This window comes from Schistocerca gregaria, chromosome 6, assembly GCF_023897955.1.
Source record: "Schistocerca gregaria isolate iqSchGreg1 chromosome 6, iqSchGreg1.2, whole genome shotgun sequence".
NCBI classification, from domain to species: domain Eukaryota; kingdom Metazoa; phylum Arthropoda; class Insecta; order Orthoptera; family Acrididae; genus Schistocerca; species Schistocerca gregaria.
Window position 1 is genome coordinate 251,260,726 of NC_064925.1, and position 1,153,433 is coordinate 252,414,158.

Genomic DNA, 1,153,433 nt, shown 5'->3' on the forward strand with positions numbered 1-1,153,433 from the left:
CCAACATTCGGCATTCCCTAAGTGCTGGGCTACTTATAATGCTTGCCAGAAGAAAGGCAACATTGCCTCCATGTATTGCTCACCAGAGGTTGCTCAGGATATGGACATGGACATAAAATGTGTGACTCCAATGCTTACAACTTCTCCCAAGTTGTTTATCGAATTAAGTGCTTTTTACCAACTGATCTGGCTACAGGTCAACTCAGGTGCGGCAGTGATACTATTGGATTCTCAAACCTATGTGAGTTTAACCTCGCTGCCATTGGCAACAGTTGCATGGAAACTGGTCAGTTGTAACAAACCAAACATTATGCTGTTGGGACAAGTTCCAGCATCTGCCACTTACAAATTAATTATTCATTCCATTACATTTTTGGTGGTTGTCGATGCTGGTGTTGAGAACTTGTCTGGGATGGACACATGTCTGACATTTGGATTTTGTGTCACTGATGCAGTTCACCTTGTGAATGATCAGGTATCGAATTCCCAGTTGGGAATAATGTGTGAGGAGTTTTCAGACCTGTTTTCAGAAGGTGTAGTGTAACCTAAGAATTTTTCTGCTCGTATTTATTTGAATTCCATGGCTCAACCTTGTTTTTTGTTGCATGTGTCCTACTCCTGTCGCTCTGAAAGATCAAGTGAAAGCGGAATTGGACAGACTTCAATCTATAGTGGTGGTTCAACTTGTTATGGCTAGTGAACGGCTGTTGGGGAAACTTTGCCCCTGTGGCGATTTCAGTACCACTGTCAACATGCTGTCAATAGTAGATATGTATCCTCTCCCATGCCAGGAGGAACTGTTGATGAAAATATCAGATGGCCATTACTCTTCTGAAATTGATTTGTCTACAGTGTATCTACACGCTCCTGTGGACAAAGACTCCTGGTGAGTTCTGGTTTTGACTACTCCTTTTGGCCTCTATCAACATTAGCACTTTCCTTCTTAGAGAAATTGTCTTAATTATCTGGGTGGTATTGTTGTCACTGGCTCCTCCATGGCCGCTCACTTGAAAAATTTGTGCACTTTGTTTTCGTCTTACAGTCTGCAGGCTTGCCATGCAACCTCATGAAATCACAGTTTTTTCGATCTTCTATTGTTTATTTGGTGTTCAAAGTCTTGAAGAATGGGGTTTGCCCTCTTCAAGACAACATCTCCACTGTTATATCTATACCTCACCTCTTGCCTTCCTTCATGCCTTCCTTGTAAAGATAGCCTACTACCATAAGTTCCTGCCAGGGGCAACCGCATTGGCCCTCCTGTTGCATGCCTTGTTATGCAAGAATGTACCTTTTTGTTGGAGCCTGGATTGCGAATGTGCTTTTCAAATGTTAAAATTCAAACTATCCTCAGCCCCTTTTTAGCCACATTATCTCTGAACCAGGACATAGTTTTGGCAACTGATGCCTCACAGAACGGCCTCAGCACAGTCCTAGCGCACTGATATTCACCAGCTCAGAATGACCTGTTTCTTGCACCTTTAAATCTCTCATTCTAACCCAGTAGCATTACTCTCAGGTGGAAAAAGTATCTCTTACCATGGTCTATGCTCTCAAGAAATTTCATGTTTTTTTGTATAGCTCCAAATTTCACTTAATTACTGGCCATAAACTATTGGTTTCCTTGTTTAACTCTCACATTCTTGTGCCTGAAAAGGCAGCACGCTGACTACAATGTTGGCCAATGTTCTTGTCTTGCTACAATTAATGAAATCCATTTTCAACCTACATCTAATCTTTTCCTGCATTCCTGTGGGTCCTGATTCTGACCTTGATCATGAAGAATTGATTTGCTTCCATTTTGATACTGAAACACAGGCTGCAGTTGATAGTTTCCCAATTATGAGGTCACCCCTTAGCAGCTGCCATTACTACCGACCTGGTTCTGTGCCCAGTGCTACAGTTTGTTCAATTGGGCTGGCCAGACAAACCACTAGGTTGGGCTTCAGACTGTCTGTACAACAACTTTTCATTTCGGCATCACATCTCTGTTTTTGATGGTGTTTTTCTGTTGACTGTGGAAGACCCATTTCTGAGAGTAATCATTCCCAAGACTTTATGGCGCATATCTCTTCACCTTCACCATCAGGGCCATTGGGGAGTTTTGCACTCTAAACTCTTAGGTAGGAGACATGTTTTTTGACCAGGGGTTCAGGGGTTGATGGCAAAATTGTCTGTTTTGTCATGGCTTTTGAGCAGTGTGCCCAACAACAAACAGCTCCCAGAGCATCTTTGGCCCCCTGGCCCACTTCACGCCAGCCATGGGAACACATTCATATAGACTTTGCGAGTCCCTTCTTGAAATCATATTGGATTTTGCTCGTGCATGCATGTTCCCAACCGGGAACATTCTCCAGTGTGAGTGGATGTTGACTGAGGTCACAATCTCCACTGTATGGGAATATATGTAATGGATGAGACACAGTCAGGTAGACAAATGGTAAGGCAACTGCTCACAATAAGTGGGTAATCTGGGTTCAAGTCCTGGTTTGGCACAAATTTTCATTGTTGTCATTCCATTATGTAGCCAATGGTCGCCCATACACACAATTGCAAATAAATGTCATGTATTTCATGACAGCTGTAGTCACCACAGTGCTTGTTCATTCAGACATGGATGCATGTCTGAAGGAGCACTGTATCATAATTTGAAATAACGTGGGCACTTCAATTTATCGGCTGGCAGTGGGCAAGCGACTTTCAAGTAAAATGTCTCCCTGTACAAGAAGACACATAATGGATGTAAGGGTACAGGTTGTAGATACTTGGGTGACGACATATGGTAGTTTGAGTCTGGCTGTGAGTCATGCTCAGATAGCCAAATAGTAAGGAGACCACTCGCAATAAGCAGGAAATTTGGATTCGAGTGCCAGCCCAGCACACGTTTTCATTATAGTCATTCCATTATGCAGTTGATGTTTGTCCATATTCACAACTGAGAATGCATTCGATGTATTTTCATGATGGCTGTAGTCACCATACTTCCTGTTCCTTTGGACAAGCATTCGTAATAACACATGCACTGCAGTATCATATTTCAATCGTTCTGTTACAGTCACAGTATTCATCATATTACAGCTCTGCCAATCCACTCTCAGTGAAATGGTGAGACCGAATATGTTCAAGTCCCAAATGGAGAAATTTGTTGGAGATTCTTGACCAGACGACACCCTTCTCCATTTTATGACCACCTATCACTACATGCCTATGGGGAAGTGGAGTCCAGTGCAGCTGCTTCGTGGCCCGCAGCCATTCATGCTCCTCCACGTTTTGTGGCTAATGCACACCTGCAACAGTCGGGTTTGTCTGGCCGCTTCCGCCCAGGATCATCATTGTGGGCAAAAGGGTTTGGTCACTGGCCCATTTGGATACTGGCCACGGTTGTTCACCATAGGGTCTGCCATCTTTGTGAGTTTGTATGGCTGTTAGGTTGGTGGCACGCTGCTTCGATCAGTTGCACCTTTGCTAAGTGCCAAAAGCTACTGATTTGTGGGTGCGGTCTCTGTACTGCAGCCCATCCCAGTGCCCTCTATCTTGAGCCCTTCATCTCCTACTGTGGAAGTACTTCCATCCCATTGGCTGCCTCCTCCAACCCCCTGTGGTTCCAGGTTTTCAGTGCTAGTTGCCAGTCTGTCTCTGGCCTTGGGTCCATTGCCACAGCCTGCTGTTTTGGTTGGGCCACATATACTCCCCTCACCATCATTGCCTCATCCTCATCTGTCTCCTCCACCCTCGGAACTGCTTGCTGATGACTCAGATATGGCGATGGCACACTCCTGTGTGGGGCCACTGCCCTTGGCCATACCCACATCCCTGTGTATTCCAGTTCTATTGCTCCACTGCCCATCCAGCACATTGTCCCACCCTCTTCTCCCCCCCCCCCCCCCCACCCCCTACTGCACCCTGTTCCCTAGTTGGCACCAGCTGCTGCCACTCCAGATCTGATGGATGCGTCTCTTGTTGGGCCGCCTGCATCTCCTCTGTTGCCTGTGCATCCACTTCGCACAAGAGAGAGGTATGCCATATCCTGCTACTAGTGCATGTGAGTGTGAGTGTGAGAGTTGTTGTTTTGTGTGTGTGTGTGTGTGTGTGTGTGTGTGTGTGTGTGTGTGTGTGTTTGTGTGTGTTTGAATCAGCTGCTAACTGTACCAGTGTGTACTGCTCAATGGAGGGTGCCTGTGGGAAGCCAAAAAGGGAAATAAGAGTAATCTGCTGAATTACAGGCCCATATCACTAACATTGATTTGCAGTAGGGTTTTGAAACATGTACTGTGTTCTTACATTACGAATTACTTCAAAGAAAACAATTTATGGACACATAATCAGCGCGGATTCAGAAAATATCATTCTTGCGAAAACCCTACTAGCTCTTTATATTCATGAAGTAATGAGTGCTATCAACAGGGGATGTCAAATTTATTCCATATTTTTAGATTTCAAGAAGTCTTTCGACACCATTCCTCACTAGCATCTTCTAACCAAACTGCAAGCCCATGGAATATCGCCTTAGTTGTGCAACTGGATTCATGATTTCATGTCAGAAAGGACACAGGTCTTAGTAGTAGATGGAAAAACTTTGAGTAAAGCAGAAGTAATATCTAGTGTTCCCCAAGGAAGTATTATAGGCCCTCTATAGTTCCTGATCTATATTAATGACATAGGAGGCAATCTGAGTTGCACTCACAGACTGTTTGCAGATTATGCAGTCATTTACCATATTGTCAAAAAAAATTGCAAAATGATTTAGATAAGATATCTGTATGGTGCAAAAAGTGGCAATTCATAATGAATAAAGGAAAGTGTGAAGTTATTCATATGAGTACTAAAAGAAATTCATTAAATTTCGATTAAATGATAAGTCACACAAATCTGAAGGCTGTGAATTCAACTAAATACCTAGGGATTACAATTACAAATAGCCTAAATTGTAATGACCACGTAGATCATGTTGTGGGTAGAGCAAACCAAAGACTGTGGTTAATTGGCAGACCACTTAGAAGGTGCATAAGGTCTGTTAAAGAGACTGCTTACACCATGCTTGTTCACCCTATCCTGGTATATTCACGGGTGGTATGGGATACACATCAGAAGGGACTAATGGATGACACTGAAAAAGTTCAAAGAAGGGCACCTCATTTTGTATTGTCACAAAACATGGGAGATAGTGTCACAGACATGACACATGAATTGGAGTGGTAATCATTGAAACAAAGGCATTTTTCATTGTGACTGGAGCTTCTCATGAAATTTCAATCACCAGTATTCTCCTCCAATTTCAAATACATTCTGTTGGCACCCACCTACATAGGGAGAATTGATCATCACTATAAAATGAAAGAAATCAGGGCTCGCACAGAAAAATTTAAGTGCCCCTTTTTCCCACGTGCCATTCGAGAGTGAAACGGCAGAGAGACATCTTGAAGGTGGTTCATTGAACCCTCTGCCAGGCACTTTATTGTGAATAGTGAAGTAATCACAAAGATGTAGATGTAGAAGTGTGCGCTGCACCTTCTCTGCCATGCCATCTACCAGCGACTCATCAGCTGCATGGAGCAACACTGACTGTCTCTCCCTATATTATTGTATTTCATATTGTGCACATGAGTTGCTCTTTCTTGTGCAGACCTGAGAGTATATTTCAGTTATTGTTCAGAGGTTACAAATAAAGCTATATCTGTGTGACTTGGATTGGTTTAGTGTATTACTTGATTACTACAGGAACACACAGTCAAACACAGGGAGATATGCAGATTAAAATCTGTTAAACCAGAACAGTGGCGGAAGTTTGTCATTTTCATGGCAGGAAAAAAAGAAGAAGAAAGCATTTGACACATGTCTATGCAGTCATAGATTATGCCCAAGGGGTAACATTTAATAAAAATCTTGCAAATACCTGGTTTGGACAAAAAGGTAGTTGAGCTGGATGCTACACTGTATGCCTGTCAGCTCAATTTGTAAGTACATCAGCCAAAATGGAGAATGGTCTGCCAAATAAATCAAAATCTATCTTCAGTTGTGCAATGTCTTGGAATCTTTCTGAAAATTCATGGTGAAATGTTTCAATAAGTGAAACGTAGTCAGTCATGTCTAGTCCATAAATTACTGTCTTGAGTTGTGAGAAATGTTCACTTTCATGAACTTGAAGCTGCTTTTTCCATAGGACTGCTTTTTGTTTGATAGCATCAGTCTTGTCTGTCATATCTTTTACTAACAAAATAATCTTGATATGAACTTCATAGAGAGTAAATCAAAATTCTGATAACTAGAAATTTTGTTCTTTTTACCCATTGCTTTGAAAAACTTGTTAATTATGCCCACCACAGTTGATGTTGATTTTAGCCCAAACAAATGCAGCTTAAATCACTGTAACATATACACTGTATAATATGGCTCACAAGATTATATCAGTGTTATAGCCCTGGAAACCAAAACTTCTATAGTTCAATGGGCACATTTGACCCCAGTTGTTTTTTGCACCTAAAGCGAAACAAAACAAATTTATAGTTCAGCAGTACCCCATCATACTGGACAAACCTGGACAGCATTGATATTTTTGGACCATTACCAAGAAGAAAAAGAAAATAGTCAGAGATCAAAGGGAAGTTTTCAGAGATCATGGTCATGCTGGAAATTCTTGCAAAAAATCATATGTTTGTACCCACCAAGAAAGGCTAATGGTAAAATTATGATTCAGAGGCTACAATAGGATTATTTTGTGAAGGCTTTTCCTCAGGATTGTGTTTTGACAGCTAATTCTTGTCAACTGAGAACTAAATTATGGACAAAATTTCTAGAGGATGATGGCATTCAGGCACATACTCATCTCTAATTACACACAAGCCTTTAATCTAGCCACACACTTCATGGAAAAATTGGGTTGTTTATTTCATACTTACAGCAGCAAAAGACTCACTGGTTTGAGAGAAAAACTGAAATGCCCGGAAACAGCCTCAGATAGTTTGGTCCATGATGGTGGTGTAATACCACCATGCCCCATACCTCACAGAAAGAAACCAGAAAATGTTATCGAACAATGGGTTGAGGTTCCACCAGAAGGAAACACCATAAAGCCTTTGAGTTTAGAAATAAAAAAAGGTGCAGAATAGAAGACAGCATGTGACCAGCTTGTTAAACAAATTATACACAAGAGAAATCCAGGATGGAATGTAACAATATTATGAGAAGGAAAGTTGCTACTGACTCTCACAATTAAAGCTTTCGGCTATTAAGGCCTTCGTCAACAATACACACAAACACACACACACACACACACACACACACACTCACACACTCACTCTCATGCAAACACCACTATGTGTGTGCATGTGTATGTGTGTCTATTGTTGACGAAGGCCTTGATGGCCAAAAGCTTTAATTGTGAGAGTCTTTTTGTTGTGCCTATCTGCAACTCAGCATCTCTGCTATATGGTGAGTAGCAACTTTCCTTCTCATAATAAAATTATATATAAGATTACAGATTATGTGTATGAATAGTGGAAGCTCCAGGTAGGAAAAGGTAGAATGCTACTTACCTTAAAGAAGACCCATTAAGTTGCAGACAGGCACAGTTAAAAGAGACTTACATAAATTTTTCAGCCACAGACTTCGTGAGCAAAAAGAGAAACACACACCATACATACACACAAGCAAGCACATCTCATGCAGACAACTCTGGCAACTCGGGCCAGAATGCAACTATCACATGGGATGCAAGCAGCAATCTGGAGAGGGTGAGCAAGGGGAAGCAATAGTAGTGTACAGGTGGGGGGAGAGATAACACTGTCTGGCAGAGTGTGCAGGGGGCTAGAATGCCAACAGGTGGAGCATCAGGAGGTTTTGGGGCAGGAAGGTGGGGAAAAAAAGAGCGAGAAAGGAGATGAGCAAGAAATATGGGTGGGTGCATTGGCAGAGGCTGGAAAACATAGAGTGTGGGAGACAAGAATGAGTAGGAGATTATAGGGTGGAGGGGGTGCAAATTGTTGAGTGGAGGGTGTGGTGACAGTCTGTTACCATTGGTTGTGGCCAGGGTAATTACAGGAGTGGAGAATGTGTTGTAAGGGTAACTCTCATCTGTGCATGAGCCGTGCGCGGCTCGTGTTTGTGCCGTTTATTGCTTCACATCTTGTCTTTGCGGTACATCCGTCCCATTTCTTATTCAATTTACTGGCATCACTAAGCTGCTGGGTTGTCTGCCCATGAGTGGCAGCAGCAGCACTTATCGATAAGAGCACTGTTGTACTATCTTTGGAGCAACCGCTAGTATTTCCGGGTCGTCATGTGTTGGGTGTTCAGTGGAGGTGGAGCAGCAGTGAGGTCCAGACAGCCATAACTTCCTCGACCGTTACCAGCACTGATGACTTCAGTGGGGATGACTTTGGTTGGTCATTTGGTTGGTCGTCTCATCGGACAACATGTATTTGGTTGCCGACCGATTCCGGGTTCTCTGAGTGTGTCGACTTGTGATTCCTCTTAGTTGTTCCACAGAGACTGGTTTTCTTATTGTTCGAGTTGTTTGTGGAAGTGTTTTGTGGAACTGTGTGTAGCTTGTGTGGTTTGACCGAGCAGTTATTTTAATGATGTCTGCATGCTGGATTGAGTCAGTCCATTGAGACAGAGCAGCGAGCGAGTCTCCATGGTGTGAGCCCAGGCCAGGACCGCTGGCAGCATGCACACGCTGTCGGATCATGAGGTGCTAGCTGCAAGAGCAACAAAGTTCATTGCCCACCAAACCTGGACACTGAAGTTGAGTGATCAGTTAACCTGTTATGAAACCTCAGCTATTGTGACATCTCTTTGTTCATTTGCGCTTTGTTGGTCCCTGGGCCATTCGGGCTAGCAGCAATTTATGATGTATTGGAATCATCGAAATCTTGCAGCTGTCTTCCTGTATTGTGATTAATTATTAAATTGACAGTTACTTACTAGTGAATTGCACCAGTGGTATTTTCTGCCCTGTGGCCGTTAACGCCCCAATTATCTGACCTGGTCGTTAGCATAGTTTTCTGACAGTGTGCCTTTCCTTGTCATGTTGATGCTATCCGGCATGGTGTGTAGTTCAACAGCCTTTAAGTTGTATGGTTAATATTTGCTTAGAGTGGTTATTGTTCCCTTGGCTGTTTTTAAACACCAATTTATGAAGATGTAGTGCTGTTCATGTCCTCAGCTGATATTTTCCATCATTGTGCTGTTGGTCGGATGGAAGAGTATTGCTTAAATTGTTGGTCTGTCCTTGGGCCATCCCCAGTTTGGGTTGCCATCCAATTATTTAAATTCAACTCTTGGCTGCCTGTCTCACCCCACCTTACATTTGAGCTACCTTCTCACGCCAACCCTTGGAACACATCTGAGCACCACTTGCTCTGTTTGTTTTAGACTGTGATTTTCATTTTAGTATTGTGCGAGGTCTTTGGCAGTGTATTAATTCAGTTGTTTTAAATGTTACATAAAGGCCTTCAGCCATGTTAAATTAAAATTCTGAAGATTGATATTATTTTTTAAAAAAAATTTCCTTATAATTTATTCGATGTGGAATTGTTTATAATCCAGGCCCTAAGCTGTTAGTTATTCGATGTGTTATGTGTGGCCTTCAGCCAATGATGTACGTGAACCCCTATTAATAAGGCCTACAGCCATGTGTATTCTTTAAAGGAAAATTTTTTATAAGAAGGAAGGGGTTTATTTTAAATTGTTTGCCTGACTTGTTGTTCAGGCCTTCAGCCGTTGTTTCAATTTTTTTTTTTTTTTAAAGATTACCTTCTGTTTTTGATTGCTTTTGATTTCTAAGCCATGCCTTCACAGTCATTCTTGTTTTTGGTGTGGTTTTGGGCCTTCAGCCCAGAAAGCATCTCAAGTTCTTTAACTAGGCCTTCAGCCATATTTTTTAATTGTGACCATTTAAAGTAATGTGTAAATGAGTGGGTCTTAAAAAAATAAAGTTGTATGTTTGGCTGTGCAACTCACAGTAACTGTTTTTGGCCCCATCCACTATCATAACCTTATCCTGTGCAGTCTCTGAGTAACCACCTACCAACCAGGTTCCAGCGCAGTTCAGAAAAGCTGGTAATGGAGGGGAGGATCCACATGGCTCAAGTAGTGAAGCAGCCATTGAAATAAAGTGTGTTATGTTCAACTGCACGTTGTGCCACAGAGTTATCTACTTTGCTATTGGCCACAGTTTGCTAGTGGCCATTCATCCCCATGGACAGCATGTTGGTAGTCACACCAATGTAAAAAGCTGTACAATGATTCCAACAGAGGTGGTGAATGGCATGGCTGCTTTGGCATATGACCAAGCCCCTGAAGGGGTAGGATAAACTTGTGACAGAACTGGAATAGAAATTGATTTGGGAGATTTTGTACTGGGGCTTCCACCGGAATATGATCCTTGTGGCAAGGGGCTGTGGTTGGCAGTGGCATAGGGATGAAGTAGGATGTTGTGGAGGTTGGGTAGGCAATGGAACACAACTTTAGGAGGGTTGGAAGGATCTCAGGTAGGATGTCCCTCATTTCAGTGTGTGATGATAGGTGAAGGATTTGGATCAGTTTTCCAGTCTGGGGTGGTATTGGGTCACAAAAGAGGCGCTCTTTTTTGGCTGGTTCTTAGGGGTGGTGGGAGGATTGGGGGTGCGAGGGAAAATGACATGGGAGAGCTGTGTGTGGGCTAGGTCTGGGGGATAGTGCCCACCCCTGAATGCTTTGGTGAGACACACTGCATACTGAGCGAGGAGTTTTTGTCACTTCAGATGTGCCATCCTAAGTTGATTTAATTTCTCTCTCTCTCTCTCTCTCTCTCTCTCTCTCTCTCTCTATTTTTTTTTTTTTAAAAAAAGAGGTCTTGTCTCCAACATTTAATGTTTGCCAACCTCTGCCAATGCACACGCCAATGTATCCCTACTCTTCTCCTTTTCACTGTTTTTTTCTTTTTTTGCCACATCCCTGCCCCACAAAACCTGCTTCATAACCTCCAACCACTGCACCTGTCAGCATCCTATCCCTGCATACCGGTGCCAGACAGCATTTGTCTTTGCCGCTACACATACACTACCTGCCCTTCCCTTCTCCTACCTCCATAAATTTCTGCTTGTGTCCCACATGATAGTTGGATTCTGGTCCAAGCTGCCAGAATTGGTGCTCATGTGTGCTTGCTTGAGTGTATGAATGGTGTGTGTTTCTTTTATGCTAATGAAGGCTGTGGCCAAAAGCTTTATGTAAATGTCTTTTAATTATGCCTATCTGCAACTTGACATGTCTTCTTTATGTTAAGTAGCAGTCTATCTTTTCCTACTTTATGTGGTCATACTTCAAGTAATCTAAGTTAAACTATGAAATAAAGAAATTTGAGCAGTTTTATGTTAGACCATACAGAATCAGCAATATGAGTATTGTAAGCCCTAATTGGCAGAAGTTGAAGATGTCATCTCTACGAAGCCTTATTGCTTGCATCACATTGAAAAAATTAAATAGTATCTCTAATGAATAGTTAGAGCAATGGAAGAAGAAATTGATTTTGTTCTCATCTTTCAATTTTGAACTACTATTTAATTTGTTATGTGTTGGTGTTAAATAAGACCCAAGAAAGTTAGCTTCAGTGATAGTGTAATTAGGCATAATTATTGCTTTCTGAGGACAGAAAAATGTGGTACCATACAAAGACATGAACTTTGTGCAAAAATGTGAGATATTTACAATAGGCCAAGGCAAGTTGGGGGCGCCTTAATGTGCCATGCTGGTTTTGTTTTTTAATGATTGTTTTTTGAAAGAGTTTTTAAGAGAGTGTTGTTGTTTCATACTACGTAAAATTTTGATCTCATACTTTTGCTATACAGAATCACATTCTTTTCCAATAAATTACATTACAGTTCAAGTAACTTTAACTTCTTTTCTGTTTTTTTTTACTCCTTTCACTATTTTCAGTTGTGCGTTAAAAATTTGTTTCCTTTTGCCAGGGATGTGATCATCCCATACTTACAATATCATTTATTATTTAATTATTGCTGTACACTTGCCATGTTGTGCAGGTAGAATATTTCAGAACAACATGGGACCAGCAAAATCAGTAATCTTTGCTGGTACTATGAGCTATTTTTATACTAACACTACTAACTGAGCAGGGTGTGTGCTAGCACAAGCAAAGAGCTTGCTATATAGTTTACATATTGTTAAGATCACTCTCATACTTGTGGAATGCATTTTGATATTAGACTAACTAAAGTTTGATTTTATATCAATGAAAACAATCCTTTATTGCCAAAATTATTTAATTGGGTAGATAAAAAATCTACTCGCCAAGTGGCACCAAAAATCACACATAGAAGATGGTTGTAATTGGCAAGCTTTCAGAGCCAGTGGCTCCTACTTTGGGCAGAGGGGTTGAAGGGGAAGGAAGACGAATGAAGGAAAAGGACTGGAGAAGTCTAGGAAAAGGGGTCTTTCCTTCTCATACAGTACAGTAAGTCTCCCCTGCCCTGCAGTTCTGGGTGATTTTCTCAAAATCTACCCCTTTTCCTAGATCTCTCCAGTCCTTTTACTTCATCCCTCTTCCTTCCCCTTCAGTCCCTCTGCCTGAAGGAGCCACTGGCTCCAAAAGTTTGCCAATTACAACCTCTTTTATGTGTGTGCTCTACCACCACTTGCTGAGTAGATTTTTTGTCTATCCAATTAAATAAAGTTTGATTTTATCTCATATATTAGTCAGAGAATTTGAGTATGGTAGAGGTATTCTTCCTTATGTTGTTTTTACCAAAAAATGAATGTAATTAATTCAATAAATTGACATAGGTAATAGGTAAAGTACTGTGCTCTAGCCCTAGATGGGCCAGCCTGGCCCAACTGACCGCCCTGGCATCCTCTGTCAGTGACGTCATCGAATGCAGTATGGAGGAGCATGTGGTCAGCCCACTGCTTTCCTGGCCGTGATCAGGTTTCTTGACCTTGGAATCTCTGCTAGTTGGTTGAATAGCTCCTCAGTTGGCTTCATGAGGTGATTGCATACTGTACCAGTACTCCAACCAAGAAAGAGTTAGCTACACTGGTCACTCAGCTACAGAGGTGGACAATAAATCAACTTGTCTAAGCTAAAATAATTTTTGCTGTTTGAGTAGAAAGTTATCATCAGATCATTCTATTTCAGTTCATGTTGATTAACATGGAGACAGAAATTTAATAATAAAAAAGTTACTCACCGCAGTTATTAATATACAAGAACATAGTAAGATAGGCAAGCAGCAGTTTTACAGGGGTCCTTTCTCTTCATATGATCATAGTGCTTTACTTAAAGTATTTTCAGCAGGTCTCTTTATAATCCTAGCTGTTTTCAAATATTTTTGTTTCTTTTTGTATCCATTTTTATCTTTCATAGGTAAGAACAGGAGAATATCATTATCATTTCCTCAAAATGATTTGTAGCTGCTCCACTAATGGTGTCGCTGCCTCCAGTCCATACATAAATGTAAATGCAAGATATTAAAATATTTGAACTGACATTATGCCTCCACTTGTTATTAAAATATTTGAACTGACATTATGCCTCCACTTGTTATTCACAGTTTCCACACTGCACTATCTTCAACATCTTAGTTGCATAGAACAGTGTACCAATAAACTTTGTGCTTCAAAACTTCAGATGACCGGTACCTGTGGGTTCTTCATACTTAATGGGAATATATTAAGAGCTGGTTTAAAGCTCAAGTGGCAGAAGAGGCTGTTCAGGCAGCAAGCTGAGAGTTGCTCAAGTGCAAAATTTGTACAAACGATGTACCCATATTAGTAATGAAAACTGACATGGCCAAAAGTATACGATAATTGAACTGAAAACATTCAACAAAGATCTTCAAAGAGTTAATATAAACCTGCTGTGGATGTAATTGAATGCGTTGGCAGTTTCTTGAAGAAGATGACATTAATAGTGTGGCAATGGATGCAAAAGCACTTATTAACAAATTTGTATATCATTTACACTTTGAAAAGAAAAGGAAATTGGTGCCAGGATAGTAAAGAATAATTTACCTGTTAGTATAATGATAACATTTGGGTGAAGGTGAAGCAGGACACTCCGTTAAGGGATTTTTATTTTATTTTATTGTCAGTACAGCTATTTACGTACTAACAGATAGTTTATATTAAAAACAAAGATTCCAAGACTTACCAAGCGGGAAAGCGCCGGTAGATAGGCACAATGAATAAAACACACAAACACATACACAGAATTTGAGCTTTCGCAACCGGTGGCTGCTTCGTCAGGAAAGAGGGAAGGAAAAGGAAAGATGAAAGGATGTGGGTTTTAAGGGAGAGGGTAAGGAGTCATTCCAATCCCGGGTGTGTGTGCGTGCGCGCGAGTATATACCTATCCTTTTTCCCCCTAAGGTAAGTCTTTCCGCTCCCGGGATTGGAATGACTCCTTACCCTCTCCCTTAAAACCCACATCCTTTCATCTTTCCTTTTCCTTCCCTCTTTCCTGATGAAGCAGCCACCGGTTGCGAAAGCTCAAATTCTGTGTGTGTGTTTGTGTGTTTTATTCATTGTGCCTATCTACCGGTGCTTTCCCACTTGGTAAGTCTTGGAATCTTTGTTTTTAATATATTTTTCCCATGTGGAAGTTTCTTTCTATTTTATTTACATCTAACAGATAGTTTTAAACTCAAAGACAGTCATGATAAGAACTTCAGCATTCTATACAGCATTCATGATGTGCAGGTGTGGGAAAACAAAAGCCATGTGCATTTAGACTCTGGTAAATGATGATGATGATGACGATGAGTGTAGCATCTGCAAGAAGGAACTAAACAATGAAGGTTTTATCTTAATACCCATTCTTCCTGCTGGAAATTCTTCACAATTCTCATCATCTTATTTTCAAAATGCAATTTGTTGACAGTTTTATTGATACTTTAATAAGCTCATAAAACCTCCTGACTGTACCTATAACTGTCACTAGTGATGAAATCAAGTTTCCTTAATCTCATGTTGATGAAGACAAGCTATTTTCTCAAGAATGATTGTTTGGTCCATTAGCTAGTCATTGAATAGATTCAGATTATTTTATGAAAGATTTTTCTCAGGTAAAGGCAAGACTAATTTTATTATAATGTTTTTGTCCGGAGGAAACACTGACAGTGCATATACTGAAAAATTGTAGGTTTTATTAATAGAATATTTCTGTTTTGTATCACACAAAAATGTGTGTTTCCCTATTGAGCTATGCACTGAAAAATTTTAGCTATGTTCATCAATTTTCTACTACTATATGCAAATTTTAGTAAAATTTAACTATTTTCTGGTGAGTTTCCTTCACATGTAACATAAAACTTACACAGTTAAACAACGCCTTGTGTTTAACATAATAAAATAAAAGTAGATTATATTTTTTGTATTTCTGTCCCACTTCTTGCAATGGAAACTGAAATATTTGTAAATTAAATTATCAAAAAGTTCCATCAATAAACTAAAAGAAAAAACATAAATTTTATATTTTCATATTTCCATTTAGTTAAATGGAGAGCAAATTTTATTGGAGCTCGAACAATATGTCTCTGCTTTCACTAATTTTTTTTAATGAGCTCAGGAATTACCTTAAGATGGATAAGAATGGTTGCTTCTTTTAATATTTATCAGTAGAATAAGATTCAGATACTGATTTTTGTTACACAAGAATGTCTGTGTAGTGCTTATGTTAAAAGAAGAAACCATTTGTTTTGATTATCACTAGATTAAGATTTAAAGGTCTTACCAAGAGTCCAATTTAAGACAAATAATCTCTGAGGGAAGGGGGGATGGGGGGGTGGGTCTGAGGGTTCCCAAATGATATTCTCATTTGTACGGAAAAATGTTCTTGAATTGGCCCTGCATATATTTGACTGGCCAGTGAAATTGGAAGCCCACACAGCATGATGAAAGGCTTCCTTCAGGGAGATCATTTTACTATAATACTGGATGACTGATTGATAAAAGAATTCAACTGCAATATTACCTCACAAGTTCTAAGTAGTGGTGTTTACTTAATAATGTTTGCAGCATTTTGCTCCACACCTGAAGTTGGAAGACCATCAGTATCGGTGACCTGGACTGTGTGATTTCTGAGAGTAATGTATGACTCAGGGCTGACAAGGTATGCTCATATTGGATGTCTTTTGAAACTAGAAAATTCAATAAATCCTCTTTGTGTACTGACAATTAATTGATGGGACACATGTGTTGCCACAAAGCTTTCCTGCAGTAATCACTAATGCAATCTCAGTTCTATTGTAGCACAATCTTTTGCCATTCTGCCATCAAATGAGCATTTATCAAATAACAAAACCATGGTTCGTAAGAATCTGTATCAGAGGGGTACCTTCAACGTCAGCCAGAGCTCTGGTATTGGTAACAGTGGAAATGCCTCTCCATATTTGGTAGACAAATTTATTTTGTAAATAATCCAAACTTAGGAGCTGAAATTATTCAGCAATTAGCAGACTAACAGGACATCCTTTTGTCCATAATTTGTCTACTGAAATAAAAGGAGACTGTAAATAGTAATCATTACTTAAAAGGAGCACCAACCTAGAATCCAGTCCACCAGATGTACCTACGGTTTGAAATTTCTCTTTCTCTGCTAGTGATTTTCTACAACATCCATCTGTTCTCGTCAATGTATTAACAACATATTCACAACAACCAAACTGAGTTACCAGATGTGAAGTCTCTCTTCACTCATGGATAAAAAATACTAAGATTAAAGGGGCTACCCCTAGTAAAGATTGAACTAGCTGAACAAAAACAAATATAATAAATAAATCTAATAATTATTCTGTCCTTCCTTCTTGTCCAGTGCCCTGTGTTCAGTGAATGCCTCTGGCTGGAGCAGCCAGAGATAGTGGTTGTGTGTGTGAGGTGTGCCTGCTTGTGTGAATGTGCATGTGTTTTAATTTCTTTTCTGAACAAGGCTTTGGCCAAAAGATTAGTGTGTGATAGTCTTTTCACTGTAGTTGTCTGCAACTCAGTGTGTCATCTTCGTGGTGAGTAGCAATCTGTCCTTTTCATAATTGTAGATATTCCAATCTAGACTTCATTGCTTGACCGTATTGGATGGGTCATGTTGTAAAAGAAAAATATATAAAACTTTGGTGGTTGACATGATGGTGCATGTACGTGTGAAAAATAGTTATTTATATCCTGAGAAACGGGGACAATTTACAGTCTCAGTAAGTCAAGAATCAATAAATCAATAGACAGACATACAACATGGACCATGGTAATGTGTTTACCATTGTTGTTGTTGTTGTCTTCAGTCCTGAGACTGGTTTGATGCAGCTCTCCATGCTACTCTATCCTGTGCAAACTGCTTCATCTCCCAGTACCTACTGCAACCTGCATCCTTCTGAATCTGCTTAGTGTATTCATCTCTTGGTCTCCCTCTACGATTTTTACCCTCCACACTGCCCTCCAATGCTAAATTTGTGATCCCTTGATGCCTCAAAACATGTCCTAACAACCGATCCCTTCTTCTAGTCAAGTTGTACCACAAACTTCTCTTCTCCCCAATCCTATTCAATACCTCCTCATTAGTTACGTGATCTACCCGTCTAATCTTCAGCATTCTTCTGTAGCACCACATTTCGAAAGCTTCTATTCTCTTCTCATCCAAACTAGTTATTGTCCATGTTTCACTTCCATACATGGCTACACTCCAAACAAATACTTTCAGAAACGACTTCCTGATACATAAATCTATATTCGATGTTAACAAATTTCTCTTCTTCAGAAACGCTTTCCTTGCCATTGCCAGTCTACATTTTATATCCTCTCTACTTCGACCATCATCAGTTATTTTACTTCCTAAATAGCAAAACTCCTTTACTACTTTAAGTGTCTCATTTCCTAATCTATTTCCCTCAGCATCACCCAATTTAATTGGACTACATTCCATTATCCTCATTTTGCTTTTGTTGATGTTCATCTTATATCCTCTTTTCAAGACACTGTCCATTCCGTTCAGCTGCTCTTCCAAGTCCTTTGCCGTCTCTGACAGAAAGATGTGAAATAACCCATTGAAATAGTATTGTTCCTGTATTAACATGAAAGTCTTCTAGGTATGGTATAATGTCATATTGTAAAAAACTATTATTAATGAAACTAATGTTTCTGTTGTTAGACCCAAAAGGAGGTCACTGTAACCCTGGCCAAAATGTTGTTTCATCAGTAATAGTTTTTTATCACCAAGCAATGGAAATTCCAGGCAGGAAAATGAACAATGTAGAAAAAGATAGATCACTGCCTACTGTAGAGAAGACACATTCTGGCCCGAGATGCTGGAGTTGGTGATCATGTGTGCGTGAGGTGTGGTTGATTTTGTGTGTGTGTGTGTGTGTGTGTGTGTGTGTGTGTGAATTATGTTCCTACATTTTCTGAGAAAAACCATTAAAACAATGGGCAAGAGACTCAAAAACCACTCCCAGTTCATATAATTTTGTTTGTCTCCTTACCTGAGTAGTCAGCGTGTCTGCCATGCAGTGGGCAAGGGTTCGATTCCTGGCAGGGTCGGGGATTTTCTCTGGTTGGGAACTAGGTGTTGTGTTGTCCTCATCATCATTTCATTGGTGTTGACATGCATGTCACTCAATATGGCATCAACTGAAGAGACTTGCAACTTGGTGCCTGAACTTCTCCAGTTTGGGACTCCCAGCCATCACTACCATATAATTTTGAGGATCCATAGTAAACCATTTAAATTGGTAAATATGTTGCTTAAAATCCTGTAAGCATTTGTACTTCCGACAATGAATACCACTACACAACAGAAGAATATCAGCTTGGTTATCCGTCCATAATTCCTCCTCTTCTTCTAAACAAATGTGATCAAGGATGTAAATTTACCAAACAGTACCAGGCAAGAAGCCCATGGACTCCTGGATGCTGCAGAAGCTATTCATACAGTGGAGCAGTATCACTGTTGACATTGTTAAGTGAGTACTGCTCAAGTTAAATGTGATGGAACCAGACACATGCCAACATGTTAGTGTTTCATGCTTTAAACTGCATGAAAGATGTATCACTTTAAATACAGGGTGGAGCAGAGGAAACACATGTTTTTCACTAGTGAATGACTGGGAGGTGGTTTGATAAAAATAATAAAAACAAGCATTAAGTGATAGATTTTTAATGCAATTTTGAAATATATATACTTTAATTAGGTTCAAAAAATAATGTCTTGGAGATGATGTCCGTCTTGCTGGATACAAATTTGGATCCTCTCCTGAAAGTTAGGCATTGCTCTCTCCAACACTTCATTCAGCATGGCTTCTATTTTCTGACGAATGGAATTCTTCAGGTGAGGTTTGTTCATATAGACTTTTGATTTTAAATATCCTCACAAAAAGAAGTCTCATATCAACAAATCGGGTGAGCAAGGTGCTAGTAAACATCACCATATCTTGAAGTAACATGTCCTGGGAACATTTGTCGAACCACTTCCATGGATGCTCTCACCTTGTGAGCTGTGGCACTGTCCTGCTGAACCATATTTCTCTCATGTTCACTTCATGCCTTTCAAGTTCTGGACAAAGAAAGTTGTTTAACATTTTAACATAATGCGCTGATGTCGCAGTAACTGCAGTTCATTCCTCTTAAAAAAAAAAAAATAGGGTCCAACAATCCCCATCTTTGAAATGCAGCACCACACTCTTACTTTTCAACAGTGGAGAAGTCTTTGGTGTAATTCATGTGGGTTCTCTGGCGCTCAATACCGACAATTTCGAACATTGACGTAACCGTGTACATGAAAATGTGCTTCATCACTCATGAAGACTGTAGCATCTGCATCTTCTGTAAAAATGTTGTCCATTACGCAAAAAAACTCTCCATGCTGCACAAAACCCCCTTCACTAAGCTGCTGGATTATCATTATTTTGTATGGGTGAAACTTAAGATCATCATGTAAGATGTGGTGTGGCGAACAATGTGACATACCCAGTGCTACAGCCTGTCATCTAGCCGATCGTTTCTGACTAGCAAGGACTGCCGTTCTCACTCGGTCTACATTTTCCGGAGGGTGAACTGAATGGGGAAGACCGGATGGTTTGTTTTCATCACAGATCCAGTATTTCTAAATGCTGTAACCCATCGGAGCAAAGTATTATGATCTCGATGTCCAATTCTAAAATTTTGATGGAATCATTGTTTCTCAAGTACTGCTCAACAACAAACACATGATGCTCTATGCTCCATCACTCCATAGCGACTGAAAGTGCAGTCTGCCAATATTCAATCAAGGTCAATACCCCCTCTCATTGCCGCATACTAGCGGTTCAAAAAACATGCGTTTCCTCTGCTCCAGCCTGTAAATTCTAGGTAACTCAAACTGAGTGCTTTGCAAAGCAGTTTTGCTATTTGTATTCAGTTATACATTCAATAAAAATATTGGGCACAAATTAACAACTAATTAGTGTAAAGTAAATGATACATTTAAATGAAGTTAACTGCTACTGTAGGACCATTGTAACAACATTAGTGGGGTACTTTTCAATTTTATATGTAACTAATCATTAGTAAAAGTGTAATAATTTGTTAGGTAAATGCACTGGGTTCCAAACATTCTGCAATTGGTACATCACTCTCCAGCATGTTGATCATCTTGTCAACCTGAGTAAATTGAAGTACACAGTGCTGCTGCTTAGTTCTAAAAAATTGTAGCACTTGATAAGGTCAAAATGTTTGCTTGTTATTGGTGAAAGCCATTCAGAGAGTACAGCCTACATACAATTAGAATGATATTGAAGGGATGCAGTTCCCAGCCTTGGGCATGCTAAGTGCATGGAGTCATAGAAAACTTTTCAGGTAGACAAACTGATGTCCTGCAGACCAAGCACTGGAAGGCAATAAACATGGACAATATTGTAGTCACCACCTGTATTAAAGGCTGAATCAGTATGTTTTCATTTACTACGCTCAATTCATTTGTGTTTAACAACCAGATGTATTTCAAAACTTGAAGTGCTGATAATGATCCACCACCAAGATCATAACATGGTGAGAAATAGTACACAAGATCTTAGTGCAATGGGTGGTGGTGCTTTGCCATAAGTGGAATAATATGATAGTGTGCCGAAAAGTAATGCCTCTGAATTTTTTATTCTGTTCTCAGTATTGGTTGAGGTATTACATGTCATGCACATTACTTGGTTGATTTTCCCACTTTCCTGGCACATGTTGCAACCCTCTGCTGCTAGAGGTCTTCGAATTGTAGCACATAACATGGTGATGTGTAACAGAACTATGTAGCACCATGAGAAACAACTCAGAAAACTGAAAGCATGAATCTGAAGAGTTCATCCACACATGTAACACCCTCTCCTTCAGCTTTATAATAGCAGACCACACACAAGTGCTGCAAAATCTGCAGCAATCTAACACCTTGGGTTCACTGTTATTAATTGTCTGCCACACAGTCCCAACTTGCGTGGAGGTGCGGTTGTGGCTCCATCAACAAAGTCAAACGTTCTACAGTGATGATATCAATAAACTGGTCTCTCATTGGGAGAAATATGTTCGTCAGCACAATTATTATGTTGAGACATGAAGAATAACAATGTAGAATATTAATAAAGTATATTTTATTTAAAAAGCTTCAAGTATTTCCTCACAAAAAAATTCGGAGGCGTTACTTCTCAGCAAGCCCTGATATTAAAATTATTGAAGCCCGATCAGCTACCCAGAAAAGCCAGTTAGCCATTACACATTTGTTATTAATGCTTCATGCTACAGGTGTAGTATGTCTTGAACTTCCAGTTTTACCTGGCCCTATATCTTTACATAATCAGTGCAGACAAAGATGCAATTGATTGGACCAATTTGACTGGTTTTAAGAATTCATACATTATACACAGATAAGTCAAAATATTATGACTATCTGCTAAATAATGAGTCGGTATATCTTTAGATCACAATACAGTAGGTATTCTACATGGCATGGATTCAACAAGTCCTTGGTAGGTTTCTGGATGTATGTAGCAATGAATGCATACAAAACAGGTCATACAGTTCCGTAAATTATAAGTTTATGATTGTGAGTGCGGAACTGGTGTATGATAATGACTCAGATGTGTCAGAGTGTTCAGATCAGGTGAATCTGGTGGTCAAAACATCAATATGAGTTCCCTATCATGCTCTGCAAACCACTGTAAAACGATTCTGGCCTTATGACATTGACGTTTATCCTGCTGGAAGATGCCATCACCATTGAGGAAGACATCAAACACAGAGGCCTGCAAGTGGTCCACAGCTGTCATGGTGCCTTCACTTATCACAACAGGAAGTGAATCCCCTGATGATGGAAATTGATAAAGATAAAGATACTTATGCTGTGTTGTCCGAACAAGACACACCCAGGGCAAAATGCATCACAGGAGAAAAGACGCGAGCTGGTGCCAGCGCCATAGAGACTCACCACTTGTGCGAGTTTCACCATCCCATGGGTGGCACTGAGGATAAAGATGTCGACTTCACTTCAGCCAATTGCCAGCTGAATACAATCCGTCAGTGAACGGACGACAACATACAGAAGCCTACTTGGAAGACAGAAGACCAGCTCTCGCCCACTTGGTTATAGATCATCATTCAGGGCTTACTTAGACAGGGAACATCATTTAGTGAACTCTTAGAACTGAACAGACAGTTGTTGTAAATTGCATTTGCTATGTACTGTGAAGTTTACCTACGATTATTTACACTTAGCCATTGAGGGCATTTTTTGTGTTATATTACATGCAATCTTCAATATTCAACAATTACTGAGGTAAGTAAACGTTTTTGACTCATTTGTGTGACTTTGTTACTGATTTGCTGGGTTGTTGTAGAACCTTCATTATCCTATCCTGTTACCTGACTCTGGGGCGTAGCTGTGTAATAGTGGCAGGATGAAAGTGTCTTAGTGGTGTACTGCACCAGAAGCCATTTCATGAACTCACAAACTTGGCCTACCATAACAACAGTGGCCACTCAGCCTCCACAGCAGTAGTGATGAGGCCTTTACAGAACTGACGATGATGGTTTACAAAAAATTATATCTTTGATTTGATGTCTTATTGGTATCTGTGGTCTGATTTATTGTAAACGTCTTGTTTATATACAAGTTAACAAAAATAATCAATTTTTAGAATGAAATTTTCACTCTGCAGTGGAGTGTGCACTGATATGAAACTTCCTGGTGGATTAAAATTGTGTGTCAGACTGAGACTCGAATTCAGGACGTTTGCCTTTCATGGGAAAGTGCTCTACCATCTGAGCTACCCAAGCATGACTCACAACCCATCTTCACAGTTTTGATTCCGCCAGTACCTCACCTCCTACCTTCCAAACTTCACAGAAGCTCTCCTGCAAACCTTTTAGAACCAGCACTCCACGAAGAAATGATATTGTGGGGACATGGCTTAGCCACAACCTGGGAGATGTTTCCAGAATGAAATTTTCACTTTGCAGTGGAGTGTGCACTGATATGAAACTTCCTGGTAGATTAAAACTGTGTGCTGGACCAAGACTTGAACTTAGGACCTTTGCCTTTCACTGGCGAGGGCTCTACCATCTGAGCTATCCAAGCACAACTAACGACCTGTCCTCATAGCTTTAATTCTGCCACTACCTTGTCTGCTCCCTTCCAAACTTCACAGAAGCTCTCCTGCAAACCTTGCAGAAGTAGCAATCCTGGAAGAAAGCATCTGTGAATTCTGGATGGTAGGAGATGAGGTACTAGTGGAATTAAAGCTGCGAGGACAGGTTGTGAGTCATGCTTGAGTGGCTCAGATGGTAGAGCAGTTGCCCACAAAACGCAAAGGTCCCAAGTTCGAGTCTCAGTCGGGAATACAGTTTTAATCAGTCAGGAAGTTTCATATCAGGAAACACCCCACTGCAGAGTGAAAATTTCATTCTGGAAACCTCCCCCAGGCTGTGGCTAAGCCATGTTTCTGCAATATCCTTTCTTTCAGGAGTGCTGGTTCTGCAAGGTTTGCAGGAGAGCTTCTGTGAAGTTTGGAAGGTAGGAGACGAGGTACTGACAGACTTAAAGCTGTGAGGATGGGTTGTGAGTTGTGCTTGGGTAGCTCAGATGGTAGAGCACTTGCCTGCAAAAGGCAACGCTCTCAAGTTCGAATCTTTATCAGTTTTTGAAAAGTGGCAGTAGGAGAACGCACAGTTGGCTAGCTTTCAGAGGCAGTGGCTCCTTCTTCTGGCAGATGGGTTGAAGTGGAAGGAAGAGGGCTGAAGGAAAAGGACTGGTGAGGTTTAGGAAAAGGGGTAGAATTCAATAAAGACTCCCAGAACCATGGGTCAGGAAAGACTTATCGGATAGGATGAGAAGGAATGACTGACTGTTGGGGACTGGGCCGGATGAGATTTGAAAACCTGAGAGCTTAGAGGTGGAAGATAGGATACATACAAGAAAGAGATTACTGCTAAAGCACTGTGCATAAATTAATAAGAGTGAAAAGCTAAATTAATTGTGTGTTATAGAGGTGGGAGGGGGACAGCAAAAATAGACAGGTCAGAAAATGAAAGGGATTGAAGAAAGGAATAGTTGCTGTGAAGAAATGCTGAGACTGAAGAAATTAGCATAAAGTAAGGCCATGTGGGTGGCAAGATTCAACAGCATGTTATAGCACCAGTTCCCATCTGCAGAGTTCTGAGAAACTGGTGTCTGGGGGGAATAATCCAGGTGGTACATATGGTGAAACGGGCACCAATTTCATGACTGTCATCTTTTAGAGCATGCCCTGCAACAGGATATAGTGTGTTGACAGTATACCCTCTCTGCTATGCCTGTTCACCCTAACTGATAACCTGATGGCTGTCATGTTGTTGTAAGAGGCTGAACAGCACTTACATAACAGCTGGTATATGACACGTCATTTTATAGGTGGCTCTCCCTTTGATAGTATATGTTTTGCCCGTTACAGGTCTGGTATAGGTGGTGGTAGGAGGATGCACAGGGCAAGTCTTGCAGTGTGGAGGATCACAGAGGTAGGAGCCATAGGGTAGGGAAACAGGTGCAGAAAAGCACAGGCTCTGACAAGGATATTGTGGAGACTGGAAGGGCGACAAAAAGCTATTCTAGGTGTGGTGGACAAAATCTCAGACAGAATAGACCTCATTTCATGGCATGACTTTAGGAAGTTATAGCTTTGTCAGGTAGGAGGATGCACAGGGCAAGTCTTGCAGTGTGGAGGATCACAGAGGTAGGAGCCATAGGGTAGGGAAACAGGTGCAGAAAAGCACAGGCTCTGACAAGGATATTGTGGAGACTGGAAGGGCGACAAAAAGCTATTCTAGGTGTGGTGGACAAAATCTCAGACAGAATAGACCTCATTTCATGGCATGACTTTAGGAAGTTATAGCTTTGTCAAAATAGTTGATTAATGCATTCAAGACCAGGATAGTATTGAGTGAGCAGATGTGTACTCACAAGTTGTTTCTTGGAGGGATCAGCAATATCAGGACTGGATGTGATGGCTCAGGAAACCTGCTTTTGAACTAAGCTGGTGTGGTAGTTATATCTAGTGAAGGCTGAGGTGAGAATGGTGGTATATTGCTATAAAGAGTCTGCATCTGAACAAATGTGTTTGCCTCGAATGACGAGGTTCTGCGGGAGGGTACATTTCATGTGGAAAGGATGACTACTGTCAATATGTAAGTACTGTTGTTTGTTAGCAGGTTTAATGTGAATGGAAGTGTGTAGCTCACTGGAGATGGCCATCACCACTGGAAGCCTTGCCCTTAGCACCCTTCTACCATCACTTATACCATCCTTCTAGCCAGCAAAACACATAGTATCAAAGGGAAAGCCACCTGTGAAGCGACACACATCATATACTAGCTGTTCAGCATGACTCCCATCAAGCTATCAGTTAAGATAGGAATAGCCAGAAGGAGTATACTGGCAACACACAATATCCTGTTGCAGAGCAAGCTCTACAACATGACAGTCTGACAATCGTGACCTCAGTGCCTGTTTCGCCACACATGCCATTTGGGTTTTTCCCCCAGACACTAGTTTCTCTGAACTCTGCAGGTGGGAACTAGTGCAACAACATGCCCTTGATTCTGACCACCTATCTGGCCTTAAATTGCACTGTAGCCAATTGGAGGAACTTTGTACCACATTTTACCATTTGTTGAAAACACTGGACACAAAGTAAGTTATGTATTATAACAGGCATTTTAACATTTTACATCTGTAGTTACTGAGTGCTTCAAAAAGTGAAAATATATTAAGTATACCTTGTTAAAATTAAATTTCAATTTCAAAGCTGGTACAAAAATTTGCTAACATTTAGGATAAATTTAGACCAGTCTTAAAAAACAAAAAAAATTTCTTTTATTTAATGCTCTACATAAATTTCGCTCATGTCAGGAGGAAATGAGGTATTAATAAGAAAATATTGTGTAGACCCCCCTCCCCCAAGTACGCAGAAGTGCGCCAACACGTTGTGGCAGGGACTCAGGTAATGTCTGAAGTTATGCTGGAGGGAACTGACACCATGAATCCTGCAGGGCTGCCCATAAATCCATAATAGTATGAGGAGCTGATGATCTCTTCTGAACAGCACATTGCAAGGCGTCCCAGATATACTCAATAATATTCATGTCTGGGAAATTTGGTGGCCAGCAGAAGTGTTTAAGCTCAGAAGAGTATTCCTGGAGCCACTCTGTAGCAATTCTGGACATGTGGGGTTGCCGCATTGTCCTGCTGGAATTGCTCAAGTCCATCAGAATGCTTAATGGACATGAATTGATGCAAGTGATCAGACAGGACGCTTACATATGTGTCACCTGTCAGAGTCGTATCTAGACATATCAGGGGTCCCATATCATTCCAACTGCACACGTCCCTTACCATCACAGAGCCCCCACCAGCTTGAACAGTTCCCTGGTGACATGCAGGGTCCATGGATTCTTGTGGCTGTCTCCATACCCATACACGTCCAACCATTTGATACAATTTGAAACGAGGCTCAACTGACCAAGCAACATGTTTCAGTCATCAACAGTTGAATGTCGGTGTTGATGGGCCCAGGTGAGGTGTAAAGCTTTGTGTTGTACAGTCATTAAGGGTACATGAGTGGGCTTTTGGCTCTGAAGGCCCATATTGATAATGCTAACACTTGTTGATGGCCCAGCATTGAAATCTGCAGCAATTTGCAGAAGGGTTGCTCTTCTGTCATGTTGAATGATTCTCTTCAGTCATCATTTTTTTCCTGGCCACAACAATGTCAGAGATTGGACATTTTACCAGATTCCTGATATTTGTGATACACTTGTGAAATGATCATATGGGAAAATCCCCACTTCATCGCAACTTGGAGGTGCTTTGTCTCAGCACTCATGCACTGGCTATAACACCACATTCAAACTCACTTAAATCTTGACAACGTGCCATTGTAGCAGCAATAACTGATCTAACAATTGCACTAGACACTTGTTGTCTTATATAGGCACTGTCGACAGCAGCACCATATTCTGTCTGTTTACATATCTCTGTATTTGAATACGCTTCTCTATACCACTTTCTTTGGTGTTTCAGTGTATATCGACCTGGCATTTTTCAACTTAAATCACTGTCACCAAAAGCTCTCTACACAGCTGACGCAATTAAAGGATAATTACAAGCCTAAGAGCTTGTATGGAATTGGAAAGATAACTGAAACCCTAACTAGATATCACAGAGGTAACAAAACTGTTACTTTTAATATTTAATAATGTAAGTAGGTGGATTAGCAGGCCTTTGAAACAAAAGAGATAAATGGTACAAAGATACCTTTGCTGGTAGAAAATTACCATGATTGACTGTAGTTTCTTCGATCTCGGCATTTCTTCACAGCAACTTCACTCCCTCTTAGTTTCCTTCAGCTTTCATTTTTTGACCTACTGTTCACTGCCCACCTCCCACCTCTGTCACTTATAATGCACTTAGCTTTCCACTCTTATTAACTTTTGCACAACGTTTTAGAAGTCAGCTCTGTCTTGTATATTTCATTTTTGAGCTCTCAGGTTTTCAAATCTCATCCGGGGCAGCCCCAACAATCGGTCTTTCCTTCTCATCCTGTCCAGCAAGTGTCCCTTGACCAGCGATTCTGGGTGACTTTTCGAAACTCAATCCCTTTTTCTAAACCTCACCAATCCTTTTCCTTCACCCCTCTTCCTTACCGTTCTGCCAGAAGAAAGAGCAATTGGCTCCGAAAGCTAGCAACCTATAATACCTTTTATGTGTGTGTTCTTCTGTTGCCACTTGTTGAGTTGATTGTTTATTTATCCAATTACGTGTAATACTAGTTGTATGAGTATGACTGGAAATAAAGAGTTGTGTTGTACTGGGAACACTACTCACTGCTGACATCACGACATAAAAGTTGACGCCAAAACACAGGGAATTTCCACGATTGCTGCTGTGACATCATGACCTTTGAATGCACTTCACACAGCAATTCTAGGAGAGCTCACAGCATTGATTTGCAATGTAAAGCAACAAGCTCTTTTGATGACGTTTTATTGTGTAGCGAGTGTAACTGCATATTCTTGCCACATTTTTTGTAGTTCTTAGTAAATGCAGTATGAATTCATTACTGTGCACTGTACTGCCATTGTATTTGTTCTGTTAATGATTTAACAGATCTTTATGCTACACATATCACTTGTTTCTGTCTAGTGCTGCCATCTGTTAGTTGCCTTGGTCCATGTTGACAATTACAAACTGGCTCACAATGTCTGACACAGAAAACGTTGATAGTAGAAATCAGTTACAAAGCCTGAAAAGCATACGGACAAGAAAAAGGGACTATATTACACATATTGTGAGTGAGGTACGCCGCTTTAATGACACAACCCCCACTGAAGATTATGAAAATTCTAAACATAAACTACAGTAATTATTGTGTACACTAACTTACATTGACAACAAAATCCAAAATCTTCTCAGTTACATGCCCAAATGTTATAAATGTACAGGATGTCCTAGAGGAGTATTATGGAATGATCATTCCAATCAAAAATGTGTAGTAAGAACTTGAGCACTTGTTCATCTTTGCTACTATGAAACACATTTCTTCTATTGACCAAATGTTCATAGCCCTTAAGGTATTCATTTTAGATCCCTTATTTACTAGACCTTTTGCCTTTAATGATAATTCCTGTCATATCCCTTGAATATTGAGCATTCCTCATGGACACCCTGTGTAGACCCAGCCAAGCCCATTCTTTTACGTGGAATAGAAGATAAACAACTTGGCATGACCATCACATCAGTTGTTCCACCAGCTGATATGAGACAGCCCAATACAAAACTTGAGATGTTTTCTGTAGATACTGAGACCTGGGCTCATCTTTGGGAGCAGTTCCTGCTATCGGTAAATCCATATTTTTGCATGATTGCTTAGAAGGGCAGCCAAGTGGTTAGTTGATGAAGCTACTAAAGCCCATAAGCTTTCCAATTCCAGACTCACTTAATTTGACATTATCAATTGCAATTTCCACACTTGAGCTACGTGCATACTTGTTGAAGAGGTAAACGCTTATGGCCCTGTATTAGCACCAAAAATTCTCGGAAATTTTCCTTGCAATACTTCTGACGCTGACTTACTCATTTCAAACATGGGCTCTAAACTGCTTACCTTAAGAACTATCAGCACTTATTGATCTTTGCTACTGTGAGACACATCTATTTGACTGCACAAATGCTTAGAAGAGCACATACTTCTGTTGATGGAATTTATCACCAGGTGAATGTCTTCCTAACTTAATAGTGCCCCGATCAGCCTGCACCTGTGGTGCAGTACATGCTTTGAGCATTCACTTGGGTAATAGCATATGCGGTCAAGATCCTTGATCTTGTGTAACCAGAAGTGTGATTCATCTGACCAGGTGACAGATTTCCATTGACACACAGTCCTATTTCAATGATCCATTGCCCCTGCAATCTTAATTGCTGATGCCATTGAATCAATATGGAAAAATGTAGGGGCAACCTGCCATGCAGCTCCATGTGCAATGGACAGTGTGCTCCAAAACACTTGTATCTGCACCAGCATAGTAATCTGTCATTACATTCGGTGTCAACTTACAGATGTCCAACACCTTTTGGCCTAATCATGGTTTCATTGTCCTTCAACTATTTTCTATAGATGCTCATAAAGTATCACGTAAACAGCTGATCAGCTTCAACATATCTGACATGCTTGTTCTGAGGTGCCAAGTCATAACAATCTGCCCTTTTGTTGAAATGGTTTATGTCAGTGGATTTTCCCAATTGTGGCCATATAGTCATTTGAATGATGCACCATTCATCTCTGCTCTACTTTTACATTTTGCTTACCATGTACACCTTCCTTACCACGTCACATGTCTGCAATACCATCAGGTTGGTTTCAATCTCATGATGGGCACGTTATTATGTTTTGGCTCATCAGTGTATTTCAGCTGAAAACAGATGATCATTGGTTTTTTGAACAAGGGACAAGGAAATGGCAAATGGATGTTGGAAGTTAACAAATAGCACTATTATGAATAACCCTGCCTGAAATCTGCAGAACCTTGTGCATCTATGCCAAGGAAAGTGTTGAGTAAGACTGTGTGAAAGCCAGCTGATATCTCATTTACAGATAACCAGGGGGGTGGGGTGGAGAGATAATGACTGAGTCTACCACAAACCATTAGTGAACACTTTTGTTTATGAGGCTGCAACATAAACAGATCCATGTCTGCAACTCACATAATATTGGCACATTGAGGTATATTTTAATTTTATCAAATGATTCACATTTCTGCTGAATAGGATAGACACAGCTATTTGGAAGAAAGGAAGAAGAAGAAAAAAAAGTGAAGTTCTATCAAATGGATGAAAGAGCCAGATCAAGACAACCCAACTTTTGTGAGACCACCTTGATCAACATGTGTGAATTCCTGCATCACACACTTCAAAAGTTGAAAAGCTGTCAAAAGACTGCAAGCATCATAGACAAAGGTATATTTGAAGGGCTACCAATACATATTGCATATACAGGTGCAAAAACTGTTTATAAATTTATTCAATTGAGAGATTTTGCAACGTCTTTATTTAATGAAGAATATATCATAGAAACTGTAAATTTACTACATTTTCATATATTATTTCTTCAGTGTACTATTATGCTTCTTATTTTGAATTTCTTATCTCAGTTATATTTAAAAAGTTAGTAAAACTATCTCCTTCAAACATACTGTTCATTATGATCTCCCCAATCCTATTAATAAAAATACAGCTATCTTCCATGGTTGATTTTCCTTCCTTCCTTTTTTTTTCAACAATATTTCACACTGATTTTCTTTTCCTTTGTAATCTCAATTTTGGAAATGATGTTCATACTCCTGGATTGTTTTATATTTTTTGGTAATACTTTATAAATTTCATTTTTATTTCTAAAAACACTCTACAACATCTTGTAATCTTAAGCACATTTTATTTTATAGGAAAATGTTTTAAATTGTCAATCAAGTATAAAAGTACTGGTATTAGCATCATTCCACACTCCACTGTAGTTTTGTGCTTTGTTGTTAATCAGATGAACTCTTTGTTCTGTTGTTTCTGGTAGAAACACACACTAGCAGGTATCATTATCAATTTAGACTTCTTTGCAAGCCATCAGTAGGTGACTCAAATGTTATGTAGTAATTTGTCAAAGACCCAAACAGGTACCCACCAATTGTGAGTGCCTCTTCTGACTTGTTCAGTTGTACTTCAATGATTTGTTATGCAGCACATTCAAAGTATCTAATGATAACTTGGAAAGAAGTTGAAACTGGTAATGGTACCGGGTGGCTATAATTAAACTAAGTCTGCCGAATGCTGCAGCGCACACTGTACACATTGCAGGATGCTGAAACATCGTAGGTATATTCCTTAATCGAAGCACTCACTGAGTATGTTGAAAAAAATACTAGTTCCACTTTCTGCCAGCAGTTAGAATATGGGTGGATGCAAGAAAAGTGGGGGAATGATCAAACAGATGATGATAGTTACTCTGGGCATTTATCAGGATATGATCACTACAGTCTGATTAAAATTGCTTGATAGTTGACGTCTGTTACTTGCTGTTACTGTGTTGCCACATCAGATGCTGCCAACCAAAAGTTATAGGCGACACACAAACACGGCAGGTCACTTTACAGATGCTGTTAATGTGGAACACAGAGCAATGTGTGATCACTATAAGGTATGTCAGAAATGTGAGATGCTCTGTTGACAGCTGATTTTAAGTGTGCAATGACTGAACTGTTGCAGATGGCGCAGTTTGTAGCCCTGAATTTAAATTCATATCCTAACCTAACCGTAACTTCCTGATGTGCAATGTATCCAAGAAAACAGCAATCAACAATCTGCAGCAGAACTAAAATCTCAGTCACTTTGTACATGGCGATTACAGCTATTATCTAAGAGCAAACTCAAGACAGAAATAATTCAGTTTCAGCTCTAAAAGCAAACTGTAATTTCTCGTTATCATTGGTTAACTGAAACTGTCTTCACATCAGCTACATAAGGTGCCACATAACCTACCAATGAGCAGTCCTAAATGGCACTTGGTTGCAGATTATAGGCAACACAGGCAGATTCCAAATGAAAAAAAAGCATCAGAAAAATAAGAGCAAATAAAAATCATAACTATGATGAAAATAGAAACAAAAAAGAATTATATTTAATGATTTACTGAACTAAAATAATAACCAAAATATTTTGATTAAATTTAGAAGTAAGAAAAGATCACTACATGTGATGAGTTTTGAATCTATGAGCTTCTCCAACTCAGGTTTGTATGCTAATCATTTTGTGGCCCAGCCGCAAGGAAGAATTGTGGCCTTCTAAAATTCAGCTTCATATAATGTGAGAATCTTATCTAATGTAAGCCAACTTCTGTGATTATGATAACTGTATGTGTGAGGCTGAATCACTTTTCCTGTAGAAGTATCCAGAAGTGTCTGATTATCGCTGCATATGGAATGTGTGCATTTCATTAGGGTGCATGCATATTGTTTTTGGTGTGGTTATTATGTGTGATGGAATACAAAATACAAGTGCCAGTCCCTATAATTTGGGAACCAAACATTTAAGAAAGAATGCCAGACAAGGAGCTGGAAGGGCACTGACCAACTGGCGTGGCACTTTGGCAACGGCAAAGAGTTCAGACATGATGCTGAGCCCTGTGGCATGAAGTGCCAACTATGAAGTAATTTTAATTGGACTATAGTTAAAACATGTGTTCAATATGGTCTGCCATCTTGGCAACATGCTGCAGCCCAATATGGCATGGTGGACAGTTGCTTGTAGCATATATGGAATAATAAGGGCAATACGTCATTGTATACCATCCTTCAATCAGGAAGAGTCCAGATACATACCTAATTCTTCAGATATGCCCACAATCAAAAGTCACATGGATTTAGGTCATGCTACTGTTCTGATATAACAACTTTACACCCAGTGCACAGTCTTTCTTCTCAATAGCCATTGACTTCGAACGGAAAACTTCAACCTTCCCAACCATTTACATCAACAGTCACTTCACAAAAGAAATCAACATGCATCACCACATGACAAACAGCATACTGACGTCAAAACAAGAAACATGCTTTACTTTCTAACTGCTTACAGAGTCATATTTTCACCCGGTGGCAGAAAATGGAACTATTTTTTTTTTTTCAGCGTATTCCAAGAGCAGACTGATTAATGAACTGTAGAGTGCTTTAGTTTCCTTAGATGTATACAGCCCACACTGCATCATTTGGAACACTGTCAGTTTAACTACAACCACCTGGTACTATTTGTGTGAACTGAAGCTAAAAAATAAATTAAACATTTTTGTTTAGAGATGATTGGTGTTTCCATAAGGCAGTGTGACTTGTCATTGTAATACTAATAGGGTTCTGACCTGAAATGTATTTGGGAACTTTACTACATTCTTTGAAAATCATGTATCCTGATGCTCATGTTTTAGGAAGCAAAATTTTACAATAATATATAACTTTTGCGGAGATGTTTACTAAGAAACCACTGTTTTGGTATGTTAGAACATGTACTAACCATCATTTATGTTTGATTATGTACACCAGATGCAGGACATGAAGTTGAAGAACAACACTGACGATTGATATCTTCCTTAATTGTATTCTAATGATGGTTGAATCATAAATCTAATGGCAAAACAGTCACATCTAACCCTACAGATTTGTGTTCACCAATGCATAATCTCACCAGGTCTGTGAAGTGAATGTAAGTAAAAAAAAAATTCTGTATAAAAACCAAGAAATTAAAACTATACTCAAAAAATGAAAACTACATAGGCAAGTGTCACTAGTTCTTTAATTGTACATTTACATCAACAATATCAACCCTTTCCAGAGTTCAACATAGGCATAAATTAACCAAGAGATGTACATAGTGGGATGGGCAACTGAAATGACAAAGTTGTGGCAATAATTCAGCAGCTCAGTTTTAACACATCAACATAAAATAGGCAATGAGATAAAAGCATCATGTTTTCACATTTTCTGGATGCTTAATAGGAAACATTGTTTTTACTAATTTCATACCTGTTTTACGTTTTTTTTAAACCAAATATTTTTCATTCTATAAAAATGAAATACTGTCCAACAAGGATCAATCATAAAAAGAAGATTTCTGGAAAACAGCTGCAGATGAAAGTTTTATGTTAATTTATAAAAAAGTCCATCCCTCTTTAAAAGTTAAGCTGTGAAAAGTCTTACAGTATACACTTCAGTTATTTGAAATAAACTGTGACTTTGATTGAAATCCTTGTATTAAAAACAAAAAGGAGGGAAAAAAAGAACTCTGCAATTTCCTTGTGTTGACATTTGTTATTAAAAGTGCTTTATATGAAGGAAATATCTGCTAATATGTACTAAAAATCTTCCATATGTTTTCCAGTGTCTCTTAGATGGTATAAGTTGTAATTTTCATCACAAGAAGAGAAATCTTATAATTATTATTATGATATTATTATTATTTGAACACATAGCACACTGACTCTGACTTTTGTTGAAGGAAGCTGAACCAAGAGTGGATGAATCCTTTTATATCTTCTGAAAAATTGACATAAAAAGCAGCAAATGAGAAACAATTGGTTGTTAAGTCTCATTGGGAGTAAATATTTTAACAAAACTCTATTCTTAATTCTCAGTTTCTTTGATGCTGCACTTGCATTTTATTTTCATCCTGTAAAACATTTTAAAAATCTATGCATGAAGTTTCATCAGCCATGTACATTTTTATTTTAGAGTTATGGAAATATTATGGTATGTACTTATAAAGTGTAACATAGAAATAATTATAATTCAGATATAAATTTTGTATTAGTTTCCTGAGATTACAATCATGTATGCCACATTGTATGGTACATAACTACCATTGTACAACATCAGAACTAAGTGATACATGGCTGAAAGCACCAGATGATACACCAGTGAAATGTAAATTTTAGTTACTTTAACATTATTGACATATCACTTGTGCAAATATCTCTAAATTGCATCACCACAACAAAGACATTTGACGGAAAACAAATCAACCACAACTCAAAATAATGTGTAACAGCAGATTCTTTGTCAGATTTATCAGTGTAATTAATAACAATGCTCACTCTGTGATTTGGGCTAACAGGCTCTCACTAATACATCTTTTGGGAAAAAAACTAACATCAGCAGTATAATGCAAGCTTTTCAATTAATTGTTTTGATTTGTACTTTAAAAACTTAAAAATAATCTTTAAGACATGTACGTCCATAAAAAAGAAATGCCAACATAAAAATCAGCAATTCTATAAAATATCACTATTTACACCACAGCAGTAATAATAACATTTATCGCAACAGCCTGTGTGTAAAGTTTGTCGTTTCAACATTCCCTTATTATAAAGAAATGGATAAACGATAAAGCGTTAGAATTATATTTATGAAATAACTGTGACAACTTATTGCAAGTTGTGTTATTTCCACTCTCTATCATTCTTCCATATACTCTCTTTCTTTCACATGCAAACAAGGACCCATACATATACATATACATACACATACATGCTCACATTTTCATACAAACAAATGAACAAGATAAAAATAAAGTAAAAAATGTAATAAAAATGTCTATAATTTCATCATGTCACCGTAAAACTGTTTATTTCATTTTTCTTTTCTATAGATCTGAGCTCTGTATTTCTGTTGTGATTTAGAGCAAAAACAGAACAATGTAATAATTACATTTTATATATATTTAAATTCATTCAAATGAATTATGAATAAATGGATATATTATCTGTAATAACATTTTCTTTGTTTCGGTTCCTTAGGTTCCAATACTTTCTCATGCTCACTCAAGTTCATATATTAACATTTTAGAACATATATGTAAGTGTTAAGTAGTTATACTTATTTGGTTTGTGGAAAAGCCTATGCAGTAAATGCATAATTTTGGCCATTCTGACCCATACAAACACACAGTACACTTGCACACAATCACTCATTTCAAACAAATTTTGTGTTCTGTTTCAAATAATGAACAGTTAGATATCTACATTTCTTTCACTTGTTATTGTTTAAACATTTTAAATTCATTTCACTCTAGTAATCTGCAGTACTATTATTATACATAACTCAGTATCTCCTTATTCACACACTGATGTTTCCACTACCACTCCCAAAACAATTTGTCTATAAACACACTTCAACACGCCATTCCACAAATATCACAATATCTTTAGTCATGAAATGTAATGCTGATACAATGGAGACAAACTCTACTCAGATTTTATTTTACTTTCCAGTTCCCGTCCAGTGTACTCTAACAATCTATTGTAATAGTGCTGCAACTAATAATAGGCCTAGTGACATACTTCTTTTATTCAATAAAGTTAGATTCAGGTGCATCAGAAAAGAGGCAGGAAAAGTTGACAGACTTCTTGTATGTTCAATGTTTGAGGAAAACCATTGACACTGTTTCACATCTCATTCTGCTAACAATGCTCTGTCAAATAATGCTGTCACACTCAAACCAACATTTTCACTGAGAATGCTACATGTTGGATAACCTCAGTGAGATCCACTGTTTACTGGACACAGATTCAGCCACACCTAGTCTTTTAATATACATGCAGCATCAAGACTGAATTTTTGTACTGCAACAAATAATTATAAAAAAGAAGTGTTATTTATGACATTACATTGAAAATAATAAACACACATGACAGTTGTAGCTTTACATTTTAGAAGTTTCTTTCTTTTTGTTCAATACAACTGATATCCATTTGAAGCACAAGAAACAAAAAAAATTACATATTTTTTAAGGAACACTAAGAAATCCAGCATAACACATAGATGAATCACAGAAGTGTACACTCGCTCACTACTGGCCTCCACAATTGTTTTATAACAGTAAAAAGCCAGCCTCAGTTATCAGCAAGCAACAGCAGCAGTAACAATAACAACAACAACAACAACAACAACAACAACAACAAGGAATGCAAAACATCATAGCCAATAGAGGCAAATATTTCTCACACATGCAATTAAAATTAAACTTTGGGGTTCATGTATAAAATGATAATTATGGCACAATGAACTTCATAATACATGACATATGCATTTTTCATACAGTATCTACTTTAAAGAAAAATAACATATGTTATGAAACCCAACATTCAAATATAGATACCTTTGTCACAGTATTGTCTCACCAGAAGATTTTAGTAACATTTAATATTTAGGAGACAACAAAATGTTAAGTTATCACATTTTTGACGAATTTACATAAAACCATATTATGCAGCATCTACTTGGAATCGGCAGTTGCGCTACATTACTTTCCATTCACCAAGAGAAAAACAATGTTGCAATTATTGGCAGATGTGTCATAGCTAACAGGCACTCTCTAACTCCTCACTCCGGCGTCTCTTAGCCTGGCGTTTACGAAACTCGTGGAACTCCTCTTTCATGGCTTGGACACGAGCTTCAATGTTGTCATACTTGGTTAGTCTCTTGGTAGGACGCAACAGCTGCTGTTGCTGGTGAGTATGAGCAGTGGCATGTAATGGGTACAGGGAAGTGGCAGCATATAGCTCTGAGTCACTGGTGCCACGGAAATCACGTGTTGTTGTCATACCGAGTGGATGTGGCATCACTGTGTCAAATTCATAATGCGTGTCCACACTGACATCAAGTGGCTGCAAGCGACCAGGTTCCGAGTGTGGTGGCGACGTGTCAGGCAGTCTCAGTGGCAGAGGCAATGGCAGTGCTGACAGCCAAGGGCTACCAACCAATGGTGGTGGTGGCAGTGGTGGTGGAGGAGGAGGTGGTGGTGGCGGAGGTGGCGGTGGTGGCGGAGGTCGATATGGGGGGAGGCGCCACTCTGCACTTGTGCTACCTGACTGTGAGGACTGATTTTGCTGTGACGTGTTTTTGCTGCCAAAACCACTCGAACTCGAAGGTGAGGTCTCAGCAAATAGATCAGCAGCAGCCACTGCTGCAGGGGAGGCAAGCTCAGGTGCAGAGCGTGCATGACGAGCATGCCGAGGAGGTAAACGTGCCCGTGGTGTCATAGTCATTGTCATTGCCATAGCTGGAGATAGCGCTGCCGGTACTGGTGCTGGGCGTCGTAATACGCCTGCCGGTAGTGAAGGCAACCCACTGGCCAGTGTTGCAGGTGGTGCACGAACACGCGGTGGCGAACTCGTAGCCAGTGGATGAACAGGAAGGAAAGCAGTCGGAGGTGGGCGATCCCGCACTATTCCTGGAAATGCACTCCCTTCCTCATGTATAGCCCGCAGTGATGGTAACTCCTGGGAGTACCTCTCGTGGACGGAGCGCATCAACTGTAAATATGAAGGCGGTGTAGGAAACGAGCGCTCAGCAGAACTGGCACGTCGCACCGAGCTCAGGTCACTGAAGTTGTAACTGGGCGACCAGGCAGTTGCTGACAACAGATTGGAGGCAGGTGAGCTGGCACGAATGACACGTGACGATGCTGATGGTGGTGGTGCTGGTGCTGGTGGAGGTGGAGGTGGGGAGTAAATAGGAGGTGGTGCACGCAGTTGCAGTCGATGGAGTTGGTGCTGCCGTTCAGCAGCAGCAACTGTAGCGGCAGCAGTGGCAAGAGCCAAGGCACTCTCACCAGATCCGTCAGATCGCAAGCTGAGCTGGCTAGGGCACGCAACTAGTGGTCGCCGCCACGATGCTCTGCGACGACCGCCGCGACGTGGTAGGAAGCCTCCGTCATCACTGGAACTGGATGCGACACTGCCACCCACAGAAGCTGAGAGCGAAGAATCACCAGCGAGAACAAAGCGGCCATCTGCGGCACGAGAGATGCGGCCCAAGCGGTCTGGGGGAGGTGGCCAGTAGTGTGCAGCCACAGCGGAGGCTGCTGATGCTGAGTCCAGGTCTGATACGGAGTCACAGAGTAGCAGGCTGGCCAGGCCGAGGCGTGCACCTTTCAGCACCCCACCTATCACACTTGGTACTCTGCTCTGTCTAAATCTGAGAACATGAACATAAAATATTAATGTTGGACCGACAGGAAGAAATCTGAGAAAGAATTATTGTAAAATATATTTCAGATATTCTGTTTTAATATGAGATAACTAATATATTTAAAACTTCTAACATGTGTATTGCAACTAGACTGACTTCTTGTAATGTGTCTCTTTAGGCCACAGTATTTCACATTTATCTCTCAACTATTTATGAGAATAAGCTGAATATTTAACATCCAAAATGTATGTCAGTGATTGTTATTTCATAAATAAAATTTCATATTTAGTGTTGCTTAATGTTATCACCATCATGGAATAAAAGTTCTACTTTGTTAAATTAAATTTTACAACAAAATTTTAAAACATAAGTAAATTATGTATTCAGTGCAACTTCTGCACGAAGTATTGCATCTACTTCTAAGAGGACAAAGCTTTGTTCTGCTTATACATATCTGATTTTGCATGCAAACATTAATGTCCATTACAGATGACTGATTTGTGGAAATTTAATAAGTCTTATGTAAACACAACCGTTGGGAAAGTTATTGCCAATGAAGCTAAAGACAGTATGAATTCAGTTAAATCACTGAAAGATAATGATAGAATGACATACAGCTATAACAATATTTGTTATGGTATAGGAAGTTTGCTTTCTATTTTGATGAAAATAAACTGCAAAATGTCTTCATGCAGTCCTGGTGAGCAATAACAGTAGTCTACAAGGATTTTCAAGGGTATTTAACATAATTTTTAATTCTGGGATGTTTCTTGAATCTAGTACAGGGAACAAAAATACTACTGCAATTATCTGCTCCGATTAAAAAATGTGTTGTGGAATTAAGAGAAAAAGGTAACAGGCAAAATCATTTTCTGATAGCTGCATGATGGAGATACTTTTGAAAGTGATACATATTAAAAGGGTAGATGGACTGAGTGAAGAAAGATTGACATGGTATGGCATAAAATACTATGAATTTTAACGACTTACAAAAAGAGTCATAAAAAATCCAATTCTGTGTGTTACACATGTTGCTCAAGCATGTCAACAGTTACATCCCATCAAAAATTTGCCTGCCTTTATGCAGTATATACAGTGTACAAATGGTGATATTATTGTTTTTGCATGATATAAATTTCCAACAGTCTCATAAGGCTGAGTGAACTCCTTCCTGCTCCAACTAATTCTTGTAACACCTAAGTTAGGCTATGATTACTACAGAAATCTGATATGGTGTTATTAAATAAATATCATAGATTGAATTACTAAGGTTGAGAATAACTCCAAGGATTACAGATTTATAAATAATTTAAATGTGACACATGTCTCAAATATACACTGTGTTATAATTAGTATTGTTTTAAATTAACTATGGATATGGCTGCTTGTTTTGAACTTGTAGCTGACTGTAGGTGTAAGTGTAAACTGATAAGAAAGAAACCACTGGCAAGATCCAGAGCCAGATCCACAATGTCTTTGGAAAAAATAGAAGAGCTCAGAAAATACATGGAAAATTACATCAAAATACTCCTAGAAATGTGACACATAGCGTAAAATTTTTTGGAGTTCCACATATTGTACCTTCGGTGAATTGAAAATATTACCATTAAAATACAGTACCTCCTTGAAGCCAAGTTTCAAAATACAAAGCAACATTGAAATGAAAGAAAACTGTAGAAATAGTCAGCACCAAGGACCAACTATATGAGAAGATACACATGAAAATGGTTTGGAATGAAGGAAAACACAGTATGGGAAAGTCTTTCAATTGCTGCAGTCCACACACATAAACCCGAACTCCCAAATTAGAGGTCTGAGTGAGCTACACTTAAAACAGCAGTGTAGAAATAGAAACTGGGACCAAAACCAGCTCTCCTTCCATTTGTAGTAAATATAATACACAAAATTCATAATTCATTGTTTATTGTATATGTCTAAGATGAGGAGTATACTACATGCACTGTTGAGCTATGAATCCACCTGTGTGAAAAGTTGTACATTTAACTCATTTTGTTACCTCATTCACTTAGAAAAATGGAAAATTCATTCTGGAAAATTGTAAAATTTTATTGAAGGACCGATTTAATTACACATATTTCTAATGTGCAAAATGGTTGCAGAGATTACAGAGAAGTATTGTTGACTTCTCTTTGATATTCCCATGCACATCAGCATTACAAATCTAAGAGTTGTTCAAAGTGAAAGAAGAATTTGGATTTATGCAAAGTATATGAAAAAGATTACTAGTACAATGTAGAAAATTTATATGAGGATATTACAGATGTAGGGGAAGCAGATGGCAGTGTGGGATACATCTTCATGTGGAAGATGGTATATGTAAGCATCCTAAAGCCTTGTATTTTATTATATACATGATTCAATGGGAAAATCTAGATTGTCTGCTGCTGATTTCTGTATGTACAGGCTATATCACTACACACACACACACACACACACACACACACACACACACACACACGATACATCGGGGAGGGAGGGAGGGAGGGAGGGAGGGAGGGAGAGGGGGGGGGAGAGAGAGAGAGAGAGAGAGAGAGAGAGAGAGAGAGAGAGAGAGAGAGAGAGAGAGAGAGAGAGTGTCTGGTTGTGGGAAGGGCCTTTCTTTAAAGGGGGCATTTCTGTCATTTTATGTTAACTGTATCTACAGTATTGTGATTTTCAGCAACCACCAAGGTAGTATAACATAAAAATGAAGGGACCTTTTATTAAACATCTCTCATACACATGTTCAAAAGACAAAACACGTATAAATGGTTTCCAACCAATAAAATATCTTATTGAAATGCATGATTGAGAATGTGTCTGATTGGGAATGTGTCAGGATATAAAAGAAACAGAAGTTTGATGAAATGGGACAAGGTACAGAAATTTTAAATTATGTTATATATGAGCACAAAAGGGAATATTTTACAAGTAACTTTTCAATTATCTAAATTTGAGTTTAGTTGCATAAATCCTTCATAAATAATATGGACCTTATATGATCTAACAACAAATGAAGGAGACTACAAGTTTCATTTTGTTGTATATAATCTAAATTTAATAGTGACACAGCCCTGAAACTATAAAACATATACATTAAACAGAGGAAAAACAATGCAGGGATCTGCTGAAACAATCTGAATATCCTGTAAATCTCACACAGATACAAAATAAATTATAATCTCACTGGACAAAGTAATAGTGGCCCAAAGAGCTTACTTATATCTGTGGACTGCTGTAGATGATGTTGAACTGTTATCTGGCAGACATATAACTGATGTAAGTCACTGAAGTGAAGTGGTGTATATGTTCCAGTCAGCTGTATGAATCATTGAAGTAAGATGGCTTGATGTGGAGACATGACAGAGTGGAGTAAGGAGCTACTGTGTGGGGAAATGCCCATGATCACAATGTCAATGAAGTTACCCAATTTGTTGGTTATTGATAGGTGCTTTCTAATTTGTCTACAAGGAATGGCGTACCAGTCATAGCCACATAACATGGTGTGAAAACAGTGGTTGTGAAAAGATTCTAGGCAATCGGTTTCAAACCCTATAGGATTTGGTGCAGTCAGTGAATGCAAGTCCATCTCAGCCACTTCCTGAGCCAACATTGCAAAGGGAACTGCATGAAGGGACATTTGCAATCAGGTACCTCATATAATGCCCCTGATCACATGGCCACATAAAGCTGCATATCTTCACACAGCCAAACAACACAGAAACTGGGCAGTAGCTGACTGGAGGCGTGCAGTGTAGTCAAAGAGCTGCAAGTCTGCTTCTTTTTAAATGAAGCAAGGCACATCAGGTGCACTGATGACTGAATGGAGCATTTAAGCAGCAATGTGTAGAGGTGTAGTTAAAGTTGGCTATGATTCTGTGAGTTTTGGGAATGTTTTTAGTACCATGACTTGAGCCTTGTGACCAAATGTTGATGCTTCTCCTACATCTCGATGATGCTGGTAAAATACTTTGTTTATACAACCAGTTAAAGTTTCTGACCATCATAAGCTTCTTATATACGAAATAAAATAGTACATAAGCAACATTACAGGCTTAAACTGTCATGAAACTGTTAACTGATGCAGAAGTTTGCAACAACACATACACATAATAAAATGTCATGTATTATTTTATTTGGTTTATAGGAACCTGATGATGATCAGACAAATAAAGCTGGTTGTATGAATAAAGAATTTTGTCAGCAACTTAAGGCAGTGATACACTATGTAATCAACAGTACCCGGACACACCCAAAACATATGTTTTTCACATTAGGTGCATTGTGTTGCCACCTGCTGCCAGGTACTCCATATTAGGAACCACAGTAGTCATTAGACATCTGAGAGAGCAGAATGGGACGCTCCGCAGAATTCACGGACTTTGAATGTGGTCGGGTGATTGGGTGTCACTTGTGTCATACGTCTGACACGACATTTCCACCCTCCTGAACATCCCTAGGTCCAATGTTTCTGATGTGATAGTGAAGTCAAAATGTGAAGGGACACATACAGCACAAAAGCATTCTTGCTGACCTCATCTGTTGACTTACAGAGATCAGCAACAGTTGAAAAGGAATTCCAAACTGCATCAGGATCCACTGCAAGTACTATGACAGGTGGGAAAACTTGGATTTCCTGGTCGAGCAGCTGCTCATGAGCCAAACAACAAGGCGGTATATGCCAAATGACACCTCGCTGGGTGTAAGGAGGATAAACATTGGACAACTGAACAGTGGAAAAATGTTGTGTGGAGTGACGAATCATGGCATACAATGTGGCAACCTGATGGCAGGTTGTGGGTATGGTGAATGCCCGATGAACGTCATCTGCCAACGTGTGTCGTGTGAAAGGAAAATTCGGAGGCGGTGATGTTTTGGTGTTGTTTTTCATGTAGGGGGCTTGCATCCCTTGTTTTTCATGGTTCTATCACAGCACAGGCCTACACTGATGTTTTAAGCACCTTCTTGCTTCCCACTGTTGAAGAGCAATTTGGGGATGGCGATTGCATCTTTCAACATGATCGAGCACCTGTTCATAATGCACTGCCTGTGGCGGAGTGGTTACATGACAGTAACACCCTTGTAATGGGCTGGCCTACACAGTGTTCTGACTTGAATCCTATGGAACACATTTAGGATGTTTTGGAATGCCGACTTCGTTCCAGGCCTCACCATCCAACATTGATACCTCTCATCAGTGCTGCACTCCATGAAGAATGGGCTGCCATTCCCCAAGAAACCTTCAGCAATCTGATTGATCATATGCCTGCAAGAGTGGGAACTGTTATCAAGACTAATGGTGGGCCAACACCATACTGAATTCCAGCATTACTGATGGAGGGAATCAAGAACTTTAAGTTATTTTCAGCCAGATGTCCGGATACTTTTGATCACATAGTGTGTCCGGATACTTTTGATCACATAGTGTATGATATTTTTCAAATATATAAGAATGGTGGGACACCCATTCCTGAAAATATTTTCATGATGAGTATTCTGTGGACACTCCCATCATCCAAGAAGACAACAGCTGTGTTCCCAGGACTGCAACCATGTGTTCCTGGCCTGATGAATAGTCAGGCACCCTATTGCACATAAACTGGTCCACTGCTTGCTCTTAGGTCCATTGATAATGTCTGGGATTATTTGGGACAGTGGGTGAAAAGTAGCAATCAACACCCCCACAGTTTGAGAGCTCCAATGGATCTTATCACCTGCGTGTGGCTTCAGGTCTCTTACTAACTGAACTGATGCCATTCTAGAGGCTGGAGGCAGTGTTACATGATACTAAAGTGATGTTTCCTGTGCATGACTAAATTTTTGTCCATTGTGCTTGTCTCTCATAAAACTCTGGTGTCCAAAATTAAATGAACAAACTGCTGTTTTCCCATCCTGTGTCTAATTCTTGATATAATCGTAGAAGCTGTTGACAGATGTCATTTCAATCATTTCCTGCACAGAAGATGGCATTCCGATCAACGGACAACCACACCAGCAATGGTGTCAGGGCATATGTCAAGCAGGGTAGTGTTTGCAGGATAGTCGCACGTCCACAATCACTGAATACACAGTCACAGACAGTGCAGTATGGTACAGACAAGATGCCTACAGACTCTCTACTGAGGAGGACCATAGGAAGAATGGAAGCAGGAGAGTCGCAAACTGATGTGGCCTGATGGCTCAACGTGAATCATTCTGTAGTTTCTTGGATGAGGTGACAGTTTATGGAGATCGAAATTGTATCCTGGAGACCAGGACAGGACTGACCATGTGTGACACCAGAAAGAGTGGGCCATTATTCGGCTGTAAGAGCATGACAATACCGCCTTAGTACTACACTGCAACTGGAATCTGACCTCACAGCATCTCCTGGACGTGTTGTATCAAGGCAAATGTTTTACAAAAGGCTTCAGCAGAATGGTCTTTATTGTTGAAGGCCTGCTTGCCTCTGGCGTGTTTTCACAAAAGGGAAAGTCCAGAGAGGAGCCGTCAACATGCCAGGTGGAAGGTCAATAGTGGGCCATTGTTCTTTTCAAACACGAGTCCTGATTTGGTCTGGAGAGTGATTATCACTGGATTCACATCTGGAGGGCACGTGGAACATAATTTCAGGACCCAAAAAGTGTGGAAATAGACCAATATTGAGCAGGATCCCTAATGGAGAGGACAGGGATTGTGTTGACCACTCGAACAGTTCCTCATGAATTTGTACAGGTGAATCAGCAAAATTTAACTGCCGTCAGGTATCGTGAGGACATATTGGCCTCTCACATGCAGTTGTTGCGTGGTGCTGTGGGCCAGACTCTGTACTGATGGACGATTATGCTTGACCTCACAGAACACAGGTGATTGATGTTTTTTTGGATACAGAATATATTTGATGCACTAAGGAGATGAGTTGTATCACATTGGAATCCCTCAACCACTCTCAAAGACTTGTGAGCAGCTCTGCATGAAGAATGGGCATTGTTGTCTCAACATGAGATTGATGACATCATTCATAGCATGGCCTGTCTTTGTCAGGCTTTACTGGTGCCAGAGGTGGTCATGCCCCATACTGAGCACATTAACCAGTTGTCAGAATATGTTTGCAAATCCATTAAATTGGTAAACAATGAAGAACATTTTTGTCTACCATTGTGCATGTTGCAGCTGATTACATTTTGTATCCTTTACATTGTTTCTACTTTACTATCACCTGTTTATGTTAGTTTGTGGCAAAATAAATGCAGCCTTGGAAAATTTGCATTTGTTGCTTTAATTTTGGCCACCAGTGTAGTTCAATTTAAAATAATTATGTGATCTGTAGACAACATCTAAAAAACTAATTTGGGAAGGATGCAAGTTTCAATGAATGTAGGAGCAGAATGGTAGCATACGACACAAATTCAACATAGGATGGAAACTAAGTAGGAGAAGGAAGAAATAAAATCCTATTTGACCATACTACAGCACACAATATAAAAATTCCTTTTCAGAGACAATTCAGAATTTAAAGCAAAAGAATAAAAGAAACAGATGATTTTGCTAATTTTTATTTGCTGCAGAGGTAATGTACACCACACAGTATATGAAATAAGTAAGAATTATTTAAATACAACAATGCTATAAGTGTATGAGTGTTTTCCGTTGGACCAGGGGAATATTTTGTAGAAAAGTGTAGTCCAAAAAAATTGTATGCAACAAATTTCATTAAATTTTTCTGCACATATAATAAACATTACACTGGGATCTAAATCTGAAAAGAAGATCAGATAAATTGCTTTGGAAACAAGATACTGTAGTGCTTGTTTCACACATGAACATTATAAGTACAATTATAATCAACATGTCATTATTCATTAGTACATAACATGCAAGCAAGTAAGTTTTATTAGTGCCCAGGCGTAGCTAGTGCTTCCGGGCTTTTTATTTGATTTGCTGCTTGTAACATTTATTACATTTATTTCTATTATGGGCAATTTCAGGATATTTAATTATATGAACAAATTGGCAAACATTTTAAATGTTGTCAGCTGAGTGTGCAGCTTTGAGAAATGCTTATTTCTGTATTAACTAAACTAAAAACTTTTTTTGCCTTGTTTCACAAAACTCTTATTATAATTGTATGGCCTAGCTTTTGGGTTATACAATTATTTTCTAGTGCACAACTAATTCCAAAGATGCCAAGCAAGCAAAAGCAGTATCTACTTATGAATGAAGTCACCAATGTGGTTTTCATATGTGCATGAATAACTGAATTGTGGTTCCTCATTCAATTACAAATGTAAGGAGTACACATACTATGACTAGGAACTTAATACAATACAAACAATAGCTACATATTATGAAATAAAGCCCAACATTGTTGACAACATTCTCAGTAAGACAAGAAGCAAGGAAGATCCCTACTGTATTCAGTGAAAAACACAAATTAAAAAGGAAATGTTGTAGTTTACTATTCTAAATAAAATTTCTCATAGGGTAATTAAAACTTTAAAGGCAAAGAGTTTCACTCTGTTTTCTATGTCCCACAAACATTTGGTACCAGTCATCACCAAAAACAGGATTTCTAAGACCTTGTGCAAACAGCATCTGTCATGTTACATAGCAAAAATTGAGAGGTCCATTTGTAGTGGCTCAGACAACACCGTAGAAGCTGGAGACACAGATTATGTTCTTGCAAACTATTTCTGCAGGTCAGAGTTTAAAGGTGAATGAGTAGTAATATTTGTTAAAACAGCTGAGAATTATGACAGTAGTATGAATGCTACATAGAAAATTGTACCTAAATGTAATGAAAAAGATTTCAAAATTACACATATCGTGAATGATTTAAGAGTATTTTGTGTGTACTGATCACTAAGTGGCAAAATAAATACTTTCCTCAAAAATAAGTCAAATTTACCACAAAAAAGAAAGCTGTGGTTATTTTAATATTGATATAGGAAGAGAGACATAAAGACAGGAAAAATTTGAGGAGCTGCTAATACAATACATCATGAAAGCAACTGCACATAAATCAACAACAATAACTATATCAACCAAGTCAGTTATTAATAATATTATCAATAATATAGATAGCAAAGCATATACAACAAAGGTTCTACAGACAGAACTTTCTGATCATTTTGGACAGGTATGTGAAGTATGTGGTAGTCTGAACTCACAACAGAAGAAAAAAATTAAGAAAGATTTGTTAAACTTTACAACAAACAAAACACTAACTTATTTAAAGTAATGTTAAGAATAGAGAGTTGGGTAAATACCCTTCAAGGCAACAGAGGTGGGTGAATACCCTTCGAGCCAAAGGAACAAGTGAAAAATACAATGCTTTTCAAGGACACTTAATGCACTATTTCTATATAGCATTACCAAAAAGAAAAAAAAAACCTCCAAAAAAGCAGCAGATCACAAAGGAAATAATAAATTTGAGGGCAACCTTAAGAGTAATAAAACAAAAGGATAGTATTGAAACTAACAAACAGCACCAGAAGTAGTACAGAGAGTTGATAAGTCAAGAAAAACCCAAATCAGTAAATGAGATTATTTCAAAATTAACAAATAAAATGAAAACAGCCTGGGATATGATTATTACTGAGAGAGGCAACAAAAACACACTAAGAGAACAGATGAAATATAAATTATGGAAGTGAATAACAAAATCATTGCAGATAAAACAGAAATTGTGGGCATCCCAAGCAGTAACTGCACAGATGCAGCAGTAAACCAAAAGCATGGAAGTGGCAGCCAAGGAAATCAGCAGACCACAGTCACAGATAACCCAAGCCACTTGATATTCTTGAAATAAGGATGTGAAGAGGAGCTACAAAGGTTATAAAACAAACTATCTAATTAAGCCAGTGGTAGCAGAATAATTACACCATTATTAGATATTGTCAACTGTTCATTCCAGGAAGGAGTATTTCCAGATAAACTTTTGAAGTAATATCTGTGTACAAAAAAGGGCAAAGGATGATGATCCTAAATATTACCAACCAGTATCTTTGGTATCAGGCTTTCAAAAAAAAATTAGAAATGTTCATGCTCAATGACTAACTGCTTTCCTGGAAAGGCTTACAGCAAAACTCCAGCACAGCATGGTTACCTGAAAGGGAATTTAATGCAAACAACAACTGAATCTTTAATAGAATTCATTGTACATGCCTTGGACAAAAGGATGGTAGCCTGAAGTCATTCTTGACAAAATTAATTGCAAAGTTGTGGTACAGAAGCTATAAAATACTTGAATACCATCATATCTCAGTATCAGAAATTAGAGGCATTGAGTGTGTTGTATCTCAAGGATCTGCCAAGGCACCTATCTTGTTAAATTTATTTGTAAATAATGTACAAGCATATGAACATGAAAATAAGATACTGTTGGAAGATGACATGACTGTGCTAAATGATGCCAACAATTTTGAGGCACTTGAGAAGAACACTTTCATATCAGTTATAATATATCACTGTGGCTAATGGGGAAAGGAGAGGCAACTTTATGAATATCAAGTGCTCATAAGGAAAACCAGTCCTAAGCAAAACTGGAAAATCTGAAAGGTGGAAGGAGTACAGAGAGGGCCTATGCAAGGGAGATGTACTTGAGGACAATATTATAGAAATATAGAAATGGAATGGAACATAGATGAAGATGAGATGGGTGATAAGATACTGAGAAAAGAATTTGGCAGAGCTCTGAAGGACCTAAGTGAGAAAAAGACCCCGAGAGTGGAAGACTTTCTGTCAGAACTAATGATAGCCTTGGGAGAGCCAGCCATGACAAACCTATTCTACCTGGTGTGCAAAATATATGAGACAAGCGAAATACCCTCAAGACTTCAAGAATAATGTAATAATTCCAATTCCCAAGAAAGTAGGTTCTGACAGGTGTGAAGTATAAGTTTAATAAGTCATGATTGCTAAATACTAACATGAATAGTTTACAGATGAACGGAAAAAAACTGATAGAAGCTGACCTCAGGGAAGATCAGTTTGGATTCCAGAGACATGTAGGAGCTTACAAGGAAAAACTGACTACAACTTCTTTTGGAAGATAGGTTAAGGAAAGGCAAATGTAAATTTATAGTATTTGTAGAGTACATTAAAGCTTTTGGAAATTATGATTGGAATATTCTCTTTGTAATTCTGAAGGCAGAAGGAGTAAAATACAGGGAGCGAAAGTCTATTTACAGCCCGTATAGAAGTTGGATGGCAGTTACAAGAGTCAAAGGACTGAGACTGGATAGTAGCCTAGTGCCAATGTTACTCAGTCTGTACATAGGCGAGCAGTGAAGAAAATCAAAGAAAAATTTGGAGCATGAATTAAAGTCCATGGAGAAGAAATAAAAACTTTGGGGTTAATCAATGACATTCTAATTCCCTCAGAGACAGTAAAAGATTTGGAAGAGCAGTTAAATGGAATGGACAGTGTCTTAAAAGGAGGACAGAAGCAGGACATCAACAAAAGGAAAACAAGGATAATGGAATGCAGTCAAATTAAATCAGGCGATGCTGAGGGAATTAGATTACAAATTGAGACACTCAGATTAGTTTTCTTATTTGGGCAGCAAAATAACTGTTGATGGCTGAAGTAGAGAGGATATAAAATGTAGACTGGCAATAGACAGAAAAGTGTTTCTGGAGAAGAGAAGATTATTAACATCAAATATAGGTTTAAGTACGAGGAAGTCTTTTCTGAAAGTATTTGTATGAAGTGCAGCCATGTATGGTAGTGAAACATGGACGATAAAACAGTTTGGACAGGAAGAGAATACAAGCTTTCAAACTGTGGTGCTAGAGAAAATGCTGAAGGTTAGATGGGTAGGCCATGTAACTAATCAGGAAGAACTGAATAGAAATGGGCAGAAAAGAATTTTGTGGCACAACCTGACTAGAAGAAGGGGTCAGTTGATAAGACACATTCTGAGACATCAAAGGATCATCAAATTAGTACTGAAGGGAAGTGAGGGGTATAAAAATCACAGAGGGAGACCAAGAGATGAATACAGTAAGAAGATGAAGAAGGACATACATTGCAGTAGCTATTCTGAGATGAAGAGGCTTACCCCAGATAGAGTATCATGGAGAGCTGCATCAAACCAGTCTTCAGACTGAAGATCATAACAACAAGGCCCATGAAAAATGAGCTAGAGTGGAACTTTGAACTTACGTTCACCAATTTTACTTTTACCATGAATCTACATCATAAATTTGTAGCCCCTGTGAAAAACCCATAACATCAATGCTAAAAATTCTCTGATTTTGCATTTCTTCCTAATAAGGTCTACCTTGAATCTACATTCTTAGTCAATGTCCAACTTGACTTCATACTGTTTTATTCCTATTGACACTTGCCATGACTGAATGAGATGTAAGATGGTTTGTACCAACAGTGTTGGTGGAGTTAAGGGAATATTTTAGGCCATTGCAGAGAGGGGAGATGAGTGTGAAGAAATGCTGATGTAATCCACGATTGGCATTGCAACATTTAGTTTCGTGATGCAATTATGATACAACTACTGATAGGTTGTGGCAGAAATGGAAAAGCAGGGCAGTTGACTCAAAGTGTTCTGGACCAAGCCAACACGTGATGAAAGCACTCAGTCACTATCTTCTTTCCTTGTGCCACTTGTAACTCACTCTTGTCTTTTTGCATGTGTTTCCAGTGTGCTGTATTCTGCAACAATACAGGTCATCAACTTTTAAATTTAAATACTGAGCCTCGAGGAATATGCTTGGTCAGAATCAAGGAAATATTGGACATTTCTCGGTAGTGAACTCTTTTTGGATGGTGATTTTTATGTCACTCAACAGCGTTCTGCAAAATTTCCAAAGCGCACCCTCTGCACTTCGAACTTGTCACTCAATGTAGTGTAAACAAACAGGTATGGTGAAAGCATATATATATACACACTCAAGTTTTCCTTCACATGTGGTACTTATTTGTACCAATGAATGTGAAATGAAGTTAAGCCGCCTATGATTTCAACATTTCTCTGCCCCACCAATCTGTTATATTTATAACAACCTGTCTGCCATCACAACACATAAAATACCTTTGAGGACTGAAACAAAGACAAACAAGCCATTGCACAACTGTTCACTGAAAATGACCTGTTAATTGTGGTTTCACACATAGCCGGTGGAGTGGCCTACATTCATTGCAGTTGGTAGAGGCATGATACATACCAGATTCTGTTGACAGGCTCCGAGGTGAACTACTGTTAAGTAAAATTAATGCACCATAGTGAAGGGCGTATGAAGTATAAACCTAAGTGGAAACCGTGGTCTCTCCATTTGCTGTAAATTGATCACATCAGCCATACTTTGGAACAAGGTGCCAAGTAAGCCTGCTGTTTATCACTCTAGATGCTAGATGCCACTGCATTAGTATGCCACCACCATGCTATACAGCTATTGGCTGCAGGTGAAATACAAACATCCAAGCTGTTATGAAAATTCAGAATGTTGTAATCTGGTGGTTTTCACTGGATTTCAGTTTATTTCACCATGTAGGCTATAAACTTTTGCTGTTCAGTTTAACTCACCATGTTCATAAATTTTTGCATTTTTCTGGGCGAGGACAAAGAAAAGATCCCTAAAAAATGCATGTTTTGACATATAATTTGTGGTTGCAGCATGTCAGAAAATAGCTCAATCACTTTGTACCCAGATACAAATTTCAATGAGTTTTTACTTGCTGTTACATAACTGTGGTTTTATAAGAACTGATGAAATTAATTGCCACAAATTATTGTATGAACATTATATTGGACACTTAATTGCCTTCGCTTATACAGATTTTATACAATGTATAAGAGAGGATTACAATTTTTAATCAAATATGCCAATTACATATGTGTTTGCTTGTATTTTGGGGGTTTTGATGTTTTCCTTGATTCTGTAGTTTCCTCAGTTTTTCATTGGACCACAGGACAACAGGAAAAGACAAAATACGGGTTTCATTGTAATTATTAATCTAAAAAACTATGTACATTGTTTTCAATGATAAGCAAAAAGAGGTATATATGGATGTTTTTTTGGATGAAAGAGGAAGAAATAATTCCAGTTAAGTTTTCAGGTGTAATAATAGACAGTGAGCCAAACTGGAAAGAACAGATAAATACTGTTTTGAGTATACTAACCCCAATGATACTGATAATGAAACAACTGGCTCAATATGCATATCAAGACCTCCTGTGAACTGTTGATGACAGAAATTTTGAGCCGTATGTGTAATATGTAATAATAGTATGGTGGAACTTTGCTCTCACAGGAATGGAAAGAATATTCACATTGCAGAAAAAAATATATTTCTATCATATTATAAAAGAAGCAAAAATAATCCTATTGACATCCTTTCAAAGGTTTTGATATTTTGACACTTGCATAATGGCATATATTCAAAACCTTTGTGATGGAATTACAAGATCCCACAAAACTAGATACCAATGAGGATGTTTATTCTAATAACACATGGAACAGAAAATAATTGTGGTGCCTTTCACATAGATCACAGATTTTTGAGCATGGGCCTTAATACTGTGGTCTCAAATTAATACCAGCATTTCCAAGAGACTTGTAAAACATCAAAACTGAGAAGACTTCTCCTGCAACCCTAAAAAATTCTGATAGAAAAAGAATTTACAGTGTGTGCCTGAGTATGTGAATCAACAGTGAGCTAAAGTTCAACCAATTAGTGATAAGTTCTATGAACCACATTAAGAAAAATGCCATTAGAAAGTAAACTAGAATTAGAACCACCCATGTACAACCAAAGGTAATACTATTTCACAAAACTGTATTTTTTAAATCTCTGATACCCTAAATAATAAATTATGTATTGAAATCGTTGTTGCTATGTATCATTATGTATATACTGTGAATATATTAAATTATTTACTGTGTAAATTATAGAATGCATGTATTATTTAGATTATAAGCAAAATGATGTGTCCTACGTTACAAGCACATGCACATTCAAAAGATAATTTATGAGACCAATAAAAATCACAATCACAATTAAAGCTGCCAAATTCATTCACTGTCGAACATTACTTAAACCAAAACCACAAAGATGTAATTGTGGTGCAAGTCCTACAGATAGGGGGAAAGTGTGCAAAGTTCACTCAATTAGAGGAAGAAAATAAACAGGTAAAAAAAAAAAAAAAATGTGTGTGTGTGTATCCCCACATTTAATACTGAATCAGCAAATTCAGTTCATTGTTCACCCCTTTTAGACAATGTTACAGCCTCTACACAGGAGAAGAATCTTGGTGCCTTTGATCGTAAATGGATAATAACATAAATAGCCACTTCTGAACACACAGTTCTACTCCAGTGTATATTTATTCATAGTTACTGTAAATGAATGTAATATAACACAAATTTAAACAACTGTAACTGCATCGAAATTGTCAATGGAGATAGTGTAAGTCAAGAACTTATAAATTAAGAAGTTGACATGTGCTTATCACTGCTTGCTTGCCATATTTAGAATCAGTTGTGTACTAGAAAACAGGCTTATAAGCTGAAACCTATGTTCTGTTTAGTTAATGCAATATAACAACAAAGGAAATATAGATCAGTACAGTCATTGGTATATTTTCACTGATCACGACAGTGACAGAATCTTGCACTCGTCCATACAGAAATATAAAATTATGTATTATACTCAGTGTTGCAAAACTTCTACATACACTGTTATTTTGTACAACACGACTGAAAAGGAATCTTAAAAATGCTTCTGCATGCCCTTTTATTGTAATACAGGGTACTGTAATGAACATTAAACACTTTTGTGAAAATCATAAGCTTATGATGCTAAAATGTTAGGTGCACAGAATAAGTGTGTTTACTAGGAGGGAGAAGGTTGTTACTGGATGAACTAATATATAATATGGAAATAAAATATGCAATGATATGTCTGAAAATAAAGTTTCATTTACTGTCAGTTTAATATTATATGATATTATCTAACAAGTCTTATGGAGCATGCTGTCAAATATTTAATGATATTGTTACTACAATGAAGAGGCATAAAAATATTTCAGCTAACAAAATGAAAGAAAACTGTTCAAAGAATGACAGAGTGACCTGAGAGTGTGTACATATAGTAAAATAAATTTATGAAATTAATAAATTAAATCATCGTTGCAGGCAAAGTGAAAAAGACAGAAAATAAACAATAAACCAAGCAACTAAGTAACAATTTAAATACACAGCATACAAAAGTTTGTGAATTTATTTGTTAATTCTGTTGTTAACCATGCATGAAACTTTAATTAGTGCAAAACAAAAGTTTCAAGATATACGTGATAGTGTAGTGAGAGCGTGCTGCAAATGTTTTCAACAGTTGTTTCCAAACTCTTCACCTTTTTTCCTCCTTAATGACCAGCGTACAGGGAAGGATAAAAAGAGAAAGAAACAGGTATTGTATGACAAAAATATAATTCTTCTTTGCTAAATAAGTTCAAATAGAAAAAAAAAACAGCTACACAAAAACATGTATAGCTTCTAATGTTACTTATTAATACTGAGCAAAATTAAATGTCAGAAACATTTACTCAGACAAAAACGAACAAAGGCTCTAGCATTACATATAAGCTTTTCATAATAAGGAAGGTCTTGGTGGTTGGTTGTTATTTTGTAAAATAAGCAACAGACTTTTACCCTTCCCAATTAATTCTACTAGTCAAATGATTCCATTTTGATCTGATTTCCATAATCATTTCAGATTCTTGTAAAGATATGGTAACTCAATATAAAACTTTATTTACGCCTAGTTACACAACAATAACAACCAACTAAAGAAAAATTCATTAGTAGCTCTCCCAGAAGCGTCCAGCTTTAAAAGCAGAAATGAGTGAGGGATGACACTAATTAGCATTGACTGAGCTAATTAACTAGCCAATTTATCAAACTGTCTGAATAACACTGAACAAAGCACTTAATGTTTAAAAATCAGAACTATTATGTTATATCAAATATTTGAAATAGCAACAATACAAAACAGGATTTTTCTTTTTATACAGAATCAGCTTATCAATCATGAAACCAGACTGTTTCTATTCCGACAGCTTCAAAGACAAAATTGTGATTCAATATTTTTTACCAGGCAGATTCTTTTGTTTATTTAAATGAAAGTACTGTGAGCTAACAACCAATTCATATTGGGTATAAAACAAACACTCCATTCATGCTTCCATGAATCTCTTTCATTTACCACTTTCAAAATCGAAAATCCAGTTATTGCTTTATAAAGGGGTCTTCAGGGCTAGTGCCTTACATGAGTGTTTTGTGGATGTGAATACCATAAACTTATACAGGAGTTCAAACATATGACTACATTGTGAATGTACCTACCATGGAAGTACGTGCCTAATGTTATTATTCCTGTCTATGCAATTTTGTTACATGGACAAAATTATGAACATAACACTTGAGTTTTGATAAGGTAATATAATTAAACATCTTGGCATGTTTCTTTTTTATAATTTGTGACACACACAAGGGTGGGAGAAGGGGTGGGGGGCATGACGTTGAGATAACCGATTTACTTCAAACTTTGTACACCTTTAGTAGGCCATTAAAACAACATAATGTGCAAGTAGTAACATGCACTAATCTTGCAGTTCCGAGGATACCACAAGCGAAGTTTTACGTATCTATTATGTAACTAATGTATCTGTGAGTAGGTGCCGGCCAGTTGAGTTTATGGTGGTCAAGTGGTTAGCACTCAAGCTTAATAAGACAAATGTATATGAGGCGATGGTTTGACTCTCGCAAAATCCTTAATTTTTGTAGTACAAGTGTAAATTCTGTGATATTAAAAGAACTTGCATTTATACTACTTGTGCTTTCTGCATTAACATCATCTCACCACTACACAGTTTAACTGGTAAATGGGGCCTGCCTCTGTGTCTGCAGCTCAAAGTCTCAAGGTGAAAAGTAGACTGCATGTATAAGGGCTTTTGCAAATCACAAACAGGCATACATTTTCAGGAAAACAGGCATAAATTTTCAAAAAATCTCTATGCATTTCTGCATTTACTTGTTGACAATTATAAATATGTTTGTCTGATAATTAAATTTAATTAAAAATAGCAAGTAGTCAAATAACATGAAATTCACTAAAACTTTATGCAAACACATGTGGTTTTTTAATTATATTACCTCTCAAATGTCATATAAATTAAATAATATGACAAGTGATTAACAAAAATAGATTAAAGATAAAGTCTGAGCAGGAGCTGAACCATCGCCTCATACATGTTTGTCTTGCAAAACTCCAGCATTAATCACATGACCACCAGGAACTCTAACAATCAGTACTTATACACAGATACATAATTACAAAATAGAAACATAAAACTTCTCTTGTGATTTTCTCAGAATTGCCAGAGTAGTGCACCTTACTACTTGCTCATTATGTTGTTTTAATGGCCTACTAAAAGGTGTACAAAGACTGAAGTAAATTTGTGATCCCAATGTTGTGGCCTCGCCTTGTCAATTACATTTCTCCACATTAGCAAATGCTATGAAATGCGGAACATAAACATCATTGACTTCTCCAATGCTTTGTGAATATTTACAACTTGGGACCTCATCAAAATACTGAAAATATTTGATAGTTTTAGGAACACAGTAGATTCAAAGAGGACTAAGATCATTTAAAATTGGTATATACAAGACATTATAAAATGAAACATAGATGAATTGACAAGTTTTTGTTGTATATGTAACTTCTTGAGTGATAGAAAGGAATTGAATAGGAAAACATGTACAATAAGATTACTGCAGATGTAACTCTGGTTTGTGATTTAATTAGAGATGAGGCAATGGTGGGAACTGGAAAAAATGTACAACTTTCAAATATCAAATATTTCCATTAGAGTTTGCTTATGGAGAGCAAATCATGAAAGTCATGGTGAAAGACTGTGGTAACAATGTCAGTGTATGTGTTATGGTGGCACACTATTTGCATTCATTGTTTGCATTTCTCCTGAACATTCTTTTTCCCTAATTCAATAGAATGAAGAAAGAACATTAAATTTTAAGGAGATGAGGATGATGCATGTTAAGACATTAAAGTTGGGTAAGGTCCTTCATACTCATTTTATCAGTTGCCTTATTACCCTACAAAACTTCACTTATTCTCATCATGTACTGCATCCATTAAGTAGCCTGCATTTTGTTGCACTGTTTTTACTATTCATAGCATTCAAGGTGCACAATCTAGACTTGTTAGTGGTTCTCCTCCCTATTCTATTTATTCTGGTGGGTGTACTAATGATAATGATAAACAGTCATAATTATAACTTAATATAATGACTGTATGTGTTTTTTCTGACAACTGTTGTGACAAATGGTATTCCGGAAACTTTGTATTGTTTTGAGTGATTACTTATCACCTTCTGGAGATGTCGAAGATAGTTAGTGGGTACTCAGTAGAAGGTGCTATGGCAAAACTGCATGTTCAGGCAATGTAATATAGCATCATAATCTAGATAGACTGTTAAAAGATGACATACACCATCTGCTGACTGATATGTTGAACCTGAAGGGACAAAATAATTAATTTCTTCTTTCTTCTGTTGCATTGTCTTGTGTTGTTTATGTGAATTTAGCACAGACGGAGACAGATTGCATTCATTGCTGATGTTACCTCTAGTGTTCCAGCAAGTAAAATTATTGTTTTTGCAATGAGGGTAGGCTCTTTCATAATTCTCTCTCACAATGTAGAACTAGAAGTGCTAATGAAGACCTTCAGGTTTTTAGTCTATCCTTAATGTTAGGAACTATATACTGATCAGCTAGGACATTATGATCACCTACCTAAAAGCCACTACATCACCTTTGGCATGGAAAACAGTGTTAACACATTGTGGCATAGAAGCAAACAGGTCTTGGTTGGTCCCTGGAGGGAGTTGGCCCCACATCTGCGCACACAAGACACATAATTCCCATAACTTCCAGGAAGATGGTACAGGAGAGCTCTGATCCCATGTTCAATCACATCCAAGATGTGTTCAATTGGGTTCTGATTTGGTGGAGGGGGGGGGGGGGGGGGGGCAGCACATCAATTGGAACTCACCACTGTGTTGCTGGAACCACTCCATCACATTCCTGTCTTTGTGATATGGCACATTAATTTGTTGAAAAATGCCACTGCTGTTGGGAAATACGAGGGTCATGAAGTGGGGTATGTGATCTGCAACCAGTGTACAATTCTTCTTGGCTGTCCTGTCATGGTGCCTTACAAGAGCTCCACTGGACCCACAGATGACCCCATGAATGTCTCCCAGAGCATAATGGAGATGCTGCCAGCTTGTATCCTTCCTGGAGTACAGGTGTCAAGGAGCTAGACAATGATGATTCGCGCCCTTCCATTAACATTACGAAGAAGGTATCAGGATTCATCAGATCATGCAATGCTCTGCCATTGTGCCAGCATCCAATGCAAGGGGTCACGGGCCCATTTCAGTCAAGGTTGCTGATGTCATGATGTTAATGCACAGGTTGTCCGCTGTGGAGGGCCATTATTAGGAGTGTCCGGTGTACTTTGTGTTCAGGAACACTTGTACCCTGACCAGCATTACAAACTAGTATTAGTTCCACCACAGTTAACTGCTTGTCCTGTTTTACCAATCTGCCCAGTCTACAATGTCACATCTGTAGTGAGACATGACAACTCAACCCCAAGATGTCTGGACATAGTTTCACCTTGATATTGCCCCATGTTGAAACCCTCACCACAGCACTCCTCAAACACCCAACACGTAGTGATGTTTCCAAAATGCTCAAGCTGAGCCTCTGGGCCATCACAATCTTCCCTCGGTCAAACTCAGACAAATCATGCACCTTCCTCACTCTACACATGGATAGCACAATCACTGATACTACATGCACCTTGCATGTGTCCAACTAGCAGCCATTCCTCACCAGGTGACACTGCAATCGCCTAGACGGGTTTGGATGGAGAGTAGGTTGGTTGTCATAATGCTCTGGCTGATCAATGTTGATTATGAGCAGGCGCTTGATAAATACAGTTCTCAAAGCTTCAACAACAAAAAGACAATAGACTACAATTAATTAAATTTTACATTTTTTTTATTTTGAATACCAAAAGCAGAGGAATTCAAATTTTGCAGAGATATTGTAATAAGATGACTGCACTTGAGAACAGTGTATGTAAGGAAATTTCTGGCAACAATTAGCACTCACAAAAAAAGTTTATATCCCTAAAGTTAAAATGCCATCTCAGAGATAATTTTCTTAGGATATCTGTATAAGTTGCAACTCATCAGCTTAGTACAGGTGGCAAAAACAAATTGTATTTGTAATACTGCACTATTTATACATGGGACTCTTTTATATATATGAGGAGTTTACTTACTGTGTTCAAAAAGAAATTCTTTGCTTGAAATAACAAAATAAAATAATTTTTATATTCATAATGTAAAGCAAATAACTGAATTTCACAGAATCTCAATGGTGATAGTTCTCTCCACATAGCAGATAATGGACTTTAATGCAAACTTCATGAAAATGCTGCATTGTGTATTAAATGATACATATTGCATTGATGTTAATAATCATTTTTTCAGTGTTATTCAAACAGCAGGCTATGGTACACATTCCTTAGAACGGAAATGAGCATTTCCTACAAGCAAGACCCCTTGAAGATGTAAATGTACAGTACTCTAACCTGAACACAAGTTTAAAGTTTCTAAAGTTTCTTTTGTACATTGTCATCTACAGCAATTAACTCTATCTTCCACCACTTTTTTTTTTATTATTTAAACGAGAGCAAACATCATTTTCAAAACTTTTTCTGTTTGATGGTGATTACTGGAATTATCACAATGAAAAGAATCATCCTCTAAAAGGATGCATATTTATGAGCATCTTTTTCTAGCCTTTATAATTATAGTAAATATGAAATCACAATTACAGGGTGATACACATTATTTTTTCGCTGCAATTTTTCTTCAGTTAATACTTTGTGTATTTGAAGGTATGGTGTTTACTTTTTACATTAAACTACTTTTCTATTTGAAACTGAAATTGCTTTGAGTGAGACCTGTTGAAAGACATTTAAATGGTTCATCGTCAATTAAAGATTAGGCTTGAGCACATTAGGTTCCATTACCGGACTTCCATTCAGCGTTTCATACTGATCATCTTCCTCAAATCTGTAGAATGTTTCTCATTTCAAGTACAACACTTGCTGCAGATTATTTCTTGATACAATTTCTGATACTTTTCAGTCATCATTGTATATCAAGGCAACAAAATTATATTTTTAAAATACATGTTAGTGTACAGGGCATTTTTCTTTCCCTTTAAAATACACTATGTATGCCATTCTCTCAAGAATTATGTCCAATCTCTCAAAAGAAATGAAATTCTTAACCAAAATAATCATGTGGGCTACTACATAGGACCCTTTGCCTGCACTCAGTAAAGCAAATTTAATTAATAAATAAATTGTTGGTTCTACAGCTGACTGGTTAAAATGTTGCCTCTTAAAAACACAGAAAATAATAGTACCTAATAAACTTCAACTATGTTCAAGTACTTTGATGTACTTGGATTTTATAAGTGAAACTGAAATTTTACTAGTTAATTGCAAAATATGTGATGCAGAAAATATCTTCAGCTTACTGGAATATTGAGTACCATTTATAGCTAATACTGTCTTGCAACTTATTCACAAAGTTTTATGCTCCCTCCAAATCTAATTTCATGTAAAGTTTCAAATGATCAATCTCTGGTCTTAAAGTCTGAGATCCTTTCCTAATTCTTCTGTCTGACCAGCCAAGTCCTATTTCCACTTGCATCAGACTTGCCCTGCTTATTTAATTCATAGTTTGCAGTACAGTTAAACTATTTCTCAGCCAAGCTCTATTTCCACAACTGCAGCTTGCCCTGATTGTTTATTTTCACATTTCGCAGTGCAGATACTATACTTTTTCTCAGAATTTTCTGATAAATTTATGTTTACTCATACTTGATCTGTTAAACGGATACAACAGTTTATTTTTTAGTGTTGAACGTGGATTTGCAAAATTAATTTTCTTCTTTGTTCTTCCAATAGCAATAGCTTCACTTTAAATTTGGCTGCAGGGCATTGTGATGTAGCTATATGTATAGATGTCATACTTCTCAGGCAAGGAATGTGATTTTTAAGGGGTGAATATGCATTTTGCATTCTGTATCCTAATCAAATTTATTTGAAAGTTTTCTGTAGCACATATCTGTTCCATGGCTCTAGCTGCCTTCCTTGCCTAGATAGATAATTAGTTTCAATTTCTTTGCAATTTTTCTTTCTAATGCCATATTCATATTCATTAATTTTGTGTTTGTTGTATAACATAGAAACATACGACAAAATAACAAAACCTACAGTTCATCTCTCATTTGCACAATTTACATCAGTTTTCATAATGACTGTGCATGTGGCGTACAAATGGGAAGTACCATATGACTACATGACATGTATCTCTAACTAGATTCAAACAAGAAAACTTTTCGATATTTTTAGCATGCTCTCTATGCTGGCTGTAGGTGCTCATTTCCAGTAATGATCAATGTTTAACTATGATAAATCAATTACTTGACACTCTCTATCTGCCATCTTTGGAAATGTTTTGGATAGCTGATACATAGGATGACATAAATTGTGGGACAATAAACTCACAACATCACTGCCATAGTTATGCAGACATTCACATTGCTCTGCTTTAAAACTTGTGTCCTGGGCCCTGTACTAACCCTTGCAGAAAACATAAGAAAACTGCGCATGCTCTACAATTCTTTCTGCCATCTTAAACAGTTGCAGTGCCAAAAGAAAGTTAAAATAGGACATGTAAGGTATCTTACTGTTCTCTCTATATGAATCTTGTCCAGTTTCAGAGTCTTTGGTTTAATTAAGCGGGCTCGTGCTTGTTGTCCCGATATGTTTCTGAATCAACATTCCTACATAAGGGAGAAATAAAGAACAATCAGTCTCTATCCAACTACAAGCTAAGACTTTGGATAAGAAACCAATTGCACGTCTATCACAACAACAGCTATAATCAATAACTAATTTGATCTGTGGCTGAAATAGTAATTATGGTAATGGTCTGTCAGTTCGTGGTTTATCATTAGAGAGCTAATGCCTCCACAAAAGCCTTAATAAAGAAAACTATTGGTTATTAATGAACATCAAACATCATTTTGTTGAACCTATTTAATATGTGTAAATAAAATAGATTAGAGCAAGGAGAACTATGAACTGTATAGTTTTCTAATATATGTATAACAGAAAGAGATATGAAGATGCCCAAAAAAAGCTAAGCCACAGTCTTCAAGATGATTTTATAATTCCTAAGTTACATAAAACTTTCAATTATAAAAGATCTGAGCATACATACAATCTCAAATCTACCATTCATACATACTCCATTGCCCCATATTTAGATATTAGTAAGTTCTGATGGTAACTCTTACCAACGCAATATGATATTTATCCTTGTACCAAGATTATTAAAGAAAACTTATGAAACTTCTTCTGTGAATTATCAGATTTTAGAAGTGTAATAGAAAACACGGCAACCTGGTCCCTTGCTGTAAAATTCCCTCACTATATATTGTCTCAGTGAGATTATATCTTCACCAAAAATTTATTGGAACAACAATATAAGAAAGTAAACAAAACCAAGGATTATTATTCAGTCCAACTAGCATATTGGCAATAGCTAAACCTCACATAAGTGAACTATGGAGTATTTATTATATGATTTTTTTCGCTATTTCGCAAGAGGCACAACACTACTAATAAGACTCAACATCCCTGAAAGTAGAATACTGAAATTTTCCTTTACGAGCTCGAATTATTACCAAATACAGGGTAGTGTGTGAAAGGTTTGTAATGACAAACAAGAATTTATTCTGTAAGATCATGATCAAAGGACTGTTCTATTTCCCAAGAATAAAATGTTTTGTTTCATTTGTTATTACCCCAACCTTCTCTCACATACATGTAATGTCTCTGAGGATCCTGAATGTCCTGTGACTTTCACTTCCACTGATTGTAAATTCCTTCTTTGCCTTTACTTTTAAAACCATTACATTTTCCTGATGAATAAGCTCTCAGTAAAAATAAAATATCTGTTTCTACAATACTTTACTGAATCTGGCACTAAACTACAATAAAAGTGTATTCTCCACCTGTGCCAAACAAAAGTTATAAGAGCAAACTCGCCCAACTCCTGACCTCCTACAAAGACAGATTAAATAGACAGACAGTGAACAGAGGTGTGTGTGTGTGTGTGTGTGTGTGTGTGTGTGTGTGTGTGGAAAGGGGGGGGGGGGGGAGGAGGGCTGGAGAAAAAAATGAAACAAGTTACATTTAGATATAAATCTACAGTAATTAGTGAAATAATTAAAATTATTACAATTGTAAAATCAGATTATTTAAGAATAATTACTTGCCAACACTACAATGCAAATTTCAGTTGGCATCAGTGATAAGCTGACACTTCTGATTGTTCAGTCAGATTCACACAATCCATTCTGTATTATGATCTGTCTCAACACATTTGCTACTGAGGTGAATATTGAAAATATGATAATGTGACAGGTTCTGCAAGTCCTTTTACTGCGTAGGGAAACTATTGTTTGGTGTAACTATAGTAGCAAACCAGGTCCCAAAAAGCACCACAACATGTGAATATGGGAAAAAATGTAATCTAATGTTATTTGAAAGGTTATATATTTTTTGTGTTATTCAGGCAAGTTCCAAGTCATTTTTTATTATTTGTTTCTTTTTCTTCTGAATTAATTTCACATGCCTCAGTGAACCTCCTGATTCCAAGTCATTCTCACCTATAACAATGCATGATTAAAGACAAATAAAGACAGTTGCTTCACACCAGATAGTGTCTCTGATGAAGACTTATCCTGACTTCCCATTATTGGAAAAAATATTGACAACTCAAGATTGTAGAGAAAAGCATCAAATACATTGGGAAAACAAAGTATCATTCTCTAGTTTCCCTTGCCATAGCAAAATTAGCTCATCTTGGCTACATGAGTGAGCCATACGACTCTAGTTCTCTTTTAGGTAAAATTCTGTACAACTCATCATTCTGTTAGGACTTTTTGGCATTTCATGACAATGCAGTTTTAGAGAGTAAAGCATTCATTAATTATCAATGGTGGCCATTTTCAGCACTTTTTCCAATAATCAGTTGCCTGTTCATTAGCATGGCTCGGTTTATTTTTTTGTAGACTTTTGAAACCTTTTCTGAGCTAGTTTTATTTTGATCACACAATATAAAATCATCATTCTTAAGTAACTGGAATTTACCTTCAATGGTCTACAACCATTAAAGTTAAAATCTATGAGGAAAAGAAATACTCATTAATCCATATACTGTCACATAATAGCAATTAATGTTCAAAATTAAATGTGTTCATTTGCAAGAAAATAAATATCACTTACAAGGATATACAAAATCTCTCCAAATACTATCTGATGTAACTGAACACAGTACAAGATCAGCTAAGTTCATAATTTACTTTTAAGAAATATTGTACTTCATAAAAACAGAGCTGCATTAACACTCACAGTTTTCAGTTTTTGTTCTATTTTCTAAGTATATCATTCAATAACAAGCCTACCAATCTTTTCTGTAATGGTTTATACATAGCATAAATAACAAAATTAATTTGAATTTGAGAAGTGGTTGTAAAAACACATATTCTAAAAATTTACAATTTTCTTAAGGCAAGACACTCACTTTTTCAAAGGCACTTGACCGGCCCCTGGTGGCTGGCCACCATTTCTTGCATCGGTAACTCGGCAAGCGACCATGTTGTATGCTACAAACACAAACAATTTTTAATTTTGAAATAAGACAGATACAAAAATTCAAACACAAGAGTACTTTTAAAAGATTTTTAAAAGTAATAGAGGTGCAATAAAAATTGAAAATCATCTGAAAATTGGGTTTTTTGCACTGTAAAGCACAGTAAAAACTGCTTTAAGCACCAGATGAACACAACTGTCTTATCTTCACTTTCCTTTCTTATTTCTTGTAATACAATATGCAGTTAAGTACAACAATTTTTACTGATTCAACAAGACACAACACAAATTTTACAAGCTCATTTACAGCATTTCACATTTGGTATTACTGTGTGGTAAATACACAGTAAAAGTTTTAGGTGCAATATGTTTTAAAGATTTGTTTTACATTAAAGTCTGTATCTGCTTCAGCCAAACTGTTAGAAACAGTCACACTCAATAAACAAAGCATGTGCAGTTTGTGGGTCTATAGAACATTTCTGTGAGAAGCTGATAAATATGTAAAATGTGATGGGAAGCCAAAAGTGATACTTAACAAATTGTGTCACACATACAGAATAGGTAACTGTGGCATAATACTGAGACAGTCAACAGCAAGAACAGCACACCATATACAGCACTGAAAAACAGAGTGCTCAATGAATACAGTATACTCACTTTCCCAGTCTGACTAATCCAGTATCGCAGGCCTGTTTGAATCAAAATTGAAGACCACAGGTGTGTATTCATATGGACACTAACAAGCAGTTTACACAGTTACAAATTGAATAAATAAAGTCTTTCTTTTATGTATGGACATGGGTGAGGTAAGTTCTTGATGAAAAATTAAAAATAACCTAATATTTATAAACATGATAGCTGGAAATTCTTAATGAAACTAAGAATGGTAAGAGGCAAGACAAGCTGTTGTCATATAGAGGAAGTATTAATAATAAGATCAACACTTTTAAAAAGTGATGATTATTGTAACTGTCACACACGAATTTTATACGTAAGCTTCTACATGTGCCATATGCACATACATATGGATGGACACACACACACACACACACACACACACACACACACACACACACACACACACACATATAATATAATGAATAATACAGAATAATACATGACAGAATGAGAGAGATGAGTGTTTCTGAAATGGGATCATAACTGGGAAGAAAGAATGATTTCACCATGTGTATATGGAATGTATGTGACTGCGAAGTACATAATGGATTTCATGATGTTTCGTCATCACTATTAATGCAACATATCTTTGCAGAATTTGTAAGAGGACAATATGTACCTGTGAGGATGTTCTAGAATGAACAACAGAATACTTTGTTATCAAATGTAACAGATACATTGTGAGCCAAAATATTGTCAAACATAAGAATGCTGCCTGATGGCACTTCAGCCATATAAATGAGTAATCATATGGGCTGCAAATGTGGCAACCCAGTAACATAAGTGACTATATAAACAGCTGATAGCTATGGCCTGGCCTAAGGGATCGATCATCTTGGAAACATCAAAGCTGGTCAGCCACTGTGTGCTACTGTCATCCATGGAAAGTGGCTGAAGGATGGTGAAACAATGAGTAAGTGATATAGTGGTAGTTATGCACACCTCATCATGGGTTGTGGAAGTGGATGTGTGCCCACTTGACAAAATTGGATAGGAAGTGATCTATGGCAGATTTGGCAACAGAGTAAAATGCTGGTGCAGGTACAATTGTTTTGTAGCAGACTATCATTCAATGCACATTGTTGAACATGGGGCTCAACTGCAACCAACCCCTATGTGTTCCCATACTGTACCATCAAGACTGTCAATTTTGATTTCAGGCACAGGATTATCAATATTGGATAGCGGATCAATTGAAACGTGTTGCCTGGTTGGATGAATCATGTTACAATAGATTGATGATCATTTCTGGATACACTGTCATCCACATAAATGGCTGCTGGAAACAAGTTCTGTGACACAGATGTAGTTCAGTAGGGGCAGTATTACACTCATTTGGGACATTTACCTGCACTTCCATGGGATCCATAGTAACCAGGCGCAGCTCATAATTAAAGTTTCTGAGGTGAAGCCACTCCAAAATATATATTAAAATAAATTTCTCAATAAAATATTACAGAATTTAAATTATCACAACGCATTTTGCATATTTACGACACAGATTTAAATAATGCTGGCCAACATTTTCAAAACTACTGATATGTGATATCACAAAATGTTTTTCGAACAGATAGTAGTTAGTCTTAACGCTGCACCTAGAAATGGCACTTAGCTCAGCATCGCAGAGGTTTGGGGGTGTGGCTTCCTCAGAGTACAGCTCTTATGGGTGTTTAGAAGGCTCTGGTGTTTGAGCCCGGCACAATGTTCCTGTTCCATTGCTTACATCAAAAGAGAATGAACAAAATTGCTGAAATTTAGCTTGAATCCTGTCTCTCTATATCTCTATTATGCCGTGATTTGTCATTAAACGATGTTTAGTATTATTGTTTTGATAGTTTTTTAGAGAGTTTTTTTGCTTCTATTTTATCTATTATTATGCAAATCTCTTAACAGAGTGCACTAGAGTATGGTGATGTAAGTATCACCACCTAGCAAGTTCCACGAATTATTATGGAAAAAAGGCATACGAAATAAACTTCTGCTCATAATACTATGAGTCACTTTAGTTTCCCCGTTATGCATGAGTTCAGTAAGTTTAACTTTCTTGCCAATGACAGCAGCATACCACGAGATCGAAAACAATACAAAATGATGATTAGGAGGAAACTGAAGGAATTTTGTTAGCCCAGACCCAATGTAAACTTGAATCAAGAACCAAAATAGCGTAAATCCAGGTAAAGAGGTACACACAATTTTAATAGAGCAATGTGCAATGCAGCTGAGTGGTTGGGTGTTCTAAACCACTTAAAATGGATATTTTTGTAATACACAAGAATAAATAAGGCAAATACAGTGTGCTAATTTCCATGGCAGTTGCTACAGTTGTTCATGTCATCCAGTCACAGCACAAGATCTGTGACATTGTGAAAACATCACCGTTCCATCACACGAACTCAAAATGCTGCTATTTGAGCACAGAAAACTTTAAAGATTCTTAGAAAATGTGTCTTTTAGTATGATTTGTTGGGGTAAACTGTCAGGAAATGTAATGTTTGAGGGCTAAATTAGCTTACCATATATTTTATACTAGAGTTAGTTTTTGATGTTATTTGGGAGTTGATTATGAAATGGAAAGAAGATACTGTATGTAAATGCTTTGCTAGAATGTGATATTGCCCCCACCCCCTCCTGAAATGTTGGTTGTAGTGATAGATAGATTTGTAGTATAGCCTGAGGTCTGGGTTATCTCTGATCACTAAATTTCACAGCCTTAAACAGCATGGAAACCACGAGCCATATCTGATGGTAATAATCAAAGTCACGAAGTCAGCTGTGGACTATGTGACTAGAGTTGTGGACCACCTACATCCCTTCATGCTTGGTGTATGCCCCAACAGCAATGGTATCTCCCAGCAGAATAACTGTTTGTATCACATGGTCAGAATCATCCCACAGTAGTTTGACGAGCAAGACAGTGAACTCATATTGGTGTCTTGGCTACTAAATTTGCCTGATCTGAACCAAAGGAGAAAATATGGAATGTTATCATGTCCCAGCTTTGCGTCCGCAAAGCACTAGCCATTAATTTAGAGGAATTGTGTGACCTGTCTGTAGACATCTGGTAGCAAATACCCCCAAAAATGTACCAAGAACTTGAATTGATGCCATAAAGAACTGCTGCTGTTTTGGATTGCAATGGTAGACGACCATGCTAATATGCAGGTTTATTTTGGATGGATGATGCCAAAAATTGATGTCTTGTCCAGTGTTGTAGGTAGTATTGTGAGGAATGGATATGAACTAACACAACTAGAGACCTAAGGCAACAACAACTCTAGGGGATAAATTAACCATATTGTTAAACACCAGAACTGGTTATAGAGACACATTAATACAGAGCTAAGCACCGGAGAGATGAAAACTAGCTATTAATGCCTTATCAGCATAACTGGTGAGAAAACAAGCAGTGACATCAAACCGCAATGGAGCTGGAAGACAGGGAATCGACCATGGAATCAAGACTGGACATTAGAGCTACAGACAATTTTTAGGGATTCCCTGGGAGGGTGGAGTCTTAGGCTTGTTAGTGTGTCTCTCCTGTATTTTCCAGGAGACCAATCTTCTTATGCACTCATAAGGAACCGAGGGGCAAATATGGCACCAATCTCCAGGAATATGTGACAGATTTCTATCTTCACAAGTTGCAACAGTGGCTATTAGAAACTGCAGTTCCAAAAATACATGTGACAGTATCCACATTCTTCATCAGGGTTATGATTATCTATCACTATGCACTGATAAGAGATACATCCTATTCAAGATCCTTCCTAACCTTCCACAGTGTTCTGATGTCCACCAAACCTCCACAATACCCTAGCCCATCACTATGATACTCCCAATCATAAGCCCCTCCCACAGGGATCATATCTCTGTGGAAGACAAACGTGCAACACTTGCCCAATCCACCCACTCAGCACCTCCCAGTACAGTCCTGTCATAGGCTTCTCCCCCCCCATCAGAGGCCAGGCTATCCATGAAAGCAGCCATGTCGTATATCAGCTCTGCTGCAAACATTCAAAGCTTTTTATATCGATATAACTAACAACCAAATATCCAGTAGAATGAATTGCCACTGCCAAACTGTGGACAAGAGCAATTTGGACCATCCTGTGGCACAGCATGCACCTGATCACTGCTATTCTTCGTCCTTCTCCACTTCACTCTAAACTGCCGCTTTCATTCAACACAACAGTTGCATTCTGACCGCAGTGGCTGAAGAAAGTGATCGGTTGTGCATGAGATGTGCCTGCTTGTATGAATGCGCATGTGTTTTTTTTCCAAAGAAGACTTTGGCTAAAAGCTTAATGTATAACAGTCTTTTTGTTAGGCCTGTGTGCAAATCAATGCGTCATCTTTAGGGTGAGTAGAAATCTAGTATCTTCATAACGTTATTTTAGATAAAAAATGTCAAATTATTTGAACAGGAGTAAAAATAAAGAGAAGGGGAAGTTTCTGAAAAGTGAAGAGGAAACTATGCACTATGAAAAGGGGCAATGATAATTAGAGTCATGTATAAAGAAGAGAGCACTTGTGTGGTTTAAAGAATATTTTTCAAGATGGAAAAACAAGTTTTTCAGTGGCATCCAAGGGTCTATTCCCTTTACCCCCCTTTTCCACAGATATCATAAAAGTTCACTGTACTGTAATGAATATAATCTAATGGACAGGTAATAAACAAAAATATGTAAACAAAGGGGCAATAAGACATCTTCAACTTTTGTAGTACTGTCTTCCTCAGTTGCGTGTAATATTACGGTGTATTGATAATTTTTACTTATGGACCGCCTGACAGCAACTGAATAAAACACAATGTTAGTGCCATACGCGTTTCACCTTTATTTTCTGCAAGGCATCATCAGTGGCAGGTTGCGTGGACAATTTCTTACACATTACACTCTTGTTGCATTTTTGGTGTTCTTCTTCTTATGAATGCCAACTTGCAGTTTTTCCCCCACATTCCACAGCACTATGAGTTCATAGTGCTGTGGAATGTGGGGAAAAACCGCAAATTGGCATTTATAAGAAGAAGAACACCAAAAATTGCACAGTCTCTCAGGGAATTTCAAATTCCAGTTGCACAAAAGATAGAGTCAACCCATAGGACTGTGTGGTTGCAAAACTTGGAGTGTCCAGAAAAAAAGAGATCTATGGCCCTATACAGTACGACATCACTTGGAAATGGAGGGTCCAACATAATTGTGAGCTGGACGATATCTACAACAGACCAAATATTGCAGGCTTGAGAAAAACTAAAATGGCTTGTCTGTGCAGGTCATATTGCCTGGATGGATAAATGTTGATGTCCTGTGAAATTCATGAATTTTACTCCCCATGGAAGAAATCCACAAGAAAGACCAAAGAAAATGTAGAGAGACAGAATCCATGTTGACTTTCTGCAGATTATCTTAGAAGGTGAATGGCAGCAGAAAGCAGGAAATACAATCTTGTGGAGGTGGGAACTTGCAGATGTGCGTGGTCCTCTTGGACCTGATTGTGTAACGTAAGTAAGGGTATAAGCAAGAGAAAGGAAGAGAGAGGTGGAGGCAAGATGGGGATAGGGAGGGAGAGGGAGCAGGGGAGACTGACCAAAAAACGCGAGTTTGACAGCTCAGTTACAACAATCACTTTTCAAATACCTAAGACCAAGTACGAGAGTTTGAGTGCTCAGTTACAGTATTTGCCATTGTTTTGAGTACCTGAGTGGTACTCAACATCACCATTCGGAACAAATAGTTGTCTTCCTCTTGCCATTTATATTATTTTTTAATATCAACCAAACAAAAATAGTAATAAAAATGTACAACATAGGTGACAGCATTTACAATTATAGAAACAAGGGGCCATTATTCCAGGAAAGATTAACAATGTGCTAAAAAGGAGCTTGTGTTATTCTTAGCTTTCCAGTCAAGAACTTTTATCTCAAGCATTAAAGGAGCCATATATCTGCATGTATGGCTTCTGTAAACCATAGAAGTTTAAGGATTTTGGTCCTAGCACACTTCCAGCCATTTTGACACAAAACTGTGCAATGAGTTAGCAGTCCACACAAAGGTTTTGGATTTTGAGGTAACTGCATTTTCAAGAGAGATAGTCATTTTCAACATCAGGCATCCACTTTACAATTAGAAGTCATCATCAAAGGTTAACAATCAACATTTTTTTAGCATATTATCTTTAATATGCTGCATCATTAAAGTGAACAAGAACTTATGCTTTCTAGGGTTAAAAAACAAGAACTTTTGAAAAGACTACGGTTAGGTTTTATTTTTGAACCAACAATCTTCTGACTGTTTTGCAGGCACCCCTAGCCCACAATTATTTGTTGGATGTATTCGCCCATAGTTTTTACTCTTGAGAGCTCCATCTAGAATGATGAAAGATATTCCCTGATGTCTTAACACATGTCCTATCATCCTATTTCTTCTTCTTGTCAGTGTTTCCCACAGGTTCTTTTCTTTGCCAATTCTTTGGAGAACCTTCTCATTTCTTAACTTATCAGTCCATCTAATTTTCAGTATCCTTCTACAGCACCACATCTAAAACTCTTCGATTATCTTCTTTTCAATTTTTCCACAGAGTCTGTGATTCACTATAATTCTCAGAAATTACTTCCTCAAATTAAGGCCAATGTGTGAGGTTAGCAGACTGCTTTTGGTCAGGAATGCCTTCCTTGCTGAACTAGTCTGATTTGTGAGTCCTCCTTGTTTCATTTGCCATATGTGAGATTGCTTCTAAGGTAACAGGATTCCTTCACTTAATCTACTCTGTGCTTCCAAACCTGGAAGGTAAGTCTCTCACTGATCTAATTTCTGCAACTCTTCATTACTTTTGTCTTTCTGGTTTACCCTCAGTCCAAATGTTGTATTCATGAGACTGTTCCATTCAGTATGTATATAATTCTTCCTTTTTTTTTCATTTCCGCCACAACTTCTTTCATGTACAGATTGAGCAGTAGGGACAGAAGACTACCTCTCATTCTACACATTTTTTAATCACAACACTTTGTTCTAGATCTTATATTCCTAGTATTCCATCTCTATAACTTACTCCTGTTTGCCTAAGAATTTTGAATATCTTGCTCCATTTTACATTGCCGAATGCTTTTTTAGGTTAAGTCCTATGAACATGTCTAGAGTTTTCTGGAGTTGTGCTTCCATTAACAAGCACAATGTCAGAATTTCCTCTCTGGCACCTTTACCTTTCCAAAAGCCAAACTGATCGTCATCTACAGGAGTCTCAGTTTTCTTTTCCATTCTTCTTTATATTACTCTCTTTAGAAACTTGGATACATGAGATTTTGAACTGACTGTGTGATAATTCTCACATTAGACTATTCTTGATACCTTTGGTACAATGTGGATTATATTTTTCCTGAAGTTTGATGGTAATATGATCAGTCTCACAGATTACACACATCATCTGGAACAGTCATTTGATTACCATTTCTCCCAATGATTTTGGAAATTCTGAAAGGATATTATTTATCCCTTCTGCCTTATTTGATTGCAAGTCTTCCAAAACTATGCTGAACTCTGTCTCTAATACTATACCTTCCATACCAACTTCCATTTCTTCTTCTATCATGTTAGCAGCCAGTTCCTCCCCTTTGCAGAGGTCTTCAACACTGTGTTTCCACATATCTGCTCTATCTGTGTTTAACAGCAGAAATTTTTCCTGCAGCCATTTCACCTTGGCTTCCCAGCACTTCCTATTTATTTCATTCCCACATGACTTATATTCATATACTAGGAGATTCATATCCTTGGATTGAGTGAGACCAATTGGAAGGGAAAAACTCTAAATTTCTGTGAGGTGAGTACAAATACTGGCAAGTCACAACAAAGAGGCAAAAAATGGAGTGGGGTTTGTGTTTCACAAAGACATTGACCCAGTTACTGAAGTGAGCTTTGTAAGTGAAAGGATAAGTAGAGCAAGAGTGAACTTGGGAAAGAATAGTTTTACTATACTTCAAGTGTACGCACCTCAATAAGGGTGCAGTGAGGAAGAAAAAACAAAATTCCTTGAAAAACTGGAAGACCAAGTAAGAGAAGATAACAGTATGATAACTGGGGATCTGAATGCTCAGATCAGCATGGATAGAAATGGATATGAGGAGGTGATGGGCCCTTTTGGATACGGAAGACAAAATGTTGAGGGTGAAGAAATTCTAACTCTGTGCACAAGGAATTGTCTTTTAGTGAAGAATACAAGATAGCCATAAGATTACTAGATATGGTTGGGATGGCAAATCTAAGACAGTTATGGACTATATATTAACAGACAAATTAATTGTAGGAAAAGTAAGGGACACTAAAGTCATACCAAGTGAGCACTTGGATAGTGACTACAAGTTACTAGTAGCTGATCTACATTATAAGATGAAAAGTTTGAATGCTGTACAAAGAATGCAAAAAATTAAGGAGCGAAAGTTGAAAGAAGAAGAAAATAAGAAAAGTTTCCAAAATCTAGCAGCACAAAAACTGCCAAAAACTGAAAGGGGTATGGTGGAAGAAGAGTGGAACCTAATAAAAACATCAATAGTTAACAGTGCTGTGCAGATACGTGGCAAAACAAAGGGTAAAGAGAAGGCAAAGAAACCAGTTGGTGGAACGATAGATTAAAAGATGCAATTAAAAAATGTAATATGGCAAAGAAAAAGGAGGAGTTGAAAAAAAGAAATCAGAACGAGGGGCTGGTACCAAAAGATGAACACAAGGTGACAACACTAGAGAAGGAATACCAACAGAAGAAATGTCAAGCAAAGAGAATTGTGAAAGAAGAGAAGGAGAAGAGTTGGAAATATTAACCCAGAAACTAGAGCAGGATAGCAAAGGGAACCAAAAACTGCTATATGGGTTATTAAAAAGTAAAAGACCTGATAGAGAAGATTGAAACAGAGGATGGGGATATTATCAGGGACAAGGACAGTATCAGTGAAGAGATGAATTATTTGGAAATCTTTTACTGAAGAGGAAGATGCACAAGAAAGTGACACCAAAGTCATTGAATCAGAAGAAGAGCAGGATCCAATCTCTTGGTTAGAAACTGAGAATTCCCTGAAACAGATGAAAAGTGAGAAGGCAGCTGGAGTAGATGAGCTGACAGTGGATACAATGGTTACACTGGGTGCTGGGGGTGATATAAAAAGAAAACAAAGTGCCAGATGAATGGAAATAATGAATTATAATACCACTGTTCAAGAAAGGTAGTAGGAAGAAATTCACTAACTACCGAGAAATCACACTGTTATCCTTAAGATAATGGAAAAGGTCATAGAAAAAAGATTGCGGAAAATTGTAGAACACCAATTAGAGGAACAACAGCACAGGTTCAGAAGTAATAGGGGAACAACAGATCTCATTTTCTCCCTCCGTCAGTTAATGGAGAAATATTGAGAAAAAGACAAGGACTTGATAGTAGTATTTGTGGATTTGGAAATAGCATATGACAGTGTACCAAGGGATAAAATATGGGAATGCTTGAGAAAACATAATGTTCCTGATTCATCAACTAAAAAAGTCCAGATGCTATACAATGGTTGTGAGAGAAACCAAGGAAGAAGAAAATGAAGATCTCAATGTTCTTGTTTTCGCTTATGACATCACCATTTGGGGAGAGATGGAAATGGAGGGTCAGAGGAACACAAAATTTCAAAAAATCAAGTTAACTGTGAGTAGGAACAAGACAGTGGCAATGAAGATGAGCAGGACACCCATACCTTGTCACATCATACTGGAGGGCAGGAGAAGCTTGAATATGTGAAAAGCTTTAGTGGCAATGAAGATGAATAGGACATCCACACCTTGTCACATTATACTGGAGGGCAGGAGAAGCTTGAATACGTGAAAAGCTTCAGTGGCAATGAAGATAAGCAGCACATCCACACCCAGTCACATCATACTGGAGGGCAAGAGAAGCTTGAATATGCGAAAAGCTTCAGTGGCAATGAAGATGAGCAGGACATCCACACCTTGTCACATCATACTGGAGGGCAGGAGAAAGTTGAATGTGTGAAAAGCTTCAGTTATCTGGGTAGCATCATATCATGCGATGGAAGTTCCAAACTAGAAGTCTTCAACAGAATAACAAAAGGATCCAGCTTCTTCCACCAAGAAAAAAATCTAATCAGGGACAAGGAAGTCCCCCAAAGAGCCAAACAGACCATAAAACTTATCTCCTGCGAATCATGACGTGTAGTCCAGAGGCCTGTGTCATAATTAAATACAAGCATGTGAAATGAAGTACCTTAGGACAGCTATACAAAAAACTAGGAGAGACAGAGCCTGACCTACAGGTGACATTGACTACAGAGGAGAGAATGAGTGCTTTGAGATTGAAGTGGTTCAGTCATGTGAAGCGAATGCACCCGACTCAAACTCCACAAGGTAATAATATGATAATCATGGGATATTGGTATGCGGTAATAGGGAAAGATTAGAAGAAAGAGTCATGGGAGAATATTGGCTTGTTGGTACAAATGAGAGAGGAGAGAGAGAGAGAGAGAGAGAGAGAGAGAGAGAGAGAGAGAGAGAGAGAGAGAGAGAGAGAGAGAGTATTTGAAGATGGATATACCAGGAAGAAGAACAATTGGGTGGGCTAGAAAGACATGGATGAAAGGAGTAACATGAGATTTAGTGGAGAGGGAAAAGCTATACCAGGACAGAAACCAATGGAGGCAAATCGTTCACTAAGTTCCTACCTGGCTCACTGGAAGGAAATCCTGACGATGTTGATGATGATGACTTGTACAGCTGCATTCCTAGATTTTTCTGAATATTTCTGTACTTGCTTCTCTCATTGTTCAGTCAAGTATTTCTTCTGTTACCCAAGGTTTGTTCACAGTTATTTTCCTTGTACTTATGTTTGTTTGCTACTCCTGTGATTGCTCCTTCTAAAGATGTCCATTCCTCTTTAACTTAACTACTTACTGTGGTATTCATTATCATAGTAGATAAATGTAAAGAACTTCCAACACACCTCATCATTCCTCAGTAATTCAATATCCCACTTATTTCCACATTGTTTCTCGTAGACAATTCTATTAAACTTCAGACTATTCTTCATAACTACTTAATTTTGATTAAAGTCTACATCTGTACCTAGTTATGCCTTACAATCCAATATCTCACTACAGAATCTTTGTCTGAGTATGATGTAATTCAGCTGGAATCCTACTGTTCTCCACGGCTTTATGAAATACACCACTTCCTCTCGTGATTTTTGAACAGTGCAGTCCACTATTGCTACTTGAAATTTGTTGCACAATTCCATTAGTCTCTCTCCTCTCTCATTTGTGCCAACAAGCCACTATTCTCCCATAACTCTTTCTTCTAATCTTTCCCTACTACTGCATACCAATATCCCATGATTATCTATCATATAATTATCTTGCTTTAGGCACTGACACATCCCTTCAACATCCTCATACACTTTCTCTATCTCTTCATATTCTCCGACTTACCAAGCGGGAAAGCGCCGGCAGACAGGCACATTAACAAAACACACAAACACACACACGGAATTACTAGCTTTCGCAACCGATGGTTACTTCTTCAGGAAGGAGAGGGAAAGACGAAAGGATGTGGGTTTTAAGGGAGAGGGTAAGGAGTCATTCCAATCCCGGGAGCGGAAAGACTTCCCTTAGGGGAAAAAAAGGACAGGTGTACACTCGCACACACATACACACACATATCCATCCACACATACACAGACACAAGCAGACATATTTAAAGGCAATCTTTGCCTTTAAATATGTCTGCTTGTGTCTGTGTATGTGTGGATGGATATGTGTGTGTATGTGTGTGCGAGTGTACACCTGTCCTTTTTTTCCCCTAAGGGAAGTCTTTCCGCTCCCGGGATTGGAATGACTCCTTACCCTCTCCCTTAAAACCCATATCCTTTCGTCTTTCCCTCTCCTTCCTGAAGAAGCAACCATCGGTAGCGAAAGCTAGTAATTCTGTGTGTGTGTTTGTGTGTTTTGTTAATGTGCCTGTCTGCCGGCACTTTCCCGCTTGGTAAGTCTTGGAATCTTTGTTTTTAATCTTTGTTTTTAATATATTTTTCCCATGTGGAAGTTTCTTTCTATTTTATTTTCTTCATATTCTCCTTGTCACACTGGCACGTATACCTGAACTATTGTTGTTGGTATCTGTTTGCTATAAATTTTGATGAGAACAGCCATATCACTGAACTTTTCACAGTAACAGCCTTTCTGTCCTACCTCCCTCTTCATAATGAACCTTACTCCCATTATAATATTTTCTGCTGCTGTTAATATTATCCCACGTTATTCTGATCAGAAATCCTTGCCTCTTATTCTCTTCCCATTCTGCTTCATTGACCCCCACTATATCTAGACTGAGTCATTACATTTCACTTTTCAGACTTTCTAGCTTCCTTATTACATTCAAACTTCTTAGATTCCATGCTCTGACTTTTAGAATGTTACTCTTTCATTGGTTATTAAACCTTTTTCTCATGGTTGCCTCCCCCTTGTCACTCTCCTCCCAGAAACCCACACGAGAGGCTAATTTGGAATCTTTTGCCAACGGAAAGATAATGATAACACATTATGTGTCTTTAATGCAGTGGTTTCAATTGCCTTCTGCGCCCCCATGCTGTTATGCTGTTGATTATTCTGCCTTTTAAAGGCAACTTCCCATGGCAAGGGAAAGAGGTTGCCCTGAATCTCTGTCCTCTCCCTCACCCTCTTTGATAGACTGTTTGCTGAACAACACTTACTCCTTCTACCAGAAGCCTTCAGCTGACACTGCTGTTGGTTTTTATTTCAAATTTAAGCAGTGGTGGGGATCAAACCCAGGCCATAGAATGTTTTGATTACTAGTCAAAGACACTATCCCTAAACCATTGGATTATATTATCAAGCTGAAAAAAGCATTCTGTAGTATACTGAGATGCATTTCAAACTAATTCACTCAAATGTACTGTCAATAGTAGGCCCTGTATCTATTACATTATGGTTATGACAATGTAAGAACAGTCAGTAGCAATCAGAGTAGGGGGACAATGCATATATTATTAAGCTACAGGTAACAGCAGTATCAGGTTGATGATGGAATGATTCATGAGTTCTTTGAAACCAAAATATTTCTTTTATTTTGCACTTTTTATGATGCATATCACTATCACCATCCTCACATCTGTGGTACAGAATAAAATTAAGACAAGGTGGAGAACAGTTTTCTGTAAAATGATGCAATAAGCTGAGTTACATACCTGAACTGATACACAGTATCTAGTCAGCTGTAAACATTCTCCATCAATATTAGTACTCAAATTGGCTCATGCCATACAGTATGTTACAAGGTAAACAATTTTTGCCCAAAGGTGTCATTAAAGGCATCATCAATGCCAGAACAAAAATGTTAGTGACAAGTGAAAGCTTATTTCAAATACTGTGTAAGTCACTGTTACATATTCCACAGCATTTAAATAATGCCGTACATTTTACAGAACGCGTATAGATGTAGACATACAAATTGATACACGTTGTGTAGAGTGAGTTTGGACATGATGTTAAGGGGGAATGTTTAAAACTGTCTAGATCTATTGTACCACTTAACGTATGTACTCAACTTATTGCATCATTGTGCAACATTATTCTACAGAAAGCTGTTCGCCATCGTATCTTACATTATATTTTGTACCACAGGTCTGATGATGGTGGTACCAAAATGTACTATAACGAGTGAAAAATAAAAGAACTATTTTGGTGACAAAGATGAATAATATATTGGTGGCAAAAATGGCCACAGATCCCCTAGAGGACTTCTTGTCTAATTACATAAGTTTTCTTTTTAAGACAGGGGAACTAAAAATATACACAAAATCACAAACTATGAAAAATTTGCAGTATTAATTATTTACAATTTCCTTAATATTTCTGAATTCTGCAAGCTATGGTGGTACCAGGCTTCCATAAATATAAATATCAGGAAATATTAGGAATTATTATGATTGTGTATGGCTGCATTTTAAAATTCCAGGACATCTGAGATATTCCTGTACTGCTCTCTTGATAAAGACATCCAGTACCTATATAGTATTCTTATATTGCATATCCAAGATAAATCCTAAACTCAGTCTTTATTCCAGAGTGTTCTTGTCTAAAATCTGTAGAGTCACTGTTTTAATCTTTATGGCCATGGGAAATGAAAGATGTGATCGCATAGTGTGATGTGAGGGTGATGTAAAATAAGTTTACAAGATAATGACAAAATTATATTCCAAAAAAATGTAGCTCAAGAAATTATCGAGAACAATAACTGTAAAATATTCATCTTACTTTGCGGAGTATAAAGAAATAAATCTACAGATTTATCAGAAGAATGTTATACAGTAGCATGAGACTACAGTTACTCAAATAAAACAAAGCATAGAAACACTGTTTCTACATCTACTTCTTTATTATCTAAATTTTACTGAATCAATGTTTGATGATCTATTTCATTATATTTAGCTGAGAAATCTGTTGAATAATAATGTTTTGAAAGAAAGATAAATAAGATCTTATTTCTTTGTTGCTCACCCTTCTCTTGTTTCCGACGCTTCCTCTTGTTGCATATTTTAACAGCACACACTGACAATATGATTGCAACAATGAAGAACAGTATCCCTCCAACAACACCTGCTGTGATTGCCTTGTGTTTTACACGAGCAGGCACAGGGTACTTGACTTCATCACTACTCTCATAGCTACGGAATGAATTGGCCAGGACTCTGAAGTGATATGTTCGTCCACCAACCAAGTTCTTAACTGAAAGTAGGAATAAACCATACGTTGTTAGAAGTAACATACATGCAAAATGGGCCACACTAGAAGAAACGTAAATGTAAAGAAAAATGTAGATTTGAGGAAGCACAAATACTGACAATTAGAAAGGTCAATTTTTCTCACAGTTGTCATAGTGATTTGTCTTGGAAAATTTTAAAAGTGCTATGTAAATGCAAATGGCAAGTTCTAGTGTCTCTCACCAACACTGGAGTAGGACTGTTGTAGTTTGGTCGTCAGTAAAACAACTAATTTTGAGGCCCTCTATCAAATCTGTCATCTAAAATTTCAAAATGAATATAATTTAAAAGATGAATCTTTCTGTTTAAATATTTGATAACAGAAGATACCACAGAGAAAATGAAAATCAAAAATTATTTTTAAAAATATGGTTAATCTAAATGAATGAAATGGAATATCTCAGTTACTAAAAGAGAAATTTGAAGCATCCAGCAATGGGAGCACCTCTCAGAGAGACAGAATTGAAAATTCTTTTTTGTCAGTCATGCTGTGTTGGGGAAAGCAGCTACATGTGATTAAAATGATGATGAACCATAGACTTACATAAATGTAATTTAAATGGTAAGCAAACAAGAGTTAAGTGGTGCAATTAGGAAAGCAAAATTTCTTTCCAAATGTTTCCCAACTAACAATTATAATGTTTAGTTACAGCTTTTTTAAAGGAACTTTAGTTATAGTTAATGTAGGTATAAGGAGAGTATCTTTAAAGAGACTAACATACAGAAGCAATTGGCATGTAGCCCTCTATCAGCTAATTTATAACTTGACCCACTCCTCATCCATGAAGGTTTTCTCCTTCTCGCTGGATCCATTGATTATTGTGTATGAAAGAATAAATGAATCACCAAACAATTCTCATTTAGAGATTATGCAGAATTTACACACCAGAGACCTAATATTTGGATAAATTATAGGACTGACTAATGTAGTATTCTTTTCTTTGTTTCTGGATATCTGGGGATTATCAGCATCCAGCCTAATGTCTGTCAGTAACCTGTTACAGAGGTTCAACTAGAATATAAAACTCCATTCTGGAAAAAAATCCTTCTAGTATGTGACTATCAACTGTACAGTCTCTAGCAAATTCACCCTAATTACTAACTACCAGTGTCATGATGGAGTTTGTATATAAACAACACATAAGGGTAAGAACCAATAGGTCCCCCAAGAGGCTTTTACAAGCTGTTAAGTTAACAACTTTGTTCAAGAATCTTAATGCACATATCTGCAGAATAAATTAATTTTTGCTCTTATTGTCATGCCCTAAATTATCATACCATAGGACAGAATTGAGTGAAAGTGTTTTTTTTTTTTTTTTTTTAATTATCCACATGCTGGTGTCATGTCAGATTATTATTTGTTAAGATGCAAAGAAATTTCATATACTAAGCCTCATCCACCTTACGGCCATTGATCTAGTCTTCTGGTTATGGTAAATGCTTTTGAATTGTTTGGAACTGTATAATATGAGTCTGCGTAAGATCAAGAGTTACAGCATATGAAACAGCTGTAAGCCTGTTCCATTATTCTCTTGGCTGTATCTGATAAGAAAGTGTTTCAGTCCTTTATCAATACACTAATATCATCAGCAAATACCACAGTTTTTGAAGAGCCATTCAATGTCTTCACTACAGCAATGGGTGAAACACTGACCTACAGGGACTGAATAATTAGTGTCTCATCATTCAGTGTTTAACCTTATTCCTGACATATCATTTGTTAATGTAACATTTTGTTTCCTGTAGTTAAGCTACAACTACATCTATGCAAGAGAAAAGCATTTAATGCCATAACATTTTAATTTCTCTAGCAATGTCTCTAGGGTAGGGGAGTCCAGTGAACACAGGTGGGTAAGAAGTTTCTGTTTATACGCTGGATTTAGCTTAGATTTGGTTCTCAAATTATTCTCCAAAGCAAATTGTACTACTGCATACAAACTTATTCTAAGTTTTTGTGTATATATTTGTGCATTTGTATTGTATAAGCTGAATTTTGGGAGTTGTAAAAATTAGTAGTGCAGCAGTGGTACTTACAGTGTGTAAAGTGATTGTTTAGGTTGATGTTATACTCTTTGTAGTGTAGATAAACACTGCTTAAAAATGGACATATGCTGCACCTGTTGTGTGCGGGTGCAGGAGAAATTGGCCACGGTCCATAACCAGCTGGAAGCTGTACAGGGTACGGTCAAAAGGCTTCAGGCTGCTACGGAATTTTCAGACCTTGAATCCAGATATTCAGATAACTTTTAGAAAGAATGGATTATGAAATATGTTTTTAACTTGGTTTTGACCTGTTTGGGATTCCCAATATCTTGCAGTATGTTATTTGACAGTTAACTGAATAATTTTGCAACAGAGTACATAACTGTACTTACTTATGCAAATTATTCCAGATGATAATTCCATAACACAATGAGTGAAATTATGCAAAACAGGCCAATATTCTTGTCTTATGGCCAACAAAATGAGAGCTGCTACTAAGGGCAAAACAGGCTGAAATGAGCTTCGTCATTTTAATTTATCGAAATGTTGACTTCATTTTAACTAATTATCTAAGTGGACGTCAAAGAATATTACGCAAGGAATTTTGTTTAGTGCATGACCATTAATGTTTACTTCTGATGCTCGCAGGTCAGTTTTGCATATTTGAAATTGCATAATATGAGCCTTTGTGAAATTCAAACAAAGTATTAGTTGTCAACCACTTTTGGGCCCTGTTCAGCTATCATCTTGGCTTTGTCTACAAGTTGTTTTTGGACCATTAATGGTATCATCAACAAACACACTCTTTTTGAACAATTCTTTGAAAGATCATTTATATGTAGAATGAAGGCTTTCACGACCGGGTGACATGGCTGTTGATATACTTTCCGGGATGTGAGGTCGTGGTCCAAGAACTTTTTCTGCTCTTTACGTTTTGTCCAGGACTGCGCTGGACTTCCTCAGAGGCGCTGCTCCGCTGAGTCTTGCCGACTGACTGGTCGGGTGTCTGAGAGCAACTTATATATTGTGAGAAAGGGGGGCGTGGTTCAAGTGACACATGATGAGCAGTGATAATCCATAGCAAAGATAAGGTTGACTATCGATTACCACCTTGTCAAGATAAAAATTGTTAGCAATTTTGTAGAGCCACTGTCCATATATCGCTGAGTTTCATAGCCTCCTCTTTCCTATTAAAATTATCGTGATGTTTATAAATTTCAATAGCTTCTCTGCGCAGGCGTAGATAGTAATTTAGCGTTGTAGATAAAACTTCGGTATCCGAGAACTTCAGTTGGTGGTTTCCTGGTTGAAGAGCATGTTCCGCTACAGCTGATTTTTCTATTTTTCCAAGTCGACAAAGACTTTTATGCTCTTTCAGTCGCGTATTTGCGCTTCTTTTGGTAGTACAAATATAAACTTTCCCACAGGTACATGGAATTTTATACACACCACTCTCAGACACCCGACCAGTCAGTCGGCAAGACTCAGCGGAGCAGCGCCTCTGAGGAAGTCCAGCGCAGTCCTGGACGAAACGTAAGGAGCAGAAAAAGTTCTTGGACCATGACCTCACATCCCGGAAAGTATATCAATAGCCATCATTTATATGGTTTAAGAACAAAAGTGCACCTAGTATCAATCCTTGTCAGACTCCACATGTTATGTTCTCCCCTTTCAAACCTGTGACACAGTCTGTCAACGGGTCCTTCTGCCTTCTGTTATGACAGTAGACTTCATCCCTGAGAGGGATGGCATTAATGACATAAAACTTTAGTCTGCCAAACAGGATCTCATGATCAACACAATCAAAGACTTTGGCTAGGTCATAAAGTATATCAACAGGATACTTTTTCTTGTTTTGCTCTTCTGATGGTGTATGTCATGTCTGCTCAAGTTCTTTAATAATGGATGCAGCATTTGCTACCACTGTATGGATGTAGTCACTGAATTTGATGCCGAGTCATTTGAAAATGTCACCATTTCTGCCAGAGCTACTTTATGTGGGGTAAATTTCATTTGGATCACCATTTTTGTTTGTGTCTTTTTTAATAATGTACCATATCATTTTTATCTTACTCTTAGAATGTTTTACTTTTTTGAGCACAGTGTCTGCATTTTGACAAGAGACAAAATATAAAAGTATAGCATTCAGAAAAAAATAATTATAGAGAATGATTATGATTGCTACTCACCAAGGTAAGAAGTTTCCTCTGGACGAATCTGACCTTTGTTTAAGGTTTTCCAAGCTGCATCTGTGCGGTACTTAATAGTATAGTACTGCACAAGATGGGCCCTTTCTAAAGGTGCTTGCCATGTTATAAGAAAACCATTGCCTACTTCCGTCACTGTCACATTGCGTGGTGGTCCAGGTTTTGGCCCTGCTTATTACACATAGAGAAATTCATGTTTTGATAGCCTATCAAATTAGTGAAATGCTAACAATATTTTTCAGCACACTGAAAACTTACATTCTATACAAGTGATTTAATCAGTCATTAACAGAAAGCTGTACTACAAGTGATAACTTTCTTAGATGAGAAAAAAGCAGCTGACTACAGTACTTCATGTAAAACAATAGGCTGTGTGAGCTATTTTCAAACTGACCACTTATTAATTGAGAAAACATAAATACAGTGCTCAAAAGAATTAGGAATACACAATTTTTGGCATCTGCCACCCTGTACCGAGCAATAATTGAGGACTAGGTATGTTACCAAATTATACATCTATCTTTCGAAAATTAAGTTCACAACAAAACATCATTACATGTAAAAAAGAACTGAAATGTCTGAGAGGTGTCAAAAACCAGGTGAAAACAATAACACATCCTGTCATTCTGGGTGCTTTCCATTGGACTTCAAGAGCTTTAATAACATTTATGCCCTCCTTGAGCATTTGTTACTGCCTGATACCTACATGGCACGCTCTGTATATGTCTAAAGAGGTCATCCGTGGAATCTGTCCCCATTCTTCAATGAGAGTTCTTGGAGAGTCTGAGAAGGAACAGGATGACTGTGAACACATTTGTCAAGCATGTCCCACAAATGCACAATAGCATTTAGGTTGGGACTCACTGCTGCCCATACTGTTCCTTCAATGTCCAGGCTTTGAGAAACATCCCTGCTGATGCCTGTCTTTCCCTGCTGATGCCTGTCTTTTGGGCCCTGGCATTAAAGGTAATTCAGGGCCACCACCACATGGTCCAACAGGATCTGTTTGATGTACTGCCTGGTGGTAAGGTGGCCACAGACAATGACAAAATCAGTACGGCTGTCAATATTGAAGCCTCCCCGCATAACAGAACATTGAAAATTGATGGACAGATCTGTGAATAACACTTTTCACCAGTAACAAAGTTGCTAGTTGACATCGGAATTGCAGAACTAAAGGTGAGCTGTGAGATGCTGTCGTGTCAAACGTGGTACTCGAACAGGACATCTGGGCTGTAAAGTCCTTTCTTGTAACCTGTTCATTGCAGTCTGACCTCATACGGCAGCTCCAGTGGCCTTTTTGAGATCATCTTGCAGTGGTTTGGTGGTAGACATATGATGCCATAACACCAAGCTGTACAGATATCGGTCTTTGCGTGGAATCAACAACCTTGCCCGACTCACCTTGTATACTGACTTGTCACACTTAGTGTGTCCACAACCTATGGATGACACATGGAGAGGCATTGGCATCTGCAACAACATGACTGAAAGTCCAGCCTTTTAGGATCAAACAGACTGGCTTGCAATTTGCACAGCATTAAGGTGTTGCATTATAAGTGCTTGGTTGAATACAACATCCACAAATGACAAATGCCATCTCACTAGAAAATTAGTGAGATGCCAGTACTCACTTCCCTCTGAGGACTTGTCGGACAGTTTGATGCATAACACAGTCAATAACAGATTGTCTATGTTGAAAGTAAAAATTTCAAGCCATGCACCACAAGTATTCCCTGTATAAAAATGGATGTAATGTACTGGGTGTTGATGCACATGTTCCCCTAAATTCTTTTGAACAGCGTTAGTTAACTCCTTGACCTGATATACTGCATGTCTCAGCATTTTGCCAATATTCACCACTGTCTACAGTTATTTACAACTAACAAGAGAATGCTCACATACTGCAGCAACCTATGCATAAACACTATGATTTATGGGACACAGAATAAATGGAAAATATGTTATACAAACCCACAGATGATGAGGTCATTAGTGACAAAGCACAAAGCAAACAACAATGGGAAATTGAACTGGCCATAGTTTCATTAACTGAACCATGCCACTCCTTGCTTGGTTTAAGAAATATAAATGTAGATTGGAATTTGAAACAGTCTCCTACATATTATAAGGGAAAAAAGACTTTATAAAACTGAAAATAATATTAATTAAGTAAAATAATTGAACTGATTGACAGTTCTACCAGTTCCTGATGAAATCTTTATATACAGCGAATGAAAACGAGTGACAGTGGTGTACTATTCTACAATATTTATTATTTTCTTTTACACAAAAAAAAAAAACTGGTTTTCAGTTGTTACCCCATCATCAGATGCACAGATGTGTAGCGGCAAAATTTTTGTAGAATCAAAGATTTTAAACTAGCGCATTTATAGAATTTATAGAATTCAATCAAGCATTTCCAAAGGTGACAGTCATTAATGTTTGATTTAGGACTAAGACAAGAGGAATTATTTCAGCGAAAAATGTGATGAAAACCTACTGAATTTAGATAAAATATGTTACACATTAAATAATGAATTATACAACAAATTGCAACTACTGTTCTGAGAAGAAAATAAGTAGAACAGTAAACTTTGGTGATATGTTCTAAGTGAGAGGCTGAACAAAATAATCTTGTCCAATCAGGTCTAATAGTACAAACAGCTAAGATATACAAGTGAGATTAAGTGGAGAGTCAAGCACTTTCACATAGTAGAAATTATTTTTCAGCAAAATCCATGTCATGATATGCCTGGAATACAGTACAGTGCAAACAGCCCATATTACATCACACTACAGCGTGACTGTTATTTCACAAGCGCATTATTTGTCATTACCTGTTAGAGAGGAGGAAATAATGTCACAAAATGGCCTACAATTTTTTTAAAATTTCAATTTGTACTTAGGATTTTAGTTGGCGTTAGCAGATTTATTCTCATTTCATTCCAAATTATTTCTTAGGTTCCAAGCAGGATGGAATTCTCAAGACGTAACGAAAATAATTTTCGCACAAGAAATCTGAACTACAAATTGCAATGGTAGATAAAAGTAATGTAATAGTTATAAAAGTTTTGTGTGTAACAGTACTCTCTCTTTTAAACATTTTACATCAATAAGATAGTGGCAGTATTATAAATAGCTCACACTCACACATATAGGGAACCTCAAAAAATAAAAGGCTGTTTAAAAATGAACATTCAAAGAATCAAGTACTGAATAAGGACATTAAGTCATTTTTAGAATTTCCATCACTTGTTGCTAGAATGCTTTCTGTTTTGGCTTGCCATTAATTTAAGGAAATTTGCAATTGACACTAGAGATAATATCCAACTGAAGAGAACTCCTGCATAAAGAAACATCGTCACTTGTTGCAAGAATGCTTTCTGTTTTGGTTTGCTATTAATGTCATCTGACATACATAAAAGTTCCCTTCATAAAATATATTATTGGAATAATCAAGTTAAAATACGTATTTAATGTTATTTTTATGCTCATGTGGTAGATAAAAGCATGAGTACTCAGAAACTAAGTAAAACATGCGATTCTTTCTTCCCACTCTGATACTGAATACATTTGCATTTTCTTAAAATTTATCCAGTGCACCTCTAATAGGTCTACTTAAAATATAGCCTCTATTTTATACTGAACATGTCACCTGACAGAGTTATGAAATGCATAAAATTTTAATTCTTTAAGGATAGGTATGCTAAGAAAAATCTCTCATTTAGTGAAAAGTGTAATAAGATCATAAAACTGAGACAATGTAGTTTTTTTATTTACACCATTTCTACAGTTACCTTTACATGTTGTAATTACTGAAGCATGTTATGTTCAAACATTATTTCATTACTATGATGTGCAACATTTTCATGTAGACAAACTTTTTCCTAATACTTAAAGAAAAATGAGTTTCTTGATTTGATCTGAATATAGCATCAGTTTTTACCCAAAGAAGTACCATTTCATGCACATGCAGAGGTCACTTTATGTTTATCTATGTTGAATGTGCAAATATGTTTCGCAAACCGCCCCCAGGAGGAACATGCAAACTCTAAAACATTTTTAATATATATAAGCAAATGAGAATTAAGCTAACATCTCCAGACCTTGTTCCACAGGAGATTTGGTAAAAGAAATTTAATGGAGGAAAGGATGTGCTAATGAAAGATGACAGTGTTCATACAACTGATACGAGTCATTGAACACATATACACCGAGGAATTAAACTTGAAATAAATGTTATATAAAATGAATTAAAAATAACCTAACCAGATGACATAACCAAGAGCATTATGCTGTTTTTACAACCAGTAGTTTGACAACAAAGTAGAAATGGTTTTCTTTTTTGTAAAATTATCCCTAGGGATGTAAAAGCCTATGCTTGTTCAATAAATTCCCACTTTGCATTCAAATACAACAACAATTCAAGTTAAGATATAATGCTCCTAACCCAGGCATGAGCTTTTGTGTTTTACGAGAGTCTTCACAGCACAAATATAAAACTTAAGAATATAAATATTACTGATATTTGTAATCAAAGAGGGACATGATAATGAAGACTAATGACTAGGAAAGACTATGTTGCCACTGACACATTGCAAACTTACAATCATTTCCATGGTCAGACAAACAAAAGTTCTGATTGACCTTTAGGGGGAGTATTTCACATATGTTTTATGAGGCATGGCTGCAACCAGTAATGTTGAAATTATATTCATACCAACTATGTAACATAATGTAAAGATGAGATGTGCACATAGTAGTTTTATCACAGTATCAAAAATTCATAAAAAGCGCTTTGAGTAAAGGGACAGTGAGTAGTAGTAGTTTTTTTTTAACGAACAGGAAGAAATAATGATCCAACTGGAAATAATTTTTATTTAAATGTGAATTTTGATGGTTTCTTGAGTGATTATAAGCAAAGAGTCTGAGCAAGCTTATTACTGATGTGGAATAAGACTGAGGAAGAACAACCTGTCATTATAACTGGATAAAAATGAATCTGTCATAACAAAGGAGTGGAATTCCAAATAAAAGGATACATAGTGTAGGTGTGATACTTCTTCCTAAGCAGTTTATTTCAGATCAACAATTATTTCATTCCTAAAGATCTATAAATAGACAAGAGTGCTTGCTGACTTGAGAACCAAAATGGACCCATTTCCTCACCTAATCCTAGCAACTATTGTTATGTATCCAGCTTCAAAACCCCTGAATTTTAAAATTTTGGCTGTAGTAATCTATTGGAACTTAGACAATTTTTCTTATGACTTATGTGTCAGTTTCTAACCTATATCATTTGTACTTTCCTATATATCTTTCTCTCCAGATGAAGCTGTTGCAGTTTCAATAAGATTGAAGTTCAATGAATTCATCCACTAATTCTTATTTCACAGGCCCTCTTCCAATGTATTGGCATGTGATAATTAGACACTCATCTTATATCTCACCCCATGTTATGTTGGTGTAGGATTGGGATGTCATGTCACATAAATTAGAGAAATTCTACATCATCATCATCATCATCATCATCATCATAAGGCAAGAAGATCTGCACTTTATGCAGCAACTGAATGGAGACCTATGTAATTCTCCTTACACTATATATATTAGCTTAGCACTGGGATCTGAGAAGCACCTTTCATAACTGATAGTCCATAAAAGGGAAAAAATCTAATCTACACCTCTAAGCAGTAGTGAGCATTGTCTAACATGGCCAAATAAGTATGAGTCAGATGATTTTTGGGACAAACAGTTCACTTTAACTTATAATGACGGAGGACATTCTCTTGTCATAAGTGGGAGAAATCATTCAAGAAACAAATGTATAGCATGAAATACACAATAAAAAGAAGGCCATGGGAGACTACAGTATCAAGGATTCATCAGGACATCCATAGTCCAGCTGAACTACGGTTCTCCGCAGCGAACATGTACTGCTGTGACAATCGAACCAATTTGTAATTACGACAGTCAGAACTCCTGCAACCTCTATGACAGTTGATTGTGCACAGGTAAAAGAGGTAAGAAGATAACTTATAAATATCTCAATCTACATCTACATGAATACCCTGCAATTCACACTTAAGCGTTTGGCAGAGATTTCTTAAAACCACCTACAATCTATTTCTCTACCATCCCACTCTCAACAAGCACGGGGGAAAAATGAACACTTAAATATTTCTGTATGAGCTCTGATTTCTCTTATTTTATAATGTAGACCATTTCTCCCTAAGCAGGTTGGTAACAATAAAAGATTTTCACATTCAGAGGAGAATGATGGGGACCGAAAGTTCATGAGAAGTTCTCACCACAACACAAAAGTCTTTGTTTTAATGATTGCCATCCCAACTCTCTTATCATACCTGTGATACTCCATTCTCTATTTTGCAATAATATAAAATGAGCTATCTTCTTTGAACTTTTTCGATTTCCTCAATCAATCATATCTGGTATGGACCAACAAAGTACAGTAATAGCAGAGAACGAACAGGTGTAGTGAAGGCAGTTTCTTTAGCAGACCTGTTGCATCTTCTAAGCATTCTGCCAATAAAGCATAACCTTTGGTTTGCCTTCCCCACATCATCATCATCATCATCATCTATGTGATAGTTCCAATGTTAAGTTGTTCATAATTGTAATTCCTACGTATCTAACTGAACTGACAGCATTTAAATTTGTGTGATTTATCATGTAACCAAAATTTAATGGATTTCTTTCTGTACTCATGTGGATGACCTCACACTTTTCCTTATTAAGAGACAAATGGTACTTTTTACACCAAACGGATATTGTGTCTAAGTCATTTTACAACTGATTTTGATCTTCTGATGCCTTTAGTAGACGTAAATGACAGTACCATCTGAAGACAGTCTAAGAGGGCTGATCAGATTATCTCTTAAATTGTTTATATAGTTTAGGGAGAGCAGGGTGCCCGTAACACTTCCTTGGGGAATGCTGGATATCAATTCTGTTTTACTCGATGAATTTCCATCAACTAGCACGAACTGTGACCTTTCTGACAGGAAATCACAAATGCAGTCACACACCTGAAGCAATATTCCATAGGCACACAACTAGATTAGAAGTGTTTTGAGAGAAATGGTGCCAAAAGCTTGGAAATCCAAAAAATATGGAATCAATTTGGTGCTTGGAATGTAAGACAAGGAAGTAGGAAAGAAAACTGTGAAATGTGAACAATGAAACAGAAGACAATAAGTAGAACATACTTGAACTTAGTGAAGACTGAAGAGAAGGAGAAGTTACAGTGGAGATTTTGAGACTGTGTAACAAGTATCTGAAAGCGAAGAGTGACATACTGTACAATAATTTATAGAAGAAATTATAAAACGCTTTTCATCAATGTAATACTAATGTAAAATGAAGGTGAGATCCTGTCAACATAATACAAATATATATGTCAACCTCAGATGCAGATGAGGAAGCAGTGGATGAGATTTTCAAGACAGCAGAGGTTATGGAAGAAATTGGAAAATGAAATGTGATTAATGTTACAATGAGTGAATTCAGCAGCATTATTGGCTTAAGAAGAGAATGAGAAATAATGCGAAGGGTGGAGTACATGGCCTTGTGTTGCTGTGTTAAGGTCTACTACATTCACTGTACATTAGGTAATAAAGGATCGAGCTAGCTGCACCATGGAGACCCCTACCAGCCACAACAAGCAGCAGCAACTTACAGCTGGCAATATGATTAACTCTTAGTCTCATTGTGTTGGCGAAAAAGTACCTCTGCTTTCTATCCTTGTTCACGTAGAAGTTACAGTCTTGTGAAATCAGATGAATACTGGGTGTTTCAAAATAAATATTAGCGTTTCAAAGCTTTGTAGCAATGGTGGCATAGGCACTGCAACATACGGAGGTTTCAATCAGTCCTGGAAGTGTGCACAGGTAACTGAGATGATCAGAGTGACCACTCACAATGAGTGACAAATCAGAGTTCAAGTCCTGGTTCATTACAAATTCTCATGTGTCACCAACAGGTATGATTTCCTAACACAGTTGTGAAAAATATCCACAACAGCGGAAAAATTTCATGAAATTACTACAGTTGTAGGTTGGTTGCCACTAATGTCTGTTCCTTCAGACATACATGAATGTCAGAAGGAACAGATATTGTAATACCTTGTAGCATTTATTTCATCTTACAATTATAAACAGAACATCAAATGAAAGAATAACTCAGTTTCTTTTACATGTGTTCAGTATGAGCACCATTCATCACATGGCACATGTTGAGTCAATAGGCGAGTTCTTCCCGAACCTGGATCACTGCATCTGGAGTAACTGTTGCAACAATGCTATTACTAAATCAGGTGAATAAGCTGGTAGCACAGACACATACACATGACCTTTTGTGAACCCCAAATCTAAAAATCACATGGCGTCAGATGGGATGAATATCAAGGTCATGCAAAACAAGTTCTTTCACCCGGCTCCTTGCAAACAATCTAGCGGTCAGTAGAATGTCGTTTAACCAGTTGCATACTGGGTTAGACCACTGAGGCACCACATCATCTTGCTGTCAAATGATTTCTGTAGATCACCTTCTTCCAATCTACAGAAGAGCCACAGTTCTAGCACAACAAGATAAAAAGCACCACTTAAGATCACTTCACCAAAAAAGAGGGAGTCTCACTGAAGCTGCACCACCTTGTGGGGATTTGTGACCCCCAGATGCATCATTATGAATGTTCATATTTCCACTTAGGTGAAATGATGATTCATCACAGAAGGAGACCAATCCAAAAATCTTCATTGTCATGCAACAATGTTTGCTTGCAAAGTTGAGACTTAAACTGTATGCTTAGAGCTCTAACAACTTTAGACAATAAGGATGTAGTTGAAAGCGTATCCTTAAAAGTCTTCACAGAGATATCACTAAAATTGCTAGTTCACAAATAGCCTCCAGACTAATTTCTTGGGGCTATGTGTGAAAGATTCTCTTCTCATTCAACATGTCTTCAGTTACTCTTGGTTGTCCTGTACTCTTCTCTTTGCAAAGAGAATCAGAGTAGTCAAACATTATCACAACGGAACTTAATACAGAACACATTACATTGTAACAACAGATTCAGTCACTGCAAAATGTAAAACACAAAGAGCCTTCTATTCACTTGTTGTCATCTTGCCTACTGGCACTTTCTAATGGATGACACAGAAAACAGTACATGTGCACAGGTATATAAACAAAGCTCTCCGAGTTGTTCTTTCATTTGGTGTATTACTTATAATTGTAAGTTGAATGTGATGAATGCTACAAAGCCTTGAAACTTCGATATTAATTTTGAAACACCTGGTATTTTTGAAATGGCCTGAACCATCATGACAATGAAGCGTAGTGTTAATCATTGAATTAGTATTAATAATTGACTTAAGTCTTCTGAAAGCTCAAACTCAGCAATTTTACAGTCTATGGGCAGTCTACCTTTGGCATATGAACAATTATGTATAACCTTTGTTGTCCGTGTTCACCAATGAACAGAACAGATTTGATGTGAACAATGAATGCACAACAGTGATGAATGGTGTGCTACAATTTTTCTTTTCATTCGTTGTTCAAAAATTTTGTGACAAGTAGGTGTAAAGGATGATATATATCAGTATTTGTAACATGTGATGAAATAAACATATATTTTTGTTAAAAGGAGTAATTAGTTCCACTATTTTTTAGCAGCATAGAAAGTTAAGACAAACAAGTACATAATGTTATGTTTGTGATCTTCTCAGGACAGGTAATCTTTATACAGTTATATTGGAAATACAAAACACATAACTAAACATATTAAAACGAAATTAAATCAAATTAAAATTGAAAATTAAGCAAGTACCTTTGGGGCGCAGGACCGGTGGGAAATAAGAAGCTCCTGTGGAATCAGTTGGAAAGACAATAACACTATAATCAAAAATGTCTGGAATGAAATAAAACAGTGAAATAAAGGCAATGATGAGCAACAAAAAGTAATAACAAGAATATAAATAAGGCTATATGATATTTATATAAAATATAGTACACAACTTTAAACAAAGCAAAAACAGCAAATAAAATGAGCTTTAAGTGCATTGGTAGTTTTTTCAGCATGCACTTTTGTCTACAAAATGTTGTCAGTTATCAGTTTCCTCATCCTTACACCTGACAACCTATGGGTCAGCCTGAAATTCTCTTATGAGAGCATTACAAATATAATCGTGATAATGGTACACACTTATTACAAAGGAAGGTTGAGTGACATGATTCTCATGAAAGTTTCATCATCATATAATCAGTTTCCTTTTGCACATCAATTCTACAAATATTTAATAGAAATAGAATTCAAAGAGAAACTAAATACAGGTACTTCTTTGTAACTGTTCATGTACTTTTTGTGTTGCTTATCAGGCAATAATATGGAATTTCACAATACATAAAACAAACACACACACACACACACACACACACACAACATTGGCATTTTACTCAGTGGAATTGATGGTGTTTCTGCATTTAAGTGACTGTGACAAGAATGATATTCATTTTTCGTGATGTTTGTGGATATAACAGACTATCACTGTTGCAACTTATCATGACTCCTATACATATCAGATATTGTATGATAGTTACTGGAAGTTGACAAATGAAGCTCACTTTTTATATGTGTGGTTTAACATATAAAACACATATCAGCATCAATGCTTCTAGTATCTTTCCAAAGAGATAAATACTTTGTGAACTTACAATATAAACTAATAAATATTCTTTCTCCTGGAGAAACTTGAACTTGGTTTGTAATAAAAAACATAATCTTATATTCAGTTTATTTTCCTCATGGTGCATTTTCTTCCCCACTTACCCTATTCCCATCATCAATCTGGATGGTTTGATGTAGCCTGCCACTACTTCGTCTCCTATACCAACCTCTTCATACAGAGTAACATTTACACTCAATGTCATCAATCATTTGTTAAATATATTCTAATCTTTGGCTTTCTTGACAATTTTTACTCTCAACCGCTCACTGTAGTATCATTGAAGTTATTCCCAGATGTCTTCTACACGTCTTATCATCCTGTCCCTTCTTCTTGCCAGTGTTTTCCACTCTTTTTTTTTCCAATCCAGTTCTTCAGAGAACATCCTCGTTTCTTATTTTATAAGCCAAACTCATTTTCAACATCCTTCAATAATACCACACTTTGTACACTTTAATTGTCTCCTTTTCTGGTTTCCTTACAATCCTTGATTCACTTCTGCACAATGTTTTGCTCCAGATGTACATTTTCAGAAATTTATTCCTCAAAATAAGGTCAATGATGATACCAGCAGCCATCTTTTGGCCAAAGATGCCCTCCTTTCATGTGCTAGTCTGCTATTTCATGACGTCCTTGCTTTGTCCATCATGTCACATACTTCATCTACTTCGTGGTCCATTATTTTGATAGTATGTTTCTCACTAATATTGCATAAGCTATCCCGCAATACTTTCACCTTTGTTCAGTTTACTGTCAATTCATATTTTGTGCTCAGTAGACTGTTCATTAAATGCAATTTGTCTTAATTCTTCTTTGTTTTCACTTATGGTAGCAACACTATCTGTGTGTCTTACTACTAATATTAATTTCACCCCAAATTGTAATCCTACTTTGGGCCTTTCTTTTAGTTGTCACTGTTTCTCCAATGTATAGACTGTACAATAGATTTGAATGATTACATCCCTATCCTACACTCTTTTTAATAACTGCACTTTTTTCTAGATCTTCCATTCTCATTGTTCCCTCTTGTTCCTTGTACATGCTATATATTATCCATTTTTCACTACAGCTTATTTCTATTTTTTTTACAGTATTTTGAAGACCTTGCAACATTTTAAATTGTCAAAAGCTTTTTCTAGGTCAACAAATCCTATGATAATTTCTAGAGTTTTCTAAAATCTTGCTACCATTATGAGGCACAATGTCAGAACTGCCTCTCTGGTACCTTTACCTTTCCTAAAGCCAAACTGATCATTATATGAAAGATTGCCAATTTCCTTTTTCCGTTCTTCTTTACATTATATTTGTCAGTAACTTGGCTACATGAGACATTAGGCTGATTGTGTGATAATTCTCACATTTATCTGTCTTGATAACCTGAGATTTGTGTAGATGAAATTTTTCCAAAAGTCTGATGGTACGTCTCCATTCTCTCAGATTCTACATACCAACTTGAATAGTTATTTTCATCCATTTCCCCCCAATGATTTTAGAAATTTGGAAGGAATTTTATCTGTTCTTGCTGCCTTATTTGCTCCTGAGTCTTACACAGCTCTGTCAAACTCTGACTGGATTTTTCGTCTTCCAAATTGACTTCTATTTCTTCCTCTAGCATGCCATCAGACTGCTCTTCCCCTTTGTAAAGGTCTCCTATGTATTCTTTCCCTCTATCTGATCTCTGGTCTCTGTTTAGCAGTGGGATTCCTCTTGCCCTCTTAATGTCAACACTTTTGCTTTTTGTTTTAGTGAAGGATGTTTTGCCTTTTCTGTATGCTAAATATGTTCTTCTGAGGATCATTTGTTTTACAACTTCACATTTTTCTTGTACTGAGTTTGCCTTAAATTTCTTGCCCTTTCTAAATATTTCATTTCTCAGCAAGTTATATTACCATACTTTTGACTTTTTCCTGAGAAATTTTGCATGCCCTTCTTTCATCAATCAGTCAAAGTATTTCTTCTGTTACCCATGGTTTCTTCATTGTTACCTTTCTTACACCAATATTTGCACAAATTCTGTGACTGCACCTTTAGAGATGTCCATTCCTCTTCAACTGAACAGTCTGCTGTGTTATTCATTATCATAGTATCTACAGCCTCATATAACTTCAAACACATCTTGTCATTCCTCAGTATTTCAGTATCCTATTTCTTTCCACATTGATTCTTCAAGATGATTGTCTCAAATTTCAATCCACAGTTCCTCATTATGAAAATGTAATTTGGGACTATATCTGCTCCTGCACTTTCCTTACAATCCAATATCTGCTTTTGGAAGCTCTGTCTCACAGTGCAGTACTCCAATTGATATCTTCCCATGTCTCCAGGTCTTTTTCAACCATAACTCCTCCTCCAGTGATTTATGAATAGTGTATTTGCTAATGCTAGCTGGCAAACTAAACAAGTCTCTCTCCTCTCTCATTCCTTCTACCAAGCCCATATTCTCCCATAATGCTATATTCTACTCCTTTGTCTACCACAGCATTCCACCCCCCCCCCCACCCCCACCCCCCCCATGATTATTAGATTATCAGCTCCCCCTGAATAGTGGGTTATCTGTTCTATGTCCTCATATACTATCTAGCACAATAAATGGTTCCTGAAATCTAACTCCTCTTGTTCTCTTCCACTTAAATGACAAATTAGATAGTTTCTGGCCAATTGTGTGCAATGTAGTGAAATGCCAATAAAAAATTCTTATATGGTGAAGAGTGTGATTTAATTCATGTAATTTTTTTAAAAAGGTACATATTTAGCAGCTCCTACAGATAAGCATAAAGGGAAATAATGTAAGTATCATAATGAACGTTATGGTTTTCACTCATCCACTGCAACTACGACATGCATACAAAACATACAATGAATGCTGCACATGCTCACAGAAATATGCATCTACAAAGAGGTAACTATCTTACAATACTCATATAGATCCTTACCAGAAGGTGGAGAAAATGGAAAGTCTGTTCCTGATATTTGATTTACACGTATAGTTGGTATGCCCTGATCTGCATCATTTGAAGGAAATGAGAAGACAGTCAGAGTACAGAAAAAAATCAATCTATGGAGATAAACTACAATATTTAGTTTCACTACAAACATAATTATCATTAATATTTTTACAAGTAGTATTGATGATACTGGAGTTTCAAAAGACAACATACTTGAAATCTGTGTTGATTATTGTACTGATACATACTAAAATGGATAGACTGTGGCATATTTAGTAAAATGAAAGATTAATCAGTGTTAGCTTTTTCAATCTCATAGCTGAAATAGTTCAAGAAACAGTTAGTAGTATAAATAAGGAAATAGCTGAATAAATGGGAGTGTTTATTATGTCACTCAAAAGCTGCCTGTCAAATGCAGACAGTTTAAAAGAAAATCACCTTATTTTTAGCTGACATTTTTGTCATTTAACAGCAGTATTGCTGAATTACACTTATGCAAAGTAACATGCAAATATTCTTAGTATTCATTTCATAAGTAATTGTAGTAGTGACACATTTTAGTCATAAATCTCAACTGAAATGATACTACATTTTTTATACAAATGTGTAAGTGGCATTAAGAGGAACTAGAGAATGATTGCAGCTGCCTCACTCAGTTTTTCTTTATTACATATTTTTTCCAATTGTGAGCAGCACATGAACAACGAAGGTAGAGATAAGAAAGCTTAAGCCGGCATGTGTTTAAGAAATAAAATTTAATGTCAGTGAGCCATTACAAATTTGTGCTACTTTGTTAAGTTGTTAGTAGTCGTAACATTTAGCATTCCATGTGTCTGTAGGGCCCCACGCATGAGTAAATAGATCACTTTGAAACTGCCTGCAACCAACTGCTCGCTTCAATCCCACCACACAAGGATATTTACCAAGCAGTTTCAGTCAGTATTTTGAACAACAATGTTGTCAAGAGGTTCTGCAATGCACAATCAACTGCTATGTTTAACAGCAGTGGTAGCTGATCTGTATATTTCGACTTAGGAAAAAAAAAGTGTTATCAATAGCATTTCTGTTGGTTTCCATTTGTGTTGTAAAACCATGAAGGAGAAACTATATGAAATGACAAGGTATTAAGTACAGCCATAGAGTAGATGTGCAGTTAACATTTAAATTAAAATGTACATTTAATATTGCCTCTTAATAACACACCTAGTTGTTTCATAAATAATAAAAAATCAGCAGCTGGAGGCTGGTATATTGTGATTGTTACTATGAACTTCCCGTGATTTTGTATTTCTACAGCACAAGATTAAAAATGCTGCTGACACCAAAAATAAGAGAATGAATGTTTTAAGTTTGTATTTCTTTTTAATGTAAGTGACAACTCCCCCTTAAACTTCACCTTTTAGACTAGTTCACCCTCCTTGAATAATTTCAAATTTTTATGTAAGGTTCATGTGCCACATAGGCACAGTGGAAACCACTTAACCTCACTTAATATCGAAACAAATGTGTCACAGCCAAGCAATAATATTTCATTGCATTTAACTCATCAGTCTGCTTGAGAATTAAAAGCCATCAGCAACTGAGTGCTGCAATCTCTGATTTGCCCACACAATTGTGATTAGTAGACAGATTTTTCTGATCCACTGCTAATGTGTGAGGACCTTAATAAAACTAGGAAATTCTGTAGCCTTGCAATATCACAAGTTTTGATACAGTATTCACTGCGATATATGACATGAGAAATGAATGATTCTCCTGTTGCAGAGAATATTTTCATCACTGCAAGTAAAGATCTGGATATAACTCACCTTTTCCTTGTGTGAGAAATTGTTGAGGGCATGTATCCATCTCAGATTAAAGAGAAATGTAGGTCACTGGGACATAATTTCAAATTATCCTAAATGGCACCAGTTTCTCAAAGAAAATGTTTATTTGTTCCACATATTAGTGTGCTGTGTAACCTAGGCCAGTTAAATCTACAATACGACAAAGAATTACACTTTTGGTTATATCTCTCCAATTATATACTGTGAGTCATAGTGCTGGAACTGATTAATTTGACATTTGACAACTCCTGGCAAGTGGCTAATCCCATTTATGCAATATTATATAGCTGCACTAAAGTAGTGGAAAATACTGCACAATATATCAATTTATATTGTCTGGTGTACTAACAGGATTGTCAGAATATGGTCAACATCTTATAAAATTTGGCATTAATAACCATTCTGAATTTCAGCAGTACTGCAATGTTTATTACATGCTCATAAACATTCATGGAGAGTGTCAATTGGAATAAAAACATTTTGATTGTTAGGCAGCCTCAGTATAAAATGATGTCCAGACAGACTGAAGAAGGCCACTGAAAAGGTGGTCAGAATGTCAGTTGTGTACTTGCTTACAGCTTTACAATGATGCAGTCTAACACTTAAAATATTTTTATTCAAAATTTACTGTTTTTTGTTCCCTTAGTTTGTAGTTTATTCTTATCTGAAAAGTGGGCGTACCTCTTAAAATGGTTAGAAAATACTTCCAAACTATTACACAAAACACTCAAAGAAAGATTAATTACACTAAAATGTTGTTAAAAGTATCCATTGTCATTAAAGTGTGACAAATGTAACTGCAAAATTATCACAGCAGAAAATGTTCCCACATGTTTCAAGTTAAAAATAATGTAAGTAAGTGTTAATGCATGCTTGCATTTCACAGTACATGCAGATATAGCAATCTTAGTGTTCCCTCAGGTAAGAATTTTTAAAAACAGAATGACAAATTTAATAATTTCTTTTTATTAGTATATAATTTTTAATAAGTATAATTTAATTTTGGAACTGTACTATGGATACTAACCAAGTGTCCTGACAGTGATAACTTTGCTAAACATTCCATCTCCAAGTTCATTTTTGCCCACTACCTGGAATTCATACGTTGTGCCCGGAGTTAAGCTATTGATCGTGACCTGAGTGCTCCCAGAGGGTGTCACAGGTATTGTGTTCCAATCTGAGAAGCCAGATTCTCGATACCTGTAATAAGGGATGCAGTTAACAGAGCATTTTCTTGGAATACATTTAAATATCAAGCAAATACACACATAATAGATATTACATAATTTTAAAGCTTAAAATATAAATGTGTCTGCAGAATGTTGAACCACAAAGAATGACTGTACAGTTTGCAAGTGATAGTGAATCCAATAATCACAATTATTTTATAGTTTCTTTCTCTCTCTCCTTGCTTGTGAATATATTGCTTTAGTTGAATACAGCACGTTCGTCTGAATAAGTAATCCTTTGATTACATACAGTTTGAAAACACAAATGAATTTTTAGGAATCCATTGTCATTAGAATGGGTCACCACACTTAATGAAAATTATAGGTCTGTCTTCACTTGCTTTCAATAATTGCAAAGTAAGTCAGGGGAAGCATGTAATTGCTGTCATTTATCAAATGGAAGTTAATCTTAATTACTGCTGCATCAAATCATAGAAATATCCACCGCTTTAGAACTTGCTGAGCCTCACAGAATACGAAGTTTTTACTTTTGAGATGTCCTTGTTTACAGATTTATTAATCTACATCTGTGCCCTGCACGCCATATTACAGTGTGTTGTGGAGGGTACTTTAGCATTATCATCGATTCCCCTGTTGCCTATTCCATTTGTAAATAATGCATGGGAAGAGTACCTGTTGGTAATCCTTCATATGAGACCTAATTTTTCTAGTTTTTTTGTATGATAATTTCACAAAACACGTGTGGTGTGAAGCAGTTTGCTGCGTGGCTCTTCTTGGAATACACGGTCTCAGAATTTCAAGAGTAATCTCTCCACGATGGACGACATCTTTTTGTAGCATCTACCACTGGAATTTGTTGACCATTGCTTAAATGTCGTCGTGCTTATTAAATTAATCCGTGGTGAAATCTGTCACTCTTCATTGGATATTCTCTACTTCTCCTATTAACCCAACCTGATATGGATTGTAGACTAATGAGAAATACTCAAGAATTGGTCAAATGATTTTTTGTAAGCAACTTCTTTAATTTCGGTATGATTCATCCCGTAAATCTACTTTCTCTATAACTAACTTTATGGGGTCATTCCACTTTAGATTAGTTTGGGTGGTTACTCCTAGGTATTTTACAGCTGTTGCTGTTTCCAATGATTTTTCACCACTAGTGTACCTGAACAGTAATAGAGTTCTTCACCAATTTATACACAGAATGTTACATGGATTTATATTCAGAGTCAACTGCCGGACCTGCACCAATTGTTGATCTGCTAGTGGTCTTCCTGCATTCTGCTATAGTCTTACAGCACTGCAACATTTCTGTAGCCAACAGCATCATCTGCAAACAGCTTCATGGAGCTTCTGACGTTATCCACTAGATTAGTGGTTCCCAACCCAGGGGGTTATTATTGCCTGAGGGGTAAAATGTCATTTATGATGGTTAAAAATAAAAGGCCCCAATTTTTTTTCCCCACAAAACTTTTTTTAAATTTTTATGTTTATTTTTTATTTTTTAAAAAGATCCTTACTACTATCATATTTTGTAAGACTGTACTAATTCAGGCGTTTCTAGGCAAGATTGCTTATTATCACAAACTCATTCCATCCCCGGCAGCAGTAGCTCATCCTCTGCATCAGCCGTTACGCAAAAACGTCCCTTTCTGTTGGTCCGACGAGTGTGAGCAGGCTTTTGTCCGCCTGAAGGCTCATTTGCAGTCGGCGCCTTGTCTTGTCACATTCCGTCTGGGTCAGCACTTGGTTCTGGTGACTGACGCGTCACAGTATGACCTAGGGGCTGTTCTTGCCCATCGGTATGAGGATGGGTCGGAATGACCCATCGCCTATGTTTCCAAGACCCTCAACGATGCGCAACGGCATTACTCTCAAATCGAAAAGGAGGCGCTCGCTATAATTTATGCTCTAAAAAAGTTCAGCATTTTTTTGTATGGTTCTAAGTTTCTCCTCATCACCGACCACATCACCTGGTCTCTCTGTTCAGCCCGTTGGCGTCGCTTCCGGATAAGGCAGCTCACCGCCTGCAACGTTGGGCCTTATACTTGTCTCTTTTTCACCATGAGATTCACTATCGCCCCACGGCCCAGCACGCCAACACTGACGCATTGTCGATGGACCCCGACCCGGTTTTCGAACATGATGAACGACTCTGTTTCCACATTGATGAGGAAGAATGTTGTGCGGTCGAGGGTTTTCCACTTACAGGTTTGCAAGTCACGTCGGCTACTGCGTGGGACCCGGTCCTGCGTCAGGTGATTGGTTTTGTTCAACGGGGTTGGCCGGACAGGACCAAGGACCGGGCATCGGAACCACATCGCAACTACCATGCCTTGCACCTTCGTCTGTCTGTTCGTGATGGTGTCATTCTTCTGGCCACGGATGGCACATCTCCACGGGTCGTGGTGCCAGCCTCTCTACGCAAAGATGTTCTCAAACTGTTGCATGAAGGCCATTGGGGTATTTCTCGGACTAAGTCCCTGGTCTGCAGGCACGTTTATTGGCCCAGTATTGATTCGGACATCGCCCACATGGTTGCTGCATGTGGTCAGTGTGCTCAACAACTGGCTGCACCTCGTACAATGCCCTCTCTGTGGCCTGCTCCGGCGCAGCCATGGTAACGGGTGCACGCTGACTTTGCCAGCCCCTTCCTCGGTACTTATTGGCTACTGTTGATTGACGCCTTCTCGAAGTTTCCGTTTGTTGTTAGATGTCCGTCACCCACCACTGCGGCGACAACACTGGCTTTTTCCAAAATTTTTGCGCTAGAAGGTCTTCCATCCACAATAGTCACGGAAAATGGACCTCAGTTCTCTTCGCAGGCCTTCAGTGATTTTTGTACTGGACAAGGGATTCATCATGTTACAGCACCGCCCTTCCATCTGCAATCGAATGGGGAGGTCAAGCGCCTTGTCCGCACTTTCAAAAGCCAGATGAAAAAATGCCTTAGTGATTTTTCCACAGATGACGCTCTGCTGCAATTTCTGAGTTCTTATCGCTTCACGCCTCTGAGTGATCGCAGCCCTGCTGAACTCTTGCATGGCCGCCAACCGCGCACTCTACTGCACCTGCTTCACCCTGTCAGGCCTTGTGCTGTGTCCCCTAGTGCGGGAAAATACTCGGTGGTCGCCGATGTGTGGGCACGAGGGTATGGATCTCGCCCTAAATGGAGGTCAAGGCTCTTCGCGGCCGCTGGCTTTGTGAAATACGTACGGACGATGGCATGGTTGTTCGTTATTATGACCAGATGCGCCCACGCCGGTGTCATCGCCCCTTCCTTCGCCTCCACCAGCCCGAGAAGCCAGTCCTGTCACTGCTGCTGATTTACCGCACGTGTTGATGAAGCCGACGTCGCTACCGCTTCCGAGTACGCCGGAACCGGCCCCAGTCGCGACGCCGCCTTCTCCGGGACCCATCTCGCGGGAGCACACCCCCAGGTCCACGACACCTATGGATGCTGCTCCAGAGTTTTCACCCATCACCTCATCCAGGAGACACGTTCCATGCACGATCTTCCGTCCTGGACATTTTCAACCATACTCTCGTGTCTCCCCGCGGGATTTTCTCGGGGCCTCACAAGAGGCCATGGATGTCTCCGCACTGTCCATGTCTCCAAGGAAGTGAGTTTTTTTTTCAAGGTGGGAAAAGTGTTGTGACAGTGTCACGACATTTAACAGTGCCGCCACGACAGTATGCGCAAACGGCGATAGAGGCGCTCCGCAACTCGACTGAGCACGGGACCGCCACCTATCTACGAACGGCACCGGCCGCATGTCACGGCTCGGCAGCCGAATACGAGATACTGAGTTGTTATCATACAACCAGCTATTGTTCCTAAGTGAGAGTGTTCGAATATTCACGCAATTATTGGTGATTAAAGGTTATAACGAAAAGTACCTTTATTTATAATTTTATTTTCGTAATTATAAAACAACAGTATTCAAAAAACAGCAGTTACAAAGGGGTCACTCATTTTTCCCACTGCTCCAGATATATTTCATGAAATTTCCACAAAATCGGGAAAATTCAGGCAATTGCAGTACAATATCAACAAAAGTAGAAGAAATTAAGAAGTTTCAAGAAATTTGGCAGGAAGATGTTAAAAATTACTTTGTTATTGTTAAATAAATGTTGAAAGATGTGTTTTTATCCCTTTCACATTTTAGTGTTGCAACACAATCCTGTATCTACCTGACCATGGTTAGCTGAAAGAAATATTAAAATAATGTATAACAGAATTTAAATTATTGAGATGTGTTTAGAATATTTTCCACATGGATTTAAATAATGGTAGTCTACTTTATGGAACTGTTAATATAAATTGATGTCATTCAAATAACTAGTAGCTAGCCATAAGGCTGTATCTTGAAATGCTGGTGGGTTTCATCTAGCAGTGTTTTGCAGGGTATGGATTCTATGGATTACAGCTCTTACAGACTTTTAGAAGGCTGGGTGAGAGGAGTCCTGACCCCACACCCCTCCGTGCTGCATCCGAATGACACCATCAGCAGAGGATTATATGTTGGCTGTTCAGTACCAAATGGCCTGAAGGGCAGAATAAATGGAGCTTTATTTTCAATTGTTTACAAGGAAGAAGAATCATCGCAAGTGACTAAACCTTCACCCCTGAATCCATCTGTATCTCTAATATGTTTTGATGCATCTTAATCCTTATCATCATCACCTACATTGTTATATTAGGTTTGATGAATCTGTTCCGGCTTCAGCGTCTTAGCTCCATCACTTCCTAGGCTGGCCTACATCCCTTACACCTTTGGGTACATATTGCAAAACTTTTATAGGATGCCTGTCTTGTTGCATTCTGTCTACATGTTGCTTCCATTTCTGCATATATGTTTCAATTTTCTCTGTTATTTCAAATTTTTTAAGCTAATTTGTAATATCTTCATGTCTTATTCTATTTTCTAGTTGCCTACAGGAAAATTAAAGAGACCTTTGGAGAAAAGAGAACCACTTGTATGAATATCAAGAGCTCAGATGGAAACCCAGTTCTAAGCAAAGAAGGGATAGCAGAAAGGTGGAAGGAGTATATAGAGGATCTATACAAGGGCAATGTACTTGAGGACAATATTATGGAAATGGAAGAGGATGTAGATGAAGATGAAATGGGAGATACAATACTGCATGAAGAGTATGACAGAGCACTGAAAGATCTGAGTCGAAACAAGGCCCCCGGAGTAGACAACATTCCATTGGAACTACTTACGGCCTTGGGAGAGCCAGTCCTGACAAAACTGTACCATCTGGTGAGCAAGATGTATGAAACAGGCGAAATACCCTCAGACTTCAAGAAGAATATAATAATTCCAATCCCAAAGAAAGCAGGTGTTGACAGATGTGAAAATTACCGAACAATCAGTTTAATAAGCCACAGCTGCAAAATACTAACACAAATTCTTTACAGACGAATGGAAAAACTAGTAGAAGCTGACCTCGGGGAAGATCAGTTTGGATTTCGTAGAAATACTGGAACATGTGAGGCAATACTGACCTTACGACTTATCTTAGAAGAAAGAATAAGGAAAGGCAAACCTACGTTTCTAGAATTTGTAGACTCACAGAAAGCTTTTGATAATGTTGACCGGAATACTCTCTTTCAAATTCTAAAGGTGGCAGGGGTAAAATACAGGGAGTGAAAGGCTATTTACAATTTGTACAGAAACGAGATGGCAGTTATAAGAGCCGAGGGACATGAAAGGGAAGCAGTGGTTGGGAAAGGAGTAAGACAGGGTTGCAGCCTCTCCCCGATGTTATTCAATCTGTATATTGAGCATGCAGTAAAGGAAACAAAAGAAAAATTCGGAGTAGGTATTAAAATCCATGGAGAAGAAATAAAAACTTTGAGGTTCACCGATGACATTGTAATTCTGTCAGAGAGAGCAAAGGACTTGTAAGAGCAGTTGAATGGAATGGACAGTGTCTTGAAAGGAGGATATAAGATGAACATCAACAAAAGCAAAACGAGAATAATGGAATGTAGTCGAATGAAGTTGGGTGATGCTGAGGGAATTAGACTAGGAAATGAGTCACTTAAAGTAGTAAAGGGAGTTTTGCTATTTGGGGAGCAAAATAACTGATAATGGTCGAAGTAGAGAGGATATAAAATGTAGACTGGCAATGGCAAGGAAAGCGTTTCTGAAGAAGAGAAATTTTTTAACATCGAGTATAGATTTAAGTGTCAGGAAGTCATTTCTGAAAGTATTTGTATGGCGTGTAGCCATGTATGGAAGTGAAACATGGACGATAAATAGTTTGGACAAGAAGAGAATAGAAGCTTTCGAAATGTGGTGCTACAGAAGAATGCTGAAGATTAGATGGGTTGATCACATAACTAATGAGGAAGTATTGAATAGGATTGGGGAGAAGAGAAGTTTATGGCACAACTTGACCAGAAGAAGGGATCAGTTGGTAGGACATGTCCTGAGGCATCAAGGGATCACCAATTTAGTATTGGAGGGCAGCGTGGAGGGTAAAAATCGTAGAGGGAGACCAAGAGATGAATACACTAAGCAGATTCAGAAGGATCTAGGTTGCAGTAGGTACTGGGAGATGAAGAAGCTTGCACAGGATAGAGTAGCATGGAGAGCTGCATCAAACCAGTCTCAGGACTGAAGACAACAACAACAACATCAACAGTTTATATTTTTAAGTGATCTGACAAATTTAATGTCAGACATCACTTTTAGATTTATGTCTTCCTTGTTTGCTATCCAACTCTCAGATCCACAGCGTAGACATGGATAGCTACAGTTTTATAGAATTTCAGATGCGTTTCTTTAGTTATACCATGAAGTTTTGTGGGTTTATTCTTTATATTTTTATCATAGTCAAAAGAAATGTCACAGCCCAAGTAGTTGATATTACGTATTTGCTTGATGATTTTGTTTTCTATCACTATTTTTGATTGGGCCTCTTTTTTCCCTCAGAATGCCATTACTTTTGTCTTTTGCAAAAATATTTTGAAATTATAATTTTGGCCAATTTGATGTAATTTAAAAATATTTATTTGTAATTTCACTTTTGAAATAGTTGTTACAGTCTGGTTGTCAACACACAGCACTGTTTTTATACAATGGTGCTTATCTAGCTTCATTCCTTTGTTGTTTTTTAATTTTCCCATTCCATTAATCAACATCATAGTGTTGAAAATATGTTTTTGTTTCTTGTGTTTGCAGTTCTATTCTCTGTAGTAAAGGCATGCTACATTTGTAAATGTCTTGTTAGCAAGAGCGTACTAAAATATGCTAACATAAATAACACCACCTAGTATGGGTTGCACAAACAGTTAGATGAAATAAGGGCATGAAAACACACTGCTGATTTATTGCTAGCAAGTTCCTCACTTTGTAATGGTATTTGCTTGATAAAGTATGTAATTTTAGACAAATTTTAGTGCCCCCACTTAATGTGCATTTTGATGGTTTTCACAATTTGTACATTATATACAGTTTTCACAATTTGTAAATCATGTAGAACTGGCAAAAATGTACATTTTGAAAGACATAATTGAAAAGGAGAAAAAATCTCCAGAGCTGTATTGTTCTTGAAAACTTGAATATATTGGTAACAACAGATTTGCAGCATTTCCCAATATCAAAACCACAGCCTACATCTGGAATAGATAATTAATTAAAATGATTACATGAGTATGGCCACTATGCCTCATTAGGATTTTCAATTGAGTTTCATATAACATGTAGAAAAAACTGATCTTGGTTTATTGCATATTATTATTTTAGAAGCATGTTTAAGGTGAAGACGTCAGAGTCCAAGTCTTTTATTTGCAAGGAACATCAGCAGTTAATGCCAATTTGCTGTACAATTCTTGAACACACTAGAGTTCAAATATCATAATTTTTCTTTAGGGTTAGACAATTTTTCCGTTGAAATTAGCAAGACTTCCACACAGTATGAAATATATTTCAGTCTCTTCAGTCCTGATATTCAGATGTTTACAGACATGTCAGTGAGTTAAATAAGGTCTCTCTTGACTTCCAGGAAGCTTTTCATACATTTATTCACTGTGTTTTCAAAGGGTTTGATATCTGATTAGATAAATTACTCTCAATACAGAATTAACTGACACAAAAGGTAATATGTGGGACCTCCAAAATTATGTAATGCACATTGCCCCACACTGAAATCACTATGCAACTAGAGTTATGCTTTATTAGAAGAGAGTACATTTTCTGGATGTCCTGCAAGCACAGCTCTGCTGTGATACTGATAAAAAGTGCATGACAGTCTCCTTTTTCTTGTGCCTATGTCCCACCTCGGAATGGGGCCGGCATGATTTATTAAAGGATTTGGCTTGACTAATTTAAGAGGTGGTTGGATGCACTTCCTGTCACCACCCTGTTATCCCACCGGGATGGAATATGTGAACTCCAGATGTCAGAGTGTAGTGTTCTTTATGTGAAACAGAGCAAAAGTTTTCTAAATGTTTGTGAATCATATAGCTGATGTGAGGCTTTGGCACCAGGCTGGTATTCACCTAGTGGAATGGTGGGAAGGTGTCTACAAACCACATCCAGGCTGGCCGGCACACCAATCCCCATCATTAGTTCACCAGTTAGATTTGCTTCAAGGCCAGCACGCCTCCCCATCCTGGAAGAGGCAGTTTAACATGCACGGCTATCCAGGAAGGTCAACAGGTGCATCAGTGTGTGGGAGTGAAATGGCACAGAACTGGAAACATACTCTAAAGTTGAATTATGTGGGACAGTATGATTTTTTTGGGCAAAATGTCTAAATTGCACACAGATTCACTGTGATATTCCAGCTGTAAATGGATCACACACAATTTCTCAGCCAGGCACAGTGAAATGGTGCCAACAGCTGCAACAAAGTCATACAGACATGGGTAATTTTGATCGGGGAGGACGGCCGTCAGCATCGACCAGTGACGACAATGTCCTCGCAAGCGAGGAACTAATAAGCAGCAATCACAGTTTTCTAATGACGAAGATATTTACACAGTGGTTCTTGAAAGGTTATCTGACTGAGGATTGGATTTCAATAATTGAAGAACTGAATGACTGATAGAACGTACTGACTATGTTTACAGAGACTTGGTGACTATGTTAAAAAGTAATGTCATGTATATGCATCACTTTAATGTGTAGTGCAGTATTCAATAAAAGTTACTTCATCAGCCATACAAATGTGTACCTTATGTGCTGCAGTCCTCTCATATACTATGTTGGCTTGATGGTTTCCATCAGAAACAAACATGTCAAGTGTGATAAAGTACATAATTGTGCAGAGAAGAGAAAATAACTATAAAAGCACGGAAGACCTACAGGAAACCACCACCTCATCAACAGAGAGGTAACACACCAGCAAAGATTACCAAAATCAGTCATAGTGATCAGATATCCAGAAGTAACTAATAACAGTGACGAGTCATAGAATAGGCAATTAATCTTGTAGTGCAGAAGGCAAGTGTCAGACTTCAAATCTATACTGTAAATTTATGAAGCATGTTTTTGAAGTATTCTATATATGGGAGGGGGGAGGGGGGGGGGGGGAGTGAGAGAGAGAGAGAGAGAGAGAGAGAGAGAGAGAGAGAGAGAGAGAGAGAGAGAGAGAGAGAGAGAGAGAGACCCAGATCTAAGACACAGCTGAAAAATGAGACTAGAAATTAAAGTGGAAAAAGAGTTGTATGTCATACTTCAAAACAGAAACAAAGTTTCCAGAATGAGATTTTCACTCTGCAGCAGAGTGTGCACTGATATAAAACTTCCTGGCAGATTAAAACTGTGTGCCCAACCGAGTCTCGAACTCGGGACCTTTGCCTTTCGCGGGCAAGTGCTCTACCATCTGAGCTACTGAAGCACGACTCACGCCCGGTCCTCACAGCTTAACTTCTGCCAGTATCTCGTCTCCTACCTTCCAAACTTTACAAAAGCTCTCCTGCAAACCTTGCAGAACTAGCACTCCTGAAAGAAAGAATACTGCGGGGACATGGCTTAGCCACAGCCTGGGGGAAGTGAGTTACAGTGTCCTGATGTTCTCTAGTGAGGTACACAAATGGTGTTTGTAATTTTTGGATATTGTATTCAACCATGCACATGCAATGTGATATCTTAATGCAGCATAAATTACAAGGGCAGTCTGTTTGGTATACAAAGGATGCATTTTCCCTTGTGATGCTGAAGATGCAAGTGTCTCTCCATTTGTCATCCATTGGTCGTGGACACGCTACAAGGAGACACGTCAATACACAAGGTGAGTTGGACAAGGTCGCTAACACATCACAGCCCCATGTGAAGACCGATACCTGGTCACCTCTGCATTGCGGCTTTGATGGCTACTGACAGAGCATGCAAGATGATCACAGGAGAGTCACTGAAGCCAACATGTCTGATCAAACTGCAAGAAACAGATTACAAGGAAGAACCTTATGATCTAGATGTCCTGTTGTGGCATCCCGCTTGACGCAACAATATCTCATAGCTTGCCTTCTGATTTGCCTTTCCCATGTCAACTGGCAAATTTGTTACTTGCAAAATGTGTTTTTCACAGACGAGTCCAGATTTCCTGTGATGCAAGGCGATGGCTATGTTCTGTTTAGAGATGCCATAATAATCGATAATTGTCAAATGTTGTCTAGGAAATCTGTAGATTCAGCCAAGGTTCTGTGATGGTGTGGGAAGGCATCATGGTCAACAATCGTATGGATCTTCTTGTTGTCCATGGTCACCTTAGCAGCAGGCATTGCTTTGTATAGATACTGTTGAACCATATGGTAGTTGCTGCATATGGTGGTGACCCTGAATTCCTTCTCAAGCACAATTAACACCAGGATCCATGTAGCAGGTGTCACTAGGGATGTCTTGCGAAACATGGACATTGAAATAGTGGAATGGCCAGCAGTGATTTCTGACCGAAATCCCATAGAGCATGTGTGAGATGTGTTTGACAGACATGTTCGTGGACGACCTGTTTCCACCAGACCACAGACTCTCCGAGAACTCTCAAGGGCTGCCATTCAAGAACTGGACTGGATAACATTGGGCGACTTCCACAGACTTATGTGGAGCAATGCAGATAGGTTTCAGGTGGTTATAAATTCTCAAGAAGGGTATACAGCTGAGTGACACTCTCACACTCGAATGAAAAGTACCCACAATGATGGAGTGAATGATTGTTTCCACTTTGTTTTTGACACCTGCTGGACATTTCAGTTTTTGTTATGTAAATGAACAAGAAGGTAATGATGTTTTGCTGTGTATTTAATTTGTGAAATATAAAGGTGTAATTTCATAATACACCAGTCCTCAGTTATTGCTAAATGGAGTATGGCAGATGCCCAAAGTCATGTCCCCCTATTTTCTGGGCAGTGTATTACACTATATGTATTACAATTTTCGTACAGCGATAAAGCTAAATAATACCCAAGGAGGTGGAATTAGATAAAAGCTAGTCATGATGTTGTGAAGTGGTTATTTCAAAATAAAACAACTTATGCAGGATAATGACTTCCCTCAAGAGGTTATTTTTTGTACTTTTGGTCAGAATAATAAGAAAACAACAAAATTTACATGTGAGTACATTAATTTTATACAAATGAAATGACATAATTTTAGAGACTTTACTGGTTTAATACAGATATAATTTTATATATACAGATTGAAGTGGGGAGTGAACATTTGAACCAAGGCCGAGAATCAAACCCAGGTCTTCTGCTTACTAGGCAGGTACATTAGCCACTAAGCCGCACTGGCACAGCAGTTCACACAACTGGATGAATTATTCTGGCAGGCCTCTCTCCTCAGCCCATATTCTTACTGCCACCCCAGTCTATGTTAAATTCCCATTCTGTTTATGTGTAAGGGGGAATTTAAAGTAAACTGGGTAGCAGCGAGAATTTGGATCGAGGTGCGCGGGTCATGCCACAGTAATCACTGAACCTGGGTTTCAAGCTGGGTCCCCCATTTATGTTGAATGCCAAGGTGCTGTTCCAGGACATGGAGACAGCCTCAGTAATTCTGTTCATTTGTAAGTGGGATTTTAAAGTAGTCTGTGGCAGCAGTTGTGTGAACCACTGTGCCAAAGTGGCTTAGAGGCTAATGCACCTGCCTAATAAGCAGGAGACCCAGGTTTGATTCCTGGCCTTGGTACAAATTTTTACTCCCCGTTTCAGTCTGTATACATAAAATTAAATTTATAATTACAGAAGGGTACTAAAGAATACCAGTTCAGTTCAGAACACCATTTCTTATTAAACTATTCTGGGCTATTGTGCAATGGACTACACTTTTCTCGGAGAAACACAAAACACTGTCTCACCTGGAGGGCACCTTTAAGGGACCTTTTAGCTTCTATGCAGAGCTAATCACACACTGGCTCATTACTGACTGAAGCAAAATTTCATTTCCATCTACCCCCACGCTACAGGCATGAACTACAACAGCCAAAAGGTTGTCTTCTAATGCAGAAAACAAACACACACACACACTCTCTCTCTCTCTCTCTCTCTTGATCACTGTCTCTGGCCACAGCGTCCAGTCTCAGTGGCAAGAGGGAGTGGTGTGTGTGTGTGTGTGTGTGTGTGTGTGTGTGTGTGTGTGTGTGTGTGTGTGCGTGTACATATGTGTGCACATGCGTGTGTCTTGTGCTTGCATGAATGTGTGTGTCTTTTCCACATTAGAAGAAGACCTCTTGGTTGAAAGCTCATATGTTTAGCAGTCTTTTTGCTGTGCATGTCCACGACTCAAAGTCTCCTCTATATAGTGAGTAGCAGTCTATCATTTTTCATAATACTGTCAAATTGAATCTGATGATCTCATGGCTACAAAGCTTTTTCTGTAACAGTTTGATCAATCTATTTCTCTCTTTCTACAGCTGTCCATAGGGCTATGATGTAAACTGATGAAGACTAAACATTATTTTCCTCTATGACCACTACACAGATAAGAATCACATTTTTCATTATTAAAGTTTAAATTTTACACCTGCTCTCACCACACAAATTACATATATAACTGGTCATTTGTTCTGGGTTAAAAGTAGATTTAGAATTAGTTATTTGGAAAAATGTTTCTGCATTTTAAATGTACTCTAAAATGAAAATGTTTGCATTTTCTGCTAAATACTGTGACTTACTAGTTGTAGGGAGAGCATTCAGGATAGCGAAATGAGTCAAGTTATGTATTAAGAAGAAGAAGCAACAGGTTTCTTCTGTACAATACACTAACAATAAACCATGACTAGTGGTAACAGATAATTATGTGAATTACTTCTGGACTAATCACAGAATGGGAAGTTCAGGTTGGAATGTCAACAGTTGTGGAAAGGATAGATTGCTGATCACTGTAAAGATGACAAGCTGAGTTGCAGACAGGCACAATGAAAAGACAGTTACACATTAAACTTACATCCAAAGCCTTCATCTTAAAAGAGAAACATACAGGCATTCAGGAATCTGGCTTGAGCAGTGTCATCTTTACAGTGAATAGCAATCTATCCTATCCACAATTGTTACTTCTGCACTACTTTATATTTGTTTATGTATTTTAGGAGAAAATAAGCTATTTTGAAGAGGAAGTCTACCATTGTCTTCTTTTACTGCTCAGCTGCTGTTTATCTAGAACTTCAAACAGAGAATTTATGTAACTTCACACAGAACATTATTAGCTTTCTACTTACTGAAGAAGTCAAGACTTCCTTTACATGAATGTTATAGAGTGAAACAGACTTTACATTCCTGAGTCAAAGTTTTTGATAAGCTACAGAAGGGGTGATCAATAAGATACTCTATTGCTTTCTTTTTTAATATCTGAGTATTTTCATGATTTTGCAAACTGGAGACAAACTGCAGGAAATGATTCCTGAGAGAATAAGGAGCAAAGAAAGGACATGTGGACATATGGTCAACAATGCATTACAGTGGAGGTACACCCACTTGAAGGTGAAGATAAAAGATCTTTGACAATGTTGGTTTCAATGATTGAGAGCACACATGAGAAGACATCATGCAAGTGGCAATGTTCTATCCATGCTAGTGTTTTAGATTCACACTGAAGACAGCAGTGATGTTGTCTACAACAACTTGCATTATCTGAATCACTTACGTATGCAGGCCTACAGACTTGCTTCCACAGAAACCCTGTGGCATCGACACCAAGCATACACTCTTAAATGTGGGGCTAAAACACTACTACACACAGAACATTCCCTTTAGTCAGCCATAGTGCCAGTAGTGTCAGTGTCGTCCTAACCGCCGTCTGCTTTACAGCTGCTGTGCAGCAAGCTACCTTAATTTAAGTATTAACTGTATTTTTCTTACTTGTCACTTCTTCTTCCGTGTGTTTTTGCTTTTAGGAAGCTTTAATTGTCGACTGCTATTAATAGTGTTCCATAGATTTCGTGTTTGTTTTGAATACAGTCAGTGAGAGTCCCTTTAGTCAACCATAGTGCCAGTAGTGCTAGTGTTAGTTTCCAATACAGTCCAGAGATAGGTAGTGCTATTTTCATTGTTTTCTACAAGAAGTGGCTAGCAATCACAGTTCAGTCAATAATCAACCACCTTTAGTGAATTAGCAGTCTAGTTAAAAGTTGATTAAGTCTCTTCAGTAAATTGATTCCTTAGGATGGATAGGATGTGTGACTGCTGTGTACGGACGCAGGAGGAGCTGGCCACTCTTTGCGAACAGCTGAGCGTGTTGATGGCCGCTGTTAGCTGTCTTCAGGCTGCTGCCTCAGAGTGTAGCGGCAGTCGGGAGTCTGGTGCGTTGCAAGGTACACCCCAGGTGTTATATGCTTCACCCACTGTCCCTGCTGTCGAGACATCTTCGCGGGTACCGGGTGCGGTTGCGCCACTCTCTCCCCAAGGGGAGTGGCGGGTTCAGCAGCGTTCACGGTGCCCGAGGCGGAGGGTAAATGCGGAGGCTGTCCGTGTGGCATCGCCCGCTCTGCCTGTGAGTGGACATATGGCTGCTCCTTCAGCAAGGTCCGAGCACGCACACAGGGGGAGGGGTTTATTAGTTACTGGGAGCTCCAATGTTAGGCGGGTGATGGAGCCCCTTAGCAAAATAGCGGAAAGGTCGGGGAAGAAGGCCAGTGTTCACTCTGTCTGCTTGCCAGGTGGTCTCATCCGAGATGTGGAGGAGGCCCTACAGGTGGCAATAGAGAGCACTGGGTGCACCCGACTGCAAATTGTTGCTCATGTCGGCACCAATGACTCCTGCCGTCTGGGTTCAGAGGTCATCCTCAGTTCGTACAGGTGGTTGGCGGAATTGGTGAAGGCAGAAGGCCTTGCTCGCCGGGTGGAATCAGAGCTAACTATTTGTAGTATCGTTCCCAGAACCGATTGCAGTCCTCTGGTTTGGAGCTGAGTGGAAGGCTTAAACCAGATGCTCAGACGATTCTGCAGAGATCTGGGCTGCAAATTTCTCGACCTCTGCTATCGGGTGGAGAAATGTAGGGTCCCCCTGAATAGGTCAGGCGTGCACTACATGCTGGAAGTGGCTACAAGGGTAGTGGAGTACGTGTGGAGTGCACATGGGGGCTTTTTAGGTTAGAGAATTCCCTCCCTAGGCCCGACAAGACGCGTCCTGAGACGCGGCAAGGTAGGAGTAGGCAAAATGCAACAGGGAATAACAATATTAATGTGCTAATAGTAAACTGCAGGAACGTCTATAGAAAGAGAAATGCTCTCATTAATAAACGGTCACAACGCCCATATAGTACTAGAGACAGAAAGTTGGCTGAAACCAGACGTAAACAGTAATGAAATCCGAAACTCAGATTGGAATGTATACCACAGAGACAGGCTGGACTGTGAAGGGAGAGGTGTGTTTATAGCAATAAGAAGTGCATTAGTATCGAATGAAATTGACGGAGATCCGAAATGTGAAATGATTTGGGTGAAGGTCACAGTTAAAGCAGGCTCAGACATGGTAATTGGATGTCTCTATAGGCCCCCCGGGCTCAGCAGCTGTTGTGGCTGAGCACCTGAAGGATAATTTGGAAAATATTTCGAGTAGATTTCCCCACCATGTTATAGTTCTGGGTGGAGATTTTAATTTGCTGGATATAGATTGGGAGACTCAAACGTTCACAACGGGTGGCAGGCACAAAGAATCTAGTGAAATTTTTTAAAGTGCTTTATCTGAAAACTATCTTTAGCAGTTAAACAGAGAACCGACTCGTGGTGATAACATATTAGACCTTCTGGTGACAAACAGACCTGAACTATTTGAAACAGTTAATGCAGAACAGGGAATCAGCGATCATAAAGCGGTTACTGCATCGATGATTTCGACTGTAAATAGAAATATTAAGAAAGATAGGAAGATATTTCTGTTTAGCAAAAGTGACAAAAAGCAGATTACAGAGTACCTGACAGCTCAACACAAAAGTTTTGTCTCAAGTACAGATAGTATTGAGGATCAGTGGACAAAGTTCAAAACCATCGTACAATATGTGTTAGATGAGTATGTGACAAGCACGATTGTAAGAGATGGAAAAGAGCCACCGTGGTACAACAACCGAGTTAGAAAACTGCTGCAGAAGCAAAGGGAGCTTCACAACAAACATAAACATAGTCAAAGCCTTGCAGACAAACAAAAATTACGAAAAGCGAAATGTAGTGTGAGGAGGGCTATGCGAGAGGTGTTCAATGAATTCGAAAGTAAAGTTCTATGTACTGACTTGGCAGAAAATCCTAAGCAATTTTGGTCTTATGTCAAAGCGGTAGGTGGATCAAAACAAAATGTCCAGACACTCTGTGACCAAAATGGAACTGAAACAGAGGATGACAGACTAAAGGCCGAAATACTAAATGTCTTTTTCCAAAGCTGTTTCACAGAGGAAGACTGCACTGTAGTTCCTTCTCCAGATTGTCGCACAGATGACAAAATGGTAGATATCGAAATAGACGACAGAGGGATAGAGAAACAATTAAAATCGCTCAAAATAGGAAAAGCTGCTGGACCTGATGGGATACCAGTTCGATTTTACACAGAGTATGTGAAGGAACTTGCCCCCTTCTTGCAGCGGTGTACCATAGGTCTCTAGAAGAGTGTAGCGTTCCAAAGGATTCGAAAAGGGCACAGGTCATCCCTCTTTTCAAGAAGGGACGTTGAACAAATGTGCAGAACTATAGACTTATATCTCTAACATCGATCAGTAGCAGAATTTTGGAAGACGTATTATGTTCGAGTATAATGATTTTTCTGGAGACTAGAAATTTACTCTGTAGGAATCAGCATGGGTTTCGAAAAAGACGGTCGTGTGAAACCCATCTCGCGCTATTCGTCCACGAGACTCAGAGGGCCATAGACACGGGTTCACAGGTAGATGCCGTGTTTCTTGACTTCCGCAAGGCGTTCGATACAGTTCCCCACATTCATTTAATGAACAAAGTAAGAGCATATGGACTATCAGACCAATTGAGGAGTTCCTAGATAACAGAACACAGCATGCCATTCTCAATGGAGAGAAGTCTTCCGAAGTAAGAGTGATTTCAGGTGTGCCACAGGGGAGTGTCATAGGACCGTTGCTATTCACAATATACATAAACGACCTGGTGGATGACATTGGAAGTTCACTGAGGCATTTTGCAGATGATGCTGTGGTGTATCGAGAGGTTGTAACAATGGAAAATTGTACTGAAATGCAGGAGGATCTGCAGCGAATTGACGCATCATGCAGGGAATGGCAATTAAATCTGAATGTAGACAAGTGTAATGTGCTGCGAATACATAGAAAGATAGATCCCTTATCATTTAGCTACAAAATAGCAGGTCAGCAACTGGAAGCAGTTAATTCCATAAATTATCTGGGAGTAGGCATTAGGAGTGATTTAAAATGGAATGATCATATAAAGTTGATCGTCGGTAAAGCAGATGCCAGACTGAGATTAATTGGAAGAATCCTAAGGAAATGCAATCCGAAAACAAAGGAAGTAGGTTACAGTACGCTTGTTCGCCCACTGCTTGAATACTGCTCAGCAGTGTGGGATCCGTACCAGATAGGGTTGATAGAAGAGATAGAGAAGATCCAACGGAGAGCAACGCGCTTCTTCACAGGATCATTTAGTAATCGCGAAAGCGTTACAGAGATGATAGATAAACTCCAGTGGAAGACTCTGCAGGAGAGACACTCAGTAGCTCGGTACGGGCTTTTGGTCAAGTTTCGAGAACATACGTTCACCGAAGAGTCAAGTAGTATATTGCTCCATCCTGTGTATATCTCGCGAAGAGACCATGAGGATAAAATCAGAGAGATTAGAGCCAACACATTAGCATACCGACAATCCTTCTTTCCACGAACAATACGAGACTGGAATAGAAGGGACAACCGATAGAGGTACTCAGGGTACCCTCTGCCACACACCGTCAGGTGGCTTGCGGAGTATGGATGTGGATGTGGATGTAGATGTAGATGTAGATGTGCTTTCAATCACTGAAATCTATATTGCCAAAGATCTTTTACCTCAACCTTAAAGTGGGTGCTCTTCTCTTGGGATGCACTTCTGGCCATAATGGGTGTAATGGTGGAATGAGGGCTGTGTAGTGATGGAATTCCAACATTGCATCCAGTCTTTATACTTCTCTCCTTTTCCGCCCCTCCCTCCCCCCTCCCCATTTTTCGCCTGCACTCTGTCTAACCTGCGGCACTTCACTGTCCGCCACCCCTACCCTACTATCCCTCCCTCTCCCTGCCCCAGCCTCCTCCTTATTCCCATCCAGTCACCACTCCAATCATACACTGATGCTGCTGCTCGCAGTGTGGCCTCAGTTGCCAGAGACTGCATTCATGTGTGTGTGAGTTGCGTTTGTGTGAGTTTGTGTATGTGAGTGTGTCTGTCATCTATTTCTGACAAAGGCCTTACTGGTCAAAAGCTTTATTTGTGACTGTCGTTTTGTTGTGCCTACCTGCGATCAGCATCCACAAGGATTCAAACAACAAACAAATATATTAGATAAACTTTTTGAGAGGGGTTGATAGCTGTGCCTAGCAAGAGATAGGGGAAATATGAAATGTACAGAGCTATTATAAAGATGTACTAAGAATGGATAAAGCAGTTTCATAACACAAAACTGATAGCAAGAGTGGAAAAAAGGATTGAAATAAATCTGAAGGGCACACATTTGTGGAAAAAATTATATATATGGGTAAACGATTCAACAGAAAAGCAGAAGTATCCAAAAGAATAAACAAGTTCATAAATGGAGAAAACAACGAGCTCAATGAGACAGGAGCAAAAACTTGTTATGTAGCAGACAACAATATGACTTACCAGATAGTATACTCCTGCTTGTACCCAGATCCTCCACTGTATCCTGGAAGCCACTGCAATGTGACAGCAAACTCACTTGCATTGCCTGAGACGTTATATGGAGCATGTGGCTGCGTGCCTTCAACAACAAGCTGGGTGACTGTCACAATTGTCGCTACTTCATTTGAAGCTACACACTGGTAGAATCCAAAATCTGCACGCCGCAGGCCCTCAATTGTAATGTTGCCCCCCTGCACTCGTACACGGTTCCGCTGCAGAGGTGATCCATCTCGCTGGAAAAGAAAACATTCTTTAGAAGGCATAATTGTTTGGGAATCACTTCCGACTTTTGACAAAGGCAAAATGAACATAGGCTATACACTAAAATATAGTCAATGGCCCTACATATCTACAAGACACTGGGTTTCCAACTGACTGTTTCTTCACACAGTGCCTACATCGTCAATAGGCAGCAGTACATAACAGCTGACATAGGTTTATAATGTATTAGTATCATTTTGAATTTGAATTTATTCCCTTTGGTTGAGTGGGCCACATTCCATTCCCTTCATAAAGGAAAATTTTCATCTGGTAATATGGTACATAGAAGGACTCACCCAAGGAGGTGACCAAAAAATTTATAAACTATGTACAGGTTCCAGTGGATAATTTCTTACAAGAAACATACAAAAATAAATATACATGAATAAAATAACACTTCTCCACAAAAATGATAAGGCAGATTACAGGATAGCCTCTTAAAAAGTTAAGTGATAAACTGTTACAAGATCAGTTATGATAAATAGAAGGGAAGTTGAATCTTGTCTGTTGGAATGCACATGCTGATTTCACGTTTCATTGTACATAGTACCTCTTTAATAATCAAGAGTCACATAAAAGTTGCCCCCTTTCCTCTTTGTAGTGTCCATATTCTTCATGGTTTTTTCGCTAACAAAAGAAGCTTATTGTTCTAAAAAAAGTAAATGTTTATTGATGGTTCTTGTAGCTTTGACTCTGATTCACACTACACAATGTTACAATTAACAGCAGTATTACCACAGTTTGAATAACAATGTTTGGAAATTATATAAAATGAAGCAACAATTTTAATGATTAATTTGGTGATGTTTATGAAATGAAAAGAAATGAGAGTTTAACATTATCTGTCAATAATTAACATTGTTTGTCATACTACATACTTCTTTTCTATGTAATCTGATCTCAATGTTACAATTTTTATCATTAAATTCTGTTCTACTTTCAGCACAAGAATGCCATAGGGAGAACAACTGCACTTCTTCACCAGCACATGCTTTCAGAACTTTTTTCGTCATAAAAACATTCTTGAAGCATTCCTTTGGATTATCACACACTACCCCTTATTTTATAAAGACACAAAGCTAATATATGTTTCTCTTTGTATTTTCTTTGTTGGAAAGGCACTAATAGAATGCTGTTAGTGGATTATCTGTGAACATAACCTTCACTTTAAAATTTCTTTTTCACTGTTTTACCTGCCTGCAGTTGTAAATAAGATCAGTCCCTCCAAGTCACCTTCCACTTTCAGGCCCATTGCACCATTAAGCAAGTTAACACATTTAAGTTGATGTAGAAAAATTTAGGATGACTTTAGACAGAACATACATTCAATATAAAGAATGACAAGTTCCTTTAATGTGTATATATGCCAGATAATGTATTTGCATGAAAGGAAAAATTTCAATAGGTTTGATCATAGAATTGTTGAACTGAATTGAGCTGAATTTTATTTGATCCTGTAGGATTACAATTTGTACAGTAAATGTATATGTAATACAGCACATGTCAAAAACAGAAAACATTCATCATTTATTTCCTAAGGAGAAAAATTACACCCTCTAATATCATTCATTATATAGAACAATATGTACAAATTTAACATAGTAGGTACCCTTTAAAAACTTAAAATTTCTTTTCAACCTCATAGAGCGTGAGTTTTTTTCTTTTTCTTTTCTTTTTTTGAAAACTTTGGTGTCATGTTATAGCATCTACCATATGTGTTGTGGCCAAAAATCAAGGTTCGTGCCAACCAGTCATGTTACACTTACCTGGTGTGATAGTGTTGCACATGTGTTGTATCAAGTGATTGCATATATCAATTAGCTTCAATGTCAGCCACCAGTGGTGTAGTGTTTTCTATACATGCATATGATTTCTATGTGTTATTACTCGTTGGTATGTAAATTTTATGTTTTGTGTGTTCCTTTCTTTTAGTTTAGTTCTCTACAGTCCGTCACTCCAGGTTACAGTAGTAACCGGTTCTGTTCATTTGAATTATCCTTATGATCAGGAATGTTTTTGCAACTATCTGAGCATTCCTGATAACCTGTTGCTGCCTGTAACGACCTATTAACTACCTGGTAGGCAAACAGTTATTTACACAATAAAGATATGTCAATCCAGCTGAACTTCTGTCTTAGACTGGACATATATTCGAAGCTCAGTCAGCTCAGGTTACACTGTATGCGACAAGTTGGTGATCCCGATGTGATCTGAGCTAAAGAATCAGAGCTATTGAAAGCTAAGACTCTGCTGGATTTATTAATTGATAAGATGTCTGGGGAAAAAATGGTGTCCTGGGTAGCAGTCTGTTCACTGTCCTTCTAGCTTAACAATCCTGTGTTGCGGTTTGAACAGGTGGAAGTAAGCTTTTGCTACACGGGAATCACAGTTGATTTGGCAAAATTCACTATGATCGTGAGCCAGCTTGACCACTGTTTCGCCGCTGAGGTTCAAGATGTCATTACTGCACCACTGCAAAAAAAACTTGTATGAGAAACTCATGTCAGAATTAATCCAGTGAGTTGCAGTATCACAACAGGGACACATATGGCAGGTACCGAGCCAGAAACACATAAGTGATCACAAGCTGCCGTAGTATTTGCATTGTTCATGGAACAAGGTGGATACAGTTACTGTGCTGGACCAGTTGCTACGGATCCTGTGGAGCAGTTCACTACTGTAGCAGGTCAAAGCAATTGTAGTGTGACAGACAGACATTTCATTGGACGACAAGGCAGAACTTCCAGATTGCATCCAGGAGGCCACTGCACTTTCTCAGGTTAGTGCAGTGACAGTGTCGGGTGGTAGTACAGCAGTGGCCACCCAAGTCGTGTGCAGATTTTGACCATTTGGTGTTGTTATGTACAAAGTTTGGCAAGCTTATGTCCCAAGGCAGTACCAGTCTTGTACACGGTGTTACCGCACAAGATCACAGAGCTGTTTGTGATCCAACACTATGTTGTCTAACATGGAACACCCCACATACTGGTACCACCACAAGTGCAGAGAGCAGGCCCAGAAGTGCACAGCCTCTTGCACGTTCTAAATGCCAGTGACAGCTGGTCGTAGGAGCAACCGGCTGTGCCAAGAAGTCACAACAGCTGTTATCAGTGAGAGACGATCCAGTCAGAAGTAACTAATAGACAGTGGTTTGGACTTGAACGTCTTACTGCGCACTTCAGTGCACTGTTACACATTGCTGACAGCATTCTCTTTCTCTACTGCTAATAACTCATCCATCTCCACATATGAAATTCAGTGGATTTAACAGAATTTGGGGCTATGCTGCGCATTCCCCTAGGATTTTGCCATCATGGACATCATGGAAGCCTTATGATCTCTTGGCATATTACCACTTCATACCTGATGTGTCCAATGCTCAGCTGGCCTAGGGTGTTACTGGTCAGAAGGCTGCAGGGTTCCAATGAGATGCAGTTGTGCACAGAGCTAAGCTGATACAGGTGTGTGACAAAGAGTACAACCCGCTGTTAAATCAGTGTGTTGGCTTGACCTCCTGGCACACCTACACAAGTGCCACACAATATGATGCATCACATAAAGACCAATGACAATCTACCAGATTCTTGCAGGCCTAGACACTTGGCACCTGATTGCCTGCCTATCACCATGGCAGATGTCAACACAATGCTTAAGGAAGGAATAATTTGACCACCAAGACCCCCCCCCCCCCCCCCCCCCCCCCGTCATTTCCTCTATACCTTGTTCTACAGAAAGGAGAGGCATGGTGCCAGTGTTGTGATTATCACGCACTCAATTCCTGACCAATGCCCGATCATTGCCATGTGCCACTGTTGCAGGACTACAATTACATGTTACACTGAGTGACAATATTTGGTATTTTGGACTGTGCCAAGGTTTATATGCAGATTCCTGTAGCAGAGGAAGACATTTTGAAGGCAGTGATTATTATTCCGTTTGGACTTTTTGAGAGCAAATTCATGACTTTTGGGTTATGGGATGTGGCTCAAACCTGGCAGAGGTTTATCGACTCTGTCCAGCAAGGTATACCATTCTGCTTTTCCTATCTCAGTGACTTACTTGTGTATTTGGCCACCAAGGACCAACACTACCAGCACATTAAAGAGGTATTCAAATGTCTGGACAGTATGCTGTGGTGTCAAACATGGCCAACGATGTTTTTTGACAATCCGAAGTTACATTCCTGACCAACATATACCAGCTGCAGGCTCCCCACCATTAACAGAGAAGGTTGAAGCCATTCTGCAAGTTTCAAGACTAACTAAACTGCAAGTGCCAAGAGTGACTACAATTATAGAATGGTGTCACTTTATAGGAATGGAAAATTTTTACTGCTGCCATCTACTGTATGCTGCACAACTGCAAGAATCAGTCAATGCGGCACTTACCAACCCAAAGTTGAAAGGCAGTGCACCAGTCAGTGGCAATGAGCTTGACCTTTGAGGCTGCAAGACAGTGAATGGTGGATGTGGCACTGCTGGCACATCCCAAGTTTGACACACCTTTAGCACTGGTAGTGGATACAGTCAAATAGCTACCGGTGTGGCTTTGCAGCAATTGTCAGATGGATCATGGCACCTGCTTGCGTACTTCTCACAAAAGTTGTCACCATTGCAACAGAAGTGAGGGTATATGACCGTGAGCTCTTGGTTGTGTAGGAGGTGGTAAAATACTGCTGGCCACGAGGCAAGAGGGTTTATGCTCTACAAGGATCACGAACCATTGATCTACACTTTCAAGTGGAATAGTGACAACTGCTCTCCTAAGTAGTACACTCGTGTTGAGTTCGTAAGCCAATTTAGTATGGACATTAAACACATTTCTGGCCCTGACAATGTGGTGGGTGACTGTCTTTTGCACATCAACAGTGTTGTGAAAACTACAGATGTTTCGGAACTAGTCAGGTCCCAACAGCAAGACCAAGACCTCAAGACTTTCATTAGTGATGCCACTTCTGAGCTGAAGTTAAAACTCACTGGCATTCCCAATGATGAGACATAGGGAAGTTCGCACTCACTCCTATTGACCATGTTTCGCCACTCTTCACAATCTGTGTTACTATGGAGCCTAGCCAACTAATTTCGCAATGGTTTGTATGACTTAGGATGGAGAAAGGACTACTGGGAGTGCACACAAACACGTCCCCAGTGTCAGAGGTGATTCACCATGCGTACTTGCCAATCGCCAATTTCTCGGACACTGTCATGTGTTTTGCATATGTGCACCTATATTATTATGTAGGTTTTAGGCAAGCTTCTTAGTAACTTTATTTCTTAGTACTGAGGTCCTTTTTCAAGCATTGTCATTCAGTGGTGTACACATCACATCTTCTTATTGTATGTTTTGTGGGTGTGAACACTATCATTTGTAATACACTCTGAACTATCTTTTGTTTTGCATATTACTCTTTTATACACATACAAAAATGTACAAGTTAAGATTCCTACATCTTTAAAGCAGTTTCTACATGCTTCAGAAGTCCTTCTTCTTAAATTGATCATAACTGCCTTTTCTTATATTGTGAACACACTTTTCGTTTCTTGAATGTTTGAGTTTCGCCACACTGTCACTCCATGGTGCAAGTATGGTTCAAAGAATCCATGGTGCGCTGTGCACAGAAGCTGTTTGTCTGTGTACTGTGATACTTGCTTCTTTATTAATATGAGTGAGCTGAGTTCCTTACAGAGAGAATTAATGTGCTGTTTCCATTTCACCTCATTATCCACAGCAATACCCAAGGTTTTATTGGATTCTACTTCTTCCAGTTTTGTATCATTCTCCTCTAAGCCCATATGCACAGACTTACCTCTGTTTCTGAACACAGTGTATATAGTCTTTTTCAGACTTATAACCAGTTCATTTTCCATGGGCTATTGAGCTGTGATGTTTACAGAAATATATGCTCTTCTCTCAAGCTGTTCCACATTGTGGACTGAGTTCCCTATTATCAGGTTATCTGCATTTTCTCTTCAACTCCTGTATCATTTACAAACAGATTAAACATCAATGCCCCCATTATTGAACCTTTAAATTTTAATGGCTTTGATTTCTGAGTGGCATGAGTTCCCTACAGATACATACTGTTTGCTGTTGCATAGTTATGATTGCATCCACTTCTGCTTGAACGCCATGCAGCATAACCTCTGTTATCTGGTCTTTCATTAGCTGACTCCTTTGATTATCCGACCATGTATGGTTTTGGTTTTATTAAGAAAGAAATAAGGAGATCCCATTTCCAGGCTCTATCATAAGAGAAAAAGCTTTTGAGATGCATCACAAACTACTGGGGGAGGGGGGGGGGGGTTGAGGTAAGAGGGGGGGGGGCTATTAGGCAAGTTGCTATTTCAAGTGAAAAACATTCTGCTGGTCATACACATAAGGAGTTCACTGAAAAAATAGGCTCAGCAAATAACTGGTAGCTGAGTAATTACAAAACATTGATGAGAGTGGGCTAAGCTACAAAATACTCCTGCATAAAACTCTTTCTTCAAAGAATGCAACTGTCACAGCCACGAAACTACCAAAGGATAGGCTGACCACTACAACATATAGTAACACAAGTGGTGACCATAAATTGTCGTTGTTTGTAATTGGCAAATATTCAACAAAATTCAGCACTTCCTGTTTATCACAAAGTTAAAAATAGTGCTTAGATGAGTGGTAATTTGTTACAAGAATGGTTTTTTGGTACATTTGTTCTGGCTGTTAAAAAATACTTGGAATTTAAACACCTACCACCCCATGCAAATGTATTTCTAGGTAATGCCCCAAGCCATGCCTCTAAGTCTGAAATTCAACAAGCTGACATAAAAGCTAAGTCCTCTACCCCTCGCCCCACATGACTTCAGTAATACAACTGCTGGACCAGGGAGTTGCTGAGTGGTTAAAATGACATTACAGGAAGAAATGTGTCAGCACTTTGTTAGAGAGAACAGAAAATGGTAGTGATCTTTTTAAAAAATGAAAAGCCTCAGTATAAAAAATGTAAATTACATAGTTGCTCAAGCTTGCAAAGAACTTAAAAAAACAATTCTACAAACATCATGGAAGATTGTTAGTCCTAGCCTAAGAACTACCAGAAACTAATGAGACACAGCAGATTTAGTCAATGATTTCCAAAATCTCCAGAATGATATCCAACCTACTGATGTAGAGGAATAGTTAGCAGAAGGTGATGGTGCTGTTGTTACCAATGAAGAGTATGAAGATGGTAATATCATAAATCTTATTTTGCAAGAGGCATCACAGGACGAAGAAAAGGAAAAGATAAAGTCAGCACCTCTGCAGAAAGGATGCATTGAAGATTGCCCTCAAATACTTGGCACAACAGCCAACTGCTACAGCTATAGACATACTGTGGGCACACAAATGATGAGATGGAGCCACAGAGTCAAGATTTAAGAAACTGGAACATAAAAACATTTTACACTTTTTTAAGCAGACTACTAGTGTCTAAAATTTTCTGTTTTTCTTTCTCTTTACCTGAAATGTAATGTTTTGTTCCTAATTTTGATTTATTACATTGTTTTGAGCTCTGTAAATGACTTGCTCCATTTTCCTCTGATTATACGACCTTTGCAGCGTCTTTGTCCCCACCATTGGCTCCAAAAGTGACAATTAATTGTGGTTGTATTGCAGTTTTCCAATTTTTCTATCAGTACTCCATAGGCACTGGTGTTGAATGCTTTTAAGAGGTACAAAAACATTTGAGAGACAATTTTTTTTCATCTACACACCGTATAATGTATCATGCCAGACTGACAATTACTGATTCTGTAGTTTTACTGGCCGGCCAATGTGGCCGAGCAGTTCTAGGCGCGGACCGCTACGGTCGCAGGTTCGAATCCTGCCTCAGGCATGAATGTGTGTGATGTCCTTAGGTTAGTAAGGTTTAAGTCATCCTAAGTTCTAGGGGACTGATGACCTCAGATGTTAAGTCTCATAGTGCTCAGAGCGATTTGAACTATTTGTAGGTTTACCCTTTCTGAAACTATCTGTGATGGAACAAAATGTTATGTTTGTCCAGATAAACAACAGTAGCTGTTGGGCTCTTCCTTGTCATCTTTCTTGTACACTGGCATGACCCTGCTTATCTTCAGTTTTTCTGGAAAAATTCCATCTCTGAAATTCCATCTGCATTACCTTATTTTTAGTGTTCATTGTGATGGTGTAACTGCAGCTGTTTTTGCCTCTCTTATAATTTTTGTATACTTTTTTTGTTATATTTCATAGTTTTTAGCTTCACCGATCTGTCTCAGTCCCTGCAACTTCACACGCTGTTCAAAAAATACTTCACTAGTAACCCATTGTGTCTGATCTTTTGTCTCTTTACTTTGGGGAATGCTGCACTAAAATGGTATTTAACTTTTGTAAAAAAGGAATCCTTACATTCTGTACCTGCAGAGTTTAATTCCAGATTTTCCTACTTAATATTGTTCTAAAGTTGTTAATACTTGGTTTACTGATGATCCTGATTTCTTTGGTTGTTCAATTTGATACTAATACTATGAAATCAGTTCTCAACAGCAGAAGAACTGTCCATTATGAGCAGATATTTCTGTTTGAACTACATGTGAACATCATCACACTACTAACATTAGTAATGAAGTGCCTGACTTTGGAAGTAACTTTTGTTGGGACAGGTATTGTTGTCCCCAGGTTATATCCCCATGTCGTACTTTATTAACAATTCTTCAAAATCTTGTCTTGTTTTTTTATACTTTTCCCATGACAAAATTAGTCTTTACAATATCAATGCTCCTCTTTATATTCAACTGCAAAGTATGATAGAAATTTCTTTTTCCTTTCACAAAGATGTTAATCTTGCCACCTGGTGATCTGTACACACTAAACACTTTTAAGTCATCTGTCAATATGCCAGTAATTTTGAAGTCTTCTTCTTTAATTACGGGTAATGTCACACCTTTACTCTTTGGAGTATTTAGGAGTTTGCCTATTTTAATTTATACAGAAATTGTATCACCTTGATGTTTAGATCTACACAAGTAATTAGAGAAGATATAGTCCTTTATTGTTAGATTATCTACTTGACATTCAGTTACACCATGTTCACTGGTGCATAATATGTCTAATTGTATTTCACTTTTTCTGCTTCTAGATCATTACTACCAGTGTATTGGTTAATCTGGTGTAGTACTTTTATGTAAGTTTCCTTTTCATGATTTGCATATTTTGGACTGTATTCTGAGAGTATATTCTGTATTGTCTCCTTTTTAGGTGGTGCTTTTGATTTTCACCCCCATCAGACCACATTAGTTCCCATCATTTCTAATGATTTTGTAGGTACCTGTGAACATTCTGCTGATTGAGTGTGTTATACACCACAGTCTATTTAAATGCATGAAACACTCTAATAGGCATTTACTGCCTAGAAATATATCTGGGTACACAGTTTGCCTTGGACATAAATTTGTTACTCTCTAATCTCCTTTTTATGATTTCAGTCAGTACGGGCCTGGGTCCTACGTTAGCAATTCTTCCCAAATGAATTGTGCTTCTTGTCTCATAAGTAATTTCTTCTTTGCTGCTGCTTCTTAAAGAATTCATTCCAATGCGTACAAACACATCAGTGTAATTACATTTGGATTCAGAATCCATTTCTGCAGTTGGTGGATTTGCAATTCTCACATTTCTAAAATATTTGTCAAGTTGTTGCATTCGAATTCCAGGTCACACATCAATTTTGCAGTTGGGCAGTGATATTTCTCAGTAGCGAGTTGCCAGTTGTAAGAAATTCATTTCCTTTCCATTGTACTGCTATGGTCTTTTCTTTTATTTTACCTTCCGTCACAAACATCTATATTTATCTACAGATTTTTGCCTCACTGAATTTATTGTGGTAGTATCAGAAACACAGGATAAGTTACAGTTTTTAAAATCTGTGTGAGCATATTTATTTTTGCAGTCTTGTTGTATTTCCATTCTACAGATTTCACACACATAGGACTGTTTTCCTTGGATTACTCTATAATGTCTGTTCTTTATGGTCAATATTTTGGGTTGTAATGTCTCAGTGTCACTTTGTGGTAACTTGACAATTTCTTTTTTTGAATCCGCTGCACTTACAAGATCAGCTGCTTCCACACTAGACAGCTGCACCATGTCCATAGACAATGATCAGTAGTCAATTTTATGTTTACTTTCACATATTTTCTGTGGAACCAGTAGTTGCATCTGACACACAAAATAACTTTCAAAAACCTTTCATTGCACATTTTTCACTTTCACTAAAAAAGAACTGTTTACTTTTTGTATTGTTTACTTGAACAAGAGCAAAGAGTTCCTTCACTTTCTTATTGGTGCCATTTTTGCAGCTCATTACACTTGGTCACATGTATCAGACACGTAGTGGTAATGCTATGAAGGAGGTGTGGCTTGTAGTATCCACATGGGGAAAGGCAGAGGCATTTGCCACCAGAACTATCCTAGGCCTCGGGCTATGGTGCAGGTAGTCACCACAACAACAATTTTAGATGGGGAGAGCAGGGGTGCGTAATGTCACACACTAACTAAAAATTTACAAACTGTACCTCCTTTTGCTTTCATAAGTAACATTTACAATTTTTTCACAATAAATTGTACTAAAAGACGTTTTGGAGAGATTTTTAATGCAGTGTATGTTGGCTTCAGTTCATGCTTAATGTTTTCCACATTTTCATTTCTATACTTGATATGTTTAATGTTTTGCAAGTGTTCAATATATTCTTGAGACAGCCTCAGTGTTTCTGTGATGTAGCAGATCTTGTGCTGTGATTTGTTTTGTAAGCAAACTGAACAGCCCCCACATTAAGTGTTTGTGAAGCTAGTGTACCACATTTGTTGGCTTTTGTATTTATACAATTTTCAAATCATTTGATTTGATGCATAGAAGACATGTCAAGATTTACAACAAGAAACATTTTAGGAGAAATACAGAAGTTTATATTATTTTTTACACATTTCTGAAACACTGCTACACAAATACATACCATAGTTTTAAATTTACAGAAATAAGATGTCTAATTACCTTGTTCAAAATGTGAAACTGTCCTTAATGAATTCTTCAACAGAATAATAACACTTTGGAAGATTAGCATTTTTAATAATAACACTTCTCCACCAGAAGAGTAAAGAATAATATTTCCAATGAATCAAGCTCCATGTTAAATATATTTACATGGTTTACTTCTTTGATATAGTGATGATTGCAAGTTACCTTTATTTCACTCTGCTTTAATGATTTAGTTTCAGATTGCATCATTTTGGTTTTGGTTACATTGAATTTTAGATCATTTTCATGGAACCAAGATTCAAGTTGTACTAAAGTATTTTTGAAACTTCCTGAAATTCTTTCATGCACCTCATCATCAATTAGAACTTGATGTATCATCAGCAAATAAAACTGAATTAACATAAATAGCTAGTGATAGGTTGCTTTTGTAGAAAAGAAACAGATGGGGATCCAATATCGAACCTTTGGCGACTCCTTGAGCAATATTTTCCAGTTTGATGAGTAATTTCTTGAATTTGAAGTCACACTTATGCTTTATTTCCTATCTGTTAAGTAAGAGTTGAAGCAACGTAAGCAGTGACACTGATTTCATATATCTGTAACTTATGGAGAAATAAGGAGTGTTTCACTGAACTGAAAGCTTCTGTCAGATCACAGAATATTGCTGTAATATAAGCATTAAAGATCTCTGCAAAGTGTCACCATTATTTGTATGGTGTATTGTGCCAAATGATGTGATGTCAGTGTGAAAACATGTTATCACTAATTTTTAAGCTCTTCATTTAGTAGGTGAAATAGACAGTTCCAACAAAGGAATTCCCTCTCCTACTAATGTACGTTTTGCTTATTTTAATTTTTTTGTTCATAGGAAAATGAAATTGTTTGTTCTCCTGCACTGCAAAATTTTGACAATTTAATAGTTGTTTATCAAGCTAACTTTTGGCTAACAAATTGCACACCAAATTCATAATGTGATGTTTTCAGACTTGCAGTATGTTGCAGTTATATACAAGAAAATAAAACTCACAAGAAACTCAGGTGCAACACCCTCACAAAAAGAAACTTGCTAAGAACAGTAATGTAACACTTTTCCCCACATATTTTCACTATTCATGTGTGACCCCCTCGCCAGGTGGTGACATTATTTTAACATATTCTAATGCACTCTAGTGAGACATTTACAAACTTATTCCTAAACTGGATAAATTACCAGTGCCAGAGGCAAAAAACTATCTAAAATATTAATATTAAATGATGATTAATGACCCTTCAGAGTGTAATGCAGATACACAGACACAGGAATTCAATAGCAAAATTTCTGCCATTCAGTTCAGTTCCTTGTTATGTATGCAGCAGAATGTGAAAATCATGAAGAATTTGGTAGGCCACCCTTAGGCTCTGATAGTCATGACAGTGGGAGGTCCATAAGGGTTGTATTATGTAGATGGCATGCCCTCAAGACCCTATGACATAGAGAGAACAGGCGCTTCAATGTTTGCCTTAAGACTAGCTACTACCTGTTCAAAAAGGTCACTTGATACCAACAGTTCTAAAAACATTCACTGCCATTATTCAAGTGGGAACTATTCTACATGCTTGTAATTATTGAAATGTTGTAATACTTTACTGAGATATAAATTTTAATGTATGTTTTGGAGCAGCTCCACCTCAAAGCCTTTAACTATGAGCTGCACCTGTACGAAGTAATGTGAAGTGGGATAGTCACACAAAATTAATTGTAGGAAAGTTAAATAGATATTAAATTGTTTTACAGATTCTGAGTAATATTAAAACAACTGCAAATAATAACAACATAATGCAAGCTATTTTGAGGACTGCTAGTCTGTCTAATCTCTGGTAAGTCAGATTAAATGAGTAGGCAGGTGATTCTGGTTAGTTCAAGAGTATAATGGACAAACTCCAGAATATTATAAAAATCTTTGGAAGGAGGACAATATTATTTTTAAGAAATGCTATTGGAAATATTTAAAGGTGCAGTATTTTGAGACAGACAATGTGGAACATAGGAGCATGCAAAGAGGGGGTTTATACGTGGACAAGGAAAAATAATTCCTGGATTTTTTCTGGATTTCCTGGTTAAAAATACACTTTCTCCTGGGTGACAGTATATTTTCCCTTATCAATCTGCTGAATGGTTATGGTTTTATACACGGGCGTACAATTTCCTGGCATTTTACAAAACGTAATTCAGGGAAAAGACACACTTGGAAATATCTCTGATGAGCAGCAACATGTACGCTGCGTATTTTCGTATAACAAAAGCATACATTGGAATTCCACCAAACACCGCATGTTACTTTTTGAATCATTGAAATCAAGATTTTGATGCACTTTTGTAAGCCATTTGTAGCTCATGTCACATGATCTCGCCAGCTGATGACAGCGGATATTCAGAGCATAGGACATGTGATGTAGTCAGCCAACACCAACATCACTGTTAAGTAGCACAAACACACAAACAGGGAAAGTTAATAGTTTAAATTAACATACGTAGAGTTGCTACAAGAAAAGCAAAGCTTTCACATATAATATTGGTCTCAAGCTGCAAGTGAAGCCAAGCTTTCCACTATACTGTTTATCTTTTTTGCATGTATTACACTGTAAGATATATCACACAAATGTGCCAGTAAAATTTTTAAAATGACATAAATGTCTGATCTTCATGGTTTGAAATTCTTCTAAATGGATCATCATCAAAGAGTTTATTTTTAAATGAGAGTCAAATGCTCTGTGATTTAATAAATTCATGGTGCATTCTTGCACATAGTTCAACTTACGTAAAAGGACATTTACTTTGAAAGTAATGCTTTTCAAACCACTATTCGCAATATTTTCCTGCGACCTGTTAGAAATAGGTTTGTTTCAGCAGCTGCCAGAGAGTGCAGATAACAGGCAACACCGCTCTTGGATAACTATCATGATGTAGGAAGCTCGTGTGTACATACGTGTAAAACATTGAAAGATCATACAATATGTCATAAAAGAAACAGGACATCAGAGGATACTGCAAGAGCATCAGAATTTCGTGAACCATTTTAAAATATGCACACTTAAAGTGCATACTTAAAGGGCACATTTATATATCCAGATTCCCAATGAAGTAGATCTTGACCTGATATTAAGCTTTTCAGTGTGGTTTTCGGGATGTAAATTTTCTTGGAGCACTAGTACTGTATTATATCATGTTTGGTTCTTTATTATGGTATAATGCCATACGTACTACAAAATGAAAATGTGCACTTGAAATGCAGTGAACAGTTGAAACTAGCCAGTACTGTGGAATTAAACATTTTGTTTCAAATACATTGACTGCCTCTGCGGAAAAAGTTAACAAAAGTCAAATTTCTTTAGCAAACAGACAAAAATAACTTCACTATTCCACAAGGCGATTAGTGCTTGACTGTCAGAAAAGTGAAAATAAATAAAATCTGAAACCAATGACATATTTCTGCCTTCTGTAATTATGTGGATGTGTTTTAATTCACTTGATAGCTCCCGGCCACAGATATCTGTTTTGTTTTCATTTGACGTGAGAGTAAACGAATAAGAAACAGCAACATCACTAAATGTAAACACAGGTCACATGGAGACTACCCACTATAACTCAGACTGCTCTGCGCATCAGCCCCGGACCTACGACATATACGAACCGGGTCAGTACTAAAAAAAATTGAATTTTCTAAATACGTGCATCTTGTAGCACACATCTTTCTGAAAAGTCTGAAACATAAAACATATGTATTCGAGGAAATGTAAGACATATTATTTGGTCTTAAGTATGCCTAAGTGCTGAGCCGTGCCTCTTCATAAAGCATTTTTCTACCGCTCGTCCAAACTATATTCAGTAGAGTGGAAATTGAAATGTCCTGTGGTGTCTCTCCTGCTCCCAGTTGGCCGGTTTGACAGCCTGGCCCCTCTTTAAAAAAATCTCACCATTAATAGCGGATGGGATTATTTGTAATCTAGAGAAAAGGACTCTTAAGGAAATCTGAACTCTTTATTGCCTATTAGTTAATAACTTGCTGTTTTGTGTGATATAAAATTAAATATAGGATATATAAAATCAATACTGACAAGAAATAAGCAAGAAATTACACATTTCTTCAAACCTTAGCTCCTAGCAGTTTTTTCTCTCTAATCTTGCTATAGCTTTACATGGTGTGCTTTCCTTTCTGCAAAAGAATCTATTACCTCATCAAAGTTCGTCAAACGTTTTGCTACATGAAAAATGGAAATGTCATTATCTAATACTGAAAAAGCTGTTAATACAAATAATACCCAAGACTTGTGTCGTTTCTCGATCTGATTACGTCTATTTGTCACTGTCTGCTAGATAAAACAAAATAGGCCTTTCTAAAATGGCAGCAATTTTGAAACACACCAAATAAACAAGCCTGTTTTGGCACAAATGGCCATTTTTATGAAATGACAAACTATAAGTACCAATATCAAATGCCTATTAGGCCTACTACAAGCAAAAAGCTTCATGTTAGGAAATAGTTTCACATTTCATTCATACACACCAGCTTCTCAAGCACGAGATCAAATAGTAATATTATGAAATTTTTGAATAAATTTGGAATAGTCTTATTCTTACATAATTTGTGTGATGTCCCCGTTTCTTCTCCTTCCTCGTTCTAACAAACAACCTCATCACCACCAATTCTGTAGCTACTGCTGCCACTGTCAAAATTTGTTCGCCGATTAACTTCACTAACCGTGCCAGAATCACAGGTTTAGTTATCCCGCAATTATTTTCTGGTTAGGCGTTATTACGTGTTCGAACAACACATTTTCAGTGTTAATTCCAGAAAAGAACTTAAGTGGCTGCTAGCCGCAGACTGAACTACTGGTCCTTACTAGTGTAGCGATCTGGCCAAAAATTTTCTGTCAAAATTTCATTTTCTTTGATACGCCGAGAAGATAATACGTAATCTTTCTCACCTGTTATTCCAGTCAGTTGCTTATTTCCATTCTGGTAGTCTGAATCTATGGATTTTATTAGTAATTATAACAATTCTGATCATTCGCAAAGCCAATCAACCACATAATCAGACAGAGATTGGCATTCATCCGTTCAGCTTTACTCCCTCAGCTCTTATAGCTCTGCCCCCTTTTGTCTGCGAAAAGTTTATTTCTAGATGCGACGAGGATTCTCCTGGCAGAGACATTATGTACACTATGCATGCATTCAAAAGTTAACTAATGACTCATTCAGAAATCAACTTAAAATGTGTTCAAAAATGTTCAAAAACCAACAGGGAAGCCTTTCAAAATCATATGAATAATCGATAAACAAACGTGCACTGGATGCTAGGTGCTTTGGGAAACAAGTTTTTTCCCTCAAGAATATGAATTTGGTGCCCCCTTTTCCCAGTAGCATCTAGCTGCTTGCTGTGACTGCTTGCACAGCCAAAAGTCACATTCCTTTTGCCAGAAGAGGGAGAATCTACTACTCAAACATGACCCAACTGCGCATTCCCATGAGTCCGCGCGTAACTGCTAAAACAAATCGAATGTAAACAGTTGTGACTTCACACTCATTGGAGGCCATTTGTTGTTATGAAGCACTGCATAGTCTTCCTAAAGCCTTTGACACACTTTCAATTGTCAGACACGAGCATGAGCACTGTGTGTCGTCGTTGAATACGGCATATTTCCTTTGCAATTTAAGTTATTTTAATTTTTTTCTCTCGTTTATGTTTTATTGTTTTAAGTATTATTCTGCAGTAGCGGTATACAGTAATATCCTTTGTTAGAGTATCAGTTCTTACCAGTCAAAATTACAAAAATTTAACTGAAAACTAAAACAATGAAAAATTCCCGGAATTCTAAAAACATCCCGGGTTTTTCCCGGATCTCCCAGTTGTCCCAGGTTGTACACACCCTGAAAGAGAGGCAAAGAATTGCATGAAGTACCCTGCATCATACATTATGATTTAGCTAGTGAAGTGTGTGTGGATGTAGAGTCAAATACTTATAGTTCCTCACGTTCATTTTTTGTTCTTGCAGATGGAATGGAACAAGTATAGTTCATTTAATGAAGAGGCAGATGGTGAAATACTTGAAATTGTCAACAGATGTTTCATGGGAAAACATTATCACCATTTTAACAGGCTGCTTACTACTTTTTATAGAACTCCACAACCAGAAAAAATAATTTTCTTAAAAAATGAACATTGTATGTATGACATTTTATGTATGATATCACACCAGGATGCTGCTATTGTATGAAGCTTTATTCAAGAGTTGTACAGTTAGGATATAAACTTATTTCGGCTGCATGCCATTTTCAAGTGAAATCAATATCTCATCATTGATATTGTACCTGTCAAATATTTCTGCATATTGTATTTGTAGCGCAGACGGAGTTTTTTTCCTTTTCTTTTGTGTGTGTGTGTTTATATATATTCCCAACAGTAGACATTTTTGCAAAAAATTGTTGTTGAAAGTTCGTTTTCCACAAATCCGATATCTACTCTAGAGAAGAAAATATACATAAACAAAAACAACTCAATCTGCATTAAAAATGCAATATGCAGAAATATTGGACAGCTGCAATGTCAACAATGAGGTATGGAAATCGCTTGGAAGCAGCAATGCAACTGAAATAAGCATATCGCCTAACTGTACAACTCTTGAATAAAACTTCATAAAATAGTGGCATCCCGGTATAATAATAAATATAAAATGTCTTAACAAGACATCTACTATGTTGTAGGTATTAAATGTAAGAACAGTGTTAAGTTCTTGGAATTACAGGTATATGACAACCTCATTTGGAAAATCCACTGCCAGAATTAATCAAGTGCCTTGGTTCAGTATATTTACGTGTTCATGATTCCTACTACGGGCAGGGGATTTAACAATGAATAAACTACTTTGTTCTGCATGTCTACATTCACTAATTGTTATAGAATTAATCTCTGGAGAAATTAAAATCACAGGAACAATATTTTCAAAATACAGAAGTGTTTAAAGAATGTCTTACCCGCTGCCACTGGATCGTAGGTTTCTGCGTGCCTTCAGCTTCTTGTGCATCACAATGCATTTCAACAGTCTCTCCAACTTTGCGCTGATATATGCTCTCAGGTTCAATAGTAAATACAGGAGGCTTACGCACCAAGACTTCCATAGGACCAGAAGATCCCTGAGTGCCTTGTGCATTGTAAGGAGTGCACGTGTATCGTCCCTGGTGGCTTTGATTTACCTGCACAACCACACACAAAATCTACAGTTTTTAAAAGAAAATTATTTGTTTATCAGATAAAAGTAATCACAGAAATTAAAAATGCCAGTTCACAAATATTTATCTGATAGTAATAAACTATAAACCTTGAGTTTTGAGAAAAATGAGTGATTTGTTGGGGGCTGGTGGTAACATTATGGCCGCTGGCTGTAAAAGCTGAAGATTTATCTTCTTTAAGTCTTTTAGTATTCTCATTGGTGTCATAGCATTTTGACAATAGTTAAATTCATTTGCTTCTATCTTAAGAAAATTTATGGCAACTATTTTTGTGAGCTTCACTTGAAGCTTGCTACCTTACACACTACAACTTTTGAATGGTATAAAAAAAACTGATGTTAAATAAAGACAGGAATGTAAATGTGAATTTTTGTTGTTGACACATCAACATTTTTTTTTAGATTTAATTTTTAACTGAATATGTCAGAAAATTACTGACGGTACAAATAAATATAGTCTTGTAAAGTACCACAGAAAAGTAATACTAATTGTCTGCGAAGGAGAAATGAGCACAGTTACACAGATGACCTATCAAAATTTCGTTACACAAAATTTGTGACAGGATTTCAGTCCCAGAAAAATATTTGGTTGATGAAAAAGTTACTATGAGGCAGGTTGAGAAGCAACCACTGTAAAGAATGTAGGAAATCATTACTGGTAGTGGTTAACTGTCTCTACACTGAGTAATTTATGGTACTTCTCTTCATCAAGATACTCTTTAAACTTATTTCTTCAATCCCGAAGATTGTTATGCAAGAAAACATCTAAAGAATATGGGCTTCAAAGTTGCCACTATCGTAGAAGTTTAAAAAGGAAAAGACTGCCCCACACATGAGTAATGGGTGCTAAATATTTATTTTATTTTAAAAAAAGTTTATTATTTTAGGAGTCCTTCAAAATGTTTCATGCAATATACAGAGCAAATGCAAATAATTGGATGATTTCAACAGACCATATTTTCACTTCATCATCAACTGTATAAGAATTCACTATTATCAGAAAGAGGTAGATCCCAAGCATTTTCCACCAACTTTAATTGCATATAGCACGGACAACATATGTTGTTGGTTCAATAATTCTGGTAAATTTAAATGAAAGAATGGAATATTTTTGTTGTGCCTTGGTTATTCCAAGGATGGTATAAAGAATTTCAAAAATGTACAGCATACTATCCATTGTTGACAGCCGTCTGAATTGGTAAGTGTGTCACCTGCAACCGAAAATAGAGAAAACCGATTTTCGTGCTGTCATTATACCCTCATTCTGCCAATGTAATTGTCAAAGAGGGCGGAGGAGTGGACAGAGGTTCATGTCAATCTCTTGCCCTTGGGGTGGGAAACTGCCCCTAAAGGTGAAAGAATCAGCAATGACCAATGGCATGAGGACACAGAAGCCAATGGGAACCACCACACTAAAGACACACAATGTGTATCCACAGGACATGTGACCTGTAACTGAAAAAGTGACATGATGATCACGCCACCGGAGCCCGGGACAGAATGGGTGACAAGCTGTTGAACTCCGGATCCTGTTCCACCTCAGGAGGGGCAAGACCCAGTGGCAGGGACGATGGGGAAGGGACGACCACAGGTGAACCAGCCTCCTGAGAAACCGGGCCTGTGAGGGGGGCCGGCTCTCGCTGGGGCATCGCTAACGATGGCGATGGCAATGCCGGTGCTGGAGCTACTGGAGGCTGCCAAGGCCGAGAACCATTGCAGTGTGGCAGAGCCACAGTGGGGAGAGGTGGTAACGTCCCCTGAGAAACCAACATGGGTGTTGGCAATGGGGAAGCCGGTGTCCAAGAGGTCGGAGGGTGGATGCCCACACGTGGACGTAGCTGATTTTGGTGACGACGTACCACCCAGTCCCCCGCCTGCAAGGTATAGAGCCGGCGGCCATTTCGGCGCAGGACCAATGCCGGTATCCAATGTGGATTGCGACCAAACCCACGTGCCCAGACCGACATACCCAGTGGAAAGCCAGGTACTCAGTTTTGCGAAGACTGGCGAGGACCAGGCCAGAGGAGGTGCAGCAGAGTCCTAGTTTGGCACCCATGGAGGAGCTCTGCGGGGCTGCGTTCTCCCATTGGTGTGGTCCGGTAGGCCGTCAGGAAAAACGTCAATGCCTCCTCCACAGGAAATTCGTGCACATAGTTTTTCATTTGCGACTTAAATGTGCACACCATGCACTCGGCTTCCCCATTCAATTGTGGATGGAAGGGGGGAGAGCAAACGTGCCGAATACCGAAACGCCTACAAAAATCCTGGAAGGTCTGCGAAGTAAACTGTGGTCCATTGTCCGAGATCAGGGTGATTGGCAGACCTTCCACAGAAAAGATTTTTGCTAGTGCCTGGATTTCAACTTCTGAAGTGGTTGAGCAGCAGCGAACCACACATGGGAATCGGGAATAAGCATCAATGACAATGAGCCAAAACCATTGAGAAATGGGCCCGCAAAATCGATGTGAACACGTACCCATGCTTGGGTTGCCGGCGGCCATGAAGAGAACGCTGCCCTGGGAGATGCCTGTTGGCTTGCACACTGGGAACAGGCGGCCACCAAGTGCTCAATTTCTCTGTCAATACCAGGCCAGTACACATGTCTGCGAGCCAAGGTTTTAGTATGGGAAACACCCCAGTGCCCTGCATGTAATAACGTGAGGACCTCCCTCCGTAAACTTGCAGGAACAACCACGCGAGGAGCTGTATCCTTGGTAGCCAGAAGGAGAACTCCTTCCAAGACCGAGAGGCGGTCTCGTAGAATAAAATAATTACAAAGAGGGTCCGAGGCCCGACCTGGAGGGCGGGATGACCACCCCTGCTGAATGAGGCGAACTACTTTCCAGAGAACCGGATCAGCTGCCGTTTCCCTGGTGACTTGAGAACTAGTGATTGGGAAGCCGTCAACCGTTTGGCTGGACGCCACATCCAATTGAAAGCACATAATCTCCTCTCAATTGAACATAGGATCCGGGCCCACCGGATGACGGGAAAGAGGGTCGGCATTGGCATGCTGTCCGGTAGGGTGAAAATGAATGTACTTAGAGAGGAACAAGGCCCAGTGCTGTAGTCTGTGGGCTGCCCTATCCGGAATCTGAGAGGCAGGGCCAAATAACAATATTAACGGCTGATGGCCAGTGATTAACTGAAACTTCGTGCCATACAAGAAAGGGTGAAACTTGGTAACAGTGTAGACAATGGCCAAAGCCTCTTTTTCCACCTGGGAGTAATGGGCCTGCGCGGGACGAAGGGTTTTAGACGCAAACACTAGTGGCTGCTCAGAACCATCTGCATTGCGATGGGCCAGGACCACCCCCACCCCATACTGTGAAGCATCTGTAGCCAGGACCAATGGCTTATGGGGGTCAAAAGTAGCCAAACAGGGCGCCGACGTGAGGAGGCCCTTCAACGAGGTGAACGCTCGCTCGGATGCAGGAGACCAATCAAAAGGAACACCCTTGCACAGAAGGCAGTACAGGGGGCGGGATATGGTGGAAGCCCTGGGAATGAACCGGAGGTAATAGGCTATCTTGCCTAAAAAAGCTTGCAACTCTTTCAGCGAAGCGGGCCAAGGAAGGTCGATGATACCTTGGACCAAACTTCCTAGTGGCTGGTCGTTGTGCCGAGAGATGGTGTAGCCCACATACTCAGTGGACGGTTGGAAGAAGTTTGACTTACGCAGGTTGCAACGCAAGCCCGCAGACCTGAATTTGAGAAAGAGGGTGCGAAGGTTGTGCAAGTGTTCCTTCGTGCTGCAGCCTGTGACAATTATGTCATCCAGGTAATTAATACGACGAGGGATTGTCGACATGACATGCTCAAGATAACACTGGAATATCGTCGGGGCACTGGATATTCCGAAGGCCAACTGCTGGTATTGGTAAAGGCCAAACGGGGTGTTGACGACCGCCACCTGTTTGGAGTCCTCATCAAGTGGTATCTGATGATAAGCCTCCGAAAGATCAATTTTCGAAAAATATTGGCCTCCCACCACGGCGGAGAACAATTCATCAGCACGAGGCAAACGATAGGTGGCCACCACCAATTGGGAATTAATGGTAGCCTTGAAATCGCCACAAAGACGTAATTTTCCCGAAGGCTTCCTTACAATAACGAGAGGCGAAGCCCACTCACGCGCGAGTATATACCTATCCTTTTTTCCCCCTAAGGTAAGTCTTTCCGCTCCCGGGATTTCCCATGTGGAAGTTTCTTTCTATTATATATATATGACTTACCAAACAAAAGGGTTCCATGACCGTGGTACTTGATCGTCGGGAGTATGTGGCTGAGGGACTGCGTCGGCTTTCAGACAACACTACATACAAAGTTTGCCAAGGTAATCCCATTCCTGATGTCCAGGCGGAACTTCAAGGAATCCTCAGAACCTTAGGCCCCCTACAAAATCTTTCACCTGACTCCATCAACCTCCTGACCCCACAACCTCGCACTCCTACCTTCTACCTACTGCCTAAAATTCACAAACCCAAACATCCCAGCCGCCCCATTGTAGCTGGTTACCCAGCTCCCACTGAACGTATCTCTGCCTACGTAGATCAACACGTTCAACCCATTACATGTAGTCTCCCATCCTTCATCAAAGACACCAACCACTTTCCAGAACGCCTGGAATCCTTACCCAATCTGTTACCCCCAGAAACCATCCTTGTAACCATTGATGCCACTTCCTTATACACAAATATTCCGCATGTCCAGGGCTTCGCTGTGATGGAGCACTTCCTTTCATGCCGATCACCTGCCACCCTACCTAAAACCTCTTTCCTCATTACCTTAGCCAGCTTCATCCTGACCCACAACTTATTCACTTTTGAAGGCCAGACATACCAACAATTAAAGGCAACAGCCATGGGTACCAGGAAGGCCCCCTCGTATGCCAACCTATTTATGGGTCACTTAGAGGAAGCCTTCTTGGTTACCCAGGCCTGCCAACCCAACGTTTGGTACAGATTTATTGATGACATCTTCATGATCTGGACTCACAGTGAAGAAGAATTCCAGAATTTCCTCTCCAATCTCAACTCCTTTGGTTCCATCAGATTCACCTGGTCCTACTCCAAATCCCATGCCACTTTCCTTGACGTTGACCTCCATCTGTCCAATGGCCAGCTTCACACATCCGTCCACATCAAACCCACCAACAAGCAACAGTACCTCCATTATGACAGCTGCCACCCATTCCATATGAAACGGTCCCTTCCCTACAGCCTAGGCCTTCGTGGCAAACAAATATGCTCCAGTCCTGAATTCCTGGACCATTACACCAACAACCTGAAAACAGCTTTCGCATCCCGCAACTACCCTCCTGACCTGGTACAGAAGCAGATAACCAGAGCCACTTCCTCATCCCCTCAAACCCAGAACCTCTCACAGAAGAACCCCAAAAGTGCTCCACTTGTGACAGGATACTTCCCGGGGCTGGATCGGACTCTGAATGTGGCTCTCCAGCAGGGATACGACTTTCTAAAATCCTGCCCTGAAATGAGATCCATCCTTCATGAAATCCTCCCCACTCCACTAAGAGTGTCTTTCCGCCGTCCACCTAACCTTCGTAACCTCTTGGTTCATCCCTATGAAATCCCCAAACCACCTTCCCTACCCTCTGGCTCTTACCCTTGCAACCGCCCCCGGTGTAAAACCTGTCCTATGCACCCTCCCACCACCACCTACTCCAGTCCTGTAACCCGGAAGGTGTACACGATCAAAGGCAGAGCCACGTGTGAAAGCTCCCACGTGATTTACCAACTAACCTGCCTACACTGTGACGCTTTCTATGTGGGAATGACCAGCAACAAACTGTCCATTCGCATGAATGGACACAGGCAGACAGTGTTTGTTGGTAATGAGGATCACCCTGTGGCTAAACATGCCTTGGTACACGGCCAGCACATCTTGGCACAGTGTTACACCGTCCGAGTTATCTGGATACTTCCCACCAACACCAACCTATCCGAACTCCGGAGATGGGAACTTGCCCTTCAATATATCCTCTCTTCTCGTTATCCACCAGGCCTCAATCTCCGCTAATTTCAAGTTGCCGCCACTCATACCTCACCTGTCTTTCAACAACATCTTTGCCTCCACACTTCCGCCTCGACGTACATCTCTGCCCTTACTCTTTGCCTTTAAATATGTCTGCTTGTGTCTGTGTATGTATGTGTGTGTGTGTGTGTGTGTGTGTGTGTGTGTGTGTGTGTGTGTGTGTGTGCGCACGCGAGTATATACCTATTCTTTTTCCCCCCTAAGGTAAGTCTTTCCGCTCCCGGGATTGGAATGACTCCTTACCCTCTCCCTTAAAACCGACATCCTTTCGTCTTTCCCTCTCCTTTCCTCTTTCCTGAAGAAGCAACCGTCGGTTGCGAAAGCTAGAAATTCTGTGTGTCTGTTTGTGTGTTTTATTCATTGTGCCTATCTACCGGCTTACCCGCTTGGTAAGTCTTGGAATCTTTGTTTTAGGGAAACATTCCACGTGGGAAAAATATATCTAAAAACAAAGTTGATGTGACTTACCAAACAAAAGCGCTGGCAGGTCGATGGATACACAAACAAATACTAACATACACACAAAATTCAAGCTTTCACAACCAACAGTTTGCTTCTTCAGGAAAGAGGGAAGGAGAGGGAAAGACGAAAGGATGTGGGTTTTAAGGGAGAGGGTAAGGAGTCATTCCAATCCCGGGAGCGGAAAGACTTACCTTAGGGGGAAAAAAGGACAGGTATACACTCGCGCGCGCACACACACACACACACACACACACACACACACACACACACACACACACACACACATATCCATCCGCACATACACAGACACAAGCAGACATTTATGTGTGTGTGTGTGTGTGTGTGTGTGTGTGTGTGTGTGTGAGAAGAGAGAGAGAGAGAGAGAGAGAGAGAGAGAGAGAGAGAGAGAGAGAGAGAGAGATCTATTTTTGATGAAGGCCTTACTGGCTGAAAGCTTTATTTATGTGTGAGTCTTTTTGTTATGTCTATCTGTGACTCAGCATCTCTGCTATATTGTGAGTGGCAACTTGACTTTTCATAATAATGTTAAAATTTAGCATTGCCAGTACAAGATATTCCTGCTACCCTTATACAGAAGACCTTTTAGTTATTGTTATTTATGAATGAGGAAAATCTTGTCGCTGCTGTGCAAATTTACCATTAAACTATACAAAAATTTTGCTTGGGGAAAGGTACAACAAATGCTCGTACATTAGTGAATGAAGCAATTGGGCTGAAATAATGTCATGCTGTATTCTGGCAGCTAGAGGGGGGGAGGGGGGGGGGAGAGGGGGAGAAGGAGAGTAGTTGGTAGCTGGGGCTGTTGATATTTACAAAGCAACTGGGTATGATTAACAGTTTTTCATCTGTTACTGAAGAGATTCAATTGGTTAACCAAGAGAAAGGCATATTGTACTTCTCCGAAAAATTGCTGGCCTTACATATTAAAATGCATGGGCAACAGCCACGGGGAAGGAGGGCGAGGGGAAGGAGTAATTTCCATTAGTAGATACAAATAAGCCAAGTGCAATGGTGTGAAAAAGTGAAGGATATTTATGGACTAAATGATAACTGTAATTTGAGACACAAAATATTCAGTTATTATGCATGGATGCCTCAAAAAAATAAGTTATTGCTCTTTGGATGAACAAACAATTTCTTTCAAGAAGTTAAAATAAAATGCATTTTGATTATTCCCAGCAGTACCAAACTCAACATGGAAATGGAAACAAATCTATGTCAACTTAATCGGATATGAAAAAGAGGATATAAAGAGGTTGTCTCATCACACAATAAGGCCCATCAAGACATATTCTCAAACAACAAAATTAACATTAGCTGCCAAATGGTATATGCAATCAAATGCCAATGTCAAGACTTCAAACATCCTTCTTTGAGTAGTGGTTAGACTATGAATTTATTTTAATCTTGAACAAGTGTACTGTTATAAAATTGTAGAATAATTAGTAAACAATCTGCATTCAATGACAATCTTGAAATCTCATACTCAATAAATGCAAACACTCTGCAATGCACATAGTGTATGTCATTTGAATATAAGATAAATATTTATTTTTGTCAAAATGTAGCTAGTAGATATTATTTTACACGAAAAGCATACTTACACGTGTGAACAGTAAGGAACCATTATTCATGATTACAATATCTTTGGTCTGGTATGGTTCCAAGAGGCGTTTATCTTTGGTCCACGTCACGTACTGCAGTGGTGGGTTTGCCTTAATGTAGCACTGAACTACACCGGCCAGTCGAAAGGGCAGGTACTGAACTGTGGGTGTAAAGGTCACCTTTGCTGGATCTGTTTAAAAAAATTAATGAAAAGATAATGACAGCAGTCAAATAAGAGACATCTTACTACATGATATGTCCATTTCATGCAAAGGAATGTTTACAAATTTTTTTTTCTGCCGCTGTGTTTTCATTAACTTACAGTCATGAGGTGAAGTCAAACATTAAAGTACTTTATACTATTTTAGTTTCCAGTCAAATTACACAGCTCAAAGAATAATTTTGTTTATATAGCCCCCTATCAGTTCTTAGTAGATTAAAACACTTGGAAAGAGGAATGTGCCATATGTAAGTCTAGGACAGAATCCTTTAAGCATCCCATCACGTGTGATGGATCGCAGCAATCCATCGACAGGTCCCTTGACCTGCCCTTAAAACACATGTGTGTAACTGCAGAGTGCAGTGACTGACTGCTGATTGTTTGTAATTCCAGAGCAATCCAAAGAGCACAACAAAAGAGTGGTAAACTGATGGTGATAAAAGCGGCAATTGGGCTCTCAGTTCAACCCCACAACCCACGTACACTGATCAGCCTGACTATCTACCCAGTAACTGGTACGTCCACTTTTGACACAGATGATAGCAGCAACACATTGTAACATGGAAGACACTTTTTGGAGCTCCAACGTTAGGTGGGTCATGGAACCCCTCAGGAACATAGCGGCTAGGACAGGGAAGAAGTCCAACATTCACTTGGTGTGCTTGCTGGGGGGCCTTGTCTAGGATGTGGAAGAGGCCCTTCCAGCGGCTATTGACCATGCAGGGTGCAGCCAGCTGCAGACTGTTGGACATGTCGGCACCAATGATGCCAGTCATTGGGATTTCAAGGAAATCCTTGGGTCCTTTTGACGGCTGGCTAAATTGTTGAAGGTGGCCTCCATCTCTCGAGGAGTGTAGGCCAAGCTGACAATTTGCAGCATCGTATCCAGGATGGACTGGAGTCCTCTGGTTTGGAATCAAGTGCAGAATCTAAACCAGAAGCTACATTGACTCTGTGACGAAAATGGCTGTACATTCCTCAACCTATGCTATGGGGTGGAAGGTTGTAGGACGCCCCCCAATAGATCAGGGGTGCACTACACACAGGAAGAAGCTACGTGGATACCACAGTACATGTGGCATGCACATGGAGGTTTTTTAGATTAGGTTCGTCCCCACGAGAAACAACCGTTGGTCTGAAAAATTACCAGTTTGTAACACTGATGTGGATGTACCAACTGTAAAAATAGTTAGTTCACCTAAACACGTCATTCCAAAGGATTTAAATATGCTAAACCTCATGTTAGTAAATTGTCGAAGTGTCTGTAGCAAGATCACCGAGTCACTCTTCGAAATAAACAGTAGTAATGCCAATATTGTATTAGGTACTGAAAGCTGGTTGAAACCAGACATAAACTTGAATAGGACAATGTTTAGGAAGGATAGGACTGATGCTATGAGAGGTGGTGTGTTCATTGCTGTTAAAAGCTGTTTAAATGCAGATGAGATCGATACTGGATCAGACTGTGAAATAGTATGGATAAAGCTGTCAATCAGACAAGGAGTGACCGTTTATTAGGATGTTTTTATAGACTACCATCATCTGCAACAAATGTCACAGAACATCTCAGAGGAAGTCTTGAGTACATAGGAAGTAAATATCCAAATTATCCATTACTTATAGGTGGAGACTTTAATCTGGCATCCATTGACTGGGAAAATTACACGTTTATCACAGGTGGCAGAAGCAAAGACTTGTGTGAAGTTATTCTAGGAGTTTACACATTGACCGGATCTTGGCGTGCATCATGGAAGCAGGTCAGAACTGGGTGGTGCCGGTGCTTGCAGATGAGGCTGGTTCCAAGGTGCATCAGTTGGCAATACATCTTGTAAGTTGCACACAGGTGTGATTCATTTGATGGAAACTGTGGAGGGCCTGCTGTTTACTATTACATCCAGTGTTCATCTCCTCTTTATAAGACATGGTCCGAGCATGTGGGAGGAGGCTGCAGTGAGAGATTAACACCATCCACGCACAGCAATATATGCATGCATGTTTCCAAGTCATAATCCGCATAGCTGGGTGCTGTACAGCGGCTTTTACTTCAACTAACGAATGAAGTATGGCTGGTCTTGGTCAGAAGACTGCAGGGAATCCACGTCAAGAAATTCTCCAGGAAAGCGTAGTGCTTCACTGTAGATTAGATCTGCTGATGAGGAATCTATGTCTGGCATGTAAGTGTTTTGAAGAGCAAGTATGACCATCAGTAGATCTGTCACCCAATTACTTTCATGACACATCAATGTTGCTTTAAAGGAAAAGTGCCAACATTCAATCATGCCAGTGCTCACTGGGTGATAACATGTAGTTTTGTGGTGAACAGTGTCATTGAATTTGGTAAATTGGGTAAGCAGATCAGGTTCACATTGGTGGCCATGGTATGTTGTGACATGCAGTGGGCAACAAAAGCAAGATACTGGTATGCAGTTTGACACAAAGGCAGAGGCTAGAGTTTCTGTTGAAATATTGTCAACTGCTTCTGGCCAGTGAGTAAAGCACTCAATAATTTTTGGAGAATAGTGCTGAACATTCAATAGGGGTGGTGGGCCGGCAAATTCATTATGTATGTGCACAAATCATGAAGTTATGTCAGGGAAGTCTTCCACTGGCACACACACACGGTGGGATACTTTGCTGTGTTGACATTGGATACACACATGTGTCCTTTTGTGACATTTTTTTGCATTCCAGACTAAACAAATCATTTTGAGACAAGGCAAAATGGTCTGACACCAGAGTGATACAAGTTATACAAGGCCTTCCACTTGAGATATCACAGTCTAACTTAACGTCTGCTCCAGGAACATTGACTAGCTGCAACTCTAAGGTTGATGCTGCATCACTGAGAAGATTCTGGAGCTCCTCACCAGTGTGTTGTGCCTTGGTGAGTTACGCAAAATCAGTGGTGCTTGACAGACTGTTGATAAGAGAAAGACAGTTGGCTACCACAATGCCAGTACCCAAAATATGTTTGATATCAATACTGAGCTAGGAGATAAATTCCAAATGGTTGTATTAATGTGGTGAGCAACTGTTATTTTGATGAAAGTGTAGGAGAGTGGCTTATGATCCCTGAAGATGATGAACTCTCTGGCTTCTAACTCTGTGTGGAAGTACTTGATTGCCTCACAGATAGTGAGAAGTTCTTGATCACACACACTTCACTTTTACAGTGATGGTGACAGATTACATGAGTGGAAAGCAAGTGTCTAACATAAATCATCACATAGTTACAATGCTGCACCAATAGCAGTCTCACTTGCATCTATCACTAAATACAAGGGGTACATCCAGTTTATGTTGTGCCACGACTGCAGCATTCACTATGCTCTGTTTTGTCACTAGAAAGGCACTGTTCACTGTACTGGAGAACTTCCTTTGGTTTTTGGATCAGCAAATGCCGCAGTCAGCGGTTCCTATAATTCAGCTGAACATGGCAAATGACAACAGTAAAAATTCAACATGCGCAAGAAGTGGTGTAATCCCTTAACAGTGGATGGTTGTGCAATCTTCAAAATGGCTTCTACTTTTTCTGGCAATGGTAGTTAGCCTGAAGAGGAACTCCGTTGGCCAAAAAATTAATTTGCAACTGCCCAAATGCACACTTAGCAGTGTTTACAATCAATCCTTGATGTTCTAAGCATTTATAAACTTTGATTAGGTGTTGCTGATGTAGCTCCATATTGGTGAAAATGGCAAGGATGTCATCCAGATAGGTGAAACACAATGGTACAACCTGTAGTACTGAGTCAATAAACCATGACTCTGTAGCAATATGGTGGCCAAATGTTATAAAAAGACTCTCAAATAAACTAAATGGAATAATGTTGGCTCTTTCAGGGACTTCCTCTGCAACACCGGCATTTGTGTGGAAGCCTTAGCCCAGTCTAGCACACTAACAGGTTGCACAATATACAGCATAGTTGTGGTCACAACATGGATGCCGGACTGTGGTGTGCATACTGTAAGACCTTCGGTACACACACCATCAGATTATTTGACTTGTCGCTCTAACGAAGCAGGTGAGGGTCAGCAATATGTCTTGTGGTCTTATCGTCGCATGTTTATCTTCTGCCGTTAGATCAGACGATAGAAATGCCACTTGCACCCGTAGAGTAGCAGATTGACGGTGACCAACTTTAAACAGAACTTGATTAATTTTCACATACATTTATTAAAACAATAAAAAGCATAGATATTATGCAACTTGATTCTGGATGCTGTTTACAATTGACAATCTGAAGTTCCTTTGGTCTTGGTACGTTAATCCTAGTCTCACATATCTCTGATACTTGATAAAGTGTCTATACATTTATCTTCATGGCTATGTACAGGAATATGATAATCTTATTAGGTGCAGACTGAAACTTGACTATAGACTGGTGCAGACAAATGTAGACTGATGCAGACTAGTACAGACTGATGCAGACAAATGAAGACTGACTAATCGGAGGTCTGTACACTCGTTATAATACCTCGCGCGTTCAGGTATCACTGCACGAGTGTGATCTGCGAGGAGAAAAGGTTCTACGTTAGCAGCAATCTCATTGGCTGCGTTACATATTAATACGCGGATCGGCGAAAGCAGAATTTGGTCCGTCTCCAAGACAGCGCCATCTCGTAGTGCGGAGACGGACGAGCGCTGTGCCTGCACTGTTGTGCTTAGCAGCGGGGCGCGCTCTAGCGGGAAAGTTGTGTACACGCTGACTACGCGAAACTATGTACACAACATGGACAATGGTCTGGCTCTGTCTGATCCTTAAATGCCCATAGCCACTGCACAGGTGCCATGCACCATGCTTACTTAGGCACAAGTTGGAGAAGAGATGATAATGGGCTACTTGACAAGCAAATAATGCCTTCCTTGAGAAAAGAATCAAATTCTATAGTCTAGGTCTACATGAGGTACGTGGGCCATTGGTAGTCTTAATATGACCAGAACAAGTAAGGAATTCCATACTGATAGATGAAGATTAATACTAAATGAAAAATCCCCACTGAATGCAGGAATAAGGTTGTAAATCTTATGTCTGAAACTGTTTTAACTGTCAATGCATTTAAACATAAAAGTATCTTTAAAAAAACTAGCAGCCAGCAATAATTTTAGACAGTAGATGAGTATTACTTTTGATTTAATGTCTGACTGAATATTAAGTAAAATTTATTTTTTTTGTAAAACAAAAATAGTGAGCTGCATTTTTTCATTTGTGTGTGTGTGTGTGTGTGTGCGCCCGCGTAGCAACTTTCCTTCGCATAGCATTATTACATTCCATCCTGGATTTTCTATTGTTTAAAAATAGTAAAATGATGTCCATGTATACATTAAATGAACAGAAAAGAAAAGAAAAGAAAAGAAAAGAAAAGAAAAGAAAAGAAAATTTATGTATTCATTAAAATAATTTAACAATGACTCAATGTCAAAAGGTGTATTGACAGGAACGTTTCTGTGCTGCATTTCACAGTTTTCACACTTCATGCTTTTTTTGCATATATAACATTTACTGATAGTCATAAAAACATTATTATTATTATCATTAAATACAAAAAATGTTTCACATAACTTATGAAAATGCATTAAAGTTTCAAATTTGCATACTCACATTCTACATTTAGAAATGCTGAGGCAGTCTGTGGTTCTCCGATACCATTGGTCACCTCACACATGAACTGCCCAGAGTCATCTGCAGCAACGGGATTTATAACTAAAGATCCATCCCGCTTCACAGTGACACGCGTCTCGAGGGAAGACACTTCTTTAATGGGAACTCCTTCTCTATACCACCGTACTGTCACATTGCCCGGCAATGCCTTTGCTTCACATGAGAATTGGACTTTCTCACCTTCCATCTTAGTTTGGTTTGAAGGAGGGACCATAATCACAGCCCCACCTAAAAAAACAAAGAATATCAGTATATGAATAGCACAAATGGTATTAACATATTTCAACCTAAATAAATGAAAACAATTCATAATAGGATATTACAAGAATCTCGGAAATGAAAATGAGAAACACTAAAACAAAGGAAGTGTGGCCATGGTGGTCAAATAGGTAGAGCACTAGACTCCAGTTCTGAAGGTCCTAGGTTCAATTGTAGATACGGGCAGTCATTATTCCTTGTTCCAGTCCCTTGAGGGCAGCCTAACGTCTACTCAGCCTGTTTCCAAATGAGTAATGGGGATCTTTCCAGCAGCAAAAGGCAGCTCTAACAATGGGCCCACAACCATTCTCCTACCTTTGGATACAACCATCAAGCTGGAGTAACAAGAAATGTGAGCCATTCCAACAGCTGAATTTTTTCCATTGATTACAGCCAATCTTGATGGTCGGAGTTGAAAGTTGCTTTCCAAAAGATCAGTAAAAAAAAACTAGTAAGCTGTGGATAACTAAGGAAATAAACTCTCATGCAAGAGGAAGAGGGAAATTTATGTAAAGGCCAGAGTAAGTAAAGATCCAACATTACTCACACATTACAAAAAAATACTATGGTATTTTAAGAAAATTCATTAAAATGTCAAGTAGTGTGTATATCCTAACAGAAATAAATAATACAGACAGTAAGATTAAAATCATATGGGACTTTGTCAAATGGGAGACAGGACAGCTGTCAGTGTACAAGATTCCACAACAATTAAACTAAATGACAATGTTGTGACTGATAATTCACAAGTTGCAAGTTCATTTAACAATCACTTTCTAAACATAGTGGCAAATACAGGATTAAACGATTCAGTTCAAGAAACAAGAGAATATATTAAAAATGCCATTCCACAAAACTTTAAGCAACTAGAAGTAGCACCAACTGAAATTAATACAGTTATAAAAACTCTAAAAGCAAAAGCTCTTATAAGGTTGATGGTATTTCAAAGAGTCCTGAAAAGTTGTCCCTACTTCAATAAGTAATGTCCTTAGGAATTCTTCGAGACAAGTTAACATATGCAACTATTAGGCCAATTTATAAAAAATGTGACAAGACAGACTTAAACAATTATCATCTAACTTTTTCACTAACATCTTTTTGAAAAATATTTGGATACGCAAGAATAATTGCACTCTTAGTTGGAAAAAATTTAAGTAGCATAACAGAGTTTGGATTCCAGAAAGGTTCCTTGACTGAGAATGCTACTTACATGTTCGGTCATCAACCAGTACATGCATTAAATAATGATATATTGGCTGCTGGTATTTTTTTGTAATTTCTCCATGGCCTTCAACTGTGTAAATCATGATATTCTTTTATGAAAACTCAAGTTTTATGAAATTGGTGGCTTTACACACAGCTGGTCTGAATCATACTTCACAAACAAAATGCAAAAGGTTGTGCTGAATAACTCAAACAACGTCAGAAAGGTAGGAAATTTTAGTGACTTGGGGTAAAATCACAAAGGGAATCCCATTGGATACAATTTTGGGTCCCCCCTATTTCTTACACATGTGAATTACCTTCAACTTAACATTCAACAAGCAAGACTAATCTACTGTTACAATAAATCCTGTTAGAGAGAAAGCAAAATAGGAGTTAGTAAACAATGTTTTCCAAAGAGTTATTAAGTGGTTCTCTGAAAATGGACCCTCCCTAAATTTTGAAAAAACACACTATATTCAAATCTGTACAACCAAGCGTCATAACAACAACTGACGTAGCACATGAGCAGGAATCATTAAGTAAGTTAGAATGCTCAAAATTTTTGGGTGTACATATTGATCAAAGCTTCAACTGAAAGAAGCATATTACTGAGCTTCTCACACAACTGAGTTCAGCTACTTTTGCTCTTCATATGATTGCTAATCTTGGAAATAAACTTATCAACCACCTGCCATATTTTGCACATATCCACTCACCAATGTCATACAGAATAATTTTCTGGGTAACTTACCACTTAAAAAGTATTAACTGCACAAAAGCAAGCAGTAAGAATATGTGGTATCCATCCATGAACTTAATGTAGGTAGCTCTTCAAGGAGCTAGGTATTTTAACTGGACCACCACATTTTTTATTATTTTTTTTCTAATGAAATTTGTTATAAACAATCCATCATGATTTGAGAAGAACAGTGATGTACATACCTACAACACTAGAGGGAAAAAGACCTTTGACAGCCATTGTTAAAGCCATCAGTGGCTCAGAAAGAAGCTCGATAAGCAGCAATAAAAATTTTTTATCATTTGCCCAACAACATAAAATGTCTGATACATAGCAAAGCAAGGTTTAAATCTCATTTAAAGGAGGAGGAGGATATTGGTGTTTAACATCCCGTCGACAATGCGGTCATTAGAGACAGAGCACAAGCTCGGATTAGGGAAGGATGGGAAAGGAAGTCAGCCATGCCCTTTCAAAGGAACCATCCTGGCATTTGCCTGGAGCGATTTAGGGAAATCATGGAAAACCTAAATCAGGATGGCCGGACGCGGGATTGAACCGTCGTCCTCCCGAATGCAAGTCCAGTGTGCTAGCCACTGCACCACCTCGCTCGGTTCCGATTTAAAATCATTTCTTCTGGACAACTCATTCTATTCCACTAACTAATTTCTACTTAAAAACAGATAGCTAGTATTTATTTGAACAAAAACAGCACCTTGTTTTTAAATTTAGTTTTTTAAGTGAACTTGCATGAGTAAGAATAAAATGATAGTGTGTCCATTAATGTTAGCACTAATCATGTATACATATCCTGTAAACTGACTAGTTACACATTCCACTAACCTGTCTGCTAATGGTGCCTGAGCCCCATGTTCAACAGTGTGCACTGAATGCTGTACACTGAAACACTTGTGTCTGCATCAACATTGTACTCTGTCATCAGATCTGCCACAGCCGGCCACCTATCCTGCTTTATTGGCAAGCCTCTGACCACATTCTGCAATGTGGCATGGATGTCCAGCACTTACTCACCTACTCCTGGTTGCACTGTTCTTCAATCATTTACCATGGATGCTCACAACAGTAGCATGCAGAAAGCTGACTTACTTTGCCATTTGAGAGATGCTTATTCTCAAGTGCTGGACCATAACAATCTGCCCTTTTTCGAAGTTATGTGTATGAGTAGATCTAACCATTTTCAGTCCTTATCATCACTAGAATGATTCCACTCTTTCAATTATCAACTTGCAAACTTTCCTTAATGTGTCGTGTGCCCATGTCACCAACCAACAGTCTTACACTGGGCAGTGGTTCCAATGTTTTGGCTCATCAGTACATGTTATCCTGCACTGCCAACTGTAGGACAGGGAACCCATTTAAAAATACACTTTCTCCCAGGTGAAAGTACACTTCTTCCCGCGCCAAAGTACATTTTTTCATGTTAAATGACAAAATATCTTCTCTTGGAGCTGTTTCCAGGCACTTTAGGAAACGAAACCCAGCAAGAAACAACACGATTTGTGATGCACAGCAACACGTACACTGAGTATTTTGCTTTCATGAAAGTATAAATACAAATGCCAGCAAGTACAGCACAGTAGCTCCCGAAGCATTGAAACTGAGATGGTGCTGCACGATGTGCTTTTGTCAGCCAATCATACCTAACATCACATGACCTCATCAGTCAATGACAGTGGACATTCAGAGCATAGTACACAATGATGTAGCAAGCCAATAGCAACATCACTGTTAAGTAGCACGAACACACAAAAGGAAAAGTTAATGGTTAAAATTAATACACAGAAAGTATAACTACAAGAAAAGCTAGGTTTTCATGTAAAATATTGGTCCTTTGTAGCCAAGTGGCTGGTCGTCAAATTGTCAAGTTTTGAATGAGAGTCAAATACTCCATGATTTAAGAAATTCATCATATGTTCTCAAATGTAACATAATTCATCTTGCGTAAAAGGAAACTTACTTTGAAAGTAACACTTCTCAAACCACAATTCGGAATATTTTCCTGTGACATGTTAGAAATGAAAACAGTTGTAATGAAGTACTTCATCCTAAAGCCTTTGACATATTTTTCTGTTGGCAGACGCTTATGTATGCACTGAATTTTGTTGCTGCAAATGAAGCATTTTCATTGCAACTTGGTGTTATTCTCTCATTTATGTTTTATTGCTGCAGTATTATTCTGCAGTAGTGGGCTAAAGTAAAATTCTTCATTAGAGCTTCAATTCTTACAAATCAAAATGATAAAAATTTAACTGAAAACTAAAACAATGAGGAATTCCTGGAATTCTAAAAAATTCCCAGGTTTTTCCTGGATTTTTCATGGACGGAAAAGATGAAGAGCCCTTTATGAGAAGTCTGGTTCCAGCAGGATGGTGCTACATCACACACACAAATGCTTAAATGGCAGTTTTCTTGCAAAAGAGACTTGAATCATGCATTCAACATTATGGACATCACCCTGATGACATTATTCTTCAAAAATAAGTCTGGCCTACACTAAATGGCAAGTAATGAGCTTTGGTTTAATGACAATAAACATAATTTTTTTTAAGAAATTGGCTGAGTATCCTTTATTTACAAACTGTGCATCTCCTGTGTGTCACCCTGTGTCACAGCAAAAACTACAGAATTCCAGTGAACAGGATTCATGCCCAGGACTAAGTGAGTTATGTTAACACAGTCTACAATGACAGACCACCGAAATAGAAATGCATTCTGTCACTGACAAATATTCCATGCTTGACTGTCTGTCTCCGGTCTTCCAAATTCCTTTTCCTTTTGAGTGATCTTTATAAGCATGTCATCTTAAACAGTATAAGTAGTTTAGGCCTGTATGAACCCACGTAGTGGCTATTAAGTTAACATACCAATATTGTAGTGAACTGGCATGTTTGGATTTGAGAATTTAATTTCAGATAGCACAATAGGCTGACTAAACATTTTTAATGATTCATACGTTCACACTACATCACAATACAATCATTCTAAAATATGTTCTTACTGTTATAGCTATGTAAAACATAACAATTATTCTTCAGCACAAGAAAAGCATTCACTGCTCAGGTCTCTCTCTAAATTACCTTGTTAACATGTCTCTTCCACTTATTAAGGGCTTAACATGGAGTTTTTGAATAGATAACAAGAATCTGATTAAAATATCTTGGCAAGGTAATACAGAAAAATAAGGCAAAAATAGGTTTACCATACATCTGTGATTAGTTAGGACACTCCCATTTTGTAACAGCTGTCTGGGGGAATTACCTGGTTTGCGAAAAGTCCACGGTTTCAGAATATTATGATTGGCAAGAATTTTTTTAAACTTCTAGATAAATATGTTCGAAACTGTTTTTAAAAATTCTCTTAAGGTCATGCTCCTGCCAGCCAACCTCTTAACAAGTGCTGACTTCAATGGGGAGACCTATCTAGTTCTGTCACAACTTTTTACTTACTGTTAGTCATTTGGTAGCACAACAGGGACAATGTGCTTACGCTGTTTTTGTGTGAGCAATTTGTCTGCACATTTTTGGTCATTTTATTTCGATTCACTTTATGCTTAATCATTTAGCAGTGGAAAAAAAGAGTAAGTTCAATATTAACCTACAACAAGAATATAATTTCCTGAAATTATGTAACAACAGTAACAATGAATGTACTTTGTACTGGATGATTTTCTATTGCACATAAAGGACAGGGTGATATTAAAGACCATATGAAAACAGCAAACATAGAAGTGCCTTAATGCTACTGCTTCACCAAACATAAGAGATTTCTTAAAGTTAGAAGTGGGAATTGTGATATGAAGTGTGCTGCTAAATGGGCTACATTTGCATGCCATGCTGTTAGACACAAATCCTGTTTCAAAACAGTAGATTGCGCATCTAAACTGGTTGAAACATTATATGATCCAAAACTTATAGCTTCTATATTGAGGCAACTATTGTTAACATTATTTTGCCATGATAATGTGTTGTTCGAAAACCATTAAAAACAGAAAAGCTGTTCCAGTGTAAAGTCAAGTGTCAGCACACCAGGTGGGAATGTAAGAGCAGAGAGGACTGTGAGACAACGTCAGCCAATTGCTTGCTGACTTAGCCCTCTCCAGGATGACAACATGATGGCAGCACCCTGTATAAGGAGAGGACATAAGCACCGCACCGCCTGGCTGCAGCCCAGTTCTACTAGTTCTACAGAAGCATCAAGACCAGCGACCTGGATGGAATCCTCAGCTCTATTATTGCACTTGTATTAGGAACTATATATACTGAAGAGATTTCTTATTTACACACACCCATGCCCAAGGGAGGACTAGAACCTCCAATGGGGGAGCCGTGTGGACCGTGACAAGGCACCTCAGCCCGCACGGCTACACCATGCGGCAAGAGGAATGCCTCGAGTTGTTGCAACAGTCTGAAGCCCACATAACTGCTCACAATGTACCAGATACAGTGAAACTCCATTACTTTCTGTCCACGGTAGGAAGTGCAGTGTTTAGACACCTTCAGAAATTGTTTCCTAACGCCACTTTGAGTGAACTTTCCAATGAGGAAGTTATAGATTTGCTAACTAACTCTTAAGACCAACAAGTGAATGTGGTAGCAGCTAAGTACCAATTCTTTAATTGCAAGAAACCATCAGAACAAACTGATTTGCAGAATGTGATGAGGAAATGCAAATTCAATTGTGCTTATGGTGCTTTATATGCAGATGTTATGCTGTGTCATATGATTGTGTACAATGTAATGGACTTAGAGAACAGATTTTGAAACAGTCTTATCCGTCAATCACTCACATACTGCAAATACTAGATCAGTACAGGTCAGGTGCCACGATGGCCGATAAATCTGAGCAGCCAAAAATTTGTTGAGTCGAGTCACCCCTTGCTTGCGACCGGCCCATAAGGCAGGGGCAGCCTGCACGCACCATGCTGTGTAAACAGCTCTCCACTCATGCCGTGTAAACAGCTCTCCATGCTGCGCAAACAGCTCTCTAAACAGCCTGCTACAGTGAATAGAATTTAAGTCATGCCCTCAGTGCTACTCACGGCACAAACGCCAAGACTGCCTGTCCAGACAAGCTCAGTGTTATGTTTGTGGCAAGAAAGGGCATGTACAACAAGTATATTTGCAACGGAACAAAAATAAGAATTCTGCCCACTCACGAAAACTTAGTCACAAGACCTATGTAATCAGTCCAGTGTATTCAAATCCTGCTGCAGGCATTAGCAAAACCAGCAAGCAAACAGTTTCTTCCATACTCCACCAATCCAATAAGTTTTTTGTTCATTTGCATATTAGTAGAAAACTTGTGAAATTTCAGTTGGACACAGGTGCCTCTGTTACATTGCTGGATCATAACACACATGAACTGTTAGGCTCCACACGTCTGTCTAAAACTAGCATGCACCTGATGGATTATAACAGACAAGACATTCCTGTTCTCAGAAAATTTACTTTGCCTGCCATGTATTGCTCATATACACAAACTGTGACTTTCACTATGCTACAATCATACAAATGTGAGAATATATTTGGCCTTGATTCTTTTGATTTGTTTGGCTTTAAAAGTCAGGACAATGCGTTGTCAGTGACTGTCTTCAATGGAAAAGACAGTGTAGCTAGCTTGCTGAAGGAATTTCCAGAACTCTTTTCTGAAGGATCCGGCAAGGCTAAAAATTTTGTTGCAGACAATGCTCAGCCAAAAATTTGTTGGGGCAGAACTGTTCCCATTGCATTACGGGACAAAGTCACTGTTGAACTTAAAGATGCATTGCTCGGTGATCGAAGCTTTGTTCACTATGATCCTGACAAACCAGCTATGTTGTAAGTTGATGCTTCCTCTTATGGAATTGGTGCAGCACTTTCGCACAGACTTGGTGATAAAGACAGGCCTATTGCTTTCGCATCAAAAGTGTTGTCCAAAGCTTAGTATAACTATTCACAAATAGAGAATGATGCACTGGCTACTGTGTATGGTGTCACCAAATTCCACCACTATTTGTATGGCAGAAAACTGTACATCGTAACAGATCACCATTTCATTCAACAAATCCAGTTCCCGTACGAACTGCCCAAAAATTGCAAAGATGAGCTTTGTTGTTGTTTAATATCAGTATGAGATTGTGTATCATTTGACAGCTCAACATGGTAATGCAGATGCATTTTCACATCTTCGGATTGGCCCTGATACAGACTTTGACACTTCTGCTGTATTTTGCTGTCACATCAATGCTCAGATTCTGAATTACTTCAATTCTTTTCTCTAAACTATAGGAAAATTGCACAGGCCACAGAAGCCGATTCAGATCTGGATATTTTGCTAAAATACATTCGCACATCTTGGCCTCACTCAGTGGGTAGCATAAAGAGCTCGGTAGTGCACCAATACTTTACACGTTGGCATAGCCTCACTGTACAGAAAGGTGAGATTCTTGTTCAAAATGACAGTGGACAGTCACATGTGTTGATCCCTACAGCTTTGAAAAAAGAAGTGTGGCACTTACTTCACCAAGGACACTGGAGGATTGTTCGTATTGTATGAAACAGTTAGTGTGTTGACACTGTACTTGGCAGGTTATGGACGTCCAAACAGAACAGATGACGTCACAGTGTCACGAATGTGTGGAAAATCAGTCCGCTCTGTCACAAAACTTCTTTGCTTGACCTAAGTCGTAATCACCAAGGCAATGTGTGCACATAGAATTTTTGAGACCGTTTTGGATTGATTGATTGATTGTGGTAGACTCCTATATCAAGTGTCCTTTCACTGTGCCAATTAACTCAACAACCTCACGAAGAAAAATTCAGGTATTGTCCTCGAAGGTTTACCTGAAGTCACAGTGTCACACAACGGCCCTCAGATCACATCAAATGAATCTGAAACATTCTGTGAACGCAATGGCGTACAGCATCTAACTGGTGCACCGTTCCATCCACAGTAGAACGGTGAAGTGGAATATTTTGTCAGAACCTTCAAGCAGTAGATGGTCAAACTTCGAACAGCACATACATGGATCAAGCTTTGCAACTGTTTCTCACGTCCTATCGTTCGCATCCACGAGACTGACCATCGCCAGTGGAAGTTCTTCACGGCTGCTGTCATTGGACACCGCTCCACCTGATCAGGATCCGACGCCAGAGGAAGGCTGCAAGTATCACTTCACGCTGCATGATATTGTGTTTTCCAGTGTTTTTAGAAGCAGCAGACAGTAGACACAATGCAAGATTCTTCATGGACTTGGCGCATGCATGTATCTCATTTCAGGCCCAGACAGATTGCAGCTCTAGCATCACAATCAAATTCGCCACTGTCATGTACATCGTAATCCTTCTGTGTCTCTTCCCCCAGATTCATGAATCCCAAGGACAGCGTGGCCACAGCAGCTGCCAGAGGGTGTCACCATGACACCGTGGGATGACCCCATGGAGACAGAGCGTTTGCCTCCTCCGCCTCCTCTTGTCCTACTAATGGAACTGGACCCGCCCACACTGCAGCAGCCGACACCTTTTGCATCTGGTTATGAGCCTCAGGAAGTGGACACATTCCCTTCTGGTCATTTTCCAGGATCCGTTTCTGCCAGAGCGAAGGATGGATGGCAGGGTACGACCAAAAGCCTGACATCCCCTGCAGCCAGAGATTCCTGCCCAGTACAGTGTCCATGATCCTGCCTCCCCTCCCATTGTCAAGCTCCTTATACGACAGTGGTCCATCACTTAAGGGTGGGGGGGGGGGGTGGGGGGGGGGGAGAGGAGAGATGTTCCAGAGCTGCCAGGTGGGAATGTTAGAGCAGAAAGGGCTGTTAGGTGACGTATTGGTATTAAGGAATCCCATGAATGCCAAGATAGCTTATTTAGACTAAACAATTAATAGACCAACAAATAAAACTCAGAAGGGTTTTAAAGAACATAAGAAGGTACACTAAACTGCAAAATTTGTGTTTTAAAGGCAGTTTAAACAACACCAATTTTAGGTTAGTTACAGTGGGTGATTATCACCTGTTACTAGTTACACACTAAATAATTATACTGAGTGAAAAATGCTACAATATCAGCAACACAATATGGACATATCTATTCATTCAGATTATGAATAATGACTTTCAACAATGTATTCAGATAAATCAGATTTCTTCCTTGCAATATTTTCTACACTCTGCTACAAGAGCCAGTCTACCCTGTGTTACTACAGGACAGGAGGGAGGACGACTGCAGTTTAATGTCCATTCAGTGTCAAAGTCCTTACAGACTGGGCACAAGTTTGGATAGAAGAAGGAGTGAGAAGTAAACTAGACAAACCTTCTTCAATTAAACCACACAGATATTTCAATTAATCAATTATGGAAACAAAAGAAAACTTTAATCATGATGTTCAGATCACGATTTGAATCCCACTGCTTCCTTGAGCAAGTCAAGTGTGGTGCTAGTAAAAACTCAGACAGATCCTAAATGTGCTGTCTACATTTTGACACAAGTGTGTAAATTACCATCATGCTTAGGCTGAAAGCATATTCAAAACAATTTAAAAGCATGTTATTAATATAAAGCCTAATCACTAGTAAGCAGCAACCATTCAAATGAACCAAATTTGATAGATTTTCAGAATCTGAAGTTTCTTCATCTAGCAATATACGCAAAACAGACTGGTGGAAATAGGCCTATTCCAAGCATAAATATGAGAGTCAGAATCATTAGTTATAGGACACACTGATGAGCAGAAAGGTAGAAGGAAACAATGAAAAATCACTTTCTCCTCCACGCGATCCCTTTTGTTCTTTTTCTCTGTTTCTGTTGATAAAGACTCTGGCCCGAAAAGCTAGTATATCTGTCACCTATTTCTAATGTAATTTTCTGCTGCCACTTGGTAAAGATCTAATCTGAATGTAGTTTTATTTTGATAAGCTTTTCTTCTTTACTATTCAAGTATTATATATTTGGTACCACTATCACAGTGTCTCACAGAAATCTTACATAACTACAATAGATATTGCGCCACTGTTACAGTGAAAGATAAAATTTCATATTTACCAGCAATGATCACTCTTGCTGTGTGACTGATTTGTCCTTCTCCATTTCTTGCAATACATGTGTAATCCCCAATATCCTCATGCCGGATATTGGAAATTCGTAACTCAGTCCCATCATTAAAGATGCCAATAGTGGCTGAGGGCTCCACCGGATTGGCATCTTTGTACCAAAGTATTTCCGGTGTGGGCGTGCCCTCGGCCTGGCAATTTAGAATTATTGCATCGCCCAAATTTACATAAATAATATCTTCTGGTGTAACACTGAACCTTGGAGGTGCTGCAAAGGAACAATAAATGTGAGTTTGCTGGTATTTTCAATTTAACATTTACAGTCAATCATTTTTAGCAAGGCATGTATAAACAAAAACAAGGGCAAAGAATGCACACATACAAATAAAAATTTCATGTACACACTAACAACAGGAGATTTTGATATGGAGAAGATACGGTAGGTACTCAGCATTAAATTAAAAATCTCTTGAAGCTTCATAAAAATATAACTGAGAGGGCAGGGCACCAAATGCCTTTAAGCTAACAGGCAGAATGGTAAACTTGTATACAAAAAGTAGTTTAGGCCTTCATATATCTAATTTACTTAAAAGTAAATTTAGAAACACAGTATATAAATGTACATAATCATGAGCCTATGTAGTTACTGTCAGTCTATTACTCATCAGTGCATGTTATGGGTCAATGATCTGTCCACTCAAGTATTATTAATACTCCAGCCAGGATTTTCTACTAGGCTGGTGCAATAAATGTCTTAGAAGTAAACAATGTGTGCTCAGAAGTACAAAACAGAGTGGACAAGAAGAAACCAAGAGCCTATTTACTGTGGTGTAAGGATCTTTTCTTCCACACTTTCACTCTTTTCAATGTTATAATTTATTAAAATTATGTTTGAAATATGACAAACATAAAAGTGAAATAACATTTGAAACAAGCTAAATGAAAAAAATGTACAAAGTGTTTGAAGCTTTGTCCAGTACAATGATACTGGAAACTGGATGGGGAACAAACCATAAAATAAAGAAACTTTAAAGTGAGCAAGAGGTGGAAGTACAGTATTTATACATTCAGAGAGTCTCAAAACTTTTTACCAAGATTAATATCTCAGCTAGATAGCAGAAAAATAAACATATATGGAATAGAGACATAGTGTTTCCAACACTACCAGATGATTCTCTGGAAAATTTACAAAGTTGTTACGAATAACTGTGTAACATGGCACAAGGAGGTGTAAAATTTACAAATTTCCTTTTATGTACTGACTGGCTTCAATATATGTAACAGAGCATTGGTGAAGTGATGAATACACATGCTCAAAAATTTCTATGTGTACTAAACTGTATCATAAGCAAATGCAATTCTTGCAATGAGAATCTACCGACTCAAATTATGGTTTCATGCAAATTCACCTTCATATGACTCCAGAATAAGAAATTTTGGCAATGGTTTATCATTTCACTGGTTGCTCAGCTCTGTGGCTGTGGATTATACTATTTTAAGAAATACAGCAACCAGCCATTTCTTATGTGTATTTTTACTAATGGCAATGTGTGTTTTGGGCTTTCACCCATCTTCAATTGGCATTATATATATATATATATATATATATATATATATATATATATATATATATATATATATATATATATATATAAAACAGAAAGAAACTTCCACATGGGAAAAATATATTAAAAATAAAGATTCCAAGACTTACCAAGCGGGAAAGCGCCGGCAGACAGGCACATGAACAAAACACACAAACACACACACAGAATTACAAGCTTTCGCAACTGGCAGTTGCTTCGTCAGGAAGCTTCCTGACGAAGCAACTGCCAGTTGCGAAAGCTTGTAATTCTGTGTATGTGTTTGTGTGTTTTGTTCATGTGCCTGTCTGCCGGCGCTTTCCCGCTTGGTAAGTCTTGGAATCTTTATTTTTAATATATATATATATATCTTCAGTAAGATCATTATCAGAACATGAGCAGCAATTGAAATGATACCTCTGGCTCTCAGTTCAGCATGTTGAGCTGATCCAAACTCTCACCTAGCACCCCCTATCCACAGCCCCATTGTCCTACATGCTAATTTTTAGATTCCTGCAGGAGGTCGAACATTGATGTGCATCTGCACTGAAGGTTGTGGATTCATTGTCCATTGCGGCAAATCAATTACATGAAAGCTTCGTGTCTGTCAGACACTATGCATTCATGTGATTGTGAATGGAAGAGACTCATAGCAATTTCATAAACCTAATGTTTCTGAAAGTAAAGCTGTCCACAGCCTTAAGATTAGTTTGAAACCACAATGCTGTACTAGGTATGGTCCTATTGGAGCTGATAAGCATTTTTCATCTTCTGTTCTATCAACCAACTTACACGACCAAACCTACAGTTTAATGTGGATACTGAACTGCATGGACCGAACATTCTTCTCGTAGTCCCATTACTGGTACAGTAATTGAACTCCTTGATAAATTTAAGCAATTTTGGTTTCTTATTGTCGTTTTCTAATGTCAACATTATACTCTGTACTCCCCATGGTTGCTGCATTTAGGAAATAATGTGGTGGTACCATGTTGCTTTCCACATCACAGTTTTGCTGACATTCAAGTCATCCGCTCCATGTTAGTAAATAATCAGCCACAATCCAGATTGACAGTTCATGTCTTTTGCATTATGCGGATTCTGATGGTATTGCTTCCATCATCAACCATCAGGAAGAAAGACTCTTCCATTAATAAAATTTCAACATGAAAATCAGAAAAAAAGAAGTGCAATAGCTGTGACTACTAGTTAAGAAGCACTCTAGAACACAGAGAGGGGAAAAAATTCTCAAGCTGTTCATCTGGACAGAGCTCCTGTAAGGCTATGAAAGAAGAATGCTGCTGAAGACATACAGAAATTGGTTTTGGAGTAGATTAACGAGGGCCAGTTGGACAAAAAACCACATCCAATGGGGATAATTTTGAAAGAGTTCAATGAGCAAAAAAACCGTCTAGCAACTATCCAAAAACAGAAAATAAAATTTTTAGACATTTTTTTAGATTCAATAAGTATTTAACAGACATACTGGAAGAAAAAACTTTGGGGAAAAAAGGGGTAGAATGGAAAGAAAATAGTAAAAGACCTATTTCAGGTAATTATTTGCTAGAATTATCAAGACATGAAGAGAAAAGCTCAAAGCAATGAACAGTGGTTATAGTAACAAGGTACAGCCATCAGAAAATGACAATATTTCCTAATAACCAGTTATAGTAATTTTAGTGTAGGTGTATGAATGAGTTGTTCCTGATGGCTATTACAGGTAAAATATTGTTATTGGGATGAAACTTAAAAACACTAAAAGATGAAGTTCCAAGTTTTGGAACTGAAATGTCATAGTGGGATATAATTCCGCATTGTATTAGCAATATTTGTCTGGGACAGATGTCTTGACCAGAGCCTCGCAAAATACACAATACTTATTTCAGCATGATTCCCACTTCCCATAATAACTCTATGTTTTCATCAACAATTTTCCTATTCACTGTGAGCTCCAGATATGTTTCGCAAACTTATCAAATTTTATATGACTTTTCAGGGATTTATACATTATCTAACATAGGTTTTCTGAATTTACAATGGATTTTCAGTTTTTATGACGAAAACTGCATTAAACATACCATGGATAAACTTTAGACGACACTAGGCATTCACCCTTGTTAGCTTAATCAACTCAAAACCAAATTACCATCTACCAACAAAAACCAGATCTCTCACTATGCTATAGATCAGTATGTTAATACAATCAAGATTTCAGGAGATTTGGGGGGGGGGGGGGGGTGTCCAATATCACACTCTAGCCCTTACGACGCACAAAATGTCTACCTTTGACATGTTTAAAATACTCATAATTATACACTGAACCAAATCTGTATTACTAAGGATAAAATAAATTGTATTAAAAAATGAATACATTGAGAAATTTGCATCATTTGGAAATCATACATCACTAGCCTCCTACCTGTGAACCTGGTACTGTGACAAAATTTATATCAAGCATTCATCTACAAACAAATATTACAGTCCAACCAACAGCCTCTGGAAGCAATCAAGCATACATCATTTCTTGCTAAACACAAAGAATAGTTGTCAGTGGTGGCCTGACTAAAAAGGGTGGGTGCAGGCAAACAATAAACAGTCTATGTGCATAACGACAATTTCTCAGTGAAGAACTCAAGGGCATAGAATTCAACAAAACAAAGGACCAAATATTGTTTAACAAAGGACCAAATATTGTTTTAACAGTAGTGTTAAAATTTGTAAATGAAAATCATGTAAGATGATTCTCAATGTCTGGAGAAGGCAGACTGTTTTCCAGCATTTACTGTACCCCCTAGTTTCACCTTGGTTTAACATTTCATGAATATACACAAAACTATACTTAAAGCACAGATAATTCCATAACTAATAAATAGGTATCCATTAACAGACATCTTATTTCTAGAACCAACTCTTCTTGTGAAGCATTCATGCTCTAGAGATGTTTCTAAATCTAACATCACATGGGTTCAAATGTTATTAATGAGTTAAACAGTAAAAGTCATTAGTGACTGAAATTATACCGAACTAATTTAAAATACTGCAGGAAATGTACTGGCCAACTGCAAATAATTGACTGATGTTACCTTTGAAGCAAGAAAATTCATTTAATTACGTTAATATTTACCAATAAAATCATTTTCTCCAAGCGAAATATAAGAACACATTTGTTATTCATTATGACGAAATTAATACCTTATTGAAATACCTTAGTGTCGAAAACTATCTCACTTTGCACACGGAAATTAACCGCATTCTTTTTCACGTTACAACATGCAAGATGAATTTGCACCTGAAATTTGAACAATTTGAGAGCAATTCGTGTTACTGGAATGATGTGTACTGGCAGTCCTTTCCAGTTACTTGACTCATATCAGGACAAAACCATATTGTAGAAATGTTACATTAGTGGAGTTGCAAAACAGAGAACAAAGCGAAGTTTTAATTTACACCACAGTTTTTCTGACACTGCGTGCTAATACAGAAACTGAATTCAGGTTCTAGTCTATTATGAGCTGTACACTAGTCCTACAAGCCAACACATCCAAGTTCATCGCACAGCTTCAACCACCTACCCCTTCTATCTTACAGACTCTTGAAATTAACTCGTGGATAAACAGGCCAACCATGCTACTGTTGTCACTCAGAATTAATTGCCTCGTAATTTCATTTCAGCACAAACTCTGCTAACAGTGACCGTTAAACTGATATTAGCTCACGTACTGCATCCATCACCCTTTCACATAAGCCTTTACAAAATACAGCTGGCATGTTCTTCACTGATAGGTGACTACACATTTTAATACATTATTTTCTGTAAAATTTCTGGGAAGGCTCCAATTAGTTTTGTTTCAACTGAAGATATATGCTTATCTCCATTTTTTGCGGGTACGGTAGGTGTTACAATATATGCCTCTCTGAAAGCATACGCCTGCCTTGATTCACTGACTGACAAGAAAAAGAACAACGCACAAGTGTATCCTACTCTACCGGAAAAACTCTGTTGCAAGAGAAAGTATTCGTACTGTTGCTAGGTAGAACAATGATGTTTATAGACGTTTCATTAATTGTTCATTTGATACTTAGTTCTAGTACATACGGTGTTCTGTTGAGTAAATCTAGTAAAAAAAATCTGTCAAAAATTTAGGAAGACTGAATTTGAAAGCAACAATGTTTCTATCATTGCCATTGCCTGACACAACCTGATTTCCATTGGTTGTTATAGGTTTCCCATTTGATGATATTCTGGAAAATACCAATGTACCCAAGAAAAATATGAGACTGCCAATATCAGTTAAGCAGTAGCTGTTCGGCACAAATACACTTAGGCCTAAGCAATAATGGGGCAATTTATTGTTAATATACCGGTACGGAAATGATCAACTGACATTTGGGTGAACATCATTTTCGTAATACTATGTATTATTTTTTTGCCCTTCTTGACAAACTTTTGCAAGTTTTTCCAAAACTGTTGACAGTTAGTCTACGGACTCTTCTGCATTACAAGTTACCCTGATTTCCTGGCACAAGGTACATTAAATACGCTAACGTCCACCTGTTCAGTTTTATCTTTGTCACGTGGGCTACAGTATTCAATGAGTAAGTTTTCCCATACAAGTTTTATCGTAACGTTACATTACATATAATTCCATTATATTATTTTATTAGCTACGCCTAGCACAAACTGAGCTCTTTACGTGGTTTATAATAGTTCTTACCGAGTTGTCCACATAAGCGAGTCACGAATTTGGACTTTTCATACACTTCTCGAACATCTCTCTTCGGTTATGCAGATGTATATTTTACGTCAGCGGAGTGCGGCTTAATCATAATAGGCCAAGAGGAGAGATATAGCAGTACTCAAGTGCACTGAGCTGTGAGTTTTGTACGAAGCAACAATACAAATTTAGAAACGCCCCACTAGGCTTGGCCACTGTTTCGATACAGTGTATCGATACGTGGAACTGTTTCAGTGTTTCGGAACGGCTGTGGTACACTGTTTCGAAATAGTGGTGTTTCATTCCGCCCCTGTCTCGGATAGCCCGACAAGATTCGATCTCGAGCCAGGCACAGAAACTGTATCGTTGTTTCAAAATAATGCTGTTTCAGTCCACCTGTGCTTGGAACGAACTAATTGTATCGAAACACTGATGTTTCATTCCGCTCTGTGTCGGACGAGATTCGGGCTCGGCACAGGTACTGAAACACAGCATACCACTTCATGAAACACTTTCAAGAGTGTCGAAATCTTTTTGACAAGCAATAGCATGAAGCTTAAGATATCCAAAAATAAAGCTTCGTTTCTAGCTGACTGTCCTATTCCGAAATGGCGTAACATCTGCTTTATAAACGCTAACGAAACAATAAAACAACGCATTATTCACAAACAATAAATATGTGAAAATCATTAAGTTAAATTACGCTTTTTTATAACATGCGCTTCTCTGTTCATGCACAGTAATTATTAAGAAACGCAAGTAAGCCTACAACATTTTGAATAAAAAAAGGCGTACAGTGACAGTAAGTAGACATATACATAAATTTGATGTAGGTATAATTGCAAGCAATCTGTTGGCCATGTAACTTTTGGTGAACGGGAGGGGCTGGAAAGCACGGTGAGTAACGGTTCGAAACACCTTGAAAGACAAAATTTTTTTCTGGTATCTTTTGTTATTTATTCGAATTATTTGGTGTTTTTTGTGAATCCATAGTCACTGTGCTTATTATCCACAATGATTCCCTTTGTGTGCATGGAAATTAGCAGGATGGGTATATTACCCATACTAAGCATATCACATCTGCGCAGACAGATCGTTGCGTGTGGACAGAAGATTTGCAGTAACCTGATGTGTGTGCAAAACCTGGAAGTTTGAGTTGGAGGTTTGAGCGAAACCTCTCAAATCTGTGGGTTCAAACCACATCTGCGCAGACAAGTTGGAGCGTGTGGACAGGAGATCGCCGCAAACCTGGCACGAAACAGCTGTTTGCTCAGTCCAGTGTTTGTATTTGTGCGCACCGGGCATTAAAATGGCTGCTACTCGTCAGTGTTCTCGAGAGTTTGTAGGTGAATTCATTGAAATATACAGAAACCACCCATGTTTGTGGAAGATCAAAAGTAAAGAATATAATGACCGAGACAAAAAGACATCAGCATACAATGCTCTAATTGAAAAATTGCGGGCAGTTGACGCCTCGGCAAACAGAGAAACGGTAATAAAAAATAAAATGTTCGTTGCGAACTGGCGAAATTATTTGCGAACGGATGTTGAAACTTATAATTATCTCTTAAAGCTTGTAACCCCTCATATTATGAGAAAAATACTTGTATGAGAAGGGCAATATCTCATCATGAACGGCTGGCGGTAACATTAAGATTCCTAGCAACAGGAAAGAGCTACAAGGATTTGGAATTTTCATCTGCAATATCGAAACAAGCATTGAGTGAAATAATACCCAACACGTGTGAAGCTATTTACGCTTTCCTAAAGGATGAGTTCATGAAGGCACGTCAAGTAAATTAAGTCTGTCAGCGAGCTGTTTACCGTAAAGAGTTATCCAAAGTTCAGAAATCTAGAAGATCTGGTGTAGGAGTAGATCTAGTATACCAGCCAACGTTATGGTATTTTGATCTGCTTGGCTTTCTTAGTGATCAAGAAACGCCAAGACCAAGCAGGAATACAATTGAAGATGAAATTGGAGTATCAATGTGCGAGGAAATGGAACACGAGGTAGTGTAAAACAAAACAGCTTCGCCCTGTAACTCTCGCAGAAAATTTACGTGAGATAACTGCTTTCGCTTTAGCAGCCACCGTCTACATCATTTTGACCGCTTCCTTTGTTTCCTGCTGTTGGTCTGAATGTTTTTTGCAACATAAGTTGCGAACACTGACCACAACAGAACTTCCTCCATTTCTATATTTCAAAATAACTGTATTAAATTTTGACGTTTACGGGGAGCGATCTTTTGCATGTACAGACATCTGCGCCGATGTCTGCGCAGACAGATCGTTGCGCGTGGACCGGGCTTAACGGAATGTGGGAATCCCAGTAGCATATCCGTTGTTTCTGCAGTTTGCTACCACCTCCAGATCCGTTCGTGGTGGTTCTTCTGTCTTCAGATATGGCTGTCCTCAGCCAATTGAAAAGTATGAAAGTCACACGACACGAAAGGAGCGCATTTGCTGCAGGAAATACGTAACTGCCAAGACGCCTAACCTAAGTAATAGTTTCATACTTTCTGCGATATGATTAGCGCTCTCGCACCTCATTCGTGTTTATATGGACGTACTTACACAGTAGACATTCAAGATGATAAAATGTGTATGTTTATTAGATTACAAAACACAAACTGTTTCACTGTTTCGAAACATCGTATCGAAACATTACATTGTACTGTTTCATTTGTTTCGAAACAGTTACGTGTTTCAGTTGGCCCATCTCCACGCCCCACGGAAGTAAACAATGCTTAAATGTTCTTGACGGCGGTAATGATAATTACTGTTACCAATGCAACATCAGTTCTCGAAAGCAAGACTGTGAATTAGTTTACTCGTTATTCTAACAAACCCTTGCTTTTTTATCTCTCGCAAGGATCCGCGAAATGCTTCTTCATACATTGGAAAAAAACACCATACAGTACAAAACAAGATTCTCCAGCTGCCACAATGCAGCATACACTATTCGTTATTAACTGTTATTGTTAAATCTGTAGCGGCGGTAATGGTTGTCGGCCGCTAGAAAACACTAGCAGTCCGAAGTATTCCGAATAGGTATTACCGACTTCTGACTACTCAGAGAGGGGTGGCTGGGTAGGCCACCGCTACGAGCACAAGCAGGGAGGGAGCACAAGAAGGTAGTCGATTTTTACAATTAACACGGAGAGGTGTCTGTATGTTCTCCTGCTCCACGTGTTCTTATGTTCTGCCTGCGAAAAGAGTCCTCTCTCTAGGCCCCCATTGTAAACGCACGCTGTTGTAATACGGCCGTTTTTATAGTCTGATGTCGTAAAGTAGCATTATAAAGAAATGACTCTTGCAGAACAGACATCTATCCCTAACATGGTTTATGTGTAGGTTGCGATATCTACCTGGGACCTCGTCGGGACACTGGGCTGTGGGTGTAGATATGAAGTAAAAAAGTTTATGTAACATAAGTACTTTTTATTTTACAAACAACTACATGGAACTTGTTGCACAGAAGTAGTTCGTACATCGTGTTTGTCGGAAAATTTAAACTTTTCTAGGAAGTATTTTTTTCCATTTTACCTATTTATAAAACTCCACGCAAGTCAGCTTGTAGTTAAACTGGGACTGTAAGACAGATTCCACAGTCTCTGGCAGCAGTCGGTTCCATTCATCAGTCCACTGCACCGACATCAGCAAAAATTTTTTCCACAGTGACGCTATTTGCGGGAATAGAAAACAAATATTCGCATAATTTTAGCTTTTGACATTAGCGTTCAGGATTTTCGGTTTCCTTAAAAAAGTAAATCCACTTTTATTCCACCGAATGTTCAGATTTCCATTCTTCCTAGTCACGCTTAGTTCCTAAAAAGCTCTTCTGATACATATATTCCTGAAAACACTTGTCTCCTGAAATCTTCACGCCATGTTTAGTCAGGTATACAATAGTATTTTCAATCATCATACAATCTGGGGTGTCAGATAGCGCCTTCCAATTAAATAGGTGATATTTATTAAAAGAAATAGTCAATTTCTCTAACTCATCAGATGTTGTGATGTAAAAAGCCATCGCATCTTCCTCAAATTTCGAAACTGAAGTAAGTATTTCTTGGTCAGTGTTCTCAGTCCTTGTTCAAATTCATCTGGTTTGCATGTCAATAAAATTGAAAGTCTTCCTTTCATTCAGACATATTTGATTGTCGATTAATATATTTCTTATTTGAATTATTGGAACTTCAGTGTTCTCCATTATACAGGGTGAGTCACTAACTATTGCCACCAAGAATAACTCCGAAAGTATGATAGGAGCTGAAAAGTTTGTAGGACAAATGTTCCTTGGGACAACGTGGACCATAATATGATGTTGATTTTTTGTTGCTAGAAGGGGTTGCTTCAGAGATATGAAGGTCAACTTTGTTTTTTAAATGGGATGCTATAGTTTGGTACTTATTTACTGATAGCACCTATCGAGACTAAACCAATGATGTGTAACAGTAAGGTCTTTGAAGGTCACAAAGGTGGCATGAACGTCCGTTTACAGAATGGTGTTCGAAGTGGTGACCATTGGTATCAATGCAATGCTGCAGTCTTCTCATCATGGATTGGTTGGTATTCCTTATCACATCGGCACTTATGAAGCACATGCTCTAACAATTCTCCCTCGCATATCTTCAGGTGTGGTTGGAACGTCTTTATAAACAATGTCTTTTACGAATCCCCACGAGAAAAAAATCCAGAGGTGTCGAGTCTGACGAACGAACCGGACACGACACATCTCCTCCGCGTCCAATCCAACGATTTGGGAACTGTCTCTGCAGCTCACTTCTAGCCATCATCGAAAAATTTGGCGGACACCCATCGTGTTGATACCACATTCTGTTACTTGTTCCTCAAGGTATTTCGTCCAATAACAGACCTAATGTTTCTTGCAGGAATGTGGTGTACTTCGTATCATTAAGATTTCCTTCGATAAAATAGAGACCTATAATTCTGTCCTCCAGAATCCCACACCATACATTCACCGACCACAGTTTTTGGTATGCAACATGGATTTTCAGTTGACCAATAATGCATGTTATGCAAACTAATATTTCCATGGTTTGTGAAAGTAGCCTCGTCAGTGAATACAATCAAATTAATAAATGTGTCATCCCTCCGAATCTGAAGTTGAGCCCATCGGCAGAATTCATTGCGACACATACAATCCTTACCAGTTAATTCTTGGTGGAGACATATGGTAAGGATAATTATGGCGATACAGAACACGAACAACACTACTCTGGCTCATGCCAGATTCCCTTGAGATCTGACGCAAGACAAGGGTTCGAACCACAGTGGCAAGAGTACCTACTTCCGTCTCCTCTCTAGTGACTTTCCTTTGCCGGATATGTTTCCGACGCGTTAAAGATGCAGTTGTTCTCAATTTATCATACAGATATTTAAACGTACGACGTGTAGGGTGAGTACGTTGAGGATATTTTTCAGAGTATAAGTCCCTAGCTCTCACAGAATTTCGTTGGCATTCTCCATATATAAGAAGCAATCGACTTGTTCTTCGAAGGAATACATCATTCACATTCGCTTGATTCGACGATACTAATCTTACCGTTCCTATTAGTGTTGTATTGCGAAACCGTCGAATGGTGTTTACATGTCAATGTCACGTTAGATGGATACTCCGTTTTCGGCGAATATTTACTATTTGCACGATATACGAGAGAAAATTGTCAGAGTATGTGCTTCGATAAGTGTCGAAGTGATAATGAATACCAATCAATCCATGATAAGAGGACTACAGCACTGCATTGATACCAATGACCATCACTTCGAACAACTGTAAATGGACGTTCATGCTACCTTTTTTACCTTCGCTGACCTTCAAAGACCTTACTGTTACACATCACTGGATTCGTCTCGATAGGCCCTATCAGAAAATAAGTACCAAATTATAGCATCCCACTTTTTTTTAAGTTGACCTTCATATCTCTGAAGCGACCCCAACTAGCAACAAAAAACCAACGTCATATTGTAGTCCCCGTTGTCCCAAGCAACATTTGTCTCAAAAACTTTTCAGCTACTACAATATTTTCGGAGTTATTCAAGGTGGCAACAGTTAATGACTCATCCTGTATATATTTCATGCAGAGCCGAATTTCACTGCAAAAACCTGCAGTAAATTTCACTATTCGGACTGCTGACAAAATCTTCGACTTCAAACATTGGTTTTAATGAAATTGAAAACTTACGAATTCTCTCAACTGCGGTCATTAACAACAGCCATATTTTTTTGAGTGAAACAGATGAGTCTGATGATTGACATCAAGGTATAATAAGAACTCTTTCATCTTCTCTGTCCTCACCGCGTATGCTGAAAAATAACTAAATATTTTTGTGACGATTATTTCGATGTCCATAGTTAAGACTCCAGCGGCGCTTGATGTAGTGGCGTGGGAGAATATGGGCAGGGCATGCAATTCCTTCTACATTTTTCCCTAATTCTTCTTTAATTTGGTGAAACACATTCCGCTGGTAGCGTCGATGAAGCCCTCTGAAGTTGGTATTGGTACTGTATCCACAAAAAGCGAGTAATTTATCTAATTGAAATTGCGATTGTCTTAAAGTGTATAGACAAAACTTTGCAGTTGTCTCCGAAGTTCCCTTACTCAGTAAATCAAACATCAACAGCTTCTGTGTGGATTTCGTCACTTTCAGTAAAGTAGTGAACAGCCAAAGGAAACATCTTGTCGTTCGATGTCTGGGTGCCTGTGCCGTAAAATGAAACTTCTTGCAATTGTTCCGTGCATTCTGACACGCTGTGTGATGCGAGAATATTTTTAACAATCGGTGTAGCTTCGGTCCTGGCTATGGATTTATTTGCCGCGACTTTGGAGTCAGGATACATTGCGGTATTCGGTTTTACGCAACACTCAAGCAAACTGAAGGTTTCATTATGCTTGGCTACCTCATAAGCTATTGTTAGTTCTGCTGCAGCGACGAGCTGTACTTCTTGGTTATCTTCTTTAATCACGAAAGTAGAAATCGGCTTTGCTGTCGATGCTACCACGAATGTTTTTGTAGAAATGTGATGCATCACATCTGCATTATGTCTGTGAGTTACTGAAATGAAACAGCTACAAGTCTCACACAACGTTTCCTGATATGTACATTCTTTCTTGACCAAAGACGACTCTTTTCTTTGATCATCCGAAAAGTGGCGCTTTCTCTTTCCATCCTTAGGCATTTTCGTAAGCTATGATAAGTTTATTAGACGGTAAGCAGTCGACAATAATACTTTGGTCATCGAAGTATACGCTCTATGCACTTCTCGCCCTACGCACTCGCATTAAACACTTCAAACATTACTAACTTGTAGAACCGAGCGAGGTGGCGCAGTGGTTAGCACACTGGACTCGCATTCGGGAGGACGACGGTTCAATCCCGTCTCCGGCCATCCTGATTTAGGTTTTCCGTGATTTTCCTAAATCGTTTCAGGCAAATGCCGGGATGGTTCCTTTGAAAGGGCACGGCCGATTTCCTTCCCAATCCTTCCCCAACCCGAGCTTGCGCTCCGTCTCTAATGACCTCGTTGTCGACGGGACGTTAAACACTAACCACCACCACCATTACTAACTTGTACTTGTCGTCTGTATTACGTCTATTTGCCCGCATCTCGTGGTCGTGCGGTAGCGTTCTCGCTTCCCACGCCCGGGTTCCCAGGTTCGATTCCCGGCGGGGTCAGGGATTTTCTCTGCCTCGTGATGGCTGGGTGTTGTGTGATGTCCTTAGGTTAGTTAGGTTTAAGTAGTTATAAGTTCTAGGGGACTGATGACCATAGATGTTAAGTCCCATAGTGCTCAGAGCCATTTGAACCATTACGTCTATAAAGTATCGTCTTATCAGATCGCTATTCAAATGGGAACTGCCCGATGATTCCGCTTGGCTCTGCTTATATAGTTCCAGGCCCGTACTACAGTTGTTGTGGTCTTCAGTCCTGAGACTGGTTCGATGCAGCTCTCCATGCTACTCTATTCAAGCTTCATCATCTCCCAGTACCTACAGCAACCTTGCAACCTACATCCTTCTGAATCTGTTTAGTGTATTCATCGCTTGGTCTCCCTCTACGATTTTTACCCTCCACGCTGCCCTCCAATACTAAATTGGTGATCCCTTGGGGCCTCAGAATATCTCCTACCAACCGATCCCTCCTTCTAGTTAAGATGTGCCATAAACTGCCCTTCTACCCAATTCTATTCAATACCTCCTCATTAGTTATGTGATCTACCCATCTAATCTTCAGCATTCTTCTGTAGCACCACATTTCAAAAGCTTCTATTCTCTTATTGTCCAAACTAGTTATCGTCCATGTTTCACTTCCATACATGGCTACACTCCATACAAATACTTTCAGAAACGACTTCCTGATACTTAAATCTATACTTGATGTTAACAAATTTCTCTTCTTCAGAAACGGTTTCCTTGCCTTTACATTTTATATCCTCTCTACTTTGACCATCATCAGTTATTGTGCTCCCCAAGTAGCAAAACTCGTTTACTACTTTAAGTGTCTCATTTCCTAATCCAATTCCCTCAGCATCACCCGACTTAATTCGACTACATTCCATTATCCTCGTTTTGCTTTTGTTGATGTTCATCTCATATCCTCCATTCAAGACACTGTCCATTCCGTTCAATTGCTCTTCCAAGTCCTTTGCTGTCTCTGACAGAATTACAGTGTCACCGGCGAACCTTAAAGTTTTATTTCTTCTCCATGGATTTTAATACCTACTCCGAAATTTTCTTTTGTTTTCTTTACTGCTTGCTTAATATACAGACCGAATAACATCGGGGAAAGGCTATAACTCTGTCTCACTCCCTTCCCGACCACTGCTTCCCTTTCATGCCCCTCGACTCTTATAACTGCCATCTGGTTTCTGTACAAATTGTAAATAGTCTTTCGCCCCCTGTATTTTACCCCCCCCCCCCTCCCCCCTGTATTTTACCCCTGCCACCTTCAGAATTTGAAAGAGAGTATTCCAGTTAACACTGACAAAAGCTTTCTCTAAGTCTACAAATGCTAGAAACGTAGGTTTGCCTTTTCTTAATCTAGCTTCTAAGATAAGCCGTAGGGTCCGTATTGCATCACGTGTTCCAACATTTCTACGGAATCCAAACTGATCTTCCCCGAGGTTGGCTTCTGTCATTTTTTTCCATTCGTCTGTAAAGAATTCGTGTTAGTGTTTTGCAGCCGTGGCTTATTAAACTGATAGTTCGGTCAAAACCTGCTTTCTTTGGGATTGGAATTATTATATTCTTCTTGAAGTTTGAGGGTATTTCGCGTCTCATACATTTTGCTCACCAGATGATTTTCTCGAACGATGGCACTAGATCTAGAAGGTGCCTGCATCGTCGGTACAAGATACGCAACATGCAACGCCATCTTTCAGAAGACCTTGACAACTTGTTGAATAAATACAACTAACTGAGTTTTCCTTTTATCTGTGAGCTAAAAGATGGCGTTACTTCACTACCTGAGCCAAGCTCGTAACAGTATTTTGCGAAATCGGGCAAAAATTGGATCTTGTCGGGATGTAAAGACAAGAAGGTCATAACGGTGACACTTCCGATGTAACGGTATGGATGAAAACCCTAATTCTGTGGCAACAGTACACTTGGTTCACGCAGTTGTCACCTAGACAGCTCGTTCTTGTTCAATATTGGAGTTGTAAGCTTCCGAATTTTGTCGATTTCTGACGACCGAGAGGCCTGGAATGAGATGTGACGATGGAGCAAGCTGGGAGAACCTACGGTAAGGGGATATGTAATTTATTTGCCCCTCCAGCCGGTACTGTTGCTGCCCTCAAGTGGTACGTTCCGCAGTGTAAATAAAAAAGAATTCAAGACTTAGCCTACAGTGGCTGACTTGATACTACACTGCACAAAACAATTAAAGAATCAGGTGAGATATCATACACAACAGACATATGGTAAAGTATTTTATACAGATATCTTCAAACTGTAATTTGTTTGTGATACAGTAAGATACACTTCTGGAAATGGAAAAAAGAACACATTGACACCGGTGTGTCAGACCCATCATACTTGCTCCGGACACTGCGAGAGGGCTGTACAAGCAATGATCACACGCATGGCACAGCGGACACACCAGGAACCGCGGTGTTGGCCGTCGAGTGGCGCTAGCTGCGCAGCATTTGTGCACCGCCGCCGTCAGTGTCAGCCAGTTTGCCGTGGCATACGGAGCTCCATCGCAGTCTTTAACACTGGTATCATGCCGCGACAGCGTGGACGTGGACCGTATGTGCAGTTGACGGACTTTGAGCGAGGGCGTATAGTGGGCATGCGGGAGGCCGGGTGGACGTACCGCCGAATTGCTCAACACGTGGGGCGTGAGGTCTCCACAGTACATCGATGTTGTCGCCAGTGGTCGGCGGAAGGTGCACGTGCCCGTCGACCTGGGACCGGAGCGCAGCGACGCACGGATGCACGCCAAGACCGTAGGATCCTACGCAGTGCCGTAGGGGACCGCACCGCCACTTCCCAGCAAATTAGGGACACTGTTGCTCCTGGGGTATCGGCGAGGACCATTCGCAACCGTCTCCATGAAGCTGGGCTACGGTCCCGCACACCGTTAGGCCGTCTTCCGCTCACGCCCCAACATCGTGCAGCCCGCCTCCAGTGGTGTTGCGACAGGCGTGAATGGAGGGACGAATGGAGAAGTGTCGTCTACAGCGATGAGAGTCGCTTCTGCCTTGGTGCCAAAGATGGTCGTATGCGTGTTTGGCGCCGTGCAGGTGAGCGCCACAATCAGGACTGCATACGACCGAGGCACACAGGGCCAACACCCGGCATCATGGTGTGGGGAGCGATCTCCTACACTGGCCGTACACCTCTGGTGATCGTCGAGGGGACACTGAATAGTGCACGGTACATCCAAACCGTCATCGAACCCATCGTTCTACCATTCCTAGACCGGCAAGGGAACTTGCTGTTCCAACAGGACAATGCACGTCCGCATGTATCCCGTGCCACCCAACGTGCTCTAGAAGGTGTAAGTCAACTACCCTAGCCAGCAAGATCTCCAGATCTGTCCCCCATTGAGCATGTTTGGGACTGGATGAAGCGTCGTCTCACGCGGTGTGCACGTCCAGCACGAACGCTGGTCCAACTGAAGCGCCAGGTGGAAATGGCACGGCAAGCCGTTCCACAGGACTACATCCAGCATCTCTACGATCGTCTCCATAGGAGAATAGCAGCCTGCATTGCTGCGAAAGGTGGATATACACTGTACTAGTGCCGACATTGTGCATGCTCTGTTGCCTGTGTCTATGTGCCTGTGGTTCTGTCAGTGTGATCATGTGATGTATCTGATCCCAGGAATGTGTCAATAAAGTTTCCCCTTCCTGGGACAATGAATTCACGGTGTTCTTATTTCAATTTCCAGGAGTGTATTTTGTTGTCTTTACTTGAGGTTTACATGGCGTTTACGTAGAGCGAGGCACCATGGGGCTACTATAATAGTGAAACAGTCATTCTCGATGCCCTCTAATATCGTGTGTGATCACCTCGGACGGCCAGTACAGTTGCACACGTGCGTTACATGGACATTACGGGGTTATCAATCAGCTCTTGAGGAATATTTGGCTATTCTTCCATGAGTGCAATATCCACCTCTGCAACCGTTGTGGGAGGTGCTGGTCTGGTTGCAATGCGTCTGCCAAGTGCATCCCAGACATGCTGAATCGGGTTTAAGTCCGGTGAACAAGCTGGTCGCTCCATTCGTTCAATTTCCTCAGCTTCGCGCGCGTTGTCCACCAGTGCAACTCAGTGGGGACAAGCGTTATCGTTCACCAGGAACCCATCTTATACGACACCAGCGCAGGCACAACAAAAGATCGAAGGATCTCGCCTCTATGCCTCTGAGCAGTCAAAGCCCCTTTCTGAATGGCATAGAGGTCTGTACGTGCGCCAATACTGTCTCCTGCCCACACCATTCGTCCACCACCATGGTACGGTGATGTTTCCTGCACATAAGCAGGATTGTTCCGAGTTCCAAGTTCTCTCCATATGAGGGAACGGCGATTGTCCGGCTGAACAAAAAATCTTGACTCATCTGTGAAAAGCACCCGGCGCCATGCGTTACAACTCCAGTCCTTATGTTTCTCCGCCCAGTTTCTGCAGGCTAAATGGTGTCGTGATTTTAATGGGGGCACACACTGTAGGCCTCCGTGCGTGGACGCCACATTCAAGAAGGCCATTTCGAGCTGTCTGTGTTGACACTGCTCGTCCTGTTGCTGCCTGGAGGGTGCGTTGCAGCTGAGTTGCATTTAGCCTCCTGTCTCGACAGGCTGTTAAAAAGCAGATAACGGTCATCTCTTGCTGATGTTACCCGTGGACGACGTTGGCCTTGCATTCTTTTAACGGTTCCTGTTGTCTGAAATCGCGTCCAGGTCCTGGAAATTACAGTTTAGGACACTCCAATAGCTGCAACCACCTCCCTCTGTGTGTGTCTCGCTTCGATCCGCCCTACGGCTCTCCATGCCATAGTTTCGGCTAAGTCGTGTTGTTGCTGCATTGCACTACCTACTCAGTACACTATCTGAACCCAACTGTTTGTGTAATTCGTTTGGCAGAGTAAACACAAGTCAACACCAACCCTCTCTGCAACAACTTTCCGTTATTACCACTATCTCAGTGACCGTAATGTTGTTGTCTCCACTCCTTAGAACCAGCAGGAAGACGTCGAACCGTTTTAGTTCATGCTGCTGATGACAATACTTCAGAACCTAGATATCTCAACTGATCCCCTAACTATTTTGACCAGTGTACTTCGCAAGTTGTTAGTCACTGTGCCTGTTCATAGAAGCTGAAAGAAGTGAAAGCAGACTGTCAGATGTAGCCATTCCGACGACAGATTAGTACTCAGCAGCTAAACTTGAATTCAGTCACATAATCAATGAGTGTGCTTCGCCCAAAGCAAAGAAATGCAAAGAAATGGTTCAAATGGCTCTGAGCACTATGGGACTTAACCTCTGAGGTCGTCAGCCCCTAGAACTTAGAACTACTTAAACCTAACTAACCTAAGGACATCACACACACCCATGCTCGAGGCAGGATTCGAACCTGCGACCGTAGCGGTCACCCGGTTCCAGACTGTTGTGCTTAGAACCGCTCGTCCACACCGGACGGCTAAAGAAATGCAATGCGAAGGTATAATAAAAACACAATCCTTGAGAGGAAGAATTTCGCGGCTAATAATTGTAGTCATTTTCCTTTTATTTCCCATAAACAGTTCAAGCAATGTTATTAATTTATGAGTTGGTCTCTTTTAAAACCACCCTTACTAAAGCAACAGTCATAAACAATAAGATATAGATTTTGTTTTACTTTAAATTCCTGTAGAAAGTTTATGCAATTTAAAATTTATTTACTGCACTCATCATCATCTGTATCAGGCCTTTTTGTGTGTCATGTCTCTTTCAAAGTTCGTCAAGCCATCTCTTCATTGGCCTTTCTAAAAACCATTTACTTCTTGGTTTATAAGCAGTTCATATGTCCTTTCCATCTTAACTGATATTCTTCTATTGTGTCAATTATGTTTTGCATACTCAGTTCAGCTCATACACCCACATTTATAATTTTATCAATCACAGTAACGAGAGATTCAAAAAGACAGAACACATTTAACACAATTGCGCTGTTGTTTGTTTGTAGCACCATGTCGACTACATGGAGTTTGCGCGAACTACACTACTGGCCATTAAAATTGCTACACCACGAAGATGACGTGCTACAGACGCGAAATTTAACCGACAGGAAGAAGATGCTGTGATATGCAAATGATCAGCTTTTCAGAGCATTCACACGAGGTTGGCGCCGGTGGCGACACCTACAACGTGTTGACATGAGCAAAGTTTCAAAGTTTCCAACCGATTTCTCATACACAAACAGCAGTTGACTGGCGTTGCCTGGTGAAACGTTGTTGTGATGCCTCGTGTAGGGAGGAGAAATGCGTACCATCACGTTTCCGACTTTGATAAAAGTCGGATTGTAGCCTATCGCGATTGCGGTTCATCGTATCGCGACATTGCTACTCGCGTTGGTCGAGATCCAATGACCGTTAGCAGAATATGGAATCGGTAGGTTCAGGAGGGTAATAAGAAACTCCGTGCTGGATCCCAACGGCCTCGTATCACTAGCAGTCGAGATGACAGGCATCTTATCCGCATGGCTGTAACGGATCATGCAGCCACGTCTCGATCCCTGAGTCAACAGCTGGGGACGTTTGCAAGACAACAACCATCTGCACGAACAGTTCGACGACGTTTGCAGCAGCATGAACTATCAGCTCGGAGACCATGGCATCGGTTACCCTTGACGCTGCATCACAGATAGGAGCGCCTGCGATGGTGTACTCAACGACGGACCTGGGTGCACAAATGGCAAAACGCCATTTTTTCGGATGAATCCAGGCTCTGTTTACAGCATCATGATGGTCGTATCCGTGCTTGGCGACATCATGGTGAACGCATATTGGAAGCGTGTATTTGTCATCGCCATACTGGCGTATCAACCGGCGCGATGGTATGGGGTGCCATTGGTTACACGTCTCGGTCACCTCTTGTTCGCATTGACGTCACCTTGAACAGTGGACGTTACATTTCAGATGTCTTACGACCCGTGGCTCTACCCTTAATTCGATCACTGCGAAACCGTACATTTCAGCAGGATAATGAACGACGGCATGTTGCAGGTCCTGAACGGGCCTTTTTGGATACAGAAAATGTTCGACTGCTGTCCTGGCTAGCACATTCTCCAGATCTCTCACCAACTGGCCGGGCAACTGGCTCGTCACAGTACGCCAGTCACTACTCTTGATGAGCTGTGGTATCGTGTTGAAGCTGCATGGGCAGCTGTGCCTGTGCACGCCATCCAAGTTCTGAATCAATGCCCGGGTGTATCAAAGCCGTTATTACGGCCAGAGGTGGTTGTTCTCGATACTGATTTCTCAGGATCGATGCATCCTAATTGCGTGAAAATGTAATCACATGTCAGTTCTAGTATAATATATTTGTCCAATGAATACCCGTTTATCTTCTGCATTTCTTCTTGGTATAACAATTTTGATGGCCAGTAGTGTACATCCACTGTCAAGTGCAACGTGCATTCCACTGACGATTCAGCAAGAAACCGTCTCAGTAGATTTATGATTAGCATACAGAATTCTTGGAAGTTGGTTGCACATGCCTTTTCTGATCACAGTATTTATGGACCTTTCTTTTTTGCGGAGGAATCTGTTACAGGAATATCACACTTGGACATCCAGAAAAATTGGTTGTTTCCTCATCTTCACGGAGATTCCAGTGATTCAGCTTTTCTGCATGACGGCGCGCCACCTCAATTTCACCTTGAGGTGCGGCATTATCTTAACATCACCCTACAGCGTTGGATTGGAAGAGGTGGACAACAAGATATTGTTCACTGCTTTTGGCCTCCCATGTCACCAGACCTCACACCTTGAATTTTTTTTCTGTGGGGGTACAGAGTCTTTGTCCTATCTATGCCATCTGCTCTTCAAGAACTGAGAAACAGAATCGTTGAACCAGTCGATTCAATAAACAGGGACCTGTTGATTCGTATGTGGAATGAAATGAACTGCCGTTTCGATGTTTCTTGAGCAACGCGTGGCGCTCATGTTGAACGTATTTCTGGCGCTACTCTCCATCTCGACTTTGGTCGGGCCTTCTCGTATTTGCTCGTTCGGCACAACTTTCTTCAGTGCGGCAGAATCACGGTGTCAGTGTTGTTTATTCTTCGCTATTTACACGTGATATAAAGGAAATTCACAGGTCCTGTGGCTGTTTGCACAAGAAGAGGCAGACTATCGATCTACCGTCAGAAGCCTTTAATAATTAATGGGTATCACAGAAGAGCAGGGTGAAAATTCTCAGTGTGCATTATGTAGTTTTTCTATGAACGCCATTACAACAACATGCCAAAAAAATCAAATATTTAATTGGTGTTGAAGGAACAAAAAATTACAATGATCGACAGACGATTTGTATGGGATTCATTGTTTTGTAAATCAGGAAGTACTTTGTGCTAAATTTGCAAGCATGAAGCGTGTGATGAAATTAGTGGTACGAATTGTCAACACTCTGAAGTCGCACACATTATTGTACCGTCAACTGGAACAGTGTTTTGATGGAACTGAACAGGGTATGGAAACGGATAAGAATGGTGAATACTTCGAAGTCGCACACATTATTATACCTCACCTGCAATAGTTTTTGTCGGAATTGAACAAAGAGCGTGGAAAACGAAGCAGAGGGAAAAAAGTAAGTAGGCTTTATTATTTTAAAAGTAGTTCCATATCTATTAATGCATTTATCCCACTTTGAAACAAGCCAGTCAGTGCACAGTAGAGTTAGCTAGACATAAATGGAATAAATAAATATTTACTGTTACACTGGTTACCTAGAGTAGGTATTTTCAGATTAACAGCTATATTCCACGTGATATATTTAGTGAAGGGTTTATTTCCACTCACTGTAATGTTTTCGTTCTTCTATTGAATCAACAGTCTTTTTTTTTCGTGGCCATGTAAACACTGGATTTCAGTATCTTACATTCTTCTTCTTCTTCTTCTTCTTCTTCTTATTATTATTATTATTACGAATTCTCTTGGTGTGGTGGTAACAATACTACTATAATATTTCACATCTTTCCTGGTAAGTAGATCCATATGGTAGCTCTGAATCAGGGCTGTTCCGAGATGATCCTACGCTGCTGACATTACTGGCAAAGCTATAGCCCCCATCCTTCGCCCCTTTCCTGCAACACTACGTTTCAGCAATTTTACCTAAGCAGATTTGATAATTTTTATAATTTTGTACACAATTTAAATAAACATTAAACTTTATTTAAAATGTAACTTCAGTGAACTATATTGATGAAAACTATTGCACACAAATTAAATGTATCATTGTAGTAAATTTAGGACAGCAGCTCATGTGAGTTAAGATCTAAATTGATAAATGTATCTAGAGTAGGTTAACACATTTTAATATTTATGGTGCTGTATTATATTTGGACCGGTTCCCGTCAGATCACCGAAGTTAAGTTCTGTTGGGTTGGGCTAGCATTTGGATGGGTGACCATGTTGGTCTGCCGAACGCTGTTGGCAAGCGGGGTGCCCTCAGCTCTTGTAAGGGCAATTAGGAGCTACTTGATTGAGAAGTAGCGGTTCCGCCCACGAAAGCTGACAACTGCCGGGAGAGCAGTGTGTTGACCACGTGCCCTCCACATTAACATTCAGTGACGCCTGTCGGCGGATGATGACATGGCGGTCGGTCGGTACCATTGGGCCTCCCGAGGCCTGTTCGGACGTAGGAGTATTACATATGAACAAATAACGAAATTCAAAATAAGTTAGACCTATTCAACAACGAAGGTTATTCGGAAAGCTTGAGAGACTCTCACATGGACTCTGAAAAGCTCATGTGCACCAACTCCCCGCATGTATTTGGTATTATCGCGGTACACTGTGTAGTGCACTGTGTACTGTGTCATTTCAAAATGTTAAAACAATTGATCAAGCCACCAACTGTGAAATACAGTCAGTAATTCGATTTTTGCCAGGAGTGAATGTTTCAGCAGCGGAAACTCATCGAAAGGTAAGTGAGATGTATAGCTTCAATAGGATGAGTGATAGCAAAGTGCATAAGTGAGTGAGAGCTTTCAAGGACGGATGGGGAAGTGTCCATGATGAACAGCGATAGGGCGACAATCAGTGATCTCGTGGACTAGAAAACTGGTGAAAAACTTTAGGAAATATTTGTACCTCAATTCTGAAAAATACAACTTGTGGGAAATTGCGAATGAAGATATGAGTCCAATTAAACTGTGCCTCAGAACATTCCTGCAGCATAGATGAAGACTATGCTGCAGCATTTCTTCATCTTCAAGCTTCCTCTTGGCATTCCTTTTAGCACTTCTTGCTTCTTTGGTAACTTGAACAGAGAATCTTTCAGCTTCATGCGCCTGTTACCTGTCACACTGAAGCTACTGATCTTCCACATTAGGGCCACATTTTATCCCTAAATTTCTCAGGACTTCCAGCGTTCCTATCGCTCCATCACTGAAATATATCACTGCATCTAGTATGCCGACTTTTAATGTATTTACTCGTACAAAAACATTCTTGGGTAATCTTTCCTATATGCAATGGCTGAAACTTTCAGTTGTATTCTAAGTGCCCCCATGAAGACATTTACTAAGCAAAACTGGATCACTCAGGTCTCTAAAAATTGGTTTTATTTAATTCACAACAGGGTTAGAAGAGAATGCTTATGATGGTATATTTGACCACTTTCTTTCCCTTTTGGTAATCACACCAAGAATCTGCTCCTTTAGGGGATAGTTCGTGAACAGGATGGTCATCTGTGGACAATTTATGGAACTTGGTGGCCCATACAGCTTTTCTCATTGCTGTAAAATCATTCAGAGGTGCAGTTCGTCTAATGGCCAGTCCATAATAACTCTGAAGGCGGTCTATTTCAGTTTCTGTCGATCTGCCTCGGCCAGACAGAGGTTTTCCATCAGATAGCAACTTTCCTTTCATTTCTCTTCATAGCTTCCTCAATCTACCACCCATCCTCTTTTGCACATGTCCACAACACTCCAATTTTGTTACCAAGGTATCACCATAAAAATTGGAAGTCATTAATTTTATTGAAAGCTTTAGAGTCGCCATCGCCTAGGTACTTCGTATATTTAACATTATAAACGGGTACCGAACTCTGAAATATTTTTAGAGCTCCATACCTCCACTGTAACCATCATAATTCTTAGCAAACTGATGTTCAATATGTCCTTCATGGCAGGTGTGGCAGTATTTATATAAGCACTTAACATCAACAACTTTTCCATTCTCCAGAGAAGTAGCACTTACAACACCACTTAAGGAACGATGTCCTCGACATTGCCATGTCCCTTCAAGTGCAGCAGAAATGTCCCTGATTCCACTAATATTTACAATTTCTCCTATTGCACGTTTCATAGATGCTTTAGACACAACCGTCAACGCACCTAAAAGTATTTTTATGTACTCGCTGAACCTACTAGGAGGAGGAGGTAGTCCATCAAACCACAAAACGTTTGAGCAGCCTTTTTTCCTATTCCTATAGAACGCATTGCATACACTAACTTCAAATTCAAATCATATGAATTGTGCACAATGTTCAAAGTCATTTTCGAGGTAGATTTATTGCAGGATCTACACAGAACAACTAATTTTGATGCTAAACCCTTCCTGCTACTTTGATGTTCAGTTATTTCCACACAGCCTACACCATCACATTGTTTACATTTCGCCACTTCCTTTATCAAAGAAGATACGATGCTCACATCATCAACAACAAATACCCTACAAACAGCGTAATTGTTAACACAAAAATTTGAATCACCAGGAAGCGTGCCATGTGGGAGTTTCTTCCCTGAAGTACTGATACATAGGTTACTTTCAAAAGTATGGTTTGCTTTGTTTGTGCACTGGCTCTCACGGAATTTCCTTTTATTGAATTTCTTGATGCGTGACATAGTTCGTATTTATTGCACACTAAAGAATACGTATTTCCACAAATGTATGGGGCAACATACATTCAGTAACACGTGAACAAATTGCTTCAGAGAAACGAAAGTAAATACTAGCAAAGATAATCATTTACAGACACTAGAAACCTGCACTGTAACCAACATAATGTATCACTTTTTTCTTTTCGAAATAATACTGGTTTTTGTAACAAAATTAAGGGGGCATGGCGGCATACATGACTGTAACTTTAAAATTTGGTATATATAGGTCATTCTTCATTTGAAACCCTATAATGTATATATCAGTGTAATCAGGAAAAACTCATCATCATCATCAAAATGTGGGAAATTAAGGAGATGGGACCTGGATAAACAGAAAGAACCAGAAATTGTACAGAGTTTCAGGGAGAGCCTAAGGGAACAATTGACAGGAATAGGGGAAAGATATACAGTAGAAGAAGAATGGGTAGCTCTGAGGGATGAAGTAGTGAAGGCAACAGAGGATAAAGTAGGTAAAAAGACGAGGGCTGCTAGAAATCCTTGGGTAACAGAAGAAATATTGAATTTAATTGATGAAAGGAGAAAATATAAAAATGCAGTAAATGAAGCAGGCGAAAAGGAGTACAAACGTCTCAAAAATGAGATCGACAGGAAGTGCAAAATGGCTAAGCAGGGATGGCTAGAGGACAAATGTAAGGATGTAGAGGCTTATCTCAATAGGGGTAAGATAGATACTGCCTACAGGAAAATTAAAGAGACCTTTGGAGAAAAGAGAGCCACTTTCATGAATATCAAGAGCTCAGATGGCAACCCAGTTCTAAGCAAAGAAGGGAAGGCAGAAAGGTGGAAGGAGTATATAGAAGGTTTATACAAGGGCGATGTACTTGAGGACAATATTATGGAAATGGAAGAGGATGTAGATGAAGACGAAATGGGAGAAACAATACTGCGTTAAGAGTTTGACAGAACACTGAAAGACATGAGTCGAAACAAGGCCCCCGGAGTAGACAACATTCCATTAGAACTACTGACGGCCTTGGGAGAGCCAGTCATGACAAAACTCTACGAGCTGGTGAGCAAGATGTATGAGACAGGCGAAATACCCTCAGACTGAAAGAAGAATATAATAATTCCAATCCCAAAGAAAGCAGGTGCTGACAGATGTGAAAATTACCGAACTATCAGTTTAATAAGTCACAGCTGCAAAATACTAACGCGAATTCTTTACAGACGAATGGAAAAACTGGTAGATGCGGACCTCGGGGAGGATCAGTTTGGATTCCGTAGAAATGTTGGAACACGTGAGGCAATACTGACCTTACGACTTATCTTAGAAGAAAGATTAAGAAAAGGCAAACCTACGTTTCTAGCATTTGTAGACTTAGAGAAAGCTTTTGACAATGTTGACTGGAATACTCTCTTTCAAATTCTGAAGGTGGCAGGGGTAAAATACAGGGAGCGATAGGCTATTTACAATTTGTACAGAAACCAGATGGTAGTTATTAGAGTCGAGGGGCAAGAAAGGGAAGCAGTGGTTGGGAAAGGAGTGAGACAGTGTTGTAGCCTCTCCCCGATGTTATTCAATCTGTATATTGAGCAAGCAGTAAAGGAAACAAAAGAAAAATTTGGAGTAGGTATTAAAATTCATGGAGAAGAAGTAAAAACTTTGAGGTTCGCCGATGACATTGTAATTCTGTCAGAGACGGCAAAGGACTTGGAAGAGCAGTTGAACGGAATGGACAGTGTCTTGAAAGGAGGATATACGATGAACATCAACAAAAGCAAAACGAGGATAATGGAATGTAGTCAAATTAAATCGGGTGATGCTGAGGGAATTAGATTAGGAAATGAGACAGTTAAAGTAGTAAAGGAGTTTTGCTATTTAGGAAGTAAAATAACTGATGATGGTCGAAGTAGAGAGGATATAAAATGTAGACTGGCAATGGCAAGGAAAGCGTTTCTGAAGAAGAGAAATTTGTTAACATCGGATATAGATTTATGTATCAGGAAGTCGTTTCTGAAAGTATTTGTTTGGAGTGTAGCCATGTATGGAAGTGAAACATGGACGATAACTAGTTTGGACAAGAAGAGAATAGGAGCTTTCGAAATGTGGTGCTACAGAAGAATACTGAAGATAAGGTGTATAGATCACGTAACTAATAAGGAGGTATTGAATAGGATTGGGGAGAAGAGAAGTTTGTGGCACAACTTGACTGGAAGAAGGGATCGGTTGGTAGGACATGTTTTGAGGCATCAAGGGATCACAAATTTAGCATTGGAGGGCAGCGTGGAGGGTAAAAATCGTAGAGGGAGACCGAGAGATGAGTACACTAAGCAGATTCAGAAGGATGTATGTTGCAGTAGGTACTGGGAGATGAAGAAGCTTGCACAGGATAGAGTAGCATGGAGAGCTGCATCAAACCAGTCTCAGGACTGAAGACAACAACAACAACAACAACAACAACAACAGGTCATTTTTCATTTGAAACCCTATAATGTATATATCAGTGTAATCAGGAAAAACTCATCATCATCATCATTTAAGACTGATTATGCCTTTCAGCGTTCAGTCTGGAGCATAGCCCCCTTATAAAATTCCTCCATGTTCTCCTATTCAGTGCTAACATTGGTGCCTCTTCTGATGTTAAACCTATTACTTCAAAATCATTCTTAACCGATTCCAGCTACCTTCTCCTTGGTCTGCCCCGACTCCTCCTACCCTCTACTGCTAAACCCATGAGTCACTTGGGTAACCTTGCTTCTCCAATGCGTGTAACATGACCCCACCATCTAAGCCTGTTCGCCCTGACTGCTACATCTATAGAGTTCATTCCCAGCTTTTCTTTGATTTCCTCATTGTGGACACCCTCCTGCCATTGTTCCCATCTACTAGTACCTGCAATCATCCTAGCTACTTTCATATCCGTAACCTTAACCTTGTTGATAAGGTAACCTGAATCCACCCAGCTTTCGCTCCCATACAACAAAGTTGGTCGAAAGATTGAACGGTGCACAGATAACTTAGTCTTGGTACTGACTTCCTTCTTGCAGAAGAGAGTAGATCGTAGCTGAGCGCTCACTGCATTGGCTTTGCTACACCTTGCTTCCAGTTATTTCACTATGTTGCCATCCTGTGAGAATATCCATCCTAAGTACTTGAAACCGTCCACCTGTTCTAACTTTGTTCCTCCTATTTGGCACTCAATCCGTTTATATTTCTTTCCCACTGACATTACTTTCGTTTTGGAGATGCTAATCTTCATACCATAGTCATTACATTTCTGATCTAGCTCTGAAATATTACTTTGCAAACTTTCAATCGAATCTGCTATCACAACTAAGTCATCCGTATATGTAAGACTGCTTATTTTGTGTTCACCTATCTTAACCTCACCCAGCCAGTCTATTGTTTTCAACATATGATCCATATATAATATGAACAACAGTGGAGACAGGTTGCAGCCTTGTCTTACCCTGAAACTACTCTGAACCATGAACTCAATTTACCGTCAACTCTAACTGCTGCCTGACTATCCATGTAAAGACCTTTAATTGCTTGCAAAAGTTTGCCTCCTATTCCATAATCTCGTAGAACAGACAATAACTTCCTCCTAGGAACCCGGTCATATGCCTTTTCTAGATCTATAAAGCATAGATACAATTCAATGTTCCACTCATAACACTTCTCCATCATTTGCCGTAAGCTAAAGATCTGGTCCTGACAACCGCTAAGAGGCCTAAACCCACACTGATTTTCATCCAGTTGGTCCTCAACTAATACTCGCACTTTCCTTTCAACAATACCTGAGAAGATTTTACCCACAACGCTGATTAAAGAGATACCTCTGTAGTTGTTACAATCTTTTCTGTTTCCATGTTTAAAGATTGGTGTGATTACTGCTTTTGTCCAGTCTGATGGAACCTGTCCCGACTCCCAGGCCATTTCAATTATCCTGTGTAGCCATTTAAGACCTGCCATTCCACTGTATTTGATGCGTTCTGACTTAATTTCATCCACTCCAGCTGCTTTATTGCACTGCAATCTATTGACCATTTTCTCCACTTCCTCAAATGTGATCCTATTTCCATCATCATTCCTATCCCATTCTACCTCGAAATCTGAAACATTACTGATCGTATTTTCACCTACATTGAGCTTCAAAATACTCCCTCCATGTGCCCAAGGCATCCACAGGATTCACCAGCAGTTTTCCTGACCTGTCCAAAATACTTGTCATTTCCTTCTTACCTCCCTTTCGAAGACTGCTAATTACACTCCAGAATGGTTTTCCAGCAGCTTGACCCATAGTCTCCAACCTGTATCCAAAGTCTTCCCAAGATTTCTTCTTGGATGCTGCAATTATCTGTTTGGCTTTGTTTCTTTCTTCAACATAACTTTCTCTGTCTACCTGAACTCTAGTATGTAGCCATTTTTGATACGCCTTCTTTTTCCTTTTACAGGCTTCCTTGACTGTGTCATTTCACCAAGTTGTTTGCTTCATCCTACTTTTACACACTACTGTTCCAAGACATTCTTTAGCCACTTCTAGTACTGTGTCCCTGTACCTTGTCCACTCCTTTTCCAATGACTGTAATTGACTACATTCAACTAACTGGTACCTTTCTGAGATCGCTGTCATGTACTTGTGCCTAATTTCCTTATCTTGCAGTTTCTCCACCCTTATCCTCCTACATATGGACCTGACCTCCTGCACTTTTGGTCTCACAATCCCAATTTCACTGTAGATTAAGTAATGATCAGTGTCATCAAAGAATCCCCTGAATACACGTGTGTCTCTGACAGCCTTCCTGAATTCCTGATCTGTTATTATATAGTCAATGACAGATCTGGTTCCCCTGCCTACCCAAGTATACCGGTGAACGTTCTTATGTTTAAAAAAAGGAGTTTGTGATTACTAAGCCCATACTGGCACAGAAATCCAGGAGTTGTTTCCTGTTCTTGTTGGCCTCCATATCCTCTCCAAATTTACCCATAACCTTTTCATACCCTTCTGTTCGATTTCCAATCCTGGCATTAAAATCCCCCATGAGCAGAACACTGTCCTTGTCCTTTACTCTAACAACTACATCACTGAGTGCCTCATAAAAACTATCCATCTTATCTTGATCTGTCCCTTCACAATGCGAATATACTGACACAATCCTAATTTTCTTGCTAGACACTGTCAAATCTATCCACATCAGTCGTTCGCTTACATACCTTACTGCAACTACGCTGGGTTCCATTTCTTTCCTGATGTAAAGCCCTACACCCCATTGTGCTATTCTTGCTTTGACTCCTGACAGGTAGACCTTGTATTCTCCCACTTCCTCTTCTTTCTCACCCCTTACCCGAATGTCACTAACAGCTAAACCGTCCAGCCCCACCTTACTTGCAGCCTCTGCCAGCTCTACCTTCTTCCCTGAGTAGCCCCCATTGATATTAATAGCTCCCCATCTCATTACCATTTGTTTGCCAAGTCGTATCTTAGGAGTCCCTGGTTTGTCAGTTAGAGGTGGGACTCCGTCACCTCCAAAGGTCCGAAGCATTTTGCTCTGATTGTTGCCAGCATCATATTTAAAGTACCAGGGAAGAAGGTTGCTAGCCTTACTTGCTCCGAGTCCCATGGGTTTTACCCCTAACGGTTGAGGGACTAACCGGTGGATTTGGTAGTCTTTGCCGTATGAGCGCAAAGGTGACCACGACTCAGAATATGTCCGAGATGCCCAGCCTTCTTCCAAAGTAACTGGTATCCCGACTGTCAAGACCACTTACTTGGCCACTCATACGTTGCCCGTGGTTCATGAACTAGGACATGACTACAGGAACCCACACCATGAACCAGGAAAGACTATAGAATTTAATAAAGCCATAAAAAATTACGATTTTCCAGCATTTATAAGTACCCCGTAAACTCACTGTTGTTAAAGAACACAGGAATTTTGGGAATTTATTATGGCGCTGACAGAATTACAGGAATAGTTTTATAAGGGCATTAGGACACTGCCAGTCTTACACCTGTTCTTTAACTGTTTTCGAGCCAGTTTTCAGTTTCAGTTGAGAGCGCCTCTGTGGGCATGCAGATGGAACTTATCAATCTGGAAAGTAATTCCCATTTAAATGACAAGTTCTTTTACGTTTAAACGAATCAGAGCCGGGCGGTGTTGTCGTGCGGTTCTAGGCGGTTCAGTCTGGAACCGCTTGACCTCTACGGTCGCATGTTCGAATCCTGCCTCGGGCATGGATGTGTGTGATGTCCTTGGGTTAGTTAGGTTTAAGTAGTTCTAAGTTCTAGGGGACTGATGACCACAGGTGTTAAGTCCCATAGTGCTCAGAGCCAATTGAACCATTTTTTGGAACGAATCAGGAGTTCTACATTGTCTTCCTTTGGAAGTGCGTCTACATCTCCATAATAAGGTTCCATCAACATACGTGAGTGAAACGATAGTTTCGATTGTGGCAGTAAATAAATCGCGATTACGTGGCAACATAAGAGACGAAACCCTGCGATACTCTCAGCTGGAACCAGATGTAAATTATGTCTTCGGTGCGCCAAAAATAGATAACCATAATGAAAATACGTTTTGTTTGTGATCTGTGTTGCTGAGAAATATGATGCTAGGCGCATGCGAAAGATTTAGTGTTGCTTGTGTGACTATATTGCCGTGAACAGCGTTTAATTTTCCTATCTCTTTCTCCTCTTCCCAGTCAGATAGTTGGAGCATTAATGGTGGAACAGTGCCTTTGGGCGACAGAGAATTGCATACGCTCAAGAGTTCCACATCTGTACCAAATCCTTGTCAGTCCCTCTTGTAGAGTTTCAGTGGGGTATCGCTGTGGAGTTACTTTCCCAAAGCTTCGTGTATTGTTCCACAGAAATACGAGTTGTTGAATATGTCACTCTTATTTTGTGCTTCAGTACTTGCCCATGCGTAATACTGCATTCTAAGTATTTCAATATATTAACTTGCTGTATGGTCTGTCTATGAATCTCGATCTTAACTCACATGGACTGGTGTCCTAAATGTATTACAATGTTACATTTAATTTGTTGTGAGCAATATTTTTCCAATAGAATTCATTTAAGTCATGTTTTAAACATAGCTTTACGTTTATTTAACCTATTCATAAATTTATAAAATTTACTAAAACTGCATAGGTAAAATTGCAGAAAGGTAGTTTTAGTAGTAAAGGGTGGGAGGTGGGCGCAGCTTTGATAGTTATGCCAGTGGCGCAGGACTTCGGTACAGCCCTGCTTCAGATCTATCATACTATATTTGCAATATAGTAATAGCACTGTTACCATCACACCAAAAAACTTGAAACAGTAACAATAATAAAGTACGATGCTGAAATACATGATTTATATGCCTATGAAAAAAACTTGTTGTTCTAGTGGATTCTACTGAGTCGAAGAATGAAAACGACATGACCAGTGGAAATTAAACCTGTACTAAACAGAACGCGTGGAGTGCTGGCTTTATTTTAAAACTAACCAGTGTAGAGATAACCAGTATTACAGTAAATACTTATTTATTCCAATTATTCCTAGCTATCTCAACTGTGTATTTTAAATTAAGAAACTGTAGATATCAGATTTTTTTTCTCTGATTCAGGTGAGATAATCTTTTTAATAACTATACACGCCAGGTTTGCTGCTACTGGCACTGTACCATCATCTTCATCATCATCATCTTGTACAGTTTCCAGTCCCAGGCTGGGTCTGTTTTGAGCACAAGCGCCATCTTGCTCTGTTTTCCCATCATAATTTCTGTTCATTCTAGTCCAGTCTTTGCCTCCTTTCTAAACACACTCCTCCATATCTTTCAATTATATATCCCTTGGTCTTGGTTTTGGTCGTTCCCTTCACATCTCCATTTCACGTATCTTCTTGTGAATCGTCTTTTTCTCCATTCTTTTTAAGTACCCATACCATGTTAGCCTTGACGTTTCCATCCTGCTCTGCAAGGGTTCTTCTTTTACCATTTCATTCCTTATCCTCTCTCTCCATGGTATTCCTATCCTACGTCTGAGCAACTTCATTTCACACGCCTGTAATCTGCTTACATCTCTTTCCTCAATTACATTCAGATGCATAAGTCAGTACTGGGATATAGCAGCTTCTATATATTAAAAAATGGTTCAAATGGCTCTGAGCACTATGGGACTTAACATCTGAGGTCATCAGTCCCCTAGAACGTAGAACTACTTAAACCTAACTAACCTAAGGACATCACACACATACATGCCCGAGGCAGGATTCGAACCTGCGACCGTAGCGGTTGCGCGGTTCCAGACTGAAGTTGAAAAAAAGATTTAATTATTTGCATCACTGTTCAAGCGCTTTGCTCATCACATGTCTAAATGTTAGCCATTCTTGATAAACTGTACGAATTTCTAAGCTTTCGCATATGGGTAGGCCCCGGCACGAATCCGCCCGTCGGATTAGTGTCGGTTTAGTGTCGAGGTCAGGTGTGCCGACCAGTGTGTGGACTGTTTTTAAGGCGGTTTTACATCTGCCACGGCGAATGCGGGTTGCTTCCCCTTATTCCACCTGAGTTACACCATGTCGGCGACTGCTGCGCGAACACTTTCTCCACGTACGCGTACAACATAATTACTGTACCACGCAAACACTGGGGTTACACTCGTCTAGTGTGAGACTTTACAGGTTGGTTCCACTGGGGGGCCGAACCGCACAATAACCCTGGGTTCCGTGTGAGGCGGCTGTAGGATGAGTGGACTGCTGTAGCCTGTAGTGGGGTTGTGAACCACTGAGGGCTACGGCGGGGACGAAGCCTCTCCGTCGTTTCTAGGTTACCAGTTCCATACAATACAATACAATACAATACAAATATTGTGCAGAGTTGACTTAAAACAATTTCATGATAAAAAATAAATTAGTAGACATGCGACAGCGTACGTTACCAAGTACGTCCCAAAACGCCACGCATAAAAACAGGATTCTTCCAGGTCTTATATATATATATCGGGTTCTATTGCCTATAGAAAGGTAGGGTCAAGTGTTTCGGACAGCCCTCGGTCTGGGGATCATGTATATAACCAACAGAAGGCTCGTCGGTATTCCACAGTACAGGGTCCAAGTATCAATATTACACATTCCCCCCTGCTTAGGCAAATCGAACAAATCGGTTGGTTCTTTTATGTGGTGTGCCTTAAGGGGCTTATGGAGGCACCAATACTTCATGGGCGGTTTTTTTCAAAACACGAGAAAAAGTTTTTGCCATTTTTCGTACCAAAACAGAGCCGCGGAGTCCAATACAGCTATGGACAGCAAATGACTGAAATATTTACGATATGTTCCTAATATCCCGATCTCGAACAGAGTTTGAATTTTTCTTGGCATCTTCATCCGTTTCTGAGGTACAGGGATTCAAAGTTACCCTTATTGTACACGTAAAGTACGCAGGCAAAATCCGATGTGTGGCGAAAACTTAGTTTATAAAGTGACGTAGCACAGAGAAATATGCTATAAAGTGTCTCCGTTGACACGAAAAGGGTTCTGGGAAACGGATGTTGTTGTATCCGGTCCCAATTATAAAACTGGTTTTGGTTTATTTCAATTTCACGTATATAAACTACCGGAATTTAGCTGACCCATAAAGTTCTTTTCATGTTAAGTGACATACTCTGCTAAGGCAGGGAAAAGAAAGAACTAGCGAAAAAATCTTTATACCGGACCACAAAAAAGCGAATACACTCCGATCTGCCCGCTCCCACTCACCCATTCAGCCCAAATCATTGTCATTATCTCTTTGCGTCTCTCTTACTATCAATGTCTCTTGTCTCTGTCTCTTCCCACTTTCTCTCTCTCTCTGTCAATCTGCCACTACATCCTTTTCTTTCTCCCACACTGCCACTGTCTCCTTCGCTCATTCTACACCATAACCACTATCTATTATCTTCCAGTATTTATTACTTTTCCATCTCTTTCCCACCGCTATTGGCTCATTCTCGCTTAGCATAAAAAAGCACAAATATGTTCGCATGTCAAAATTTTTGGGAAAAATTTTAAAGGCGCCGAGAAAGGTACAATAAGGCAGCAGGTGCCCCACTTTTCAGCCAGTCTTTTAAACAGGAACATAATAGCTTTTTTGTGCTCCGACAGTAGCATTTTTCCACTGGTTCTCTTCTTTTCCCTGCCACGGCAGCGCATGTCACTCGCGTAAAAAGGCCTGTATCGCTTGGTATAATTTTGACAGTTTACTTATATGAAAATGAAGTAGCGCAAAACTAATTTTACACCTCAGACAGGATTTATCGTACATAAATTATTTATGTGCTTCAATACTACACCATGAGGTGCTCAGTACCCTTCTTATGAAAACAGAGACCGTTTAAAGCATATTTATCCGTGCTACGTCACCTTATAAACAACGTTTTCGCTTCAAACCGGATTTAAAATGCATATTTTACGTATGAAAGTGTGGTAACTTTGAATCTCTGTATGTTGGAAACTGATAAAGGTATCAAGAACATTTTCAAGGTTGTTTGGGATCGGGATCTTATTGTTACGAATATATAGTAAAAATTACATCCATTTCCTCTGTGTAGCCGTCTTGGCACCTGCGTTTCAGTTTTGGTACCCGAAAAGCATGTTTTTGGAATAATTCTCGATAACGCGTGGATTTGAGAAAACGGAAGGATGCCAGTTCTAGATAAAGGCCTAGAGAAAATAGCTATTCACATTTGAGAAATTTCCTGCTGTTATTTATTATTTAGAGTTCGCCTCATACCAGATTTGACGTGCGTATTTTACGTGTAGAAGTAAGGCTGTTCAAATGTTCGTGAATTCCTAAAGAACCAAGTTGCTAAGGTCATCGGTCCCTAGACTTACAAACTTCTTAAACTAACTTATGCTACGAACACCACACAACCCAAGCCCGAGGGAGGACTCGAACCTCCGGCGGGAGGTGTCGTGCAATCCGTGACATGACGCCTCTAACCGCGGGGCCACTCCGCACAGCTGTTAAGGCTGTCCCATGCGCACCGATGTGGGATTCAGATGGATGATTTAAAGATTTTCCTACAGACGTGACCAGCGACGTACCAGAAAAGACGAATAATGCATTGTAGTTGGTGGAGAAATTAGTTTCATGGAATTGAGGAGAGTTATATTGGCCTATTTTGTTTCATGTATCACCAGCGTTTGTAGCTGTGAAAGTAATGAATCCAGTTTACGCGAAAGTCGGAAATATTTATTTTCTACTAATTGTGCGGCTCCGTCGCGATCAGCTGAATGAGTGACGACACAGCTTTGGCCGTCTGATCTATTACACTAAAGGACAAACTTTTCTGAGCGCGACAACTTTTAACTATGCGAGATTGCGTGGGTTTTGGATCTACGATGTTGATCGATATTTTTAATGATGATTAACAGTACCGACAGCAAAACGATACAAGTAGCAATTCCGAACATATTGGCGGAAGGAGAAATATCCGACGAAACCGTAACAACTTACAGCGTGGAACGCCCAGTTGACACGCTCAACGACAGGGTTAACTACTGATATGAGCTAATTTTGAGTCGTTTGGGCTACTTTGAAACGTCGAGGAAAGCGAAACGAGTTAATAACATGTCCAAAAATGGCAGTGGCAACCGACATCGAGAAAGTGAAAATATAACTTCTGCACCGATTGTTTGCAGTAATGTAATGTTTTGCAGGTACTTTCAGCAGTAAACGTGGATACTGTCTGCAAACTGTGTTGTGAATAGAGTCGATAGTAAAGAAGTAATACAATAAAAAAACTTTCAGTGTGTGTGTGTGTGTGTGTGTGTGTGTGTGTGTGTGTGTGTGTGTGTGCTGTAAACGAGACAAAGTTTCGTAAAGATTTGAAATTATGCTTAAAGATTGTTGGAAGTTGATAAAGGTTGTCATTCTGAAACCAAGGATGAAAGAAGTCCGTGAATATGCGCGCATACAGTTGCGCTGCCTCAGGACGATTTCAGTTTCTAACTGTAATATTTGTCTTTTTGTGTTAATCTCGTAACATACATTATGGCGCTTAATGAGTAAGTTTACAACAGCATATTAAATTCGGTCAATAATTACGCGAAACATCGAAAATTAAATTCTTTTTGTTCTTAGGAAACCTGCAATTGATACCGGACTCTGGGATAATCGCTTACTAATATGGATCTGCAATATACACATTGGGACAAAAAATGAAATGACTACTGAAATTTGTTATTATTTATTGAACAAAGACAAACTTGTGATGAAAATTAACGACAACAAAGAACGTTAAGAGGAGGCTGAAGTCTAGATCGGGTCCCGCGTCAGTCACGGCGGGGTTTCTCTACAGCTCACAGGTTGGCAACGCTCCAGGATAGAAGTAATGCTGACGAAAGAACTAGAGGATGCAATCCATGTGAATAGCAATAACGGAATGAGTTTACTGGAGAATATTCCGATCCGGAAACAGACTATGAAAGCAGATCGCAGTTCTCACCACATTCACAGAATCAAATATAAATTTTCTATATCATTTCGTAACGGTTGCTCTTAAATCATTTGGCAGCAAGGATGAATACCCAGTTAATAAACGAATACTCGTGATCATTTCGTGCTCCACAGTTGAATACTGTCAATGTTAACGAAAACCGCCACAGGTGTATTGCAAGAACAGGTGTTTCTATTACGTCACAGCCGGCTTCGTTCAAAATGAATATCTTAAAGTGACCTGACCAAACGTTCTCCAACGATCTTGGTAACGTAACTAATTCTCACAAAGTGGCGGTAATGTGCCGGAGTTAGGACTCAAAAATTTCTAATGGTCATACTCAACACTAGAACACCCATTTACAGACGCGCCGAAGAGATAGCGCAAGGACAGCTATCAGTTGATCTACATGCAAGGAACATGATACGCTGCGTTATACCGAGCTCAGAGAAAAGGTGATTTCCTGGCAAGTAAACATACAGTAACACAGTTATTTGCTAAGTCTGCATGCATATCGGCATCAAGGCTCAGAAACCTTCGTGAGATTTGATGGTCCTTTCTATTGTCACTTGCGATTCACCGAACCAGTTCAGTGTGTTAACTGCAAGTTGGTTAATGGTTTTGCGGGGTGAAAGGTAGTCAGAGGTGCACGAGCCCCTTCTGCCTCCCGCACGGTAGACACCTGTGGTTCATGCTTCCGCGAAAGTAGAAGTAGCACATCGAGGTAAAGATCACCTATACGTTGATCACAATCAATACGGAAGTTATCTTGCGCATTTACTTATTTAATAAATATCCTAACTGCAACTGTTATGTAATGTTAACAACAGTAGTACAACATAGTAGTCAGCAATTTGTTACCTCCCACAATACCGTCAGTTACGCAATGTTGGCTGCAGCCGAAAACAAATGACTATCGGCCGAAGTCTTTCGACATTTCGACGGTTCAATCCCGCGTCTGCCCATCCTGATTTAGGTTTTCCGTGATTTCCCTAAATCGCTCCAGGCAAATGCCGGGATGGTTCCATCGAATGGGCTCGGCCGACTTCCTTCCCTGCCCTTCCGTAATCCGATGAGACCGATGACCTCACTGTCTGGTCTCTCCCCCCCAGAACAGCTCAACCCCCTCTTCCGACATCTACCGAAATCTCCCATTTCAGGACTAGAGAGCTCATCGAGAAACTTAAGGTTCACATATTCCCATATTGCTGTTCCATAACACTCCTCTGGGAGTTAAAAAAGTTATGGTTAAAGAAGTTTTGTAAGATTTTGCCGTATCACTGCTTGCGATTTGTCTGTCTCCTCATACTGGTTTGACAGAATCTGATGCATTAAAAAATGTTGGTAGTTGTGAGTATGTAATACATGAAATGTTCGGTACCCAAACGCAGGTATTTTTATAGACTGTTGGAATAAAAAGACTGTTGTTCGGCATCTGAACCCTCAGTCTCCCCAGCCACACAGACGGAAGTAGAAGTGAGTGCGTCTAATGGCGCTGCCCAGTAACAAGTGCGTCCAGAGATGCTCCTTGTGAAGTACCACAGCTAAGCAGACTACACAAAAAAGTATCATCTCTAGGACACAGTATGCAAATACTGTGTGCCAATTTCTCTAGCCTCGGTAAAACCTCGTTTCGGCAAGGAAAGAAGTCCACAAGTTTCTTCAAGTGTGCTATATCTAGCAGACGCCACTCAACGATGATCAAATCCTGTAGCGCTAAACAACTTTCGGGAATAACAACTGGTACTATCATTCGCTGTTCAAACAGTCCCTGAATTTTCTGTACAATTAAGATTCGATGAGTCTGCAGCTCGTGGTCTCGCGGTCGCGTTCTCGCTTCCCGAGCACGGGGTCCCGGGTTCGATTCCCGGCGGGGTCAGGGATTTTCACCTGCCTCCTGGGTGTTTGTGTTGTCCACATCATTCCATCATCATTAATGAAAGTGGCGAGACTGGACTGAGCAAAGCTTGGGAATTTATATGTGTGCTCATACAGTGCAGGCTTTCACGGCCGGAATAGTCTTCAGTTAAAACTTCCGGGCTGAGAGGCCGTGGTCGATGTATAAAATTTCCACCTGACGTTTCGTCTCCAGCTGCGGGAGACATCTTCCGAGATCGTCCGGCTACTGCCACTGAGGCTCCAGGTACTCTCGCATTTATAGAGCGCATAGAGGGCACCACCATTCGTCACGTGATGCCGACAGTATGCCTATCTTTCGAGGCGTCATTATTCTCGATTAAGAGTAATCGATTGTCATTCTTCTTGCGCAACGTCGACATCCATATTTTGTCCAATTTTGAAACTTCCTCTTTTCTATTAAAATTGTTGTGGTGTTTGTGGATCTCTATTGCTTCCCTATACATGCGTGGATGATAATGGGATGTTCGTGCTAGAACGCTAGTCTCATTAAATTTAATTTCGTGGTTCCCATCTCGAAAAACATGCTCAGCTACGGCCGATTTTTCGATGTGTCCTAAGCGACAGTTTCTCTTATGTTCGGCTAAGCGGGTGTTTACACTTCTTTTTGTTGTTCCAATGTATACTTGTCCACAACTGCATGGAATTTTGTATACCCCAGGTGTTGCTAGGGGGTGTCGAGCGTCTTTTGCAGTTCTTAAATATTCCTTAATCTTCTTGGTGGGTCTGAAGATAGTTTCGATCCCATGTTTAGCCAAAACTTTGCCGATGCGGTCCGTGACTTTATTAATGAACGGTAAGAAAACTTTTCCAGTAGGTGACCGTTGTTGCTCTGGAATTCTGGCTTCTTTTCTTCTTTGATGGAGGGCTCGATCAATTTCCTTGCTGGTATATCCGTTTTTCATGAAGGCCGAACGTAAGTGATATAATTCGTCTTGCAAGTAAGCCGGCTCGCAGATTTTGTTGGCTCTGTCCACCAAGGTTTTCATGACACCTCTCTTTTGCCTAGGATGATGGTTTGATTCCTTGTGGAGGTATCGATCCGTGTGAGTGTTCTTTCTATATACCTTGTGGCCCAGCGTCCCATCCACTCGTTTAATTACCGACACATCCAGGAAATTAAGTTGACCGTTGCTCTCTTTCTCCATCGTAAACTGTATCTTCGGGTTAATACTGTTCAGGTGCACCAAGAAGACATCCAGCTCTTCTTCACCATGAGTCCACACTACAAATGTGTCATCAACATAGCGGTACCATTTAGCTGGCTTTTTACTGGCAGTCTGCAGCGCTCGCTGCAGGACTATGGAGCTCAGTGCAGAAATGGCAACTAACAGGCAGAAGAGGAAATTCGATGGCCTACAGAAAGGTAGGAGTGAAATATCAGTCGCTGGCAACTCTCGAACTGTGATTAACATGTCTGGGAGAGAATTAACAAAAGAGGAACATTCAGTTCTATCGAAAGGAGGCAACTTTGCAGTCACGCCACTAAAGGTTCCGACGGAGGACATTATAGCAAATGTGGAGGCGGGAATCCGTTTGTTATCATCGCATTCCGCGGATGAAATCAGGAAGATGTCTCCCGCAGCTGGAGACGAAACGTGAGGTGGAAATTTTATACATCGACCACGGCCTCTCAGCCCGGAAGTTTTAACTGAAGGTTATATGTGTGCTGATAACTGCGCAGTTGAGTGCCCCACAAACCAAACATCATCATCATCATCATAAGATTGGATGATTTAGCATGTCAGTCAAGATGCTTTAGGGTGCCTAAGTGTTTGTTTAACCAGGAACATATGCGTTTAGCCTTGTGAACAAGGCAGTTGTCATCTTGGAAGACAGGATTGTCCACAGAATACTCATGAGGAAGGTGTAGAAGAAACGAGAATATTTGGTCATAGAAAACTCTGAAATAAAAATCCTCATCCGCGTTCATGACACTAACCTAAATTCATGATACGAAAAACTCTTTCACACAACATCACAGGGGTCAAGTGAACCTTACGATACTGGGTTTTGTTATTCTGATGGCGGCTTTTAGTGTCGCTGTCTTCATTTGAGCTATGTAGGTCCAGTGAGATTTGTGTGAGAGAGAGAGAGATAGAGAGAGAGTTATATAGGTCAAATGAAATATTCGATTCTGGTTGAGTATTTTCTATGTCCAGTTTATTCTCAAGGGTTTCGTGTTATTTTTCGGTTTTGTTTATTTTGGAGTGCTGACGATGTTCTTATTTTTGTATATTTAGCTTGTCCCCGCTCCAAACGCCCTACTGCCTACGGTCGTCCTATTAAATTCATTTTATTGCTGGGTTGAAATATTTTAGTAGTTTATTACTTGGTTCGCGGGTTTATTTAGCGACGTTATGGTCGCCATACTGTATATGCTGGAAGTAGGGGGTCCGCCATCTTCATGTCATCAGAGGCCAAAGCAGAATCGTGGAATCGAAGTCCTGGTTGTACAGTTCTGTGGTTCTGCAGCCTGAATTGCACTCTGCACACCTCATTGTTCGATCAGTACTAGTTTCTGTGTTGTTTAGACCATTGACGAAATGTAGCTTTCTATGCCACAATGCTCTTTTGTCAGGGACCTGACTCTAGGTCCCACTGCATAGGGAAATCATAGGTGGAAACATCAGTTACAATGTGAGTTTGTACCACACCTGTAATCATGGTCACATAGCCTAAAGGTTAAGGTGAGTGCTTGAGATAAGTGGGAAGTCTGGGTTCAAGTTTCAATTCAGCACAAATTTTCTATTATCACTACAGGCTTATGTTTTAAGTAATGTTTGCACTTGCATTTCATGGAATAGTGCAGTACCTACTGACTGCAAAATAGGAGTAACAAGGGCTTACACAGAGCCACACACTGATAGCCAGTTTGGGTAAAATGACACTGGTATACTATTTACTTTCTGCCACACACTGCATGGTGTCTTGTGGAGTACAGCTACAGATGTTGCTTTTGTTTGGGACCCAAGGAAAATCTAGAGTCAGAGAAAACACTGTATTATTTGTATCAAGATGGTGTAACTGTATGGACAACACAACAACTTACACCTGATAGAGGCTGGCTATGTGAAAATGGTCCAACTGCATAAATAGCTTATAAAAGACCCATTTCCCAAAAAGCAATTTTAATCATTGTTGTGAGACTCATTCCACGTCAGTATAATGTCCTCAGTTCCCTTGTTACAGAAGTACATTCGTATCTGCTTTTAGGCCATCGAAAGAGTTAAACGGAAACAGTCAAGTGCTAAGTTGTAAAGTAGATTTCAAAATATATCTTTATGAAATCTTTTAAATGATCGCTTATCAATTTTCAAACTTAATTGGTAAATACTATGAAGAAGACAACATAAGTCAGAAACGTGTAATCATTTTCTGACTTCATTGTCCACTATAAATATACCTCAATATAAGATTTTTCCAGAAATTGCTTTTCAAATTTTAGACTTTGTGACTGACACTCTCTGTTTAATTTGAGAGAAAATACAATTTTAACCAGAGATATTTGCTCTTTGTAACATGCACTAAAGTCATTCATATGTACTAATACATTGCTAACCCCTTACTCTACTCGCTCCTCATTTGAGATTTTTTGTTGTGAAATATCTTCATCATCACATGTTATGTTCATCACTAATTTTGTCGTATGCCTAGGACACATAATTACTCAGCACTAGATTTCAAAGTACTGGAAAGGAATATCCCATCTAAAATACTAGCAAAGTAACTCAATGTTGCCTCATTTCGAAGGTTTTCATGACATAATTTATATAAGAAATGTTTCGAGGTATCTAGTGGAGTTAGCTGTTCCATTATTCTGGCCAATAATTCAACAACTGGATTGCGCAAAAAATGGTAAGATCACAGTTTCTAGAAGACAATGCAACACATCAGAATTTAATTAATCTATTACAATGTTTACAGTCATGCAAATAATTTCTATATAACATAATATAATATAATTTTAATGAACTCAGTATCTATTTAAGAACCAAGAAGTCTCACCGTGTACATCCAAATGGAACCATGTGCCATTCCTGGGCTGATTAGGTGGTCTGTTCAGAAAGACCACTTTACACTCATACCAGCCCTGGTCTGACTCACGGATGTTGGTCAGGTTGAGGGAAGCAAGCCCGTAGGGCGAGTCCGGTGAGACGCGTGACACGCGACCCTCATAACCTTCACCACTGTGGGTCGGGTAGCTGTCGTACCAGATGTAGATGGGGATCTCCTGACCCTGTCAGCCGCAAATATGCAGCGGCACAACATACGTATCAAGGCCAACAATGCAGCACTCGACAAATCACCATTCTGTGAAACTCTTTTACATATGAGTTGAGTTCAGCATCATTCATGTTGCCAACAATTAACAGATACTAAAATGCTCAAAAATAATTTTTAAGTAAAATATGTAAAATAATTAGAATACAGTGTTCTAAATATAATGCAAATAAAGTTGCAATTAATATCGGAAGATATTGGGAAAAAGGACATCATCTGCATGAGAGTAGAGTGTAGACTGTTGTGCACAGGAGGTGTGTACTGTACAAGGGATAACAGAGCCAGAAATTACTGGAAGATATGAGAAGGAGAAAATATATCTGTAATATTCAGTTTTCTACACATGTCTCAGAACCATTTGGAGGATCTCTCAGAATGTTAATAGTGTATTTGCATGTATCTGTGTTACATGGTTTTAAGCACTTTTGATATACATTAATTATTTGGTCATAGGAACTCATGCAGGCCCTATTTATTACAATGTAAAGGCAAAAATTATTATTGGCATTTGAATAATATCTATGTAAATGTCACTGGATGCTGAGCTCAACATCATTTGTTACATTTATGGTTACTACTTTAATCTACAATATGGTATACTGATATCTCAATTAACATGCATTTTACAATATTCCATAAATCTCATCATTCCATTTACTTAGATACATAGGAATAGTATTCATAAATAAGGAGTTAAAAGGAAAATACCTCAAGGAAAGGATGAAATGGATGTACTTGTTATTTAATTTCAGGAGCTGTGTACATGCTCCATGAAGTTGTTTGTGTTCAAATCTACTATATTTGAATACCAATGACTCTCACTGTTGATTAATTGTGCAGTCTGGTCAATTGTGTTACAATACTGCCACTGCACTTTGTCAAAGGCTATGCTATCCATGTAAAATCATGCATTTAAACTGTGTTAAAAATTATTCAGTTAAATACCAAAACATCTTTCACAGATTTGTGGTAGCTGAACTTGTACCACCTTCTACTGCTTTATTTTACTGCACTTGAATGTGTTTGTACTGTAGTACATATATATTTGTTTTACATGACTCATTAAAAAAAGTCAAGCAAAACACCATATAACTACCATTAATTGTACGCATTTTTTATAGATTTATGAATGATCAGACAAGCAGTGACACGTTCTGGAGTCTTCTGCATTTATTTATTTATGTGTAGATGTAAATAAACATTCTCTCATTATTTGAAGATATGCAGGAAGCAGCTGTACTGAAAGAATGTTTCATCTTGTGTAAACTGAAATTATGAGATGCTTTGGTACGAGCACACATCTCTTGGAACTCTCACATGCTGTCCACTTTTAAAACATTTAAAACATATAAATACAGAATTTTCTAGAGGTGCTCACTTTAAAGCATAGACATTAAGGGCCGTCACACATAGGGGCACATGCCGTCAGGAACATTCAGTATCTATTAATATTAAAATTTGTTAAATTATCAGTTCAGATTGGCTTACAATTAATATTATCAAAAAGCTATTTCTAACAACTACAGCAATATGGTTAGAAAAAAAGTGGAAATATGAATAGGATATTACTAGCTGCGTATCCAGAACACACTCAATTACTTCATTTGATAGTGAAAAAAAATATTTGGAGATAAATGAGCCAAGAAATGATGATGCACAAAAAAATCATAAAAATGATATGTAAAAATTATAATAATACTGATAATTGTTGGCATTAAATAGAAGACAATGCAAGCTTTTCTTCCAGACAACAGTGTATCGATAAGTGTGTGTATTTGATATCTTTGTTATTGTAATTATGAAAAAAAAATTCAAATCAGTATTGAGCACTGCCCAAAACAATATGTAAAATTTTTTGTTGGGAGCTTGGGGCCATGTTAGTAGGCTGTTTAGGTTTTTATGTTGGTAACACCATGTAGTGCTCTGTATGTAAATCGCTGACTGTGCTGTGTGCAGTCTGTGGCTGGTTGGACTCATTGTTAGAATATTCGCTAGTGTAATGTTGGGCAATTGGATGTGAACACCACGTAGCGTTGTGCATTTGGAGGTGAGCCATCAGTAGTGGTGGATGTGGGGGGAGAGATGACAGAGTGTTGAGTGGACGATCTGGATGTGTGCCCATCAGAATAAGGCGGATGTCACAATTTTTTTTTATATATCAGCTTGTGTCTGTATGTGTGGATGTGTGTGTGTGTGTGTGTGTGTGTGTGTGTGTGTGTGTGTGCGCGCGCGTGCGAGCGAGAGTGTATACCTATCCTTTTTTCCCCCTACAGTAAGTCTTTCCGCTCCCGGGATTGGAATGACTCCTTACCCTCTCCCTTAAAACCCACATCCTTTCATCTTTCCCTCTCCTTCCCTCTTTCCTGATGAAGCAACCGCCGGTTGCGAAAGCTCAAAAGTTTGTGTGTGTGTTTGTGTGTTTTTTTTATTGTGCCTATCTAGCGGCGCTTTCCCACTTGGCACACTTGGCAAGTCATGGAATCTTTGTTTTCAATATATATAATAACTTTTGAACATATTAAGGTAAATACATTGTTTGATCTCTATCAAAATCTTGTATTGGCACTTGCTGTATTGCAGTAATTCGAGTGACGAAAATTTGTGTGAGGTAAGTGATTCATGAAATCTATAGGTTATTGTTAGTCAGGGCCATTACTTTGTAGGGGTTATTGAAAGTCAGATTGTGTTGCACTAAAAGTATTGAGTGTCAGTTTAGTGATGATCAAAATAAGTAAAGAGAGAACTGTCTGAGTATGTTAAGTTTTATTCAGCTGTTTCTGTATCAAATAATGTAAGAGTTTTTCCAGCACTGTTATTCATAATTTTTCTAACGGGATATTTGAACTTTTTCTCATTGAACGTGTTGGTCCTGCAGATGCATTGGTTATTTGTAATTAATATTATAATAAACATTCTGTATTACTGATTTTTCATGAATAAAAGAAAATTACATTATGAAAGTTAACTATGTGTTAAGAACTGGCAGGTGAGAGATGTATGATGTACTCTGCAAAGTTTATGTACTAGAGGGCATGTTCTTCATTTTGAGCATTTGCAGCATACAAATATAAAAATGCGAGCCACGATTTCAAAATATTAACCAGTTACTAATGGTAATGAGTTAACTTATTTGCAACCATGATGATTTGATTTTGAAAGTACATTGAGATTGATACAGATGGATCTAAACTTCTATCCAATAATTATTTGTTAGTTTCATGGTTTGAATGTGGGCAAGTATTACAAGACAAGGAAAATGTGAACTTTGTTTATCCACACCTTAAAAACAAGGATCCATCTGTCGGAATTTTTTTATCAAGAGAAATGTATGGATATTATTTTAAAATGTAACAAATGGTGAAGGTAGTTCCTGTTACACCACTGGAACAATGAATGGAAAATGAAATATATGAAGTACCCATCCACAATGTGTTTAATTTTTTGCTTTTGGAAGGTTACATAGGAGCTTATGTGCCAAAGGTGTTTTCTCACAAACTGATCCATGGAAGGACAGGGAACAAAAGATAGTTGTGCAAGGAATAAGTCATTTAATCCCCAATAACAAGGCTAACTGATTAAAAAAATTTAATCAGTTATAAAAAGTAATAAAACAGTTTTAGGGCAACATTCAGATAACAACTGCATAGCGTTGTGTTCTGGATAGCAGCAAAGAGATAACTAATTTTATGGAAGTAATTACATGGCTTATCTAAATTTAAAACTAACAGAAATATAACATGCAAGCAAATAGAGCTTAGAGTGCAGCTACACTTTCAGCTAAATTGCTCCAAATACATTAGTAAACATCTTACTGTAAAATTAATCAAAGCACCTCTAAACAGCCACAGAGATAGAGAGAGACAGAGGGACTTGTTAATGAGCTGTTAAGTGCAAGTGATGTAGATAACTGCATTGCATGGTTAATTCTTAAGGTAGCTTCCTCTAGAATAAGTCACTGATTCATTCAGTGTTTTCCATTTCCTTTTGACTGTATGTGCATAGTTACACAATGTGGTATTTTTGACTGAATAAAACAACCTGAGATACAAATTGAACACTGAACTTTTTACAATGCGTTATTACTAGCCTTGTATGAGGCTGCATTGCAGCCTGTTAATAAACATAGCAAATGAAACTTTGAGATAATCACCAAAATAACCCCAAAAAATTGGTGTCAGCACACTATATCAAGTACACAAAAATTTATTTTGTCATATTTAATTTATTTGGTTTTCTGTGTCGGCTGTCACTTGCGATGCAACTGGTGTTTCAAAGGATCTTTATAAACTGTAATTAAATAGTATTTACAGTCCCAAAACCATGTTTTACATGTTCTACAAAGATACATGTATCGCAGCAAAACAGAGATTATTTTTTTAACTAGTACACATTTCAGATGACACTTGTAATGCAGTTATCTTCATCACACCTTTTGCATTAAGGTTAAGTGAATGAGTGAAGTGTATTTACAGGCAGTGCGTAATATGGATTGAATGAAGGAACATCATATTTACAACAATTATTTTTTATGATGGGCAATATAGAGTTTGAGGTCATTGGCACTGATCTTCAATACGACAGGAGAAAAACGTAAAAATTCTTTGAAAATGCTGATATGTTATTGCACAGTTTTTGCATTTATTTACTGAGTGCAATATGCACATTACTGTGAGGGAGGGAAGAAATAAACAACACTATAAACTCTATCATATTTAAACACTGTCAGTATAAACTTGCGCTATGTCACTGTAGCTGTGATGTAATGAACATTATTTTCAACAGCAACTATGACAGATAAAAAAAACAACAAATATTGTCTGATACTATTTACTGATCTGTAAAAATCTTCTAAACTTCTGTTATTATGGGATAAGTACTTTGAAATATCTTATGTTATGACACATTGATGTTAATTTAAGTGGCTAGATCAGCAGACTTTGTTAGTTTTTAAGAGTTATTGATATTCCATCAAGAATGATATCCTTGCAGATTAGTGTCATTTGATAACTACTCTGTTTTATATCAGTGATGTCAATGCCTGTTCCAACTGCATGATCTTTAATGGGAAGCGGTAAATTTTCTAATGTTGTCTTTAGTATTATGTAGACAGTGACTCCATAAACAGGTGAGTAGATTACAACTTTTGCAATAGCAACAGCTCACCCCTCACCCCCCCCCCCCTTACATTCCCACCCACTGAAATGCAGCTTAACATAGTTCAGTTACGATGATAATAATTATATAATTGCCATTATGTAAATGTAGAGTTCCAATTTTGAACATATCAGCATTTTCTTTTTGTTCTTTCTCAAATTTGCTTCTAACTTTTCTGTTTTAAAATGAACAATATATTATCTGCTTTGTTAGGGTAGTTGAGTAGGTGATAACTTCTATCACTAACTGATTGAAGAATCATAGGAAATGGGGCTGGAGAAAGTAATATTATAATTTTTTCTTCTTAGGATGGGTAGTAGGTCGCAGGAAATCTCCAAGACTACAACCATTACCCAAATATTGCTAAATGAATCCCCCCTAGTATAATAATTGTTTTAAAATAAATAGAACACATTGGCTGACAGTGACACAGTAAGCTCAGTACATGAACATAATGGAACACTCTTTTAGGATCTACCAGTATGTGATTTTAATGTCATTATTTGGTCATGTTACTGCCCTTTTCATAGCATAAAATGTTCTTAACATAGAACTAATTTCTATTAGTATGTTAAATGTATTATATAGCCTAATAAAGCTCTGTTCTCTCTCTGTTGACTTGTCTTGTTGGTCGTTTGTCCCTTGTGGCGAAAAGAGGCCAAATTATATAGATACGTTTTTAAATCCAAATACAGGTTAAGAACCAAATCAAAAAAGGCACAGTCCACTGCAGGACAAAGAGCTTGACTTGGAACTACATGTAACCAAGGTACCTGGGCAGATGTACACAATAACTTCTATAATGAAAAACATATATATTAATAATATTTTTTACAGGAAAATGAAGACATTGTTTAATATCGCAGGTACATAGGCAGAAAAATAATATATTAATAGATGTAAATAACTTATAAAAGAAAATGTTTTTAAAACAGCAAATTATCTATGACATATTCTCTGCCATAATGTCTGATACCAGCATTTATCTGAAGACTGGTTCCAAGAGTCCACCCATTTTTATACCACTAATTTACTTTCTGCAGTTTGGTATCAAAAAAAGTGTCAATTTCACTGGGAGCCTTAGTGGAACTTGAGTCAGTCTTCGTTATATATAGTGCAATGAATGAATTTCTGTTTCCAGCTAGTGTTTGTACTCAAGGAATGACTGTTCACTACATGACTGGTGTTGTTTGATTAGAGTTGTGTTCACTCCATTTTTGCTTCTTTCACCAAAGACAGCTGGCTGTGTGAAATTTTAATGTACACAGTTTTGATCTTAGTATAACTTGCTTGGGGTCTATATGAAGTACTGAGCCTCTAAACTTATATCTAATCTGTTGTTCTCTGCTGCTATCCTACCATGTAGGATTTTAAAACATAAGGGGAGCATTCTCATATTGCTGATATGGGCCATTACATTATATGGGTTTGGTCTCTCTTCCATTTCAGCCTGGTAAAAATTCTGCATTACGTAGTGTGCAAGAGTTGACAAAACTATAAATTTTCTACGCATTTGTCTTTGAAGTAGATTTACAGCTCCTTAGAATTACAGTGTACAAGTGCTCCTCATCATTATATTCAAATTACGTGTTTGTTTTATGCGCAAAATGTTTGATCAATATGATAGTATTGTTACAATCTAACGTTGACACCTATTACGTTGTATTATTGTTTCAAGTTGTCCATCATGTGTTATACAAAGAGGAAATTTCTGTAAGTTTATCCGCCTTTGTATTGCAAAAGAGACGCCATTTTCATAACAGCTATATCCTTGGGGAATAAATCCTGATTTTTTCACACTACAGTATTTTTAGACTGATTGTACTGGATATCCTGACATATCAGTGTTACTTGAATTTCTACAAGACACTCTACCCAGGTAGAGGTGAATAATATCCCATGTCACGTCAACTTGTTGGGATTGAAACATGATTAACTGAACAGTTATATGGAATTTTTTCCTGAGGATCTTGTGTACTCAGTGGAAGCTACAATACTAGAACTGAAGATGTAGTACCTTGTACCATACAGAATCATCACAATGTAAGTTTGTGAGTGAATGCATAATAGTACTTTTATGTAATTGTTCTGTATAGTTGACAAGAATAGGTATGATGTTTGCTCTCATACAGTATCATAGGACAGTTCCTCGTCAAATATTATGTGTTATGTGTGAGCGAGGGGTTAGAAAGAGACAAGGAAGAGTTTCATATCATTGCAATAATTGAAACTAATAGATGGAACACTTCCTCTTTTTAGTATTTAATTTAATGTTATAATCCACAGGTTTCTTTCTACACAAATTATACAAAGGTGGCTGAAAATTAAACCAGTCAGCAAAACTGACTAATAGAATTTGACAGGTACCTGTCTATAAGTAGATTCTCTTAACACTACAGGTCACATCCTACTCATTTTTATATGTTCATGGGGACAACTGTGTTGCTACTGATAACAAGTGAGAGTTCTTGAGAAATGGTAGTATGTTTTTTTGCCAGTAAGAAAGGATTTAGTTATCAGTACTGTTCCAACACAAATATGCAAGAATGAAAGGAAATTGTCCTCCGTACTTAAGGAACAGCACACCCTGAAAATATCACACATGTTGCTAAATTACTCATTTAGTCTGAAGTGACTTACACATTGTTACACTGAAGCAGCGTGATTTCACACTGAGCAGGCAACTGTTATTTTTCAGTTGCACCCATATAAACTTTAATAGTTGCAGACCAACATTTGAAATAATAAATAAAGCTTGGAAGGGAAAAGAAGACAAATAGTCAAAGCAGTGTTAAGTGCTCTGTAATGGTGGGACATAACTCATTATGAAGTCTGGTTTCTTTTGTGTGTCTGTATTTTGTTGTCAATTTGGATGTAAGTGTGAAAGAATTTTTGTTCATTTTTCATGCTGTGCCTGTTTATTTACTTATGACGAATGCTTTTACCTTGTTGTTTTAACATCTCATTGATAGTTCCACAAATCCTGTTACTGTTGCAGTCATGTGAATCACTTTATGAGGAGAAGAAAATGTACTGAACTGTCACTGAGTTCCCATTACTTTTTTGTATGTGGTCATTTTCATTTGTTTTGTAGAAGTCAAGTTTATGTGCTCTTGCAATTCCTTCATATTTTTAATCATTTTGCAATTGTTATTGTTGTGGTCTTTAGTCCTGAGGCTGATTAATGGCAGCTCTCCATGCTACTCTATCCTGTGCAAGCTGCTTCATCTCCCAGTATATACTGCAGCCTACATCCTTCTGAATCTACTTAGTGTATTCATTTCTTGGTCTCCCTCTACTATTTTTACCCTCCACACTGCCCTCCAATACTAAATTGGGGATCCCTTGATACCTCAGAACATGTCCTACCAACCATTCCCTTCTTCTAGTCAAGTTGTGCCACAAACTCCTCTTCTTCCCAATTCTCTTCAATACCTCCTCATTAATTATGTGATCTACCCATCTAATCTTCAGCATTCTTTGGTAGCACCACATTTGCAATTACTATTGTTAAAATTACTATCTGATCTAATGTTATGACCTCCAGGACACAAAAGACTATCAGAACTTTGAGTGACACTTGAGTCACCTGTTTATAAAAAGGACATAAATTGTTCTTTTATGGGTTTTTCTGGGCATTAGTCTTGTTAGCAATCTTAATCAGATATTATATAACTTTGAATACTACTGCCATAAGCTCAGATCTGTAAAATTTGTGAGTTAACATTACATTGCTGTTCCCACTCTTAAAACAAGAAACATATCTTTCTCCCAGTGTTCCTTTTGTTTTATGTTTGTTGCAAGTGGTTTTTAACAATAAACACAATGTTGTCATTATATCATTCATATCATTTTTAATTTTTTTGGTGCTAATATTTCATCATCTATACAACATTCTGTTCTGGAACTAATCATTCACATTCTGTGATGTGAAGAATACCATCTAACTGCTACACAAGCGAATGTTTGGTACTCTGATTTAAATAGTGATGAGTGTGTTTGTTGATATTTTGATTTTTTGTAGAAGCACAAAGATGGAGATAAACATATTTACATTATGTAATGAAATCTAAAACAATTTTTGAGATACACATAGTCATTAGTTAGGAATTTAAAAATAATTCCTTTTTTGTCTATGACATCACTTTGTGACGTGATCTTCATCTTGTTTGGTAATGAATAAAACATTTTGCTGTGATTTTTTTTAAAAATCTCTGTAGTATGTTTGAAGTGTGTACTATTTTTGTTATTTCTTAAAAATTCATTTCAGTTTACTTTACTAATTTTACACAGCAGTGCAGTATTGCAACAAAGGTACATTTCAGGCCATCTATATATTTCCATTCCAATCTTCTTAACAGCTCTTCATATGAGCATAAAATTTAAGATTACACAGTAAAACAGTTCTAAAATTTCAATGTACTATGGGAAAATTAATGAAGCAATGTGTCTGTTTCTTGGTTTCAACAAAGACTTGTGTTGTGATAATAATACCAAATGTTGTTCAAAGATAATCACAGCTGGTTCAATGTTCATCTGACTAAAACCACCACAAAATTAAATTTGGTGTAAGTTGTCTAAGAACTGCCCAGATGTTGCAAAACTTTTAATCTGCAACAGCAGACATAAAACAAAACAAAAAGAGACAAAACAAAAACTAGTTCTCAGAATAAGACATTCTATCAAAAGCTAAAATTTTTGTTTATGTTCTATTTATATTTATCTCTGTTGTTACATCAAAAGTAGAGTTCTCTTGTAGCTTTAACTGTGTGATTCTTTCTACAATGGTAGTGTATTTGGTATAAATCTGAGCTGAATGTCTCATTCTGCTTCCAGTAAAAGTTACTACTAAGGAATTGATTAGAACACAAAGCACACCATATATGCTGTGTATTTGTGTTTAAGGAACAGCCTCTGAAAACTAAGATGAAAGGTGCTACTTGTCTCACAAGTCAAGCTCTCTGTCTCAGCATGTCAATTTTAGTACCACACATTGCCGCATTTGTGTGTGGAAGATATGAAGTAAGTCATTCATCATTCCTAATGTGCAACATTGCAGAGGAGTTGGCAGTTCATCAGCAGAAACATTTTCACCAGATGAGTGCAGTGTGACTCCTGAAATACAAATTTTTAATAGGATGTTGTTATATTGTGAACATCTTGTTGTACTTTTCTGTTGGCATTCTTCATAATTTTGTTTTATTTATTGCAGTAGCTTTCTTAATAAGTGGCTCTTGAAAGCAAAGCAGAAGCTGCCACTAGACACTTAAAAGAGGCAAGTGTTCATAAAATACGATACATTTAAGGGGTCTAAGACTGATAGTTGGCAATAATGATGGAAACCCCAGGCATAAGTGGGACTTATTAATTATATGTGCATTGTGGGAAGATATCACATCTATGATCACTTACCTGATGGGTCATTCTGTTGTGAAATTAATAAGAATGACAGGGTCTTCACTCACATGTTTCTTACTGGGTTAGAAATAAGAGATAACAGTTGTACATGAATGATATAGATTAACTGCAATAATAATAATTTATGCGAAAAAAATAAAATAAAATAAACCACAAGGCATACATGAACCAGATTGTATCATATCACGAAAAATGAAGAGCTAGCATAGCTGAGGAAGAAATGGTTTAATATCTTGACAACAATGTCTTGGCAACAATGAGATTGACAGGTTTGGAGCACATGCCTTCACTGAACATCGATGAAATGGGAGATATGCGATTTATCGAAATTACAGACAATATAATTGATGTGGACCATCAGTGTATAGAGTCATAGTGACAAGGAGATCATAATTCAAATACAAGGAAACCAAATTTGTTTTGTAATTCATCAACCATAAGGAATCAACATTATTCATAAGATATAATATTACTTGGTACTGCAGAAGTAGAGATGGTGTTGATCATGGTGAGTGCAAGCCTGATTTCAAGTGTTTAGGTAAGTAGTTGAAAAAAATATCGAGGCTAAGTTATTGTTAGATGGCACACTACAATTTGATGAGGGAATGAGTACTGTAACAGTCAGGAAAACATAAAGAATTAAGATGTAGATTAAAAGACAACATTTCAGAGGAAGGGAACTAATTGTTGCACAGACATTATTTACATTGTTGATAAATTTTGTAAATATTTTAAATGTTTAAGTTGGCAGAACTGCAAACATTTAATATTTCGCTTCAAAATGTGTTGACGGATAGTGTGATAAAAATCTGTCCATAGAAAGAGAACAAGCCGATGAGGGGAGGAACAATTGGAAAGAAAGGAAGAATGTGACGTATTTATCACATGCCACAGGTGAAGAAAGTTATCAATTCCACCTGAACAACAACAGAACAAATTTGGTCCCAAAATAGAGGGAGTTGAAAGTACCAAGTGGCATTTGTGGAAGCAACTGACAATGATAGCAAGAGACAGGTACAGTTCAATAAGAGAGAACACATTACATCTGTGAACTGTGTATTAGCTTGTACTGATAAAGACTTTCCCTCTATTGAATTTTGACTCTGTATGTAGCAGCAAGTACTATTGTGCCCCACTAGAGTGTCCGGATTTTAGAGGGCTGTTTGCATTTCTTCATTCTCAATGTGCCATGGGGTTTTTCATGCTGCAGCTGACCAGAGGAGACAGCAGAAGCCAAGCTACAATGGTATGCTACGCTGCTAACACTAGCCCCATCCACTCTAGCTCATTGGGGGAGACAATTTCACTGTACAACATTTGAAGAGACATGCTGCCATCTGAGAGATTGGGTTAGTTACAGACTGAGGTCAGCTGCACCTGAGAAAGTAGCTGGTGGCGAATTCATCCAATGCACTGCCAATGGACAAGTTAGTTGCCTGTGTACTACAGGCAGTGCCTTACATGCATGATTGATTACAAGACGAATCTTAACTAACCATTATGTAGTATGACCTTCATTTGATTTCAGAATTTTCACAGTGCAGTCTTCCTCTTTCTGTGGTCTCATGACATTTGCTCCTCGGCCAGTGTGTTAAAAGGCATTGTAAATGACTGCCATAGCATTTAAGAAGTGTTTTATAAACACTGATAGGTCGAAAAATTGTGACCACCTGCTCAGTAGCTTGTTTGTTCATCTTTGGAACGGAATACATAACTGATTCTGCTTATCAGGGATTTGAAAGTTTGTTGGTGCGTTTGTAGAGGTACGTGGCATTAGATGTCAACCCACAGGACACGTAATTCGTGTAAACAAGGACCGCTGATTTGTGTAAGCAGTGATGGCACCCAATAACGACGCCAGTGGGGGAACCCGCACATCAGGCGAATTTGGTCACCGTGACATCAATGTGGGTTCACTTTAATGCTCCTCAGACAACTGTAGCATGGTTGTCACTCTGAGACTGAGACAATTATAGTGCTGAAAGATCAGATCGCCATCGGGGAAGACATCAAGCATAAAGGGATGCAGGTGGTTCACAGCTGTTAGCGTGTCTTCGATTACTACCGTAGGTCCCATGCAAGTCAGGAGAATGTTTCCTGTATCATAAAGTCTGGTTCTCACTATGGTTGTCGCGTATAAAAACCGTGCGGAACGGCCTTGGTTGCCATGGAAACGCTGTCAGCGGCGCGGCATAGCCGGCCCGGCGCTGCAGATCCACGCCGCCAATCACAGAACGTCCTGAGCGTGACGTCATATACAGAACCCATGGCTATTCGAACTTTCGCCGAGGCCTTGGCGCGTCCGCGGCGGCAGCTATGAAATACTTATCATCCGATTTGAAGGAAACTATTCGGTGAAAAAATTGGATTCTTCTGCATCGTACAGCCTGATTTCTTCGCTCGGTAAAGGACTGAATTTCTTTTAGTTATTTGTGGTGGTTACTTGTTGTACCATTTTTACATAAACGATAACATGGAATTTTATTGAGTATGCAGAGGTAAAAACGCATTGCGTGGACTTCGCGTATAGCTCATTTTAGTCTGTACATTATTGCATATGAAATTTAGTCAACATACCGAAATTATTTTTTAGGCTGAGAGCTGGACGATAGCTATCACCGTCCATGAGATATTGAATGACATGTCGGCAACGGACCGTGGTGGCGGAGCAGGTCGCTCTCGCTGCGACCGATACTTCGCCTGCTCGTCGTAAACCATGTGGTTGTATCAGTCCCAAATTTCGAAAACGATTCAAGAAATGGAAACTTTTTTTTTTCTTCAAATGATAGCTCGTAAAGAGCCACGTATTTCGTCGCATGACGAAAGTATGCAAACACTATTGATCTATCGAGACATGAAAGTAACTACAGTGTTCCAGAATGGATAGATAAATTTTTTAAATGGCATTTAGTAGCATGTGAAATGAGAATTGTAGTGACATGGAACACGTTAATATTTACAATATCCTATATAGACCGACAGAAGTTAAACCAAAGCTAATTTGTTGGTCTGTCATAAGATGTAATTTGCTGAATATTTATAGCTATTGATTATTTCGTTTTGCAAGACAAACGTTGTTTTCTTGCTGAAATGTACTTCATTTATTCAAGACGCGTTTCGCCTTTTACTTTAAGGCATCTTCGGTAGCATCTAGAATTATTCAATTTTGTTTTGATATTTGATATTTGTAGATTATAAAACAGTTCAAATATTTTTTGCGTGAGTAAGTAATTACTTAAGGACTTGGAAGAGCAGTTGAACGGAATGGATAGTGTCTTGAAAGGAGGATATAAGATGAACATCAACAAACGCAAAACGAGGATAATGGAATGTAGTCGAAGTAAGTCAGGTGATGCTGAGGGAATTTGATTAGGAAATGAGACTTAAAGTAGGAAAGGAGTTTTGCTATTTGGGGAGCAAAATAACTGATGATGGTCGAAGTAGAGAGGATATAAAATGTAGACTGGCAATGGGAAGTAAAGCGTTTCTGAAAGTATTTGTATGGAGTGTAGCCATGTTTAGAAGTGAAACATGAACGGTAAATCGTTTAGACAAGAAGAGAATAGAAGCTTTAGAAATGTGGTGCTACAAAAGAATGCTGAAGATTAGATGGGTAGATCACATAACTAATGAGAAGGTGTTGAATAGGATTGGAGAGAAGAGAAGCTTGTGGCACAATTTGACTAGAAGAAGGGATCGGTTGGTAGGACATGTTCTGAGGCATCAAGGGATCACCAGTTTAGTATTGGAGGCCAGCGTGGAGGGTAAAAATCGTAGAGGGAGACCAAGAGATGAATACACCAAGCAGATTCAGAAGGATGTAGGTTGCAGTAGGTACTGGGAGAAGAAGAAGCTTGCACAGGATAGAGTAGCATGGAGTGCTGCATCAAACCAGTCTCAGGACTGAAGACCACCACCACAACAACAACAACAACAGGTAATTACTTACAATAAATCGAGTTATTCGCGAGCATCTGCTTTTCCTCTCACCTGGTCATATGCTGGAGGTTGAACTAAAACTTAGCTTATGAAACATCAGTACATTTTCATGTTTACTCTTTTTTCTTCACAATTTTCGTGTTCTTTACGCTAATGGGCGTGGAGTACCACTATTTGTCTGTAAGTAGCTGCAGACATTTTACCGAAAACTGTGATTTAAAGTCGTAAATATAGTGTGTTCACTTCGTGTCTCTTCCTATTTGCTTTGTTTATGTACAATTTGGCAACCTAACGAATTATATGCTGAAAAAAGACGTCTGCTTATTTCTGTTCTTCTTGTATTTGTATGTGTGTGTGGCTAGTCAGTGCGAGTTATAGAAAATTAAAAGTGAGTGCAATAGTTGTCAAAGAGAGGTTGAAAGTTTTGGTGTTCAGCTGATTAAATTTAGGATTAAATGTTTTGTGGTGGGGTTCATGTAAGTGTAAATTCACTGCTTACATTAATTGTTAAATAGTAGAACAACATGTCAACAGAATAGTTAAACCAATAGTTAAACCAAAACTCGAATCAGCCGAACACGAAAACTTCAACTACGCTCTGACACATATTACATTCACATTCAACTTTCTACAATTCGCCCTGACTATCTACACACACACACACATAAACAGGTACAAACGGAACAGAATAAACAGAATTTAATTTCCAGCATATACTTCATTAGGTCGGCAACATGTACGTAAACAAACCCATTTAGAAGAGACATAAATTGAACACACGGTAGTTACGACTTTAAATCAGTTTTTGGTAAAATATCCGCAGCTAGTGACAGAAGAATAGTTGTGCTCCACGCCAATTAGCACAAAGTACATGAAAAATGTGAAGAAAAAAAATTACAACGTGAAAACGTGCTTATGTCTCGTAAGTGAAGTCATAGTGCGACCTGCAGCTTGCGACCAGATGAGAAGAAACGCAGATGCCAGCCACAAACTGGATTAACTGTAAGTAATCATTTATTCATGTAAAAAATAAGGGGTGAGCTGTTTCATAATCTACAAATATCCCAAAGATTCTATTGAAAATGCCTTAAAGTAAGAGGCAAAAGGCGTGTAGAACAAATAAAATACATCAAAGCAAGATTATGGCGTTTGTTGTTTACAAAATGAATATGTCTGTGCTCGCTGCAGGTGGTGGACACGTAAACAAAATTCTTATTAATTATTTCGTTTTGTCTTAAGACATTTTGTGTATTTGCAACGTTTAGGATACTTTATAATTACGTGTAATAACACCAGATTGCCAATTACTACTACCCAGCATCGCCGAAACAGTCCTTACAGGCAGGAAATACAGCCTTTGATAAGTCGATTTCTTTTACCGAAAAATTTTACATCCCTCATCGAATCTTTGTGTCAAACACCTTGGCATTAAGTACCAAATATATTATTATGTGAATCGTCTTCAGTACCCGTAAAGTATCACTGATCCCAGTCTTGCAAACAGTTATGAAGGACCAATCATAATAATTGGTTTCACAGTTATCGCTTTAGGTGTTATAATCCAATTGCCGATTGTGAATTCGGTTGCCAAATTGCCGTATTAATTTTTTGATTAACCTGCTTTCCCTGACACAAATGGTAATAAAAAACAGTTTCATACGATGTTAGTGCATCCTTTAATATGCCTGAGAATGGTCACGCGACGTTCGAAGTCAGCAGGAATGTCTCCACTGCACAAAAAATGTGTGGCAGCATATGTGGAACTGTATTACGATACATTTGCCACCGACGACTTCTACACAGTCGAAAAGTCATGGATAATACGTAACCAGTCGTTGGTTGTTGTTTCAAGAAGGAATACATGGCCTATGTAATATGCTACAAATGGCAGAGTGGCCAAAACAGTTTTATTAAAATTTTGCAAAATTAATTTTTAAATTTACCTTTCAAGCTTAAACTCTACGGCCTTCTGCCTTTAAAGATAATGGTAATACATTAAAAAATTTTGAAGTTTAATTGTTGCCCTCAGCCATTGGTATTGCACCTTGCATATGTTGCTTTTTTCAATTATTTTACTGTTACCTTAATTGGATTTTTATCTTGTTAATTTTTAATATTTCTTGTTGTTAAACATGCTGTCCCTCTGCCTTTAAAGGACTATGGTAATATATTCTGAAGTTTTGAAATTTAATTGTGGCCCTCAGCCAGTTGTATTGCTCTTTGAATATGTTGTTTTTTGAATTATTTTATTGCTATCTTAATTGGATTTTTTTCTTGTTAAGACTTCTTGTTGGAGGCCTTCAGCCGTGAAAGAGTTGCATTCCGTAAAGTTCCGGCTATGTGCCGCTCTGGCTGTAAAACCCTATCCACAATCCTACTACCTGTTCTGCCCAGCGGGTTTAGCGGGCGTATCAAAAAGTGTTGTCATCAATGCCTTTGCCGCTTTATATTTGCTGTCGAATATTTCAAATACTAATTCGAATCATCTTGAACTCCGTCAATGAGATGCTCAAAATCGAATGAAAAGAGGAGTGAAAAATTGTTTTACTGTGTGAGATTCCCGTTAGCGAGTGTGTGACCGCGCCAGCGCTGGCTGTCAAGTGAATTAACACGTCGCTGCCAATGAGAGCGTACTCGCCGGAATGGCCTACCTTTCTGGTTTATGTATCTTGTAGCAACATGAGAACTATATCACAACAAAAATCATTTTGTGTGTAGGAATTTGCGTGAAGTCATCTATTGTCCAAGTGCAACGTGCATTCAGCGAGAAGCCACCTCTGCACAAGAAAATTTATGGCTGGCATACAAAATTCTTGGAAGTTGGTTGCATATGCAAAGAGAAGAGCAGTGGTCGGCCACGCATCTCTGATAAAAATGTCGAACGTATACGAGATGCGTTCATACGGCGCTTCAGGAACTCCAGAAGACGGGCAACCTAGGGCTTCAACTTCCTCAAACAAGGGTTTGGCGTGTTCTGAAACGACGCCCGCATACGATGAGTTCAAGTTGCAGTCACTGCAGCAAATGGGCCCTGGCGACCATGACACTGGGTACGAATTTTGTATTTCATTTCTCCCGGATATGGCAAAGGCCTCTTTTTCCTACAATTCATCTTGTCGGACGAATGGACATGTCATCTATCGGGTAAAGTAAACCGCCATAATGTAAGAACCTAGGGATGGCAAAATCCTTGTATCGTCGTCGAACATGAAAGAGACTGACCGAAAAGGAATATGTTTTGTGCCGTTTCTGTTCACAAAATTTATAGACCGTTTTTGTGGAGGGAACTGCGACAGGAATTTCATAGCTAGACATACTGCAAAATTAGTTGATTTCTTAACTTCACGAAGATTCCAAAGATTTCATTTTTATGCATGACGGCGCCCTACCTCACTTTCATCTTGAGGTGCGGAGGTATCTTAACACCATCATCCCACAACATTGGATTGGAAGAGGTGGATAAGAAAATCTTGTTGATTTTGGCATTCCTGGCCACCAGACTTCACATCTTGTGAGGGTACATAAAAGAAATTAGTCTTCAAGAGCTGAGAAATCAAATTACTGAAGCTGTCGATCCAATAAAGAGGAACCTGTTGATTCATGTGTGGAAAGAGTTGTTTCTCGACTCATGGTGCTTCTGTTGATTGTATGGTATAATGTCTGCGCGAACATAAAACTTTGAACCTCTCTCTATCCAGTGACATGCGCGAAGTGTTTCGCCGTTTGTTTGAAATAAACAACTGAAATTTGTTCTTTCTCTTTGAGTCACCCTGTTCTTTGTGGTTATCCCACTCCACTCTGGAAAGTCTTCCTCGAACTGTCCTCAGGATGCAAGCGAATCATGTACACAAATTCGAAAACATATAAACTCTAACAGTGCACTGTCCTGACAGTGCAAGAGTACCGGTGATGATTTAAGCAGATAACCCCCCCCCCCCCCCCTTAGTTCTCAGAGAAAGGAAAATATAGGGTAAATCAGGCGCTTTTATTTCAAGAAAATGGTTTAAAAGTCGGTATTACTCAGGTTTTTAACAGGATCGGAAATGCAACTTTTTTATGATTAATTACAAGTCGCCATTGGTCTTCCGAAATATTAAAAATACTCCATACTCCAGACCGAGACCCCTTTCACCCTCCCCCCCCCCCCCCCCCCCCCTCCTACAAACTGTCGTAGGGACATTGCTGCTCAGTTTGTTTAAAAAGCGATTAAAGTGAGTTTTTTATTCATTTTTTCCCACAAAATTCATGCCCGTCAATCGTTGCAGACAATATGAGAGCAAGTCTACGTTTTAATTATCACGTCGAAAAACGGAAGTTACGTAATTAACTATTTGTTTTTGTGCGGGTTCATGTCTGTAGTTCTGACACACATCGAAATCAGCTCGCCGTAAGCTGCTGGAGGGGCCAAATTAAAATAACACATCCTGCTGATAAAATGCAGTATCGTGCAGTAATTCGTTTTCCTCGTTTGGTGGGTAACAAAGTCTGAACAACCCATGAGAAAGTGATGGAAGTGTATGGTACCAATGCGCTGTCATACGACGCAATGCTTAGGTGGCGCAGATCCTTCCAGTGTGGTCAGACAGGACTGAATGACGAGGAACGAAATGGCAAACCATCTCTCTGTGAAGAACCGGGAATCACAAGCAAAATGGAAGAAATTATATTTTAGTAGAACGTCTTTTAAAACTGCAGCGAGTCAATTCAACATGGAGAACGTGATTTGCGTTGCTGCGAAGCAACATCACTGATAATCGCTTTGGAGAAGTTTCTTTTTATGTAGTGACGTCACGTTCTTTGTTTGACGACAAACTGTTGTTAGTGTCTGGGAGATCGCACTCGAGCGATAAAAGAAGAAATTACATTTGGGAAATGTCTTAGATCTTACTTTTCCAGATTGTAAGGGGAAAATTTAATGTTTACAAATGCCTGAGATGGTATTTTGGAGCAATGCGAAACTGCTTTGTTGAAATAGTAAGGACTTATTGAGTTTGTGAAAGTCTTTTTAATCTAGCTATTATTACTTTTAACTGCACCGACTGATGTAACAAAAGCAAGTACGAAAGTAAAATGTCTACTCTTCCTCTTGTCAGGACAAAGATACCGCGAAGATAGTGGTAATTTAATGGACTGTGATGCAGTAAAAGCGCCCAGGATCTGTACTTCTCAGACGTAACTTTTATAATGCTACAAGATGTCGCAGCATGACGGAATGAGTATTGCGTGATGTCATAATTCCTGTCTATCTGAGAGAAAAAAAATCAGACTCTGATGCAGTTTAGACATGACAACGTAACAAAAAGCCCGTTTTACGAGAGCGACTTTCCGTCAGAATTGACTACTCGTTGTGGGTGAATGTCACGTGATTACATGTAAATCAACAGCGAACCACGTCGTCACTAAAGCAGTGATGTCAAATGATCAATTGCTTGAGCCGAGTATGGGGTTCTAAAATTTTTGTACTGCAAACTGTTCACGCACAGAAGCAGAGTCGTCATCTGCTAACATCGATAGTTACCCTATTCCTGTCAGGATCACTCCTAATATACATGTGTAACAAGAAGATATGGCCAAACATTCCGGAAACATTCCTCACACATAGGTGAATGAAATGGTTAACGGATGTAAGTCCGGGACGCTTTTTGTTCGTGTCAGAACTCATTTTATTCTTTGATTTTAACGCGGTCAGATTGTAAATTTTCATTATCAGCACGTTTGGGTTGTCGAGAATCCCCTCGAAATGGTACAGTCACGTCATCAACAAAGATTTTCTGTCGACGTTGGGGCACGTGACTGTTAGGCTCTAGGGTAGCCATCCATCCCGATATCCCACCAAGACCCAATTTTGTCCTGATTTTACAAAATACTGTTACGAGCTTTGCTCAAGTACTGGAGCAAAGCGATTATTAGCGCAACATGTAAATGCAGTCTAATTTAGCTTTATTTATGTCAACAAGTTTTAGTTGATAAGATCATCTCACAGATGGCGTTGCATGTTGCCTTATAGATCTAGCGCCATCATTCGAGATGATACCAGACTTATCAAGCAGTACGGGGCGGAATTATTTAAGCAGCGCTAAGCGGAGCAATTGGGCAGTTCCAATTTGGATAGCGAGCTGATAAGACGATTAGCGTAATACGAACAACGACTGCAAGTTAGTAATGTTTCAAGTTAATCATCTTGATGTTGAAGCTCTTTTGTCTGTGTTTGATTTAACAATAACATATGTTTTGAGTGGGGTCCACATTTGTCAAAACACAATTTTGTTTTTTGTTCCAGAAATGTTTCACTGCAGTTGCAGCATCATCTGTGGTTTTTTTTATTATTATGGCTTCTTACTGCTGTGTTGCGTTTATACAGTGACTGTTTTTCTTTACAGTTTGTCACCTGCAAGGTTTCTTATTTCGTCATCTTCTTCATTGTCAAGTTCTATGTATTGAGTTGTCACAGCCAGCTGGTAAACAGTGACAGTAACAGTCACAGTGACAACTCAATACATAGAACTTCACAATGAAGAAGACGACAAGAAACCTTGCAGGTGACAAACTGTAAAGGAAAACAGTCACTGTATAAACGTAACACAGCAGTAAGAAGCCATAATAATAATAAAAACCATTGATGATGCTGCAACTGCAGTGAAACATTTCTGGGACAAAAAACAAAATTGTATATGCTAAAGGTGGACCTCACTCAAAACATATGTTAAAGTTTCAGGTGTTTAGTGCGGGTATATAGGGTGTGAAGTGTATAGTGATTTGTACTTCGATGACTGAAGTGAAGACTGTTTAACGTCTAACAAACGTATCATACTTGCGAAAATGCCTAAGAATGGCCACTTTTCGGATGATTACACAAAAGAGTGGTTTTATCAAAAAAGGACGTACGGATCAGGAAGCGTTGTGTGAGGTTTGTAGCTGTTTCACCGCAGTAACTCTGGAAGCTAAGGATAATGTCAGGCATCACTTTTCTACGTAGAATCATACAAATAGACGGGCGGCAGCATCGACATTAAAGCCTACTCCTACATTCACGATAAAAGAAGATACCCAGGAATAATTTCTAGTTGCTGCATAACTAGCAACAGCATATAAAGTTGTCAAGCATCATCACTCCAACCCGGCCCAGAGTCAATCCTCTGGGCCCAGGTTCGATTCCCGTCTGGGTCGGGGAATTTTCTCCGCCCAGGGACTGGGTGTTGTGCTCTCCTCATCATCATCCTATCATCCTCATCGACTGCAGGTCACCGAAGTGGCGTCAGATTGAAAGACCGGCACCCGGCGAACGGTCTGCCCAGCAGGGGAATAATAAATAAGTCCTTCATTTCTCTGACAGCACCGTAACACTGATTGCCGCAATGTATCCCGACCCTAAGGTCGCGGCACAGCAGCCTACAGCCAGCACCAAAGATACAGCTATCGTTAAAAATGTTCTCACACCACACTTCGTGTCCGAATGCATAAAAACAATTGCAAGAAGTTTCGTTTTACGGCGTAGGCAGCGACATATTGAACCAAAGGCTTGAAAGATATTTCGTTTAGTTGTGCAATACTTTACTGAAACTAACGGAATCCAACAGAAGCTGTTGAAGTTTGATTCGCTGAGTAAGGAAACGTCAAAGGCAGCTGCATAGATTTGTCAAGGCACTTTAAGACAACCGCAAATTCCATTAGATAAATTACCGTACTTGCTTTTTGTGGATTCAATACCAACTTCGGAGGGCTTCATCAGCGCTGCCAGTGGAGTGAGTTTCACCAAATTAAAGAATAATTAGGAAGAAATGTGGAAGGAACTGGATGCCCTACCTACATTCTGCGCACTGCTGTATCAAGCTCTGATGGACTCTTAGCTCTCGACACTGAAATAATCGTCATGAAAATATTTAATTATTTTTCAGCATACACGATAAGAACAGAGAAGCTGAAAAAGTTCTGTCAATCATGAGACTCATCTGTCTCATTCAAAAACAAGATTTGACTGTCGTTAATGCGCGCAGGTGATAGAATTCTTAAGCTTTGGATTCTATGCCGAAGACAGGCGACCTAAAGTAATTTCAGGTTTTTTTCAATAGTCCGATCATTAAAATTTACTTCTGTTTCTGCAGTCAAATTTGGCTGGAAAGAAATTAAAAAGCATGAAGAAGAATAAAGTCACGATAAGTGAAATAAGACATACCGTATGTGATCAAAAGTATCCGGACATCCTCACAAACATACGTTTTTCACATTAGGTGCATTGTGCTGCCGGGTACTCCTTATTAGCCACCTCGGTAATAATTAGACATCGTGAGAGAGCAGAATGGGGCGCTCAGCAGAACTCACGGACTTCGAACGTACTCTGGTGATTGGGTGTCACTTGTGTCATACGTCTGTACCCGAGATTTCCACACTCCTAAACACTCTTAGGTCCACTGTTTCCGATGTGATAGTGAAGTGGAAACGCGAAGGGACATGTACAGCACAAAAGCGTACAGGCCGACCTCGTCTGTTGACTGACAGAGACCGCCGACAGTTGAAGAGGGACGTAATGTGTAATAGGCAGACATCTATCCAGACCATCACACAGGAATTCCAAACTGCGTCAGGATCCACTGCAAGTACTACGACAGTTGCGCGGGAGGTGAGGAAAGTTGGATTTCATGGTCGAGCGGCTGCTCATAAACCGCACATCACACCGGTAAATGCTGAACGACGCCTTACTTGGTGTAAGGAGGGTAAACATTGGACGATTGAACAGTGTAAAAATGTACTGTGGAGTGATGAATCACGGTACAGTGCGGCGATCCGATGGCAAGGTGTGGGTATGGCGAATGCCAGGCGAACGTCACCTGCCAGCGTGTGTAGTGCCAACAGTAAAATTAGGAGTCTGTGATGTTATGGTGTGGTCTTGTTTTTCATGGAGGGGGCTTGCGCCCCTTGTAGTTTTGCGTGGCACTATCACAGCACAGGCCTACATTGGTGATTTAACTTCTTGCTTCCCACTGTTGAAGAGCAATTCAGGGATGGCGATTGCATCTTTCAGCACGATCGAGCACCTGTTCATAATGCACAGCCTGTGGCGTAGTGGTTACAGGACAATGACATCCATGTAATGGACTGGCCTGCACAGAGTTCTGACCTGAATCCTATAGAACACATTAGGGATGTTTTGGAACGCCGCCTTCGTGCCAGGCCTTACCAACCGACATCGATACCTCTCCTCAGTGCCGCACGCCGTGGAGAATGGGCAGCCATTGCCCAAGGAACCTTGCAACACGTGATTGAACGTATGCCTGCGTGAGTGGAAGCTATCATCTATGCAAAGGGTGAGCCAATACCATATTGAATTCCAGCATTACCGCTGGAGGACTCCACGAACTTGTAAGTCATTTTCAGCTAGGTGTCCGGATACTTTTGATAACATAGTGTATATTAATCGACGCTCAAAGCTGTCTAAATAAAAGGAACAATGCCAGTTTTATTGGCATGCAAAAAGATGAATCTGAACAAATGAAAGAATAACCTTAACCAAGAAATAATTAATTTAGTTTCAAAATTTCTATAAGAGACAGTAGCTTTCTATAGCATAGCATTTGATTACTTAGACAAATAGGCTGTTTCTTTTAATAAATATCAAGTAGTTAACTAGATGACACTATCTGAAACCCCAGATTGGGTGATGATTGCAAACACTATTCTATAACTGGCTAAAAATGGTGCGGAGATTTCAGGCAACAATTGTTTTCAAGAAAATATGTATCTGAAGAGCTTATTAGAAACTAAGCGTGACTCGAAAGAATGGAAGTCTAAACAGACTGTGGAAGAAAGGTGGATTTACTTCCTTACGGAAACCGAGAATTCTGAACGCAAATGGCAACTGCTGAAGTTATGCGAATGTGTGTATTGTATTCCCGCACACAACGCCTCTATGGAAAAAGTTTTTGGCTGATGTCGGCCCAGTGGAGTAATGAAAGAAGTCGACTGCTGCCAGAGACTGCGGAATCACTCTTATAGTGCCAGTTTAAGTGCAAGCTGACTTGCATGGAGTTTTAAAAATATGTAAAAGGGAAATACGACTTGGGAAATAAGACTTGCTGAAAAAGGTTAAACATGGCCTGCCAGCTACTAAAGCGCAACAAGTTTCATATAAGTGTGTTATAAATACAAAGTAATTATATTAAATAAATTTTATTTAATTTCTACACCCCCATTTCAGAGTATCCCGACGAGGTTCCAGCGAAATATGGCAACCCTATTAGGGCCTGAAGGTTTTCCACCCAGGCGCAAAGGAGGAAGTTACCATGGTTTCTGAGAGAATACTCTACCTAGTCTGCTGGAATGTGTGTCTTTACGAGTGTGACAAAATATGTGCTTCATGCACGATGGAGTTCCTCCCCACCTCACTGTTAATGTTAGTTGTTGTTGTTGTTGTGGTCTTCAGTCCTGAGACTGGTTTGATGCAGCTCTCCATGCTACTCTATCCTGTGCAAGCCTCTTCATCTCCCAGTACCCACTGCAACCTACATCCTTCTGAATCTGCGTAGTGTAGTCATCTCTTGGTCTCCCTCTACGATTTTTATCCTCCGTGTCCGATGTATAAACAAAGGTGGACCAATTCTTTGTCCACCACGCTCTGCTGACCTAAACCCACTAGATCTTTCTTTGTGGAGGCATTTGAATGCTCTTGTGTACGGAACCCCGGTACAAGATGTACAGAGTCTTCGTAATTCTACAGGGATTCAATACGACGCCAGCTTGATTGTTTTATCCTTGCTAGCGGAGGGCATATTGAACATTTCATTTAGGAAAGCGTTTCATACTGTGCTCATGTGTTTTTTGTTGTGTATTTCTCATGATTAATGTGATAATGAAGGGAAGTAGAGCTTGTCTTGGTTTGCAGAAGTTTTAAGAGGACCTGGTATGTTTCCTATTAGTGCGGAGACACGAAATATCTGAAAGCAGAAAGGTTTTGCAATACCTGGACAAAGAAAAGCCCACACTATGCACAAATAACAACGTAAATAGAAAAGTCATATCTGTTTAATGATAAAACTATCTTTCAATGTAGTTTTATACTTGGAAAGAAAACAAAATAGAAAGGATGAAGTAAAACAACGCAATTTATAGCCTTCTGAAGATTGTTTGGCATGTTTGTAAGTACAAATTTTTCTGAGGGGATACACGTAGGTGTTCTGAAATGTTTGAAGAAACATTTCGTATTCGTTCAGGTATCAGGAGTGTGAAGAATTTACCATATGACCTTTGTCAAGGAGATCTTCTGCGAATTTCGCTTTGACCACTAGTAAACTCTATTATCATTAGTTGTAACTGCGTTCTTGTTACTATATTTCGAATTTTTCGGGAAAAATATGGTCCCTCATAACCTCACTTTACCTTTCTGGTGCCAAGCTGCATAGCAGACAGCTCTCACAAAGAGGCAGTTTTGGAGCTGACGTGTAAATGAAAACGACCACTCGTGACAGGGGGACTCACAGCACAAGAATAAACTCGCGGGGACGCTGCAGTAGACTAACTTGTCACTAATAGCTGATGGAGACAAAAAATTTGCTCGTGCAAAATGGGCTTCATAAAAATTAGTGGTGGTGTGAACGCATCGCCACATAGGATGAAGTCTGGTTAGTAAGACACGGCAAAGTAGGGTCTTACAGCTGTGCAGTTTGTAGAACTTGAAACTAAATCTTTGGCAACCACTGTCGTCTAAGAGAGAAAGCATGAAAAATAGACAGAACGTCATTTTTGATCATTTAGAGAGGCTGTACGACGATCATGCAGGGAATGCGGTATTTATAATGGTGGAAATCGCATTTCTGCGTTGGGGAGCAGTGAAAGAAGTAAGATGGAAATGATGAGAGACGCCAAAGTATTTAAAGGCAGTCAGAACCATCTCGTAATCTTAATTTTGGAGAAAAAGTGCGTCCCGCTGCTCACATTCGCGTGCTCTTCAAGGCTGCTGCTCCTGAAAGAGACACATTGCATGCTGCAAAGTTTGGTGTATTTCAGAGTCAAAAGACACTCGGTGATTTATCATGTTTCGCTGCCAACATGCCAACTCTGTCCCACTGCAACGCATGCATCCTTTTACAAGAAAAAACTGGTGTTTTCTTTTTTTAAAATTTTCGAACGAGAGAAATAGAACAGAGTTTTTGGCCTACCGTTTCGCCTACCTTCTTCTCCCACTGCAACACGTAGGGCACGGGATGATCGCCCGGGAACTCAACGTGGCAGTTGAACACCACAGATTCTCCCAAGATGGCGGTGATGTGCACTGCATCTTGGAAGCAAAGGCCTGTGGACAAAAGTACAGTGCTTCACAACTATCCATGTAGTTCCGTGTACCTGCTTATTATTTAAAGTACAGGCGTTGTTGATCTATTCTCCGAAGACCACAGTACACTCTTCTGAATCTGAATATAATCAATGCGACATTAGCATGCTTTGGTGATGCAACATATTTCTCCACTTTTGTATTACACTACTGGCCATTAAAATTGCTACACCAAGAAGAAATGCAGATGATAAACGGGTATTTATTGGACAAATATATTATACTAGATCTGACATGTGATTACATTTTCACGCAATTTGGGTGCATAGGTCCTGAGAAATCAGTACCCAGAACAATCACCTCTGGCAGTAATAACGGCCTTGATATGCCTGGGGATTGAGTGAAACAGAGCTTGGATGGCGTGTACAGGTACAGCTGCCGTTGCAGCTTCGACACGATACCACAGTTCATCAAGAGTAGTGACTGGCGTATTCTGACGAGCCAGTTGCTCGGTGACCACTGACCAGACGTTTTCAGTTGGTGAGAGATCTGGAGAATGTGCTAGCCAGGGCAGCAGCCGAACATTTTCTGTACCCAGGAAGGCCCGTACAGGACCTGCTGAAATGTAGGTTTTCACAGGGATCGATTGAAGGGTAGAGCCATGGGTCGTAACACAGCTGAAATGTAACGTCCACTGTTCAAAGTGCCGTCAATGCGAACAAGAGGTGACCGAGGCGTGTAACCAGTGGCACCCCAACCCATAACGCCGGGTATTACGCCAGTATGGCGATGACGAATACACGCTTCCAATGTGCGTTGACCGCGATGTCGCCAAACACGGATGCGACCATCATGATGCTGTAAACAGAACCTGGATTCATCCGAAAAAATGACGTTTTGCCATTCGTGCACCCAGGTTCGTCGTTGAGTACATTATCACAGGCGCTCCTGTCTGTGATGCAGCGTCAAGGGTTACCGCAGCCATGGTCTCTGAGCTGATAGTCCATGCTGCTGCAAACGTCGTCGAACTGTTCGTGCAGATGGTCGTTGTCTTGCAAACGTCCCCATCTGTTGGCTCAGGGATCGAGACGTGGCTGCACGATCCTTTACAGCCATGCGGATAAGATGCCTGTCATCTCGACTGCTAGTGATACGAGGCCGTTGGGATCCAGCACGGAGTTCCGTATTACCCTGCTGAACCCGCAGATTCCATATTCTGCTAACAGCCATTGGATCTCGACCAACGCGAGCAGCAATGTCGCGATACGATAAACCGCAATCGCGATAGGCTACAATCCGATCTTTATCAAAGTCGGAAACGTGATAGTACTCATTTCTCCTCCTTACACGAGGCATCACAACAACGTTTCACCAGGCAACGCCGGTCAACTGCTGTTTGTATATGAGAAATCGATTGGAAACTTTCCTCATGTCAGCACGTTGTAGGTGTCGCCACCGGCGCCTACCTTGTGTGAATGCTCTGAAAAGCTAATCATTTGCATATCACAGCATCTTCTTCCTGTCGGTTAAATTTAACGTCTGTAGCTCATGATCTTCGTGGTACAGCAATTTTAATGGCCAGTAGTTTGATAATAACATGTAAGTATTGTACATAATAATATAGTTATGAATTACATGAATTACTAGCACAGCATTTACAGTCTTTCTTAACGGTTGTGGCCAGATGCTAGGTATTTAATTCCAAGTTCAGCGTCTGTCAGTGTTTCCTGTTTTTTTTTTATCGTCCTTTTGGTTGAAGATAGTCTTGAATTTATTTTAACGTAGCCTATAAGCTGTTATCCTTTACTTTCTGAATGTATACTCATTATTCTTTCTGATGGATCTCTTGTAGAGGATAGAAACAATACTTTTCCTGTTTTTTTTTTTTTTTTTTTTTCCTCTAGAGCTACATCACGTTCTTTAAACGGCCCTGGTAGAGTGCACACATTTAAGATGCTTGCTTACATATTTAAACTATGTGCCTGACGCCCGCCCTGCGGATTAGTGTAGAGGTCCGGTGTGCCGGCCAGCCTGTTAATGGTTTTTAAGGCGGTTTTCCATCTACCACGGGGAATGCGCGCTGGTTCCAATTCTTCCGCCTCAGCTACACTATGCCGGCGATTGCTGTGCAAACACCGTTTCTACTAACGCGTACACCATAATTACTTTACCACGCAAATTCTCGTCTGGGTTCGGTGTGGGTGGACTGCTGTGGCCTGTTGTGGGGTTGTGAACCACTGAAGGCTACAGCGGGTCGAATCCTCTCCATCGTTTCTAGGTCCTCGGTTTAATACAATACAACACAATGTGCCAGATCGAATCCAACCTCAGATTTCTTTTCGCGGGAGAAGCTCTAACAGTAGCTGGTTCAGTCATCCCTGTCAAACGGTAATGATACCGGTCCAAATATCAATCCAGCGCACGCTATTAATTTGCCAGAAAGGCTCAGCAGCGCATTATCTTGTAGAACGGTAAGAGATTCATCTTACTGAACGGCCATCTCGGTTGGTGGCGCACAATTCGAGTTGCAGGTTGCCTATATAATGGCTTCAGGGAAAATAATAAATTGTTTTTCAAAATTCTGTATAGTTATTAGACGAATTTAAAAATGTCAAATGCTGTCGTAAGCTACTCATTTAAAGCAATAATCTTACGTTAGAGGTTTGACACAATAATAAAAAAAACATTAAAGTTAGGAACACGGTATACGTCTTGAAGCAGTGCAATTGAGGCGCGCAAATTACCAAGATTATATTCATGTGCTATTTGAAAATCAGAGCTCTTAGCGACATCCAACAACCTTTAAACATTCAATAAAAATCTTCTCGGCTTAGAAGCCGCATAATTTCGAATAAAACACTTGAGCTTTCGACAGCTGTTGCCGCCATCGGCATCAGGAGCTGATTTCACTGAATGCCGGAGCTGGCGAAAGCGCGAGTGTTTTATTCGAAAGTGAGATGATTTTACTGGAACATGCCACCGCGAAAAACTCCGAGGACACAAACCTTTACACATAATTTCAAACTTTTACGCAAGTTTTTGTCGCTGCCAATTCTCCCCCCTGCCCCCCCCCCCCCCCCAACCATTAAAGGAGAAAAGTTTATGGCTTAATATACTTTACGCTGTTCATGCAATAAAACTTTCTTACTACCAACCTTATCCTCATTTTTTCACACAGTATCCATATATTCTGCTGAATGTACAGGTAAAATTAAGTAATTATAGGACACATACGTCGGGAGATATGACGTTATAAACGTTGAATTGCGTGCAAAGCTATATATTTCTTAACGCGTTGACTATCAGCGGGACGTATGGGTTCCACGATAGGTTATTAGACAACCAATTGGAATTTGCTGCATGTTATTTCTATGGATAACTCCCACTGGAAAAGGAATGCCTCCTTATGATTAGCAGAATTATTATATTTACAGAATGCACCTATAGGTTGTGCTGCCCTTAAGTTTCATTGTTAACCCTCGTCTCCGTATCGTCACATGGAACTGATTCGCACCTGCAATAGGCTACGCAATAAACCAGATTCGCAAAGCGAGATGCCTTCCTGGACACTCCCGTTAACTACTTGTTCTTGCGAATTGACACTTGCCTCATTACAAAAGAAGCCCATATTGGTCACCTGTAGGGTGGATTACACACTTCGAGAGGTGCGCTGTTCACTGATGTATGTCTGTCTTCAGTACGTCTTGAAGATTTGGCGAGGCGACTTCTGAAACTTTGGAGGTACTTATGAATAATACTGTACGTCCACTCTCCCTCCGACCCCAACACCCTTGGCAAACGAAACGACGCAAGTATTCGTTCCGTATAGATATTCCGAGTAAGATAGTAATTAAAATAACCATACATTAATGTTTTTGAGATGAAGTTGGTAGGAAATGCTTAATACAGAGCGCAGCCGGCCGCGGTGTCCGAGCTGTTCTAGGCGCTTCAGTCCGGAACCGCGCGACTGCTACAGTCGCAGGTTCGAATCTTGCCTCGGACATGGATGTGTGTGATGTCCTTAGGTTAGTTAGGTTTAAGTGGTTCTAAGTTCTAGGAGACTGATGACCTCAGATGTTAAGTCCCGTAGTGCTCAGAACCATTTGAACCTTTTGAACAGAGCGCAGATTACCCAGTCTACACTCATTCAGTGTTTGATACTGGCTGCACCTGGCGACTTTCAACAGACTGTAAACGTACCGCTACTTTCAAACTTTTTCCAAACTTTTTCTCGATTAGCTGCTTAATGTCAAGTATTTAACACATTAGCCCATTCGTAAAGTAATCACACCTTTGAAGCTGTTTTACACGTGTGAGTTCGATTTTTTAAAGAATCGGGTATGGCGGTTTTACTTGTTATTTTTATGTTGGCCACATACATCTACATTAACTTGAACGATTCTCCAGCCGCTAAGTGGAGCAATAACAAACACAGCGGTGTCCCACTGAAGAGGCCGCGATAAGGATCTGTGGCACGCGGCACATACGTCACGCTGCACGGATACAGTAATGCCCCTTTCTGTAATTAAGGCCGTAATTGCGTGATCCTAACATATTCTAGTGTCCTTTTATCAGCAAACCCCTTTGCCTTCCAGCAACAGTCAACTGGGAAATTAAGTCTGGCACAGAGAAAGAACGAGGCAAAAATTTAAAGAAAAGCTGCTCAATCGGTAAAACGTTTGTCTAGTCAGCAAGTAAGCTGACTGACGGTACTTTGAGCGGCCAAAAAGTCATAGGAAGGCATTGGAAGTGATTGCAAAATATGAACTTTCACGGCATACTTATAAAAATATTCTGGGCTATTATATCGTGGTCGGATGGATTTGCTGTTGAAACGCAACGTTTCGTCTCTTTCTGTGGAGACATCTTTACGGAGGGTTGTAGCTTTTTAGGCAGTCCGATGCACTCTGGCTCACACTGAATCGAGGCGGAGGTGAAACTAATATAAAGTCTTCCAGTAACAGGAACTAGGTTCACTGCTGGGATACTTGTAGAGAATATGTGTGTGTGTGTGTGTGTGTGTGTGTGTGTGTGTGCGCGCGCGCGCGCGCGTTTTGCGTATTGAACTGGGGACCTAGAAACGACGAAGAGGCTCCGTCCTGCTGTAACCCTAAGTGGGTCACAACCCCACAACAGGCCACAGCAGCCCACCAACCCCACCCCGACCCACACCGAACCCAGGGTTATTGTGTGGTTCAGCCCCTAGTTAACCCCCCCCCCCCTTCTCCACCCCTCTTCTCCACCGCCCTCGGGAACGTCTGATAACAGACGAGTGTAACCCCAAATGTGTGCGTGGTCGAGTAATTATGGTGTACACATACGTGGAAACAGTGTTTGCCGACATTGTGTTACTGAGGCGGAATAAGGGAAACCAGCCCGCGTTCGCCGAGTCAGATGGAAAACCGCCTTAAAAACCATACACAGGCTGGCCGGCACGCCTTCCCACTCTGGAAGCAGCGTGTTAGACGGCGCGTCTAGCAAGGCGGGGGACTCTTGGAGTACTGCAAATTTATCGATACATCATCTCGTTTTCCTATTGGATGATATAAAGTCTTCCATATTTGATTCAGTTTCACAGTACACAGAACATCGTTTCATCACACTGTGTTCTGATTACAACTTATTGTGTGTTTTGTACACTTTGAATTACATTGTATATATGTTGCCCGTATTATCTTTGTTTTTGCCTGCATACGTAATATTGGGTGGAGTATACGTATATGATACCATTTTTGGTTTTGTTGCGCAGAAAACGGAAGCTGGTTCCGTTGCATAGTATTCTGTGGTTTCATGTGTACGTTCCTGTTTACAAATTCGTGTGAGAACTGCTCGATTTAAGTGCACTATAAGTATATTGCTCATATTCTATTTTGTTTTTGTTTGAATCCATTTTTTATATTTTCTCACACTTAATGGAGAACTCCATGTCAGCCGTTTTTGCCAGAATTGGTATTCAACTTTATCGTATCTTGCCAAGGAAAGCGTATGTGATTGTGTTTTGAATGGTGTTCTTCTTGTCACTGAGTACGCTTTGTAGTATCAGTGGCAATATTCAGAGTTATTGTACCAGGTTTCTGCTACAATGTATTGCTCGCAGTATCTGTTAATAACATTTAAAGACATTTGCATTACAACTGTTCCATTTCTGGAATTTGCAGGGGAGACTGCGCTGATCACTGACACTACAAAGCATACTCATTGGCAAGAAGCAACACCATTCATAGGGGAGTTACGTACGCATTCTGTCACAGGATGTAATAAAGTTGAATACGGATTCTGACAAAAATATCAACATCGAGTTTCCCATTAAGTGTGAGTAAAATACGAAAATTGGATGCGCAAAGAAAAACAATAGAATATAAGAAATATACTTACAATGCACTTAAATCGAGCAGTTCGCACAAGGATTCGTAAGCAAGTACACATACATGAGTGCTCAGAATACCATGCGACGAGACCAGCTACTGTTTTATGTGAAACAAATCCAAATATCGAATCATTTGCTCTACAACATAATACGGATGTGAGCAGTATACAAACAGAATACAGAACATATTTACAGTTCAACTCTAAGAGTGCAATACACTCAAGAACTTGTAATGACGAACACAATGTGATGAAACCAAGTTCGGTGTAATGTGATGTCAGATGATTTTTAGGTTTCAACATGTGCCGAAGCGCAAAGAAGAGAGCCGCGTTCGCCACGGAAAACTCAATTGGCAGACGTTGCAAGAGAGGTGTTATACATTACGGAGAGTTTTACTGCTCAAACTTCAAGGGAACACATCCGTGAAGAGAAGGAGACACATTATTTCCTCCCGCATGCATCTCACGTTATGACGACGACGAGAAAATTGGAGAAACACAGAGGCTTACCGACAATCATTCTTCCAATTCAACGTTCGCGTGATCAACAGGCTGGGGGGGGAGTAGTTAGTGGTACCAGAAGTACCCGCCGCCACGCACCGTCAGGTGGCTTGCGGAGTACTGAGGTAGATGTGTCCGCAGGCGATATAACATCAGTTTGTCGAACACTTGGTTATCCTGTGCGTCTGTTTACGCGTGTGGAAGCATTATCTCTACGATATACACTCCTGGAAATGGAAAAAAGAACACATTGACACCGGTGTTTCAGACCCACCATACTTGCTCCGGACACTGCGAGAGGGCTGTACAAGCAATGATCACACGCACGGCACAGCGGACACACCAGGAACTGCGGTGTTGACCGTCGAATGGCGCTAGCTGCGCAGCATTTGTGCACCGCCGCCGTCAGTGTCAGCCAGTTTGCCGTGGCATACGGAGCTCCATCGCAGTCTTTAACACTGGTAGCATGCCGCGACAGCGTGGACGTGAACCGTATGTGCATTGACGGACTTTGAGCGAGGGCGTATAGTGGGCATGCGGGAGGCCGGGTGGACGTACCGCCGAATTGCTCAACACGTGGGGCGTGAGGTCTCCACAGTACATCGATGTTGTCGCCAGTGGTCGGCGGAAGGTGCACGTGCCCGTCGACCTGGGACCAGACCGCAGCGACGCACGGATGCACGCCAAGACCGTAGGATCCTACGCAGTGCCGTAGGGGACCGCACCGCAACTTCCAAGCAAATTAGGGACACTGTTGCTCCTGGGGTATCGGCGAGGACCATTCGCAACCCTCTCCATGAAGCTGGGCTACGGTCCCGCACACCGTTAGGCCGTCTTCCGCTCACGCCCCAACATCGTACACCTCTGGTGATCGTCGAGGGGACACTGAATAGTGCACGGTACATCCAAACCGTCATCGAACCCATCGTTCTACCATTCCTAGACCGCAAGGGAACTTGCTGTTCCAACAGGACAATGCACGTCCGCATGTATCCCGTGCCACCCAACGTGCTCTACAAGGTGTAAGTCAACTACCCTGGCCAGCAAGATCTCCGGATCTGTCCCCCATTGAGCATGTTTGGGACTGGATGAAGCGTCGTCTCACGCGGTCTGCACGTCCAGCACGAACACTGGTCCAACTGAGGCGCCAGGTGGAAATGGCATGGCAAGCCGTTCCACAGGACTACATCCAGCATCTCTACGATCGTCTCCATAGGAGAATAGCAGCCTGCACTGCTGCGAAAGGTGGATATACACTGTACTAGTGCCGACATTGTGCATGCTCTGTTGCCTGTGTCTATGTGCCTGTGGTTCTGTCAGTGTGATCATGTGATGTATCTGACCCCAGGAATGTGTCAATAAAGTTTCCCCTTTCTGGGACAATGAATTCACGGTGTTCTTATTTCAATTTCCAGGAGTGTAGATATATCGATTCTAAAATATGTGGCGGCATGCTAAAAGCCTGGGAGATTATGTGCCCAGCGATTCTAGGTGCGAGACTGCTACGGTCGCAGCTTCGAATCCTGCCTCGGGCTTGGATGTGTGTGATGTCCTTAGGTTAGTTAGGTTTAAGTAGTTCTAAGTTCTAGGGGGCTGATGACCTCAGATGTTAAGCCCCACAGTGCTCAGAGCTATTTGAACAGATATCCTGTGGATAAACTTCTACGAATGATTTCACGATAATTTCGACAAGCAAAAGATTAATTCACTGACACGTGCAATATATTAAGGACATGGCACAGGTGCCATTTCTGATCATACAGTGTGGTTCAGGTGTCCCTGCCGATGCCGTTTTATGCAGCCCACACTATGTCTGTATCAGGGACAGTATCCAGACAGGGGGAGCTATGTAATCGTTATAAGTTCCTCTCAGAGCTTTGGGTGACGGTTAGCAAACGGAATCATACTGTAAAAAATGCAAATGGGTATTGTCAATGAGATACATGGTATTTTTGGACCAAGATATATTTCACTTCTGCCTTGCTTATCCAAGTGGCTCCAATCTTTCTTGGCTTAATTAGTGGTGAAGTCACACATGTTTTCGATGTCTCTGTGAGTTTATTCCGTTTCTAGTGATTAATCTTTCGTAAGTGATTCAGAAAAGTTGGCTCATAAAGTGTGATTCACCATTGGAAACAACAAAATTAACTGGAGATATCAAAATGGGTAGGCGAAAGTCACAACGTTCCAGTATGTAACCCAATAAAAATATTGAGATATGACTCGCTGCATTAACGTATTGAAGAAATTTCCTAACCAGAATTTGTACAACAGGTCTAAGACGTCTTTGTATTCTTTACCAGTTATCGTGCGACATTTTGACAGTTTGTTATACATCTCTAGAGGAAAGTAGCCAAGAATATCGTTCTGGCATGTAGGGTTGCGTAAATCGACATCGGTAGGGGCAGCCGAGTCACTCAGTATATTTATCGTCTTCGATAAGTATGGCAGAAGTGAGATACATCTTGGTCCAAAAATATCATATAAACTAATGGGCAATCCTCACTTTTATTTTTTACAGTATGATTCCGTTTGCTAACAGTCGCCCAAAGCTCTGAGAGGGAACTTGTGTCTATTAAGTGGCTGCCGCCTGTCTGGATAACGTTCCCGGTACAGGCGTAGTGCGTGTTGCATGAAACGGCATCAGTAGAGGCAGCCGACTCAGTCCTTATACGAGGGTTGGAACTTTAATAGTGGCAAATATTTATTTACAGCTCGAAAAAACAGATACGTGTTTCAAGGTTTTACTGACCTTCAAAGTAGCCACCACGTGTCATCACTTCTATCTCTAAGCTGGTCGTGGTTGTGTTCCAAAAATGAACAGCATAGAGACAGAAGTGATGACTCTTTCTGCAGGGCCTGATCATCATTTTGCAGGACAATGTTCAAGCACGTACAGTGCAAGCTGTTACTGATTTGTTCGACTGATGGGACTGGTAAGTTCTGTATCACCAACTGCAATCCCCTGCCTTAAGCCCTCGTGAGTTCAACTCGATTTCTAAACTGAAGGAAACACTTCTACATCTACATCTACATCCATACTCCGCAAGCCACCTGACGCTGTGTGGCGGAGGGTACCTTGAGTACCTCTATCGGTTCTCCCTTCTATTCCAGTCTCGTATTGTTCGTGGAAAGGAGGATTGTCGGTATGCTTCTGTGTGGGCTCTGATCTCTCTGATTTTATCCTCATGGCCTCTTCGCGAGATATACGTAGGAGGGAGCAATATACTGATTGAGTCTTCGGTGAAGGTATGTTCTCGAAACTTCAACAAAAGCCCGTACCGAGCTACTAATCGTCTCTCCTGCAGTCTTCCACTGGAGTTTATCTATCATCTCCGTAACGCTTTCGCGATTACTAAATGATCCTGTAACGAAGCGCGCTGCTCTCCGTTGGATCTTCTCTATCTCTTCTTTCAACCCTATCTGGTACGCATCCCACACTGCTGAGCAGTATTCAAGCAGTGGGCGAACAAGCTTACTGTAAACTACTTCCTTTGTTTTCGGACTGCATTTCCTTAGGACTCTTCCAATGAATCTCAGTCTAGCATCTGCTTTACCGACGATTAACTTTATATGATCATTCCATTTTAAATCACTCCTAATGCGCACTCCCAGATAATTTCACGGCATTCGCTTCAGAACTGCTACAAATTCGTCTGGCAATAGACCGCGCCTCTCCAACTGTCAACACAACTGGCACTGCTAAGAGTATCCTACGAGTTCCACATCGCTGGCAACGGGTTATACACAATGCTGGTGACTACTTTGAAGGTCATTAAAACTTTGTAACATGTATATCTTTTGAACGAGCTGTAAATAAATAGTTTCCACTATTAAAGTTCGAACACTCGTACAACAGCCGAACTTACAGGCTTAGCTAGCTTCTGCATTTATCTAAAAGCACGCATTTCACGTCGTGTTTACACATTTTTATCCAACACCTGTATGAATAATTTTGAAATTTTGGAATCATAACGGTCGGGATTCGCTACGTTGTACCTTGGTGAAACCATTCAATTTTTCCAGGCTTGATATTCAAAACACATGAGCTTTTGCACTACATTAGACTGTCCACTATGTGGAGCTCTGTTCACCTCCTAACCGTGTATCCGCAAGTGTGTAATACGCGTGTGTTACAGGGTGTTTCACAATGCTTCAATATTTCAAATTTGATTGACATACAATCTAATCGCGAAACTTAGTTGAACATTTTACACAAGGTACAAAATTTATTCAAATTTACTTATGAGATATTACATTGGACAAATGCCGACCATTCGAGGCTACACAATACTCGTGGCGTTTCACCCAGTTTTTGAACACATGGAAATTTCGTCGTGAATTCGATCCTGTAACTGTTGCAAGCTTCTCGGAGGGTTGGAGTACACTCTCGCCTTCAGATAACCCCATGGGTAAAAGTCTGGCACCGTTAAATCAGGCGAGCGAGGCGACCATTCGACTCAAGCGCGTTTGGAAACTATGCAGTTGCCGAAAGCTTCACAGAAAACTTGAAAGGTCTTGTTGGATATGTGGCGTGTCGCACCGACTTGCTGGAACGTTTTTGTCACGAAGTCCGGAACCGCGCTACTGCTACGGTCGTAGGTTCGAATCCTGCCTCGGGCATGGATGTGTGTGATGTCCTTAGGGTAGTTAGATTTAAGTAGTTCTAAGTTCTAGGGGACTGATGACCTCAGATGTTAAGCCATTTCGTCACGAACGACGAGGGCTTGTCTGTAAGCTGCTATTCACACGTTCGATGTTATCGGGGGTGTAGACGGTTTTCTGAGAGCCTGTTGACTTCCGATTCGATGCACTGGCGACTCCACGGAAGTTTCTTACTCAATTCAATATTCAGTATTCTGAACATGTCTGCGCTTCAGCAGATCAGTAAATGAATCCAAAGCAGATAACCATTTACAACAAAAGGTGGTTTTCTTCAAATTTTGACCATGGTTTCGACGGTTGTAGACCCGTTTCTTTATTATTTGGCGTTTTTCCAATTCGAAATTTTAGTTACATGTATTTCTGAAGAAGACGGGTTTACGTCCGTCGAAACCGTCATCAAAGATTGAGTTAAACCGCCCTTTTGTTGCAAGGTCTTGGCTGCTTTGGATTGATGACAGTTCAGTATTGTTTCACGGATGGAAAAATTGAAATGAGTGTTTGGTGTCATTGGCCGGGAGGCCTCTTGCGGGACAGGTGCGGCCTCCTTGGTGCAGATCTTATTACAATTGACGCCACACTAGGCGACCTGCGCGCCGGATTGACATGAAATGTTGATGAAGACGACACAACACCCAGTCCCTGAGCGGAGAAAAATCTCCGATCCAGCCGGGAATCGAACCCGAGCCCATAGGACGGCAATCCGTCGCGCTGACACTCAGCTATAGGGGCGGACGTTCGAGGAATAAGGAATTGGATATCGCGGCTGACTCTTGAAATGCTTACGAAAAGCACGTTGCACGAGCACGACAGATTCGCCGTAACGAAAACAGCACTCCACCGTGAACACACGATGTTGCATCGACGAGTGCGACATGATTGCTGACCGGGATATGGGATGGACATTGGCACTCCGCATTACTAATAGTCGCCGCCGCTGTATCTTGTTTTTAGCCGCGCGTTATTCAATTCTGAAATTGTCAAAACATGTGTAACACCTTGTATAAGGGACGCTCTTTCATTCCGTTGCGTTTTGTCTCTGCGGTACTGTTGCAGCTATTAAAGTTGAAATCCCCTCGTACACAGGTGGATGCCTAATATTTCGTGAGGTGAGCTCAGCTGTCAGCGTGTACACCAGGGCTGCCATCAGGAGACTGAATGCGCGCATCCCGCTCAGACTTGACGCTGGGTCCTACTTGTTTGGTTTGCCCTATCCCGGCGGAGTGCGGGTGCGGTGCGGTGCTACGCGGTCGATGCTTGGTTCGCGTCTCCGTCCCGTTTGCGTACCTCTCCCCACTCTCTCCTCCCTCCCTGCACCCTCTCCTCCATCCCCTCCCCTCCCCCGCCACCCCTCACGACTGTCGGCTGACCCGGTGACCTTTCCGCGGTCGGCGCTCCATTATGCACGAGGCACGCTGCGCCGCGCCGAGCGGAGACTGCCGGCTGGTATCGAGCGCCGGCTGCTGGCACACTTACCCACACTAAACACCTGTGCCACGCACCGCTGCTCCCGCTACTGTTGCCTCCCTCCTTGAGTCTGGCCAAGTACGGCTCAGTTTTCGGGAGACACCGAGCCTTGTGGTGGTAGTGTGATGGAAGGATAGCTCTAACAGAGAAGGGCGGCACGAAAGGTCACATGTTTTACAGCGAGGACTTTTACCACCAGTTATGTTAATTGCTGTTGAATCTTCCGCGTTGTATGGTCTGCTTCTTCTTCTTTCAACATGATCTAGGCCAGGGATGGGCCAGGGGTCACCAAGAATTGGGCTCACGAGCCGTGCCTTGGCTCTCGTGCCATACCGCTCAGTGAGACTGCACATTCCTCTCAAACCAGTGGCACGCTGACGGGGAAGGGGGGCAAAAAATGGGTCAAATGGCTCTGAACACTATGGGACAACTTCTGAGGTCATCAGTCCCCTAGAACTTAGAACTACTTAAACCTAACTAAGACATCACACACATCCATGCCCGAGGCAGGATTCGAACCTGCGTCATTGAAAACTGTAGCTTCTAGAACCGCTCGGCCAGGGGGGAGGGGGGGTAAACGACGAACGCGCAATCGCAATGAAGTTGTACTGCGTACGACTTGCTTTCATACCAGGGGGGTTACCCAAAACTAACGGAAATTGGGCTGCAATGGAGAGGGGCAGTGGGGGGAACCAACTGTTCGACCAGGTGTACGTTACCGTCACGCCACCGGAGTCAGTGTGCGAAGTTGTGTCGCTGTGAGTGCGTCGGTTCTTCCGTGAGAATTAAAAAACAATGGATTAAGTGACCTAGACTAATCTAGTTTAACACTGTTTATTTTTAAGTAACATTTTTCTATGTATGTTTGTATCTATGTATTAACGCTTGAAAATGAACAGAACATGTTCGAAACGCATTGCATTATGTTAGATTAAGCATAAAATAAAACAAAAAGTGACTGGTAGCAGAAACTTGAAATAAATAAGTCTCCTGTGAGAGTTTCTTTTAGTAAAACGTGATATCAGATTGTCGAGAACAACGCGCGACTGTGAAATTTTGTTTCCTGTTGGGGAAATCGGCCGCGGAAACCATTGTAATGCTTAAGGCTGCTTATGGGGATGCTGCCCAAAGTAAAGCTAGTGGTTATCACCTTTTAAAAATGGAGAAATGCCAATTGAAGACCAACCCCATTCAGAACACCCCTCAACGTCACGAAGTGACGGAAACGTCAGCAAAATCAATACCATCGGTCGTGAAGAGTGAGATATTGGGAATATCATGGAATTCGGTTCAGATGATTTTATCAAGAGATCTACACATGAGAGCAGTTCGAGAGTAGCCGAGCGGTCTGGGGCGCTTCAGTCATGCACCGTGCGGCTGGTCTCGGCGGAGGTTCGAGTCCTCCCTCGGGCATGGGTGTGTGTGTTTGTCCTTATGATAATTTAGGTTAAGTAGGGTGTAAGCTTAGGGACTGATGACTTTAACAGTTAAGTCTCGTAAGTTTTCACACACATTTGATTTGATTTTACACTTGAGATAGGTTGCAGCCAAATTTGTCCCTCGCCTTCTCACAGACGAGCAAAAGACTTCGGGCATGTCCTGAGTTTCAAAATCAGCTCAAAGAGCACCCTCAATTTTTTTTGAAGGTGATGAATCGTGGTGAGATGGATACGACCCCGAAACAAAGCAGCGACAAGTGGCTATCCTCGTCCCCCCCCCCCCCCCCCCAAAAAAAAAGCCCGCCAAATGAGGTCAAACATCAAGACAATGCTCATTTGTTTCTGCGATTGCAGAGGTGTTGTACACACGGACTTCGTCCATCCAGGTCAATCTGTCAACTAGGAGTTCTATCTGGAGGTTTTGAAAAGATTGAGGGAGAGTATCCGGAAGAAAAGAGCAGATCTCTGGCGCGCAGGCGACTGATTTTCCCTTCGTGACAACGCGCCTGCGCACACCACCCTCTCCGTAAAGCAGTTTTTGACCAAAAATGGCATGACATAGATTGTTCAGCCTCACTACTCACCTGATCTAGCCCCCTGTGATTTCTTTTTGTTCCCCAGAATCAAAAGGGACATGGAAGGAAAGCATTTTGCCATTGTCGAAGAATTAAAACAAAAGTCGCTGGAAGACATAACGAATATTCCAATAAGTGAATTTAAAAATTGTTTTGAAGAATGGAATGTCCGTCCGACGAAGGGAGTTGAGGTCAATGGAGATTACTTTGAAGCTGATCAAAATTTGGTGTAAAAATGTTAAGAAATAAAGACGTTATGATGAATTTTCCGGTTTTTTTTGTCCCCCCCGATATTGATCAGCAAGACAGGTCACGAACGAAACAAATTTTCAGTACTACTTAATTATTTTTTGTTCCCCGAAGACATAATGTAATTTTTATCTGGTACAAACAATCGGCATACAGAAACACACAATTTCACAGATTTCCGTTCTCGAGTGCCCACTTAATAGCGACCTACTTAGTTTCATAACACAAAAAAAAGCCTTTCAGAGACAGGTTCTGTTTGTAATATTTTATCTCGGTTCAAAACTCATTATGGAGATATGGAAACTCTCTCTAAGGAATACAATGTAAACGCCCTGGACAATTTTAATGTAAAAGGATTTGCCTTTAAAATAGGAAATACATTAGAGATTAATCAATTACATCTGTACATGCACAGGGGCACTTTCAACTGAAATGGCAAACGGCCACGAAAACATTTCGAAAACAAACATAGGATTGGCAGTGTCCTCAAAAACCTTTAGAAAATGATTCATTCAAGGTCACAATGAATCCTTCAAACCTCACATTTTTTTTACATCTCTAGGCTTAAGGAACTGGAGTGTGTTTTTTTGTCAGAATTTGACCCTTACAAAATGCGATTTTCTTTTTAAATGCATCCGTATCAAGCCATAAGTTGTTTCTCATGCTATGGTGTCTTACTACGTGCACAGTGCAGTCAAGTCCACTTAAAATACGAGGTCTACAATCCTTTTTGGTCGTACTAATTTTCGTTCACCCGCTCTCTTTCCTTCATAACTTCAACGATGGTGGGTCGAAAAATCATTCTAGGCACGCCTCTTGACTTAACCAACGTACTTCACAGTAACAAATAAAGTCTCCATACTCTTCGTTCAATCGATAGTTGTTGTAACAGACAGTGGAATAACGCGTACGTATTCAGAAACTCAGCTCAATTCCTTAACGTACGCCATGCCTTCAAATTTAGCAGGGTGCTTATTGATGTACACAATGAATCCCGTCCGTCGATCGTTGTAATTTCTTGCTCTTTCATTGTCTACGTGGTGTTTTATGGTGTTTCAAAGCAAATTTGTAGTATACGTAGGTTACACCACTGCACAATACAGGCTGAAAATTCTCATCCCTCTCTTCTGTCATTCACGTTTATTTTTAAAGTTTTATGAGGATAGATGGCTAGACTGACTCTTTTTTTGTGCAATCAGCAACTAGACCTGTGAATGTCCATCTCACCACGAACAAACAGTGAAGTGTAAACAGCCCCGACACACGATTCTGTCGAAACACGCCGTTCTGTATTGATAAATGAAATTTCGCGCTGTACCGAGTGCTTCAGGTAAAGTAAGAACAAAGCTAAGACAGGCCGAGTCTTGGCCCGTTCGCGACCGCACGCCATGCGCGCTTGCTGTTTGACACGCTGTTATCAGCTCTGATCTAGGCCATAGTCCTGCTCAGTCTCCTGAGTATTCAGCCACCTTTTTCTTGATCTTCCTACAGAACTTGTACCTGAAGGTCTCAAATTTAAGGCTTGTTTTGGTAGTGTTGAATCGGCTATTCTTTGTAAAAGAATTGCCATTTAGACATGATCTTCTCACTATGGCTCTGCTCTTCTGTCTTCATTTCTTAGTCTGTCTAACCTTGTACAGCCTTTAACTCTTAGAAATTTCATTTATCCCTCTTGGATTCTACTTTCTTGCTTTTTAATAGTTGTCAAGTTTTACTTCCAAACAGCAATGTGGGTGTAGCCATTGCTTTATCAAACTTGATTTTTGTCTCTTTTTCTCACTGTACGATTTTATTTCTCAAGCTTCCATTGATTGTTCCGCATACCATTTGACTTTTTTTCGGTTTGTTGTCAATTTTGAGATCATTCTGGTAGCTTGTGACATTTCCCAGGTAACTGAAGCGGCTAACTTGTTCATGGGTTTTGTTTCCTGTTCTGCTCTTAGTCTTCAGTGGTTTTATCCTTCTGAAAGCCATCACTTTTGTTTGTGGATTGGATAGATGCTTTTATTATATGCTTTGGAAATTTCGTTCAATCTACAGATGAATCTCGGCAACGTTGTATAGTTGCAGTATCGTCTGAAACAAGCGTCCTATTAAAAATAAAATAAATTAAAAATTATTTCAGGTGATGATCTAAACCCTGGATCAATTTGTTGCTTCAAGGGATCTGTCTGACATCTACCTTTCCCGGAATTCAACTGATTTGGTCGCTCCATACGCATGCTCCAAGATAATAAATGTATGTCACTGTTTACAGTGATTGTGTTGCAATAGTGTGATTCTATACTAAGGTGTTTCCGCGTATTTATGCGCAACATTTTAAATTTATTTTTGAAGGTCAACTGCCAGTCCCTGCAATAAGCATCAATCCTCTGCAGGTCCTCCAACATTTCGCCGCAATTTTCTAGCGCTGCGACTTCTCTTTCTACAGCACCATAGTCCGCCCACATGTTCATGTGGCTTACGGCGCTCTCCACTACGTCATGTTTATATATTGTGACAAATAATGGTCCTACAACAATCAGCTGGCGTGTGCCTGCAGTTACGAGAGGCGTTCAAAAAGCAATGCAACACATTTTGTTCTCGGCCAACTCCGGTTAAGAAATGCGAAATTTTTTGTGGGATATTGTGAGGTGTTCCCGCTTCAGCTCCTGTAGCAATATAAAGCACACCAGTGGCAAGACGCAGTCAATGCCTTCACTGCGCGATAACAACGGTGAAACCACTGATGACAGTGCCAGTAAAGCAGAGTTATCAAACACGATTTTCCGAAACTCCTTCACCAAAGAAGAGGAAGTAAATATTCCTGAATTCTAATCAAGAACAACTGTCAAGATGAGAAACATGGGAATAGATATACTCGGTGTCGCAAAGCAGCTTAAATCAATTAATAAAAGAAAGGCTATCGGTCCACATTGTATACCAGTCAGGTTCCTCTCAGAGTATGCTAATACAATAGCTCCATATTTAGCAATTTTACACAATCGCTCGCTCACAGAAAAATCCGTACCTAAAAACTGCGAAATTGCTCAAGTCACACCAATACCCAAAAAGGGAAGTAGGAGTAATCCGTTGAATTACAGGCCCATATCACTAACGTCGATTTGCAGTAGGGTTTTGGAACATATACTGTATTCGAACATTATGAATTACCTCGAAGAAAACGATTTATTGACACGTAGTCAGCAGGGATTGAGAAAATATCGTTCTTGCGAAACACGACTAGCCCTTTATACTCATGAAGTAATGAGTGCTATGGACAGGGGATGTGAAATTGAGTCCATAGTTTTAGATTTCCAGAAGGCTTTCGACACCGTTCCTCACAAGCGTCTTCTAACCAAATTGCGTGCCTATGGAAAATCGCCTCAGTTGTGCCACTGGATTCCTGATTTCCTGTTAGAAAGCTCACAGTTCGTAATAATAGACGGAAAGTCATCAAGTAAAACAGAAATAATATCCGACGTTCCCCAAGGAAGTGTTATAGGCCCTCTATTGTTCCTGATCTATATTAACGACATGGGAGACAATATATAAGCGTCTTAGACTGTTTGCAGATGATGCTGGCATTTACCGTCTTGTAAATTAATCAGATGACCAAAACGAATTGCAAAATGATTTGGATAAGGTATCTGCAAGGTGCGAAAAGTGACAATTGACCCTGAATGTGAAGTTATTCACATGAGTACTAAAAGAAATCCGCTAAATTTCAATTACATGATAAGTCACAGAAATCTGAAGGCTTTAAATTCGACTAAATACTTAGGGATAAATTTACAAATACCCTAAATTGAAACAATCACATAGATAATGTTGTGGGTAGAGCCAACCAAAGATTGCGATACACTGGCAGAACACTTAGAAGGTGCAAAAGGTCTACTGAAGAGACTGCTTACACCACGCTTGACCGCTCCATTCTGGACTATTGCTGGGCGGTGTGGGATCCGCATCAGATGGGATTGGCAGATGACATCGAAAAAGTACAAAGAAGGGTAGCTCGTTTTGTATTATTGCGAAGTAGGGAAGATAGTGCCACAGGTGTGATACGTGAATTGGAGTGGCTGTCATTAAAACAAAAGCGTTTTTCGTTGCGACGGGATCTTCTCATGAAATTTCATTGACCAGTTTTCTCCTCCGATTGCAAAAACATTCTATTGGCACCACCTACATAGGGAGAAATGATTATCGCGACTAAACAAGAGAAATCAGGGCTCGTACAGAAAATTTAAGTGCTCGTTTTTCCCGCGCGCCGTCCGAGAGTGGAACGGTAGAGAGACAGCTTGAAGGTGGTACATTGAACCCTGTGCCATGCACTTTATTGTGAATAGCAGAGTAATCACGTAGATGTAGAAGCGCCGGTAGGTGGCGGTGCTACACGTAGCCTTTAAAATGACGTCTGTAACAGGTCAGTTCCGCAGAGAGCTGTCATTGAATTTGTTTTGGCGGAAAACCAGAGCATCGCGATTCCAGAATATGTACGGAGACCTGGAAGTGAACAAAAGCACGGAGAATCGTTGGACGAGGCATCTGTCAGCATCGCAACAAGGCCCCACAAACCTGCCCGACTTCCTACATATCGGCCGACCGCACACAGCTGTGACTTCCAGTGTTGGAACGTGCAGACACTACTCTCATTCGAGATGATCATTGCCACCAAAATGCAAACTGACTTTTCTTTCTCTATGACAAAGCAGGGCCCCACACAAGCCTGCGCACCCCAGATGAACTCACTAAACTTCATTGCACTGTTCTTCCTCATCTTCTCTACCGCACGGATCTCACACCTTCCGACTCCCATCTGCTTGGCCCAACGTAGAATGTACTCTGCGGAAAGCAATTCGTGGATGATTGGGAGGTTATTGATGCAGTAAGACGTCGGCTCAGACGTCGGTCAGTAGAGTGGTACCACGCGGGCATACAGGCCCTTCCAGTAAGGCGGCGTAAGGCCTTCGCATTGAAAGGAGATTATGTTGAAAAGTACGGTTTTGTAGCCAAAATGTAGGGAATAAAACTGTGTATTGGAATCCTGAGTAAAACCAATCCACTAAAAAAATGTGTTCTATTACTTATTGAACGCCCTCGTACTTTTACGTCTGAAGACTTCTCTCCGTTAAGGACAACGTGCTCTGTTTTGTTTGCTAGGAACTCTTCCGTTCAATCACTAAGCTGGTCTAATATTCCGAACGCTTGTATTTCGTTCTTAATGCAACAGTGCGGATTTCTATTCATGAAGAAAGTCTACCGAACGTGAAGGAGCAAGGAAGGGAGAGAGTACAGCATCATCTGACACTGAAGCGTGTGAGAAAAACGAAAGAAGGAAGTAAGGAAGGAAGAAAGATTAGCGTTTAATTTCACATAGACGACGAGGTCATATGAGACGCCTCATTGGGGAATGAAGTTCCCCGTTCTCGTTTAGAGGAATAATTTCGGCATTTACCATAAGCGATTTCTACATCTACGTGACTACTCTGCAATTAACATTTTAGTACTTGGCAGAGGGTTCACAAAAACACTAGTAAACTGCCTAGTAAGCAGGAGAACCGGGTTTGAATCACGGCCTGGCACAAATTTTCTACCCTCCCCACTGATTTCAATCAACGTCCGCTCCTAGCCGGTGTCTGTGATTTTTTTGTGTCTTAATTCATAACGGCTGCTGCCTCCTTCGGGTATATCGTTGTGCATCACGGAGAGATTTTCTATTTAAATTTTGAGAGAGCTTTTTTCCGGGAAGAGCCGGACAACACACCACTTCCTACCACATACATAAGGCGTAATGACTACGACGGGAGAACTTGCGTTAATAAGAGGCCTACCGACAATCATTCTTCCCGCGCATCATTAGCGAGAAAACAGGGTAGGGTGGGCAATCAATCAGCGTAATCCGTTCACAGTGTATATCAGAAATGTGCAAATAATGTACTTATTTCACGGGTATATTCCCATAAATACAGGGTTTTCACAATTCCTATTGCATACTTCCAGGTTTTTAGATGGGACTTAGTAGACAAAGTTTTGATAAGTAACTCAATTCCTGAAATGTACCGTTTGGAGATAAAATATGCTTTATGTTCCGATCACTTTCAAATCTCTCACTTCACTGTACAATACGTAATGGTAGAGCTGCATAACCCACACATCGAGAACGTTCTCCAGGTCGCCTCTGTCCACCACATAACATTTTCGACCGACTACTACAGTCCTTCTCAACCTTTCTTACACCATTACCGTTGAATGCAATCAGATATTAGCTAGTGTTGCACCCCTCCCCCCCCCCCCCCCCACCATCATTAACATTAGAGCCAAATAAACTTTAAAATGAAAAATAATTTTCTTTGAGGACTTCTATTTTTAAAATATCGAAAGAAAAATGATGTTTTGTATTTATAGGTGTTTTCTGAAACCACAATGTAATGAGCCAATGAGACAATTGGTACTAATTGTTTCTAAGAACCATTTTTATAGAACGATGAAGAAATTCTCTGTGCATCACAAGTGCTACCTAGCACTCCTCAGAAAAGACTCACTATTCACGTTGAGGGTAGGCACTTGTTACCAAGATTCTTCCTCTCTACCACTCGTCTGTGTAGGATACTTATTTCACCCTTATCTTGTACCCTCATTTAAAATCAACCAAGTTAAAGTGTGCACACTATACTTATTGTTTGCAAATCAATTGATTGCCAGACTACTTGGTTCTGAACGGACAGGAATTGGAGGACATCATGTTGCTAGTGCTTTGTGGCTGACTACTGCCACTAATAATAATACTAATAATAATGATGCTGGTAGACCTTACAGCCGTGTAGTAACCATTACATAGTTCGTGTTGTGCTGACAATTATTTCACTATCTGTTGCGAAGTCAACAGTGAATAAATTCCTGGTCCGTTTCGGGAACTACCTACAAGTCACAGAAGGTGTTTTCTTGTGATATATAAGCATATGTGACGCACACTGACGTAACAAAAGTCACGGGATAGCGATATTTACATATACAAATGGCGGTAGTATCATGTACACAACGTATAAAAGGGCATTGCATTGGTGGAGCTGTCAACTGTACTCAAGTGACTGATGTAAAAAAAAAGCTTTGTACGCGATTATGGCCGCACAATGGGAATTAACAAACTCTGAACGAGGAATGGTATTTGGAGTTAGTCGCATGCGATATTCCATTCCGAAAATCGTTAGGGAATTCAAAATTCCGAGATCCACAATGTCAAGAGTGTGCCGAGAATACCAAATTTCTCATCGTGGACAACGGAGTGGCCGACAGCTTTTACTTACCGATCGAGAGCAGCGGCGTTTGTGTGGAATTATCATTGCTAATAGACAAGCAATACTGCGCGAAATAACGTCGAAAATCAATGTGGGACGTACGACTAACGTATCCGTTAGGACAGTGAGGCGAATGTGGAGTTAATGGGCTGTGGCAGCAGACGACCGACGCTAGTGGCTTTGCTAACAGCACGACATCGCCTGCAGCGCCTCTCCTGGGCTCGTGACCATATCTGTTGGACACTAGACGACTGGAAAACCGTGACCTCATCGGATGAGTCCCGATTTCAGTTGGTACGAGCTAATGGTAGGGTTCGAATGTGTCGCAGACCACGCGAAGCCATGGACCCAAGTTGTCAACCAGGAACTGTGTGAACTAGTCGTGGCTCCGTAATGGTGGGGACGGTGTTTACATGGCATGGACTGGATCCTGGGGTACAACTCAACCGATTATTGACAGGAAATGATTATGTTCGGCTATTTGGAGACCATTTGCCGCCATTCGTGATGTACTTCATGTTATGGTTGACAAAGCGCCATGTCACCGAGGCCACAATTGTTCGCTACTGATATGAGGAACATTCTGGACAATTCGAGCAAATGACCCGCCAGGGTAGCCGACGGCGCTAACGCGCTGCTTCCTGGATTCGGGTAAGCTCGCCGGCCCCGGATCGATTCCGCCCGACGGATTAACGACGAGGGCCGGTGTGACAGCCAGCCTCGATGTGGTTTTTAGGCGGTTTTCCACATCCCAATAGGTGAATACCGGGCTGGTCCCCACGTTTCGCCTAAGTTACACAAATCGCAGACATCTGAACACGTTCGCACTATTCCATGACTTACACTAGATGCAGACAGCAGGGGTACACTAATTCCGTGCCGGGGGGTACGGGGTGGCGGCAGGAAGGTCATCTGGCCACCCCTTTCCAGCCGGCCGGTGTGGCCGTGCGGTTCTAAGCGCTTCAGTCTGGAACCGCGTGACCGCTACGGTCGCAGGTTCGAATCCTAGCTCGGTCATGGATGTGTGTGATGTCCTTAGGTTAGTTAGGTTTAAGCAGTTCTAAGTTCTAGGGAACTAATGACCACAGATGTTAAGTCCCATAGCGCTCAGAGCCATTTTTTGAACCCCTTTCCACTAACCTTGCCAAGTCCGTTCCTAACAATGCCGACCCTGCGTCAGCGCGGGACGTGGCACCAGTGAAAGAAAGAAAGAAAGAATATACGGTGCAAGTAGAGAACATGCGTGTTGTGGAGGGGCCATGTAAGGAAGAAGACGTTCATACATTCGTTTCATAAGCTGCAACCTTCATCGCACTATGCTTCGCGTTAACGCTAGTATTTGAAAAAAACGTAATTATTAATTAATTATGTAAACTGTATTATAGTCTTATAAATTAGTGATAATAGTAATGGTCTTTTTAAAATAATTTAGTTTTGTGAGCGAAACACAATCGAAACTTTTTTTCACCGCTCAGGACATAATTACCCACAGGTTGGGAATCACTGGACTTCGAGAAACCAGTAGGCTACTTATGCAACTAGGGACTTTGACTGTGGTGCGCCACGGATATGCACCGCGGTTTTTGGGCCGTGTGTGTGAAAGTATGCGTCATAAATACACCTTGTGAAACGAACAGCAGGGTCGCCACTTTGGAGCAGCTGCTCTAGAACAGTTAGTGTGCTTGGCGTGAAGCGGGAGACTTGAAAGTGATCCCGATCTTCAACCTTATTTTACATCCAAAAAGTACATTTCCGGACATTGGCTCCTATTATCAAACCTTTATCTATTAAGTCTCCTTTACGACACGAGGAAGCCTGTCATAGAAATAATGAAACATCATGCACATGCTACAACCACAAATATTCTGAAGTCAATTTAACTGTAAATAGTGTATTTGCGCACTATCGCGTACAAATACATGTTGCAAGACGACTGTGAGGGAGGTAACCCTTATGGCATACTGAAGCCATTTAGCATGTCTGTACGCAGTTTAGTGGTAACGTAATTCTGAAGCTGGCATATAGGGCCTACTTGTTGTAGTTTATGAATGCAAATCTTGCACCAATAAAATCAACTTTTCAGACTTCCATCGAAAATATCTGGAAAATCCTGGGACTGAGAAAAATGGTTCAAATGGCTCTCAGCACTATGGGACTTAAAATCTGAGGTCATCAGTCCCCTATAACCTATAACTACTTAAACCTAATTAACCTAAGGACATCACACACATCCACGCCCTGGGATTGCGAAGAAAGATGTGGGACGCAGAACGATGTTCCATACAATTATTTATTTATTCACGTAAATACCGTCATGAAGGAGAACCTTCGGTCCAGTGTCTATCGAATAGCCTGCCAGTGGACACATAATGGTGTCATGCAGCCCTTGCGAACGTGTGAGTATCGCTGAGAGAAATAACAAACATTTTCCAGATACGGCCAATAGAGAAAAATAATGTTGCAAGTAGACCAAGAAATTTATTCAACAACACCTCTGTCGTTAGACGGCCCAACAAGTTCGGCGATAGTGTTATAAAATAACCGATAGGTACTCCAAATAAAAAATAAAGACCTGAATGAAAATGGCGAATTAGAATTGAGTATAGCGTGGGACCTAATCATCGCGACGTCGATTTTGACGTACCGGTCGCGGAGTAACAACGCCTTTCACGAGAACAGGTCAGACTCCACTGACGTCAGGACTGGTATCGTGGCTATATAAGGACATAATCTAAATTCTAACCAACAGCTATTTTGCTTGGCAATGACCCGAAAATCCTCGGCTGCATGATTACGGAGCTCGAATCAATTAAGGTGGCTGAAATAACAAGAAGAAGGGAAAGTGGATATTTCTGGTTCGCTTAATTATCGTGATATGTTATTTAAATGTGAGTCCGATTTTGATCCCTACGTGCTATTGCACCCATTTTACTGCGATTAGAATAAAGTGATAAAACTCTCGAAAAAGAGATTTTTTTATCATTGAACAAAATCCTTCCACCATCTGAACGTAGACCGACGTTCATTTTAGCTAGCAGTGATACGTACTCCGTGTTTAAATATCTACTTAATAACTTTCGAGGGAGCGCTATCAGTAAACTCGGGTCGACATTCGGATTGGACTTTTATTAAGAGATGTTGTAAAGAACTGTGTGTATTTGCGATACAACCATATTTCTTCTTTGGCGCCACTTGACCTTTCGTATGAAAGGAATTTATTTTGCCCCGTGGCACTATCCCTTTCACCTCACCCTTCCGGCATGTGCAAGGGCGAGGTTACGCACACAGCGGTGAAATGCCATCCTCAGAAAGGTCACCATCTGGGTGAGGGGCGGGCACAGCAGACTTTATAAGCCCAACTCTGCGTATTATGTTATTAGTTTGTGTGTTGCGAAATATCTCGCACATAGTGATAAGCGTAGGGAAATGTGTGCAGTCAGTATTAAAGAGTAGTCTACGTCTCTCAATGCTGTCGCTATTGGAAGCTGAAGGTTAGTTGGCTGATCACCCGTTATAGTTGTATCAGAGTGTTGTTCTCGTTTCTGGGCAGTTATATCTTGCGCAAGCGATAACGCCAATTTAGTTGCGTGATTTCTCAGTTTCGGTGGCCGTTCTTGTCAGCAGTGAACAGAAGTAATAATCACAAGCAAAGCGGGGCAGTACCAGCTAGCAGCAGTATTTTTCATGATATCACAACTGCAACACTGAAATCCGCGGAACTCGAATAAAAAGGCAAAGCGGACAGATTGGTAATATGCGAATGGGATACTGCCTTCCTGCCAGAAAGTAAAGAAGACTTATAACTGATTCGTGGAATTGTCTGCAAGCTTGTCGCAGATTGAGAACAAACAGTGCAATTAAGATAGTATAGAAGATAGTAGAAATGAGAATAGCGATTTACCAAACATAAAATTTGTAAATTCTATGGGAGGAGAAGTGTAAGAATTTGCTAGTTACCTAAGTAAGGTACTTCATCAACTATCTAGCGCAAGTGCAGAGAGTGTGCTTCAATAAGAAAGCTCTACTGGTGCAAAATATGGACACAGACTTGAGGAAGATGTTCCTTAAAAAGATCGTCTAGAGCACAGCATTGTATACAGGTGAAATGTGGTCCATCGGAAAACAATGGAGGAAGGTCGTTGTTATTTCGGTTCTGAGCGCGCAGCAATGTGGCAATTAGTGTCTGCGAGGACTGAAAAAGTGCAGAATTAACGTATATAGAAAGAGAAGGCGGAAAAAGAAGTGTACAGAGGACCATTACCAGAATTTGAACAGGTTACAGCGGCGTGTAGGAAGGCATTCAGCAATATTTAACTGCACACTGGAAGGAGCAACATAAAAGGGAAGTTTAGAATTTGTAAAATAGAGGTATAAGGGTTGGAACAAGAAGAAATGAAAGACATTATTAATTTTTTAGAAAAATTCATGACTGAAAAAAATTTCGTCACAACAAGGTACTTAAATAGGCACATGTAACTGAGGAGAAATAGATGTCCGATGCATATTTGTTGACTGTCAATATTCAAGAACTGAGTATAAGTCAGTGACCATGTATACAAATCGACGAAACAACTAGGGTTCGTTATTGTCGTTTGTGTTTACAAATAAATAAAAAAAGGGGGAGAAGAGCGTCAAGCATACGAATGGCTATGAGCACTATGCGACTTAACTTCGGAGGTCATCAGTCGTCTAGAACTTAGAGCTAATTAAACCTAACTAACCTAAGGTCACCACACACATCCATGCCCGAGGCAGGATTCGAACCTGCGACCGTAGCGGTCGCTCGGCTCCAGGCTGTAGCGCCCAGAATAGCACGGCCACTCCGGCCGGCCTCAAGCATACGAGGTGAGGCGCTACGGTATACAATGGCCTCAATTACAGGATAGCGGGCAGTTCAACGCCAGGAACAGCACAAAAATCCCTATATTCAATGCACTGTATTTTTACTTAATGATTCTTGTTAGATCTGCAAAAGAGCTATACCATTGTATTTGACCCATGGATACCAGAAATTTTGAAAGCAAAAAAATAGCACAATATCCAAAGAGACTGATGCCTGTATCTCGATTATTAATGAAGCTACGAGGAAACGTTGCTGTTTATATCATGAGACCCAGGTCGCTGTTCGCCTAGTTGAAAAATTAGTGTCTTTAACGGCCGGAAATAATCTGATGTTAAAAGGTTGTAAATAAAGCTTTCTAATAACTACTTTAGGTTTTGCAGGTGTTTCTCCAAAGCTTTACGCTTTTACCTATTTACTGAACGTCGTATAACTCACAAAGCAGTTGCGTTAACAGTAATGGTTATTATTTTACGTCGTTGATTCAGTGTCAATGTTTGATTTACCATATTCCAAATGTTAATGTTTGTTGAACAGCAGATTACGTTTTTTTTTTTTTTTTTTTTTATCAAAACGAGTATTTGCACAGCCTTGATCTGTAGCACACAATGGCGAAACATTGAAATTATTTTAACATGCTGATGATCTCATGTGACTGAAACTGTATGCAGATAATGTTCTCACATAGTGGTCTTGTCCGTCAAAAATTGTCAAATATTTGTTACCCATTACTATTATATCAATGTACGATGAGCATGAAAAGGTGTACAGATGTTTCTCATACATCTGATAGTCATATAATCCTCTACTCTGATGACATGGACCCTGTATCTGAACCTTATAGCCTACATCTATATTTACATCAATATCTAACCTTCACAAGTTACCTTACAGTGTGTCACGGAGGATATTTCGGGCAGAACTCTCACCCTGTCACCCCTCTTCCCCTTTCTATCACCAGTCCCGGATGGTGCATGGGACAGCCGGTAAGCGTATCACACACACACACAATTTTCGATTATAGATTTAAGTAAGAAAAAAAAATGCCTTGCACATAAAGATTTCTGTTGGCTAAAAACTCACATCTATCCATGACATTCACTACTACATACACTATTGCATCGATTTCACTGATCATGTGTCCAATTTTGTGCTAAAATTTAAGTAAATTTGAGAAATATTCTTGTGAGTATAGTGCAGGTTTAAAAAAGGTAACGGTTGGAGATGGTCAGTTTTTGTAACCACAAAGGAAAACGAATCAACCTGAAAATTGTCATGTTCTTAACTGATGTCTCTAGAGCCCTCTTTCAGGTGTTATGACTTTGCCATAAATCTACATCAGTAACTTCTAGCTAAGACAACAGAAATCATTTCACGATAAAAAGTTCCATACACGGTGTACTTTTCTTCCTCCTTGTGGAAGTACGGTCTTACGATTCTGCTGTACCACAATACATAACACACTATCAAATTTGTGTATGTTTATTATTTTTTGCGAAGGCGCATATAGGTGACTGTTTCTTGTTTGTTTAATTTATGTAAGTAGGATTCAACATCCTGTCCGTGACTAGGCCATTAGAAACGGAGCACAAATGGGGATTACGGAAGTGTGGGGAAGGAATTGGCCGTGCCCTTTCAAAAGAACGATCCCCGCAATCACCGTAAGTGATTTACGGAAATCAAGGTAAACCTAAATATGGACTGCCGGACGGGCAATTGAATGCTGTATTTCCGTATCACTAAGCCACCTTGCTCGACAATTAAGTCCGTGTAAACAGAAATAAGCTTGACGAAGTCTGAGAAAGTGAAAGCAAAGAGCCTTGAAATAAAACAGCTAGACCTGCGCTGTACTCGTAGGTGGGTATCAAATGGCTCTTAGCACTATGGGACTTAACATCTGAGGTCATCAGTCCCCTAGAACTTAGAACTACTTAAACCTATCTGACCTTAAGACATCACACACATCCATGCCCGAGGCAGGATTCGAACCTGCGACCATAGCGGTCGCGCGGTTCCAGACTGAAGCACCTAGAACCGCTCGGTCACAGCGGCCGCCGTAGGTAGGTATCTATTTTCCTAAACGGCTAACTCGGTGTACGGTGCGAGCTCCCAGTTGCAGCTTGCCTGTTTAGTGCCTTACAGGGGAAAAATCTGATTTTCAGCCCTCTGTATAATTACTGACCGAATTAAAACATCAGAATTCTGTCACAATTTACTCATCAAGAGGGACAATTTTATGTTAAAGGTTTAACACAATAAGAGGAGGATTAAAGTTAGAAACTGTGTACACTTCTTGAAGCTGTGTAACACGCGGCGCACTAATCACGCAGACTATATTAATCCAGTATTTGATAATTTCAGCACTCTACGATTTCCAACAAACTTTACACAATATTTCCTATCTTTACGAAACTTTTACTTGCTGGCTCCCGGCCCCCACCCTTCCCAAACGATGAAAGGAAAGATGTTTATCGCTTACTACGTTTTTGCTGTTTCTACAGTAAAACTTCAGCAACAGGAATAAGGTTTTAAAAGCCTCTTCATCTCACGGTACCTACTGCAGCCTACATCCTTCTGAATCTGTTTAGTGTATTCATCTCTTGGTCTCCCTCTACGATTTTTACCCTCCACGCTGCCCTCCAGTACTAAATTGGTGATCCCTTGATGCCTCAGAGCATGTCCTACCAACCGATCCCTTCTTCTAGTCAAGTTGTGCCACAAACTCCTTCCCAGTTCTCTTCATTACCTCCTCATTATTTATGTGATCTACCCATCTAATCTTCAGCATTCTTCTGTAGCACCACATTTCGAAAGCTTCTATTCTCTTCTTGTCTAAACTATTTATCGTCCATGTTGCACTTCCATACATGGCTACACTCCATACAAATACTTTCAGAAACGACTTCCTAACGCTTAAATCAATACTGGAAGTTAACAAATTTATCTTCTTTAGAAACGTTTTCCTTGCCATTGCCAGTCTACATTTTATATCCTCTCTACTTCGATCATCATCAGTTATTTTGCTCCCCAAATAGCAAAACTCTTCATCTAATTCCCGCAACATCACCCGACTTAATTCGACTATATTCCGTTATCCTCGTTTTGCTTTTGTTGATGTTTATCTTATACCCTCCTTTCAAGACACTGTCCATTCCGTTCAACTGCTCTTCCAAAATGTTATTCAAAGAAAACCGAGGATGTTCTAGTGTACCCGGAAGAAGTTGTTAAGATGTCATCCTACACAGAAGTGGGAGACGTTACCTTGACCAACTGTTGTAATGGTGCACTTTGTGCATGTAGTCCAGATAAATAAAATTACTACAAAAATGAGTCTACAAGAGTTTTTATCATCAGCAGCAGAAAGACGATAAAATCGAAGCTACCTCATTTTCGAACAATTCTCATGCTTCGGTCTCACGTCCACAATTTTTAAATGCATGACGTGTTTCGATCTCTCTTGATTATCTTCAGATCAAAACCAAAGTGACACTAAATATGTACTGTCTATTACTTTACAATTAATAGAAAGGGATTGTACATTTAGCGCTGTAGCCGCGTCAGCAACCCATATTGTCTGTGTCAGAACCTCACATCAAAGTACTGTTTTTTGCAGCTGCTGTCAATGTTTTAAATTGGTACCCGGTGAAAGTAGGGGAGAGGAGAATGGAAAACGTGGGAAGAGGGGGAAAAGTGGAAAATGGAGCGAGGGTGATTTAGAGATGGGAAAGAAAACAGGGACAGGAGCCTCAGTTTGGCTTCTAATTTTTGATACACTCATTTATGGTCTATGCTTTCTTGTGTCTAGTTGATACATTTGCCATTATGTTATTTGTGGAAGTTTGTGTCTTGATCACGCAGACACCTTGTACACGCTGGATCCGAACATCACAGTAACATGTTGTAGGTCGATTAAGAATATTTCTGTTTTGATGTAGGAGGAGCGGGTTCTCCGGTGGCTCACTACAGAGGATGTGCTTTTAACTTGATTTCTTATTACCATTTATTTTTGTATCTGTATTGTACTGAAAATACGTACCCAGCATCGCCTATGTCAACGGTTCGCGTCGTACGTCTTGTTTGCAAACAAACTTACTCCATTCTCTTACGGTATATGCTCACGCTACTCTTCACATACAAGCTAATATTCCGTTTCGTTCAGTATGTCACATATCTGTTTTTGCGACAGTATTAGCTATCGTTAATAGCGATACGCAGCAGTACGAACAGTGTTACTGCTGAGAAGTTGCCTCTTATGCACCTCGCGAATGGTTTCAATAAATGCAGTGGAACTGCTCTCACTGCGACGGCAATCATATCATAATACAGTACTTTTGGATACGAGTGCTCCATAACTCTTAATTTTGTGTTGTAACTTAGTAATTTTATTTTAATCCTTAAAAGTGAAATGAAGTATTTTCAAAGTACTGCAGTAACGAACCGAATAAATCATATTTACGTTATTACTCTGTAACAAGCTACCGAAAAACTCCTGTTTTGATATCAAAATATTCAGACAGTATTGCCAAACAGCAGCAGAAGTTTTCCCAGTTAAGTTCGGATTCATCTCGTACATGTCTGAATTGTTTTTATATGCTGTTCGCCTCAAATACAGAATGTCCTAGGAAAAAGATAAATGCTACGAAATTTTACATATCTATTTACATTGATATTTGTTTCATACGCTTAGTTCAAGATATTGTTATTAAATTTCAAGATGTTCAAGTGTTCAGATGTGTGTAAATTCCTAAGGGACCAAACTGCTGAGGTTATCGGTCCCTAGACTTACACATTACTTAAACTAACCTATGCTAAGAACAACACACACACCCTGCCCGAGGGAGGACTCGAACCTCCGGCGGGAGAGACAGCGCAGTCCGTGACATGACGCCTCAACTGCAAGAGATTAGCTACTTCTTCAGAAGAGGACGACAAGAGCAAGAGAAGAGAAAAGAGCTAGTCAGATAATCGTAATAAATAAAATTATTTGAAAAAAAAATATTGAGAGTTAAGAGAGCAATTTCTGGAATAGCACGTAAGTGATGTATATATGACGGTGGATCTGGAAGAAAAGGAAGGGAAAGATTATGATTTTCGCTAATACAGAAGGATGCCGCTAATCAAACAACAAGTAAATGAGAATACGACAGAAAGAATGTGATAATGTGTACGGTAAGGGTGCACAACAAAATAAAAGATACATTTCGTAAGTCATAAAGAGGACGACAGTGCCCGAAAAGGAGAGTGGTGCTATTTCAGGATCACTGTCCCAGTTCGGCACTTAACACGCCGAGCGACGAAGCAAGATCGATAGTGTTATATCGATTCGGTGCTTTTTAGGCACTGTACATTGAAGCCAAGGCAGCAGTGCGGAACATTTTGAAACCTTTGTCGTAGTCGTCTCCGGCATTGCACTTTTAACAGCAAAAGGCAAGTTATGGGTAAGCCCTGTATTAGCGTTGCTGGTTGGTAACATATTAACAGCCAGCAAAATTACTGGTCTATCCTCTCTGGGAGAAAAACTGACAACAAACGTACAAGTGGTTTTAATTTATTGGAAGTACCGTAAATAGCTGCAGGCATGGACTAAAAGGGTCGACTGCAAATGTATATACACAAATGTTAAATCACCGGGGAGACTTAACTGTCTCATACGATATAACTACGAAACGTCCAAAAATGAAGTAGGTACTGTCAATAAGCTGCTTACGAGTCCAATGGTTTCTGATTTTTCATTTGTTTTTGTCCTGTTAATTCGTAACATGTACTTAAACATTTCCTACTTTAAGTATGTTATGTCATCAGACAGACTGTATACTATGTACGTGGTGTTCGGCAATGTTTAACTGTGAATTTGTGTTTTTATGGATCTGGACAACCGAGGACATATTTAATATTTGCTGAACACGTTTATCTATGCTTTGGAGACATAATTCTGAGTATGGAATTCAATAATTTCGTTAATATATCGGATGACCATTACAATGAACTCCCTTTACGAGCTGCCTTTCCACGCACGCAAGGAATTGACTTTCAAGACAACGTCTCGTGGGTAGAAGAGTCAAGGACTGGAAAATTGAAGGTACTGTTGGTAGCGAAAAGTAGTACTATCCATTGCTGGCGTTTCCTTAGAGTTCGATCCGAATTTGTTTAAAGGTTCACAATAGTCTCTTCATCCTCAGAGATTCTAAGTTGCACTGAAATGTTCACGTCTCCTAGGATGCTCAACGATCTGCAAACTTTGTGGTGAGATGTGGTGTGTGTTGTAGTGTGGTGTACGGTGAGTATTGTGGTATTCAAATGGCTCTGAGCACTATGGGACTTAACATCTATGGTCATCAGTCCCCTAGAACTTAGAACTACTTAAACCTACTGACCTAAGGACAGCACACAACACCCATCCATCACGAGGCAGAGAAAATCCCTGACCCCACCGGGAATCGAACCCGGGAACCCGGGCGCGGGAAGCGAGAACGCTACCGCACGACCAAGAAATGCGGGCTATTGTGATATGATGTGTGGTGTGATGGGCAGTATGTGTGGTATGGTTTGATGTGCTGTGGTGTGGTGTCTGGTATGGAGTGATGTGTCATGTGGTGTGCTACAGTTGGCGCGGCTCCCCCCGTTGGAGGTTCGAGTCCTCCTCGGGCGTGTGTGTGTGTAATTGTGTAATCCTTAGCATCAGTTAATTTAAGTTAGATTAATTAGTGTTTAAACCTAGGGACCGAGGACCTCAGCAGTCTGGTCCCATTGTCCTTACCACAAATTTCCAATTTCATGTGGTGTGGGTCGGCGTGTATGTGTGTGTGTGGTTTCTGCTACAGGTGTGTGGTTTGTGGTGTGGTGTATGCAGTGTATGTTGAGTGGTGTGTATGTGTATGTTTGTGTGTGTGAGTGATTTATGGTGTGCAGCTTCTGGTGTGGTGTGTGGCATGGTAAATGTTGTGAATATCAGCCAGCTGCAGCACATAGCCAGGCTACATCTCCGTAAGTTCAAGTTTAGTTCAGTTTATCGCTCGATTACGAAAACGGTTTTTTTTTCACACATTGGCAGAATATTAATGAAGTAATTACTTGGATTTTATTTTAACAATGATTCTTTGGTGGACAAGTCTGCCGCCTTTTTCGTGCCAATTAAATTTTGCAGAGTTGCTATCTAATTGTGAATGGTATAACTGGAAATATTCTCTTGTTTACGGGATTTATTTAGGGGTCTGTTAGCACATTGACAAACAGTTCTGTTAATATGAGATCGATGTTTCTCACGACGACGCCCTTGTATAAAACATTCCCAGTTTACTTGTGGCGTTGTATCTTGATACAATTCGAGCATTCGATGAAATCTTTAATCGCCCTCGTCAGGAACAATTGCCTGTAGTACTGCTGTTGTAGACGGCTTGTTATTGGTCAGTGCACATCATTGTCGCCAATCTGCCATTTCATGTCAGCACTGGTGGTGCCAGAGGTCTTGTAGGAAGTTAAACAATTCGGTGCATTTCTGTATGTCTTCTCAGTGCTGAGAGATCACGTACACGCGCAGTCCACATTTCTACTCAGTGGATTCTGGTATTAAAGGAGCAATATAAAATAGAATTTACAAGAACAATTTTTACCAGGACAGTAGGCATCAGAGCGTGGAAGCAAGCTCTAGATGCTGAGGAGGCACAGAGAAATGCACCGAATTGTTAACGTTCCTACGAGAGCGCTGGCACCACCAGTACAAATAAGAACAAAGCCTCTGACAGCACGACATAACAATGACATAAATCGGTCAGTCATAAGTCGTCTATGGGCTTCAAATGGTCACCACATCGGTAGCCACAACAGTCAGTTGCTCCCGGCAAAGACGATGGAGAATTTTATCGATAGCTGCAAATTGTAATCACATTTGACGCGACAAGTAAACTGTGAAAGTTTTATACAAGTTCTATTAATAACGGTGCATAATTAGCCCTGAAAGAAAGAATAAAGTCCGAAACTCCACACTACGACCAGGGCAGTTTCCTTTACTACACAAACATTCCAAGGTGAGCCAACGATAGTACCAGAAATGCTGTCTCGGTAATAAGCATAATGAGGCATCTCGAACACAAGGACCTCCTCTATGCCAGCCATCACGGATTTCGATCGCGTGAAACCCAACTCTCACTCTTTTCGCATGACTCACTGAAAGTTAAGGGTCGAAGTGTTCAGATAGATGCAGTAGTGCAGTTTTTCTCGATTTCCAAAAAAACATTACATTCAGTACCACACCTACGCTTTTTATCAAAAGTACGATTGTATATAGTGAATTCTGTAAAATTAATGACTGGACTGATGATTTCTTGGTATGGTGGACGCAACAAGTTCTCTTGGATGGAGAGTCATCGACAGATGCAGAAATATGTATGTTAATGACCTTGCGAACAATATTAACGGTAATCTCAGACTTTTCGCGGATGGTGCAGTTATCTCTAATTAAGAACAGTATGAATAAAATTGCACAAATATTCAGTCACATCGTAATAAGATTTCAAAGAGATGCAGGGATTAGCAACTTGATTTAAATGTTTAGAAACGTAAAATTCTGCACTTCACAGAACGAAAAAATGTAGTAACCAATAACTATGACATGAGTGAGTTACAACTGTGGCTCCTTCAAATACCTGGGTGTAACACTTTGTAGGCACATGAAATGAGACGATCACACAGGCTCACTCGTGGGTAAAGTAGGTTGTAGACTTGGGTTTATTAGTGGAATACTAGGGAAATGCAATCAGTCTATAAAGAAGACTGTTTACAGATCAATCGTCGACCCATCCTAGAATACTGCACATATATGTGGGGCCCATACGAAGTAGGATTAACAGGGGATGTTGAACGTATACAGGGAATGGCAGCACGAATGGTCACAAGTTGTCTGGCCTGCGGGGTCCGTCAAAGAGGTGTTGAAAAAAAACTAAACTGGCAGACTTTTGAAGAAGACGAAAACTATTGCAAGGAAGCCTACTTACGAAGTTTGAAGACCCGGCTTTGAATGGTAACTGTAGGACTGTACTACAAACCCCTACATATCGCTCCCATAGAGGTGCTGAGGACCACATCAGAATAATTACAGTACCCATAGAGGCGTTTACGCAATCATTCCTCCCGCCCTCCATACATGGATGGAACGAGAAACATCTCTGATAACTCGTACAATGGGACGCACCCTCTGCCATGCACTTCATAGTGATTTGCAGAATACGAATGTACTTACAAAAACCAGAGATCTTGTCGTGAGAGTTACGCAAACCGTGAATTGGCTAACGTTCATTGAGACATAAAATTTACCAGCTAGAAGAAGGGGCGATATCTACAAAACAGTTACTGGCATAATTGATGAGATGACGTCTGAAGGCACTGTGACCACTTTTAGCATAATGAAAGAACACTCTGTCTAAGTTACTGGGTGTCTCCGGTATTGCGAATAAGCATAAAAAGTGACTGCTAGTGTCTGTGTCTACTGGCAGGAAAGCCTCTCTCTCTCTCTCTCTCTCTCTCTCTCTCTCTCTCTCTCAACATACCAATATTTTCCAGGATTTAATTCACAATCTAATGCCGTTCTTATGATATAGATCTTCTGCACTTGGTACACTTGCTATTTTCGGAATGTATTCAGCAAACAGACAGCTGTAACGGTAGAACAAGGTTTGCGTGATCAGGTCAGGGTATCGGAATTTCAGCGTCTAGTAAATCCCTTTGTGAATGGGTAATTATTCTACGGCATCTTGTCCGCTGGCAACACGCAGTTCTGACATAAATAATCCGCTGTAATTCGGGCGTGCGGCTCTGTTTCCCACAAATTTAGAAGTATTTCTCTCAGGGAATTTTGCTGTTACTTTGGGCCCTAAATGGAACCCTTTCCTGAAGATGGAAAAGCTCGGTGGTTTCAAGAAAACGGCCTGTTAAATTTCAGTCTATATGCTTGGCTAAAGAGCAAAGGCAATGCACTGCGACTGTTTAATTATTACAATTGTAAGACATTTACTAATGTTGTAACCAGAATCAGTGCTAATAGTTATTGTTGTAATGGGTCAGAATGCCGACCATCGTAGGACACATTAATGTACAATTGCAAGGCATAACTAAAACCCCACCTCACCTGCGGTGAAGAAATACCTTGACTTCCACCTTGTATTACCGTTTACATTAATTGAACAGGTGTTTATTTCAGCTTGGCTCTTCCTCATTATTCTGCAAAGACGTTTAAACCTGTTGGCATTCTATCTTGAAGTTTTTATCATGTTTATCAAACGATTCCACCAGGTTCAAGGCACCTATCACCTAAGAACGTTCGAACAGCTGTAACCGGCAGTAGAAACGGAAGTATGTCTTAACGACAGATGAGGTGGCGTTTCACATATAAATTGAAGTTTAACAGCTGAGTGCAGAACACGCATAAAATTGTACCACTTTCTATGTTACGCGTAAACATTATCACCTTTTTTTCCATAGCATTGATCATTGGTACCACGTAGGTTATTTTGTTGCAATAGTCCACCCTCAGCTTCAGAGGTATAAACTGTACTCCTAAACTAACCGCTCGTCTAGCTTGTTTCTTCCACTTCCATATCTATTGATGCTAATGATTATCAGCTATGCTAAAACTGATAAGAGCTCTAGGCTCAGTACGTATCTGCAAAGCTACAGGCCGCGCCTGAAGCATCTGAAATTTTACACTGCAAAATTTTGTTGCTAGCCTCTATTGCCCGAAACCAAGCTACTTACTTCTCAGTAATATCCAACAATAATGCTGACTGAAGGCAACAAAAACATCGTTTAACTACTCGATTTCAACTGCACTGAAGATGAAGCACATGCTTCCGAGAATATGAGAAAGTGGTTCTGGGATAGGATAGCAGCCAGCAAGGAATATTTTAGGGAATTGGTTTAAGAAATTTATTTCAAAGGCCCAGTGAAATCTTTACAATTTTTCTCCCAGAGTAATTCACGCCGTGTCTACGTGACACAAGTCGCTTGTCTTTCAAAACCGGCGGTTCTTTCTGCTGACAGGATACGCCCTGAGTCCTCTGCTGAAACTGCTAGCGAATACATGCCATTGATTTGAGCCAATAGCGTGCGAGGGATACCGATCACGTGCGTGGACACCGGAGCGTCCTGCGATGCAGAACACACTTGCTTCTCTCTCTTGTAATCCAGACAGCGAGCAGAACAGACTCTTCTCGGAAGGCAGAGCCTCTGGTTCTGCTTTTTACGCCCGGCCATCAACTTAAGTTAACATGAACCGCTTCCCCTTCCGTTGCCCATTTCAATTAATTGTTCGATCTCCTAGACTGGCCTAAACCTGGTAACTTCCGACCCTCGGCGCGCCCATTGTACACCGTACATTGAAATATATTCTCGCTATGTTACCTAATTTCCTGTTCCTCCATTTAACTGCAGCCCTGGATGGCCACTCTCTAATCCTGCACCCTGCACCCTGTCGCCACGAGGCATATGTAACAACCGCCTCCCCCCCATTCCCAAACCCTATATTCATTTACAATTGGTGTCAGAAGTGCCGTATACTCTACATTTGGTGACCAGAAGTGGGATCATATACATGTACATTTAGCTGTCAATGCAACAAATGGATAAATCTCAAGGCACGTCGAAGATATCCTTACCTTCTCTGGTGGTAGCTACTCTTGTACAATACTCTATAAACTCAGTCAGAATAGGCGTTGGAAGGCCAAACAGTACCGACCGACCACCGTGTCGTCCTAAGCTGTTAGGCGTCACTGGATGCGGATGTGGAGGAGCGTGTCAGCACACCACTCTGCCGGCGCTAAGTAGAGCCGGACGGTTACCCACCCAAGTGCTATCCAAGCCCGACAGCGCTTAGCTTCGATGATCTGACGGAGGGAACCGGTCGTACCAGTGCAGCAAGGCCTATGGCACAATACTCCATAAACACTGAATTATTACACGCGGTACACTTTCAGGAACAACGTAAGGCATTCGCAGTACTGTAGTGTCGCGGAATAGTAAAGAGTTGGAAACGTGCAATATTGTCAGAATGTCGTTGCCTATGCCGAGAGCCAGAGGCAGTAAGTTAGCCAAGTGGTAAGAGGATTGCACATATATCGGAATGTCTCGTCACGCAGGGGCAATGGCCTGGTTGCACACAACAGGCGAGAGAGAATTGCTTAGCACGCGGATTTGTGTTAGACGGAGACTTTTCGTAGAGTGCAAGACAGAGGCATAGCGTCAGCTGTACTGCAATTCACATCTCTGCCTAACTCTGCCGTAACAACACGTAACTCTGTCGCAAGAACACCTAAGGGGCGTGTACGACAGACGAATCAGCAGTATAAGTGGAATAAATGCGTTCATTACAAACTAGCATGACATCGGGACGTCGCTCGTGCTTCCTTTAAATACGCCAGCTTTGATAGCAACAAGGCACTCGCAGTTAGACTTGCAGTTAGAAGTGTACTGGGTCGCTGTGTAGCGCTCACCTCGGTGATCGACATGTTAATCTTCATTAAGGAGGTGTTGCAGTAAGGGCGGCCATCCAGCAGCAGACGTGAGGGGACAGTACCAGCTCTGGTCCTCTCTGCTGCCGCTGTCAATCATCAACTCAGGATTAGCAGACATCGCGGCAGACTCGCTCACCGCCAATGCTGACCACATCAGTGAGCCGTCATCGAGATCGTGCGGGGCCTAGGCCCTGTGCATCCGCCGTCACAACCGGGTGAGCCGACGATGCTGAGGGATTGCAGCCCGTTCCGACCGTCCACCGCGGACGAGCCACCAGGAAGAGCAGGGAAGAAGACGGGGTGGGATAGAGTACACTCCGCACTACGAGAACGCCTCTCGTGCCGACAGCGCCGGGACTCCAACCCGGAGCCTCCTGTTGTCCGCCGCCGACCCGACCGGCCAGCCGGACGCCGCCAGCCACGCGCGACCGAAGTAAGGGCATCCCTCCGCTACGTCACGGCACGCGGCGCTGCGCTAGCAAGACTGGTGCGGCCCGGAGTTGGTGTCATCGCTAAGCGTCAGCGAGGACTCGGGGAAGGTCGTTGATATCACCAAGCTCAGACAGCCTGTGTACGCGGCCACATTGTACTTGGCAGGAATAAAGGTGTTATGAATTAACAATATTTCTTTGGCGTTTCTGACGCTTCTACAGCCATTTCCTAGCATCCTGACAACTGGAGAGGTCACCGCTCGGCCTCCAGTCTACCGTAGGCGATCAGGACCACCGGGGCGCCTACAGTAAGTTACTGACACTGACCTAGAGAGCAGGTTCATCTTGCTTTGCCTTTTTAATTATGAATCAGCAGTACATTGGTAGTGACTGGTTCAATGTGATGAGTACTTGTGCAGTTTGGTGTTAGAGTGTGTGATCGTTTAAAGTCAACGTAAGTAGAGCCTTAAGCCCGTTGGCGGCCGGTAGCCTACCTTCTCGAGTATTACCCGCAGGACAGACAAGCCTGTATGTCCATCCTTGCGACTGACGGTCTGTGGGACTTCGGCCGTTCGCTTACATAATAAAATGTAACACCTACAGCCGCCGTTCTGTTGTTATTTTATTGTATTGCAATGTAGTAAATGTTATTAAGTTAATAAATGAAGTTAATTATAATGTTATATAATTATATGCTATATAATTACATATTTAATATACAAAATAATTATAATATAAAATAATTAAATTATGATGATGCTATCATTACTGTTTGTGCATACAGGCCTGACAATTTCGTACTGAGTCAGCGAAACTGGGTGTAGTACAATAAATAACATCTAAAAGGCGGCGGTAGGTTTTTCATTTTTAGACAAGCTTGATGACCCCATCCGATGAACAGATTGTCATCGGAAGAGTCTCACGGTCTCATTGCAAAAATCTTCAGTAAGGTATAGAATGTGAACCGTGAAAAAGACACACCAATCGACCGTAAGGAAATATGCCGCTTTCATTCTGCTTTGCGGAGGAATCCTTTTGAAGAAAAGTTCTTCCACTATCAGAACTGAAATTTTCGTGGTATTTCTTCTGTCAGATTTCCTGCATGAAAAATACTCACTACATCATTTTTTTTTTAAATTATGGATTTCGTTTTATTAGACAGTGTATATTTTCAAATTACTCGCCATATATCCATGATACGCGAAAATATAATATACAATCAAAATTCTACAGACGACAGAGGATTTAAACTGAGTATTTTGTGGTAGCTAACCAACATTCGGTTTGAGATCTTCAAGGATCGATACACCTGAGGAATACGTTTATAAAATACATGTGTTTCATAGAAAACAACTGCCTTCCACGTGGATATTGGTGTCACCACTTGGAAAACAATATTCTTCCATGATGTATCCAACGGGGAATTTAGCTCTATTTAATGTTCATGATTGCTCCTCGAGGATGGAGAACTCCTCGCCAAAGAAACGTGCAGGTGTGCAATATAACTGCGGTACAGCATAATTTCCTAATATCCAGAGAGCTAAATATTTCTTCACACAGTAAAACCCGACGTGGTGATAGATCATGTGGAAGGAGAGTTATCAATACGCACCTGTCAACCAGCGCATGAAAGCATAGTCTGTACTGGTTGAACAGAAATTAGATACCTATCAAAATAATTAAGGCAATGGCAAACCACGTCCGCTAGGACCTTGCGTAGTCGGCGGTGCTGGTCTCCCGCATCGTCCCCTACGCTCCTCGGAGTATGGGACCTCATCACTTTCATCATCATGAAAATAACGTACAAGCGGTAGAAAAAAATGGAAACACGAAGAACACAATACTTTATCAAGCCTAATGCGGCGTAGGAAACACGTTGACATTCAAAACAGACTCCAGTTGTCTCGCAAAGGATAAATACGTATTCTGTATCGTTTTCAAGGGAATTTTATACTATCCTTCCTGAGAAATAGTGATACGTTAAGGAACGATTATGGAAGTGGAAGCCATCGTTCATCATTCTTTGCAAAATAGCCTACAAATCGTCAATAATACTGAGATCTGCTGACAGCGGTGGCAGATGCAACAATTCACACTGGAGCTCACAAAACCGCGAGCTGTGTGAACAGGGCCACTGTTATCTTGGCATACAGCGTTACCACTGGGTAACAAACATTGTACCATGGGATGAATTTGATCAGCCAAAATCGTCACATAATCCTTGACAGTAATGCGACTCGCAGAGTAACCTCAGCGCCCATGGACTACCACGATTTCGCTGCCATTTTCATCACCGGATCCCCCACTATGTCTCACTCTTCGGATGTACGTAAACTCGGCCAGAAGTTGGTAATTGAGTGAAATGGTGAGTGCGACATTCACTTCTGCAATGACTTTTACCACCGTTGTCCTATTTTTCGTTACAATCCTCTTCGATAGTCGTCTGTCACGATCACCCAACACAGATTTTCGTCCGCGTTGTGGCTCAGAGGATGATGTTTCCCCGCTTTCCTTATATGCGGTATAAATTTTCGATACGGTGCCTTTTGAAACACCAAACACTTCGCCTACCTTGGCTACTAAAGTACCTGTCAATCAAAGCACCAACAATTTGGCCACGTTCGTATCCGTCAATCTCCGACTAATGCACTCACAGCTACATAGAACACTGTTCTAACCACCACTGACGCTTGGAACGTACTGGGAACATCGCACAAGTGCCGTCGTGGTCAAATACAACAGCGCAACCTACAGGCATCTGAATTTATGCTCAGGTATATATTTCTCGCAGTGTTTCCATATTTTTGTCCTCCTGTATGAAAACAACGGAGTCAAAGGATATTGTACCCACAGTTACATTCCATCAACGGATTATCCATGCTTGCTCTGAGAGAACCGGTCGCCACTTTCATGGTTGCTATGTGTATTAATTGTTGCTATAAAGTGTAAGATGTTTATGTCGATATAAAGCCAAATGATTATGTCGTACCATTAGTTTTCTGTCTCGAATCGCAAAGTTAAAAATCGTCTACAACCTGTACAATCGTGATCCTAAAATTATGGGACAGTCACGAACTATAGAGGCTCATAGGAATAAACCAGTTTGGTTTTTCTGAAGTACAGAAGGCCGAATGATCTGTATCCTAACAGATTTAACGACGATTCTTCTTCCTGTGTGATTTTTGATACCGTAAAATCGGAGCCATTAAGAAATGTCGAGTCCAACTTAGTGACAGCAAAATGCTCTTTTTGCGTCAGTGGAACGGTTTAAAGCTATTAGGAAGAGTGCTTTTCCACATTCGTCTCCCCGTAGCTATATAGGGTGGAGAAAAATTGTGTCAAGAAATTTTAACCTTGGATGGCTGAAGCCAGTAGGAACCAGAATTACTAATGTTGTGTAAGTCGACACATACCATTTTTAAACTACGGAGACTTGGTCCCGTGCGCTCCGATTGGCCGTGGGATTTCCCTGTTGTCATTCGTCGATTGATGGACAGTGCTATGGTTGTCGGTTGAGGCATATAAACGTTCCTCGCCTCGTACTTCTCCAACGTGATACGCACACGTGTCTAATAGGTCTTGCTGTTTGTCTCCTCCTCACGTCAGAGGCATTCACACGTAAGCTTCGCTTCGGATCACACACGTCACCTGCGATTTAGCCACCTTGGATATATCGCGATCTCCGGCAGGCAAAGCAGTCACGGTCATGCGTTGGTTCAAATGGCTCTGGGCACTATGGGACTTAACTTCTGAGGTCATCAGTTCACTAGAACTTAGAACTACTTAAACCTAACTAACCTAAGGACATCACACACATCCATGCCCGCGGCAGGATTCGAACCTGCGACCGTGGTGGTCGCGCGGTTCCAGACTGTAGCACCTAGAACCGCTCGGCCACTGCGGCCGGCGTCATGCGTCGTCCAGAGCATCCGGCCACAGGTCAATCCCGCGGCCAATTGGAGCGCGTAGAGCCAAGTTTCCGCAGTTTAAAAGTTGTGCGTTACCTACACAACATTAGTAATTTTGGTTCCTACTGGCGTCAGCTATCCCGAGTAAAATTTCCGTGACCCAATTTTTCTCCACCCTGTATAGTACAACAGTTTCATTGATACGGCTTAACGACCCGAATGGTCATTTCCAAGGCTATGTTGGTCAGTCAGCTATGAACTGAGCCTGGTCCAGATCATTCACCAATAAATGTAATTATTTCTGTGTTAACAGTGAAACTGTCTCCTGAAGTTTATCGTTGAATTTGGCCACTAGCTTTCGTGAGAGAAAATCATCTCAACATGTATTAGATTAGTTCCAGTCCACTGTTGGACGCGTCGTCGGTCAAAGTATTCATCTGTAGTGTGCACATGGTGGATGAGTTCATCATTTGACCTCGTAGCACACTGTTAAACTCAAGACCGAGTGTAGAAACTGCACAAAAGGCACTTTTCAGACTTGAGCTGAATGACTACGAAACATAGATTCCCACTCCGAGCTGAGATATTATTTGGATGGTTACATACTCATCTGTGACTATCGTTGCGTGTACCGAGATTTATCGATAGTCTCAGATGGTTTTTCACGGGGACTGGAAAAAGAGTAGAAGTTGATGAGAATTATGGTTAATTCATAGACGTATACAAAATTCGTCTTTCTGTTTTTTTGCCACTACTTATTTCAGTGTGCCGCACACTCTTCCCTACTTTGTAGAGAGACATCTAAAGGCATTTGTGTGTACACATGGACAAAGAGCCGTATCATAACACTTGGAGAACTTGGTCTTTATTAGGAAATGGGGGGGGGGGGGCAGAAAAGGGAAATTTCTCTTATTCCCTTACGTCAGGCTGCCGTCGAGTGTCATGTTAGTCTACTGGAGGTCCGCGACGTAGCCTGTACGACGTGAAACTTCGCGCTTCCGTTGAGAAGATACTGAGATGGTATTTGCATAGTTCTTGGTGACTGCCTGGCTCACGTGGTAGATGGGTGTCCTGAGCCATGGCGAAGTGCGCAGTGCTGAGTGTGACCTCAGCGACAGGAATGGCTGTTAGTCGACACTGGACACGCAAAGTGCCCATGAAGGTGGCGTGCAACAAACTTTAGATTGGCAGGAGGCGTACCACATGCTTGAATATGCAACTGATTAGCATTTCAGTACAACCACACAAAAGAGGTAGAAGTAACGCCACCTTCAGTCTGTATGCGAGGAAAGAACACGAAGCGGGTTACTCCGTCAGAAATCACAACTGAATATCGTTTTGCGATACGATTGTGTTATGCCGCATGTAAGAAGAAGAAGCGTTTGCCAGCATTTCTTGGACTTTGACAAATGCATGGTGGTGGCCTATCCAGACTTTGGATTATCGTTGCGCAATGTTGTCGGATCCTACGATTTCCGTGTGATGGTGGAATCGATGGGTTCAGGAGGGCAATACGGACGGTATGCAGGTCACAGAGGTTTTTTTCCCTTGGCGCTTGCCTTGGCTCTTTCCCCCCCCCCCCCCCCCCCCCTATCCTTAAAACCTCTACTCTTCATCAGTTTTCGTCCACTTCTACCACCTCGCTGGGCCTGTGTTAGTGGGTAATGCTACCCAGATGCACGGACCATATCGCGGCCCCCCCATCCCCAGACTGTGAGGACAGCGATCAATGCTCGGTTTCCACTGCGCGCCGACAACATTTAACGTGGGAGTGGCATCACGTCATTTACAGACGAGTCCCTTTTCTTTATACAGCAACACGTTGGACGTAACGGTATGTGGGAAAGCCGAAGAGAATGAACGTTGCTAGACTGCAGCTGTCAGTGTCATTCGGACCGAATACCTGGCTTATTAGTATACGATGCCACTGGCTGTACTACATGATGTTCGGTGATTTGCACAGCAGTTGTTATATATTTGACGTGTTAAAGCCAGTGACACGGCCTTATCCTAGACTTTATCTTTCAACAAGATAACGCAAAACCTCATGTTGCTTATGGTGGTCTGATCTACCTCGATACAAATCCACTGGAGACATATGGCCATGGATGCCGAGATAATGCCATACCCTAATTCGCCAGCCATTACGACTGGCGAACTCTGGCATCTCAGCGTGGAATCACCGATCTGCCATGTCAAATAATCCAGTAAAAAGTCAACACATTAGGGGCGCAACTTGAAATTAAAATTAATTTCCTTAGTTATCAACATATTCACGTACCGGAAATTAACATTTAAACCAGGTCAGAAAAGTGTTTCTAATGGTTTATTGGCCCATGTGCTAAAACATACTACTTGACTATTTACTATTATCGAACTATGTTTGACCGTTGAAGTGGAGAGTGTTGGCTGTTTAAGTTTAGCGAGGAGCAGTGTTTGGTTGTGTGGTTTCACGGTAGTCGTTTTCTAACTTTTTCTGTGAATAACTTTGAAAATTTTCATTTCTGTCAAATCGCTGCTTAGAAAAAGACAGATGTCCCAGAAGTTTTTTTGGGACACAGATAATTTCACCACGATTTGTGAATTTTAAGTGTTTTTATCACGGCACGGTCCAAAATTATATTATTCCAGTTGAGATTTTAGACTGAACTTTGTTTAACATTATTTAAATTTCGTCTGTTTCATATGAATTTTGAACCTTTACTGAATTTGCTTAGAAAACAGCTGAATCTGTGAGGCCAGCTTCCTTCCACCATTTTAGAGACTCCGTTGTTTTCAGGTAGAGTACGAATAGAGCCTTGTGGAACCTTAAACACCGAAGTTAGAGTTCTCGTATTTTATTTATTGTGACTGATCCGGGTATCGCAACTGACCTATCATCATGCAAAAGCACATACAAGCAGATCCGGCCACGAAGTTACCCGTGTGTGTGTTTTGGGAATTCTTGAGTTGGCAGCCCCGTTAGCATCACATACGCCAGCGAAGCAAAACCATCAGCGCTGGGCTGTGTAAAGGCTTACGAGGATACCGTATCACCTGGAGTGCCAAGTTCTTTCCGAGACAGAGTTTAGTTCGCCAATTTCGAGCCGACAATGCGAGATTTTACGAGCTGAGCGCGTGCGTTTCCAAAAATGTAGACTTGGAGTCTAGAGTCGAGTATGCAAGCGTGGTACGAGGACAACTGTAGAGAATCTTGACTGAAATGAAATTATATTGAATATTGTGATAATTAGAAGTGCGGAAAATGTCGACGGAAAGCAGGATGTCCAAGCGCAATATAACAAAAATATGCGTATTTATTAGAATTCATAGGAAGAGGAGTTGTGAAGACAGCTGCATTAGATTGAAATGACTGAACAGTCAACGTTAATAAGCGCACACAGGCGAGAAAGAAAGGTAATTCTTCTAAATGGGGCTGATTTAAGATTCAGTAATTTGCAAAGTTACACTAATCGAAGAAAAAGCGGTGAATACCATGCTGTTGTGCGCCCATAATACTTTGTCACCATCAACCAGAGTAAAAATAGTTTTGTAGAGAAAATAACGAGTGTGGGTCTCGACTGAAGTATTGTTAGGTTGAATTCGTTATCTAATTAACAGTGATTTTACTAGCAAATTAATTAATAAATTTAACCAATGTCTATTAAATTACAATGAAGGCCACCTCTGTAGAGGCATGGTGGCTGTCACCTTAGCTCAATGTGTTCGATCAGGGAGTCGCCCCCTCTGTAATAAAAAACCGGAGCGAAGTTTTCATCGACGGAATTTGAGAAGTGTCCTGCGACATCCACACCGATGACGACGAAGAAACGGAAATAAAGAAGATGGAGAAACGGTTAGCGCCTTTGGCTGTGTGGAATGACTCAGGTTTGCCTCCCGGTACCTCCCTTGATTTTTCCTGAGATAGGGAGATCTGGCCTTTCGAGGCTAAATGAGGAGCTGAACGATTTAAAAAGCAGCAGCGCCATCACGATTCACCTACAGGCAACAACAACTCGAGGGATTGGCGGCATGCTGATCAGATGTCCCACGATCATAGATCGCTTCTCGTGCTGCCTTATCGCCACCAGTCGGAGCAGGCCTAAGGCCTAACACTCCTGAGTGTTGTTGGTGCTGCCAAATTACTATGAACAGTGCTTCAAAAGATATTAAAGTACGTAACTGGAAAATGGGACTGCGAAAAGCACACAGCCCCAGTTCTGAATCTTCACTTGTTCACCTGTTTGTAACAAGTTCGTCCTCAGTTCAGTGGTTTCCAATAGTTTCAATTAAATTTCCGACTGCTGATATATGCCTGTTACATATAGCGAGAGCTGGAGCAGTATTGTAGGGTGGAGAGAGGAATGGGTTGTAAACTCTTATCTGAGTCCCTACCATGCCAAGTGTCCGGATTCCGCAGGATGCCCCGACTTTATGGATGTCATCATCCATTCCGTACAGGGCTTATGTGGGGACCCAAATGTGTTTTCTATTGGGCACTGCTAAAAATTCAGAAATGCGCATTTACTTCAAAAAGTGGTGGGGCATAGAAAAGTTCCGAGTTGAGTTTGTGGACGCGTTGATGGTGGTAACCCAGATACAGTACAGTGCGTTTGGAGGTATCTGTCAGCCGTTGAACTAAAGCGTTGCCTCACTCCATACTGCAACTGTACATTTCGGAAACATAGAGCGGCTTAGCTTCCGTTGCTGTATTATTAGTTGCCAAAACTTCTCTTGCGTTGCAATTAATACGAGGGGCGTTCAGTAAGTAACGCAACATATTTTTCTCGACCAATTTCGATTGAAAAAATGCGGAATTTGTTGTGCCCTTATAGTTTCATGAAGTTCCGATAGATTGCGGCACTATACGTAATCTTCAAAATAGCGTCTGTAACGAACGCGTGTTCCAAGCAGACAGCTGTTACTGAGTTTCTCTTGGCGGAAAGCCAGAGTATCACATATATCCCTAGGCGCTTGCAGATTGTCTACGGGGACTTGGCAGTGAACAAAATCACAGCGAATCATTGAGAGTGGCGTCTATCATCATCGCAACAAGGTGGCGCAAACCTGTCCGATGTACCGCGTTCCCGCCGGCCTGTGCGCCTGCAATTTTGGAACGTGCGGATACTCTCACACGAGATGATCGACGGATCACAATCACAGATAAAATAAAACACTGCTGAACTGGACGTCTCTGTTGGTGGTGCACACACCCAGATGAGGTGCTCAAAGGCGGGTGCCCGCTGAGTTCCTCGCCGACTAACTGAAGACCATAAAGAGCAACACAGGACCGTCTGTGCGTAATTGCTTGCGCTTTACGAGTCTGACCGAGACAAGTATTTGTCGATCATCATCACAGGCGATGAAACATAGGTTTATCACTTCGAATCGGAAGCAAAGCAGCAACCCATGGAGTGACACCACATCACCTCTCCGCCGAAGAAAAAATTCAAAGTCGCACCCTCAGCTGGTAAAGTCATGGCGACGGGCTTCTGGTATTCCGAAGCGATTATTGTGTTCGATGTTCTCCCTCATGGTGCACGATGAACTCTGAAGTGTATTGTGCTACTCTCAGGAAACTGAAGAAACGACTTCAGCGTGTTTGTCGCCACAAAAAATGCAAACGATCTTGTCCTCCATGACAACGGAAGTCTGTACTGCCAAGAAGAGCTCTCAGAACTTCATTGGACTGTTCTTCCTCTTCCCTCTTTCCTCTTGCACCTTTCCATCTGTTTTGCCCATTGAAGGAGGCATTCCGCGGGAAGCAGCACGTGGATGATGGGGATGTTATTGATGCAGTAAGACGTTGGTTCCGACATCGACTAGTCGAGTCGAGTGGTGCCATGCGGGCATACAGGCCCTCTCCGTAAGGTGGAGTGAGGTTGTCGCTTTGCACATTTTAGCCAAGAGAGTGGGGAGTAATATGGTGTAGTGGAATCTGAATAAAACCAACGTGCTTTCAGAAAAAAAATGTGTTGCATTACTTATTGAATCCTCCTCGTACTTTCATTTCGTGGCGGTGAGCGCCCCTCGCATTCACCCTCTTGTTTGTTTCGTGCTTTCGTTTTAGAAACAAAACGTTCGAGCCACGTGCGTTTACAGTAAGTGCACAACGCGCGTCAGTGAAAATACGACTGGTGTTTACCAGGTCTTTGGTTTTTTACTGGACTGTTCGAAATTTCATCCTCGTGTTCGGTGTTTAGTACTGAAGTATGTGTGGTCCGGTATTTTTAGAATTCAATTCGCATTACTAATTTCTTTCTTGTTTGGCGAAATCAAGTCATAAAAATTTGGTGAACTGTTGCCAGCTGACGCGTGCTGCGTTCATGACCTTGAATGATCGCCATCCGTCTCTTTCTTTCTCTGCATTCAGCTGTCGCCACCCGATCCCGCCATTCTCCAGCGCGCACCAGTCAGTCAGTGGAATCTCAGAGTGGAACACTTGCCTTTTGATTTTAGTGTGTATAGAATCTCGTATGGCTATATAACCTATAAAAAACGACGATCATCACAGGTGGGGGGTATTGTAGAAGACATTGATAATGATAGCTTATACGAAGAGATCCGTAAGCTAAGCAAAATTTTGGAACAATTACAAAGTCAAACTTCTTCACCCATAAACTCGGTTTCGCGGACGGAGAAGAAACACCCAACATGAAAAAGTCAAAATGACAAAGGCAGTTCAATGCAGCAATGCCTATGAGGAAAAGAGTCTTCAGTCACTTGACAACCTATTGCCTGACGCTAGAAGCAAATTGAGTTTCGATACGATAAAAGCAGGCATAGGTATTCGTTGCAGTCTGAAGTTTTCAACATGGAACGATTTTTATCAAAGAAGTTGAAGGCAATAAAAAGTTATTGAAAGCCATAACTAGGAATAATGAATATAATTTTTAATGTTTACCAAGTGTTTTGCGGTCTTCACCGTCAACCCTTAGCTCATAAAATGCTACCGCCAGGCAATGTTCGACAACCCTACTGGTAAGTGATTTACAGAATAGGTGTGTCTTTCGAAACGCTGCATATACAAAGAACTTGAATGAAGCGAAATTCTAGTTACATATTTTATGTAACTACACAAACAAGCCTAGTTGGAAATTTGAGGTAAGTTCCTATGGGACCAAATTGTTGAGGCCATCGGTCCCTAGGCTTACACACTACTTAATCTAACTTAAACTAACTTACGCTAAGGGCGACGCAAACATTCATGCCCGACGGAGGACTCGAACGTTCGTCAGGGGAGGCGCGGGAACTATCGCAAGGTGCCTCAGACAGCACGGCTACCCCGCGCATAACAAACGTAAGCATCGACTCATGTTACATTTTAAACAGTCGTTAGTACTCTTAAAAAAGAAAAGCGTACAATTTTTACTGTACGTGTGCGTTTTTTTATTTAGCTCCTTTTCGTGTAAGAGAAGCTTATGGGTCGCAGATGTCAGGGAGATTAGTGAAAAATTCAGTTTTATTTCTTGAAAAATATTTTTCATTACCCACCTGAAGGTATTTTTATGAAAAAACAGCATTTGTAGTAGAATTGTACCAGTGTACCAATTTTGTTCACACCATCTATAGACAGGTGTAATTTAAAGTCCCTGGCCGCGTTTTTCTGTCTGATCTTCAGGCTAATCTAAAGTACTATTGTAGGGATTTTGATATGGTCTCCACTGATACATAGACTCATTCACGGCTGAGATTTTGTATATAATTTATTACCGCTATGCTAGAAAGATCGTTCGGCTGTAGATACTTAGCGCATTCCGAGCGAAGCTGGGGCGGGTCGCTAGTTTAATAGACACATATTACAAAAATGTACGTATGTATGTATGTATGTATGTGTGCCTGTAAGTTCCGCATCTCCTCCTAAACCACAGGACTGATTTCAGCCAAACTTGTTACACATATCCCTCACCGTCTGGAACTAATCGCTGTGAGGGTAAGAACCATCCATACATAAAATGGCTGGGGTTTGGGGGAAAAAGCAGTGTAACCCACGACCCGCGAACTCCCATAGTACTTAAGAACGAGAGCAGTTAGTGACTTGCAACTAACTTTATTCATAATTTCAAACCTTTACGAAACTTACCTTGACTGACAACTCCCTGAAAATATTGAAAGGAAAGAACTTTATCGCTAACTACTTTTTCGCTGTTCATGCACTAAGACTGGCGCATGGAGCATGACGTTATAATTTATTACTTTTTTACTACTAACAGTATTCGCGGCACAATTTTCCGACAGTGTCCACATATACCACTGAAGAAAAATTATATCATTGCATGACAAATAGTTCAGCAGAGGTACCGTCATAAACAATGAGATGCGTGAAAACTGCCGCATCACGCATGACGTTTAAATTTATTACTCCTTTAATACAAACTCTGTTGATAAAAAATTTTGGCGACTGTAGCCACATATAGCACTGAATGTACTAGGAAAATTAAATTATTGTACAACACATAGTTCAGGAAATATGACGTCATAAACATTGAGCTGCGTGAAACCGATTGCAGGGCGAAGTTCGTTAGAAATACCAATGCAATATGTGTACAAATATGGGTGAAATATGTTGAACATATGTGTAATACACGAGTGGGGAGAGGAGAAGATGGCCAGAGACAAGGAGGAGGAAGAGGTACTTGTAGAGAGGAGGGAGGAGGAGATGGAGAGAGAGAATGGGGTGGTGGAGAAGCACAAAGAAATGGGGGAGGAGGAGATGGAATAAAGGGGGAGGAGATGGACAGGGAGGGAAGGAGTAGATGGATAGAAGGGGGAGGAGCAGATGGAGAGAGGGAGAGGGTGGAAGGTGGAGTAGGAGGCATAGATGGAGTGAGAGGAATAGGTGGAGACTGACAGAGATAGGGGGTGGAAGAGGCGGACATATGGGGTGGTGGACGGAGAAGGGGGGTAAGAATAAGATGGAAACAGAGAGGGAGCTGGACTAATAGAAGATTGGAACAAATAAATATACACCGGCAAAGCTAGTTACTATGCTAGTGTGTTATAAGAAAATGCTTCCCTAATGACTGAAAACTTACATCCGTCTTTTGTGTTCCGACGTTTAGGTCTTTGTCCTGCCGACGCTTTAAACCTGAAATTCTGAAGTTCTTATTTGCTGTTTATTGGATCTGACAGCACTAGATCCGTCTTAGTTTCCTGCGGTGAAAAATGCAATGTCAGCTGGAAGTACACATATGCCAATGGCCCAGGAGAACTAAATCTGTAGTGATAGCACGGATTTTCAAGGAGTGGTATCAGCCCGCAACTTCTCAGGTGTACCTGTTTGACTAAGAATTGTTGTAGAGTGACTCACCTAAGGGCGCGAGTAGGAGTAGGCTGAAGTGCGATGCGGCGAGCGACAGCAGCAAGGTCACAGCCTGGCGACACCACGTGACCACTCGGTCCACGCGCATGCCCATCCCTCTGTTTCCATAGTCACTGTTAGAGCGCCGGCGAGACCATCACCTGCAACACAGTACACCAGGCTGGCGTCAGCAAACGCGCGCGTCAGCGACGAAGTGGTTGCTGCTGTTGCGTTTATACTACGTATGTTATCACTATCATTTAAGGGTCGTAGCTTTTTTTTTTTTTTTTTTTACAGAAACAGCATCAAAGAGTGTAAAATTTTCCAGATTCATTATAAAAAGAATACAGATTTTAAAAAGCACCAAAACGACTACAAAAATGATAAGACTGTGAAAAATGAAATAATTTTGGAATAAGACATATATGATTCATCCATACTATACAGGAGGAGCTGTTGATATTCCAAAATATGACAGAATCGTTCATTTGAAGCAAAGAAAGTGAACATATGGCATCATTGGCCGGGAGGCCCCATCCGGGGAAGTTTGCCGCCAAATGCAAGTCTTATTTCAGTCGACGGCACATTGGGCAACTTGCGCGCCAGTGATAAGGATGAAATGATGATGAGGACAACACAACACCCAGTCCTCGAGCGGAGAAAATATACAACCCGGCCGGGAATCGAACCTGTGCCCCCTTCGCATGGGAGGTGAGCACGTTACCATCAAGCTAAGCAGGCAGACTGAAACAAAGAAAATTAATACGGACATATGCCTGCCCCGAATGGTTTCTGACCTAGAACACCTACATTTGCTTTTGTGCTTGTGGCGCGGGCATGTGTCTTACCCTCTCAACCTCTTCGACGTTTTATTCTAACCCAACCTCTTTGCTGTCAACCTATTTGCTCGAATGTCTTTTTGCCATTTAAGTAACTCTCTGAATGCGCAGTTGTCCATGGTGCGTTGTGAGTGAAGCAGAACGAAGCACTTACAATGTATCAGAGCTGCCTCGGTTAATAGTGTTTGTACACACGCTGGCTGAAATGCCACACATCTACACATGAAAAATATGCAGATATAGTGTAATTTTACGGCTCCTGCGATGCTGTTGAAGAATACTGTTGGCGCTTTCCGACACTTCGAATTCCCTTTGTAGATTGGTTACCGCAGATTTCAGCACATTGCGTGAAACAGGTATTCTTCCACGTTCCCCTTTTTCTTCTGAATGTGTAGTTCAACAACAAATTGCTGAAATGGTGCAGCGTAGCCCTATTGCCAGCAAACGGATGATTTTCTGTACGTGTAAGTGCCACAGGAACATGTGTATGGCGATCGTTACACGAGGAAAGCGTCTGTCCATTTCACATACATCGTGTCCTCAATCTTTACATCGGCGACAATGCCACACTTTGTCACTGGCAAACGATAGTCCTCATATGCTTCCTTTAGTATTACTAACTGATGACGCCACATTTAGACAGAATGGAATCAACAATACACCTAATAATCATCGACGGTCGAAAGGAAATTACATGCTACAGTGGATACCACTTACAGATTTGTTTTACGATCAATATTTGGTTTTTAATATTTGGTTTGGAATTATCGGTAACTTGTTGATAAATTGAGTTATTTTAGAAGAGCGAGTGACGGGACAAAATTACTTGTATTTTTTGGGAATATTACGAGGGTTGAATGAAAAGTAATGCCTCCAACATCGTTAATTTGCTTTGAATGGGACTATTTTAATAAATTAAACGCAGGAATAATCCTAAGAATGTCATCTTTAATTACAAATAGTCACTTTTCCACATGATCACCAGCCAACTGGATACATCTCTGCCGACGATGAACAAGTTTTCTGAAGCCGTCACGGAAGAAGTCGACACTCTGTTTCCGCAACCACAGTCTCACAGTTCTCTCAACATCTTCATCAGAAGCATAATGATGTCCCCGCAGATCGTCTTTCGTTATTGGGAACAGATGGAAGTCAGACGGTGCTAAATGTGGACTGTATGGAGGATGCCGTACGGTGGTGAGATTCAGTCTCTGAAGTTCTGCTGTGGTGGCACGTGAAGTGTGTGGTTTGGCATCGTCATGCTGCAGGAAGAAATTTCCCTTTTCCTTTAGGACCCTTGTTTGCCGTCGTTTCAGAATTTGCAGCGTTGTGATGTAACGCTCTGAATTTATTGTTGTTCCACGATCAAGGAAGTCACCATGGATAACACCATCTGCGTCCCAGAACACTGTGACCATGATTTTTCCAACTGACGGTTGCGTCTTGAACTTTTAGTTTTTCTGGGGCGAGTTTTTGTGTCGATATTTCATAGACAGACGTTTCGTCTCCGGGTCGTAATGGTGTACCCACGTTTGGTCTCCTGTCACAACTGAATGGAGAAAGGCGTCACCTTCATTCTCGTAACGCGAGAGGAGTTCCTGGCAAATTTCAAGTCTTTGCGCTTTCATTTCAGGAGTCAGCATCAGGGGTACCGATAGTGCACAGATCTCCCGATAGCCAAGCAAAACAATAATGTGACCCATACGTTCTTGTGAAAAGCCGATTGTGCTTGTAGTTTCTCTCTGAATGACACAACGACCGTCCTGAATCAATCTGTCTACATCTTGCTTGTGAAACTCGGTGGTTGCTGTCTCAGGACGTCCAACTCTGTATCTGTCATCCAGGTCAGATGTTCCCACCTCAACATCTTTAAACTTACTCGCCTAACGACGCACAGTACTCACATCAAAACAATCACCATAAACTGCTTTCATTCTCTGATGAATCTCCTTTGGGGAGACACCTTCTGCTGTCAAGAATTTAATTGCACGTTGCTTAAATCGCATTGACAGATCGTCTGCGCAGGATTCCATACTTTCCCCTGTAACAACACAACTATTTAATGCTAAGGCTGCCCGCCAACTGGGGCTGTAGAGAAGAGGCTACAGAACAAGCCAGTACCTGCCGCATACCAATGCTACCAACTGTTGAAGAGTTACGAAGGTGGAGGCATGACTTTTCAGTCAACCCACGTAGTTTGCTGAACGCCTTGAGGACGCTCCTTTGGCTACGCGGACTGTAATGTATTTCCAGCACGACGGAGCGCCTCCACGTTTTACCATACGTTTGAGAGAACATCTCGGCCGCACTTGCCCTAATCTGTGAATTGTTCACTGTAGCACAATTGACGTGCCAGCAAGATCGCCAGACCTTCCGCCATTAGATTTTTGTTTATGGGTTTGGATGAAGTCTGACGTGTAAAAACGAAAGGAGAATACGCGAGATGAAGTGCTTAATCGCTTAATGGACACTATCGCCCTCATTAGGAAGCGAGCAGAGGCACTAAGATAAGCAGCACATTATGTTCTCCCAAAAGTGCGCAAATGCACTGAAGTTGACGGTGGGGTGCGTCGAACGTTTATTGTTAACTGTACGATAATGTTTAGACGTGAAAAGTAAGTAGTTTTCTTTGATACTTTGTAAAAGCCGGCCGGAGTGGCCGATCGGTTCTAGGCGCTACAAAACAATGGTTCAAATGGCTTTGAGCACTATGGGACTTAACATCTGAGGTCATCAGTCACCTAGAACTTAGAACTACTTAAACCTAACTAACCTAAGGACATCACACACATCCATGCCCGAGACAGGATTCGAACCTGTGACCGTAGCAGTCGCGCGGTTCCGGACTGAAGTGCCTAGAACCGCTCGGCCACCGCGGCCGGCTAGGCGCTACAGTCTGGAACCGCGCGACCGCTACGGTCGCAGGTTCTAATCCTTCCCCTGGCATGGATGTGTGTGATGTCCTTAGGTCAGTTAGGTTTAAGTAGTTCTAAGTTACAGGGGACTGATGACCACAGCAGTTAAGTCCCATAGTGCTCTGAGTCATTTAAACCATTTTTTAACTTTGTAAAACACATGCCCTACTGTTTACTATCTATTGTTTATGTTTACAGGTGTAAACCTGGAAGTGCACTGAATAACAGAGAAAGCGAATCAACGTACATTAAATGTGTTCTTTCTCGAAAACCATTAGGAATAGAGCACATGTTTGGCCACATGTCCATATGACATTTTTTGTTTCAAATGATTGTTCCTGCCGTATCCCTGAGCACTGTCCGTTCCTTCTGGGACCCCGTGTATTTGTACTATCTTTCCATTCTAAAATCTATAATTGACGATAACTCTTCCAGTTTCCAGCAGATATCAGAGAAGGTGTAGCACTTTATTCAATTTCCCTTAAACAATGTTCAGGTTATGTTTTCGAACAAAAGATCCGAGTGGACTTGCGTGTACAGTCCGCTATTGAGAGGAACGCTTGTGAAAGGAATGTGTTAGACAGTTTTCTGTGGATTGTGACGTAGTCTGGAGCAGATTAGAAGATGCCGTTCTGAAAACAGTTACGTCAGTGGAATTGCGTCAACAATGTGTGACAACTTGTTTATTTGTAACTGACGTAAATATATTAAATCACGACATCTTTTCAGCGTACTGATACTTCCAGAATAGCCACAGCCAAATTCTTCGTCTGTGTGGTCGAGGTAGCAATAGCTGCTGAATATTAATTTTGATACTGTGTATGCAACTGTTGAAATACGACTCTTTTCATCGAGATACACATTTCGTCTTATTAAGCAAAACAGAAATAAAAATAAAAATAAAAATGAAGGAGCGTTTGCTCGTCTGTTTCTTGCTTGCAATGAGAATTTTACGTCTGCATGCACGTTTACAAGAATTTTCCCCTTTATCACTGATGCTGTGCATATAAATTGTCCAACTTCGAGGAGGACACGCACACCAACGGTCCCTTACAAACTTAATTATGTATGTGGATAGTTCATCCATCCCGAAAATCGAGGAAATAGACGAGCTTTGGCTGTTATTGGCAAGATGCCGGTTCTGGGAATACCAAGACGATATCAACAACTCTACAGCAGTACATGAGACCAGCTGGACACACAAAAAGAAGCGAGTAGGAGGCTTCAGTTCATGTACGTACAAAGAGAAGATTTAAAATAAATATTTTTTATTTTTTGACTAAAGTTCAGTCTTGATCACACCATTTATGTTTCAATGACGTAGGTAACCGGTTTCGGTTATTTTTACATAACCATCCTCAGACCTGTGGATTAATTTTAGGAAATACTAGAAACCAATCTTTAAATAAAATGAAAGTGTCTAATGACGTCAATATTTTTTAACAAGATAGAATAAAATTAATTTTACCCATGGCTCCCTTAGGATGGTAGGCGGAGCTCTCCTCAGCTGCTACGAAGTCAACTGATGGTTATGAGTGCTGAGCACGAGCTTAAATATGCAGAAGCTCCGCCTACTTCCTGTCACACTACTTCACAACTGCCAATCACCGTTCATAATATGACGCCATCGTCAAAGTTTAAAAATAGGAAATACACTAATAACATAAAACTGATTTATTTAAAATGTCTGATTAACAGATAGTTTGTATGTGTACAGCTTATTTATATTTTAGATAAAAACGGTAAACCACGATGTGTAATAGTTGTGCCCTTTATGGGCAACCTTAATACTATTACAGTGTCAGTTACATCAAAGATGTGAAAGTCCTTGGAGTTGTGGTATACATCGATTATACCGAGTCGCCTACATCACAATTACATCTTTGTTGGATGTTGCAGAATAGTCTTACTTTAACTGTAGTTTTCATAGCAATATTCTTTATAGCCGTAGCGTAGCAGCCTAGAGTACGTTCCGCATTATGTATGTATGAATAACTGATGAGACCGCTGATTAAATTTTTAGAACTCATCGATCTAATAGTTTTTATAATAATCAATGTCAATTTAATAAAATTTTTATATGTTGTACAGCATATTTTACATACATAGCTTTTGCCATGGGAATAACTAATCTTATATTTTAAAACAAAAGAGTAGGTGCTTTTATTATAAAATTTCGTCAAAAAGGTCGTAAAAATATTTTTCGCGAAAATCTAATTGTTCATTGAGCAGCATTGATGATTTGGATTTCAAATGAGCATATATCTCGATTTCTTCTAAGATATTCATAAGTAAGCTTTTATTTGCATAATGAAGAACTTGTAAATTCTGCTCTACTGTCCCCTCAGCATGATTATTTGCTTACTAAAACATGACTATAAGTTACATTTTATGTTTGCATACACTAATATTTGTCTATTATGCCTTTGACGAATGTTGAATAAAATGTAATTTCTGATAGAAAAAAGATGTTTTTTGTCCTATAATTACAATTTAACAAGTTTCGAATTTTTCTATTTACCTAGTACTGTGAAACATTGCTTCTTGTCAAATTTCATGACTCTGGGTCAACGGCAAGGACGCTATAGGTTTTAGTGCGAGAGTTTGCGGGTATCAAAATATTTGACACAAATGGTACTCTCTCTTGATTGCATTGACTTATGAACTTAAATTTTTTTACACCGCTAGGAGACCACACACCTTAGTACGTGACTTAAATTTCAACTTGATACGTGTAGCCATTCCTAAGGAAAGCGGTTATTAACAACGTGACCGACAAGAAGATAACAAAATGATTCTTTAAGTGTTCCGTTTTTACCGATTGGGATATGGAACCCTAAAAATGGGCAAGAAAATAAAAAAAATGTTCAAATGTGTGTGAATTCCTAGGAGATCAAATTGCTGAGGTCATCGGCCCCTAGACTTACACACTACTTAAACTAACTAATGCTAAGAACAACACACACACCTATGCCCGAGGGAGGAGTCAAACCTCCGGCGGGAGGGGCCGCGCAATCCGTGACGTGGCTCCTGAAACCGCGCGGCCACTCAGCGCGGCTCGAGAGAATCAGTGACGAAAGTAAAATACATGTAAAATCTATAAGGGGGCAACACATGCCCTTCTAAGCTAGAAACAGAAGATATAAGGCGTTCACTGACATGTTTTAAGTGAATAACGTGCGATGTGTTTGGTGAAACAAAACTCCTTGTTTCGAATAGGAGACGATTTTACTATGAATAAAATATTCATGTCAACAAGTGTTCACTATGCAGCACTGTTTTGTGCAAGTACTAATTGAATACGAACAATGGAATACGTCAATGGACGGCTGACAATGTACGAGGGCTATTCGGAAAGTAAGAAACGATAGGTCGCGAAATGGAAACCACAGTGAAAATCAAAACTGTTTGATTTACAACAGTTAGCTACAACTTCCCGCTACTTATGTCCATTGTCACCGATCCGACTTAGACGTTTGTCGTATCGCTGTACCAACTTTCCAATAGCATCGTTATAGAAGGCAGCCGCCTGTGCTTTCCGCCAATTCTTTACGCTGGGCTTCAGCTCGTTGTCTGTGCCAAAATGTTGTCTTCATAGCCAGCGGTTCATGTGAACAGAGATGAAACTCAGGAGGAGGCAATTACGGGCTGTATTGTGGGTAATCAAACATTTCCAATCGAAAACGATACAGGAGCATCTTCACTGCCCCTGCAGAATGCGGCTGAGAGTTGTCTTGAAGAAAACGCACGACAGTTATGTAATGTTGGCTGCATAGCTTCAGGCGAAATTTCTCACCAGGCCCTCGTACTTGGCGGGAGACACTACTGTTCTTGGTATCTTTAAGTGTTCCCTGTGTGCTCAGAACTAAAAAGAACGACATAACGCGATCGACGGACATACTTGAGACACTGCCTAACACACTGGTGCAAAACTTCATCGGATTTTCACTGTGGCTTTCGATGTCGCAAGCGATCGTTCCTTACTTTCCGAATAACCCTCGTATAAGGGGCAGTCAAATGAAAACCAAACACCATCTTCCTGTTTCGTAGAACGCGGTCAGCCGCTGAAGGGTTCACAACCTTACCCTCTCTTGCACTAATGTGAAAATCGCTCAGAGAAAGATCCGGGCTCTACGGAGGATGTTGCAGTGATTCCCATTCAAATCGCCGTAGCTTAGCTTTCGTCCGCTTGAAGTGGCGGGTGATATCGTGCTACAGGACGCTTCCTCTGCTAGTCGAATTCCTCGACCGTGAAGTCACACTCAATGCGCAACGCTAAGAAGACACTTTGCAGAAAGTGTTACGCGCCATAAAGTCAACACGCTCAGCAATGCTGTTGGACAGGATGATTCCTGTTGCATGATAACGCCCGCTCCCACACTGGCTATAGGACGATGGTTACACTTCAGCTATTAGGCTGGGAAACACTGTAACATAATCCATATCGCGTGATTTTCACGTCTTTGGTGGCCTGAAGAAAGACATGCTTGGGTGTCGGTTTTAGTCGGAAGAGGAGTGGCCGACCGCGTTTCATGAATCAGTAATTGATCACCTCGTCTTCCAGTGGGGTAAATGTAATGACACGTATGGTGATTACTTTTGAATGGAACCATTCCACGCTTCCATTATGGTGCATGTTCGGTGTTCACTTGTCTGTCCCTCATGGTTTACTACTAGGACACTGAAAGGCAACAATTCTGAACAGAGGAAGTCGGGAGAAGGGAGGGGCTATGTCCCCTCCCTCCACCAACCCTCTTGGAACTGTCCTGATCTTCCAACTGTACTGGGAGCAGGAAAGTTCCATCTTGCTTACTTGAGAAACAGCTAACGTTACCTATATTTCCATTTAGAGCTTTTATCTTGTGTAAATTTTGGATATGATCTGTCAGCATGTACCTCTTCTCAACTACTTCATAGACTTTTTTATTTTTAATTTTTTTTCTACAGTAGTTATACGCATGAATAGAAGCTCTTGTGCTGAGAGGAACTTAGCCCGAGTTCAAAATAAAAACAGCGCTCCGGCCTTTGTTATCGCGTGGCAGCCTAAATCACCCCGAGCTCTACACGCTCGCTTGTGCCTACAATAGTTCCTTTGTTTCCGCTGCGTTCCGAGGAGAAAACAGTGGCTCGCTCGAGGCTACGTCACAGCCGCGCATGCGTGTGCGCTGGAAGCGTGCTGTCGCTCGCCAAATGCACGCCGCGCCGTCTTACTGGAGCTCCACTCCCACTAGGGTAGTCTTTACCTCCAGTGTTCGTAGCAGGGCATCGTGGGTATGGGGAAAATATTTGCGTAACTTACAATTAAGGAACATGCTTTATGTTAAAGGGTCATGAAGTTTTTTGAAGAACGAAAATCTCGTCTATAAAAATCAACATGGATTCTACAAACAAAATTCTTACGAAATTCAGCTCACTCTGTTCCTCCACGAGATCCATAGGGTTGTAGAAAATGGCGCTGGGGTTAGTGCCGTGTTCCTTAACTTGAGGAAGGAATTTGACACCGTCCCGCACTGCCGTTTAGTGAAAAAAAAAAAAAAAATGAGTTTACCGAGTATCGGACCAGATTTGTGACTGGATTCAAGGCTTCGTTTAAGACAGAAGTCAACACATCGTTCTTCACGGATCAAGGTCGATAGACGTAAAGGTAAGTCCCGGAGTACCCCAAGGAAGTATAACAAGGCTGTTATTGTATACAATGTATATAAACGATGTAATAGAAAGCATCGGAAGCTCCTTAAAACAGTTCGCAGACGATACGGTTCCTTATAACAGATTAGCACGCGAGAAGACAGTAACAATATGCAGAACGACCTGCAGAGGTATGATGAACGATGCAGACTCTAGCAGTTGACCCTGAACGTAAATAAATGTATAAATGTGACATATTGCATACGCATAAGTAAAGAAATCCACTACTGATCAACTACACTACTGATCAGAAAATTCTGGAAACAGTAACTACCATAAAATATCTAGTACCTGAAGTGGTTCAAAAAATGGTTCAAATGGCTCTGAGCACTATGGGACTTAACATCTGTGGTCATCAGTCCCCTAGAACTTAGAACTACTTAAACCTAACTAACCTAAGGACATCACACACATCCATGCCCGAGGCAGGATTCGAACCTGCGACCGTAGCAGTCCCGCGGTTATGGACTGAGCACCTGAACCGCTAGACCACCGCGGCCGGCTAGGACCAGAAGTGGATGGCTACAGAAAGCAAATAGTAGTAAAAGCAGTTACCAAACTGATGGGATCCTTACCATGTAGGACTGATTGAAGAGACAGAATATCCAACGAAGAGCGGCGCGTTTCGTCACTGGATTGTTTAAATACACGAGGGCATTACTGAGGTACTCAACAAACTTCAGTGACAGACACTACGAGAGAGGCGTTATGCATCTAGTAGATGTTTGTTGAAATTTCGATCGAGCACTATCCGGAAAAAGTCGAAGAACCTGTCACTTCCTCCCACATACATCTCGCGAAATGAACACGACAAGAAAATTAAAGAAATTAGACTAAAAGTCATTCTTCGTAAGCAGAACAGGAAAGGGGCAATCAATTAGAGGTACTATGAGTACCCTCCGCAGCATCGCGAAGTATGATGTAAATGTAGAAGAACTGCGTTGGTGGTCAGTCTGCAAATGCTGATTAAGATCGCGAGCAAAAGAGACGCTGCATCTCAAAATGTTCAAAGCATTAAATATCCTGGAAGCAGAATAGAAAATGGCAATGTGCAGCACAAAAATTAAAACGGACTTAGGAATGGCGAAAGAGGTATTTTGTAAGGAAAGATGAGTTTTCTGCAGCAATATGGATAACATTTTTGGAAAAGACTTGTAAGATATTTTGTATGAAAGAATGAGATGTTTTCCGGCATCGTATGTGGGTATGAAACGAGGGTGAGAATTTCCTAGTAGCGAGGATCCGGCCTCCGACGATCTATAAGTAATTCCGTAGAGCACCAGGGATGTGTGCTGAAAGGTCTGCTGCTCATGATATCTATTGATGATATTGCAGAGAATATTAATAGTAACGTCAGATGATGGAGTTATCTTTAATGAAGCATTGCCGATGAAAGCTGCACAATATTCAGTCAAATATTCGTAAGATTTCAAAGCGGTGCAAATATTGAACATTTGCTTTAAAAATTCAGAAATTTAAAACTATGCACTTCACAAAATGAGGAAACGTAGTATACTAAGAGTACAGCGGTCAGTCACAATTGGAATCCACCGACTCATGAAAAGTACCTGGGTGTAACAATATGTACGGTTATGAAATATTAGACTTTGATTCACTGGTTGGATACTAGGAAAATGTAATCAGTGTACAAGGGAGATTGTTTGCAGAACACTTGCGCGATAAATCCTGGTGGAATTGTACTCTAGTATGAAGGCTCCATACCGAAAAGGACCAATTTATAGGGTTTATATACTGCGGCGATAAAAATCATTGGATATATTCTAATATCGGGTGGAGCCACCTTCTGCTCGGCGTAGAGTAACAACTCTACGTGACACGGAATCTCCTAGTTGTTGGAAGTCCCCTGTAGAAATAGTGATCCGTTTTACCTCTACGCCGACCATAGTTTAGAAAGTGTTGGCGGTGCAGGATATGATGCACGAACTGATCTCTCGATTATGTCCCATGTCGGCCGATTTGGATTATGAGAACAAAACAAATGGCAGTGATCGGTTCAGTTGGACCAGAGGACCCAGCCCATTCCATGTAAACACAGCTGACACCTTAAATGACACCACCACCAGCTTGCACAGCAATAATAATGTCGTGTGACTAGGGCCTCCCGTCGGGTAGACCGTTCGCCGGGCGGCGACTTGCGCGTCGATGGGGATGAGATGATGTTGATTAGGACAACACAATACACAATCCCTGAGTGGAGAAAAATCTCCAACCCAGCCGGGAATCGAACCCGGGCCTTTAGGATTAACATTCTGCAGCGCTGACCACTCAGCTACATCGGGCGGACAGCTTGCACAGTTCCTTATTGACAACTAGCGTCCATGGCTCGCAAGGTCTGAGCCGCAGTTGAATCCTGCCGTCGGTTCTTACCAATCGAAATCGGGACTCATCTGACGAGGCTGCGGTTTTATAGTTTTCTAGGGTGCAACCGACATGGTTACGAGCCCAGGAGACGCGCTGCAGACAATGTTGTACTGTTAGCGAAGGCATTCGCGTAGATCGTTTCCTGCCATAATTCAAATGGCTCTGAGCACTATGGGACTTAACATCTGAGGTTATGAGTCCCCTTGACTTAGAACTACTTAAACCTAACTGACCTAAGGACATTACACAAATCCATGACCGAGGCAGGATTCGAACCTGCGACCGTAGCAGCGGCGCGGTTCCGGACTGAAGCGCGTAGAACCGCTCGGCCACAACGGCCGGACCTGCCATAGCCCACTGACAAAAAATTTCGCTGCGCTATCCTAAAGGATACGTTCATCTACGTCCAATATTGATTACTGCAGTTATTTCACCCAGAGTTGCTTGTGTATAACACTGACAACTCTACGCAAACGCAGTCGCTCTCGGTCGTTAAGCGAAGGGCGTCGTCAGTGCGTTGTCCGTGGGGAGACGTGATGTCTGGAATTTTGTAGTCTCGACACACTCTTGATACTGTGACTTTCGAAATATTGAGTACCCTAACGAATTCCTAATTGCAATGTCCCACGTGTTCGATGGAATGTTCCGTGTTCGAAGTCTGTTAAGTCTTGTCGTGCGGTTATAATACGTCGGAAAACTTTTCACATGAATCATCTGAATACAAATGACGGCTCCGCCATTGCTCTGCCCTTTTATACCTTGTGTACTCAATGCCACTACCAGCTGTATGTGCGAGTATCACTATCCCATGACTTTGTCACCTCAGCCTAATTACGTCATTTAGTTCAAAAATGGTTCAAATGGCTCTGAGCACTATGGGACTTAACATCTGTGGTCATCAGTCCCCTAGAACTTAGAACTAGTTAAATCTAACTAACCTAAGGACATCACACACAGTCATGCCCGAGGCAGGATTCGAACCTGCGACCGTAGCAGTCGCGCGGTTCCGGACTGAGCGCCTTAACCGCGAGACCACCGCGGCCGGCTGTCATTTAGTTCCTTTTAATCTAATCCAAGAGACGTTCTCAGATACGCAGCTGGTGAAAATCTTTTTTTGAGCAGTTTTCTGAATGCGTTCGCAAATTTCTGTTTAATACGAGAAGCACGGGATTCATTTGTCAGCGTCTTTGAATCCGATTCATAGTGAGTTGCCAGACGCGTTGCGTCTATAGAGATAAAATAGCCCACACATTCAAAGAAGAAAAGCGCCGAGTCCCGGGGTGGGGAACTCGCGCGTTGGTGCCCTGGGACCGAAAGCGGCGCGATTTATTGTGCGGCGGGACCATTCTTCACGGCGGCGCCGACAACGGGCCCTTATAATGGGCTTCACCTCCAGGGGCCGCAGCTGCTTTCTGCAGGGGCAGGCTGCGCCGGTGACTCGATTTCGCCACCGCCACACCAGATCCAGCCTTTCACCTCCCACTCCCTCGTAGCGCAGAATCCTACCAACTGATTCATTGAACAGTGGAAAACGCACTGTGGACTATTAATCTAAGGCCGTCCTCATACCGGACTTGACAACGAACGTGGACGAAGAGCTGGTGACGCCACAGCGTGGAATTTCACGTTACAGTACATTGCGACCGAGCGAGGTGGCGCAGTGGTTAGCACACTGGACTGCCATCCTAATTTAGGTTTTCCGTGATTTCCCAGGCAAATACTGGGATGGTTCCTTTGAAAGGGCACAGCCGACTTCCTTCCCGGTTCTTCCCTATTTCGACGGGACCGATAACCTCGCTGTTTGGTCCCATCGCCCCCTCCGCCCAAATCGACCAACCAGCCCACCAATCAACTACACTATGAAGCGTGAAATGAAAAATCTGGAGAGTCAGATTTTTGGCTGGTGGAGAGGAACGTCGCCATCGAGATCCTATATAGGTCTTACGTCATAATCAGAACTTACCAGCCGCCATATTGTATGAAGTTAAACTTCGTATTTGGTTGGTTTTTTTGGTGTAGGATCTCTCGAAAATGACAGGAAAGTACATATTAATATTATGGCATGTTGACAATTTTTACTTTTGGACCGTCAATTACAACTGAATGAAAACCACAATTTTCGTGGCATACGCGTTTCGCCTTTATTTTTTGGAAAATATCGTAATATTACAGGCTACTGAGGACGAGAGGACTACAAAAGTTGAAGACATTTCACATCGGTAGTTAAAGGTTTCCCAAATTTTACGATTTTAGTGTTATAACTTGTGTCGACATAATGGTGTTCTATCAAAAGCGAGTCGTTTGGATGCAATCCGTTTTATGTAAATATCAACTAATGGCAGCCGTCCGCTGTGTCGAGCGGCTGTAGGCGCTTCAGACCGGAACCACGCGGCTGCTACGGTCGCAGGCTCGAATCCTGCCTCGGGCATGGATGTGTGTGACGTCCATAGGTACGTTAGGTTTAAGTAGTTCAAAGTCTAGGGGACTGATGACCTCAGATGTTAAGTTCCATAGTGCTTAGAGCCATTTGAACTAATGACACTTCTAGATACAGCCTACAATCAGCGAAAGTGAAGAAGGATAATAGGATGCGTTGAACAGAATGAACAGATTAATGAGTACAGATTACGGATTGAGAGTAAATCGAAGAAAGATGAAAGCAATGCGAAGTACCACAAATGAGAACAGCGAGAAACTTGACATCACAATTGGGGATCACAAAGTAGGCGTAGTTAAGCAATTCTGCTACCTAGGCAACAAAATAACCCTTGTTGGACGGAGCAAGGACGACATAAAAAGCAGAATAGCACCGCCAAAAATCGCATTCCTGGCCGAGAGAAGTATGCTAGTATCAAACACAGGCCTTAATTTGAAGGAGAAATTTCTGAGAATCTACATTTGGAGAACAGCACTGTATGGTAGTGAAACACAGACTGTGGGAAAAGCGGAACAGAAGAGAATCGAAGGGTCTGAGATGTGGTGCTACAGAAGAACCTAGAAAATTAGTTGAAGTGATAAAAGGAATGAGGAGGTTCGCCGTAGAAAACACGAGGGAAGGTATACATGGAAACCACCGACAAGACGAAGGGACAAGATGATAGTACATCTGCTAAGACGTCAGGGAACAACTTCCATGGTACTTGAGGGAGCTGTATTTGGTAAAAATTGTAGAGGAAGACAGAGATTAGAATACATCCAGCAAATAACTGAGCTCGTAGGATGCAAGTACAGCTCTGAGACGAATTCTCGGCCGGCCGCGTCAAACCACTCAAAGAATATTGACTAAAAAATGTGCAGCTTTTACGCAGTGCATAATATGTATGGAGGCGTGGCTGCCATGTCGAACCCGTAGCGTAGTTGACGGTGACGCGACGTGTAAGGAGAAATGTAGCTGGTTCGCGTTCATCTCCTCCAAAATTCTATTTTTCACCTTTCGTTTCCTCATTAATGTAATAGAAGTACTACCTGCAATAGTCGATGTTCTTTGTTATAGATAGTATATTCGCTGCAGGTATTGCTGCATAGACCAGCTACTGGAATGTTTCTCGAGTGACCAGGAATTCTAACGTAACTTCCAGTATACGTCAGTAAGCAAATATAAGTTACACACAGGAACTTTTTGCTATTATGAAACTATATATACTTATCCACCGGTTTTATGGATTACCTCGTGTTTATATCTCGCTAGTAAATGTATTTTGCAACGATGGTGAGCAGCTTTCAAAAAATCTCCTCTTCCATTCAGATGAAATCATGAACCGAATTCCGGTCTTTAAAACTGTGTGTCGAAGTACTTTACTTCAGAGTGGCAGCAGTCAGTACATGGGGAATATGAAGATTATCCATGCGAGAACTGACATTAGTTGCTATACTTTAGGTATATTCAACTTAAAAACAGAGTTGTAATGTCATTTACAACATTATGTAGTGTTCCTTTACCACCGATTTGCTGTTCGAGCCATCAACGTGTCCAAAACTTTCTTCACGGTTTTCTCCTCTCTTCTTCGATAATCGCTACCAGAGTTACGGCAGCTATTTTAGGAGCGCCCATTTACGTAAAGAAACTGAGTGATCTGCACTCCAGATGCAGCCGGAAAGTGTCGCTGGGGAGCGCTGCAGTCGCATATTACGATGAGGAGCACATTACGTTCCGTGAGATGTAGCAGGTCGTTTCAGAGCACGCAACAACGATAAGGATGCGTTCGGCGTGTTTCGCGAAGAGAGGCCAGCTTAAGGAGGAATGCACACGAACGATAGGCAATGATCACTCTGACTTGTGAGACGATACGAAATACAATATGACATGTTGCAATAAAGCGACGCATGTAGGTATGATATCTGTGCTCCGACTGGGATGATACGATACGCGATGAGACTCACCATACGAAAAGCATCAATAGCACACGAATTACGTTTCTGTTTCAGTTTCAGTGTTACCTCATGTGTTACAAGAGCACTTAAAAAGAGGATGTTATTGTGGTTTATGAATATTTAAAGCCCAAAGAACTGAAAAAGGAAAGGAAGTGCTATATCAATACAATCCAGCTTTAGTTTCTTGTGAACTCTCCAAAAATGTGCATAGATTCTACGAATGAGTCCCAACTCTTTCCAGTTTTTGGGTCAACTAGTGTCAGTTGCTACGAGAAACCAGGCATAAACTTTCGACTTGCTATTTCTGTTGAAAAGCTACTTATTTAAATAAGATAGTTCGTGCAAGTGTGTGAGTGACGTGAAAATGCCACTACAAAAATGTTATTTTTAGTAAGAGCATCTAGTCTGGTATTTTATTCAATGTGGCATGTACAATGAGGTGACAATTCGTGTTATTGCGATATGTACACATGCAGATGGCGGTAGTATCGCGTACACAAGGTATAAAAGGGGCAGTGCATTGGCGTAGCTGTCATTTGTACTCAGGTCATTCATGAGAAAAGGTGAAATCGTTAGGGAATTCAGAATTCTGAGAGCCACAGTGTCAAGAGTGTGCCGAGAATACCAAATTTCAGTCATTATCTCTGACCAGGGACAACACAGTGGCCGGCAGCCTTTACTTAACGGCTGAGAGCGTGAGAAATAACTGCAGAAATAAATGTCGGACGTACTACGAACGCCGCGTTGGATTAGCCGAGCGGTCTAGGACGCTGCAGTCCTGGACTATGTGGCTGGTCCAGGAGGAGGTTCGAGTCCTCTCTAGGGCATGGGTGTGTGTGTTTGTCCTTAGGATAATTTACACACATTTGAACATTTTTTTGAACTACGAACGTATTCGTTAGGACAGTGTGGCAAAATTTGGCGTTAATGGGCTACGACAGCAGACGACTGACGCAAGTAGATTTGTTAACAGCACATCGCCTGCAGCGAGTCTCCGGGACCCCGTCGATGTCAGTTGGACCCTAGAAGACTGTGAACTGTGGCCTCGTCAGATAAATCCTGATTTCAGTTGGTATGATCTGATTGTAGCGTTGGAGTGTGGCGTAGACTCCTTGAAGCCAAGGTGGCAGTGGTTCCATAATGGTGTGGGCTGTGTTTACATAGTCCAACTAAACTGATCATTGATAGGAAATGGTTATGCTCGCCTACTTAGAGACCATTTAGAGCATTCATGGGCTTCATATGTCCAAACAACGACGGAATTTTTATGGATGACAACGCGTCATGTCACCGGACCACGATTGTTCGGAAATGGTTTGGAGGACATTCTGTACATTTCGAGAGACTGGCTTGCTACGCAGATCGTCCGACATGAGTCCCATCGAACATTTGTGGGATGTAATCCAGATGTCAGATCATCTACAAAATCCTGCACCAGCAACACCTTCACAGTTACTGACGAATGTAGAGGCAGCATGGTTCAATATTTCTGCAGGGGACTTGTTGAGTCCAAGCCACGTCTAGTTGCTGCACTACGCGGGACAAAAGGAGTTCCGACACGATATTAAGAGGTATCCCATGACTTTTGTCACCTGAGTATATAATAAAATTCTATGTACACTATGTGAACAAAAGTTATCCGTATACCTGGCTGAAAATGACTAACAAGTTCGTGGCGCCCTCCATCGGTAATGCTGGAATTCAATATGGTGTTAGCACACACTTACCCTTGATGACAACTTTCAATGTCGAAGGCATACGTTCAATCAGGTGCTGGAAGATTTCTTGGAGATTGGCAGCCCATTCTTCACGGAGTGCTGCACGGAGGAGAGGTATCGATGTAGGTCGGTGAGTCCTGGCACGAAGTCGGCGTATCAAAAATATCCCAAATGTGTTCTATACGATTCAGGTCAGGATTCTGTGCAGGCCAGTCCATTACAGGGATGTTATTGTTGTGTAACCACTCCGCCACAGGCCGTGTATTATGAATAGGTGCTCGATCGTGTTGTAAGATGCAATCGCTATTCGCGAATTGTTCTTCAACAGAGGGAAGCAAGAAGGTGCTTAAAACATCAATGAAGGCCCGTGCTGTGACAGTGCCACTCGAATCAACAAGGGATCAAGCCACCTCCATGAAAAACACGACCACACCATAACACCACCGCCTCCGAATTTTACTGTTGGCACTACACACGCTGGCACATGACGTTCACCGGGCATTCGCCATACCCACACCCTGCCACCGAATCGCCGCATTCTGTACCGTGATCGTGACTCCACACAACGTTTTTCCAGTGTTAGTTCGTCCAATGTTTACGCTCCTTACACCAAGCGGGGCGTCGTTTGGCATTTACCGGCGTGATGAGCAGTAGCTCGACCATGAAATCCAAGTTTTATCACCTCCCACATAACTGTCATAGTTATTGCAGTGGATCGTGATGCAGTTAGGAATTCCTGTGTGATGGTCTGGATAGACGTCTGCCTATTATACATTACAGCCCTCTTCAACTGTCGGTGGTCTCTGTTAATCAACAGACGAGGTCGGCCTCTGTGCGTTTGTGCTGTACATGTCCCTTCACATTTCAACTTCACTATCACATCGGAAACAGTGGACCTAGGGATGTTTAGGATTGTGGAAATCTCGCGTACAGACGTATGACACAAGTGACACCCAATCACCAGAGTACGTTCGAAATCCGTGATTTCTGCTGAGCGCCCCATTCTGCTCTCTCACGATGTATAATTATTACCGAGGTGGCTAATAAGGAGTACCCGGCAGCACAATGCACCTAATGTGAAAAACGTATGTTTGTGAGGATGTCCGGATACTTTTGATCACATACGGTATGTCTTATTTCACTTATCGTGACTTTATTCTTCTTCATGCTTTTTAATTTCTTTCCAGCCAAGTTTGACTGCAGAAACATGAAGTAAATTTTAATTATCGGACTATTGAAAAAAACCTGAAATTACTTTAGGTCGCCTGTCTTCGGCATAGAATCCAAAGCTTAAGAATTCTCTCACCTGCGCGCATTAACGACAGTCAAATCTTGTTTTTGAATGAGACAGATGAGTCTCATGATTGACAGATCTTTTTCAGCTTCTCTGTCCTTATCGTAAATGCTGAAAAATAATTAAATATTTTCATGACGATTATTTCAGTGTCGAGAGCTAAGAGTCCAACAGAGCTTGATACAGCAGTGCGCAGAATGTAGGTAGGGCATCCAGTTCCTTCCACATTTCTTCCTAATTATTCTTTAATTTAGTGAAATTCACTCCACTGGCAGCGCTGATGAAGCCCTCCGAAGTTGGTATTGAATCCACAAAAAGCAAGCACGGTAATTTATCTAATGGAATTTGCGGTTGTCTTAAAGTGCCTTGACAAATCTATGCAGCTGCCTTTGACGTTTCCTTACTCAGCGAATCAAACTTCAACAGCTTCTGTTGGATTCCGTTAGTTTCAGTGAAGTATTGGACAACTAAACGAAATATCTTTCAGGCCTTTGGTTCAATATGTCGCTGCCTACGCCGTAAAACGAAACTTCTTGCAATTGTTTTTATGCATTCGGACACGAAGTGTGGTGCGAGAACATTTTTAACGATAGCTGTATCTTTGGTGATGGCTGTAGGCTGCTGTGCCGCGACCTTGGGGTCGGGATACATTGCGGCATTCAGTGTTACGGTGCTGTCAGAGAAATGAAGTACTTATTTATTATTCTCCTGCTGGGCAGACCGTTCGCCGGGTGCCGGTCTTTCAATCTGACGCCACTTCGGTGACCTGCAGTCGATGAGGATGATAGGATGATGATGAGGAGAGCACAACACCCAGTCCCTGGGCGGAGAAAATTCCCCGACCCAGACGGGAATCGAACCTGGGCCCAGAGGATTGACTGTGGGCCGGGTTGGACTGATGATGCTTGACAACTTTATATGCTGTTGCTATTTATGCAGCAACTAGAAATTATTCCTGGGTATCTTCTTTTATCGTGAATGTAGGAGCAGGCTTTGATGTCGATGCTACCGCCCGTCTATTTGTATGATTCTACGTAGAAAAGTGATGCCTGACATTATCCTTAGCTTCCAGAGTTACTGCGGTGAAACAGCTACAAACCTCACACAACGCTTCCTGATCCGTACGTCCTTTCTTGAAAAAACCACTCTGAGGTCGCTAATATGTGGTACCTGGCTGTAGGTGGCAGCACAATGCATCTGATATGGAAAACGTATGTGTGTGGGGGTGTCCGAATACTTTGATCACATAGCGTACCATCGAAAGATTCATTGATGACATTGATATCGTTGTCAGTGGAAGTGAGAAAAATCTGTTGAGTGCAGTGAACAGTCCAATGAATACTGAATATAGAATGAGAGCAAACCGAACGCGATCGGCAAGAAAGTGGAAGACAAAGAAAAGTAGCAGATGAGTATGGAAGAGACCTGGAGACACCGGAAGATTTCAGATTGATCATATAATGGCAAGACCAAGATTTTGGAACCAGGTTTGAAACTGTAAGACATTTCCAGGGGCAGATGTGGACTCTGAACACAATTTATTGGTTATAAACTGCAGATTAAAACTAAAGAAACTGAAAAAAGGCAGGAATATAAAGAGATGGGACCTGGATAAACTGAAAGAAACAGAGGTCGTGGAGATTTTCAGAGAGAGAGTATTAGCGAACGATTGATGAGAACCAGGGAAAGGAATACAGTAGCAGAAGAATGGGTGTCTTTGAGACATGAAATAGTGAAAGCAGCAGAGCATCAAGAAGATAAAAAGATGAAGCCTAGTAAAAAATCCGTGGGTAATACAAGACATACTGAATTTAATCGATGAACGGAGAAAATATAGAAAATCCAATAAATGAAGCAGACGAAAGGGAATACAAACGTCTAAGAAATGTGATCAACGGGGAGTGCAAAATGGCCCAGCAGGATAGGCTAGAGGACAAACGTAAGGATGTAGAAGCATATCTCACTAGATGTAAGATAGATGGTGCCTACAGGAAAATTAAGGACGCATAGACAGAACAGTAGGGGCGAAAAGCTTCATCCCTGTCTCTAATCGTAGCACATCTTTCTTGACTGTTCTTTATTTTTTCCTGTTGGTTCTTTTACATGTTGCACACGTTTTTCCCTATAGCTTACACTAATTTTTCTGAGAACATCTTTCACCATCTTGCACTATCGAACCCTCCTTCTAGGTCGACCAGTTCTACGAACGTGTCTTGTTTTTTGTCAATTCTTGCTTCCGTTATGAAGCACAGCACTAGACCTGTCTTTCCGGTGGCTTTACCTTTCCTAATGACAAAGTGATCATCATCTCACATTCTCAATTTTGTTTTTCAATATGCTGTATTTATTCTTGTCAGAAAATTGGATGCACGAGAGTGTTAAGCCGATTGGGCTGTACTTGACGCTCTTATCTGCACTTACAGGGAAATAATGTGGGTCAATGCGAGCAAGAAATGAGAACGGTGGGCAGGACTTTCTAGTGTCCATGTATACATTAGTATTGTTATTATAATACTCCTTTTTAAAAGAGTATTAAATAAAAGTTATATTTAGAGATAAGCCTTTTTCTCTCTCTCGCAGGAAGACCGAAATCAGCAGTTTTGTCGTAACTACACCTCCAAGTACGGTATTATTCTGCAGGTCCGTTCGATTTAATTCTGTTGACATGAGAGGGTAACTGTACATCTCCGTCGCAGAAGCACCGGTATTCTGTTTATTAATTCGACGCTACCTCATGAACATTAAAAAAAAAGTTAGTTCGAAATAGGATTCTGGTAGTACACAATAAAAAGTAAGAATTACGTTGTATGCCTTTTTGTTTCATTTATAATGACTTTGTATGTGTAGCTCATTCAATCACTGCTCAAGTCCTAAGTCGTGAAGTCCAATAGCTTCGGCTTACAATCAATCAGAATAGCCCATGGAACAACCCGAAACGGTACCGCCCATTACCTCATCGCGACCGAGAGGAGAAGTAATAAAAGATTATTAATTTCTGAAATAAGCTCTGGGAAAAGAGCTCGTACCAGTGATACAATGTCTTTGTCGACATGACCAGGGCTCATATACATTCGTTAACCACAGCGAAAAATGCTCCTATCGGAGCTCAAAAAAAGGCGAATATGTTATGGGCAGAGCTAAAGCTGTCAAGGAGTGGAATTAGCTTTTCGATTATGTGGCGGCTTCAAAGACATTTAAATCAAAAGGTCTTGACATATCCGCTCTTCTAATCCATCCACAGAAATTTTACTCCCCACCTCTCAGAAAAGCTTTTGTACCTATTACATGTATGCTCTTCAGCCATAAGATGTTATATATTTCTTACTGTGGCAGGTGAATCTTCTCGATTTTGGAAAAAGGATCAGTCACTTTAGCCTGTGAATTGCAAGATCCAGGTGTGCTAACAACCTGCAGTTGAGAGAGCTCTCTGTGCTGGGAAAGTGGTGTTACCTTGTAAAAAAAGGGCGAATATGGCAAGATGGTTTCATTTAAATATCTTGGAAGCTTCCAGGTAGTCCCCCCCCCCCCCCTCCACCACCTTTTGCATCCTGTTTCTTCCCAGGATACATTCGCCTTTTTTATTTTATAATAGGAGCATTTTTCTTCCTGGTTGCCAACTAAAACTCTACCAAATTTTGATATTAGACCGCCACAGCTTGGCAACTGATGTAGATATATGTTGGCTCGGGTGACGACTGATCTGGTATAGGTGTACTTAAGGTCTTTCGAACCATGTTGCTTATACTGCGCAACGGATAAAGCTTTCGCAAAACAACAAATGGTTCAAATGGCTCTGAGCACTATGGGACTTAACCTCTGAGGTCATCAGTCGCCTAGAACTTAGAACTACGTAAACCTAACTAACCTAAGGACATCACACACATCCATGCCCGAGGCATGATTCGAACCTGCGACCGTATCAGTCTCCCGGTTCCAGACTGTAGCTACAAAACAATAGGAGACCATCAGTTGCATGTGTTTGTCTGCCTTCTTACAAAATTTGAAACGATTCGAAATAATATGAAATAGAGGAGAGGCGCACGGAAGAAAACCACACAAAAAAAGGTATATTTGCACGTAAAATACGAATGATGTTTGATTTTTGAAAGAGAATTTTCAGTTTTATCGTAAGAATGCATTTTTTATTTATTTGCTTCACTTTTAAATGTTTACGCGCATTCAGTTCTAGCAAGAACGAATTTCACGTGCTGCATTTAGCTCGACTTTTAAATCGTGTGTGTATTTTTTTTTTTTTTTTGCGACAACGATCAAAGATTTTTGGGTAAAAAAAATTTGTTTTGCCTTCATCCGTTTATCTACCTCCGTACAAAGTATAAAGTATGGAAGTGGCGCGCTTCACAGACCTCCCAACGGTTAAAAATTATCTTAGACAAGGTCCGATACTCTGGTGGTCCAAATCTGAACCATCTGTCTCGCTCAAATTCGGAGTTATTTAAGGGCTACTGTTTTTGCACGTAAAAGCCGAACGGTACACGTGCAAATGGTGCCATTAGCTGAGCATTAATTTCAGCTCAATTAAAATCTTTTGTAGGAGGAATTAATCGACTTTCACAATTTGCCTGGGCGCCAGCGCCGGTTCGTCGTTCAAGCCTTGCTTAATATACTGTAACGTAGATACAGTAAGACAGATGTTAGAATGGCTATATAAATGACAGTGGGTCGGGCTAAACTAAAAACTTTTTACTCCATGTTCCTAGCTCAAATAGGAACCGGGCACTAAGACACTCTCCCCCTCCCCCCTCCCGCCCCCTCCCCCCCCCCCAAAGCGCGATTCGCGAGCAGTTTTTTCAGACATACACTACTGGCCATTAAAATTGCTACACCACGAAGATGACGTGCTACAGACGCGAAATTTAACCGACAGGAAGAAGGTGCTGTGATATGCAAATGATTAGCTTTTCAGAGCATTGGCACAAGGTTGGCGCCAGTGGCGACACCTACAACGTGCTAACATGAGGAAAGTTTCCAAACGATTTCTCATACACAAACAGTAGTCTACCGGTTTTGCCTGGTGTATCGTTGTTGTGAGCCTCGTGTAAGGAGGAGAAATGCGTACCATCACGTTTCCGACTTTGATAAAGGTCAGATTGCAGCCTATCGCCCTTGCGGTTTATCGTATTGCGACATTGCTGCTCGCGTTGGTCGAGATCCAATAACTGTTAGCAGAAGGGAAGGTAATACGGAACGCCGTGCTGGATCCCAACGGCCTCGTATCACTAGCAGTCGAGATGACAGGCATCTTATCCGCATGGCTGTAACGGATCGTGCAGCAACGTCTCGATCCCTGAGTCAACAGATGGGGACGTTTGCAAGACTACAACCATCTGCACGAACAGTTCGACGACGTTTGCAGCAGCATGGCTCATCAGCTCGGAGACGCTGCCTCACAGACAGGAGCGCCTGCGATGGTGTACTCAACGACGAACCTAAGTGCACGAATGGCAAAACTTCATTTTTTCGGATGAATCCACGTTATGTTTACAGCATCACGATGGTCGCATCTGTGTTTGGCGTCATCGCGGTGAACGGTCATTGGAAGCTTTTATTTGTCTTCGCCATACTGGCGTATCACCCGGCGTGATGGTATGGGATGCTATTGGTTACGCGTCTCGGTCACTTCTTGTTCGCATTGACGTCTCTTTGAACAGTGGACGTTACATTTCAGATGTGTTCCGACCCGTGGCTCTGTCCTTCATTCGATCGCTGCGAAACCCTACATTTCAGCAGGATAATGCGCGACCGCATGTTGCAGGTCCCGTACGGGCCTTTCTGGATACAGAAAATGTTTGACTGCTGGCCTGGTCAGCGCATTCTCCAGATCTCTCACCAATTGAAAACGTCTGTTTAATGGTGGCCGAGCAACTGGCTCGTCACAAAACGCCAGTCACTACTCTTGATGAACTGTGGTATCGTGCTGAAGCTGCATGGGCAGTTGTACCTGCACACGCCATCCAAGCTCTGTTTGACTCAATGCCCAGGAGTAGCAAGGCCGTTATTACGGTTTGACGTGGTTGTTCTGGGTACTGATTTCTCAGGATCTATGCACCCAAACTGCGTAATCACATGTCATTTCTAGTATAATATATTTGTTCAATGAATACCCGATTATCATCTGCATTTCTTCTTGCTGTAGCAATTTTAATGGCCAGTAGTATATTTGTTGCGAAAGAGAATTGCTGAATGTGTACCAGCAAAATTAAAATAGATTCTAAAACTGCCCCGCAACTCATTCTAACGTCAACTGAGATATAACCAACATCTGCAGAGAGTTGAACCTGTCAACTGTGAGTGGAAGCGGAGTGCAGTAAAAGTCGCAGCGACGCGAGCGCGCCGCGCGTCTCTGTCTTACTCTGTCTTATCAGCCGGTGTTTTCTGTTCCCGGCGCGCCCCGCTGCCCTTAGCTAAGCGCCGACGTCCGGGCAGCCTTCTGTCAAGGGAAAGAGCATCGCGGCCAGGGCACAGGGCAGGGCCGCGCCAGGGGAGGCGTTAAAACTGCCAGGCAAGCAGATTAAGCGCCCGCCCTTTGTGCGGTGCTTATCAGCTCCAGCGTCGCGGACGCCCCCGCCACCAACTCAGCCTGCAACTCCACTGTCACAGCCGCACCTTCACATCTTCTGTTTCTCAGTCGCTTCTCCGACGCGAGAGGAAGAGGACTGGCCGGTTGTTCCTCAGAAGCTACCACGCAACGTTCCAGGGAACGATATGCACACCTTGTTGGGATGACTGCAATTTGATGTTGTTAAGAGCTCCACACACGATCAACAGATAGTTGGAGATATCGCTTGCAATTGGTCCTCGCTTCGACCCCCGCCACACAAGGGTGATTTACCAATCAAAGTCAACCAGTCTTGCGAACGCCACTGTTGAAAAGTTCTGCTCTGGAAAATGAAATGGTGTTCCTTTTAGACCTAGTACGTACAATTGTCTGGGTGTGGATTAGTTGCGTTGTAGCGTCATGATATTGCACTATGTCATTAAGTTCTGAATGAAACGATTGTGTAGGAATCGCTGCTTTGTATACAACTCGAAACATATCGATGTCTTGTTAGATACGTGAGATATTGTGCCTTACGATTTGCGAAATTTCAAGCTGGCAGGTCTGGAGCATCTGCGTCGAGGAGTGTTCTAATTGCTGCATTTTGATATTGGAAGAAAATGTTTGAAACTTCGAAATGTCTACAGAACCAATTAAAAACTAATCAGTCAAAAGATGTAAAATAATTTCATAGCTACGATGACTGTAACTTCCGTACGTGCAGTTGGGCATGTTGGGACTTTGTCGATGGAGTATACTCACTTAATCCAGTGTCTGAGGTAGGATCTGCAGCCGGCCGCTGTGGTCAAGCGGTTCTAGGCGCTTCAGTCCGGAACTACGCGGCTGCTATAATCACAGGTTCAAATCCTGCCCCGGGCATGGATGTGTGTGATGTTTTTTGGTTAGTTAGTATTACGTAGTTCTAAGTCTAGGGGACTGATGGCGTCAGATGTTAAGTCCCATAGTGCTTAGAGCCTTTGAACCATTTAGGATCTGGAGCAGATTATGGAAAGGACAAGTCGTATTACCATTAGCTGTCAGCTTTAGTGTCACAGTGCGTTGTTTTTTTTTTAATTTTAGGGCTTATTGATGAGGATATTCTAGCGCTTTTAGCTGAATCCAAAGAGGAATACTTCAGTGCGTTTCCGACAGGTGGTTGGAGGAGCGCAGATTTTTCATCTATTTATGTAGAACATGCAAGTGGATCTTATAAAGAGCCACCAAAGAAAACACATAAATCAGCAAATACAGAATATGATGATAAAGCGCTACGTAGGTATCAGCTGTCGTATATTGCTGATGATCTGCACTCCATTTATTGCTGCAGGCAATGCAATTTCAAGGAGAGGACAAAAATATAGATGTCTGAAGCGTAATATTTACCTTGTCTATCAAAAAATTGTAACAACTTTCGTGAATGTCACTATAAGAAGTGATTTAAGTATCTAAAACAGCCACGACCCACGTAATTGTGTGGGTCATGAATTTCTGTGAAAATGAAAACGTAATCACTTCTTACCCATAACATATCATTCAATGAAGATTTTTTCCATTCCAGTTATAACGCTGGCTTTGAAAGGGGCAAGTTTAGCAGTGATGACAGTTGATCCCCGTACCTCCATGTGTACTTGAAAAAACTAATGGAGTTGAAATTAATCGTATTTGTTTGGAACACTTTTACAGAATACATTAATTTATTTCGTAAACAGGGAAAAATTCAACAGCAACTTCCAAACTGAACAAGATGATTCAGAATGGAATTTTCACTTGTTAGCTCTCAAATCCTTTATCATTCAATATTTTTGTAATTTTACACAATGTTTTTGCAATCTCGACCTGTCTTTAGCAATTTTGCAAATAGCACCACTGCTGATTTCCATAACCTGTAAATTTGATTAGGCTGCGCTAGATTATATATATATATATATATATATATATATATATATATATATATATATATATATATATATATATATATATATATTTGGACATCACTCTTCTGACTGGTTTGATGCGGCCCGCCACGAATTCCTCTCCTGTGCCAACCTCTTCATCTCAGAGTAGCACTTGCAACTTACGTCCTCAATTATTTGCTGGATGTATCCCAATCTTTGTCTTTTTCTAAAGTTTTTGTCCTCTACAGCTCAATCTAGTACCATGGAAGTCATTCAATCATGTTTTTTGTAGACAGCCAAATAACATTGTAAATTTAATAAAAGTTCATCCGATTACACGTATTTTTCCCATTATATCAATTGTAGTATAAATAGCAAAGGAAATGACTGTGTTGAAAATAAAAAAAGAAATTGACGAACGGGACTCGATCCATCGATCCAGCGATTACGGAGCTTGAACGCTAACCAATTTTTTTTTATCTAATTTTGTTCCATGTTGTTCGTTGAATTTGTTCTGGGCGGACGTCCGATGACACCCATTTAGGTTCTTCGTTGATCCATTCACTCAGGTTATTTTTTTTTTTTTGTTACAGAGGGTTGCAGGTATATATTTGACAGCCGAAATTATCTTGCGATTTTTTCAATAACGCATCAGAAGTACGCGCTACTGTTTACACATTTTGATGTCCTCATGGAGTACTACGAGTGTACTAAGTTTGCAGAAAATCCGCGTTCCAAACGTCGTGGCCTCCCCTTGTTATAAATTCAGTTGGACATCGTGTGACTACAACACACGCCAGCCTTGACACGCGCTGAGACGCATACATGAGCACTCGCGCAAGGTCATATAAGAAAGAATGAGACGCCAAGTAACCAAATTCATGTTTCTATTACTGTGGAGTATTGATACTCTCGTTACAGTTAACACTGGTGTAAATCATATTTCACGACCGGAAATGTCGTGCATGTGAAAAGGAATGTCTACAAATTTTTGTTGGAAAACTTTTAAAGCTTTTTCAATAAAACCGATTATATTAACATTCTACATCTTTCTTATTCATATCTACATATTTATTTCTGACCATAGTCAACCTGGCGAAGAACACTTATCTCCCCACGGGAGACCAGTTTCTTGATACCGTTACTGTAGAATGAATTTGTTAACGGCGGCCACAACCTCGCCTCTATTTGCACCGCTTACCACTATCACTGTGACGTCCGCAAAGGTATCCTTTAAGTTTTGAAAACAGACGCAAATCAGATGGGGCCGAGTTGGGGCTGTATGAAGTATGATCGATGACAGTGAACCCCAGGCTTTGGGCTGATGCAGATGTTGCAGTGTGTCGTCGTGAAAAAGCAGCAGGTGCTCCATGTGTGGGCGAACTCTTCAGTTAAAAACGCGCACCGACTTAGTTACACACCGTCGTGTTACACAGTGCAATTCAGAGCCCTCTAGCGGCAGATCAGCGAAGCAGGAAAGTCGACAGAGTAGTGTGCACGATATGTGATACGTGAATCGATTCTGAGAACGAAATTAGAATTATATTAATACCTTCAGCTGCTGACGGGCGTTAATATATATCAACAGGGACAGATGAAAATGTGTGCCCCGACCGAGACTCGAAGCCGGGATCTCCTGCATACATGGCAGACGCTGTATCCATCGGAACCACAGGATAGTGCGACTGCAGGGACTATCCGCCTCCCACATTCTCACCTTCTACGTCCACACTCTACATTCGTAGCGTCTCACCTCAACACGCTCATTACTCGTGGAAGACATTCTTACCAAGTCCCGTAACAGTTCGGGGAATATGTGAGCATCCGCACACAAGAAGAAGGTCATGGCCGGTATTGCCAAAATTATATACACTACTGTCCATTAAAATTGTTACACCAAGAAGAAATGAGATGATAAACGGGTATTCATTGGACAAATACACTCCTGGAAATGGAAAAAAGAACACATTGACACCGGTGTGACAGATCCACCATACTTACTCCGGACACTGCGAGAGGGCTGTACAAGCAATGATCACACGCACGGCACAGCGGCCACACCAGGAACCGCGGTGTTGGCCACCGAATGGCGCTAGCTGCGCAGCATTTGTGCACCGCCGCCGTCAGTGTCAGCCAGTTTGCCGTGGCATACGGAGCTCCATCGCAGTGTTTAACACTGGTAGCATGCCGCGACAGCGTGGACGTGAACCGTATGTGCAGTTGACGGACTTTGAGCGAGGGCGTATAATGGGCATGCGGGAGGCCAGGTGGACGTACCGCCGAATTGCTCAACACGTGGGGCGTGAGGTCTCCACAGTACATCGATGTTGTCGCCAGTGGTCGGCGGAAGGTGCACGTGCCCGTCGACCTGGGACCGGACCGCAGCGACGCACAGATGCACGCCAAGACCGTAGGATCCTACGCAGTGCCGTAGGGGACCGCACCGCCACTTCCCAGCAAATTAGGGACACTGTTGCTCCTGGGGTATCGGCGAGGACCATTCGCAACCGTCTCCATGAAGCTGGGCTACGGTTCCGCACACCGTTAGGCCGTCTTCCGCTCACGCCCCAACATCGTGCAGCCCGCCTCCAGTGGTGTCGCGACAGGCGTGAATGGAGGGACGAATTGAGACGTGTCGTCTTCAGCGATGAGAGTCGCTACTGCCTTGGTGCCAATGATGGTCGAATGCGTGTTTGGCGCCGTGCAGGTGAGCGCCACAATCAGGACTGCATACGGCCGAGGCACACAGGGCCAACACCCGGCATCATGGTGTGGGGAGCGATCTCCTACACTGGCCGTACACGTCTGGTGATCGTCGAGGGGACACTGAATAGTGCACGGCACATCCAAACCATAATCGAACCCATCGTTCTACCATTCCTACACCGGCAAGGGAACTTGCTGTTCCAACAGGACAATGCACGTCCGCATGTATCCCATGCCACCCAACGTGCTCTAGAAGGTGTAAGTCAACTACCCTGGCCAGCAAGATCTCTGGATCTGTCCCCCATTGAGCATGTTTGGGACTGGATGAAGCGTCGTGTCACGCGGTCTGCACGTCCAGCACGAACGCTGGTCCAACTGAGGCGCCAGATGGAAATGGCATGGCAAGCCGTTCCACAGGACTACATCCAGCATCTCTACGATAGTCTCCATGGGAGAATAGCAGCCTGCATTGCTGCGAAAGGTGGATATACACTGTACTAGTGCCGACATTGTGCATGCTCTGTTGCCTGTGTCTATGTGCCTGTGGTTCTGTCAGTGTGATCATGTGATGTATCTGACCCCAGGAATGTGACAATAAAGTTTCCCCTTCCTGGGACAATGAATTCACGGTGTTCTTATTTCAATTTCCAGGAGTGTATATTATACCAGAACTGACAAGTGATTACATTTCCAAGCAGTTTGGGTGCATAGATCCTGAGAAATCAGTACCCAGAACAACCACCTCTAGCCGTAATAACGGCCTTGATACGCCTGGGCATTGAGTCAAACAGAGCTTGGATAGCGTGTACAGGTACAGCAGTCCATGAGCTTCAGCACGATACCACAGTTCATCAGGAGTAGTGACTGGCGTATTGTGATGAGCCACTTGCTCGGCCACCATTGACCAGACGTTTTCAGTTGGTGAGAGGTCTGGAGAACGTGCTGGCCAGGGCAGCAGGCAAACATTTCCTGTATCCAGAAAGGCCCGTACAGAACCTGCAACATGCGGTCGTGCATTACCCTGTTGAAATGTAGGGTTTCGCAGGGATGGAATGAAGTGTAGATCCACGGGTCTTAACACATCTGAAATGTAACGTCCACTGTTCAAGGTGCCGTTAATGCGAACAAGAGGTGACCGAGACGCGTAACCAATGGCACCCCATACCATCACGCCGGGTGATACGCCAGTATGACGATGACGAATACACGCTTCCAATGTCCGTTCACCACGATGTCGCCAAACAGGGATGCGACCATCATGATGCTGTAAACAGAACCTGGACTCCTCCGAAAAAATGACGTTTTGTCATTCGTGCACCCAGGTTCGTCGTTGAGTACACCATCGCAGGCGCTCCCGTCTGTGATGCAGCGTCAAGGGTAACCGCAGCCACGGTATCCTAGCTGATAGTCCATGCTGCTGCAGACGTCGTCGAACTGTTCGTACAGATGGTTGTTGTCTTGCAATCGTTCCCATCTGTTGACTCGGGGATCGAGACGTGGCTGCATGATCCGTTACAGCCATGCGGATAAGATGCCTGTCATCTCGACTGCTAGTGATACGAGGGCGTTTGGATCCAGCACGGCGTTCCGTAATTACCCTTCTGAACCAATCGATTACACATTCTGCTAACAGTCATTGGATGTCGACCAACGCGAGCAATAATGTCGCGATACGATAAACCGCAATCGCGGTAGACTAAAATCCGACCTTTAGCAAAGTCGGAAACGTGATGGTACGCATTTCTCCTCCTTACTCTAGGCTTTACAACAACATTTCACCAGGCAACGCCGGTCAACTGCAGTTTGTGTATGAGAAATGGGTTGGAAACTTTCTTCATGTCAGCACGTTGTAGGTGTCGACACCGGCGCCAACCTTGTGTGAATGCTCCGAAAAGCTAATCATTTGCATATCACAGCATCTTCTTCCTATCGGTTAAATTTCGCGTCTGTAGCACGTCATCTTAGTGGTGTAGCAATTTTAATACCCAGTAGTGTACTTATATGGATATGATTGTGAGAACAGAATGAAAAATTCCGTGCAGTTATCCCATGGTTAGATGAATTCCCTGTTGAAATACAACGTTTCCTCCCCATCTTTTTTTTGGAGGTTCGACGAAAGCTCTGGCTCGTTACTAACGACTCAAGGAATTCGTCGGACCTTCCAAAAAAAGTGACAAGAGCCTCTGAAGATGTCCTCCGCGGATGGCGACGAAACGTTCGGTTATGCTCACAGCATAATACCCCAGAATACTCCAGAATACTTTAATAAACCTAAATTAATTTTTTAATATTTATTTTATTTCGATGTCCCTGTAACTTTACATGCACATTTCCTGCTACAAGAAAAATTATCGAGTAATAATACTATTATAGCCAGATTTCTTACATACTACAGACTATTATTTCGGAATGTTATCCATGAAACGATAATCATGAGAGAAATCAGTAATTTCTCCAAAGTGGCGAAAGATGTTGGAATCACCAGAGGTTGAACGACATTTTCTTCTTAAAATAGGTGCTACGATACAGAAAAACAACTGCTCCACTTCGGATGGCGCCTAGGTAGGATGGGAGACCTTCCAGAGCCGGCCGCGGTGGTCTCGCGGTTCTAGGCGCGCAGTCCGGAACCGCGCGACTGCTACGGTCACAGGTTCGAATCCTGCCTCGGGCATGGATGTGTGTGATGTCCTTAGGTTAGTTAGGTTTAAGTAGTTCTAAGTTCTAGGGGACTGATGACCACAGCTGTTAAGTCTCATAGTGTGATGTTTAAAACTTTCCCGGCGTACTGATTGTTCCATAATAACACGGGAGAACTGCCGTAAGTCAGTAACGTCCTGCCACGATATTTCGGCACAAAGTCTTTTGGCCATCTTCAGGTGAGCACCGCTGTAGTAGTACTGGCGAGTACGTGCTGAACTCTGCTATTTAAAGCCCTATGAAAGTGGCATTGCGCATGCGCGACACAGTGTACGCATACACAACGACTCCGTGCGCTGCGCCTAGCGCCCTCCGCGGTGAAAGCTTGGCGTTTCGATATCAGATCGATCTTCATCTTTATGCAGATAACTGCGTCGGGTACGGAGTTTCTCTATTAGCGGATTCCAAGCGGCGTTTAACTTATCTTCTCTGTCGTGGGACTGGGTTGATGGTGTGACATGGGCAAAAGCAAACTGGAGTCATGACATGGCCGTGACGAGGCAAACTGCCAAGATTGATAGACTTTCTACACAGATGCAGCAGGAAGTTCCTCGACGATCTGTTGTTAATTTGACAGGGAAAAATTTAGATGACGCGACTGTGTCTGTGTTAGCAAAAGGTCTGAATTTTGCTCCCACACCGATTTCACCACCACTAGTAGACTTTGTGAGTGCCATTGAAGAAGCTGTACGCCGTCTTGATACAGATAAAGCGGAGGAAGTCCGTCGAGAGTCCTGCCGTGTGTTGACCAGAGGTGCACCAATGAAGAGTAATATCTCTCCTATGGAAAGGATAGCCCTACGTAATTTACGAGCAGATGTGGATACAGTAGTTTTAAAATCTGACAAAGGAAATGCTACGGTTCTTATGCCAAGGGATGACTACGTTAATAAGATCAACGCTTTATTATGTGACTCAATGTATCGCAAAATTGATAAGGACCCCACGAGCCGTGTTATGCCAAAAACTGCAGAGCTTTTATCAAGTAGTTCGCTATCGAAGGAGGTCATCAAGAGACTAAAACCAAATAGTTCCGTTCCACCAAGGCTATATGGACTGCCTAAGATTCATAAGGAAAATGTGCCGTTACGTCCAATTGTGAGTAACATTGGAGCAGCCACTTATGATCTAGCAAAATTCTTGGCATCTTTGCTTAAACCAGTGATAGGCAAATGTCCACATCACGTAAAGAACTCTAGTGATTTTATTAGTTGACTTCAGTCATTACAGCTGCAAAGTAATGATCTGTTGGTTAGCCTTGATGTGGTTTCTCTTTTTACTAAGGTGCCTCTTGTAGACTCATTACACCTTATCGGCAATATGTTCGATGCAGATATTACAACATTGTTTGAGCATACTCTCTCCTCTACATATTTTATGTTTAACAATGAATTTTATGAACAATCTGACGGTGTCGCCATGGGGAGCCCATTTTCTCCCCTGGTGGCCAATCTTTTCATGGAAGATTTTGAGGAGAGAGCACTCGATTCTGCCACTTTCAAACCGACAGTGTTTTGGCGTTACGTTGATGACACTTTTATAGTGTGGCCTCACGGTCTGGACCGTCTCCAAGAATTTTTACATCACATGAACTCCATACATGAAAATATAAAGTTTACTATGGAGATTGAAAAAGATGGTTGTTTGCCATTTTTAGATGTCTTGGTGCGGCGTAAGAATGATGGTACACTTGGTCATTCCGTGTACAGAAAACCTACGCACACAGATCTGTATCTACAAGCCAGTAGTTGCCACCATCCAGCACAAACAGTGGGCGTTCTTAAAACTTTAATTCATCGTGCCCATACCATCTCTGATGCCGACAGTCTTCACACTGAATTGGAACACCTGAAAAAAGTATTCCTGATGAATGGCTTTTCATCTAAGCAAGTGAATAGAGCAATGCAGACGAAGGAACAAGGAAGAAGAAGTGGTCTTCAGGTCGACGGCTTATCTACCATTTATTGGTAATATTTCTTCGCAGATAGGCAGAATATTGAAGAAGTATCAAGTAAGAGTCATCTTTCGCCCTCCTCTCAAAATATCATCACTGATGGGATCCGTTAAGGATGACCTGGGTCTGCGTAAATCAGGTGTTTATAAGATTCCTTGTGATTGCGGCAAATCGTACATAGGGCAAACAATACGAACTGTGCAGGAACGCATTGTGGAACACCAGCGGCATACTCGCCTTCTTCAACCCACCAAGTCTGCAATCGCCGAACATTGTATCTCCACAGGCCACTCCATGAATTACAATGATACAAAAATTGTGGCTCATACATTAAACTTTTGGAGTTCGATTATTAATGAATCAGTGGAAATAAGATTGTCTGACAGAGACACTCTTATTAATCGAGATAGTGGTTTTCAGTTAAACGCCGCTTGGAATCCGCTAATAGAGAAACTCCGTACCCGACGCAGTTATCTGCATAAAGATGAAGATCGATCTGATATCGAAACGCCAAGCTTTCACCGCGGAGGGCGCTAGGCGCAGCGCACGGAGTCGTTGTGTATGCGTACACTGTGTCGCGCATGCGCAATGCCACTTTCATAGGGCTTTAAATAGCAGAGTTCAGCACGTACTCGCCAGTACTACTACAGCGGTGCTCACCTGAAGATGGCCAAAAGACTGTGCCGAAATATCGTGGCAGGACGTTACTGACTTACGGCAGTTCTCCTGTGTTATTATGGAACAAGTCTCATAGTGCTCAGAGCCATTTTTTTAGACCTCCAAGAACCGAAGGCATTATCTTCTTTGTGTGTTCCAGAACGTTGAACTTGGCCTCTGCCCCTCTCAACGGTACCGGAAAACGTATACTTTGGAGTCGTAAGCTTTCTGAGTACCAGTCACTCCGAGCTCGTAATACTCTGAGACGCGGCCTTCCAGCCCCATTCTCTTTGTTCGGTCATCAGCCGTCGCAGTTTAGATGGCACTTTCGCAAGAGACTGGGAACACTTGTTGGATGTGACTCTTCTGCGGAGAGTAAGTTCTGCGGAGCCTGGTGCTCTGGCTGAAGTATGGGGCTTTTAACGTTAGCGGTTTTTGCACCTAGATTACGTGCACACTAAGAATTTGTTTGTTTAGTTGTGTAGCACAGCGTGCTGTAAGCTTGGGCACGTACTACTAGGAATTAACTTTAATTATTCTGCCCACCCCGATAGCTGAGTGGTCATCGTGACGGATTGCTGTCCTACGGGCCCGGGTTCGATTCCTGGCTGGGTCGAGGATTTTCTCCGCTCAGTGACTGGGTGTTGTGTTGTCTTCATCATAATTTCATCCCCATCCGGCGCGCAGGTCGCCCAATGTGGCGTCGAATGTAATAATAAGGCATGCACCAAGGCGGCCGGACCTCCCCCCTCCCGGCCAATGACGCCAAACCCTCATTTACATTTCAATCTTTAATTATGCTGAAACGTTGAAAAACTGCGGCTAATAGTTTATGACTAACTGATTACACCTTGATCAGCATCAGGCTGTTTTGCCCATCTCCAGACGAAGCCTAGGTTAGGTTGGAATATGAAAGTATGGTTGTGTATTGGCGATACCAATCCATGTCAAAGCAGAAATACCTAGTTGTGGCGACAGACCGATCCGTGTCTTAGTCTGAGGTCTCGGTTAGGTTGGACTGTGACGGTTTCATTGCGAGTTAGCGAAGTCAATGTGAAGGCAGAAAAACTACTTCAAGTGTTTTGGGATCCGCAGAAATATCAACACACAACATTTCCGCACAACTACCATGAACTCGTTCGGAAGACGCCAACGGTTATCTCGTTTGGCTTCATCCACTTGCCGCATAGTCTGTCGTTAAAGTTTTTGCTGTTCGTTACCTTGGGCACAGGCACGCAGTGAAGCCTGCATTATAGCGCCACCATTTTAATGCGGCACTAGCAGCTGTTTCGAGCAGGAGTATTGTAGCAACCAGCATAATACTGCAAACTACGTTCGACACCGCCACGTGGCAAGAAGACGTCGAAACCAACCACTTGCCGCTTCGACCAATCGCTCATGAGTGCAAAGACCTCACTGATCTCTGATTTATATCGAAAGCTTAGGAGGCGAAGAACAACTTAGCCGAGATCGCTATAAAGAAACTGTATTGTAGATAACGAGTTACGGTAAAACTAAGTCACCATCTTCAGATAAGTAATAAAATTACAAGAGGTGCTCCAAACTGTTATACAAATAATGTAACATTAATACAAAGAAGAACCAAATGAGAACGTATCTTCATAAACGTTATTATAAACATCTTTTGCTAGATACACATAACCATTCTATTGAATTTATAGGTGCATAAAACAGGAAATGAGCGATGCGTCGGCACGTCAGAATTAAAATTACGTGAAACTCGCAACTGGCGAAAACATCGTTCCCCTAACATAATACGCCATTCCTACCTGGGTGGCACATGACTAAATGTCAATAGTCAATGCGTGAGACGAACTGACCACAAGTACAAAAGGTGTCGCTGCAGCACATAGATACTATAAGTAAAAGGCAAATAAGTAATTTAAAACAGCCATGATTCCAAATACACAGATGTAAAAATTTTTGTAATGTTTATATAATATTTTTGGTGATTTTTTTCATGACAGAACATACACTATGTGCTCAAAAGTATCCGGACTCCTGGCTAAAAATAACTTACAAGTTCGTGGCGCCCTCTTTCGGTAATGCTGGAATTCAATATGGTGTTAGCCCACCCTTAGTGTTGATGATACCTTCCACTCTCGCAGGCATACATTCAATCAGGTGCTGTAAGGTTTCTTGGGGAATGAATACGATTATTCACGGAGTGCTGCACTGAGGAGAGGTATCGATGTCGGTCGGTGAGACCTGGCACGAAGTCGGTGTTCTATAAGATTCAGGTGAGGAGTCTGTGCAGGCCAGTCCATTACAGGGATGTTATTGTCGTGTAACCACTCCACAACAGGGCGTGCATTATGAACAGATGCTCGATCATGTTGAAAGATGCAATCGCCGTGACCGAATTGCTCTTAAACTGCGGGATGCAAGAAGGTGCTTAAACCATCAATGTAGGCCTGTGCTGTGATAGTGCAACGCAAAACAACAAGGGGTGCAAGCCCCCTCCATGAAAAACACGACCATACCATAACACCACCGCCTCCGAATTTTACTGTTGGCATTTCACAAGCTGGCAGATGACGTTCATGGGGTATTCGCCTACCCACAACCTGCCATCGGATCGCCACATTGTGTACCGTGATTCATCACCCCAGCCAACGTTTTTTCTCTGTTCAATCGTCCAATGTTTACGCTCTTTACACCAAGCCTGGCGTCGTTTTGCATTAACCGGCGTGATGTGTGGTTTATGGGCAGCAGCTCGACCATGAAATCCTAGATTTATCACCTCCCGCCTAACTGTCATAGTACTTGCAGTGGATCGTGATGCCGTTTGGAATTCCTGTGTGATGATCTGCATCGATATCTGCCTATTATACTTTACGTCCCTCTACAACTGTTGACGGTCTCTGTCAGTCAACAGACGAGGTCGGCCTGTACGCTTTTGTGCTGTACGTGTCCCTTCACGTTTAGACTTCACTATCACATCGGAAACAGTGGACCTAGGGATGTTTAGGAGTGTGTAAATCTCGCGTACAGACGTATGACGCAAGTGACACCCAATCACCTGACCACGTTCGAAGTCCGTGAGTTCCGCGGAGCGCCCCATTCTGCTGTCTCAGGATGTCTAATAACTACTGAGGTCGCTACTATAAAGTACCTGGCAGTAGGTGGCAGCACAATGCACCTAATATGAAAAACGTATGTTCTTAGGGGTGTCCGGATAATTTTGATCACATATTGTATATCGAAAGCTTTCCGCCAACTGTACCTGCAGTTGAGAGGTTAAATTTGTCTTCTATACTAACGTCACACCATCTGTCATTTTTTAAACAGTACTTATAATACTTATTAACTTACTAACGATATCTTTTTCCATTTTATGTGTCAGTAAAACACATACTATGGTTGCCTGAAACCAAATCTTGACTGCAACCTTACTTCTGTGAAGGAAGTTCTTGGCAATACGAAAGTTTTTGATTTCATATGTGGAGATTTTAATGATAACCTCTTCATGTGTGTTGTATCCCCTGCCCATCCACCATCAGTTTGCAATCTCCTGCAAGTAGGGACGTGTTAGGTTGCCTTACGTGGTCAAGACAGACGCAGTAACTCTCTGCCAAGTCCAGTTGAAATATATTCGTTGTTTCGGAGGTACATTTCGTCGGACACTAACGTGTTATGTCGCTCTAGGGATATCTGAGATCCTATGATTGAGGAAGCGTGAGAACTAATAGGGCTTGGAAATCTAATGAACGCAGGCAGTTGGTATTATTGCAATCCACTTGGTTCGAAGCAGAACTTCGCCAAGAATATTCCCTAGTTAGAGCTTCAGTAGTACACATGACGAACTGCCGGTTCTGGAATTCGGCGTGCGGTAAGTATCATCCATTTCTCTTTTTATTACTGTTATTGGAGAGGAATGCAGTTGTTACCTTGTAACACCGTCTGCTGGTGTCTTTTGGCCTATTTTATATATATGGACTTCTTGTGTGTCATCTGGTAAGCGAAGAGAGGTAGTGTCTTGATAATAAGGTATTGGTCGCCTGTGGTGTCCTCGTTCGTCATTCGGTCAACCAAGTTGCCGGGTTAGTGGATTTTCCGATTCCCTTGCCTTGAACTCTAGTTCAGATTTCTCTTTTCGAGAACCTGGAGCACACCTACCACTTCGTGTAGGTAACGGACTGGAAACTTCCACGGAAAGGCGTAGACTCAGCACGGAGTCTCACAAGGTTTGGCCAAAAATATGGAAACAGCGCGAGAAATTTGTGCTTGCGTATGAACTGAGATTCTAGCAAAGCTGCTGTACTTGATTACGAACGGCACCTGTACAATATTATCAACGCGGTGCAAGTGTCAGCCGTGGTCAGAACAGTGTTCTGTGTAGTCGTGAGTAAAGCATGTCAGAGCTATGTGGATTCGAACGTGGGAAAGTTATTGGAGCTCGTATGGTGGGTCCTTCCGAAACCGCTGTAGCTGAAGTGTTTGCTGTTTCAAGAAGAACCGTATGGAAGATTAATACTGTGGTGTCATCGTAAGACAGCACTGGTACGCTGGCCGTAAAAAGCTCGCCAGCTCGAACGTCAGTATCTGCCGACCTCGAGGGGTGTCGCCAGCGTGGCGGTATGCGCAAATCATGTGACGCACGCCTCTGTATGGGAAGACTACACGACACCAGCGACCTCTCTGGCGCTGGCACAACGTACCCCGACAATAGCGCTCGGGTGCCAGTCCGTCAGCGCAGATCTCGTTCTCGATTCGACAGCTCAGCTCCCTGAAACTGTGGCTGCCGACGTGATAGTTAGGTGTGTTAGAACCAGCGCAGTTAGAAATATAGTTTACTCTTGAGCTGACAAAAGGCTTTATTCAGAGATTGAAAATGCTGGCTGTGTTTTACATGACTGCTTCTCAAAAGATAGGTAAATGTGATTAATCAATTGTGGTACTGCCCATTGATATTCTGTAATGTGACCAACTACTCTAGTCTGTCTAAAAATGGTTCAAATGGTTCTGAGCACTATGGGACTTAACATCTGAGGTCATCAGTCCCCAAGAACGTAGAACTACTTAAACCTAATTAACCTAAGGACATCACACACATCCATGCCCGAGGCAGGATTCGAACGTGCGACCGTAGCAGTCGCGCGGTTCCGGACTGAGCGCCTAGAACCGCGAGACCACCGCGGCCGGCACTCTAGTCTGTCTCCTGCTTGCTAGTCTAAGAGTTAATGCTGTGACCACTCGAGATACAACATTTATCACATACAGAGAAAGCGGAAAAACATCATTTTAGAAGTCACAAAGTAGACGAAAGTGTGTGTTGAGTGATCGTGACGTACTGTCACTGTAGAGGATTGAGATGCAAAACAGGACGAGGGCTGCAAAAGTTTCTACAGCATTGAATGTTGCGCTCGCGAAAAGGAGCTCCATAAGCAGGGAATAACAAGGCGAGCTGGAATCCAAAAGCATTGGCTAGTGATGCAGATGTTCATAACAGGAAAACGTCGAAGCCATTAAATCCGAGCTATGCAGCAAAGGAAGAACGCCATTTGGTCGGATAAGTCTCTTTTCGTATTGTTTCCGGCTCATGGCCAAGTTTGCGTCCCAAGAGTCCAACATGACCGGGGAGGAGGGGGGGGGGGTGTTCGGTGATGACTTAGGCAGCCGTATCATGCGACTTCATGGACCCTTGTGGCTATTCTGCAAGTTCACATTACTGCCAAGGATTATGTGACCATTTTGCTTGATCAGGTCCATCCCATGGTACAATGTGGTAAAGCTGTGTTGCATAAAGGCAGCTCCCATCGCCCAGGTCTGGTGTTGTGAGCACGAGGATGAACAGTCGCATCCTTCCTGACGACTACAGTCAGCACATCTCAGTATTGGCTCAAATGGCTCTGAGCACTATGGGGCTTAACTTCTGCGGTCGTCATTCCCCTAGAACTTAGAACTACGTAAACCTAACGAACCTAAGGACATCACACACATCCATGCCAGAGGCAGGATTCCAACCTGCGACCGAAGCGGTCGCGCGGTTCCAGACTGTAGCGCCTAGAACCGCTCTGCTACACCGGGAGGCCTCTCAGTATTATTGAATCTTTGTGGTCTACTATGGAGGAACCCATCATCTTTACCTGAACCTGCCACTGTTTTATGCAGGAATGGTGTAAGTGCCTTGAAACCCATACATAATGACTGGAAACTGCTTTGAATGCCAGTGATTTCCTACACCGCATTGGGCATGTTAATGTGCTGTGTTCTAAGTGTTTTTGTGTACTCCGTATTTTGCAGGGCTTGTGGCCTCTGCTAATGTGCTACTTCGCTGCGGTCCCCCACGCTGAACTTCAATGGCTCACCACTGGGCGAATACAAAGTCGAAAAATGGTCAGGCCACTTTGGATCTATGGGTGAGTAGTGAGGGCTCACAGTCGTTGTTCTCTTCGCCAACGGGCCTGTTGAAAGCACAAGGCCGATTCTGAAACATTACGAGGAAAAAGGTCAAGAATGTACAGTCAACGTTACAGTCATATGCTTTGGAATGAGCTGATGATTGCAATTTCTATTGTCAAGCGACGTTTTTTTCCTTTTGCTTGACAACACGCATTCACATATTGCCGCTTACATCGTTCAAAATCTTGAGGATGTGCATTTCGTGGTGTATCCTGAATATAGTCCTGTACTCGCCCCGTCGGCTTTCAAAAAATGGTTCAAATGGCTCTGAGCACTATGGAACTTAACATCATAGGTCATCAGTCCCCTAGAACTTAGAACCACTTAAACCTAACTAACTAAAGCACAGCACACATACATGCCCGAGGCAGGATTCGAACCTGCGACCGTAGCTGTCACGCGGTTCCAAACTGAAGCGCCTAGAACCGCACGACCACCGCGGCCGGCCGTCGGTTTTCCATTTGTTTGATCCACATAAAGATGGGTTGAAAGGTCATGGGTTTGTCTGTAATAGAATGATGAAAGAAGCAGTGCATACTGCTCAAGCGAAATCTTTTTCCTGTGAGTATTTGACTGCTTGTGCAAAGCTTGACCAAGTGCTTTGAAAACCAGCGGAATGACGTTGAAAAATATGCCATTTGAAATTTTGTATCATTGTTGTAATACGTAACAAAAATGTTGTGTAGATTTTTCTAGCATGCTCTCAAGTTCTTTCGTTCGAGCTTCTGTATCAGAAGAGGTGCAAATTGTCTGTCTTGCATTAGCCGGCTACGGCGGTACGGTGCTCCAAGTGCGCGGCAGGCGGTGGCGAAAAGTTTGGTCGATTACGGCGCTCGGCTGCAACGGCGCTAATGAAGGCGCCGGGGAACCGCCGGGCCGTGCGACCGCGCTGATCCGTTTACAGCGACCGACACTGATTGCGCGCTCACTGCCGTCCCGTCCACCCGGGCACACAATTATTGCGCCCGGCTTGCCGCCGCTGCTCGATTGGATAGACTGCGGAGCGTAACGAATCTGTTGATCTGGCGGCTGTTTACTGCTTACACAGGGCATTTGTCTGACGGATTCATCAGGTGGGCTCCGATTGTTGCTGACGGCACCTACCGAATGAAACTGGGCACCCACGCCGCCTCCGCCAGCGGAATCGATACAGGCGCGTTCACCGCTGCCCGCGCGGAGAGCGTGGCGTGCGGGTTGCAGAGAGAGCGCTTCGCAGGCGCTCACACAAGGCCAGGTTGTGGCCTGGTAATTGGATCAACCGCACGGAAACAGGCGACTCGTAGCTGTGCATATTGACTGACTTATTCATTATTTCTTTTCAAGTGAAACCAGCCTGTAATTTTTCTGTCAGTTGAATCAATCGCAACCGATTTCACTGTTTTACAAGTTTCTTGTGGTGGTCATTTCCGCAGAAGCTGTGTATAAGTTGTCGTAATTCAAAAGTGAAACGCGTTCTGCATGCTGCACGTTAAGATTTTTTTATTTATATTATGCACACAGCTGCGTTTCGGCTTAGTTACAAGACATCTCGACTGGTTGTCTTGAAAGATCACATGATTTTTTCGTTTGTTCATATAGGTTATATTTGCACATAAAGGTTATAGATTTAAAACAGTTTATTGAAGTTTTTATTATAAAATGGGAAAATTACATACAGATCAGCGTCTAAGTCATTAGTTAGAATAAATAAGGAAAGAAACCATCTACCTTAGAAGAAAATTAGCATACATACAGAACAAAGGCTGAGAAGAAGCTATTAGTCATACTAAACGACCAAGTGAATATGACTAACCACTCACTGTTTACACTGACTGATCATATAATAGAAAATAAAACCAAAACATGACAATAAAGAAAAATGTGAAAATAAATAAATAATAAAATAAAAAAATAAGAAAGGCCCACGCACACACGCACACACACACACACACACACACACACACACACACACACACACACACACACACACACACACACAGAACTTATATCGGTACGCAAATAGAAAAAAGAAAAAAAATTGAAAGCAAAACCTGAGAAAGTTGGCAAAACGTACAGAAACGAATGACACAGTGCTACCATTCCAAAACAATGACCACAAGGAAAAGCGCAAGCTTTCAACCCCAGGTTGCCACATGTGAGCTGTTTGGCTTAAAAGTAATGAATTAGACTGATCTGTAAGTACTTTTTTCCATTTTATTATAAAAACTTCATTGAAGTGTTTTATATCTATTACCTGTATGTGAAAACAATAACTTTCATGTACAAACGAAAAAAAAATCGTTTAATATTTCAGGACACTCTCTGAACATACCCAACAACTCAGGAGAAACGCGTCTGGGTACCTAAGTCAAATAAAAAACTTAATGTGCAGCATGCAAGAGAAGTGTCACTTTTAAACTACTACAATTTCAGTGTTTTAGTTTATTGAACTGTCACTCATTGTTCTGAGTGAAAAACCAGTCTGTAGTACTTTCATTAGTCGAACGCAAGCAGTGTTATGCGACTGGGGTAAACACACCTGCGGAAGGTCGCTCTAACCCCGGGAGTGCGTAATGACAACTCACGCGGTACATCAACGTTGAAATAAGCACTATACTTACTTATTTAACTATGAAATGAATGTACCAATTTTTCTTTTCGTAATTTAAAACTGATTAGCATTCAGGCTGTTTATAAATTAGTTATACAATAGACCTGTACTTGTGAAAAGGCTAAAGAACTTACAGAAATGTTTACTGCATCACTGAATGCAGTATCCCTTCAGGTCTTATTCCTGCTTAGCACTGTTAGCAGCCGACGTTTCCGCTAGGCGACGTGCGCGAGTGAGTTATTCCAACAATCATAATATAGTCGGTTAAAGATGCAGAGGGTGCGCAGTGTTGTTTATGGTTTCATGAAGCCAAAGCCGCTACTAAAGTTCAGAGACAAAATATCACAAGCCACCACCTCAGACTGTTATGAAATGGTACAGTTTGTTTCACGGAAACTGGCTGCGTATCACATAGTAGTACCCCGTGTGAGGGTCGGCCAGCTGTCTTTGACGCAGCAATTGAACAAGTTCGGCAGTCTTACATTCGCAGGTCGGGTAAAGCAGCGGGACGTGCGAACCTACAATTGAATATGCCTAGTATTACTGTGTGGAAAGTATTACGGAAAGGCGCCACCACATTATCACGGGGACGTCACGTGTCTCAGTGGGAATGCACCGACTTGGACTGGTCTTGGTGGAACAATATCGTGGCTGCCGCGAACACCAGATGTAACTCCAATGAACTTCGGCGTGTGGTGTTGCATTAAAGACAGAGTGTTTGCTAATGCGCTTCCGGGGAGCGTCGAGGAGCTGTTGCCACCATCCGTCAAGACTTGCTGCATAGGATTTGGCAGGAAATTGATTATAGGTGGGACATTTGTCGTGTTACAAAAGGTAACCACAATGAACATTTGTAAATAAAACTTGAGGATATACATCATCCAGTACTGCATCAAACATTTCAGTAAGTTTGTAGGATGGATGAAGAAGAACAGTCCAGTGAAGCTTTGTGAGCTCCTGTTGCGTGCGCTGACTTGTGTTGCAGTGGAAGAGGAGAAGTTCGTTGGCATTTTTGTGGCAATGAACACGCTGAAGTCGTTTCTTCAATTTTTTGAGGGTAGCTGAGTTGATCGTCGCACCATAAGGAAGAACATCAAACAGAATAACCCCTTCAAAGTCCCAGAAGACCGACGCCATGCCTTTACCGGCTGAAGGTGCGCCTTTCAACTTTTCCTTCAGAGGGGAGGTGTTGTAGCGCCATTCCATGGACTGGCGTTTTGTTTCCAGTTCGAACTGGTAAACCCATGTTTCATCGCCTGCGGCGATTTTCACATATAGTTGTCACCCTCGTAATGCGCAAGCAATTCCGCACAGACGGCCCTTTGTTGCTCTTCATGGTCTTGTGTTGGGTGGCGAGGAACCCAGAAGGCATATACCTTTGAGTACCCCGACTAGTGAGCCCTACGAACACAGGTGTCCAGTTGAGCAGCGAGGTGTTTGATTGTGATCCGCCAGTCATCACGAATGAGAGTGTCCGCACGTTCTAACATTGCAAGAGTCACAGCTGTGTGCGGCTGGCCCGCGGGAGATCGGAAGGGTTCGCGCGGCGTTGTTGTGATGATGAGAGACGCCCCTCCCAACCACTCGTCGTGCTTTTGTCCACTGGCAACATGCCATATAATTCTACAAGCACCTACGAACATCCGCGATACTCTAGTTTTTTGCCAAATGACACTCCGTGCCAGCTCCCTGCTTGGAACGTACCTCCATTACAGACGACACTATGAGGGCTATCTGTAGCGTAGTCACCTAGAGCAACTTCATGAAACTATAGAGGCTGAAACGGAAATATTCAATGATGTTTCACAACAGATTCCGCATTTTATCAACCGGAATTGGTAGAGAAAAAATTGTTGAATTGCTTATTGAACGCCCCTCGTAGATAGAGCAGTACATCCAAATGGCATTAGGAGTGCCTCAAATTGTTAGTCGAGATCGGATGCAAACCACAGAATTGAAAGATGGGCGCGCCACTATCGGCGGGATCCTCCGTCCGCAGACGCGTCAAAGGAAGCCGCAACAATTGTCGCCGTTCTGGAAGTCTATAGTGCTCCAGGCGTCGTAGCACTGTACGTATGAATACTTGCTGCAAACAGTTCTACTTCCTACTTCAAGGCATGTGACGTGGCACAGCTGCAAAGCTGAATGAACAATATGTCTGTCCTCTCGGGCGCTAGTTGCGTGGAGCCACCAAATATTGCTTGACATTGAGTATAGCCTTCCCGAAGCAATAAACTGCGTATACCCGTGACAGTCGTGGCACGATGACCGATGTGACCATTGGTATGTTAAACCGCAGTCTCGATAGGCCATGACTGTGTTGCTGTCGAATTCCGACACGTGGTGTTATATGTGGACGTTTCTCCTTGTTGCACGAGGCATAAAACAATCTTCTCACTAACAACCGACACTGGGATGATATTTCTGAGTGAGAAACCCACTGTCCAATCTTTCGTTGTAAACAGAAAGTTGACGGCGTTAGCGTTACGTACTTTGTGTGGTTGCGTTGAAATACTATTCGTTCGTAGTATATGTGTTGTTTCAGGACTAATTAAAGGATGTGACAGAAACGATCATTTGAAGCAAACTACCTCATATGGACATGTTCCCTATTCCAAATAGTTTCCGAGAAAGAACACATCTAATATACATTGTCATTCATTTTCTGTATTAGTCAATACATGTACACATGTTGTTCGTGAACACTGCTACGTGCGTCTTGCAAAGTATAAATTGAAAAATACGTCTGTTTAGAACATTAAACTCTAATAAATGCCGTACATGTCACATTACAGCTGTTGAACACCTGTCAATAAATGTTATAATGCTCTATCGTTAATTTCAAAGCATTTTTACCCTCTTGGGAGGACATGTTATGATGATTTTCAGAGAGCCTGTACATGTTCCCTAACATGGGGAGCAGGGTTCGTGATGCGGCCAAGCACACCATCTCGTGTATTCACCTTTCGTTTGGACACCTCAGACTACATCCAACCCAATAAACAAAAATCTAATGTCGCAAGGTCTGGCTATTTTGGTGGTCAGTTAATTGTAAGGGGAAGAAATCACAAAAAACGCGTCCCGAAGGATTCGATTTTGAGCCTACTTATATTCCTTATAAATGTATTCTATCTCTGAAACCATTCGGAATAGGGCATATGTCCACATGAAGTGTCTTGCTTCAGATGAGCGTTCTTGCCGTATCCCTGAATCTCACAGAATTCCGCTCTATCAAAACTGTTGTTCAATAGGTAGTGTACAGTCCATAAACCACATAATAAATGGTACAATTACTGGTACCATTGGTAGCATTAGTAGGGAAAGAAAGTTACGTGGATTTGTGAGAGAGAAACCAGGAGCGTAACTGGGAGCCGAAGACTTCTCTTCGATTTTTGTTTGTGTGTTTGTTTCCCACAAACTTAAAAACATACATGTTAGTCCATTGTGTACTTTCTATTCTTACAAAATATTAATAGGGTTTTATAAGTAATACCAGTTAGTTGATTTCGTAACATCTGCGCTTTTATGTAGCGAAAGAAATTTCTTTTGATTCAAGTACAGTTTACGTACACAAACATAAAAAATCTGAATAATAATTGTTGTTATTTTGTTCTCAGTAGAACGTTCTTCATCATAATCAAACGCAAGAGTTTCCTCTTATCACTGACAAGTGCGAAAGTTGTTTGGGAACAACAGAAACATGCTTTATGTAAGCTCGACGAAGCATTGAAGCGATGTTTGAAGTGTGTGTATTTTGCCTTTTTAAAATGTTATCTGTTTTTGAGGAAATTGCGTGTTCTATCACTGTATGAGAATTCTGTACCTTTTTTTAAATTTTTACTACAATATCCCTTTAAACGCTCTTTATCATGATCAAACGCAAGAGTTTCTTATTATTATTGATGAGTGTTAAAGATGTTTACGAACAACATAACATGTTTTATGAAAGCTTGACGAAATATTAAAGCGATGTGTGAAGTGTGTCTATTTTGTGTGTTTTTTTTTTAGTTTTACCTTTTTTGAGGTAAGTGCGTTATCTAGCGCTGTATGATAAATGTGTATTGATTTATATTTTTACTACAGTATCCCTTTGACATTAAAAGTCAACAATTTTCGAACAAAACCTGAATTAAATATCAACAGTTGCAGTTTTGCTGTAAAAATTCTTTATTCTTAAGTAACTGAGTGGAGGAAAACTATGTAGAACAAAAATGTTCCGTAGGTTACGTGGCTCTTTGTATATCTTCACTCACTTTCTAGACGCTTTTCCGCTTCCGGTTTCTAGGGGACTCTAGTAAGACACTGACTGTATATGTAAGTAAAGCGATCGAAACGAGGTAACGCCTGATAGATATGTAACACACTTAAGGTAGAGGTAAAACGGTTAGTCTACGTTTACTTATGGTAGTCTACGGAAGTTTTACGACTCTAAGTATTTCCTTTATCAGTCTGGAATATGATGTAGTCCACCATCAGGGTATTGAAATTTTAATGACCATGGGTGTGATTTAGTTTATGAGTAGATGGAGAGGGGGGAAGTAGCAAAGGGTAGGTGTAAGCTTCTCTGCGAGAGAAATTGCGACTGGAGCAGAGAAGTGCGCCCTCTGAAGCCGCCCCCAGGCCTCCTGTGTGGGCGGCTGAGTGCCGTGGATGGCTTCTTGGAGCAGTGGCAGGCCGCAGCCGCCGTTTCCCGGCTACTCGCTCTGTTTTTATGACGGGAAGCAATTCCGCGTAACGGCGCGCCGCTGCGGGGGCACGGGGTGGCGACGGAATGGAACAGAACGGGGTCACAAGTATTATTTTTAGGGGCCACTGTCCTCTCCGCAGGGGGCGGGATGGATAGGGTGGAATACAGCCAATTCAGGGTGCGCGAGCCGGCCTCGTATCCATTTACATACTCATAAACTGCGTCTACGTGTGACATTCCGCCTTGCCCGCCTTTTTCCCCGGCTCCAACTCCAACATACATTCACGGTTCAAAGCTTCTTTCTCACCCACGCAGCTGACAACGGGTGTCGTAAACAAAGCTTGACGCTTCGCATGTAGACATTCGTCGACGGCCGCCGCGAATATCGCAGAAAATTCCGTTTTCTCGCTGCGGTCTGGCAAAATCTACGTAACGTGGAGTTTTATTCGGCAACAATGTGATCTACAAGAATAAGGAGGAATAAATAAGAAAATCGCGCTTTCAAAACAAGCCCTCCACACAGCACTGAAACTGTTGTAACAACTAAAGTCTGTAGAAATTACGGCAAAATCAAACACCGCACCTCTTCCTGCCACGTTTTTCGTGTTCGGTGAAATAACAATATACAAGGCTTGGAACTTTAATAGTGGAAACTATTTATTTACCGCTCTTACAAAATAGATACGTGTTTCAAACTTTTATTGACCTTCAAAGTAGTCACCAAAATTGCGTATAGCCCGTTCCCAGTCATGTGGAAGTCGTAGTATACTCTTAGTAGTGCCAATTATGTTGACAGTTCGGGCGGCACGGTCTATTGCCCGACGAATTTGTAGCAGTTCTGAAACGAAAGCCGTGAAGTGTTTCCTTCAATTTAGAAATCGAGTTGAACTCATGAGGGCTTAGGTCAGGGGAGTGCCGTAGGTAGTATAGCACTTAGCAGCCCCTTCAGTCAAACAAATCAGTAACCGCTTGCACTGTACGTGCTTCAGCATTGTCCTGCAAAATGATGGTCAGGCCCTACAGAAAGTATCATCACTTCTGTCTCTAAGCTGGTCGTAGATTGTGTTCCAAAAATGAACAGCATAAAGACAGAGCTGCTACAAATTCTTCGGGGAATAGACAGCGCAGTTCCAACTGTCAACACAACTGGCAGTGCTAAGATATCCTACGACTTCCACATCACTGGCAACGAGTTATATACAATGCTGGTGACTACTTTGAAGGGCAGTAAAACTTTGAAATACGTATCTATTTTGTACGAGCTGTAAATACATGGTTGCCACTATTAAATTTCCAACCCTCGTAGCACAGTTTTTCCCACCAGCTGTTAAATAAACTGACGTATTATCTAGGAGAATTTACACAGCAACGTTCTGTTATCGAATGTTAAAGCCATGTTACACATGATTGTCAACAAAAATAATAATCACCATAAAATTATATGACATCCACCACACCAAAACTTTCACATGTGAAACATGTAGTCACGTTGTCTAGTTAACTCACAGGTTCACAGGTGGAAACGGATCTGAGATCTAGTGTTACATACGAGGGAAAATTGCGATCATAGCTCGCACAACCACAAGTCACATTGACGTAATGGAAATTATAAGGATACAAAAGTTCCGATACGCACGACTCAAAAACAACGCAATATTTTTGACCATCGGACAAACGGTTTACACAGTTCATAATCGACCAGCCGTTATCAACGGTTATTACTTATACCAACAGAACATCAAATAATAAGAACTATGCATAGTTACTTGGTAATTAGCTAAACATAGTGACCATAACTAAAAAGAAGAAGACGACGATGACAAGGAAGAAGAAGAAGAAGAAGCAGAAGAAGAAGAAGAAGAGAAAGAAGCTGTAACAATGAGCAACGGTTTGTTGAGAATGAAGTGTTAAGAAGTGTTCGAGATTGAAGATCTGTTGCGTTGTGGGTTTGATTTAATGATGTTTAGTATAGAGCACTTTTGTCTAATGGACCCCCCCCCCCCCCTCACCACCCATTTCCCACCATGAGAGAGCGTCAGATATCACCTCACTTTTCCTGCAAATGTAACCGACCCCAGTATTTACTTAGTTCCTGTGCTCATTAGAAGCTGTAAGCCCAGTAGTGTGTCTGTAAGGCACGAGTGTGAAAGCAAAACATGAAAATTTATTTCTACCACACTAGTAATCTGTGTTGCTATTACCAATACCCATCCCGAGCTCTGTAAGTTTAAAATATGCTATGAGACCACTTAGGTAGAGGAACTTAGCGCCATCAGCGCTAGAAATATGTTTTGTTCTGATGATAATAAGTTTTGTAATGAAATAATAAATTATATATTTGAACCATGTACACCAACTGGATGTTATTTCAGTTGCCTAATCGCACCTAATAGTTCACCATTAAGTAGATAACGTCCCCAGTTATCTTATCTGATTAATAAATTATTATGGTTCAAATGGCTCAGAGCACTGTGGGACTTAACTTCCGAGGTCATTGATCCCCTACAACTTAGAACTACTTCAACCTAACTAATCTGAGGACATCACACACATCCATGCACGAGGCAGGATTCGAACCTGCGACCGTAGCGGCCACGCGGTTCCGGACTGAAGCGCCTATAACCGCTCGCCCACAACGGCCGGCATTATATTACAATATCCTGTGGATAGTATTCATGTCGTATCGACCGGGAGTCGTTCGTGAGATGTTATTTTCTTTGTTTGCTCGTCCTCTTCTCCTTTTCCGCGTTATTTGTTGAGCTCGGAATTTCAGTGCATGAAACAAATATTCAATTTATTCGGGAACTGTTCGGGCCGACTCTCGTTGTTTATTACCGAGTACTGAATAATAGAAAACAGCTTCGTCGTAAACAATTTCAGAAATATCAAACACTCTGTTCAATCTATGGCTTACTACACTGGTCAGAATATTCATAATGACTATCCACATAAACTCCACGGACGGTCTAACGAAACAGAAAGCCACCTCTCAACGTTCCTTCATGTCAGGAGGTAGTGGGAGGTACATTATACAGTATTTATCGAAGCAGATTTACCACTTTCGTTAGAATCCTACTCCTCTCACTGTGGCTTGTCAGCTTTTGCTATTAATTGTCATAAAGTCTGTATAAAACATACGTATACTAAATCTAATCAGGAACCGTGTGACTGCTACGGTCGCAGGTTCGAATCCTGCCTCGGGCATGGATGTGTGTGATGTCCTTAGGTTAGTTAGGTTTAAGTAGTTCTAAGTTCTAGGGGACTGATGACCACAGCAGTTGAGTCCCATAGTGCTCAGAGCCATTTGAATTTTGAACTAAATCTAAGATTTATTCTCTAATCACAATCTCTTCTTTCCCTGCCGAAGTATTAACATAATCACGGTTGTTCTTATTACATGAGTTTGTTCGTCCACATCGCAAAACTTACGCAGTGGTTAGTACTTTCAACGAAATTAAATCGATATCTTCGGACCATCTATACAGAAAAAAATTTATTTTACAGGACCAGTCCATTTCGTCGACTGTTCACATTAATTGGACAAAACTTATAATACGACGTTCCATAGTACAGTCTCTCGTCGTACTGCCTCAACAAGGACACAACATGAAAACATTTGAAACACGCCCAGTGCATTTTATTTGTAACTACGATGCACTGTTCACACAGCTATTCTCGTACTGTATGACGAGAGTCGGTACTACGGAATGTCATCTCTGCAAGTTGTGTCCAATTAATATGAGCGGTCGATTGAATGGATTGGCCTTGTAAATTTTTTTATGTACAAATGATCTGAAGACTGCGATTTAATTACGCTGAAACTAGTATTGACTGTGTATTTTTATGTGACCAGAGCGAATAAATTTCTATAATAAAGATTTAGATTCTGAGATCACCTCCAGTACAGCTGACAATGTCAGGTAATTATAATTAACAACAATCCATTCCACATACAGCCTGAAAGTCCCGAAATTTGACTGATGTCACGTGTGGATGAAGCCGATAAAAAATCATTAACTTTCTCCGGGATGGTAATTTGGAATATTGTGGTAAGGTCTTACGGGACCGAACTGCTGGGGTCATCAGTCGCTAAGGTTACGCACTACTTAATGTAACTTACGCTAAGGACAACACACACACCCATGCCGGAGGGATGACTCAACCATCCGACGGGGGAGCCGCGCGGATCGTGACAAAGCGCTTCAGACCTCGCGGCTCCGTGGTGGTAGTAAGCACATATTAAGTTCTGTGTTAGTGTAAGTATATTCTCGTAGAATCAAGCAATAATTCTATATCGTCATTATAATTGGACCGTTATCCTACGTGGAACTCCTAAAATAGTGAGCGGAAAAACGAACCGACTAGCACGTAAATGCAGAACTCATCAAACATGACGCGGATCGCACGTTAATACTATTGAATCGTCAACACATTTTTGCCCAGCCGCGGCCGTTTGTTCTGACAGTTCTACTTTTCGAGTGCTCTCCGCTTGAAAGGCAATGTTAATGGACGCGGAGCGCATACGAACAAATGCGCAGTTGACACTGGCCGAGGGCGGACAAAGAGCGCTCTAATTTAGGCGCTACAAGCGCTCTGTTTACCGGAACAGTCTGCTCAATTAGAGGCTTCAATTCCGGCGCCGTGTTTCCGCCGCCGTTGTCGAGTAATAACCAGGGGGCCGGCGAATCATTATCCGCCGCCGATGCAGACGAGGAAGCCGCGGGCGAACAGAGGAGGGAAGACGGGGAGAGAGGTGCGAGAGCGGCAAATACGTCGCGGACAAAGTAATGGCCGTCCATTACCAACTTCTGGCCTAACAGCTGTTCTTACTCGCTGCAGACATTAATCTCGGAAACTTTGTTAGTGGAATCATCGGAGGGAGTTACGGGATTATTACTGTTCAAGATAATTGTACCTAAATGCGCACTGCTATTTGCAGGAGTGTTATGCAGCAATGAACAGTAGAGAAGAAAGGAGTTGTCGTTCTTTCGTGTAGTATTAGCTCGGTGACTTCGCGGTTATGTGCCAGGTTACAAATCCAAAAGCCTTGGGTTAGATTTCTGATCAGTACTAGAATATTTATCTACCTCTTACCACACTTTTCGCCTGTGGCAAAATTAAAGTAAATAATGTCACACTGTAATGGGGTTAGTAGTTCACATTCAACTGTAGGTCGGGACACAAAGACATTAAAGACATCAGCTACCAGCGGGTGTTGATTGATAGCAATGGCGCTAGCAGAAAATTGGTACCGATCTGGGATTCGAACGCGGGTCTCTTGCGGACTAGGCAAATGCGCTACCGATTTTATTTTTTTTTGTAGTCTCATTTTGTTCCTTTTCGTTCGTTGCATCTGCTCGGTGCGGACGTCGCAAGACACCCGTTTCAGTTCGTCGTTGATCCATTAACTCAGTTTTTTGTTACAGAGGGCAGCTAACCCTCTGACTGAACACGCTGAGTTACCGGGCCGGCTATCCCATTAGGCCATCCACACACAGTAGTCAGCAGAACGCCATGGACTGCTCTAGTACGCCTCCCACCACTGGCCATTAAAATTGCTACACCACGATGATGACATGCTATAGACGCGAAATTTAGCCGACAGGAAGGGGATGCTGCGATATGCAAATGATAAGCTCTTCAGAGCATTCACACAAGGTTAGCGCCGGTGGCGACACCTACAACGTGCTGACATGAGGAAAGTTTCCAACCGATTTCTCATACACAAACAGGAGTTGACCGGCGTTGTGTGGTGAAAAGTTGTTGTGATGCCTCGTGTAAGAAGCAGAAATGCGTACCATCACGTTTCCGAGTTTGATAAAGGTCGGATTGTAGCGATTACGGCTTATCGTATCGCGACACTGCTGCTCACGTTGGTCGAGATCCAATGACTGTTAGCAGAATATGGAATCGGTGGGTTCAGGAGGGTAATACGGAACGCCGTTCTGGATCCCAACGGCCTCGTGTCGCTAGCAGTCGAGATGACAGGCATCTTATCCGCATGGCTGTAACGGATCGTGCAGCCACGTCACGATCCCTGAGTGAACAGATCGGGACGTTTTCAAGACGACAACCATCTGTACGAACAGTTCGACGACGTTTGCAGCAGCATGGACTATCAGCTCGGAGACTACGGCTGCGGTTACCCTTGACGCAGCATCACAGACTGGAGCGCCTGCGACGGTGTGCTCGACGACGAACCTGGGTGCACGAATGGCAAAACGTCATTTTTTCGGATGAATCCAGGTTCTGTTTAAAGCATCATGATGGTTGCATCCGTGTTTGGCGACATCGCGGTGAACGCACATTGGAAGCGTGTATTCGTCATCGCCATACTAGCGTATCACCCGGCGTGATGGTATGGCGTGCCATTGGTTACACGTCTCGGTCACCTCTTGTTCGCATTGACGGCACTTTGAACAGTGGACGTTACATTTCAGATGTGTTACGAACCCTTCATTCGATCCCTGCGAAACCCTACATTTCAGCAGGATAATGCACGACCGCATGATGCAGCTCCTGAAGGGGCCTTCTTGGATACAGAAAATGTTCGACTGCTGGCCTGGCCAGCACATTCTCCAGATCTCTCACCAACTGAAAACGTCTGGTCAATGGTGGCCAGGTAACTGGCTCATCACAATACACCAGTCACTACTCTTGATGAACTGTGGTATCGTGTTGAAGCTGCACATGGACAGCTGTACCTGTACAAGCTCTGTTTGACTCAATGCCCAGGAGTATCAAGTTCTTTATTACGGCCAGAGATGGTTGTTATGGGTACTGATTTCTCAGGATCTATGCACCCAAATTGCGTGAAAATGTAATCACATGCCAGTTCTAGTATAATATATTTCTCAAATGAATACTCGTTTATCATCTGCATTTCTTCTTGGTGTAGCAATCTTAATGGCCAGTAGTGTAGTTTGAGTAGTGTTAAGACTAGTAACCGATGATCTCAGCAGGTTGATTCCTTAGGAATTTACACACATTTGAACATTTGAATAATTTCCGCATTTTTTCAAGCGAAACTGGCCGACGAATATGTGTTGCAGTACTTATCGAACGCCCCTCGGACTGGTACTGGTACTAACAGGGACTGCTGCACAGCGGACTGTTTCTGCCGCTAACTGAGCGTGTGGAGGAGAGGGGAATGAAAAATTAACGAATAAAAATAAACGTTACGTAAATTACAGACGGCGTGTCTTAGCGATGAAATGAAGCGGGATACGATTACAGCATGGTGCCCTACGGCTGACCGGCCTGCCCCCGACCGCCGCCCACTGCGGCGCGCCTCTATTTCAGTTTTCAATCAGGCGCCGTTAATCAGTAGTCAGTAATTGGAGCCCCCGCTGCGCGCCGTCGCGAAGCCTCGCAGTGGGCCCCACGGCCGGTGGCGGGCCGCGCCACCGCCAATAGAAATTGGCATGCAAATTAAACCGAGTCCCCTGGCGGGCGGTGCCCCGTCGGTCCCGCCAGCCTACGGCTTATTAGTTCTCTCCATGAAAACATGACCACTATTGCACTTCCGTCAACACAGGGACTCTTGCAGATCTTGCTGCCCTGTAGTCTAGGGTACTAAGGAAAAGAAAACAAAAATGGCTCTGAGCACTATGCGACTTAACATCTGAGGTCATCACTCCCCTAGAACTTAGAACTGCTTAAACCTAACTAACCTACAAACACCACACACATCCATGCCCGAGTCAGGATTCGAACCTGCGACCGTAACAGTCGCGCGGTTCCGGACTGAAGCGCCTAGAACCGCTCGGCCACCGCGGCCGGCTTAAAAAAAGAAATCAAAGTGGCCAGTTATTAGTAGGACTTGCATTCTGAGGGTTCCATACCAACTTTATCATCGAAATAGACAGTTCATCCATTCCAGGAATCGAGAATCTCGACGAATTTTACCTGTTATCGACACTGATAGTGGCAAGATATCCCCGGTCGCTGGCCATACCCCTCTCCTATCCGCATTGTGAGCGTACAAGCTGTGGGGTGAGGTTAAAGCGGCAGTTTCTAGCCGCAGAGCAGGTGGCTGGCGGTTGCTACGGGGCCGTGGCGACCGGCTAGCGTTACGAGGCCTAGAAAAAGCCCGAGCGGACGGTAGGCAAGGGCGCGTATGGCCGTGTTCGGCGCTTGGAGAAATTCATATTCCAGAGAAAAATTGATAAAAACAAAACTAAGAGTGACACGGAGGTGCGAGTTGGCATTCATGGACAGAAAAATATGTAAAGCTAAATTACCAAGATGCGCCACAAAAATATATAATAGTTTAAAAGTCATTCTTGTCTTACAAACTGTAAATTTATGGAAGTTCAAAAGCTAATATCTCGGCAATGTTTTGGCCGATTAATATAAACAAAGTGTCTGCGGATGCGGCTAGTAGAAGTGCATCGAGCAATCATAGCTGAGTCAGCAGAATATGTAACATTTTTTAATGAGGAGTCGGAATATGGGATTCGACTGAGAGAAACTGTGTTCTTGGCAATAAATAAATTTAAAGAGACGAAAATAGCGGCAGTATTCTACATTTTAAAGAGGTAGATGAGTAATTATGTACGTATTGTTATTTTTTTTATTTGTTTGGTATCAAAAATCCGGGAAAAGCAATATCAAGCCACAAGAACATTATCTATAGAAAGACTGTGAGAGATACAGAAAATTGAACCTTAAATTGTTAATACCCGGAAGTAGTTATAAGTCTAGGGGACTGATGACCTAAGATGTCCCATAGTGCTCAGAGCCATTTAGGCAGTCGTTTAGGGGGTGCACAGGACGGCCATCTTTGAGGAGGGTGGAGTATGAGCGAAGTTAAGAGCAGGACGTGCCGCCAATCTATCGGTATTAGTGGGTTGGTGGCCGCGTTTCGGGACAAGCATGTATTTTGCGATCAAGTGGAGCCCAATATAGTGGTTTAGAACAACAGACAACAGTGTATTTTGTAAATTGTGAGCAGACCGTCGAGTGTCATGATCGCGGCATATGAATTTTATAGTGAAGTGATGTTGCATCAGTAATTAACGGCCGCCCTTACGTAAAAGCCCCTCAGAGTGCATTTTAAGTGTTTAATGAATATATTGAAGAAAAATAAACGATTTCTTCAAATTAAAAATTTTAAATTTCACCACAGTACCTGTCTGCATTGTTTTGTTGTATTTTATTTCAGCTTAAAAACTGATCTTACGACAGGTGTGAGCTGGCACCCTATGACGAAAAAAGTAGACATACGAGGAAGTCATAATGCAGTTTTTGTTTACTTTACTTGTCCATAAGGTGGCTCTGTTGTATAGTATTTACATTGTCCCACGACAGAACGTGATACGAAACAACAATAGACCGAATCTCAGTGCAATTCAGAGACGTACAGTTCAGTTAGAGGCATCAGCGACGGTACAGTTTCGCAGAACTCACTGACGTGCACCTTGTCTATAGGGAAGTATGCTGCAACGCTCTCTCTGCTGAAAGGCTGTACAGGGCACGGTTTCCTAACTGGCATCATCTGTCACGACGAGTGTTTATTTCTCTCGATCTACGAACGCAGGAGACTGGTTTACTGGAGAGAAGAAACGAGCGACCTTCAACATGAGGACCACTCGCACACCACATTTTGAAGAGGAGGTGCTGGAACGTGTTGCAGAGGACCACACTACAAGTACTCTTCGTATTGCACCTGAAATGGGCTCTGCATATCCTAGCGTGTGGCGAGTACTCCACGAAGAACAATTACACACATATCACCTACAACGAGTCCATGCAATGCTTGTGACTGACTTTGCACCAAGGGTCGCATTGTATCAGTGGTTGCTCCAACAGTGGACTGATCGACCAGATTTCTTTCAAATCCTTCAATTTACTATGTTACTTAAAAACCGTCTTGATTGCAATTTTTTTTATTCATATGACCGGTTTCGGTTCATTCAGAACCATCTTCAGATCTGTAAAAATAATGATACTAATTTACTATTTCACGGAAGCAAATCTGTTTCATCCTATCTAATCATCATCAAATGTACCAGAGCGTACCTGATATTTCAGTTACAGGAGTAACCCGTCCAAATCCAGCAATTTTCACATGCTACGTCACATAAAATTGGTTGGCAGAGTGCACGTCATTTATATTAATTATAACACTATTACCGACAGGTGGCGTTTGGTATATTTGTTACATTCCATTTGCACATACTGTATTCAGTAGATATCTTTTTAATTAAAAATACTTAATTAAAATATGTAGGTGTCAAGGTTAAAATCTGTACTTGTCAGCTTTAATAAAAAAATCGTAACGCCTATTTTAGCATTTATGACGACCTACTAAGATGACAACTGTTGCGTGTGGAGATCCAGGCCGAGGGACGAGAGATGGTGCGCGGTGGAGAAGTCGGAAGACGCGTGCAGTGCCTGGCGTCGTTGACGGGGCCCTCCTGTTCGGCCCTCTTGCCCGCGGCGATGGTCATCAGACGACTGAGCGGACCGCGGCACAACACCGAAATGGCGGGAAATACGGGAGCAGACCGTAGAGGGAAACAAGTTCACACCATCACCATAGATATATAAATCGCCCTATGTTTTTTAGATCATATAAAACAGATAATTTTAGTGTTTTTTTATATTAAAGCTGACAAGTACAGATTTTAACCTTGACATCTACATATTTTAATTAAGTATTTTTAATTAAAAAAAGATCTACTGAATACAGTATGTGCAAATGGAATGTAGCAAATGTACCAGACGCCACCTGTCGGTAATAGTGTTATAATTAATATAAATGACGTGCACTCTGCCAACCAATTTTATGTGACGTAGCATGTGAAAATTGATGGATTTGGACGGGTTACTCCTGTAACTGAAATATCACGTACGCTCTGGTACATTTGATGTTGATTAGATAGGATGAAAAAGATTTGCTTCCGTGAAATAGTAAATTAGTATCATTATTTTTACAGATCTGAAGATGGTTCTGAATGAACCGAAACCGATCACATGAATAAAAAAATTGCAATCAAGACGGTTTTTAAGTAACATTATAAAATCACTGATTGCTTTTATCCCATAAGACATTATGTCTGTTTTTGCAAAGTTGAATATACTGACGAGACCTCATCTGCTTAAGGTGGTATTTCGAACAGCAGGAGTAGCCATGTATGGGATGAGGAAAACCCTCTCGCTGTAGTAGATTCACACCATCAGGTACGTTTTGCTGTGAATTTCTGGGCTGGCATTGTAGGCAACAATTTCATTAGGCTATTATCTTCTACCTGGCCGACTGAATTGTCACCTGCACTTAAGGTTCGTGCAAAGAGTTTTACCTGAGTTTTGGAGGTGTCCTTGGCTATTAGTGAAACGATGTGGAGACAATACGACGGTGCACTGCCTCACTTCAGTGTGGATATGCGCAACCAGCTCAATGCTGTATTTCCTGGTCGCTGGATTGCAAGGGGAGGTTCTATTCCAAGGCTTTCGAGGACACCTGATCTGAATCCCATATGGAGAAATCTAAAGTCACTTGTGTATGAGGCTCCAGTGGATACGAAGATGGAAGTAGTTGCCAGAATTTTAGCTGCCTGTAATGTGATTCGCAACACACCAGGGATATTTTTCGGGATGCGTCAGAATCTTGTTCGCCGATGTCACGCTTGAATTGAGGTTGATAGCCGTCAGTTTCAGTTATTTTGTAAGATACAGTACAAATGGTACTTACAATTAACTGTAAATAATGTAAATAAAAAAGTACACAGTAATGTGATTTTATTCTTATTATCTCATTACGCCGGGGCCTCTGAATCCAGGTTCCCTACCTCAAATTGTTCAGTGGGGCATCATCTGTTAAATTTTTGGACGATCCTATGTAAACACTCTGTATTCAGACATCTCTTTGAAAATAGCCGCATCAGAGTTAAAGCCGTAATCTACATCTAAATCTACATCTATACTCCGCAAGCCACCTGACGGTGTGTGGCGGAGGGTACTTTGCGTATCTCTATCGGTTCTCCCTTCTATTCCTGTCTCGTATTGTTCGTGGAAAGAAAGATTGTCAGTATGTCTCTGTGTGGGCCCTAATCTCTCTGTTTTTATCCTCATGGTCTCGTCGCGAGACATACGTAGGAGGGAGCAATATACTGCTTGACTCCTCGGTGAAGATATGTTCTCGAAATTTCAAAAAAAAAAAAAAAACCCGTACCGAGCTACTGAGCGTCTCTCTTGCAGAGTCTTCCACTGGAGTTTATCATCTTCGTAACGCTTTCGCGATTACTGTATGATCTCCATTGGATCTTCTATAGCTCTTCTATCAACCCTATCTGGTACGGATCCCACACCGGTGGACAGTATTCAAGCAGTGGGCGAACAGGTATACTGTAACCTACTTCCTTTTCTTCACTTAACTTCCTTTGTTTTTGGTTTGCATTTCCTTAGGATTCTTCCAATGAATATCAGTCTGGCATCTGCTTTACCGACGTTTAATTTTATATGGTCATCCCATTTTAAATCACTCCTAATGCCTACTCCCAGATAATTTATGGAATTAACTGCTTCCAGTTGCTGACCTGCTATATTGCAGCGAAATGATAAGGGATCTTTCTGTCTATGTATTCGCAGCACAACACTTGTCTACGTTGTTGTTGTTGCGGTTGTCAGTCCTGTGACCGGTTTGATGCAGCTCTCCATCCTACCCTATCCTGTGCAAGCTGCTTCATCTCCCAGTACTTACTGCAACCTACATCCTTCTGAATCTGCTTAGTGTAGTCATCTGTTGGTCTCCCTCTACGATTTTTACCCTCCACGCTGCCTCCAATGCTAAATTTCTGATCCCTTGATGCCTCAGAATATGTCCTACTAACCAGTCCCTTCTTTTCGTCAAGTTGTGCCACAAACTCCTCTTCTCCCCAATTCTATTCAATACTTCATCATTCGTTATGTGATCTACCCATCTAATCTTCAGCATTCTTCTGTAGCACCACATTTCGAAAGCTTCAATTCTCTACTTCGACCATCATCAGTTATTTTGCTCCCCAAATAGCAAAACTCCTTTACTACTTTAAGTTTCGTTTCCTAATCTAATTCCCTCAGCATCACCCGACTTAATTCGACTACATTCCATTATCCTGGTTTTGCTTTTGTTGATGTTCATCTTATATCCTTGCAGTTAACTGTAACTAATGTTCGACCCTGGTAGCTGAGTGATCCGCTCGGCGGAATGTCATACTCAACGGCTCGGGTTCGATTCCCAGCTGGGTCGGAGATTTTCTCCGCTCAGGGACTGGGTTTTGTGTTGTCCTTATCATCATCATTTCATCCCCATTGACACGCAAGTCGCAGCAGTGGCGACAACTCGAAAGACTTGCACCAGGCGAATGGTCTACCCGACGGGAAGCACCAGCTACACAGCATTTCCATTTATTGTAACTAATGTAAATAAAAAAGTACACAGTAATGTGATTTTACTCCTATTATCTCATTAAGTCGGCTCCTCTGAACCCAGGTTTCTTACCTCAAATTGTTCAGTGGGGCATCCTCTATGCCGGTTAAATTTTTGCACGGTATTATGTAAACACCCTATATTCAGACACTTCTTTGAAAACACAGTTTGGTGTCCAGAAGTAGGAGTCCAGACAGTTTTGATCAGACAGCGTAGGTGGATGCGTCGTAGGAAACGGCGATACGTTCTTACGAGCACGTGTGGGTGAACAGTGTGTCAGATGGGGGGAGGACAAGACACGACGATGTATGCTGAAGCGGGATTGGGCGGGGCGAGGAGTCGCACATCGACGCAGCGGCGTGGGCAGCGCGGCAGGGCGAGGCTGGGAGAGCGGAGGCCGGCGGCCGCTGTCCGGGCAGAGCCCAGGCGCCACCGCTGCGCGCCGCGCCGCGCCTGCCTGTATCGACTACACTGCGGAGCAGCGTGGCGGCGCGGCGCCATCGCCAACACCAGGAGCAGCGGCAGCGGCACCAGGCAGCGCCAAATCTGCGTGCACAGTGGCCGCTCTCACCAGGACACACACACACACACACACACACACACACACACACACACACACACACTGCGTGGCTGTACAACCCTACCACACGTTGGCCCGAAAAAATTACCTTTACATTACCGCAAACTCAAAACTTATCACGTCAGTTTGTTACACTACTGGCCATTAAAATTGCTACACCACGAAGATGACGTGCTACAGACGCGAAATTTAACCGACAGGAAGAACATGCTATGATATGCAAATGAATAGCATTCACACAAGGTTGGCGCCGGTGGCGACACCTACAACGTGCTGACGTGAGGAAAGTTTCCAACTGATTTCTCGTACATAAACAGCAGTTGACCGGCGTTGCCTGGTGAAACATTGTTGTGATGACTCGTGTAAGGAGGAGAAATGCGTACCATCACGTTTCCGACTTTGATAAAGGTCGGATTGTAGCCTATGGCGATTGTGGATTATCGTATCGCGACATTGCGGCTCGCGTTGGTCATGACTATTAGCAGAATATGGAATCGGTGGGTTCAGGAAGGTAATACGGAACTCCATGCTGGATCCTAACGGCCTCGTATCACTAGCAGTCGAGATGATAGGCATCTTATCCGCATGGCTGTAACGGATCGCACAACCACGTCTCGATCTCTCAATCAACAGATGAGGAAGTTTGCAAGACAACCACCATCTGTACGAACAGTTCGACGACGTTTGCAGCAGCATGGACTATCACTTAGGAGACCATAGCTGCGATGGTGTACTAAACGACGAACCTCGGTGAACGACTGACAAAACGCCTTTTTTCGGATGAATCCAGGTTATGTTTACAGCATCACGATGGTCGCATCTGTGTTTGGCGTCATCGCGGTGAACGGACATTGGAAGCGTTTATTTGTCTTCGCCATACTGGCGTATCACCCGGCGTGATGGTATGGGGTGCCGTTGGTTACACGTCTCGGTCACTTCTTGTTCGCATTGACGTCTCTTTGAACAGTGGACGTTACATTTCATATGTGTTCCAACCCGTGGCTCTGTCCTTCATTCGATCCCTGCGAAACCCTACATTTCAGCAGGATAATGCACGACCGCATGTAGCAGGTCCCGTACGGGCCTTTCTGGATACAGAAAATGTTTGACTGCTGGCCTGGTCAGCGCATTCTCCAGATCTCTCACCAATTGAAAACGTCTGTTTAATGGTGGCCGAGCAACTGGCTTGTCACAAATCGCCAGTCACTACTCTTGATGAACTGTGGTATCGTGCTGAAGCTGCATGGGCAGTTGTACCTGCACACGCCATCCAAGCCCTGTTTGACTCAATGCCCAGGCGTAGCAAGGCCGTTATTACGGTCTGAGGTGGTTGTTCTGGGTACTGATTTCTCAGGATCTATGCACCCAAATTGCGTGAAAATGTAATCACATGTCAGTTGTAGTATAATATATTTGTCGAATGAATATCCGTTTATCATCTGCATTTCTTCTTGGTGTAGCAATTTTAATGGACAGTAGTCTATTAGGTTGGTAACAGTTTTGTTTTGCATGTTGGTATTCCGATTGCTATGGGTTTATTTATCGCTTGTCATTTTTTTTGGTAGTTCACTGTTGCTGTGTGAGTTTGCTCATCGTCATTTTGTCATATGGAGATAGTGAGTGCAGCAGTGGACGCTAGAAAATGGAGTGCGAAGTGAAGAAATCGGAACATTCCCGACATATTTCCCTGTCTGAATTCAATAAAGAGCTGACTGTAGCTGAGGCAGCCACAAACATTTGCGCCGTGTATGCGGATAATGCCACTGGACAGAGCACGTAAAGAAGACGGTTTTCTCGTTTTAAAGAGGATAGTTTTGACATTAGTGAATCTCCACGTTCAGGAAGACGCTCAGGGTTTGATGAAGATCTTGTAAAATAATTGATCCACAATGGTCCACGCCACTATACTCGAGAACTGCCATATCTGACGAACTGTGGTCGTTCCAACATAGTGCGACATTTGCATGCAATGGGGAAGATTCAAAAACAGCTCTAGGCCAAAATTTCAAAAATCAGTCGGTGGCCGTATGTGGATCTCTGCTTGATTGTCATCCTGTGTCGTTACTGGTGACGAGAAAATGTGTCTTGATGCTAACATAAAAAACAAAGGAATCGTTGAGCCCAAACAAAACAGCTTATCCCAATTCGATGGCGTGCATGCATCCACAAAAGATAAAGGTATGCATCTGATGGAACAGCGACGGTGTGGTGTACTACGAATTGCTTCCCTGAGGTGTAACCATCACTGCTGACTCTTATTGTCAACATCTGAGACGTCTTGCAGGGGCAATCCCAGAACAAGGACTAGGACCACAACAACGCCCGCCCGCACTCTGCTGAACTTACAAAAATCACTACACTGGAGTTGATTTGGGAAGTGATTTCGCACCCACCTAGTTCGCCTGATCTTACGTCCTCAGGTTTTTAGATTTACCGCTCTCTATAGAACAACCTTCAAGAAACTTCTTTTATTGATAAAAATACACTCCCAACATGGCTCGATGAGTTCTTCGCGTCAAAAGCACGTGATTTCTACCCCCGCGGAATCGTAAAGTTACTCCAGCGTTGGCAGACTGTTGTAAATAGTAAAGAGGAATATATTGTTGACGACTGAAGTCTCTGTTAACTTGAGGAAAAACTCTACGAAGTTTTGCACAAACCCAATACATATTTCATTCTTTTTGCAAAATTTTCCGAACAATTATCTTTTCATATTACCGTTTCGACTTGACTGGCGTCCATCTTTACACATAAAATAAAAATTAAAACCTGTATATAGCCGGGTGAGCAAAACGTAAGAACAAAATAACTTTCCATGCTATATCACTGCCAAGTAGCATACCCTGATGGAAGTTGGACCATACTTAGAAAAAAATGCTAAAATGTAGTACAAAACGTAACTGATAGAAATAACAAGGAAGACCAACAGATATGATATTTTTTATTCGAACACTGTAATTACGCTAAATTAACTGTAAATTATGATGGTCCCTTGGGCATTGCAACAGGCGAGACATCATTCTTAGTATGGTGTGTAATAACTACAGAAGGCTACGTACACTCTGCAACGTGTTCCCATGTTGGTAAGGAGTTTTATGGTAGGACTTTCCATACCACCACCAGCGCTGCTGACAACAGCTGGGCCGGCCGCGTGACCGAGCGGTTCTAGGCGCTTCAGTTTGGAACCGCCCGACCGCTACGGTCGCAGGTTCGAATCCTGCCTCAGACATGGATGTGTGTGATGTCCTTAGGTTAGTTCGGATTAAGTAGTTCTAACTCTAGGGGACTGATTGCCTCAGATATTAAGTCCCATAGTATTCAGAGCCATTTGACAACAGCTGGATGCTGGTCGGTGAATGTGGACGTGCTGCAGTACGACTCTACAATGTATCCCACTCATGCCCGATGTGATTTAAGTCGGGGGAATACGCAGGCCACTCCATTCGCCTAATATCCTCTCGTTCCAAAACGCGCGCGTGGGTAAGGAGCACAGAGACAATGTAACGCTGACCGGCCACTGTATGGTGACAAAGATTTTGAGTTCAGTGCGCCCGTACCTCTCCACACCTGGACCACCAAAACTATCACGTTCGACGGTGTTTTGTGTTCGTTAAGTCATTAATACGATTTGCAGGACTTGTTGTCTAGCGATACGAGAAAGCAGGTTTCCTAGGCACCCCATATTTGACAAATAGGCAGGACACAACACTTGATACCATTGCAAACGTCGTCGTCCATATGTGTGTTCCAGCGGAACACAACGTATTTGGTCACTGGCCAAGGAGGGTACCTTCATGCAGTTGCCGTCCCACTGTGAAGCGTGAGACAGCATTCGTTGCAGTCCTGTAAAATGCACCTGCTGTGCAATGTAGCAGTCGTCTGCTGCTGTAGTCCACCGTTGATCAATACTTCTCTATTTTGATTGGCTATCTCAAATAAACTACAGTGACGAGCACTCATTGGCCACGAATTTCCCTGCTACCTGCCTGCTTCTCTTTCTCCTCCCAGATAAATTTCCCGTTATAACTGTGGCCTGGTAACCACAGCTATGACTGTCAACGGGAAATTAACGCTTGGTAGCTGCCGACATAGTCCATTCTGGGTTTGCAAAATATACTCTGAGTTCCCAGAACCGCTATGTTCCCATAACAATTCCCGGGGTCGCAGGGCGTTGTGACAAACACTTCCGAGAACGGTTTAACTTGGCTGCGCCTGGCGTTTTGCAGCTCCCGTGAGACCTCCGTTCTATGTTTGCAAAATAGTCTCTGAGTTCTCACAGTGGCTCCAGGGGTCGCAAGGCGTCTTTACAAATATATCTAAGAACGGGTGGAATTCTCTGTGTTCAGTGTTCCGAGGGCCCTCGACCTACCCGGAAGCCGTTATCCGGCTAGCTGTTCTCGTCGCGGCCAAAGCAGCAGTTTTCCACCTTCTCTCTTTGGCTAAAGCATGAGCCGTATAGAGCTTAACTACAGCACCAGACTACAGTCTCACTAAATTAGCCAACACAAGAACTGAAGATTGACGTTTTAAACAGTCGCATCCGGTAAACTGTAAATATAATTGTGACTACGAGAGAAAATCAAAGAACAACACTACAAATAATTTAACAAACACAGTCGTATTCGGACGACATCTAAAAATAATGTGCTACGAAAAATTTAATGACAGACATTTTTGTACTATTAGTTCGCAGGGAATCGGGTCCGAATGCGCTTATTTTGGTTCACCCCATATACCTCGGAAACCACTGTACAGTCGATAAGGTACATCTTACCAATATTATGGATTTTCTTTCATTTTCTATTTGCGTACTTAGCAAGATAAATACAAAGGGCGTTCAAAACGTTTTGCACAGTGGTCTCTATTTTTTTTTATTTTTTGCAGGAGGAGAATGAAATTTTTTGTGAATGTATTTGGAACATTTAGCTATAAGCTGGTATATTTTTATTTACAGGTGATCTAAAATGGACCGTGAAGTAGGCGTCAGGTTGCTACAACGGTCGGTGATGGTGTTCCTCTTCAAGACCGGCGATGACACTGCCACATCAATTCACAGGAGGACACAGTGGATCGCAGCAGTATCCAGCGGTGGTTGCATAGGTTTAAGGAAGTTGATTTCTCTCTACTAGACAATCCACGATGCGGTAGACCATCGACGGCTGTGAGTGATGTTAATGAGGAGACCATTGATCAAATCATCCAAAATGACAGATGAGTGACGACACGACAGCTTGCTGAAGTGACTCGTTTGTCATTGGGTAGTGTGGTATCATTTGTACAGTCACTAGGGTACAGAAAAATCTGTGCTGGTTGGGTGCAATGGTGTAAAAGTCAATCCCCAGAATTTTACCAAAGTGTATTTACATCATGGAAAGAACTTTTGGTCAGATGCGTCACAGCTAATGGCGGTTGCATTGAGTAGGCTCAATGTACAGCGAAATGATTCAAGTATGTTCACAAAAAATAAAAAAAATAGACACGGCTGCTCAAAACATTTTGAACGCCCTTTATATACCTGTGCACGCACCAAAATCTCTGTTATATTATCTCCACCATCCTACACGAGATATGCAATGGTAGCACATTCTTCTTGTTCGAATACAGAGTCTCCAAAATTTACGCAACATGTTTTCGTTGAGAACTGCATCTTCTGCGAAGGCTTCTCATTTAAGATCTCCGAGAATTTCTGTTACACCAACAGTATAGAGGCCACCGTTATTGGTCACCAGCTCAGATGGGTTGGACGTGTCCAGCGGATGAAAAACAATAGAACTCCTCGGTAAATTTTGCATAGTGAAGCGAGCACAGATAGCGTTCCCCATGGTGCTCCTCTGAAGCGCGTTAAGGACCAATTCAAGAAGAAACTAAATAGTCTAAACACTGAACCAAGTAACTGGTGTGCCCGAGCATAAGACTGTAATCGCTGGCCGTACATTTTGAGAAAGAAAAGCGGAGGCAGGAAAACGAAAAATGTCAGAGGTTCAAACTTCGCCCTCAACCCTCAGTTATGTGTAATCTATGTAGCTGCTAAGCCATCAAAGGCATCTCCACATCTGAACTGCGAAGCAATAATTGAAATGTAGGAGTAAAATGGAAACTCGGATACGAAGATCAGCCGATGATGTCACCTGATCGTGCTCATACGTCATTCCTAAAACTGTTACGGATGTATTACTTCAAAACCTATTTATTTCCTAGATACTAAGTCATACTTCTGTTAACTTTTATGGAAATTGCTGCAGACAGTTTGGATGTTTGTTTATGTATTATTACTATCCCACCCTGAAAAGTATGTCTGTTAGTAATTTTTCCCTTATTAGTGAGCAATATGAGTTATAACTTCGTTTGAAATTGCTCCAGACGTGTCAGAACTCTATTTAAAAGTCACCTCCTTCGGTCACCCACTGGATACTGACGTCAGGACTCACAGGTAGAAAGAAGGTGCCTGAGCTGAAGGCAGTCACGTATAGACACACGTTCTGTTAACGTAAGTCTTGTTCCAAGGGTCATTATGCAGGATATATCGTAATGGTGTAGAGCGAGTCAGTTTAAAAAATAATAACTCAGTTGGTATTTAATACAGCTGCATTTATACACGAATTGAAGTAACAGAAAGCAATATTTACCTCAGTATTTCAAGTAAGTAGGTAAAACTTTTGCACTGTAGGAGTTACGAGTTTTCAAGTAAGCTTTCTTTTACGGTATCAAAAGAGTTGCTCCGAAAGAATTTTCCTGCTTATTTTCAAATTTGATGTTGCTATTTCTCAGATATTTAATGTCACAGGATAAGTGATCAATGATTTTGGTAGCAGCATTATTCACAGCTTTCTAAGCTGAAGTCAATTTTATTTAAGAGAAACGAAGGTCATTTTTCTTAGAGTACTGTATTTAAGAGTGTCATTATTCCTTCTGATCTGTAAGGATAATTGACAACAAATTCCATGGGAGTACATATATCAGTTAAAATACCTGACTCTTTAAACAACTGTATACAACATGATTGAGTTAGAAAACTGCAGGCGTCATCGTACTAATGTATAAATACAACAGCCAACCAAGATGATGAAAAGTTGCCTCGTAGAAATATTTTGCAGTTTCCGCAAGCAGTTACTGCGTTGGGCACACCACATGGTAGCATGAGATTTTTACATTATGAATTAATTTCTTTGTAATAATGGGTGAATTACTGCACAGATTGAGGCTGTGGTGTCTTAAAAGACTTGTCTTGTATTCTAGAGGATGGAGGCTCTAATCACCATTCTACCACCCTCCTTTATGTTTTCGTGGTTTCTCTGCATTACTTCAGCCAAATGCTGGAATGTTTCGAAGGCCACTGTTTCCTACCTGTACCATCTTTGCAAAGTAGTCGCTGGTGTAACTACCTCTGTATATGAATTATGTTTCTCGTTTCTGAGCTTTACATCGTAGCATATCCAATACCCTTGTAATCAAGGGATGAATAAAAGTACAACTACAACTGCTAATGGTATTACTACTGCAGTTACTTGACGAAGAAGAATTCTCATATCTGTGATCTCGGTTCTAGCGCAACGTGTAGTCCGGGCTCGCACTGCTCTAGAGAGGGGCAGATGCAACGGCTTTTGTGATGCTGCCCAGCCTAGCACGCTGCCCCTGACAGCCATGAATATGCAAGCCCGCAGCACACAGCGCGCTCTGATTCCGTGTATGCCGCTGCATTATTGCTGACAACATCGCCATACTGTTCTGGCTCATCGCTAATCAATTAGTAGCGTTGTCATCTTTGTTCCATTGATTCCGTTAGTTCCACTCCATATCGGCAGTACTACTTTGGTCTTCCACAAGATCGGATGCGAGGTAAGAACGTACATGCTCACCTACATCAGTGAATAAACGTGATTCAATGAGACAAGTCTTTTCTTCCGTAGAATCGTCAAGAAAAGAAATACACGGAAGACACTGACAGGATAATAGGACGCGTTTCAAGGCAATAGTTAGTAACTTCCATGGAATTAGATGGAGCTGTAGAGAGAAAAACCTGTAGGAGAACGCTGAAGTTGGAGTGTATTCAACAAATAATTGAGGTTGGGCGTAAGCTCTACTCTAAGATGAAGAGCTTGCCACAGGAAATGTATTGGTGGCAATCCGCATAAAGCCAGTCAGAAGTCTAAGCACAGGAAAAATTTGACATGTCCGAGAAGAACTCGCGGTTTGACGATTCCATGCAAACTTACTTAGGCATATAGATATTTTTAGCAATTTCGTGTGGCTCAGTGCCCTGTTGCATGTCTTTCTATTGGATAAACCTTCCGCGGCTTGCGTGTTCCTAACGTACCCAGTGTGGAAAGAGGACCTTCTTTTAACTTGTAATTTGAATCACGTGTTGTCTCTGGTGGCCCCTCACTTCGTTGAGGAATGAAAGATGAGTTAAAAAGAAGACTGAAAAATCCGTGGTCCGACAGAGATTCGATGCTGCAACCTCTTGGCTTCCAGGCTAGAGTTCTTCTAGCTTTACCACTAGACCAGCAGGAACTAGTACTAGACACTTCATCTATAGGTTTTGATGAGTGAGTTTCCGAGTGTAAAAATATGAAACATATGTAGCACTTCGACTGATTTAACTTAAAAGCTTAAATTGCTTACACGGCCAATGGACTATAGACCTTAGTATTTGACATAAATTTCAACTTGATATGGCTACCCACTCCTGAGAAAAAGGGGTCTTAACTGACTGTCGGACAGACAGACCGACAAACGTACAACAAAAGGTAAAAAAAATATTATTATGATGATGGTCGCAGTAGAGGGGATATAAAATGTAGACTGGGAATGGCAAGGAAGGCGTTTCTGAAGAAGAGAAATTTGTTAACATCGAGTAAAGATTTAAGTGAAAGGAAGTCATTTCTGGAAGCATTTGTGTGGAGTGTAGCCATGTATGGAAGTGAAACGTGGACGATAAATAGTTTGGACAAGAAGAGAATAGAAGCTTTCGAAATGTGGTGCTACAGAAGAATGCTGAAGATTAGATGGGTAGATCACATAACTAATGAGGAAGTATTGAATAGGATTGGGGAGAAGAGACGTTTGCGGCACAACTTGACCAGAAGAAGGGATAGATTGGTAGGACATGTTCTGAGGCATCAAGGGATCACCATTTTAGTATTGGAGGGCATCGTGGAGGGTAAAGATCGTAGAGGGAGACCAAGAGATGAATACACTAAGCAGATTCAGAAGGATGTAGGTTGCAGTAGGTACTGGGAGATGAAGAAGCTTGCACAAGATAGAGTAGCATGGAGAGCTGCATCAAACCAGTCTCAGGACTGAAGACCACAACAACAACAATAATAGCTAATTAACAATTTTCGGATTTTTTCCCTTTACTTTTACCATGAAACCCTACTTTTTGTCAAATCTCACGATTCAGGTAATCGGGAACTACCCTATAAGTTTGACGAGTGAATTTGCAAGTGTCGAAATATGTGACATAAATTACCATATCATTTGACTGAACTCACTTCGAAGCTTAAAATTTTGACCTGAGAAAAATTGGTCGCAATAGTTGGGCAAACAGACAAACAGATGAAGAACAAAGTGATCATATAAGGGTTCCTTTTCTACCGATTGAGATACGAAACCCTAACAAGGTGCTGGTGATGATACAAAAAAGTTGGCTGCCTTAAAACAAGTGGCCATTTGCTAGCAAATATCATAAAAGTAGCTACTAACAAATTTATTTTAGAACCCAAAAACATAAATTTACAGCTTTTCTTTCTGAGTTGTGAGGACATTTACGTGAACAAGTTTGGTATCACAGCGCAACTTTATTGACACACTTGTAGAGTTGAAAACCAAAGGGATGGAGATTTTAATACAATTATAGGGCCAAGTATTAGGATACCCTTTTGAATTAAACTTGGAATTTGTTTACCGAATACATTATTTGAAAATAAGCGCTAAAATTTTGGTTATGATTTTCTGTGTGTTCTAAAGGAAAGAAAGGAAGAGAGAGAGAGAGAGAGAGAGAGAGAGAGAGAGAGAGAGAGACGAAAATTAGATCCTGCTGTTCTATAGGCAAGAAAGTAGTTTTGGATGATTTTAACGCTTTCACGCCCTCTGGCCACTATTGTGTAAGTTAACTTTTACTGCGTTTTAGCTGCAATAGAAGTATTTTTTTCCAAATGGAAATTTGTGAATGTTGAACCTTTTCATCATGTGCATGTACTGCCAACTTTGGTTCAAATGGCTCTGGGCACTATGGGACTTAACATCTGTGGTCATCAGTCCCCTATAACTTAGAATACTTAAACGTAACTAAAATAAGGACATCACACACATCCATAACCAAGGCAGGATTCGAACCTCCGACCGTAGCAGTCGCGCGGTGCCAGACTGAAGTGCCTAGAACCGCTCGGCCTCCGCGGCCGGTGCCAACTTTCTGACATCACTATGAAACTATTATAGCAAGTCAGCCCAGCATTGGGCAGTGTGGTTGATTCTCTATATTCCACTGTACAATTAAATATTGTTACTGTCATTTTGCATGGTAATTATTGAATGACCATTTTAGAATATACAACAGAGAATATTTCGTAATTAGTTATTTTAATCCATAAAATGAAGCCAAGTGTACAAGTATGTTCTGAAAACGGGTACATATTTTTGCATAAATCTTGCTCATTAAAAAATTACCTAACAGCTTAATACATAAAGAAATATCTTCTTTCCTCCAGAAAAGAATCAGGTCTTAAAGCGTTAATTTTGATGCTGATGAACGATAAGTAGGTTTCTTTGTATGACAGAATGCTCCATGAGAGCATTCATACATTTGATGGGAGGTAGTCAGTCCTTTGGCGCCTTCTGTAGGGTTGTCTCGGAACTAACTGGTCATTGTGACCTAGTGTCTTTAGAAACTTTCGTTTAGGGTGGCAGCAGAAAACAGTGGCAATCACGACAGCACACTATTTTCTTGCTATGACGGAGTCTTTAAATATGCTCCAGGAGGATACTTAGCCTAACTTTTGTTTGCTCTCTGGAGCACACAACATTTAATGTCTACGTCGGGGAGTCAATGGCCGCCAGATATGGATACCGTACTCAGTGCCGTGTTCGCGAAAGTCATGTACTCAGATACCAGAGGAGTAGTAAAAACCTGTAGTACAGGGGTGAGGGTTGCCGTTTGCCAGTCGTTAATTACCTCCGCAATCCTTGTGATCGGAAGAGGAACGACCGGGCCCCAGCGTACGTTTATACTTGAAGATACTGCTGTCAATAGGCTGGGTACGGTGCTATCGTGTTTCACTGTCCCTGCTCATCACTCGCAGTTCTATTCACGTTCCTCATGACAACACAGCGCATTCATACAGGGAGTTTCAAAAATGACCGGTATATTTGAAACTGCAAAAAAAACTAAACGAGCAGCGATAGAAATACACCGTTTGTTGCAATATGCTTGAGACAACAGTACATTTTCAGGCGGACAAACTTTCGAAATCACAGTAGTTACAATTTTCAACAACAGAAGGCGCTGCAAGTGATGTGAAAGATATAGAAGACAACGCAGTCTGTGGGTGCGCCATTCTGTACGTCGTCTTTCTGCTGTAAGCGTGTGCTGTTCACAACGCGCAAGTGTGCTGTGGACAACATGGTTTATTCCTTAGAACAGAGGATTTTTCTGGTGTTGGAATTCCACAGCCTAGAACACAGTGTCGTTGCAACAAGACGAAGTTTTCAACGGAGGTATAATGTAACCAAAGGTCCGAAAAGCGATACAATAAAGGATCTGTTTGAAAAATTTCAACGGACTGGGAACGTGACGGATGAACGTGCTGGAAAGGTAGGGCGACCGCGTACGGCAACCACAGAGGGCAACGCGCAGCTAGTGCAGCAGGTGATCCAACAGCGGTCTCGGGTTTCCGTTCGCTGTGTTGCAGCTGCGGTCCAAATGACGCCAACGTCCACGTATCGTCTCATGCACCAGAGTTTACACCTCTATCCATACAAAATTCAAACGCGGCAACCCCTCAGCGCCGCTACCATTGCTGCACGAGAGACATTCGCTAACGATATAGTGCACAGGATTGATGACGGCGATATGCATGTGGGCAGCATTTGGTTTACTGACGAAGCTTATTTTTACCTGGACGGCTTCGTCAATAAACAGAACTGGCGCATATGGGGAACCGAAAAGCCCCATGTTGCAGTCCCATCGTCCCTGTATCCTCAAAAAGTACTGGTCTGGGCCGCCATTTCTTCCAAAGGAATCATTGGCCCATTTTTCAGATGCGAAACGATTACTGCATCACGCTATCTGGACATTCTTCGTGAATTTGTGGCAGTACAAACTGCCTTAGACGACACTGCGAACACCTCGTGGTTTATGCAAGATGGTGCCGGCCACATCGCACGGCCGACGTCTTTAATTTCCTGAATGAATATTTCGATGATCGTGTGATTGCTTTGGGCTATCCGAAACATACAGGAGGCGGCGTGGATTGGCCTCCCTATTCGCCAGACATGAACCCCTGTGACTTCTTTCTGTGGGGACACTTGAAAGACCAGGTGTACCGCCAGAATCCAGAAACAATTGAACAGCTGAAGCAGTACATCTCATCTGCATGTGAATCCATTCCGCCAGACACGTTGTCAAAGGTTTCGGGTAATTTCATTCAGAGACTACGCCATATTATTGCTACGCATGGTGGATATGTGGAAAATATCGTACTATAGAGTTTCCCTGACCGCAGCGCCATCTGTTGTTGACAATTGTAACTACTGTAATTTCGAAAGTTTGTCTGCCTGAAAATGTACTGTTGTCCCATGCATATTGCAACAAACGGTGTATTTCAATCGCTGCTCGTTTAGTTTGTATTGCCGTTTCAAATATACTGGTCATTTTTGAAACACCCTGTACATAACGTATTAACTCTGCAACGTCTTCTACATTGGTGTCTGTATTAACTGGTGAAGCTCAACGAGCCTTTCAGTGCATTCTTTTTATGAGATTTATAAATTATTAACATTGATCCCCATTTTGTGTGTATACCCCATCCAATCGCTCCCTTGTCCTTGAAAGCGACATACCTTCTATTTCACTGGTACTGTACATGTAGGCACCGAAATGAATGGTTCACCATTATTCACAATTCGTTTTATTCAATTAAGAAATCATCAGTTGTAGAACTTTATGGTACATTTGTTGCTTACAACGAGGATGTGATGTGTGCACGTATGATTCACTAGGATTTTCCCCCTTGATTGTGATGCTGTACATAAAAACAAAGCAAATTAAGAGACCAAAATGGAGAATAACAAAATGCAGCATTACCGATAATGATGTCTTGTAGTAAAGCAATATTTTTCGGATCGCAAATATTACGGGTGAGAATGTCTACCCGCACAGTACCTCACCTCCCGCTGGCATTCGTCTCAGCTGCCTACTGCATTATTGGTCACTGAAAAGTTTTTATTGTCAACAGAGTCTCTGAAATTCATGGTTATCTTTGACCTACAGTCTGTCATGTACAAAGACAAGGTGCAAATGCCATAACTTCTTCTGCCTTTGCTTCATTACCCCTTCTTCTTTTCGTTTAATTATTGTTTATTGCTGACTTTTTCTTCGTTTGGAGTGTGTTTACTTTCCTTTTTTCTAATATATTTCAAGGTAGTTTCTTGTATCCTTCATTCGCTTAAAAACTTCATCATCCCTTATTCTGTTTGGCATTTTAATTTTCTCTATTCTCCTTCACAAATATTTCACCTCGTCATGTCCACAGCTCGTGGTCTTGCGGTAGCGTTCTCGTTTCCCGCGCACGGGGTCCCTGGCTCGATTTCTTTCGGGGTCAGGGATTTTATCTGCCTCGTGATGACTGGGTGTTGTGTGTTCTTCATCATCATTTCATCCCCATGGATGCACAAGTCACCGAAGTGGCGTCAAATCGAAAGACTTGCACCAGGCTAACGGTCTACCCGACGGGAGGCCCTAGTCACACGACATTTTTTTTTCACCTCGTCCTTCCTTACTGTCCAGATTTCTGAGCCATATTAAGTACTCTCGAAATAAAACATTTTGCAAATCTCTCTCTTCGATCAATTCCAGTTGCTCTATGGGAATTTCTTCTACCTATAACTGCCTACAGACTCCTTATACGCCAGAGTCAGTATTTTTAGGAAAATCGGTAACAAGTGGCACTCCGTTGGATCGATATATTATTGAATTTCTAGTGTGTCGCTCGCGTTATCTGGAGTGACGCAGCCGGACAGCCCTCTGCGTGGTCATCAGCGGAATAACGCAACACAACACAACGGCGGTCCCTAGCGTGGCCCATCACAGCCTGTGATTACACGCTGCCCTTCTACCGTTTACACACGGACTGCGTGTCTTCGTTAATTAACCTGCAGGGTAAAAGAGGGACGGAGGCAGTGAGAGCGTGGCGGCGTTGCCATTTTAGCAGAGGGCAGCGTACCAACCAATAACGCCCAAACCTTGCCACCTAGATGGTGTTGCAAGAGCAAAGGCGACAGCAGATGCGCGCGTGCGTCCAGCATATTCCCCTTCGCCCTCTTCTCCTGGTGCCAAGTCGCTCCGTCCGAAGTTCGAGACGCGTGTTGGCAACATTTCCGATGTTGCTGTGCCTGTCTCCCAAGTGAGTTCTTCGTGGTGTGTCTCCTTTTTATTCTTAATCAAACTCAGTCCGCGTGCCTTACTAAGGATACTGACGCAATCACGACCGATCAGTGGTTCTTTTACTCGAATTTCGAGAGATTGCCAGAAGTTAGACGTCTGTGTCACAACCTTAATAATTCCGATAGGCAACTGTCGACTTTTTAGGCTGCTGCAGTCTGGTGTGCCATTGGTGGTCTCGGCAACGATCTTCGACAGTACGCACCGTTTCATCCATACCACATTGGCAGGGTATCTGGTAGACTTCGAACATCCGCAGTCCGTGGTCATCCTTGACACTACCCTGCCGTTCCTGTGTTTTAGCTGGTGGCGGAAGACAGTTTCCACTCGATATTTTCGAAGAATTCGTTCCATCTTTCACGATAATCGACCACAAAATTGAGTAAGTATAATATCCGCAACCACCTGAGGTTGCTCTTCTGTCTCCTCGTTTTGTAGAGTCGGTATAAAACATAGGGCTCTCCAAATTTGCCACTCTCTGTAGCCGTTTTTCCTGAACACCGTCCTCAGATGTTCAGGTTCTTGGTTGGGGCTCTCATTGTCGGAGAGAATGTGAGCCCTGTATGCCAATTTAAGATACTCTACCATCTTTATAATTTTGATCCTAAATGTGAGTTTCAGTACACACTGCAATGATTCCTCCACTCGTAATCCCAAAAGAAAATAGTAGAAGCGTTTTTTCGGAGACTAAAGCCTCGGAAATTACTAGGAATTCTAAAACTTGCAAGCAACATTTAACACAGGATATTTTTCCAGTGCTTATGTGATGTCCTGCCTGCATGGAGGGTCTTGCGGCTTGACCGCCAAAAGTCTAACAAGGTAACTGTACACATTCACAGACTGATCGTACCTGATATCTGCTATCTACAAATCCCACACGTTTCGTGGGTCGACAGGTAATACAGGAAAAACACAAGAATTTGAGTCAGAGAAGACAGAAATAGGAAGACTGTCCGCCTGAGAGAAAAAAACAAACACTTCCTTAACATTGGCATAAACGACTGAAAAAGAAAACATTGCTCCCGTTTACACAATCGTATAGCCATAGTCACCAGACTTATCTCCGTAATATGTACCTTTGTGTGGCTTTCTCCTGTGGTTTGTGCTTTACACAAGATGAGTAAAAGTACTGTACTTTATGTGGTACAGCGATATACTTTTGTAGATGCACGTAGCGGCACCTGAGAATACTGCCTGCGAAATTTATTGCAAATAAGGCTAGTAGCACAGAAAAGACACATTTAAAAGTCTTGTATGATGCAGCAGTTTTTCTCGCATCTCATTATTTATGACGTCATGTCTCCTGAAGTATTATAGGTAGGTGGTTCGTACCTCCACAGAGATTGTTGCCCGACAGCAAGGGACATGTGTATCAAGTTTGGTGGAAATCCGTCCAGTGGTTCAGTCGTTTTCGAGGTGACTTGGAAAACACTAAAACACACACACACACACACACACAAACACACTATATGAGAGAGAGTGAAACAACAACAAAAATGTAAGATGCCGACGAAGTGAATATCGGATGAAAGGTTCGCTCCCAGAGTGACCCCGCTACCACTGGCGAAGGAAATTCGCTGAGAAGGACAGCCGCAAAAGCAGTGAAGGTCGCCCCCGACACAGACCTTGCTCCATTAGTCGCCGAGCGGAAGCAATTTAAGGGCGCACGAGAAGCAGTTGAACAAACCGGTGACCTCGCCCTGCCCGACTCAGAGGGCGGGGCTCCGGGACAAAGTGCTGCGGATGCATCCAAGGGCGGCCACGTCACGCGACCACCGGGGCTCAGCGCACGGTTGTCAATCAACACTTGAGAGAATTTCTATCCAGTGTACGTAATGAATGACGGGTTTCCCTGAAAGTGGGTTTATTCATAAACGAGACCAAATGGCCTAATCTAGTTTCCATTATTGTCCTATAATTCAAGGTTCTTTTTATGAGTCTATAAGGTAGCGATGACAATTCAGAGTGATCGATGAGAGGATACGGAACAAAAAGTGTCTAATTAACATACGTCCGAAAATGTATGGTTTCGGCGCTAGAGACCATTTATTCGATCATACATTGTTACAGAAACTGCAGTCTAATACGCGCTGTACCGTGCATCCACAGTTAGAGTATGCGTGGAGTCCTCCAAGAGGGTGGTACTGTTCCTCGTACTTCATACCCTAGCACCCACTCCTGCCATAGTAATGGGTAATATTGTATCCGATTCACTTCCCTTGCTAACTCTCCTTGTAGTGAATGTTATACAGCGTTGTACACAATGGTTCCGTATTCGAATCGAGAGCTTGCGGAAAGGCAAATGGCAAAGGGTTGCGGGCAGCACCTTTGAATCAGGAGACCTAATCCCGCCAACAACAACCACAGCATTGAATGTTTGCATCAATGTTTCGCCGTTTGTCTGAGACATGGTCTATTCAGGAAGCAGAAAATCATGAAGGACGTACCCGAAATGTTCGGACACCAGACTTGGAGGAAAATGTGACTGACACTGTGGAAGGCGACCGCCATGTCAGTACCAGGCAGTGACAGCGTTTGCAGGGCTTACTAGCAACAGACTTTTCACATCGGCAGCAGTTTTGTCACTGGTTTTTTCAAGAGGCAACCACGATTCCGGGATTTGTGTCATCCATCCTATTCACAGATGAGGCTAGCTTTGTGCGAAGTGGTATCTTGGACTTTCTTAACAGTCACTTGTGGGATAGCATGCAGAACCCCTATTGTATGGTGACAGGCCTCGTCAGTATCGGTGCAGCCGGAATATGTGGGCCGAGATAACTGGCGACCGTGTTTTGGGACCAGTCTTCCTTCTACATCACCCAATTTGCCTTAACTATCGGAGTTTCTTGTGGGTGACTTTGTCTCCCCAGCTGGAAGATGTGCCACTGAAGATTCGAAGGGTTATGTGGCTGCTACAAAACGGTGCTCCAGTCCCCTTCGCCATTAACGTTAGGACGCGTCTCAGTCGTGTTTTCCCTGGTCGATGGATCGGACTAAGTGGTCCAACTGCATGGTTTGCTCGTTTACCAGATCTAGTTGTTTTTGTTGTTGTTGTTGTTGTGGTCTTCAGTCCAGAGACTGGTTGGATGCAGCTCTCCATGCTACTCTATCTAATGCAAGCTTCTTCATCTCCCAGTACCTACTGCAACCTACATCTTTCTGAATTTGCTTAGTGTAGTCATCTCTTGGTCTCCTTCTACGATTTTTACCCTCCACGCTGCCCTCCAATACTAAATTGGTGATCCCTTGATGCCTCACAACATGTCCTCAGGGTACTTCTCGTTGACCTGGAATCATGAAATTTTGCAAGAAGCAAGGTTTCACAGTACAAAAAAAGAAAAAAATACGAAAACGGTTAAGTTGTAATTATATCACACAAAAATATTTCTTTCGTCCTTTTTTCCGAATTCGAACTTCATTCTCGAAAGACACGGAATTTCAGGGATTTATTATTCGCCAGCATCAACGTTGATGATAGGCAGATATCGTCGAGATTCTGAATTTCCGCGATTCATGAACTATCTACACGCATAATTAAGTTTGTAAGGAACCCTCAGAGTCATACTCGCACCTGAACAATTTATTGAAATAATGTGAATAAATATTGCGTGATGTGATAATCTGCTGAGACTCAAAGAAATAAGAACAGACTACAGAAAGAAATCAGAACGGTAAATGAGAACACGAATCTGGAATTGAAATCGCGGCGACGGTAGCGAGTTCCTCGGGGCAGCCAGGAGCGAGATAAATAAAAAAAGCTGCCCGGGAGTTGTGAATATTCATCGGCGGCGATCTCGGGGAGGGAAGGGATGGGAAGGGAAGGGATGGGAAGGGAAGGGAAAGGGCGGCGACCCACTGGTGGTATCCACGCCGGCTGACGCCGCTGCGGCTGCGTCCGCCCTGCCCCAAACTTTGGCCGTTTATAAATATTCAGTTACACCGGGAAGCGGAAGATACTCACTGCCTGGAGACTGCAAATTACGTGTAATTAAATTACCCTGCTACAACAACGCCTTAATACAAGAGGCGAACTCTGCGCCCTGCACGTCTTTTCTTCGTTACTCTATCGACTTGTCGTAATAGTAATAGACAATGTAAGATCAGCATGTATGCAAGAAACGTACTTCGTTAATGCCGTGGACAAGAAACAAACGCACAGAACAGTATCTGTTTTCAAGATGAGCGTCTCAGCTGAACTTAATAAAAGGAAATCAACTGGCATTATGCTGTAATTCAATAATGAATAGACACAGTCTTCAAACTCTATAGCCGATATTCTTCCGCAGGAGGAGAGAGGATGGGGAGGGTGGTGAGGGACAAAGTAGCTGCATCATCTACTCCTGGAATCTGGGGTACAGACTTTATGTTTATTAGAAAATCCTCGTGCATTCTTGCTATGATTGTCTATGATCCGACGAAATCGGAGATGTAGCAGTCCAGAGCGGGATGAAAAATACCGCAGTTTTTTTAAAGTTTATTTCAGTTGTTTCCCAATGAAGTGTATTAATTTCGTGATTATTTTTGATATCATAAACAGGATGTTCGATATCGTTTAAACTTCTTCTGGATCGGATTTTTAATTTTGAGCGAAAATTTAACTTCATTGATACATGAATAAAAGTAAAGTATCTTGTGACTACTCGTTGACAGCTCTTGATGTACTCATAATACGAGGGGCGTTTGAAAAGAACGTGCAAAAATATAAACTACTTACATGTTTGGGGTAAACTTGTTTTTATTTTTCGACATAATCTGCTTTTAGACTTATGCACTTCGTCCAGCGCTGTTCTAATTTGTTGATCCCTTCCGAATAATAGGAACTGTCCAAGTTTGCAAAAATAGATATTAGTTGCTACAGCCACTTCCGCGTTTGAATAAAAATCTCTGCCCCGCCAGCAATTTCATCAGATTGGGGAACAAATAGTAGTCCGAGGGAGCCAAGTCTCGAGAATAAGGGGGGGGGGGGGGCGGGAATGTGAAACGAATCGGAATCCTATTTTCATTAATTTTGCGACCACAGCTGCTGCGGTGTGTGCTGGTTCATTGTCATGATGGAAAAGGACTTTTTTGTGGTGCAATCGCCGGAGTTTTTCTTGCAGCTCGGTTTTAAACGGTCCAATAACGATGAATAATATGCACCTCTAATAGTTTTACCCTTTTCCAGAGAGTCGTTGAGGATTGTCCCCCGCGAATCCCAAAAGACGGTCGCCATAACCTTTCCGGCCGAAGGAATGGTCATCGTCTTTTTTGGTGCAGATTCTTCCTTGGTAAGCCATTGTTTGGATTGTTCTTTGGTCTCAGAAGTATAGTAATGTATCCATGTTTCATCCAGTGATGAAACGACGCTTTAAGTCCTGCGGATTCTTCCGGAACAGCTGCAAACCATCATGCCCTTCGTGGAGGACAACTGCCTTGGCTAGCAAGATTGCTAGCTGTTTAGCCAACTGAATACGTATGGGACATGATGAAGTGACTAACTAGTTCTCAAGTGCCTGCAAGAACCGTTGCCGAATTGCAACAAAAGGTGCAAGATGCTTGGAACAATCTATTACAGACTGGCATTCGGCATCTTTACGACCGTTTGCATGCGATAGTACACACTTGCACCGGCGGCAGAGGAGGGTACACGGTGTATTAAGCGATTGTTTGACGGCGCTACTTTAGTGTGACGCCTCAGTTTCATTTGGTCTGACTTTGTTATCATATACTCCTACAGTGGTGAACTACCTTGTAACTCGACGGCGGATTGTAAAGGGACGAGACTTCACTCAATCACATCGCGGACGCTTAGGTGGCGACTGAGCTCGGATCATATTCGTGTTGACTGCTGAAATCAGATTGACAGGAGATCGTGGAGGGCCAGTTTCACACTATGCTCAACAGACTGTGCTGTGTCTGGATTTCCACTGGCCGCTAAGATGACCGCGTAACCGGGAAAACCCTTCCGTTGGGGAAGACAATGGCTACTTGTTTCTCATGGCCTCTTTTCGCGTTGAGCGCACAATTAAATCTTATCCCAAAATTAATAAATATTGAACCATACGTGTCGCTGAAGACCCAGTAAGCTCATTTGAAGCGCAAGAGGTGGACGATTGCGCGCTTGAAGACGCGTCTTCGATTTCCGCGTTGGTTTATAAGTTATTGTAAGTTAAATGTTATAAATAATTCCTGAACTGTAAAAGTGGATGTCTCTGCAATGCATTAAGCGATTGCAACAAACGAGGTGTATAGAGATACATCTAGTAGAAGTATATCGGACTGTAATCGTACATTTACTGAAATTATTCACATATTTAAATGAGAGGCCTCCGGATCGAATCCGCCCAGAGGATTAACGACGAGGGCTGGTGAGCCGGCCAGCCTGGATGTGGTTTTTAGGCGGTTTTCCACATCCGGCTAGGTGAATCCTGGGCTGGTCCCCACGTTCCGCCTCAGTTACACGGCTCGCAGACATTTGACAACGTTCGTACTATTTCATGGCTTACACTAGATGCAGTAAGCTGGGTACACTAATTCTGTCCCTGGGGGGTAGGGGGCGGTAGCGACAGTAAGGGCATATGGCCACCCTCTGACACTAACATCACCAAATCCATAGTAACAAGGCCGACGCCGCGTTGAAGTAAAACAAAGGCCCAAAGCAAATGGTGAAAAATGATTTAAATGAGAGGCCGGAAAGTTGTTTTCGTACAATTAAAAACAGCTTTCTTACTAAATAAATAAGCAATAAAAGTAGCAGCAGTGATGTTAACTTTAGATAATAGGAAATTATTTATTGTATAATTTGAATTGTTAGTTACTATTTACATATATAAAACCGAAAACGGAGGAAAACCATAAAAATTATTGTTTATAAATAAACTGTGGTAGATAAAAGTGATAACGGCACAATATTTCTCGTAAAATTTGTGTGTGATTTGATGTATCATATGTATATAAGAGGCTAAAATTAAGAATTTAGGCAATTTTCTCGCTGAGTAGTCTAACTGACTTCAGTGATGCTTGACTGAGGTTTCCTCGGTGAACAGTGGCAATTTGGAGGGGAGTCTAGTCCGACGCTGTTGGAGGATTTTAGACTGCGTTATGAGAAAGTTTTAGATTAGGAGGAGCGGCAAAATAGATGCTAGTTGGTGTGTGTGAATTATTCAGACTTCCTGCTTTCGGACATAGGTATTTTTCGGCATCTGATGAGCTTATCACTTTTCGGGTTGCGTGTGATACAAGCCGCACGTATAAGGTTTCAGTGTGTAACCGTTGTGGAATTTCTAGTTTGATATACTGTGAAACTTTAACTGGTTTCTAAAGATAACTCACGCAATTAATCGTGGTTTCTTCCAAGATCTTAAGAAACTCGTTTAGGCTCTGAAATTAATTTATTGTGAAGTGTGACTTTCGATTTCTTTATGTGTTATTATTGGAAATAAACTCAAATTTGTGAAATTTTGAAAAATACGTGAGTGCGTGCCTGATTTCTTGTGTAGCAAATCCCGCCTGCGTTTGTATTAAATACTTCTGTGGAACATTGGGTATATTGCAGCGAATGTGAGTTGGCACCCCATAGACGAAACGTATGCAAACTTGCGTAAATCTTTTCTTGCATTAGCACATGGGGGCTTCGATCTGATACTATTTAGAACTTTAATTTTCGAAGAGTTGATGAGAGAGACTTGACTTTATTTCGTCATCCACACTACACGCACATTCCCAAACAACCAATGCAGTCGTAACCTTCACGTGACCTTGTCCTTGAGGGTGTTGCATTTTTTCGGGCAATTTAGATGTGTTTGACTTTTTCAGACACTTCTGATCATAATATGTATATTCCGAAATCGACCATATAGTATATGTTGTATAAATAATCTATCTATATCCGAATCCCGCTCCAGCTACTGCCGGGTCTGGGTGCTGATGAGACCACTCCATTTGGCTCGGTCCTCCCACCACTTTTCTTCCTCCACTTGCTGCCAGGTCACAACTCTCCTTTCTACAGATATTCTCACTCCCATTTTCCACAGTGTTCTTGGACGCCCTCTAGGTCTTTTCCCATCAATCTTTGGTTCTTCCATAATTTTGGGGAGTGTCTGCCCATGGATCCTCTTAACATGCCAATACCATCTTAATCTCTTTCTTTCAATTTCTTCTCTCTTACTTTCTTGTTTGAGGTCCTTTCTAACCTCTGCATTCCTTACTCTGTCCATTATTGTTCTTCCCTTAACTCTCTGAGAAATATCATTTCCCGTGCTTGCAGTCTGCTCCAGTCCCTTTCTGTCATTGTCCATGTTTGTCCACCATAGGTGACAATAATTCTTATACATAAGGAGTTTTGCTCTTTCTGAAACTTCATTATTCCAAATCAGGTGTTTTATTGGTTGGTAGAAATTGCCTCCCTTCTGTAACTTCCTATTAATTTCGTTAGTTATTCTTCCATCCCTAGATATTTCACTCCCTAAATAAGTAAAACTTTCTACCACTTAGAGGGGTTCTCCATTCAAGGTTATATTTTCGTTGTTCCTTTCTCTCTTCCAAATACCATTACTTCACTCCTATCTTTATATATTTTTAATCCATACCTTTTCGTTACTTCGTTCCACGCATCAAGCTGTAACTGTGCATCTACCTCTTTATCACCCCATATTACCATATCATCTTTTTGTCTTTTTCTTTTACTATATCTTTAACTGCCCTATTTATTCAGTCCATCACAACATTAAAAAGTGCAGGAGATAGAATACTTCCTTGCTTAAGTTACAAATAATCATTATCAATAAAGTGCAGCCTGACGGAGTTTGTAATCTTTCATGTAATTACATTATTTCTCTTCTAGTGGCAGGGATCAGATTAGTGACGGCATGAGCTATCTTAAAAAAAAATAAATGAAAGCAGCTACTGTTTCGCGACGTGTAACGAAGTTGGCAGTAGGCACTTAATCGCAGCTCTCCTCCGCTCCCGAATGCTGTTTGCGCTCTGTATCTGCGCACGGCGGCATTACAAAATACGGACCGCATCACTTAAGTTATGTTTCTGTTTTGCATATAAAATGGACGCTGCCTGCAGCACACTAATGCGGCGCGAAATGCGCCCGTCACGGGTTATAACGCCGAACGGCCGCGTCATAAAGAGCGACTTTTTGAAAACTAAATTACTGCCGACCATTATGCATTTATGAGGCTTAACGGTCTGTGACGTGTTTTGCCGACGGCAGATTAAATGTTAAAACGCAAGCTGCCCCTGATTTGTAGCTTATCGCCGTTAATATGGAGTGCAGAAATAGTCGCATATTTCCAGAAGCGAGGCGGGCGCGCGGTGGCGTCAGGCGCAACAAATTTCGGTCTGTTTCTCTCTTCGCTTTGGCCGGAAAAAGATGCCGAACTGTACACGGGGCGGACAAAAATATGGAAACACCAAAAAAAACACAGCACATTATGAAACCCAATACGGTGTAGGGAAACTGTTGGCGTTCAAAACAGCTTCCAGTCGTCTCGGAATAGATAAATTCAGGTCCTGTACGGTTTGCAAGGGAATCACGCCATCTTCCCTTTGAAAATAGTGGAAAGTTTTGGCAACAATGGTGGAGGCGCATAGGAACCATGCGCACTTCTGTCCAAATGCTCCATAATATGGAGACCTGATGACTGTGGCTGCCAGGGGAGTTGCGACAGTTTAGTCTCGTGTTCACAAAACCAGTTCTGGACGATGACAATTGTGTGAACAGGGGCCCTGTCGTCTTGGAACGCAACATCAGCATTGCGGAACAAACATTACACTGTGGGCTGGACCTGATCTGAAATCCTTTAATGTTTTTTATTTCAGTCTTTGATCACAATATGAATTCTTTAGACGATGGGCGGTTTCAGTCCGTAATGACCATCCTCAGATCTTTTTTACACCATGTCCTAAAGTGATTAGGTCATAATGGTGTATAAAAGATCTGAGGATGGTCATTACGGACTGAAACAGTTCATCGTCTAAATAATTCATATTGTGATCAAAGACTGAAATAAAAAACATTTGACAGTATTGCATCACTGTTTGTATACGCGACCATGTCGCAGTTGATGATCTGAAATGATGGGCACATAATCCTTGGTAGTGATACAGCCTTGCATAATGACTATGGGGCCCACGGACTATCGCTGTACGGCTACACAGATCATCACCTACTCCCGCCATGTTTCCCTCTTGGAACGTATACGCGGCCAGAAGTTGGAATAGCACAAAGCAAGACTAATCCGACTAAATGACACTGGTGCTGGTAGGGTTCGCGACCCTCAGTGCTTTTCGAGTTGTATTATTTTTCGTCACAATCCTCTTCAATGCCCTTCTGTCGCGATCACTCAACACACACTATTCTGTGACTTAGAGGCTGCCGGCCGCGGTGGTCTAGCGGTTCTAGGCGCTCAGTCAGGAACCGCGCGACTGCTGCGGTCGCAGATTCGAATCCTGCCTCGGGCATGGATGAGTGTGATGTTATTTAGGTTTAAGTAGTTCTAAGTTCTAGGGGACTTATGACCACAGATGTTGAGTCCCATAGTGCTCAGAGCCATTGAACTTAGATTCTGAGGTTTTTTTGTTTCCCCTCTATGCAGTATATACCTTCAACACGGTTCCTCTTGAAACACCAAACTCCTCGGCTATCCTGATTACGCAACCAAACACCATACGAGCACCAACACTTTGCCACGTTCGGATACACTTACCTCTGGCATAGCTACACAAAACAATGTTGTGACCGCGACTGACACTTTCAACGCATTGAGGATATTGGACAGGTGCTGCTTGTGGTCTAATAGAACAGCCCACCCTCTGCACTTGCGTGCAAGCGTGCTTGACGGGTGAGCAACCGTCTGAACATTGGAAGCAATTTTGGGAAGCGAGCAGCACCGCATCACTCTAAGCTAAACAGTATTTAGGAAATTCTCCATTCTATGTTGTTCATAGTAGTTGTACGGGTGTTAAAGGTACCAAAAATCCGTCTTTACAACTACTAAAAATGTGTCTCGATTTTAGTACGTGCGTTTCGTTTTATTAACTTAAAACATTACTAGTCTGTAGAATGAATCATATTTACAGTTTTGGTGTGCATTTAGATCTAAAAACAGTTTGTTCCGTAAGCTTATGGTGTGATCTCTACCTACGGCTATTGTTTTTAAATTTCCGATTACATGTGGAAGCGTGGTCTGTATCCACATTACCCAGGTATTCACACGTTTGGCACGGCTGTTTATAGTCTATTTCAGTGATTCTTGCAGCGCTATATATTTATTGACGTACAACACGACACCAGAAGGCGTCATTTGGGTGCGGTAAGGAATGTAATGAGGTGATCGGATCACTCTGTCAGCCGTTGTCAGCTTTCTGGGCGTTGGAACCGTTACTACTCGTTCAAGTAGCTCCTCAATTGGCCTAACTACGGTGAATGCATCCTGTTCCAATCATTCTTCCAGGGAAAAATCCCAAGAAATAGGCCTACTGGAAGTAAACCCCGAGTCCTCCGCGCTGCCAGCTCAGCAACACAGGCGGACGAACTAAATACTACTACATAGGTTAATTGCTAGCGTGTTTGCTTCACGGAATGTCCACGTGTTTTGGTTGGGTAGCGTTTCAGCTTTTTGTCGGACTTTATCCTCACGCGCAAATGAACCCAGAGGTTTGACGGGAAAAAATCGCAACACCAAAAAATAATTAACGTACAGTAATGAAATTTCGGGAATACATTGCCTTTGTAAAATATTTAAGTGAATAACATCGCAAGAAAACAGGATAATGTGTCATTGCAACTGTGGAATGCTGGTACATTATAACCCGGCGTAATCGGCAGAATGTTGAATGCAGGCATGCGAATGTGCATGCATTATGTTGTACAGGCGCCGGACATCAGTTTGTTGGATAGAGTCCCATGAAAAAATGAAATGTCGTGTGGCTAGGGCCTCCCGTCGGGTAGAGCGTTCGCCTGGTGCAAGTCTTTCAATTTGACGCCACTTCGGCGACCCGCGTGTCGATGGGGATGAAGTGATGATGATAACACAACACCCAGTCCCTGAGCGGAGAAAATCTCCGACCCACCCAGGCATCGAACCCGGGGCCTTAGGATTGACATGCCGTCACGCTGACTACTCAGTTACCAGGGCCGGACGATAGAGTCCAATGCGTGCTGCATTAGGTCGGTCAATACTGTGGCGGTTATTGTTGGTTGAGGATGACACTGGAGTTAAAGTCCGATGATGTCGATTGGAGACCGATCTGATGATCGAGCATGCCAAGGCTACATGTGGACAGTGTGTAGAGTATGTTGGGTTACATCAGCGGTATGAGGTCGAGCGTTATCCTTTTCCAAATCCTGGAATGCTGTTCATGAATGGCGGCACAACAGATCGAATCACCAAACTGACGTGCAAATTCGCAGTCATGATGTGTGGAAACACCACAAGAGTGATCCTGCTGTAATAAGAAAGCGCATCCTGTGCGATAAATCCAGATGTAGGTACAGTTGTCTAGCACGTAGACAGGTTGTTTGCAGGCCCTGAGCTGACCTTCTCCTACCCAAAACACGGTCATCTTTGCCACCGAGGCAGAACCAGTTTTAATCAGAAAGCACAGCTCCAGTGAGGTCTCGCTTGACACCACTGAAGTTGCAAATGCTCTGGGGACGGTGGAATGTACACTACAAGGCGTCTGGCTGGGAGCTGTCTTTGAAGTAGCCGATCTGTAAGAGTTCGTTGGGTTGGGTTGTTTTGGGGAAGAGACCAAACAGCGCGGTCATCGGTCTCATCTGATTAGGGAAGGATGGGGAAGGAAGTCGGCCGTGCCCTTTCAAAGGAACCATCCCATCATTTGTCTGGAGCGGTTTAGGGAAGTCATGGAAATATTTAAGCCCTCCGATGGTGGACGAGCGGTTCTAGGCGCTTCAATCTGGAACCGCGCGACCGCTACAGTCGCTGGTTCGAATCCTGCCTCGGGAATGGATGTGTGTGATGTCCTTAGGTTAGTTAGGTTTAAGTAGTTCTAAGTTCTAGAGGACTGATGATCTCAGATGTTAAGTCCCATAGTGCTCAGAGCCATTTGAACCATTTTGTTGTGTTTATGAGGAAGATACCGTTGGAGTTTATAGGTGGAGGATCCTGAAAAGAATAAAGTGAGACCACGTTTTGTGCTTATGTATTTCAATAATGGTTCAAATGGCTCTGAGCCCTATGGGACTTAACATCTGAGATCATCAGTCCTCTAGAACTTAGAACTACTTAAACCTAACTAACCTAAGGACGTTTGCAGCAGCATGGCCCATCAGCTCGGAGACCATGGTTGCGGTTACCGTTGACGCTGCATCACAGACAAGGGCGCCAGCGATGGTGTACTCAACGACGAACCTGGATGCACGAATGGCAAAACGTCATTTTTTAGGATGAATCCAGGTTCTGTTTACAACATCATGATGGTCGCATCCGTGTTTCGCGACATCGCCGTGAACACACAATGGAAGCGTGTATTCGTCATCACCCGGTGTGATGGTATGGGGTGCTATTGGTTACACGTCCAGGTCACCTCTTGTTCCCATTGAATGCACTTTGAACAGTGGACTTTACATTTCAGATGTGTTACCACCCGTGGCTCTACCCTACATTCGATTCCTGCGAAACCCTACATTTCAGCAGGATAATGCACGACCGCATGATGCAGGTCTTGTGTGGGCCTTTCTGGATACAGAAAATTTTCGACTGCTGCCCTGCTCCAGATCTCTCACCAATTGAAAACGTCTGGTCAATGGTTGCCGGGCAACTGGCTCGTCACAATACGCCAGTCACTACTCTTGATGAACTGTGGTATCGTGTTGAAGCTGCATGGGCAGCTGTACCTGTGCACGCCATTCAAGCTCTGTTTGACTCAATGCCCAGGCATATCAAGGCCGTTATTACGGCCAGAGGTGGTTGTTCTGGGTACCCATTTCTCAGGACCTATGCACCCAAAGTGCGTGAAAAAGTAATCACGTGTCAGTTGTAGTATAATATATTTGTCGAATGAATAACCGTTTATCATCTGCATGTCTTCTTGGTGTAGTAATTTTAATGGCCAGTAGTGTAGTAGTTTAGTGATGTCTGTATATGAATTGCTCTTCTTATGGTTCAAAAATTTAATGTATATCACCCGATAAAATAAAAAAGTACCTCGAAATCAAAAACTAACAGAAAAGAACGCGACATTACACAGTCGAAAACAAATGTATGTCTCATGAACCAAACACGTCAGCAGTTAAGATTAGTAGAGAGACCCAAATATGACGCAGATACTAAGTGGCCCTGCGTGTTCGTGGGGATGTTGGCAGGCCACAGTGCGCGGTTGCTGGAGGCAAGCTGTATGTGCGCTCCGCCCTGTTCTTCGCTGGGTGTACCGCTGCCCGAACAAATCCCACACCAGCCGCCGCGGAAACCCCCGGCGGGCAGCTATCGGAATTGATGGATGCGATCTGCGTGTTTGCGACAAGGGAAGGGGGTGGGACGAGGTGGGGGTGGGAGTGGTGGTGGTGGTGGGGGGGGGGGCGGACGGAGGAAATTTCATCAGGAAGCGGCGCTGGCCGTTCATTACTCACCCGGCGGGGCAGGCAGGCGGCCAACCCCCGGCGCGGCGAGGCGCGTGAGAAATGCTTACACGACCCGCCACCGGCTGTGGCCGATCGGCCCGCTGCGTTTCGAGCGTTTCGCACCGGCCGACGGGCGAGCGATACGCTGTTTATCCCGCTCTCATTTCACGCTGCCGTGCCCGGGTTTCTGCAGATACGCACAAAACGTGAAAGGCGAGATTAAAATTTCGAACTGCACGTGTGATCGAATATATATCAGTGGTCACGATTGCCTTCGCGGGCTAAACTGAGATCAGCTTAACTATCATTTACGCCCTCTACTTCGCTAAGATATATTACTAATCATTAAGAGTAACATTCTTCTGGACTGAAGTTTTTTTTTTCTGCAGAATATACGGCTATCTGTCAGAGTTTCAGGAATATGTTAATTAAAACAAATATTATTTTTGATGAAGGAGATAATCCCTATTGTGTGATAGTTGATTAAGAAATCAGGTTCCCCGATAGAATAGAAGGCGTCTTAAACCTTTTGGGTCAAATTCAAACATGTGATAGCACGTCCACCATCTACATCTTCATCTACATACATACTCCGCAATCCACCATACGGTGCATGGCGAAGGGTACCTCGTACCACAACTAGCATCTTCTGTCCCTGTTCCACTGCCAAACAGAACGAGGGAAAAATGACTGCCTATATGCCTCTGTACGAGCCTTAATCTCATTTATCTTTGGGATCTTTCCGCAAAATATCAGTTGGCTGCAGTAAAATTGTACTTCAGTCAGCCTCAAATGCTGGTTCTCAAAATTTCCTCAGTAGCGCTTCACGAAAAGAACGCCTCCTTTCCTCCAGAGACTCCCACCCGAGTTCCTGAAGCATTTCCGTAACACTCGCGTGATGATCAAACCTACCAGTAACAAATCTAGCAGCCCGCCTCTGAATTGCTGCTACGTCCTCCCTCAATCCGACCTGATAAGGATCCCAAACGCTCGAGCAGTACTCAAGAATAGGTCGTATTAGTGTTTTATAAGCGGTCTGCTTTACAGATGACCCACATCTTCCCAAGATTCTACGAATGAAACGAAGACGACTATCTGCCTTCCCCACAACTGCCAGTACATGCTTGTCCCACTTCATACCGCTCTGCAATGTTACGCCCAAGTATTTAATCGACGTGACTGTATCCTCCTACAGTCACTCAACGACGACACCTTCCCGTACACCACAGCATCATCAGCAAACAGCCGCCCATTGCTATCCACCCTATCCAAAGGATCATTTATGTAGATAGAAAACAACAGCGGACCTACCACATCTCCCTGGGGCACTCCATATGATACCCTCACCTCCGATGAACACTCACCGTCGAGGTGGCTTCTATTACTTAAATAGTCTTCGAGCCACTCACATATTTGGGAACCAACCCCATATGATCGTACCTTAGTTGGGAGTCTGCAGTGGGGCACCGAGTGAAACGCTTTCCGGAAGTCAAGGAATATGGCATCCGTCCGATACCTTTCATCCATGGTTCACAAGATATGATGTGAAAAAAGGGTCAGTTGCGTTTCGCAGAAGCGATGGTTTCTAACAAATAGTTGGAAATGCATTTTTATTGTGTTATCGACATACACAGCATACAGTGTATAATAAAAACGTAGCTCATCGTAATTGTTGAAAGCGACGAGCGCCAGCCTCAGTGCATGCAAAAAAAAAAAAAAAAGGTTCAAATGGCTCTGAGCACTATGGGACTCAACTGCTGTGGTCATCAGTCCCCTAGAACTTAGAACTACTTAAACCTGACCAATCTAAGGACATCACACACAACCATGCCCGAGGCAGGATTCGAACCTGCGACCGTAGCAGTCGCACGGTTTCTGACTGCGCGCCTAGAACCGCGAGACCACCGCGGCCGGCAGTGCATGCAAGGCGACGGCATATGAAGTTGACTGATTTCTGATGCCTGTTGCACCAGGAGACAGGCAGGTTGGATCCTAGCAAGTAAGTCATCTGTTTCCACCGGAGTTTCATGTATCAACGTGTTTGCGTAACTCCAGAGGAAAATGTCCGAAAGTGTGAATTCCGACTACAGCGATGGCCATGGGACGGAAACTCTGCTTCCAATCCAACGATGAGGATATGTGCTATTAACGTGCTCCCGGTCATTAACAACGAAGTGGGCTGGTGCACCGTCGTGTGAGACCACATCCTTTCGCGGATAACTAGAACTGTGGCAGCACATCTCGCAAGAACACGTGTACAAGTCAGACGGGGACACAGAAAATAAGGTCGTACTAGATGATCTTAAACAATGCTCGCCCATACGTTGACAGAAAATCGTTGGTGGAGGCCATCGATGTGGGTGGCGTGTGTGGCATGGGATCTGTCCTCACTGCAGACATATCTCTGCTGTGGCTTTTGAAAACACCATCACGGTAAATGAGGCCTCATCCGCGAGCGATACAAACTGTCCGAAGTTCGGCAGTATGGCACTGTGGTGGATAATTCATTGACAGAAATGACCGTGGGACTCAAAATGCGTTGGTCGCAATGCTTGCACATGGTCTTTGTGACATGTCCAAAAGAACAGATACCTCATATATATACAGAGTGAAACACCTAACACTTGCGCCGGCCGGAGTAGCCGCGCTGTTCTAGGCGCTACAGTCTGGAAACGAGCGACCGCTACAGTCACAGGTTCGAACCCTGCCTCGGGCATGGATGTGTGTGATGTCCTTAGGTTTACTTAGTTCTAAGTTCTAGGCGACTTATGACCTCAGAAGGTAAGTGGCATAGTGCTCAGAGCCATTTGAACCATTTTTTGTCACATGTAATGAGGAGACCGGTCGGCCTAGTTGTTCTGGGCGCTTCAGTCTGGAACCGTGCGACTGCTTCGGTCGCAGGTTCGAATCCTGCCTCGGGAATAGATGAGTGTGATGTCCTTAGGTTAGTTAGGCTTAAGTAGTTCTACGTTATAGGGGACTGATGACCTCAGGTGTTAAGTCCCATAGTGCTCAGAGTCATTTGAGCCAAGGTTGAAATGGCTCTGAGCACTATAGGACTCAACGTCTGAGGTCATTAGGCCCCTAGAACTTAGAACTAGTTAAACCTAACTAACCTAAGGACATCACAAACATCCATGCCAGAGGCAGGATTCGAACCTGCGACCGTAGATTTGAGCCAAGTAATGAGGATAAAGGGCAAGGGGCACGACATTATTAGTGTGTGGATAAGTTGAGAATTTGGGTGTGACGGGAGGCGTGGTATGGAAGTCCACGCAGTTGCGTTGACCACTGTGTCCGGATGGTGCAAATGATTCAAATGGCTCTGAGCACTATGGGACTCAACTGCTGACATCCTTAGCCCTCTAGAACTTAGAACTAGTTAAACCTAACTAACCTAAGGAAATCACACACATGCATGCCCGAGGCAGGATTCGAACCTGCAACCGTAGCGGTCACGCGGTTCCAGACTGAATGCCTAGAACCGTACGGCCACTTCGGTCGGCCCGGATGGTGCAGTGGTCAGCTCCTCTGCCTAGTAAGAAGGAGACCACGGATTCGAATTCAGGTCCGGCAGACAATGTCCGTAATTCCTTTGTGTCTCGACATATTTGTTAATCTGCATGTTCAGCATTTATAAGCAGTCTTGTCCGGTGAGCTTATCTTCTGAATTACATTCGTTTAACGAAATGGATGGAAGTAGATGCAATAACGTGCAGGAAGGACGGGACGAAGAGCACGAAATCACCCAAAAGGCTGAAAATTTTAAAAGTAAATAAAGAAACATCTCCTAAGCTGAGGCTTATCTTCATTTCGCCGTCCCTGGAAAGGCGTACGCTTTGGAGAACGTGTTTTTAAAGGAGTGGGCTGATGACGGCGAGGTGTGGGGCCGCAGCAGCCGCGTGTCCCACGGGAGGCGTCCCGCGCTTGTTTGTACACAATGCCGATGCAGGCGCCTCGCTAATGGATTACTCCGGCTGGCGGCGCCTGCAAACAAAGCAGCAGCGCCAACGGCACGGCAGCAGAGTCCGCTGGTTTGGCGCGCGCCGTCCACCAGCGGAGTGCTGGAAGCTGCGCTGCGCTGCGCGGGAGTTTCAAAACAGCGGCAGGCGCCGAGCCTGCGACACACACAGCAACGAGCGCGTGTTTACACAGCGCGCCCGACGAGAGGTGTTTCGTGCTGCGTCAACGTTCGCAGTATTTGGTTACTCAAAATAATTAGGCAGCCAATTTCCTAGAGCTTATTGTCCATGACTTTGTAGCTTAGTAGGAATTCTGTTGCAATGGCATTCGATCCTTTCTGTGTTACAACGACCCAGAGTTGTTTACCCTAATTTCAAGATTAAATGTTAATTATGTTTATAGTTTTACCGTTTGTTTTTTGTTACCGGTCTACTGTAGAACCCTTGAAGTTTCTGTGCAGCCGTGTCTCATTCAACACTTTCGCCACAAGGAGCGCTGTGTAAGCTACATCGTAAAAATGGCTCCCCCCCCCCCCCCCCCCCCCCAGGAGAAAGCTCAGTGCGTCGTGTGGCTAACAGAAACCAAATCAACGATTACTGTGCAGCGAACGTTTGTGTCCCATTATGGGAAGAAAGCACATAATGTCAATCAGAACGTGGATGGGAACCCTTTTATCAACGGGATTGGTTTAGAAACGGACACGCGGCGGCAAAACGTCTCTTTCGGAAAATACCGGGCAGCCAGTTCAAGCCGCATTGACGGATCGCCATAGAAATCGAATGGACAAACGTCGTGGGAGCTTCAAGTGCTCAGGAGTTCTGTGCATAGAGTGGTTCACAAACGTCTTAAATTGTACGCGTACATTGTCCAAACTGTTCAGGCATTACAACCAGATGATCGTCCAAAACCTGAACAATTTACAATGGGCATCTGAACCGTCTGTGAGGACAATGTTTTCTTGAAGCCTGTGTGTTTCTTTGCTGAACCTACATTTCATGTTTCCGGCTCAGTTAACCGCTATATGTCCCGACCCGAGGATCAGAAAATCGTCATGTAGTACGATAATACATTAGGGACGGCACAAAAGTTAATGTGTGGTGTAGGTTAATTTGTGATCGAGTGATTGGTCCATTCTTCTTCCTAGAAAGCAATGTAAATGGATCTATTTGCCTACCACGCTGGTGAGTTATGCCGTTCCTCAGCTACAGGACATGCAAGACACTACCATCTTTCAGTAAGATGGCACTCCCGTCGTTGGGCTCTGGAAGTCCGCGATTTTCTTAATGAAACCTTTCCCAACAGTTGCACTGGCAGAGACGCCCCAGTTCTACGACTCCTGGTATATATACCGAGCGAGGTGGCGCAGTGGTTAGACACTGGACTCGCATTCGGGAGGACGGCGGTTCAATCCCGCGTCCGGCCATCCTGATTTAGGTTTTCCGTGATTTCCCTAAATCGCTCCAGGCAAATGCCGGGATGGCCCCTTTCAAAGGGCACGGCCGACTTCCTTCTCCGTCATTCCCTAATCTGCTGAGCCCGATGACCTCGCTGTCTGGTCTCCTTCCCCTAACAAACCAACCAACCAACTCCTGGTATAAACTGACATTATCCCCTTTGCTTTCTTCCTTTGGTGGTGGAGGGGGGTGAGGGGGAGGGTGTGTCTGAAAGATATTGTGTACTGCGGCATTGCGCAACGCATCAGAGATGCAATTGGCACAATCGCACCAGACATGTTGATAAATGTGTGGCAAAAGTTTGAATACCGGCTTAACATTTTGCGTATCACAAGGAATGCACAATACACTGGAGTGATTTAAATGTTGAAGTCTGTTGCTCGTATTAAAATTTCTCTAAGGTTTAAAACTTAACGAGTAGTGGCACGGATGGCGTAATGCGTGTTTCAGTTACCGAATTCAGTAAATCTTTACATTCATCTACTGTCATTTGTACTCAGGTGATACATGCCAAAACGTTTCCGATATGGTTATGGCCGCACAACAGGAATTAACGGACTTTGAAGGTGGAATGGTAGTAGTAGCTAGGCGCATGGGACATTTATGGAATCCTTTATTTACCCTGTGCGAAAGGGAAGTTGCGGGGCAATCATAATTCGTTAATTCGTTCTCAGTTTCCTACGCGCAAAAGTGTGTGTGTGTGTGTGTGTGTGTGTGTGTGTGTGTGTGTGTGTGTGTGTGCGTGTGGTTTTCGTTACCATAATCCGCCATCATCCTGCTGAGGTCTCTAGTGGAATCTTGCTCGTGTGGTTTAAATGAACGCAGATGTTCCATGCTCTACCATGCTCCGGCCCGGTAGTTCAGTGGTCAGTGTGTCTGCCTACCGTGTGCAGAACCCGCGATCAGTTCGCGGTACTGCCAGGAATTTCTCCTTGGTGGGAGGACCAGATTCGGGTGCAGTCAGCCGCATGATGCTAAGTGAGATGCTTCGTGATTGAGAAGTTGTGACACCAACAACGCAACGGTGGTAGTAGTGGTGTGCTGACCCCAAGTCTCTCCATACCGCATTCAGTGACCCCACTGACTATGGGCGACATGGGGTCGGTCCCAACTGGTCTGCTAGGACCAGATCGCACAGATTAGGTTGCTATGCTCCATGCATCACACTTAGGTGACAAAAATCAAGGAATAGCATATGCACATATACTGATGACGGCAGTATCGCGTACACAATGTATAAATGGGCAGTGCATTGGCCGAGTTGTCATTTCTACTCAGATGATTCATATTAAGAGGCTTCCGACGCGATTATGGCCACACGACTGGAATGAACAGACTTTGAAAGTGGAATTGTAGTTGGAGCTACACGCATGGGACATTCCATTTTGGAAATCGTTAGGAAAGTCAATATTCCGAGATCCACAGTGTCAAGAGTGTGTCGAAAATACCAAATTTCAGGCCCTCCCTCTCACTACAGACAACGCAGCGACCGACCTCCACTTAACGACCGAGAGCAGCGGCGTTTGCATGGAGTTGTCAGTGCCAACAGACAGCAACACTACTTGAAATAATCGCAGAAATCAATGTGAGACTCACGATTAACGTATCTGTTAGGACAGTAGGGCGAAATATGGCGTTAATGCGCTATGGCAGCAGACGACCGACGCGTGCGCCTCTGCAGTTCCTCTCCAGGGCTCGTGACCATATCAGTTGGACCCTAGACGAATGGAAAACCGTAGTCTGGCCAGATGAGTCAGGATTTAGTTGGTAAGAGCTGATGGTAGTGTTCGAGTGTGGCGAAGCTCCCACGAGACCATTGACCGAGTTGTCAACAAGGTGTTGTGCAAGCTGGTGCTGGCTCCCTAATGGTATGGGTTCAAAGGATCCGATAATTGACAAGAAATGATAATGTTAGGCTGCTTGGAGACCATTTGCAGTCATTCATGGATGTCATGTTCCCAGACAACGATGGAATGTTTATTGATGACAATGCGACTTGTCGCCGGGCCACAGCTGTTCCCGATTGGTTTGAAGAACTTTCTGGACAATTCGAGGAATGGTTTGGTCATCCAGATCGCCCCACATGAATCCCAGTTAACATTTATGGGACATGATCGAGTGGCCAGCTAGTGCACGAAATCCTGCAGCGGCAACATTTTCGCAGTTATGGCTGTAAACGCTGCCGGGGCTAAATATTTCTACAGGGTACTTCCAATGACTTGTTGAGTCCATGCCACGTCGAGTTACTGCACTCCGGGCTGAGAGATGTCCGACACAGTGTTAGGAGGTATCCCATGACTTTTGTCACCTCAGTGTATAGTGAAGTTTTGTTAAACACCGATTTATAACGATTTCCAGGTGATTTTCTTGATTATATTAGCTACTTAAAATAATGCATTTAAGTCCATCAGTAAAATGTAAATGTTGTGTGACTAGGGCCTCCCGTCGGGTAGACCGTTCGTCGGTTGCAAGTCTTTCGATTTGATTCCACTTCGGCGACTTGCGCGGCGATGGGGATGATATGATAATGATTAGGACAACTCAACACCCAGTCCTTTGGCGGAGAAAATCTCCGACCCAGGCGGGAATCGAACCTGGGCTCTTAAGATTGACATTCTGTCGCGCTGACCACTTTTTTCCCCTTTCATTTTGTTCCATATAATTTGTTGCGTTTGGTCTTGACTGACGTCACAAGGCATCCGTTCAAGCTGATCGTTGATTCCTTTACTCAGTTTTTTTATTACAGAGGGCGAACTGCTCTCTGAACACGCTGAGCTACAGTGCCGGCATCACTCAGGTAACTGGGGCGGACAGTCCATCAGTGATAGTTAATGAAGATAAGTGGACTCGCTACACCAATTACATGAAATTTAGTTTTTGGAATTTTGTGGTAAGTTCTACGGGACCAAACTGCTGAAGTCATCGGTACCTAAGCTTACACACTACTTAATGTACCTTAAACTAACTTACGCTACGGACAACACAGACACACCTATGTCCGAGGGAGGACTCGCACCTCCGTCGGGGTGAGCCGTGTGTATTATCATTGCATTTATTTCCATAAAATTCATTTACTTAGGATCACAGGTAAAATGCTAGTACTCAACCTACGCGTAGTACCATAATATCTAACTTTGAAGTGTGTGAAGGAAGAGAGGGAGTGATTTACTGTTCAGGTAAACGCATCACCAGCTGTCCGCTATAAGCTTTATTACTAGCTGCACTCTCCACAGCAGAGAAGGTTGAGAGATTAATTTCTCGGATGGCAACAGGTTAAGTGTTCAAAGCTTTGTTCAGCAACACCGTTGATACCAAATGATTGAAGTTGAAAACGTCGATTCCGTTTACACGATTATATGTCGAAGATAGTAACAATCGGTTTTTTGAACATTTAGCGTGTTGTCCTCGTGGCAATGAAGACCTGAAGATGTTCTCATCTGTAGAGCGAAACTAAGAATGAAGCTAATAACACATGACATGTCGCAGTTTTATCTGTACCATAATTCCTAACGGACGACATCCTTAAAAGCGCTACCTGCCTTTGTTCTATCAGCTTTGAGTAACATTTCAACGGGAACTGAAGTATCTCACAACTGGCTTAGCACCGAACGTCCACAGCAAACGCTTATCTCTCCTTTCTCGTCTGGCGTTGCGCAGAATCAAACATGGTCGTGGTCTTACATTAGTGTGACCAACTAGGATTCGTCGTCCTGCTCGTAGAATTGCTTCTTAATAACTTCCACTGCCATGTTTCCACACTAGAAATAAATATGCGATAAAACATTCCTTCTAATGACATTTCAAAATACGAGGGGCATTCAATAAGTAATGCAACAATTTTTCTCTGGAAGCAAATTGGTTTTATTCAGGATTCCAATACACCATATTATTCCCCAATCTTCTGGCTACAAAAACCTACTTTTCATCGTGCAATGCGACGACATCACGCCAGCTTATTGGGAGAGCCTGCCGGCTGGGATGACCGAGCTGTTCTAGGCGCTACAGTCTGGAACCGCACTGCTGCTACGGTCGCAGGTTCGAATTATGCCTCGGGCATGGATGTGTGTGATGTCCTTAGGTTAGTTAGGTTTAAGTAGTTCTACTAGAGGACTGATGACCCTAGAAGTTAAGTCCCATAGTACTCAGAGCCTTTTGAACCAATTTTCTTTGGGAGAGCCTGTGTCCCTGCATGCTACTATTCTACCGGCCGACATCTATGCCAATGTCTTACAGAATCAATAACCTACCCATCATCCACGTACATGAGAGTGTCCGCACGTTCGAGCATTGCAGGAGTCACAGCTGCGTGTGGCAGAAAGGCACGCGGTAGATCGGATAGGCATGCGCGATCTTGTGGCGATGGTGACAGACGCCTCGCCTACAGATTCGCCGTGCTTTTGTTCACTGCCAGGTCAAGGTAGACATTCTGCAAGCCTGTATAAGTACTTGCGATTAGGCCAAACAGATGCAAGTACTTAGGTACGAGATCCAGGCTGTAGGGAGTGTAGGGCGGATGAAGATTCCAGCCGGCACGCACCCTTGAGTACCCCATCTGGTGGACGAGTGTGTCAGCACTAATAAAACAGAACCCTCCAGTTGTGCAGAGCCGTATTTCACTGCGGTCCATCGATGAAGTCGAATGAGAGTGTCCGCACGTTCGAGCAGTGCAGGAGTCACAGCTGTGTGTGGGCGGACGGCACGCGGGAGATCGGATAGGCATGCGCGATCTTGTGGCGATGGTGACAGACGCCTCGCCTACCGATTCGCCGTGCTTTTGTTCACTGTCAGATCAGGGTAGACATTCTACAAGCGTGTATAAGTACTTGCGATTCTCTGGTTTTCCGCCAAAAGAAACTCAATACAGCTCTCTGGTTGGAACGCACGCCATTTTGAAGGCCACGTATAGCGCCGCCACCTGAACTTCATGAAACCGTAGTGATTTAAGCAGGAATCTTCCACGATGTCCCACAACAAATTCTGCATTTTTTTCAACCGAAACTTTCCCAGATTTTTTTTTTTTTTTTGCATTACTTATGGAACGCCACTCATACGACTGAGAAAGAGAGAGAGAGAGAGAGAGAGAGAGAGAGAGAGAGAGAGAGAGAGACAGACAGACAGACAGAGAGAATATCAGCAGCGGAGACGCATAAGGGAAACGAAACAGTCTGAGGAATGTGGTCTGCAGCTGTGAACGATTCCTGCCGAATGTCTTTAGCGGGAGGGGTCTGCGCTTGCTGCCTTACTTCAGAAGACGCTGAAACTGTATGTATACCTAAGATGCCGCTGTGTTTATCAAACTCTAGCACCAGCGCCCTGCCGAATGGGCCTCGCACATCTGTTGGTGGGACGTTGGGACGTCAGCAGCTGACTGTGGTGGTTACGATAGGACATTCGTGGAACTATACCAGCATAGGGAGTTAAAGCTTTTCATTTTTCAGGGATTACCTAAATGCTACCATGAAATACTGAGGTAAAATGCACTTTGCAGTCGGCACTCGCTATCCGCACGGGCTGTGTGACGGACATAATAAGGATTAAGATCAATTTGCCAATGCTGCGGTGGGATACGAAGTGTCCACCTTTAGTTCTGAAGAAGCGCTAAATTCTAAAGGACAAAATCAGACACAACAGTGCAGAACCTGATTAGCAAGAATGAATAATCGCACTTCACAAGCTATTCAGTCAATAGTTTTATAATCCACAAACAATGGGTCTCAACTGCTGTGGTTGATGTTTGTTTGTAGGTAGGCTTATTAACATGTAAATAGCTCCTCCAGTAACAAATCAGTCGCTTAAAATTCGAAAGATTTTTTCCCCCTACACGTTTGTACCATATTAATGATAACATATCTCCCCACTTTCACGATTCATTTATCCATTCCTTCGATCTCGGGTCTGTTTTAAATTAACTTGGTTACTAACTAGCGGATGATGAGTTTTCAGATCTTACCTACAAGACAGATTTAAACCATCCACAAGAGTTTTTTTTTATTACAAAAGCAATAGCCGCCCGATTACCGATGCTTATTTCCTAATCTTTGATCTCTAATTCAAAATGGCTCTGAGAACTATGGGACTTAACATCTGAGGTCATCAGTCCCTTAGAACTTAGAACTACTTAAACCTATCTAACCTAAGGACATCACACACATCCATGACCGAGGCAGGATTCGAACTTGAGACCGTAGCAGCAGCGCGGTTCCGGGCTGAAGCGCCTAGAACCGCTCGGTCACACCGGCCGGCAATCTGTAATTCATTGCTTTAACGCAAGAGAGAAAAAATTCACACAAGAACTACATGATTGAACATGAGAGCTTTAGAGAAATGCCCAACAATATCGAGTGGGTGCCGAGACAAGAACATGTTGCACAAAAGAAAGAATTCTTAAATTAGCATTTTAATGTTGTTGATTTATCAGTCCTCTGCTGCTATTACTGTTATATGTATATGCTAGATTATTACCGTCTGTTTGCAAGTGAACAAAGGCATATTTGTTTTACTTGATTTTTTTCTACATGGGATCTCCCTGTAAAAAAAAAAAAGAAAAAAGGAAAACAACTGTTAGTGTTTCGTGAGAGTCTACTGACTGCCAGATATATAGTTGCAAGTCTGTGGCCTACACCTAATGCTCTACATCTGCTGATGTCTGCAGCCAATGTATAGGTGACAAAAATATGTGGAAGTTACTCGCAGAAATAAGCTTCTTTCACATTTTCTAAGTTTTCAATACATCAGTTTTAACAGTACACGCTGACGGCAGTTACAGCATGACACGAAACAAAACAAAGCGATTTACGTTTCTAACGGCTTTCTCGTAAAGATTCTGTAGATACGGTATCGGAAAATTGTGTTGGGCTGGAACGCAGATGGGGTTGAGAACAGTTGGCAAATATTTTGAAATAGCGCTACTCGCAATTCACAAGTGATGCAGAATAATTCTCTTGTATGGTTTTTTTTTACAACTTGGGTTACGTTTGTTTCGTTCAAAAGAATTAACTGGAATACTATGATAATTTTTTTTTATTTTGGACCGTTTATAGCCAATGGAAATTCATCTAGAGTTGATGAAGGTTATATGAATCTGTTACTCTCTTTTCAATAGTTATGAAATAATTGAACGTGTTCAAACGTGAATAACAAAAGAAAGAGTTCGGTATATTTTACACGAAAAATTAAACCATGAGAAACGCTTGCGCAATGTGAGTACAGCATCCGCTGAATACAGACCAAAATTAAATGTAAAAACAAAGCTTTCAGCAATGTTTGGAACGATTTAGAAATAGTTTTGCTCGCCGATTTACTTCTGTTGATGAGAAGTGAGCCTATCAGTTCTAACCAGGAAAGGAACAGTTATAAAAGCAATGAGGGTACGACGGCAGTTCCGTGCAATATAAGATAATTGATTATCTCGCGACGTGTGAAGCAATAAGTACCTAATACTGCTCAAGTCCCGTGGAACAAACGGATAATTAATCAAATATTTGAAAAAACTGACAAAATGTTTTTTTGAAATGATTAGTGTTGAAATGAGAAATAAAACATCTGACGCATGTTGGAATCATGTTCAGAATCCTGTAGAGTAGCTGACATGGCCGTACGTTAGTGACGTAAGGAGACCGCAGAAGTTCCACCAGACAGACACCTTCTATTACTCTTTAAAATTAGAAGATTATAAGTTAAATATTGAACATTAAATTCTCAATCGGTACCTCCTTTGCTGTAAATGTTTTCGATCATCGTTCAAGCACGCGCAAAATGTTTCTTGAATCTATTTTATTTCTTACTTTTGGACAAATCATTTCAAAAAGTATTTGACAGTGTTTTTGTTCTCCAGTTTTTTTTCAATTCTGACGTTTTGTTCAGAAAGCATGAAACATAAAGTATTTAAATATCGAACGGTATTCTGTTATTATCAAGAGTATAGAGATCAGGGAGAGGCAGAGGAGCTTCAATGTAGGCTGTAATTTGTTATTTTTCGACACTTTATTCTCATAGCTAGCAGTTGTTCGTGAAATATTTCAATTTCCCCCTAAATCGCTAATATAGTGTCCATGATCACACTGACTACTTTCAGGTAATGAAATATTTTATCTGCAAAACTAGACCTATGTGATCTGCGAGCCAGGTAAAGCCAACAATTACCACTGGATACTGCTGCAGTGGTAATTTCACGTTAGGCAGGACGTCCCGAGGGTTACGAGCAAGACAGGTCGCGGGGCGCACGTCACGAAGATAGTCTTGTGCTCGCTCGTTCGCTCAAATCATCAGACAAACTGCGTTTCTACACCTGTTAACTCGTAACTAGGCGGGTACGTACAAAATAAAGCTGAATCTTCTACTGGAATCCGCTATTATGGAATCTTACTGTTATTGGTCCTATAATGATGGGAAGTCCATGGGCCTAGTTATAATTTGTTACGGGTATACTGGCGTACAATAAAATAAAATAATGCTAAAATGATTATTAGTTGCATAAGGCACCAATTCCAGCATGTAATGAGTACTTTTAAGGAGAAGAGACTAAATGCTATAAACAAGCCGCTATAACATTTATATAGAGTATTGATCTTAAATTAAATTTTGCTGTAGTACTGTTAAACAGTAAGACTTAATAATAGCAGATTCCAGTGGACGATGCAGTTCTCGTAAGTACTTACACGCCCAGCTGCGAGTTAACAGTTTTGGAAACGTATTTTGTCAGCTGAGCTGAGCGAGCGAGCGAGTTCAGGACTACCTTCGTCACGTACGCGCCGCGGCCTGTCTTTCTCCTGTGCCTCGGGACGTCCCATGTGATGTATGTCCTGTGTATCGTGTGGTTGGTTTTAACGTCCACATTCATGTCAACGTCAGCTGCCTTGTCCCTTTTGAGGATCGCTTTAGCTTACCTGACGATTATGATGATAGGGAAGATACCCAGCCTCAGTGTGAAACTAACACAAAATTTGGTACATCATGCAAATAGTGGATCCTGTACGACGGAACATTCATTAGAAAAGAGAGTGAGGAGTTGTTTGATCAGGTAGAGTTTTAAATACCCCCGTTTATTTTCCTTATTGGGTTTTATGTAATTTACCGAAGCGGCCAAACAGTTAATTATTATGATTATATGACCGTGTGCTTAATGGATGAAAGGCTATCGGTTTTTCCGCTGAGGTTTCGGGGGTACTTCAACCGAGTTCTGAGACTGAATAGTGGAATGATTGAAAGTTTGTCTATTATTAAGGACCATAATGGTTGCGATGTACAAACTGATACGTATTTTCTACTAACACACAAATTCTGAGGCAGTTGCTACCTTCGTTTACACGTCTAATTACAGTTATATCTTTTTATTGGTTGCTGATCTTCAGTACTTCGTCACAGGCAATGCTGATGGTTAACATTCACAACAATCCCCACTGAAAGCCATGGTTGTCGCTGGCCGACGCAGTTGACGCGAAACACGTAATTCGGCACTTGGCACTTTCTGTTTCATATCACTCGCGAATCGGTATTAGTGAGGGTCAACCCCACGACGATCAGGGAGACGTGCTCACTCGTCATACTCCCCTGAATTTTACCGCTTACAACTCACTCGACCACCATTCTTGCCCGTCTCTCCAGTACCACTGCTCGCTCGACACACTCCAGTACTATTGCTCACTCAACACTCGTCTCACTGCCTTCTGCAGCGCTCGACAATCGACTCCTGTCTACTATCGACCTGGGCGTCGGATACTAGCATCTATATTCGTGGGATCGTGGATCCCTTACAAGTTGAATGGCGAACCTCTAATTAAGGGGTTTTTCCCCAAATAAGACTATATGGAAGTCGTATGTGGGAAGTTTGGAAACTTTCCACAATCGCACTTTAGGGGTGGATATAATGTATATATTAAAGTGTTCTCGGGATGTAATCTACTCGCTGGAAAATCTTAGAATTACTGTATATTCGTGGACGTAGCAAAGAACTTCTTTGGGAAATTAGCGCGGATTCGACCTAAAAAACATACAGGCTGGCAAGATTTCTGGCTGGCCTGTGTACCGAGTCGGTGAGGATCGGCCAGCTGCCCTCTCCCATTCACCAGAGCCGCCCTTTGGCTACGTCAAGGAGCGCTGCAGTCGCTGTCAACAGAAACAAAACACGGCGCTCTGGCGGCCGGGGGCTGTCAGGCACGGGAACAATGGCGCCCATTATGTGTTTCCGGTAGCGCTGCGACGTCCTCATTGCCGGAAACGGAAACACAAAAAGTTCCTGTTTCATGTTGGGGTATTAGAGGTAAACAAAACGGTCGTGTTCAAATACAGCAAGAGTCTTCACAAACGTTGAAAGGCCAAAGAAATCTACTACGCAGCATTTGTCATTTAAAAAAAAAATATTTATATATTTTATTCAATATTTGTTCATAAGACCTAACACTCGTCCTACTTGGTTGTTGATAGCTTCGTGTTGCAATTATCGTCTTTTGATTTAAAATGAGTTACATTAAATTTTTAGCAACTAGTTTTCAGAAGAAACATATTTCAATGAACCAGCTGGAATACTCAGCAGGCATTAACAAGAGTTAATACACCGATTGTATGAAACTCATATGAAAATAGTGTCGAATATCATTTTTCAAGGCATTATAGTTTTAAGTTAAACTAATGTCAAATGAAAATAATAAATCTGTTTTTAGAAGTGAATTCAGTGACCGCTGCAAGAACTGATATAGTGCTCTACTAATAAGGGGCATGTTCGCATACGTGGCAATCAGAGGCCTGTTAATTCTGTTAGTGCTACGTATGCGAACATGCCCATGTTCACAGGGTACTTTTTAACTGTAAATAGATTTCTATTGACAAACCTATGTTAATGTGCTGTATTTTATCTGCCGTAATGGAACAAGTCTTATGCCCAATTTTTTTGGACACTGGAAGATGACTGTTACAGCTGTCGAAAAGGTTTGCCAACAATAGACTAATTTATGCGATCTTAGGCATGGACCGCGCGACCGCTGCGGTCGCAGGTTCGACTGCTGCCTCGGGCATGGATGTGTGTGATGTCCTTAGGTTGGTTAGGTTTAAGTAGTTCTAAGTTCTAGGGGACTGATGACCTCAGATCTTAAGCCCCATAGTCCTCAGAGCCATTTGAACCATTTTTTTTAGGTATTGAATATTTTTTTCCAAGGAAAACGTAGACCGCTCCTTCTAAATTCTCAATATGAGAAAATTCAGTCTTTTTGTTTATTATCATCATTACTTCTTCGATGTATGAACTGAACAGTAGACGCGTGAAACTATATCCCTCTGTTGCACCTTCTTTAAACCGGTCACTTAAATTTTGGTCTTCAGTTCTTATTGTTCTCTCTGGGTTTTAAAGATATCAACCCGTGCACGACACTGCACGATACCAAGTTCCAAAAAGCAGCGCTCGAAAATGTGATTTTGCAGGGGGCCCTATCACGGACTCTAAGGATCACAGAGATAAGAGATCAGATGTTTTGGGAGGACCTTGGCCTAGCGACTATTTGTGCATCTATCGGAGGAAATGGCATACTGTATCTATCCTACAGTAAACGGTGAAAACTTAAAACTTAATACACTCGTCCTTCAGCCCCAGCAAATTGAGCAAGTCGGTTGATTCTTTTGCATTATGTGTGGTCTAGAGCGGATCCTAGACGGCTTATAAAACCAACACTTGTTAATGGACGGTTCCTGAGAAAACGACGAAACACCATTATTTTTGAGTACATAAAGTACCAATTGTGGGGATGGTACCTTCTATAATTTCTATTCACGACAAGTCGCGAAATTTGTACAATGATATCTTAAGATGACATTCTCGGGGAACCTCTGTTTCTATCCGTTACGGAGATCCGTAGGTTCAAAGTCACTGTACGGCGCGTAAAATATGCTTGCAATATCCGATCTGAGGTGTAAATGTTGTCTTAACTGACGTATTGACATATGGCAAGAGTTCTAGGGTCGCTGCAAGGGTTCTTGGGTCACCAAACTATACTTTTAGTCCGTTTTTTCACCAATAATACTTTATGAAGCGCTGTCTCTGGGGACTTCAAGCCTAAACAAATATGTCGAAATTGACACTGCACTGACAAAAAGAGGACTAAAAAGGATATTTAACAAGCCTGAAAGAAAAGTGATTCCGTAAAACTCTGTACTGCTGGACAGACTGTAAATTCAGTAAAATATTTCTAATAATAGTTTTACTATTTTCGGATACAAATCACTAGCCGGGCGTTTTTGGCGAATTGCGATGGATGAAAAATGTAAGCCAAACGATTTTGTGTTAACCCTATATTACGCGTACTTGAAAATTTTTGGGAAATTGTGGTAAGATCCTATGGGAGCAAACTACTGAAGTCATCGGTCCCTAAGCTTACACATTACTTAATCTGACTTTAACTTACGCTAAGGACAACACACACAGCCAGACTCGCGGGAGGACTCGAACCTCGGACGGAAGGATCCTCAGAACACGCAGCTACCCCACGCGGCGCATGCGTACTTGTTTTTTGTTCATGTGTCAAAGTATGCCGAGCGGGGTAGCCGTGTGGTCTGGGGCCCGTTGTACGGTTCGCGCGGCTGCCCCCGTCGGAGGTTCGAGTCCTCCCTTGGGCATGGGTGTGTGTGTGTTGTCCTTAGCGTGTTAGTCTAAGTTAGATTGGTAGTGTGTAAGCCCAGGGACCGATGACCTCAACAGTTTGGTCCCATAGAACTTACTACAAATTTCCAGAATGTTTGTCAAAGTATGCAGATGTGTCGAAGTATATAAATAAAATGTCAAAACTTCACTGACCTATAGAATTAGATTTATAAAAGTAGCGCAACTTGCTGTAACAGGGAAAAGAAGGGAACCAGCGGAAAAATGCCCCTGTCAGAGAACAAATAAGGCAAATACGTTCCTTTTTATAAGACTTGCAGAAAAGTGCGGATACATATGCCTGAATCCTTATTCCACCTTCTTCACCAAACATTTTGGCATGCAAACGTAGTCACGATTTTCTTGTGCTGAAAGAAATTAGCAGAGAGACACTGACGGTGGAAGAGAGAGGAGACAGTGCCAATGGGAGAGAAAGAGGAGACAGTGATGGTGACAGAGAGAAAGTGGTAGTGAAAGAGAAAGAGGTGAAGGCATTAGCAGTTGTACTCGAAGAGAGACGAGAAATTGATAGTCAGTGAGAGACAGTGGCAGTGAAAGAGAAAGAGAGATGGATGGAGATAGAAGCAGTGGAAGCAAAGGAGAGAGAAGACATGGAAATCAAAAATATAGGTGGATGGAGACCATGCATAGGATTGCGGGGTCTGGACCCTCCAAGACCGGCGAAATATAACTCGTAGGTACAGCGTAGGGCGCATTTTGGGCCGAAATAGGGTATATGGCAAATTTGTGAGCTGCCGAGGTATGGTAGAGACAACGGCAGTGGGAAATAAAGACAAAAGGAGAGAGTGTAAGTGAGAGAGGAGACAATGGTGGTGGGATATACTTTAAATCAATGGGAGAAAAAAGAGACAGGGAGATATACAGACAGTGCCAGGGACAGGGAGATGCTGAGTGTGAAGGCTTCACTACAAAAAGAGACTGGGTAAAAGTATTTACAATATTCTGTGTCAAAAGAGTGTGAATATGTTCTCAAGCCAAAATTTTTGATGGGGAAGCCAGAACGAAGATGAAGCAGCTGGTTATCCACTTTTGTGTCAGAGACTTTTAAAGAGAAGCATATTCGACTCTTTTGTGCTGACACAAGAGAATCTTTCCGCTGTGTTTGTATATTACACGTCTTTCCCTACAGCTAAAAAATGGTTCAAGTGGCTCTGAGCACTATGGGACTTAACTTCTGAGGTCATCAGTCCCCTAGAACTTAAAACTACTAAAACCTAACTAACCTAAGGACATCACACACATCCATGCCCGCGGAAGGATTCGAACCTCCGACCGTAGCGGTCGCGCGGTTCCAGACTGTAGCGCCTAGAACCGCTCGGCCACCCAGGCAGCCCTACAGCTAACAACTATTATATACTTTCCCAAATAAATGCATTCGCAAATGATTAAGGTTTAAGAAAGGAAAAGCTACATGATAACAGTGAAAGAAATTAAGACTAGAAGAACACTTGAGAAAAAATGCAAAGGCAAGTCAACATCCCGCACATTAAAATTGTACTTGCACCAGGTAGCGTAGGAGGTTAAAACTTTGTTGCCAGATCCTGACAACTTGTTCCCTGATGATGAAGTTCTAAGGTTATCAGCCAAGTGAAGATGTCGTTCTGCGGCAACGTTTTAACAAGTTTCCTACATGTCATCTTCCGGAATATAAACCTGTTTTCTAGTCACGACATCAGCTAGGAAATGCATCAGCACGATGCAAGTGCGGAAGAACTACGTTGCGTTGAGGCTACATAACACATACGCTGGCTTATATCGGTTGCAGGACGTGTGTTCATAGACTTCCAGGCTGCACTGATTGGAAGAGTTATTTACCCTGGATAAGCAAAGCACGCCCAAGTCACCGTCTCTGTATAAGCTCTAGTAAGCTCTAGGTTATTTCTACCGACAAATCGAAGCAAACAGCAGTGAACTTGATACAGGAACTTGTGCTGCAGACTCGTATCTCGCCAAGTTGGTATTTGCTCTCGCCACGGAGACGGCGGGTTGGTGCATGTAGCAATGCTAATGGAAGGGATGTTGAACATTAAAAGTAAGGAAGAGTTAGATGTGGTACATTGGTACCTTCTATTTCTGTCCATTTCCCATGGTTAATGTACTGTGAAGAGTTGTAGAAAATAACCACTAGCATGGAAATACAGTGTTTTCGAAATACATTGTCTTCTCCTGAATATGTATCCTGAAAGGTGGGACATAATTACACTCTGTATATTTTTGAGTCGTGAACCAAATTAGAGTTAATATTGTTATCTGTATTGATAGGAGAATTTGTTGAATGCGTGGAATATGATAATTCAAGACAATAACGTCTCTCTCTAAATCAGGACAATTAACTGCTGAGTCCTATATTTTAGCGAAATTTCGCTTTAGATTCCAGATTTCCAGGCCCTAGATGGCAAGATGCTGTGAATACTATCTCGTCGAGAAAATAGGCATAGAGCCAAAATATTTCGTAAAAGGTACCTAGTGTGCAGTGTATCATGGTATCGCAGAGAGATTGGTGTCACAGTTGAACAGAGGAGTTGCAGTTTCATTTATAATATCCAAATATGCACTATGGTGATCAATTGAGGGTATAAACAACAAAAAGTTATGTCGATAACTCTGATCACATACGTCTACAACGGCTATATCCGTGAAATATCTGAGTCTGCTGATGGGTTTTAACGTTTCAGCCATGCTTTTACAAACGTTTTACTATTGACGTATTATACTTAGTAAAGATGGTGTTGTGGCCGATATTGTAAATAGTTACTGATAACTTACTACGCATGTTTTGAAGATTGTTGTTAATCAATCCAACCGGAAACAATAAATTTGTAATTTTCTTTTCTATTGCGATTAAGGCTATTAAATTTTTTTAAAAATAATACAGATCGCTTTATCTCCGTCTCCAGATAATGTCAGGTCTCACGGCCACATAAAATTATTTATGGGAATAACTGATGGCAGACTATGATTCACTGGAAGCATCCTCAAAAAGTGTAGTCCATCCATGAAAGACATGTTCTTCTAAACCTTCTCTCGATTGATACCTCATTTCTGCCAGTTCTCTCATTAAATCTATATTTTTCCGTTTTGTCTCTCAATTCACATTCAGTACTCATTAGACTGTTCATTCCATTCAACGGATCCTGCAATTCTTCTCACTTTCACTGAGATATCAGTGTCATCAACAAACCTAATAATTGGTATCCGTTTGTCCCGAATATATATACCACTCTTGAACCCTTCTTTTATTTATGTCATTGATTCTTCGATGCATAGATTGAATAGTAGGGGCGAAAGACTGCATCGTTGCCTTAATTCGAGAGCTTCGCTCTCGGTCTTCCTGTATTACTGTTCTCTCTCGGTTCTTGTACGTACTGTATTCACCAATCTTTCTCTCAAGGTTACTTATATTTCTCTCAGAATTTCTAACATCTCACAACATTTCATATTTTCGAACGCTTATTCTACATCGACAAATCCTATGAGCGTATCTTGACTTTTGTTCAGTCTTGCTTCCATTACCAAAAGCGAAGTCGGAAATGCCTTCCTGGAGCCTTTACATTTCCTAAAGCCAAACTGATCGTTTCTTTTACAATCTCCAGCATATTATTCTTGTTAGCAGCTAGGATGTATGGGATATTAAGCTGATTGCGCGATGGTTTTCGCACCTAACTGCTCTTACTATCTTCCGAATTGTGTTGATGATATTTTTTCGGGAAATCTGATGATACATCGCCAGTCCCATACACACCAACCTGAGCAGTCGTTGGTTGCCATTCCTCCAAACACTATCAGAAATTCCGATGGAATGTTATACATCTCTTTTGCTTTATCTGATCTCACGTCTTCCATAGCTCTTTTACATTCTGACTCCAATACTGGATCCCCTATGTCTTCTATATTGGCTCCAGTTTCATCTTCTACCAAGTCTTCAGACCATTCATCCCCCTCTAAGAGTCCTTCAGTGTGGTCTTCCCACATATCCGCTCTTTCCGCTGCGTTTGACAGTGAAATTATTTTTGCACTCTTAGAAAACGAAGAAACATTGGGCTTAATGTCCAGCGAGCACCGAAGTCATTAGAGACGCAACACAAATACGGATTGTGTCAAGGATGGGGTAGGAAATCGGCTGTGCCCTTTCAGAGGCCTTTATCGATTTAGGGAAATCACGGGAAACCTAAACCGATAGCCGGAAGCCGGACTCCCAAATGCGAGTCCTGTGTACTAAGAACCGTGCCACCTCACTCAGTCATTGCACTCTTAATGTTACCACACTTGCTTTTAATTTCTCTGGAGGTTGTTTAGAATTTCCTTCTGAGTCAATCCTTCCGATCATCATTTCTTTTTTGATTTCTTCTCATCTTACCTGCTGCCATTTCCTCTTGGCTGACTTGAATTTCCTATTACTTCATTCTTAAGTGATTTACATTGATGTACTCCAGTATTTCCCATTTTCTTTGTACTTCCTACCTTCGTCGATAAAATGAAATATTTCTTCTGTTTCCCACGGTTTCTTCGAAATTGCTTTCCTTGAACCTATTTTTGTAAAACATCTGTGACTTACCTTTTTAGAAATGACCATTCCTCTTCAACTGAAGTGCTTACACCGGTATTTCTCATCCACACCCCTCGCGAATTTCAAACGTGTCTCATTCGTCGGTACTTCAATATCCCACCTGCTTCCTCATTGATTCTTCCGTACGATCCTCTTATTCTTCAGTTTACTCTTCATCATTAGTTGCTGTGATCTGAGTCTGTATCTGGACGTGGCTGCGCCTTACACTGCCAACATTTGATTTCGGAATCTCTATCTGAGCATGGTGCAATCCATCTGCAACCTTCTTGTGTCCCCGGGTCTTTGCCAAGTACACCCCCTTCCCTTGTGATTCTTGAACACAGTATTCGTTGTTGCTATCTGAAATTTACAGCAGACCTCAATCATTCTCCTCTTTCAGTGCCGGCCACGGTGGCCGTGCGGTTCTAGGCGCTTCAGTCCGGAACTGCGTGACTGCTACGGTCGCAGGTTAGAATCCTGCCTCGGGCATGGGTGTGTGTGATGTCCTTAGGTTAGTTAGGTTTAAGTAGTTCTAAGTTCTAGGGGACTGATGACCTCAGATGTTAAGTCCCATAGTGCTCAGAGCCATTTGAACCATTTTGAACCTCTTTCAGTCGTACTGCCTAGCCCGTATTCTCCTGTAATCTTTTTTTTTTTTTGTTCCTTACCCTTCAACCGCGTTCTAGTCCTATTTTTAACGCAAACAAGACCCTACACTTCCTAGCTGGTGTTGTCCACTAGCTGATCTCTTTCGGGGGTAACGGTGTCAGAAAGCCCGGACACAGGAATGGCACGCACTGAAATATAGATACTCCGGTCGTTAGTGGTGTCTTGCGATACCATACCGGAAGTACTTCGTCGCTATCAAGTAGGTCCTCAGTAGTTCTCAACAGAATGAGGGGATCCAAGCTAGAAGAAAATACTTGACACACTGTGGATTGATAAAGGGTGTCGTAAAGTGCTTACACATCCTGTCTGCTCGGCGGGGATGGCTCACGCAACCTTGTTCAAGAATTCCACAATTTATATGCGTCCGTCGCATAAATATAGCTCATTTTCGGCGAGTGGGCTATTTTGAACGACAATGCACTCCCCGTTTCTGACACAATCGAAACATTTGATTGCAGCTAGAACCTATTGCCTTCATTAGTCTTTACAAATAACGAATTTCAGTGACTGATGACGTCCATTTCGCGTCGCTTCGCTCCAGTTCGTCCGAACACGAGGAATATTTCATTTATGAGGGCCAGCAGACAAAACCGAATTCGTTCGGTGGTGCTGTGAAGTGGAGACATTTGCATAAATTATTATTTGTCTGCCGCGCGGCACTGGTGTTCAAATACGTGACTCGGCAGCACAACCCGTATAAACTCGACACAGGAATTACAGTTCTTCCCATAAAGAGAAAAAAAATATCTACGCACAGACAATGCTGGTTGAACCAGTTGCCGTAAACCCAACGCGAATTGTGGATAAATGATAAACGCGGGGAACAGAAATCGTGCGTAACGGAATTATCAGCACATAAAAATTTTAAACGCCTGTGCATCGGATTATTCGATCCCAGTTATCTCCTGATTTAAACAGACCCGTTTCAGCACTGATTGAATTTGAGGCCCAGTGAAGCGTTTAGATCCTTGTTTAAGCGAAAAAAAAAGGCTCGCCACTGTCATGTGACAGATGAGATATGCTTTAGTACATTCTAACAATCTTCTTCCAAAGTACAGTGTTAAATACGTCCAACTCTATCTCCACTCCCCTCCATATACACACACACACCCACAAAATTATTCCTGTATTCAGGACTGTCCATGTTTGGAACTCAGTTGAGCACTGTATAGTTTTTTTTTTTTTTTTTTTTTTTTTTTTTTTTTTTTTTTTTTTTTTTATAGATACGAGTAGCTTAGTAGTTTCGCTACCATACGATAATTACAACCAACACAGGAACGTCTGTGAATAGCAGCACTTCAGTTATAACCAGCCATTACTTTTGCCGCGACGACGAGCAGGTTGCAGACTGTGTGGTTATCTGCTGTGGCTTTTCAGTGCAAGTAACGGGGAATCTTGCACGGAGGGCGAGTCTTTCAGATCAACTGCTGATATGTAAACAGCGTGAGAACAAACGAACACCTAGACATACACACTACAATTTTTAGTTGTACAGGGCGAAGCTGTCCAGTTGAATTACATGCGTTGTATGTGGACGCTGTGGGTACTGAAAACTTAATTTCTTGTTCCCCCATACTCTGTGCTCCGCGTTAGGAAGGGTGACTAGGGTGTTTACTGCAGCCATTTCATGGCGGGGTAACCCTCCTCCCCAGCTGATTCCCGGCCGACGTAGCGACAGCATGAGTCAGAAACTCTTCCACACTGGGACGTTACAAATACGTGAAGCTTTCTGCCAATACATGATGCCCAGTACGCACTATACGTCACCAGACACTGTGTGTCTCTGTTTGTGTGCTGCTGATTTTACTGATCAGTTTGTGAAGTAGCAAAACTTTGTGTACTTTAGTAGCAGAAAACCGTTTAGTTTGTAGATTGTTGTCTTTTAACTGACAAAATCTACGGGGAGTGGCCAAAATTGATGCTAACTCGGGAATGTCTGGAACAGTGTGGCGATAAGGTCCGAAGGATGGTGAAGACTAGACAATTAGAGGGCGCACGAAGGACAGGACAGGAAATGTAGTGGCAGAAGGTACGCCGTGCCATGCATCGTATGGGGGCAGGCGGAGTATGCATGCAGAGGTAGAAATAGAATCGTGTTATTTTAAGCAAATAAAAATCAAACACTTTTCTGCATGAGTGACTTATATTACTACATCCTTATCTTCTTATGAAGTTTGTTGTGAAGAATCAAACACAATTTGAAAAATAATGATAGAATTCCTAAATACAAGACTAGGGACAAAAATAGCCCACACTATCCAACATAGCCAAACTCTTCCAATGGAAGGCACAACGTATGCAGCCGTAAAATATTTCATCTCTTTGTTTTTTTTTTCAAACAAAATGTATAAAAATATTTGCTTGTCAGCTGTATCTGCTCTATATAGGAATTTCTGAAGAGGTAGTACTGACTGTTATCTGGTTAGGTTACCTTTATTAAAATTTATTGTATATTAATTCTCTGACTGCCAGTTTTATTAAAAACATTAATATATGGTTATTTTAATTAGTGTCTTAGTCAGAAGTAATAATATTAAAAGAATAGTTCCCGTCGTTTAGTATTCCAAGTGGGTTAAGGGCCGGAAGGACGTGAGGGGGGAAGTGTGATAGGACCGTTGCTATTTTCTGTTACGTATCGATCTGACAGACGGGGTGGGCAGCAGCCTGTGGTTGTCCGCTGATGATGCTGGGGTATACAGGAAGGTGTCGAAAATAAGTGGCTTTTAATTAGGAAAAACTGAAAATAGGGAAAACAAACCCGTAATGTTCGGATACAGCATCAGTAGCGTCCTGGTTTACACAATCAGTCGTTTAAATATATGGGCGTAACGTTGCGAAGCGATATGAAATGGAAAGATCATGTGAGGATTGTTGTAGGGAAGGCAAATGATCGACTTCTGTTTATTAGAAGAATTTTAAGAAAGTGTGTTTCATCTGTAAAGGAGACTGCATGTAGAACGCTAGTGCGACCTATTCTTGAATACTGCTCGAATGTTTGGTATCCGTACCAGGTCTGATTGAAAGAAGACATCGAAGCAATCCCGAGGCGAGCTGCTAGATTTGCTATTGGCAGGTTCGATCAGCATGCAAGTGTTACGGATGTGCTTCGGCAGCTCAGGTGGGAATACCTGGAGGGAAGAAGACATCCATTTCGAAGAACACTACTGAGAAAGTTTAGAGAATCGGCCTTGGAAGCTGACTGCACAACGATCTTATTGCTGCCAACATACATTTCGCGTAGGGACCACGAAGATAAGATACGATAAATTAGGGCTCATGCGGAGGAGTATAAACAGTTGTTTTACCTCGCTCTATCTGCGAGTCGAACATGAAAGGAAACGTCTAGCTGTGGTGCAGAGCACCCTCCCCCACGCACCTTATGGTGGCTTTCGGAATATGTATGTAGATGTACGACATATTGTATTATTCACAAGTACCTGCAGCATTTCAGTCGATGACTGCGCAAAAACTACAAGACATAGTGAAAACAGACACACGATAGCGTGCAAAGCCTCTCTCTAAGTTTGTAACTCACACTAAAGGTGCTCAATGTGGGATTCGTTTGTGAAGTGGTAAACGTCAATTCTGGGTGCAAGTCGCTAACACTATGTGTCCGCGAAGGCAGTCCGCTTTGTGAATCGGGTAGTTGGGTTGCCCATCTGCAGGTGTGAACAAATCCGATGTGACAATACGGAGATGAGGGTCAACGACGGATCTTGAGGACAGTTCAACCTACACGCGCAATGTGTAATAGTCTGCTAACCATTATTAGCCTTCCCTTTACGAGTAGGATATTGAAACATAACAATAATATGCCGCAAATTTCATTAGGTTCTCTGACTGCCTGTCGTGGGAGACACGTCTGATGATAGTCAAAGGGTTAAGATTAAAGTTACAAACAATTGTTAAGATGCCTAACATGCAGTTAAGGTTTCAAAGAACAAATATACCTAATTTTTTAAACTTAATATTTGTTGCAAATATGATCCTCGCTGTGCGTAAGAACTAAATAGGGTATTTCATTCAGATGGATAAATCTACCGCTGCGCGTAGTGGCCGAGCGGTTTGAGGCGCCATTACACGGATTGCGCGATCCCTCCCGCCGGCGGTTCGAGTCCTCTCTCGGCCATGAGTGTGTGTGTTGTTCTTTGCATAAGTCAATTTAAGTAGCGTGTAAGTCTAGGGACCGATGGCCTCCGGAGTTTGGTCACTCAGGAATTCACACACGTTTGAACATTTTTGGTAAATCTGCCAAAAACTGCTGAAGGAAACAGCTGAATGTTCGTGCGTAGCAACAAGAACACTATCAGCTGTGGGTATTAGTTTTATCTACTTGCAGCCGGTTTCGGTGAGACAGTCCACCTTCTCCAGGCCTCTCTAGGCCACAGAGTCATCACGATTTCATTCGAAATCGTCACGATGTCTCTAGTTAAAGGATCAGAAACCATCGACGTCCGTGGAACTTGTTGTGTGTGGTGAGTCTGGTTCGCATACATCAACCCATTCAACGTCCGAGTGTTCTGTTTTAGGGTCAGCATCGTAAAAATGATTTAGAACAGAGGCGGGAGTCGAAAGCTGAGCTCGCGTTCCTTACGAAACTAATCATTAATATGTACTCGAAGCTACTATATTACTAACTTTATTCGACATATTAAGACACAGGGGCATGCATTCTTGATTTGCTTAACGGTGTGACAACAACCGAAGGTATGTAAAAAAAATATCAAGAATACCGTCAGCTGTAGGTTTACTGCGAATTCATTTTAAGGGCTACCGTTTTCGGTGAAATAACACGTAATCATCATGCGATCTATGCTATATAGTGGCTGAATTTTCTAATGAGAAACATGTGTGTGTCTTATATGAAAATAACCAATCTTTCCAACAGCTTATGCTTAATATCTAGGTTTCCTAATGAAAGTTATTTTGAAGTGTTTGATACAGAGATAACGTTTAGAACAATTAGTACATGGTATGTGTGAACTGTTTTGTTTACCTCACGAGACATATAGACTATGATTCTTTTTTTTCTTTTTCCTTCAAGATGTAAATAATGTAGTCAGTGTGCTTATTTAAATTAATTCTCAGTGGGCCTATTTAAATTAATTCTTCAAATGTATTTCAAAGTAGTCAGTAAGTGAATACAGTCATTGGAGCTCCAGAGACTCATTCAATAGTGGCATACAACAGTATAGCTAGAGTGGTGATACTGACAGGTCTCGAAAGTAACTTCTATCGTATCCCAAAATGGAAAGTAGACTTAAGAAATCGCCGATGTAATATCAGTATGATGCGAATGAATTTCGTATACTAGAAGAACATATGAATGCTACAATTCCCCTCTCATTACTTCTAAAAGTGGAGCGCGAAGAATATTATTTAAATTTCATTTTTGCACATAGGCGATATATATGTTAGCGAACTATCTATTTTGTCTTTAAACCTATTGCCTACTAGCCGATGGGAGAACGGAAAAGTCGAAAGGTTCAACTCCTGGTGTCTGCCGTGCGAAGCGGTTCATTTGTACTTCCTGCCATCGGTGTCGGGATTTGTGAACACTTTTGCTGGTTGGCGTGCCGCGTGAGAAACCGCTTGCTATGTGCCTATGACGACGCTAGCGCCTCTCTGGCCGTACTCATACTGTCCTGTAATAATGTATTCTAATTATTGTGTATAATACTGTCCACTGCCTAGAGTTTAGTTTACAACGTTAAAAAACATATTTGTTGCACAGCTTACACGAAGATTTCTCATTTTAACAGTGTCTCACAAAAAAATTCCTTTAATCTGTAATATTGTGTAGTATAATTATTTATTGTGCTTCACATTGCCCATTGTGCAAAGTATAGTTTCAATATTAAGAAACAAGTGTTCTGCACAACACTCTATGCAAGTGATAGTATCTTCAACTATGATGTTTGGTTTCCTAAGAACCAGTGTCCTTCCCAGAGGCTAGTCAGTTGTTTCCTGAAGATGTCCTAATAAGTCGAAAACTAGTTCGAAATAAACAAAAATCAGTACAACAAAAACAGGGCACTTCTTATTTAACCACAGAGACTATAAAATTTTTCATTGGACTGCCTAAGGGCCGTGCGGTTCTAGGCGCTACAGTCTGGAGCCGAGCGACCGCTACGGTCGCAGGTTCGAATCTTGCCTCGGGCATGGATGTGTGTGATGTCCTTAGGTTAGTTAGGTTTAATTAGTTCTAAGTTCTAGGCGACTGATGACCTCAGAAGTTAAGCGCATAGTGCTCAGAACCATTTGAACCTAAGGGGATAGTGTGATTAATCATTGCAGATTGCTCGCTTTTAACATCGGAGGTCATCAGTCCCCTAGAACTTAAAACAACTTAAGCCTAACTAACCTAAGGACATCACACACATCCATGCCCGAGGCAGGATTCGAACCTGCGACTGTAGCGGTCGCGCGGTTCAGACTGAAGCGCCTGGAACCGCTCGCCCACAGCGGCCGGCTCGGTCGCTTCCACTCAGCCACTGTGTAGTGGTGTCGCTCTTTGTGAAGCACCTCAACTGTCGCTTAGCAATGAATATAGATATGCTTATTAGGAGCTGCTGGACCACTGTACCATATTCTTCGAACTTCTTTGCACAGTCAATGTGCTTGTTGGCGAGCTGGAAGCACTTTGAAATAGACGAGAGATTTCTTACGATGAAATGAAGTGAAATGTGCGGCTAGGGCCTCCCGTTGTGTAGACTAGTCTCCTGGTGCAAGTCTTTTAGTTGACGCCACTTCGGTGACTTGCGCTTCAACGGGGATGAGGTGATGATGATGATGATGAAGACAGCACAACACCCAGTCCCTGAGCGGAGAAAATCCGACCCAGCCGGGAATCGAACCCGAGCACTTTTCCATGTCATTCCGTCCCGCTCACCACTCAGCTATCGAGGCGGACATTTCTCCCGATTACTTGATGAGATTCCTTACAGCGGCTTTCCACAATGCTCGGTGGTCCCTGTCCATCAGTCCCTGAGGTATACCTGGTCTTGATTTATTTGTGGTTGTTCCTTCGCGTTTACACTTCACCGGTCCTCCTGCTTCGCCGAATGGTCACGTGTTTGCCTACCATGCAGCGAGCCCGGTTTCGATTCCCGATCGGATTGGAAATCTTCCAGCTCTTGGACTGGGTATTGTGTTGTCCTTATCATTTTATCGGCACCGACACGCAAGTTGCCCAATGTGGCATCACCAGAAATAAGACTTCCAACGCAGCGACAGAACTTCCGCGGATGGGGCCTACCGGCCATCAATGCCACACCAATATCTTTTTTCCCATTTCACGGTAACATCACCAGCAGTCGACTTAGGCAGCTTTAAGAGGACTAAAATGTCTCTGATGGATTTGTGATTCAGGTACATCCAGAGACGGTGATTCAGTGTTCCACGTTCGAGCCCACTGAACTCTCCTGAAGGACCCTTTCTGTTGCTTGTCTACTGACAGTACTCCCCGCCTCCTTTATACTGGCGAGTCAGTCTCTTATGGTCATTTCTACGTCACATACGGGTGTGTGGCTACGTTTGATCAGATGTGGTATGAGACTACAGATTAGCCGATAATAGACCCAGAAATATGATTCAAAATTATATTTTATTATAACTTGCCGAACACCACTAAAACAAAACGTTTTGAACATTTTAATGAACTTTCCTCTGTACGAAACCTGTATAGTCAACCTAAGTTTAAAACAAGCTTTGATAGAGCTTGCAATTCGGCGACATGTAGGCTGTCGTCGTCCCTGTTTAAATATCATGGCTATCCGACGCAACTCTATTACGCAGAGGGATGTAAACAAATGCATTTGCACGGTAACGCTGCATTTGGGTATGAAAATTAGGGTAAACTTAATGCGGCTATATTTGTACGCGTCTCTGCTGTCACTGGTGCCTCTCTCACTCTGGTATTCTATTACGGGAATGTAGCGGCGAGCTGTAAGTCGTTTCAATAAGCGGCTCGGACGGTGTGTGGTTTGGCGTGGCGGAATGCAAATACCGGCGGCGGCAGATGCGAAGTTCTGTCCTGCCCAGGTTTGGAATCAAATCTGCGGCCTGCGCCGCGCCGTGCCTGCCTGGGCTGGAACGGCCGTCCGCCTAATTAATTGACAGCAGCCGACGCCGACACGCCGCCAGATTGCCTCCACCCCACCTCGTCCCATCATCCCGCTGGCCTTGTCCCTCTAGCCTCCCACGTCGCTCCCAAATGCTGGCTGGTCTTAATCCCCAAAATGTATGGCCTCAGCTCCAGACAGTCACTCGGGAGGGACGTGCGTGACACTGACAGTGATCGAAAATATCATCTCTCTAATCCAAAAATGGAGTATTATGAAATCAGCGATCAGTCTGTTGTCGTACAGTGAAAGAACCCTTGAAGGCTGCAATTCCCATTTTGTTATTTTCAAAACTGCACCCAGAAGAAATATCTGAATTTTAGTTTTTCCGCGATGGCAAATACTTGTTACCAAATACCGATTTTGTCTTTGACCTATTATCTGCTAACCGACGGAAGAGTGGAGTCGACAGGTGCAGCACATTATGACTGCCGTGCGAAGCCCATTTGTATTGGGTGGTTATAATTAAAGTGTCACTGCTCACAGAGGACCTGTGTGTGCTGTAATTGTCATACGACAGCGAAACTTGGTGGATATGCTGATGTATTAATGCGGAAGCTATTTACTCTGAAAAAAAACTAGTCGCAGTTTTGGCCACCACGTGCAAATCTGGCACTTTAATGCAAGAAAGACGTATGAAAAAGTTTCCAGATGTAATGAATTGGGAACGAGTCGTGGGCGGAAAAGGTCAAACACGTGAGAAATGCACAATTTTGATTTTATATACACAGTTTGTTCAACATGAGCACCAGAGGCATCGATGAGAGCCTGCATCCGTAAAACGAGGTGTTCAACAGTTGCTCACAGCAGTTCTGGTGGAATCTGAGCAATGAAAATTATATTTTTATTCGGAATGCTGACGCTTTAAGCATCTTTGCATACTGAACACGTGAACGATACACACTCTCTGGTTTTCAGAGGTTACATTATTGAGTAGAGCGCACGCGGCAAACACGTACACAGACCATATATAACAGACTGCGCATGACGTCATTTTACCGAAATAACATATGAGTCACGTGACTAGGCAAGAAGCCGAGCATGTCATTACGTATTTATAATGCACAGTTTATGATATTTTTGTTACAGATCAAATATTGTGCTTTTAACTAGATACAGAAGTAAAGACCTTCACATATGTTCAGATTAGATAGTTGTTTTGTATCTTACAGTTTAGGTAAAGTGACGAAAATCTCAGTTGCGTAAGTGAATTAATTTAAAATACTTGATGAGGTATTTCTACAAGTTGAAACTAAGTGTGGATGTTGGTTCTTGCATGTAAAACTTGGTGAATGACTAAGATTTTGAGGCGACGTATCGTTAATATCCAGCTCACTACAGCATTATGGCCAATGTTTTACTATCTTGATATCGTTTCGGTATCTCTACTGTATTAAGCAAAAGTCAGGAAACATGCGTGCTTATTTTGTGAAAATACCTGACATTTTGAATATAAACGGCATTCCTTTCGTACAAAAGTTTACTGAAGCATTTCACACATTCTTGTGGAATCGTTAGAAAATTATTATCTTGTCTACAAAATTTCACGGCGCAAAAATAAAATAAGAGAAAACAAGTATTAATTAAAGAACAGTCATTTTGTCGCTTGTTACAAGAACTGTCTGTGGTGTCTCCGCCAGACACCACACTTTCTAGGTGGTAGCCTTTAAATCGGCCGCGGTCCGGTAGTATACGTCGGACCCGCGTGTCGCCACTATCAGTGATTGCAGACCGAGCGCCGCCACACGGCAGGTCTAGAGAGACTTCCTAGCACTCGCCCCAGTTGTACGGTCGACTTTGCTAGCGATGGTTCACTGACTTCTACGCTCTCATTTGCCGAGACGATAGTTAGCATAGCCTTCAGATACATTATTTGCTACGACCTAGCAAGGCGCCAGTATCCGTACTATTGATATTGTGAATCATGTACCATAAAGAGCGACGTTCTCCATTAATGAATTAAAGTTAAGTATTCCACCAGCTACGTCCGTTTTTCTCAATTCTAATTCCCTTGTCATGTTACAGACCTCACGCCAGCCTGCGTGAGCTAAAACGCGTGCATTTCGGCCTCCTTTAGTTATACGGGTTGGCTCTCCTGCCAACCACAACACTGTCAATACGTTTCGACTTGACCACATATAAAAACGGTAAGCACTGCTTTATTATCAAGAATTTCGGAGAAACTGGGTTAACTGAAGTACTAAATGCGTAAGAGTAGTACTACAGTTCGCTGAATTGTCGAAATCAGTGCGTGATTTCAGCTGTAAATGAGAGAAACTGTAACTGTCATCTCCACTTCACACTGCGCGAAATGACAGGAACTCGGCTTTCTACACCGAGTCACGTGACTTAGATGTTGGTTTCAAGCGTTAACACGGCAGAGACAGGGACATGCACGATCTGTGTTATATATGGTCTGTGAACGCGTAGATAACAGTCTAGTCGACTTGAGTCGCGTACTTGAACAGTAACAATTGCTGAGTCGTGGAGAGAGGGTGTTGTATAACGACAGAATGAGCAGTTTGGATAGCGGCTGTGCCGCACCAGAATTTTTTTTGCTCCATGATGTGTAACCTGAGAAAAAAGGATGACTGTAAAAAGAGGCAGCACTTCAGAAATTTATTCTGAGTTTGTTAGCTACATGCGCGAGTTCAGTAATTATTGCTGTGGAAAAATTTCATTGTGTCTGATAATGTGTAGATTGGTAATCACGGAGAACAATTAATAATGTGTTCAGTGCTCTAATTAGCCTTCTACCAGTTATAGCAGTTAAATAGTATTCCATTACCAATCCCAGAAAACAGTTTTATTACTAGAAATATTTTGTAGAAGCAGATATTATGACGCATACAATGCAGAACAAGACAACCCGATTTTTCGTATTACTTTGACTCTACTTTTGTGTCGTTACAAGGACTGAATAAAGTTTCAAACTAATTCATTTGCTATTTATAAATATTTCACCTAGCATATCACCATTGTTCAAAGGAAAAAGCGTTTTGCAAATTTTCCACTGGACTTCTGCGTGAACAGCAAATAATAATTCTGAAAAGAGAAGCAAAAAATAATTTACCAAAACAAAAAGTTAAAAGAAATAAGAAGGGAAAGAGGTGCTGAGTTATTTATTTCAGCTCAGTATTTTCGTCGGCCGAGGTGGCCGAGCGGTTCTAGGCGCTACAGTCTGGAACCGCGCGCCCAATACGGTCGCAGGTTCGAATCCTGCCTCGGGCATGGATTTGTGTGATGTCCTTAGATTAGTTAGGTTCAAGTAGTTCTAAGTTCTAGGGGACTGTTGACCTTAGAAGTTTAGTCCCATAGTGCTCAGAGCCATTTGAACCATTTTTTCCGTATTTTCGCAGTACAGCCAGAGCAGAATCAGTTTATCCATCGGAAAGTAAGATCTTGTTGTAGAGGGTAAATGAATATACTTGACGGAATATTATAAACTATTTTCAACTAGAGAAATTTCATGTAAATTCAACAGATGCGTTATTTTGTACTAGGGCACATTTAAATTACAAAACAGTTAGTCATACTAATCGTCCTTTTGAACCATTCTTTCAATGCAATCTAATTTACAAGCAGTCAGATGCATTTCAGATTAATTAAAATCTCATCCCAAAAAAGTAATTTTCACACAAAGAGCAATACAAAAATTGGATTCTGGACGGTAGCAGGAATCTCTTGCTCGGTTTGAGGAAACCAATCGAAGCAGACGCTTGAATTTGCGCGCGTGATCACCTGATCGGCTAACTTCAACTCTAATTAAACCGAAAACATCGTAACCTTAAAATTTTTTTCCTTAAACATTATTTTACAGCACAACTTACCCTGCAACACACTTGTAGTCTTTTCAGACTGTTTCTGATCACCTTGTGTTTGGACTTCTGTGTGTGCCGTGATAAACATCAGAGAACGATTTGAGCAGCGTGTGTATGAGTTGTCAGCTCAAATGTTCAGTAATTTAATAGTAGTCCGAAGATGGTGAATTTAATGTCTGTTTTGTTCCTATTAATTTCGTGTGGTAATTAGTATGGATTTACGTTGTGAAATATTCAATGTGAGAAATGGGTAGGGGGGGGGGGGGATTTCACATTTTATAGTTGCCACTTTTAACTACAGTTAATAATGATTGGCCTGTAGATTCGTTACTTATACTTTATTCAGTTTCATACCAACTAGCGCAGTAGTAGAAGACATTTTGATCTGTTGTACGCACCCAGTAACAGGAGGAGAGATTGTGAGCTTCCGTTGTTCATGTACATATTATGCCTTTACATTCCTAGCCTGTCTGCAGTTTCCTTTCGTGTGACGATATAAATGTTGCTGTTGCTGGTTGTCTGATGGTCAGACGTTGATACTGAACTCGGCGGATTCCTTGCAAGCATTAGAAACAAGGTGGTTACGTTTCTTTCCCTTTCACTTGTTACTCAGCCGTAATAGCACGTTGTTCAAATAATCAGCACATGCCTGACACTTCGAAGATATCACATGACGGCGGTTTCAACTACCTGCATTATGTCCTGGACAAGAGAACACTGTGGAATCGCCGGAATTATCATGCTCAATAACAAGTGAAAAATTGCGATCATTACAAAAACAGGTTTTAAAAAGTTACGTGTAATAACACAGCGAAATGTATTCACATAAAGTTTTTTTGTGTAGCAATATCTGCCCGCGATTCCAACTAACAAATATTTCGGGTCGAGAATAATAGAGATTCTCCGAGTGGTCCCACGAAATCAGAGGTAGTTGTAGGAAAAGAGAGAACTTGTTAGGATTTTTGTTGCGCAAATCCTCCCAGTCAGATCCAGGACTGTGCAGGGCTCTCATTTAAATGCAAAATAAGAGAGGGGTACGGCTACATTCAGAAATGAAACACGTTCGTTCGCAGTGAAGGAGAGAGATTATTCAAACAAGTTAGAAATTAGCCAGGGGCAGTGTTCTCGCTGCTTTACTGTTGCGGAGTTTCGACGGCAACCGCCAACCAAGCAGATCTTTTTGCTCGTGCCGAATGGTGCGGGAATTACGAATACCAGCAACAAAACTGGAAAAATGAGAGATCATTGTGAAAGTTATGGCAGAGGAACTTTTGTATATCTCCTACTCTGAAAATCGCCCTAGAGCCTATGGCTCTTGTAGATAAATTCGAAAACAGATGATAGATGGAATTACTGAGATGACATGTTAGTGTGTGACTGCACTATGCCTTCATACATTAAGTGTGCTGTCCTGAAGGTAGTGATGCCCAGATTAGAATTGACAAAACAATGTGATCAGTAAAAAAATAAGTTCAAGTAAGAAGAATTTAAAAGTCTACAATCTGCCAAATTTAACTATTGATTTTCTTTGAAATATGTCGAATAGTTAGGAAGATCATTTGTGAACAGCGTTTCCCTTAGACATTTGGAAACATCTGTATGTTCTGAGAAACTCCCGGTGGTCACTTATGAGCTTAGTACTTCATCGCCTACATTTAGGGAATAGGTGTTTATACCTTTATGGTGCGATGATTAATTTTGTTGTAAAGACCTAACAAAGTGGTCTCTAGATGTAATACAAGAGAACCTGTGGAAAAAGCTCACTTGCATATTAAAAATCACGTCTTTCTGACTCTGTAGTGCTTACTTTCAACTTTTTAATTTGCCTTCGGGTCGTACCCATTCAGTCATCTCAGTAATGGAAAGCAGACGAGTTGCTTTTCCCTTACGGCGATACCAAAGTAAGGGCAACACAACACCCAGTCCCAAGCGGAGAAAATCTCCAACAAGGCTGGAAATCGAACCCGGGACCCTCTAGTTAGCAATCTGCCTCGGTGATCGCGCAGCTACCCAGGCGGACAAACGTCGTAATGTCGAATATACACACTGCTGAACATTTTCTAGTGTAAACAACAGGACACAAAATGTCATGATTTCTGAGTGTGCAGTGGAACGTTGGTCGACGAGATGTAAGACTGCTTAGTACGTTGACCTAGCTGACGATATACCAGAGAACTCCAGTCTGGATCTAAATTTTTCTATTGCCTGCTTTTTATTTTGCACTATGCGTGGTAAGAAAATTGGCTGTATCAATACTCCAGGGCATCAATGATCATTAAAACAAAACTTGTCGTACTATTTGTCATAATGTCGGAAATCAGCATGTCACTGTTGAAAAGTGCTACCGTACCTTCATGTGTAAATTGTATGGATAGGGATATAAACTTATGGAAGTTCTAGTCAACCAACAGTGATGTGCTTCTCCAAGGTTGTGTCATGAAAGTGCAGACTTTATTAGCTTCTTCACACCGACCAACTAGTATAAATCGTTTTTGAACGAAAAGATGGAATATTTTGACAAGTCTCTTTCTAACGTCTTAAATTCTGTCAAATTCATTGGGTCTCCAAATCTCATTAAGCATTATTACATTCATCTCTGACAGCCGGTAATAAAATCGAAGCAAGTGTTTCGCTAGTATCTGTTTTCGTGAGTGCGTGGATCGGGAGACAGGTGAAGCTGACAACTGCAGCTGACACCGGGATCAACTGAATGTGGGTGTCTCATCAACCAAGTCGAAATACCGTATCAGTGTACTGCATATTGAAACCTCATATTTCTCGCTAATGGCGGTTGAGAGACTGCGTAACGTGGAATGGCTAAATATTGGATTGAAAAAGGGGAAACGGTGAGACTAGTATATATCCTGAGTGGCCGAAAGTCATGGGACGGCACTGGATGTGATATTGGTCGTCGGCTGCACGTGGCCTACGTTGTCCATTTGCCTAATACTCGTCTTTCTGCAAAACTATTTGGAAACACTGTCGCTACTATACTGAAAATCCACCTGAAGCACTGCTGACCACGCAAATCCGAATTCCTGCGTAATCTTCTATATGATGTGAATCATGCGTCTTCCGCTGATTATCATCCCATGTTGAAAGTCGTTTAACTCGCAATGTGGTGGCATGTCCGTAAAGGACTTGCCAAATACCTTATCTACACTCTCGTCACAAACCACACGTCATATCTAGCCGCATAATTCGGACGTCATACACGGTACATATTTAAATGGGACAACCCATAGCGTGAGATTTGATGCTGGGCTTCTACGCTCTGCTCTTACTAAGGTAGGAAAATGAAAAACCCTGATATCACTCCGCGTCTGGGATTTGAGTTCCATACACTAATTTCGTAGTCTATACCAGCAAGGAATACAGAAAAGCAAGGACACAAATAAGTGAAAGTGCTGAACACACAGTACGAAGAAATAATGACATTAAAAAAAGACAAAGGGTCTGGAAGGCTAGTGAAACGAAATGGGTAGCGACTTAAAAGCAGGTTATGAGTCAAATGAATTTTTCACTATGTAGCGAAAGGGGCGTTGATACTGTTGCGGAGTAAATTCAAGCGCCGAAGCGCCAGTCGGAAACGAGAAAGCAGAGAGGGCTGTGAAGACGACGTCAGGCAATTGCACGCTGGCCGATCCACCTCTAGGACGACAACGTGACAGCAGCGGCCTCTATGTGAAGAGAACATAAGCGCCGATCCCGACTGATCGCGGCCCACTTCTACAAGAATATCAGGATTAGGCGCTTGAAGACCAGCGACTTAGCAATTGTATATACTGAAAAGATTTCTTATTCGCATGTCGCCCTTTGCTTGCAACACTTCTGTATTATGGTCAAAATTAAGAATTGTCATTTTCATTTCGTAATAAAACTCATTAATACGATTTGTTTGAATATTGTCCAGCGATCCGAGAAAGCAGATTTCCTAAGCCCCACATACGTGACGTCAAGGCAGGATTCAACAGATACGAAATTTCCTGGCGGATTTAAACTATGTTGGACCGGGACTGGAACCCAGAACCTTTGCTTATTTGCGGAGAAATGCTCTTCCGACTGAGTTACCCAAGGACGAATCACGACCCATCACGGATCCCATTTTAGTATCCCGGTCGGCCACACAATTTTAAACAGCAAGGAAGTTTCAGGTTATAAGACGCTGATCACCAAAAGTAAGCCAAGGGTAATGTAGAGAGTCTAGACAACTCAGCCGATGACAGAGGAATAACTCGCATTCGGGAGGACGACGGTTCAATCCCGCGTCCGGCCATCCTGATTTAGGTTTTCCGTGATTTTCCTAAATCCTTCCAGGCAAATGGCGCGGTGGTTCCTTTGAAAGGGCACGGCCGACTTCCTTCCCTTATCCGCTGAGACCGATGACCTCGTAGTTTGGGCTCTTCCCTCAAAACAACCCAACCCAACAGAGGAATAAGGCACTAAGAGTATGAGAGGTAGCTGGAAAGTTTTAATTACAACCTCGAAAAAATAAACTTACGTAATTAATATTATATTATTTGAAGATACTGGTCTGGAGATCTGGTAGTCAGTGAAATCCGCTCTGCACAATACCGTAGTATGCCACTAGAGAAGCTGAAATTAAATGGTGCAGCCCACTGAAAAATCTTAGAATCGTGCTGTAATTTGTTTTCTACTGGAACAAAACATGCTGAGTTGGTGGAAGTGTACGATGATGTACGATGACAATGAGGCATCACATGACACAGTGATTACGTGACGCAGGCGATTCTGGGATGGTCAGACAAGTCTGAATAAGGAGAAATGAAGAGTCGATAGCGGAAGAAGTGAAAAATCAGTCAGGGATCAATTTCAGCGGTTTAGGCAACGTTTTGAACATGGCGAAGGTAGCCGCCAGCTAGGCTGCGCGTCTGCTCACATACAAGAAGCCCACCAAAATGAGGCAACAGCGGATATTGTAAGTGTGTCGGCCTAATCTAGTTGACGCCATTAGTGGTCTAAGTGCTTCGACCGATTGCTCTGTGTTGTGTACGACTTCGTACACAATGTTAAGGAGAGGTGGGCTACATACCAGTAAATAGGAGATTTACTTAACTTGCATTTCGCCAAGCGTATTAAGGCTCATTACAAATAATGCAGCAAGAAATAGAGTCCAGCTCATACAACAGCAATAGAGATGACGCGCTCTGATCAAAAGCACAGACGATAGTGTTGTAGCCGTAACTAGCCAGTGCCTGTGTAGCGTCCAGTATCGCGGCAGCAGAGTGTACTCGCGGCAACGAAGCCGCCGGAGGCATAGCGCAGCGGGCACGCGTCATTGGGTCTGCTAGATCCCGCGCGATCGTTTTTGGCGTCAGACGGAAACTTGCAGTTCTGTTGCCAACTTTATGATTTCCTTGGGGTGGTATCGGTTCATGATACTACACTCCGTGTATCGCTATGATAACGAGATGAAGGACCAAAGGAAGAGGTGGAAACCAATAGATTCACCATTGTTGAAAAGACGAAGAGCCATTAACAAGCAAGATGATACTGTCATGGTATGGTGTTAATAAGATTATGCTGGTAAGAGACAAACCATCACTAGGGAGAGACTACTCAAATCTTTCGAGAGTTGCAGGAGTTGTCAAGATGAAACATCGCGGGAAGCTCTCCAAGGAAGCGGTTTTGCTCTACGACGCCTCAGCTCATCTTGAATGGGACAGAATAACAGATGAAAATTCTTTTGGCTATCAACTTTTACCTTACCCTGTCCGCAGCTCGTGGTCTTGCGGTCACGTTCTCGCTTCCCGAGCACAAGGTACCGTGTTCGATTCCCGGTGGGGTCAGGGATTTTTACCTGCCTTGAGATGACTGGGTGTTTGTGTTGTCCTCATCATTTCATCATCATTCATGAAATTGACGATACTGGACTGAGCAAAGGCTGGGAATTTATACGGAAGCTGATAACCGCGCAGTTGAGCGCCCCACAAACCAAACATCATCATCTTCATCATCTTACCTCATCCCCACTTTTCTGCCGGTAGGTCACCCTCCAGAATACTTCGTCTCTAATCAAAACAGTGTCGTGGCAGGCATTTCAAGAATTCCAACCTCATTTTCGATGTGGAACATTTCTTGAACAGACAAAATGCAGCCTTCTGCAATCAAAGTTTCCGGGAAGCCATTCCATCGTTGGGAAAACTGTGTCACGCGTATGCGTAGAGGGGGACGAACACCACCATCAAGTTACGTGGTCGCTGTTGCCTTTTCGGGGTGACAATTAAAACTTAATGACTACACCTCGTGGTACGTGCCAAACACGCAAATGTGGGAAGCTGAGGCGAACGCAAATATCACTTTACGAAACAGCCCCTGCAGTGCGGTAAAACGCTGAGCAAAAATGATTGTGTGTGTGTGTGTGTGTGTGTGTGTGTGTGTGTGTGTGTGTGTGAGAGAGAGAGAGAGAGAGAGAGAGAGAGAGAGAGAGAGAGAGAGAGAGAGAGAGAGAGACGGACGGGGGGGGGGAGGGGGGGAGATGCTGGCAGGCACGTTTCCGCTCTTTTTCCAATTAGGAGACGGTGATGGCAGCAATTAGCAGAGCTGTGGTGCAGCTTAGGGCGGCAGGTGTGCACAGCGCACGTTTAGTATTACGTTGCGCAGCCCTAATGTGGCTTTCAGAGGACGCAGCCGGCTGCTGCTGTGGCTGGCAACGAGCCTGCAGACTGCACAGTGTAGGCTGTAGAATGTAGAGTGCAGGACGTGTTCCGCGCAAACGACCCACGCAACGCCAGCCACCGCACCTCTGCACGTGCCGTCTGGCTGGACGAAATCCGGCCTGTGCTTCGCCACAATGTTCGCTTCCAGCGCGCCCCACACACAGTACAGTGTCAAAGCTGTGCACATGGTGGAACATTCCGAACTGAAGGGTCCGACATGAGGAACCGTTGTTAGGAAGTCTGAGGTCTGGAATGAGCAATTTGTGTAAGACATGGCTTTATAAAACTGCTAGTTAATTGATGTGTCGTTCCTTAGGTCATTTGAACGAGTATTTTACCGAAATGATGTGGAACGAGTCAACTTAAAAAGTATATATAAATGTGCTTTTCTCATAAAGCTGTGAATACGTGATTATTTTAGTCCCACTCATGCAGCAACACTTACAAACTTTTTTTTTACTGGCTACCAGATTTTAAGTAGAAATTCGCCAATAGAATAGGAGTTGCTCGGGAGAAATGATTCTACGTTAGTTTCAAAACTTACTTTGCTACCTCTCAAACATTTTATGTCTTTGACAAATGAAATAGATTTTTGTCACTGCATATTGAACTTCTTTCTGAGCCACTGACAGATTTAATAATGGGTAATATATGTCATTTTTGTCTCTAATGTTGTACCCATAGAGATTACTGTTTTTCTGGAACTGTGATGTATTACTTATCGCCAATTTCAACAGTGAATATAGGTATTGTGAGGCTGCAGTTAAAATGCGTAGCTTCTAGAAGTGTTACGTACATTACGTTCGTGGGCGAACACCACACATTTTTCTTGCTGCTCGCGTTTGTGAAATCATTATTTTCTAATCGATGAATTACCCTAGAAAAAGGTTCCATAAGACATTAGTGGGCGGAAATATGCAAAATACGTCAAGATGTTGGTTAGTTTGTTTCCAATATTAGATATAATACGAAGAGCAAAATCTGCTGAACTTGATTTTTTGAGAAGCTCAGCAATCTGCTCCTTTCAGTTAGAGTTTTCATCAATATGACCACCCAAAAATTTGGAGCTTTCTACTGTATTTACTGATTCCCGTTAACGTGCTACATCAGCTACTGGTATGACTCTGTTTGTTGTACAGAACTGAACGGCACTGTCATTTGAGATTTCACAAGAACAATGACAGAAAATTATTTCTTTGTTACAATTAGTTTTATTACTTCGCAAAACGTTCACTTTTATAGATTTTTGCAATCGTTTTTTCGACTCTATTTTCTACGTACCCCCGGAACAAGTTTGATTTTGTAGCCGATAGACTTTTCTCATGTTAATTTTCCATTAAGCTGTGTTTGTTATTTATCTGTTTACATATTACAAGGACTCATTACGGTCCGGTCATCCTCGCATCCTCGATTTCCTTTATGACTATACGATTTGATGGCCAGCCCCTGCACCTCAGTTTCCTACAAAGGTTTAATTGTTCGCCTATAACCACAGTTAGTACGTGATCACAAATTTTCAGAACTGTCTGTGTGAGGTTAGGAATCTGTAAGGGCCTAGGAGAAATTTTTTATACTTACTAAACTGGTATAAACACATATTATACCAAAAACTTACTTTTATTTAAATAAGTATTTTGTTCTTTAGTCCTACGCATATGAAATTTTTCAGTTCATTTCAAATATCTTAATGAGATTACAACAGACATGTGGTAAATCTCTAGTTTTCTTCAATTTCTCTTCACCTGAATCACTTAATATTACTTCCTCCTAAGTATATGGTGCGGAAGATCATGAAGATAAAAGTTGGGGAGATTCGAGCTGAGATGGAAGATTACCCACGGTTGTTCTTCCTGCGTCCCATTCGCTACTGGAACAGTAAAGGAGGGAAATGCAGAGGAACAGAAGGTACCCCCTGCCACACACCACACAAGAAAGCAAGTTAATGCTGCATTTTCATCAAGTTCTGAACTACGTTGAAAGTTTACAGTCTCTAGCTCATGGGGAAGTTAGTTTAAAATCACTCACAAAATTTGTAACAAACAGCGAGACAAGTGATTGAATTAATAAAAATGTGGTAAAATGAGTTGGGTGAAACTGCTACAGACATCCCTGAGTTATGCTTTTATTTCACTCCTTTTCACTCCAATCTCAGTTGTAGGGGTGATAGAGGGCTCTTACTGTCAGTGTTTCTGAGGCTGCAAGTGATACGAGTACACAGTTTGGTAGAAACTGCATCAGACCTTACAGAGATGCACCTACAAATCGACTGAGTTGTTGCAGGTGGTACCTTATGCGCATTGCGCCTGTAGGGGCTGTGACGCAATCTGCTAAGCACAGCCATTGTGCAGGACCTCCACCTGAACAGGCGGTGCTATACATTATGCCTGTCACCCTGCTTTCAGCCCACCCCCTTCCCTACTGCAGGTTGGTGGTTCTTACCCTCACGCTATTGCACTGTCATTCTGAGCTATGTTTAAAATTTCAAGTCTGTAGATCATCAGGAGCTTAGCTTAAAATAAAATAAGTGTTAATATTATTTAGTATCTCGTATTCAACGAAAAATGGGTTTGGCTGTAGAAATCTTGTCACGTCTTTTGCATCAGTAATACTCAAAACGATTCGTGGCGCGCTAGAAGTTCTTTTCCCATAGTCCATAGAAGCTGTAACTTCTCTTTGCCGTCTTAATGACTGGGAGTTCTGAAGACACTAAGAAAGAAACAAAGCTAACGCATTTTCTGTCACCCATAAAAAGATTATGATGTGGAGGATATTCGATTTTAAATCATTTGGTTCTGTATTCAGAAATGTAAGAGAAACACAAAAGTTAACTTTGAAGAACTCTCCATTTAGTTTATGTCAACTGTTATTGATAATTTGCTGTTTAGGAATATTTCAATTTTTGTCATTTGGTCTTATTTAGTAGTTTGGGTGAGGTTATTGCTGGGCTTGGCATTACAATTTGGCGAATCCCATTATATCGTCTGCAAAACTAAGCAGTCTATAATTACTACACATAGCACATGCTTCTTTAAATTTACTGTAAAAGGAAAATGCTGCATCTTTGCCGAAGAGCTATAAAAAGTGAGAAGTATTCAATAACTTTAAGTGGCAAGAATTTAGTGGAGGATTATCAAGTAACAGAGACAAAGGATTCAGTATTTGTATAAACGTGGGCACCTTCTGTAATAAATATCATAAGAGGGTGGTGACACGAAAAAAGGCACGACATAACCAAGACCTGCTTCTCATATAAATAACCCAAGGTCTGAAATTAACAGCATCTTCTCTGATGAAGCAAAACACGGGGAAAAATAGAGGATGTTAAATTTTACTGATTAGGAAATAAACCTCGAAAATCCGAGAAGGCATCTAAGAATAAAAATAGAGCGTGTAAAAAATAAATCGTCGCACAACTGCGTGAAACAAACAGCGGCTAATGTCATTAAAAGGAAATCAAGCTTACACGAACAAAGAGATGTTCGAATAGTTTGCAAAGTAATGAAAGGGATAGGGGGAGGCCACAGGAGTGAATTTAGGATGTATTATTTAAAAAAAAACTTCAGTCTCGAACAATAAGTTGTGTTGTGGCACACAGGGATTAAAGAAATTCTCATCGTAAAAACTATTTGACGAGGATACAGAAAAATTTACGCACTACATGCGGTTTTGAACAGATGGCTCTTTGACGAAACTGAATGAAGCTACATCATAATGGCAGGCAACAAAAATTGAAAAGAAAGCAGTAGATCTGATATCCAGCATGTTAAGAAGCACAAAACCTTTGAGAATGCAACAAATACGCATAAGAACGTTCACGAAACAAAGTGAATACAGTGTCGTGTCTAAACACTGAATGTCAGTACCATTTACAAAAGCATACTGACCGAAGTGCACAATTTATTCACGTAAAGTGAACGGTGGGAATGGCTGCCAGACAGCGCTGAAAAGTACACCAACGTGAAAAACGTTTTTCTCCTCTAAAATAAGAAAACGAAATCGAGCAGGATGTTAAAAAAATTATTTTACATATATTCAAATATAGCTGAAGAATATTAAAACCGTAATGTGCATGTAATTGTTACAAGAATAACAGAAATTAAACATTCTAAGAATGAAACACAAATATTCAGAATAAAATGAGATCAACAAAGAAACGAAGATGTAATAAAAATAGTAACCCTGGTGTAGGGAGTAAAATACTACTTTTTATATGGACAACCAAAATTATTCACGTACTAAATTTTGAGATATAAATCTGTAGAAATAACATACTATGATAATTAAAAACTTTTTTACGAAAACATCCTATGTGGATTAATATTAGTTCCTTACTTCGTTAGGAATATGGCCTTGACAGTTAGGAATAAATTCAGATGAAGTTGTGTAAGCTTCTGACTCAATATAAACATGAAAACTGAGTACATCAAGAAATAAAATGAACTACACTAGCAGCAGAGATTCGAAACAGTCGCCGTAGAAAACCTACTGCAGGATGGTGTTCAGTTACAATATAATGTACGTGAAATATTTCAAGTCTTGTCTAATTCATGCTAAAGAAGACCTAACAAAAAATTAATATAGCATGCAGAAGGTATTAAATATCTATAAGGAAAAATACGACGGAAACGACGAATTAGAACGGAGTATTGGAATGAAAGTTGAGGTTTACCGATCCGTAGAGTATTAATCGTATTAGAGAAGAACAGGGCAGGAACTAAACTGGCTGTTTCAAACGAACATTCTTGAAATTCAATTTGCGAAATTTGGGGAATCAGGAAAAGCATGATCTGGATGTCAGGAATGGAATTTGAGCCCCGTACTCCATAATGCGAATCCTCTGAGACGCTTTACTCACTGGCGTATAGAGAATAGCACAAGGTTATTCACCAAAAATACAAATATCTGAGAAGTGTTCGAGATTGTTGAAAGAGGGGCTGTCTATCCATGAAGAAGCAATGAGGCTTTCTCGCTACCACAGCTGAATGTGCGCTGGCCTACTGCATAAGTCATCCTATGAACTTCTCCCCTTCCCCTCCCTTCCTTCCCCCTCACCTCTCTTCATGCTACATGAAAAGGGAGACTATCTTCTAGATAGATGAACTGCTTTCATCATCCCTCATATCTTAAAATAATTTTGTATTGTAAGCACTTGACAAAGCAATAACCTGCCTCGTAATGTCAGACAAGCTACATATGTCCCTACCTTCAAAAAAGAAGTAATGCTTCATTTCCAGGAATGACAACAACTTTAACTGTACCAGTTACCAAATCTGTGTAGACCACTGACTGCAACCTCTTATAACACGCTACCCAATGTCCTACATACGTTTTTATCTCATTCTCCTGATTTCCTTATTTTAATTTGTAGATAAATTACATTTATTCTAGTGAGGAGCTATAATATTCTTTCATGTATTGTCGCTTGTTATGAAATTAACTTTTGTGCCTCCGAGTGTGGAGTGTATCATTCGATGTAAGAAAGGTAATACAACTAAGGTAAATGGTTCAATAAAATATGAATTACTTGAGTTTTACTGTAGATTTCTGTATGCTGAAGTAAGTAACTACTGCAGTTTTCATTTTCTCATAAATTTAAGACGTACTTTATTCTCTGTAGCCTGTATTCCAATCAGGAAGTGTTTTATATCGAACGTCCGGTTGATATAACGCGAAATGAATTGTAAAGCACCACAGGTGTAGATGTAAATTAGGCGTACAATTCTGCCTTTCTTTGTCAAAGAAGTGGTTAACTCAGTTCCTGCACGGAACAGCCTGTTAGTCTGGAGTACGAGAAGAAATACAGTGTTTCGAATGTAGCATTTCCAGCATATCAGTGTAATTTCATTGAATTATGAGTTCCCCATACAGTGACCTAAATTGTTCTTACCAATAAATAGCGTCGACCTCTTTTGCATTAATGTTCCGATGGATTACGAACTTTTTCTTTGGCGTTATTTAAACCAGTGTCGAGATAAACTGCAGGAAACCGACTGGCAAGTCTATTCCTAGGCGCGACTAATGTATTTGCAATGGCACACCAGACCAGCAGCAGTTGGTTATATGCTGTCAGTAAAAACGTTGCCGAGCAAGCAACAGACACCGTGGATACTTTGTGTTCGCTTGAGTCGTGGTTTTCCCTATTTTAGACGTAGACGTAGGTGGAGAGAGACTTGTGAAGTCTCGAAAAGCAGACGACATGTTAGAAGTGTAATCTCCTTTCCGTACTTTTTTTTAAATTCCTTGTTCATTGCTGTTGCCGTGCAAAACACATATCGAAAGGTAAGGTCGGATTCGCTATAATACACATGACTATTTCGCAGTGATCAGTTTGCGCTTGTGCAGTAGCATGAACATAAATTTAGTCACCTAGTGTGTAATGTTTCTCGTTGTTAGACAAGAATTAAAAAAAAAATTATCAGAAAATTTCCCAACCATTATGAATAACCAATACCATAGAGCTGAGAGGTAACTTGTAGTTACATGTGAATGGTGTTGACGTCATTGCGGTGTCTAAAAAATAATTCTAACACTTTTCATAATTTTTAATGTATGAAGGGTAGTTAACTTCAAACAACACACACTCTGCGTCAAAATTCATTGTAACTGTGCTTCTGGACAAAGGCATGTGATCTAGCGTATTTCATAAAGCTGGAAATATCACTAATAGCTGAAATGTGCTATCACTCAATTTAGAAACTGAACAATGCCATTTAAAAGCAAAGATGTGGAAAACTGAGATTTGGAATTCACCTTTTCCTCGAAAACGCGTTCTTATAAAACGCCGCCAGCACTATTTAGCTTGTTATCCTACCCAACAGCAATATCGTAGTGAAACTCATTAAATGGTTTTCTGCTTAACGTTTGATGTATGTCTAGAGTTCAACACTTCAGTTCTGACTTCAGTTCTACCGGAGGTCGCGAACGTCCATGCAGAACGTAGTAAAAAATTTTGTTTCACACTATTAAAAATATGTCGATAGTAATGTCTAAAGATGGTAAAAAAAATAACTTCAAAAGTGTGGTTTGCAGTTTTGAATCTCAATGCTTTATGATTTTTCCCGTCGATCAGCGCTTACTTTTAAAAGAAGCGCAGTACTTGCTGAAATTTTTAATTTGATTTGGAGGCGTGTTTAATATTGTAACGATCATCAGCTCCAATTTACTTATGTATCTTATGACCCATTCTAGGCAGTCGTAATATGCTGATCTGAAAGTCGACCTTAAAACATCAAGAAAATTTTTAAAAAATATGGTAGGTATAGGAACGATTGACTGAAACAGGCGAAAGATATACAATGGTGCGTAGTGAAAGCTTCGCAAGTCGTACTGGAGACAGTACACCCACTAACAAAAAAAAAAAAAAAAACAAGAACAACAAGAAGTCCTCGACTAACACACGAAATATCAAATTCAATTAATGAGAGGAAAAAATGTGGCAAATAAATCAGACAAAAAGGAACATAGAAGATCAAGAAATACAATAAATGGAAAATGCAATATTGCACAGTAGGATGGGTAGAACAGAAATGCAGAGCTGTAGAAGCATGCTTGACTATAGGAAACATAGGTGCCCCATAAACAAAAACTGCAGAGCCGTTCGGAGAAAAAAGACGTAGCTGCACGAACATTAAGAACATAAAAGGAACGTCAGTACTAAGTAAAACAGCTGAATGCTAAAATCTGCAAAGAATTTAGAGAAGAAATGGTGAAAGGAATGAAGACTATGTTGTGGAAAGGTTAGAAGAAATAGGTGGAAGTGACATGTGGGAAAAGACACTGTAAAAAGAATTTGACAGAGCGGTAAAGGACTTCAGCCGAAACGAGGCGCCTGGTGAACGTAACATTCCCTCAGAATTACCATCATCGTTGAGAGAACCAACCATGGCAGAATAGTTCTAGTTGATGTTAAGACTGTATTGAGATAGACTTCAAGAATGTAATAATCCCAGTAACCAAGACTGCTCCTGCAACTTATCTTAGAAGTTAGGCTAAAGAAATATTTACAATAAGTATAGATTTAGAAAAAGCTTTCGACAATATGAACTAACATACACTTCTTCAAATTCTACTCTTGTTATTGTGGTCTTCAGTCTGAAGACAAGTTTGATGCAGTTGTCGACGGTAATCTGTTCCGTGCAGGCCTCTGCAGCTCCGAGTAACTACTGCAACCTACATCCTTTGGAACTTTCTTACTGTATTAATCTCTTGGTCTCCCTGTACGATTTTTACCCCCCATACTTACCTCCATTACTAAAAAGATGATCCTTTGATGTCTCACAATGTGTCCTGTCGGCCGATCCCTTCTTTTAGTCAAGTTGTGCCACGAAATTCTTTTCCCTCATGTTCTGTTCACTAGTTCCTAATTAGTTACATAATCGACCCATCTAATCTGCAGTACTCTTCCGTAGCACCACATTCGAAAAGCTACTCTCTCCTTGTCGGGACTGTTTATCGTCCACGTTTCACTTCCATACAAGGTTATTAGCAGGTATAAAATAAGTTAATTATAACTTATACAGAAACTAAACTGCATTTATAATAGTCAAGGAGTATGAAAGGGAGACAGTTATTGAGAAGGGAGTGAGATAGGTTTCAGCCTGTCCACCACGATATTTATTTAATCTGTAAGTTGAGCAACCACTAAAAGAAACCACGGAGAAATTTAGAAACTGAAGTAAAGTTTACAGTGAAGAAATATGTACTTTAAGGTTTGATGATGAAATTTTAATTCTGACGGAGACTGTAATGTACTTGGATGATCGATTTTACGGAATGAATAGTCTTGAAACAGGTTATAAGTTGAATGTAAACAAAAGTAAAACAAGTTTAATGAAATGCAGCTGAATAATATCAATAGATGATGTGGAAATTAGATCAGGAAATGAGACACTAAGAATAATGTATAAGTTTTGCTTTTTTTGCAGCAAAATAATTTTGGATGGCCAAAGCAAAAAGGATACGAAATGCAGATTGACAATACCAGGAAAAAATTATAACGTCTTTTGTGGAAATACTTGTGTAGAGTGTGGGCTTATGAGGAATTGAAACTCTCATTACCAACGGTATAGCCGGGAAGAGATTAGTAGCTATAAAATGTTGAAGTTTAGATGTGTATTTCGGATAACTAATGAAGTAGTACTGAATCGAGTTAAGGATGAAAGAAATTGCTGGCACAATTTATCTAAAAGAAGGAACAGATTAAGGTGACATATCCTGAGACATCAAGGAATAGGTAGTTTCGTAATGGAAGGGAGTGTAGTGGGGAAACATTGTAGAGGAAGAGCAAAGATTGACTACAGAAAGCAGGTCCAAGTGTAAGTTGCAAGACTTACGTTAAGATGAAGTGAACTGCACAGAACAGACAATTGTGAAAAGACGCACCAATGCAGCCGTAGGAGTGAAGACAATAACAAAACGTGGCTACTCGATAATTTCTGAGAACTAGTATCTACCAAGGCTTGTTTGCTAGCGTTAAAGTTCGTCCCCTCTAAAACATTTCTGATAACTATATTTTCGGTAAGAACTAGGAATTTCACTCGTCGTTAACTGTATCTTGTTCACTCGCGGATTATCGCAATTGACAAATTATATCTGGATGTGGGATGCATATAGTTTGGTAAGAGAAATCACCTGTGGTAGTGGTTAGGTAACCCTACTGGCATTCGGGTTCACTGGATTAGATGTTAGTGAAACCTAATACATGATGCACGAATCCAGATCTTAACCACGGTGACCTAACCGTTGTGTTCAGTAACCAAGTTTTGCAGTTGTAGTACTACAGCGTTAATTTTTCCTGGCTTTATCCCCTATCTTGACGGGTCGAGATGTTATTTGGATTTGGCAACATTAGAGAATGCCCTTCCTGCTTCCTGATGATATCTCCCCCCGCCGGGAACTATCCCATCTGTATGCGCCTATTGTTATACCAAGTAAGAGTGTGTGAACATTTTCGAAATGTTTTCGAAGCGTGTAACGGAGGCGGGACGTGGGTATCAGCCCAGTATTAACCTTGTCGAATGTGGGAAACCCCCTAAAAACAGGCTCGCGTCGTTAATCCACCGGGCGCTTTCGACAATGGGTGGCGCACATCCTCGAATCCCGAAAGCAGCGTCGTAATGCGCGCGGCTATTCGTGTCAAATTTGGTAATGCGGTGTTGCATTAATGCCTTGTTTAATGGCAAAATATATGCACAGGATTTACAAGTTAAGTGAACAATATGAGGTACGAATGAGATTTAGTCCACTTACAGGATAACATTGCTGCTATAAACTAGTAACAATTAGAAAAAAAAATCGTACATTTTTCCTACCAAAACAAAGAAAACGCTCCGGAGAAAAGACAAAAGCAAATTTTCAGTTTCCCATCTTTTCCACATTCTATCCTTTTCGGGAAACGTTAAGACGATGTAAGTCAACACAGATTAATTTGGTTTACCTGGTCAGTGGAAGCTGCTATTCCTGAATAACAGACACTCGGAAACAGTAATGCGGACTGAATAAAAAAAAAAACAAGAAACGTACCACTCACTTCCATGAACTTATGAGGCAGAATTATAGAACCTGAAAGAGCATTAAAAGACCTAATCCTAAATAAGGTGCCTGGAAAACACGTAGCTACCCGAGAATTATTATGATCGCTGGGACAACCAAGGATGACAAACACTCCAGATAGTTTTAAAATTATACTGAGTGAAGCGAAACGCTCTCAGACGTCAAGAAGAATGTAATAATTCCAATACTTAATACTGATTCTTCAGATTTCTTAGAAGATAGGAAAAAGAGCAAACCAACATTTATAGCAATTGCAGATTCTGAAAAATCTTTTGACCCTAAAATATAGTCTTTGAAATACGAAGTTAACATGCATAATATTCGCGGACTTAGGAAAATGACAAAAAACGTGCCACTAATTTCTGGGTTCACGTGGTTGATAGCTCAATGAGATTCCCCTGGCGCAACACGCAACAGAAATCTTTCTGCTGCAGCGGTTACATATCAAGAAACGATTTCCGATGGCCCGCTAAATGCTTCATTATACCGCCATGGCGCTCATTACGGCCGGAAACCCATTGAGTCTCTAGTCCGTTCATGAAGTGTGAGCCATTGATGGAAGCTGTGAAAAAAAAAGCTTCTCATCCAACGAGCACTTCAGCTATTCGTCGACCTAAAGTCGATATCCACACTCAAGAGACAAAGAAAAGAAAGTGTCGTAGTTACCAGAAACTTTTTTGCGCTGATTGCTAAGTAAGGCGCAACTACTTAAAATAAGAGCATAGATTTTCGGTGCCGAGGTACTACAGTTATTCTGTTGTGTCTGCGTTGCTACCCACTGAATGCTGCGATCGAAGTTGTCTCTGTTGTCTGAAAATCGTTAAGCTCTTAACTATATTACGAAGTTCTGACATAGGCAAACTTCGTATTTACCTTCAGAGAGTCGACAGGCAATTTGAAAACGCATATTAATCGAGATGTAAATAAAGACACAACACAGCTAGTCACTAAATTTTAGGTTTTTTACTTACGAATCGCTTTACTCCACCATCAGGTGACATTTCCGTATTTAATTCAGGTCCATTGCTCCTGGGAGACGAATGGTGACGAAATATCTAGAATGTCCTATATTTGCCAGAATGCTTCAGGTAGGTTAGTAGGGAGAACTGTTTTGAAGTGATGGATATATCTGCAGCTCTGTGTACTCGACATTGCTTATTGTAGTGTCCTCTAAAGCACTGTATTTGAGTTTTTCACAATGACTGTTTAGGAACTTTACCAGGGAGGTTACAAGTACTTAGCGCCTCCTGTCCATGGAGGTATAATAAGGAAAGCTGTCATGATGTTACAAACTTCATGCTACGTCCGCCACGTCAGTTGTCCCAGACATTAGTACTTGATTGATTAGCTTTGATTGTGTGGCGTCGTAGAAGTGTTCTGATCAAAAATGTCAGCTGGCGTTATTTACGGGTTTGCGGTATTACGATTGTAGTCTAAAGTGTAAAGCACTGACATATCATTCGTAAGTGGACTCGTTTAAGCGAGATCTTCTTTTATGTAATGAATTTCTGTTGCTCTATTCGCTTTTACTATAGTGAATTTATTTCTGTCGTTTGACTTTAATATTTCCAATCAGTCCAACTCGAAAAGCCCTGAGGATAAATACTGTAAGAAGGAAAGACCGGAAACGTCCAAATATAAGAAAATATGTTCCCACCATTTTCGGGAAGAGGACGTAGACCGAACATCAGTTACGTCAGTTCTTATTATGAAGAAGGCTGGATTACGATGCTGCCTTTTCAGATCATATACTTCTCTTCATGGTTATTCTTAACGCATAACAAAATAAAAGTTAAATTAAGGTGGCCTAATTCGTCGTATTACTAGAACTATACTGGCTCCTTGTTTAGTAAACACAGCGTTAAAATTAGAGAGATTCGAGCCCATGCGGAGGAATACCTACAGTGTTTCCTGGCCCACATCACCCACAAATGGAACACAAAGGGAAGTGGAGCGGTGGTGGGGGGATGAGGAAACTGGTCGCCTGTGGTGACACATGGTATGGTATCTTACAAAGAAAACATGTAGATGTATAAATGATATGACTGCGACGGTTCACAGCTGGATCTTTCAAAGCTGAGTGACTGAGGTATATTTGTATTAATAACTGTCCTAAATGACGTTGACTCCTTAGTTGCAGGTATTTATTTATTGAAGCAGTTAAGGCGAGAAATATACTGTGCCACACAACGGAATGTGTGCACTGAACGTGGAACAAGCACAGAAGCGGCGAGTGACATTCGGTACAGGATTTTATTCATATATTATATCAAAAGTAAATTTAAAAATAATACATTCTGAAATTTATGAGCAACAAAGGGGATAAATTTAATTAATTGACAGCTATTGATGAAATAAAATCTGGATGTGTTGGGACGATGATCCAATAAACCAGAGCGCCAGGGGCAAGATGTAGGTACGGCAGTATTCGAGTAGATTTACAGCGTGATGTGTGCGTGAACTGGTGTTGTTTCCTATCCCCTTTGTAAGCTGCTACGTTGAAGGTACATCGATATCGCAAGTCTAATACAGTGACCAAGAATAATTATCATGGACATCACTTAGCCTTGTTTATATGCAGTACACTTCTTATCGCAGCCAATTCCTTTGAAAATCACATGCAGCCACTCCGACAATTTGTCGAGTCAAAATGAATATTTTTCTTTAAGAACCTCAAGGATAAAATACCGGCTTCGTTCGTAAGAAATGAATATAATTGTTGTTTTGGGTGAAATGACAATAGGAACTAGGCAGTCCATATTCTATGTTGACGTTGTTTCTATAGAAGTAAATAGTGTTTTACAGTACATACCAAATGAACATCGACAGGCCTGCAATTACAATGAAAGTATTATGTTGTAAAGGTGCTGCGAAATTCTTAAGGGGATATTAATGTACCGGGGTCATACAACAGTGCCTATCATTATTTCTTCAAGAAACGGTTACAAAAAAAAATTCTAATGAGTTTGAAATATGCGAAATAGTGTAGTCTCTCGTCGCGGGATACCGTTTGGCTTTCCAAGTGGCGCTCAGGTAAAATCGAAGTCCTCCAGAACAACTACAGTGTAAAAGATGTCCCCTTATCGGTTCAAAGTAAGGACGAGACCTGGATAGATTAGTTTCTTAAAGGTTCCTGTAGTGAATGACTGTGTACTTGTTCCAGCCGATAATAAACTATGATCATTTTATTGTGCATTAAAGGCTCTTTGTTGAAATGTATGTGTTGAATCATCACCAGTATGACCGGTTACGATTAGAGTCTGTTTTGTGCTATTGCCTTATTCGTTCACCTATGTGTTCATCCAAAAATCTATGCTTTTGAGATTTTAACTAGAATTTAAAAAAGTATTTGTTAATGTTGCGTTATCACTTGCAAGTTATTGCCAATGCCTTGAGGAAACGGGGTAGGCTCACTACAGTTCACTTGTATGTTGGCGAGTTGTGGAAAGAAGGAAAATATAACCGAAATCGTCAGACATGGCGCACTAGCTCGGTCAACGATACGTAAGAACAAGGTTATGACTTTGTCTGAGTGAACGTCCCACCATTTACCTTAACTATGTTAGGAAAACAACGGAAAACAAAAGTCTGGATGCGATGACTGAGACACCAACTCCGCTTATGCGGAATTCTACTGCTGCACTTCATCGCCTCGTATGATACCTCAGAGCGCGACGCAGTTATCAACGAACGAACATTATCCAATACAAACGCTTCCAAGAGCGAATTAGACATTGACAAAATTGTAGCTAGAGCCATTCATAAGCATTTAGCTCTTTTTGTAGAGAAATTTAAAATTTTCCATTTCACATAACGTAAAAAAAGCATTAGGTCTTGATTGCAGTCAACGAATGAAAACTGCAACATCATGCATGTGATAAAAATGCCAGGTTAGAGACTGTGACGATATTAGGTGGATTAATATGGCATCAAGGAATCGTTAATGGTAATGTGTGGGGTGTGATGGCAGCGGGGGGGGGGGGGGGGGGGTTCCAAGGCTTGCTACAATAACCAGGTTGAAATAGATTTAGAGTGCAGAACTCGATGTATAGATGAAGAGAGTTCCTTGCAGAGCAGTATTAAACCAGTCTGGACTGAAGGCCACTAGAGCAAAAATAAATGAAATAATTATAAATGTTATTGATCCATATTACAAGAAGTTAACGAACAATAACAACAGTTTTTATTTTTGCGATTCGTCAATGGAATAAACGAAAACATTTCCTGGACCGCTGTGAAATTTGCTGCTTCTGTGTCGCAACTCATGGAATGATTTTTAATGGTAATAATAATTAATAATAGTTTTTTAATAATAACTGGATAGTCCAACTCGCAGTTTTACTGATGGGATTTAATTCATATGCTCAGTTTCGATAGAATGCCACTTTTTCTTCAGACGTAATTGTATCAGTCCAGCTCAACAAAACCATTGAATTCGTGCAGGGGTGAATATTTGATGAATGTACGTTTGGTCTTCCTTACTGGCGGCAGACAGGAGCTGGCATATTTTATTTATAGTAGCACTACTGATTTTTCCATGTGGCTACGTTTTGGGTTACTTTACGCACTTCGATGTACCGTTTGACTTGGATTGCCACAAGCACGTGTGAGGATGAAGTTGTAAACACAGATCACTTGATAAAAAAATAAAGCAGCATATTCCATAAAGCAGCATACCTAGTGACGATATTGTAGTAAAATACAGTTAAATTGCCCTACAGCACCTTCCTCTATGATGAATCACATGAAAACAATACTTTTTATATTCAAAGGCGACTATGGGGTTCTTTAAAAAGATTAAGTTGTTGTTGTGGCCTTCAGTCGGAAGATTCTCTAGCTTATGCGCCCCTACACCTCACACTTGCTTTCCTTACAAAACTAGTGATTCTTTGATGCCTCAGGATGGGTTCTCTCATCCGATCCCTTATTTTAGTCCAGTTGTGACATAAAATTGTTAATTCCCAGTTAGATTCAATGTGTCCTCATTACTTACTAGATCAACCCATGTAATATTCAACACTTTTCTGTAGCACCACATTACAAAAGCTGCTGTTCTCATCTTGTCTGAACTGCTCATTGTCCACGTGTCACTGCTGTACAAGGCAACATCCGAGACAAATACCTTCACACAAGATTTTCAGACAGTCAAATTTACATTAGATATTAACAAATTCCTGTTTTTCAAAAATACATTTCATGCTGTACCCAATCTCCATTTTATATCGTCTTATTTCCAAATTTATGCCAAAACTTGACATAAAGAAGGGGTCGGTTGATAGGACACATTCAGAGACATTAAGGTATCGTGTTTGGTAATAAAGAGAGGTGTGGAGGGGTAAAACTGCAGACGGAAACGAACGGCTGAATAAAGTAGGCAGACTGAAGTAGATATAGTACGTTGTAGTAGTTATCTGGTGATGAGAGGGTTGGTACATGACAGAGTATCTTGCTGAGCTCCATCAAACTAGTGCTCAGACAGACCACAGAAACAACAACAACAACTTCGGGGATCATCAGCTATTTTGCTGTCCAAATAGCAAAACTTATCTACCATTTCTAGTCTCTCACTTTCTAATCTAATTCCTTTAGCATCACCTGATTTAATTCTACTACAGTCCATTACCCTTGCGTTAATTTCGTTGATGTTCATCTGTTAACCTCTTTTCAAGACACAACTGTTTTTTCAAGTCCTTGGCCGCCTATGAGAAAATTACAGTGTCATCGGCAAACGTCAAAGTTTTTGTTTCCTCTCCTTAAAATTTAATCCCCTGTAGAAATTTCTCCTTAGTTCCCATTACTGCTTGGGATAGGTTACAGCACTATCTTACTACCAAATGGGAAATAACCTTTCAACCTCTGTATTTCTATGCTATCTTTAGAAATTCGAAGAGTGAATTCAGGTCAACGTTGTGAAAAGCTTTATCTGAATATACAAATGCTATCAACGGAGGTTCGACTTTCTATCTTCTTTATCTTCTAGGATAAATCCTAGGGTCACAGTTTTGTCTCGCGTGTTCCTACATACCAGAACCCAAATTATCCCCCCACATATCATGTTCTATCAGTTTTTCATTTCTTCTGTAAATAATCAGACTTATTAAATTGATAGATTTCACAGTATTCGCACCTGTCAGCACCTGCGTCTTTGCAAAAATTGCACGACTGTGAACCCCGGCAAAGAGAAGTTAAGGCAGAGATTCAAGTATGTGGATAAAAAAATCCTATGTCAAGATCGGTACAATTCCTTTGTTTGGTAATTAGTTTCACCTCATCGAGGAGTCAACTTCAGATCTAAAATACAGAAAATTGTATAATAAAATTGAACAACAACATAATATATTCTGTATTCAAACCTCCATAAAACTTCCAATAAAAATTTTATTACTTGTTTCCGAGCCTACCAACCACCATGCATTACCGACGGGCATAACCTCTTCAGCCATATCTCTCTTACAGTCAAGTACCAACTGAAAAATTATTATATACATCCTTGTAAAATAAAGAAGTGCAAAGCATATTTGGTCAGTGGTATATAGATCTGATCTCACCTAAGGTAGATCGTCATGGTTACATACAGTATATCACTAAACATGTCTGTCACAGCTATAGTCCACTTACCAAGTGCACTTTGTACGTCTTTATTTTTTTACTATCGATATAATTTTTTGAGTTTGTACACGATAATAAGAGTGATTCAACTAAACATATTATGACGATCTGTAATGCCTGGTGGGTGGTGTACACAGAATTTACATGATACTCTGATTCACAATCAAGCGCTTGGCAGAGGGTTCATCGAACCATCTTTAAACTTCTTCATTACCGTTCCTCTCTCGAACAACGCGCGGGAGAAACCAACACTTAGATCTTTTTGTGCGAGATCTGATTTCTCTTAATTTATTATGATGATCATTGCTCCCTATGCAGGTGGGCACCAACAAAGTAGTTTCTCACTTTGAGGAGAAAGTTGGTGATTGAAATTTCATGGGAAGATCCTGCTGCGGTGAAAAGCTTCTTTGTTTTAATGAGTCATCCCAATTAGTGTAACAAATCCGTAGCACTCTCTCCCCTATTTCGCGATAATACAAAACGAGCTGCCCCCATTTGATCTTTTTCGATGTTCTCCTTCCATCCTACCTGATGCGGGTCTCTCTTCGCACAGGAAAACTTCATAACAGGGCGGGCAAGGGTATGTAAGCAGTCTCTTGGGTAAACCTGTTAAATTTGTAAGTGTTCTGCCAATAAATTGCAGTATTCGGTTTTCTTTCCTCATAACAAGATCTATGTGATCATTCCAATTTAAATTATTCATAGCTGTAATCCCTAAACATTTAGTTGAGCATTTGGTTTGATTTGTGTGATTTATAGTATGACTGAAATTTAGCGGGTTCTTTTTGAGCTGATGTGGATGACTTCATACTTTTCTTTATTTAGATTCAATTGCCGCTTTATTGCACCATAAAGATGTGTTGTCCAAATTATTTTGCAATTCGTTTTGATCATCTGATGACATTACATGACGGTAAATGACAGCAAGACCTGCAGACAATCTAACAGGACAGCTCAGATTGTCCATTACATCGTTTGTGTAGGTCAGGAACAACAGACGGACTATAACACTCCATTGGGGAACGATAGATGTTACTTCTGTTTTACTCGATGACTTTCCGTCAGTTATTACGAACTGTGACTTTTCTGAAAGGAAGTCATGAATCCAGTCGCATAACTGACACCATACTCCACAGGCTTGCAATTTAATTAGAAATCGCTTGTGAGGAATGGTGTCAAATGCCTTCTCTCCAGAAGGAATATATTTGACGTCTCCTGTCGTTAGCACTCATTACTTCGTGAGAATAAAGAGCTAGTTGTGTTTCACAAGAACGATATTTTATCAATGCCTGTTGGCTATTTGTCAATAAATCGTTACCTTCAAGGTGATTCATAATGTTCGAGCACAATATATGTTCCAAAATCCTACTGCAAATCGACGTTAATGATATGAATTCGGTGAATTAGCACTATTTGCTTTCGTGGGTATTGACGTTCCTTGTTCAGTGAATTAATAAAAGATTTAGTGGTACGTGCCTTGGATGGAGATTTAAAAATAAAATGTAGTACATTATTGTTCATTTCTGTTGTGCAATTTTCTGTATTTTAGATCTGAAGATGGGCCGTCAACGCGCTGAAACTAGTTACCAAATAAAGGAATTTTAACGTTCTTGGTTTGGTATTTTTTGGTGTCTGTATACTTAAACACAGCTGATCGCATAACTTCACATTAATGTCAAATGGCAGCGAAACGCAGAGTTGGTTTCACACGAGTGGCTGTGTGTAGCGTGGTGCCTCGGGGGTGGGGGCGCCAGCTGTGAAACGAGAGCGTGCTGCAAGCAGCTGGGCACAGCTAGCGTAATGCAGTAGCGGGTCGTCGCGGGCGTGGTTGCAGCAGCTAGGTCCCGGGCGGGCTTCGAACGCAGGACGTCTGCCAAGGCCGGGCCGCCACTAACCTCAACACGGGCTCGCCTGCCGGCTCCAGCCGCAGTGACGTCATCCGGCGACGGTCCTGGACCAATGGTGGGCGTGGTTGGGTGGTCGCTCAGGCGCCGCGATGCTCCATTATTCAGGGCGAAGCGGCCGCCGCAGACGAAATAGCGGCGCGAAGGCGAAGCAGCAGCTGGGCCCCGTACGGCTCACACAGCGCGCGGTTGGGAGTGCTATTGGCAGCTGGCGGCGTGCGTGCGACCAGCACGCTGGCACGGAAATCTTCGTTGTCAGTAACGGCGGCACATCGGTACGCTACCTCGCCGAGCCACTGTGATCTGAGACACGCGCGCGCTCCTCCACAAAAAATAGCGACGCGTCTCAAACGGTACACATGTTCAGCAGCGAAGTAAGCGACCAAAAAAATCGATGAGGCACTCGTATTACAAAAACAGTTCTCCGGCACGTCAGCGACGACAGTCCACTTCTCAAAACTACAGTATGTCGTGTAAAAAATACTCTTCCGAAAAAATCACAACAGTGTCAAAAAAGAGACGACAGGTTAAACGTTTTACGCTAAGAAAAAACTACTGAGAGACAGGCTTTTAAACTTTAGAATAGTTATTGCTTTGCGTGCGGGCAGTCATGCCTGGAGCACTGGCGAAGCGTGACTGCGCTTGCCTGCCGGCCACCCCCGGCTGCTGGCGGCAACAGCGGGGGCGGAGAGGGGTGGCGGCGGCGGCGGCGGTGGCGGAGGCGCTATTGATCCGGCGCGGGGGCCAGGGCCGCGCCTCGCCCGACTTCGGTCAGCTCCGCCGGCGTTCGGGGGGCGTCGGGCGGCCGACTGGCGGCGGCGGCGACCGAGGGGCGGCGCGCGAGTCGTGGGCGGCGGCAGAGGGAGGGGAGGGGGGAGGGGCGGAGTGGTGGAGGCGTCGGGAGGGGCGCAGCGGCCCGACGGTGGCGCCAAGCTTCGAAAATACTGCGGTCGATCGAGATGAAAGCGCGCGCCCGAACCATCAACAAAGACCTCGCAGTGGCACACATTTGCATCGTGGACCGCAAACGGTTTAGCTCAGTGAATTGCCGGAAGCCGCCTACTGGCAATAACGAAAATCGGCTCATTTGGAAAACTCGTAAAACTGAAAGCTGCTACTAATATTGTAGTTTAACATCGCTCTTGGACTGATGTCATTACAAATAGAGGGGTAGTTCAGCTGTGCAAGGAACAAAGAGGTCACATAAAAAAAAATCTTTTATTTCAGCCTCAGATCAAATGGTATGATTACCTGTATCGACCTAGTACCAAGTCATCAGACGATCTGAATGTTTTAAAGAGTAACTCATACATTGATGCGGCACCTCTCTGGGCCTGTTCACTGCATGAATTACTGTGTAATGTTTTCAAACCATTAGAGGATGACTTGGTGGTGTGTCGGTATCGGTAACGATACCATTTACGTCACCTGAGCCTGAAACAAATAACATGATGAATTTCAAAACCTGCCATGTGACAATTTCGGTATTCGTACCATCTAGTTATCAGTATCAAACTCTGCCATGTGCTGCGAAGTAATCTTATACAAGCCGACCACTTGGTGTAGTATAAGGCTCTGAATATTGGAGTGAGTTTCAAATCCTGCAATATGAACAAAACTGTTTCAGTTTTTCCCTTTTAAAACCTACAACGTGTATGCACCAGTCATAATGTTTCACGCCAAATCATTCCACTCTCACTGCCTTGCTTCTAGAGTGTTAGAGCAAGCACCAGTCAGCCTTCTGCGAGCTGCCGCAGTGAGTACTGAACGTGATGACAGACGGAGGGCGCAGGAACTGCTACACAACGTAGGCCAGGCGAAGCTTGGAAAGAAATACGACAACGATATCCTAAAGAAATGCAAAACATGAGGCAAAGGAAGTTGACGTTCGAAAGCTATTGGTGATACACAGCACCGGTTAATATGTTTTGTACAGTGTATGGTCCCATGAGTCTCACCGACAAAGCCTGCCCATACATTGATACCTAAGCGATCCTGATGCCTCACGTCTATCATTGTTCAAGGATTTACATTCGTGGAAATGTACTTTGCCATCCTGTAAATACAATGCAGGTTGTAAACTGTGGGTCAACAACGGATCATATCTTTCTTGACGTCTCTTTACAAGAGTTCTTCTTTTATTTTTGAACAATATTTTAAACGCCATGCATTTTACTGAGGTGAGTGCGTAACGTACACGGTCCAGTCACACTAATATGAACACCTATCAAAAGCCAGAATAACCACATTTTGCATCGTGGACGTGCAGGAAGAGAGTCAGTGATGTTCTGGAAGATCCACGTGTTGACACCATGTGGCCGACTGCGCTGGGTTTCTCTGTTGAGGATCCATCGCACGAGAGCCCATTCGACGTGGTCCCACAGATTCTCGGTTGGTTTAAATCCGGGGAGTTGGTGGCGTAGGAAGCACAGTGAATTCGTCCTGTTGCGCATCGAATCACGAACGCACACTGCAGGCTGTGTGACACGCTGAATTGTCCTACTGGTACAGGCAAACTGCAAGCAGGGGTTGACAAGGCCCCAAGGATAGATACACACTTGTGTTGAAACAGAGGCTGCAGAGGCTCAGACACAGCAACGCTTGTTGAACAGTCATTCAGGATACACTGTTTTTAGCCTTTTGTTTTATCTGGGCAGTCAGTTGCTCAGAATTTGCACGTCTTTTCCCACCGAAGCCGTCGTTCATTCCTGTCATCCATGGCCCATGATGCATCACACCTGCCTCGCAGGTATACTTTAACCACGCCGGCACGCGAACAGTTTACAAACTTATCCGTTTCAGAAATGCTTTCGCCCTTGACCTGAAAGCCAGTAATTACACCTTTTGGACGTCCGATCAATCGCTCAGTTTCGACATTGCGACTATGACTGCACGTTTTCCATGTCCCACCGACACACTTTATGTACGCTCCACTGCTAGTGACCAGCCATTTGTCAGTGGTCATTGCACGTCGACGTCGAACACAGGCGCCTGTCACATTGATATGACTGCGGCGAGTATTTGCATAAGAAATGGACAAATAATTATAAATAAATATATTACAGGTCAACTGTGCTTTAGAATACACAATGAGGGAATGGTACAAGACTAACCCAAAGAACGCCTCAGCTACACTATGTCAGCGGCTGCTGCGCAAGCAAGTTCTCCATGTACGCGTACACCACCATTACTCTACCACGCAGACATAGGGGTTACAGTCGTCTGGTGTGAGACGTTCCCTGAGTTATCCACCGGGGGCCGAACCGCACAATAACCCCGGGTTCGATGTGGGGTGGCGGAGGGGTGAAGTGGACTGCGATAGTCGTCGTGGGGTTTCGGACCACTGCGGCTGCGACAGTAACGTCGTTTCTACGTCCCCGTTTAACATAACATAACCCAAAGAAATCCAAATTGGAAGACCCAAAGAAAACAAGTTTAAATTGTCTAGGATTTGCTGATGGGCTTGCTCTCTTGTTCAACAGTATTCAGGAAACCAAACAACAAGTTATCTCACTACAGGAAATAGCACAGAAAATTGGTCTTGGAATATCCTTTGAAAAAAACAGTCATCATGTTAATTGACCCACCGCTCTTAAACAAAATTGCCATAGGAAACCAAGAAATCAAAATTGTAGATAAATTTAAATATCTGGGAGAAATCATAACATATAACCTCAATGAAAAGCCAACATGGCACAACAGAATAAACAAATTGACTAGAGCACAATATATCACCAAGAACACCTACAACAAAAAGAGCCTGTCAATAGTAACAAAATTAAAACACTACAAAACAGCCACTCAACCAGAAGTAACATACGCAAGTGAATGTACCTTCAAAACAACTAACACTGCACAAATAGACGAAATACTCAAAATAGATAGAAGAATCACCAGAACGTGCATCAACAAATCGTGCCAGAAAGATGGACACCGTAGAGTAGCTACAAATGAAACAGTCCACTAGGAAACAGAACCGGTAATGAGTGCAATCAGGAAGAAACGCATTTCATTTTTCGGACATATAATTAGAGCACCAGAGAACAGAATCATCAGAAGAATAATAGAAAAATTGTATAGTAGTAAGTGCAACATTAAGTGGATTGCAGAAATCTAGGAAAATATGCATAAGATACTGATTACATTGGGAAACCTAAGAAGCAAAACTGACAAAATCAAGAAACTCACAGACAAACAAACCAGACTGCAAACGAGAATCAACAAACAGATAATAGGAAGGGTGATTTCCGATGAATAAAGAAGGATCGGATCAGAGAGAATGAAGAAGTACTGGGCTGACAGGAAACTGAACAATTCTTTGTATAAAGTTGGCTAGAGTTGACCAATGTAGGCCATAAAACGTAAATAGTAATAAATATATTACAGTGTCTAGTCTGTGTAAGAAAGGATATCGTCTGTGGCCTGTTTAAGAATTTATCCTAGAATTCACTTGATAATATTTGGGGGAAAACGGAAAACTGGAAACGGGGCGTCTGTACCTGGAATTGAACCCCATGTTCATATGTACGAATCGAGTGTCTTAATGGTGGCGGGTTTTTGGAGGGGGGAATCAGGGTTCAAGTCGGCAATTCATTAGGAGAGCGTAGGAGACATCAAGTCAGTTGCACACGTCGCTCTACGCTAAGACGATTGTGCAACAGGAGTGACGCATTGTCAGAAGAGAGTACATATTCTGACTTTCCTGCAAACGCAGTCCCTCTGAAGTACGGATAATAAAAGGTGCATCACAGTACAGGAAGTGGTGTGAGTAGTTCGCGGAACATGCTTAATGAGGTACTTGTGTAGAACCCGGATCCATTGCCTTAAACTCTATAGCATCTCAATCAGTCTTTTTACATGGATGGAGGGACGGAAGATCAGGGAGATTCGGTATCAAAATTCCATCGATGACGGGATCATCGGAGCAGCTGCTGGACGAGGGAAGGGGCTGCGGAGGGATGTTCAGTACTTTTCCAAGGAATATCCCGGTATTTCGGCAAGGATTTCAGAGAAGCCAAGGAAAACCTAAATATCGGCGACCGAGAGGGACACTCAAGACTTGTCTATTCCAAACGCTAGTGCACCGCGCCACATCGATTACTTTAAAGGTGGGGTAGCAGGATGGTCACCGAAGGAAGTGAAAGGGATGAGTAATGTGTGTGTTGAAGGAATCATTCCAGCGCTCAGTTCAAGAGATTCGAGGAACGAATGAGACATGCGGACTCTACAACAGTAGGATGAAAATATCAATACCATATGCACTGAGGTGTCAAAAGACATGCGATAGCGGTATGCACATACACTCCTGGAAATTGAAATAAGAACACCGTGAATTCATTGTCCCAGGAAGGGGAAACTTTATTGACACATTCCTGGGGTCAGATACATCACATGATCACACTGACAGAACCACAGGCACATAGACACAGGCAACAGAGCATGCACAATGTCGGCACTAGTACAGTGTATATCCACCTTTCGCAGCAATGCAGGCTGCTATTCTCCCATGGAGACGATCGTAGAGATGCTGGATGTAGTCCTGTGGAACGGCTTGCCATGCCATTTACACCTGGCGCCTCAGTTGGACCAGCGTTCGTGCTGGACGTGCAGACCGCGTGAGACGACGCTTCATCCAGTCCCAAACATGCTTAATGGGGGACAGATCCGGAGATCTTGCTGGCCAGGGTAGTTGACTTACACCTTCTAGAGCACGTTGGGTGGCACGGGATACATGCGGACGTGCATTGTCCTGTTGGAACAGCAAGTTCCCTTGCCGGTCTAGGAATGGTAGAACGATGGGTTCGATGACGGTTTGGATGTACCGTGCACTATTCAGTGTCCCCTCGACGATCACCAGAGGTGTACGGCCAGTGTAGGAGATCGCTCCCCACACCATGATGCCGGGTGTTGGCCCTGTGTGCCTCGGTCGTATGCAGTCCTGATTGTGGCGCTCACCTGCACGGCGTCAAACACGCATACGACCATCATTGGCACCAAGGCAGAAGCGACTCTCATCGCTGAAGACGACACGTCTCCATTCGTCCCTCCATTCACGCCTGTCGCGACACCACTGGAGGCGGGCTGCACGACGTTGGGGTGTGAGCTGAAGACGGCCTAACGGTGTGCGGGACCGTAGCCCAGCTTCATGGAGACGGTTGCGAATGGTCCTCGCCGATACCCCAGGAGCAACAGTGTCCCTAATTTGCTGGGAAGTGGCGGTGCGGTCCCCTACGGCACTGCGTAGGATCCTACGGTCTTGGCGTGCATCCGTGCGTCGCTGCGGTCCGGTCCCAGGTCGACGGGCACGGGCACCTTCCGCCGACCACTGGCGACAACATCGATGTACTGTGGAGACCTCACGTCCCACGTGTTGAGCAATTCGGCGGTACGTCCACCCGGCCTCCCGCATGCCCAGTATACGCCCTCGCTCAAAGTCCGTCAACTGCACATACGGTTCACGTCCACGCTGTCGCGGCATGCTACCAGTGTTAAAGACTGCGATGGAGCTTCGTATGCCACGGCAAACTGGCTGACACTGACGGCGGCAGTGCACAAATGCTGCGCAGCTAGCGCCATTCGACGGCCAACACCGCGGTTCCTGGTGTGTCCGCTGTGATCATTGCTTGTACAGCCCTCTCGCAGTGTCCGGAGCAAGTATGGTGGGTCTGACACACCGGTGTCAATGTGTTCTTTTTTCCATTTCCAGGAGTGTATACAGATGGCAGTAGTAATGCGTACACTAAGTATAAAAGCGGAGTTGCATTGTTGGGGCTGTCATTTGTAGTCATGTCATTCACGTGGAAAGGTTTCCGATCTGATTATGACCGTACGACTTTGCTCGCGGAATGGTAGTTGGAGCTAGATGCGTGGGACATTCCATTTCGGAAATTGTTAAATACTTCAATGTTCTGAGATCCACATTGTCAAGAGTGTGTACCAGAATACCAAATCTCAGACGTTACCTCTCACCACGGACAACGCAGTGGTGTATGACTTTCTCTAAACGACAGAGAGCGGCGGCGTTTTCGTTGAGTTGTCAGTGCTAACACACAAGCAACAGGTTCTGCTTGAAATAATCGCAGAAATCAATGTGGGAAGTACGAGCAACGTATGTGTTAGGACAGTTCACCGAAATTTGACGTTAATGGCCTATGGTAGCAGACGACCGACGCGGGTGTCTTTGCTAACAGCACGACATCGCCTGCAGCGTGTCTCCTGGGCTCGTGACCATATCGATTGGACCCTAGACGACTTGATAACCGTGCCCTGGTCAGATGAATCCCGATTCGAGTTGGTAAGAGGTGATGGTAGGGTCTGAGAGTGGTGCAGACCCCACGATGCCACGGTCCCAAGTTTCAACAAGGCATTGTGAAAGCTGGTGATGGATCCACAATGATGTTGGTTGTATGTACATAGGATGGATAGATACTCTGGTTCAACTGATCCTATCATTGACTGGAAATGGTTATATTCGTGTTAGAGAGCATTTTCATCCATGTTCCCAAACTACGATGTCATGTCATCGGGCGACAAGTGTTCGCAGTTGGTTTGAAGAGCATTCCGGACAATTCGATCTACCCAGATCGCCCGACATGAGTCCTATCGAACCTTTCTGGAACATAATCTAAAGGTCAGTTAGTGCACAAAATGCTGCAAGGGGAACATTTTAGAAATTACTGACTGCTATACAGGTAGCATGGCTCAACATTTGTGCAAGGAACTTCCAACGACTTGTTGAGTCCATGCCATGCACTGCACTACGCTGGGCAAATGGAAGTCCGTCGCGATATCAGAAGGTATCCCACGACTTCTGTCACCTCAGTGCGTACACTGTGTGAGCGTGGTTCAGCCAGCCTCACTCTGTTCCTGGGCCTTGTGCAGAGTTTCTGAGCGTGGCCTTACTATACGGTGCTATGACTGATGACCACCACAGCACGATAATACTCCTAAGTATTCTTCTGTTGATTTATTTTCGGTAGTTTTTATACAATCCCTTATTGTATTTTTCATATCCGTTTACCGAGTATTTTAGGTTTATTTGACGAATGATTTTTGGCAGTAATTATAATAGTTTTTACTTGCTCCCTATTCCTTACTTTTCACATGTTTACATTTTTGGCTTTCACCTTTGATCGTAAAAGTTCAGGATAAAACCACGCCTGATTATTACGCCCATTTCTCATTGTAATTTCATATAACTTGATGACCTACCCGGGTAAAGCGCGTCATTATTGAGCCAATAAAGACCATTGTGTAGTCTAGGACTGTCTTTCAATATTAATCACAGTACAAAGATGGTGTACCACCGCGCTGCAAAGTATTGGAATAAATTTTATGAGAGAAAAAGGATTTAATATCACTTGCGAGTACTTCCTACGCCCATATCTGAAGGATTTGCCTGCAAATATTCATAACGGATGTTTTAGTTCCTGAAGGATATTGTGCTGCAGAGGACTATTGAGGTTTTCTCCAAGAAGTATGAATATGGTTGAATAATAGTGAGTGTTGCGGATGCTAAAGCTGTTATTTCATCCTCATGCTCATCATACGAAACTTCGACATTTACAGCTCTCCACTTTGGTGAACCATCGTTGCAGAAAAGACACTGCTCTGTTACGAACGATGTCTGCAACAGTGCGTGAACACGCTATCCTAAAACGGTGCCGGCCGTTGTGGCCGAGCGGTTCTAGGCTCTTCAGTCGAGAACTGCGCTGCTGCTACGGTCACAAGTTCGAATCCTGACTCGGGCATGGCTGCGTGTGTTGTCCTTAGGTTAGTTAGGTTTAAAGTAGTTCTAAGTCTAGGGCACGGATGACATCAGATGTTATGTCCCATAGTGCTTAGAGGCATTTGAACCAAAAACGGTTTCAGAAACCTGAGAAGATACTTCCTTCCACCGGTATGGTCGTGGGACCAACTGGAAACGTCGATAGAATGTCTCAAACTATTACAGGACGTACTTCACGTTTCTCAGCTGGAAGAAGACATTGGCCGTTAGGTTTCTGTGTGGACGAAAGTTTCAATAGTTCGTAGGTTTGAAGTACTTGTTATTCATAGAGAGCGGCAGAGGTACACATTTGCTTTGCCTGCTTTGATACAGTTGTAATACGAGCAAGTGCTGGTTTAATACGATAACAATTTATGGGAGATTGTGTACGCTTGTATTCGTCAGGCCTCTGAACAGATTTACCCATACCGATACATGAGGACTTTCAGTTTAAAATGGACTCCGAATCGTGATGCATCTCAACAGTTCGCACATCAGCGACATTGTCAGTGCCAGAAAGAAGAGGTAATTGAAAAAAAAAAGCTATAGATTTGTCATGGAGTTGGGAGAGTGAGACATAACTTCTGACTAACTGGTGGTAATATGGTGCAGGTATGATTGAATCTGTCTGTAGATCTCCTGTAAATGGAAAGAGCGTTGTTTACTTTCTTTGGTTCTTGTTATGTTCAAGCAAGTATAAATGAGTGCCAACCTTCAATGCAGTAAGGACCAATCTGATCAAAGAGACAACCACACTATGGTTTTAAACAGACCCATATGAGCCGGTAGAAAAGGCAGTTTAGTACGTAAATAGATTTGTATTATTGTATTTATGTTCTTGGCTTTGAATGTAACAACAAATCCTATGCAAATACTCAAAATACGGTCTTGTGGATCAGCACTTTCTTCCCCCGATCACTTCAATTTGTCATCCTGTTCTTTCTCTGTTGTGAGGTTTATATTTTAGCAAACTTTATTTATGTTACTGTACAGTTATTCTAGTGATGTCTCTGATTAATTTACAGGCATATGACATCATTCCAAACGAATGGACACATCTGAGTATTAGATAACGAAATAAAATTTCCTGGTTGGTAGCGATATGCACATATAGAGATGACAAGGCATAAAATGGCGATGGAACGACGAAGCTGTCACTTGTATTCAGATGATTAATGTGAAAAGCTTTCCGACTTGATTATGGCCGCACAGTTGGAATTAAGAGACTTTGTACTCGTAATGTTTGCTGGAGCTAGACGCACGGGACATTCTATTTCGGAAATCGGAGATCCACCACTTTGTTAAGAGTGTGCCGAATATAACAAATTTCAGGCATTACCTCTCACTGTGGACAACACAGTTGTCGACTGCCTTCTCTGAACGACTGAGAGCAGCGGCGTTTCCGTAGAGTTGTCGGCGCTAACAGACATGCAGTACTGCGTGAAATAACCGCATAAATCAATGTAGGACATACGACGATCGTAACCGTTAGGTCAGTGCGGCGAAATTTGGCTTGAATGGCCAATGGCAGTACACGACCTTCGCGACTGCCTTTAATAACAGCACGACATCTCCTGTAGCGCCTCTCCTGGGATAGTGGCCATATCGGTTGGACCATAGGCGACTGGGAAACCGTGGCCTGGTCAAATGAGTCCGGGCTTCAGTTGGTAAGAGCTCACGGTAGAGTTTGAGTGTGGTGCAGACCTCGGTGAGCCACGGCCCCAAGTTGTAAACAATGCACCGCGCAAGCTGGTGGTGACGCTGTTTCAATGTAATATACTTGATCATCGACTGGAAATAGTTATGTTCGACTAATTGGAGACCATTTGCAGCCATTCACGGACACCTTGTTCCCAAACAAAGCTGGAATTTTTATGAATGACGATGCGCCATGCCACCAGGCCACAGTTGTTTTAGGAACATTCTGGACATTTCGTGCGATTGGTTTGGCCACCCAAATCGCCCGACATGAATCCCATCGAACATTTACGGGACATAATCGAGAGGTCAGTTCGTGCACAAAATCCTAGACTGGCAATACTTTCGCAACTATGGACGACTGCAGAGACAGCATCGCTCAACATTTTTTCAGAGGACTTCTAACTGCATTTTGAGTCCATGCTGCACTTCGGTGGGAAAAATAAGGTTCGACAGGACATTAGGAGATATCCCATAAATTTTATCACCTCAGGGTATATGTGCATACTATTTAGATTCATCAACGCGACTGTAGTTGTCACACCAGTTTAAGTAAATGCTTGGCAGTTAAAAATTTAATGGTAATTGTGTAGTTAACTGCTATTCATACCTAGAGGCATTTATCTAAAATACATTCAGTCATTTTTGGCTGCTGTCGAACTTTATGTTCTTAACTGTTCAGTGCAAATATTTTGAATTTCCCTTCCGTATTTTGCTGCTAAATGTTTATGAAAAGGCTTTAAACTTTCTCACATTAATTACTATTTATCTCCAAGAAATACTATAGGAGAAATTATTAGCTGCTCTCATTACTTGCAGGGTAGATATTCATCTCAATCTAACCTTGCATAACGAGAAAATTCTTCCAGTTTCAACAGTGTGGGAGTGTGAAGAATACCTTCTTTATTACTTAAGTCTTTTCGAGTTGTATGTTGGTAAATATGTTTAATAGCAATATTTAAACATTACTTTAAATTATACAGTGCAAAATTTTCCTAGGAAACTGATAGTACAGGTTATTTCAGTCTGAATGGAGTTCTTTTTTTAAGGTCCTGGAGTGAATATTGCAACATTATTCTCCCCCAGTGCAGTTACTAACAGGGTACGTGTGCCTGCCGGTAAACAATGCCCATTGTCTCCGTGGATAGTCAATGCCCAGTGACTGTACTGTGGTGTGGTATAGCAGACAGTTATAGCATAGCACTGTTGTTCATAGGCAGGGCGCTGAATGATGAATGTATCCACTCCTACAGCGCCGTCTACTTGTGTTACAGTACTTACCATTACGAATAGGAATGCATGGTCGCAGTAGAGTGGACGTCCACCTCATAGGATACAAAGAGCATGAACTGTTTTCTAACAAACGTACGCAATTCGCTATTAAATATCTTTTCTGTCATTGTCGTAGTTAGAGGGTAGCGTGTCTGAAAGAAAGCGAGCCAAAATAGCCTGCAGACGCAGCGAAAGCGGAGGCTCCAGGTACCTTCCAGAAAAAGATTGTGAGTGTTGGTCCCAGGAACATGTCCCAATACTTGTTTCCCTGTACATCAACGATTTTTTCACAAGGGACAAACCTGATGATAAAAAGATATACGACCAAGCAGGCAAGACACGTCATTTACAGACACGAGCAAACTAAATATTCTACATTTGCATGTATACTCCTCAAACCACCTTACGGTATACGGCGGAGCGTACTTTGGGCACTGTTGCTGCTGCTTAACGCCTTTCCTGTTCCAGATGAACGGTTATTGGTAAGTCTCCGTGTGAGCTCTAATTTTACTTTCATAGTCTTTTCTAGAGATATATACACTCCTGGAAATTGAAATAAGAACACCGTGAATTCATTGTCCCAGGAAGGGGAAACTTTATTGACACATTCCTGAGGTCAGATACATCACATGATGACACTGACAGAAGCACAGGCACATAGACACAGCCAACAGAGCATGCACAATGTCGGAACTAGTACAGTGTATATCCACCTTTCGCAGCAATGCAGGCTGCTATTCTCCCATGGAGACGATCGTAGAGATGCTGGATGTAGTCCTGTGGAACGGCTTGCCATGCCATTTCCACCTGGCGCCTCAGTTGGACCAGCGTTCGTGCTGGACGTCCAGACCGCGTGAGACGACGCTTCATCCAGTCCCAAACATGCTCAATGGGGGACAGATCCGGAGACGACACGTCTCCATTCGTCCCTCCATTCACGCCTGTCGCGACACCACTGGAGGCGGGCTGCACGATGTTGGGGCGTGAGCGGAAGACGGCCTAACGGTGTGCGGGACCGTAGCCCAGCTTCATGGAGACGGTTGCGAATGGTCCTCGCCGATACCCCAGGAGCAACAGTGTCCCTAATTTGCTGGGAAGTGGCGGTGCGGTCCCCTACGGCACTGCGTAGGATCCTACGGTCTTGGCGTGCATCCGTGCGTCGCTGCGGTCCGGTCCCAGGTCGACGGGCACGTTCACCTTCTGCCGACCACTGGCGACAACATCGATGTACTGTGGAGACCTCACGCCCCACGTGTTGAGCAATTTGGCGGTACGTCCACCCGACCTCCCGCATGCCCACTATACGCTCTCGCTCAAAGTCCGTCAACTGCACATACGGTTCACGTCCACGCTGTCGCGGCATGCTACCAGTGTTAAAGACTGCGATGGAGCTCCGTATGCCACGGCAAACTGGCTGAAACTGACGGCGGCGGTGCACAAATGCTGCGCAGCTAGCGCCATTCGACGGCCAACACCGCGGTTACTGGTGTGTCCGCTGTGCCGTGCGTGTAATCATTGCTTGTACAGCCCTCTCGCAGTGTCCGGAGCAAGTATGGTGGGTCTGACACACCGGTGTCAATGTGTTCTTTTTTCCATTTCCAGGAGTGTATTTGGGCGATCTAACGCACCAGTTGGACAGAATCTTGAAAGATATCCAACAACTCCGTCAATCAGTGCCAAGCCGAATAATTGCTCACGTAAGGGCTCGGGAGGGATAAACGCGTTACTAACTTGCTCAATTTGTGAAGCTCTTTCTCTTGAATTAATCACTTAGTTTTTCTGAAATTGTAGTGATTTGTTTGTCTGTGCATGTACACCAACTCTACTGATTTTCGTCTCATTCGAATGATTCCTTCGTCGTGCATTTTATTATTTTTTTAATATTTCATGCATTTTGAAATGGGTAACTCAACTTACATCTCTGACCAGGTTGCGTATCATGTATGTTACATTGTCTACCTCAAGGTGCATGAAATATTTTCGGGGTCTGTCTGATTTTTCCCGCGCTGTACTATTAAAGAAGGGTATCCTATATGGTAACATATATTTTCAGTCTCCCGCTTAGACACATTCCATAAGCTTCCATAAAACAAATGTCGGAGTGTACAGCACAAGGACATGCCACAGAAACAAACATGGTGTGGAAACTGCAATCATAAGTTTGTCTGTACATGTACGTGACATGTACCAATTACCGTTCCATTCTTGTTATTCCTTTGTGGTGCGTCTTTTTTGTATATTTTTTGTCTTAGAGTGAATCAGCTTGAGAATGTGCCCTGTTGTAAAGCAGGACTTTTGAGGCAGTGGATTGTGGAAAATAACATTCCTGAAATAGACTAGCTTGCTCTGAGTCCCGACCTGGCGGCGATGGGTTATCTACGGAATGAGAACGTTTACTTAGCTCCATGTCTGAGCGTCTAACACCGTTGCCTTCATTGGCTAGCATTTCTCAATAGACATTGACACATCTGATTGAAAGTGTTCCCAGCAAATTTCAAGGCGTCATAAACACGAAGAATGGACACACCCCACACAATTCATCAATTGTTGTCCCGGTAAATTTGAGCAGATGAAGCAGCATGGAATTACATACCACCGTCTGCCATTTAAGCTCATTTTGACTCAATTCCCAGTGGGGTCACAGTTTTATTTTTTTTTCGGGAACGGCACATATTTGTACCAAATTTCTCACACACCCAAATCATGTACAAAACATATCATCTAGCATTCCTACTATACTGTATGCGCACAATAACTAAAATTTCATTATTTGCTATCCTTCGTAGTGTTTCTGTTTTAATGGCCAGAAGTATACATGTTTAACTTTACCCGCAAAGAAGAAGAAAAAGAAGAAGAAGAAATAGCGTTCATGTTTCTCTTTGCAGGTAATAACTTTTTTGGCCAAGTTTCGCGAGCAGCACGTGCGACAATTTCCGCGCGCCGGAGACTGAATCAATAGCGGGCAATCTCCCGGCGCTGCCGCCTTGTGGGGGAGGGGGTGGGGGTGGGGGTTGGTTCCCGGCCCCCTTGGCCTCCTCGCCTAGCGTGCGCCTTCCGATAAACCCGCGGAGCCCTCTATCAGCGCCGAGTGCGGCCGGCCCGCGATGCATATCTAAAGTCTCGCGCCGGTCCTTTACTGGGGAGCGGCCGCGGCGAGATAACGCCGCGCAGGAAGTGCGTCTCGCCGTGTGGGCGATGACCGTCCGCGATAAATAGCGGAGGGCGGTGATCCACACCACGCCGTCCGCCGCGAGCTAACGAGAGGCGCCGGGCACTTCACTAACGAGCGCATTGTCTCATCACTAGAAAACGATATACAGGGAGGGCTGCAGATTATCAACGCTTGTTGCGAAGTAGGACGACTTTCATAATCCTGTTTGTTGCGTGAATTCTTCATTAAATGTCCATTGTTGTGAGTAGCGTACTGTCAACCTAAAGAGGTGCCTCTCATGGTTGTATACACTGACGAGACAAAACACTATGACTACCTACTTAAAAACGTGTTGGTCCACATCCAGAACGTACACTACTCACCGTTAAAATTGCTACACCACGAAGATGACGTGCTACAGACGCGAAATTTAACCGACAGGAAAAAGATGATGTGATATACAAATGATTAGCTTTTCAGAGCATTCACACAAGGCTGGCGCCGGTGGCGACACCTACAGTGTGCGGACATGAGGAAAGTTTACAACCGATTTCTCATACACAAACAACAGTTAGTTGATCGGCGTTGCATGGTGAAACGTTGTTGTGATGCCTCGTGTAAGGAGGAGAAATGCGTACCATCACGTTTCCGACTTTGATAAAGGTCGGATTGTAGCCTATCGCGATTGCAATTTATCGTATCGCGACATTGCTGCTCGCGTTGGTCGAGATCCAATGACTGTTAGCAGAATATGGAATCGATGGGTTCAGGAGGGTAATACAGAACCCCGTGCTGGACGCAAACGACCTCGTATCACTAGCAGTCGAGATGACAGGCATCTTATGCGCATGTCTAAAAACTGATCGCGCAGCCACGTCTCGATCCCTGAGTCAACAGATGGGAACATTTGCAAGACAACAATCGTTGCACGAACAGTTCGACGACATTTGCAGCAGCATGGACTATGAGCTCCGAGACCATGGTTGCGGTTACCCTTGAACGCTGCATCACAGACAGGAGCGCCTGCGATGGTGTACTCAACGACGAACCTGGGTGCACGAATGGCAAAACGTCATTTTTGCATGTTGCAGGTCCTGTACGGGCCTTTCTGAATACAGAAAATGTTCGACTACTGCCCTGGCCAGCACATTCTCCAGATCTCTCGTCAATTGGAAACATCTGTTCAATAGTAGCCCAGCAACTGGCTCGTCACAACATGCCAGTCAGTACTCTTGATGAACTGTGGTATCGTGTTGAAGCTGCATGGCTGCGTGGGCAGCTGTACGTGTACACGACATCCAAGCCCTGTTGGACTCAAAGGCCAGGCGTATCAAGGCCGTTATTACGGCCAGATGTGGTTGTTCTGGGTACTGATTTCTCAGTATCTATGCAACCAAATTGCGTGAAAATGTAATCATATGTCAGTTCTAGTATAATATATTTGTCCGAGGAATACCCGTTTATCATCTGCATTTCTTCTTGGTGTAGCAATTTTAATGGCCAGTAGTGTAATTCTTCTGTGATTCTGCGTACCATGTATGAGTCAAGTACTTGACAGGTTTTCAGGAGTTTCTGGCACCAGATGCCTACGCACAGGTCACACACTTCCTCTGATTTACGATGGGACCGTCTGTGGGCGCAATGTAGCGTCCCGGTTGGGTTTCGTCGGATTCAGATAAACCGAATCTGATGGCCCAAGACATCAAAGTATGAGTTCACTATCATTCTCAAATGGTTCAAATGGCTCTGAGCACTATGGGACTTAACATCTGAGGTCATCAGTCCTCTAGAACTTAGAACTAGTTAAATCTAACTAATCTAAGGACATCACGCACATCCATGCCCGAGGCAGGATTCGAACCTGCGACCATAGCGGTCACGCGGTTCCAGACTGAAGCGCCTAGAACCGCTCAGCTACTGCGGACAGCCATTATCATTCTCCTCAAATTATTGCAACACGATTCTGGCATTGTGACAGGGTCACAGGTGGTCCCTAATAATGTTCACAAAGTCCACAGCTGCCACGGTGCCTTCGATTATTACCGCATGTCCCTTGGAGGCCCAGATGAATTTCCCCATAACGTAACACTGCCCCCACCAGCCTGCGTCCGTGCCTAGCTGCATGTTTTGAGAAGCCGTTCGCGTGGATGGCGGTGTGTCTGGTCACGATATCGACACAGTTTAACAACAAACGGGATTCATCTGACCATTGATCCGCGGTCCACTCTCGATGATCCTATGCCAACTGTAATCATAAATGACGACGCTGTTGGGTCAACATGGGAACACGTAGTATCCTCTGCTGCGGAACACCATGTTTAGCGCTATGTACTGAACGCTGTGCTCCAAAACACTTGCTCTGGTGCCAGCACTGTAGTCTGTCGTCTGTTCTGAAACAGCAGATCGCCGCCTATCCCGATTTAGAGAGCGGGCAAGCCTCCTAGCCCTAAGCTCTGTGATTGGGCATGGACGTCCGACTTCTTGTCGCCTGCTCGTGATTTCAGCGTTCTTCAACCACTTTCCATGGATGCTCACGACAGTAACAGGAGAACAGCCGACCAGCTTCACCGCTTCCGAGGAGCCCGCTCCACTCACTGGGCCACAACGATCTGACTTTTGTTAAAGTCGCTTAAGCTAGGAATTTCCGCATTTTTGCAACTTATAGTCGCTAGAATGGTTCCCCATTCGTCTGTGCTCCACTCACATATTCCTCTTACCGTGTCACGTGCCCTCAGCACCACACTTGAGCATACAAACTCGCGTTTAATGAACAAAGTAAGAGCATATGGGCTATTAAACCAATTGTGTGATTGGATTGAAGAGTTCCTAGATAACAGAACGCAGTATGTCATTCTCAATGGAGAGAAGTCTTCCCAAGTAAGAGTGATTTCAGGTGTGCCGTAGGACCGTTGCTATTCACAATGTACATAAATGACCTTGTGGATAACATCGGAAGTTCAGTGAGGCTTTTTGCGGATGAAGCTGTGGTATATCGAGAGGTTGTGACAATGGAAAATTGTACTGAAATGCAGGAGGATCTGCAGTGAATTGAAGCATGGTGCAGGGAATGGCAATTGAATCTGAATGTAGACATGTGTAATGTGCTACGAATACATAGAAAGAAAGATCCCTTATCATTTAACAACAATATAGCAGGTCTGCAACTAGAAGCAGTTAATTCCATAAATTATCTGGGAATACGCATTAGGAGTGATTTAAAATGGAATGATCATATAAAGTTGATCGTCGGTAAAGCAAATGCCAGACTGAGGTTCATTGGAAGAATCCTAAGGAAATGCAATCCGAAAACAAAGGAAGTAGGTTACAGTACACTTGTTCGACCACTTCTTGAAAACTGCTCACCAGTGTGGGATCAGTACCAGGTAGGGTTGATAGAAGAGATAGAGAAGATCCAACGGAGAGCAGCGATCTTCGTTACAGGATCATTTAGTTATCGTGAAAGCATTAAGGAGATGATAGATAAACTCCGGTGGAAGACTCTACAGGAGAGAAGCTCAATAAGTCGGTACGGGCTTTTGTTGAAGTTTCGAGAACATACCTTCTTCGAGGAGTCAAGCAGTATATTGCTCCCTCCTACGTATATCTAGTATATCTAGCGAAGAGACCATGAGGATAAAATTAGAGAGATTAGAGCCCACACAGAAGCATACCGACAATCCTTCTTTCCACGAACAATACGAGACTGGAATAGAAGGGAGAACCAATAGAGGTACTCAAGGTACCCTCCGCAACACACCGTCGGGTGTCTTGCGGAGTATGGATTTAGATGTAGATGGGTGGTGGTCATAATGTTCTGGCTCATCAGTGTACTTTGCGCACTTCATTTCTTAATATCTTAAAAACCCTAACAAGGGGACCACGTCTACTACTACTCATCGATGTCGTCCAAATGTATGGCATATGCAGGACTTGGTCAGAATTGAATGATACAGAAATGGGAGCTCCAGTGCCTAAGCGTCTACAAGAAATAGAAGTTTTGATGTAGGGTCGGACGAGGCATGAACCATTGATGTCAGCGTACTGCACGGACAGCGGTTGGCGCAGCAGAAAGAATGCAGAACGGTAATCAGAGAGTCGTAGAGTCGAGACCCTATGCGGTAACTTTTCGTTTCAATTTTTACCTTAGTGACACAAAATAAACGCAAATATGGACATGGTAACCTGCTCTTATACAACCCAACACGTTATAACCCTTTTTGGAAAATTATTATCAACAGTCTATGTGTGTCTAGAAGAGTACTGAATCTTATGGACCGAGGATTCAAAAAATCATGGGTTAATACGTGGTAAAAGCAGGATGATCTTGGATGAGCTCCAGCAATTATTCTGATTACACTCTTTCATGCAATGAACACTCTTTTACGCAATGGTGAGTTACCCCAGAATATGATGCCATACGAAAGCAGAGAATGAAAATAGTGGTGGTCAGCTAATTTACTGAGATGTATATCGCCAAAATTTTCAATGACCCAAATAGCATCAGTAACTGAACTCAAACACTTCAGCACATCATCAGTGTGTTTTTTCCAGTTCAACCCCTCATCAATGCAAACACCTAAAAATTTTGAATATTCTACCTTAGCTACCGATTTCTGATCGAAGTCTATATTTATTAATGGTGTCATTCCACTAACTGTGTGGAACTGTATATATTGTGTTTTGTCAAAGTACGTTATAGCTTCATACACCTGAAGAAGGGATTCTAAATTCACGAAACTGATTGTCGTTTGAACAACTATTGGTACAATTGAAGCGGATCTCTCTAAATTAAATAGCATCTCTTTATGTTAAGGGTCAACTGCCAATTCGTGCACCAAATGTCGATCATCTTCCGACCTTCATGAATTTTCCAAGAATATACTAGCGTTGCACCTTCTCTTTATATAACAGCAAGAGTGGCTCTAAGCACTATGGGACTTAACGTCTGAGGTCATCAGTCCACTACACTTAGAACTATGTAAACCTAACTAACCTAAGGACATCACGCACATCCATGCCCGAGGCAGGATTCGAACCTGCGACCGTAGCAGCAGCGCGGTTCCGGACTGAAGCGCCTAGAACCGCTCGGCCACAGCGGCCGTCAACAGCAAGAGTATCATCCTTAAGAAGCCTCGGGGAACTTTCATGTATGTATTTTGGAAAGTACTCTTCCTATAACATTCCATTGGAGTACGCCCGAAGTTACTTTTTCGTCAGACGGTACCACTCCGATAAAAGTGTCATACCGTAGTCTATTTGTCAGGATATCTTCAATTGAGTCAGAAGGCTGCACCGATATGTACACTTGTATTTTGTCGAAACGTTGCGAACACCGCCTGAAAGTCGAAGAATATGGCATAAATCCGGACGCCGATACCTCCTTGATTTCGTGGTCGAACAGAGGGAGTCTGGTTTCATATGGTCATTGTTACCGAATTCAAATGGCTCTAAGCACTATGGACTTAACAGCTGAGGTCATCAGTCCCTTAAACTTGGAACTACTTAAACCTAACTAACCTAAGGACATCACACATATCCATGCGCGAGGTACGATTCGAACCTGCGTCCGTAGTAGCCACGTGGTTCCGGACTGAAGCGCCTATAGCCGCTCGGTCACTGCGGCTTGGGTTTCCGAATTCCTTGTTGATTCCTACAAACGAGAGATCTTAAATGGACAACCGACGTTTCATGAAAATTTTCAAAATATGTTCATATCTTACACTTCTATATTTTGTTACCTCTCAGGGCTATAGAGCGGCACGATACTATTGCCAGCACACCCTTCGCCCTGATGGGCGGGAGAGTAAAATGATAGAAAAGGGAATAACAACTGAAAAGTGGATTTTTTACAATTTAAAAAAAAAGTGTGTTCCTTCTGTATAAAGGTGACAAGGAAAACGCCAGCGTTGCCCTGTGTCAGCTAGTGAGTCATCGTCAGCAAGCTACGAGAAAGGAAGCTGAGCGCCATTATGCACGCAGAGCGGTAGTGCGACGCGGGGCAGCCTAGCTCCCAGGCGCGGCGCTCATCTATTATTCAGACGCCATCCGCGAGCAGATACGTCCGCCAGTAATGCGTGAGAACTCGAGCCTTCGCCCTTATCTGCGAACCAAATAACTAAACCACCACTCCGGCACAAACCGGTCCATCCCCCGCCGTGGTGCGCCAACATTTCCTCGCAGACCGAGCAAATGGAGTCCTCCCAGACAGGGGGCCGGCCTTCTGTTTGCGCCCCGTGATCCAATTCCGGCGACGCTGCAGCCGTGTCTCCCATTTAGCGCAAGCGGGCATGTCCCTGCCGTCTCTGTTACCAGATGCCGCCAGGGGCTCAGGGGAATCTGAATAGTGTTAACGGTACACTCCGCAGCTGGCAGCTATTCAACTGTGAAGCTTTCAGTTACAATGTAGTTTCCCAGCAGCCACCAAAGTGTAAACATCGCGTACACTCGCAGGAATGTTCACCAGAGAGCCAGTTTACGAATCCAGTGGTGTTCCGTGTAGTCTATGCAAGGTTACTTAATGTTAAATAAACTGGGCAGACAAAAGTTGCGGGAAACGTTGTCCCGTTTGAAGATGCTGAAAGTTTTATTACCAATTATTATTGTTATTATTATTATTACCAGCCTGATGAAAGTTTTACCATCAAAAATTATTATTACGGCAACAGACGTAGGGAAATGAGTAAAGCTCTATCTCTGACAATATAATTGTTATCTGTATTTTTTCTCTAAAAATTGCTAGGATACCTAGTGAAACCTTGTTATCGCTATTATAAAATCTTATATGTAGCCATACAACTTGTATTATGAAAACCCTTATTCCGACGTGTCAGTATTCAAACATTTTCTGGAGCTTCCCACTGTCTGACATGTCGGTATTATGATAGAGGGGAAAAAAAACAGAAGTTAATCACTCGTCCTATATACCATGAAAAATGAATCCTCTTTTATCTGGTGTCATTTTAGAAATGTTCTCTAACATTTCCTAACAATTATACTGTAATCCTCCTGTACGCAACAGACAACTTATCTCGTATTGCCGCTACAACTGCATAAATATTCTGCATCAAGCAACATGCTAAAAGAATTCAAAAGAAATACTGCGGTCCATGCGGAATGCAATGCATGGTTATAACTATTCATGGAACTACTCTCCTTTTTCTTTCTTTATAGAAATTAAATGATCAGGAAGGATTTAGTCAACAAATCTTCAGCGGTGTAAAAAATGAAAGGAGCGAATAAATTTTTTTAATGTACTGCTTTATCAAAAGTGACAGTTCGCACACACTGCAAACTTTACTCAGACCTTTATTTTCCTTGGACAATTTGGTTAGCAAAATATTTAATTATTTCACAAAGTCTTCAATCACAATCGCCCTCCAGTGCGCAAGCAAGCAAGAACAGCGCGTAGCAAAATCCTCGATTAACTCAAAAATCTGCTCTGGCGCCACTAGCACGGTCAGACCTCTCCTGACGCTCTCTCTCTCTCTCTCTCTCCACGCCAGGCTGCTTCCGAGTACTCTCAACAACTGTTCGCTCGCTGCCACGCGCGATAACAATATCTCAGACTCAGAATTTATGTACGCACGTAGAAGCAGAATCAATAGCCAACATACACTCCTGGAAATTGAAATAAGAACACCGTGAATTCATTGTCCCAGGAAGGGAAACTTTATTGACACATTCCTGGGGTCAGATACATCACATGATCACATTGACAGAACCACAGGCACATAGACACAGGCAACAGAGCATGCACAATGCCGGCACTAGTACAATGTATATCCACCTTTCGCAGCAATGCAGGCTGCTATTCTCCCATGGAGACGATCGTAGAGATGCTGGATGTAGTCCTGTGGAACGGCTTGCCATGGCATTTCCACCTGGCGCCTCAGTTGGACCAGCGTTCGTGCTGGACGTGCAGACCGCGTGAGACGACGCTTCATCCAGTCCCAAACATGCTCAATGGGGGACAGATCCGGAGATCTTGCTGGCCAGGGTAGTTGACTTACACCTTCTAGAGCACGTTGGGTGGCACGGGATACATGCGGACGTGCATTGTCCTGTTGGAACAGTAAGTTCCCTTGCCGGTCTAGGAATGGTAGAACGATGGGTTCGATGACGGTTTGGATGTACCGTGCACTATTCAGTGTCCCCTCGACGATCACCAGAAGTGTACGGCCAGTGTAGGAGATCGCTCCCCACACCATGATGCCGGGTGTTGGCCCTGTGTGCCTCGGTCGTATGCAGTCCTGATTGTGGCGCTCATCTGCACGGCGCCAAACACGCATACGACCATCATTGGCACCAAGGCAGAAGCGACTCTCATCGCTGAAGACGACACGTCTCCATTCGTCCCTCCATTCACGCCTGTCGCGACACCACTGGAGGCGGGCTGCACGATGTTGGGGCGTGAGCGGAAGACGGCCTAACGGTGTGCGGGACCGTAGCCCAGCTTCATGGAGACGGTTGCGAATGGTCCTCGCCGATACCCCAGGAGCAACAGTGTCCCTAATTTGCTGGGAAGTGGCGGTGCGGTCCCCTACGGCACTGCATAGGATCCTACGGTCTTGGCGTGCATCCGTGCGTCGCTGCGGTCCGGTCCCAGGTCGACGGGCACGTGCACCTTCCGCCGACCACTGGCGACAACATGGATGTACTGTGGAGACCTCACGCCCCACGTGTTGAGCAATTCGGCGGTACGTCCACCCGGCCTCCCGCATGCCCAGTATACGCCCTCGCTCAAAGTCCGTCAACTGCACATACGGTTCACGTCCACGCTGTCGTGGCATGCTACCAGTGTTAAACACTGCGATGGAGCTCCGTATGCCACGGCAAACTGGCTGACACTGACGGCGGCGATGCACAAATGCTGCGCAGCTAGCGCCATTCGACGGCCAACACCGCGTTTCCTGGTGTGTCCGCTGTGCCGTGCGTGTGATCATTGCTTGTACAGCCCTCTCGCAGTGTCCGGAGCAAGTATGGTGGGTCTGACACACCGGTGCCAATGTGTTCTTTTTTCCATTTCCAGGAGTGTATGAACGTCCAACTTTCAATGTTTCTAGCAGTCCGTTACTGTTAAGGTAGGAGCGTGAGTGGGGGCTGGGGGGGGGGGGGGGGGGGGAGTGGAACGACCTGGCGGTTTGGAGGTTTTACTGTACGTAGTTACAACTTAACATTAGTAAACATAGTACGATCATATTACACTTGGTGGTGAGAGTGATTTATCAAACGTCAATCACGACCCAATTTAAAAGGCATTTGCATTTGGTCAGATTATTCAATAATTTAAACAGTCTTTGATTTTGCTAATCACAAAAAACGTACGTCAAATTATTTCAAAAATATTAAACGCTCGACACAGTCCTAATACAAGAATGGCAACAGTCGAACTGCTACCAAAACAAACACTGGAGCCATCAAATTATAAACTTTGAATGATAGTTCTCTCATATACATGTCACCATTTCTACAATATACTCTCGTATATACATGGTAACATCTGTACAACATTCTACGCACTGCCAGCGCAGAAAAACTTTCAGAAACAACAAATGAGGACTCCTACCATAACTGAAGAAACATCAGATTTCCTTACATCACTTAAATACATACACAATGAGCAAAAGAAATGTCAAACTTAATATTAATTAAAATAGGGGACGTACGCGGAAAACTCTTGTCATATTCAACAGATCTCGCTTGGCTAGATACAATTACAATAACAAATGTATTTTAACAAGACACAAATTTTCAGCAGAGGAGAACACTACCGCGACGCACTACTTGTCGCAGGCATGACCAGAAAGACACCAATAACAAGGACAACGCCGTAACAGACGACAAGAGAACTTAAAACAATGTCGCTCTATCCTGACGGACGACACTGTATGCCAAGCAACGTCCCTCAAAACTGAACAACACGCTGACTGGCATACAACGTCACTTAAACACTGTTAACCCACACACTAGGTACGCACCACATTGCTGTACCAGCTTGCAGCAGCAAAGAGGAAAACAAAGTAGCCTCTTACGGAAGAGATGCTCGGTGAACCAAGACAAACAGGCTATGACTTCACTCCGGCCATCACTGGCGTGGTGGCTACTCGTCCTCTTGCAACCAGAGCCGCGAACCATTCTAATACGGTCCCGTCGATTCCGCATCTATCCGAACATGAGAAGCATAGCATGAATCGCGTTCGCGCGGTTCCAGACTGTATCGCCTAGAACCTCGTCAATAACTTCTGGAAGCAAATAAACTGACGTTATCAGCGTTAATATAGAAAAGCTGGACTGATAGGTCCGAGCGCTTAAAAGTTCCTTTTAAGGGCATAATAGAATATGACCGAGTCTGTCGCAAGGTACCTCTCCGATAAGAGTGTCATACCGTGGTCTCCTCGTCAGGATGTCTTCAATTGAGTCACAGAGTACCGTTCAGCGGTAGAAGAGACCAGCCCTGTGCAGTCTGCATGACACTGTGGTGTCTGTTAAGTGTGGTTGGTTGCATCGCCTCTTGCACAACTTAACTCCATCTGCTGCTATAGTTGACCATAGTCGATCACCTTCTCTCTTTCGAGCAGCTGGCCTACGGTTCGGAACGAACCCCAAGCACTTGGAACAATACTGCGGGCAATATCGAGCACCTGGGCTACACTCGTCACACTTCGTCCTTCTTCCATTTTCCCGATGATTCTTCTCCATGTGAAGTCAGCCAAATATTGTTTCTTGACCAGGTTGTAATGAAGAACACCACCACAGTGCAACGAAACTGCTCGCTGATTGACTGATACTGTCTTTTGCTGTTAGTTCACCTACGTCACGTCACGGGGCGAGTTCCATTTACTGATATAATCACACTGACCTCGCGCCATTTGATCTCTGACTTTCTGTGGACAACTGGGAGACCTCTGGAAACATGCTCCTGCACTTTCATCCATTTCCACCGAACAGTTAACGTGTTATTTTACTTAATCTATCAAGTCCTTAAGTTCTTCAGAGCAGTGTATATTAATGATGTTTCGCTGCATTAGCTTTTATCCCCATACGCTTTCCCAACGAAACTTCAACTGACTGCTTTCTCCAAGACAATGAAATCGTTCCAGTACTTACTCTCCCCGTCAGCTCCATTTTCCCTCTATCAGAATTGTCATGTCCTGACTTAGGTGGGAGAGGAAAAAAAATGGTTACTGGTCAATCTGCGCTCCAGAGCGGTACAGAGCAGAAGGCAGAAGGACAATACACAGTGAAGTCATTTGTTTGTTTTCTTCTGTCTGAGCCAACACAGGTACAGGCATTTACTAGAAATGCAGGGGGTGAGACTCGCCAGGGAACTCGTTGTGAAGACTCTTGGACAAACAGGGTTTTGAAATAGTTGTTTATTCCAGACAGGGCTAACTAATGCACTGAAGGCTGGTTCTAGGGTTAGAAAAAGCATGAATAACACTGTTACAAAAGAAGCCAGTGCAGAACTCCCAGGAGTGGATGCTAACCACAGTAGCAAACACTATCAGCCTCTTAAGGCAAGGACTTAGCTGCAAAACAAAACATACTGAATGTGACGCTGTTCACTGAGGCACTCCAAGAGAGAGAGCAGACGTACGCGTAGCTGGACGGAGGCTGGAGTCGACGGACGCGGATTCGGCGCCCAGATCGTCTGACTGAGAACTCTGTCAAAATGGGGAATCTAGGGTTTTAAAGAGTCGCTTGGGGGCACTGTTTCTAAAATGGTTCAAATGGCTCTGAGCACTATGGGACTTAACATCTATGGTCATCAGTCCCCTAGAATTTAAAACTACTTAAACCTAACTAAACTAAGGACAACGCACAACACCCAGCCATCACGAGGCAGAGAAAATCCCTGACCCTGCCGGGAATCGAACCCAGGAACCCAGGCGGCGCACTGTTTTTCCCACTTGAAGCCACCCAGCTAATACCGCAGGCTTCTTGCAGGTGCCTGCCAGTCATGGTTTAGTTAGGTCCACTCTACTGTTCCTAAGGCGGGAATGTTAATGCAGCTGCACTAAATCCGTATTTGATATCGACATTGTTCAGCTGAAAGCTAAACGTAACTGCTCTGCCAAATAAGGCTTGCAACATTATTGTTATACGTCATTTAGCCCCGCCCCTCGGGCTCCCCGGAGTAGGCAATGCTAGGTCAACAGTTTTTTTGACGTTTTCGCTCTCTTTCTAACCCTTGTGAGCCTACTTACGTTGCTGTTCTCAGGGCTGGTATCAAGCTGGCTTTATACGCAAGTAAGTGCCTGTTTTTTACAAAGTTCTACGGTAGTAACATACTACAGCATCTAGACGACACATGAAGTTGCATGTTAATTCATTGAAAAGTAACTAACTCCCAGGGACCGCTTCAGGGGGCGTCTGCATTTTCGCAAGGCTCTCCCCGTACGGGTTACTTCATGTAACGATCTCTCTCCTAGCATCGTCTTTGCATCCGCGCCTTGGAACGCCTGTCCTCTTTTCTCACAGCTTCATGATAACAGTACAGTGGCAAGGAATAATCAATATATATCACAGACCCCTCCACCAGCGATGTTCACACTTACCTCTTCATATTAGCCTAAACACACCCTGCTTTTCATACCACGGCCAAGCTCACATCCCAGTCCCCTACTCCATTCCGTTTTACACCACCCACCCACATACGCACCCTAATCTCCACGCTACAGCCCAGATCTCTTCAGGTGTAGTGCTCTATTTCAAGGTTTTACCACCTTTTTTTCACAATATTTTATATAAATACAGACAAAATTCTGCAGTTTTATTTACAATACTGTCAACGAAAGTTATTTCATTAACGTCACAAAACTTACCTGTACTTTTCACCGTTTTTAATTATTTTCATTCACGTATTTCGAAAACGTAAGTTGAAGAGTGCGGCGTTTGTGTTGATGACACACCTTCTACCATCTATAAGGGCCGAGAAAGGTGAAACAACAATAAAGAAACACACTGCAGCAAACGCGTCCGGCCGTTTCTTACCCAACAGTGGAGTGCGTCCTCGGTCTCTAGCAGCATGGCGCGAGGCGCTGCGATGATTTCATGCCGCCCCTCTCACCAGCCCTGTAACACAAAACCGGAGATTCTTGATAGTTCTTTTAAACCAAAGCGACAGACGTACGTTCACCAATGAACTATGCGTGACACACACACACACACACACACACACACACACACACACACACACACACACACACACACACACGCACACCGGACATGGATAAAATATGGAAACATAAAAAAAACCTACCACACAACACCATGCCTACTACGGTGTAGGTAAACGCATTGGAATCCAAAACATCTTTCTGTCGTCTCGGAATGGATAAATACAAGTCCCGTATGTATGTGGCTGCCGGCTTTCTCGGCGTATTACAGATATGAAATCTTATCGCATTATCAGCCGAGTGGCGTCATCGTCTTGTCGTGACGTTTCAATGGTTTCCGTATCCGTCATCATCAGGCAAAGTGAAGCTGATGGATACGGAACCCATTGAAATGGAGCGACAAGACGAAGGTTTTCAAAAGAATCGTGTGCCATTCTTCCTGCAAAATAGGGGCGAGTTAAAATAACGATTGTCTCCAAAGTAAACCACATAGAGTCAATAAAAATGAGATCCGGTGACTGAGGCAGACAGGAAGGATACGACAATTCATCCTCACACTCACAAACCAGTCATGGACGATGGAAGCTTTGTGAACGGGGGCCCTGTTGCCTTGGAATACTGCAACAGAAATGGACAACGGACGATGTATCATGGGATGCTCTCACCGACCAAAATGGTCACAAAATCCTTAGCAGTAATGCGACCTTGCAGAGAAACCATGAGGCCTATGGAATACAACGATACGGCTGCCCAAATCACCATCTAACCTCCACCATGTTTCATTCTTGGAATGGAAACTCGGCCAGAAACTGGAAATAGTATGAAACAAGATGCATCCGACCAAATGACATTCTTACACTGTCCACACTCATCGAGTTTTTAGATCTGAGGATAAACTTAGATTCTAATTTCCAGCTAAAGGAAATATCCGTATAAGAATTCTGAAATGTGTTTGCTTCAAAGGTTTGTGTAGTACTTTGGCTTAAATTCTCCCGTTTCAAAAGAAGGTTTCAAACACTTTTTCGTACTTCGTTGACGGAAAGACTGTAGGTAGTTCTGAATTTTACAAGTTATGAAGCCGAATAGGAAAAAAGATAGGCCTTGCAATCAATATGCCACGAATTTCAAAACGTACTGTTACGAGACAGATATACACAGGCTGCTCAAAAAAAGTGTCGAATACTTTGAGAGGTGGTAGCAGACATTGAAACAAGAAAAATAAGTCCAGTAAACATAGGTCCGGAAATACGTACGTTCTGTGATAAACACGTATTTACAGGAGATATTAAACATGGCGTCCATTTATGGCAATGCACCCTTCTGCCCTCCGGCGTAAGCAATGACGCACCCTTCGAAGTATGCCGGGTTGTTTCTGTACCTGCTGGCACGCATTAAAGATGCTCCCTGTAGTGTCCGCACCTCTTTGATTGGCGTGGCATAGACGAATTCCTTCAAGTATCCCAATAACAAAAAACTAACGACTGAGGTCTGGGGAAAGAGCAGGCCACCCCCCCCCCCCCCCCCCCACCACCACCACACCACCAGCATCCTCGATCAACATCGAGATATTGGTTTCTATATAATGACATTGTACGCAGTCTGTAGCATGAGGCTATATGATTACAGAGAACTTTTCAGGTGTCAGACATCTATGATGTATATATGCACAGTGGAGCAACGAATGAAAATTTGTACCAATGTCAGGATTCAAATTCCGCTCTCCTGCTCATTAGGCAGATGCGCGAACCACTACGCACAACTGCATGGACTATCCCAGCGCGTCTCCCTTCAAATGAAAATTGTCATTTAGGCCCCAGCCCAGGTGGTATTTCCCGTGAACTCGAACAGCGTTGCAGAGTCCAACTGTGTTGGGACAGTACCTCAGCATTGAATGAAATGTGGGTTCCTGTCTGAAACCCAGGCATTTGTGCGTTTATCGAATGAAACTATGGTTCCAGGCACATTCTCATGTCACAAACACCAATGTCGTATATATTCAGACTCAAGTGACGAATAAAAACCTGTATCAAGGTCGAGATTCGAACTCAGGTCTTCTACTGACTAGGCAAATGCTCTAACCACGAGGCCACCCTGGCACATTGGCTCTGCACAATTGCACGGACTACCCTAGCACGCCTCCCTCCTTAATGCAAATTCATATTCAAGCCTCAGACCATTTGGTATTACCCCTAAAAAGAGCATTGCAGAGGCTCTCCAACTGTGTTGGAATAGCACCTCAACTTTGCACGAAAAGGGGGATAGTGCCTCAAATGCACGCATAGATCCTTTAAACAAATGAAGCTACACTACTGGCCATTAAAATTGCTACGCCAAGAAGAAATGCAGATGATAAACGGGTATTCATTGGACAAATATATTATGCCAGAAATGACATGTGATTACATTTTCACGGAATTTGCGAGCATAGATCCTGAGAAATCAGTACCGAGAACAACCACCTCTGGCTGTAATAAGGGCCTTGATACGCCTGGGCATTGAGTCAAACAGAACTTGGATGGCGTGTACAGCTGCCCATGCAGCTTCAACACGATACCACAGATCATCAAGAGTAGTGACTGGCGTATTGTGACGAGCCAGTTCCTCGGCGACATTGACCAGACGTTTTCAGTTGGTGAGAGACCTGGAGAATGTGCTGGCCAGGGCAGCAGTTGAACATTTTCTGTATCCAGAAAAGCCAATACAGGACCTGCAACATGCGGTCGTGCATTATCCTGCTGAAATGTAGGGTTCCGCAGGGATCGAATGAAGGGTAGAGCTACGGGTCGTAACACATCTGGAATGTAACGTCCACTGTTCAAAGTGCCGTCAATGCGAACAAGAGGTGACCCATACCATCACGCCGGGTGTTACTCCAGTATGGCGATGACGAATACATGCTATCAATGCGCGTTCACCGCGATGTACCCAAACACGGATGCGACATAGTGACGCTGTAAACAGAACCTGGTTTCACCCGAAAAAAATGACGTTTTGCCATTCGTGCACCCAGGTTCGTCGTTCAGTACACCATCGCAGGCGCTACTGTCTGTGATGCAGCGTTCAAGGGTAACCGCAGCCATGGTCTCCGAGCTGATAGTCCACGCTGCTGCAAACGTCGTGGAACTGTTCATGCAGATGGTTGTTATCTTGCAAACGTCCCCATCTGTTGACTGATGGATCGAGACCTGGGTGCACGATCCGTTACAGCCATGCGGGTAATATGCCAGTCCAGCACGGCGTTCCGTATTACCCTTCTGAACCCACCGATTCCATATTCTGCTAACAGTCATTGGATCTCAACAAACGCGAGCAGCAATGTCGCGATACGATAAACCGCAATCGCGATAGGCTACAATCCGACCTTTATCAAAGTCGGAAACGTGATGGTACGCATTTCTCCTCATTACACGAGACATAACAACAACGTTTCATAAGGCAACGCCGCTCAACTGCTGTTCCTCATGTCAGAACGTTATACGTGTCTCAACCGGCGCCAACCATATTGTGAATGCTCTGAAAAGATAATCATTTGCATATCACATCATCTTCGTCCTGTCGGTTAAACTTCGCGTCTGTAGCACATCTTCGTGGTGTAGCAATTTTAATGGCCAGTCGTGTACATTGCTCCAGAGACGTTTTCAACTATCAACATCTGTGATGTTTATATGCAGAAGGCAGTGAAAAATTGAAACTTGTACCAAGAGTGGGATTCGAATCGAGGTCTCCTCCTCAACAGGCAGATGGGTTAACCACTATACCACTTTGGCACAGTGGTTTTCCACAGCTGTACGAACTATCCTGGCATGGCTCTCCTCATGCCAAATTCCCAACCTTTTTGGTTGGAGGTGAGAGGCATCGTAGGGTAATCCATACAGTTGTGCAGGGTGATGTAGTGGTTAACACATCCGCCTAGTGAGCAGAGACTTGGGTTTGTTCTAACGTGGACGGTCCCTGACCAACCGACAGCGGCTGCCGCCTTTTGTGTGGCCATTACCTCCTTCGCTGGATTATGTTCAGCACAGGTGAGGCCGCAGCTGAGGGCGACCAGCGGTCCGGCGCGTGAAGAATGCAGGTCTGGGTCGCGCGGGGCGGCCACACCCCGTGGCGGCCGCCGTATCGACCACCGGCGTGCCCACCCCCGTCCACCCCCACCTCCAACTCCACCGCCACCCCCACCAGCGGCGATCGGCGCGCCGGGCCGGGCCGGGCCGACTGTGACTGCAGCGTCAAGTTGCTGCCCGCTGTCAGTCTGGCGTGCTGACAAAGGAACCTCCCCATCGCACCCCCCTCAGATTTAGTTATAAGTTGGCACAGTGGATAGGCCATGAAAATCTGAACACAAATCAATCGAGAAAACAGGAAGAAGTTGTGTGGAACTATGAAAAAAAATAAGCAAAATATACAAACTGAGTAGTCCATGCGCAAGATAGGCAACATCAAGGATAATGTGAGCCCAGGAGCGCCGTAGTGCCGTGGTTCGCGTGAGCAGCTGCGGAAATGATCTGTCCGTTCGTACACTGACGTCTCTGTTCACTATAATAAGTTTAGTGTCTGTGTTTTGCGACCTCACCGCAAAACCGTGCGATTAGTAGATGAAAGGAAGTGCCTCTGCAATAGGGACCGAAAACATTTGATCGCAAGGCCATAGGTCAACCGATTCCTCCACAGGAAAACACGTCTGATATATTCTATACTACACTGGTGACGGCATGTGCGTCACATGGCAAGAATATGTTATCGACCCACGTATCTTGTACACTTGGCGAATGGGTAAAAAGATTCTTCTACCTTGCTCCATTTAGGTTTCCTTGTGGATGTGGTAATCACTCCCAAAAAAAGTGATGACAACATAAGAGCAGTTACCTCACATCGGACGGACGGACGGACAAATAATAATCGTCTGAAAATAAAAAATTAAATTCTTCACTCGAGGGAAGACTTGAACCAAAGACCTCTCATTTCGCAGATGCTCACGCTAACCACGGGACCACGGTGCTTCTTAGCTAACACTGCCCTTGTTGTTGCCTATGTTGCGCATGGAATACTCAGTTTGTATACTTTTCTTTTTTTTCATAGTTCCACACAACTTCTTCCTGTTTTCTCGATTGATCTGTATTCAGTTTTTCAAGGCCTATCCACTGTGCCAACTTATAACTAAATTTGAGGGGAGTGCGATGGGGAGGTTCCCTCGTGAGCTGACATGTGCAATGCGAGGTGGGAATTAGGACGCCGCTCGACATGTCAATGAGGGCAGGTTCCGTACCAGCGCCGCTCCTGAAGAGAGGATCACCGTCTCGTCCATCTGATGGATACCGACACCCCTCACGCACGGATAAGTCAACATGAAATTTGCCTACTCATTGGTATCTACAGAAGTCCATAGAGAGAACTGAACGGTGCCACAAAATGGTTCAAATGGCTCTGAGCACTTTCTTGGTTGATGGGTCATATGTGTCCTACTAACTTTGAGCGCCAGTTCGAGTGTCGGGATATATGTCACCCAGCTCTGCACGGTGCTGCCATCTTGGGACGACTGTACTGAACCTGAGAAAAAATCGGGACTACACTGCAATGACAACAGTGTTATTCTTCCTCCAAAAACAGATCCAAATTTTGACAAACTTTATAAAATTAGACCCATTATTGCAGCACTAAACAAAAACTGTTTTGCAGTATATGAGCCACTTCTACATTAGCAGTAGATTAATCAATGGTGGCATTCAAGGGACGTACGTCTCTCAAACAGTATATGCCCATGAAGTCAACAAAGAGGGGCTACAAAATTTGGTGTCTTGCAGACTCGAAAAGCGGTTTTGTTTCAGTACACTGGTAAATACAGCACCCCAATATAAGACTTCAAGAATTATCAGAGGTTTGAACGATTGGTTCTGGAACTGTGTCAACAATTTTTTTTACACAGGCAGATTCATTGTTTTCGATAATTTCTTCACAACTTACAAGTTGATGAAAGCACTGAGGAACAAAGGCCTCTATAGTTGTGGAACTGTAAGTGGAAAGAGGAAAGGACTACCAGGAGTATTAGAAAACAAAACAAAAAATGATCTCAAACGTGGACAGTTTCAGTTTGCAGTAAAGTGTGGTGTAGCTGCTGTGAAATGGCAGGATAACAAAGCAGTTTGCCTTCTTTCCACATACAACAATGCAAAAGGTGTCAAATTTATTGAAAGAAAACTGAAAGATGGCTCTAAGGTAACTGTATTCTGTCCTGAAGTAGAAAGCCATTACAATAACACAATGGGCGGCGTTGACCGATTTGATCAGCTACGTGAAAGATATATGGTAGGCAGACGATACATAAAATGGTGGCATCGACTATTTTATTTTTTTCTTGATCTGGCTATTATCAACTCTTCATGGTTCATGGGACATATGTGTCCCACTTCCTGTGGTAAAAAAAATGGAGAACTTAAAAATATTTTGGTGCTGAAAATATAATAATGGGACTGAAAAGAAACCGTTATCACCTTAATATTTTAAAAATCTGTAAAATATGAATTTTATCCATGAAAGGGTTAACTCCTGAGGTCATCAGTCGCCTGGAACTTAGAACTAATTAAACCTAACTAACCTAAGGACATCACACACATTCATGCCCGAGGCAGGATTCGAACCTGCGACCTTAGCGGTCGCTCGGCCCCAGACTGTAGCGCCTAGAACCGCACGGCCACTCCGGCCGGTAAAGGTGCCACAAGGCAGCGTTAAAAACTCCCGCCAGTGCTTAATTGTACAAACGATTTAGGAGACAACCTAAGCAGCACTCTTACAAGGGGGAATTACGATCTCGAAATATCAGTTTGGAATGACACTTCCCTGTGTAGTATTACACCTGAAGTTTGCCCACCCACGAAAGATGTAATGCGCACTATCCAGAAGATTCCGAGAGAAAGGGCTCTAAAGTTTTATAGGCAGTTTATATGCTATGGCAGCACAGCGAAATGGCTCCGCCTGTAACGGGCTCACTTGGTGCACGGGCGGTCCAGGTTCGATCCTATCTCCGGGTAACATTTTTTATTTCTAAATTGTTTACGCTAAATGATAACAGCTAAGCAGTTGCAGGATAAAAATTTGTTGAAATCCTTGACCGCGGTTTCGGTATATCTAAATATACCTTCATCATAAGCAAAAATACACTGAAATCACATCCTGCAGTGGAGATGCATAAAACAATCGTGCCAAAGGCGTCGTCAGTAGTTAAAATTCAAATATCACCTCCATCTGCACAGCATAATTATGAAGAGATGATCAATGCGAACACGGCATATCATATACTTTTTAAAATTGTTTTAAATATCATAACAAATCTTAAGTTAATGGCAAAAAACGTAATCTTTGCAATCTGGGAAATTAGCGACAGGTCTGTATATTGCATTCATAACCTTTGTTTAAAGTCTTATGTGGGGAAAAGAACAGTTTATATCATCACTGACTATTTGGGAGGACAAGCAAAGCCTGGATTATGTGACGAAATCTTTCAGGATGACGAGAAATCACCAACATTTACAGTTAGTGATTCGTCCAAAATGTAATCCTGTTGTTCAAACTTTCAACGTCTATTTTTTGTAGAGAGGTAAGCCATCCAATAAAGCATATACAAAACTGACTTATCTGACTGAAAATAACAGTGAAAAAATTTCCGTATATAAAAATACAGCAATAGTGCATCAACAACTGTCGTCGCCAGTTTTTATTGGCATGATCCCGGTATGCCTGCTACGCTTCCAGGCTTCCTAATGAATCAGAAGTTTTCATGAATGTTAACGGGTATGGTTTCCAACATATCTTTTAAAAGATCTTTTTTTATCGCTATGTTGACGTCACGTTTATGGTCTGGCTACACGGCGTAGAAACTCTCGAGCACTTACGGAAACATATGAACAGCATGCACCCAAACATCCAGTTCACGGTCAAGGCAGAGGGAAGTCTGCCGTTTTTCGACGTTCTGGTGCAACGGAAGTTGGATGGACGTCTCGGTCTCTCTGTGTACCGCAATCCGGCGCACACTAATTTATATCTTAGCATCCAGAGTTTTCACCATCCAGTCGAGAAAAGAGCAGTATTAATACACTAGTACACCGATCCAGACAGTTTCTAACGAGATCCACTTGCATTAAGAAATTAATCATCTGAAGTATGTTTCCCGAAGGAACGGTTATGAGTCACGTTATATAAAATCACCGTTCTCCAAGAGAAGGAAACGTGAAAATATTGAACATGTAATGAACCAGAGATTGCATTCCGTCCCTTCTGCAGAGTCACATCCAGCACAATACGCAGAGTTCTAGGAAGAAAACGTATCAGACCTATTTTCCGAACTAGTAACATAAAGCAGAGCCTACGCCTCAAGCTCAGGATTCCTGGAAAAATCTGCAGCTGCAGAGCACAGCATCACAAACAAACGTAAAATGGTTCAAATGGCTCTGAGAACTATGCTACTTAACATCTGAGGTCATCAGTCGCCTAGAACGTAGAACTAATTAAACCTAACTAACCTAAGGACATCACACACATCCATGCCCGAGGCAGGATTCGAACCTGCGACAGTAGCGGTCGCTCGGGTCCAGACTGTAGCGCCTAGAACCGCACGGCCACTCGGACCGGCCAAACGTAAAATACTGTTTGACGGAACAAAAGTTTTGTTCCCTGAACCGACGTTGCAAGAAGTCCGAGAAGGTCTTATACAACAGTGCCGCCGTTCAATAAAATGGCTCTAAGTACTATGGGACTTAACATATGAGGTCATCAGTCCCCTAGACTTAGAACTACTTAAATTAACTAACCTAAGGACATCACACACATCTACGCCCGAGGCAGAATTTGAACCTGCGACCTTCAGGAGCGTGGTTCCGGACTGAAGTTCCTAGAACCGCTCGGCCACAACGGCCGGATTAGGAAATGGGACACGAAAAGCAGTAGGTGCGTTTTCTATTTGGGCAGCTAAATAACTGACGATGGGTGCCGCAGAGGCCATATAAAATTCATATTGATAATAGAAATAAACAGCTGTTCTGGGAAAGCAAATTTGTTTACATCAAATATAAGTTTAAATGTTAGGAAATATTTTCTGGACAGTATTTGCCTCGAGCAGTCTCAAGTGGAAGTGAAACGTGGACGATAAACAGAACAGACCAGAAGAGATTAGAAGTATCGGAGATGTGGTGCTGCTGAAAAATATTGAAGATGGATGGTTGCTCGAAAGACGTACTGAAACGAATCGCGGAGTAAAAGCTTTTATGTTAGAACTTGGGGTAAAAAAGGCCAAATTTTAAGGTGCTCGTAGACGGTGATCAAGGCGTCAACACACCAGGCGGTAAAATGTATACAGCCTGTAGTATATACATGCAGGTATGTAGAGGCTTTGAGAGGACAGATCGGCCTGGAGAACTGCGTCAACGAGTCTTTAGATTGAAGACCACAACAGCACTGTGATGTTTGATGGTGTCAGGCCCATTCCCTTCTACTGGGAGGTCGCTCAGAAGCATAAACAATAGATGCCAGAGTGTCTGGATCACTTCAACCCAAACGGCACTACGCACACACTAGCCTCTGTCACCAGGTGTTACATTTAGTGGGATGTATTGCGTAAGTGACGAAATGGCAAATTCGAGCATTTTTACTTCTTTGCAGAAAATTTTACAGATAATTTACACAGTGATGTGAGGAATGCATTGTTGAGAAAACAAAGGGATTTGGCGAGGGGTTGAATGACGAAACAACTAACTGAACAACTGACGAAACATTTAGAGTTACCGAGTGTTAGAGAGCCGCTGACTTGACATTGAATTATACAAGATGTAAACGATAATGTTTTACAGCGTACTATGGTGGTGTAGGGTAAGTCGAGACGAACAATATGGTTTAGGTCACTTGTGGTCTATCAAGCCGGGAAGCAACCTCAAATCAACAATAAAATCATTTTGTTTCTCTCCCCTTCTTACTACGAAGCCTACTGTGCAGATCTAGATCTAATTGGAAGCATAATTAGTTTCCGCGTAACGTGTTCTTTTCTTTCATTAACTTTACAGGAAAGATTAACGCACTAATGTTAACGAAAGGTGGTGGCGTGAGAGGGCGAGAGTGCATTCGAATACTTTCACGGCTCGCATGTGCAGTAGATTATGTGGGTTTTGTAGGCCAGGGTAAGGTTGTTTCCCTACTTGACGGAGCGCAAGTGTCTTATACCTAATTGTTCGTCCTGACTTATCTTGCACCACAGTGGTATGTTGTAAACAGTTATCGTTTGCATCTGCAATTTGTAATTGCTTAAAGTTTTCGATGTTGCTTCGAGGAACTCGGCAAAAATTTTGTTTTATCGAGGTTGGAATTAGCAAGAGTAGACTGCATAGGTGAGTAATTATAAAAATAAATTTTTAATACAGCACATTTTAAAGCGGGACAAAAAATATAAAATAATTGCTTTTATCCTGATAGAGATTCCTAACCCCATTCAGATAGTTCTGGAAGTTTGGGCTTGTGGATTTTTGATATCTATGGCAATACTTGTAAAATCTATAATGAAGCCGGCCGAGGTGGCCTAGCGTTTCTAGGCGCTACAGTCTGAAAACTCGCGACAGCTACGGTCTCAGGTTCGAATCCTGCCTCGGGCATGGATGTGTGTGCTGTCCTGAGGTTAGTTAGGTTTAATTAGTTCTAAGTTCTAGGGGACTGATGACCTCAGAAGTTAAGGCCCATAGCGCTCAGAGCTATTTGAACCATTTTTTTCTATAACGAAGAACTTGGGGTGCATACAGTATATAAGTAATGCATAAATACACTCCTGGAAATGGAAAAAAGAACACATTGACACCGGTGTGTCAGACCCACCATACTTGCTCCGGACACTGCGAGAGGGCTGTACAAGCAATGATCACACGCACGGCACAGCGGACACACCAGGAACCGCGGTGTTGGCCGTCGAATGGCGCTAGTTGCGCAGCATTTGTCCACCGCCGTCGTCAGTGTTAGCCAGTTTGCCGTGGCATACAGAGCTCCATCGCAGTCTTTAACATTGGTAGCATGCCGCGACAGCGTGGACGTGAACCGTATGTGCAGTTGACGGACTTTGAGCGAGGGCGTATAGTGGGCATGCGGGAGGCCGGGTGGACGTACCGCCGAATTGCTCAACACGTGGGGCGTGAGGTCTCCACAGTACATCGATGTTGTCGCCAGTGGTCGGCGGAAGGTGCACGTGCCCGTCGACCTGGGGCCGGACCGCAGCGACGCACGGATGCACGCCAAGACCGTAGGATCCTACGCAGTGCCGTAGGGGACCGCACCGCCACTTCCCAGCAAATTAGGGACACTGTTGCTCCTGGGGTATCGGCGAGGACCATTCGCAACCGTCTCCATGAAGCTGGGCTACGGTCCCGCACACCGTTAGGCCGTCTTCCGCTCACGCCCCAACATCGTGCAGCCCGCCTCCAGTGGTGTCGCGACAGGCGTGAATGGAGGGACGAATGGAGACGTGTCGTCTTCAGCGATGAGAGTCGCTTCTGCCTTGGTGCCAATGATGGTCGTATGCGTGTTTGGCGCCGTGCAGGTGAGCGCCACAATCAGGACTGCATTCGACCGAGGCACACAGGGCCAACACCCGGCATCATGGTGTGGGGAGCGAACTCCTACACTGTCCGTACACCTCTGGTGATCGTCGAGGGGACACTGAATAGTGCACGGTACATCCAAATCGTCATCGAACCCATCGTTCTACCATTCCTAGACCGGCAAGGGAACTTGCTGTTCCAACAGGACAATGCACGTCCGCATGTATCCCGTGCCACCCAACGTGCTCTAGAAGGTGTAAGTCAACTACCCTGGCCAGAAAGATCTCCGGATCTGTCCCCCATTGAGCATGTTTGGGACTGGATGAAGCGTCGTCTCACGCGGTCTGCACGTCCAGCACGAACGCTGGTCCAACTGAGGCGCCAGGTGGAAATGGCATGCCAAGCCGTTCCACAGGACTACATCCAGCATCTCTACGATCGTCTCCATGGGAAAATAGCAGCCTGCATTGCTGCGAAAGGTGGATATACACTGTACTAGTGCCGACATTGTGCATGCTCTGTTGCCTGTGTCTATGTGCCTGTGGTTCTGTCAGTGTGATCATGTGATGTATCTGACCCCAGGAATGTGTCAATATAGTTTCCCCTTCCTGGGACAATGAATTCACGGTGTTCTTATTTCAATTTCCAGGAGTGTAATTCACTTCCTAATATTTATTTGTAACATGTGTCCCATGTATTTCATTACAAATCTTACAACTATTGTCACAGGTATTAAAAATTCACAGGCATAAATTTTAAGGCTATCTGTAGGGGGTTAGGGATCCATAAGGGACTAGGAGAGATTATTTTATACTTTGTACTCTGATTGTAAAATGTATTACATTAGAATTTAATTCTTATTTAAATAATTAGTTTTGCGTTTTAGTCTTATTAAACTTTCGTTTTCATGTAAATAATTTTCCTTTTTTATCTTGTGTGTTTGTCAAATTTCTCAACGGATTTTTAAAATTTTGACGGTTGATATTTTTTATTTAAATAAGCAGTTTTATATGTACTGTAGCTTTGCCCATGTACGAGTATGTCACATATTGCACGTATCTTCTCTCTCTCACCCCCCCCCCCCCCCCCCCCCCACCAACACTATTTCCGCTCAGCCGTGTCCGTCCGCTTGCACACCATTTGGAACGTCATACGATACCACCCCACACAACACGTCGGTGCTGCAGAGCAGCAGAGATTCAGGCGTTACCAAGCCTTTTCTCTCCGCTCACACCCCCACCCATAACGAACGGAAATCTGCAAACAGTAGCAAAATTTGTACCGAACAGGCAGACAGACAGACAAGAAAACAACCTAAAACAACGCGTTAATAAAACTGTTCCGAGTGAAAGAGCTTAGCAAAACTGCCCACAAAGATCCATTGTGAGGCCTTTTATGTGATTGTCAGCGATTGAGGGGCTACAGAGGCCCCGGCGGCTATCGCGCTGCGACAGCGGTGGCCTCTGGCCTGTGGCCTAGCGGCGACGCCGGCCGAGATTCCCAGCTCCGGTAGGGAGACGCAGCGGTGGAGGGAGTCCCGCGGGAAATCACGGCGCCGGCTCCTGCAGGGGCAGGGACAGGGACAGGAGTAGGGGGTAAGGAAGGGTGGGGGCGGGGCAGCGCAGCGGCCAGCAAGTGGCGCGGGCCGCGGCCCGCCGGCCCTTGGGGGCGGCAAGGGAGAGGGGTGTAAGGCAGCGCGATCACGGCCGCTGTGGCCCGCTGATAGCCTGCCGACATGCACCTCGCTCCTCAGAGGCGGGGTGGCGCTGCTCAAGGAGTGCCGGAGTGCCGCCAGCATCTACACTACTGGCCATTAAAATTGCTACACCAAGAAGAAATGCAGATGATAAAATGGTATTCATTCCACTATTTCACGCAATTTGGGTGCAGAGATCCTGAGAAATCGTTAAACAGTACAACCACCTCTGGCCGTAATGACGGCTTTGACACGCCTGGGCATTGAGTCAAACAGAGCTTGGATGGCGTGTACAGGTACAGCTGCCCATGCAGCTTCAACGCTATGCCACAGTTCATCAAGAGTAGTGACTGGCGTATTGTGACGAGCCAGTTGCTCGGCCACCATTGACCAGACATTTTCAAATGGTGAGTGATCCGGAGAATGTGCCGGCCAGGGCAGCAGTCGAACAGTTTCTGTATCCAGAAAGGCCCATACAGGACCTGCAACATGCGATCGTGCATTATTCTGCTGAAATGTAGGGTTTCGCAGGGCTCGAATGAAGGGGTCGGGTCGTAACACATCTTAAATGTAACGTCCACTGTTCAAAGTGCCGCCAATGCGAACAAGAGGTGACCGGGACGTGTAACCAATGGCACCCCATACCATCACGCCGGGTGATACGCCAGTATGGCGATGACGAATACACGCTTCCAATGACGGCGACCATCATGTTCCTGTAAACAGAACCTCTATTCATCCGGAAAAATGACGTTTTGCCATTCGTGCATCCAGGTTCGTCTTTGAGTACACCATCGCAGGCGCTTCTGTTTGTGATGTAGCGTCAAGGGTAACCGCAGCCATGGTCTCCGAGCTGATAGTCCATGCTGCAGCAAACGTAGTCGAACCGTTCGTGCAGGTGGTTATTGTCTTGCAAACGTCCCCATCTGTTGACTCAGGGACCTAGACGTGGTTGCACGATCCGTTACACCCATGCGGATAAGATGCCTGTCATCTCGACTGCCAGTGGTACGAGGCCATTGGGATCCAGCACGGCGTTCTGTATTACCCTCCTGAACCTACCGATTTCATATTCTGCTAACAGTCATTGGATCTCGACCAACGTGAGCAGCAATGAGTCCTCAGTCTTCGCACTAGCTTTGTGTGAGCTGCCATGAGTTCCCTCCCCCCTCCCCCCCTTGTACCAACCTCTTTATCGCAGATTAGAACCTGCACCCAACATGCTGAAGTATTTGTTGGATATATTCCAATCTCTGCCTTCTACTGCATTTCTTATCCACTATAGCCTCAGAACGTACCACGAAAGTTATTCCTTGATGTCTTAACACATGTGCTATAATCGTATCCCTTCTTCTTGTCAGTGTTTCCCACATGTTCCTTTCTTTGCCGATTCTGCACACGACTTCTCACTCTTTCCTATCAGTCCACCTAATTTTCAAAATCCTCCTACTGCAACGCAACTCAAACGATTTGATGTTCCCCTTTCCCGGTTTTTCTACAGTCCATAGTTCACGTTAGACAATGCTGACCTCCAAACGTACATTCTGAAAAAATTCTTCCTCCTGTATAGCCGATGTTTCATCCAAGTTGGTTGGATAGTTGATTTTTTTTTTTTTGGGGGGGGGGGGGGATACTAAAAAGTGCGGTCATCGTTCCCATGGGATTAGGAAAGGATGAGGAAGGATATCGGCCGTCCCCTTTCAAAGGAACCATTCCTGCATTTGCCTGAAGAAGATTTAGGGAAATCACGGAGAAATCACGGAAAACCTAAATCACAATGGCCAGACTCGTGTTTGAACCGTCATCTTCCCGAATGCGAGACCAGTGTTTGATACAAGTGGATTTATTTTAGCCAGGCATGCCCTCTTTGCCTTTGCTTGTCTTCTTTACATGATCACCTTGCTTCGCCTGTCACGTGTTACTCCGCTTCTAAAAGAGCAGGATTCCTTCAATTTGTCTGCAGTTTTGACGTTAACTTTGTCGTAACTTTTATCTCTGCTACTCCTAATTACTTTCGTCGTTCTTCGGCTTACTCTCAATCCCTTAGAGTCCACTCTGTTGAACAAGGTCCTGTAATTCATCATCATTTTCAGTGGTGATAGCAATGTGATCAGCGAATGTTATCGTTGGCATCTTTACACCCTGGAATTTATTCGCACTCTTGCGCTCTTTTTAAAATTTCAGTAATTGCTTTTTCAATGTATAGAGATGGCAGTAGAGACGAAACACTACATTCCCGCCTTATAACCTTTCCAATTCACAAGCTTTGATCTCGGTCTCCCACTTGTACTTTTCTCTCTTGGTTGTTGTAAATATTGTATACTACCCGCCATTGCCAATAAAAAAAAAAGGTTTTCGTAAATCAGTGCACTTTTTAAACGCCCTGTGTTCTGCAGACAGTGATAAGCCACAAGCCCCCCCCCCTCCCCCCCCCCCCCCCGACTGCTCTAAGGCTCAGACCCAGATTCAGGAATCGCTATAGGTGCTAACCAAACAGCGATGGCTTGTATCTGAGGATACACATCGGAAAACGGTTAAACGTGTTCTGCTACGAGCGCAGGGATATTCTCCTCTCTGGTGACGACGTGCACGGCGGGCAGAACCGCGCCTCTCGAACAGCTAATCCGTCTAAAAATGGCGGCGCTTTACGAGCCGTTTACTGGGCTCCCCTCGGCGGTGGCAGCCAATCTCGGCCTCCTAATAAATGATTACTGCCTCGCGACTGCGTCGCCCATATCAGATTACCATTAGCTGGCGGAGGCGGGAAGGGAACCGGTGGATTTTGGGGGAATGGAGTGGGGGGGGGGGGGGGGGGGGGGGGGCGAGGAGACACTGCTGCCGTGACGTGCCGTTCCCGTTCCGCGTTATTAGCCAATAAAGACCCTGGACCACTTTCACTTTGCTGCAGAAGTCCACCTCTAAAGCGCGGGGAATAGCCGACTCAGCAACAGCGACACATTCGGGACATCCTACTGTGCGATGCCATTCTGTTTAGCTGAGAATAGTCACAGAAGCGTTTTCTGTCGAACAATGCAAACAGGCCACTGTTGAGGCACCCACAAGATAGAACATTCCTCTGGAGAGATTAAATAGGTCTTATGCACTGCGATGACAAAAGACATGGGATACCTCCAAATACGGTGTCGTACCCCCCTTTTCCCGGCGGGGTGAAGTATCTCGATGTAGTATGGACTCAACAAGTCGTTGGAAGTCGCCTGCAGAAATAATTTGCAATGCTGTCGCTATAGCTGTCATTAATTACAAAAGCGTTGCCGGTGCTGGGTTTTGTCGACGAAGTGACATTTCGTTTATGTCCCACAAATATTCGATGGGATTCATATTGGGTTATCTTGGTGGCCAAATCTCTCACTCTAGAATGTTCATCCAACAAATCTCAAATAACTGTGGTCCGATAACATAGCGCATGGCACCCATAAATATTCCATCGCTGTTTGGGAACATTAAATCCCCAAATATTTGCATATGGTCTCCAAGTATCCGAACATAACCATTTCCAGTCCATGATCGGTTCAGACGGATCAGGGGTCCCAGTTCATTGCACGCAGATACAGGCCGCATCATTGTGGATCCATGATCAGTGTCCACAGTGCCTTGTTGACAACTAGAGTCTACGGCGTAGTGGGGCCAGCACCACATTCGAAATCTGCCATCGCCTCCTACCAACTGAAATCGGGACTCATCAGATCGGATGACGGTGTTCCAGTCGTCTAGGGTCCAACCGATATTTTCACGAGCACAGGAGAGACGCTGCAGGCGACGTCGTGCTGTTTCCGAAAGGCTCTTGCGTTGGTTCAAATGGCTCTGAGCACTATGGGACTTAACATCTGAGGTCACCAGTTCCCTCGAACTAACAACTACTTAAACCTGAATAACGTAAGGATATCACACTCGTCCATGCCCGAGGCAGTATTCGAACCTGCGACCGTAGCGGTCACGCGGTTCCAGACTGAAGCACCTAGAACCGCTCGGCCTCCGCGACCGGCTTTAGGAAAGGCTCTCGCGTTTGTCGTTTGTTGCCATGCCCCATTAACGTCAATGTTCGCCGCACTATCCTAACGCATACGTTCGTCGTACGTCTCATATTGATTTCTACGATTATTTCAAGTAGTGTTGCTTGTCTGTTAGCACTGGCAAATTTACGCAAACGCCGCTGCTCTCGGTCGTTAAGTGAAGGCGATCGGCCACTACATTTCTCTTGGCACTGGATTTTTGAGTATTCAGTTCCCTAACGATTTCCGAAATGGAATGTTCCACTCCGTCTACCTCCAATTACCACTCCGCATTCAAAGTCTGTTAATGCCCGTCGTGCGGACGCAATCACGTACTAAACCTTTTCACGTGAATCACCTATGTAAAATTGGCAGCTACGCCAATGCACTGCTCCTTTATACCTTGTGTACACGACACTACACTCATCTGTATATGTCCACATCGCTATGACCTTTTGTATTTAGTTCTGCTTATAAAGATTTTGTTGTGAAACTGTTTAGGAGTACATTCACTGGTGTCCAAAATTAAAGCAACAAACCGCTGTTTCGCCATCTTGTGTTTAATTCATGATATAATAATACAAACTTTCAACAGATGTCCGTACGATAGTGTTCTGCACGAAAGATGACCTTTCGGGCAACGGAAAACCACGCTAACTCTGATGTCAGAGCCCCTATCAAACACAGTTGTGTTTGCAGGTAGTCCCACATCCACAATGTCAGTGTACACTGTCACAGGCGGTGCAGCATATCAAAGAGAAGACGCCTAGCAGACGCTCTGCGACGGATGAGCATAGGAAGACTGGAAGCACGACAGTCGCAAACTCATGTGGCCCAATATCTTAACGTGAATCGTTCTGTTATCTCTCGGAAGTTTACAAAGACCAAAACTGTTTCCCGAAGACCACGGCAGGGCTGGCCACTTATGACATCGGAAAGAGAGGACTGTTATTTTGCATTAAGAGCACGACGGTACCGCCTTAGTACTGCGCAACAACTCGCATCTGACCACACAGCATCTACTGGACGTGTTGCATCGAGGTAAACGGTATAGAGAAGGCTTCGATAGTGTGGCCTTTATTGTCGGAGACTTGTTATATGTGTGCTTCTGGCGCGTCTTCACAGAAGGAAACGTTTAGAGTGGCGTGGGCAGAGCTTCTGTTGACCGCTCGAACACCTACCTCTTCATGGAATTCTACAGGTGAATCGGAAAGGTTTAACTGCTGCCAGGTATCGTGACGACGTCTTGGGACCCCATGTACGGCTGTTGCGAGCAGCTGTGCTCCCAGGTTTCGTACTATTGGACAATAATGCTCGACCTCACACATCCCGAGTGGCTGATGTTTTCTTGGAAACGGAAGATACTGCACGCATGACGCGGCCTGCTCGCTCTCCCTATTTGAATGCCGAAGATGCACTAGGAAGACGAGATGCATCACGCCAGCATCCAAGAACTACTCTCCTTGACTTGCGAGCAGCTCCGCAGGAAGAATGGACGTTATGTCTCAAAATGACATTGATGATTAAAGTTTTGAACATGGATGCGTTGTCAGCGGCCGTTTACAAAGTAAAATTAAAGCAATAACAGTCCTCGGTCGCAAAAATGAAGTCTTTTGACGTAGGTTTCGGCACTACTAAGAGTGCCTTCATCAGAAGTACAGTGGTTCAAATGGCTCTGAGCACTATGGGTCTTAACATCTAAGGTCATCAGTCCCCTAGAACTTAGAACTACTTAAACCTAACTAACCAAAGGACATCACACACATCCATGCCCGAGGCAGGATTCGAACCTGCGGCCGTAGCTGTCGCGCGGTTCCGGACTGAGGCGCCTAGAGACGCTCCGCCACCAGCGGCCGGCCCATCAGAAGTAAAACACTCAAACTGGCATCTCACGCATAAAATGCTACCGTAGCTCCACATGTGTGAGCAGTCCATATTGGCTGGCCTTCTACGTTTTCTATTTTAAAACTTTGTGACTTAAGGTTTATCGCTTGATATTTATATCATACGTGACATGCCAGTTTCAGTGTTTCACTTCTGATGAAGGCAAACTTAGTAGTGCCGAAACTGCTTTAATTTGATATTGATGATGTTATTCACACCATGCTCCGTCGTTGTCAGACCCGTATTGCTGCCAGAGGTAGTCACGGCTCATGTTGAGCACATGTCAGAATGTATGTGCAAATCTGTTAACTTGGAAAAAACGAAGAACGTTTTCGTCTACTCTTATGCATGTTGCAATTGTTAACTTACTGTTTCTACGTTGCTATACCTGTTTATAACGTTTTGTGGCAAAATAAACGAAACTTTGCAAAATTACTGTTAATTTTGGACACCGGTATATACACAGGATGTTTCAAATGCATCAGAAGTCCAGGGACGACAGATCACTTCATGAGAACGACTCCATTAGTGGAAAAATGTTTGATCACGCTTCGCGGTTACACTGGGCGTTCTTTAGTATTCGCAGGACCTGTGACGACATTTCATCAAAGTATCAGGGTCCATGATCTATGTATACCGTTCAGCACCTAACCCTGTAAACTGATAGATCTTCAACAAAAAACTTTAAAACGAGCGTCTCCAAGTGAGAAAGATGTTTTTAGAAGCGAATCAGGAACTTTAATTTTACTAGGCTTACACCCTTTCGTACAAACGAGATTGCTGGATTATAAGCAACACCATTTATCTTTACCACCCTTAATAACTATTTGTCCTGATGCAAATTACAAAATGTTTCAAGCAAATCTTCTTTAGCCGTTAGGGGGACATCAATCAGCATGATTGCCTTCGTTGTAACTTTGTTTTTTTACAAAGATATGAACAGAGGTGTGACTTTTTTTAAATGGCACACTGTATTTTTTATTTGGTAATTCATTTCCTCTCCTAAAGATCTATCCAAAAATGTATCACAGTGTCCCATTCACTGAAACACGACGCTATTAATTACACAACACAGCATTCACGTCGACGCTCCCAGCGCTTAGTACAGGTACTCGAGGCAATGGAACAAATACAGTACTGACGTTGACAGAGCACAAATGCAAATATAAGTAGAATGCACACCCATAAAAAAAATAAAATAAACCACGTCACTCAGCATCGAAGCCCTCCCCTCCACACGAAGATAAATGATATTTAACTTCACCTCTGCTATAGCAGCATATTAAAATATTTCTAATCTCCGTTATACAGCGTTAAATCTGGGTGGCTGAAAAAGCGGTCACATTCAAATTGGTGGCTTGCCTTACATTGGAGACAAAAATAAAAAAATGGAAAAAACCGTGATCTGCGAGAACAGTCATCCTCAGTCGAGCACAAGGTGAACAAGTCATCAACCTCATCTTTTTTTTCATATAAACAAAACACCTGCACATTCACAAACTTTTTTCTGTGACACATTGTCCCTGAAATAATTTAGACATACAAGTAGTTCCCATCCTCTGGTTCGGATCCAGGTTTCTAAGACGTATCCCTTGGTGTTAAGGCAAACGCCAGATCTGGAAGTTACTTCCAAAAATTTGCCACTTGGGATAGCCTCTCCCCCTATTAAGAGTTCGATTGCTCTTTAACTGAAAAGTCCCTGACTCTGTAATGGGTCAGAATGTAACAGCTCAACAAATAATGGTACAAAACAATGGAACAAAAATGCTTGGACCCAATTTGCTTATTCCAGACAGACACTACCTGAACGCAACCAGGAAACCATCCCCACTTCGACTATCACTATAGAATGGCTAAAAATGGTTCAAATGACTCTGAGCACTATGAGACTTAACATCTATGGTTATCAGTCCCCTAGAACTTAGAACTACTTAAACCTAACTAACCTAAGGACATCACACAACACCCAGCCATCACGAGGCAGAGAAAATCCCTGACCCCGCCAGGAATCGACTATCACTATAGAACTATTTACAAACTGGGCATTGGTTATGCCTGGTTTTCTGTTGACGACTATACTGCTCTCCTGTTATCAGTACCTGTAGAATTTTACCAGCTATCCAAATGCATTTTGTGTTCTGCCCAACAAACTGTGTTAGACAGACGGCCACTACAAGAGTAACGGTGAAGGATATTAACTGAAGATTGTTAATAACACGCCAAGTTTTGAATGACAACCTTTTTCTCTCTGTGTTGTAACGCCTGTGCACACCCACAGTCTCCAAGTTGATCAATTTGAAGGCCCCTCCAAGTGAGGACGAACCCTCTACACAGTCAGGATTGGGATGGAAATTAGTCAATTTCCCCACGGACTGTGCGCAAGATGGAGGCTCTCCCCTCCCAATAAAGACTCTCTCGCCAGCAAGATTACAGCCTAGCTTTGCTGTGGCAGGGAAGTGGTATGTACTCCATCCATGTAACAACCTGTTTTTACCGTGACAGAATCTGATTATTATTCCACCCAATTTATTTGTCATCAGTCTTCTGACCGATTTGATGCAGCCCGCCACGAATTCCTCTCCTGCGGTATACTCTTCATCTTACAGTATTACTTGCACCCTTTGTCCTCAATTATTTGTTGGATGTATTTCAATACCTGTTTTCCCCTACAGTTTTTACTCTCTAGAGGTCCCACTAGAACCAAGGACGTTGTCTTTAGTCATTGCACCCTAACTATAGAAAGCATAGAGTGACGGGACACCTACTCTGTCCTTCAAGAATAATTTGTCCTGCAGTGGAGGAAAGGCAATAATTGTGGTGGAAACCAAAGAGTTCAATACAACAAGGAAGATAAAATGTTTGGTGTTTGCAGCATATATATATGCAAAACTGAAGAGACTTTTAAACCACCGACTTCCTGGAGACCTCCATCAACTAGTTTTTGGATTGAAGATCACAACACATCGTGATGTTGAAACGTCAATGACATAAGAGATAAGAATTTAGGGATAGTGCATGACTCAGCTGTTGCAAAAAGTATTCCGGCAAGGACAAATTTATTAATGGTTCAAGTGGCTCTACGCACTATGGGTCTTATCTGAGGTCATCAGTCCCCTAGACTTGGAACTATTTAAACCTAACTAACATAAGGATATCACGCACATCCATGCCCGAGGCATGATTCTAACCTGAGACCGTAGCAGCAGCGAGTTTCCGGACTGAAGCGCGTAGAACCGCTCGGCTACAGCGGTTGGAGACAAATTTTTTACACACAAATATTTCGGACGCTTTCTATAGCGTATTTCACTGAAGATCAAATTTGATACGAAGTAATAACATGTTTAGAGAAGAACGTGGCAGCTACAGTCAGCTTGGAAGACACTTTTTATCGTCATGGCGTCACATGATAGGGACTTCCGGCTTTCCCTCGAAGAGAATTTCGTCGGAAGATTTCTGTTCGTTGATTAGGTAAAAATAAATGGAAATGCCGTGTGGCTAGATCCTCCCGTCGGCTATACCGTTCGCCTGGTGCAAGTCTTTTGAGTTGACGCCACTTCGGCGACTTGCATGTCGATGGGGATGAAGTGAGGATGATAAGAACAACACAACACCCAGTCCCTGAGTGGAGAAAGTCGCCGACCCAGCCGGGAATCGATCCCGGCCCGTTAGGTATGACAGGCCCGTTAGGTATGACATTCCGTCGCGCTGACAACTCAGCCACCAGGGGCGGATGTTGATTAGATTACAAAGGATTATAAAGATAAACCTACTGTAATGCTGCGGAACAATTTCCAGATCATTAACATAATATACATTTGTGTATGTATATTTGCTAATGTTTTATTAACGAGTATTACGGCTCAGTGTTTTCATGTTAAGTATCGTGCGATTTCAATTATTGCCTTTACTGTCCTCAGTCATTATGGTGATTTATACGTCACTTGTTTGGATGTATTTTCTTGTTCACTGGTGTAAGTAGAAGTATGTAACACCTAGGATGTTTGATATTCTTTTACACAAAGTGCAATTATTGCTAAAATAGTTGTTTTATATCCTACAGAACGTATTTTCGCCGGCCGGAGTGGCCGTGCGGTTGTAGGCGCTACAATCTGGAACCGAGCTACCGCGACGGTCGCAGGTTCGAATCCTGCCTCGGGCATGGATGTGTGTGATGTCCTTAGGTTAGTTAGGTTTAATTAGTTCTAAGTTCTAGGCGACTGATGACATCAGAAGTTAAGTCACATAGTGCTCAGAGCAATTTGAACCATTTGACGGTATTTTAATTTCGAATTATTACTTATACTAAACCCCTATCCTCTGCTCATCTCATCAACTTGCAGTTATATTGTAGGTTAATAATTAGTTTTTTAGCCGATAAAGGAAAGTAACGACTGTCGTATTATTTGTTTTTAGTTAATGGAGCACTGACTTACCGAAAACCACTACCTCTAGAAATATTCTGCAGTCTGTCTGTCACTATGTGTCTACTGTTGAGACATCTAGAATAAAGGCTATATGTTGGAAATCATACCTGTATAAGACAGGTCTAGTGGAAATCATGCAGATCCTTGTGGAATTGATTAACTGATCCTACCCCTTACTAATTTCTCTTTACCATAAATACCTACATAATTTGTATTGTTCTTCACAGTAATCTATTTTGTTTTTTTATATATGCCGTAACACTTTAATTTTACAACGTAACACAATAAAACATGATTTCTTTGGTAAAAAGTCGGCATAACATGTCGAAATGTCTTGGAGTGGATACAGATAATTTTGATTGGTGTTGTTTGTCATTTGTGAATGTACGTATGTGTGTAATTGTCTATAGGGTCGCCATTAACACAGCAACTCGTGGTCCAGTGCTTACGTGATGCCGTAACATCGATGACTTGTGCCATACGACAGCGATTTTAGCGTGAATTGTAGGTAGCAACTTCGATGCAGTCTGAAGCCTAGTTCGCATCTGTCGGTTCTATTTTGTTGGTGTACTGACGTACGTAGGATGGAGAAAATAATGTTCTGAGCAAAAATGTTTCAGACTCAGGTTCGGCATCCAAAAATAAATATGAGTACTGGATGAATTTAAATGTTACATAAGGAACCTACGTTTTTTTAAAAAAAAGTGCGAATGTAATCGGTCATTAACTGGTTTTACAAGTCGCAATGGCTACATGATACTGAATACTGTCATTTGTTGTGGCTAGACAAACTACCAATGTGAATTAACATTTTCTGTCTGGGAAGACGCAGCCCCTGTTGGAAACATCACATACGACAGTCAATGAAGATGGACACTTAAAATACACTACAGCTGTAGAAAGAAGACGATTTGAATTTTAGGCTTCAGCTTCCACTGAATAGTAGTTTAAGTTCCTTGAGGCACTGAAGCCACTCATTTTCGATCATTCGGTTTCTAAAAATATTGGAAATGGGAGTGGTACTGTGACTGTTTTGTTTATGACACTTTGGAAGCACATAAGATCAGCTGGCATTTTCGCAGCACTAAACACCTTGGTACAGACAACAGTTCTCTTTATGTTCTCGACTATCTGTCCGTGAATTTATTTCTTCGGCCTGTATTGTATTTAACAAAGGCGTACTCACAATATTCATACACTGGCACGTCACTATTTACGGTAGTTCTACAGCCCTGCGCAATTTGGTTAGCATTTGACAGCGCCAGTGCTGGACTGCTACCGCCAGCAATACACCAGTGAGAGCTCGGCATTGTCGGCTCCCACAATGCCGCCACTTCAGCTGGGCAAAGCACTGTGCTTGCCTGTTCTCAGTGAGCCACTGCAGTGGGTGATTTGTGCGCGGTCGTGATTCGTGTGATGCGTAGTTTCCAGTGCCTTACGATGTACGATAAAAGTAGTCGAAAGCGGGACAGACTGAGGTGGCACTCACCTAATAGACATTAAAAAAAACATCGGACTCAATTTGAGTATACGTAATCCGTCATGCAAATACGAGTGCTCGTGAGGAAATATTTGGAACTAAAGAGAGATGCAAGGACGCCTCTTGTGCATTTGTAAAAACTAGCGGAGCTAACTATAGTTGTTTTGCGAACCGGCGAAAGATTAATTTTAAGAATGAGCAACGAGAAATTCACCAGGGTAGAATGACGTGGCGCATCGGCACTGTAGACGCCTGGGATAAAAGGGGGCTTCGAGACGAAAGGCTGCAAATCACGATTCTTTCGGAATACGCTTTATGCCATAAAATTTGTATCATTTACGAAAGGAGTACCCGGCGATTAATAAGCTACATACAACGCTTGTAGCAACGAATCTGATTCGTGGTGCATTTACATGTACGTCTACATGGATACTCTGCAAATCACATTTAAGTGGCTGACAAAGGCTTCATCGAACCACCTTCACAAATCTCTATTATCTCAGTCTCGTGTAGCGCGGAAGGAATGAACATCTAGATGTTTCCGTACGAGCTCTGATTTCCCTTATTTTATCGTGGTGATCGTTCCTCCCTACGTAGGTCGGTGTCAACAAAATATTTTCCCATTCGGAGGTTCAAAGGGCTCTGAGCACTATGCGACTTAACTTCTGAGGTCATCAGTCGGCTAGAACTTAGAACTAATTAAACCTAACTAACCTAACGACATCACACACATGCATGTCCGAGGCAGGATTCGAACCTGCGGCCGTAGCGGTCGCTCGGCTCCAGACTGTAGCGCCTAGAACCGCACTGCCACTCCGACCGGCGCATTCGGAGGAGAAAGTTGGTGATAGGAATTTCGTGAGAAGCTTCCGTCGCAACGAAAAACGCCTTTCTTTTAATGATGTCCAGCCCAAATCCTGTATCATTTCTGTGACACTCTCTCTCATATTTCGCGATAATACAAAACGTGCTGCCTTTCTTTGAACTTTTTCGATGCCAGTCCTACCTGATAAGGATCCCACACCGAGAAGCAGTATTCTGAAAGAGTAAATAGTTTTCGCATATTTCAAGAAGCATAAATCTGGCCGTAATTAAAATAAAGATAAGATTTCTGAAACACTTAGTGTCGTTGTAGTGATCTGTACCATACGTGAATTTTAGAATTTTTACGTGGTTTCTGTAAAAGACAGCGACTGTTAATTTCTTTATTGTTATGAGCTAAATATTGGAAAAACTGCAAGAAAAAAATGATTTCCCGAAGCTCATATTCGTAAACACAATACAGTACAAAACTTTTTGGGACTTCCGTTGATAAATGAGGTATTTCGGTAAAAACAACATATTTGTCTGAGGCCAATATTTTACGAGATACATGGCCCACACTAATGCGCCCATAGCCTATATTCAACGACAACGTGTAATAATCACTCACAATCGGCAGGAAATAGTGCTAGCAGTTGACGGTATTTAAAGCGTGTCGGCGGAGGGGGGGGGGGGGGGGGGGAGCGGAAATCAGTGCAGTTGTTGTATTGTGGAAACGCAGTGATTCCTATAACGTCCAAAAGAGCATCATCATTGGATTTCTGGTCAAGGCTAAGGCTTCGCATGTCACCGTGGTTAAGATATACGGTGCATGGCAAAATGGCGCTGTCAAAAACCGGCGCCGAAACAACTATGGTGCACCACCGACCGCGGACAGAAGGAGTGAAGAACGGCTGCGGTAACGTGAACGGGCGATTAGAGGTGTAACTGTTGAGCAACTGACCGCCCAGCTGAACCAAGCGGCTACCAACAGCGTCTCCTCAAATACCGTTCAGCTGTGAATGGGCCTCCGCAACGGAACCTGATTCATGCACTGACGCTGACTTCTGTTCATTGGCGACGAAGGCCTGAATTTGCACGCCAGTATCGCAACTGGACGTCCACTGAATGGTGACAGGTCATTATCATCTAAGACTGATTATGCCTTTCAGCGTTCAGTCTGGAGCATAGCCCCCTTATAAAATTCCTCCATGATCCCCTATTCAGTGCTAACATTGGTGCCTCTTCTGATGTTAAGCCTATTACTTCAAAATCATTCTTAACCGAATCCAGGTACCTTCTCCTTGGTCTACCCCGACTCCTCCTACCCTCTACTGCTGAACCCATGAGTCTCTTGGCTAACCTTGCATCTCCCATGCGTGTAACATGACCCCACCATCTAAGCCTGTTCGCCCTGACTGCTACATCTATAGAGTTCATTCCCAGTTTTTCTTTGATTTCCTCATTGTTGAAACCCTCCTGCCATTGTTCCCATCTACTAGTACCTGCAATCATCCTAGCTACCTTCATATCCGTAACCTCAACCTTGTTGATAAGGTAACCTGAATCCACCCAGCTTTCACTCCCATACAACAAAGTTGGTCGAAAGATTGAGCGGTGCACAGATAACTTAGTCTTGGTACTGACTTCCTTCTTGCAGAAGAGGGTAGATCGTAGCTGAGCACTCACTGCATTAGCTTTGCTACACCTCGCTTCCAGTTCTTTCACTATGTTGCCATCCTGGGAGAATATGCATCCTAAGTACTTGAAACCGTCCACCTGTTCCAACTTTGTTCCTCCTATTTGGCACTCAGTCCGTTTATATCTCTTTCCCACTGACATTACTTTCGTTTTGGAGATGCTAATCTTCATACCATAGTCCTTACATTTCTGATCTAGCTCTGAAATATTACTTTGCAAACTTTCAACCGAATCTGCCATCACAACTAAGTCATCCGCATATGCAAGACTGCTTATTTTGTGTTCACATATCTTGATGTCATCCAGCCAGTCTATTGTTTTCAACAGATGATCCATAAATAATATGAACAACAGTGGAGACAGGTTGCAGCCTTGTCTTACCCCTGAAACTACTCTGAACCATGAACTCAATTTACCGTCAACTCTAACTGCTGCCTGACTATCCATGTAAAGACCTTTAATTGCTTGCAAAAGTTTGCCTCCTATTCCATAATCTCGTAGAACAGACAATAACTTCCTCCTAGGAACCCGGTCATATGCCTTTTCTAGATCTATAAAGCATAGATACAATTCAATGTTCCACTCATAACACTTCTCCATCATTTGCCGTAAGCTAAAGATCTGGTCCTGACAACCTCTAAGAGGCCTAAACCCACACTGATTTTCATCCAATTGGTCCTCAACTAATACTCGCTCTTTCCTTTCAACAATACCTGAGAAGATTTTACCATGTTTAAAGATTGGTGTGATTACTGCTGTTGTCCAGTCTGATGGAACCTGTCCTGACTCCCAGGCCATTTCAATTATCCTGTGTAGCCATTGAAGACCTGACATTCCACTGTATTTGATGAGTTCCGACTTAATTTCATCCGCCCAGCCACTTTATTGCACTGCAATCTATTGGCCATTTTCTCCACTTCCTCCAATGTGATCCTATTTCCATCATCATTCCTGTCCCATTGTACATCGAAATCTGAAACATTACTGATCGTATTTTCACCTACATTGAGCAACTCTTCAAAATATTCCCTCCATCTGCCCAAGGCATCAACACGATTCACGAGCAGTTTTCTTGACCTGTCCAAAATACTTGTCATTTCCTTCTTACCTCCCTTTTGAAGACTGCTAATTACACTCCAGAATGGTTTTCCAGCAGCTTGACCCATAATCTCCAATCTGTTTCCAAAGTCTTCCAAAGATTTCTTCTTGGATGCTGTAATTGTCTGTTTAGCTTTGTTTCTTTCTTCAACATAACTTTTCTGTCTACCTGAGTTCTAGTATGTAGCCATTTTTGATATGCCTTCTTTTTCCTGCCTTGACTGTGTCATTCCACCAAGCTGTTTGCTTCATCCTACCTTTACACACTACTGTTCCGAGACATTCTTTGGCCACTTCTAGTACTGTGTCCCTGTACCTTGCCCATTCCCTTTCCAGTGACTGCAATTGACTACATTCAACTAACTGGTACCTTTCTGAGATCAATGTTATGTACTTGTGTCTGATTTCATTATCCTGAAGTTTCTCCACTCTTATCCTCCTACACATGGACCTGACCTCCTGCACTTTCTGCCTCACAATACCAATTTCACTGCAGATTAAATAGTGATCAGTGTCCCACCTCTGATTGACAAACCAGGGACTCCTAAGATACGACTCGGCAAACGAATGGTAACGAGATGGGAAGCTATTAATATCAATGTGGGCTACTCTGGGAAGAAAGTAGAGCTGGCAGAGGCTGCAAGTAAGATGGGGCTGGACGTTTTAGCTGTTAGTGACATTCGGGTAAGGGGTGAGAAAGAAGAGGAAGTGGGAGAATACAAGGTCTACCTGTCAGGAGCAAATCAGGAATAGCACAGTGGGGTGTAGGACTTTTCATCAGGAAAGAAATGGAACCCAGCGTAGTTGCAATAAGGTATGTAAACGAACGACTGATGTGGATAGATTTGACAGTGTCTAGCAAGAAAATTAGGATTGTGTCAGTATATTCGCATTGTTAATGGGACAGATTAAGATAAGATGGATAGTTTTTATGACGCACTCAGTGACGTAGTTGTTAGAGTAAAGGACGAGGACAGTGTTCTGCTCATGGGTGATCTTAATGCAAGGATTGGAAATCGAACAGAAGGGTATGAAAAGGTTATGGGTAAATTTGGAGAGGATATGGAGGCCAACAGGACCGGGAAACAACTCTTGGATTTCTGTGCCAGTATGGGATTAGTAATCACAAACTCCTTTTTTAAACATAAGAACATTCACCGGTATACTTGGGTAGGCAGGGGAAAAGATCTGTCATTGACTATAAAATAGCAGATCAGGAATTCAGGAAGGCTGTGAGGGACACACGTGTATTCAGGGGATTCATTGATGGTGACAGGTGGGCTTTTCAAATGAATCACGTTTTATGTTCCACTGGACACATGGCCGTTGGCGTGTAGACGGTGAAACGTTTGAAAGTAGATACACTCCAACAATGGTCATCCGGAGAAAGGAGCATTATGGTGTGGGGTGATCTCGGTATTCTGGAAGGCACAGTGGATCAATACAAGCACATGCCGTGTGTTTTTCCTCGGCACGATGGCCTGTACCAGCAGGACAATGCAAAGCGTCGCACAGCTAGCAGTCTTTTGGACACCAGTTTCCCCGGATTTAACTCCTAACGAGATGGGGCTGTTCGCGTCACATACCCTCAACCGACATATCTAGTGTATTTAGTCATGGCAATGGAGTGGACATGGCTCCGCATATCTGTGGGTACTTTCCAGAATATCACTGACACTCCTCCGTCACGTCCGTGCTGCAAAAGAAGGCTATTGAGGCTTCTGATAGGCGGACACATTAACGTGACTGGACCGTGTATGCTGTATTAAGTCTGAAGCTGTTTCTCGATAGGCACAATTTTTTCTGTCTGCAGAAGAATTAACATAACTCTTGCCACAATAAAAGTTCAAAACAGATTTATGACATTTTTGACACTGTACATGTATATATCATTCTAAATTTAAGAAATTTTACTTGAGTTCCGTAGGAAGTAGAGTCTTTGAACACCACACTTATTACGTATCAAGTATTAGCAAGAAAACGTCATCTTCCGAATCTTATACTCTGCATTTACAATAGAGCGCAAACCTTGAGGGGGTTCCTTTGTCGACTCAATATTTTTCATCATCAACGTAAAAAAACGATTTTAATGAGATCACTATTTTCCGAGATATGATGTTATTTTTTCCCGTAAGGGAACAGTTAATCCGCTGGAAGAAAAAAATAAAAAATAAATAACAGAATTAAAATTACAAACAAATTTTTTGAAATCCAAAATTAATTTTTCAATTTACAGTGGAGTCTATGGTGTTTCGAAAAATCCTTTCAGATTAATATTCCTCTGTAGAGTGAAACTAATTCTGATAACAATCCTCTAGGCTGTGCAGTACCTTTTCATCCACCAGCGCTGTGCCTTCTACGTATGTATTGAAAATTCTGTGAAATTTGGAAAGTTGAAGAGAAGTCCTAGCTGGAGTGCAACTGTGGGGGGACGGTCGTGAATTGTACCTGGATAGCTCAGCCGATAACGGCTTTGTCTGCGAAAGGAAGGGTTCCGGATTAGAGTCGTGGTCTGGAGCACATTGTTAATCTGCCAGGAAGTATCAGATTTTTAACATGCTCTTGCTGTCAGATTTATGTTACGTGTTAGTTCTATTTTTTTTATTTTCATTTTACATTTAGTGGATACCGAGTCTTATGGTAACTTGCCTGTCAACTTTAGGAAAACTACTTACCGTTTTCATAAAGTTTACGTGGCTGTAACTAAAGGCTGTGAACTCTTAGCAGGAAGAAAATTATAGGACAATACGAGGGCTTCTTGCTGAATATTTTGATGCACTATTATTCACATTAGTTCTCAAATTGGCTATATTATTTTTTTTGTAGAGATCAGTAAATTGCGTGTTATATTCGCAGGTCGATACTTAAAATCTATGCGCTAACTATCTTACTTAGATGCTTGAAACCTTGAGTACAAATTAATAACATTTTTATCTAAAAAGTGGGCTACTATCATGCCACTTCAGACACAGATTTTTGATCTAGAAATATTTACATATGATAATCAAAATTAATGTTAATTTTCTATGAATAATCACTATGTATTTTTTTCTTATTGGTACTACGTTAGTGTCTGTAGTGTATTTCACTCCAAATAATATCTTGAAACATCTCAAAAAATTTCAAACTCCTAGGTCAATAAGATTTTTTGTGCATAAGATGAAAATGTCAGAAAATTTAATTTTCAGGAAATTCGATTCAAAGTTATATTTGATCTATGGAACACCTCTGCCGTTCCTAATTCATTCCAGCTGCATAATATTCTTTGTGTGTGTGTTCCGCATATTCTTTCTTCCTTCTTCCCTTGTTTCTCCTTGTTAATCTGGCTTCAATAGTTACCTCAAGCAGCTCCCTTTCAGCTTTGGCCACTCTCATGGAATCAACTGCCACCGGTGATTGCCTCATACTGAACCCAGAATATATTCCTAGCGACTCTACAACTTCATAACTGTACCAAAACACTTCTTTGGAGGCATAATAACTTCCAAGAATTACAAAATAGCAAAAACTCAAACTACAGTAATGTTTACGAGGAAAAAAACACTCGAAAACTAAAGATATATTAAGGAAAACGGAAGACTATAGCAAAGCTTATCTTCTAACAGGGCAGCCAACTCGATCAACAGTTATTTAGTATACCTTTTTCGAACGAAAGTTTGACAACGTCCAGCGTGTGAAAGCATCGGAAACATGGGTGTGGCTGCACACCGAGACATCTTTAAGTTGGTCTTAAATAACTTCCTAATGTCCAGTTCAATTCTTTTAGCTACAATTTTGCTCAAAAAACTATAAGCATCGTTTTGTAATGAAAAACAAAAAAATTGATTTTTTGAAGCGGATTCACAAGCAAGTGACCTTTCTATCGCCGCAGAGAATGTGGCAATATATTGGCTACCTGTACACAGTATTTAACTTCTGCTTCGGCTCTGAAAGACCGAATATCGCTCAGACATCAGATTTCACCTAATGTCGATTAGGCTTTGGGTACAAGCAGTAGGTTAGCTCCTATTGTCACCAATCTACCAACTGATCAAATCCCCCACAATCTGTTGTCACTGAAAATCTGTTAGATCAGACATGGCAGTCGTAGAGGGAGTCATGTAGAATCGTTCGGTTTAGAGTACCGGCCACTGCTGCCATTTACCGTTTCGCCTCCAAGCAACAGGAGAGTACAGTAAACAGAAGCAAACTTGTGTATCCATGGACATTGGAGTCCGGTATTTTCTTCCTCTCTGAGTGCTTGATTTTGTTGCTGTAGCTCTTAACACACGGAAGATTATTTTGAGAACTTTAATACCGGCTTTTAAAGTAGGTGATTAATTTTATTTTCGATTATCTATGTTATCTTAGGAATGACATCTACCAAACGCTTCATGATAGTTTCTATAAACTAACGCATAATATGACTAGATCCTACTGCATGTCTGTCGTGAAGTACCGGTCATCCGATTGTCTTTCAGTATGGGGCAGAAGTAATTTCTATTGGTAGAATATATTTCCTCCTTACTACTTCCTTTCAGACTGAAATGGCGGAAAATGGGGGAAAAGTAAGAACTGAGTGAAGAATACATATAATTGGTTGTGAGCAAGTTTACTTATAACAAATTAACCGCGTGTAAGGTAGCTGAAGCGTCTTCAACAATCAGAAAAGAAAAGGATCGCAACCGTAGAAAAGAGATTAAAAGCAGAAAACATTACGTCTGAAAGAGAGTTGAAGAAAGTTGAACTGAAGTTAAATGTTAAAAAACAAAATAAACACGAGAAGGATGGCCCTGGAAAGCCAGTTACAAATGAACGAAGAAAACTGGAATTTACTGGAATTAATGGGTCAATAGTAGAGATGAAATGTGCATTATGTATCTGGAGTCATTTGAATAAGTCTGGGTACCAAGTGTAGAGGTTGCGCACATATTGGAAATGTGGATCAGGAAAACATATTATATTTAGTTTGCTATCTCTGTGAAAGAGTGAGCTGAAATGGTAACAATATGTTCCCATGTTTATGTATGCAATTATTATTCAATAACTGTCAATGAGATGTATCATAAACAACCGATATTATTACAGGAAAGACAATGGTCGATGTGCACATACTCTACAAGCGCTGTAATTGTAGCTCTTTTACCATCGATATAATTGAGTTTTCTAAATAAAAAATAAATTGCACCGTGATGTTCATAGAACATTTATTGATGTAAGAAAATAGTATATTAATCTTCAGATTAACCTCCACAATTCCACAGAAAAGTCAAAAAACTGAACCTGCTCGATACTCACCTACTGCCAACCCTACACACTTCCGGATATTTTGTAGTCCGTAGGTAAAACAAAAGATAATGCTTTTGTGATAAACACGTCTGTAAACAAATGAAATAACTCTTAATGTTATTTTGTGGCGGCGTTGACTCCTGGAGGAGGAGTAGGTGGGCGCTCCTGGTCGGCCGGCGACAGCCCGCGCCGCCCCGGTCCCGGGACCGCGCCATGCATTCCATAGCAGCAGTCGCTAAATTGTTTATGAAAGCCGGCGGGCGCGCCGACCAAGTAATTGGCTGGCCGCCCCCTGAATAAGTGAGCGCCCTGGGGGCGGCGGGGGTGGAGGCAGAGGCGGCTACTCAGCACCAAACGCCCCCGCGTCCTCGCCAGCAGAGCAGCCCACGGCTTCCGACCCGCAGCAGCCTTACACAAATCGCCACACAATATCTTTCTTTCGTCCACTGATAAGGGAATATTAGGAAATTTCAGAGCTTCATTTCATTCGTAGGGATGTAATATGAATGCTGCGACTGTTAATGTAAGACGTTGTGGATCTATGCTGAGAGTGAATAAGAGAGAGAGTGAATAAGAGAGAGAGAGAGAGAGAGAGAGAGAGAGAGAGAGAGTCAACTTAGTGAAATGTCGTATTCTCTAAAACACGTTATTTTTTTGCACGATGTAGACCACAGTAAGTTTGCAGGTGTGCTGAATTCCAACGATTAGGGGAACTGACTTCTTGCAATGAATTTCATGAACCCTGTCGGCAAAGGCAGAATACGAGTACAGACCTTGTTAGCAGAGTGAAGCTAGTATTATGTAATTGCCCAAAAGACGAACGTTTTTGCGTACCAATGAATGTAACAGAAGAGTAATGTCTGTTGTGACCAAGTGCTTGTAGGTCTCGTATGAACTTAATTATAAGTCGAGAGGATATAAAATGTAGACTGGCAATGGCAAGAAAAGAGTTTCTGAAGAAGAGAAATTTGTTAACATCGAGTATAGATTTAAGTGTCAGGAACTCGTTTCTGAAAGTATTTGTATGGAGTGTAGCCATGTATGGAAGTGAAACATGGACGATAAATAGTTTGGACAAGAAGAGAATAGAAGTTTTCGAAATGTAGTGCTACAGAAGAAATCTGAGGATTAGATTGGTAGATCACACAACTAATGAGGAGGTATTGAATAGAATTGGGGAGAAGAGGAGTTTGTGGCACAACTTGACAAGAAGAAGGGGCCGGTTGGTAGGACATGTTCTGAGGCATCAAGGGATCACAAATTTAGCATTGGAGGGCAGTGTGGGGTGTAAAAATCATAGGGGGAGACCAAGAGATGAATACACTATGCAGATTCAGAAGGACGTAGGTTGCAGTAGGTACTGGGAGATGAAGAAGCTTGCACAGGATAGAGTGGCATGGAGAGCTGCATCAAACCAGTCTCAGGACTGAAGTCCACAACAACAACAACAACAACAACACAGTTCATCCATCCTGGGAATAGACGTCTGCACGACACAAGGCTTTACGCGTCGCCTGGGCCCATCAACACCGACATTGGACAGTTGATGACTAGAAGCATGTTGCCTGGTTGGACGAGTCTCGTTTGGGAAGAGTTTCGTATGGAGACAACCTCATGAATCCATAGACCCCGCATGTCTCAGGGGACTGTTCAAGCTGTTAGAGGCTCTGTAATGGTGTGGGGCGCGTATAGATGGAGTGATATGGGACCCCTGATACGTCTAGATACGACTGTGACAGGTGACACTTACGTAAACATCCTCTCTGATTACCTGCACCCATTCATGTCCATTGTGCATTATGATGGACTTGGGCAATCCCAGCAGGACAACGCAACACCTCACACGTCCAGAATTTTGACTGGCTCCAGGAACACTCTTCTGAGTTTAAACACTTCCGCTGGCCACCAAACTCTCCAGACATGAACATTATTGAGCATATCTGGGATACCTTACAACGTGCTGTTCAGAAGAGATCTCCACCCCTTCGTACTCTTACGGATTTATGGACCGCTCTGCAGGATTCATGGTGACAATTTCCTCCAGCATTACTTCAGACATTAGTCGAATCCATACCACGTCGTGTTGCGGCATTTCTGCTTGCTTACGGGGACCCTACACGATATTAGGCAGGTATATCAGTTTTTTGGCTATTCTTGTATATATGATTGCCAATCTTAACCTAATTCAATTTCTTTTCGTTATGTGCACTGTAATTCGTTGCGTCAATAAAGTAAGCGATAGCTGCAGTCAGAGTTCACTGAAAAGAGCAGTGTCTATGAGAGTCATATGACATTCGAGACCTGCTCCAACACACAGTGTTCAGTGTGCAGCCAAGAGATCCGCCGTCATTATCCTAAAATATCTGTGAACGTGCTCGCGATTTCTGTGTGAACCTCACGGTGCAGTGCACAGCGAAGAGAGCTGAGGCTCGCCGATATCGGGACAGGCGCCGGTGCACTCTCAGATATTAAAACCGGGGCTCAGGTTGCGCCGGCTGTGATTCTGGAGCCGTTTGCAGGGCACATAGCCCTGATTTCTTGGAGAACACCGAGGTAGATAGAGGGAGAAAGTGCCCGAAAACTCTACCAGTCAACAGGTAGCTACACCCGATACGTCTGTCACATGTTGCAGGTACAATAACAGATTAATACTGCAAAGACCAGAGTTTATGGCAAGAGAAAACATCTGTTTTGAGAGAAGAAAAGTGGCTACACTAGCAGTTGAAAGTCCTGATGCCGGAAATTTATGAAATTATAATTTTTCGGAAATGGTTGGTTTACTGTCGTCTGAAGGGTAAGTACAAATTAACTGCACTAATGTTGAATATTTATACTGTAGCAACAACCTCTTGCTTTTTTATCTTGTTTTTAACCAAATAATTGTGATTTACCGCTGTTTTGTGCAAAGGCTTTATTTTACTATAATCTAACAATGTAAGGTTAATAAAAGTTTTTGAAACATTCTGTGTATGCTTGAATGTTCAAAATCATTGTCTTGATTTTCGAAGTGTAAGCTAATCTGTCCTCTACGTTGTACGTGATGGTTTCTGGAACATGCCAATAAAGTGCTGTGTTTTACCTGTATGATGGCATAGAACTCTGGTTAAGTACATAGCTCTCATAATGATAACGTCACTGTACATTTTTAACCTGATGTTTGTAAGAAGGTGATTATGTCAAATAACAGCGCCACCGTCATTTTCAAATTTTTGAGTTACTAATTGTTATCAATCTCTTATATTCTTCGCACCAACTATTAATATACTGAGATAATATGAATTGCACCGTCCTTGCCAGTCATATTAGACACTTCAGTGAACACTGAAATAAACTTTGTGAATTATTCACTCATTATGGTTCCGTATTTCATACACCCGCGACATAATTTTTAGAATCGTTAAATTTTGTCAGTTTACGCAAAGCGTAAATTTCTGATATGAATACTTGACGAGCGCAATACTCTTCTGAACGGTTCCTTTTTTGCGGTACTTTTGAAGCAAAATAATTATATCAAATGGCCCGTGAGTCCAGGGGAAGATACAGATACTAAACTACATATTAAAATTTAATAAAATCGCATGTTAATGAACATGTGAGGTGATACCTGAGATGTACGAGAATATGGTTAGCTTCCAAGCTGACAGTTTCATATATCTCGGAGTCATAGTGAACGGAACATTAACTTTTAAGAAGCACTTACTGCCAAATGTATGAATAATAAACAACGAACATCTTGCACAAGTTTTTCAACTCCCTATGAGATTATTCGTCACTTTGCGTCCATGTGCCATGGAGTTTGTGTATTCCACCTGCTGAGTATGATTCCTACACGACCCAACAGTGACCAAGAATGGTAAGGATTGAGGAGGTTCTCCGGAGAATCGACGAGAAAAGGAATATACGAATATACGTAAATCACTGACAAGAAGAATGGACGGGATGGTAAGACATCTGTTAGGACATCACGAAATAACTTCAGTGGTACCAGAGGCAGCTGTAAAGAGAAAAAACTGTAGAGGTAACAAGAGATTGGAACACATCCACCATATAATTGAGGACGTAACTTGCAGGTGCTACTCTGAGATGAAGAGGTTGGCACAACAGAGGGATTCATGGCGAGATCGAACCAGATAGAAGACTGATGACACAATCTTGAGTCTATCTTGATAACACTGACTTATCCTTGAGTATATCCGCATACTTATAGCATTAGTATATTTAGAAAAAGTGTTTGACGGTACTGACTGGAAAACACTCATGTAAATTATGAAAGTAACAGGGATAAAATATAGAGAACGGAAGTTTATCTGCAACTTGTACAGAAACCATCTTCAGTTATGAGTCGAAAACGTGAAAGAGAGGCAGAAATTGAAAAGGGAGTGAGACAGTGTTGCAGTACATCCTTCATTAACATGAAGTTTGTACACTGAGCAAACAGAAAAGGAAACCGAAGAGAAATATGAAGAAGAGCTAAAGTTCAATGAGAAAAAATAAAATAAAGCCTTAAGGTTTTCCGATAACATTGGAAAGTCTTGGAAAGAGGTAACACAAGGAATATAATGAACAATAAAACGCCGGTAATCCAATGTCATCGAGTTACAGGAAGTGGAGAGGAATTACTGAGGGAATTAAACCCGCGCATATAGCCATGCGCGTTTGCACGCCGCTTCCTGGATTCGGGAAGTATAGGCCCCAGAGCGATTCCGGACGGCGGATTTGCAACGAGGGTCGATGTGATGTTCAGTCTGAACGTGAGTTTTAGGCGGTTTCCCTCATCCGACAACGAGAGTACCGGGCTGGTACCCACATCCCGTCTGAGCTACACTGAACATTATGACCAGCGACCAACTATCAATTCAAACCCGTCTGTGCAATAGTAGCGTCACCTAGCGAGGAAGGGCTGCTAATCAGACACACGCACGGTGGTGCAGCATCAGTGAGCGTGCTGCCCGTGTGTAGAATCGGGAAGGCAAGAGCATTTCGAAACTGCACGGCTTGCCGCGTGTTCGAGGAGTGCTGTGGTGAGTGTTTTCAACACGTGGCGAAACCAAGGTGAAACCACGTCCAGATGTCGAGGTTTTCCGATAACGTCGTCAAAACCGTCAAAAGTCTTGGAACGAGGTAACACGAAGAATATAATCAAATGGTTCAAATGGCTCTAAGCACTATGGGACTTAACATCTGAGGGCATCAGTCTCTAAACTTAGAACTACACTCCTGGAAATGGAAAAAAGAACACATTGACACCGGTGTGTCAGACCCACCATACTTGCTCCGGACACTGCGAGAGGGCTGTACAAGCAATGATCACACGCACGGCACAGCGGACACACCAGGAACCGCGGTGTTGGCCGTCGAATGGCGCTAGCTACGCAGCATTTGTGCACCGCCGCCGTCAGTGTCAGCCAGTTTTCCGTGGCATACGGAGCTCCATCGCAGTCTTTAACACTGGTAGCATGCCGCGACAGCGTGGACGTGAACCGTATGTGCAGTTGACGGACTTTGAGCGAGGGCGTATAGTGGGCATGCGGGAGGCCGGGTGGACGTACCGCCGAATTGCTCAACACGTGGGGCGTGAGGTCTCCACAGTACATCGATGTTGTCGTCAGTGGTCGGCGGAAGGTGCACGTGCTCGTCGACCTGGGACCGGACCGCAGCGTCGCACGGATGCACGCCAAGACCGTAGGATCCTACGCAGTGCCGTAGGGGACCGCACCGCCACTTCCCAGCAAATTAGGGACACTGTTGCTCCTGGGGTATCGGCGAGGACCATTCGCAACCGTCTCCATGAAGCTGGGCTACGGTCCCGCACACCGTTAGGGCGTCTTCCGCTCACGCCCCAACATCGTGCAGCCCGCCTCCAGTGGTGTCGCGACAGGCGTGAATGGAGGGACGAATAGAGACGTGTCGTCTTCAGCGATGAGCGTCGCTTCTGCCTTGGTGCCAATGATGGTCGTATGCGTGTTTGGCGCCGTGCAGGTGAGCGCCACAATCAGGACTGCATACGACCGAGGCACTCATGGTGTGGGGAGCGATCTCCTACACTGGCCGTACACCTCTGGTGATCGTCGAGGGGACACTGAATAGTGCACGGTACATCCAAACCGTCATCGAACCCATCGTTCTACCATTCCTAGACCGGCAAGGGAACTTGCTGTTCCAACAGGAAAATGCTCGTCTGCATGTATCCCGTGCCACCCAACGTGCTCTAGAAGGTGTAAGTCAACTACCCTGTCCAGCAAGATCTCCGGATCTGTCCCCCACTGAGCATATTTGGACTGGATGAAGCGTCGTCTACGCGGTGTGCACGTCCAGCACGAACGCTGGTCCAACTGAGGCGCCAGGTGGAAATGGCATGGCAAGCCGTTCCACAGGACTACATCCAGCATCTCTACGATCGTCTCCATGGGAGAATAGCAGCCTGCATTGCTGCGAAAGGTGGATATACACTGTACTGGTGCCGACATTGTGGATTCTCTGTTGCCTGTGTCTATGTGCCTGTGGTTCTGTCAGTGTGATCATGTGATGTATCTGACGCCAGGAATGTGTCAATAAAGTTTCCCCTTCCTGGGACAATGAATTCACGGTGTTCTTATTTCAATTTCCAGGAGTGTACTTAAACCTAACTAACCTAAGGACAACACACACAACCATGCGCGGGGCAAGATTCGAACCTGCAACAGTAGCAGTATCGCTGTTCCGGACAGAAGCGCCTAGAACCACTCGGCCACATCGGCCAGAATATAATCAATAATAAAAAGAGTGTAGTGCAGTGTAATCGAGTTAGAGCATGTGGAGAGGTTACACCCACCCCCCCCCCCCCCCCCCCCTCTTAGTGATGCTGGACGGTGTGGGCTCGGAAGACAGGTAACAAAGGGCAGGCGGCGAACTGTCGCGGAAGTACCATCAGATTTTGTCGCTGGGCGGAGTACAAGCGTGTTGGAACACACAGTGCACCGAACACTCCTAACAATGGAATTCCGCAGCCGACGATCCATGCTTATGTCAGTGTTAACATCACGACATCGTCAATTACGAATGAAATGGGCACGTGACCATCCGCATTGGACTTGGCGCAGTGGCAGAGCGTTGCATGGCCTGATGAATCTCGACACCTTGTTCATCATGCCAATGGGAGAGCGCAAATCCGTCGCCTTTCAGGGAAACAGCTTATTGAGGAGCGAGGTGGCGCAGTGGTAGCACACTGGACTCGTAATCAGGACGACGGTTCAATCCCGCGTCCGGCCTTCCTCATTTAGGTTTTCCGTGATTTCCCTAAATCGCTCCAGTCAAATGCTGGGATGGTTCCTTTAAAAGGGCACTGCCTTCTCCATCATTCGCTAATCCGATGACACCGATGACCTCGTTGTTTGGTCTCTTCCCCCAAACAACCCAACCCCAACCCAACCCACCTTCTTGAGACCTGTACTATTGGACGGAGACAAGCTGGCGGCGGCTCCATTGTGTTCTGGAAAACATTCACGTGGGCAACCATGGGTCCAGTGAAGCTTGTGCAAGGTATCCTGGCCGCCAACGTGTATCGTAAGCTGGTTTCAGACCACCTAGATCCCTGTATGACGATCATGTTTCCCGACAGCAGTGGCATTTTCAAACAAGATATAACGCTGGGGCACTGCAGCCGGACTGTGACAGAGTGGTTAGAGGAACACAGTGGCGAGTTCCAATTGATTTGCTGGTCTCCCAGCTCGATAAATCTGAAACCGATCGAACACATGTCGGATGTGATTGAACGTGGCGTCGGGGCTCATTGCCATTCTTCGCTTGATTTGTGGGAACTAGGTGACTTGTATATGTAAATGTGGTGCCAACGCCCTCCAGTGACCTGTCAAGGTCGCATTGCTTCCATTCCATGACTTATCACCGCCATTATCGCTGCTAAAGGTGGACATACCGGTCTGGTAATAATTTTCTGGTTGATCTGTATACATTATCTGCAGACCTTTCGAAAATGTTCTCACACTTTCACATGGGATAACGCTGAACACAGACGGATGGGATACATTAATTCCTTCCCAGATGGGAATGGCTGGCGACAGGAAAGTATCCGGCCACCCTCTACAACATTGCGAAATCCAAATTAATATGCCGATACCGTGAAGATATAGGACAAAGACCAATTGACGTTGGACTGTTATTTGAGTCTATGGTGGAAGTTGTTTGGAGCTAATTTCAAGACGGTTTATGAACTTTAAAGGTGCGCGTATTCCAGTCGAGTGGTTAGATCTCGGAAGTTTTTTGAAAGTCGTTAGGGGCATTAAGTACTGGCTACAGAGGAATGATAAGTTTGACCCTCTCTCACGGGTCAAAGTAGGGCTGGTGACCCATATTTAGCTATATAGAAAATTAATACTAGGTCATCAAAAATATTTCAGATTAACTCTGTGGAGTAGTAAGTCCCGTAATTTGTTTTGTGGAACACACGTCGTCAAGAAAGAGTGGATCCTGGCAGCCACCGAGATTTGGATTTGGTGCAACGTGGCGGGCGAAGGAACGTTTTGAATTAAGGCACGCTGTCCACACCACAGGAAGGAATGATAAGGGAACGAAATTTCTGAAAGCTATAACAAGGAAAAATGTGGATAAGTCTACTTCTTAAGTCATCCTTAGTGTTCGGAACAAAGATATTTTTTCACATGGTGGCTCCCCATGCTCCCTTGTCTTTTGCCGTCATGTTCAGGTCCGCGTAAGTTCCGATTTCCTTTACGTCGTGTATCATCTTCTATCTCATACTTCCTCTCAATCTCCTGTCACATACGAGTCCTCCCAAACCATATGTTAACAAGCATTCTTATCTCAACGAATGCCCCATCCAGTTTTTTTTTTCCTTTCTCTTATAACGTAGAGCAGTCTGATCAAGTAAAAAAAAAAAAGTCAGCAATGGACCCATGGCCTTAGATGTAACAGGTGGGTTCGCGATGGTTGAACAACAGGAAACACATTATTTTATGTGCTCCTAAACTGCACCTCGGACAACGATGATGAACAGGTCTTTAACATTCAGATTTCTATGAAGGCCATATTATGCTAACAGGAATAATAATGGCGTGTGACGAGGGCCTCGCGTCGGGTAGACCGCTCGCCTGGTGCAAGTCTTTCGACTTGACGTCACTTCGACGGCTTGCGCGTCGATGGGGATGAAATGATGATGATTAGGACAACACAACACCCAGTCCCCGAGCGGAGAAAATATCCGACCCAACCGGGAATCGAACCCGGGCCCTTAGGATTGACAGTCTGTCGTGCTGACCACTCAGCTACCGGGGGCGGGCATGCTAACAGGTGGAAGTTCGTTAAAAAATTGTCTTCTGCCAGTAAAACAGTTGTGTTTTACTATGTTAATTGGTCTAAGTAAGACTGTAACATTTTTTACTGCCGATAAAACATTATTTGATAATTTTAGTAGTGTGATTTGTTTATTGCGTAAACATGCCCAAACAGGTGTGAAATCTTCTCCATATTCGGGGCGCATTTACACATTCGACCTGAGCCTATAAAAATCATTCTGAGCTCGTAAATGCAAATTTGAGTTAGAAGTACACTGTATATACTAAATTATACTTTAATAACTGTGTTATAAGACAACAATTTTAATCACGACTAGTCTAATCAAAAATAATTTGAAAAATTTTACCTACATTTATATATTTAAAAATTGGATATAATAGTCCTGTATTCCGTATTTTATAACATTTTCTTTAAACATCGCAGGACAAAAAAGTGAATGTTCATCTCAAATTTGATTCAGCAATGTTTCTTCTCGCTGTTGCGCGGATACTGCAGTCGGCGCACCACGTGAGTTGTGCTCTACCCTTTTGTTCCCTTGTTGTTACGGAGAATCAACCGCAGGCAGGAAAACAGGTTCGGAAAGCGACATTGCGTATGAAAGGGGCGGAGAGCTTATTGTGGAGTGAGAGGGTGGGGGGGGGGGGGGGGCGGACAATGGCACGCGCCCACAATGGCAGTGCTGATGACAGCAAGTGTGCTGTGAGCGCGGAGCGCGTGCGCTATCCGGCCTGCCTCTCCAGGTCACCGCGACTCCGCTGCGTGCAGACCGTCTTTTTTTCTCCTTCTTCTCTTCCTCCTACGCCCTGCCCCACCCCGCTGGCGCCTTCGTTACGCCGCGGGCCACGAGTGCTCGGCCTAACGTCATTACTCAGCATTAATTGGGGGGGGGGGGGGGAGCCCTCCCGAGCCGTTAGCCTCCTAATGGGGACGAATGGACGACCGGAGCACCACTCTGTGTGTGTGTGTGTGTGTGTGTGTGTGTGTGTCAGAGAATGGGATTCCCCCAGCAGCAAGCTCGCTACGGCAATCCACTGCTCGAGCCACCCGACGAGATAATATCTTCCTAAGGTGCCTCCGCCTCCGACCCCTACATCGCTCGTTATTCTTGTATTACCGCGAAACTGCACGTCTAAAAAAAATACAAAGGAGCAGAGAAAAGTCAGCTCCTGAATTAGTGCGCCCCTGATTAGTACATAAATCGTTACAAAGAACACCTGTCGGATCACCACTGTTGATGTCGCCAATATAAAAAGAAATTCACTCTGCAAACTACTATTAACGTGTATTTCCTTTTATGTCGGACCTGATGATCCAGAGTAAAGAAGATATCTTGAAACAGAGAGGTCGCAGAAACGGACCACCGCGGGACCACGGAAATTTTCAATTTGCTTCTAAGCGCTGTGGTTCGGATTCCACGTTAAACTACATGTCCCCTATTCTCGGCTGGACAACTGTGGTAGATCATGGATACGCAAGTCGCCGAAGTAGTGTCGAACTGTAAGACTTGCAATCTGCCATTGAGCCACACACAATTATTGCTGCTAATATTACAGAAAATACAAGAAACTTCTTAGGAGATTTTGCTGGTTGATGAGAACGTTTGTTACTTGTCCGAGACTGCCAATAAGAATTTGCTGCCAGTCTCATTGAGTATGCTACCACGTACATGGTGTGTAACTGATATGTGTTAATCAGTTCGCCATACTGGTCCAGTTATATCATGAGGGACGCCAGATAAAACCCCCAAAGCGTAAACCGTGCAGTGGCCCGCAGATGTTAAATGAAGTATTCTGGACGTACAACGACTTCTTTAACAAACTTAAAGGGACCATAAAATAGGAAAAAGGAACTAAGTGAGGGTTGCTCAATTTAGAAAGTAATTTATACATTTACTTTCGTCGGCCGCTGTGGCCGAGCGGTCCTAAGCGCTTCAGTCCGGAACCGCGCCGCTGCTTACACTCGCAGGCTCGAATCCTGCCTCGGGCCTGGATGTATGTGATGTCCTTAGGTTAGTCTAGGGGACTGATGACCTCAGATGTTAAGTACCATAGTGCTTAGAGCCCTTTGAACCATTTTGAACACCACTTTGTAGTGCGGAACTGACCACTAGATGTCACGACAATTAGTCCCACTGGTGTAAATGTAGACGAGGAGCACTTTGTTACCAGTAGACAAGCGGTAACAAAAAAAAAAAAAAAAAAAAAAAGTGTGTGAAATCTTATGGGACTTAACTGCTAAGGTCATCAGTCCCTAAGCTTACACACTACTTAACCTAAATTATCCTAAGGACAAACACACACACCCATGCCCGAGGGAGGACTCGAACCTCCGCCGGGATCAGCCGCACACAAGCGGTAACAGCAGAATGGGTTAGCCAAGAGAACTCAGTGACTTCGAACGTGGACTAATAATTGGAAGTCGTCTGAATAACAACTCTGTCTCAGTCACTTCAGTTCTTTTAAAACTGCTCAAGTCGGTTTTTCGTGATATGATTGCGTAGTAGCAATGCGAAGTAACAACCACAGCTAAATCAAGGAAGGCTACCTCATTTACTGACTGACGAAACTTGCGGATGATGGTTGCAAAAAATCGCATGAAATCAGCGGAAGGCGCCACCCTTGAGTCCCAAACTACTGACAGCAGTCCAGATAGCACAATGACTGTGGGTAGGGAGTTTTTTAAAAAAGGAGATACAGTGGTCGAGCGGTTTCTCAAAAACCACACATTTCTGGAGTGAATGCTATGCGAAGCTTTAGATGGTCTAAAGAGCGACGCTACAGGGCAGTGGACGATTAAAAACGAGTGATCTGGACTGACTAATGACGCTGTATCCTGGGGAAATCTGTTGGAAGTGCTTCTGTTGGCAGGTGTATGGAGCATTTTACCTGCCAACACGTGTAGAGAGTTTCAGTGGAGTTGTTGGTACGTTATCGGACTGCTTTTCGCGGTTAAAATGTGGCTCCCTTATTATGCTTCTGTAAAAGAATAAATACGGAACTATATGAACACATTTTACAGCGATGATTCTATCAGCATGACGATGCACCCTCTTATAAAGCAATGCTGAGGCAATGGTTTGCGGACAATATTCCTGAAGTGACTGGCCTGTTCAGAGTACTGACCTCAACCCAGCGGAAGACTTTTGGGACGGGTTAGAGCCTCGAGTTTACTCCAGACCCCAACGTCAAACGTCACTACGTTCTCTGCCTTCTGCTCTTGAGGAAGAATAGACTGCTATTTGTACACAAGCGTTTGAACACCTCACTGAGAGGTTCTCCAGCAGAGCTCAGGTTTTCATAAAGGTGATAGGCGGACGCACGCCATATCAGTGCTCACTAATAGATGTCCGGATACTTTTGATCAGATAATGTACGTAACCTGTAAACTGACGCGTTACACACTGTGAGATCCCCTGCTATACCTGCAGGACAGGACAGTAGTTTAGTTCGTGGAAAGTGGCCAAAATGAGTAGCAACCAGTTGCACTCGAACATACTACTATATTCATTTGACAAACATTACAAGCGTAAAGAAAACATTAAAAACAGGGCACGCTAAACATTAATTTTAGAACGTAATTACCGCCTAAATGCGCCATTCAATCTCACGCCTCAAGGGCAAAACAACTTTAAAACCGGCTGCATGCCAATGCTTAAGATTCAAAACAGGAATATGAATTTTAAAAGGCAGAAGGCCTTATCCTAAAATTTCCTTAAATCAGGCCGAAGGCCCAAACAATCTCATGCCTTGAGGGCAAAACAACTTTAATTTAAAATCTGCTAGAAGCCATACTTAAACAAACAAGAAGGGCAAATAAGAAAAGGCAGCACATCAAACGGCGGTCAGAAGTTTCCAAGGGTCGGCCTGGAACTCAAACACAAGCACTCGTTTAGGTGAGACAGGCAGTCGGCCCAACAATTCTCAATCCGGCGGCAACCCAACCGACAGACAGTCAACGGATCAAGCGACAGGATAACTTCCACTCCACCCTACCAGCAGTGAACAGGGAGTTCAATGGAACAACGCAGAAGGTATCGGCGCCCACAACGAATTACACATTCAGCTGTCAAACTACACTCCATGCTGGACAGCCGCAACACGCCTAGGAAAATACACTGCATGAATTCACGTCAACAGCCAGGACAGGTAATGGAAACGTTAATGGCCACAAGGCAGAAGATTCCGCTGGTGAACTTCAATTCAAAATCATCAAGTTAAGCTAAACTCCACAGGAGGACGGATAGAATTTCATCAACTTGAAAACGTATGTTGTTGCTCGTGGGAAAGTCCCAACAGCCCACAACGAAATTCAAACGACACAAAGTGAACAGCTGGGGATGGCTAGTAGATTAAGTAAAGACTCAAGTATCGTGTCCGACCGCGCGAGGACGGCGCCAGCCGACACAGCCAGACACGTGCCACGGAGACTTCCTCGCTGCTCCTCCATGACAACCAACCAACTGCCCGAGCACTTCTTTTTTCCTTCATTGTACTTCTATTGCCCCCGAAGGGGGCGGGCTGGCAGGAGCTTATTACGCTGCTCTGCAGCCTACAGACTTTTAAAATGTAAGGAGAAGTTAAGAAACAATAAAAGCAGGCGATAAAATTGAGACTTAAATTGTAAAACAGGGGAAAATTGGGGAAAGTTAAAACATAAAGCAAAGGGTTGGCATAGTGAATAAAAATACACAGGATGCAGACAGGTAACACAGTAGACAGACAATTGAAAAAAACATGGTGACAGTCTGGTTTCTGTTCTGAAGAGATATAAAAATCACACCCGGCGACAGTATGATGGCCGTTCGCAACTCTTCGGAAAAGACACACAACACTGAACACTCACTGTAAACGCTGCACTAAAATGTCGGCCTTGGGCAGATGGGGGTGGGGGTGGACCTGGAGAGATGAGGAGGAAAACAAGGAGGGAGGAGAGGAAAAACGAAAGGGGGTGAGGACCAAAGGAAGGAGAGGACCCATAAGGTGGGGGGGGGGGGGGGCAGGGCAGACGCGAGAGGGAATGCAAAAAGGCAGAGGAGGGAAACGCAAAAGGACTCGGGGGAGAGAAGGGGGGCAGAGAGAGGGTAGGTGGGGTAAAAAGAGGATGGAAGGGGGGAGAGGGAGCCCAATTTAGGATGGAGGAAAGGAGGGGGCGTGAGGATCAGAGTTGCTAGGAGGGATAAATGGAGGGAGAGAGGGCATCATCCGGGAGGGGGAGTTGATGGAAGCCACCTTGGGAAAGAAGATGAGCCCGCACACGGCACAGCCCGAAACTATAAGCGTGAGGTCAAAGATAGTACAAGAGTGCGAGTATCGATACACGCTGCTGCTGCAACTCGCGGAGATAGAGGATAACAGCATAATCGCGATAACCGCGGGAGACTAATCACAGAATAGCAACCAAGCTTTAATGGAAAGCATAACACGAGCCAGCCACGGCTCGCGCCGTTTCGATATAAACCATGCAAACGCTCTACGGAATATCTGTCTCAAGAATCATTACGTTGTAGATGGAACACAGAACATTCTTCACAGAAGGATGTCTCGTAGAAAAATATCGTGGACTACACTGTGGGAGTCATCAGAGCTCGCTATACCGAAAACAGCGGCTCATCTGCCTGAGGGGCGATATACGCGGAGAGGCTGGAACACAGGGGGGCGCCACAAAGGGAGCTCTCCCTAGCAGCAGCGGCGCAGGACAAACATGGCCCGCGAATGGCGAGGACGGCGAGATGGGCAGGCGCGGACGAGGGCTCTGTCTATCTGCGGGCCAGAGGTGGAGGCGCCTGGCGGCAGGAAATAGCGGCATGGCCGGCGGGAAATCGAGCGGAAATATTCGCGCCGACCTTTCCTCCCTCCCTCCCCACGGCCAGCCGGCCTCTGCCGCCGCTGTCTTCTTCATTCTTTGTCGTTCGGCCACGTGCTGCCGCGCTACTCGCGCTGCTACTGGAAAGAAGCACAGGTTTCCTGCAGAATCATTGAACATTTTCTCAGTTCGACTAGAATAAATTTTGTTGAGACGGAGAAGTTTACGTCCACGAATCAGCTTGGTTTTAGAAGGCATTGCTCATGAGATACTCAAATTGCCCTTTTCTCACGTGATTTGCTGCTAACTATGGATGAAGAGCAACAGCCAAATTCCATATTACAGTTTTACGCATACAATTTTCAAACATGGGAATTATACAGCCAACCGGTTGCAAATAACTGTTTCGTACTACTGACCTCGGTTTTGATGCCTAATAAGGATGTCTTCATCAGAATGGAAATTTTTGAAACACGGTGGCTTGCGATCTATGTAGATGTAGATGAACTACAACGAAATGCCCCAGCGTTTAGTATTTGCAGCTTTATACACAGGGCGTATATAATTAAAGGTCTATTTTCAAAGCGCTGTAGAAAGAGAACCACTGCTCAGAATGACGTCAAATATGAACAGCTTGTTATTGATGCGGAGGGGAAACGTCGTAAAAAAAGCAAAAGAAAACCAAGGAAAATTTGACCAATAGATGGTGCCGTAAGCGTCACAGTATGCATACCAACGGACGCACGGAACACGGCTGTTCCTCAGTTCGCGTCCAAGATCCCGAACGTGACTGGAACTTCGAACGGTCGCGCACTGCTGGTAAGGGTCTTTTACAACAAATGAGACCGTGTATCAGTAGGCCTGCAGAAGTACCGGGCACTCAAGGGTATATCATCTCTAAGCTCATGTCAATACGCAGAATTATACACTCCTGGAAATGGAAAAAAGAACACATTGACACTGGTGTGTCAGACCCACCATACTTGCTCCGGACACTGCGAGAGGGCTGTACAAGCAATGATCACAAGCACGGCACAGCGGACACACCAGGAACCGCGGTGTTGGCCGTCGAATGGCGCTAGCTGCGCAGCATTTGTGCACCGTCGCCGTCAGTGTCAGCCAGTTTGCCGTGGCATACGGAGCTCCATCGCAGTCTTTAACACTGGTAGCATGCCGCGACAGCGTGGACGTGAACCGTATGTGCAGTTGACGGACTTTGAGCGAGGGCGTATAGTGGGCATGAAGGAGGTCGAGTGGACGTACCGCCGAATTGCTCAACACGTGTGGCGTGAGGTCTCCACAGTACATCGATGTTGTCGCCAGTGGTCGGCGGAAGGTGCACGTGCCCGTCGACCTGGGACGGGACCGCAGCGACGCACGGATGCACGCCAAGACCGTAGGATCCTACGCAGTGCCGTAGGGGACCGCACCGCCACTTCCCAGCAAATAAGGGACACTGTTGCTCCTGGGGTATCGGCGAGGACCATTCGCAACCGTCTCCATGAAGCTTTGCTACGGTCCCGCACACCGTTAGGCCGTCTTCCGCTCACGCCCCAACATCGTGCAGCCCGCCTCCAGTGGTGTCGCGACAGGCGTGAATGGAGGGACAAATGGAGACGTGTCGTCTTTCAGCGATGAGAGTCGCTTCTGCCTTGGTGCCAATGATGGTCGTATGCGTGTTTGGCCCCGTGCAGGTGAGCGCCACAATCAGGACTGCATACGACGGAGGCACACAGGGCCAACACCCGGCATCATGGTGTGGGGAGCGATCTCCTACACTGGCCGTACACCTCTGGTGATCGTCGAGGGGACACTGAATAGTGCACGGTACATCCAAACTGTCATCGAACCCATCGTCCTACCATTCCTAGACCGGCAAGGGAACTTGCTGTATCCCGTGCCACCCAACGTGCTCTAGAAGGTGTAAGTCAACTACCCTGGCCAGCAAGATCTCCGGATCTGTCCCCCATTGAGCATGTTTCAGACTGGATGAAGCGTCGTCTCAAGCGGTCTGCACGTCCAGCACGAACGCTGGTCCAACTGAGGCGCCAGGTGGAAATGGCATGGCAAGCCGTTCCACAGGACTACATCCAGCATCTCTACGATCGTCTCCATGAGAGAATAGCAGCCTGCATTGCTGCGAAAGGTGGATATACACTGTACCAGTGCTGACATTGTGCATGCTCTGTTGCCTGTGTCTATGTGCCTGTGGTTCTGTCAGTGTGATCATGTGATGTATCTGACCCCAGGAATGTGTCAATAAAGTTTTCCTTTCCTGGGACAATGAATTCACGGTGTTCTTATTTCCAGGAGTGTAGAATATGGGTAACGGGATGTCCCCTCTCACGTCAACCGGTAACACATTCTTTACGTGGCAGGATATCCCAATAGACTTCATCCATCTCGGCAATTATTTATCAACCTCTTCAACCAGTTACATGAGAGTGGTAGTCCAGCACCCACACAGCGTAACAGAAGCAAACAACTGACGACAGAAAAGGAGAAAATTAATGTTCTTGCTGCTCTTACGGTTGATTCGCATGTTAGCTTCCGCGCAATGGGACGAGGAAGTGGCATGAGTCAGGCAACCGTCCTAAGAATACTCCGTCTACGTAGTTTCCATCCATAGCACGGCTCTTTCCATCGTGAGTCGCATGGATACGATTATGAGGATCTTGTTAACTTCTGTACATTGGCATTAAGATAGGATGCTCCAAATGTATCATGTGTCTTGTTTAGTGATGAAGCTGCACTTACAAATCATAGCCACATAAACCTTTGAAACAAGCACTATTGGTCTGTTGATAATCCCCGTTGGCTTCGTCAGGTGAAACGTCAGCGTCCATGGAGTGAACATGTTTGGTTTGAGATGGTGAACCATCAGCTCATTGGCCTGTGTTTCATAGATGGAACTTCGGGAGATGTTCTTATCATGTTAATAGGGGACTGGCTCACCCATGTCAACCAGTCACACTTCCGTGTGCCTTTATTTTAGTTTTTCTTTTTTAATCTCATGTATAGTACCGTTCAAACTTTTCCGTTGTATTAAGGCCTGTGCGGTAGAGTGAGTATGTGAGTCAACACACACACATACACACACACACACACACACACACACACACACACACACACACACACACACACACACACACACACACAGTCCGTAGTGCACGAAGTACTACAGCATATCTTCAACAATTGTTTCCAAATTGTTGGACTGGATGCAGAGAATCTGTGCTTTGGCTATCCCGTTCCCCGAACTTGACGCTTGTAGACGTTTTTCCGTATGGAAAGCTGAAAGACGCTGTGTACAAGGATATACCAAGTACACCCGATGATATGCAACGACGTATTACTGCAACCTGCTCAGGCATCTCCAATGAAATGGCAGAACGTGTGCAGCAGCCGTTGATTACCAAACAGGAAGCGTGTACTGCCGCTGCCAGGGGTCATTTTGAACACAACCTGTGATGGCCAACTGTCTCGTTACTGGTCGGAATCCACATAACTAGTATATGTACTTCCGTTGTTCTTTAGCGTGTTCTACCACAGGTATTGCACAACTGTTGGCGTTGGAACGTTTCAAAATACGATATCCCGAAAACAACTCACACTAGAGTTCTGCAACAAACGCCACTGAAATTCTAATTTACCCTACTTTAGTTCGTTAATGTCAATAGGCATTGCCGGCCGGAGTGGCCGAGTGGGTCTAGGCCCCACTGTCTGGAACCGCGCGACCGCTACGGTCGCAGGTTCGAATCCTGCCTCGGGCATGGATGTGTGTGATGTCCTTAGATTAGTTACGTTTAATTACTTCTAAGTTCTAGGGGACTGATGACTTAGAAGTTACGTCGCTCAGTGACATTCGAACCATTGTTCAATAGGCATTGCCCATATAAAAGGCGCACGTTCGCACAAAGATACAATTTATTAGCATTATTACAATAATTTGAATGGCTAACCAATGACTACCGATCCATTCTGTGAAAACCGCACATCAATATTACTTCCCTTTTCGCAATATTTGCGGTGCAAGTTTTATGTTATTCACCCTGTATGGCAATACAACGAATGACCGGTTAGCAGTGAATTTTGTTTTGTTTTTAGATTCATTTATACAGACAAATCTTTTTCGAAGACCGCTGTAAAATTATTTTTATACTTATTCGGAGAACGTCTAATAATCAAGTTGATAAACACACACTTTCAATGAGTTACCCAGTTTGTAACGACGTTACCAGAAAATACAGTACGAGGATGAAGTTCAGTCTCTAAATGGTGATTAATTATTAAAATGAATAACAGAAATGAATGATAATCTAGCTGTTACCCCATAAAATCAAGTTGCCATGACCAATAAATATAGAAATAGGTCTCTTTTTTGTTTCAGAGATATGACAGTGAGGTTGCCACGTGTCCAGTTTTCGTTTGACACGTGGTGGAGATTGAATAACCAAGAATATAGCCATTTTCTGCACTGGGCGAAATTTGTTTGTTTTTCGTCTGAAGCATAGACTATAGCGTGAGACATATCCCAGACATGACTTCTCCTCTAATGGATAACTTTCGCAGCTGTATACTTTGCATCAAATTTTTTTCGTCTTACACCTTCCACAGTCTCGCCAAACGCAGCTAGGTCGAAGGCCAACTGATCCCGACGAACGGTCATTTCGCCTAGTCAGCGCTGCTCTACAGCAGCAGAATCGTGTACTCATCTTTCTCATTAACAATAAGTCTTAGACGCCTTGCATGCTTCATTAAGAGACGAGTCGACAAGTATGAAACGGCCGCAGCGCCACAGTTCTCAGACTCGTCATCCTTGCTGAACTACAACAGGAATGAAGAAAGCCCGTAAGCACTGATCTAACAGTGGCACTTTGATTTGTGAAGTATGCGTCCCGTACGTTACACTCGTGCTCGCTCCGCCTGATTTCTACCGAGCATTCATAACAGGTTCCCAGCAACTATGTGACCAAAAGTATCCGGACACCCCAAAAACATACATTTTTCATATGAAGTACTGCGCTGCGACCTACTGCCAGGTACTCCATATCAGCGACCTCAGTTCTCATTAGACATCGTGAGAGAGCAGAATGGAGAGCTCCGCGGAATTCACAGACTTCGAACGTGGTCAGTTGATTGGGTGTCACTTGCCTCACACGTCTGTACGCGATATTTCCACACTCCTAAACATCCCTAGGTCCACTGTTTCCGATGTGATAGTGCAGTGGAAACGTGAGGGGACACGTACAGCACAAAAGCGTACAGACTGACCTCGTGTGTTGACTGACAGAGACCACCGACAGTTGAAGAGGGTCGTAATGTGTAATAAGCAGACATCTATCCAGACCATCACGTAGGAATTCGAAACTGCATCAGGATCCAATGCAAGTACTATGAAAGTTAGGCGGGAGGTGAGAAAACTTGCATCTAATGGTCTTGCGGCTGCCCATAAGCCGCACATCACGCTGGTAAATGACAAACGACGCCTCGCTTGGTGTAAGGAGCGTAAACAGTGGACGATTGAACAATAGATAAACGTGGTATGGAGTGACGAATCACGGTACACAGTGTGGCGATCCGATGGCAGGGTGTAGGGATGACGATTGCTTGGTGAACATCTACCAGTGTGTGTAGTGCCAACAGTAAATTTCAGAGTGGTGGTGTGGTCGTGGTTTTCATGGAGGGGGCTTGCATCGCTTGTTCTTTTGCGTGGCACTATCACAGCAGAGACCTACATTGATGTTTTAAGCACCTGCTTGCTTTCCACTGTTGAAAAGCTATTCGGGGATGTCGATTACATCTTTCAACACAATCGAGGACCGGTTCACAATGCACGGCCTGTAGCGAAGTGGTTAGATGACAATAAAATCCCTGTAATGGACTAGCCTGCACAGAGTCCTGACCTGGATACTATAGAACACCTTTGGGATATTTTGGAACGCCGACTTCGTGCCAGGCCCCACCGACTGACACCTATACCTCTCCTTAGTGCAGCACTCCGTGAAGAATGGGCTGCCATTCCCCAAGAAACCATCCAGCACCTGTTTGAACATATGCCTCCGAGAGTAGAAGCTGTCATCAAGGATAAGGGTGGTCCAACACCATATTCAACTCCAGCATTACCGATGGAGGGTGCCAAGAACTTGTAAGTCGTTTTCAGCCAGGTGTCCGGATACTTTAGATCACATAGTGTATGTGAGTGGCTCATAGACTTTTTAAGTAATAGAACCCAGTACGTTGTCTTCTATTACGAATGTTAATGAGGTATGCCCCAGAGAACTTTGATAGGACCGCACTTGTTCTCTAGATACATGAATGATCTGACGGTCAGGCTGTACAGCAGTCTGTGACTGTTTGCTGTTGACCCTATAGTATGCGGAAAAGTATGATTGGCTGTAGAAGGGTACATGATCATTTCTAATTTCTGTTTGATGTGATAAATGTCAGCTTGCTCTAAACGCGAAAAAAATGTAAATTTATACGGATGTTTAGGAAAACAATGCTGTAATGTTAGAATATGAAATTCGTGATGTACTGCTTGACCTAGTCACGTTGATTATATACCTAGGTGTAATGTTTCATAGGGATGCGAAATGGCACGAGCACGGAAGGACGGTAGTAGGGAAGGTGAATAGTCGACTTCGGTTTATTATGGGAGTTTGACAAAAGTGTTACTCATTTACAAAAGAGACCGCGAACAGAACACTTGTACGATCCATTTCTGAGTAATGCCCGAGTGTTTGGGATCCTCACCAGATCGCATTAAAGAAAAGTATCAGTGCCATTCGCGCTGCTACATTTGTTGCTGGTAGATTCCATCAACACACAAGTGTTATGGAAATGCTTCGTGAACTAAGACTGGTATCCCTGGAGGGAAGACGACGTTCTTTTCACGAAATAAAATTGAGAATATTCAGAGAACACACAATTTCTGTCAGTAATATGCCTCATTTCGACCAAGATTTAACTTCTTAGGGTCCTTATAGTTTAAGAATACCATAACAACTTTTTCTTAATTGTGCATTCCATAGTGGCTTGGAATTTGTTGGATGTTAAAGCTAGTATTCCATTGTGGCTATAAATGTATTGAAAAATTAAAATTTTATCGACATTCATTACTGAATTGTTTCGCTTTTAAGCCATTATCATCTGTTACTTTAACACACACAGGGTGTTACGAAACGACACCGACAAATTTCTATAGGATGTAGAGAGTGTCTTGAGGAACAAATCGAGGAACTTTATAGAGCGCAAAGCTATAGGCACCTGCGCTTGCCGCTTGGTCACCCCTTCGGCAGCAAATGTGACTTTGTGTGCAGACTGATGGTAGAATGAACGTATTGCACTGTTGTTACGGACGGCACGTTCGTCACTGGAGAGGATGGAGCTAATTTCTGGATAAACAGGACTTGTCTCCTATGTCCGTGATGCTCTTGCTTTGGTGGATGACGATTTCGATTCGTGTGGGGTTAAGAGCTATCTACATGCAGTAAGGGAAGGGGTGGGCCCGTAAGCGTAACGCAGAGTACCGCCTGTCCAATTGGAGTTCCTGCACGACTGCTGTGCTTAGCAGATTGCATCACAGCCCCTACAGGCGCAGTGAGCTGCAGAAAATCTCTGTGACAACTCAGTCGATTTATGGGCGCACCTCTGTTAAAGCCTGAAGCAATATCTATTGAAATGGACACATGTATCTCTTGCAAGCCGGAAAAAAAATACTTTGCCGGACAATCACCTTAGCACCCAAACAGCTGAGGTTGAGGATGAAAGTTAGTGATATGAAAGCACAACGAAGGGACACACGGAACTATTTCAAACAAATTTGGTATATGGACAACTCATTTTACTACGTTTTTATTAATTAGCTCTCTTGTCTCTCTGTTTGATCGATGCAAATTTGCAATTGATTTTAAACTAACTTCATTTTGAGCTAGAGACTTAACACTCTCAACGTAGCTCAGAACTGCGTGGCTGTGTATCTCTATAATTTCCCCTTTTTCTATTTCAGTTATGAATAATTCGCAGGAAGAACGGTTGCTGCAACGTCTCCATCTGAACTCGAGTCTAACTTTTACCTTAATTTTTTTCTCCGAGATATGCGTAGGAGAAAGCAATATATTGGGTGACTCACGTGAAGAGAAACTACAATAAACCTGTATTTGCCTCATGTCTCTGCTGTCATCTCATCAAGATGTTACTCGATTGAAAAATTTCAAACGAGATTAAAAGGCAGAAAATAATTATTTATATTAAAATAAATTTTTAATGTAAGGCATTGTTATATTGGACTAAAGAGTATAAAACAATTTGTTCCCGCATCCCATATGGATGATTCTGAACATTTGTGGCTTTTAATAGTTGTGAAAATAATGGTAAGATTTATCACGAAAAACGTGGGGTTCATGCAGTACATAATTGATGCATGAATAGTTCACTATTATCTATTGCATGTGCCCTACGATTTTCTTATAAATCTTACACATATTTTTGTAGCAGTTAAAAATTCTCAACTAGGAATTTTCAGTAATATCTGAATGGTGTTAGAAATCTTTATATAACTAGGAAAAACTATATCATAATTTGTATACCAAACCCTGGTTACAGTATAAAGCAGTTTTATTTGAATGACTATTTTACAAAAAGTGGTTTACACTTAAATGTATTCAGTTTCTCTCTCTCTTTGTTCCTAGTGTCTCCCCTCCTCACCCCCCCTCTCTTTCTCTCTATTCTTCTATCATATGGAGTAAAAGGAGTTGTTAAGCATAAGATCTGCTTGTGTTTGAAGTATATTTTAGTATTTATTAAATTCATACCATCACTTGGCAGGCGGTCAAAGATTTTTTATGGATGGATGTTTCAAACATTAGTCACTTCAAGTGTGAGTGAAGTATAATGTTTATCATTTCGCCTGCTAGTATTACATTTATGGATATTACTGTTGTGATTAATTGTTGACAACAAACTTCATAAGGGAATATATATGCTATGAGCCCTGGTCCTAGTCCCCAGCTGTTTAAATAGCTATCTACAAGATGTTGTAGAGCAGATACCTCACATTACGCTTATTACACGCTTTTGTGTTATACACGCTTTCTTCCTCAATATCGTGTTATTTTATGTACATGCAAGCAAACCTCCATAACAGCAGTACAAATAATGAGGTTATTGCCATGTTTTCCCAGTCTTGATGTGCCTTTTAATGAGATACTAACATGTCCATTCATATATGCATAATGCTGAACTCAGAAAATGCTTAGTGTAGGAATGATGTTGATCCATCTGTAGAGAAATTGTGCATCTATTGTTCATTCACACGGCTATATGTTCAGTCCAATTTATTTAATGTTCACTACAATCGCAGTTATGTCTACTAGCCTTATCCATTTATTTATTGATAGTTTATTTTCCTGTCGAGGCATGATACACCATTTGATTGGACACGCCACCACCAGTGCACCTTTATGTAGTGCACCTCGGTGAGGGAACAGTGTTGCTATGGGGAATCAGATAACCCCGGCATGCACTTCTACAATGCACGCGACAGTTGCGGACTCGATAAACAAATTTGTCACATGACGAGTCTACGAATCCATAAGAGATACAGAGATAGGGCAAGAACTGAACAGAGCCGCTGAAACTACCTCACGCAAATCAAAGACCGTACAGACAAAATAGACGGGCAATCACCCAAGATGAACCTGATCCATGGAACACAGAACAGAACGAAAACGCAAACTCTCACAGCGAAAAAATATCATTGATAAGTAACGCACGGGAAGAAAACTGAAGCACACACTACCACATCAATAGCGGAGTGGCGAAAAACTGTCCGCGAACAAAAGATACCAAGAAGTAACAAAAAGCTGTGACATGAATAGGTACACTAAGATTATAATAGCTACAGCGTAGAAGTACACTCCAAATGCTGGAGCTGGTTTCCTCCAACCACAGCGCATAACATCACATCTGAGCCTTTCGCCGGTGCCAGATTGCCACAACAATATGGTCAGTTCACTTCTAATTCCTTGTCCTGCATCCTTTCTTGATGTGTTTGGATCCCCAATCATGGTTCTGGCACTTTCATTTCGTATTTCGTGACACATGACAACCACACCGAAAACAATGCTCACTCACTTTAATGATACTGATGAAATACACGCTTTTCATACGTAGTGCTAACCAAACACTACTCTATGCTTCAGCACAAGACTCCATTCAGCAACACATATATAGTTATGATCGGATTACATGAGATAATAATCGCACGACATTGCATGGAGCAGAATTTTTGAGATTACTGGTGCACCACAGCTGTAAATACACTGAAGAGCCAAAGAATCTGGTAGACTTGCCTAACATTGGGTAGGGACCCCTCAAGCACGCAGGAGTGCCGCAACACAATGTGACCTGGACTCTAATAACGTCTGAAGTGGTGCTGGAGGGAACTGACACCATGAATCCTGCAGAGCTGTCCATAAATCCGTGAGAGGACGACGGGTTGGAGATCTCTTCTGAAAATACGCCACTAGGCATTCCAGATGTACTCAATAATGTTCATTGTAACCTCCCCACAAAAATATAAAATAATAATATGAATAATACTCTCATTTAGCGTAACTACCCAACAGTGAAAATATAATACAATGTGACAAACCTATAACCTTTCAATAATTGACAGTCAAGTTAACCTGGTAAATTTTGGACGTCAGCAATGCTGCGTCATGGCCCTGATACATCATTCTGAATAAGCTGAAAAATCTTACCTTAATTAATACTACTCTTTGGTCTCAGATTCTCTTCTAGCTTACATTTCGCAGGCAGCGCGTGAGCAATACACCGAAATTACATCAGCTCGAGTGCGATAGCAACACGTTCTCTAATTATGGACCTCTTACATCATATTTAGGGAGTTTGGTCGCCAGCGGAGGCGTTTAAACTCTGGACGTATGGGGTGTCGCACAGTACTGCTGGAATTACCGAAGTCCGTCGGAAAGCACAATGGACATGAATCGATGCACGTGATAGGACAGTATGCTTACATACGTGTCCACCTGTCAGAGTCGTATCAGGGATCCCACGTCACTGCACCTGCACACGCCCCAATTGGTTCAAATGGCACTGAGCTCTATGGGACTTAACATCTGGGGCCATCAGTCCCCTAGATCTTAGAACTACTTAAACCTAACAAACCTAATGACATCGCACAAATCCATGCCCGAGGCAGGATTTGAACCTTTGACCGCAGCGGTCGCGCGGTTCCAGACTGAAGCGCCTAGAACCGCTGGGCCACCACGGCCGGCGCACACGTACCACATCATTCAAGAGCCTCCAGAAACGAGAACAGTTCCCTGCTGACATGGAGGGTCCATCGATTAATGATGTTGTCTGCACACCCGTACACGTCCATCCACTCGATTCAATTTCAAACGAGACTCGTCCAACCCTTCAACATGTTTCCAGTCATCAACAGTCCAATGCTGGTGTTGACGGGGCCAGGCGAGGCGTAAAGCTTTGTGTCGCGCAGTCGTCAAGGATACAGGAGTGATCCTTCGGCTCCGAAAGCCCATGTCCATGATGTTTCACTGAATGGTCCACATGCTGACACTTGTTGATGGCCCAGCATTGAAATCTGCAGCAACTTGCGGAGGGGATGCACTTCCGTCACGTTGAACGATTCTCTTCAGTCGTCGTTGGCCCCGTCTTCCAGGATCTTTTTCCGGCCGGAGCGATGTCGGAGATCTGATGTTTTACCGGATTCCTGATATTCATGGTGCACTCGTGAAAAGGTCGTACGCGAAAATTACCACTTCATCGCTACGTCGAAGATACTGGGTCCCATCGCTCGTGCGCAAACTATAACAACACGTTCAGACTCATTTAAATCTTGATAATCTGGCAATATATCAGGAGTAACCGATCTAACAGCTACGCCAGATACTTGTCTTACACAGTGCCGTATTATGCCAGTTTACGTATCTTTTTATTTGAACACGCATGCCTATACCAGTTTCTTTGGCGTTTCAGTGTGTAACCATTTCACTGAGTTGTACAATGTAGTGCAATAGTTATGGTATAAACCTGACGATTAGAATGTCGCAGGTTAGAATATCGTCAATAGCAGCGAATCTTTTTATTTCGAAGTCCAATCAAAACAATCTATTATTTTATTGAGTTTATTGGTTTAAATAAATATTTTTCATTTTCAATACCTTGCTGTGTGATTTTCATCATCGTATTGCCTTTTTTATTGTGTCTTACTTTTCATCCTTTTTTTGTTCGGGATCTGTCTGTGTTGTCTGTAATCTGCAACGAGGACTGCTCATCATTGGTAACGTGGCATCCCGTGTAGCTAGTGTGAGTATAGTTTCAGGTAACCGACGAGAGGACGATATTAGAGCTTGTTTTTAGCGATGAAACTGAATTTTTTTTTCCGTCCTGAGTTTGCTCGCAGAGGTTGCGTGATATTAGTTCTGCCGCAGATTGTAGTCGGCGGGTTTGTCGGATACATTGGACATCATGAGGTTGTGATTATCTTAGGACATGAGTTTAAATACAGGGCTGTAAGACGCGTCGTCAGTTTAGTCATTGGTCACTTAAAATCAACTGTCGACAGAGAATCTCGTATTTCCGACTTACCAAGCGGCGGCCACTTCCACCATTGCTCCGCGTTACACAGTAACAGCATTTGCGAGACCACACACCGTGTTTGTGTGTCACGTATAAGTGAGCGGTAGTCAACAGCCTATGTGGCGACACTCCAGTGGCCGGCCAATATGACCGAGCGGTTCTAGGCGCTTCAGTCTTGAACCACGCGGCTGCTACGGTCGCAGGTTCGAATCCTGCCTCTGGCATGGATGTGTGTGATGTCCTTAGGTTAGTTAGGTTTAGGTAGTTCTAAGTTCTAGGGGACTAATGACCTCAGAAGTTAAGTCCCATAGTCCTTAGGGCCATTTGAACCGTTTTGACAATCTAGTGGCAAGTAACAGACGTTAGCTATCATATAACGTTAATCGGACTACAGATCCGAAACGCATGACAACAAAGTCATAGACGTAGAAGTAAAATCCGCGTTAGTTAGTGCCTACAATTGGCGTGTCAAACCAAATACGGATAGAAATGAAATACACTAACTACACAAATAGCGTTGTAAAAAGACCTAGATTACATTAGAATAGAGTAGAATAAAACAGAATAGATCATAGTCAGATATCACAGGAGACAGATTTAAGGCACCGGTACCAGGTTAATTCGTAGATGCTTCTACACAGTCAGTAAATCACTACGATTACAAATCAGTAAGCCACACAGAGGCGTGCCACTCAGTGTTTAGCACGGAATCCCTTGCACGTTGAATGACGCTGGTGGCAGGATCTTACACATTCTGGCCTTTCTTTTTTTCTCTTCCAAATCACATAATCTTAAGTTTAATTCTTCCAATTTCCAAACCTAACGTTATTTTAAAGCTTGTGTTTATTTTTAAGGTAATAAGAACAACCGCATTTTAAGAATGTAAGTAAAATTGTCTTTTTGTACAATTTGTTACAAAAGGAGTTCCCAATATCCATGTTTCCATTGAGCACTGTGAAACTTTCAGTTTTTAAATGCGTACGCAACAGAACTAGAAAATTAGTAAAAAACTATTATACAAACTAAATTGAAGTTTTCCTATACAGACACATTGGAAATTTAGCTTACACAAGTGTTCCACGCTCTACAGAATATAATATTGTAAAGAGTAAGAGCTGATCATAAGTACCCACTGATGATGGAACAAATATCCCTAGAGATGTCTGGGCACAAAACTCATTAGTTTTTTGCATAATAGGCGAACCTGATTTACCGTAACACGTCATGACCACCTGCTGCAGCTACATGCCAACATGGCCAATATTACCTGATGAGGAACTGTTTAGTTTAAAGGAGTTTATCACCAATCATCTTTTCTCCCGTGGCTCTGACTGAGTTACGAGACCCATGAGAAAGACAGGCCGTGGGGCGCACGTCAGCGTACGTGACATTGCAGGTCTTAACGGGTGCCAGCAGCTGTCTCTGGCAGGACGCGAGTAACTATTTCAGACGAGCTTAATAATTTTCGGCTGCTCGTTTAAATGTATGTAAGGTCTAGACAGCACACGAGGAATTTGAGACATTTAGTGGGTACTTTCTCAATTACAAATGCTTCAAATGGCTCTGAGCACAATGGAACTTAACATCTGAGGTCATCAGTCCCCTAGGCTTAGAACTACTTAAGCCTAACTAACCTAAGGACATCACACACACCCATATCCGAGGCAGGATTCGAACATGCGACCGTAGCTTCGCGCGGTTCCGGACTGAAGCGCCTAGAACCGCTCGGCCACAGTGGACGGCACTTTTCAATTACATTTTGATTTCCTGCGGACCCTACACGGGATCGATTCACGGTCGACAAGCCGACCCTGGGACAACGAGATATACGAGTCCTGCAACGAACTTGTGACGTCACACTAGTCGGCTTGTCCACCACATTTCGAGAGCGCTCAGCTCTGTGAGGATCCAAGGGAATTCAGTGTGTAATTGCAAAGGCATTCATTAAAGGTGTTAAATTTACCGTGTGCTATCGACAGCTTACATGCATTTAAACCAACAGTCAAGAACTGTGAAACTCGTCTGGAATAGTTACTCGCTCCGCATCGGTGACGACTGCTAACACCCAGAGGACCTGTGGTGTCGGCCGGCCGAAGTGTCAGAGCGGTTCTAGGCACTACATCCTGGAACCGCGCGGCCGCTACTGTCGCAGGTTCGAATCCTGCCTCGGGCGTGGATGTGTGTGATGTCATTAGGTTAGTTAGGTTTAAGTAGTTCTAAGTTCTAGGGGACTGATGACCACAGATGTTAAGTCCCATAGTGCTCAGAGCCATTTGAACCTGTGGTGTCACGTGCTGTGACGTATGCGCCGGAGCTTGTCTTTCTCGTGAGCCTCGACTAGTGTGACATTACAAGTCCGTTGCATGGCCCATATATCTCATTGGTCCTGCTGTGTCAGGTGCCCGTCACCTTTTCCTAGTAAACACACAGGAGACCGTGCGGTAAGTGGTGGTTGTGCCAGCAAAAAGCGGAAGACGATGTGTGGGAGGAAAAAGTGTGTCTTCAATGATGGAAGAAGATAATGAAGAGGAGTGACTGTAAAGTAAGATGTCAACTGTTTATTTCAACGTTTTTTACGTGTTTTACCTTATTATTGTCGATAAATAATTAAAGCTTTTGTATATTTCACCTGGAGATGAGAACATACTCTCAAAATGCACCGCGTGACTAGTGATCTTACTTTTCTTTTTTGTATATTTCACCTGGAGATGAGAACATACTCTCAAAATGCACCGCGTGACTAGTGATCTTACTTTTCTTTTTTGTTTTTTTTTTTGTTTTTGGTAATCAGTCTGCTGACTGGTTTGATGCGGCCCGCCACGAATTCCTTTCCTGTGCTAATCTCTTCAGTGATCTTACTACAAATTTTATATGGCTGAATCAAATTTTAATATTTAACTGATTCTGCCTAAACGTTTGAAAACTTCCCTAAGGCTATCAGGTGGTCCGCTTACGATTAGGTTGGTGTAACTTTGCGACGCGGTATTTTTTGCACATTTCTGTAGAGCGTGTGCGGCGTCACTGGAAGCGGACGCTCAACAAAAAGCAGACACGACCGGCAACGTGATTCCTCTAGCGTGTAAGGTCGGTCAGGAGGCCCAAACAAAAGAGCCTCAGCTACCAAGCAGCCGGTGTTAGGCGGCAAGCATAAGCGAAGCGTGGCAGTAATAAAATAAATAGAAGTCGGTGCGCACGGCCCGTTATTGAAATGCGAAACGCGTATTTACAAAGCGCCGGGTGTATCAAAGAGTGGAGGGATTAAAAACGTGCCGCAGGAACAGATGAATAATGTAGGAGCGGAGAAAAATGTATTTAATGTGCCAAGTGCCTGCTGCGCAGCATGTAAGTGAATTCGCCTCGAGAACGACTCCCACAAACCTCCATTCGAATTTTCCGCGCACATCGCTCATTCGCCACTTACTGCTAGTTCAAGCACAGTGTATAATACTGTGCTACTGACATAAATAAATTTACACGCTCTGTATCAGTGAGCAAAAACACTGTTCCCGACAAATCACTTGAAACAGTAATACAGTTTGGAACCGCGCGACCGCTACGGTCGGAGGTTCGATCCTTCCTCGGGCATGGATGTGTGTGATGTCCTTAGGTTTGTTAGGTTTAAGTAGTTCTAAGTTCTAGGGGACTGATGACCTAAGATGTTAAGTCCCATAGTGCTCAGAGTCATTTTTTTAAATACTATAAAATTGTTAGAAGGAACAATCCGCAGTTTCCTAAAGTAGAATATCAACATATAGCAAATAGCACGAGAAGTAGAATCTTACGGAAACGTAATTAACCTATGGAAGCACTGGTGTACAAAAAACCTATAAGGCCGATTCTTGAGTGTTTCTCATCCATATGATACCCTTATTATAAATGCCTAATTGCCGAAATAAATACCTTTTGTTGCCATTTTGATAACTATTTATTTCTTTATTACTAAAAATAATAGCGAGTGTCGCCTTAAAAAGAGGTAAGAGTTTAAATGATCCCATGCGTTTATTTGGCTTCCTATCGGAACATTCTTCCTTCGATGGCAAAATGAGTGTCGGAGCTAAAACATGGACTCATTATTGTTCTAAACGTTTTATTTCTTTAGGTTTTAATTGCGACGTTGACGGGCAAGGTAGCCAGTAACATGTCGAAATGTAGTAGCCCTTTACGCAGTAAAATGCAAAGCTACATTCATATTTTCGGATCCACGTTTTTTCTACTAACGGTCGAATAGCACTGCGCAAATTCTGCGAGCAGTCAATGGGCTACGAGAAGAGATATTTCATTTCTCTACATGTTAGTACAAGCAAAAACAAAAATACACTTTCCAAAGCTACGGGAATCAGTATTTCCTTGCTTCTAACGCTAATTGCAACATTGAACCGAAAATCTCAGTTTGAATTCAACATACGTGAAGCTTTTATAAATGCTGCAACCCCTTTGCGTAAATAACAGAATCCTAGGTTAAGACAGTTTTTGGAGAAGTATACTAACGAATCTGTGCCCAGTGAGACATGTAAGCCAAGTTCAAGTTACGAGGAAGTAATTAAAATCGTTAAAGATGAAGTAAAAAATAAAAAGATCTGGACTTAAATCAACGAGTCAATTGATCGATTGAGTCGTATTGTTACCAACAGCATTGCTGAACCATTAGATCCGTCAGAAAGGGGAATCCATAAAAGCATTCCTGCTTACAACAGTGTCTATAAAAGATAAAAATTCAACTACCTCATATTTATTTACCAGTTCTTTACAGGTACTGTGCTGAAGATTTTCAGACGCTACAACATAGGTGAAGAAGGCTAGATCAACTTCATAAGTGCTATTTCCAAACATGTTTTACGTGATCTGATTTGTGGTAAGGTCTTATGGCACCTAACTGCTGAGATCATCGGTCCCTAAGCTTGCACACTACTTAATGTAACTTAAACTACCTTACGCTAAGGACAACACACACACACCCATGCCCGAGGGAGGACTCGAACCTCCGACAGTGGGGCAGCCGCCCGGACCGTGGCAAGGTGCCCTAGACCGGCGGGTACACGATCTGAATTATCGTTTGGTTTCACATGATGTCCGAAGAGAGGGAGAGTAAGCTTCTTTCCGGATACCGATAAACTGATTTCCAGTATTAAGAAGATCTTTTGAAAGTTTAGTCAAGGCTAAAGACATTTAAAGACGCTAAACGCAATTTACTTCTGCCCCCTCAACCTATCATAAGTAGATGGACGGAAATGATTTCAGCAGCATTTTACGATGCTTATAATTTCCCGAATGTAACAAGGTGGTCATTCCTCTGGCGGATGAAGCATCTTCAATTGTAGTAGCAAACAAACGTCTCGAATCTTAAGAAGTGAGAAATGACTCGACTCATCTTTCGTTACTGACGAATTCAGTCTCTGGCCAAAAGTGACTTGCCAGTTTCAAGAAACAATGCAACCTTTGGAGAGGTCAGTGAAAATTGTGGATAATTCAATGCAAAGATTGGAGAGTGAATCAGAGAAATGACGTTCATTAGTTAGGAAGAAGTGCAAAATGGCGTTTTCGAAAAATCTTAATGTTGACAAACTGAAAAACATTTCAAAAATCTAGTAACTGGCAGATCTGTTGTAGTATAAATGGACAGTACAATAGTTCACTGTCTTAGATTTGCTCTAATTACCTCTGTAGATCTTGAGAGGCCATTTTCTCAGATGAAACGTGTGTTATCTGACAGGAGACTCAAGGCGACTGCAGAAAATAAAAAAAATAAATAAAACATATGGCCGTCATGTGCAGCTATTACGCCAACAAGGTATTGTAATGAATACACTTTCAACAACCATTTTCACTGTTCAGAAGAGTACAATCACAATTTTGTTTAAAACATTAAAGTTAGTTTAAAAATGTAATACAGCACGATGTTAAGAGAAATATGCTGGTTGTGTGATCGAATAGTACAGTCTACTAAATTAAATGGCATAATGTAAGATTTTTCTGTATTATCTTTTATTACCTATTTCAGCTATGTGTGTTACCCTTTTGCCTGGCTATATTATTGATTTATAATGCTTAAATTTGAAGACTCTGGGTTGATTGATAGAAAAGAGCTAGAGGATCCAACGAAGAGCGTCGTGTACTCGTTTAGTAAGAACGAAAGCGTTATGGAGATGATAAGAAAATTTCAATGACAGACGTTACAGAAGTGGCGTTGCGCATCAGTGAGAGATTTACAGATGAAATTACGAGGGCGTAATTTCCAAATGGGGTCGGGCAGCATATTACTTCCTCACGTATACGTCTCACGAAATGACCACGACGAAATAATTAGAGAAATTTGTCGTACGTGGTTTACTGAAAGTCGTTCTTCACCTGCGCCATTGGCGAATGCAGCAGGGAAAGGTAGAAATTATAGTGCTTCCAGAACTGCCGGCCTGCGCACAGTTGAAAATTCACAACCGTTTTGCATTTTGACTATGAAACAAAATCAGAATCAATTTTGGCGATGTATGCAAATCGGGGGGTTAAATAAGAGAAGAAATTTACGATCATGATGATTCAGCGTTTGCTGTGTGAGTTATTGTGTTGATAGCATTACTTTCCGAAAAGGCAAATGGAGTGTTATATCAGCTGGTATACTGAACTGCTCGACTCCAGATTCTGCATGCGAAAGGTTGCGGACAGAAAAGTGAAAGGCTACAACTGGAATGAGAGGAAACGGATAATCCTGATTTTAGAGACGGACAAACCATATGCGACCCACTCACGGGCACGGCGCGTCGGCATAAATCGTGCACGTGTCGCTGTAGAGGGGACTGCCCCGTGTGACGTCACATCGAGCCGTGCTGTGACGTCACGGGCCGCCAGCACCGCCCTGCCCTCTGTATCGACGTCCACGAACTTCGCTCTCGGAAGCTGTTGGCTGGCGTTTGGCGGCACGCATGAACAGGGGCGGCTGCATATCTCTTTCCCTTCCCTGTTTTCTTTCCTTCCGATGGATAATCAGCACGTATTCTCAGCTTTCACTGAAATTTTTTCTTCACTGAAACAGCTGCTGTTTAGCTGGAAACACGAATCAATGCGCTCGACACAAAGATACTTCAAATTTGCGAATCACAGTTCTAAATTTTATTGCGTTATACTCAATGGATTCTCAATCGACAGATTGACAAATGTATAGTGTATATTTACAAGAATACAACGAAACAATTTTCTTTCAGTTTCTGTGTGTGTTTGTTGCTTCTGCTGGTTATATACGTCTCTTGTACATACTTCTCAACTACATAATTTGTCGTCAGCGTTGTTCTTTCCTAGTCGTTAGAATAGCTACAACATTCGGTGTTCCAAACATTAATATTGATTTATAACATACTTATTAAGTATATCAATTAAGTGTAGTCACTAAACGTCAATAAGTTGTTTAAGGCACACAGGAAGCAAACTTCAGCACTTTAGACATTATATATACGAGGTGTGCGAGAAAAGTAATGAATCTGGTAACACTGTGAGCGATCTAGCAACAATGTTTTGTTCTAGCTGTTTATACCTGAGTGTTCATTCCTTCCAGAAGTCAGTGCGGATTACACCCCCGTAAAGTCATCATGTGATTTTGAGAGCACCATGTTTTTGCTGTTTGTTACGAAAATGGAAAATCGGATTTTAAAGCAACCTTATGCCATCAAGTTTTGTGTTGAACATCCACGAAAGTGACCTTCGAGAAGTTTAAACGGGCCTATGGGGAAGTTTTCTTGTCAAGAGCTTATCAAATTCACTGGCACAAATCATTTGTCGAAGACCGACAACACATTGAAGGTGAACCTCGCCCAGGTAGACCTTCAACTTCAAACACTGACGAAAACGTCTGAGGTGTTCATGCTTTCGCGAGATCAGGCCGTCGTTTGGCAGCAAGGATGATGGGTGATTTGTTTAACATTTTCACCGTACTTAAAATTTTGACCGAAGTTTTGCGCATATGAAAGATCTGTGGCAAAACGGTGCTGAAAAACGTCACAACTGAGCAGAACGATAGTCGAAGAAATGTGTTCGTTGATCTTCTTGAGAGGGTCGGCAATGATCACGAATGGATTAGTCGTGTGGTCACAGATGCTGAATCCTGGGTGTTTGAGTACGATCCTGAGAAAAAAAATGACAACACTAGGAATAACACACTAAGACATTTCCTTGAGCGAAGGAAGCTCGAATGAGTAAATCAAAGATCAAAACGGTGCCGATTTACTTCTTGACAGTAGGGTTATCAGACAAAAAGAATTTGTTCTTCCAGGACAAAACTGACAACCAAGTGTTCTACAAAGATGTCCTTGAAAGGCTCAGGAAAAGAGTAAATCGAATGAAGTGGACATTGCAGACAAGTGGATGCATCATGAAAACGCCCCATCTTACGCGGCCACCGCATCACGGAATTTTTAACTTCAAAAGGAGTTCTGTTGTTCCGCAGCCACCTGTTCACCTGATTTGAGTCCCTGGGACGTTTCCTTTTCCCGAAATTAAAAAATATCCTAAAAGGACGTCATTTTGGCATTCCGGAAAACATTGAAAACAATATGACCAACATTTTGAAAGCCCTATTGGTTGAATCCGTTCAGCGCTGCCACGATGACTAGGAAGAACATCTTCGGCGGTGTATAGGTGCTGAACGGAACAAATTTGAAGCGGACAATATCGCTAATTGAAAAAAGAAAAAAAAAAAAAGAAAAAAAATTTTTGTAGATAAAAGTAAGTTTCACTACTTTTGTCACCCATCCCATATTGCAAAAAGAGTGGCTAGTTCTATTTTGAGTGACACGGCCGTATCAAAGTATTAACAGCTCAACTCAGTCCGAACAGGGTTTAATCAAACTGGAACTGGTGACAAGTAATAACGAATTGCTAAGCACCGTGTACAATCTTTTCCCTTCTTATTGTGGTGCTTGTGAGGCTATTTGCTATTTCAGATGTTAAGTTATTTTAATAATGAGCCGATCGTGGTGGTCTAGCGGGTAGAGCACTAAGAATCTGAAGGTCCCGGATTAAAAGCCTGATAGGAGCGGGACTTTTCCTCGCTCCAGTCCCACCAGGACGCACCCACGTCCTGTCAGCCTGCTGTCAAATGAGTTCTGGGGATCTTTCTAGGAGTAAGAGACGGCCAGAGCTTTGGCCCTTCCCACCTCCCCCTCCTAGCGCCGCGGCGAATAAAGGCTGACTCTGTCCTCTAGTCGGGCCAATAGACCTGTCACGAGCTTGCGTCGCTGACTTTTCCTTTTTCCAAATGTTTAAGTACTACAACAAAAGTAAAGTGTACTGCTTATTTCACAGAAAATAGTAGTTCTTAAATCAAAGTTTATAAGTAAATGGTTCAACTGCTGCCATCCCATCGCAATCATGGAAAAAAAATACATTCCTTGCATATTTTTGTGACCAACAGATCATCATAGACTGTGCACGTGTGGCTCACTGTTCGCGAATCAGATCTTTTTTCGGTTCGCCGGCAGAAGTGGCCATGGGGTTCTAGGGGCCGCAGTCTGGAGCCGCGAGACCGGTACGGTCGTAGGTTCGAATCCTGCCTCGGGTATGGATGTGCGTGATGCCCTTAGGTTAGTTAGGTTTAACTAGTTCTAAGTTCTAGGGGACTAATGACCTCAGAAGTTGAGTCCCATAGTGCTCAGAGCCATTTGAACCATTTTTTTTCGGTTATGTTTCAGTGTTGTATCTTCTGTAATCACTGCATCGCATACCTGTTAACAATTTTACACATTCAAACATGTTGCTATGACAGATCGACCATTATTTATTGTCAGTCTGTACACAGTGAAGAATGAATTTCCCTTCGAAATCTATTTTCATGTGACGTATATTGATGGATGCAGCTTCCAAAAAAACATTAATTTAAATGACAGATACAGCGTTCCTAAATGTTAGTACGCTCCATTTTGTTTCCGTAAAGGATCATTAGCTGACACACTGAGTTTTTGATGGTCTCCACTGAAGGAGCTGGGATTGATATAGCAGAAGAAACGTAATTGTTTTAAGATGTCCGTCCACACTTTGCCAAGGTTGTTTCGACTACGCAGCAAAAGTTTCGCTGGGAAGACACATATTTTTCGAGCCTTGAAGAAGGAAATTCCTCGCTGGCGGTTTGCTTTAGACGACTGGGAGCACGCATGAGTACAATCATTCTTCCATCGGCAGCATCAAGCATTTTTAGATGAAGGCATTAGGCGTCTTGTCTCACAGTAGGATAAATGTATTGATACCTATTGTGATTACTTTTTAAATAATAAATAGTTTACTTACTTTTTCGATTTGTCTCGTTTTCATTAGAGTGCCTCTTGAATTTTTTAAACAACAGTGTACTGTGCAGGTTTTCTGTTAAAACCGACTGTCAGAAATAAAATGTTGTGTTGTGCTGCGAAATTGTGCCATTTAGTTTACTTTCTCAGAGTCAATTTAACTATGATAGCAGGACATTTAAACCATTCAAAAAATTATTTCTCGTATATATCTTTCTTTTCTTCCTTGCAGTCGGTTTTAACACGATTACAATACTTCTTCGGAATATCCAAAATTTTGTAATTCTACTCATTCGCAGATTGAAACAATGCGAAATACAATCATTGAAGATAGTATCTTCACAGTTTCAGTAGCTGGACTCGTCTCTCTCATTCCCCTGTACCAATGGTCTCAACCGATCTACCCATTTACTTTAAGCGCCTTTTATTGGCAGCCACATTCTTTTTGCAATAACAATAAACAAACCTAAAGGTCATAGAGGGCGTAGCAGGCATATATCTTTGTCTTTGTGTTCTAGCTAAAGAATTGACGGGGTCGCACGCCTTATCCAGCTAAAAGATTTCATCCCTATTAATGCACACATCAAAAAAAGTTTTGCATCACCCCGGTTCCCCGAACTCCTGAAGATGGACGTTGACTGTGGATATTGTATCACACACACAGTCCCTCTGACTGTTCAGAGATGCCACTAAACCCGCCCAAGATGTCAAAAACTATGCATGAGCAGAGCCTATTAGACGGAGGGGTCCGACAGCCGATCCGTTCCAGTCAGTCCAACAGACGGTCAATATTTCGTGCCAGGAAGGACTCTCAACAAGGGAAGTGTCCAAGCGTCTCGGAGTGAATCAAAGTTATGTTGCATGGAGGAGATACAGAGAGGTAGGAAATGTCAATGACATATCTCACTGAGGCCGGCCAAGAGCTACTACTGCAATGGACGACCGCTATCTAAAGAATATGTCTTGGAGGAACCCCGACAGCAACGCCACCATGTTGAATAATGCTTTTCGCGCAGCCACAGGACGTCGTGTTACGACTCAAACTGTGCGCAATAGGCTGAATGTTGCGCAACTTCACTCCCGACGTCCAAGGCGAGGATCATCTTTGAAACCATGTCACCATGCAGCGCGGTACAGATGGCCCAACAAGATGCCGAATAGACCTCTCAGGATTGGCATCATGTTCTCTTCACCAATGAGTGTCGCATATGCCTTCAACCAGACATTATGTGGGGCCGACGTACTCCGCTGGTGGTCATGGATGGCGCCGTAACGGCTGTACGATGCGTGAATGCCATCCTCCCGACTGACAGTGCTACCATATCGGCAGCATATTGCCGAGGCGTTCGTCTTCATGGACGACAATTCGCGCCCCCATAGTGCACATTTTGTTAATGACTTCCTTCAGGATAACGACATCGCACGACTATAGTGGCCAGCATGATCTCCAGACATGAACGCTATCGAACATGGTTGGAATAGACTGAAAAGGACTGTTTAATGACAAAGCGACCCACCAAACACTCTGAGGGATTTACTCTGAATTACGGTTAATTAATGTAATTCTTCCTTTTGTCCACCTCTATATAATGGCGATTCATTAATAACAATATAATTTTTGTCGTAATTTGGGTCTACATTTTGGCAGTTTGGAAGTTCAAAACTTTCAGTTTTTGAACTCGTTGACATCACTTTATTTCCAGCCTTATATCATTGTAATGATGATGATTGTGGTTCTAAGCGCAGAGCTTAAAGTTATCAGCGCCTTTACATAAACAAATACAGAAGTGAATGGTTGAAACTTAACTAAACAATAAAACAGTAAAACCGAATAGAAACAACATGAGAATACACCAAAGTCGACTTGGAATACAATACAAACCCACAAACGTTCACCTATAACAACAACACGAAAAATACATATAAGCAAAGCACAATAATAGTTGATAGAAGCCATTATAAAACAACAGGACAAACAGATTTCGAAAGGATCCAGATTGTTCGTAATAGTGATGTGTGAGCTAGTCACTCCTTAAGGCTTTAAAATCTCATCTGCAATATCCCTTATCTACGTACCCCTAACAGAAACAGACAGAGTGCCCAAATATTAAGGGTCAATATCATGCAGATAGGGTCGGGTCCAACAATATTACGAGATACACGACCAAGTCTTCCATAACAATGACAGTAGTGCTATCTTCAAAAATGATGTTTGTGCTGTATACATGCTGGACTACTCTCAGCGAAGAACATCAGAAAGAACTATTAACTTGGTTATATACGTCTTCTACTTGTAAGATGGGTGTCAGATCTGCTTTTACATTTTTTTGCATACACCAATGGACTGTCTCAGTGTACTTTGAAGATCAACATTCTCTGTATAATTTCAATTTTAGCTTGGCTGAGAAAGTCTGTGAAATTAAGCATTTCATTGTAAATACTTGGCTGTGCGTGCATCTGGGACGATGCACAAATGTGAGGTAAGCTCTTTGGAAATCGAAGAGCCTGTTAATGACGTCTACGAGAAATAAATAGCCACATTTTACGTCGTGGTGTAAGCTCCGCAGAAGCCTTGGTTAGGCGCCATTAATTGTTACTCTGCAAAGAGGAACGCGTATACAATGTATCAATGCCATCTCGTTGGCAGAGGGGGCTACTTCGTTTTTCTCTTTCTGAACTCCAGGTGCGCGGAAACGCGAATATGTGTACCACACCTCACAGCCTAGAGAAAGTATGTAATGTCATTAATACGAATTTTTTCGTTGCCCGTTTGTGACAATGATGAAGTGCGGCTGACCCGGGTTCGATTCCCGATACAGACAGGAAATTTTTCTTTAGTAGGAGGACTGGAATGGGGTGCACTCTGTCTCGTGATGAAATCTGACAACGACCAGAAGAATGCCTCTCCATATCGCAATCAATGCCGCCATTGGCGATCGGTCGTTTAGTACCGATGAGCCTACCACGGCCTGTGGACAGATTTCATAGCTGTGAGTTAAATTACGCAAAGGAACAAAGCAACCAGTAACCATTTTCTATCTTCTTGTGTGTCAAGAAGCGCTTAGGGACATCGTCCATCATCAGTTGTTTTAACGTAGTACATACACTGAACAAGAAGACAAGCAGAACATTATGACCACCAACCTAACAGTCCGGATGTCCAGTGGCGGCGTGTCTTGGCATGGAAGCAAAGGTGCTTTGTTAGGTGCACACACGTCATCTAATTCCCGTAAATTCGGAGGGGGGGGGGGGGCAAGAGCTCTGACGCTATGTTCAATCACATCCGAGCTGTGTTCGATGGGGTTCAGATCTGGTGAGTTGCGGGACCAGCACATCAACTGGAACGCACCACCGTGTTCCTCGAACCACTCTATCAAACTCCTGGCCTTGCGACAGCGCATTGTCTTGTTGAAAACGCCACTGTTGTCGGGAAACATGATCATCATGGAGGGTTGTACGTGCTCTGCAACCAGCGTGCGATACTCCTAGGCGGTCAGGGTACCTTGCACGAGCTCCGCTGGACCTATAGTTGCCCACGTGGATGTCTTCCAGAACGTAATGGAGCCGCCGCCAACTTGTCTCCATTCGTAGTGCAGGTGCCAAGGAGATGTTCCCCTGGAAGACGTCGGGTTTTCTCCCCGCCTCCTCCGTGATGAATAAGGTATCAGGATTCATCAGACCATGCAACGTTCTGCCACTGTGCCAACGTGCAGTGCCGATGGTCACGTGCCAATTTCATTTGTAATAGCCGATGAAGAGTCTTAACAATGGGACATAAAGGGGTCGTTGGTTGCGGAGGTACAATGTTAGAAATTTTTGGTGCACTGAGTTTTCAGACTCACTTGCATTCTGTCCAGCATTAAAGTCTGATGTTAGTCCTGCCACATTTCGACGACTATCCTGTTTTACCACTATGCCCAGCCTACGACGTCCGTCATCTACAACGAAGGGTGGCCGTCCAACCTCAAGGCGTCCGGAAGTGGATTCACCAAGTGTTGAAGACACTCGCAAGAGCAGTTCTTGAAGACCCGAATACTCAGTTTCTGAAATGCCCGTGCCGAACATCTGGGCCTTGATAATCTGCCCTCAGTCAAAATCAGATAGATCGCGTACCTTCCCCATTCCACACACGGACAGAACTGACACTGATATTACATGCACCGTGCGTTTGTCTGATTAGCAGTTATTCCTCGCCACCTGACGCTGTTATCACCTGGACGGGTTTGTGTAAATTGTAGTTCAGTTACCATAATGCTGTCGCTGATCAGTGTATTTCTCATTAGTTTATCGACAGTAATTTGAATGTTTCGTGTGTAAAATAATTTTACAAGCATTTTTCATGGTAGAAAGTCAAAGTCGTCTGTTACCAACGAAGGGAGTGTAGGAAGCATACGCAGGAATTCTGCGTCGGCTCTCTTGGCAAGGTCCCGATGGACATGGTTTGGCATTGCCTTCCTCAAGTCGGTCATGAAGCGTCAAGTGTCTTTGACTCTGATGACTGCTCGTACAACGTAGTTTTGATTTTCTGTTGTTATGGCTGAAGGGAAGGAAGAGGGGAAAACCCGGTGCTAATACATGGTCTAGTCCTCCAGTATAGCACCAAGGCAACCCCACTGGACTGACGGATCACCATCAAACGTGTCACACGCCCACACTGTACGAGATACTGTGGAGAGGTCAGCATTTTAATGCGAAACATTTCTGCAAAGGCTGGTCGTGACACCTTTTTGTTGGCGCAGAAAAATGGGTTCATCATGTCGAAACGGTAATTCATGGAATGTACCACACTACTACTCCCCCGAAGAAAAAGTTCGAAGCCGGTAAAGTCACGCCGACGGTCTTCTTGGACTCTGAAGGGGTTATTCTGTTGGATGTCCTCTCTCATAGTGCAACCATCGACTCTGAAGTTTATTCTGCTACCCTCAGCAAATAGAAAAAACGGCTTCAGCGTGTTTGTTACCGCAAATATAAAAACGGTCTTCTTCTCTACGACAACGCGAGGCCTTACCGAAGATTGTGCGCCCGAAAGGAGATCACAAAACTTCATTGTACTGATCTGCCTCATCCATCATTGATGCATAAAGACGTTGGCTCCGATACCGACCAGGATAGTGATATCCAGCGGGCGTACAGGCCCACACAACAAGGTGGCGTAAGACTGTCGCACTGAGCGCAGATTATGTTGAAAAATAGGGTTTTGTAGCCACAAGAGTGGGGAATAATATGGCATACTGGAATCCTGAATAAACCAACCTGCTTTCAGGTAAACATGTGTTGCGTTACTTAGCTGAAGGCGTCTCGTTTCTCTCACGCAGTGCAAGATTGTGGGAATAAGGTATGAGGAAGCTAACAGAGGAATATACACGGTGAAGCGAGATTCGCGCACTCGGGCTTCGCAGCGCAAATCCTCACATACCAGCGATAAAAAAAATGTCTGTCACAAAATTTCGTCCGGCGAATACATCATGCAGAAAATTGACATTAAAGAGTGACTATGTGGCAACAATGTAACCATATGTACAGTCCTAGTGCTGTACCCTTGGTGCAGTGGACAGAGTTTCGGGTTGAGGCCTATGTTTTTTATTTGGTGAATGTAATGCAGGTGGTACGGTATCTGGCACCTTAATCGTCAACAGCGATTGCAGCGGGAGCTCTAGAAAACACTTGCACTTACATACTACAATCGTAGAAATGGAAGATTGATCAGCTTTGAAAGAAGCCCTTTTCACGACACGGAATTTCACAATTGCCTCATCCACTAGATGCGAAACTTTATTCCTTTGTATCCTCCTCCAAATGTGCCAGAGATTAGTAGCAACTATTATTCTTGCCTCGTTCAGATCTATACATTTCGTTATAGCCTTACGTTAGAAATAGGACTACCAATGTGCTTTGCGAATAATGTCCAAACTCGGTTACTATTTGTATGTGTTATCACCATGGTGCTATGCCTTTCAACACTCTGCTAACTGCATGCTGTTCAGTATGTATTTCAATGCATTGTTATTATTATTATTCTATCGATGGGATTGTGGAAACATCACGTCTACTACAGTTAGGGACACAGTGTAATTCGAAGCAGAAAACTTCACAATTATCGATGTCAGGCAGAACAATATCTGTCAGAAGGGTAATGCGCATTACATGGAACAGGCCCATCTTTATCATCTCGAAATTGATATTGTTACTGTAGTTATTCTGCCCTATGACATGTTATTTGCTTCAACTGTCTATTTCTTATTTGTCTAACCACGTATTTGTTACGTTAAGAGTTACAAAATGTTGTAAATTTAGGTTACATGTGATCTAACAAACGTCGTATATTACAGTATGAAATGTCAGACTGAAATTAGCAAATAAAAAAAAATTTGCCCCAACCCAGGATCGACCCCACGACCTCCTGCATGCTAACCCAAAACGGTATCCACTACACTAACTGTGCAGCACAAGTAACATTTGCTGACAAAAGTACTTGTCATACATGTGTTTACAGTGTTGCCAGATTGCCACTATTTAACGTCCATTTTCTGCCAGATGCACTCGCAGGACGAAGTTTTGCGACAGACATTTTTTTATCCCGGGCACATGAGGAGTCGACCAGCGAAGCCCGAGTTCGCGAATTTCGCTTGACCCTGTACACACGAATAGACATATTCATATGGAACAGTGCAGATAATCGTTAATCTCGATACGAAGTACCCTAATCCACTCTGTACAGTGGCTTGCGGAGTACATATGGAGATGTAGACACAGTCACGTGGCTGGTATTTTTGAAAAGAACAGCACTCCATCTCCGAAGAATTTTTGCCAGACACGGTGTAGCAACAAGCTCTCATAAGAATTACGAGCACGCCGTAGTTGTGTACGCATGCCATGGGGCCAAGGAACTGGCACGGGATGGCTTGACCACAATGCAGGACGGCGCGCGGTGTTTCCTCCGAGAGGGAAGGCCGGTATCGCATAATTCGCAGGGAGTGGTGCCGCCTCAAGTTATGGCAGCTGTTGAAGGTATGTTGTCCTAGACGCGACGCACACTAGCGACTGCGACGGGTCGCTAGTTGCCTGCTGGCGCATGCTGGGATGCGACGCGCGACTGTTGCGGCAGCTGCACCAGTGAGCAGTGTTGCGACGGAAGTCGGACGACACAAAGACGTACGGCTGCCGGAAAGATGTCGAGCCAGTCAAGGAAAACTGAAATGAGACACTCACAGGATGTGATGCTCTGTGAGCTGGTCTCGCAACATCCTTGCCTTTACGATTTGAAGAGCCCTAAATATAGGGACACTTCGTCCAGAGACAGAATTTGGGTAGAAATTGGTGTACAGTTGAAACTGGAAGGTGAATGAAATATATATTATTTTCCCATTAATGCAGATTTTTCAGTCCGTTTATGGAAATCAGTATAATCCATGCAGATGTAGAATCAGAATGATGAAAATGAACTTGCAGGTCAATTTTCGCATTACTCTTTATTTGTGACGATAAAAATTGAAAACGGCAAGTACATTATAAAATGAACAATTTAAAGTACAACGAGAAAGTTACATTTTGCAATACCTTCACTTTGTAATTAAACGGTAGATTGGTGTCTTGATGATACCTTCCAGCTGTGAAAAACCACCACCAGATTGTTGTACAGCTTTCTGTAATCAATAGGTGTTCGTTTTTGAGGAATGCGCGACGCTCCCGGAGATATATGAGCCCAAATCTCGGAAACGGAGATCGATATCCTTCTGTTTTCAACTTTAAAAATAATTTCGATATGTTAGCTTCTTTTCATCGGTAACGATGTATGACCTAACGTGAACCATACGCAAAGTAGCCAGCGACCACATTTTTCACTGTTCACAATTCAAATTTTATGCAGTAGGTTACTTGTAAATTAAGTATCGGAGTAACTGTGACAAATATCGGAAAAATAGACACCTCATTATCAAGCTGTGATGTGAAACTGTAATATACGCAAACATCAATTTTTTGTGCCTCTTACTTTCCTCACAATCGATAGGGAAGTAATATATAGCGAAAAAACACGCAAAACCGGAAGAGATACTTCTCAATTTTTTAAAGTAAAAGAAGAATCTGTATCGAAAAACTGACTCTGGGAGCCGATATAACTTTGTTCCATTAAGATACAGTATTTATTACAGCAAGAAAATCGGAATGCTTATTTTTGTTGTGTATTTGAATCCGCCGCCGCCGACCAGAGCTTGGGAAACAGCGACGACTCCTGTCGTGCTGTGGCATTGTCGCCGTCTGCCAGGGTGGGGAAAGAGGAGGGGGCAGCGTCGTAGTCGCAGCCAACTGTCGCGCCCTGCACAACGTAGCTTTAGGCGCCGGCTGCTGCTACCCGTGCAGCACTGCTGTGCGGCGGACAGAACGTGTTAAGGCGCTGCTTGGCGGGAGGCGACTCCCTACAGGAGCCGCGAACTGACACGTACACAGCGCAACAAAATTAAAGGATCACTTTTTCGAAACCCGTATTTCTGCCCCATTCCGACGCCTAAGTTGGTAATTTAGCTCAAAGCTACCTACATCTACATACATACTCCGCAATCCACCATACGGTGCGTGGCGGAGGGTACCTCGTACCACAACTAGCATCTTCTCTCCTTGTTCCACGCCCAAACAGAACGAGGGAAAAATGACTGCCTATATGCCTCTGTACGAGCCCTGATCTCTCTTATCTTATCTTTGTGGTCTTTCCGCGAAATGTAAGTTGGCGGCAGTAAAATTGTACTGCAGTCAGCCTCAAATGCTGATTCTCTAAATTTCCTCAGCAGCGATTCACGAAAAGAACGCCTCCTTTCCTCTAGACTCCCACCCGAGTTCCTGAAGCATTTCCGTATCATTTGCGTGTTGATCAAACCTACCAGTAACAAATCTAGCACCCCGCCTCTGAATTGCTTGTATGTCCTCCCTCAATCCGACCTGATATGGATCCCAAACGCTCGAGCAGTACTCAAGAACAGGTAGTATTAGTGTTTTATAAGTGGTCTCCTTTACAGATGAACCACATCTTCCTAAAATTCTACCAATGAACCGAAGAAGACTATCCGCCTTCCCCAAAACTGCCATTATATGCTTGTCCCACTTCATATCGCTCTGCAATGTTACGCCCAAATATTTAATCGACGTGACTGTGTCAAGCGCTTCTAATGGAGTATTCAAACATTACGGAATTCTTTTTTCTATTCATCCGCATTAATTTACATTTATCTGTATTTAGAGTTAGCTGTCATTCTTTACACCAATCACAAATCCTGTTCAAGTCATCTTGTATCCTCCTACAGTAACTGAAAGACGACACCTTCCCGTACACCACAGCATCATCAAACAAACAACCGCACATTGCTATCTACCCTATCCAAAAGATCATTTATGTAGATGGAAAACAACAGCGGACCTACCACACTTCCGTGGGGCACTCCAGATGATACCCTCACTTCCGATGAACACTCACCATCGAGGACAACGTACTGGGTTCTGTTACTTAAGAAGTAACCTTTCTCTGTAATGGTGCTAAAGCAAGGCGTCCCGCGACGCCACAACGGGTGTCAGCGAAGTGTCGACGAACAAAAAATGGCCACTGCTCATAAGTTCATGTTAGCTTTAAGGTGAGTTAATGACGTCACTTTGGTAGCAAATTCCACCACAATTCTGCCCAGCGCCACTCCACCTCTTAACTACTTTTCACTCCTTCTTTTGCCTTCTCTGCGATGGAGGTTATAACAGTGAAACCCAACTCTGAAACCACGCGATTTACTTGTGGGTGGCCTAGGAAACATTTCAGACACACCGCCGTTTAGAATCGCCACGAAGTGGCCTAAGGCGGGCCGGCCTCTGTGACCGAGCGGTTCTAAGCTCTTCAGTTCGGAACCGCGCTGCTGCCATGGTTGCAGGTTCGAATCCTGCCTCGGGCATGGATGTGTGTGATGTCCTTAGCTTAGGTTAGTTTAGGGGACTGATGACGTAAGTCCCACCATAGTGCTTAGAGCCATTGCTGAGCCTAAGGCGGTGGCATAGAGGACATCAACGATACCACCCCTTGCCTTGGGGCGTTGATTGCCGCTCATTTCGGTGTCGAATATGACAGTTAGTAGTGCGATCAGTAACGGGACGACGTTTTTGACATCGTTAGGCACTGATGCCGTTCTGGGCAGATTTTAGACGTATGCGTCGCAAAGGGAGACATTTGCGGTGTTTTAAAAAAGTGATCCCGTAATATTCTTGCGCAGTGTAGTTCATCGCGACACTCTAGGAGAGTGTTGACTGTCCGGTTCGGTCTCCATAACGCGCACTGAGCATTATTTTCATATCTTCGCATACTGATGCTGTCAGTTAGATACGCCCACCAAACAATTTTGAATTTCCATTGAAATACGTCTGATATTAATTTAGAAAGATCTTCGATTGAGGATTTAAACGCGGCTATCCTCCGACTCCACCTAGAATAATTGTTTATGCACTGTTTTACTGCATGGTGCCTCAAACGGCTACTCTCGACTGCGAAACGGATGCAGAGAGCTAATGTTTTCTTCATCGGCTTCTGAATAGCGGACTTCAGTTATATAACGTGAATCCAAATTCGACCGACAAAATTTTGGAGGTTGTTCAGAATATTTTCTCATTGCTTTTGTTTGAGCGCTTTGTAGGCTTCGGTGTTCGTTACAGAATAATGGCATTCGTTGGATTTCTTAACCTGTATTGTACAATAGCGCAAATGACGACGGTATGCGTGAGTGTGCACTTTGGAAAATAACTCGTTCAGTTCCCTTAGAGTACATTTTGGTGGCAACAGTAATCCACACTTTAGTCTTCGCTCTGGAGCTTGTATTCAGTTCTGTTCAGTCCGTGGTCCGACCGACTTTACAGTCAGCATCAGTTGTACGTTAATAGTGATACACAGCAGCAAGGAAAGGCTTACAAGTGAAGAGCCGGCTCAACTTGTATACGAAATGGAAAAAAGAACACATTGACACCGGTATGTCAGACCCACCATACTTGCTCCGGACACTGCGAGAGGGCTGTACAAGCAATGATCACACGCACGACACAGCGGACACACCAGGAACAGCGGTGTTGGCCGTCGAATGGCGCTAGCTGCGCAGCATTTGTGCACCGCCGCCGTCAGTGTCAGCCAGTTTGCCGTGGCATACGGAGCTCCATCGCAGTCTTTAACACTGGTAGCATGCCGCGACAGCGTGGACGTGAACCGTATGTGCAGTTTCACGGACTTTGAGCGAGGGCGTATAGTGGGCATGCGGGAGGCCGGGTGGACGTACCGCCGAATTGCTCAACACGTGGGGCGTGAGGTCTCCACAGTAAATCGATGTTGTTGCCAGTGGTCGGCGGAAGGTGCACGTGCCCGTCGACCTGGGACCGGACCGCAGCGACGCACGGATGCACGCCAAGACCGTAGGATCCTACGCAGTGCCGTAGGGGACCGCACCGCCACTTCCCAGCAAATTAGGGACACTGTTGCTCCTGGGGTATCGGCGAGGACCATTCGCAACCGTCTCCATGAACGTGGGCTACGGTCCCACACACCGTTAGGCCGTCTTCCACTCACGCCCCAACATCGTGCAGCCCGCCTCCAGTGGTGTCGCGACAGGTGTGAATGGAGGGACGAATGGAGACGTGTCGTCTTCAGCGATGAGAGTTGCTTCTGCCTTGGTGCCAATGATGGTCGTATGCGGTGTTTGGCGCCGTGCAGGTGAGCGCCACAATCAGGACTGCATACGACCGAGGCACACAGGGCCAACACCCGGCATCATGGAGTGGGGAGCGATCTCCTACACTGGCCGTACACCTCTGGTGATCGTCGAGGAGACACTGAATAGTGCACGGTACATCCAAACCGTCATCGAACCCATCGTTCTACCATTCCTAGACCGGCAAGGGAACTTGCTGTTCCAACAGGACAATGCACGTCCGCATGTATCCCGTGCCACCCAACGTGCTCTAGAAGGTGTAAGTCAACTACCCTGGCCAGTAAGATCTCCGGATCTGTCCCTCATTGAGCGTGTTTGGGACTGGATGAAGCGTCGTCTCACGCGGTCTGCACGTCCAGCACGACCGCTGGTCCAACTGAGGCGCCAGGTGGAAATGGCATGGCAAGCCGTTCCACAGGACTACATCCAGCATCTCTACGATCGTCTCCATAGGAGAATAGCAGCCTGCATTGCTGCGAAAGGTGGATATACACTGTACTAGTGCCGACATTGTGCATGCTCTGTTGCCTGTGTCTATGTGCCTGTGGTTCTGTCAGTGTGATCATGTGATGTATCTGACCCCAGGAATGTGACAATAAAGTTTCCCCTTCCTGGGACAATGAATTCACGGTGTTCTTATTTCAATTTCCAGGAGTGTAGTTTCCTGAATGGAATGGAAGCGACAAAACGACGCTATGCTGAATGCTCCGGCAGTGACGGTAACTACATCACTTTTGCATCTGAGGGCTGTTGCATTATTCTCTGTTCTGTGTCGTAAATTTTAGCGATTGCGTATCAAGGGCTCTTTCACTGATGTGTACGTAGTTCCACTGGAACAAATGTTAGTTGAGCGCAAACTGAATAAATCGTAATTGCATTACTTCTCTGCAACAAGCTACTGGAGCGCAATGGTCTCTTGTTCCGGGCGGTTATAATTAAAGTACACCTACTCACAGAGGTCCGGTGCGGGCAGTAATTATCATATGGAAGCAAAACGTAGTAGATATTCTAATGCGTTAATGCGGAACCGATTTACGCTGAAAAAATTTGTCAGTTTTAACAGTCAGTTGCAAACCTGTCGATGTGAATGAAAGAAAGACGTATAAGATGTTTCCATATGTAATAGATTAGGAGAGGGGCTTGGGCAGAAAAGGTAAAACAAGTGACAAAGGCATGATGTTGATTTTATCATTAACCGCTGCTCACGCAGTTTGTTTATTATGAGCACCGCAGACGTCGGCGAGACGCTGCGCAGCACCATACGTTTACCTGCTGGCTAAAACTGGAACTAATTTTTACAGCGAAAATCAGTTACGCGTTAACGATGTAGCACATCTACCAAGTTCCGCTGCCATGCAATAATTACAGGCTACCCTGGACTTCCGTGAGCTGTTGCACTTTAATTATAGACGTTTGGTACTAAAATACTCAGAAACATCCCTGAACAGACTTTGTCGATAGAGTGTTAATATCACTGTCACCATCACCGTTCAGCGAAAGGATTTGCCAAGCGACTCTTACAGTCCTTTATGTTCTCATGCTGCGTACCGTCATCAAATTGTAATCATAGAAATTTTTGATATTTAGTCTATTTACAAGTAGCATGAATCATAGTTGTCAATCTCCCGATATTTCCTCTCTCCTGCATTTTGTCATTTCTAAGACAGTGCAACGCTTTCTTGCCAGTTATGATTAATATCGTTGTTAACAGGTGTTACCAAGGACCGGTGGAAAGAAGTCGCAGGAGGTCAAAAAATTCGACGGCATTTTACTCATTGCTTAAATACACATGGCGCTGCTCTTATATGTCTACTTGTACGAGAAAGAAGTGTCCCATATTCTTAGAGGAAAAGTACTTTTCAGAATTATCCGGGCACGACTGTTTTATACGAAACTGACCACTTGGTGTCAGGAGAGCCGGACCCGTCACCATAAAAGGATTCTGGCGGTACACGCACCAAAAAAAGTTTTGCATCACCGCGTTCCCACAACTCCTGAAGACAGACGTTTACTGTGGCTATTGTATCACAGACACTGTCCCTTTGAGTCTTCAGAGATGTTACTAAACCCGCCAAAAGATGTAAACAACCATGCATGTGCATCGCCTTTTAGACGGAGCGGGTCCGACAGCCGATCAGTTCCAGTCATTCCACCAGGAAGGAGGCGTACGGGCTCGTGCTGTCTGCAATTCAACCATACCTAGACGGTCAAGACCACTGTTCAATCGCGTCCGCATTGTAACTTTGTGGCAGGAAGGGCTCACAACAAAGGAAGTGTCCAGGCATGTCGAAGTGAACCAAAGCGATGTTGTTCGGACATGGAGGAGATACAGAGAGATAGGAACGGTCGACGACATGCCTCACTCAGGCCGCACAAGGGCTACTACAGCATTGGAAGACAGGTACGAACGGATTATGACCCAGAGGAACCCTGACAGCAACGCCACCATGTTGAATAATGCTTTTCGTGCAGCCACAGGACGTCGTGTTACGACTCAAACTATGCGCAATAGGCTGCATGATGCGCAACTTCACTCCCGACGTCAAAGGCGAGGTCCATCTTTGCAGCCACAACACCATGGAGCGCAGTACAGATGGGCCCAACAACATCTCGAATGGGCCGTTCAGGATTGGCATCACGGTCTCTTCACCAGGTGTGTTGCGTATGCCTTCAACCAGACTATCGTCGGAGAAGTGTTTGGATGCAACCCGGTCAAGCTGAACGCCTTAGAACACTGTCCAGCGAGTGTAGCAAGGTGGAGTTTCCCTGCTTTCTTGGGGTGGCATTATGTGGAGCCAACGTACGCCGTTGGTGGTCATGGAAGGCGCCGTAACGGCTGTACGATATGTGAATGCCATCCCCCGATCGATAGTGCGACCACATCGGCAGCATATTGGCGAGGCATTCGTCTTCATGGACGACAATTCTCGGCATCATCGTGCACATCTTGTGAATGACTTCCTTCAGGATAGCGGCATCGCTCGACTACAGTGGCCAGCATATTCTGCAGACATGAACCCTATCGAACATGCCTGGGATAGATTGAAAAGGGCCTTTTATGTACGACGCGACCCACCAACCACTCTGAGGGATCTATACCGAATCGCCGTTGAGGAGTGGGACAATCTGGACTAACAATGCCTTGATGAACTTATAGATAGTATGCCACGACGAATACAGGCATGCATGAATGCAAGAGGACGTGATACTGGGTATTAGAGGTACCGGAGTGTACTGCTATCTGGACCACCACCTCTGAAGGACCCGCTGCATGGTGGTACAACGTACAATGTGCGGTTTCCATGAACAATAAAAAGGGCGGAAATGATGTTTATGTTGATATCCATTCCAATTTTCTGAACAGGTTCCGGAACTCTCTGAACCGTGGTGATGCAAAACTTTTTTTGATGTGTGTATTATGTTGTGAGTAGAGAAACAGGAACAGCAGAATGAGTAGGACAGAAGAGCTCGTGGACTTCGAACGTGGATTAGTCGTGAAATGCATCTGAGAAGCAAATACATAGGGACATTCCAGGCCATCAAAAGCTGCCGAAGTCGACCGTTGATAACGTGAACGTGAAATGGAAGCCGCGAAGGGACAGTCACAGCTAAACCAAGATCAGTGTCAGTATCAGGATCAGGGTCATGTAGTGACGGACAAGGACCGATGAGCACTGTGTGACGTGGTTGAAAAAAAATCGCATCGGATCAGTGGAAGGTTTCAATCGTGAGTTCGAATGTTCAACCAGGAGTCCCTCCAGCACAATGACTTAAGCACAGGGAGTTAACAGAATGGGGTTCAATGGTCGAGCAGCTCCTCGTAAGCCACACATTTCCGTCTTGAAATGCTAAACGACGCTTGATGAGGTGTAAACCGTGTCGCCACTGGAATCCAAACGAGTGATGTGTAGTGACTAATCACGCTATACCCTGCGGCAATCCTGTGGAAGGATTTGGATTAGGCGAATGCCGGGAGAATGTTAGCTACCACCATTATGGAGTATGTTATTTTATGATATTGGCGCATTTTTGTGATTAAGGTGTCTGCGCTTAAGAAAATGATATACACGAAAGATTTTACAACATTGTGTACAGTGTACAGTAAAGTAATAATTCGGAGATGATGACTGGATCAGCATGACAATGCACGTTGTCATAAAGCAGCATCTTTGAGGTAATGGTCTGCGACATACAGCTTTTCTGGGATGTAGCGGGCGACGCAGAGATACGATCTGAACTCAAATGAAGTCCTTTGGGATGAGTTAGAACGGCGATTTTGCTCCAGACCCCAGCATCCAACATCACTGCCTTCTTTGGTTTGGTCTCTTTAGGAAGAATGGGACACTATTCCTCCACATTCATACAGAGTCATCACTGAGAAAGTCCCCAGCAGAGTCCAACACGTCATAAAGGTGAACGGCGGACACGTCCTATATTTATGTCCCGTAACAGGTCTCCGGATGCTTTTCATTAGATACTGTATGCCTGAAAACGAATGATTCTTTGAGATGTGGTCCGTTTCACTTCGACTCACGACCCGACCGCCTAATAATTCCTTCAGTAAATCTGTGAGGAAGTGTCGCCAGTCATGGCGGGAGTTCTCAGTCGATAAGAGCAGTGCTTGCGAAAGAGTCCCTAATCGGCATACAGTTTTAATCTGACAGGAAGTTACATAAGCGTACAAACTTCGCTGTTGAGTGACATATTTATTCTGGTATTTAATAGGGGTTTAAAACTACCTAATATTCTAGTGTCGTGTTTTATTTGTGCCAGGAAACGTAGACAATCTCCGCGTTGCCCATTTTCTGATGGAGGGACTTCAGAAACTGCACTACATATTACGTCTGTCACTTTCATAAAAGTGTATTAGCAGTAATGTCGTAAGGAAATGGGTAGCTGTTGTCCTTGACATGTGGTTGGTCCGTATATACGGAGGTTTCAAACGGCGCGCCATGTGTTGAAAAGGCACTGAAAAGACGACGCGCGTCAATGCGGATGTTGTTACGGAACTTCATACAGTACTCGGGCATAGCGAAGGGCAGACTAAGTCAACTTTGCGTAGCTTATTAGGGAATCCGAAGAATAAATATTTACTGTGAACTCCCAAAGTCCTGCTCCCGGAAGGCCTGGATTCGACAAAGAAGTTGTGTGTCGCTCCTTCGGTGTAAATCCACAACCATAATTCAGAATGTTCTGACGGGCGTAAACATACAGAGTTCAAGTAGCAAAGCAACCGAACGAACGAAAAAAATCGTGAAATTTGTTGAGTGGATTGCAAATAATTATATATGGGTTTTGAGAAGAAAAAGATTTTTGTTATGTAACGTCTCACCTATTTGTTCCTTAAACCAATATAATGTAACCAACAATGTTACATATCGAGGGCCATCTTCTCATTCATAACGTAAGTTTACGCACACTGCTTATTGTTCAAGATTATGGATATTAGTATAAAATGAACTAAAAAATATAATATAATGTGGTCAACAATATTACGTATCGATGCACATCTTCTCATTCATATTGCAAGTTTATGCACACTGCTTGTCGATCAAGTTGATGGATATTAGTATAAAATGCACTAAAAATATTTTTATCCAATTTATCGGAGAATATCTCATTAAATTTGCTTATCTTTGTTTCTTATAGTAGAGGGTGACGTCACTAAACCTTTTTAAATTTTCAATTCTCGTTTAGGAAACGTATTGTTTTGAAATAACGCTGTAAATTCTACTTACTAATAAACTACCTTTTATCCGTTATTAATGTAGGCAGTGTTGTGGCTAAACTCAACTGCTGCTGCACAGTTCATACACTTAACTAACGTTAAACCACAATTTCTGGCCCAATGTTGACCAGAACTGGCGACAGAGGATCGCCCTGTCTCAACACATTCTTAACTGTGAACGGTGCCGACAACTGATATGCAAAGCGTACTTGGTACCTTGATCCGTTGGAACAAGCTACAGTCAACATAATGCAGTTCACTAGTATGCTAGACTCCTGCATTACCTTACAGATGAAATATTCGAGGAAATGAAAACAAAAAAAAAAAAAAAAATGCAAAAGACTATATCACAAACTGAAATCAACGGAAAAAAGGAAAGGAAATCATGACGAATGAGAAATAAATTGAAAGTGATATTATAAGTGGGAAAATTGAGAGTTTGTACAGGACGAGTAACGGTGAGATAGAGAGAAAAAAGATATTAATTTCTACAGTCGATATAATCTCTAGCTCACGCTCTCTATGTGTTTATACACTTCTACCTTTACCGCTATTATAATACATCTATCATATTGGTTACACGAACGACTCATTTTGGTTCACATTGGGGATGTAGTTTTCATTTTTATGCAGGCTGACTGTTGTTACGGTGTTTGATACGTCGCTCGTGCTGGCAAGGTGTATGGATGCGCGGGCATGCTTACATACCTAAATGTATTTTTATTTGAGCTGCTGTGATTTATATTCCAAAACGGCACAATCTATTGTTATGGAATGGTCTTCAACATGAACGAAGGCGCGCGTCAGTGTTCAATTTTGAAGTTCTGTTATATTATGTTCAACTGAAGCGTATTTTATTTGGTGTCAATACTTGCTTTCTTTATGATTGAAAATAGTGTAAAGTCGGAATATTAATTACGATACATACTTTTAACCATCATATATGGAATTACTACATTCAGTAATTATATTGAGGCTGAAGATCGAGTGATCTTCGAACTTCTGTAGAAATGAGAATTGTAGTTTATCATGTTCGTTTTTAAGACAGTTGTCAATTGATGTTTCTCTTTTGTATCTACTGCACTGGAATATGGCTATCAGCGAAATAACTCATCGTAGGAAATTGCCCATGCAATCAATGACGGGAAAGAATTCAAAACAAAAAAGTGGTCAAATGTTGTTTGACATGATTTGTTTGAAAGTAAGAAATAAAACAAGTTAGAGAAGCATCCTCCGCGCCTTTGAATTACACTCTAAATATTGTACAACAGCTGATAGACGTTAGTGTCTTAAGAAGACTACTGATTGAAATGCAACCAGACAAGTGTCCTCTTCTACTCTTTAAAATTCAAAGATTCGTAACCAAACAATGAACTTTAAATTGCGAATCAGCACCTGATCTGCTTCACATGATTTCGAGCATCTTTCAAAGGTACGTCAAATGGTTTCTCTAATCTATTTTATTTCTTACTTTTGGACAAATCATTTCTCAAAACATTTGACTGTTTTTCAATTCTTTTTATTTTCGAGTTTTGTTCATAAGGCACGAAATATAATACATATAAATATCTATTGGTACTCTATAATTATTAAAAGTCCATAGAAAACAGAAAATTATTTAAGCTGTGATTTGATATTTTATGAAAGTTCATTTTCATAGGTGGTAGGATTTATATGTAAAATGTTTCAAGTTTCCCTCAAAACTACTAATTATGTTTTCCTTAATCATTTGGACTACTTTCAAGCAATTAAACCTTCTATTGTAAAACTAGACCTCATGCATGTCAGTTTGATACTTTGTTTGTTCATTTTACTCTTCAATTGTCTATGGGCATTAGGTCAAAAGTATTCCCTGAAATCACTAACGACACTTTTTTTAATTATCCTAATTACTTTCAAGCAAATACACCTTCCTTTGCCGGATTATGCCCCAAGCTGTTCAGTTTGATACCCCTTTGCCCATATTCCTTTTGTATCCTGCCTGGAAACTGAAAGGTTGGCCGAATGAAGGAAGTGGTAGGAGCAGGAAAAGGTAATACACGTCGGTACTGCAGTATGAATTTAAATCACCTTTACTGTAGCAAGAATACATAACTTTGCAATGAGGTGCGATGTGTCCCGGCCGTCTGCTCCTGATGAAATGGGTTGAATCTGCAGCGGCGCTGCCGTCGGTGTCTGTCGTAGTGCTAACTTAACTTGTACTTAGGCCGTGGCATCTTTGCTATCGATACCACACTTCCACTTTGTTTAGCATGAAGATTCGGAGAAAAGTCGATTGTGTCATGTTTTCACACCATCAAACATTTCACGAATAATCTTAAGAAAAGTGCCACTATGATCGCGGACGCTCGATTTGACTTTATGTGCGTCTTTGAAGAAAGTATTGTCTCATTAACTGAACTTTTAGTCGCTGCTTGGTAAAACATGACAGCAATACTAATGTTCCGCAAAATTGCGTTTATTTGGTCAAGAACCAGCTTTCTGCTTCTTAGGCCATCCTCAGATGACAGATGAATGTCGCAAACACAGATTAAATGATCTGTGACTTGCCGGGTGTTATTTACACAGAAAATATAAAAATTATATTTAAGTAGGAAAGTGTTACATTTTTTAACCTTTTGGAGTAGTTACATTCCACATTTATTGGAGATACATTTAAGAACAAAGGAAAAGCGAATTTACACTATCAATCGATTATTTGTAACTAACACTTAAGTTTGAAGTGGGGGAGAAAGAAATAGAGTTTGATCATTTAATACTAAGTCGGCATTCTGTATCTTATATTAGTTCATTTCCAGATTTTCCTGTGGTTTTATATTTCATCTGCCTCTCTATTTTTTTCTTTGTTTTACAGATTGTACGGTTTCACATTCTAAGCCATATGAGTGGTTTTTCGTTCACAGATGATCGGCAACGGTTGATTCTTTCTTTCTTCATCTCCAGCTTCTCTCAAATGCAGATGACCTAAGAGCCACCAATCTGCCTGATCAATATATACTTTTCCACAGTGCATGCATGTGATTTTATACATGCCACTCTGTCCCATGGGATGCTGTTCATCTTCACTATTTAATACAATTTTCATGCGGTATGGTATTATACGAGGGTCGTTGAATACGTAAAGTAACACGCATTTTTCTGAAAGCATGTTGGTTTTATTCCGTTTTCCATCATACCATATTATACCCCACTCTTTTGACTGCAAAACCTTACTTTTCGTCATCATCTCCGTTTAATGCGACGGCCTTAGGTGCTCTTTCTGGAAGAGCTTATGTACTCACAATGTAGCACTCTACTGGTCAACATCAGAGCCAACGTCTTGTTGGCCGGGCGGAGTGGCCGGGCGGTTCTAGGCGCTACAGTCTGGAACCGCGGGACCGCTACGGTCGCAGGTTCGAATCCTGCCTCGGGCTTGGATGTGTGTGATGTCCTTAGGTTAGTTAGGTTTAAGTAGTTCAAAGTTCTAGGGGGCTGATGACCTCAGAAGTTAAGTCCCATAGTGCTCAGAGCCATTTGAACCATTTGATTTGAACGTCTTGTTGCATCAATCAGTATCCTCCCAATCATCCACGTATTGCTTCCTGCGGAGAGAATCCTTTACTGGGGTAAACACTCTGAAGTCAGAAGGTGCGAGATCCGGGCTGTAGGGCTGATAAGGAAAATCAGTCCAACGAAGTTTTATGAGATCGTGTTAGGTGCGCTGACTTGTGTGAGGCTTTGCGTTGTTATGGAGAAGATGATGTTGGTTTGCATAACCTCGGATGCGAGTTTCCGCAGGTTCCAACATTTCGGAAGTCATAGCCGTATACGGGCGGCCGGTGAGCGGGAGATTGAACAAGTTTGCACGAAATTGTTGCGATGACGTCAAACGCCTCGCCCAAGGATTCACCGTGCTTTTATTGACTGCCAGGTCTCCGTAGACATTCTGCAATCGCCTATGTATACCTACGATGCTCCGGTTTTCCGTCAAAAGAAACTCAATGACAGCTCTCTACTCCGTTGCAGACAGCATTTTAAAGGCTACTTATAGCGCCGCTACATATGGGAAATCAGTGAAACTACAGGAGCTGAAGCGGGAATATTCGACGAGGTCCCACAACAAATTCTGCATTTTTTCAATCGAAAGTGGCCGAGCAAGAAATCATGCATTATGTATCGAACGTACCTCATAAATGGAGACCTTTTGCTGTGAGATTATCTGTTCAGACGCCGACTGTGCCAGTCGGTCAAGGACAAGGAATATGTATCTTCATTGTGACGACGTCACATTTATCAGTTTACGTTTTTTCCCACGAGCACTTGGGGATAGGGAAATGGCCCGCGCTCTGGGGAACTGGCACGCCGGCAAGAACGGTGGCGGGGGAGGGCGCGCTGGGAGCCAAATTAGCAGCCCTCGATGTCTCCGGGGACCCTAGAGCCCTCCTGCAGGAGAAGAGGGCGCCCTCCAGGCTCATCGCGATAGGCGCCACCAACCAAAGCAGCGCCATCAAGGCGGGGCGAGGTTAAATTGGAAAATTCCGCCCCCCTCTGCTGCTGGGAGAGAGACGTCAGCCGGCGACGCGCCCCTTCGATTCCGTTTAAGTAATTAGAAGCCGGAACAATTTTATGGGTCCCCATCCCAGCTGCCAGCAGCCGGTGTTTAAATTCCAATCGAGCAGAGGACCGGGAGCCGAGTTTCGGTGGGCGGCGCTGGAGCGCCCTTCACAGAGGCGACACTTGCTTAGCACTCAGCTCTACGCTGTGCTCTTAATCGGAGACTGTCACTTCAGCAAAACGGTACCCTCATCCTCTGGCCGCCCACTGCTCTCCTCGGGCCGGCCGAAGTGGACGAGCGGTCCTAGGCGCTACAGTCTGGAACCGCGCGACCACTACGGTAGCAGGCTCGAATCCTACCTCGTGCATGGATATTTGTGATGTCCCCCCCCCCCCTCCCCCATGGTCACGGCTGAGGCTAATTTCCACTACTCTCAACATTTTATGTCTACACCCATACTCCGCTACCCACCTTACTGTGTGTGATGGAGGGATCTTTCTGTAGAACAGTTCAAAATAACTTGCCTTACGTGCAGGAGCGTTAGTAATTAGGGGGCCTCGACCCCTGCACGTAAATTAGGGCCTTTTCTTCCTCACCTATGCCTGTGCTTCCGTTTCTCGACTCCTCAAAATGTGGCCTTCATCTCTTATTTGAGATGAGACACAGGTCTTTGGAAGTAGAACGTACTTAATGATTACTGGGTGTCACAGAAATACTTTTGAACACTTTATTTGACACTCAGCAGCCAGACATAAATACAACCTCGTTGAACAGTTGTACTGTGCTGTACCACATCAGTGTTAGTGCTCATTACTTTGAAACGTCCCCTTTGAAAAATTATTCAATTACTGTGCTGATAAACCTCATACGTTGTTTGATTTTCAAATAGATGAGCAAAACTGAACGTACTCACACATTTCTCTCTTTACTTATTCTGATCATCACTAAACTGACACACAATATTCTTAGCGCAACGCAATCTGACTTTCAAAAAATCCCTACAAAAGAATGGCCCTGACTAACAATAACCTATACCTTTCAAGAATCACTTCCCTCACAAAAATCTTCTGCTACAATACAGCGAGCTCCATTACTGCCAGCTAAATAAAAGATTCTAACTACTGAAGGCACTGATAGGCATACTTAGCAATTGAAAGATTTTGATAGAGAACAAACAATGTATTTACCTTAATAGTGTTCAAAAGTCATAATATCTATATCAGTTCATGACACCCAGTCTTACAAATTTACTGTCTCTGATGGACACACGTCCAGATCATCCGCTCTCAAAACTCCGCCATCTCCCACCCACATCCACCACTGCTGGCGGCTCTCCTCCAACTGCGCAACGCCACGCGCTGTTCACATCCAACTGACCAACACTACAGTAGTGAATATTCCAACAATGCCAACCAAACAGACTGCACACAGCACAGCCAGTGATTTTCATACAGAGCGCTACGTGGCGTTACCAACATAAAAACCAGAACAGCCTACTTACAACTTTTAGTGTATTTAACTTGATACCTTAAAAATGTGCGCTAATGTTTGACCACGCTTGAGAAACTACTAAAGATCACTTCAAGATACAATCACATTAAACTAGCAAGCTTCGCAAACATATATGAAACAGCAGCATCAAATGTGTAAAGAACGAACACAGAAATCCTTAAAAAAGCCAGTAACCAAATAGCGAAAATCCACAAAAAAGTAACAAATGTTGGAACACAGAAGTACAAGTGATCTAAGTACATTAATTCCAGTTACCGACTGCAGTATTAGTTACTTTTTCGCTGCAGTTCAGAGAGGAATCGCGATGGCCGCGGTGGTCTCGCGGTCCTAGACGCGCAGTCCGGACCCGTTCGACTGCTACGGTCGCAGGTTCGAATCCTGCCTCGGGCATGGATGTGTGTGATGTCCTTAGGTTAGTTAGGTTTAAGTAGTTCTAAGTTCTAGGGGACTGATGACCACAGCAGTTGAGTCGCATAGTGCTCAGAGCCATTTGAACCATTTGAACCATCATAGAGGAATCACAAGTGTTGAAATCTTATTACATTTTAGGGCACACATATACTGCAAAAATGCTCTAAATAATGAATCGTGCAATGGCTGTAATCGGTAACAAGACTTATAGTTACCAATTCTAATATTTATCATTTTTGTCGCAGTTGTTCAGAGAGCAATTACAAACGCAAAGGCCTTCTACATTTCAGCATATCCACCTGGCGGGAAAACAATCTAAATAATGAACCAGGGAATCGGTATCTAGAATCGACCTATATAGAAGATCAACTCTAGTTACCGATTTCGATGGTTCATAATTTGGGACATGTTTGCAGTAAGTGTGTGAAGTCGATTTCCGTACGATTTCTAGAGTTCTTATTGATCTCTGAGCTGTTGCGAAAAATTAACAAATGTTTTAGATACCGAGTCCAAATAGGGAAGAGAGTAATACCAAACGCAGAAACCCTGTAACAGTTATCCAAGACACTTGCTGCAAAAACGGTCTACATAGCAAACGGTAGGTTGGTTGTAATCGGTAACTAGAATTAGCCAAATAGGTCAATTCTAGTTACCGATTCCAATATTTGTCACTTTTGCGCTCTAGTTGAGAGAGCAATCACATACGCAGCCATACTACATTTCATTTTACATACCAGCAGGAAAAACGATCTAAGTAGTGAACCACGGAATATTTGTTACTTTTTGTGAATTTTTGTTCCTTGTCTACTGGCTTTTCTTTTAGGATTTCTGTACCGGTTTGTCCACGTTGCACGCTATTTTTCCTTTTTTATTTGATATATATTATTTCTTTAATTTTCCCGTTGTTGTACTACATTTTAGTTTCTCCCCACCTAAAATTCCACTTTTCCGCTGTAGTCCCCTTCTATTCCATAATTATTATTAAAAATCAGGGCTATTTCACAATGTTACGACCTTACCGTGCGCTATATTGTAATGGATTGAAAGGCTTTCTGTACTTTTATTACTCATATAAATTAAGATAATTTATTTCAGACCTATATAGTTCTCTTATCGTATCGTTTATATTCGCTACATTCAGCTGTTTTCGGTATAATTAGTGGTTAAGTAATTAATCACGAGAACAACGACTGTTATTTTATCGTATGCTACATTGGTTTGTTAAGGAATATGCTCATGTGCTTTCAGAAACTGCCGCATCTACGCGTTAGGTATGACCAAATGGTTCAAATGGCTCTAAGCACTATGGGTGCTTCTGAGGTCATCAGTCCCCTAAAACGTAGAACTACTTAAACCTAATTAACCTAAGGACATCACACACATCCATGCCCGAGGCAGGATTCGAACCTGAAACCGTAGCAGTCGCACGGTTCCGGACTGAAGCGCCTAGAACCGCTCGGCCATCGTTCCCGGCGGAAACACTTCGATCAGCTGTGGAATATGCTGTTTCTCGATTTCAACTTGTTGCCGAAAACAGTAGACAGCATATTGATCATGTTTTGCGCTAGTCAGATGGAAATTGGTAATCCGATTTGATTTTGATTGACGCTTTTTATGAGGTTTTTAGCCTCAGGACAATTAAAAACCGATTTTTCACATGCGATGTGATATGACCTTGCCGTGGTTGAAGGGCTTACGTAACTAACAGTATCACACCTGTACACCCATGCACACTGAGTAGTACAGTTTGTTTAACTTCCAACGTACACCTTAGGCACTTTCGTATGATTTATTTGTCATTTGTAGTCGACAATTATTAAATTATGACGCTTACAGCGCCATGTATTGCTACAGTTTGTAATTATTTATTTTTCTTCTGCCATACGTTTTCTTCCCGATAATATTCCTTCCAAACTTCATTCTGACTAATGGTGATATTTCTACAGCGGTTTGAAAGTTTAATTATAATCACGAAACCGAAAAGGTGTATTGCACAAGGTGGAATTCTTCGTTCTATTTTCGTTGCAAGCACGGACATAAGAAGAACTGCAACACGACAAGATGATTATGGTTCAAGTGGCTCTGAGCAATACGGGACTTAACTTCTGAGGTCATCAGTCCCCTAGAACTTAGAACTATTTAAACCTAACTAACCTAAGGGCATCACAGACATCCATGCCTGAGACCGTAGCGGTCGCGCGGTTGCAGACTGTAGCGCCTAGAACCGCTCGGCCACCCCGGCCGACCAAGATGATTATAATCACCTTGTATATTTAAAATATGCACCGTATGTCAGTCTGGAAGTTTACTCGAGTATCATGAATAAATATGAAGTAAATCGGCCAAGAACTTTTGGAGACCTTTGGTAACAGTTAAACTACAACTAGTCTTTATATAGTGGTATAGATTACCGCTATGCCAGAAGTCGTCCTGCCGCAGGTGCTTTGTGCCACCCGTCAGAAACCAGGGTGGGTCGATAGTTCCGTACTAAAGGCACACGCCTAAATTTGTGGGACGGGAACGTCAGAGAGTAGCAGTACAGTGATGAGTTCTCGGGTCCCACCAGAAGACGGGCCTGGCGATTGTAGGGAGCCGCACGTCCCCACGGTGGCGGGTTGCAGGGCGCTGCCTGCTTGAGCCCCGACCGTGCCGGCCGGCGCCTGCCACCGGCGCTTCATTAAAAAATGAAGCTAATTACGGCGGCCAGACACCAACCCCGCCGACCCCTAATAGAACGCGCCCTGGCGGTGGCGGTGGCGGCGGCGGCGGGGCCGCGCTGATGCGTATTGATCCCGCCGCGCACAGCCAGACACCCCTTTCGCCGCTGCTCACCTGTCAGTCTGCACACAGCCAGCCAGTCAGCTCACCCCGCGCGCCGGAGCCTCACTTTCTCTCTCACTGCTGCACTTTATACTTTCCTTTACCTACCCGTCTCTCAGTCTGTCTCTCTCTACCTGACAACATAATGGGCCCGCTGCTGTTTTCCCTATGGAAACAAAAAGTGCGTTACTTGCGAAACCCTGCTGCGTAAACTTACTGAACCGGTATTCGAGTGACACTATGCGAACTTTCTGCTGCCAACTCCGAAATTGATTTATTTATTCATTCAGGCACACTTTCTTTATGTTACAAATAAAATTACACTATTGGCCATTAAAATTGCTATACCGCGAAAATAACGTGCTACACACGCGAAATTTAACCGACAGGAAGAAGATGCTGTCATATGCAAATGATTAGCTTTTCAGAGCAGTCACACAAGGTTGGTGCCGGTGGCGACACCTACAACGTACTGACATGAGGAAAGTTTCCAACCGATTTCTCATACACAAACAGCAGTTGACGAGCGTTTCCTGGTTAAACGTTGTTGTGATGCCTCGTGTAAAGACGAGAAATGCGTACCATCACGTTTCCCACTTTGATAAATGTCGGAATGTAGCCTATCGCGATTGCGGTTTATCGTATCGCGACATTGTTGCTCGCGTTGGTCGAGATCCAGCAGAATATGGAATCGGTGGGTTCAGGATGGTAATACGGAACGCCTTGCTGGATCCCAACGGCCTCGTATCACTAGCAGTCGAGATGACAGGCATCTTATCCGCATGGCTGTAACGGATAGTGCAGCCAAGTCTCGATCCATGAGTCAACATATGGAGACGATTGCAAGATGACAACCATGTGCACGAACAGTTCGACGACGTTTGCAGCAGCATGGACTATCAGCACGGAGACCGTGGCTGCGGTTACCCTTCACGCTTCATCACAGACAGGAGCGCCTGCGATGGTGTACTCAACGACGAACCTGGGTGCATGAATGCCAAAAAGCCATTTTTTCGGATGAATCCAGGTTCTGTTTACAGCCATTGGTTACACGTTTCGGTCATGTCTTGTTCGCATTGACGGCACATTGAACAGTGGACGTTACAATTCAGGTGTGTTACGACCAGTGACTCTACCCTTCATTCGATCCCTGCGAAACCCTACATTTCCGTAGGATAATGCACGACCGCATGTTGCAAGTCCTGTACGGGCCTTTCTGGATACAGCAAATGTTCGTCTGCTGCCCTGGCCAGCACGTTCTCCAGATCTCTCACCAATTGAAAACGTCTGGTCAATGGTGGCCGAGCAACTGGCTCGTCACAATACGCCAGTCAACACTCTTGATGAACTGTGGTATCGTGTTGAAGCTGCCTAGGCAGCTGTGCCTGTACACGCCATTCAAGCTCTGATTGACTCAATTCCCAGGCGTATCTTGGCTGATATTACGGCCAGAGGTGATTGTTCTGGGTTCTGATTTCTCAGGATCTATGCACCCAAACTGCGTGAAAATGTAATGACATGTCAGTTCTAGTATGGTATATTTGTCCAATGAATACCCGTTTATCATTTGCATTTCTTCTTGGTGTAGTAATTTTAATGGCCAGTAGTATAATAACAATGATACTAAAGTAAAGTGAGACCGCAGACAAAGAGGGAAGCAGGTGCGGGGCTACCGTAAGACCAGGTGTGGGGGTATGATAAGAAAAGAATTGCAGGCATCCTCCCGCTCGGTAAATATGCCGTGGGGGCAGAGTAGGCAGGGGTCAACACGCGAGGCCTGCCTACGCTGTCCGCGGCATCACCACCGGGAAGAAGCACCCGGGAGGAGGGCAGAAGCCAAGGAGGAGGGGACAGTAGAGTTGGGGAATGACCAGCGCGCTCTGGCATAGCGCATCAAAGAAAGGGGCGCGTGTCCATGCAGTTACTCCGCTGTGGGTTACGATATAGAAATGTAGCGCGGAGAGTCTCACATGTCAGCAGGGAGGGGAGGTGGAGTCCTCCGAGTGTGGCACCATCCCGCTATCCAGCTGAAGAGGGTGACGTAAAGATCGCGCGAAGGTACTTGGCGAAGAATGTGCGGTAGTGCGGTCGGGGCTCGATTTCATTGTGGGTGGTTTGTAAGTACTGCCAGAAGTCCAGGCACCACTCAGCCATGGAGGCGGACACTGTAATGATAGCAACTGCGTGTGGCTCAATGATCTGGTGCACATCTTTCAATTGGACGTCACTTCGGCGACTTGTGTATCCATAACCACGGGATCTAATGCCTGACGTTGATTCCGAAACTTGTGATGGTCCTGGTGATTTCTTACATCGTTGAAACGTGAAAGCTCGGTTTGAAATGTAGACTGAAGAATCCGTAGGCAGACCTGTGTTCGATACCACGACTTTTCTTTTTTCAGGTATGCTCCTTACCGCTGGACCCCCACGACCGACTTCAGAGTACTGAACTAAGCATAGAATTTCTATCTCACTAAGCTTTCTTATTACTGTTTCTACTACTGTCACCCAAAGGATTATATGGTTACCTGTTGGCTACTCAACACGTGCGAGAGACATTCAATAAGTAATGCGACACATATTTTTACGAAAGAAGGTTGATTTTATTCAGGTTTCCAATACACCTCACTATTATTCACTCTTTTGGTTACAAAACCCTATTTTTCAAAGTCCTTTCAGTGCGACTGCCTTATGCCACGTCACTGGGAGGGTTTGTATGCTAGCATGATATCACTCCACTCGTCGGTGTCGGAGGCAACATCTTGCTGCATCAATAACCTATCCGTCATGCACATACCGTACTGCTTTCTGCGGATTGCACGCTTCATGGCACCAAATAAATTGAAGTAGGAAGGTGAGAGATCCGGGCAGTAGGGTGGATAAGGAAGTGCAGTCCAGTGAAGTTTCGTGAGATCCTCTCTGTTCGCAGACTTGTGTGTGGCCTTGCGTTGTCATAGAGAATTAGAAGTTCGTTTGCATTTTTGTGGAAGCGAACACACTGTAGTCATTTCTTCAATTTCCTGGAGGTAGCACAATGCATTTTCAAACTGACCTTTGCACCATGAGGGTTGACACCAAAGAGATTAACCCCTTCAAGGTTCCAGAAGACCGTCGCCATGAATTTACCAGGTGAGGGTGCGGCATTTAAATTCTTCTGCGGTGGAAAGGTGACCTGACGCCACTCCATGAATTAAATTACAATGAAATGAACACCCTTAGTCGCTTACAAGCGTTGACATACGTCAACGGGGACAGATGAAAATGTATACACCGACCAGGACTCGAACCCGGGATCTCCTGCTCACATGGCAGACGCTCCACCCATCTGAGCCACCGAGGACACAGAAGATAGCGCGACTGCAGGGATTTATCTCTGGCACGCCTCCCGCGAAACCCACATTCTCCATGAATTGCCGTTTTGTTTCCAGATCGAAAAACTTTACAATCAGCCTCGTAAGCAATTTTGCACAGAAGGTCCTTCGTTGCTCTTTATGGTCTTCTGTTAGCGGCGAGGAACCTAGCGGCCTCACACCTTTGAATACCCCAACTGATAGACGAGTGTGGTCAACACTGCCAACAGAGATGTCCAGCTGAACTGCGAGGTGTTTGACTGTGATCGAACGATCACCTTCAGTGAGAGTGTCGGCGCGTTCCAACACCGCAGGAGTCAATGCTGTATGCAGCTGGGCGGCGTGCTGTTGAGTGGACAAGTTTGTGCGACCTTGTTGCAACGATGACAGACGCCTCGCTCAAGGACTCATCGTGCTTTTGTTCACTGCCAGACATTTTGCAAATACCAATGAATATCTACGATGCTCTGATTTACCTCCAAAAGAAACTCGATGACATCTCTGTACTTTGAGAGCATTTCGGTTAGACTCCATTTTGAAGACTGCCGACAACCATCGGAACTTCATGAAATTGTGGTCGCTGAAGCGAGAATACTCGGCGATGTCCCAACAAAAAATTCCGCAATATTTGAATCGAAATTTGCCTAGAAAAAATATGGAGTATTACTTACTGAACGCCTCTCCTAGTCATCCTATGACACCTTCCTCCAATTTCAGTTGGATGTTACTTTACTGTGACTGAAAAAGAGCCGATACGATAATGCAGTGCCTGTGTTTGTAGGATTCCTATGTTCCTTCGGAGCTGCATGCATGTGCGAAAGGAGGAGGGCCACGGCGACTACAGGAAATGTATGCATGAGTGTCCGAAGGGAGATTGCGCCGTACTTGTAACAAACACAGGCACTGAAATACCGTATTTATCCGCAGATACCGGGCTAGCGACTCTCGATTAAACTGTCTTACCTGTAAGGGAATTACGGTATGTGCACGAGTGCTGGTTAATGGCGTATGGACACGTGGAAATTTGGGTCTGGGCGTGAAGCGTGCACGGAGAGCCGAAGTTCTCGCAACAACTGGGAAATCCGGCTTCGAGTTCCGGTCTGGCACAAATGTTGAATGTCGTCATTCCATCCTAGAGTTGGAGGATGCCCACATTCGCAACAGCGAATTGATTTTCTGTACGAAAAGAGCCATTAGTTTTCGTTGTTTCAATCGATTTTGACTAATTTTACTACTGCTATTGGTGCTATTACAACAGCACAAAGTACTAGTACAATAATAAACAAAGCAACTATTCGAAGCATTAAAGGCCAATTCCCACTGCCACTACCTGAATTTTTCTACAGCATCTACTACTATTACTACTGAAACTACTAACAGTAAAACTAACACTTCCACTACGATTACTTGTGTAATTTTACGGTCGCTTACGCTCAGAGAACAGTTAAAATGTATACTGCATTGTATAGCTTGAGTCTCTCTCGTCCCAGTCGTCTGAGATGGGTACATACCAATTTTACTATTATCGCAATGGACCTAGTTTTTCTTTACGTTCTGTAGCATATCGGCATCGCTGTCTGCTCCCGCTATAACTCGCTGCATCCAGACAGTATTACGACGCACAGAGGCTTATCTTTCACTATTCCTGCTAACGTGTTTTAGGAACTATAAGACCCACTTTCTTCGTCGAAAAATTGTTTCCAAAATTGATGTAGTCTTATGCTCGAAATGAATACAAAACTTCACGCAAGTCTTAAAAATGGCCATATATTCGATGACGCGGGAAACCTATCTATAGCTGGCAACACCGGATTGAACTGGCAGCAGCAGTGCACCGATGCGACGAACACGAGTTGCGGGTTCACAAGCCTGCTAACACTGCCCCCATTCCAACGCGCCATCACAAGCCCAACGCTGTCTAGCTTCTGATCCGTCACTGTAGTCTACGCTGTAAGTGAACTTTAGTTGAAAGTGGTTTGTGTTATCGGTATCAGCAAAATATTTTTGCTACTAGCTAGTTTCGTAACGGAAAAAAATAAAAGGTATTCATATGATGCGGGCTATAAATTGAAAGTAATTGTATGTGCAGAAAAGCTTTAAAACAAAGCAGATGAGCAGCCAGCATTTCGGCCCTCCACCAACGGCCTAATAAAGAAGAACTGGTAAAAATGAGAAAGACTAATGAGAAAATAGATGAAAATGACCAAAACTAGAAAATGGAATAGGAAAATGGCATATTGGAAGGAATTCAAGGACACCATCAAAATGGCGTTTGACTTAATACAAAAATGAATCAAATACGTGCTCGTAAGCTAGTGCTACACTGGAACTTGACAGACTTTAAGAGTCCGCAGCTCGTGGTCGTGCGGTAGCGTTCTCGCTTCCCACGTCCGGGTTTCCGGGTTCGATTCCCCGCGGGGTCAGGGATTTCCTCTGCCTCGTCATGACTGGGTGTTGTGTGATGTCCTTAGGTTAGTTAGGTTTACGTAGTTCTAAGTTATAGGGGACTATTGACCATAGATGTAGAGTCCCATAGTGCTCAGAGCCATTTGAACCATTATTGAACAGACTTTAAGAGTGGAGTTGGTTGGTGCTACATGTTTACGAAGCTTCGTGGACTTAGCGTGCGAACCAAAACCAAAATACATCAGAAAATGCCACAAGAGAATGAAGAGAAAAATTGTCTTTTCACCGCTTAATTATTCAACATCGAAAGAAAACAAATGTGGAACTAAGCCAAATAGCGAACATGGACGAAACTCCTGTGACATTAGATGTGTCGAGTAAATGGTGTCGTGAAAGGTGTTGAAACTGCAACTATAAAAACAAGTGGACATGAAAAAATGCTCTCCACTGTTGTCCTTTCATGTTGTGCTGAAGGTACTTAATCTAATGATCATTTTCAAGCGCAAAACAATGCCAAATCCTACTGAGATACCGGCAGGTGGACATGAAAAAATGCTCTCCACTGTTGTCCTTTCATGTTGTGCTGAAGGTACTTAATCTAATGATCATTTTCAAGCGCAAAACAATGCCAAATCCTACTGAGATACCGGCAGGTTGGTTTTGTCCACTTACATGACAAACGTTGTATGGACGATGCTGTGTGAAATTATGTATAACGGAGTGTCGGAGAGAAGCAAAGGTGCTTTATTGAAGCAGAGTTCTCTTCTTGTGCTGGATCAGTTTAGTAGTCATGTGATAGAGAAAGTGAGACAGGGAAATACAGAGCTCGTTGTTATTCCCGGAGAACTTACTTCACAACTGCTATCTCTTAATGTCTCAATAAATAAACCATTTAAAGTGTATACGAGACAGGAATGGAACAAATTGATGATGCGTGTAACAGGACATGAATTTACGCTGAAGGGAGCTTTTAAACGATCTACAATCAAACAAAAGTATCAGTGGATAAAGCAGTAGTGGTCTAGAGTGAAACAAAATATTATTTTTAAATCTTTCAGGAAGTGAGGCATAAATAAGCCCTCGATGCTAGTGAAAACCATCTTATGTATGAAGAACACAAAGAGGAAGAAGAAGAAGAAGAAGAAGAAGAGTCAGACAACAATATTCAGGGATTTTAAAGCTCAATTCAGTTTTGTAAACTAAGAATTTTTTTTAGTCTGGCTTTGCAATCTGATAAGTAAAATGGTGAAAATGTTATTTAAAAAACTGTTTGGTAATTAAGGTGCGTCTTATAGTCTGTAGCGTGTTATAGTCCGTAAAGTACGGTGATTCTTCTGGGATACGCTTGTAACCACAGCCGTTCACTCTTCACTTGCTGGGCCAAATGACTATATAGTCATCGAGCTTCGTTCACATTCCCTTGCCTTGTCTACAGGCCTCAATCATCTCCACTCTTGTGCCGATGACTATAGCGACGCCTTGCCTTTTCTAAGAGAGCATCAGATAGGAGGTTTAATTGAAGTCTTGTTTTATTTTAATTACGTTGTAAACAGTTTCACCACTTAAAGCATGTCTAGTGGTCCATGCTATAACTTCCACTAGGGGACTTTGCCTTAGCCCATGATCTGGGCTGCCTATTTCACCACAGTCACAGATTATCTTTGCCTTCCTACCAATTCCGTTCAGAAATGTAGAATACTGACGTGTGCACTGTTTCAATATCTAATCGAAAGATGGACGTAACTTCTTTGCTTGTTGCTAAGCAACGGCCTGTTCCGCGCCTTGCCGGAGGCCGTGCACAGACACTACACACTGACTTAGCGGCGGTCGTGATGAGCTTGCTCTCAGTCGCTGACCACCGGTAATTGGAGGATGGTAGTCCAACAGCAGTTACGACAGTTATGTGGGACATGCATGGTTGCAAGCAACCGCCAGTTGAAAAACCTCTTTGAGTATGTTGCTGGTCTGGCAGTTTACTTTCCTGAGAATCATGTCGCTCGGATTTGATGGAAGACAGCCGCGGGGTTTCGGCTGCTGTTTGGTGTCTGTAGAAACCACAGGCAAAGTGAAATGGCTTAGCTGTACAGACTTGTTTGGTGAGTAACTTAAAGTGTAGACCATACAAGCTGTTATTCGGTGCAACGATGGTGCTTCAGGAATGTTTACACTCTATGTTTTATGCTTGAGTTAACCCTGGTGTTATTTGAAAGGAGTTTACAGGTCGCGCTACCATACATTGACAATTTTGTTGTCACTATTAATCCTGTCTATTGGCTGTGAGCCTTCTTGATAATTTCTCAATATTCTATGAGTGGCTTGTGTAATATATTGTTTACTCTGCGTAAATGCAAGTTCAATTTCCTGTCTTAGTTGACGCCTTGTGGCCATTCTCGCTCAAATTGTACTTAAACACTCTTTTATGTAATTAGCTCCAGTAATCTCCATTTAATATCGAGCTATATATGCTAAAATTTTCTGTCCGTCCGTTTCAGAGATATTCCTGTCTAACATGTTCGAGGCTTCGACTCCAGTTTGTAATTTATCAGTATTACTAGTGCTGACTTTGCTACTCAGGACTAATTTTACTACATGTTGTTGAAACCAGCTGGGCGTTCTTCTTTAAATTTTATTTATACGTCTCTTATCGTTACTCATTTCTCCCAGTGTTGTTTTAATAGATGCTCCTTATCTGCTCTGATCTAATAACTAAATCTTTATTGATACTGTTGTGACCTTCAGTCCGTATACTGGTTTGATACACCTTTTCACGCCACTCTATCGTGTGCAACCATCTCCATCTTTATTCATATTGGATTTGTTATCAGCAGCACTTATTAACTGAAATTTTCTGTCTCCTTGTGAGTTCATACTGTGCCCTCTTTGAACTATGTTGAAACAGAACCAGCGGAGTGGGGTGAAACTCAATGGTTTGATATCTCAATTTAAATCGCTCAGTCTCTAATTCTAAAATTGTATTATTTACTTACTTGCATTTTAGTTTCTCGGACTTTACATAATAACCTTTCATAAATAAAATTGCATTTTTCGGTCTAGAAGCTACATTTTTGTGACCTGGCAGCTTACCATTCCCACCTCTTCACTTTCTATATTGTTTCAGATGTGGCCCATGTCCAAAAACGTAGTCCCCTACTTGGCTAAAAACATGTTATCTGATTCCTTTTCTTTACATCAGAAAGGAGCTGATACGTTCTCCTTCTTCTGTCTAAGGAACTTCACATGTACTGCCATTTTACAATTATTAAATTTTGTATTGCTAAAACATTTGTTGCTGATACCCCAAGAGTTTCTCTTATTTCTTGCTATTTTTCGTTCTTGAGCCAGCCGATGGCAGCCCTTTTCCTTATTTGTATGTACAGGGTATGCACTTTCATTAATATAGGTAGGACGTCTGTAGATGTAGTGCCGAAGCATTCACAGCAACATAGCACAGTTCCTATCTGTACTTTTCTCACTGCAACAGCAGATCTGGGCGGCCGCCTTCAGGTCATCTGAATAAGTGAAGACAGGTTTAATTATGTACAGAGGGTTACTGCCATTTTTCCTTCACTCAGTATGTGGATGGAATAGGACGCCAAATTGGTTCAAATGGTTCAAATGGCGTTGAGCACTATGGGACTCAACTTCTGAGGCCATTAGTCCCCTAGAACTTAGAACTACTTAAACCTAACTAACCTAAGGACATCACACACATCCTTGCCCGAGGCAGGATTCGAACCTGCGACCGTAGCAGTCACGCGGTTCCAGACTGCAGCGCCTAGAAACGCACGGCCACTTCGGGCGGCGCCAAATTGGTAATAACAATACAATGTATACTACCATAAAGTCTCCACAGTGCTGATACACAGCACGAAAACAGTATTCTCTGCTGTGAACGTACACTGGTTGCCATTGAAAATTCAAGACCATGAATGTGAAATTAGCATGAAATAGAATATACGCCTGTGTATCCAAATGATTATAATTTGAGGGCAATCACACAAAGCAGGTGCCATGTCCATGCCTACACAGTGACTGTGTCTGTGTGTCTGACTATGATGTGGACGATCCAGGATAGATTCCCCGTACTGCCAAGAATTTTTCCCTGGGAGGCGGGGGGGGGGGGGGGGGGGTTGATGGAACAGGTTGCATCCCAGCGTCATGATGCCATCTGAGGGTCCACTTGACGGAGCAGCAATGATTCCAAGTTGCAAGAACTGACAACAGCTTGGAGAGCGGTGTACTGACCACATGCCCCTCCATACTGCATCTGAATACCGACATTGGCAGAGAATGACACTGCGGTCCGTCGGCGCAGATTGGGCCGCCAGAGCCAATAGACGGCACTTAAGCTTTTCAGAGTCTGCAGGCAGGTCTAACAGACTAAAACCATCTACGTTTTGTGTGAGGAAAGATTACAGTGCAGGTTCTAGTTCAGAAATCGCATGTAAACATCGTTTGTTTGTGAGAAGATAAGGTTATGCCTCGTTTAAGAAGGAGAAAACCTACTAGCACCCCTCAGAATCGCGCAGAAGCAGCAAGGTGGTCTGTCAAACCTGCTATTTGTCACTCCGTGATATCGCTTACGCGATGGTCGAGATCTTATGACTGTTACAATATTGAAGAGCTTAGGGGGCCATAATGCCATACCGTAAACCAATGGCCAAACGTGACTGGCTCCCGAAAGGACAGACATTTCTTTTGCTTTGCTGTGCAAGATTAAACAGCCAGGTCAAGTAATTATAGTCACTAATGTGGGCTTGTGTGCAGGAACCATCCACTCAAGACAATGTTGTGATACGTCGAGTACTAGAGGCTGTCAGCATGGCGACCACTCCTCTGCAGCTAACCCTTGATGCAGCAGCAGCAACAGGAGAGAGAGAGAGAGAGAGAGAGAGAGAGAGAGAGAGAGAGAGAGAGAGATGCAGTAACAACAATGATGTACATTGACAACAATGGACCAATGGTTGGTGCTACTTTCTCTTTTGCGTACAGTGGCAGCTCTGGACACAGCGGTGGCGTCACTTCGTCTCTTGCGAACAGCGACTATACTAGACAGAGAAATAGCATCACTGTGTATTTTCAGAACTGGCGCACTTCAGCGTATCTTGTCACAATGTGTGTATGGGGGCGAAAAGAAGCATGGACAGTGCTGGATTTTATTCGGCATCGTCATACGGAAGCAGTGGCTGGAGTGATGGTACGGTGTGCCACCGGGAACTCAGATGGATCACTTCTTTCTAGCATAGGTGATAATGTGCACAGCAGCGGTTACTTTGCCAACGTGTTACGGTCGTTGACTGTGCCCTAATTTCGAGGTTTCCATGACGTTCCCTTTGTACAAGATAACTCAAGACCGCATGTGGGTTGCACTGTCCTGAATTACTTCGATACTTCTTCGACTTATGCCCTGGCCAGCACAAACCTCCGGAGTAGGGTCCGCGCAATCCGTGACATGGCGCCTGAAACCATGCGGCCACTACGTGCGGCTTTTTGATCTCTCACCGACTGAAAACATCTAGCCGTGGGTTGCCGAGAGATCAGTACGTCACACTCGTCAGCCACTCTGATTGATCACCACTGGCATGGCGTTGAAGCAGCGTTGAGTGACATTACCACATTCACCACTGAAGCTAAGCTCGACTCACATCCGCACCAAGTCACTGTTGCTAATGGATTGCGGTCTACGCTGCGTACTAAATTTCGCTGCTGAATCACTTACAGATTTAAGCATGTATTCTTCCTTCGATACTGCTTCTGCATAATTAGTAAAATTTCACTATCATTCGTGGTGTTGCAGTTTTATTGGGTAACTGTGTACGTATCGAAATGAAAGGGATACATTTTTTATGGAAGTTTAACGTCTTCAGTCGTGTTGAAGTCGACGAGTGACATAGCACGTTATTTACATTTACACGAGATAATTGATGCAGTTGTTGCTAAGTCAACTTTGTTTATGCTGTGCAAGTAGTCCTTCGTGGACTGAGGACAATCTTGGTGGAGCGTGTACCGATTAAAATTTCATTTCCTTACCGCTCACGGAAATGCCGGAAGCTGTGCGAAACTAGTTGGTGAGGGTGGGGGGAGGGGCAGTGGGGGAAATTTTCATCACAATGAGAGGCAACGCCAAAGCAGGTGGGCTTTCACGGCTGAATTTAATTACGGCCCGAAGCGGTGCGAGTTATTAAAAAGAAGCGGCCGGCGACGCGCCCACGCCGCCTTGGCTAAACTTGTCTGCGATGGACTGCGGGCCCGGCGCCCGTGCTACAAGACACGATTAATTAAATTTAATTAAAGCTCGGACGGCGGGCAGGCGTAGGAATAAACAGCTGTCCGCTTGCGAGCTCCTCGCTCCGCACCTCCCACGAGCCTTACATTACTCCGAGTCGCTGCTGTTGCTCCGGCAACGACGACTGCATTTCGTCGTCTCTGACGCACCGCTCCTCGTTAGTTCCCGTAGCCATTCACTCTTAACAGGTTTCTCTCCATTAGTTACCGGCCCAGAGCACCATTCGTGGTCCATTTGTGTTGTTCCTCCCACTGTTCGGAAAGGCGCTGGCGCAATTGCTGGTGGCCAGAGGCGTCGTGAGGGAGATGAATCACCCCATCCTTCCTTCCCTTCGCCCACCCTCTCCCCCGGCAGAAAATAAACAAATTTTAGGAAAAACATACACTACTTTGCAAATATCGCAGATAAATTTCGGAGTACAATGTAGCAAGATAAATTTCAGAGAAAAACGGAGTCTCGAAAATGGCGAGCAGTTCTAAAAGCTACGAGATATGTGAAGACGAGCTACAAAAAGCAGTATACAAACTGCATCAGTTAGGGAAAAAGAGAATATAACCTTAGTGTATCAGTGAAGAAAACTATAGTAATTACAAATAGTAATAGATAATACCCTATTTGAGCCGATCTCTATCTTTAGTTCTGTAGGATGTGATCTAACTGACCTAAGGACATCACACACATCCATGCCTAGGCAGGATTCGAACCTACGACCGTAGCAGTCGCGCAGTTCCAGACTGTAGCGCCTAGAACCGCTCGGCCAACCCGGCCCTCCATTTGGAACAAATTTTGGAGGTCACGATGAAAAATGTAATAATATATTTCGTTTGTTATGTCAGTAACCTAAATAAGTGTCTTTAAAGAATGAGATTTTCACTCTGCAGCGGAGTGTGCGCTGATATGAAACGTCCTGGCAGATTAAAACTGTGTGCCAGACCGAGACTCGAACTTGGGACCTTTGTCTTTCTTGGGCAAGTTCTCTACCATCTGAGCTACCCAAGCGCGACTCACGCCCCGTCCTCACAGCTTTACTTCTGACAGTGTCTTTAACTCTGTTCCGCCAGAACACGGGGCCAAATGGACTCCTTTCCACTTGTTTTCACTTTCTTCGACGACACATCTTACAAGTAAGCTGGGCTTCGTATCTATCTGTATCTGCGTCGGCACACGAGTTACGAGCCCACTACTTGCATTGCTTCCTGAAGTTTAAGTCAGGATGGCGAGCCAGAAATCGAAGGACTCAATTTCTCTAACCATTTTCGTTTCGTTGTGAAGTGGCTGCAGACATCCGTTTCGTTATGCGAGTTGATACGCTAATCTATGCAGTTCTTTCATAGTTATACCAAAACGCTATTTCTGCAGACCCTTAAGGCTTTTGACAAGTTCTAACTCTTGCTCCTTATTGAAAACATACTGACATTTTCCACAGATTTTGTCAATTGTTGAAAAAAGGGATTGTCTTTTTCCATTTTTACTTATGGTTTTAAAGTATTCAAAGACATGACAAAAAGTTTCGATGCTTTTTCGTTTGTCATCGTTTTATTAATTACCGTTTCAACAGCTTGTTCCACGTATTTCGTGGACCAATTTTGTCTCTCCTTTTTCCATACATATCGACGTATCATATGCAGACAATAAAGGCAAACCATGCAGTACAATTCGTTAAACGAACAATAAAAGGCAACCGGGGAGGAACGAACTATACCAGTACACCATTCCGCCCCAAATGAGAAAATATTCGGTAACCATGGTAAACAATTCTTTTTCCCAACTGCATTGTATTCAAAAACAGCTACGAATATGCTGATTTAAATGGATTAAAAATTAGGCAGACAGACTTTATTGGAAAATGATCCGGAAAGTCATAATATAAGGGATGTTGAAAAAGAAACGAGCCGGCGTCTGGAATGCGCAAACCGATGACAGGAGGGTAATATAGTGGCGTGTGTAACGAGGAGTGGTTCGGACCAGAGCGTGGAAGTTCACAGCCCTTCTCAAGAGGACACGTGTGCACGTCACGTGACAATACAGAGCTAGCAGCAGCAGCATGCATCAATCGTCAAACGCTGTCAGTCGCATTGCAAATAGTGGCATGGAGGCGTCAAAAGAAGAGCAAAGGGGTGTTCTTTGTTTTCTGACAGCGGAAGGAACAGGCGGAACGGACATTCATCGACGAATGTCACAAGTGTACGGTGAACACTGCATGTGCCTTGCAAGGGTCAAGGCAGCACTTCAGAAAAGTGAGTCGTTAGCCGATGATTCACGGTCTGGAGCATCACACTGCATTACTGATGACATACTCCAACCGGTGGATGCACTCATTAACCAGGAATGCCGAGTGACAGTGAAAGCCATAGCCGCCGTGGTCGGATTGAGCGTCGAAAGAGTTCACACCATCATGAACGTACAACTGCACATGCGCAGAGTGTGTGCCCAATGGGTGCCCCACAGCCTTCAACCACACCAGGAAGCATGTGGAATGGCCCACTGTCTTGCTCATCTGCAGCGCTCATGGAATGCTTTCCTAGCACGAGTGGATGCTGTGTAAGGTGTCTGGCAAATCCAACACCTTCCATGAAAACCCTGACATAATAATCAAATCTAATAGTATGTCACATAGCTCCGAATAAATTGTGACATTAAATTAACCAAAGTAATACGAGTAACGAGTGAGCAAATGGAATACCACACACTAACACAAGAATGCCTAAATGCATGTTGTACGTTCCCACCGAGAGGCCGACGCAGTTCCGAGGGGAGAAACGAAGACAGAAGCCGAGAGCAGAACCGTGTTAAGCTAGAAGGCCCTACGATAAGGGACGGACTGAACACCCACGTCGCTAGCCTACCTCTAAGACTACCACCCGCACGTTTTAGCGGGAGACTTTTTCGCGTCTCTGTTACGTCAAGGACGACCCCCCAGCCCATGTTAAAAGATAGAGCCCTCCAGAAGAACAGTATAGATCTTACGATAACGCTAAAAGGACCACACCAGCTGCAGGTTTTAGCGTGAGACTTTTTAGCGTCTCTGTTACGTTGCAAACTTTAAAAACATTGCCCCACCACCAAAAGTATAACGTTTCTCATTGGATAGACAGAATCTTTGTAGGCGGAGCTTAAGGTTAACATTGAGAGCCTGATTGGTCAGATGAAAACACAGCCAGATAGTTTTTTTTAAACCAACTTCGGTAAATTGTAGTATGGAGAAGTTAGAAGAGTTGGTTCCGAGACAGCGAGCTGGATGGCTGCTGCGCCGGCCGCTGCCGCCCTGACGCTGCTTAAACACCGACAAGGTAATGAACGCACGCGATGCCGCATTTTTGTGCGCATAAAGCTTCACTCAGAACTGCAGAAGTATCATCTGTTACACCCCCTTTTTGCGTAATACTAGTGTCGATCGTTAATTAAAACTCATGGTGTTCACATTTGCCACTTGAAGAACAGATCTGAAACGCGATGATTTTTCTTTTATATAGCTTTTGAGAAGCCACATCAGCCACTGCAATTTACGACAAGTTAAATAAGTAATTAAAGATAATTGAGGGTCACTGTAGACCATTTTGATAGTTTTCTCTCTTGTGAAACTTAAATTAAACCGAGATTATAGATGTGATATGGCATAGGTCATCCTTCGATCGCTTGTAGAACTTGGAAACCCATTCAGGGAATATTCGTTCACATATTTCTGGAACGCAGTTTTTACCATCCTGCATTAAAACATTTCCTTTTATCAGTAGTGCAATTTATAAACGATGTTTTGTGAGTAGAATAAAATTTCCAATGGTAAACTTAACTGCTTTTTCGACGTTATTTTACCAGCTAACTAAAAATAGGAAAGCCTTGAACCCTTTCCACTAAATTTAGTTAGTATTAAGATTCTTTTACAGGGAGTGCAGTGGAGCTGACGCTGAGATCATTTAGTATTTGGTTATATCATCACTAGTCTCACTGAACTCTTCTGAATTCTACATGTCATGTGTGGTCTGGCGTCTCCTTACCAGCAACAGGTCCCAGGTTCAAACTAGTTAAGTCCCTAAAAAACACGCTAAGAGCGTCGTTGCGTGAATGTGGTAGGGAGACACGATATAGAACAAACAGACACCACCATGAATGTTTAGAGCTGGAGATGAGTCACGGTGTCATTGCTTCGAACCAGAATCAAAATGACAAAGTCTCCAGTGGAAGCATCCAGGGTCACCACCAACCAAAGCGATCAAATCAAAACAACCAGAAAATCTTACCCGTGGGGTCATTCTGCTCGACGACAATGCAAAGCCTCATATGGCCAACACAGTCACGACACTCCTGCAAAAATTCAAATGGGAGGTTCTCGGCCACCCTCCATATAGTCCGGACTTCCCTCCCTGTGATTACGCTATTTTTGGTCCCCTTAAAAAGGCTCTGAGGGGCAAACGATTCACCTCGGACGACGACGTCCAGCTGTACGTGCGGAACTGGTTAACATCGCAGCCCCGGGAGTTTTATGAGACAGTCATTCACCGCCTTGTGTCACAGTAGGACAAATGTCTCAACAGCCAGGGTCAATAATTGTAAGAAACAGTTACTGGCTTCTGTAATTATGCCTCCGGCTCGTTTCTTTTTGAGCGCCCCTTATTGAACAGCAGACTACGAAAGTCGCTCACGACAGTAGTCACAACCTTACTAAAGCCTAGTAGACGTTGGTTTGTTAAACTTTTGTCAGTCTGAGAGCACTCTAGCACCTCTAGACGAAATTAGACGACCCAGACCGTTCTGCCTCGGTAATAGATTCTGACCCGGTCTCCCATATACAAAATAACATTAACAAATATCAGTCAATATGCGAATGATAAACACAACAGCTACAGCTACAGCTGTATTGCTATATGTGAGTCATGGATCCATAAAAATGATAAAGTAAAATATAACCAACGGAAATGAGCTTTCTCAGGAACTATAGCGATATATTACAACTCAACTAGAGATTTATATTTCTGAAGGAAATAAAACAGTAGAGAAATACCACCTACAAAGAATGAATATAAAGTGAATCCCACTTCACGCCATGCTTTACAGACAAGCGCGTAGGAAGGTTCAGAATTCCACAACTTTTAGACGCTCGGGTAATCTTAGTGCATATTATGACATTTTGAGGGTTTGTCACTATTAGACTTCTTAAATAAATTTGCATTACATGTCTGCTTCTCAAATATTCACGCATTTATAGTGTTATGTATGTCTCAGTTAGTTCTGTGATTTCCTAGACATTATACTAAAGCGATTTAATAATATTATTAAAATCAGAGCCATCTTTGGCATCTTAAAAGTTAGAATGGAAATTTTATTTGATAAGGGGGGATCGAGAATTTGACAGTAACAAACTGTGACCTTACCCCCAGACCTAAATCATGGCGACGCTCGTATTTTCGGGCGAGAGTTTCAACCACCAATGCCCGTAACGCTATGCATTGGAATGCAAAATTTAAGGTCGAACTCACTTTCGCTTGACGTGTCGCTACCAAGTACAATAGCTCAATGATAGAAAGAACTACTGTTGTAAAGTACACAAGGTAACTGAAAAAAGTACGCAACGAGACGAACAGAAATGAATCATTCATAGGCAATAATTATGTTGCAGTCATCGTGATTTATTTGGATATTACGAAAGGCTGGATGTGTTTCTGAGCAGTGGGAGGCATAGTGTAGCACGGGTGCAATGAATTACGAATTTTTGAAGGCGGTATACTCACCGGTCAACGCAACTGTCACGCTGTAGTCTTTGCCTATGAGGATTTTCTCAGGAGTCCATTCGGCCCTGACTTCAATTTTATGGGTGAAAATGTGTGACTGCATCGAACTGGGGAGGTACAGGAACTCATGGGACGAGAGGATACTCTTTGAATGGACTGATGTACCTGTTTCCCTGACATAAATCTCACCGAGCACGTGTGGGTTGTGGTGGGGAAACGCTTTGCAGTACGTCAATATGCACCAACACTCATCCAGCGATCGTCAACCGCGCTAGTGGAGGATGGAACCCCCTATCACAAGAATTCCGTGCCAACCTTAAGTCCAGCACGCGAGCAAGTAGCAGTCACTGCTCGTGGTGACTACACTCCCCACACCATTACATCAGAACGATAATGTTCGAAAATATTCCTGGGTGCATTACTTGTTTCCACCTCTCGCCATGTGAGGCTCCCCGCAGAATCCTACTCAGAAAGAATCTACTCTTATCCGAGAAGAGCAAGCGACCGTACTCGTGTTGATCCAGTCCCTACACTTTTGGCACAATCGCGAACAATGCCGCTGTTGTGCGGGTGCCAATGGAATACAGCGTACTGTTCGTCGGGCAAAGAGACCGCCACCAAGAAGTCGCTAGGCCACTGTGAAACGTGAGATTGTATGCTTGCAATCTACATCTACATGACTACTCTGCAATTCACATTTAAGTGCTTGGCAGAGGGTTCATCGAACCACAATCATACTATCTCTCTACTATTCCACTCCCTGACAGCGCGCGGGAAAAACGAACACCTAAACCTTTCTGTTCGAGCTCTGATTTCTCTTATTTTATTTTGATGATCATTCCTACCTATGTAGGTTGGGCTCAACAAAATATTTTCGCATTCGGAAGAGAAAGTTGGTGAATGAAATTTCGTAAAAAGATCTCGCCGCGACGAAAACCGTCTTTGCTGTAATGACTTCCATCCCAACTCGCGTATATTATCTGCCACACTCTCTCCTCTATTACGTGATAATACAAAACGAGCTGACCTTTTTTGCACCCTTTCGATGTCCTCCGTCAATCCCACCTGGTAAGGATCCCACACCGCGCAGCAATATTCTAACAGAGGACGAACGAGTGTAGTGTAAGCTGTCTGTTTAGTGGACTTGTTGCATCTTCTAAGAGTCCTGCCAATAAAACGCAACCTTTGGCTCGCTTTCCCCACAATATTATCTATGTGGTCTTTAGAACTGAAGTTGTTCGTAATTTTAACACCCAGGTACTTAGTTGAATTGACAACCTTGAGAATTGTACTATTTATCGAGTAATCGAATTCCAACGGATTTCTTTTGGAGCTCATGTGGATCTCCTCACACTTTTCGTTATTTAGCGTCAACTGCCACTTGCCACACCATACAGAAATCTTTTCTAAATCGCTTTGCAACTGGTACTGGTCTTCGGATGACCTTACTAGACGGTAAATTACAGCATCATCTGCTATCAACCTAAGCGAACTGCTCACATTGTCACCCAGGTCATTTATATAGATCAGGGACAGCAGAGGTCCCAGGACGCTTCCCTGGGGAACACCTGATATCACTTCAGTTTTACTCGATGATTTGCCGTCTATTACTACGAACTGCGACCTTCCTGACAGGAAATCACGAATCCAGTCGCACAACTGAGACGATACCCCATAGGCGCGCAGCTTGATTAGAAGTCGCTTGTGAGGAACGGTGTCAAAAGCTTTCCGGAAATCTAGACATACGGAATCAACTTGAGATAAATCCTGGTAATTAGGGTTGCAACAGCACCCGCTGTTTGATCTGCATGCCTTCTTGCCTGTTACAATACAGCAGTCTTCTTCTGCCACTATAGGTTAACATTGTCAGTCACCTAGTTTTCTTCGGGCAACAGTACCAACGAATGCTCTCCATCCACGTGAAACAATGCAGTGAACGATACCAAACTCTTGAGTTGCACTCGCCACACTTCGTCGTTCCTACAGTTTCCCGACAACAATGATCAGTCTGAAGTCATCCAAATGTTACCTCCGGGCCATGCTGTGATGAACACAACCAAAGTGCACCGTAATTGTTCTCTAATTGACACGCAGTCTTTTTCCCGTTCTTTCAACTTCCTCGCGTATGCGGGACCAGCGCGATTCGGCGCTATAGTCACGCTGAATTCACGTGACGTAACATCCAATTTCTAGCCACGACTGGGAGATACCTGGCAACATGTTCCAGCACTTTCACGCATTTCCATCCAGTGGTTAACTAGTTAACATCGTATGTCCCTCATCTCCTCCTTAAGTTCTACAGAGCAGTGTACTTTCATCTATTCGTAATACTTTCGTTGTTTCGTTCATCAGCCTTACGTTTTCCATTTCTCACTCTTGCCAGCCACCACTTCAGCAAAACTGCTGCATTTCGCACTGGAATGAACAGAGCGTTTTGATTCATTATCACACGTATAGCATTTGCTAGTCTGCAAACACGACTCATTGGTAGCTAAATGTCAATGTTATTCAATCTACACATTGTGAAGCTCATAGGTTGTTTACAATTGAAACCACATGCCACACACAGCGTGGTCGCCAATATACATGACCTCTGACTATCCACAAATTACACATGCGCACAGCTGTTTGCAGTTCTGCCACGTGCCTATACGAGTACAAGTGTCACAGTGGGGCGGAAATGCAAACAGTTGTGTATATGTGTGGATACGCACTCCGAATTCGTGTACATGATGAACATACGACGCATAGCTGTGAATGTCATGTGGTTTCTGTCTTATACTACCTACGAGGATGACGCATCCTTGTTTGTTGCATGCTTAAGAAAGAGCAGAGCTCGACAGCTATAACAGCGCTTTATTAAGAAGTCTTTTAAGTCTGCGTAGTTTGATTAAGTCTACGACGAATTCCTCTCCTGTGCCAACCTTCCAGAGTAACATTTGCACCTCACTGTGGTGTCGTCTACAGGACAAGGTATCGTGCAAACGTTGGTACCTCACGATAGCACCACAAATAAAGACATTCGGTGCCAGCCGGAGCAACGAACCCGAGACGTTGACGTACACAAGCTCCACCAAGTGTTTCCTTAGAGATCTGCGGTTGGAGAGTCATTTATGTCCGAGCGCAGTACCGCTCGGCCCAGTCTCTATGTAATACACCAAGTATCAATGTAACTAGCGATCACTTGTAATCATCACTAACGATGACAGTATCGCCAGTCATGGACTGTGCGGCTGGTCCCGGCGGAGGTTCGAGTCCTCCCTCGGGCATGCGTGTGTGTGTTTGTCCTTAGGATAATTTAGGTTAAGTTGTGTGTAAGCTTAGGGACTCATGACCTTAGCAGTTAAGTCCCATACGATTTCATACATATTTGAACTTTTTTTTTTTTGACGGTATCGTCTTAGCACAGGTCCGATTCTGTGCTAATAGAACAGCTTTTCTGATCTCTACGTCCAGTTAAAGACAGGTGTACTCTCAAGTAAAACTATCATTGGGAAATTTACAAAGTGCTAACGTTAGAAGAGTCACTGACAAAATGAAACACATATATATAGTTAAGTATTTACCAGGCTCAAGTATTAAAAAAATACTAATAATGTGTGTGTGTGTGTGTGTGTGTGTGTGTGTGTGTGTGTGTGTGTGTGTGTGTGTCATGTAAAACTGCTCAACCACCTCCTGTGTGTGTGTGTGTGTGTGTGTGTGTGTGTGTGTGTGTGTGTGTGTGTGTGTGTCATGTAAAACTGCTCAACCACCTCCTCAAGTTGGTAAAAACCATTCGACAGCCAAGATCGCATAAAATATATCTTTATTTAAGACAACCGGTTTCAACAGTCTTTGCTGTCAGCTTCAGGTCTTAGAAATATTTTTGTTTTAAAAAGTGTTTCTTTTGCACTGGACTTCACGCCAAGATGACAGACCTTTTATAATGTGCTCATTTTTATCCACTTGAAATCTTGACGTGAGGTTCAGTGTAAAATGAACACGACTTACAACAAAAATACACTCCTGGAAATGGAAAAAAGAACATATTGACACCGGTGTGTCAGACCCACCATACTTGCTCCGGAGACTGCGAGAGGGCTGTACAAGCAATGATCACCCGCACGGCACAGCGGACACACCAGGAACCGCGGTGTTGGCCGTCGAATGGCGCTAGCTGCGCAGCATTTGTGCACCGCCGCCGTCAGTGTCAGCCAGTTTGCCGTGGCATACGGAGCTCCGTCGCAGTCTTTAACACTGGTAGCATGCCGCGACAGCGTGGACGTGAACCGTGTGTGCAGTTAACGGACTTTGAGCGAGGGCGTATAGTGGGCAACGGGAGGCCGGGTGGACGTACCGCCGAATTGCTCAACACGTGGGGCGTGAGGTCTCCACAGTACATCGATGTTGTCGCCAGTGGTCGGCGGAAGGTGCACGTGCCCGTCGACCTGGGACCGGACCGCAGCGACGCACGGATGCACGCCAAGACCGTAGGATCCTACACAGTGCCGTAGGGGACCGCACCGCCACTTCCCAGCAAATTAGGGACACTGTTGCTCCTGGGGTATCGGCGAGGACCATTCGTAACCGTCTCCATGAAGCTGGGCTACGGTCCCGCACACCGTTAGGCCGTCTTCCGCTCACGCCCCAACATCGTGCAGCCCGCCTCCAGTGGTGTCGCGACAGGCGTGAATGGAGGGACGAATGGAGACGTGTCGTCTTCAGCGATGAGAGTTGCTTCTGCCTTGGTGCCAATGATGGTCGTATGCGTGTTTGGCGCCGTGCAGGTGAGCGCCACAATCAGGACTGCATACGACCGAGGTACACAGGGCCAACACCCGGCATCATGGTGTGGGGAGCGATCTCATACACTGGCCGTACACCTCTGGTGATCGTCGAGGGGACAATGAATAGTGCACGGTACATCCAAACCGTCATCGAACCCATCGTTCCACCATTCCTAGACCGGCAAGGGAACTTGCTGTTCCAACAGGACAATGCATGTCCGCATGTATCCCGTGTCACCCAACGTGCTCTAAAAGGTGTAAGTCAACTACCCTGGCCAGCAAGATCTCCGGATCTGTCCCCCATTGAGCATGTTTGGGATTGGATGAAGCGTCGTCTCACGCGGTCTGCACGTCCAGCACGAACGCTGGTCCAACTGAGGCGCCAGGTGGAAATGGCATGGCAAGCCGTTCCACAGGACTACATCCAGCATCTCTACGATCGTCTCCATGGGAGAATAGCAGCCTGCATTGCTGCGAAAGGTGGATATACACTGTACTTGTGCCAACATTGTGCATGCTCTGTTGCCTGTGTCTATGTGCCTGTGGTTCTGTCAGTGTGATCATGTGTTGTATCTGACCCCAGGAATGTGTCAATAAAGTTTCCCCTTCCTGAGACAATGAATTCACGGTGTTCTTATTTCAATTTCCAGGAGTGTATTTTTAAGACCTGAAAGTGAAAGCGAAGCCTGTTAAAACCGGTTGTCATAAATAAAGAAATGTTTTACGTGATCTTGGCTGCTGAATGGGTTTTAGCGGTTACAACAGATCGCCCTTCAGTAGTCTCAAAACGAGAAAATTTATCCTCCTGAAGTACTTATTAGAAACTACAATACGCCACACCTAAGCCGTAGAGGTGGCGGTTATTGCTGATACGACCGATCTTCAGTTATATCGTTTATTTCGACGCCAGTTTAAACTGACTGTTCAAATCGCTCAGAGTAACGGGTTTCAAAGTAACTGGTTTTTTGTTCTTGTTGTGTCCAATAATAAATGAAGAAACCGAAAAGGATTGAAAAATTTTGATGACGTCAAGATACATGGAAGCAAAATATTAAATAGGCAAATAAAAGAAAATTTAATCTGTCCTCAATTCACTGCTTTTCTCTAAAAGTGCTATAAAAAATCACCAGTATTTTCCCACTGATTTTAATTTTCTGAGACTCTGCTCAAACGTCATGTTTTAATCGAGGTCGATAACAGTGTTTGGGTGAGACGAGTGATCAGTGCTAAAGGGTGCAAAATGATGCTGCAGAACTTTTTTTGTGTTAATTTGTACACTTTCAAGGACTACAAGCAGAAAGAGGCATATTATGTAGATACAGGCAGCATTTCAGCTACTTTCTACTTTGATTGTGTACTAAGAATGAGTTGTTAAGTTTTTAATTAATTACTATTATAATTTCCTTGATCTGCTGTTACTTCATTGAAATTACAGACAAATCATTAATCTGCCATACCTACGTCACTTGGTAAACGTATTTCCAGACCAGGAGTGGTGCCATTCCGCAACGTAACAGATGTCTGGCGACGACAGCGCTAAACTGCGTACAGACCGGGTGGCGGCGAGTCCCGCCCACACGTATCTTTAGCAACTACACACGGCAACAGGGACGTTTTTGTCTCAGCAATGCTGTGCAAATTCTTACACCACGTGTTTGTTGCTTGTTTCTGTAGGCACTGTCATTGAAACAGCACTGATCGCTTTTCCCATTTTCTGTAATAGCGCAATATTTCCAAGCAATACAAACTTTACTAATAAAAACTGCTTGTTTAAAAGAAAGAAGAGGTTTATTTAAAAACGAAAAATTTTAATACTGCTGCCATGACCAAGTGATATTTACCCGATTATTAATAAAAAAATACAAAACACCTGTTATAACCGAGACCAAACAAATACTGGAAAATACCGGTTATTCAGAACTTAAATATCGGTTTTAACCAGTCGGTTTCTCCATCCTTGCTACGTCCTCAGTTGTTGGATATATTCCAATCTCTCGCTTCCTCTACAGTTTTTACCCTCTCCAGTGCCTTCAAGTGGAATAGAAGTTTTTCCTTTCTGTCTCAACACATAGACTTCTCTCTTCTCGATGATAGTTTAGATAACCTCATAATTCCTTATCAGTCCACCTAATTTTCAACATAATTCTATGGCACTACATCTCAAATGATTCTCTCCATGTCTGATTATCCCGAAGTCTGTAATTCCCTTACACGCAACATTGTCTTCCAGATTCACACCCTCAGAAACTTTGTCCTCAAATCAAGGCCGATGTTTGATAATGGTTGACTTCTTTTGGCCAGGGTAAAGAACTAGTTCAAAACAACAGGCCGGTGTAAAGGAAGTCGTGTCTTAAATTTTATACTAAATTACTCTTTAGGCAGAGTCTTATTCTCCTTGTTGTTGTTGTTGTGGTCTTCAGTCGATAGACTGGTTTGATGCAGCTCTCCATGCTGCTCTATCCTGTGCAAGCTTCATCTCCCAGTACCTCTGCAACCTACATCCTTCTGAATCTGTTTATTGTATTCATCTCTTGGTCTCTCTCTGTGATTTTTACCCTCTACGCTACCCTCCAATACTAAATTGGTGATCCCTTGATGCCTCAGAATGTGCCCTACCAACCGATCATTTCTTCTAATTAAGCTGTGCCACAAATTTCTCTTCTCTCCAATTTTATTCAATACCTCCTCATTAGTTATATGATCTACCCATCTAATCTTCAGCATTATTCTTCAGTAGCACCACATTTCGAAAGCTTCTATTCTCTTCTTCTCTAAACTATTTATCGTCCATGTTTCACTTCCATACATGGCTACACTCCATACAAATACTTTCAGAAACGACTTCCTGACACTTAAATCTATACTCGATGTTAGCAAATTTCTCTTCTTCAGAAATTCTTTCCTTGCCATTGCCAGTCTACATTTTATATCCTCTCTGCTTTGACCATCATCACTTATTTTGCTCCCCAAGTAGCAAAACTCTTTTACTACTTTAAGTGACTCATTTCCTAGTCTAATTCCCTCAGCATCACCCAACTTCATTCGACTACATTCCATTATCCTCGTTTTGCTTTTGTTGATGTTCATCTTATATCCTCCTTTCAAGACACTGTCCATTCCGTTCAGCTGCCCTTCCAGGTCCTTCGCTGTCTCTGACAGAATTACAATGTCATCGGCGAACCTCAAAGTTTTTATTTCTTCTCCATGGATTTTAATTCCTACTCCATTTTTTTTCTTTTGTTTCCTTTACTGCTTGCTCAGTATACAGATTGAATAACATAGGGAGAGGCTACAACCCTGTATCTATCTTGGTCACAATAATGCGTTCACTATGCTGTTTGTAGTAGCTTATCCGCATTCCTATTTTCCTATTCACCTACTCCTGCATTACTCCTATTTGAAAATCCACCTCCTTATCCAGCAAAAATAAAGAAATAAATAAACTTTGTTCTATGTTTTCGTGATGGGAACGAAAAGGCGAAGTATGAGAGGCGAATGTCGGAGCTATAGCCTCGATCAGAAACACAACTCGCGTAACTTTGGCCCACGGGTGGCAGTAACCGTAGACTCGTAAAAGAAAAGGCGTGGCGGATAAAATAAGATGAGGGGTGGGAAGAGGGGGTGGGAGGCGGCAGCGGACGCTGGAATCGGCGTAAGAAAAGGACGGTGGCCTAAAATGTTTGCGGCAATTCCCGGAAGAAGGCGCCGAAAGTCAGCACATAGTTGTTGTGGAGGGCGCTCTCGCCTGCAGAGCGCAATAACTCTCGCGGCAGGCACAGGGGCAGTGAAAAAAGAGGTGGGGGAAGGGTCGTGGGGTTGTATGGGAGAAGGTTTGGAAGGGGAGAGAGGGTGGCTGAGCCGAGAGGGCGCGGCACATCGAAATCTGGGGCGCGCTACGCGTCGGGAATGTGATGAGCCGGCCACCTGTCGAGAGTTGCCTGCAGAGGCGGTGCCCAGGGCGCGGGAGGTGTGAGTATCGGAGGGTAGAAGGTTGTGGTGAAAAAGGCACAGCAAACGGTTCGCGAAAAGTGTACTCAAAACCGTGAGCTGCAACTGAGCGTTTTTTTTTTTTAAATTGCAATAAACTCTCACTAGTTGGGACTTTAAATTTATTCATTGCTCTTGACTCGATCGTCTTGTGATTCTTAATCAGGTCATTATATTCTAGAGGGTAATTCTGTGATAATGTTACAGATTTTCAGGGATGATGTGTCAATGTGATGTAAGGGACAGTCATCCGGAATCGAGCAAGTTGAACGTTACAAGAAAAAGTCTTCCTACACCGCTGCCAGCGATACTGTTTTTGCTAAGACTGTGGGGCAGGCAACTTTTAGAGGGGGTAGTCCGGGCCAAAACAGGAAAAAAGAATATCTAGTAAACATGGATTCTCAAACGCCTACATTAACAGCGATTGGCTCGTGTTCAGTAGCGGAAGTGAACAAATGTACGTAGCTCCTAAGGCATGAATATTAGAGTCCATGCCGGCCCGAGTGGCCATGCGGTTCTAGGCGCTACAGTCTGGAGCCGAGCGACCGCTGCGGTCGCAGGTTCGAATCCTGCCTCGGGCATGGATGTGTGTGATGTCCTTAGGTTAGTTAGGTTTAAGTAGTTCTAAGTTCTAGAGGACTGATGACCTCAGATGTTAAGTCCCATGGTGCTCAGAGCCATTTTAACCATTTAGAGGCCATATTTACTGGACATTTTTCTCTTGTTTCGGTTCAAACTACCACCTCTAGAGGCTGACAACCCTACAAACTGAGCAACAATAGTGCTGGTAGAGGAGATGAATGTCATGAGCAAAAGTCAGTCGACTGTCCGTATTTCAGGTTTGCTTCACTTTCGAAGGTATGAGAACCTTTCCGGACCAGGGTCCCTTAACTCGAGCTGATACATTTATCCTTTTCCATCGACCTTGTAAATTTGTATCATCTTCACGGAATCACTCTGTATATTTCAAAATAGTAAATAATATACTATTTACACTCAGGATAAGGCTGTATAGCAGCATTAGGAAGAGGAAGTTTCAAACTTTATTGTAAATACTTTACTATCTTCATATTTTCTTCGCGGCTTCTTTAAAAAATCCGGGAAATTGGTTGAAAAGTGTCAATCCACAGGGAAAAATCTTGTGTAAATGGCACAGTGTCAAAAGTGTTAAGAAGTTTAAGAAACTCATTTCTAATTAAAAGTAGAAGGCTACAAATAGTAGTGGCGCACATCATGCAATAAATACAGAAATGAATACACAAGAAATGACGCATTTAGCAAATTTTACAATTGTAAATAAAATTTCTGTCTTACACTATGGTCTTTATAGCAGATGGTGTGGCGTTCCACTGGATTTTGGAATAAAGGTAGGTACTCATTTTTTTAGATTTTAGTTTCCATACGAATCGGAAAACACAAAACCCAAAATACGGACAGCCGACTGACTTTTAATCACGACATTCTTATATCCTCTACAGATTCTGTATTCCGCATGAAACCATTACGGGTAAGTACTTGCATCAGTGTTGCCATACAACTCGCACGACGTCAGTCTCATACATTTGCAGCCTTTTATAATCTGTCAAGTTCCGTCCGACACACACTGTTATGTTTTCCATATGTGAGCAGCGGTTATTTCCGCGAGCGCTGACAGAAGGCGAGCGTCCCAACATGACAGCGCTACACACGGTACTAAACTACTGGCCACTAAAATTGCTGCACCACGAAGATGGCGTGCTACAGACTCGAAATTTAACCGACAGGAAGAGGATGCAGTGATATGCAAATGATTAGCTCTTCAGAGCATTCACACAAGGTTGGCGCCGATGGCGACATCTAAAACGTGCTGACATGAGGAAAGTTTCCAACCCATTTCTCATACACAAACAGCAGTTGACCGGCGTTGCCTCGTGAAACGTTGTTGTGATGCCTCGTGTAAGGAGGAGAAATGCGTACCATCACGTTTCCGACTTTGATAAAGGTCAGATGGTAGCCTAGAGCGAATGCGGTTTATCGGATTGCGACATTGCTGCTCGCGTTGATCGTCGGCCTCGTGTCACTAGCAGTGGAGATGGTTCAAATGGCTCTGAGCACTATGGGACTTAACATATGTGGTCATTAGTCCCCTAGAACTTAGAACTACTTAAACCTAACTAACCTAAGGACATCACACACATCCATGCCCGAGGCATACTTCGAACCTGCGACCGTAGCAGCAGCGTGGTTCCGGACTGCGTGCCTAGAACCGCTAGACCACCGCGGCCGGCAGCAGTCGAGATGACAGGCATATTATCCACATGGCTGTAACGGATACTGGCGTATCACCCGGCGTGATGGTATGGGGTGCCATTGGTTACACGTCTCGGTCACCTCTTGTTCGCATTGACGGCACTTTGAACAGTGGATTTTACATTTCAGATGTGTTACGACCCGTGGCTCTTCCCTTCATTCGATCCCTGCGAAACCCTACATTTCAGAAGGATAATGCACGACTCCACGTTGCAAGTCCTGTTTCTGGATACAGAAAATGTTCGAATGCTGACCTGGACAGCACATTCTACAGATCTCTCACCAAGTGAAAACGTGTGGTCAATGGTGGCCGAGCAAGTGGCTCGTCGCAATACGGCAGTCACTACTCTTGATGAACTGTGGTATCGTGTTGTAGCTGCATGGGCAGCTGTACCTGTACACGCCATCCAAGCTCTGTTTGACTCGATGCCCAGGCGTATCAAGGCCGTTATTACAGCCAGAGGTGGTTGTTCTGGGTACTGATTTCTCAGGATGTATTCACCCAAATTGCGCGAAAATGTAATCACATGTCAGTTCTAGTATAATATATTTGTCCAATGAATACCCGTTTATCATCTGCATTTCTTCATGGCGTAGTAATTTTAATGGCCAGCACTGCATTTGTTGGGCAAGGTGATGGGGGTGACCAGCTCCCGGATGGTCAGATCGAGCAGAACCTCCGACAAGGGAACTCGTTCTGGCGGTCGCCTAACAAGCTTACATACGTACAGATTGTTGGTCGGTTGGCCAATAAACCGGAGTGAATGCAGTGCCCTTTAGGTAAACATCGGAGAACTTAAATCGTAGTTTCCGCACGTGCGTCTGTTTGCAGGCTTTTGAACTTGAGATTTCACGTGGAACTCGTTCTCTAGAGAATCACATGCAAGGCCGCGACGCAACCAACCGATACCTCTAGCAGAGCCCGGAAGTGGAGCAGCCGGCCGACAACACTGGCGACGTGCCTCTGTGCGCCCCCAACCTGAGGCCCGAGCGCCGAGTAAACGAGGCGCCCCACCCAGTGCCGGTGACTCCGGCTGGCGAATAAAGACGCCGACAATAGGCGCACACAAAGCCACGGGCGGCAGAATTAATTAAACACGACCGCGCGCGCCCGCTGCTGACGCGACGTCCCCTCATCGCCGCTGCGTCAGCTTATCTGGCTCTGTAGAGATTCTGCGCCTTTGTTTCCTCGTTCATTTTTGAATAATTGTACATGCTTTTGTGGCAGCTAAACCAAACTTGCTACTTACGCGTATGTGCTTTTAAAAGCTGTAGTAATTTTACATTTCATAAATTAAATTCCCCCGCCGCGCTTTTTTCTATCTGTACGCGTGAAGGCCAATTTCATGAGTTATTGTAGGATTCTAATGTGGTTTTCACTGCTAAATATACTGAACTACGAGGAAGGTTTGTTTATATCACTACTTGTTTTAAGCAAGCCGTCTGCCTGCAGATACTTAGTGTTGACCTTGCGAAGCCGGAGCGAGTCGCTAGTATCAGATAAAATAACTGGAACATGATTTAAAAACAATATCACCTTTACTATGTTCATTGTTATGTACTAAGGAGAACAAAATATCTCAGGTATCACTAATATTATCACTTGTGTTTCTTCTAAGTTCTCCTGCGGAAGCGGAAGCTGTAATGATTTTTTTCTTGGTATTTCCATGATTGTGGGATAGAGATCTGAATTTAAGTCTGTCTCGTATGACCTTAGGGGTGCCTATTTTCCGAACGGTCTCTTTCAACTCTTTCGATTTCAAGTGTTCAACTGTTATTGGCTTTCATTAAAAGGGAAGTCAATTGATAATGCTGAAACCTAGCGCGCGCAAAGACACACACACACACACACACACACACACACACACACACACACACACAAGTTTTTAGATAGAATTTAAGACCACGACTATATTTGAGCTATTGTGTTTTTCATTGCGTTCTTCAAGCTTTTCCTTGCGCCTGGAGAATAACTAAGCTATCTTCCGTCAATACTGAAGGAAAATTACAATACACATTAGAATGGGGAAAGTGAACAATTCATTGCACAGTTTGATTTTGAGCTACAAAAAGGTTTAATTTTACCTTTTTCTCGGATCCACAGTGGCAAGGGTGTACAGAGAATACCACATTTCAGGTATTTCCTCTCACCACAGGAAACGCTGTGGCCAACGCCCTACACTTAACGATCTAGAGAAGCGGCGTTTACTTAGTGTTTTCATAACAAACAGACAAGAAATACTGCGTGAATCGATGCAGAAATCAATTTGGGACGTACGACGAAAGCATCCGTTAGGACGATCAACGCGAATGCCTTTGCTAACAGCATGATATCGCCTGCAGCGTCTCTTCTGGACTTGTGACCTGGACGACTGGAAGATAGTGAGCTGGTCAGATGAGTCCATATTTCAGATGGTAAGAACTGATGTTAGGGATCGAGTGTGACGTAGACCTCATGAAGCTGTCGAACCAAACTGTCACCAAGGCACAGTGCAAGCTGGTGGTGGCTCCACAATGGTGTGGGGTGTGTTTACATGGAATGGACTGGGTCCTCTGGTCCAGTTGAACCGATGTCTGACTGGAAACGCTTGTGTTCGGCTACTTGGAGACCATTTTCAGCCATTCATGCTCCCAAACTACGACGGAATTTTCGTGAATGGCAATGCGCCGTATCCTCCAGCCAGAACTGTTCGCTATTGGTTTGAAGAACGTTCTGGACAATTCGAGTGAATGATCTGGCCACCCACATCGTCCAATATGAATCCCATAGAATATTTATGGTATATAATCTTGAGGTCAATTCCTATCCAAAATTCTGTGCCAGCAACACTTTCGCAATTTTGATGTACCATGCCTCAGTTTTTCAATAGCAGACTTCTAATGACTTGTTGAGTCCGTGCCCACGTGGAGCTGGTTCACTATGCTGGGCGAAAGGAGGTCTAACACGATATTAGCAGATATCCCATGACTTTTGTCGCCTCAAAGTATTTTTTAAAAATTTATGGTATCTGAGCGTAAACTTAGAGCCTCCCTTGCCTACAAATACCTTACATGTATCGTACTGCTTTACATACGATTAACTTATTATCAACAAATTACACGTTTAAGATTTTGCACACACACAACCATACATAAACAGACAAACAAATTACAAAACGTAATGACTTGAGGAATTGAAACTCAACTTTAATTTTTTTAAGAGTGATTTTAATTTTTGGTATGACTACTAAGCGCAAGTAAACTTATAGGGGACAGTTATTGAACTATGTGAAATAAAATCGTCATAACTTCTGAATGGTTTGCGTTAGGATGTTCAAAGTGCACTGTTGGCCGCGGGGCATGGTGGGAATTGGTATGGTTTGGTTTAGCGACGAAGCCCACTTTCGTTTGGATGGGATCGTCAGTAAGCAAAATGGGTGCACCTGGAGGACCGAGAATCCCAATTTCGCGATCGAGAAGTCTCTTCACCCTCAACGGGTGATTGTATGGTGTGCAATGTCCAGTCACGGAACAGTCCGTGCGACATTCCTTGATGGCACGGTAACTACCGAACGGTACGTGAAGGCTTTGGAATATGATTTCATCCCCATTATCCAAAGTGATCCTTATTTGGACAAGACGTGGATCACGCAAGACCTCATCGAAGCAGGAGTGTGTCCGGTGTCCTGGAGGAGCACTTTTGGGATGACACTCTGGCTCTGAGGTCAGTGGTATGGAACTCGATTGGCCGTCTCGTTCTCCAGACCTAAACACAAGCGAGTCTTTCTTTTGGGGCTATATATAAAGACAAGGTGTACAGCAATAACCCCAAAAGCAATTCTGAGCTGAGAACAGCCATTCAGGGGGTCATCGACTGCAGTGATGTTCCGACACTTCAGGTGGGCCACGCAGAATTTCGCTATTCGTCGACGCCACATCATCGCCCATGATTTCAGACACATCGAACATGACGTAACTTAAATCAGAATATCTGTAGTGACTTTTACATGTTGAATGAAGTGTGTTCACGCCATAGTTTATAACTAAGTTACTTTTTTTTCATACAGTTCAATAAATGTCTCCCTGTACATTGTGAACACGTTTAGAATCCGATTCAAATTGCAATTCTGTACGTACTGAAGTTGACAAAGAACTACGCACTTTCATGACGCCTCTTAGCAAAGACGAAACAATTTTTGGTGGCCAAGAAAGAGGCTGCTCCCATGCACCTACATGGGACAGATCAAGCCAGGCCAATAGCACAGAGATGCTTCATAAAGTTCAAATTGCTGAAGCTGATCCTCACGACTGTCCCTCTAGTTGTGAGCATCATACTTCTCAGTAAGTGTGACGAAAGCACATAAAGGAAATTGCGGACGAGATGGACAGGAAATGTCTTAATGCATGAAGCAACAACTGTGTTACTAGGGGGCGCTGTAGATGACAGAGAGTGGTATACGTCTAAAGAACACATCCAAAAAATAATTGAGCATGTTGGGTGTAAGTGCTTCTGTGAGATGGAAACGTTAGCACGGGAGGGGAAGACATGCCAGGAGGCTGTGCACCAACCAGAAGACTGAGTTGAACTCTGACCGTGCAGGACAACATTTTTTCATATTTTTTGTTATTTCAGTTTTTCATGAAGGGGTGGATTGTCAGCGGATGAAATTTCTCTTCAGCCGGATGTCTTGAATATTTAATAGAATTTTTAAAATATATAAAAATTTGGGAATAAATGTTTTAAAATACATGTTAGGGACCATTTTTGTGATTTTTAAAACCTTCTTGGTGGATTTATTTTATTATTTTTATTATCATTGATGGTAAACTTCATGCTGCTACGGTCTAATAATGATGCAAGTCCTGCATGAAAATTATGTTCATGATGGAGTGGACGTTTGAGGATGAATATGGAGCTTTTGTTGAAGGTTGGAAAAATAATATGAGGCTGAGTGTTATGTTTATGGCTGGAAGGACAGCTATAACTTGAGCTGGATTTCATCGCTAAGTGGGGGGAGTTGGTTTGCATTCCGGCAGGAGAGGATGGAGAAGGCATGAAGGTGCATGGAAGGTGGCGTATGGGAGTAGTAGCGCATGGTAGCTGGATTTTTGATTAGTGGATGCGAAATTAGGTGCCAGGACTAAGGCTGGCGGTTAATGTAATGGAAACGAAGGTCCTCCAAAAATGAAAATGAAGTGATCGTAGGGCATTACTGGCTGGGAAACCCTGTCTGCGACTATTCGGCCACCTGGCCCACGTCTCTCTATTTGATGCCATTAAGGCAAACTGCGCGTCGATGAAGATGAGACGAAATAATGAACTCAACGGACGCCCAGTACCCAAGGGGAAAAGTCTCCGTTCCGGGAGGGAATCGAACTGAGAACGGTGAGATCTAAAGACGGCGATGTCAACCACTTTTTTCTTTCTGTTTCTTCGTCTTTATATCGTCAATGGTTTTTTGTGGACGCCACATGATATCTTTCAGATTGTATCGAGAACTCCACAGCGGGTTTTTTTTTTTTTTTTTTTTTTTTTTTTTTTTTTTTTTTTTTTTTTTCAGAGTGTGGCCTCAGTCCCCTCACTGAACTACCGTGTCGGCAATCTCCAGACCATGAGCAACGGATTCTAAGAAGAAGAGTAGTGAGAGAATGAACCGATGCAGGATGCAACTTGGGGAAGGAAGGCGAATCCGGAAAGTAAGGCAACTTAATGGATTCAGTTACTGTTGGGTTGGTACTTAAGTTCGTAGTGTTTATCCATAAGTTTAATAAACACGAGATACACACATAACAGAGACATTAATCATCAATAATATATTCTCTTTCACTATTTACAACAGTCTCTCAACGCTGGAGTAACTTTTCGATTCCTCAGCTGTGAAATTATGTGATTTTGAGGCGAAGGACTCGTCGAGACATGTTCGGAACGCATTTTCATCCGGAAAGTAAGCTCCCTGAAGGCTGTACGATACAAAGCGGAAAAGTAAAAAATCTCAGGGCGCAAGAACAGGTGAATAAGGTGGGTACGGAATGACTTCGAACCCAATTCCTGTACAGCGTTTTTGTCAGTCTACCGGAATGCGGACGGGCTTTATAGTGGAGTAGCATCACTTCGCTTCACTTCACGCGATCTTCGTGGTCATTATTTTTGGCTTGTGTCTGCAAGGCGTCTCAGTCGTTGAGAATAAATGCCAGCAATGATGGTTACACCTTGGGGAAGCAATTCATAGGAAAACCATACCTTTCCTGTTTCACCAGAAGCATAACATTATCTTTTGTGGATGCGCGCAAGGTTTTGTAAGGGAGTTGCTGATTTGCTTGGGCTCAAACATTCCTTTTTTTCCCTGTGTTAGTAAGAAGACACCATTTATCTTCACCAATAACAATACAGGATAGGAATGGTCGACTGTTGTTCTACATCTACATCCATACTCCGCAAATCACCTGACGGTGTGTGGAGGAGGGTACCTTGAGTACCTTTATCGGTTATCCCTTCTATTCCAGTCTCGTATTGTTCGTGGAAAGAAAGATTGTCGGTACACCTCTGCGTGGGCTCTAATCTCTGATTTTATCCTCATGGTCTCTTCGCGAGATATACGTAGGAGGGAGCAATATACTGCTTGACTCCTCGGTGAAGGTATGTTCTCAACAAAAGCCCGTACCGAGCTACTGAATGTCTCTCCTACAAAGTCTTCCACTGGAGTTTATCTATCATCTCCGTAACGCTTTCACGATTACTAAATAATCCTGTTGGATCTTCTCTATCTCTTCTATCAACCCTATGTAGTACGGATCCCACACTGGTGAGCAATATTCAAGCAGTGATCGAACAGGTGTACTGTAACCTGCTTCCTTTGTTTTCGGATTGCACTACCTTAGGATTCTTCCAATGAATCTCAGTCTGGCATCTGCTTCACCGACGATTAACTTTATATGATCATTCCATTTTAAATCACTCCTAATGCCTATTCCCAGATAATTTATGGATTTAACTGCTTCCAGTTGCTGACCTGCGATATTGTAGCTAAATGATAAAGTATCTTTCTTTCTATGTATTTGCAGCACATTACACTTGTCTACATTGAGATTCAATTGCCATTCCCTGCACCATGCGTCAATATGTTGCAGATCCTCCTGCATTTCACTACAGTTTTCCATTGTTAGAACCTCTCGATACACCACAGCATCATCTGCAAAAAGCCTCAGTGAATTTCCGATGTCATCCACGAGGTCATTTATGTATATTGTGAATAGAAACGGTCTTATGACACTCCCCTGCGGCACATCTGAAGTCACTCTTACTTCGGAAGACTTCTCTCCATTGAGAATGACATGCTACATTCTGTTATCTAGGAACTCTTCAATCCAATCATACAATTGGTCTGATAGTCCATATGCTCTTACTTTGTTCATTACACGACTGTGGGGAACTGTATCGAACGTCTTGCGGAAGTCAAGAAACACGACATCTAACTGGGAACCCGTGTTTGTGGCCTCGTGGACGAGTAGCGCGAGCTGGGTTTCACACGATCATTTTTTTCGAAACCCATGCTGATTCCTAGAGAGTAGATTTCTAGTCTCCAGAAAAGTCATTATACTTGAACATAATACATGTTCCAAAATTCTACAACTGATCGACGTTAGAGATATAGGTCTATAGTTCTGCGCATCTGTTCGACATCCCTTCTTGAAAACTGGGATGACCTGTGCCATTTTCAAATCCTTTGGAACGCTACGCTCTTCTAGAGACCAACGGTACACCGCTGCAAGAAGGTGGGCAAGTTCCTTCGCGTACTCTGAGTAAAATCGACATGGTATCCCATCAGGTCCAGCGGCCTTTCCTCTTTTGATCGATTTTAATTGTTCTTCTATCCCTCTGTCGTCTATTTCGATATCTACCACTTTGTCATCTGTGCGACAATCTAGAGAGGGAACTACAGTGCAGTCTTCCACTGTGAAACAGCTTTGGAAGAAGACATTTAGTATTTCGGCCTTTAGTCTGTCATCCTCTGTGTCAGTACCATTTTGGTCACAGAGTGTCTGGACATTCTTTTTTGATCCACTTACCGCTTTGACATAAGATCAAAATTTCTTAGGATTTTCTGCCAAGGCAGTAGTTAGAACTTTACTTTCGAATTCATTGAACTCCTCTTGCATAGCCCTCCGCAAACAACATTTCGCTGCGATTAATTTTTGTTTGTCTGCACGGCTTTGTCTATGTTTATGTTTGCTGTGGAGTTCCCATTGCTTCCGCAGCAGTTTTCTAACTCGGTTGTTGTACCACGGTGGCTCTTTTCCATCTCTTACGATCTTGCTTGGCACATACTCATCTAATGCATATTCATGAACCAATCGATGACGAGAAAGCAGAGACGCACATACGGCGACCAGCTGATTTTTATGATTGTGGTTTAGAGCATGCAGTACCCATAAATCCGACTTTGTAACTTGCCCATTGCATGAAAATGGCACAAGATTGTGGAATGATCATAGTTCAACACATCTGCCAGTTTTCTAGTACAGTGAGGTAGATCGTTGTGGATTAATGAGTTTGAACTGTCTTCGTCAAACCTCGAATTTGTTCCTTAACGTGGAGAGTAATGTCAAAACATTCATCCTTAAAACGAGAAAACAATTTTCTTCCAGTGGCATGTCCAATGGCATTATCGCCATACACATCGCAAATGTTTGTGATTGCCCCGCTTCTGTCACATCTCTATTGAACTGAAACAGAAGTATATGTCAGAATATTCGGATTTCTACACTTGGCGTTCCATTTTCTAGTACCCACAGCACCAATCACAATCTCTAAACAAGAAAATGACAATATATAAATTCAAATAGCAGCAATGAACTGTTGTTGTTGTTGTCCTCAGTCCTGAGACTGGTTTGATGCAGCTCTCCATGCTACTCTATCCTGTGCAAGCTTCTTCATCTCCCAGTACCTACTGCAACCTACATCCTTCTGAATCTGCTTAGTGTATTCATCTCTTGGTCTCCCTCTACGATTTTTACCCTCCACGCTGCCCTCCAATGCTAAATTTGTGATCCCTTGATGCCTCAAAACATGTCCTACCAACCGATCCCTTCTTCTAGTCAAGTTGTGCCACAAACTTCTCTTCTCCCCAATCCTATTCAATACCTCCTCATTAGTTACATGATCTATCCACCTTATCTTCAGCATTCTACTGTAGCACCACATTTCGAAAGCTTCTATTCTCTTCTTGTCCAAACTTCACTTCCATACATGGCTACACTCCAAACAAATACTTTCAGAAACGACTTCCTGATACATAAATCTATATTCGATGTTAACAAATTTCTCTTCTTCAGAAACGCTTTCCTTGCTGTTGCCAGTCTACATTTTATATCCTCTCTACTTCGACCATCATCAGTTATTTTACTTCCTAAATAGCAAAACTCCTTTACTACTTTAAGTGTCTCATTTCCTAATCTAATTCCCTCAGCATCACCCGATTTAATTTGACTACATTCCATTATCCTCGTTTTGCTTTTGTTGATGTTCATCTTATATACGCCTTTCAAGACACTGTCCATTCCATTCAACTGCTCTTCCAAGTCCTTTGCCGTCTCTGACAGAATTACAATTTCATCGGCGAACCTCAATGTTTTTACTTCTTCTCCATGAATTTTAATACCTACTCCAAATTTTTCTTTTGTTTCCTTTACTGCTTGCTCAATATACAGATTGAATAACATCGGGGAGAGGCTACAACCCTGTCTCACTCCTTTCCCAACCACTGCTTCCCTTTCCTGCCCCTCGACTCTTATAACTGCCATCTGGTTTCTGTACAAATTGTAAATAGACTTTCGCTCCCTGTATTTTACCCCTGCCACCTTCAGAATTTGAAAGAGAGTATTCCAGTCAACATTGTCAAAAGCTTTTTCCAAGTCTACAAATGCTAGAAACGTAGGTTTGCCTTTTCTTAATCTTTCTTCTAAGATAAGTCGTAAGGTCAGTATTGCCTCACGTGTTCCAAAATTTCTACGGAATCCAAACTGATCCTCCCCGAGGTCCGCATCTACCAGTTTTTCCATTCGTCTGTAAAGAATTCGCGTTAGTATTTTGCAGCTGTGACTTATTAAACTGATAGTTCGGTAATTTTCACATCTGTCAGTACCTGCTTTCTTTGGGATTGGAATTATTATATTCTTCTTGAAGTCTGAGGATATTTCGCCTGTCTCATACATCTTGCTCACCAGCTGGTAGAGTTTTGTTATGACTGGCTCTCCCAAGGCCATCAGTAGTTCTAATGGAATGTTGTCTACTTCGGGGGCCTTGTTTCGACTCAGGTCTTTCAGTGCTCTGTCAAACTCTTCACGCAGTATCTTATTTCCCATTTCGTCTTCATCTACATCCTCTTCCATTTCCATAATATTGTCCTCAAGTACATCGCCCTTGTATAAACCTTCTATATCCTCCTTCCACCTTTCTGCCTTCCCTTCTTTGCTTAGAACTGGGTTTCCATCTGAGCTCTTGATATTCATATACGTGGTTCTCTTTTCTCCAAAGGTCTCTTTAATTTTCCTGTAGGCAGTATCTATTTTACCCCTAGTGAGATAAGCTTCTACATCCTTACATTTGTCCTCTAGCCATCCCTGTTTAGCCATTTTGCACTTCCTGTCGATCTCATTTTTGAGACGTTTGTATTCCTTTTTGCCTGCTTCATTTACTGTATTTTTATATTTTCGCCTTTCATCAATTAAATTCAATATTTCTTCTGTTACCCAAGGATTTATAGCAGCCCTCGTCTTTGTACCTACTTTATCCTCTGCTGCCTTCACTATTTCATCCCTCAGAGCTACCCATTCTTCTTCTACTGTGTTTCTTTCCCCCATTCCTGTCAATTGTTCCCTTATGCTCTCCTTGAAACTCTGTACAAGCTCTGGTTCTTTCAGCTTATCCAGATCCCATGTCCTTAAATTACCACTTTTTTGCAGTTTATTCAGTTTTAACCTACAGGTCATAACCAATAGATTGTGGTCAGAGTCCACATCTGCCCCTGGAAATGTCTTACAATTTAAAATCTCGTTCCTTAATCTCTGTCTTACCATTATATAATCTATCTGATACCTTTTAGTATCTCCAGGATTCTTCCATGTATACAACCTTCTTTTATGATTCTTGAACCAAGTGTTAGCTATCATTAAGTTATGCTCTGTGCAAAATTCTACCAGGCGGCTTCCTCTTTCATTTCTTAGCCCCAATCCATATTCACCTACTGTGTTTCCTCCTCTCCCTTTTCCTACTCTCGAATTCCAGTCACCCATGACTTTTAAATTTTCGTCTCCCTTCACTACCTGAATAATTTCTTTTATCTCATCATACATTTCATCAATTTCTTCATCATCTGCAGAGCTAGTTGGGATATAAACTTGTACTACTGTAGTAGGCATGGGTATTTGTGTCTATCTTGGCCACAATAATGCGTTCACTATGCTGTTTGTAGTAGCTTACCCGCACTCCTATTTTACTATTCATTATTAAACCTACTCCTGCATTACCCCTATTTGATTTTGTTTTTATAATCCTGTATTCATCTGACCAAAAGTCTTGTTCCTTCTGCCACCGAACTTCACTAATTCCCACTATATCTAACTTTAACCTATCTATTTCCCTTTTTAAATTTTCTAACCGACCTGCCCGTTTAAGGGATCTGATATTCCACGCTCCGATCCGTAGAACGCCAGTTTTCTTTCTCCTGATAACGACGTCCTCTTGAGTAGTCCCCACCAAGAGATCCAAATGGGGGACTATTTTACCTCCGGTATATTTTACAAAAGAGGACGCCATCATCATCAGCAATGAACTACAAAGAAAAAATGACAATTGAAAAATAAACCAATGGTAACCGGAAAACCAACATGCAAAACAAAAACTCTACGTACTTATGCACCAAGCTATTGTATCTGAGAACATATCCCTTACGCTCAGATCTTCGTTAATAGTCTGGTACGCTAATTATCCTGGCAGCAGCAGGCGACTAATGAGATTGCGCGGTGTGCAAGTCAGTTTCGCAGTACGCCTTTGCAGCAGTAAGCGCCCTGCGGTCACGGGGTAGCTTTGGGTGCGGAGCGTGAGCGGCGTGTGCCGCCGGAGGGGTGCTGCCTCTGCTGAGGACAGCCGCTGCCGCTCGCCTCAAACTTTGTTATTAGAAAGGCTGGCGCGTCTGGCGGGCGGTGGCACAAGACGCGGCGCGCCGGGGACAGGTAATGAACAAAGTTGAGGCAACGCCAGACGCGTGCGCCGGCCATGTCCGCAATATCCGGTCAGCGCCGCCGATGCTGCACCGACATGCACGCGCTTCCCCCGAGCTGATTCGTGCTAAAAGGCTTGTTAGTATGTCCGTTCTGTATGCACTAGAGCGTGGAGAACACCCAGGCTGCATCACACACTGATCACCATATCGGTAATATTTCGTCTCGTTCGCGCACTGAGACGGTACGTCACATAAATGGACATTTGGAGAAAGGGAAAGGAAGTTTTTGTTATGAGACCTGTGAATGACACTACTGGCTATTAAAATTGCTACACCACGACGATTACGTCCTACAGACGCGAAATTTAACCGACATGAGGAAGATGCAGTGATATGCAAATGATTAGCTTTTCAGAGCATTCACACGAGGTTGGGGACGGTGGCGACACCTACAACGTGCTGACATGAGGACAGTTTCCAACCGATTTCTCATACACAAACAGCAGCTGACCGGCGTTGCCTGGTGAAACGGTGTTGTGATGCCTCGTGTAAGGAGGAGAAATACGTACAAGCAGCACGTTTCCAATTTTGATAAAGATCGGATTGTAGCCTCTCGCGATTGCGGTTTATCGTATCGCGACATTGCTGCTCGCGTTGGTCGAGATCCAATGACTGTTAGCATAATATGGAATCGGTGGGTTCAGGACGGTAATACGGAAAGGCGTGCAGCATCCCAACGGCCTCGTATCACTAGCAGTCGAGAAGACAGGCATGCTATCCGCGTGGCTGTAACGGATCGTGCAGCCACGTCTCGATCCCTGAGTCAACAGATGGGGACGTTTGCAAGATAACAACGATCTTCACGAACAGTTCGACGACGTATGCAGCAGCATGGACTATCAGCACGGAGAACGTGGCTGCGCTTACCCTTGACGCTGCATCTCAGACACTAGCGCCTGCGATGGTGTACTCTACGACGAAACTGGGTGCACGAATGGCAAAGCGTCATTTTTTTCGGATGAATCCAGGTTCTGTTTACATCATCATGATGGTCTCATCCGTGTTTGGCGACACCGCGGTGAGCGCACATTGGAAGCGTGTATTCGTCATCGCCATACTGGCGTATCACCCGGCGTGATGGTGTGGGATGCCTTTGGTTACACGTTTCGGTCACCTCTTGTTTGCATTGACGACACTTTGAACAGTGGACGTTACATTTCAGATGTGTTACGACCCGTGGCTCTTCCCTTCAATCGTTCCCTGCGAAGCCTATATTTCAGCACGATAATGCACGACCGCATGATGCAGGTCCTGTACGGGCCTTTCTGGATACAGAAAATGTTCGACTGTTGACCTGGCCAGCACATTCTCCAGATCTCTCACCAATTGAAACGTTTGGTCAATGGTGCCCGTCACAATACGCCAGTCACTACTCTTGATGAACTGTGGTATCTTGTTGAAGCTGCATAGGCAGCTGTACCTGTACACGTCATCCAAGCTCTGTTTGACTCAATGCCCAGGCGTACCAAGGCCGTTATTACGGCCAGAGGTGGTTGTTCTGGGTACTGAGTTCTCAGGATTGCTTCACCCAAATTGCTTGAAACTGTAATCAGATGTCAGTTCTAGTATAATATATTTGTCCAATGAATACCCGTTTATCATCTGCATTTCTTCTGGTGTAGCAACTTTAATGGCCAGTAGTATAAAAATTATTTCAAGACTGTGTACGTGTGCACGATGTATAACAAACAGTAAAGAACGTAAGTTGTTATTAACAAAACACAAATATCGATGTAATTAACAAAACATTGTTTTGTTGTTATAATCTCTGTGTAACATAGGCCCTGAAAATCAGAGACAATGCTTTGATTGAACTAGCTCTCCTGTTTTGTTTCGTCTAGCGGTAGGCCGCCATTGCAATGTTGTCTGTTAATTAACGTAAGTTTTATCTGTATTTTGAAAAATATAATAGAAATTGTTATTAGAATGTGTGTATTACTGACGTAGTTATCACCTCTCATGATCGTAACCATTAATTATAATTAACAAAGTTTTTACAGAACTTCGTAGTACAGGGAGCTCATCTCCCCTAGCAGGATTTAGTCGGCCATTACGCTGACTGTATTATTTAATTAAAATATCATGTCATAATATTAAATGTAAATGCGAGAGACTTCTCAGTTTTGATCCTTCATTAATTTCAAAAGGAGTCAAAATAGATTTCGTTTATTAATATTTAGAATACTGAGTGAGTTCAGTATGTCTCATTTTGTCCACCTAACGGCAGACGAGATTCTCTCCAGTTTTGCCTTGCAAATAATGAAAAAGAAAGATTAAAAAATCATTACATTACGCAATATCTGAGTTAATCTTTGTGTAATTTGGTACATAAATAACCAGTAGCCCCTGAGACCCATATTAATAATTACAGTTTGCTTAAGAATACTCATATTTTTTTTTCTAAATAGCAGCGCTCACGCAAACTATTTATTAGAAGGCGGTGAGTCGCGCACTGTGTTTAAAAAATATTATATCGTGCGTACTTCGAGGCAGCCGATGTCCGTACGAGTGTTACCGTGGTATAACTTAATTAAAAGTCTCATGCTATCCCACAATATTTAAAGCCACCCCAACCAAAATCATAAACTATATAATTATAAAAATAAAAAATATTCAGTTATACCGTGATAGCACACTCCCCTCAAGTCATTACCACTTGCTTCAGTGTCTGTTCATATTTGGCATCTAATTGGCAGAAAGCACCAATAGCCATGCTACATTTACCTATAAGCTTTAGTTGAGACAATGCACAGATGAACTGTTGATTTATTTGAAACTTCCTGGAAGGATATTTATTTATGGGGCTCCGGTGCAGCCATACAACCAGTCGAGACACAATATCTAAAAAAGTTAAAACAAACTGCAATTACTTCGTGAATAACACAGAAAACCAAACTAAACATGCATCATGGGCAATCAAAATAATACAGAGAAAAATAAATCGGTCCCTTACGTTAACAGATTATAAGCAGGCACACACACACAAAAGCGCATCGCGTTTACCCAAACTTAATCATCACAATTTGCATTTTGATTCTAGCTTTTAAATATCTAAATTCTTCGTAAACAAGACGATTAACAAATGATAAGGAAATGCTTCATGCATGCGGATTAGCCGTGTAATAGCCAATTCTACTACCTTCGGTATCGAGGGCACCCGAAGAAGAAGTGATTAATTTCCTCGAGCTCCCCACAGTCGCAATATGGCGATGGTACGAGGTGCAGTCTATAAATGTATTGTCGGTGGCAGCCGTGGTTGAATTTCAGTCCATCAATGATCCTCGCAAAGTGTCTCTCGTTGTCTACGCCAGACGAGTTGCATTTCAGAGCCTACTTTTGAGTACACCATTGGGCCTTCTGTAGATGCGGGAGGCTTTGTGTGTACCAGGTACCCTTGCGCAGATCTTCGGTCTGCCACGCCTTGTTCCAATCGCTTTTGGCCATGTCCCTAACTATAGAAATACGATCATCATGTCCCTAACTATAGAAATACGATCATCCGATGGATGCTTCTTTTTTATATGCCATTTGTCTTTGCGTCCTTACCAACCAACGTGCCTTATCATTCCCCACAATCCTAGGTTGGCCATTGATCCACACAAATGATAACTTAGTACTGGTGTTGAGCACTATGTACTAAATAACGTCTTCCTTTGTCCTTATCAATAGATGTTAGTATTTGAAACGTGGAGAGCGAGTCGATGATTATTACGGTATCGGTAGATGCTTTGGTCATGCCGTATCTTAGTGCCCGTTTAATGGCTATGACTTCAGTCCTGTAGATTGATAACTCTTTCGCTGTTCAAAACTGTTCGATCTTTTTATTTTAATATTTGCGTAGGCACAGCGGACGGAGTCCTTGTATTTATACCCATGCACACACGCGTTTTATATGTGGGAATTCGATTCCTTGGAGAGTCGGGTGTTCACTGGTAAATAATAAGGAGCTTTCAGTAGCTCGGTTTAAGAAGAGGTTAGACTAACGAGCAAGCGGCGGCGCCACGCGTGCAGCATAGCCGCAGGCGCAATGCGTGGCGCGGCTGCAGGCAGCAGGGAGCGCCTATTGAGTTAGCGGACGTCACAACGTTAGCTCGCCGTCGCCACGCCGCAGCCGTCCAATTACAGGCCTGCCAGCCCCTCGCCTGCGGGGCCGTTTGGGGCTGTCCGGTGGCAGCGCAGCTCACACTGGCTGCCCGCGCGAGGCTCACTCGTCGGGCGGCTACACCTGTGATGCGTATACACCACTTTGCGGTGAGTGGGTTCTGGTTTCTCGGAACAATCGCTTAGAAAGATTGTCGCTGCCGCTCTGTATGCGCCCGAGTTTCCCTGCCGTGGTCATTAAACAAAAAAATACAGGCTCTTTTTATTATCAGTGGTGGTCATCGCGGAGTACGGTCCGGTTGGTGTATCTCGGGTTTGCTGTCAGACATTGGACGCATTCAGTGCTCGTAATAAAGCGCAAATTTCACTTCGCCATTTGATAGAAATTGTAGCTCCTCAGCTCGTATCACAAACAAATACTTTGTTTTTTAGTTCTGAAGCTACTGAGCGGTGAAATTATAAGCATCAGTTTATACTGTTGACAGTAAGAAGTACACTACTGGCCATTAAAATTGTTAGACCAAGAAGAAATGCAGATGATAAACGAGTATTCATTGCACAAATATATTAAACTAGAACTGACATGTGATTACATTTTCAAGCAATTTAGGTGCATAGATCCTGAGAAATCAGTACCCAGAACCACCACCTCTGGCCGTAATAACTGCCTTGATACGCCTGGGCATTGAATCAAACAGAGACTGGATGGACTGTACAGGTACAGCTGCCCATGCAGCTTCAACACGATATCACAGTTCAAGAGTAGTGACTGGCGTATTGTGACGAGCAAGTTGCTCGGCCACCATTTACCAGACGTTTTCAATTGGTGAGAGGTCTGGAGAACGTGCTGGCCAGGGGAGCAGTGGGCCATTTTCTGTATCCAGAAAGGGCGGTACAGGACCTGCAACATGGGGTCGTGCATTATCCTGGTGAAATGTAGGGTTTCACATGGATCGAATGAAGGGTAGAGCCACGGTCGTACACATCATTTGCATATCACAGCATCTTCTTCCTGTCGGTTAAATTTCGCGTCTGTAGCACGTAATCTTCGTGGTGTAGCAATTTTAATGGCCAGTAGTGTAATATTATCACATTAGTATGAAGATTAAAATAGTCCAATGCATACGGGATTGTACTAATGAAATCCCAGTCTCTATAAGCGTTTTCGGTTTCCGTCGTGTTTTAATGAGCAGCGCGAATCAGGTAGTATGGACCGTAGCAATGTCGGTTGGTACATGCTTTACAGGATGCTTATGTGATGACGTTACAAACTTTCGGGGATGATAGAAAGGATCACTGTATCGATTTGAGGTAAGGGACCCTGTTCCAGAAATGGCTGAGTCGAAAATCGCTAGCAAATACCGTTCCGATACCTTTGTTAGTCTACACTTCCAGTGCAAGCTGTTTGCTTTCCATATTTTGGTAGGGGATAGAAACAAGAAAGATGTCCAGTCAACATGGGCGCTGAAATATCTACCTTAAGACCTATCATCACTTTTTAATCTTTGCTACTGTGAAATACATCTCTTCTACTAAACAAGTGCTCCTAACTTTTAAGCTATGATTGCTAGAGCCCATGTTTACGGTACATTTTTCCCTTGATTTTGCCCATACTACATCTTCCCAAAATAAGAAAAACCTGCAGTAGTAGTCCACTATCAGAGGTATTAGAACATTGTTTTATGGATTATTCCGTTACTTCTTGATAGAAAATTACATATTTAAGGCTGAATAACAAATGCATTGTTTCTGTTCTATTGGTATTTATTCATTCCAAGCTAGTTTTCGGCTTATGAGGCCACCTTCAGGAAACAATTGACTAGCTTCAGAAAGGGACACTATTTGTTAGATAACCAAACATTACAACCAAAAATAAAATCACTTGCATGGACTGTTGTGCATCAAACTTGTTTCTTAACGTTGAAAGTACACTTTACACAATGGACAATGTTCAGTACAATAAACAATTAAACGACACAATGCTATAGGTTAAATGGTTATAATTGAGGCTTTGTGAGGACTTGACAGTGACTCATAAATTGTTAAAAGTTAGCATTATAACCGTTTAATATGTAATATCGTGTAGTTTAATTATGTATTGTGCTTAACATAGTTTATTGTGTAGAGTGTAATTTCAATCTCAAGAGGCAAGTTTGATGCACAATACTATATGTCAGGGATTGTATCTTTGCTTATAATGCTTTCTTACCTCAGAACTAGTGCCCTTTTCCGACGCTAGTCAATTGTTTCCTGAAGATGGCCTGATAAGCCGAAAAGTAGTTTGAGGTAAATAAATACCAGCAGGTCAAAAACCGTGTACATGTTATTCAACCTTAAAAAACTGAACTATTTTAGCTTATAACTTTCGAGTCGACAGTTTCTGGACCAGGGTCTCTCACCTCACAAACAGATACGCCCCTGTAAGTTTATTACATCATCACACTGTATAAGTCAGTCTTTCTTTTCGCTTTAGGGCACGACCCCAAGGTTCAAGAAGAAGCTTACTACATAGGCACGAGGGTAGTGTCTAAGACTGCATTGATGCAAGAGATTTCAAATGTTTTGGAAGGCAAAATGACGGAATGGGCACTGCCGACAGTTTTAATTTTCCTAGAACTATACTGGAAAGGAGATTAAAATCAGCTGTAGGGAATCTTCAGGTATGTCTGACACCTCACATAGGAGTTTTTACACCAAATGTGTTTGTGGAGCTTTTTGTGAGAGAAACTGGATGCATCGTGAAAGATGTACGGACTGGGTACATAAACCTTGTGCAGACATTGAGGATTCGTTGTGTTACAATGTAAACAGATTTTATTTCAATTCCAGCTTTGAAAGTCAGACAAGTATCGTTTACCTAACTTGCGCGATGTGAAAGATGCAGAATGTTATTTTCCATTGTAAAATCTACATTTCTCGTATAAGTTTTTCCTTTCGTTTTTCATGATATTGCACAAACAGATTACATTCGTTTGTCAGCCACAGAAAAGCTTTTTTTTATAAAGCATATATTGAGTTGTATGGTCCACTGTACCCGTAAAAGTTATAAACATTTAGAATTTTAAGTCACTGTAAATCCTTTCTCTCTGTGTTTAGTTGTGTTAGCAATCTGTTTTTCACCATTTACCTCGAAACAAATGTTCACATAAAGGTTTAATACAATTGTATCTTATTTGAAAACAAATTTTATACTAATTTTGGATTAAATGGCCGATACAAGCCGCTGTTCCCCTATACACTACTGCTGTTGAAAACAGACATTTGGTTACAATGCAATTTAGTCTACAGATGAGGGACATGACAGTACACAAATGATTAGGATTAGAGAACTGTACATGCACTTTAGACATGAGAATTCACTGCAGCGTGAAACCGCAATGTGCTGCATGTATTAGAGCCTCTAAATAATGTAGCACAGAATAAATGAAGGCCTGGATGTGATACTGAGGGATACTGCCACGGAATTTGTAGACAAGTCCATAAACTACCGACAGCGGTCAGTGAAGTACCAGAGCGGTCATACTCCAGATATGTTCCTAGACATGTCAAGCCAACATGCAGGCCAGGAAAGTGGTGGTTCTTCGAAGGTTTGCACTTTCCTCAACACACATGGCGGGACATTGTCCTACCGAAATAAGGCATGTGATGCTGCCTGCAGGAAGGATAATGCCTCGGGCTCCAAGATGTCCCTGATATAATGACTGCTGCTCAACTTGTCCTCAGTAAGTAGAATGTCAGGTCTGTCATTATAGCCAACAGCTGTGTTGCTCGACAATGCAGTACTCCCGATAGCTGTCACCGTGATAGCGTGTAATATGTACGCTGCTATCACTGTATTAAAAGTTGACTAGGGACTCGTCTGGAAACACTAAATCTTGCCGTTCAGCACACCAGTAACGGGGTTCGTATGCCCATAACAGTCTGAAGCGTTGGTGGTTTCTGGTCCGCGGGACCCGACACAGTGGAGTGTATGCCACCAGTCCGGACCTCAGCAGAAGGCGTCGACCCGATATACTCACAGCAGTTGCTGGGCTCCAAAGTTGTGTCAACGCTGTGGACAAGGCTATTCTATCGGTTATGGTCATGCAGGCAAGTTAGCGTGTGGCCACATTGAGCGATCCTCTTCTATTCACTGGTTCCACAAATGCATTACTGTCATAACAGTATGCCCTGTATGAGACCTGTGGTGTCGCCGCCAGCACCACACTTGCTAGGTGGTAGCCTTTAAATCGGCCGCGGTCCGTTAGTATATGTCGCACCCGCATGTCGCCACTGTCAGTGATTGCAGACCGAGCGCCGCCACGGCAACTCCAGTCTAGAGAGACTCCCTAGCACTCGCCCCAGTTGTACAGCCGACTATACTAGCGATGGTTCACTGCCTACATACGCTCTCATTTGCAGAGACGACAGTTTAGCATAGCCTTCAGCTACGTCATTTGCTACGACCTAGCAAGGCGCCATATTCAGTTACTTCAAGAATGTATTCTGAACAGATAAGATTGTGAATTGTGTACCTTCAAGAGCGACGTTCATCATTAATTGATTAAAGTTAAGTATCAAACGAATTACGTCCGCTTTCTGAATTCTAATTCCTTGTCATGTTCCAGACCTCACGTCAGTATAGTTCTTCCCTCCTCACGCTAGCCTGCGTGAGCTAAAACGCGTGCATTTTGGCCTCCAATAGTAACACGATGTCGGCTCTTCTGTCAACCCAACAAGACCAATCATATTGGCCCATTTAAATACACTCAGACGGCGATATTAAGCCATTTGACGTCGGTGAACCATACCGGAATTAGCTTGCCTCTAGGTAAGGCATTTGCTTGCAAGTTTCCACTTCGCTCGACGGCTTTGCGTCAATTGAGCGTGGCTTAACAGTGTTCTGGATCTACGTGCATGCCGTCTTTATGCCATGTTAATCACTGATGTTTTCACTGTTCTTCACATCTACTGATCTTGGTGTGATTCATGCCATTTTAATTTTCACAAACATTAGTGTACGTTAACCTAGCAAATTCTGTGGAGGAATTGAGTAGAGAAACACATGCGCAGCACAGCTTTAACAACTATTACCTACGTTTCTATCCGGGTACAGTCGTCGTGCCTTCAGTGCGTACGACGTATTTCATGGGACAGGAGCTAAGAGTCGGATATAAAATCTTTGGAAATTTTCTTAGCAAATTAACGTTACAGAGCATACACTATATCTGGATAATTGGTATAAAAGTCTATATCTATTCCATTACTATCATGAAGAGAGAACCAATGCAATAGATACAGTTTGCACGAAAAGGAAAGCTAAGCCAAAACTTGAAGCCGAACAGCAAAGTCGTGAGATGAAATTTAGGTGAACATACACTACGATGGCTTTCAAATGGCATGACAAAAGAGGCATATGTATGTTGATGGCATATCGCAGAGTTGCAATGAAATCAGCAGTGAAAATGAGCCGCTAAACTCATACTGGAAAATTTAACCAAAATTGTGTTGGGTTCAGTGGACGAGTACGACATATTACAAAGTCGTCGGAATATGTTCGCAAAACACTGAAATGCTCTTTTTCATCACTTGAACGTGTTATCTGCCACGATATTTACAAGGTTCCTACCGACAAGAATATTTCAGCCAACTAATTTCATCTCAGCCTCATTCATGAGACTTTGGAGACGTACCATCAGGAAAGGAAAGCATCAGGTAGTCGCCTATTGGACGAGGCAAACCCATTGTGGATGCGCGAAAGGCATTTTCCAGGCATCGTTGAATTGTCAGTAAAACAATACAGATCTGTAAGGGGAGGCACAATGTGCAGCAAGAACAGAAAACGAAAGGAATCGCGTTTCTGCTGTGGACAAGTGATGTGAGACTGTGTGTTGTGGCTTGTTTCACAATATATCACACAAGACATTTCTGCAATGTGCTTCTTTGTAACGTTACACAGTATTAGAATATTAAAAGAGCCATATTACACCCAGCATGGTGGGTACTGCCGTGTGGAGCGTCCTGACCGCACACGGATGTGTGCTCTGTTCTGGAGCACCCAGCAGTGAAAGGACTAAAATCCTTCTAAGTGAAATACCGCGCCATCTTATAAAATAAAATAGTGACATGCTAAAATGTCCGACGTTTCGTAAGTGTTATAGCGGCCTTCCTCAGGACGTGTTGACTGTAACAATCAACAAAAAACCTACTCTTATTACATGCAGGATAATGCCAGCGCATACATCTCCATTGATTCTGTGGCGGTATTGAAATGATCGTTACTTTCATCATAATCCCTGTGTAAGGTTTTGTACAGTGCTGTGATGGCACAGAGACACGTGACTGATATGCTAAATGATGCCTAATTGGGCTAAAAGCTAAACACCACCGACTGGAGCCTGAGGAACGGGCTGCTGCGTCAACGGCTATAGGAGGCTGTCTGCCGAGTGTTGGTTCCCTCACCGGGTCAGTCCGAACCAAATTTCGTACACATACTACTTATTATCTGGGAAGAAGTACTCCGGGGCTAAGAGCGTTCTAGCTCCCACTGGCACGGTTTGGACATAGGAGGTGGACAGAGAGGGATTAAGAGGAAATGGACAGAGAGAGAGAGAGAGAGAGAGAGAGAGAGAGAGAGAGAGAGAGAGAGAGAGAGATAGGAGAGGATGAGATGGAAGGAGAGAGGGGGAGGCGAAGATGGACAGAGAGAGGGGGAACGAGAGATGGACAGAGAGAGGGGGAACGAGAGATGGACAGAGAAGGGGGAAGAGGAGATGGACAGAGATGGGGTTGCTTGGTTGATTTGGGAGTTTGGTTGGTTGATTTGGGGGAGGGGACCAGACAGATGGGTCATTGGTCCCGTCAGGTTAGGGAAGGTTGGGGAAGGAAGTCGGCGTGCCCTTTCATAGGAACCATCCTGAGATGGGAGAGGAGGAGATGCACAGAGGTGGGGGAGGAGGGGATGGACAGAGACGGGGAGAATGAGAAGTGCGCAGTTTATGTGCCGTATGCGTACGTGGCCGAAGCTGCGAGTGAAATTATAATCAACCATAAAACCACACTGCAGGATATTGTTTGGTCTACACCTTGTAGACACCGCTTCCGAAACGTTTCCCAATCCTGTCAAACCCTCAGGCACTGGCTTCATTTCACGATTGCACGAAGACTCTTTGGAAAACAACCAATGCAGAATGTCCAAAATGTTGATGCAGTATCAGTTGTCACGTCGTAAGTCTGTTCTTCAGCTGAAGTGGTGAGGGAATATAACTTAAGAGAACTAACATTAGAGAAGAACACAGACTGGCAGAAAATAAATAGCACTGATTCGCAAGGCATTACGTGGCAGTAATCATCCCTATCAAGAACTAGAAGCATAGTTCTTAATGTGAAAATATAGTGAACGCAATTTACGTATTGATGCCATAACTACGCGTAAGAACACAGCGTGTATTCCAGAAGCACATACAGCGTCCACCACTATTAAAACTGCTGACACATATGCAACGAAATGAATGTAACATCTAGATTAAACATTGTGGTTCATCTCAGAAAGTATGCGGGGTGATAACATTGCCCTACACTAGTACCTGGGAAAATTGGTAATTAACAAACATACAACACTAATTTTGTTCGATAATGGTGTATGAAATAAAAGTTATGTTTACGTTAAGTAAATGCATTGGAGATAGATGTAAGGCCCATACATCAAACAGGTAAACCATACGTTTTTCCCCAATACAAAAACTTGTCAATTTCCCTCCAGCTATAGGCGCTCATGTTACAGAGAATAATAATATTTAGTCATATAACCTTTCTCAATACATACGATGCTGCCTAAACAATTGGAAGAAGTTGGCTTGTAACATCGAAGGTAGATGTAACTGATGTTGACCTTTAAATGCGTATGGAAGATGAATATTAGAAAGAGTTGTCAGTGGGTAGTCGACAACGCATACCAGTTTGGCCTCTGCTGGACAGCATACATCTGTATTACTGATATTAGTGGAAAGGAACAACAGCTACTTACCATGGTTTTCTCAGTACTGCAGGTTACAAGGTGAAGATCAGCGTCTGAAACATAAAGAGAGAATACACTGCAAAGTTGTTATCTGAAATTAAAATAAACAGAATATTTTTTTTCATTTCTCGAGGGAAGAACAAGTTTTTGGCGAGTTCTCCTAAACATTCGATTAAGTCATTTGACTAAGCTGGTCCATATTTAACAGCGACCGATGAAAGTGTTGTAACTCGAATGGTTTTCTGTTACCGGAGGTTGAATGAGCGTTTTGAACCTCCATCTACTCAGCAAGATTACGGTTCGTTTAATTTAGGCGCTCCGGGGAAGCCGTAGAAATTCTCAGTGACTAAGTCAGGGGCACCATCAACGTTATTATTCATTATTTAGATTCACCACTTGATTTAAGCATGGGAAGAAACAAACCGACCTGTTCTTAAAATTAGCAGGTACCTGAGATATCGAATTTGTTGTTTGCAGACTATCAGGTCTGACAGCGGGAATGACAAAATATTTTATAGAGCTGGGTTGTTACATTTCACAATTTACTAAGTAGGACGACTCAAGAATGATTTAATAAAATACAGAGCAAGTCAATGGAAATTTTGTACAGTGAGCTAGGCAAACAAACAGAGAAAGGCATTAAATCGGTTTTCATAATATAGCAAATGTAGCTCTTCTATTTTGGTGGGTATGTTGGCCCCGAAAATACTGGGGATCACAACAAAAGTAGGGGTGTAAGAAAAAATGAATGCAAAGATATCTAAATGAGCCAATCTAAAAGCTAACACCATGTGTTTGGTACTACTGGCTATAGGATAGCAATGTGAAGTCCGGAAGAAGAAAGACTTTGTTGCGGGTGATTTGAACTATGTACTGTATAGGAGTGTAGTATATAATGGAAAATCGCCGTATTCGGTAGGCAGGCTGCCCAAATCCCCATACGTTCATCCTGATATAGGTTTTCCATGATTTTCCTAAATCGTTTAAGGCAAGTGCCAGGATAGTTCTTTCGAAAAGGGCACATTCGATTTCATTCCCAATCATTCTACAATCAAAGCTGGTGCTCAGTCGCTAATGACCTTGTCGTCGACAGAAATTAAACCCTCATCATCCTTTGTATCTATGAAATTCAGGTCACTTTACTATAACACAGGCAATCGGCTATCTTTATACTCTTTTTATTTATCAGCATGCATTGATAGTCCTTCCATAATATGTTACTTTTATATTTGATTGTTCTAGATAGAGAAAAAAATATATGCAGTAAATAAAATACACAGTTCCTGTAGTTGTGTTTTTTAGTGGATTGTTGCGTGATGAAGCGCCTGCCTCGAACACCGTGGTTCACACTCACATCGAGGCATCTTGATTAAGGTTTCCCATAATGTGCAACAATTATTAAGGCAAATAGTAAAAGAAATTGCCAAATTCCTTCGGCATCTTTATCCAACCTGAGCTTGCACTCCATCTCCTGTGACCTCGGCGATATGGCGTTAAACCCTAATCTTCCTTCTCTTTTACGTTATCGTACGGATTCATACCAACATGGCCAGTTTATGCAAGTTAAATCAAAATCACTCATCTATTACGCATTAAGCCTGTTCCGACTGGCCGACTTGCTGCGTTGAAGGCAGGAGGAGGCTCGGTCTATCATCGCTGGACATGTGGTCAGCCCGTTGCTAGTCCTACCATCGTTATTGCCAGTAGATGAATCCTAATGCATGTCGGTGGTTCTTTATTGAAGCAGTTCCTTATCTGACATCACGAGGTTGAGCGGCTCCCGTTCCAGATGTAGCTCATAAAAATGACGGACTGGGAATGTAGCCCAGGGTCCTCCTGCACTGCAGGTCGCGACGCTAATCAATACGCTACGAAAGCATTATTTATGCAGAGTTTTAGTTGGAAGGCACACATTTAGCTGTAACTATTAAGAAACTTGGACACCCTATGCAGAATTTTAGTTTCTCATTTGTTACGACTGTATGTGTGTCTTCGGTGGAATTGTATAACATGCACCTTTTGCTACATCGAAGATTTCGTAAAAGCTATCGCCGGCCGCTGTGGCCGAGCGGTTCTAGGCGCTAACAGAGAAGCAACACTACGTAAAATAACCAGAGACATCAATGTGGGTCGTACGAAGAATGTACAGTTTAGGGCAATGCGGCGAAATTTGGCTTTAATGGGCTATGGCAGCAAAAGACCGGCGTGCGTTTGCTAACAGTAGGACATCGCCTGCAGCACCCTTCCTCGACTCATGACCATATAGATTGGACCATAGACAACTGGCAAACCGTAGCCTAGTCAGAGTTGTAAACTGGTGGTGTTTCCATATGGTGTGGGCTGTGTTTACATGGAATGGACTCGGTCCTCTGGTCCCTCTGAACCGTTCATTGACTATAAATGGTTACGTTCAGCTACCTGGAGATCATCTGCAGCCATTCATGGACTTCAAGTTCCCAAACAACGATGGTATTGTTGTGGATGACAATACATCGTGTCACCGGCCCACAATGGTTCGCGGACTATTCGTGCGACAGATTTGGCCACTCAGACTAAACGTCCATGGCACATAATCGAGAGTCCAGTGCACAAAATCCTGCACCGGCAGCACTTTCGTAATTATGGACGGCTATAGAGGGTGCATGGCTCAATAATTCTACAGGGGACTTCCAACTACTTATTTAGTCTTTGATATGTCAAGATTCTGCCGAACGCCAGACAAAAGGAGGTCTCACTCGATATTAGAAGGTATCACATTACTTTCGTCACCTCAGAGTATGTGAGCGGGGCCAGTTAAACAATGGTAGACCAGCTCGCTTCGCGGGGTTGCCTACCACCCAGGGGAGTGTAGCATATTCCGGCAGCTCGCTTCAGCTGCAGAACTGCAGGGATAAGCAACGTGTCAGCAGAGCTTTAATCAGAAAGAAAGGTTGGTGACAGTTACAATCGTGGATTGCAGCTGACACTAGACCTGGCTCCTGAATAATCATTGTCAAATCAGATGCACTTACCTGCTAAATGTATTTATTCCTCTCACGTTATGTTCTTCAAGTCCTTCTCGTGAAAATGGACTTTTTTAATTTTTGCTTCTTCTCTAATATTTATGACAGTTTCTTGGTTTTATTGTATTCATAAATAGAGTTATAAATGTGTAAGTACTGCATAAATAGTGAACCTCGTCCCAACAACAACATTCTGAATCCGTTGATTTGTATGTTTGCATTTACTAAGAAGTAAGTACCGGTAACTATTTATTTCAATAATAACAGTGTCTACATTATACTAAATTAAAATAACTCATTTCGTTGCAGTAAGCAAGGAGCATCCCTTGTACTTTAGGAGAATCCTGTGTGGATACTACGTGGCAGTACATTAAGTAGGTGAGATGCTGCCATGTAGAAATCAAATTTGTGGTTTCAGTGAGTAAACACAATCTCAAGAGAATTACTGTTGATAAAGAGTCCTTTAAATCTGTAATGTTTGGCATTTGATATCATGCAGGCCGTATTTAAGAATTATCATGTGGTTATTTCATTAACATCCTCCTTAGAGTAGCCTTGATGAAGGCTGCCTGCAATAGCATCCGAGGTGTTTGCATTTTTATTGAACGTGATGCGGTCACGTACCCGAGAGGATATAATTGATTCGTTCATTATCATGGGTCGGAACAGTAGACCAAATGCCAAATATTACAGTTTGCCCAGTGGACTCAGTATGGAACGCCACAGTTTAACTTTAAACACTGATATGAGACATTTGATTTCTATCAGCTGAGACTGCAGCTATTTAGTGTAATACACTTAATTTAGATTCTCTTAAAATAGATCAGTTTTACTTTGCCTTTTGTTACAAGAAATGGTTCAAATAGCTCTAAGTACTAAGGGATTTAACTTCTGAGGTCATCATTCCCCTAGACTTAGAACTAATTAAACCTAACAAACTGAAGGACATCACACACATCCACGCCCGGAGGCATGATTCGAACCTGCGACCGTAGCAGTCGCGTGGTTCCGGACTGAAGCGCCTAGAACCGTTCGGTCACAGCGGCCAGCTTTTTTACAAAGAATGTTTATTTAGCATCACCATTTGCTAGCAAGCAAACTAAAACAAAAGTAAATAAATTAACAGTTTTCTTCTTTAAGTCCATACAAGACCAGAGAAGATAGCGTTTTAACTTTTACATAAAATGGATCCCGTCACAGTAATCAATCGATAAAATCATTGGAAATACAAGAAAACTTTTGCTTTGAGAGCTTTATTGTCGCTCCACTTGTAAAGCATGTCCTTTTTCGACAATTTATTATCACAATCCAAAAATATCCTTGTCGATTTTAGTGTACCATACTTTACTTTGCAAACGATCCTCTAGCAATTTGTCCACTGATAATCTCACACATCACCTCTTGATATGGCGGCATAATAACGACCAATAACAACTTGAGGAGAGTAACGGTTACTCCTTAAATACTTATTAAATTTAACAGAGCCACTGCCAGAAACAAAAAGCAATAGGGTTTTTTAACATTTAACTTTGAGTAGAATTTTACACCGTCCAGTGTCATTAATGTAACCATCGCCTATATTCGACGTCGGCGTGCAATAATCACACACAGTTGGCAGGTGGCAACACTACCACTGGAGATCGTGTAAAGACTGTCTGGAGGACGCGGAGAACAGTGCAGTTGTTGTGGTAATGCGGTAACAAAGCGAATTACGTGACGTCCAGATGGGCATGATCTTTACCTATGGGCCATGGATGGAAGCATTCCCAAGATCACAAAGTTTTTAAACTGTTCGCGTGCCTCTGTGGCTAAAGTATACCGTGCATGGCACAACGGCTCTATTCAAAATCGGCACCGAGGCAACTGTTGTGTACCAGGGGACATAAACGACATAGGTGAACGATGGCTGCAGAGGTGTTTAAGGACGAACAGACGTGCATCTGCTGGGCAACTTACCGCCCAGCTGAACCAAGTGGCTACCAACAGTGTCTCCTCAACAAAGGTCAACGAACGTTGCTGCGTATGGGCCTCCGCAGTAGGTGATTGGCTGATGCGCCCATGCTCACTGATGTCCATCGGTGACGAAGTCTGGAATTTGGACGCCAATACCGCTGCTGGACTTCCACTGAACGGTGACACGTGACCATTTCGGATGAATCATGTTTTATACTCCGTTGGCGTCTGAAACCAAACGCCTTACAACAATCGTCGGAAGGTTCTAGCTTTATGTCCTAGGGAATGTTTTCGTGACATTCTCTGGGTGCTGTCGTCATTCTAGAGGGCACAGCAGATCAGCACAAGTATGCATGTATCCTCGGGAACCATGCCCACCCCTAAGGGCAGTTTGTTTTTCCTTGACAAGACGGCAACTTCCTTGAGGTCAACGCAACATTCCACACAGATCTCAGTGTACGTCAGTGGTTCAAAAGCATTAGAATGAGTTTACCATTCTCCACTGGCCACCAGACTGCCAGAATTTAAACCCAATCGACAATCTGTGTGATCACTTCGAACGTGCTGTTCACCCAATGCGTCTTCAACCGAGAAACTTAGCGCAGCCTGCCACGGCAGTACTCAGCATGGCTCCACATCTCTGTCGCCACCTTCCGGAAACTCATTTATTCTCTTCCTACACGTCTCGCAGCGGCCTGCGCTGCAAAAAGATGGTTCTTCGTACCTTTGACTGGTGGTCACATTAATGTGACAATATGACTGCTCAGTGTATTATTACCTAATAATTTTTATTCTTGATTGTTAATTTCCTGCTGCACATCTAAGTATTCCTGAAATTGAGTACTAAGAGAAAAGTCAGGACTTTCATTATTTTATGTCACAGCTTTTTGAAATTACGCCTGTGACATAACTTCAGTTGTGAATGTCACCATAAAAGAAGTAGGAAATCCTGATTAAAATTAGTAATGATAGGGTATGGTTTAAATTAGATACAATGTGTACGAATTACCGATAGCTTCCTGACTTATTAATAACTTTAGGAATGAACGAGAGTACATCATGCCAGTAACAAAATAGTTTAGGGCGATTTTTCTGGGTATCAGAGTGCTCAGTTTTTATACGTGGAGCAAGCTACTGTCGATTTGACCTACTATGGAGGTAATCGATTGAAGACTGTGTATTCCTCAGCTTCGTCCGAAGGTTACGGTAGAGTCGTGTCTGCCTCAGAACGGCAGCCGCAGAGACGACGACCATTATGTTAAAACGCGTCATCATCTCAGAGGAGTGCTCGCGTTAAGACACTTGTCGGCTTTTCCCCTAAGTCGCTCGCGACTCGGAAGTTGGACGTCCAGGGTTGTGCTCCACTCGCGGAGTCCCAAACGCTGTTACCGCGGCGGCTTCCATTTCCAGCGGCATGAATGCGAAACGACACGCTAAAATGTAATCTCGCCTATGTCGGCTGTGCTCTATAAAGAGCATCTCCTTCCCCCGCCCCCACCCACCCATCCCGGGGGCGTCTTGCCGCCCCCGCAGCCACAGCATTCCCGGGCGGCGGCAGTAATGGCACAACAATGGCACACTCGCGACCGAATTCATTTCGCGCCGCCGGCGGTGCGGATTAGATTAAACTCTGCGCGCCCGGACGGGTCGGGTCGGCGCTCCCGCCGGAATTCGCTTCCCTGTTTGTCTGGCTCGTTTGTTTAAGCTCCTTGGCGCACTCATTCTATTGCAGTTTGTTTTCCATTTGCGACGTGGCAGCGCGCGCAGGGCTGCTACCCCCACTCCTGGGGAATCCACCTCACCCGACAGTCCTTTGTCTCGCCGTCTTCTTTTGTTCCGCGCGACACCTCTCACGGGGAGGATGGCATTTGCGTCCCTCCCTCCACCCCCCCCCCCCCCTCGAACCCTCTCAACCACCGTCATCGCCCCCTCACTCTCTGGCACATTTGCTCCCAGTAACAGCTGATACTCGCCACATAAAAACCTTGACCTACTGATATACATTCCGCAAAATTGCTTCTCATTTGACAAATTAGTTCTACACCCACGCATCGAACCATGTTATTGCATGCACTATTTTATACTGCGTTGACACCAACTTGAGATATCGTCAGAGTACGAGACGCGTTCCAAAAGTAAAGGAAATGTTGTTATGCGAGTTCGCTTCACGTTATTTTTGCTGTTGCTTTGCTAAAAATGTTGGAGAAGTATTTGCAGGATGTTAGCGTTGTGTTCGCCAAATAGGTTTCGCGCTGTGACGGCTCATGTAGCGTAAGCGTTGTCATGAGAGAGATGTCACACGACCTCAATTACAGACTAGTATTATAAGTGCTAAACAGGCATTCTTTTGTCGGCGGTAAATGTTTGCATCTTTTAAGTGCTCTGCAAACAAAACACAGTCTTTGGTTCGCTTTCCCCCAAAAAATGTATTATGTGACGGTTCCAATTTCAGTTCTTCATAACTTTAACCCCTAAATAATTAGTTCAATAACAACATTCAAATTTGTGTTATTCTTTGTGTAACTGAAATTTTACGGTTTTTCTTAGTACGCATGTAAAATACTTCATAATTTTTATTCCTTACGGTCAGAGGCCGCCTTTCGCATCACACAGATATCATTGCTAGAGCATTGAATCCGAGCAAGTTATATGCCAGTAGACAGTTCTTTACAGATATTTAATAAAATTAGAACCCAATATGTATTCCAAACTCCTACTTCAAGTAGATGTAAACGATTAGGGGCGATAATTCAGTAAATTCTTTGTATTCCCTTTCTTGTGTAATAGTGTGACCTGCCCAAGTCTCCAGTGTTTAGGTGGAGCGAGAGGTTTTAGGTCTGTATGAGTGCTAGAAGTGAAGCTACTTCATCATCTTACTGTGGTCTCCTACTTCTGAGGTCGAAAGATCAGTAAGAAATACTGCCTGCAAATTGAGGCAATCGGGGAAAAAGTCCAGATTTGTGGCGAAATGATTCGTGGCTTTAGCACTAAAACGATACACGTCTTGTCACTTCGTTCCTTGTTGTGCTGTTTTTCTTTTTTTTGCCAAATACATTTGTTTAATGATACTCCAGCACCCATATTTTCTAGAAACGGCCTCATGTGACATTTTTATTTCCAGAAATGGAGAAAATTTTCAAGGGCCGTCGTTTTAGAAGCATCGATGAATTTACAAAGGAGTAACTGAGACTGCTAAAACCTGTGCGGATAACAGACTGAGTTAAAGCGCCCAGTTCCAAGACACAGTAAGCCGTGCCGGTCCCTGAGCGAACTCACCTGGCGGATTGATGACGACAGTCTTTGTGGCGACCAGTTATGTGTGTGTTTTTAGGCGGTTTCCCACATACGACAAGATGAATACTGGCCTGGTACCCAACGTTGCGCCGCAGTTAGACGATTTGCAAACAGATAGAAAACCTTCTCACTCTTGCACCCGATATACACTCCTGGAAATTGAAATAAGAACACCGTGAATTCATTGTCCCAGGAAGGGGAAACTTTATTGACACATTCCTGGGGTCAGATACATCACATGATCACACTGACAGAACCACAGGCACATAGACACAGGCAACAGAGCATGCACAATGTCGGCACTAGCACAGTGTATATCCACCTTTCGTAGCAATGCAGGCTGCTAATCTCCCATGGAGACGATCGTAGAGATGCTGGATGTAGTCTTGTGGAACGGCTTGCCATGCCATTTCCACCTGGCGCCTCAGTTGGACCAGCGTTCGTGCTGGACGTGCATACCGCGTGAGACGACGCTTCATCCAGTCCCAAACATGCTCAATGGGGGACAGATCCGGAGATCTTGCTGGCCAGGGTAGTTGACTTACACCTTCTAGAGCACGTTGGGTGGCACGGGATGCATGCGGACGTGCATTGTCCTGTTGGAACAGCAAGTTCCCTTGCCGGTCTAGGAATGGTAGAACGATGGGTTCGATGACGGTTTGGATGTACCGTGCACTATTCAGTGTCCCCTCGACGATCACCAGAGGTGTACGGCCAGTGTAGGAGATCGCTCCCCACACCATGATGCCGGGTGTTGGCCCTGTGTGCCTCGGTCGTATGCAGTCCTGATTGTGGCGCTCACCTGCACGGCGCCAAACACGCATACGACCATCATTGGCACCAAGGCAGAAGCGACTCTCATCGCTGAAGACGACACGTCTCCATTCGTCCCTCCATTCACGCCTGTCGCGACACCACTGGAGGCGGGCTGCACGATGTTGGGGCGTGAGCGAAAGACGGCCTGACGGTGTGCGGGACCGTAGCCCAGCTTCATGGAGACGGTTGCGAACAGTGTCCCTAATTTGCTGGGAAGTGGCGGTGCGGTCCCCTACGGCACTGCGTAGGATTCTACGGTCTTGGCGTGCATCCGTGCGTCGCTGCTGTCCGGTCTCAGGTCGACGGGCACATGCACCTTCCGCCGACCAATGGCGACAACATCGATGTATTGTGGAGACCTCACGCCCCACGTGTTGAGAAATTCGGCGGTACGTCCACCTGGCCTCCCGCATGCCCACTATACGCCCTCGCTCAAAGTCCGTCAACTGCACATACGGTTCACGTCCACGCTGTCGCGGCATGCTACCAGTGTTAAAGAGTGCGATGGAGCTCCGTATGCCACGGCAAACTGGCTGACACTGACGACGGCTGTGCACAAATGCTGCGCAGCTAGCGCCATTCGACGGCCAACACCGCGGTTCCTGGTGTGTCCGCTGTGCCGTGCGTGTGATCATTGCTTGTACAGCCCTCTCGCAGTGTCCGGAGCAAGTATGGTGGGTCTGACACACCGGTGTCAATGTGTTCTTTTTTCCATTTCCAGGAGTGTAACACTCGACGCAGAAAACTGCAGTTCTAGAAGTGTTTCAGGCACTCAGAATGCGTTAGCGTAAGTTTATGATATCAACGGATGCTATTATGAAGGAAATGAAGTTTATGCAGGCGAATAAATAAAACTCCCGTTATTTTTTGGACACCCCTCGTAAGTGCGTGATAATTCCAAACCTGAAGTTTCGAACATCCCGTCAGTTTCTCATGTTTGTCAAGAGACAGGAATCGTTCGGGTGGGAAAATGGGATCCATTTCCCGCGAGGGTGGCCCAGTTTCCCTACGTGTGCAGGTATCTGTGCCGGCGGGGGCGGCTAAACGCTAGCCGGCGGCCAAACAGAGCCATTCGTCTCTGGGAGGGGCGGGAAGGACAGACCGCTATCTGGCCGCTGTCCGCTAAGCGACAGCCGTTACTCACGGCCTGAGCTGTGAGCTGGCAAAAACAACGCGGCGCGATGGCCCGCCGTCCAGCGTGCAGCTGCTGCAATGGGCGGCGTCCAGTCCCAGGCTGCAGGCCTTATCTCCGTCTGTATTATTGCCGCAGGCTGCGATGCAGCTAAAAAAAAGGAACTTTGGCAGGCACATATGGATTACAAATTACTCACTCAGCGCGTGTACCCTATGAAACCGATACAAGCTTTCTTATTAACGGACACTGTGAAAAGTCTCTGGAAGCACGGCAGAAATAGAACGAAGATGGAGATGTAAATGTATGGTTAACAAGTGAACAATATAGACGGGGACAAACGAGAGAATGAAAGTAATGTTATTATTAACGGGCTACAGCAATGAGAAAACAATGTACACAATATTTTCTACGAATATGCACTGATTTGCCGAAAGTCTCTGGATACCTACTAATATCGTGCCGGACCTCCTCCTGCCAGGCTTATTGCAGCAACTTGACGCGGCGTTGAGTCAACAAGTGATCGCAAGTTCCCTGCACAAATACTGAACCATGTTACAACTATAGCCGTCCATAACTGCGAAACTGTTGCTGGTACCGAATTTTGTGCACATGCTGACCTCTCGGTTATGTCCCATAAATGTTCTACGGGATTCGTGACGGGCGATATAGGCGGCGAAATCAGTCCCTCCAACTGTCCAGAATGTTCTTCAAACCAATCATGAACAATTCTCACCCGGTAACATGGTGCACTGTCATCCATAAAAGTTCCACCGTTGTTTGCGAACACGAAGTAAATGAATGGCTTAAAGTGGTTACCAAGTTGATGAGTGGTTCAGCAGGACCAGAGAACCCGGTCCATTTGGTGCAAACAAAGGCTATACTATTATGGAGCTACCGCCAGCTTGTACAGTGCCGTGATGAGAACCTGGGTCCTTGACTTCGTGGGATCTGTGCCACACTCCAATACTAGAATTAGCTCTTACCAACTGAAATTGGAACTCATATAACCAGACTACGATTTTTCAGTCGTCTATGGCCCAACCAATATGTTCACGAGCGCAGGAGAAGATGATTCAAATGGCTTTGAGCACTATAGGACTTAACATCTGAGGTCATCAGTCCCCTAGAAACTTAGAACTACTTAAACATAACCAACCTAAGGGCATCACACACATCCATACCCGAGGCAGCATTCGAACCTCCGACCGCAGCAGCCGCGTGGTTCCGGACTGAAGCGCCTTGAACCGATCGGCTCGCAGGAGAAGAGCTGCAGGCGATGTCGTGCTATTAGCAAAGGCACTCGCTTCAGTCGTCTGCTGCCTTAGCCGAATAAGCCCAAAATATGCTGCACTGTTCTAACAGTTACGTTCGTCGTACGTCCCACATTGATTTCTGTGGTTATTTCACGCAGAGCTGCAGGTCTGTAAGCAGTGACAACTCTACGGAAACGCCGCTGCTCTCGGTCGTTAAGTGAAGGCCATGTGCCATCGCGTTGTCCGCAGTGAGAACCAAAGTCTGAAACATCACACACTCTTGACATTGTAGATCCTCGAATACTGAATTCTTTAATGTTTTCTACTATGATACACCCCATCCGTCTAGCTGCAGCTACCCTTACTCGTTAAATGTTTTTTTTTCCGTTGTGCTGCCATAATCATGTCGAAAACATTTCCACATGAATCACCTGACTACAAATGCCGGCTCTGCCTTTTTATATCTTGGGTATACGATACTACCGTCATCTGTATGCGCGGACATCTCTATCCTATGAATTTTGTCATCTCTGTGTACATTACCTGACATAAAAAGTGAAGCGCAAGGAGGAATAAAGGAAAGGAAATGAAACTTCACGCGTTGATAGGCCTTGGTCTGAATGTATGCATTGCTTCGTCTGGGATGAGAGTCATAAAACAGTTGTATCCTCTTCTGAGGCATCCTGGTCCACAACGGTTACAACTGGTCCTTGATATCCTTGACACGGCAAAGGAGCTGGTGGCGGAGCTAGTCCCATACACGTTCTACGGGGGACATATATCTCGCGCTCTTACTGAACATCGAAGTATCTCAATGTCATGTCGATAGTACATAGACACATGTGACATGTGTGGACGAGGACTGTGCCGTTAAAAATGGCGCCACTATTCTGTCGTGTGTGAAGTAACGTAGGAGGACGCACGATGTCCATACCGTACCGTTCAACTGCAGTTCCCTCAGTCAGTGTCAACCGTGACTTGAAATCGTATCTGATCGCACCGCACACCATGAAGCCACGAGTAACGACGCTGTGCGCGTCTGAATCATTGGACGAGTGGGACCTCTCCCCATGCCCTCGCCATACTATCCGACGATGGTTATTCGGGGTTGTACAGAGCTCAACGAAATGCGACGCCATTCATCGGCAGTCTAGGCTTCCCAGTTAAGGCAGCCCTCCTAACACAGCTGCTTGTGTTAAGGTGTTAACGGCATCTTGCGAATGAGATGGTAATTACTGACTAACGGTGGTAGATGACACAGGATGTTGCAAAGAGACCGTTACTTGTTCTCGGATGGCAGGTTATGATGTGCTTGGTGCAAAATACGGGATCCTGCCTTTTGGTGGTCAGACGTGGTCGACCGATATTTCACGGCGGGTATTCCCGCCTTCGTGTTCTCCTGGAATCGCTCTCGGGCTACTGTTACATACAAATGCCCCACAAATCAGGGGCATCATACCAAGTGGATCACACAATGAGGCTCATTTCAAATTGTGTCGAGTGCTGATAATGCTGTCTAAGACGAGTACGCGGCATCGCCGTGTCTTTCACAGTGATGATTTAACATCTGCTGCTGTTTACTACGCCCTGTTCTTGCTATCAGGCCGGGTAAAAATACTAAACAAAACAGCAGTGGAACCTGACGGCCGTTCTACCTGTCACAGAGAACTGAAACTCTAATCAGATACATACCTGCTGGTGTGTGTTCACTGATATCCGATCCTGTCTTCTGCGTACTTCATTTTTTCCTCAGGCAGCGTAAACTCAGAGCTCCTCCTTAGAACAAGTCTCTCCAACAGGAAAGTAGGAGTCCTTCAGTCTTCTACCGAAAAGAGATCCTTCCTTCCAGCTGCGGGACTTTCCTATATTCTGCGAAAACAGTGCCTGCCAACCTTCTTGCCATTCCAGGCAGTTCTTCTAGCCTCTTCTTTCTTGCTGCTCACTCACTGCCTCTGCATCTCTGGCAACACCATGCACCCGTCATCAACAAACGGGCCGACCACACCGATTGCTATCGCTTCCCATGCTCTCACGTATCCATTTTCCTCTTTTGATTGGTTGTTCCGCCAACATCCATTAAACCGAGCGGTTTATAAGGACTTTACTGAAACCTAGGTAACTCTTTTGCAACAATGTAAGTGAACGTACTAGAATCAGCAACTATCGACATGTCCTTAATAGCAAGTTTTCTCCTCTAAGTGTTGTCGCTGAAATACAGGACAAGAGCATCACCTCCTCTTTGCAGTCTCGAGTGCAACGCAACAGTTACCTCTCTTGCTTGCACAATTAGTAGCGCATCCCCTTAGCAGTTAAGGTTCATCCATCTGAGTAGAAAACACCGTCACTAGTGTTTTGTCGTTTTCAAGTAAAACTGCAGGTTCATGATACACGAGAAGTTTATTACACCTGTGGATTTTTTGCTTGTGTATTTCTAGACCACCTATTGATATGCGCATGCTACTTCGCATGGCTGCAGTTTTGTTATTTTAGCAACGAACGTTCACTTCGTGAATAAACTAACTGGTTTCCCTCGGGCGCGTCACTTGATGGCCTGAACCTGAATATCTGAGTCACATACAGCAATAACCCTTAACTCATGATGTGTAGTTTCTAAGACAGCGCGAAAATTTACAAACTTGCACTCCAAGGTCAGTTCTCGCGAAGTACATCTATACGCTTCCTACCGTCCTTATATCGCCAACTGATATGGTGATATATCTGTTTCTCCAATAAAACAATGAAAGAGTTAGTTAAAATCATATATGCTCTGAGCGGTGACAAAGAAAGATGTGGATCTCAGCATTTAAAGTCAACTTTGCAGGCTACAAATGTCTATTTTTATGTGTAAGTTTAAACCCTGGAATTTAGTTTCATGTGAAAATTTACTTGCTAAAGAAATATCACAATCTTTCTGGATGTGAAAGTTCGGTAATTACTCTAAGAGTTCATTTACGTGTAAAAAACCACACATAAGTTCGTCATTTTTTGTGAAACAAAATACTGCAAGTAGTATTTAATGCAGTAAAATGAACAAGGAGTATTTAAACAGCACTTAAAATAAATGTCGTATAACTTAAATTAAAATTTCAGCGGACCTGCTCCCTAAATATTGGTTGAAACGCGGAGGTCCCAAAGACCCAACTTCGTAGATATGTTACACGAAAGTCACGTCGTGAGTTACGGGATAATACATTTCCGAAAATAGTTCCTGAAGTAGATCCGACGCGTTGCTTTTCTCTACTCTGCGACAACTACTTGGAGTGACGATTCTAGATCATCACAATTTTCTGAGTTTTGTGTTGTTTTCCGACACGTTAAGATCCAATTGCGAACACCACAGACTGCAGTTTAATTGCAAGTGAGGCCAGTACTATCACTAGTAATGACATTTGAAAGGAGAAGTAACAACCTCACTTAAAATGAAACAGTCGTAGTACCAGTCTACTCATTACCAATTACTTGGTATAGAGGTCAAGAAAGGTCATGATACAGAGATATGCACATACAGAGATGGCGATAGTATCGCGTACACAAGTTATGGAAGGGCAATCCACTGGTGGTTTTGAAAGGGGAATGGTAGTTGGAGGTGGGCGCATAGGACATTCCATATCGGAAATCGTTAGGGACTTTCCGAGATACATAGTGTCAAGAGTGTGCTCAGAATACCAAATTTCAGGCATTATCTCTCGCCCCGCAGAGGCCAACCACTTCCACTTAACAGCCGAAAACAACAGCGTTTGCTTAGAGTTGTCAGCGCTAACAAACAACAACACAACGAGAAATAAACCCAAAAATAAAAAAAATGGTTCAAATGGCTCTGAGCACTATGGGACTTAACAGCTATGGTCATCAGTCCCCTAGAACTTAGAACTACTTAAACCTAACCAACCTAAGGACATCACACAACACCCAGTCATCACGAGGCAGAGAAAATCCCTGACTCCGCCGGGAAACCCAAAAATCAATGTCCGACGTACGGCGAAAGCATTCGTTAGGGCAGTGAGGTAAATTTTTGAGTTACTGGGCTATGACAGTCGACGACCGACGCGAGTGCCTTTGCTAACACCACAACATCGTCTGCAGCTCCTCTCCTGGGTTTGTGACCATGTCGGTTGGACCCCAGACGATTGGAAACCCGTGGCTTGGTCAGATGAGTTCCCATTCCAGTTGGTGAGAGCTGATGGTACGGTTCAACTGTGGTGCAGACCCCACGAAGCCATGAACCCAAGTTATCAACAAGGCACTGTGAAAACTGGTGGAGGTTCCATAATGGTGTGGTCTGTGTTTATACAGAATGGTATTGGTGGCATGGTCCAACTGAAGCGATCGTTGATTAGAAATGGTTATGTTCAGTTACCACGGATTTCATGTCTTCAAACAACGATGGAATTTTTATGGATGACAATGCTCTATGTCACCAGGCCAAAATTGCTCGCTATTGGTTTGAAGGACATTCTGGAGAATTCGAACGAATGATTTGGCCACCTGTATCGCCCGACGTGAATCCCGACGACCATTTATGGAACATAATTGACAGGTAAGTCCGTCTACAAAATCCTGCATTGGCAACACTTTCGCAATTATGGACAGCCATAGAGGCAGATGGGCACAATTTTTTGTGCAGGGAACTTCCAACGACTCACTGAGCCAATGCCGCGTCGAACTGCTACAGTGTGTCTGGCAATAGGTGGTCCGACACTATATTAGAAGGCATCCATGACTTTCGTTACCTTAAGCACCATGCTTCACAACGAATTGCGAATGAGTACGTAGAAAGTGTAATATCGGAGAACCTGTGTGGAGAATGGTGACCAGATGGCATCCTGTCGCAAGTCAGTTCGTGCCACCGAAGTCTCATGGGGCCCCAGCTGTCGATGGAGGTAGATTTATGGCCGACGTAGCGCGGGCTGCCCCATTGTGACGTTAAACCAGCTTTCCTCGCCTCATAATTTATTACTTACTGCCTCCATGGCCTACTGTATCGTCACCACGTCATTGTTCCCTCAATATTGACTAAGTCTCACATTAGGGTACGAAAACTGCAAAGATACCATGCTTTAAACACTCCACATACTTCGTTTCCATTGATCACTACCAAGGTCATTCGATAAGCGGTTATAACACTCAATTCCACTCCCATATCGATACTACTTGACAGTGAAGGATTTCTGTAACGCTTGGTTGAGCCTCTGTGTGAAAAAGAGGAATCCCCAGTACTTTGCTGCATTTGCTCATTCAAACGCGAAAAGTGAGTTGAAGTATTATATATACACAAAGCCGGATTGGAGCCGGCCGCGGTGGTCTCGCGGTTCTAGGCGCGCAGTCCGGAGCCGTGCGACTGCTACGGTCGCAGGTTCGAATCCTGCCTCGGGCATGGATGTGTGTGATGTTCTTAGGTTAGTTAGGTTTAAGTAGTTCTAAGTTCTAGGGGACTAATGACCACAGCAGTTGAGTCCCATAGTGCTCAGAGCCATTTGAACCATTGAACCGGATTGGAGTCTGCCAGGATGTTTCATATCAACACACATTACGTTTCATTTGGAAAACAAAGCAAGCTATGGCTAAGATATTTTTCCCCAATATCCTGTCTTCCATGAATGCTAGTCCCACAAAGTATACAGGAGTACTTCGGTGGCGTTTGGAGAAGAGAGAGGTAATGTGTTCTGATCGTGGGCCTAAACTCTATCAGGAACAACTTATCCACCTTCGTGATGTAGAGTACAGAATGTCATCAATATTATTGGTTTATGGCTACAGTACTGTTATTTGTCTAATATGTATCACAAAGTGTTTGTGTCGCTTGCTTCATTATGACGGAGGAGGTATAGGGTGAGCGGATGACTAACCTTCATACAGCGTGAGAAACACACGTCACCAAGAACAAACCATAGCTATTCGACAGCAATCAACCGGAAGAAGATGTCAAACACCAAATCTCCTTCAGTCTTTGTTATATGACAATATAAAAAATGAATTACTATAGAAAGTAATGTATGATTCTTCAATTGTTTTCAGTCTCGTTTTGAGTATTGTATTGTACATTTATTTTAAAGTCTACTCTTGGCCATTTAATACTTCACAGTTCATTGCATGTTATAAGAAAATATATAAATAGTGTTCATGTTTATACTAACTAACCAGTTTCCTTATGTCATTTCATTCCCATGTCTGAAACAGGTAAGTTTTATTTGCTGTGTTTAATGGAGGAATGATATTTTCCTTGAATATTCTAACAAGAAGTTAATGTAATTGATATATCACTGGTCCAAAAAATATTACAACTACTTAAATTATGTAAGGCATGGAGTGGGTTCATCACAGGTAAAAATATTACCATACATTATAAACTGACGAAAATTTGTAAGATTTTACCGCCAAATATCAATAATTTTGACGTTCCATATTTCATGTTTACTTTGTGTGGAATTGCACTTTTATAAGTGACGTTATCAAATTATTCACCATTTATTGGTTAATAATGAGTAGCTTCTTACTCATATTTCTGTATAGGTGCATTCTTTGAGGATCGTTTCGCACTGACTTTGACAGCAGGGAGAACGGTGGCCTCTGCCCTCTTTGAAACGACGTAGGCCGAGGACTGGAAGCGGGGCAGTTTTCATGTTTCACGGCTCTGGAGAGAATGGGATGACGGGGGCGTTTACTGCCTAAGTACGGAACTCACTTGTTCTGGACGACGGTCGGCAATATTGCACAGATCGGTGGTGCAGAACTACTCTTCTCTGCAAAGCGTCCTTACATATACACCAGGGCTCACCAGACGGAATATTCAACAGTAAATGTCTTAAGCTCGATCAACTCGATGAGAGAACTCTTTACTGTCCGTGCTAGTCGGGATGGAAGCTTTCCTAGCTTCGATGTTAGTCAGCATCAAACATTTTTAGTGTTACCGTCAATAAACGGGGGCGCAATTTCGATTCTAGTCCTAGATACTTTTCTGATCTCAGATTCACATTAATGAATATGAATTAACATTCTAGGTCAGTACTTGCTCAATTAGCATATTTTTCTTTCAATATCGTTATTGCAATAAATATCATGTGAATAGTCAGTTGTTCTACTTTTCCTAGGATTAGATTGCAAATACCGAGCCCTATTAAGCTGGAGTAGAGTATCATGGCTAATTGGGGACCTAATTCACTTCTTTTCCCCGGTTGCAGCGTTCCAATGTCAGGGATAATTTAACTTACTTTTAGGTGTGACCACTCCACTGCAAACACAACGTTGGCAGCACTCATAAATACAGACGCCGTATGCTACCAGCACATCACATTGTATTCTGAGGTAGCATTGGAGTTTACGTTACAAGTAGACAAACTATTCTGATTAAATATTTGAACACAAAATTTTATTTTTATTGGCGTTAGTAAAGCAAATGCTAACGCTCGTTTTATATTTGTAATTGGCTTCTTGCGTGCGTACTCTTTAGCCAATACAAAAGGACAGACAGGTTACTATTTCAATGATAGTCTTGAATGTCTGGCTCTAAGATTATTGGTGATTGTTACGACAACGACGATAAACAATGAGATTAAGACGGTTACTGAAAGTTATGCATCCTTTGTTAAAATTTATGAGTCAAAACAGCATAGCTACGAAATGGTGGGAGCATAGTGATACTGACGGAAATAGATGTCCTACGTCAACAATTCGTATGTCTGATCTGTTTCGGCACTAACTGAATCGTCAACGACGCACTTCATTTTTGGTTTTCTATATAAGAAGCGCAGGCAATCTGTCAAGTTACCCTTCTTATTGTGGAGAAAATAAATGAGGTGTGTATATTTTTTATACTACTATATTTTTTATTTTTTATTCCTCCATCAAACTGCCTAAACGTTTACTGTTGGCTCTGGCACCAGGTAACTTGATAACTCTCAAGGTGACAAAAATTAGCTATCCGCTAAATCATGAAATAAAGTGTATGTTTCAAAATAAAACAACAGTCTATTCAGGAAAACGACTTCCTTCAAAAGATGCGAGGAAATGAAACGCTTTCAGCTGTCCTTATGATTTTATTTATCTTGTAGCTACCAGTTTCGGCGCTTCAATGCGCCATCTTCAGGCTGTACTTGATGCTGAAGGGGTTGAAACGATCCCTATATATACCGCATAGTGGCCAACATGACAGGTTTCGCAGACTATCTGAAAACTTTGGTGTCAGCACTCCAACCATCAACTGAGCTGGCAGTCTCCGAAACCAGAAACCAGTTATGATGGCCACCGATTCACTGCACCCGCCGTCTGAGAACAAGAAATGGACTGCCTCCAAAATTCTGGGTCTTCCCACACCACTGATCGGAGACTATTAGCACCTCGGATAATGAATTACCATCCGACTTGTAGGTTACTGTTAATACAGTAACACAAACTGCTGTGTTCCGAACTTTTCCGTGTATAGAAAGCTACGGTTGCTGATGAACGGCACTGCATGGGGTTCAGCGATGAATCGCAGTTCTCCACTCCCTGGGATGACCGCCGTCGGCGTGTACGGCCGAGACCTGAGAGGAGGTCCAGCAATCGCTACGTTTCAGAGACGTACAGTGGTGTTACTCCTGGTGTCACGGTGTGAGGTGCTGTCACGTGTGACTTCTGGTCACGGCTCCCAGTGGATGAGGGAACTCTGGCGGCACAAGGTACGTCACGCATATTCTGCATCCTTAAGTGTTACCTTTCGTGTGTCAGTTTCGTAGCATCGTTTTCCAACAGGACAATGGACTTTCCCCACATGGAAGTTTCACTATGAGGTGCACCTGACTGAGATACTCCAGTGGCCAACAAGATCCCCGGGTCTGTCCCCAATAGTGTAGGACCAGCCTGGAGGCCGGCCGGCGTGGCCGAGCGGTTCTAGGCGCTTGTCTCGAACGGCGCGACGCTACGGCCGCAGGTTCGAATCCTGCCTCGGACATGGATGTTTGTGATGTCATTAGGTTAGTTAGGTTCAAGTAGTTCTAAGTCTAGGGGACTGATGACCTCAGATGTTTAGTCTCATAGTGCTCAGAGCCATTTGAACCAGCCCGGAAGTCAACTCCATCCCAGTATCGAGGGTATCATAGACCAGTTATAGCAGCTGTGGGTCAGCTAGCTTCAGAAGACGAAACAAAGCCTTTCTGACACACTTCTCAACATAATCACTGCATGCATTCATACCAAAGGGGTGACGGAGGGCGAGGAGTGTTACCGTGAGAAGACGACTCCGCCTGCCAAGTTCTCCGTAAATTCGACTGAATTCCGTAAATTCCGCTGAAACAACATCACAAACAGTTTCCTCCTGCTCCTCTTCTGGATGCTTACGTTTTTTACTCAGGTTGTGTTAGTAACAACTAGAGTTCCTACACGCAGTTGATTTCGTAGCTGGCGGGTTGTGAACGAACAAGTGTGTCAGCAGACGTATGGCAGTGTGGTGCTCTCCAGTGCATGGTCGGTCTATGGAACTGCTCGACACGCGGCCTGTCCTCGGGTAGCAGAAACTGGTGGCGCCCGTTGGGAGCAGCTTGTAGCCGTGCGCGCGACACGGCGCACGCTGGCTATCGACCGGCGCGCTGTGTGTGTGTGTGTGTGTGTGTGTGTGTGTGTGTGTGTGTGTGTGTGTGTGTGTATGTGTGTGTGTGTGTGCAGTCGGCTGGACGCTGCATCGCAGCGCAGCAGTCGCTGCGTCGACGGCTCCGACTGAGTCAGATGCTGCGCCTGCGACGCCCACGCCATCCACGCTTGTAGATGCGCCAACATGCCGCCACCGAGCGACGCGGGCAAGTGGGTCGGGCAACGGATTTGCATCCTGGAGAACTGGGGTACGCTTCCCCTTCCCGTTGTCCATATTACTAAGTACCGTACCTTCCTAAGGCAATCAAGGCAAATGCAGCTTGAAAAAAAAAAATAACGATTATTTCTTTCCTTATCCGGGACTGTGCTTCCTTTCCAGTGACCATCTTGTCACAAACACACTTTAACAGCAACTTTTTTGTTTTTCTTCACATTCACATACACCGCAAAAAACTAAACTCCGCCCGAACAAGCAATGAAGATCCAACGGCACCGACCGGCCACCGAGTTATCCCCAGCCCACAGGCGCCACCGATGCGGAAAGGAGCGGCATGTGGTAAGCACACCGCTCTCCCGGTCGTATGTCAGTTTACGAGGCAAAAACCGCTGCTTCTCAGTGAAATAGCTCCTCAGTTTGCTTCATAAGTGCTGAGTGCACCCCGTTTGCAAACAGCACTCAGGCAGCCCGTATGGTTACTAATCCAAGTGCTAGCCCAGCCCAACAGCGCTTAGCACTGTGGGACTTAACTTCTGAGATCATCAGTCCCCTAGAACTTAGAACTACTTAAACCTAACTAACCTAAGGACATCACACACATCCATGCCCGAGGCAGGAATCGAACCTGCGATCGTAACGGTCACGCGGTTCCAGACTGTAGCGCCTAGAACCGCTCGGCCACTTCGGTCGGCCAACAGCGCTTTAAGGGGAGACGGAAGGTAAGTAGGCTTCAAAAATTCGATTTTTTGATTTTGACATATTTGAAATGCCTGGTCTTTCCTGCGCTTAAAGTTTTTGTTTTATACAAATACGACACTTTTTCCGTGAAATATGATGGTTTTCCTGACGCGCGGTCTTTGCCTGAATGATCCTGACACTTGGTGCAAGTACAGGGGAAGTGCCAGATTTGACCACAAATATTCTTTACCTCCATCAGTAATGAATGAAATTAAACCCATATTTAGAGACCTTTGTAAAGATACCTTGTTGAAGAAATGTCTTCATGGGAAAATTCAAGATTTAAATGGATGTGTGATTGTCATTTGGAACAGGATACCGAAAACTGCATTTGTTCAGCTTACAACCCTCAGATTTGGTGTTTGTGATGCTATTTTATGCTTCAATGATGGTGTAATTAGAAAACTGTGGAAATACTGCAAAATCCTTGGTGCAAATAGATAAAGAGAGAATCCGCACAGCAGATATTGCTAATTTAAAATGCACGAAAGAAACCAGACTGAAAAGATGAGGGGCCAAGAGAAGAAAAGAAGATCAGTATGATTCAGATGATGCACAGTATGGTGCAGGAAAATATTAATGGTAAGTAATTCTCATCAGTAACTATATTAGAATTGCAATATTAAACTTTAAGTGGATTTTCCTCAAAACTACATTTCTTACTTTCAGGTATTATTATTTGATAAACTGATGGGGTTAGAAACATGAAATTTGGTCAATTTGTAATGCAGATAGTAATAAATTACTAAAAGTAAATTGAGGACTACCAAACAATCAGAAACTGTTTTATAATAATCAATGCACAAAAAAATTAAATTTTAGTAGTGAATGAATATTTTTTTTCTTCAAAACCATTAGAGGTTTTGCGTTCATTTTACTTATAAATTGCGACATCTATGTTATATATGTGTAGTAAAAATTTCATTGTTTTATCACTTATAGTTCTTTTGAAAAGTGTACCTATTCAAAGGGTAAAATAGCATTGGCAGAATAGGGATAAAAATTGCCTCTCGTCTCCTGTTAACTTCGGCGATCTGACGGGAACCAGTGTTAGCACTGTGGGAAAGCTATTGACAAAGAAGCACAGCAAAAAACAAAGGTCCGCCTTCTGGCGCAAAAGTGTCAATCGAGACACCGTGTCGTCCTCTGCCAATTGCTTCATTCTGATGCGGTACGGATGGCAAGAAGTGAGTACACTGCTATCCGGAACAGATAATTATCACTGAAGTGGCTCCTCAATTGGCAGTAAGAGGCTGACTGCATTATGCCGGACGGGAGAACGAACGCGTGTCCTCCGTGCAGCAGCCAGACATATCGACCACTGACAGGCGGAGGCGGGCACACCTCAAAAAACTACTATAAAACTGTTTTGCTGCAATTACACTGACGGAAAAAATCACAACACAAAAAAATAAATAATGTAGAGTAATGAACTTTAGAGGATACATTTGTCCACGTTACATATGTTGCAGGATCACTGGTTCTTGGAAGGGCAGGATAAGCCATTACAAATGTGAAATAGTGGCAGTCAATAACCGGTGTAACCGCCAGAATGTTAAATGAAAGCAAGCAAACGTGCATGCATTGTGATATACATCTGCCGGATGTCAGTTTGTGGGACGGAGTTCCATACCTGTTACACATGGTCGGACAATATAGGGACGGTTAATGCTGTTTGTGAATGACGCTGGAGTTGTCGTCTGATGTTGTCCCATATGTAGTCGGTTGGAGATAGATCTAGTGACCGAACAGGTCAAGGCAACGAGTCGAGACTCTGAGGAGCATGTTGGGTTACAACAGCGGTATGAGGGTGACCGTTATCTTGATGGAAAATACCTTCTGGAAGCCGGCCGCGTTCTAGTCGCTTCAGTCCGACTGCTACGGTCGCAGGTTCGAATCCTGCCTCGGACATGGATGTGTGTGAAGTCCATAGGTTAGTTAGATTTAAGTAGTTCTAAGTTCTAGGATGTTAACTCCCATAGTGCTGAGACCCATTTGAACCATTCTGAACTTTCTGGAATGCTATTCATGAATGGCGCCACATCATACCGCATCACCAGATTCAAGTACAAATTTGCAGTCAGGGTCCGTGGAATAACGACAGAGTGCTCCTGCTGTCATACAAAATCCCATCTCTGAGCATACCTCCAAGTGTAAGTCAAGTGTGTCTAGCACACAAGCAGATTGGTTGCAGGCCCTCACCTGGCTTCCTCATAACCAACAGACGGCCATCACTGGCACCGAATCAGACTCAGATTTCATCAGAAAACACAGCAGACCTCCACACTGCCCTCCAGTAAACTTTGGCTTGTCACCACTGAAGCTGAAAGTGGCGTTGGTTTGGAGACAGTGGAGTACACGGTACAGGGCACCTGGCTCAGAACTATGCTGAAGTAACCGATTTGTGACAGCTGCTAGCTGCCAGCTTTTACCCAAATTGCTGCTGCAGATGCAGTATAATGCGCCAGAGCCCCAGGCCAAAAACGATGGCGTCCCCCTCGGTAGTTCCAGGTGGCTGTCCAGAAACTGGTCTTCCTGCGACCGTACATTTTGTTGACCACTGCTGACAGCAATCTTGTACAGTGGCTACTTTCCTGTCAGATCTTCCTGCAATATCGGAAAAGGTACATCTAGCTTTTCGTAGCTGTATTACACGACCTCATTCAAACTCAGTGAGATGTTGATAATGGCGTATTTGTCACCTGAAAGGCCTCTCAACTAACATCAACTCACCACGCTCATTCTCAAAGGTAACGAACACTTACGGCAGTTACAACGTATATTTAAAACAAAATTGATTTGCAACCTCACAATTGCGCTACTAATGCCACTATTTTGTGACTAGCTGAAAATATGAATAGACATCATCTTTTAGATGTATAAACACTCCTTCCAACTTTTATTTACGTCTCACAACTCTTTCTTGGTGTCATTATGTTTTTCCATCGATGTATTTCAATTTTTTTGTTATTATCTGGCAGTCCTTAATTATCCAAATTGTATGCAGGGTGTCCCAGTTATCATGACTAGAAGAGGGCCTTAGACACGGGTTCACAGGTAGATGCCGTGTTTCTTGACTTCCGCAAGGAGTTTGACACAGTTCCCCACAGTCGTTTAATGAACAAAGTAAGAGCATACGGACTATCAGACCAATTGTGTGATTGGATTGAGGAGTTCCTAGATAACAGAACGCAGCATGTCATTCTCAATGGAAAGAAGTCTTCCGAAGTAAGAGTGATTTCAGGTGTGCCGCAGGGGAGAGTCATAGGACCGTTGCTATTCACAATATACATAAATGACCTGGTGGATGACATCGGAAGTTCACTGAGGCTTTTTGCAGATGATGCTGTTGTGTATCGAGAGGTTGCAACAACAGAAAATTGTACTGAAATGCAGGAGGATCTGCAGCGAATTGACGCATGGTGCACGGAATGGCAATTGAATCTCAATGTAGACAAGTGTAATGTGATGCGAATACATAGAAAGATAGGTCCCTTATCATTTAGCTACAAAATAGCAGGTCAGCAACTGGAAGCAGTTAATTCCATAAATTATCTGGGAGTACGCATTAGGAGTGATTTAAAATGGAAAGATCATATAAAGTTGATCGTCGGTAAAGCATATGCCAGACTGAGATTCATTGGAAGAATCCTAAGGAAATGCAATCTGACAACAAAGGAAGTAGGTTACAGTACGCTTGTTCGCCCACTGCTTGAATACTGCTCAGCAGTGTGGGATCCGCACCCGATAGGGTTGATAGAAGAGATAGAGAAGATCCAACGGAGAGCAGGGCGCTTCGTTACAAGATCATTTAGTAATCGCGAAAGCGTTACGGAGATGATAGATAAACTCCAGTGGAAGACTCTGCAGGAGAGACGCTCAGTAGCTCGGTACGGGCTTTTGCTAAAGTTTCGAGAACATACTGTCACCGAAGAGTCAAGCAGTATATTGCTCCCTCCCACGTATATCTCGCGAAGAGACCATGAGGATGAAATCAGAGAGATTCGAGCCCACACAGAAGCATACCGATAATCTTTCTTTCCACGTACAATACGAGACTGGAATAGAAGGGAGAACCGATAGAGGTTCTCAGGGTACCCTCCGCCACACACCGTCAGGTGGCTTGCGGAGTATGGATGTAGATGTAGATGTAGCATATAAGGGGCAGTCAAATGAAAGCCAGACGCACGCATAACACGCTGTCCGTGCGACAGGTGGCCCCAAAGTTGGTGTGTTCGTTGCTGCCACCGCTGTTGTAGTGTTATGACCTCCGTTGCTGGCGGATTGGACTAGTATGATCATCCAGCTGTTTTAATATCATATGGTTAGCGCCTACGTTTCAACTAACATTCAGACAGCTGTATAGCAGACATGGCCTTCATTCCTAACCCGCTCACTACCCGTACTCCGGCGATGACTTGGACACAAGTCCCTTGGGCGTGGAATCACAAGCTGACGAAGGCTAAGTCTCATCTATTTGGTTGGTAAACATAGCAGCATTCTCCGTACAGCACGGATCTTTCTCTGTGTGGTTGTCACGTTTCAGCGATAGGAAGAAAGATATGTATAGACGTCTTTTGCAGTCGGACGAGGGAGTACAAAAGTGGATGCGATTTTGGATCCGTCAGAGGTCGACTGCGTTTTACGGAACGGGAATTGATCTTGTCATCTTCCAGTGGGATAGATGCGCTAACGCGTGCGGTGATAACTTTTAAAGGGAACCATCCCATGGCCGCATTGTAGCGGGTGTTCCGTTTTCATTTGACTGCCCGAAATAACTTTTCGCCGCGCGGGATTAGCCGACCGGTGTAAGGCGCTGCAGTCATGGACTGTGCCGCCGGTCCCGGCGGAGGTTCGAGTCCTCCCTCGGACATGGGTGTGTGTGTTTGTCCTTAGGATAGTTTAGGTTAAGTAGTGTGTAACATTAGGAACTGACGACCTAAGCAGTTATGTCCCATAAGATTTCACACACATTTGAACATTTTGAATAATTTTTCGTCCACAAGCAAAATGAAAAGAAAAGTATCAAGCAAATTTTGTTTAGCTACTAGTAGAACACCTAACCACGATGATGCCTTTCTTGTAACTTAGTTCATCACCAAGATATGAGTAGCAGTGAGTCTTTTTAAAGGGCAACCTATGTTTTTTATTTGGTACTCCTCTTCCTCTACTCAACACCTGGTCAGAAACATATCACAGTGTGCCGCTCACATTCAGGTGACATCATTAAGAACGTAGAAAACCTGAGTTTGACTCTCGTTTAATATCACATAATGCAGGTATCTAGGGTAAAGTGACTGGTTCACTTGAAATCTACAAATAACAAATGTAAACACATGGAAAATGCACAAGTCACCTTGTCTACCGTCTTTCTTTCACGGTTGGTGAATGAAGCGTACATCAACGAAGAGAAGGCAGAAGCGGTATTCATCTACGGAGAAGTTTGGGTTCAAAATTTCTGTTTCCTGAAGCGTCACAAGACGAGAAAACTTCCGTGCTGTATCCCACTGGGGTGAGAGGCTCCCCGCGATACAGCTTTGTCCTGCGGGTTGCCTGCTATGCAGGCGTCTACAGGACAGTCGACGTACGGTTAAAGGCACAGTTACTGTCTGGCCTACGACACCTATGCTGTTCTACTTTGCATCGCTTGTCACATGGGTAGCAATATAGGGTAGTTCATTGTCATTCCGCGCCCCAGGTATTTATGGGGGTTTCAGGGCCGACTAAGATAGCCAAAGTGGGAGTCTACATACGGAGCCGACGCCCAGCCTTCAAGTTAAAACGAGCATCAGCTTACAACAATCCACTATCAGTCTTCGACGACCGCTTCAGAATGTGCGACTTTATCTGGATAGAACGTTGCTGGTCATGTTGCAAACTTATCCACGTGGACAATTTCCTTATTCAAGTAGCTAAAAAGCATCATGTGTTTTATGTAGCTTGTAGTTTCTAGAATTTCTCACCATTTTCAAGACTCTTCCTTACCAAGTTACTCTGTCCTCCGAAAGTTATGTGTGTGAATTCATTTATGCGAAAAGATAAACGCTGCTAATGATATTTTAATTTTATTCATTCATTTATTTTGAGCGTCTTCTTAACCGCCCACACTTTTTAACATCTACAGGGTGTGCCTAAGTCATTAGACATGCTTTGTCTGAAGTTTCGGCAGAGATTTGCAATATATAGCTGGAGTCAGCTACACAATTACTGTCCATCCACTGAGTGGAAATTTATGAGCTGATCAAAAGTTTTCTGTTCGAAGGCCATACAGTTCAGAATCTGTATTTCAGGTAAAGACGCGTACGAGCATTGAGGCCATCATCTGAACGACGACCAAGTTGAAGACATCAGTCTGATATAAAACCGCGTCCCGCTGAGTGAAGAAATCCGTAACTGCTGTTGCACATCCTCGTCCTAGAGGAATCGTCGACACTTCACGACTTTTTTTAAAGGACTGAAGGCATGCTAAGCGCACCGTGAGAGATCATGACTGCAGCGCGGGTGTTCGAGTGTCTGCAACTTGAGTTGGCCTAACTCTTATTTTACGACATTTGCTATATGGGGCGTGTCTTATCATGAAGTAGCAGCATTCCTTGTCTCCCCGGTTGATGGACATGCTGCCCCATAAACATTCTTCTTTATTCGAGGGACGTCTACCGATGTTTGTCCTTCCGCAGCCAAGAAAGGAAAAACAGCTCGTTGGTCCGGTTTGAACGCATTTAGTAATAACGTCGCCATGGTTCACGTTTCCGCATTTATAGCATATACGTTGAGAAGAGACGAACATCACACTAATCCTTCGCCTACAAGTCGGTGCTTATATACCAGCATCGGAATCGCGCTACGTTACATATGCCCTGCAGCAATGCCCTCAGATGGGGGTTCTTCATCGCCCGTTACAGTATGATAATGGCCTGTATCCTCCAAAGTAAACTACTTCATAATTGAAGTTTCTAACAGCATGGAAACAAGAATAAACTTTGTGTTCTGCCTTCCGGCAGGTCTTGTCATGGGGGAAGCCTAGTCAGAGAGGTCCGCCGCATGAGCGTCTAGGGAAGTGATTCCATTGGTGGTTTCCCGTTGCCTTTCACTGATGATGATGAAATGATGAGGACAACACAACATCCAGTCCCTGAGCGGAGAAAAACTCCAATACAGCCGGGAATCGAAACCGGGCCCCTTGGCGTGACAGACCGCCGCGCTGATCACTCAGTTATTGGGGCGGACATCGAACCCAGAAGGTCTACATATTTTGGCCGAGTCGCCGACTGCAAGGCCGGGTTTGTCTTTAGGAAACTGCTAAACGTGCTTCAGATAAAGCAGTCATGCAACTCGTCTACTGAAGTGTACTAATAGCTAGGCTTTAAGACACTTGTCTCTGATAATAATCATTCGAGCGAGACGGAACAACCAACGTCCCGAAGCCGGACTTCGTAGAAGCAACGATACCGTTTCAGCTTCACACGCCTAGTGACGTTCGCGAGGACTCAGGCCGACTGAACAGAACGGTGCAGAAAGACGTCTTCAGTATGGCAACCGCGGAAGCTCCACCATCTACAAGCCGCGAGAGAGGAATGGTTAGCGCTAGGATTTCACCCGGAACAAGTCCCACCCACTCACCCCCAGTTTTCCCGGTCTTTGTTCGGCGCCTGTGCATCGTTTCGGTTGACCCATGTGGTTTACCGCGTTCGGCTGCACTTGGAGTGAATGTTAAATTAATATCTTGCTAGGTCTTAAATTTTGCCAGATAGTTGAAAGACACGTTACAAAAAACGTGCACAATTGGCCTCAGCTGTGCCAGGAACTTCCACAGCAAACATAAGAGAAAACAATTTAGCACTGAATTCTTTAAATGCGAGAACTCAGTATTCAGATGAATAGCCTATGAAGAAACGTAATTCTATGCGAGAAAAAGCACCCAAAACTGCAACAGGAAAAACCTACCCACAAAGAATAATTTGCTTGGAGAAAGAGAAACCACAGTATACTTGACACTTAAGTTTCAGGACTCAGACAGTATATGTGAAACAAGCACTAATGTTCACTATACTTCCAGATGCCATCAAAATTACTTTGTTTTTGCTAGATCGATCCAAGCTGTTTTTGCAAGTTATTCACTGAATAGTTTTGCTGAAAAGTTTTAGGGGTGGAAGAAGAACTAGCACAGCATGAAGGACGCTTTACAGCCGTGAAACACTGCAGTATTTATTTCCTCCATAACTGCTCTGTGACAAACATACACATCATCATTATTATTTTTTTAAATTGTTTGAATTACATTTACGAAATTAATAAATCTTTGGTTAAAAACAGACAGGACAAAGAATAACGACAGATTATTTCCCTGAGACGTTTGCAACAGCGTATGGGTCACTACTCACACCGAAACAGTCACAATTCTTTATAACCTAGTTTATAATACGCAGGCATGGTATTGGAAGAATTTACAAGTTAAAATTCACACATTACCCATGCAAATACTAAAGAAATATGGCATATAAGCAAATATCTTACTGCTTTCATTAGGCATTCCTACTTTATGGCATTCTTGTATTCTTTAATCGCGAGGTACTATGAAGGCCTACATAAACAAAACGACTTTCACTTATTTCTATATAACTTTGATTTTAGACAACAGAGTGACTCGACTGAATCCGTGGCTTTACTACCGACATGACAGATTCAAGACCATTGTTTTCGCACTGTATGCTTGCTCTGCTGTTTCCCTCAAACGTATTATAATAAGTGAATTAGTTAATGATAATTTGTCCTTATTGCCCTTAAATAACATCACGTTATTTTTTGTTTTCTATTGCTGGCGATGCTTTCAATTCTCTATAAATACTTTTGTTTCTTTGATAATGCACATTCATAATATATTAGTGTCCAGAAAAGCTTAAATTTCTTATCATTCCTGAATCTCATCACAGTGTAACATGTGTTGGACTGTGACGATAACAACGTTGATGTAGCTTCCAGTTTGTGGAACTGGCGGCTGTTTAGGGGAAGGCGTTACACTATGAATAGGCGTGGAGGGGGTGAATGGGCGGCACTTGTTCCGTGTGAAATCCTAGCGCTAAGGGCGCGTCTGCGAGAGCGCTTGTGGTTGGCCTATCGGTGGCCCTGCTTCACCCGCCTCTCCCCTCCCCCTCCCTGACCCCGACTACCCATCCCCCACCCCGGCCCCGTATCCGCTCTTCTGTCGGCCTAGTGAACTGCCACTCAACCGTGCTTCTCCGCATTTACGACGCCGCGCTCCGGCGAAATGTCACATTTTTATTACGGCTGCCGAACGCGCGGCATAAACCTAAATACGGCCATTTTTATTACGCAACGGCTTACATGCCGCGCATATGTGGGCAGCAGCTCTAAATAACGCGCTCTGCTTTCCGTGCCAATAGTTTTTTGTAATTTTTATTTTTTTGCCTCATCCCGCAGCTTTTACGTGGCGTGTCGTTCATTACGCCAGCTGCCACCTCGCAGCGGCTGGTGCATTCTGGGAACGGCGTCCCAGTAATACGACGCCCGGTGTCATATACTGACCGCGCTACACCGGGCAACGCAGTTATTTTGGCTCCAGATTTCGCTCTCGTCCGTAATTTTAAACGCCTTCAATTTCGCCGCAGGTGTTGGGAAATAATTATTTTTATTAATACTCTTCTTTATTTATAATAAATGTTTTTGGAAAGAATGTTTTTGGTAAGATAATGTGGTGGTGGTGGTGGTTAGTGTTTAACGTCCCGTCGACAACGAAGTCATTAGAGAGGGAGCGCAAGCTCGGGTTAGGGAAGGATTGGGAAGGAAATCGGCCGTGCCCTTTCAAAGGAACCATCCCGGCATTTGCCTGAAACGATTTAGGGAAATCACGGAAAACCTAAATCAGGATGGCCGGAGACGGAATTGAACCGTCGTCCTCCCGAATGCGAGTCCAGTGTGCTAACCACTGCGCCACCTCGATCGGTAAAGATAATGTGACTGAGTAAACTGTTTAAATCGCACAACGCTTCAACATCTACCACTCTGCTACTCTGACATTATCATGTCGACACAGGAGATAGATCCACGGCTCAATTCTTGGTAGGGAGATTCCATTTTGCATTTTGTTCGTCTCGCCTCTACCCCCCCCCCCCCCCCCCCCCGGTCACCCTCGTCGAACATTGCTTGCAGTCACCGACACATTTTGTGAGCCATGTCACAGATGCTTACTATTTTGATATCTGAGGCGTGTGTGCGTTAATATCGAAACCTTCCGGTCATTAAACTTCCCTGCTCTTGGTGTCATACCGGCGGGTTCGTCAATTTTTCCTCCTTCTGGGGCGTAAGTTGCGATTATTCTTTGGATTCCTTTTGGACCTCTATTTCCTACTAGTACAATGCTTTCATTTGCATATTCATAGTATAGTCGGTCCCCAGAAGGCAGCTCTATATTGCTAATAAAGCGGTCCTATGATTCTGCGAGAACTTTCCTAGTTATTCATTTCGCATTATTTCTCTTGTCTTTATATTCACTATACTTTTCATTAGTGGATTCATTTATTTAGTTCTTGTAAGCCTCTTCTTTATCTTTAATTGCCGTGGTGAAGCCACGTGCGTTTCGTCTTAGCTACGTGAGACATTTTGTCGATATCATGCTCGCCGCACTGATATTTTATCTACATGTAACAAAACACAAGAAACCGAGCAGCAGCAGAACGAAAAGTGGAACCATGCTACGCTGACAATAGAAAACAACATAAGGACTCTTGCAACAAATTGATTACAAATATCGAACATGATACACATAGCAGCGTAGCCACTCGTCGATGGAATTTAACTGCACTTGCTCTCTCTCTCTCTCTCTCTCTCTCTCTCTCTCTCTCTCTCTCTCTCCAGAACCTCAATGTTTGCTTGCTGTTCCACACGGTAGCGAGGTTTGCTCACTGATGATGCTGAAACTTCAGCGAAACTAAGAAAAATAAAAATTTTGTTTTGCTCAAGGTGGACCCTGTCCAAAAACAAATTTATTTGTAAGCACGGTCAGAAGAGTTTCAACCTCAAGATGATTACAAGAGAGTTATTCCAGCATCTAAGGTATCTTCACACATTTAATCAATGTCGTAGAAATAAGAAGGTGTCGAAAGACTGGCTGAGACCCAAAGTAATATCTACCTTCAAAAAGGGAGAATAAACTAAATGTAGTGACCATAGATTTCACCTATAAATTATATGCCACAATTCTGAATGCAAGGCTTCAATGAAAGAGCTCATGTAGGATAAGAAGTTCATCACCAATGACGAATTTCACATAATTGATGAGCTAGCTAAAGCAACAGCTGTCAGAACGATGGCAAAAGTGCATGGACATTGGTGGGAAATACCTTTAATACAATCTGATTTCATTTATTCACTGAATGATTCCTGTGAACACAAAAACATTATAGTGTCAATCATTTTGGAACGTCCCAATAATAATGGCTTCTACTTTTCTATTATTTGGGTCGGGGGAGGGGGGTGGTGAAGTGTACTGACACATCAAACTTATCGGAAGACTAATGACAAAGAAAACCGTCCGTGTAATTTCATCCTTAATGCTTTGGGACACTCAGAATACGAAAAGTGACTTTAAGAAGTTCAGCGGATCCCGTGATAACGTAAAAAGTTTTCGATGTCGTTGAATCACAATCACGCAATATTTTTTAAATGAGTAAACCTGAATTTGACTATGTATTATTATACTGGGTGATCAAAAAGGCAGTATAAATTTGAAAACTGAATAATGTAGATAGAGAGATACAAATTGACGCACATGCTTGGAATGACATGGAGTTTTATTAGAACCAAAGCCGGCTGCGGTGGTCTCGCGGTTATAGGCGCTCAGTCTGGAACCGCGCGACTGCTGCGGTCGTAGGTTCGAATCCTGCCTCGGGCATGGATGCGTGCGATGTCCTTAGGTTAGTTAGGTTTAAGTGGTTCTAAGTTCTAGGGGACTGATGACCACAGATGTTAAGTCCCATAGTGCTCAGAGCCCTTTGAGCTATTAGAACCAAAAAAATACAAACGTTCAAAATATGTCCGGCACATACCGCTTCATCGGATTATAATAGCAATAATTAGCATAACAAAGTAAGACAAAGCGAAGATGATGTTCTTTACAGGAAATGCTCAATATGTCCGTCATCATTCCTCAACAATAGCTGTAGTCGAGGAATAATGTTGTGAACAGCATTGTAAAGCACGTCCGGAGTTATGGTGAGGCATTGGCGTCAGATGTTGTCTTTCAGCATTCCTGGAGATACACTTGCGATTTCAGGTAACCCCAAAGCCAATAATCGCACTGACTGAGGTCTGGGGACCTGGGAGGCTGGCGGCTGAGCACACGATCACCACTAAACGACGCGCGCAAGAGATCTTTCACGCGTCTAGCAATATGGGGTGGTGCGTCATCGTGCATAAACATCGTACGTTCCAGCAGGTGTTTATCAACCAGGCTGGGGATGAATCAATTTTGTAACATAAACATCTCACCCGTCACGGTGGCAGTTTTGCTGTCCAGCGCCATCTGTCGGACATTTTGTGAACTTTGTTTTTTTTTTTCAGTTCTAATAAAACCACATGTCATTCCAAGCATGTGTGTCAATTTTTACCTCTCTATCTACATTATTCCGTGGTTTACTACGTTTTCAAATTTACGAGTGTATTGACTTTTTGATCACCCGATTTTTATCTTTTGTAGTATCCATATTTCGACTTTTAAGATGTGATAATGGCATAAGCGCCGAGATATGGATAGTACAAGAGGTAGATATAATAGTACACAGTGAAATGTCGGTTTATTCTTTCATAAAACCCCACGACATTGACCGTGCGCATTATTAAGTGGGAGGAAATAGTACAAACAGAGGGCTGCAACTCGCCTTTGGGGACAGAATCTGTCACTGACGCAGAGATGCTGAGCAGCTGTGTCGGTTTCGTGTCACGACGCGCACGGCTGGTCCAGCAGGAGATGAGGGACAGCCGTCAGCACCAGTCGCTGCGGGCCCGCCGTGTGCCGACGCTGACGTCTCGCGGAGCGACCACTGGAAATTATACGGCGCGTCCAAACTGGGCGGCGTCGAGGGGCCGCGTGCGAGAGGTCGATATGCTAATGGTTCGATTATCACGAGTCCGCCGCGCCGCGCCGCACCGCGCCGGCCTCGCGTGATGGATGAGTGGGGGCCGGCTGCCGCTGCTGTTGACGGAGCGCGAGGCGCGTGCGGACAACTTGCCAGTGTGGGCACGGAGGGGCGTCTCGGGGGCGGAGTGTTTTCCCAGCACTGCAAAACTACACTCCTGGAAATTGAAATAAGAACACCGTGAATTCATTGTCCCAGGAAGGGGAAACTTTATTGACACATTCCTGGGGTCAGATACATCACATGATCACACTGACAGAACCACAGGCACATAGACACCGGCAACAGAGCATGCACAATGTCGGCACTAGTACAGTGTATATCCACCTTTCGCAGCAATGCAGGCTGCTATTCTCCCATGGAGACGATCGTACAGATGCTGGATGTAGTCCTGTGGAACGGCTTGCCATGCCATTTCCACCTGGCGCCTCAGTTGGACCAGCGTTCGTGCAGGACGTGCAGACCGCGTGAGACGACGCTTCATCCAGTCCCAAACATGCTCAATGGGGGACAGATCAGGAGATCTTGCTGGCCAGGGTAGTTGACTTACACCTTCTAGAGCACGTTGGGTGGCACGGGATACATGCGGACGTGCATTGTCCTGTTGGAACAGCAAGTTCCCTTGCCGGTCTAGGAATGGTAGAACGATGGGTTCGATGACGGTTTGGATTTACCGTGAACTATTCAGTGTCCCCTCGACGATCACCAGAGGTGTACGACCAGTGTAGGAGATCGCTCCCCACACCATGATGCCGGGTGTTGGCCCTGTGTGCCTCGGTCGTATGCAGTCCTGATTATGGCACTCACCTGCACGGCGCTAAACACGCATACGACCATCATTGGCACCAAGGCAGAAGCGACTCTCATCGCTGAAGGAGACACGTCTCCATTCGTCCCTCCATTCACGCCTGTCGCGACACCACTGGAGGCGGGCTGCACGATGTTGGGGCGTGAGCGGAAGACGGCCTAACGGTGTGTGGGATCGTAGCCCAGCTTCATGGAGACGGTTGCGAATGGTCCTCGCCGATACCCCAGGAGCAACAGGGTCCCTAATTTGCTGGGAAGTGGCGGTGCGGTCCCCTACGGCACTGCGTAGGATCCTACGGTCTTGGCGTGCATCCGTGCGTCGCTGCTGTCCGGTCTCAGGTCGACGGGCACATGCACCTTCCGCCGACCACTGGCGACAACATCGATGTATTGTGGAGACCTCACGCCCCACGTGTTGAGAAATTCGGCGGTACGTCCACCCGGCCTTCCGCATGCCCACTATACGCCCTCGCTCAAAGTCCGTCAACTGCACATACGGTTCACGTCCACGCTGTCGCGGCATGCTACCAGTGTTAAAGACTGCGATGGAGCTCCGTATGCCACTGCAAACTGGCTGACACTGACGGCGGCGGTGCACAAATGCTGCGCAGCTAGCGCCATTTGACGGCCAACACCGCGGTTCCTGGTGTGTCCGCTGTGCCGTGCGTGTGATCATTGCTTGTACAGCCCTCTCGCAGTGTCCGGAGCAAGTATGGTGGGTCTGACACACCGGTGTCAATGTGTTCTTTTTTCCATTTCCAGGAGTGTATATTCAAATCTGTCGGAGAAGTAGAAAAGCATCGCAAATGAGGGATAAATATACTGTTCACGTCCATTACAATTATCCGGGCTGTAATGCCGTGATCGGTTGATGAATCCTGTGTCAATTCACAACGTTTCGTCCCCGTCTGCGGAGAACATTTTCAAGGGGGTCTGTAGTTCGATGGAAGATCCAACACACCCACTGGCTCGCTACTGACTGCCGCTAAATTCCGTGCTCGCGCGCTCCCAAGCCGAGGCTTGACGTCACGTGTTTTGAAAACGTCCGTGCAATTGGCCGCTGTCCGCTGCCGTCGATCGCCGTTGCCATCACCCAGTAGTGAACGGGTGGTACACATCTTCTTCAACACCGGCATCCATATACCGTTTAATTTCACGCTCTCCTCCTTCCGATTGAAACTATTAGGGTGTTTGGCGATTTAGATTGCCTCCCTGTAGAGCTTTTCTAATATCCGCTTGTGGCCGCTAGTACTTGTGTCTCCTCTAAACGAATATGGTGGTTACCTAGCTGGACAACATGCTGCGCAACAGCTGATCGTTCCGTTTCTCATCTTCTACAACTGCCCTTGTGCTCTTCCAAACGTTTTGAAACACTTCTTTTAGTAGTACCCACATAAACATCTACACAGCTGCATGGGATCCTATACATTCCATCTTTTTCCATTGGTTTGCGAGCGTCCTTGGCAGGCTTAAGGTATTCCTGTATCTTCCTGGTTGGCTTGTAAATTACAGTAATATTCCGCTTCGTCTAGATCTTCCCTATTCTTTCCGTTACATTTTTAACAAACGGAAGGAAAACCTTAGATTTCGTCCTAGCCTGTACGTCATTATGATTTCTGCGTGGCTGTCTCAACGCACGTTTTGTTTCGGCTGACGAATATCCGTTCTTCGTTAGTGCATTGTGGAGATGTTCCATCTTAGCGTTGAGCAACTCAGGTTCACAAATATTTCTAGCTCTGTCCGCTAACGTCTTGATAGCATCCCGCTTCTATTGTGGGTGGTGATTCAAATGCCGGTGCAAATAACGGTCCGTGTGCGTGGGTTTGTGGTATACTGAGTGGCCTAAACTAACATTTTTGTTTCTGCCGACCATTGAATGTGCAGCATCAAGGACAACAGCAAGTAATGGAATTCGTAGCTTCTGTAGTAGTATGCAGGGTGCGAAATGTGGTATATCCAGCTGCCGCCTGCGGCGGCGTCAACGGCTCGAACCCGTCTGGGCATCAAGTCGAGCTGAGCTTCGATGATTTCATCATTTGGTGCTGCTTCAGCCTTAGAGATCATAATCGGAATAACTGCGGTGTCGTGGTATGCCGATCTCTGTGCTGGCCACGACGTTTGCAGTGGGTGAGAAATCCGGACAACGCGCTGGCCAAGGCAGCAGTCGAACGCCCTCTGTATCGAGGCAAATGAGGACAGGACTAGAAACATTCTGTCTAGTTTGCCTTATCTTGTTAAAAGATAACGTCACGGAGATCGAGAAGATAACGCGAACTTAAGATACCAGGAATCTACGTAAGTAGAAATGTAAATTTTCATTTGTACAAAATTGTAAATCACCGTAAATTCTTCTCTGACTGCTCTGTAATTCTGACATAACATTGCATTCGAAATTTTTGGAAATTTGTGGTAGCGTCTCATGATACCAAACTGCTGAGTTCATCGGTCCCTAAGCCTACATACTACTTAATCTAACTTAAAATTACTTACTCTATGGACAACACACACACACACACACACACACACACACACACACACACACACACACACACACACCTGCCCGACGGAGGACTCGAACCTCCGACGGGAGAAGCCGCACGGACCGTGACAAGGCGACTGAGATCGCGTTGCTACCTCACGCGACATTGCACTCGAATACATGCGGTTGTTTATACAGCTACTGGAGTTCCAAATGATATATAAGTCTATGTATTGCATATATAATGAATAAAAACGTAATATATGTTTATGTATATAAGGCACTGTGTAAAACCACGCATGTATTAGAATGCAACATTGTGGCACAATTTCAGAGTAATCGGTGAAGAACTTTCGGAGATTAAAGATTTTGTACAAAGGAACATTTACAGCTATAAACAAAAATGTAGATGTTCTCATGTTGAAAATCTTAAATCTCTGAATGTTCATCACCAGTTACTTTGAAGATTTGACATAACGTTGCATCTGAATACGCTCGTTTTTTATATTCTATTTTTAATATGTATTATATATAAATATTTATGTAATATATAAAGCGGAAACATTATTATCAAAAGTCTCGAAAACTTCTTCAGAAGTTTACTCTAAAGTTTTATACAACAAACTAATAAACAATTTGTAGGACATAGTGAAACGTTTAGCCCGCATCTTGTGGTCGTGCGGTAGCGTTCTCGCTTCCCACGCCAGGGTTCCCAGGTTCGCTTCCCGGCGGGGTCAGGGATTTTCTCTGCCTCGTGATGGCTGGGTGTTGTGTGATGTCCTTAGGTTAGTTAGGTTTAAGTAGTTCTCAGTTCTAGGGGACTGATGACCATAGATGTTAAGTCCCATAGTGCTCAGAGCCATTTGAACTATAGTGAAACGGGAAAGTCTTGTTTATGGCTTATCGGCTTGTGATTAGATTACTACTACAGAATCTCAATATGCAGTAACAACAAACAGGGCTCAAGGTCAGAAACAGGGGAAGAAGAGGAGATGGATAGAGGGGTGGAAGGAAATGGAGACAGAAAGTAGAAGGGAGGGAATGGACAGAGAGGGGGCAGGTGGAGAGAGAGGGGGAGGAAGAGATAGGTATAGAAAGGGGGAGTAGGTGAAGGGCAGAGAGGGCGGAAGAAGACGGAGATGCATATAGAGGGATGGAGAAGGCGACGTACAGAAACGGGGGGGGGGGGGGGGGGGCAGAGAGGGAGATTAGGAGGTATATCCAATTCCCATACATACAAACGCGTGTTTTCTGTTGTTTTTTTTCTCCGTTGGTTATTAATAAAGGTAAGAAATTTCCGCTATGAGTCCTCGACCATCATGATTATTTTATGAACAGAACCGTCTTCATCGCGCTATAAATTGTCCTTTTTTATTATGACGTTTCCGTATCTGCCATCATCAGACATTAAAATTTTGAAGTTGCGAAGTAAGACTCAATGTCAATATTATTATTTATGGATTTTAATATTGAAGTCTTTGGTATCTGATGAAGGCAGGTTCCAGAATGTTGTAATACATAAAGACATTTTACTGAGCGATCCAAACAGTTTTATTCATAGAATATACATGTTGATCAAATTACAGGCTATTCTAACCACAGATGATCGTGTTGTGTACACAATGGCACATCGTACCATCACGCCAAAAGCTGGGCCCCTATGATGGTAAGAAATGCAGACTAACACTACCGTTTTCTTTGGAGCCATCACACATGGATACGTCCATAGTAATGTTGTGCGCCCACAGCGTGGACACTTCTTTGGCTGCGCGCGCTGGCCGGGATTTCAAATCTTCTCGCGTCCGTTACGCAGTTCAGTCGTCACTAATGACAAGTGGATCACCACCTTCAACAGATACGCGCACATATACGTGTATGTTGGGAGTTCATAAAGTAATTGAGACATATTGTACCGCGCTGGGACTATTGCACAACAACATTGGCAAATTGTGACAGTAGAGCCTATGTGTTCCGGCTATGATTAGACTCGGTCTACTGGGAAAGAATGATTCTTTTTGTCAAAATGTCTAAATTGTACACAGTTTCGCCGTGGAATTTTGGCGGTGTGAGGACCAAATGCAGTGTCGCTTCCAGCCTTCATGAAATGGTTGCGACAACATGACCAAGACCGCACAGACATAGGTGATTCTTACCGGAATATTCAGATTTGCATAGTTTCGGCAGGGAAAAAGAACATGTGGAAGGAAAGAAATTTTCCATCATAGATTCGTGGACCCAATGTCTTGTTATAATAAGGTGTTATTTGTTCTACACTCCTGGAAATGGAAAAAAGAACACATTGACACCGGTGTGTCAGACCCACCATACTTGCTCCGGACACTGCGAGAGGGCTGTACAAGCAATGATCACACGCACGGCACAGCGGACACACCAGAAACCGCGGTGTTGGCCGTCGAATGGCGCTAGCTGCGCAGCATTTGTGCACCGCCGCCGTCAGTGTCAGCCAGTTTGCCGTGGCATACGGAGCTCCATCGCAGTCTTTAACACTGGTAGCATGCCGCGACAGCGTGGACGTGAACCGTATGTGCAGTTGACGGACTTTGAGCGAGGGCGTATAGTGGGCATGCGGGAGGCCGGGTGGACGTACCGCCGAATTGCTCAACACGTGGGGAGTGAGGTCTCCACAGTACATCGATGTTGTCGCCAGTGGTCGGCGGAAGGTGCACGTGCCCGTCGACCTGGGACCGGACCGCAGCGACGCACGGATGCACGCCAAGACCGTAGGATCCTACGCAGTGCCGTGGGGGACCGCACCGCCACTTCCCAGCAAATTAGGGACACTGTTGCTCCTGGGGTATCGGCGAGGACCATTCGCAACCGTCTCCATGAAGCTGGGCTCCGGTCCCGCACACCGTTAGGCCGTCATCCGATCACGCCCCAACATCGTGCAGCCCGCCTCCAGTGGTGTCGCTACAGGCGTGAATGGAGGGACGAATGGAGACGTGTCGTCTTCAGCGATGAGAGTCGCTTCTGCCTTGGTGCCAATGATGGTCGTATGCGTGTTTGGCGCCGTGCAGGTGAGCGCCACAATCAGGACTGCATACGACCGAGGCACACAGGGCCAACACCCGGCATCATGGTGTGGGGAATGATCTCCTACATTGGCCGTACACCTCTGGTGATCGTCGAGGGGACACTGAATAGTGCACGGTACATCCAAACCGTCATCGAACCCATCGTTCTACCATTTCTAGACCGGCAAGGGAACTTGCTGTTCCAACAGGACAATGCACGTCCGCATGTATCCCGTGCCACCCAACGTGCTCTAGAAGGTGTAAGTCAACTACCCTGGCCAGCAAGATATCCGGATCTGTCCCCCATTGAGCATGTTTGGGACTGGATGAAGCATCGTCTCACGCGGTCTGCACGTCCAGCACGAACGCTGGTCCAACTGAGGCGCCAGGTGGAAATGGCATGGCAAGCCGTTCCACAGGACTACATCCAGCATCTGTACGATCGTCTCCATGGGAGAATAGCAGCCTGCATTGCTGCGAAAGGTGGATATACACTGTACTAGTGCCGACATTGTGCATGCTCTGTTGCCTGTGTCTATGTGCCTGTGTCTATGTGCCTGTGTCTATGTGCCTGTGGTTCTGTCAGTGTGATCATGTGATGTATCTGACCCCAGGAATGTGTCAATAAAGTTTCCCCTTCCTGGGACAATGAATTCACGGTGTTCTTATTTCAATTTACAGGCGTGTATATTTATTTCAGCAATTTCACAATAACATGTTATGTCTGTTGTACTTATTTATTAGAAATCTAGCACTATCTCTTTCTGAATTATTTAAGTTTTTTAACATTTTATATGCAAAGTTGTTTTTTCCATGTACAGCATAATGTGCTTTTTCTTGTAACTTTGTCCTGCATTGGCGCAGGGTTGGCAAAGTTTGCAATGAATTTGGCATGGTTAATGTATAGGGTGACCGAATTCCCTTCCTATCTCCAGCGAGACCGAATACGCCTACCCAAACTGTCTGCGTGCAGTGTTATTGATGCGTAAGTGAACGGAAATTTCCTAAATGTTAGTGAATCCTGCTACGGAGGCTGCACTCACCGTGTCGGATATGAGAAACATACTAAAAATCATTTCCGGACCGACCGGCGTACCAAATGTCGTCCTTAATGCGGTGGGCGTATTCCGTGGGGGACCGACGCTCTTCCAGTGATGTATATCACGTTCGACATTTGTAATTAATTCGTTCCAAGTGTCTTGAAGCTCTTTTCTTATTAGCTGCTGGGCATAGGTACGCTCTTCCTTATACTGCCCCTTTGTTTGTTGTGTTTTTTCTTTCATATGTAGACCAAATATCAGGGCGGCTATGACTGCTTTAGTCGTTTGCACCAGGTACAAGATATCGACAAACAGTGTCACGGAGCTGAAATGAAACGCGCAGTACTCGTTTCACCGAAGCAGTGCTGGCCCGGCGGACAAATCCGCTTAATCGTTTCGGCACGGAACAGAGTGCGTAAAGGTATTTTAGCATCTAATCCCGTGCACCGGCGTTAAAGTCCCCAAAGGGCACAGGTGGGACAGCGAGGGAATCAGATTTTTTTTAAAAAAAAAGAGAGAGAGAGAGAGAGAAGGAATAATTTCGTAGATAGCGGTGAGACGGTCACAGAGGCCGAGAGGAAAATTTGGCCGCTCGGCAGTTTCAATTAAATTTCACGCGCGGACCGGCGTTTTGTGGGGCCACTTTAGAGTCGGTAAGCTGCAGTAACGGCAAGGCTGGTTTTTAAGCGCGATAAGATTTTGGGCGGAGACGGCGGCCGGCGTATGCGCCCGTGCAGGCCGGCCCCCAATTAATTTGCATCGCGTTATGCGGCGGCACGGCTGCGGCGCGGCGCGGCGAGACTCGCGAGCGCAAATAGCAGAGGGCCGCAGTCGCCGAAGCCGCTGCGCGGGTTGCCGACAGCGAGCAGCTAAGGGCAGCCAGTCCTCTGCAACCTCGGACACCGTCAGTGTAGCACGGAAGATTGTGTGTGGTGGCTGCCGCGTGTCCAGCGTGAATGGAGGCCACATCTGACGAACACCAGCTGAGTATCACATAACAATCAGCAGAGTGACAGTAAGAGCTCTAAGAATACCTCGGATGCCTAACGCAGACCATCCACTGGAACCTTATTCGTCTTACCAGTTAGTCAGCCAACTACACATAAGACAGGTATTAAGACAGTAATCGTTCACTACATACGATCAATTGGAACTACACTACTGACCACTAAAATTGTTACACCAACAAGAAATGCAGATGATAAACGGGTAGTTATTGGACAAATATATTATACTAGAACTGACATGTGATTACATTTTTACGCAGTTTTGGTGCATAGATCCTGAGAAATCAGTACCCAGAACAACCACCTCTAGCCGTAATAACGGCCTTCATACGCCTGGGCATTGAGTCAAACAGAGCTCGGATGGTGTGTACAGGTACAGCTCCCCATGCGTCTTCAACACGATACCACAGTTCATAAAGAGTAGTGACTTCCGTATTGTGACGAGCCAGTTGCTGGGTCACCATTGACCAGACGTTTTCAATTGGTGAGAGATCTGGAGAATGTGCTGGCCGGGGCAGCAGCCGAACATTTTCTGTATCCAGAAAGCCCCGTACAGGACCTGCAACATGCGGTCGTGCATTATCCTGCTCAAATGTAGGGTTTCGCAGCGATCGAATGAAGGGAAGAGCCACGGGTCGTAACACATCTGAAATGTAACGTCCGCTGTTCAAAGTTCCGTCAATGCGAACAAGAAATGACCGAAACGTGTAACAAATGGGACCTCATACCATCACACCGGGTGATAAGCCAGTATGGCGATGACGAATACACGCTTCCAATGTGCGTGCACCACGATGTCGCCAAACACGGATGCGACCATCATGATGCTGTAAACAGAACCTGGATTCATCCGAGAAAATGACGTTTTGCCACTCGAGCACTCAGGTTCGTCGTTGAGTACACCATCGCAGGAGCTCCTGTCTGTGATGCAGCGTCAAGGGTAACCGCAGCCATGGTCTCCGACCTGATAGTCCGTGCTGCTGCAAACGTCGTCGAACTGTTCGTGCAGATGTTTGTTGTCTTGTAAACGTCCCCATCTGTTGACTCAGGGATCGAGACGTGGCTGCACGATCTGCTACAGCCATGCGGATAAGATGTCTGTCATCTCGACTGCTAGTGATACGAGGTCGTTGAGATCCAGCACGGTGTTTCGTATTACCCTCCTGAACCCACCGATTCCATATTGTGCTAACAGTCATTGGATCTCGATCAAGGCGGGCAGCAATGTCGCGATACGGTAAACCGCAATCGCGATAGGCTATAATACGACCTTTATCAAAGTCGGAAACGTAATGGTACGCATGTCTCCTCCTTACACGAGGCATCTCAACAACGTTTCACCAGGCAACGCCGGTCAAGTGCTGTTTGTGTATGAGAAATCGGTTGGAAACTTTCCTCATGTCAGCACGTTGTAGGTGTCGCCACCGGCGCCAACCTTGTGTGAATGTTCTGAAAAGCTAATCATTTGCATATCACAGCATTTTCTTCCTGTCGGTCAAATTTCGTGTCTGTAGCACGTCGTCTTCATGGTGTAGCAATTTTACTGGCCAGTAGTGTAGTATGAACAACTGACGAATGGACACCAGAAAAATGACATTGGAAGGGCATGACTACTCCATTATGGCGCCTGTTGCTATTTGTATCTGATTGTCCTTCATTCTTGGAACATGTAAAATATGTACGAAGGCCGGGAATCGAACCAGGGTCTCCCGCTTACTAGGCAGGTGCAGTAGCCACTAAGCCACCGTTGCACAGCCGTTCGCACAACTGCAGGGATTACCCTATTACGCCTCCTCCTCGATCCAGATTCTCATTGCCACCCCAATCTACTTTAAATTCTTAATCCGTGCAGTTGTGCAACCCACTGTACCACGATGGCTTAGCAGCTAGTGCACCTGCCTAGTCAGTAGAGGACCCGGGTTTGATTCCCGGCCTTGATACAAGTTTTCACTTTCTGCTTCAGTCTATATTCATAAAATGGTATCAAAATCTGTCTGCCCAGAAGTTTACAAATCATAGGCATTAGGTGTCACGGTCATCAAGTCTTCCATTGTGCATATTTAAGAGCATTTGCTGCAGTTCGTAATGTGGACTGTGGTTTCGTCTTCGCCACATTCGCAGAGCCCAGGTGGACAGTAGAAGCTCCACTTAAACATAGAGTTGTCGATCTGCCAACACCAGTACAAATCTATTTAACGATTTCCAGGTATATCAATGTTTCTTATGTCTTGGGGAGAGATATTCGATTGGTAGCATCTAACCAGCAAGGTGAATGTTTCTCATCCTCGACGATCTTAACCTTGCGTATGGGTGAGGTGCTTTGCAATTCTTGGTCTAGTAAGCAAATTCTCTTCTGATATCTGATGGAGCGATTTATGCCAAGCAGCACGCTTAATAGCATGGTGTTGAACTCAAGCAACCAGTAATGAGTCTTTCCTTGAAATTTTATTTTCATTAATCAGTGAAATATTATGTTCAATACCAATACAGTCTTTCGGTTCGAATTTAGTAACGATTGTGTTTGGTTTGTGGGGCGCTCAACTGCCCTGTCATCAGCGCCCGTACATAGTCCCAATTTTTTCACAGTCCAGTTTTTTTACAGAGTCCACTCTAGCCACTGTCACGAATGACGATGAAATGATGAGGACAATACAAACACTCAGTTCTCAGGCATTCGAATTCAGTATAAAATAATTCGTTACTTTATTGAATCTTTGATAGACAATACATTTTGATTATTGACCCAAACATCCGTCTCCATCACTGTGATATTACCGTATGTTTTCACCTGCATCCTAATGATTAATGTTCATTAATCAGTGTACAGTATCATACGACTGCACGATTCACTCATCAAAGTAGGATAGAATGCCAAGACTCTGAGGCTACAAGTAAAAGAATTTTTGTTTTGGGGTTCATTTGTTAGACAAACTGGTGGACAGGTTAACTGCACCACAATAAGGGTGTGATGCATGTTCGTGCTTTAGAAGTGTGTGGAATGGATTATGGCAATATGTCAGAATCAGTTACAAAATGTAATTCGATTTGCTGATGAGCCAGAGTAAGATAATTTTCGTTCTTGCGAACATGTACTATGGTACCGAAAAATGTCTTTTAGAGGTATGACGCTTTGATGCTGCCGACTTGGGTGACAACGAAGATGATGCTCAGCTTAAAAAGGCGGACTGGAGGCGAGGGGGAATGAGTGAAATGTGAAGAGTTCGCTTGTTCTTTAATAACATAACCACTGTAGCTTAACGACTTTGAAGGCAGCTTACTGATTTAATTCCTGCATTCCATCAGCACGCTGTGACGACAGAAAGAGATGAAAAGGCTATGATGTCTTTAATTTTGGAATAGCTTCACGTTGTGTAAACCGAAAATGTCTAGTTATTAACTCTCTCTCGCAACTGAAATGAAAAATGCTTTCATTGATTACTTGCCTCTGGAGGACTTCTTTTATCAGATTATCTTTGCGCAGAGGACGCACCACATTACCTTGATGAGATCCTTTTAGTTACAAGAATGAGCATATAGAAATAAGTAAGTACAACATGGATATCGGTATTTAACAGTGAACACCATGCCGGCTGATAATCTTAGAAGAAGAGTTCCTTGAATATCTCAGTATGTCAGTTTCTCCAAAAGGCAATAGAAGAAATACGAAAGATCCAAAAACAGAGGCTGGACGAAAATATGGAAACATCGCAATAATGAATGCTTAAAGGTAAATGCCCCCCCATGAACCATGGACCTTGCCGTTGGTGGGGAGGCTTGCGTGCCTCAGCGATACAGATGGCCGTACCGTAGGTGCCACCACAACGGAGGGGTATCTGTTGAGAGGCCAGACAAACGTGTGGTTCCTGAAGAGGGGCAGCAGCCTTTTCAGTAGTTGCAGGGGCAACAGTCTGGATGATTGACTGATCTGGCCTTGCAACATTAACCAAAACGGCCTTGCTGTGCTGGTACTGCGAACGGCTGAAAGCAAGGGGAAACTACAGCCGTAATTTTTCCCGAGGACATGCAGCTTTACTGTATGATTAAATGATGGTGGCATCCTCTTGGGTAAAATATTCCGGAGGTAAAATAGTCCCCCATTCGGATCTCCGGGCGGGGACTACTCAGGAGGATGTCGTTATCAGGAGAAAGAAAACTGGCGTTCTACGGATCGGAGCGTGGAATGTCAGATCCCTTAATCGGGCAGGTAGGTTAGAAAATTTAAAAAGGGAAATGGATAGGTTAAAGTTAGATATAGTGGGAATTAGTGAAGTTCGGTGGCAGGAGGAACAAGACTTCTGGTCAGGTGACTACAGGGTTATAAACACAAAATCAAATAGGGGTAATGCAGGAGTAGGTTTAATAATGAATAGGAAAATAGGAATGCGGGTAAGCTACTACAAACAGCATAGTGAACGCATTATTGTGGTCAAGATAGGTACGAAGCCCACACCTACTACAGTAGTACAAGTTTATATGCCAACTAGCTCTGCAGATGATGAAGAAATTGAAGAAATATACGATGAAATAAAAGAAATTGTTCAGATAGTGAAGGAAGACGAAAATTTAATAGTAATGGGTGACTGGAATTCGAGTGTAGGAAAAGGGAGAGAAGGAAACCTAGTAGGTGAATATGGATTGGGGCTAAGAAATGAAAGAGGAAGCCGCCTAGTAGAATTTTGCACAGAGCACAACTTAATCATAGCTAACACTTGGTTTAAGAATCATGAAAGAAGGTTGTATACGTGGAAGAACCCTGGAGATACTAAAAGGTATCAAATAGATTATATAATGGTAAGACAGAGATTTAGGAACCAAGTTTTAAGTTGTAAGACATTTCCAGGGGCAGATGTGGACTCGGACCACAATCTATTGGTTATGACCTGTAGATTAAAACTGAAGAAACTGCAAAAATGTGGGAAATTAAGGAGATGGGACCTGGATAAATTGAAAGAACCAGAGGTTGTACAGAGTTTCAGGGAGAGCATAAGGGGACAATTGACAGGAATAGGGGAAAGAAATACAGTAGAAGAAGAATGGGTAGCTCTGAGGGATGAAGTAGTGAAGGCAGCAGAGGATAAAGTAGGTAAAAAGACGAGGGCTGCTAGAAATCCTTGGGTAACAGAAGAAATATTGAATTTAATTGATGAAAGGAGAAAATATAAAAATGCAGTAAATGAAGCAGGCAAAAAGGAATACAAACGTCTCAAAAATGAGATCGACAGGAAGTGCAAAATGGCTAAACAGGGATGGCTAGAGGACAAATGTAAGGATGTAGAAGCTTATCTCACCAGGGGTAAGATAGATACTGCCTACAGGAAAATTAAAGAGACCTTTGGAGATAAGAGAACCACTTGTATGAACATCAAGAGCTCAGATGGCAGCCCAGTTCTAAGCAAAGAAGGGAAGGCAGAAAGGTGGAAGGAGTATATAGAAGGTTTATACAAGGGCGATTTACTTGAGGACAATATTATGGAAATGGAAGAGGATGTAGATGAAGACGAAATGGGAGATACGATACTGCGTGAAGAGTTTGACAGAGCACTGAAAGACCTGAGTCGAATCAAGGCCCCCGGAGTAGACAACATTCCATTAGAACTACTGACGGCCTTGGGAGAGCCAGTCATGACAAAACTCTACCAGCTGGTGAGCAAGATGTATGAGACAGGCGAAATACCCTCAGACTTCAAGAAGAATATAATAATTCCAATCCCAAAGAAAGCAGGTGCTGACAGATGTGAAAATTACCGAACTATCACTTTAATAAGTCACAGCTGCAAAATACTAACACAAATTCTTTACAGACGAATGGAAAAACTGGTAGATGCGGACCTCGGGGAAAATGAGTTTGGATTCCGTCGAAATGTTGGAACACGTGAGGCAATACTGACCTTACGACTTATCTTAGAAGAAAGATTAAGAAAAGGCAAACCTACGTTTCTAGCATTTGTAGACTTAGAGAAAGCTTTTGACAATGTTGACTGGAATACTCTTTTTCAAATTCTAAAGGTGGCAGGGGTAAATTACAGGGAGCGAAAGGATATTTACAATTTGTACAGAAACCAGATGGCAGTCATAAAAGTCGAGGGGCATGAAAGGGAAGCAGTGGTTGGGAAAGGAGTGAGACAGGGTTGTAGCCTCTCCCCGATGTTATTCAATCTGTATATTGAGCAAGCAGTAAAGGAAACGAATGAAAAATTTGGAGTAGTTATTAAAATTCATGGAGACGAAGTAAAAACTTTGAGGTTCGCCGATGACATTGTAATTCTGTCAGAGACGGCAAAGGTCTTGGAAGAGCAGTTGAACGGAATGGACAGTGTCTTGAAAGGAGGATATAAGATGAACATCAACAAAAGCAAAACGAGGATAATGGAATGTAGTCAAATTAAATCGGGTGATGCTGAGGGAATTAGAATAGGAAATGAGACACTTCAAGTAGTAAAGGAGTTTTGCTATTTAGGAAGTAAAATAACTGATGATGGTCGAAGTAGAGAGGATATAAAATGTAGACTGGCAATGGCAAGGAAAGCGTTTCTGAAGAAGAGAAATTTGTTAACATCGAATATAGCTTTATGTATCAGGAAGTCGTTTATGAAAGTATTTGTATGGAGTGTAGCCATGTATGGAAGTGAAACATGGACGATAACTAGTTTGGACAAGAAGAGAATAGAAGCTTTCGAAATGTGGTGCTACAGAGGAATACTGAAGATAAGGTGGATAGATCACGTAACTAATGAGGAGGTATTGAATAGGATTGGGGAGAAGAGGAGTTTGTGGCACAACTTGACTAGAAGAAGGGATCGGGTGGTAGGACATGTTCTGAGGCATCAAGGGATCACAAATTTAGCGTTGGAGGGCAGCGTGGAGGGTAAAAATCGTAGAGGGAGACCGAGAGATGAGTACACTAAGCATATTCAGAAGGATGTAGGTTGCAGTAGGTACTGGGAGATGAAGCTGCTTGCACAGGATAGAGTAGCATGGAGAGCTGCATCAAACCAGTCTCAGGACTGAAGACAACAACAACAACAAAGGTAAATGCAGGAGCTAGCGCAGTGTGCTGATTGCGCTGCTGTATCTGATCACGAACGGCACCCTCAGTACGTTGCGAGTGTCACTCGTGGTCAGAAAGGATCTGTGTAGTTATGAGAGCATTACATCGGAGTTAAGTGAATTAAAATGTAGGCACATTATTGGAGCCCATATGGTGCGTTCTCCCGTGACCATGGGAGCCGTCGTGATTCAAGAGGCCCCGTATAGAAGATTTATGGCGAATACAGGGAAAGCGAAAAGTCATCTACGAAGTCATAACGCGGATGGAAGTGAGTGTGGAGTGATCGCGACAGACGATCATTAAAGATTGTGGTGAAAAATAAGAGGATGACAACTGCAAAAATCACAGCAGAACTGAATGTCGTACTTACGAACGGTGTGAGCATCAAAACAACATGAACTGAGCGCCATAGACAAGAGACTGCAGGGCAAGATGGAATACCAAAATCATTCAGCTGTGACGCAAAAGCCCGTAACAGAGAAATGAGGTGACAAAGCAATAAAAACTGGCTTAAGAAACAATGGTATAAAGTCATTTGGTCGTATGGGACATGTTCCACACTGTTACCAACTTAGGCTGCAGGAGCGAAACGTGGCCAGAGTTCGGTAATGATTTGGGCACTCATATCAAAAGTAGTTGAGATGGCTCTGAGAACTATGGGACTTAACTTCTGAGGTCACCAGTCCCCTAGAACTTAGAACTACTTAATCCTAACTAACCTAAGCACATCACACACATCCGTACTCGAGGCAGAATTCGAACCTGCGACCGTAGCGGTCGCGCGGTTCCAGACCGTAGCTCCTAGAACCGCTCAGCCACTCCGGCAGGCGCAGGCATATCGTGGTACTCAATGGGCTCATGGTTATTCTGCATGGTCGCTTTGCTGCGGCTGGTTACTTGACCATTTTAGCTGATCATGATCTTCCCACGATGCAATATTTGTTCCACAACGGTAATGCTTTGTTCCAAGACGAAAAGACCTCTGTTCACACAAACACGTGTTCTGTGATCAAGAGGATGAATTATCGTATATTCCCCGGCCAGCGCAGTCACCAGATCGCAATATAATCGAGCCTTTGTCGCGTATTTGGAAAGAAGGGTGCATAATTGCTATCCACTTCTATCATCGTTACCTCAACTTGGGGCTATTTCGTAGGAAGAATGCTACAAAATACCATTAAAAACCGTATAAGACCTCTGTAAATCCGTTCCGAAACGACTGAATGCAGCCGGCCGGTGTGGCCGAGCGGTTCTAGGCGCTTCAGTCTGGAACCGCACGACCGCTACGGTCGCAGGTTCGAATCCTGCTTCGGTCATGGATGTTTGTGATGTCCTTCGGTTAGTTAGGTTTAAGTAGTTCTAAGTTCTAGGGGACTGATGACCTCAGATGTTAAGTCCCGTAGTGATCAGAGCCATTTGAACCATTTTTTATGAATGCCAACGGATTTTGTACACCATATTAGGCACGGTAATATTTTGTTTGTGTGGTTTTGTGGGGATTCGATATTTATGTTGACTCCTGTGCCTGCAGCGATCGTAGTACACTTCAGTTTCAGCTTACAAAAGCCACATAGGACCATTCAAGATTACTATTGTGATACCACCAGACTCGCGTTGAATATTACCTCAGTATCATTACGCAATAGAAGACTCAAACTGCTCGGCCTATTCTCAAAGAGTACCACGAAAATCTATACTGCCTCCACCCGCTGTGTTTCGCCGTACCTCCAGCAATATGGAATATCATCCAATATCTCAGTTAAAACTGGAACAATCTATCATGGAACATAGACATTAAAAACTCCCCCTCATTAACTACCGAGTCCCGACAGAGAGGTGAAGGCGACGCTGCTGCCACTGCATTTTCAGTCCGAAACCGTGAAAGCACTGGCTAAGACAACATAAGTATTTCGGAACCTGCCAGTTCAAATCCCGTCCTGGTCAAATATATTTTGGTTTCCCCAGATCAAAAATGTTCAAATGTGTGTGAAATCTTATGGGACTTAACTGCTAAGGTCATCAGTCCCTAAGCTTACACACTACTTAACCTAAATTATCCTAAGGACAAACACAAACATCCATGCCCGAGTAAGGACTCGAACCTCCGCCGGGACTTGCCCAGATCACTTAAGGCGGAGGTCAGGACGGTTTCTCTGTACAGCACATCACCGACTGCCTTCCACAATCCTCTTCAATCCCCATCTTCTAGGGTATCAGACAGTAACAACTTCATGTAACATGGTAATAAAGAGTCCGTCAGAGTGAAATGCGACTATCGTGCATGCCTTGGAACATTCTCCTAGATTTCCAACCGCGAAAAATTTTCTAATTTCTTAAGAATTTCTGGCATGGCAGTAATCGTGATGTCATGATAAATGAGCACATTTATAAGAACATTTGGGGACATGGAATACGAGCCTCTGTCGTACGTAGCTCTAGTACTGTACACTTCTGAGGCGTTATGAAACCGTTCTGCTAGCCATTAAAATACGAGCACGACGAACGTGGCATTCAACAAACGTCACAGGCATGAAGGCGGGAAAGGTGCACTAAAGTGGCCAGGGCCGTAAAAGTGGACATTGGGTATTTTATGCTATGAATAGTTCCAATAATACATTAAAAAGTTAATACAAATGAATCCACAGCCTCTCAAGTTCTAGATTTTACAGACATTATAACCTCTATGATATTCTCATTGTGTTTTTCTCTGAAAAACTTTTGATAAGCCTGACTTCTTCTTGTAATACTTGTCAGCTGGTGCCTTATCTGTCTGCGTGGTTATCAGAAAGCGGTGCTATCGTAAAAATTAAATTAACTATATTCGATCTAAACCGGAATTAATGTTGTTTAATAGTACCAATATTTCCTGTCCTAACCAGGTTTTATGGGCGTGTGATACGGAAGTGAAATCGATGTTGGTCTTACTAAGACGAAGTGTTTGAGGGAAGTAATGAGACTGATTTTTTTATTCGCCAAAGTCTTTATTTTATTCAAATAACAATACATTCCCTTCAAGTAGTTCCCTTCTGTAGCTATACACCGGCGGAGCGTTGTTCCCAGTCTTGGTAGCAGCGCTGAAAGGCTTCAATTGGTAGGGCCTTCAACGTGTCGTCACACTCATTTGAACGTTCTCCAGAAACCCACAATAACGTCGTTTTACGACATTTTTGAATTCTGGGAAAAGAAAAAAGTGACACAGGGACTCACGTAAAGTGAATAGGAGAGCTGTGGAACAACAGGAATGCCTTTTGAAGTCAAAAACTCCGTGCCCCTTGGGGCGTTGTCATGATGAAGCATCCACTTACCTGCAATGTACGGTCTCACTCGATTCACCCTTTCCCTTAGTCTTTCAAAGACTCACTTCTGAAACTTGTGGCTTACTGTCTGCCCTGGAGGAATAGTCTCACAAGTGCATGCACACATTCAATGTTTTAATCGATTTTTGAACTTGAAAGTCTCCCTGAGCGAGTCAATCTTCAACTTGTTCTCGGCCTTCAAGAAATGATCTGTGCCTTTGAAAAGGTTGTGATTTTGTTAAGAAATGTTCCCCACAGGCTTGTTTCAGCTTTTCAAAGGGCACTCTAACGGATTTGCCAAGTTTAACACAAAAAATGCTGGCGTAACTTTGCTCTAAATTCCACTGTTCCATTTTCGTAACACACAACGAATACACAACTTAATTGATGGTTACACGGAGCTGAAACTCGGATTGAGTGTCTACAAGGGATAAACACAACGGTCTACACAAGCAGAAGACTGCAGCGTTGAGAGATCGCTCGCGTTGTTGTTAGTCTCATTACTTTTCTTACATACCTCGTATGGTGATGCTATTGATCGGCAGCCACTTTTACAGCCTTAAGTGCATGCTGCGTGATCAGTGAAACAACTTGCGTTTTTTTTTTCAGAATTTAACTATCGAAGACCGACCTAGTTAAAGAAAAAATTGCTCTTCTACACAAATACGAGCGTTAAAATACTCGTACTTGCTTTTCTTTCCACGGTCATGTATCAGTCTTCAACTGATTGTGGTGATTAATAAATTCGGTCCCGTCATTAAGGTATTTCCGTCTTCTCTTTTTGCTAATTATGTGAATCAAACGACATTTAATCATTCACGAGAGAGAAGAAGTGCTGCTGCGTCCCCAGAAATGGTCACACTAGTTCTAATATACATGAACATGATTGTCAGTGAGTTGATGCTTGTTCCGTTATTCATAAGTAACTTTTTCTTAGTTTGAGTCGTCTGATATAAGGCAAGTCTTTACACTGCTGGCTATTAAAATTGCTACACCAAGAAGAAATGCAGATGATAAACGGGTATTCACTGGACAAATATATTATACTAGAACTGACATGTGATTACATTTTCACCCAATTTGGTTTCATAGATCCTGAGAAAGCAGTACCCAGAACAACCACCTCTGGCCGTACACAAAAAAAAGGTACACATGGCTCTGAGCGCTATGGGACTCAATTTCTGAGGTCATTAGTCACTTAGAACTTAGAACTAGTTAAACCTAACTAACCTAAGGACATCACATACATCCATGCCCAAAGCAGGATTCGAACCTGCGACCGTAGCGGCCACGCGGTTCCAGACTGCAGCGCCTAGAACCGCACAGCCACACAGGCTGGCCTCTGGCCGTAATAACGGCCTTGATACGCCTGGCCACTGAGTCAAACAGAGCTTGGATGGCGTGTACAGGTACAGCTGCCCATGCAGCTTCAACACGATACCACAGTTCATCAAGAATACTGACTGGCGTATTCTGACGAGCCAGTTCCTCGGCCACCATTGACCCGTTCTCAATTGGTGAGAGATCTTGAGAATTTGCTGGCCAGGGCAGTAGTCTAACATTTTCTGTATCCAGAAAGGCACGTACAGAACCTGTAACACGCGATCGTGCATTATGCTGCTGAAATGTAGGGTTTCGCAGGGATCGAATGAAGCGTAGAGCCACGGGTTGTAACACATCTGAAATGTAACGTACACTGTTCACAGTGCCGTCAACGCGAACAAGAGGTGACCGAGACGTGTAATCAGTGGCACCCCATGCCATCATGCCGAGTGATGCGCCAATATGGCAATGAGCCGCGCGGGATTAGCCGAGTGGTCTGGGTCGCTGCAATCATGGACTTTGCGGCTAGTTCCGGTGGAGGTTCGAGTCCTCCCTCGGCCATGGGTCAGTGTGTTTGTCTTTAGGATAATTTAGGTTAAGTAGTGTGTAAGCTTAGGGACTGATGACCTTAGCAGTTAAGTCCCATAAGATTTCACACATATTTGAATACTGCGATGACGAATACACGCTTCCAATGTGTGTTCACCGCGATGCCGCCAAACACTGATGCGACCATCATGATGTTGTACACAGAAACTGGACTCATCCAAAAAATGACGTTTTGCCATTCGTGCACCCAGGTTCGTCATTGAGTTCACAATCGCAGGCGCTCCTCCCTGTCATGCAGCGTCAAGGGTAACCGCAGCCATGGTCTCCGAGCTGATAGTCCGTGCTGCTGCAAACGTCGTCGAACTGTTCGTGCAAATGGTTGTTGTCTTGCAAACGTCCCCATCTGTTGACTCAGGGATCGAGACGTGGCTGCACGATCCGTTACAGCCATGCGGATAAGATGCCTGTCACCTCGACTGCTAGTTATACGAGGCAGTTGGGATCCAGCACGGCGTTCCGTATTACTCCCCTGAACCCACCGAATCCATATTCTGCTAACAGTCATTGGATCTCGACCAATACGAGCAGCAATGTCGCGATACGGTAAACCGCAATCGCGATAGGCTACAACCCGACCTTTAACAAAGTCTAAAACGTGATGGTACGTATTTCTTCTCCTTACACGAAGCATCACAACAACGCTTCACCAGGCAACTCCAGTCAAGTGCTGTTTGTGTATGGGAAATCGGTTGGAAACTTTCCTCATGTCAGCACGTTGTAGGTGTCACCACCGGCGCCAACTTTGTGTGAATACTCTGAAAAGCTAATAATTTGCATATCACAGCATCTTCTTACTGTCGATTAAATTTCGCGTCTGTAGCACGTCATCTTCGTGACGTAGCAATTTTAATGGCCAGTAGTGTATATTATTCTTGTTAGCTCATTTAAATGGAGAGTAATACTTTTTTTTTACAATAACAATGCTTGAACAGCGTCTTGCGAATTACAGATTTTGTTCCTTACAGTTTCTTTCGTTATTATAGTTTCATTAGTGAACTATTAGCTCCTACATGGTGTCACGTCGGAAAACGCGGTCACATTACTCGTCCGTAAATGTGGCAAAGATGCTTAACCCCACAAATGTTAGTCACTTCCACAAATCACATATAATATTGCGGTTTACTTGCTTTTGCATATAAAGCTATCATTCTATCCATGTTAGCTGCCCTCACTGATAAACACAGCAGTTCATTTTCCGTTGCACAAATTTGCTACGCAGTGGCGTTCGAAATACTTTTTGAATTTCCGGCAAGCGATATAGCCAACGGTATTTCCGTACATCGTCTGTTGGGCCCTTGACATCCTTTCGCAACGTAACGCCAGATACTCAAACAGAGAGCGTCGCTAAAAGCTGACTGCGGCGCAGCTTCTCTCGCGCCCTGGTGCTGGCATGGCGACGGGAGCGCAGAGATCGGCGCGGTTTGCTCGTGACGTCAGCCGCCTGCGTTTGACGGCGCCGGCCTCAGCCCCGCCCACGCGTCCGCTGCCACACGCACTCGGCGCATTACCTCGCACCGCTACACACGCGCACGCACAACAGGCTGCGTGCGCTCTCGAGCTCTCCGCACCACTACGACGACGTTGTTTCCCCGTCCGATTCTGTGGGAGGTCAGCCAATGCGTGGTAAAGACAAAAATTTTATTACAAAAGTTCCTTACTGCTAGCAGACGTATCTCTGATTAAATTGTTAAGGCTTTTTATTTTTCTGTCGTTGCAACGACAAAATTGGGTGATTTTTTTCACCAGACGCGTTTCGCTTTACTGAGTTGAAGAATCATCAGTGGTCTGTAATTAATTAATTTACATTTTTATTCACAGAACAATACCCTCAAGAATTGTAAAGCAACTATGGACAATATGGCCACACAAGCGAAGGATCCTCGATTGTCTTCTTACATACCATCGACTGCCTAGTGCCGACCGGGGTGGCCGAGCGGTTCTAGGCGCTACAGTCTGGAACCACGCGACCACTACTGTCGCAGGTTCGAATCCTGCCTCGGGCATGGATGTGTGTGATGTCCTTAGGTTAGTTAGGTTTAAGTAGTTCTAAGTTCTAGGGGACTGATGACTTCAGAAGTTAAGTCCCATAGTGCTCAGAAACGTTTGCACCATTTAAATCATAGGTGTCACTGGATGCGATGATGGAGGGACATGTGGTCAGCATACCACTCACCCGGTCTTGTGTCAGTTTCAGAGACCAGAATTAATACCAAAAATAACTTTTAATTGTAACTGTATATAGATTCCCACTGGCAAATATTGTACTGTTTATGAGAAATCTGGATTCCTTGATGTGCTACCTGTCAAGTTTCAGCAAGCGGTTAATAGTCTGTGATGACGCCAATAGATTTTCTAAAGGATTCTGAAAGGAAAAAGATGTGGCAACCTTATTCGGATAATGTGATCTCACTAATTCACTTTCAACACGGGTAGCTAAGGACTGTAGGAGCCTAATTGAGAACATTTCCTATGCTGAAGCTCCAAGTAAGAAAATAACTGTCTAACCAATAACAAATGCTCTCTCTCCTCATGATGCACAGTCAAATATGGTTCAAATGGCTCTAAGCACTATGGGATTTAACATCTGAGGTCATCAGTCCCTCAGATTTAGAACTACTTAAACCTAACTAACCTAAGGAGATCACACACATCAATGCCCGAGGCAGGATGCGAACCTGCTACCGCTGGAGCAGCGCGGTTCCGGACTGAAGCGCCTAGAACCGGTCGGCCACATAGCTCGGCGATGCACGGTCACTTAGAACAAATAACATAGTGCCCCACAGTATGGACATTCCTCAGAGAAAATCAGTTAGAATAGTTAATGTCCAGGACAAATGTTTTTAAGAATAGTTTATAGGAGAAGATCTGAGATGAAATTTGTAATGAAACAAATGCTTATATCAAATTTAATCTTGAACCTTGAGTCTTGAACGAACAGTGAGAGGAGCCCGAACAACTAGGGGCTGACATACTAAGTTATCTATTAAAACTCTGAAATACTGCACTGATAATGGCTAGATACTAGCCGAAATCTAGATCTGCTTTGATAAAGCCTGAAACGTAAGGACGACTGATTACTGTGCTCCATCATTTTGAAAGTCGTGTCACTGTCGTTGAGTGCGTTGCACATTCCTAATGGAAGGTAACTTGATGGAGATTATGAGCCTTCCCTTTACCAGCAGGACACAGAAACATAACAATAAAATGCAACGGATTTCTACCGGTTCTCTGATAGCCTATCGTGGAAGACATATGTCGCAATGATTACGAAAAGGTTATAATTATATACCAGTCCGTGACTCGAACCTATGACCTTTGCCTTTGGTGGGCAAGTGCTCTATCGACTGAGCTCTACAAGCACCACTCGCGACCAGACCTCACAACTTCACTTCCGCCGGTACATCATCTCGTACTTTCCAGACTTCTGAGAAGTCCTGCATAGCTTTCTTACAGGACTGCTAGTCCCTCAAGGTATGCAGGAAAATTATGTAAAGTTTGAGAAGTAGGAGAGAAAATACTGGCGGAAGTGAAAGTATAAGGGCAGGTCCTCAGTGGTACTTTAGTAGCTCAGTCGGTAGAGCACTTGTCTGCAAAAGGCAGATTCGAGGCCCGGTCCGGAATACAGTTTTAACCTTCCAGGAAGTTTCAAACAAGCGCAAACTCTGCTGCAAATTCATTCCAACGGGCTGCTCGCGGATGACGCTATTACCTACAGAATAGTTTGAAGGTTTGTGGTAAGTTTCTATGGGACCAAACGGCTGAGGTCATCGGTCCCTAGGCTAACGCACAACGTAATCCAACTTAAACTAACGTACGCTAAGGACAACACACACCCATGCTAGAGGGAGGACACGAACCTCCGAATGAAAAAAAAAAGATCAAAATGAAAAAAAAATAGATCAAATGGCTCTGAGAACTATGGGACTTAACATCTGAGGTCATCAGTCCCCTAGAACTTGAAACTACTTAAACCTAACTAACCTAATGACAGCATACACATCCATGCCCGAGACAGGATTCGAACCTGCGACTGTACGGTAGCGCGGTTCCAGACTGAAGCGCCTAGAACCGCTCGGTCATACAGGTCGGCTGCTGCGACTGAGGAGCTGACATATAGAGAAGTAACAAAGCTAGAATTCTGCTCTGAAAAGCAGAAAGAGGTGGAGATGATCGAAGCTTGGTGCAGGGGTTGGCAATTTACCCCTAATAAAAACAAATATAACATAATGTGCGTATGTAGGTGGAAACACCGGTTTTCGTATCAGTACACGGTTACTGATAATAGCTCCAAATAACAACAGGTTTTAAGTATCTGGGAGTAGATGTAAGGAGCGATTTAATGTTGTTGTTCTAGGTGCTTATTTGGGTTATCTTATTTCTAAGTTTGATTTTTCTCATAACCTATTTTCTTTAAGTATACCTTCTTTTGTTATATTTGCTGGTTCTACGTGATTTATACCGTTTCTTTCAACTAAGTTTGTTAGATATATGCCTTTAAAGTTGGGCTATTATTCATCAAAGTCCTTTGATTATGGTTTGGGTGAGTTGTTCGGCGGTCAGGGTTTGTATAGCTTATTTATTTATTTAATTAGTTATTTTAAAGGTTGATATGACTCAAACCATATAAAACTAACTGTAGGATAGACAGATGCCAGTCAGATTCGTTGAAAGAATCCTCAAAAAGCGTAGTCCAACTACGAAGGAGGTAGCTCACAATACCCTCGTTCAGACGATACTTGACTATTGCTTGCCCGTTTCTTACTCGCACCACAAAGTGTTCAGAGAGGCAATACGGAAGATCCAAAGAAGAGCAGCGCGGTTCATCGCAGATTCGTTTAGTAAGAGCAAAAGCGTCAAGGAGATGCTCATCCAATAGCAGTGGCAGACGCTACAGCAGAAGCTTTGCGCATCACTGTTGAAACTCCGAGAGAGTATGTTTATAGAAAAGTGAATCAAAATTTTTCATCTCCAACATACAGCTCACGAAAAGAACATGAAGATAAAATTAGAGCCCACACGCAGGCTTGCCAACAGTCGTTCTTCTCTCTCACCATTCCCGTCTCGAACAGCGAATGAGGTGTGGGGGTGTGGGCGACGGGTATGAGGAATGACAGTGGTACACAATTTAGCCTCCATCACATGTCACGTGTAGAAATAAATTTGTGCGCAAAATGTATAAAAACACAGTGCGTTCGTTGTTTGTGACGCATTAAGTTGATCAATGCTGACTGACGGTGTTGCTTTCTAAAGGCCATTGATTTCTGTATATTTTGAGCTGAGAAGGCGATGTGCAAAAATGTAGGTAGCCTAATTACGAAGGCTATGCTTGATTGAACAGTACTGGAAGGATCGACGAAAACTGTTGCAGGGTATTTGTTACGAAATGGAGTGACTGCTAATTTTATTTTGCACCCCGGGACGCTCCCATCAGAGTGTAAGTGCGAGGCAGCAGGCGAGAAAGGGAAGCCCGGCCGCCACTTGGCCGCTAATTGGAGTTAGTCTATAAATACGGGCCATCCGTCTTCCCGGCTCCGCCCGAGGCAGAGGCGCCGACGCGATCGCAGCGCCTCCGCCGGCCTCGTCAACAATTAAATCTCCGCCTGCCCTTTACAACACGTCTCCCTTCCAAGGGCGCAAACATTATTCATGCGATGCGCTAATCTGCAACAACTGCTCCTTGTAATGTAACTCGTTCTCACGTAACGATAGAGAATTTATTTCTTTTAAGTTCGGAAAGTTCAGTGTCACATCCTTAGCCAGGCAGAGAATAAGCAATACAACTAAATTTTCAACATTCTGGTTTACGTCGTTGTTGGCGATAGTTAATTGAAAGATTCCTCGTTTATTACAAGACTGACTAAATTCACTTACATCAAGTTTTCAGTAACTATATCAAATTTAAGTAATAAATACAGTTTCTGATTACATTCTCAGCACATGCAACACTTACACTTTGATAATTAGTGTGCTGTGGACACTCCCATCTCCAAAGATGACAACAAGCCAGGGTGCACGCACACACGTTCCTGATTTGAGAAACACCATGATAGCATATTGCACTTCCACTGGCCCTCTAAATAACTCGACGTTATTCCCATAGAAAATATGTGGGATTATTTGGAACAGAGGGTGACAGACACACATTCCATCTACAACGTCTTCACCTAGGTTACTACACGGTCTGTCTTACAGCTTGCAAAAAACGCACGTGGCCACAAAACATGGCATGGAAATTACAGATATAAGAGCAGTTACACATTGTCTTTAACACAATTTACGAAAGTATTTAGGATTTCAATATTACTACAAAACTTCTCATTAAATCTTGTGAGTTCTAAATTTATAATACTTTGAAGAAAAAAAGAAACATTTTGTATTGCACTCTGATTTGGATTACTTCTTGTTATATGTACAGGAAAATTGTAGAATTGCATTTTATAATTCTTGGATGTTACTTAAGCCTTACGTATTATATGGTACGATGTACTTTGTCTATCACTACTACAGTATCATCTGGCACCTTATGGTAACATATGTGTTGTTTACTTTTGAATCTCTGTCTTCATTCAGGTATTGCATAGACGGTGCAATAAGGATGGCATTTTATATAACGTTTGTTTTAAACTTGACCATGATTTCAACGTTCTTGAAATGTTCTCTTCTGATGCGATACGTTATAATGTGCATATGGTCGAGATTCATTGAAATGTATTGCACAATCTACTTTATATAAAGTAACAAAGCTAGAATTCTGCTCTGAAAAGCAGAAAGAGCTGGAGATGATCGATGCTTGGTGCAGGGGTTGGCAATTTACCCCTAATAAAAACATATATATATATATATATCGCTGTCGTGTAAAAATGTGTCACATGATCGCATTGTGATAATTTCGATCTATGATTTACAGATCTGAAGATGGCATCTTGGGTTGCTGTTTGGAATTTTTTCCTTCCATTTCCACATTAATCTAATTCGGTACCTAGGTGGAGAATGTCAAGCATTTAGAATAATTTATTATAGAAAGTTTACGATAAAACGAAAAATATTCGTATTTTCAAAAAATGTCTTTGGCTGAAACAAAACCACAAACATCCGTAATTCCTGTGAACTGTACTTCTAGAAAATATTAATGAAGTAACTGAAAGCTTATGACTCGGAAATGACAAAATGAATTATAAGATAGTGTTGTATGACATATCTAAATGTAGTGTAAAGAATCGACCAGTTCACTTTAATTCAGCTATTAACTCCTCTACATTGTGTACAAGAAATTTAATATACTTGTGGTGTGCGTGCTGTAAGACCTTCGGTACACACACCATCAGATTATTTGACTTCTCGCTCTAGCGAAGTAGGCGAGTGTTAGCAATATGTCTCGTGGTCTTATCGTGGCGTGTTTATCTTCTGCCGTTAGGTCAGCCGATAGAAATGCCACTTGCACGTTAGAGTAGCAGACTGACAGTGACCAACTTTAAACAGAACTAGATTAATTTTCACACACATTTATTAAAATAATAAAAATCATAGATATTACGTAACTTGATTCTGAATGCGGTTTACAATTGACAATCTGAAGTTCCTTTGGTCTTGGTACGTTAATCTTATTCTCACATATTCTGATACTTGACAAAGTGTCTATACATTTCTCTTCATGGCTATGTACAGGAATATGATAATCTTATTAGGCGCAGACTGAAACTTGACTACAGACTAATGCAGACTGAGTAATCGGATGTCTCTACACTCGTTATAATACCTCGTGCGTTCAGATATCACTGCGCGAGTGTGATCCGCGAGGAGAAAAGGTTCTACGTTAGCAGCAATCTCATTGGCTGCGTTGCATATTAATACGCGGATCGGTGGAAGCAGAATTTGGTCCGTCTCTAAGACAGCGCCATCTCGTAGTGCGGAGACGGACGAGCGCTGCGCCTGCGCTGTTGTGCTTGACGGGGCGCGGTCTGTTGGGAAAGTTGTGTACGCGCTGACTACGCGGAACTATGTACATAACAACACTGTATCGAATGTCTTAATACATTAGTACTCACATAACCGACTCCTTTCTGGAATTCCTTGAAATCCTTGTAGAGGTTTAGCTTTGGGCTAGTGTTACGTTCATGCTTTACAGTTCTTTCTTTAGGGAAGAGAAATATTGGTTATGATAAAGAATATTAATGAAATGTGAAACAGTCGTCAGAATACCAGGTTTTAATAGGCGTCTCTGCAGAGTATTTTAGAACTAACACCAGATATAATTCTTATAACAAGCTTTTGTGTTCCGAAAATGTTATTGCTGTAAGTTGAGTTTGTCCCAGCAGGTTTCTGTAATTCATTTATGAGGAAATAGCAAGTCTAAACAACTTTTTTACATATTTTAAATCGCCCTTCATGCTTAATGGAAATGTAACTGAACTAAAGCGCTAAAGCGCTATCATTAACAATTGTTTAAGTGGACTGCAGCTTTAACTTCATGAGTTCTATGAGAAGCAAAGAAGTTAGGTGAAGGGATGTCCCGAATCGCAGTACAGTCAAGCAATGTAAATCTTATTCAACAAGGTCATTAAGTAGTACCAAAACACTGGCAGTCTTCGAAACGGTTATGGTTCTGTAACAGAATTAGGCACATGATTCTTATTCATACATACAGACTCGAAAAAAAAACACAAACAGTATTACGAAGTCGAAATTCAAGAAGTGTGCATCACTTTCCTAAATCTCGGCTTGGGATCTGGACCTCAACTATCTCAATCTCACCTCACATAATCCGCCATAACAAGCCCACTTGTATTGGAGATATATACTCTACAGCACATCCACGGCCTACATTTCGAGTTATTAAATCCAGCTGTGCCCCAATCACCATTAAACCTTTTTTGGTTTCCTAATTGCACCATCACCAAAATTTGAAAAAAGTAAAATATCAAATAAAAAAGTGCACATCTCTAATTCGTAACATGTATTCAATAATTGGACCCGAATTCACGGCGAAAGGATAAAAACGATAATATTCGCTGATCACTCTGCTATACTCAGTGAAAGTGAGAAATAATTAAAGGACCTGTCGAATTGAGTGAACAGCCTAGTGAGTACAGGATGCTGACAGAGTAAATCAGAGAAAACCGAAAGTAGTGAGTAATAGCAGAAGCAAAATTAGCGATAAATGTAAGTGTACTGGCCGGCCGCGGTGGTCTCGCGGTTCTAGGCGCGCAGTGCGGAAGCGTGCTACTGCTACGGTCGCAGGTTCGAATCCTGCTTCGAGCATGGATGTGTGTGGTGTCCTTAGGTTAGTTAGGTTTAAGTAGTTCTAAGTTCTAGGGGACTGATGACCACAGCAGTTGAGTCCCATAGTGCTCAGAGCCATTTGAACCATTTTTTTTGTAAGTGTACTGGTTCAAATGGCACTGAGCACTATGCGACTTAACTTCTGACGTCATAAATCGCCTAGAACTTAGAACTAATTAAGCCTAACTAACCTAAGGACATCACACACATCCATGCCCGAGGCAGCATTCGAACCTGCGACAGTAGCGGTCGCTCTGTTCTAGACTGTAGCGCCTAGAACCGCACGGACACTCTGGCTGGCTAAATGTAAGTCTAACATCAAAACCGAGGACTAGATAGTAAACGAAATGAAGATAAGTTGCGCAAGACGGACTAATCAAGGAGGATGTATACGAAGCAGGCTAATTATTCGTAAATACGAAATTCTTCGTAAAAGTAAATCTACTTGCGTAAAACATATGCCTTAATTTGAGAAACAAACTTCTTCAGATTACGCGTCTGCAACTCAGAATTGTGTGGAAGTGAGTCACTGACTGCAGGAATACCGGAAAATAGGAGTATGATGTTTCTGAAAAGAGTTTTTACACTGGTTACGGCAAGTTGACCATCAACGTCCTTGGTCGGTTAACCTATAGTGTGCCATCATGGGGAACAAAGTCAGTGGTCCGTATTTTATCGACGGCACGTGAATATAAATGGTTCAAATGGCTCTGAGCATTATGGGACTTAACTTCCGACGTTATCAGTCCCCTAGAACTTAGAACTACTGAAACCTAACCAACCTAAAGACATCACACACATCCATTGCCGAGGCAACGCAGGATTCGAATCTGCGGCCGTAGCGGTATCGCGGTCCCAGACTGTAGCGCCTAGAATCGCACGGCCACCACGGCCGGCCAGCCGTTGAATAGACACAAATTTCAAACGTTTTTGACACAGGAACGACAGGTACTACAGCAGGATTTTGTCATGGACGATCTACAATGTACGTAATTTGAGCATGACAGCAGCACAGAGCATTTCACAACTGAAGCACAGTTGGTATTAGACTGTGCTTACACTGGTCTGTGGATCGGCAAATATGGCCATATTAATTGGCCAGCTAGGTTGCCGGATTTCTGTCTGGGGGCGATATTTAAAAGATATGTTGTACCAGCAACTGTCAAAAAGCCACGAAGACGTGGTCGACTGCATCAGAAACTTGAACCACGTGGTTCGGAAGATAGTTTCGTGCCGTTATGTAGACAGGAGTGATACGACCAGCAGTCGACCAATGGTGTAAACGCCCAGGAGATGACCCCTACGTAAGGTTGAACCCGGCTGGCGGTATAATAATAATAAATGCGAGGAAGGCTGTTATTGAATAATTGACGCATCAGAAAAGCCTGTGGTGACGTTCCCGCAGATATGCTTCTGTCCAGTGTAGGGTAATTTGAAAAGTGGATCACTACTTGCATTGAAGTTGGCGGCACTGCGTTTGACCACTTACTTTAACTGGAAAAGTAGAACAGCGTTCGCCTCAAGTCACGGCCAAAGCATAGAGTAGTCTCCTCTTAGCTATGTCGCAGGAATAGAACTTTGCGAATGGGGGTTTCGAATAATGAGAAAGTGGCCTGTCCTACCCTCGCAGCATTGGGGTGGGGTCGCACATGCGACGGGTATTCAAGGGGCATTGAGTAACATGCCGTAAATTACGATTGTGTACCCATTTCTACTCCTCCGATTACAGCGCCTTCAGTGGCAAAACTAAGAAAATATATTAGACAAAATGTATGTTGATTTTGCCGTAGAATTCTAATCTGGAATAAAAAACGGGGGTTCCCATAGAAAATTTCATGGGGTGCGGTGGTGGGTCGAGTGAGGTATCGTAGGATGATCTCCTCTCAAACAAACAAACAAACAAATTGGAATTATAACTTTTTTTGATCCGATGTGTAGTTTTCGAGATATTTTAGTGTCTTCAGTAAAACGAAAACCCTAAATAATATTCGTCAGACACATGCCAATCAACAGATATCTGATATTTTTATGAAAAATGTGCGTTCTTATTTCTAATTACATGTCACTCATAAAAATCTGGTTTTCATTCCAAATATAAATTCTTAGTTGCTGTCGTTCTATAAAAATTGTTTATATTAATTATAAACATTATAAATTAAATTTTTTTCCTTGTGTATTTTATGCATTGTCAGACTAAGTAAAAAAAAGGTAAATGTTACTGGAAAACTATGCCAGTGCTGGAAATCGAACCAGCGCCACACACGTGGCAAGCGAGCATTCTACCACATAAAAACACGACCCATCGAGAAAAATCGACATGGCTTTACCATACGGTCGAAAAACTTCAAAGTCGATTTTATCGTAGATTTTTGAGAGTCGCATAGAACTGCTTTTGATGATTGATGCGTGATTTCTTCAAATGTGTGTGAAATCTTATGGGACTTAACTGCTAAGGTCATCAGTCCCTAAGCTTTCACACTACTAAACCTAAATTATCCTAAGGACAAACAGACACCCCCATGCCCGAGGGAGGACTCGAACCTCTGCCGAGAGCAGCCTCACAGTCCATGACTGCAGCGCCTAAGACCGCTCGGGTAATCCCGAGCGGCGATGCGTGATTTCTGAATTTCAAGTACCACAAACACAAAGAAAATGAAATAAAAAAATCTGATTTCCAAGTGGTCTCCTTCTAAGTGCTACACTGAGATGAAGATGATTGTATAGTAGAGGCTGTTTTGGCCGGCAGCTTCCAATGGTTCTAGCTTTATACTCCAGTTCTGGATGGCGGCGAGCGGTGGTACAAAGAAAGAAACATCTATACTTAGAACTGCGTGTGATGTATATTGTGACACGGGTTGTACACATCGGATTTATTTTCTCATATCTGAGCACTAACCTATTAACTTTGTTTACAGTATGTGTGTTTTCCACACTTGATGCAAAGAAGAGTCGATTTAGAATAATGGAATAATGGCGTGGCGGGACATCTGCTTGTTTGTAAAAGCAATTCCATGTCGTACAGTGCGGTAACAAACACCATCTAGAAGCGTATGTGAGGCCCGCCTGCACGCGGCAGGGGCCTCGGTAGCTTGCTCAGGGCTGGGGCCCAGGGCGTCCATTTAACAGCTCGGTGAAGACGAAATGAAATCACCAGAGCCTTCAGCTCCCGCCCACCTGCGCTTATCGCCCATTTACCCGCCAACGGCCCGCTTTCGCCTCGAGCGGGAATGCGCTGAGCGACAGCTTATTTACATCGATAGTGAGGCGTGAAACGAAGGCGCGCTCGAGGTGTTATCGCAAGGCTGCCGGGAAGAGATTCTCGCCCCCGCAGTCGAAGCGATGCCGACTGCTGGTTTCACACCGGCCCCGCGAGAACTTTTTGGTGAAACGTCAGCCACCACTCAGTTCAACAAATATGTGCTGACATCCGTTGGAAAACATTATATTGATTTAACTTACACAGTGATATGCGGTGTATGTTCTGTCGGACATGTCCGATCGAACAGACGTCTACACCTACATTCATCTACATTTATACTCCGCAAGCCACCCAACGTTGTGTGGCGGAGGGCCACTGATATGAATACCTCACTCGATGTCGGAAAGGCAGAAAATTTTAGTGACTGGCCTAAAATCACAAAGGAAGTCCCACGGTGTTCAATTTTGATACACTTCTACTCCTTATGTTCAAATGGTTGAAATGGCTCTGAGCACTACGGGACTTAACATCTGAGGTCATCAGCCCCCTACACTTAGAACTACTTAAACCTAACTAACCTAAGGACATCACACACATTCATGCCCAAGGCAGGATTTGACCCTGCGACCTTAGCAGCAGCGCCTTTCCGGACTGAAGCGCCTAGAACCGCTAGGCCACAGCGGCCGGCTATTCCTTATGTATGTGAATGACCTTTCACTTAACATTCAACAATCAAAACTGGTATGTTAGTAGTTTTATAATAAATTCCCATCAGAGAGAAACCACCAGAAGAGTTGTTTAATGAATTTTTACAAAGAATTATTAAGCGGTTCTCTGAAAACGGAATGTCCCTGAATTGGATAAAACACACTACATTCAGTTCTGTAGAACAAATAGTTATACCGACAACTGGTGCAGCGCATGAGCTGGAGTCAGAAAATAAGGCAGAGTGCTCCTAATATTTGAGTGTACATATTGATGCAAACTTGGCGGGCCGCTGTGGCCGAGCGGTTCTAGGCGCTTCATTCCGGAAACACGCTGCTGCTACGGTCGCAGGTTCGAATCCTGCCTCGGCCATGAATGCGTGTGATGTCCGTAGGTTAGTTAGGTTTAAGTAGTTACAAGTCTCGGGGACTGATGACCTCAGATGTTAAATCCCATAGGACGTAGAGCCATTTTACCCCTTTTTTTAAATAAAAACTTGAACTGGAAGAAGCATATTACCGAGCTTCTCAAACAATGAAGTTCAGCTACTTTCGCTCTTCGTGTAACTGCTGGTCTTGGAAAGATGCATATCAATCTCCTGACATATTTTGCATGCTCATCTGAATCTTCATTGATACTCTGCAAATCGCATTTAAGTGCCTGTCAGAGGGTTCAACGAACCACTTCCACTATAATTCCCTATTTTCCACTCTCGAACAATGCGTTGAGAACAAGAACACCTATATCATTCCGTGTGAGCTCTGATTTCCTTTATTTTATTATGATGATCGTTTATCCCCATGCAGGTCGGCGTCAACAAAATATTTTCGCATTCGGAGGAGAAAGTTGATGATTGCAACGTCGTGAGAAGATTCCGCTGCAACGTAAAACGTCCTTGTTTTAATGATGTCCACCCCAAATCCTGAATCACGTCCGTGACATTGCCCCTACATTTCGCGATAATTTGAAACGCGGTATTGATTGAGGAAACTCTGATGAAACAAAACAGTACATCACGTACATCGTGCATCCTCGTGTGTGATCTTTCTTGCGACAATACTGTGGTGTAACTTCTCAACAGACTCGCCCATAAACGTCACGAACCTCAATGAACTGTCTACGTGCTGTCGAGGTACTCCCACAGCCTGCAGGATCCCCAGATCCATACTCAGCAGCGTATGTGTGGGATGAGCTCGGACATTTATCTGCGTGCCAGTATCCAAGACATCAAGCACCAGTTGCAACAGCGGTGGGATAGATTTTCTGATGAGAGGTTACAACGGCTCCATGACTACCTTCCCAACCGAATCAGTAAATCCATCCAGGCCAAATGGGGCGTGCAATGTCATATTGATAAGTTACCCCATACCGCCAAGCTCTTTGTAAATTTGAATCGATTTTGTAATCACTGAAACGCCACCATATGTTCTCTCAGCCAGTGAAGTTTAGTTTCGTTTCCTCCATCCGTCCTGTGCGCTTTTCTTTTTTCCATCAGGTAGTGTATATTAAGTTTATTATTTGCTTTGCCCAGTTTGAGGTCTGAAACCTGATTGTTCAGATATTATTAAGTTATCAATCGATCTTTAGGTGCTAAATGAGTCAACAGTAGCCATTCAAATGATTAAAGAGGTGCTAAAATCGATATACGTACATAAACATTGCGAAATGTAGCTAATTTTGGAGTTTTAAAACAGCAGCTATTTACGAAAGAAGTTGTTTTCTTTTCTCTGGATAGTAGGAATTTCATTCTATCTTAGACAGCTGACATTAAACTTTTTATTCGGTTAACCCTCATATCGTCCAAGACGGACGCTTTTTTTGTGGTCACGCCGTCTTTTGCCTCCATTACTCATTCCTATGCAAATTCGTTTGGGGGTTAGTTGCCTTCTCCTCCCCATGGCCTTTTTAACATAACTTCTAGCTCTCCTTTTTCTCCATTTTTCAGCAGGTGGTTGACTGTCTTGCTTGAAGGGATGTTTACATCAGTTTGAGCGTGAGTAGCATAATTTTTCAGAGGGCGATTGCTATGCCAAGTTTTCCTCGCAATTTTGTCCAAGTTCTTTCTTTATTTTTGTGAGGACATCTGTCAGTTTCGAGACTGCGCCCGGATCGGTTCATTGGATAGATCTAGCGCTGCGTCACCTTGGTTTCAGTACATTCTTATGATTGAGAAAAAATATACGTTCATGTTGATAAATAGTCCAATGTATTAGTGAAGGAGGCCTAATGAGCGTTTTAAAATTATTCTCCACCTAGTTCGCCTCGGCAGCGGAGTGGTCTAACTTCCATCCAGATGACCCGGTTTCAGTTTCTGGTACTGCTAGGAATTTTTCCTTGATTGGAGGACTAGAATGGGACGCAGTAAGCTTTATGCCGAGGAAATCTTTAATGAGAAGTAGAGGATCAAATGGTTGAAATGGCTCTAAGCACTATGGCACTTAACATTTGAGGTCATTAGTCCCCTAGACTTAGAACTACCTAAACCTAACTAACCTAAGGACATCACACCCATTCATGCACGAGGCAGAATTAGAACCTGCAACGGTAGCAGCAGCGCGGTTCCGGACTACAGCGCCTAGAACCGCTCGGCCACAACGGCGGCAAATAGAGGATAAAGTCCTCGGAAGCTGACTACGGCAAGGTGAGCTTTGTGTTGATCCAACATCCTCCGTACTGTAGACGAATGATGTCACTGGGAGGGGATGACTTGGTGGCTGATCTGCCCTTAACTGTTCGTCAGGCACGAAAAGCGAAGATGGTACAGCATTTTCCTCGGAACGTGGTTATTTGAGGATGGACCAATGCCTTTAAAAGTCAAACCAGTACTGTATCCTTGTTTGGAGACTCCTCATCAAAAGACAAAAGTGACGTATTGTCAAGTATTAAAACAAGAAAACAAAGGAATAAATGCATGATTAATCATAATGATACTAACCTAGCGTACAGGTTTTTCAGTTGTATTTGACCATGAATGGCACCTGCGCAATGGTCTCAAGACGTACCAACTGTCAGTCGTGGTCAGAACAATGTACTGTGAAGTTATGAGTGCATTATGTCAGAGGTCAGCGCATTCGAACCTGGCAAAATTGTTGGGTCCCGTGTGGTGGGTGTTCCTTAGGCAAGGCAGACGAAGTGTTTGGTATTTCAGGAGGCACCCTTTTTTTTGACTCTGTTTCTTTTGACTGGTTTGACGCTGCTCACCACGAATTCCACTCCTGTGCCAACCTCTTCATATCTCAGTAGCACTTGCAACTGACGCCCTCAATTATTTCCTGGATATATTCCAGTCTCTGTCTTCCTCTGCAGCTTCCTTTAGTATAATCGAAACCGGTATCCTATCAGCCTTCTGATTTATTTGACGCTGAACGTCACATATTCCTCTTCTGTGCCAACCTCTTCATCCCAGAGAAGCACTTGCAGCCTACATCCTCTATTATTTGTGGCTGTATTCCAGACTCTGTCTTCCTGTACAGTTTTTGCCCTCTACAGCTCCCTCTAGTACCATGCAAGTCATTCCATGATGTCTTAACAGATGTCCTATCATCCTGTCTCTTCTCCTGGTCAGTATTTTCCACATATTCCTTTCCTCCGATTCTGTGCAGTACCTCCTTATTCCTTACTTTATCAGTTGAACTGACTGTGAACATTCTTCTGTAGCACCATATCTTAAATGCTTCGATTCTCTTCTGTCCCGGTTTTCCCGCATTCCATGGGTTACCTTACCAAATATTTATTCCGCATACAGGGAAAGTGGAAAAACTTCAACCGCTAAGTCACAAGAAGAACGAAAGAATGTGTTCATTGCAGGGGACAGACGGTCATTCGAGAGGATTGTGACGAAAATAAGACGACGACAGCTGCGAACGTCACTGCAGAACTGAATGTCGCACTGGCTAACTCTATCAGCACCAAAAGAACAGGGGGGGGGGGGGGGGGGGTTGAATTCCAGAAGCTGGGAATTGCAGAGCGAGTTGAAATTCCAAAACCACTCATCAGTGGTGCAAATGCCCTTAACAGGAAAACGTCCTCCGAAGCCATGGACTACGGAGTAACGTAAGGAAGTCATTTGGTCGGATGGGTCTTGTTGAGCACAGTTTCCAGCTTTTGGCCGACTTTACGTCCCAAAAATGAATCATGGCGGGGTTCCGGTGATTATTTGGGAATCATATCGTGGCATTCCATGGATCCAGTGGGCATTCTGCTAGGTCGCTACAGCCAAGGATTGTGTGACCACTTTGGCTATTCAGGTCGATCCCATGGTACAATGTTTCTTCCCGGATAATAATGCTGTGTTATAAAAGGACAAGACCAAATTTCACAGAACATACATCATGGACTGGTTTTGTGGGCACGAGGACGTTCTGTCGCATTTCCTGCGGCCACCATAATTACCAGATCTCAATATTATTATTATATTGAAACGCAACTCGCCCTTTTTTCACATGATATCTAGCGAACCATGGATGAAGGGTATCAGATGGATGCCATATTTTTCGACTTCCGGAAAGCGTTTGACTCGGTGCCCCACTGCAGACTCCTAACGAAGGTACGAGCATATGGGATTGGTTCCCAAATATGTGAGTGGCTCGAAGACTTCTTAAGTAATAGAACCCAGTACGCTGACCTCGATGGTGAGTGTACATCGGAGGTGAGGGTATAATCTGGAGTGCCCCAGGGAAGTGTGGTAGGTCCGCTGTTGTTTTCTATCTACATAAATGATCTTTTGGATAGGGTGGATAGCAATGTGCGGCTGTTTGCTGATGATGCTGTGGTGTACGGGAAGGTGTCGTCGTTGAGCGACTGTAGGAGGATACAACATGACTTGGACAGGATTTGTGATTGGTGTAAAGAATGGCTGCTAACTCTAAATATAGATAAATGTAAATTAATGCAGATGAATAGGAAAAAAATCCTGTAATGTTTGAATACTCCATTAGTAGTGTAGCGCTTGACAAAGTCACGTCGATTAAATATTTGGGCGTAACACTGCAGAGCGATATGAAGTGGGACAAGCATGTAATGGCAGTTGTGGGGAGGGCGGATAGTCGTCTTCCGTTCATTGGTAGTATTTTGGGAAGATGTGGTTCATCTGTAAAGGAAACCGCTTATAAAACACTAATATGACCTATTCTTGAGTACTGCTCGAGCGTTTGGGATCCATATCAGGTCGGATTGAGGGAGGACGTAGAAGCAATTCAGAGGCGGGCTGCTAGGTTTGTTAATGGTAGGTTTGATCAACACGCGAATGATACGGAAATGCTCCATGAAGTCGGGTGGGAGTCTCTAGAGGAAAGGAGACGTTCTTTTCGAGAAACGCTAATGAGGAAATGTAGAGAACCAGCATTTGAGGCTGACTGCAGTACAAATTTGCTACCACCAACTTACATTTCGCGGAAAGACCACAAAGATAAGAGAGATTAGGGCTCGTGCAGAGGCATACAGGCAGTCATTTTTCCCTCGTTCTGTTTGGGAGTGGAACAGGGAGAGAAGATGCTAGTTGTGGTACGAGGTACCCACCGCTACGCACCGTATGGTCGATTGCGGAGTATAGATGTAGATGTATTGATGGAAAGAGGGCTGCTTGATCGCTATCTACTTCCATTATTGTTACCTTAACTTGCCACTATTTTGCAGATAGAATGGTATAAGAGTCCCTTGAAAACTATACACGACCTCTATTTATCCATTACTAGACGAGTGCAAGTTGTTTCGAATGCCACCAGGTTTCCTATATTAGACGTGGTAATGTGTTTGTGGTGTTTTCATGTCTTTGTCCCCACTCTGTGTAATACTAGATTCGGCATATTTTACCACTGGTGCTTCATTTTCATCACAATCGTCATATCCATAGTTCCTACCGCCAGCGTACTGTGTTGGAGATGTTAATTTTTAGGCAACTAGCGCTGTTTAACAGTAACTAATAGAAAGCGAGATTTTCAGTTAAACCGTAACAGGTACATGATAAAGTATGCTAAATTAAACAAAACATTTACGTGGAAATGTAGTCTAATAGGACGAACCGAGCTTTTAGAAGGAACTAAAGCTTTGAGAAATAATTTTCCCGTCGCTTTGTGTTAAGATTAATTGGACTAAATAGGCAATCGGACAATTCCGCGTTATTGGCTAGTGATGAATAAAGAAGTAAACAGACAACACTAAAAAGATAAATTCTCCGTATCTTCGGCAATTGGCAAAGGAGTGGAAACTTCTTGGAAAAGAAGCGAAGGCCACTTGAAAGCGTCTCACTGCAGAATATGAGGTGAAACTTGAGGGCCACAGCCACCCAGGCCGGGACTGCTTCTGCCGGAGAACTTTCATTAACCGCCCAACTTTGCTCTTTCGGCTGCATCGCTGTTATTCTGTCGAGAAGGGAAACTTTTTCTGGCAAGACTGGGCGCCCAGTGTTCGAAGAAGACGCGGCATCCGATGCGAGAGGGCACGGAAGAAGCCGTGAGCACCCGGACATCCTTCCCGTGACGACAGCGGACCTGCTAAGTGGACACGCCGATATACAAACTCGCTGCCGCGTTACTTTCCAATAGAGTACCTCTCCTAAACTTCCTCTTCTTTCTCGTGTTGTACTTATTCTTTATCTTCTCATTTTCCTTTTTCGACTGGTACAACTGTACCCAATGCATAATAATGGACAGAACAATAACTATATTTAATCACTGGCAAAACAAAATAAGCATTTTATATAAATTAAAGGTGGAGGGGAGAGAAAGGAAAGAAAACTGATGGGAATTTTGATGTCAGTTGCATCGGAACTTTATGTACAACCAGCGCGACGAGTGAAAATATGTGTCGGACGGGGATTCGAACCTGGGATCTCCTGCTTACTAGGCAGTTGCGTTGAACAATACTCCGCGCGGGCATAGTGTCTGTCGCAATTGCGCGGACTAACTCCGCACCCCTGTCACACGACCCACATTCCCATTTAACGCCACCTATCTACTACAGTCGCCGTCCATATCCTCCATGCTAGCTACTTTCAGATTCAGTAGGAGATCGAACATAATTGTGCATCAACACTAAAATTGCTGGATTCATTGCCCATGGAATGAATCAATTATATGAACGTGTGGAGTCTGTTCTTTCAGACATGTCCGAAAGAACAGAAAGCATTTACGAACATGTTAACCGCGCATCAATTATTCACACTATTCATTTTGCTGCAGCAACAAAAAGAGAATTTACTCACAAACACTGAAGGATTTTCCGTCTTATTTCCTTTCTAGTCTCTCACTGAGCGGAGAAAATCTCCGACCCAGCCGGGAATCGAACCCGGGCCCTTAGGACTGACATTATGTCGCGCAGACCACTCAGCTACCGTGGGCGGACAGTTCCCACTAATAATAACTTTGTATAATGCAAGTCATTTAATTTTTTGTTTTATTCATTCTAAAATGTTATTCCAATACGTCAATTTATTAACCGCACGTAAAATGTGTAATATCACTTCCTATATGTGAAGTATATGGTATTACGTTTCTAACACTTAATCAGACTGAGTTATTACTCTGTTAATCGAGCCAATTGCTACTCCACTAGGTGGGCAAACATTAATGTTTATCGGTAATATAGTCATTTAATATCTCTAATACGAAAAAAATGTGAAATAATCTGACTAGTAACACCAGGCACACTGTAAAATGTGTCATTATCCAGTTTTAATTATACAGAGGCACATAATTTTTGAACGTCGACAGTCTAACATTTTTAAGGACAACTGACTACAAACGTTACAAGAAAACTGCGCGATTTTCGATATCAACAAACGTATCGGTTGGCCACATAGCGTGTACCCTTCTTCATCAATGAAGCTAAATATGTGTGTGTGTGTGTGTGTGTGTGTGTGTGTGTGTGTGTGCGCAAATGTGATAAAGCTTCGAGTTTCCAAATGAAATAAGTGCACCTAACTATCAGTTAAACATAAATTCCCAGCTACGGAAACACAGTTTTTCGCACAGGGCAGTTGCAGCATTCAAAATACACTTGACAGAGATATTTTAAAGGTGAAATTCACGCCACTAAAGGTGAGTGATAGTCCAAATGAGTCTTTGCATAAACTAAATGATTAATGGAAAATGTCATATAAAGATGTGAAACAAATGCTAACAAAGAGATAGAGGAGCTGGCAAGTACTTACCTCAGCTCAGTACAGCCGATAGATACACAAAACAGAACAGAAAATTTACGTATTCTAGCTTTCGGAACTTTGTTCCTTCGTCAGGAAGGAGAGAGGGGAAAAATGGGAAGAAGGGAAAGTGGATTCAGTTACAACCCGTGTTATGAAGACGATCGTGTGAAACCCAGCTCGCGCTATTCGTTCACGAGACTCAGATGGCCATAGACACGGGTTCCCAGGTGGATGTCGTGTTTCTTGACTTCCGCAAGGCGTTCGATAGAGTTCCCCACAGTCGTTTAATGAACAAAGTAAGAGCATATGGACTATCAGACCAATTGTATGATTGGATTGAAGAGTTCGTAGATAACAGTATGTAGCATGTCATTCTCAATGGAGAGAAGTCTTCCCAAGTAAGAGTGATTTCAGGTGTGCCGCAGGGGAGAGTCGTTGGATCGTTGCTATTCACAATATACATAAATGACGTTGTGGATAACATCGGAAGTTCACTGAGGCTTTTTGCAGATGATGCTGTGGTATATCGAGAGGTTGTAACAATGGAAAATTGTACTGAAATGCAGGAGGATCTGCAGCGAATTGACACATGGTGCAGAGAATGGCAATTGAATCTCAATGTAGACAAGTGTAGTGTGCTGCGAATACATTGAAAGATAGATCCCTTATCATTTAGCTACAAAATAGCAGGTCAGCAACTGGAAGCAGTTCATTCCATAAATTATCTGGGAGTACGCATTAGGAGTGATTTAAGATGGAATGATCATATAAAGTTGATCGTCGGTAAAGCAGATGCCAGACTGAGATTCATTGGAAGAATCCTAAGGAAATGCAATCCGACAACAAAGGAAGTAGGTTACAGTACGCCTGTTCGCCCAATGCTTGAATACTGCTCAGCAGTGTGAGATCCGCACCAGGTAGGGTTGATAGAAGAGATAGACAAGATCCAACGGAGAGCAGCGCGCTTCGTTACAGGATCATTTAGTAATTGCGAAAGCGTTACGGAGATGATAGATAAACTCCAGTGGAAGACTCTGCAGGAGAGACGCTCAGTAGCTCGGTACGGGCTTTTGTTAAAGTTTCGAAAACATACCTTCACCGAAGAGTGAAGCAGTGTATTGCTCCCTCCTACGTATATCTCGCGAAGAGACCATGAGGATAAAATCAAAGAAATTAAAGCCCACACACAGGCATACCGACAATCCTTCTTTCCACGAGCAATACGAGACTGGAATAGAAGGGAGAACAGATAGAGGTACTCAAGGTACCCTCCGCCACACACCGTCGGGTGGTTTGCGGAGTATGGATGTAGATGTAGATGTAGAAACTTGCCAGAGATGAATATGTCTGGGATGCCTTGCAACGTGCTCTTACGGATTTATGGACAGCCCTGCATTAATCACGGTGTCAGTTTCCTCAAGTATGTCCATGGCAATTCGTGTTGCGGATCATATGCATGTTCGCGGGGGCCCTGCATGATATTAAGAAAGTGTACCAGTTTCTTTGGCTCTTCAGTTTAATACCAGTATTGAGTCTTGACATCAGCGGGTGCCACTCAGTAACACTGTCCCGAGGGAGTGCCACGTCCCAGAGGGTGATCCGATGCCTCGAACAGGCAGGCTCAGCGGAGCAGACGTGTGTGAGGGAGAGCTCGCTCCAGTTTCTGTTTCGTGGGGTCCCGGCGCGGGATGTGTCGGAACTCCCGGGGGCGTATCTCGGCCTGGCGCGCGGCCCTAACTTTGCGGCGGCGGCGGCGGCGGCAACAGACGGAGAAGAAACTTGGCCCCGGAAGGGGGCGGCGCGACTCTTTCTGCGGGAGGCGGATAATTCAATATAGCTGCCGAGAGCCAGATCAACAAGGGAGGGCGGCCGCGGCAGAGCGCCGCTGACGTCACGGGCCCGGGATCGATACCGGCGGCGTACCGATGCGGCCGCGTCCCGGGAGCACGGAGACGCCGCCGACGCCGACGACGCCCACACTCGTGGGCGCCAGGTCGCGACTCCTGCCGCTGCGGCAAAGCTACCGCTCTTAGCCGGAAGTAGATTCGGTCCCACGTTCGCTCGTAAGGGAACCTCCAATTAGTACAGAAAAACATGTGACCTCTCGCCACCATATTTTCATGGAACACAGAGCGTGGTGGGGAATATTTATTTTGCAAAAACAGACATAATGTCTTATGGGATAACAGCAATCAGTGATTATATAATGTTACTTAAAAACCGTCTTGATTGCAATTATTTTTTGTGACGTAGCATGTGAAAATTGCTGGATTTGGACGGGTTACTCCTGTAACTGAAATATGAGATCTGAAGATGGTTCTGAGTGAACCGAAACCGGTCATATGAATAAAAGAAAAAATTTGCAATCAAGACGGTTTTTAAGTAACATTAGACTATTTATTAGTTCTTCACATGACAGCCTATTGTCTAGAAAGCTAACATAGGCGACGCAGACAGGTTTTTGTGGATATTAATATAAGGATTAATAATTTGTTCTGGTACATATAAACGTTTAGAAAAATTGGTAATTCTACAATATAAAAATGATGCTTCACCAATTTAAGACAAAGTCTAAAAATAAGTCCCTAATCATATTGTGACACTTTATTTTACAGGTCTCTTGATTACACGAACTTTAACACCTCTCTAATATCGGTTTGTGCTGTTTCCATCTTCAGATCGGTGTATAGTAAATGCACTTATTATGTACGGGTATGTAAAATTTTTGTAGCCTCTCCCCGATGTTATTCAATCTGTATATTGAGCATGCAGTGAAGGAAACAAAAGAAGAATTCGAAGTAGGTATTAAAATCCATGGAGAAGAAATAAAAACTTTGAGGTTCGCCGATGACATTGTAATTCTGTCAGAGAGAGCAAAGGACCTGGAAGAGCAGTTGAACGGAATGGACAGTGTCTTGAAGGGAGGATATAAGATGAATGTTAGCAAAAGCAAAAGGATGATAATGGAATGTAGTCGAATTAAGTCGGGTGATGCTGACAGAATTAGATTAGGAAATGCGACACTTCAAGTAGTTAATGAGTTTTTCAATTTCGGAGCAAAATAACCGATGATGGTCGAAGTAGAGAGGTTATAAAATGTAGACTGGCAATGGCAAGGAAAGCGTTTCTGAAGAAGAGAAATTTCTTAACATCCAGTATAGATTTAAGTGTCAGGAAGTCATTTCTGAAAGTATTTGTATGGAGTGTAGCCATGTATGGAAGTGAAACATGGACGATAAATAGTTTGGACAAGAAGAGAATAGAAGCTTTCGAAATGTGGTGCTAAAGAAGAATGCTGAAGATTAGATGGGTAAATCACATAAGTAATGAGGAAGTATTGAATAGGATTGAGGAGAAGAGAAGTTTGTGGCACAACTTGACTAGAAGAAGGGATCGGTTGGTAGGACATGTTCTGAGGCATCAAAAGATAGCCAGTTTAGTATTGGAGGGCAGCGTGGTGGGTAAAACTCGTAGAGGGAGACCAAGAGATGACTACATTAAACAGATACAGAAAGATGTGGGTTACCGTAGGCACTGGGAGATGAAGAAGCTTGTACAGGATAGAGTAGCATGGAGAGCTGCATCAAACCAGTCTCAGCACTGAAGACCACAACAACAACAACAACAACAACAACAACATGTAATATTTGACGCTGACACCTTCATCAGAATATTTTGTGACCTGAAGATGGCAGTGATCTTACATCAACATAATGTAAACTCGACGAATAAGCAAAAGGAGGAGGAGGAGGAGGAGGAGGAGGAGGAGGAGGAGAAGAAGAAGAAGAAGAAGAAGAAACAACGACGCACCACGAAGGAATTATCCAAACTGGACGTAAATCGGTAGAAGTTGTGCACATGCACAGACGAACATATGGTTACAAGTTATGATTTATTCAAGGAAAAGAGCTTCACAAGTTGAGTAAGCCAGTAACTCCGCTGGTACACCTCTGGTCTTTACGGAAACAGTTATTCGACTTGGCATTGTTTGGCAGAGCTGATGGATGTACTGCTGAGGTATATCGCGGCAAATTCTGCCCAACTGGAGCGTTAGATTGTCAAAAATCCCAAGGTGGTTGAAGGACCCTGCCCATAATGCTACTAACGTTCTCGATTGGGAATAGACCAACGTAGAGTTTGTCAAGCACGAGGACAAGTAGAAACTGTCTTGTTGAAATGTAAGCCAAGGGTGGTTTGCCATCAAGGGCAACAAAACGGGCGCAGAATATCATCGTCGTTCCGCTGTGCTGTAAGGGTGCCGTGGGTGATAACCAAAGGGGTCCTGCTATGAAATAAAATGGCACACCAGACCATCACTCTTCGTTGTCCACCCTTATGGCACGCAACAGTCCGGTTGGTATTCCATCACTTTCCAGGGCGTCTACAGACACGTCCTTGATGAATACCGGGGCTCAGTTCTATGCGAGGCTTATCAATGAAGTCAATTCTACTCCAGTCAATTAGGTTCCAGGACGAATGTGCCCGACACCACAGCAGACTGCCTTGTTACTGTGCAGAGGGCAATGTTAGTCGCCGCAAGATGCGCCTCGAGCTCACCCTACTTTAAGTGAGCCGCCTATTAATGGTCCTCAAGCATGGCTCTGAGCACTATGGGACATCCGAGGTCATCATCCCCATAGAAATTAAACCCACTTAAACCTAACTAAGGACATCACACACATCCATGCCCGATGCAGGATTCGAACCTGCACCCGTAGCGGTCACGCGGTTCCGGACTGAACCGCTAGGCCACATCGGCCCCGGCCGGCTACGTTTTTGTACCGGTGTACCGGATAGTATCTGCACGCTCTCAGCCACCACCATCCGCGGGTATGACATGCCGTCGAATCATATGGCAGTAACACTGGCCAGTCACACTGCACGTCTTTGGTCCTGGAGTGCCAAACTGTTCAATAAAGAATGGGCCGATGATCAACGTAGCCGTGAGGCCACACCATGCAGTGACACGTTCACCATACAGAGGAACTTTATGCACAGTGACGGGAGGTGAAGATCCGAACACCCGGCAATTCTGTGTGTTCACCTCACCTGTCAGAGAAAACAGAGCTTCGTCTGTCCATAGGGTGGTCATCGTCAATCCTTGCAAGAAAGTGGAGAGCGAAGTCAACAAGTCGATGTGGATCTTGTTTTGCAAGCTGCTGCACAATATAGTTCTTGTGCAGACACCATTTGAGAATGGTACGAAGCACTTTCTGTACAGTGCATCATGGGATGTTCAATTGTCGTGACACAGCACGTGCACTGCCTGACGATCGAGAATTGCGTTCAGCGTTGTCTGGCATAGCAACATCAACTACCTTCAAAATGATTCAAATGGCTCTGAGCACTATGGGACAACTTCTGAGGTCATCAGTCCCCTAGAACTTAGAACTACTTGAACCTAACTAACCTAAGGACATCACACACATGCATGCCCGAGGCAGGATTCGAACCTGCGACCATAGCGGTCGCGCGGCTCCAGACTGTAGAGCCTAGAACCGTTCAGCCACTACGGCGGGCCAATTAGTTTCCTTGTTATAATGTGTTAAATAGGGAAAGTCTAATTATGACCATCCGGTATAATGAAGGTGTCAAAGCATGAAAACGAGAACATATTCGCTAAGAGTTTCGCAGAAAAAACAACTAGTGGAGGTTTTGGACTGCATTTGTAGTGGTAGACGCAGAAGTGTTTGGGAAAGGACGTCGGGAGGGTAGCTATGAAACTTGCGATCCAGATTGCGAATGCTGCTGGCACGGTACTTGGTAGGGTGGCATTTTGACGGACGTCGAGTGTGCAGACGGTAGCGGCTTTTGGAGAGAGGAGACGAGCTGAGTCGCCTGATGGAGCATCGGCGGCGGTGGCAACCCCAGGAGGCGGCATTAGCGTCGTGGCGCGGCGGCGGATTCTTCGACAGTCGAGACGGCGCGACAGCGGGCGACTTTTCACAGATTGCGCCCTCCGCCTCGACTGTCCTAATTCAATTCCGCCTCTCCCTGCTGCGTCCCCGCGTTCGCCGAATTTCCAGCCTCCCGCGCTCACCCAGATGGGTCGCGACGCACAGCCGCCCCCTCGGAACGAACGAGTACATGACATCAAACGTCGCCCGCCGCTAAGTGCAGCAATATGCTGTTAATGAAAAAGCCGGTTGCCTGCAGACGGCACAGCCTGTAGCCGTAGCGCGGCCCAGCCCCTCCCCCTCTCTCCCCTCCCCACCTACCTTGCCGATCGATCGGTGGTGGCGCCGACGGCGGCGACTGACGCTTCGCATTCCTCTCTCATCATTCTGCTCCGTGGAGCTCGCTCGCTCTGCCGGCACCTCTCTGTCGCGCGGCCGCAGGTAAAGCGAAAATAATCGCCCGCCGCTGCCAGATGAGCTTCCCTGTGAAGCTAAAAGCGCGCGTCCGCGGGCAGACCGTTCTGTCTGTGTGCAGGCTCGCGATCGCCTCGTTACTGAGACAGACCAGACCGCTTTATGTGAACTATGAGGGCACCGCCGCTTCGCCAATATCGCTATCTTTTCCCTGGGTTCATCCCTTCGTACAAAGGAGAGAAAAACGTGAAGCAGCAATATTACCGTGTGCTAAATTTATCGCTACTAAACGCTGAGCTTTTTTTTAATAACTTCATGTGTGACATCGACTGTACTATTTATGGTGTCCACCAAGAAAAATTCTCCCTTAATTCATTTTCAGGTAATTACAGGTGTTACTGAGCTGTGGTAAAAATTGCTGTTTTGAAGAGCGCGCCGCAGCGCATAGTGTGAAGCAGTCGCCCTCCGTTTCTGGCGGTGGCACCGCTGTGGCAGTCGCAGCTTTGGTGTCTCCCTCTGGTGGGATACAGGGAAGGTTGCCTGTTCACGTGTATTTAAGGGGAGCTATGAGCTCGCCAGTCTCCGCCTTCTGAAACTCCTGTCTGGCCGGACATGGGGGATTGCATCCCTCTACCATCCTCCACACCTACAAATCCCTCATCCGTCCTATCCTCTTTTATGCCTGCGTTGGCTGGATCTCTGCCCCCACCCGCTTTAACAAGGCCCTCCAAATCCTTGAATGCCATGCCCTCCTCCTTGCCTTCCATATCCACCTTCCTTCCCCCACACGGCTCCTTGATGAACCGATCCCCTTCCCCCACCTCCTCCTGTTCCTCCAACATCTCCACATCCTTTACATTGTCTGCAGGCTTGATCCCCCCCCCCCACCGTATCCTCCTTCCTCTCCACCCCCCCCCCACCCATTGCCGCACCTCTAGCGCTGTATCCCTCCATCTCTGCACCTCCACACCCTCCATCTCTTTCATCAGGGAAATTTCCAGCGCCTCCCCCTCCCGGATGACGATCTTCGCCGTGACATCCACCCTTCATTCCAACAATAACTTGGCCTTGTTCCCCCCCTCCCCAGGGCCCCCTTTTTCCTCTCCCCTCCTTCTCCCAGAGCGGATTTTCCTTCTTCCCCCCCCCCCCTGGAGACCCTGCATCCCATACTTGCCTCTTTCGTTCCCACATCCCTCCATACCTGGCCCTCTTCAGCGCCGCCCCCCCCCCGCCCATCTCCCCCCTCTCTTCCCCTCCCTTCCTTCTTCCGGTCTCCCTCATCTTCTTGCACCTGGCAGATCCTCCATTTTAATCACTGTCAGTGTGCCACATCAGTGTTGTGTTTAGTGCTGTTTCTCCTGTGCAACAAGAGAAGTGATTTTAATTGTCTACTGCCCTGAGATTCGCTGTCAGTGTTTGCTATTTGCTACGCCATCCGTCAATACTTTTTATGCTCCAGTCATACTGTGCCTCGTGTTATTTTAATTGTCGCAGTATGTGGCTTTTGAGTGCACTACTTTTAAACAATTTTTTATCTCAATTTTACAGTCGCCCCTTTTTTGTCTATGGCCTTCCATGATGTTCCCCTTTTTTATATCTATGTTCACCAAATCGTCTCCTTTGTATATTGTTCACTGTCTTCTATTGTTTGTTCTATGTCTTTCGGTTGAAGAGCAGCACATATACTGCTGCCAGCCCGCTCCGATGGGGAATTGAAATACAATAAAGAAAAAAAACTCGCTAGTCTGTCAGTCTGTATCAGTCTCTCGTTCGAATTAGTGAAGCAGTTAGCGTCTGTCTGTCGTTCGGATCAACTTTAAAGGCGACAAAATGAGAATCTTTCCACTCTGCCAGTAAGAGAACTCAGTGTCTGGTCGTCCGGTCGGGGCTTAGTTCCTGCATCTGAGTCTGCGCGTAAGGCCGCCAGTCTGCTCGAGTTTGCTCAGGCAATGGTCATTGGCGGTTGGATCGATCGGTAGGTCGGTCGCGCACTGAGACACAAGATGACTTGTCCGTCTTGAGTGTCGGCGCATGTGAGGTCGCCACGCGAGTCCAGTGGGCCGCGCCCTATAGCGAGGGGTTGTGGCTTCGCGGTCGACACGAGAGCAACAGGAGTCAACCTACGACATCAGTCTGGCCGGTGCGAGCTGCGACGCCGTGTGAAGGGAGATCGGCGCGCCTTCCTGCGTCCGTTGTAGCGGCTGGCAGCGGACGGTACGGGAGAGCGATTTGGGGGTGCTGCGCCGGGTCTTCTCGAGAAATCGCAGTTTCTTAGGAGTTAAGTGATTGGTGATATGTTGTGAGATTAAATTCTACTTGTTTTCTTGGCCAGTCTCTCGTCCCCAGCTTGCTTGTCTCTGTCTTCCGCATTTGTTAGGCAGTTAGTGTCGTTTGGAGCTGCCTCTGCCATGTTTGTCGGATTTGGTGTGTTAATGAATTTATTGCTTGGAGTGTAAAGGTCTAATATCTGAAATATGTTTTGACCTTGCCTATGATCTTGAGAGGTGGTATCTGTGTACTGTGCAGAATTTTATATAACATTGCATTTCATGGGCTTTTATTTAAATGATCATTTTAGTATATAAAGTTGCCACCCTTTCACCGTAAGACTTTTTTATTTAGAAGTTAAAATCAAGTTGCACCTACGGTGGCAAAGTTAATATTTTAGTTGTTAGTGTTTTGTACCATTTCCATCCTTCCTATTGGGGTGCTAGTTTCTGTGGTTGTGTAAATTGTTAAAACTTCTAGTTTAAAGTAATCTGGTGTGTTGCAGATTTGCACCAGTGTAGTCTTTTTAGAGGTTGTTGTGAACGGTCGTAACTACTGCCGTGTGAAAAGGAAGCGGCAAGGTTCTCAGCCTGAAAGCTCATACAGTCAAAAATTTGTTTCTTTCTGCCTGTGAATAAATTGTAACTTGATATTTTTAGGGTGCTTTCTGATTATAACTTTGAATCTGTTTCTTTAAAAAAAAAATGCTTTTAGGCGCTACTGATGTGAATAAAATTCCCATTTGTTAAAAGCAATTTGGTTACGATTTCATCAGTTACTCCCTGGCAACTACTTCCACGCTCACATACTGTGATTAAATGTGTTAATGTTCTTTATGAATCGCTACTAAGTAGAATAAATTCTTAAGTATATTCTTTGAAAATAAATCACGTAGATAGTGTGCAAATCACACTTCATTGACTGGCGGAGTGCTCATCTAATCACCTTCACAATAATTCTCTATTATTCCAATATCGAACAGGGTGCGGGAGAAACGAACACCTACATCATTCCATACGAGCTCTGCTTTCCCCTATTTTATTATGTTGATCGTTCCTCCCTACGTAGGCCGGCGTCAACAAAATATTTTCGCATTCAGAGGAGAAAGTTAGTGACTGTAATTCCGTGAGAAGATTCCGCCGCAACGAGAACCGGCTTTGCTTAGGTGGTATCCACCCCAAATCCTTTATCGTATTAGTGACAATCTCGCCCCTATTTTGCGATGGTATGAAACGTGCTGCTCTTCTTTGAACTTTCTCGAAGTACTCCGTTAATTCTATCTAGTAAGGATCCCAGATCGCGCAGCAGTACTCCAGAAGAGGACGGACAGGCATAGTGTAGGCAGTCTCTTTAGTAGATCTGTTACGTTTTCCACGTGTTCTTCCAATAAAACGGTCTTTGGTTTGCCTTCCCCAAAACATTTTTTGTGTGTTCTTTTCAATTTAAATTGTTCGTAATTGTAATTCCTAGGTATTTAGTTGAATTTACGGTCTTTAGATTTGACTGATTTACCGTGCAAACGAAGTTTAACGGATTTCTTTCAGCACTCATGTGGATGATCTCACTTTTCATTATTTAGGGTCAATTCAAGAAACTAGACACATAACTAACACGATATCCTGTAAGTAAGCAATTTCACTACTAGCCCCAGTGTGGCACACTGTCAAAAGCCTCCTCGAAATCTAAAAATACGGAACCAATTTGAAATCTCTTGTCAATAACACTCAACAATTCATGTGTGTAAAGAGCTAATTGTGTTTCACAACAACGATGTTTTCTAAATCCATGTTGACTGTGTGTTAATAGACCGTTCTCTTCGAGGTAATTCATAATGTTTTAACACAAGAACGATGTTTTCTAAATCCGTGTTGACTGTGTGCCAATAATCCGTTCTTTTCAAGGTAATTCATAATGTTCGAACGTAATATATGCTACAAAATCCTGCTGCCTATCGACGTTAATGACATGGGCATGTAATTCAGTGGATTACTCCTACTGACTTTCTTGAATATTGGTGTGACCTGTGCAACTTTTCAGTGTTTGGGTACGAATCTTTCGTCGACCGAGAGGTTGTATGTGATTGTTAAGCATACTCTGAAAGGAACCTAATTGGTATACAGTCCGGACCAGAAGCCTTGCTTTTATTAGGTGATTTAAGTTGCTTCTCTACTCCGAGGATATCTATTTCTACGTTACTCATGTTGGCAGCTATTCATGATTAAATTTCCGGAATATTGTTAACATGGTGTTAAAAACAACAGTAGTCAACGCTAATGGTTCGAGTCAGTCTGTCACATACACCAAGAGCTGTAACCACCTGAAAATGACTTAAGGACGAAATTGCATTAGTGGTTAATGAAAATAAATACTATAGTCGATGGGGAATATGAAGTCAACTATGGCGGATATGAAGTCATTTAAGAGGGTAGACCAGAGGAGAACTTTTTTAGCCTTTTTTTTAGAGAGTCTAATTTTAAGATTCATTCATAGAAAGTGTGCCATAAATGTTAAAATATGTTATAACTTCGATTTTCTGCATGGAGGTCTGACGCATCCGAGCACAAGAATGCAACATAATAGTTACCAATGGAACAGAGGTCCTGTTGGTTTCAGGTAGTTTCACAGAAGGCATTAGTGTCACCTGAAATACTACTCTCAGACAGATTTCTGTTCGTAACTTGAGTCGTTTATGGTAAGCTGTCTGAAAGCATGTGCTTCCCTCGCGTCTACTTAACATGTCGCATATCTTTTATACAAAGTATAAGGTGTGTGTTTGAAAATAATAAACAAACGTATTTATGCGGATTGAAAAGGTTCTAAAAATAATCCCAATTGTGAAAAAAAAAAAACGATTGGTAAGCGGAAGCCAGTTAATCGACATAATTTCGTCAATATTGGAGTATTTCAACATCGGAGAAAAAAAGGCAGAGTGTACGGTGCTGGCATTGCCGATTAAAGGTTTATTCAGTTCCAATATTAAAAACGCAAGTTGAATGTTTTTTTTTTTTACTCAAAACATTTTTCAAGTTGGCGGGAGATATAATTCATGAAATATACATGCAGTCACATTATACGTTTTTGTAACTTGTGAGTCGGCGTTTCCTTCTACTGTAATACGTTGCTTTTTACGATATATTTTAATTTAGATTTCTGTTCTACATGTTTATAATGACTTTTTTTTCGAAACCATCGACTTTTATTTTGATAGAATCACCAATTTGTTAAAAAAATGTTTTTTTAAATATCCCTACGGGCTGCGTTAGACAACACCATCAGTTTCAAAGCAATTTTCTAATTTTGTTCTAGGTTGAAAATTGTGGAGTTCAGAACTCCAAAAACCGCTCTCGCACTCCGTGACGGCCTTTCGTAGATGTCGTGCAGTGCCCTCTGGGTGCAAGTTATTACTTTAAAAAAATGTATAATTCAATTTTAAGGGTGTGCAATAAATGTCTACAGTCATTTTAAAAATATGTTCTTTATTTTATAAAAAGTCATAAATATCGGTTTCAAAATCGAGCATCACTCTGGTCTAGACCCTTAAAGAATTCTACGCCACAGTGGTGCCGCAACAAATAGAATTTCAGAGTGGAAGTGGTACACGATCTAATGGCCATATCTTAAGCCGGTCTGGAGAATAAAAAACTAATGTACATCTTTTTAATATCATATTTGTTTATCTACAGCGCGTGCTTATAAACTGATACGACCACCTTTGGTTGTGACGGCAATCGTCTACAGGTCATAAAATATCGCAACAGAGCGTAACAAGTCGCAAGTCATTAAAATGAGTAGGTGCTTGACTGCAGAACATGTCACGTGTTACATCCGCTGTAACGATATTTTATGATCTGAAGATGATTGCTAGCGCAACCGAAACCGGTCATTTCAGTTTATAAATTCGCAATCTGTACAAATGAAGGTTGTACTGAAAATGTAGTTCTCTTTTCTTCATTTTTTTGAAGATGTCAAGTCTTATAGTATCTCTGTTTGTACGTAATTTATTTTTATTCTAAAACTGAGAAGGTGTTTTGATATCAAGCAATTATGCTGCACTGCGTTTTATTCGTGACAGTGCAAGTAGAGAAATACAGCAGAAATGTTTTAACTAGCACAGCTGTTGTCAACAAAAACAATTTCGTTTTCTTTTACAAAGAGACAACTAACAAAAATCCATGAAAAAATTCCCTCGTTATTGACGTCTGATTCTTCACCGTTGTTGGGTTCAGTTGTTCCAAAATTTACAGTAGAATTCTGTGTGCTGTAGTGGGAAAAATGGCAACATCTTCTGCTTAGCAATATTCTGCTTAGCAACTGATAAGTATGGCTGGTCTTTCAGATGAAGTACAGCATGACGTACATTTGTCACTGTCTTTCTTCTTCTGAGTACGTTGACATTTTTCCATTCGACTGGTTTACAGTAAGAATGTTTAACAGATATTGAGATGGATGAGTATGAGATACTTTAATCATACTCCATTTGAAAATCTTACACGCCTGCGCTGGCAGCAACGTTTCAGCAACATCTTTAAAACCAAAGAAGTCAGTTGTATGGACTGGAATTACATCTGGAACTCCTGAACACTGCTTGGCACAAGCCCTTTCACCTTCTAGTAGTTAATGTCTGAAACATTTCTGCATGATTTGTGACAAGTCCAAGGACAGGCAACAGTATATCTAGAAAACAATCAGCACTGAAGCCGGTTTTTTGAAAAAATAACGCGCATACACCGTCTTCCATTTCCACTCTTCAACAGTGTAAATACTGAGTGTCTGGAGATCCAACCAAGAAACTTTATAGAGTAATAGATCACAGATATAGAGCGGATCAACATGTACAAAATTCTACTCTGTCAGAGGTACAAGATTCTGAGATAACTGCTGGCTCCACGCTCCTTTCATGCAGCGTCCGTAAGAGGGTTAATCATAAATTTTCATTACCACCTGGAACAAAATAAAGTTATGTAATTAATTTGTTGTTTGTTTACAGGTATATGTCTGCACTCCGGGTACACACTGAAATCCACGCCGCGCTACAGTACCGCTAGAGGGAACAAAAAAAAAGATGCGCAGCCCATCTCCACTTAAATTAATTAATGGAAAGCCTCTCTAGTTGCTAAGAATAACTTCATTAATTTCGCATCGGTAACCCTTTGCATTAATCCATTTGTAAGAGGATCTGAAACACGTTATTAATATGTAGTAAGATGGATATTTCCATAATGGACATTGACTTCTCCACCGATGTACTATGGTGCTGCGTCACTGAGAATTCAACTTGTAGCACGATATATATCCGCAGATAAACAAGCGAATATTGTTACGTTATATTCTCGAGGTAATAATTAATACAACCATTCGAAAACTCAGAAAAACAATATTTACTTAGTATCAGCCAAGGTTTCGCTGTGAAGTCACTGGTTGAGCATGTCGAGCCTAGGGGTCGTTGTGGGAAATGAAGTGTAATTCTAATTTTTCCGCAATCACACACATTGGTGCTATCAGCCATTTGCTGCCCCACCCCCCTCCCCTACCTCCAGATCCCCCTCCCCTCTCAACTCACTATCTCCTGCCTGATTCCTCCTCTCGACCCCTCTTCACTCCTCAGCACTATATTCTGTCCCCTCCAGTACTCGATTCTTTCAGCACGCCCGTACCATCATCTGCCTGCTTCCTACTCACCCCTTCCTGCCCCTGCATCTCTCCTCCCTTCCCCCACCTTCCTTCTTCCATCCATCTCCATGAATTCTGAACTTTTAGTATGTATACTTGGTTACAATTTTAGAAAAATCGTAATGTGGATCTTTCTGATTCATTGTCTAGACAATACTCCATAACTGATGACAGGGTTCCATTTGTAGTTGGTTTTCGTTAGGATTCTGTCTGTCAGCTATATTTCACGATATACCATTGAACTATTTCTGTTTCATTGCTTACAGTATCGTTATATGTACAGTGTGTCTGCTACCTACAATAAAGTTCGTTTGTTTTTTTTTCTGGGCATAGCCTCTTGTACATATGGTCGGTAATATTTGCTCATTATTTTTTTTTTTTTTTTGTAATTTGAATTCCCCTTCAATGTTAGCCTTCAGTATATATTACAATTTTTCACTGAAGTACTTCCATATCGTGCTAACAGTATCTTCACGCGTTACGGTGTCTGTATTCCATAATAACGTTTATCCATGACTTGTTCTATGCTGTTTATAAAAATGGATGTAACATCGAAACTGATTTATACGATTATTTCACAAACTGTACAGTTTTTTCTGTTGATATGTCTTTTTCCCGGTTTTGAATAGCAACATGTGGCGCTTTCTTGAGTTTACCATGATCACGAGGTTGCTGCCACGGTGTTGTCATACCATGACTCATAGTTAACAGCTTTGCACTTAATGTGTTCACCTCACACGAAAGTCTGTATTCTACTAGTACTGCTTGCTATGCTGAGCATTTTTGACCAATTCGTAAGCACTTAGGGGTACTGTTCTGAATGAGTTTAGTTCTTCTCGTTACTTGACTTTTCACTGTGAAATATCTCAGCATGTTAAATTTTTGACTTTTTTAAATTGTCTTTCATGGTCACATGTATCGAAACCTGTCATAATAAACAAATTTGCCTTCAACGCAAGACGTCTGCAAGGAATTATTACATGCATGTTCCACGTTGATATCGGACCAGCCTGTTACAGCTTCTGCACAAAAGCGGACGAAAATAGTGTATCGAGCAGACAGAGGGGCCGATGACAGGAGCTACCAAGGAGGCCCCAGGACCACCATGACCACGTAGAAGATGGAGGACTTCCTTTTGAATGTGGAAGTATTGCTGTTTGACCTAAGAATCGTTGCTATACGTATGTTCAACGTAACATCAAAAAATGTGATCCAAATAATTAAATGCGGTTTTCTCGGACCCGTATTTTTTTCACATTTTGCGGTAAACATAACCTGAGAACGGTACATGTGATTTCGATCGGAATTTTAGGTCGCCATTTTGAACTGAACTATCAGCGAACGTAGCCGTTTGTGGTATCTTCAAAAGTCAGTTTTTGGTGCACGCTTTTGTCTCATTTTGTGAGCGAAGACAGTGACATTTGTTTCATCACGTTACCATTTTGTTAGAACTCAATGTTTTTCAGGCAACGGCCTTGCCGCAGTGAATGATGACTCCCATGAGATCACCGAAGTTAAGCGCTGTCGGGCGTGGCCGGCACTTGGATGGTTGACCATTCAGGCCCCCATGCACTGTTGCCATTTTTCGGGGTGCACTCAGCCTCGTGATGAAAGCTGAGGAGCTACTCGACCGAATAGTAGCGGCTCCGGTCAAAGAAAACCATCGTAACGACCGGGAGAGCGGTGTGCTGACCACACGCCCCTCCTATCCACATCCTCATCTGAGGATGACACGGCGGTCTGATGGTCCCGATGGCCACTTGTGGCCTGAAGACGGAGTGCAATGTTTTTCAATTCTACTATTTACGTTGATAGAAAATATATTGAAAACACATACAAAATAATTTTGTTGCATGTCCAATAGGAGAGCTTTAGGAATTCCCACCGACTACCATTGATCCGGCTGCAAGGGTCCTTCCACCTGGTGCAGCGGCTACAGAATGCGTCCCATATGGATGAAATTTTTGTTGAAAGACGGAAGTGTAAGGAAAAAAGAAGTTTATCATCAGATTTAGTAGAAGATTACGAAAATCACCTATTTTTCATGCTGAGGGAGGGCTACCCCCTTAATCGACCATCCATCTGGAGTTTAAAGTGCAGGAGTGAGTTGCTTCCCCATGAGAATCCTCTCAACACTGAAGACACACACACACACACACACACACACACACACACACACACACACACACACACACACACACACACAGAGAGAGAGAGAGAGAGAGAGAGAGAGAGAGAGAGAGAGAGAGAGAGAGAGAGAGAGAGCTGAAACCATGAAATGGTAATGGAGATATTACTGACACGATCTTCTTTCTCACTCAACAGCCTTGTTGAGATGTTGACAATTCGTTATGTTTTTAGCTTCTTATTTGTGGAAAATGACCATATAGCACTCATAAAAGGAAGTACATTCAAAGCTGATACATTGCGATAGCAGTTAAATAATTTCTAGCCTGTTACCAGAAATTGTCAACGTTACCAGACTTGCTTTTGCAAACATTTTTGTACACGCAACAAGTTTATTCAAAAGTCAGTGCACAGATAAAAAATTAATTCTGGAAAACAAACCGAATATCAGGTTGTAGGCCAGCTCTTTTAAAATTCGTGTTTGCATTACTAACAAAAAGAGTTCACGTGTGGGAAAAGCCCGCATGCAACGCAGCTTGGCACGGAATCTGCAAACATTGCCTAATGAGCCTCAATGAATATGGAATTCAATATATACTCATAAATTACTCTCTGATATTCCTCGCTTGCACACACATAAATGAAGTCAAATGAAAATGGCCACTGGAAAAGGCACGCAAATTTAGAAAAATCATACCTATACTCTTGTCTGATACTGCTAAGTCAGTGAAATCTGTGAAGTTGCTAAAAATATGATACAAATGTCATTACCACTGTTACTATAAACAGTATGGATTTTATTATAACAGCCAATCAATGAATAGGATGGCACATAAATTTTGTTTCCAGTATTACATCAAAACGACTGGCTGTCGCGTTACTGGTCACGTACGACTATTCCTTGAATGTAATAGGAACGTGGGAAATACGTTAACTTCTCTAGCTAAAACTTCATCAATTGATAATGAGAGCATCACAGATACGGAGTGAATGACGCTTAGTGTCCATACAGCGACGCAGTTTGGCTGTGAAATTTAGTGTGTTAATTGAAAGGCTTATTGAACACAGAATAAGGGATGAGGGGGGAAACGAGAAAGGACAAAAGTATTGATGAATACCAGAAATGAGAATAGCGCTAAAATTAACATAAAAAATGAGGGTCATTTAACAGATGAAGGTAAAGAATTCTGCAAACTACAAAGTAAAATAACGCAAAAGGACATAAGAAGCAAACTAACATAGCTAATTAGCATCCCTCGCTAGAAGAAGTATACTACTGTGAAATACAGGCCTTAATTTTTTAGAGAACCTGTGGATGTACTTCTGAAACTTAGCATTAGCCGACCACTGTGACCGAGCGGTTCTAGGCACTTTAGTCCGGAACCGCGCTGCTGCTACCGTCGCAGGTTCGAATCCTGCCTCTGACATGGATGTGTATTATGTCCTTAGGTTAGTTAGGTTTAAGTAATTCGAACTGATGACCTCAGATGTTAAGTTCCATAGCGCTTAGAGCCATTTGAACCATTTTTGTGCTTAGCATTGTAAGGAACATAATAACGCACAACGGGGAAAAAGACAGGGAAATAAATGTGTGGGATACACTCACGGAAAGAACAGGCAAGGTGATTGGACATGTGTATTAGGAAATAACCTGTGTGATGCCTCTAAGACAAAGAGATTAGAATATTTCCAACAAAGTTACTCCGGATGTATGTGCTACTCAAAGGTGATGAGGTTGTCACTGGAGAGAAAGTCGCAGCAGGCCACGTCAAACAATCTAGAAGACCGATTACCCAGAAAAATGACCCAGTGGTGACCGTTGTATCAATGAAGATCTTTAACGAATAGTATCTAATGTTATCTACTCTCTCTCTCTCTCTCTCTCTCTCTCTCTCTCTCTCTCTCTGCGTCGTGTTCCGTTGCGCCAGCGGTTAAATGCGACGAGAACGTACAGGACTTTAGACCACGACCAGTGACTAACTTAGTATTGTATTCTTTTATTTTCATAGTTCATATGAGTGAAACGCACTCTTTCACGTATCGAAGATGGTTTTCGTAAGGAATTTCTTCAAGTCGGATGTATCCGTGACAATTCGCACAACTTTTCTCTGTAGACGCTAGATGCTGCGTATTAGTCCAACCCTGCATGGATTTCACATTCCTGAGGTGTATTCCACATTAGGTCATATGAATGTTCTGAAAACAACCTCTTTTGTAAACATGTAGTTTCCTGGTGTTCCAGTTCAATTAACAAAATATTATTGTTCTGCTGCGTTTCCTCATGCATTCTTACGCGCAGGTGACTGACTGAGTAGCTAACACCAGACGTGGTTCGACATCCATGTAATCGAAGATTATTACGTATTTTTTGTTTTGTGTAATGCGCGTAACTTTGCGAGTAGAAGCAGTTTCCACTCTCTGAAACGTATTGATTTTCTGACAAGATAAGAGCGGGTATTTTTGCTCCCATAGGAGTAAAAGTAGTACTACACGTTCACGCGACTTTCGAGTATGAGGGTGTCTACATCGAAACTAACGGGCCGCTTTCTACCCGGCAAGAATTATTCAGTTCATCTCACATCCTGTTAGATATCTACCCCCTACTTCGGAGCGGTACTGACTTGACAATGATTCGAAGGTATACAAACACGGATAAATCTTATAAACTCATGCCATGGATCTTAGATTAATTTGCACGTTACAAGTACCCATGGAGAAGGTCATTTTGTTCCGGGATTTTATTACATTTGATTGTGTTCCACGACTCTGCTGCACATGGCGGGGACTGAAATGCGGTTGCTTCTTTGGGACCATGCTTTTGCGCTTTTCGTCGAGTGGTGAGGTCAGCGTTCTGTTTCAGACAATGACGGCAAAGTTTATTCTCACGGGACTAGAATAAGTTATTGTTAAAAGCGAGACTAATTCAGTTGCGAATTCTCTGCAAAAAACTGAAGGGCTTCCAAACGACTGATGAAATATAGAACTATAATAATTAAAACGGCTCTTCAACGTCATTATGACGATATTTGCAATGAACCGATTGACATCTGCCTTCGTGTGGTCAACAATTATATCTATTTTATATTCTCTGCCATTGATTGTCATTAAGGCCACAAGTTATAAATTTGTAGGATTTTGGGATAAGCTCCTGCGGTATGTCAGGGATACTACAATCACTGAAGACCTCGCGTATTAGCCACATGGTTGTCAAGTACCTCTGTCACTAACATTTTATATATTCAGCTGTGTGCGCTGTTTTATGTTGTTACGCAGCATTTATTTTCACGCAAGCTCTCTGACGTTAAATGCCATAAAAGATCGTACCACTTTAAAAAATTCTGAAAGGAACGTAATTTTCTAGTGCGTAAGTAACTCTTCACCTTTCATCATATACTGAGCGAGGTGGCGCAGTGATTAGACACTGGACTGCATTCGGGAGGACGACGGTTCAATCCCGCGTCCGGCCATCCTGATTTTTCCTTGATTTCCCTAAATCACTCCAGGCAAATGCCGGGATGGTTCCTCTGAAAGGGCACGGCCGACTTCCTTACCCATCTTGCACTAATCCGATGAGACCGATGACCACGCTGTCTGGTCTCCTTCCCCAAACAACCCAACCCAAACTTTCATCATATGTTTCAGATACCTACGGAGTCTGTGTGAAAGATGGCAAGATAGCTTGCTTATCTGAATTACTAAATTATTTTCTATTCGTTTTATTAACTTTCTTCTCTGGTCGTCATTGTCGGCACAACTAGATTATGGTCCAAAACGAAAGTTTCATTCTTCAGCGTACTGTGCGCTTTTCTGTAACTTCCTGAAAGATTAAAACTGTGCTCCAGACCGGGAGTCGAACTCCGAACGCTGACTTTCGTCAGTAACGCCCTCAACTACTAAATCACGACTCGCTTTCTCACTTTAATGTAAAAGGCATTTAAAAAGGAACGTGCCGAAGGCTGTAAAATAAAAAGCGCTGAATGGATAGTAATGTGATTTCCTACGGAAGTATGTGTGGTCCCTACGAGAGCTCTGAGGCCAAAAACTCGCCGGTGGAGGCACATGGGCGCACATCCACTTGATGGTCGAGCGATATCGTTCAAGCGTCAATCGTCGACTGCATTTCATCGTGCTGAAAACAGAAAACTAGAGGCTTCAAAAGAAAAGCAAAGGGTTGTAGTGCGTCTCCTGACGGCGGAAGGAGTGAAGGGAGTGGTAGTTTATCGAAGAATGTCACATGTGTACGGCGAGCACTGAATGTCCGTTGCAATCCCGACGCTCAATCCGACCTCTGAGATACTGGCTGCCACTGTAGCTCACCGATCTTAAATAATAGGGCATCCACCTGCTGGACAATAGCATCGGCAATGCGACATGGCGATGCAGATCATGCGTCATCGGCTACCGACGAGCATCCACGCATTGACCCTTGCAACGGACATGCAGTAATCTTCGTACACTTGTACCACTCTTCAATGGAATTCCGTCTCCGTTCTCCTTCCGCTGTCAGGAAACGCACTACACTCTTTTTCTCTTCCTTCGAAGCCTGGATTCCAGAGTTTACAGCAAGACTGAGAGCAATGGACTTGTGCGTATGTGCCCTTGTCCCTCTAGCGGCGAGTTAGGAGCTTCATCGCTCAAGTAGAACCCACACTTTCTCCGTAGGCAATGGCATTACGAGTCCTTCAGCGGTTATCATTTTATAGCCTCCGGTCAATTATTTTTGAAACACGACGTATATCTTAGCGTATACCGAAACTGATCGGGGTCACTGTCTGAAGAGGGCCGAAAAGATGAAATCTGAAAATGTGATGCAGTTCAGGGAGAATAAATAAAACTTTGAAGTTTGCTGATGACGTAATTGTGTCAAAGGTGGTAAAGGACTCGGAAAATATGTTGAACAGCGTGGATAGTCTCTTGAAAATAGGTTATAACATGAACATTAGAAAAAGTAAAAATGCTGGTAATGAAATGCAGTGGAATTAAATCAGATGATACTAACAGAATTGTGTTACAATATGAGACAGTAAGAGTAGTAGATCGGCTTTGCTATTTTGGCAGTGAAATAACTCATAATGAACGAAATAGAGTGTATATAAGGTACAGAAATGGCAATAGCCATGGAATGTTCCAGGAAAAGGAATTTAACATCAAATGTAAATGTAAATTTCAGGTAGTGTTTTGTGAAGATATTTGTCTGAAATGCTAGCCTGCATAGAAGTGAGACGTCGAAGATAAATAGAACGCACCACGAGAGGACTGAAGTACTTACAATGTAGTGCTACTGAAGAATGCTGAAGATTGGATGAGTAGATGAGTAGATACAATAACTAATGAGGAACTCAGGAATCGAATCGAGGAAAAAGGAATTTGTGGTACAGCTTATTAAATGAAAAGTTCTCTTTAAAGGATACATCCCGAACATAAAATAAAAAAATTAAAAAAATCAACTTGTTAACTGAAGAATTCTGGTGGGTAATAATTGTACAGTATGACCAAGGTTTAAGTACAGTAAATAGGTTCAAATGGTCGTTTTGTGCAGTAGTTATATAGAAATGAAGAGACTTGCACAGAATCGACTAACAGAGAACTGCCTCAAACCAGTCTTCGGACTAGAGCACAACAACGAACCAGGAAGCATGTTCAAATATCGCAGTATCAAAACAAAGAAAGTTAAAGGATGAAAGTAATTTCTATTTTATCGGAGATTTTCCAGGAGTAAACATAGTATTCATCTAAAAGACAACAGCAAAAGTCTCGTATTTAAGAAATAAAATAAAATAAAAACGATCAACAGACTATAATAGAACTCGTATGATGCCATATTGAGCTACAAACCGCATTTAGATAGTAGAATAACGAATCACTCGTTAGAATCATTCGAGCCTGTCCCACGCCGAATGTATCGAGAAAACCGCTGCTGTTGTTGAAACGACACAAAACTCATTCCGCGTCATGGATACCAAACGCAAAGCATATAGCCTGGAGAACAAAAAATAGCTGCAGTGCGGGTCGTTTCTGTGTAACAAACCGTTGTCAGCATCAAAGCAACGCCAGATAAGAATAAAAAAGAGTGAGAGGGGGGAGAGAGAGACGGCAGCGGCGTGGGCAGAGCCATTGAAGAGGAGTGGACAAGGAGGCAGGCGCTTAACGAAGCCAGCAGATAGTAACCAATACCACTGTGAATGGCGACGCACTTGGCGGCCGAGAACACACGTTAATTGCGGCGTTGTTTGTGTGCGCAGACTCCGCCGGTCGGAAAGGAGAAACGAACCGTGCTGCGGTGGCGACACAGAGAAGCCGAGAAGTGCTGGTGTGGGGTGGGGTGAGGTGGGGGACGAACTGCGCAGCCCGCCTCGCGCCGTAAAGCGGGGGTGCAAAAAAAAAAAAAAAAAAAAAAAGGAAAGAGAAAAAGCCGCGGGTGGTGGGCCGGAACGCTGCTTCGTAGTGCTGGCAGGGTCTGGGGGTGAGTTAGTGGCTGGGAAGGCGCGAGGTGGTAGGACCAGAGACAGGTGTATTTTGAGAGATAATCCTGGCTCCGTCGTGCGTTGTCATTTTACACTGATTGATATGCAACTGTGTTTACGCAAAGTGAGATGTCCCTCGGAAAAGACTATGACTCTGTCTGGCATTGATGGCTGCTTCAAACTCGTGTAACTGCTTGTACTTTGATACATGGTAACTGTACGTATCATTGTCGCTTGCAAGCCATCAAGTCTTTGGTTATTGACTTCCCTGCTTGACAAGAAGCACAGTTTGTCAATTCCATACCCATCACATAACAACAGGCGTTGACAACTGGAAACAATCAGATATCGTGTACTACAGGGTTCAATATTGGGTCCTCAGTTGCTGCATGTGTACACAAAGCATCTTCCACTCACAACACGAAGAGATGCGAAACTCGCCCTTGTTCAGATGGTACAAGTCCAGAAATAATAATAGCACTTGTACGAGAAAGAAAGCATGTTATGAAAATTATACATGTGAGGAGATCTTGTCCAATATATTTAATATTACAAGGTTGCTATTCGTTTTTCAAATGTTCAAATGTGTATGAATTTCTAAGGGTTCCTGGACTTACACACTACTTAAGCTAACTTAAACTAACTTACGCTAAGAACGACACACACATCCATGCCCGAGGGAGAACTAATCTCCAGCGGGAGGGGCAGATTCGTTTTTCAGTAGTTTTATTAAGATGTTCTGAAAATTCCCAGCACGATGATGAGAGCTCTGAATGTGTTGCTATGTTATGTGAACATGGCATAAAGTGAGTTCAATGCCACCTGACTATAACAATGTTGCCAGTCAATTAACGTTACACTAGTAGCTTCAGAGCAAGTGTTTAAAGTCACACAGTGGAAGCAAGATAATTCTGTCTGATTTTTAAAACTTTTGGTACCTGTCCACAGCTATACATTCGTAACATATGTTTGGAATCTGTTCTCAACTATAAACGTTGGTGACAGGCGTCATGGAAAATTCGTTTATCCCTATAAAATTAACACGATTTTGGCAACATACAAGTTGATTCAAATAAGAATATTATTATTTTTTATTTTTTTGTTTTATCCATATTTCGCAGCTTCAAACGTGACTGTATCCAATAAAATCGAGGTATGACTTACAAACCGTGTTCAGTCACAACTTTTCGTTTTTTATTCAGTACACGATGCATTTCGGTACCTGCGGGTACATCATCAGGTGTAATTCATCTTAATACATGCTTTATTATTTCTCTTGAATGAGATGAAATGCATATTGCTGTCACGGAAAGGTTTGACAGGTTACGAATTTCGTAAGCCAAACGCAGAAAATATGTGCGAAATAGTGGAAAACATGAACAGTATAAACTTAGCAAATAATACAAGAAAAGCGTTTTTAACGCTTTAGCACCAGCATACTTTTTTTTCTGCATTGTTCTCGTACATATCACTTCATTCAAGCGGCACATTCGCATACACATGTTTGTAAACACTTCATAGATGTTTTTGTTCATGGTGTGATCAAAGATGAATTTTTCATAGTGCTAAAGATATAATTACTAACGCTTATTACTAGTTGAGAATGAAACTGTTATTTTTTTTTTTTTAAGTTTAGCTATTTTTGTGATATGGGACCGAGTTATGGGATACTGACAAATATTTTCTCTTCTTTCATAGTGTGGCCATTTGTTTTCTTGCTTTTGTGTATTTGTCTGTCTAAATTGTTAATTGTTTTTTTTCTGTGTTGCCATTGCTTATGGCAATGCTCTTTATTATATCTATTTCATTCTTGAGTGTGTTTTCTTCTAAATCAAGAAAGTGTACTCTGTGTAGCATGGGCCCAAATGCAGTTTGTTTCTGTGTGTTGCGATGGCATGATGAGTTGTCCAGTGTTATGTCTGTGTGTGTGTGTGTGTGTGTGTGTGTGTGTGTTTTCTATGTATGCTGAACTTATGTTTTTGTTGATGGTTGGTGATTTTAATATCCAGGAAATTTACGCTTTTGTTGTCCTCATGTTCTATTTTGAACTTTATGTTTTTGTGGAAAGAATTGAATACTGCTAGTAGTTCTTCGATCTCATCTTTTGTTCCATCAAATAGAAGCAAGGTATCATCATCATAGCTCCGGTAATATATTATTTTACTTTTGAATCTATTGCTTACATTAAGAAACTTACTTTCCAGATGATTGAGATATATTTCAGCCAGAAAACTTGATATGCTATTGCCCATTTATTATTACTGCTCCTGCACTGCACAAAAAAGCAAATATGCCCCTTGTTAAAAGACGCTGATAGAAAAGCGCGGAACCAGCTGCCCTTAAAACTCATTTCGCTTTTGGAATACATTTGCGCTCTTTTTTTTACAGCAGAACATTCAAAACCTTCTTACCCAGAAGTCTTTTTGTAGTGAAGCCTTCATAATCAGCGTCTCTCTCCCGCTACCACTGTCTAGTCCTGTCTCTCTTTCAGTGTTTCCATTTTTCTCCCTTTGCCACTTTCTCCTACCTGTCCTCAGACCCCCCCCCCCCCCCCACTTTCACTGTCTTCATCCTTTTCTCTTGCTTCTACTTATCACTTCTGTTTCCCTCTTTGCCACATTCACTGTTCTCTGTCACACTGCCATTGTCTTTGTCCCATTCTTCTTCTCTCTCATTTCGACTGTCTCTATCTTTCGCGCTTACAGAGTGCTGTCTTTCTCTTCAGCCACCATTGTCTCCTCCCCACACATGTCCTTGAGGATGGTTTTCTCTGGGTTTTGACCCACAGACCTGAAAACTAACATGTGTGTGCAGAGGATGGCAGAAAGTGGGGAAATTTTTTCGAGCTAAAGTTCGCCGGTATAGAGGGCCCAGACCCTTAAGCCTATGTATAATAACCACTCATCTCTCTTTTGCACTCACTGTTATTAAAAAAGGAAAATACAATTTAACGTCCCGTCGTCATCGAGGTCATTAGTGACAGCACAAGTTCGGATTGTGCCGACGATGCGGAAGGAAATCGGTCGTTCCTTTTCGAAGGAACTGTGGGGACATTTGCCTGGAGTGATTTACGGAAAGCATGGAAAGATTAAATCTCAATGGGTGGACGCACGTTTGAAGCATTGTCTTCCCGAATGCGAGTCCAGTGTGCTAACCACTGCGCCACCTCGCTCCTACCCCTCTACTATTATCTCCATTCATCACTCTTTCTTATTTACTGTTACTTTCTCTTTCCCACCATCACTGTCTCCTCTCTATTTCTTTCCTACTGACACTGTCTGTTCTCTCTTCCACCGTTACTGTCTTTCTGATACTGTGTTTCAACACAAAAAAAGCTTGACTACGTTCGCAATTCGAAATTTTTTGTGAGGTAAGCGGAATAAGGATTCAGGCAGCTGGCTCCCCATTTCCTGTCAGTGTCTTTTAAAGACGTTTCTTATTCACCGTTTTGGTGTCAAGACAGGAGCATTTTTCGGCTGGTTCCTTTCTTTTACCTGTTACAGCAGGATGTCCTGCTTATAAAAATCGACGTCTGCAGTTTAGTACTATTTTGACAATTTATTTATATATTTCGACACATTTACCCATTTGACACATATAAACGACAAATAATTTCGCCTAATATAAAGTTAACAAAAGAACGTCTCCCAATTCATGCATGTATGCTTTAATCTATTTTATGTTTAAATGCGCAACATTGTATACCTACACTTTACCGAAAAATGCTGTGTTCTACAAAGAATTTCGTATGACAAAATAGTTCTTTGTAAGGTGCTTACACCACCATCTCGTGCCATCGAATAATTTCTATGTGAAAACAACATGAATCAGCGCGTCTTTAAGTTTTACTGGCAAAAACATGACAAGTATAAAGAGAGTGATGACCTCAGATCCCTTGTCATGACCCCAAAACCATTACCATCTGTTCACTACATTTACGACCAGACTGTATATTACGTGCATGTTTTACGTCCATAAGCCCGGTAACTTTGTACTTCTCGATATCGGTAGTGGATAATGATATCGAAAAATGTTTCAAGGTACCCTGAGATCATTATCTTAGGAACACATGGTAAAAATTTCGACATTTCCCATGAGTAGGAATAACAGAAATGGTCATCCCCACAATTGATATTCAAAGATCATAGTTCTTCGGGTGTACCTTGAAAACGGATACATATTTTCGTGAACAGGAAAATGGCAGCATTTCTAGGTCAATGAATAAAAAACATATAAGCATTTAAGCCAGTTGATATGGTTAGTTATTTAGATAATTGCGGCCCACGCTGGAAAAACGGCAAGAAACATTTTTTTTGTGTTTTCTGCAGAAGTACGGTAACTTTGAACTTCTGGATCTTGGTAACAGGTAATAATATCGAAGAAATTTTCGAAATTTTCCCCAGAACGCCATCTAAGAAACATATAGCTACAATTTTTACGATTTGCCATGAATAGAAAGTATACAAGTGGACATCCCATCAATTAGTATTTTTGGAAGCAAAAATCATGGTTTTCCGGGCTTTTCTCAGGAAGCGCCCATGGCAAACTGTGCTTTTATAAGGCCCAACATACCACTGCCTAATGCGAAAGAACCAAGTGATGTAATCAGTTTCCTTGAGCTAGAGGAAGTATGTGATATTTAAAGTTGGATCCTGCGCTATAGGATAGTTGTAGTTTGCCCTTTCTGCAGATAGGTATACGAAACGTTTCTGGGCCAAGGGCTTTCCAAACCACTTGATCCATTATCTCTGTGATCAGCAGAACCAGGTGACCGCCTGACAAATCGGATTGTCACCCGCGACTTTTTGGAACATATTGGACCCGTGCATTGTCATACACGGACCGATACGAATGATACATTGTAGAAAAATTAGAGATACAGCATATTTCGACGTAATCCCTGTGATGTGTAAGATACGCATCACAGTGTTTCAGATGTGCATGGGTACATCGTGAGAAAAACTGTTTTGGTTGTGAGTGCAGCCACTCGTGCAAAGTGTTTTTTTCACATGGTTCTCGCTACTGAAACTATTTGCTGATGTTTGAAACTAGTGCTGTAGTTAGTCTAGTCATCAATGTAGAATTTTAGGGCAGAGACATTGTACATAAGTTATTATGAAATAATTTTCACTGCTTCGGTTACTTTTTAATAACAATCATTAACACTACGTATCTCGGCAGCATGCTGCCATCACCAGATGCCTGCCTCTAAACACTATGGGACTTAACATCTGAGGTCATCAGTCCCCTAGAACTTAGAGCTACTTACACCTAACTAACCTAAGGACATAACACACATCCATGTTCGAGGCAGGATCCAACCTGCCACCGTAGCGGTCGCGCGGCTCCAGACTGTAGCGCCTAGAACCGCTCGGCCACTCCTCACCAGATGCATTACAGTTACACGTACGTCTATCTGAAGTGCAGGGAAATTTATTTACTCTGCGTGACAGTTAAGCTATGTACAGAAAGATAAATTTATTTATTTATTTAAATGATAACTAAAGTGAAATGCATTTTTAAATTGTTTCATTGATGTAATTACTTAAAATTTTTCTGGAAATTTTTCTGACGCGGTCTCACCATAGTAATAATTCACTTAGTACTTTGACATTCAAATCGTTAGATTCCAAAGACTTAACTACAAAGATACATATTTCAATTGCTGAAATAACAACTGGAATAATTTTGTCTTGGCAGTTACAAATCTTTGGAATGTAAACGTATGGACGATTCCTTTAATTCTGTGCTCTGTGCGCCAGTCATAAATTTCCAGCAAAAGTAAGTGAGACGTTAATAAAATTTTTTAAATATACAATCGCGTAAGGCATACACTGAAATCAATCTTCCTGTACGCCTACAGATTTGGATTCGAGTACATAACCTCACTGGCACACCCAAAATATCACGACCCTTCAGATTAATGTACATATACCTGTAATTCACCTGATGATGGGAACATGCTGTTGAAACGCGTCGTGCTGTTGAATACTAGTAAAAAGCGACTGCAGCAGTAATACAGTAGCTAACCTCAACAAGTTCCATGCAGCAAGGGTAAATTTAAGGGTATAAAGTCATTTCGCATATTCTAGTTAGCCCCACTTCTAACTGTGGGACGAGCACTCGCCTTCAGGCGTGCCGAGAGGCGAAAGTCTAATAATCACGTAATAACACACATGTTAAAGTGACATAATAAACCGCTGAATAATAAATATAAAATGTTGGCTGTCGTGTAGATAATCATTAACACCACTCCTAGTTACTTTTACGAATAAAAATCGCCAAACAGCTGTATATTTTCAGACGTTGTTATTTTATTTGCATGACCAGTTTCGGCATCTCATGAATGCCCTCATCAGGCCCCCAGTGACTCCATTATTGAGAGTCAAATACGTCGATGCCTGCATAACTGGACCCAGAAATACATGGATTCCGTCAATTTTTTGTGGAGTGTGTACTTCGAAGACTTTCCAAGACTTGTCAAGTCTTCCACAAAAAATTCAATGAATCCAGATATTGGTGGCTGTGTCTGATTCTCTATACATGCAGTGCATAGGGGTCTGAAAATGGCATTTGTGACATGCCGAAACTGATGGTGCAAATAAGATAAAAACTTCTGGGCTGTTTGGTGATTTTTATTTGGTAGCCGCGCGGGATTAGCCGAGCGGTCTAAGGGCGCTACAGTCATGGACTGTGCAGCTGGTCCCGGCGGAGGTTCGAGTCCTACCTCGGGCGTGGGTGTGTGTGTGTGTTCGTCCTTAGGATAATTTAGGTTATGTAGTCTGTAAGCATAGGGACTGATGACCTTTGCAGTTAAGTCCCATAAGATTCACACACATTTGAACATTTTTTTTTTATTTGGTAAATATGTGACCGGCCGCTGATCCACGATGGATCACAGAGACCTCATACTTCTTTCAGGTTGGTGTGTGTGTGTGGGTTGGGGGGGGGGGGGGGGGGGGGGGGGGTAAGGCAAAAATGTAACAGTAATTATGTAAAAAAATATATGCTTCGCTTATATACTATACAGACTGCTATATATCCGAACACTGTCGCTTCGAGCATTCACCTGATCGCCCAATATGCATCTGCTGGAGCTTTTTATTGAGCATACCTTTGCTCGCCAGAAAATAATATTACGCGTCGACTGCCGTTTGACAGTTTCGCTTTGATATCCGGGAATTGACTGGCATCGGTGGGATGGCGAATCAATCAATGTCGACAACACAGGGGAAGGCCGGCGTGTGTGCCGCGCCAGCCCGCACGTGGAAACGCGGCATTTGATGGGAGCCTGCGACCGTAACGAGGCCGGGCAGAGTGTAATCTGCGGGCGCAGGGCTGTGTGCGTGTCGGCCGGCTGAGTGGGCTGTAGCGGGCCGTGTAAACGGCCGTCGCGACGCCACACCGACGCCGACGCCGGCGCAACGCTGGTGCACTGCGGTGTCCGCTCTGGAGCGCCCCTCTCCCTTGTGCCGAGAGCTGCACGCGGACACATGAGTCTTGGTTTACACTGATAAACAAAGTAAGAACCTACGGAATATCGGACCAGCTGTGTGGCTGGATTGAAGAGTTTTTTGCAAACAGAACACAGCATATTGTTCTCAATGGAGATACGTCTACAGACGTTAAAGTAACCTCTGGCGTGCCACAGGGGAGTGTTATGGGACCATTGATTTTCACAATATATATAAATGGCCTAGTAGATAGTGTCGGAAGTTCCATGCTGCTTTTCGCGGATGATGCTGTAGTATATAGAGAAGTTGCAGCATTAGAAAATAGCAGCCAAATGCAGGAAGATCTGCAGCGGATACGCATTGGTGCAGGGAATGACAACTGACCCTTAACATAGACAAATGTAATGTATTGCGAATACATGGAACGATCCTTTGTTGTATGATTATATGATAGCGGAACAAACACTGGTAGCAGTTACTTCTTGTTGGGTACATAGTTCCTCGTAGTCAGCGTGTACACAACTTTCCCACTAGAGCGCGCCCCGTTAAGCACAACAGCGCAGGCGCAGTGCTCGTCCGTCTCCGCACTACGAGATGGCGCTGCCTCATAGACGGACCAAATTCTGCTTCCGCCAATCCACGTATTAACATGTAACGTAGGCAATGAGATTGCTGCTAAAGTAGAACCTTTTCTCCTCGCGGGTCACACTCGCGCAATGATACCTGAACGCTCGAGGTATTATAACGAGTGTACAGACCTCCGATCAGTCAGTCAGTCAGTCAGTCTGCATTTTTCTGCAGCAGTCTGTACCAGTCTACATTAGCCTGTACCAGTCTACAGTCAAGTTAGATTACCATACTCCTGTACATAGCTATGAAGATAAATAATAGACACTTTGTCAAGTATCAGAGATATGTGAGAATAAGATTAACGTACCAAGACCAAAGGAACTTCAGATTGTCAATTGTAAATAGCATCCAGAATCAAGTTACGTAAGGTTTATGCTTGTTACTATTTTAATAAATGTGTGTGAAAATTAATCAAGTTCTGGTTAAAGTTGGTCACCGTCAATCTGCTACTCTAAGCGTGCAAGTGGCATTTCTATCGTCTGACCTAACGGCAGAAGATAAACAAGCCACGATAAGACCACGAGACATATTGCTGACACTCGCCTACTTCGTTGGAGCGACAAGTCAAATAATCTGATGGTGTGTGTTCCGAAGGCCTTACAGAACGCACACCACACTTCTGTAAAATATCTGGGAGTATGCGTACGGAACGATTTGAAGTGGAAAGATAATATAAAATTAATTGTTGGTAAGGCGGGTGCCAGGTTGAGATTCATTGGGAGAGTCCTTAGAAAATGTATTCCATCAACAAAGGAGGTGGCTTACAAAACACTCGTTCGACCTATACCTGAGTATTGCTCATCAGTGTGGGATCCGTACCAGGTCGGGTTGTCAGAGGAGATAGAGAAGATCCAAAGAAGAGCGGCGCGTTTCGTCACAGGGTTATTTGGTAAGCGTGATAGCGTTACGGAGATGTTTAGCAAACTCAAGTGGCAGACTCTGCAAGAGAGGCGCTCTGCATCGCGGTGTAGCTTGCTGTCCAGGTTTCGAGAGGGTGCGTTTCTGGGAGAGGTATCGAATATATTGCTTCCCTCTACGTATACCTCCAAAGGAAACCACGAATGTAAAATTAGAGAGATTCGAGCGCGCGCGGAGGCTTTTCGACAGTCTTTCTTCCCGCGAACCATACGCGACTGGAACAGGAAAGGGAGGTAATGACAGTGGCACGTAAAGTGCCCTCCGCCACACACCGTTGGGTGGCTTGCGGAGTATAAATGTAGATGTAGAGACACTAAGTTGCGAAACCGTTTAAATGTTTCTTTTGGCGCACAGAAAGAGTCCGCGCAGTCGCGTACACGGCCTAACCTCGCAAGCCCCACCCATGCTGTACAAACCTAACGCAAGTCTACACAGACTGAAGAAAAAATGTCGCACTTGGTGGTCGGCATGGTATTCCTCATCCCAATTCAAAACAAAAGCGTATCTAGCAAAACCTACATCCTCCAATACGTTTAATAGAACTGCGATTTAAAAAAACGAGGCTCTGGCAACGCTGTAACAGCGTGCAGTGTGGCCAAGAACCGGTGGCAAGAACCCTACACTGTGTCGCAGCTGTCCCATCAGCTCAATGAGACATGGCAATGCCGTGGGAAACGGATATATAGACTCGTCGATGTTCGAGTCACGTTCGAACCACACTTATTTTTTCAATTGAAGTATAAAATTGTATCCAGTTTACATCTACACAGTGTGGTATCTTCTTTCTTTCTGTTACCGTAACGTTTATTTAGACGTAAGACATTATTATATGAACTCCTTATAGGCGTAAACGACTACACTGTTTCGTTCATGACAAACATAATCGCAACAGAAAATAATAGTGGATGAAAAATGGTTCAAATGGCTCTGAACACTATGGGACTTAACATCTGAGGTCATCAGTCCCCTAGAACTTAGAACTACTTAAACCTAACTAACTTAAGGACATCACACACATCCATGACCGTGGCAGGATTCGAATCTGTGACCATAGCAGTCGCGCGGTTCCGGACTATAGCGCCTAGAACCGCTCGGCCACCCCGGCCGGCAATAGTGGATGCAGTAACATCGTCTGTATCCAGTGGGGTGCAAACAACACACTAAGTGAGCTACATCAGATTGCACACTATGCTACATACAATACTTCCGTTCTGTACGTTTGGCGTCCAGGGTTATCTTCACAGAGCCATTACGTACAGGTACGCGAAACGCTCAATTTCGAGAACATTTTCAAAGTGACACTCGCTGTATCTTCTTTTGCTGGATCCTGCGCATTCCACGTGCGTCCATCATTGCCGAAGCGGCATGCACGCCAGCTATTAGGCAGCGCACATCTACGAGTGGAGTACTATAAACTTGTTCATCGAAGTGTTCCCACAAACGAAAAGCTACTGGATTAAGGTCCGGGGAACGTGGAGGCAAGAACAGTGGAATTCCACACCATACAGGGGCGCATTCGACCTGGCCGGCAATAGGTAAGGGTCCATAGCCACGATTTCAGTCCACAGGTTTATGCCCAAGTGTACCTCAAAGCGACTACCAAGGGTGACATTTGGGTTGCGTTCCGACCAATAAAGGCTATTTTAATTTCTTCATTTGTGTGACTATAGTGTCTGTAGTTTCTTTACAATTCTTGAAGGTATTTTTGTTCTGTCTTTGCAACTATGAAACTGCGATTTTTTTCATCGGACGCGTTTCGGTTTATTGATATAAAGCATCATCAGTGGGCCATAATTAAATAATTTACATTTTTATTTGCCTTTAGCTTGTATGGATATTGTGTCTGTTCTTTCGTACATGTCCGAAGTATATACACTCCTGGAAATGGAAAAAAGAACACATTGACACCGGTGTGTCAGACCCCCCATACTTGCTCCGGACACTGTGAGAGGGCTGTACAAGCAATGATCACACGCACGGCACAGCGGACACACCTGGAACCGCGGTGTTGGCCGTCGAATGGCGCTAGCTGCGCAGCATTTGTGCACCGCCGCCGTCAGTGTCAGCCAGTTTGCCGTGGCATACGGAGCTCCATCGCAGGCTTTAACACTGGTAGCATGCCGTGACAGCGTGGACGTGAACCGTATGTGCAGTTGACGGACTTTGAGCGAGGGCGTATAGTGGGCATGCGGGAGGCCGGGTGGACGTACCGCCGAATTGCTCAACACGTGGGGCGTGAGGTCTCCACAGTACATCGATGTTGTCGCCAGTGGTCGGCGGAAGGTGCACGTGCCCGTCGACCTGGGGCCGGACCGCAGCGACGCACAGATGCACGCCAAGACCGTAGGATCCTACGCAGTGCCGTAGGGGACCGCACCGCCACTTCCCAGCAAATTAGGGACACTGTTGCTCCTGGGGTATCGGCGAGGACCATTCGCAACCGTCTCCATGAAGCTGGGCTATGGTCCCGCACACCGTTAGGCCGTCTTCCGCTCACGCCCCAACATCGTGCAGCCCGCCTCCAGTAGTGACGCGACAGGCGTGACTGGAGGGACGAATGGAGACGTGTCGTCTTCAGCGATGAGAGTCGCTTCTGCCTTGGTGCCAATGATGGTCGTATGCGTGTTTGGCGCCGTGCAGGTGAGCGCCACAATCAGGACTGCATACGACCGAGGCACACAGGGCCAACACCCGGCATCATGGTGTGGGGAGCGATCTCCTACACTGGCCGTACACCTCTGGTGATTGTCGAGGGGACACTGAATAGTGCACGGTACATCCAAACCGTCATCGAACCCATCGTTCTACCATACCTTGACCGGCAAGGGAACTTGCTGTTCCAACAGGACAATGCACGTCCGCATGTATCCCGTGCCACCCAACGTGCTCTAGAAGGTGTAAGTCAACTACCCTGGCCAGCAAGATCTCCGGATCTGTCCCCCATTGAGCATGTTTGGGACTGGTTGAAGCGTCGTCTCACGCTGTCTGCACGTCCAGCACGAACGCTGGTCCAACTGAGGCGCCAGGTGGAAATGGCATGGCAAGCCGTTCCACAGGACTACATCCAGCATCTCTACGATCGTCTCCATGGGAGAATAGCAGCCTGCATTGCTGCGAAAGGTGGATATACACTGTACTAGTGCCGACATTGTGCATGCTCTGTTGCCTGTGTCTATATGCCTGTGGTTCTGTCAGTGTTATCATGTGATGTATCTGCCCCCGGGAATGTGTCAATAAAGTTTCCCCTTCCTGGGACAATGAATTCACGGTGTTCTTATTTCAATTTCCAGGAGTGTAGTTCTGGCAATACCGGCCATGACCTTCTCCTTCTACGCGGATGCACATATATTACCCGAAATCTTACGGGACTTGGTAAGAATGTCTTCCACGGGTAATGAGTGTGTTGGTATGGGACATGACTAATGTAGTGACTGGACGTACAAGGTGAGTATGTGGGTCTGGCGGGAGGCGTTGCGCAAGATAGTCTCTGCAGTCGCACTATCCTCTGTGCCCTCGGTGGCTCAGATGGATGCCGACACGGTAGCTCAGCGTGTCCGGTCAGAGCTGATTGGCCTCTGTAATAAAAAACTGAGTGGAAGGATCAACAAAACGAACTTGAACTGGTCATGTGACGTCCGCAATGACCAAACAAAACGATCAACAACGAACAACAACGAACAAAATGAAAAAAAAAAATAGAGCGTCTGCCATGTAAGCAGGAGATTCCGGGTTCGAGTCCCGGTCAGGGCACACATGTTCACCTTCACTCTTTGATATATTAACACCCGTCAGCAGCAGTTCGTTGAGAATACATTGATTTGTACTTACGGTGATTTTCGCTTGATTCCTCGCTTACATGGGAAAATGCCGTCTGCTAGCATGTCATTGCTTTTCTGCATTAGACACTGACGATTTTGGTCTAATATTTAGTTGTTCTGCAGCACTATGCATTTCTTATGTTTGTCACAACACACTTTTATGCACACCACTGTATTCAGTTTGCTGTCGTACTTGTAAGTATGTGTTGTGTTTTGTGTTTTGTAGTGTTGCCCATATATCCTTTCCAATACTTTGTCTTTGACCTACCACCTTTTTATTTGAAACTTCCTGACAGATTAAAACTGTGTGCCCGACCGAGACTCGAACTCGGGACCTTTGCCTTTCGCGGGCAAGTGCTCTACCAACTGAGCTACCGAAGCACGACTCACGTCCGGTACTCACAGCTTTACTTCTGCCAGTATCCGTCTCCTACTATACGGATACTGGCAGAAGTAAAGCTGTGAGTACCGGACGTGAGTCGTGCTTCGGTAGCTCAGTTGGTAGAGCACTTGCCCGCGAAAGGCAAAGGTCCCGAGTTCAAGTCTCGGTCGGACACACAGTTTTAATCTGTCAGGAAGTTTCATATCAGCGCACACTCCGCTGCAGAGTGAAAATCTCATTCTGGGGACCTTTTTATTTATTTATTATTGTACGTGTGTAATTCTATTTAGTTATGTTTCTGTGTATTTAAATAATACGTAAGAGTAGGGAAGGAATAGTGATGGAGGAATTTTTATTCAGTATAGGGGAGGGCAAAACCATGATGAATAGATATAAGTGTAGAGCAGTGTGATGGAGCGTGAGTTACAGGAGAATGTGTGGGGCAAGATTTGAAATGAAAATCTGAGTAGGGGGTGTGGGGTTGTAGGAGAGGGAGTGAAGGATGAGAAAGGCTCTTCTCAATAAAATAACTAATGAAATTACATGGAAAAGAGAAGAGCCTCTTCCATACTTCATCCCCTCCGACTCTGCCCCAACTCCGCCACCCCCACCCCCCCCTCAACTCAGTATTTCGTTTCAGTTCTCGCCCTACACCTTCTCCTGTAACTCACACTCCATCACACTGCTATACACTTATGTCCATTCATCATGGTTTCTTCCTCCCCTATACTGAAAAAATATGCCTCCATCACTATTCCTCCCCTACTCTGACGCAGTATTTAAATGCATAAAACGTAATTCAATAGAATTACACACGTACAACAATAAATAAATAAAAAAGGTTGCAAATCAAAGACAAAGTTGTAGAAAGATTACTTGTGAAAAAACATAATAAATGCGTAGTGCTGCTGAACAACTAAATATTAGACCAAAATTGTCAGTGTTTAACTCAGGAAAGCAATTATATGCTATCAGACGGCATTTCCCGATGTAAGCGAGAAATCAAGCGAAAACCATCGTAAGTACAAATCAACATATTCTTAAAGAACTGTTTTTCGATGTAAAATCAAATCAAAATGTAATAATTTAATTACAGACCACTGATGATGCTTTACGTCAATAAAGCGAACCGTGTCTGGTGCAAAAAAATCAAGCAGTTTTGTAGTTGCAATGTCAGAACAAAAATACCCTCAAGAAATGTCTATTTTGGAGATTGAATGTACCTTCACGGGTGACGCTAGATTAGTCAGTCCATATCAGGTTACGGTTATTTATAAGATGTTCATTATCTTCCACTTAGTGGAAAAGCATTCACAAAATTTAAATGTGGTCTTCTGGCCGCTGGTGTTGAGTTAACGTGTAACGATATGGGTGCAGTTCTTCACAGTGCAACACTTCAACATCCAGTATTTGAGAAATCTGGAACTGCCTTGCAGTATCACGAGTACTTCGCGAGGTGATTGGTGAACGGTTTCAAGAATCGCATCCTCTGTTTGTGGAGTATGTCTAGTCCTTGGAGGACCTCTGTTCATCATTTGTGGACGAAAAGTACCTGTTTCCCGAAGGCGTTGTTCCAGGCGACGAAAAACATTGTTGTGGGGATGGCGCCTTTGAGGGTGCCGTGCAGCATACACACGAACAGGAGCAGCATCTTCGTTATCGGATGCACCCAGCACCAAAAGCATACCGACGTATTCATCGTTCGTGTACTCAATCGAGAAGCCGCCCTATACGAACTTGACAGGACCAGTTATTGTTGTGCAATGCGACGTTACTAGACGGATGCATGCAGTTTAACGGATGCCATTGTAATGTGATAGGCTATTGTCATGTGACAACATGATGTTCTGCTTGTAAACGACAAGGGTTAGGGAACGGGTGTCAACAATAAAAAATAAACCTTACGACGATTCAAACCATAGCTGTAAAAATTAAAAAAAAAAAAAAAGAGCTTGACGAAGATTCGAACCATAGTTCTATGGTGGATGTGAGTTTGATATTCGAGTGAGCTAGGACAACTGGTACGGTGATGGAGGTTGATACGTTTGTAAGGGCTGCACGATGTCATAGTGTTCCCTGCTCCTTGTTTTCATACATGTCTTCAAAATGTACCAATCTGATTTTGCTAGGTAAACTTTTGTCTTGAATGTGGACGAGAAATCACATGTCGGCGTAAAAATGGTGTAGTTTTTCTTCACCCTGCATACACTATCTGATGAAAAATATCCTAACACCCCTACGTAGCGATGAACTAAGCACTAGATGTCAGAAGAGATGTACCCACCAATATAAAAAGAGGAGAGGAGACGAGATACTGGCAGAAGTAAAGCTGTGAGTACTGGGCGTGAGTCGTGCTTCGGTAGCCAGATGGTAGAGCACATGCCCGCGAAAGGCAAAGGTCCCGAGTTCCGAGTCTCGGTCTGGCACACAGTTTTAATCTGCCAGGAAGTTTCAGGAATATTGTATTTTGTTAAAGAAGCAGCAACAGCACACTAGGTAGGTCGAGAGACCTAAGTGACTACGAACATGGATTAGTGACTGAATATCAGCTGAGCAACAAATCCATCAGGGATTTTTCAAAATATCTGAAGCTACCCACATTCGCCTGGTGGCGATGTGATTGTGGAGTGCAAACGCGAAGGAACAATCACAGCTAAACCGAGACCACGCATACCTCACGTACCGACGGACAGGGACCGTCCTGTGTGGCATAAGGCCTTTGTAAAAAGGCTCGCATGACATCAGCTGAAGGAATCCCTCGTGAGTTCCAAAATGCTAGCAGCGGTCCAGCCAGCAGCACATTGACTGGGTGTACTGTGCGTCAAGGCTTGGAAGAACGAGGTACTACGGACGAGTAGCTCCTCATAAGCATTTTTCTGGTCAGTGCTCAGCGACACTTGAGGTCGTATAAAGAGTGAAGACACTAGACTGTGGATGACTGAAGACGAGTGTTTTGCAGTAATCTGTGCAACCCGACGGAAGGGTTTCGTTTTGACGAATGCGTGCAGAACGTTACCTACCGTAACCAGTGGCGGACACACAAAACCTCAAGGAGGGGGCGCTAAAGATACCTTAAGCTACCTTTACTTTTACCGTAATAAAAAATAATCAAGTCACATGCAAAGTTTAAGAAAGTTTTATTTCAGCTGACTATACACATATACAAGACAATGCCATCTTATCATATAAAAGAGTTACAGTTGTGGATCTCTTCGTTAAATGATGAATTCTATGCACATACTCTTCCTGGCAAATTGGTTAATTATATCGTCAATATGACAATGTCAGGGTGAGTGTCCAACAGAGCTAAGCCATTAAGTCGATCCTCCTCCATTGTCGACCTCGGCCATGACTTTGTACGTCGCAATGTTGAGAAACTTCTTTCTACTGTAGCAATAGATGTAGGTGGAAAGTAAATACGAGGGTTGGAACTTTAATAGTGGCAACTATTTATTTACAGCCCGTACAAAATAGATACGTGTTTCAAAGTTTTACTGACCTTCAAAGTAGTCAGCAGCATTGTGTATAACACGTAGCCAGCGACGTGGAAGTCGTAGGATACTCTTAGCAGTGCCTGTTGTGTTGACAGTTCGAGCGGCGCGGTCTATTTCCCGACGAATTTGTAGCAGTTCTGAAGCGAATGCCCTGAAGTGTTTCCTTCAGTTTAGAAATCGAATTGAACTCTCGAGGGCTTAAGTCAGGGGAGTGCCGTAGGTGGTATAGCACTTAGCAGCCCCATCAGTCAAACAAATCAGTAACAGCTTGCACTGTACATGCTTGAGCATTGTCCTGCAAAATGATGGCCAGGTCCTGCAGAAAGTGTTATCACTTCTGTCTCTAGGCTGGTCGTAGGTTGTATTCCAAAAATGCATTCTCTATTTCGAAACTAATATTCGTCCTCAAAAAGAATTTACTTTAGAAGAAATGCCACGCATCTTCTCTTCTAACAATGAATTAAGGATGTTTCCGCCTTGTTGGAAGCACACAAATTATTGTTTCGTTTCATCACCCAAACATGTTTCTCACAGTTGTGGAATCCTTAGCTGGCTTCTTCTTTTATATTTCTATCATTTTACATTGTGTGCTGCGCATCGGAGACTTTTTTTGTTGTTGCGGTGAAACGAGTGTCCAAGCAACGACAGCATTGCAAGACGCAGTATTTACAAACGAGTGGGGGAAAACACTCAGCTCCACTACACAAAAATACTTTTTCTACGAAAAAACAAACTTGTCACAGCTGAAGACTAGCCAAATACTACAATGATGACATGGTGTACTAATTTAGACCTATGGTTTTTTCTGGTTGCTCACCACAGGACACACAAAATGTAAAAGAAAAGAAAAAAACCTGCTGAGGATGCCACAACTGTAGTGAAACATGTTTGGGTTATAAAACAATAACTTGTAAAACGGCAGACTCATTCTCGATTCATTATTATTTTTCTGCAAGCATGAGAACTGATCTCAATACTCCAACATTATAGTTTCTTCTCTTCTACCCTCTGTTCACCCATAACGACGGTTTACGTCTTTCCGTGTTGCTCGCTCCCACTGCATATAACACAGCAGCCACGGGGAAAGCCAGAATTGCAGCTTTCCTTTTAGCTCTCGCGATAGTGATAGTTATAGTTCGCTGTGTGTGTGTGTGTGTGTGTGTGTGTGTGTGTGTGTGTGTGTGTGTGTGTGTGTGTGTGTGTGTGTGTGTGTGTGCGCGCAGTACTGACATAACCTTTGTGGAGCATCTGACCACACGCAACCTTATCCATTCGCTTTAGCGTATACTTAATGAACTTTTAAATGGGCGCTAAATTTTCAAACTGCTAGCCAGTGCGCATGCGCTGCCCACGGTTTCAAAATTCCCTGGCGAAACTATTCAGTCTCGGGGTATTTCAATTTTCACGATATGAAACACGACATGGAGTGGTGAAGTAAGAGAATACGTGGTTTTTGAATAGGTATAATATGCAAGTGTGCTTATTGGACGTTAATGATAGTGCAAGAACAAAGTAAGACGCAGTGCTGCATTTGATCCATTTGTTTACAAGTATGTCTCTTGTTTACCTACTGCTTCGCGCGCACACATACTCGTGTGCCATATACCTGCTTGCCTTCTTTTTCCTGGCCTTATCACGCGCCTTCACAGGATGACATGTTAATTTTGGTATTTGGAAATGGTAGTGCTAGAAGGTGCCGGATGCCCTGCGCCACCCCTTCTCCTCCAGGGCGGATCTGCCTGCGTCTGTGTCTAGTATTATCGCATGTGAAATTGTGAGAACGTTTCCTAAATGCTTGCGAACCATGTAATGGGTGGGACGTGGGTACCAGGCCGGTATTCACCTAGTAGGATGTGAGAAACCGCCTAAAAACAAGATACAGTCTAGCTGGCACATGTGCCCTCGTCGCTAATCCGTCGGGAGGATTCGATGCACGCGGGACGCGCTACTCCGAATCCCACAAGAGGCGAGCTAATTTGCCCAACTATCCGGACGAGTTCTTATGTATAAAATTCACACCCTAAATGAATGTTACATATATTTAATATATTTCAGAGATAATTATTTGTGCGCACATTTCAGCCGCATCTCTAGCAAGTTTCGACCTGCAGTTTCATCGGACTTCTGAGAAGATGTACAATTCTGCCAGCAGCTGTCTTTCTCATCGAAAAAACGGACTGTCGGTGGTAACTGTCTTATTCTCCGCTGTTTTCCACCATGCAGCTCTAGAGAAGGCGGTAAATGAGTCTGTGGTTCTGAGTCACGTGGCATGATTGTTGCCCCCGAAACACATTGTAGTTAATGCCCTGAACAACGTAAATAAGAGACAGAATGTGCTTCGTTCTTTTAAAGTATTCCAAATCAATTAATCACTGGAAAGAAATAGCCATAGGATGTTTGCAGATGTTTTTACTTGTCATCCCTTTTCATCGTTACCCCCATCCCATGCATTAGTTGGGGATTTATTACTCACACGGTGTCCGCACCGGTATCTGAGTGTTCAGCGCGACAGACTGTCAATCCAAAGGGCCCGGGTTCGATTCCCGGCTGGGTCGGAGATTTTCTCCACTCAGGGACTGGGTGTTGTGTTGTTTTAATCATCATCATTTCATCCCCATCGACGCGCAAGTCGCCGAAGTGGCGTCAAATCGAAAGACTTGCACCAGGCGAACGGTCTACCCGACGGGAGGCCCTCGTCACACGACATTTCATTTCATTTCATTTCATTCACACGGTGTCTATAATGAGTGATGTACAAACCAAATATCGTTGAAATTGCTACCGGCGTCCTTGAGTTACGCTTTACAGCCCAAACTCTCAGGTGTAGAGGTTTCACAGGTGTCTTACTGACACAGTAAATTTTTTACACACAGCAAGTGATGTGTGTACCAGTTTTGGCAGAAATTCCTTCAGGCGTTACAGACATTTTTGATAGATCAATGTGTCCCCTTCCCTCCCCATCACTCCATGCAATTATAAGGCGAAACGACATCGTGACTGTCATCAATGAGTCTAGCAAACCTGAAAACTGAAAACGTTCGTTGTCGAATACTTTTACATGTCACGTTTTCTCACCTCCGCCACCACACCTTGCAGTGTTTAGGGTGTGGAAACGGACAGACAAGACGAACAAACAAACAAGAATTCATTTTTACATATTAAATAATAAGACAATTAATGAAGATCCCTTTCTGCATTGCGGATGTTCTGTAGATGCTCTTAGGTCAATGTGAAGTCATCGCCGAGAGACTGACTATCCAAAGAATATAACGGGGAACAATCGGTGGGAAGAGAAAATTTAATACGTGCGATGCTAAAAGCTTGATGTCCGAAAGTTGGAGATGATAAACTTGCCAGTCCACCATAAAGTGATTTGCGGAGTGCGGATGTAGATGGCCGGGCAGTGTCGCCAGCAGCGACGGCCTGGAACTGGAAGTCAGCCCGGACCTGGAGATGCGCATTGTTACTGGCGACCCCGTAATTAGCTCTGCGGAGGCGCTGGCGAGCAATTAGAAGGCTGCCCGGGGAGCCGGCAGCGGGTTGCTCTGTTCTTCCGTTCAGTTCAGACCCCCGCCCCACATCCGCCTCCCCCAACCCCGAATCTCGAGAGGCTATTCCGTCCGCTATAGGGCTGGGCCCAGCAAAACCCCGGAGGCAATATCCAGTCATCTCGACTGGCGCCCTCTCACGAGCGGAGGAGCATCCGCCAGACCCTGGCAACAGGACCCCTCTGAGGACTGCAGCTACTCTGAATTCCACTACTAACCCCTCCATCTCTGCATGTCGATTATATCCGGTATCTTCAATAAACTAGTGTCACTTTTATTGATTTACAGCATCTGATGTCATTCGAGTCGACTGCTGGTGGTGCTACGATAGTGGAACACTAGAAATGCGTGTAGCCTATTTACTTGTCCAAATGTCATCCTTACGAGTGAATTAAACTGCAAAGAGAAAGATTGTAGTTTGGCGGCCAGTGCGAAAGAAAAACAGCAATAGCCCGGAGAGAAAGTGCTTCATAGTCCCTCGGGTACCCAAGGCCTCATCCCGCGTATCGTTTACCTAATATCATTCCATCACTGCAGTACCAGATTTGATACGCCCAGGAATTTGCTTGTAACTATACATAAGTTAAACCTTTGTCATCTCCTTCTCCATTCCCACCACAGACTCTCTAACATTCGTCTTCTCGAAAACTACTCTGCACTCAAGAATGGATTGAAGCTTTTCGTCGGGTAATACCAGCGCAGTTTCCCATTTGGCCTACTCCAGCTGATTTCCTTCTGTCCAAGAGGTAACTGGTATGAATGTCTAATTTTCAACGCTAATCATGCTTTTCTCAATCATAGCTGTTTATATTTCCTTCCTTTGCCTCATTCACCAACCTTGAATAGTCAACTTCTTCTCCACGTTGGATTCCTTCTGCAGTGCTGCCTTAATTTCTGTTAGTTGTCAATACTAAGATGTGACAAGATAGTAACGAAGAAACTGGTGAACTCAATGTTAAAAAGATTAATATTTTGCTTCTCCCGGCGGATAGAATATCCCATCATCTTCCAGGCGTGCATTGATGAAAACAACATTTCAACTTCCGATGTTATTGAATGGTTCAAATGGCTCTGAGCACTACGGAACTTAACATCTGAGGTCATCAGTCCTCTAGAACTTAGAGCTACTTAAACCTAAGTAACCTAAGGACATGACACACATCCATGACCGAGGCAGGACTCGAAACTGCGATCGTAGCAGTCACGTGGTTCCGGACTGGAGCGCCTAGAACCGCTCGGCCACCACGCCCGGTGATGTTATTAAATTATTGGCATTTCATTGAGCGTAGCTTATTATTACATCTTCACATTTTGCATAAAGTAACTAATACTGTGATTACAAAAAATGGCAAACAGAATACTTAAACTAACACACTTTAAACAGTCTCTATGAAAAGAGCTTTTGCACCATAGCAAGTGCATTGCACCGGCAAATAAACAGCGATTTCCACGAAATGGGAAACCCGCAATGTCGACAACGCCACTGCCACATTCAGCTTATTCAATTTACAGTTCTGATCAAATACACGTCGCGGCACAGTGCTACCTTCAAACATCGAGGACGTGAAAACCCATAGGTGAACTCTTTGGTTCTGTAGACCGGCATCTTTGGCGAGTGTTAGTGGTTGAATAAAACGCACTTGACACAACGATACGAATTTTGTTTTAATTTTTAAAATGTGTGGCACGTGTTGGAATGCCTTATGCTTCAGATTTTCTGCCGATTGCATTTCCACAGCTTCCACTTAGCATAAAACTTAAAGAACTTCACAATCTGTCTTTCAAATTCCACAGCTTGTCCAACCTCAGAACAAACAAAAACGGAGTTTTCTTGATGGATAGAATACACCATCATCTTCAGATTAAATGTTGGTGTCTGAGATGCACCGTAACAGTCGCGCGGTTCCAGACTGATGCCCCTAGCACCGCTCGGCCACGCCGGCCGGCTATCGTTCAAGAGCTCCACCACCTGCATTGTTCGTATCGCTCGCGCATTGTCATCCATAAAAATGAAGTTATGGCGTGATAAACCCCTGAAACGAGTCACGTCGTAAATGGGTAGAGTGTGAGAATAACGTTTACGGAGGAGCGCAGTTTTCAAAGATTTGGAGGTCAGTGGCCACATGCAGCATTATGTCTCCCCAAACCGTAACATCTGGACTACCGAGACGTTAATGTTTGACAGTGTTCCTGCGTGAACGAGGGTGTTCCCATCTTTCGACATATGGGGCCACGTCCAGAATTACTACTCGCACTGATGCTCTTCTCTTCCGACAAGAGCACGAGGCCCTATTCCAGATTGGTTCCGTCCCATCGCAGACAATGACTCCGAATTCTGGTTATCATAGCAACATAACGTACCGGTCGTCGCCATGCTGCTGTGGAACGTGATATTGCGTGATGTGAACTTCTTTTAATACATACACTCCTGGAAATGGAAAAAAGAACACATTGACACCGGTGTGTCAGACGCACCATACTTCCTCCGAAAACTGCGAGAGGGCTGTACAAGCAATGATCACACGCACGGCACAGCGGACACACCAGGAACCCCGGTGTTGGCCGTCGAATGGCGCTAGCTGCGCAGCATTTGTGCACCTCCGCCGTCAGTGTCAGCCAGTTTGCAGTGGCATACGGAGCTCCATCGCAGTCTTTAACACTGGTAGCATGCCGCGACAGCGTGGACGCGAACCGTATGTGCAGTTGACGGACTTTGAGCGAGGGCGTATAGTGGGCATGCGGTAGGAAGGGTGGACGTACCGCCGAATTGCTCAACACGTGGGGCGTGAGGTCTCCACAGTACATCGATGTTGTCGCCAGTGGTCGGCGGAAGGTGCACGTATCCGTCGACCTGGGACCGGACCGCAGCGACGCACGGATGCACGCCAAGACCGTAGGATCCTACGCAGTGCCGTAGGGGACCGCACCGCCACTTCCCAGCAAATTAGGGACACTGTTGCTCCTGGGGTATCGGCGAGGACCATTCGCAACCGTCTCCATGAAGCTGGGCTATGGTCCCGCACACCGTTAGGCCGTCTTCCGCTCACGCCCGAACATCGTGCAGCCCGCCTCCAGTGGTGTCGCGACAGGCGTGAATGGAGGGACGAATGGAGACGTGTCGTCTTCAGCGATGAGAGTCGCTTCTGCCTTGGTGCCAATGATGGTCGTATGAGTGTTTGGCGCCGTGCAGGTGAGCGCCACATTCAGGACTGCATATGACCGAGGCACACAGGGCCAACACCCGGCATCATGGTGTGGGGACCGATCTCCTACACTGGCCGTACACCTCTGGTGATCGTCGAGGGGACACTGAATAGTGCACGGTACATCCAAACCGTCATCGAACCCATCGTTCTACCATTCCTTGACTGGCAAGGGAACTTGCTGTTCCAACAGGACAATGCACGTCCGCATGTATCCCGTGCCACCCAACGTGCTCTAGAAGGTGTAAGTCAACTACCCTGGCCAGCAAGATCTCCGGATCTGTCCCCCATTGAGCATGTTTGGGACTGGATGAAGCGTCGTCTCACGCTGTCTGCACGTCCAGCACGATCGCTGGTCCAACTGAGGAGCCAGGTGGAAATGGCATGGCAAGCCGTTCCACAGGACTACATCCAGCATCTCTACGATCGTCTCCATGGGAGAATAGCAGCCTGCATTGCTGCGAAAGGTGGGTATACACTGTACTAGTGCCGACATTGTGCATGCTCTGTTGCCTGTGTCTATGTGCCTGTGGTTCTGTTAGTGTGATCATGTGATGTATCTGACCCCAGGAATGTGTCAATAAAGTTTCCCCTTCCTGGTACAATGAATTCACGGTGTTCTTATTTCAGTTTCCAGGAGTGTATATAGTCTCGGTAACCACAGCCATGATTAATCACGTTGAAAATAACCGTCTCAGTTGTGAAGCCCTTCCATTCTGAGACATAAGAATAAAAGGATTCAACAGCTGAAGCGGTTTTATTTCTCAGCCTGTTAAATGAGGTTGCAATGACACTTTGCTGTTGCACTTTCAAATGGTCATCAGTTACTGTAGTTGACCGTGGTGAACCAACTTCTCTCCTTCGGGCTGCAGTGCCTGGTGTTCGGAAAGCTTCCGACGCATGTAAAACAAAGCTGTGACCAGTACAGAACTTCTTGGCTACACTCGCCAGAATTCACCCTCCTTCCAGTTTCCCGATGATTCTTTCGCCTATGAAGTCATCTATGGGTTGTCCTCGGGCCCTGTTGTACTGAAGATCACCACCACACTCCAACCTAACTGTTTGCTGACCAACGATGTGGCGCAATGGTTAGCACACTGGACTCGCATTCGGGAGGACGAAGGTTCAAAACCGCGTCCGGCCATCGTGATTTAGCTCTCCGTGATTTCCCTAAATCGCTTCAGGCAAATGCCGGGATAGTCCCCTTGAAAGAACACGGGTGACTTCCTTCCTCATCCTTCGGTAATCCGATGGGACCGACCTCCTCACTGTTTGGTCCTCTCCCCCTGAATCAACCAACCAACTCCTCGCTGATTTGACACACACAATCTTTCCCCGTTGCTTCAACTGCCTCTTTTGACGATCCCATCCATTTGGCACTAGAGTCACGTTGACCTCGCCCTGGCATCATACCAGGTGACGTCCTGTCGTCTGTATACAACTGGGAGACCTCTGACAATACGCTCCTGCATTTTCATTCATTTCCAACGACTAGTCAATAAGTTCTCTTATTTTATCTATCTGGTACTTATGATTTTACGAAGCAACGTAGGTGGACTGATTCACGAGAATAGGTTGTATATTTAATGTATTACCTCTACACCAGATACGTTTTTCGGCTGTACTAACTTAGTGCTACTCGGGTGAAACCGAAGGGTTGGTAGTATTGTATGTATTTAAACAGCTTTGTAACTGAAAATATAGCTACAGGCCATTTGAAGCTTGTGACCGAAGTTACAGAACGCTGATGCGTGTGTCAATTATATGTATCTGGAATTCAATGCTTGTGTGACTGTTTGGAATTGGAGGGAAATGTGGCAGTACAAATTGTAGAGGAAACCATTGCCTGACCATAGTGAAGAGCTTAAGTGGATGTAGGATCAATAGTAATTAGGAACGAATTAACATGCAGGCTGTCTTTTAATGCGATTAAATGTTGGCTCCATGTCGTAGTAATTAAGTATCCAACGTAAACAAGTTAACAACGCATGACTATCGTGCAATTACAGCACAACTAATTAACTCCCTGGACTAATGTTACTACTACAGCTATTACTACACTACTATTACTACTACTACCACCGCTACCTAAAGGTAGGGAGAAACGTAATCCTATCAGATATTTAGTGTCATGAAATGGATAAAATTTCGAAAGGAAGAAGGAAGGAAAATTGGGTTTAATGTCCCATCAACATTGAGGTAATTTGAGACGGAGCGTAAGCTCGGATTGTGTCAAGGGTAGGGAAGGAAATCGGCCGTACTCTTACAAAGGAACTATCCCGGGATTTGTCTGAAGCGATTTTTTAGTGATATCACGGAAAGCTTATCAAATTTCATCTGACAACCGAAAGAGCATTTGGCCTATAATGTTACATAGGGCATAAAGTCACTCTACTATCTCCGATTTATGGAGGACTGTCAGTGTATCTGTTGTGAATTCAATAGATACTGAATCGAGAAGAAATATTTCAAAATATCTTATTTTTATTGTCAGTGAATGATTGCATTTGTTGTATCTCTACCAAAAATGAAGTTTAGAAACTGGTAGACAGCAAGTTATATATTCAGAGTTCAATCTGCTACATTTATGATAGAAACGAGTGGTAATTGTATTTCATTTAACCGTTAGAAGTATTTTTAGGAATAAACGGATATAGTCATTCTATAAGTCTATTATCATCTGCATTGCTACGTAAATTTGGATCTGAGGAACTGATAAATTTGAAGAAAGAAAGCAGCACAAGGCATTATTGTAATGAATTCACTACGAAGAGAAGTCTGCAACGTGTTTCAAGATGAATATCAAACATTTTAGGAAGGGGTAGTGTAGGTTAATTCGAATGAAACATTCCACATAATATATGTCAAATTTTAATTGATTACAGATATAAAGTATATAACGGGTAAAAGTGCAGATTTTCTATTATCGGCTGAGGAGGGTGTACTGAATAACATTATATCAGTATTTATGTCATTTCCAGACTAATAGTTATAGCTATTTGCAAAGCGCATGTTATTACGTTGATTAATATCTCACAATACGTGTGATAAGAGCAAGCCATTAATGCTTGCTTTACCCTGGGCAGCAGGTTAGGTGGTGATGTGTGGACGCGTGGACGCAAAACGGGTAGTGTATACCGATGGGTGCAGTTCACTTAGTTGTGCGCCGGCTGAAGTGGCCGAGCGGTTCTAGGCGCTTCAGTCTGGAACCGCGAGACCGTTACGGTCGCAGGTTCGAATCCTGCCTCGGGCATGGGTGTGTGTGATGTCCTTAGGTTAGTTAGGTTTAAATAGTTCTTAGTTCTAGGGGACTGGTGACCTCAGATGTTAAGTACCATAGTGCAAGGAGCCATTTGATTTTGAATCTCGTTGTGCAGTTACGACTATGCAGAAAATATCAAGTCTTAAAGTTTATGACGTGTGGGAAGACTGTATGACGCAGAGAAGAAACAACCAACACTCTCCAGTTATACACGTACACCCTATATAACTATTTACAGAGTTAAGTTTCTATTTCGTGTGGTTTTACTCCAGATGCTATGGCTTAATGTAATTGAATGTTTCACCTATGGTTGTACCTAAGTTTGATTAGTTGACCAATTTTTCTGCATCGTTTAAGCACAGAGCACGAATTTACAAATGGTGATATGGTATTTGTGTACGGATTTTGAAATGGAAACGCTGGAGCTGCTGTTGCCGATAGTAGACAATACGGTATACTGGGTCCTAAGCGTAGAGAACCAGATTCAAGAGTGTATTTGTGTTTCAGTAAACTACCTGAGACTGGTGCAATGTTCAACTCACATTCCACCTGAACGTGCAGGTGAATAAAATGGGTGAATCAGAAGACCCTGTATTCTAACGTGACTAGTTTCCTGAGTTACATACGAAGTAGTATGTTAGTTAACGAAAGTAATATGAAAGTGCATTCTAAGAAAATCTGAAGAGGGCAAAAACCATACCGCATAGGCGTTTAGGATATTTTAAATAAAACAATATTTCGTAAGAAAATTTAGCACATCTAAAGAATTTTCAACTGGAAAGCATTTTGAGCTCAGCGAAGAGCTTATGGAAGACGTCAGTGTGACATTGAAAACTATTACTTCGGAGATAAATCCTCAGTGGAGAACAGACGAAACAAACACCTCAAAGAGGATTACCTCAAAACATTTGACGTAAAACCACGGTGCTTTACTGGTAGCCTGAGAACAGCAACTTATTCACGAAGAACAATTATAAAACAGCTTACAACAATCCGTGGACTGTAGCAAGCACTGAAAGGACAAAGTGTCTCTGTACATGATGGAAATGTGTTCCAGACTCTGAAATTCTTGTTTACCATCCCCGAGCCAAAGACGAATTTTCTTTGGCGTGAAGTGCTGTGACACTCTTTGCCGGAATTGCTCTTTCACGACTCCGTCGCTTTATTCTCGCGAGCATCTGAAGCCACCACAAAGTTGGCTCTGATGAGGTCTCTCCCGTGTTCCTCAGCTCTAACGAGCGAGCTGCGGTCGTGCTGCGATGCAGAGGGGATGAGGCAGCTTCTGAGTTTGGAACTCAGCCGGCTTAGTGCAGAAGCGACGAATATTTTGCCACCCAGTCTTGCGTTAACTGCACAGCACAAATCATTTTGTCTCTAGCACAAGGAACTAAGAAGTGACACACTTCTTATCGCAGTTGTTTTCTGCAATACCAATGAATCAAGTTTTCTACTGTGCTAATTTCATTGTTGTTTTTTCTTTTCAATTTCCTCCCCCACACCCTTACTCTCTCTCTCTGATGTGCAATAAACTAGCAGCCTAAAACTGTCAGTGCTGGGTCATTAGCTTGTATAGTCTTGCGTCGAAAAGAAGTTCTGACGACTACAGAAGGTGATTCAGCTTCCCCCACCTGTGTGTTTTCTGGAACCCGCAACGCCTTCAAATACCACGAGCAACGTTTTCATATTCTCCCCCTCCCTAAACGCAAACTATTAGTACTAAAGAAAAAATGAATAGTATCTTTTTGTATGAAATCTAATATAGTTGAATTCTGTACTGGGATGCGTTTCCGCTAGAGGCCTTTGTTTCTGAATTATTCAAGAACAACATACAAAAGTGACCTTCAAATGCGTGTGTCTTTGATTACTCGAAAACCGTGTCCACCAGCGAAAACGTGTCCCAATACAAAATTTTACTATATTAAATTTCCTACAAAAAAGTCGGGCTACTTTTTTCTGTAGGGTTAATAATATGCTTGTCGTGAGCGAAAGAATATGAAAACCTCATACATAGTTTTGAAAGCTTTGCTGGTTGCATAAAACCCATAGGTAGCGGCAGCTGAATCGCCCTCTACAGAGAAATCAAGAGCAGTTCTGATGAAATATTCTTACATTGTTTTCTTCGCCTCCGAAAATGGTAAGTTGCGTACATTCCTATAGTTAATTTCTTCTTTTTAGACATAGTTCTTCAGAATTTACTAGCGTCCACCGAAGGAAATTTCTGAATAATATTACCTCTGTAGTATATTTCCGTTTTGGCCAACGGTCTTTACACAGTGCTAAAACCGATTCCCGTCAGGTCACCGAAGGCAGGGGCTGTTGGGCTTGGCTAGAACTTGGATCGGTCACCATCCGGGTCTGCCGAGTGCCTTTGGAAAGCGGAGTACACTCAGCCCTTTTGAGGACAATTGAGGAGTTACTCAATTGAGAAGTAGCGACACTGGTGACGAAAACTGACAATATGCCCCACCATATCCGCATCCAGTGATGCCTCAGGACTGGGGATGACACGGAGAACGACCCGTGCCGTTCGTATGACAGTCAGTACTCTTATAGGCACTGCCATATGTTCTCACAAGAAGAGAATAGAAGCTTTCAAAATGCGGTGGTACAGAAGAATGCTGAAGATTAGATGGGTAGATCACATAACTAATGAGGAGGTATTGAATAAAATAGGAGAGAATAGAAATTTGTGGCACAACGTGAGTAGGAGAAGTGATCGGTTGGCGGAGCATATTCTGAGGCATCAAGGGATCACCGATTTAGTAATGGAGGGCCGCGTGGAGGGTAAAAATAGTAGAGGGAGACCAAGAGATGAATAGGTTCAGAAGGATGTAGGTTACAGTAGGTACTGGTAGATGAAGATTGCACAGGATAGGGTAGCATGGAGAGCTGCACCAAACCCGTCTCATGACTGAAGATCACATCAACAATTTAAAAATGAAAACGATCAGGGCTACCTCTATTACTGACTGAATTATTAATATGAGAGATTTATTTTTTTTAAACTGATAACAGGTTCCTGAATTCCAGACATTATTACACACACATGTCGCTAACAGGAATTAAGATCTTTTTTATCTTTTGGTCCTGGCTTTGCTGTAAGAACGAATTCGAATCTAATTGTGAGAGCTGAACTACATGAAGCAACCAGATCGTTAATGCTAGAAGCAGTGCAGCGTTTTACGAGATACATTAAGAAAATAAAAATTTTAAAAAAAGTCATGAACCGTAGGCATCGATGCTGTATTTCATCCTAAGACGGAACTTCATCCTGTTGGCCAGAGTCCAACGTTTTACACAAGATCGTTCACGCCGACGCGTTTTACCTTAGGCCAATAGTACCTCCGTACATGCAAGTTAGGAATTGCAAGTAATCGTGCACTGCACTGCACTGCCAATCGGGCAGAGAGTTTTGAATTTATCTGATAAAAGTAGTTACAGAAACATAATATCAATGGTTCAAATGGCTCTGAGTACTATGGGACTTAACTTCTGAGGTCATCAGTTCTCTAGAACTTACAACAACTTAAACCTAACTAACCTAAGGACCACACACCCATCCATGACCGAGACACCCTGGCCGGCAAAACATAATATCCTTCTTTTTCGTCTGTGTGAAGTTTGAAGCAATATCCAATTTGTTTCGTACTTTGCAAGAAACCAGAATGTTGCACGTTAACAGAAATAAAGACGATTAGTTTGCCTCATTTATTTGATAAAAACAAGAGTTTTCACCACCAGGTAACTGCCATGTCCCAAACCTACGAAATCAGGTATGAGAAACATGAACAGATAATGTCATCTGTAGGATGAGGAAACCGCGGCGAGATTCGTTGCATTGTGTAATTGACTCGTAATGTCTTCGACGCAGCAAACGGTAATTTAATGGAAAATTTAACGCTGGTGCGGTAGGCGGAAAGTAATGAAACGCAAGATCAAGATTCTCAGCTCCATTATTCCGCCATTCGTTTCGCGATGCTAATGAACATTTAAACTAATTAAAAAACTCAGATCTCACAATACAAAGCCATTAAATGAAGCAGTCGCGAAAATTAAAAAAGTCCGAGTTGAGGAGGAACTCCACTCACAAATTACTTGTATTATTCACCGGGTGGAAGAGTCTCGGTTAACTTCGCCGTTAGTTGTTTTCGCGGACTGCTGAAGTACGCGGAAAGAACTGGCTCTTACGTGCGCGCTGGAATTACCGCGCTGCATCTGGCGGCGCGACTTTCCAGTGAACAAGAAGCATCAAAGGAATCTGAATTCGTGATTAAAAGAAAGTAAATGATACTTTGAAGTTTCTGGGAATAAGTAAAGACGCAGACTAATACGAAGCGTCGATCAGTTCGATGTAATTTGCTCCTAGCACCAACAGGCCGCCAAATTGTTTCCAAACTCAATTAAAAATTAAGTTTGACAAAATTCTGTAACTGGTGGGGTGGGGGCAGGAGCAATGAATGAGACACAGTTTTGGTGTAATGAATTCCTGTTTTATGTGGCATACTTTAAACGGTTATACACTCCTGGAAATGGAAAAAAGAACACATTGACACCGGTGTGTCAGACCCACCATACTTGCTCCGGACACTGCGAGAGGGCTGTACAAGCAATGATCACACGCACGGCACAGCGGACACACCAGGAACCGCGGTGTTTGCCGTCGAATGGCGCTAGCTGCGCAGCATTTGTGCACCGCCGCCGTCAGTGTCAGCCAGTTTGCCGTGGCATACGGAGCTCCATCGTAGTCTGTAACACTGGTAGCATGCCGCGACAGCGTGGACGTCAACCGTATGTGCAGTTGACGGACTTTAAGCGAGGGCGTATAGCGGGCATGCGGGAGGCCGGGTGGACGTACCGCCAAATTGCTCAACACGTGGGGCGTGAGGTCTCCACAGTACATCGATGTTGTCGCCAGTGGTCGGCGGAAGGTGCACGTGCCCGTCGACCTGGGACCGGACCGCAGCGACGCACGGATGCACGCCAAGACCGTAGGATCCTACGCAGTGCCGTAGGGGACCGCACCGCAACTTCCCAGCAAATTAGGGACACTGTTGCTCCTGGGGTATCGGCGAGCACCATTCGCAACCGTCTCCATGAAGCTTGGCTACGGTCCCGCACACCGTTAGGCCGTCTTCCGCTCACGCCCCAACATCGTGCAGCCCGCCTCCAGTGGTGTCGCGACAGGCGTGAATGGAGGGACGATTGGAGACGTGTCGTCTTCACCGATGAGAGTCGCTTCTGCCTTGGCGCCAATGATGGTCGTATGGGTGTTTGGCGCCGTGCAGGTGAGCGCCACAATCAGGACTGCATACGACCGAGGCACACAGGGCCAACACCCGGCATCATGGTGTGGGGAGCGATCTCCTACACTGGCCGTACACCTCTGGTGATCGTCGAGGGGACACTGAATAGTGCCCGGTACATCCAAACCGTCATCGAACCCATCGTTCTACCATTCCTAGACCGGCAAGGGAACTTGCTGTTCCAACAGGACAATGCACGTCCGCATGTATCCCGTGCCACCCAACGTGCTCTAGAAGGTGTAAGTCAACTACCCTGGCCAGCAACATCTCCGGATATGTTCCCCATTGAGCATGTTTGGGACTGGATGAAGCGTTGTCTCACGCGGTCTGCACGTCCAGCACGAATGCTGGTCCAACTGAGGAGCCAGGTGGAAATGGCATGGCAAGCCGTTCCACAGGACTACATCCAGCATCTCTACGATCGTCTCCATGGGAGAATAGCAGCCTGCATTGCTGCGAAAGGTGGATATAGACTGTACTAGTGCCGACATTGTGCATGCTCTGTTGCCTGTGTCTATGTGCCTGTGGTTCTGTCAGTGTGATCATGTGATGTATCTGACCCCAGGAATGTGTCAATAAAGTTACCTCTTCCTGGGGACAATGAATTCACGGTGTTCTTATTTCAATTTCCAGGAGTGTACGTTGCAGCGTATTTCCGGCACATGGTTCAAATGGCTCTGAGCACTAGGGGACTTAACATCTGTGGTCCTCAGTCCCCTAGAACTTAGAACTACTTAAACCTAACTAACCTAAGGACATCACACACATCCATGCCCGAGGCAGGATTCAAACCTGCTACCGTAGCGGTCGCTCGGTTCCAGACTGAAGCGCCTAGAACCGCTCGGCCACTCGGGCCGGTTCCGGCACATAAGCGGTACCCTAGGAGCAGGGTTTAATAAATGACATGAACCTTAGCAGTCGTAATTGAGTTGATATGCAGGTAACCGGTAAGTCTGTAGCGAGTAGGCCCTCACACCGATTTTTAGAGAAGGCGTCTTTTTCAGTGTCAAGAAAGCTCAATATGCAGTCGAAACATGTTTTTGAATTCAAGCACGGCGAGTTATTGCTTCGGTGTATGCCCAGTTTCAACTGCCCTGTTAGTAGCCTCCTGTTCCTTGTGGGTTGCTCCTAGTATTTTAACACGTGTTGGTATAAGCTGACCCTGAAATACAATATTCGTGCTGTGGAACAAAAGCTCTCTCCAAAGTTGTCAAAATAATTACGCTCCAGAACCTTGTACTGCCCACTTTAGGCTATCACCAGTACCTCCCCCTCTCCCCCTTCCTCGGTCTCCCCCGCTCCGTCCAAACATAAGCTCCGATTCTTTAAAGAGACTAATTCCCAAGCATAAATCAGCTTTGAACATCTGATTACTTTACAAATGAGTTAAGGTGTTTTTCACACATCTCATTGTTTACGATGTCATATCTGCTAAGCTATGCGTCGTAAAAGGTTATAATTTTGCGAGTACGTTTAGATGTGGATACCGTCTGCAAAATGTCATAAATTAAAGCATCATGTTTGAAGCTATGTTTTACTGCATGAATAGCAAAAATCTAGTAAGTGACACACTTTCTTTCCCTTCATTACTTTGTGAGGGTTATCAGCGAGGACAAATGTTGTTAACATTTAAAATTAGGTGCAACTTACAAAGTTCTCTTATTCTAAGATACTGGATTCATATAGTCTCAAGTCTTTGCTCACCATTACACTGCCTCAAGACGTATAAACAGTTTCTAACTACAGACTTATTGTGTTAAAAGCTTGAGGTATGACTATCCCTCTAAATGAGTAAATTATGACAGCAGTTAATTTTTTAAATTCGGTCATTAACTACACCGAGCGATTCAGCTGTCTGTGCGTAAAGGTTTTATGCGTCCCTCAGTGTCTTCAAAAACCACATGCGAAATTTTCATATTCTGTTGCTCGCTACATGCAGACTAATAGACCTACAGAAAAAATGGACAGGTTCTTTTTGTAGTTATATTTTGTACTGGAATACGTTCTCTCTGGAGCACTCCTGAAGCACTGAGCTCACCGTGTCTTATGTAAGGTACTACCGTATCGAAATTGTATGATCCCAATAATTCTTCACATTGAGAGCTGTCTGGTTACATGAAATAAGAAGAAGCGGTTATCAAACGTTATTTGCTCTACCACCTCTCCAGTAAGAATAGCCTCTGCTGTCTGCCCTCAAATATAGCATGCACATATCGGATTCAAATGGCTCTGAGCAGTATGGGACTTAACAGACGAGGTCATCAGTCCCCTAGAACTTAAAACTACTTAAACTCAACTAACCTAAGGACATCACACACATCCATGCCCGAGGCAGGATTCGAACCAGCGACCGTAGCAGTCGCGCGGGTCCGGACTGAAGCCCCTAGAACCGCTCGGTCACCGCGGCCGGCTCACGTATTATGAACACTTACAATAGTGTGTACTTGCTTTCTGTATTACTTTCAGCCCCATTCTCCATTACTGCAAGTGTGTTTCTAGCACATCAGAGAAGATAAGCATTTTCCAAATGAGACCTACATTGGAAGTATATGCTGTCTATGGATGCATGAAAACGTACTTACGTTTTACGTTATTGCCTCCCCCCCCCCCCCGGTTGTTTCATCTTCCTTTCCCCAGTTTTTATCTACTTTATTATTTCCTTCTTGTGCTTGAATTTTACTCACGGAATGAATTCATTATGACGTAAATCGCCACTGGAGTCTCAGATATTGCCATAAACTCTCATGTAAAATTGCGCTTGCTTTGAAAAGTGTAAGGTGCTGGATACGACGTAAGAGAGCGCTGGCAGATCCCATTTAGCTCATACAAATAGTGAAAAAATTGAAGGAAAAGAATGAAATGTGAGATCCTCTAAACATTTTTTACCCATGAAAGGCATGCAGGGGTGAGAAGTATTTATGATGACGGATCCTAGAATTATAAATACAATTCATTTCTGTCAGATGAAACGCTTTTGCGCTGGGTTAATCGACAAGTATACGAAATATCCCTGTAAGGCCCGCTAATTTTTCGAAGAAGCAAATCCATCCAAGCAGTTTGTAGTAATCTGGGAGTAGCAAACCAATACTATTCTGCTGGTATGTAATAAAATGACGCCCCATTTAATCAAGTGAGATACATTTGAAACGAATTTTATAGACGTACAATGCTAACCACGTTACGAAGGAGTCTTTAACCTTTCGAAATAATTTCTTGTAAGAGACGCATTCCCATTTGCATCCTAATAACATATTTTAGTTTTAAGAAAGTGATAAGTTTGCGTGAATTATCAGTTTCGCTTTTTTAGTGTTCTGTAAAAGTAACTTGGGAGTCACATCTGACAGCACCGCAGGCAGGAGTTGGAGGCAGCAGCTGTGTTTGGTGTGTAGAAGAAAAAACTGCGACGAGCAGACACACTGACACGGCTAACTTCAACGTCGGGAACGGTCTCGATTCTGGCTGCAGCGTGGAACGGGGTGCGTCCTGACCAGTGACGTCACGCGGCCACCCTAGCCCGCTGGGGCGCTGCTGTGAATAAATTACGCACGACGTTGCCGGAGCATCTCCACCATCCGAAAAATTCTACTGACTCCCGGTTCCCTACCATTCCACAGCAGAAAACTCTATCCCAGTCTTACACTGCTGGCCATTAAAAATGCTGCACTACGAAGATGACGTGCTACAGACGCGAAATTTAACCGACAGGAAGAAGATGCTGTGATATGCAAATGATTAGCTATTCAGAGCATTCACACAAGGTTGGCGCCGGTGGCGACACCTACAACCTGCTGACAAGAGGAAAGTTTCCAATCGATTTCTCATACACAAACATCAGTTGACCGGCGTTGCCTGGTGAAACGATGTTGTCATGCCTCGTGTAAGAAGGAGAAATGCGTACCATCGCCTTTCAGACTTTGATAAAGGTCGGGTTATAGCCTATTTCGATTACGGTTTATCGTATCGCTACATTGCTGCTCATGTTGGTCGAGATCAAAAAAATGGCTCTGAGCACTATGGGACTTAACTTCTGAGGTTATCAGTCCCCTAGAACTTAGAACTACTTAAACCTAACTAACCTAAGGACATCATACACATCCATGCCCGAGGCAGGATTCGAACCTGCGCCGTAGCGGTCGCGCGGGTCCAGACTGAAGCGCCTAGAACCGCTCGGCCACCAACGGCCGGCTACACTTATAAAACCAGAATTATCCTCTACTTTGTTTTATTTGAATTATCATTTGAATTCTGCTTTGCAGGAAGTGCGATTGTACCCGCTGTCCCTTCTGGGGTAACTGAAATGTGAATGTTGTTGTTGTTGTTGTTGTTGTTGCTGCTGTTGCTGCTGCTGCTGCTGCTGCTGCTGCTATCTTCAGTCGGAAGAGCATCTCCCCCCTCGCTAGCCTAAGCTACGAAAGTATCTTTATTTGCATAAAAACTGCAACTTACATACATCCGAACTTCCTTAATACTATCAAAGCTTCGTTCTTTTGTACAATTTTTACCTGTCACATTTCCCTAAATTGCCAAAATTGAAGCCTCCTTGATCGATCAAAATGTCCCCTGACTACTATACCATTCTGCGAAAATCGTACAGCAATAGCGTTTTCCATTTCCGCGATATTTGCGGTGCAAGTTTAGACTATTCACGCCGTATGTATTAATTAGATTATGCATGTAACAGTAACCGCTTTTATGTGAATTAATGTTTATTATTGCTAATCGTAAAATGGTATCTTTTCATCCATTATTGTGTCTGCAACCAGTTTTTGGTATGAAAACAATAAAAAATGACTTACTGAACTCAGTCTTTTCATTTTCACTCATATTCTCGTCAAACGTCTCCTGTTTACATCACTATCACTGTATTCTTCACAAGAAACACCCCAGATTACTTTTCGACGTTCAAATTCAGGAACAAATTTATAGGTATCGAAAGCCATCGTGACTTTTGTTTTGGTATGCAGACAAGGTCTGGGTGCTTCTACGAGTGCGCGGAGACTGAAGGCAGCAACATACGAGAGGCTCAAATGGTTCTGAGTACTATGAGGCTCCTTAGGTCATCAGAGCCCTAGAACTCAGAACTATTTAAACCTAACTAACCTAAGGACATCACACACATCCATGCCCGAGGCAGGATTCGAACCTGCGACCGTGCGGTCGCGCGAGTCCAGACTGAAGCACCTAGAACCGCTCTGCCACCCCGGCCGGCTCATACGAGGGGAATTCGGAAAGTAAGATCCGATCTGGCGCGGAATGGAAACCACTGTGACATTTCGACGAAACTTTGGCATTATCTCGAGTATCCTTACCGATGGCTTCACGTCGCTCTTTTCAGTTCTGAGCGAACAGTGAGCACGTAAAAGTGCATAGAAGAACAGACACTGTGTCGTAACCCTAGGACGAGTGTCTAAGTGTGTAGAGAGGTAGCTGGAAGATTTAGCTAACTGTTCCACACAAAACATTTTTTTATTTTTGCATTGGTTTCTACATCGTGACTTATCGGACCTTACTTTCCGGACAGCCCTCGTAGGTTTTCTGCGGGACACGCTGCTCGCAACTGATTGCGCGGAGTAAGCCAACTGGCTGCCTTGCAGTCCGACGTGTTCTGACGGCAACCGCAACTAGAAAATGCCAGCTGCCTAGGGAACGGGCTGGAATGGACTATCACTTATGGGCAGCGGCAGCCTGCCTGCCGCAGCTCGGCTGCCCAGTGCGTTACCGTCTGTAGTTCTCCTACACACAGACAATATAACTGCCACCCTGATCATTACAGTAAACACACGGCAACTCCTTCCCATCAGATTTGTTGTTAGGTAACTTATTAGGCGTGTTAACTGTGTGTGTGTGTGTGTGTGTGTGTGTGTGTGTGTGTGTGTGTGTGTGTGTGTGTGAGAGAGAGAGAGAGAGAGAGAGAGAGAGAGAGAGAGAGAGAGAGAGAGAGAGAGAGAGATCTTATGGGACTTAACGGCTACGGTCATCAGTCCCTAAATTTACACACTACTTAACCTAAATTATCCTAAGGACAAACACACACACCTATGCCCGAGGGAGGACTTGAACCTTCGTCGGGAGCAGCCGCACAGTCCACGACCGCAGTTCCTCAGACCGCTCGGCTAATCCCGCGCGATGCCTATTAGCTCCTGTATAAATGACAGCCAAAAGAAAAGATGACTTAATATGGAAAAAGCTATGTAAGTTGTTCATTATTTTGAAAGTAATCGCCATATCTGTTTTGCTATTTATCCCACTGTGAGACAAGCCAGTGAATGCCTTCGTGGAAAAACGTTTGCCGTTGCGATTGGAACCATGATTGCATCAATCCATACACCTTTTTCTCTGAAGCAAGTACACGGACACGAATATCTTTCTTCAGGGCAACAAAAATATGGAAATTTAATTGGGAAAGATGGAGAATTTATGGAGGACGTGTAAAGGTTTCTAAACCAAACTTCTGCCTCTTGCTCTAAACAACCCACATGCTGCCAAGGTTGTTTTGACTACGCTGCTGAAGTTACATATCCTCAATTAAGTCCCAAACTTTCCCCACGCGATTTTATCATTTTGGGAGTCGTGAAGAGACAGGTTAGTTAGTGGCTGCAGATTTGCTTTGGACGAGGAGGCGCACGCCTCAATACAATCAAGGCTCCATAGTTTATTGTAAATATTATTCCACGAATGCATTGACTGCCACATCACACACTGTGATAAATGTATTAACAGTTACGGAGATTATTATGGAACCAATAAAGAGTTTATATACTTTTTTATCTGTCTCGTTTTCATTTGACTACCCGTCATACATGAATTAATACAAGTTACCTGCTAACGAATACGATGGAAAGGAGGCGCAGTGATTTTACTCTCCAGATCCGGCTGGAGGTTTTATTGTTTGTGTGTCCGACATCTAAGTCATTGCATATGAAATTTTCTTCAAAAGTAAGATCGATAGGTTAGTCGTTGAAGGAACAGGGGCGAAGTTTCGTGTTTCAAGATTATGGATTATCCCTCCATTTCATGATTCTTTTGTTAATTATGAGAGTGCTATCTTTAACAGTTCAACTATATCAGGTAAGTTGCTGTACTGCCGTCGCTGTGGAGCTCAGTCGCTGACTGGGTTGTTTGCACTGCCAGCAGATCTGTAGTGTTGAAGGAGCAGAGACGTTCTGTACAACAAACCTGGCAGCCGTTTACAGTAGTGACGAACAGCTGTCGAGCCCCGTTGTACAGAACGACAATGTCACCCACTGACACGCGAATCAGTGACGTGTGGCCGGTGAACTTATGAGGCAGTGCGAATGCCTCCTGCTATATCTGGACCCATCAGATACAGCACGAACTTGCTTGTACTGTTACTGTTACGACATAACGAGCGAGCTAAGTGCGCACAGCCTGCTCTGCCAGCTCAGCAGTCACGCAGAGCGTGCCGCCGTGGAGACTGCTTCATCGAACCTCGCCATCCACCGCAAACTCGCCAACCACCGCAGCAGAAATCGCGAGGGCTGAGTTGAACCTTATCCACACAGAGGTGAGCTGAGCAACACTGCTCAATTCGCAATTCGATGCTGAGGTCACCACGCCGCCAATCGCTCGCTCGTCTACCATAAGTCGTTCTTCCAGAATAATGGTGCAAAGGTCATCAGTCCCCTAGAACTTAGAACTACTTAAACCTAACTAACCTAAGGACATCACGCACATCCTTGCCCGAGGCAGGATTCGAACATGTGACCGTAGCGGTCGCGCGGTTCCAGACTGTAGTGCCTAGAACCGCTCGATCACTTCAGATGGCTCTTCCAGAATACTTTGTACGTTGATTGACAATACTGATCTGGCGAGAAATTTTGTCCAATTGGACCGTTAGATCGTCAAAATCTCGAGGCGACTGAAGGATCCTGCCCATAATGCTCCAAATGCTCTCAGCTGAGGAGAGATCCGGCGTCCTTGGTGATGAAGACAGGCTTTTGCAAGCACGAAGACAAACAGTAGAAACTCTCGCCGAAAGCGGGTGAGCATTATCTTGTTGACATGAATGCCCAAGATGCATGCTATGAATGACAGCAAAACGGGGGCACAGAATTCGTCGACGCCTCACTGTCCTGTAACGGTGAGGTGGAAGACAACCAAAAGTGTCCTACTATGAACATAAATTGCACCTCCATCACTCATGGTTGTCGCAAAAATAAATAAATAAATGGTTCAAATGGCTCTGAGCACTACGGGACGTAACGTCTGATGTCAGCAGCCCCCTAGAATTTAGGACTACTTAAACCCAACTAAACTAAGGACATCACACACATCCATGCCCGAGGCAGGATTCGAACCTGCGACCGTAGCGGTCGCGCGGTTCCAGACTGTAGCGCCTAGAACCGCTCGGCCTCAGTGGCCGGCAGACTATCACAGCTTCACCTTTTCTGCTGACTTGATACCTGAGTACCGGCCCTGTCGCAACATATGTCGGGCGACAGTCAGATTGGTAATCCACCGTTGCCCACTGATTCCAGACACGTCTTCACTGATCATCGGGGCTAAGTTCGAAGCGGGACTCATCACTGAAGACAATTCTACTCCAGTCAGTGAAATTCCAGGCCGAAGGCGTGTCTGAAGACGACCCAGACAGCGGTAGGATACCAACCTGGCTGTTGCCCGCCGTGCTACCGGACAGCCAGGATTGATAATCTGTGGTGCCACTTCATTTCATAGCAGCGCCTCTTTGGTTGTCAATCGCAGCATCTTTACAAAACAGTAGAACGTCGGCGCTATTTTAGTCCTCGTTTTGTTGCCATTCCTGGCAAGCCATCCTGGGCTTACATTTCAGCAAGACAATGCCCACTCGCACATTACGACAGTTTCTACTGATTGTCTTCGTGCCTGTCAAACCCTACCTTGGTCAGCGAGTTCGCCGGCTCTCTCCCCAGTTGAGAACGTTTTGGAAATTACAAGCAGTGCCCTCCAGTTACCTAGGGATTTTGACGACCTAATGCCTCAGTTGGACAGAACTTGGTACGATATTCCACAGGATGACACCGTAGAACGCTATCAGTCAAGGCCAAGCTGAATAACTGCTTGCATAAGCCCCAGAAGTGCCTCAGCGTTATTGACTTGTTCGATTTGTGAAGCTCTTTCTCTCTGTTTCGCTTGAATAAATCATATAGTTTTTCTGAAATTACTATCGTATTTGGTCTTTGCTTGAATGCCATTCCCATCCCTTTCGGACAATTCCTATATAGTACGTCTTTTTAACTAACTGAATCGACAGTATCTATAAAGGATGATATAAGATGAACATCAACAAAAGCAAAACCAGGATTATGGAATGTAGTCGAATTAAGTCGGGTGATGCTGAGTGGAATTATATAAGGTGGATAGATCACGTAACTAATGAGGAGGTATTGAATAGAATTGGGGAGAAGAGGAGTTTGTGGCACAACTTGACCAGAAGAAGGGACCGGTTTGTAGGACATGTTCTGAGGCATCAAGGGATCACAAATTTAGCATTGGAGGGCAGCGTGGAGGGTAAAAATCGTAGAGAGAGACCAAGAGATGAATGCACTAAGCAGATTCAGAAGGATGTAGGTTGCAGTAGGTACTGGGAGTTGAAGAAGCTTGCACAGGACAGAGTAGCATGGAGAGCTGCATCAAACCAGTCCTAGGACTGAAGAACACAACAACAACAACATAATGCTTATGGCGCTCGGTCGTTGTGTCACCAAGCAACTTAATCCAAAAGACAAGAAATTACTTGCAATGTAATTAAAACAGGAGAACTGTGAAGTTGACCATTTAACAAATTAAAACCAAATTTGAAACACAATGGTGAAATTATTACTGCCAAAAACGATAGAATGAAGAGACATACATCGGTAACGTGCTGCTGCCAGAAAGTGAAAAGGTATAATCTAAAATCGCTTGTTTCTCGGTAAAATAATTACAGTTTCGTAGAATAAAGGCTAACATCACACAGGGGACTTACAGATCTTAATTTTCCGAGGATTTTACTTTTTTTTATTAGTAAAACTTGCAAAAATAGTTTTTTACTGTTTACTCGATGTAGTTGCCTTAATTTTGGCCAACGGCCTTGCCGCAGTGTTAACACCGGTTCCCGTCAGATCACCGAAGTAAAGCGTTGTGGGGCTAGGGTAGAACTTGGATGGGCGACCATCCGGTCTGCCGAGAGCTGTTGGCAAGCGCGGTGTACTCAGTCCTTGTGAGGCAAACTGAGGAGCTACTTGACAGAGAAATAGCGGCTCCGATCTCGGCAACTGACATACGGCCGGGAGAGCGGTGTGCTGACTACATGCCCCTCCATATCCGCATCCAGTGATGTCTATGGTCTGAGGACGACACGGCGGCCGGTCGGTACCGTTGGGCCTTCATGCCTGTTCAGGAGGAGTTCAGTTTAGTTTAGTTTTAATTGCCGTGATTTTGCAAAGAATTTAACTGGAGTAACATTAGGTATTATTACATAGGAATCTATAAACAGGAATATCGCTTGACATTATCACAATCATGTCGTTCTTTTTCTGGTACATTCCTTTCAACTTACGGATTGATTCACTTAGCATTATATCATCTGCATTTGCGAGACAGTTGAAATTACCACCCATCTATACTCCAGCCCATTTCTGTTGCCTACATTCCGTTATTACTTTTTCTAAGATGACACTAAACAGAAAACATGAGAAAGCATCTTTTTGTCAGACCTGTCTCAATCTCGAACTTTTCTCAGATGACCCGTCGGAAAAGCATAACTGCCCTAGATCCATCCATACAAGTTTGTACCATTGTCACTAGCTTCTCGGGGATTCTGAAGCAAAGCAGTGCACTGTATAGGCTATTCCTGTCGTATTATTCCTGTAGATGGTTTCGTATTCACGTTAAAAACAAAAAAAAATTGGCGAACAGACTGTAGATACTTTTACCATTTTCCCAGTCTAGTAAACATGGACACTAAAATGCAAAGACCTACTCTAAGATCTCGGACCACTTGTTCAGTAGAAGAGATATCTTTCATAGTAAAGAAGATGAACAAGTACGGATAGCTCTTACGGCATGCACATGTTTATTGAACACTGTGTCTTCTCGGTTTGTTCCATACTAGCACCTCTCAAGATATGGAAAGCAATAAGCTCGCAGTAGCAGAGATTTGTTTCGCACTATCGAAGAAGCGCTCACAGCTCTTAAGGCATGCATTGTAGAGAAATTTCCTCCGAATGATCGTTCCTGTCACTTCCATGAACTCTTTATCCGCACGAAGTAATGGCCGCTATCGACAGGGGATCTCAAGTTGATTCCGTATTTCTAGATTTCCGGAAAGCTTTTGACACCGTTCCTCACAAGCGACTTCTAATCAAGCTGCGGGCCTATGGGGTATCGTCTCAGTTGTGCGACAGGATTCGTCATTTCCTGTCAGGAAGGTCGCAGTTTGTAATAATAGACGGCAAATCATCGAGTAAAACTGAAGTGATTTCGGGTGTTCCCCAGTGAAGCGCCCTGGGACCTCTGCTGTTCCTGATCTATATAAAAGACCTGGGTGACAATCTGAGCAGTTCTCTTAGGTTGTTCGCAGATGATGCTGTAATTTACCGTCTTTTAAGGTCATCCGAAGACCAGTATCAGTTGCAAAGCGATTTAGAAAAGATTGCTGTATGGCGTGGCAGATGACAGTTGACGCTAAATAACGAAAAGTGTGGGGTGATCCACATGAGTTCCAAAAGAAACCTGTTGGAATTCGATTACTCGATAAATAGTACAATTCTCAAGGCTGTCAATTCAACTAAGTACCTGGGTGTTAAAATTACGAACAACTTCAGCTGGAAAGACCACATAGATAGTATTGTGGGGAAGGCGAGCCAAAGGTTACGTTTCATTGGCAGGACACTTAGAAGATGCAACAAGTCCACCAAAGAGACAGCTTACACTATACTCGTTCGTCCTCTGTTAGAATATTGCTGTACAATGTGGGATCCTTACCAGGTGGGATTGACGGAGGACATCGAAAGGGTGCAAAAAAGGGCAGCTCGTTTTGTATTATCACGTACTAGGGGAGAGAGTGTGGCAGATATGATACGCGAGTTGGGATGGAAGTCATTAAAGCAAAGACGTTTTTCGTCGCGGCGAGATCTATTTACGAAATTTCCGTCACCAACTTTCTCTTCCGAAAGAGAAAATATTTTGTTGAACCCAACCTAGAGAGGTAGGAATGATCATCAAACTAAAATAATAGAAATCAGAGCTCGATCAGAAAGGTTTAGGTGTTCGTTTTCCCCACGCGCTGTTCGGGAGTGGAATGGTAGAGAGATAGTATGATTGTGGTTCGATGAACCCTCTGCCAAGCACTTAAATGTGAATTGCAGAGTAGTCATGTAGATGTAGATGACCGACCAGACCTCCTGAGACATTCTGTACATAGCTTCTGCTCTCTCTTACGCAACGGTATCGTATCAGCTACTGCAAAAGCTAAAAAAAGCCACGGGGCCGGAAATTCTTGTGCCATTATCTCCCTCCGTCCATGCGGAATTCCCGTCGCAGTCACTTCTTCTGAGACGTCGTATTATTAGAGGAATGTAAATGTTGGCTCTTCCTCTGGAAGTTGTAAATATGACTTTTTTTTCTGAATGGTCGCAGGCAGATTTTCGTAATGGCGAGTCGTGGAGGTCGGTGAAGGAGGGGAAGCACATTTCTCAGAGCCTAGTCCAGCCTCACAAATTTTCTTCCTCGTCCTCTTCCAGCTCCGCCGAGTTCCAGAGAGGAAGCACGTCTCACAGGCTGGTGCGACACTCCCTGCGGGTCCGGTTGTCTCGTTAGCTGCACCGGAGATCCGCTAAGCCAGCAGCCGGGCTGTAAACCTCGCCTTTCCCTTCCGCTACAGCCGCCCCCGCGTCTCGGCGTCCCCCCTGCTATTTGAGTTTACACAGCGCGCCGCCAGGGGAGGCCATCCTCGCAGGGACGGGCAGACGTCGGCATTTCAATTTCCCGAATGTGTGCCGAGCTCTCGGCTCCGGGGCACCTGTTTGCCGTGTGTACGCGCGGGCCCCTGCGTCTGAATGATGGCGACAAGTGTTTTGCTACGGCCCCGCACCGCCGGAGTGAATGGGCGGTGTGTGCGCCTTGGAGCGCACTCCAGGGCCGGGATAACCGCGCCAAGAACAGGGAGCTGCGGCCCAGTTAACGGGGTCGCGATGCTCCTGGCCGCAATTCCCCCGACGTGTGTGCCGTAGCCGAGGGCCCTCTGCTGTGCACACAGCATCACTAACAGCACACAGGCCGGCCAGCGGTCGCCGCTGATCGCAGGGTCGGCGGTTGCTGTTGATCACGATACTGTTGGGGCCTACTTCAGAAACGAGCCTCTCCATTCGTTACCGTCTTCAGAAGCTTGATTTCATTTCTTCGTACCATAAAAATTAAATTTAGAATGTAGTAATGTTTGTCTCTGAGCACTATGGGACTTAACTTCTGAGGTCATCAGTCCCTAGAACTTAGAACTACTTAAACCTAACCTTAAACTACAACAGCAAATAGTTTCTGCTGCCGCAATTTCCCACAAACGCTGCCTACGTCGTAGTTGCTTCATCCAACCTTTTGACGCCATACGTTTGCTGTTATACTCCCACTCAATTCAATTGCAAATTATAGGAATAAAGTAGTGACTCAAAGAACCAGTAGTACTACATTCTGCCGGCCTCAGTGGCCCAACGGTTCTAGGCGCTGCAGTCTGGATCCGATCGACCGGAACGGTCGCAGGTTAGATTCCTGCCTAGGGAATGGATGTGTGCGATGTCCTTAGGTAGGTTAGGTTTAAGTAGTTCTAACGTCTAGGGGGCTGATGACTTCCGCAGTTGAGTCCCATACTGCTCAGAGCCATTTGAACCATTTATTACAAGTACGCTGGCGCGACCATTGAACCGTGGTTTATTTTGCCAGAATATTCTTAAGAATTTATTTTATTTACCAGCGATTCATCAAGAACATTGACACATTTAATTACACTATGTGAACGTGGAAATAGTTTCCACGGAGTTACTGATGAAACCATAAGCAAATTACGTTTTAAAAAATGGTGATTTATCCACTTTAATGGTGCCTAAAGCATCTTTTAAAGGAAACAGATTTAAAATTATAATCAGAAACCACCCTCTAAATTACAAGTTGCATTATATTAAGAGGCAGAAAGAAACAAAAATTTGACTGTATGAGCTTTCGAGCTGAGAACCTTGCCGCTCCCTTTTGACACGGCCGAAGTTATGACCGCTCACAACAACCTCTGAAAGACTACACTGGTGCAAATCTGCAACACACCAGACTACTTTAAACAAAAAGTTTTAACAATTCAACAAGCACTCAAACTATGCACCCCGTACGAGGGATGGAAATGGTACAAAACACTAAAATTAAAATATTAACTTTGCCACAGAAGTTGCAGCTTGATTTTAACTTCTATGAAAAGAGTGGTAACTTTATATACTAAAATGACCATTTAAATAAAAGCCCATGAAATGCAATCTTATACAAAATTATACAAGGTTGGCCAAACGATTTAACATGCTCTACAGTACACAAATACCGCCTCTCAAGATGATAGGAAAGATCAAAACATATTTCAGGAATCACGCCGTTACACTTCAAGCAGTAAATTCGTTAACACACCGAATCCGACAGACATGACGGATGCAGCTACTAACTTACGGCAGATTAATAGGGAGATTACCAAACAACCCGAACCGCAGGTTGCTCTAACCCGCCCCTACTCCACAAAGGAAAAACGGACCACCCAATTCATAAACAACCACCTTCCCGCGGGTGGGCAAACGGAGAAGAATGGTGGGACGACCCCCAAAACAAAACGGCTGGTGGCCTCACCAAGAAAACAAGTAGAATTTAACAAGTAAATGAAACAACATATCACGAATCACGTAACTTCTAATAAACTGCGATTTCTGGAGAAGACCTGGCGCAGCACCCCCAAATCGCTCTCCCGAACCGTCCGCTGCCAGCCACTTCAACGGACGCAGGAAGGCGCGCCGATCTCCCTTCTCAAGGCGTCGCAGCTCGCACCGGCCAGACCGATGTCGTGGGTTGACTCCTGTTGCTTCGTGTCGACCGCGAAGCCACTACCCCTCGCTATACGGCACGGCCCACTGGACTCACGTGTCGGCCTCACATGCGCCGATGCTCAAGACGGACAAGCCATCTTGTGTCTCAGTGCGCGACCGATCGACCGATCGATCCAACCGCCTTCACCATTTCCTGAGCAAACTCGAGCAGACTGGCGGCCTAACGGGCAGAGTCAGATGCACGAACTGAGCCCCGACCGAGCGACCACTCGCTGAGTTCCCTTGCTGCCGGAGTGGAAAGACTGTCATTTTGCCGGATTTAAAAGTTGATCCGAACGAAAGACATGCTAGCACTCTGGACGACAGGCAGACACCAACTGCCTCACAACTACGGACGAGAGACAGACTAGCAAGCTGAGGACGAGAGGCTGACCCAGACTGATCCTCTGGCGAGCTCATAGCGCCCCTTACATGCACGTAATTTCGCCATTCCCACCAGAGGGAGGCACCAAAGCTGCGATTGGCACAGCGGCGCCACCGCCAGAAACGGAGGGTGACTGCTTCACACTACGCGCTGCGGCGCGCTCTTCAAAACAGCAATTTTTTCCACGGTCAACCATTACCTTCAGCAAGTATATAAATATATAATCCTTCTTCACCTTCTCCTCCTCCTCCTGCTCCTTCTTCTTTCTTAGATTCCAAGGAGTGGGTGTTGGTCCGTCCCGAAACGAAAGGAATTTAACAGGACTGTTATCTCTCTCTCTCTCTTCATTGGCCATTCCATTCCCTGTTTCCTTTGGCTGAAATGTAATGCTTCTCATAGGAAGCCATAAGGTGGCATCCTTTCGATGTGCTCATGTCATTTTTTTTTGTTGTGTCTACTTTTTCCTGTCATTGTTTTTACGTTATCGTTCCACACTTTGTATCTTGGTCCACGAAAAACCCTCAGGAACGTCATCTCGCCTGATTCAATTCTTCGTTCATCTTTTTTCTTTAGGATTCAGAAGACCAGGCTTAGCCATCAAGCTGTGTAGGCTAAGTATTATCTCTTTCCTCACATTTCTACAAGATACCTCCTTATAAAACCATTTATAGCATTGCATTCCCGTTTATTTCTCACTGTCCGCAGCTCGTGGTCATGCGGTAGCGTTCTCGCTTCCCATGCCCGGGTTCCCAGGTTTGATTCCCGGCGGGGTCAGGGATTTTCTCTGCCTCGTGATGACTGGGTGTTGTGTGATGTCCTTAGGTTAGTTAGGTTTATGTAGTTCTAAGTTCTAGGGGACTGATGACCATAGATGTTAGGTCCCATAGTGCTCAGAGCCATGTGTGTGTATATTTCTCACTACACATGAATATGTTTTGTATATTGACATCCCTGTTACGTGGCATTTAAATGAATTTACATGTTCTAGTATTTTGTTGTTTATCGCTACTTTTGCGCTTCTTATCTTATGTGTTTCCCTTCCATTCGCATCAGTTTTGTTCCATTATAGGTATAACCATTCGATAAGTATGTAAAACGTTATTTAATTTAAAGATATTTTCTTACAAAGAACTTCCACTGTGTGCTAGAAATTGGTTGTTTGCAAATAAAATAGTGTTAATAAATTTCTTCCTAGTTAGTTCCTAGTTGTTGGGGTTTTTGAAAGAAAAAAATGGCGTTGCAGCACCAAGAACGAGTTGTGTGACATAAACGAAGGTTGACAGGCGTGTTTCTAAATATGAAAGATGATGTCTGTTCAAATTTTTCAGCAGTCGCGTAAGAGTGAAGCCAGTATTGGCATGCAAGTCTGGTTTGTTTTAAATACACGATCTGATATTCGTAAACATTAATTACGTTTGAGATTGGAAGTGGTGAGTTGATGTTAGTTAAGAATTCCTTAAAGGCGACAAAGACGCCATTGTCAACATCTCACCGCGTTTGAAAGAGGTTGTGTAATAGAGCCACGAGAGGCTGGATGTTGCTTTTGCAATACTGCCGGAGAACTTGGTAGGAATGTAGCCAATGAACATGACTGCTGGCAGCAGTGGACACGAGAAGGCTACTCGATCACCAGATATGTCCCAAATCGAGTACATTTGCGATACCATCGGACGATAACTGTAATGTCATCCACAAACAACAGTAACTGTCCCTGTACTGACCGACCAAATGCTACAGGCATGGGACTCCGTCACACAAGTGTGCATTCGACGCCTGTACAACACAATTCAAGCACAATTCAAACACGCACCATTCTGACGGTTAAACGAGTTTTTAGTGTACCACCATGTCACATTTGTGATGGTTTCTCTCGCGCTTACCTATGTCATTACTCTTCATTAATTATTTTTGTGTTGCGACTATTTTCCAGTCAATTTATATAAAGACTGGTGAATTTGAGAGAAACCCCACCTCGATATTTTTATTGTTTATTTCCTGGTTTACTGTCAATAGCTCTTCGTTTATACTAATGTTAGTTACCCCATACTGATTTATTGGCGTTCAACATATAGAGGGGTCAACTTAGTCAATGAGTGTTTCCTATAATTTCATCTTATCTGTTCTGTCATAGGCCTTGTCATGTCTTAGAAGAGCAGAGATAGTGGCTCGATGAAGTCCTCCAGTTGTTTCAAAACAAACGTTGCATGTGTGCAGGATCTGCCTTTATGAAAGCCGCATTACTCCTCTCGTATAAAGGTTTCTGCTATTCTCTGAAGTTTCCTTTTAATGATGGGTGGACAGATTTTATAATTATCATTTAAAACGGCTACAATTTTGCAATTTGAGCATTCTTTTTTGCATACGTTTTTTATTCTTGCTCTCTTCCATTCCTCTGGAGTCTTTTCCAAGCACCGGATATCATCAGCAGTTACGCAATAGGTTTTTTCCATTTGACACTAGCATATTTCATGAGTTCCAGATGTAATCCATATGTTGTTGTAGTCCTGGCCTTCTTTTAAGCGGTTTCCAAGGCTGTCTTTGAGATTGTGTTGTATTCTCCAACAATCAAAGTGTCGAGATTGTAGGGCCCAGCTTCCTTGACTAACGGTTATGTACGTATGATACCTCAGCCATTCCTTTTCTGGTATTATATCCATCTTCATATTGTCATTGATTAAAATTCGCGAACTGACCTCCATTTCGATCACATTCTAGTCTTCAAAGAGTTCTTTCCCAGCTTTCTCTGTTGACTTGTCTAGCAAGCTTGTGAATAATTGCTCTTCATATTTTATACTGTATCTTCTCTTCCAATTTCTTCCCATTATTCCAAATCAGGTACGGTTACTTTTATTCCATTACAGCTTGATTGAGTCCATTCTTCCATAGTTTCAAACTATTCGAGTTTCGTTGATTTTGTGTCTCAAGTGTTTCCTTAGCAGTCTTTTTTAAAATTTCCTCTGGCTTATGCCATTCCTGATCCAAATAAATTAAATGTCGTTTTCTTGCAACAAATAAAAAAATGGTTCAAATGGCTCTGAGCACTATGGGACCCAACTTCTGAGGTAATCAGTCCCCTAGAACTACTTAAACCCAACTAACCTAAGGACATCACACACATCCATGCCCGAGGCAGGATTCCAACCCGCGAACGTAGCGGTCGCGTGGTTCCAGACTGTAGCGCCTAGAACCGAACGGCCACTCCAGCCGGAGCAACAAGTAAAAATCATTTCAATTTATAAAATGCAGATCGTTTGATCTCTGTAGATATATGTGTGATTACACCACACCGCAAAACTTAGTTTGCTGTTATCCAGTCCCAGACTCCTCAGTCGTCAGGAGAGAGTTGGATGGGATGCAGTGGTCAGGATCCAGTAACAGTAAGAGTGTCAAGATACATCACTGACAATAACAATTAATAAGGCAGTAATACAATGTTCTCTTCAAAGAAAGCGTTCGTCACAGCCGGTTGACTATCCTGCTAGTTTTGCACCTCAGTGTAATTGTAGGATGAAACTAACGTGATTACCTAGTAATGTGCTTTGCACACTATTGAGTTTTAACGCAACACGGTGTACATTGGCTTGGAGGAAAGTTTGAATCTCTGGTCTCGAAATGTTTTCATTCGCCATAGTTTCGAGAGGTTCAGTTTGGGCTACTGTCACGCGCTAACACTGCAGAACAGTACTTGACCCGACAGCTCTCGAGGGCGCAGCAAGCGCTTTGAGCGTACAGCGGCGGCAGAGGCAGCGGTAGGCGGCACGTCCCGTCCGGTGCTCGTCGCCCTGGCGCGCTGCGGCTGTTTATCGCGGCCATTGTGCCGGACAAAGGGCAGCTCGTTAACGCTGCGCTGGCCGGCTGCGAGCCCGGGACGTCCAGGGCCCGGCTAACAATGAGCGACGCCACACTTGCTGTCAAATCGCCTCCGGCAGTTCGTCATCGCCCTATACTGAGCACGTGGCGGTATCGTGCCACCGCCGTTTAAAATTCACCCTGGTTGCTACCCGCACAACATAGGTCATGTGATGACTTTTTTAACCGAAGGATGTGGAACGAGTCCCTTTCCATAAATAACTTCGGTCGATCGCTACACAAGGGTCATTTACAAGCTCCTAATTAGCACGCTGGCCTAAATTTAACATTAAAGAACATACACTACTGGCCATTAAAATTGCTTCAACACGCAAATGACGTGCTACAGACGCTGTGATATGCAAATAATTAGCTTTTCAGAGCATTCACACAACTTCCTGGCAGATTAAAACTGTATGCCCGACCGAGACTCGAACTCGGGACCTTTGCCTTTTTTGCATATAACATATCCTGTTTTCTTTTTCTTTTTTTGTTTCTCTTTTTTCAAATAATTTGTACTGAACAAGTAAACAAATAAATAAATTAATTAATTAAAGAGAAAAACATTAAATACAACAAAATATAACATATTCTGTCTTCTTCCTTTTTTATTTTATTTATTTATTTTTTGGTCTATGCATGGGAACGTGGATAAGGGTGTTGCATAATGTGACAGGTAGGCATGGTACACCCTAACTTTGAGGGCGGTCAAGGAAGACGCTGCGGAGATAACCGGCCAAAGTTTGTCGGTAAGATGGTTTTCGGGTGAGGCTGCTATGCGCGGTCACAACTTTGTACCAGAAGTCAAGGACTGTATGCGGACCACTTTGAAAGAGGTATTCTAAAGCCTATCCTCGAAACTAGATGAGGGTATGGTGCTTCGCAAGAGAGTAGTGAAATGTCTGGGGCAACAACAGGAAATCCGGGGTTACCGTCGTTGGCGGGGCACGGAGGTAAAAGCCCACGATTCGTTGGATGCGGAGCCATACGTTTTGTTTCAGGGGGCACGTAAGACGGTGCTCGTCGGTGTCTTCGAGCTGACAGTCAGGGCAGAGTGGGGAGATGGCCAGTCCTATGCGATAAAGTCGACTATTAGTCGGGAATTTTCCATAGACTAAAACATACCAGAGTGCAGACACAGACGACGGTAAAAAGGGTGCATGCACACACCCCCAAACCGTGCGCCAGTTAATGTCAGGATGCTGTAGCACCATGGGGTCGCAAGGGTTGGACGGCATAAACAAACGATAATAATCTTTTGTACGGGGAGGACGGGTGACTGGAAGATCGGCCCGAACGTAGCTGAGTTCTATGAAACAATTGGCGACGTGGTACAATAATGGAGAAATAGGTGCCACATTGATCGGTCGATCGAGAGAAGCTGGTCGGAGGATGTCTAAGAGACTGCGTGTTAAGGACGGAATCGTCCCCTGCCAGTGCCGCAACACTGTGTGCAGAAGATCGTGCCCGCACGTTGATGAGTCCGAGACCACCTTTTGCAGGGGGCAATGTTAGAGTGTTGTAGCGGACTTTGAAAAGTGCCCCTGCTGACACGAAATATCCAAAGGCTGATTGAATGCGGCGGCCAAGTAACGGCATTGGGAGGATCTGGGCGACGTGTACCAGTTTAGGGGCTACATACATGTTGACATAGGACACACGTTGGAGTTGGTTTAAGTTACGGTGCACTTGACCGCGGACATGGTGCCGCCGGTATGCCAGGGCCACTGTGCGGTGTGTGGAGCTCGTAAATTCGATACCCAAGTAACGAAGGGTGTTACTGACTGGGAGTGGGTTCGGCACCATAGCCGGGAGGCCGCGCCCAATGTACATCATAGTCGATTTACGGACATTAAGAATGCTACCAGAAAGATGTCCATACAGGTGGATCCATTGGATGGCGTCATTGAGTTCCGTGGAGGAGTAGGTGAGAAAGAGGAGATCGTCCGCATAAGCCCTACAGTGAAAGGTGTAGTCACGCAAAGTGGTGCCCTGCAGTCTAGAGGTAAGTCCAGTGATGAGGGGCTCAAGTGCAATGGCATATAGTAAAGTAGACATAGGGCATCCATGACGTACAGAGCGGCGTATAGGAATCGGTCCTACCATTGATTTGTACCATCGAGACCGCGGGAAGTAGTAACCGGCGAATGGCATCGACAAAAAGTAATTGGAACCCCATACGTGTCGCCACCATGAGGAGGAATGGGTTTCGAACGCGATCAAAGGCACTCGTGAAATCGACGGATACCAGTGCTGCACGAAGGCGACAAACCGATGCAAGTGCAATGAGGTCACGGCATTCTCCTAGGGCTGTTTGTAGGGTGGCCCCACAACCACGTGCAGTCTGCTCAGGTGAAAGGACCGTAGATAAGACGGTGGGTATGCGCGCTGCTAAGAGGCGTGCATAGATTTTATAGTCTGCATTCAGTAGTGTAAGGGGGCGATATGCAGAGACATGAGGCCCTCCCTTCGGTTTAGGCACAGGTAGAAGAATGCCAGTGACGAATTCAGGTGGAATTTGGAAGGATGGGGTAAAGAGTTCCTGAATCATTTCCGTCCAGCGAGGAAGCATTAACGTGGCGAACGCCCGGTAAAATTCCACTGGGAGACCATCTGGTCCGGGTAATTTGTTCTTGGCCCCTTTGTTGATCGCATCTACCACCTCTTCTGCGGTGATTGCAGACATCATGGACGCTGACTCCGCTACGGTGAGGGTCCGATCAGGGGAAGGACGGAGATTATCAGGAATTGGCGTTGCCATCGGTTCATCATCATAAAATTGGCGATTATGTTCAACAAGGGCAGACACCACCGCCGCCTGTGTTGTGTGGTGAACACCATCGGAGGTCGTGATGTTGGGGACGAAAAGTCGACGTCGACGACTATGGTCGGATGCGGCATGGATTGTCGATGGGGTTTCGTCGTGTAGGAGGTCTTGTCGTCGGGAACGCACCACGACACCATGCAGTTGTGCACGTTGAAGAGAGAGGAGACGAGCTTTAGTACGTTGTCGTTCCCTATGGGTGTCAGCTGATGGAGGGAGCGCATCGAGTTCACGGAGGACGGCGTAGTGAAAATTTGTGGTGTCTCGATGCCATGCTGCTGCTTCCTTGCCACATTGTATGAAGGCCTTTCTGATCGCAGGTTTGGCACATTTGAGCCACCAATGGAACGTGGATGTGTATTGCGGAAGGCGTCTTTCGCAAGACGCTCATGTAGTGGCAATACATTGTCGGAGTGTGGATCATTAAGGAGGGAGGTATTAAGCTTCCAGTAACCTCTGCTGCGCCACACAGACTAAGGTGGCAGAGCCAGGGAGCAAATGACGGCGCAGTGATCCGAAAATGCAAGGGGCCACCGTTCAGCTTGGGCGACGTCATTGCCAAGGTGGGCAGAGACATAAAACCGGTCCAGTCTGCTCGTATAATGTGCTGTATAGTGGGTTCAACCATGGTATTGCCATGAATTTTCTCCCAAACGTCCACTAGATGAAAATCTTCGATTAAGGTGAGAAGCGCCGGGCATGGCGAATAACCAGGCATTTGGTCCTGCCGATGGAGGACACAGTTGAAATCGCCTCCCATGATAAGGCGATCATAGCGTCCAGAAAACAGGGGCGCCACGTCATGTCCGAAGAAAGTGGACCGCTGCCGACGGTTCGAGGAGCCAGACGGAGCGTGTCGAAGATGGTAACAGCCATGCCTCTTCCACAGGGAAGGATTGTAGTGTCCTTGAGTGGGATTCCTTCGCGTATGTAGAAAGCCACTCCACGCCCTGATTGGTCACATGTGGACGTGTATGAGTCGTAGCCGTAGGCTGGTGGTAGTGTGGCAATGCGTACTTCCTGAAGAAGGGCGACGTCGACGTCAGAGGCCCGAAGCATGTCACATAGGAGTTGCAGTTTGGGTGCAGTGCCGATCATGTTGATGTTCAGTGTGGCAAACCGGTAAGTTTGTTTCAGCGGTGGTGGACGCGCATCTACCATCACCAAGGGAAGTAAGAGGAGGGCACCGACAGGAAGTGCCGTCCCATCAGCAGTGCCTTGCTTTTGATGTTCACGGGCAGCCTTGTCCGGCGGAGGCAACTCATCCAGAGGAGGGGGCGTATCTTCCTCAATCTCGTCGGCCCATGCTCCTGTGCCGTGGGCCTGTCCAATGTCCATGAGAATTGCGTCGTGGTGAGAGAGATCTGGAGTCGTCGGCGGGGAGACAGGCGTCTCAACCGGCGCACCGATCGTTACATTGTGCGTGGCGACCTCCATAGTGGTCCCGTCCTGCGAAACGTCTTGTTCATCGTGAATTCATCGTGAAAGTTGTCCGCCGACCTCTGCGTGGATATGTCGGCTGGTTGGGTGTCGTCTTCGTCGTCGCGGGTGACAACGCTTTGAGAGCCCGTGGCTGAACGGCGACGGCGTTTGCGCCTACGCGGCGAGCGTTGTTTGCGCACGTGTTCCTCAGTGTCGGACGACGGCAAGGAAGAGCGTCGACCTGGTTCGAAGGCGTCGGTGGGTACAATGAAATTGTCAAACAGGTGTTGTGAAGAAGTACTGTTCTCCTCAGCGTCCGGTGCGGGAGCCTGTTCGGCGGCAAGGTCGTCAGGTGGGACGTCCGCACCGTCCATAGGTGACTGGGACGGTGGGACGTGCCGATCGGAAGGACCGGGCGACGGACTGGACGAAACTGTAGGCGTGGCAAGAGCCGCTGCGTAAGTGACCGGTAGGGCGGTCATCGTGGGTGTGACGGACGCTTCCGTCAACGGGAGCTGCGCGACACGTCGTTGAATGCATTCAGACCGTAGGTGACCTTCTTTCCCGCAACCGGAACAGGTTCGAGGTTGGCCGTCGTACATTGTAATGGCACGGCAGCCTCCGATACGTAGATAAGAAGGCACGTGTTTCTGCAACTCGATCCGGACCTGTCTAACATCGTTTAAAACGGGATAGGTCTGAAATTATACCCATCGTTCGGCAACATGATCCAGAACGTTGCCATAGGGACGGAGCGCCTCGATGACGACGTCTGCAGGTAGTTCGAACGGCAGTTCGAAGATCCTTATCGTCCGTGTGGCGAGACTGGCGTGATCGACCTTTAACGGGTCCGACGTTGCCTCTCGAAGCACCTTGTCGCACGACGCATCGTTGATCATTTTGACGCAGACGGTACTGCTAACTATCGACAAGTGGATACCAATTAGATCCGTTGGTGGTATTTTAACTTTATCGCGAATAAATCGTTCTACCTCCAGGGCCTTGGGTCGGGCGAAGTCGGAAAAAAAGTTGAAACGTAATGTCTTCTTCCTATAGTTGTGCGCCATGGTGGTCTAGAAGGGAAAACGGCACTTACAGCGGCCGAAGTAAACACAAACACACCGTGCCCGCCTCGCCCGCTGCGCTCTGGCACGTGACCGCCTCGCAGCACTGCCGGCGGCAGACTGCCCATCTGAGCTACCGAAGCACGACTCACGACCGGTACTCACAGCTTTACTTCTGCCAGTATCTCGTCTCCTACCTTCCAAACTTTACAGAAGCTCTCCTTGCCAAACTACCACTCCTGAAAGAAAGGATACTGCGGAGTCATGGCTTAGCCACAGCCTGGGGGATGTATCCAGAATGAAATTTTCACTCTGCAGCGGAATGTGCGCTGATCCCCCAGGCTGTGGCTAAGCCATGTCTCCGCAGTATCCTTTCTTTCAGGAGTGCTAGTTCTGTAAGGTTCGCAGGAGAGCTTCTGTAAAGTTTGGAAGGTAGGAGACGAGATACTGGCAGAAGTAATGCTGTGAGTACCGGGCGTGAGTCGTGCTTCGGTAGCTCAGATGGTAGAGATCTTGCTCACGAAAGGCGAAGGTCCCGAGTTCGAGTCTCGGTCGGGCACACAGTTTTAATCTGCCAGGAAGTTTCATATCAGTGCACACTCCGCTGCAGAGTGAAAATCTCATTCTGGAGGCATTCACACAACGTTGGCGCCGGTGGCGACACCTACAACGTACTGAGATGAGGAAACTTACCAACCGATTTCTCATACACAAACAGCAGTTGACCGGCGTTGCCTGGTGAAACATTGTTATGATGCCTTGTGTAAGGAGGAGAAATGCGTACCATCACGTTTCCGACTTTGATAAAGATCGGATTGTAGCCTGTCGCAACTGCGGTTTATCGTATCGCGACATTGCTGCTCGCGTTGGTCGAGATCCAATGACTGTTAGCAGAACTGGAATCAGTGGGTGCAGGAGCGTAATACAGAACTCCGTGCTGGATGCCAACGGCCTCGTATCACTAGCAGTCAAGGTTACAGGCATCTTATCCCCGTGGCTGTAACGGATCGTGCAGCCACGTCTCGATCCTTGAGTGCAAGACAACATCCATCTGCATGAAGATTTCGACGACGTTTGCAGCAGCATGGCCTATCAGCTCAGAGACCATGGCTGCGGTTACCCTTGATGCTTCATCACAGACAGGAGCGCCTGCGATGGTGTGCTCGACGACGAACCTGGGTGCACGAATGGGAAAACGTCATTTTTTCGGATGAATCCAGGTTCTGTTTACAGCATCATGATGGTCGCATCCGTGTTTGGTGACATCGCGGTGAACGCACATTGGAAGCGTCTATTCGTCATCGCCATACTGGTGTACCATCCGCCATGATGGTATGGGGTGCCATTGGCTACACGTCTCTGTCACCTTTTGTTCGGATTGACGGCACTTTGAACAGTGGAAGTTACATTTTAGATGTGTTACGACCCGTGGCACTACCCTTCATTCGATCCATGCGAGACCCTACATTTCATCAGGATAATGCACGACCCCATTTTGCAGGTCCTGTACGGGCCTTTCTGGATAAAGAAAATGTTCGTCTGCTGCCCTGGCCAGTACATTCTCCAGATCTCTCACCAATTGAAAACGTTTGGTAAATGGTGGCCGAGCAACTGGCTCGTCACAATACGCAAGTCACTACTCTTGATGAACTATGGTATCGTGTTGAAGCTGCATGGGCAGCTACACCATCCAGGCTCTGTTTGTCTCAATGCCCAGGCGTAACAAGGCCCTTATTACGGCCAGAGGCTGTTGTTCTGGGTACTGATTTCTCAGAATCTATGCACCCAAAATGCGTAAAATGTAATCACATGTCAGTTCTAGTAAAATATATTTTTTCCAATGAATACCCGTTTATCATCCGCATTTCTTCTTGGTGAAGGAATTTCAAAGGCCAGTAGTGTACAAATTTATACAGACGGTAACGATATTTTTCGCATACGCTTTGTAAGTTTAGTGCATGCTACTTTAACACCTCAGAAATGTCAGTCCAATAGTCAGCAACCTAGATTAGACTAAATGCACATCAAAAGGTAACGGATGTTAAAAGGCTTAACCTTTAAATGCGCGGTATGATGTTAACAAAATTATTTATTTCATCAAAAAATGGTTCAAATGGTTCTGAGAAATATGGGACTTAACATCTGAGGTCATCAGTCCCCTAGAGCTTAGAACTACTTAAACCTAACTAACCTAAGGACATCATACACATCCATGCCCGAGGCAGGATTCGAACCTGCCACCGTAGCGGTCGCGCGGTTCCAGACTGAAGCGCCTAGAACCGCTTGGCCACCCTGGCCGGATTTATTTAATCATTTTAGAAAATATTCTCAATATTGAGGTTAACAGACACGTTCTCCGTGGTTACTACACTGTTGAATTGTACGCAATTTCTTGTCGTACAACCGGTATTTCACACCATAGGTGTGATGATGGAGGCCTCCCGAAATACGTCGTGTTATGTTGACTGATATTGTATCTTCGGATCATATATGACTGGTTGCGGATATGAGTTTGTTTTTAAACCTCTACTTTATGGACACGATAGCCCCAGTCTAAACGTATGTGGTTTTATGTTGAAGAATTGTGATTCTCTCTTTCACACTAAGGTTGTGTAAAGCAAGAGACGACGGAGTCGATCCGGCATTTCGCGGGCTATCGCTGCGGCGTGGTCTCAATATCGGCTCTGTGGGTGGTTTATGGGTACCATACGGCGCTATTCTTTCTCCAGCTTTAATAAAGCTGCGAGCGATAGGACCGTGAGGGGAATCTCATTCTTGCGGGCTCCGTGTCGCCATATTTACGACGCCATCGGCCGACTTCAAATAAGTTGCAGAAAAAAACATCAGGTAAATCTTGCTCCATCTCCGTTGAAGAATATGGACTGGTGAGCGCCCGGAACCACCTACCACAAGCTCAACATCATCTTGTCCTGGCCTCAAAAAATTACTATGCTGCAACATGAGCTCTAGTAAGTGAGTAACGACAAAAATATTTTTCTCCGTATTGCGGATCCACTGCAGTATTTGCGTATACATTACTTTTAAGAAAATGGTTTCTGATAGATCAGGATTGCCAAGTTATTGGCGGCGAGCTTTAGTGAGCACATTACTTTAAACGATTAAGTTTACTGCAGTCAAATAATTGCATAAATATCTTAGTGGCTGAAGCGTTTTTAACTTACTAGTAGTTTTATATAGCCAAGGAATATTTTCTGGCCTGAAGCTATGTCAGAATATGTTAGGTTTCACCATATATGTGATGTTTTTATGTCCGTCCTTGTAATGATTCCAAGGACTTCGGCGGTTCAATATGAATTGAAAATTAAAATACCTACAGCCGTCCCCATTGCACTTAAATTATTTAAGCAACCAGTTTCGTTGCTCCATTACTCCATCTTCAGGCCCTTTGACTAACGTAAATTAGAAGAAATCAAATCTCGTGTACAGTCACAACAGGCGCTGATATAACATAACCGGTGTCAGTAGATCCCTGTTTTACACAAGACTATCCCTTCGTTCATCGACGGAGTCGGCTGTTCACAACGAAAGCGTAGTGGCGTATGAATCAAAGATTTACGGACACCGCTTATTTAATGCTGGCTTCTGTTATGACTGCACACGAGATTGAATCCCTTCCAATTTGTATCCGTCAAGGGGCCTGAAGGTCACGTAATGAACAACGAAACTGGTTGCATAAATAGATTAAAAATTAAATGAAAAAGAGACGGCTGCAGGTGTTCCAGTTTTCATCTCATTTGTGTGATGCTTCTACGAGTACACGCTTTTTTAATCTTACGAAATTTATTTTTGGACTATTGGTTTGTGTGAAGAACAACCGTACAAAACAAAGTAAACTCTAGCTAATATAGTCCATGATTCCTTTTGGCATTCAAAACAGTTTGGATATTGGTGGGGCTAAATGCGTATAAATCGTGAAAGTAAGTAATGTGATTTTACAGGTACAATCCCAGTCAGGATTTAAGACGGTAATGTTTTTCGCAGCGACTGAACGGCAATGGCTGTATCATTCAATGTTTTCTTACTTCTAACCTTGTTGATAAGCATTATGTTCTATTTGCGTGATAGCTGTTTCTGTAGCAATGTTTTAAATTTGTCCCAGAAAAATCATACTGCAGAGGGGACTGTTGCAAGAAATAAACTAAATGATAAATACTGCTATCACAGTTGTTCATGAACAACAAGAATGGAGGAAAATTGTACTGGTATGTGCACCCCTAGCTTCCGAAAACAAGCCACCAGTTGCTACATAGTTTCCCAAAGTTATAGAAAAAAAAAACCACGAGAAAATTTTTTGACTTGAGACTGAAACGATGGAGCGGGGAAGGGAGGCGGAGAAAGGAAGAGACTAGAGGAAGAAAAGAGGCAGATAGACATTTTACGAATAGAAATCTGAGGAAGATAGGTGTTTCGGTCTTCGGGTTTTTGCTTCCGATACGTATTTTAGAGTGAAAGATTCAACTTGTGGGCTTTCAAAGACTCACTCGAGGTTATTCATCATGACCTGGTGAAACAAACGCACCTAGAGAAGATTGTGTTATCTAAAGAAATAAAAACATATGATCGCTAGTAAAAAGTAAACTGCAGTGGTTTAAAATACTATTACCGGTAAAAACTCCTTCACTGGTAGTCTATGCTGAAATTTATTTTTTTGATTTTCACTAAACAGATATATGGTTAACGGCAGGATGAAATAATTGAGAATAAACTTCCTAAGCAACCAAAGATATTCGCTTAAAGTAGTTCTATTCTATAGATATGATACACTGGCTAAACAAGATTGCTATCAAAGTCTATAATTTTCTTCCTACTATGGTTCAAATGGCTCTAAGATATGGGAGTTAACATTTGAGGTCATCAGTCCCCTAGACTTAGAACTACGTAAACCTAACTAACCTAAGGACATCACACACATCGATGCCCGAGGCAGGATTCAAACCTGCGGCCGTAGCAGCCAAATTGTTCCGGATTGAAGCGCCAAGAACCGCTCGGTCACAGCGGCTGGCTTCCTACTATGATCAAGTATCTGTATCATACTGAAAAAAGTAGACTTATGTACAGCGAGACACACACACACACACACACACACACACACACACACACACACACACACACAGAGAGAGAGAGAGAGAGAGAGAGAGAGAGAGAGAGAGAGAGAAGGTAGATTAGAATTTAGCGTTTCGTCGACTGTGATATTTCCAAAAACGGCGAAGCTCGTATTGGACGGAGATGGAGAAGGAAATCAACCGCACTTTTTTAAAGGAATAATCACTTCATTTCCTTTAAACGCTTAATGGGAACCAGGATGCACCACCTTGCTCGACTGGAGAGAGAGAGAGAGAGAGAGAGAGAGAGAGAGAGAGAGAGAGAGAGAGTGTAAAAGTAATACTTAGGATACTAAATTGGTGTTCACAAAATGGCTCTGAGCACTATGGTACTTGACTTCTGTGGTCATCAGTCCCCTAGAACTTAGAACTACTGAAACCTAACTAACCTAAGGACATCACACACATCCATGCCCAAGGCAGGATTCGAACCTGCGTCCGTAGCGGTCGCGCCATTCCAGATTGTAGAGCCTAGAACCGATCGGCCACTCTGGCCGGCTCACAAACATCCATGCCCGAAGCAGGATTCGAACCTGCGACCGTAGCGGTCGCGCAGTTCCAGACTGAAGCGCCTAGAACCGCTCGGCCAACCCGGCTGGCTATATTGGTGCAATTTAAAGAGAAAATTCATGCTTCACGAAGCATCTTAATTTTAAATTTTCAAAAACAGACATTTCAAGGTGAATAAGGGAACATATTACTTTGTTGACTATAGAATTCGCGTGGAGTACATAGCGGCGCAAGCAGAAAAATTGAGATATACGCCGAGGCTACTACCAGTATTAATATTAGAGCAGCTTCAGCAAAGGCAGCGGGCACGGGCGTGGGAAGAGAGCTTGGAGTGATACAATCCTGCCACGACACACAGCGCACGGTGCAGGACTTGAACGCAACTGTGCTTTTGCAAAAATACGCAGACTGCACAGAGGTCTGTTACAGCGCAAATTAATTAAAAATTACAAAAGGGTCTAATTTTACGGTACGGGCGCCGATCTGCGGGCATACTCTGCACGGAATGCTGTGTAGGGTTCGCAGTTGGATCTTAACGCGTAGGGAAAGGTTATAAAGTTCTGTGAATTTTACGTAACCTGGTGCCTTCACTCGCAAGGAAACATCACAAATTCGACCTCTTATTTCAAAGGAAAATTTGCAAAATATCATCCCCAGCAATCGATCCCACGTGAAAATTTGGGCCATCATTCGGATAGTACGCAGTTATGACCTTCCGAATGTACAGCTTTTAAACTTCGCGCACTGGTTGACTGACACATGCTCCGCCCTACATTAGCCGCCTAATGGCAGAGCGTGAAGTACTATGTAGTGGAGTAAGAGATTTGTGAAATAGTGTTTTGACTTTGGTGATATCCTTTGTTCCTTATGTCATAGTGCGAGTTTCTACCCTGTAGCTTATGCAAGAGATCTCTTTGCTCTGAACAATTTTATGTTGTATTTCGCAAGTAACAGTATGAACAAGTGGAACGAATGAGTGTGTTATTAGAGAAGTAGTGGAGGAACCCCACTAGTGTGCGATATTTTCTTTGGATTTTTATTTTTAATGCAAATGCAGCGGATGAGCTATTTTTCAAGGTGATTGTCATGATTAAATTGTAAATCGAAAACCATTAACTTCATTTCATAATAATTCTTCACTTGCTTAGGTTTACTCATTTTGCTTTTGAAGTGTAGTGTATGTATAACTGCACAATGTCATCACGAAAATATTGTTGAGTAGTATTTAACCGATATGATTTTGAGGTTGATATTCTCACGCTAATTACATATTTTTCGCGTAGAATAACATGTGTCGTCGTACCAGATTTCAAAACACTTTGTGCAGATGTTAGGTGAATCCATATTCTTGCTTTGCTGATTGATGGAACAACAGCCGATATATATATATATATATATATATATATATATATATATATATATATATATATATATATATATATATATGGATATGGTACGTATCGGCATGCGGTTTTCGGCGAATCACAGCGGACTATGGGTCACATACGTTGGTACATGCACAATAATCACAACGTTTATATTGACTGAGATAATGAGGCAAGTACATGTTTTTTTAAATGGGACGCTCTACTTTTTTTATCGTTTGAATTACAATAGCAACATGCGTTACATCACTATACGCGTCTTTTCCAGAGCGTTCGAATGATGGTAAAAAAAGTATAGCGTTCCATTTTCAGTAAAACAGCAAACAAATTGTAAATTGATTTTAGATCTTTATTGTAAACGCTTAAGATTGCATTACGTATTTTCTAAGTAAAAGACTTGTACCCATAGGACACTGCATGATATCGTCGAAAGGCCTTTGCGAAGTGCGAGGGTGGTTGCTAAAAGCTTTGAACACAACAGTTTTCAACCTAGAACCAAATTTCAAAAACTTCTCTGAAAATTATGATATTATTCTAGTTAGTGCACAGGGACCTTTAAAAAATTGGTTTTTAAAGAAATGGCGGCAGTCTGAAATAAAATTAGATTTTTTTCAGACACAAAAGTCCTTATGAAAAAGTGCGAAACAAGTCTAAATTAAAATATATTTCAAAAATACTTCGTACCTTATTAGAAAATACCGCCGACTCGCAAGTTACATATTTCATGAGTTATAGCTCTCGCCGACTTAAAAATGTTGTTTTGAAAAAAACAAGCGTTAAAAATTTCAACTTGCCGCTTTATGTATTCGAACTGAACAAACCTTTAATTGGCTCCGTACTGCTGCCCTTTATCTCTTCGATGCTGAAATCCTCTCATGTTGACGAAATTCTATCGATCAAATGGTTTCCACTTACCAATCGAAGCGTCTTTTGCACGATTAAGATTACTTTGCCACAGCCTGGGGGATCTTCTGTGAAATCTGGAAGGTAGGAGACGAGGTACTCGCGGAAGTAAAGCTGCGAGGACGGGACATGAGTCGTGCTTGGGTATCTCCGATGTACAGTCGGCACGGTAGCTCAGCGTGTTCGGTCAGAAGGTTAGCTATCCTGTTTAATGAAAAAAGTGAGTTGATGGATCAATGGTTACCTTGAACTAGCGTCATGGGACATTCGCCCCGAACGAACAATAACGAACAAAATGAGATTAAAAAGAGATCGCAAAGCACTTTCCCACAAAAAGCAAAGATCCTGAGTTAAAGTCTTGGTCTGTCACACCGTTTTAATCTGTCAAGGAGTTTCATATCAGCGCACACTCCGCTGCAGAGTGAAAATCTCATTCTGTAAACATCCCCCAGGCTGTGGCAAAGCCATGTCTCTGCAATATCCTTTCTTTGAGGAGTGCTACTTCTGCAAGTTTCGCAGGAGAGCTGCTGTGAAGTTTGCAAGGTAGGAGACGAGGTACTGTCAGAAGTAAAGCTGTGAGGACGGGGCGTGAGTCGCGCTTGGGTAGCTCAGTTGGTAGAGCACTTGCCCGCGAAAGGCAAAGGTCCAGTGTTCGAGTCTCGGTCCGGCACACACTTTTAATCTGCCAGGAAGTTTCATATCAGCGCACACTCCGCTGTAGAGTGAAAATTTCGTTCTAGAAATATTTCATATGTTATAGTTCCCTCACTGTCATCCAGAGCAATCAAAGAATCCACTATTATACTGCACGATTGTGGTTTCGTCAGGTCATAGCAACTACCATCATGAATCATACCTGGAGAGCTGCACCCTCAAAAATCTTGGTTCAGCCAATCTTCCAAAGTTCTTTGTTCTGAATTTCGGCTAGTAGTTTGCCGATATCTTTAGAATTCATAACCTAGGCATTGCTGTCACTCAGTACTTCCATTTACGAGGGGAGATCAACAAGAAATGCAACACATTTTGTTTCTGAAAGCAGGTTCGTTTTATCCAGGATTTCAATACACTATATTAGTCCCCACTCTTTTGGCTACAAAACCCTATTTTTCAAAATAATTTCCGTTCAATGCGTCAGCCTTACGTCGTCTTAATTGGAGGGCCTCTGCTCTCGCAGGGTTCCAGTCTACTGGTCGGTGTCAGAGCTAACGTCTTGCTGTATCAGTTATCTCCCCATCATCAACGTACTGTTTCCCGCGGATTGCGTCCCTATTGTATCAAGGAGATGGGAGGTGCGAGACCCGAACTGGAGGGGGGAATGAGGAAGAACAGTCCAATGAAGTTTTGTGGGCTGCTCTCGAGTGTGCACACTTGGGTGAAGCCTTGCGTTGATATGGAGAAGTTCGTTTTCATTTCTTGTGGCGACGAACACACTGGAGTCGTTTCTTCAATTTATTGAGTTTAACACAGAACACTTGAGAGTTGATCGTTGCAGTGTGAGGGAGGATATCAAAGGGAATAACCCCTTCCGAGTCCCAGAAGATCATCGCCATGACTTTGTCGGCTAAGAGTGCAGCTTTGAACTTTTACTTCGGAGAGGAGGTGGTGTCGCTTCAGTCCATGGATTACCGTTCCGTTTCGGATTCGAAGCGACGAACCCATGTTTCATCGTCTGTGACAATGTTCGACAAAATATTGGTACAATCAGCCTTGTAACGTTCAAGCAATTCCTTACAGATGGTATTTCGTTGTTCTTTATAGTCTTGTCTTCTGCGGCGAGGAACCAAGCGGGCTCACACCTCTGAATACCCAAGCTGGTGGACGGGTGTGTCAGTACTACTGACAGAGACGTCCAGCTGTTCAGCGAGAGCGAGATGTTTGACTGTGATCCGCCGATCACCTAGAAAGAGTGTCAACGTTCCAGCGTTGTACATGTCGTAGCCTTGTGCCGGACGGCACGCGGGAAATCAGAGGTATGCGTTACGATGATGACAGACGCCCAACGACTCCCCGTGCTTTTGTTCACTGCCAAGTCTCCGCAGGTATTCTGCAAGCGCTTATGAAAATCTGCGGTGCTGTGGTTTTCCGTCAAAAGAAACTCAAAGATAGCTCTTTGCTTGGAACGCACCTCCGTTAGAGACTCCGTTTAGAAAAAAAAAAAAAAAAAAAAAAAAAAAAAAAAAGGCTCTGAGCACTATGGGACTTAACATCTGAGGACATCAGTCCCCTAGACTTAGAACTACTTAAACCTAACTAACCTAAGGACATCACACACATCCATGCCCGAGGCAGTATTCGAACCTGTGACCGTAGCAGCAGCGCGGTTCAAGACTGAAGCGCCTAGAACCTCTCGGCCATAACGGCCGGCGACTCCATTTTGAAGGAACGTTCAGGACTGCCACCCCAACCTGGGGGTAATTACCCCCTGATGAGTAAAATGTAATTTTCTGAGGAGTAAAAATAAGATGTTCAGCCGTATTTCGATCACGAAACTGCTGTATTACTTCTAAAGCATCATTTCGTTTTTTTAGTCCTTCGTAAAAGTGTAATACAGAGTATGTAAGTTACCAATACATTTTTTTAATTTTAAAACTAGTTTTAGCGATAGAAACGGCGTGCTGAGCGTTACAGCGTATGAAACAAATGTGTGAACATCTTCCTCACATACCCCACTACAACGCACGTACTTTCCACTTCGTACCATGCATCTATGACACTAAAATTGAGTAAAATTGAGACATATGTTTAAAATATTTCAGAAAATGCCTTCTGTTGGTTGTAATCAGTACTGGAAATTGAGCAGAAATTGGTTCCTCCATCCCTTCGCAGCAATAAACAACCTAACTAACAGCACAATACAACTACTACTTTGAAATGGCTATTACACTGTTGTAGAGCCTACACATTATTATCATCATCATTATTATTATTTGTAGTAGTTGTAGTGGCAATAATCAAAAACAAAGCAGTATTCCAATTTTTACCATTTCAGAACTAAAGAGTCAAATAATTAAGCGAATTAGAAACAATAAGAATAGTGCAGACATTTTAGCTTGGTTGATTTTGGAGGGAGTGCATGGTGAGGGTGAAAAAATGTCATTATGGACAGGAGTGGTGCAGAGGAAGCATTTTTTTATCAAGTGTCTGCTTTCAACGTCTTTTCTGAGGAGAAGTTGCAGGTTCCAGTGAGAATTGCTTCATCATTCGGAAAAAAAAGGTTGCTAGAAATAAGCGGTACCAATTGCCTCATTAGATCGAGGCTTCATAAAACACCTACAAAAACTTAATGTAATTTATCTTTCATCATTTCAAAAATTAAAGTATTCAGAGAAAATTAGTTTTCACTCTAAAATTTAGTTTGTGCTAATGTTGATGACGGTGTAGGGAAGAGGGTTAGGTTACTACATAATATCTGATTGTACTCCGGGTAATGGGATCCACAGTAGAGGGGCTGGGAATATTCCACGAAGTCCCCCGACAAATTCCGCATTTATTCAACCTTAATTGGCCGAGAATTAATGTTTGTTGCATTACTTACTGTACGCCCGTCATACTCTGTCAGCTGTGAGCCTATAAATAAAATTCCCTTCTGTAAACAATGTGGAATCTCGTGATAAAAAGTCCGTCGTGACGTTCGACATTGCTTTTTCAAACCGACGCGCTTGAGACAGAGTGGTTCTAACTGCGTTTGTAGGTCATCACATAAATCTGTAACTTTTATCGGCACTAAATCTTTAGCACGTGCAGTCGTTAAGGAGGGGCATATCTGTCGCAGCAGACGTCACCTGGGCTGCCCTCTCGGCACCTCGGCTGCAGAAAGAAGAGGTCGCCGCCAAGTGGCGGTTGTGCATTAGCGTGATTAAAGCCGAGTCCGAGGCCAATGGCTGGATGGAATATCGGCGGCGCCCGGCGCCGGGTCCGCAGAAAGAACCTGCGACGAGTGCAGCTCGGCGGGCTGGCGTCGATGGCGTTTGCATTGTCAGCGAGTCGCGGGCGGAAAGTCCATTGGGTCAAGAGTGTAAGGACAAGTTGTCCAGCTGTAATTTAGCTGATGGTTGGCTATTGCTCGTGGTTTAAAAGCTCTAACAATCAGATTTAAGAAGTTTCGATCCATTAGTTCATAAACAAAGTCGTTTAGAGCGCTCCCCTAATAGCATACTAGAGAGCAAAGTACACTGTGTGACAAGAATCGTGGGATAGCGACATGCGCTTATACAGATGACGGTAGCATCGCGTACACAATGCATAAAAGGGCAGCACATTGACGGATCTGTCATTTGTATTCAGGTGATTCATGGGAAAAGGTCCAAACGTGATTATGGCCGCACCACGAGACTTAACAGACTTAGAACGCGGAATGGTGCTTGGAGCTAGACGCACTGGACCTTCACTTAACGACCGACAGCAGCGGCGTTTGCGTAGAGTAGTCAGTGCTGACAGACAAGCAACATCGCATAAAATCAGTATTGGAGGTGCTACAAAAGTATCCGTTAGGGCACTGCGGCAAAATGTAGCGTTAATGGGTTACGTCAGCAGAAGACCAACGCGAGCCCCCTCGGTAACATCACAACATAGCCTGCCGCGCCTCTCCTGGGCTCGGTTCCACCCTAGACGACTAGAAACCCTCGGCCTGGCCAGACGTGCCCCGATATCAGTTGGTGAGAGTTCACGGTAGGTTTCGAGAGACCACGAAGCCATGAATCTAAGTTGTCAACAAGGCACTGTCCAAGCTGGTGGTGGTTCCATGATGGTTTGGGTTGTGTTTTCGTTCCTGTCTTGGAGACCACTTGCAGCCATTCATGGACTTCATGTTCCCAAAAGACAATGAAATTTTTATGGATGACGATGGGCCATTTCACAGAGCCTCGATTGTTCGTGATGGTTTTGAACAATATTCTGGACCCAGAATGAGATTTTCACTCTGCAGCGGAGTGTGCGCTGATATGAAACTTCCTGGCAGATTAAAACTTGTGCCCTACCGAGACTCGAACTCGGGACCTTTGCCTTTCGCGGGCAAGTGCTCTACCAACTGAGCTACCGAAGCATGACTCTCGCCCGGTACTCACAGCTTTACTTCTGCCAGTATCCGTCTTCTACCTTCCAAACTTTATAGAAGCTCTTCTGCGAACCTTGCAGAACTAGCACTCCTGAAAGAAAGGATATAGCGGAGACATGGCTTAGCCACAGCCTGGGAGATGTTTCCAGAATGAGATTTTCACTCTGCAGCGGAGTGTGCGCTGATATGAAACTTTCTGGCAGATTAAAACTGTGTGCCCGACCGGGCGTGAGTCGTGCTTCGGTAGCTCAGATGGTAGAGCACTTGCCCGCGAAAGGCAAAGGTCCCGAGATCGAGTCTCGGTCGGGCACACAGCTTTAATCTGCCAGGAAGTTTCAATATTCTGGACAATTCGAATATTTTTTTAACATAATCGAGAGGTCAGTTCGTACACAACATCCAGTGCTGGCAACACTTTCGCAATTGTGGAGGTTGTAGAGTCAGAATGTAAGGCGGCTTCCTAGGACTTGTTGAGTGCATGCCACGTCGAGTTGCTGCACTACGCAGGGCAATAGTAAGTCCCACACGGTATTAGAAGGTGTCCAATGGCTTTAGACACTTCGCTGTATACGAACGGCATCTGAAACAGCAGAACAGGAAAGTAACGAAGAACATTTCCTAGAGCTACTGTTGAAGTGTACAGCTACAGGGAGTGTACCAGATGGAACCTATAAGTTTACCTAATAGCTAATGATTGGCTTCGCAGTACTCTTGCGCAGCTGAACTTAATTGCAATCTTTCATTTTTTTTTAAATTTCTACCATCCGAGCTCAGAACACAGTAGGTTAGCGCTGAGCTGTTACACCAAAAGGTAAGTCAACAAGGCGTATCACCACTGCAACATTCCTCAGGGCGTGGTAGACAGAAACCAAGTTCTCCTATGCTACTTAACAAAGCAGTGTGAGGTAATGCTACGTCACTGCATTACCCTAGCGCCATTACAAAATCAAACATGATAAGTACTGAGCTCGCCGACGCAGCATAATAATGTTGAATTACTCATGCTCTACTTCTTATATCTATATAAAAAAGCGAAATGACAGGATAAGGAGACGCCATATAAATTCAAGCTTTTAGACTGATTCCCATAAACGACTCATGTTACGATGACAAATCTTTTTTTTTGAATATGAAACTTTCTGGCACATTAAAACTGTGTGCCCGACCAAACTTTACAGAAGTTCTCCTGCGAACCTTGCAGAACTAGCACTCCTGAAAGAAAGGATATTGCTGATACATGGCTTAGTTATGAAATCTCGTACTAATTTCGAATATAAATGAACAAGCTTTATTAGTACAATGTCTATTCGATTGTTTGTCCGTAAAAATCGTCCAGAACTTAAAACAGCCGCACGTAGTGGCCGCAAGGTTTGAGGCGTCATGTCACGGACTGCATGGCTCCTTCCGCCGGAGGCATGGGTGTGCGTTGTTCTTAGTACAAGTTAGTTTAAGTAGTGTGTAAGTCTAGTGACCGATGACCTAAGCAGTTTGCTCCCTTAGGAATTCGCACACGTTTTTAACACTTGAATTGAAAACATTTTATTCACCAACAAATATATACTTTACTTCAAACCGTAAACTGTATATACTAATGCACGCACAAAATATGATCCTTAATGTGTATTTTTGAATTGTATAGTTTCCAATAAAGGTTTTTGCTGATGCACCAAATAACTTCGTAAATGAAAGAAAATGATAATCGCACGATAATTTCTGGCAAGTAATAATTTTCTACTGTCAATAAATAAATATTCATGGTAAATTTTATTGTAAGTTTGAAAACAATTTTTCACAACACATAAATAAAAATACATTCCACATTTGGCGCGTATGAAAATGCAATCAAGTTTCCTGCATTTTGAGGCATACCTTGCCTCAACAAATTTTGGTAGTTGGCCAACGTTTTAAAACCTAACTTCTGAAACTGGATGCAACACAGCTCCTCTTGGCTATTTATTCACGTTTCCTACTGCATCTACACAATCACTTCGAGAGGAATTCGCTGCACAAAGACGTCCTCTTATCCTAGCGACTGGAACGATATTTTAAAGTTCTTATTGTTTACCAGTCAGTCTCATCAAGCGAAGCGGTACAACCTTCAATCAGCGAATTCGTCTTCTTTCCAGTCACATAATTCGGCACTGTTGTCATTTTTTAAAAAAAGCTTCTAATTCCTCATCAGATAATATCTGATGCACTGCGGTACAGTTTAGAAATAACAGTTACTTCAGTATCCGATCATCAAAGACCAAACTGAAATTAGCAAATATGGATTATTTCATAGCAATGAGCAAAATTTATGCAAATCTGAACTAATTCTCAACATTTAGCGGACGTTAGGAGAAAAAGCACATATATTCATTCCAAACAGTTTTTGATGTTGCTGAGCAACAGTCATACAATAATTTTTAAATGAACATACCGCCATTTGACTGTATTGTTGTTCATTTAATTACGACCTAGATTATGACCTTCTATGACATTTTCAACTGATTGAGTTTATGTCATTGACATATACTGCAGGATATCAAGCTCAAAATTGGCCACAAATTAAGGAAGCTATATGTTCCGGACGAAATACCAGATGTAAAATCATCAACTTATAAAAATATCAATAAATAATGGAAGGACCATGTCATACATAGTAAAAAGTTTCATTCTAGCATTTAGGCTTAATAATTATTTACATACATTTTAGATTTGTAGAAGTGACAATTTTCTGGACACGACCACCTGTAAACTAACACATGAATCGCTTCTTGCTAGATGTTGCGCCCTGCTTTTAAAACTAGGAACTCGAAGGCCCTCGCTCGCGGACCGTCGGCCTATAAGCGAAAAAATACGCCTATTTACGGAGAAAAAATAATGAACGAAGGTCTTTATATGTGGACTGAGGGAACGACGAGGTTAAGGTAACTGGAACTTCCAAAGAATAACAATAATTCAAAGACTTGGACAAAAGATTCAAAAAATGTTTAAATGTGTGTGAAATCTTATGGGACTTAGCTGCTAATGTCATCAGTCCCTAAGCTTACACACTACTTAACCTAAATTATCCTAAGGACAAACACACACACCCATGCCTGAGGGAGGACTCGAACCCCCGCCGGGACCAGCCGCACAGTCCATGACTGCAGCGCCTTAGACTGCCCGGGCGGCGTCAAAAGATTCGATTTTCAAGATTTTTAATTATACATTTTATCATGAGTCTTGGTATGCTCGTAAACGATTTTTGAAATATTTGTTTCGTTAAGAAAATAATTTCATTGGAAGTGTCTACGTTGTATTGCATGTAGTATTCTTGTGGATTAGCAGTAGCCAAGTTTGGCGTGACTTTGGAATTTAAAAGTACACGCTTAAAGCCTTAACATTGTCCCCACTCCATCAATCGCTCCACCTTTTTCTATTTCGGCCCCTCGAACTATAACAATGTGATGTCTGTCTTCACAATATTTCATAAATATCGGTCTGACGTTTCACGGTGTAGCGTTTTCCATTTAAGTCTGACTTGCATAACGAGCTGCAACGTTCTTCTAAATTCTAAAAGACGTGAAACTTTTTGTACTCCTTTCGTTTCGCTTAAGTAACTGACCCGGCTACCCCTTAAACAGGTTCCGTTTCTTCGCCGGTCGGCATCACATTTCTTCCTCGAATGCTTACTCCCTAGGGATGAAATATTAGACTCGACTTTCCATTACTCGGAGCTCCCAAACGCTGCCAAATCCCTTCTTATTTCTCTCACAAATAAACGGGCGCGCTATTAATTTCGGCCTGAAGTATTGGCGTATGAATTTAATTTTTTTGGCGGCCGCGCTGGGAGCCGGCGCCAGTGTGCTTTATTTTCGCCAGTTTGGTGTTGCCGCGCATTTCTCTCGCTGCCGGCTGTGATTGAACGTTCTCTATTGTTGCGCGACGTGTCCTATAAATAATTTGCTCGCCGTTATGGCTTCCATCCACTTGTTTTTGTTTGGTCGGACAATGCGGCCCGGCCCGGCCGGCGCACGTGTTCAATATTTCCAGACAGAATGATGGAGCTCGGACGGAGGGCGGCCGCCTCCATAGCGGCAGAAGAACGGAGCTCATCCGCGACACGGCTCCCGTTCCTAATGCAACTAACGCCACACTCGCCTAATGGCCGGCTCCTGTCCGTGAGGCCTTTCCCCAATGCCTCTGGGGCCCTAGGCCTTAAGTTAACGTCCGCGAGAAAGATTGTAAACGCTTTGGTCCTTACGGGGGAACAACTTCCCTATCCGAACACCACGCGGCTAACTACTTTCTATTCTATCGCTTGAGCCTTGTCCCGCAGTTACGCAGGGTCAGCCATCGTTAATCAGATTTGGCATGTTAATGTTTAAGGGCTGGCCGGATGCCCTTCCTACCGCCACCCCGTACCCCTCGGGACGGGTTTAGTGTACCCCAACTGTCTGCGTCGAGTGTAATCCATGGAATAGAGCGAATGTGTTCAGATCTCTGCGAACCGTGGGGACCAGCTCGGTATTCACCTAACGCGATGTGGAAAACCGCCTAAAAACCACATCCAGGCTGGTCGGCACATCGGATCTCGTCAGGCGGATTCGAATGAGGGCCGGCGCGCCTACCCGACTCCAGGAAGCAGCGCGTTAGCGCTCTCGGCTACCCTGACGGCTAACTACTTTCTTCATGGTAAAATCTTCTCAGGTTGACAGCCGAGTCAATACGTTGTTCTCCGGCAACGTTTCAGGAAGTTTCTGACTTGCCATCTACAGGCGAAGTGTCGGGTTCAGACGCTGACGCTGACGCTCCTTTGGAAAGCTTTCCTTGCTCGTCATATTGAGCAGTGTAAGCATAAAATGCTGTTCCTGTTGTTCCCGGGGGGAAGGAAGTAAATAACTTTACCCTTACGAATTATTCTTTGGTGATGTTGTGATGACATCTTGTGTTTTCTGCGACAAAATTATTCTCGCAGGTCAGGCCATCGTGTTGTTGACCTGTATTGTGATCGATTACAGAATAGCCCCGCCTTCTCGTAGAACGGTCTCGCGATGATCCTGAAGCTGTCCTTAAGCGGCGGTATGCCTGTGCCCTAGTGCAGCAGGTGACTGGAATACTCCCTCGGAAGACGAAGCACGGTCTTCAGAGCTCGATTTTGGGTTCTTTGCAGCGTTGCGATGAACACGTCTGTGACATTTCCCCACAGCACAGCTGCGTATTTTAAGACTGGTCGGATCAGTGTTAGGTAGAGCGTGATGCCAAGTTGCGGCGGCAGTGTCGACTGCGTGTTGGGCAGCGGGTAAAGAGCGCGAAGGCGCCTTAGGGCTGTGTTTCTGACGTCTCGGGTATGAGGCGCCCAGGAGAGTCTTTGGTCGAGGGTAACACCTAGGTACTTCGTCGTCTTGCTCCCAGGATTTCGACGGGCGGAAGGTCTGGCGGCAGCATTCTTCGGGTTAAGATAACTGCCTGGCTCTTCGTTGAATTTCAGCCGCCGTTTCGTTGATCACGAACCCAGGCTGCCGCACCAGAGTTGGAGATGGCGTTTCACCGTGCACGCGTACATGCTACGGGTGTATAGTGCTTTGTCATCTTTGTGGAGAACCACTTCGACGCCCCTCACCCGCGGTATGTCGACAGTGTGCAGTGAGTACAGCAGGGGCCGAACACCGATCCCTGTGGAAACCCAGCACGATCTGTCGGTTTGAGGACGTACCATCGTCTGCCTTGACGTGGAATGTTCGCTCCTCTACGTAGTATCTGAGGAGGACGTCGTGTGGTGCTGGTATGCCGAATACAATGAGCTAGCCAGAAGCAATCGAACGCTCGGGAAATGTCGAGGAACACTGCCCCAAGGTATTCTCTTGTCTCGAGCGCTCTTATCACCGGCGCTATCAGACTCAGAAGCTGGTGCGAGGTGTAAAGATCCCTACGAAAACCAAACTACTTGTCCGGAATAACACCCTTCTGGGTGACGTGTTGCATCAGCCGTTTCGCTTACAGCCTCTCGAAAACTTTCTAGAGCGTCGGGAGCAGGCTGATGGGTGATCTGGTGACCTGAAGTGGCTATTTGCCGGTCTTCGGGATGGCCACAACTTCAACGTGTTTCCATGCTGCCAGGTGGCTGCATGTGCGGAGTATCTCGTTGAACAAGTCAGCTAAGTGCTGGTGTGCTCCTGGTGGAAGATTCTTCAGCAGTTGGTTGTTTATATCATCGCTGTCTCCTGCTTTCCTGGCGTTCAGGGAACGAAGTTGCACCGAACTTTCTTCCTCTGTAATCGGCTCGATTACGTCTTCTTCATTCCTGGCTGGTAGGAAGAGTCTCTCTCTCTCTCTCTCTCTCTCTCTCTCTCTCTCTCTCTCTCTCTCTCTTTCTGTCTCATTTGATACTTACCCCTCTCTGGTGAAGTGCGTTGAGGAGTTTGTAGCCTTTTGGTTTTTACTCCATGTGTTTGCTTGTGTGTGTGATTTTTTTTCTATGATTTTTGGCTATCTGTGTAATGTTATGCATGCTCTGCGTGTGTCTGGTACTTGCCTGAGGTTGTCAAGGTGACTGATTTTAGGGCTGAAAGAACAGGATTAGGAATTGGAGATAGAGATTTTCCCTTCAACTTATTCGTCGAAGATCGTCATCGGTGGTTTGTGCTTGTCGCAGGACATATCATACCGACATCGGGAGCGGATGTGGTCATTTCCAGATCTGGAAAACCTCTCATAGAAGGCCATTGTCAGTTCTTGGAAACGCTCTTTCAGGAAGGGGATTTCAGCTGCGGGGTGCAGTTCATCAGTGGGTAATCCCAGAGGTAGATGCAGTGCCCTCGTGAGGGCGCGGTTAAGCAGCCTCTGGAGTTTGTCCCCCAGACAGGGCATGCGTACTCCATTACTGGCCATATAAGCGCCTGATATACATTTACACCAACAGAGCAGGGAAGGGAACTTTTTGTGTTGAGGGTTGGGTATGGAATGGACATTCTGGCATGGACCTACCTATAGAGCTCGTCTATGCTGGGCTTCCACGTAAGACAAGAGTCCAAGGTACTTGACGGATCTGCACCAGGGGAGCTGAATTCCGTTTACGTGAAGGTGGAGCGGGGAGGAGGCGGAAGGGGGGGGGGGGGGGCGTTGATGGGGTCCTCGCGTTCCGAGCGTCCTGGTGATCAGCATAGCCTGCGTTTTCTCATAGTTGATGGTGATGCGCCAGCGATTGGCCCAAGTTTCTGGTGAAGTGTCAGGTTCACGCCTCTCTCTCACCTTTTACTTTCCCCTCCTTGGGTAAGTGTATGGAGCAGAGATTATAGTCTGTTGGTTTTTACTCCACAATGTGATTATTTTGACTGACTGTGTATTGTAGTGGTGTTCTGGTGGTGTCTTGTACTTGCCTAAGGTTGGCGATATGTTGGGTATTTTAAGGATTAAGGATTGGTATTGGAGATTTTGGGATTTTTCTCTTCGACTTAGTCGTCGAAGATCGTCATAGGGCGTTTGTGCTTATCACCGGACATGTCATACCGACCTAAGGAGGTCAGTTTCACGTCTCGTCCGTGTCGTCATAGCCGCTGGCTTCTCTGTATCCGCGAGCCAATCAGGAACGAGAGGTATCGGCGTTGCGGCGCGTGGTAGGGGGGAGGAAGCCGTGGGGGCCGGGTCCCGGCGGCTCGTCTCCGTGCGGCCTGCTTATTCCATCAGCCACCGCCATCCTGCCTCCATCGGTGCGCTCTCGTCGTATTCTTGCTAATGTTGTGCCCATGCAGTGCTGAGTTGGAACCGCTATACCGGTTGACCAGGTTATCATTGTCTCATATCTCCTCTTTAATAATAGAGTCCCAGAAGCCTTTCGCTCTACGCAGCATCTTGGTCTGTTCAGAAACGTGTGTTCTTCACTGATGCTGCTTCTGCCATCGCGGATTTTTCCTTTTGTCCGATGTGAACGCTTCTCACATGTTCATAGATGTGTTGTGTGACGCAACGCTGCATTGTTTCCCACACTCAAAGGAAATGCTGTAGACACCCGGTGTCCTTATACGCAAGTTGTCCTTCATTGAGCTCAGCGTTCCTGATTTTTGCTGGAGGACGGAAGACGGTTTTCTCCTTGTTCTTCTCTAAGATCCGGCCAATCTTTGCCGTGGGTGGCGCTACGTACGGAACGAACGCCAGGCTCTTGTTGCCCTCTTCTTCCTGAAGGCCCTCCTTCTTCGTCTTCTTGCTCATCTTGAGAGCGCGTCTAATATGCGTTTTAGTCCGGCCATTCTCATATAATTACTTCCTTTTCCTAAGGCGGCAGCTTTTTCAGCATATGAATTTCAGTTGATACTGCATATCAACATCATTTTATATTCACTATTCGGCGATTACACACACTTAAATATTAACTTACAATGAACTCCAAAAACCATGACAACACATGTATTGAGTAGATTATTGTCACTTTGGACGTAACCACAGATTACTTTTTAATGACATGGCAGAAGCTCAGATTACCCAAATGACTTTGTGTAAGCCCTGTTAACAATTATATTTCCACATTTTATAATAAAATTCTTTACTATGTTATAATTTGAGTAAATTGTCGTTACTCTTTATGTAACCACAGATTACACTGCTACTTCAATGACATTGCAAAAGCCCAGATTTTAGTTGGTATACCTCATTTTTTAAGATTTGTAAAGTATTTTAAAATATGTTAATGGCTATGCACGTATGTCCGTGGTTTTTGTAAACTATTACATCCTGTGTTAAGTAATCTATCGTATAGTAGCTTGGGGTAACCACACCGAATAGAAATTCCCCTTTTACGTTGCTACATTGCATAATTAACACTATGAAAATAATTTCTTATAGTGTGCCTTAATTATTGCCAGAAATTTCGTAAGCATATCTTTAGGTATAATTTCGTCCACGTTTTAGCTAGCACGCTGTAATGTAAACACATAAATTATGATGAAGGAATATACATGTCACACTGGTGACAACTGTCGATCTAATTGTCAACGCCTGTACTTTACTAGCCACCGCCTACCAACGTAGCGGCGAACTGGCTGCAACTATGTGCTTTGTTATCAGCGGCATAAGACATATGGATGTGGTGAATAACGGTGTGTGCAATTCTTTTAATTCTGACGTACTGACGCGCCAGTCTCTTAGTCTGTTACGTTCCTGCCAATTCATGAAGAAGAGTACTTTTACTGCTATTTTAAGAAATATACAATAATCTGTTTGAGGAGGTATGTTGCATTTCTGGTTTTTTCTTTTATGTTGTACCTGATTATATTACAATTGTTTTGTCTATAGTCACACTGTGTAAATGCTTTCTAGATCTGAAGATGGTAACATTGATTATCCAAACCGGTTATCGAGAATAAAGGATATAATTAGGGATATTGGCAAAGAAGTTTACCTTCTGTAATGTGTGTTTATACATCACATATAGATATACCAGACTAATTGGTAAGCATTTGTTGTTACCGGCAGCTCACTTTATAATTGTACGTAAGTATAGGTACCAGATCAGCTCATTCACATCATACGAAATTCATAGATTGACCAAGAAGTCGTGGTGAGTACCATATATCGAGCAACTAAATTGACCTAGTCTGAGAAAAGAGTATGGCAATGCTGCAAATTGACATCTCAGTTATTGAATCTCTATGGGGCGCAAATTTTGTATTATGAATGCAGGGTTAGATGAAGAATAAATCAGGATTAACCAGAGTAATACCGATGCATTTTACATGATGTGTAATAGCTAGTGGGCGTACTTTGTGCTCACCGCAAAAAAAGTAAACACAATTAACTTGAGAACATACTTCTTAAATACGTTCTGGTGAACAAGTAGAGTAGAGAACTCGGAAATATTTTTTAGTACCATCTCAGCAACACCAACGGGTTTCCTGTATTTTGTACGCTGAGTGGAGTGGTACTTAAAAAAAAATACCAGTTTCATTGATTGTCTTCATTCACAACATACTTTCTAAACTTATATAGAGGTAAAAGAAGGGTCCTGAACCAATATGAAATTTGTTACCAAAAGACACATTCACTTCTAAAATAAAAATTTTGGGTTAAGTTTTAATCAAAAATTTAAAAAAAATTACGGAATCATTTATAAGAAATCATTAAAAGCAATAAATATTTATTTTCAAAATAAAATATGAAGTACCAGACTAGATTACGACGTTTTCATAAAGTGGGCACGAAGTATCCCACCCCCCCCCCCCCCCCTCCTGGTATTGTGACGGTTGAAATAGCAGTGATGAATATAATTAACCTTCGACACACAAGTGATACCACCCTGATGTCGTTGAGTGAAAAAGAGTTAAATATCCTCTTACCAAAGGTGAAAGAAGGAAATCGCAAAGGCTGGCCTTATACTGAACGTCAAGAAAACGAAAATTATGGAAACCGAACCTATTTCTTCATGGCATGTGCGAGATGACACAAGAGAGGTCGTTTCTATGTTCAGTTATCTTGGCTCCCAGAATTTTGCATTTTGTAACTGCAACAACGAGATCAAGAGACGCTTGTTAGCTGGTAAACACGCAATGTCCAGCGTTGTCGTTGCTTTAAGGAGCAAAGATATAACATTAGCAACAAACACCGACATAGTATGCGCGACGGTATTTCCAGTTGTGATGTACGGATGCGAGACCTGGGCCACATGAAAGGCGTAGGATACACTCCTTTCAAATGCGGCGGTGGTGTAAACTCCTTACAGTTCGATGGACCGCGAAAAGTTAGCAGGCAGGTAAAATAAAAAGCAGATTTCTTCTTGGAAGACCTGATACTGAAACAAAAACTGACTACTTTGGGCACATCTCAAGATGCCATGATTGAGAAGAAGTAATTATTGGCATCTTATACAGTCAACATTAGACTCTTCCAAAATTGTGATAGTAGTAATGATCTTTTGAAAATTATTTAGTTTCGTGACTGAAAAAAACGTCGAATGGTTTAGTTTTACCCCTCAGAAAATTTCATTTTACCCCTCAGGGGGTAATAACCCCCAGGTTGGGAACCACTCAATATAGCCTCCAAGTACGACATTTTTAAAAACTTTTTCCGGTGCCATTTTAAAAATTTTACTAATATAAATACAGATACTTATTGCCAGATAACACAAGTTTGGGTAATGTCTGTTTGAGAGCTAAGAATGTGTTCAGTTTGGTGATATAACTACAAAAGTGAATGGTCTTCCGTAATACTACAACTTTATCTACTTCCGTATGACAAAACTGTCATTTTATTTTAAACAAGTAAAACGGTGCTTCAACAAAAAGAAAAAAAGTAAAAGAAATGGCACGCCTTCAAGTGAGACAGGCAGCAGTGCCTGTAGACACAAGGATTGCTGGTGGCCAACTTCGGCTATTCCAAACTCAATGTACAGAAGCAGCGTTAAAGATACCAAAAACGACACACCATAATCAATTAGGTGGCAGGTCACATACCGAGCAGCAACTGAACAAAAAGTGTCCCCTGATACAACATATCGCGTCTCTACTGAAACGCAATAAAATCATAACAGTCCTAGTGGGCTTGATGATCGCAGCTAAGGAAACGGTGTGAATAGAACTTGGTGATAGTCGCCATTGAACATAAGTAAACAAAGTCAATACAGTTCCTAATAGCACTTGTTTATATTTAGTGCTGCATTAATGACCAAGAACAAAGTTGTCGTAATAAACGCTCTGTAGCCTGTAGAGGATTGTGACTCCAAACTGTCAAAAAATTAATATGCTAAGACAATAACAGTTTTAAATAGCTCATCATCACAATTCCATCTCTGCAAGCTCATCTCCAATAAAAGCATAACCTTAATACGATATATCTCTGCAATAATGTCGCTTTGCTTCCAATATCCGATCATGAAGGTGTAATGTTGTCGAACCGGCGAAATATACCTCACAATCAAAACTATTGTGTTTCAAAGTGACCAGAAAAAGAATATCTAAAACTCTTTAGTGTTCTTCGTAGTTAATACTTAAATATTCTATTGGCTGTCACCTGCCTTGGTAATGGAGAACACCTCTATATATCAAACTTAAGAAGAAGCGCATAAAATTTCTGTATGCTTGCACAACCATATTAAAACAAAGATCAATATACGCGTATCGTTACACTTCATAAAGAATTCGAAAGATACAATATTATATTATTCTCATTTAAGCACTCAGTTATTTAATATTTGAACATTATCAGTTCATTCTTCTAACATACATTACGCCTTTTGTTAAATATCAGTTCAAAATGGTTCAAATGGCTCTGAGCATTATGGGACTTAGCATCTGTAGTCATCAGTCCCCTAGAACTTAGAACTACTTAAACCTAACTAACCTAAGGACATCACACAGCACCCAGTCATCAAGAGGCAGAGAAAATCCCTGACCCCGCCGGGAATCGAACCCGGGAACCCGGGCACGGGTCACTAGTTGATGTTATCACGGCGAATATTGTATGCTACATCAATAAAAATGTTCATACGTCCATTAACAAGAGAGCGTACAAAAACCTGCCTTCGAGTAGAACACTAATGATGATAGTTCGATTATTAAAAAGAATACACTTTCCGAAATTTGTGAGGACGCAAAAACACACAAAAAAAAAACAGTCCAAGAGCTGGAAAACTTTTTGTCACTAACATCACTTCGCAAGTAGCTGAAAAACAAGATTTGTATTAATTATTTTCTCGGAAGACCAAACAATGTAACAACAGTTTTAGAAAGCAACTCTTCTCTATCATTCCCCTGTGGCAAGGAAACAGACGTTGGATATAACTGCAGCTCACCGACTATTCAAGGTGGTTCTTCACTGGTTCCCGAAATATTTACTAGCAATTTCTTAGAAAACAAAAACAGTTTTCTCGGTTAAGTGCCGCACATTACTAATGCAATTATTTTACCATCATAACATCGACAAATATTACGTAAACATGGAACGAAAGTTTGATTGAAAGTCCGTTTCGAATGGAGGCCATAAGGCAAACATTTCTAGGCGATATTTTATTTATCGTGGCTCTCACTCAAAATCGATAGAGTGCGAACAGTTGCGCAGAATGTTTTATGAGGCTGCTCAGAGTTACAGAACAACTGCGCTATGATAAATTCAGAAGGTTTTCTCTGCTCTCCATTCGTCGGAGGCACAACAGTACTTAAAAAATACCCAGCAATACTCGTGGTATCTGGACGGCGGGTGCAAAAGCGATAGAAGTCTTGTGGCTTTCGTTTCCTAACTTTTTTTTTTGGTAGAAGTGCTGGAATTGAATTGACACCATTCCCTACGCAGTGTGAAGCGAATGTACGACCCAACCTGCTTTTGCTAGTGCTGTATTAGTTACCGCTTCAGATGCCTGGATGTTTACGGAAAACTTTAATAAGCGACTGTCAAGAGTAGCTTTGGATATGATTTATTTCCTTTCAATTACGCAGACCTGTAAGGTTGGGAAACAATGACAACTTGATCTAAAATTTAATCCTTCACCTGTCAAAAGCAACCATCACTGGCAAGTAGACTTCACGCAGTAATATGTTCATCTCCAACGTGCCGATACCATTTTTTCCAGATTCTGTTTCAGATACGCCAATATTAGTGTTTACAAAATATGAGTATTTCCTAAATTCTTGAGGCTTTAGTGGTGGACACTAGCTGGCGTATTTTCTTTTGACTTTTGTCTCGGGATCTTCGGCCGACGACTAGACGGTATGCTAGTCAGCTTATATGTTGTTTGTCTTCCGCTCATCATTTAGTTGAATTTACTGGCCTTTAGCTTAGCTCATAGTCCACAAAATATTCAGTTTTGATAGATAACGGGTGTTATAATATTTGTTTGTTTGCATGCACGCACACGTTGCAGAGCCGCCCGGAGTAACCGAGCGGTTCAAGGCACTACAGCATGGAGCCGCGCGACCATTGCGGTCGCAGGTTCGAATCTTGGCTCGGGCATGGATGTGTATGATGTCCTTAGGTCAGTTAGGTTTAAGTAGTTCTAAGTTCTAGGGGAGTGATGACCTCAGATGATAAGTCCCATAGTGCTCATAGCCATTTGAACCATTTTTTGAACCACTACCCTGTTGGCGTTGTGGGCACGTGACGCAGTAACAAAAGTGAGTAAGTGGAATAGACACGGACGGGAATCACCTTAGCGGAGGTATGGGCTGCAAATCGGGAAACCCATTGAGATAAGTGACTTTGGCGAAGGGAAGATTATTATTACGCAAATTCTAGGAAGAAGTATCTCGAAAACGGCGAAGCTGGTAGAATGTTTACGTGGTAGGGTCGTGAGCTTCTACGGAATGTGGTAGAACGACAATGAAACCAAATGCCAAATAGTTGGACGTCCAAGACTCTTCAAAGAACGTGGAATTCGGAGTCTAGTTTGCTCTGTAAAATAGGACAGGTGGCGATCTGTGGTATCTCTGCCGAAAGATCACAATGCTGGTGCACGCTTAAGTGTTTCAGACCACACCGTTCATCGTACATTGTTTAACACTGAGCTCCGTAGCAGACCGCTCCTACGCGTTCACCTGTTGACCTAACGACCGTCAATTACGATTGCACTGGGCACGGAATCATAGGGATTCGACCTTCGATCAATGTAAACGTGTAACCTCTTCGGGTGAATGACATTTTTGCTAAACTACGTCGATGGTCCTCCACAAATGACGTCATCGATGTGAACGGCGGCTGGAAACATGCAGCGCGCTGCGGACGCAGGATGGTGGGAGCAGTATTATGTTCTTTGGGTCATCAGTCTTCTGACTCGTTTGGTGTGGCCCGCCACCCTTAGCCACCCTTTTCATCTCAGAGTAGCATTTACTACCTACGTTCTCAATTATTTGCAGGATGTATTCCTAACTCTGTCATCCTCTACAGTTTTTGCCCTCTAAAGCTCCCTAGTACCGTGGAAGTCATTTCCTGAAGTCTTAGCAGATGTCGTGTATCATCCTGCTCCTTCTCCTTGTCAGCGTTTTCCACATATTCCTTTCTTCTCTGAATCTGCGCAGAACCTCCTCATTCCTCACCTTATCAATCCAGCTAATTTTCAACATTCGTCTGTAACACCACATTTCAAATGCTTCGATTCCCTTCTGTTCCGGTTTTGCCTCTGCCCATGTTTCACATCCACACAAGGCTGTGCTCCAAACATACGTTCTCATAAATTTGCTTCTCAAATTAAGACCTATGTTAGATATATTGACCAGGAATGCCATTTTTGCCGATGCTAATTTCCTCCGTCTGTAATTGGTTATTTTGCTATCTAGGTAGTAGAATCCTTAATTTCATCTACTCCATGATTCCCAATTCCTATGTTAAGTTTCTCGCTGGTCTCATTTCTGCTGCTTCTCATTACTTTCGTCTTTCTTCGATTTACTCTCAATTCATATTCTGTACTCATTAGACTGTTCATTCCATTCAGCAGATCATGTAACAATTCTTCACTTCCAACCAGGATAGCAATGTCATCAACGAATCATATCATTGATATCCTTTCACATTGAACTTTAATTCACTTCCTGATCCTTTCTTTTACTTCCATCACTGCTTCTTCGATGTACAGATTGAAGAGTATGGGCAAAAGACTACATTCTTGTCTTACACTTTTTTATCCGAGCACGTCGTTCTTGGCTCTCTCCCTGTAGCTTACACGAGTTTTTCTCAGAATTTCGAACATATTGCATCATTTAACATTGTTGAACGCTTTTCCACGTCGATAACTCCTATGAATGTGTCTTGATTTCTCTTTAGTCTCTCTTCCATTATTAACTGCAACGTCAGAATAGCCTCTCTCGTGCCTTTACTTTTCCTAAAGCCAAACTGTTCGTCATCTAGTGAATTATAAATTTTCTTTTCCATTCTTGTGCCTATTATTTTTGTAAGCAACTTCGATGTATGAGCTGTTAAGCTGGCTGTGCGATAGATCTCGCACTTGTCAGCTCTTGCTGCCTTCGGAATTGTGTGGATGATATTTTTCCGAAAGTAAGATGGTATGTTGCCAGACTCATACATTCCACACATCAACTTGAATAGTCGTTTTGTTACCACTTTCCCCAATGATTTTAGAAATTCGAATGGAATGTTAGCTGTCCATTCTGTCTTATTTGATCTTCAGTCGTCCAAGGCTCTCTTAAATTCTGATTCAAATACTGGATCCCCTATCTCTTTTAAATCAACTTCTGTTTCTTCTTCTACCGCATCAGACAAATCTTCCTCTTCATAAAGGCCTTCAATGCACTTGTAAGCCACCTGCCTTCTCTCTTTTCTGCATTTAACAGTGGAATTCCCGTTACACTCTGAATGTTACCACCCTAGCTTTTAATTTCACCGAAGGTCGTTTTGGCTTTCCTATAAGCTGATTCAGTCCTACCGGCAATCATTTCTTTTTCCATTTCTTCACATTCTTCATGTAGCCTTTTCGTCTTAGCTTCCCTGCACTTCCTATTTATTTCATTCCTCAGCGATTTGTATTTCTGTATTCCTGAATTTTCCAGAAAATTTTTGTACTTCCTTCTTTCATCGATCAACTGAATTATTTCTTCTTTTACCCACAGTTTCTTTGCACTTACCTTCTTTCTACCTATGTTTCTCTTTCCAACTTCTGTGGCTGCCCTTTTAGAAATGTTCATTCCTTTTCAACTATACTGCCTACTGGGTTATTCGTCATTGCTGTGTCTTCAGCCTTAGAGAACTTCAAGCATGTCTCGACATTCCTTGATGCATCCGTGTCCCACGTCTTTGCATATTGATTCTTCCTGACTGAAGGCTTAAACTTCAACTTACCCTTCATCACAACTAAATTGTGATCTGCGTCTGTATCTTCTTCTAGGTAAGCCTTACAATTCGGTATCTGGTTTCGGAATCTCATCCTGACTATGATGTCGTTGTCGGTGATGGTTTGGTGTCGATTGTGATCAGGACAACCCTATCACTGAACTGTTCGCAGCAATTATCTTTCTGCCCTACCTTCCTATTCATTAGGAATCCTTCTCCTGCTATACCATTTTCTGCTGCTGTGGATATCACCCTATACTCATCCGACCAAAAAACCTTGTCTTCCACTTCATTGACCTCCACTATATCTAAACTGAGTCTTTGCATTACTCTTTTCAGACTTTATAGCTTCCTTACCACGTTCAGGCTTTTGAGATTCAATGCCCCGACTCGTAGAACGTTATCCTCTCGTTGATTATTCAATCTTTTTCTCATGTCACCTCCCCCTTGGCAGTCCCCTCCCACAGAACCGAATGGGTGACTATTCCGGAATCTTTTGCCAATGGAGAGTTCATCATGACACTTTTTCAATTACAGGTCACATGTCCTGTGGATACACGTTATGTGCCTTTAATGAAGTGTTTTCCATTGGCATCTGCATCCTCTTGTCGTTGATCATTGCCGATTCTTCCGCCTTTATTGACAATTTCACGCCCAAAGGACAAGAGTGTGCCCTGAATCTCTATCTGCTCCTCCGTCCTCGTGGACAAGGCTGTTGGCAGAATGAAGGTGACTTCTTATGCCGAAAGTCTTCGGTACCCATTGCTGATTATTAATCAAAATTTAAACAGTGACAGCTTCGACCCCAGGACCGATGGCTCTTAATACTAAGCAAACATGCTGCCTCTGGGCCACTGGTAAGCTATGGGAGACATTCTCCTGCGGTTGCATGGGACCTGTGGTAGTAATCAAACACACGCTGCGAACCAACTGCATCCCTTCATGCTTAATGTCTTCCTCGATAGCGATGTCATCTGTCAGCAGCAGAGCTATCCTTGCGTCGGAGCGAAAACCCCCGTTTGAGGAGCATTATAGTGAACTCGCGTTGATGTCTCGGCTACCACGTTCGCCTGATGTAAATCCTACGGAACACATCTGGGTCGCTATGGGGAGTCATCATTGCGTACTTAAATCATCGGCCCGTTGATTACTCGAATTACATGACTTTCCGTAGACATCTAATGTTACATATTTCCACAAACTTACCAACGAAATGTCGGATCCGTGATATGCAGAATCGGTAATGCGCTTCGTTCCACAGGCGGACAAACAAGGTATTAAGCAGGTGGTAATAGTGTTTTGGCTCAACGGCGTATGTTGATCTTAGATGCGAATTCCTGCGGCAACAGTGAATCTTTACGTAGCGTAGAAAAGTCCGTGATCCTTTGTTGCTAACAAAGCTGTCGCGCAGGTTGTCAACTGATGACCAAGCTTCAAAGTTCTTATAAAAGGATTGTAGTACTTCCATGTAGTCTGGAACATCCAAAGAAAAGGGAACTGCATTCTCTTCTTCTCCACAAGAGCAGAAAGGTGTCGCCACGAGAGGCAGCCTGTGGAAATGTTTACGGGAAAATTCGTGGTTAAATCTGAATCTAGCAACCCAGTATTTGAGTCCATGTGACTAGGCACTGAATTTTTGTGAGCTGTCATGGAATAGGGGACCGGAGGGTGATTTGTGGCATACTTCTTGTTTTTGTGGCTTGATGTTTTCTCCAATTCCCAGTGCCAGTCTTCTATTATGCATCTGTGTAGGACACACCGGCAATCTGCACTGCGTACTGCAGTGGAGGTAGTATGTCCCATGTAGCAGCATCTTTGGCAAAGCGTTCGACAGCTTCATTAGCAGTGATGCCACAGTGTGATTTCACCTAACCGAAATTGACGGAACGACTTTTTTCACGCATCACTACCACCACTTCGATGATCCTGTATACAGTGGGGTTTTTAGTTAAGGAGGTGCTAAAATCTTTTATGTACGTTTAGAGCAGATGAAGAGTCATTGAGTAGGAGACACAGAGACGCTCTATCCGCGAGCAGAAATGGGGTACTTTCACGAACTTGGCGCGTTCGCGGTCGTGAGAGTTGCCTCTGCTGGTAATTTGAATAGACCAGGCTTCTGTGAACATGGTATGCAATATGGGCTTCCGACATAATCTCTGGTTTTATAGCCTTTAAGTGTAATATATGTTGCCTCCGGATAATGTCTTAAAAACTGCGCAAAAGGTTTAGTCTTAATGTGAGCCTAAGTGCTATTTTCCTGCAGGACACTACCAAGTTGTTTCATATGTTACCAAAGCTACTTTACGTGTAATGGTGATTTCTACGTAGAGTCCTGCTAAATAAATTAAATAGGGAACTTGAGAAAAAGGCTCCCAGTGCATGGGCAGTAACACAGTTTCGTGGCCCACGTGTCGTTTAATGAACGTCTCAGACAAAATCGAAACATAGACTGTAAATTAAGACACACTCTTTCATTCGATAAGGTTAAACCTGTCTACACTACTGCGACGCCCGAAACATAACAAGCAACACGTCTACATGTAGGTAACGAGAAACATTCGTCATGACAGTCACAGACAAATTTTCTTATATGATAAAAACGCGTAACTTAGTACGGAGAACGTATTATGGGAGGCTTTCGGTACGTTCTCCTCTAGTGTCATAGTGAGTTTTTAGAAGCACGGGGCGCCTTCAATACACATGTGATACTGCCCGCATGACGAGTGTGATTGGTGGGTAGACACACCTGCAGTAGGCGGATATCGGCCAATATTGTACTGTGCGAAAAGTTTTCACACGAACACGTTTCCCGTTTACTCGAGTAAGACCTTGTTAGTAACGCAGTGACTTAGCCTTTAATTTCAACGATGTTAAACAACAGTAGCGCAGAAGCTTATTGCAATGACATCAGTACCCAAACGGCAAACGGGCGAAGCGCCTTCTTCAGGTGATAAGCTTTTGCGACGATACTGATGTATGTATACAGAAAAAATGCAGAAATAATCGAAACTACGCTTCCAACCTCTACAACGAAACGTATCTGCTCAGTTAACCACGTGTAACTTGTTCGTATGGGCAGACGATATTAGGACTAAGGTAATAGTACTCTGTAACAAATACTTTGTAACAAATCGGGTGATGCTGAGGGAACTAAGATTAGGAAATGAGACACTTAAAGTAGTAAACGAGTTTTGCTATTTAGGGAGTAAAATAACTGATGATGGTCGAAGTAGAGAGGATATAAATTGTAGACTGGCAATGGCAAGGAAAGCGTTTCTGAAGAAGAGAAATTTGTTAACATCGAGTATAGATTTGTCAGGAAGTCGTTTCTGAAAGTATTTGTATGGAGTGTAGCCATGTATGGAAGTGAAACATGGATGATAAATAGTGAAGACAAGAAGAGAATAGAAGCTTTCGAAATGTGGTGCTACAGATGAATGCTGAAGATTAGATGGGTAGATCACATAAATAATGAGGAAGTATTGAATAGAATTGGGGTGAAGAGGAGTTTGTGGCACAACTTGACTAAAAGAAGGGATCGGTTGGTAGGACATGTTTTGAGGCATCAAGGGATCTCAAATTTAGCATTGGAGGGCAGCGTGGAGGTTAAAAATCGTAGAGGGAGACCAAGAGATGAATACACTACGCAGATTCAGAAGGATGTAGGTTGCAATAAGTACTGGGAGATGAAGAAACTTGCACAGGATAGAGTAGCATGGAGAGCTGCATCAAACCAGTCTCAGGACTGAAGACCACAACAACAACAACAAACACCTTAATGAACATAATTGGAGAGGAACCGAGCGAGGTGGCGCAGTGGCTAGCACACAGGACTCGCATTCGGGAGGACGACGGTTCAATCCCGCGTCCGGCCATCCTTATTTAGGTGTTCCGTGATTTCCCTAAATCGCTCCAAGCAAATTCCGGGATGGTTCCTTTGAAAGGGCACGGCCGACTTCCTTCCCCGTCCCTCCCTAATCCGATGAGACCGATGACCTCGCTGTCTGGTCTCCTCCCCCAAACAATCCAATCCAATCCATAATTCGAGAAACATCGTTTCTTATAGTAATGGGTAGTGTTTCCCGAATAGCAGTGACAGAACTTGTATTAAATGAGATTCTGTTCTGCAATCGAACTTTTAAAGGGGCCGCTCTGTGCATCTTTAGAGAAAAGCTAATACCTATCCGACAGTACACTAAAATATTGAATACCAGCAATCCATGAAGTGCAGTAGCAAGATTGTCGATAATTTTCTGAACTGGATTCTATATCTCCAATACTATAAAGGACATACAGTTCTCCATAAAAAAGGTGCTGCTGTTCCAAATGAGCCAAACGGTATTTAGAAAATAAATAATTATCATTTTAAAATGAATCTAGCTAACGTAAATACTGCTGACTGTTATATATATCCATGCCGTACCTAACAACATTGATACAGCTCTACATCCACAGATATACTTCGCAAGCATCGTAAGGAGTATGGCAGATGGTAACTTGAACCACTGCCAGTCATTATCTTTACTGACCCAATCGCAAATGGATCTACGAAAATATGACTATATGCTTCTCGATCCTCCTACAAGATACATGTCAGGTGCAGTAAATCGTCCTGAACTTTGTCGCAGACCCTCGTTCTCCACCTTCGATAGCGTTTCACAATAACAACATCTTATTCCCTTGCTGAATTAGTTTTTGAGCTCATGGAGCTTTTCCATAATACGTGCAAGTTGGTGGAACGTACTGTTAACAAATCGGCAGCACGCTTCTCAGTTAATTTCCTTGATCCAGCCGGCCACTGTGGTCGAGCGGTTCTAAATGCTTCAATCCGGAACCACGTGGCTGCTACGGTCGCACGTCCGAATCCTGCCACGGGAATGTGTGATGTCCTTAGGTTAGTTAGGTTTAAGTAGTTCTAAGTCTAGGGGACTGATGACTTCAGATCTTAAGTCCCATAGTGCCTAGAGCCATTTTCTCTTGATCCGACGGGGGTGGGGGGTTACGGGAGGGGGAGGGGTACGGGGGGGGGGGGGGGGGGAGGGAGTACGGGGTGGCGCCAGGGAGGGTATCCGGCCACCCCTTCACATTAACATGCCAAATCCGATTTAACCACGCCAACCACGCGCAAAATACGGGACAAAGGCGCAAGACATAGAATAGAATGAGCTCAGCTACAGCTAGACAGGCACGCAATCGACGATGAATTTTTCAGAGCCGCAATTCCGTCATTTGCTTAATGCGGTTAGGAATATGATGCAAAACCTGACTTAACAGTTAGATGGGGGGATTGAAATGTGCTCTCTGCAATAACGAATCTAGAGCCTGCATCTCTGCATTACGTCGTTCCATTGGGAAATGAAGAAATGTTATACCGCATCGTCATCAATTCTACACGTACATGGAAACTTACAGTTTCGTCGGATTACAGGAAGTATTGTTGACACTGAACGAAAATTTTGAACTTCAAATAAAAAACGTGGAGGGGCGACAGGAGGTCACAAGAAGGGGTTAGATCCGAACGGAGGAAAGGTCAACAGGCTACTGATCCATATCGCAGAGTAAATCATCGACAGTTAGATCTGACTGTAGCAGCGGCCCGTGTACGGAAACAAAAACCGGAACTGGGATGGTCTGACTAAGCAGGGAGTCTGACCATCTGAGGCATGGTTAGCGAGGTTCTACTGTACCTTGAAGAGGAAGGCCGTGTAACATGGAACATGTGATACTTGCAAATGAACTGAGTACCCAATAACTTTAATTTGACTTACTTTTTAACACGTAACTTACTGACTGTTGGTGTGTAATAGAGTACTAATGTAACAGATAGACCATTAAATAAAGTACTGCCAAAATTTTGATTGCAACGCTTTTAAATTTGAATCAAGTAATTGTTTCCAGGTACATAAGCATTATATAACTTGGAACATATTTTCAAATTTGGAAAAATCTTAATTTTTCCGGAATAATTTTTGTAATTCCAGAAAAAAATATAGCACATAAAAACGAATGTTATCGTTAGAAATGGACTGAGAAAATACACTAAACTTCTATTACAGAGCTGTGTAGAGGCAGGTCTGAAATGTGTACCGAGGTATAGCACTGTCCTCTGCTATTAATAAAAGAAAATAAGCGGTTTATCTCGGTGGCGAGAGGGTACTCCTCTATAACTTTCACTGCAGCAACCAACCAGAACGCAAGCAGTTTTTTTGACGCAGTTTCCTACGAGCACTGCATCGAGGTGATAGAATGACAAAGTGTGTCTGCTATAACAGGCTCCTTCAAATCAAGTGTAATAAAGTAATAGTTCCAATAGGCAGAAACGCTACACCTCCGAGTAATGCAGACATTGCTACTCCAAAGTTCCACTTCGGAGTTACTAAATTGTCCGAGCGCTGTCCCGCTAATTATTCCAATTAAAAATATTTCACGGCCTCGCTTAAAATTCCTGACGCCCGCCGAGTCGTACTGGAAGCCAGTTTTATATTCTGCCCGACTTAAGCACGGCATTCCTGCCGAGCACCCCTGGAGGCGGTGCGGTCGAATGAATAACGGAGATGTGTCCCTCACCCCCGCCCCACCCAAGCGTCCCTCTCCACCCACGTTTTTTCGCTTTCCCTGCGTCTACCCCTCCATTCACCAACTCCGTCTCCTTTCGCAGCTCCCTGGCGCCTCTTAAACCCAAACACACAACAAATAATAAACGCCCCTGCTCGGAATACGCAATCTCCACTGTACGTGAGAGCGGGAAGAATTCGCAGAGGAATACGAATTTTCTTCGCGGCAGTCAACCACCGCAGCAGCAGCACCAACCCCCCTCCTCCCCCCCCCCCCCCCCCCCCACGGACCCCACCGCACTATTCTGCCTCATTCTTGCCCACTCGACTGCCAGGCGAACGTGGCGAGATTAAATTTGGGGGCTTGTGGGTCGCGAGCGGCGCCTTCGCAGCCAGCACCCAGCCTGAATGCACAGCCGGGGACTGCTTCGAATCCCGTCGACCCCTTCGGGATTTATATGCAAATTAGCCGCTCCGTTCCGTTCTGTTCCATTCGGCGCGCAGATCCTCCGAATGCGCCGCATACGCTAATGGTGGCGGACTGCGCATGCGCCAGTTAATTGAACAGCTTTCCTCCTCTTGTTCTGCACTTAGGCGCGAGACACAAAGAACTCGGCGGGTCATCGCGCTTCTGCGCGCCTTCAGCTGGGGCACGGGCCTTCCGCACGTCACCATGAATATTCAGCGACCTTCGCAGTCGTTTCACCGTAGATCTCACTTTGCGACCGTGGCATGCCTGCGAGGCTTGATTGTAAATACATGGCGATTCCAAAATTGGAGGTCTCCGTAAGTCATTTGTCTTTGCACACTGCCCGACACAGAAAGAAGCACCCCGAAGAGGAGGAGGAGGAAATGAAATGGAACTCATCGGTTGACACCGTATATAATGTTATTCAAGCGATTACAAAATCGAGTAAAATTTTGAAGGATTTGCTTGTCTGAGGTGGCCTCTTATCACTGTGACGTTTCACTCACTCTGGAAATTCTGACGTTGCGCCTGATAGTGGAAGCAAGACTAAAGAAAAATCAAGGCTGTTGCATAGTACTCGTCGACCTGGAAAAAGAGTTCGGCAGTGTAAAATGGTGCAAGATGTTCCTGAGAAAAATCGGGGTAGCTTTAGGGGAAAGACGGCTAATATACAATATGTACAAGAACCAAAGCAGAACATTAAGAATGGAAGAGCAAGAACGAAGTGGTAGGATTAAAAAGGGTGTCAGACAGGGATATAGTCTTTCGTCCCAGCTGTTCAATCTAAACATGGAAGAATCAATGACGGAAATAAAAGACAAGTTCAACAAGAATTAAACTTCAGGGTGAAAGTATATCACTGATAAGATTCGCAAATGACATTGCTATCCACATTGAAACTGATGGATCACAGGAAGTTTTGAAACGAATAAACACTCTGAGTGAAAAATATGGATTGAGAGTACATCGAATGAAGACGAAAGTAATGAGAAGTAGCAAAAATATGAACAGCGAGAAACTTAACATCAGAATAGGGCATTACGGAGTAGAAGTTAAGGAATTCAGCCACCTAGACATCAAAATAACCTATGACTGATGGAGCCAGGAGGACATAAAAAGCAGACTAGCAGTGGGGAAAAGGGCATTCCTGGCTAAGAGATGTCTAAAGGTATCAAACAAAGGCCTTAATTCGAGGAAAAAATTCTTGAGAATGTACGTCTCGAGTATAGCATTGTATGGTAGTGAAACATGGACCTCGGGGAAAACCGGAGAAGAAGAGATTCGAAGCATTTGAGATGTGGTGCAATAGAATAATGTTGAAAATTAACTGGACTGATAAGTTAAGGAATGAGGAGGTCCTCCATAGAATTGCCAAGGAAAGGAACACATGTAGAACACTGATATGGAGAAGGTACAAGATGACAAGTTGTCAACAAGGCACTGTGGAAGGTAATGGTGGCTCCATAATTGTGTGGACTGTGTTTATGTGAAATGGACAGGGTCCTCTGTTCCAACTGAACCGATCGATGACTGGAAATGGTTATGTTCGGCTAGATGGTGATCATTTGCAGCCATTTTGGACTCCATTTCCCCAAACAACGATGGCATTTTTATGGATGACAGTGCGCCCTGTTGCCGAAACATACCTCACAGCGTGGTAAACAGAAGCACAAGTGCTGCTATGCTACTTAACAAGGCACTGTGAGGTAATGCTACGTAACTGCACCACCCGAGCTCCATTACAAAATCAACATGGTAAGTACTGTACTCGCGACTCAGCATAATAATATTGAATTACCACCGACCGAAGTGGCCGAGCGGTTCTAGGCGCTACAGCCTGGAACCGCACGACCGCTACGTAGTTAGGTTTAAGTAGTTCTAAGTCCTAGGGGACTGATGACCTCAGTAGTTAAGTCCTACAGTGCTCAGAACCATTTGAACCATCTTTGAACCACTGTTCGAGATTGGTTTGAAAAACATAATGGACAACTCGAGCGAATGGGTTGGCACCCATATCACCTGTCATGAATCCCATCGAACATTTATGGGACATAATCCAGTGTTTGGTTAGTACACAAAATTTTGCACTGGTAACACTTATGCAGTTATGGATGGCTATAGAGGCAGCTTCGTAGCAATCCATAACTGCAAAAGTGTTGCCGGTGCAGGATTTCTGGCACGAACTAAACTCTCCGTTATGTCCCACAAACGTTCTATGTGATTCATGTCAGGCGATGGGGATGCCAAATCAGAAGAGAATCGAAAAATTTGAGAGGTGTTGCTACAGACGAATGTTGAAAATTAGATGGACTGATAAAGTAAGGAGAATCGGAGAGGAAAGGAATACGTGGGAAACACCGACAAGGAGAAGTAACAAGATGATAGGACATCTGTTAAGACACAACTTCCACGGGGCCAGGAGGAGCCGTGAGAGGGTAAAAGCTGTGAAGGAAAACAAAGATTGGAATACATCCAGGAAATAACTGCTATACTGATAAGGTTGGCACAGGAAATGAATTTGTGGCGGGCCGCATCAAACCAGTCAGAAGACTGCTTGAGAGGCAACACGCAAGGACGCTGAATATCTGTGACGTCGCGCTGCTGTAGTGTCTTGCGCTCTGCAGAAAATAACTAACAATCAAGTTTGAGCACACTTTATTACAATAAGAAAAACGCCTTCTTGGCGTGCACTAATATCCAAATGCAAGAAGAACAAGAAGCACAAAATTCTTTTGGGGGCAAAAAGCAGATAAGAGTACCAGAGAATGAAAAGACAATAATTACCAAAATACTACTCTACCAATTACAAAGATACAACGTTCCACTGAATGCTACGGTGTACGTATTGTCCAGAGCTGTCCTAGCTGTAGGTACAGACTTACGGTCGGACTCTACTGGCGTGCTTATAACGCTGATTCGACGGAGTGCTACACGTAGTCACATTAGTTCCAATTGGTAGATCAATGGCTTTCCACGAACTAGTTCTGTGTTTATGTGGAAAACGTGTTATTGTTTACATTCCCTGGCAATGTTTCGATCTAAGGTCTTGAAGGGAGGTCGGCAGCCCACCTTGCTTGTCTGTTGTGCGGGCCCTCTAACTGATAAGGGGCCTCTACGACAGCTGCCCTACTCCCTGACGATAGTCATCCGGAATAGTGCACAACTGCGATCCATCGCTGAACGCAAAGCGACGCCTTTCAGCAACAGTCCATACCTCCCGGTCACAGCACCACTCCAGACACACCCATTTGTGTAGTGGTGTTAACGGCAGCCTACGCTTGGCACGTTAATTCACTAGTCTGTCTGTTTCTAGCCTTCAAACAATGGCGGGAATGACGTAGAATGCTGCAAGAAATCTATTACCTGCTCTCAGCTGGGAGGCGCAATTGTCAAGGGAAACACTGTTGGGTGCTGATAACACTGCCTCTCATGAGTACACAACATCTTCGCATCCTTCACAGTGACCACGCCCCTTTATATATGATACATATCTGGTGACGACATTAAACATGAACAACACTATGCCCTCTGGTGGCCGTTCCACAGAGAATTGCCTGTTTAATTGTTACGATACTGTCTGTTGGTGTGTCACATGTACATTTATGTCTGACTATGAAAGAAGGTTGTATACGTGGTTGTATACGTGGAAGAACCCTGGAGATACTAAAAGGTATCAGATAGATTATATAATGGTAAGACAGAGATTTAGGAACCAGGTTTTAAGTTGTAAGACATTTCCAGGGGCAGATGTGGACTCTGACCACAATCTATTGGTTATGACCTGTAGATTAAAACTGAAGAAACTGCAAAAATGTGGGAAATTAAGGAGATGGGACCTGGATAAACTGAAAGAACCAGAGGTTGTACAGAGTTTCAGAGAGAGCATAAGGGAACAATTGACAGGAATAGGGGAAAGAAATACAGTAGAAGAAGAATGGGTAGCTCTGAGGGATGTAGTAGTGAAGGCAGCAGAGGATAAAGTAGGTACAAAGACGAGGGCTGCTAGAAATCCTTGGGTAACAGAAGAAATATTGAATTTAATTGATGAAAGGAGAAAATATAAAAATGCTGTAAATGAAGCAGGAAAAAAGGAATACAAACGTCTCAAAAATGAGATCAACAGGAAGTGCAAAATGGCTAAACATGGGTGGCTAGAGGACAAATGTAAGGATGTAGAAGCTTATCTCACTAGGGGTAAGATAGATACTGCCTACAGGAAAATTAAAGAGACCTTTGGAGAGAAGAGAACCACGTGTATGAATATCAAGAGCTCAGATGGCAGCCCAGTTCTAAGCAAAGAAGGGAAGGCAGAAAGGTGGAAGGAGTATATAGAAGGTTTATACAAGGGCGATGTACTTGAGGACAATATTATGGAAATGGAAGAGGATGTAGATGAAGACGAAATGGGAGATACGATACTGCGTGAAGAGTTTGACAGAGCACTGAAAGACCTGAGTCGAAACAAGGCCCCCGGAGTAGACAACATTCCATTAGAACTACTGACGGCCTTGGGACAACCAGTCCTGACAAAACTCTACCAGCTGGTGAGCAAGATGTATGAGACAGGCGAAATACCCTCAGACTTCAAGAAGAATATAATAATTCCAATCCCAAAGAAAGCAGGTGCTGACAGATGTGAAAATTACCGAACTATCAGTTTAATAAGCCATGGCTGCAAAATACTAACGCGAATTCTTTACAGACGAATGGAAAAACTGGTAGATGCGGACCTCGGGGAGGATCAGTTTGGATTCCGTCGAAATGTTGGAACACGTGAGGCAATACTGACCTTACGACTTATCTTAGAAGAAAGATTAAGAAAAGGCAAACCTACGTTTCTAGCATTTGTAGACTTAGAGAAAGCTTTTGACAATGTTGACTGGAATACTCTTTTCCAAATTTTAAAGGTGGCAGGGGTAAAATACAGGGAGCGAAAGGCTATTTATAATTTGTACAGAAACCAGATGGCAGTCATAAGAGTCGAGGGGCATGAAAGGGAAGCAGTGGTTGGGAAAGGAGTGAGACAGGGTTGTAGCCTCTCCCCGATGTTATTCAATCTGTATATTGAGCAAGCAGTAAAGGAAACAAAAGAAAAATTTGGAGTAGGTATTAAAATTCATGGAGACGAAGTAAAAACTTTGAGGTTCGCCGATGACATTGTAATTCTGTCAGAGACAGCAAAGGACTTGGAAGAGCAGTTGAATGGAATGGACAGTGTCTTGAAAGGAGGATATAAGATGAACATTAACAAAAGCAAAACGAGGATAATGGAATGTAGTAGAATTAAGTCGGGTGATGCTGAGGGAATTAGATTAGGAAATGAGACACTTAAAGTAGTAAAGGAGTTTTGCTATTTAGGAAGTAAAATTACTGACGATGGTCGAAGTAGAGAGGATATAAAATGTAGACTGGCAATGGCAAGGAAAGCGTTTCTGAAGAAGAGAAATTTGTTAACATCGAATATAGATTTATGTATCAGGAAGTCGTTTCTGAAAGTATTTGTTTGGAGTGTAGCCATGTATGGAAGTGAAACATGGACGATAACTAGTTTGGACAAGAAGAGAATAGAAGCTTTCGAAATGTGGTGCTACAGAAGAATACTGAAGATAAGGTGGATAGATCACGTAACTAATGAGGAGGTATTGAATAGGATTGGGGAGAAGAGAAGTTTGTGGCACAACTTGACTAGAAGAAGGGATCGGTTGGTAGGACATGTTTTGAGGCATCAAGGGATCACAAATTTAGCATTGGAGGGCAGCGTGGAGGGTAAAAATCGTAGAGGGAGACCGAGAGATGAGTACACTAAGCAGATTCAGAAGGATGTAGGTTGCAGTAGGTACTGGGAGATGAAGCAGCTTGCACAGGATAGAGTAGCATGGAGAGCTGCATCAAACCAGTCTCAGGACTGAAGACAACAACAACAACATGTCCTCTGTGTAATTCACTTTTTCTCTCAGGTAATGTGTTGGCAAGTAATGACAGAACGAGGTTCCACATGACGTCTATCGTCGAAAGTGAGTACCACAAAAATCCTGAAAGCCATCAGATGACAAGCAATGTATAACACAACACTTCTTCACAAAGTTTTAATTATTACCTAGGGAAAAAAGAAGTTACGTCATTAACTTTTTTGTTTCTTACTGTATTATATTTGGACAAAGAGCAAAGAGATGTTGACTGTTTATTGCTGTTATCACGTGGTGGTAACATATTATGCCCGTAAGAGACATAATGTCAATGTAGCACACTACCGAAATTTGCTCTTGGGGTTAGGGAGGTTGCGAAGATAAAGCATCGCGGGAAATTGCACAGGGCGATAACCTACTTAGGTAGTTCCAAGAAGGGACTTTCATAGAACAACATAGGAATATTCTTCAACTTCCTCGTGATCGATCAAGTATTCGAGGTTTGTGCAAAATGAAACAAAAAGGAAATGACACGACGGCATTGGAAAACCATGGCTGTCGTGATTAATAAAAATTGCTGTGTAATCAAGGAGGACTACTCTTCGGCAAAAGAGAATAATTTATCGCATGATTGAGAAGCTGCTGTGGTCCATTAGTGCGCAGCTGTTATTTGACTTTGAACTGAGTGGTTACTCTGTGACAAGCGTTCGTTTCAGTTGCAGTGAACGAGCAGTTTGCTGCGTATACGTCCGTGCGCTCTCATGGAAAACTAACGTGACTCAGTAGGTGCTGTTTACTTGCGGAAAAAAACAACGAAATTGCTATGATTAGAGGACGAAAGAAATGCACCCGTGTGTCTTTTCAAATGCGTCCTAATTTGGAGCTGACTGGAACACCATTAACTGAGCACACAAGGATAATTCTGAAAGTAAGAGCTCAGCCCAGAACAGAATTTTGAGCCACTTATCGATTGTTTATAAAATCAGATGAATCATTGTTTCATTTCAGCAGTAGTGGGAGGGTGAAAGCAAACGAAAGATTCGAAAACAGTTGCTCCCAACAGTTCAGAAGTGCGTGTTGTACTTCGATATTTGTGTGCAAAAGAATCTACTGTTTCTCAAATTAAACAGGAGTTGTGACTAGTTTATGAACCTACGATAATGAGTGAATGGATGATTACTAGGTGACATGGAGACCAGAAGCGTTGGTACACGTTTGCTTGGGGAAGGCCGGAGTGTCATGTGCAGTATACAGACTGATGAAATAGTTTAACACGTGGATCAAGAAATGCAAACTATTCGATGACTAACGACTGATGCTGCGGCGATGATTTTCCTCATATTGGACGTAGCACTGTGTAAGGTGGACACCGCAAGCGTACGAAAGAGGGTAAGAGGGGCACTTGCCCCCTCCCCCCTTGCAATCTGGAGTACAGAATTTTTTATGATTACAGAATTATCATACACTTCTAAAAGTGACTTCCCGTGATTTCGCTACACCTGTTAGCCAACTTCTGCGCTTCGTTAGTTTAAACGACACGTTCCGAAACGGACCAGCTCAATAACAAAAAAATCACAGTTGTGCAGTCCAGTCCCATCCCCCAGGATAAATTTCTGCGGACGCCTGTGGTGGCAACCGAAAATGCCTACCAACCAACACAATCGACAAAAAAATATGTAGCCGGAGATCGTTTCTGGACCGCCATCACTCATTTGGGGATGATTTGTTTTTTCTCTCTGATACGGATGACGAGACGTCGATATCTTACACTAGCACATGTTCAAAACGACCGTCAATTTAGTAGTATTATATAACGAAGATGAAACTGAAAAAAAAAAGAAATCTTCTTACTCGAATCGAAAATATATGGCTTCAGTTGTAGTTGAAGGAAAGGTCGTTCTTTTGGTTGAACGTGAGTCAACAACTGTAGCTGTCGTGTACTGCGAAACGCTCACCGAACTAAGATCTGCCATCCAAACTCGATGGCATGGGGAAGTATTTACTCGAATAGTCCTCCTCCACGGCTACTCGCTTGCATCCGTAGTTCCCGTACGAAGGTTAACGTTCAGCATTTTTGTTGAAAATTTTCGACTACTCACACTACAAACGGCACCACACCGCTGATACAATGTCTAAGTGGACACCGTTTTGAAGACGACGAGGAAATCAAGACTGCCGTTGGATGCGGGTGTGTTGAATACGATAATGCTGCATTACGAAAAGCTCTTGCAAGTGTACGATGATTACGTAAGAAAGTGAAGCATGTTATAAGGTCGTACGATAGCAAAGACGCCATTAGTCTTTTTCTAAGTCTTTTTTAATGATTGGTGCCTTTGAGCTTTAGGGGATGCCTCGTGTTCTGTAAGTGCACGAATGTGCGACTCTAGTCTAGCTTCTTCTTTGACAGTTCTGCAAGTTGTACAGCAGTCTTTAAACGAGCGACCAAGAGTGGAGTAATTATATCGCACGTTAGTGGTTTAGCGTGTTACAGTTTCTGTTTTTATAAAGTGGAGCTTAATACAACATTGCTCTCATCACATTTTTTGCAGTCGTGACCGAGTGGGAACGACACGCTACTAGATAGAGCCCACGTAGGTACAACAAAAGAACTTTATTAAGTCAACGCGCAACACAAAAAAGGTGCGCAACTTGGTGCAGGCTTAGAGTTAATTACTGTATGCTGAAATGCCCGGTAATGGTTGTAAGTGACTGAAATCGGTGGTAGGATGAAGTCCTCCAAGGCGGAAAGTTTGGAGACGATGACGGAGGTGACGTCATACGAAGCGATGCGGAGTAGTTGGACAAGCGGCATGGAATGTGCTCCTCGGTATTCGGCTGTGGGCGGTGTTCATACTGGGTGATGTCCCACGAGGTGATAACTCAGAGATGATGATGGAGAAGACACTTCTTCAATGCCCGGCGCTTTGATATGCGGCCTTCGATGTGCTCCACCTTCATCGGCTGTGGGCCATGACCGTAGTGGGCTGTGTCCTGTGAGGTGATAGGTCAGAGACAATGTCTGAGTTGGCGTCCCGCAAAGCTGTGCAAAGGGGACACTCGACGGGGATCCAGAGGTCTGAAATACAGCCAGCAAAGTGCTCCTCTATTTTCATTGGTGAACTCCGGCTGGAGAGTCCGCAAGTTGAGGCCGACATTGGTCCCAGAGTGAGTGGTGCCCCTGCACGAGGGAACTCCATTTGAGGGATCGCGGACTGTTAGCGCTTGGCTCGGGGTGACTCTGATGCGAAATGCCGTTGACTGACCAAGCAGGGATCTATATAACATGTTCGCGGGTGGATACAGGGACCAGCGCTTGGAGGTATGTGACTGCTGTGCTGTTGGCGTAGGACGTGGTGAGGCTCGCGCCACCAGGAACCATGGCGACTGCTGCAGACTCGGATGAAAAAAATCCTGCTCGTTTATGTACACTACTGGCCATTAAAATTGCTACTCCAAGAAGAAATGCAGGTGATAAAGGGGTATTCATTGTACAAATATATTATACTGGAACTGACATGTGCTTACATTTTCACGCAATTTCGGCGAATAGATCCTGAGAAATCAGTACCCAGAACAACCACCTCTGGCCGTAATAACGGCCGCGATAAGCCTGGGCATTGAGTCAAACAGAGCTTGGATGGCGTGTACAGGTACACCTGCCTATGCAGCTTCAACATCATACCACAGATCATCAGGAGTAGTGACTGGCGTATTGTGACGAGCCAGTTGCCCAGCCACCATTGGCCAGACGTTTTCAATTGGGGAGAGATCTGGGGAATGTTCTGGCCAGGGCAGCAGTCGAACACTTTCTGTATCCAGAAAGGCCAGTAGAGTATCTGCAATATGCGGTCGTGCATTATCCTGCTGAAATGTAGGGTTTCGCACAGATCGAATTAAGGGTAGTGCCACGGGTCGTAACACATCTGAAATGTAACGTCCAGTGTTCAAAGTGCCGTCAAAGCGAACAAGAGTTGACCGAGACGTGTAACCAATGGCACCCCCATACCCTCACGCCAGGTGATACTCAGGGGTGGCGTTGACGAATACACGTTTGCAATGTGGGTTCACCTCGATGTCACCAAACACGGATGCAACCATCATGATGCTGTAAACAGAACCTGGATTCATCCGAAAAAATGTTTTGCTAATCGTGCACCCAGGTCCGTCGTTGAGTATCCCATCGCAGGCGCTCCTGTCTGTGATGTAGCGTCAATGGGAAACCGCAGCCATGGACTCCGAGATAATAGTCCATGCTACTGCAAACGTCGTCGAGCTGTTCGTGCAGATGGTTGTTGTCTTGCAAACGTCCCCATCTGTTGACTCAGGGAACGAGACGTGGCTGCACGGCCATGTGGATAAGATGCCTGTCATCTCGACTGCTAATGATACGAGGCTGTTGGGATCCAGCACGTCGTTCCGAATTACCCTCCTGAACCCACCGATTCCATATTCTACTAACATTCATTGGATCTCGACCAACGTGAGCAGCAATTACACGATACGATAAACCGCAATCGCTATAGGCTACAATCCGACCTTTATCAAAGTCGGAAACGTGTTGGTACGCATTTCTCCTCCTTACACGAGGCATCACAACAACATTCCACCAGGCAACGCTAGTCAACTGCTGTTTGTGTATGAGAAATCGGTTGCAAACTTTCCTCATGTCAGCACGTTGTAGGTGTCGCCAAGGGCGCCAACCTTGTGTGAATGCTGTGAAAAGCTAATCATTTGGATGTCACAGCATCTTCTTCCTGTCGGCTAAATTTCGCGTCTGTAGCACGTCATATTCGTGGGGTAGCAATTTTTATGCCCAGTAGTGTATATAGCAGACATTTTTCCCTGTGATCGCAGGAACTCATGTAGTGAGCAAGCGAGAAAGCCGATAACCCGCTTTACATGGCTGTGTGACTGGTAGTTTTGCCACAGGGGTTACATGTTCGATACAGTAATTCGACATATGTTTCTCAATGGCGCAATTTAATTGTGATTGATGTGCGCGCAGGCTGTCTAGACAGCAGCTACGGGTTCACACCACAAAGGGGCCGAACCACAAAACTTTAATAGGAAATGTCCAAAGAAGTTTCGGGCTTGCTGCTGGTTGTCATTAACTGTAAACCACGATGCTTCTACAGTCTATCACGAATACCTAACCATAACTTAATAGTTCTTGTAACTGAAGGACAGACTCCAAATTTTTGTTGTGGCTGTTATTATGTTTTATTGTAATATGTTTTCAAAGAATATAAGACAATTTTAATAAGTAAACTGTGTTTGAAATTATACAGCTTATGTCAATTCTCAGCATAAGAGTATTAGGCGGGACATGTTTCTGCATCTTCCCTCCAGCTGGAAAAGTAACGCCTAGGATGGCAGTACAAGCCACCTTGCCCCTCCACAGCATGTTATTTTGCTTGGCTGCTGTGTTAGACACGTCGGTAACGTATACGCAACGGAATAACTCGGTCAATTAGGCCTAAAGCAAGAGAGCAGTTTTTAATATTTTAGCTATTGGTGTCGGCTATTTCAACTTTTATTTTATTTTTTAATTTTAAGCAATGTTGGATGACTTCTGGTAAAACATCATGTTTCACGTTTATATTCTCAACATTTGTGTTTTTATTACAGGTCACGTGGGGGAAGGCGGGCGTAGCTTCTACTTTATAGCACGTAGCGTTTGCGAACTACACTCCTGGAAATTGAAATAAGAACACCGTGAATTCATTGTCCCAGGAACGGGAAACTTTATTGACACATTCCTGGGGTCAGATACGTCACATGATCACACTGACAGAACCACAGGCACATAGACACAGGCAACAGAGCATGCACAATGTCGGCACAAGTACAGTGTATATCCACCTTTCGCAGCACTGCAGGCTGCTATTCTCCCATGGAGACGATCGTAGAGATGCTGGATGTAGTCCTGTGGAAGGGCTTGCCATGCCATTTCCACCTGGCAACTCAGTTGGACCAGCGTTCGTGCTGGACGTGCAGACCGCGTGAGACGACGCTTCATCCAGTCCCAAACACGCTCAATGGGTGACAGATCCGGAGATCCTGCTGGCCAGGGTAGTTGACTTACACCGTCTAGAGCACGTTGAGTGGCACGGGATACATGCGGGCGTGCATTGTCCTGTTGGAACTGCAAGTTCCCTTGCCGGTCTAGGAATGGTAGAACGATGGGTTCGATGACGGTTTGGATGTACCGTGCACTATTCAGTGTCCTCTCGACGATCACCAGAGGTGTACGGCCAGTGTAGGAGATCGCTCCCCACACCATGATGCCGGGAGTTGCCCCTGTGTGCCTCGGTCGTATGCAGTCCTGATTGTGGCGCTCAGCTGCACGGCGCCAAACACGCATACGACCATCATTGGCACCAAGGCAGAAGCGACTCTCATCGCTGAAGACGACACGTCTCCATTCGTCCCTCCATTCACGCCTGACGCGACACCACTGGAGGCGGGCTGCACGATGTTGGGGCGTGAGCGGAAGACGGCCTAACGGTGTGCGGGACCGTAGCCCAGCTTCATGGAGACGGTTGCGAATGGTCCTCGCCGATACCCCAGGAGCAACAGTGTCCCTAATTTGCTGGGAAGTGGCGGTGTGGTCCCCTACGGCACTGCGTAGGATCCTACGGTCTTGGCGTGCATCCGTGCGTCGCTGCGGTCCGGTCCCAGGTCGACGGGCACGTGCACCTTCCGCCGACCACTGGCGACAACATCGATGTACTGTGGAGACCTCACGCCCCACGTGTTGAGCAATTCGGCGGTACGTCCACCCGGCCTCCCGCATGCCCACTACACGCCCTCGCTCAAAGTCCGTCAACTGCAGATACGGTTCACGTCCACGCTGTCGCGGCATGCTACCAGTGTTAAAGACTGCGATGGAGCTCCGTATGCCACGGCAAACTGGCTGACACTGACGGCGGCGGTGCACAAATGCTGCGCAGCTAGCGCCATTCGACGGCCAACACCGCGGTTCCTGGTGTGTCCGCTGTGCCGTGCGTGTGATCATTGCTTGTACAGCCCTCTCGCAGTGTCCGGAGCAAGTATGGTGGGTCTGACACACCGGTGTCAATGTGTTCTTTTTTCCATTTCCAGGAGTGTACTTAGCAATCAGTGATAGGCACCTGTAGTTGCCACGCAGTAGCTGCGTTAACTGCTTGCTTATGTCGCACGACTAACACATCGTTGTATTTTAAATCTTAAGTATTTTGCTTTTTAGATTTTAGTTGGATAAGTGTTGTTACACCTGACCCGGTATAAAAGTGTTGCATTTCAGAGCCTTGCCCTGAAACTGGTTGTGTACATCATCAAAACCGGTTACCGGAATTAAAAATAAGTAATTTATTACGATCTGGACTGCTTTTCGTATTACAATAATGTGAAAGAGCTGGCGCGAGAAAATGGTTAAGAGGTACAGAATCTACAATTAGTGGCTGTTTGCAAAAAAAAGCAAGAGTTGAATAGTAAGTCAGTGTATAGTATTCATTTTTTACTGAACGGTATATGATTGTGTCAGAGCAATTGCAGTTATGATGTTTTTTTAAATACTTTTAGAAAATTAGTATTACTAGGTGCAGTGTCTACTATATCTTTGTGGGGTATATTACATTCTTAGTCAAGTGATGAGTGGTTTAATTTACAGAGTGGATGCATATGGCGTTGTGTTTATTTTTGGTAGATTTGTGTGGTGTGCAGTTTGTGAATCGTTGCGTGAAACCGAGACAAATATTTATTCTTTGTTTTTCAGTTTTGTTTCATTTTGTTCTGGTTAACGGCGCATATAGCGGAGGAATATTTTTTAATGCAGTCAGATGATGTATATAGGACCCCAGTTAGGGTTTTTGTAGTAATAACTTCAATTTTCCACAATTTTAAAATGTATTTTACGTCCCTGATTGCGGTCGTTCATCCGAGACAAACTGTGACAGCTAAATTATTACTGAGCATAGAGTTCAGGACTGAGTAACGTATAATTAAATTCAGGCCTCATTATAAGGAAGGGCGCCGCCACACTATTCGTAATACATATTTTGTCATCGATAGCTGTCGTGTAGATAGTCATTGTCCGGGTTTGTAATTGTACTTCCGTAGCGTCCTATTTACTTTATTCTTGAAATAACTGTGGGAACTTAGGAAGCCTAGGAAGTAATATGTTCGCAATGTACAGCAGTTTAAAATGTGTGTCGTTGCTCTTCACGTTACGTGGTAGGCGAGGACAAACCTATTTGTAAGATTCCCTATCCTGGGATACAATTGTGAACTCTGCAGATGTAGTTATCACTCGAAAACCTGTCAAATTTGTTACAGGCACACTAGCAGTACGAATTTTCTGTCATAAACTTCTTTGGAAAATAGCAAAAACAAAAGTTATACATTTTTGTAGTGGAACTTGGAGAAACGATTATGATAAACATTGATAATATTCTTCTAGGATGTGCAGCCGGATCATAACGTCATCTTGAAACAACAACGGTCTGTGTTTCGATCGTCGGAATAAAATTTTTAATTTTTGATAGCGATATCTCTATTTCGCCTGTTTTCACCACTGGCGGCGCTGTATGTTTACTTGCGCTAGAGGGCAGATACGGCACCTTTTCGCGCACCTGCTGTGGGCCTTCTGCGGCCTATATAAGGGCCGCCGCTTGCGCTGAGGAGTCAGTTCGGGCGAGATCGTGTACCAGCACTCTGACCTGAAGATAGCGGCCAGCTGGACCGCGGAAATGTTATGTCAAGATGACGTTATGATCCGGCTGCACACCCGAGAAGAATATTATCAATTATTACGCCGGGATAGCCTTCGTAATCACATGATAAACGTTAATAGGTCAGATGTAGAGAGCAAAATGAACAAACCATTTGCAGTAAGATTCCATTGCTTTAAACACTCATTATTTCTGGACAGTTATGACACAGACAGGAGCGGATGAAATGAACTATGTTCATTTCTCGTTCGTAAAAACACCCCAAATCGAATTAATGCTGTTACAGAGCTTCCTGCTATCTCCAGTAACTCTAACCAGAGGTACATATTTCAGTAACGTCTGAGCTGAAATCGGGTTTTTCATGTTTTATAAAGAAGACAGCTTATGGACGACGAGAAACAAAGGAGTCACTCACCTGGGAAGCCGCGCCGCTGGCTCAGCACTGAGGGCGCCCCCTGTGGACAGCAGATTCAATTGTTATCACGGAAACGTGGTAGCTTCTAGGGTGTGTGCCTAAACGGGAGTCGAACCCGGAGCCACCTGAGCATCCACTAAAGACCAACTCATTCTCCAGCCTGCCACTGGTTCTTGCCCGTTATTTCCAGCTTCTCACTGTATCCAATGTATCAGAAGCACAACCCAGTTTTTGCGATAAGTAGGAGAGAACATAAATTGTACCTAGTGCACTACGAGGCTTCCTCGGTTGGATCAGTTTCATGACCAGAGCCTGAAAAATGTGGAGCTGCCTGGGTTCGATTCCCGTCCTAGCATAAAGTTTCAAATAGTCGTTTATATTAATTTTATAACTAATATAGAATTACGATTCTGTTGTTCTTAAGATCAAGTCTTGTTTTGTTCTTACATCATGTTCAGGTTGTAAGTAGGCTGTTTAGGTGTTTATATTGGTAACGCCACGTAGCGCTCTGTATGAAAATCATTGGATGTGCTGTGTGCAGTCTGAGGCTGGTCGGCATTGTTGGAATAGACGCTATTGTAGCGTTGGGCAGTTAGCTGTTAACAGCGCGTAGCGTTGTGCAGTTGGAGGTGAGCCGCCAGCAGTGGTGGATGTGAGGAGACAGAAGGCGAAATTTTGAGAGCGGACGATCTGGACGTGTGTCCATCAGAAAGAGTAAATTTGTAATATTGGATATCATGGACTGATATATAAATTATCACTTTTGAACACTATTGAGGCAAATACATTGTTTGTTCTCTATCAGGCATAGTTAGCAAATGAAAGATTCTATCATTAGTTAGTGACTTCAGTAGTTTGAATCTTTTATTTAGCTGGCGCTCGCTATATTGCAGTAGTTCGGGTAACGAAGATTTTTGTAAGTGATTTGTGAAACATATAGGTTAATGCTAGTCAGGGCCATCCTTTTGTAGGGATTAGTAAAAGTCAGATTACGTTGCGCTAAAACTATTGTGTGTCGGTTTAGTGTTGATAAGAATAAGTAAAGTGAGTAATATCTGAGTACGTTCAGATTTGATCAGCTGTTTGAAAATTAAATAATGTAAGAGGTTTATCAGCACAGTGATTCATTAATTTTTCTAAGGGGACGTTTCAAGGTCTCTGAAAATTTAAATGATAAGTAATCTGTTTGTGTATTAATCACGACACGATTAGGGTGATAAGATCCATTATACATCGACCCACTCATACTTCATATTGAACGATACATTTACTATAACACACATGTTACTAAACGAGTTATATCTAGCGTAGTTAGCAATAGTTATAAAATAAATAGTGAAATAAGTAGCACCTAAAACAGAAAAAAGAAAACATATCGTATGTACTTGTGTAAATCAGAAAAATAAAAACTTTTGGTAGCTGTATTTAGACTGTGGGCCGCAGAGAAAAGATGGGAGAGAAAGTTTTACAGTAACGTGCTAGAACACAGTTAATTAGCAGGTTAGGAAAATCACGGGACAGGGAAATAAAGAAAGTGAATCTGGGAGAATTGGCCAGTATTGGATATTCAAAGGGTAGCATGAATGCACGTCTGAAGGAACACAAAAGGCTTATTTGCTTGAAGAGAGCAGCACGATGAACTATTATCCAAGTAGAAAAGGCATCTAACTATAAAACATGGAGTCGATTTTAATAGAAAACAAGAAGCCATGAAACATAATGATACACATATCAACAACAGTGTTGCATCACGGTGATATGTCGTGCAGACAGGGGGCTACTGTGACTGATCCTGTTCCGATCGCAGGGTCACCCCCTGACGTCGAAAATGTCATTTACAACTTGTAGTGTTTCGTTCCCTAATATAATTCCCTCGACATCGCCTGCTATAATTCCAGTACATTCCACTGCCATTGTTCTAGTTCAGTGATGTGTAACTTCTTTTCAAGACATTATCTTTCAGTTCAACTGATATTCCAACACCTTTGCCGTGCGTTACAGAATTACAGCGTCTTCGACTAACCTCATAGTTTTTATTTCTCCTTCCTGAATCTTCTTTGTCTTTCCACATTTATCTTCGATACCTTCAATGTTTGCTCTTCGCCTAAGTTGAATAATACGGGGGATAGACTGCAAGCCTGCCTCTCTCTCCTTTCTCAACTATTGCCGATCTTTCATGTGATTCAACTTTTGTAACTGCAATATGGTTCCTGTGCAAGTTGTTTCTCTCCTAGTATTTTAATTCTACCACCTTCAGATTTTCTAAGGATGCATTCCACTAAACAATGTCAAATCCTTTGAGTAACATTTATCACAAGAACTTCTATCTGGAAATATAGTAGCAGTTATTTTTGTGAAACGATAGTGCTGAGTGGTTTTGTGGATTTTTCTAGTGTTCCATGTTGGAGAACAATATAGTTAGATAGCAGGTCAATAATTGCTAATTAAGTTGTAAATCCTCTTTAAAATCCATCTAATGCGTGTGCCATATATACTTATCATCGCAAGGAGTTCCTTGCAGGGTGGCGGAGTGGCTAGGTACGTAAAAAACAGTATTCCATCTGAGTCCATAGACTTATCATGGCGCTGTACTGAACAGATTGAATTTAGTGAATTGTTGCTTCTAGGTCACCTAACTCTGACTACAGAGCATTTCTGCTCCTGCTAGAGAGGGTTCATGATTCAGTTTGTAAGAAGTACCAGAAATTAGTTATATGTGGTGACTTTAATATAAATTTTTTGTATGATATTGCAAGAAAAAGGATGTTGGTAGATCTTCTAAATTCTTATGATGGATATTCTGTTAGTAAAAGAGCGAATGGCCTTTCAGACCATGATGCACAAATTTTAACACTAAAAGGCTTCTGTACTCAAACAAATGTCACATATAATAACAAACTATGTAGGAAAGTTAATCCAGCAGCAACAGAGAGATTTTTTAAACCTTGTTAATGAACAAGAGTGGCAGGATGTTTATAGTGCCGATAACTAAGATGATAAATATAATGCATTCCTTGACACATTTCTCATGCTCTTTGAGAGTTTTTTTTGCAATAGAACGTTCTAAACGGAGTACTAGCAGTAATAGGCAGCCTGGGTGGCTGACTAGTGAGATACGGATGTTATGTAGAAAAAAAAGTGGAAATTATATCAAAATGTTAGAAGTAGTCACAATGAAGCTACATTAGCCCATTACAAACAGTATTGTAAGGTGCTTAAAAATGTTGTTAAGAAGGCAAAGAGTATTTGGTATGCAAATAGAATAGCTAATTCATAGAACAAAATTAAAACTATATGGTAAGTTGTGAAGGAAGTGTCTCGTCGGCAGCACAAGCAATTCATTGTGAAAATATTTCTGTTGTTGATAAACCATATATATGTACATTAATTAACAATCATTTTCTTAGCTGATAAATTAAATAAAAATTTAGTTTCTACAGGGAATCATATAACTCTCTTGGCAAATGCCTTTCCGAGACTGATGTCTGTAATACTCCTCTGCGAACAGACAAGGGGGGAGATTGAGTCAAGACTGATGTCTGTAATACTCCTCTGCGAACAGACAAGGGGGGAGATTGAGTCAATAATTAAATCACTGAATACAAAGGACTCTCATGGATATGATGGAGTGCCTAGCAGAATATTAAAGTACTGTGCTGCACATGTTAGTCCTGTATTTAGCCATATCTGTAATTTTTCCTTTAGGAATAGTCAATTTCCTGAACGATTAAAGTACTCAGTAGTAAAGCAGCTTTATAGAAAGGTAGAAAAGGATAATGTAGACAATTTTAGACCTATTTCTATGCCATCAGCATTTGCTAAAGTTATTGAAAAGGCTTTGTATTTAAGGATAATTGATCATTTTATATCACACGATTTGCTATGAAATGTATAGTTCGGCTTTAGAAGTCGTTTAACAACTAAAACGCTATATTCTCTTTTCTCTGTGAGATACTAGACGGATTATACAGAAGGTTTCGAGCTCGAGGCATATTCTTTGATGTAACTGAGCCATTTGATTGTTATGATCCCAAAACATTGTTCCAGAAGTTGGACCATTTCGGAATACGGGGAGTAGCTCACAATTGGTTCACCTCATACTTTAGTAACAGACAGCAAAAGGTCACTATTCGCAATGCTGTGAATGGCTATGATCTGGGGTCTGAGTGGGGTACAGTCAAGTGGAGGGTTCCCCTGGGATCAGTGTTGGGGCCACCCCTGTACCTTATTTATATAAATGATGTGCCCTCTAGTAGTATGGGTAACTCTAAAATATTTCTGCTTGCTGATGGTACTAGTTTGATAGTGAAGGGTGTTGTGTGCAACATTGGCTCGGTTTCAAATAGTGCAGTTCAAGACCTAAGTTAATGGCTTGTAGAAAATAAACTAGCGCTAAATCACAGTAAGACTATGTTTTTACAGTTTCTAACACACGATTAAAGAAAACGTGACGTTTTAATTTCACAGAATGGCCATGTGATTAATGAAACTGAACAGTTCAAATTTCAAGGTGTTCAGATGTACAGTAAACTGTTGTGGAAAGCCCACGTTCAGGATCTTGTTCAAAGACTTAATTCTACCGTTTTTACTATTCGAATGGTTTCTGGAGTGAGTGTTCGTTCTACACGAGAATTAGTCTACTTTGCTTATTTTTATTCGCATGTTTCTTATGGTATTATATATTTGGGCAACTCTTCCCATTCTAAAAGGATATTTTTGGCTCAAAAACGGGCCGTTCGGGCAATAAGTGGTGTAAGTTCACGAATTTCTTGTCGAGCCCCTGATTACAAGCCTGGGTATTTTGACATTGGCCTCTCAATATTTATACACCTTACTGTCATTTCCTGTTAACAAAATTAGCTTATTCCCAAGAATAAGCACCTTTCACTCAGTTAATACTCGGCAGAAATCAAACCTGCATTTGTATCTGACGTCTTTAACTCTTGTCTAGAAAGGTGTGATGTATACTGCTGCATCCATTTTCAGTAAGTTACCAATCGAATTCAAACATCTCAGGAGTAACACACGCGCTTTCAAATCGAAGCTGAAGAGTTTCCACATGGCTCACTCCTTCTATTCTGTCAAGGAGTTACTTGAAAAATTAAGCTGATTGTTGTTCTATTGTTCATTGCGTTTACTTAAAATTATGGATTGAATTTTTAGGGTTCATAAACATTTTATTTTAAGCTGTTATTACTTTTGTGTTGTAATTTCATGTACTGACACGTTCCATGACCTTATGGATTTGCACCTCAGTTTGTTCCTACGGAACTTGACGTGTAAATAAAATAAATAAATAAATAAATAAATAAATAAATAAAACATTGTGACCACCGACGTACTATTGATATAAACCAGTCCAGGTGATAGCACCGTCCCCTGGCGAGGAATGACTGGTAGTCACACAGACGCACTGTCTATATGGTATCAGCATATGTCTCAAATGATAACAAAATGGGTCCTGCTAGTAAATAAAATGATACTTCAGACTATCACTCTCGGTTGCCGGCCATATGGTGGGTGATAGATTGGTACCACATCGCCATATGGGACGTCTCCAAGCCGTTTTCATTCCCCATAGGGGTCATTTCGAAGCAGGATCTATCACTGAAGATAAGTCTTTCCATTAATTGAAATTCTATGCCGGAGACGTGACCTGGAGAAGCCTCTGACAGCAATAGGATACCAACTGAAGTCAGTCAGCAGACCAGCTTCGCCGTTTAAGAGGCGCTCGTTCGAAGGCCTTGGTCCATAACAGTCTGGCCTTTATCAGAGTCGCTGAAGTCAGTGGAAAGTCCTATTTCCTGCCCTATTATGATTCGAATGTCTCCACCTAAAGTCAGTGCATGTTCTGTGCGATTGCTTCTGTTGTGTACTACTTCATACACAATGGTAAGGAGGGCTGTCCTTCAGAGTGGTGTGACAACTGTCGTTGTAGAGAAAGCCTGACAGAAACAGAAATTATTAGCAAACAAGTTAACATAATAAACAGATTTCTTGTATTTCTTCAATTGTACAAATAACGCAGAAAGAAATAGAGCCCAACTCTCAATGTCAACAAGAAAAAGGTTCTCTGAACTACAGCATGAACGGTCATGGACTGTGTGGCTGGTCCCCTTCGGAGGTTCGAGACCTCCCTCGGGCTTGGGTGTGTGTGTTTGTCCTTAGGATAATTTAGGTTAAGTAGTGTGTAAGCTTAGGGACTGATGACCTTAGCAGTTAAGTCCCATAAGACTTCACACACATTTGAACATTTACAGAAAGAACGATCTTGTCTGAGCCACGACGAGGCAGCGTCTGCGTAGTATCACGCAGCAAAGATGTTCCAAGTGCGAGTGTACCCTCTGACTGATGTCGGCAGTCCTATATCGTGACGGCAGCGGCGCTCGTGGTACTACCACTGGAGTCGTGTGGCTCAGCGCGCGCACACACACCACTGGATCCGCCAAATACCACGCGACTTCTTTAGGCTTCTGACGGGAACTTGCAGTTCCATTACCAACTTAATGACGCCTATAGGGTGGTATGCATACAGCTTTGAGGTCTGAAAGCTGTTCGGATATTGTGGATCTGTCAGTATGAGCTGCTAATCGAGTCAGCATTTAATACACATCTAAAAAACTTTTGCATCAGCGCGAAATGTCGTGCAGATGTGTTGCTATTCTGACTCTTCCTGTACCGATCGGAGGTAGCCCCTGACATTTCTTGTAGACACACAGTTAGCCAGGGCGCTGCCTATGGTTAAAACGTCGCACTCGAATGGATTGCACTATTTCACGTGAAAGTAAAGCACCAATAGGAATGCAGTAGAGACATCTGTGAAACAAAAGCATGAACATCCGTCATGTGATGAAGAACAACAGTTACCAGTGATCGTGTGAGCATCATCTAGTTTCACGCAGAGGGCTTGTCAACCAGGGCAGTTGCTAGTCGTGTGCACTGAAGTCAAACAGATAAGGAGCGGATATTGAATCGTTTCCAAATGACAGGTAATGTTGGGGGACTTACACCACACTGGCTGTCCATGTTCTAGACATGCGCAGGATGATCGATATGTATAACCTTTGAGTGAAGGGAACTATGAGTTGAGTGCTGCACAGCTGAATTCCCCGTTCTAAGGCGCTACAGGACGTCATGTATTGCATATAACTGTTAAGAGACGATTGCATGATGCTAATCTCTATTTTCGGCACCCGGGTTAAGCATCACGTCGTACACCACACCACCACAGACTTCGTTACAGATGAGCAAGAAGTCGTGCAGAATGGACGCCCCAGGACTAGCTTCAGGGGTGCTGTGTGCAGGTGAAAGTCTGATCTCTCGCTGACAAACTATTTGGAGAAAACTTGATGGTACCGAACGTCTCCAAGACTGTGTCCCCTATGTACAACTAGATGGTGATGATGGACTGATGTTTTGGGGTCGCATTACGTGTTTGTCAAGGGCAGCCTTACTGTTCTGTGGCAATAGTGGGACCGCAAGCTAACATTTTGGTGATAATAATTTCATCTTGATGGATGATAATTCGCATGCTCATTGTGCCGTTCTCGTGTTCCTTCAGCACTTTAGGATCAACGAAATGGAATGGCCTGCCTGTTCCCAGAATGCGAGCTCAATTGAACATGCGTGGGCTCGATTGAAACGTGCTGATTTTGGACATCGGTAACGATCACTTACTTCGTACGACTTATGCAGATATGCCATTGAACTGTGGGTTCTTTGATTGCTCTAGGAGAAGCGTCATTAAAGTAGAACACATGAAATTGTAGTTGACTTTATTACCTTAATGAATAAAAATTTACACAGCTTCGACACTTCATTGCCACAGAAGTACTGCATAATTTACAACTGTCAGTGACTATGAAAGCTACCTTGAAGTGATAACTAAGAAGCTGGTCTGTTGAAGTACAATGATCGACATTTAGAACGGTGCAAGTTTATGTGAAACTTTGACAACCAGTTGGCCCTACACTGTGATGCTGACCCCTTCGCACGAGGTCATGGACTGGGCGAAAGCTCCGCCAAGCTCGGTTCTATATTGACCTCAGTGCTAGGGCGATGATGTGCTGAGAGGGGAGGTGTCGTGTTCAGGAGCGCCTCCAATTGGTCAAACCCGATGGCCCTCCACTGGGATGCTGATTGCTTCGCACGAGGTCATGGTCTGGGCGAGAGCTCCGCCACGCTCGGTTCTATATTGACCTCAGTGCGAGGGCGATGGTGTGCTGAGAGAGGAGGTGTCGTCTTCAGGAGCGCCTCCAATTCGTCAAACCCGAAGGCCCTCCACTGGGATGCTGATTCCTTCGCACGAGGTCACGGACTGGGCGAAAGCTCCGCCAAGCTCGGTTCTATATTGACCTCAGCGCGATCGCGATGATGTGCTGAGAGGTGAGGGTGTCGTGTTCAGGAGCGCCTCCAATTGGTCGAACCCGATGGCCCTCCACTGGGATGCTGATTGCTTCGCACGAGGTCATGGACTGGGCGAGAGCTCCGCCAACCTCGGTTCTATATTGACCTCAGTGTGAGAGCGATTATGTGCTGAGAGGGGAGGTGTCGTCTTCAGGAGCGCCTCCAATTCGTCGAACCCGATGGCCCTCCACTATGATGCTGATTCCTTCGGACGAGGTCATGGACTGGGCGAGAGCTGCGCCAAGCTCGGTTCTGTATTGACCTCAGTGGGAGAGCGATGATGTGCTGAGAGGGGAGGTGTCGTGTTCAGGAGCGCCTCCAATTCGTCGTTGCGATTTGCAGTGGACTTACGCTAGCGTCTGCGGTATCGATACCCGTTGCCGACTTGGTGTCGCAACACGATCTCTGGATGATAGCAGATATGGTATGCCACGATGAATTTAAGCAGTTATCTGAGCATGGGCACGTTCCACAACGTACTGAAGTTGCTCAGGAGTGCTGTGAAAACTCCCCCATGGGAAACAGGCTATTTGGCGGTTACAAAACTGTTCGTATTTTTAGATTTGCTTATGTTGACATATTGCAATCCACCATACGGTGCGTGGCGGAGGGTACCTCGTACCACAACTAGCATCTTCTCTCCCTGTTCCTCTCCCAAACAGAACGAGGGAAAAATGACTGCCTACATGCCTCTGTATTACCCCTAATCTCCCTTATCTTATCTTTGTGGCCTTTCCGCGAAATTTAAGTTGGCAGCAGTAAAATTGTACTGCAGTCACCTCAAATGGTGGTTCTCTAAATTTCCTCAGTAGCTATTCACGAAAACAACAACTCCTTATCTCTAGAGACTCCCACCCGAGTTCCTGAAGCATTTCCGTAACACTCGCGTGATGGTCAAACCTACCAGTAACAAATCTAGCAGCCCGCCTCTGACTTCCTTCTATGTCCTCCCTCAATCCGACCTGATACGGATCGCAAACGCTCGAGCAGTACTCAAGAAAAGGTCGTATTAGTGTTTTATAAGCGGTGTCCTTTACAGATAAACCAAATCTTCCCAAAATTCTACCAATGAACCGAAGACGACTATCCGCCTTCCCCACAACCGCCATTACATGCTTGTCCCACTTCACTTTGCTCTGCAATGCTACGCCCAAATATTTAATCGACGTGACTGTGTCAAGCGCTACTAATGGAGTATTCAAACATTACGGAATTCTTTTTTCTATTCATCCGCATTCATTTATATTAATCTGTATTTAGAGTTAGCTGTCATTCTTTACACCAATCACAAATCCTGTCCAAGTCATCTTGTATCGTCCTACAGTCACTCAACGACGACACTTTTCCGTACACCACAGCGTCATCAGCAAACAGCCGCACATTGCTATCCACCCTATCCAAAGGTCATTTATGTAGATAGAAAACAACAGTTGACCTACTACACTTCCCTGGGGCACTCCAGATGATCACCTCCGATTACCACTCACCATCGAGGACAACGTACTGGGTTCTATTACTTAAGAAGTCTTCGAGCCACTCGCATATTTGCGAACCAATCCCATATGCTCCTTCCTTAGTTAGGAATCTGCAGGGGGCACCGAATCAAACGCTTTCCAAAGTCAAGGAATATGGCATCCGTCTGATACCCTTCATCCATGGTTCGCAAGAAGGGTGTGAAAGAAGGGTGAGTTGTGTTTCGCAGGAGCGATGCTTTCTAATGCCGTGCTGATGCATGAAGAGTAACTTCTCTGTCTCAAGGAAATTCATTATATTCGAACTGAGAATATGTTAGAGAATCCTGCAACAAACCGATGTTAAGGATATTGGTCTGTAATTTTGAGGATCCGTCCTTCTCCCCTCTCAGCACGTCATCGCCCTCGCACTGAGGTCAACATAGAACAGAGCTTAGCGGAGCTCTCGCCCAGTTCATGTCCCATGCGATGCGTGAGAGTTAATTTTTTATTGTGCCATGACTTTCGAAGTAAAGGGGTGATGCAAAACTTTGGTTGATTTGTGTATGTTTACCGGAGCAGGCACCAACGATGGACGCGCGTCCCACGTGTGGCTGCACCCTGCAACGAGGCTCGCTCCTTGAGGAAAGAAACGCGAACAGCCCTGCAGCCGCAGCCGCAGCCGCAGCGTGCAGAAGCAGCGTCCGCAGAACAAGCGGCGCTCCTCCCTTTGTTCTCAACTTTGCTGACGAAAGGCACGAGGGCCACTTGCCAAGTTTCTTTTCCACAAGTTGCCGACTATTGTTCATTAAGCTCCGTCTTAACGCTGTAATTTATTGTTCCATACTGTTTTCTTCTGGGGCGGATTTTATTAAAAGCTCTAATGAGTTATTTAAAGGGCGAAGAGAAGTATTCCGGCGCATGTTATACATATTTCATCAGTTTATTACACAGGATAAATTCTTTTAACATTCTTAAGAAAAAGACTACAAAAAATATCCAGCTAAAATACAAGAATATAAACCAACAGTGACCCAAACTATTAATAGAAAGAGAAATGTACTGCCATTTATTGGTATATTATAGACGAAAATAGGCAATATCCTGCAGAAACAGAAATACTCTAAGACTTACTACACTATACACTAAACAAAACAGTTTTAATCACAAAGATCAGCAATCCTCAACTATCAAATATCTAGTTGCAATGATTGTGACTAAGAAAAACATATTGATCAGTGCGGAACAGACTTAAAGAACAGCACGGGGCCCCGGAACTACAAAAACAGAGTCTACCTATGCACACCATTGAATGGAAACCAGACACAGTTACGTACGTGTGTGTGTGTGTGTGCGTGTGTGTGCGTGTGTGTGTGTGTGTGTATTTGTGTTTGGAGTTTACGGGTTCCCTTAAACATACTGAAATAAACGAATGTGATGAAAGGGCTAAAAATATTGTCACGCCGCGAGCTGTAAACCTACGAAAAGACACTCACTCCCACCTCAATCGTTTTGACACATTCACTCGTGTTGACGTAAAAGTAACGCAGTCTGTGCGCAATTGGCATAAAACACCACTGCTTGGAATGCTGTAAATCTATAGGCACTACAAGAATGATCCTGAGCAGCTACTGAATAAATAAACTGACTTCTGTCACTTCCCACTACTTGATACTGCTCAACTTCACCAATCAATTTTTGTTAACCCGTTAATTCTGCGCGTTGCGAATTCACAACAGGCCAAAGCGACGCCGTTAAATTGAAGGTTAACTATGTTTAAGCACTAGTGACGGTAGGTGCAGTTCTACACGAAGCTATGAGACGCCACTAACATGTACTGTCACTTCCTGTGTCTTGCGGGTACTCGTAGAGCGACTTGCTGTTCGCGACTTTGTTTATGACACACAAACGAGAAGTTTGGACAATTGCACCTAGACACAGAGATCAGTTCTTTTCTGAAATTATTTGCTTATTTTGTGGTACCTATGGCGGTAAGAAAATCACGTTTTATTTAATAAAGTTGTTCCATTTGCAAGTGAAACCGAAAATACTGTTTGTGTAAAATACGCGTCACTAGTCATTTGTGTACCTTTGTGGGCACCTGCCTGGGATGAAATCAAGTGAAATGTTACAAAATATTTCAGTCGATTTATAGCACCAGAACATTTCAGTGACTGAATGTGTTCATTATATAAATATAACTTTTTACAAGTTTATTCTAATTCACACGAACAGTCCGCCTCAACACTCCTTTGACTGATAATATTTCGTTTTATTGTTATGTAGAAATTATAATGAACTGGTAATACTACGAAGCTTTTATTTTCTTAGCGATTCCCGAGGTTTCATGCTCCACGAAATGCAACTGTATATTTCTTGGTACGTAACCACTTGCGGAGAGTGTCTGAGACAGTTTCAAAATTTCCCGAAGTAAACAAAATTTAAGCACTCCGTCTTCAGGCTACGAGTGTCCTACCGCGACCATCCGACCGTCGTGTGATCCTCAGAGAAGGGTGCAGACAGAAGGGGCGTGAGGTCAGCACCCCGCTCGTTATGATAGTTTTCTTTGACGGGAGCCGCTACTACTCGGTCAAGTAGCTCCTCAAGTGGCATAACGAGGCTGAGTGCACCCCGAAAAATGGCAACAGCGCATGGCGGCCTGGACGGTCACCCATCCAAGTGCCGACCACGCCCGAGAGCGCTTAACTTCGGTGATCTCACGGGAACCGGTGTATCCACTGCGGCAACGCCGTAAAGTAAACAAATTTGTCTAATAAAATTAAAATCCAGGACAGCATAGGCACACTGAAAGCTGGGAAAAGAGATGACAATAAAGAGGGTAGACCTTTAGCCAGTATCGAGGCGGAACTACTATGCAAAAAGCGTCAGGGCCCAACAAAACCGGTTCTAGACAAGTCTACCCGAATTGATGCAGTAAGTAATTGCCCTCAGACTACAGACACAAGGACAAGATGTAAAACACCAAATTGTGAAGGTCAAACAATATTCATATGCAGTACGAGTAGCGTTCATCTATTTCCGAGAATTTCACGAATACGGCTATTTTGCATTACATATAATTATTTAAAAAGTACGACACCGAGTATTATCCATTTTCAGTCGTGTAAATTCTTTCAATGTATCGTGGAAATATGCTTCCATTATCCGTCACAGTTGGGATAGTAATAATTTATTTGTGGTGACTAATTTTAGACCATGACGTCCGTTTTCAAAAAATGGCCTTAGACGTAAGTGTAAATAAAGAGTTACCACCAAAGTACATGTGAGTAACCAAATGCAATTCTCCAACGTTTGTATTTGTTTAATAAACGAAAACGTGGTCCATAGTAGGCTGTAAAGTGATTTTTATCTAATCGTGCAATTAGCTGATTTCGGCAACTTGTCACTGTCTAGCACAACCACATGGCACTGACAACAGCACGTAATTTGTTGTCACAGATTAATATTCATACTTTGGATGAATATGAATCCGAGACAAAAAATTACCAACTGCTGTCAGTTACCATGTCGCTGTGCTTGACAAGGCCATGGTTTGAAAATGGACTTCATGATCTGAAACTATTCACCACGAAGAAATGGAAGCTATTCACCACTAAGAAATGATTATTGTCGCAACTTTGACGGATACTGGAAGAAAGTAAAAATTTAATACCCAAGTTGCTGGTCTTATTCTCTATCAGTATGTTGGAACTTCATAGAAATTGTCTTTTAACATCCTAAATGAGTACTGATGAATTCTTGATCTTAAATAATGGCCCAGAAAATATGGTTTTGGATACAAATTTTCAGTACTTGGTAAGCTCGTACTTCAGTCATTCATCAACAGTAAAGAACTGTATCAAATGCCTTCCAGAAGTAAAAATTACAGCACAAACTTCGGTGCCTTTGTCTAAGGCGCTCTTGATTTCTTGGACGAAGAATCCATGTTGGTTTCTATAGATCAGACTTTCGTTCTCCATAACAGTCACAATACGCAAACACATAATTCTACAATTAAAACGTAGAGCGGATGTATGGCAGATTTACGGAACAGCGGGAGAACAAAAATCAGAGTAATCACTATTCTCTATCATACATAAAATTTCCACAATAAAGGGTTCAAACATCTTGTGTTGGGTCGGTGCATAAGTTAGGAGCATTTTTCCGTTGGCTTGATAAACACAACATCCACAAATAACAGAGACTGTAGCCATCGATAATATATCCTCGTTCACCACTGACAACAGTCTGAGACGCTGGGACAGCTTTTCGATTCGGCGGCTGTAGGAATCAAATAGTTTTGAGGCGAAGAACTGGTCGAACCATGTTCAAAGTGCATTTTCGTCCGGAAAGGAAGTTCCTTAAAGGTTGTTCGATAGACAGCGGAGAAGGTGAAAATCTGAGGGCGCATGATAAGTTGAGTAAGGCACGTGCTGAATGACTTCCCGACCCAATTCCTGTATAGTGCTTTCCGTGTATCTAGCAGAATGCGAGAGAGAGTTATCATGCAGTAGCATCACTTCACACACGCCTCCTGGTAGTTGTTCTTGGACTACGTCTGCTAAACGTCTCAGTTATTAACAATAAATATCAGCAGTGGTGGTTCCACCTTGGGGAAGCATTTCGTAGAACACCTCATTGTGTCTGTTCCACCAGACACCTAACACTGTCTTCTGTGGATGAGCGCAAGCTTTTGCACGGGAAGTTGCTGCTTTGTTTGGGCTCAATCATTCCCTTCTCACCACCAGTAACGATAGATGGTAGGAGTGTTCGATGTTGTTCACGAGCCAATTGATGACGAACAAGTAGAGAAGCAAATATGTCCACCCACAAATTTTGGCTTGGAGTACGCGTTATCTACACACCCGATTTTGAACCTTCCCTATTGGATGAAAATGATGGAGTGGTGGAATGACCACACTTCATCACATTTGCCAGTTCTAGAGTACACTGGCATGAATCATTCTGGATAATGCGCTGAAACGATCTTCAACAAATCCCGAAGGTCTACCTGATCATGGAGCAACAGGGAACCACAAACATAAAAAGCCATTTGGTAAATAAACTCATAGCAACAGGAACACCAAAATATAAAGCTAAAAAGCGAACTTATGCACCAACTAATATGCTCAGTTTGGCCGTTGATATAGACATGTAGACTGCAAATCACTTCACAATTGTTTGAAAAACGTGTCTACCACACTGAACAGCACATGGATGTGTTTGTAACAAACAGGGAGAAAGGGAATTTAGAAATATTTTAATAATGGAGAGTAAGCTGATTTCAACGAAAGTAAGAGCTGCATAAGAAGAAAACGGTATGATAAGAATTTCAGCAGCATGCAGACTACCTTCCACAACAGGCAGTAGGTAGGCAACGCAGCAGCAGGCTCGTTATCGTACGAACAGCAGCGGGCCGGCTGTTAGCAGAGCAAGGGAAGGCGGCGAAGGGCAGAGTATCCCTTAAGGGAGGGGAAGGGCCGCCCCTCCGAGACTCCCCGCTCCGGCATTATCGCGTCTACCGATCCCTAAATTAATGAGGGAGCGCCGCCGTAATATAGCCAACAGGAAGCGAGGGGAGGTGCGGCCAGTGGTGGGGGCGGCCCGATAGAACTGTATCCCGGCGCCGTGCCAGCGTCTTCCTGCACTAAAGTGGCTCTCCGCGGCACAGCATAGTCGGCAGCGCACGAGTGCCACGACTTCAAGATGTTGTCCTAAGAGACTTTTGGCGTACACATGGGGCAACTCTTGAAGCACACTTAGACTGATAAGACAAAACGATATGACCACTGCCCACCGCTATTTTGGAAGCCGCCCGGTGGCGTTGCGGGCACGTAACGTGGTGATAAAAGTATGTAAGCGGAGCAGACACGGACGGGGGATCACCCTAGAGAAGGTATGCACAGCAATGGGGAAGTCCATTGAGATAAACGACTTTGAAAACTGGCTGATTATTATTAGGCAGAGCCTGTTAACGAAGATCTCGAAAACGGTAAAGCTGGTCGAATGTTCACGTGCTACAGTCGTGAACGTATACGGGAAGAGGTAGAAAGACAGTGAAACTACCACTAGGCGCTAAATACACTGCTGGGAATTGTAATAAGAACACCGTGAATTCATCGTCCCAGGAAGGGGAAACTTTATTGACACATTCCTGGGGTCAGATACATCACATGATCACAATGACAGAACCAAAGGCACATAGACACAGGTAACAGAGCATGCACAATGTCGGCACTAGTACAGTGTATATCCACCTTTCGCAGCAATGCAGGCTGCTATTCTCCCATGGAGACGATCGTAGAGATGCTGGATGTAGTCCTGTGGAACGGCTTGCCATGCCATTTCCACCTGGCGCCTCAGTTGGACCAGCGTTCGTGCTGGACGTGCAGACCGCGTGAGACGACGCTTCATCCAGTCCCAAACATGCTCAATGGGGGACAGATCCGGAGATCTTGCTGGCCAGGGTAGTTGACTTACACCTTCTAGAGCACGTTGGGTGGCACGGGATAAATGCGGACGTGCATTGTCCTGTTGGAACAGCAAGTTCCCTTGCCGGTCTAGGAATGGTAGAACGATGGGTTCGATGACGTTTTGGATGTACCGTGCACGATTCAGTGTCCCCTCGACGATCACCAGAGGTGTACGGCCAGTGTAGGAGCTCGCTCCCCACACCATGATGCCGGGTGTTGGCCCTGTATGCCTCGGTCGTATGCAGTCCTGATTGTGGCACCAAGGCAGAAGCGACTCTCATCGCTGAAGACGACACGTCTCCATTCGTCCCTCCATTCACGCCTGTCGCGTCACCACTGGAGGCGGGCTGCACGATGTTGGGGCGTGAGCGGAAGACGGCCTAACGGTGTGCGGGACGGTAGCCCAGCTTCGTGGAGACGGTTGCGAATGGTCCTCGCCGATACCCCAGGAGCAACAGTGTCCCTAATTTGCTGGGAAGTGGCGGTGCGGTCCCCTACGGCACTGCGTAGGATCCTACGGTCTTGGCGTGCATCCGTGCGTCGCTGCTGTCCGGTCCCAGGTCGACGGGCACGTGCACCTTCGGCCGACCACTGGCGACAACATCGATGTACTGTGGAGACCTCACGCCCCACGTGTTGAGCAATTTGGCGGTACGTCCACCCGGCCTCCCGCATGCCCACTATACGCCCTCGCTCAAAGTCCGTCAACTGCACATACGGTTCACGTCCACGCTGTCGCGGCATGCTACCAGTGTTAAAGACTGCGATGGAGCTCCGTATGCCACGGCAAACTGGCTGACACTGACGGCGGCGCTGCACAAATGCTGCGCAGCTAGCGCCATTCTACGGCCAACACCGCGGTTCCTGGTGTGTCCGCTGTGCCGTGCGTGTGATCATTGCCTGTACAGCCCTCTCGCAGTGTCCGGAGCAAGTATGGTGGGTCTGACACACCGGTGTCAATGTGTTCTTTTTTCCATTTCCAGGAGTGTAGTTGGACATCCTCGACTCTTCACAGAACGTGGAGCTCGGAGGCTTGTCTGCTCTCTAAAGTAGGACAGATGGTGATCTGTGGGCATCTCTGCGAAAGAGGACACTGCAGGTGCATGCACAAGTGTTTTGAAGCACATCGTTCGTCGTACACTGTTGAACACTGAGCTCGCAGCTGACCACTCCTGCGTGCTTACATGCAGACCCAAAGACATCGTCAAGTAAGATTGCAGTGCGCACGGGCCATCGGGATTCGATCAACGGAAACGTATCGGCTCTTCACGCGAATCACATTTTTTCTACACTATGTCGACTCCACAAACGCCGTCACTGAGATGAACGGCGGCTTGAAACGTAAAGCGCTCCAGGAATGCAGGCTGACGGAAGCAGTATTATGCTATGTCAGACATTGTCCTGCGGATGCATGGGGTCTGTACTAGTAACCGAAGACAGGTTGACAGCTGTGAACCATCTGCATCCCTTCATGATTCATGTCTACCTCAACGGCGATGACACCTTCCAACAGTATAATTATCCGCGTCTCGGCGCCAGAACCGTGATACAATGGTTTTAGGAGCGTTATAGTGGACTCACGTTGATGTCTCGACCAAATTCGCCTGATTTAAATCCCATGGAATCCGCCCGGGGTCGTTATCGGGTTCCATCACCGCGTCTTCAGATCAGCGTCCCGTTATTTACGCGAATTGCATGACCTGTGCGTATACATATAATGTCACATACTTCCAAAAACCTATTAACAAACTGTCGGATCCCTGATCGTAAAATCTGCTCAGCTCTCACTATTCGACAGTCCAAAACTTAGGCAAGCTATCAGTGACAAGATTTGGTTTGGGAAAACAGATGCAGATCGTATTCGTCGAATTTTTAATTAGTTACTGTACGGCCCTGTGCTTTCTATCTTATAGCTCATAATTGCATAAGACTCCTTGTCTGCGACTGGGAACGTGGATACTATTGCATTTTACTTCTCTTCTTTCTTATGGGACCGCAGTGGACAGCTGCTGAAGCTTTGTTACGTGTCCTAAGTATCTCAGAAAAGTCTCTGGATTACATAAACATAATCGCTGTTTGAATGTTTTTGTTGGGGTGTCATATATATAACTTAAAATTGTTTAAATTTGTAATATTAGCCAATCATTGGTATTTTTTCCATATACTTGCATTTCTCCAGTTTCAGGTCTCAAAAACAAATTCACGAGAAAACTGATCATAAATTATCTTTCCTTGATGAAGTTTACCGATTTTTGTGGCCTGGCGTCTTAACACTCCCAGCTCCTCGCTAGCTACAGTATGTGAAATAGCGTTGGACGAAAACTGAAAATTGTGCGCACTCATACATTGATGAGCCGAAACATTATGACCACCTGCTTAATAGCGTGTTTAATCAATAAAATATTCAAGATGGTGTAAATCTGCAAAAGTTCCAGTGACCGTTAGTTTCAAATTCTAGCCAAGGAAACGGCGGGGCACTAACATTTCCCGCGGTCAGATAACTGGCGCCACCCGACGACACCTAACCTGCGCGTAGGCTGGCCCAGCTGCCCCCCGACAGAAAACCTAGGCGACCATCAGTATTTCCGCAGCCAGTTACGTTAGCTGAACGAAAGGTTTGCTCTGGAGGTAGCATACAGCTTCGTGGCGTCAGAGGTAACACAACCACTCGGCGTTTTGGTGACCACCACCTTGGAAGCAACCATCAATATCTACAATCAGTTTTCGCCTGTACTTTCCCTACATAATGCTCGTAACACAACCGTCTGTGATTAGCTGCAAAAACGTGATTTGCATCCCTAGGAATTAGCTGCGTAGTACCTATAATGCATGAAATAAATTTTGTCGCGTCTGTGATTACTTATGGCTCAATACTTTCGTTTTTGATTCCAAATTCTCGAGGTTCCTCTCCGATTTACGATCAATACTCTACGGACTGTACAAGTCATTATTACTTCTAATGTTTTCCTGCGTCTTTTCATTTACGTTTGCTTTTACCCACAGCAAGCCTGCGGATCGCCGTAAAGTCCAAAATTGTGTGATTGCAAATTCCTATTTTATGAACAGAGACTGCCTCGCATTTCTGTGCTCCACTGCGGTTTAATTACCATAGTCCAACTGTTACTGGTCTGTAATTACCTCCAGTTTCTTTCATTAACCGATTAATTTATTTGACTCGGCTACTGAATCCCCCCCAGCAGCAAGTAAGATCCGCTGCTCCAAGGTTCTGGAACGTACGGACAGCGATCTGCAGTCGTTCCGACTCCAATATCGTGGCCAGCTGCACTAGGCTTTTCGGTTGAGGGTCCACGGTGCGGTCCCAGATCGGCACAACTTTCCATTTCTCTCCAGTACATTGTGTAGCTGTGATGATACTGTACTCGCAGTTCACGAATACGTTTCATGGTTTTAAAAGGCTACAAATCGGCAGCAATGTCTACCCCTTCGAACATGCATACATGCCCGAAGAAAGATACAATGTACATTCCGTCTTAATTCTTAGTAATTAGAATTACTGTCGTGTACCAGCTCGTGGTCTTGCGTTAGCATTCTCGCTTCCTGGGGTCCCGGGTTCGATTCTAGGAGGGGTCTGGGATTTTTCCTGCCTCGCGATGACTGGGTGTTGTTGTGTCGTCTACATCACCATCATTCATCCCCAGTACAGTCGGAGGCAGGCAATGGCAAACCACCTCCACTAGGATCTGGTCTAGTGAGGCGGTGCGGGTCTTGCACATCGTCCCCTACGCTCCTCGGAATATGGGACGTCATAATCATCATCAGAGCATTAATACTCATTCATAACCTCCTCCTATTTCGCACAACAGTAGAGTTACGGTTGTGTACGAGAGGATTAATCCGCATTCATCGCCTCCCGCTATTTTGCACATCAATAAAAATTACGCTCGTGCAAAAGAGTATTAAGACGCATTCATCGAATGCTGTAATTTGAAGAGCACGCAGCTTGCGCTGCGAGCTGTCTGCATCACGGAGACACTGAGGCTATGCGTTAAGAACTGCCTCATCCCCCCCCCCCCCTTCGTGTATGTATCTCACGTCCCTCATGGCCAACCACTATACATCGTGTAAGTCACAGCCGCTAGTTTCTATGGTCTCTCTAGGGGCTGGATGATCTATTTCTTGTTCAACTTGTTTTTTATCTTGGTGCTTGTCTTCCCTTCAGAGGACCAGCTGTCCAGCGAGTAACCCAGAAGTGTTGATTGGTGTCATCTCATACTGTAACAAGACTGACTTGCATTTCAACTTGTTTCTTAAAGTTCAACACGTAATCATTCCATTAATTAACTTCTTGTCTGTAACTGGTTAATGGCCAAGCACTGTCACCTTCGATATCACCTGCTTCCGAAGATCTGCAGGTAATAGTTCTTTTGCCTGATGATGGTGAAGTAGTGTCTGATAGGAAACCTTATTCAACGTAATTAATATCTTTTACATCTTCCATCATATTCATACGCGCTACACTATCATACTGTCCTTCGTTCTATTTATCATATGCTATATATCCCTTTCCTCGGTAATTCTATTTCAGTCCACTTAATTTAATCATCCTTCTGTAACTTCAAATCACATACTCTTCGGTTTTCAAGTTTTCTGCACTCCAGGATTTGAATGTTCTCTAACAGATAGCGCGTAACACATTCTTCTTTCTGGTGAAATGAACTACGCTCTACAAGTAATGAGATATAAGAGGGATTAGAGGGATAAGTCGTTGTTTTGAAACCGAAATACAATTATCCATACCTTTGGCAAGCCACTCTTTCTGTAACGAAGGAGGTCATTAAGCTTTCAACTTCCTCCCCTCTCAGCCCGCACTCTTCCCAGCGACGTCAAGTCAACGCATGTCGGCTAATACGCAGCACTTTATGTCGTTCAGGAAGCAATTTCCTTCTCGGAAATTATGTTGGCCGTCTAATATTTGCCCCGAGCTGAGTTACTGCTTTCCCTGACCATCATGTTAGTAAAGGGGACTGAAGTAAATGAGGGTGGTTACATCATTTACTTCACGTTTCTGAAAAAAAAAGAAAAAATGACTGACTCGCAGGAAAACGTGTACCTGTTCGAGCGACTCCTCTCTATGCGGTTTTATGCTGGCAGTAAAGTCTACAGACAGATATCCCACAAAATTTATGGAACCTAATCTTTTAATAGGGAATACTGTTTCTGAATATAGCAATAAATATTTCTTGTAAAAATTCAACTCCCTCAACAACTAATTAGTCCTAAAATTACTGAGCCGTATAACTCAATCATTTGTGCATTCGGTAACCTTAAACAGAATTATGTGGCACTTGGCAGCCCTCGCCTTGCAGAGCTTAATCAGGATCTAGAATAGCGCGGATTACTTCGAGGGGAAACTGGAGCAAGGAGACAAAAAGTCAAATCAATATTTATTTCCTGTACACGATAAGATAGCATATTTTTGAGACACGAACTGAAGAATAGCTCCTATTACATGGAAGCAAACAACATACCCCTTTCCTGAGGATTTAGATTACATTCTGCTTCGATATCACAATATGCCAGCTAACTATGATCTGTGCGACCATACCAGGGTTGTCCAAAAAGTAAGTTACGATTGGTCACGAAATAGAAAGCACAGTGAAAACCAGAAACGTTTTATTTGCAACAGTTAGGTACACCTTCCGCCTACTGCTCTACATAGTAGCCGCTCAAACTTCGAGTGTTGTCGTAGCGTTGTATCAACTTTCCAAAATCCTCGTCACAGAAAGCAGCCACCTGTGCTTTCGGCCACTTATCTGAACTGGCCTGCAGCTCGTTGTCTATGGAAAACTTTCGTCTTAATAGACAGCGGTTCTTTTGAGAAGAAATGAGGCTCAGGGGGAGCCAATTACGGACTGTATTCTGGGTGAGCAAACACTTCCCATCGGACACGCTGCAGGAACGTCTTCATTGCCCCTGCTGTGTGCGGCCTAGAACTGGCACGAAGAAGGAACTGCTCGACAGTTGTGTTATGTAGGCTGCATGATACAAGCGAAATCTCTAACCAGGCCCTCATACTTGGCGGGAGACGTATTCCCTACGCATCTTCACGTGATCACTATTCACTCAAAACTTAAATGAGCGGCGCGACACGATCGACGGACATACTAGAGACACTGCTCAACATATTTGTGTAAAGCTTTAACGGATTTTCCCAGTGGTTTCCATTCCGCGACCGATCGGAACTTACTTTCTGGACAACCCTCGTATTGAGGTAGGTGTACAGTCAGAGGCAGGTTGTGATGAACATCGAAGGAATCTATGGGAACATAGTTAAGACACTTGAACGTTAATGCTTTAAATCCCCACAGCCTCCAGATAAATGTATCGTTTATACATACTGTACACGACTTTTGCAAGTTAGGGCCGTAAAGAGCAGTCTTGTGGTGGAGGAACTGTGCAGATTGATAGAGTAGGTGAACGTTTAATACAGTCCTGGAAATGGAAAAAAGAACACATTGACACCGGTGTGTCAGACCCACCATACTTGTTCCGGACACTGCGAGAGGGCTGTACAAGCAATGATCACACGCACGGCACAGCGGACACACCAGGAACCGCGGTGTTGGCCGTCGAATGGCGCTAGCTGCGCAGCATTTGTGGACCGCCGCCGTCAGTGTCAGCCAGTTTGCCGTGGCATACGGAGCTCCATCGCAGTCTTTAACACTGGTAGCATGCGACAGCGTGGACGTGAACCGTATGTGCAGTTGACGGACTTTAAGCGAGGGCGTATAGTGGGCATGCGGGAGGCCGGGTGGACGTACCGCCGAGTTGCTCAACACGTGGGGCGTGAGGTCCCCACAGTACATCGATGTTGTCGCCAGTGGTCGGCGGAAGGTGCACGTGCCTGTCGACCTGGGACCGGACCGCAGCGACGCACGGATGCACCAAGACCGTAGGATCCTACGCAGTGCCGTAGGGGACCGACCCGCCACTTCCCAGCAAATTAGGGACACTGTTGCTCCTGGGGTATCGGCGAGGACCATTCGCAACCGTCTCCATGAAGCTGGGCTACGGTCCCGCACACCGTTAGGCCGTCTTCCGCTCACGCCCCAACATCGTGCAGCCCGCCTCCAGTGGTGACGCGTCAGGCGTGAATGGAGGGACGAATGGAGACGTGTCGTCTTCATCGATGAGAGTCGCTTCTGCCTTGGTGCCAATGATGGTCGTATGCGTGTTTGGCGCCGTGCAGGTGAGCGCCACAATCAGGACTGCATACGACCGAGGCACACAGGGCCAACACCCGGCATCATGGTGTGGGGAGCGATCTCCTACACTGGCCGTACACCTCTGGTGATCGTCGAGGGGACACTGAATAGTGCACGGTACATCCAAAACGTCATCGAACCCATCGTTCTACCATTCATAGACCGGCAAGGGAACTTGCTGTTCCAACAGGACAATGCACGTCCGCATGTATCCCGTGCCACCCAACGTGCTCTAGAAGGTGTAAGTCAACTACCCTGACCAGCAAGATATCCGGATCTGTCCCCCATTGAGCATGTTTGGGACTGGATGAAGCGTCGTCTCACGCGGTCTGCACGTCCAGCACGAACGCTGGTCCAACTGAGGCGCCAGGTGGAAATGGCATGGCAAGCCGTTCCACAGGACTACATCCAGCATCTCTACGATCGTCTCCATGGGAGAATAGCAGCCTGCATTGCTGCGAAAGGTGGATATACACTGTACTAGTGCCGACATTGTGCATGCTCTGTTGCCTGCGTCTATGTGCCTGTGATTCTGTCAGTCTGATCATGTGATGTATCTGACCCCAGGAATGTGTCAATAAAGTTTCCCCTTCCTGGGACAATGAATTCACGGTGTTCTTATTTCAATTTCCAGGAGTGTATAATACCTGCCAGTAAGAGTTACAGTGATCTACGTCTGCAGCTGCATAGATGCTCTGCAAGTCAAGGTACCCTGTACCACTACTAGACGTTTCACTCGCAAATTGAGCGAGAGTAAAACGACTATCTGTACGCCTCCGTATGGGCCCTAATTTCTCGCACCTTACGCGAATGTATGTTAGCGGCAGTAGGCTTGTTCTACAGTCAGCTTCAAATGGCGGTTCTCGTAATTTTTCTCTACAGCGTTCCTTCTAAAAGAACGACGCCATTCCTTCAGGGGTTCCCATTTGAGTTCACATAGCATTTCCGTAACACATGCATGTTGTTTGAAGCCACTGGTAACAAATCTAGCAGCCAAGCTCTTAATTGTTCCGATGGACTAGCGTCGTATATGCGGTGTCCTTTACAGATGAACCACACTTTCCCATAATTTTCCCCATAATCCATTCGCGTTCCCTACCACATTCCTCACATGCACATTCCATTTCATGTCGCTTTAAAACGTTACGACTATGTGTTTAAACGACGTGACTGTGCCAAGCAGTATCCGAACATAAGGTGTTTATTTTTCCTAGGCATCCGCATTAACTTACATCTTCCTATAGTCACTCAACGTCGGCATCTTCCCGTATATCGCAGCATCATCAGCAAACAACCGCAAATTGCTGTCCATCCTGCCTGCCAGATCATTTATGTATATAGAAAATAATAGCAGTCCTATCACACTTTCTTAGGGCACTCCTGACGGTAGCCTTGTCTCTGATTAACAATCGCCATCGAGGATAAAAGACTTGGTTCTTCGAGCTATTCACGTACCAACGAACCTATCCCGTATTCTCGTGCCTCTGTTAACAGTCTGCAATGGGGTAACGTACCAAATGCCGTGGTCTGGGGACAGGAAACCTTAAAGCGGTGATCCTAGTGCTCAACAGAAAATTAGTTACTAGTAAAGTTGCGCATTTGTGTGACGAACATGTGGCAGTTCATAGGTAGGCCGTTACCTATATTTATATACGGCCCTTACGTATGATGAAACAGAATTTTTTTACAGATCCGACAGAACAGACACCGCCCATTTCTATAACTACACGGGCGCGACAACTATTTGAGGAAAAATTTTCAGTGCAGATTCACAACCGGTATCCAAACTCTTACGGGAATTAGAAATCTGCGACTAGGGTGTTAATTAGTGGACCCGTTGTGGTGCGGCGATCGGAAAGTTGGCAACTTGGGTCTGACAGAGAGCGTGCCCGGATGGCCGACGCGGTGAAGACAAACGTTTAGAGAAGTGGAGCAACCGGGTTCGAGTCCCGGTCCGTCGCTGCATTTCCGCAACGAGCTTTGTGGCTAGAAGCCCTCATTTCCCTCCTGTCTTTTTCATATCCCGTTTCCTTTCCTTCCTTTCACACCACTTATTCGTCAAACAGTATTTGAATTATGTGAGAGCAGCAGTGCATTATGCAGTTAGTACCAGCCACTTTAACAGACGCTGCCGCTAATACGAGATCTGTGCCTGGGCACAGTCATGTGGCGGATGAATGTGGGCTGCAGCTGCAATACGTAATTCAACAACTAAATCTGTTTATATCGTGAATACAAGTGGTTAGTCACACACACGCCATAAAAGAGCAAGTGCAACCACCACCATTGACGTAACGCTGGCTCACCTGCAGCAGTCATTGGTGGACCATAAATCGCAATGTCACTACGAGTGGTTAGAGTGTCATTGCACCTGAACTAGGAATTTCTCATATTAACTACACTGAACAAACTTTCACGGCGTTTGCATTTGACGTGACTCGTGCTAACTGGAATCCGTCAAAGGTAATAGATGCATTTCCATTGCTTTATGGTGAATGCAAAAGACAGGTACATAGACTGACAGAAGCGTTACAATACCCGCAAAATACATCAGTATCTAAGACGTTGAAAACAGCACAGAAGGAAGAGTTGTCCAATGTAAGAAGAATGGTACGAAACTCGCTGGGAGCTTACCAACGATAGCTGGGAAGATGAGACCATTCGTTCCATCATACAACTCATTAAAATATGTTATCGTAACTGTTTACGATGAAACATCTGTTCATAATAAAACATCAAGAGGTGTGAATGTCAACGAATTGAAGAGTACGACTATATCATCAGAGACAAAAAAATTATACGAAGCCACACACACTTGGTCAAAGCCATTACTGCATTAACATGCTCATCCTCGAAGTTTTACAGAAAATTTCGTAAACTAACCATAATTAAACCGGGGCATTTGAAGCTTTAAAAGCTGACTCTAAACAATGGCAATGAGTAAAGCTTACACGATTCAGATGGTCCACATGTCTATGCTCCCTAAGGATCGCCCGATATGTAAGAGTAGATGGAACAGATTAATAAGAATGTTGAATGTGACCCGTTCGTGTAGTTCAGCTTACAGCGTGCTAGCTTTCGAGACAGGGATACGCGAGTATAATTTTCTATCCCTCTCCGTATATTTAGATGTTTATTAGCAAAAACAAATTTAATTACGCAGTCGAATATAATTTGGTTGGGTGCGAAGAACTCACAGACACGAGAACAAGAGAAGGTTGAGAGCTGTGACGCTGTAATTAGTACCAACCCCATGTTCCAGTTTCACTTTTACTACAGTCTCATTATACCGAAATTTCGCAAATGTTACATTACACACGGTCGGCATTCATCAGTGACGTCGAATGACGCTTGCAGTTAAGTCACTATTTACCATACTCCAATATCAACAATGTTGTTATATTCTGTTCGCAAGAGCAGTCTTCATTACCTGTACAATACGATTTCACTGAGCTTAGCACAATTTTCGAAGTCTCACCATGAAATTCACTAGAGTTTAGTGAGACAAGTACAGGGCAATTACTGCTTCTCACAGTGCTTACGCTGCTGGTAGCCTTAAACACCTAGTCCTCCTAAATCCTAACACAACTCCTTTTACTTCTTATTCTGTTTTCCCGGAGTCCTTCGGTTTACAGTCTTTCTCATATCGCAGTTCCACTTCGTATCTTCCGCCATTTTTTGAGTCTTCTGTCTTCTGACTGGTTTGATGTAGTCCGCCATGAATTATTCTCTTACACCAAACTCTTCATGTCAGGGTAGCACCTACTGCCTAACTCCTCAGTTACTCGTTGGGTGTATTCCAGTACCTGTCTTGCACTACAGTTTTTACCCTCTATAGCTCCCTCTAGCACCACGGAATTCATTTCGTAATGTCTTAACCAATGCCCTATCATAATTTCCCTTTCCCTTGTCAATGTTCTACATGTGTTCCTTTCCTCACCGATTCTGCAGTGAACTTCCTCATGCCTTACCGATCCATTCCAATATTAAGATCCTTTTCTTGCATCACATATCAAACGCTTCAGTTCTCTTCCTTTCAGGTTTTCCACAGTAATCCCAGTTTCAATATTCTATAGTATTCAATAATAAGAATATATGGTCAAGAACGAGGTGTTCGGATTAGAAAAAATATGTAAGACAAGGATGTAGTCTTCTAGGCCTACTGTTCCGTCTATACTCTGAGGTGACAAAAGTCGTGGGATACCTCCTAATATCGTAACGGTCCTCCTTTTTCCCCGCGTATTGCAGCAACTCACACGACATGGCCTCTATAGCCATCCATAGCGCTGAAGGTGTTGGCAGTGCAGGATTCTATACACAAATTGACCTCTTAATTATGACCCAAAAATGCTGGATGAGATTCTTCTCGGGCCATCTGGGAGGTCCAATCATTCGTATGAACTGTCCAGGATCTTCTTCAAACCGATCACAAACAATTGTGGCCCGTGGACATGGCGCAATAACAGCTTTATAACTTCCACAGTGCCTTGAAAGGAGGATATAAGATGAATATCAACAAAAGAACAACGAGGATAATGAAATGTAGTCGCATTAAATCGGGTGATGCTGAGGGAATTAGGTTAAGAAATGAGACATTTAAGGTAGTAAAGGAGTTTTGCTATTTCGGTAGCAAAATAACTGACGATGGTCGAAGTAGAGACGATATAAAATGTAGACTGGCAAATGGCAAGAAAAGCGTTTCTGAAGAAGAGAAGATTGTTAACATCGAGTATAGATTTAAGTGTCAGGAAGTCTTTTCTAAAAGTATTTGTATGGAGTGTAGTCATGTATGGAAGTGAAACTTGTACGATAAATAGTTTGGACAAGAAGAGAATAGAAGCTTTCGAAATGTGGTGCTACAGGATAATGCTGAAGATTAGATGGGTAGATCACATAACTAATGAGGAGGTATTGAATGGAATTGGAGAGAAGAGAAATTTGTGGCACAACTTGACTAGAAGAAGGGATCGGTTAGTAAGGACATGTTCTGAGGCATCAAGGGATCACCAATTTTGTATTGGAGGGCAGCGTGGAGGGTATAAATTGTAGAGGGAGACCAAGAGATAAATACACTAAGCAGATTCAAAAGGATGTAGGCTGCAGTACGTACTGGGAGATGAAGAAGCTTGCACAGGATAGGGTAGCATGGAGAGTTGCATCAAATCAGTCTCAGGACTGAAGACCACAACAACAACAACAACAACAACAACATGATACTTTTTTACCATGGCTTTTATTTTGTTATAAGTCACCTGATTGGTTGCAGACAGCCCTCCACGAATTGCTCTCCTCTGTCGACTTCTTCTTCTCAGAATAGCACATGCACCCTACGTCTTCAGTTATTGGTTGGATGTGTTTCAATCTGTGTCTCCCCCTACAGTTTTAAGGATACAGTTCGAAAGTAAAGTATCGATGTCTTTCTATACCGTGTCCGTAGATGTGCTACGCCCATGTCCATTACTGATTACTGGTTCTCCACCTCCTGTGGTTCACAGTTGTCGAGCTGCCTGAGGTCAGAGGTGCGGTAGGGCACCAGAGGGAAGGACGGCACGGAAACGCGATAGGAGGCAGGTGAGCTGACGCGGCCATCCACGTGCAAGGAAGTGGAAACGGCGGGCGGCGGGCTTCCGCTGTGGTCTGCACCCCGGAGCTTCCGGCCAGTGCAGCGCCGGGGCTCCGGGCACGGGCGTAGCTGAGCTGCAGGAAGCGTAAGGCGATCTGCGAGCCAGCGCCGGCGCCGTGCCTCGCTACAAAAAGCCGGCGAGGCGCCAACTGCCGGAAAATGCGGGATCGAACACGCTTATGGTTCGCCACGCATCCATCAGCCTAAACGGCCGCTGTAGTCTTCCAGGCACCGCGTCACAGTAGCAGCTGCTTACTGCGGTCTGGCCTACTCATCGTAGAAAAAGAGTATGCGGCAAAAGTCACGTGTTTAGTTAGTACATTAATTGCGTCCGCATCAGACATTATAGCACTTGTAATGTACGAATTGCAATAATACATTTACCCCGTGAGATAGCTACATTAAAAAGTAAATCTTACACAGAATCAACAACAAAAATTATTTTTGAATATTAAGAAAACCTACAAATATCATCCTCCACAAACAACACAGTACTGAAACACTAAACATTAAGAACACCTCGACCAAAAAATATTTTCAAAGCTGGAATCTGTCAATTTTGCAGTTCATGCCAATCTGTCTATGTTGGCCAAACAGGCAGAAATCTTAAAATCAGATATTCTGGACACCGCAGATTCTTAAAAATTAACAGTACACACTCCTTTTTTGCAGATCATCTCATATGAGAAAACAAGTACCGTAACAACACTGAGACTGATCTCGAGACCCTCAGAGAAAGCAACAGTCTCTATCTAAAACTTGCAAGAGCAGAACTACAACACAGAAAAAGCTGTGATACAAGGAAAGTAAGTCTTGAAAGGAAATACAACATTGTGGAACAAAACACTATTTGCTACGTTCAGTAAATAATACAGACACTTCCCATTTAAAACGCAGTAATCATATATCCTTAAACGTCCTAAAACATCTGCTTCTCAATCTCCCCCCCCTCTACTTTTATCTCTCTCTCTCTCTCTCTCTCTCTCTCTCTCTCTCTCTCTCTCTCTTTCTCTCTCATGTCTATCTCTCTTTTTTAGCACTACACGGTACGGACACAAAAGGATTTTCAAGTGAGTGTCGAAAAAATATAGCACCTCTCTATGAGTATGGAGACGTGAATGTTTGCTTAGATCCCATTTTGTGTAAAATTCGTGTGAAGGAAGAAGGCTGAGAGTGAAACATAAAAAAGTGTGGAAAACTGAGCCAAATACACCAGAGATGCACATCTGAAATGGAAATGTACGTACAGTGACATACAGAACTATTGCCCACGGTTAAGTATTTAGGGGGGGGGGGGGGGGCAGGACGTGAAACGGGCCAACTTGGAGCAGGACAGTCACCACAGGACATTTTAATTTCTACTGTCTATACTTTTACAAATAAGTTCATAAAACTTTGCACCATGACCAGGATGGATTGAGGACTCACTCTTATCGCAGTGGAAGTTCAAAAACGTAGCAAAATACCTTTTTTTACATGTGAAGTTTCATCATTTTTTCACTTATTACTGGCTGCATTTGTTGCTATAGGTACACTTTTCGTCCTAAGTAAGAGAGATTCTTCGATGAATTTTTCATAGCATCAAAAAAGTAGTTATAGGTGTATGAGACTGTAGAATTTTCCAAATCTATTAAGAAACTGTAGAAAAAATTGAGATAATTAACTATAAAACTTGAATTTTTTATAAACATGAAGTTTAAATTGTAACAGTTCATTCATTTTTTCATAAATTAAATAACTTCTAGAGTTTCTACGCCTGTAACTATGATTTGTGTGCTGTGCAAAAGTCATCGAAGAATCTCTCTTACTTAGGAAGAAAAGTGTACCTATAGCAACAAATGGAGCCAACAGCAAGTGAAAAAATGATGAAATTTCACATGTAAAAAAATGTGTTTTGTTACGTTTTTGAGCTTCCACTGCTATGAGTGTGAATCCTGAATCCTTATGGTCATGCTGTTAAAGTTTTATGAACTTATTTGTAAAAGTATAGACAATGTAAATTAAAATATCCTGCGGTGCCTCTCCTGCTCCAAGTCGGCCCGGTAGACGTCCTACCCCCCTTAAAAAGTAAGCAAAGTTCTTGATGACTTCTTTGCAGGTGGTATGATGACAAAACGATAAAAAGGCACAAAAAAATTCCACTTGTAAAAATCCATTTTCAAAAATAATGTAATTCCACCCTAGTAATCGAAAAAAATAAACAAAATGCACATGTTACAGTTTTTAGGCCTACAATGGAAAAACAACCATTCACTGATGATGAGGCACAGGTGTCGAAACATGGGTGGATAAATAAAAAAGTTAATCTGTCTTCTGTATAAAGTTCGGGTTCATGAAACCACAAATTTAAAATGAAATAAAAGAACAACTTGACTCCCTACTTTCTTTGTGTCCAGGAGATGAGACTGAGATGAAAATTATAGTATCTGATTATAAGTATCCGGACCCCCAATAATGGATATCAATATTGGAAGTATCAAACTTCCGCTTTTGAAAATTCTGCTAAGGACAGTTTCAATGGGTTGTTTCAATGTCCACGCAGGAATGGCAGTCCGTTCTCCCTCAGGAGGTGATACCTGGAGTCTAGAGCGAAGTCGACGTTTTAAAGCATCGAAATGGTTTTGCGTTGCGTTCAGGTTGGGACTTCGAGCAGTCCAGTCTGTTTCAAGAATGTTTTGTCCTCAAACAATTGCCTCGACGATGGTGCTTTATTACAGTAGTAATACCTACTTACTGTTCCTCTGCTGTACGCAGTACGCAGTTAAGTAAAATGTGTTCATTTCCTTCCGCATTTGGCGTTTTCTTAAGGACAATAAGTCTACCACATCCTAAAAATAAAAGAAAGCCGCCCATATCCTAACACCACCTTCTTCTTACTTCTCTGTTGGCACTGCACATACGGCAAGTAACGTTGTCTAGCCAGTTGCCAAACCCACACTCTTTCATCCCATTGCCACAGGGTAGAGCGTGACTCTTCATTTCGAATCACTCGTTTCTAGCCATCCATTGGCCAGCACCGTCGTTCTTTACACCCCGTCAAGAGCCCCTTAGCAGTAATTACAGAAGTGTGTAGGTTATGTGGAAATGCTAGGCCAATGTAGCCCATTCTATTTAACTCTCTACTTAGTCATAGTGCTAGGTGGAATACTGGCTAAACTTTGAATCTCGCTCGATGGTCCCTGTCCGTCAGTATATGAGGCCTGCACTTCACACTCACACACTCTAGAAGGGTTGAAATGCCTCTGCGGATCTGTTACTCATGTCACATCCAGTGAATAGTCCAAATGCTACGTCACTGTGCTCTCCTGAGCTACCTGTTCTACTGTTACTGCTGCTCTGCAGACAACACAGTACTCCCCGCCTTCTTTTGCACCCACTGGTCGGCCTCTTGTGATATCTAGTGACCAATTACATATTACACTTGGTGTACTTTTGATCATCTAGTGTATAGATCATCATTTCCTCTGTACAGGAGTTTAGTGTAGGGTTGACTATGAAACTCTAATTACTGTCACCAAGATGGCAATGATCATTAGAGATGATCTTTGGTTTGATGAAGGATGCAAGGAGTACAGAGAGCGTGCAATGTAGTTTGTGGTTAGGATCAGCCATGTAATGCAACCTAACAGATCTGGTGAGTTCCTTCAGAACTCACTTGTAAGGCCGACAAGCTTTTTGTGGGAACAACCGTTTAGAATGGCGCGTAGAAAAATGGAACTATGGAATTTTAGTTGTCAGTAACGCAAATAGACATCCAATAAATGGCGACAGCTTGCCTTTAAAGGTGAGTCATGTTTTATGCTCCATCGTGCAGATGGTCGTTGGCATATACGAGACCACAACAGTCGTTTGAAGCGTACAGGGTGAAGGAGCAAGTGTTATGGTTTGAGGAGTGTTTTCGTGGCATCCCGGGTGTGATCTCGTCATTCTGGAAGGCACAATGGATCAAACTAAGTACACATCTATCCTTAAGGACCAAGTTCATCCCTATGTGCACATTGTTTTTCTCGGCACGATTGCATCTACCAGCAGGACAATGCAACGGGTCATACAGCTCTCTGTGTAGGTGAGTGGTTCCAAGACAACCAAACTCCCCGATCTGAACCCTGTCGAGAATCTATGGGGTCACCTCGATTCGGCTGTTCGTGCCGTGGATCCTGAACCGCGAAGCCTAGCGTAGCTTGCAATGACACTTCAGTCGGTATGTTCGATTCGGTAATTGCGTATTGGATGATTTATCACTGCTGTGAGAGCTGTTGCACAGAAACGAAGGTAATTGCAGTAGTAAGTAGAATAAATAATTATTAATGAGGCGTGGCGCCTTCTCTTTATCTCTGGTTCCAGCCGTGTGTCGATTCATCGCCTTAGCTTGCTCTGCCGTGGTGTGAGTGGTCACTTGAGATTTAAAAGTATCGAGCTAAGTCGGGCTGAGAGGTCGGTTGCGAGCGAGGTTTGACAGAGTTACGACCTCGGCCGAGGGTGGTACGGCTACGACGGTCGCATCGAGCAGGCAATCCTGAAACAGTGCTGGGCCGCTGTTGGTCTGCCGTGACGAAGACGAGTGACACAGCTGAGTGGGTCGGCGCGGCGAGGACACGTTGACGCGGCCGATCTGGGGTTTCCAGTGTCCGCAGTGGAAGTCACTGCAGTCCGTGGGCGATTTAGACCTTGGTGTGGCTGCGTCGTGTCGTGTGGCATCACGCACTGTCTTCAACCCCCTTCCTGTTATTACCGACGGCTTCCTTTCTAGCGGGTGAGACGTTTTACGTTCTGTGATCCGAAATATCATGTTGTTGGAGGCTGTTTTTCTATTGGAAACCGTACGGTGTTGTGATTACTTTACTTTCTGGTTCAGCGCTGCCCGAGTTCTGCCCCTTTTGTGCTACTATAAATATTTAAACCAGGTTGTTGTAAATATACATATGGCATGTATCAACATTTAAATGGTTTCTATGGTTGCCACAGCCACTAACCAATTCAAATTTTTTTAATGTGAAGCCAGTGAGAAACGTAAGCACCTCAGTTAGTGATTTTTTAACTACATCAATCTGGGATATATCATTATAAACGATGTAAATTTTAAATCTTTCTGCTGAAAGTTACTGGTATTCGGAGTTACTTAGGTTAGTTAAGCCTCTTAATCGCCCAGTGCTTCTATAACTTGTTTTGTGTAATTAAATACTAATATGTTGTCAGTCTCCGCTGTGGTTATCTAAAGATGAAAAGTAGAAGCCGACCTAGTCATAATTTTCACCTCCTTGTCAAAGTTGGTCTATATGTGCCACAAAACGAATTTTGTGGTGTTTACCGAAATAATTGATGTCACTCATCGGTTAATTTAGTGTTTGTTACCTTAAATTAGTGCTGCGTAAAACGCTCACGGCTTCACAAGAGTTACAACGCTCGGCTATAGACTTACTGATTTTTCAATACGTGGTAGAGAGCAAATTGATTGTCTGTGTCGTGTCCGAGGCTAACTTAGGTGCTGCTGCTGTCGGGCGCCGTTAGTGGGGACTACGCTCTCTCATGAGTGAGGTAGAGCGACAACCTAATGTTGATGAGAAAGTGCTTTCTTCATAAACTCTTTTTAGTTGTAAGTCGTGCTATTTTCAGTAATAGTAGGTAGAGGATACAGATTCTAAGGGGCCCATCAGGCTGGAGAATATACAAACTAAATTTGCTGTTTGAAGGAATTTTCTATTTTTCTCTAAAATAATTTTCTTTAAATAGTGTAAAACTGTGTCTTACTTACGGTTATCTTGAAAAGGGATTAGTTGTACCCTCGTAATGATTAATTTTTTATGGAACTGCGATAGTTGAACCTGACGTTTAAGATCAGTTGAGATATAATTTCATTAGGAGTGATTTTGTTTTACATTGAGGCAATCATAGATAAACATTATATTTTTCTTAAGAATTTATGCCTTTCATTACTGTATGCGTTATATTTCACGGGTTTATAGCCGTTGGCTCCGATCTATAAATTCAGTATAGTGTCAGGTTTAGTTTTCCATTTTGTTGTTACGTTTTATTTAAATAAAGTTTACCAGTTTAGAACAGGTTACTAAAGTCTCTAATATATGTGCCGATACCAGAGTGCTATGCTATTATGGTGACGTACATAAAGGAAGCAAAAAGGGAATTATTGTGTTTTATTCTTAAATGGGTATAATCCTCCCACTCCCGCAGCCATGTGCTCTGCAAACACCTTTTAATTACCTTATTGTTCGTTTTAATTCCCTTATTGTTCCGAAGTGAACAACCGGAATTCGCGGTCCCTTGTACCAAGAGTCTCAGTAAAAATGCCTGAACAATAAATATACCTGAGCAATCTCATGAATTTTGTTGGTGAGTTCACCCTGTAAAGCACGTCGTTACAAACAACAAACTTTGCTGCAAATGATACGTTGCAAAAGTGTGTATGAGCATTTCTGGCGACACTTGCATTTTGGGCACTGAAAATATCGTCTAAGTAAAAAACATTAATAATATTGCGTGATGAACCACAGTGTTCTGTTCTAGATTATCAGTCGTTTCTGATGCATGTACTATAAACGATTTTTCACTTGTTTTGTCAGGAGAAGCAAATGTCGTCCTTACTTCAGATGATACACGTATAGAAAGTAGTAGTAAAGGAAGCTAAAGACATATTTTAAAATATCGACAGCTGATTAGAGGCAAATGAATTACTATCAAATTTTCACTTGATTCAGTACATGACATGTAGTACCAATCAAGACACACTGCCTACAAAAACAGTCGACCCAAAATTGAAATGCAAGAAGTAGAAGGCGTTTATGTTTTTGGGCTACAGGTAGATCACAAACTCAGTTGAAAACTCCATTCCCACTGAATTAATGAAGTTGAGCTACATTTCTAAGACGCATGATTACTGCTGTAGGTCATTTAAAAATGAAGAAACCGACTCATTCTGCTTTTTTCCACTCTGGAATCACTTTTTGAGGAAGCTCTCCTTAGCTCTTGGATGTCTCAGAAAAAAGAGGCAACTTACAAAGACGTTCAAGTAACTCGGAATTACTATTCTTCTTGCGTTCACGAAGTGTATTTAAGAATACTGTACTACTCTAAATAATATTTTTTCCAGTAACACAGTTAACTCGCTGCAAGGGGTGACGAACTTTAATTTGAGCCGTCTACAAGCAAGGATTCTAATATTTTCTGCAGCATTACCTGAGTTACAGTACACTGGGATTTATCTTGAATACCCTCTCTACAGCATTCAAAGATATTAATTTCAAACTGAAAAGCAGTGAAACACAGATCCTCCAAGAAACAGCACGTCAGGGTGGAGAAAGAAATACCAGTTTCACCATCAGTGGAGTAAATCTTACATTAGCATCCTCTCAACAAGTGGAAATACCGAAATACAGACTTAAGCGAGCTGGAGCATCCTTTAAGAAACTAAGCTCTTGAGTGTTTGACGCTCACATTGTAAATGTTATAACGACAATTCAGTCGTAATTCCATCTCTGATTTATACATCTGAATCCTGGACACTTTACAGGTGGCATCTAAAAAAAGATGGAACAGTACCACAAGTGATGCCTGAAGAGGATTCTACATATACGATGGCACGACATAAGTGCAAATGTCAGCTTCCTTGAAGGCGCACGTACAACCAATACGGAAGCGATGGTTGTGAGGAGCAAGTTTCGATGGACAGTGCCTCCAGACTGCAGGCACAATATCACTTTCCCAAACAAGTGTTTTACTCTCACTTAACAACGGCTAAACGCTGTGCAGGAGGTAAGAGTAATCGATTTAAGGGTGTAATTAGGGCTAACATGAAAATGTGTTACATTAATGTTAGCAGTTGGGAGACCTCACCACTTGACCGTTCATTCTGGAGAACGCTAGTCAATCGCGGCCACTTCATTATGAAGAAAACAGGCAGCGTAGCAAAGGAAATAATATGCTGAGACGAAATGGACGGTAAGAAGCTGCAGTACCTGAGATTACCTCTCATCTCACACTGTACCTTTCGCTTCCTACTGTACAATTACCTCCGGACTCACAGATAATGGAAGACAATCCTGTTTAACTTCGTTTACCATGATGATGGGTGGTAACAGATGTAGATATAGTCAAGACGCAAGACTATGTATGCCCCTGAATTTTGTTTGCTAAGATATCTTCAGTGCAGTGGCATGATATACCGCACCAATGTATTTTGCTTGCTTCATGTCTGGAACAATGAACCGCATCGCTGCCTTAACCATCACTGAGTCGGTCTCGGCCCAGATTGGACTGCATTTGCAAGCAGCAGCAGCACTCGTCCACACGTGGACACCGCCACCGCCAGCCCCACTTATTCATACAAGAGATCAGTGCACGACTGCTGCCTGTCCGCGTATTCTCATGCTATTCCGTGGGCGGGATTGCATATTTCATGGAAGATGCCGGTGTCTGAAGCGAACACGAGAAGACATTTTTGTGCTTCTAGGTCGCCCCATCTCCACAAGCGAAACAATGTACATGACACGCTAACGTAAACAAGGTATTGACAAGGAGCTTCGTGAAATTTCCCATCCCACCGGACAATCCTCTTCTTGATTTGGTCACTTGCAGTAAAAGTACTCAAGACTCCTGTTATCGCGATGAGGAAAATTCTGACAGACACGTGTCGTTAGCACTCAGCATAGTCTTTCATATGTCGTGCAGTAGCTGATAATGAAGAAATAAGTGCGTAAGACGACCCCTGTTGCTAAAACGTGGACTGCTCACATTTTTTTCAGCTAGCCCCAGCCTCCAGGTACGAAAATATGTTAATCTGCAAGGATATTTGTGCTACTATGTTCTGCAAATAAGCAACAACTATAGATATTTTATTCTTTGAGCTATTACCAGCAGATGCGCTTGCATATCGGCAGTTTTGCTGTCCTGATCGATGGTAAGTGTCCTATATCAAACTGTACATCTTGATTTCCCCTATACCACTGTGTTACGTTGGAAACTGTTATTGTTTACATCTTGCGTACTTAGCAAGCATAAGCATGCAGAACAGAAACATTAGTACGCAACTGCTAAAATAGTCGAGTGCAAAAAGTTACATATGTTGCGAAATGTTGTAAGTCCATAATACAACATTAACATATTTTTATGGTTGGTTATATTCACTATTAAAAAAAATGTTCCGCTCCCGACTTCACCATCTTAGGGGACAATAATTTTTTTCTTTACGTTCTAAAGTAGGCTATGTTCTTCCATGAGGTTGAAGGAACTCCACTTTTGAAAATCTATCAAACAGAGTACTTTCCGTACTTATAATATTAGAATGGATCCAAATCATCATTCATATATCAGTCTGTTATAATGTCACGTAAACCTCCTGAGGACCACATGCAATTTCAGTTCCTAATACTGTGTTGTTGTCTATTCCTTACCTTCCACTAATCATTCACCATTTCACTGTCTTGCTTTTTATCCTCCTCCTCCTCCTCAACCATTTTCAACCTATATCCTTTTCCATCCTGCATTGGAATCTTTTTTTCTGAACACTTTTAACTTTAAAAATATAGCTGTCTATTGTTTCTCCTTATCTCATGTTCATTCTTTGTAAATATTTCTTGACTTCTTAAATCCAGCTTCTAATAGGCCATTTGAAAAATGTATACAAGCTTCTATTTCATTAATCTGTTGTTATCGATTCTGTAGACCTGATCAGGAATGTAAATTTTCCTTATAATTCATCTCGTCAACATTTAGTGTTTTCCGAACCTTTAGTTCAGTGTCTGGCATTCATTGGCATGTGAGTATCCTGGTTTCACAACAGTATTGTAGTGCAGTATTATAAGGTTCTTCGATATTCAGCTTTTGTTATAAACGTTACTTTTTACTACTACATCTATTTATTATTGTTATTATTACAAACCAACTGATAACTAGATAAGTACTTTACTGCTGACGACAATATTTTCCAAAATTACCTGCTTATTATTATGTTTTACCAATTCGAACTTCTGTAAAATTTTAGATTATTACTCACTTCATTTGTGTGCTGTGCTGGAGGTGTTCGAGATAAATCTCTGTCCTTGTGATCTCATTATATGTCAAGTCCATCGTTATTTTAAATTTCCGTAATATTTCAAAATTTGTTCAATATGCCAAAATATTTACCATTTGGTTTATCAGAAGTTTGTACCTTTCAAAAGGCCTATAGGGCAATTACCGAACGAGATGTCGCTATGACGAGACACTGGACTCTTATTTGGCAGGGCGACGCTACAAATCCCCTCCCGGCCATCATGATTTAAATTTTTTTTTGATTTCCCGAAACTGAAAAGGCAAATGGTAGTACGGTTCCTTTGAACAGACATGGAAAATTTCCTTCCACTTTCTTCCCATAATCCGAGCTTCTCCTCCGTTCCTCCTGACTTCATCGTTGACTGGAGCTTAAACCCTAATTTCCCTGCGTTCTAGACACAGTTTCGTAGCTGTCATCTATTGTAATCGAAATAATGCTTATGTACTTCATTTTTTGTCCGTATTATAGTTTGTACTCCATTTGTTTATCAAGAGAAAAACAGATTCATCTGATGTATTCTGAAGCATTATATTATATTTCTGCTTTCTTTTTCTTTGACAGGATCATTGCATTACTTATAAAGCCAAGCAAAACTTGTACGTATCTTAGAGCCTACAATATTTTGTAACGTATTTGCAAATGTTCTTTTGTTAATTAAATCTGCTGTTATTCTCTATAAAAGAAGGCTGTATACATGGAAGAAGCCTGGAGATACTGACAGGTTTCAGATAGATTATATAATGGTAAGACAGAGATTTAGGAACCAGGTTTTAAACTGTAAGACATTTCCAGGGGCAGATGTGGACTCTGATCACAATCTATTAGTTATGACCTGTAGATTAAAACTGAAGAAACTGCAAAAAGGTGGGAATGTAAGGAGATGGAAACTGGATAAACTAAAAGAACCGGAGGTAGTACATAGTTTCAGGAAGAGCATAAGGGAGCAATTGACAGGAATGGGGGAAAGAAACACAGTAGAAGAAGAATGGATTGCTTTGAGGGATGAAGTAGTGAAGGCAGCAGAGGATCAAGTAGGTAAAAAGACGAGGGCTAGTAGAAATCCTTGGGTAACAGAAGAAATATTGAATTTAATTGATGAAAGGAGAAAATATAAAAATGCAGTAAATGAAGCAGACAAAACTGAATACAGATGTCTCAAAAATAAGATCGACAGGAAGTGCAAAATGGCTAAACAGGGATGGCTAGAGGACAAATGTAAGGATGTAGAGGCTTATCTCACTAGGGGTAAGATAGATACTGCGTACAGGAAAATTAAAGAGACCTTTGGAGAGAAGAGGACCACTTGTATGAACATCAAGAGCTCAGATGGAAACCCAGTTCTAAGCAAAGAAGGGAAAGCAGAAAGGTGGAAGGAGTATATAGAGGGTCTATACAAGGACAATATTATGTAAATGGAAGAGGATGTAGATGAAGATGAAATAGGAGATAAGATACTGCGTGAAGGGTTTGAAAGAGCACCGAAAGACCTGAGTCGAAACAAGGCCCGCGGAGTAGACAACATTCCATTGGAACTACTGACGGCCTTGGGAGAGCCAGTCCTGACAAAACTCTACCATCTGGTGAGCAAGATGTATGAGACAGGCGAAATACCCTCAGACTTCAAGAAGAATATAATAATTTCAATCCCAAAGAAAGCAGGTGTTTACAGATGTGAATATTACCGAACTACCAGTTTAATAAGTCACAGCTGCAAAATACTAACCCGAATTCTTTACAGACGAATGTAAAAACTAGTAGAAGCCGACCTCGGTGAAGATCAGTTTGGATTCCGTAGAAATATCGGAACACGTGAGGCAATACTGACCCTACGACTTACCTTAGAAGCTAGATTAAAGAAAGACAAACCTACGTTTCTAGCATTTGTAGACTAAAAGAAAGCTTTTGAGAATGTTGACTGGAATACTCTCTTTCAAATTCTGAATGTGGCAGGGGTAAAATACAGGAAGCGAAAGGTTATTTACAATTTGTACAGAAACCAGATGGCAGTTATCAGAGTCGAGGGGCATGTAAGGGAAGCAGTGGTTGGGAAGGGAGTGAGACAGGGTTGTAGCGTCTCCCCGATGTTATTCAATCTGTATATTGAGCAAGCAGTAAAGGAAACAAAAGAAAAATTCGGAGTAGGCATTAACACCTACGGAGAAGAAATCAAAACTTTGAGGTTAGCCTATGACATTATAATTCTGTCAGAGACAGCAAAGGACTTGGAAGAGCAGTTGAACGGAATGGATAGTGTTTTGAAAGAAGGATGTAAGATGAACGTCAACAAAAGCAAAAGGAGGATAATGGAATGTAGTCGAATTAAGTCGGGTGATGCTGAGGGAATTAGATTAGGAAAAATGACACTCTTAGTAGTAAAGGAGTTTTGCTATTTGGGGAGAAAAAACTGATGATGGTCGAAGTAGAGAAGATATAAAATGTAGACTGGCAATGGCAAGGAAAGCGTTTCTGAAGAAGAGAAATTTGTTAACATCGAGTATAGCTTTAAGTGTCAGGAAGTCGTTTCTGAAAGTGTTTGTATGGAGTGTAGCCATGTATGGAAGTGAAACATGGACGATAAGTAGTTTAGAAAAGAAGAGAATAGAAGCTTTCGAAATGTTGAAAATTACATGAGTAGATCATATAACTAATGAGGAGGTATTGAATAGGATTGGGGAGAAGAGAAGTTTGTGGCACAACTTGACTAGAAGATCGGTTGGTAGGGCATATTCTGAGGCATCAAGGGATCACCAATTTAGTATTGGAGGGCACAGTGGAGGGTAAGAATCGTAGAGGGAGACCAAGAGATGACTACACTAAGCAGATTCAGAAGGATGTAGGTTGCAGTAGGTACTGGGCGATGAAGAAGCTTGCACAGGATAGAGTAGCACGGAGAGCTGCATCAAACCAGTCTCAGGACTGAAGACCACACAACAACAACAACAACAACATTCTCCTTGCGTTTCATTTCGGAACTTATTAGTTGTTCTATACATTGTTGTGGTTTCTTTCTACTTTCGACATGGAATGCATAATGTTCTCTTACTTACTTATACGCACTTACACTTTTGAAATATTTATTTTAAATGTAATCGTTATTAGATTTTTAGTAGGACTGCCGCAAGCACTTCTCATACTTCTTTTGTCTTCCGCAAATCTGGTGCAACATTTTTCAGTTGGGACCCGGTCTATTTTATTTGTTATATTTCTATCTGGAGATATCCAAACCTGTTTATACGTATTTTACATAGGAATTATGTGTCCCTAATTAAAAATATGAGGACGCAAAATTAACAGCTTTAACGATAGTGTTGTTTGCAACTAAATGTAAATTGTTGTTGCCAACAAGTCTACTGTTCTGTAGCAGTGTTCTTCTCGAAAGTTGGCACTTAAGTCTCTCGGTTCAATTTTGAGATGTTGTCTGGAACTGTTATGTGGCATAAAAAACTATCTGGCCCATCATAACGTATATTCTATTCGCTAAAATGAAAGCGTATACCAAGTCATTCAAACCTTCGCAAATGTACAGTTGTAGGTGGTATTAAACAGTATGCATTGAGAAAAGAACCTGCTGGGCCAAAATAGATGTCTCTTTTTAGTGGCCGGCCAGAGTGGCCGAGCGGCTCTAGACACTACAGTCTGGAACCACCCGACCGCTATGGTCGCAGGTTCGAATCCTGCTTCGGGCATGGATGTGTGCGATGTCCTTAGGTTAGTTAGGTTTAAGTATTTCTAAGTTCTAGGGGACTGATGACCTCAGAAGTTAAGTTCAAATGGTTCAAATGGCTCTGAGCACTACGGAACTTAACATCTTAGCTCATCAGTCATCTAGAACTTAGAACTACTTAAACCTAACTAACCTAAGCACATCACACACATCTGTGCCCGAGGCAGGATTCGAACCTGCGACCGTAGCAGTCGCGCGGTTCTGGACTGAGCGCCTAGATCAGAAGTTAAGTCCCATAGTGCTCAGAGCCATTTTTTTTTACTGGCATAAACAATCTCAGCATAATAGCAACAGCTTAATCTCATAAATTAGTAAGAAGATTGCGAAAACATACTCAGCAATGTCTGGCTGTTGGCAGAAATCGGAAACCGTCCAGGAGTGACTGATACTGAACTAGCGACAGCAGCAGAGACGGAAACTGATAGGAAAACAGCTTGTAACTTGAGGAACTCGTGTGAAATAAGTACGAGCTGGTTAAGAGATTTGCTAATGTCTAAATTGAGAAATCTAAAAACGAGTTGCTTCGAGTATCTCTTTAGTAGCTTACAGTGGCCTCCAACACACTATTGTACTCACAGATGCTGCAGAAGTATCAGCTAAGGAATCTTGGTACATGGAAAAAAGAAAACAAGTTTAGTTAATTTCAAGTCTTATAAAAATGCATATCCTACGACATGTATCGTAGAATCTGTATTAGAACAGTAATTGTGAGGTCGCGAAGTTAAAAGTGGCCTGAAAACTTAAATCGCAATACAGCATCCATGTCTCTTACGTATTTGGTTGAATGAAATGACACGAATGAATCTCAGATCGATTATGAACGCTAGTGTTTAATCCCTTCGGTGTTTAACCCCTTCGTACTTAACTGCAACATTCGTGTGAATGTCATACAGACTGTGTGTGACGAAAGGAAACGATGATAAGCCATATATGGCCATGTAAATCCCTCTTCATTAGCGAAATAAGAAGGAAACTCGCGTCGAAATTAAATAGCAAAGTTGTGAAAGCACTTTAATGTGCTTTATATTTCAAAGATTTAAAATGCAACCACAATCACAATGTTCGGTATTAGTGACATGATCCGGCGGTAGAGAATAGACTCACGTGATCCTGACCCTGATTGAGAAAATTTAAATAAATAAATATGTCATTGTATTATGTTACTTTCACCGAGACCATATATATATATATATATATATATATATATATATATATATATATATATATATATATATATATATATATATATATATATTCTCACTTTCTTGTACCACTGAGATAGTTTACATGACTCCTACTGTCTCAATAGGCAGGATTGTAACTACTTGGGAAATGCAAATTCAGCTTCCCTTAAGAGTCTTGCTGTAGCTGATATAATTACATGAGAAATGTTTATTGGTGTGATACTTTGTTATTGGGCTTTTTAAGTCAATGAATAAATACTCCCTAGAGGCACTTATGAACTGCAGATGATTAAGAGGCCGGCATGAAGTGGAGAATAGAAGAAAACTAGTGCATCCGTCATACTCATCTTGGTAAGTGGGGCAAACACTGGCAACCTGCTTTATGTATTCAGAAGTATGAAACTGTGAACTGCACAAAACGCAAGAATGCAGTAGTCTGACGAAAATATCAATAAGTCAGCTCACATAAATACCTGTCTGCGACGATATGTGGTGGTATGAAATGGAATGTACACACTCATCCTACGTGAAACAGGTTGCAATGTTTGTTTCATCGGCAGTATGCTGGAAAAATGTAGCCAATATGCAAAGGGTATTGCTTGCAAAAACATTCGGACGAACCTTCTTAGGCTATTGCTGAAGTGTTTGGAACTCGTACCAAATAGAAATAACACGGGATACTGAAAGCATTCAAAGAAGGGTAGCACGAATGGTCACAGGCTTGTCTGATCCCTCGAAGAGCGTCACGGTAATGCTGAACCAGCAGGTGAAACTCTTGAAGATAGACGTCAACTATCCCACGAAATAAATCGTCATGGATATTAATGAACCTCTTCCACTCCATTTAGTTCAAATGGCTCTAAGCGCTATGGGACTTAACTTCTGTGACCATGAGTCCCCTAGAACTTAGAACTACTTAAACCTAACTAACCTAAGGACATCACACACATCCATGCCCGAAGCAGGATTCGAACCTGCGACCGTAGCAGCAGCGCGGTTCCGAACTGAAGCGCCCAGAACCGCTCGGCCACACGCGCCGGCCTGCATTTAGTCTGTTATTCTTAGGTGACTACTGGTTTCATGGCATTAAAAGCCACATCTTCAGCTGAATATACACTGATCACCCAAAACATTATGATCACTGCCCACCGTGACGTTGTATGCCGCCTGATGGCGTTCGGGACACGTGACGCGGTAACGAAATTATGGAAGCGGAACAGACACGGACGGGGGATCACCTCAGCGAAGATATGGGTAGCAACGTGGAAACTGCATTGAGATAATCGACTGTAACAAAGGGCAGACTATTATTACGCAGAGGCTGTGAATGTGTATCTCGATAACGCATAAGTTGGTCGAATATTCACGAGCTACTGTAGTGAGTATACATGGAAAGAGGTAGAAAGACAGTGAAACTATCACTAGGGGCAAATGGTTGTACGTCCACGACTCTTCACAGAACGTGGGGTTCGGTGGCTTGTCTACCCTGTAAAGTAGGATAGATGGTGATGTGTGGCATCTTCCAAAGTGCACAATGCTGGTGCACGCTTAAGTGTTTCGGAGCGCACCGTTCATCGTACATTGCTGAACACGGAGCTCCGCAGTAGACCATCCCTAAGTGCTCACATGTTGACCCAACGACATCGTCAGTAATGATTACAGTGGGCACGTGGACCATCTGGATTCAACCAACGATCAATGGAAACGTGTCGACTCGTCAGTTAAATCACATTTTTGTTGTACTAGGTCGCTGGTCGTCTCCACAAACGCCACTACGGAGGTGGACGGTGGCTCGAAACGTGTAGCTCAAAAAATTGTTCAAATGTGTGTGAAATCTTATGGGACTTAACTGCTAAGATCAGGAATAACACACTCACCCATGCCCGAGGGAGGACTCGAACCTCCGCCGGGACCAGCCACACAGTCCACGACTGCAGCGCTCCAGACCGCTCGGCTAATCCCGCACGCAAACGTGTAGATCGCACATTACCAGGCTGGTGGGAGCAGTATTATGCTATGGGTGACAGTCTCCTGCGTTTGTATGGGACCTATGGTAGTAACCGAAGACAGGCTGACAGCGGCGAATCACCTGCATTTCTTCATGATTAATGTCTTTCCCGACGGCGATGTCATCTTTCAGCAATTACAACTCTGTGTGTTGGAGCTAGAACCGTGTTACTGTGGCAAGTTCGTCTGATGTAACCCATGTAGGTCGCTGTCGGGCGCCATCACCGCGTCTGTAAATCATCGGCCTGTTAAATTCAAATTACATGACCTATGCGTAGACGTCTAATGCCACATACCTCCACAAACCTACCAAGAACTGTCGGATCTATGATGCGCAGAATCCATGATGTATTTCGTTCCAATGACGGACAAACAAGCTATTAAGCAGATGGTCATAATGTTTCGGCTCATCAATGTGTAACTAAAACTTTATATGTCCACTTAAAGACGGGGCCTTTAGTGCCAAGACACAGGTAGTGATCTAAAATTAAAGGACTAAATACGGCTGAAGTGGTTGCCCTGCCTACAAGATTTTCCACGAAATATAGTTTCATGAACCACATCGCCCCATAGAAAGAAATCGGAGACAAAACAAACCTAAGTACGGAGTACAGCCATTAAACAATAATAATGATAATGGAGTGGGCAGAGAAACTAATATATCGTCCAATGGGAAGTACCGTCTGCTATGCACTTCACAGTAGTTTCCAGATTACGGGTGTAAGAATCTATGAGAGAAACCAGAAATACGGTTCATGATATCTCATCGGAGTATCTGTACCATTTTAACATTACTGCTAGCGATGGACGACAGGGGAGTCCGCCAGTGTATATTTCTGTGGACGTCCATGAGCCTGCTTCAGCATCTTGCTCCCGCCATTCTTCGTTTCACTCTCAGGGAACTTTGGATATACTGACAATTACAGTTTACTATTTCTTTGAATATTCCCTCGATTCTTCATCTACCCTTACGGTTGCAATGCGGAATAAATAACATAACCTTTCAACAAATGGTTCAAATGGCTCTGAGCACTATGGGACTTAACATCTGAGGTCGTCAGTCCCCTAGGACTTAGAACTACTTAAACCTAACTAGTAAGGACATCACACACATCCATGCCCGAGGCAGGATTCGAACCTGCGACCGTAGCAGTCGCGCGGTTCCGGACTGTAGCGCCTAGAACCGCTCGGCCACAGGGCCGGCCTGACCTTTCAACATTTTGTAAGCCATCTGTCAGTTTTCAGCAACATAACTCATAGAAATTTGGGGATTGGACAGTTTGCCTAGTAGTGGGACACACAACTGTAGATCATAATTATTGCCTGACCATGAGCATTAACAAATAAAATAGGGGCTAGATTTCTTTGCTAATATTACGTATTGTTAATAAGAGCACAACTTGAAACGAGAACAGCTCTGGCGTTTAGTCTTACTGTTCTTTGTTCAGCACAGCAATTAATTATTTCTATTAGTTTGAAGTCACACACATCAATTTTGCAGCAACTCAAATAACCTAGTTGTAATTTTATAATTTTTGTGCAGAATCATGGGCAAGAGGACTGTGATAGAAATTTTGTACGTCCCTGAGACACAATCGAAACAATTTTGCACTAGACCCTCATTGTCGGCCAATATGTGAAGCTAACCAAGACATGTAGTAACATATCTCGTAGTGTGCAGTTTTAAATTTTCAACATTGCTCTGTGACAGCCTTCCATATACATGTCTCACTCAGTCCTATCAATAAACAAATATAAAAATATAAGTAATGCAATGTACCCGACGTACGCTCCACTGACAAAATATTTTCATAATATTATGGTATAAGGGACGCGTGGTCCCCAGCGGCTCGTCACAGAATAATTAATTACCATTTATTATTTTCGATACCCTATTTACCTTTGTTTCTGTGAAAATACATTCCCAACGCCAGAAAAGGTGTCTAATATGCAATCACCAAAGCGTACAACACCAAACACAAAGTACTGCAACAACCCTCATGCGATTGAGACACACTTTTACCACAGTGTGTACAATCTGTTCTGTCAGTGAATAGCACAGTACGTAAGAAAAGCATAACTATTTCCCTTTAGGTTTTGTTCATAATTTCGACCACCATGATCACAGCACACGTGCTCAAGAAGGCGAAGAATTGGACATAGTCCGCAGCTCGTGGTCGTGCGGTAGCGTTCTCGCTTCCCGCGCCCGGGTTCCCGGGTTCGATTCCCAGCGGGGTCAGGGATTTTCTCTGCCTCGTGATGACCGGGTGTTGTGTGCTGTCCTCAGGTTAGTTAGGTTTAAGTAGTTCTAAGTTCTAGGGGACTGATTACCATAGATATTAAGTCCCATAGTGCTCAGAGCCATTTGAACCAATTCGACATACTACTTCCGTAGCAGTGACAATCCCAGGAACGAAATCCATTTAAGAATCGACCGGGGTCTTGTGAAGTATGTTCTTCAAATGCCGCCTGAAGTAGCAGTAGTAGAAGTCCATTGGTGTCAAATTTTGGATTAGGCAGGACCAGGGCAACAGCGACCAATACACTGTTGCCCAGAGCGTACAGTAGTGTGGTTTCTGAAAGCGCACACTGTGAGTCAATGGAACTAGTTTGATTCCAAACTAGATACACAGCGCCTGCGGTCAACATTTGCACTGTTGTCCATTGATTTTCCGTGCAGCACTGACACATGTGACATGAGAAACAAGCGAATAACAATTACTGTCTTACGAGGCACAAGACTGTTGTATCCTATAGAATAGCACGGAGCTGCCTACGTCTCAGGCGCAACATAGTTAAGGACACACTCCCGACAGGGAGCATACACACTATTTTATGTAACCGCCTTACATCAGACAAATGGTTCCCAAACGGACATCCATCCGCCAAACGAGAATAAGCAGACACATGGCTCCACTCAGCACCTGAAGACAACGTCAGACAGTATCATTACATGTCTCCGCAGGTGTCTGAAGACTCATCTGCAATGGTCCCCGAGAGGAGCCAAACTAGACGTTATACTGATGTCAGTTAACCACTGTATTTAGCATTTTCCCAGTGCACATGAACTGTATTGCCTGACACAATCATCATACTCCAGGTAAGTGTGAACTTCCGTCAATAAATAATTGTAAACTGTTACTACCTATTTTTGCAAAAGCTGTTGTTCAACCCTATTCGGCCCCGTGTCGAATCTGAATAGCTGCTATGTGTAAGCAAGCCACCTCACTAAGTACTTCGTTGGTAGGGGGTTCTCTTCCTGGCATGTTTTGCCATTTAACCCCAAATATTTTAGATGAATACTATACAGATACAACGGGTTCCTTAAACCATAATACTCAGAAAATGTCCTTGAGTAACCTCCAAAATTTTGTCAATGGAGTTAGGAAGGAAGGAAGGAAGGAAGAAAGGAAGGAAGATTAGAGTTTAGCGTCCCTGACAACGAGGTCATTAGAGTTAGAGTACAACCTCTGATTGTCCTGAAGGACGTGGAAGGAAATCAGCCGTGCCCTTCATAAGAACCACCCCGGCATTTGCTTTGAGCGATTTAAGAAAATCACGGAAAATTTAAATCTGGATGGTCCAGATACGTACCTGAACCGTCGTCCTCCAGAATAGGAGTCCAGTAGAATTCAGGTTTACCATGTACATGTCATTATAACACAACACATCATATTATACAGAATTACGTATTCAAAATACTTAAATATGGTAATATAATTGAATTTGATTAAAATGAGCCACCACATTGTTATCATATTAATGAAACTGGATTGAAGTATAAGAATGGAATTACCAGAAGTGTCCGATATCGCAACCAAACAGTCACACTGCAATCTAATCTAGACCTCGGGCTACTCTATAGATCAGTATGTCACCATATTTAAGATTTCCTATTCATATTAATTGTCTTCGCCAACTCTAAACCATATTATCTTCCATCCTAATTTAGACATCAGGATACGCTATAGTCACGTCTTTCACTATAATATACAGTCCAAAAACTAATACAGCAGCAAAAGATGTTGTCAATGTTGCGTACTCTTTCTGTTTGCGCAACTGCGACGTCACACGTGACTTAGTCATTATATTACGGGACGAAGCATACATCCTGTGTCGGTAGGTTCAACGCACCGTTGTGGTACTGAAGCTGTGACTCATGTGTTACCTGTCACTCAGGGCAGGGGACATCCACCTCAAGTCTGATGAGTTTCCGGAATTAACGATTGGGTACAAAATAGGGTGGCAGCCCACAACTCTCTGCATCGTGCTTTGGTTGTCCTTAAAGGTAAAGGGAGCAACTCTCGAGAACAGCTTTGGAAGCTAAAAGGGCTTCCAAGTAGAAACCGCTAACCGAGGAATTAAGCCCTAACGAGTTCCGTCAGCTGCACGAGGCAACAACGCTGTTTGGGTCTTTAGAGTATTCAGAGAGTGATTAGAGACAGTGCAGAGAAACACAAACAGCGCTACCGTTACTGCACCTTACCTCACCCGTACTGCAAGAACGAGAAATATGAAACAAGTAAAGTATAGAAGTCGAACGATTTTTAGGCTAAGACGATCTGTATTAACCTGAATAACGCTAATACTTATTTTGCCAGACATTTTTTCGGTTCACGTTATTAGAGCATCATCAGTTGCTTGAGATACCTGTACATTTTCATTTTATGCAGTACACTGAACTTGTGTATTCTGCTTTTGTATCTATCAGTTACAAACAATTCTGACGTAGGCACCTTTTGTTCAGTACATGTTTATTAATTACTGTGTTTGTTGATATTGCTTTACATGTACTCTTGCTGCACTGCTGACGAAGCTGTTGTTCTGCCTTTAGCATCAAAAACGATTTTGAGCATAGGAAACAAACTACACGTACATACTTTCACCATCTAAATCTCTTTAGGGTTATGTAGTGTTTCGAGCTATGTATTGTATTTTGTGTGGTCAGAGGTCATGTTTCTGTGTGTATCGCATATGCATATTTGGCTTATAGATGACACACACACACACACACACACACACACACACACACACACACACACACACACACACACACACTCTTCACATTATTTTTGCATCCGTGCGGTTCTAGGAGCTTTAGTCTGGAACCGCGTGACCGCTACGGTCGCAGGTTCGAGTCCTGCCTCCGGCATGAATGTGTGTGATGTCCTTAGGTTAGATAGGTTTAAGTAGTTCTAAGTTCTATGGGACTGATGACCTCAGGTGTTAAGTCCCATAGTGCTCAGAGCCATTACATTATTTTTGGCAAAGATGAACAAACACTGAAAGCTCTCGCTTTAGAGCGCATGTTTATTGGACATCTTTTCCTCGTTCTACCTCCTTTCAAAATATGGAAAGCAAGAGCTTGCGGAAGAAGCGGTCAGTTATCGAAGGTATTAGAGCGATTTTTTCGACTCAATCATTTCCGGACCCATACCACAAATTGAAACGTCTACCCTTCTCCATAATCCCTAAACGTTTGCATCATCGTCAGGGAATCACCCCTATATATCGTTACAGCACTATAGTGTTCAGACCAACAATCGAGTTGATGAAGGATCTCATAAGTTAATTTTCGACCGCAAGAAGCACATTTGGCGTCACTAGCAACACGTTTTGAAATGAGTATGTTTCCGGACGCACTGGGTGCTCATGATGCGAACCGTCAGACGTAACTTATTCACATAGAGAGTCCCATCTTATTCTTCAGATAGTTTCGAGAGTAGGACCCGCCAGTATAAACGGAGGAGGGCAGAATTGTGTTGTCAGTAGAGGTGCTGTAACAGGTGAATGGGCCGGTCAGGAAGACTCTGTGACTTGGAACGTGCAGTAGTCACTGAATGTCACCTGAGGAACAAACCCTTTAGGAACATTGTAATCCTGCCATTGCTGTCCAAGTAGACTGTTGGCGATGTGGCTGTGAAGTGGAAATACGGAGGAAAGCCACAGCTAAACTCAGACTGAAGTCAGCAAAAATCACGCGTAGATTCCATAGTTCTACTAGCAGTCCAATTAGCGCAGTGACAATGTACCTAAGAATAGGGTACAATGGTCGAGCAGCTACTCCTTAGCCATATTTTTCTGTAATCAATGCGACCCTTGAGATAGTGCGAACAACGACGCCACTGGGGATGGGTGATTGGAAATGTGTGGTCTGGAGTGATGAATCACGCTATAACCTGTTGCAACCCGACAGACAGGTTCGATTTTCGTATGCCTGGAGGGTGTTGCTTGCCATTATACGTAGTGACAACGGCGAAATGCGCAGGAGGTGGTGTGTTTTCCGTGGTTAGGATGTGGTTGTCCTCGATGTCGAGTGTTCATCGGAGGGGAGGGTATCGTCTGGAGTGCCCCAGAGAAGTGTGGTAGGTCCGCTGTTGTTTTCTATCTACATAAATGATCTTTTGGATAGGGTGGATAGCAATGTGCGGCTGTTTGCTGATGATGCTGTGGTGTACGGGAAGGTGTCGTCGTTGAGTGACTGTAGGAGGATACAAGATGACTTCGACAGGATTTGTGATTGGTGTAAAGAATGTCAGCTAACTCTAAATATAGATAAATGTAAATTAAAGCAGAAGAGTAGGGAAAAGAATACCGTAATGTTTGAATACTCCATTAGTAGTGTAGCGCTTGACACAGTCACGCCGATTAAATATTTGGGCGTATCATTGCAGAGCGATATGAAGTGGGACAAGCATGTAATGGCAGTTGTGGGGAAGGCGGATAAGCGTCTTCGGTTCATTGGTAGAATTTTGGGAAGATTTGGTTTATCTGTAAAGGAGACCGCTTATAAAACACTAATACGACCTATTCTTGAGTACTGCTCGAGCGTTTGGGATCCGTATCAGGTCGGATTGAGGGAGGACATAGAAGCAATTCAGAGGCGGGCTGCTAAATTTGTTACTGGTAGGTTTGATCATCACGCGAGTGTTACGGAAATGCTTCAGGAACTCGGATGGGAGTCTCTGGAGGAAAGGAGGTGTTCTTTTCGTGAATCGCTACTGAGGAAATTCAGAGAACCAGCAATTGAGGCTGATTGCAGTACAATTTTACTGCCGCCAACTTATATTTCGCGGAAAGACCACAAAGATACGATATGAGAGATTAGGGCTCGTACAGAGGAATATAGGCAGTCATTTTTCCCTCGTTCTGTTTGGGAGTGGAACAGGGAGAGAAGATGCTAGCTGTGGTACGAGGTACCCTCCACCACGCACCGTATGGTGGACAGCGGAGTATGTATGTAGATGCAGACGTAGATGGTCGCTTTCTTTGAGTTAGAAAGTCGACTTCGTGTCGGCCATCACTAGCTTCTCTAGTTTCGGATCCTGAGACTAAGATGGGGATGCTATACCTCCACAGATGTACAGATGCCTCATTGAAAGGGTACCTAGTAGAGTTCAAACCGTCATAAGAGCGACTGATGTACCACATATGAATGTCCACAAATAGATTTACGGATACTTTTTATCACGTAGTAAACAATGAAATTCTCTAAATTTTAATTTTTCTCGGGGACTGTGGAGCACATTTCATCAGGAATAGATTAGAATAGTTCCTCTATTCTGCTGAAGGTTTTTGAATAGCTTTCCATGGTTGACAGGTAAATGTCGGAACGGACAGTCCGTCTCCCATTCTATTTCCGGGTGGAAACCCCTGTGTCCATCTCCGAGCTCGTCTGGTAATTAGCTGAAAAGAGCCGCAATTCTATAACGGGACAGATCTCAAGAAACACGAAAAAGAAGCCTGTCTTCCGCCCTGCCTTACACGCAACTTCCCTCTTGCGGCTTGTTGTTCTCAAAGACCGTCTGCACACCAAAGATTTCTTTTTTACCACTCAGTGAATGGATAAGACAATATGTACCTGAAACTGCCATTGTGTCTACCATACTAATTTTACCAGATTTTTTAACTGTTTCAAGTAACACTTCATTTATAACAGATTCATTTCACCTACATAGTAAGTAGTGATTACATAATAATGAAAATGATCATGCATAACACAGAAATAAAATAAGTCACATTCGCGAAAAAGAATAAAATCAACGTAATGCAGTGTTGTTGTGTCACTATGGGACCAAACTCCTGAGGTCATCGGTCCCTAGGCTTACAGACTACTTAATCTAATTTATACTAACTTACGCTAAGGACCACACACACACACACACACACACACACACACACACACACACACACCTAGACCGCAAGGCTTCCCCGCGTGGCGTGAAATAATGACGCTGTCACTTCGTGTCTGGAGGAAGTTATTCGGAAGGCGCCCACCAGTTTAGCAAGTGATCGTTGCGTGCCCACAACAGCTCTAGCCTGGTGTGCTGGGCCGACTCAGCCAGGTCTTCCGTTGGCGTTGATAGACGGGGTGCTGGCCACACAGAGAATGTACTTTGAAGGTGGAAACTGTAAGTCTTCCTTTTCCTGGTCGATACGTCACCCCTGACGTCACATACTAAGCCCGGTAGGGAGTATGCATTAATTAATGGCGCCCAATTTAGACAGCCGGTGATATGGCTAGGGACTGAAGCAAAAGCCACTTTTCATCTAAAAGTCTGCAATTTCTTTGACTACCGTCGCATTTTGCTTTTCTAACCTGTTAGTTATCAGGAGTACGCTTCTCTTGAATATATTCAAGTCTTTTCCTTCCACTGCTGATGTGTTGTTTTTGGGCAGTTTTGCTTTGCACAGAATTCTTGTGTGTATTGTCTTATTTCCTCTGTCCGAATGTTCGGAAGAGAAATCAAGGACGCTTAGACGACACTGACTGTGCTGTGCAAATTCTATTAGATGTAGTTAAGAAATTAAGTAGTTATATCAGGATCGAGACAGCTTATACACAGAGCTCCTTCGACGGAAAGTTCACCATCACACACTGTGGGTTGAGAAAAGCATTACTTCTACTCGTCTTAGTAACCAATGTCTTGGAAATCTCTTCCTTCATCAGCGCTGTAATAGATGCGATATTTCTAGCGTATTTAAACGTTTTCTTACCAACGTTTTTTTTTATAAACGGATGTGAGAGAGATGTCTTAACCTATTTACTTTTTCCTCCGTTCACCTTCTCCAAAATTCTCGTCTTAACTACGCAAGGAATTCACGCAGGATTTCGTGACATTCGTTAATGAAAGTAAAACCTAGGTAACTAGCTCGTATCATTCTCCTTTTCTGCCTATTCAACTAGGGGAAATCTACCCTCAGATTAACAGGAACATCGTGTGGAGGTATGTACATATCAACGTTTTATCACACAATGGAAAAGTACATAATCGTCAACTAAACAGTTGCAACTAACGAAACATTACAAAAGATCCATACACATGTGAAACATTTGGTTTAGTTGATACGTTAACTCACAGGTTCATCTGCATAATCCCACATGAATCTGTTTCGGAGGAGACTAGCGATCATAGACCGCACGATCCCGAACTGCAATGATATAATGGAAATGACAAGGGTATATAAACGCTGCGATACCCATGATCCAAAAAGAACGGGAATATTTAGTTTACAAGCATAAAGAAGCAAATTTCTGTAATAACAGTCTTCATCGTTCCATTACAGAGTCATCGTACGTACAGCACTGACTCTTCACTAAAGCTTCTTTCCTTGGCCTAGAAAATCCATTTCTAGCTTCCTCAGTGCAAGGAATCTGTGGTTGCCTCTACTAGAGAAACACAGTGTTGTGCCGCAATCATCAATTTATGAATGTTTGCAGGTGGGGATATTCAGCCGCCAAATAATTATTAAAATTCAGCTGTCATTTATTTTGCGCAGTTCGCTACTAGTTTCGGTCAATGCCCAATATCAAGCTCAGCTGGCATAAACGGCAAGAAAGTTATACCATAATTTGAACAAAGGAAATTTGTTCTTTTTAAGTCCGCCATATTACGTAAAAAATTTCTCAAGAGTTACTATGTACTATAATTTTCGTCGAGAAGTAAGTCCACGGCGACAGCTATTGTGCTACGAGCATTCGCTACTAGCTGTCGATGTGGACTTACTTCTTGACGAAAATTATCGAAAACAGTTACTCATTTGAGAGTTTTTTTACGTACTATGGTGGACTTAAAACAGCAAAAACTTTTGTTCAAATTATTGTATACCTTCCTGCAGTTTATGCCAGCAAAGCTTGATAATGGTCATGTACCGAAACTGTGCAAAATAAATGGCAGCTGAAGGTTTCACCATGAATTTTAACAATCTTCAACGATCAGGAGATCAGAATTGATTAATGCTGTTGATTACATTCCTCACGTGCTCTGAAGACGCGATTAGTAGTTGTGAATGAAAAGTCCAGTCAGTGCGCACGTCAACTGACTGTCTTTTAACAAAAGATCAAGGTTTCTGTTTACCCCAAGAGTATGAAAATTCTAAAGAGTAACAGAATTGAAGGAAAGACATTACCCTCCTCAGTCCTTATGTAGCATTTATGCTAAATTCAGGTTTTTTTCTGGCTCACGAAATAAGTAAAACTCGCTGTCCCTGAGTGTAGTATAAGTTTTGCAACATACGCTTTCAATGTGTCTGCATGTTCTCAGTAGGTGGCAGCATCTGCTTAAAGTTGGTTATCGCAGTGTCAACATGTCCTCGGAAAATGAAGGTAATTTCTGTTTGTTTATAGGAACTGTGGACTAGAACGTGTTGAGAACATACTACAATTTGCTATTTAACCTACATTATCGAATAAGTGATTTCTTATTCCGTCACATCAATACAGGGATTTATTTGCTTCAACGCAGCACTGGGACTAAATTCGGCAACGAGTTATGCCTTCACATTCCAGTGGCACTGTTTTCATTATTTTCAGGTATATAGTACTGAGTTTTCTCAGTACTGCACGTATTTTAGTTTCTGATACAAATAGTATTCAGTTTGAACATGTTATAAAATTTTGGTGAATACACCAATTTTCTTTTAGTTTAGTGTTTTGATCCTATTTTGCCGGAGAATAATGAGCCGACGAACAGTGTGACTAGCCGTTCATAAAAACTAAGCTAGGAAAGGAAACCTAAGTTCCACTTTTACGCTTACATTCTAAGGATAAAGTCTATGAGTATCTCACAAAAAGGAATGTCATATTCTTGTAAAAGCAGAAAGTAGGTAACATAAAATTATTTCCATCGGACTTGTATGCCTTCTTACTGCGGCGTCAATAAAAATAAAATTAAAAATCGTTCGATGTTAATGCCTTCAATAGTAAAATGAATATTATTTTTATTTTGCCTCACCTGATACTAAGAACAATACCACACAGGCTGATGTAAATAATTTCATGTTGCCTGAAGATGATTTGTTTATCAAAATTGGTGGTGGATAAAGGTTCATGTCATCGGCCTGTCTCGGTAGTTCAGGAATAATACTTTCTTCTGCGAAAAACCCTCATCAGGAAGTAAGATAAACGAGATTAGTCGACTCGGCGCAGGTTGGAACAGTGAATCAGTGGAAAAATTTATGAGCCAGCATAAAAATAGATCATTTGAGACAGATTATACGGGATGTTGTGCCAGATATATCGGCAGACGATAGCAGGGGATGGAGGACAGGCATCAAACCACTCAAGAAGCAAATGCGGGTTGTGATTTCAGGCTCCCGCACGCCGGAGAGCGCTAGCCTGTTATTAGAGGCGCAGCCGAATGGTCAGCACCATAGCCGGAAGAGCTCCTGACTGGCTTCCCTGCTCTTCCAAGTTCCTCCGGAAACCTCAGAGTCCTCCGCAGCTCTAACAAGCAAGAACAGGGCCTTCCGGAAGGCAGTTCAGCTACACTGCGCAGCTGCAAGAAACTTGGTCGCTTTGGCTCGCCATCCGCATGGAGATCGCCCTGATCTTCGCGGCTCCAAACTGTGGACGAACGGGGTGCAAGGGTGGAAAGGGGGGGGGGGGGTGGAGGAGTCAAAGCGGCGGTACTGGGCGACGCTTATCGCCTGACTGGTGCCTTAAGCTTCCTCCTGAGAAATATATATAATTCTGAAGGTAGTCATTTCAAATTCTGTGGGTCTTCTGGTAGTGGCACGTGCATGTTGGCGGAATATTCTGTCGTCAGCAGTCCCAGCCAGTCACGTCGACAAAGGCATTGTAACAATACCGTAAAGAAAGGAAGATCTCGCACAGCCAATATAGGCCACATTCCACACTGTCACAAGTAACAAGTGTAGTATATCTAAATGCGAAAAAATAAAAAATAAACGATGCACCACGAGAGAATTATCCAAATGTTATGGAATTCGGTATATGTGCATACAAATTAATTATTGCAATATCAGAAAAATTTAATGATTTTTTCAAGGGAAAGAGCTTCACAAAATGAGCAAGTCAGTGGGCTCGTCCATCTTTGTCCATTATGCTTGGCATCCATTGATAACAGTTGTTGGATCGCCTCCTGGGCTATATCGTGCCAAATTCTGTGCAAGTGGTGATTCAAAATTCCGAGATGGCTGAAGATCCCTCCCCGTAGTGCTCCAAACACAGTCATTTAGGGAGAGACCCGGCGACATTGCTGGCCAATGCAAGGTTTGGCAAGCACGGAGACCCGCAGTAAAAACCATCGTCGTCTACAGGCGGGCTTTACCTTGCTTCAATGTACGCCCAGGTTGGCTTACCATGAAGGGCAACAAACCGGCCAGTGAAATATCGTTGAAATGTGTGTGAAATCTTATGGGACTTAACTGCTAAGGTCATCAGTCCCTAAGCTGACACACTACTTAACCTAAATTATCCTAAGGACAAACACACACACCCATGCCTGAGGGAGGACTCGAACCTCTGCCGGGACCAGCCGCAAAACTAATACAGCCGGGACCAGTCGCACAGTCCATGACTGTAGCGCCTCAGACCACTCGGCTAATCCCGCAAGGCTGGTATATTGTTGACGTACCGGTTGTGTTGTAAGGTGCCGCAGATGACAACCTAAGGGGTCCTGCTATGAAAAGAAATGGTACTCCAGAACATCACTACTGGCTGACGTGCCGTCTGGCGCGTGACAGTCAGGCTGGTATCCGGAGTGTCTTCAGACACCCCTTCGCTGATCATCGGGGGCTGGATTCCAAGCGAGAATTAGCACTGAAGACAATTCTGCTACAATCAGTGAGATGCGAGGCACTGATGAGGATTGAGGACGTGTATGGAGACGTGCCCGACAGTGATACTAACCAAGCTGTCGCCCGCCAAACGACCGGACAGCCAGGAGTACTGGTCTGGGTTGCCATTTCTTTTCACAGCAGGACTCCTTTGGTTTTCATCCGCGGCACCCTTACGGCACAGCGGTACGTCGCCATTATTCTATAGCCCCGCTTCGTTGCCCTCCATGGCAAGCCATTGCGGGCTTACATTTCAGCAAGATAATTCCCAGCCGCACATGGCGAGGATTTCTTTTGCTTGTCTCCATGCTTGCCAAACCCTACCTCGGTCAGCAAGGCCACCGAATCTACGTCTACATACATACTCCGCAATGCACCATGCGGTGCGTGGCGGAGGGTACCTCGGACTACAACTAACATCTTCTCTCCCTGTTCCACTCCCAAACAGAACAAGGGAAAAATTACCGCCTGTATGGCTCTGTACGAGCTCTACTCTCTCTCATCTTATCTTTGTGGTCATTCCGCGAAATGTAAGTTGGCGGCAATAAAATTGTACTGCAGTCAGCCTCAAATGCTGGTTCTCTAAATTTCCTCAGTAGCGGTTCACGAAAAGAACGCCTCGTTTCCTCCAGAGACTCCCACCAGAGTTCCTGAAGCATTTACGTAACACTCGTGTGATGATTAAACCTACCAGTAACAGATCTAGCAGCCCCCCTCTGAATTGCATCTATGTCCTCCCTCAATCAGACCTGACAGGCGTCCCAAACGCTAGAGCAGTAGTCAAGAATAGGTCGTATTAGTGTTTTATAAGCGGTCTCCTTTACAGATGAACCACATATTCCCAAAATTCTACCAATGAACCGAAGACGACTATCCGCCTTCCCCACAGCTGCCATTACATGCTTGACCCTCTTCATATAGCTCTGCACGTATTTAATCGACGTGACTGTGTCAAGCGTTACGCTACTAATGGAGTATTGAATCATTACGGGATTCTTTTTCCTACTCATCTGCTTAAATTTACATTTATCTATATTTTGAGTTAGCTGACATTCTTTACACCAATCACAAATACTGTCCAAGTCATCTTGTATCCTCCTACAGTCTCTCCCCAACTGAGAACGCTTGCAGCATTAAAGGGAGGACCCTGCAACCACCTAGGAATTCTGACAACCTAACACCCCTTTGGATAGAATTTGGCACGATATACCTCTGGAGGACATCCAAAAATCAGCACTCTATCGATCAATGCCAAGCTGAATAACAGCTTGCATAAGGGCCAGAAGTGGACCAACGGGTTGTTGACTTGTTCAGTTTGTGAAGCTCTTTCTCTTGAACAAATGATCCAATTTTGCTGACATTGTAATGATTTGTTTGTCTGTCCATTTACACCACATCTACCGATGTCCGTCCCATTTGGATAAATCTTTTGTGGTGCGTCTTTTTATTTTTTGAGTGTATCTCGCTCACGTATTACACATATCCAAATACTGAGCGAGGTGGCGCAGTGGTTAGACACTGGACTCGCATTCGGGTGGACGACGGTTCAATCCCGCGCACGGCCGTCCTGATTTAGGTTTTCCGTAATTTCCCTAAATCGCTCGAAGCAAATGCCGGCATGGTTCCTTTGGAAGGGCACGTCCGACTTCCTTCCCTAATCCGATGAGACCGATGACCTCGCTGTCTGGTCTCCTTCCCCAAACAACCCAACCGATATCCAAATGCTGACTCACCAAGGATTTCAGATCGGATGTATGAGATAGCCCTATAATCTTGCCAGAGGAAATAAGTGCCTGAATACTGCTCCTCCGGGACACGAGAGCAGAGCGTGAGTCGCGGTGCCGCCTGGCTGACTACCGGCTCCCCAGTGACGCTGGTTGCCGTCAGCAGGCGGGCGCCGCCCTCAGCCCTCGGTGTCTGCCGTGGCGCCGGCCCTGGGGCGTTGGGCGGCAGCGACGGCCCGGCAGCGGCAGCAGCAACCGTATTGATCTGCGGCCCACAAGCCCACACCTGCATCTGGAGCGGGGCGGCGCCTTCCTACACGTCTCAGCGAATCTCCGTGTACAGTCTCGGCGCACTCAAGTGTACACAGGGGGTTAGAAATTACAGTCGGCATACAACAGGGTTCCATCACACACTTACGGAAAAAATAGGAACAACAAAAAATAATTAATATAGAGTAATGAAATTTCCGTAGTACGTGTCTAGGTAACATATTAAAGTGATTAACATTACAAAATCACAGGTTAACGTAAGAGCGAAATAAGCCATTGTAAATGTGAATCTGACACATAAATAACTGGTGCAACCACCAGACTGTTGAATGCAGGCATGCAAACGTGCATGCATTGACTTGTACAGGTGCCGCATGTCAGTTTGTGGGATGGAGATCCATGCCTGTTGTGACCTGTCGGTCAATACAGGGAAGGTTAATTTTGTGGTCTGGCAGCTGTGACCGTACGGTTCTAGGCGCTTCAGTCTGGAACCACACGGCTGCTATGGTCGCAGGTTCGAATCCTGCCTCAGGAATGGATGTGTGTGATGTCCTTAGGTTAGTTAGGTCTACGTAATTCTGAGCCTAGGGGACTGATGACCTCAGATGGTAAGTCCTATACAGCTTAGCGCCATTTGAACCAATTTTTGTGGATGACGGTGGAATTGGCGTCCAATGGTGTCTCGTATGAACTCGACTGGAGACAGATCTGGTGATCGAGCAGGCCAAGCCAACAAGTCGACACCCGGTAGATCATGTCGGTTTACGACAGAGGGATTTGGCGAGCGCTATCTTGTTGGAAAACACCCCCTAGAATTCTGTTCGTGAATGGCAGCACAATAGGTCGAATCACCAGACTAACATACAAATTTTCAGTCAGCACGCGTGGGACAACCACGAGAGTTCTCCTGTCATACGAAATCCGACTCCAGACCATAACTCCATGTGCTGGTCCAGTGTGTCTAGCTTGCAGACAGATTGTATCCAGGCTCTCGACTTGCCTCGCTGGCACCAAGGCACAAACAGCTTTCATCAGAAAACACAACAGACCTGCCCGTCAATCAGCTCTCGCTTGACACATTTGAAGTTGTCAATGTCGGTGGTTTGGGATCAGTGGAATGCACGCTAAAGGGCGTCTGGCTCGGAGTTGTCTTTGAAGTAACCGATTTGTAACAGTTCGCTGTTGCACTATGGTTCCAAGTGCTGTTCAACCTGGTGCTGCAGATGCAGTGCGATGCGCCAGAGTTACATGCCGAATGCAATGGTCTTCCCTCTCGGTAATGACACGTGACCGACCAGGGCCCAGTCTTCTTAGGGCCGTACATTCTCGTCACTACCGCTGTCTGCAAGCATGTTCAATGGCTACGTTCTTGCCAGGCCTTTCTGCAATATCGTGGAAGGAACCTCCAGCTTCCCGTTGCCAAATCACGAAGCCTCGTTCAAACACAGTGTGATACTGACAATGGTGTCTTAGCTTGATAGCGTTCTTGACTAACATCAGATGACGACGTCCAGTAGCTAATGCTCACAAACGTTACAGTTTGTATTTAAAGCAAATCTCATAGTTGTGGTACTAGCGCCACTCCGATGCGACTGAGGCGTTTTTTGAATTGAGTTCATCTTCCAAATGTAAAAACATGCCTACCAACTTACGTTTACGTCGCATAGCTCTTTGGTGCTGCATTTTTTTCCGTCATTGTAGATACGTCACTATTTCTCCTCTGCGTTAATGAGGCAATACTCTACCATTCTTTGAATTAAGAAATGATCCGGAAATTACGATTGTGGTTGGTTGACTGGTTTGGAGATTAAAGGGACTAAACTGCAAGGTTATCAGCCGTGATAGTGGTTCTGCATCAGCTGTAGAATATTTCAAAACAAATGAAAATCTGTACCACACCGGAACTCGGACCCGGATTTCCCACTTGTACTGATCTGTCGCCTAAAGCACTTCGGGTACCAGAGCACGCCTCACGGAGCGGTCCAGTCTACAGTCCTTCCTGGCGTCCACATTTCCAAGTGCTTGCTCTATATTACCGTAATTCCCGCACTGTTTGAGACACTGTTTCTCGAACATCAGATTGCGCTGGCATGGCGTGAAATACTGTACTGTAGTGCACAGTCTGTTTAGTACTATATAATCCGAAGCAATGTTCCTCCGAAGGAACAGTGTTTCGGTCTAAAGCTATAGTAAGAAGGGTGTTAGATAAATAATGCCAAATTTTCTTTCGGCTGAAAATATGCGCAATTGGTGTGAGACATCATAGAATGTTCTCCCTTGTGCCCCTATAGTTCCATGAAGTTAAGATACGTGGTGGAGATAGACTTAGCCTTCAAAATCGCATCTATAACGCAGGTGCGTTCCAAGCATGGACATGCCACTGAGGTTCTTTTGGTGGAAATCCAGGGCATCGCAGATGTTTCCAATTGAACACGTGTGCAGTGTGATGGGACGATAAGTGATTTGTGCGACTCAACAGCCAACAACTCTTACAGAATTGTGTGAACAGATCGAGCAGGTATGGCATAACTGATCCCAGGACAATGTTCGCCATCTGTGGGATCTACTGCATACCATTGAAAGCTCCTGCATTGCCACCCATGGAGGCCACACTACGTAGTAATACGGGGGTGTCAGCATGAGTCGATGGTGTGAACTTCACAATTGCTCGTGCTGTTTATATGTAAATGTAATCATTTCATACACTCCATGTGCACTGTTGCGATAATAAAACTTGAGTGCATTGGCACCTCCAGAATTGTGTACTAATTCTTTCTTTCAGTGTAATTATTGCACCATGTTCGATTATATTAATGCGCTGCCCCACTCTGTTCCCATTCCCCTAGTAGCATGCTAGGATGCTGTGGCATGGGGTTATCGGTGTGTACCAGGATTTCAGACTTGTATCTGCAAACAAACTAAGAAATTAAAACTTCGTGGCAAACTGTGCCAAGATCAGAAAGTGAAACCTTTGCATTTTCCAACCAGAAAATACAAATAGCGCACACTCCGCTGCAAAGTAAAAATTCAGTACGAAAAATGTACTGCAATTTAATACATAATAGTTGTTTCTCACATCCTAGTTTCCAAAGTCTACTTTTACATTTATTCTCTGACTCACTCGTTTTCTTCTAGTACTTGGAATCCATTCCATCATCTTCTTAGGCCATCTGTCCCTATACAAATGGCATACGTGTCTGTATCGTCTCAGTCGTTTTGTTTCGACAGTGTCCATTAGAGTGGTGCTCAACTTCTTTCTCTTACGTGTGGTTTTTTTAAAATTTATCCCGCAGTGTCAGCTTACCTCAACAACCCCAAAATTCAATCTCCATTGACTATAGGACCCTCTAGTTTCTTTCAGTTATTTGCCACGTTTCAGCTCCATCCTTAAGTATACCTTCTACTGTACACTGATGCGCAAAACCTAAGGGCGAAGTAACCCTAGCATGTTGCCACTGCTAAGTAACATAGCTTGATAAAACTTGTGCAATACATAGTAAGAACTATCATTGCACAAAAGTATTACTGTTCACGTCATAGCATACGACACGTTTTTCAATTATCAGTACTATACTGTGACTTTTCTTTCTACGTATAGTCCAAATTTCATTGAGCTATGTTACTTGACATTGACACATCATGCGATAGTTACTTTCCTCCTCAAGTATTTCCCACCAGTTTAGTTTTAAAAATGCTAAAATTTGTTTTTGATCTAATATGTGTGTTCTATAAAATTCCGTTCATTTGTATGATTGATTGTGTATCTCGGCCAGCATAGTTTTTAATTTAACCTTTACCTGGCCATCTTTGTTAATAATGACTCCCAAATATTTATAAGAACTTACTATGCGAGAATCCTCTAGTAACCAAGTGTTCCGTTTCCTCTAAATTAATGGTTAATGTTGTGCTATCCATGCAGTTCATATTCAGCCTCACCCTCTTCAAAAAGACGTGGTCATCAGAAAATCTGCAAAGTGAAGAGCTTGTCATCATTTATTGGCACACCCAAATTACGCCAAGAAAGTTTACATAACCTTAATCCTTCGAGTACCAAGAATAGATAAAGTCTTGATTTTAAAAATTTTCACAAAGTTGACCTCTCTAATTACAGTATGCAACGAATTGAAGAAGAAATTAACAAAAGTGAACAATCAGATATTTCTAAGGAGGTTGATTTCATTTTGAAATATAATTTTAAGATTTTTCAGAAAATTAAATTTTATTACCATTATAAGTAACGAACACAAGACGAAATTGGCAAAAAGTAAACAATGAACTGTTTTAAAGTTGTGGATTCTCTTTGGAAGCACTGGGACATACGGGTTTCAAGCACCCATAATATCATGACACATGTTAGGAAGCAATTTCTCATTTTCCCTAAACATACTCCCACTTCTCGACACTCATATACACTCATAACGCCGAAAGCAAATTATAATTCTAAGTAACAATCAAAAATCTGCCTAACATTTAATAACTTTTATGAAAAGTGCACTGTGTTCGAGTGGTTTCATTTCGAAACCACATATAACATCAGTAGCACAAATGTAAATTTACATTGCAATACCTTGACATATACGTCTCCTCAATACGATCACTATAAAACACTAGAGACCGAGCGAGGTGATTCAGTGGTTAGAACATTGGACTAGCATTCGGAAGGACGACGGTTCAAACCCGCGTACAGCCATCATGATTTATATTTTATGTAAAATGGATCAAATGGCTCTGAGCACTATGGGCTTAACATCTGAGGTCATCAGTCCCCTAGAACTTAGAACTACTTAAACCTAACTAATTTAAGCGGTCGCGCGGTTCCAGGCTGAAGTGCCTAGAACAGTTCGGCTACACTGGCCGCCCGATTTTCCATAAATTGCCTAAATCGCTTCAGGGAAATGCCGGGATAGTTCTTTTGAAAGGGCATGGCCGACTTCCTTCCCCATTCTTCTCTAATGCGATGGGACCGTTGACCTAGCTGTTTGGTCCCCTCCCCCGAATCAACCAACCAAAATACTAGGGTTGGATAAAAGTAGTTGCCATAACTTGAAGGATGTGCGTAGAACGGCATGCGCGCGCTCTGTAGCTGACAGAGGTCATTTGAAGTAGTGCAGTGAGCGGGAACAGCTGTACTGGGCCGGCCGCGGTGGTCTAGCGGTTCTAGGCGCGCAGTCCGGAACCGCGCGACTGCTACGGTCGCAGGTTCGAATCCTGCCTCGGGCATGGATGTGTGTGATGTCCTTAGGTTAGTTAGGTTTAAGTAGCTCTAAGTTCTAGGGGACTGATGACCACAGGTGTTAAGTCCCATAGTGCTCAGAGCCATTTGAACCATTTTGAGCTGTACTGGTGTCAGCTGCAGCGTGTACTGCTTGACAGTGCGAGAGTGAGTTCAAGCGACGTAACAGACGCTCACTGCAGCATACTACTGCAATTTCTTGCGGCATCATCTTCACCCCACACTGAGAAGAAAGCGACAGCCCTTTCTGGCACTGTATTCCTTCAGCTTCCATGACTGTGCAGGCTGCCACACGGCGATACCTGCGCAGGCGCTCCTGTGTACTTGGGGATGGGAGATGCTGGAACATCCACCGTATTCACCCGGTATGTTTCCGTGCGACTACGACTTGTTCACAAAATGATGGAACCTCCTCGTGGCACTCGCTTTGTTCTTCCATGACATCCACAGCACCGTAGACAGAGGCCATCAGTTTGATGCCGTGTTCCTCGCCTTGAGGAATGCATTTGACAGCGTCTCGTACTTCCGTTTAGTGAAATAAGGCCTATCGAGTATCGCACCAGATTTACAATTGGATTCAAGGCTTTCTTGCAGATACAACTCAGCAAGTCGCTTTTAAAGATACACGATTGACAAATGTAATCATGATTTACGGAGTTCATAGAACTGCTAATGTTTAGAATACATATAAATGATCTAGTACAAAGAGTCGGATGCTCTTTAAATTTGCTCGCAGATGATGCGGTTGTCTATAACAAAGTGGTTACGACAGAAGATAGTAATGATTTGGAGAATTATCTCCAGCGAACTGATGAATGGTAAAGGTTCTGGCAATTGACCCTGAACATAGATAAATGTGACATATTGCCCATCTGTAGGAAACAAACCCACTACTGTATAGCTACAATATTGACGAAAAATAGCTGGAAACAGGATGTACCGTAAAATATATTGTACCAACTGTCCAGAACGACCTTAAGTGGAATGATCACATAAAGCAAACAGTGGGAAAAGCCGATACCACATTCAGATTCGTAGGAAGTATCTAACGGAAATGTAACTCATCCGACGACGGTACTAGCCTATAAGGTGATTATTCGACACATCCTTGAGTCCAGGACTGATAGAAGTGATATAGAGAAGCTCCACCGAAGAGCGGCGTGTTTAGTCAAGTGATCGTTTAGTCGGCGCAACAGCGTTACGGAAATGCTCAACCAACTGCATTGGCAGACGTTGCAAGAATGGCATTGTGCACCACGGAGAGATCGGCTATTGAAATTTAGAGTGCGCAATTTTCGGGAAGAGTCGGACAACATATTACTTTCCCCCCACATACATCCCGCGTAATGACCACGAGGAGAACATTCGAATAATTAGAGCCAACACTGGGGCTTACCGACAATAGTTCTTGCCATGCGCTATTCGGGAGTGGAACAGTGTTGGAGGGCTCAGTTAGTGGCACAAAGGTACCATTAGGTGTCTTGCGGAGTATGATGTAGATGTAGACAACACTCCGCCAAAGGACGATCCTTACGAGACCTCGGCAGAGATGGACATACTTAACGTGTAGGACGCCTTCCCTCTGTGTAGGGGAAGATGATCGAGATGTGGGGTGATTATATTCAGAACATGTAATACGGTCAACGACTGTGGGTAAACTCTGGTATCAATTATAACAGTGTTGCCACTACTTTTCATCCACCCCATGTAAAACCACATATCGCGATCTCGTACAATCACGAAGCACAATCTCTGTTCCAACTGATGCTTTGAAAGTTGCAAGCAACTGATACTGTGCACAACATTCGTAGAAGTACCTCACTGTACCAACAGATGTGTCTGTCTTCCAATAGCACCACTGGTTTCATGCGAAAGTCACGGGAACTTCGTCAAAAATTAATAAAATAATGGTTTCAGGCAGAAACCACTGGTGCTCAAAGGCTTCAGGCAGAATTAAAATATATTTTAAATAACGTAGGTGTTTAATTTTGGGGAAGTGATGGTTGAAACTTGGTGCCTGGCCCCACGTGTAATGCTCAGAGGATCTTTCTTCGCCAGACTGAGAAAAAAAGTCGGTGTGACAGTACCATCTACGTTTTACATGGCTCTCTGAACATTCAGTTGTTTCAGTAGCCTATGTCTGAGACAGCTGAAACGTTATACCTTCCATAAATGAGAGAGTAGACCGTGCGAAAAATTCGTTACTTTATGGAGAGTAGGCAGGGGGAGGAGTCGGCAGCGTCCGAATACGAAATGAGCGTGTGACGCGATCAAGGCCGCAGCGAAACCAGTCGGCGCCGGGAGTCCTCTTTTAATTCGGCCGGCGCTCCACTCGCGGACTCTCTCTGCCGAGGTCCGCGAGTCGGTTGGTCCGGCAACGGCCGCGGAGCGCCGACCTCTGCGTCAGAGATTTAAATTTTTAAAACGGCCGTTAGCCCGGCCCGCGTCCCCGGCTCTCGGCTCCTGTCCCGGGCGGGTGTTGATGGGGCTCCGATGGGTACGCTCTGCTCATAAATCGCGATCCGAACGCTCCGCTGCCGAACCAGTTTGGCAACCGCCGCTCTGATCTCTGGGCGGGCAGCGTCACGCCGCGTCGCCCGGTCGGCGAGGCACGCGCCACTGGGCCGTCGTGAACACCACGCATCGTGGCGTCAGGACCGCCGAACTGTACGTCATGTACACCAAGAGCTGCTCTTGCAGCTATTTATTTGCCTGCTTCGTATTCGGGGTCACCATCAGTGGTATGCGAGAGAGAGAGGGTAAACAAACGAATGAACGCTTAACCTTGCCGATAATACAGAACATTTTCTTTACACGAGAGGGGGGAAACGTACAATTATCACATACTTTCCACGTCTCCATAAAACGACGTGCCCGTCAACTACAAAATTTTTATGCTCGTTGAAATGATGTGTATCTAGAAACATATCTAAAAACTAATAATAACACTTTTGGCGGTTTGCCTGTCTTATATGCTCATGAACAGGTGTTCGGCCAAGTGACTGGCTTGAGGAATGGTTCTAAGCACTATGGGACTTAACATCTGAGGTCATCAGTACCCTAGACTTAAAACTACTTAAACCTAGCTAACCTAAGGACATCACATACATCCATTCCCGAGGCAGGTTTCGAACCTGTGACCGTAGCAGCAGTGCGGTTCTGGACTGAAGCGCCTAGAACCGCGCGGCCACAGCGGCCGGCAGTGGCCCGAGAAAACCTGAGTGCTTCGGAATACACCTACGTCTAAATCTACATCTTTACTTCGCAAGCCACCTTACGGTATGTGGTACTTTTCGTACCAATATGACTTCCCGGTTTTCCTGTTCCAGCCGCATACGGTCCGCGGGAAGAACGATTGATGGTAGGCCTCTGTGGGGGCTCGAATCTCTCTAATTCGGTCTTCATGGTGTTTTCGCGATATATACATAGGAGGAAGCAATATACACTACTGGCCATTAAAATTGCTACACCACGAAGATGACCTGCTACAGACGCGAAATTTAACGGACAGGAAGAAGATGCTGTGATATGCAAATGATTAACTTTTCAGAGAATTCACACAAGGTTGGCGCCGGTGGCAACACCTACAATGTGCTGACATGAGGAAAGTTTCCAACCGATTCCACATACACAAACAGCAGTTGACGGGCGTTGCCTGGTGAAACGTTGTTGTGACGCCTGGTGTTAGGAGGAGAAATGCGTACCATCACGTTTCCGACTTCGATAAAGGTCGGATTGTAGCCTATCGCGATTGCGGTTTATCGGATCGCGACATTGCTGCTCGCGTTGGTCGAGATCCAATGACTGTTAGCAGAATATGGAATCGGTGGGTTCAGAAGGGTAATACAGAACGCCGTGCTGGATCCCAACGGCCTCGTATCACTAGCAGTCGAGATGACTTATCCGCATGGCTATAACGGATCGTGCAGCCACATCTCAATCCTTGGGTCAACAGATGGGGTCGTTTGAAAGACAACAACCATCTGCACGAACAGTTCGACGACGTTTGCGGCAGCATGGACTATTTGCTAGGAGACCGTGGCTGCGGTTATCCTTAACGCTGCATCACAGACAGGAGCGCCTGCGATGGTGTACTCGACGACGAACCTGGGGAAACGAATGGAAAAACGTCATTTTTTCGGATGAATCCAGATTCTGGTTACAGAATCATGATGGCCGCATCCGTGTTTGGCGACATCGCGGTGAACACACACTGGAAGCGTGTATTCGCCATCGCCATACTGGCGTATCACCTGGCGTGATGGTATGCATTGCCATTAGTTACACGTCACGGACACCTCTTGTTCGCATTGACGGCACTTTGAACAGTGGACGTTACATTTCAGATGTGTTACGACCCGTGGCTTTACCCTTCATTCGATCCCTGCTAAACCCTACATTTCAGCAGGATAATGCACGAACGCATGTTGCAGGTCCTGTACGGGCCTTTTTATATACAGAAAATGTTCGACTGCTGTCCTGGCCAGCACATTCTCCAGATCTGTCACCAACTGAAAACGTCTGATCAATGGTGGCCTAGCAACTGGCTCGTCACAAGACACCAGTCACTACTCTTGATGAACTGTGGTATCGTGTTGAAGCTGCATGGGCCGCTGTACCTGTACACGCCATCCAAGCTCTGTTGGACTCAATGTCCAGGCGTATCAAGGCCGTTATTACGGCCAGAGGTGGTTGTTCTTGGTACTCATTTCTCAGGGTCTATGCACCCAAATTGCGTGAATATGTAATCACATATCAGTCCTAGTATAATATATTTGCCCAATGAATACCCGTGTATCATCTGCATTTCTTCTTGGTGTAGCAATTTTAATGGTCAGTAATGTATCTGTTGACTCATCTAGGAGGTACCATCTCGGATCGGAACTTTAACAGTAGACCATAACGTGAAGCAGAATGCCTCTCTTGCAATGTCTGCTACTGGAGTTGGCTCAGCATCTCCGTGACGCACTCGCGTTTGCTAAATGAACCTATAACGAAACGTGCTACTCTTCTCTGGATCTTCTCTATTCGCATACTGACGAGCAATATTCAAGTATTCGTTACACAAATGATTTTGTAAGCTACTTCCTTTGCTGACGGACTACATTTCCTGAGGATTCGTCCAATGAAACTCAGTCTGGCATCTGTGTTACTCGCGACCAATGTTATGTGGTCCTTTCAGTTCAAATACCTCAGTACGCATACTCTCACATATTTTATGGAAGTCACTGCTTCCAGTAATTGTTCTGCAATTTTCTTAATCATAGAAAACATGGCATTTCTGTTTATGTATTCGCAGTACATTACATTTGTTTATGTTGGTGCTCAATTGCCATTCCCTACACCAACCATAGATCTTATCAGGTCTTCAATTTTCTGGCGTCACGACTTTTACGTTACACTGCTATTAGAAGAGGGATAGTTGTTTCACACACTCTGAGTAGAATCAATTTGGTATCCCTTAAGGTCCAGTAGTATTTCCTCTGTTGAGCGATTTTGCTTGTTTTTCTATCCTTTGGTCAGTTATTTCTGTGTCTATCATTTTGTCGTTCGAGGGAAAATTTAAAGGAGGAACTATAGTGTGCTCTTCCTCTGTGAAATAGTTTTGGAAAAAGATGCTTAGTATATCGGCCTTTTATGAGTAATTCTCTGTTTTAGTTCCATTATTGCCCCAGAGTGTCTTAGGCTATGGCTTCGGTCGTTTTATTGATTTAATATAAGAGCAGAACTTTTCAACATTTTCTGTCAGATTGTTAGTAAGAGTTTCGCTTTCGTATTCGTTGAACTTAGTCCACTGATGCTCAACATTGTTAGTGCTGGAGAAGAAATTTTCGTGATGACCTACCAGGTAACCTGAAATCTGCCTATCGTCGCTTTTCTTAAAGAGGAAGACCTACCTGTGTTTCACGGTATTGTTATTTGCAGCCTTTTTCAACGGGAGTTTAATGACCTTATGACCACAGATTTCCTGCTCTGCGCCACGTCGACAATTTCGGGTCTGTTTCCCAACAGAAAATCTGAGATGTTATGTTCACGAGTTTGGTTCAAATGGCTCTGAGCACTATGGGACTCAACTGCTGTGGTCATTAGTCCCATAGAACTTAGAACTACTTAAACCTAACTAACCTAAGGACATCACACACATCCATGCCCGACGCAGGATTCGAACCTGCGACCGTAGCAGTCGCACAGTTCCGGACTGCGCGCCTAGAACCGCGAGACCACCGCGGCCGGCCACGAGTTTGTTCTCTGACTGAAAGCTCATGGTAAATTTCGGATAAGGCACTTAGAACAATTCAAGACGATTTCCTGTCCCTACTACGCTTTCAGCCGGTCAAGGCACCCATATTCAAACTATGAGAGGCGTTCCCTGAGTAACGCAGCACTTTCTTTCCGTCGGCCATTGGCGGTTGAAAAAAAAAAAAATGCGGTATTTGTTCTACATCTACATCTACATCCGTACTCCGCAAGCCACCTGACGGTGTGTGGCGGAGGGTACCCTGAGTACCTCTATCGGTTCTCCCTTCTATTCCAGTCTCGTATTGTACGTGGAAAGAAGGATTGTCGGTATGCTTCTGTGTGGGCTCTAATCTCTCTGATTTTATCCTCATGGTCTCTTCGCGAGATATACGTAGGAGGGAGCAATATACTGCTTGACTCTTCGGTGAAGGTATGTTCTCGAAACTTTAACAAAAGCCCGTACCGAGCTACTGAGCGTCTCTCCTGCAGAGTCTTCCACTGGAGTTTATCTATCATCTCCGTAACGCTTTCGCAATTACTAAATGATCCTGTAACGAAGCGCGCTGCTCTCCGTTGGATCTTCCTATCTCTTCTATCAACCCTACCTGGTGCGGATCCCACACTGCTGAGCAGTATTCAAGCATTGGGCGAACAAGCGTACTGTAACCTACTTCCTTTGTTGTCGGATTGCATTTCCTTAGGATTCTTCCAATGAATCTCAGTCTGGCATCTGCTTTACCGACGATCAACTTTATATGATCATTCCATTTTAAATCACTCCTAAATCGTACTCCCAGATAATTTATGGAATTAACTGCTTCCAGTTGCTGACCTGCTATTTTGTAGCTAAATGATAAGGGACCTATCTTTCTATGTATTCGCATCACATTACACTTCGCTACATTGAGATTCAATTTCCATTCCGTGCACCATGCGTCAATTCGCTGCAGATCCTCCTGCATTTCAGTACAATTTTCCATTGTTGCAACCTCTCGATACACCACAGCATCATCTGCAAAAAGCCTCAGTGAACTTCCGATGTCATCCACCAGGTCATTTATGTATATTGTATTTGTTGTGGTAAATCGTGGAATATTCACGAAGTTCTGATGGGCAGCAGTGCTATAGGTATCCTTCAAAATGGCGTTTGTAATGGAGGTGCGTTCCAAGCAGAGAGCTGTCATTGAGTTTCTTTCGGCCTTGGTGGCGGCGTTTGTCATCATCGCAACAAGGTCGCACAAAACTGTCCGATGAGACCCGTGCTGGCGGGTCGCACACGGCTGTGGCTACTGCAATGATGGACCGAGCGGTCACTGTAATTTGAGGTCATCGACTGAACACAGTCTAACAAGTCGCAGAACGTCTCTGTTGGCGGTGCTGACACAGTCGTCCACCAGCCGGGGTAGATGGTGAAGGGCAAAGAAGGATCATCTGCTCAGTATTGCTTGTGCGCTTCGAAGCTCATCGTGACAAATTTTTGTCGATCATCGTCACGGAGGATGAAATCTGGGCACACCATTTGTGATCCGAAAAAAGCACAAACCCATGGAGTGGCGCTACACCACCTCTCCTCCGAAGAAAAAGTTGAAAGCTGCATTCTCATGTCAACGGTCTTCTGGAACTCTGAAGTTTTTATTGTGTTTGGTTTCCTCCCTCATGGTGCAACGATCGACTCGGGAAACTCAAGAAAAGACTTCAGCGTGGTCGTTGCCACAAAAGTGCAAACGAATTTCTTCTTCTTCCTGACAACGTAAGGCGTCATACAAGTCTGCGTACCCAAGAAGAGCTTACACAACTGCAATGCATACTTCTTCCTCATCAGTCCTATAGCCCGTATCTCGCACCTGCCGACTTCCATGTGTTTGCCCCAACTAAGAAGCATTATGTGGATGAAGGGAAGGTTATTTATGAAGCAAGACGTGAGGTCCGACGGCGACCAGTAGCCCACACGCTCCACACCATTACAGATTCCACCACACTGAACAGTCCCCTGCCCACATGCAGGTACATACACTCCTGGAAATGGAAAAAAGAACACATTGACACCGGTGTGTCAGACCCACCATACTTGCTCCGGACACTGCGAGAGGGCTGTACAAGCAATGATCACACGCACGGCACAGCGGACACACCAGGAACCGCGGTGTTGGCCGTCGAATGGCGCTAGCTGCGCAGCATTTGTGCACCGCCGCCGTCAGTGTCGGCCAGTTTGCCGTGGCATACGGAGCTCCATCGCAGTCTTTAACACTGGTAGCATGCCGCGACAGCGTGGACGTGAACCGTATGTGCAGTTGACGGACTTTGAGCGAGGGCGTATAGTGGGCATGCGGGAGGCCGGGTGGACGTACCGCCGAATTGCTCAACACGTGGGGCGTGAGGTCTCCACAGTACATCGATGTTGTCGCCAGTGGTCGGCGGAAGGTGCACGTGCCCGTCGACCTGGGACCGGACCGCAGCGACGCACGGATGCACGCCAAGACCGTAGGATCCTACGCAGTGCCGTAGGGGACCGCACCGCCACTTCCCAGCAAATTAGGGACACTGTTGCTCCTGGGGTATCGGCGAGGACCATTCGCAACCGTCTCCATGAAGCTAGGCTACGGTCCCGCACACCGTTAGGCCGTCTTCCGCTCACGCCCCAACATCGTGCAGCCCGCCTCCAGTGGTGTCGCGACAGGCGTGAATGGAGGGACGAATGGAGACGTGTCGTCTTCAGCGATGAGAGTCGCTTCTGCCTTGGTGCCAATGATGGTCGTATGCGTGTTTGGCGCCGTGCAGCTGAGCGCCACAATCAGGACTGCATACGACCGAGGCGCACACAGGGCCAACACCCGGCATCATGGTGTGGGGAGCGATCTCCTACACTGGCCGTACACCTCTGGTGATCGTCGAGGGGACATTGAATAGTGCACGGTACATCCAAACCGTCATCGAACCCATCGTTCTACCATTCCTAGACGGGCAAGGGAACTTGATGTTCCAACAGGACAATGCACGTCCGCATGTATCCCGTGCCACCCAACGTGCTCTAGAAGGTGTAAGTCAACTACCCTGGCCAGCAAGATCTCCGGATCTGTCCCCCATTGAGCATGTTTGGGACTGGATGAAGCGTCGTCTCACGCGGTCTGGACGTCCAGCATGAACGCTGGTCCAACTGAGGCGCCAGGTGATAAATGGCATGGCAAGCCGTTCCACAGGACTACATCCAGCATCTCTACGATCGTCTCCATGGGAGAATAGCAGCCTGCATTGCTGCTAAAGGTGGATATACACTGTACTAGTGCCGACATTGTGCATGGTCTGTTGCCTGTGTCTATGTGCCTGTGGTTCTGTCAGTGTGATCATGTGATGTATCTGACCCCAGGAATGTGTCAATAAAGTTTCCCCTTCCTGGGACAACGAATTCACGGTATTCTTATTTCAATTTCCAGGAGTGTAGATTCATGAGGTCTACATACCCGTACACGTCCATCCGCTTGATACAATTTGAAACTAGTCTCGTCTCACCAGCCAACACGCTTCCAATGTCGGTGTTGAATGGCCAAGAAGAGGCCTAAAGCTTCGTGTCGTGCTGTCATCAAGGCTACACGTGTGGCCTTTGGCTCCGAAAGCCCGTATGGATGATGTTTCGTAGAATGGTTTGCATCCTGGCTCTTGTTCATGCCCCTGCACTATAATACGCAGCAATTTGCGGATTGGTTGCACTTCTGTCACGTTGAACGATTCTCTTCTGTCCTCGTTGGTCCCGTTACTGCAGGATCATTTTCCAGCAGCAGCGATGTCGAAGATTTGATGTTTACCGGATTCCCGATATTCACGGTACACTCATGAAATGGTCGTACGGGAAAACACCCACTTCATCACTACCTCGGAGATGTTGTGTCCCATAGCTCGTGCACCGACTATAACGCTGCCTTCAAACTCATTTAAATCTTGATAACCTGCCATTGTAGCAGCAGTAACCGAACTAACAATTGCGCCACACACTTGTCTTCCATAGGCGTTGCCGACCGCAGCGCCGTCTTCCCCCTCTTTACATGCCTCTGCATTTGAATACGCTTGCGTATATCCGTTTCTTTGGCGATTCAGTGTAGATTTCGTTCCGTGGGGAGAGGCAGCATTAGAAAGCATTCATTCACCAAATGGCACTAACACTGACAAAATTGTCACAAGATAACACGTGAGTAACAGATCTACCAGGAACATTTCAACCTTTCTACTGCTGCTCATGTTGACAGTTGGTAATATTACTGTGAATCTGAAATACAGAAATGAAATGATCGTACGGCATTGTTGACCGGGAGACCCCATGCGGGTTGTTTGGCCACCGAAATTGCAAGTCCTTCTTAGCTGACGCCACTTCGGCGGCTTGCGAGTCAATGATGATGAAAGACACACAACACCCAGTCATCTCGAGGCAGAGAAAATCCCTGACCTCACCGGGAATCGAACCCGGGACCCCGTGTGAGGAAGCGAGAACGCTACCGCAAGACCACGAGCTGTTGACTGAAATACAGAAAACCGGCCGTAAGTAAACCAAGAGCAGGCAGATGTCATATGCTGTTTGACAGGGAACGTAGAACACTGCGGAGGGTGGATGCAGAAACTGGCATGAAATCAATGGAAGGAATCACTCGCCAGTGCTTCCAGCGTCCCAGCTAGCACAGGACTGTGCGTGGGAAGTTAAAAAGAGTGGGATACGTGGAATTGGTCTCGCGAGTACAAAATTTGGATTCAATAACGCTGTAGGAATGTCAATGATTCAAACGATGTCGTCCACATTATTCCTGTCTATGGACGTGTTTGCATTTCGAGAACGCCAGGAGAGGACTACCATGCTGACTGTCTCGGGGGCCCAGCGGTGCCCTAAGTCAAGATGCCCTTGCATGGACGGGTGACCGAGTTACCAGTTTCATCCAGAACTGTGTTTTCTGGTGAATGACGCTTGTATCAAGAAGATAACGCTCTCATCCAAACTTGTGAATCCTTCCGAGACTTGTCTGATGACCCCATCGATAATAATAACTGTGTGTGTCTCAACGGCCTGGTGCAAGTCTTTCAATTGGACGCCAGCTGGGCCACTGACGCGTAACCGCAGCAATCCTACGGACGAAAGATGAGCTACAGATAAACGTGCAATCCGAACCACATACCGTTCCTGGCAAATCTCAAATTAGCTGAAGGCTGCATTCAAGTCAGATTCAAATATTTAGTGTTGCGACTAGGATTCTGCCCCGCGACCTTCCAGTTTCCAAGAAAGTGCTTCACCACTATACCACCGGTCTCGACAGCACAACGGTGAAAAACAACACATCAGATCGCCCCTCAAACACCTTATCTGAATATAACTCAATCTTTGTACATTATTTTGGAGATTAAACTATGAAACCTATTTCTTTATCTAAAGACATTTTCTGAATTATTGGCCATTTGTCTGGTGGGGTCGGGACAGATAACTCTGTTGCACGTGACTCCATCTGCTGATCCGAGTTCGGGCTCAAGATATAATTTAGGCAAAAGCCCACTAATAAAAATTTTGGTCTCCTTACAATTTTTCATATTATTTCGTGGAATTATTGGATTAAAGCTTCTTTTCGTCCACAAAGGCTGCAGAAGAAGGATTACTGCCTATACGACATTTCCAAAATTTAGATTTTGTGTTAACGGTCATATTTGACCAATTTATAGGCTGCCGAAGAACCTTCGTAGACACCTCATTGTAAACCGGTTACTGGAATTACCTCAACAGGTTCTCGAAGCATATTAAGAATTTTTCTGCCAGCCAGTTTGAAATTTGAATTGCTTCCGTTGCATTCCGTCACTCGCACAAATATCATTCTTTCAATTTTTCTGCACACTCAGTATTTTCCATTAGTAGAACATAACATGGATCCCACACACATAACTGTCATTTAATATTATATCAAAATCTGGTATACTAATGAAAGACATTTTGAAGTTTTGCACCTCGGCTCTTGTTGAGAAATATTCATTTTATCGCATCTTGCACAAGTGACCAATTTTGGTCTTACCGGTCAATCTCTAGTGTAGCAGCAGTCCATGAATTGTGCAAGTACACCGTAGAATAGTCGAAAACAGCCGAGACTGAAAACTTCAAAATATGTTTTGAAAAATGTAAGACTGTGATATACCTAGAAAAGAAAATAACCTGGTGTATTGTGTTAGTGTAGGAAACTGAATAGTGAGGCAAAATAGACAATACTGAGCCAAAATAGACAATAACGAAACATAATATAAATACTTTATGGACGAAATACAGTTTCAAGTACACAGCAGTAAATCGAAACCTGCCTCTTTGCTTTACATAACTTTTCTCTATGTTGTTCCAATCTCAACAACTGCCTGTGTGTTATGCAGTTTCCCGACCTTTGTAGAATACGCCTGACTCCAGTTACGACTTAATTGTTTATTTGAATGGAACAACATGTTCAAGTTTCTTAAAATGTACAAATTTACGTTATTCTACATCAAGAGATAATAATCATTCTTTTCATCTGAGCGACATTTTATCGTGGTCTGATTGAATGTTACATTCTTTATAATAAAACGACGCTGCCTCCGCAAACCCTCATACCGCAAATAAAAAAATTCCACAGAATACTCAGTTGCTGCACCCCCTAACAGATCTGCATGAAAATCAATGCAGTCGCGAAATACTTCCTTAGAATCAGCGAAAAAATCTAGAATCGTTGTTTCGGCTCAAAGTACAATGGCGCTTTTGGGACAGTAAAGGAATTCTCCTAATTAATTTAAGCCCCCAGGGGAAATAATCAATGCTGTGCGGCACTGAAACCCTGAAGAGAAACTACAGAGAGAGACACAGAAGAAAAGACGAAGGGAATGCGCTTCTTACAGGACAATGTACGCCTCCGCAGAGCTATCGCCACAAAGCAACTCTTGGAGTCATTCGGTTGGAGCGTCAGCAAGTATCCACCAAACAGTCTCAATCATCTTCAGATTTTGGTCCTTTCACTTCTCTAAGATAGTTTATGGATGCAAAAGGTTTTCTAGCGACGATGAGTTCCAGAGTGCCGTCGAACAATGCGAAAAGAAACGGTGGAAGACTTGCGACGAAGTTATCGGAGAGCTTACACCGTTAAACACTGAGAAGTCACTCAGAACGAAGGAGACGACGTCGAAAACATGTGTTTGATGCACATCTGTGATAATGATAATGTTTGGTTTTGTGGGACGCTCAACAGCGCCCGTACAAATTTCAATTTACACAGTCCAATCTCGCCACTTTCACGAATGATGATTAAATGATGAGGATAACACGAACACCCAGTCGCCGAGCAGAGAAAATACCCAACCCGGCTGACAATCGAACCCGGGTCCCCGTGATCCAGAGACAGCAACGATAGCCACTAGACCACGAGCTGCGGACCATCTGTTAATTGGCAACTTTTTTATAAACATGTTGCGTTTTAGATTTTTAAACAATCGAGTACTCTAAATTTCTAGATATGCCTCGCACCGTTAAGAGACAATTCACTGCACACCCTGGATCGTCAGATTTTGATGCGGCTCGTCATATCTTCGTTTGCTGTACCGGCCTCTTCATCAAAAGCGAAAGCCGAAGCTTTAAATTTCACGTTTAAGAAATCGTTTACGCAGGAGAATCGTACAAAGATATCGCCATTTGACCATACCACAGATTTCCGTAAGGTCGACGTAGTATCCCTGGCGTAGAGAACCAACTGAATGACTTGATAACAAAGAAGTCGGCAAGTCCGAATGGAATGCTAGTTCGGATTACGAAGAGTACTTACGGTGTTGCCCACTTAATTGGCTTGCATTCATCACAAATCTTCCACCTAGTGCAAGTTCCAGGCAAGTGGAAAAAGCGCAGTTGACTCCTGTTTATAGGAAGGATGATGACGATGATGTTGTTGATGATGATGATGATGATAATGTTTGGTATTGTGGGGTGCACAACTGCGCGATCATCAGCGCCCTCACAAAGGGCCAATTTTTACACAGTCCAATTAACCACTGTCACGAATGATAATGATGGTGATGAAAGGATGAGGACAACACAAACACTCAGTCCCCAGGCAGAGAAAATACCAAACCCGGCCGGGAATCGAACCAGGGACCCTTAATCCAGAGGCAGCAACGCCAGCCACTAGACCACGAGGTGAGGACATAAGAAGGGTGAACACCGGACTCGCTAAATTGCGGACCAGTATCCTTAACATCGGTTTGTGCAAAATTCTTAAACATATTTTCTGTTCGAAGACAACAAATTTCCTCGAGATCGAAGAGATTTTGTCCACGAATCAGCACGAGTTTAGAAAGCATCGGTCGTGCGATACTCCGTTTGCCCTGTTCTGACATGGTATCCTGCGAAATACGGATGATATGTGAATGGCTCGAAGACTTCTTGAGGAACAGAACCCAGTATGCTGTCCTCCACGGCGAGTGTTCAGACACAAGGGCGTCATCGGCAGTGTCCCAGGGAAGTGTGATAGATATATTATTTTCTTTATGCATAAATGATATAGTAGACATTATGGGCAGAAATCTACGACTGTTTCCTGGGGAGATGTTGTCATTGAGTGACTTTACGAGGATATAAGATGACGGCTCTGAGCACTATGGGACTTAACATCTGAGGTTATCAGTCCTCTAGAACTTAGAACTACTTAAACCTAACTAACCTAATGACATCACACAACAGCCAGTCATCACGAGGCAGAGAAAATCCCTGACCCCGCCGGGAATCGAACCCGGAAACCCGGCGCGGTAAGCGAGAACGCTACCGCACGACCACGAGCTGCGGATCTTGACACAGTCACGTCTTATAAATATCTGGGCGTAACGTTAAAAAGTGATATGTGTGAAATGGAACGAGCACATGAGTATTGTGGTAGGGAAGGCGAATCACCGACTTCGGTTTATTAGGAGGATTTTCGGAAAGTGTGGTTCATCTGTAAAGGAGACCGTGCTTAGCACGCTAGAGCGTGGTGCGATTTGTCTTGAGCACCACTCAAGTGTTTGGCACACGCACCAGGACGGATTGAAGGCGCTTGTGTTCAATCGTTTGGAACTGGCTGAGAGCAAACCAGTTCGGCACCACAGTGGACATGGTGTACAAGTAAGTGCACACGCGAAACACAGAAATAGCTTCTACATCGGGCAATTTCCATTGATTCGGCCGACAAAGGACATCACGCTACTCGCTCTAACATCGACCGAACGGTGTTATTGGCCACGAAGTCACAGTGCTTACTATTCGCCGTAGCTTGACACCCTGAGAGAGAACAACAGCCCCGGTGTTTTAACGCGACCTCATCGTCACTGCGCTTCCCTCTGGCAGTGGGAAATCCCTCTAATCTACCGCCGCCAGTGATGCTGCCAGCTACAGTGATCTATCAATACTGAATCGCGTCATGATGTACTAGCAAAGCACGTAAGCGAAGACCATACAGCAGGCCGGGGTGGCTGAGCGGTTCTAGGCGCTACAGTCTGGAGCCGCGCACCGCTACGGTCGCAGGTTCGAATCCTGCCTCGGGCGTGGATGTGTGTGATGTCCTTAGGTTAGTTAGGTTTAAGTAGTTCTACATTCTAGGGGACTTATGACCTCAGAAGTCAAGCCCCATAGTGCTCAGAGCCATTTTTTTAAGACCATACAGACCTCTTGAACCGATTTACAGCCTACGCCAAGTATTATGAAGAATGGTTATAAAATATCGATTTATGAGTTCCAAACCGCTACCATCAGTCGATCTAGCACACTGATTGTGCGTAGGCAGTAAAAAAAAAAATGTGTTGCAATGGTCGAGCAGCTCCTCATATGGCAACACATTTCTGTAGCCAGTGCTACGGGACGCTTCAGGCGGTGGACAGTAGATGACTGGAAAGGAGTGATTTCGAGTGGTGAATCACATTGCACCCTATGGCAATGCAATGGAAAGGTGTGGGTTTGTCAGTTGTCTGTGGGACGTTACAAGCAATTATTTGTACTCCAAATAGTGGAGAGCACATCAGGTGATGCTACAGTAGAAAGGATATTTCTCGTGGTTAGGATGTGGTCCCGTTACTGCTCTTAAGAAAAGATTAAACGCTTAACAGTATGAACAGCACAGTGGAGGAACATTCTGCTTAAAATGGCTCTGATCACTATGCGACTTAACAGCTGAGGTCAACAGACGCCTAGAACTTAGAACTACTTAAACCTAACTAACCTAAGAACATCATACACATCCATGCCCGAGGCAGGATTCGAACCTGCGATCGTAGCGGTCGCGGGGCTCCAGACTGAAGCGCCTAGAACCACTCGGCCACTCCGGCCGGCATGAAAAATCTGGAAACGATGATTGCGTAAGGATGACAACCTACATTTTCATAAAACAGCAATGGTTTGTGCACAATTTCGTTCCTGAAATGAACGAGACTGGCCACAGTCCTGATCTGAAGACGGTGGAACACATCTGGGGTGGGAGTTGGCAGTTAATGGTTGGAGTGCTGCACCAAAGTTTACAAATAGTCTGCGTAACCGCCGGCCGCATTAGCCGTGCGGTTCTACGCGCTATAGTTTGGAACCGAGCGACCGCTGCGGACGCAGGTTCGAATCCTGCCTCGGGCATGGATGTGTGTGATGTCCTCGAGTTAGTTAGGTTGAATTAGTGCTACGTTCTAGGGGACTGGTGACGTTACAAGTTAAGTCCCATAGTGCCCAGAGGCAGTCTGCGTAACCAGTTATGCTGGCCACTGATGCGGTATATATAGGGATCGTGTAACCCCTTCAGCAAAAACTACGGCCTGAACATGGTGCACCAGAAGCGCCAAAACTAGTAGCTACAAAATAAATAAAATCATTAGGGCGGCTGTAGACGTTTCATTCCCTTACAACATCTGGGATGAGTTAGAATGTCGACTTCGCTGCGGACCCCACCGTCCAACATCAGTACCTTCACAGGCTTCGGTTCTTGTGCAAGAATGGGCTGCCATTGCTCCACAGACATCCAGACACTCCATCGTATCTTCGGCAGAGTTCAAGCCACAAGGGCGACCACATCAGATATTGATGTCCACTGATAGGTTTCCGGATACTTTGCGTCAAGTAGTAAATGTTCCAGTTGCGTCGTTTAATCACCACGCCTGATGAGTGGTCCACGGGCCGAGAAGACAGACGACACACGCGGCGCAGATGGGCGATCGGCTCGGCGCCCACGCGCTTCGCGTGCAGCGGTTTCCGTAAATACGAGCCCGGCTGCCCACGCGGACATCTCTGAGGCGGCGGAGGGCCGCGTGCCTGCGCGGCTAGCTGGCTGCGCCCAAGGCCGGCGCTACGGCGGCCCGGGTCACTGCCTGCTGCAAGGACAGCCGCCGCCGGTCCCTGCCGCCGCTTCCTCAGGCTCCACCACCAGACGCTCCTCTCGTCCGGGCCTCGCGGCTTCCGTGCCGTGACGCGGATCTACACTCGTGCCCGTGGACACGATCTGCGCAGTCTTTGCGATGTGTAGAAAAATGGTTCAAACGGCCCTGAGCACTGTGCGACTTAACTTCTGAGGTCTTCAGTCCTCTAGAGCTCAGAACTAATTAAACCTAACTAAGCAAAGGACATCACACACATCCACGAGAGGCAAATTGCGCTATGCACTACTCAACCTATTTATTCAGAAACACTTTTTGTGGACTCGGGTTAATTATCTGCTCTTTTGCACTATCAGATCAGTCTTAGATCGGTCGCACAGCCTCGTTATGATCCACGAGATGGGATTAAACTTCTGACTACTCCAATACCAATAGTTGCAATCCATGTAGCTGCATTATGCGATCTCGACATTTGGCTGAATGTCCGCAGCTCGTAGCGTTCTCGCTTCCCGCGCCCGTGTTCCCGGGTTCGTTTCCCGGCGGGGTCAGGGATTTTCTCTGCCTCGGGATGACTGGGTGTTGTGTGCTGTCCTTAGGTTAGTTAGGTTTAAGTAGTTCTAAGTTGTAGGGGACTGATGAGCATAGATGTTAAGTCTCACAGTGCTCAGAGCCATTTGAACTTGGCTGAAAAGGACTTACAAGTTCGTGGCGCCCTCCATCAGTAACGCTGGAAATTCAATATGGTGTTGGCCCACTCTTAGCCATGATGACAGCTTCTGCTCCCTTAGGCATACGTTCATTCAGGTGCTGTAATGTCTCTTGTAGAATGGCAGCTAATTCTTCACGGACTGATGCGCTGAGGAGAGGTATCGATGTCAGTCGGTGAGGCATGGCACGAAATCGTCGTCCAAAACATCCCACAGGTGTTCTGTAGGGTTCAGGTCAAGACTCTGTGCAGGCCAGTCCATTACAGGAATGTTATTGTCGTGTAACCACTCTGCCACAGGCCATTCATTATAAACAGTTTTTCGATCGTGTTGAAAGATACATTCGCCAACCCCGAATTGCTCTTCAATAGTGGGAAGCAAGAAGGTGCTTAAATCATTAGTGTAGACCTGTGCTGTGATAGTGCCACGCAAAACACCAAGGCGTGCAAGCCCCCTCCCTGAAAAACACTATCACCACCACCTCAGAATTTTACTGTCGGCACTACACACGCTGGCAGGTCACGTTCACCGGGCATTCGCCATACCCACATCCTGCAATCGGATCGTTGCACTGTGTTCGTGACTCCACAAAACGGTTTTCTACTGTTCAATCGTCCAACATGTACGATCCTTACACCAAGCGAGGTGTCATTTGGCATTTACGGTGTGATGTGTGGCTTATGAGCAGCCGCTCGACCATGAAATTCAAATTTTCTCACCTCCGGCTTAACTGTCATAGTAATTGCAGGGGATCCTGATGCAGTTTGGGATTCCTGTGTGATGGTCTGGATAGATGTCTGCCTATTACACATTACGTCTTTCTTCAACAGTCGGCGGCTTCTGTCATTCAACTGACGAGGTCGGCCTGTACGCTTATGTGCTGTTCTTGTTCCTCCACGTTTCCACTTCACTACGGCATAGGAAACAGAGGACCTAGTTATGTTTAGGAGTGTGGAAATATCGCGTACAGACGTGTGACGCAAGTGACACCCAATCAAATGACCACGTTCGAAGTCCGTGAGTCCCGCGGAGGGCGCCATTGTGCTCTCTCACGATGTCTAATGACTACTGAGGTCGCTTATATGGAGTACATGGCAGTAGGTGGCAGCACAATGCACCTAATATGAAAACCGTATGTTTTGGGGATGTCCGGATACTTTTGATCGCATAGTGCATCTAGTTATGGAGGAAGATTCCGAAATCCAACCACTGGATGGAATATGTACACTGCTTACACTTCATAAACCGCCTCCAGTTGGCTCCCAGCAGCTTCCACGTACAGTCACCACGACAGCAAAATAATAATACAGTTCAATGTCAAGAATTACAAAAGACATCTCATTCAGATATTCATATATACGAATATATTTTATTGGCATTAATGAAAACCTCGTGATGTCTGGTTCAAATGGTTCAAATGGCTCTGAGCACTGTGGGACTTAACATCTGAGGTCATCAGTCCCCTAGAACTTAGAACTACTTAAACCTAACTAATCTAAGGAAATCACACACATCCATGCCAGAGGTAGGATTCGAACCTGCGACCGTAGCGGTAGCGCGGTTCCAGACTGAAGCGCCTAGAACCGCTGGGCCACACCGGCCGGGCGCGATGTCTGTCTCGTTGTCTAAAAAAGATGGTCCAGCTAGTTACCTGGCTGTGTAATCCAACATGAGCTCTCTGCCTGCTGAGTGTCTACAGAATCACTGAACAGCACTACTCGGCTACAAAACCGAAATCTACGTTTGCAGCCGGCCGCGATGGCCGAGTGGTTCTAGGCGCTACAGTCTGGAACCGCGCGACCCCTACGGTCGCAGGTTCGAATCCTGCCTCGGACATGGATGTGTGTGATGTCCTTAGGTTAGTTAGGTTTAAGTAGTTCTAAGTTCTAGGTGACTGATGACCTCAGAGGTTAAGTCCCATAGCGCTCAGAGCCATTTGAACCATGTTTGCACACAGGAAAACATATGAGGTTTCTCTCAATTTTATGTGCTGGAATAAATATCTTGCATACCCACTCAAATAGCAGAGTACGTTAAACCACCGATTCAGGGATACATGGAGGTAACCCGGCCTCAGATCGAGCCCTTCTCACGAATAAATGACGATGGCTGCTGACCCAGAAAGCCTGGATGTGGATTTTAGGCGGTTTTCCACGCATGTCTAAGTAAATATCTGGTTGGTACCCCCTTCACGCCTCATATAGATGCTAGATAATAGACTTACCTTGATGCAGACAGATGCAGTGAGTCAAGAAGAGCATCCGGCCACCAACTAAAAGTAACATTCTTTCAACCCAAACGACGACACGAAATCCATAGCAGAAATCGGAAAAAAACAAGAAGAAGAAGAATAAGAAGAAGAAGGGCTGTCAGCCAACATCTCTATTTCGCAGGTTCAGACCACTACACGAAATTACTCAACATTCAGTTCGGCCAGTCAGACTCAGTAGCCGCGTGCAGACAATTTCACTGCCAATTTCCTGCTCACACTACTCACTGCACTGCAGAACAGTTCCTGTGGCCAGAGTTCTTAGAAAGTTTATTTCCCACCATATACTTGGAAATGCCTACCATTTTCGAAAAATCACTCGCCGTTGAATCAGCCTCTTAGGTCTCCGCCAGGACCTGTTCAGCATGATTCGGACAGGACCAACCCTTGATATCCAAGCTGGAGAAATTCCTCTCCCCTGGATGATGACTGGCGTGAACAAAAGCCACAGTAACGGCATAGGCTGAAAAAACGCCCTTCCCCTGGGTACTGACTGGCGTGGTCAGTAGCCACAGAAAGTGCAAAGAGACGGAGGAACTGACGTGTAGCAACCGGACAATAGGTACGAATCCAGAGCGGAAGTGGTGGGGGGGGAGGGGAGGGAGGGGGGTAGAGAGAGCAGGAGAGGGCATCATGGAGGTCCTGATCCTCCCTCCTCCCAAAAATGAAAAGAAGCATTTTTAGGAGAAGCGTTTGTATTTGTACATTTCCAAACTTCCAGCAAACTTTCGGAGAATGAAATAGCGTGGATACTAAGTGTCTCTAAAATGCCATGGAATATTATAAGTCTGTTGTCCGTCTACATTGCTTTAAATTGCGTTCTCAAACATGTCACAATGTCATTACATAGAAATGCACTATGTTTATCTGCGTAGTGTAACCAATACGACGCCTACAAATATCACATTGGCGAATTTCTTTCTGTCCTCTTCATGAACTCTTTTGTCACCACCTTTCCTTGGCCGTTATACGGCTACCTTGCTCGTGACTTATCCGTCTTCTCATTATATCCATCTCCAGACGTCGTGGTTGTCTCTTTTTTGCTAACGTCCCACATTTTTAGGACGTTAATACCTAGATAACACTATTTTTATACCAATATTACAGAAAGTCGTAGGCCGTTAACTATCATGCGTTCATACTTCACTAAGAAATCACAGGTAGTGCTCACTTCAGTCTAAAAGTTGATCAGCGGCCAATTGCTTGAAACAGTTCTCGCAGCATGCCTTGACAGCATCTAAATACCTTTGCGAAAACAGTAAAATGGCATTGTTTTTAGAATTACAACATAGTGATAGTCTCTGAATCAGTCCAATATTACAAAGCTTTACAATAAGCATAACAAAATTTAAAAACAGGTAGCAAACTTTTAAACACCCACATAAGTTTAAAACAAATGCAATAATATTATTACAGAGGGCTGTCCACCATAACAAGGACAATTATCCAAAGATTTGAAAACGCTTAATAGATTCCAAATAAACACTTGTACCTAGACCAGAGCACCACATGCAAATTTGCTACATGTAAGAATTCTTACATGAAAGCTTGCTCTAGATAATTGCACACATTGTTATTGTTATTATTATATAATCCTAGTGTACAATAAACATTGTTAGCTCAGAAAGGATGTCTAGTAAGGGAGGGCTCGATGGAACAACTGAATACATAAATAATTGTTATATTTCTAAAGCCACTGCGGCGTAACAATTTTCAAAACTGCAGATGGTTGCTAAGAGGCGTAGCTGTAAGGATTTCTTGATTTTCGGATGCTAAAGCCACGCCCGATTTCAAGGCGAAATCCAACTTGCTTCGAGGCTCGTTTCATCTTTTGTCGTCTTCTTCTTTTGGTTTTGTAGAAACTTTTTTTAAGGTTCTGTGCTTCGTCGGAAAAAAAAAAACAGCCCCCATAGCATCACATTGTTGTCCACATGGCTTTCTGTCCGTCTGTTAAGACCCGTTTCTGTCAGGAAAGGCTAGAGGTATCGAGTTGAAATTTATGTCCAATTCCCAAGTTCTTCTGTCCCTTGGTGATGTAAAACATTTAACGTTCTAAGTCAAAGCAGTCAAATGGTACGGCCGTTTTGATATTCGCAAACTCAGTCATAACTGTGTGTATACATAACTCGCTTTGTGCGGAAACCTCAGAGCGCGAGTCCTATTATCACTTGTCTGGTTTTTTTATTTTTAATTACTCTTAAGCCTCCGAAAAAAAATACGTATTTCACTGTGGTCAGTGTTAATAGTGATGAATAAAAATAAACAAAATTTTAAAATCGTTCCGTTATAGTAGAACCACACTAAAAACTCAACTTTATGGACGACTGTGTATTTTGGAACCACTTCAGTTAGAATACGGCCATCGAATTTTCATTCATTACTCCTTTTTTACGAAGCACTCGCGGCTGTCTGCACAGCTGCCGCATACTTTTAGCGACCGGACCTCGCGACGGCTTCCGAGTCGAAGCGGTGCCGCATGATTTCCCCGAACTTTGTGCAGGTTCACTGGCTCCTCTCAAGGCCATGGTGTCAGTTGCCGAATTCCTTGTAGCAGACTCCCATGCACCTGCAGTGCCCCTAACTTCGTGTTTCCAGTTACACTGGCGAGTGTGTCCACTTTTCATTCTATCTGCTGTCAGTAAAACTCTAAGAGTATGAGTATTAAACTAGTCTTGGAACCTTTCCTCTAATTTCATACTACTGCGGCGTTCTTAGTTTTAATGTAAGCTGAGTGTATGCTGCCCGAAGCCTCAGGGCATTGAAACTCGCTCGTCCGGTTATTAATCACAGATATAAACCAGTTCTCTGTGCAGAGCGTTTCCAGTTAATAAATTCCTTCATTATTTCTGGGTAAATGTTTCGATACGCTTGTGGTGTCATACGCTCGCACAAACAACTTATCCTAAGTATTGCGTACAGATACAGCAATTCCTTTCACCTGGATGAGAACCTTTGATTACAAGAAAAGTATTTCTATAGTTATTTAGTACCTATGACATTTTATGATATTTATTCTCAGTTTTGGGCATTTGTTTTGTGCATAATAATACTGTTCTGTTCTTTGGTATATAATTTTCTATTCCACAAATATAAAAAGAACAACCTCCTCTCCCTTCAAATTGCAAGATAAGAAATTGCAAGCAGACCGGGAATATCGTGTCCAAACTTCAGAATAGTAACACACACACACACACACACACACACACACACACACACACACACACACACACACACACACACACACACCTTGTGTGTGTGTGTGTGTGTGTGTGTGTGTGTGTGTGTGTGTGTGTGTGTGTGTGTGGCCATTGCTTATTAAATTTACTGTTAGAAAACTTGTTTACGATACAGACATCCTTACCGGATCGTCGAGTGATCGACATATGAAAAAAGTAACTGAACATCTGGAGCCTCCAAGCAAATATCGTAAATTTTACAGAAATGAGGAAGAAAGGGAGGACACTTTACATCCAAAGTTCACTGACCGTCCTTAAGGCCGGAGCTCAGGCGCGGATCGGACATGGAAAGGAAGGAAAATAAGCCGTTTTTCTAGGAAACAGTTGAATCATTTGCCTGATATGATACATTGAACAATATAAAATACCTATATGACCGGATTGGGTGTTGAATCCCAATTCTTCATAATTACTGAAACAACTATTGCCCAATAAAAGACTAAATAAATTAATATTCTGTTGCCGAAGAAAAATAAGAAGCAATGTTGGCAGACCAAACAGGAGTCCTTGTCGCCATTTTTAGAATTTAATCCACTAGAGAGAGTGAAGTCTACTGCTTAATAGAAGAAGAAGAAGAAGAAGAAGAAGAGGAGGAGGAGAAGAAACGAATGAAAGACATAAAGCACGAAAACTGATGAAAATTAGTCTCAGGCAACTGAAATGCTTCGATGAAAGAATATGACAAAAGTGGTCAGAACACGGAAGGGACGAACAAATGATAGATAACCGGTGCTGCGTGTTACCTGACGAATGTTGTTTCCGACGTTGCGTGACATTGTAAAATAAGAGCGGTTCTCTTGGAAGACACTCTCGTCGCAACAGTTTTAAGGCGAACAATGTTCTGGTCGCGTCGGGGGAACGAAAACGTGAGGCGAATGACGTAAACGTCGAAAATTGGATTTGCATGGTAACTGATTCATAACCACGACTCTAAAAGGCACTCTCATCGAAGAATGAGTAATAGGGAAAACTTCTGGATTAAATTTTTAAGAACTAATGTAACTTTGAAAGTGGAGTTGAAGTAGCGAGTTTGGAATTTCTCCTCGGAAGAGTTATAAGAAGCAATTCCAGCCATATGATTTACTTGAAAGAAGGAACTCTGTAAGAAAGACAAAAACTTGTAGCTATGATTGCGTATCTGCCAGTGGAAACATCATAGTGATGTTACACTGAATGGTGAATCATTAGTTATTAAGAAGGGAATTCGTCTCATGAGGAAATTCACACTTACGTAAAGTAGTATGAAGCACGAACATTCACATACGAGGTCAGGGGGAAACTATTTGACCACGCATGATGGTAGTACTTTTTTCTATTGGTGCATGTTCGGCAATAACACACGTCACGTGTCAAATGAGTGGAACAGTATTAATCAGATTACTTTTTAAAGCAGTCGCATTGTGCACATTTCGATCAAATGGATGCTTTGGAGTATCGATCTGTCGAAAAGTTTATGTTCTCAAATGTATCTGAAGTTCGAAATCAATCAGTAGTCTGCTCCTGCACTGTCGACTGATTGGATGACTGATTTCAAATGTTCCACAACTGCAACAGTAGACAAAAACACAAAGAAAGTAAGTTGTATGGTGTTTGACGGTTGGCGATTAAGGAGTTCAAAATGGTTCAAATGGCTCTGAGCACTATGGGACTCAACATCTTAGGTCATAAGTCCCCTAGAACTTAGAACTACTTAAACCTAACTAACCTAAGGACATCACACACACCCATGCCCGAGGCAGGATTCGAACCTGCGACCGTAGCAGGACAAAGACTAAGGTGTGTTTTTCATGAAGAATAAACTAAACAAAAGATTTCTGGTATATGGGTGTCGCATTTGATGGATACTAACCAAAACAAATTTATCAGCAGAGATTGAACTTGTTTAACTGAATTCAACTGATGGTGTGGATGAGAGGGGAGCCCAACATTCACGTGAGAAACAAAACTGTAATCACTGCGCTTGGTGGATACTGGTTACTAGGCACCAGAAAGGCAAAGTCGGCTGGCTTATTAGGCAGAATCACGTTCCTCTCCAAACCACTCCTTCAGTACTCGACGTTTCGGCTCTTCTACCAGCATCGGAACAGCTAACCGGGGCACCAGAAGACTCGTGCAAAGGTCCCCCTCAGAGGAGTCGGAATGTCTAATACGAAGTAAAAGTCTGTACAACTACATTATGTGGCCTGTCATTCAGAAGATTTGATCTTCTTTGAGAAAGGTTGTGGCCGCTTTTTTCCGGAACATAAGACTGATTTTTCTATTTGGTTATTAGGTTGAAAGGTAAAATACTAACTGGTGCACTGTGCGCAAATGTTTTAAACATCCTGTGTAAAAAAAGTGCTTAGAGACTCCTGGATTAAATGAATAACAATTCATATTTCACCACGATATTGCATCTGAAAATTAAGTTGCTTTATAAAGGGAGAAAATGGAAACGTTAAATACGGACGAACTTTCACCATTTCTGACTTGTCCGTCACCAATTCTCACATTTAAAAATACTTTGCGACTATGAAATGTTTTAAACGTAGGAAGAGCTTACGGCAACTGTAGAAGACAATTTTCAGACTTTCCAAAATGAATACATTCAATAGGCCAAAAACAGAGCTACGTCGCAGAATGCTTCTTTGAATCAACATCTTTACAGACGACTATCAAGTACAAAGTCTTTAGGTTTCTTCCCTTTCTCCGACCTTCCCCCCGTGATAGCACCTTTCCGAAATTCTTTCACGGATTGACTGTTTGAAGAAGCAAGTAAATTTCATATCCCTTCAACCTTTTTTTCTCTTTTCCTCCGTCGTAGCGTCTCGCTCCAGCCCTGACGGCAAAAATCCTATTCACTATTGATATTTTTTTCGGAGTGAAAAACTTAAATGAATGGTTAATTTACTATTGTCGTAGTCAGAAGTAACATTATGAAAAAAGTTTTCCGCCATATCGTTTTCCGGCGCTGGGAGGTGCGCGACATATGTATCCACTAGTGGTTTGACATGGGACCCGCGTGTCCCAATGGTAATGAATGATCATTCTATATTTTCAAAAAAGCGCTTGGTTCGTATTTATGATTACAGATGTTTAGCTTTTCGATGGATTATACGACGTGCCAAGCTCTTTATCGTTACATGCAAATACGAGAGTTTCATGGGTCTGTCACATCTATCCTTCTACTGCCGCGCGAGGTAACCGCACGGTCTAAAGCGCCGTGGTTCACAACCCCCCCCTCCCCCCCCCCCCCCCCCCCCGGAGGTTCGAGTCCTTAGTGTAAACCTTGGGACCGATGACCTCAGCAGTTTGGTCCCACAAGAACTTACCACAAATTTCCAAATTTTTATTCTCCTACATGTGATTTGGTGTTTAACAGTTCCTGCACAAAGCAGTTTGACAAATGGCAAGCGGCATTGACATGTATCAAATTCCCTCTGTTTCTCAGACAACCTATCATATCCCAATGGTAGTAAAATGGTTAAAATAGTGTATTTACCACTTTTTTATTCTACCCGTTCGTCGACCTTTGAGATCCTACTATACCGTAGCGAATCAGCAATTAGATTTCGTTATTGAACAAGAGCGAGCTGTATACTTTTTTTCTCAGAAACACTGAATTTATTCAACAACAGACATTGCAAAATTCTTTACATTCGTCTACATGATCACTCTAAAATTCACACTTAAACCCTCTTCAGAATCTCCATCGTTCCGTAACCGAGCGAGGTAGCGCAGTGGTTAGCACACTGGACTCGCATTCGGGAGGACGGCGGTTCAAACCCGCCTCCGGTCATCCCAATTTAGGTTTTCCGTGATTTCCCTAAATCGCGCCAGGCAAATGCCGGGATGGTTCCTTTGAAAGGACGCATCTGACGTCCTTCCCCATCCTTCCCTAATCTGATTTGACCGATAATCTCAATGTTTGGCTCTCTCAACCTAATCAACAAAGCAACCAACCCACTCAACCACTCCCTTACCGCCGTACCGTAGAAACGAACACTTAATTCTTTCCATGCGAGCTCTGATTTCTCTTATTATTTTACGATAATTTGTCAGTAAGTAGATGGGGGCTTGTATATGGAGGAGGAAGTTGGTGACTGACATTTTGAGAGATGATCTCGCCGCAACGGAAGACGCCGTTGGTTGAATCATTCCTCCTAAACTCGCGTATCATATTCATGACACTCTCTCCTCTATTTATCGATAACAACAAAACGAACAGCTCTATCTCATATGGCAAGGATCCTATAATGCATAGCAATACTGTAGCAGAGAACAACAAGAGTACTTAGTGTAGGCAGTCTCTTACGTAGATCTCATGCGTCTGATAAATGTTATGACCATAAAACGCATTCTTTGGTTCGCCTTCCCTCTGATTAGCACAAAGGACAAAGAATGTATAGTGCACGACAGATTTTGGAGCGCTACAGACAATGTGGAGATGATTTGTTTTCCCACATTGTTTCTGCGACGGGACATGGTTACCGTACACTAACGCATTTAGCTTCAGCCAAACCAAAAAAGTTTAGAAAATCTCTGTTCTCGAATATAAAAATAGTGGCTATCGGTTTATGGGGGCCAAAATGGTGTCTTTTGATTGATTTCGTGGACCGTGGGTCAGCAATTACAGCTGACATACGCTGTGAAACGATAACCAAACTAAGACATGCGATGCAAAATTGACACTGCTGCATACTATCCTTTGTCATAATCTTCCTACGCGACAACGCACGCCATCACACAGCCACCTAAACCAAGGAGAAAATTAAATATTTTCGTTGCGATCTTTTTGAGCACCCTACACACAGACCCGATCTTATATTTGAAAAAGTTGTGGGACTGACAACTATTTGAAAACGACGATTAACTCAAGATTGGCGTCACAATTGGTTCAATTTCAAGGTGCCGGATTTCTATGCAAAAGGATTGAAGAAGCTGATGCTGCGTTACAAAAAGAGTATAGAACTGAAAGACGATTACATAGAAAAGCACGGCAGATATGTACTATAATGGTCATAGGGTGCCTTCTAATATCGTTCTGTACCCCTTTTTTCCCGGCGTAGTGCAACAGCTCGACGTGCTACCGACTCAACAGATCTTTGGAAGCCCCTTGGAGAAACAATGAGCCATGCTGCCTCTACAGCTGTCCACAATTACCAAATTGTTGCCGCAGCAAGATGTTATGCACGAACTGACCTCTCCATTATGTTCCATAATTGTCCAATACGATTAATATGGGGTGGTCTGGGTGGCGAAATCAATCTCTCGAATTGTCTATAATGTTTTTGAAACCAAGTACGAACAATTGTGGCCCAGTATCATGTCACCGTCTTTTTGTAAACACGTCGTTCATGAATTGTGGCAAATTGTCTCCAATTAGCCGAACATTACCCTTTCCAGTCAATGAGTGGTTCAGTTGGACCACAGGACCCTTTCCATTCGATGTAAACACAGTGCACACCGTTATGGAGCTATCACCAGTTTGCACCGTGCTTTGTTGACAGCCGGCCGCTGTGGCCGAGCGGTTCTATGCACTTCAGTCTGGAACCGCGCGACCACTACGATCGCAGGTTCGATTCCTGCCTCGGGTATGGATGTGTGTGATGTCCTTAGGTTAGTTAGGTTTAAGTAGTTCTAAGTTCTAGGGGACTGATGACCTCAGACGTTAAGCCTCATAGTGCTCAGAGCCATTTGAACCTTGTTGACAACCTGAGTCCATGCGTTCGTCGAGTCTGTGCCACAATCGAACCCTACCATCAGTTTTTCCCAACTGAAATCGGGACTCACCTGGCCAGGACTCGGTTTGTCAGTCGTCGACGGTCCAACTGGTATGGTCATGAGAGTAGAAGAGGGGCCGCAAGCGATGTCGTGCTGTTAGAAAAGGTACTCGCGTCTGTCGTCTGCTGCCACAGCCCAAATTTTGCCGCACTGCACTAACAGGTACGTTTGCCTATGTCCCACAATGATTCTGCTGTCATTTCACGCAGTGCTGCTTCTCTATTAGCACTGACAACTCGATGCAAACGCCACTGCTCTCAGTCGTTAAGTGAAGGCCGTCAGCGACTACGTTGTCCGTGGTGAGAGCTAATGCCTGAAATTTGATATTCTCGGCACCATCTTGACACTGATATATCTGAATATTAAATTCCCTTTATGAAATGGTATGGTTCAAATGGCTCTGACCGCTATGGGACTTAACATCTGAGGTCATCAGTCCCCTAGAACTTGGAATTACTTAAGCCTAACTAACCTAAGGACATCACACACATCCATGCCCGAAGCAGGATTCGAACCTGCGAGCGTAGCAGCAGCGCGGTTCTGGACTGAACCGCGGAATGGGATGTCTCATGCGTCCAGCTCTAACTACCATTCCGTGTTGACAGTCTGTTAATTTCCGTCCGTGCGACCATAATCATGTTGGAAACTTTTGCACATTAATCACCTGAATACGAATGGCAGCTCCGCCAATGCACTGACCTAATCTTGTGTATGTGATACTATTGTCATGTGTGTATTTTGCATATATGTGTCCCATGACTTTTGTCATCTCAGTTTATTACCTTTGCTCGTGAGCTTAGCTTTTTTTTATGATCACATGGACCTTAATCTTGGAATCTGCCTTGTATATTGCGAAACTGGAACCCAGAAAACCAGATGTGTGACGGGGGACGGAGGGAGTTTCCAGCGCACGCGGCTGCCGCGTGCAACGCCGCTGTCGGTTGCCGGACTCTGTCCGCCGCGCCGGTTTGAACTCGGGAGTTGTTGCGGCTGCATTGGTGGGGGAACCCGCCGCGCCCGGCACCCCACCCGGCCGTTATTCCGCTGCCTGCGCTGATCTGCCCGGGCCCCCCACCTGGCGACTGCTGGCTCTCTGTGCGACTGTTTCGTCCTGTCACCTTTACCATTTTTCATGCAATTTATTACCGAAAGGTACCCAATGCTTCCAATCAGTTTTACTCCCCTTCTGCCTCTACGAAGTCCTTGAAAGAGGTGACGCATCGTTGTCGGCCACGCCGGTGGGCCGTCATGCTGGCTGTTGAAGACAACAGAACCGCTGTTCGCCTACCGGTGGAAGCGGTTTTTTCACTCAAGTGGTGACGAAAATTATCGAAGTAGGGTGTTCCAGAAAGAATGACCTGATTCAAAAATCCATATGTATTGATAAAAACATGCTACAAACATGAGATGAAGTACAAAATACTCACAACATCTTAAAGTTTTAGCTTTGCTATTACAAATGATCTGTGTGTCCGCCAGCAGCCACGAACAACATCTAGACGATAGCTAAATTTGTCATAAACATTACACAATGTAGCTGCTTTTACAGAAGATGTGGCGGCTGTTATTCTGATGTTCACTATTTCTGTATGTCACGAAGAGAGATTAACACACTTTCTATCACATATCTACACACGAAAAAATCACATGGGATCGTGTGTGGCGATCTTGGAGGTCAAGCGGGCAGGGCAGTGTCTCTCGATCCCTTGCGCCCGAACGAGTGACGAGGCAGAGTGTCATTAAGAAACTGGCGTATGTTGTGACAGTGTGGTGGAGTTCCATACTGTTCGAAGATGTATTCATCGGAGTCCTCTTGAAGTTCTGGAAACAGCCAGTTCGGCAGCATCTGAAAAGAGCTCATTCCAGTCACCGTGTCTTCCTAAAAAAAAGAACACCCCGTTGTGAAAGTTTATCATTCCAATGCCACTTGCATGTGTGGGCAGCGTTAGTGTCTCGAAACGGTTCTTGAACACCCTACCCTCGCTGACGAAATGACCGAGGCCCACCTTGCACTTGACAGCTTCCGTAGTGGCCATTGGGAGAACGTGTGTGTAATGATTAAATTCCGGAACGACGTAGACGTCGACAAAATGTAGCCGGATGATCAAGTCAAGTGTTCGAAAGTTGTGGAAATGAACTTGCTTGCGGATCACATTAAGCAGCCTGCGATACATATGTGCTTCTGTACGTTGCATGTTCCCATGGAAGGTCACTCCCGAACACTTCATCTCCAGGACTTTGGTAATGGGCACTGGCCTACTCATATGCAATCCTCTGCCTACATCCATATAGTGCGACTTTCGCAGGTTGATACGGCTGCCGGCCACCTCTCCGTATTGCTGAAGCCACGCGATCGCCGTACATATGTCTTCTGTCGACCTCGTCGAGAATACATCGTCCGCATAGGCACAACATTTAAAATGCGCATCGCGGAGGCGAAAGCCCTCCAAATGCTGTCGTAGATTCTAAAGTGCAGGCCAGAGGGCGACGGCGAAGAGGAAGGCTGATAGGGGGCATCCTTGTCGCAATGAGCGCTCAATGGTGAACGGTGGCGAGCGGAAGCCATTCCCCAGAACAGTGGATGAGACGGAGAACCACACTTGCCGATATTGGGGACAGTCCCATCTTCTCTAAGGCAGCCTGCAAGAAATGGTGCTCAACTCGGTCAAATGCGTAGTCTGGGTCAACTGCCACGAGGGCGCCTTCTAAGCGGTATGCAGACATGAGTGCATCCACATCTCTATAAGAGTTTAACGTCGTGTGTATATTACTGCCACCTGCCAGTCATGTTTGCTTGACAATAGCAATGAGGCGAGAAAAAAGATTGCGGGCAAACAGTTTGTAATCTGAAATCAATGACGTCAACGACCGGAAGTCTTGTGGTCTGCGCCTCCCGTTTGGTTTTGGCACAGGGATGATCATGCCCTCCAAAAATTTCGGGGGTGGGAAGCGGAAGTACGAATCCTGGAGTTCACAGCATATCTTCCGCCAAACGTCCCACATCAGGCCAGATACGGTGTTATAAAATTCAAGTGGAAGACCATCAGGTCCAGGTGATTTGTTTCTCCCGTCCCGCCAGAGGGCCATGCGTATTACTTCCCAAGTGACTGCCTCCAAGAATGTGGCTGCCTTGCGCACTGCCCGAAGGTGGCACGTCTTCCAGGACGTCCTCAATGTCACTGTCACGCCGTTGAGCTGCTAGATAGAGAGTGCGGTAACAATCTGTGAGGGCACGGGAGATGGCGTTATGTGTCTCTGCGCGTTGCCCGTCCGCAGAAATAATTGCCGTGCTGAGTCGTCTCTTTCAGTGTCTCCGTTCTCTGACAATATGATAAAGAGAGGCACGTTACTCTGGAATGGAATCTTGCAGTCTCGCTCGAACCCGCGAGCCGTCCAAACTGCAACCGTGATCAGCAGAAGTCGTGCCTGTGTCCGGTGAACGATCATTTGGCGCTCTGGTGAAGGTTGTTGCAACGCCAGTTCCCGAAAGATCGTGTAGTGAAACTCAGAGGTGGATCGGAGCCAAAGCGCCCTGTCCCGTCCATACGCCACGAGCGAGCGGCGAAGAGCTGGTTTGGCGCAGTATGTCCACCATCGTGTCGTGGAATCAGAGATATGATGCCGTCGCTCACATTTGTGCCAGGTATCAGTGACAGCTACACGGCAAGCGCCTTCCCGGAGAATGTTAACGTTAAGAGTCCAAGGTCCTCTTCTACGGCTCGTCTGTTGTCGTGGCAGAGTCACGGCGCAGATGAAGGCCTGATGGTCGGTGAATGCAGTGGGCCACAGCTCAGCACCGACAGTTGCTGCCCGAAGACCTCGGGAGACATAAATCCTGTCCAACTGCTGGCAGAGTGGCTGGTGGAGTGTGTATATCCGCGTCTGTCTCCGTGGAGTACGTCCATGTTCACTATTTCTGTATGTCACGAAGAGAGATTAACACACTTTCTATCACATATCTATCTCTGAGCATAGCATGAAGGGTTGGACATGGGACATGGTGAGGGATTTGATCCTCAGGGCGTAAGACGCTGTTAAAGTCCCCGCTCACCACGAGGTACTCTGTAGCGCCTTGAAACAATGAAGCTACCTCTGTGGAGTAATAGTGTGTTCGTTCTCTACGCTTCGCAGTACCAGAAGGGTTATATAGATTCACAAGGCGGCCTGCGCGGATGGTGAGCGCAATGCCTCTCGTTGAGGGCAAAAATCGAATATCCGTTGGTTCTCTGCCATCGCGTAGTTGTATGGCCACCAGCACTGTCGGAAATTGGGTTGACGTAAAACGCGTATCCGTAAACATCCAGTCGCAGATCGGGCCGTACCTCTTGAAGAAACACGATGTCCATGTCTCCGCCCGAATCATGTCCTTTAACAACTGAGTTTTGATCGTGAAACTAACGCCATTGACATTGACTGTACCTATCCGATACACCTGGGTCATTTGCTAGTACGGTGACGTATGCTGCAGTCATTTAAGCCAGTATGCATCACGTCGTCCGTTCGACCATCCCTGTCACCCACACCGTATATATTGTTGATCGACTGAGACAAGATGTCTTTCCGGCGATCCGCCAGCCGCGCGTTGTCGCTCGAGTCTGATATCATTCATTTCATCTCCATCTCGGACGCCCAGTCACCAAGCTGGAGGTGTGGTACGTTAGGCGACGCATGACGTTCATCCGATGTCTTAGCTGGAAAATCGCCAGGGCGCTTGTCGGTGAGCTGAGCTTTGTCAACTAGACTTTGTCCTTGGGCGGATGTTGCCAGCAGCGAATCATGAACCGTTCGTGTGAGATCCACAGCTCTGGCCGCAGATGGATTTTCCTCAACCTCCTGCAACGTGTCACCATCTCGCGAATCATTTCCGGCAGACAGCCTCCTCATCTTCAGTCGCTTGGGCAACTTCTTCTTGCAGGACCGCGTGTCTTCTTTCTGTGAATCACGACAAACAACGGCACCTCCCGCATCTCCGAGCTCAAATCGATTTGCTGGTGCTCTCCATCCTCACACGGCTGGGGTGCAGACTTGGTCGGTGCTATCGAGCACGGCGACGGTTCTGATGGAGGATGCGTCGTCGTTGACGCGGAAACCGGGCCCACGGGGTTCGGCAACTGGAACGGAACAACGTCAGCGTCCGACACGTCCTCGCTGCCTCAACGTATGTAATAGGCAGCGTTGCCGGTCGCGATGTAGGCGTCGTGTCTGCACGTGGTATCCTGGCCGCACCCTGACCAAGTCCGCAGTTGACCGTCATAAATGACGATCGCTAGACAGCCACCAACGATCGCGTACTATGGGGTGTGTTTAAGCCGATTCGCACCTGATTCACTCCATTCAGTACAGGATACTCTCGAACGCATGCCTCTTTTCTTCCACGTGACTTAGTACTTCCCCGTAAGGCTGCAGCGCGTTCATGACAAGCGTGGCAGGAACTTTAAGCAGCAGCTCGAAGATTCGTATGTTCCGAACGCCGAGTCCTGCATGATCGACACTCACTATACCCAAGTTGCCGTCCGAGTGGTGGAAACCATTTCCATCGGTGGAACGGCGAAGTCGTTCGCACGCTGCTTCATCAACAAGTTTCAGTTAAACTGTGCTGGAGACGACCGAAAGATGTATGCCGTTAAGTTCCTGTGGATCGACGTGCATTACTTCACTCAGGAAAAGCTGTACTTCGTATGCCTTAGGTCATGCGTACTGGGCATCGAACGTTACTTTAACTGTAGCCTTTCTACACTCCTGGAAATTGAAATAAGAACACCGTGAATTCATTGTCCCAGGAAGGGGAAACTTCATTGACACATCCCTGGGGTCAGATACATCACATGATCACACTGACAGAACCATAGGCACATAGACACAGGCAACAGAGCATGCACAATGTCGGCACTAGTACAATGTATATCCACCTTTCGCAGCAATGCAGGCTGCTATTCTCCCATGGAGACGATCGTAGAGATGCTGGATGTAGTCCTGTGGAACGGCTTGCCATGCCATTTCCACCTGGCGCCTCAGTTGGACCAGCGTTCGTGCTGGACGTGCAGACCGCGTGAGACGACGCTTCATCCAGTCCCAAACATGCTCAATGGGGGACAGATCCGGAGATCTTGCTGGCCAGGGTAGTTGACTTACACCTTCTAGAGCACGTTGGGTGGCACGGGATACATGCGGACGTGCATTGTCCTGTTGGAACAGAAAGTTCCCTTGCCGGTCTAGGAATGGTAGAACGATGGGTTCGATGACGGTTTGGATGTACCGTGCACTATTCAGTGTCCTTTCGACGATCACCAGAGGTGTACGGCCAGTGTAGGAGATCGCTCCCCACACCATGATGCCGGGTGTTGGCCCTATGTGCCTCGGCCGTATGCAATCCTGATTGTGGCGCTCACCTGCACGGCGCCAAACACGCATACGACCATCATTGGCACCAATGCAGAAGCGACTCTCATCGCTGAAGACGACACGTCTCCATTCGTCCCCCCATTCACGCCTGTCGCGACACCACTGGAGGCGGGCTGCACGATGTTGGGGCGTGAGCGGAAGGCGGCCTAACGGTGTGCGGGACCGTATCCCAGCTTCATGGAGACGGTTGCGAATGGTCTTCGCCGATACCCCAGGAGCAACAGTGTCCCTAATTTGCTGGGAAGTGGCGGTGCGGTCCCCTACGGCACTGCGTAGGATCCTACGGTCTTGGCGTGCATCCGTGCGTCGCTGCGGTCCGGTGCCAGGTCGACGGGCACGTGCACCTTCCGCCGACCACTGGCGACAACATCGATGTACTGTGGAGACCTCATGCCTCACGTGTTGAGCAATTCGGTGGTACGTCCACCCGGCCTCGCGCATGCCCACTATACGCCCTCGCTCAAAGTCCGTCAACTGCACATACGGTTCACGTCCACGCTGTCGCGGCATGCTACCAGTGTTAAAGACTGCGATGGAGCTCCGTATGCCACGGCAAACTGGCTGACACTGACGGCGGCGGTGCACAAATGCTGCGAAGCTAGCGCCATTCGACGGCCAACACCGCGGTTCCTGGTGTGTCCGCTGTGCCGTGCGTGTGATCATTGCTTGTACAGCCCTCTCGCAGTGTCCGGAGCAAGTATGGTGGGTCTGACACACCGGTGTCAATGTGTTCTTTTTTCCATTTCCAGGAGTGTATAAGAAAGCGCCAGGTGATCTGTTTACATTGCAATACCACTACCGGCGCGAGTAAACAACGGCCCGCTTGCGGAGCGCCGCACAGAGCCCCGCGCGCGTCTGCTTCACAACACGCCTGAGAGCCGTCTGCCACTAGACTACCATGCCAGACATGTACACTGAAGTCCAATATTAAAGCAACATACCGCTGTTTCCCAGTCCTGCGTCTCATTCACGATACAATCTCACAAACTGTCAACCAGATGTCCGAACGATCGTGTTGTGCACGGAAGATGGCATTCCGGCCAACGGACATCCGTGCCCATGATGATGTTGAGGCACCTACGAAACGAGGTAGTGTTTGCCGGGTAGCCCAGTCTCTGTGTACACAGTCTCAGACAGTGCAGTATGGCACAGAGAAAATGCCTACCAGACTCTCTGTGGCGGAGGGCCACAGAAAGAAAGGAAGTGGGACAGTACCAAACTGATTTGACCCGATGGCATAATGTGAATCGGATGTGGCAACAGTTTATAGAGATAGAAAATGTATCCCGAAGACCAGGGCAGGGCAGACCACGTGTGACTTCTGAAGAGAGGACCATTAACTGCGAGGTAACTGGCGTTTGAGCTCACAGGATCTATTGCAGGTGTTATATCGAGGCAGAAGGCTTCGACAGAGTGGCCTTCATTGTCGGAGGAATGCTGCATGTCTACCTCCGACGTCTCTTCACAGAACGGAACCTCTATAGATTGTGGTCATCAACATGCACTCTGGACGGTCGAACAATGGCCCAATGTTGTTTTCACAGATGAGTCCCGATTTAGTCTGCAGAGTGAAATGGCTCTGAGCACTAAGAGACTTAACATGTATGGTCAACAGTCCCTTAGAACTTAGAACTACTTAAACCGAACTAACCTAAGGACACCACACAACACCCAGTCATCACGAGGCAGAGAACTGGAGAGTGATTCTCGGTGGGTTTGGACCTGGAGTAAACGTGGAACACGATTTCGGGTCCCAGACAATGAGAAGAGGGACCGGTAGCGAGGAAGATCTCTAATGGTGTACGCAGGAATTTTGTTTACCACTCGAACGCCTCTTAATTAAATATTCAGGTGAATCGCCAAAGTTTAACTGCTGTGAGGTATCGTGAGAGATCTTAGGAGATCATTTGCGGTTGTCACGAGGTGCTGTGGACTCAGACGTCGTAGTGATGGTCTATAACGCTCGACCTCATAGAGCACGGGTGGTTGCTGTCTTCTTAGAAACGGAAGATATTGCACGCATGGCGTGCCCTGCTCGCTGTCCCGATTTTAATCCCATACAACATGTTCGGGATGCACGTCAGTATCCACCAACCACTCCGAAAGACTGCAAGCAGCTCTGCGGGAAGAATGGGAGCTACTGCCTTAACATTGTTTTTACTTTACTATTACCTGTTTATACTGTTTTGTGGCAAAATAAACGCAACCTTGCAAAATTTCCTTTTGTTGCTTTAATTTTGGACACCAGTGTATATTCAGGATGCGACAAAAATTTACGGCGCATATTGCAGGACAGAGTCCTCAAACGTAGATGAAGAAATTATATGATATTGACATGGGTTTGGAACGCTTTGTTTCCGTGTTGCAACCCATTTTCCCCAACTCATTAACCATGGGAAACACACAAGAACAGAAAGCACCGGCATACCACATGCAACTCTTTCTCACAGAAGATGTTCATTATGTTCCGGCGTAACCACAAACGCCGGAACGAAGAGGCGGTATGCAAGAGCAGAGGAGGCTGTGGGGAAAGGGCAGCCAATGGCGCGCGGAATCGGACCGCGTCACTCAGGCGCGCACCCTGCAGCGCGGGCACACAGGCGCAGCTCCGGCTAGTCTCGGGCGCTTAGATCGTCGTGCGTCTGCAGCGTGTTTAGTGTTTCGCTATCAGGCTGTATTGTTTTCACGTCGCCTCTCGCTAGCGACATTTGCCATAGTCAAGTATTGTCAATTGAGACTACTAATGTTATTTGATTGAATTGCTGAATAGTATTCCGAGAATGCTGCGTCCCGTAGGCACCCTGTAACGAGTGGGGCAAGACACCGCAACTGGCGACGACTCTTATCACGGAACTACGTGCCTGCTGGCCACAGACTTACGGTTTTTTCTATGTGCAGGCGCCTTAATTCTCTCTTGTCTTTACTTTTACGCGGCGCTCGCTTTGGTTTAATAGTTTCTTGTCGTTTTTGATAATCAGTGTTTTCAGGTAGGCATTGCAGAACATTTCTTTGATCTTCTTGTCATTTAGAATTTTTGCCTAGAAGATTTACCTCAGTTCACGCCACATGAATTTCAAACATTATGTGAACTCAATGGCATACAGCATCTAACTAGTGCACCGTTCCATCCACAGTCAAACGGCTAAGCGAAACGTTTTGTCAGAACATTCGAGCAGCAAATGGCCAAACTTCGCTTCGCACATACCAGGGATCAAGCATTGCAACTCTTTCTCGTCTCGTATAGTTCACGTCCACGAGATGGACCATCGCAGGCGGAAATGCTTCACAGCCGGCACCATCACAATGCTCCACCTGTTCCACCCTCCTGCATCCCCCGCCGTTGTCGCACTTTGTACACGGCGACGGTCTGTCGCCTTGGGGTGGGAGGGGGTATGGGGGAGGGGGAGGGAAGGGGGGGTTATGGGGGAGGGAAGGTGGAGGGAAAGGGGAGGAGGGAGGGGGGGAAAATTGTGCGCGGAATCGGACTGCGCCCCACCAGGCGTGTCTGTTGCCCCTTCTCATGCGAACTTTTCCTGTGATCCAGCCTTCCATTATTTTAAATTGTAGAATGTTACTTTCGTAAGTGTAGTGGATTAAGTTGGTATATCTGTAGTCAGTGCGGGCTCCGTTCATCGCACTCACTATTGCCAATGTTTCGATCTTGACAAACGCCTTCTGGTAGTCTCTGAAGGCCATTTGAAATGAAATAGTGTAATCTGTTTATCTCTCTATTAGTGAGCGTCAGTACTCCAAAACTAACAATAATTACCCTGTAGCTATTTTCAGCATAATTGCATCCAGCAAGATTCAGCGATCCTATATTGGTCTGCTAAAAATGGTCCCAGAAAACCGAAAAATTACTAACCCATGTTCGATCCCGGTACTGCCAAGGAAATTTGGTTGGTGGTAAGACTGAACCAGGATGCACTCAGCTGCATGAGGTCAAATTAATGGCTATTTGGCCGAGTAGCAGAGGTTCCAAGGTGAAGAATCACAACAGTGAGTGGGAAGCTGTTGTGTTCACCACATGTCCCTCCATACTGCATCCGTGACGCCATTGGCAGAAATGACACGGCCGTCGTAAATCCAGACTGGCTTGTCTATTGCCAGAACGCGGAACATTATCTTTTAGTTTACGACACCCGGTCGTGAAATCCTTCGTTACATGGTCATCAGTCTGTCGCTGTAGTGCATCGCGGATTTATGGCTAAACGTTGAAAGTGACTCTCCAATAATCAGCGGCCCGGTGTTTGAGAAGCTACAAGGGCACAACTGTAAGCGAACAAATAAAGCAACGTCCAATGACAGGGAGACAACGGCCGGTGCTTTGACCTGTAAGCCTGCGTAAATGTTGCAAAGAGACAGACGTGTACATTTTCTCTGTAGGTTGACTGACTAATATAATCAGTCCCTTGTTGGAGGGACGGCAGCTACACAGATTCAGAGAACATGGAAGCCGAGATGCCCCGTTAAGGAGATCAGATACAACAACCGGTTCGCAGCGGGCGTACAGCGCCGGCAACTGCGCGTAGTGCACGCCCATTAACAGCCAAACGTGACCCTTAGCCTGTTCGGGCGCGATGCACTTTCCATTTCAGCGGCGCGCCACACAGACGCGGACGGGACCAGCTAATGAGGAGACCGCCTCCGGTCTACCGCGCTCCCGTTAAGGAAACCTGGCCGAACGGGCCGTTACCAGTAGCGGCAGCGATAAAGGCACGGACTTAGATCCCCACATGTGGGCCGTTCGCAAAGGAACGTGCCCAAAAAAACGGTTTAGTAAACTGATCAGTAGAACTGAAGAACAACGTCTGAGGTACGGTCGTTCTCCGTTCGCTTCAGCTCGGTCTCGTTACCACCTTTGTCTCGTCCTTTCGGAGGGGTCACTCACTCCTCTTGACAGCTCCATCGTTCATCGTATACTTCAAAACAATGGTTCAAATGCCTCTAAGCACTATGGGACTTAACATCTGAGGTCGTCAGTCTCCTAGACTTAGAACTACACTACTGGCCATTAAAATTGCTACAGCAAGAAGAAATGGAGATGATAAACGGGTATTCATTGGACAAATTTTCTATACTAGAACTGACATGGCATTACGTTCTCAAGCAATTTGGTTGCATAGATCCTGAGAAATCAGTACCCAGGACAACCACCTCTGGCCATAATAGCGGCCTTGATACGCCTGGGCATTGAGTCAAACAGAGCTTGGATGGCCTGTACAGGTACAGCTGCCCATGCAGCTTCAACATGATACCACAGTTCAACAAGAGTAGTGACTGGCGTAATGTGACGAACCAGTTGCTCGGCCACCATTGACCAGACGTTTTCAATTGGTGAGAGATCTGGAGAATGTGCTGGCCAGGGCAGCAGTCGAACATTTTCTGTATCCAGAAAGGCCCGTACAGGATCTGCAACATGCGGTCGTACATTATCCTGCTGAAATGTAGGGTTTCGCAGGGATCGAATGAAGGGTAGAGCCATGAGTAGTAACACATCTGAAACGTAACGTCCACTGTTCAAAGTGCCGTCAATGCGAACAAGAGGTGACAGAGACGTGTAACCAATGGCACCCCATACCATCACACCAGGTGATACGAAAGTATGGCGATGACGAATACACGCTTCCAGTGTGCGTTCACCGCGATGTCGCCAAATACGGATACGACCATCATGATGCTGTAAACAGAGCCTGGATTCATCCGAAAAAATTACGTTTTGCCATTCGTGCACCCAGGTTCGTCGTTGAATACACCATCGGAGGCGCTACTGTCTGTGATGCAGCGTCGAGGGTAACTTCACCCATGGTCTCCGAGCTGATAGTCCATGCTGCTGCAAACGTCGTCGAACTGTTCGTGCAGGTGGTTGTTGTCTTCCAAACGTCCCCATCTGTTGACCCTGGATCGAGACGTGGCTGCACGATCCGTTACAGCCATGCGGATAAGATGCCTGTCATCGCGATTGCTAGTGATACGAGGCCGTTGGTATCCAGCACGGCGTTCCTTATTACCTTCCTGAACCCACCGATTCCATATTCTTCTAACAGTCATTGGAGCTCGACCAACGCGAGCAGCAATGTCGCGATACGATAAACCACAAGCGCGATAGGCTAAAATTCGACATTTATGAAAGTTGGAAACTTGATGGTACGCATTTCTCCCCCTTACACCAGGGATCACAACAACGCCTCACCAGGCAACGCCGTTTAACTGCGGTTTGTGTATGAGAAATCGGTTGGAAACTTTCCTCATGTCAGCACGTTGTAGGTATCGCCACCGGCGCCATTCTTGTGTGAATGTTATGAGAAGCTAATCATTTGCATATCACAGCATCTTGTTCCTGTCGGTTCAATTTCGCGTCTGTAGCACGTGAACTTCGTGGTATAGCAATTTTAATGGCCAGTAGTGTATTTAAACCTAACTAACGTAAGAACGTCACACACATCCATGCCCAAGGCAGGATTCGAACCTAAGAGCGTAGCAGCCGCGTGGTTCCGGACTGAAGCGCCTAGAACCGCTCTACCACAGCGGCCGGCCTTGGTGTACTTGTAGGTATTTTCGTTCAGTTTCTTCGCTGTTCTTGTTCGGTTTCAAACACTGAAGTCTCGACTACGAGTTCTTTGCATACACCGTTCATCTTCTTCTACGAGAGGCTTTCAGTAAGTACTGCAACATATTTTTTTCTCGGCAAAATTCGTTTGAAAACATTCCATCGTGGACTGTTCTCGCTTGAGCCCCGATAGTTTCGTGGTTATCCTGTAGGTGGTGGCGCTCTACGTAGCCTTCAAAATCGCATCTGCAACGGAGATGCGTTTCAAGCAGGGAGCTGTCATTGAGGTGTCTGCCATCGCAACAAGGTCGAGCAAACCCGTCCGATCTCCCGCGCGCCAGCCGGTAGCACAGAGCCACAACTCCTGCAAGGCTAGAAATTGCGGATACTCTTATTCGAGGTAACCCACGGATCACAAACATCTCGGTGCACGACTGTACGTCTCTGTTGGTAGTGCTAGTACACTCGTCAAGCAGTTCGGGTACTTAAAGGTGTGTGTCCACTGGTTTCCCTCCCCTCTAACAGAAGACCATAAAGAGCAACGAACGTCCATACGTGCGGAATTGATTGTGCTCCACGAGGCTGATCGTGACTGTTTACTGTCGAACACTGTCGCAGGTGATGAAACAAGAAGTTCGTCACTTCTAACCGGAAAGAAAACGACAATCCATGGGATGGCACCACACCACCTCTCCACCGAAGAAAAAGTTCAAAGCAACACCCTCGGCAGATGAAGTCATGCCGACGGTCTCATGGGACTGTGTGATGTCCTCCCTCAATGTACTACCCTCAGGAAATTGATGAGGCGATTTCAGCGTGTTCGTCGCAACAAAAATGCAAACAAACTTCTCCTGTGCAAAGCAAGTCCTGACTCAAGTGTGCGCGTCCGAGAGGAGCTCGCCGGTCGGAGTGGCCGTGCGGTTCTAGGCGCTACAGTCTGGAGCCGAGCGACCGCTACGGTCGCAGGTTCGAATCCTACCTCGGGCATGGATGTGTGTGATGTCCTTAGGTTAGTTAGGCTTAAGTAGTTCTAAGTTATAGCGGACTAATGACCTCAGAAGTGAAGTCGCATAGTGCTCAGAGCGATTTGGACCATTTTTTGAGAGGAGCTCACAAAACTTCACTGGATTCACAAGGTGCGACACTGTCGCGAATAAAACAGTGACCCGTATACACAATAAGTTTCCTTTAATTTACGTCTGTGGTCACAAACTTTTTGTTAACAGATTACCGGTTTCAGTCTACAAAGTTGTCAATAGCACTAATGTTCAAAATAAGCTTGTTTTGGTCAGTAGTGGTACTGATAACATGACTCGTGCATATCATATTATTTATGTATATTTGACTCATGAGGGTGCTGATTTTGCATTTAACATTTGACGATGCCACTATGGCTGCAGTACATTAGGTCTTTGTTTTTATAAAAAAAGATCTGACGATGTTCATTATAGACCGAACTCGGTAATCTGTTAACAAAGAGTTTGTGACTGCAGACGTAAATTAAAGGAAACTTCACTGGATTGTTCTTCCTACAGCCCGTGTCTCGCACCTTCCGGCTTCCATCTGTTTGGCCCAATGAAGGATGCACACCGCGTGAAGCAGTACGAGCGTGAAGGGGAGGTTATTAACGCAGCAAGACTTTGGTTCTCACGTCCATCAGTAGAGTGGTACCATGTAGGCACCCAGTAAGGTGGCGTAAGGTCGTCACACTGAACGGGGAAAAACAGAGTTTTGTAGCCAAAAGAGTGGGGGATAATATGGTGTATTGGAATCTTAAAGAAAACAAATAAAACCGACCTGCTTCCAGAAAAAGGTGATGCAGTACTCATTAAACGCCCCTCGCGTTTTTACATCTGTATTGTGCAAACCACTTAACGGTGTATGGCGGAGAGTACTTTGCCTTTTCCAGCTGCGTGCGGTTCGCGAAAGAACGATTTCTTGAAAGCCTCCATGTAGTCTTGAATCTCTCTAAGTGTATCTTCATAGTCTTTTCGCGAGATATACGTACGAGGAAGCAATGTGTTGGTTGACGCTTCTAATAACGTACGCTCTTACAATGTTAACACACCGTCCTACAGAACATTTCTCTTGCAGCGTCTGCTGCTGTAGCTGACTCAGCGTCTCCGAGAAGCTTCGGCGGTTACTAAATGAACCTGTAACAAAATGTGCAACTCTTTTTTGTGTCTGTTTTATTTCCTATTTAACATCCAGTACGGTCCACAGGATAACCATACCGAAGTACCGATCGAACGTGGGTTTTATAAGAACTCCTTTTTGGTAGGGCTACATTTCCTAAGGATTCTTCCAAAGAATCACAGTCTGACATCTGCCCTACCCGCGAGTAATTTTATGTTGCCATCTCCGCAGGTATTTCATAGATAACAACGTACGCGACGTGTAGTTTATAATTTTATCATAATTGTATTTAAAAATTAACAAAGAGGCCCGAACCACTCGAGCTCGCATTTTTAAAGGCTAGAGCGTATTTTTGGAAAAAAATATGTTCCTAATTTCCACTTTAGGCTTTGCAAATAATAATTGTCACTGAATTGTATAAGTTTGTCTATACACTGATGTGACAAAAGTCATGGCGCAAGGATACGCACATACACACATGGCGGTAGAATCGCGTTGTTGTTCTTGTTGTTGTTGTGGTCTTCACTCCTGAGACTGGTTTGATGCAGCTCTGAATGCTACTCTATCCTGTGCAAGCTTCTTCATCTCCCAGTACCTACTGCAACCTACAACCTTCTGAATCTGCTTAGTCTATTCATCTATTGGTCTCCCTCTACGATTTTTACCCTCTACGCTGCCCTCCAATGCTAAATTTGTGATCCCTTGATGGCTCACAACATGTCCTACCAATCGGTCCCTTCTTCTTGTCAAGTTGTGCCACAAACTCCTCTTCTCCCCAATACTATTAAATACCTCCTCATTAGTTATGAGATCTACCCATCTAATCTTCAGCATTCTTCTGTAGCACCACATTTCGAAAGCTTCTATTCTCTTCTTGTCTATACTATTTATCGTCCATGTTTCACTTCCATAAATGGCTACACTCCATACAAATACTTTCAGAAACGACTTCCTGACACTTAGATCTATACTCGATGTTAACAAATTTCTCTTCTTCAGAAACGCTTTAATTGCCACTGCCAGTCTACATTTTATATCCTCTATACTTCGACCATCAGTTATTTTGCTTCCCAAATAGAAAAACTCCTTTACTACTTTAAGTGTCTCATTTCCTAATCCAATTCCCTCAGCATCACCAGACTTAATTCGACTAAATTCCATTATCCTTGTTTTGCTTTTGTTGATGTTCATCTTATACCCTCCTTTCAAAACACTGTCCATTCCGTTCAACTGCTATTCCAAGTCCTGACAGAATTACAATGTCGTCTGCGAACCTCAACGGTTTCATTTCTTCTCCGTGGATTTTAATACCTACTCCGAACTTTTCTTTTGTTTCCTTTACAGCTTGCTCAATATACAGATCGAACAGCATCGGGGAGAGGCTACAACCCTGTCTCACTCCCTTCCCAACCACTGCTTCCCTTTCATGTCCCTCGATTCTTATAACTGCTATCTGCCTTCTGTGCAAATTGTAAATAGCCTTTCGCTCCCTGTATTTTACCCCTGCCACCTTCATAATTTGAAAGAGAGTATTCCAGTCAACATTGTCAAAAGCTTTCTCTAAGTCTACAAATGCTAGAAACGTAGGTTTGCCTTTTCTTAATCTTTCTTCTAAGATAAGTCGTAAGGTCAGTATTGCCTCACGTGTTCCAACATTTCTACGGAATCCAAACTGATCTTCCCCGAGGTCGGCTTCTACTAGTTTTTCCATTCGCCTGTAAAAAATTCGCATAAGTATTTTGGAGCCGTGGCTTTTTAGACTGATAGTTAGGTAATTTTCACATCTGTCAACACCTGCTTCCTTTGGGGATTGGAATTATTATATTCTTCTTGAAGTGTGAGGGTATTTCGCCTGTCTCATACATCTTGCTCACCACATGATAGAGTTTTGTCAGGACTGGCTCTCCCAAGGCCGTCAGTAGTTCTAATGGAATGTCTACTCCGCGTACAGCAGTGTAAAAGGATAGTGCATTGGCGGAGCTGTCATTTGTACTCAGGTGATTCATACGAAACGGTTTCCGACGTGGTTAACAGACTTTGACATGGAACGGCAGTTGAAGCAAGATACGAGGAACATTCTATTTCGGATTTCGTCAGAGTGTTAATTATTCCGAGATCTATCGTGTCAAGAGGTTGCTGAGAATACAGAATCTCAGGCTTTGACAACGCAGTGGCCAATGGCCTTCACTTAATGACCGAGAGCAGCGGCATTTGCGTGGAGTTGTCAATGCTAACAGACAAATAACACTTCGTAAAGTAACCGCTGAAGTAAATGTGGGGCGTACGACGAATGTATCCGTTTGAACAGTGCGGCGAAATTTGGTGTTAATGGGGTACCGTAGCAGTAGACCAACGCTCCTGCCTTTGCTAACAGCACGATATCGTCTACAACGCCTCGCCTGGGATCATGACTATATCAGTTGCAACCTGGACGACTAGGAAACCGTGACCTTGGCCAGATGAGCCCCAATTTAACTTTGTAACAACTGGTGGTTGGATTCGAGTGTGACGTAGAATTCACGAATCCATAGACCCAAGTTGTTTACAAGGCACTGTGCGAGCTAGTGGTGGTTCCATTATTGTGTGAGCTGTGTTTACATGGAATGGACTGGTTCCTCTTGTCCAACTGAACCGATCAATGACTGGAAATGGCTACGTTCTGCTACCTGAAGACCATTTCCAGCCATTGATGGACTTTATTTTCCAAAACCATAATGGCATTTTTGTGGATGAAAATGCACCCTGTCACCGGGACACCACGTTCGTGATTGGTTTAAAAAGCATCCTGGACAACACGAGCGAATGATTTGGCGCCCAGATCGCCTGACAAGAATCCCATCGAAAATGTATGGGACATGATCGAGAGATCAGTTCGTGTACAAAATCCTGCACCGGCAACGCTTTCGCAATTATGGACGGCTATAGAGGCAGCACGGCTCAATATTTCTGCAGTGTCTTTCAACTACTTGCTGAGTCCATGCCACGTCGAGATGATGCACCAGGCCGGGAAACAGGAGGTCCCACACGATGTTAGCAGGTATCCCATGACTTTTGTTACCTCAGAGTATACACAAATGACAAAAAAGCGTAGTATTCATAAGGTTCAAATAAATGACTCTCAGCACTATGGGACTTAACATCTGTGGTCATCAGTCCCCTAGATTTAGAACTACTTAAACGTAAATAACCTAAGGACATCACACACATCCATGCCAGAGGCAGGATTCGAACCTGCGACCGTAGCGGTCACGCGTTTCCAGACTGAAGCGCTAGAACCGCACGGCCACACAGGCCGGCACTCATAAGGGGTTGAGAGGTTCTGACATATTATTTGAGTGATTATATGCTCATAAAAAAATGTTTTGCATCACCTCGGTTCCCGGAGTTCCGGAACCTCTACAGAAACTTGAAATAGATATCAACATAAACATCATTGTCGCCCTTTTTATTTCTCACGAAAACCGCGCTTTGCGTGTTGTACCACCATATAGCGAGACCTTCAGGGATGGTGGTCCCGATTGCTGTACACACCGTCATCTCTAATACCCAGTAGCACGTCCTCTTGCACGATGCATGCCTGTATTCGTCGTTGCATACTATCCGCAAGTTCACAAAGGCACTGTTGGTCCAGATTGTCCCACTCTTCAAACCGTTCGATTCGGCGTAGATCCCTCAGTTGGTGGGTCCCAGGCATGTTCGATAGGGTTCATGAATGGATAACATACTGGCCACTCTAGTTGAGAGATTTATCCTGAAGAAGGATGTGCACGATGGGGCCGCGAATAGTCGTCCATGAAGACGAATGCCACGCCAATATGCTGCCTATATGATTGCACTACGGTAGGAGGATGGCATTTACGTATCGTGTAGCCCTTACGGCGCCTTCCATGACCATCATCGGCGTACGTCGGCCCCACATAATGCCACCCCAAAACAGCAGGGAACCTCCACCTTGCTGCACTCGATGGACAGTGTGTCTGAGGCGTTCAGCCTGAGCGGGTTACCCCCAAACAAGTTTCCGACGATTGCCTGGTTGAAGGCATATGCGACACTCATCGGTGAAGAGAATTTGATGCCAACTCTGAGCTGTCCATTCGCCATGTTGTTGGGCCCATCTGTACCGTGCTGCATGTGTTGTGGTTGCAAAGATGAACTTCGCCGTGAACGTCGGGAGTGAAGTTGCGCATCATGCAGCCTATTGTTTGAGTCATAACACAACGTCCTGTGGCTGCACGAAAAGCATTATTCAACATGGTGTCGTTCCTGTCAGGGTTCCTCCGAGCCATAATCCGTAGGTAGCGGTCATCCACTGCAGTAGTAGCCTATGGGCGACCTGAGCGAGGCATATCATCGACAGTTTGTGTATCTCCTCCATGTCTGAACAACATTGCTTTGGTTCGCTCCGAGACGGCTGGACACTTCCCTTGTTGAGTGCCCTTCCTGGCACAAAGTAACAATGCGGACGCGATCGAACAGCGGTACTGACCGTCTAGGCATGGTTGAACTACAGAAAACACGAGCCGTGTACCTCCTTCCTGGTGGAATGACTGGAACTTATCGGCTGTCGGATCCCCTCTGTGTAATAGGCGCTGCTCATGCATGGTCGTTTACATCTTTGGGCGGGTTTAATAACGTCTCTGAATAGTCAAAGGTACTGTGCCTGTGATACAGTGTCCACAGTCAACGTCTGTCTTCAGGAGTTCTGGCGACTGGAGAGATGCAAAACTTTTATTGATGTGTGTATGTAGGAGTACGCATTTGAAATCGAGCGATCACATAAAATAAATCGCGAGTAAGGCAGATTCCAGACAGATTCACTGGAAGAATCTTCAGGAAACATACTTCATCTAGAAAGGAAGTCGGTTACAATTCACTCGTTCGACCAATACCTGACTGTTGCTCGTCAGTATGGGATACATACGAGGTCGGACTTACAGAGGAAATAGAGAAGGTCCAAAGAAGAGTAGCACGATTCTCTACTGTTTCATTTAGTAAACGCGAAAGCGTCGCAGAGGTGACCAACAGACTGCAGCGGCAGATGTCGCAAGACTGGTGTTCTCCATCGCGGTGTGGATTATTGTTAAATTTTCGAGAGCGTACGTTACTAGAACAGTCAACAAATAAAGAGCTTCCTCTAATTTATTTGGAGCAAAAAGGCCAGGAAGATAAAATTGGAGTTATTTGAGTACACAGAGGCTTACCGGAAATCTTTCTTCCCGCAAACTATTCGCGACTGGAACAGGAATGGGGTACGTGAGAGTAGCGTTCATGATGTACCACCCGCCGGGAAATAGATGTGACAAGACTCATTCTAAAGAAACAACTTTTAAATTAGATATTAAGTAACGATTCTGATAATGTTGGCAACCTAATATATGTGTGTATGGCTACTTGTAATATAAGTTTTCTTGACAAATAATTTGTAAATGAATGAGAAGTCGAAACCAACATGCCCACAGTAATATTTTCCCCAATTTTTGACTGTGGCAAACACTATTTTTTTAAGAACACGTTGCTGCTCTCTTTTATTTATTAACATGGGTAACATGAACACAGCTTCTGATCCACAACAGATGATGCGGGATAGCAAACAAATTCACTGCTCGCAATTTAGTAGAACGAATGAACGTAAGAGATGCCTTGGGATATAAGCACCTGTTTAAATATTCGTTCGAAACTGCAGTAGAAAATAAAAGGAATAGAACTCTTGATGGAAATCCGGATTTCAGTATTTACGCTAAATGATACATAATATATTTTGCAAAAGTTATCGTAGAGGAGAGAAACGCTAAATGCCTGTTGTAGGACTGGCGTGAATCTGGTGTCACGTTCGTCTTACCTGCGGTGCTGCAGTGTTCCCTGAATCTCACACAATCACGCACTTGCCTTGGAAATAGTTTACAGCATTTTAACAGCGCCTAATGATGGCTGATGTAAGGTTCAGAGGCTTCAGACGTGCTAGAACTTCCATCAGCCTTTGCTCAGGAGCGTCGTGGCGATCCTGTGATCATCCTTCCTTTAGACGAGAGATGAACACTGCAGGAATGCCGTCCCGAGTGTAGTAAGCTCAGCCTGCGATTAAACAGCGATTACTGGATCCGGTTCTTGCGCAGTTACCCTCTCACCATTATTGTAGCAGCAGCTAGGGAGAGCGAGGGCTCCTACCGCCAAAGACGAGTATTACAGGACAGAGACTGGTACTCGTGTGCTTATGGCAGGGAGGGAGTAAAAATAAAGAGAAGAGAAAGCTCTTCACGACCTGCAAAGAAGCCAGGAGATCTCCTCCAGTTACAAATACTGGCCATTAAAATTGCTACACCATGAAGATGACGTGCTACAGACGCGAAATTTAACCGACAGGAACAAGATGCTGTGATATGCAAATGATTAGCTTTTCAGAGCATTCACAGAAGCTTGGCGCCGATGGCGACACCTACAACGTGCTGACATGACGAGAGTTTCCAACCGATTTCACATACACAAGCAGCAGTTGACGGGCGTTGCCTGGTGAAACGTTGTTGTGATACCTCGTGTAAGGAGGAGATATACGTACCATCACGTTTATGACTTTGATAAAGGTCGGATTGTAACCTATCGCGATTGCGGTTCATCGTATCGCGACATTGCTGCTCGAGTTGGTCGAGATCCAACGACTGTTAGCACAATATGGAATCGATGGCTTCAGGAAGGTAATAAGGAATGCCGTGCTGGATCCAAAGGGCCTCGTATCACTAGCAGTCGAGATGACAGGCATCTTATCCGCATAGCTGTAACGGATCGTGCAGCCACGTCTCTATCCCTGAGTCAACACATGGGGACGTTTGCAAGACAACAACCACTGCACGAATAGTTCGCCGAATTTTGCAGCAGCATGGACTATCAGCTCTGTGACCATGGCTGCGGTTAACCTTGACGCTGCATCACAGACATGAGCACCTGCGATGGTGTACTCGACGACGAACCTGGGTGTACGAATGGCATTACGTCATTTTTTTCGGATGAACCCAGATTCTGTTTACAGCATCATGATGGTCGCATCCGTGTTTGGCGACATCGCGGTGAACGCACATTGGAAGCGTGTATTCGTCATCGCCATACTGGCGTATCACCCAGCGTGATGGTATGGGGTGCCATTGGTTACACGTCTCGGTGACCTCTTGTTCGCATTGACGGCACTTTGAACAGTGGACGTTACATTTCAGATGTGTTACAACCCGTGGGTCTACCCTTCATTCGATCCCTGCGAAACCTTACATTTCAGCAGGATAATGAATGACCGCATGTTGCAGGTCCTGTACGGGCCTTTCTGGATACAGAAAATGTTCGACTGCTGCCCTGGCCAGCACATTCTCCAGATTTCTCACCAATTGAAAACGTCTGGTCAATGGTGGCCGAGCAACTGGTTCGTCACATTACGCCAGTCACTACTCTTGTTGAACTGTGGTATCATGTTGAAGCTGCATGGGCAGCTGTACCTGTACAGGCATTCCAAGCTCTGTTTTACTCAATGCCCAGGCGTATTGCAGTCACCGTTGCGGGTTACATAAAACGACATCGCTAGGGGCAGCTGCATAACACTGTATACAGAATGTAGATGGCGTTACTCCTACATATTTTGTGCGGCTGCGCTGAAATACTAGTCACATGAATATCGTAGCACGTAGTAGACTTCCCGGGAATTTAACTCTCGGTGCATTCCGCCATTGTAGTTCCACTATTCTTATAGCCAGCAGTGTAACTGCAGAAAATTAGCGGCCACATAATGAAGCATTTCCTAGATTCTTGGCAGAAGGTCTTGGTACTCTTAATGTAAGCGAAACATTAACTTCCGGCAGGGTAAGTCCTACTGCGCAGTTAGTCTGGCAGCGAGGGTGCGTTCCGGATTGGGTGAGCCTCAGGTGAGCGCGTCGCGTCGCTGCAGTTTAATAATTCGCCAGAAGGGCGCGACGGCGCTGTTTAGATTGCCGCTGCAGGTGGCCGTAATGAGCCAAGATGGCGGCTGCCTAACGAGGGCATTGTCGCTCGCATTATTCGTGGCCCGCCGGTTTTTCGCCTGGCGCACCCCCGGCTGCGCCTGCTTTATACCCCTTAATGCCCAGCCACGCCGCCCACCACTCGCCCCTCCCCCCTAAAGCCTCCGCTGCCCGCTGCTTTCTCGTTTTATTTTCTTTATATATCCCTTTTCCCTCCCATCGCAGCCCTCTTACGATCGGCCGTTGAAGCTGTTCCGTCCCCCACACCACTCGCATCGCCAGCGTCTTTAAGATTTCTGCGCATCCGCTACAGCTTCTTTTTAATATCGCCGACTGCCTCCTGCCCGCCTTCTGTCGTAACGTTTACGATGGGTTTCCAGCCAACATCAAGTTGCCCTTACTTTCAGACGTTTTCCCCCTCGCACTGCCGTTATGCGATATGGAGACAACTTTTGACATGTGGGTATAGCAATTTGTTGCGTCTGTAGTTCAAGGATGCGGATGCGAGGGTGCAGGTCATCCTTCTTACATACAGTTACTATTAATGTTTACACTTTCAACGGGAGCGTACGAACTTTGCCTCGCCGATCAGCTCCATATTGACAGGCTAGGACTTAGCCATATGTGAACGGGAAGACTTAACTCTTAACATCTTTAGGGAAAATCGAGTCTGAAAATTTTAGGCGAGTTAATATAAGTTGTAAGATAGATAGTATTGAAGTAGTCCGCAGGTGAGAGAGTAAGTATTTAGTTCCACTTCGTTCCTATCTCTGAATCGAATCTCGTTGCTAGTAACTATTTTTTTCATTCTCATTTATTTAAAAAATGGCTCTGAACACTATGCGACTTAACTTCTGAGGTCATCAGTCCCCTAGAACTTAGAACTAATTAAACCTAACTAACCTAGGGACAACACACACATCCGTGCCCGAGGCAGGATTCGAACCTGCGACCTTAGCGGTCGCTCGGTTCCAGACTGTAGCGCCTAGAACCGCACTGTCACTCCGGCCGGCTCACTTATTTCAAACGGATCTATTATGACAGTATACAATTTTCAGTATTCGATGATTCATTTATTCAAGAAATGTTCATATGTGTATGATCTTATGAGACTTCACTGCTAAGCTCGTCAGTCCCTAAGCTTACACATTACTTAACCTAAATTATCCTAAGGACAAACACACACACACACACATGCCCAAGGGAGGGCTCGAACCTCCGCCGGGACCAGCCGCAGAGTCTATGACTGCAGTGTATGAGACCGCTCGGCCAATCCCGCACGGCCATTCATTTATTATTTTCCTAAACTTTACCATAAAAATAATGGAGAAATTTTTAACAATATCGTAAGCAAAGAAAGATAACGTGTTCTTTCAATCATAACTGTACAGTCAATTTATTTATTTAATTGTATCTACATTTACTGCTAGTATAATATGTAATCTATGCAGCACTGCACGAATCGGATGATGCTCATCGTAGAAAGATGGAAAAGAATAATTATTGCGACATATGGCACAAGTAAAAAACGTCAAACTTTTGCGTGTGTCTGACTTTTTCAATATTGCTAGAATATAAACTACGGTTCCACGGTTAGTGAATAAGTGCTCTGCAGAGAACTTGATATTAATATGGCGTTTTTTCCCAACATTTCTGATGATGCTGTTTTTTACTTTTATGATTACTATGTTACTATTTATAGTTTAAAATTGAAATAATTACTGAATAAAAGAATTTCTTCTCATTTTTTTTTAAACAAGGTGTTCCATCAATGTACCAGGATTCTCAAGGCGTTCCGTCAGAATAAAAGTTTCGGAATCCCTGGTTTGTTGTAAAAACAAACTTGTTTTACATTCATAACCTTCTCTGCCGGTCATCACACAATTTCACAGCATCGAGATTCGATGCAGAGACCTGGAACTAATGAGGCTAAGCGCTTAGTCACTAGGCTGCGCTCTCTTTAAATACGTGAGACCACACACAGTGCATGCTTAAAATTTTCAAACTCGATTTTCGCGAAAATAGGTGAGAGTTGCGGCTTCCTATTGACATTTATTTTCTTTAATTCCTAAGGGACCAAATTGCCGAGGTCATCGGTTCCTAGGCTTATACTCTGCTTAAACTAACTAATGTTGAGAACAACACACACACCCATGCCCGAGGGAGGACTAGAATCTCCGGTAGGAGGAGCCGCGCAATCCGTGACATGGTGCCTCAAACCGCGCGGCCACTCGACGCGACCCTGTTTTTACATACAGAAGTTCTAGTCGTGGCCTACGCACCTTGCCAGCATTAATGAAATCGGTGAGAGGAATTTCGCAGCGTCACCTTGTTAACCAAGGTGGAAAAGCGAAATAATTCAAAGAACTTAATTTCCTCCGTGAAGCCAGTCAAACTCATGCTCAAGTTTCCGATCGACCATGTCTAACTAGTGGTAGTTAGACATGGTGGATCTGAACTTTGAGAATGAGTATGCCTGCCTTCACGATTCCACACAGTCGATCATCGGGTCTCTGTCATCACATCCCAACAACCCACAAATGTGGATAGACCAACGGGACCAGTGCACACTGGCAATGACACCCCTCTCAAAGTTTATGAGGTGGTGATAAAGCTCTCTCACATCAATATATGTCATCTCCGGTCTATCAAAATGCTCCGTGTTGTGCTAGCAGAGAGCAGAAAAATCGTATGATTTTTCTGCAGTCTTGTTTCCATTACCAAGCATAACGTCAGAACTGCTTCACTGATGCCTTCACTTCCCTACAGCTAAACTGATCGTAATTTTCATATCTTCAGTTTCCTTTTTCATTCGTCTGCATGTTACTCTTGTCAGCAACTAACTTGTATGTGACATTAAGCTGCTTCTGTAGTAGTTTTCGCTCTTATTTCCCTTTCTGTTTTTAGGATTATCTGCCTATTTTTCCTAAAGTCTCATGATACGTCTCCTATCTCGCAGACTCTACAAGCCAGCTGAATTAATTGTTTTGTTGTCACTTCCCCAATTATTTTAGAAATTCCGAAGGAATGTTATTTATCCTCTTCGCCTTATTTTATCGCATGACTTTTAGTAATTACTATTATCTATCGCTTATAAAGAAAAATAGGTGCAAAACATAATAAAGAGACTGCATTTAAACTTAAAATTACAAAATAATTATTAGTGCGGACATACCCGGGTGTCTGCATTGGTGCAGTCTTTTAATCGCCAAGACTTTATTATTACGTTCAAAAATAAGTATGATTTCGATCCATGATCATTGTCTTTCATTGACTGTCTGATATTTATTTCTTATGTCTGAAATAAATGTGAGCAAAACAGAATATCTAGTATTCGGAGGATTCATATGGTTCAAATGGCTCTGAGCACTATGGGACTTAACATCTATGGTCATCAGTCCCCTAGAACTTAGAACTACTTAAACCTAACTAACCTAAGGACATCACACAACACCCAGTCATCACGAGGCAGAGAAAATCCCTGACCCCGCCGGGAATCGAACCCGGGAACTCTTGCGCAGGAAGAGAGAACGCTACCGCACGACCACGAACTGCGGACTAGTCGGAGGAAATGGAAGGGATATAGCACAGCCGCAAGGAAATGTGAAAGCTGTAAAACAGTTTAAATGCTTACGATCGATTATCTATTCCTCGGGAAATGCGAAGCAGATGTAGAATGCACGATCCAGTAGGCAAGAGGAGCAATGGAGTTGTGTGGAGCCGAGCAACATCAAAAACAAAGGAGAGTATTCTGCAAATAATAGTGGAAAGTATATTAACATATGGTGCAGTGGGGTCGACCCTTGGCGATCGACAGAGACCCAGAGTACAGGGTGTATAGACGCATGGTATTAGAAGGGCAGCCAGGATATCTCGAACAGAGCCGAGAAGAAATGAGGGAATTAGAAACATAATGGATACTGAACAAGCAGTTGTGAAAAGAAGTGAGACTAGAGCTCCTCAAGGGTATGGCCATGTGCGGTGAATGGAGCAAGCACGGTGGTCAAAACCAAACCCGGAATGGTGACAGCCAGGAAGGAGGAAGAGTGGGCGACCGAGATTAACATGGAGAGTGGGAGTAATATTGAGGAAGACAGACCTAACAGAGGAAGACTGCCACGGTCCTGAAAGATGGTGAATGGGAATATAGATCAACTGCTGAAGAGTGGAGAGTAAGTATACCTCATGGTTCTTATGCTTTCTACGTATGAGCCGTGGCCGGCTCGTGCTCATGCCGTTTGTTCTTTGGCATTTTGTCGCAACTGAGTGGCAACTTATTTCTCCCTGAGTTACTACCATAACGAGTTGCTGACTTGCGTCCGTCAGTGGCAGCAGCAGCGCTTATCGATACTAGTACTGCTGCACCATCTTTGGTGTGACCACTATAAGCCGGCCGAAATGGCCGTGCGGTTCTAGGCGCTGCAGTCTGGAATCGCGAGACCGCTTCGGTCGCAGGTTCAAATCCTGCCTCGGGCATGGATGTGTGTGATGTCCTTAGGTTAGGTTATGTTTAACTAGTTCTAAGTTCTAGGGGACTAATGACCTCAGAAGTTGAGTCCCATAGTGCTCAGAGCCATTTGACCACTATATTTCCGCGCGCGTGTGTGTGTGTGTGTGTGTGTGTGTGTGTGTTTGTGTGTGTGTTTGTGTGCTGGCGGCGCGCACTCACAGTCGGATTGTGAGGCGCTAGCTGCGAGAGCTGCGAAGTTCGTTGCCCACCGAACATGAAAACTGAAGTTGAGTAATCATTTAAACTGGTATGAAACCTCAACTGCTGTGACATCTCTTCGTTCATTGCCGGTTGTTGCTTCCTGGGCCGTTCCTGCTAGCAGCAACGTATGGTGTGCTGAAGTCGGCGATATTTTGCAGCTGTCTTCCTGTTTGGTCTTTAACTATTAAACTGGTTGTTACTTATCAGTGAAGTGCACCAGCGGTATTTTCCGCCTTGTGGCCGTTAACGACCCTGTTACCTGCCTGTGTCGTTAGCATAGTTTTCCGGCAGTGTGTTTTCCTCGCCATGTTGATGCTGTCCGGCATGGCGTGTAGTTCGACAGCCTTTTAGTTGTTTGTTCTTTTTTCTTCTTAAGAGTGGGGGTGTTATGTCTTGGCTGTTTTTAGAAGGAAATTCTGAAAACGTAGTGCGCCTGGTATCTTCAACCTCGGCTGATGTTTTTCATTGTCGTACCTTTGTCGGGCGGAAGGGAATTGATTAGGTTGTTGGTCGGTCCTTCAACCGTCCCAGGGTCGGGTTGCCATCCAATTATTTAGCTTTACTCATGGCTTCCTGTCTCACCTCACCTTACGTTAGAGCTACCTCCTCAGGCCGACTCTTAGAACACTTCTGAGCAACGCTGTTCTGTTGGTTTTAGATTGTGATTTTAATTGTAGTCTGATGTGCTGTGTGAGACTTTCAGCCGCCTATTTATTTAGTTTGTTTTAATTTTAAAATAAGGCCTTCAGCCGACTTAAATTAAAATTTGGAGAGTGGTTTAAAAACTAAATTTTGAAAGTTTGTTCTATCTGAAATTCTAGTTACCCAGGCTTTAAGCCCTGAGTTGGTCCATGTCCAGTGTGTGGCCCTCAGTCGAGGTTTTACGTGAAATATTTTTAAGATAAGGCCTTCAGCCATATTAAATTAAAATTTTGAAAATTGATTTGTTTAAAGCTAATTTTTTTAAGAAAATTTACTCTATCTGAAATTCTTGTTATCCAGGCCCTAAGCTATTAGTTTTTCAGTGTCTTATGTGTGGTTTTCAGCCGAGTATTTACGTGACTTTTTTTTCTTTTTTTAAAGTAAGGCTTTCAGCCGCGTGTGTTCTTTAAGGTAAATTTTATAACTTGTCTTCAGGCCTTCAGCCGTTCCTGTTTTTGGTGTGGTATTGGGCCATCAGCCCTGGAGGTATTGCAAGTTTTCTTAACTAGGCCTTCAGCCGTATTGTTTTAATGTGATAGTTTTAAGGCAATGTGTAATTAAGTGGTTCTTAGGTAAATAAAGTTTGTGTGGTTTCTGCAACTAACAGTAACTGATTACGGCCCCCTTCACAATCATAACCTGATCCGGTCTATCCTGCGAAACCAGATTTCAACGGTCATGAAGCGATTCATTGAAGTTGTGGACACGGAAGATCAGAGATTTTCAGGCTAAGTGAGGTAGACGTCTGAAAGACGAACCCTGTGGTTGCTCCTGTGTGTGTCTCTTCCGTGACGAACGTTTGTTGCGAGTTCCAGCAACGTGAAGAGCTGTGGAGGGAAATGTGTGTATGGGCGTCGCTTGCAAATCGTACTTAAGGAGCACACTGCATATTTCCGTAACTGAGCAGATCACGGTCGAAGGATACTGCACCAAGGTAACTCAGGGTGTGCCAGGGGTGCAGATACCCTGACGTCATTTCCATGAGCGACAACGCCAGCAGCCGCTGAACCAGCCGTGTTACAGACACACCAAACAGCGAGGACACAGCGCGAGTTGAGTGCCCTGCATCTTTGATGAGCCTGAATCCCACAGGGGACGCTGTCAAGGGTGTGATGCGCACAGGATGCCAATACGTCGCATTCGGCGCGATCTGCACATCGCATTTGGGACGGAACCCCTGTGCAGCCTCGTGGAATGTGTCTCAAACAGATGCAAATCTTGTATAATTGTGTGCCGTGGGAATACTAATGTGCTGCCGTTAATGACAATACCTACAGAGTAGGATGGGGGAATTTGGCGCGCCTAAGGGAATTTTATTACTAATCATATTGCAAAATTCCGAGGTGTGTGGGTGTGAAAAATCGTACTGGAATTATGGAACTGCACAGACTCTATCACACACCACTTAAAAACTAAAGTTAAATTTCAATTGCCCAACCAAATCGCTGTCTCAAAAGTGACCTTAATACGGCATCTGGAGATGGGGAAAGGCTACAAAAATCCTACTGAATAACTACTTTTACTCAATCGACGAATAATAATAACTAAATGAAGGAAATTATAAGTTATTGCACATGAAATAAAAATAAAATCAAACCAATGTTTTATTATATTAAAAAAATGTCTTACCATAAGAGTCAGCCACATGACCGTTAGGAAAATAAGAAGCAAGCGGGGGCATGGTGCCGTATCCAAGCTGCACATTCTATCACTAATACGAATGGAGTCCTCCAAATATTTTAGATACTCCATCGGTTAATTGAAAAAAAAAAATGGAAACGACACTATCACTGGAACCAGGATTAACGGTGCTGTGGAAACGGTACGTCCCCTCTCCCAACATTAACGCCCACCTAACGCCGTGTTGGTGCATGCGCTCACCAGTCTGCTGTGACGTTAACTCGGTCGTCCGTGGTCGCATTTGAAGACGTACAATCACGCTCTTCAGAACACGGACACCGTGAAGTCCGACCCCACGTCCGAACTCAGAGTCGACGATGTCTAAAAACAGCAACCTTTCACCTTCCACATCCAAAGAAGAGTGTCCGCCTTCACGTGCCTCTGCTGCCGACTGTGTTGTTTGTGCCGTTGCGGCCACAACAGCCAATCAGGAAAAAGGTCCCTATTTTCCGCCAATAGCGTGAAAACTGCCACGTTTAATAAATTCCCAACACAGAATGCCTCCAGGCAAGGGCCGATTATATCATATCTTCCTCGCCAGTTTGCTGTAGAAATTCCCAACTGACCTCAGTAGGTGAGAATTGAATCGAGAGCGTTGTTTACATACCTATGAATTTCCAGGAGCCTGGCCAGCGTGATGGAAACACCAGGAGGCTTCACCGCGTAGGCCCAGACATTCGAAGACTTGTGATTTCTTGCCATACATTCTTAGGTGGCAGTCCAGCACCTGAGATGACCGCCCTCAGCCTTCTACAGAGCCGAACCGTGCCGGATTCCGCAAACCACGTCGTAGGTTGATTGACAAAGAAGTTCTGTGCGCCGTCTCCGGTGGCTCCTTGACACACGTAAGCCGGAACAAAGCTTCTGATTGCCGTGTGGCCTCCCCTCTTGCTTTCAGAGTTCTGTGCCAGTTGAGCGGTCCTCATGCAACCTTAGAAAGGAACCACAAGCCTCGACCGCTTGGTGTAAAGAGCGTAAACATTGGACGATTGAACAGTGGAAAAACGTTGTGTGGAGTAACGAATCACGGTACACAATGTATGATCCGATGGCAGGGTGTGGGTATGGCGAATGCCCGGTGGACGTCATCTGCCAGCGGTGTAGTGCCAACAGTAAAATTCGGAGGTGGTGGTGTAATAGCGCGGTCGTGTTTTTCATGGAGGGGACTTGCACCCTATATTGTTTTGCGTGGCACAATCACAGCAAAGGCCTACATTGACGTTTTAAGCACATTCTTGCTTCCCACTGTTGAAGAGCAATCCTGGGGTGGCGACTGAATCTTTCAACACGATCAAGCAGCTGTTCGTAATGCACGACCTGTGGTGGAGTGGTTACACGACAATAACAGCCCTGTAATGTGCTGGCCTGCAAAGAGTCCTGGCCTGAATCCTACAGAACACCTTTGGGATGCTTTGGAACGCCGACTTCGTGCCAGGTCTCACCGAACAACATCGATACCCCTCCTCAGTGCAGCACTCCGTGAAGAATTGGCTGCCGTTCCCGAAGAAACCTTCCAGCACCTGATTGAACGTATGCCTGCGAGAGTGGAAGCTGTCATCAAGGCTGAGGGTGGACCCAACACCACACTGAATTCGAACAGTACCGATGGAGGGCGCCGCGAACATTTAAGTCATTTTCAGCCAGATGTCCGGATACTTTTGATCACATAGTGTACATGACGTATACAAGAAATGTACTCGGAGTTGCGAATACGGACAGACATGAGCTGCATAATGGAATGACGAGGATGAAAATTTATGCGGACGGGCCCTAGAACGCGGTTGGCCGCTTGATGACAGCGATCGCCTTAACCCCTTTTTTCGTTTAATCTCATTTTGTTCGATATTGTTCGTTCCATTTGTTCCTGGAGGACGTTCAATACATCCGTTCAAGTTCATCGATGATCCATTTAGTCATAATTTTTTTATTGCAGAGGGCAGCTAACCCTTGGACCGGACACGCTCAGCTACCGTGCCGGCGACCGCTTTGGCCACCCTTGCACAACTCACGGCCAGACTCAACTTCCGCATGTCGTCGTTCGTGCGTCACAACCTGCACTCGTACATATTGTGCAGTTCCCACACAGAACGAGGACGTTTTAATTAAACGCCGCTGTCTAGTACAGGCGGATAAATACGTTGTTGCAATGCTTGTCGTAAGAAGCACGATGCAATGTTCCTTTGGATATGCATGTATCGTGCATATCACGCAAATAATTAAGTGACCTGTAACATTCATTACGCTCTGAATGTATGCAATGCGGGAAGGATACGCAGCTTGTTCAAAATTCTCCATCTTTTTCAAATCCATCACACCAAGCAAACTTCTTGTTACGAATCAGCATCCAAATAAACTATTTCATTGTAGTTACCTAACTTTGTCAAGTCTACTCCAATTCATATTCAAATGAAAGAAATTTCAAGTTTCCTCTTCTAATTTGTACATTTTGTTTTAGCAGAATCTGTTTTCTTTGACATTTTTGTTGCTTTCCGATCTTCGCATTTTCTCTGAATTTTCGTTTCCATCACACGCTTGTTAGTCTATAAAATAAACAAGAATAATCGTATGTCTGCCACAGTGTCGACTGAGACATGCTGTCTGGTGGCCACACCCATCCACAGACTTCAACATAGCAGCGTAGCATTGACACAGTTCCCAAGAAATTAATGTTTCTGATTCTGGAGGGTCTCCAATATATACAGACACATATATAAAGTGTGGTATCACCATTCGATACCACAATTGTTAAGGGTTGCAGTTATCGATTGCGGCCGCGTCGAGACTAGCGCCGCTAGCGCCGGTCCGAGACTTGCAACAAGTGTCTAGCGTGCGCTCGGCCACTCTTGCTAGGCCCGACAAGTAGGAAAGTACTATAGCCTTCAGCTGATTGGAAACAACCTCTAACAAGGCGCTTTGTCAAGTATGGCATAAGTAATGCCTCTACAGTTCTCTGTTTGTAGTTATATTCCTCCTGACTATGAAGACTCCTGTACCTCCAGTTAAGTAAAATATATTATTTTTTACCAAGAATTTTATTTTAGTCGTTGTAGACCCAGACCATGCAGCCAGCTCGTTATCAGCTTCACTGACAAACCTTCTGTACATGCAAAAAAGAGATCTGTATCTTTCTATTTAGCATTGGCCATCACTCATTCACATTGGCGAAGATTAGTTCGTCGTCGTCATAACATAAAATAATGAAGTAATAAACCGCAATGTAGAATAGTTTTCCGGCATTTGACGTCAATTCTTCTTTCATCGAACAAAGAACTGGATACTTCTTTGAACTAGGATTGTTGTTGTTGTTGTTGTTGTTGTTGTTGTTGTTGTTGTTGTTGTGGTCTTCAGTCCTGAGACTGGTTTGATGCAGCTCTCCATGCTAATCTATCCTGCGCAAGCTCCTTCATCTGCCAGTACCTACTGCAACCTACATCCTTCTGAATCTGCTTAGCGTATTCATCTCTTGGTCTCCCTCTACGATTTTTACCCTCCACGCTGCCCTCCAATGCTAAATTTGTGATCCCTTGATGCCTCTGGACATGTCCTACGAACCGATCCCTTCTTCTAGTCAAGTTGTGCCACAAACTTCTCTTCTCCCCAATCCTATTCAATACCTCCTCATTAGTTACGTGATCTACCCACCTAATCTTCAACATTCTTCTGTAGAACTAGGGTTAAGGATGTGTTATTGAAATGCGAATCGTTTGAAGTCGAGAGTTCGACGATAATATTAGTATACTCCACAATGCCAGGTGGATTATGACGTCCTGAAAAGCTTGTTTTTTCATTGATATTGGACTAAAGTTTATTGAACCATATTGCCGAGAGCTTCGTACAAATTTTAAAAAACGCATATAGGGAATTACGATTTTTTGCTATGATTTAAGAAAAGCGCAAGTTTGATTTTGTTCTACAGAATATAACACTACCTATTATAATGTTGTTCTACCAAGAACCTACGGAAGATTCAATTAACATAATATGACTCAGTTTACATAACATGATTCAGTTTACATAACATGATTCACTTTACATAATGTGATTTACGTTTTTTTACAGTACCCCTGCAGCACATGTAACTAATGTATCTTGGCATGATACCAGTAATCGACAGATAAAAACATAGAAAAAGAAGACGACAGGGGCTGTGGGTACACACCTAGTGATTGGAGTGTTTATGTAGCTACAGCTACTACAGCAAATTTCATAAACACTAATTATATCACGTACAGCACCAAAAGGGTTGTGTGTATTTATGTATGTCACTGACACAATGAAACTGGATCTCTTGTTAGAAATGACAGCTTCAGTTTCACAAGGTTTTGAGGTGAAAATTTTATTTTCGTTCGAAGACACTGCAGGAAAAGAAAAAGTGCTTTACATCTCTCACTTTCTTCTGACATTTTCAGAAACACAGTTTGCTTTATTTATACACATCTTGCATGTGAAGAGGTGGATTCCATCTTCCTAGTTTCCCGTTAAGCATTAGACACCGTACCATGGTGACGCCTACTAACAAAGATATGGTCGTACGATCTTCGTAAATGTGTGATTTGTGGGAGGAATATGTGATCAATAGAACACAGTAAGTTAAACTGTACGGTAAATGTTCCACAGAAACGGAAGTAACATCAGCTGTGCCCCAGAGATGCGTAACAGGGTCTCTAATGTTTTCAACGTACATCAATTATTTGTAGTATAAGACTGTTCGATGTTGTGTGTAGTAAGGTATCGTAGCTGGACGACTGCAAAAGACTTGGACAGAATTTCCACTTGGTGTGATGAACGGGAACTCTCTTTAAATCTGGAGAAATGTAAGATAAGGCCTACAATAAAAAGAAAAAACCCGACAGAATCCGATTAAAATATTAGTGGTTACCATTTTCAGCATATCATACTATATGCATTTATCAACCAGAACTTTATGATCACCGACTTATTATCGATATAAATCCGTCCAAAGGCGACAGTAGTGTCACCTGGCGAGGAATAACTGCTAGTCAGACATACGCACGGTCCATGCGGTATCGGCGAGCATGCTGTCCGTGTGTCGAATGGGGAAGGTTCGCGACCTATCTGAGATTGACCGAGGACAGATTGTGATGTCCCGAAGGCTCGGCATGAACATTTCGAAACTGCATGGCTTGTCGCGTGTTCGAGGAATCAGACTTTAATGCCGGGCAGAGTACAAGTGTGCCTGAACACACGTTGGGGTTCCGCGGCCGACGACCCGTGCATGTGCCATTTTTGACACAACGACCTTTATAGAGTCTGAGAAGCTCATATGCAGAAGCCAGCACGGTTTTAGGAAACAGCGGTCATGCGAGACACAGCATGCTCTATGTGTGCATAATATACAACAGGCTCTAGATACCGGCTTCTAGGTTGATATTTCTCGTCTTTCGAAAGGCGTTCCATTCAGTTCCGCCCTGTCGCTTGCTACAAAGAGTGCGCGCTTTTGGTCTATCCGATGACATATGCGGTTGGATAGAAAGTTTTCTAACAGACAGGGAGCAGTATGTCGTCCTGAACGGGGTGACTTCAACAGAAAGAATCGTAACTTCAGGTGTGCCTCAGGGCAGCGTAATAGGTCCTCTGCTTTTTATAATTTACATAAACGATCCGGTTTATGGTATTGAAAGCGGCATTAGACTGTTTGCTGATGATTCTGTAGTTTACAGGAAAGTAGTATCATACGAAAGTTGTGAACAAATCAATGAGGATTTGCAGAAAATAAATGCGCGGTGTAATGACTGGCAGTTTTCTTTCAATATTAGTAAGTGTAACCTACTGCGTATAACAAGTCGAAAATCCCCATTAATGTACGAGTACAAAATAAATGCCCAGTCTTTGGAAGCGGTAACGTCCGTCAAGTATCTGGGTGTGACTATTCGAAATGATCTCTAATGGAATGTTCAGATTACACAAGTAACGGGTAAGGCGAACTCTAGATTGGGGTTTATTGGTAGAATCGTGACGCGATGCAGTCCTTCAACAAAGGAAATAGCTTACAGTACGCTAGTTCGCCCAATCTTGGAGTACTGTTAGTCTGTATGGGACCCTTACCACCTGGGTCTGATTTAAGAGATTGAGAAGGTCCAAAGAAGAGCGGCAGGTTTCGAGAGATTGAGAAGGTCCAAAAAAGAGCGGCAGGTTTCCAGAGATCTCACAGAAAGTTTGAAGTTTAACACACTTGCAGATAGACGGCGCGCTAAACAGAAGGGGCTGTTCACTAAATTCCGAAATCCGATCTTCACCTAGGATGTAGAGCATATATTATTACCAACAGAGAGAGAGAGGGAGGGGGAGGGGGGGAATGTGAGTTTGGCGCGAATTGTGCCCTCCGCCACACATTGCTTGGTGGCTAGCGGAGTATATACACTCTTGGAAATTGAAATAAGAACACCGTGAATTCATTGTCCCAGGAAGGGGAAACTTTATTGACACATTCCTGGGGTCAGATACATCACATGATCACACTCACAGAACCACAGGCACATAGACACAGGCAACAGAGCATGCACAATGTCGGCACTAGTACAGTGTATATCCACCTTTCGCAGCAATGCAGGCTGCTATTCTCCCATGGAGACGATCGTAGAGATGCTGGATGTAGTCCTGTGGAACGGCTTGCCATGCCATTTCCACCTGGCGCCTCAGTTAGACCAGCGTTCGTGCTGGACGTGCAGACCGCGTGAGACGACGCTTCATCCAGTCCCAAACATGCTCAATGGGGGACAGATCCGGAGATCTTGGTGGCCAGGGTAGTTGACTTACACCTTCTAGAGCACGTTGGGTGGCACGGGATACATGCGGACGTGCATTGTCCTGTTGGAACAGCAAGTTCCCTTGCCGGTCTAGGAATGGTAGAACGATGGGTTCGATGACGGTTTGGATGTACCGTGCACTATTCAGTGTCCCCTCGACGATCACCAGAGGTGTACGGCCAGTGTAGGAGATCGCTCCCCACACCATGATGCCGGGTGTTGGCCCTGTGTGCCTCGGTCGTATGCAGTCCTGATTGTGGCGCTCACCTGCACGGCGCCAAACACGCATACGACCATCATTGGCACCAAGGCAGAAGCGACTCTCGTCGCTGAAGACGGCACGTCTCCATTCGTCCCTCCATTCACGCCTGTCGCGACACCACTGGAGGCGGGCTGTACGATGTTGGGGCGTGAGCGGAAGACGGCCTAACGGTGTGCGGGACCGTAGCCCAGCTTCATGGAGACGGTTGCGAATGGTCCTCGCCGATACCCCAGGAGCAACAGTGTCCCTAATTCGCTGGGAAGTGGCGGTGCGGTCCCCTACGGCACTGCGTAGGATCCTACGGTCTTGACGTGAATCCGTGCGTCGCTGCGGTCCGGTCCCAGGTCGACGGGCACGTGCACCTTCCGCCGACCACTGGCGACAACATCGATGTACTGTAGAGACCTCACGCCCCACGTGTTGAGCAATTCGGCGGTACGTCCACCCGGCCTCCCGCATGCCCACTATACGCCCTCGCTCAAAGTCCGTCAACTGCACATACGGTTCACGTCCAAGCTGTCGCGGCATGCTACCAGTGTTAAAGACTGCGATGGAGCTCCGTATGCCACGGCAAACTGGCTGACACTGCCGGCGGCGGCGCACAAATGCTGCGCAGCTAGCGCCATTAGACGGCCAACACCGCGGTTCCTGGTGTGTCCGCTGTGCCGTGCGTGTGATCATTGCTTGTACAGCCCTCTCGCAGAGTCCGGAGCAAGTATGGTTGGGTCTGACACACCAGTGTCAATGTGTTCTTTTTTCCATTTCCAGGAGTGTATGTAGATGCAGAACGACTTCGCCAACAACGACTGAAACCGGCACGTGGACTTTGGCATTGCTCGCTGGTGCATCGGCAAAGCGTTGCACGGTCTGATGAATCCCATTATCTTCTTCACCATGCCGATGGGAGATCGGGAATCCGTCGTCTTCCAGGGGAACAGCTCCTTGAAACCTGTACTGCGGGACGGAGACAAGTTGGTGGCGGCTCCATTATGCTCTGGGAAAATTCACGTGGGCACCCATGAGTCCAGTGGAGGTCGTGCAGCGTACCATGTCGACCAAAGTGTATCGTCCACTGATTGCAGACCACGTATACCCCATCACGAGGATCATGTTTCCCGACGGCTGTCGCAGTTTTCAACAAGATAATACGGTATGTCACAAGGCCAACAGTGTGATGAGTTGTTTGAGGAACACAATGGCAAGTTCCAGTTGATGGTCTGCCCTCCCAACTCGCCAGATCTGAACCCAATCGAGAACATCTGGGACGTGATCGAACGTGGCCTCAGAGGTCATCGTCCCTTTTCCCGGAATTTATGCTAACTATGTGACTTGTGCGTGTAGATGTGGTGCCATCTCCCTCTTGCGACCTACCAAGGCCTCATTGCTACCATGCCACGACGCGTTGACGCTGTTATCCGTACCAAAGGTGTACATACCGACTGTTAGGTAGGAGGTCATAATGTTCTGGCTGATCTGTCTAGGTACCGAGCCGTTCCAGAAACGTCATGGCGTATCGATGTCAGAGAAGCCTTGCTGTGAGTGCTGTGTCGCTGGTGTTATCAGTGACCTAGGAAAAAGCCGAAACAATTGGCTGGTGCGAAGTACCGGCTAGGGCAAGCAGTGAACACACTGTCTGCAGGAGTGTGTCGCCACGGAGCGACTGTGCACTGCAGTCACAGAGATTGACTGCTGAGCGACAAGGGCAGTATCGAGCTACGGGCGAGGACAAAGCCTGTCTGCGTGTTTCCCTTTGTCGCTGCCGTGTGTGGAGCACGGCCCTCTGGTGGATGCTCTGCTTGTCACGTTCCTATAAGAGTAGGTGCGGAAGTGATGGGATTATGTATGCTAGCGTTGTTCTCAGCAGTGCATGCAGGAGGAACAATAGCAGCCAAATCAGTGATCGCCGTAAGTGAAGTATTGTCTGTTTCCCGTACTGTACCGTGCGTTCTGTTCTAGTACAGGCTATTTAGTGTGTGTTTCTGTTTACCGCTGTGGGATGGTATCGAAGTGTGACAGGTTAGCCAACTGTTGTTTATCATTGTGAGCGACGTTGTTTGGCAGAAATTGTCACTGATCAGTACCTGAGTGACGTTCTTTGGTAGACGTCATGGTTGATCTGTGTGTAAGCGACATTTTTAAAATTTAAGCTGTCGTTGTGGTCTGTTACGGTGTTGTTCATTTTATTTGGGTCTCCTCTGTCATGCTCATGTTACGGATTGGACTGGCCTAGTGTGAGCTTGTTTCTACTTAAACCGTGTAAGGTGGTGTATTTGTCTCTAGTGTAAGTGAGGGGCGTTTTTTGAATACCAAGATTGTCGCCTGTTTGAAATTGGTATTAAGTGTGGCTTTTCTTATTGATTATATGTGTTCTAGGCATGCGTATTTTAAGCGATGGAAAGGATGTAGTTTTTGACTTAAAGTTTAATATATGAAGTTTGCCACCATTTGACTGCGTTTAAACATTTACTGTGCCATTAGCGTCAAGATGGTATGACAGAAGGTGAAATATATGAGAGAGTTACTAATGTAAGATTAGCATTGCCACCTGTACTCTATAAATAAAGCACTGTACTTTATTGCGGGCGATTGTTCTCAATAAAGTAAGTGAAAATACTTTATTTCACAGTCTGGAAATAATTTTACGTAAATCATTAAAAGAACACTAAAGTTCGTCGGATTTTTGCCTATAACGGATCGGCTGAGTGCCTTAACCGTGAACTGATTATCTGTTTTTGAATGAGACTTAACTTCAAACATCAATATTGTCGATATGAAAGTTACAACTGGGAAAAAGTGAGAACCCATTAATTTCCTCATCATTGTAATTAGTAAGCGTAGCATATGAAACACATAACAGTGTGAAGCAAGTAAAAATCCCTGTATGCATTATGTATTTCAAGGAAAATTACCCGACGGCCTCCAAAGTACTCTTCGTTACATGTTGGCATCAGTCGCAAAATTTTGTGTCCTTAGGAGACGACTGCTGCCAACTTCAGTGGTCTGACAGTTGTAGCAGTATCATAGCTTGGCAAAGCTTTGAATCGTGTCTTCCAGTCTTTTTTTACACGGATTATGTTAAATGAACTTTGATTTTTCGGTTTTATAGCTTAACGAAGTAGTGAATCATGGACGAAGACGACTTTAGACTTTAATAAACTGGGATCGCCCTTTATACGTACAATACGGGAAAAAAAAACAAAGCGTCTATGCATCTGACAAAAAATAAATTATTTATTTCTCTTAACTTAAATGCAGACTGTTAAGATGTTGTGAAGCTGTCCAGCATTCACAATTATTTATAACATATTGTTAAAAGCAGTAAATAATACTTTTTAAACAAAATAATTAAGCAAAATATATAATACCTATTTTCATATATTTTACTTTCCTCACACCTTTAAATGCCAATATATTTCATTGGCCCAAAAAAAGGTGGCAACTATATGTAAGGTTGCTATCATTTAATTGCGTTGAAGTTTAGTTCGTTAGTTGCACAAAGGCTACATAAAGTGTAGAAGCCAACTGGTCAAAGTCCTATCATAGTTGTGTTCGTTCTTAGAGTTGTATGTCGAAGAGTTTTAAATGAAATCGAGAACGAATTTGTAAACGCCATTAACGATTCGCAAGTAGGAAGATATATTTTCCGTATATGCAGATGTGATTGAAATACAGTAGGCTATTAAACTGTGTTATGATTGACGTTTATGAAACTGCTCGTACCAAGTGTAACACGTTGATTGTCTGTGTTAAGTCTCCTCGGGTTATCAGCCGTGTCAAGGCGTCGTTATGCGCCAAAGCAGAACGATCATCGACATTCGCCCAGAAAATCTAAATTCGCATATGTTGATTATCTGTTTATTAATAAAAGATGACTAGAATTATGTCCAGTGAAGCCATCTGCTTGCTCCACTTCCCACGCCCATGCTCTCTACAGGCGCAGAAATTAGAGTAATACTAATAACCGAAGTCAGTACTGGGGAAGGCGAATAGAAGATTTAGATTTGTTAGGAGGGTTCGGGGAAAATGTAATACGTCTACAAAGAAAATCGCATGTAAGACGCTATTGCAACCAGCTGAAGCGTTTGGAGTTTTGCACAATGCGCGTGAAAACAGGCATCGAATGAATTCAGAGAGGAGCTATTAGGGTCTTAACAGATCAGTAGAGGCCATATGAAAATGTAACAAATATTTTCGGAGAACTTAAATAAATGGGATCCTTGGAAAAAAGGCGTGTATTTGGTGCGAAACCCTGTTGGGTAAATCAGGAGGATCTGTATTCGAGGATGACTGTGGGACAATTGTGCTGATCGCGTAAGGATCATGAGAAAAAGACTGACGATGATAGTGAGCCTACAGAGACATACAGACTCACCTTCCATCGCTCAACAAACGAAAGGAAGACGACGTTACCCGGAAAGTAAGTTCCGATCAGGTGCTAAATGGAAACCACAGTGAAAAATCGTGATGAAAATTGGAACAAATGCGTTGGGCGGTGTCTCTAGTATGCTCCTGAACTCGCCACATCGCTCTTTTCAGTACTGAGGGCATAGTGAGCAGGTAAAAATGCCTAGAAAATAGCGTCTTCCCCACATATGAGGGCCTGGAGAGAGATTTCGCCTGATATCATGCAGGCCACATAACGTAACTGTCATGCGTTATCTTCTACGTGACAATACTCGGCCGCTCTCTGCAGGGACAATGGAGATGCTCCTGCAGCATTTTCGGTGGAAAGTGATTGATCACCTACAGTACAGCCTATAATTCACTCCCTCTAAGTTTGATCTCTGCGCACGTGAACCTCTGGCTATGAAGATATTTTGAGACAGACTACAAGCTATAGGCTAGCGTAGAAAAACGGCGGTTAGCACAGTCGGGTGTCTTGGATGAATATGATGTGGGAAAGTTTTACAGCGCTACGACAATTATCTAAGTGTAGAAAAGTAGCTGAAAGGTGTAGGTACCTGCTGCAAATAAAATATTTTTGATTTTCACACAGTGGTTTCCATTTCGCGACGATTAGACCTTATTTTGAGAATAGCCCTCGTATGAAACAAAACTGATCGGCCACGACTTTACAGTGACCTGTGGAGTATTTACGTATATGTATTAGGTTCACACCTTTGGTTCCGAAGGTTTTTCTCGAAGTCTGAGCCTCTATTGGAAGCATTTATGACCCAAAGTATTGGCCACTCTGCCACTACTTTCTCCTATCTTTTGAACGGCATACGAATTCCGTAGCGGAAGGACTGCGCGTCTTTTGAAAAGATCCATAAAGCGATCCAGTTCTGCATTTGTTCATATGATTGAAGAAGGTGGTAGTCGAAGGGAAAATACGGTGGGAGGGTTAGGGCTTCCCATTTCAAAGGTGTCAAGTATATTTTGACGGGTTTTGTTACATGGGGTTGGGCACTGCCACGCTGTAAATTCACCTTTTGATGTCTACATGTGCTCGGCTTAAACGCATCATTTACTTTGACGACGATCTCCCCTGTTTTCGTTGGTTCAAATGGCTCTGAGCGCTATGGGACTTAACTTCTGAGGTCATCAGTCCCCTAGAACTTAGAACGACTTAAACCTAACTAACCTAAGGACATCACACACACCCATGCCCGAGGCAGGATTCGAACCTGCGACCGTAGTGGCCGCGCGGTTTCCGACTGTAGCGCCTAGAACCGCTCGGCCACCCCGGCCGGCGTTTTCGTTGGTTTCAGTAGCTTCGAACACCTGTCTTCCACTGCCATGACGGTCTCCAACGTCAAAATCACTGTAGTTGAAGCGTTTTTTATCTTTTTAAGTTGGTTTAGGGAGACGAATCCACGTTTCACATGTCTAGAAAGGAGAAACGTCATAACGTACTGTTTGGGGCACAGAAAATCCACATGAGATTGCGGAGCTCATTTGTGATTCATCTAAAGTTAATGTCTTTTATGCCAAGTCTTCTTCAAAAGTTTAACTGCCATTTTTCTTTGGGGAAAAAACTGGTTTCCTGTACCTGGACATGCTGCAGCAATGGCGCATCGGATAGGATCCTTTAGTGGCCCCACAGTGACGTGAGCAACTACGTGTAATTTCTTTTTATGGATTATGTGAAAGATCATGAGTTCCTGCCTCCACTGCCACTTAATTTGGAAGAGACGCAAGGAAGGATGATTAATGCGGGTGCTAACAGCGATCCGGCAGCTGTGGCCGAGCGGTTTTAGGAGCTTCAGTCCGGAAACGCGCTACTGCTACGGTCGCAGGTTCGAATCCTGCCTCGGGCATGGATGTGCGTGATGTCAAAATGGTTCAAATGGTTCTAAGCTCTATAGGACTTAACATCTGAGGCCATCAGTCCCCTAGGCATAGAACTACTTAAACCTAACTAACTTGAGAACATCACGCACAGCAGTAGTGAACACCAGAAGATCCTGAAGAAGATCCCAGCAGAAGGGTCGAAACGTCGAACATTTTAGAAGAAACATGACGCGCACATCCATGCCCGAGACAGGATTCGAACCTGCGACCGTTGCAGCAGCGCGGTTCCGCCTAGAACAGCTCGGCCACAGTGGCCGGCTGTCTGATGGCCTTATGTTAGTTATGTTTAAGTAATTCTAAGTCTAGGGGACTGATGACATCAGGTGTTAAGTTCCATAGTGCTTAGAGCCATTAGAACCATTTTTTGTGCTATCGACGATAACGTATTTTGACTTGTATAGGATAAGCTGAAAATATTTAGAGTAAAATGGTTCTAAAAACAAATGAAGTTTCTATAGACCTGACCGCTATTTTGTAATGTTTTGCGAGCTGATTACTGTATAATTTATGTGATTTGCTCAAATGGTTTTTAATAATCATCATTCAAATGTTTTGTTTTCTTTTTTACGATTTTAAATCATCATTAAAGGATAGTATAATGAGTTCGGCTTAGAAATGGATGTGGTGGAGAAACCTCATACGAAGTGACAATTTATAAATGATAGAGTGAATTTAAAAAATCTCGGATTTTTCTAAGTTATGAATTTAGTGAAGGTCGCCCAAAAACAGCTGTTACCGATGAAAATATTGCACTAATCGAGTAATGGTCTAAGAAAATCTACAGAAATTTTATGTACTTATTTGCTATAAGCGCAATCCAAAACGTTTTATATCAACAGTTTAACCTGAAAAACTTCTCTCACATAAACGACTCCCGTGCTAAAGCCCAAGGGACCGATCGGTCCATCTCTGGAACAGTTCCAAGTCGGCAATTACAGTGTGGTTTACAATAATTTTTATTATTAGTGATGAATCTTGGATTGATTGTTATGATCCTGGAAAGAAAAGTCAGTCTGCTCAGTGGACCTTACGGTCAGAACCTAAGCTTACAAAAGTCCAATTAATCCGTAATGCTAGCTTTTTTTTTTTCGAAAACGTTGCGCTAGAAGACAAGCGCACCGTCACTGCTAATTTGTAGAAAAAAACCTGTTAAACACAAATTTAAAAAAAAAAAAAAATACGTCTCGGTATCAATCAACGCAAATAGTAAAATTATGAACTGAGTATTTAAAAGGTCTAAAAGTTAGGATCATGCCCTCCATCATACGTCAGTGACCTAGCAACTTGTGGTATATTTTGGTTTCCAAATATTGAAGATAAATTGTGTAGAATCACTTTTCCGTCTCCATATGAATCATATGAACATTATGACCAACTGGGTACTGAAGTGCCTTAGTAAGAATGATATCGTTTTAGGGACTGATTTCATCGAATGTAAAAATGTATTGGTATTATAGGAGAACATCTTAAAAAGCCATTTATTTTTTTTAAAACTAACCCTTGTTTGATTTTCTAAAATTTTTCAGTGTCCTTCTCGTCTGATCTTACTGACGTTTTTTGCCGTCAGAAACTTTATCCACACTGAGCACTTAGTGTGAGTTACAAGCACGGACCGCGCTGGGTACCCGATCGGTCTTAGGGGCCTTGTGACGGTTTTCGCGGCTCCCCCCGTCGGAGGTTGGAGTCCTCCCTCAGGAATGGGTGTGTGTGTGTTGTCCTTAGTGTAAGTTAGTTTAAGTTAGGTTAAGTAATGTGTAAGCTTAGGGACCGATGACCTCAGCAGTTTGGTCGCATAAGACCTTACCACAAAATTCCAAATTTTTTAAAAAAAAAAACACGGAGGGATGCCCTATCCACTGATACGTGTCTGTTTTCTGTGTGTCTCGTAGCCTTCGAGCAATCATCTTCTGAAACACTCGATGTACTTATCAATAACCATGTATTTCTTTCTGTGTGAGGTTGCTTCACAGCGACCAATAGAGCGAAATTAGCTAAGTGTCAATCGAATAAAATGTTTGCTTTAAATGAAATAGTTTGTCACAGGGAGGTGACTGTTATCAAGAGAACCCCTTGCTTAAGCGGTATGGGAGGGCAAATATTTTCTGGGTCGTTGAGAGAGAAGCATGCACAGTGAGTGGTATCATTGCAGCGTTCAGCTTCTGCGGGAACCATCAGAGCGGAGGGCATTTTGCGGCCAGTCGGCGGCCGCTATCTTTCTTTTGCCTTCTTTTTAGTCTCTTGGAGAAGCGCTCCACTCCACCAGCGGCGCCGCCAACGCCGCTACCAAAAATTGATCGCCTCTCGCGCGCAGATATAGATTGCGCCGCGGGCGATATTAAAAATATTCTCAGTTGCGTTGTCGGCTCTGGCTGGAGCCAGCAGCGCCTCCCAACTCACTCGCTTTGGATGCAGCCGGAGGCCCGGAAATTGGAAAAAGAGAATCGCCTTGCTTCGACTCGCCTTGCCTCTGGTACTGGCGGCAGAACTGGCGCCAGTAGCGGCGTTGGCGGCGCCCCGTAACAACGCCAGCGACTATGGCGTGTGCTGTATCAATATCTTAGGCGACGTTTCGCCATCATCTCCGAAACTTTGTTCACGCTAGCTCCCGTCAGAGTCTCCGTCCTAGGACACGGCTCTCGTGTCACCTATTTATCGCCCATATAACGCCGACGAATAGGGTGCTCGACTGTGAATGCAATGGAACGCATGTCATGTCACAGGGAAATTACGCTTTATACATCGATTTTTTTTCTCTTTCTCCCATGGTCACTCACAATTCTGAATTGTCCAGTTTCTGAACCTCTGTGGATAACGTTTCAGATGCAGCTGGTTATTTAATTATTCACAAGCCCCATGTACCACAATACCACAATACTGATCTCCCTCTATATCGGAGAATGGATCACTTACACCGGAAGACTATGGATTTAAGTGAAGCTACTCGAAGAGGGCCAGAGTGGGCTACGCTTATTGTATAGCAGCGAAACTTGGTAACTATTCTACTGCGTTAATGCGGAATCGATTTACGCTGTAAAGAAAAAAAAAGTTACATTTTGGGTACAAGGTGCACCTCTGGCGCTGTGAATGCAAAAAAGATATATAGAAATATCTTCATACGTCATGGATTAGGAACGGGACGTGGGAAGAAAAAGTCAAACACGTCAGAAAGGCATTATGTCGATTTTATTATTAACCGCTGCTTACACAATTTGTTCGACGAGACGAGAAATCGTACTGTTCCAGATTTTCACCTGGTGGCCAAAACTGTAAGTAATATTTCTCCAGCGTAAATGGGTTCCGCATTAAAGCATTAACATGTTTATCAATTTTCACTGCCATACGATAATTACAGCCCACACTGGACGTCCGTGAGTAGCTGCACTTCAATTATAACCACTCGGTACTCTTCCAACTGAAAAAAGCGCAGAAGGTGGTAATCCACATGATGTCTGTAACATTAATATTAAGCTACTTCTAATTTTCATCAGATATTATATATTTAACCGTGTTAGCTAGCTCTCTATCAATTATTCAGGAAGATTATAATTGAAGTTGAACATTCAAACCGTTGTAGAAATAACACCACTGGTCAAAATGACGTCAAATTGCAAAGGAATATTATCGGAGAAGGGGGAGACGTATGGCAGAAGAAAAATAAATAGTTGCAAAATGCAGCAATATATTGCGCTGTAAGCAACATAATTTAATAGTTGTCGACTGCAAATGACATGGAATTCTTGCAACAATGCCTAGGGTGTACGTTTGACGCTAAACAAACTGAACTAATCAGTGTGCATGGGTGTACACGTGTGATACTGATAGTTACGTAAGCCCATTCACCACGGCAGGATCCTATCATATCGGACGGGAACAATCGGTTTTTAACTGTCCTGAGACAAAAAAACTGCATAAAAAGCATCAATCACATAGGTTTTTAATTGTTCTTAGACCAAAAACCGCATAATAAACATCAATGAAAATGATTATTAATTTCCGATTGACTGGCTCAAAACCCGTTTTCTGCAAAAGCTGAAATCGGGAAACAGCGTGTTCCACAACTAATCGAAGTGTTTCCGTGGTCCCATTCAGAATGTGTTGCGCAATGCGTGTCGTCAATGCAATCGGAACACCGAACACAATGTCTTTAAGATAGCCCAACAGCCAGAAGTCAGACGGATTAAGATCAGGTGATCGGGACGACCAAGCTGTAGGGAAATGGCAGCTGATAATTCTAGCGTTTCCGAAATGGCACTTCAGTAGCTGCTTAACTGGATTTGCACCGTGCGGAGGTCCGCCATCTTGCATAAAAATGATCCCATACACGCTGTTGGAGAGCTGGAATGACGTGGTTGTGCAAAAGACACTCATAGCGGTTACCAGTGATTATCCAGGTAACAGGACCGGAAGCACCTGTCTCTTCGAAAAAATGTGACCCTATGATAAATGATGCCTAAACCCGCACCACACCGTGAACTTTTCAGGATGAAGTGGTACTGGTTGATTTGCTGTGGATTTTCTGTTGCCCATATTCGACAGTTCTGTGTATTGACATATCCATTGAGATGGAAGTGTGCTTCGTCTGTCCACAAAATCTTCCACGGCCAATCATTGTCCACTTCCATACGAGCAAGAAATTCTAAAGAAAAGATCTCGCTTGATAGCAGGTCAACAGGAAGCAACTCGTGTACATGGGTAATTTTGAATGGATAGCAGAGGAGAACGTTTAGTAGAATTTTACGCTCCGTGCTCACGAGTATGTCCAATGTTCGGCCATTTCTCCGTGCACTACACGTTCACACACCACCACTCGTCTCCTACTGCATTGCTGTGGCCATTGCTTCCACTGACGTGGAACCAATTCATTTCCTCTCCCTACCAGGCTGCACACCTTAAGAACCTGGCTTTAGGAATTTCCGATTCATTTTCTCCAGACCCACGGCAGGCATCGGACCAACGCCTGTTTTCAAACCCTACTGCGACCGGAACTTCTGCAGAGCGACGTGTGCGCAGTCATCATTCTTGTAATACAGCTTTACAAGCATAGCGCGATCCTGCACTGAGACAGACAAGACGAACGTCGCAGACGTGAAAGGAGGAAAAGCCGTACAACCGGCGTGTTTATACCAACTTCAATGGGTCGTGCGCATGACAGGTGTTTCCATTTACTTATTCTGACACATACAGGGCCGTCTCTTGATCAATTTTCACACTTTTTTTCTTGTGCCATACGTTTTCCCCCTTCTCCGATAATATTCCGCTGCAATTTGACGTCATTCACACCAGTGATGTTATTTCTAGAGCGTTTTGAAAGTTTAACTTTAATTATAATCACCCTGTACAGTTAGAAAATTACTGCAAAATACAAGGAATTTTCGAACAGATAATATTCTAGTTTGTGTTGAGAATTCTGTGTATGTTTGTGTGTGTGTTTTATTTTTTCTTGGCAAGAACCATTTTAATTTTTTTTTATTTACGATATACAAAGTGTTTGTCTATTATTGATACAAGCAAAAGGGAGCAAGCAGGGAAAATGAATCAAGCAAATATTTCTAATAAACATAGGGCCAGAAACCAATGGTTTCTCCGATTCGGCCGTATTTCTTACCTGGCTGACTTACTGGTGGTGTGTACGTTCGTTTCCAGCAACAGAAGCTAATCGATTATCTGGATGATGTACCTTACTGTGACTTGATACATATGTGTTACAGGATGATTGTGCACCAGTACAGTTTCCTCTGTTTCTTCGGGAATACGTAGCACGAATCGCCGAAAACAATATCATAAATAGCCACTGGCAGCTCCAACTTCATGAATCTTCCATCCCAGTACAAACTGTAAATTTATGTGTGCCTCAATGCTTTTTTCTGTAACTAATTTGTGCCTGATTTTATTCTGAGACACTCAGTAATGTATGTAATTACCAAAAATGTAAATGTGATCCAAAAAGGACGTGAAGTGAAGCGCAGCTTGATAGCAAAAAACTCTACCGCGCAATCCCCGCAACGATAGTATTAGAGAATCTTTGAGTGTGGACTCTAAAAAAAAAGAAAACAAGAAAAAAAGACAGTTGATTTTATTAAAAAAGACTTAATCTGTGTCTTGTGGAAAGAGGATGTGTTGCTAGGCCCTCGCTCAGAATGTATTGTTATACTTAATGAAAACTCATATCCTAGAGTGAAGTACGTGTAAGAGTTGCTAAACATTTATTTATACAAAATTTTTGGAAGTGAAGACTAGAAATATCTTGTTTTTGGAAAAGGAGCGGAACTTCATTGTCGTTGCCGTCTATCAATCGACAGAATTGTAAGTGTACAAAGATCACTAAAATACCGGAAAAGAAATGCATTCGCTATAGTTTTCATTCAAAAAGGAACAACATCTCATAATTTCTTAATTACAGCAGTTGGATTATGTTCTTGTACAATGGTATGGTGCTGAACTCCACTGACCAATTTTGATGTAGCAGGACGTGTAGTTTGACGGAAGTTTGTGAGTCAAGCAATGTCCTTTTCTCACGAAAAGCAGATTGCCGTTTGATCTTTCTCACTTACAACAGTGGTCCCTTAGGTATGAAAAGCTACAAAAACTTGAGCTCAAAGCTATCCGCAATACGGCCAAGTAACTAACAGTCATATTTTAAACGTTAAAGAACAATAACTTCCTCCAACTTGCAATACGTCAACAAATGGTGCAGAAGCTGATCATTCAAGGAGGCAGAAACCAAAAATTCAGGTACCAGTTACGACTTAAAGTAAAAATCCCAATTAAAAATCAATCTCTCCCCCACCCCTCTCTCTCTCTCTCTCTCTCTCTCTCTCTCTCTCTCTCTCCAAACACATATATAAATATTGATTTTATTTTTTAAAAAAGTCATTTTACAAAACCTTTTAATTTGAGACACGTCGCAGTCTGTGTGACAACTGTGTTGCTTGTCTGTTCAGCTTCTCATTTGGCCTCACGGGGCAATGTGGACTAACATTTTTGTTACAGGAAATCGTGAGGTTACCAGATCTACTCCGTCAATGGCCAACGTTACTTACTATTAGACCATGGACTTCTTGCAGTATCACACTGCAACATCTGAACTGACATATCCCACCCTCTTTTATGTTCCTCTTAGAACTTATAAAGTCGTACATCGTTTCAAAGTCCTTTTATGTATTTACATAACTGTATCTGTTCCGGTGTAACGACAAGGGAAGATGAAGGACGCAAGAGCAGAGAGGGTTGTGAGACGACATCAGCCAATAGCATGCTGACTAGGATATCCCCACGACAGGAGCGGCCTCTACAAGAAGAGAACATAAGCGCCGCTTCTGCCGACTCGGCCGGACAATGGAAGACCGGCACTAGCAGACCCAGACTAGAAATCACATTGTATATATCGAAAGAAATTTATTATTTACATGTCGCCAAAGTTTAGTATTGTCAATCTACTTTATTGTAATAAAATCCATTAATTGATTTGCTTGTATTGTTGTCTAGCTACCCGAGCAAGCAGCATCCTTTAGGCACCCTATAAGAGGCGAGTGAGCACGACCCCACAGTATCGTATCCATGTCGTCTGTTTCTTCGATTGTGTTATGTGATTCGAGTGCACGGACTACATGGTCGATTCATAGGGAAGTGCCTTCCAGTCATTACATAAGCTTTTTCACGTGATCACACAGGCCTTTTAACAGAAAGTGAAAGTTACTTGAGCACATCATTTCGCACTTAATTTCTGTTTATCTGTCTAGTCTGCTTACTTACGGAACGGATGATACTTTGAAGCCAGTGTTATCACTTGCTGGGTCTGCTAACCTGGAACAAAAAGAATTTTTATTTGTCTCAGTTTCTGTTATCTAACATTTATCTATAATTATAAGAACTTCTGGACTCGTTTCACTTTTCACAGGAAAACTGAAGCGGTAAGCAGAGTAAGAATATAATAGAGTACACTTATCTTGTTGGGAAGTAAGATATAATATTTCGATTTTCAGTGTTGCAGCGACATGGAAGTATTACGAAAATTACGTGTCATCATTCCCTCTATATAGAAGTCAATTTAGGACAGGTTAATTTTAATGCAAAATAGTTCAAACTGTAATTATTGGTGATCGAACAGTTGGAGGTGACTATTAGAGAGGCTACATGGCTTGAAGAAAGAAGCCAGAAGCGCAAGGATGCTTTTCAGGGAGGTTGTTGGAGTTTAGGACCGCACAGATAATGGAAAATTAAGAGATTTGGTGAGTTCTCTCAGCTTTTTGTAGAAACAGTAGTTCAGGATGGTAACAGCAAATAGTGGATACTCTGACAGTCCGTTGTTTTCTTGCTGTGACCCAGCAGGGTGACACAGCCTCAATTTTGTCGGCGTCTCGGAACAATCAACACCTAGTGTCCACATAGTTTCTGACCAGTGCAGAGGACCTTGCGGTAGGTACCACGTTAGTTTAAGTCTGAATCCAAAGTCTCAGTCACTTACAGGAGACGTGAGAGCCCTTGAAAATCGAGCATGACTTTTAGTATCTGCGAGGCGTAAATGATCTGTGTGATTCATATAATCGTAAGAAAACCACCGGCCGTCGTCCGCATAACACGGCGAGACGCTCCGGCCTACATGCTACATTTCACCCCATCAATCTCCACTGCTGCTCCTCCTTGGTACTATTTGTCTCTCTCCCAGTGACTTTCTCGACATAACTTTGTAACGTTTATTCTTAACAGATACACGATAGCATGTGATACCTATTACTGAATACCGGCGCGCTGTTTCCTTCAGAAATCAGTGCTTACTATTATTCATCCTGTTTTGTTTGTAAATCTTAAACGCGTATATGTCTTCATTTACTTATTGCTGCAATTCGTATACCTTTGTATCACATAGAGTTGAAAACAGAGCACACGAATTGACTGAAATGCATCAATTTCTCGTAAGTTACCAGCTGTGCCAGGCTGTTTTTTGACATAAAGGAAAAGGGGACACACACACACAAGGAAGGCGATGTCGTACCGTATGGCCTTGGAAATGTCGGACTCGATCCTTATGTCAAGAAAGTCACTGGGAGAGAGACAAATAGTACCAAGGAGGAGCAGCAGTGGAGATTGATGGGGTGAAATCTAGCATCTCAATTGGTGGGTCAAATTTCAGCTCATTACCATTGTTATGGTTGTAGAATAGCCCTTTCTGTTCACCTACACCCCCACGATGAGCTTCGATTAATCGTTGTTCAGATTGTCTGTAAGCAGGATCGAGTCCGACATTTCCAAGGCCATACGGTACGACATCGCCTTCCTTGTGTGTGTGTGTCCCCTTTTCCTTTATGTCAAAAAACAGCCTGGCACAGCTGGTAACTTACGAGAAATGGATGCATTTCAGTCAATTCGTGTGTTCTGTTTTCAACTCTATGTGATACAAAGGTATACGAATTGCAGCAATAAGTAAATGAAGACATATACGCGAATATTGTCACAATATAAATATGAACTAATACTTTTGAATACAGACAGGATGGAGGAAATTGGGTAAATGAGCTTCGTTAGTAAGACTGTCCTGTAGCGGAACAGATTAGAGTCTCTGAAGAAATGATGTATAGAACACCATATTTGTGTGGGAATGGAAAGAGCCCTGAAAAAGTTAAGTAAAAACAAGGATTATAAGAATTTCTGTGCCTTCAAAACGGCAGACAGGTACAGTACGAACAAATGCTGATAACAAAGCTTGTGTTAGAAATACAGAGAGCGTGGTTTCTTGTTTACAGTACCGTACTAGACTGTCAGAATTTTTAGCTGCTTTGGGACAGAATAGAGAAAAACAATTAGTGTAACTAACTGAAATTCCAACGAATTCGTATGACGGACTTGAAGGTTCCAAGGTCCTCTCCAGGACAGCCCAACACGGCTAATCTGCGGTGTCAGTTGTGCGGCAGTGTTGGGTATTGATGGAACAAGGAGCAAATACGCTCATCATCCTGATTCGGGACTACATGTGAATATTAATAGACACCCGGACCGTCGAAACTGGCTGCTTAGCTCAGCTCAGAAGGACGGAGGAAGTCGAACGTACACTATCTGTAATAGAACCATTCCTAACTAAGCACTGTGGTGTTCAAAGCAACCTGAAGGTTGACGACAATTTTACTTTATATGCTTCAGGATGTCAAATTCTTTATTTTCTGCTAGTACATTAGCAAGCACCAATCTTTATTGAAATTGGAAACAAACATCAAGTAGCTATTGAGAAAATATTTACAATTCTGCAAATAGCATCAACCAAAGATTTATGGCAAGCGGTTACCATAGTATATGAGGGAGATACGACGAAGGGAGAAATTTGGCAGAAAAAGCTAACAGCATATGAGATAAATCTAAAAAATGTAACTGCGTCTCGAAATGTATGGTGAAACGTCGGTGACCAATTGAGACAAATCGGAGCCCCAGTTTCATAAATTTCCATTACAATAGTTAAGTTGTAATTAGAAATACAACACGAAATGTATGTAGTAAGTAAATAAGAAAACGGTGAGGTGTAATACTACGTGATATAACACGATAATATAAAAGCTACTGATATAACTACACTCCTGGAAATGGAAAAAAGAACACGTTGACACCGGTGTGTCCGACCCACCATACTTGCTCCGGTCACTGTGAGAGGGCTGTACAAGCAGTGATCACACGCACGGCACAGCGGACACACCAGGAACCGCGGTGTTGGCCGTCGAATGGCGCTAGCTGCGCAGCATTTGTGCACCGCCACCGTCAGTGTCAGCCAGTTTGCCGTGGCATACGGAGCTCTATCGCAGTCTTTAACACTGGTAGCATGCCGCGACAGCGTGGACGTGAACCGTATGTGCAGTTGACGGACTTTGAGCGAGAGCGTATAGTGGGCATGCGGGAGGCCGGGTGGACGTACCGCCGAATTGCTCAACACGTGGGGCGTGAGGTCTCCACAGTACATCGATGTTGTCGCCAGTGGTCGGCGGAAGGTGCACGTGCCCGTCGACCTGGGACCCGACCGCAGCGACGCACGGATGCACGCCAAGACAATTGGATCCTACGCAGTGTCGTAGGGGACCGCACCGCCACTTCCCAGCAAATTAGGGACACTGTTGCTCCTGGGGTATCGGCGAGAACCATTCGCAACCGTCTCCATGAAGCTGGGCTACGGTCCCGCACACCGTTAGGCCGTCTTCCGCTCACGCCCCAACATCGTGCAGCCCGCCTCCAGTGGTGTCGCGACAGGCGTGAATGGAGGGACGAATGGAGACGTGTCGTCTTCAGCGATGAGAGTCGCTTCTGCCTTGGTGCCAATGATGGTCGTATGCGTGTTTGACGCCGTGCAGGTGAGCGCCACAATCAGGACTGCATTCAACCGAGGCACACAGGGCCAACACCCGGCATCATGGTGTGGGGAGCCATCTCCTACACTGGCCGTACACCTCTGGTGATCGTCGAGGGGACACTGAATAGTGCACGGTACATCCAAACCGTCATCGAACCCATCGTTCTACCATTCCTAGACCGGCAAGGGAACTTGCTGTTCCAACAGGACAATGCACGTCCGCATGTATCCCGTGCCACACAACGTGCTCTAGAAGGTGTAAGTCAACTACCCTGGCCAGCAAGATCTCCGGATCTGTCCCCCATTGAGCATGTTTGGGACTGGATGAAGCGTCGTCTCACGCGGTCTGCACGTCCAGCACGAACGCTGGTCCAACTGAGGCGCCAGGTGGAAATGGCATGGCAAGCCGTTCCACAGGACTACATCCAGCATCTCTACGATCGTCTCCATGGGAGAATAGCAGCCTGCATTGCTGCGAAAGGTGGATATACACTGTACTAGTGCCGACATTGTGCATGCTCTGTTGCCTGTGTCTATGTGCCTGTGGTTCTGTCAGTGTGATCATGTGTTGTATCTGACCCCAGGAAGGTGTCAATAAAGTTTCCCCTTCCTGGGACACTGAATTCACGGTGTTCTTATTTCAATTTCCAGGAGTGTATATTACATTATGACAGGTTTACATAAAAGTTACCTTAAACAGACTGTAACTAGACTCTGCCCATTTACACTGCTGGAAAAAAATTAGTACGTCCTTTTACAGATTTCCAAGACAATCAAGATTTATTGTTACAACACTGCATATGGAGTACAGGAAATGATTACAATAATAGGTCAATAATAAAAGCGGTTCTGAAGTACCAGGTATCGACTCATGCTGAAACACTCATACTAGTATGTGACCGGAGATCGTGCTGGCTTGCAGTGCACGTTGAGTTTCAGGGGCAGTGTGTGAGCGAACAATATCCTGTCGAAAAAACTCGTCACCTTCCTGTTGCAAGAACGGCAAAAGAACGGGTCCAACAACCACTCACTAGAGTGTATTGTTTTTTCCAGCAGTGTAGATGTACAGCGGTGTCTAGATAAAGTTTGTTTACTGTAACTTCTGAATATACATTGTAATCTTTGTATAATCCTATTGTTCATCGCTGGATAATGTCTCCTATAGTAAGGCGGCTGCGCTCATTTCGCGATGAGAAAACCAGCCCGAATTTTAGTGATGAGCGAACTAGTGGGCGTTCACAGTATTCTTCAAAACTTGGTTGCACTGAAACCTGATTCAGTCACACATTCGCTTACTGAATGCTACACATATTCAACAGTTGTGGCGTGAGCTTCCGCTGGAGCTAGCCCCGACAACGACCGCCCCCTTTCTCTGTCTGCCTGCTTCTCCCTCCCCCTCTCTCTCAGAGAGGATCAGCCTCAGCTCAGAGGCTGTCAGGGCAGGCGGCCCGCTGTCTCAGCAGTCGCGCCACAGCCTGTCGGCAAACCAGAGGTCGCAGTCATCACACGCCACTTCCCACCCACCCCAGAGCCGGGCTGCCGGCTCCGTCTCAGAGACCACTCAGCTCCGTCTCCCATCCGAGACTGATGTTTCCCAGCCGTAATACTGAACCTCTTTGAAACACTCAATCAAGAAACTGACTCGTGTTTATCTTTACCCAGACAGTAATTTCCACTTCGATTGTTTCATCTATACACAAAGAGTTCTCATCAAGTTTTATTGTTATTGTTTTGAAACATTAAAAGTACCATGGCGAGTATAAGAAAATATAATCCACAAACAGCGCTAAAAACAGACAAATTAATGCCAAAAATCTAAGGAGGAAAAAGCGTAATTCTATTCACTAAAGTTAATTCAGCTACCCAGTTTACAGAAGGAAGAGCCGCTATATTTGATCATCTTAAAAAGAAATCATCAAAGTGGCTTGGCCGAAGTGGACAAGATGTAAAATGCAGACTGATAATAACAAGAGAACCGTTTCTGAAAAAGAGAATTTTTTTCTGTATGCTCCGTGTTTGCGAATTATTTTTTTTTTCAGACGCCCCCTGATGTAAAACACAACGTACTTATTTTTTATTTACCCAGATATATTACGACACCTGTGTGTCACATTGGTTGGAATGCCTGAAAATTACACTGCTAGTGAAAACAAAACTTTGCAGACCGACTTTTTGTGCCCTTTTATGTGGTTTTGGCAGAATGCCACATTTTTCATCCTGTTGTGCATTTCTGGTATATATCTCCTTCTGTTACTATTATCTCCACTGTATTTGACACATTTTTAATATTTCACTCTCACCTTTCTTCTCTTCACACGAGTTTTACACAAAATGAGATTCGTGCAAACGCTTCCGTCTCCATTGCGAATGAGAGGCCATAAGAAATTTTTTTGTTGATAACGAATATAAATTTAAATGTCAGGAAGTCGGTCCTGAAGGAATTTATCTGGAGTGAATAGTTGCACCGAAGTGAAACGAGCACGATAAACAGACCAATGAAAGAGAAAACAGAAACATTCGAAATATTATGCTATCTAGCAGCGGTACGCAAACGTTTCCTCTGACGAAACACTTTGAGGATAGTCGTAATTTGACGGGTCTGCTTGTTTATATTGAAGATTAATAATTTTCTTAAAAGATGAGAAAAGTTTGTTTTATTCAGTAATTACTTCAGTTTTAAATTATAACTAATAAAACAGGAGTCATAATAAAATTTAAAAAGATTGGTGTCATTAATATGCCGGATAAACGCCACTTTATTTATAGACTTTCGCGGAACAATTATTCAAGACAGTTTGGCAAACCCTACTGTAGAAGAGTGCTGAAGGTTAGATGGGTAAATCTAATAAGTAATGAGGAATTACTAAATCGAACTGGGGAAAAAATAAATTTATGGTTTGACTAAAAAAAGGGATGAGTTGACACGACACATCCTGAGGCATCAAGGAATCAGTTTCGTAATGGAAGGAATCAGTTTGGTAATGGAAGGAACTATAGACGGCAAAAATTGTACAGGTAGACCAAGGCTTGAGAATGGCAAGCAATTTCAAATGGATGTAGCTTGCAATAGTCTAGTCATGAAGAAATGAAGAGGCTTTCACATGAGGATAGAGTACCATGTAGAAGTGCATCAAACCAGGCTTCGAACTGAAGACAGCAAAAACAACATAGGCAAATTCTTTGCTGATTACCCCCCCCCCCTCTCTCTCTCTCTATCTCTCTATCTCTATCTCTCTCTCTCTCTCTCTCTCTCTCTCTCTCTCTCTCTCTCTCTCTCTCTCTCTCTCTCTTCCCTCAGAAACTACGCTACTCAAACAGTTAAACTGGCCTAAGGCTCAGAAAAAATTTTACACGATTCACAGGCAAATGGCGCTCTCAAATTCCTTCAATATAAACTTTGCCAAATAACGATACCGGCAGATAAAACATAGGAGACTGTGTTTTATACCCACTGTACACAGACTATCATATGAAAACAACAAAAAAATTACCTACATTTTTTTAATTCTTGTACAGACCTGCCACCTTGTTCACCAACTACAGCTAACCGGTGGTTCCGTCTTTATCACCATGGACCAACGGGCCATTGCGTGCGGAGAAACAAGATCCTTTCCGATCCAGAAGCTGAACAACACCTGGGGTATCCCAGCCTACAGAGTCCTATGACCATTTTCCTTCTTTGATGCAGTTACAAAAGTGACAATAGCGCACTTGGGCAACTAACGTTCCAGGCGACAGGTAGGGTAGGGCCTACTGTAAAATGGTGAGTACCTTACACAACTTCTGACTTTCTTAACTTCTGGTATGTTGATTAAAGTTTCACAGTCATGTAGAACTTTTTAAGGACATCATATTCGCCGTTTAACTGCAGAAAATATTTATTTCACTATTGCAGTTTCGTCCTTTGGGACATTTTCAAGTGGTTCAAACGGCTCTGAGCACTATGGGACTTAACTTCTGAGGTCATCAGTCCCCTAGAACTTAGAACTACTTAAACCTAACTAAGGACATCACACACATCCATGCCTGAGGCAGGATTCGAACCTGCGACCGTAGTGATCATTCGGTTCCAGACTGTAACGCCTAGAAACGATAGGCCACCCCGGACGGCTTTCAAGTGGTACTGCAAAATATGTAGCTTAAAGTCTGACGAGTTGAAACAACCGGCCGCGGTGGTCTCGCGGTTCTAGGCGCGCAGTCCGGAACCGTGCGACTGCTACGGTCGCAGGTTCGAATCCTGCCTCGGGCATGGATGTGTGTGATGTCCTTAGGTTAGTTAGGTTTAAGTAGTTCTAAGTTCTAGGGGACTAATGACCACAGCAGTTGAGTCCCATAGTGCTCAGAGCCATTTTGAGCTGAAACAAAATATTTTGCAGTAATACTTGAAAGTGGCCCAAGGGTCGGAGCTATAATAATGAAATAAATAATTCCTTCAGTCAACGGCGATTGTGATGTCATTTAAAATTTTTTAGTATGTTGTATGTAGGTAGTCTGTAGTACAGAATCCCAGTTCTCGCCTTCTGAACGGTCTCTAATGACCTCTGTGTCGACGAGACGTTAAACCCAGTCTTCCTTCCTTCCTTCGCCCTCGAAATCTCTGCCCTAAATTGTGAGGAACCAAAATACCGAGAAATTCAGACAATTTTTCAGTTTTGTTTCGCATAACTACTCTCTTGAATTCTACAACTACTCGCACGTGGGTCTTTTTTGTGCAGCTTTAAATTACCTACACTTTTCTCTTATCAAACATATTTCTACTCCACCTGCTTATCGTGATACAGAACTTCAGAGGAACGGAAAAATTTTCGTATCAAAAGACTGCAAAAATTGTACGTTTCACCATTATAACTTTAAATTTGCCATTTTTGAAATCTTAATGGATCATCCCAGCGTCCTTTCCCTCCCTTACCAATAGGATGATCATTTCTCGTAGGTTGGAGAGTTGGTTGGTCACGAGAGCCAATGTCCTTGGGAGATCAAACATTGTTGGTACCCCCTTCCCCGACCACCGTCTATTGCGATTTATAGGCTCTATTCAAAACTGAGATTTCTTCAAGTAGTGATATGTTGCTACTCCTACGGTACGGCCTCAGGACTTCCGCATGTGTACCCAAATGAAAAATGTCGTTAATGCTTAATGGATGGTGAACTGGAACGTACACGTCGAATGTGTCAGAGAAATGGTTCCTCATTTCCATGCAGCAAGTCATTCGAACTATACTAGGAATACAAATCTGTACTAGCAGAATCTGATCAGCCTAAATGACAAACTGAATCCTGAGGAATTTCACAAACTCATCGCTGAACGCTGCTTCACTATTTGTCGTACTGATAAATTTTGGTCACCCTTCTGAGCAGTTATGACCTTAGAGCTGTTCCTATTGATGGCGATGGAGAGTTTTGGAGGACTGACTCGTGATTGCAGCATAACGGTTGGTCTGATGTCTCAACGGGCTTAGTTTAGTTTAGTTATGTCATGGTCCGTAGATCATTTTGACAATTATTTTATCGATACCATGTGGAACAAGTCATACTACAAGATATATATTCACACATGCCCCCCCCCCCCCCCTCCCCATGAACCATGGACCTTGCCGTTGGTGGGGAGGAATCGTGCCTCAGCGATACAGATAGCCGAACCGTAGGTACAACCACGATGGAGGGGTATCTGTTGAGAGGCCAGACAAACGAGTGGTTCCTTAAGAGGGGCAGCAGCCTTTTCACTAGGTGCAAGGGCGGCAGTCTGGATGATTGACTGATCTGGCCTTGTAACAATAACCAAAACGGCCTTGCTGTGCTGGTACTGCAAACGGCTGAAAGCAAGGGGAAACTACAGCCGTAATTTTTCCCGAGGGCATGCAGCTTTACTGTATGATTAAATGATGATGGCGTCCTCTTGGGTAAACTATTCCGGAGGTAAAATAGTCCCCCATTCGGATCTCCGGGCGGGGACTACTCAAGAGGATGTCGTTATCAGGAGAAAGAAAACTGGCGTTCTACGGATCGGAGCGTGGAATGTCAGATCCTTTAATCGGGCAAGTAGGTTAGAAAATTTAAAAAGGGAAATGGATAGGTTAAAGTTAGATATAGTGGGCATTAGTAAAGTTCGGTGGCAGGAGGAACAAGACTTTTGGTCAGGTGACTACAGGGTTATAAACACAAAATCAAATAGGGTTAATGCAGGAGTAGGTTTAATAATGAATAGGAAAATAGGAATGCGGGTAAGCTACTACAAACAGCATAGTGAACGCATTATTGTGGCCAAGATAGATACGAACCCCACACCTACTACAGTAATACAAGTTTATATGCCAACTAGCGCTGCAGATGACGAAGAAATTGAAGAACTGTATGATCAAATAAAAGAAATTACTCAGATAGTGAAGGGAGACGAAAATTTAATAGTCATGGGTGACAGGAATTCGAGCGTAGGAGAAGGGAGAGAAGTAAAAAGAGTAGGTGAATATGGATTGGGGCTAAGAAATGAAAGAGGAAGCCGCCTGGTAGAATTTTGTATGGAGCACAACTTAATCATAGCTAACACTTGGTTTAAGAATCATGAAAGAAGGTTGTATACATGGAAGAAGCCTGGAGATAGTAAAAGGTATCAGATAGATTATATAATGATAAGACAGAGATTTAGGAACCAGGTTTTAAATTGTAAGACATTTCCAGGGACAGATGTGGACTCTGACCACAATCTATTGGTTATGACCTGTAGATTAAAACTGAAGAAACTGCAAAAAGGTGGGAAATTAAGGAGATGGGACATGGATAAACTGAAAGAACCAGAGGTTGTACAGAGTTTCAGGGAGAGCATAAGGGAGCAATTGACAGGAATGGGGGAAACAAATACAGTAGAAGAAGAATGGGTAGCTTTGAGGGATGAAGTAGTGAAGGCAGCAGAGGATCAAGTAGGTAAAAAGACGAGGGCTAGTAGAAATCCTTGGGTAACGGAAGAAATATTGAATTTAATCGATGAAAGGAGAAAATATAAAAATGCAGTAAATGAAGCAGGCAAAAAGGTATACAAACGTCTCAAAAATGAGATCGACAGGAAGTGCAAAATGGCTAAGCAGGGATGGCTAGAGGACAAATTTAAGGCTGTAGAGGCTTATCTCACTAGGGGTAAGATAGATACTGCCTACAGGAAAATTAAAGAGACCTTTGGAGATAAGAGAACCACTTGTATGAACATCAAGAGCTCAGATTGAAACCCAGTTCTAAGCAAAGAAGGGAAAGCAGAAAGGTGGAAGGAGTATATAGAGGGTCTGTACAAGGGCGATGTACTTGACGACAATATTATGTAAATGGAAGAGGATGTAGATGAAGATGAACTGGGAGATATGATTTTGCGTGAAGAGTTTGACAGAGCACTGAAAGACCTGGGTCGAAACAAGGCCCCCGGAGTAGACAACATTCCATTGGAACTACTGACTGCCTTGGGAGAGCCAGTCCTGACAAAACTCTACCATCTGGTGAGCAAGATGTATGAAACAGGCGAAATACACTCAGACTTCAAGAAGAATATAATTCCAATCCCAAAGAAAGCAGGTGTTGACAGATGTGAAAATTACCGAACTATCAGTTTAATAAGCCACAGCTGCAAAATACTAACACGAATTATTTACAGACGAATGGAAATACTAGTAGAAGCCGACCTCGGGGGAGATCAGTTTGGATTCCGTAGAAACACTGGAACACGTGAGGCAATACTGACCTTACGACTTATCTTAGAAGAAAGATTAAGGAAAGGCAAACCTACGTTTCTAGCATTTTTAGACATAGAGAAAGCTTTTGAAAATGTTGACTGGAATACTCTCTTTCAAATTCTAAAGGTGGCAGGGATAAAATACAGGGAGCGAAAGGCTATTTACAATTTGTACAGAAACCAGATGGCAGTTATAAGAGTCGAGGAACATGAAAGGGAAGCAGTTGTTGGGAAGGGAGTAATAGAGGGTTGTAGCCTCTCCCCGATGTTATTCAATCTGTATATTGAGTAAGCAGTAAAGGAAACAAAAGAAAAATTCGGAGTAGGTATTAAAATCCATGGAGAAGAAATAAAAACTTTGAGGTTCGCCGATGACATTGTAATTCTGTCATAGACAGCAAAGGACTTGGAATAGCAGTTGAACGGAATGGATAGTGTCTTGAAAGAAGGATATAAGATTAACATCAACAAAAGCAAAACGAGGATAATGGAATGTAGTCGAATTAAGTCGGGTGATGCTGAGGGAATTAGATTAGGAAATGAGACACTTAAAGTAGGAAAGGAGTTTTGCTATTTGGGGAGCAAAATAACTGATGATGGTCGAAGTAGAGAGGATATAAAATGTCGACTGGCAATGGTAAGGAAAGCGTTTTTGAAGAAGAGAAATTTGTTAACATCGAGTATAGATTTAAGTGTCAGGAAGTCGTTTCTGAAAGTATTTGTATGGAGTGTAGCCATGTATGGAAGTGAAACATGGACGATAAATAGTTTGGACAAGAAGAGAATAGAAGCTTTCGAAATGTGGTGCTACAGAAGAATGCTGAAGATTAGATGGGTTGATCACATAAATAATGAGGAAGTATTGAACAGGATTGGGGAGAAGAGAAGTTTGTGGCACAACTAGACCAGAAGAAGGGATCGGTTGGTAGGACATGTTCTGAGGCATCAAGGGATCACAAATTTAGCATTGGAGGGCAGCGTAGAGGGTAAAAATCGTAGAGGGAGACCAATAGATGAATAGACTAAGCAGATTCAGAAGGATGTAGGCTGCAGTAGGTACTGGGAGATGAAGAAGCTTGCACAGGATAGAGTAGCATGGAGAGCTGCATCAAACCAGTCTCAAGACTGAAGACCACAACAACAACAACAACAACATTCACACATGAATAGTGCTAATATTAGTATTACTGAAATTTTTAGTTCTACGCGTGCAACTACATTCTAAGGTACAATTTCTTTTAACCAGTTCTGAAACACAAACTCAACCATGGAAAAAGAGCAATTGTCCAAAAGAAGTGATTTGAAGCTAGATTTAAAACTTGATCTTCTACCTGCCAGACACTTTATGTTGTTGGGGAAATGATCAAAGATTTTTGTTGCTGAATAATGTACTCCTTTTGAGCAACTGGCAGTTTTAATAATGGAGAGGAAAGGTCATTTCTCCCTCTAGTGTTGTACGTATGAACATCTCTGTTCTTCGCGAATTGAGATGGATTATTTATAATGAATTTCATTGCCGAATATATGTACTCTGATGGTGCAGTTAAAATACGTTCATGAACATCCGAACAACATATAGCTATGAGGCATTCCTGTATTACCAGGAATAATCTTGGTATTGAGAATCTGGTACATGGTTCTCTTAAAATCTCAACATCCGTTGATACTAAGAAGACAGTATCAGTACGAAGAGGTCGATAGTTATTTAGCTCGAGGAATTGCATTCAACTGCACGAAAAAAATGGTGGGCGAAAATTTTGAAGATGTGATGTTGAAACGAAAGAAAAATGTTAATACTCTTGCCTTAGCTTAATGGTCCTGAGAATTGCATTTAAGAAAGTTACACTCGATCCTGTTCCTATCTTCCAGCAGGTTTTCACTGCCAATAAATCTGATGATGGTCTGCGAGATATGTTCATATTTGGGCTTGCGAACTTCCCAATGCGTCTCTTTGCTGAGAATGCCACACTCAAAAGCACAAAAGTCAGCGTTGTACGTAGCGTTCACTCCGATACGAGAAATGGACCTTGGCATGCGCAGACGTTTATTAATGGACGGTGGGTACCTTCTAAACAAAATTGTGTGGAGTATGACAACAGCAGCCTCGTTTCGAGTGATTGTGCCATATCTACGAGGACCGTATGCAACACTAATGATATAATGCCATAGCATTTTTTGAAACATACCCTACGGATGTCCGTTACCAAAGCATTTGAACCATTTCGCTGGGTTTTACTGCACTTATCAACAACAACATTGGTCTTCTCCATAATAGTCTTTACAGCGCCAAAAAAAAGCTATCCAGCGGAATCAGTCTAAAACTACTTAAATACTCTGCAAACCAATGTATGGTGGATGGCGGAGGATATCTTGTACTAGTACAAGGCATTTTCCTTCCTGTTCCTCGCAAAACAGAGTGACGGAAAAATGAAGCCATATAGAATGTCATACAAGTCCTAATTTCTCTTATCTTTGTGGTGGCAGTAGAATCGTTCTGCGGTCAACTTCAAATGCCGGTTCTCTGACTTTTTTTTTTCAATGTTATTTCCCATTTGACGTCATGAAGCATTTCCGTAATACTTGCGTGTTGATCGAACCTACCGGAAACAAATCAATCAGCAAGCCTCTGAATTTCTTAGATATCATCGTTTAACCCGACGTTGTGACGTTGCCAGAAACTAGAACAGTACTCAAGAATGTGTTGCTCTGGTGTCCTGTACGCATTTCGCTTTATAGATATGCTATTTCCTAATATTCTCCCAATAAACTGAGGTCAACCATTTGCCATCCCTACCACCGTTCTTACGAGCTTGTTCCATTTCATATCGCTTTTCAACGTTACCCCTAGATTTGAATAGCCGTGATTATGTCAACCTGTATTGGAACATTATGCGATATTTTTCTACATTTAAAGCAAGCTGCCACTCATAACATCAACAAAAATTTTTGTTGAAGTCGTCTTGTATGGTTTTTTTTTTGTTTTTTTTTTTACTCAAAGCACCTCTCCTTGTTGCAAATTAATTTATTTTTCATAGACGCGTTTCGACTTTTTATTGCTCTGGCACATCTTCAGTGGGATCTATAGTTGCAGGCGGTTTTATTTACAACACAAGTATTTCTGTGCTTGCTGCGGAGGATGGCCACGCAAACAAACTTGTTCTTCATATTGTAGAGTCCCGCAGTCGCTCAACGACAACCACTTTCTCGTAAACAGCAGCCAGCAGCATCATCAGAAAACAGCCGCAGCTTGCTGCTCACTCTGTATGTTAGATCATTTACATACACTCCTGGAAATTGAAATAAGAACACCGTGAATTCATTGTCCCAGGAAGGGGAAACTTTATTGACACATTCCTGGGGTCAGATACATCACATGATCACAATGACAGAATCACAGGCACATAGACACAGGCAACAGAGCATGCACAATGTCGGCACTAGTACAGTGTATATCCACCTTTCGCAGCAATGCAGGCTGCTATTCTCCCATGGAGACGATCGTAGAGATGCTGGATGTAGTCCTGTGGAACGGCCTGCCATGCCATTTCCACCTGGCGCCTCAGTTGGACCAGCGTTCGTGCTGGACGTGCAGACCGCGTGAGACGACGCTTCGTCCAGTCCCAAACATGCTCAATGGGGGACAGATCCGGAGATCTTGCTGGCCAGGGTAGTTGACTTACACCTTCTAGAGCACGTTGGGTGGCACGGGATACATGCGGACGTGCATTGTCCTGTTGGAACAGCAAGTTCCCTTGCCGGTCTAGGAATGGTAGAACGATGGGTTCGATGACGGTTTGGATGTACCGTGCACTATTCAGTGTCCCCTCGACGATCACCAGAGGTGTACGGCCAGTGTAGGAGATCGCTCCCCACACCATGATGCCGGGTGTTGGCCCTGTGTGCCTCGGTCGTATGCAGTCCTGATTGTGGCGCTCGCCTGCACGGCGCCAAACACGCATACGACCATCATTGGCACCAAGGCAGAAGCGACTCTCATCGCTGAAGACGACACGTCTCCATTCGTCCCTCCATTCACGCCTGTCGCGACACCACTGGAGGCGGGCTGCACGATGTTGGGGCGTGAGCGGAAGACGGCCTAACGGTGTGCGGGACCGTAGCCCAGCTTCATGGAGACGGTTGCGAATGGTCCTCGCCGATACCCGAGGAGCAACAGTGTCCCTTATTTGCTGGGAAGTGGCGGTGCGGTCCCCTACGGCACTGCGTAGGATCCTACGGTCTTGGCGTGCATCCGTGCGTCGCTGCGGTCCGGTCCCAGGTCGACGGGCACGTGCACCTTCCGCCGACCACTGGCGACATCGATGTACTGTGGAGACCTCACTCCCCACGTGTTGAGCAATTCGGTGGTACGTCCACCCGGCCTCCCGCATGCCCACTATACGCCCTCGCTCAAAGTCCGTCAAATGCACATACTGTTCACGTCCACGCTGTCGCGGCATGCTACCAGTGTTAAAGACTGCGATGGAGCTCTCTATGCCACGGCAAACTGGCTGACACTGACGGCGGCGGTGCACAAATGCTGCGCAGCTAGCGCCATTCGACGGCCAACACCGCGGTTCCTGGTGTGTCCGCTGTGCCGTGCGTGTGATCATTGCTTGTACAGCCCTCTCGCAGTGTCCGGAGCAAGTATGGTGGGTCTGACACACCGGTGTCAATGTGTTCTTTTTTCCATTTCCAGGAGTGTATGTGGAGAATAAGAGTGGTCCTGTCACACTTTCCTGGGACACTCCTGACGATACTCTTGTCTCTGATGAACACTCGCCAGATAAAGAAACTTCATTACCATAATTTAAAAAAAAAATGTCGTGTGACTAGGGCCTCGAGTCGGGTAGACCGTTCGCCGGGTGCAAGTCGTTCGATTTGACGCCACTTCGGCGACTTGCTCGTCGGTGGGGATAAAATGATGATGATTAGGACAACACAACACCCAGTCCTTGAGAAGAGAAAATCTCCGACGCAGCCGGGAATCAAACCCAGGCCCTTAGGATTGACATTCTGTCGGACTGACCACTCAGCTACCGGGGGTGGACGTTACCGTAATGATGACAGAAATTCCAGCAAAGGGCAGGTAACAAGAAATACCGATGTACATCTCCATATTGAATGCTTCGGACGCCGGTGAAGAAGTAGATAGCCTGGCATACTCAAAGTTTTCAGTCTAGGTCGCACTTTATTTCTCCTAATTAAGTATTTTGACAGACTCTCATCATCAGATCAATAACTTAAAGAATCAGTACAACGTATAACGCCAAGTAGTGCATTACTGTGTCGAATGTGAACACATACGATCGTATTCTTATTTGACGTGATGCGTTTTATTAATTTTCTAAATTGTTGATCTGCTGATGGGAGTCTGCCAGAATACTTAATTAGAAAAAAAGTGCGAGCTAGACTGAATATTTTGTGTATAAGTGCATCATGGTCGCGGATCTCTACAAAGACGTTCTGTTTTCTGTGTTCTATTATGTCCTGGTATTACTGACAGAATTAACCACATCTCAAAACGAAGGTCCATTTCCAGATGAGTGGGACGGGTTTGACACCACATCAACCCCTTTGGGCAAAGAAAAAGGAAAGTCTGCACCATCTACGAGACCTGGTTGGTATTTTCAGACTCAACAGCACACCGAATTTCGGAAATATGGGAATGGTTATCGTGACGTTGTACGCTGAAGACACGTACAGAGATGCAGACTAGAACTCTTCACTACCAACAATTCTTTAAATTTGGCGAAAAACTCACATTCCAACTTGCTAGACTGCTGACTACCATAGGCGCCGAGCCGTTCAGTACCTACCTTCCTTTTCGTCCCTGCTTAAGGCACAGGCATGGCCTGGTAACGAACAGATTGTGACAAATTGACGCTGGACGCTAACGACAGTACTGATTCCCGTACAAACGAAAAATACAGCTCCAGACTACTTTCTGATTTTATTATTATTGTTATTATCAGATATACGAATAGAATAAAATTTGCACTCTGCAGGGGAGTGTGCGCTGATATGAAAGTTCCTGGAAGATTAAAACTGTGTGCCGGACCGAGACTCGAGCTCGGGACCTCTGCCTTTCGCGGTCAAGTGCTCTACCAACTGAGCTATCCAAACATGCCTCGCGACCCGTCCTCACAGCTTCAGTTCTGCCAATACCTCGTCTCCTAGCTTCCAAACCTCACAGAAGCTCTTGTGCGAACGTTGCAGAACTAGCACTCCCGGAAGAAAGAATATGGCGAAACATGGCTTAGCCACGGCCTGGGGGATGTTTCCAGAACGAGATTTTCACTCTGCAGCGGAATGTGCGCTGATACTTGCCCGCGAAAGGCAAAGGTCCCGAGTTCGAGTCTCGGTCCGGCACACAGTTTTAATCTGCCAGGAAATTTCAGATATACAAATAGTTGCAGCACAGGGACCTGCGACTGCAAAGAAGCAGGACTCTGACGCTACGCCCTTTACAAACATTGCTGTTGACAGCATAAGAGAATTCTTCTGAGCCGGAATTAAACGAGGAGGATGCTGAGGAGGAATACGAAGATGGGGGCACCTGAACGGCTGAAGCGCAGTTTGACTTGCCGTCCAGACCACAGATGTCAAGGCGTAACATTCTTGTGGGATTCGATATTATGTTACATGACTCTTTCATCCGAAGACCTCACTAATCTTTATTTTTTAAGTATACAATTAGGTGGCAAGAGATGTTGTACTAGATGTAATGGAACTTTTTGTAAAAATTCTTGTTATAAATAGGAAATTGCGTTTTCCAGGTATGAGTAATTTTACAGCAGTACGTGCACTGAATGAAAATTTAATTGAAAGCACAGAACGAAAAGTGAGGGGTGTTCTTCAGGTTGTTAAACGTCGACATTTAGAAGCATCTACCTTTAAGAACCTGCGTTTTACCAATTTTACGCAGATTTATCAGAATATAGCATCCTATTTTGAAGAATATGTAATTTCTTGATGATGTTAAACGTTGACCCTTAGAACCAGCTACCATTTCCCATATAAAAAAATGTAGTACATTAAAGATCGTAAAGCTGAAACATGTCTTTCTTGTAGTCTTTTTGATAATGTGAGAAATTTGTGTTGCTTTGTAGTTCTTCACCTTACAAGTATATAGTGTGAAAACACGTTTTACCACGAAAACTGCATAAAAAACTGAAAACTGCCAAAACTGCACGGATCTTCAGTTTCTCCTCAGTTTAAAAAACGTTTTCTGGAGGAGCAAAACTTCCAGTCTGTACTACAGGCCGCCCACAAGAGACACACAAGAAGTTCAGAAAATAAGGATCTTTTGAGGGGTCCTCTATGGATTCAGGGGAATGGACTGTTTACTTTCACGCGCGCGATCCATACTATTACTTACCTGACAAAATTTTGCCACTGAGTGGTGAGGACGCTATTCTTTGTTGTTATAGATACTTTATGGTTAACTACCATATCTGAAGATATGTGGTCAGAACGGCCACGGGATCAAAAATTAATTTAGGAGAATAAGTTCGTTTTTATGAAGATAGAATCAGCGTCTTATTAGTGATTGCTGAGTTGAAAAAATCTCATTCATATGTTGTGACAACTGAACCTTTCCCGAATTCAGCTGTACCCCCAGATTAATGAAACGCTTTTTTGTCGCCAACCAGGAAATGTTAGTAGACGAACTGTTAATAAGGACACGATGTGATGAGCCGCAGGTAATGAACGCATCACGAATTTGCTTTATTAAACCTGGCAACAGAGGACTATCGATTCGTTTTTAACTTTCCGCCCGGCCGATTACAGCCAAATAATTTAATTTGTCTCCTGTGCTCACGAGTTCAGTCTTTTTCAGTTGTGACTAACATTAATTCAACCTGAAATTCGCCGTGTGCGAACGTTTTAACGAGAAACTGACAAATTTAATAATAACTCGACTATACGTGACAGCAACAGATACACGAATGAAAATATTTGTATCAACGACCTTGTTGGGGATTTTATATGCAACAACGTTGCAGTGTACCAAAATGTGGCAGCGATAGAAGTGTGTCCAATACCTTATACATGTTTTGAGCGGAAATGAGCGTGTGCATCAATTAATGAAAAGATACCGAAAGCACCGGGAATAGTAATTATCCTATTAATTTATGAATTTTCGTTTTGTTACTGTACATCGAAAATAAGGAAACAGCTTTAAACAACGTTGTTCACTAGCATTTGTAGCAGTCAGTAATAATCAGCTTTCACACGTCATCCAGAGGCGCAATTATTAGTCTCCAAATCATCCTGAACAGCAGTCGTGCAACTTGCAGAAGGCTGATTCCGGTACAGAATGTTTTATATTCCTTATTGTGCTACTTCATTGATGTAGCGTGCTTTAGTGTAAAGACACTAGCTATTTAACAATTAACAGCATACACTTGACCCCACTTCGTAGCCTGAAGACGGATTTATTTTGATTTTGTATCACACTGCCTACATTTCGTCCCGTTTCCAGTGCAGAAAAACTGGATTAATAGTGATGCTGCTAGGTGGCAACAATAATTGTAGTGTTTATAGCAAGTGTAGTGGTGACCGATCAAATGAAAATGGGAGTGGCCAAGGAGCGACGCAATGTTTCTAGGCCACAGTGATGACTGATAAAGACTGATAAATGTTTAACAGATTTGGAGAACTGCACGGGCCTCACAGAGTCGGGAGGAAGAAAACAGACCATTAAACTGATTAAAACACAGCGGAGTGGAACAGTTTGCACACTTGAAAATGGTAGTTAGTCCACATGGTTACAAAGATGCGGACGCAGCCCCCTCCACTCCCCACCCCGCGTTACCAACACCTCCTTATAAAACTCTCTACAATTTTTCCTATTTACATTTAGCAAATTCATAATTTTGTATTTTTAATAAAAATAAGTCTCATTAGAAATTTGATTTAAATTAACTATGATGGTGAAAAAATTACAGACAGCAAATTAAATGTCTCATTTCAGTAAATAGACAGAGTAACCAAAACATTATGACCACTGCCCACCGCGACAATGGACTCCGCCTTGTGGCGTTGCAAGCTCATGAAGCGGTAACAAGAGTACGTAAGCGGAGCGCACACGGACAGAGAGTCACCCTACCCAAGGTATGCGCTGCAAATGGGGAAATCCATTGAGATAACCAACTTTGACAAAGGGTACATTATTATCACTCAGAGCCCGTCAACTAGTATCCCGAAAACGGCGAAGCTGGTCAAATGTTCATGTGCTACTGTCGTGAGCATCCACGGGAAGACGTACGGCAGTGAAACTATCATTAGGCACAAAAAGTTTTGACGGCCACGACTCATCACAGAACGTGGCCTTTGGAGGTACGTCTGCTCTGTAAATCAGGATAGACGGTGACCTGTGGCAACCCTGCCGAAAGAGTACAATGCTGGTGCATGCCCAAGTGCTTCGGAGCACACCGTCCATCGTATACTGTTGAACGTGGAGCTCCGTAGCGGACCACCCCTACGTGTTCACATGCTGGCCTAATGACATCTTCAGTTATGATTGTAGTGGGCACTACACCATCGGGATTCTACCGTTAATCAATGGAAACGCTTCGACCCTTCGGGTGAATCACATTTTTGCTACATTGCGTCGATGGTCGTTTCCGCAAACGCCGTCACCGAGGTGAACGGTGAAATGTGCAGTGCTCCACGGACGCAGGTTGGTGGGAGCAGTCTTATGTTATGGGAGACCTTCTCCTGAGCTTGGGTGGGACCAGTGGTAATAGTCCAAGACACGCTGACAGCTGCGAACCACGTGCATTCCCTCATGCTTGATATCTTTCTCGCCGGCGACGTCATCTTTCAGCAGTACAGCTGTCCCTGTCTCTGAGCCAGAACCATGCTACAGTGGTTTGAGGAGGATTGTAATCGTCTCACGTTGATGTCTCGGTTACCAAATTCGTCTTATGTAAAATCATATTGAAACCATTTCGACCGCTTGCGCAAATCAACAGCCTGTTATTTAAGGGAATTACGCGACCTGCGCGTAGACATCTAATGCCAATTACGTCAACAAACCTACCAACAAACTGTCGGATCACTAATAGCGGAATCAGTTATGTATTTTGTTCCAAAGACTCGAAAATAAGCTATTAAGCAGGTGGTCATAATATTTCGACCCTTCAGTGTAAATTGCTAATTATATAAATTTTCTAAAGTACTTAAAGTTAAAACAAAACCTATATATACTGTTTTTCGGTACTGTACATTGGCTTTAGTATGATATATAATAGAGAATATAAATTAGTAATGATGCATATACTGTTGATCAGATGTAAAGTAAAAAGGACCACAGTTTAGAGTCGATAAAATATCCCTTTCCAGGAATTGTGTTTTTTATTATAATTTTACTTTTAGTATCCATGGTTTGAGCGACGAAAGCTCATTGCATTATGTCACCGGGAATCAAGTTCAGCTGCTGTATGCTATTCCTTCGAACTTGCTTGAACAGATAATACACTACTTGGTCAAAACTATCCGAACATGTGACTGAAAAGGATTTACAAGTTGGTGACGCCCTCCATCGATAATGCTGGAATCGAATATGGTGTTGGCCCACCCTTAGCCTTGATCACAGCTTCCTCTCTCGCAGGCACACGTTTAGTCAGGTGTTGGAAGATTCCTTGGGGAATGGCAGCCCTTTCTTCACGGAGTGCTGCACTCAGGTTAGGTATCAATGTGGGTCGGGGAGGCCTGGCACGAAGTCGGCCTTCCAAAACATCCCAAAGGTGTTTTGTAGGATTCGGGTCAGGTCTCTTAAGGCCAGTCCATTACAGGGATGCTATTGTTGTGTAACCACTCCCCCACAGGGCGTGCACTATGAACGGGTGCTCGATCGTGTTGAAAGATGCAATCGCCATTACCAAATTTCTCTTCATCAGTGGGAAGCAAAAAGGTGCTTAAAACATCAATGTAAGCGTGCGCTGTGATAGTGTCACGCAAAACAAAAAAATTGTTCAAATGACTCTGAGCACTATGGGACTTAACTGCTGAGGTCATCAGTCCCCTAGGACTTAGAGCTACTTAAACCTAATTAACCTATGGACATCACAAACAACCATGCCCGAGGCAGGGTTAGAACCTGCGACCGTAGCGGTCGCGACGTTCCAGATTGTAGCGCCTATAAACGCTCGGCCACTCCGGCCGGCCACGCAAAACAACAAGGGGTGCAAGCACCCTCCATGAGAAACACGACCACACATGACACCACGACCTCCGAATTTTACTGTTAGCACTACAAACGCTGGCAGAAGACGTTGGCTGGAAATTCGCCACACCCACACCCTGCCATCGAATCGCCACATTGTGCACCGTGATTCGTCAGTCACGTCACACAACGCTTTTCCACTGTTCAATCGGCCAATGTTTACGGTCTTTATACAAAGCGAGGCGTTGTTTGGCATTTACCGGTTTGATGTGTGGCTCATGAGCTGCCGCTCGACCATGGAAACCGATTTTTCTCACCTTCCGCCTGCCATAGTACTTACAGTCGATATGATGCAGTTTGGAATGCCTGTGTGATGGTCTGGATAGATGTCTGCCTATTACACATTATGACCCTCTTCAACTGTCGGCGGTCTCTATCAGTCAATGGACGAGGTCAGCCTGTACACTTTTGTGCTGTACATGTCCCTTCACGTTCCCACTTCACTATCACATCGGAAACAGTGGATCTAGGGATGTTTAGAAGTGTGGAAATATCGAGTACACACTATGATAAGAGAGACACCCAATCACGTGACGACTTTCGAAGTCCGTGAGTTCCACAGAGCGCCCCATACTGCTCTCTCACGATGTCTGATGATTACTGAGGTCGCTGATATGGAGTACTGGCATTAGGTGGCAGAAAAATCCACTTCATATGAAAAACGTTGGTTTCTGGGTGTGTCTGGATACTTTTGATCATATAGTGTCACTGTCTACAGGCGCAGCGGCTAATCACCCCCGTAATAGAATCAATCAGCTGCAGAAGGCTGAGTCATGAATTCTCTTATCTTACAGAGCAGAAGGTACAAACTAATACTTGTGAGCAGTAAAAGTAGTGACTGAATTCCACTTTTTCTACATGCTTCCTCCACTGTCGTGTCTCCCTCCACTACTCAGTAGGCTAAAATCTTTAAAAATCGGAAGTCGTCGGTGAAACATCATATTTACTTCAGCACATATTTGCTTCAGCATTCTCTCGCCGCCCTCTGAGATGCTACAGCACCGTAACGAAGTAGCAGTAAAAACCCCATCGTCGAACAAGAACAAGCTGTGTAGGCAGTAACTGTGTGACCCAAGTTCACTGTCTACTTCAAACAGAAGTTGTTTGTGTTAGATACATTCAGTCATTCGTTAATAATTAATTACAGTCAGTTTTATTCGAGATTAACTCGAAAAGTTATTAAACTAAAAATAACAATCAGCAAACATGGCTGTAGGTAAGCAGTCATGATAGCATCTAAGTGCTCAGTCTTATTAATCACGTAAACCTTTTCCTAACTAACTCTCGTTTACACCTGCTTGCTCAACAGGGGTGGGAGGGACGCACGAGCATGGTGAGTCGAACGGGGTGGCATAGGCTGGTAGGCACATTCTATTTCGCATCGCTCGCTCTCATCTTAGCGTGTTTGAGACATGGTGTATTAGGCTCGTTCGGTCTACTAAGAAAAACTAGGACATAGACATAAGAACAGCACGGGTTCGCGCAACTAAATATTATGTCCTGTCTCCTTATTCCTCGCGCTTGCGTCAGTAGTTTGGAACGGGCTATAATTGCACATTCTGAGCTTCAACGCTAAAAAGGCTAAGGCGGGTTTCAAACTGAAATAGTAAGCGATTGAACGCGTTGCAGTAAAGGTCGCTTATCGATGCGGCACTCGTGTTCCCACTGGCCTGATATGGTATGGGAAGCGACGCGCGATTCGACTCGCCATACTACAAGCAATAAGACAGCATGTTGCAATCACGGGCTCTTCTGAGAAGAAATTATTTTGAATTGTTATTTAAAACCTAAAAAACGGAAAAAGGAAAGAAACTACCTTGTGCAATCCGTATAGTGGTATGTCAGGCCACCCAATACAACCTGCGACCCAAGAATCTCTGAATGCACTTCAGAGCTCGCGTGTGCTCTGGACAGTCCATCCCTTACTGTGTATCCCTTACGACTGTATCGAACCATTCAGTAAACTGATGCCTCAGTGTACAGGATGTATCGAAAAGAATCATCCGATTTGGGACGTCTATATTTTTGAAACATATAGAATCAATTTTGTTTTTTGATGAACGGGAAACTCAAAAAGTTTTTTTTCACATCTTTTCATAGGTGTTCAATATGCCCCCCTTGATAATGCACGACGTATGTCAATGGGACATTCCAATTGTTCTCACACTGCAGCGAGCATATCTTGAGTTAAGCGAGCACAGCAGCTGTCAAGCGATGTCTCAGTTCACTCTGTGTTGTTAGTAACTGTGGCATATAAACAGTGTCTTTTATAAACACCCACAAGAGATAAACATATACAGACAGGTTCGATGACCTTGGAGGCCAGTAATGTAAGACTGAATCATTTGGTCGAGTGCGACCGATCCATCGTTCAGGAATCCTTTGATTTAAAATTTCCCGCACCTCAAGATACCAGCGTGGCGATACCCCATCCTGTTGGTAAATGAAGTCGTTCGAATCAGTCTCCAACTGTAGTAAAAGAAAGTTCTCGAGCATGTCGAGATATATGCTTCCTGTAACAGAGTTCTGGGCAATGAAAATTGGGCCATACACCTTTCCCGTGAAACTGCACAAAACACATTAAATTTTGGAGAGTCCCTCTCATGTTGTACAACTTAATGCGGTTGTTCCGTACCCCATATTCTCACATTGTGACGATTCACCTTTCCATTTAAATGGAATGTTGGCTCATCACTAAGCATAAAGTGTGGAAGAAAACTGTCAACCTCCATCTTGCCAAGAACGAAATTACAGAACTCCACACGTTGTTAACTGTCACCCTCACGAAGAGCTTGCAGTAGCTGAATTTTGTACGGTTTCTTATGTAAACGTCGACACAGCACGCCGACACCGGGGGCATATTGAGCTGTTGAGATTCATGGCGAACGGATTTCTGCGGACACCTTGTGAAACTATGGTGGATGCGTTAGACGTTTGTGTCAAGACAGTCGGGGACGGTCCGGCGATTTGTCTTTACACAAGCAACCTGTTTCTCGTAGTTGTACATGTCCTCGCCTAATGCTCTATGCTGAAGGAGAACCCTCACCAAACCTAGTACGAAAGTCATACTGAACAGTTATTACTGACCCGCACTGCGCAAAACGCAGAACACGAAACGCTTTCTGTTGTCCCGACACCATTTTTTACTAGAACTGAAGTGGGCGCATACTGCTGCTACCTAGAAGGAAGCATCTAAAACCCGAAAGTTTGCTCTTTCGAACAGCACGTTGTTAACGCACGTGTCTCAAATAACATAATAGTTGTGATTTTTTTCAAATGGGATGGTTCTTTTTGATACAGCTTGTATTATGAGTGGAGCACGTGCACGTCGCAGGGACGTGTTTTTTGCACATCGCGCTCTAAAGAAGAGCAAACGCAGTTTGTTTCGAAGTACCAGTCACGACGTTAATCTTATGAGACACAGTCGCCGTCTGCGGTAGTTGTTGGCGTAGTTCCTCGACTGCTGTGAGAGCCGCAGGCGGACCAGCCTGAAATTTTGATGCCTCTCGGCTGCAGGGCGTCCATAACTCTGCAAGCTGCTTACCTCTCCTCCGCTCTGCTGTAAATCTGGCGCACTAGCGCGCCGCGACGCCCGCCGTGTTCGGCGTCCACCCGACCGGAAAATTGGCTCCGGGATAATACTGGAACGGTGGGAGGGGGGTGTAGGGGGGAGGTCCTCTGTGACGAGACACGACACGCCTATTGCCGAGGCGCCGATGACTGCCAAGACGCTTACAGCGCTAGACTGTAGGGACTTTCTACTGTGTAACTGCAGCTCTGCTCATTTACTTACAGTAGCTAATACGTAACAAGAAACAGTAAACAAGTGGAGCAGAGCTCGCACATGGGAGGAATGGCGGTTGAAAATCGTGTCCAGATATCCAAATTACGTCTTCCGAGGATTCTGCAAATCAACTACTTTCTGCAACTCTATGAGGCATACAAGATTGCAACCACTATAGTGACTTCCAAATAATCGGAGCGTCTGCAATGTGGTTTTATAGAATGATGATGAAAAAAAGAATAAAGCAAAACAAACAGGCGTTCTCTGCAAATTTAAACGTGAGCAAAGCCCCACAGACTCAAGAAGCTTAAGGGGAGTCATGCATGGAGCGCTCAACTTCGTCTCGTGTTAAATCAGTAAGGGTATCGGAGTCATCCACCCAGACACTTTGGAACCATAATAGCACCGAAACGAGAGAGAACACAGAGGAGGCCGAAAAACCAGACGTCTTACTTAAAAACTGGTTCACTGAGGAACAGCCGGCCGCGGTGGTCGTGCGGTTCTAGGCAATGCAGTCCGGAACCGCGGGACTGCTACGGTCGCAGGTTCGAATCCTGCCTCGGGCATGGATGTGTGTGATGTCCTTAGGTTAGTTAGGTTTAAGTAGTTCTAAGTTCTAGAGGACTGATGACCTATGAGGTTAAGTCCCATAGTGCTCAGAGCCATATTTTTTTCACTGAGGAATATCGTCCTGCATTTCCCCCTATAAATTATTACACGAATATCAAAATGACAGATCTATATGAGTAACCGTGGGATAGAATATCAACTGACACCACACGACCCAGGAAAGGCTACTGTACGTGACGCGATACGATTATTGTTATACATAGAGTATGCTACATAACTTGCTCCACTTCTATTACCCGGGCCGGTGAAACATGTCATTTGACAGCTTGCATGTGGTTGGCTATACTGCGATTGAAAAGTTGCAACAGCTACCACCGCACACGCCCACAACTCGGAAGTACGTTTCGCAAATGTAAGCTAAATCAAAGTATATACGTTAAGTACAACAAAGTACGTTTTTCTAACAATGGAGAGAACGACGACGGAGACTAACAGGGAAATAAAAATACCCGAAGTTAATGACAATATCTACGAAAAGTCGTTCCAAATTGTTACCGTAATAGCTGCCCGTAAACCATAGTATCATAATGTAAACCTAAGCATACCAAAGAACACGCTATTCACGCTCATAGAAAGAAATAAAGCAAAACATGCACAGCCTATCTGATTGCAGAGATAAAGAATTAATCCTGTATACGTTTAAACTCACCAGTTTACGATGCCAATGACGCATTTCCATGCAGTTCTCCTCCACAATCATCGGAATCGGAGCCAAAACCGTTGTCTTAATCATCATCATCATTAAGAGAAATTATTAAGTGTTCGTTTTCATTTATAATTCAGTCTTTAGACTATGCTTCTCTTATGAGTTTAGCAACATGGTCTACTTTTTCCCTCCATGAGGCAGCGTCTACAGTAGCAAGACCTTCACGTAGTAGTCTTTCCACTTCTGTTATAGTAAATGACTTCTTGTTACTTCTCATGTACGCCTTGACTTTACTCCATTGGATTAAAATGCCAGTGATAAGGCGGTAGCCTAATTACCAAGTGACTCTGTTCGCTTGCAATTTTATCTACAACGTATTTAGTCGTCACAGTCTTATTTTGTTTCGTGAGCGAGTATAACAGCAGCTTTGTTACGCTCATGTCCGCAGCAATGTCTCTCGCCTGCAACCACTGCACCGTAGTTTTTTTACGATCACTAGTGGTTGAAGTTTTATCTAAAATCACGGAGTGGTAAGGTGCATTGTCCATCACAAACACTGTCGGAGCACTGAACTGGAGCAACAAACTAAAAACCACTGTAGAAACTGTGGATGGTTCATATCCTCATGATAGTCACCGGTTGTTTTCCATCGAAAAACTGAAAGTCCTTCAGTTACAAGGCCGTTTGAAGATCCTGTTCCGGTCGCTGTGACCGAGCGGTTCTAGGCGCTTCAGTCTGGAAACGCGCAGCTCCTACGGTCGCAGGTTCGAATACTGCCTCGGGCGTGGATGTGTGTGATGTCCTTAGGTTAGTTAGGTTTAAATAGTTCTAAGTCTCGGGGACTGATGACCTCAGATCTTAAGTGCCACAGTGCTTAGAGTCATCTGAAGATCCTGCATGGGCAACAATTAATCGAGATCCTCTTCCTGTTGGCTGATGACCGCTGCAATTCGGAATATCATCCGTCCAGCATTACTCAACTGATTCTCCAGTGTTGACCCAGGTTTCGTCTAACCACATGACTGAGTGTATGTCCTTTCCTCCAATTTTCTGTAAGGAATAGTACGAGCTGCAACGACATGAGCTTTTTCAAATAACAGTTTTCGTCCATCTAACTTTTTGAAACGGAAGCCCATACTTTTTAATATAATCTTAAGTGACGTTTTCACCCCTGAAAAAATTTCACTTTCTTTTAAAGAAATTAGCAACTTCGCTATTGTGGGTATTCTTTCCCTTTACAATATCCGTATATGTGCCGACGAATTGCGTCGGATTGGAAAGAATCAATATCTGTAACAGGACGAGGCTGCGTTTCTTTCTTGCCCGGAGTACTTAAAAACACACTGTTTCTCCCACAGGGGCTTTCTTCCACACTGTTTAGTTCAAGTTTCCGAGGTACGCTCTAGAACTTTATCGGCAGGAATAGACGGATGACCATGAACAGAAACAAATTCTTTTTCTTGATCATAAAACTCACGCGTCCTCCGTAACAATTCCAAAGCCTGACTATTTAATGGCACTCCAAGGCCCAAGGGATTGTCGCTTGGTGAACGACATCGTTTTGGTGACATTGTTTAACAAACAAAAACTGTAGCCCAGGCGGTAACACAACACAACAGCAGGCGTTCGCGCGCTAACATACAATGTTTACACGTAAGTCGGCAACGTGGTTAGCTTCGACGCCGCAACCGGCTTCAGTTCGGTGCTGTTATTGGTTCAGAAGACGCGGCGCCTCGCGTTCCTCACTTGTTTGTTATATTACCAACTCTACGGAGCTTGGGAAGTGACCTTGAAGTGACATGTATCAGCGGCCCGGGTATAGCAGCGTTGTATCAAAGATGGCTAGAGAAGCGAAGCGTTCCTAATGATTGAAAAACTCAGATGGGGCTATGCATCTGATATCGGTCTGTTGCAGAATTTTTGAACGCTTTTCTGCTTGTGTGTTGACGTTTATGGAGACCGAAACTCTCCTCAGTTGGACGTGCATGGATTCAGAAAAAACAACGATCACGTGAAAGCCAGCTCGGTGTGTTCCTTCCCGAGACCCAGAAAGTATTACATACCAGCGCTCAGGTAGACATCGTGTTCTTTGACTTGAGGAAGTCGTTCCACACAGTTTCACACTGCCGCCTAATGAACAAAATTCGAGCGTAACGAGTATCAGACCAGCTTTTTTATGGGTCTGAAGACTTCTAGTAAACGAATACGACATTCTCAAAGGAGAAATCTTCAGACGTAAAAGTAACATTGGGCGTTCCCTAAGGGAGTGCTACTGGACCATTATTTTTGACAATATATGTCGGCAGTTCTATGAGGCTTTTTGCGATGATGCTATTATTTAAAGAGACGTCGCAGCGCTAGAAAGCTGTAATGAAGTGAAGGAAAACCTGCAGAAGATCGACGCCGTGTGCAGGGATTGGTAGTTGACTCTCAACATAAACAAACGTTTCCGTATCTCCAATATGCTGGGGTTGGAATAGATCGACAACTTTTTTAATTACTGTAAACGACATGAAAATCGTCTGAAGTTGCACAGGAAGAACATTTATCTATTGATGAAGGGTCTCAGAGTATTTGTCCATTATCAAATCAGTAATAAATGTAAGGCTTGCGTTATGTCACTCTGACAGCGATGAACGCATATGGAGGACACGTTATTTACTATCAAGCTTATTGTCATCATGGCCAAATTTTCACTTGTATGACTTACGTTCATGGGTGCTTTTATAATGGATGAACAGTATGGTCAACAATAAATAAATGTTTTTCCTGTACAACCTAAGACGATTTTAATAACGGTTATTACAAACAAATGTAATGTATTGCGCACAAACAGCCGCATAGACCTAATATTGTATGATTACAGGATTGCAGAGCTATCACTGGAAGCCGTCACGTAAATAACGTTTCTAGAAGTATGCGTACGTAATATTAATTGCAGGTAAGGCCGATGCCAGACTGAGATTATTAGAAGAATTGCCTGCAAACGTTGGACCAGTGCTTCAATATTACTTGTCACTCTGGGATCACTACCAGATGTGGCTGACCGATGAAATAGAAATAGCCAAGGAAGAGCAACACTTTTCGTTATAAGTTTATTTAATAAGCCCAAAAGCGTCTTGAGAGCGCCCACCTATCTCCAAAGGCAGGCGCTGCAAGAGCGGTGTTCTGCAGGACAGTGTCGTTTACTGTCAAAGTTCCCAGAGTGTACGTTCCCAGAGGAGTCAACCAATATACGAGGAGTTTTCGGAAAGTAAGCAACGATCGGTCGCGAAATGGAGACCACAGTGAAAATCAGAACTGGTTTCTTTGCACATTTAGTTACACCTCCCAGGTACTTTTCTACATAGTCGCCGTTCCGATTTAGACATTTGTTGGAGCGTTATACCAAATTTCCAACACCATCGTCATAGAAGGCAGCCGCCTGTGCCTTCCGATAATTCTCTAAGCTGGTCTGTAGCGCGTCGCCTGCGCCTAAGTGTTGTCTTCATATCCATCGTTTCATGTGAACAGAGATGATAGGACAAGCCAATTAGGGCTGTGTCGAGGGTGATCGAACACTTCCCATGGAAAAGACCCTCCTGCTTGGCGGGAGACATCGTTGTTCTAGGCACCTTTATTTGCTCGCAGTGCGGTCACAACTGTAAAAAGAGCGTCTTGATGCGATCGACGGGCCTACTAGAGACACTGCCCAAAACGTCTGTGAAAAGCCTCATCGTATTTTCACAGTGGTTTCCATTTCTCGACCGATCGCTCCTCACTTTCCGAATAGCCCTCGTATTACTTCCTCCGACAAAACCTTATTTTTCAATACAACTTCCGTACAATGCGACGGCCTTGAGTCATATTACTGATAGGGCTGTATGCCCGCAAGCTACTACTCTTCTGCCCAATGTCAAACAGAACGTCTTCCAGTATCAATAACCTCCCCACCACCGACATACGCAGCTTGTGGCGTGTATCCTTCATTGAGACAAATAGACGGGAGTCAAATGGTGCGAAATCCAGGCCGATGATTGATAAGGAAAAATAGTCCAACGTAGTCTTGTGAGCTTCTTCCCAGGGCGCTGATTTGTGAGGCCTTGGTTGTCATAAAGGAGGATAAGTTCGTGTGCATTTTTGTTGAAGCGAACACGCTGTATACGTTTCTTCAATTTTCTGAGGGAGGCACAATGCACCTCAGAGTTGATAGTTGCTCGATGAGGGAGGTTATCAAACAGTGTAAGCCCTTCAGAGGCCTGGAAGACCGTCTCCATGAATTTACCAGCTGAGGGTGTGACTTCGGATGGGAGGTGATGTGGCGTCACTGCATGGATTGCCGTTTTGTTTCCGGTTCTTAGTGATGAACATACGTTTTATCGCCTGCGACAATATTCACCGGAAACTGTGACGATCAGTCTCGTAACGCGCAAGCAATTCCTCACTGACAGTCCTTCGTGACTTTCAAACGTACCTCTACCCACACACTCACGCCGACCCCCTCCCCCACCCTCACGGTCTCAGCATTTCTAGGATGTTATTCATGGCGTTCCCATATACCACAAAACAAAAATTTGCGACTACACGGATCATTTCCCTTATTCGACCTTTCCTGGCTATTATTGAAGAGCCGGCAGTTGTGGCCGAGAGGTTCTAGGCGCTTCAGTCTGGAACCGCGCTGCTGCTACGGTCGCAGGTTCGAATCCTGCCTCGGGCAAGGAGGTGTGTGTTATGTCCTTAGGTTAGTTAGGTTTAAGTAGTTCTAAGTTCAAGGGGGCTGATGCTCTCAGATTGTAAGTCCCACAGTGCTCAGAGTCATTTGAATCATTTTTTTGTTATTGAAGGGGCTTATTGCGCCACCAGCTTAGTTGGATAACTCGTTGACATTATTAATTTCAACGTGCCCTTGAGGATAACGAAAAAAAGATCGACTTTTGTAAACGTTACGGAAAAACTAATTACATTGACAGTTCGATCCAAACTTAACCCTTACAAACTCAATGGCCGTGTACTGAAAAGGTTAAACGAACAACATTGTATAACTGTTAATTTTATGCTGTTAAATGCACAAAATTGTTAGGAACAATTTACACAAACGTTAGATTTGCAGTTTGTAATTGCACGCCTAAGATGGTGGTGTAATAACGTAGTGAATGAATACCAAAAATGTAACGTAATACCAAAATCAATGGAGATTGTAAAACTTCGCCCATTTTTATATGGTGGTAGGAGGGAGTGTCATGAACAACACACTAGAAATCCTGGCTGATGAGGGATAAGTTTGGTTCTGGCAGGGAGGGGGGAAGGGAGTCGGAAGGAGACACTGTATACCTATCACTTTTGTACGTTCTCCTTGAATAGCTCTAGCTAAAACGTATCCCAGTACGAAAGTGAACTGAAGTAAATTTCCTAAAAAAAATAGGTCCCGTTCATTTTTGTCTTCTAGGACTAATAGTTCACGCCTGGGGAGGGAGAGAAGATCTCGCGCAACGTACCCGCGCTGTGGCTGACGGGGCTTCTGCAGGCCAATTTGAAGTACTTTCCCAATTTGAAGAACTTTCCCAATTTGAAGAACTTTCCCAGTTTGAGATACCACTAGTCTCCCGTTTAAAATTATTCGTCTAGACATTCTCTACAACACTGTGGTACGCTTAAACATTTGTCTTTTACTCTTCGTATATTGTGATTTTTTGCTCCTAGTATGTTCCGTGATGGTGGCACTTTATACCCAAAACGGTAGCCAATAGGAAAAATAAAAGCTGCGGCTACATACTGCAGTAAACAATTTTTTTCGATTGAATTGGTCGCTGTCCCAACTGACAGTATGTCAGGAATATGTAACAAAGTTGAGATACCAGTATGATATACTGTCTGTACACATACAGAAGAATAGTGCTATCTAGTGTAAACGATTATATAAGGTTCAAATGGTTCTGAGCACCATGGATTTAACATTTGAGGTCATCAGTCCCCTAGAACTTAGAACTACTGAAACCTAACTAACCTAAGGACATCACACACATCCATGCCCGAGGCAGGATCCGAACCTGCGACCGTAGCGGTCGTACGGTTCCAAACTATAGCGCCTAGTCGGCCGGGGTGGCGGAGTGCCCAGGAACTGGATCAAAATACAGACGTTTGAACAAAAACCATTGTTTTGAAACCATATTTTGAAGTTTTTGTGGTACTCAAATACTTGACCTTGTCATAGTGATACAAATATGGACACAACGGAAGTGTGTTTTATGTCCACTGTACCTGCTTATAGCATCGAAAGTGCAAAAAGTGCTTTTGGTATTTTCGCGACGGAAATTGCAAACGCTCATGATTCACGCTTCATGCATACCAGAAGTGACTATTCTAGAATTTCTCTGTGAGGACAAAGTCCTCCGACATTAGAATGCTAGCCAGCCGTTGTGGCCGAACGGTTCTAGGCGCTTCAGTCCGGAACCGCCCTGCTGCAACGGTCGCAGGTTCGGATCCTGCCTCAGGCATGGACGTGTGTGATGTTCTTAGGTTAGTTAGGTTTAAGTAGTTCTAAGTTCTAGGTGACTGATGACCTCAGAAGTTAAGTCCCATAGTGCTCAGAGCCAGTTGAACCATTTGTAGCGTCTAGAACCGATCGGCCATCCGGGCCGGCCAGATTATATATGGGATCAATGACCTGAGTGTATCAAGAGATACGGTTCTCAACAGCCAAATTTCCGGATGAAGGCACCTCGTGTGGCATATTGGCTCTCAAGATTCAGTACTGAACACTTCCAGCCAGCGAAGCGCTTGGCGCTCGGTCTCTCTTAATACCAGACAAATTCCACAGTTACCGTGCCAGCATTCGAAAAGAAATTTGCATACTGTCGCCTGCCTTACGGGGCGGTAACTGAGAGCTTCTAAACACGCGACGCTTAAATAAATGGAGCCGGAACAAAGAAAATTTTCGTTACTATCTAGCGAGGCTATCGCCGCCTTGCAGAACTTTGCCGGAGAGCTGTTTCGTATTCATGCCGACAGTCTAGGGAGTAAGAGGTTGGTGGGGGTAAGGAGGCGATGGCGGGGTGGGGGGGAGGGGTGTTAGCAGGCGTAATCCGGAGCGGTGAGCGGCGCATAGCAAGGCGGTCCCCACGTCGCGGCGCGGCGCGGCGCGCAGAATGGATGGACGCCGCGGCGCCGTCGCCGGCGCCACAGGCAGCGGCAGCTAATGTCTTCCGGACCTGACGCGGACACGCGTGATTTATGACACTTTCCCCGGCCGGAATTATTCCTCCGCGCGAGTAATACATCATTTCGAGACGCCGCCGCAGCACTACTTTTCGCAAGGCGGAGTCGCAAAAACGGCGGACGCGCAAATGACGGCCTCTGCAGAGCGCGCGCCTTCCAGGGCCTTCCAGTGCGTCAGCGAGGGTCGGCTGGCCGCTTCCCCTTCGTGTAGCCAGATATTCATGTACACTGCTGGTCGTGTGAACACCATGAAGACGAGAAATTTAGCAAGCAATATAGACGGAGGAAAACAAAACGCACCAGGAAGCAATTATCCGAATGGCACGGAAATCCGCAGAGGTGGTGTGTATATAAACAAACAACTTATTACTGGTCCATCTCTGGCCATTATGCGAGCACTTGTTCGGCTTGGTACTGACTGACACACCTGTTCTGTGTTCTTCTCAGGGGTACAGTCTTAAATTTTGTCAGATTCGCATGCTATATTATGAAAATCTGAAGCTGCTTGGATGGCCTTGCCCGTAATGCTCCAACCGTTCTCAGTTGGGGAGAGATCTGGCGACTTTGCTGGCCAAGGAAGGGTTTGGCAAGCTGGAAGACAAGCAATAGAATCTCTGGCAGCGTGCGGAAGGGTATTGTCTTGCTGAAATGTATAGGATGGTTTATCACGAAGAGCTACAAAAAAGGGTGTAGAATATCTTGGAGTACCGGTTGCGCTGCAAGGGTGTCACTGGTGAGAAGCAAAGGGGTCCTGCTCTGAGAAGGTACGGCACTGCAGACCATCGCCGGCCGGTGTGGCCGAGCGGATCCTGGCGCTTCAATCTGGAACCGCGCGACCGCTACGGTTGCAGGTTCGAATCCTGCCACGGGCATGGATGTGTGTGATATCTTTAGTTTAGTTAGGTTTAAGTAGTTCTAAGTTCTAGGGGACTGAAGACCTCAGCTGTTAAGTCCCACCGTGCTCAGAGCCATTTTTTTGCAGACCATCGCTCCAGGTTGTCGGTCTATATGGCGGGCGACATACGGGTTGGAGTTTCAACGCTTTTCGGGATGTCTCCGCTGTCTTCTGCCTGGAATCTCCTTGGCTGTAGTACAGTTGTCTGCAGTGATGAATCTCACTTCGAACTGAGTCCCGATGACCAGCAAAGGCTCGTCTGGAGGCGCCCTGATCAGCAGTAGGATACTGACCTGACTGTCGCTCGCCATACGGCTCAACACCCAGGAGTCAGAATCTGGGGTGCCTTTCTTTTTTTTCATAGCAGGACGTCTACGGTTGTCACCCAAATACAGTGCGAACTTTAGTACTTGCTACTTTTAATAGTTTCCACAACGAAACTGTGTCTCAAAATCTGGGAAAAACCTAAACGTGTTATGGTCGTACGTAAAGGACACAATCGGTGCCCTCACTGTGCGATAAAAATGGTGATACTACAGATGACAGTGCCACTAAAGCACAGTTACGACTCACAGATTTCCGGAAATCCTTCACTGAAGACGATGAAGTAAATATTCCAGACATTTGAATTAAAAGCATCTGCCAACATCAGTAACATAGAAATAGAGATCCTCGGTGTAGAGAAGCCTCTTAAATCACAGTGAAACAAGGTCTTCGGACCAGATTGTATACCAGACTGACTCCTTTCAGAGAATGCCGATACAATAGCTCCATACTTAGCCATCATCTACAGCAGCTCTCTCGTCGAAAGAAGAAAACTGGTTCAAATAGCTCTGAGCAGTATGGAACTTGACATCTGAGGTCATCAGTCCCCTAGAACTTAGAACTAATTAAATCTAACTACCCTAAGGACAACACACACATCCATGCCCGAGGCAGGATTCGAACTTGCGGCGCCTAGAACCGCTCGGCCTCTCAGGCCGGCTCCAATGAAGAGGAAGTAAACTGGAAAGTTGCTCAAGTCACATCAATACCCAAGAAAGCAAATTGGAGTAATCCGCTCAGTTATACACCCATATCACTAACGTCGATTTGCAGGAATGTTTCCTGAAAGTTTGGCCCTACCTTTTTGTAACACCCTGTATATCTATATAAATTGTGTTCGAACGTTATGAATTTCCTCGAAAACAACGATTTATTGACAAACAGTCAACACAGATTCTGAAAATGTCGTTCCAGAGAATTACAATTAGTTCTTCATTTTCACAAAGAAGAGAGTGCTACCGACAGCGGATGTCAAATTTCTTCCACATTTTTAGATTTACAGAAGGCTTACACAGTTCCCCGCAAGCAACTTGTAATCAGATTACATGCCTGATGAGTATCGCTGCAGCTGTGCGACTGGATTCGTGATTTCCTGTTAGGAAACACCAGAGTTCGTAACTGCTAACGGAAAGTCATAGAGTAAAACAGAAGTAATATCTGACGTTCCCCAAGGAAGTGTTACAGGCCTTCTGCGCTTCCTGATCTGTATAAACGACATAGGAAACAATCGAAGCGGTGTCGACAGCTCGTGTCGTGGTCTAGCTGGCTAGCGGCTAGCGTTGCTACCTCTGGAACACAGGGTCCCGGGTTCGATTCTCTGCCGGGTCGGCGAATTTTTCCACCGGGGGACTGGCTGTTTGTGTTGTCTTCATCATATCATCATCATTTGGGGATGTGGTGAGATTGTAAATGGAAAGACGGGGAAGTTGTACGAGCGCTGATAACCGCGATGTTGCGAGCCCCATAAACCGACATCATCGTCATCATCAATCTAAGCAGCCCTGTTTGCAGATGATGCTGTCATTTACCGTCTTGTAAAGTCATTAGATGATCAAAACGAACTGAAAAACAATTTACAAAATATATCTTTATGGTGCTAAAAGTGGCAGTTGCTTCTAATTAATGAAAATGCAACTTGTCTACTAAATAGACTTCTACGCTACATTTGTCTGTCTCCTTCCGGAGTGTTGTTGTGCGGCGTGGGATCGGCATTAGTTAGGATTCAAGGAGCACACTAAAAAGTTTTGTATTATGGCAAAATAGGGGAGACAGTGCCAAGGACGTGATTTACGTATTGGGGTGTCAATCATTAGAGCAAAACCGATTTACTTTGCAGCAAGATCTTCTTATAAAATTTCAATCACCAACTTTGTTCTCATAGTGTGAAAATATTTTGTTGGCGCCGACCTACACAGGGAGAAGTGTTCATCATAATAAAATGAGAGAAATCGGAACTCGTACGGAAAATTTTAAGCGCTCGTTGTTCCGCGCTCTGTTCGGTAGATAAATAAGTGGAAGGTGGTTCCATGAAGTCTCTGCCAGGTACTTAATTGTCAATCGCAGACTAATCATGCCGGCCGAGCGGTTTCTAGGCGCCACAGACTGGACCTGCGCGACCGCTACGGTCGCAGGTTCGAATCCTGCCTCGGGCATGGATGTGTATGATGTCCGTAGGTTAGTTAGATTTAAGTAGTTCTAAGTTCTATGGGACTGATGACCTCAGATGTTAAGTCCCATAGTGCTGAGAGCCATTTGAACCATTTTTTTGAATCATGTAGAGGTAACTGTCGGACTGTCGTTGGTGCATATGGACGTGCTGCGATACATCTTTCCAACGCATCGCATGTATGTTCGACGGGATTTAAGTTGGGTTTAGGGGCAGGCGAGTCCAATCGCCGAATATCCTCCTTCCAAGCGTTCCTCCGCCAGCTCTGTTCGAGGCGGTCACGCATTGTCGTCCACAAAAATGAAGTCACGGACGAATGCACAACTGAAAAGATGCATATGGGGACGTAATACAGTGTCACAACAACGGTGATAGTGAGTGTATGGTTTTCAAAGATTTAGAGTTCCACACGCTCACGTCATGTTATGCCTCCCCACACGATAGCAGCTGGAACACCAAAACGATCTTGCTCGATAGTGCTGGGCGTGCCGCCCGCATGGCGAGACGTGAGAGCACGTAAAGCACCCAGGAACACTGTCGAACGTGGTCGCTTTTGTGGTCCAGGTGTTATGTTGTGGGGCGGCATAACGTAGGATGGATATACTGACAGCCAAATAATTGAATACGGTATTCTCACGGGTCAACGTTATTGTGACACTGTACTCCCTCTCGCATGCGTCTTTTCAGCGCTGATTTCGGCCCTGCCTTCATTTTTACAGATGAGAAACCGCGATCGCATCAGAAGGTCACGTGAAGGATATTTTTAATGGAGGAGCTCATGGAACGAGACAATACTCGGCGATTGGACTGGCCTGTCCCACATGCCTCCCGCCCCTCCCCCCTCCCCCGACTTTATTCCTGTCGAGCACGTCTGAGATGCGTTGGAGAGACTTACTGTTTCAAGTCCGCATGGTCCGGAAAGATCACCCAGCAGTTGTCAAATGCACTGGTGGAAGAATGGAACGCCCTACCACAGAGAACTCCTTGTGGTCAGCGTGAGAACACGTTTTACAGCGTGGATTGCCGTCTGTCGCGATCACACGGCCCATTAAGAATCACTACCTGTCTTTTGTAATGTCCGGGAGACCATCCTGAATTTCGATGAGTTCAGCGTAATTGTTGTCTCTAAATTGCGTATTTCTTTAAGTTAACTTCTGCAGTACACTCAAATTCAAATGGCTCTGAGCACTATGGGACTTAACTTCTGAGGTCATCAGTCCCCTAGAACTTAGAACTACTTAAACCCAATTAAGCTAAGGACATCACACACATCCACGCCCGAGGCAGGATTCGAACCTGCGACCGTAGCGGTCGCGCGATTCCAGACTGAAGCGCCTAGAACCGCTCTGCCACACCCGCCGGCTGCGGTACACTGCAGCAGCTCTTTCTATGTATGCTCCAATTTGCATCGAGCTATGTTAATCGGTTCTGACACATCGTGCGAAAGCTACTTTCGTGCTTCAAGTATTGCAAACCACTGTATTTATAAAATAATGGAAAACGATCCTAATCTATTGTGGACACTAATGGTAACAACAAATGTACAACACCTCCTGCAGAAACTTCTAGGCTGCAGATAATATGAAAAATATAACTAATGCGTAAAAAATTCCAGCAGATATATTTGTGGAAGGCCGAAAAGTTAAAATTGTTGAGCACGGAAAAACGCAACGAAGGAGCTCAAAATACTGAATAGCGGCCGGCCGCGGTGGTCTCGCGGTTCTAGGCGCGCAGTCGGAACCGTGCGACTGCTACGGTCGCAGGTTCGAATCCTGCCTCGGGCATGGATGTGTGTGATGTCCTTAGGTTAGTTAGGTTTAAGTAGTTCTAAGTTCTAGCGGACTGAAGACCACAGCAGTTGAGTCCCATAGTGCTCAGAGCCATTTGAACCATTGTTTTACTGAATAGAATTCTGGTGTCTGAGGACGTTGTCCTCACAGAGAAATTCTAGAATAGTCACTTCTGGTATGCATGCACCGTGAATCATGAGCGTTTGCAGTTTCCGTCGCGAAAATAGCAAAAGAGCTTTTTGCACTTTCGTCGCTATAAGCAGGGACAGTGGACATAAAACACATTTCCGTTTTGCCCTTAGCTTTTGTATCACAGAGGCAGAGCCAAGTATTTGAGTATCACAAAGAACTTCAAAATATGGTTTCAAGACAATGGTTTTTGTTCAAACGTTTGTATTTTCTTCCAGTCCCTGGGTGCGACGTTTCACTTGCAACTGAAACACATGTATCATTGGACACGTGGTGGAGTTACATCTCAATGGGAAGCAGAACAAAAATAGAAAAACAAGTTTTTTCCATAGTATGTTTCGATGATAACATTTTCCACGCTTGCTGTTAGTAAATGGAATAAAATTTCTTGTCATTTTATTCACAGCTTCTGCATTAGTGATTAGGTTTCTTTAGAAGTGAATTTTTCCAAAAAAAAAAAAAGCATAATACTTGAGATCGTTTCCTTACAACAAAAATGATAATCGGCACTGAATTAAAAACCAAAGAAAAAAATACGTCATTGATATTCGTTCAATAATATACAGTACCTACAGATTAATTCAGTTTCGTTTCACTGAACAATCCATTATTAAATCAAAGCCCATTAAGAAAGCTGTAATTACAAGATAACCTTACGGACGTTTAGTCAGCAGTAAGGTTCCATTTTACTTGAAACTTTGAACCTCATCTAGTTGTTGTTCAGAATGGAAACTACGAGTGAGTTTCAGATATCCTATTATTACGATGAAGTCATGAAGGTCGAGAAAGCGCGAAATCAAATCAACCCAAGCATATACTTTCCAAAGCAAAATCTATCAGTAACGACTCTACGGCATAAAATTCTTAGTATTACTACTATTTACTTTTCTGAGTACATGGGTCTATGAAGTTGGACGTGGTTTGCATTTTTATACAGTGTGTCCCACGTAAAACCGGTACGCCTCACGTACCGGTTAATCATCTCTAATCGAATTGCTTGTGAAGTGACAATACTGTCTAGAAAGTTGGCTACGCTGCGTTTCATCGGAAAGTTGAGTCTTCGTGCGTCAGATATTGTGAAAGGCTAATATTGTTGAGTTGTTACAGCAGTGGGACAGTTTGGATAGGAACAGCGAACTGCGCCGTCGAGGAAAGTAAGGAAATGTTTTAAGCGGAGTACCCTGATAGAAGAACACCCCACGTCCAGCACAATTTGAGATCTGTACAGGAAATGAAGAGCCGTACGATCCGTTCAGAAGGTGCAGAGGAATATGCGATGGACAGTGGTGACTCCTGAAACTATAAACAAATTTCGCATGGATATTTCAGGAAGTCCGTGCAAGTCGATAAGGACAAGGATGGATCGCCCAATAGCGGCAGGTCGATGTGTCTCGTACGTCGGGTCATCGTGCACTAAAAGATATGGAATTGAAGACGTACAGTGTGAGTGTGGTGCAAGAGTTTAAATCTGAAGATCACGAATAAGAGTTCATTATAATATAGCAACTGGCTGTTAACGTCAATTGCTAACGGTTACCTGGAGTCCTTGTTTTACTTCGTGTCAGATGAGGCGAGGTTTTATTTGACAGGTTATGTACTCCCAGAATTGCAGATACTGATCGCAGGACAACTCACATATTTTTCATGAAGAACCTTCCCACCTATAAAAGACAGATGTTTGTTGTACGTTGTCTGTTATGCGCATTATTCGCCCCACATTTTTTAGTTACACCTTAAACAGTGCCAGATACCTACAGGTCTTCGACTCTTTCTTTGCGCAGTTAACAGATGCACAAAGCTGCATGCAGTATTCTAACACGATGGAACAATCACTCACACATCCAACCAAAGTGTGATCCACATCACCAACGTGGCCCCTGAAGACAGAACTGTCAAGAGACACCTCTGACCCACAAGGTGAAATTCAAAATGGCTCTAAGCAGTATGGGACTTAACATCTGAGGTCATCAATCCCCTAGACTTAAACCTGCTTAAACCTAACTTATCCTAACTAACCTAAGGACATCACGCACAGGCATGCCCGAGGCAGGATTCGAACCTGCGATCGTGGTAGCAGCGAACCGCTCGGCCACAACGCCGGCTCCCTCCACATCAAGGTCCCCAGCCTTAGCGTCGCGTAACTTTCGTTTGTTGGACACACTAGATATCAAAGTGGATGCTGACAATCCACACCCAACAGATGACCTTAAACAGATAATTACTAGAGAAGTTAACATCACGCCTGCAAAATTACACCGTGTTGTTGGCAACGTCATCACACGAGGTAAGCGATGCCTTGATGGCCGTGCTACCATTTTCACCAATCTTTATAACTTTATTATTATCTATTCTTTTGTAGTTAGTTGAGTGTTACTTGAATCTCGGGCGTGAGGCGTAAGCATTTATGTGGGACCCCCTGTAGTTGGATAATGAATGGAGAACATCCAAGCTCGTCATTCACCCTCAAATGGCTCTGAGCACTATGAGACGCAACTTCTCAGGTCATCAGTCCCCTAGAACTTAGAACTACTTAAAACTAACTAACCTAAGGACATCACACAGATCCATGCCCGAGTCAGGATTCGAACCTGCGACCGTAGCGGTCTCGCGGTTCCAGACTGTAGCGCCTAGAACCGCACGGACATTCCGGACGCCCATTCACCCTCAAATCCCCTCAATGAGAAAACACGTTCTTCATCTGAGACGGTGTTAATTCATGATAGCGTGAGATGCCCTTCCATACCATGACAATAGTTTTCGGTAGTTACGTTGAGAAAGAGTTTCCATCACGCACTTGCTTCAAAATCCTCGTCACGTCTGCTTTCCTGTTTCCAGCGCACGCACAGCTGTCCAACGAAATAATTCTGGCACTATCGACGCACAGATTTTTTTATGGAACTTGGTATGGTTCATAACAAGTATTTCAGTAACGGTAACGTTGAGCAAAATAATCACAGAGATTTTACCCAGTTACGAGTGTAAGCTGTTGACGCTCCCTACTTCGATTCAGCTCCTTTCGGAACCGACGCCCCGATTTCGACCTATTCAGTTAACCAGAGACACGGTGTAGTGAATAAGCGATCGCAGGTAATTGGGGTAAAGTACATCTTATATTTTCCGCCCTCTATATGAATTTGACCCTGAAGGTGTGGGATACTCTGTATGCCATCGCAGTCGCTCCAGTCTTTTTCTTCCTTTTTTAATTCGACGTCGAGTAGTACGGTGAGTTTCACGAGCGATCGAGGCGCCGAGCTTTGACCGACGCCACCGACGAGTGCCGGCAGGCTCAGCCAAGCGTCTCTGCATTATGAAAACCGGGACCGTTTCTCCAGGATTTTGGCAGAGAAAACGAGGGAGACAATCCTCGATTCGCGATCGCTGTGTTCCACGCTTTCCTGGTCACACTTATTCCGTCTGCTAAGCGAGCCTCGGGTCTCGAAACTGTGACGTGAATTTAACCGGAACTTTCGCGACCCTTTGTGTCGTAAAAACATGAAATCTCAGATTAAAAACGTGTTGAAACTGTCTGTCAACATGTTACACCAGTATATACTCACACTAGCATAACTGTTGCTTTCATTCTATTCATTACTTGCAGCTGCTTCCTACATCTGAAGTGCGACGCCTGAAGGTTTGACATGGAAACCGCTGAGCCTGCTGCTTCTGAATTTCAAGTGGCGTTTGCAGCAGTCGAGTCAGAGGAAAAAAATCTTCTCGAGTTTTCAGTCGCGTGAAGAGGTTATGCGTCCACGAGTTTTCAGCCGAGCGCTCATCGCCCACTGTCAGGTCCTGGCTGGCAGCCGTGTAAATATTTCACTCTCTAGGACTTGCCTAGGTACAGCGTCTTTGATTACTAATTGAAAATGCGTTAGACGCCTGATTAGAGCACAGCGATTACTTAAATTTGATTAACAATCATCAGAAACAGCAGCCATACGGAAGATAGAAATACTCTAAAGGAAAGCCCCAGTTTAAATTAGAGAGCACTGAAGTGGAATGGAAAGAAGGCAGAGATATATGACCAGACAAATATAGTTTACAATCAACTGTAGCAGAAAATGGAATACCGGGAAAAGAATTATTTAAGATTAGGATGGCAAGGCAGAGAAAGAGTTACTCTGAACAGTCCTATGATACCGTTTTTCACGTCTGAATCTATGGCAAATCAAGGCTAACAATAATGGATCGGGTGTACAACTCAACATCACAAGCAGAAGATGGATAAAGTATATGAGAATACTGAACAGGTAATTCAGTATGTAAAGGGAAAAGATGATCAAATAGTGATGGGAAATTGTGACACGATAGAAGGGAAAGGAACACATGGACGAGTGACAGAGAATGTAGGCTTGTTAATAGGTATGAAAGAGAAGAATGAATAATCGAGTTCTACAATAAATTTCAGCTACAAATAGCGATTGTCCTATTCAAAAATCACATGAAGAGGACGTATACTTCGAAAAGGCCCGGAGACACGGGAAGATTTCTTATACGGATATGGTGTCTGTTCTTTCGGACATGTCCGAAAGACGGCAGACGCTCCGTCCATCTGACCCACTGAGGGCACAGAGGATAGTGCGACTACAGGGACTATCTCGCGCACGCCTCCAGCGAGACCCACAGTCTCACTGTATGTCCACACACTACATTCGTAGTGTCCCACCCCAACACAGTCATTACTCGTGGAAAACATACTTGTCAAGTCCCGTAAGAGTTCGTGGAATATCTCTGCATCCGCATAGAAGAAGAAGGTCATAGCCGGTGTTGCCAGAACTATGTACTTATACGGACATACAAGGTGGACATACAAGGTGAAAATGTGGGTCTCACGGGAGGCGTGCGAGAAATAGTCCCTGCAGTCGCACCATCCTCTGTGCCCTCGGTGGTTCATATACATTTAAATATAATTCTAATTTCGTCCTAGACGGCTGCAGGTCATCAATGGTGTCTGGCTCAAGATGCAGAAGGAGAAAGCAATTTCCATACTCGATTTAATGAACATGTAGGCGCAAGTAATAAAACTGCGTTTGGTATACATATAAACCGTGCGAAGCGTAAGATACAGAATATACAGCAGCACGTGGAAGTAATGCATTCAGCCTCGAAGAGTCGTTTCCTTAATATATTGGAGGAACTTAGAAATTTTCACGCATCACTTGATGAAGTTAAACTGCTCAACAGAAAATATCAACTTTTTCATGTGTATTGCTTTTTTGTACTTTATAGAATCAGTCTTCGGACTAAAAGACCACAACAAAAAAAATTCGGTGTAATCACATACCGCCCCGCACAAGAGAAAATAATTAACCGCTACGACAGTGCCAGCCTACCAGCTGAGCTTAACTCCATGCTGAAAGTGTCCCGATCCATGGAAGATGGCGCCCTCTGATGAAATACACACGACAGAAACATGCTGAAGATGCGTTTGAAGAAAAATCGATATTTTAGCTTCATATATTGCCCAAAATTTTATCGCTGTAACAGTTTTGTTTCAAAGCAAAGACTACCATACCGATATCCCATGCTCATTTATAATTACAAGTATGTTAACGATATATGACGGCTGCCCACAGCAACCACAACTAACGGGTGCTCTTCAACTAAAATAGGTATGCAGTAGGGTCGGCAGGATATCAAGTACTACGTCAGACTGTCACCTGATATCACTTTACGTCTGCCTTTCTGCGAGACAGCGGCAAATCTAACAGTAAGAGTTCTGGCGGCTACACTAGAAATTGAAGAGACACCATCTGGGATGGAGAGTGTGTACCAGAACATACGTCATAGGTACAATGTCTTTAACAACGTTGGTGCCGCCACATTGGGAGGCTGTTGTAATGTATCAGTGTTAATCTGTACGTAAAGCATGCTGGGTTCTTTTTTGTTTTGGAACAATGTAAATATGTAATGTTTAAGTGTTAATACAAACAATTGTGCTCAAGTGATAAACGTATGTTTCGTTATGTTTCCTTTCGAATTGTCACCTAGTAATTGTACTGCGACACGCCTAACTTCCAGACATTGGTTCCTCTTCAAAATATTATGCACTCATTACCCTTTACAACTCCTAGAAAATTGTAACTGGCATTCCCGAATACCCTGTATATATAAAAGGCAGTGTCCTGAGTGACTGACTCATCATCGCCAAGCCCAAACTTGAAGTTTGGAGAGGGTGTTGATTTTATATTGTAGGCGTCGTTTGAGAAGGGAATTTCGAATTTCCACTTCTAAGGGGGTGAGATGGGGTATGAAAGTTTGTTCGAAAATGTGTCGCTGTTAAGGCAATTTTTAGCTAGACTTGCGAAAATAGGTATTAGGTTTTTCAGTAAGAACTAAAGAAATGCGAGTTTCAGCATTTTTGGAAATTTAGCCCCAAAGGAAGTGAAACTGCATGTCTCTTTCGAAAATAAAAAATTAGTAAGGAATTACTAAAGTATGTTTAAAGCTCACTGCATGAAAATCTGTATTTGACTTCTCGGTTACAAATTTAAAAAATGCTTGTTTCAGTACTTTTGGAAATTCGACCCCTAAGAGGTTGAAACAGGGCCAGATTGGTTCACTGACTAGTCATCGCCCAGCCCAAACCGTCAAGGACAGAAACTTGAAATTTCGAAAGAGTTTGGATCTTCTTATGTAGGTATCGTTTAAGAAAGGATTGTTGGAAACTGCACTCCTAAGGAGGTGAAGTAGTGGATGAAGATATTTAAGACAATATAATCGTTAAATAAAAAATAAAAAATTACGGCTAAATCTATAAAAATTGGTATTTCACTTCTCGGTTAGAAGTAAAGATACATGTGTCATAGGATGAATCACCTCAAGAACGCAAACGGCATGATTAACAAAAACCTTGGACTCCAGCTACCAGAACCACATTTTGGTCAGAAGTGCATGCTTCAATAGCCTTAATTAGCTTGAAAAATTTAGAAGGATTTGCAATTTGTGAACAACATAAAAATTCGGTTAAGGAAAAAATAAATCTGAGCATACCATACGGACTACGCGAGTGAAACTGTGGGCATTAACCTAGTAATTATATATATTTGTATTACGGATTAGTTGAGTAATAAATTGGGATGACTTTTGTTTGTTTGAACAAATCTGAAGATGTTCACAAAGTGAACAAAACTGTTAACCAATGTAAAGACAAATCGGACAGTAGACTGTAATAAAAAAATATGAAGAGGAAAACGAACTGTATTTCTGTGGGGAGACAGGAAACATAATGGTAATAAAAAAATCTGCCATATGCAGTTAAGATTAGAGAGGGAGTACGCGTAGCCAGAGCCCCTATCAGACGGGGGATTGCTTGATCTGCAACCCCACTCTCATATTCGCTGTCAACAACCGCAGTGTTTTCTCACATTTTAAGGCAATTTTAGGCAATGCATGTTAACTTCGCAGTATTGAATTTTACACATTTATTCCTACCGATTTCATTGTCAATCATAATCCACAGACTATACCAAATAGACAGAAATGAACAATTTATATTACTGACGAAAAATACACAATCCATAGTCGTAAAGTACCGAACATCATATGTAAAGGTAATCGGAAAAAAGTGCTTACGAAGCAAAAAACATCAGGCCTTTGCATACTACAAACGAATGCCACGTATTTTATAAAAAAATGTTGAATTATACTTTGTGTATTTTTATAATGCTCGATCTTAGATTGTAATATCTTTGACTGGTACACTCTTTGCCGTATGTATCCAAAAACATACGTACTCTCTATCTCAGTTGAATTAGTCACAATATTTTACCTGTTGCTGTGAGTCATAATATGCCCTGTAGTATGGCATTCGTCTGTAGCATGATATAAGAAATGTGAAAGCAGTGTTATTTGTTGCTTTGTAAGCACTTTTTTCGATTATCTTTGTGAATGATTTTCAATACTTAACGACTATGGATTGTGTATTTTTCGTCAGTGGAACGTATTGTTAATTTCTGTCAATTTCGTATGCCCCTGTATGATCGTCGGAATAAAAGTGTAAAATTCAGTACAGCAAAGTTAACATGCATTTACTAAAACAGTTGTTTTCTGGTAGATTCAACGGAAATCAGTATCGTATACGCTCATATGCGTTCACGCCTGATGCAGCTGCAGCCAGAACAACAGCAGAGTACTTGGTTGCAGCTGTCAAGGCGAAGGGCGTTTCTGCAGGCTGAAGCCGCCATTTAGCGATACAGAAACCTCCCATTCGCAAGTATTAAGAACATATGCTAGAGGCAACTGATCCCCAGTTCAATTATCTAATCTTTCCATCTGATCTTCAGTTTTGTTCTGTAGCACCACATTTCAATATCTTGCCCTCTTTTCTCATGGGCCGCTCCTGTTGGAGGTTCGAATCCTCCCTCGGGCATATGTGTGAGTGTTGTTCTATGTATAAGTTAGTTTAAATAGTGCGTAAGTCCAGGGACTGAGGACCTCAGCAGTATGGTCTCATAGGAAATTCCCACACAATTGAACACTTTTATTCTCATGAACTGTTAACTGTCGAAGTTTCTCTCCGATAAATGTCAACACTCCAGGCAATTAGCTTCATAAACCCAATTTCAAAACTTAAATTTATATTACAGATTAACAGATCTCTCTTTTTCAGAAACACTTTTCATACTATTGCCGCATTTCATCGGTATCAACTGACTTTCGCTAGCATTTTATATCTTTTTTTTACTTCAGCCATCTTCTGCTTTTTTTTTTTTTTTTTTTTTTTTTTTTTTTTTTTTTTTTTTTTTTTTTTGCTGTCCAAGCAGTGGAATTCATCTACTGTTCTGTGTTTCTCAGTCGGTAATTCCTTCAGTATTCTCATATTTAACTCGAGTACATCCCATTTACCTTGTTTTTATTTTATCGACATTTACCTTCTAAGCATATCCTCGCGGAAATTCGACTGTAGATTCCGTTTACTTAAAGCCGTTCGCAGCACAAACATAGCAAGTTCATGCTATCTATAGTTATGTCAGTAACAGGTAGTACTGTACATCGATACTTAATACAGCTGCTTTCAAAGAATGCGCAGTCAGCGAATAAATTTCGAACTATTTCGTACAGAGGTAGATCGTCAACACCCTTTGCTCTTTGAGACACGCAAGTAAGTATTATAAGTCTAGATGAACATATGACGATAACGACATTGATCTCGATTCCTAAGAGTCTCATTCTCCCTGGTGCGGGTTCAAATGGCTCTGAGCACTATGGGACTTAACTTCAAAGGTCATCAGTCCCCTAGAACTTAGAACAAATTAAACCTAACTAACCTAAGGACATCACACACATCAATGCCCGAGGCAGGATTCGAACCGGCGACTGTGGCAGTCCCGCGGTCCCAGACTATAGCACCTAGAATATTTGGGCCACCCCGGCAGGACTCTCCCTGGTGCGGGAATTTAATTAATAATGTTGTGGAGCATTAGGTGATGAATAAAATTGACTACGGCGTAAGGATGTACTGACATACGGAGGTTTGGAACGCTCCGGAGAGCGTCCACGGATAGCTCAAGTGGTTAAGACGACCGCTAGAGTTAGGCGATCAATTCAGGTTCGAGTCCCGGTCCGGCACAAATTTTCATGTCACTAATACGTAGCACATCGATACCGAATACAGCTGATGTCAAAGAGTTCGCAGACAGCTACATCACACATCGGGATTGCTGTCTTTGTGATTAACGAAAAGGCCGTTACCCCTCTTCAGGAACCATATGTAAAGTCATCCACCAGATACGACTTCTATATGCTGCAGCTAAGGCACGGCTATCTGCATCGTTGGCTGACATAAGCAACAATATCAAGGTAAGGTCCTCTTTTCTTGACATATGGAAAATACTGGGCTATAAGTACATAATGAAGAAAAACTACTACTTTAAATATTAACAATGAGATACTGAAATTATGAATGGCAGAAGCGAACGGCTATTCCTGGTTTGTAAAGTGGAAGTGCGCACCGCCGTATGGAGGCGACTAGAGCGGCTGATGCGTTTCTCACACTCAGAACAATGGAGAAAGCTTTCCACTGCCCACGCGCTGCTCAGGAGGCGTGGTGCGCGCGCATACACACACACACACACACACACACACACACACACACACATGTACAGACAGCCTGTCAACACGACGGCCATTCCACTACCTGCAGTGCAGCAACAGTGGGCGTCTAAAGTTCTAAAGTCTCCGGTCCTGCAGTTAATAGCCCAGTCGCACTCACGCATCACAACCCCAGCGAAGTTCCAGATGCTCAACGGAATGGTCACCGGCACAGTGTTCTGGAGACGTATTATATATAACCAATTACTATCCACCATTAAGTACACGACATATTGTCTGACAAATTAGAAACCTGCTTTTCGTATTGCAGTACTATTCGTTACATTCTTATGCTACTATTTGCTCAAGTTTTTCATTATTTCGCTTCCTGATACCCGCAACGCATCTGCGACAAGCGCTGCTGAGACAAATAAAAACACCTCCCTACTTTAATTCTGTTGATATCGATGAAATTTTGGTTTCTTCATTTTATAAATAAGAACAACCATTCATCTTTTACAACTGAATTTTATTTTTGTTATTGATGAGACATGTTTCACCTTTTCGCTTTTTTACCATCCGTAACCTCCTAGTCATTTTAGTCACTTGGTTAGCTACAAATAACTTCATTTTCATTTGAATTTGGATGTTAGTACTTATAGCAGCTCTATTAGATTTAAGTCGTTTTCAACATGTATTGTAAGTGAAATATCTGTACTGAGCACATACTTTCATCTCTCTTACGTTTTATGCATATATAACTGATATAAATAATAATACTGCTGCTAGGAAATACTGGATATGTAAATACAAATTAGAATGGAAACTGAAGTAGTAAATTTAGTCGACGAATTTTACTACTTGGGCAGCAAAACGACTGTCGATAGCAGAAGAAAAAATAATTTAAAATGCATACTGGCGATAGAAACAATAGATTTTCTGGTAAAGAAAAGTTTATTAACATATAATATAAATTTAACTTTAAAGTACTCTCTTTTAAAAATATTTGTCTGCCGGGTAGCTTTATACGGAAGTGAAACGTTGACTATTAGTAGCACCCACAAGACGTGAACAGAAGCTTTTGAAATGTGTTGTTACAGGAGAATATGCTTGTTAGATTAAGTATCTGATGAATACGTACTCAATCGAACTGCGGGGAAAAGAAATTCATAACAAGACTTGATTAAAAGCAGGAATCGGTTGGCAAGACACTTCCTGACGCTGAAAGAAACTGTTAGTGCGACAGGGGAAGATTGTCAGGAGGGAAGAACGTGAGGAGGAGGGGGAGAGGGGAGAACTGGTTAGAAATTTTAGAATAACACCAAGGATTGTCGACCTAAGTACATGTGCGTTACAACTGTCATGCAGAGATGAAGAATATGGCACAGGATGGGTTAGTGCGGAGAGCTTCATCTTCGAACTGAAGACGGCACAAAAACAGTTGGATGTTTCCTGAACGCTCTTCAGATACAGAATGTATTCAGTGGAAGGAAACCACACAACAAAGTAATCTGACCCAATGTCTGACTAGGCGACAAAGTTATTTTTGCACCCAAACACACAGTCCTTCCCCAGCAGAAATTTTTCACTTTGTCCTCGTAAAATCGTGCAGGAGGTGGGAACGGAAGGCCCAGACGTACATTATGGAATCAAGAGTCTTCAGGCATCTATAGCAGTAACTGAAAACAAGAAAGGCCTGCTGTTATTTCTTTTACAGCGTTTAATCATCTGGTACAATAGAACTGCTATTCGTTTGCTTGTTCACCTAAGCACAATGAATAATTTTTGACTAGATTTTACGTACATTTTGCTGTTGTAATATCCCCATTTCATTTGATCCCAAAGTTTATCCGTGACTTTCAAGTCGGGCTTTGAGCAATTCTTTGGAGTCACGACACAACGGGCCTCTCTTTAACGACAGCAGCACAATCGTGTTCCTACAGAGAAAGTTCGGTGTCGTGCTGCAGTGTAATATATTTCACAAGCAAGAGTATAGTAATACTACAAAGTGAGCAAACATTGGGGATTCGGTAAAACATTACCTAACTTTCAGTAACTTATTGTGTCAAGTTATCTCGCTTTCACGTAACGTTGACTTGACTGCCCTTCTACTTTCCTCCTTTTACCTCCCATTCAGTCAATAACTCTCTCTCTCTCTCTCTCTCTCTCGGCCCCCTCCCACACACACACACACACACACACACACACACACACACACACACACACACACATACGTGCGTTGAATATACCAAATATCTAACTGTTAAAAACTCGGATAGGGTGAAATGAATGAAGATAATGAAGATATAACGAAACAACTGCGCAAAAATAAATAAATGAGTACAATATAATAACAGAATTTCTGGGCCCCATTTGCAAAATCAGCATCAATAGTGTGGAGTGCAGCTCAGTCCAGAGCAGCAACAGGGAAGGCGACTATAGACGTTTTTCTTTTATGAATGGGCACACAGATAGTCAGCTAAGAGCCTTGTGTTACATTCATGATCAGGTAACAGTACTTAATCTCTTATGTCAAGTGTTGGTGTGCATGGGCACGAAGTAGCAGATGGAGTATAAATAGTGTATAGTTCTACGTAACTAATCTGGCCGTAACCATCATAACTAGGCATATAAGGCGCTTTTCTTGTGGCATAAATGTTACTACTTGCCTGCCTCCATATCCTAACAATGGCACCAACACAGTAACCAAGGAACAAGAGCGTCACTCACTTGCCAACAACCTGTCGCTCTTCACGGAACGAATTCGACAGATGTGAAAGTGATTTCCGGAGTGCCCCAGAGTAATGTGATAGGACATTTATCGTTCACAATGTATGTAAATGATCAAGCAGAAAGCGTCTGAAGCTCTTTAAGACTGTTCGCATATGATGCCGTTGTACATAAGGAAATTGCAGGCCAGATGACAGTACCTATCTGAAAAACAGTCTTCAAAGGACTGATGAATGGCGCAGACTCTAGCAGTTGGTACTGAACGTAGATAAATACACTCCTGGAAATGGAAAAAAGAACACATTGACACCGGTGTGTCAGACCCACCATACTTGCTCCGGACACTGCGAGAGGGCTGTACAACCAATGATCACACACACGGCACAGCGGACACACCAGGAACCGCGGTGTTGGCCGTCGAATGGCGCTAGCTGCGCAGCATTTGTGCACCGCCGCCGTCAGTGTCAGCCAGTTTGCCGTGGCATACGGAGCTCCATCGCAGTCTTTAACACTGGTAGCATCCCGCGACAGCGTGGACGTGAACAGTATGTGCAGTTGACGGACTTTGAGCGAGGGCGTATAGTGGGCATGCGGGATGCCGGATGGACGTACCGCCGAATTGCTCAACACAGTACATCGCTCAGTACATTGCTCCACAGTACATCGATGTTGTCGCCAGTGGTCGGCGGAAGGTGCACGTGCCCGTCGTCCTGGGACCGGACCGCAGCGACGCACGGATGCACGCCAAGACCGTAGGATCCTACGCAGTGCCGTAGGGGACCGCACCGCCACTTCCCAGCAAATTAGGGACACTGTTGCTCCTCGGGTATCGGCGAGGACCATTCGCAACGGTCTCCATGAAGCTGGGCTACGGTCCCGCACACCGTTAGGCCGTCTTCCGCTCACGCCCCAACATCGTGCAGCCCGCCTCCAGTGGTGTCGCGACAGGCGTGAATGGAGGGACGAATGGAGACGTGTCGTCTTCAGCGATGAGAGTCGCTTCTGCCTTGGTGCCAATGATGGTCGTATGCGTGTTTGGCGCCGTGCAGGTGAGAGCCACAATCAGGACTGCATACGACCGAGGCACACAGGGCCAACACCCGGCTTCATGAGCGATCTCCTACACTGGCCGTACACCTCTGGTGATCGTCGAGGGGACACTGAATAGTGCACGGTACATCCAAAACGTCATCGAACCCATCGTTCTACCATTCCTAGACCGGCAAGGGAACTTGCAGTTCCAACAGGACAATGCACGTCCGCATGTATCCCGTGCCACCCAACGTGCTCTAGAAGGTGTAAGTCAACTACCCTGGCCAGCAAGATCTCCGGATCTGTCCCCCATTGAGCATGTTTGGGACTGGATGAAGCGTCGTCTCACGCGGTCTGCACGTCCAGCACGAACGCTGGTCCAACTGAGGCGCCAGGTGGAAATGGCATGGCAAGCCGTTCCACAGGACTACATCCAGCATCTCTACGATCGTCTCCATGGGAGAATAGCAGCCTGCATTGCTGCGAAAGGTGGATATACACTGTACTAGTGCCGACATTGTGCATGCTCTGTTGCCTGTGTCTATGTGCCTGTGGTTCTGTCAGTGTGATCATGTGATGCATCTGACCCCAGGAATGTGTCAATAAAATTTCCCCTTTCTGGGACAATGAATTCACGGTGTTCTTATTTCAATTTCCAGGAGTGTATAACTATTGCGCATACATAGGAAAAGAAACCCACTACTTTACAACTACACTATCCATGAAAAATTACTACAAACAGTTTCTAGGAGTAACTATTCACTGTCGGGAGCTCGTGGTCGTGCGGTAGCGTTCTCGCTTCCCCCGCCCGGGTTCCCGGGTTCGATTCCCGGCGGGGTCAGTGATTTTCCCTGCCTCGTGATGACTGGGTGTTGTGTGCTGTCCTCAGTTTAGTTAGGTTTAAGTTGTTCTACATTCTAGGGGACTGATGACCATAGATGTTAAGTCCCATAGTGCTCAGAGCCATTTGAACCATTTGAACTATTCACGACGTTCTTAAGTGGAATAATCACATAAAGGAAACAGTAGGAAAATCAAATGACAGAACGACATTCATGCGAAGAATCTTGAGGAAATGGAACTCATCCATGAAGAAGTGACTCAAAAGGCACTTATTCGACTGATTTTTGAGTATTGCTCATCAATGTGGGACCCTTAAGGTGTAGGAATGATAGAAGAGATACAGAAGATCCAAATAAAGCAGAGCGTTTCGTCAAGGGATCGTTTTATCGCCGCGAGAGCATTACACAGATGCTCAACAACTCCGGACGCAGACGCTAGGAGATAGGCGTTGTATATCGCGGAGAGGTTTACTATTTAAAAATAGAGTTTTCACTTTCCGAGAAAAGTCGGACAACATATTACTTCCTCCCAGCAGATCTCGCTAAATGACCACAGTGAGAAAAGTCGAAAAATTAGACTTACCGTCAATCATTCTTTTCACGCGCCATTTGCGAGTAGAACAGGAAAGGGGGGAGCAGTTGGTGCTGCCAGAAGTTACCTCCGCCACACGCCGTAAGGTGGTTTGTGAAGTGCTGACGCAGATGTAGTTGTGAAGAATGCAACACAGCGAGAATAAATGGTGTAGGTAAACTACGCAAGTCGACACTGCCACCGGCACCCAAAACCCACTTCTGCTGCGTATGTTAGTGGAAGTTCAGCATCTAGGTCTAGTGCTATAATCCATTTTAGAACTTGGACCATATACTGATGACCACATCCGCTTCATTCTCAAAATCTCACTTCCATATGAGCCCTTAACCAGCACAGCCTGCCCTTCGTTCTTCAGACTAGGCCGTTACTGGAATAGAAATTCTATAACCACCGCTCGTTAATATTAATATGATTGAGTCAAGAGGTCCCCTCTCCTCTTACCCCCAAATACAGTAGCCATCGTTCCATGCTAATTTACATAATTACAGCAAACGGGTGTTAGCTAATTCCCGTTACGTAATCCTAATTGCGTTTGACCTACGAATAACACATTAGGTAGCCCGCTGAGCGCAGTGCGCTAATGCGATAATGAGAGTTGCCATTATTTGACGTTACAAATTGGCCGTTAAATCCTTATTACGCTGTGGAGTGCCGCCGGCCAGGGCAGTGAAAAGTTTCTCCTCCCGGTTACCGCTGCTGCCGCCACGGCAAGCTGCAGCGCGTGGGTTGGTGAGCAGTTAGTTTAGGCTGCGCGGCCACACATTTTATGCAAAGTTCCGGACGACGAGTTTTCTGCTGTTTTTACAGGTCACTGACACGTATACACATACGCTGCGCTTGAAATTAGTCGTTGGCCAATTGCAAGCAGCTTCATTCCCATCTGCAAGCCTACGTACCGTGTGCGGCGGTTAGTACGTTGTTAGGCTCACTACCATTATCCTGTTCATGGAGTCGCCGTTCCCTATACCATTCTGCTACGTACCTAACAGCTATGGCTGATTCAGGCAACTGTTCTGCGATGGTGTGATGAATCGGTATTAGGTTTATTGACCTGTTTACGAGCTTGACGTTACGTTCCATAATGGTGAGGGTAATGCGTTAACTTCTGAACCAAGAGTTCATGGTGTTTCCTCATTTCAACCATTTTGTAATAAAGCGTCCTACATGTGTTCAACTGCTTCGTCTCGAAACTGATTTACAATGCATTAAATTAGTCTTACTCTAAGAAGCCGCACAGCGGGGACCCCGGTGCGTGGAAAGAAGGCGAGTATGTATACTACTGGCCATTAAAACAGATACACCACGAAGATGATGTGCTACAGGTGCGAATTTTAATTATAGGAAGAAGATGCTGAGTTATGCAAATGATTAGCTTTTCAGAGCATTCACACAAGGTTGACGCCGGTGGCGACACCTACAACGTCCTAACATGAGAAAAGTTTCCAACAGATTTCTCACACAAAAACAGCAGTTGACCGGCGTTGCCTGGTGAAACGTTGTTGTGATGCCACGTGTAACAAGGAGAAATGCGTACCATCACGTTTCCGACATTAATAAAGGTCGGATTGTAGACTATCGCGATTGCAGTTTATCGCATCGCGACATTGCTGCTCGAGATCCAATGACTCTTAGCAGAATATGGAATCGGTGGGTTCAGAAGGGTAATACAGAACGCCGTGCTGGATTCCAACGGCCTCGTATCACTAGCAGTCGAGATGACTTATCCTCATGGCTGTAACGGATCGTGCAGTCATGTCTCGATCCTTGGGTCAACAGATGGGGACGTTTGCAACACAACAACCATTTGCACGAACAGTTCGATGACGTTTGCAGCAGGACGGACTATCAGCTCGGAGACCATGACTGCGGATACCCTTGACGCTGCATCACAGACAGGAGCACCTGCGATGGTGTACTCGACGACGAACCTGTTTGCACGAATGGCAAAACGTCATTTTTTCTGATGAATCCAGGTTCTGTTTACAGCATCGTGATGGTCGCATCCGTGTTTGGCGACACATTGGAAGCGTGTATTCGTCATTGCCATACTGGCGTATCACCCGGCGTGATGGTATGGGGTGCCATTGGTTACACGTCTCGGTCACCTCTTGTTCGCATTAACGGCACTTTGAACAGTGGACGTTACATTTCAGTGTGTTACGACCCGTGGCTCTACCCTTCATTCGATCCCTGCGAAACCCTACATTTCAGCCTGATAATGCACTACCGCATGTTGCAGGTCCTGTACGGGCCTTTCTGGATATGGAAAGTGTTCGACTGCTGCCCTGGCCAGCACATTCCGCAGATCTGTCACCAATTGAAAACGTCTGGTTAATGGTGGCCGAGTAACTGGCTCGTCACAATACGCCGGCCACTTCTCTGTGGCATCGTGTTGAAGCTGCATGAGCAGCTGTGTCTGTACACGCCATCCAACCCCTGTTTGACTCAATGCCCAGGCGTATCAAGGCCGTTATTACGGCCAGAGGTGGTTGTGCTGGGTACTGATTTCTCATAATCTATGCACCCGAATTGCGTGAAAATGTAATCACATGTCAGTTCTAGTATAATATATTTTTCCAATTAATACCCGTTTATCAACTGCATTTCTTCTTGGTGTAGCAATTTCAATGGCCAGTAATGTGTATGGACTTAGTAAATGTCATGGGATAGTGGCACACAGGTGGCGCAGGTGTGTTGTACGCACACCAAACACACTTTGTGCCAGCTTCAGTTGCACGGGAGACCTACTGAGAGGTGGTTGTGCAACTGATTTATGTAACATGCGACTTTGTCGTGAGCTGACGCGGCTCGGAAGGGGTGTGATGGTCGGTGGCCGAGGGATGGCAATTTAGATTTTGGCTGTGGTGCAGGAATTCGGCTTCACACGTTCACCTGTGTCCAGAGTAAATCATGAACGGCTGGATGAGGGTGTCGCAGTCCACAACAGACGAACCAGCAGTCCAGCCACCGTCGATAACCGCGACAGGCGACATCTGAGACGGATCGTCAGTAGTGACAGAATGGCAACAGTGCAACAAGTCACGGTTCAGTTCATCACAGGACGTGCTAGACACTTCTCCCAGAGGACAATCCGCAGGAACATGGATGCCATGTGGCAAGGGAGCCGGTGCCGCGCACGTTTACCACAGTTAAGCCAATGTCTTAAGATTCAACTTGCATTTGTCGCCAATCACCAGAGGTTGACACTGGAACAATAACACAACCTGATATGTTCGGGCGAATCACGATTTCAACTGCATTAAGCGGGTGGGATGCACCGTCTGTGGCACATGCCACATGAATCGATGAATCCCGCCTGCCAAGAAAATGTGGTCCAGGGCGGTGGTATCTCTGTCACGGTTTGGGAGGAATTTTTCTGGTATGTAATGGGCCACCTAGAGAGAGACTTTGAATGGTCCGCAGTATGTTGAGCTGGTCGGGAACCATTTCCACGCATTTTTGGTCCTCTAACACCCTGACGGTTCTGCGGTGTTTCCAACACGATAACGCAACAGCACACCACTCCCACGTTGCGCAGAAAAGGTTCCAGGAACATGCTGTGGGAGTCCAATGACTCAGACGACCACCCCACAGCCCAGATTTGAAACGCAGGCTGTGTGTCAAGCATCCTGCGCCTTACAACAGACAAGAATTAGCTGCCCCTCTGTAAACGATTTGGTGTCAGCTGCTTCCAGAGGAGTCCCTGGGACTTCTACACTCGATTCCGCGCCGGCCGAAGTGGCCGAGCGGTTCTAGGCGCTACGGTCTGGAATCACGCGACCGCTACCGTCGCAGGTTCGAAACCTGCCTCGGGCATGGATGTGTGTGCTGTCCTTAGGTCAGTTAGGTTTAAGTAGTTCTGAGTTCTAGGGGACTGATAACCTCAGAAGTTAAGTCCCGTAGTGCTCAGAGCCATCTGAACCACACGCTTCCGCAAAGTCTCAGAGCATACAGCAGGGCCAGAGGAGGCACTATGAAGTATTAGGTGTCCGTCCTATGACACCTGCTAAATCAGTGTCCAACACCGGCAAATAACTTACCATGACTGCAATAACATCGCCGTATGTCTATCTTTGAATAGTGCAAGTTCACTTCGCCCATTTTCACTTTATCTTGCTTACTGTTGAGATAAGAACGAAGGTCATAAAGACAACGAAAAATAAAGTTACGAAATTAATTTTCCATTTGTTTGCAGGTACATGTCTGCAGTTCTGGTGCACAGTAAAATTGGGGACACCGCAACGTGGAGGAAGCGTTGGAGAGTTGAGCACAGGTAAAACGACCTACACCTGGAAAGTAGATCGGAAAGTAAAGAAAGAGGAGCGTGTTGGCGGAAGGCCGTCTGCGGCGGCGGCGGCGGCGGCGACGTCCCGTTAAATGGAGTAGCGTGGCTTAGCGGTCCGGTGGCGTGGGCAGCGCCCACACTATGACGCTACCTGTTCTCCGTGGAGGAGAGCGCTGCGCTGTCGAGACATTCGCGGAAGGGTGTGCCTGCTGCCAGAAGGACGCAAAACGGAGAGAATTGTTGTGTGTTGGCGTACTACAGCAGGCCAAAGCCTATTACAATTGTCACTTCTTCATCCTTCCTATCAGCCTTTTACCGGAAGGGGCATATACAGATAGCCCCATAACTTTAAGGGAAAAGTTTCCAAAATTTCATTACTCTATATTAATTACTTTTTTATGGTGTGATTTTTTTCCGGCTATGTATATTCTCGTCACACAATTACAGGACAGTTCTTCTGTGTTCTGCGATGTTTTTTAGGAAGATGTTAGGTGCTAATGGCCGGAGTGATGAGAGAGCAAAACTGGTAAGGCAATTCCTGGCGAAGTTTGTAGCGGAGGGTATTGCTACACCTCTCCTTTATGACACGATCTGGGCAGCAGACTTCCAGTATTGCCTCCAACAAAGGGAAATTTTCTGAAAGCGTTGCGTAAAATCGAGCATGGGGAGGAGGGAACTACTTTGAAGGTAAATGTGGGTATAAGGAGTGATATCAGTTTTCTGATTATTACGACGAAATTTAAGGCAGAACTTAGTCAAATTGTGCGAGCAAGTGAAGAGTCTGCAGAAACGTAAAGCACTCGGTGCTTGCAGCAGCCGCCATATTCGTGGAATCTTACAAACTAAACAGTGTGCTACCGCAAGAGGGCCGGTGAATTGCGGGACTGCAGTTATCAGCGCAGGTCATAACAGTCGCAGCCTGCGAGTGGACTGGCACAGAGCGAGAGAGGGGAATACGATTAGCCCCCCCCCTACCCACCCTCTCCCCATCCCTCCACCCCACAAGCGCATTAGTAATGGTGGCGATACGTTTGGGCCACATTTGTCAGCGTGTCTTCACTGTCGCGTCGCCCGGCTGATAACTCGGAAATTAAACGCTGCCCCTGGTGGCCACCTATGATCGTCGAACCAATTGCAGCGCCCAGGGGGTAACTGATTCGGAAACACAGATAACTGGCCGGAGCGGCGCTGCAGCCGAGACAAATGTACAGGGAGTTTACTCGAACATTTTTCGCAGATAAGCGCTGAGAGTATGTTCACGCAGTCTATCGTTTGTTACGTGTGTAGTACCCCAACATGCAAATTATCGGCTTGTTGTTGTTGTGGTCTTCAGTCCTGAGACTGGTTTGATGCAGCTCTCCATGCTACTCTATCTTGTGCAAGCCTCTTCATCTCCCAGTACCTACTGCAACCTAAATCCTTCTGAATCTGCTTAGCGTATTCATCTCTTGGTCTCCCTCTACGATTTTTACCCTCCACGCTGCCCTCCAATGCTAAATTTGTGATCCCTTGATGCCTCTGGACATGTCCTACGAACCGGTCGCTTCTTCTAGTCAAGTTGTGCCACAAGCTCCTCTTTTCCCCAATTCTACTCAATACCTCCTCATTAGTTATGTGATCAACCCATCTAATCTTCAGCATTCTTCTGTAGCACCACATTTCAAAAGCTTCTATTCTCTTCTTGTCTAAGCTATTTATCGTCCATGTTTCACTTCCATACATGGCTACACTCCATACAAATACTTTCAGAAACGACTTCCAGACACTTAAATCAATACTCGATGTTAACAAATTTTTCTTCTTAAGAAACGCTTTCCTTGCCATTGCCAGTCTACATTTTATATCTTCTCTACTTCGACCGTCATCAGTTATTTTGCTCCCCAAATAGCAAAACTCCTTTACTACTTTAAGTGTCTCCTAATCTAATTCCCTCAGCATCACCCTACTTAATTCGACTACATTCCATTATCCACGTTTTGTTTTTGTTGATGTTCATCTTATACCCTCCTTTCATGACACTCTCCATTCCGTTCAACTGCTCTTCCAAGTCCTTTGGTGTCTCTTATAGAATTACAATGTCATCGGCGAACCTCTCAAGGTTTTTATTTCTTCTCCATGCATTTTAATACCTACTCCGAACTTTTCTTTTGTTTCCTTTATTGCTTGCTCAATATACAGATTAAATAACATCGGGGAGAGGCTACAACCCTGTCTCACTCCCTTCCCAACCACTGCTTCCCTTTCATGCCCCTCGACTCTTATAACTGCCATCTGGTTTCTGTACAAATTGTAAATAGCCTTTCGCTCTCTGTATTTTACCCCTGCTACCTTCAGAATTTGAAAGAGAGTATTCCAATCAACATTTTCAAAAGCTTTCTCTAAGTCTACAAATGCTAGAAACGTAGGTTTGCCTTTCCTTAATCTATTTTCCAAGATAAGTCGTAGGGGCATTATTGCCTCACGTGTTCCAACATTTCTACGGAATCCAAACTGATCTTCGTTGAGGTCGGTTTCTATCAGTTTTTCCATTCGTCTGTAAAGAATTCGCGTTAGTATTTTGCAGCTGTGACTTATTAAACTTATAGTTCGGTAATTTTCACATCTTTCAACACCTGCTTTCTTTGGGATTGGGATTATTATATTCTTCTTGAAGTTTGAGGGTATTTCACCTGTCTCATATATCTTGCTCACCAGATGATAGAGTTTTGTCAGGACTGGTTCTCCCAATGTCGTCAGTAGTTCCAATGGAATGTGGTCTACTCCCGGGGCCTTATTTCGACTCAGGTCTTTCAGTGCTCTGTCAAACTCTTCACGCAATATCGTATCTCCCATTTCTTCTTCATCTATATCCTCTTCCATTGTCCTCAAGTACATCGCCCTTGTATCAGCTTACGAATTTCAATATTTGCATCTTTTTCGGTTATAAATTCCTTTTCTGCATTTAAATGAAAGTCTTTTCTTTGGTTTGGCTTCTTTTATTTTAGGAGCATCTTCTGTGGTCTGTAACAGGTTTTGTGGCTTACTGAATTTATGCATGGTGATTCAGCTAACCTGTTCATCTCAGATAACTCTGGAACTGTTTAAGATATCATAATTATGTTTTCATCCGTGCGAATTGTGAGAAAGTCAACACTAAACGACGCATTGTCTCTATTCGTAGCTATATTAATTGCGCAGTCATCGGTATCGGTGCAGACGTAGTAGTTTCTGCTGGTACTGTAGTTCTGTTCAGTGGCGTTTCACTCCTGAAAATCCGATTGCTTATTAATTACAACATTCCGAACTGTCATAACTGGAGAATATTTCATTCAGTCCGCAGCTCGTGGTCGTGGGGTAGCGTTCTCGCTTCCCGCGCCAAGTTTCCCGGGTTCGATTCTCGGCGGGGTCAGGGATTTTCTCTGCCTCATGATGACTGGGTGTCATGTGCTGTCCTGAGGTTAGTTAGGTTTAAGTAGTTCTAAGTTCTAGGGGACTGATGACCATAGATGTTAAGTCCCATAGTGCTCAGAGCTAATATTTCAGTTAAATTTTAGGGTATTAGTGCAACCGCTTCCTACGAAACATCTTGGCAGGGACGCATGCGTGTACGTGTGGAACTACCCAAGTGACCTGACGCGTGCTACAAATACTCATTGGAGTTATCACTTGAAGGTCAGCCAAGGCGCCAGCACGTCGCTGTCACTCGCCGAAACGCCAAGAAGGGAGAGGGTCGAGGCCACGCTCGCGATAGAAAGCAACCAACTAGACGCATCGCTATATACATATATATGTATAAAATTTTGAGTCATCAGTCTTCTGACTTGCTTGATGCGGCCTGTCACGAATTCCACTCCTGTGCCAACCTCTTCATCTTAGAGTAACGCTTGCAACCTAAGTACTCAATTATTTGCTGGCTCTATTACAGTCTCAGTCTTCTTCTACAGTGTTTGCCCTCTACAGCTCCCTCTAGTACCATGGAAGTCATTCCCTGATGTCTTAACAGATGTCCTATCATCCTGTCCATTCTGCTTGTCAGTGTGTCCCATATATTTGTTTCCGATTCTGCGCAGAACCTCCTCACCTAATTTTCAACATTTGCCTGTAGCGCCACATCTCAAATGCTTCGATTCTCTTCTGTTCCGGTTTTTCCACAGTCCATGTTTCACCATATAATGGTTGTGCTCCAAACGCACAGTCTCAGAAATATCTTCCTCAAATTACTTTCAGATTTCTTCAATTAGTCGCAATCCAAATTCTGTTCATTCCATTCACCATATCATACAATTCTTCTTCACTTTCACTCAGGATAGATATGCCAATAGTGGATCGTATCAATGATATCTTTTCACCTTGAATTGCAATGCCACTACCGAAACTTTCTTTTATTTTCTTCTTTGCTTCTTCGATGTTCAGATTGAACAGTAGAGGCGTAAAACTACATCCATGTCTTACACCCTTTCTAATCCGAGCGCTTCATTCTTGGTCGTAAATTCTTATTATTCTCTCTTGGCTCTTGTACGTATTGCGTGTTACCCGTCTCTCCCTATAGCTTACCTCTATTTTCCTCAGAATTTCGAACATCTTGCACCATTTTGTGTTGTCAAATGCCTTTTACAGGGCGACATATCTTATGAATGTGTCTTGATTTTCCATTATCAACCGCAGAGTCAGAATTGCCTCTCTGGTGACTTTACCTATCCTAAAGCCAAACTGCTCGTCATCTAACACATCCTCAATTTTCTTTTCAGTTCTTCTACACATTATTCTTGTGAGCAACTTGGATGCATGGGCTGTTCAGCTGACTGTGCAACATTTCATGCACTTGTCAGCTCTTGCAATTTTCGGAATTTTGTGGATTATATTTTTCCGAAAGTAAGATGGTATGTCACCAGACTCGCACATTCTACACACTCACCTCCTCTTTCCTGAAATAGTCCATTTGGTGTTCTGGATTGTGGATCTAAGAAATTTCATCTCTGATGCTTTTCTTTATATGAGGGTACATGGTTCAATATCATAGGTCAATATTGGTCTGAAATAGCTATGAAACATCTTGAGTTTCTCTGATTTTGGAGTCAATTCATCCTATAAAAGTGATCTTACTTGCTGGTAGAATTCAGATCCTTTTTACTCTCTTTTGGTGATTTCATTTCCGACCAAATTATCACTGGAGATTACACTTCCTAGGTAAGGAGAACTGTCCACACACTCTAGTTGGTGGTCTCCTACTTTTACACTTTCTGATTGTCCATCTGAGTTGACTGCCATCACCACTGTCTTGGTCTTGCTGATGTTGAGGTTATATTCCTGGAACTGAGATTTCCATTCATCGAGTCCTCTTCAGTTTCACCCCGTATCATGATCTCATCAACAAATGCAAACGCATTCAGTTCACCTGACTTCTTGACATTCTTCATTGTAGTATCCATAACAGTGATGAATAGTAGTGGGGACAGAGCACTTCCTTGCTGAACTCCACTCGTTGTCCCAAACCACGATGATCGTCCTTCCACAATTTGTACACAGTTAACACAGTCCCTGTATTACTTGTGTATTTTTGTTAGCAGTCCTTCAGGTACATTCTTTTTCCTCAGGCATTCCCAGATCTTATCCCTTATAACTCTATCATACGTTATTTCTATATCCAGCAATACAATGACCACGTCTTGCCTTTCTCCCAATACTTTTCCACCAACATGCGGGTGCTAAAAATTAGATCTATTGTTGACCTGTTACTTTTGAAGCCATATTGTTCCTCCTCCAGCTGTGGTTCTATGACGGTTCTCAGTCTCTTTGCTATTATCTTCTCAAGTATTTTCAGCCCATGAGACACTAGGGCTATTCCTCTATAGTTGGTGGGTTTCCGCCTGCTGCCTTTCTTAAACAGGGGAATTATTACACCGTTTCTCCAAACCACAGGTATTCTGTTATCTGCCCATAATGCATCTGGTAGTCGGCACATTCGTTGTATGCCTTGGATACCTGCTGCCTTTACCATGCCTGCGTTCACTTCATCTGAAAGTTTGCTTTCAGGCGTAGATTTTAAGGCTGCCCCTTTAGATTATATTAGATTAACTTTCATTCCAATTGATCCGTAGTGAGGATGTCCTCCAGGATGTAGAACATGTCTTTATTTCTGATGGAAATGTTCTTAGGTAAATGCCAAAAATTGTACTTCAGGAGAACAGTTTTTGAATTAGTGCAAGTCATGCTTTAATAGTCAAAGTCCCTTGGCAAGGAAGTTCGTCAAAGATCAGTAAATCTTTTACTCGTTTCTATAATAAAGTGAATTACTATCTCCGTCTAGGTGCAGCGCCTTTGACAACTAATCTAAACGTCCTCGGCCCCGGATTCGAACCTCGCCACTGAAACACCAATGGTGACCGATCACTTCCATTATAAAAAGTCACCAGTATTCTGTCAACGCCCTCGTCAAAAAGGGCGGATGAGCGGACAGAGGATACAGGGCCCGCTCTTGCACTTGGTGTGGGAAACTGCCCCTAAAGGCGGAGGAATCAGCAGTTGTCAAGGCGACCAGGATTCAGAAGGCAATGGAAACGGCTGCATTAAAGACACGTAATATGTATTCACAGTAAATGTAGTTCCTAATTGAAAAGTGTCATAATGATCTCTCCACTGGTAAAAGATTCCGGAATAGTCCCCATTCGGTTCTCCTGGAGAGGACTGTGGTGGGTTGGGGGATGATCATGAGTAAAAGATGGAATAACCAACGAAAGTATAACGTTCTAAGAGCCGGAATGTCAGAAGTTTGAACACGGTAGGGAAGCTTGAAAATTTGAAAAGGGGAGGAGGAAGAGGATATTAGTGTTTAACGTCCCGTCGACAACGAGGTCATTAGAGACGGAGCGCAAGCTCGGGTGAGGGAAGGAAATCGGCCGTGCCCTTTCAAAGGAACCATCCCGGCATTTGCCTGAAGCGACTTAGGGAAATCACGGAAAACCTAAATCAGGATGGCCGGAGACGGGATTGAACCGTCGTCCTCCCGAATGCGAGTGCAGTGTGCTAACCACTGCGCCACCTCGCTCGGTTTTGAAAAGGGAAATGCAGAAGATCAATCTAGATATAGAGGAAGCCAGTGAAAAATGGAAAGAAGGACTACTGGTCAGCTGAGAATAGTGTAATGCCAGCAGAAAATGGTGTAACGGGAGCACAGTTCGTTATAAATAGGAAGGTAGGGCGGAGAGCGTGTTACTGTGGATAACGCAATGATAAGGTTGTTCTCATCAGAATCGACAGCAAGCCAACACCGAAAACGACAGTTCACGTGTACATGCCGAGATCGCAAATTGAAGATAATGAGGTTTTTGAACGGGTAATTCAGTATGAAATTAAAAGAAAGGGTTACGTCAAAATATGGGATTGGTACTCAGAATGAGAGAGGAGAAAGATTAATTGTGTTCTGCTATGAACTCTGTTAAAAAACCACAACAGGAGTCAGCATACTTGGAAAAGGCTGGGTGCTACGGGAAGTTTTCAGTTGAATTACACCATGGTCAGGCAGAGCTTCCAAAATCAGGTACAGGATTGTAAGCCACATCCAGTAGCAGATATAGACACAGATCACAGTATAGTAGTGCTGAAGAGTAGCTGAAATGCAAGAGAATAGTCAGGAAGGATCAATAGGCAAGTCGGATACGTACGTTATAAGGAATGAAGAGATACGCTTATTTCAACTAAGGAGGTGTGAACAACTCTGAAAAGGGCAATCACAGAAGTTGACACGGAAAACATTGTGCAGTAAAGATAACTGCGAAGAAACCATGGGTAACAGAAAAAATGCTTCAGTTAATCGATGAAAGAAGGAAGTACAAATATGCTCTGGGAGATCAAAGAATGCCGGCCGCGGTGGTCTACCGGTTCTAGGCGCTCAGTCCGGAACCGCGTGACGGCTACGGTCGCAGGTTCGAATCCTGCCTCGGGCATGGATGTGTGTGATGTTTCTTAGGTTGGTTAAGTTTAAGTAGTTCTAAGTTCTAGGGGACTGATGACCATCGATGTTAAGTCCCATAGTGAAAAAAAAAGTAGATCAAAGAAAACAGAAATACGAGTCACTTAGAAATAAATAAGTAGGAAGTGCAGAGAAAAATGTGATGAAATCGAAAAAGAAATGATTCTCGGAAGAAGTGACTCAGCACACAGAAGAGTCAAAACAACCTTCGCTGAAATTCAAAGGATGGTTGATGACATTAACAATGCAATGAGAACATCACTGTTAAATGCAGAGGAGAGAGCAGATAGGTGGAAAGAGAACACTGAAGGCCTCTATGAGGGGGAACTCTGATGTAATAGAAGAAGAAACAGGAGGCGATGTATTAGAATCAGAATTTAAATGAACTTTGGAAAACAAACTCAAATAAGACTAAAGAGGTAGATGACATTCTATTAGAGTTTATAAAATCAACAAAACGAATATTCAGGCTGGTGTAGAATGCGGGATTCTCGTGATATACCATATATCTTTTGGAAAAATATCGTCCATACAATTCCAAACGCTGCAAGAACTGACAAAGACAAGAATTATCGCGTAATCAGCTTAAAAGCTCATGCTTGCAAGTTACGGACAAGAAATAATAGTTAGAAAAATGGAACAGAAAATTGAGGCTGTGCTAGATGACAATCAGTTTGGCTTTACGAAAGGTAAAAAGACCAGGAAGGCAGTTCGACGTTGCGATTGATAGTGGAAGCAAGACTAAAGAAAAATCAAGACACGTTCGTAGGATTTGTCGACGTGGAAAAAGCATTCCACTATGGTGCAAGATGTTCGAAATTCTAAGAAAAATACGGGTCAGATAAAGGGAGAGACGGTTAATGTACAACTAGTACAAGAATCAAGAGGAAATTATAAAAATAGAAGACTAACCACGAAGTGATCGGATTAATTAGGATGTAAGAGAGAAATGTAGCCATTCACCCCTACTGCTCCATCTGTACATCGAAGAAGCAATGATGGCAACAAAAGAAACGTTCAAGAGTAAAATTAAAATTGCCTGTGGAAGGATATAAATGATTAGATTCGCTAATGGCCTTGCTATGTTAAGTGAAAGTGAAGAAGAATTACAGGGTGTGCCAAATGGAATGAACAGTCTAATGTACAGAATGTGGTGTGAGAGTAACACGAAGAAAGACGAAAGTAATGAGAAGTAGCACAAATGAGTGCTGCGAGAAACTTAAAATTACGTTTGATGGTCACGAAGTAGATGAAGTCCATGAATTATGCTACCTAGATAGCAAATTAACCCATAACGGATGTAGCAATGAGGACATAAAAATCAAGCTAACACTGGCAAAAGGCCGTTCCTGACTAAGAGAAATCTAATATGAAACATAGGTCTTAATTTGAGGAAGAAGTTTCTGAGAATGTACGTTAGGAGAACAGCATTGTATGGCAGTGAAACATGGACTGTGCGAAAACAGAAGCAGTAGAGAAACGAAGGATTTGAGATAGGTGCTGCACGTGAATGTTGAAAATTAGGTGGAACGATAACGTGAGAAATGAGGTGGTTCTGCGCAGAATCGGTGGAAAAACTAATACATGATAAGAGTGACAAGAAGGACAGGGTGGTAAGACATCTGTTAAGACATTACGAAATAACTTCCATGGTACTAGAGCGAGCTGTAGAGGGTAAAAACAGTAGAGGAAGACAGAGATTGGAATACATCCTGCAAATAAAGGAGGGTGTAGGTTGCAATTGCTGTTCTCGACACAGGAAAGGAGTTCGTGGCGGGCCGTATCGAACCAGTCAAAAGAAGACTCAAAAATATATTTCGCTTTTTCTAGTTCTATGGGCCTTAACCACAAAATACAAAGAAACAAGAGTTATAGCAGGAGTGAAAGTACATACATCAAAAAAAGTTTTACATCACCCCAGTTCCCAAAACTCCTGAAGATAGACGTTGACTCTAGATATTGTATAACAGACACAGCCCCTGTGACCGTTCAGAGATGTCACAAAACCAGCCCAAAGATGTAAACTACCATGCATGAGCAGCCCCTATTAGAAGAAGAGGTTCGACAGCCTATCAGTTTCAGTCATTTCTTCAGGAAGGAGGTAGTCGATTTGTGTTGTCTGTAGTTCAACCATACGTAGACTGTCAGTACCGCGGTTCGATCTCGTCGCATTGTTACTTTGTGCCAGGAAGGACTCTCAACAAGGGAAATGTCCAGGAACCTCTAAGCGAACCATAGCGATGTTGTTCGGACATGGAGGAGATACAGAGAGACAGGAACTGTCAATGGCATGCCTCGCTCAGACCGCCCAAGGGCTAATACTGCATTGGATTACCGCTACCTACGGAATATGGCACGGAGGACCCCTGACAGCAACGCCGCCATGTTAAATAATGCTTTTCGTGTAGCCACAGGACGTCGTGTTACGACTCAAAGTGTGCGCAATAGGCTGCATGATGCGCAACTTCATTCCCGACGTTCAAGGCGAGGTCCATCTTTGCAACCACGTCACCATGCAGCGCGGTGCAGATGGACCGAACAACATGCCGAATGGACCGCTCAGGATTGGCATCACGTTCTCTTCATCGATGATTGCCGCATATGTCTTCAACCAGACAATCGCCGGAGACGTGTTTGGAGGCAATCCATGTCAGGCTGAACGCCTTAGAAACACTGTCTAACGAGTGCAGCAAGGTGGAGATTCCCTGCTGTTTTGGGGTGGTATTATGCGAGGCCGACGTACGCCGCTGGTGGTCATGGAAGACTCCGTAACAGCTGAACGATACGGGAATGCCATCCTCCGGCCGATATTGTCTCGGCAGCATATTAGCGAGGCATTCGTCTTCATGGACGACAATTCGCGCCCCCATCGTGTACATCTTGTGAATAACTTCCTTCAGGATAACGACTTCGCTCGACTAGAGTGGCCAGCACGTTCTCCAAACATGAACACTATCGAACATGCATTGGATAGATTGAAAAGGGCTGTTTATGGACGACGTGACCCACCAACCACTGTGAGGGATCTACGCTGAATCGCCGTTGAGAGGTGGGACAATCTGGACCAACAGTGCCTCGATGAACTTGTGGACAGTATGCCACGACGAATACAGGCATGCATCGATGCAAGAAGACATGCTACTGGGTATTAGAGGTATCGGTGTGTACAGCAATCATCTCTACCACTATGGAGGTATCGCTGTATGGTGGTACAACATGGAATGTGTAGTTTTCATGAGCTATAAAAAGGGCGGAAATGATATTGATCTCTGTCCCATTTGTCTGCACATGTTCCAGAACTCTTGGAATCGAGGTGATGCAAAACTTTTTTTGATGTGTGTAGTTTGGTTTGGTCAAAACATTGGGAGGAAGGACTCCTCAGGAATGAAGTGGCTGACCGATGAGAAAAATTCGTGGTGGGCCGTATCACACCACTCAGGAGAATGACGGAAAAAATGTTGTTTTCCTTAATTCATTCTGGATAAATGTGCATGTATGAAGTTGGTGCCTTGTGCTTGTTGTTACTGAATGCGAGAGGGGATTTCGCCTCACAACTGAACCACTTCAGTGGAAAATCACGGAGAAAATTTCTGGTAACACAGTCTGAAGTTTCGTCAAGCTCATCTGTTAAAAGTGTGAAACACGAGCGTACGCGAAACAGCGGTAAACTTCGGCATCCTGGCATTCTGCCGCGCCGCGGGCCCCCTCCGGATTCATAACGACGTAAACATCCTCGAATAAACAGCCTTCTGGGCGCTGCCGAGGGATACGCGGCGCCACGATTGTGGTACTCGTGCGTGTTTCCGCATCTGCGGCTCTTTCCATCTCTCGCAGTCGCAGGAGGCTCGAGAAGCGGGTCAGGTCGGCGTTTGTTTTGGCGTGCGGCTGCGTCGCGTGTTTGGGGCACGTCCCTCAGCGACCAGCTGCGGGAATCCGTGCGGAGCCGGGCGGCCGGGTGGGAGCCTGGGAGGCCGTTGTCTGGCGGCGACGTGCGAGCAGCGGCGATAAACACGCCGGCCCAAACAAACGGCGGCTGCGTTCTCCAGGGAGCGCGCGCGCTCCTCTCTGGCCCGAGGTCACTGCTGTCGGCCCAGATAAAGGCCGCGCGAGGAGGCCCTACCACCGACTGCGGCGGCGATTCCTGCCATTGTTAGGCGCCGGCACGGTTCGAGCGCAGAGCGTAGACAGATAACAAGCGCTGCGGCGACCATTCTCGAGAGGCACGCTCTTTCATACTATCCCGCCAAAAAGGACACAGCGACTGCCTTATGTTAACACTATTGTTTATTTTATTTACTTATCAAGCTGTTAGGACCATGCGACTCAGAACTAACTGGTGACTGACCACTGGACTAACAGTAACCGGCCATTGGTAGAATGTTATATCTAGGATGATGGTTAATAACCGAAACCGATAGATGATTAGTGGGACAAATAAACAGCTGGTGGTTAAAATACATATAACATATAAAGGTTACACGACGGCGCTCCGATAATGCAACGGTGGTTATGGACGTCAGACTGCCGCCTTACACTGAAAATATATAATTATATTGTTTAACAACCAAATTCGTGCAGTCTTATATGGCCTATTCGTGTATAAGTTCTTGTGCGCTCCAGGCCAAATTGTTAGCATTTATCTGAACTGGAATAATATTGATACAAGTTAGCCAGGGAGTCTCGGCGCGTTATTGGTTCAAATGGGACTTAACATCTATGGTCATCAGACCCCTAGAACTTAGAACTACTTAAACCTAATTAACCTAAGGACATCAAACAACACCCAGTCATCACGAGGCAGAGAATCGGCGCGTTGTTGTTTGAGAAACGGAAAAGTAGATAAACTCCAGTGAAAGATGTAACAACAACGACGCCGTACTATTGAACATATAAGTATTTTTTTCCATCTGATTTTTCGATAAACTGTGTAACTGATGTTCTGATTTCATTTTTTTTAGTTTCACGCCCTTGTGTTAAGAACACTGTAAATAAGTTTCAAGGTGAATATTAATGTTTATGTCAAATGTCAAGTAATATTGTAATAGAACTGAAATGTAACATGTGTTGAGACTGTTGTAATATGTTTGAATTGTAACTGTGCGTCTGGTCCATACGTAGGCAATGTGTTAGGATATGTAGAATGCAAAACCTCGCGTGAATACCCGGCCTGTCGGGGAGCGGTAAAAGGTGAATGGCAAGCGAGCGCGGGAAAATGTGCTCGGGAACTGCACGGCACTACGGGCACAGTTGTAGTTGGAGTTTGGCACTGGTCTGAGCAACACCTTCTGGAGCGAGGAGGCTCTCCTGGAAGACATAGCTGCACTCAGCCTCGGGTATGCCTTTCCAACGCCCACACAGCATGGCAAAATTCCATAGGCACTAAATGGAAAAGTTTTGCGACGCTAAGAAGAATTAAAGTGCCGATACATCAAGAGCCATAGTTATGGTTGTGTGTGTGCTCTGTGCCTCGCCATCTCGCCGCCCGCCAACCGCCGCATCGATACTAGCAGGTTGAAACTTTTAGTACTGTATTCGTGTGGATCAGAGAGTGGACTGTGTTTGTTTGGTGCAATAATAACCTAAATTTTACCAGAACTTTCCCATCATTTAATTATCCTCACAACTAACCTAGACAGGGTCCTTTCCAAATGTTGTGCAATCCGAGTGTCCCGAAATGAAAATTAAAATTTGTGTTAATAATAATTATTTGTAGAACTAGCTATGTTAGAATGGTGTTTAAAGAAATGTTTTGTTAATGAACCAGTAAATGTATAGCGAAGGTCTAACGAAGTTGAAAGATAACTTTAGTATTGATATAGTAATGAAGTTTATTATTTCGAGACAGATTTAAAGGCATTTAAATGAGCGTAATTAAGATGAAAAGAGTAGTAACGTATATACTGGAAATCTTGAACGCATAATAAACTCAGTAGTCAACTTTTTAAATACAGTGATGATAAAAATTTCAGGGTCCCCCTTCATTCGTTTGAATTGTGAAGTGTTCTAAATTGGTTTGACCAACAAAAGTTAAAGTCAATATAAAAGTCAAAATTTATCAGTGTTTTATCTTCATCAAAATTGACATTTTGTGTGTAGCATGACAGGGGAATTTCTAGGGTAACCTATGCCCGATTTTAATCAGGTTAATAGACAGTATTAAGTTTTGTAGTATACATTATAATGTAGTGTTACGTATTCATCCATATCAGTACAGAACGTGAAACTATGAGTTCAATAGATTTTCTGGTTCTAAAATTTGGCAATATTATGCAGTGTTACAACTTGTTGTATAGGGACGAAACTCAGTTAATGCCTAATTAGGCTGGCGACCTTATTATTATCTAATTGGTATAATCTTCTGGGTTCCTTTTGATCCATCCTGACTTGTAATTGCTTTTCGAACGTACTTGACGGATCATCGTTATTACATAGTGGATGTAAGTCTGATTTGCCACCATTCAGGCACACGCGGTCGATAACTACGCGAATATCCTTCCTCATAAGGTGAATCCCAATCACTTACAGGCTTTAACGAATATAGTGTCACACGGAGGTTACAAAGACTCTGCAAGAGAGACACTCAGTACCTCGGTACGGGCTTTTGTTGAAGTTTCGAGAACATACCTTCACCGAGGAGTCAGACATTATATTGCCCCCTCCTACGTATATCTTGCAAAGAGACCGTGAGGATAAAATCATAGAGATTAGAACCCACACAGAGGCATACAGACAATCTTCCACGAACAATACGTGACTGGAATAGAAGGGAGAACCGGTGAGGTACTTAAGGTACCCTCCGCCACACATCGTCAGTGGGCTTGCAGAGTATGGATGTAGATGTAGAAGTAGAACAAGTGCACTGCGACTGGTCATGTGTGTGAGACTATGAATCACTGTGTCTGATCACGGCATCTGGTGGCCGTGGCTGTAAATGGACGGTGGCCCTGTGACGCATGGAAATTATGAACTGCATAATCTGGAAATTGCTACCATGTTTGGTACTCGTACGGTATTTAGTTTCCGTATTATAACTTGTTAAATAGGGAAAGTTTAATTATAATCAGGCGGGCCGGGGTGGCCAAGTGGTTCTAGGCGCTACAGTCTGGAACCGCGCGACGCTACGGTCGCAGGTTCGAATCCTGCCTCGGGCATGAATGTGTGTGATGTCCTTAGGTTACTTAGGTTTAAGTAGTTCTAGGGGACTGATGACCACATAAGTGAAGTCCCATAGTGCTCAGAGCCATATGAGCCAATTACAACCACCCGGTAGTACGCCATGTGTGTATACGCCGGTGCTAAAACTATTAAAACAAAAAACGGTATGAAACGTCCAACAGTCCAGACCTGCACAACAAATAAATCGGCAAAGTGATGACAAATGTTGATGGTGTTAGGACAGCAACCAGCCACAAATTTACTTTCAGTTCCTTTATTCAAAGGGTACCGTTACCGGTTTCGAATCGTTGTGATTCATCTTCAGACGGTTTACACGCTTTCCTTATGACATGTGATGTGTTTTTTACAGATTAATTGTCCTAAAATATAAATAATACATAAATATAAGCACGCCATACACAGATGGTTGCGTTACAGATTTTCGTTGCATGTGACTTACGTGAAACGTCGGTATGGAGTGTATGTTTTCATAACATTCGTGCAACAGATGTGAATACATTCCCACTGCATTCTAATTATTGCACACGTAAATTTTTCTCGCTGACCACTTTAGATTCGTCACCGAGAAGATTTCTACCACGCGCGGCATGTTTTGATACATACAAAGAGCTTACAAACATATGACTATCAAAGATGCTATGATATATCATAACATTTGAAGATGTCCTACGTTTGGAAAGGATCATATATATTCACTTACACAACTTAAATGCCTTTTATACTAGTACAGAGACGCTGATTTTTTTGAGTTGATACTGTTACATTAATTATAAAGTTAGATATTTTTAGTACTGTGTAGGTGAAATAGTGCATTATTTAATTACATTTAGCATCATGAGAATTATAGTAACATAACTGTGTAACTTGATTTGTAAGTAGACGTACTAAAATTATTTGCTATGGAGGTTGGAAAATAATTTTTGGAAATTTTTCAGGAAAGAGGTGCTGGCTAACTCTGTTTGTTCATTAAGGATACAGTCTGGGGTCCTGTTTTTGTATGTGTGTCTTTCTATTTCTTCTAATATATTCATGGTGGCTCCTTTTTCTGCTAGATGTAAAAATTTTAAACTGTTCTCAATGTTTCTCACTGAATGTTTTTCTTCAGCAATATGGGCTGCAAATGCAGATTTCTTCAAGTTACCAAGTCTTAAAGCATCAATGTGTTCTTTGTATCTAATTTCAAAACTTCTGCCTGTGTGTCAAATGTAGAATTTTGGGCATGTATCTCATCTGAGTCTGTATATTCCTGATTTACGGTACGGCTCTTGGAGGTATTTACGTCATGGATTACCTTTTGTTGTAATTTTTTGTGGAAAAGGTGATTGTGATATTTCTCTTTTTTAAATTAGTTTGCTACACTCCTGGAAATTGAAATAAGAACACCGTGAATTCATTGTCCCAGGTAGGGGGAAACCTTATGGACACATTCCTGGGGTCAGATACATCACATGATCACACTGACAGAACCACATTCACATAGACACAGGCAACAGAGCAAGCACAATGTCGGCACTAGTACAGTGTATATCCACCTTTCGCAGCAATGCAGGCTGCTATTCTCCCATGGAGACGATCGTAGAGATGCTGGATGTAGTCTTGTGGAACGGCTTGCCATGCCATTTCCACCTGGCGCCTCAGTTGGACCAGCGTTCGTGCTGGACGTGCACACCGCGTGAGACGACGCTTCATCCAGTCCCAAACATGCTCAATGGGGGACAGATCCGGAGATCTTGCTGGCCAGGGTAGTTGACTTACACCTTCTAGAGCACGTTGGGTGGCACGGGATACATGCGGACGTGCATTGTCCTGTTGGAACAGCAAGTTCCCTTGCCGGTCTAGGAATGGTAGAACGATGGGTTCGATGACGGTTTGGATGTACCGTGCACTATTCAGTGTCCCCTCGACGATCACCAGAGGTGTACGGCCAGTGTAGGAGATCGCTCCCCACATCATGATGCCGGGTGTTGGCCCTGTGTGCCTCGGTCGTATGCAGTCCTGATTGTGGCGCTCACCTGCCCGGCGCCAAACACGCATACGACCATCATTGGCACCAAGGCAGAAGCAACTCTCATCGCTGAAGACGACACGTCTCCATTCGTCGCTCCATTCACGCCTGTTGCGACACCACTGGAGGCGGGCTGCACGATGTTGGGGCGTGAGCGGAAGACGGCCTAACGGTGTGCGGGACCGTAGCCCAGCTTCATGGAGACGGTTGCGAATGGTCCTCGCCGATACCCCAGGAGCAACAGTGTCCCTAATTTGCTGGGAAGTGGCTGTGCGGTCCCCTACGGCACGGCGTAGGATCCTACGGTCTTGGCGTGCATCCGTACGTCGCTGCGGTCCGGTCCCAGGTCGACGGGCACGTGCACCTTCCGCCGACCACTGGCGACAACATCGATGTACTGTGGAGCCCTCACGCCCCACGTGTTGAGCAATTCGGCGGTACGTCCACCCGGCCTCCCGCATGCCCACTATACGCCCTCGCTCAAAGTCCGTCAACTGCACATACGGTTCACGTCCACGCTGTCGCGGCATGCTACCAGTGTTAAAGACTGCGATGGAGCTCCGTATGCCACGGCAAACTGGCTGACACTGACGGCGGCGGTGCACAAATGCTGCGCAGCTAGCGCCATTCGACGGCCAACACCGCGGTTCCTGGTGTGTCCGCTGTGCCGTGCGTGTGATCATTGGTTGTACAGCCCTCTCGCAGTGTCCGGAGCAAGTATGGTGCGTCTTACACACCGGTGTCAATGTGTTCTTTTTTCCATTTCCAGGAGTGTATTTGGTATGATAGTGGGCTTATGTATGGGAGAGCAGCATATTTAGGTTTGGCTTCTGTGAGACACTGATTTGGGTTGAAGTGACTGCTGTGAAGTGGATCTGTGGTTTTTGTCTGCATTTTGTTGTGGAGTTTTTCAATTATTATGGTTTATATCAATTATTATAAGCAACTGTTTTAATTATATTGATTTCATTTTGTTTGTCTGTGTCACTGATTGGTTCTTTTTTAATTCGGTGTAGCATCGTTCTGAATATATGCCATTTTTTGTTGGCGGGTGTGGCAAGACGAGTTGTCAATATTGACATCAGTGGTGGTAGGTTTTCTGTAAATACTAAATTGATGTTCATTGTTACTGTTGCGAATTTTCAGGTCAAGAAAGTTATTGCTTTTATTAGTTTCATCTTCAACTGTGAATATTTTTGTGCTTTTGATCTGCTTTTAATGTATCTATTTCATTGCTTGTACCATCAAAAAGCAAGATTGTATCATCAACATATCTTCTTTAGTAGATTGTTTTGTTTGAAATGTGCTGGTTGGTTGAGAAGAATTTTTGTTCTATATGGCTGATGTAAATGTCAGCCAATATTCCAGCTCAGCTACATGACAACTATACGAAAACAAACAATCCAAACCGACATTTCACGTAATTCATATGCATCGAAAATCTGTAACGCAACCATTCGTGTATGGCGTGCTTATAAATATGTATTATTTATATTTTAGGACAGTTAATCTGTAAAAAACACACCACGTGTTATGAGGAAAGTGTGTAAACTGTCTGAAGATGAATCAGAACGATTCGAAACCGATAACGGTACCCTTTGAACAAAGGAACTGAAAGTAAATTTGTGGCTGGTTGCTGTCCTAACACCATCAACATATGTCTTCAAATAACAGCCACGTTCTCCATCATATGACAAAATTGCACAAAGTGATGACAGTTCGTGATTTTAAAACAGACTGGACATCCTCATTTAGAATGGTTTTACCAACTGAAGGCAGGGAATTTCGCCTAGTCGTCAACTGTTACACTGCGGCATTCCCTAACTGCTAACTATTCCGTATGACATACCTAATTTATACACCAGAAGATGCAGCTTAATAGTTGCGAAACTGGTTGTGTAAGTTTCTAATCGACTTAAATACAGCTGCAGCAGACTATTAAACTTTTCATTCAGTTTTACGGTTTAGTGCTTTTAACACCTGTATCCAGGGTATTACAAAAAGGTATGGACAAACTTTCAGGAAACATTTCTACAGACAAAGAAAGAAAATATGTTATGTGGACATGTGTCCGGAAACACTTTCTTTCCATGTTAGAGCTCATTTTATTACTTCTCTTCAAATCACATTAATCATGGAATGGAAACACACAGCAACAGAACGTATCAGCGTGACTTCAAACACTTTGTTACAGGAAATGTTCAAAATGTCCTCCGTTAGCGAGCATACATGCATCCACCCCCCGTCGCATGGAATCCCTGATGCGCTGATGCAGCCCTGGAGAATGGCGTATTGTATCACAGCCGTCCACAATACGAGCACGAAGAGTCTCTACATTTGGTACCGGGGTTGAGTAGACAAGAGCTTTCAAATGTCCCCATAAATGAGGGCTGAGGTCAGGAGATCGAGGAGGCCATGGAATTGGTCCGCCTCTACCAATCCATCGGTCACTGAATCTGTTGTTGAGAAGCGTAAGAACACTTCGACTGAAATGTGCAGGAGGCGCTCCATCGTGCATGAACCACATGCTGTCTCGTACTTGTAAAGGTACATGTTCTAGCAGCACAGGTAGAGTATCCCGTATGAAACTATGATACCGTGCTCCATTGAGCGTGGGTGGAAGAACATGGGGCCCAATCAAGACATCACCAACAATGCCTGCCCAAACGTTCACAGAAAATCTGTGTTGATGACGTGATAGCACAATTGCGTGCTGATTCTCGTCAGCCCACACATGTCGATTGTGAAAATTTACAATCTGAACACTTTGGAATGAAGCCTCATCCGTAACGAGAACATTTGCACTGAAATGAGGATTGACACATTGTTGGATGAACCATTCGCGGAAGTGTATCCGTGGAGGCCAATCAGCTACTGATAGTGCCTGCACACGCTGTACATGGTACGGAAACAACTGGTTCTCCCGCAGCACTCTCCATACAGTGACGTGGTCAACGTTACCTTGTACAGCAGCAACTTCTCTGACGCTGACATTAGGGTTATCGTCAACTGCACGAAGAATTGCCTCGTCCATTGCAGGTGTCCTCGTCGTTCTATGTCTTCCCCAATCGCGAGTCACAGGCTGGAATGTTCCGTGCTCCCTAAGGCGCCGATCAATTGCTTCGAACGTCTTCCTGTCGAGACACCTTCGTTCTGGAAATCTGTCTCGATACGAACGTACCGTGCCACGTCTATTGCCCCTTGCTAATCCATACATCAAATGGGCATCTGCCAACTCCGCATTTGTAAACATTGCACTGACTGCAAAACCACGTTCGTGATGAACACTAACCTGTTGATGTTACGTACTGATGTACTTGATGCTAGTACTGTAGTGCAATGAGTCGCATGTCAACACAAGCACCGAAGTTAACATTACCTTCTTTCAATTGGGGCAACTGGCGATGAATCGAGGAAGTACAGAACATAATGACGAAAGTAAAATGAGCTCTAACATGGAAATTAAGCGTTTCCGGACACATGTCCACATAACATCTTTTCTTTATTTCTGTGTGAGGAATGTTTCCCGAAAGTTAGGCCATACCTTTTTGTAACACCCTGTATACACCTGGTATTCAGAATGAACTGGTCAATCGATTATGTACAATAAAAACATCAGTGTTTTGCAGGAGAATAGGCTACGAAGTCGGAGTGGCAGCTCTCGGCAACTTAAGAGACGCTGTGCGTGACGCAGCTCCTGGGGCCGTCGGCTATAAATCAGCGTCGCAGTGCGGGCCGGTGGCGCCGCTGTCACGTGGTTAGTGCGCGGCTGCAGCGGGGGCGTGGCGGTGACGCAGCCAGCGCCACCGCACGGCGAATTATTTATGGTGGGCGGGCAGGTAGCAGGCAGCAGGCAGAGCGTCCGTCACAGCACGCCAGCCACCCGCACCTGTCGCGCCGGAGAAGGCGGCCGCAGCGCGCCCTGGCCGCGGGTAGTTGTTTTCTTCCTTCTCCTTTTATACTTCAAGAGGGCATCTTCCATACTGTGCTACGATTAGGGTTTCTATTCATCCTGTGACATACCACTTCAAGGCGGCAGGTGTAGGTTGTATTGCATCTACATCTACATGACTACTCTACAATTCACATTTAAGTGCTTGGCAGAGGGATCATCGAACCACAATCATATTATCTCCCTACCATTCCACTCCCGAACAGCGCGCGGGAAAAACAAACACCTAAACCTTTCTGTTCGAGGTCTGATTTCTCTTATTTTATTTTGATGATCATTCCTACCTATGTAGGTTGGGCTCAACAAAATATTTTCGAATTCGGAAGAGAAAGATGGCGACTGAAATTTCGTAAATAGATCTCGCCGCGACGAAAAACGTCTTTGCTTTAATGACTTCCATCCCAACTCTCGTATAATATCTGCCACACTCTCTCCCCTATTACGTGATAATACAAATCGAGCTGCCCTTTTTTGCACCCTTTCGATGTCCTCCGTCAATCCCACCTGGTTAGGATCGCACACCGCGCAGCAATATTCTAACAGAGGACGAACAAGTGTAGTGTAAGCTGTCTCTTTAGTGGACTTGTTGCATCTTCTAAGTGTCCTGCCAATGAAACGCAACCTTTGGCTCGCCTTCCCCACAATATTATCTATGTGGTCTTTCCAACTGAAGTTGTTCGTAATTTTAACACCCAGGTACTTAGTTGAATTGACAGCCTTGCGAATTCTACTATTTATCGAGTAATCGAATTCCAACGGTTTTGTTTTGGAACTCATGTGGATCAGCTCACACGTTTCGTTATTTAGCGTCAAGTGCCACCTGCCAAACCATACAGAAATCTTTTCTAAATCGCTTTGCAACTGATACTGGTCTTTGGATGACCTTACTAGACGGTAAATTACAGCATGATCTGCGAACAACCTAAGAGAACTGCTCAGATTGTCATCCAAGTCATTTATATAGATCAAGAACAGCAGAGGTCCCAGGACGCTTCCCTGGTTAACACCTGATATCACTTCAGTTTTATTCAATGATTTGCCGTCTATTACTACGGACTGCGACCTTCCTGACGGGAAATCACGAATCCAGGCGCACAACTGAGACGATACCCCACAGGCCCGCAGCTTGATTAGAAGTCGCTTGTGAGGAACGGTGTCAAAAGCTTTCCGGAAATCTAGAAATACGGAATCAACTTGAGATCCGCTGTCGATAGCGGCCATTACTTCGTGCGAATATAGAGCTAGCTGCGTTGCACAAGAACGATGGTTTCTGAAACCATGCTGATTACGTATCAATAGATCGTTCTGTTCGAGGTGATTCATAATGTTTGAATACAGTATATGCTCCAAAACCATACTGCAAACCGACGTCAATGATATAGGTCTGTAGTTCGATTTATTACTCCTACTACCCTTCTTAAACACTGGTGCGATCTGCGCAATTGTCGAATCAGTAGGTACAGATCTATTGGTGAGCGAGCGGTTGTATATGATTGCTAAGTAGAGAGCTATTGCATCAACGTAATCTGAAAGGAACTTAATCGGTATACAATCTGGACCTGAAGACTTGCCCATATCAAGCGATTTGAGTTGCTTCGCAACCCCTAAGGTAACCACTTCTAAGAAACTCATGTTAGCAGCTGTTCGTGTTTCAAATTCTGGAATATTCCATTTGTCTTCCCTGGTGAAGGAATTTCGGAAAACTGCGTTCAATAACTCCGCTTTAGCGGTACAGTCGTCGGTAACAGTACCATCGGCACTGCGCAGCGAAGGTATTGACTGCGTATTGCCGCTTGTGTACTTTACATATGACCAGAATTTCTTCGGATTTTCTACCAAAGTGAAATTCCGTATTTTTCCAAAACTCCACTGTCGCTCCTGTATTCTCCCCACATCCCCAACTCCTCAATTATGACGTGATCCACAAATCACATTTATCGCTGTCTTCCATGTACGCCGTCAGCGATTTCACAGCCGACAAGTTGGGATCGCAATTTTCCCCTCGCATTACTGGATGCAAGTAGTCCCCAAACAGTAGCAATGCTGCGATGGAAAGTGGATCCGTTTTGAAATGTTCGGCACAGAGCCAGTGTGCGATTTGAAGGGGGGATGGGGGGATTCCCCCCCCCCTCTCCATCGGACCCTCCACTCCTCTGGTTTATTTTATACATCCCAATTTAGTATTTTTTGTGGGATCTGAAATTTAAAAATCTCTCTCACACGGGCCTGATTTAGCTTCACTGATCAGGATAGTAAAAAACGTGCGTATATTAAGGGAATTTTCATTCACAAAGTAGGCTTATCACATTCACACAGTTCAGTACTGTTCTATCCTGATTAAATTGAGCTTAACTTAAATTCCATAAGGCAGTGAAGCAATTTCGAAGTCTCGGTGCGACGAAAATTGTCAGTTGATCTCCTGAAAACATTTGTAGTAATTATTAACTTTCGCTGATCACATGGGGAAGACCGGAGATCTGATGGTAAGACCGTATTAGCCCATTTATTGAAAGTAATAAACTTGATATCTTGAGCGTACAAAACGGCAGGTTCGTCCTGTGCAAATCAGTCCCCATTGATCCCGTGCAACACAGCGTAGTAAGCAGACACTCTCAATAATAATCAGTTAAATAATACGCGAACACTCTTACTTTAAATTAGTTCATCTACTGAATTCCTTCTCATACAGAATCTCATCACGATGGCGCCTACCTCAACAAATATATATATATATATATATATATATATATATATATATATATATATAATCTTCGTTCTTTCACGGCTACTGGGCAAGATCTCAGTCATTCTTTTCGTAAGAGAAAACATAGATAGCAGAGAAACTATTCCATGTAGTAAATGCACGCTCCAGGGAATGGTAGGGCTTGAAACTACTTTGCATTGATAATCATCGTATACTAAAGTTTAGGAATCGATAAGATAAGAAGAGATATTTCGAGATATGTACTAAATTATATAATTTATATAAATTTATGAAAATATCGCGGAGAGACCACTGCAAGCGACATTACACCAACCAGGGATGTTTATTTCCTACGCACTGGAGTAAAACGTAACATAGAATTTAAATTTGTGGAGCCGAACACTGAAAGTTTTTAATACAGTCTTACTATTAATACTATTAATATGTTAGCTTATTAATTTTGAAGAAGTGTTATGTAGTAGTTAATCATTTCAAAACATTTACAACTAAATCATCATTCTCATGTTGTTATTGTTTCTTTCGTCTAAGGTGCGTCATCCATTTACTTGCGAGCTTGCGAGGGAAGTAGTGTGCAGTCAAACCGCAGCAGTCGTACCGCCGAGTTGGGTGAGCTGGGGGCCGAAATTCCCACCCCGGGCCCGGCCAAAGGGCGGTGACCGGCCCGGTTTTCACATGTTTGGACCCTTAACGGAAGCGCTACAGGGGAAAAGATTTGAAAGTGATGAAGTCGTCATTGCTGCGATGCAAAATTGGTTACAGATGCAACCGAAAAATCTATTTTCTGACAAAATAAAAAAAAAAACTCGTAAAACGTTGGGAAATGTCCAGGGAGGTTACGCAGAAAAATACCGCATGTTTCAGTTTTCTATCATCAGAATAAGTACAGCTTTTCACAAACATGCCTTTACTTTTTGAATTCCCCTCGTATACCTGTATGCAGATGATGTTGTAAATAAGCTTTACCTATAACGTACTTTTAAAGATATAACAATAGATGGCTTTTCTGATACTGCATACGCCCGAATAGTGAGTTTTGGCGTTAACATCTATTTATAAATAACAGTTTAACCACGGGTAACGCCACGGTCCAAGCTAGTAACATATATAATTATACTAACCCCCTAAGACATCCCATCCCCCCCCCCTCCCCCAGTGGTAAAAGCACAAATCGCACACTGGCACAGACACCTCCTTCACATGCCGACACTAATGAGCGAGTAACGCTGGACTGCTCTCTTCTCCATGACTGTGTACATAGAGGCGATACACTCCGTCAACAACCGCCCTCCGACATAACGCATGCTATAAAATTGGATAACTTTCACCTCCACAAATCTCACATAGACACGCAGAATCGCTAAGCCTTAGTCGTTTCCTGTCACTGATTCTTAGCTTGAAACACCAAGGAATAAAACTCCATCAGCCAGTTCGTGTAATGACGTAGAACTTGACAGGTTTTCTGTACTAGAAAACCTATTGGGAAATGGAAAGTTCTTTCTCTGCTTCTCTGGTGCCTATTGCGGAGCGATAGGGTGACAACGGGGTTTGGAAAACAATTTATTCTTTCCCCATCCATATTTCTCCGTGGGAACACTGCTATTTACACCCACTCTGAAGATACATTCGCTCGTGACTATGGCTGTTGTTAATGCAAAAGGGAATAAGACCAGAAATGAGATAATATGACACTCTTGTACTCAATAGTGGCAAGCCTATTTTGAATACTTCAAGCAGCAAGATTTGTTTTAACTCAGATAAAAATAGAAATTCAGAATCGTGTCTCCCCGAAGGTCCTTCGCCCATTTATTTGTAGTTTTGAAACAAAGTTGCATTCGAATACGATAGTGTTTTTGTATACCCTCTGGAGCGCCGTATAGTATATAAGCATATATGCTATATATGCAATAAATAAAAATGTAATACATATAATATCTACATTTCTATACCATATGGCGCTCCAGTGGGTATATAAAACACTTGCTTATTCTAATACAACTTTGTGTCAAAATTCAAAATACTCGGCGAAGAACTTTCGGAGATTTCAGCTTTTGAACAAAGAACATGAAATTTTTACTAGCAACGTATCCCCTGTATTTATTATACATATATCTATATATGTATCTGCGGAAAAAATTAATGTGTAGGTCAACATTTCTGCAACTCGAATTCCTCTCTCTCGAACACCACCCTATGCAGAAAGAGAGACAGACTTTTAGTTTTAGAGCGAATCATCATTTACGAAGTAAATAAGTACTTTTTATTTACCCGTAACTATTTTCCAAGCAAAAATAAGAACATGGATTTTCTTGAATTACAGCGCCAACTACCAAGAAACAAAACAAATGTTTAAGACAAAATGTACGTAGTTTTTTATTTAGAATCAGATTCTCCAAAAAATGGGGGTTTCCATTTGAAATTTTAAAAGTGTCTCCCGCCCCAAACCAAGCAGGCTAGGGTGGCGGGCTAATTTCAGCACCAGCAGATGTCCCCCTCGAAAATAATCAACTCCGGATCCTACACATTTTTTCGTGTGAAGCTTATTTTTCGAGTTATTCTGGTTTGTCAGATTAAAATTTACTCCTTGTATACAACCATATGGTGCTTCAGTGGGCAAATAAAGACACGAGCGTATTCCAGTTCAACGTTGTGTCAAAATTTCAAAAATGGTTCAAATGGCTCTGAGCGCTATGGGTTCAAATGGTTCAAATGGCTCTGAGCACTATGGGTTCAAATGGTTCAAATGGCTCTGAGCACTATGGGACTTAACATCTGTGGTCATCAGTCCCCTAGAACTAATGACTACTTAAACCTAACTAACCTAAGGACGTCACACACATCCATACTCGAGGCAGGATTCGAACCTGCAACCGTAGCGGTAGCTCGGTTAGAGACTGTAGCGCCCAGAACCGCACGGCCACTCCGGCCGGCTCAAAGCATTCGTTAACGAACTTTCGGAGATATAAGCTTTTGTACAAACGAACATTTACGTCAATATAAATAAAAATGTAAATGCTAGTGTGTTCAAAATCTGAAATCTCCGTCAGTTCTTCACCGACTGCTTTGAAATTTCAACACAACGTTGCATTTGAATACGGGCGTGTTTCTGTAGACCTAGTGCGCCATATATAGGGTGACAGTTATTCAGCTATGTGAAAAAAACGTAAATTACTTACTGACTACAGCGATACACACTTTATTCAACATTTAAACTTCACTACAGATATTCGGATGTAGGTTATGACATGTTCGATGTGCCTCTCGTCATTAGCGATGATATGGCGCAAACAATAGCTAAGTTCTAAATCACTCGCTGACGTGTGGGAACATCCATTCTGTCCATGATCTCCTGAATGGCTGTTTTCACCTCAGCAATGGTCTTGCTGTTATTGTTGTACACCTCACCTTTAATACGGTCCCACAAAAAGGAGTCGCATGTGTTCAGATCCGGAGAATATGACGGCAAATCGAGGCCCTTGCCAGTGGCCTTTGTTCACCCCAGAGCCAGAATGCGGTCCCCAGAGTGCTCCTACAGAACATCAAACACAAACTTCGATGGGGTCAAGCTCCGTCTCGCATGAACCATATATTAAGTAAGTTAGAGTCACTTTGGATAGTGTGAAGAAAACTATTTTCCAAAACCTTCACGTACTGTTTGATAGTCACCGCGCCATCAAGGAATATCGCACCATTATTCCTTGACTGGACATTGCTCATTACATAGTCACCCGTTAAGGGTGAAGAGACTTCTCGATCGCGAAATTCCGATTTTCAGTCCGCCAAACGTGCAAATTTTGCTTCTTAACGAATCCATCCAAATGAAAGTGCGCTTCGTCGCTAAACCACAACATACTGCCATCAAAGACCTATTCGTCAATTCTGTGGACAATAGTGTTGGGGAAACGAAACCGCTGTTCCACGGCCCTGGGGCTTAATGGCTCATGGGTTTGAAGCTTGTGTGGGAAGAGACGCAGGTCTATAGCAACAATTTGTAGCAGTGTCTCCCGGTTGATTCCCACCTGTTGTGCTGGCCGGGGTGGCAGAGCGGTTCTAGGCGCTACAGACTGGAACTGCGCGACCGCTACGGTCGCAGGTTCGAATCCTGCCTCGGGCATGGATGTGTATGACGTCCTTAGGTTAGTTAGGTTTAAGTATTTCTAAGTTCTAGGGGACTGATGACCTCAGAAGTTAAGTCCCATAGTGCTCAGAGCCATTTTTGAACCCACCTGTTGTGCAGCTCGTCTGATCGATTTCCTGAGGATTGTTTGAAACACAGCGCGTATCTTCTCGATGTTTCCAAGCGTTTTCACCCTTTTTGGACGACCGACACTGTCAACACGAACACTACCCCTTCTCTCAACTTTGCAGTTCAAATTCCTGAGGGTTAGTACACTTGGACCGGCTGTCTTCAGCTTGAACTCGGTCGCAAAACTCGTTTGAGCCGCAGTTGGGATGTTATTGCTCGCATAGTAGGCCTTCACAAATGCTAAACGCTCAGGCACGCTGTACCGTAACATTTTCACGTGCAAATGACCGACGACAGTAACGCGTATGCGAATCTGCATACTAATTCCCGTCACGATCCGCGGCCAATCGTGCAGCTGGATATCTTAAGCAAACCATTCAGAAGTTATGACGATTTTATTTCATATCGTTCAATAATAGTCACCCTGGACAATAGACAAACATATATATGTAATAATCGCAGGGGAAATAAAAAAAGGACGTAAATGTTCGTTTATAGAAAGTCGTATATCTCCAAAGCTTCTTCAACGACTGCTTTGAAGCTTCGCTACAACGTTGCGTTAGAATACGTTAGAGTTTTTACATTCCTATTTTTTCAGCATAAACAATATACAGGGTGAAAAGTATTTAAACCGACAAACTCTGGGACGTAGTAGGGGACATCAAAACAAATATTTTTCCCCGATGTCATTTTTTCCTATGCGAATTATTTAAACCAGTGGAGGTCATATTACATTCTTCAGTTGTTAGAGGCTGTATTACGATCTTCAGTTGTTAGAGGGCGTATTATGCTCTTCAGTTGTAGGCAACTGCTATCCACCAGTGTAGTAGTGCATTGTACTTGTTTACTGGTGGACCGATACATCTGGAGTGAGTACACTGATATGGTTGGTGCGTACTACGTAGCGCACCACAACGGACGAGCTGTACAGCGGGTTTATCAACAACGAGATCCTAATCGCCGTATCCTGCATCATACGACCTTTGCTGCTGTATACCAAAGTCTGCGTGAGACCGGGTCATTTAGCAGATTACCTGGACAGGGACGCCGTCGCACGCTGCAATATGAGGAAGTTGCTGGAAGACGTTCCACTCCCTACAAGACAACACATGTGGTTCCAATATGACGGGGTGCCGGCACATTTCAGTCGTCGTGTGCGTCGATTCCTGGACCGAGGGTTCCTAGAAACGTGGATTGGCAGAGGTGGTCCTGTATCATGGCCTGCTCGAGCCCAAGATATGTCCCCTCTGGACTTTTTATGTAGGGAGAGATGCGCAACCTTGTTTAGGCAACTCCTGTTACATCAGAAGAGGATGTGGTTGCCCGGATAGTAGCAGCAGCAGGAACAATTCAGGATACTCCTGGGGTTTTTGCCCGTGTCAGACAGAACATGATCCGACGGTGTAACTTTTGTTTACGTGTCAATGGAAGCATTTTTGAAAATCTGCTGTAATTGAAATTGGGCTGTGTTAATGCGTTGTCTCTTGGTCATAAAAAATGAAAAAGTGTTTGTTGGTTTAATTAATTTGCCGCCAGATAAATCTTCCTCTACCGCTTTAAATACCCCTCATAGGAAAAAATGACATTAGGGAAAAATACTTGTTTTGATGTCCTCTACAACCTCCCAGAGTTTGTCAGTTTAAATACTTTTCACCCTGTATAAATCGATATGTAATATGTAAAGGGGGAACGTCGTTACCAAAAGTATCGAAAAGTTCTTGACCGAGTTGCTTTAAATTTTTACTTAAGACTATAATGAACAGGCGGGCGGACGTAGGCTATAAACATATATATCCCATGTGTCGGCCGAATGTTCATAATACTAAATGAAAATGTAGTACAAATAATATCTATATTTGTTTACCATATCGTGCTTCAGTGGGTTAAAACGTTGTTAGCAAACAGAAAATCTGTATTTATCGCTTATCGGCTTTGGATTAAAATACTACTACAGACTCTGAATATGTACTAACAATAAATAAGGCCCATGGTTAGGTACAGGGAGTGGGGGGTGGGGGTTGGGGGAGAGAGGAAATGGACAGAGACAGGGGAGAGAAGGAGATCTGAAAGTATGTCTCATTCCCCCACATATTAGAAACGTATGCTTTCTCTTTTCTTTCTTTTACATTTAAACAGACTGAGACACTGCATCACGTGGCCGGTAACAGCTAGTATTAAATAAACTTAACACTTAAAAAGGACCTAAGTATCTTCCGTTACATTATGCCCTACTACCCAACGAAAAGGGGTATTATCGAGGAGCAGTTCATCTCTAGTGAAGAAGCTTCACTGATCGACTACATTTCATATCTTTTCGATTTACCAAGAACTGGTTGGTAAAGGATTTTTAGCTTTGCAGACTACTGAGCTACTCAAAAGCGAAACACTGAGGTGCTTTCTGTCTGCAGAGCCTAGCCCTCCGCGCACAGCGACAAAACAAATCGATTTGCAAGTGAGGATCTCTTCTAAATCGAAATATTGTACGTTTTACCAATAATGAACTTTTTGTGCCTGCTACTGGCCCCTAGCAGGTAATATCGGCAGCGAGTTGATGCAGTATCTCTGTTTATTGACGCGAGTCCTCGGAACCGCTAAACTCCCCACACGGCGGACGATCTTCCGCCCGTTTGTTTTGTAAACAATGCGCCGCCTCTGCTTGTGTATACACCACAGAAATCTGAATTTCCGGGCTCTGCGGTAAACAATTCGGCTGTGTTGTTGGGATGCAATCGCGCTAGCTATTCGAATTCTCTTCCTGCATTATGTGCTGAAAGCGTACGGACCTTTCCTCACTGACACTGCACGAAACAACAGTTTATCGATAACAATAGTTTCCATCACAGTATCGCCAAGTATACGAGTAGCAAGTTTCAGTACTCTGTGACTATCACCTAAATACCTTCAACAATCTCACATTTGTGAATTATTTTCCACAAAGACGACTTTTCAGGATAGACAACTACTTCAAAATACCAATTAATATGTAACAAAAAAATCCAGTACTAGTTATCATTGCATGGCCCTTGTAATGTGGAAGTTGTTCCCTAAAGTGAATACGGTTGGCAATTATGGGTTTGACACATCAGCGACCGTAGGCTCCGAGAACATGGAGCACTAGCTAAATTTGAAAATGACGGGAAGGAAGTTGATATCATCGTCTAAAAGAACCATCGCAGCTCCACTCTAAGAGAGATAAATAAACTGTAATTTGGTTTGACGAAGTTTTCAACAACCTTCCGATCATATTTTTGTCAAATACTGTAACCAATGAATAAACCCACGCCTAGCAAACCGCTGATGTCCAAGCCAAACTTCTGATTGATGGCTACTTTGTCTTTTGTCTGATCCTTTGCAGTATGATTTATCTCGCCTCAGAAAAGCATACAGGGCGTCTCAAACTTTTTAGGTCGAATTGAGACAGGTCCACAAACGATTCTATTAAGATAGGAAACCAATTATAGGAAACGCATATTTATTGTGTTACGGACACACCGCATAACAACAACATAGTGAAAGTAATTGTTCAAAGTGCATGCGTGGCAACGGCGTAAGAAGTTCTGCCGCACTCCGTCAAAGTTCCCAGGTGTCTGTTATACCAGGAGACATACAGCTTGGATCCTAACAAGCATGTCTTCATCCGTTTCTACGGAGTTCGCATACTAGCACATCTCACACGAACACTAGGTAGCGTGAGCTAGTGAAACAGAGAGGCAAGAAATAACGCTCTATTAGCCCACCCAAACGTTGACAGAGAATCGTTGCTGTTGGTCACTGATGTGAGTGGCGTGGGACTTGTCCTCGCTCAAGACATGACTATTGGTGCTGTCGAAAATATCATCACGAATGAATGAGACCTCATCTGTGGACAACACAAACTGTATGAAATTCGGCACTACAGCACTGCGGAGAATAACCTATCGACAAAAGTGAACACGGAGCATAAAATCCGTTGGTCCTTGTGCTCGCACGCGTTCTTCACGGTCTGGGTGTAATACCTGTTCTACCAGTACTCTCCACACTGTATCCTTCGAAGTGTGCGTTTCACGACAAGTTGACGGGTGCCTATTGCTGAGTGATCGGCCACACGATAGAAAAACACTCTTCTCAACGTCTGGTGTTTGGCCATGTCTTTGGGGAACCTTGCCGGCTCTGTACGGCGTCAACGACCCCGTGTCTTGCAAATAAACTCCTTCCAGTTCCTTCCTATTGGGAAACCGTTGTCTGTATAGTGGTACTGCTCCAGCTCTATCCAAGTGCAAAACTAGCGAACCTGGAGACAGCGGTCTAGACTCTCAGTACCGACCCAAGGTGTTCAGAATTTAAATGTTATGACCGTTACAAGAAGTCTCCAAAAGATTTGGTAGAAGCCTACTTTCAGGCTATGCCTAAGGCCTGTACATCGACTCAAGCGTCTGAAATAGAAGAGTTCATTTGCCGCATCAAGTGGGGGACACCGGTGTCCACGAGGTGAATGCTATTTCACATCATCTGTGGGAATTAATCTCATGTGCGGGAAGAAGGATTTCATACGCATAATGAATGCTCTCGTTGCACGAATAACAGAAAAATCCATTATTGGTAGTGAAGACTACGAAAAATCTAGTCTTAGACGAAGAAAATGAAAGTGCTCCCCGACAAAATGTTCCTGTTAATTGGAAAAGTATACAGTCAGATTTCCCGTACCTGAAATTGATTAAGATCATGAGGACGCTCGCAATATTTTGGTTGTCATGTCTGATGTGATAAATGATGATTTTTATAAACTGCGTAACAAAGAAGGAAACTTTGTGTTCCGCCTTACGTCAGGTCTTGTCATGGGGGAAGCCTCGTCAGAGAGTTCCACCGCGTGAGCATATAGGGAAGTGATTCCAGCGGTGGTTTCCCGTTACCTTCCACTGATGATGATGAAATAATAATAAGGATAACCCAATCGGAGCGGAGAAAATCTTCGATCCAGCCGGGAATCCAACCCGGGCCCATTGGCGCGACAGACCGCCGCGCTGACCACTCAGCTATCGGGGCGGACAAAGAAGGAAGAAAAACAATTTACAGCCTGCAAGAAATCTCTCCTAGAGTCCGTAGAAGTGCCGATGGACAAAGAAATATCTCTCAACAATTTACCGGGGATGGCCAAGGATTTGTGAAATTTACTTGCAAGAATAATTGCCGGAACCTAAGGCGATCTTGTATAAAAAAGAGAAGTTATTTGCAATTCAGAATGTCGTTACAATTCTTCTTGCTGCAATAAATGAAACAGAAATGAAGTACACCTTCGAATTGTGTAAAATTTGAGAGCTTTTAGATTAACTTTATTACATGTCTGTAATAATTGTTAAAAACTGTATTCTCAACTCTTCATTGAATAATTAGTAATTGTTAAAACACTATTAAAGAACATCAGCCTGAGGATAAGCCGGTTTACAGACACATCCAATTGCGACAATTGTCAAGTTTAATTAACTTTCACGAAATATTCAAATGGCTCTAAGCACTATGGGACTTAACATCTGAAGTCATCAGTCTCCTAGAACTTAGAACTACTTAAACCTAACTAACCTAAGGACATGGCACACATCCATGCCCGAGGCAGGATGCGAACCTGCAACCGGAGCAGCAGCGTGGTTCCGGACTGAAGCGCCTAGAACCGCTCGGCCACAATGCTCTGCTTCACGAAATGTATAAATTGCTAATTTGAACATGTTATTTCACTTTTTCGTGACGCATGTCTTAATGAATGTGTCAACAGTTGCAGTACATACGTTTGGCGACTAGTAACTAGCGAGTTGGTTCATTTTCAAGCCTGCCGTTCTGAGGTTGCACTAAAAGTGCCCGATCATGATGGCAGTACGTGCTTTACAAAATGTTCGCAGAATAACAGTCACAATCCGCGAGTGCCTCCTAGAAAGTTTGATTTTGACTCGCTAAGAGGCACTTGTGGAGTTTGACGGCTTTCCACGGACATTTTATAAAGCATCAATTGCCATTTTGATGTTTATTACTAAGATCGCACACTTTCAGTGCAACTTCAGTAGAGCAGACCTGAAAATGAACGAGTTTGTTCTATACTAGTCGTTAAACATATGTACTGCAACTGTTGACACATTCATGAATAAACGCTTCATGGAATATTTAAAAAAGTCGTTGGTTTCCTGTAAACAAATTGTTGAAACTGAAAAAAAGAAATATTTTATAGTAATTTTATATTTTTGATGGGTCTATTTCGCATTTTATAAAATACCAAGCCATTCCCTAGGTAAAGTATGTAATTAAAATTAAAAACTTTGCCAATAAGTACAATCGTAATTTTTCCCGAAGGCACACAGCCTTTGTATGGTTAAATGATGATGGCGTCCTCTTGGGTAAAATATTCCGGAGGTAAAATAGTCCCCCATTCGGATCTCCGGGCGGGGACTACTCAGGAGGACGTCGTTATCAGAAGAAAGAAAACTCGCGTTCTACGGATCGGAACGTGGAATGTCAGATCCCTTAATCGGGCAGGTAGGTTAGAAAATTTAAAAAGGAATATGCATAGGTTAAAGTTAGATGTATTGGGAGTTAATACACTAAGCAGATTCAGAAGGATGTGGGTTGTAGTAGGTACTGGGAGATGAAGAAGCTTGCACAGGACAGAGTCGCATGGAGAGCTGCGTCAAACCAGTCTTTGGACCACAACAACATATATTGTCTAGGCATTCTGTACAATGCCTTGATTTGACACTTTGCCGATGACGTAGTCACTTCGTTGCGATGTGACATTTCGAGAGCTGTCGGGCCCTGCCGACCGGGCTACATTTACGGGACGCCTCCCTTCCTGAGTCGCGAGCCTGTGTCCCACGCACAGCAGTGATTCGTATCTGAGTGCTCAGGCACCGCTAAGCTATGCGTCCAGTCCGCCACTTGGTGACGTAAGCGTCCCGTTTGCCTGTCGGGCGTGGGTCGGCGCGGTGACTGGCAGGTCGGAGCAGCTACCGTACAGCCGGGGCAAGTGCCCCCTGCACGCACTTGCTGGCGGTTACTGTTTCTGACACTCGTTTCCACCCACGTTCATGCCACCAGCTTTTTTTTTCATGGGAGGGTCTTTTTGTCTTCCACTGCTTCTGCTTAGTCCGTTCACTTTTGAGTTTCCGAATCCTGTTGGACTTGGCAGGCACGGTCAAGCGTGCAAATGTACACATTTACCTGAATAGATTATTATCAATCATAAGCTACTGCTGTGCTTGTGTTGTTTAGAAGAACGATGCACTGTTGCTTCGGGCATGCGTACATGTCCGAAGGAGCATTGCATTATACTCTTTTAACAATACAGGCGTGCAATATCATATACTACTGGCCATTAAAATTGCTACTCCAAATAGAAATGCAGATGATAAACGGGTATTCATTTGACAAATATATTATACTAGAAGTAACGTATGATTACATTTTCACGCAATTTGGGTGCATAGATCCTGAGAAATCAGTACCCAGAACACCCACCTCTAACCGTAATAACGGCCTTGATACGCCTGGTCATTGAGTCAAACAGAGCTTGGGTAGCGTGTACAGGTACTGCCCATGCAGCTTCAACACGATACCACAGCTCATCAAGAGTAGTGACTGGCGTATTGTGACGAGCCAATTGCTCGGCCACCATTGACCCGTTCTCAGTTGGTGAGAGATCTGGAGAATGTGCTGGCCAGGGCAGCAGTCTAACAATTTCTGTATCCAGAAAGGCCCGTACAGGACCTGCAACATGCGGTCGTGCATTATCCTCCTGAAATGTAGGATTTCGCAGGGGTCGAATGAAGGGTAGAGCCACGGGTCATAACACATCTTAAATGTAACGTCCACTGTTCAAAGCGCCGTCAATGCGAACAAGAGGTGATCGAGAGGTGTAACCAATGGCACCCCGTACCATCACGCCGGGTGATACGCCAGTATGGCGATGACGAATACACGCTTCCAATGTGCGTTAACCGCAATGTCGCTAAACACGGATGCGACCATCATGATGCTGTAAACAGAATCTGGATTCCTCCGAAAAAATGACGTTTTGCCATTCGTGCACCCAGGTTCGTCACTGAGTACATCACCGAAGGCGCTCCTGTCTGTGATGCAGCGTCAAGGGTAACCGCAGCCATGGTCTCCGACCTGATAGTCCATGGTGCTGCAAACGTCGTCGGGCTGTTCGTGCAGATGGTTGTCATCTTCCAAACGACGCTATCTGTTGACTCAGGGATTGAGACGTGGCTGCATGATCTGTTACAGCCATGCGGATAAGACGCCTGTCATCTCGACTGCTAGTGATATGAGACCGTTAGGATCCAGCACGGCGTTCCGTATTACGCTCCTGAACCCACCGATTCCATATTCTGCTAACAGTCATTGGATCTCGACCAACGCGAGCAGCAATGTCGCGATACGATAAACCACAATCGGGGTGGCTACAATCCGACCTTTATCAATGCCGGAAACGTGATGGTACGCATTTCTCCTCCTTACACGAGACATCACAACAACGTTTCACCAGGCAACGCCGGTCAACTGATGTTTGTGTTTGAGAAATCGGTTGGAAACTTTCCTCATGTCTGCACGTTGTAGGTGTCGCCACCGGCGCCAACCTTGAGTGAATGCTCTGAAAAGCTAATCATTTGCATATCACAGCATCTTCTTCCTGTCGGTTAAATTTCGTCATCTTCGTGGTGTAGCAATTTTAATGGCCAGTAGTGTACTTATTCGCCGATACCAGGCACCGAAGGGAATTAGATAATACGTGCACGAGTACACGGGGTGACGCAGGAACGACGATATATGAAATTTTGGGTCTGGCTGTGAGTCGTGCAAGGATTGACAAAGCGGTTAAGGCATCCGCTCGCATAAAGCAGGATACCCGAGTTGAGACCCGTTTTCATTGTCCTCAATCCCTTGTTCAGTCTATGGTTGTTCGTACTGTCCGCTGCAAATACATTTCATACATCGTCAATCAGGTTGTACCCGCATCCTTGTGGTCAGGTCCCCATGCAACTAACAGAAAAGTATCCTGTGTTAGATGTACCTTGTAATTTATATAAATCCTCGCCGTTTTCGACCCCCTTAGTGTCCTCGCTACTTGCACAGATTTTTTTTTCTAGTATAGTGTCATGAACAATCTCCCGCCCTTACCCGCTGCCCCCTTCCTTCTTTTGGTCAGCGCTTATGCCTTTGCCTTCTCTGACCTTCCAACCTTTGAACTGACACAATAAGCTGTAAAGGGGAACTACAATTTAACGTTGCTTTTGAAACTTGTTACAACTTCAACATATCATTGCCTGCTGGAATGAAGTGATAACGCCGGGAAAAATCCTAGGAATGATTGGAATCCAACCTCAGGCTTTGAGATTTGCGGTCTGGCATTTACCCACCGTACCTCTGAAATACACCAACTGAGCCTGAAATGTCGTACGGAATTTTTCCGTTTTTCATAAACTCTGATTTGACTGCGAAGGACACAGCGCGTCACTGGTGATCTCATCGCAAGGGCACAAATTTCACGCGGGTGAGCTATGTAAAGAGACACACTACGGAGCCAAAGGTTTTAGTTGCAATACCCCGTTACTGTTAGGTTTTTATCTGTCACATCATTTCTTTCACCTCTGGTAATGTTGGTTAGTGCCGAAATGCACTGTGATTCGGAATACGCTTTATATTGGCTTGGTAAGAGGGTCAAAATTTGGACGAAGACAACAGAATACCACCTCCAACAGGCTACAGTCGCTGGTTCAAATCCTGCCTCTGGCATGGATGTGTGTGATGTCCTTACGTTAGTTAGGTTTAAGTAGTTCTAAGTTCTAGGGGACTGATGACCTAAGTTGTTAAGTCCCATAGTGCTCAGAGTCACTCGAACCATTTTTTCATATTTCAGTACATCCGTGCCCGCTTTGACGGGAAGTATAAGCTTTGCCTTTCTCAGAGTTGAATTCTCTAGTATTTAAGTACTTTCATCATTCCTTACGGCTGGTCCCGGCAGAGGTTCGAGTCCTCCCTCGGGTATGGGTGTGTGTGTTTGTCCTTAGGATAATTTAGGTTAAGTAGTGTGTAAGCTTAGGGACTAATGACCTTAGCAGTTAAGTACCATAAGATTTCACACACACACACACACACACACACACACACACACACACACACACACACAAATTCCTTATGTGGAGGGCATCTGTGTTGTATAAGATCATTATGAAGACTAGAAAGCACCTGGCGACGTACGTAAATTAGTAGGCCAGTGCGAAGAGTGCTTGAGAACGAGTTCTAACGCCGCGACAAGGAAGCTTGGCTCTCATAGGGAGTATCATCCTTGGACAAGGTGTTTGTCGATTACCCAGGTCCCCTACCCCGTAGTAAACAAGGTAATCGGTAAGCGTTGATGGTGGTGGACGCCTTCTCCTGTTTTGTTTGACTATTGCCACGAGTGCAGGTCCTAATAGTATAACAAGTAAGCATCTTAGTCGTATTTTCTCTACCTTTGGGACTCCGAAAGTTCTGATTGGCGACAAGCGCCAGCTTTTGTGTCCCGTGAATTTGAAATACATTGCTTTACCATCGCTATTTCTCATGCTGTCATGAAATTCCTTTCGAACTAATAGATAGTTGGTTTCTTCCGTATTTGTAGATGGAGTGGACATGCTCCAAAAATCACTTAAATCGTCTTCACAGTCACTGGTGCCAAAATCTCTTGACAACCTTACTAGTGTTCCTAGTTGTAATACGGTTACTGCTTTGCTGGTGTTACCAGTAGCAGCGTGTGAGTCCAGGCACTTGCTCAAAATGCCACAAAGGCGATTAAAAAGCCTAGTATTGTAGTTAAATTATTCTTAGTGGCAGCTTGTTACTATTTGCGTTACTTTTCGGCCCGTTTTTTCTTTCTTTTCTAATAGGATAGAAAACATACAAAGAGAGGTCTCCGGATATTCTTATGAGCTCTAGATCTAACTCGCCAAATTCCAAACAAACGCATCCAAAGACAGCTTAGCTTGACGGGTGACTCCATGGCGTGTTACGTGCACCACGTCCCAATAGTGGATAGAATTGGAAGGAAGATTAGCATTGGCCGTATTTTGTTGTTTTATTGTCAGCAAAATCGATTTTCAGTCACTTAGTGACCATCCTCAGTGCTGTAATATACAATTAAAATTAGTAGTCACTGGTGTCAAGCTATAATCACAAGCTTAGAGCGATCGCATAAAACAAAAAGTTTGTGTGATCGCTCTAGGCTTGTCATTATAGCTTGACACCGGTGCCTACCAATTTTAATTGTATATTACAGCACTGAGGATGGTCACTAAGTGACTGAAAATCGATTTTGCTGACAATAAAACAATAAAATACGGCCAATGCTGATCTTCCTTCCAATTCTAACAGCTTAGCTTTCTCCACAGAATATATATCTTCTTCTTCTTCTTCTTCTTCTGTTCCTCCTCTGTTATTTTTTCTCGTGCTTTAGTTCCGAATCGGCGCAGAATGGGCATGGCTATTAACGGATTTGGCATAGTTAATTCAAGGGGTAGCCGGATGATGTTCCTACCACCTCCTCGTTACCCTCAGGACGTAATATGTGTACCTTAAATGTCTAAGTGTGTAAAAGTGAGAATGAGTTTTAGAAATGTTTGCGAATCGTGTAATTGAGGCGGGTCTTGGGTATCAGCATAGTAACCACCTACGTGAATGTGGGAAACTGCCTCAAAACTGCATCCATGCTGGCCGGCACACCGACTCAAGCTACAATGCAGCGTCTCTCATCCATTAGACTCTTACTGTCCGACAGGACAAACATCACTTAAGTGTAACATTTATGTAAGAGCACAACGGCTGCTTGATGTTGGTCTAGAATGGATGTACTAATATCGTCCGAACTTGTACGGGAATCAACAATTTGCAGGTGGGGAGTTAATGGACAAGGACGCTGCACTACAGTGTGCGAGAAGTTGGAAATTTGAGTTGGTCAGGCCCCGTGCCTGTTTGGCCGAAGCGGTAAACCTTGTTACGAGTCCCGGTGCGACACAAATGTTCAACTTTCCCCATTGCATTACTGCAATGGCGTATGCGCCTACAGGCCATGAACTCTCACTCATTCATTCCATTCATTTCTCAAATCCCTATTTCACACAAATGATTACACCAGCTGTGACATCACGAATGGTGTGTGGTCTGCCGGCCATGTGTGACAGAACACATACCTCTCAAATATATAAAAAATAGAAACAGTTTCTCGTAATACCACATCAGTCTCTACGACATACCATGTCCGAGCCGCGCAGAGTGGCCGTGCGATTTGAGACATCATGTCACGGACTGCACGGCCCTTCCTGCCGGACGTTCGACACCTCCCTCGGGCTTGGATGTGTGGGTTGTTCTCGGCATAAGTTACTTTAAGTAGTGTGTAAGTCTAGGGACCGATGACCTAGGCAGTTTGGTCACTTAGGAATTCACACACACACTATGTCCGAAAACATGCTGCACTCCCCGGAACGAAAATAATACAGAGTAATGTCGAAATTATCTTTATACAGTCGCGACTGATAAGACAGCGCGTCAGAACGTGGGGGAAGGAATGCGTCTTACTGGCAGATTTCACATCAAACAAACATTCTTGTCCTCACTTGCATGTATGGGATTCCAGGCTATCCACGACGAGGTGCCATCTCTTCAGCACACAGCTGAACCACATCGACAGGAAATGCCATTGATCCTCGTTAGTTGATCAGTACTTTGCAGGTGGTGCGTAAACTGGAGGAGCGGAGTGGAAATAATACTTCCGAACATCAGAGGAACTTTCTGTGACGATGGAAAAAAAAAGTGTGTGTGAAATCTTATGGGACTTAACTGCTAAGGTCATCAGTCCCTAAGATTACACATTACTTAACCTAAATAATCCTAGGGACAAACACACACACCCATGACCGAGGGAGGACTCTAACATCCGCCCGGACCAGCCGCACAGTCCACACGATGGAAGAGATGGAATCTGTAACAATTATGAAAAATGTGATACGAGCGAAATTCTTTTAAAGAGGAGGAAAAAGGGATTCGTTCAGGTAGCGATTTCTTCGACTGTTATTCATCTTTCCTTTTATAGCGTGCAAGGATGTTTCTCTGGCATAAGCATGGTAGCTTCTTGCGCCGATACATGAAATGGCGAGAAGCCGCGCCTGCCGACGTAAACACGTCACGCCACCCCCGACCCTTCCCTTCCACCGCCCTCACAGCAGAATCTCGTGTTGCCGCGCAGAAGCCGCCGACGCGTTTTTGCAGCCAAAGCCGCGCTTTCGCGGCCTGAAATATCGCGAGTCAGCTCGAGATGTACCAAGCAGGCCGCTGGAAAAAAGAAGAGGGAACGGAAAAAGGAGGGGGGGGGGGGGAGGGGACGAACGCTGGGTGTGGGCCGCCCTGCAGGCCGAGGGGGATGCAAAACGGCCACTCGGCTCCTCTGCTCCGCACTCCAGAGGATTTGGCTGGAGCCGCCCTTGCCGCCCCACCCACATACGTCACCCGCAGCGCCTGGGAGCGCGGGGGCGGCCTACATCGCCGCCGCAGCAGCTGACGCCGAGCCAGCGGGTTCAGCGCTCTCTCTTCACCTCCACTCTCCGATCAATCAAAGAGAAAAACCAACTGCCGCTGCCTTCCTTAATCCCCATCCTTCATAAAAATACTTTTTTTATTCACAAATTGTCCTGATCACTTTTAGTGGATTTATTATATTTCATGAGTTTCAGCTCTTAAGAGTCATCATCAGAACAAGCACCTTCTTACAAAAATAACACGCCCAGTCGTCATCTAGCTCCGATAGTGAGTTATTTCGTTGAAGCATTAAGAGGCCAGATGAGACAAATTGTAATTATTAGTGACAGCAATTATCTCTTACTAGCTGCATTGCCCTGAGTTGCTCGGAATGTTTAATATCTTCCATACGAAGTGACTGGCCCTGGGCCTTGGTGATACTCAATGAGAATGCACGCCGCAAGGGAAACGGAAATCGCCTTAAATCGAGGGACATACTGTAACCACTAGGTATCAAACGAATGCGAGGGATGAATGCGTCTTCAACTGCGGCATACCTCTTGATGATGGTGGCCTCTGCAAGCTGGTGGAGTCTCTGCAATGGTGTGGAGCGTGTGCAGTTGGAGTGATATGGGAACCCTAAGTCTAAACACAACTCTGACGGTTGACACGTATGTGTGCATTGTCTGATCTGCATTCATTGATGCCCGTTGTGCATTCCGATGGACTTGGGCAAATCCAGCAGGATAATGCGACAGCGTGCACGTCCAGGATTGCTACAGAGTGGCTCCAGGAACACTCTTCTGAGTTTAAACACTTCCGCTGGCCACCAGCCTCCCCAGACACGAACATTGTTGAGCATATATGGGACGTCTTGCAACGTGCTGTTCAGAAGAGATCTCCATCCCGTCGTACTCTTACAGATTTATGGACAGCCTGTAGGATTCATGGTGTCAGTTCCCTCCAGCACTACTTCAGACATTTGTCGAGTCCATGCCATGTCGTGTTGCAGGCGGGGACCCTACACTGTATTAAGCTGGTGTACTAGTTTCTTCGGCTCTTCAGTGTATATTACATGCATCTATGTTTCATGTCAGATTACGAAATCTTATCTAGAAAAAGATCTTGCTCTTGTGTTGAAGGTAATTCAATTCAATTCAATTCAATTCACGCGATGAGGCCCAGAGGACCGCGCGCCACCACAGTTAAGAGCTCTTCATCCGTCTCTGTCTTCTGCTATCTGTCTCCAGTTTTCCTTGACTCCCAGCAGCAACAGGTCTTCTCTCACTCCATCGATCCACCTCTTTCTAGGTCTTCCCACTGGTCTGCTGCCTGACGGGATCCAGTCCATCGTGATTTTGGGCCATCTTGTTGCTTACATTCTAACAACATGTCCAGCCCACTGCAGTCTTTTACTTCTCATCACTCCCAAGATGTTAGGCTCCTTGTACAGCTCTTCTAATTCAGTGTTATGGCGTCTTCTCCATTCTCCAGTAGTCTGATCTCTGACTGGTCCAAATATTTTCCTGAGGACTTTCCTTTCAAATGTTAGCAGTCGCTTAAGGTCTTGTTTTCGAGTGCTCCAGGTTTGAGAACCATAAAGTACTACTGGCATTATTAATGTCTTAAACAATCGTAGCTTCAGTTGTTGAGAGACACTTCTGCATTTTAATATAGGGTCTAGAGAGTGATACTATCTGTTTCCCGCCTGCAGTCGTGCTTTTATCTCTGCTTTAGTTGATGTTACTTCTGTAAAAAATGATACAAGGTATTTGAACTCTTTCACATGATTATACCTGGTGTTGTTCACAATTAAATCTTGAGAGTTCTGGATCTTCCTTCCTATGGTCATATACTCTGTCTTTTCAGAGCTAATTTGTAGACCGATCCTAGCTGCCAATAACTCCAAGGTCTGGATACTTCTCTTCAGATCTTCTTGTGTGCATGCTAATAGTGCAATGTCGTATGCATAGGCCAGATATGTAATGTGTTCATTACCAATTTGAATGCCCTTGATGTTTTCTTTGTTGAAATCCCGCACTACCTTCTCAAGTGCCAGGTTGAAGAGGACAGGTGATAGCCCATCTCCTTGGCGTAATCCTGTTACAACTTGGAAGCTTTCCGTCATTTGATTGCCTACCTTAACCTTAAGTTTTGTGTCATTTAGGCATACCTCTACCAGTTTGACCAACTTCTTTGGTATACCAAACTCTGTCATAGTTCTAATCAGGCTAGGTCTATGTATACTGTCGTAAGCCTTCTTGAAGTCTACAAACAGGAGATGTATCTCTCGTCCGTATTCGTACATCTGGTCCGTGGTTGATCGCCCTGCCTGGAAACCTCCTTGGTATTCTCCAATTATGTCTGTTGCTAGAGGTTTTATTCGTTCTAATAGGCAGTTGGAGAAGATCTTATAACAGGTGTTGAGTAGTGCTATGCCCCTGTAGTTGTCACATACGGATTTGTCTTTCTTTTTATATATGGGGTATATCACAGCTACCTTCCATTCTTCTGGTATTTCATGTTTTACCCAAATTTGCTCGATTAGCTTGTGGATTTTGAAACAGAGGATTTCGTCTCCAGCCTTGAGAAGTTCAGCAGGAATACCGTCCTCACCTGGACTTTTACCATTCTTAAGGTTTTTAATTTGGTTCCTTATCTCTTCAATGGTGGGTGGAGGATATTCTGGGTCTACTGTTACTGGTTCATCAAACTCAAGTAGTTCGGTTGGTTCATCAGAGTTTAGTAATTCTCTGAAGTATTCCATCCACCTTCTTATAGTTTTTTGATCTTCTGTTAACATTCTTCCATTGGCATCTTTTATGAATCTGTGTTAATGGTATGTCCCTCCTTTAAAACTTTTCACGTTTCTATAAAGTTCTTTATACCTATTTCCATGAAAGTCTTGTTCAGCTTCCTCCATGATACTTTTTACATATTTTCTCTTTGCTTTCCTCAATGTGGCTTGGGTCTGCCCTCGTGTTTCTTCAAACTTCGATTTTTCTTCTTCTTGCATATTGCTTTGTATCCACAGTAGTTTGGCCCGTTGCCTCTCCCTGATAGCTCCCTCACACTCCTCATTGAACCACTCTCTTTTTCCCCTAGTTCGCTTTGGGATTACTTCTTGGGCTGTTTCTTTAATGGTCTCTGCAATCGCCTTCCAGTTCTGATCTACCACAATATCTCCTTCCTCTTCATTCAAAGCCTCAAAACGGTTTGTTAGTGCTATATTGAAAGTTCTTCTTATATTATCTTCAGTCAGACTCTCATGGTCATATCGAGTGACTCTCTGCATTCTTTTGTGCTTCCTGGCTCTCCATATTGTTTTCATCCTTCCTCTGACAAGGTAAAGGTAAATTGTGCAAAATTTCATCAAGTTTGGAATAAAATTGTGGATTTGTATGCATTACAAAAAAATAACGGTACCCTCTTCTTTATAAAGATGAAGCTAGATGCTGAGCAGAAAAGTCTTGTCTACCATGAACCTTGGGGAATGAAGAGGAGACACTGGTTTCGATCTGCAGTTTATTTTTATGCCATATACTGAAAAACATTGTTGATTTTAAAGTGTTCCAGGCGAAAAAAAAAAACTGCAGATGGAAACCCGTGTCCAAAACCATCACACACTAAGACAACAGAGTATCGCATTCATGGTAGACAAGAGCTTTCTGGTAAGAAGCTAGCTTCATTTTCTCTATTTCCGATCGTAGGAATAAGTCGCGATCGCTGAATAACAAGCAACATTGCGAGACGTTTCACCTGCAGTCCATCAGTGTACAAAGTCACATTTGCTGCTGTAGGGGTGGCCTAGTGGCAGGCGCCAGCACCTATAGTTTTGACGCTCTGTTGCATCATTGGATGGCGTCTCTGGACACTGGTTCCCATCCTCGATTGTTTCTCAAGACATCCTCTACAGTACCTCAAAGCGTGGTGCAACATTTCTAAGACACCCTGTAGTCCTAAAAGAATAGTGAGAGATGAATGTGAAGATCTAAGGAAGGACTCCACCTGGCGTTGAGGACATTAAATAGAAGGAAGGAGAGAATACATGAAACAATGGGAAGGATGGGAGGAAAGGAAGCAAATGGATCAAATGTCTTTAAGCACTATGGGTCTTAGCATCTGAGGTCATCAGTCCCCTAGACTCAGAACTACTTAAACCTAACTAACCTAAGGACATCACACATCCATGCCCGAGACAGGATTCGAACCTGCGACCGCAGCAGAAGCGCGGTTCCCGACTGAAGCGACTACAACCGCTCGGCCAGAGCAGCCGGCGGAGGAAAGGAAGAAACCAATTGGGTTGTTGAACTGCAGAAGGATTTACCAGAATTGGAGATCAAGATATTAATGGAGGGAATGTGGAGAATAAAGTACGCACCGGCTAATATGCCGGAAATCGACGACCGAGTAGACAGGGAAAGGATCGAGAGTCACCAATAGAGCTTGCAAGAGAAGACGATAAGAAAATCCCTGTAGAAGTTATGGAGAGGAGCAGAGAAAGGATGAATTGGTTCTGGGAGAAGAAGAGGAAAAGGCAGTCAGTGAACGGGCTAGTAATTCTACAGAGATCGTAATGCTGGTAGAAGAAGACATAGACGCAGTTGAGGATATGCTGCAGTGAATAGGAACTGGTGAAGTGGTAGGGCCGCGGTCAGAAATGCCAAGCAATTTACTTGAAGGACTTGCTGCAGAGTTTGCGGAGAATCGGGCGTAGCTCGTATGCGGAGACTCACAAGTGGTTCACGCAGGAGAGGACTGGTTGCCACTGCGAGTGTTGTGGCGCGGCGAGGGCAGTGGTATTCTGGGCCGTGGCGGACGAAATGCAGCCAGCGGGCACGGCAGCGGCCTTGACCCTGAACGCGGCGGACAACAACCCGGCCATTCATGGCGGCGGCAGCAGGGGAACACGGCGGCCGGCCACGGCCCACCAGCTGGGAAAGTGGATGGCTGCCTGCTCTGTGGCTGCTGCGCCCTCTCCTCATCGCCGATTTCGTCCACATTTATGGTACGTGTAGTACTTGACCAGAGGTGAAAGTGATAGCTCGAGGTGGCCAAGCGTATAGAAAAAAAAAAGAGTTGCATTTTTGGCGCGAATCGAAAGAGGCCTCCTCCACCTCCCCCCCAATGTCTTATCATCACCTCTAACACCTAACTAAACTGCAGTATAAAAGACTTTTCTTGGAACACATTTGTAATAATGAAAGATGAATGATATTGTGTGTGTGTGTGTGTGTGTGTGTGTGTGTGTGTGTGTGTGTGTGTGTGTGCTGCCCACAGCTCCTCCTCAGACAAGAAAGCCAACTATCCACAGTGAGGGTACACACTTGTTACAAAACATGATTCCCCTGCAGTACTCCATTGCGGCACTTGCTTCACCTGCGCATTGCAACCCCGTTTAAAGTCAACCAAGTTAAAACGTGTGTACTATACTTCCTGTTCGTAAATCACTAGGTAGAAAGAAGGATCCTTTATTGTATGATTATATGATAGCGGTCCAAACACTGGTAGCAGTTACTTCTGTAAAATATCTGGGAGTATGCGTGCGGAACGATTTGAAGTGGAATGATCATATAAAATTAATTGCTGGTAAGGCGGGTACCAGGTTGAGATTCATTGGGAGAGTCATTAGCAAATGTAGTCCATCAACAAAGGAGGTGGCTTACAAAACACTCGTTCGACCTATGCTTGAGTATTGCTCATCAGTGTGGGATCCGTACCAGATCGGGTTGGCGGAGGAGATAGAGAAGATCCAAAGAAGAGCGGCGCGTTTCGTCACAGGGTTATTTGGAAACCGTGATAGCGTTACGGAGATGTTTAACAAACTCAAGTGGCAGACTCTGCAAGAGAGGCGCTCTGCATCGCGGTGTAGCTTGCTCGCCAGGTTTCGAGAGGGTTCGTTTCTGGATGAGGTATCGAATATATTGCTTCCCCTTACTTATTTCTCTCGAGGAGATCACGAGTGTAAAATTAGAGAGATTAGAGCGCGCACGGAGGTTTTCAGACAGTCGTTCTTCCCGCGAACCATGCGCGATTGGAAGAGGAAAGGGAGGTAATGACAGTGGCATGTGAAGTGCCCATCGTCACACACCGTTGGGTGGCTTGCGGAGTATAAATGTAGATGTAGATTGCTGCGCTCCTTACTTCTGAACTGGCAGACTTCAGGCTGCTAATGCAGTGTGTCCGACCACAGTCTCTAATAGTAGTAACAATGGCTCTGAACACTATGGGACTTACCATCTGAGGTCATCAGTCCCCTAGAAGAATTACTACTTAAACCTAACTAACCTAAGGACATCACACACATCCATGCCCGAAGCAGGATTCGAACCTACGACCGTAGCTGTCGTGCGGTTCCAGACTGAAGCGCCTAGAACAGCTCGACCACACCGGCCGGCAGTAGTAACAATAATAAAAATACTGTGTATAGCACTATAGTAGCTATTATGTAGTTGCGCTGTGTCGTGCTGTCAGTTAGTTCATTTAACTGTTTCGAAGCGAGTAATGAAGCAAATATGGACTACTTCAGGTACTATCTACAAATCGGACAACATTTATTCCTGAGATATTTAGAATTTATTACGTGTATGTCTCACTTTTATCATCATCATCATCGATGTACGGGGAAAAGCACTACATATGTGTAATCTGGTCGGTTAAGTGAGGAGCCTGTAATCTCCATCCCTTTAATGACACTTATAAAGAAAAAGTAATTATTGATAACTTATATAACCAGTATTGGTGTCTTACATAACTGTGGTAATAGTAATGATCTTTGCCGGCCGGTGTGGCAGAGCGGTTCTAGGTGGTTCAGTCTGGAACCGCGCCACCGCTACGGTCGCAGGTTCGAATCCTGCCTCGGGCATGGATCTGTGTGATGTCCTTAGGTTAGTTAGGTTTAATTAGTTCTAAGTTCTACGGGACTGATGACCTCAGATGTTAAGTCCCATAGTGCTCAGAGCCATTTGAACCATTTCTGAGTAATGATCTTTCGAAAATAATTTAGTTTCGTGACGGAAACAGAATCAAATTATTTAGCTTTCACCCGTCAGAAAGTTTTATTTTACCGCTCAGGGGGTAATTACCCGCAGGTTGGGAACCACTGAACTATAATCGTGGCAGCGGTTAGGACAACGGCGAATCCTATGCAGAAGAATTACTTTTTTTTTTGTTGCTTTCAGCATTTACGTTACCTGCACTGCAAATAAATCGAAATAAAAACATTTGATTAGCGCTGATACATCAACCGTACGCTACTTAATTACAAGACTTATATAGAGCCAATTCGGTTGAACAAAATTTTGTCAATTGACCACGGTTACGATTACACTATTGCAATCTTCATCAGAATAAAAAAATACATGAAATACGTGAATCACACCATAGTTTTAAACCGCCTGAGAAATTTCTGTCTGACAAGAGCATTTTTGATGAAATTTTGTGCAAGCGGAGTCGCTGCATATACGTTCTGTAATTAAATCGAAATAACGCCCAATATATTGTTCGGGCTGCTTCAAAGAGAATTATCTGCTTTTTGACGTTAATAATTACAAAAATTGAGACATGCTGGCAAGGACATGCGAGTCGTTGAAATGCGCATGGCATAGAGTTTCAGGAAATCGCCGTTAGATATCAGTTAATGTCTCTTCTCATTCTGCATTCAGTCCGCTCAAGTAAAATCTGTTTCGTGTGCTGCAGTTTTCAAAGAGTAAGTCAATGTGTTCTGTCCTTCGTGCTTTTCGTCGGCATTTTGGTCTTCATACGCCTGCACTCAAAAATATTGTTGTTGATTTCAACAATCTATAGAGACAGGAAACTGGAGTCCAGGCCGACGTTGCATTTTTGATAACATGGTGGAAAGAATTCAGCAAACGTTTGAGTGGAGATCACGAAAGTTTGCTCACCGCACAAGCACAGAAATGGCAATGCCTCATACAACTGCCTGGTGTGTATTAATGCGTCATTTGGCCTGTAAACCATACAAATAACAATTAGTGCAAGCTCTTCGGGTTGGTGATAGAAGGATATAGGTTGACTTCAGCAATGTTCTCCTAAAGGACATGGAAGACGATTCATTTTTATCATGGCTAATTTTCAGTGATGAAACAACAAATCCTGTTAGAGGTAAAGTAAAACGACATAAGGTGCAGTTATGGGGACTCCAAAACTCTCATGACATTATTGAACATTAAAGAGACTCACCACTACTCTTTTTTTTGTTGAGGAAAACACAGCGATTGGAATGAACTAACCTCAGATACTGCACGAGGACTCCGACGATTTCATTTACCACCACGACGGAGTTCCACCACACTGGCATTGAGAAACGGACATAGTTTGTTGTGACACTCTGCCTCAACGCCGGATAGACCGCGCACGACCCATGGACACTGTCCTGCATTTTTGGCCTCCGAGATTGCCGGAAACCATACTGTGCGATTTTGCTGTTGTGGGGATATGTGGAGGAAAGTTTGTTCATCTCCCCATTACCTCGAGACGTAGAGGAAATGAAGAACAGAATAACAGCCGCAGTAACTTCTGTAGAAGCAGATAAATTGTCTAAAGTTTACGACGAATTTAGCAATTCTCTGATGTTGTTATGCTGCTGCTAGTGGTGGACACACAGCACATTTGTAAGAGCATAGCTAAAAGCTTAACATTCTTTTGAGTATTTTTCAATCCATCACACTATGTTTTGTCAATAAATAGGCAGTTCTGAAACCAGGTTTTTTTTTTTTTTTTTTTTTTTTTTTTTTTTGCGAAACGCCCTGTATTGATTAAGACTTCGATAAAAGGCATGAAAAATAAAGTCAAGGGAAAATTTAGGATTGCAAATAAATTTCCATGGAGGGCTTTTAAGGCATACACGAGAGATTCTTACATAAAATTAGATACTTTTGGTATTGCACAGTTGATGATTTACACGTGCTGCTGCGATATTCATCGTGAAAACAAGAGGCAAAATTAATTTTCTTGGCATCTTGTAAACGTTATAAATATAGCGTTGTTACAATTACATGGTTGTTGTACGGTTTCTATAGAAAAACAAAACGTTTTTCATTCACGGAGGGTTCTCTCATTGACTGATTTGGCAGCAAGCCATGCGTAACGCATCATTTCGCCAAATATTGGAGAGGATAGTTGGTGATGTACAATGGAATGTATTTTGATGTAGTCTCCTCGGGATGCGATTTTTTCCTCTCGATGAGATAAGTGCAGTTTTTGAAGCTTTTTGATCAAATTCTGTACCTGAAGATAAAAACAAACGCCGCAGGATTGACGCAACGGAGTGGATTCGAGGGGAATCCTATCTTGAAAACGTACTAGCAATCTCGAATTTGCGTTTTCTTTTGGTACCGTTTACGATAATGTTTCAAATGGTTCAAATCGCTCTAAGTACTATGGGACTTAACATCTGAGGTCATCAGTTCCCTAGACTTAGAACTACTTAAACCTAACTAACCTAAGGACATCACACACATCCATGACCGAGGCAGGATTCGACCGTAGCAGCAGCGCGGTTCCAGACGGGAGCGCCTAGAAACGCTCGGCCACAGAGGCCGACGCTAGCTTGTGGGAGCAGTATTATGGTATGGGAAACATTCTCCTGCGCTTGCGTGGGACCTGTGGTACTAATCTAGGACATGCTGACAGCTGTGAACCACATTCGTCCCTTGATACTTGACGTCTTTCCCGTCGGTTATGTCATCAGTACAATTATCCATGTCTCGGAGCCAGAACCGTGTTACAGTGGTTTGAGGAGTATTATAGTGAATTCACGTGATGTCTTGGCGACTAAATGATGTAAATCCTGTGTAACCCATCTGCGTTGCTATCGGGCGCCATCGCCGAGTACGTAATTCAACGGCTCGTTATTTACGTGAATAACATCACATGATCTTTGCATAGACATCTAATGCCACATACCTCCAAAACCTACCGACAAACTGTCGGATCTCCAATACACAGAGTCAGTGATGAATTTCATTCCAAAGACGGACAAACAAGCTATTAAGCTGCTGTTCATAAAGTTTTCGCCCCTCAGTGACGTTATTTTATATAAAAAAAAGTTTGTCTATGTATCGACTTCATACAATTATCAACGGAATTTAAAAATTTACACGTCTGTCATATTTGCCCACCCAAGTTCAAGCTATAGCTCAATAAATTAAGTATTAAAGATAGACTCTCTTGGGCCAGCGTAATACCGACCTGTAAATTACCCAGATTTCATTCACTCAGTACTTAAGAGTGAGAGTACTAAGCGACATTCAACAAAAGTGTCACAAAATCTGAAACATTTTCGAAACTCCTACTCACTGACATCCGCTCACAAAATAAAAAGGAAAACAGGTTTTTGCTTAAGAAATATTCGCCGTTCGTCCAGTAAAACTTCAGCTCAGGAATGACGATTTAGTGGATTACTTTTCTGCCATTATCCCTGTGAGCAACACATTTTGCAGAGAGTATTCACATACTCCACTGAATGTACCTGAAAAATCATATCATTGCACGATACACAGTTCAAGAGAAATAACCTGACAAATACTGAGATGGGTGAAAACGGCTGAAACATTTTGATGCTTTATTATACACGGTAGTTCTACTCTCAGAGGACATGGGCAGAAGGGTTACTGGTGTCTTTCAAGTGTGTTTAGAGATTATGACTGTGCAGCTGCCTTTGTCTACTTTTACTCTGAGTCTTACAGTTAATATGTTTGATGATATATTCATGACTATTGTATGGTTTGTTATGTGCTTGTGTATATTATAGCTAGCTAGCTTTAATGTCAACTACACAGTTTTCATTAAAGTTTTGCTGCGCCATTAGCTAATATAGTGTGTGCAATTCAGTTTTTTATGGTTTTACTTTTGAGTGTATCTCGAAGGTTATATTCGGGAAATTTGTTTAGTGTTCTGAGTTGTTAGTCATAAAAACACATGCTGACTGAATATTTGAGTCAGTCTGCCCCATTAAATACGACGCAGCCTAACAACCCAGAAAATTTTAACTTTAGTGAATATTTATTGTTGTCAAATCAATGTTAACATACTTATTCAGTTTTAAAGAATAGTTACTTTTTTATGACTAGGTTTCAAAGATTTATTGCACCTATGTAGAATATATTACTTTTGTTCGTTGTCTACTTTGACAGAATAATTCCAAGATGAAGATGATATCGGTAAAATTGCTTATTAAGGAGAGGCTTCTTTTTATAAAGTGCTTTCATTTCAATATGATGGAAGGCCTTGCAGTTGAGTGTGCGTTGTTACTTACTGTTGCAGCGAGTCAGTTATCTCACCTGTAAAAAGAAAACACTACGTATTAATCACAAGAGTAATTGAAATATCATTAAACAACTATGAGTAATCTGTACGACTAAGGAATTAAGTAAATTTACGCTGGTTGCCAACACGAAGAGTAAGTGATGAAAAAAACAAGACACATAAAATAAATAAGACTGTTGACAACTGGAGTGTAAGTGCAAGGGAAACAGTTAATTACAAATACATGCGTGCTTCGCAGACATCAGTGCGCTGTGCGGTAGACGGTTGTACTTTGCTCTTTTGAGTCTGGGGATGTGCATGGATGGGGTTGGTTCCGAGGCATCTATGAAATTTATGCCCATTAATGTGTCTCTGAACATACACATTGCTATCCGAAGAGCCTGGGTTCGATTTCTGGACGGGTCGGAGTTTTTCTCAGTTATTGGAGCGGTCGTTATGTTGTTCTTGCATTCGTATCACCATTACAGGCACCACAGTCTCCTCAAAGACAGTGTCATACCGTCTTTCCAATATTGAGATGGCTCCATGGGCACGAACTGAAAGCTAGTATACTGAAAAAAAGACATACACAATATTTGAAACTCGCCACGAGGGTAGTTTAGTTCGAATACTTTTAAACGTAGAAACGAAGTTACATTTGTTTTTCACTTCTTTTTCAGGCTTTTAATAAGAAATGATAATGTGTATATGCCATCCATCACGTTTCACTGACCATAATCACGTCAACCTCACGTTAAAGGCGTCCCTACCTAGACACGTCGTGAGATAAACGTATGCACTGATTTAGCTCTGTGCCTTTCCCCGCCTAAGTACGGAAAACAAATCTGTGTATCTTTGGGAAAACATAAAGATAAAATCAAAAGGAAACTGGAGTTCTTATGTGCTGACTGGTAATAATAGGTAAAGAGGTTCTCAAAGATACTGTAATATCTATTGCAAATGAGATATTAGGAAGTTTTCTCGAAAGATATTTCAAAATGGTTCAAATGGCTCTGAGCACTTAGAACTACTTAAACCGAACAACCTAAGGTCATCACACACATCAATGCCCGAGTCAGGATTCGAACCTATGACCGTAGCGGTCACGCGGATCCAGACAGTAGCGCCTATAACCGCTCGGCCACCCCGGCCGGCGAAAGATATTTGTCTGGCTTCTAATCTTTTACGGTAAAGAACGTGCGAAATAATCAGTAGCCTACGGACAAGGAGAAAACACAAGCGCTTAAAACATAGTGCTAAAAAAACTGAAAATTGGATGAGTAGGTCGGATAACCAACGGAAATGTACTTATCTAGCTGGGAAGCAAAGAAATTTCGAGCAGAACTGGACTGAAACAAGGGATCGTTTGATGTGATGATGTTTGGTTTGTGGGGCGCTCAACTAGCGGTCATCAGTGCGCGTACAAAGTCCCAATTCTTACACAGTCCAATTTTTACACAATCCAGTCTAGTCACTGCCACGAATAATGATGATGATGAAATGATGAGGACAACACAAACACCCGTACCCGGGCAGAGAAAATCCCCAACCCGGTCTGGAATCGAACCCGGGCCCCCGTAATCCGGAGGCATCAATGCTAGCCACTAGACCAATCGTTTGTTAAGTTGCCACCTTCAATAGTATAGCAGACTAACCCAAAAAATTTGATTTGTCATAATTCTTCGCTGGCGACGTTAGAAGTCAATCTGTATGAGTCAGTGACCGGGCCGGCCGAAGTGGCCGAGCGGTTCTAGGCGCTTCTGTCTGGAACCGCGCGACCGCTACGATCGCAGGTTCGAATCCTGCCTCGGGCATTGATGTGTGTGATGTCCTTAGGTTATTTAGGTTTAAGTAGTTCTAAGTTCTAGGTGAGTGATGACCTCAGCTGTTAAGTCCCATAGTGCTCAGAGCCATTTGAACCATTTTAGTGACCGGCAAACCGACAGCTCGGAGCAATTGATGAGCAGGCTAAGTCGACACACGGGACCGTCCGCAGGTGAAGCACAATAACATCGTGACAACAGACAGGCTATTCTCATACTGGGGACAGAGCACAGTGACGCAAGGAAGCCTAGTTATGACGCAACAGTAGCTGTTCAGCCGATAAGGCCTCTGAGAGATGCAGTTACGATAGTCTAAAACCACTAGAACTGACCACGGGAAGAAACTAGTATACACGTTGACACTCCTACCCCACTGCAGCAGAGCATTAAGAAAAAGCCACAATAAGTACTACTCCTTATTTTATCTCACTCTCAGTTGACGCGGCCCCGTGATACAAGGGGAGTCTATGTCAGTCGACACTCTACAGACCCAATCGTTTACAATCATTTATGGAGCCGCAAGTCTCGCTGGAGAGATTCTGCCACTGCGAGCTGCAGCGCCCATTTCCAGTCATCACTAGTGGGATGCAGAGACCGCCATCAGTCTGCTGGGCTAATGGAGGGTTGACTACCAAGGTCAAGAATGTGTACGCCGTCCGCCATTGTGAGTGGGAGCCACTGGTGCTGCTAGTCCCGTTCCAGCAGCAGATACTGACAATACCGCTCCTGTCTCCTATCCGGAGGTCGCGAGTTGGACTCTGCAACAAGTACGAGGTGCATTCAAGTTCTAAGGCCTCCGATTTTTTTTTCTAATTAAATACTGACCCGAAATCGATGAAACTGGCGTTACTTCTCGACGTAATCGCCCGGCCGACGTACACATTTTTCACAACGTTGACGCCATGATTTCATGGCAGCGGCGAAGGCTTCTTTAGGAGTCTCTTTTGACCACTGGAAAATCGCTGAGGCAATAGCAGCACGGCTGGTGAATGTGCGGCCACGGAGAGTGTCTTTCATTGTTGGAAAAAGCCAAAAGTCACTAGGAGTCAGGTCACGTGAGTAGGGAGCATGAGGAATCACTTCAAAGTTGTTATCACGAAGAAACTGTTGTGTAACGTTAGCTCGATGTGCGGGTGTGTTGTCTTGGTGAAACAGCACACGCGCAGCCCTTCCCGGACGTTTTTGTTGAAGTGCAGGAAGGAATTTGTTTTTCAAAACATTTTCGTAGGATGCACCTGTTGCCGTAGTGCCCTTTGGAACACAATGGGTAGGGATTACGCCCTCGCTGTCCCAGAACATGGAAACCATCATTTTTTCAGCACTGGCGGTTACCCGAAACTTTTTTTGGTGGCAGTGAATCTGTATGCTTCCATTGAGCCGACTGGCGCTTTGTTTCTGGATTGAAAATGGCATCCACGTCTCATCCACTGTCACAACCGACGAAAAGAAAGTCGTTGCTTGGCAACATGCCACACGGGCAGCCGTGTGGTCGTCCGTCAGCATTCGTGGAACCCACCTGGATGACACATTTTGCATTTTCAGGTCGTCATGCCGGATTGTGTGCACAGAACCCACAGAAATGCCAACTCTGGAGGCGATCTGTTCAACAGTCATTCGGCGATCCCTCAAAACAATTCTCTCCACTTTCTCGATCATGTCGTCAGACCGGCTTGTGCGAGCCCGAGGTTGTTTCGGTTTGTCACACGATGTTCTGCCTTCATTAAACTGTCGCACCCACGAATGCACTTTCGACACATCCATGACTCCATCACCATATGTCTCCTTCAACTGTCGATGAATTTCAATTGGTTTCACACCACGCAAATTCAGAAAACTAAAGATTGCACGCTGTTCAAGTAAGGAAAACGTTGCCATTTTAAGTCTTTAAAACAGTTCTCATTCTCGCCGCTTACGGTTAAATTCCATCTGCCGTACGGTGTTGCCATCTCTGGGACGTATTGACAATGAACGAGGCCTCATTTTTAAACAATGCCTTAGAACTTGAATGCACCTCGTACTACAGGCTGGGCTGCTGGGCGAGCCTCCTGGGCGCACATCCACAACGAGAGTGCTACGGAGATTGGCCTGCTGAGGCTGCAGTCCACCGCTGTCCATGCCTTCTGGCGCTGGGGGGCCACCGGCTGACCCATGATGTAACGGCTGACACAAAAGCCTTCCGCGATGCACCAGAATTTCCAGCGACGCGCACTCGCTTCTGCTACTTAGGCCCACACTCCGCTGGCCCAACGGATCTGCCTGCATCCGTGGGAGACAACCCTGTACTTCTGGTTAGTAAATGTTTTGTTGTGAATCATGTTTCCTTGACGTTCTTGAGAGATCCTTCTGAGAGATCCTTCTGACTGTTCCCTACTCGGTTCAATCCTGACTACCGTAGGGATCTGAGTCTGGACTCCCACAGATAATGCAGATCCAGATATGTGGAGGAATTGTCAGTTAGGTAATTGAAGGAGGAGTGAGCGAACGGGGGGAAAATTGAAGCTTCCTGGTTGATTAAATCTGTGTGCCAGACTGTTACTCGAACTACATTCCTGGAAATTGAAATAAGAACACCGTGAATTCATTGTCCCAGGAAGGGGAAACTTTATTGACACATTCCTGGTATCAGATACATCACATGATCACACTGACAGAACCACAGGCACATAGACACAGGCAACAGAGCATGCACAATGTCGGCACTAGTACAGTGTATATCCACCTTTCGCAGCAATGCAGGCTGCTATTCTCCCATGGAGACGGTCGTAGAGATGCTGGATGTAGTCCTGTGGAACGGCTTGCCATGCCATTTCCACCTGGCGCCTCAGTTGGACCAGCGTTCGTGCTGGACGTGCAGACCGCGTGAGACGACACTTCATCCAGTCCCAAACATGCTCAATGAGGGACAGATCCGGAGATATTGCTGGCCAGGGTAGTTGACTTACACCTTCTAGAGCACGTTGGGTGGCACGGAATACATGCGGACGTGCATTGTCCTGTTGTAACAGCAAGTTCCCTTGCCGGTCTAGGAATGGTAGAACGATGGGTTCGATGACGGTTTGGATGTACCGTGCACTATTCAGTGTCCCCTCGACGATCACCAGAGGTGTACGGCCAGTGTAGGAGATCGCTCCCCACACCATGATGCCGGGTGTTGGCCCTGTGTGCCTCGGTCGTATGCAGTCCTGATTGTGGCGCTCACCTGCACGGCGCCAAACACGCATACGACCATCATTGGCACCAAGGCAGAAGCGACTCTCATCGCTGAAGACGACACGTCTCCATTCGTCCCTCCATTCACGCCTGTCGCGACACCACTGGAGGCGGGCTGCACGATGTTGGGGCGTGAGCGGAATACGGCCTAACGGTGTGCGGGACCGTAGCCCAGCTTCATGGAGACGGTTGCGAATGGTCCTCGCCGATACCCCAGGAGCAACAGTGTCCCTAATTTGCTGGGAAGTGGCGGTGCGGTCCCCTACGGCACTGCGTAGGATCCTACGGTCTTGGCGTGCATCCGTGCGTCGCTGCGGTCCGGTCCCAGGTCGACGGGCACGTGCACCTTCCGCCGACCACTGGCGACAGCATCGATGTACTGTGGAGCAATGTACTGAGCGATGTACTGTGTTGAGCAATTCGGCGGTACGTCCACCCGGCCTCCCGCATGCCCACTATACGCCCTCGCTCAAAGTCCGTCAGCTGCACATGCGATTCACGTCCATGCTGTCGCGGCATGCTACCAGTGTTAAAGACTGCGATGGAGCTCCGTATGCCACGGTAAACTGGCTGACACTGACGGCGGCGGTGCACAAATGCCGCGCAGCTAGCGCCATTCGACGGCCAACACCGCGGTTCCTGGTGTGTCCGCTGTGCCGTGCGTGTGATCATTGCTTGTACAGCCCTCTCGCAGTGTCCGGAGCAAGTATGGTGGGTCTGACACACCGGTGTCAATGTGTTCTTTTTTCATTTCCAGGAGTGTATTAGTGGGCAGGTGCTGTAGGAAATGAGCTGCCTAAGCACCATTCAAGATGTGCCGCCAGCACCTCCTCGTCTACTTTCCAAACATCAACAGAGTTTTGCTGTACAACTTGTAATATTCTTTTCGTGCAGTGGTCCCTCAATGTATGGAGGTGAATTTCTATGAAGCTGCGAAGGCAGCAGAAGTACTGTTGTAACTGAAGCTCTGAAGGTGGCTCGGGTGTCTTTCTTGGATAGCTCAGGTGATAGAGAAGTTGTCCTCAAAAGACAAAGGTTCTATAGTCGAATACTGGTGGAGCATACAGCTTTGCCAAGAAGCTTCGAAACAGAGTACCTTCCGTTGCAGAGAGAAAATTTATCCTGGAGACTATAACATATCTTTTGATAAAACAGGAAAGTGTGTCTGACTGAATAGTCTTGAAGAGATATGATGATACTGATAATAATAAAAATATTAATATCAAGTGATGTTCCTGCTTCTGGACTGCTTCATAGTAATTCCTAATTGTATTAACATTTCAGCAAGAGAATTCCCGCCTGCATACGGCAAGAATTTCTGCGTCGTCTTCGTCCTTGCCAGACCCTACCTTGGCCAGCAGCATAGCCGAATTTCTCCCCAATCTTGAATGTTTGGATCATCTGGGACAGAGCCCCCAACCATCATGGGTTTTTGACGAATCTAATGCACCAGTTCGGCAGAATTTCACAACATATCGCTCAGGAAAACACCTTATAATTCTGTCAACCAATGCCAAGTCGAAAAATTGCTTGCGTAAGGGTATTATCATCATGCCTCTTCAAGACTGTTCGATCAGGCAGAACGGTTCACTCTACTGTTTTATCAAAAGATTTATTATAGTTTATGTACGTTGGCAGTGGAGATATTCAATCGCCAAACAATCGTTAAAATGCATAGTGAAAGCTACAGCTGTCATTTATTTTGCCCAATTCGCTAGTAGTTTCGGTCCATGATCATTAGCAAGCTTACTTGGTATAAACGGCAAGTAAGCTTGATAACGTTTATTGACTGAAACACGTAGCGAATTGTGCAAAAATAAATGACAGCTGTAGGTTTCACGATGAATTTTAAGAAACATGTGATAGTGTCCATGCTACGGTCGCAGGTTCGAATCCTGCCTCGGACATGTGTGTGTGTGATGTCCTTAGGTTAGTTAGGTTTGAGTAGTTCGAAGTTCGAGGGACTGATGACCTCAGATTTTAAGTCCCATAGTGCTCAGAGCCATTTGAACCATTTGATAGTATCCAGGATAAAATTTCACTCTGAAAAAAATGGTTCAAATGGCTCTGAGCACTATGGGACTCAACTGCTGTGGTCATTAGTCCCCTAGAACTTAGAACTACTTAAACCTAACTAACCTAAGGACATCACACACATCCATGCCCGAGGCAGGATTCGAACCTGCGACCGTAGCAGTCGCACGGTTCCGGACTGCGCGCCTAGAACCGCGGGACCACCGCGGCCGGCCAATTTCACTCTGAAGCCGAATGTACTCTGGTTTACGGGCTTCCTGGCTTATTAATACTGTGCGCTCGAGCCTAGAACCTTTGCCTTTACAACTGCTCAACCACTTGGGCTATCCAAGCACAACTCACGACCCACTTTCACAGTTTCTCTCTCACCAGTACTTATCCTACCTTCCCAGGTTCATAGAAATTTTTCTGCAAATCGTGAGGAACACGAAAGGAATCTCACAAGCTGTGCAGGAGAGCTTCTGTGAAATTCGGAAAGTAGGAGTACTGGCTGCAGTGAAATTGTGGGGCAGCTCATTTCGTACAGCAATTGTCCACTAAAAGTTCGAGTGCCCGTCTGTCACACAGATTCAATCAACCTGAAAGCTTTAGTTTCCTCCGTTCCCCTACGCCTTCATCAATTACGAGATTGATAATTCCTCCAAACATCTGCATCTGTATTATGTATAGGGGTCTACACCCAGACCCGTTATGGTTGTCAGGATTGAACGGAGCAGGTAGAAGTGAGGAAGATCTGTTCACACTTGAGAACGTCAACAAAACATTTATTAACGTGAAGTACAGGGTTGTGTCCCTCAGGCCCTGGCAGCTGTCTTGGGCCAGCGGGGTGTAGGCCCATTTAGCAGAAGCGAGTCTGCGATGCCATCATATCTGCTGCACCGCGAAAGACTCTTGCGGCAGCTGTTACGTCATGGGATGGTGCTGAAATATAAGACAAGGATGGCTTGCCAAGAAGGGCAACAAAGCAGGGCGTAGAATATCGTCGACGTACCGCTACGTTGTACGGCTGCCGTATCTTGCTAAACCTAAGGTGTCCTGATACTATAAAAATAAATGGTACCATGTCGCATGGTGTTTGCCACCGCTGACTGGGGGGCCTGCAGACAAGTGTTTGCTGGTCATCGAGAGTCAGTCCAAAGTGGGACTCGTCATCCACCCCAGTCAATAACATTAAAGGCGAAAATGTGCCTAGAGACGCTCAAGACAACAGTGGTATGTCAAGCTCACTGTTAACCGCCATACGGCCGGTCAGCCAGCAGTGATGGTCTGGGATGCGATTTCTTTTCATGGCAGGATGCATTTGGTCATCATCCGCAGCATTCTTGCAGCACAGCGGTGCGTCAACCATAGTCTATGCCCCGTTTTGCTGCCCTCCATGGCAACCCATCTTGGGCTTACATTTCAGTAAGGTAATGTCCGCCAGAACACGATGAAAGTTTCAATTCCTTGTCTTCGTGTCCACCGAAACCTACGTTGGCCTGCAAGATCGCCGGGTCTCTCCCAAGTTGAGAACGTTTGGAGCATCACGACCAGGCCATCCAACTATCTCGGGATTTTAACGATCTAACGATTCAGTTGGACTGAATTTGGCACGCTATCCTTCCTTTCAAATTCTGAAGGTGGCAGGGGTAAAATACAGGGAGCGAAAGGCTATTTACAATTTGTACAGAAACCAGATGGCAGTCATAAGAATCGAGGGGCATCAAAGGGAAGCAGTGGATGGGAAAGGAGTGAGACAGGGTTGTAGCCTCTCCCCTATGTTATTCAATCTGTATATTGAGCAAGCAGTAAAGGAAACAAAAGAAAAATTCGGAGTAGGTATTAAAATTCATGGAGAAGAAGTAAAAACTTTGAGGTTCGCCGATGACATTGTAATTCTGTCAGAGAAGACAGCAAAGGACCTGGAAGAGCAGTTGAACGGAATGGACAGTGTCTTGAAAGGAGTATATAAGATGAACGTCAACAAAAGCAAAACGAGGATAAAGGAATGTAGTCAAATTAAATCGGTTGATGCTGAGGGAATTAGATTAGGAAATGAGACACTTAAAGTAGTAAAGGAGTTTTGCTATTTAGGAAGTAAAATAACTGATGATGGTCGAAGTAGAGAGGATACAAAATGTAGACTGGCAATGGCAAGGAAAGCGTTTCTGAAGAAGAGAAATTTGTTAACATCGAGTATAGATTTAAGTGCCAGGAAGTCGTTTCTGAAAGTATTTGTTTGGAGTGTAGCCATGTATGGAAGTGAAACATGGACGATAACTAGTTTGGACAAGAAGAGAATAGAAGCTTTCGAAATGTGGTGCCACAGAAGAATACTGAAGATAAGGTGGATAGATCACGTAACTAATGAAGAGGTATTGAATAGAATTGGGGAGAAGAGAGGTTTGTGGCACAACTTAACTAGAAGAAGGGATCGGTTGGTAAGACATGTTTTGAGGCATCAAGGGATCACAAATTTAGCATTGGAGGGCAGCGTGGAGGGTAAAAATCGTAGAGGGAGACCTAGAGATGAATACACTTAGCAGATTCAGAAGGATGTAGGTTGCAGTAGGTACTGGGAGATGAAGAAGCTTGCACAGGACAGAGTAGCATGGAGACCTGCATCAAACCAGTCCCAGGATTGAAGACAACAACAACATCCTTCAGGAGGAAATCAACCAGTTCCAATCCGAATTACTGCTTTCATGAAGGCCAGAGGTGGACCAAAGCATTATCGTGTTGCTCAATTTGTGAAGCTCTTAAGCTCTTCCAATTTTTCTGAAGCTTTAATTAGTTGTCTATCTATATATGTTTATCATATCTACCGATTTCCGTCCCATTCGAATAATTCTTCCACGCTGCTTCGATCTCTGTCTTTCTCTCTCTCAGTTTTTTCTAGTATATTTATGCAAAGATTTAGACGCTTGCGCAGAATAGAGCACCGTGCCAGGCTGCATGTAACTTCTCTTCAGACAACAACTGCTTTTCCACGCTCACATCATTCGTGACGTATAGAAAGGGCGGGGCGGGATGGAAATTTATTGTACACCAAGTAATAGATGTAGATGTAGTCCAAACGTTTCGCGAATTATACAGAGTTATTTGTAGTAAAGATGGAAGGAAAGAGTCAGTGATCCGCACAGGAGTCTGCCGCGCCAACTTCTCACGCAGCTCTGAATGCACAGCGAGCGACGTATAATTAGGAAATTCACATACACGTAAAATTGCGACTTGCGTCGCATCGCGTCCAGCCAGCCTTGAGCACACTCAAATTACACACAATCGTCGCTCGGGCTGATTGCGGGATTGTGCCGTGGGACACAATTACTGCAATTTGCGTTTCGGGCGCACTTTCAGCTTAACTGGTGCATGCGACCGCCATTGTTGGGGGTCTGAGCCCGCGTCCGCCTCACTGGTCCCCAGTCGCTGACGTCACCAAGTGCAGTGCTCCGCTACCAGGGGTGCTCGACATGTTACAAAGCCCCAGTCATTGACGTCTGCCTGTGATTAGACCAGCTAGCTACCTGCACGCCACTGCAGCCGTTCCATCAATCTCGCAAGAGGTCGAGCGAAATGGGATTTGGGGCTAGGACGGGAGAGGGGAGGGGGGAGGGATAGAGGAATGGATGGCAGCTACCGCCCATCGGAGTCAGAATCTCATCAAGAACCCAGAGCTAGCCAGAAACCCAGCCAGCTCTAAACAAAGCTAACTCCGCTTTTAACCAAAAATCTCTGTAGTTAGCGAGACGAATGACACAGCATGCCGGTCACGACACTTCACGTAATCTATCAGAAAAAGCAAAAATGACGAAAACACGTAGGTCGTACATGCATGCGCAAATTTATTTGCAGTTACCTGTTCTAAGGTCACTGACTGAAAGAAAGTTCTTAAATTTATTTGTTAACACTTCTCTTCCAACCATAAACGAGATCTGTATTTCAAGCGTCTCGTGAGGTAGGTATTTGAAATATAGCGCCCTATGGAATTCGAAGTGAGTTCATCAGAAAAATTATACCGTGATATTGATCCACGCTTTCAATTAAGATATGCTGGTTGCAGAGCTTAAATGCTTAGCGATTCTTTGACAAACGTCGTTAAAACTGAGAACTTCTAAAACAGAATTTTCTGAGGCGGAGACAACACATTTCAGTTAAACAAGTTAGTTGACCCAGCTGCATCTACTGTGCTTTGGAAAAGGATTTCGATGTTGTTGTTGTTGTGGTCTTCAGTCCTGAGACTGGCTTGACTCAGCTCTTCATGCTACTCTATCCTGTGCAAGCTTCTTCATCTCCCAGTACCCACTGCAACCTACATCCTTCTGAATGTGCTTAGTGTAGTCATCTCTTGGTCTCCCTCTAAGATTTTTACCCTCCATGCTGCCCACCAATACTAAATTGGTGATCCCTTGATGCCTCAGAACATGTCCTACCAACCGATCCCTTCTTCTGGTCAAGTTGTGCCACAAACTTCTCTTCTCCCCAATCCTATTCAATACTTCCTCATTAGTTATGTGACCTACCCATCTAATCTTCAGCATTCTTCTGTAGCACCACATTTCGAAAGCTTCTATTCTCTTCTCTACTTCGACCATCATCAGGTATTTTACTTCCTAAATAGCAAAACTCCTTTACTACTTTAAGTGTCTCATTTCCTAATCTAATTCCCTCAGCATCACCCGATTTAATTTGACTACATTCCATTATCCTCGTTTTGCTTTTGTTGATGTTCATCTTATATACGCCTTTCAAGACACTGTCCATTCCGTTCAACTGCTCTTCCAAGTCATTTGCCGTCTCTGACAGAATTACAATGTCATCGGCGAACCTCAAAGTTTTTACTTCGTCTCCATGAATTTTAATACCTACTCCAAATTTTCTTTTGTTTCCTTTACTGCTTGCTCAATATACAGATTGAATGACATCGGGGAGAGGCTACAACCCTGTCTCACTCCTTTCCCAACCACTGCTTCCCTTTCATGCCCCTCGACTCTTATTACTGCCATCTGGTTTCTGTACAAATTATAAATAGCCTTTCGCTCCCTGTATTTTACCCCTGCCACCTTTAGAATTTGAAAAAGAGTATTCCAGTCAACATTGTCAAAAGCTTTCTCTAAGTATACAAATGCTAGAAACGTAGGTTTGCCTTTTCTTTATCTTTCTTCTAAGATAAGTCGTAAGGTCAGTATTGCCTCACGTGTTCCAACATTTCGACGGAATCCAAACTGATCCTCCCCGAGGTCCGCATCTACCAGTTTTTCCATTCGTCTGTAAAGAATTCGCGTTAGTATTTTGCAGCTGTGACTTATTAAACTGATAGTTCGGTAATTTTCACATCTGTCAGCAACTGCTTTCTTTGGGATTGGAATTATTATATTCTTCTTCAAGTCTGAGGGTATTTCGCCTGTCTCATACATCTTGCTCACCAGCTGGTAGAGTTTTGTCATGACTGGCTCTCCCAAGGCCGTCAGTAGTTCTAATGGAATGTTGTCTACTCCGGGGGCCTTGTTTCGACTCAGGTCTTTCAGTGCTCTGTCAAACTCTTCACGCAGTATCGTATCTCCCATTACGTCTTCATCTACATCCTCTTCCAATTCCATAATATTGTCCTCAAGTACATCGCCCTTGTATAAACCTTCTATATACTCCTTCCACCTTTCTGCCTTCCCTTCTTTGCTTAGAACTGGGTTGCCATCTGAGCTCTTGATATTCATACACGTGGTTCTCTTCTCTCCAAAGGTCTCTTTAATTTTCCTGTAGGCTGTATCTATCTTACCCCTAGTGAGATAAGCCTCTACATCCTTACATTTGTCCTCTTGCCATGCCTGCTTAGCCATTTTGCACTTCCTATCGATCTCATTTTTGAGACGTTTGTATTCCTTTTTGCCTGCTTCATTTACTGCATTTTTATATTTTCTCCTTTCATCAATTAAATTCAATATTTCTTCTGTTACCCAAGGATTTCTAGCAGCCCTCGTCTTTTTACCTACTTTATCCTCTGCTGCCTTCACTACTTCATCCCTTAGAGCTACCCATTCTTCTTCTACTGTATTTCTTTCCCCTATTCCTGTCAATTGTTCCCTTATGCTCTCCCTGAAACTCTGTACAACCTCTGGTTCTTTTTGTTTATCCAGGTCCCATCTCCTTAATTTCCCACATTTTTGCAGTTTCTTCAGTTTTAATCTACAGGTCATAACTAATAGATTGTGGTCCGAGTCCACATCTGCCCCTGGAAATGTCTTACAACTTAAAACCTGGTTCCTAAATCTCTGTCTTACCATTATATAATCTATCTGAAACCTGTCAGTATCTCCAGGCTTTTTCCATGTATACAGCCTTCTTTTATGATTCTTAAACCGAGTGTTAGCTATGATTAAGTTGTGCTCTGTGCAAAATTCTACTAGGCGGCTTCCTCTTTCATTTCTTAGCCCCAATCCATATTCACCTACTATGTTTCCTTCTCTCCCTTTTCCTACACTCGAATTCCAGTCACCCATTACTATTAAATTTTCGTCTCCGTTCACTATCTGAATAATTTCTTTTATTTCATCGTACATTTCTTCAATTTCTTCATCATCTGCAGAGCTAGTTGGCATATAAACTTGTACTACTGTAACCTATACTTATCAGGAGTAACAATTTAGTGTTCAGTTACTTACATGTTCCATAGATTAGTTGAATGATTTTTAATCGAAATAACGTGAAACGAGTCAGCTTACTACATATGATATCTTAGTGGATAGATACATGCATTTACAAGTTCCTAAGTGACGCACTAGCCTAAATTTGCCATTAATGAACATATTTTTCAACCTTACTAATGAAACTACACATGTTTTTGCAGGCTATCTATTTTTAAATATAAATTCGTCTATTATTCAAAGAAGTTTCCCAGAAAAAATGATTATATGTTAGGTTGCTTTATTTGCTGTCAGGCGTTTCGTATTGTTGGGTAAATGATACAAATTTTTTTAGTGCATACTGAATTCCTTTCAGAACCACTGACAGCTTTAATAAAGAATAATAAAGATAACTTTTTCTTCTAGTGTATGGACGGTGCTTTCTTCTCCAATTGTGATGGATTACAGAAGCATACTTTTTTATTTTTGTAAAAAAAAATGGCTCTGACCACTATGGGGCTTAAACCTAACTAACCTAAGGACATCACACACATCCGTGCCCGAAGCAGGATTCTAAACTACGACCGTAACAGTCGCGCGGTTCCGGACTGAGCGCCTAGAACCGCTCGGCCACCGGGGCTGGCTTTATTTTTGTCAGATGATTTCTCTAAAATGCGTGCTGTTGATTCAGTTTTTAATGCGGATTCTGAAAATTACTTCCATTTTGTTTCATCGTGTCAGGATTTTTGATGAAATAATATTTTTTTTCGACGCGCAAGTCGCCGAAGTGGTGTCAAATGGAAAGACTTGCACCCGGCGAACGGTACCCGGCGGGAGGCCCTAGTCACAGACATTTACATTTACATTTAATGACGCATACGTTTTTTCTACCGAAATGAAAACTGCAGGTATTGTTAGTGATGGCAGACCTGATTTCACTACTCTAGCTCTTATAACCTCTGGAATAGTTAGACTTTAAATAAAGGAAATGGTGCCATGATTTCTGCTGTAGTGGTGTAATGCCGTATTGCGGGTTGCCTATGCTGTGTTGAAGACTATTGTAGTCAACCTTTAGTCTGCGCATTACGGCAGAAACCGTAACGCCGTTGCCATTTTTAAAATCCACGTATTTCAAAAGGTATGAAGTTTACTACTGTGAAAACACATCTTTCGTCACGAATTGTACCTCTAGTTTTCATTTCGTAGAAAAAATCGTGCATATGCCTTTACAAAAAACGTAACTCTGTGCTGAAAGTGATGTTTGTTTATATTTATGAATTGTGCTTTGCAACAGGTTGTTGCTGGCGCAGGTTCATCCCCAACCGATAGCATTTTTCACATTTGTTTCGTTTTGGAAATAGATGAGGTGGCAGAGTTAGATGGAATACCTTGTATATTATTTCCTTATCAACTGATGCATTACGTTTTCTTCCTGTGACGATGGTCGCTACGGCCGAAACCGTTACAGAATAGAGTAATTCATACAGCTAGTCGTTAAAATGCAGTTAAGAGTTTCTGACAGCTGTAACCTCACTAAAATACGACTGCTCAAAGCTCTTAGCGTATGCTTTTCACAGCTCATGTTTGCGAGATATTTTCGTCTTGTTTTGGTTCGTACTACCAACTCCAGATTATGTAATACTTCTTTACATATTATACAAGTTGCAACTGGTATAAGTGCAAAAGCTTATATTGGTGACTGAGGACAGTGTATTGAACAACATAAATATTTACGTCCTTTGTAAACTAATGGCACTGCTGCTACGAGTAGTATGTTCTTAGGTTGGTTAGGGCGTCCCTGTACATGTGGCAAGTATATTAATACTTATTTTCCCTAGGCCAACAAGTGAGGTGTTGAAGTGTGACACAAGGACGCAACATGGCTAGTCTGTTCTGATGGGTGTAGCCCACAACAGGTCGTAAAGTTTGACGCACAGAAAAACAACCAACACACTGATGCATACACATATTAACTTACCACATGGAAAAATAGCTGCACTTGTACCCCCTGTTGTGGTTGGCAGGAGAGGCAACCGTGTTACTAAAGGAGGCCGAAATGCACGCGTTTTAGCTCACGCAGGCTGGCGTGAGGTCTGGAACATGACAAGGGAATTAGAATTGAGAAAAACGGACGTAACTGGTGGAATACTTAACTTTCATCCATTAATGACGAACGTCGGTCTTGACGGTACATATTTACAATATCAATAGAAACTGATCATGGCGCCTTGCTAGGTCGTAGCAAATAACGTAGCTGAAGGCTATGCTAACTATCGTCTCGGCAAATGAGAGCGTAGAAGTCGGTGAACCATCGCTAGCAAAGTCGGCTGTACAACTGGGGCGAGTGCTAGAAAATCTCTCTAGACCTGCCGTGTGGCGGCGCTCGGTCTGCAATCACTGATAGCGGCGACACGCGGGTCCGACGTATACTACCGGACCGCGGCCGATTTAAAGGCTGCCACGTAGCAAGTGTGGTGTCTGGCGGTGACACCACACCCCCATTACACCCTGTATACTTGACAACTTTTGTATGTGTGCAAAATTTCGATCAATCTATATTAGGCAGCCTAGAAGCAGGATCTGTGCCACCAGGGTAGCGCCTCACGGAATTGAACACCACGCCTACTGTGGTATCATCCTTAGCTTTAGGGACGAGTTCGAGGCGTGGGACACGCTAGCGGCGCAGCACACGCTGCCTCTGTCGCCGCAAGCAACGCGCTTTCCGGCAGAAATCAAACTGTCCGCTCGCTGAAAGCTTCTGCGTCCGCGACCGTCCGCATTAATCTCCCGTCTTTCCCAGGAGAAGAGAGCGGAAGGGAAGAGAAAGGGGCTGCCTTTTGACCGGGAGAGAAAGGGGGAAACCAGGGGAGGCACAGCCTGAGAGCTTCCGCGCGATAGCGCGCGCGTGTGTGTGTGTGTGTGTGTGTGTGTGTGTGTGTGTGTGTGTGTGTGTGTGTCCCACGGAGGAGTACGAGAAAACGGCTCCGCCCAACAAGAAAACATGTATCTGGGGGCGCATCGATTTATTCAACTTTTGTCCCCGCGGCACGCGATCAAAGGGTCCCGGCCCACCCCCACTGGCGCTGAAAGCAGGGAGAATGGCGGCTTTGGCGGTGGCCCGGAGGAAACTCGAGGATTTCGGGCGCTTCCCGGCGCGGCAACAAAACCCGTTAATCTGGAAAGGGGGCTTACACGGGAGATGTAGCCAGGACTCCGGCCCGCGAACGACCGCCGGAAGGAGAGAGGACTTGCTCTTTCTTTTTGAAGGTTTGCCGCTTTAATCTTCTGCGGAGAGGCACCAGTTTCGGATAGCTCATTAGAGCCAGCTCCTCTGTAATTAAACTCTTACTTTTAGAGAGGCATTTCCCGGATGGAGCTGTGGTTGGTTGCCTGCAGACGTTCTTCCGCTGCAAGTGGCCACCCGCGCAGTGAAATGCCGCACTGCTCACGGGGAGGTGCATTTGCTGCTTTCGGAGCTCTTTCTGGGAGCCGTGATGGCAACGAGCCGCTGCCAGTCAACAACCTCGCCGCTCTCCCCAAGTTCTATTCCGAAATGTAGCAGGTACCACAGAGGTCCATTCCGAACCCACTAATGCCTTTCTTGATGCCTTTTTTTTCTTTTTTTGAGGCAGTGACCTGCCACTACTAAAAGTGACACATTGTAGCTTCGTCGCGCCTTTTTGCTTGTCGAGTTCGCTATTGTGGACGCCAGGTGAAGTTTCTAGCAGCCTACGGATGTTAACCGAAGCCTTTCTCTAATCCCTCTTATCGAGCGGTTCCCAACCTTTCTTAGACCATTGCCCAGAGTGGAATTAGACATTAGCTAGTACCCCTTCCCCCTCTCGCCGCTATCTGTTGCCCCTCCCTTCTCCCATATTGCCACCAACTTTGGCAACTAACTAAACTGTAGAATGTGGAATGATAGACTTTTCTTGGAACATGTTTACTTTTAAAATGATGAAAGATGAATGACATTTAGTTTATGTGTGTGTGTGTGTGTGTGTGTGTGTGTGTGTGTGTGTGTGTGTGCGGGCGTGCGTGTTGGAATGAATGACGAAAGAATTCGTGGTGTAACGCAAGTACTACCCAGAACTCCTTCTCAGAAAAGAAAGCTAACTATCCACAGTCAGGCTACACACTTGTTGCATAATATGCTTCTTTCCCTGCATTACTCCTCTTCATTTCGGCACTTGCTTAACTTGCACATTGCAACCCCATTTAGAGTCAAACAAGCTCAAATGTGTGCACTGTGCTTACTGTTCGTAAGCCACTTCATTGCTGCACAGCTTACTTCTGAACACTTGCAGAAATTGGAGACTTCAGGCGGTAAGTTCTTTGCGTCTAACCACTCTAATAATAATAATAATAATAATAATAATAATAATAATAATACTCTGCACAACACTGTATCTCTTGTGTAATTACTGCTGTGTCGCGCTGTCAATTAATTAATTTTTCTGTTTAGAGGAGAGCAATGAAGCAATTTATGGATCACTGCAGGTACTATCTATAACTTTTAGAAGATATTTTGTTTTACATATTTAGCATTTGTTACATATATGTCTCACTTTCATCATCAACGATGTGTGGGACAAAACACAACATGTGTGTAGTGGGTGGACTATGTAACGAACCTGTAATATCTACCACATTAATGCTATTACTGCGAAAAAGTAATTATTAATAACCTATATAATCAATATTATAATATTACAAAATTGTGATAACGGTAGTGATCTTTTCAAAATCATTTAGTTTCGTCACTGAAACAGAATCGAATCGTTTAGATTTACCCCTCAGAAAATTTCATTTTGCCCCTCTGGCGTTAATTACCCCCAGGTTAGGAACCATTGCCTAATTGGTGGTGCTCTGGGCTCTGTTGTTGTGGTCTTCAGTCCGGCACTCGTTCGATGCAGGCTCTCCACGCTGGTCTATCCTGTGCAAGCCTCTTCGTATCTGCCTAGCTACTGCATCCCACATCCATTTTAACCTGCTGACTGTATTCAAGCTTTGGTCGAACTCTACAATTTTTACCGAAACAAGTTTCCTTTAATTAACAAACTGAAGATTCCTCGTTATGTTTCCTAAATAAGGAATATTAATGAAAATGTAACTACAAGTAACTATTTTTTGCATTGAACAATACAAACGAGCAACCAGTGAAGAAATATTTCGTGCGACTAATGAATATTTGGTCCATAATGAATATTGATGTGGGAGGACTGTGTTAGTGTTTGGACAGATCTAGCACATTGTGTGGCAGTCCGAGTGAAAGGATTCGTGAATAAAATACGCGAAGTAAATCCTAACTTATGAACCGACCAGTGTCTGATTTCCTGTGAAGACATTGTTGCTAAGTCTCTACGATCTCCTCTGTGATTTGTGATGGACGAAGTAGTAAAAGCCGTGAACTTCATGATATCGCGGCCCCTAAATATGCGGATTTTTAACGTTTTGTGTGGAGGGATGAGGTGATAGCACACTTCACTTCTGCTACATACAGAAATACGATGTTCATCTCGAGTTAAAGTGTTAAAGTGAGTGCCTGAATTCAGAGATGAAGTATTTGCATGTTCTGCTATTGAGCGCTACGAATGAGAGTATTTATTTGCAGATGATGAATAAGTATCTAAGTTGGGATACATTTCCGATACTTTCGTCCACTTAAATGAACTAAAAGTAAAAATGAAAGGTAGGAACGAAAATATTCTGACAAGCATGGACAATATTCAAGGATTTATTAATAGGTTACATTTGTGGATGAAGAAAATAAGTAAATGGATGTTATGAGATGTTCCGTGCTGTGTGGTACATTGCTAACGATAATAAGGTGTTGATGGACATAATTGAAGAACATTTAGTTTTCTTGCACCGGAATTTGAAAAAAAAATATTTTGGACAGTGTTGATCTTCCGAATAATTTAGATGTAGGCTTATAACAGGAACTGCATATTTGAAAGCAATCAGAACATTAAAATCAAAATTTTTCGAACTCTCTTTGGATACATTTTCGCTATCAGTAAGCAGTTTGTACTAGGCTACTTCTGAAATAGCAGTTGATGCGTTATTGCCATATTCGGCTACATATTTTTTGTAAACTGGGCTTCTCAACGTTGACTGAAATTAAAACATCAAATAAATCGATGAAGAATTAAGGCTTGCTTTTACAACGATTCCGTCACGAATAAGCCTCCCGCGTGCACCTAAGGCCGGTATCACACTATCATATTTCTTTGACAAAGAAATGTGATGAAATATTCGTCAAATTTCTTTGACAAAAATTTTTGACGTGGTGCTAAAAAGGGGTATTACACTGTCGTCATATTTTTCGTCAGATTTCAAGAAGGCGCAGGACAACTTGTTACTATGCGCTGCAGTTGCTAGTACCACAATTGCACTGTGTCTGTATTTGGAGGAAAAGCGGCAGAAAACAATGGAAACATACTTGCATGAAGCCCTAAGTATTACATCGAAATAATAAAAAGCATTCAGCAAAAATTGTTACGAGAGCTGCAAGTGGAGGAAGTCAAGTCTTAATATATAAATTACTAACGAATGGATGAGAGTGTATTTCAGCATTTGCTCAGTAAAGTGGCTTGTCATATTACAAAACAAATACTATATGTGCAGAAGACATGCAAACTGTGACACTACGATTTCTTGATACATGAGAGAGCTTCTCTGGTTAACAACACAGTACTCGAATATCACATTGCACATTAACCAAAATAATTCCAGAAACGTGTGAAGCGATTTATAAAGCACTGAATGGGGAGTATGTGAAGGTAAATACACGTTTAGTACACTATACAGGCAACAAGAACTATTTTTAATTTTGAATATTTTATTTAATGGAATTAGTGTTCCAACAACCACAAAATTAACAAAATGTACGAAACAGATGAAGCGCTTTTTAACTTTGGGCATACAGAGTTCAAAAAGTAGACAAAGTACGATGGAAAGCTAAGAAAGAACTTTTCACTTTAGAGTGTGACCACATCGTCTATTCCAGCTTGTTGAAAAGCTTCCAGGATACTGTAGCTGTGGTTGCGGACATGAAGTCTCCTGCAGCAAATTTCACCTGCCCATTAACACGCAATTAAAAGCATGCACTGTGTCCCTTGCTCACCCCCAATCCTAGTCGAAGCAAGTTTGTTTTTTAAAATAAAAAAAAGATTCGAAGGAACAAATCAGCTTTGAAGTCATGTTTACAAACACGCTACAGAGGCTTTAAATAGCTGCAGCGACGTCAGCGCTCGAATCTGTTATATTTCACATTGCAGTGAATCACTTTAAATCTATGGCGAGCCCGTGTAATCCCTGCCTAAGCAGGCTCAAGTATTACACTGAAGGTGCCGGTAATCTACTTTCAAATTCTTATTATAAATGTCTATGTTTTACAGTGAATTAAAGTTAATTCCTTGTTGATAAATGCATGACTCTAGTCCTGATTTATAATAATAGTAGTAAAATTTGATTACATAGCGACATACTAATTCGTAGTTGTGTTCAAACGATTTTTAGGGGACAGACACTTAGATAAGCCGTGCTGGGTCTAAGCCCCTCTGGATGTACCGTGAGTAATGAAAGGTTACCGAACACTGATCTAGGCGGTACTCGCTACCTGGCAGAAGCACGTACCATAGGGAAAAAACGAGTGAAGCGCGACAAGCGTATCGTGGAGGGATCTTCCAGGGTGAATGGATGCACAGGAGCACTTTGATCAGGTGGTAGGTATCTGCATTGTGTGAGAATCCTGCAAAAACTCTTAATGTTTTCTGCGGATGCCTTAAAATGTCGCATGGGTCAGAAATGATGTAGGATTTCAGTTCATAAATTGAATATTTGGTTAATTTCATGTTGTTTCTTTCTTATTTTTTAATTGCAGATAGTAAGGGGGTGGGGGAAGCTCACAGAGAAGATGTTGACTGACTATCTCGGCCATAGTTAATTAAATTAGTGGTGTATGTGCGCCTTACTTACATTGTTTTGATGACGATCCAATATCCTGTAAAACTATTGTGGCAAGAAATTTTGATCCGCGACTGTTTCATTTAACACGTGGGTGCATTCACATGTGTTTCGCGATAAATAAATGCTTTCATGATGACTCTTCTTCTCGTAATTGGAAGTAAGTGGGATCTTGCTTACTTTTCTTGTATGAATTGCTGTTTTAACTGATCCATTCCTGCGAGTTTCCTTGTCTGAGAACCCAAGCGCACTTTCTCTTATGAGAATCCAGTTACTGTTCTCCACTCTATAGTTACTTACATTCGAATTTATAATGTGCTATCTTTTCCTACGTTCAACCAGCGAGGCTATTGTGTAATCGCCTCTTCATTTTCCTTCTCCACGTATTGCCATAGTGAGTCGTTTCCTTGGCCAACAGAAGTAGTGTGATAGAGAGCATCAGAACAACTTTGTAGTTCAAACTTTCCTTACCCGTCTGTAGAGTGTACCTTCCTTTATTACTACCTTTATTACTAACATGATGAATTGCCCATTGTCCAAGCATTCCAAGACACAGTTATTTCAGCAAATGTGTTCCTTGAGACGCGGTTGGTAGTTAAGAGGATAAACAGCGAGATTATCAGTATTTCGGTCAAGAGATATTTCATCTTGAATTAGTGGTGTCAGCCAGAAATTTGATAAAATTATGAAAATATTTAGGAGTGGTAAAATTAAGTCATTAAACGCAATAGTGATCCCAGAGCTGAAAAATAATTTATAGAGTTGTAAAAGAGTGTGGTTTGGACTGGTGCTTATGTCTCCCAGTCCAGTCTGTGACGTGAGAAACCTCACCCGCATCTGACCGCCAACGAACACGATTAAGGGCTATGACAATTATGGGAAGAAAATGTCCAGTAAATGTAGTTTTTCACAATCAATGTAACACTTATTTCAGGCCTACGAAGGAATGAAAATAACATATTGCAATGAAAAAGCTTTTACTTCCGTGCCAAAAGGCAGTTTATATCTGTAAATCAGATCTACAATGGAAATATTCCTTTAAAAAATGGATTTACATATGGACATTTGCTTGAACAGTTTGGACAATATCGGCTTTGTATTATTTTCAAAAGGAAGTTCCTCATTTGTTTAAAAATAAACTTACATTTTATTGTATAATGCCTGCTGTACTGTATTATATTATGTATTTGTAACAATTTAGTGTGTGATATTATGGAAAAAATATAAATTGGCCAGTTTCACATTGTCATTCAGTGTTTACCGCAAGTTTTCATTTTATTTTTCTTTCACAATTATTTAAAAGATTTCAAATTATCATAACAGACTACAATGATGCAACAATGACATACCTATTATTACAAAGGTTGTTTGACGTAACTGTTACGCTTAAACATAAAAATTAGAAGCATCTTCTAAACAATCACATGCGGTTTCATCTACCTCGATACTGAACATCATGGCTATGTTATCACCAGCTCAAGTCATCTCCACTTTGCCACTTTTCTGCGAAAGTAGTTACAGTAAAATATCAACATTTTTCTTCTTGTCATCTGAGACTGGATAGCTAAGAAGTACTTCAACTTGTGGTTAAGGAAAGAGATTCGGAATAGTTCATCCGCGTCTTTAAAGAGACTTCGCGTCTTGTACATCGTGCTGGTACTCTAGAATGCAGCTGCCTCCATGCGAAGATGAGTGTTTCCCATAGCTTCGTAGTTGTATATGAAAACTGGCTACATTTCTCTTATGTGATCTAAATTTCGTAAGCCTTTAAATAGGGATTTCATGACTATCATTCTTCAATCTTCACCATGGTTTCTTACTTCACCCATTCGGTATATTCCTCTTTCCTTACAACTGTTGGCCTTTTCCGTAGAAGTTTCTCTACTCTACCGAAAATGTTTTCAGAAGTAAGTAACTATGTCCTCTTAATAATACTAATTAATATTAGTCCTACGAAATATTAATACAAGGGACACGGAGGCTGCGCGGGAACGTCTGGCCCTGACTGTAATGGAATTCACGTGAATGGAATCAGTGTGTACTATTGGCCGTAATGGACTAGTTCTTCTTTGCAAGAAAAATGTTTGTGGACAGGTTCGTGTTTACTCCGAACTATGTATTTTCCTGGGCTTATATAGTGGCACATGTTCAATTTCATTTAAATTGCGTGATGTATTTAAAACCTGCTTATTCTATATGTACCGTTTCTATTCCATACCTCATTTTTAGAATTTCTGACATGTTCGCCTTTGCATATCACCTCCTCAAATACAGGTTGTTGCTTGAATCTATGTTACTGATCTTGTATATCGAAGGACTGGTACGGTGTAGTCGATTCCAGTAGAGAATATCAGTACCGTTTCCAGTGTTTCACTTTTTACGTACTTCCTATCGCATATCCCACAAGTAAACGCTAAGGAATAGTGTAGGGAAATTTATTTGATTTTTTTTAAGACTTGGAATTTTCATGTCTGTGGAGCAGGCGACCTTAAATGTTCAGTATAAATGTATTTGTCTTAATCGCACATTTATAAAATGATAACAGGGTGCGATTGCTCCAGCCATCATTGTGAGGTAGTTAATATTTCGTGTCAGTGACTAATTTATCACACGTAATTTTTCTAGACCACACAGTAGTTTTAATGTCAGCACATGTTTGTACTACATGCACGAGTTACACAATGTAAATAAATTTTAATGATTTTAAGATTGTTGCTTGAGCAATCGAAACAAGTCATTTCATAAATGTGCGACCAAGAAAAATGTTATATGGAATTTCATTTGATCCTCTTTCCTAAGTCCTAAGTGGCATCGGGATAGGGAGAGCCTATCCGTTGTTGTTTCCTATATGCACCCACCTCAGCCTGATGGTTTATTCTTGATAAATTGTGCGGTATTAGAATTGGAAGGGACTGTATGGTTGCAGTTCTTCATTGACAGCACCCGATGCAGTTGAGATAGTTGATTAAGCGCAAAATTAAAACAGCAGTTTCCGTAAAGGCTCCTTTTGATAGGTTCTCATTTGATATAGCAATAAAAAGTCACCTTCCAGCGAATGCAGGAACAGGGAATAGGGGCCTATTACGCATTTTCGTTGCTATATAAAAGAAAAGAAAACTGACCAGATGCAAATAGGACACACGAGCTGGGAGCTCCACACAAATTTAATTATGTTTATAGACAGTTTATCTATCCCGGAAATCGAGAATCTCGCCACTTTTGCCTGTCATCGACACTGACACTGGCAATATATCGGTCCCAGGAATTCCAAGACTTGCGAGAATGTTTTAATTTTAAATCTGAAGTTGGATGACGAATAACAAAAGAAATTTTTTGCTTATAATATAATTACGGATTAACACATTTGGGATTTTTTACTTTAGTTTTACTTTTAAAGCTTTGTTCTTGTCAAATTTCATGATTTTAGTTCAACGGGAAGTAGATTTTCATGCGTGAGTTTTCGAGTATCAAAATATTTGACATGAATGGCCGTATCTTTTGATTGCATCAACTTAAAAGCACGGATTTGTTATTCATACGACTTCCCGTTTCTGAGGAAAAGAGACTGACAGACGGACAACAAAGTAAGCATTTAACAAAATGGTTCAAATGGCTCTGAGCACTATGGGACTTAACATCTATTGTCATCAGTTCCCTAGTACTTAGAACTACTTAAACCTAACTAACCTAAGTATATCACACAACACCTAGTCATCACGAGGCAGAGAAAGTCCCTGACCCCGCCGGGAATCGAACCCGGGAACCCGGCGGCGGGAAGCGAGAACGCTACCGCACGACCACGAGATGCAGACAAGCCTATAGCGACTGAACCTCTAGGGTCCCTTATTTTGTAAAAGACGTAATATGCATGTCAAACGACAGCAATCAGTGTAACAAACTCATAGAAATAATAGGAAAGCAGGGTACATGTAACTAAACCACGACAAATGATCTTTGTTTCTGGTCTATGAAACATAACAATGTTGGGCTCCCTCTGCCTCTGACTATGAAGCTGATTTGACTCTTGTATTCTCTTGGATGTCATCCTTTATGTAAGTGATTAACATTATTGAAAAGTAGTGGGTTTTTGAAATATGTGTCGTGTTACTGATTTAAAATCAACCTCCCAGTCAGTACAATTATTTTCTGAATATATGTAGATGTGAAACTTCCTGGCGCTTTAAAACTGTGTGCCGGACCGAGACTCGAACTCGGCACCTTTGCCTTTCACACGGTCCCGAGTTCGAGTCCCGGTTCAGCACACAGTTTTATTGTGCCAGGAAGTTTCATATCAGCACACACGCCACCGCAGAGTGAAAATCTCATTCTGGAAACATCCCCCAGGCTGTGGCTAAGCCATGTCTCCGCAATACTCTTTCTTCCAAGAGTGCTAGTTCTGCAAGGTCCGCGGAAGAGCTTCTCTGAAGTTTGGGAGGTAGGAGACGAGGTACTGACAATTGAAGCTGTGAGGACGGGTCGTGAGTCTTGCTTGGGTCGTTCAAATGGTAGGGCACTTATCCACGCAAGGCAAAGGTCCCGAGTTCGAGTCTCGGTCCGGCACACAGTTTTAATCTGCCAGGAAGTTTAATATCAGGGCACGCACCGCTGAAGAATGAAAATTTCATTCCGGAAATGTAGACGTGGCAGTCTTTCTTATACGGTATCGATTCGCAGATTTAACGAAGTTAATATTAAAAGCCAATCTGCTTCATTTTCATTTTCTTAGTGTTTCCGAAGTAGAATCTCCCTTATTTTGTAAAAGAAGTCCGATTACCTTTCAGATTAAATTCATTTCCACAGATTATCATTTGGCAATCGCGTGTGTACAGATAAGGAGCACAGCTACGAATATGAATATTCCACAAAAAAGAATTTCAAGTACATAAAGACTTTATTAAAACAATTAAAAGCATGTACAAGCCGGTGCTCAACAGCTTGTAGCAAAAGCAGAGCGAACATTTCTTCTTTTACTCTCTTTGCTGCCTAACCATCTCAGTGAGAATTTCAATCATAAAAAGGTGGGAACTACACATCTTGCAGCATTCGAGCCAAACAGTAGAAGGTAGGGAACCCTACAAGGAAACGTACTATTCCACTCTTCCACGTAAAAATCGCCAGTGCGCTACTTGGACGCGCAAGTTTTTGCCTGACGCGCTTCTCCGCGCACCGCAGGTAGAACAGAGGCAGGCAGCAGTTCTCTACGCACGGACTGCCTGCGGCGGCCGTTTAACGACCCGAGCCCAGCCGGGCCTCCGCGGCTGGCTTGATCTTGCGCCGGCGTCTCGGATCTCCACTTCCACAGAGCCCCCTCTCGCTGCCTCGTCCCCCTGTATCTCCAATATATTTCCGTTTATAAATACAATCCGTCCGGATTTCAATATTCTTTTCGGTGATCTCGTCCCTTCTCGTCTCGAGACGATCCTGCAGCCGAGCTTCTGACGCAGCCTGCTACGGAAATGCCTTTACGGAAACCAAGAAGAGAGGTAACCGGCGAATAAAATATCCGTCCTAGAAACGCACTGGTCTCACGAAGGAGTTTAAAGAACGTCTGCAATTGCTGGCACCGACTGTGATGCTGTGACGAGTAATCACGGTAAGGGTAATGGAGGTATCAAAGGCAGATAAATGCTAGAAGTATCGCCAAATCAGCTAAACAGCTCATGCACCCAAGCTGCTGGCAAGAATAATATACAGGAGTTTGGAAAGGAAAATTGAGACTCTGTTAGGTGATAATGAGTTTGTATACTAGGTGTACTGATAATTTTATCTGAATGTAACACAGTAGGTCCCATAATGGGGCACGTAGGTTAGAAAAATTTAGAAAGGGAAATGGGATCCCTTACTGTTATATACAGTGAGAATTAGTGAAGTTCGGTCGCAGGTAAATAGGGAGTTGTAAGTACAAATCAGATACGGGTAATGCAAGAGTTGGTTTAATAATGAATGAGAAGATAGAAATGCGGGTAAGCTACTATGAACACCACAGTGAACGCTTTATTGTAGCCAAGGTAGACACGAAGCCCACACCCATCACAGTAATACAAGCTTATATGCCAACTAGCTTCACAGATGAATAAATTGAAGAAATCTATGATGAGATGAAAGAAATTACTTAGATATTTAAAGGAGACGAAATTTTAAAGTGCTGAGGGACTGGAAGTCGACAGTAGAACAGGAACGGAAGGAAAGGAAAAATTGTAGAATGCAATAGAAGATGAATGGCCAGCTTTGAGAAATGAAACAGTGAAGATAGTAGAGGATCGAATAGCTAAACAGACAAGGTCTAGTAGATATCCTTGGATAACTCAAGAGATATTTAATTTGATTGATAAAAGGAGAAAATTTAAAAACGCAGTAAATGAAGCAGGCGAAAGGGAATACAAACGCCTAAAAAGTTATAGTGACAGGAAGTGCAAAATGACCAAACAGGAGTGGATAGAGGGCAAATGTAAGGATTTAGAAGTATATTTCGCTAGGGGAAAGATAGATACCGCCTACAGGAAAATTAAAGAGACCTCCCGAGAAAGAGACGCAGCTGTATGAGTATCAAGAGCTCACATGGAAAACCAGTCCTAAGCAAAGAAAGGAAAGCTGAAAAGTGGATGGAGTGTACAGAGGGTCTACACAAAGGAGATGTACTTGAGGGCAATATCATAAAAAGGGAAGAGGAGGTAGTTAAAGATAATAACTTACACGATGCTAAGAGAAGAATTTAACAGAGCACTGAAAGACCTAATTCCAAATAAGGCCCCGGGAAGATCAGTTTGGATTCCGGAGAAATGTAGGAACATGTGAGGCATTACTAATCCTACGACGTCTTTTGGAAGATAAGTTAAAGAAAGGGAAACCTAGGCCAGTGTGGCCGAGCGGTTATAGGCACTTCAGTCTGGAACCACGCGACCGCTACGGTCGCAGGTTCGAATCCTGCCTTGGGCATGGATGTGTGTGATGTCCTTAGGTTGGTTAGGTTTAAGTCATTCTAAGTTCCAGGGGACTGATAACCGCAGATGTTAAGTCCCATAGTGCTCAGAGCCATTTGAACCATTTTCTACGGAAACCTACGTCTAGAGAGAGCTTTTGACAATGTTGGCTGGAACACTCTCTTTGAAATTCTGTAGGTAGCAGCGGTGTAATAGGGGGTGAAAGTCTATTTACGACCTGTCCAGAAACCAGATGGTAACTAGAAGAGTCTAGGGGCATGAAAGGGAGGTAGTGGTTGGGTAGGGAGTGATATATGGTTGTTGTCTATCGTCGATGTTATTCAAATGGTTCAAATGGCTCTGAGCACTATGGGACTTAACTTCTGAGGTCATCGGTCCCCTAGAACTTAGAACTACTTAAACCTATCTAACCTAAGGACATGACACACATCCATGCCCTAGGCAGGATTCAAACCTGCGACCGTAACGGTCGCGCGGTTCCAGACTGTAGCGCCTAGAACAGCTCGGCCACTCCGGCCGGCGATCACGTAACTAATGAGGAGGTACTGAACAGAACTGGAGATAAAAGAAATTTGTGGCACTATCTGACTAGAAGAAGGGATCGGTTCATAGGACACATTCTGAGACGTCAAGAGATCACCAGTTCAGTACTGGAGGGAAGTGTGGGGGTTAAAAACCGTAGAGGGAGACCAAGGCATGAGTACAGTAAGCAGATTCAGAAGAATTAGGTTGCGATAGTTATTCGGAGATGAAGAAGCTTGCACAGCTAGCCTTGACTCGAGGAAGTGTATAATGTTAAATTTTTTAACCTTTACAGTGTGCCCGTTCTTCCAATAGGTATACAGACTGTCCCAAGGTCAAGAGCTGTCTGAAACACACCAGTCCTTGAGCCTGTGATCAACAGAAAAATCGCATTTTCGCGCGTAGCTTTTTGAAACAGAGTGGTACCGTGCACTGTCATGCACAGAACGATATGGAAAGTATAAATTGCAATGTTCAGATGGGTACTATATGTTTTAGAGACTAAAGGTATAAATATTTATCACAAAACTCAGAGACTGACAACGTAAACACTTTGTACTGCGCAAGTTATTCAGATATCGAGTGAAGCCTCTCAGCTACGTACTCTCTGCTTAAGTTACATAATCCTATCGATAAACACATAGAAATAAACACGAAAGAGTTTTTGTATGTCCATCCTTGTGGTCAGAGGTCTGGGAGACTTCGGCTTTACCCTTATGTAAGAAAATAAAACACCTACAGCCGTCCTTTTGAAGTCATTTACTGTATGGCTACCAGTTTCGGTGCTTCAGTGCACCATTTTCAGGTCTTATCCGATGCTGAAGGGGTTAACCCCAACCGTGTACATGATGCATCAGTGGCTAACATAACTGGTTTAGGCAGACTAACTGTAACTTAACCATTAACTATAATTCAAGTCAAGGCCTGAAGATGGTGCACTGAAGGGCCGAAACTCGTAGCCATACAATCGTAAGGAAGCTGTAGGTGTTTCAGTTTCTTGTTGTTTTTGTGGTCTTCAGTCCTGAGACTAGTTTGATACAGCTCTCCGCGCTACTCCATCCTGTGCGAGCTTCTTCATCTCCCAGTACTTACTGCAAACATACATCCGTCTGAATCTGCTTAGTGTATTCATCTCTTGGTCTCCCTCTACGATTTTTACCCTCCACGCTGCCCTCCAATGCTAAATTTAAGATCCCTTGATGCCTCAGAACATGTACTACTAACCGGTCCCTTCTTTTTGTCAAGTTGTGCCACAAACCCCTCCCCAATTCTGTTCAATACCTCCTCATTATTTACGTGATCTACCCATCTAATCTTCAGAATTCTTCTGTAGCACCACATTTCGAAAGCTTCTATTTTCCCTTCTTGTCTAAACTATTTATCGTCCACGTTTCACTTCCATGCATGGCTACACTCCATACAAATACTTTCAGAAAAGACTTCCTGACACTTAAATCTATACTCGATGTTAACAAATTTCTCTTCTTCAGAAACGCTTTCCTTGCCATCGCCAGTCTTCATTTTATATCCTCTCTACTTCGACCATCATCAGTTATTTTGCTCCCCAAACAGCAAAACTCCTTTACTACTTTAAGTGTCTCATTTCCTAATCTAATTCCCTCAGTATCACCCGACTTAATTCGACTACATTCCATATGTTTCTTACATAAACACAAAAAGGTTATTTTTGCATAACTTCTTTGTATACTTCCGCACTTCCGAAATCTTTGTGAAGTTCATTCATGGAACGAGGGTGAGTCATTACACCGGAAGTCTCCGTCCGCCATTGATGGTGATTTTCATCCAGAATTTAGGTAGCAACTGGCTTTGAACCCTGGGTCCTGGATGGTAACCTTGGACCACGGCATCACTGTCACTAGTTGAGTAAAAAAAGGAAGGGCTTGGAGACGGTGTGCTTGCAGAAGCGCGCGGTTTTTGGCTGGAGCGAGCGGCCTGTGGGGAGACGGGCAGGCAGGTGTGTACAGAGGCAGCGGTATGCGCGCACCTGGTCCCTGCGGCCGGCGCGGTCATTGCCATCGGGAACAGGGAACAGGTTGCCGGCACCGACACGGGGAGCGCTCCCACCGGCGAGCGAGTGGGCTTCCCTCTCCCCGCTGGTCTAGTCTGGCCTGATCTGGCCGGCCGGCCACACTGTTTCACTTTCCGCTGGTCGCAGCGAGCAGCCAGACAGACGCACTCTCGCTTTCCGGCCGGCCGCCGTTCCTGTTCTACACACTGTGATGGCAGCAGTCGCAGATCTAAAAGGGGTTGGGGGCGACAGGGTTGCAAAGTGCTCTATTTACCACTAGAAAAGTATCTGAAATAAGTGACAGTTCAACACGAAAAGTAGTCTACTTCGCATATTTTCATTCGCTTATCTCGTATGGTATTATTTTTTGAGGTAATTCTTCTGATTCAAAATGGGTATTTTTGGCTCAAAAACTGGCTGTTCGAGCTCTTGTCGACCCCTATTCAATAGTCCGGGAATTCTGACCTTGCCCTCACGGTATATATTTCCTTTAATGTTGTTTGTTGTTAGAAAATATTAGCTTATTCCCAAGAGTTAGCAGCTTTCACTCAGTTAATATTAGGCAGAAATCAAATCTGCATGTGGAATGCACTTCCTTGACTCTTGTGCAGAAAGGAGTGCAGTATTCTGCAGGATCCATTTTCAATAAGCTACCATACGAACTCAAAAATCTTAGCAGTAGCCCGAACACTTTTAAGTCTAAACTGAAGAGTTTCCTCATGGCTCACTCCTATTCTGTCGAGGAGCTCCTAGAAGAGCTAAAAAATTAAGCAAATTACAGTGTTACATTCTTGGTTTTCTTTACTTAAACTAACGATTTGTCACCTGAATATGTTTCTTATATTTCATTTTATCTGTTTCTAATATCGTGTTATAATTTCATGTATTGACTCGTTCCATGAGCATGGGGACTTCTCCTTAATTCGGTCCCACAGAACAATAAATAAATAAATAAATAAGAATGCCACCTGCACGCTCACCCCCCCCTTCCCCCCCCCCCCCTCAATCTCCCTAAAAGATCTGTAGAAATGTTGTTTCCATGGCTCTCGGGTGTCCAGCCGGATGCGATCGTTGAAGTCCCACAATATTTCGGCGAATAACCTTTCCACCATCAGGTGGTTGATGATGTTGTTTCCAGGGCTCTCGGGTGTCCAGCCGGATGCGATCGTTGAAGTCCCACAATATTTCGGCGAATAACCTTTCCACCATCAGGTGGTTGATGATGGCGGAAAGGTTATTCGCCGAAATATCGTGGGACTTCAACGATCGCGTCCTGCTGGACACCCGAGAGCCCTGGAAACAACACATACGCCGGGAAAGCCTCTGTTCACATATCACGTATCTGTAGAAGTGTTTATATTTTTACACATGTACATTGACGAACAAAACTCGCAACACCAAGAAGGAGCTGTGCGACATAAACGTGTTTCTACATCTGAAACAGATGACAATCCAGATTTCGCGCCAGTAGCATAAGAGTGGCGGTAGTAGAGCCACCATGAGGACGGAAATGAGATTTGCCTTAAATACACGCTGTAACGCTCGAGAGCGTCAGTTACCTTTCAGATTCGACCTCGTCATTTGATACTACTCAAGAAGAATGCCGTTAAGGCGACAAGGATGCCAGTATCTGCACCGCACTGAGTTGAACGAGGTCGTGTATTTGGGCTACTAGAAGGTGGATAAAAAAATTAGATAAACTGGTATAGGCGACGTCGGCGAAGATCAGTTTGGATTCCGGAGAAATGTAGGAACATGCGAGGTATTACTAATCCTGCGACATCTTTTGGAAGATAAGTTAAGGAAAGGCAAATCTACGTCTAGCGATGCTTTTGACAATGTTGGCTGGAACACTCACTTTGAAATTCAGAAGGCAGCAGGGGTACAATAACGGGTGAAAGGCTATTTAATACTTGTCTAGAAACCATATGGTAGTTATAAGAGTCTAGGGGCCATGAAAGGGAGGCAGTGGTTGGGAAGGGAGTGAGACACGGTCGTTGCCTGTCGTTGATGTTATTCAGTCAGTACTTTGAGCAAGCAGTAAAGGAAACCAAAGAAAAAATTGGAGTAGGAATCAAAGTTGAGGAAGAAGAAATAAAAACCTTGATGTTTTCCAATGGTATTTTAACTCTCTCGGAGACAGCAAAAGACTTGGAACAGCTGTTGAACGGAATAGACAGGATATAGGAGGATTCGATAAACATCAACAAAAGGAAAATACCAGTAGTGGAATGTAGTCGAATTCAGTCAGGTGATACTGGGGGCACTGCAGAAAGACAGTACATGACTGCTAACAGCGGTAGTCCAGAGAATCTACCATCGCAGGAAGACCGGGCTCCAGACGGCCACGTGGCACTGCCGAGAGGAAGGACCATCGTATTCATCGTATGGCTCCGAAGCGTCGTAATGTATATGTAGCAGCAATTTGAGCAGTTGATGCTACGAACTGTTCTAAATCGATTAATTTAGGGACAGCTCCGAAGCAGACACCCTTTCGCGTGCATTTCACAGACCACAAACTAACGACATTTGCGACTTCGGTGGTGTGAAGCGAGAGCCTATTAGAGGTCTGTTGCGTTTTCTGATGAAAGCTTGTTCTGCCTCGATGCTTTAGTGACGGCCTTATATTGGTTAGAAGGAAGCCAGTATAGGGCCTGCAACCAATGTCTGCGTCCTAGTCACACTGGATCTACACTTGGAGTTGTACCCTGGGATGCGACTCCGTATTACAGCAGGAGTACTCCCGTGACTATCCCACGCTCACTGACTGCAAAATACATGGGTCAATCTGGTGATTCGACCTGTTGTGCAGGCACAGCACTCCAGGGGCTGCTTTCCAACAGGATAACGCTCGTCTACATAAAGCTTTTGTAACTCAATATGCTCTATAGTGTGTCGGCTTGCTCCTTGGATTGCTCGATCACCAAATCCGTCTCCAGTCGACCAAATACGAGACGTCATAGGACGGCAACTCCAGCGTCATCCACAAAAAGCAATAACCGTCCCTGTACGGATCAACCAAGTGCAACAAGCATGGAACTCCAGCCCACAAACTGATAAATGGCACTTGTATAGCACCAATTAATGCACTTTTGTATGTTTGCATTGATCATTTCGGCAGTTACACTGTTTGTTAATGTACAAGCATTGCTCATTTACATTGGCTTATCCCGCGCTTGGATTCACCTGTGATCTGCCAGTACTAATCACTTACATATCTTATCTAGGCAAATGCATTCCCAAAATTTCTGTTCTACACATTAATTATTTTTTGTTGTGTTTTTTTTTGTCAGTGAACAAATTTCCAAATTCCATATATCATCGAATTCTGTAGCTTGACTAGCGGCACTAGCCTGGTAGACAGAGCACACTGGACTCCGGCCCTGGTGGTCCTAGTCTCGCTCTCGGATAAGGAGGTGGGGGAGGGGGGGGAGAGAGATTTCTTCACTCCAGTCCTTCACGACGACCTCAGGTCAGTCTGCAATCAAGTGATAACCGAGGATCTTCCTGGGGTAAAAGGCGAACAAAATGATGGGCTCACCAACCTCCCGCTCCTAGTGCCTTGACTAGAGGTCTGCGCGGATGCGGATATCCGCGGTATTAGTTACTTGGCGGATAAAATCGCGACCGGCGCGGATATCCGCGGGTCATCTGCGGATAATGAGCAAGGCATCTGCCCAGTACGTATGTTGCAATGGTAGTTGAAAACTTCAAGTCTGTTGACATTCTTGGAATCTCGCAGGGCCCGGGTAGAGCGGATGTCTGTTGTCCTCAGCCCCTGGCTACGACCGACGTAGCTGTACCCGAGAGACCTGCGCCTAATCCGTTTCCGCGACCGTGTCTTTTGTGTGGCCTGTGAAGTGCTCTCTGGGTGGCAAACCTGCCCACTGTCTACCAGACAGGTTCCCGCTGCAATTTTCCGCTGCCTTCAGTTAGCGCTTTGCAGTGGCCGAGTGACAACGTGCATCGTAGCAAATATCGGTGAGAGTTCTTTCTTCAAACGAACACCATATCGATGGATACGTTTTCGTGTAAGGTCAAAAAAGGCGATTTTACATTAGTGAAGGAAAACAAATTGAAATCGCCAGTTTGGAAAAAAAAATCGGATACGTTTTTGATGGCAACGGAAAGATAAAAGATATAGTGGCTTGTTTTGCATGTAAAAAAGTATATTCCTACACTGGACACAAAAGTGGAACTTCAGTTTGCTAAAACGTTCGTGTGAGGCTCGACAAAGTAGCATTATTACTTATTGAAATACCAAGAAAGACGTGAAAATTCCTGAAGTTCCACCAAATTTGAAGATAGCCGCGACAGAAAAACATATCAATCTTGTCAGCAAAGACACTTTACAATTCGAAGTTGCGTGTGGATCTGGGTTTCTCGAGACGGCACTGTTTCTTATTGATGTGGGGGCCAAGTACGGTGCAGTGAGTGCTAAGGAGCTGCTACCTCATGAAACGACTCCTAATTTCTACAACCACTGATTTTGTTGTCACTCTTCGGAAGACGTCAATTATTGCTGGCAGTTTAACTTTTTCACAGGTGCGCCAGCGTTTTGCAGTGCAAATATTTTCACCTGGAAATGACGAGGACTGAACGCGTAAGCTATAATATAATCATCAGCTGACATGAATGGCTTCAAAATTTGACACAAGTAGTGAGTGCAAGAAAAAAAAATGTGGGTAAATGATCCAATGTGCTACTAACAGTTTAAAACCGTCGTCATTTTTAGCGGACTTGGCACAAGAGCAGCGAAATATAGTTGTTTCTATAGGCGTAATTTTATCATTTAATACTATTACATTGAATTTTATTTTTTTAAATAGCGTTTCCAATCTCACGAGATCCGAGACGCTACTGCGTGTGCTCCGGAGCGCCAATGCTTTTCTGTTTGGAATGCTCTGCTTTAGAGTAGGTGGTGGTGGTGGTGGTTAGTGTTTAACGTCCCGTCGACAACGAGGTCATTAGAGACGGAGCACAAGCTCAGGTTAGGGAAGGATTGGGAAGGAAATCGGCCGTGCCCTTTCAAAGGAACCATCCCGGCATTTGCCTGGAGCGATTTAGGGAAATCACGGAAAACCTAAATCAGGATGGCCGGAGACGGGATTGAACCGTCGTCCTCCCGAATGCGAGTCCAGTGTGCTAACCACTGCGCCACCTCGCTCGGTCTTTAGAGTAGGTATAGAGCATTTCCTGTGATTTAAGAAGTTAGGCTGTCGCAGAAATGGCACCCTAACAATAACTATGTCATTACATACCTCAATTCTAAGCACCACTGTCTATTACTATTAATTACTCATTCAAAACTTAAATATATGCGGATGCGGATAACGAACTTCCGGATGCGGATTTCACTTTTCTTATCCGCGCAGACCTCTAACCATGACCAAGAAAAATTCAAATGGCTCTGAGCACTATGAGACTTCACTGCTGAGGTCATCAGTCCCCTAGAACTTAGAACCACTTAAACCTAACTAACCTAAGGACATCACACACATCCATGCCCGAAGCAGGATTCGAACCTGTGTCCGCAGCGGTCGCGCGGTTCCAGACTGTAGCGCCTGGACCCGCTCGGGACAAAGAAAGGCTGCACTCTATTGTCGTACACTTTTTAGCTTTCATTTCGTAGTATGAAAATTAAGAGACTCGTCGACATGGTCGTAAGGTAAGGTTACCATCGATGGGCCGACTACATCACTGGGCCAGATCGATTTCTCTGTAGAAATCACCAACAGGTGCATACCACTGATCGATAAGAGTACCACGTCTTGCCAAAGATCGATCGTTTTAGTTCCGAGTTGTTCCACAAAGACAGATAGTAACAGTAATAAAAAGATGGTTTTGTATTATGTTCTTGTAGTTCATTGCGATTAACGAATGAAACGTCGTACTGATATGCTAATACTGATTAAGTTTCTGCAGCGCTCATTGGAAAAGTACGAGCAGTTCACACCATTTTGTCATATTCACAATAAAAAGATGCGTAATGTCGACGGAGACTAGATATTTTTAAGGACTGCAGTTCAATTTGCCTTGAATGAGCCACTTCGAATTTTGTCTAATCTTAGGCCTCCTGTAAGGAGATCGGAAATTAATGTAAAAATCGTGCATGAGAACATTCAATCTTAGGCCTCCTGTAAGGAGATCGGAAATTAATGTAAAAATCGTGCATGAGAACATTCAATCTGATCAGTATAGTCATTTAATTTTCATTACTGCATCTTCGTTTGTGACACGTATAATGTGTAAGCTATTGAGCACTGCAAGAATCAGGTTAATACAACTCGTACAAACATGCAAAACAATAGCTCGTGTGACATACAGTACGTGTCATGCATGCTGATTTTTTTCAATGTGTCTATCGTGAAACGAACTTGGTTTACGTTCATAAACGGTTCTTGGTCATTACCAATTTCTCGGCATACCACGCATACCGAAGCATTGGACCAAATATTGGTGAAGCAACGGATGGTGTAGGACTGACACAATTTTTATGCAGTGTTTTCTGAAAGTTATCTCTCTCTACCCTGTTCGATGACACACGTGCAACTGTGTTGTCGTTCTGTTTCTTCACTTGCATATAAAAATAAAGGTCGCATCGCTACACCAGCGGTGTATGTTTTGGTCAAATTACTGCACATTGGCTGACCATCTCCGCCTTGAGTAGCTTAGGTACGAATGATAAACAAAAACAGTATCGTCAGCGAAATTCTTCCTTTATCAGCGTAAAGATTATGCCGATAATAAATAGTGCCTTAGATACTGATAATCTGAACAGTCGTAATAAAATTGTTGTTAGAATTACGTCGGAATGAAAGGAAAGTAGCAACAGCGAGATTCGAACCAGAAACCTTGCGCTTATGAAACTAATATCGTACTCGTACACACCTTGGATACTAGCGACCAAAAAAAGTATTTAAGACGTCTAAAATTTTCAGACTCAATTTTCTCAAAAACGGCTTCCACATTTTGAAGTTTCAGTTGTGCCCTACATACCCTATCAAAAGCAATCAAATCGGAGAGTGGAAGATAGTGCGGTCCCCGTGTTACTATCTGAACCCGTCAGAATTTACATGCAATGCTTTATTACGCACTGAAGACAGTTGCTGAAAGCGAACTCTTTCTCCGGACGGCGTACCCAAGGCCGCAGCTTTTAGTGCGCCGCTTCTGGTGACAAGAGCGCGCCAGCCCGCGGACACGTGCGACATCGTCTGCAGATGTCCATTAGGCGTGCTTCTCAATGGGAGTAGTTAGCACTTGCTCGCTTCCGTAATTAGCTACTCGTAGCCACTCTGCAAGCTCAGAGCCAACTCCGCACTTAAATTTTAAACTCGGCTTCCGAGGCTCTCGCCGGCAGACTCGGGACTTGAAGTTCGGCGAACACCAACTCTGCCATCTCGTTTCAAATTCTGAGCCATTTCCAGGCAGCCATGGAAGTTTCTAGGCCACGGAGAGCTGCCGAAAGTAAAATCAGGCTGCGAAACATGTTGCTGTCAGGCGCAGGGAACTATAGAGCCAGCTTCTTAACAATACTCAAACCAATATCCTTCGTGTAAACATGCTGCAAGCCTACTTTATCTCTCAAATACTCTCAGGGAGAGAGAGGGGGAGGGAGAGAGGGAGGGAGGGAGGGAGGGAGGAAGGGAGGGAGGAAGGGAGGGAGGGGGGGAGGGAGAGAGGGAGGGAGGGAGGGAGGGAGGGAGGGAGAGAGAGAGAGTGCAGGGGGATTTAATATCTTATCTACCATGGCTGCAGTGGGCCTTTACCTACTGGGATTAGCAATATAAAATACAAGTACACAGTATACAATACATATGGCATAAATTATAAGAACACAAGCATGAAATAGCATATGGAAAATAGCAAGGGCATTGCTGCGCAGCAAGAAGATGATGAAATGCTTAAACCTAACATAAAACGATAACGGGTGAGAATAAAAAGAAAAATACAAGTTATTGTTAACAATTATTAGCTGGCTAGCAACAGACAACGCGTAGCGGGTCGGACATAGCTCAACACTGCTAAGCATACAAAAAGCATATACTACAGAGTGGTGAAATAATTTGTCAGACTCTGGTTTGCTGATGTTCCTTGCTTTATCCGTTTTATCATGTCTAGCTTTTGTTGTGGGTGGTGGTTCGAATGACGGTGTAGGTAATAGTACGTGTGCGTGGGTTTTCGGTAAAGTGTGTCGCCTTATCTACCATCTTCTTTCTTAAAAACTAGTTTGCGATTTATCCTACATTATTTTAGGCATATATTTGCATTTATCTTTATTTATGATCCATCACCTAGCTAAATGAATGGTTTCTTCTTTTATTTGATCCTTTCGTAACAAGTTGTAGAAATTCTTATTTCTTAAAATATCTAGAATATACTTATAATATTAAAAAATAAATAAAATTGAAAACAAGCAGTTTGAGAATTTGGAAGAATTTAACTAGAGAAGTTCCCCTCTGCGTGGCATAATGATTTCTTCTAATCCCAAGCGTTTACTGACTACTGGGATGCATCTCCGAGTGAACGTTGAGTTGCTGGCCTAAGTCTGTTGTGGTATTCTGTTCTATTTAATACATGTTATTGTTCTGTGGACTCGATTAGTGTAGTTTATTTCTACCTGTATCTGGTTCACCATGCCCACTACGAGGCGAAGCCTGACACAGTTGTGATTGTGTATCTATCGTCTGGACATAGGTAGTTTGCAAAAACCGACAGTCCACCCTTTCTGACGAGATGTTCAGACAACCAAAGAAAATGTAATTGGCATCTTTTTCTTAATCGTAGTTGCATAGTAGAGGTATAACACGATAAAGCGCATTAAAATATTTCTGAATTTTCAGACATGCTGATGTTTTCTCGTATCAAACGTTAGCCACCAATACCAGGTTAAGTTTGGCTAACTTATGTCACTGTTTTAGATGACCACCCTCGTTATTAGCTTCAGAATGTTTGAAGCGCCCTCAGCCCGTTTCCTGTATATTTTCCCTCCCTCCTCCGTAAGATGCTGGTAATTTGACAGGCTGTTTGCTGTTTCAGTTGCAAGTACCGTAATTACTAAATTGTTCCAGGCTGTTAGGGTGTTGTTGAATGGGTTTAAATTTAAACGCAACTTTTCATCTGCATCTGCGTAGAACATTTTCTACAGAAACCTTAGCTTCTTTGAGTGTCGATTCACACCCTGTTTCGCTACTGACTACAGCAAAATTCCGTTTACGCGTGCTTCCGGGCGGTGGCATGACGTCACATATTTTGAATACCCGAACGAGATTGGCCGCCGTCGGTTGCCGCCGTCCGCTGTCCCTATCATCCCATGGTGGGACACTGGTACACATTATCTTCAGCACGGGGTTCCACATTTCATACAGTTTCTTCCTGGGGTGTTTTACAGTCTTTATGGCCCTACTGTATAGCCTTTCATGGTATCCGCTTGTGGCTGTCAGTCCTTAAAATCTATCAAAATGAATGTGGCGTGCTCCTGGATGCAAAACATGTTCCGCAACAGCTGACCTTGTGCTCTTCTAGTCCTTTTTGACCGTTCTTTTTGTAATATCCACGTACACCTCCCCACAACCACACGGAATCCCACGAATTCCTGCTTTTTCCAGCCGCTGGCGAGTATCCTTTGCCAGGTTTACGTGATCTTTACCTTCCGCGACGATCCGTTTTTTTTTTTTCATGTTTTTCCTATGCGATCACTAATTTCCGTAGTGAAAGGCAGGAAAACTTCCGATTTCACAGACACTTGTGTCTCGAAATGATTTCTGTGCGGTAGTCTTACAAAGTGCTCGTTTTATCTCAGTGGACGAATAACCATTCTTGAGCGGTGCAATGGTGAGATGTTTCAATTCGGCGTAAAGCAGGTCTAGTTTGCGGATGTTCCTTGCTTTATCCGCCAACTCTTTTATGATGTTTCGCTTTTGTTGCGCGTGGTGGTTCAAATGACGGCGTGGGTAATAGTCCGTGTGCGTGAGTTTTTGGTAAAGAGTGTCACCTTATCTACCATCTTCTTTCTTAAAAACTAGGACATCAAGAAAATTTAATCTTTTTCCTACCTCCTCCTCCTCCATGAAAAACTCAGTCTTCGGATTAACCTCGATAGTATTTTTGTGAAAACAACCTAGTTACTCTCTACCATGCCTCCACAAAACAAACGTGTCATCCACGTACCGGAACCAAATACCCTGTTTCTTGTTGGCAGTTTCTCATGCATGCTATTCGAATTTTTTCATAAAGAAATCTGCTAAATTGCGATTAAGTGGCTCAGCACAGCCACGCCAGCATTCTGTTCATAGAATTCATCGATCCATTTGAAATGCGTGGTTGTGAGGCAATAATTAAACAATTCTATAATATCGGGAGGAAAAATTCGATTCAGCTTTTGCAATGCCTCACTGAGCGAAATCATATTAAATAGCGATACATCTAAACTAACAAACATGTGATACGGTTGGACCACTATAATGATAAAATAGTGATAAAATTTTACGAATATTTCATATACGAAACCGACCGGTCCAAATACGGTCGTAACAATGCTGTCAAGAAATTAGCAATCGAGTAGGTGGGGAACCAATAGCACTCACTATAGGTCTTAAATGTACATGTTCTTTGCGAGCCTTCGGCAACCCACAAAATCTTGGTGATAGCGTAGCTGAATTGAACAGACTTTTCTGAACGTTTTGTTCGATAGAGGACTCTTTTATCAACCGCATATCAATTCTAAGAATTTTGTCGGTGAGATCCTTTCTGAGTTTCCTATATGTCTGCGGATCTAGTAAGTTGTTAATCTTACTATGATAGTCGGTCACATTCACAACAACCGTTGGATTTCCCTTGTCAGCGTTCTCATTCAGGCATTCCTCTCACCCACTGTTAAATTACCTTAGCAGTACTTAACCAGTTCTTTCACAACTTTTCGACAAGTTTCTTCAGCCGTAACAGTGTCCACACTAAGAACGCTTGCTCCTACACCGGCTATAATTTCTTCTGTGGGAACAACTCGTAGACTTATGGCAATATTAACGTGTTTAAATGTGAAATCGATTTGACAGCGGCATAATAGGCCGAAACATTTTATTAACTGTGAAATGTTCAGCCGTGAAAGTTTACGACAATTGGTTCTGGATATGCCGGCAGGTTACAAGTACCCCGCAGTAACTACCCGATTGTCGTATCGAATTCTCGATGTCTGGTGTGCTACTGGATGATTTGCTCGTCCAATGTGGCTTTAAACCAATCATTCAAGTGCAGAACTGGAGTCAGAGAGGATAACGCGTTGATCGTCCCTATCATTCTGGACACGAGGGCTGCCGCCCGTTCGCTAGATGAGTCGCTCTAAGCCCCGTTTTACACGAGCGATTTTCTGGTCAAAATCGGCTACTCGAAGTACATGAGCCTTTCGTGCCTACGTGTAAATCAGCAACCAACCATGACGCGAGTGTGTCTACGACGTCAATGATCTATTTATAGATTGTGCCGAGTGTAGATTTCTAACTTGCAAGTATGCAGCACACTGCACATGCGCAGAAACAAGGGACCACATAAATTTCATTTACTTCACGTCTATGGTCACAAATTTGTTGTGATCAGGGACTACGGCGGCATCTGCTAACATCGAAAGTTTACCTATTCTGGCCGAGCTCACTCCTATCACAGAAATGAATTTTGAATTTTTGTTTCTTCTTAATCTTTACTACGTTTTTCGTTTTTTTTCCATGACATATTGAAAGGCTACTCAAGGTCCAGGTATTCTTTCCTACTAGTGACGTCCTACGAGAGAGCGAAATATCTGAAACCAAAGAGGTATTTACAGTTTACAGAGAAAAGGCTTACTCTATGCATAAATAAGAACATACATAGAAAAATGTATTGTAATCCAAATTATTCCAACAGTGAAAATGTCAGAATTATTTGATGAGAGAAGTAACTCTCGATGTTATTTGGTCCTTAGGAAGCAAACAATACACTGAGGATAAAACAAAAAGCGATATTTACTGCGTTCTACATATTATTGGATGTGTATGCAAGTATATATTCTTTGGAACAAATAAATGTATATGTCCTGAAATGTTTGGATGACACTTTTCCGTTCTTTCAGTTTCCAGGAGCGTAAATAATTTACCAAGAGACATTAGACAGGAACGTCCACTATGAATTTTTCATCAGAAAACGCTATCATTACTTATTCCTCCATTTTGTTGCTGCCGTGTTGTTACAACTGAAGAGCTGCTACTCACAGAGATGCAGTGTGTGCTGTAATTGCAGTATGGCAGCGGGCTAGGTAGATATTCTAATACGTTAATGTGAGCCGATTTATAATGCGAAAAATTAGTAACAATTTTGGCCACTAGGTGCAAACCTGGCGCTGTGAGTGCTAGCAAGACGCATATAAATATTTCCATTTGTAATGGGTTAGAAACGGGTCGTGGTCAGAAAAGATTAAACAGGTGAAAAAGGAGAAATGTTCGTTTTATTATTATTGTAGCAATACAAAATTTCTTCAGTATGAACATTGGAGACGTCGACGAGTTGATACCTCCAGAAAACGAGATGATCAACAGGTGCTTGCAGCAGTCCCGGTGGAATATGAGCGGCGTGTTCCTGATTACTGACCTTCAGATCAGGTAGAAAACGAAAGTGTCCCTGTATATGCTTTCCTATAAATACCCCAGGGCCAAAGGTCACGTAGATTCAGATCAGGTGATCTTGCAGGCCATGCTTCTGGAAAAACTCTGGAGATAACACATGGAAGGTTGTATTAAGCTGATCTTCAATTACGCGAGCGATGTGAGATGTTGCCCTATCTTGCATGAAAACAGTGGTTTCCACACAGATAGGCTCTTCCAAAGGAGGAATCACATGCTGTACAAGGAGGTCTCGAAAATGCGCGGACGTTGCGGTACATCTGACAGGGCCTCTGCGTGTATCCGCTTCAAAGAACGGACCGACAGTAAACCTCATGGTCTCATTTCATTAAAGCACCTATGGCCGGGTTTCAGAGAGGATTCCCTCGGTTCGTTCGATGTTGGGTGCTATTCCAATACAACTGGAGTGCCTCTGCATAGTTATTCGAGTTTGGGGGAATACCAAGTGAGCTGAGGTTTGAATGGGAATTTGGAATGAGAAGGGAGTCGTGGTACGGTAGTCCAAGCGAAAATAGCCTGTTTGTTTGGTTGGAATAGGGCCCTTTGGGGGAATTTACTATCAAATGAAGTGAAAGGAGCAAATCAGAACAAGTTAATAGAGGATGTTCCGGTCAACTCCCAATGTTTTTCAACGCGCCTTCGAGGCTACTCTGGACGGCCGCTGTGGCCGAACAGTTCTAGGCGCTTCAGTCCGGAACCGAGCTGCTGCTACAGGCGCAGGTTCGAGTCTTGCCTCGGGCATGGATGTGTGTGATGTCCTTAGGTTAGTTTGGTTTAAGTAGTTCTAAGTCTAGGGGACTGATGACCTCATAGTTAGTGGTTAGAGTCATTTGAACCATTTTCTTGAAGCTACTCTCCATGCCTGGGAGACAACTGTATGTTGTATATACGGACTGAAGCAACGAATGAAAATTTGTACCAATGTCGGGATTCGAACCCAGGTCTCCGGTGCACTAGGTTGATGCAGTAACCACTACGCCACTCTGATAAGTGGCTGCTTCAGTCCATATATACAATATTCAACTGACTCCCGCGCATGAAGAGTAGACTCGACGGCCCGTTGAAAAACATTGGGAGATGACGAACGTCATCTATTAACTTGTTCTGTTTTGTTTCTTTCCACTTCATTTGACAGTAAACTCTTCCGAATGGTTCTATTCCAACCAAACCAAAAGGCTGTTATCGCTTTTTGTTTCAGAGAGATCAGAGAGAATGTCAGGCGCACTTGACACACTATCGAGAGCACCAACACACACACACAAACACACACACACACACACACAAACACACACACACACACACACAGTGAGAGAGGGAGAGGGAGAGAGAGAGAGACTGGCGGCCTTTTTCGAGTCCCTCAACGCCCAAAATCGCCACTCAGTCAGGCTCCACTGACTCTTCTCGTTCCACTCATTCACTCATCTCGCGCATCGATTTCCGACGCGTCAAAATTCGTATTGCTGCTGTATTATACAGTTCAGTCACGCTACGGCGTCATCGCGTTGTACGCTGTTTGCGGCTACTAGGTTGATAATCTTCAACCTGCCCTCAGCTTGCGTCTTATGATTCACGCTGCCTCTGCTGTAGCCTATTAGTTTTGTGAATCACATAAAAGCTGGGAATATAACTATCGAATCTGTACCACGAATGTTAAATGGGTTGTAATTGTAAGACGAAGTTTAGTGAAAATAAGGCAAAAAGAAGGGGAGGGGGCCGGTAACAGTGAAGTAACTGGAAATCTAGTTGTTTTCTTCTGAACGCTAAATGCCCTCGAATGTAAGTAACATGCCACTATGCAATGCTGGATGAACCCTTTGGATCCAGAGGCTTAGCTGATGGATTTCGATGCACGTCTTCTATTTTTGAAACGTGCTTCATTGTTGGGAGTGATTAAACAATGAACGCCGGTCAACTCTTCATAAAAAAACCTATCCTTACTGCTGGTCAACTCTTCATAAAAAAACCTATCCTTACTGCTGTTTATCACACTTAACGTACAATTACAGATCTGGGGAAACAAACCCTAGACAGAACTGAGCAGTACTGAATGCAAGTTTGAGAGCAAAGAATAATGTGAGCATTACTGTTGTCTTCGGTAAGCATAGGAGTTGAAGTAACGAATTAAAATTTGTGCCAAGACCGGGAGTTGAAGTGTTCTGCCGCTCATTAGGCAGACGTGCTGTCCACTACGCCACCCTGGCATTGGGGCTGACACAGCTACACAGACCATGCCCACCCTATCACAAACTTCAATTCACACCTCAGTCCATCTTGATTTCCCCGCTCATAAATCGTCAGTACTGCCGAGGCCCTCTGATATGGGAATAGCACCCCATCTTCGTACATAGATGAAGTTGTCACTCAATATGTTTCACGGAAATTTCATTCCATCTGGTCAGTTACTGTTGCCTTTAGCGAATACAGCGAGTGTATGGAATAAATTTGTTTCCAAAGAAGACAAAACAGTTCATATCGTAACGTTTGCACTATGTTGCAATGTAATACAGATGCAACGATAATTGGGCATAACAAAAGGAATGAAATACAATTACTTGGGAACGAGTCAATGGCGATGAAGAGCCTTTCATAAAAAAAACACATCAGAACGAATTGAAAACTTTTGTCATGTGAGGTTGGATTAACTTTTTATGCGAGAGTATGTTCCAGGCGGTTCCGATAAGTCGTAAAAGCTAATGCAAACTTTGATATTCTAACTATGTAATAAGATTGGTTAAGAGGTTGCAAATTCTACAGCTCGGAACCAAGACGACCGAGCGAGGTAGTGCAGTGGTTAGCACACTGGGCTCACATTCGGGAAGACGACGGTTCAAACCCGCGTCCGGCCATCCTGATTTAGGTTTTCCGTGATTTCCCTACATCGCTTCAGGCAAATTTTGGGACGGTTCCTTTAAAAACGACACTGCTGACTTCCTTCCCATCTTTCCCTAATTCGATGTGACCGATGGCCTCGCTGTTTGGTCCTTTCTCCCATACCAACCAACCAATCAAGATGACAACCGTGCACGCATTGTAATACAAACATTGTAACTATGATGTGGTTTCTATGCAATATCAAACTACAGGCCCAGACGTTCCAGGATCCATTCTAAGTCGGCTGAACGGTTCTGATTACACGTTACTGTGCAAGTCCGAAAGTAAGTGGTCCTCAGGTGAGAGGAAGGAACGGCCATACAAAGTCAAACAGGATCATTTCTGTTGCAATGCACGGTTTAAATCACAGGTCCGGTTGATCACTTCTTCCTTTCTTTATTTCAGTACTGTAAGAAAGCATCACACTATATTCGATATGCATGCGACTGTTTATTAATGTATTCCGAAACATCGCGAAAGAAACAGGATTTTTCGGTGCTCATACATCGGGTTGCATTGGTGATAGAAAAGTAGGGTCAAATGTTTTGGATAGCCCTTGGGCTAGCGACCGTTTGCGTACCCAACAAGGAACGTCAGTGCCACTGTCCTATAGTACCGGGTCAAATTAGGAATATTACACATTTATCCTCCTTAGACAAGTGGAGCAAATCGGTTGGTTCTTATTTCATTTGACGTCGTGTACGCTGAGCTTGGTGGAACTTACGCAGGCTTCATTAGTCATGGGGGGGGGGGGGGGAGGGGTCCTCCAAAAACCCCATGAAGAGGGTTTTTTACAGTTTTTTCGTCCTCTACAGCGGGCCGAACCAAGCCGAGGACTCCAAGACGGCTATGCACAGTAAGTGACTGAAATTTGTACAATATATATTGGTACGATCCTGATCTCGAAAAACGTTGACAATTTTCTTGATTTTCCGTGGTACAGAGGTTCAAAGGTACCCTATTTGTACACATACAATGCGCAAATAAAATCTGGTGTAAGGTGAAAACGTAATTTCTGAAGCGAGGAAGGACGGAGTAATATGCTGTAAAGGTCTCCGTTATCATTTGGGAACATTTTCAGTACTGAAGAACATACAAAATAAGGTGTGAGGCGAAAAATTGGTTTTGTATTCTTCTAATTCACATAAGTAAACTATCTAAATGTCACAGTTCAGTACATTTCTTTTCTTATGAGAGTTACATACCATACTCCTCCAGGGAAAAAGAAAATACCAGAGGAAAAATGCTCCTACCAAGGCGCGAAATGTGTGAATATGTTCCTCTTTATTTAAAGGACTCTGACTGAAAATTGGTGTCTTTGTGCTAAGAGAAGACAGCGGCAGTGGCAAAGACACGGGAAACTAGCGGATGTGAAAGGTAGTAGACAGTGGTTGTGTCACAGAAAGAGCGAAGGAGACAATGGCAGTTCAGGTAAAGAACAGAACACAGTGGCAATGGAATATAATTGACAGTCACACCACTGTGCTAGGAAGAGAGTGCGAAGGGGAAGGGGGGGTGAGAGGAGGGGGGAAGGATTAGAAAAACAAAAATGGTTCAAATGGCTCTGAGCACTATGGGACTTAACATATATGGTCATCAGTCCCCTAGAACTTAGAACTACTTAAACCTAACTAACCTAAGGACATCACACAACACCCAGCCATCACGAGGCAGAGAAAATCCCTGACCCCGCCGGAAATCGAACCCGGGAACCTGGGCGCTGGAAGTGAGAAAGCTACCGCACGACCACGAGCTGCGGGCAGGAGGAATGGAGAGAAGTGGAAGTGCGTTAGGTTACAGCCAGTAAGAATGAGAGACAAGGCATATGACAATCACATCGACGAAGAGGGAAATAGTAACAGTGAGAAGAGACAGTAGTAGTAGAACGAAGGAACGAGGTATTATCGGAAAGAGCAAGAGCGAGAGAATGACAATGAGAGGAGCCTATAGTAGGACAGAACGAAGGGGAATGTGGCTTTGACACAGGAGACAAAGTCAGTGAGACACAGAGATAATACCAATAAGTTGGGCTGAATGAGTGAATGAGACAGGGCAAGTAGGAGTGGACGTGTGGAGCGACGGACAGCGATGGACTATTGGGTGTGAGTGAGTTACAGTGAGGGAAGCTTGTGGGAGTTTGAGGTGAGTAACATGTCAAAAAAAAAGCTCGAGTATGTTCACAGGACAAAATTGTTAGGGCAATTTTTAAAGGTTCTGAGGAAAGTAGAATGAGGCATCTGGTACCCCATTTTCCAGTCATTCACAAAGACAAGATAGGAGCATTTTCCGCTAATTCCACAATCTTTGTGAGATTATGAAAACGCAAGACAGTAATATTTCGCTACGCCTCCACGGTTTTGCGATGACATACTTGAACATTAACATAGCCTGCTTTTGTGCTCCCTCTGTTAGCGAGGCGATGCAACAAAAATATTCCGCACCGGACGGCTGACAACAAAATCTCGTGGTTACATGGCTCCAGATTTGCTTTCCAGGCTGATTTATCATCATTTTACAGGGCGGCAGCTTATCTTCCGTAGTAAAATGATGTATGAGGCAACGCTGATAGCTAATTTTGCAAATTAAGCATTGAGTTATGTAAACACGTGTTTGCAAATATGAAGCCAAATTACTCGTAATCTAGAAAAGCATGTTGTAATTTGATGAAACAATAAATCAGCTGTTTTGGTCAGGTATATCGCAGTCTAATTTTGTATAAATCGCGAAACATTCCCCTTCATTTTCACGTTTCAGCACATAGAAAAAAAACTAATGATGCACATACATTTCTCCCAAGATTTGGGAAAGAAAAATGTACGCCAGAATGTTAGAGCATCTTTGTTATTATAAGGTTCTGAAACACACATTTGGATCCCAGAAAGGTATCTGTCGATTTGCAATTTAAGTGAAGTTTTATTACGGTCTGGTTACGTTATTATTTAAGTAATAGAATCAGAGTACTCTTAGTCCATCGATTGGTACAAAGAATCATCCGACAGAGCAAAGAACAACAAAGTTGGGTCCAGGGTTCGATACTGCGTGCACTATTGTTGTTATTTATTATTATTGCTACATAAAAAGACCTCTCATATTTCAGTAAAAAAGTTGTAGATCGCAGTATACCGCCAGAAGAACATGGAATTGTTGGACACAGGAAAAGGTTTGACGGAATTATTATTAGTGTTATTGTAGCTTTTGTTGTTGTGGTTGATGATGATGATAACTAACGACGATAATTTCTTTAATGAAAACACCATATTGTACTTGTATTCGGGAAGACAGACTGAAATCCCCAACTGGACATCTACATTTAAGTTTTCTGTGATTCCGCAAATTTCTGATATTTAATAGTAAGACGGTCTGCTTGAAAACGAGGTAGATTTGCTTTCCCATCCTTCTTCAAGGATAGGGCTCACTAGACGCTATCAAACCGAATTTATTCAACAAGGCATTTAATAAGTAACTGTTAAGAAGTATATTATGTATAGTGAAGGTTTACTTAAATAACAGAATAGGCGTTTGGAAAAAAATTGCAATAGGAATGACAAATAATGTTAATGAAACAGCTCTCTCATTATTTCACAAGCCACTTCCGGAATATAACAGATCTTCATTCTTTTCGTAGGAAACCTTAAAAATAGCTCTGTCACAGGCAAAACCAACTTCATATACCCTTTCTGAGCTGAGCATCTCACTCATTACGAAAGGATACTGACCCAGTGTTTATCAGGCAAGCAAATGGGAAAAAATTTGAAGGACGGTCATCATTGGCCGTAAGTTTAATGATTTGTTAACAGCAAAATCCATTTTCGATCACATAATGATCATCTTCAGTGCTTTAGCGTACAAATTAAAGCTCGTAGACACTGGTTTCTAGTTAGTAGCTGTAGCAGAAGCTATGAAATGATCACAATAACTCATTGTTTCATAGCTCTGCTACTGGTACTGGTACTATGTAGAAACCAGTGCCTAAGAGCTGTTGCTGTTAATAAATCATCAAAATTACGGCCAACGCTGACCTTCCTTCTAATTTTACTAATCATATGGTCGTTGTGCACACAGCACTCTATGGAGTCGGCAATCAAGCAAATGGGAAGTTTCGGAACACAAAATGGAAACCAAAAATAATCAACTTGGTCGAGATGTCAGCTACTACCTTGCGTATAGTGTGTGTAGTCCAGTGTGCAATGACGGGCGTTGCGAAATGAATGGACAACGTAGCACTAGTTTGGAACATTGTAAAATGAGTTTTCTCAAAAATATACAAAACATTATAGTGCACAAGGGATAAACGTAAGAAGTTGCTGTGTTTTAAATAAAATTGAACTATATTAGGGATAATGGAGACTCCAGTCTCCACACGACCATCCTGATTTAGTTTTCCCTGTGGTGTCCCTAAATTACGAGGTGTGTTCAATAACAAATTTTTCTCAGCCAATTTCTGTTGGACAAAGAACGAAATTTGTTGTAGGACATCATGGAATAGTCCCACATGATCCCTTATAGTTTCACGATAGTTCCGATAGGTAGCGGCGCTATACGTAGCCGTAAAAATGGCGTCTGTAAACGAGGTGCGTTCCAAGCACAGGGCTGTCACTGAGTTCCTATTAAGAAGAAGCAAAGCATCGCAGCTATTCGTATTCATTTGAAGAATGTCTACGGAGACCTAGCAGTGAACAAAAGCACGGTGAGTCGTTGAGCGAGGCGTCAGTTATCATCGCTGCGAGGTCGCGCAAACCTGTCCTTTCTCCAGCGTGTAGGCCGGCCGCACACAGCTGTGTCTCCTGCAATGTTGGAACGTGCAGACACAGTCATTCCAAATAATGATGATTAGGACAACGCAACACCCAATCCCTGAGCGGAGAATAATCTCCTACCCAGCAGGGAAATGAACCCGGGCCCTTAGGATTGACATTCTGTCGCGCTGACCACTTTTTTTTAAATCTCGTTTTGTTCGCTTTAGTTCGTTGCATCTGCTCGAGGCGGACGTCGTAAGACATCCGCTTAAGTTCGCTGTTGGTCGATTAATCAGTTTTTCTTTTTCTTATTACAGAGAGCAGCTTACCCTCTGACCGAACCCGCTGAGCTACCGTGCCGGGATCCACTCAGCTACCGGGGGCGGACGTGATGTCTGGTGGCTCGTTATTATGATATATCAAAATGTAGAACACAATACCCGAAGAACAATGAGGTGCAAAAGTACTGTGCTGTGGTTGCCGTCGCTTCGGGAACAGCTTAGCAATGCGCCGTTGTGCCACTATTTCATTGCATTCATTCAGTGATCCAGACGCGAGTTGCATATAGGACAGCTCTTCATGAGTAAACCTGTACATATTGCTGAGTATCACTATTAACGTTCATGTAACACTACCGGAAAAACAAACTCGAGATAAAAGCGAGCAGTATTGAATGCAAGCTTGCTGTAAAATAGTAAATCTGGCATTGCTGTGGCCAACAGCAACTACCGTGGATGAATGGAACGAGTTTGTTTCTGAACGAGACACACAGTGCATACCGTCGACATTTGTACTGTTCGACGCATGTAACACAGATAAATGGGGGCTAGAACTCAAACGGTCGAAAATACACTGTTACGAACCACTGGCGACCACGGGTTCCCTTATATAATGGAATTCAGGGGATACCCTCGAACAACCTCATGAGTTTTATCAGAAAAGTACAAGATCGACCTGTATGTAGATTATGTTTCTGATATTTTATATATAATATTATGACATGTTGGCCTTGAAAAACAAAAAAGCACCTAGGGAAGATGGGATCATCGCAGAACTCTCAAAGTAAGCGAACGATAATGTTATCATAGAACTAACACAAATTATACAAAGAATCTGGGAAGAACAGCAGCTTCCAGAAAGTGGGTCGTTGGCACTAATACATCCTGTACACAAAGAGGGCGATAAGACGGAACTTGGGAACTACAGGGGAATTTCTTTAATACCTGTGACCTATAATGTATTCTCAAAAGTACTGCTAAAGAGAGTGGAAGAACAACTAAATCCACAAATCGATGAGTACCAAGGAGGCTTCAGAAAGGAGAGATCATGTGCAGAACAGATCCTGAATCTATAACTGATAATCACTTATCAAAAACAGAGGAGCAAAAAGGTTGTGGTTACATTCATAGCCTTCAAGAAAAGCCTATGATTCTGTAGACAAACACACACTCAAATTTTAGGGGAGATGAGTTTGCATAGAAAATCCAGTGAACTGGTTAAACAGACCTTAAGCAACACAACGTCCAAGGTCAAGTTCAGAGGAAAGCTATCAGAGGCCATTGAGATAAAAACCGGGATGAGACACGGAGACGGACTCTCTCCTTTTACTCTTTAGTTGTGTCCTTCATAAAGTGGTCCGAGTGTGGCCACAGGGGGACTGGGTGGAATACAACTGGGGTGTAAGAATAAAGGATTACGGGTAGATTGCCTAACATTCGCAGATGACTTTGTGATCTTGTCCGAATCACTAGACGAGGCAGTTAACCAAAGCACAGAGCTGCAGAGACAGGCAGCTAAAGCAGGCCAACAGATCTCTGTCGAGAAGACACGAAATATGACAAACATCAAGACAGCTCCTAGATGGATGACAATAAGAGGAGGGAAAATTTAGAAGTTGTAGAGATTCAAGTACCTTAGAAAATGAATAGACATTGGACTGACAGAAAAAGAAGCAATGAGAGTACGAATAAATGAAATTAACTTAGCATGTAAATTATCAACACCTACAATTAGAAGAATATTTCGAGAAGTGAAAAATTGAAACATTACCTAACAGTGATCCTCCCTGAAACACTATATGCAGCAGAAACTCTCGGCTTAGCAAGAACCAGAGTAATCAAGTGGCTAGAACTGATGGAACGAAAGATTCTCAGGAGAATATTTGGACCTCGAAGGACAGATGATGATCAATTTAGAAACCGAGCCAACCAGGAACTGTATACCAAGATATAAATAATTTATGACGTCATCAAGAAAAGAAGAGGCATGTTCTTTGGACACATCTTCAGAATGGACCAGGGGAGGTTAAAATGACGAATCATACAATTTCTGATGAACACGAAAACCAAAGTACGATGGATCCAACAGATACAAAGAGATTTGGAAGAAATGAGAATACAGAAACCAAAGATACACAAGTGAGTGATTTTTAAATCAAAACTTCTGGCCTACAAAGTTTTAGAGGACAGAATGAGACCCGGAATAATATCATCTTGGACAGAAGAACGATGAAGGTTGCAAAGCATGCAAATGAAAGAATACTGGGGAAGAAGAAAGAACAGAAGAAACGAAGCTGAAGCGAGTTAACGTACTCCTAAGATGGCCAAAACGAGAAAACACCTTGAACGACCAGGACAGGACGTCACAGGGCATGCACAGTAATATATTCTCCAGAAATGATTAGCATTTGAACCATGCCGGGTCGCGGGTTCAAGTTCAACATCGACATCGCGGCGCAACTCCGCCTACCTGAAAAACCTGCCTGCGGCTCTCGTTGTCATTACAAGTCAAAGGTAATGGATCATTGTGGGTTTAACAGACGTGCAGGATGCCTCGCGAATCGTACCGTCAAATCAATGTGTCTGAAATCAATAATGTTCAAATGTGTGTGAAATCTTATGGGACTTAACTGCTAAAGTCATCAGTCCCTAAGCTTACACACTACTTAATCTAAATAATCCTAAGGACAAACACAGACACCCATGCCCGAGGGAGGACTCGAACCTCCGCCGGAAGCAGCCGCAGAGTCCATGACTGCAGAGTCTTGGACCTCTCGGCTAATCCCGCGCGGCAATGTGTCTGAAAGAAGGTGTATTGTTGCCATGAGAGAATGTGATGCATCCATACTGGGAACTACTGTTAGTATGGGACAGAGTGTTTCGGCAGTGCAACGGGTGTGTGCAGAATGGTTGAGGGAAGGCCGTAGAACACGACGAGATGAGTCAGGTCGCACCATCTAGATCACCCCCGAGAAAAAAAAAAAAAAATGGTTCAGATGGCTCTGAGCACTATGGGACTTAGCATCTGAGGTAATCAGTCCCCTAAACTTAGAACTACTTAAACGTAACTAACCTAAGGACATCACACACATCCATTCCCGAGGCAGGATTCGAACCTACTACCGTAGCAGCAGCGCGGTTCCGGACTGAAGCGCCTAGAACCACTCGGTCACAACGGCCGCCCCCCTCCCCTCCCCCCCCCCCCCCCCAAAGAAGTTCGCCATCTCGTCCGAATGGCATTGCAGGACGGATTTGCGTCCTCCTCGGCTCTGGCGCAACGGTAGAACAGCGTAATATTTCGTACACAATCAGGGGTGACAGTTCATCGCCGTTTATTACAGCATTACTTCTCCGCCTACCTTTGGTGAATGTGCAGAAACGTGTTAGACGGAAATAGTGTAAGGAACGACGTCACTGGGGACAGGAATGGCATCAGGTAGTGTTTTCGGACGAATACAGATTCTGCTTGTTTGATAATGATTGCCGCATTTTGGTTCGCTACATACAAGGGGAGCGCATCACAGTTATTGCATTTGCACAAAACATACGGCGCCAACTGAAGGCCTATGGTGTGCGGTGCTACTGGGTACAACCACAGATCAGAGCTGGTGGCGCTCAGGGCAGTGAAACCAGTGTGACCTACGTGAATGAAATTCTTCAACCTGTAGCCATACCCATGCCACACAACTCCCCAAACGCTATTTTTCAGCAAGATAATGCACAACGACATGTCGCTGCAGTAACAAGTGTCTTCTTGGCGCCAAAGGATGTCAAACTTTTGCTCTGGCCCACCAGATCGCCAGATTCGTCGTGAATCGAAAGTATGTAGGATACGGCGAAACGACGGATGAAGCGCTGTGACCCAATGCCAACCACCACAGATGAAAGGAACCAGATGAATGCAGCATTAATGGCTGTACCACAGGACGCCATTCGCGCCTTGTACGGGTCAAGGCCATCAGGCGTAGAACAAGTGGTCACGGCCCATGGCGGGCCCTGCGCCTACTTGGCAACAGGACGCTAGCTGCATCGAGGCCACGGATATGTTAATCATTTCTGCAGATTATACTAATGTACATGCCCCTTGAACATGACCGTCCTATCTCTAGTCATTCAAGGTTTTCTGTTTTTTTTTCTGAACATGAGTGTAGATTGAACTTCAAGAATATCGAAGGAAACAGTTCTCATTCGTTTATTCCAGCTTTTTTCACTCTCGACGACATTTGACCCTTTAATTTAAGGATTGGCGCTCGGTTTTGGCATCATAGCTGGAAAACCAAGATTCGTCGCATGTTACCATGTTTAAAAAAAATAGTATGATTTTCAGTGGTATTCAGAGTGTCAGAACAAACATTTTCACGAGCATCTTTTTATTCGATCGGCACCAATTTTGCACACACTTTTCTCATAAATTTGTTATGTAAAATTTGCCTTGGGAATTCTCTTCGATTCCTACAGTTTAAGTAATCGATCGAATACTCATCCGTCGGTCAGATCGAATCAAATTGTCTACTTTTTCGATATTTTCATCCGTTTTGTTGATGGGTGTTACGGGCGGAAGTCATCTTCAACGTTTTCTTGCCCATCTTGGAAACGCTTGAACCACTCAGAAACTCCCGTACGCGATAAAGTCTTCACCCCACACTTCTTTTAGTAACAGGCAGGTTTCAGTAGCAGTTTTTTTTTTTCACGTTTCATATGGAACTTCACGACAATTCGTTGTTATATTATTACATTTTTTTCCCGGCAAAACAAAATAACACCTCTTACAAAGCCGAAGGCCACGGCCACACTGATTTGCCTACAGACATCAGAATGCCGCATTCGATGAAAAGCTTCACGTTTCTGCTACTGGTCGTTCATCTTTGGCCCATGTGTACTTACAATGTGATAGCAGGAGTCTCGTAATTTTAGAGACACATCTCATATTCTCGAGTAAATTACCTTTTAAAATACTTTGGAACAAGGGTAAATTGTAAGAAACTTATTTAAGTCTTTCTCGTCACTTTTCATACGAAGATTTTGTGGTCAGCCATCGCAGAGAACGCACAGAAGAAGAAGTATTCTATGCTTCCGCCTTGCGTCACTGAAATAGTTCCCAAATTGACATCATTCTGCCAAACAAGACTATGAGAAAACGCACGGTCCACTCAGGATATCAACTGCACGTCAAGACAGCTTCAGGACCGCGTCTACAGTCGCCGCCATGGGGAGTCTACCGGACATTCTAAAACTGATAGTAGTTTTCGTTCACAGGACTCAGACTAGAATTAAAAGCCAGTGCAAGTGAACCTTAAGCTAGGGCCAAGCATCATCACCACACCAAAATGAAGTGGTGACTACTTGGCCCTGTAACGAGACTGTAAAGCTGCTTCGTGCAAGCAAGCCACTTCATTCCAGCAAATAAAAATGGTAGATGGTTCTCTAAATGCCACGTGCTTAGATTTGACATCAAAAGTCATGCATGAATGCATGGTTACGATGGAAGTCGAGAAGATGGTGCATTTCCCTGCCTTGACGTCCTCGTTCGACGGAAAACCAATGCGCACCCCAGCCACAGTGTCTACAGGAAACCGACACACACAGATCGGTATCTGGACGCTCTCAGTCATCACCAACTGGCACAAAAAGGTGGCGTTCTGGATACCCTCGTCCATCGTGCTAAAGGCGCCTCAGGCGCTGAAAGTCTGCCACTGGAACCGAGCCACCTCCGAAAAGTCTTCCGGGAAAACGGGTACAGCCACGGTCAGGTGTCACAGGCTATATCTGGTGTGACACGCAAGAAACATACCAACAGAGTAGAGAACACCACCGAAGAAAAAAGCAAAAACTTGTGTTTTTGCCTTTCTGTCGTACAGTGTCGGAAAAGCTTAGCCGGCTCCTGAAGAGAGATAACATTTCATCGGCGTTCAGGCCCCCAGAAAAAATCTGAAAGCCCATGAGGTCTGTGAATGGCGATCTAGGGCTTAGAACGCCTGGAGCGTACAAGATACCATGTCAGTGTGGCTGTTACTACGTCGGCCATACAGTACGTACTGTGGAGCAACGCCGAACACAACACGACAGGTGCTTACGCCTACGCTATCCAGAAAAGTCAGCCGTGGCCGAACACGCCTTGGAAAATGGACACCGAATTCTATTAGATGAAACATCTGTCGTTATGAAGACGAAGGGATTTTGGGATAGCGTGATAAAAGAAGCTATTGAAATAAAAGCCTCTGAAAACACCATCAACAAGGACGGAAGTTTGCAGCTCAGCACAGCCTGGGACCCAGCCATCGGGAGGTAAAAACGGGCGCGACGGACGCGGGATGAAAACATTACCATATATGGCGAGGTAGAGAGCACCAGTGACGCCACAGTCAGCAGTGCGGCTATACAGGGTGTTACAAAAAGGTACGGCCAAACTTTCAGGAAACATTCCTCACACACAAAGAAAGAAAATATGTTATGTGGATATGTGTCCGGAAACGCTTACTTTCCATGTTAGAGCTCATTTCATTACTTCTCTTCAAATCACATTAATCATGGAATGGATACACACAACAACAGAACGTACCAGCTTGACTTCAAACACTTTGTTATAGGAAATGTTCAAAATGTCCTCCGTTAGCGAGCATACGTGCATCCACCCTCCGTCGCATGGAATCCCTGATACGCTGATGCAGCCCTGGAGAATGACGTATTGTGTCATAGCCGTCCCCAATACGAGCACGAAGAGTCTCTACATTTGGTACCGGAGCTGCGTAAACAAGAACTTTCAAATGCCCCCATAAATGAAAGTCAAGAGGGTTGAGGTCAGGAGAGCGTGGAGGCCATGGAATTGGTCCGCCTCTACCAATCCATCGGTCACCGAATCTGTTGTTGAGAAGCGTACGAACACTTCGACTGAAATGTGCAGGCGCTCCATGTGCATGAACCTCATGTTGTTTAGTACTTGTAATGGCACATGTTCTAGCAGCACAGGTAGAGTATCTCGTATGAAATCATGGCGGTGAATCGAGGAAGTACAGTACATTCTGACGAAACTAAAATGAGCTCTAACACGGAAAGTAAGCATTTCCGGACACATGTCCACATAACATCTTTTCTTTATTTGTGTCTGAGGAATGTTTCCTGAAAGTTTGGCCGTACCTTTTTGTAACACCCTGTATAACGACGCGGCCACGGCGACACAGCACTCAGTCTTACCACTTGACAATGACTGAGGAGAGCTCTGTCGAAAGGTCGTGGGATTTTAAGCACCTGGCGCGGCTGGAAGCCCGAGAAATTTGTATTAAGGCATCAAAAGTATTTGTGCATAAAAAGCCATAATCACCAGGAAGAAATATTGGAGTTTTCTATTGTAAAACGAGATTTTCGTCTACTCAGTTTGATTACCATTGTGGCAGCGATGGTGGGTGCGCCTGTCCCTGTGGGCTGTTTGCTCCACAAAGCAGGGTTGCCAACATGATACTGCGTGGGGTCGTGTGGGCCCGGCGGAGGCGGCCGGCGCCATAATCACGGCGACCGCGGTGGTAATCCTGTTAGCAGTGAATCCCGGCAATTAAGTCTCGGCCCGGCGGGGCCCGCCCGCACGACCTGCTCTGCGCTGCTCTCCTGTCCACCGCACGCTCCTTTGTCCGGACCGCAGGCCGCCGCGTCTGTTTCCTGAGGCCTCCTGACACACACGCACACAAACCACATGCAAACTCCGTATAACAGTAGCAGCTTTGTGATTTGCCTCCACATCACTTATTGTATTCCTCTCGGAGAATCGCAGCCCACATCACCATACAGAGGGCTCTCTACCCGTACCTACATCTACATGACTACACAGTTAAGTGCTTGAGAGAGGGTTCTTCGAACCACTTTCACTCTATTTCTCCAGAGATCCATTCTTCAACGGCTTGTGGGACAAATGACCAATTTCAGCGCTAGCACTTATTTCTCTTATTTTATTAAGATTATCATTTCTCCCTATGCAAGTGTACGTCAACAAAATATTTTTCCAAAATTTTAAACATGGCTGAAGTGGCAACTGTTGAAAATCTTCACTGTAAAAGATAACAGCCGAACAGTTGCAGGATAAAGATTTATTGAAATCCTTGACCTCGGTTTCGGTATATCTAAATATACCTTCATCAGAAACAAAAATACAGGAAGACACCTTCATTAGGAAAAAACTTAGCTTCATAACTGAGATAGAAGGAAAAAAACATTTATAGCTTTAAGTAACCATGAAAATTATAAAAGTATTACAACAACAAAAACATTTGGCCACTTACTAAAATCACATCTTGCAGAGGAGATACATAAAACAATCGTTCCAAAGGCATCGTCAGTAGTTAAAATTAAAATATCACCTCCATTTATACAACATAATTATGAAGAGAAGGGAAGACAGATTCATTACTGGTGACCATTCTTCCGTCGGACGGTATTATAATCATTCGTTGTCGAACGCTTTTTCCAGATCGACAAATCCTATGAACGTGTCTTTAGTCTTGCCTTCATTATCATCCGCAATGTCAGAATTGCCTCTCTGGTGCCTTTATCTTTTCTAAAGCCGAACTGATTGTCGTCTAGCACATCCTCGATGTTCTTTTCCATTCTTCTGTGTATTACTCGTATTATTGTCCGCACCTTGGATTCATTAACTGTTACGCTGATTGTGCAATAATTCTCGCATTTGTCAGCTCTTGCAGTCTTCGGAATTTCATGAATGATATGTTTCCGAAAGTCAGATGGTATATCGCCGGACACGTACATTATACACACCAACACGAATACTCGTGTTATCGCCACTTCCCCCAACGATTTCCGAAATTCTGATGGAATGTTACCTATACCTTCTGCCTTATTTGATTTCGAGTCCTCCAAAGCTCTCTTAAATTCTGATTCTAATACTGGATCCCCTATCTCTTCTAACTTGACTCTTTCATATCAGACAAATCTTCACAGAGACCATCACTGTACTCATTCCACGTATTTGCTCCCTCCTCTGCATTTAACAATAGAATTCCCGTTGCTCTCTTAATGTTACGACCCTTGCTTTTAATCCCACAGAAGGTTGTTTTGACTTTTCTATATGCTGTGTCAGTCCTGCTTCGGTTTCTTCGCATTTTTCATGTAGCTATTTCGTTTTAACTTCCGTGCACTTCCTATTTATTTCACCCCTCAGCGACTTCTATTTATGTAATCCTTAATTACCCTGAACGTTTTGTACTTCCTTCTTTTATCGATTAACTTAAGTATTTCTTTTGTTACACACTTTTCTTCGCAGTTACCTTCTCTGCACCTATGTTTTTCTTTCCAACTTCTGCGACTGCCCTTTTTGGAGATGTCGATTCCTCTTCAACTTTACTGCCCACTGAGCTATTCCTTATTGCTGTATCTGTAGCCTTAGTGAAGTTCAAGCATATCTCGTCGTTCCTTAGTACTTCTGTATCCCACTTCTTTGCGTAATGATTCTTCCTGACTAATGTCTGAAACTTCAGCCTACTCTCCATCACAACTATTTTGTTATCTGGGTCTGTATCTGCTCCTGGGTACGCCTTAAAATCCAGTATCTTATTTTATAATCTCTGTCTGACCACGATGTAATCTAACTGAAAACTTCCTGTGTCACCCGGGCTTTTCCAAGTATACCTTCTCCTCTTGTAATTCATGCAAAGAGCATTCGCTATTACTAGCTGATGTTTGTTACAGACGACAATTAATCTCTCTCCC

The 1,153,433-nt window shown here is 43.1% G+C and overlaps 1 protein-coding gene and 1 pseudogene across 15 annotated transcripts; one reads left to right on the plus strand and one right to left on the minus strand.

The window, feature by feature from the left end:
- Positions 1-34,321: 34,321 nt before the first annotated feature.
- Positions 34,322-832,401, minus strand: LOC126277885 (protein turtle-like). Of its 15 annotated transcripts, none has more exons than XM_049977425.1 (18): positions 832,362-832,401; positions 624,048-624,091; positions 472,111-472,191; positions 290,679-290,830; positions 237,077-237,198; positions 210,129-210,360; positions 165,860-166,135; positions 154,562-154,849; positions 148,741-148,931; positions 140,343-140,561; positions 122,020-122,291; positions 102,578-102,750; positions 99,713-99,781; positions 95,885-95,965; positions 86,014-86,202; positions 81,579-81,806; positions 66,285-66,366; positions 34,322-39,519 (listed from the first exon to the last, which is right to left on the minus strand). In XM_049977425.1, the coding sequence occupies exons 4-18, from the start codon at positions 290,782-290,784 to the stop codon at positions 37,902-37,904; spliced, it is 4,146 nt and encodes a 1,381-aa protein (XP_049833382.1). In that variant the 5' UTR covers positions 290,785-290,830; positions 472,111-472,191; positions 624,048-624,091; positions 832,362-832,401; the 3' UTR covers positions 34,322-37,901. The 15 variants fall into 15 exon arrangements, with proteins under 15 accessions (XP_049833382.1, XP_049833385.1, XP_049833384.1 ...); XM_049977428.1 differs by having other exon boundaries at positions 86,014-86,199; positions 95,885-95,920; positions 237,065-237,198; XM_049977427.1 differs by having other exon boundaries at positions 95,885-95,920; positions 237,065-237,198.
- On the plus strand, positions 766,040-766,157 carry LOC126279253 (5S ribosomal RNA; annotated as a pseudogene).
- Positions 832,402-1,153,433: the final 321,032 nt, after the last annotated feature.

Coding starts and splice junctions, on each gene's coding strand:
- LOC126277885 (XM_049977421.1), bottom strand. CDS start 290,784: ATGGGCATGCGCGTGGACCGAGTGGTCACGTGGTGTCGCCAGGCTGTG. Junction 154,850..165,859: donor AGCAAGAGTGATCATTGCTG/GTAAATATGAAA, acceptor TTGTTTTTTTAG/GTGGGGCTGTGATTATGGTC. Junction 140,562..148,740: donor GTTCCTTACTGTTCACACGT/GTAAGTATGCTT, acceptor GTGGTTGTGCAG/GTAAATCAAAGCCACCAGGG.